This window comes from Pipistrellus kuhlii, unplaced genomic scaffold, assembly GCF_014108245.1.
Source record: "Pipistrellus kuhlii isolate mPipKuh1 unplaced genomic scaffold, mPipKuh1.p scaffold_m20_p_3, whole genome shotgun sequence".
NCBI classification, from domain to species: domain Eukaryota; kingdom Metazoa; phylum Chordata; class Mammalia; order Chiroptera; family Vespertilionidae; genus Pipistrellus; species Pipistrellus kuhlii.
Genome location: NW_023425529.1, coordinates 169,117,805 through 170,271,237, shown reverse-complemented (window position 1 = coordinate 170,271,237; position 1,153,433 = coordinate 169,117,805). Strand labels below are relative to the sequence as shown.

Below are 1,153,433 nucleotides of genomic sequence, written 5' to 3'. Positions count from 1 at the left end.
TTAAATAGATCAACTTAGAGACGGGAGGCTTTTAGGGTGGTAAAGCACTTAGGATGGGCAGCATACAGTGAATCAAGATGAAAACTGTTGGTCAGAGACCCCTTCTCTGAGTTTCAGGTGTAAGCCTGGATAGCTAATCTGGCTACAGAAATTGGTCTTGGCAAGCACAGCTGAGAAGTCCAAGATAATGGATTCATTCCAGGAGCTACAATTTGGATAAAAGGGCACAACAGCAGCAAATCTCAGGTAGAAGGCAAGAATTCCCAAAACACACATTCTTGCATCTCAGTGTTTAGATATTGGAATATGATAGCTTCTAACTACCCTGTTTCCCCGAAAATAAGACAGTGTCTTATATTAATTTTTTCTCCCAAAGTTGGGCTAGGTGTTATTTTCAGGGGATGTCTTATCTTTCCATGCGCTAGGTCTTATTTTCGGAGGATGTCTTATTTTCGGGGAAACATGGTAGTAGTAGTTGGGGAGATAAAGAATTAAGATTCAACATGATGAGCTAGGGACCTAGAAAGAGGTGGCATGATGCCTGGTAGATACTACGGACTGGTCTGAAATTGGTTCCAGTGATTTAGAAAAAAATCTCAAGAAGACAATTCCATATACAGCATGTCTACTTTAGTACCACCCCAAGGCAAGGCAGAAGCACAGACCTGTGGGATGACTCCTGGACCCAGGCACAACATTCACTGACACTGGATCTGAAATTTCTGCACCTGTATCCCAGTACCACAGTTGTACTCTTCTCTGTCCACCTGATTAGATTCCTCTTCATATGGGTGCCTAACCTAAAACTGAAGTTGAAATTTCTGAGTTGGGCCTTGAATTATCAGTTGCATTTCCAAAGAACTTTATCTCATCCCTCATTGCTCTGCACTTAATTCCAGCTTTCTGTTAACTTGCTCTCCTTCTTAATTATTGAAAAACCATTTCCAGCATGCCATGTGACTCACAGACCTGGACAGTCAACACACTGACTACCCTTTATGAATAAATTCCAATCCCCACATGTTGGGGCTGAGACTGCTTATGACAGCTCTGCTCTTGTGGGATTGATTCTGGACAGAGTTTTTGTCAGCCAAGGTCCAAACAGGCACACGTGCTGTAATAATAATATATAGAAATGTATAAAAATGCTTTAAAAATGTCTAAAATGTTAAAAAAGGCTTTAAAATGTTTATGTTAACTTTCTTGAAACCTAAAGTGTGATATTAAGGCCACATTCTCCACTGCCCTGAAGCATGTGTACTCCATAGATAAGGATTTGAACTTCAGTTACTGATTCAGAATGACTTGCTAAGATAATCATTTATGTGAGTGATGTATTCTCCCTAGATAATCACATGTAGCCCCTCACTCTGTTTGAGATTAATATGTGTGTATCAACATAATTCATTGATAGCCATCTGAACTGGTATAGGTATGAACAGGCTTTAAAAATGGGTCCTGACCAGCCATCAGTGCTTGCCTGTGGAGACAGCCACAAAGGCATGAGCTTTTGGAGCTCTCGGGTAAGGAAAGATGGTCCTCTGCATACTAGACTGGACCAGCCCAGCTGCTGGACCCCAGAGGACAGCACCACCGGGATCTCCATTAAGCCTATACATGCAGCATCAGGAACTTGTGTGAATAATAAAGTGCTGTGTGATTTACAACTGCATATGTTTCATGAGGTGTAATTCCTCCAGCAACTAATTGAATTATTGTGTGTATGCTTAAAATTGAAATGAAAGTTTCTGGTCTTTTCGGTCCTAGGCCTGCCCTTGGTTCTGCGTACGTAGAGTAGCCTCTTCACTAGCAACTACCTGAATGTACCCACATCTGCATGTTTAAAGTTTACTTCAAGGGATGCCTTCTTTAAACACCCTGGATCCTTTCCCAGGATCAACTTGGGGCAACACTCAAATTAGGAGAATTCATTCCCAAGAGCACTCCTTCCAAAGGTTTAGAGGCAGAGGAAATCACAAGGTGGGATGTGGCAATTAAAGGCTTGTCTCTCATAAGTGCAAGGGTAGGAGGTAAACAAATAGTTCCAGAAACTGAAGAGAAACAAGTTGTGATGTTGCCTGTCTTGAGAGGAATAGTACTTCCCTGGAAGACCACAGCTGCCCTGGTTGAAGAAAGATGAGCTAAAGAACTACCCTGGAATCAATTGTCTTCTATCCTTTGATCTCTGAATGGGATCCCCATTGGCTGAACCCACTTGAAACTCAGAGGACATGGGAATCCACACATGTAGCCACTATAGACTCACATCCATTGGTTCCACTCTCATCGTAGCAACCCAACAAGAATATGGAATTGTGGGAAGTAAATCTGCAGAGGCGAAAGGAAGACAGCCAGCACAAATCCAAACCCATTGTTAGTATTCATTGATTAATCGACCATAGATAGGAGACAGAAAACAAAGAAAGGGCAGAAAAGGCAAAGATTGATATCAATGTCTATTTATTGTGCATCAGATCACAACAAGCACATTCAACACAATAGATGAAAACCAGAATCAATATTTGTGTAACTCAGGTGTCATTAAACTAGATCAAACCCAGCCCATTTTGTAAAGTTGTATTGGAAGACAGCCACGATGATTTTGTAGTTTTTTATCTTTTCTCCCAGAAACACCTTTCTGATATATGCTTCTATAATCCATACACAAAACTTGCTTTATTTTCAAGTAAATACATTACAATGCCAGGCCAATCATGTTTGATTCCATCATAAGTCTCTACTTTCCCTGTTTGGACATCTATTAAGTAATGAGTAGGTTGAAAAATGCTATGATATCCTTCAGAAGCCAATACAAATAATAATGACAATAACAAAGAAATACAGTTGACTCTTGCACAACTGGGAGGCTAGAGGTCCCGACCTCCCAATTAGTCAAAAAATCTGCTTATCACTTTTTAGTTTCCCAACACTTATTCATCCCTCAGTATCCACAGAAGATAGGTCCCAGGATCCCCATGGATATCAAATCCCCTATATATAGTGTAGATCAAAATTGGCAAAACACCCAACCTTGAATTGAAAATGTTACAGGTATTTATTGAAGAGTAAAAAAAAAAGAAATATAAGTGGATCTGCACATTTCAAACCAACATTGCTCAAGGGTTAACTGTATCTACAAAGTTCTCTGTGTGCTAGGCTCTATTCTGAATGCTTTGATGAAAATAATTTTTTCAAACCTTAAAAAATTGTTATGAGTAGATACTTTTATTATCATCCTTGACATTTTATATATGAGAAAATAGAGGCGTAAAGGGTTAAGTAATAGACCCAAGCTAAAGAAGCTAGTAAGTGAGAGAGCTGGAATTCAAACCCAAATAGTCTGCCTACAAAGTATCTGTTTGTATATCTTACATAATGCTCCTCTAGGTTTTGAACTCTATGATATACAGAAAGGTCATGGAAAAGTAAGTTCTCACAATGGGTATGCTTCAGTTAACTATGAATTGGAATATACCAAAGGAGAATTATCAAATACCTTTATCATGGAATTAGCACTCAAAATATACCATTAATCTAAATTAATAATTTAAAAGGTATATCTAGAGTTTTACCAAATAATTTATATGCATGTATGCACAACTCATGAACACGAAATAGTGTGGTGAAGCCTGAGGAGAGGGTGAAAATGGAGTGTTAAGAACCATTGTCGGGGGAGAAAGGGGGACATCTGTAATACTTTCAACAATAAGGATAAACATAAAAAATATATAAAATCTATTTCTAGAGTTCACAGTTCTAAATTACAAAAATCAGCTACTAACTTGGCAAAGACTGAAGTCTTGGCCAATAGAACTTTTTAAGGACAACAGAGCATTAAAATAGAGAACATAGTGAATGTTTTGTTTTTTTTTTCATATCCCCTTAATAAAATCATACAGAGGGTCAGAGAGAAATATATATATATATATATATATATATATATATATATATATATATATATGGACAGGTGACTGGAGTGATCATTAGTTATGTAAAAAGATAGAGAAGTTTCTTCTGGATATTCACAAGTGTCTCAAACCAATGCACTGAGCTAGTTCATGACACAGTTCATGCAATAGTCTTGCCAGGTCTCCTTTTCTCTTTGTCTTATTTAGGCTGTAACAAATGATGTACATGCATCATTTTCCCTGAAGCTCTCTCAAAAATATCTATCACAAACTTTTCTTTGCAATATCTGGTTTTAATTGGTTCACCTCTTGTAACTGAGAAATCACTTTGTTTCAAAATTTCAAGATACCTTTAGTTCCTGTTCACACGAATATAATTAATGTGTTTCATGCGAGGGAAGCAACATAAAATATAATTTTCTTTTTAAGCTACAAAATTACCAGCTTAGTATTGAGAATAAGTGAGTTGCATTGAAAAGGAAATATTTTCTGGATGAAGTAAATTTGTATTTGTTTTTACTTGTATGATCTTTAACATCCTCTACTCTTATTTCATTACTGAATTTTAACACAGTGTTAGATATGATTCCCTATATAGTGTCTGGGCCCCGTCCCTGAATTTCAAAAGTATTTCATCTAAAGCCATCTCAGAGAGCTCTAGTCATCCTTTCTTTTCTTTTTTAATCTTCACCTGAGGATATTTTTCAATTTATATTTTTAGGGAGCATAGAAAAAAGAGGGAGAGACAGAGGGAAACATCAAAGTGAGAGAAACACATCGATTGGTTGTCATGAGCCTCAAGGCTTGAACCAGGGAGGAACCTCCAACCAAAGTATGTGCCCTTGACCTGTAATCTAACCTGGGAACCTTTGGTCCACAGGCTGATGCTCTGTCCATTGAGCCAAAGCAGCTAGAGGTAGTCATCCTTTCTTTCATTTAGTAAATATTCATTAAATGCTTACCATAGGCCAAACATGCTATCCAGCCTAGGTGGCACAGATGAGAAGATAGTGCCTCTTCCTGTTATGAGCTCATCCTCGGAAATAGAAGACAGATACAAAGGGAAAAAACACCCGATGATATAATGATACGTGCTTGCTGACAGCCCAGGGAACTCAGGGGACACAGTGCATTTTGCCTCAGGGAATCTGGAGCAGCTTCACCAGGGAGGTGACATTTGAAGATGTCCAAGTGAGGCCATTCACACTTCCTTTTAATTTTAATATATTTTATTGAGTTTTTACAGAGAGGAAGGGAGAGAGATAGAGAGCTAGAAACGTCGATGAGAGAAAAACATCGACCAGTTGCCTCTTGCACACTCCCTACCGGGGATGTGCCCGCAACCAACATATATGCCCTTGACCGGAATCGAACCCAGGACCTTTCAGTCCACAGACCAACGCTCTACCACTGAGCCAAACCGGTTTCAGCAACACTTCCTTTTAATTTTAAATTATATACTTCAATCCAGTGAAGAAATACAAAAATAGTATTAAACTTTAAAAATTGAAATATATCGATACATTCAGAAAATAGCCAACGAAAGGAAAGAAATTGGTTTCTCTGGCAATCACTGGAAAGCAGAACTTACTATGAAGCAAATCCATTTTGGCTAGCAAATTGCTTACAACTTTTGTTTTCCATGTTGCTCCTAAGTCAGGTTTTTGTCCCAAATCAATCTTATATTCTATTTCTAACATGAACACTAAAAGATATGGATTTGATCTCAGCTCTGAATTCTGTTCCTCGGCTTCTCTATTTATCCCGGGATTCACAAACTTTTGTCATTTTGATAGCAGAGCCTTGGTATCTGTTGAGGCAAAGAACCCTCCCCACTTCTTCAGAGTTCTTGGCTATTCTTGGCCTTTTCCTTTTCCAAATAAATTTTACAATCTTATTGTCTTATCCACATCAAGTCCATAAAAGACTTTGGAGAACTATTTGGAATTGGATTGAATGCATGGATAAACTTAGAATTTATATTATCACAGTATTCTCCTCCATGAAAATAATATATATTTCCCTTTATTTATACCCATTTGAATATCTATTAGTACACTTTAAAATATAAATATATTTTATTGTGTTGTTATATATATATATATATATATATATATATATATATAACAACACAATAAAATATATTTTATTATATATATATATATATATATATATATATATATATATATATATATATAATTTTTTTATTGTGTTGTTTTTTTTACAGAGAGGAAGGGAGAGGATAGAAAGTTAGAAACATTGATCAGCTACCTCCTGCACACTCCCTACTGGGTATGTGCCCCCAACCAAGGTACATGCCCTTGACCAGAATTGAACCTGAGACCCTTAAGTCTGCAAGCTGATGCCAAACCAGTTAGGGCTATTAGTACACTTTTATAATTCTCTCTTTTGTACTCCATTCTCTATGCTTCTATTTTCCTCTCTTCTATTTAGAGTTTTAAAAGTGAATTAAGACACCAGAGATTCTGCAACCACATCTATACTCTTGACCCCAGGGACCAGCTTTCTGTAAATGCCTCAATACAATTAAAATGCAATGCCCTATTGTTTTCCTCTGAAGCCTTCCCTGATACATCCCAAGCCTCTAGGATCATTTTCATGCACTTTTTCCCTTCTAGGCATATTGTTACCTGACTTGAGGATGCAGTTGTTATGAGGCCTTTTCACTGATCTGTAGTTTCATTCTTTAGTTGTTTCTTATATGATAGCATGTTTTGTCTCCCCATAAGAGCCTATGACTACACCCTGCTTTTGTAACCCCTCCACTGAGTTTAGTAAAGGGCTTGGCATTAGTTAGATTGGTATTCAAACATGTTTATTAAAGGAACAAAAGACTTCAACAAATGCTTCTTTCATCCAACGTATCTCTCGTTTCTAGAACCATCCTGCTTGGTGAGGGATCATGAGGAAAGAAAGCCCCCTCAACTTGCTGTTAGTTCCTCTCCTATACTTGTCCACATGGCATTCTCCACACTAAAGAAAAACAATCTGTCACTTGGTATCAAACTATTTGCTTTTCAAATTGACTATATTAGAATAATAAATCATAAAAGAAAGCTGTGAATCAAAAATGCCACCTGAACACATCCTGTACTATTTTTTCCTCAGCATAGTCCAAAGTGACTGCTACATTAGAATGAATCATCAGATAATCAACACAAAAGGCCTCATTTAAGCTCATTATTCATATAGAGAGGCTGGATTTGAGGCCTGGTATACTTTTTTTCACAACTTTCAGTTTTCAGAGATAATAAAAACAAAGATATGCCACACAAAAAAAAAACACAAAAAAAAAACAAACAAAAAAAAAACTAGAGTTTTCATCTCTGAATAAATGGCATGGGTCCTCCCTAAATTGGCTTCTCCTTCTCAGAACACACCTCTAAACAACCTCCTTTCTTGGCTGTGCCACCATTTAGGGTGGCCATTCTGTGTCTTGGTAAAGCAGCACTGCTTCCTACTGAGATTTTGTTGCTCACTCCTCTGCAGTCAGTAATACACTTTTTAAAAATATTCTAGCCCTAGCCAGTTTGGTTCAGTTGTCAAAAGTGTTGGCCCATGGATTCCTACCTCAGTTGCAGGCTCAGTTCCCAACCCTGGTCCAGGTGCATGCTGGAGGCAACCAATCCATGTGTCGCTATCATATCCATGTTTCTCTCTCTCTTGCCCCGCTTCCTTCCACTCTCTTTAAAAATCAATGGGAAAATATCCTCAGGTGAGGATTAACAAACAAACAAAAGATCCCAATCCTACCCTAAGAGACTTCATTTAGGTGGTCACACACTCATTTAGCAAACATTATTGAAGATCCCCTCTGCCTGTGACACTGTGCTTGGTGCTGAGGGAAGACAGATCAGATGAGGTATAAGAGGAAGGACAACTTGGTACATGTGGATGGTTAAAGGAAACAGCAAATATCATGAAGCAGTACAGAAGGTTGCTGGTTCCCCTTTTCCTGAACAGACCCCCAGAGCAATATATCCTCAGAGGGTAACCAAGTGCTATGGAAGCGAGGGATTGGGGGGAGGGCATTGTCTTTGTAGACAGGGCACCTCCACTCCAGTTTTATTTGTACCACACGCTGGCTCAGTAACAGGATAACTGACTCCTCTTTACAACTGTTTTCTCATCTGGAAAGCAAGGGAAATTTAGGCGATGATTTCTAACTTTACCTTCAGCTGTGTCTTTTTATGACTATGAAGCTGCATCATAAAGTCAACCACTGTAAAGAAAATGGAACCATCGATGTTGCATTCCTCACCATTAGTTCTATATTAAATAAATCATGGCTCTGATGAACCACCTGGCAAATGTCAACTCGAAATCTTGGTAATCACATAAGAAAGTAAAATTTTATTTGGAGTCCAGTAACTGAGGTTGAAAATGTACAGTATTCACAGACTATGCAAGAAACCAAAAATGATGCAAAAGTTACACACTTTGAATAAATTCAATTACCCTTATACAAAACTGTTAATTTTGACATACTTTTTTTAATAAAGCATTTGCCTATTATTTAAATTAAAATGGATTTGTTTAGTAAAATGAAATTACCAGTGATTTTAAATTTTTTCTTGATGCATGTCTATATTTTATACAACTACATATTACTTTAGTAATGAGACAAAAAATTAAAATTTCCTTTAGCTCTTAAAATAGGTATTTCTGTGAGAAGTTTTTAAATCATCTAATGTTAGTAAACTGATAGTGAGTGATGCCTCCACGTTTCTGGAATTACCATACCACACCAAGCAATGAGCAAGCCTTCTGTTTTCAATCCACCTTCATTCAATCTATGCAGCATATTGAGCCTCTAACTTCTGGACCTGTCATCATCCCATCAGAGTGAAAAGTCCACGGCCACTATGCCCAGTGTCCATTCACATCAAGTTGACTGTAAAAAGAGCATGGGGCCAAAACACATTTGGCTCAGTGGATAGAGCCTCACCCTGTGAACTGAAGGGTCCCAGGTTCGATTCTGGTCAGGGGCATGTACTTTGGTTGCAGTCCCATCCCCAGTGGGTGGGGGGTGTGCAGGAGGCAGCTGATTGATGTTTCTCTCTCATTGATGTTTCTAGCTCTAACCCTTTCCCTTTCTCTCTGTAAAAAATCAATAAAATAGTTTTGTTTTGTTTTTAAAAGAGCATGGGGCCTTTCTCTCCTCCCTGTTTTAATAAGATATTCCCATTACTCCTCCCCCAATGATCATCTCCACATTTCTCTGAAGCCTGCACCAATCTTGTCCTCCACCCTCCCTACACCTCCCTGTATAAAATGGCAGCTCATCAACCAACAAACTTTTCTTAACATCTTGTCTTATTATCTTAAATGACTCCTGCCAATATTTTAAGGGTTCTACTTTCTCTATCCTCTCTGAGGTGGTGGCAGTTTATTTTCTCACGTCTTCAAACTAGAGATGGATCTCGAGTCATCTGTGCTATCACCCCTGCTTTAGATCATTAGTTTACCAATGTAATTGTAAAAGCCTATCCCTTTGAGGCTCATGACATTCAGTTATATCATCCTCTTCTCTCTACCGTTACCATTTATCATGCCCCTGATAACTCCTTCTCATTCATCAACAACTTGGATCCTTGGGACAAGCTTCCTCCCCACTCCAAGCACTGCTCATTAAGAACCACATTAGCATCTATTTCCCTGACTCATCCAAACTTGCTTCTCAGATCCCCACCTCATTCCCAAGGACGTTCTCTTCTGTGCCTTGGCAATTTCATTATTCATAACTGCTCCGCCTCCCAAACTTCTACTTAAACAGGTCATTTGAACCACAGCCCTGTTCTTGATCCAATTTGCTTCTTTTGCAACTTTCACTACTTTGAAAATTCTCTGGATTGCTTTGACTCTAAGAAAGACTTCTAGTTGCCCTGTAATATCTAGGATTCCCCTCTTTCTCAGTAATGGAAAATTTGAATGTTGCCTTGACACCTGGTTATCTGGAATAAATATCAAATTTTTCAACTTCTCCTACAGGTAAGTCATGAACAGGTGACTGATTACTGTGTACCATTTCAAGGATTGGCTTTAAGGAAGGGAATATGCTTGCTTGTTCTTTCCTCTTTCCAACTTGTTCAAAAGTAGAAATGTGACAGGAAATGCAAAAACTCCTTTGTCTCATACAGTGACCCTGGGAACAGAAGCCACACACAGCCGATGAATCAGATAGGACACTGAGAAGCATAGTAATACGCATGCTTAGATAGTCCCTAAACTTACTGCATGTTGAGAGAGAGGAAATGTCACTCATGCTTAAGCTACAGTTATTGTTACTGAGGGTTTGCTACTGTTTTTCTAAATTAACTTATCTCCTATGAAGATTTCACCAACTTTGTTTTCTTTCTTTTGATTTTTTTCCCCTCTGTAAAATCTCCTATAGTACACAAAGATTTTCAGAATTATTTTACTGATTTTATAGCTCTTATAACTGAATAATATTTTTAAAGGAATAGGGTTGTAAAAATAATCCATAGTTCATTGTTTTAATTATGTGTGTATGAAGAGACATTTCCTCTCCATTCCTTTTTTTTTTCTTCTTCTTTTTCCTTAACATCAAAAGTATTTTTCTTAAAAGGGAATGACTCCCAAGGTGAGAGTCAAAGAATGCACATTTTAGGAGTGTGAGAAAAGTCATGATTATCCTTTATACCTGGGATGATGGCCAGATATCTGAGAGATTCTATTAATAGAATCTTCAGTTACTTTTAAATGAGTAAATGAAGTGTAGCAAGTGTCTAGTGTCTTACAGAGGCCTAGTCCTAAAAAGCATACTAATGAATGAAATCTAGCAAAGGAGAGCAACACTCTTAGTTTTATAGCTGAATGGGGCAAGAAATGACACTTGGAAAGTATTGCAAATAGGAGTCCCTATATATGATTAATTGACAAATGAGGGGTCCTAATCTTAAAGAAGAAATATTCGTTAAACGCTAGGGGAAATAATATGGTTTTGTGGCTAAAAGACACTAGAGCTGAGCATTAATGGAGAGAGCTTTAGTAAACTGAGAATTGGGGAGCGGGGGGGAACTTGTAAGCAGGAAAAGTGGTGGGAAACACAGGTCTGAAAGCATGATGTTTTAAAGAGGCAATAAAAAGGTAATTCTAACTGAATTTACGAAATTTATGTGAGAAATCATAGGAATCCAAAGTTAGGAATTATCTTATTGACAATTTGTTAAATATTTGACTAAGGATATTTGAGGGATATGAACTTAGTCATTCAGAAAAGAATGCAGAAGACAAAGGACACAGACATAACAGGAAAAATTTCACCATTTATCCCACTAGTATGTGCTAAATAAATTTTGAGAGAAGGAAGAAACTAATGTTTATTAAGTACATAGTAGGTATTAGGTGACAATACAGATTTTACTTAAAATATATCATTTTACCTTTATATAATATTGAAAATATTTTAATAATATTAATTATTATTACTATTTTCAGACAATGGATATTTATATTTAAGTTGTGAAAGATCATATATGTAGTACTAAATAGTAAACTGAAGATCTGAACCTGGGTGTATAAGATTATAAAACATTTATTTTTCTACAGTTCATTACATCTTTGGTAATGGAAATATAAAAGGGGAGAAATAAAAATAAAATTGATATTATAAAATATAACTAAAACTTGGCAAATATTTGAAAGTTAATCTAAAAGGAAGGTGGGTTGACAAATAATTTTATATGATATTTTGATAATTAAGAGAGAGATAATCCAGAAGACTTTTTTTTAAAAAAATTAGGAAACGGGGAAGCTAGATTTTAGATGTATTACACATGATGTGATGGAGGAACATCTCAATAAGAAAGTGAAAGACACAGGGCAGGACAGATAAAGAAGTGAGGACATTAAATGAGGAGTTATAGCTAATGACAGCCATTATGACCTTAACCCAGTGACCCATCAGTGTCCACCTCTTTGATAATTAATTGAATTATCAGCTACTAAATTAGCCCTGCCTTGGAGTATAGGTCCCTTAGGTTGTCTCCTAACCAGAAATCATAACTGGTAGCCCTGAAATTTTAATATCAATCTGGACTTTATCTGATTTTGCTCTGATCTGTTGCCAGTGAACTTTTGCTTTGTTTCTTAAAACAAACATCTGCTTTGCATCCCAGTTCCAGTAACTAGGACTTTTTCCTTTTACCTGAACCAACCCATTGCTCATGTTTCTTGCAAGACTCCCATATTTTCCTAAATCAAGAATTTTAACCCCCTTCTTTTTCTATGCTTTCAGGATCAGATATTCTGCACTAAATTTAGACAAGTGGGCAGTGATCTTAACAACTTGGGCCAGACCTTGCTGCCCTCTCTTACTGCCAGCAGTTCTGTGTTCCTATGAAGGACCATATACTGGAGCATTTCCATTAGCATCTTACATGTTACACGAGCTCCATCTTATAAGACAAAACATGAGAAACAAAAAAAAATATATAACCTGCTCTTGACTCCACTCTAGCTTTCTCCCTTTGTGGCAAATAGTTTTTATATACAATGAAAATATAAAATGACACACATTTCTATATAGAAATGTAAATCTTGTTCTCTAACCAACCATTGTTTGCAAGAGGGAAGGAACTAAAATTCTTTACTTTGAAATGGAAAATGGGAGGAATGTCCTGACTGAGAAAAATCATAGGATTTTAAGATGGTGGAGTATGGGCACCAAATTCCAAATGTTCTCCCTGCACAGTTTCAATCAGTCTTAAATCAGAAGGCATGGTAATCACCACGGATGTCCTGGAAGTCCCAGGCAGCCATGGGACCCAGAATTGCTCCTGCTTCTATTTGAACAGGAGTGGACAATTGCTACCTGGTGGCAAATTTTAGTCAGGACCTGGACAAATGTGGATCACATAACTGGACCCTTGGAACTACCAGCATGACAAGTACACAGGTCATTTCATTAACCTTGAAATGATAGCACTCCACGGTTTATACAGTTGAAAATTTTAGACTCTGTGCATTGGATTATGGTAGAGTTTCCTGAAAACATGCTCTGTTTCCATTACTCCTTGACCCTCTGTAATCCGATTTTACTCTTTCCCACTTTTCTCTGAAACTGCTTTTGTCAAGGTCACCAATGATAACCATTGTGTTAAATTGACTGTACCAATTATTTGTCTTTATGTTACTTGACCTGCATTCAATATACTTGACCACATCCTCTTTTTTTTTTTTTTTTTTTCTAACACACTCTTATCTTTGCTTCCAAGACATCATCTTTTTTTTCCTTTGTTCAGGGCCATTCTTTCTCAGATTTCTTTGATGCCTTAGCGTCTTCAATCTAACCTCTACATGCTGGAGTTCCTCAGGGCTCCATTCTAAACACTTCTCTGTCTACATGTTCTGATTCACTCCCATGGACTTAAATTATTGATTGTTCTCAAATTTATATTTCTATATAGAATTACCTATTGCATTTTTTTACAAATATTTTTTATTGATTTTTTATAGAGAGGAAGGGAGAGAGAAAACTGATGAGAGAGAAACATCGACTAGCTGCCTCCTGCACACCCGCCCCTGGGGATGTGCCCGCAACCAAGGTACATGCCTTTGACTGGAATCGAACCTGGGACCCTCCAGTCTGCAGACCAATGCTCTATCCACTGAGCCAAATCAGTTTCAGCTACCTATTACATTTTTAAGATTGCACATCCAATGGTCATTTGCACTTGTCTTTGTTATAAACACCTCAGATTTTATTAAAACAGCATTTTATTACAATCATTCTCATTTTCCCACTCTCTCCACCTTTCCCAGGAAATATCTCCTATTTCTAAATTTTCCGTCTAAGCATTTTCAAAGATGCTACATTCAGAAACTGAAAAGTCACCCTTGATCCTTTTCTCTTATTTTTTCTTCTACTGAATTCATTTCCTTTTTTAAATTAAATTTATGGGAGTGACTTGGTTTGCAAAACCATAAAGATTTAAAGTCAATGTTGTTTGTGTCAATATGTTATGTATAGATGTTTTTTGCTTAATTCCTACAACCCCCAAGCCCCTCCCCTCCAACGTTTGTGTTCATTTCCTGTTAATTATGTGTGAGTTATAATTTAAAATCACCCACTCCTTTTCCCCCCAATCATATCCTTAGTCAGACCACTGATAATCTCTTATCTGAATGACTGAAATAGACTACTGACAGTTCTCTCAGTACCTCCCTCTCCGCTATATCTCTTCTCCACATATTGTTAAAAGTGATCCTTCTAAGGGGCAAATTAAATAATGTTACTCTTCTACAGACCCCTCAGTGGCTTCCCTTTCAACTCAGAAGAACACCCAAATTCTTTAATTCATCATATAAAATACTATCTCAGTACTGAACAACTATCTATTTCTCATTGAATGCCAGCTCCACAGGTCTTTTCTAAGGTACTCTGACATGCAATGTCCTTGTCATTGAAGAACTTTTGAATTTTCTTTTATTTCTCTATGAGATACTTTGTTTTTTCCTTTCTTTATGTCTCAGCATAAATGAAACCTGCTCAGAGAAAGCTTCCTTGATCCTCTTCATTAAAACTGGTCTCTTTTGGGATTATTTTTATCTCAGCCGAAGCATCATATGGTAGTGTTTATATTTGTTTACTTATTTGCATATGTTGACTAAAACTGTTACCCATCACTATCCTTAATATTACCATAGCGCCTGGTATATAGTGGACATTCACTATGGCACATAGACCCTTTCTATAAATGCATAGTCAAAATGAATTATCATAAAGGGAAAAATTAGGAAGAATATAAGTACAGAGAAAGAAGACACTTTTAAAACAAGCAAAAAAAAAATGATCTATGGTACTTTTTTTAGAGCATTTAAGAATCAGACCTAATGTCTGATCTAGAAAAGTAATAGAAGACTACAATTGCCTTTGAGAGACAATGTCAATCTTGTCTTTATCCATGTGATTTAACAAGAACTGGAATTATGTAATTTTATTGGTCTGTATGGGACTTGACTGGTAAATAAGAAATATTTACTTATTTCTTTCTAGTAGACATTGCAGTGAAATACTTACATTAAAAAGTTTTGGGAGTTATATTTCAGTATTTGTGTGACTTTGCTTAAGTTATTTAACATTTTCAACCCTGAAAGTGTTCGCATTTTTCAAGTAGGGATGATAACAGCATCTGTCTCTTAGTCATGTTATAAAGAATACATGAAATAAAACATGTATAAGTATATTTAACAGTGCTTGGCATATGTTAAGCACTCAATAAATGCTGTTATACTGTTATAATATTTGTGATTTAAACCTCACTTGTGATTAATGTAGCTCTTCCCCATGTGACAGACCCAGCCTCAGCTGAGATCCAACCTATCTCAACTATCCTTATGAAAGCAGTAGTCTGGGACAGAATCACAGGAGGGGGTTGTTTAAAGTTCACATTCCTAGGGTGTATCCCTAGGAATTTTTTCATATTGAGTCCAGGGTAAAGAATAGGTGCTTAGACTAAACACTCCAGGCTATTCTTTATGAAGAATGGGATGCTAGGAACTCATCTAGGTATAGTTTGGTATGGGATAGACCTAGGTCCTCTTTGCAGACGGCTAATATGGGGTTGAGAAGACATATGTTTGCTGGTTTGAACTGAGAACAAATTAACAGGAGAGAGATTTGTTAAAGGGAAGTTTTGAAGAATTGTATAGTGAAAACCACTGTGGAAAATCACTGACCATCAGTGTTAGAGCTTTGTCAGAACAAACTTTCTCCCTCTCTCAATCTCTCTCTCTCTCTCAATCTCTCTCTCTCTCAATCTCTCTCTCTCTCTCTCTCTCTCTCTCTCTCACACACACACACACACACACACACACACACACACACACGCGCGCAAACTCTATCTCTCTCTCACACAGTTTTTGGCCATTCATTTGTCTTTTTATTTATAGTTGTGTGGATGAGTAAAAACTACATCAGTTTCACCATCACCAAAACCGCAAAAAAAAATTACCCATGTTTGAAAAACAGCTGAAAGAACCCTTAGCTCTTTTGTTGAGTTTATTTTGTTGTTGTGAGAGGGCAGGGCAGGGCGAGGATGAGCTCCCAGGGCGGAGTTATCCCTAGCCCTCACCCAACCAATCAGGGTTAGCCGAGGCAGTGATATCACCACCGACTGGAGTAAAATCCCTGGACTGGGAGAAGTTCGCTCTCTCTTCCGCCATGCTGCCGGCGTGGGTGGGAGGGGCCCATGCTAGCATGGAGAAGGCTCTTTTGTTTATTGTATCGGACTCGGCTCCCTGGTGGTCCTTGGGGATCACGAAGTGTTGTTGTTGTTTTATATCTAAATAGCACTCACATGTGGCAAGCTACTTGACAGCAGAAACAACATATAAACATTTCAGTACCATGAAATGAATCCAACTTATAACATTAAGTTGTGCCTGTTTAAAATCTTTCCCAGAGTGTATCTCTTTTAATTCTTCACCAGGCTTGGCTGTGTCTATAACAGTTTAATGAAGTAAAGAGTTACCCATTGAATTTCATCTATGTGAAGAGAATCTAAGCATCTCAAGTATAATAGTCTGTTTCTCTCTTTTATTTCTTTATTTATTAAGTTATAACATATGTTGTCCTTATCACCCTCCCCCATTGTCTCTTCCTCATACTCTCACCTCCCTGGTGTCTTTGTCCATTTGTTAGGCTGATATGCATGCTTATAAATCCTTTGGCTGATCTCAAATCAGATACATAGGTTACAAGTCTGGTGGGAGCAGCAGTTACACAAATCATGAAGATTCTGCATGGAAAATTGATCTGGATAACGTCAAAGATGTCTATATCATTGCTCTATCAATGCAATCCATATTTTGCTAGTTTTTTTTTTCCTATCTATAATAGTAAAAGGGTAACATGCTAATTAGACTGGATTTAATTCTGGATGAAACTTGGGCCGTAGGGAAGCCCAGATCTCAGGTGCCAGAGGAAAGCCAGTGTAGGCAGCCAGGGTAGCAGGGGGAAGAAAGGCCTACTCTTGCATGAATGTCATGCATTGGGCTTCTAATCTATAATAATAAAAGTGTAATATGCAAATTGATCAAATGGCTGTAGCCTAGGTATCTAGGCAGTCGCTGGGGCTACTAAGGCCTACTCTTGCATGAATTTCATGCATCAGGCCTCTAGTTTATTATAGTTAACTAGAACCTAGTAATTGACAATGAGGGGGGAGACTCATTGAGATATAGCAAATATTTTAAATATATTTTTTTTCACCAAAAACTCTATTTAAATAATGTCTTTTGTTGTATGAATCAGTGCATTCTCTCTTCCAGATAATTTTCTTGTTTATCCACAGATATATTTAATTGAATCATTAGGATTGAATGTCATTTTCCTGGATCAGCTTTACTTTAAAGAATATATATCACATTTTGTGAGCATTTTCCATGGGTTTAGGTGTCAAAATAGTACACATTTAATTTTTGAAACCAGAATAATACAGGAAACTTTGTTTTCCAATGCTTTCTTAAGAAAGATGTACATGTTTCCAAAACCAGTTTGGCTTAGTGTTAGATCATTGGTCTGCGGACTGAATGGTCCCAGGTTCGATTCTGGTCAAGGGCATGTACATTGGTTGCGCGCACATCCCTGGTAGGGGGTGTGCAGGAGGCAGCTGGTCAATGTTTCTCTCTCATTGACGTTTCTAACTCTCTCTCCCTCTCCCTTCTTTTCTGTAAAAAATCAATAAAATATATATTTTTTTAAAAAGAAGATGTACATGTTTATACTCCTTTCATACATACTCCTTTGTCTCTTATCACAAAGATGTTTGTGGCTGGTATTTGCAGCCTGTAACATTCTATCCTTCCACTTTCAGCATGAATTTCTGCCATCTCTTTTGAGTTTAATAGTAATTAATGCTCTTATTTTCAGTGCATTAGAATATGCAACCTCAGTAAAGACCAGAGTTTCTTTGTTCTATTTACATCAAATCTTCTCTCAATTGTTGCCATTTAGCTGCCAGTATAATTGTAGATGATACTCTGTGCCTGGATGCCATAGAACACATGTGTCAAACACAAGGCCCGCGGGCCAAATCCGTTCCGCCAGGCCTTGCAATGTGGCCCGCACCGTGCTGTCATCAGTGCACTCCGCTGCGTTTCCATCACAATGACAGTTTATGACTGTTCAGTAAACCATTCGGCCCGCGATTTAGGCTGGATTTAAGATTTTGGCCCCTTCTCTGATTGAGTTCGACACCCCTACCATAGAATAAAAAAAATGGTGTAGCAGACGCAATAGCTAGCTATCCTTACCTTGCAAGAAAGTCGCCAATAAATTAAGAGGGCACTCAAGTGAGAGTACTTAAAAAAATGTGTACTCTGAGAGGTATCATTTTTATTGCCTGCAGCCACTACTGTTGGAATCAAGACCCTCAACTATTTATCCTCAAATTATCTTCCCAACTTCCTTACTTCTGTCATGTCTATAGAGCCTATGACTCAAAATGAGTCCTAGATGGTACTGAGCCACTGGGTCTGTTGCACTGTAACTAACCAAAGTGTAACTTTTTATTTAATGAATATGTATTTGTTCCATCATCTTCCAAGTATTATGCTAAGCACTGGAGATGCGAAGATGAAAGAAACATCTGTGATCACTATTCTGTGAACTTTCAATCTGGTAGAATTGAGATACAATTAATAAATTATAATAAATTCTGATAAATGCTATGCAGTGAGTTTATAACAAATTATTAGAAAAATTACAAGGGCAGCCTCCTTTATCTAATGGATTAATTATCAGCATTACAAGCACAGTAATGTTTAGGTTGAAGCTGGCTTAAGGAATTTAGGGAAGAAAGAAGTATTAGAACTTTTGCAAGACAAGACCAATTTTAGTGCCCTGAGGTGAGAAAGTACTAGTGTAGTAAATGTGAATATCTAAAAGAAATGTAACACAGGTCAAACATAGAATGTAATGATTCATGGATCTTGATAAGAGACTATAGAGATAGGTGGGATCTATATTATAGAGAAATGACTCAAGAAATTTGGTTGACATTCTAAAAGTAATGAATGGAAAGCCATAGATGGCTTTTAAGCAGGAAAAGTAAAATTATCTTTGTTGTTAAAAGGTTCATTCTAAAAAATAAAAGCAAAACAAAACAAAACAAAAAAACATCGAGGATGACTAGGAAGAGATCAGACTAAAGATGAGAAAGGAGGAGTATGCCTAAGATGTATAGCTTAGCAAATTAAAGTTTGTAAGACATTTAATTTCATGGGATGATGACAAGAGTTGGCATGGAGAAGGACTCATTGAACCAGGAACTAAATTTGTAATGGCTGAGACGGCAAATGATAATAATGAGGAGTATCTCTACTAGAACATGCAACAGGTGTGAGACTGTGTGAGAATCAAAGGAATCAGACTTTTTTTGTTAAATGAAGGAGTAAAACTGACTATTCATAGATGGCATGCTCATCGAGGTGGGAACATCTAATGAAATTTACAAAAAGCTACTAGAACTATTAAGGAAGCTCCATTTGGTAGTAGAATACACGCTTGAGATACACAGATCAATTGTAATTCCATTTACCACAAATTGGACATTTTAAAAAAAGACTATAATAGTATGAAAAATTTTACATACTTGGGAATAAATTAGAAACAAAAGATGTGAAAGGTGTCTCCACATTAGAAACTGTAAACCGTTGTTGGGTGCAATGAAAGATGATGCAATAATGAAGAGCTTTACTGCCATATTCGTGGGTTGGGAGTCTCAGTTTTACCAAGATGTCAGTTCTTTCTAAATTAATCTATAAATTCTATGCAATCACAATAAAACTTCAGCAACCTTATTAAGGTAGAAATGGACAAATTCACTTTAAAACTCATATTAAAATGCAACAGACCTAAAGTGGCCAAAATAACTTTGACAAAGAACAAAATTGGAGGATTACATTTGATTTTAAGATTTATATAAGACTATGGCAATCAAGAAAGTGTGGTATTGGTGTAAAAATAGATCAATCAGTGGAACATAACGAAGTCCGGAAAAAGACCCACACATGTATGGGCAATTGTTTTTTTTTTGTTTTGTTTTGTTTTTGTTTTTTTACAAAGGTGCAAAGGTGATTGAGTGGTGCTAGAATAACCTTTTCAGGAAATGGTGCTAAAATAATTAGATAGCATAGGAGGCAAAAATGAATGAACCCATACCTTATTCCATAGGTAAAAATGAATAAGAAATGGATCATGAATCTAAATGTACAATCTATACTATAAAACTTCTCAAAGAAAACCTGAGCAGGAGTCAGAGAGAAACTTCAGTGTGAGAGAGTCACATCAATTAGTTGCCTCCCACAAGACTGAGTCTATAACGGAAGTATAAGCCCTTGACAGAAACCAAACCTGGGACCGTTCAGTCCACAGTCTGTCCAAACAGGTAGGGCTCCTCCTCCTCCTTGAGGCATCTGGTCTCAGTAGGATCCATCCAGTGTTCCTGGGCTGAAGGGGGTGGGGGTGGCTGCTTCTGGGCTGCAGGGTGCTGGGACAGTGGCTGCTGGGGAGCCATCACTGGCTCCCAAGCAGGTAGAGGCTGCCAGCCCCACCATGGCTGCTGCCCATCAGAAGGAAAATGCTGCTCCTGCCCTTGCAGGGCCCAGTCCCCAAATATGGGTGCCTTGGGGTCCCCCAGATGCATGTCTATGCCACCAGCTTCTACCTGGAAGGGCTGTTGGGGAGCAGGAAATGCACCCATAGCTGAAGAGTGATGGAAATTCCTGGAAAGTTCTCCCAGTGCCTTGGCTTGAGTCTCTAGGTGGGGAGTGACCACATTGGCCCCCAGCACACCAGTGTGACCCCAGAGGCCTGCTGGCCCAGAAGCATGCTCTGCCCCCCAGGAGAATTGCTCCACCCCCCAGGAGAAGTGGCCCACATTGCTCTGTAGAGTTCCTCTGCTGGAGCCACATGGGAGGGAAAGGCCCTGGAGGCCATGGTGGCAGGGGGCAGTGAATACACCCTGGCGGGATCCAGGAGCCACAGCATCATCCTCTGGACAGGGCCTCCTCTTGGGGTCATTTGATCGTTTAGCTCTCCGGTTCTGACACCACACCTGGATTCTGGACTCAGGAATCTGGATTTGCTTGACTAGTTCTTCTCGGACCATGCTATCAGGGTATGCATCTGTCTCAAAGGCCTTGATAAGAACCTTAAGTTGGTTTTGGCTGAACGTGGTCCTCTGGCGCCTTCCTCTTCCTCTGGACCTTTTGGAGGGCATGTCCAACGACACCTACCCACCAGCAAGGACCCAGGCAGGAGCTGCCTTCCAACGGGAGTCAGGAATCAGACTTTTTGAAAGAAGACAGAGGAGCAATAAATGACCTAGGATTATACAGATCACACATCTGATCTTAAAATGAATGCTGAGTGGAAGAATGAAAACCTCCACTTACACTGCAAATAATTCAACCACCTCAAAGGAGAACTGGGTTTCTTTTGAAGCCAGGAGTTCTTGAAATTGTGTGTGTGTGTGTGTGTGTGTGTGTGTGTGTGTGTGTGTGTGTTTTCCCATAGGCTGAAGATGCTAGGAAATGTTCAACTGAATCATCAATGGCTTCTGAGAACTGCGTAGAGCAATGCTAAGGGGGCCATGTTATTTTGCACAAACCCCGGAATATAACTTCCATAGCAGTCATGCTGGGCTACTGAACCTAACTCTACATTTCCATGTAGAGCTTACTTGGTGATTTCCTGCCAGGGAAGGCCTCCAAATGTCTTAAAGATTCTATGAAGCCCTGAAACTGCTCAAAGATATCTCACCTCTTTGCTTTCACTTGCTCACCCTGGATACTCTTTATTAAAATCACACTAGAGATCTAGTGCACAAAATTAGGTGCATTGGTAGGATCCCTAGTGGCTGCCAGCCACTGTCCTCCCTTCAGCCCACACTGCCCCTTGGTGGTCAGCACATATCACAGCAATAGAATTCCCAGTTGGTGGAACTCCCAAGGGGACACTTTGCACTATTGGGCTTTTATATTTTTAGATTACTTGCTAAAGTTTTGTTCTCATTTTGTTTTATTCAACTGCTTTGCAACTTTAAGCATATCAAAAGCAGAGATTGTGAAGTATTTAACTTTTTTCTTCAGTGTTTACCAATTAGAAGTTATCAATAAATATTAATTTAAATCATTAGTTAATTAATGAATAAAACCTGTCCAGGTGAAGCATCTTATTATATTATAAAAGAAACAGTAGCCCCTTTTCAGCAAAATGAATGATATCCTATATCTATCACTAGTATAAATATTTTGCTATCAATTTTCCTTAGAATATTTGCTTTTAATGGGAAGAAATTAATATCTCTCAAAAGATTTTCTGTCAAGATGAAGTGAGATACATATTTGAGCTCATATGTCAACTCTATTCAGTTAGCTGTCACTTCTGACAGTACTACTTTGAGAATTTTGAGACTCCTTCTAGGCACTGCATGAATGAGTATCAGAATTGACTTGGGATCCATAGCATTGGTTCAAGATCTGGGAGTGATGGCAATTAGGCCACATTTTGTCCATTGCTAATCTAGTCCTACTTAACATAAGTTGAAGTAACACTCTAATGCTCTCAGTAGAGACATTAGGTTATTTTACAGTTTTAAATGGTATGTCTATATTCCAACTCTTGTGAAAACTATGAGATCTTATGGTTTAAACTGTACAGTCTAGGTTATCAGTCGAAGTTTATGGGCATAGGGTTATCTTCTTTTCTGATTAGATGATAAGCAATATGAAATAAGAATCTTTATTTTTTTTCCTGATTATTAACTATCTGACTTCAGATAAAGCAATGATATCAGTCAGTTAGTGCTGCACAACAAACGACCCCAAAATTCAGTAGTATGAAACAAACAAACAAAAAAACATTTATTATTATGTTCACATTTTTGGGGGTAAATTAAGGTGGCTATGCTTCAAGCTTCAGGTTTATAGGTTGGCTGGAGCAAATCAGTTACCAATGTTTTATGGGGCAGTTACCTAGAGTAAATCTGCTCAACATAGGTCTTATTCTACTGAGACAAGTGAGCTGCAAAAATCATATTGTTTTCAGCAATGTCAGAAATACCAGACAGCTTCTCTAGTACAGAAACACATTTCAAGTCTTTGCTTGGAGCCTGTCTTATAGCAAACACCTTTTGGACAAGTCAAGTCCATGGCCAAGCCTAACATTAAGAAAAGTATACTTTACCCACAAGGAGGGGTAGGCGAGTGACTATTTGCTAAATCCAAATCTGAAGAGTGTTCATTTTCCTCAAATTGAATGTGATGATAACCTGCAGGGCTCTGAGATTGTATTGTGACCATTGAGGAGAAAAATGCCTGGCACACACTGGCATTCAGTAAATATTTGTCGAGTTATTGGATTTATTTTTCTACTCTCATAGTATATAATAGTAGATGAGACCAAGTTGAATTTTAAAGATGTCCTAGGAGACTTTGATCAAGTTGGGATTTCTATATTTTATTTCACTTTACTTTGTAGCCTTAGGCGGATTCAGAAATGCTCCTCCTCATTTTACCTCAAGTCAAGTTGCAGACCTCGGAGACACTATTTACTAGAGAATACTTGGAGATTCTATAATATATATTATGTAAATGGTTCCAAAAATTCAAAATTGTAGTTTCTAATAAAATCTCAGCAGTAATTGTCTGGAAAATGTTCCTGTGAAATTACTAATTTGTTGATTTTGAGAAAAAAATCACTTCCATTTTAAAAAATACAATTAACTTTCCACCTTTCAGGCATCAACTGTTGTAATGCATGAGTCCCAAAGTCAAAATATTTGGCTTTGAAGCTTCATTTTTTGAAACTTTATAAATATGAATAAGTTCTCATGAAGTATTAATATATCATCTCCAGGCCAAAAAGAAAAAAAAAAAAGTCATAACAAATAAAGAGACTCACAAAATCTTTAAATCCAAATAATGAAAGAATACTTTTTAAAGTAATAATCATAAAACTATGTTATTCCTAATACACTATTTAATAACATCCCCCTTTTTCCAAAATGGGGGGAAATGTACTTGACATCATATTCACACATGACAAAAGGCACAAGAGTGTGTCATCTGGTAGAGACCAGTGTGGCTAAGTAAAGAACCCTCTGTAGGAGACTTTATTTTCTCTATTGACCTTTTAATTTCTTATGGCTAATAGCACTTTAAAGGGAAGTTTCAGGAAAAGAGAAACTTCAATCTGTGGAATGATTATTGTTTTGGATCTGTGTCAACATTTTTTCATACTGTTTCCTAAAATATGTGGTATAGGTTTATGAAATATCTTAATACATTTTTTATACTGTTTCCTAAAATATGTGGTACAGGTTTATGAAATATCTTAATACATTTTTTCATACTGTTTCCTAAAATATGTGGTACAGGTTTATGAAATATCTTAAAACATTAATAAATATCTGTTCATTGATTCAACTGTATTTCTCTTGGTGTATATCTATAAATTTTATGCCAGATAAATTAATATTAAAATTAATATTAATATTGTATATTATGCATCAATCTTTTAAATGGTTTACTTATATTGCATAACAACATTAAGAGGTAGATTCTATTATTCCCATTTTACAGATGAAAACAAGTCACAGAGTATAGGTAGCTTACTGAAAGTCACAAAGCTAGTTAAGTGTCAATAAGCAGGATTTAAACTCAAACTTTCTGTTCCCAACTCTGCTCTTAACAAATATGTGACCAAGCTACCTAGGAAGGTACATACTTCTTAAGAAGGCAGAATAGCATCCTAATATTCAATATATAAAAACCCAGTGTCTGTAATGACTGAAGGCTCGACCAAACAGGAACACCAGAAGTCAGTCCTGCAGTCAGTACTGGGTTGCCATGGAGACCTAGCACTGATGGCTGCTGCTGCTGGCACAGCAACCCAGCACTGAGTGCTAAGGGGGCTGCAGATCAGGCCCAGAGAGAGACCCAGAGAGGAAGGCAGGTAGGATCTGATCTGTAGCCTCTGTGGCAACTGCTGATCAGCCATTCCCTCTCTCTTTCTCTTCGGGCTTTGCCAGCAACCGCATCTCTGTTTCTCTCCTCCGGTCCTCTGAGGGGGCTACTGATCATCCTGCCTCTCTGATCAGGCCCAGAGATAAGCCTGGAGACACTGACAGGCATAAAAACCGACAATCAGAACCAAATCTGGGTGAACTGTGAGGAGCCAATGGCTGTCTAGGAGGTGGAGCTTTTGATGTTGACTAGCACAGAAACTGACCAATCAGAACCAAATCTTGGTGTACTGTGAGGAGCCAATGGCTGCCTAGGAGGTGGAGCTTTTGAAGCTGTGGGCATAAAAACTTGACCAATCAGAACCAAATTAGCTGGCAGAGGGAGAAGAGTTGGGGGTGAGATCAGGCCAGCAGGGCAGGGCAGTTAGGGGTAATCAGACAAGCAGGCAGAGAGGTTAGGGGTGATCAGGCAGGCAAGCAGAGGGATTAGGGTAACCAGACAGGCAGAGGTAGTTAGAGGTGATCAGGCAGGCAGGCAGGTGAGCAGTTAGGAGCCAGCAGTTCCAGATTTTGAGATGGGGCCTACATTGGAGGTCTGATATCACCCAAGGGGTCCCCAATTGGAGAGGGTGCAGGATGGACTGAATTTTGTGCACCCAGCCACTAGTAAGTGACAAATACATAGGTTTGAGAATAAACATGCCTCAATTAAAACCCCATTTCTACTCTTTATTAGTTTGGCAACCTTGAGTAATTTTCTTAGAACTCTAAACTTCAGGGTTTTTTTGTTTTTTTGTTTTTTTGTTTTTTGTCTGTCAAATATTTACTTAGAAGGATTATTAATGAGATAAGAAAGTATACTCAACAGAATATTGGCATATAATAAACTGGAATTATTAATACTATTTTAGTCTAAGTGCCCAGGGAAATTAAATGGCTTGCCCAAGGTCATATATCTAGTTATGGAAAAGTGAAGTCTAAACTATAGATTTCTTGGTTCAAAGTCCAATACCTTACACTCTAGTAATGGCCAGCCCCCAGGGACTTCTTACATTAGTTCTTACATTACTTGATGAGGTGAGGTGATTCAAAAAGAAAACATATTGCCTAATAATGTGGTTACAAACCACACAGGGAGGCTAGGCTTTGCAAATGTGTCACATCACTTCAATTAACCTGCATGCTATTGTCATCATGTTTTCTTCAGGAGATCAGAAACATTAAGTAACAGAATATTCACAACAAAGCCAAAGTTTTCATGAGAGTTTTCCAAATAAAATTTGAAGTGTAATAAAATTAAGTTTACACCACATCATCAATATCTGAATCCCCCTAGTAAGTGCTTCTCCATTTCCAGCTCTACACCCTAACATTTATCATTATTCACTTAAGAATTTTATACATGCATAGATTGCCATGCTGCAGAATTCATCTGCTAGTTTCCTGCTTAATACAGATGTTGGCAAAAGTAGGTTTACAGTCGTGAGTATGCAAACCAGTTACTAAAGCTATTGTAATAATTATAATCTGTAGGTCTTTTTCCATATGAACAACTGTGAATCTACCTTTTGCCATCCCTGTATAATGTTATATCAAGCCTTTTAAAATATCTACTTGTTCCTAGATCATCAAGTTATTTTTACCCTCCCAAGTTTAATAAGATATGTATTTGTAGAGGACATTCTATTTTCCTGGTGACTTGTATTTTTTAAAGCTCCCATAGCTATTGTAGTACATAAGCTGTTTTGTTCCCTTCTTATTACCTTGCTTAAATAATTTATTTTTCATTTAATGTATAGGAATTAAATTCATGCAAACACACTTTAAGAGGTTCAAACATCTTTGAGGTCTTCCCAGCATTATTCCAGAAAGGCCCTAAATGTTGTTCTTTTAAATCATATTTTTGATGACTCCCTGATGCTTCCTGCAAATATTTTCTCTGCATTCTCCAAGTCTGATTTGATTAGGCCTGCAGCTTTATAAATGTCCCTGAGACACATGGGGCATGACTATAATCGATGATTCAGCACATTTCCATCACATAAAAATCAAATTTCCACTGGCACCACTTACTCTTTATTGTGCTGAGATCAATAGTTGAAGGAACCCTTCACCCAGCCACATGACTGTCTTCCCAACATTTATTCATAATATCAGTCTATAAATTCAATAGAAATATTAGGTTACAGGGGAATTCATGCTCAGCATAGCAAGATTTCTTGAGTTTTTGGAGTATGCTTCAGATAAATTACTCTTCTAACTCTCAAAGTCTTCTAGGATGAAAGTGCACCAAAAGCAGGACCCTCTGAGTCACCACAGTGTGAGTGGTGAGGAGCAGGTCTGGGATATTTTTAGGACATATAAAAACTTATTCTTGTCCTAACCAGTTTGGCTCAGTGGATAGAGCGTTGACCTGTGAACTGAAGGGTCCCAGGTTTGATTCTGGTCAAGGACATATTCCTTGGTTGTGGACACATCCCTAGTAGGGGGTGTTCAGGAGGCAGCTGGTTGATGTTTCTCTCTCATCAATGTTTCTAACTCTCTATCCTCTCCCTTCCTCTCTGTAAAAAAAAATCAATAAAATATATTTTAAAAAACACAAAAAACTCATTCCTTCCCATATACTTAGTTGGCAACAAGAAACTGACATCGTTGGACAGGTCCATATTTTTTCTTAGTTGAAACTTTTGCAATACCTTGGTGAGATTTGTCTTTTTCTGAGACAGAATGGGATTTCTTAGCACCTTTCCACAGAAGGTTGCACCTCACTAATTATACACTCACAGCTAATTATTATCCTGGTCCTGCTTTTCCTATTCATGTATCTCATATACTTATAGCTACACATCTTAATATCACATCTAAACTCTAAGAAAAATATGACTTGGACAACAGGCATTTAACACCAGCTTTCAAATATACACAGTTTAGAAGCATCTTTGAAACTTTGGATCTTATAACAAGAGTGAAGCACTTTTTTAAAAAAGGTTTCCCTGAGTCCTGGCCTGTGTCTCTCCGTTGGTTGAGCATCATCCCATACACGAGAAGTCACCAGTTCATTTCTGGTCAGAGTACATGCAGGGATCACAGGCCCCATTCACAGGAGGGGGTCTGCAGGAGGCAGCCATTGATGCTTCTCTCACATCAGTGTTTCTCTTTACATCTCTTACTGCCTTCCTCTGGCTCTCTAAGATCAATAAAACACATTTTAAAAAATAAAAAATAAATACATAGGTTTCCCCTGATAGAGTTTAACACTTTCTGGTTTACATTGCATTTTTTAAAAATAAAAAGGTAATATTTTCTTACATTTTGCTTAAGTTGGCTCACTGTTAACTGATCTAAATCTAATTATTGTATTATTCCCTCTCCTACCACGGCAGAAAAATTTCTTTGAGAAAAGAACTACCATATATATATATATATATATATATATATTAGGGAATAGACAGGAGGAGTAAGAGAAAGAAAGCTAAATTGCAATGCATAATACATTAAATAATAGCATTTCTGGGTGTGGCACAGGATGGGAGGGCACAGGATGGTGGTTACTAAAGGGAAGGTGTGGTGTGTGTGGGGGGGAGGGGTCAAGGAGGGACCTAGTATAAGGTAGTGGAGGATGGTTTGACTTTGGGTGGTGGGCACACAATGCAATATACAATCTTGTATCATAGGAATGTACATACACTTGAACCCATATAATCTTATTAACCAATGTCACCACAATAAATTTAACTTTAACAAGATAATATATATTCTCAAACTATCTAAAAATAAAATAAAATGGGAGCTGATAAAGTAGATTAGGCATGCAGGTCCACATTGCTTTTCACTAACCCCTGCATTTCCTGGTCACCTTCCTACTCATAATACGCCTCAAAAACCTACTAGATTATTCCATGGCTTCTAGCACAATTTTTTGAAGAGTCAGAGAATTTTATGTATCAAACATTAAAATAAGTCTTGCCAATGGGATTGAAAAAGTCCAAGCAAATTTAAGGATCAATGCCCTGAAATAGAACAGAAATAATTCAAGAATGGCAGGGCATGGTGCACCAAGTGTCTGAAAGCATAAATGCAATCCTCACTCCTCAGCAGCCACTGTATGGTTCTGAGAAGAGGAATGGAATTGTGTTAACTTCATTTATATGAATCCATGCATGGCTTGCCTTTGTTTCTTCAATCTTGAGAAGTGATCAATAGCTTAATGAATTTTTCAGGAGAAATGTACACACCAACTGAATGAGGCTTCTATATGGACATCCCTAAAGCAGAATCAGTTAACCAGTTAAATGAATATTGTGACCAGGAAGGTGGAATGATACACTCTACTTTTCTTCTGCTTGGAAAACCTACTATTTAGTCTTTCTCATGATCCTAGTCTTCTGCCTACCACCTCAAAAACTGCGGACGCACATTTTCCATGCAATATTTTAGAATGTGTACAGGAATGCATGGATACCAAAGAGGCTCCATCATTGCCTCATGTGAAATTTTGGGCAAATCAGTTAACATATCTAAAACCCCTTTTCTCATCTGGAAAACAATCTATAATAATAAAATGGCAATATGCTAATTAGACTGGACATCATTCTGGACGCCCTTCTGGATGAAGCCAGGGCCAGAGTAAAGCCTGGGTCCCGGGTGCCTGTGGGTGGTGGGAGGGAAGCCAGTCCCGGTGCCAGGCGCCAGAGGGAAGCTGGTGCTGGCAGCCAGGAAAAGAAAGGCCTACTTATACATGAATTTCATGCATTGGGCCTCTAGTCTATAATAAAAAAAAGCATAACATGCTAATTAGACCATACATCCTTCTAAATGACCTTCTGGATGAAGCAGCAGTGGTGGGAGATGAGGCAGAGGTGGCCACCGCAGTGGCGGGGGCCAAGCCTTTTGCATGAATTTCATGCATTGGGCCTTTAGTAGAATAACAATAACCAAGAATGTTTTTTGAGAGTTATTAGTAAAATATGTTATTTAAAAGTGCTTTTGTTTTGTTTCTTTGCTTAATCCCAGCCCCACAAAATTCCCTTCCTTCCGACAGCATTCAGTCTGTTGTCTGCATCTATGAGTCTTTTACTATTTTGTTTGTTTATTTTGTTCTTTAGATTCCACACCACATATAAGTGAAATCATATGGCACTTCTTTTTCTTTGACTCAGCTTATGTCACCTGTTATAATACTCTCCATCTTTGCTGTGGACAATAGTATGATGATTACCAGAGGGGAACAGGATTGAGGGAAGGTAAGAGAGGTTGGGGAGGGGGATAAATGGTGATAGAAGGAGACTTGAATTTGGGTGTAAACATAGATGAAACCAATACAATTTTATTAACCAACTAGAGGCCCAATGCACAAAATTTGTCCTGAAGGGCATCTGAAAAGTCATTCAGCTGTCCAGTCTAATTAGCATATTATACTTTTATTATTATAGATGACACCCCATTAAATTCAATAAAAATGTTTAAAGTGCTTTTTAACTAAAAGTAAATAAATGTCTTAGAATGCCTGTTAATTTTATTCTAAGTGGTCTTCTGTGCCAGCACCCTCATACTGTTGCCTCCCATCTCCTACTGAGCACACTATGGCTTCTGCCATTTCCAGTCATCTGTGAAGCCAAACAGCCTCATAGGCTAACTACATTTTTAATGCTCAGAGTCAGAAGTCTTGCTAGTGACTGCAATGAGAGAGATTTTTGGCCCCACTTGATTGTAGTAATCACAGGCAAAAGAATGTAGGGCTGGAAGCCAATGTATTGGCCAAGCAAATGTCACAAATGCGTATTAAAAACAAAACAAAAAACAAACAGCTAAAAGCTGTATTTTCATAGATAAACACACATATATAGATGTGCACTACTACCACAATCACCTCAACCACCACCAAATTATTAGTCATTTGCTTCCCAAAGCCAAAAGAAACTATTTACATTTTACTCTCATTTTGCTTTCTTGGGATATGTTTTTATAAGAGGTAAATATATATCGCATTTCCTTCCTAAACCATAGCAGTTCTAGAACTCTAACCTCCTGTTTAATGGCTCTAAAACAGTGGTTCTCAACCTTTCTAATGCCTCAACCCTTTAATACAGTTCCTCATGTTGTGGTGACCCCCATCTATAAAATTATTTTTGTTTCTATTTCATAACTGTAATGTTGCTACTGTTATGAATTATAATGTAAATATCTGTGTTTTCTGATGGCCTTAGTCTCAACAGCAGCAGTTCTCAGCCTGGTGAGTTGCTAGTGGTGAGTCTTCCCACCTGACTCCAGTCGATGCTATTAATTGCCATTTCACATTGCTTCCAAATTCTTCATTAACTTTTATAAAGGGGGTGGGCATTACCTTTTATGAAGGGGTGGGCATACCACTGTTCATATGGAAAAAGAGATCCAAGTTATGATTATCACAATAGCTTTATGAACCCAAAAGATCACCAAACATAACTGTAGACCTACTTTTGCCCACCCCTGTATATTCTTAATATTAACATATTTATCCATATTAAAATACTATTTCCATTACTTAGGACACTTCTGGTTGACAGGCACTGTTTTTATTCATCCTCAAAACCATATCACAAGGTTGGAATCATTTTCATCATTCCCAATATACAGGTGAGAAAACTGAGGCATGAATGGGGAGCTAACTTTTCAAAGATCCCACTGTTATTAAATTGGAGGGACAGATCTAAATCCTGTATCTGCCTCCCTTGTTTTTCCCATACCCTGCTCCCACGGCTACGCCCAGGATCCAGAACCACTGAACCCTGGTCCTGGGTTCCCCTTTCTACCCTGTGCATGCCACGTCCTCATCATCACAGCAGACTGTCCATGACCCTGGATGTGTGCACGCTGAGGGCTATCCCAAGCCTCGGTCCTAGGCCCAGCTTTTCCTCTCCGTCCCTCTCCCCTGTGCTCACCTGGAGAAAGGCCTTCCTCCTCAAACTTTTTAAAGTGGGGGCCAGATCACGGTCCCTCAGAGAGCTGGAGGGCCGGACTATATGAACTACTAATTCCTACTGTAACACCTCGGCTGCACTCACTGCCCAAAAAACCTGGCGGGCCGGATCAGACTCTTCTGCGGGCCGCATGTGGCCCGCGGGCCGTAGTTTGAAGACGCCTGTGACTAGGCCTTCCATGGGGACCTGGCCCTGTGGGCCCCTCTGTGCACTTCCCTCCCCAGACATTTATTTCCAGGACCCGGTGGGTGGGCTTCTATTGCACACCTGCAGGCCAGTGTCGGTTAGGTTCCAGGCCGCGGTAATAATCGCTAAGCCCAATGTCTTGCAGGTGGAGGGTTCAGACGTCAGGCTCCGAAAAGCATAACAGCTGTGAAGGGCGATAAAGTGAAGAGCAATGGCACGGGGTCGGCGTTGCGTTCCTGTTGCTTATGCTTCTCTCTGGAATGGGAGCTCCTTAAGCAGGATCTCGGTAGAGGAGGCCATCCAGGGGATCTGACCTCCGGATGACCTTCAGGCTGGACCTGGGCGATCACAGGCTCCCGGCCCTGCGGAGACCTTGGAGAGAGGTTCCCCACACCCCACACCAGACGTTTTCTCAAGACGCAGCAGGAGGGAGCGAGGTAACAGGTGAGGGGCCTGGGCCAGAAACGTGGCTGACCCTCGTAAATGCCTTTCTATAAACTTGAAGATTCTAGAAGGCCGCCGTGGGGCTCATCTCCTGGGACCTGAGACAACCTCCCAGGTAGGTGCCCTTGCTTGTTTACCTGCCATCCACCAATCTGCATGGTCTGCTGCTTTCTTAGGCCTCTCCTTGCTCTCCGTGTAGGGGAAAAAGCTTCAGATCGGACCCTGGAAGCACCTGAGGTTGTGAAGCAATAGATGGCCTTTTATTGGTTCTTGGTCTCTAATGTCTGACAAAGTTTCTGGCCTATAGTAGGTATGCATTTTCTTAGGTATTAGATTGAATTTGGTAGGACTCCTTTCATTGTCTTTTATATTCTGTACCCAATATGATTAGGAAAAAATAAAATAAAAGCCGAAACCGGTTTGGCTCAGTGGATAGAGCGTCAGCCTGTGGACTGAAAGGTCCCAGGTTCGATTCAGGTCAAGGACATGTACCTTGGTTGCGGGCACATCCCCAGTAGGGGGTGTGCAAGAGGCAGTTGATCGATGATTCTCTCTCATTGATGTTTCTAACTCTCTATCCCTCTCTCTTCCTCTCTGTAAAAAATCAATAAAATATATTTAAAATAATAATAATAATAATAATAATAATAATAATAATAATAATAAAACCAGAGACCCTATCATGCAGTTTGCTCTAAGCAGGACATTTTTGTAAAAAAAAAAAAAAAAAAGGTTTAATTCCTATTCAGGATGTTTGAGTCCATGAATTTTGTTTCTCTGAGGTAATTTTAGTGCAATAAAATAGCTGTTTGGTGTGTCAGTTCATTATATATTAATACTAGCATCCCAGTGCACAATTTCGTGCACCTTGGAAGGAACTGTAGGCCGAGAGGCTGTGATAGGCACTGGGGCAGGTCTCAGCCCATCCTCCAAGCCCCTGCCCAGACCCTCCTGCTACAGTCCCTCGTCCACTGTCTGCCTGAAGCCCCACTCACATTGCTGCTCCCACACATTGATGGCCCTGGCCCCACTCACACCCACTGAAGGAGAGGATAGATTGGGGCTGGCACAAGCAGGGGGGATGAGCAGCAGCTGCTGCCCCAATCACCTTTCAAGAACAGGGGGGAGGTGGAGAATCCCTCAGGGGCGATTGGGGCTGGCAGCAATCGATGGGGTTAAATGCTGTGTGCCAGCAGCAGGTGCAAGCAGTGGATGGGACCACAGCATGCAGGAGCAAAGAATTTTCAGTAACCACCAGAGGCTCACACTTATGACAGCAACTGGCACCCTGCCTTGATTCTGGTACCCCTGCTCTCTGGCTCCATTGTCCTGCCACGGCCGACACCTGCCATGTTCCTCAGATGCCCCTGGTGTCATAGGGATCAGTTGTTCCACTGTTCGGTCTATTTGCATATTAGCCTTTTATTATATAGGATAATGGGCTTGTGTTTGGAGTTTGGTTTAGCACTACTCTCTGGTGTCTCTCTCTCTCTCTCTCTCTCTCTCTCTCTCTCTCTCTCTCTCTCTCTCTCTCTCTCTCTGTCATTTCCTTTACATTAATGGTTGATTTCCAGACCTTTTATAAACTACTCTTTGCTATTAGTGAAATTACCATTTTGTCTTGTGTTCAGATTAAGACACCAATTTCGGAACCATCTCACATAAAATCTCATGTCATGCTTTTCTATATGAAGCTAACATTAGTTTATTCCAGGCGTCCTCAAACTTTTTAAAGTGGGGGCCAGATCACGGTCCCTCAGAGAGCTGGAGGGCCGGACTATATGAACTACTAATTCCTACTGTAACACCTCAGCTGCGCTCACTGCCCAAAAAAACCTGGCGGGCCGGATCAGACTCCTCTGTGGGCCGCAGTTTGAAGACGCCTGCCATGTTCCAAATGTTCCCTCTTAATATTAGGTTTTATTATTATAAGTGCTTTCTGATGTGTGAAAATTTAACTTAATGTGCTATTCCTGAAATAGTCTTTCAAATTGATGTTAGGAGCTGCCCCAGTCCCCTTACAGAATAGAGATGGGAGTGGAAAATGGGAGTCATGCCCAGGCCCACAAGGACATAAAAGTCCAGGTGGAACAATAATGGCCATATTATGGAATTTTCCCATAAGGCCATTGCTGGCAGGTTTTCCTTTTCTAAACTCTTTGATGCTCTCTACAGCATTTTGTGTGTCTCTGTTGATTTGACATTGACATTTGTCTACTCTCTTGGGATGTTCATTATCTGATTAGTGTTTGCAGTAAACCTGAGATGATACTTGCTGCTTCTACACCCTCCCAAAATATTTCCCAATTTCTATTACTCTGAATTTTGCCACTCCTACTACTCTACCTCTAGTCCCATTTTTTTCCAGACCCACTCAATTCACCAGTGACCATGAATTGTACCGATTAGAGCCTTTTACTTTCAAAACTGCCTAAATTTACATTGTCTTACCTAGTTTGTTGGTCTTTGCCCTGAATTAATGTCTCATTCTCAGTGTATGACTTCACAGGGGGGGAAAAATGACTATATTTGATTTTTCTTGCTTAGATGGCATAATTGAAATACCATTGGTCTAGATCCTGTTCTTATTGAGTTGTGTATCCTTAAGCAAACAATCAATGAGGAATGTGCATCAAAATAACTTGTACAGTCTTTTTGATATGCAAATTCTTATGCTCAACCCTAGAACTATTTAAATGGAATCTCTTCAAGTGGAATCTCAGGAATGTATTTTTTCAGATACTAGATGATACTAATGTGTACAACTCAGTTTTGATATCTTATATTTTTCTTCCAGGAAGATAATGTTTCCCTCTCAAAAGTGTTTATCTTCTAAAAATTCTGGAGAATCATACACAAATATTAAAAACTTAAATTTATATGTATCCAGAAGATATCAGTTATTTTTTATAATGACTGTGTTAATTAGCCATGTCTTAATATATTGTCTCAAAGAATATCATGACCTAGGCTGCATTTTTATATTTTAAATAAGAAACACAGAATTTGAGTCATCTGGAAGAGTAACCACAAATAACAGATTTTAAATTCTAAGTAATTGTTGTACATATTTCTCAAAATCTCTGGGACTTGTTGATAGTTGTGATTAATACCACAGTTTATGACTTCTGAATAACTAACTGGCTTTATTTGTAAAGACCAATGGGATTGCACCTAACATCATGCGTTATGCTTGCAATAACTATTGTCCCATGACAGTTTAGCCCTTGCTTCTGAGTAGGCAAGATTTGACATCAATGTTGCCCACTTCATATAGTTTGTATTCACTTTCTTTCTATGCATGTTTAAATTGATTATTTTGTATACTGTGTATTACTAATTTCATGATTTTCTTGTCATATTTTTCTAATCAATTTTGTTGCTATCTATATACATTTTGAAGCAAAAAAACATTCAAAGGATAAGTACATTGCACTGGATGAACCTAACTAATAATTAGCAGAATATAAAACAAACATATTACAACCTGATGGGAGAATGATTGAGTATTGTCACGATTCATTTTGCAATTCTTTCTGGAAGAGTAAATCCTAAAAGGTGAAGTCTTAAGTGAAGAATAAAATCAGGTTTCTTTCTGCACATCTGTTATATCTTCTCTCCTCTCCTAGTCCTTTTTCTCACTCTAACTCCCTCACTTCACCCCCCTCTTTTTCTCCTTCTTCTCTTCTTCCCTTTAACACTTTCTGTGTCCTTCATTCCCAACCATAAACATATTTTGAGCAGCACAGTGTATATTTTGCTTCTTTTCTTTATTTTCTTTTATCACTAATGAAAAAAAATGCTCAAAAAGGAATCATTGTCAGTGAGTTCCTGCTCCAGAGTCCAGTCTCACAGCCCTTAAATGATGTTCCATGGTGCATAGTTTTGCTGAGTTGGACACACTCAGCAGCACTAAGATAACAGAACACTCAGATGATGCTGTCTTGTGAACTGAGGTGAGGCAGCTGTAAGTAAGAAGGGTGGGGAAAATGCACTTTAAAAATGTACAGAAGCCTGGAGATGAGCAATCTGGCATAGCAGGAGCTCCTGGGTAACAGCTGGAGCAGACAAAGAAAATAGCCTGGGGTTTAGAAATTAAAAACTAAATTTCAGCTGAATACGAGTCTATAGTCACTGAGACTGAAACTCCATAGGACCAATTATTTTTAATGTTGAAATGTCCTCCTAATTGTCAATCTCTATCTTGGGTAAATATGTAAGAGTGAAATATCTGGACCATATGGTAGGCACAGGTGTAACTTTTAAAGAAAGAGTCAAACTTTTTCCCCAAGTGATTAATCATTTAACTTTCTCACCAGTAATGTTTGAGTTCAACACTTGATACTCTTGGTCCATTTCATTTTAGCCATTCTAATGGGTCTATAGTAGATTATCATTGTGTTTCAATTAGCACTTTTTAAAGATTAAAGGTACTGAGCATCTTTTTATGTGTTTATTAGTCATTTGTATCTGTTTTGGTTAATACGTATTCAAATCTTTTACCTATTTTTTAAATTGGGTTACTTGTCATATTGAATTAAAAGGGATTGTAGCCCTGGCCAGTATGGCTCAATTGGATGGAGCATCATACTGTTCCCTGAAGGTCACAGGTTCTTTTCCTGGTCAGATCACATATCTGTGTCTCTCACACATTAACATTTCTCTCTCTCTCTCTCTCTCTCTCTCTCTCTCTCTCTCTCTCTCTCTCTCTCTCTCTCTCTCTCTCTCTCTCCCTCTCCCTTCTCCCTCTCTAAAATCAATAATTTAAAAAATTAATAAAATATTTTTAAAATTATATATATATATATTTTTTTCTCCTTTATCTGACACATGCATGTCAAATGTTTTCTCCCAGACTGACTTTTCTTTTGATTTTTAAAAATGGCATCTTTTAAGCAACAAATATTTTTATTTTTTATTTTGATTCAATTGTGATCAAAATAAGTTTTTCTTCTATGATTCAACTTTCTGTGTTTAAGAAACCTTTTTCTACTGCAAGGTCACAAATATATTTTTGCTATGTTTTCTTTTAGTAGTTTTATTGTTTAAGGTTTGTCATTTTGGCTTATGATCAATTTCAAATTAATGCTTGTGTGTGGTGTAGTATAAGGATTTACTTTTTTTTCTGGTATGGATATTCAATTGATATACCACCACTTTTTGCAAAGACTTTTCTTTCTCTCACTGAATTTCTTTGCAATTTGTCAAAACTTATGTTCACATACGTTAACTGTATGTTTGTGCAAGTTTCTTGGACTAGTGTTCTTATTGATCTACATGTTTATCTTTTCACCAAAACCAAATTGTCTTAACTATTTATTGCAACTATTTGGTAATTGTTGAAATCAGATAGAATAAGAACTCCAACTTCATTAAATCCCTTTGGAAGTATTGCCTTTCGCATATTCATATAAATAATAAGCTTGTCAGGGTCTACAGAAGTGCCAAGTAAGATTTGTTTGGGGTTTGCATTGAAAAGTCCTGGCCTTTTAGGATCCATATAAATTTCCCACACGTAAACTACTTCTTACTACTTAAGCTTTACATAAATTACAACTTACGTTTAGACACAGCTGCTTTGAAAGCCTCTGGCAGATGCTGCCCCTACCAGGTAGAGACATAGGCTTTGGCTGTTAGTTTTCAGCTTCAGACTTACTGAGGCACATTTTCAAATACTTTGGAACTGTGGTGGTTAAAATAACTTCTTTAAAGGAGAGAAGTGATACATTGGAAGCTGAGATCATTATCACTGCACATTAATATTTTTTCTGGTATAAATGCATTTCTTTAAGACTTTAAGAACTCAGTTTTCATAATTATTCAATAAATATAAGCAGAAGGAAGAAATTCCACCAGAATCCCAGAAGCGGAAATAACATTACAATGCTAATACATTCAGTAGAAGGCCACAGTAATCCAGATTATCATACATAACTGTCTCATGGAAACTAATTTGACTTTTATTGTGCTCCTAAATGAAATTATTACATGAGCTATAGATTATTGAGCCCTGCAGCAATGCTGAAAAAGGAGGCACTGTGCTGCATCTTTTACTTTGATGATTGCAAGGTTTTTAAAGTACTTTGCAGATTAAGAGTGAGTAAAGAAGACTATAATACTCAGAAACAATACAGTGACTAAAACCATTACTTGCCAGAAACCATAAGTATGACAGAAATAATGCAGCAAACAAAGCATTCCCTCATTAACCATGTGCATCCAATGAAGACAGGGCAGCATTGAAAAGAACTTGCATGGGAGAGCTATGTAATTATAAAGACAGTTGTTCCTCTGACAGGCGTGCCTAGGACAATGCCCACAGCTGATTCCTATGCACTCCCCTAAGGGACTTAGAATATTCTGGAGAATTTGTCATCTTTCATGATGTATTTGAAAACAGTGTACTGACCATGTAAATTCTACAACTTTGAAACCATTGGAAATGGTACAATCTGATTAAGGATGTTGTTTATTAAAGACATAGTTTAAGGCAAAAGAGAGGACTTGTGTTTGGAGATAAGAAAGCCTTTTTGTTATAGGAATTACATGTAAACATTACAAGGAATATAATTCCTGACACAGGAATTGGCATTTGAATTACAATTAATATGTTAAGAGCAATGGTTCAGTTTAGTATTTTTTTTATTCTATTTTCCCCAGCACCATTTATCCACCCCTTATACTTTCTTCCACCTCCATCCACTTCTTCATCCCTGCTCCTGCAATCACCACCCTGTTGTTTGTGTCCAAAAGCACTTTCTCTTTTTTGCTTAATCCCTCCACCTGACACCCCTCACCATCACTAGTTAAAATTTTATGTCATTTTGGAGATCCTCTTTGGACACACTTTGCAAATGGAGTTAGTGTCCTTGGTCTTGTTATGAGAACCACTGTGCTTTATTTAGATCACTACTGGAGTATTCGCCACATTTATTGCATGTAAAGGTTTAATATACATATCTCTCTGCCACTTTGAAAACTCTGGTATGTTGGAGTCTATACTATTAGATTATCCCACCCTGTCTTCCATTTAGATACAATCTCCCAGCTCTTCAGGCCCATTTGTTGAATATTTAATTATGTGACTATAATCCTCCACACTACCCCAAGTCCTAACACCACCCAGGGTGACTTCAACATCATTGTGTAGCCACATCTGTCAGTCTTTTGAAAACTATGAATTCAAAACTATCAACCTAAGGCCATGGTTTTCTCTTCTCCTAGCTTGTCTTCTTAAAAAAAAAAAAAAAAAAAATTGCCAAAACCGGTTTGGCTCAGTGGTAGAGCATCGGTCTGCGAACTGAAAGGTCCTGGGTTCGATTCCGATCAAGGGCATGTACCTTGGTTGTGAGCACATCCCCAGTAGGGGGTGTGCAAGAGGCAGCTTGTTGATGTTTCTCTCATTGACATTTCTAGCTCTCTATCTCTCTCCCTTCCTCTCTCTAAAATATCAATAAAATATATATATATTTTTAATTATTCCTGCTACAAGCCTTTCAGCTCACCTAGTTTCCCTACATATTAATCACTTTTACCTTTTTGCAGACCTCTAACTCTCTATTTATTCAATTTCTCCCTTTATCCAGTGAAGGTTCTATGGTCTGTTTTGGCAATATCCTTTGCTCTACTGTTTATTTGTTTGTTTATTCACTCATTCCAACTAAGCATCAGACTGGATGACCTTTATTGGCTTCTTTCTTCATATTTACTCACCAGTAGCCTAGCACTGTGCTCGCCAAACTTCGAGCCACATGCGGCTCTTTTTGCCCCTTGAGTGTGGCTCTTCCACAAAATTAAATGGCCTGGGCGAGTCTATTTTGAAGAAATGGTGTTAGAAGTTTAAGTTTAAAAAAATGTGGCTCTCAAAAGAAATTTCAATCATTGTACCATTGATACTGGCTCTGTTGATTAATGAGTTTGCTGACCACTGGCCTAGCACTACGTGGAACAAAAAGACAGATCAATTTCATGGGTACTTACAATCACCAGCTTCATATAGGTTCTCAGTAAGCATCTAGTTGACTCATTCTCCCACTTTCTGCAACAATTATTATATGCTTTCTTCACTGTTTAAAATTCCAGCCACCCTTGCTGCTCTTCCTACTGTGAGTTGATAATTGTTTCCAGAGCAATAGAAGCAACCAAAGCAATAGCAGCAACCAGAAAAAAAGCACTCATTTTTACAGTAACAAGTATCAATTTACCTCCTTCTGCCCCTAGTCTATCATTCTTTTCTCTGGCGAAATTGACCTATGTCTCCTCATTTCTGTGGTCAGCCAATTCATCTCCCTATTCATTGGGGAGATTCCACCTGCTCACCAATTCTTAAAAATTCAGAATATTGATAACTTCTCTTTCTGTATATTCAATTGTTTTCTCAGCTCAAGCCTCTCCTCTATTTAAGCATGCCAAAGTATCTCCCATATTAATAAAAATGCTCCCTGGGTCCCAAAACCATTCCAAGTCTCATCCCCTCTGTTTCCTTTCTTTCACTGACAAACTTTTAATCTCATGGTCTCCATTCCTACTCTGGAGCAATCACACAAAAATCTAAAATGTAGTGTCTTTTCCAATCACTGCATTGAAAAGGCTAGTACTGGAATCCTCAATGAAGCCCATGTTATTTGCCATCTCAGCATTATTTGACAGTGAACCTCTCCTCCCTTGAGATACTTTTCCAGCGGCCTCTGGAATTCCTTTCCGAGTTGTCTTCCTGCCTCTCTGGTCACTCCCCCTACCTTCTCAGAAAATAATTTCTCCTCTACCGGGCATTAAATAATTTGCTGTCTTAAAATTTAGAATCTCACCTTCGCTTTACTCTCTAATACCACCTAGAGATTTTATCCCACCCTAGGCTTTTTAGTAGTATTAACAGGCCAATGACCTTCAGCTCTGGCCCCACTACCGAGAACCAGACTCATGTATATAGCTCTCTATCCATCAGCATCTCTATCTGGATACCTCAAATAGATGTTAAACACAACATGACCAAAACTGATTTCATGATTCACTGCCTGTGTACAGGGGGGAAATATCTGGTTCATTTTCAGTGCCCTTAATCTCAGTAGAATAGCTCCATCATTCAACCAGTTGCATAAACTAGACACCTTGGGATACCCTTGACTCTCTCACTTCATCAACCTAGATTTCTCATTTATTGCTAATGTCCACTCAAAGCCTTTTTACTGTGAATATCTTTCAAATTCCATCCCTTCCTTCCATCTTCATGATCACTGACCTACCTCAAGCTGCCATACTCTCTTACCTGGAGCTCTATAATAACATTTTGCTAATTCTTCAGATCTATAATTTAATTTTCAAAATAAAGCTAAATAGGAAGCACTGATTGGGCTTCCTCAATCCTGCTCCTGTCTAAAACTTTTAGTGTTCCCACTGTTCCAAGGATACAGAAAACAGAAAGCCCTTAGTGGGACTATTTATTCAAGCTCCTTACCGTTAAAGCCTCTTGCTATTTGTATCACTCTCTAGAACCTTGCCACACTAGCTCTCTCAAAATTCTTCCAATATGTCATGTTCTGCCCTGTAACATGTGTCATATGTCCTATGTCTGCATACCTTTCCTTTCTTTGTTATTGAATAAATTTGTAATCATCCTGATTACTTTCTGAGACAAGCTTTCCCCTACCCACAGGCTAAATCAGACTCCTTTAGTTCCAAGCAAAATGACTTATGTCATTTTCATACATGCACAGTAGCCTTAGTTACTTTGGTCTGTGCCTATCTAGTCTCACTGCCACACCAGGCTGGATGCTCTATGAGAATTGGACAGGGCCTATTTAGGACTGGCCTTTAGCAAAACTCAATACATATTTTTTGTTGGATAGATAGATGGATAGATAGATAGATAGATAGAATATAAAGAGCATAATAGCATGTTCAAAATATTAATAAAATAGAAGACAATCAATCTTTTTCTGTTTTCTTTGTTTCTCATGTTTCTTATATTTTAATAGAGCAAAATCTATTAGTGACTTTAATCTCTTGTGTGATTTGATTTTTTTTTCTAATTGAGGAAAAATTGGGTTCTTTGATTTTCTTTTACCTTAATCAGTGGGGTTTTTATATTAGTTCAATATTCTGAAATAATCTTTAATCTCCCTAATTACCTGGGTTTAAACAAAGGCAGCAGAAATAATTTTATGCTAGGGAGTAAGCCTGGTAATTAGGGAAGAAACAGAAAAGTCCAATTATTAATTTTATTTTATTCTAAACTATTTGATTTATATTAAAGGGTTTACACTTTCCTAACATGTATGGTATGATTGTTGAGTTTTGTAAGATGATGTGATATAATGTATCCTAAGTATTAGTATAAAAATATTAAAATATAATAACAGAAGACAGAAAATGGATACTTGTAAATGTTGAGTATGGACATCACTTTAGTGGGTTGACGTCACAAAAATCTAACATTTCTGGAAAATTAGATACAATATACAGGAAAGTTTTACTTATTCTTGGTGAAATGATTTGCATAAGATTCTTTACAAAGCTTTCTTAAAATAAGAATTTTAAATGAACAAATACACACAAACTAACGAAACCCACTAATGTGTGTGTATTGATATAAAGTACTGAAATCTATAAATTACTATGAAAAGGTCAATAAAATAAGATGGACTAATGAATGGTTAGAGTGATGGGTGGTGGATAGTATTACATAAAGTAAGAGTTAAAATTTTTTTAAATATATTTTTATTGGTTTCAGAGAGGCAGGGAAAGGGAGGTAAAGATAGAAACACCAATAATGAGAGAGGATCATTGATTGGCTGTGACTCCTGGTTCATAGGTCAATGCTCATTCACTGAGCCACGCTGGACTGACTAATGATTAATTATAAAATCTAGGTAGAGTAATTAGTTCTCCACTCTATTATCTTATCAATTTCTATGGATATTTAATTTTTTTCATTAATAAACTATTGAAATTTTTTTAGTACAAACAAAATAAAATAAAATTACTCTGTTTCTCTGTCATTGCTCTTGACAGATTCTATTTTTTTAATATATTGAATATTATATTGATTTTTTTACAGAGAGTAAGGGAGAGAGATAGTTAGAAACATCTATGAGAGAGAAACATCTATCAGCTGCCTCTTGCACACTCTCCACTGGATTGTGCCCGCAACCAAGATACATGCTCTTGATCGGAATCGAACCTGGGAACCTTCAGTCTGCAGGCCGATGCTCTATCTACTGAGCCAAGCCAGTTAGGGCTCTTGACAGATTCTTAATGTATTTTAGCTATTGACTCACTTTGCCATAAAAAGGTTCCCAAGCTACCCCTCTTAGTTTGTAAAAGGAGCAATTCCAATTTTGAGCACAAATTTAACACAAGGAAAAATAGTCCTTCCTAGTCTAGCTCCCTTTTCTTGAGGTAATTTCATTAAAGGGACTTTTTCAACATTTCCACTTTAGGTAATTGCCTTAGAGGTTCTTACAATTTGTCTCCAAAAATTGATTCTTAGTATAAACACTACATAAAGTTCTCTGGCCTGAGGAAATAAATATTTAATTTTTCTATAAAATTTGAACATACCTATTTGACCGTTGTTGTTGTTTGGCAAGAAACTTTAAAATTTAAGGTTGCTTATGAGCCAATTACCAAGACCTCAGAATCTCGGGATTGGAAGCCAAGGTGTTGGGGGAGATATTAACATGAAAGAGAACACAATAGATTATTCAGCAATGCTGACATAGATTCATCTCATGATATTCTTTCTGTTTTTAATTCCTAATGTTCAATTTTAATGTGGAGGGGCCTCAGGCAAACCATTTCACCACAAATAAGTAAAACTTTTGTTCATGTTGCATCTAATTTTCCAGAAATGCTAAATAAGGAGAAGATAAGGAAGATAAGGAAATGTGGTGATTTCCAAGTATCTTCCATATTTTAGGTTCAAACATTCAGTGAGTCTTCCTTAATACTACATCTGGCTAAGAGCTAATTTTTCTTCAACCCTACTTACTCTGACATCTATTTCCTCAAAATGAGGAGAGAAATGTGGTTTCCAGATGTGCCACATACCCAGTAAGGCCAGTATTCTTGGGAACCATTAAGCAGGATCTCAACAGAAAATCTGAAACACTTCAGCTTTATCACTGTCTCATTTAGAGAACTGGGTGCCAGGACACTTGTATTGTAGCTATTGCTTTGGTTCCTTGAGTTAGAAAGTTACAAAACAGCTCAATAGCTCTTCAACTTTGTCCTGAGTAGTCTCTAACTAGAAGTGGAAACTTCGAAGTTTTATGTTAAGATAAAAATAAAAATTTAGGAAGTTGCAAGGGCAAATGAAGCAGCAAGAACAAATGGCCAGTTTGGCTTTCCTAAGCAGTGTTAAAATATGAGCTGCACATTTCGAGTAATATGAGAGCCTCTTTGCAAACATTCCACTCCAGGAATTGTTGTGTTGGAGAATCACGCCTAAAGGATCTCAGAAGCTAATAGCTTGCCAATACCCAAAGCTCCTCACAAGCCTGTGTAAATCTCCTCAACTAATCTCCATTTTAAAAATTAAAAAGTAAATAGATAAGTAAATTAAAAAAAAACTAACTGAACAGCATCTCTAGGACATTAAGAAAAACATGCAATATATCATTCTTGTTTTATAAGAAGAAAAAGATGGGAGAGACAGGGAGAGAAAGAGGATTTATACAAGGGTATAGGCAGGGAGAGGTTGAGGTTTTTGAGTCAATAATGAGCATCAACTCACATTAAGAACCTTATTAAAGTTTCTATTAGAGATTCCATAGCTTAATCATCCCAAGCCATCTTAGCCCTGTTGCATGTGTAATGTCTGGTGCCTGTTTTCACTGTTGCTATAGGATAAACTGGGTTGAGTATCCAGGGAACAGAGAAGACATTCCTTCCATACTTTGTCTTACTCTCTGGAATCATATCACTTCTCACAGTTTCTCAGTTTTATTATCTACCCACTGGAAGGAGTCACATCCTCTAAGGGATAATGCATAGTTCCAACACAAGTGGAAAGTTCTTGGAACAGCTTGTGGACAGGGATTCAGAAGACCCAGAGTTTAATCTCTTCTATGACATTTTATCCCATTCATCTTGAGTAGAGTTTTTACCTTCCTGGAGTCAGAGTCCCAATGTTGGTAAGATTGAAAATCAATTGTGAACCACAAAGTTCTGCCCTCTAGCTCCAGGCAGGATGTTATAAAGGAGTTGGGGTGGGGATGATGATTTCTGATGATGGTCTCTAACATTGATCAGGCACCTACTATATTTGGGCACCATGTTACATATTTAATGAGTGATATTTAACTGGGGTCTCACAGAATTCCTATAGATGATAAATCTAAGGTATATTCTTACATTGCAGAGAGAGTGTATTTAGGGCTTTTACTGTTTGTTACAAATCTTTTTTTTTTTTTAACCTCTTTGTACACAGAACTATTGAGATGTGAAAGTAAGTAAATGCATGTAAAAATTCTTTAGACATTATAAACAAGTTGTAAATGTGAATTACTATTTGGATCACTTGTCAGCACTCTATGCAAAATTGGGGACAAGCTATTTGCCTCTTTCCTGGATGCATTTCAATCTTAATTTCATCTTTCACTTTTATCTTTCTTACCTGTCTTTATTTTTTTTAATTAGTTTTATTTCAATAAAAATTTAGACATTGCTTGGCCTCCCTATTGAAATGTTAGAGTCTTTTTTATCAAACTATAAAGAAATTGTAAGTAAATTGTCATAGATTATTTCCTATTATAATGGGATGGAGTTTTCAACAGTAAATATAGAAGTTATTGCTAAGTTGTCTTGTGGTGTTCCTAGACCAAAGGCACCAAAGGTTTATTTGGGATAACTCTTAAGAATAACACCAAGGAAGCCCTAGCTGCTCTGTCAGTGGATAGAGCCTCAGCCTGCAGCCTGAAGAGCCCTCCTAGGTTTGATTCCAGTCAAGGGCACATGCCCTGATTGCAGGCTCAATCCCCAGTAGGGGGCATACAGGAGGCAGTCAATCAATGATTCTCTCTCATCATAGATGTTTCTATCTCTCTCTGCCTCTTTGTTCCTCTGGCAAGGGGGGGGTGGGAATAGCAAGGAAGAAAAGGGTTGAAAACAGGTTGATAAGAGGAAGAAGTGGAACTGCAATGTAGTTTTGATGGGAGTGCAGCCACCATTACAGTGAATTCTAAAGCTGCAGATGTATTCTAAGTTGGTATGAGAGGGCCAGGCCTTGCTCCTCCCCTGTAGATTAGTCAGGAAGGAATATGACCTTGGCTCTGTTCAGCAGAAGCAAATCCCAAAAGGCCCTGACTCCTGAGGACTGGTTGCCTGCGGCAATCCCAGAAGCTGTGGTAACAAGTACTTCCTCCCTTTAGACACCCACTGCCCTGGAGGATGGGCAAGAGGACATTTTGTGACTTGGAAAGTTTCTCTTCCAAATATACTTCCCTGTGCAAAACTGGTCACTGAATTATTTTGCTAAAGACCATCCTAGAGGGAAAAGGTATATACCCTGAATTTTTCTTTTTTGAGACTGAATGCAGCAAAGAGACATTTTCTGTCTACGGAGATATTCCTAATTGAGATCTGCAGCAGGAAAGAACCAGCAAAATGGCAAAGAAAAACTTACCAGGTCACAGATAGGAAACTGGCCTGGTAACTTATACTTTTCAGAGGAACTGAAGGATTGTACTCAAAATGCATTATACATGTTTTTCTCTTGTTAATCTGTCTTTTGTTATAGGTGCCTCAGACAAGAATTCAGAAAGGTCAAAGGAAAATTGTTCTTTCCACCCTTATAAAACCAATAGTTGAGAATGTGATTAGGGAATAAAAATGGCTGCTATTTAGCAAACTTAAATGTGCACCACCATTGCAAATATACAGAGATCTGAACTAAAAAAGGCAACACAGCAGTGTGCAAGGATGCTTAGAACTGGGTGAGACTTATTTGTACTAGCGACATCTCAGGGACTTGTTCAGGCAATTCAAATATTTATTTAATAAATATTTATTGAGTGACTACAGTGTAATGAGACCTCATCTAGATACTGGTGATACAGCAGCAAACAAAACAGATGTAATATCTGCCGTTAAGTAACTTAAATTCTAGTAGCAGAGATATAAAATAAACAAGCAACTAAAGAAATTAGATTGCTTAAGATAGGATATCTACAATGAGGAAAATAAAACAGATTTAGTTGTGTGGAGAGTGGCTGGAGAATGCTGGCTCCTGACAAAGCCTTTCTCCTTTAACTACCCTGTTTCCCTGAAAATAAGACAGTGTCTTGTATTAATTTTTGCTCCCAAAGATGCACTAGATCTTATTTTTAGGGGATGTCTTATTTTTCCATGAAGAAGAATACAGTACACATTTATTGTTAAATGAAAATAAAGGAAATTTATTACCTGTATACGGTACGGCAGTACGATAGTTGTCAACACAAACCAGACAAACTGTGAATCCTACAGTATCAAGAATTTACTCATTTATTCAATGACAATCATGTCATCATCTTCTGGAACATCATCATAACAAACCAATTCCTGAATTTCCTGGTGAATTTCTTGTGACTCCATTTCTTTCAGAATCAGTGGACCAAATCTCTCATGTTTAGCAATAGCATTCTGTGACAGAGCCTAGGGGGGGCCTTATTTTCAGGGGGATGCCTTATATTTCACTCAGAAGGAAACCTGTAAGTAGGTCTTATTTTTGGAGGATGTCTTATTTTCGGGGAAAGACAGTAACTAAGGTTTGGAGCCATGTTCTTGACTAGGCCTTGACCTTGGCCCTATCATTGTGAAAAGCTGCATATCAAAGTCTTAGCAAGAATCTTGCTAAATCAGTTTAGTGAGAATCCCCACCCTTAATATTGAATCACATTTATATCTGATCAAATTCCTCATCCCCCACTATTGACATCTTATCTGTCTTCAGCAAGAATCCTGTGGTTAGTTTAGCAAAAATTCCCCTCCTTGATGTCTCTCCTCTTAGAAACTTTCCATCTAGTGACACCCCCCCTCCCCCCGTTTTTTTTTTTTTTTTCTTGCTCATGGGCTGTAAATCCTCAGTTGCCTTTGGTATAGTCAGAGATAAGCCTGATTTTTCTCTCTTGTTGTGATACAATTGACTCCCATTGCAATAGTCCTAATAAAGTCATCCTTACCATTTACCATTTTAACAAATTTTAGAATATTTTTTTTCTATAATAGTCTCCAAAATCTCCTGGGGGAAAAAAAAGAGTTGTTCAATAAGTCAAGAAGAGCCACTGCTTCAACAGAGTCTGACAGCATCTTGGAGGAGGAAGGATAAGATCTGATCTATTGAGATTTGGAGGTCTGGTTTAAGGCAGATCTTTCAATAGGAAATCTTAAACTATTATATCATGATCCTTACGAGTAAAGATCATGATATAATAGTTTAAGATTTGTGGACACAGACAGAGGAAAAGTTTGAGGCAAGGGGTTCTAGAATCTTGAGATATAAACTTCCTATGAATGCTTTTTCTATTAAAAGTAGGTCTTTCTGAAAATTCTTATAATAAATAAGTTATTTGCAACTTCTTTTGTTGAACAAGAACCTTCTAGTATAGGAAAGTTATGCTAAATAATGTCAAGAGTATAGCAAGGTCATGTTACTACAAACAGTGATTACCAAATATTTACTGTAAAGATAATATAGCAAATATTTTAGACTTTGAGGACCACAAAAGGAATCTGTCACATTCTCTTTGTTTTTGTTTTTACTTTGTTTATAACTGCTTAAAAATAATAATTATTAAAAAACAAAGCAAACCACTCCTTCTTTATATAAGAACAGGCCACAGGCTGGATCTGGCCAACAAGCCATATTTTGCCAGCCCATTAAGTAGAGAGTAAATTGTGTGAAGGAAGATAGGTTTGCCCTTTAATAAAGCTACTTTAGGATGGTCAGAGGAAGCTCCAAACTAATGAGACTTTCATTGTCTATTCACCTGACTGGGAGAATCAGGATTATCATACTGTACTCTGAGGAAATCCACTCAGGATTGGATTATTTGGTGATGGTGGAAGTCATTAAGAGGCAGGCACTGAGTATTCTCTTAGCAATAACAGGGGATGGCATTTAAGAAACTATTAAAAAAATAAAAATAAAAGTGAACTTACTTGTACCCCAAATGTTGAAGCAGATCACAGATAGTATACCAATGAAAAATTATGAGCTGGGTTAGGGGGTTAGATTCTCTTTGAGTAAAATGTGCTTTCCAGTAAAAAGTTGAGCTTCATCTTTCCTGCTTCCCTTCTCACTTCAAACTAAGATTAATATAACTCGGAGAAATAATACTGCATCACTGAATATTTTATAAACTTGTGAAGGTTAGTCATTATATATGTTCCAGGATGTGCCTTATTCACAGCCATTTGCAGCTAATTATAAAAGAGCCTTAGAGGTGTCTGTGGAGGGTAAATGGAAGGAGCCATTAATTGCAATAGAGATAAAACCTTGTAAACATATATATAAATATTTTAGAAGCAGGGTTAGAAGAAAAATCTACTATAGCTTAAATCCAATTTCATAGAACATCTAGCACAATAATTTGTAAATAATAGGTGCTAATGACCATTCCTAAATGAAGATATAAAAGCAAGCATAAGTAATGAAAATCATGTAGTTCTACACTGGGAATTGTTTCCTTATTTTTCATCCAGGCAACATATGTTCTTAACAACCCTGTTTTCAGTTGCTCTCATACCCCTTTCCCATTTGGTGATTTCATTGCTTACTGTATAGCTCCTCCCTAGATGGAAAAAGAAAACTTATATCTCTCTTTATTTCAGGAGCTGTTATAATAGGTATAGACATAAAAGAGATTGATAAAACAAGATAATGGGGAGGCTTGGTGATTTCACCGAGTTTTATATTTTTGTTTTAGCTATCCTGTTTTACCAATATAATTTCAAGGTGGTCCAAGCAAAATAATTCCAAGAACGTAAATTGCTTTAAATTATGCTTTCTATTTCAAGCTGAGTTAAATTTCATTCCATGGTTAGCTAGTTGCTATATGGAAGTGAATACTTTGTGGTTACTATAATCTTCTTGCCCTGTCTTCATGAAACAGAAGAAATAATTTATCAAGCAATGGAACAATATCATTGAATAAGATTGGGAAAAGTTTATCTTGTCTTCAAGAAAAGTGGCTGTTTTTTTTTGTTTGTTTTTTGTGGGGGTTTTTGTTTTTTTCAGAATCTCTTTGGTGTTGCTTTGTCTTTGGAGATAAGGATGTTCCTTCCCTTTGGCTATAGGAAGGGCACCTCTCACAGGAGGGTTCATTACCTATTTCAAGGGATAAATATAGAGGAGAGGTGAGTAGCTTCCCTGCTTCTGTGTTTTCTCAAACTCCTTCACTTTAAAATACTCTTGCCGAAACTGGTTTGGCTCAGTGGATAGAGTGTCGGCCTGCGGATTGAAAGGTCCCAGGTTCAATTCAGGTCAAGGGCATGTACCTTGGTTGCGGGCATATCCCCAGTGGGGAGTGTGCAAGAGGCAACTAATTGGTGATTCTTTCATTGATGTTTCTAACTCTCTATCCCTCTCTCTTCCTCTCTGTAAAAAATCAATAAAATATTTTTTAAAATACTCACTATCCCATAGTTTGGGGTCACATCTCCTAAACCCTACCACTTCTTGTGTTAATATCTGGCCCTAAAAGCATTCTCTTCAAATATTAGCTATAAATAGAATTGGCCTCAGAAATCAAGAACATAAAGTTGTAATTAAAATGTAGCTCTAGCTGGTTTGGTTCAGTAGATGGAGCATCGGCCTGTGGACTGAAGGGTCCTGGGTTCAATTTTGGTCAAGGGCACATACCTCAGTTGCAGGCTCTTCCCTGGCCAGGGCCCTGGTCAGGTCACATGCAGGAGGCAGTCAATCGATGTGCTTCTCTCACATTAATGTTTCTCTCTGTCTTTCCCTCTCTCTTCTACTTTCTCTAAAATTCAACAGAAAATATCCTCAGGTAAAGATTAAAAAAAAATCAATAAAATAAATAAATACAATGTTTAAATAAATAAATAAATAAAATGCAGATAGATTCACAGCACACACTTGTCATAAAACACAAATGTTTGTGGGCAAATTCTCAATTGATATATGGAACTCTGAGCTTAGTCAAGAGGCTCCGGGATGTGAAAGCTAGTGTTTTGTTTTGGACTTTTTTGAGAGAGAAAGAAAACATAAAACAATGAAGGGGTCCAGTACAGATTTTCCCAAGTTCTGCTACTTTGTCATGGGAATTAGTTTGAGCTGAGGGCAAGACCCTGCAGGCTCAAGAGAAACTTTCACCTCTCCCTTAAGAAATTTAAATTGGGGCCTTTCCCATAAGAATTATTGCCTAAAATAACTTTTTATGGCCTACCTATAGTGCAGGACAAACTTCTGATTACTAAACATCTATTCTTCTTATCATCCTGTGAATGTCCCCTCTCCCTCTGAAGCCCCAGGAAACCTTACTTTATTCCTTGATTCAGAATATCACATAAACCTCATTTTACCTTTCTGTTTCTGAGCTTCTTATGTAAGTAGGTTCTCTCTTATATATACAGGGTTCCTTTATGTACATATGTAACTAAATTTGGTTATTTCCTTTTGCTACTCTCTTTTATGTTGACTTAATTATTAAACAAGGCAAAAGAACCTAGAAGGGCAGAGTAAAACTTCTTCCTTTCCCAAAACAGGTTGGCAATATATCTATAGTATCAAAATTTCATGGAGAGTAAAATTATGAAAAATATCTAAAAATCCTGCAGAAGGGGGAAATAAAATATGTTTTAGAAGTACTAGTTCAGATAAAAGGCTAAAGAAAACTGAAAAGGAGAAAGGATAGTTACAATCAAAAGAACCAAATTCAAATTGAGATGGTTGAACCTGGTTTCAGAGCAAAAAAGACATTGCTGGGTAAAAATACACAAGTAATTTTCAATTGTGTATAAGTAGGGCAGTCTAGTAGTTGAACATTAGTTCCAAAAACGTATGGTTAGAAATGATATCTGCTAGCAGAAGAAGGATTTGTTAACATAAAAAGAAACATTCAAAGCTGTAAATAATTTTTGTGAGTTTATTTGAGCCAAACTGTCAATAATTGCCCAGAAGAAGATTCTCACCATGTTGGGATAATGCTCTGAGAATGGCAGTTTTTCACCTTGTTTTATACATCACCACCAAAGGAGAAAATGTAAGTGGGCTACATGAAATCCATTGGTGATAGATTAGGGAGGCAGGAGAAAGTAAAGCTCCCCCACACCCTGCCCTGGCCCCCTGCTGGTCCCCTCCCCAGGAAACATCTGGAATTGGATAAAAAGTAAAATGATAGACACTTCTTTTATTTAATAGATGGGTATAGGATAGTTGATAACCAACAATTAGAATGATTTCAATAAAAATGGAGGAATTTGTGGTCTCCATCTTGGCCCCCATGCACATTTGATTATGCTTTGAGGAGTCCAGAAAAGGGGAAGTTACAAGTTACTTTGAAATTTCACAGGTATGTTATCTTAGATGCAAAAATACTATAGGCTCAGTAAAGATGGAAATTGATTTTTGTCACGGAAGAGCCTGGCTTAGGACATGACTACCCACTATAAACTGCTCTTCAATTAAAGGTTTTTAATTTCAGAGCATCCTTTGTGATTACTTTAAGTCTCTTGAGTTTGTAAGGCCACCACACAGGCCTTCTCTGAGTTAGTCAGGTTAGCACGTGGCCCTTTTTTTTTCATTCACAGATTGAAAACCAGAAGGACTTATTTAATGAATTAAACCTTTGCCAAATAAATAGTGGCATGAAGTGATACTTTTAAATTATGTCAATTCTATGTAATTTATTATCTAAAATCCCTATCACTCTTTTGACAATAAGCTATGCAATTTAGATTGACCAAGAATGCTGCACTTCAAGGACTGGGCAGAAAGGGATTAAGTATAGTCAATGCCAGTGTCCTGGTTGTGAGACATTTTGTAGTTATACAGAGCCCCATACTTGGAAGATCTCTGTGCTTTGTTTATGACTCTGTTGCCACTGTCTTGAAATCTCTCTCTCTCTCTCTCATATATGGCTAATATGCAAAGTGTCCCCTCAAGAGTTTGACCAGGAGACTGGAAGTTCGATCGCTCACTATGACACTTGCTGACCACCAGGGAGCAGTATGGAACAAAGGACAGCCCCGACCAGCAGCCAGAAGGCCTCAGTTGGCCCTGATTATCAGCCAGGCCTAGGGACCCTACCCATGCACAAGTTTCGTGCACCAGGCCTCTAGTTCTTTATAATTTTGAATAAGGGGATTTATTATTTTTATTTTTCACTAGTTTCTGCAAATTATGTTGTTGGTCCTGAGTATAGTAATAAAATAAGGGTGATCTCGGGAGCAGAGAGGTCTAGTGTTTGAAGGAGAAACTTCCCTTTCCCAATTTAATTTCTCAAGATATTATAAGAAGAAAGCTTCCCCTGGGAAGTAGTAGGCAAATGCTTCTTTCTGTTTGGATGCCCTAGGGGCCGCTTCACTGAATATTTGCAGAAATAATAGGCTATTCCATCTTTACACCAAAATGTATCCCACTTATAGAAAAGCAATGCTACTACTACCATTGTAATTATCTATTATTAACAACTAGAGGCCCAGTCCATGAAATTCATGCATTGGGGGTAGGGGGTTGTCCCTCAGCCCAGCCTGTATCCTCTCCAATCTGGGACACCTCAAGGGATGTCTGGCTGCTGGGTTTAGGCCAAATTCCACAGGGATTTGGCCTAAACCCAGCAGCCCGACATCTGTCTCACAATCCGGGACTGCTGGCTCCCAATTGCTCTCCTGCCTGCCTTCCTGATTGCCCCTAAATGCTTCTGCCTGCCAGCCTTATCACTCCCTAACCACTCCCCTGGCAACCTAATCAACACCTAACTGCTCCCCTGCCAGCCCAATTGCCCCCAACTGCACTCCTCTGCCAGCCCAGTTTCCTCTACCTGCCATCCCCTGACGGCCTGGTTGCCCCTAACTGCCCTCCCCTGCAGGCCTGGGCCCTCCTAACTGCCCTCCCTCCCCTACAATCCCAAATGCCCCCAACTGCCCTACTCTGCCATTTTGTGGTGGCCATCTTGTGACCACATGGGTGAGACCATCTTGTGCGAGAGTGTGACAGTCAATTTGCCTATATTATCTCTTTATTATGTAGGATAGCAAAGAAGCAAAAGGAAAGACATTGAAAGCATGGCCATCTGAGCAGCTTCACTAGGAAGCTGCAACTTTAAACTTCCCAGGGAACCACCAGACCATTATCTGCAAATCTCTAGGAGGAGGGGTCCAGCAAAGGGGGAGATGGAAGCATTTACAGTGAATTGGAGTGAAGTAGGGGACACACTTGATTGTCAGTCTAACCTGGGAACCATGAATTGGCTAGAGGGGATGGATCACTACAAGTGCATGAGATTTTAGAAGGTTAAAATCCCCAGACAAAGGAATTCTCACTGTCTTGGCTCTCTCTGGTTTTGTTCCTGCTTTCTTGCATTTGCCTGTATTCCTAGAAACCACATGACTCATGGTCATGCAGACCCGACACAAAATGAACTGAGGGACTGCAGTTGGGAACACAAGCTAAACTAATCTGATGCTGGTTTAGAGTGTGCAAATATGGAACACAAACTTTAGGGAATGGCTTTAATCCTACCCCCATTGAAATCTCAGCTGGAATTCTTTCATGGTAGGTTGGAGGGAGAGGGGACCTTGGGAACTCAGAGTTTTAATCTCCATACAAATACTAGTCAGTGCCACTCATTCCCCCGTGAATCTCAGAAAATTCATTTTCTCCTCATATTGCAAGAAGCCCACTTCAACCAGCAACAGGTGGGAACATAGAGAGATCCTCACCAATAACACCACTGTGCATGCTATTGTGGCTAGGTTATTTGCCCTTTGTAGTCACCAGTGTCTACCACCTTCATGTTGGCCAGGAATCCACTAACTCAAATCTAATGTATGCTCAATTAGCTTTATTCTTTGCATCTAAAATCATATAAGGTTATACTTTGACTATTGGTATTATGAATAAATAGATTCCATCAAAGTAAGCCTATTCTAAAAACTTTACTCCTAACAACTCTAAAATTCCATTTTATAATATAAGAGTGGGAGAAATTATGGATAATTATGAGAGGTTGCTTTAACTAATGTGAGAGGGACAAGTGAAAATTTGTGGATGGGCTAAGGAGTTCCTGACTAACGTTTTGAAAAGTAAAATTATGCTGGAGCAGCTGTTTGCATTGCAAAATGATTGTATTTCAGGAGCTGATGAACTTTAGTTGCTAGAAGAGCAATGTGGCAATGGCAAAGATGAATGCTCCCCGAAAATGTTCTTTCCTTCCGTACGAATGCTTCCTGTCTGGAGGCCTCTCAGGAACAGAAACAGATCCCTTTTCAGGGCACCAGCCCTATTCACAGGTGTCAGCAGGGGTGGTGGGAGAAGCTCTCAGCCAGTGAGGCTGTCTTTCTCCCCCAGGGAGGCTGCAGCTCTGCAGGTGATGAGAAGAAGGTGTGATTCTCACATTTAATGAAATCCCTGAAATTCCAGGCTTTCCTTTAACATCTGGTCTTGAAAGACAAACTCTTGTCAGTATATTTCCCTGCTGCCGGCTGACCTGTTGGGTCAAAGGGACTCCCTATCCTCCTCCTCAGTTAAGATGGCATTAGCCAAGGGTTCAGCTCCATTCACCCCAGCAGGAGGAAAGCAGCCAGAGGGAGCCCACTCAAATGCCAGAGACTCCTGACAGCTGCCTCTTGCCATTCTCAGCCTGTGCCCTCTAATCAGGTAGCTGTTCAATTATGTTGAATGAACACTAGCTTGGCAATTAAAAAGGCAAACACTTCCTGAGAACAGCATGGCTAGAAAAATTGATAATTTGCTTTTGCTTGTGACTCAAGGCACAGTGAAAACTGTATAAATGTTACCTTAGGGACATGGCTTAGTTGAGCTTTAGAAAGAGCTTATCTTAAAGGGAAGGGGCTAAAATCTGCCAAGGGCAGTGGGAATTCTTAAACAATCGTTACAGCTCTCTTTCTTGTATCTATCCTCCCAGTAAAAACTGTATTTTTAGTAGTGATGGTAAGTATTATTGAAAATGCTCTGATCAGCTCTTGGTACTGTGCTGGGGCTGAACAGCAGACCCTGAGCAATGGATGAATAGATTACTCAAACACAAACCTTTGCTGTGAAATAGAGGGTTAAGGGTATGCCTGGCTAAAAGAACCAGACAGCCTCCATCACCTGCCTCATTAGGCTTTTATCTTTTAGATACAGTCAGCAGGGTAAATAATATTGGTAGGACACATGTGTTTGTAATGTCCTTTACGCAAGGACACACACAGATTAAATACCGTATTTTCCGGCATATAAGACGACCCCCTCATTTTACAGTTAAAACATAGGTTTAGGCCTATATTCACCGTATAAGACTCCCCCCCCCCCCCCACTTCCGAGGCAACATCAGTTCTTTTTTTAATTAAATTTTTAATGAATGACATTTTTCGAACGTTGACTATTTTTCGTTTCAAAAGTCGTCTTATACGTCAGAAAATATGGTGTAAGGATTCCAGTAAACACCTGGGAGTCTGCATGTGCACAGACTTATTTAGAAAGGTCAAGAAATAATTAGAGGCACCGCATTCAGCGTTCCCCTAAGTCCAAATTCTGATAACACAGGGCAGGCGGCCTTCCACACACTTCCCTTTTCTTGGAATGTCCTCCTTATAAACTATTCAACCAAGTCTTGTGTGCTCCCCAACATTACTGTAATTTATGCCCTACCAGAACTTTCTTTTCCCTCTCATAATTGAGGTTGCTTTGGTTCCAGGATTGATTATGTGACATTATTGCAGGAGGATTTCCCAGATACACGTGGGAGTGAGATTCTTGGGGTGCCACTGAAATGAACACTTTCAGAAGCCCCCTTGGGGCATAAGATATGGTAAAAGACTTTATTGACATGGAGTTACATTCCTTAGGTTGCAAAGTTCCAAGCCCCTTAACCCAGTCCTAAAAGAGGTCCAGCTGGGGTTCTAGTAGAGCCAAAAGCAAGGCCAGTATTCGAGCTTCCACTCCATGTTGCAGTCAGATGTAGTTCAGCATTTAGGCTAATAAAGTCCATTAGTCCACTGTGTGGAGAACCTGGGTGCAGGGCAGTGCATCCCCTGCAACAGGAGTCATGAGAGCCCAGCATGTGATAGAAAGAGACAAACAGAGGGAATGGGAGAGGGGGGGGGGGGGGGAGGAGAGAGAGAGAGAGAGAGGAGGGAACATTCCTTTGTTTGGAAGTTTACATATTCAAGTTTTGTGCACTTGAGGTGCCCATGTCCATCCTGGCCACTAATTTGTTTCCAGCTGTGACCAACAGAAAGGCACCTTCCCATGTCACGAAGACCTTACTGGGCATGCATCTAAATTGCCTTTGTTCAGTCCTTTCCCCCATTAATAAGTAGGAAACAGACTTGGAGAGTGTTTAATTAGTAGAGCTGTATAAATGACATGCCTATATTATCTAGTATTCCCTAAACATTATTTACAAAGTATTTACTTTCCTGTAAAATAATAACCACATTATTACAACAATATCAAAGGGTTGTTTCATTGGTCATTGCTTCTTTCTTCCATTCTGCACTTGTTTTACTCTCCTCTCCTCTCCTCTGGTTTCTGTCCATTTCAAATGACCCAATCTTTTCAAAACAAAAAGTTCAAAAAGAACTATGAAGCAGGACATAGAGGAACAGAGGGAACTTGAACATGTCATCCTGTTAGTGGGGAATGGCTATATAGTGATCAGTCACTGAAAACAGTATTTCCTGTGTGGAGCTGATATTAAATAGATTTGTATTTTCAGAAACAAATGCTATTATATTATTTGACTTAAAAGATACCAGCTACAAAACTATATTCTTAAGAGACAACCAAAGATGTGTAAATATATTAGTTCTTGGAAATTTACTAGTATCATATGTAGAGGTAAAAAAAAAAGGGGGGGGGGGTCGGGTACAAGTTAATTGTTAAATAATAGTACTGGCTAAATAAACCAATGGTATCTTTATGCCATGAATTACTAATGAAGTCATTAAAAGGATTATGTAGATTATAGTTATCCTTAGTCCATATTTAAAGACCATAAACTGATATAGAAGTACTGTTTTTAAAATCCTTCTCTTAAGAAGGTTATAAATTAACTAGAGGCCTGGTGCAGAAAATTTGTGCATGGGGTGGCGATGGGGGGGGGGGGGCGGCGAGGGTGACTCTCAGCCCAGTCTGTACCCTCTCCAATCTGGGACCCCTTAAGGAATGTCCAACCACCCATTTAACTGGTGGTCGGACATCCCTCTCACAATTCAAGACTGCTGGCTCCCAACCGTTCACCTCCTTGCCTGCCTGATTGCCCCCTAACCACTCCCCTTCCAGCCTGTTCGACACCTAACTGCTCCCTGGCCGGCCCGATTGCTCCTAAATGCTCTCCCCCACCAGCCTGGTCACCCCCAACTGCCCTCTCCTGCAGGCCTGGTCTCCCCCAACTTCCCTCTTCAGCTGACCCAGTCACCCTAACTGCCCTACCTGCTAGCCTGATAGCCTACAACTTCCCTCCCCTGCAAACCTGGTCCCCCGCAAACTGCCCTCCCCTGCAAGCCTGGGTCCCCCTAACTGTCTTCCACCACAGGACTGCCCCCCCCCAACTGCTCTCCTCTGCAGGCCTAGGTCCCCCCAACTGCCCTTGTGGCCTGGTCTTCCCCAACTACCCTCCTCTGCTGGCCTGGTCACCCCTAACTGCCCACAACTACCCTCACCCTCTAGCCATCTTGTGGCAGCCATCTTTTGTCTTGGAGTGACAGTCAATTTGCATATTACTCTTTTATTAGATAGGAGGATTGAGAAGAAAGGCAGATGTTGTTGAACATAACAAATGTATAACTACTATAAATATATTAACTGTTAAAGTATTGTTAAAAATAGAATGTTCTGGTTAAACACTAGTATTTACCAAAGAATTTTCTTCAACAGTTTCCAACCAGTAACTCCAAAATCTATTCTCTAACTAGTTTACGGTATTTTTAAACATTCTAGCACTATATATATAAAATGTCAATTAAAAGAATGATCAGCGGAATGTCAGTTAACACATTAAACGCCCAGCCTGTTTTGTCTTCTGGATGGAAAGTATAGTGTCAGTCATCAGTGAGTGAGATGGTGCTTAACGTGTTAATGAAAATTATAGATTTTTTTCATAGAATTATTTTAAGCTATGCTAAATAAGCCTTATATGAGGAATTTATATGTATATCTATATATGAATGTACCAACATAGATGCAAATAATGACAATGATATGGTATATTTGTATATATGTCAATGCAGGAAATAAGTAATTTCAAGGTGTGTAGCACATGATTTGATAAGGAACTTCAGGGGCTTTCCACAAATACTTGCAATCACTTTGACATTTTGATTCATTGTCAATTTGGTATTGCAGCTTTTCTGAAAACTCTATTCCTTTACTGTGGTTTTCCCCAGTTACCATGCTATACTCTGTTTCTTGAGTCTGAAAAATTAGTAATTACCTTTCCTGCATGAATGTCCTAGCACTCTCCTTTATTTTCCATATTATTCATGGCATAATTATATTGTGATAAGCACCTGAGTAATGTAGCCATTCAACATTAAACTAATATAACTTTGATTGATACAGTAATTCAGAAAACTCTCTTAATTCACTTTTTTCTATAGTTCAGGACTCTAAGGACCATAGGGTTATCTTACTGTTGTGGATATAAATATGTGGCCTGTACTTCCAATATTTTATTCATTATCACTTTGAATGTTCATGGGAAACCCTCATTCTTTGTATTAATATGTGAAGTCTTTGCTATTATATAGATAAAGTAAGTATCTCTTTCCATCATCCAAAAAAAAAAAAAAAAGAGCTCTGAATCTTATTTGTAGCTTCTCATATATTTTTATAACTTCTAGAGATGAGAAAACTTATTCAGGGTGTTTTGATTTCAGTTTGAACAAAGTCCAGGAGGTAATTTGTCAGAGCATGGAAGCTGGCATCATTGCCTTTGGTATATTATTATCTTGGTGCCTGGGCTCTAATGAATGCCATTCAGAGAGGCCAGATGCAACAGCCTAGGAAAGAGCCTGGTGAGGGACATTGTTGTCCTTGGTATTCTTTGCTAATGTTATCTTTATGAGGAATAAGGAAATCTGCCAAGTGTGTGGTACACATAACAGACTGCTCTCTACTACAATAGAAAATGTCTTAACAAAGAAAAATAAATTAGGACATGTTCTCTGGCAAGGAACAGAATCTCATACAAGGGCAGAACTAATAATAAAGAATCAACATGGCTGAAGCAAAAACATTGGTTGAAGGCTGGTGGACAAACTTGGAGAAAACCATGTGGTCTAGGATTATAAAATAATAATGCCCACTTATAATAGGTTGTCTTTCTCCCTTTATTGTTGAATAAAACTCAGATCCATGAGGCTAAGCAATATCATTCAAAGAGGTTTTACAATTATGAGGAGGCATTGCCTTCTGGATTCAAAAAGTAAAATTCTGATTAAAAAAAAATATGAAGACAAGTTAAGATTCTGATGACTTGGGAAGCTGGAATCTCTAATATAAAGAAGAAAATGGTTTCATTAGTTTCAGTTTTCAATGCTGTTGCTTATAAAATAAGCAGCACAGTTGTTCCTGGAGTATTGTTAGTCCTTTAAAATCTTAATATATGAAAAAGCAAACTTCAGTGACATCCCCACCCTTTACTACCCATGCAACAAGTGGTATCATTAAAATCTGAATTTGGCATTTCTTTGTCTTCACTATCCTATGTTTACGAGGCAATTTTCTAATTTTCTCTATCCCCAGGAGAAACTATTAGGTCCCCTGTTGAGTTCATTAGCATTGCCCAGTAAATTAAAATGTAGGAGACAGCTTGAAAGGAACAAGAGAGCACTATTTGTTAACGAAGCATCTTACCTGAACAAGTTTTTACTAATCAGGCTAGGGAAAACAAAGCTATGTTCGACAAGGTGTCTGTGCGGGAGAGAAGGCAAGGGATCATTGATTGAATAAGCAAGACGGTAGCTGGTATTCGGCCTAACCAGCAGGGTTTGCAACTCTCTCTTTAATTCATGCAGTAGACTGTAGTGTGGTTGTAGTTCATTCCATGAGGGCATGGTATTTAATCTGTTTACCATATTTTCCGACGTATAAGACGATCCCCTAATTTTACAGTTAAAACATAGGTTTAGGCCTATATTCGCTGTATAAGACTACCCCCCACTTCCGAGGCACCATTAGTTCTTTTTTTAATAGACTGCCTCTCTATCTCTGGCCAATCTGAGCAGGCTTTTTATGCATGCAAATTATACATGTTCTGTACCTGAAGCTACACTGTGTTCTAGTAAAAAGCCTGCTCAGATTGGCCAGAGTCAGAGAGGCGGTCTATTAAAAAAAGAACTAGTGTTGCCTCGGAAGTGGGGGGTAGTCTTATACAGCGAATATAGGCCTAAACTTATGTTTTAACTGTAAAATTAGGGGGTCATCTTATACCCCGGAAAATAGGGTAAGTGTAAATTACAGGCAGTCCTCGGGTTATATCAGACTCAAAGTTTGTTGTTTTGTGGTTACGTTGCCATCTCCCATCCTACCTAATAAAAGAGTACTCTGCAAATTGACCATCACTCCAACACACAAGATGGCTGCCCCCATGTGGACAAAAGATGGCTACCACAAGATGGCCAGCAGAGAAGGGACTAGGCCTGCAAGGGAGGGCATCTGGGGGCAATAAGGCCTGAAGGAGAGGGCATTTGGGGGGACCAGGCCTGAGGGGAGGGCAGTCAGGGGTGACTAGGCTGGCAGAGGAGCAGTTAGGCATCAATCAGGCTGACAGAGGAGTGGTTAGGATCAATCAGGCAGCTAGTCAGGCAAGCAGTTGAGAGCCAGCAGTCCCAGATTGTGAATCCCAGTGGAATTGGGCCTAAATGGGCAGTTGGACATCCCTTAAGGGGTCCCAGATTAGAGAGGGAGCAGGCTGCACTGAGGGAGACCCTCCCCACCCCCCCACCCCCATGCACAAATTTCAAGCACTGGGCCTCTAGTTTATATATATATAAAAGTTCTGTCATTTTTACATATATCCATATGTGCTTTATGTTTTTTATTATTTATTTACCACAAGTAAAGGTTAGGAATTGTTTTAATTTTTTTTTATTGTTTCACTTCATTACTATTATGTATGTGTTCCATGTGAGTGATGTAGGTGCTTTTGTAGGTGGGTTCTTCCTTACAGTGAAAATAGCATTATGTCATGCCATAGGGATAGATCTCTGATGTGACCTGAGGACCTACTGTACTGAGACATGTAGGAAAACTGGATCTTAAGGAAACATCACTTTTTTAATAAGGACAAAGTGATTGCATACTCACATGGGTCTTAGTTCAGCCTCTCCTCTTTCTTACCTGCATCAGTGTCTGATATTCCTGCCTCTAAGCTCTAGGCTCCCACCCCAACCAACCTCAAAACTCCTCAGGGTGAATGTCCTGAAATAAGTCTGAATGTGTCACACATCTGTTGAAAACCCTTCAGAGGTTCCCATAACCTAAAGGATAAAAATCAAAATTCTTATTCAAACAGAGAAATCCCTATTACTAGTAGACTTGGCACCAGATAACCTTTGCTGTTTTATCTCCGGCTGCTCTTTACCTTGGGCACATTTGAGCATTAGTGTACCAAACCACCTTAGTTCTCCAAACTCCCTGTGCTCCATCAAAAACATTTGGCCACCTGCACATGTTGTAGTGACCATTATAATCCTCCTCACCTCTTGTATTACTGGTGAGCTGTTACTCTGCCTTTAAGACTCAGCTTCTATACCTTCTTTCTCATAGTTTATCTGTATAGGTGTATAGAGATATATTTGTGTTTTATGCACATGTACAGGGAGAGAGCCCTCATTTTGTGCAATAGCACAGGACCATACAATGACTATGCAAGCTAAAAAAAAAAAAAAAAAAGCAAAATGCTCTTAATAATCAATATGTGAAAGTACAATTATTCTATGAACTTTAATTCTTTTATTTTTTGGTCAAAACATTAAACACTCTCTCTCATTGTCAATTATGAATGTATACAGATAATAAAAAAATAAAGTGAACATTTATTTAGCACACTGATTATAAACATTAGAAATACTGAGAATTAATTTTATTTCTTTATAAGAAAAAGTATTTTGAAGAATATATTTTTCCTCATGGCATAACTTAACAAAATACACTAAGCATCTTCTTCATGTCTTGACAAATGGTCATATTCCTCTCTCAATTTGAATCATCTTCCAACACTTTATTCTTTGGACTTTCAATGTCATGAAATATCTCTAAGGTTTTCTTTAATGCAGTCTTTTGCCAGCATCACTCCCTTTGGGACATCTTCACCTTTTTTGTAATAACGTTTTTCCTCATTGATGTCGGCAAGTTTGCTTTTATTGAGTTCTTGTGGCTGCATATCTGGGGTCTCTCGAATGGCAGCTGTGTATATATTCCCACAGTCACCTATTTCTTCTATAATTCTATTTAAATCCAATTCGAATTTCACTTCCAATGTCATCACTTTTCGTTTTTTTGCTGACATCTCATCTTTGCTAGCCAGCTCTCTCTTTTCATTATTAATACTTGTAAAACATCACAGAGTTATATAAGCAGGAGATAGGAGGCAACAAAAGTATGTATCCTGTTGCCTGAGTCTGAGGATGCACGGTGAGCAATCTGACAGACTCTAAAAGGAGTGATGTATTTGTCACTGATCATGATGCACTACAATTATTTACATTACAGATTGTAAATGGGAGGACTAGCAATGGAGTGTGTACTTTTTGCAATTACCCTCATCCCTCAGTATGGGTGGGGGATGGGCTCCAGAACTCCTCATGGGTGCCAAAATCCATAGATGCTCAAGTCCCTTATATAAAATGATGTAGCATTTGCATATGACCTACACACACACTCCTTGTACTTCAAATCATCTATAGATTATTTATAATACCTATTAGAATGTAAATGCTATGTAAATAGTGGTAATACAGCATTGTTTAGGAAGTAACGACAAGAAGAAAAATCTGTACATATTCAGTATAGATGCAGCCATCCTATGCCTAACTACAATACATAGTACATGTAAGCAATAATGTAACTTTTTCTCCCAGTATTTTACATCCACAATTGGTTGAACCTATCCATGGATGTGGAATCCTTGGATACAGAGGGCCAGCTATACTTACAGTTAATATACTAAAATTTAAACCATGTTGAGTGTTGAGCAACTGGTGTTATTTAAGTTAACTGTGAGTCAAGATGACTAAAATGTATGTGTATTAGAATGCTGCAAAACAAGGACTGTGTGTATGTGTGTGTGTGTGTGTGTGTGTGTGTGTGAAAGAGAGAGAGAGAGAGAGAGAGAGAGAGAGAGAGAGAGAGAGAGAGAGAGAGAGAGAGAGGTGTCATACATTTGCAAATATCTTTCCATTTATAATGTTAATCTCTGTGTATGGAGCATCACTTCAATACTTTTGGCTGCTAGTTTCACCCCAGTTGCTCCTTGACTAACTCTGAAAAAAAAAATCAATTGTGCTTAGCTTAAGGTACTTCTCACCTTCCACCCACATTTTTCTGTTTGTCCTGAAGTATGAGATGCTAGGGATCTGTTTGATACCCACACATAAGCACACAAGTATGGAAACCAGTAGAGAATTCCTCCCATTCCTTTACTTAGATTGTTCAGAAACTCAGTAATCCATATAACCTCTCACTGGACATTTCTGCAAAATCAAGCAATCTCTTATGCTGAACAAAAGGCAAAGACTTTGTGCTTAGTTCTCAAGTGTTAACGCACATGGATCTGGTACTAAATGAAGACTTAAAGTGCAGCTGTAGGTGATATCCTATATAATAAAAGCCTAATATGCTAAGTGTCCAGTTGTCCAGTCTTCCATTCAACCAATCACAGCATGATATGCTAATGATAAGCTAAGGCCACTCAACCACTGTCTATGATGTGCACTGACTACCAGGGGCCAGACACTCCAAGCAGTAGGTTAGCTTGCTACTGGGATCTGGCCAATTGGGACTGAGCGAGACAGGCCAAACATGCCCTGGAGCCCTCCAGTAGTCCCTCCCCAGCTGGCCAACATCCTGTATTTCTTCCCAGCCCCAATCATGCACTGATGGGGTCCCTCAGCCTGGCCTATGCCCTTTTACAATCTGGGACCCCTTGGGGATCGTCAGAGAGCTGGTTTCAGCCCAATCCCACAGACCAGGCCGAGGGACCCCACTGGTGCACAAATTCATGCACTCAGCCTCTCATTTGAAGATAACTATCAGATATCCAAGCAAACAAGAAGGACGAAGTCCTTCCAGGCAGTAAAGGTACAAAAGCATAAAAACATGCTAGAACATGGTATATCTGGGAGAATCACCAGGAATTCAGAAAGACTTGACGGTGGGAGAAATAAAGGTGAGAATGGAAATAATACCAATAATAGTCTTTGGACCATGCTAAGAAATTATCACATGGGCTATAAGTAGCCATTAGGAAACTTTAAGCAGGAGACCAGCATAAACTGATTTTCTAGACAGAAGGGTTCTTGGAAGATAGTGAGAAGGATGAATTGGAGATAAGAAGCATTTACTTTAATCCTGCTAAGAGATTTGCAAGCCTGAAGTAGGCAGTGGCAATGTAGAAAATATCATGTTCAAAAAACTTTCAGAAGATAAAACAGCACTGCATGGGATTGTAAGAAAGTGAGGGTAAAGGAGAAGGAATGGTTTAGAATGATTTTTACCTAATAACCAGTGGGAATTGTATTATTTTTGGCATTAAAGAGAGAGAGAGAGAGAGAGAGAGAGAGAGAGAGAGAGAGAGAGAGAGAGAGAGAGAGAGAGAGAGAGAGAGAGAGAGAGAGAGAGAGAGAGAGAGAGAGAGAGAGAGAGAGAGAGAGAGAGATGGAACGCGCTAAGTTTTTGTAACCTCAAGATCTAGCAGCAGAGCATTTGGGTCAGAGCTGATGTTTGGTAATTTTTAAATTTATTTCTAAAGTATTCAACTTCTAATACTTTCTCTATCCCACCAGTTCAGCAAACTGAATCCCCTTGAGAGAGACAGCGTGATTGTTTTCTTAAGGAAAAATGTAATGTTTCTCTCTTAAATATAATGAAAAATGAAAATGTTTAGCAATAAGTAAGTAAAATGCTTTGACTAGATTCAGGCTTTGAAGCTTAGTTTTTACATTTATGAGTTGAGTAGTTGGCCATCTGGATTTTCCACATCGATCTATTTGAAAAGGAAACTTTAATGGTTTATAACGCTAAATTAACTTGTTTCTGGGGCCAAGTAACAGATATGTGTCTCCCTATGAAGCCTGATAACTCACTTCTTTGCATTTTATCTATGCACATATTTGGGAAGAAATGTGTCTCTCTTGCTTCTTGACAGTCATATCATTTAAGATCTGAAATGTTTTGCTTCAGAGAACTTGAGTCACATTTGTTAATTTTGATTTATAGCAAATGTTTGGTACTCCACTCATGACTTTCACTTAACACACTTAATGAGCATCAGTTTTCACAGTGCCCTGTATGTGGTCTGGAAGTGTGATTTACAGCCTCTCAGTGAGGGAGATGTCACAACAAGTAGGCAGCAGAATAAGGTAGACTGGAATGAGTTGGGAACTAGTCACTTTATATATGCAGTTTCAATGGGTCACATGCTCAGAGATGAAACTTTCTTAGCCAATGTGTATGTTTAGCCAGATGGATAATAACAAAGTTTCAAAAATCCAAATGTCACAAGCAATGAAAATGCTATGTTGATGTCTTATAGATTGAGAAATTGAAGGGCAGTTGAGTTTATCAAGTAGGTCATGTATAATCATGATCCAGGTATTTCCAATAGATTACAGAGGAAGAAGCCCATTTTCAATAGGTTTATGTGAGAATAAAAGTTTTAAAAGAATGGGCAGAAGTTGTGATTTCTCTTGTAAGAATTTTAGTGATGAAGGAAAGCCAGTAAATAGAACTATTGTATTTCGATTATAATATAAGGCAATAGTGGAGAGTTAGTATTTAACACTGTTTTTGTAAAGGGAGATTTTTTAATCTATTTTTAGTTTTAAGGGGGAAGACCAGTAAGGAGAGAAAGTTTGAAGAACAAAGAGAGAGGGAGGGTAAAAAGTTCTGGGGAAATAGAGAAAAATTAACAAATTCACACAAAGGGAAGATAACTGATTCTGTTTACTTAAAATGTTGAAGTGGGATTTTGGTTTATTAGATTACACCAGACTAAGGAAATCGATTTAGACAAAGGAGATTTATGGTGAAGCTAATATGGGTTGCCTTCAGGAAGTTTGGTTTGTACTAGTATAGGATCCTCCCTTTCAAGGCCCTGAGAAGGCCCTAATGTTACCTGGTCATAAGTGTTAGTAAATTTTCAAAAACATTATATTTTACACATATTTTTTTTCTTTATTTCTGTGAATAACTTGGTAGAGAACCAAATAGTTCAAAATGGGAGACTTGAGAAATGAGGTTTGACTACATAAACTCTATAGTTTGGAGAATTTTCCAAAGATTAGTTTCTGGCTTTATACATAGAAATGTACCCTTTTTTAAAATTGTGTATCCCTGTATTTTTTCTATGGACCCCTTAATTTTTAAAATTTCCTAAACCTGCCTATTTCACCCCCTCTTCCCCCAAATTCCTATTTTACTGGGATCTGGAAGCATCAGAAGTTATATTTCCATAGGACCAGGGAGCAGCAGAAGTTACATTTTTATAAGACAAGGAAGCTGGAAGTAGCAAAAGGTACACATTTACAGAATAAAAAGAAGGATGAAGAAAGCCCAGAGGCAATAGGGGATCAGTGAGGAAGGAGAAGAGCCTCTTGTGTCCCATGAGAGGTTGGACCTTTGAGCTTAGAAGTTGCTATAGTAATCAAATCAGAAGAGGACGGTGACCAATCAGAGGTGATATTAAGGCACAAAGAACTGCAGCCTTTTTAAGCCATGAAAAAAGGGACTCAGTGGGACTTTTCCCCTCTCCCCACATGGGAGTCTGTACTTGTTATTCAATACATTTCCACTTTTACTATACCATCTTCCATCCGTCATTTCATTCTTTGTCAAAGAGCCCAGGAAAAGCCATCCTGCCCAGGGAACACCATGCATTCCAGTTCAAAAATTCACTTCTCATTTTGTAGTCTTTTCTCAAAGAAGGTTCTCAAAATTGTATGAGTTTCAAGTCTCACAAATACTGGATTCACTGTGGCTAAGTGTCCAGCTGAGAGTGAGGGACTTCTAAGTTCCCACCCTGGTGCCTGGCAGTTCACAATAAAAAATGAATGATAAACTGACTTTGTAAATTCCAAGCTTCTGACAATAAAAACAGTGTGAGGAAGAAGTGTATGTGAGGCAGTTAGGAGAGGGAGGGTTAATATTATAGAACATTGCAACTTTCGAGACACTGTGGTAGACACTTTATGTAATTTGTTTAGTCACTTACTATATGATAGGTACTATTCTAAGCATTTTATATACCTTAACTCATTCTATCCTCGCAACAACCTTATCAGATTATTAATTATTATTATTATTATTATTATTATTCCTTATTTTTACTGATGGGGACCTTGGGAACAATTTGAATTAGTATTACAGTTATGATTTATACACAGGCTATTTGTTTTCAAAGCTACAACTTTACCCCTACTGTATCCTTGCCTCACAGTAACATTGGTAAATTCATTCTTTTGCTTCTTTGTTAACTATAAGTGCATACAAAAATCTAATCATCTGAATAACTTGTTCAAGGTGTCACATAGTTTGTGATAGAGCTGAGATCTAAAATTATTCTCAGTGGTTTCCAAACCCATACATTTTTCTGCTGTATCAGTCACTTATTAAGTCTAGTTACTCTGCAATGGGTACTCACACAAAAAAACTCCAAATATGGGGAATGCAAGAAGTACTCATGGATCAGTTCACTGAAATTCAGAAACAGTGAGCCCCCCTTTAAAAAGAAAAAAAAATTATATATATATATATATACACTTTTATTGATTTCAGATGTGCTCTGACCAGGAATCCAACCGTGACCTCCTCATCCACTGAGCCACGTAGGCAAGCCCCCCCTCTCCCACCTTTTTGTTTCCTGGTACTCAGTCTGCAGCAAAACATAGCCAGGGGAGAAAATACTGAAATACTTGGTCTGTGCCCAATAGGACAGTGCTGTTGGGCAAGTCATTGAAGGTCAACTAGAGTAGAACTGTCAAAAGACATAGAAAGCATGCATTGGATTAAGAGATGTGTCAGTACAGATTACAGCTCAATGCAGTTGCAGTTTCAGAAATGCTAAGTGACCCTTTATCCAACTCAAAAAAATAGTCATATAAATAAACTCTTGCCACCTTTATTTTCAAAAATTGCTTTCTGTTTGGGGGAGGTATGTTGTTTGTTCCGTCAGTTGGTTTTATAAGTCAAAGAGAGGTCCTCGTTATTTTGTCATTGCAAATCACTTAGTAAACTATTAAGTGTCTGTGGCATGATGTAAAATGACAAATCTTGTTCACTGAAGTTTTATCATAAGGAGCAAGCCAGTAAAAGCTAAGGCAAATAGCAGAAAGAGTTTAAAATTACATGTGCAATGACTTATCAATAAAATATATATTTTGCTTTTTGTGGCCATTTTAGTTTGGTATAAATTAACTAGATTGTAAATCTACTGTGAATTGTATTCTATTGTAGTTTTGGAAACAGACAGACAAATAAAATTCTAAAAAAGCACAAGTACCCAGAACATTGCATACATAGGAAGTTAAAGAAAGGGAAAAATTAAAAATGGCACAGCCTGGGCTTCTAGTAGCACTAGATAGTGGTTTAGAAAAGAACAAAATGAAACATATTATTGAGAAAGTGAAAACAAAAATGGTATGATGAAAGACTAGAGAAGAGAGGTGGGTTTTTGTTGTTGTTGTTGGAGAACTATGGTGAATGATATTTGAAAAGTAGGTCAGGAGTAGACTTTTAAGGTCAAATTGAGGAGTCTGAGCTTCATAAAGTGGAAAATTATCAAAATGTGAAAGAGATCAATAACAGGGTATTATTGTTTTAGGAAAATTGATTAGGTGTTAATATACAGAGTTATTTGGGAAGTCTGAGTCCCAGAAGAGAGATTAATGAAAGGATATCCTATAGGATGTTATTAACATTTTCCAGAACGAAGTGATAAGAGGCAGAAGTGAGGTAAGAATATTAGAATTCACTTTAAGAAAATATATTTGTATTTATTTTAGAGAGGAAGGGGGAAGGAGACAAAGGAAGAGATAGAAACATCAATGATGAGAGAGAACCATTGATTGGCTGCCTTCCCCAAACCCACAACTGGGAGTCAAACCATAACCTCCTGGTTCATAGATAGATGTTAAACCCCCGAGTAATACAGTCTGGGCCACTTTAGAAAAACAAACAAACAAAAAACAGGACTTGAAGACTATACAGTCTAACAAGTTGTGTGAAGCAGGGTGAAAGCATTTACTAGGTAATGTATAGGTGAAATATGGTGGTGTTCAAGTACTTCAAAAGAAAGAGAATAAGCAATGTTGAGAGAAAGAAAGAGAGGGCTAATGTACTGAATTTCAGCAATCATGGAAGATACTGCCTTCTGTGGAAGTATGAGACTGTTGGTAAATGTGTAACCTTGTGTGTTTTGGGACACTGGACTCTCTAAAAAATATCCTCCTCCCTGGCTTTAGTTCCAAGCTCACCAATTATATATATATATATATATATATATATATATATATATATATATATATATATATATATATATAAAATCAGGAAGGCACTGGCTGGAAATCATGAATACCATAGACTCAAGAAAGTTCTCTCCCTATTGTAAACAAGTCCTTGGCTTCTTGTTTATACATATGTTCTCTGTAAATCTGACTTGCAGAATGTGTCTCATTGGGTCCAATTAACTCTGGGGCTTGGACAGGACAGAACTTCTGAGATCAGCTCTGCACTGTGCCCAATTAACCAAGGTAATGCTTCTTGTAAGGTTGTCTTGGTGCTCAGTTTCCTTGTCTGGTACACTTTTCATAATGCTATCCCCTTGGAATTGCAGTCCCCTACAGAGATAGGGCCATCCCTGTACCATCTATACTTCCTTCTACAGGGAAGTCCCTGTGTAATTTCTCTCTTTCATCCTCTGAGGCTTGTTAGAGGAATTGAAGTTTTACATAAATGTGTTGTTTTTAACTTGAATATTTTAGAAGGTATGATAGAGAATATTATCCTGATGTATGCTCATATTTCTATTGTGATACATGGAAATATGTGACTTTTCAGAGAGAAGGTCTGAAAAACTTTATGTGAAAGTGTCCTCTGTGACCCATACTGAACCACTACATTGTCTTCCAAATTATAAAGCAATTGTGAGAGGTAATCAAATGTGTTCCTATCGATTTTTAGTTCCCTGTATGAAAGGTGCTTATATAAGGAAAACAAATACTGTGAGAAGCAACTTAGGATTATAGAGATGTTCTTGAATGATCTACAGGTTTATTACTTAATGAAGTAAAAATGAACATATCAGGACTCTTACCCAATGTGCAGCAGACCATTTATCTATATTCATGTCAAATGCTAAACATTTGTTTCTTTTATTTGCCTCCTCCTCTTTTCTTTATTCCTTGCTTTTTTCTGTGTTGGAATCTATGATATACTGTTCCATAATTCCTATACCTTGATTACATTTTAAAATAAGAATCAGAAATCCCATGTGACCCATGAACATAGAGAAGATGAGATTGAAATGAAAGGATGTAAATTTGTGTATATATTTGTGAGATTAAAAAGAAAACAGAACAGTGTATCTTAGGAAAATAGGCAATATCTCAAAAAACCCAAACCCAGATGTAATCAGATTTCAATTCAATCTAGCATCTTTTCAAATACTTTGCATCTAATAACAGCACAAACAGGAGTGCATTACATCAAAATGACATATAGAAGGGGCTCGCCCAGATGGCAGATAGAGACTCTTAGTGGTTGGGATGGTGTTATTTAATGCATTTATGACTATTGCTTAAGCATGTTCAGAATTTTATAACAGAGATACGAATAGTACTTACTGTATCTCATTACAGCCACATCTGCATAAAAAGCATATGGAATATGGATTTCCTCTGCACACTTTACCCCAAATTACTGATGTTAATGGCTATCCAGAAATTTTATTGGAAAAAAAATACTGGAAAGCAAAGCAAAAGTGTTGTTGTCAGGAAGGAAGTTTGATCCTCAAATTTATTAGTAGGGAATATTTCAAATGAGCTTCTTATTAATTGCAAATTGACGACCTCTTCATGAACTACGCTTGTAACATGGCATCATTTCTCCCAGGCTTCAAAGGGATATAAATACCCTTTCCCATGAAATGGGCTTTTGTGAAACATCAGAAGAAATTCACACTCTTCAATTTAGCCAACACAGCTAAGGTGGAATTGATGTGAAGGATGTATTCCGGGAAAGCCAGATGACCACATACTTAATGGCAGAATGCTGAGAGATTTTCTAAAGTATATAATGAATGTAAATAATCCTTGCCTGTATAAATGCCTCTGGGGGTGCCGTACCCACAAACTCTTTGGAATACGTGGAACAGTTTTATTTCTCAGTATTTCTTAGCTTTCAAATTTAGTAGGTTCCCTGTTTTGTTATAACTCTTTCTTTTATGGCAGCAATTTTCATGTTTTTATAGCATTTTTACAACCCATCGAAAGGCCTCTTGCCACAATGTTTCACCGCAGATCTGTCACAAAAGAAGGCACTATAGTAGGGAGCAGAGCTTCATCAGCAAATTCAACCTACACTTGCCTTAGGTCTCATGGATGTTAGCCCCAAGGTATCTCAAATTACCTTATGACTAACTTGATTCTCCTAAAAGTCCACAACCAATGATGGCTGAGCCTTTCTGAAGAGTGATTTCATAGCTTTAAGCATCTATCTTTGGACACCACACAAGAAACATACTGTTGTGTTCAGTCTCAATCCATCTAATTCGTCCTCTGACATAGTTTCATTAAGAAATGTTGTTCCCTACCAGGACTAGAACCTTACAATAAATTGTCAATGAGTTAGTTGACCTTCCTGCACATTTTTTTCTACCAAGTTCATGGCAGTTCCCAATGTCTCATTCTGGACCTGAGTCCCAAGTCTCAGTTGCTAAATGGAGCCTTACCTGCACTTATTCAAATGTCTCTGAAACACTGATGCCCATCCCTAAGACTGCCTAAACAAGAGGCAAAAATATGAGATCATTTAAACAACATAGTATAAAGTCATATTATAATTGCTCATTCAGTTCAGAGATCATCAGAGAGCATTGGCTCTCAGAGAACTAGTTAAAGCTTCATTTTCACCCTTGACTCATGATTTTTGGAAATATAAAGCCCTCCCTCCCCCTACTCGCCCCACCCCCCTCCCCACACACACACACACACACACACACACACACACACTCCTGATTCAGAATCTAAATTTATAGATGGTGTAATTTTCAGACATTATAACTCCAGGTCAAACATTCCATCTTGTTAGCAGTTTCCACAAAATATCTATCATATTAAGTTTATGAGACTGTATCAAATTTACCGAAAATCTAGCATGTGTCAGAGGTTACAGGGATGCGTTACACTGCAGTGCACTTAAGTTTCCACCACCTCTCTTAGCTTCTGTACTCCTTCCTCTTCACTCCCCTCCTTTCTTCCTTGGTCCTTACTCCCTCTCTTTTGATTCCCTGGTGCCATTTGATAAACAGGCCTGATCTAGGGATTAAATTTTACCTCAAAGATCAACAAATACAACTATATATGCATAGACTGTTACAGTAATAATTCATTCCAAACCAATTACATATATTTGCATAGATGAAAGAGGAGTATATAAAAATGTTAATATCAGTTAATTCTTGATGGTAGATTTAAAAATGACTTTATTTTATTATTCTGATATTTCTAAATTTTCAAAAACAAATAAGTGTTATTTTTTCATTATAAAGAAAAAATATTTTTTAATGAAATTGTCTCATAATATAGTGAATTATCCAAAATTAGAGACTAGAACATAATTTAGGGAACTATTTTAAAAGTAATGGTATCAAAGGGCCCTTCTATCTATAAAAGTGTAGTATTTAAGGTTTATTGTTAAGCTAAAATGATGTAATGAAAATGAGAGTACTTTGAGAAGAATGAATCTCCATAAAATATGTTCTTTTGAACATATTGCTTTGTAGTGCAATAGTAAGCACAATTGCTGGCACTGAATAGATTACAAAAAGCTAGTTTATTCATGAATAAAAGTTAGGAAAAGCAAAGTTCACAGTTAAGAAGATTAATAAATATTTTGGGTTAGAAAAGTTGTCAGCTCTTTTACAATTAGTCCAGAAACAGTTAAAATTAAACAAATTTATATTTCTTTTTTATTGCATATGAAAGTGTTAGGCACTTAAATCATAGTGGGCTCTTATTTGTTTTGTTTTTTTTTATAATTCTTTAAGACATTTTAAACAGGTTAGGATAGAGGGAAAATCAAAGGAAAAAACTCCTTAGAAATCCAAGGTTCCTGCCATCATTTTTAAGGAGTGTCATCTATGAATATAAAACATACTTTCAGTTCCGTGAAACCTTAGCATTAAGATTATTGCACATTTTATTAGCCTTTCCCAAGCTGTGAAGCTGGAAATTCATCTGCCTCTAACCTTTCCACCCAAGTCGACTTCATATATAAGTAAAGAGCAAGTGGAAATTACAGGGAGCTGTAAAAAAATGGAAGTTCTCCACTTTCCTCTTTCAAAACCAATATTAAAATATATGAGGTGCAATTGTCAAACCAAAAAAAAAATGCCAGATGATTCATAAGAAATGAGTGGCCAGCAGGCTAGCCTGCCTACTTCCTTGCATTTCTGATTTTTAACTTGTCTTTGGGAAGGAAGATGGTGACTGACTATGGAAGTCAGACAGCAGGGAAGGTGGGGCTAGCAGGCCAAGGGAAAGGAGACTATCCAGGTGCTGAAAACAATTGAAAGTAGTACTACTTGGCACAGCATGTTCAGATGTCAAAATCTTTAGTAAACAGCTTGTAAAGAAACCCCAAAGGACTCAATTTCCTTATCTCTCCCACCTGCCTCCATGTTATCATTCCCTCAAGGAGAAACAAGCATACGTGTCAGGCATCCTTTTAACTTGTCAGGGACTGAACTCCAGCCGAGGCCAGATATTACAACTAAATGGATTTACACGTGAAGGTGGCTATCTGTTTCCGTTCACTGAACCATGACACTGAGGTCTAATTTGGTGGTTACTTGTCACAACAGCATTGAATATTATTACCTGTCTGTGAGCAGGTGATCCTGGCACATCAGAAAGGTCCTGAACCTGCATCTTTTTCACTTATGTGATAGGGATATGGTATAAACTTAGAAAGAGAAGAAAGGGCATTTGAAATCTTATTCCTGTTCTTTAGAAATTCCAACATCACTTCTATGAACATCATGATGAGTAAGTAATGTTTGAGGCTTTCCTCACATCCTGATTGCCTTATATTTGGAACTTTTATTGACTTCTCCATTCATTCATCAAATATTTGTTGATATTGTTTATAAAGTTCTAGCAACTGTCCTTCAAGGCCTTGAATCTAATGAACATGAAAACTGAAATGAGTGCATTCATAGGAATATATATACATATATATGTCTAGATCCCAGAGGGAGAGGGAAAGGGATCCTCTGCTAGAATTGGACATAGGGTGAAGGTTAAAGGATCTTATTGCATGAAAAGCTAATAATCCTAATGGGAAAGTCAGTTAAGGTATGTTGTAGTTAATGACCAATGCCAGAATTGAAACAATGAGATAGGAAGGAATATAGATAGGACTAAACATTTAAACTCTTGGAAAGTTTATTTGTTTAGAAAATCACTCCAGTAGAAAATAAAGTTGGTGTGTGCCATAGCTGGTTTGGCTCAAGGGATACAGCATTGGCCTGCGGACCCAAGGATACCGAGTTCCATTCAAGTCAAAGGCACATACCTTAGTTTCAGGCTCCTTTTCACCCCAGAGCCTTCCTTGGGGCTAATGCGGGAGATAACCAATTGATATGTTTCTCTCATATCAATATTTCTCTCTGTCTTACCCTCTCTTTTCCACTCTTTCTAAAAATCAATGGGAAATTATCCTTGAATGAGGATTAAAAAAAGAGAAGAAAGTTGATGTGTATCTTTCTAACAGGCACATTCATTAAGTATCAATCATATGAGGAATTATTTGGGAGAATGTTATGTGGTATTAATTAAAGCATTTTTGACCTAGTGCCTCCAGGAAGACATACACAACTACTATCTAAATAAACTAAACAAGCAGTGTTAAAAAACAGAGAAGTGGTGCCATGAAGTAATTCTTATACAGAAGGGACAGAGTCCTTCTCCATACAGAGTGATTGTGGAAATGAGGTAAGGTATCAGGGACTAGAACAGCACTGATATGACCCATGGGATGATAACAAACCCCAAAGTCAACTTCAGGATCAACTGAAAGCAACAGACTCTATAGCAGATAGAGAAATTGGAGTTAGCAAGACTAGAAACCACTGGGCAGAGAATTCTTTGAAAAATATAACTGACAGAAGAAACATGTGTCAACTCTCTTGCTGTGAAGGAGTGTTTATCATCCTTGACTACACAGTGGAATCACCTAAAGAAGCTAAAAACAAAATAACAAAAACCACTTATGCCTAAACTCTATCTTCAGGAATACAAATTAAATTGGTCTAGCATGAAATCCTGCCATCTCTGTTAGAATCCTCAAGGTTCTAATGTGCAGCCAGGATTAAGGACCATTACCATCAAGGAAAGGAGTGACTGGATAGGCTGACTCAGGCAGTTAAACCCAATCTGGCCTGGAGCCAAAGACTAAGTCTATGATGATACACATCCACCCACTTGAAGGCAGTCCTCAAGATTGTAGTGGCTTGATAAATATAATCTATATATATAAAAGCCTAAGTGACTGTTCCACCAGTAGCAATGACACACACTAACCACCAGGAGGCAGACACTCAGTGCACAGGCATAGAAACAAGGAACAGATTGATGAATCTCAGAAGAAAGGGGGAAGGAGGGAGGGAGGGGAGAAATTAACTAAAGATCTTATATACAGTGGGATCCCTTGGCCTGGCCTATGTGGATTGGGCTGAAATCAGCAGTCTGACATTCCCCAAGGGGTCCTGGATTGTGAGAGGGTGCAGACCAGGCCAAGTGACCCAACTAATGCATGAATCTGTGCACCAGGCTTCTAGTTTACACATAAAAGATCAAACAGATAAACTTAATGTATCTTCAGACAGCATATCAGCTAAAATGAAATTATATTTGCCCTATAAATCAAAATAAGTCTCAGGAGATATGTAACATAATATGTAATACATATTAATGTATAATGTGGAATAATGTATAATACATATTAATGTATAATGCCTATATATAGGCATTAATACATTCATAGTAGATGATCAAGAAATTACCTATATCTTTGCAATGAAGCTGAAATATTACCATAGTTAAGAAGGATTACAATATAATGTTTAAAGCCATATAATTTTTACTTTGGAAGGTAAGAGAGAAAATTTAAAACACAGGGCACACATGTATGACAATGAGGGTTTGAATGATTAAATGAAATATTTAATAATTTTACATTTCCTCTTTTTTTTTTTTAAATAACCTCTTTTCTAGGGTGATTCTTTTTGATACTTAGAACTTATAAATGTCTTAAGTAGATGCCTCATCTGACAGGTAGAAATACTAAAACCGTTAGTAAGTATGTTAAGTTTGAGTATAATAAATGCTTAGTAAATGGAGGTTATTTTCAGTCTTAATAATTATAGTTTAGTTATCAACAGAATCTGATTTATGTTCAAATAAAGTTTTTGGATCAGAACTAGTCCAAACACTTTCAACATGTGTCAATAAAATAAACTTTGTGAGGGTGGGTACTGTATTTTTGCTTGTGAATTGTGCCTACTATATTCACTGCTCGAGGGGACAATTCTTTCAGTTCCTATATAACCCTGTTTGGAAGTTGGAATATGAGAGACAAAAAGGGAGCTGATGTTATTGCTATCTCCTGCAAATAGATAGCATGGTGGCTGTGCTGGGAACTAGAGACTGGAGGAGGGAGTAAGAATCAAGAAGATCAGTGTTAGAAAGTTTCTTAAAGAGCTAGAACAAATATTAAAAAAAAAAATCTGAAACTGAGATAAAAAGATTTACATAAAATCCCACTACTATTTCATTTATTGAAAGGGTTGGAACCCATATCTCCAGATTCCCCATCATTCGCTCAACTAAAATATTGTTTCTTTTTTAAATAATTTTTGCCTATTATATTGATTTCTAAGCTTAGCATTTCTAAATGAAATTAATTATCTTACAGCTTTATTTTATCTGCTTTACCCTGCAAAATCTTATAAACCTTATCTATCCTATAAAAACGTAAAGCCTCTCTTTGTCAATCAGTTGATCACCACAAAATGGCCTGAGATGATAGGGTCAAGCCAATCCCATCAGAAGAAATATGAAATAGAGAGACAATGAGAAACATTGGCATGAAGCTTCTGGGTCATATTTTAATTGTAATTCCAATGAAATAACATCATACTTTTCACATACAACAAAACACAGAGAATAGCTCAACCAGATATGCTCAGAGGTTCCAGAATGTATACATCCTCTATCTAATAACAAAGAGATAAGAGATTATAACTTTGATTTAATGTAAAAATTGGAAGTGGGAAATATGGAACTATAATACAAATTGAGTACCATTTATTTGGAAAATGAAGCAAAATTTTATACATTTTTATATTAACAGTTTATGTAGTAACTTTAAGTTAATTACAAATCAAATACTACCTGCATCTCAATTCCTGTGAGGTAGGCAGTGCTATTTCCATCAGAAAGGTTTAGTTGTTTACCCAAACTGACACAGCTCCAAGTTAGGAATCCAGGACCTGAAGTTATTTTGTTCTTTATAAAACTATATTTATTGCCCCCAACTTATCTGAAACACTTTGTTTTCTGTACAAAAATGAATACATATTTTTTTTAAAAATGGAAACGTGTAGCGTTTTGAGGTTTTAAGAAATGTTTTCCTATAGTACTTTCAACATAAACTGTATAGACAGAGTACAAAGAAGAAACCACAAGTGGAAAAAGAATCTTAAAGGTCAACTAGTTTGAGAGGGCAGCCAAGGAAGTCATCTCAATTTTACTGTGTTTTTGATGTATGGATCTAAACACAGTCTGAAAAGACTAACCTAATATCTTTCTGACCCAAAAGAAGGAAAGCAGGAGTTAAAGGTTTAAGGCCATCAGTCTTATAGATGGAAAACATGAACAAACTAGCCAAAAAAAAAAAAAAAAAAAAAAAAAAAAAAAAAAAAAAGGATTACTAACCAAAAATGAAGGAAAACAACAGGCGGAAGATGCACATTAAAAAGTAGTGTGAATTTAACTATAATAAATATCTTTTTCACTGGCAATAGTTAGCTGTATATAAATTGTTTATATATATACAATAGTAACCCTTGCAGAGGTCCAGAGAGAGAGAGAGGTACACTGATGGCCAGGTCTGGAGAGAAAGAGAGAGGCAAGGGCTGATCAATAGCTGCCATGGATGCTATGGATCAGACCCTGTTTCTCTCTCCAGGCCTGATCAGTTGCCCCTTCAGCAGTCAGTGCTGGGTTGCCATGCCCACAACATCAGCAGTCAGTACTGGGTTGCCACAGCAGGACTGACTTCTGGATTCGATCAAGCCTTCGGTTGTTATAGTCACTGCCTTTTTATACATATAGATAATATAAGTAATTGCTCTACACTGTATTTAATATTCTCAACTCCTCTCAAAGAGATATTAATTGACACTCTGTTCATTTAATATTAATTGACTCTATGTTCATTTATTGCAGGACTGACTTCCACCATGCCTACCCAGCTCTGACTGCCTGAGATCAGACCCTCTTTTCTCTCTGGGCCTCTGTCCGGGTCTGATCACAGCCCATTCTGAAGTCAGTGCTGGGTCGCTGAGGCTGGGTCACTGACTTCTGGTGTTCAGTCAAGCCTTCAGTCATTTTGAATGTTATGGACCCTTGCTCTTTATATATAGAGAGGGTACATACACACAGTAATGTTATTTTTTTAAGCAACATATGCTGAAATTTACCTGAAAAACTAATGTGGGAAAAATGTGACTGAATGCATTAGTCAGTATTCTCCAAAGGAATAGAACCAATATATATAATAAAAAGCTTTTTCAATTTTGTTTTTATAATTGACATGTAATATAGTATCTTCAGTTGTACAAAATAATTATTTGTATATTTTGCAAATGATCACCAAAATAAATCAATTTAACATTAATCATCATTGTGATTTGTACATAGTTACAAATATTTTTTCTTGTAATAAGAACTTTTAAGGTCTGCTCTCTTAGCAGGTTTTAAAAAACAATCTAGTCCTATATAATAAAAAGGTAATATGCAAATTGACAGTCATGCCATCACAATATGATATCACACACAGTGGGGTGGGGACAGCTGCTCCATGTACCTGCAGCTTGAGTGCCTTCAGCCCCACCAGGGGCTTAGGGTCCTCCTGCACCCACCACTGACTGACAGCTTTCCCAGGCTCCTCCAACAAGCTGCCCATCCCTCTCTTCCTCCTTCCCCTGAAGATGAAGCCTGACTGTGGTGTCCACCATATTGGCAGTTATAACTCATGTTGTTGAGAATATTCACTACTCCTCAGCCAGGGTTGGCCATTCCATGTGCCTGCTGCTGGAGTCCCCTCAGCCCCGCCAGGGGCCTTGGGCCCTCCTTCACCCACCACTGACTGAGGCTCAGGAAAGCAGAGCCAGCCAAGGTGCAGGTAAGCCTTGGATGGTGGCTGCCCAGCCAATCAGGGCTGGCCTAAGGCACAGGTAACCAGGACCAGCAGAGGCTTGTCCTACCAGCAGTGGCAGCAGCAGAGGTGTGATGGGGGCATTGCCTTCCCCTGATTGCCTGGGTTACCTCCCACCCCTGAGGGCTCCTGAACTGTGAAAGGGGACAGGCTTTACTGGGAGACCCACCCCCTCTCAGTGCATGAATTTTCACGCACAAAGCTTCTAGTATTAACTATAATCATCATTGTATATATCACATCCCATGACTTATGTGACATGAAGTTATTATAAGTAATTGGCTTACTGGCTCGTGCAACTATATAGGCTGACAAAGTCCAAGACCTACAGGGTGAGACTCAGAAAAATTTATGGTTTAGTTTCAGTAATTGGGGGAGAGTCAGCCTTTTGGTTCTATTCTATCCTTCAACTAATAGAATGAGGGTCACCCACATTAGAAAGAGCAATTTGCTTTACTCACTCCACCAATTAGAACCTAATCTCATCTATAACTTTCCTCTATAAACAACCAGAATAATTTTTGACCAAATATCAGGTACTTCATAGCCCAGGCAAGTCAATGTATAAAACAAACCATCACAATGGTTAAAGGTATAGAGACCAATGTTATAACAAATATATAGAATTTATAAAGGCAAGTGAATGTGGTTCTTCAATGCATTTCCTTTTGGAAATAATATATTCATTGCCATAATGTGGTGAAAACATGTATATGATGTCCTTAAGGTAAGGTATGTTGGCAAAGGACAGGACATCCAAGAAAAAAATCTAAAGCCAAATTTAGGTTACATGAAAGATCTAGTGGGTCTGTAATCAATCCCATTGTCTTGAACTGGAAGTCAAGAGAAACACAGGGTGAGTCCTTCACCCCTGCTCAGGCTAAGGTCATGCATATGAAAAGTTTTGTATTGCCATGGAAGTATGGTGTGCGTGTGTGTGTGTGTGTGTGTGTGTGTGTGTGTGTGTGTGGAGAGAGAGAGAGAGAGAGAGAGAGAGAGAGAGAGAGAGAGAGAGAGAGAGAGAGAGAGAGAGTCTTGCTTTTTTCTAAAAAATTATTCCTACCCTAGCTTAGCTGGTTTGGATCAGTGGGTAAAATGTCAGCCTGTGGACTTTAAAGGTCCCAGGGTTCAATTCCAATCAAGGGTTGCGGCTCGCTCTCCAGTAGGGGACATGCAGGAGGTAGCCAATCAGTGATTATGTAGCATCATTGATGTTTCTATCTCTCTTTTCCTCTCCCTCCCTCTTTGAATCAATAAAAATCTATCTAAAATATAAAATAAAATAAAAATGTATTCCTCCACTGGAAGATAAGCCAAATGTAAAGTAAAATCAAGGATTCCTCTGTCTTTAGAATAAATAGTCTTGACAGTTGTCATTTTAGAAGAAAAGTGGTGAATTCTAAATTTCAGATATAGAATGTGTTTGATATTGTGCAAAGCATTGTCTGTACTTAGCATGTTTTAAAAGAAGCTGAGTAGATAAAAATTAAAACAAACAAAAATGTAAGAAGGCTTTAGAAGCGGTTAGCTAAGAGCTAATTTTTAAACTTCTGACACAAAACACATTGGGGTTTCATATTCTTTCCCCCCATATTTTCTGTTTTACACAATCAAATATTGAATATACTGCATGATCAAATATCTAATCTTATATAATAAAAGGCTAATATGCAAATTGACCTAATGGTGGAACAACCAGCCACTATGATGTTCACTGACTACCAGGGGCCAGATGTGCAGTGGTGGTGGCGGGAGCCTCTCCTGCCTCCATGGCAGTTGGACATCCCCAAGGGTTCCCAGATTGCAAGAGGGCACAGGCTGGGCTAAGGGACCCCTCCCCCCGAGTACATGAATTTCTTGCACTGGGCCTCCAGTTTGGATATGATGATATATAGTTACATTTCAAAATAACTTTTAGAATCTGTCATGCATTTGATTCTTACAAAATGTCTGATGTTGTAAAAATGGGTGTCTTATCTCCAACTTACAGAAGGAAACACTGAGGCAAATTCAGGGAAATGCCTTTTGAAATGTTACATAAAAATGGGGTGGCCGATCTGGGAAGGCATTAGACTTTCTAATTATTATACCACAACGCCACAACATTATCCATGGTTCTCTCATGATTTGTATATAGTCACTGAAGTTCTTTTTTTAAACTCTGTTTTTTAAGGGGAAGTGATACTTATTCTTCTCTTCCCTATTTTGCATGGTCTAAACAACTCAATTATATTTGGATCAGAGGGACTACCATTTTGTAACTGTCTGGCATCCTCCTGTTCCCTGTGCTTGACATGAAAGCCTGATGCATTTGCTTGCTCCTCTCCTGTATTGCTTAAGCAATGAAGAAAACATTATCCTAATCACACTCAGTGTGTGCTATCTCCCGGCACAGCTGTTGTGTAGGCCTTCCAAGCTCAGCCATTAAAGAGTTTTACCAATGGCAGAGCCCAATGAGAGCTGCAACTCCAGATACTTGCCCCCCAATAGCATTCATTTTTGCTTTCCTAGGTAATTCCAGGAAAGACAGACTGTCGGGCAAAGTTTCACAGTCCATAACTCTCTCTTTATTGTCATATCCCCTCCTCCCCTTGAGGGGCAGTTTGTGAGCCAAACATAGCACATGGAGCAGAAGATTAAGCATGGCTTGGAGTCAGCCTCTTTAGCAAATGAACCCATTGAGTTTGAGCAAAAGTAAGCCTCAGAAAGATGGATCTGTTTTGGCATCTGGTCCACCAGTGAAGATGCCTGTAGGAAAAGCAGTTGGTATCAGAGATGAAAAATGGCAAATTTTCTGGCTGCCTGAGAAGACAACCACTTAACCTTGTCTCTTCTTGCTTAGTAAAGTAATTGGAACTGATCGTTAGTGAACTTTGAAGATCACCTTACTGAGCTGCTATGGGTGGGCTGGAGTTTTCTAGAAGTGGAAATGAGAAAGCCAGTTTTGTATTATAACTTGATTTACAACCACACTTACTTCTATTAACCCCTCTGGGGATATAAAGGTAAAAATGGATTTTCAGTCAAAGATCTCACTTTAAATCCCAGCTCTGTTCTTTATTAGTTGTGTTACTTAGAACAATTTATTCACACTGTATTTAAACTCAAGTTTCCCTATCTTTAAATTGGAGGATAATCATACCTACCTCTCTAAGTCTTTGTTTGGATTAAAATCTAGATGTAACTTAAGTGTTATATGTTATACACATACTTCATAGAATATGGAGCATCCCATTAAATGGTGGTTATTATTATTTAAAGAGCCATGCGATTGACGATGATTATTATTTCAGCAGTGAGAGCAGTGAGGCTCAGATTACAGAGCTGAAAAAAATAAAGCTAAGACCAAAACATATCACTCAAACATATAATTAATTAGATCTGTCATTTCAGAAATTGGACAAGTAACCAAGGATTTAAAAGAGCCTCTAGCTCTTTACCTTGGTTTTTTGTATACAGATTGCATGAGATTATAGTCCATGATTGAATGTGCATACTATTAAAGAGGTACACTAAAGAGGGATGATGTGATTGGCCTTGAGTAGTAGCAGAAGAAGGAAAATCTGGTTGGGAGGGGCATAGGAATAAAATGCATCCTTCGTTCACTTAAATTATTTCATAGAACAAGTTTAAGAAAAATGAATAGAAACATATCTCTTAGATTGAAAATAGTAAAAGGAAGGACTGAACACATTTACCAATAGAGGGGATATCGATGTGCTATGTAGTTTATCCGAATTGGTAAGTGGAAGGAGATAAATTAGATAGAAAGGATAATAGTTATTTGCTTTAGACCTAATTAGTTTTACTACAGCCTTGTTACCATTCAATGACAAGCTGATATAGGGCAGACTGTAATTAAATTATTAAATTCTTATAATATACTTTCTGTGGGGTTATACTCTTTTAGCATATCAACATGACATTTCTGGAAAGAAATCCTGGAAAGAAATTCTTATTAAGAAACTTATTTTTTTAATTTATCTTTATTGTTGAAAGTATTATAAATGCCTCCCTTTCTCCCCCACCCCATTGACCCCTTCTGCCCTGCTCCCACCCCTCCCCCAGGCCTTCACTTCATTATTGTCTGTGTCCACAAGCTATGCATATATGCATGTAAATTATTTGGTTAATCTCTTCCCACATACCCCACCCCTCCTTCCTTCTGAGATTTCTGTTCTATGCTTCCATGTCTCTAGATACAGAACTTATCTTTTAGATTCTACTCTCCTAAATTCTTATCATGACTGTGCTACCATTCTGCTGCTGTGTCCCCTTATATCCAAGGATTATCAGAGTCCTCACAATGTGACAGACTTTAAAGCTTTATATCCTCACAACAATCACAGAAGGTGATACTAATGTTTTCTCCATCTATATAATAAAAGCCTAGGCGACCATTACAGCAGAATGACCAGGATGACTGATCACTATGATGTGCACTGACCACCAGGGGCCAGACGCTCAACTCAGGAGCTGCTCCCAGGTGGTCAGTGTGCTCCCAAAGTGGGAGCACCACTCAGGCAGAAGCTGGGTTCAGGGCTGGTGAGCACAGTGGCAGTGGCGGGAGCCTCTCCTGCCACCATGGCAGTGCTAAGGAGCAGCAAGCAGGCAAGTGAAAAGGAGTGAGGGGTCCCAGACTACAAGAGGGCACAGGTTGGACTGAGGCACCCCATCACCCTCAGTGCATGAGTTTCATGCACCAGGTCTCTAATGGTGAAATAAGAATATTGAATCATATGGAAGTTAAACAATTTGCCTTTTATCACAGAGCTAGAAAAGAATGACTTTGGCATTGGAACTCATGCTATCTAGCTCTAGAGCACAATGTTGTATCCAAGACAATATATCTAATGAAAATCCTTCTCAAACTATTTATGGTCAAAGACTGAATTTATTTTGTCTTTTAATATGCTAGAAACAGATATCCTTATAAACTACTAAAAATCATTTAGTAGAAACATGAAATTAAAAATATATCCAAAATAGAACTCTCATCCAGCCGGTGTGCTCAATGGTTGAGTATCATCCTGTGTACTGAGAGGTCACTGTTCAATATCCAGTTAGGGCACATGCCCAGGTTGTGGGCTTGATTCCCAGGAGGGGGCATGCAGGAGGCAACCATAGATGTTTCTCTCTTATCAATGTTTCAAACTCTCTATCCTTCTCCCTTCCTCTTTCTCTAAAATCAATAAAAAATACTTTAATAAAACTGCAAAATAGAACTCTAATTTTTAAATTATTATAAAATTTAACATGCATAAAATTACCCTATAAATTGTCATGTTTCTCAGTGCTTACTCTCATCTTCTTTGTGTATCCTGGTCCATAAGTGGTCCCCAAACACACTTTGAGTAACACTGCTCTAGGCTTAGGTGGCTGACTGGAGCTGGGCACGTTTGTATCATTGAAATGAGTGAAGTTGGCTGCTCTGCAGCAAAGTCCACTCTGATACCCAGAGCTTCTAGACCTGTGTTCTTTAATCAATTAAGTTGATCAGTCATCTACACTGATTGAGAAATTAACAAATTGAGAGGCCTATTATAACTGGAATTAGGGTTTACTATATATCCTACTAAGGGAGGTTGAATGCTCTGGTGCATCAACTTATAAAACAAAATTTGCAAAATTTCTTCTTAAGAACTAGCCATCTTCTCTCTCCAAATTGCTCCTTTATTGTAATATGAATTTCCTATTGTTTTCTTAAGAAAAAAAGTATTTGCAACATTTAAAAAAAAATAATAGGTATCCAATAAAAATTTGTGATTGAAAATTCATATTTTTTCAACAAATACGATTCCTATCAAATCTCCAGGTATGAATGATATCATATGAGTACTACCTGGGTCCAAAGGAATGACATATGTTCCCTGACTAGAGGTTAAGTACTGAAGGGAAAATATTACTGACAAACATCCTAAGTGATGATTTATTCAAATGAATTAGGGGAAATTAATAAGAAAAGAGGTAAACTCAAAAAGTTTTATACTTTTGTTTTATTAAAAAATTCAAATATTTTAATTTCCATGCTACAAACTTCATATTCTTGTTATTATAACTTGGAGGCTTTAAGTAATGCACGGTTGCTCACAGAGTAAAGATTGCCTTCATAATAAAAATTTTGTGTAAAAGTCTTTAAATTACGAGTGCCAAATTTCATGTTAATCTTCAAAACTTCAATTAGTCTTTGTTTTTCTAACAATTCATAAATATGAGTCACACATAATGAAAGCATGCAGCTTGTCTCTTGTGGAGATCAAATTATTAAATGCTGAGAACTTGGTACTACTGGATAGATGGGGAAGTGGTAAATTGGAATATCAAACTGAGTTCTGCTCAAGTAGCATGTAGTTTAGTTGGGAACATATGAAGCAACGAGGTGATGGTTATCTTTCTTTTGTATAGCAGGGCTCTATTTCAACTCCCATTCTCCCACTCACTCTCCAAGCCTAATGCAAGCAGACAGTGAAAGAAGCATGCCTAGGCTTTTATTAAATGTTACATTGTTCAGTCCACTTCACAAGGGCGGAGGGGATCAGGGCATAGGTGAAAGTTGTATAATGATTGTCAATATCTTGTCTGATTCCAACTCTCAGAATTTAAAATGTATCAGAAACGTGAGAGATCTTTAGCTAAACATCCCTCTTAGAGAAGAGAGGACTTTGAATTAGTTGCTGGAAAATAACGTACATTGACCACTCCTGTCCCTCTTAGTTGGCATTTCTGCTAATACATATCAGGTCACCGGCAGGGTTAAGGCATCCTTTGGATCCATAAAACACTGCAATATACATTGCCCTCCCCTCCCCACACTGGATTCAAACCATAGAACTCACCTCCTTTTAGAGTTAGGCTTTAACTTAATGTATTGGAGTCATAAGAACCTCACCCTAGCTCTCATAATCATCACAACCCTTTTAAAAATTCAGTCTCTTGGGAAAATATAAACATTTCTGAACCTTCCTTTCTCTTCAAATAATGGCATTAATCCTCTCATTTTTTTTCCCCTTTCTTGGGTATTTAGCTTTGTCTTTTTCACATAGCTTCCATCATTTGGAACACATTTCCTATTATGTATGTAGATATCTCTTACTTCAAGATAAACTGACATGATAAAGTCCCTGATGAAGAGCAGAGACAGAGAAATCATGTTCTATAGTGTTGAGTAAACAGAATAGGATTGTTACATAAATATTCATCTCACAACAGACACACTTTCATGTGCCTGTACGTTAAAGAAGATAGGAAAGCAATTCTTTCTGATAAAGCTGTTTTGGAGAGGAAGTATCCAGAGCAGCCTAGGCTATGCTGTGTTAATACTTGAACTCCCCAATTCTAGTGAATACACACAAAGAAATTGCTTATTTATCTCTTCTATAGTGTTAAGTGTAAAAATCCCTGGCAATTCCCTGCCCAAAAGTGACTCGGGGACCAGAGCTCTTTTTATTCTATAGCATCATTATTGCCAAGAGCGGACTTTCTTAGAGTCCAGGAAAAACTTAAGACTTGATGACCTAAAGCACCCATAAATATAATAACACTTTCTTATATACATCTAGAATACCATATATCTACTAATTGTGTACCATCCTGGGAGGAACTGAGGAAAGAATCACACAGATAATTTTCTGTGAGCCTTAACTTGCTCATAGAACCTAAGTTCTGAAAAACTATAGTGGGGTTTCCTTGGGGTCCTCCACTAAATCTTCTGTACTCTACTTTCCAAAAGAGAAGAATGTCATATGGCATGCTATGACCTCACCAGGGAGCGATATGAAACACTTACACCCACTTTTCTTTTCTTTTTTTTTATTAAATATTTTTTATTGATTTTTTACAGAGAGGAAGAGAAGGATAGAGAGTTAGAAACATCAATGAGAGAGAATCATCGATCAGCTGCCTCTTGCACACCCACTATCGGGGATGTGCCCGCAACAAGGTACATGCCCTTGACCAGAATCAAACCTGGGACCTTTCAGTCCGCAGGCCAACGCTCTATCCACTAAGCCAAACTGGTTTTGGCTACACCCACTTTTCATTGGCCAGGAAGCTCTGCTTATTCCTAAGAAGTCCAGGAAATTGAACATTCCTGTGTGCCCAAGAAGAGAAAATCATTTTTGTTTGTTTGCTTGTTTTCATATAGCCATTCTCTGTCCCAGGAGCAACATAGGTAGGTAGCATTGTAAGGGTTTATCTTATAGATCATTTCCTTCTGGTGGATGCCTAAAACATAGTATCAATATATGATGCCTGAAATATAGTTAATGCTGTGATTTTTTTTATTATTTGTTGTTGTTATCATCAACAGTGTTATTACTATCATTGTTACATCATGAACAATACACTATTAGAAATACTCCTCAAGAGATTTTGTTCCTTGAGAAAACAGAAGGCTATTGTCTAGCCTTTCTCAGTTAGTTCATGGTCCTAGAACTAATTCTCTAAATTCTCCACTTGGATCACAGAAAGATCCTGTCTCTAACAGAAGGGGACTATTTCACCAGTGGAGATGCTCTGGCAGCTCAAAACCTTGAGTAGCCATGACAACAGAGGTCCCAGCTCAGAGTTTCAACAGCACACGCTATGACCTTGAACCCCAGATGGAGAGTGGGGCCCTCCTGACCAGGGGCTGGATGCAGGCATTTGATGGGCCTGGGCAGCCTGGGCAGAAGAGAGAGAGCCTCACAAGAAAACTAGAATAAATGGTGGTCAGAGAATCCCTCCCCCTGCATCCCAGTTCTCCCACTGCTCTTTTTACTCCCCAGGACCTTTGGTAAGAGTTTTTGTTTAGCCATTCTCAGTCAATAAAATTTTATTTTCCCAATAAAATGTCAAATTCCCCAAGGGAACCTTTCCTCAAAGCTTTAGTGCATGTTGGTTAACTCCCAATCCCTCAATCTCAGTGCCAGCCATGTGCTACAAACTACTGAGCAGGGACCTCCCGGGGCTACACAGATTGGCTTTTTATTGCTCACTGATCTCAACAACCCCCACCCCTTCCCAAAGAAAGACACACAAAAAAATCTACACCTTTACTGCTCAAAGCCTGAAAAAGCTGGAAAGTAGAGACAGAAAGATCATTTCACTTTATTGGATTTATCTTGCATTGTTTTTGTTAGGGGTTTTTTTTGCCCTTTTTTCCCCTCCTCTAAGAATTCCATTATTCTGTAACCATGGTGCTAGTTAACACTTAAAGTATCCCCTTTTGACAGGAGAATAAATGCCATGAAGAAATGGTTTATAATCCACCTTCCATAGAGGAAACTCATTTTGGGAGAGCAGACATTCTTTTGGACATTTGTTAGGTGTGTTTCTGTCTAGGAGACAAACATAATGGTCCATTTCTATGAAAGCTGCAATTCTGTCAATGGACTGTTCTTTCCCTGAGTCTATAATTAAAAGTTGACCCGTTCTCAGGACCCAACGCTAATGCCTCCTCCATCTTCTTCCCTCCTCCTTACAACTTTCATGGAATTTACTCTTTCCTCAAGTAAACCTGATCCCCCTACTACATTAGGGGTAAAATTTCAGGAGTAAGATTTATATATGATTCATTCCAGTCTACCTCATAATGATGAACACACATTAAAATCTTAATACTTAGAGATAATATTTTTAAAAATGAATATTTTGAGAAGCTCATATCAGCAATATTGCCTGAGTGAACAGTGTGCTCCAGAATGTGGACTTACCACAAGTTAAAAGGTGAATTTGAAGGAGAGTTCTCATATGTAGGTGAAATTCAAATAGAATTGTATCTTGATCTTCATTGTGTGATTGCATTCGTTCCAAAAGAGCATAGTTATAAACTTCTATAGTAAAATATCCCTATATGTATCAAAACGTATAGAGAAGTATTTATTTATTTTTTAACTGCCCATAGTTCATCCAAAATACTCCATTAGTCCTATTCTATAGATTACTGGAAATGATTGAGCATCTTAATTACAGTGGGCACCCAAAGATTATCAAATGGATAAAAGAGAAAATCAGGTATGAGGTAGGATGGAGGCACATACGGCCTTCCAACTATATGTTGAAAGCCAGGTCTTTTCCTCCTGGAAAAACATGTAAAAATGTTACAACAAAATTTTACTGACTTCTGACTAAATGTTGGTGTCAGATGATACACATTTCAGAACACACAATAATGAATAAGTCCTGCCCCAAAGAAGCTTCTATTATGTTTAAGAGAAGTTAGATAAATAGAAAAACAAAATATGCAATGGGACATAACAAATTTTACATAAAGCACTATACAAAATATAAAGAGGGGTAAGAGAAAGGAGCAATTGCATTTGTTATGGTGACTCAGATTTTTTTTTTTTTTAAAGAAAACATGTTGGTTGTGTTTTAAGAGACCCTGATATAGAATAGAATTTGACTGCAAGATAAAGTGATTGGAAGGGAACTTTAAACAAAGGAACAAAGAAGCAAGGATCTAGTGAAAGGATTTTTATCATTACAAAAATAATCTCATTTATTGTTTGATATACTGAATCATAATCTTTCTCATAAACTTTATTCAGATATTATTTTTTTAATTAGCTTGGTGTATTAGTAAGTGATACTGGGTGAGGTGTGTTTGTAGGTATATATGACCTCCATTGCTTTGCCTTTTATGGTTTTAATCTAAGACTGGCCCCACCTAGAAATCATTGGCTTGAAAAATATGTCTTGGGTTTTGCCTCATTTGCTGGCTTTTACCATCTTTATCTTGATATTTTTCTTTGATTTGAATCATCCCTGTCATTCCTACCTGTGATGTCTCTGGGATTTGGGGATTAACATATTTGGTTTGCTTCCAAATATCACTTCTAGCTTTGCTTTTGGATTTTTATGCTTCCTCTTATCTCCCTGATTACTGTTGTCCTAAACCAAGCATGTCAGACTCAAAGGCTAACAACAGGCCAAATAAACAAGCTTTAAGTTTATGGGGGCCACAAAAAACAAAAGCCTCAATTTTCATAGAAACGTAGGTTTATTTTGATAAAGACATGCTGAATACAAATAGCTGAAATAAATGAGTAATCGTTAACATAGAATAATAGAACATTTTTATAAAAATTAATATTTTTTTCTTGAACATTAACTTATCAGACACTAAATAACTGCACAAATTAATACACGTAATGCAAATAAACCTATTTTTCTTGTTCTCTGAAAGCGAATTATTTCCTGTTGCTCACACCAAATAAGTCAGCCCAAGACTGATGATGTGGCATTCGGGTGCTAAAATACTTGCTGCTAGTATTAGTGGAGAGAAATGGTGCACCTGCGCATGTAAGGGAAATGAATGCAATATGATTATAGTAATCAGTCATTAGCAAACGTTATAGTTTGTTATTAGTAATTATGTATAACAGGATATTGTAAAAATTAAGTTACAAAATTTTTATTAAAATGTTTCTTACATACCATTATATTGCCTGGGCCGCAAAAATATTCATTATGGGCCACGTGTGGCCTGGCTGTGAGGTTGACATGCTTGTCTTAAACCAAAGAGATCAGGAATAAAATCATCACACAATTAAAAATAAAATGACGATTAATATGGCCAAAGATAACTTCTGAATCATATAAATTGGGGGCTAAAATTCTTTCCTTGATTTAATTAAAAACATTCCTATATAAGACAAATGTTTTTATTATTCAAGTAGTTGTTATCTTCCACACATAACCCAAACTTTCTAGTGCTGACCTTATTATATTCAAGATATGAAATAAAAATAAACTAAATATATATATATATATATATATATATTTTTTGCAATGGAAGAATAAACAAAACTATAGTATGTGTTTATTTCCCAAGTTATTCTCAGTTCTCTCATCTCTGGCTGTACAAACACGGATGCATAATGAAACCAATCCTAATAAACTGTGCTGTGTTTTAAATCTATGCCAATTCTACTCTCTATCACAGATGTGCTCCTTAGCATGCCTACAAGAAAGGAGATCAATGTCTGACTCATTTCTATTTGCTCTCCTTCATAACCCAAAGTTAAATGTTAATTAATCATGATGATGATGGTGTATGTTATAATTATTAAAAATATGAAAAACACAGCAACCACCTACAGAAATTTTCCATTTCTTCCCCAACTGCAACTTCCCTCGTGCCATCTAGCCTACCACCCTGCCATCTGTTATCATTCCTTTTCTACACTGCCTCATCCTCTTGTCCTTTTTCCAGACTCCTTCTTCCACCTTCATTCTTTGCCAGGCATTGAACATGAGGCCCTCTGTAGAAAACAAGTTTATGAGAGGAGAAGATAAATCCTGCAATTTCATAAAGGTGGTTGCTGTTTTCTGCACTTAGCTACAAAAATTAATTTTCTCTGTGCACCCACATCAGCATTGTCTGCTTTAGCAGATAAGCTTCTTGGGAGCGGGGACCATGTTTTTCTTAATTAGGTACAGACTTTTTTAAAGCTTTTCATCCTGGACCGAGGTCTCAAGGTCCCTATAGGTGTTCAATAAATATTAAACACAGGCGAGCCTTGTCTAATGGCATTTATTAAGCATGCCTTTGCACATCCAGCTGTTCTGAAAGAAGTTCAACAGTCTAAGTCCTGCCTGCTAGGAATCTGTGCTGGAAATTGGACAGCACTGATGCACTAGTGCAATAAAATGATAAAAGTAAGAAAGACTTTCACGTATTCCCATAACCAAGGATTTTACATGGGTTTTTTAAGTAAATATCCCCATTCTTTATTTTGATTGGCTTTCTATGAAATCAGCCATCCATTGAGTCCTGAGTCACCAGTCCTATGACAAGTTCAGAGAAACAACAATACATAAGAGACCTTGAAACCTATTTCTTGTTACTTAAATTCTTATATTTATCAATAAGTTAATGCTTACATAAATGGCACTACGTGATGCATTAAAAGTTACATGAATAAATTTTTTAAGGAGGGGTCGGGTTTGAGTGGTCTTAGGTAAATGTTGAGCAGATTTCTGTAACTCTTCTTTTTTGACTTAAATATATCTTTAGAAAAATTAAAGTTATAGTTCCTCTGTAACTGAGAATATAAATCTGATACCTACCATCTCACCCACTAGCTACATCATTTTAAATCATAACTATCAATTGAGGTAATTCCTGATAATTTTCTTTTCTTAAGATATGTTTTTAGGCTCTTCCCCCATGCTGCCAGCATGGCGGGACAGCCCATGCTAGCATGGAGAAGGCTCTTGTTTATTGCATCGGACTCGGCTCCCTGGTGGTCCTTGGGGATCATGAATTCGTCTGGGATCCCCAGCCAGGGCCATGAGGAACCCCAATCTGGAGAGCCTGACTGGCCACGGTAGGTGTGTGTTTGTCTGTGTTTTTGTGTGAGCGCTTGGAGGGACTGCCCCTCCATCGGGGCTCTCACCTGGGTGTTTGCCAGCTTCTGCGTCAGCCAAGGTTTGAGCCCGGATTCGAATCTGTAATAAACTCTAGCATACTTAAAAAAAAAAAAAAAAAGATATGTTTTTATTGATCTTTAGAGAGAAAAAAAGGGAGAGAGAGCTAGAAACATCAATGAGAGAGGAGCATCATGGATCAACTGCCTCCTGCATACCCCCTACTGGGGACCAAGCTCACAATTGAGGCATATGCCCTAACCCCGACCTGGAATCCAACTAGCAACCTCTTGGTTCCTGGGTTGATGTTCAACTGCTACCAGCTGTTTTAGGGGGGCTTTTTTTTTTTTTTTTTAACATTTTGATAACTACTTATTATACCCCTCTCTATGCCTGGATTTGTGTCCAAAGCTGTGAACTCAGTTTCTTCAACTGGAACAGAAGCTACTCAACATTATTTCTGCAAACACTAACACATTAGAATTTGATCCTTTTTTAAAGTATTGGTAAATTACTGTAAAAATAATTTATAAAATTATTTGTGTGGGTTTTTTTACATTTTTTTAGGAAATTATATAATAATAAATATTTTTGTGTAGGTGTAAAAATAAGGTTTTAGTCTAAAACAAAGTGAAACCACCATGAAATTTTGAATTAAACACCAAAATGACAAGTCCTCTATTGCATCTGGAAGGCATATTGCATATGGAAGGCAACCCTTTGTCCTCCAAAAGAGTTGTTTCCACTTTGTCTTATTTTCTATAGAAAGAATAAGATGCATAAAGTAGATTTTTAAATAGGTGTGGGTTGATCAGATGTTAAATAAAGCAGCAGCTACCAGGTTGGAGGAATAGTTTCCATAGCTTTAGCTGACATGTCACCCTAAATTACGAAGATGTCTCTGTGGAATTTTGTCTTTATTTGAATCTTACAGTCCCTCTGTAGAGAGTCCCCTTAATTAAAAACTGTTTTATTTAAGTAACTGGAGAGAAATCCTGGGAATGAAAGCATTAAAAATCATTTTTTTTTTATTATTACACCTGTGTTTCTATGGGAAAATACATATATAGCTAATATGCAGACTATTTTTCTGTCAATAGCAGCTCATTTGTAAGGTGTTCAAAGCAAATATCAGGACACTTGACTTTTTTAAATTATAATGGGTAAAATTAATTATTTTCCTGGAAAAAAAAATCTTAGATTTCCCTGCTAGTAATCATTTTGACATTTTTCTTTTTGCTTTGCTTTCTGAAGCCAAAGCTAGAATAGCCTTTAAATGAAAAGGTGTGAAGTTTTATCAGAAAAGGCTTGCACATAATAGTGTGAGCTCAGTTACAGAGTGATTATCAAAATGGCAAGCAGAAGTACTAGGTCCTTTTTCATTTCCCAAAGTAAAAGCAAACAGCATTTTCTTTCACGTATATTGCTGTAGTAGGAACAGACTAAAGACTACGGTAAAATCAACATCATTTGAGAAGCAGGAGTGTATGCTAGAATGAGCACAATATTTGGAGAGGAGAAATGAGAATTAAATTCTGACTTGATCTCTTACATTTTATGTGCCTGAACAGATGACTTAACCTTCATGGCATTATTCCCTTCATCTGGAATCCAGAAGGACTGTTGATAAGCTTAAATAAAGCAAAATAAATAAAAGAGCTATCATTATATTAAATATAATGAAAATAAGCAGTCATTATATTACTCATTCACTAACATATTTATAACACTTTTCTTTCAAATTTTAACATTCTTAAAAGATTCATTGTGACAAAATAGTTGTTTGCATTTATATACTTACATAGGACATAATTCATTTATTTATCTACTTCTTATTTTATTGAAATACTAGAGGCCCAGTGCACAAAATTTGTGCAGTAAGGTGTGTCCCTCAGCCCAGCCTGCACCCCCTTCAATCTGGCACCCCAGATTGGGATGTCCGACCTCCCTCTCACAATCCAGGACTACTGGCTCCCAACTGCTCGCCTGCCTGCCTTCCTGATTGCCCCTAACTGCTTCTGTCTGCCAGCCTGATCATCCCCTAACCACTCCCCTGACAGCCTGATTGATGCCTACCTGCTCCCCTGCTGGCCTGATTGCCTCTAACTGCCCTCCCCTGCATGCCTGGTTCCCCCCAACTGCCCACCCCTGCTGGCCATCTTGTGGCAGCTATCTTGTGTCCACATGAGGCAGCCATCTTATATGTTGGAGTAATGATCAATTTACATATTACTCTTTTATTAGGTAGGATTTGAATTATAGTACCAAATATTTACTGAGTTTTACATTTGGATTTCATTTGAACTGTTTTTAGAAAAATTGCTAAAGCAGAGCTGCTTGGAAAGGAAAACATCATTGTGTGCTAGTATTTAGAGGAGCAGAGAAACAGATTTTCATGCTATAAATTCATGATAAAAATTTTATGAGACAGGACACAAAAAGAAAAGACACCCCCAAGTGAGCAAACCTATGTGTTCTTATCATTGAAATGAATGCAAAACAATTGTCTGTCACATGTCAGTCACATCAATTAAAAGCTATAGAAATTGTCAAATATCCTGGAATACATCATAGAATTTTCGAAGTCAGGAAAGGTTAAATGAACAAGTCATACCTCATGAAATCACTCAAGTGCTGACTGTCTACCTTCAAATTTTCCAACTGGCTTTCAAGAATCTGTTTAAATTCTATAGATATTAAATTCAATCCAGGCAAAAACCACACTAATTTGACAGTAAATCTCAAAGTAAAGGTTGTCTCAATGATAATTAAAATACCTATTGATACTATCTTACAGAGGACCTAGAGTGAGATAAAAAAATAAATTCTGAATATAAAGAGATCTGAGTCAAAATATGTTCTTGTATCCCCGTGGAATAAAGTAAATTATAATTGCATTGATGGATTCATACAACTTGAATGACTTAATAAAATCTCCACATTTCTTTCCTTACACAAACAAGTTGTAATGATAGAGTCAATGTAGTAATTTAAAAATAGCATAGCTGAAACCGGTTTGGCTCAGTGGTAGAGCGTCGGTCTGCAGACTAAAAGGTCCTGGGTTTGATTCCGGTCAAGGGCATGTACCTTGGTTGCAGGCACATTCCCAGTGGGGGGTGTGCAAGAGGTAGCTAATCGATGATTCTCTCTCATCGATGTTTCTAGCTCTCTATTCCTCTCTCTTCCTCTCTGTAAAAAAATCAATAAAATATATTTAAAAAATAAAAATAGCATAAGTAATTTCTATAAGGAATGATAAAAAATTAAATCCTGTGGGGATCTGCCTGCTGTGGGAGTGCCACTCATCCCAATCAGCAGAGCTAGGCTACCACTGTGGGAGCACACTGACCACCAGGGGGAGCTCCTGTGTTAACTGTCTGCCCCCTGGTGGTCAGTGTGTGTAATAGCAACTGGTCGACTGGTCATTCTGGTTGTTCTACCATTCAGTTGCTGGGCTTTTATTTTATAGGATTATATAACACATTACCTTAAAATAAGTCAGTTAAAAATAGTGAACATTTATTATGTACAGAGTTTCTAAAGGTCAGGAATGCAAGAGTTGCTTAGCTGGGTCATTCTGGTTCAGAGTCTTTTAAGAAGTTGTAGCTAAGTGGTGGGACAAAGATTCAGTCTCTGAAGACTAGACTGGGGCTGTAATATTCACCACACATAGTCACGTTGGCTGTTAGCAAAGGCCTCAACTCTTTCCCACACAGGCTTCTCCATAGACTTCTCACAATATAGTAGTTTTCAGAGCAACTGATGAGAGACAAAGAGACAGCAAGAGACCAAAACAGAAGTTGTGTCTTTTGTATTCTCAAATATGCTGTAGCATCGTTTTCCCCCCATATTATATTTACACATAGACCAAGCCTGGTAGAGTGTGGGAGAGGACTATTCAAGTAGATGACTATCAAGAGGTGGGATCCCTGGGGTCATGTTGGAGGATTTTCACCATAGTTAGTGTGCATGACTGGTGATACAGCTGGTGCTTGTGCTGTTAATTTTACTCTAAGATTCAAGAAGAAAAGAATTCCATTTAGAAACTACATAACTGCTCTGCATCCTAGAAGGCTAAAAGAGTTGGAATCATCTGGTTTGTTTCTTCCTTTTTGTTTTGATAACAATAGAACTAATGGCTTGATGACATTCATCAAAAATTTCCTGAAATAATGGTATAATTTAAGCCATTCAGATGTCCATGTGCATACATGCAAATTGGGGAGATATTAGATAAGTGCTTCCTAAAATATGCTAAGCTGAAAGTGTACTTACTAACAGCTCCTAAACTAGCAATGTGGAGCAGAAAGCAGATACAGAGCACTGAAACTGTTGGCATGGAGGATGCTAGATGAATTTGGAAAGTCCATTTCTAGCCTGTGATTGTATTAGCTTCAAACTGCATAATACCTAGAGAAAAATTCTGGTGGACAATTGTCTAATGTGTGAAGTAACTGTTAAAGTAATATGCAAATCTACAAGTTAAAAAGTCCCAGTAGTATAACTACTAAAAATAGCAGGGTATTTATAGGAATTCTTAATGTCATAGTTTAAGCTAGAAAACAGTTCCTGCTCCTCCGTGACATTAGGCTGTTTTGAGCTCTTCTTTCTAGCTTCTAACTCCCTGAATATTTTTTTAATTCAATTTATTCAGGATAATTTTTAAATATTTTTTTAATATCACAAATTGTTTCATCAGTTCACAATGAAAATAGAAGGATTCTTGTGCCTTAACAAATGGATAATAGCTATTATTATATTTGCATAGAATTCCTGTCATTAACATTCAAATCACTTGGATTTTAGAACATTTTTATCAGATAATTTTTGTTTAGAATCAGCAGAGTATTATTAGAGAAGTACACTGGGTCCAGGAAACCTTCTAAAGATACAATGCATTTTCTCTGTTATTTTTGATACCACCCACCCCTCTCCCCCATTGAAATCTGGTTGTATCAGAGCTGAAAAACCTTCACACAAACAAGAGATGTCCTTTTTTACCCAGCAAAAACCTCTTTATGGGTACACATTTTTAATGCCAATATGACTAAAAAGAATCTAACCAGATAAGCCTGCTCAAGATGATTGACTAAATTTGCAAACTATTTATCCTTCTTAAAATTCCACTTAAATACACAATAAATGAAAATATAAGAATAAGCATATGGTATTACTGGAAGAATGAAATAATGCTATCTTCAGACTAAATAGTTATTTCTTAAAGATATAAATATATTCTATTGAGTTAAATCCAACAGAGAGGTGGAACTTACAAACATATAAAAATGAAAAGATTCTCCAAAATAAGATGAGTCTTCTTGGCAAAACTTACAATAAGGACTCAGTTAGTGGAATTCAATACAAAGAATGGGCATGGGCAAGTAGGATCATGTATTAATCAGCTTTTGTTGTGACAGCGCACACAACCAAAATGCCATTGCTTTGTATCAATGAATATTAATTTATTGCTCTTGTATAAGAAGATTGGCTCTGAAAGCTTCACTTAGAGTGTGGCTTAGGTTCAGCTCCTCTCCAATTGTTTAATTGATTTCAGAGAAGGGGAGAGAGAGATAGAACTACCAATGATGAGAGAGAATCATAGATCGACTGTCTCCTGCGCACCCCACATTGAGGATGGAGCCCACAACCTGGGCATGTGCCATGACTGGGAATTGAACAATAACCTCTGGCAAAGGTCAACCACTGAGCCATGCAAGTCAATCTCCAATTGTTTTCTCATTCCAGAACCCAGGCAAAAGCACATCCTATCTAGGGCGTCCTGTTTTCATGGCCAAAGATCAGAGCACAATAAAGTGAGTGTAAACCTGTGATACCTGTAAAGTCTGTGCTTGGAACTGGGATACCTTTCATTTGCCAAGTAAATTACATGACCAAGCCCACAATCAATGGGACAAGAAATACTCAAAGCATAGAGGATAGGGGGTGAACATTGTAAGCACTGAATAATAAAATCAACCATGGCTTACCTCTTCGTCAAAAATATTCACTTGATTAGTAATATAAAATGCATTCACGTCATACTTCATAAAGAAACTCCAAATCCCATTTAAACATGGCATCAGACTTAAAATTAGTACCTCTGGAACCATAGTCACTTTATGGTCGAGACATATAGGTTCTCTTTACCCAAAGATGTTATATGCCAAGTTATCTCTCCCACAACAAAAAACATACAATGTCTGAGCAGAAATAGGATAACTGCATAAATACTCATATTCAGAAAGGGTAAGAATGGGAGACACGTGCTAGTCATTGATCCACAGCAATTCTGAAATTTCACCGGAAAACTTTACAAGTTTCCCCAATCTAAGTAACATAGAACTGATTAGGCACCAGTTTTAATTGTCCTTGGGGAAGAACATTTTGTTCCATTAGCTCTGAACTCTCTTCTTGTGAATTTCTTCCTTTTTCATTTTTCTCCTTGAATGTATCTGAAAAGCATGCCAGAAAAATATTCTTTCCAAGGTAGCTAAACAGCATCCATCCCAGACTGCTTTCTGCCTATTTAAAATGTGAGCACTCAAGGGTCATTTTATATCTGAAAGGTTTTAAGTATCTTTTAATCCAGATTGGAAATGTATTTGTCAAAAACTTTATATTTTGGTTTAGTTTACTTTTATATGTTTTATTCTACCAGTTCCTTATGCAGGTGTACCCATTCTTAACTGTTTACAAGTTATGACTCTGCATTTCTTCTGATTCTGAGTTTCTTAGGTGTCTGTGGGAACATACCCTGAGTATCTATTATGAGTCATTTTTATATTGGATCAGAATAGTCCATCAGTGGATTTAACAAAAAGTGCAATTGTCATGCCTTGTTAGGTCTTTTTTTGAGGTTTTCTTGCTCTGGGTATCACCAGACCTTTCTCACTCAAAGCTGTTCTCAATTTTATCTTTTTAAAAATTTATCTTTATTGTTAAAAGTATTACATATGTCCCTCATTAATCCCCTCTAACTCGGATCGGTCCCCACCCTAGGACTTCACCACATTATTGTCTGGGTCCAGGGGTTATGCATGTAAGTGTTTTGGTTAATCTCTTCCAAACCACACACCCATCTTTGGCTAGTTGACAAGGAGATGGAATTGAATCATTTAACTTTGCAAGTGATGACATTTATGGATTTTCTCTCTCTTTCCCCTCATTCCTAATTTCAAACTGATTAATCACTTTTTAAATTTTTTTAACTAATGTCATTTTTTAGAACCTTCTTGAATACTACCAGTAACAGTCAACTCAACTATCAATATCCTCTCTCTTTCTACTACATCAAAGTCATGAGTTTGTCAGATATCTTGACTACTTTTAAGATATTGCAAGAGGCAGTTTAATCAACTGTCTACCTCTATAATAGGATTGTCTTTTTCCCAATCTTCTATAACAGTTTCCTTGCCATTCACTGTCCTGCCCTAAAGCCAATTATATAGATTTTTGTTTAGTTTTGTTGTTTCTTTTTTTTCTTTTCTTTTCTTTTCTTTTCTTTTCTTTTCTTTTTTTTTTTTTTTATAACAGCATCACCCAATTCCTGGTACCAACTTCTATATTAGCTAACTTTGTTGCAGTAACAAATAGTTCCCAGATCAGTCTTACAATAACAGGCATTTACTTCATGCCCACAGATCTGCAGTGGCTCTGTTCTAAGCATTGGGAGTGGGTCAAGTCTATTACATTGGCTTGATTTGCAGAGATCCAGAGCAGTAGTTACCTGGGGCATGTTCTATTTATCCTTCAATGCAGGAGTAAAAGAGGATGAGCAAATAACACAAATATACTAAAGGGCTTCTGCATGGCCCTTTGCAGTGGCCAAAGTAAGATATGCCTAAATTCAACTGTACTAGGGCAAGTGAACATAATGCCCTCACAGGTGATAAAACAGGCAGTAATTAATAGCTGCTGTTAAAAAAATATGTCAAGTATGCATTTTTCATATAACTAGGCACCAGTATTTGCCCTCGTGATAAAACAAGTCAAGTTTACTTCTCACAAAATAATCAGGAATTCTGAGACAAGAGACTCTGAAAGCAGGTGCTCGTGCTACAGAAATGGGACAGTGTCCTACGTAAATTGTCTCTGCCAAAAGGGACAGGGAAATCCTACACCCAGAAGACCAGCTCTACATATAACACAAAGTAGGATTCATTAACGACACATGTTAAGGAAGGATCAGTTCTTATCAAGACAGAATACTTGTTTCATTTGTCAAAAAAGAAAAATAGTTTCACTTTTCTGTTCATTTGAAAGGGTGTAGATATGGTACACTCTCCAATTCACCACAATAGCCACCAATTCTCACTATGCTAATCCTCATTAGCTTGAATATTTGCTTTGCCTTCTTGCCCTATAAAAGCAATACAGTTTCTCATGTTCTGTGAGGACCACCCATCTGGCCACAGACCTACTCCAATATCTGCCCTCCACTATGCCAGGGAAAAGAACTTTGAATCCTTGGTGTCTGCCATGAAAACAGATATATTCCCCACAGCTGAGGAAATACTCTCCAGCTACAAAATTTGACCAAATATTAGAACCTCATTTAGAAAAAAGAGCAGAGGAAAACTATGAAAATGAAGTTTAAAAATAAAAAAATAACTATCCATTAAGAAAACAGTTCATACAAGAAACATAAATATAAACTAAGTACAATTTTCCCAGCTTTATTAAGAAATAATTGGCATACATCACTGTAGAAGTTAAAAGTCCACAGCATAACAGTTTGGTATATATACAGGATGGCCCAAAAACAGTAGACACATTTTAACAGCTGCTAGTTCAATTTTGAAAATGAAATGTATTTTAATAAACATTGTCTTTATAAGTGTGTGTGTGTACATTTTTGGGATACCCTATATATATTGTGAAATGATTACCACAATAGGTCTAGTTAACTTACATGATCTCATATAGATACAATGAAAAGATAAATTTTATCCATGTGAAACTCAGTACAACTTTAATTCTTAAAAATAATGTAATGGGCAGAAAAATGAGAGAGTGAAAATGGGAGGGAAGGGGAAGAGAAAGACATGAGGAGAGAAGAAAAGGATAGAAGTGCCAAGCAAATGCAGTAATCAAAGTTATTGAAAAATTAAATTCTGAAAATAAGGTTGCACAAATAAAATAAATAGAAGGATTAATGTTGAATGTTTACAGGTTACATACATTTAAATTTGTAGGGAGGTAGTTACATGCTACTCCCATTGAAGCCATGACAGGTTCTCAGAAAGTCACAATAGTTGAAAAAACCTAAGTTGAAACTTCTAGTAGAAAAGAACTTGTTGTTTCTGTGAGATCAGAAATTTAGATACTTTCTTCCTAAAGAACAGTGTCAAGCAGGTAGGAAATGGTCAATGAGTCCATGTTCAAAAAGTTAAACCATTACATAAGATTTCTCCCATCATAAAAACTATAGCTTACAACTTTACTTTTACAGAATATAATGGAACCATGTATTTTTTTTTTACAAGGACCCTCCCCTTTCAAACAATGATAAGAAATGGGAGAATGGCTTTCTTAATTTGTCAGTTGTATAACTTGGGAAGTGTACTAATGTCTCAGAATTTCAATCTCTTTCATATATAAAGTGTGAATAATTCCTAACATACAGAATTATTGGAAGGTTTTATTTAAAAATGTCTGATTCTTAGATCACATGGTGCTCCCCCCTCATTATTTTAATTTAAAAAACCCCAATGGATTTTCCACACAATTAGCATAATTTAGAGGAAGATTTCCTCCAAGGGGAACATTATTCCTGTTTTGGCAGCCTGGTCAAGAGAGAGATTTGTGAGCAGAGTGATGGGCCAATTTGTTGCCTGGATGAATTATATTCAAATAACTTCAGCACATCTCTCCAGAGAACTGTTTATAAGGTGACAAGCTCATCAAGATCCTGTTCTGTGTAAGAGAAGCCATTTGGGTTTGAACTGTGGGATCTGAAAGCATAAACCAGGGTGTCAGGGTCTCCCAAAGCTGATTGGAGTTCTGCCCTCCTGTGCCCTCTGCTTCCATCTACTTTTGGCAACTCTGTGTGGCAGGTCAGGTTTCTGGAAGGCTAATGCTTTTGAGGTTATGATTAAGTCAGAGAAAGGGAGAAGTTTCTTGAATGGCAAATTTCTCCCTCCAAGAATTTGCATGCTGACCTTCGTCCCCCCCTCTCCCCCCCCACCCCCACACAAGCCAACTTAAATATTTATAGAAATGTTAAAGATGAAAGAAGACAACCCTGTGTAGTTCCTGCTAATTCTGTTTCTAACATTAAGGTTGTAAGGTGCTTGCCAGAGGAGTGTTTATCTTGCTCGTAAATAAATCTTAAATGTCACCTAGAAAAAAACTTGATGCAACCCTTACTGGTTAGGCTCAGTGGATAGAGCATTGGCCTGCAGACTGAAGGGTCCCAGGTTCAATTCTGATCAAGGGCATGTTCTTTGGTTTCGGGCACATTCCCATTTGTAGGAAGGTGATTGATGTTTCTAACTTTCTATTCCTCTCCCTTCCTCTCTGTAAAAAATCAATAAAATATATTTTTTTAAAACTTGATGCATAGCCAAAATCGTTTTGGTTCAGAGTATCAGCCTGCGGACCGAAAGGTCTCGGGTTAGATTCCAGTCAAGGGCATGTACCTTGGTTGCGGGCACATCCATAGTAGGAGGTGTGCAAGAGGCAGCTGATCGATGTTTCTCTCTCATCGATGTTTCCGACTCTATCCCTCTCTCTTCCTCTCTGTAAAAAATCAATAAAACATATTTAAAAAGAGAAAAAAATGAAAATGTAATGCATAAATCGTGTTTTATAAACACTTTCTGTTTCTTCATGAAATCATAGAAAGTGACTCCTGTTTTTCTTTCTGGAAAGAAGATAGATGCATGTGATTCTGTCCATCCCTAGTGGTCTCCACAGGGACTGCCTCCTCCCGGAGCTGATCTTCCAGGGTGAACTCTTGCTGTAAGTCATGGCGGGACACTGATGACTGTGGAGTTCCCAGCAGGATTTGTCCCATGAGGCGTTGGTTTTCCAGAAGATTATTCTCCTAATCATGTCTGTGTTCTGTAATCTTTTTAATCAGCCATTAATCCTTCTTCTTTCCTTTGCTGGAACTAATCTTGGTGTGGGCCGTCTCCATGATGTCTGCAGGAATGGATGCTTGGACGGCAGGCCAGGGCTTCTGTGGTAGAGATGGTGATCGGAGTGCCCGGCCCAAAGATGGCAGAAATGGTTCACTTACCGCAGCAGAGACATCCTGTCTTTGAGAAAGAGGGTCCTTTCTGACAGAGCTTTCAGTTCTGGGAATTATGCAGGAAGCAGTGAAAGGGGCCTGTGTAGCCCTCCTGACTTCGGAAATCTTGCTTCAATTAACGATGAAAGGGATCCTGCTGATGTTGGAGGCTGATCACCACCCACAGCTCACCATCCTGGAAGGTGCTGACTAGTCACATCAAAAGGGTGTGTCTGGTGTGGTTCCTCTGTGAAGTCTTTCAAGGATCACCTGCCTACCCACTCTCATTCTTGAAACTTCTTGTATAACAAGTGTAACTCACACAGCAGTTAATCTGGTGCTTTCTGATAGCATTTCTTATGTCACTGGCTTGAAGTGTTAGTTAGTCATTGACAGGTATCCATCAGTATTGTGATTTTTCATTTCTCAGTAACCAGGTCATACAGTTATGTATTGTCTTCCTTATATTGCTTTGTTAATTACATGTAATTTTCCAAGACCTCTTTAGGTGGAACGTTTCCTAACTGAAAAATCTCAGGGAGTTACAATTCAGTATTGCCATGTCATCAGTTCCATTCCTCTACCATTCATGTCTCTGATGAACTTTATTATTAAAGTAGGTTTACTTTAGTACATAAAGTTTCTAACAACCTAGGCCAGTGGTCAGCAAACTGCGGCTTTTGAGCCACATGTGGCTCTTTGCCCCTTGAGTGTGGCTCTTCCACAAAATACCACAGCCTGGGTGAGTCTATTTTGAAGAAGTGGCATTAGAAGAAGTTTAAGTTTAAAAAATTTGGCTCTCAAGAGAAATTTCAATAGTTGTACTGTTGATATTTGGCTCTGTTAACTAATGAGTTTGCTGACCTGTCTAGGCTTTAAGGATGCCTAAGGAAAGCTCTCGTTCAGCCCTGCTGGTATGGCTCAGTGGATGAGCCTCAAACTATGAACCAAGAGGTCACAGTCCCATTCCTGGTCAGCGCACATGCATGGGTTGCAGGCTCAATACCCAGTGTGGGGTGTGGAGGAGGCAGCTGGTCAAATGATTCTCTCTCATCATTGGTGTTTCTGTCTCTCTCTCCCTCTCCCTTTCTCTCTGAAATCAATAAAAAAAATTTTTTTGAAAAAATCTTGTTCAAAAAAAGATTTGAAAATAATTTAACCTTTAATAGTTCCCTCTGGGGAACAGGGAAGACTGGATCTCACTTTGTAAAGGCAGTGCCATCTATAGACCTTTCTGCGATGATGAAAATGTTCTATAATATATATTGTCCAATCAGATAGCAGTTAGTTATATTATAGTAGAGGCCCCATGCACAAATTCATGCAAGGGGCTCAGCCCTCACAGTCTCGGTGGCTGCCTGGCCCTCATAGCTCTGGCTTCATCCAGAAGATCATCCAGAAGGACATCCAGAAGGTCATCCGGCTGTCTGGTCTAATTAACATATTACTCTTTTATTATTATAGTTGTGGTGATTGAGCACCTGAAAGGTGACCAATCTGACTAAAGAATAAAGTTTCTAATTTCATTTTATTTTAATTAAATTTACTTTAAATAGCTACATGCTATATTGGACCCTAAACCTGTCATTAGTTCACGTCACACAAAAAACAAAAATTACAATTGCAACTTGGTTTGCAAGTACAAAGGCGGTCTTTCTCCCCCACCCCTCCTTACTGGCTATTTATAATGTAAACCAAAAAAAAAGAAGCCCAAACAAGACCATTCTGGTGTCAGAGAGCCTTCCAGAAAAGGGGACCTCTCTGTGTAAGCAGCTAATGAACTAGCACAGGAATTGCAGTGTGAGAGATGTGAAGATTAAAGAACATAGATTGAGTTGTTCAGTGGTGTGGAGCGCCTGCCTAGAAAATAATTTAACCTTTGATAGTTCCCTCTGGGGAACAGGGAAGACTGGATCTCACTTTGTAAAGAAAAGTGCTTTCTTATAATGGATCTCCATGTAGAAATAGATAAGGTCGCTAGTAGCTTTTAACATGATTGCAGATAAATGAGAATGATTATAGAAAGCCACACAAATTGGGCAGTAACTATGACATCCTCACCAACTCCCCAGACACCTTTGGAAATACATTACCACCTAAGACAGTTCTGCTCATTTATTGCCACCTTATTTGTATTTCTCTCCTCCCAGGATATGTCACACAGGATGTTTATACAAAAGAAAAAGCAAGACAAGATCATCTGGGGAACTTTTCGGCTCCTGCTGTTAACACTCCACAAAGGAGGCACTCTGGCAGACTGCCTGCGAACAGGCTGGGGACAGCTGACACTAATGTTTGTCCTGCCACACTCAGAGAAGGTTCTGTTAGTGGGAGTTGTTGAAGCTGAACAAATTACTCCCCTGCTTAGGTGCTCCTTTTGTCTCACCTCCACGCCCTTTCCAGGACTGAGGTTTTGCCCAGCTTGTGGCTGATGAAGCAAAACCTTACACTATTCACTGAGTGATGGCAGGGACAAAGGCATCCATGGTGGGGACGATTTAAACAGTAATGCTGGGAATTCAGGTATGGAATTGGCATCGTGCCACCATCTATATACTACTGAATGTCAAAACAGAAGGCAAACACAGCAATGAATTAAGTAGTACAAAAACCTACAATTATTCCCTACATTAATATGTAACGTTGAAGCTTCCCTGAGCACATCAAGAGAAGCACTTTGGGGAAATTCTACTCAGGTTTCAGCCCTCAAAAGGCAGGTAGACTATTTTGTGCTAAGCCATCTAAACGTCTTGTAACATAATTAGAGCTGTTTGGAGTTCTGGGGAACAGCCTGTCAATTCTTCCTGGATTTCATTTTTAATTTGCCTCGGGAGCATAGGACCTACTTCAGAGTCTATTCAAATAGAGACAATATCGCACAGGTAGAAAAGTAAATATCCCTCCAAGGCCTAGAGGGGATGCTAAAATAAGCTGCTGTGGTTATTTGCCAACTTGTTGATGCTAAACACTTGAGAAAGTCTGTTCTCCAGGGAGATCACTTTGAAACTCATAATTACCTAATAATTCTTCTACATTTCTAAATGTGCTCTCAGTTTTGTTATTTTTAAATTTGTATAATATTGGATGATATGACTGAGCAACTCCATTTCCAGGTATATACTCAATATTGGATGATATGACTGAGCAACTCCATTTCCAGGTATATAGTGCATATGCATGTGCGTGTGCATGTGCATGAGTGTGTGTGTGTGTGTGTGCGCGTGCTCATTAAAAGACATGTACAAGAATGGTTTTAGAAGCACAATTTAGAAAAAGCCCAAATGTCTGCCAAAAGGAGAATGGATAAACCATTATGGTATATTGATATAATGGAATACTATACAGCCATAAAAAAAGAATTATGGTTGCACACAAGATGGGTAACTATTACTATATCACTAACAAACATTAATACAAATCATGCAGTGCATGAATGAGTTTATAAAGGGCTGGGGGAAAGCATTAGTTCTTAGGTTCTTACAAGGGTATTTCTTGGATCACATGATCTCACACATCTAGAGGAAATAATGAACAACATAAACAGACCCAGAGAAAAAGAACCAGCGATCAGACTCTCAAACCTCAGAGGGAAAAAAAGGGAGGATAGGGGTAAGGGGAAGAGATCAACCAAAGAACTTGTGTACATACATATGGGCCTAGCCAGTGGCCATGGACAACGGGGGTTTTGGGAGGAGGCATATCTAGGGAGGGGTTTGGGATGGGAATGGGGGAATAAGAATAATTATGTGAGACCATAATCAATTTTTAAAAATCAATAAAATATATTTTAAAAAATAAAAAAATAAAGATAGGATGGCCAGCACTAAGATAATTATCTCAAGCTGGATAAAACATGGTCAAGGCAGAAAGATCAACGTTTTCAATGAATGAAACTCTCCTTCAGGATTCCATAAAATATTTTCCATCATTAGATGGGTTCAGTTACTAATTTTCTGGTAATTATTTTAAAGTAAGTTTCTTGATCCAAACAATGTGCCAAAACAAAAGTAAAAACACACACACACACACACACACACAAAAACAAAAAAACAAAACAAACAAGCAAAAAAAAAACATGTTTTATGAAAATTATAAATGAAGCAAATTTCAACTCGTCACTGCTTAATTGAGTCTGAATTGTGTTTATCTTATCATCCTACTCTTAACTTCAATTTGGTTATTATACTCTGTTTTCATATAAGAGAAACCAACTTTTACTATTTTTGAGAAAGAAAAAGAGTTTTCCAAAATAATCTAAATGGTTTGGAGAAGACTTCCCAAGCAGAAGGACTGAATTGGAGGCAACTTCCAGGTCTTAAAAATTAGGAAATATAACCATAGTCTTTTATCAAACACACCCTATTAGGACACTTCTGCTGCATCTATACTACACAGCTATTAAACTTGGGTATTGTAGAACATTACCAGTACCATAGCCATTGATATTTGTGTGACTTGCTTAAGATTCAAACTTAAACCTTAAGTTTGGGATAGGAGCATCTTTTCTGCATGAAATGACTGAGTCTTGATTGCTGGGTGAAAAGAAAGTGGAAGTACCTTGTTCCTCATGTATTTATACAAAGATAAATATTGCCTACCACCAAAAACAAAACCACAGATTGGCCGGTATGGCTCAGTGGTTGAGCATCAACCAATAAGCCAGGAGGTCACAGTTCAATTCCAGATCAGGACACATGCCCAGGCTGTGGGCTCAATTCTCATTATGGGTGGTGTGTGGGGCAGCCATTTAATTATTCTCCCTCATCATTTCTCTCTCTCTCTCTCCCTCTCTCTCTCTCTCTCTCTCTCTCTCTCTCTCTCTCTCTCTCTCTCTCTCTCCCTCCCTCACCTTCTCCCTCTCCCTCTCCCTCTCCTTTTCCCTCTCCATCTCCCTTCTCTAAAATCAATAACAAAAAAGCACATACAAAGTGGGGGAGCATTCCCAACCAGGAAATTCAAAGGAATGCTAATTTTAAAAATGCATTTATTTAATAATAGAATTATCTCATTTTTTTCTTTTAGTTACTGGTCTCTGATCAACTTGACTGTAGGAACAGCATCTGGTTGAATCTCCCTTTGCCTACAGGAATGTTTACATTTGAGCACTTAGAAGCTCAATGACTGTTTGATGAATAGATGGATGAATGCAAAAAATTAGTGAATCCTTCAAACCAGAGCCTATGCTTGCAAAATTTTGTAACTCTCAAACTATTCTTGTACCTGAATCTAAGCCAAAGCAGCATTTGTTTTGACCTTACATATCAATAAGTGAAAGATTAAAATTTCATCAGAATGGTGAAAGGACATAAAGGTCATAAAGGAGGAAACACAAATAATTATGTCCATATGAAAAACCTCGCTAGTTGCTACAAAAATGCAAAATAAAGCAAATGTGAGACTGTCTGATTCCCTGGAACCTAGAGAAGGTCTGGGTAACAATGTTTCTAACACACCTACACACTGCTGACCACAACACACAATCACACTTCCTCAGAGTCAACCTACATAATCTCTAGAAACCATGATCCACCTGTTGGAATGGCTGTTCCAACTGATAGCATCTCTCAGCATCTCTCCCACAACAAAGTGTAGAGAGAGCTCTAGATTCCATTCCCTTCCATTCTGCTCCATCAACTGCAATGGACCAAGCAGGGAAAAACTGCCCTTGAGATTTGAGAAGCTCTGAAAAGACATAATTCTTGTTATTAAATTTGAACTTGGCTAAAAATCATTTCTTCTCAGTGGTCATTTAATAATTTTCTATAATAATATGCTCTATGAGCCCTCTAAGAGGCAAGGATATGGACAATGGATTCACACTGTCAGCTCTGCCACTTACTATTTGAGTAATGTCTTGAGCAATTAATTTAACTGTCTAGTGTCTCCGTTTTCTCATTTGTACTATGGACATAATTAATGGGAACTACTTCATAGGGTTGTTGTAAGAATAGAAGATCTAATTATAAGTAAAGTGCTTAGAACACTGAATGCCACCCACGTTGTGGCTTCCCTACAGGTAGAACTACACTGCCCTGCTTCCGCAGTACTTCATGGCTTTAAATAATGATCTTCTGAGGAAGTCAGTAGACTATCTCTGAATAATGTAGGGTATAAGGAAAAGACTGCATATCAAGTATTATTACTGGAGGAGTTAGGACCCCTTGGAGAACCTGGGTTGCAGGCAATCTCCAGAAAGTAGAATAAAAAGAATTATTATGGCCGTCAAAATTGTTAATAGGGGTATTTTACTGATGTATATTCACATTCCAACAATGATAAAATGATCATATTCTCTACTACTACCCCTCCTTTAAGGAGGATCTATGCACTTGATAACCTGGAAACTGGGTGATATCATGGGCATTAGAGACCTTAACAGTAAAAAAGTTTTTATTCATAAACCCAAGGAGCATCTGTGAGTTACACCTATATTGGCAACATGTGATGATAAATGAAGCTGACTCAGAGTGGTGAAATCACCATCTTGTAAAATAATAATTCACTTTGTGTTTCCTCTATGGAGATATTACTGTGACTAATTCACAGATTTACTAAATTTTTATTTTATTTTTATTTTTTATGTTTCCACTGCTTGTTCTATAACCTGTTAGCCATACGCTTCTCAATTTCAGGCTTTCATTAAGTCCATCATTATTACATTCCATTTATTTTGTTCATCACTGCCACATCACTGATATTTAGTGGCAATTTGAATATGATATATCATTTCCCTATGTAGATATTATTTCACAATATTAAATGAATAACAAAAACTCTTCTCTTAGTTTTAGCCTTTATGAACACATTCTATGGACACTCAAAAGCCTTTGAGAAGGGTTCCTCAAGAAGTGCACCTCCTGGCCACCATGCCAAGAAAACCACATGGAAAGCCACACCAACCACAGGAAGAGAGGAGAGAGATGCCCCGGCTCAGCTTTTCTAGCATCTAGCCATTGAGTCAGTCAGTGTATGTCTCCAGATACCATAATGCAGAGGTGAGTGAGCGCCACACTTCCTGCCCAATAGTAAGAAATGTAAACAATCACTATTGTTACAAACCAAGTTTCAGGGTTGTTTGTTATACAATAATATAGTGCAGAAGCATAATCAATGTGTGTACAGCTAAATTCCTTGGCTAAAAAAACAAAATAAAAAAACTGGGCACATCTGAGGTACGTAATGCACTCTATCACCAATGACCTGAAGAATATAAGGGACAGTATACTTGACACCATATATCCCGAATGCCCAATGCTGGCAGCATTGTTGTCCACCATTGTTGTGCACTCTCAAGCCCACACATTTACTATAACTAAATCCAAATCTCATCTGTACCCCAAAGTAGTTTAATCAACAATACGGAAGAGTGGCCCTGCTGGCTGAACCCTAACTTCCAGAGCTTGAGTTTTGTTATGTGCCAGATGAAAATTATGAACATATTTCCCATTATTTTTGTGAAAGCTTTGTGGGCATTATACTAGAAAACTGAAAAAAATTTGAGTAACATCCTGTTAATTTTGTTCTAAGGAAGCTGTAAAAATCTTTAAGTATACTAGTATATTGTATTATCTGATATTTTATTTAAGAACAATAAGACATTTAAGTCAACTAGGGAGAAAGAACTACTTCAAATTCATACTTTTTAAAAATAAAACTATATTAATTTAATAAGATTTCAGTGCATAAAGGAATGCCATTATTTCCCAGCCAGCATGGCTCAGTGGTTGAGCATCGACCTATGAATCAGGAGGTCATGGTTTAATTCCTGGTCAGCACACATGGTCTGGTTACAGGCTGGATCTCCACATGAAGTGAAGAGGAGGCAGACAATCAATGATTCTCTCTCAGCATTGATCTTTCTATCTTTATTTCCCTCTTCCTTCCTCTCTGAAATCAATAAAACTACATTTTTAAAAAAGAAATGCAAGCCATTAGATACTTTGGCTCAGTGGATAGAGTGTAGGCCTGTGGACTGAAGGGTCCCAGGTTCAATCCTAGCCAAGGGCAGATGCCCAGGTTGCAGGCTCGATTCCCATTAGGGGCATATAGGAGGCAGCCGAGTAATGATTCTCTCTCATCATTGATGTTCTATATATCTCTCTCCCTCTCCTTTCCTCTGAAATCAATAAAAATAGATTAAAAAAGAAATACCATTATTACATTGTTGGATACATTATAGGAAGGTGTTTAGAATATTGCGGCCATGGCCCAAATGTCATCTTTGTGCTAACCAAAGGTTCTGTAACATTTGCCATTATTCTTTGATAAATTTTAAGGGTTCTTCCTCACCCCTCAAGGAAGGCCTCCTTTAACTATGTGTTTCTGTTTCACCTGTTCTCTATCCTGACTGTGGCCCTTAAAGTTTTCCAAACTGTAACTCCCTATTCCTCAGCTCCTGGAGGCAAATTGAAAATATTTACTAGGAATCACAGCAATTGTCTGAAAACTCATTTCAAAGATTCCTCCCACTGACAGAAGATTCTTTAGCTCTGAAACAGTCTGCGTTGTTCTTGTACATTCCCTAAGTTTTAGGTTGGATGTCTTTAGTTGGTCTGTCCAGTGCCTGGCCTACAACTTATCTCATTCCGTCCTTGTCCTATGTTGCTACCAGCAGTCACGAAGGCAGGAGTGGGGGGGATGGGTATTTATTCTCAAGCTTCATGAAACCATACCTCAAGCCTGGCATCTGCTCATGTGAGCTTAGCTGCTCTCCTTTCATGTCCCACCCTCTCAGGAGTATCAGTAGTTCACGTTGGTGACAGGGGGGATTTCCTGGGATACTGTATCAAGCCCTACAAGTAAGTTCTCCCTTGGAATCAGGGGAGGAAATGGTTGGTAGCTTGGAGAATTTAACATTTCTCAAATAAATTTGGATTTTCATGGTCTTTATAGTTTATAAAACACTTCACATTTACTGTATGAACATCCTTGTAATGAGGGACATGTTGGTAATCAGCTCTCTAGATTAAAAATTAAAATTCAGAAGCTTAAGTGGCTTGGATATGTAGCATATAGATTTGGAGTACCTTGTCATGAAGACTGACTTTACAATTTTTACTGTTCCAAAATTTTGGACTAAGACCTTGGGATCTGGGCTAGGGATGAGACAGAGCTCAGATTTCTTAATTCAGGGTTTCTATGAAGAAATGTAAAAAGGGAAAGACAGAGCTTAACCAATGGGTCTGTTACTAAAAGGCCATTTCAGAAGGGAGGAATCACAGCAGATCAGAACCAAGAGTGGAGAGGCAGGAGTTCATCCAGATGATTCTATAGGAAGAGGTGAAAGGACGGGAGGTGAGACATGTCACACAAGGTTGGAAATGGAATAGTTAGAAAATAATAAAGGGCAGACAGTTGTGTAGAAGACTGGTAAGAGACCAATCTCTTAAATGTTGGATGCTTGCTTCAGACTTTACTCTGTGTAGTACTGGTACAATTTTTGAGGCTGGATAACTATCTAAGACTTTGATCTGAGCTTCTCCCTTCCTTTCTCCCCTTTCTATGTTTGAATCTCCTTTACTCTTTGCCATTTATACTTACCTGTTCTGTCTCAGCCTTTCCTCTTTACTTCTCAATGCTTCCTGGAGACTAACAATCAAAGATTTATGAGAACTTGACAAGCAAGGTGATGACAACCCTGATTCCAAAGCATCATTTATGGATCCTGTTTAAATCTCCAGGCTGACAGAATACCACCAGACACTCCTTGAGACCAAATCTTAATCTACGATAAAAGATGCCCTGCTAAAGTTTTATACTTCATTTTCCTCTCCCTTTATGGATATCTGTTAACTAACTGAAGTTTCCCTGATTAAGGTTAGAGAGTTTGTCCAGTTTATTATAAGTAACCTTTTGCAATTATAACTCATAGGTAGAAGAATTAGTAAAGTGCCACAATTTTCTTGTTTTTGCCTTATTCTTTCCTACTTCTTTGGTGCCATTGGCAACAGGCATGCCAAAGATCAGTTGCTGATGATTCAAAGAAAGTGAATTCTCCTGAATGCTTCATGGCTTCCACTGTGAATGGCTTTAGGTATTTGCCTCAATCCAGAGTATTATAAGCAGCTATTCATTTTGCTTGGCCCCAGGGAGCAGGATAGCAGGAATAAATCAAATGCCTTCACATGCCTCCACTGGCTCTTAATCAGGAACTCACTCAAGCCTTCTCCCAAACAAATATTTCCTAGCTGAGTAGGAAAAGCCTACACTACTCCTGTATTTCTCCTTTTATCCTACTATTGTATAATACCCCCAACTCTTCTGACACTAGCTGGGTGTCCTACTATCTAACTCAATTCTGTTATCAGTTACCTGCATATAGTGTCACCTGGAACAGGTTAAGGCTCAGTGCCACTAAACTGCAACCCTCAATCCATTTTAAATGCCAATCAAAGGTCCCGGATGTGGCTTGTGCCTCTGACCAGTACTTTAGACTTTTCATGTAAGAGCCGCTGTGCCTCACTTTCAGATGGAACTGTAGGCAGGTATGTCCAGGGCTTAAAGGGAAGCTACAATAATAACTGTAATGAGAAAAAGCTTTGACAATTTTACAGCTATTAATTCTTCCTCAGATGACGAAGGGCTGAGCAAGCATGCAAATAAACTCGACATATCCAGATATATGTCATGGAAGTTGATGTTATTTTTCTCATCCCCCCCACCCCTCTCTTTGATTTATTGTGGTCTCTGATTTGGTTGGTTTGGACTGTAATCATGCATACCCAAATGTTTGGTTTTCTTTCACTAATGTATCCAAAAGCTATAATATTTGTTTCATCTTTTAGTTTTGCAAACAAAACAGCTTGAATTTACTGCAGGGATTTACTCTATTTTACCCTACCTTTTGTTTCATTTCCCCCCTCTCTCCTGGCTGGTTAAAACTGGCAGCTGCTTTGCTCATTCCCTGGAGGTAATCCTACAAAGCTAGTGATGCTAGTAGGGGTTCCATTCATTGCAGAAAAATGTCAAACAAAGTACTTAGGAAGTGTTATTGTACACTATTATTTAGAGTGCAGGGGGTGGGGGAAAAAGGTCTGTCAATTTCTTGCATTTAAATTCTTGTCTGTTTCATGGAATTTTATTTCAGATTGAATATAATTGAGATCTGGCTAGTATGAGTTAATGGAGCTACTTCTGCTGGTAAATACCTTTTCCCCCTTGTTTTCAGAAGTTATAAAAATAACTTGGCAGTCTGATGAGAATATAAAGTGTTTTTATGTGCCACACACACACACACACACACACACACACACACACTCCATGTAGAGTCTTGTGTCACTAACTTAAGATTTATGTGGTATTCACATTGTGGGTATTGCCCCAGCAAACCTATTCCATAAGTATTCATATATAAGATATGCAATCTTCTACTACATCATTTTATGCAGAATTAGTCTCTGCCTCCTCTGTCTTCTCATTTCCCTCCTTGTTCTCTCTCTCTCTTTCTCTCTCTCTCTCTCTCTCTCTCTCTCTCTCTCTCTCTCTATATATATATATATATATATATATATATATATATATATATGTGTGTGTATGTGTGTGTGTGTGTGTGTGTGTGTGTGTGTCTGTGTATACACAGACACACACACACACACACACACACACACACACACATTGAGTGGCCAGATTATTATGATCTCTGAACACATAGTCATCTGGCCACCCATGTATATCCTATATAATAAAAGGCTAATATGCAAATTACTCCCTCAACCAGGAGTTCGACCAATTCATACCTATCTTTTCAAGAGGTACTTTGAGATTATACTAATGTCTTTTTTTATCTCATCATTTTTTGTCTACTAATTTTAGCATCTATCATTGAACTTAAAACTGAACACAAGTTCAGCTGCCTGCAGGTTAGGCTGCTGCCACTTCCAAAGCCAATATTTGAGAAGTAGGTGCTGATGTAAGGAAAAATGGCTTATGAAAGAGCTGGAAGCCTGAGAAGATAGGAGACACTCATCCCAAAGACCACCTTAACATCTCAATGCAGGCAAAGGAGGAGGAGGGAAAACAGAACAAAGAGAATAATGGGAGGTTGAAAAGTTCTCTACAAGCAGACCAGCACAGTTCATTCCATTAAAGATCTCAGAACTGGTCAAGTGATGGTCTGGTGTACATCATCCTGGTATTATGGCTAAAGTTGAAATACCTGAAAGTGGGAGTCTGTATCTTTTGAAGTTAGTTCCTAGGATTTTTACACAAACATGCTGTTTATCTTCAAGCTACATATTAGTCTGCATCATCCTTTACAGAAACAATGTCAAAAGAATGGTGGGGTGGGTTACTAACTTTATCTGTAGCTATTTTTATTTCTATCACTTCTTCTACATTGCTAAATTGGCATTCTTCTGGGAAAAGATGCTTTGCCTGATCTCTAATTTATTTATTTACTCAATTATTTATTTCTATCAGTTTGGTCTGATAAATATTTTACTTTTGGCATTACAATCTATTAATGTCATATTGTGTTGTTCAAGTTGTCACACATTTGGCCAATGAGAGATCTTCATTTGCCTCCTGAGTTCTTTTGTCAGGCCTTCTTTATGTTTTAAGCACTTTTTTTACTTCCTGGCACCATAAAATATTCCAAGATGATTTTGTATTTCTCCTGCCACAGTCCTATAATCAATCATTTCTCCAAGGAGCTCTACTTCCTTTTATTGAAGAATGATGTTTAAAAACCAAGATCCGGGTAATAGATGTGTTCATTTCTATTTGCTTACATGTCTCTCTTTAGACAAAGATAGTGAATATTTGTATATTCACATTCACACAGCTATAGCCTTGCCCATTTTGTTATATGTAATTTCTCTTTTCAACCGTGAGAAGCCTGATTTTCATTATATACTGTATAATATATATTTACTTATTTTCTCAATCCTACTGTATACATATACTTGTTTCATAATTAATAGCCATATCCCCATGAAAACCAAGTGTACTAATGAGAATGACATATGCAGTTCTTTTTGTTTTTATCCTTGCAATATACACTGAGTGGCTAGATTATTATGATCTCTGAACGGCCAGATTATTATGATCTCTGAACGAATAATAATCTGGCCACTCAGCATATATCCTATATAATAAAAGGCTGATATGCAAATTGTCCCCTCGACCAGGATTTTGACCAGTGGCAAGCTGGCCAACCGCCCATGTCCCCTCCCCCTGGCCAAGCTGGCCGGACCCCACCCATGCACAAATTCATGCACTGGGCCTCATTATATATACTGAGTGGCCAGATTATTATGCATTCAGAGATCATAATCTGGCCACTTAGTGTAATAGCAAAGTCTTATTTTCCAACATTATTTAGGTCAGTTCTTTTCTTCCACCTCCCTTTAATGTAATTATTTTGTTCAAATTATTCAAGCATTAAGAGTCACAGTCATTTGTTATAGTTTGAATTCCAATTGGGATTCTCTCCTTGCCCACCACACCATCCTGGTTGATGTTAATTCTTTATTTATTGAGGAAAGGGTTCTGCTCACCAAGTTTCAATGTGGAGCTGGTGATCGGGATTTCACCTCACATCTAACAAGCAATTCTAGGCCACCCATCTGAGTATCCTACAATTCAACTCAATTCTGACATTATCTGCCTGGAAACAGGGTAAGATCCCCCTTCCCAATGTTGTAACTGAAAATCAGGAAAACCATAGGATCTTGAGGAAAGCATTCTAATGATGCATGCACAGGAGTTTGTGGTATAGCAGAAATTACTCAGGTTGTAATAGACCCCTGGGTTTCCAATGTCTTTGGCCATCCAGCCATAGAAAAATTTCTACTGTGTCTTTAGCAAAGACAAAACAAAGGCCACTGTGCAAAGTTTCTGCTTCATACTAAGTTTCAGTTTAGTCTTTTAGAGCCCATGTAGTCTGCTGTGGGCCCCAGGTGGGACTAGACTCTCATGGTTGCTTATGGAGAGAACTCTCAAATCAATAGGGCTAGTGCAAGTCCTGAGTTGGGGGAAAGAGGGAGAACAAGAAATAGATAGATAGAGGTAGAGATAGAGATAGAGATAGGGATAGGGATAGGGATAGGGATAGGGATAGGGATAGGGATAGGGATATAGATAGATGATAGATGATAGATGATAGATGATAGATAGATAGATAGATAGATAGATAGATAGATAGATAGAGAACTTCTTTGTTCCCCTAACTTTTTGTCATCTTGGGTTTGGGAAGAACCAGGAGCCTTTTCAAAATAACTAATGAACTTCCCAAGATTTTATGCGCTTTTGAATGGACTACCTCCTAGCCAATAATTCCTTTCCCAATTTAGACTGACAGGACCTTGTACCATTTTGACTTCTATTGCACATGTGCTTACCTCCCCTCCTCCCCTTGACAATCTGGTACTGGAGGACGAGCAGTGTTCCTGCTAAGATTTCCTGTCCAATCTGAGAGGATTAAGTCTCCTTGGAGGCAGTCCCCTGGATAATGTGAATGAGTCTGTAGCTTCATACTGAAGCAAACAGGCTCAATATCCAATTCCCTTTGCTTTCTTTTCCTTTATTAATACCTAGTTAACCACGGTAACAACTTCAGACACCAATTGCAAGTCCTTCTGATCTACTGGGTACAGATCAGAGGTTCTTAATTACATCTTCATTGGATTCAAATAATTTGCTAGAGTTCCGCACAGAACTTACAGCAACATTTTACTCACTAGGTTTCAGGTTTATTATAAAGGTGTATAACTTATGACAGTTAGATAGAAGAGATGAGTAGGAAAAAGTATGGGGAAAGGGAGAAGGGGCTTCCATGCCCTCTCTGCAAACACCACATTCCTTAAATTTCCAAGTGTTCATCAACCTGAAGCTCTCTGAATCCTGTCATTTATATGAAAGTCTCATTACATAGGCATGGTTTATTAAACGATTGACCATTGGCTATCAATTCCATCTCCAGGTCCTCTTCCCTCCCTAGAGGTAAGGGGGTAGCATTTCTAATGCTCTGAATTACATGGCTGATTCTCCTGGCATCTTCCACTTAGGTAGTTTCCAAAGTCACCTCTTAGCATAACAAAATAAAGCCTTATTGCTTTCATCACTTAGAAAATTCCAAGGGTTTTAGGAGCTCTGTGCTAGAAACTGGGATGAAAACCAAATGTACATATCTTATTATAAATCACATCATCACATTAAGCTTGTAAAACTTTAAGAGAGCTAAACAAAAAGATATATTAATATATAACTTTTTGTTCATATAGGGGCAATTATATATATATAATGCTCCAAGCAAAGATATTTACATAAATTTCACTTCTCATCCCTCCTACCCTATTACCATTCCCCTGTTCTTCCCCACCCTCTTCTCTTACGTAACAATTCTCACTATTTTCTGGTTTATCCTTCTTTCCTTTCTTTTGTATAAATGAGCAGATACATGCATACTTTCTAATGTCTCTTTTACTTCTATGTAAATAATAGCATATTCTAGATAATATTTTATAATTAATTTGCATACTAGTATATTTTGATGAGAAAATAGGATACATTCTCCACCCATATACAAACCATCCTATCTAATAAAAAAATAATATGCAAATTGACCTTCACTCTTAACACACAACATGGCCACTCCCATGTGGTCAAATATGGCTGCTCCCATATGGACACAAGATGGCCACCACAAGATGGCTGGCAGGGGAGGGCAGTTGGGAGGGACCAGGCCTGCAGGGGAGGGCAGTTAGTGGAGACTGGGCCTGCAGGGGAGAACAGTTGGGGTGGGACCCAGGCCTTAGAGGGGAGCAGTTGAGGAGGAGCAGGCCTTCAGTGGAGGGCAATTGTGAGGGACCAGACTTGCAGGTGAGGGCAGTTTGGGGTGACCAGGCCATCAGGGGAGGGTAGTTAGGGGTTACCAGGAAAGCAGGAGAGGGCAGTTGTGGGGGACCAGGCCTGTAGGGGAGGGCAGTTGGGGATGATCAGGCTGTCAAGGGAGGGCACTTAGGAGTGACAAGGCTGGCAGGAGAGGGCAGTTAGGGGTGTCCAGGAGTGCAGAGGAGGACAGTTAGGGGTGACCAGGCTGGCAGGGGAGGGCAGTTAGGGACAATCGAGGTGGCAGGGGAGCAGTTAGGCGTCAATCAGGCTGGCAGGGGAGTGGTTAGGAGGGATCAGGCTGGCAGGCAGAAGAGGTTAGGGGCAATCAGGCAGACAGGAAGGTGAGCAGTTGGGAGTCAGCAGTTCTATTATAGATTGTGAGAGGGATGTTCAACTGCCCATTTAGGCCCATTCCCAGGATGGGGCCTAAACCGGCAGGTGGACATCCCTCGAAGAGTCACACATTAGAGAGGGTGCAGGCTGGGCTGAAGGACACCCCCCTCCCCTGCCCCCGTGCACAAATTTCATGCACTGGGCCTTTAGTAGCTTATAAAACTGGAGACTACTAACCTGGACTTTGGGGCCAGAGAACCTGGGTTTGAACCCAGATTCATCAAGTACTAATTTGTGATCTTAAGAAAACTAACATATATAAATCTCAGTTTTGTTGGTCAAGAAAATAGAGTTAATAACATCTATAGTGCAAGGCTGCTTAAGCATCACATTGAAAGCTCTTAACAAAACGCTTGACATTTAGTGAAGTGCCCATGAAATGTTAGAGTATTAGTAATATTAAGTGTATTAGCACAGTATCTGTGACTTTGTAATTAGATAATTGTCCCTTGTTAGCAGTTTTTTGTCATAATTGCTTTCTTTAAGTGAAGACCATCAATAATTTTGCATATAAATAAAAATTTTCCCCAGGGAATTATATAAAAGGCAGAACTAATCTTACTTTTAATTTGGAAGAAAGTCTTCAAATCTGCCACATGAAAATTATAGTTGTATATATTTTTTTTAATTCAAGTGTTCTATTATACTAATCTTAATCTCTTACTTTCTACTAGGAGTCAGAAAGCCTCTCTTTACACCAATTTTACATGCTATTTGTGATAACAGAACTTATAACAGACAAAATCATGGTGCATATTATTTTTTGTACTAAAAATAAAAGGTTTCTTTTTTTTAATTAACAAATTGTTTATTAATTGGTTGAAGATAGGCTGTTGAAGTAATTTTAATAACATTTAAATATGCATTTAAAGTGGGTGAATGTTGTTTAGACTGGTCAGACTTTGTTTGATGAATGCTGTACTGGCAACATTTTAATTTATCAGCATTTATTAAGTATCTGATATGGGTCATGCCTTTGTTAGGGGCTGAGAGTAAATAACAAAAAAGAGATAGCCTTTCCTTCAAGGATCTTGCTGTCTCATAGGCTCCCAGAAGTTATTTGAGTGGTGAAATCCATGAAACCTGAATTTCAGATCTTGGTCTTCTTTGACCAGCCAGAATCTGTCTGGATTATTAAGAATTAATTGGGGCTATTCAGAATGAATTTATCTGATTATAATCACTTAGAATAATCTTGTAAGTATGCCTTCTTTTTACAAATATACATTATGTAAATAGCAGATGGTATATACTCTTTTGATGCAGAAGCTACCATAGGAAAGGCCTTGTATTCAGAAAGCTCACAGAGGAACAAGGGCGTCAGTGAATCAGTCAGTCCAGATCACACCAGTGAGAATACATAGTATGAACAAAGTTAATGAAGCATGTAGAATGGGTGAGTTGGATATTTTGTTAAGATTGGCTAAGGCCTCTCTAATAACAGAACATCTAAGCAAAGATGGTGGAGAAATGTAGAGTGTGCTATGCTGCAATTTCCCCACAGTGAGTTCTTCACAGCTGTAGAGAGTTCCTGTAGCAAATTCAGAGGTCCAGAGTAGAGACTACACTTGATATATTTCAGAATGAGCAAGAAAGTCAGTTGGAAGAGAGAAAGCAAATAAAAGGGTAAAAGAAGTAACATTAGTATGGTAGTAAAGACCACTTTCCTATCTGTGAAGCTATTAGGATTGGGAAGCTATTGGACGAATGGTATGATTTGGCTTACAAGTTAGAAGGATCCCTTTGGCCATGGTTCTGAAAATAGGCTGTGAAGACATGTGGGTATAAGCAGGGAACTCAGTAGAGGAAGAAATCCTGGAAACTGAAGTCAGACAAGAGATGATGGATTCTTGGACAAGAATGTTGAGGTGGTGATTTACTTGAATAATTTTGAATGTAGAACTTACAGAAAAAGTTATGTGGGGTATACAGAAAAGAGAATAGTTAATGACAAATTCAAACTTTGGTCACAAACTTCCATAAGAACTGTTTGAATAACTTATTATGTCTTAAGAGTCCTAGTATAGAAGCCATTCTCTCATTCCTTGTAGAAATATACATTTCAGGAATACTGAGAAATATTGTGTCTTACTCACTTGCATAGAACAGAGACATCCAGATCTTCAGGGACATTTTCTGTCTTGGGAGACTGGGGGGAAAGCTCAGACTAATCCAGTCCTGTGAAGTCCGGTTGGAACCTGAGTCAGTGTGGTTCACATCTCTATAATGTAAGCTGATACATTTTTCATGTCCTCTTCCAGAGCCTGAAATATGGTTTACTCTCTAACCACTTTTGAAAGTTAACTTTGTCAAATTAATATCTTGAGATTTATGCAGCTTAGTAAACACCATGCTTGAAATTACAAAGTTTCTGCCCCCAAATGAGTTGGGGTTCACTGTGCATGAGATTAGAGCACTTTATTTAACTCTAGAGTAGAAGGAAAAGAAGAGCTTTTCTGCCCAAATGTCTTCCCGCGATTTAGAAAAACCTAATGTTCCTTTGCCCATGGTGGAGGAACATCTGACACATAATGTTTTATCTTATTGTTAGATGTGAAAGTTTCCTGTCTTCTTTCGATTTTTGAAGGCCATGGTAGATTTATTTATTGTTGGGAATCATAGTGTGTGCGTGTTTTTTGTCTGAAACGTTGTGTTTTTCTTTTCCTTCCACAGTGTGTCAGGTTGACTACATCTATCCAGATTCTTAGAAAAATAATAAGACTGACTTGAGAAAATGAATTTATGTTGGCTCCACTGCATTGCCATTTGCATTTTAAATGACCCAGAGGAATTATCTGCATTAGTAAAAATGAATTATTAATTATGTCCTATAATTTAATAGTTGAGGACTGATTTTTTAAGTTTAATTTTAGAAGGAGGTGCCATTTAAAACTATAGTGAACACATTGGCACATTTAGATACACTGGTCTATGTTTCAAACCTTGCTTTTGGAGAAGGCAGTTCTAGCTGCAAATCTTGCTGCAGAAAAAAAGGAAGAAACAATAGATTCAAAGGAAAAGTTGTCCATACATTTCATGTGACACTCGGCCTATGTTATAAGAAGCAGAGAGCAAAGCTGAATTTTATTCCTGGGGTTTCTGACAGTGCACACAGCTGGTGTAAACCCACTGAGTGTATCAAGGTCTAATGGAAATGACTGTACTAATTTACGCATAGGTTCTATTTGCTCATTAAAAGCTGCATGCAGGTAAGCAGTGCTCCCAAAAGGATTTGGGGCTGGATTCATAAGGGACCACATCCACTCCTACTTTCCAGGCATAATTAAACTAATTCACCCCAGTTAATCCAGGGATGTTTCATCATTGGAAAGGGTCCTATTGTTGCAGTGAGGTAACTAAATTAAATAGTCTGACAAGTGGCAGGGCACACAGATTTCTGAGTCTTGCTTTACTAATATGAAAAAAAAAAAAGTGTGTGTGTTTGTGTGTGTGTGTGAGAGAGAGAGAGAGAGAGAGAGAGAGAGAGAGAGAGAGAGAGAGAGAGAGAGAGTTTAAGTTGATAAATTTTAAAGCAACTTCCAAATTTGAAGTGGAAAATGCACTGAGTGGCCAGATTATTTTGATCTCTGAATGAATTCATGCATGGGTGGAGTCCGGCAAGCCTGGCCAAGGGGAAGGGACATGAGCAGTTGGCCGGCCTGCCTGCTAGTGGAACTCCTGGTAGAGAGGAAAATTTGCATATTAGCCTTTTATTATATAGGATTTTTTTTTTTTCTAATGTAAGTCATAAAGTTCTGAGAATTAGAGATATGGCCAAAACCAGAAAACTGTTAAGGTCATCAGAGCTTTGTAGCTAATAGTTCAAACAGCTCTGGATGAAATATTACACTATCTACATTGTAAACAAACTTGAATACTGGGCAAGTTAGAGAATTAGGAGCCCCCCAAATAAAGACTTAGTTATAGAAAGAAGAGTTTAAGATGAGGGTTTGGTCTGAAACTCATATTGGAAGACCTAGTACTTAAGTTTAAAAAAAACGGAAATTAGAACTAAGGTTGGCTTAATTCAGAGCTGAGTCACTTCCATTTTCATCCCTGACTTTGGGCATATTTGAATAGATACTCACAATTGGTGATACCTGGTATAAGCATTTATAGCTCCAACATTGGGGAGAGACACGGAGAACCAGTTATGTACATATCAAGTTCTATCATAACAAAGGGGAAATGAGGTTGGCTTCTGAGTGCTGATTAGTAATTCTTCTCTTTATGGTTTGCTTATCTGTTTGATAATACTTTTACTTTTCTAGTTATAAAATTGGGTTAAATGAAGAACTGACTACTTTGCCCTCTAGAAAGAAAATAATCACTAAAGATTGACATTGTCACATAGATTCTTTCTCATGAGCATTAACCATACTGATAACTACAGACAATTGGCTACTCATACCTTGCCTCCGTGGAAAGAGTTTTCATATAGCATAATCAAACTAGAGAAAGTATAGGTCAATCACAGGTTATTCATCAAAGACACAGCTCATAGTAATAACACAGCATTTGTTATTTCATTAACTAGGATCTTCAGTTTGCTGAGAATTCTATGAAAACTTTGTGGGAGCTAGACCGGCACCTCCAGAAAAGGATAAATTCTCTCATTATTATGAAATTCTAAAATATATATCAGTGACCAAAAGTTGATAAATACTTTTTCATTCAAACAAACTAGTGATCATGAAAGGTAAATATATCCTAAGATAGTGGATTTGCTTGCAACTCAAGGCAACTTACTTGCTTATCAATCTCAAGACAGAAACAATTTTGTCATCTTCTTTCCTAACTTTTTCTCTAACTTGGGTGAAACCTCGTTGCCAATATGATATGTCCCCCATCCAGGGGTGACTCAGTAATTGAACATTGACCTATGAACCAGGAGGTCATGGTTCAATTCCTGGTCAGGACACATGCCCTCTTTGTAGGCTCGATCCCCAGTAGGGGGGTCTACAGAAGTCAGCCAATCAATGATTCTCTCTCATTATTGATCTTTCTATCCCTCTCTCCCTCTCCCTTCCTCTCTGAAATTAATGAAATATAGTTTTTTAAATGTGATATGTCCAAGACATGTAACTGCCATCTGTGCCTACTCCTCTATTAAGTTTTGGTGTTACCCATTAATGTTTAGTAGGAAACAGAGGTGATAACTGGCTGCCTTGTGGTCCCGATGCACACCAGGCATGGAGCCAAGTGGGAACCATCTCTCAACTTGCACAACATGACAATTTAACACTTAAAAATAATGTGACTCAGGCTGCTGCATTGTGTTTATTGGGAACAGAGACCAACTCAATGTGAGATCAACTTGGATTAACATAATAGGAGTTAACAGAGTAATTAAATCTTCCACATCACATATAAGTGTAATATGTTAATAAAAAAGTAATCGCACCTCCATTGTTTCTGTAGGTTCAGTTTAATTACATGGCAGTTAGAACTCTCTCTCTCTCCTTATTCATACTCAGCAAGAACCCCCTTTACCATCTGCTGATATTTAATTAATATACATTAAACACCCGGCTCTGTTATTAAATGTAATTTAGCAACTTCCTCTGTACTCTCAATTCAGGGCAACATGAATGTAATCTGAAATGAAAGAAAACAGTCTACTTCCCTTATTAAAATATTATATACATATTTATCCACACATTATTTAATCCCATTTAGGAAAGATTATTTTTTCACTTTTTAAGCATGGGTGTCTCTTAGAAGCTTCAAGCATTCCTGGCTTATACACAGCCAAGAAAGAGGGGTTTTTTTTGTTTGTTTGTTTTTTTCGTTGGTAGAATTACCTGATTGGAAATTAGCCCCCTGTTGACCCTATTTCAAAAGCTTGGGAATTTAAGGAACTGGCAGATAATCAGAAGGAAAAGTTCATGTTTCTTTCCTGTAATATTTTCAGTATATGTTTAATTCCAAAATATTATACTGTGCAGACCTCAAAGATCAAAGAGAATTATGACAGGGTCAAGAGAACATAATTGCCCTTTTACAGAAATTCAGATGCTGTCAATGTTATAGCTTAACTTATATATACTTAGCATTATAAACAAGATAATACTAAAATTACAAATTTCTAAATTTTTAAGTTAGGAAACAGAGGGGAAAACAATCAAGATGGTCTGTTCCCTCCCCCTTTGTGCAGGCAACAAAGAAGTAGTTAGTATTTAAAGACAAATTTAAAAAATTATAAAACCAATTAAAGTTGGGCTGCTTTTTATTATCACCTTGAAGAGGCAATTTTGATGATAAAATACTTCTCTCAGCAGGTCAGACTTCTGTCCCAAGTTCCCCTCACTTCCCATTGATATGCCACTGTCCAGAGCTTCTGGTGCCAAGATCCAGTCACATGTTACAACATCATGCAATCTCAACTACCTCAAAAATATCAAAAATTTTAACAAAGGTTTATACAGAAAATCCTTCAAATGGGGCATCTTTAGAGAGGTGGAAATCCACTTTAGGTCTGTCTGAGGTAATCTAAATAATGCAAATACCAGATCCTGTTCGGAGGAATCCTGGCATGAAACCACTCCCTGAAAATATAGCTCTCAAAGAACTCTGCTTACTGAGTAATCAAGAAGTAGAGGGCAAGGGGGGAAGTGTCTCAGGAATCGCCCCTCTGAACTATGCATTCCTGAAAATTGAAAAGCTCCGTGGTCATAGTAGCAACAGAAAACATGTTTGAATCTCTTGAATGTCAAAATGTGAGTCCTGGGATCTTGCTTCAGGGTCCCAGGCCCAGGCTGTGTAAACACAACTGGCCCTTTAATTTGTAAGAATGAAATCATGGGGAAATCTAAGTAGAAAAGATTAGAGACATTGTCTGAAGTTTCCTGTGTCAACCAGGCCTTTTCTCTGACCAACCAACATTGTCTAATAAAAAGAAATTATAAAACTTAATACAGAAAACCAGAAAACAATTTCTAAGGATGAAATTGCAGAATAACATTGTGGAATGAACCTAGAGGTGCTGAGGTCCCACACCATGCTTTTAAAGTGAGGTAGAGGTCATGGGTGTGAATCCCTTTCTTATTTGTTGCTTTCTTCTTCAGGGAAAGTAGATATGACCTTAAGACCAATTATGTGTATGCAGAGTCATTGTGAGGACTGTTTTATTCCATTTTACTTGCCCCAAAATAAACAGCTGATAAGCTCTGGACTCAGGTGTCACAAGCTCAGTGTCTACTCTGCAACAGTATATTAGAGTGCCGCATATTTGAGTTAAACACTGCCATGATTGCCCTGTATCAAATACCTAGCCTTCTATTCTCACAAGAACTCCACTTGCAAACACTACACACACACACACACACACACACACACACATACACTGACTTGCAAGATCATTATGCTCTCATAATGCATAATAATCTGGCCACTCAGTGTATAGCCTATATAATAAAAGGTTAATATACAAATTGTCCCTTAAACTAGAAGTTCAACCAGCAGGCAGGCTGGCCAACTGCCCATGTCCCCTCCCCCTGGCCAGGCTGGCCAGACCCCACCCATGCATGAATTCATGCACTGGGCCTCTAACACACACACACACACACACACACACACACACACACACACTGAGGGGCCAGATTATTATGTGTTTAGAGATCATAAAATCTGGCCACTCAGTGTTTGTGTGTGTATATATATATATATATATATATATATACACACACAAATATATACACACATATATATACACACACACACACACACACATATATATATACACATACATACACACACACACACATATATATATCCTATATAATAAAAGAGTAATATGCAAATAGACCAAATGGCAGAACAACAGAACAACAATCAAAGCATAATATGCTAATGATATGCTAAGGCTGCTCAACCACTCCCTATGACATGCATGACCACCAGGGAGCAGATGCTCCAACCAGTAGGTTAGCTTGCTGCTGGGGTCCAGCCAATCAGGACTGAGTGAGATGGGCCAGACATGCCCTGGCCCCCTCCCACAGTCCTTCCCTGGCTAGCCAACCTCCTGCGTCCTGCCCTGGCCCTGATCATGCACCAGTGGAGTCCCTCACCCTGGCATATGCCCTCTCGCAATTCGGGACCCCTCAGAGAATGTCTGAGAGCTGGTTTCAGCCAGATTCCACAGGCCAGTCCTTTTGGAGTTCTACAGTAACAAAGGGGAAAATGTGGTGAGGTTGGCTTTTGAGTGGTGATTAGTAATATCTTCTCTTTATAATTTATTTGTCTGGTAATACTTTTACCTTTCTAATGAAGAGCATATAAACTATAAAAATAGTGCAATATATTATATATATTTTTATATTTTTTACATAGTAAGATATATAGCATATATTACAATAGTATAAATATTGATAGTATAAATCTAAGATGTATTAGTATATATTAGCACTGTGCTAATTTAGTAGTGAACATTTTTTTGCAAAGTAGCAGGAGAGACATTAAACCAGAAATTATAGTTTAAGTATTGTAATGGAGGGCTGGGATACACAGTGCTATGAGAACACATAGCCCATAAGATCTAATTAGTTTTGAGGTCAATAAATGTCTCCCCCGGGAAAGGATATTTAAGCTGAGACCTAAAGGATCAGCAGAAATTAGTCAAAATAAATCAGGAAAAAGAAAAAGAAAAAAAAAAGTGAATTCTCTGGAGTCAAATATTCCGGTGGGCTCAAAGAATTACAGGCTATAGCTGGAATCCACTTGAGAGGTGATTATGGCCTGGGTGGGTCTGGTGGGAACACTGAGAAGCAACAATGAGAGGTGGGCATTGTTAGCTGTGGTGGATCCTCCATGAGAGGTCAAGGATGGCTCAAGGGTGTGTCTGTCCTCAGCCTAGTTCAACATCTCTTAGACCTCCCATTCTCTAAGACACATGGAACATACCCTGTGATGCCTTATATTAAGGTTTGTTATTTCATATTGAGCCCATAAGATGATGAAGTATCCTTCCTCTTTAAGCCCCTAGGACTTTGATCAGCACCTCTAATGTAGGTAACTTTGTTAATTCTATTAAATTGAAATTATTTGATCAGAACCCCTGTTCTACCAACTTACAGAAAAAGTTAATTGGGATTAAATTATTTGCTATGAAATCATAAGGCAAAACTGCAAAATTTCTAATTTTTGCCTCTGAGATTCTCTTTCCAAAGTTCAAAAAATATATATATATCTCCCTAGTCCAGTTAGTGGTCAAGGTTCAGCATTATTCTCCCAGGGACTATTTTTCAAGGTCCTCTTGTTCTCCCCCATATCTCCAGTAAAATAAAAATACCCTCAGGATAAATAATTTAAAATAGAAGAATGCCTAAAAGTCTTAGTTACCTTTAAAGAGATGGTCAGAAGATGTTCTTATCATTGTAGCTGAAGCTCCCTGTCAATCATTATTGACAAAAAGAGCCAGCAAAAGCTAGGCTTGGGACCATCCCTCCCTCCCTGCTATTGCTACCTTACCCATAGGAAATGCTCAGTGTACTTTCCATTCTAGACAGGCAATCCATTCTTAGAAGTCACACAAATGCATCAGTCAAGGTTGCTTTTACTTTTTATTCAGTTATTTCTTTCACACACACAAAAAAAGTGTAGGTGGTATATAAAGGGAGAAAACAACCCAGGGAAAACATTTAACTGTAATTTCAGGTAGTAGATAACAGCTCTAGGCTGGCCCTCTTCTCTGTTTGATTTTACAAGTGTGAAATTGAAAGCATTCATGCTTCCATCCTCAGGGGGCCATCAGCACTTTCACCCTGCTGGCTGCATGGTGCCTGTGTTTAGAGCAGAGAGGACCAGACACTGGTGTGGCTCAACCTCATGATGCTCCCACAGTGATGAGGGACTGTTATCGTTTTGTGCTGGATATAGTCATTGCCTTGCCAATTAATTTTCTACCTGCACGTGAATGATATGTAAAGGGCATGTCCTGTTAACTTCCAAAGTTATTATTTTCTCTTCCTTTAGTATTATTTCTCACTTTCTTTTAGAGTAGCGTTCAAAACCTATTAAACATAACCCTAGAGTAGGAAATACATTTTGCATTGTAATCCTATAAGTATGCACAATATTTTTGTGCATTTAAGTATATATAATAAAGCAAATGTTTCATGCTTAACCATATAGTGAGATATTTTCTATTTTTTTTCATTTTATTTCCCTTTTCTTTCTTTCTTCCTCCTTTCATTTCTCTTCTCTTCTCTTCTCTTCTCTTCTCTTCTCTTCTCTTCTCTTCTCTTCTCTTCTCTTCTCTTCTCTTCTCTTCTCTTCTCTTCTCTCTTCTCTCCCTCCCTCCATGCCTCTCTCCCTCTCCTTCCCTTTTTTATTTTTTGAAAAGATATGTCATGGATTCCACTTCAAAATATTGTCTTACTCCACATTCATGTATATTATTCCTAGATATAAAAATCTATTTTATAACTGAAACTGATAATCTTTTCCATAAAGAAAATGATCCTGTCTGTCATTTTGGATCATTTCTGGATGACTCTTGTTGAATATACTTCCGTGGCTAAAAGACGAATAAGTGTTTAGAACAGCCAAGAATATGGGACATAAAACAGGAAAAAACATTTCTACAAAGTGCTAGTTAGGTCCTATGTGGACTAGTGCATGCAATACTTCTTGTTAAACTCCTCCAAGAAAGATAATGAAGCTGGGGAGATTTCAGGGAGGCAAGTGACAGGGTTGAGTCTCCTGAGATACCAGGCAAAGGAGAAATGTGAGAGTGGAGGTTTCTCACAAAGCACTCAGGTCCTGTTCTCATCAGCCTCAGGGCACAGTCACACTGCCTTATCTCTGGCCAGCAGTGAGACTGAGATTTTTTTAATTGGCTTTTTTATATCGCTATTAAATAATATTTGTTTGTTTGTCTCTTATTCATTTTGCAAATCAAGAAAATATTGCTAAGGACTGAATGAGTCTTCCCAAAATTCAGATGTTTAATCTCCAATGTGATGACATCTGTAGGTAGTGTGTCTAGGAGATAATTAGATTTAAGTGAAGTTCTGAACCTGGATCCCCAATATAGAATCAGTGTTCTAATAGGAAATGAAGGAAACAGAGGTCTCTCTCTGATCAGGTCAGCCTATGTGAGCAAGAAAGACACTGTCTGTCAGCCAGGACACAGGCTTCACCAGACACCGGAAACGCTGGCACACTGATGGACTTAAATGTTTGTCATTTAAGCTACCCAGTTTGTGATATTTTGTTATAGTAGCCCACTGAGTAAAACAAATACTATTTTAATGTAATCTGTAGCTGATAGTAAGAAAAATATATCACTTTGCCCTCCATAGATTGCTTTCACTTCTTTGTCTCCATATTCCCCGAATCTAATCTCCACACCAAACACAAGTAAATTGAACACCTGGCTCTGAGTGAGACCACCTGACCACTACTGGGCGTAGGCCAGAAGAGGTAAAGCAGGATAATATTATGCCTGAGACCTCTTTCTCATCTGCCATCTATATAATAATTGTGTACTTGAGCAAATATTTGGGTCAAGGTAATTGTCTGGAGAATTTATTAATTGCACTAGTTAATGAGTAATTATCAGATCACACCCAGATGCTCTCTTTTTTTCCATTTTTTCCCCACTGGCACACCTAATGCAGCAACAAATTTTCTATTTAATGTACTAATAGATTTGCTTTGCCTGTGTTTCACTGGGAATTTATTTAACCAAGACTTCACCAGTATGAGCAGTTGTTTAAATTGAAAAATTGCAATTCCTTCCCCAACAACCTTGATACAAGTCTTATCTGTGCTTGAAAGTGAAAAACATATCTTGTTATTGAGACAGTGAAGGGATGAGCTAACTACATAGAGATGTTATTTTATATCTAGGATTAGAAATAAAGCCAAGGCTTAGTCCTTTCTCAGGGATCACCTGATTGTAGGCATAAACTAGATGTGAGGGCATGGCTGGGTCACATTCAGCTGGAGCTGGAGCCACAGTATAAATGGGGAGGGTAATATACTTCCATAGAGAAAGGTGAGGATTTGACATTTAGGTTTAAAAGGGGATAGGGTGATAGAATCTGGGGAGTTCTTTTCAATGCAAGCTTCTAAGTATTAATTATGTATTGTATCAACTTGACATTTTTATAGAGGCATCTGTAATGTATTTTATTAATAACCTCTCTTTTGCAGTAGCCATACTTAAACATCAAAATAATGAAAGAATATAGTCAGAATAGCCACTCCCGCTTAAAAAAATACAAGTTTTAAGTATTTAATTTCTAATCAGAAATAAATACAATACTCTAGACCAAAACACATCAGATGAATACTTGTTTCTACACATAAGATAATCGTGTTTATGGAAATGCCTGGACACATGATGACATGTTGATTTTTCCCCCTCATTTTTCATTATAATTTTCCTTATATGAAATGATAGAAATTGTAAGGATCCATAGTGTGGAGAGAAGGAAGAATAACTGGTATGTTTTTATGTGAGTGTGTGTGTGTGTGTGTGTGTGTGTGTGTGTGAGAGAGAGAGAGAGAGAGGGGGGGGGGGAGATTGGGAGAAAGAGAAATTGGGGGCGGGAAGAGAGAGAGATTAGGAAAGAGGTGATAATGGCTTGGTTAGACATTAAGGGTACAAATGGGAGATTACTAGACCACAGGACATCCAGAGGAGGAGGAGAAGTGCTCCTCAGAGAGTTGCAGCTGGTTCACAGGAGTGACTGCTGGTATGTGGACCAGGCGCGTACTGTGCTCAGATAAATCATTTCATAGAAGTCTATTCCCCATGTGGGTTAGTAAAAGAATATTACTGAGATTTAAAAAAAGAACCAGAGAAGAGCATATAATATATTTTAGGTTCTAACACAGTCTATAGCCTCAAATAGATTTCAAAAAAATGCTTCATATCTTTGAAGAAGATGCAGCACCAGCTACAGACAGATTGCCTCATTCCCATGCAGAACCCCTGGGCTGGCAGTAACACATTCATTGTTATGAGGTACTTTGAGATATCTTCAATCCGTTAAATACACACACACACACACACACACACACACGTGTTGTAGCACTTTTCAGCAGCAAATCATCCCTAAGAGGGTTAGCTCACTTGTTTATGTCTATGTACGTGAATGAAATTTATCTGTGGTGTAAGAGAATATAGTCACTGACCTTTATATGATATATAAAGAAGCACTATCAATCTTACTTTGCTATCACTAACCCCTTAGCTAGTCCTCAGCCCACAAGGCATTAGTAAAATGCTACCTGTAAGGAAATAAAATTTTAAAAAGTCAAGTAAGAAAATGACAGCAGCTAAAGACACTTGACGCCTATGGGCGAAACGAAGGAATTCTACGCATGGCTTTTTGCAGAATGAAATGCTTTCCTGGCTTCAGAACCTTCACTAAATTTCCTTCTTGTTTTGCCTGCTAGGAATCCATTTATAGCCTGTTGGCATAACACCATTTTTTCAGTTATCACGAGAAATGTTTAAGCTTCTTTTAGGGAATTGGTATTAAAGAGGATTGTCCTGACTCAGTCATAGAGAAAGAGAGTGAATCACATATGCGTCCCCAGGGCTCAGGACTGAGGTAGATGTAGAGATGTTGCCCTTGACTTGGCAGAGACTCACAATCCTCACCACAGAGGCAGGAACTGGGGCATTTAAACAGGGGATAGAACAACCACATTCATCAAGCTCACACTGTTTGTGTTCCTTGCCTTATGCTAGCCATTTTGCACATGACTAACCCGAGGCCTAGAGAGGTTAATTTATGTTCTCAAGGTCACCCAGCTTTTGAATAATGGCAAAGTCAGGATTTTGTCACAGGTCCTTAATTGACTTTACATTTGCCATTACTTCACAAAGGTGCCCAAGAATCAAACTTGAGATGGGAGAAGTTTTTTATCCAAAACAATTGGGCAATAGCTCTCATCCTGGTACCTAAGTTCTGACTTAGTGTAAGAAAGTCTGATGAGTATCATGGACCCATTTACACAAACACATAGTCTCATAGTCATGGGAGAGAATGAAACACACAGCACAAGGAAATTGTAATGAGTGTATATTGGACACACACACACACACACACACATTTACATACACCCCAAGGGGGGAAAGGGGGAATGGATGAATAAAAAAGTAGATTAACTCTTTTTTGGATGATTAAGAATACTCATGAAAATGGTTTAAATTTAATTATTCTCTGAAGGATAACTATGCAGATAGAGAAAATTATAGATAGAATAGAATGGTTGGGATCAGCTCTGAGCAAAAAAGATTTGGGTAAAGTCTGTAAATTTCATAATCTAGATGAATTAATGAGAACATAAGGGTTAAAACTGAATTTAAAAAAACCCAAGTTAAGAAATTTAGATTTTATTCTGCATGCAAAAGGGGTACTTGAATTTTTCTAAACATGAAAGTGGTGTGCTTGTTTTACAGACTATGTGTGAGGATAACCTGGTCCCAGTAAGCAAATGATAGAATTTTAAAATCTTTAGACTTGGGGAAGTTCATAAAGTCTGATAGAATAGAAACAAAAACATATGGAAGAAATATTTTTGTCTGAAAGCATTGAGATTTGTAAAGAGTAGCTGGGTGACTTGCCAGTGTGCCCACCAGGAAGTACTAATCTATACTAATAAAGAGCTAATATGCTAATGATCAATAAGCCTTAACCTGGGGTGTTGTCTGGAGACAGGGCAGAAGTGGAGGCAGGAACAGCCAGAGGCAACTCAAGGGTCTGAGGTCAGGGCTTGGAGCCACCAGAGAAGGCCTGAGGGTTTGGGGGCTGGGCCAGACACACGCTGGAGCTCTATGTGCACAGGTTTGGGTGTCAAGGCAGGGCTGCAGGTGGGTGGGCAGCACTGTGTGAATTCACACACTGGGCTCCTAGTAGATAATCCAGATAGTACCCATTCAGTTACCAACTCCATCCATGTCTGAGAACTCATTCTCAGACATGGATGGAGTGCTAAGAGGATAGTTGTTTTTAGAGGAATGGATTGCATGCATCTCCTCCAGAGAGAGAGCGATAAACATTCCTTCCACCAACCACGCTTTGGATAAGCTTTAAGGGCAGTGAACTTCCTGACAAGTATCTGGAGAGCTGTAAAGTGTGGAGCCTTATCTTTTAAGTGCCAGCTAAGGTAAGCTTTGGGCTCACATCCTCTTGTAAAAGCTCAGAATGAGAAAAGACATGTCTGTGCTCTTAAACCCACTCACTCGTGCTCGCTCTATGCACGGAGACCTCCTAAATACACCTGGCAAAAAAGACCAAAATTCTTTCTAAAAAGTAGCTTTTAGTGGTCACAGTCAAGCACCGAACTCTCTACTTGCCTTCAAATCTTATGTCTACATCATTTAGGTCTCAAAATATTCAGAGCAGACAAACCCAAACTCCATCATTATTTTAAATAAAGCTCCCAGGAACTGAGGTGGATTTAGGTGGAGCTAATGAAGTTTAAGTCTCAGTGCTCTGACTCACAGGACTCTGTAAGGCTCTAGAAAGATCCCAAAACCACAGGAACTCTGTAGTGTTGGTTAGTTTTTTTGTTTTGAGTTGTAATTTGTTAGTATTTTTTTTCCTTGTCTAAGTAAACATGTAGAATGTGGGGGGGTTTGTTTGTTTGTTTGTTTTTGTTTGTTTTATTTGTAATAAAGAAAGCCTTCCCAAATATTCTAACATGCCCCTATATGGTTCTTTCCTTGGGTCATATAACTTCCTAGTATAGTCACCAAGATAAATTGGTTGAAAATATAAGCATAGCTAACTAACTACATGAAATAACTCACCAAATGCAGTCACAGTAGTTGCCTCCTCTATTTACAGTCTGGCTTTCCACAGTTTTAGTCAACTATACTTCAAAAAGACTAAATGAAAAATTATAAAAATAAACATTTTGTAAGTTCTAAATTGCATATGGTTCAGAGCATTGGGATGAAATCTGGCACCAACCTTCTCCATCTGTGATAGGCAGTTAGACATGAGCAGAGCAATGACAATGGGCCAAGTACACAAGTCACCAGCTTGGAAAGTCCTTGGTGCCTAGCAAAGGACAATTGAATGATGGGACATTGTCCCCAGGTGACCTATCTTCCCCTAGCATACTGCTGATGATTCAGTTTTGACCCTCTGATCTTTCCTCCCTAGACATAATATCTAGGCCTCAGTTGTAGTTCAGCTCCAGGTCCAGAAAAGCTGCAAAACCAGACAAGCAATGCCATGGCTCACCTCAGGACCAACTGCATTGGAGAATGAACCCTACCTTGGTGCCAACAATCAATCAGTGGAGACCTAGACCCTGAAAGGACCCACCTGGAAAGCTGCTGAATATTCTATTCAGATCTTCCCCTGGGACCTCCCCTAAAATCTCCACCCTTAAAACCCTTATCACAGAGGATCCAGCAACCTCTCCCTCCAGGGAGCATGCCACTCATGTTAACAGTTGACAAAAATGCCAGTTCTTTATTAAGGCCAGCTTTCACTTGACAAAAATCTATGTAATCTGCTTATAAGAGAAGGTATCATCTTTTTTTCCCCCTCTGTGGTAAAAGGCAATTATTCATTCTATCCAAGAGTAATTTCAAGTTACCAAGGAACAAGTTAAAAAATGGAGGTGCAGCACACATCTCAAATTTGAATTGCTGAAAATTGCATTGTTATCTGATATAGCTCCTCTAGTATTATGATAAATGTTTTATACAAACAATAATAATATAGTAACCAGAGATTATATTTAGCTCCAGCAGTGTACCTGGCAATAATTCATATTCATAGAGACACAAAAAAAAAAGTATAAAGGCCAGTAATAGCCATAGTCTTGTATTCTTCCAGCTAATTGTATTGTACATAAGGTGATAAAGAGTTCCATTAATTGGGGTCAGCAGCCATAAAACTTACATTAAGCCTATTTTCTTTTTGTGTAGAATATCAGCCTTAGGATGAACAACACTGTGATCAATAAGAGAATTGGCAAATGTTTTATATGGATTGTATAGTGAGCTAATGACAGATAATTATAAGCAATAAAGGTTTGAAAGTTTTTAAAAAATGATATATACTGCAATAAATTTTGGCAAACTAGATGATGTTCATGGAGTTGATAAAGATAAATAAATTAGTGAGGATGTATGTCCATCAGCCAAGAGCAGTGGTTTTGGACAGGTGCGAAAATAAAAAATCAACTCCTTAAAAAAAAAAAAAAAAAAAAAAAAAAAAAAAAAACACTTCATTGAGTTTTCTTCCAATTATGTAATAAATATGAACAATAAACAAAATTCTGTCAGCACCTAATCAGAGTGGCTTTGATTTTATGAAGTTCAGGGCAATTTGCCTCATTTGTGAAGCTTAGGAAAGCCAGCCCCTCTGTGTTCTTTAGTGGAATCCTTATGCTTAATCCCTGGATGCCCTTGCCTAAGGACAATGTAAACACATGTGTCCTCCCAAGATTACTCACCCCACTGGTCGCATCTAAAGTTAAAATTCCAATAGAAGCCTAATGAGGCAGGCAATGTCTCATTGCCTCCCAGATCTGTTGGCCACCAAGATCTTTGTTGTTACGTCTGAGGTTTTGTGGTTTTAAGATTTAAAATAAAGTTTAAGTAGAATAAAAATCTTAGAGAAGTTTTTTAATATTTTGCATTATTAATATGCAGGATGTCCTCACAAAATATATAAACACTTTAATAACTGATAGCTCAATTTTGAAAATGAAGTGTATCTTAATAAACTTCCGGCGCTGACAAGCAGCCCCTGGATGACAGATGAATGGATTACTCTGATACAACCTTTGCTGGGAAGAGAGGGCTAAGGGACAGTTCGGCTATAACAACCAGGCAGCCTCCATTGTCTGTCTCATTAGGCTTCTATTGGAATTTTTAACTTTAGATGCGATCAGTAAGGTGAGTAATCTTGGGAGGACACATGTGTTTACATTGTCATCTAGGCAAGGGCATCCAAGGATTAAGCATAAGGATTCCAGTAAACACCTGGGGGTCTGCATGTGCACAGACTTGTTTGAAAAGGTCAAGGAATAATTAGGGGCACTATCTTTGACACTACCCTACCCTAAGTCTCTCCCCTAAGTGGAAATTTGATAAAAATTTGGGTCCTTCCACACACTTCCCTTTTCTCAGAATGTCCACCTTACAAACTTTCCAACCAAGTCTCATGTGCTCCCTGACAATAAACACTGCCTTTATTCAAAGTGTGTGTATACATTTTGGGGAGACACCCTATTTTTTTTTTTTTTTTACTTTGTAAGCTGGTAATGTGTGTTAAACATCATGCTGCCTAGAATAAGAGTCTCCCATTTACTGATGTGCTCTCAGGGTAGAATTAACTTTAGAGTATCAGCCATCTGTTGATAATGAGTTGTTTTTAATGGCTGGAAGGAGATTCTACATTTTAATGATTTTTATTGCATTTTTCTGATTAAAAAGTAGTAAGTGTTCTTTAAATAGACAACATGATTTATTTTTAATTGTAATTGTTCATATTCCTACTTTATAAATCACTTGAAATTTTGATGCAATAGATATGATGTGGGCCAAGACATCTGTGACTGTAATAAATCCCTCAGGTGATTCTGAGCTACACTAATTTTGAGAACCAATTTTGAATTACATATGCTATCTGGTTTTAATTATATATATATATATATATTATTATTAATATATATTATATATTAATATATATTATTATTATATTATTAATATATATATTAATTATATATAATAATATATATATTATTATATTATTAATATATATATTAATTATATATATACACACAAACACACACATATATATATATATACACACACACAAATACATACATATATATATTCTGCCTTGTTAACAAAATATTTATAATATTTTTTAATTAAAAACACCTTGAAAGCATGATTTTCAATAAGTTAATGGTTTCCCATCACAGGACAGGATCATAAAATCTAAAATATTTTTCCATTTTGAGCATATGTTTACTCTAAATTTACTCTTACAAATTATGTAACAGTAAACCTTTCAATGTATAAACACTTAAAATCTTCTGATAAAATTTTGCAGATATATTTTAGAAATAATATTTCTGAATTAAAAAATGTTCATTTTAAAATCTTTAAAACAAGTTGCTAAATTGTTTTCCAGAAAAGTTATGATAATTTATACTCACAGCTATATTGACCTATGATCCTACTACTCCAATTTTAAACATTTTAATTATTTTTATCATTGCTAATTTGACAGCTGAATATTATCTCCTTTTATTCTTAATTTGCATATATGTATATAGAAGTTAAACATTTCTTTTCTATGTTTATGAGCTCTTGGTAATTTTCTTTAGTGAATTGTCCAGATCCTTTCCAAGGCAGGGTTAAAAGTCCTCAGATAACCTTGGGTCATGAAGAGATTTTGAAATCCACCTAGCATATCTAAATATTATCCTTCCTCTGGCCTTGTCAAGGCTTTAGAAGTGAGTTATTTAAATGTTTCACCAAATATAGCAGGCTAACTTTAAGTTGATAGTTTTGTATGGCCCAAGAATGATGTTACAGATATCCAAATGGCCCTTGGCAGAAGAAAGGTTCCCCACCCCTATGCCCTCAAGTCTAATGAGTGCAAATGGGTTTCCAGGCAGCTATGATAAGGTTATAATTTAAGGGTTCAGAATATTCCTTCTCAGGATGAAAGATGACAAGAAGGAATCAGTTCCAAGGACATTATCCTGTCCTTGACCTGAGGCAGAAAAGAGGCAGAGCCCTAAAACTCTGTCTGCTCCTAAAGAGACTACATTCCCTCTATTGAAACTCTCAAGTTCACCGCCACCAAACAAGAAGAATCCCTTCAGTGCCACTAACCCTGTCAACTACTGTCACCACAAGAAACTCATTCTCCAGACTCTGGCCTCCAATACCCCTTAACCTAAATCCATCTCCTGCCCTCTCTCAGCTCCTAACACCTTCCCACTATACCCTCTGGGATTCGGGGTCCCTCATCAGCCACACCTTTTATTTTTAGGTTCTTCTTTGTATGCTTTGGATTCACAGTCCTCTATTTGGCTCAGAGAGGAGAGCACTGCTCTCCTGCAGCTCTCTCAGCTGCTGACTGCTTTGTCTCTCAGGTACCTTGTACTTCTGAGCTTGTATGTATAGTTGTATCCTCGCTCCTCGAGCTCTGCTCAGAGCACAGTCCCTCCATAGTCTATAAAAGCCTTTAGCTTTAAAGCTCTTGCTAACACTCCACAGGTATCTATCCTCATTGTTGCAGTCACCTCTGTATCCCTAGTGTACTTACACTCATTCCCTGATTGTTTTAGCTCATTGTTGCTGGGTGGAACACTAGCCACATGGTCATTTTTTGGTGACTTCAATACTTCAAATTTAAAAGTCTCCTAAAGTTATTTTAAAATATATTTTTATTGATTTCAGAGAGGAAGAGAAAGGGATGGAGGGAGGGAGAGAGAGAGAAGAAGAGAGAGAGAGGGAGGGAGGGATCTATGATGAGGGGAATCCCTGATCAGCTGCCTCCTGCACACCCCCTACTGGGGATTGAGCCCTCCAATCCAAGCATGTGCCCCAACAAGGCAGCAAACTGTGACCTCCTAGTTCATAGATTGATGTTCAGCCACTGAGCCACCATGGCTGGGCAAAATCCTTCTAAATTTAAGGAAATAAAGCTCTTGGACTTTCAAGAAACCAGGTATTCCCAGCAGAGTTCATTGCCCCATCCCTGAGCATTTCTGCTCACCTGAACCAATGTGGAGTTTGATACTGAGATTGGGGAGCATTATAGGGCAGTGGTCAGCAAACTCATTAGTCAACAGAGCCAAATATCAACAGTACAATGATTGAAATTTGAGAGCCAAAAACCGACTTCTGGGCATGGGCCACAAAGTTTCAGTTGCACTGTACATGCGCACCCACAAGTGGTATTTTGTGGAAGAGCCACACTCAATGGGCCAAAGAGCCGCATGTGGTTCTTGAACTGCAATTTGCCAACCATTGTTATAGGTTATATGAACTAGGTTTGCATCTTTCTGCTAAGTCAGCCAAATAAAATTTTCTCAAGGATTCAAATCATATAAAAACTTCTATAGACATTGGTGGGATAAATGGTAGGAAACAACATCACTCAGAAAGCCAAATTACCAAGGTGAAAAGAAAAGGCTGTGTCCAAATCTCTTGATAGTCTGGTGTGAGCTGTCTGAGCAACACAGCCTAAGGATGGAGGTACCTCGCAAGGTACTTTGAGGAGCAGCTCACAAGAAAGGCCTCTGGGCTTTAGGATGAAAGATGACAAGAAGGAATCAGCTTCCATAGTCACTATCCTGTCCTTGTCCATAGGCTTTGTCTTTGATCCTATCCTTGGACATCCCCTGATTGGGCTTTAGGGCCAGGTTCTCATTTATACTAACATACCTGTAGCCATAGTTATGATAAATTAAAAAAAAAACACATATTTAAAATAAGGATAAATATTTTTTCCTTATTTAAAATAATGACTGTATGGCAGACCATTAAATGTAAATAAAAACCTAAATAGCAAGAGTAAAGTATGAGAGAAAATAAAAAGAATCCAAAAAAAAAAGTTAAAAATAAGAATTCAAATTACAATAAAATTAAAGGTTAAACATTAAAAATAATAAGATAAGAATAGATGAGATGTAAAATAAAAGATAGAGAGCAAGAAGCCAATGAGATAAAAGGTTAAACCCATGAGAGTAGAGAAAATGAAAAATTAAGATAAAAGACTAAAGGTCATGAGATAAAAATTTAACTATGTAAAAGAAGAATGGATTATAGGTTAAGAATAGAATGAGGAAGTTGAAATATAAAGTTAAAAAATGTGTACTGAAAAAGTAAAGAGCATTAGGAGGAAAATATATTAATGGAGGATGAAAATAAATAGAATTTTTTAAAAGCATAGGAATATCTTTCAGCAGTTGACCAGGAGCAAGAATTTGCTGTAACAAATTTCTTAGAGGTACTTGTAGCATTCCTCTTACTCCAGTGCAATTTGTCCTTTGAAGTAGCATTTCTCAGGATCCCCACTTGTAGAGAGCTTTTCAATGAAGTAGATTTCATGGTAGGGCGTGGGTCTCCTTTCTTTAAAGTAACGATAAGACTGAGCTCTGAGTTTACAAAAGCAACACCCAGTTTGTCACCTGGAAAGCTCTAGAAAAAAATAAATAAAAGTATATAAGACATATAGAGTAATTATTCATCATATACAATTACCTAATATGTTCATTTGGAAAGCATTTTCATGCATTAATTCCTTTTGGCCTTTATAGCATGCTCACAAGGTGAGCAGAGTTCATTTGCACTTTCTTTTTTTTTTTTTTTTTTAATATATTTCATTGATTTTTTTACAGAGAGGAAGACAGAGGGATAGAGAGTTAGAAACATCAATGAGAGAGAATCATCAATCAGCTGCCTCTCGCACACCCCCTACTGGGGATGTGCCCACAACCAAGGTACATGCCCTTGACTGGAATCGAACCCAGGATCTTTCAGTCCGCAGGCCAACGCTCTATCCATTGAGCCAATCCTGTTTTGGCTCATTTGCACTTTCAAGAAGAAACAGGTTCCTTGAAATTGGAGGCTTATAGAGCTGAGGAACATGGAGTCCTCAGAGCCTTATAGAGCTGAGGAACATGGAGCCAAAACAATCCCAGAATCCTATATAATAAAGAGATAATATGCAAATTTACCTCCACACCCTCGCACAAGATAGTCTCCCCCATGTGGTCACAGGATGGCTGCCACAAAATGGCCAGCAGGGGAGGGCAGCTATGGGCAATCAGGCTAGCAGGGGAGGGCAATTTGGGGCAACCAGGCCAGCAGAGGATGGCAGTTGGGGTAAACTGGGCCTGTAGGGGAGGAAGGGCAATTAGGGGCAAGCAGACCTACAGGGGAGTGCAGTTGGGGGGACCAGGCCAACAAGGGAGGGCAGTTGTGGGGGGGGGGGGGGCAGGCTGGCAGGAAAGGACAGTGGGGACAATCAGGCCAGCAGAGGAACAGTTAGGCATCAATTGGGCTGGCAGGGGAGTGGTTAGGGGGTGATCAGGCTGGCAGGCAGAAAATGTTAGGGACAATCAGACAGGCCCTCAGGCGAGTGGTTGGGAGGCAGGAGTCCTGGATTGTGAGAAGGATATCCGACTGCAGGTTTAGGCCTGATGCCATAGGGATTGGACCCAAACCCACAGGTGGACATCCCCCAAGGGGTCCTAGATTGGAGAGGGTGCAGGCTGGGCTAAGGGTCACCCCCCCCCCCCATGCACAAATTTTGTGCACCAGACCTCTAGTTACCAGTATAATAGGAAGAAAGAGTACTCTCCATGAGAATATTATTTTAAAACTAAAAGAAATATATCCATGTGTTAACACACTATTAAAACAGTAGGAAGACTCAGAGTGGGTAAGAGGAAGCCTTGCGGAATGTTTGAGAGAAAGCCAGTTGCTCAACCTATGCTATGAATTGCCTTAGCAAGAAGGAAGTCTCTGTAAGGGCCTCGGTGCAATTCAGTCTAATCCCTTTTCTATTTTCTGCTTGCCCTGCCATATGCAATCTATCCCACCTTCGTTTGTGCAGCCACCTCATGACCTTGCTATGGAAGGTAAGAAATGAGAAATTTTGAGGACGGCTGCACTCCCTGGATTTTCATGGCCTTGGCATGAAAATATTTAGTGCAGGTGCTTCCTGAGCAGTGAACTGGTGAGGAAGTGTTGCAGAATGCCGTGAGCCTCAACATCACCTTTCTGCCTACAAGGGGCTACCCCTGCTTCAGGGGTCACGGTAGTCTGTAAATACCAAGACCAGCAAGGAAGAATTATTGTTTGCTCTGCTATCATTAGAGAATTCCCACTTCTTTTGAGCTTTTCTAGATCTCAATATAAAAATATAAGTGTATTGATTTTGGGGGGTATTTTTTGTTTTGTTTTAGGATGGGTGTGGGTGTGTGTGTGTGTGTGTGTGTGTGTGTGTGTGTGTGTGTTGTCTTCTTGTTTCTTTGGCTTATTTCTGATATTTGAAAGGAAGCACTTCATAACCAAGGATTAATATGGACTGGAAACCATTTTGAGTCTGAAAGAAGCATCATTGTTTTCTGATTAAGCAGATGTTTGATGTTGGAGAGGTTCTAGAAGGAGTAGGCAAGGACAGCTATTTCTCTATAGCCTTTGCTTCCTACAAGTCTGAATCTTGTTAAAATGCTGACTTGTTTTCCGCGCTCCTGAGCTGTTGAAAGATAGAAACAACTAGGCATGAAAGGGAAAAGTTAACAAGGGCAACAAAGTAAAGAAAGAAAGACATTGTAGGTTACAGAGAAATACTCATGAGATATTTTTACAGAGAGTAAAATATTCTTGAGAATAATAAGTAAGCCATGGATGTCATAGAAAAATCTGAAAAGTCTCTCCTTGGGCTCCTCTGTTGTAGACTCTTGTTCCCTCTCTGTTCTGATTTTTACCCACCCCCCTCCATTCTATTGTTTCTCTTTTATTTTTCTGACTTTTTAGAAAGCTGAACACATAGCTTCTTTTTAGCATCTCCACCTCCAGGTAGCAACAGCATGGTATGACTATACATTCATTAATTTGAAAATATTGGGTTGTTAATTACAATAGATGCTTATATCAAATATATCTATGTACAATAATATTCAGTATAAAATATTATAGAAACGTAGCCTAAAGTCTTCTGAAAGAAATGCTGACTCAAGCTTGCTTTACTAAGAAGTTACTCCTCACCAGTGGATAGAGTATCAGCCCACAGATTGAAGGGTCTAGGGTTTGATTTTGGTCAAGGGCACATACCTGGGTTGCAGGTTCAATCTCCAGCACCAGTTAGAGTGATACAGGAGGCAACCAATTGATATGTCTCTCTCACATTGATGTTTCTTTCTCTGTGTCTGTCCCCTTCCCTTCCACTGTCTCTAAAAATCAATGGAAAAGTATCCTCAGCTGAGGATTAACAAAAAACAACAATAACCGGAAAGTTAAGTCACTTCAAATATATTCTCTTTCCCTTGACCTATATTTTTCTTTTGCAGGAAGAAATTATGGCTAAATAGTTTTTGTTTATCATTTTGTATCAATTTCTTATTCACTCAAATAACAACTATATTGGCAGAAAAGTCATAACTGTTACATATCCTATACCTAAAGTCAAATATTAATGTCTCCTACATTTAAAGCAGTTACCCCCATAGCACGAGAATAGTGATTCTGGCAATTTGGATGTGCCAAATAGAAGCTGCAAAGTGCTTTCTTTAAGTGAAAATGTGAAAGTTCTCAACTTGATAAGGAAAGAAAAAAATCACACACTGAGGGTGCTAAGATATACAGTAAGAACACATCTAGACATGAAATTATGAAAGAGAAAGAAATTCCTGCTAGTTTCACTATTGGACCTCACATGGGTCAAAAGGTCTATAGTAGCTTAGTGCTGTATCACAATACCTACATCATTTACCTCATTCAATCTCATTACCTCGGCAATTTATCATTTCACATTATCATAAGAAAAAGAAGAGAGAGAGACCACGTTTGTATAACTTTTATTACTGTACTAGAGGCCCTATGCTCAAAAATGCATGCTCCTGGGAGGGAGGGAGTTCCCTCAGCCTGGCCTGCCCCCTCTTACAGTCTGGAATCCCTCAGGGATGTCCTACTGATGGCTTAGGCCCGCTGGCCTAAGCCGCAGTCTGGTGTTCCTCCGTGGGAGGGGACCAGGCCGGTCAGGGGAAGGCATCACACTGTTGCTGCTGCTGCCACTGCCAGCCATCACGGCTTGCCAGAGCCTCATCCCAGCCCTTGCAGCAGTAGCTGCCACCATCCATGGCTTGCCTGAGCCTCGGCCTAGCCCTCTGGCTTTTTCTGGAAGACATCTGGTCTAATTAGCATATTACCCTTTTATTAGCATAGATATTGTGACATTTGTTCTATTTCACTATCATTGTTAATCTAATGTGCCTAATTTATAAATTAAACTCTATCATAGGCATGTATCTATAGAGAAAAACATAGTATATATAAGGTTTCATACTATCCAAGGTTTTAGGCATCCATTGGGGATCTTGGAACATATCCCTCCAGAGGTAAGGGGGGACTATTAACTATAAGTATGGGTTACCACATGAAGCAGGTCTTAATTTACATACTACTAAGATATGTAAGCAACAATAATTTAACTTTTTTGTAATTTTTTTTAATGAAGCACATCCTGTTATTGGACTCCATTATCAAGGTTTGTGATTCATATTAAAAGTCATTAGATTGTGAATCTTTGACCCCAAAACATGTGTCATGAATGCTGGAACCTAGACTAAACAACAGGTGCTAACAAGATATCCAAAGGAAGCAGGTGGGACCACCGCATCTGAGAAGACATCAGCAAAGAACATTCAGGGATGCAGAAACCCAGAAAAATGAGGGATGCCTCTAGAAAGGTCAGCAAGGACCACCTGTGTGGCAGAACACCATAGGCCATTCTTCCGGTAGCTTCCCCTGTACTCAGTTTCCATCATGGGAAGGGTTGAGGAGAGAAACAATCTTGATAGAGAACTTGCAAAAGTTACAATAATTTGACAAGATTGAGTATGTTTTCTCAAGAACTAGAAGAGATCACGTAAAATACAGAGAATGCTACCATGTTTTGGACATAGGAGTCATTGTGTTTCTAATGCATTGTTATGCATTGTTCTGCCTGGCCAGGGCTGGAACTCTCTTTTGGTAAGATAGATCCCAAGACAGCTTTGGTGTAGATTTGTTAGTAGGATACCAGAGGGGAAAAAACTAGATCAATCAATAATGTAATCTTTAGAGTGAGCCTAACTTTATCTATTAAAAGGTGCACTAAGCACTGGTGAACATAGGACAACAAAAGCCAGTGTTAGAAAGAAGAACAATTTTTCCCCAGTGTAACTCAGGTAAAAAAATTATCCAACCAAACTCATACATCAAATATACCTTTGTCTTCTACTACTAATCTCAGCAAACAAAAATAAAACTAAAAAGGAATCAAGTAAATAAACTTGTCCTACTAAGTACATCAATTTTTTACGCTCTGTATTGAAGCAAAGGCAACTGCCATATCACCTAAAACTTGGAAAAGGAAAGAGAAAGGCTCATCACACTCTATGTCTCTCAATTATAAAAAAAAAAAAAAAAAAAAATGTATGGTATTGGCAATGCAGTCTGGCGACTTTGGTTGTTGTTTTATGTTTCTTGCAATGTTCATTACAAGGACAAGATCTGGGGTTTTAATTAGCAAAGGGCCTCAGCATGGAACATTTGTGTCTTGGTTGGATGCAAAACCTCACTTGAATTCCAGCATTGTTCAATAATAAATATTTAACAGGAAGCTGTGAAGAGATGGAAGGTATTCAACTCAGAGGAAGTTGTAACTCACCATGCCAGTGGTTAAACCAAATTACTACGGTTTGCAAACTGGAGGCAGCAGATCTATAAATGAACTAACAAAAAAATGGAACCACCTTCTAAAGAACATTGAGTCTAGAAGATGTTAATCCACCTACTTTTATTTAAGTGTGTAGAACATGTATTTTCATTAAAATGTTTCATTTAAATAGGTATAGAACATAAAGGAAGACATTTATAAGTCCAGGTAATAGGAATCATGGAATGGTGATCTTTAGAAAGAGGGCTGTGTCTGTCACTCCCTGCCACAGGTAAAGAAATGACTGAAATGATTGTCCTGTCTGGTCCACACTGTTAATCAAATAGGAAGAACCCTTCATCAGGGGCTCAAAAGATCTTGGTGAGTCTCCTATTCTTTTCAAAGTCTGTTTTTCTCAGTCTCTTTATCATTGTTCCTTCAGAAATTTAAAGATGAGGATTCAAGACTTCAACAGGGTTTTTGGGGGGTCTAGTTATCACTAACAAAACAAAGTAGATAAATTAATAAATAACTAAAGGGCAGTTCTTAAAAGGCTGTTTGCAAACTGATTTTCCTGCAATTGAGTTCTGTTTTAAATACAACTAAGAAATACTGTCTTTTAGACAGCCCTATTTTGAATCCTATAAAAAAAAAGCAAAGATTGCCTTATATCTGTTTTGTATGTTAGATTTTAACCCACTGAATTCCCTAAAGCAAAAAAATAATAAATAAATGCCAATGATAAAACTCACTATGAAGTTTTTAAATGATCCAAGCTATTCCTTGTCCTTCTAGCTGTCTTTCTTTTACGCCTTTACTCTTTCTCTCCACACCTTTCTCATTAAAAGGAGACTAAGTCTGGTCTCTTGAGGCCATTATTTTTTCTGAAGACAAAAGAATAAGACAGCAGCATCCACCCTATCTCCCGCCTCCTTTTTGTGTATACTCCATGAGGGACCTAATTGTCTAAAGTGGGTCAGATATGAATATAGTCAGGAAAGATTTATGGGATGCTGCCTCTTCCCACTTAAAATTCCTGAGATACACACATATTCTGGCAGTCTTGTGAAATAGAACAGCTCCAATTCATTTAAATTAGAATCTTTCTCTTTTCCTCCTATTTAAAAAAATTCACTCAATTCAAGTGACATTTTGCTAATAGTGATTTTATCATTCATTGAATATTTAACCTCTGTAAGCCTCTGATTTTCCTGATGAATAGTCTTTATTGTGGACAGAAAGCCATTATCAGGACAGAAGGTGGAGAGATAGAATGGTTTTCTATAGGCAGAGGGGAGAGACAAGGGTGCATTTTATATTTTTATTTGTTTAATGTGTGTGTAGAAATATACAAAAAAAAACACAAAAAACAAACAAACAAACAAAAAACACTGGGCTTGAGTGAGAGAAAGAGGAGGAAATATGGCTGGGATAAATAACTTAAGATTTACAGATTACACTATATTACTGGCATAAAGGAGCAATGATTTTGAAATGACTTTTGATGAAAATGAAAGAAGAAAATGTCAAAGCAGGACTGCATTTGTACATTAATAAGGCAAAAATCAAAACTACAGAAGAAATACACAACTTTAAACGACAATGAAGACATTAAAATTGTTATAGATGTTGCTTACCTTGGTTCAATCATCAATCCAAATGGAGACTGAAGCCAAGAAGACAAGAAAAGGCTGAAACTTGGAAAAGCAATAATGGAAGAATTAGGAAAGCTCAAGAGCACTAATAAGTCACTAGAGACCAAGGCTAAGATCTTCCACTCCTTTGTATTTCCAATTATTATGTACAAATGCAAAAGTTGGGCAGTGAAGGTTGTTAAGAAAAAAAATGAATTCATTTAAAATATGGTATTGGGGGTTAATGCCATGGACAACACAGAACAACAACAAAATAACCAAATCAATCCTGGAGCAAATTAATACTGAACCATTGCTGGAGGCAAAAACAACAAAACTGAAGCTATTCAGGCACATCATAAGAAGGCAGGGTTCTCTGGAAAAGACACTACTACTCAGAACAATAGAGGCAGCTGGGAAGAAGGAAGATCAAATATGAGATGGGTTGACTTCATGAAAAGAGCTAGAGGCATGAGTCTACAATCTGAGCAGGGCTGCTGGGGGCAGTACATTGTAGACATTTCCCATTCATAGAGTCATCTGGAATCAGAGCCAACACAATGACAAGTAACACACACACATAAGCCACTGACACTATTCTTGTTAGTTTTAAACACAGATTTATTAAGTAGTGTATACATGCATTTTATATACATTGAAAATTCAATACTTTTTAAGTCTTCTAAGTAATGTAAGGGGAAAGTAGCAGTAGTAATAACTATCAATATAATAGAATTTATTAAAAGAATAGTATGTGTCAGGCCTTGGGCTATGTCCTTTGCATGTATTAACTGGGGATCTTTATTATGTGTCTGTTAATAAGAGGGCGGGGTCTTCTATAGGGCACTAACTGAGAGTTGGGAAAAGCAGTGTTAAGTTGAAAAGCCAATTTCAGCTTTGTTCACAATTGAGTGCTACCAAGTTCAACCTCAACTATTCTCAGAGAAACCCACATTTGTTGTTGAACAGTCTAGTCTCAATAGAAATCAGAGCAATCCTGTCCAAATACAAATAGACAAATGTGACCGCTCTGCCCAGACAACTCCAATGGCTCTCCATCTACTGGAAGCAAAATCCAAACTTTTACCAGAGCCCACAGACTCTTCCACAGTGGTCCTCAGTCACTTTGCTCTGGCATCTCGTTATTCCTCAGTTCTGCGAAGTAACCTGTCTGCGTCAGGGCCTTTGTACCCTCTATACCAGTGGTCAGCAAACCACGGCTCACAACCCACATGTGGCTCTTTGGCCCTTTGAGTGTGGCTCTTCCACAAATTACCATGGCCTGGGTGAGTCTAATTTGAAGAAGTGGTGTTAGAAGAAGTTTAAGTTTTAAAAATTTGGCTCTCAAAAGAAATTTCAATCGTTGTACTATTGATATTTGGCTCTATTGATTAATGAGTTTGCCGGCTACTGCACTATACCAATTGCACTTAACACAGCACTAGGCACACAGTAGACATTCAATAATAATTATTGAATGAGCAAATACACTAGACATTGCTGGGAATGTTGAATAATGGTAATGAGAAAAAAAGTTTAAAAAAAGAAGCCTTATTTATTAGTCTAGAGGCAATAGACTTACTGCCCTGAAGCTGAATTCAGTCCTCAGCCATGTTTTGTTTTATCCACAGAGCAATTTTCAACAACATAAACCAATATTTAAATATCAAGAGAGTTCACATAAAACTCTAGAATTCTGTCTTCTTTTCAAAAGTGAAAAGGATTTGGCATCTACTGCCCTATATTCCCACATTTCAACAACCGAATGAGCCTGAGTAGGAGCCACCTCTTGAAGGCCAGGCCTGCCTTCTCCCGCTTGTATACACACCCACAATTATCCTCCAACATCAAGGCCAAGTGTTAGTTGCCACATATCATTGTTATTGCACTATTGTATGAATTAAAGTAAAGAAATATTTTTCAATACCCATGTCTCTGTCAAGAGCAAAAAAATAAAAGATTAAGAGAATGACATGACTCAAGAAAAATGGGAGAGAGTATACTTCTCTGTGGAAGTGAAGACATTCGTATATATTTAAAATGCCAACGTCAGGCTCCTTGTGTCATATATATTACCTGCCTGTTCCCTGTAGTCACTTGAATTCATCATATCTGCGCTCCATACACAGAGAAAGACGAGAGGAACGGGGGGCTGAGTCTAGCAGACCGCGTGGAGGCTGGGCTTCAGTGACTTTAGGAAAAGGGATTTTGACTCACATATGCATATCTACTTCTGTGCTTTTGTCTTCTGTTTTCATTGGTTCTATTTTTTACTTTGTTACATAGAAAAGTTTCTTTGGAAGCAACTATGTATCTCAGGTGAAGAACATGACATGTATGATTTATTATCAAGTACTATGTGTCTTAAACAATGTTAAGTGTCTTACTTGTATTGATTATATCATTTAATCTTCCCAGTGAATTTACACAATAATAACTTCTACTCCATTATAATAGATTGGGACATTGAAGCACATACACCAAAACACCTTGTAATAACATCAGAGTTAATAAATGGCAGTCAGAATTTATGTCCAGGTCTGCTTGGCTCTAAAATCTGTGCTCATTGCCACCTCCCTGCACTGCCTTCACTGTAACACCCCAGCAGTCTCACAACCTGGCACTTAACTGACACCGGAGGGTAGGTGTTGTTATGTGCAATGTAGAATGCTTAGCAGCATACTTCACCTTGCAATCACAATCTCCCCACCCATAGGATAACCCCAAATTTCTCCCGACATATCCAATGTTCCCTGGGGAGCAAAGAGACCCTGGTTGAGAACCACTTTGTAAGTTGACACTAAGGATTGCTTGTTTCTTCTTGGCCAAGCTAGTTAGAATGCTCAAAGGGCCAAAAAAGGGAGGCGGTTAATTTTTTTGTTATTGTTGCTACTTCTATATACGAGTCCCTTTTATTTAACTTAGCTTGAATCAGTTTCGTTCCTACCCACCAAAAAATTCCCAACTGGAATAGTGATAATACAAATGAAACATTACGTAAGTTGTCAGTTGATACTTTGTTGTTATCATCACCACCAAGACCCTTTAGTGTTGACTGAAATATGTCAGTGGAATGGTAAATCTTGGAAGGAAAGAGATCCAATGAATATTCAAGTAGTTCTACATAGCAATGTGTCCACATATTTACTCACTCAAAAATTTACTGGGCACCTACCATGTGGTAAAATAATGCCAAATAACAAAAATTGCATCTAGAAAAGTACCAGGCATAGAGTTGCATTCAATAACTGTTTCCTGACTTCATAAAGTTCACCTATAAGGAAATCTAGAACCCAAGGATAGAGACAATAAAAATAATTTAGCAAATTTTGAAGTTAGGTCCAAAACCAAGATGGCGGCATAGGGTAGACACCCGAATGCAGCCTACCACAACAAATTTGAATTTAGAACTGAAAAACAGGGAAGGCATTGCCCTGAAGCACCAGACAGCTGGCTGAGAGGAGGCTCTGCCATCTGGGAAGGAGAGAGAAGGCACGCTGAACCTCAGGAACTGTGAAGGTACGGAGAACTGTGTGCGCGAAAAGGTGCTGGCTTAATCCTGGTGAGGAGAGGAAGGGCCGGACCAAGATTGCTGCTGGCTTACTCCCTGCATGCAGAAAGGGCAGGCCGGGCTGAGTTCGCTACTGGCTTACTCCTGGCGCGGAGAGGGCGAACAGCTAACGCGGCTGGCTTTCTTGTCCGAGAGGAAAACAGAATCACCCTATTGCTCTGATAAATGGCCCCAGACAGGGAGAGGCCAGACTGTCAGGCAGTGGGCAGAGATCTCTTGGAGGTGTGTGAAGCCAGAGGCCATTACTGCGGGACTTGGGGAGGAGCCGAAGGGAAAACAAAGTTTGTCTGCACCAACCCGAGACTCCACCCTACCTGTGGCTGAGCACAGAAGCTCTCCCAGAGGCTGGCTTTCTCTAAGGAGGGACTTGCAGGAATCCAAAGCTTGTCTGCGCCTTTACCAAAGAGGTGCGCGCGCGCCTGCAACCAATCTTCCAAAACTCTCCACAAACAGGACTTTTCTAAGGGGAGACTGACAGGGAACCAAAGATTGTCTGCGCCACCCCGAGACCCCGCCCTATTCAAGCAGAGTACGGAAACCCTCCTAGCTGAGTCACTGCTGATCCTCACAGCCAATTGGCTTGGAGATCAACGCTTCCCAGTGATACCAACAATAAGCAAGGCTTAACAACAAGACTGTACACACAGCCCACAAAGGGCTACACCAAGACTGTCCACTACAGGTAACTGGGAAGGCTGTGCTACTGGGCTCTACCAGAACACCTAGCACACAAAGCTATTCCATCAAATCAGGGAAACAACTAAAATGCAGACAAGAAGAAGGACACAAATGAAGGAGATGGAGGAAAAGAAAAGATTGGACATTGAGTTCAAAACTACAGTTATAAGGTTATTCAACAATATCCTAAAAAAGGCCAATAAAATAAATGAGACCTATGAGGATATGAAAAGGGAGCAAGTAGAAATAATAAGGGATCAACAAGAAATGAAGAAAACATTGTCTGAAATAAAAAATATTATACAAAGTCCTAAAAACAGACTGGAAGATCACAAGAATCAAGACAAAGATTTAGAACACAAAGAGCCAGAAGACACTCCTCTGCAGAAGGGAGAAGATAAAAGAATCCAGAAAGTTGAAGATAGTGTAAGAAACCTCTGGGACAATTTCAAGCGAACCAACATCAGAATTATGGGGATTCCAGAAGAGAGAGAGCAAGATACCGAAAGAGTACTAGAAGAAATAGTGACAGAAAACTTCCCCCACCTGGGGAAAGAAATAGACTTACAAGTCCAGGAAGCCCGCAGAACCCCAAACAAAAGGAATCCAAGGAGGACCACACCAAGACATATCATAATTAAAATTCCAAGAGCAAAAGACAAAGAGAGAATATTAAAAGCAGCAAGAGAAAAGCAGGTAGTGACCTATAAAGGAGCACCCATAAGATTGTCAGCTGATTTCTCAACAGAAACCATGCAGGCCAGACGGGAATGGCAAGAAATATTCAAGGTGATGAATAACAAGAACCTACAGCCAAAAATAATCTACCCAGCAAAGCTATCACTCAGAATCAAAGGACAGATAAAGAGCTTCACAAATAAAAAAAAGCTAAAAGAGTTCATCACCACCAAACCAGAATTATATGAATTGCTGAAGGAGGTTATTTAGGAAGAGGAAGAAGATAAAGATAAAAATTATGATCAACAAATACGTAGCTATCAACAAGTGAATCTAAAAACCAAGGGAATTTAAAAATCTGATGAACAATATTAACTGGTGAATATAATAGAATCAGAGATATGGAAGGGGAGTGGACTGACGATTCTCGGAAAAGGGGAGTGGGGGTGCGGGAAGAGACTGAACAAAAACTGTGCACCTATGTATGAGGACAATGGGGGATGGGGAAAGGACAGAGGGTGGGTTGGGAACCTGGTGAAGGGGAGCAATTGAGGGGAGGAAGAGGATCACATTTGTAATAATCTGAACAATAAAGATTTATTAAAAAAAATTTTGAAGTTAAACATGAAGATACAAATCATGCATATACATTTTAGATACAGCACCCAATTGTGGCATGTAGGCAAAGCTTGAACTGCAAGACAGGGCACTAGTGACTATCAATCCATTCTCATCATGAATTTCCTCTGCCTAGCACCTGTGGTGTAATGTAAAGAGAAGGCAATCACAGCACTGGCAGTCAGTGTGAGGCCTGGGCAGAGGTGAATTGGAAAGGAAATGGAACCAAAAGAGCTGGGAATACTAAAATAGTTTAGCAACACACTAGGCACCTACTTGTTTTTCTAAAACATGTGCATCAATTTATAAGCTGAAAGGTTTAATTTTTAAACAGAACTAAAACATGCCTCTTAAAATTTCACACTATGCTATAAACATGTTTTCCTGCTCTCAAAACAGAAAATAGTACAAGAATAAAATTATGATCTATCCTTCTCAGCTTTGCTTCACTGCTGTTGCTGCTCTGGCTAAGTGCCTCCCCTCCACTCAGAACTGTCACTGGCTGTACAATGCCTTTCACTGTGGAGTCAGTGCCCTGTGCTTTCAGAAGGGTTTGCTTCAGTCATTTCTCAAGGCAAGAAATGCTATTTTCAGTTTGAGCAAAAAGTGGCTTCTGGACTTAATATTAGATTCAATGGTGCATTTATATTTCATAAAAATAAATATTTTTGTTGGCTAAATACCTAATGGAAATAAATATTTGTTGACTAAACACCAAATGGAAGTTTCTAGCTATAAAAATAAAAAGAAAAAAATAATGTGAAAAAGTGAAATATAGCTAAAGCCACTTTTGTTTTTCTATGAGTCTGCCTTCCCTTCACTGGGGGAAGAGTAATAGTATGTGTGTGGTTTGGCAAAATAGTATTTATTATTGGATGCCTGTTTGACAGGTGGCCTGTGTGCAAAAACGTGCTAAAGGGAGGCAGTGTGGCTTCGTGGAGACCCTTGTGTACAAGCCACCATCTCACACTGGCTTCATCATAAAGGAAATTGATTGGAATAATTCTCAGGTGCCACACAAAATCCAAGGACATTATTAAAACCAGGAGCCAGAAAAGGGGGGAGCAGAGCAGCCTTGGAATTTTAACAGCAGGAGTTCACAAACATTTCCTGGAGTTGTACTGTTCAGAGTTCACCCTCCATTCTCAACTCTGAGGATCTTGTAGGTCCTTGCTGGGTAGGGGCCAAGAGGTGAGAATACTCTGGTAGGAACAGGCTATAAGAGGTTCACATTGTGCTGGGAGATAGGGCAGTCCTCAATAAATAAAGCTAAGTCCAAGCAGGCACTCCATAGGTGTCTAGAATTATATATTTGAAGTGGAGGGGAAAAAATGTAATATAAGGAGAAGTAAGAATTCAGAAACCAGAGGACTACAACATAATGGCCTGGTCTCTGAAACAGGTGAGCTTGGGTTCAAATTCTAGCTCTGCCACAGACTCTGAGCGACTTGGAACAAGCATTTAACTTTTATATTCCTCTGTTTCTCTATCTGTAAAACAAAGCCAGTAAAGCAATCTAATGAATAGCATTCTTGAAAAGATTTAAAGTTAATATTTAGATGGTGCCTGGCTCAGAGTAAGTCCTAGATAAGTGTTAACTAGTATTAAGATGGTCAAGATGTAACCCAGATGTGGCTGGCTGCTAATATTGGGGCATTGGCTCTTGATCTTGCCCACCTTTAGATTATACTAAACCCAAACTTTGGTTGTTCCCTTGCTTGAAAAGTTTTTAATTTTGCAATGCATTAGATAGATAGATAGATGATAGATAGATAGATGATAGATAGATAATAAATGGTAGGTACTTTTATGGAAAAGCAAGATAATGGTTTACATATATATCAAAATTTAATAAAATCCTATTAGGCACTTCTGGTCTTTCCTCAAATTACTCTACTGCTGCAAGTTTCTTTCCTTTTCCCATGCAGGCTTTGAAGAGCCTTTCAGTAGCTTCACTAGTTCAAACTGACTCCAGCTTTGCAGTCTGATGAGGTGGTAAAAAAAGAAAAAAAAGAAAAAAAGAAAAAGTGCTGTAATTAACCAAGTAGGTATCCATCCAAGTATCCAGACACAAATCAAACAGACCCTGTCTGGGGCTGAGTTCAGAGAGAGGGAAAGAGCAGGAAACTGAAGAGGATAGATTCTGCTGTGAAGAAAATCTAAATTAATTTTTACTCCAAATTTTAAAAATTTCAATACTGGAAGATATAGGAATATTATTTGAGGCAGTGTGTATCTCAGAAAAAAAAATTTTTTAATTATGGGCAAATAAACTTCAATAGGTCTGAACTGTGGAGGGCACTGGGTCAAGGTGGGGCCCCTGGAATCCGATGCCCTGCAGCTTGGGCTACAGGAAGCAGGTAAAGTGTGTGATTGGCACTTAAGTTTAGAATAGCAGTTCCGCCTCTCAGTAAGGCTTTGGCAAATTACTTGACCCCCTTCCTCCCCATTCTCCTCGTATGTAAAATCAGGATAAAAATATCACGTACCCCATAGGGTTGTTTTGCTCATTAAACAGCATATGTGCAGTGCTTATGACAGTGCCTGCACATCGCCAGATCAAGTTGTCATTACAATGAGTATGATGCATTGTGATCAAATTGTCTTTCCAAGAGCCAGAAGATGCATGAGGCTTGCGGTGGGGAGTAAGGGGGTGGAACTGAGGACAGGGAATCTGGTATGAAAGCCCGTTAAAATTCCAATTTGGTTTAAGCGATGGACATTTTAATATAATATTCAAAGTTATGAAACTGTATACTTGTATATAATTTGTGTGATTGAAACAAACTGTAAAAAAGTAATTTTTCACCCTAAAGAATAGGGAAAGGAAAACAATAGGGAAATAAAGAAATACAGTAGGTCATGATCCAATAAACTGGTTGGTAGAAGTGTCCCATCACTTACTTCCTCATGCCCAATGGCCTCAGACTCTACCTCACAAAAGAGCTGGTGGAGCCTAGAACAGGGTGAGTCATAGGTTGTGCCCATACATGACACCTCCTCAGCGTGGTTCTCAGCTTCATTGTCATCATTATCCACTACCTAGGTCGGTGCATAAGTAGTTCAAAGAATATTTATTTAATAAAAGACAAGACACAAGGCATTTCCTCTTAATTTTGTGAATGTACTGTCACCCCTGGATGTATTATCACCTACATTACTCACAATGAAGCTCAGAGAGATAAGTATTTCTCCAAGATTATACAACCAAGCAGGATTTAAGCTCTGACCTTTCTTCTGCTGTAATATTTTGAAACAATATTTTTCTGAAAGAAAGCAAACAAACAAACAGAATAACTTCCTATTGCTTCCCATTGCAGTAAGAAGTGATGAGACTGATATTTCAGTTCCTGCAGAGGCCTCACATCCATCCACCCTTTAAACTTCCTTTCCCTCCTCTTACTTGCACTTCCTTTATCTTCACCAAGTCACACTGCACTCTGGGATCCTGCAATTGCTACATGTTGCCTTTGCTCTTGTTTCCACACCTTTAAGAACTCCTCCACCTCATGTCTTTCTCCATTAAGCCTTTTCCAACCACAAACTGGAAGTAATTCTTTCCCTTCTTAATCAGTATAGCATATTCCTGTGTCTCTACTAAATAGCTTTTTTTTATTACAAAATGATAATTGCAGGGACTGTTTTTATCCCTGAACACAAGTAAAGGGAACCACATTGTGTATATCTCTCTGCTGCTTAAGGTGTAGTTTCTACAGCCTCTAACAGGCAGTCTTGAGGATAGAGGTACTCACTCGCTATTAGCTGAGAGAAGGAGCATACATTATAAGATGTGATCTCATAGAAAAGCAAAATATACTTTTGGATACTCAGTTATTACACAGCCTGGGATACGTGTGTGATACATGATATGAGCCAGCATGTAGCTGGGACCCACAAGTCTGAGAACCCAAGAGTGGAATTGAGAATGGATCTTATGACAGGTAATGGATCACTAGAAGTTTGTTGCTTTTTATCCTCAAAACTTTGGGTTCCTTTTGATTCAAGGTCTCAGTTTCTAAAAGAGAGAAACATCCATGTGACATTGACCTGAAAGTTGAGACTGACAAGTGGCTAATTGTGTTCCTCAAGCAGATGAAGAGCTTATGTTGTCTGGGTGACTATCACGGGGAAACAGAATTACTGTTATGCAATAGGGTATAAAAGAGTGTGCCTGGAACCCAGAGATTCTCTATGGAAACTTTTAGTATCCCTATATTCTATAGTAAAAGCTACTGAGAAACCACAATAACAAAATACCATCAAGACTACTAAAAGCACAGACGCACCAGGATAAGAACTAAACCATCTGGGGTACTGGCTGAATGCAAGGAGAAAAATGAAATGAGCAGTAGAGAAAGTTATAAATTGTAATTATATATTTGTGATCAATTGTAAAATTGGCTACTGGATTATTTATGCATATTTTCATTGTTTGAATATGTATATATGTGTGTGTGAATACACAGAAATATTTATTTTTCCTTTCTCCAATTCACTTTCTATTTGAGATCAGATGTGCTAATAGTGGTTAATTCTATAAGCCAGTATTTAAGTTAAAGGATATCAAAAGGATTGTGACTTACTAGAAGAGTAATAAATATCATCCAGGGTGAATAAAGTAGAATACACAACTTGATGTCCCTGATTTTTGTGAGAAGATGAGGATGTATTTGGTTATAGTCAGAGGGCTGCATCATGTTAGGCAGATGTTGTTCTGGTGTTTTTTCAAAAGCTAAGCATGGATTAAAGGAGCATTATGGATGCTAAGTTGACAAAATGAGTGAACTGTGCTAGATTTCTAGATGCCAACCATTGACTAGATCCTTCATTAGGTGGACATGAGGTGAAGATCATGAAGATGTGTTTCAGAGACCTCCAGTATCTGAGTGCTTTCTTGGGGAAGAGCCTCTGCTATGTGCTCTGAGATTCATCACCACACTTGCATTGAGACCCATAAGTTACTCACAGCCAGTAGCTGAGCGAGGCAGGGATATGGTATCTTTTGGGAAGAAATGGGATTCCACTAATGATCAACTTTTGCTTTAAGACTCTCCAACACCTTGGTAAACCTTTATTAGGTTTATAGCATTACTGGAGGCCTGGTACACAAAATTCATGCATGGGGTGGGAAGGTTCCCCTCAGCCAAGCCTTCACCCTCTCCAATTTGGGACCCTTTGGGGGATGTCCAACTGCCGGTTTAGGCCTGATCCCTTTCACAATCTGGGACTGCTGGCTCCTAACTGTTCATCTGCCTGCTTGCCTAATCGCCCCCAACTAACCCCCATGCTGGCCTGGTTGCCCCTCACTACCCCCTCTGCCACCTTAGTTGCCCCTGACTGCTCCCCCACCCCCCGCCAGCCTGGTTGCCACCAACTGCCCCCTCTGCCACCTTGGTCACCCCTCCCTGCCCCCTTCTGCTGACATGCTCATCCCTCATTGCCCCCTCTGCTGGCCTGGTGGCCCCACACAGCCTGCATTTCAGGGGTAGAGGATACAAATAAAAATAACTTGAAATAAGTTCAGAAGGCAAAATGGAGGTGAAGCCATTATCATGTGGAGGTCACTGTGAGCACATGCAATGTGTTCTAGACTTCACTGTGAACTGTCTCTATCACAGTAACCTAGAAAATGGTCTGAAATTTTTCTCAGAAACTTCAAATTTGCAGTGCTTCATCACAGTACTTTTGAAAACCACCCACTTAGTGTTTCAGGCTGAAGTTTTAGTGACTCTTACCCCAGTCTTATAACTGCAACCTTCCAGAATGTCTTTGTTCAAGATAAACCCTATCTCCTATATTGAACCCCTTTATTCCAGGAATATTTGGAATAGCTCAATTTTCCTAACCATATCCAAACTGATAGAAGAAGAAATTGAGGTTTATATCTTTATGTGATGTTTAAGAGACTTAAGTGTCTTCAGGGCCCTACACTATAGTTGAATATAAAACATATTCAGTTAACTATTAAGTAAAAGAATGAAGACAGTGTTCATTTAAAAAGGGATAACTATCATTTTTCTTTTGAAAACTAGGTAAAATGCCCAAATACTTGACCTTTTTAAATTTATTTTGCCCTATTCCACCATTTGTATGGACTTTGTTTTATTTGTACTCCCATCTCTGTTCTCCACATAAAGTTCTTAATCACACTCTTTCCCTCTGCCCTCACTCACATTTGAACCTCTAGCATTTACCAGGCCCCTTCCATTCTAAACTGACTACCAAATACCATTGGCTCATGTTGGTTTTTCTATTAATGATCTGTTATTTCCATAGAAAATATAATGCATTCCCAAACAGAACTTATATGATCTTCCCAAATCACAAATGTGATTTTATGTCAAGTCTCATGTTTAACACACTTAAATGTCTTCTTCTTGATTTTATAATAGAGCCCAACCTAATCCAACATCCTTCAATTGCCTTTCATGGCCCTGGATGATATTTCTGTTCTCATTGAAAACACTTTCCCACTTACTCTCTATGCCCCCACTACTCCAGATCTTTTTTGTTTTTATGATGCATATCTTCTTCTTTTCCAATTCATATATATTTTTTATATAATGTGCCTCTCCCTGAAATACTTTCCTCTCTATAAATATTCACTGGTATGTGTGTGAAAGACACATGTTAATTTTACTCATGTTGCAGGTGTTAATTTAAACCTCATTTTCAAGAAAGCAATTTCTGATGCCCTGACTAGGTCAAGTTCTAGTATTATCCATTCTCAAAAGAACTTCTTCTGTGAAGTACTTACCACAGTAGTATTTAGTTCATTGTCCTGTGATATTTTCCATTTAAAAGTTTTGTGGAGCCGAAACCAGTTTGGCTCAGTGGATAGAGCGTTAGCCTGCAGACTGAAAGGTCCCAGGTTCGATTCCGGTCAGGGGCATGTACGTTGGTTGCGGGCACATCCCCAGTAGGGGATGTGCAAGAGGCAGGTGATGGATGATTCTCTCTCATTGATGTTTCTAACTCTCTTTCGTGTCTGTAAAAAATCAATAAAATATATTTTAAAATAAATAAATAAATAAATAAATAAATAAATAAATAAATAAAAGTTCTGTGAGAAGAGACCAATACTCTTATACTTATCATCATATTTATGTATATTAAACATTTAATAAATATATAGATATTTTTATATAAACAAAGTTCATAATAATTTTTTTGTCATTTTAGCTATTTTTTGTGTTGGATTCCAAAAGTGTGCTAGTGACAGATCATTGTCTTCAAGACAGAATATTAAAATTGGAGTGAATGTTAACACTTATCTCTATTTTCCTAGAAATCACAATAACTTACTGGCTTATTAAAAGCCTAGATCATACAAGTTAAAGTGGAAAATTATAATAAAAATAAAGCATGTTCACATACTTAGATCACTTAAACCAATCTTCTTTGAAAATAAAACTTTATGTCCATGAAAACAAAGTTTAAAAAGAAAGAGAAAAAATTGGTAGTCTAGATTGGTTTTATTATAGACTTCCAGGGAACACCACATACAGACAAGTTTTGATGAAACAATATTTGTATCATTGTCCAGATTTGTCTTGGAGCAATAGCATAGGATCCACTGATGAACAAATGTGCCCCTCTCCCATTTACCATCCAGGCTTCCATTTGTCTCTTATGTTTTATGAAACAAACATGCATGCCCATGCTTTCAGACAAGACTCTCACACTTCCTAATGACTGAGATGAACCATTTTTATCCGTACAAACAAAAATATAAAACCTATTCCATTACTTATTTTAGAAAGAAGCAGTATCTGGGGAAAGAACAATACTCCTGGCTATGTTGAAAATCCAAACAAGCTTAAAGTTGTCCTTGGAAACCTCCTTTGCTGGTAAGTGGATTACATTCATGTTTCACACCTCATTTTTTCCCCTCCCAACTGAAAGATTAAGAATTTCTCCAAACAATCTGATCTATTTTTCTCTAGCTTCAATAGTTATAGATCATTCTTTTGGATCTTGACCTCAGAAAAATATTTTCCATTGTGTTTTTTAATTTAACTCATTAACTTCAAAGTAGGCTAATATCACAGGAAAAGACAGGTCAAGCTTAACATTTAGGCTCTAGTAGGCTTGGTGAGTCATATTATATAATAAAAGAGTAATACGCAAACTGACTGCACCTTTGGTACACCCAAGCCATGCCCACTAGCCAATCAGGGCGAGTATGCAAATTAACCCAACTAAAATAGCTGTCAATTTGCATATCAAGACAGCATAAAAGAAGCCAAGTGCTGAGAAGCAAGCAAGCAGGACAGGGGAGAAGGAAGGAAAGCAAGGGGGGTAGAGGGGGAGAAGGAGGGGAGGCAGACAAGGCAGGGGAGAGCACAGTAGGAAGCCCTAAAGCAGGAATCTTCCTGCAATGGGCTACTACTATTATATTAAGTCCTTGACATCCAATATTTTTGGATGAATAAAGGCAGAACTTAATAGCCTTGAAATTTAGAAAATGTTGCATCCCTAGCCTCTAGAATAGTAACCCCAAGGCATTAGCCCTCCCCTGGGAGTGGTGGGATGATTTGTGACACCATCAAGGTCTTCCAATATTTAGGAGTAGGTGATTTCTGTTTCATTTACAAAATCTAGATGAACCTCTGAGAGTGACCATAAATTGTTATAAAGTTAATCAGATGGTGATGCCTGTTGTGGCTTATAGTTCTGGAACAGGAATCTACTATCACAAATCAGCCCAGCTTCTTGGCAATGCAGATATTGACTAAACAAATGCTTTCTTTTTAGTCCACTTCAACAAAAATAATCAAGAGCAGTTTGCCTTTAGCAGGCAAAGACCACAACTCGGCCTCATTATCTATGCTCTGAGATAAGTGAATCCTCTATCACTTGTCTGAAAGGCATTGAGATCCTGGATGTATCTTAGGAGAGACTACATTGGTTTATTTCATTAATAATAATTTTCCCTGGTTATTTCTTGGAATGTTTGTTTATGCTTAAGTAAGATATATTCATATCAGAATCTGAGAGATAAACTGAAAGAAGTGCAGGGCCCTTCACATTGGTGAATTTTCTATGCCCCACTAATGAGAAAGGAGTCTCTGCCCATGTACTACTCAATCAATCATTCAATACAAGGAGGCACAAAATTTGGGGGAGGCAATTCTTTTTAGTTTCTGGGAGACAACAAATGTCACATTTGGATGTATTCTGATGTCCAATTTCCTAAGTAATCCAAAAGTCTACCTGTTTTCAATAGTATGTGAAGAAAGAGGAGAATTTGAATTAGGAGTAGGCTACTGTGCAAGGTACTCTACTTCTTTCCTCTTTTGAGTGGTGTTGTACATATATTAGACCAAATGTAAGAAGATCCAAAAGTTACAAATAAAGCAATTTAGCAGGTGCTTCAGATTCAGTTAGTACTCTCTGTTGCAACCTCTCCTTCCACCCACACATATGATCAATTCACAGAGGAGGGCAATGCATGGGCCTGGTTTATGGACAGGTATGAATAGTATGCTGGTATCAGCTAGAAGTTCATAGTTGGTACATTAAAGCCCTACTGATGGTTGCCTCTGAAAAACAATGCCGAAAGGACGTCATTCCAGAATACAGAACTTCAAGCAGAAAAACCTGTTTGTCCATCTTCTTTGAAAAACAATATTATCTAAGGTATAGAGACACATTGAATGATAGACAGTTGCTAATAGTTTGAGTGGTCAAGGATTTGGCACAAAAATGAAAGACTGAAGATATGTAGTTGGGCTTCTTAGAATAGAAAGAGAATGTAACTATACTTATACCTACTAGAAGGCACCCTCTGGAGAGGAGGTAAACAAAATATCCCGTTTGCTAAATATGTCAGCCTCTTTTATTTTTTTTAAATTTCTTTATTGATTAAGGTATTGCTTAGGTGTCCTCATCCCCCATTATCCTCCCAAACCCCTCCCACTCATGCCCTCACCACCCTATTGTCTGTGTCCATCGGTTAAGCTTTTATGCATGTATATAAGTCCTTTGGTTGTTCTCTCCCCCTTACCCTCACCCTACCTTACCTTCCCTCTGAGGTTTGACAATTCTTTTATTCATTTATTTATTTGTGCCTCTTTTCTTAACCACCCAGATTTGGCTCAATGAACCTGTTTTAAAAGTGGTCATGGTGACAGTGATGGACACAAACCTTGAGCTCAACAGCAGAGACTTTGCTTTCCTAAAGTTGATCACACAATGGCCACTTAGTGCCAATACTTAGACCCCAAATAAGCTTATTACTTAGAAAAAGCAGCCATCTACCTGGTAGTAGGTTTATTACATTGGATCTATAATATTTTCATCATGGAATGGGCAGTTATTTGTTTATGGTATGATCAGGGTCAGAGTGTTTTTCTATAAGATGCAAATCATTCCTTACGCATGTGAGCAATCGTTATACTTACCCATTAGCAAAGTGAACTGATCCTGGGAACAGAGGGTGCCAACAGAAGAGGCCACTCTCAATATAATACCTCATACTTAAGGAGTTTCTACTTCCCTTCTCCATTAGCTTGAATGGATTTGGAGGTCTGAGTGCCCAAGAAAGAAGTGCTTCTCCTGGAGAATACAAATTAAATTGAAAAACTGAGGCTGCCTTCTGGCCATTTAACCAATAAGTAGAAAGGTAATCACTTTACTGGCTGAGGTGATTCCTCCAGATTACTAGGAGAAAATTAGATAAATTGGGGATTTTACTGAAATTTACCATATTCACTTGGATGCCTCTTAATGAATTATACTAACCAATAAGAAACTGAGGCAATTCAATAAAATCAGGACCACCAAGAACCCAGCTGTTCTGAAAATTATTGTTTGGTTCACCTCATCTTGAGAAAGATTCCATCATGCAATTAGTGACAGGAAAAGGAAACTTTGCTTTTCAATGTCCTTATAAGCAGCTATAGAGGTCAAGACTATTGCATATATATATATAAATAATTTTAATTGATTGCTATTGTTATTTCAATAACTTCCCTTTCCCCCTTTTGGATGATACAGAACACATTTAGTGAGGGCTAATATTTTTGGCTTCAGGTGGAAATCTAGCTGAAATTATACCACTTTGTGATAGTATAAGAGCTTATGGGGCATTATCCACTCCAAGAGGAATACAGATTGCCTTCTAGAAAAAGAAACAAGAATGGATGCTGATAGTCAAACTTAATGGACTATGCTACATAATCTCAATTTGTCATCACATGCATCTTCACCAGTTTCACTCCCTCTTTTCTAGTGTTTTGCCCAGAAAGACTAAACACTATGGACTGCCTGAACTTTCTTGACTCTGTCTGTGTTCAGCCAATGATAGGCAACTATAGGACATCATACGGCAAGAGACTTATACTTGTGCATCTTTGCCTGTCAAGCTAGAATTGGTAGAAGATACATTCTTCAACTGAGGGTCAAAGATCTCCAACAACTCTCTTCTACGATGATATCTCTTTCTTAGTTTTGATAACCACTTCTTCCCTGTCCTACTTTAGGTGGGGTAGTAACTAGTTTATTAACTCTAGGTAGTTTCCATTAGCCTTGCTGACCTCTTTGCAAATAATTCCCTCTTTAAATTACCTTCAATTATACCTTTGGAATGTGCAATTTGTTTCCTGCTGTGACTGAATTGAAGAAATTATATGTTTCATCCATCCTGGAATTCTTTGTTTCTTTTCAGTTGTTATCATGTCTTTATTTTTTTAATCTTTCTTTTTCTTTATTGATTAAGGTATTACATATGTGTCTTTATCCCCCCCCCCCCCATTGCCCCTTCACCCCTCCACGCACACACTCACCACCTTGGTGTCTGTGCCCATTGGTGAGGCTTATATGCATACAAGTCCTTTGATTGATCTCTCCCCCTTACCTCCACCCTCCCTTACCTTCCCTCTGAGGTTTGATGGTCTGATTGATGCTTCCCTGTCTCTGGATCTGTTTTTGTTTACCAGTCTATGTTGTTCATTATATTCCACAAATGAGTGAGATCATGTGATATTTGTCTTTCTCTGACTGGCTTATTTCACTTAGCATATGCTCTCCAATTCCATCCATGCTGGTGCATATTGTAAGAATTCCTTCTTTTTACTGCAGCGTAGTATTCCATTGTGTAGATGTACCACAGTTTTTTAATCCACTTATCTGCTGATGGGCACTTAGGCTGTTTCCAAATCTTAGCTATGGTAAATTGTGCTGCTATGAACATAGAGGTGCATATATCCTTTTGATTGGTGTTTCTAGTTACTTGAGATACAAGGTGTACCGGTTAATAATGCAGGTTTTGTAATCAAAGAAAACATAATAATTTCAAAAGAAACATCAAAAGTGCTTTATTCAAAGTAATGTCTATTGCTAGCTTCACATGTCCCCCATCTTTCAGGTAATTTGTTGATACTGTCCCAATAGAACTCTTGTTTTGAGGCAAACCACTCAGAGACTCAATTTTCTACTTCTTCATACATTTTGAAGTGCTGCTCAGAAAGCACATGTGCCATCTATCTGAACAGGTGGTAATCTGAAGGAGCAAGGTCTTGTGAATATGACAGGAAGGTTAATATTTTCCAGGCAAGATATTTTAACATATCTTTAAGTGTTTTTGAAGTGTGCGATGGTGAGTTATCATGGAGCAAAATTACTTTTCTGTGTCTTCTGGCACATTCTGGTAATTTCACAATCAAAGCATGGTTCACATTGAGTATCTGTTGACGATAGGAACCAGTAGTAATGGTATCATAGGTATTAGAAGCTCATAATACACCATACCTTTCTGATTCCACCAAACACAGAGCATTGTCTTCTTTCTGAAGCGATTTGGCCTTGCAGGTGATGATGGTTGACCTGGATCAAGCCATGATTTTGTGTGTTTGGGATTCTCAAAATAAATCCACTTTTCATTGCCAGTCACAATTCAATGCAAAAAAATTCTTTCGTACTGTTGGAGCAACATTTTACTGATGACTTTTCGGTTTTCTATTTGTCTTTCATTCAGTTAATGTGGCACTCATTTTCCTTCTATAAAATCTTTCCTGTTCCTTGTAAATGATCAGAAATTGTTTGCTGAGCAATGTTTAATCTTTATGCAAGTTGTCTTTGAGTTTGACATGCATCTTCATTCAACAATACTTCTAATTGTTGGTCTTCAAACATTATTAGTTACCCTAGATGTTCGTTGCCTTTCATATAGAAATCATCACTTTTAAAGCATTTAAACCAGCATTTATAAGTATCTTGAAATGAAGCATGTTCACTGAAAGCTTCCCAAACTATACTTTCAGCAGCACTTTCAGCAGCACTTTCTTCAAAATAAAACAATGAATTAAAACTTCCTGCAAATGCTCATTTTTTGACATGAAATTTGACATTTTTAAGCATAAAAATATTTATGATGTTAACACCTTCAGAAAATTTGACATATGAAGTTTTGAAGCCTGTTCTCAATACAACAAAGTAGCATACATATCAAATAGAATATATATCAACATATGTATAACTCCATCTATTGAAAAAAAGCTGTATTATTAACTGGTACACCTGGTATATTCTTATAAGTGGGATCACTGGGTCGAATGGGAGTTCCATTTTTAGTTTTTTTGAGGAAACTCTATACAGTTTCTCCATAGTGGCTCTACCAGTCTGCATTCCCACCAGCAGTGCACAAGGATTTATTGTGTCTTATCTCCAGGGTTAACTTACCTGTTTCTCTTGCCTGGGAGATTATTCTGCAATAATATTTTTAAATATACTATAATTCTATAACCTTTTCTAGTCTTTAAGTTCAATATATACATCTCCTTAGCACCTCCCATAGAACTTAGGCACCGAATACCTGGGATAAATGATTCCATGCTCTCAACAGCCCCATCCAGAAAATGTTACATTAAACCTTTTTTTATAAAAGGTTTTTGCATAGTGAGAATTGACAATTCATTCACATTATCTGTCATGCTTTCAGCATATTCTCAATTAAAATGAAATTACCTTATTTGCCCCAGGGGGTACATGCTTCTTTGCTTCCATGACTAACAGAAGCTTACAGGATAAATTAAACACATGACAGAGCAGGTTCTAAAGCTTATGTTCCCCCAAATTAGAGATGAAGAGTAATGTATTGACTCTGATTTCAGGTTAAACATATAAATTGCCACTCCCGTCTTTATAGCTACAATAGTAATAATAATTATCTGAACAAACTAAAAATCAATTAATTTTTTTGGATCAATCAGATAATTGAATTTTGAAGGGCAAATTACCAATGTGAAATCTGATAAGACAGGGAAGCCAAGATATTCTGTTCACTTAGAGCAGTGATAGGCAATCCGCGGCTCATGAGCTACATGCGTTCTTTGGCCCCTTGAGTGTGGCTCTTCCACAAAATACCATGGCCTAGGCGAGTCTATTTTGAAGAAGTGGAATTAGAAGAAGTTTAAGTTTAAAAAATTTGGCTCTCTAAAGAAATTTCAATTGTTGTACTGTTGATGTTTGGTTCTGTTGACTAATGAGCTTGCCAACCACTGACTTAGAGCAGAGGTTACTAGAGTCAAAACCTCACAGAAACAATTAAAGCAAGAAAATCCTGGGAACTGCAGTCCTGGAGCCCTCCGACCTTTGCAGGTTTTACCTCCATGAACCAACTAGTTTCTCCAGGTGGATATCTAAGAAAGATGATCTTGCAGTTCCAGAGAACTCAGTGCTGGGGAGAGCAATCATCAGGAAATACACCCCACACTGTTCTTCAAAACAAAGACATACTCTCCAGGGGAAGAGATTTTACCAAAGGCTTAGCTGAAATGAGGGAAGAGCACTGTTGTCACTCCAGGCCCTTTAGCTTTCCTGTCTCATCTATGGGAGGAACAAAGCTATAAAAATGGTGAAATAGCCTGTGAAGGTCACAGCCCAGGGTCTCAGATCCTTGAGCAGCTGGGATTAAATCTTAGGTTTATAAAATACCTTCTCTTCCCTACTTGCCATCACATCCTTTTATGATAAAAACTCTCAGCAAACTACCAATAAAAGGGAACTTCCTCAACTTGATAAAAAACATCTTCAGCTAACATGATACTTAATGGTGAAGTACTGGATACTTTCCTCTCTAACATCTGTAACAAAGCAATGATGTCCACTCTCCTTCCTATTCAGCACGGTATTGGAAGGACTGGTAGCTTCAATCATACCAGAAATAGAAATAAAAGACATACAGTTTGATAAGGAAAAAACAAAACTTATTGTTCTCAGAAGACAGGATTGTCTATATAGGAAATCTCAAAGAATCAACAAGAATTCCTGAAACTAATAAGCAGTATAACAAAGTTTCAATATAAATTGTTAATATAATGAAGTCAAATACTTTACTATAAAATCAAAGAAAATGCCATTTAAAAAACACTAAAAATTGAATTCTTAACTATAAACTCACAAAATATGTAGAGACACTATACATGAAAAACTACAAAACTGATTTTAAAAAATCAGACTACTTGCTTAAAAGTAGAAACAGTTGGTGTTCGTAGATTAAAAGACTAAATATTATTAGAATGTCAACTTTTCTTAAGATTTAATGCAATCTTATTCAAAATATCTGTAACATATTCAGCATATATTAACATAAACTGATTTTAGTTTTTAAATTGTATTCTTTTCACTTAGGCAAATAACCTAGATTAGCCAACCTACTACTAAGTGAGAAAAATATACTTGGAAAACTCACAGTAACTTAATTTCAAGTGTTAACTATAAAATTGTAGTAATAAACAGTGCAATATTAGTGGGGGGGAAAAGACATAAATCAACATAACAATAGAGAGCCATCCAAATATAATTAACTTAACTAATGTTTGATCAAGGAGTATGGACAAGTCAAAGGAGAAAGTATAGCCTTTACAACAAATAATGCTGAAACAACTGAATGTCCAGATGCAAACAAACAAACAAACAAAAAACCCAAAACACATTGCATAGAAAAATATCCAACACTTTTCACAGAAATTAACTCAAGTGAATCATAGCCCTAAATGTAAAATTCAAAACTATAAAACTCTGGAAAAATACTTAGAATTGGCAATGAATTTTTGGATACAACACCAAAAGTAAAATTGAAGTGAAAATAAATAGGGCCTTATTAAAAGCAAACAAACAAAACAAATAAACAAACAACAACAACAAAAACAACCCACAAAACTTCTGCTGTGCAAAAAACACCATGAAGAAAACAGAAAGAAGAGCCAGAGAATGGAAGAGAAAATTGCAAAGCACAAATATGACAAGAGACTTGTATCCAAAAATACACAAAGAACTTATAAATTAAGCAGTAAGAAAGCAAACTAAATTTAATAAATGGCCAAAAGTCCTGAGCATATCACCAAAGAAGATATGCAGATGGCAAATAAACTTAATTTATAATCAATTATAAATTAAAGCAACAAATAGGATTTTACTTACACGTATGAAAATGGCTAAAATTTTCAAAAGAAGGACAATACTAAATGCTGGCAAGTTTATGGAGCAATAGAAACTCTCATTCACCAGTGGTGGTAATGCAAAATGATATAGCCACTTTGAAAAATGGTTTGACAATATCTTACACAGCTAAACATAGTATTGTGATACAATTCAGCAGTCATGTTCCTAGATATTTACCTAACTGATATCAAACTTATGCCCAACCTAAAGCCTGCCATTGATGTTTATAGAAGCTTTATCTATAATTACTCCAAGCAGTAAGCAATCAAAATGTGTCTTTATATATGAATATGTAATCACACTATTATATAATTATAAAATTGAATATTATTCTTCATTAATAAGAAATGGGCTATAAAGCCACCAAAAAATGAATATTAAGTGCATACTGCTATGTGAGACAAGCCAATATGAAAGGCTACATGCTGTATTATTCAAATTATATGATATTCTGAAAATACAAATCAATAAAAGAGCCAAAATGATAGAAATATTACTGGGTTCAAGGGTTATGGATAAGGAGGTATGAGGTTGAATAAGTCAAGCACAAAATAATTTTCAGGGTGGTGCAACTATATTGTATTGTACTGTAATGGTAAATATATGGCAATGTACATTTGTCAAAACCCATGAAACTTGTACATATCTTTCAATAATTATTTTAAATGTAAATGGACTAATAAATTCTCTAATCAAAAGATATAGAGTAGCTGAAGGGATATGTAAAATGAGACCCATCTATATGCTACCTATAAGGAACTCACTTCAGAGGTAAGGGCACACATAGACTAAAAGTCAAGGGGTAGAAAAAGCTGTTCCATGCAAATGAAAACAAAAAGAAAGCTTATGTTCATACTAGACAAAGTAGACACTTTTTAAAAATATATTTTTTATTGTTGATAGTATTACAGACATCTTCCATTTTCTCCAATTCCCTCTCTTAAAATAAAGAATATAGCCCTGTTGCGACTCGGTGATTGAGCATTGACATATGAACCAGGAATCACAGTTCGATTCCTGGATAGGGTACATCCCCCATCCCCTGGGAGAGCATGCGGGAGGCAGATGATAAATGATTCTCTCTCATCATTGATGTTTCTATCTCCCTCTCTTTCTCACCTCCCCTCTGAAATCAATAGAAATATTTTAAACAAACAAACAAAACAAGACTGTAATAAAGACAAGGAGGGGCGTTACATAATTATAAAAGGGTAACGATAGCAAGAAGACACAACTCATACATTTATATGCACTCAATGTGGAAGCACCAAAATATACAGAGCAAATATTAACAAACATCAGGGGAGAAATTGATAGTATCCCAATAACAGTGGGATTCTTTAACATCTCATTTGCACCAATGAATATATTATCCAGACAGAAAGTCAACAAGGTAACATTGACCTTAAATACCAATTATACCAGATAAACATAATAGTTGCATTCCATTCAAAATCAGCAGAATACACATTCTTCTCAAGTATACATGAAACATTCTTCAGGGTAGATCACATGTTAGGCCATAAAACAAGCATCAATAAATTTAAGAAGGTTGAATTATATCAAGTATATTCTTTGACCAAAATAAAATTAAAAATCAATTACAAAGTAAAAAAAAAAAAGAAAGAAAAGAATAGAAAAAGGAAGGAAGGAAGGAAGGAAGGAAGGAAGGAAGGAAGGAAGGAAGGAAGGAAGAAAGGAAGGAAGGAAGAGAAGAAAGAAAGAAAGAAAGAAAGAAAGAAAGAAAGAAAGAAAGAAAGAAAGAAAGAAAGAAAGAAAGAAGAAAGAAAAGAAACAACTGTGGAGACTAAATATGCTACTGAACAACCAATGGATAACCAAAGGAAAAAATAATCACAAAATATCTGGAGAGAAATGAAAACAAAAATATAACATACTAAATCTATGGGATGTAGTAAAAATAGTTATGAGGGGTGTTCATAGCAATACAAGCCTACCCCAAGAAACAAGAAAAATCTCAAATAAGCAATCTAACTTAACACCTAAAGGAATTAGAAAAAAAAAAACAACAAAAAAAAAAAACAAGACTAAGGTGAGTCTAATGAAGGAAATTATAAAGATCAGAGTGGAAATAAATGAAATAGATACTAAAAAAAGATAAAAAAGAAAATACAGTAGAAAAAAATGGCAGGTTCATTGAAATTGTCCTAATCTGTTTGGCTCAGTGGAGAGAGTATTGGCCTGCAAACTGAAGGGTCCCAGGTTTGATTCTGGTAAGGGTATGTTTCTTGATTGCAGGCATATCCCCAGTAGTGGGTGTGCAGGAGGCAGTTCATTAATGTTTCTCTCTCATTGACGTTTCTAAGTCACTACCCCTATTCCTTCCTCTCTGTAAAAAATTAATAAAATATATTTTGAAAAAAGAAAATATGAGCAAAATTGCCTGACTGACTTGGTTCAGTGGTTGAATGTTGACATCTGAACCAGGAGGTCATAGTTTGATTCCTGGTCAGGGCACATGCCCAGGTTGTCGACTTGACCCCCTAGTAAGGGGCATGCAGAAGGCAACCAATCAATGATTCTCTCTCATCATTCATATTTTTATCTTTCTCTTCCTCTCCTTTTCTCTCTGAAAATCAATAAAAATATATTTTAAATAAAGAAAAGATAAACAAAATTGACAAACATTTAGCTGGACTAACCATGAAAAAAGAGAGAAAGCTCAAATTCAAAATCAGAAATAAAAAATGAGGAAATTACAAAGAGAAAAAGTAATATTCTATATAACAAAGACCTAATATGCTAACTGAACTGAACAGCAGAACAACCATCTAGATGAACTCCAGATGACCTTCCAGATGAAGCAGGGGCTGTGAGGTCCAAGCTCCTGGCATGAATTTCATGCATCAGACCTCTAGCTGGATTATAACCAACCAGATGTATAAAATAAGTACTCATGAGTGCCATACTGATAAAAATAAATGAGTAAACAACCAATTAAGGCAGAAGAATTCAAAATAATATATGTAGATAATCTGCCCTCAAGGAGATGTGGTATAATGTTCTCTCCTTATGATTGGGTTGCATATAGTGACTTCCTTTCAAAGATGACTGCATGGAAAAAAAGGAGACCATCACTTTTACAGTGGAGAAACCTAGCAAACACTACCTCAGCCAGGTGATCAAGGTTTGCATCAACACTGATGCCATGTTGCTTGCATGTACCCTTGGTATGTATGAAAATGGCTTTTTACCTTTGTGGTGTAGTAGCGAAGACTAACGTCTTTTCTTTAAAGAGTCACATAATTCCCTAATGTCTAAAACGTAAAACCTCAACTTTTCACTTCCTTCACTGAGTTCTGCTAACTTTAATCTCTGATATTCTTCCTTATTTACCTTGTGTGCCAAATTAATAATTTGTTTTCTTTGGATAGGAACATTCATGCTCTTCCCGATCTATACAGAGTAGGAAGTGAATTTCATTCACTCTGCTCATCTACTTCCTCAATAAAGCCACTTTAAATCCTTCAGTTTAAGATTTAGGTACTTCTTACCCTGTCCTTCTCTGTTATTTCAAAATATTGCATTACACTATTTCAAGGTATCTATCTACAATACTTTTTACTTTGATGCAATTATGTTTACCTATCCACCTTTCCAACTACACCATGAGATTGTCAGTAAAAAGGGCTGTATTTTCTTCTTTATAGCCCCTGTAACTCAGAGTAGTTGGCATTTATCATATCTTCAAATAAGAACTTATTGAGGGAATAAATAAATGTGAATATAGAAAGGAATGTATTCTAGCAAGTATACTATCCAATGTCTTAAAAAAAAAAGAAAGAAAGAAAGAAATTTGGCATTGTCGACATATTTTTCACAATATTCCAGAAAATTTGAACTAGTCTAAAAAATGCATTATAAAAACACCACTATCCCTCTCAGTGAATAGTCTGAATCTTTAAAGCACATATTCCATAGATGCAACTCCATGGCTGTGGCCCTTCTTTATTACTTTATTTTATATATTTTGATTGTCTTATTCTTTATATAGAACTTTACAGTCTATAATTTACCTATGTTGTTTAAGGACCTACCCTGTCCCCTGCACAAATATGGATCAGCTATCTGTCTGAAGCACAGATTACCTCTCTCAGTTGCAAGTTCCCTTGAACTTTCTCTATAATAATAAAAGTGTAATATGCTAATTAGACCAGATATCCTTCCAGGTGAAGCTGGGGCAGTGAGGGAAGCTCAGATCCCAGGTGCCAGAGGGAAGCCGGTGCTGGCAGTCGGGGGAAGGAAGGCCTACTCTTGCACACTTTTGTGCATTGGGCCTCTAGTGTTTTATAAGAATGTGAACTACTAGAGAATGCGGCCCCATTTTCTGTCAGTTTCCAGCGAAGCAAATGGAATTTGCTAGCACATTGGTCAAGTGGCTGGTACCTGGCCCAGACAGGCACATAAGTAGATCATTGCTTTCAAGGTGCAAGTTAGCATCCTAGAATGGTAATGCTGAAGTAGTTTCTCTTCATTCACTCAGCACATGTTTGGAGGGCACACCACCTGTGTGCAGGTGTGAAGCTGGGCTCAGGGATGTTACAGCCCCAGTTCAGTACTTTCATTTTATGCAAGGAAAGACAGGGGTCCTGAGGGGTAAGTCAGTTCCCCCCAGTCACTGAACTAATTATTGCTGGAGTACAAACTAGAAGCCAGGCCTCCAAGATTTTTTCATTATTGCTTTTTCCAGATGTGAAGAATCTGGTAAAGTTTCCAAAAGGAAAATCGTATCCTTTCAGGGTATCCTCAGTGCTGAAATCCCACTATCCATTCTTCAGGGCTTCTTTCAACTTCTCCTGGGAGAAGTAACTAGTATTAAAATCTGGAACATTTCACAATAAATTAGTGTGTGTTTTTTTAAAGTATGAAAACAATCAGAGCCACATAGAAACACTGGGAACCTGCAGGAAACAGATAATATGGAGCAGACGGGAAGAAAAACTCAGAGATGCACTGAGGCCAATGAATGTCAAGTACCACCTGTCTGTCTCAGACTGGCCCGCGTGTTTCAGAATGGAGTTAACCACCTTGCTGAAGTTTGCGCCCGGTTCTTCCATCAGAAGGTTTTCCTGCGGTTAATACACTTCATCCTTCTGTTTGTGAGGAGGCAGGCCTACTGAAACGTCTCCCCGGGCACCAAGTTTGCTGCTGATTAGGAGGGTTACTTCAGGAGTGCCCACTCTCCAGGCCAAAGAATTTCTGAAGGTTTATTTTTTTCAAGTATTGATTGCAATGCTTTTTCTTGTCCAGGGTCATAAATACCAACAGGAGGAAAGGACAATTAAGAAAGAATATGTCTATTATTTTTCAAGACCAAAAGCAATTCTTGCAAGAACACAGGTGTTTTGATAAGAGCAAGAACACAGGTGTTTAGGAATACAAGGTAGACCCTTAGTGAAAGTAGAAGAGACCCACTTTGGACAACCCAAAGGTCAAGCTTAATAGGGGCTGTGCCTGGGCAGGTGGCCAGCTGAGTGAAAGCATGTTAAAGGAAGAACATACAACACAGAACTACAAACAAAGCTCCAAAGTATTGGTATTCTGCTGATGTTAAACTAATGCTTCCTTTCTTTTGCCTGTTTCTTTCTTTTGGCTCTTGGTTGTGGAAAGATTCAGACACAGATGGTAGAAGAGTACACAGGGGCATATTCATGTACCCATCACTGAGATTTTAAATTACAATTATTTGCCAATCTGGTTTCATCTCTTTTCTCCCACTCTTCTCCCTACTTCCACTGGGTTATTTAAAGCACACCTCAGACATCCTGTTATTTTGTCCTAAACAAGTCAATGTAACTTGCACTTGCATAACCTGTATTTCTTAGTAAGATATATTTGATTACAGAATCACCTAGCTGGTTGTGCTAGGAATCAGTTGCTGCCTTTTTAGATAGCACACCCTCTTCTCTGTGCCCAGAATGCTGCCCTCCATTGTCAGTGACATCCTTAAGAACATTGGCTTTGGAAGCTCAGGAAATACAGTTAGAAATGAGAGGGGATATCCATGGCAATTCTTCTCCCTGGCCCCTTGCACTGAATTCTAGTCTCTATGATTTGAATAAGAGTAGGAAGTGGATGGAATGATTTCCCTGTGAGACTGAGAGTCTGGGTGTGCAGTCGGGGGGTAGTGCCTGGAGGAATTGTTTGGGAGAACATGGGAAACACTAATCAAAATAAAATGTATGTTGAGGTCCAGGTGTGAGATGGGCTTGCAGAAAATCACTTCCTTGACTTCTGCATGGAACACAGCAACACTCTGACCCTCTGAGATTGCTATAGGATTTGGTGGTAACTTCTTTGGCAGTCTTAGACATTTACATAAAGGACACTTTCAGTTCTGGCAAGAGCAAATTCCCACCATTTATTCATTGATTGTTTTTATTTAATTTATTTAAAAACACATTGAGTTCCTCCTACTGTGGGCTTGGTGCATGTTACAGAAGTCATAAAAGAGATAAGACAAAAAATTGCTTAATATTTTATAGAGAAGAAGAGACAATATTCTTTCTCTAGACAATATAATGTTGGTAGATATATGCAAGGAAAGTAAATCATATTAATAGTAGACTAGCTTCAGGCTCAGGGCTGTCTTTTATACAGGTGGATATGGAAGGCCTCTATGAGAAAAAAGTTCTGAGCAGAGGCCTGAATTAAATATGAGGGCAAGACACACATAGGTGTGGGTGAAGAACATTTGGGTTAGAAACACAGCAAATGCAAGCTCCCTTGGATTTAAATAAATTTAGCATATTCCAGAGAAGAAAGATTATGCCCAGTAAGAGTCATGCAGCAGGTGACCAATCAATAATTATCTCTCATCATTGATGTTCCTATCTCTCTCTCCCACTCCCTTCCTCTCTGAAATCAATAAAAATATATTTTAAAAAAATAAAGACCAGTGTATCTGCCATGGTGTAGTGATCAAGGGGCAGAATGATAGGGGTGAGACCAAGGCAGTTTGGATTGATTTTGTGTGGCTTCAGAGACCACAGTCATGAATTTGTTTGTGCTGCGTGCAGGGTCTCTACTTGCTTAATGATAGGCGCCATTCATTTTCTAGTCCACACAACTGGGCACCACGTAATTTGCATGAGCATGGGCCATGCGCCTGAGGCTAAGTGTTTGAGCAAGGGAGTAACAAGATCTGTTTAAATTTTAAAAAGAAGACCCTGGCTTCTGTGTAGCCAAGTGATTGCAGGGCAACATAACAAAAGCAGAGAGCTTACAAGAAGCCATTGGAATAGATCTTACAAGAAGTCAACATGATGGGGTTAAACCTAACAAGGAGATAGTGAGATGCACTTGGATTGAAGCTCCTTTATCTGCCACAGCCAGCAGGACTGCTGATGTCTGTCCTTTCCCAAGATGGAAGAGAGTAGGTTTGAGAGTGATGTAGGTCCTTTTATTTGCTTCCAAATCACCTTTCTTCTTTGTTCTCTTTTTTTTCTGCATCAATGTGTCCCTCTCTGTTTATTCCTAGGAGTAAACAAAGGAACAATTAAATTTCCCCTGTCATATCTACTCCTTGGGCCTCCCTGGCTCTGCAAAATCTGAGTCAGCAGGTGGTATTTCCCATGCTCACTGGTCAGTAGGCTTCCGCTGGATTTGGACAATGGGAGAAAACGGGGAAAGATTGGCAGATAAGGGAAAGAAGAACACAGTGTTTCCCCTGCACCCTCTGTCTCAGGTGGGTGGCATCTCTGGGGGAATCAAAAACTGATCCCTTTGGCACTCTAACTCTATTTAGGGTTCAGGAGGTCAAGAGGATCCAGAAAAAAGGGATTGACATGGAGATACCAATAGGCAATGGGGAACCCATAAACCAAGGGATAAATCCTTATCCGAAACAGAATAATTAAGTGTGTCAAATACTGAGAAGTCATGTATCGATAAGATAATGACTAAGATTGATTTTATTTCACAGTTGATCTTGTTAGAAGAATAGATTACCTGGAATAGTGGAAGTGAATGCTTGATCAGGAAAGATTAAGGCAAAATATGAGAAGAGGAAATAGAAGAAAGTATTGGTAAATTTTAAGGGGACCAAAGAAATGTGAATAACTTGAAAATATAACGTGTGATAGAAATTTTCTAAAGAAGGGATATCTATCACCAAGCGTCCTTCCAGTAAAACAGAGCCCTCTCCAAACATTTAAAACAAAGGTAACCTAAGGAAATGGGAGAGCTGAGGCCCCACACTAGCACCAGTGCACCATTAGGACAAGGCATGAAAGATGTCATTAGAGCCCAAAATTTGTGGTCACCCACAGAAGCTGGAACTAGAGCAGTCATGTCCATCTGTAGCTGGAGCCAGGGAGGAGACTCAGCTTTTACCAGAGACATTCTACAATTTAAGATCCTTCTTTCTGCCACTGCCTTGGATAAGTTTACACTGGGCAAAGCTTCTCAACCATGCCTGCACGTGTGAACCCTCTTAGGAGCCTTTAAAACATACCAGTGCCAAGACTATATACCCCAAACCAATTAAATCAGAATCTATAAAGTGGGGAGCAAAGCCCTGGTGTTTTTTTTAAAGATCCCCAATTGATTATAACATATAGCCAGGATTGAGAACCCCTGCTCAGACTTCTGCATTAGTGCCTTCTTGCACAAAACTATCTCTGAGGCTTGATTCCAGAACTAAGGTATCCGTCATAGCAATAAATGGTGTGAGCCCCATATCTCTCTGTAACATTGAATTAATTTCCTTAATGAAAAAGTTGCCTGAAATCTCCATCCTTTAATGCTGTTTTGAGGTTCTGAGAGCAAAAACTGAAAAACCCAGAAGCAACATTCTCTGTTTTCTTTCACCATAACAGAATGATTAAGCAGCATGGCTCCCCAGGAGGCACAGAGATACGTTTTCCCAGATGCCACAGGTCAGACGTGATAGAGGTAGAGAGGCATATGGTAGCCACGTGGAGGGAGGAATTAACATATCTCTTTCTAAACCACAAAATAGCCTTCCAGAGTGGCTCATATGTGTGTTCCTCTAATTTGGAATATAGTATATACCTCATAATTCGGGCTTCTCTTTTCCTTGGAGCCTGAAACATTTGTTACTTATAGGGATTCCAAATCTTGAGTCGATGGATAGAAATAAGTTTCTGGTCTTTTACTGAGAATCCTACATTTCGGATAGAATGTAGTAATTTCCCCAAGCAGCTTGGATTTAGTTAGTGTTTTCAGTTATAATTAAATGATAAATCTCCACACGAAAGGCATCCAACACCAAATATGTCAGTTCCGTTAAAGTGGAATAGATCACAAGATACATTTACCTAGGAAAGCGATTTCACTTTGGAAAACTACATGCTCTTGTCAGAAGCCAGATGACAAGCAGTTGCCTGTGAACAGTCAATAACAAGAGCCTCTGAGTGGCTCACGAAGCATCTTTCTCAGCTGGCATCCATGCAGTTTTCTGGAAATAATGAGTGTCTCCCTCCCCATCTGCCATTTCCTTATTGGCATTAACATCTCGAATGTCCTGATAGACCAGCGTTCAGTGTAGATTTAGGAATCTTGTAATACTCAGCTGGGATGTGAAGCTCACAGATCAATCTAGCTTTCATGACTGTTGCTTATGCTACTTTCAAATCTCTTTACTGAGCACTTATTACATACTTACAATGGACTGGGCTTGTACTGGGCAATGTGGGAGGCACACTTTTGATTCACCTGTCCAGTCAGGCATTGGAAATTCATTAAGATGAGGGAAAGAAGAGAGCCTGGACTTTGTGATTCAAACTATTGTGTCCTTCCCAAATTACAAATTATTTGGCTTCAATTACATATGTATCCTTATCCATATATATGTATGTTAATATACTACTGTTCAATTCACTTTTGTATATCATGTGTCCTAGCACAAGACTCTGTAACTATAAAGAAGTCATTAAGCTTGTGTTGACAATACACTACATGAATGAGTTAATTAGTTATGATCATTGGACATGCAGGGCATAAAAATTAAAAATGGTTAAGCAACACATATGTTGCTTATTACGTGCAGAACACTATTAGAAATCATTTACTCCTCACAAACCATAGGAGGTGAGTATTCTTTTCATTATCATTTTTCATCTAAGAAATTGGAGACACATGGAGGAACCCATCTCAGTACACACAACCAAAAAGGGTCAGAAATAAATAGGCTGATGCAGACTCAGGGGAAAAAAAATTCTCATTTGAAATGCAATAAGAGGAAACATAATTTTAAAGAAGATCACCTATATCCTTCTGGGAATTTTTCTTAGTAATTAGATAAGGAGGAGAAAAAGTCATATAAAGATATTTTTAAATTAACTCAGCACCACACACAAGCACGTGGAGGCCTGCAGAAATAAAATCCATGTAGATGACACTTCACAGGGAGCACAGGCCAGGAGAAAGGCTTTGGCTCCTTGGGAACTGAAGTAAAAACAGACTCTCAGGCTTCAGAAGAGCCTTCCACCCACTTTCCTTCCACCCCAAATCCAGTCATTAGGGCTGTATCAATGCACATTCTTATTAATAACAATCAATTAATTCTTTGGAGAATATGATACTTTTGTTTAACACCAACAATTAAGTCTTTAGCTGCTAGAGGTTTATCTTGATATGTATATATTTATTAATTGCAGAGAGGAAAGGAGGGGGAGAGAGATTAAAACATCAATGATGAGAGTGAATCATTGATCCGCTGCCTCCTGCATGCCCCCCACTGGGGATCAAGCCTGCAACCATTGCATATGCCCTTAACCAGAATTGAACATGGGACACTTCAGTCTGCAGGCCGATGCTCTATCTACTGAGCCAAACTGGCTAGGGCATTGGGGTTTATCTTAACACTACTAGAGGCTTAGTGCACAGATTCATGCAGGTGGTCCTCAGCCTGGCCTGCCCCCTCTTACATTCCGGGAACCCCTGGGAGAATGTCCGACTGCCGTTTAGGCCTGAAGGGATCAGGCCTAAACCAGGCCTGCAGAGATCAGGACTAAAGCAGCAGTCAGACATCCCACAAGGGATGCAGCAGTTCACCAAGCCACAAGTGGCCAGAGAGAAGCCCGAGCCAGGGCCGGGTGCCTTGCCACTCACACTCATCCTGACCTGGTGTGTCTGCTGCTGCCACTTGGTAGCACTGATGCAGCATCAGGAGAGGCTTCTGGTGTGGTGGCAGCTGCGCTCACCAGCCATGATCCTGGCTTCTGGCAGAGTGGTGCTCCCTCTGTGGGAGCCCACTGACCTCCAGGGGGCAGCTCCAGCATTGAGTGTATGCCCCCTGGTGGTCAGTGTGCATCATAGCAACCGGTCAACTGGTCAACAGTCTTTCCAGTCATTCCAGTCATTCGGTCATTATGGTCTCTTAGGCTTTTATATATATAGTGATACCTTTATTACAAATGGCCTTCCTTTTAGCTTTAACATTGCTTATTGTGTTTTTTTCAAATTTAAAAAATGCATCTTCCTGTTCCCTTTACCTTTGTCATGGGGGTGGGGGGGGGGGTGTAAGTCATCAGAAGCTGTGGAGTTTAAAACTCTAAGTCCCCTTCAAGTGCAGAGTCCTCTGATGGCCCACCTCTCTGCATGTCTGTGGTTGTATAACCACTCACATCAGACTTGTATTGAACGCAACCTCTGAATTTCTAACTCACATTAAACTAAGTGCCATCCATGCTCTCTCAGGCCTTTCTCTCATTTGCACATTACTTCTCCTGTATTGACAAAGTGTGTTTTGCTTTCATAAGAATAAACTTCTCTTTGTTTCCATGAATCTTTTGCAGCTTCTCAGGGAGTCACAAGTGTCAACTGTTGAGGTGGTTTTTAATTATTGACTCATCAGCCTTGACCTTCCCCGGGGAGAGGGAATCTGCTTTTCGCACATGCATGCTATTGAGGGCAGCGTCTAAGATGTGATAACTACATAACAGGGCATGATGAATGTCTTACCCTCCATAGGCCACAAGAGGAAACTTCTGTCAAAGCAGCTTCTTTCTCTCTTTAACAAGGCATCATCACAGCCACCGCTGCTGTTGTGGAGCACAAGCCAGTGCTTCAAGCACCCATTTTTTTCTATGTTTGGGAAAAGGAGGTGGCAGGTTTAATAAATCCTAAGTTTTAGGGCTTGTCTCTTTTTATCCTTTCTCTGGCCCATTTAAAAAGAAGAACAGAAGTGAGATTTCCTCTCTGGAGACCAAGATGCATGTCCTTGCTTCATCATTGTTGTTCTCTTAGCAACCTCCTGTCTTTGATGTTCAGTTTTCTTACCTATAAGATGGAACTATTACTTTGTTCTACCTACACTGTAGTATTGTTAGGAAACCCAATAAAATTATATGCATGGAAAACATCCTATATAATAAAAGCTGAATATGCTAAGTGTCCAGCCGACTGGTGGGCCATTCAACCAATCCAAGTGTGATATGTTAATGATATGCTAAGGTCTCTCAACCACTCACTATGATGTGCACTGGCCACCAGGGGGCAGACACTCTGACAGGTAGGTTAGCTTGCTGCTGGGGTCTGGCCAATTAGGACTGAGCGAGATGGGCCAGACACGCCCTGGAACCTTCCCACAGTCTCTCCCTGCCTGACCAACCTCCCAAGTTCCTCCCCATCCCCAATTGTGCACCAGTGTGGTCCCTCAGCCTGGCCTGTGTCTTCTTGTAATCTGGAACCCCTTGGAGGGTATTGGAGAATCAATTTTGGCCCAATCCCACAGGCTAGCCAGAGAGACCCCACAGGTGCAATAATTTGTTCACTGGGCCTCTAGTAAAATTATAAATGTGAATTAGCATCACACATTCTTTCATTTTACAAATATTTATTTTAAGGTCTATGAAAACTTGGGCTTTGTTTTGCTTATATTCTTAAGATTTAAAATAGCACCTGACACTTGGTGAGAACTCATTAAATGTTTGAAAAATAAATGGATGAAGGAATAAAGAAATGAGATAAGCATCCACCATGCAGTTACTATGCCTGATACTGGCATAGTAAAGGTGAATAAAACAGGAATACATCTGGCCTTTGGGATTTATAGTTCATAGAAAATATGTTGCTTAGAGAAAAAGATACTGAATTTCCTCTTTAGTTAGACAGGACTAGGAAAAATACAACATAATTTAAGTCTAAATTTTAAATGTGCTTTTGAAACTGACAAAGCCATCTTGGAGACTCAAAATCTGTTTTTCCTCTATTTTCAAACTCTTCTTATGAAAATACATAAGTGGTTTTCATATTAATGTAATTCTCAAACTAGTGTTCTTGGAGATGTCAATATTTGTTCCAAGTAAAGTGGATTTTCATGTTCAATAACTCTGGAAAATGCTTGGTTAAACAATATTAAGCAGATGTTATTGAATCTATACATGAATTTGGTAAGAACTGACACCTTTGAATGATTTAAGTCTTCCCATGTATGAATGTGTATATCTCTCCATTTACATAAGACTGTTTAATTTTATTCAGCTATATTTTGTAGCTGTTAGTGTAGGAGTCTAGCACCATACATGTTAAATTTACTCTTGTCTGTTGTGTTTTTATGTTATTTTAAATATTTTTAAATTAAATTTCAAATAGTTTGTTACTAATATACAGAAATATAGTTGATTTTTATAAATTAACATTTTATCTTCTGACTTTATAACAAATTTACTTAATTCTTGTAGTTTTTTTTATAAATTCTTTTGGATTTTCTATGCATATGACCGTATATTTGAGAATAAAGAATATTTATTTCTTTTTTCCTAATAAATATATCTTTTATTTTCCTATCATATCCTATTGACTCAAGACAGCCAGGTCAATACAGATAAAATTAGTGAGAGTGTACTCAATGTTTTATTCTTAACTATAATGCTAGCTGTGGACTTCACCAGGATGGGAAAGATTTCTTCTATTCTCAGATTGTTTAAAGTTTTAAATTATTATGGAGTAATTGAAATTGTATTAATTATTAATGTAAGTGATTTAGTATTTGTTAATAATCTTATTAAGTTATTATTCTATGAATCATGGGGTAAGTGTTGGACTCAGCACCTAATGAGATGGCAATGTGAGATTTCTTTATTTTGTTAATATGTCAAATCAATTGACTAGTTTTGAATGTTAAATCAATTTTGCTTTTCTGGAATAACTCCCACTTATTCATGATATATTATCATCTTATATATCACTAAATTCAGTTTGCAAATACATTTTTTAAAAGTTTGGTGTCTATATTCCTGAATAATATTTGTATATAACATGTTCTTTTTGGAATATCTTTGTTAGAATTTGCTATCAATATTTTGTTTGTCTAATGAAACAAGTTGGTACATGGTTCCTCCTCTACTTTCTTATAATATTTGTGCAAGATTGGTAGTATTACATTCATAAATGTTTCATAAAACTAATCACTAAAGCAATCTGGATCTAGAATTTTCTTTATGGAAGGATATTTGATAAGCAGTTGAACTATTTTAATGGTATATGAATCTTTAGATTTTATTTTATCTTGTGCCACTTTATGTCATTTTAAAATTTCAAGTAATTTACCTATTTTGTCTAAGTTGTTAAATTTAGTGGCATAAAATTGGTATAATATTTTCTTAATACTATTTAATATCTCTATGTCTATTCTAATATGCCATATTTTATTGCTGGTACAATATTGGTCTCTCTATAGATATAGATATAGATGATATAGATATAGATAGATAGATAGATAGATAGATAGATAGATAGATATAGATGTAGATGTAGATGTAGATGTAGATGTAGATGTAGATGTAGATGTAGATGTAGATGTAGATGTAGATGTAGATATAGATGAGATAGAGATAGAGATAGATATAGAGCTATATATGGATATATTAATTCTCTTAATACTTTCAAAGGAACAACTTTCACATTTATAATTTTCTCTTACCTGAATTATTATCACATTCTCATAACTTGTCTCCTAGTTGTTATTATTATTATTATTATTTTTAATCTTTGCCAAACCAGAATCTACTGTCAACCATGTAGGTCAAATCTTATTGCTTCTGGCTTTAAATTCTCTACTGGCTTTCTACTCAACTCAAAGTAAAAGTCAAAAATATTTCAAGAGCCTAGAAGTCCTACACCATTAACTTTGCCCATGACCTCTCAAATCTCAACTGCTACTGTCTCTGTTCACTTACTCTGTTCTAGCCATACTGGTCTTGCTTCCCCCACCCCACCCCACCCCACCCACATTTTATACACACTTAGGACTTTCTGATGCAGTTTCCACTTCCTGTAATGCCTTCCTCAGATTGTTGTGTGCCTTATTTTCTTACTCTATCAGATCTTTATTGAAAATATATTATCAATGAGGTCTTCCATGATCATCTTTCTTATAATTAGAATCTTCCCATCTTTTCTACTCCTTTCTCTTCCTTATTATTTTCTTTTGAGAGCCATCACCACCTCCCAGTGTACCACATAAATTTTTCTATCTACATATTCATCCCTTAATCCCTCCATCCCTCCATTTATTTACTTTTGTCTCCCACTCGCTCACTTCCACATGTGGATAGAGTTTTGCTTGTTCTATCTACATATTTAAAATGATATATTATAACCAATTATTATTTTCCCAACCAACATAAGGTATATCTAAAATTTAAATAATTAGATACTTTTATATGTTAGATAATTGAAATAGTCATTATTTATTGAAGATTTAGAGTATGTCAGCCTCTAGTTTCTTATTTTACATGTACTGTCTCATTTCATAACAATTTATTGAGGTAAAAATGTTCTTTCCAAATTTTCAGGTGAAGAAACTACAGCAAGAGAAGATAAATAATTTTCCCAAAATTGAACAGCATCTTGGCAAGGTTAGTATTTGAACCGGGGCATTCTGATTCTTAGCCACCACAATAACATTTGAGGTAGGTGTGCCTTTCTACCAGGGATTCTTTCTGAGTTTTGTCTTTTGCTTCTTTGCATGTAGGTTATAGATATTTGTGAGCAAATGTTGTTTATTTTTCCTATAGATTATAAACTATCTGCAAAAGAGAGATTCAACCTTAAACATCTTTGAATATATCATAGTAACCAGAGCTGGATCTTTCACATGAAAGGGACTCACTAAATGTTGGGTCAAAAAATATAGACTAATGTGTGACAGTTTGATGATTAATTGAAATTAAAATAGCAATTTGGCATTATGGACACTTGATCCTAGAAATACAGTGAAGCTCTCCAACTTCTATGTTTTTCTTTCAAGTCATCCTTAGGAATGAGAGGCATGAGATGAATTAGAGGCAATGATTTCTCAGAATGATGCTAACCAAGTTTACCTTCTTTCAAATATTGTTTAGTATATAGTTCAGCATTATGCATAAAAAGTAGAATAGATTTATGTTAAAAAAATATTCAAAGTAAGGGCTTTATAATTAATTTATTAATGTCATAGTACTCTTCTAGGTTTGTGAGATATAAAAGAAAATAACATAAATAAATATGTCTTTCAATTAACTTGAAATAATTTAATCACCAATAAGATGGTTGTCTCTTCCCAAACATAAGGATGTTTTGTTTTGTTTTGTTTTGTTTTAAATGTGTATATATATATTATTAATTAAAAAATCTTACAAGATGTTTTAGAATTAAAAATATAGAACCATGATCTCATATTTTTCTTTGGTAGTTTCCTTATTATGAATTATGCAATTGTTAAAGTTACTTTTTTTTTGTAATTGGTAGCTTTGAATATATAGTTCTTAAAAACTCCTTAAAGGACACAACTAAAAGTTTAATGGGCATTTCAGTTAAGTCTGTTTCAATTTTGTATTAAATTTCCCTTTAGCCTTGGGTAAAGACACAAGAAAAAATTGCCTGCTTAAAAATGTAATCATCACATACAGGAACCTTCCTAAAGTCAGCATCAAATAGAATAAAATATATTTTATTAATGATACAATTCACAAAATTACCAGGTCTGCCACTCTCTGCCCGCCAGGAACACCTCCTACTTTTATTACATTTACACCCATTCACTGGTGTTTGTTCTGTGCAATTTAACCTTCTGATTGCCTTGAATGCTTAATGAACTAGATTAAGTGCAATGCTGATTAGGAGTGTTGACTTCTGTTGGGAAAGTAGACCAGTAAAATCCCTGTCTTGAGGCAGAACCCAAGGGAGGCCCAGTCCTTATTGAGGAACTAGAATTTAAAAAAAGGACATGCAAATTTTGTTTCCAAATCTAAAGTTAAGTTTAGTAAATAAATAGTCCATTTTCAAAGATCCAGTCAGGCCTAGGGATCTAGGCCCCTTTCAAGGTGCAGTGGCCCTGATATTACTAAATGCCTTATTTCTTTAAAAAAAAAAAATGTGTTTATTGATTTTGAGAGAACAAGAAAGGGAAAGGGAGAAGGAAGAAAGCGATAGAAACATCAGTGAGAGACAAATATTGATTGCCTGCCTCCTGCACACCCTCTACTGGGGATTAAGCCCATAACCCAGGCCTGTGGCCTAACTGGCAATAGAACCAGGGACCTTTTGGTGCATGGGTAGATGCTCAACCACTGAGCCACACCAGCCAGGCTACATGCCTTATTTTTTTTTCAATATGTGCATCTAGTACTCATACTAAATTATAATTACTCTCTGTTCTCTTGCCACAATTTGGTTGGTTTATATCTCAAAACTAAATAAATTTCTTCTTCAAATTTGTCTCAAAGAAGGAGGAGTTATACTTCCCTAGAAGATCGGTACCCACGCCTAAGATTGGCTCCATCATGAATAAAACACCTCACCTTTACAAAGACTCATGATGGCTTCTTAGAAAGATTTTTTTAAATGCTATTGGTTAATGTTTATCATTTTATAAGAAATAAAATTTGATTGTTATATTTTAATCTAGGTTTCATTAAACAATGAATATTTATTGACTATTTCTTAGATATTAAAGTTTGATTAGACTTCGTGGGTGAACCTTCCCCCCAAAAAAGAAAATTTTCCTAAATAGTTTATAGCCTCAAGATCTGGCAAATAGAGATGTAACAATTAAGAAATGAATAGAGTAGAAATTTTAAGTATTATTGGATATGGCCAAGTTTAAAAGCTAAGATGCAAAAGATAAAGCTAGAGCAATCTATAATAATAAAAACATAATATGCTAATTAGACCTGAAGTCCTTCAGGACATCCTTCCAGAGGACCTTCTGGACAAAGCCGGAAGCCTGGGTCCTGGGTGCCAGAGGGAAGCCAGTGCTGGTAGCCAAGGGAAGGAAGGCCTACTTTTGCATGAATTTCATGCATTGGGCCTCTAGGTTACAACAACAACTTTCTAATATCTAACATGAATTTTATTATTTAAATATAAGAAAAGGTCAAAATGGCACATTGATTGTTCTAAGAGTAAATTTTTACTAGCTAAGTAAGATTATACAAAAAATTAATGATTTCATAAATTTAATCAAAATGAAATTACATCTCCATTTCAGAGGACATAAACCATTGAGAAGATAAACTCTTGTTTCTGAGGTGTCTTAGAGTGGAACCATAAGCTAACCCTCTTTTGACAGGAGCTTTATACATGTATTTGTGTGGGGGCTGATAATGGACATATACAGCAGCAAAGCCATAGCTACACACTGGACCTTGAGTAGTTGTAATTATTTCTATGCTTTTCAAAAGCTTCTGCTCAGGGTGGGGCTCCAATTTCCTGGAGCGGGTTGGGGCCAGGCCAGGGCGGAGACAGGCAGGCAAGGAGGGTGGGTTTAGCTTAGCAGCACCCCCAGGGAGGTTCAGAGAGGTCAGAGACAGAGCTGCTGCTGTTGGGAGGGAGGGTCTGACTCTGACTCAGGCCTGCCTCCACCCAGTCTGGAGTTGTAGGGAGGAGAGGCAGGCAGTGGCAGGCTGCAGCCCAGGGTTGCTGATGAGTGGTTGCCAACATGCTATTGTTGTGGACACCCCTGGTGGGGGGTAGTAGGGGAAGAGATCAGGAGTTGGACGTGTGGGCTGCAGCTACCCCAGAGGCTGGGTCTTCTACCATCTGGTAAGCCTCCATGTCCCCTGCAAGGGTGCAGGGGCTGAGGTAGGGTGTTTGTTCCCCCAGTGGTGTGGGAGCTTGGGTAGGATGCCTGTGCAGGGAGACTGAAAGTGGCTGCTTCCTCTTCCTTCTTTGCAGTCCGGGCTCCTGTCAGGCGCTCTCTTCCTCCTGGGAACATGTCTCTGGCCACCTGCCCCCTGCTGTATGTGCATCAATATGCAAATAGGTTGTTACAGGGACATGATCATAGACAAAGTAGCATATTACTACTTTATATGAATAGATGACAAGGTTGAAGTATTTTCTGAAGAGATTAAAAAAACAACAACAAAAAAAAAACCTTGATCAGATAGCTAATGTAGACAGAGAAAAAACTTCAAAAAATAATTGTACCTAATTCTAGTTGAGAAATAGTAAATAGTTTATAACAATTATAAAATGATAAATAAATATATGTATATGTGTACATATACACACAAATGGAAGTATACACATACATTCACATACATTATTTGATTACACTGGGAAAAGACCAAAAGCAAGCAGATAAGATACTAAGACATAGTATTTACTCTTAAGATTTGACTAAGGCTATACCTAAAATAAAAGTCAGAGCCAAAATAGATCCTCACACAAATTGTAAACCAAACTGCCCAATGAAGGTGATCAACTGTAATGTCACTGCCTGCTAAAATAAAAATTATGGCTTTTCAGAGAAGTATAACTGAATTCAGCATCTCTAAAATGCATCAATAAAGTCAATTATGCAATAAAAATTATACATATTAGGAAGCTAGAGTATATGGACTATAGTCAAGGGAAAAGGTAATCAAAAGAAAATTATTCTGAAGTCATCAAGATATTGGAATTAGCATACAAGTATTTTTAAAAAGCTATTATAAAATGAACTGAAATATTAAAAATATAGGCTTATAATATGAAAGAATATGAAAATACACAAAAACTTAAATAATATAAACAATATTTTAAATAATATAAAACTTAAATAATAAAATGAAAGCTATAATGTCAGAAATAATGAATAGTTCACTAAATGAACTCCACTGTGGACTAGAGGTTAAGGAAAAAATATTCACAGAACTTTAAAATTGATGAACAAAAGTACCCACTATGAAATGAAAAAGAAAAAAATGGGAGAAAAAAGAAAAGATCAAAAGCATGTGGGAATACTAAATGATTTGCATAATATATTCATAATTTTAGAAGAAGAGCAGAAAGAGATCAGAGAAAATATTTGATGTAGTAATGGCTAAAAAATCTACAAATCAATGAAGGCTATAACTTTATAGATTTAAGAAGTATAGTGAACTCCAATGAGAATAAATACAAAAGAAATCAAATCTAGGTTTATCATAGTAAAACTTTGAATTACAGAAAAATTGAAAGCAGTTAAAAAAAATGACACATTACATAAATGTGTGATAAGATATGAAAGATAGCTGATTTCTTATCAGAAACAATGGAATACATAAAATAGTAAAACATGATTTTTAAATACTGAAAGGGGGAAACAAAACCCAAATCTGCTGACTCGGAATTTTATATCTTGAAAATACAGCAGTCAAGAATGAAGGTGAAATAAAAGCCCTTTCAGATAAATAAAAATGGAGACTTGTTTCTCAGTTGATCTACACTAAATGAAATGTAGACACGGTTCTTTAGACTTAGAAAAATAATTCTAGATATAAATGTGGATTTTCAAGAAGCGATAAATAATGTGGGTGAAGATAAATATGCATCTATAATAATAAAAGCATAATATGCCAGCTAGACTGGATGTCCTTCTGGACAAAGCTGGGGCTACAAGGGAAGCCTGAGTCCTGGGTGCCAGAAGGAAGTCAGTGCTGGCAATCAGGGGAAGGAAGACCTACTCTTGCACAAATTCCATGAATCAGGCCTCTAGTGTGTATACATAAGAGGCTGTTTTTCTCTTTTAAGACAGAAGGAGAGCCCTAACTGGTTTTCTCAGTGGTTAGAGCATCTGCCTGGAGACCGAAGGGTCCCAGGTTCAATTAAAGGGCATATACCTCAGTTGTAGGCTCCTCCATGGCCCGGATGCTAGTCAGGACACATGCAGGAGGCAACCAATCCATGTGTTTCTCTCACATCAATATTTCTCTGACTTTCCATTGCTCTTCCTCTCTCTTTAAAAATCAATGGAAAAATATCCTCAGGTGAGGATTTAAAAAAATATATTGAAGGAGAAGTTGAAGGACTGACACTATCTGGCTTTAAGACTTATTATAAAGCTACATTAATCAAGACAATGTGGTTCTGGTGAAAAATAGATAAAACAAATTAATGGAAAGGAATAGAGAACCCAGAAACAGAGCCACATATAGTCAATTGATCTTTGACAATGGAACAAAGGTAGACTTTCCAACAACTGTGACTGGAACAGCTGAACATCCACATTCTATATATATATATATATATATATATATATATATATATATATATATATATATATAAATTACACTCTTAATATTAAAATTAACTCAAAGTGGATCATAGCCTACAAGCAAAATACAAAATTATAAACTTCAGTGAAGATAACATAGGAGAAAAATTAGATGACCTTAGGTATAGCAATGGCTTTTTAGATAAACATGATCCATGAAAGAAATAATTGATAAGCTTAACTTTATTAAAATTAAAAAGGTGTGCTCTCTAAAAGGCAATGCTAAAAATATGAATCTCAAACTGGGGAAAAAAATTTTGGCAAATGACACCTCTGATAAAGGAGTGTTATACAAAATAAAAAAAAAATTCTTAGAACTCAAAAATAGGAAAACAAGCAACTTGTTTTAAAAATTGGCCAAAGACCTTAACAGGCACCTCAGCAAAGAAGATATACAGATGGCCCCGCCCTCACCAGTTTGGCTTAGTGGATAGAGCATTGGCCTGCAGACTGGAAGGTCCCGGTTTGATTCTGGTCAAGGGCATGTACCTTGATTGCAGGCACATCCTCAGTTGGGGGTGTGCAGGAGGCAGCTGATCAATATTTCTCTCTCATCAATGTTTCTAACTCTCTATCCCTCACATTTCCTCTCTGTAAAAAAAACTCAATAAAATATATTATTTTAAAAAGACATATAGATGGCAAATAAGCATACAAAATGAATCTCCACATCATATGTCATCAGAGAAATGCAAATTGAAGCAATTTTGAGATACCACTACATACCTATTATAATGGCCAAAATATGGAATGCTGACAACATGAAATGATGATGAGCATGAGGATCAATAGAAGCTCTCATTCATTGCTGGTGGAGATGCAAAATGATATAGCTTTGGAAGGCAATTTGGTATTTCCTTAGACAATTAAGGTACCCTTTCATAAGACCCAGCAATTATGTTCCTTGTTAGCTAAATTAATTGAAACTGTTTTCAAACCAAAACCTGCATTATTGTACAAACTTGCAAGCATAAGCATACATGATGTTCTACAAAAGGTAAGTGGATAATAAACTCTGATCCATAAGAGTCTTATTCGGACTAAAGAAGTGAGCTATCAAGCCATGAAAAGACAAGAAGGAACTTTAAATTCATACTCTAACTGAAAGAAGCCAATCTGAAAACACTATGAACTAACTATCTGATCTAATAATACAACTTTCTAAAAAAGCAAAACTATAGAGACATTAAAAAAGATTAGTGGCTAACAAAGGCTGGTAAGGAAATAGAGAGAAATAGGTGAATAAAAGAGTATTTTTAGAAGAGTAAAAATATTCTGTATATTATTATAATGAATGCATATCATTATAACATTCATATAAATCTATAGAAAAAGTGAACATTAAGTTATATTATAGAACTTGGGTGGTTATAGGTCAATGTGAGTTCATCAATGTAACAAATATACAACTCTGATGAGTGATGTTGATAATGGAAGAAATTTGGGTCAGGGAATATATGGGAAATCTCTGTACTTTCAATTTAGCTATGAGCATAAAACTACTCTAAAATAATCCTATATAATAAAGAAGTAATATGCAAATTGACCCTCACTCTGTCACACCATCACAAGATGGCTGCACCCACAGCAGAGAAAAGATTTCCATAACACAATGGCTGAGCCCAGAGCATAGGCAGGGTTCCCATAATCAGCTGTAATGAGTGACCAGCAGGGGTCTGAGGCTGTGTGGCACCGGACCAGGGTGGGGGACCTGAGGCTGAACCCCCTGCCTTGTGGGTTTGACAGGGGACCTCAGGCTGGGCCCCTCACCCAGTGGAGCTTGACAGAGATGGGGCCAGCCAGGTCTGGATATCATCCAATGGGGGTTGGGCCAGACAGATCTTGGTGTTGCATGATTTCAAGGTGCATGCAGGTGGGCAGGGGCTTGATTCTGGGTCCCACAGCATGCCCCAGACTGACAGGAGGAAGATTTTCATATATGTTTGACTATTTTTCTTTCATCTCTGACACTTCTATTATAGAGAAAGGGCAAATAGCAATATTAAAATATTTCCTCTAGCCGAAACCGGTTTAGCTCAGTGGATAGAGCGGAGTCTGCGGACTGAAAGGTCCCAGGTTCAATTCCGGTCGAGGCATGTACATTGGTTGCAGGGACATGCCCGGTGGGGGGTGTGCAGGAGGCAGCTGATCGATGTTTCTCTCTCATCAATGTTTCTAGCTCTCTATCCCTCTCCTTTCCTCTCTATAAAAAGTCAATAAAATATATTGAAAAATAATAATGAAATATTTCCTCTAATTAATTCACTTTTAATGTGCACAAATTTTGTGCACTGGGCCACTAGTTGTTTATAAAAAAAATGAATTATTAATGATGGGCAAGGATTAACTACTACAGTGATGTTCTTGGGATGTTGGGATGAATTCAGTCCTAGAAGCACCTTAGATGGTGAATGAGGTTGCAGGATATTATGAAAGTTTTATTCTGATTATTTCTATTTTCTCAGAAAATGAGGAAATATACTATTTAATATAAACTGAGATTATTAAGGAAGAGAGGAGGGATATGAAAAAAAATGGTGCTACTATTTCCTAATCTTTTAGTAATTATAATAAGCTGTCCAGTGTGTAGAAACTGCTGTCTGCCAAGCTAGCTAATTATCTACTTATCTCTAACATTTTCTCTGCTGAGATGACTAACTCAGTTTTGCCACTTTACTGTTAATTGAGAAAAATAGTGTTTTTGTATTCCTGGCACCTATTTCAGTGTCTAGAACACAGTGGGCATTTAATTAATGCTTAAAAAGCAATAAATATTTTAGGACCTTATTGTATATGTGAAAATTGCTAATTTTTTTACATATCTATATCAGTTGAGGGCACTACTTATCCAGTTAATCCAGAATACTCTGTGTTTCTCCGAAAGTTAAAAAAGAAAAATGCTGTCTTTTAAGGAATATTTTAATGGCCCTGTAAATGTTAAGATTCGGAAATAATCTTTACACTGACATGTATCTCAGAGCAGAGATATCAATTGTTTCTAGTGTACTATCAGCCCCAAGACATTTAACATGGAAGAAAATCTATACTGTTTGAAATTAGAGAGATTATAATTGGAAATTAGTCTTATTTGGAAAGTTATTTTAACCCTCTCAAGGCCTCTGTCTACATATTAATGAGATATGGATTACATATTGAGATATTATGACCATATAAATGTTAATATATAGTGGGCATTTAATAAATTATAGCTAAGGAACCAAGTGCTTGCATATTATATTCCTACTCGTGCTTTGGCTTTGTGCACATTGAAAGTAAATTAATTAGAAGGTGGCTAGTGGGGTGGGACTTGGCAAGATGGGCCAGACATGCCCTGAAGCCAACTTCCCAGGGTTTCTCCCCATCCAGCCGCACCTGGGTAGTTCCTCAGCTTAAAAGGCATCTGCAGAGTGAGTAGGGGTCCCTCTGGCAGGTGGGGTCTCTCAGCCTGGCCTGAGGGGATTGGGTCAAAACCGGTTCTCCTACATCCCCAAGGGGTCTTGGATTGTGAGTGACACAACCCAGAATCAGGCTCCCTCCTCTCTGGTTCCAGGGTGCATCCACCTGAGAACCGCTGCTGCCAAGTCACTGCAGCTTGGCAGCTCCTACATTGAGTGTTTGTCCCCTGGTGATCAGTGCTCATCATAACTACCAGCTGGTCACATGGTGATGTAGCCTTTTATATATATAGGTTTTTTAAAGACAAGTTGATATTGAGAGTTGTGCAGTTGGAGGTCACAACTTACCTTTTATTATATTTTGATTAAGGAAGAATTACATGAGTGGAATCCCATTTTAATATAAATATAAGACTCATAAGCACCCATTGACCCAGGGGAAAATACTGTAGTCAAATCTTTTTATGTAGGCTAAAGAAGGCCAAACTACATTCAATGGACCAGTTTTGAACATGGAGACAAATTGAAGAACATCAGTGGATGAGTGGAGGACTCCAAGGGCTATAGCAACAGCAGAGCAGCTGAGTATCCTCTTTGGAGAAGATGCCAGCGTGGTCTTGCCTTCCTAGAAAATCCATAAGCTCTTAGTAGGTAAGTACTATCTTATACTTGATTTATGGTTCTTCATAACATCCAGCACATTGAGTAGATTTATGATTGATGGATTGTTTAGTTGTGAAAACCCATTTTTTAGTGGATAGTGAACCAAGGAATAAAGAAAGCTTGGTCACAGTTGGAATTCCTGTGGTGTTAATCATGACTTTCCTGCAGCTTTACTTATCTGTCATGACTATTTCTCACCAGCCTTCACCAAGTGCAGTGGTTGATGTTCCACATTCTTTACATTGACTTTGCCATTCCACCCCACCTCAAAAAAAGAAAACTTTTTTTGTGTTGCTTTTTGTGTAAAATGCCAATTCTGTTAAAACAGTTTATACAAAGATAAAACAGAAAAAAAGGTAGTTGGCATGAAAATTTTACTTGATTTGTCCTGCCCCTCACACTAACATCACTGCTTTTGAGCTTCTTCCTTTCACTATTCTGCTCTATGACAGCAACTATGTTTAGCACATTGGACTATCTCCACTCTTAAAAGAAAAAAAAAATTCACTGTGTCAAAGGCCTTTAAGCATCATTTAATAGCATTTTTTAAAGAATGTTAAAGGCATTGAAAGTATTTAACCACCAGGTGAACTTCGGTAAAGGAGCAAGATTAAGAAGCACAGTGTTCCAATTCAGTGAGCAGCAAGCTGGATTGAAAGAATGTGAGTCAATGGAAGAGAAAATGTGATTAAAATGTTGGTTCTGCCAATAGTCATTTACTTTTCCAAAAAAAAAAATATATGAATAAAGCTCCTCAAGCCATTTATTGTGTCTTTATCTCCTCCATCACCTTTCTTTTTTTTGGGGGGGGGGGGGCGGGGGGGTAAGGCCTTCAATATGGTTTCCCAAATAGTTCCTTACTATTGAAGAAAAAGGTAAGCCTTCAAAAATTATGTAATTACTATTTGACAACCAAGCGCTTGAATGTTTTGTCTGGGTTTATCTTCCTAATGGGAATTTTAGCCCTAATTCTCTGCCTCAGACTCAACAGACTAGATAAAATTGTTGCGAGGGACTGGTTAAAAATGACTCAAAAGTATTGAAACTATAGTAGGGTAAAGTGAAAATTGATGTTGAGATTAAGTTCAAGGTCCAAATATCAGGTACTCACCTCCAGACCACTTCCTCTGAAGAAGCTCCTCTGATTGCAGGCTCCTGAGCATCACCCACCCCCCACTCCATCCATTCTGTTTTAATTCACCATCTCTAACTTTGTGTATATAAATATTTGATGTATTATTTATTCAACCATTAAATATATATTTCAACCATTAAACATGTACTTCAGCCATTACATATACTTAGCTCTCCTTCTAGGCCATGTTGGGTAAAGGGGATAGAAAAATAAAATAGCATGTGATCCTTTTTCTAAAAGGCTCAGACAGTCTTTGGGGGAATAGGGGGGTGGGGGGCGCACATTTATATAAACAAAAGAAAGCCTGAGCCAAGGGCAGTGAAGCTTAGAAGAAAGAATCCCAACTGTACGTGGGGAGACCAGCAAAAGCCTCACAGAACATAAAGCCTGAGCTTGACACAATAAATGATTGATAAGGAAGACACCCCCTTCGAGTGAGCAAGCAGTAGGAACAAATGCACGATGGCACAAAAGAAAATGGTGGGTCTAAGGAAACCTATTCAATTGTGATAGCAGCAGTACCGGCGCAAGGGTGTCAATGATTGAAACGAAAACGAAAAGGTTCTGTCACTGATTGACTGATTGGAAACTATTGAAGAAGAATTTTATAAAGAAAATTATGTGATTGTTCTGATGGGCAAGTATAGGTAAAACCAGAGTGAAGGAATAATCCTGAAAGGAAAAGATACAAGCTTTTGTGAAAGCAGTGGCAATGGTTATGGAGAAAAGTGGTCGACGGGATAGTTGAAGTTAAAATTTATATAACTGAGTTATATTGTTGAATGGGAGAGAGAGAGAGAGAGAGAGAGAGAGAGAGAGAGAGAGAGAGAGAGAGAGAGAGAGAGAGGGAGAGAGACACTCTTGGCATTTATAATGCCCTTAATAATGTTAAAAATATAGAAGAAAGCATAAACTTGAGTGAAAAAAGTTGTGCCTAGATTTAAACATTTTTTTTTTTTTACTTATTTGAGGGTTTCCCAAGTAATTGACCCATAGCAAGGATTTAAGTATATATGTCTGTAATTCAGAAAAGAGTTCTGGTCTGGAAACTTGGAAATGTCTGTTATTAGGAAAGAATTCTGTTCTGGAAAAGAGTCATCTACCTTACTTCTAAACTGATTATAACATTTTAGTAATGAGGATGATGTGGCATTGACATCAAGAGAGGAAAAAAAAAAAAAGAACCACGGAAGTGAATAGAATATTCAATTCACACTCATGTGGTCAAATATCTTTTGGTTAAAATACCAAGATACTTTAGTGGGAATAGCTTTCTAGAAAAGGTGCTGGGACCATTGGAAAAATGATATATAAGACATTAACCTTAATGTTAATCTTACAGCTTATATAAAACTTAAATTGAAATTGAGCATAAGCTTACCAGTATGTGTAAGAATTAAAAATCTAAATCATCTAAAAAAAAAAAAAAAAAAAAAAAAAGAGAGAGAGAGAGAGAGAGAGAGAGAAGAAAATCACAATGACCTTGGGTTTAGCAATAGCTTTTTAATGCAAAAATCATAATTTAGTCCTCATCAATATAAAAACAAAACTTCTTCAAAAGATACTTCAATAAGAGTGAAATGATAAGCCATGAGCTTTGAGAAGATACTTGCAAAACACATATATGATAAAGGATTTGACGTTTGAATAAATAAAGAATACTTTCGAATCAATGTTAAAGACACAAATAACCCAATTTTTTTTAATAGGCAAAAATAATTGAATAGACATTTCACAAAGATAGATAGATGAGCATATAAATAGGAATAAGAGGCTCAATATCATTAATCATTAGGAAAATGTAAATTGTTATCACAATGAAATATTACTACATACCCAGTAAAAAGGCTAAAATTAAAAAAGAATAATCTTATAAGTTATTGGTGAGACAATGAGGCAGTTAGAACTCATATTTGTTGCTGGTAGAAATGTGAAATGGTTCCACTAGTCTGGGAAATGTTTAACAGCTTCTTAAAAAGTTAAACATAAACATGATATACAATCCAGAAATTCTACTCCTAGATATTTACCCAAAAGGAATAAAAATATATATTAAAATTATTTGTGCATGAATGGCTGTAACAGTTTTATTTATTTGTCATATAAAATTAAAAACTGGAAACAATCAATATATCTATTAATATGGGAATGAATAAATAATTTACAATATATTCATACCATATAATGCTATTCAACATTAAAAAGGAATAAACTACTAATATATGCAACAACATGAATTTATCTCTAAATAATTTTGCCGATGAAAGAAGCTAAATAACAGAGCATAAACTGTATGGTTCCATTTATATAAAACTGTAAAAAGGTGAAATAAACAATAGTAACAGAAATTAGATCAGCTGTTGTCTGGATCAGGGACAAGGGTGTGGAGGAGGAAGAGACCAAAAGGAGCTACAAAGAGACATAAAAAATTGTTGAGTGTGATTGATATGTTCATTGTCTTGATTGAAAAATTAACAAGTTGTGCACTTTTTTAATATATTTTATTGATTTTTTACAGAGAGAAAGGGAGAGAGCTAGAGAGCTAGAAACGTCGATGAGAGAGAAACATCGACCAGCTGCCTCTTGCACACCTCCTACCGGGGATGTGCCCACAACCAAGTACATGTCCTTGACCAGAATCGAACCTGGGACCTTTCAGTCCGCAGACCAACGCTCTACCGCTGAGCCAAACCGGTTTCGGCAAGTTGTGCACTTTTAATACCATTTATCAAATGTCAATTATATAACATTAAAACTATAAAAATATATGAAAGACTAAATACCGCAAACAAACAGCATATGCCTATTTGTATACATTATTAAGAAAGTAAAAATAACCATCATAACTTCTGCTATGTTTACCATACTACCCTCTTTGATTCATATCTATATAAACAAGCCTCCTACAGGTCCCACTTTCATGATCCATATTGTGTTTGGTCAGTGGAAAAGGAAAACCAATAATATATCCAGAGGCTAGGGAGGCATGAATCTGCTCTCCTGCCTCACATGCTGCCCACCAGAGCCCAGATTGGCACTGTGTTTGGGTGAGAATTTTGTTATGTCAATAAAGGAAGAAGCATTTATACTTACCAGCATTGATCGTGCAATTTTACTGAAAACTCCTGTTGTTTGAACCAGACCTTTGCTTCTATAGGACCTCTCACTGCAAGAGGATCTCTATGAGACACTTTTATCGTCCCTTCTACAAAGTGAATTCTCAATCTTTTCTTTCCATCAGAAATTTTTTTAAGTGTGCATATTACCAGGTATCTCAACAGATTGTAGAGATGTGTCATATAGATCACAATAACAGCTACAACAGAAAGGTTTAAAGATAATATGAGTTGCCTCAGTAAGCAATCTGAGTTCAATTCAATTGAAAATGGAGTCAGTATATATCCAAGAATGACTGAGATCAATCTTTTTGGAGGAAAGTAAAGCTTACCAAAAGGGAGTAAGAATTGGCCAGTTACCTTTGCCAGGACTTCTCAGCCTTATACATTGGGAGGATTACTTGCAGACTGAGCTACAAGTCAGTTCTGACCATGAGTAGCAGTATATCAGGAGATAACCTTCTCACACAAGGAACAATGAGTCTGACCTGGCCAGTGTTGCTCAGTGGGTGAGTGTTGTCCCATGAACCAGGAGGTCAGGGTTAAATTCCCCATCAGGGCACGTGCCTGGGTTGCAGGCTCGATCCCCAGTAGGAGGCATACAGGAGGCTGCCAATCAACATTTCTGTCTCAGGATTGATGTTTCTCTCTCTCTCACTCTTCCTTCCTCTCTCAGAAATCAATAAAAATATGTTGTAAAAAAGGAGCAGAGTCTGAAATTTGTGTTCCTGAATTAAACTTGGTGTCAACTTTGAACACTGTGTACTCATTGAGTTGTAGCTTCCCATCATCTATCTGCAAATAGTTTTTTTCCAGTCCTAAGTTTTGTAATTATTTGATTATATTTCATTTCACTTCACTGAATATTCACTAAATCCTACTCCGTGCATTAAATTCTGGTAAATCAAGGATAAATACTGATCAAAAGCTCACTAGTTATGAAAATACAAATCTAAAAAATACATGGCCCTTAAGCCTCAGGGAACTCATATCTAAAATAGGAGGCTGATGGGTGGAAGGGGTCAATGGTGGGAGTATGGAAGACATCTATAATACTTTCAACAATAAATATATATTAAAATAAAATAAAATAGGAGACTGACCACCAGCCATCTTAGTAATCCTGGTCACATACCTATTTATTGTTTGGTTTTAAACATTTCCTGGGGACATCTTTCTGTTACTGACAAAAAAAATTCTTGCTATAATACTATATAGGGGCCATTTTAGACTCCTGGGGGACTGATCCACAATCTGTGTTTTCTAAAAGCTTGGATGCTGTGGTTTGAATGATTAGCGACCTATTTTGGAATTATTCCTTCAGTTCATTGTTAGCACAGCCCATTATTACTTTATCTTTCCTTACAACTTGCTGCAATTTTCCCATAAATGTTTGCATCCAATCTTCTATGGACTATGAAACTCATGTCACTGTTAGCTCCAAATATCCTGATGGCTCACTTTAATATTCAAATATTGTATTCAGAGCAGATATCCAAAGTTAGTGTAAATAACAAGCGTCAGGACCTCAAAAGCCAGGCAGAGGCAGAGACCATAATTTAATTCAAATGTCAGAATAGAGGCAACTTGATCATTCTACAGAAAGAATGACCAAGAAAAAAAAAATGATTTTTCTAGAATAATATAATCTGGTCATGTTCTCTGACACAGTAAAAGAAAAAAAAATTATAGATGGGGGAAGCTGAAGAAAATGCTAAAGGAGGGAGTTAATCTAGGGAAGCTGGTCTGAAAGAAAGAGAAGGGTTTATGAGAAAGTGCATAGGAGAAAACATTGGCAAAGATGAGGGATGCAATTTTATGTGATGCTGTAGCAGACAGAGAGGAATACCAAAAGAACACTGATGATTTTTGAGATTATTGAAGAAAGAAGAGAAACTCAGGTCAGAAGTTTTTTTATTCTGCCAATATCCTAGGTGTGATTCACACCTTCAGATAATAAGTGTATGGGGTGACAACCTAAGGAAATGGACATGTGGAATAATGTGGAGAAGTTGCTGTGAAGGATGTTTCTTGCATCCCCCACATATAAATAAATAAAGGATGGCAAAGCAGCAGGGAGGAAGACCTAACTGTGTTTACTTAGCATGAAATTGCAGTGGACCCAATTATTTTAGTTTTTTACTTTCGTTGGCTACTGCTAACAACCCAGCAGAAAGAGCGGGCATGATGCTTGTTGGGGTTATCCAGGGTTGGGGATATATAAAGTAGACTTGATAGAAGCTCTGGAGTGGTGGTGGAGAATCGCAAGATGTTAATGAGATGTCACTGAATTGTTTTACCATGGGTTCTAGGATTTGTAGGAAGCCAAGTGAATTCAGATGAAGTTGGTAGACTACAAAAACTGGGAGAGTTTCAGGGATTCAAAGTTATGAAGAAGATGAAAACCATGTCAGAAAGAAAACAAATTAGAATAAGGACCTGATAAAAATATTAAAGTCACTCACACACACACACACACACACACACACACAAGCATCTTAGCTATCCCATACTGAATGATAATGAGATCTAGTAGGCATTATTATTATTACATATCTGAAATGTAAAATGTAAAAGTCAAGACAGTAGCAAAAAAACAGAATCCAGAGGAAATGTGTAAGAGAAATATTATACTAATTTCAACAGATGAAGAAATGCCCTGTGTGTGGACAGATAAATTTCATGAACCAAATTGGCTTTCTAAAGGAGACTAAAGAAAATGACATAAAACTCCAAGGTAAATACGAGAGTCTGGAAGTAGCCATAGCATGACAGAAGTTTTTTTTTTTAAAAAAAGTCTGACTCCATCAACTGGCCTCAACAATTGTTAAGGCGATGGAGCCTAGAAAGATTGGAAAAGGAATTTAGAAAAAGTAATTCATTGGAGAATACGGATTTTCAATTAATGCTAAGAGATAGAAGGATCACTAGTGGAAATTTTTAATTATAGGGAAATTTCCTTGCTTGAGGTACCACAAAGTTTCCATATAGCACAATTAAAAGGAACTAGGAGGGGAGGGGAAAGTGTGTGGAAGAATCTAACCCTGAAAGGAAGTGGAGTGCTGAGACAGGAAGGAAAGAATTTGCTCCTCCAACAGTAAGTGTCTGTAATTGGCATGAAGGAAGTGTTTAAGAATTAGCTATATTATTTCTACTCTTCTTTGCTAAATTTATTATAGCTTCACATTACTTCTTACAGATGATATTTTGATATTAGAAATAAAAGAAGTCATTGAGGGTTGGTGGAGGAAAAAAATTAAAAAGTCAAGTGGGAAAGACATTTAGAATTCAATCAATTCTTACAGTAAGGCAAGTGAATTTAATGAAGTTAAATAACCTGTTTAAATGTCCTCAGCTTGGAAATAGGAGTCATGTCTTTTAATAATACTGCCCCCAATTAACTACCAATCAAAAGATTCATATTTTCACCTCATCTCTGCTATTAGCTAGCTTTCTTTGCATTATTTTAAGCACTACATGCTTTTTTAGGTTGTTATTTTTCATAAAAGCCACATTAAAGAAATTAGAGTGCTTTAATCTCTCAGTGTCTCTTGGTGGTAGGGTAAACTCAACCTGGGACCATTTGTCAGCAATACTGCATGGGGCTTCATTTCTTTTCTCAAGTAGAATGGCAGGGAAAACTTTGAGTTTCAATTCAGGATTCTCACATTTCCACTGAACATTTTGATCAAAATCTTACTAAAATTCCAAACAGCTACAGAGTTCTTTCTGATCTGTTCTTTTTTTCAGTTATTTATCTTATTATTTCCCCATGGATCAGCATGTAAAATATTAACAGACTTTGCTACTGACAAATATTTAAGTTTGACCAGTTCCTCTTTCTGATCTCTAAGTCATTTATATGTGAAACTAAAGGCCTAGTGCATGAAATTTGTACATGAAGGGGTGGTGTCCCTCAGCCCTAAACCAGCAGTTGGACATCCCTCTCACAGTCTAGGACTGTTGGCTTCTAATCACTCAGCTGCCTGCCTGATTGCCCCTAACCATTTTGCATGCCAGCCTCATAGCCACCTAACAACTCCCCTGCTGACATAATTGTCCCCAACTGCCTTTCCCTGTGGGGCTGAGGGGACTTGAGGGACTGAGGTTGGATGAGGCTGGATGCTGTGGGGAATGGGTGAGGCGGGGCTGAGGAGACTGGGGGACTGAGGCTGGAGAGGCAGGGCTGATGGGACTAGGCACCACCATCTTGTGAGGGTGTGGTAGTCAATTAGCATATCCCCTCTTTATTGGCTTTGGGAGTTGACATTTTTGTGAGGATGTGACAGTCAATTAGCATATTCCCTCTTTATTAGATAGGTTGAGAAAGTCCTACTACACCATTTCTAGAAGATGCAAGAATTTGCTATGAAACTCATGTGTCCTGTTCTCCTTTTTCTCTTTCCCCACAAACGTTCAAAGTGTCAGGATTTCCCCCAACCTCTATGAGTTCAGAAGTCTGTTTAGTTCTGAAATGTGTAGCAAGTAGAATCTACCCTACAGCCATGCTGCAGAAACACAAATTGCACACAATTTGTTATGCAAGATGAATAAGATGAATAAGTCCTAAAGATGTACTGTCTAGCAGTGTAACTATAGTTACAACATTGTGTTATACACTTGGCATTTGGCAAGAGAATACATATTAAGAGTTCTCACTACCATGGGGAGTGGGGGGGGGAAACACAGAAAAGAAAAAATAGCTATGTGAGGTGATGATACATTAATTTGTTTGACTATGGCAATTATTTCACAATATATACACTTATCAAAACATCAAGGTCTGTACCTTAAAACTATATAATAAAGATGAAGAAAATGTACACATTCATACAAAGTCCACCAGAAGTCTGAATAAACCCCAGGTTAATTTTCTTCCATGTGAAAGCTCAACATTTATCAACTGCTCTAATCTTATGGCACTTCCACATCACATATACTATCAAGATTCCTGGGCAGATGACCGATTGGAGCAATGAAAGTAAAATGCTTTACCAGAAAGTGGTATGCATCACTTTTGTTCAGTTTATATAGGCCAAACAAGTTCTATGGTCCTACAGAATTCCAAAGGGTTGGGAAGTGCCTTCTGTGTCTTCTGATGAGCAAACTGCTTCATGGGGAATAGTTGAAATACCCACTACAGGATGGGAAAGTAGCATTTCAATTCCTTTTTCCACCTTAAGAGTTTATAATAGCTGGTAATAATTCAGTATCCTAGGTGGTCTTGTATTTACATGCTATTAAGATGTTTATAGTAATGTGCAGGTGCTCTAGTTTTAGTTTAAATGTTAGCTAAGGGAAATCAGTTGCTTCTTAAATGGTTGTAAATGGAGAATAGTTAAGATTTATGGACTCTAAGGCATTATTTCCATTAATTTAATTCTCTGTATATATTTTTAAATCTGGAGAAGGAAGATGGTTATTATTTGTGGAGTTGGTTTTCTGTTTGCTTTTTTTGAATTTTAGTCTCTAAAGACATGTAGAATCTAAAAGGTATTCATCCAATATAGAAATCTGCTATATTAAATTATACAGTGCAATAACATAAAAATAAAATTCTGACCCAGCTTGTTGTTCCAATGCTATACTGAAGAAAATCTTCCTAGCGGTACTTTCAAAAAGGGAACTAGGAAAATTACATGCAAAAGTTTGGATTTCTTATCAACTATATAACAAACTTACCCAAAATTTATTTAAACGTAGTAAGACCAAGATTCGACATCTGAGATATTTTTTTAAAGAGGCATTTTACCATTGGCCTCTTTATTTTCCTTAGTTTGGACTTTATCTATGGAGAGATAGAAACATATACCAGGAGCCTGCCAAGGCATAATGGGCATTTTTCTAGTATGCTTCATGATAAAGTCTGTGACTAAATAATTAATTTGTCTTCTTGAGGCCTTTTCTCATATAGTATGTTGCCACAATAAATGTGAACAATTAGGACTCATGACTCAGGAACTCCCAGAAAACCAAGAACACTTCCCTCTCTGGTTTCTATAAGATACTGTTTAACTGAAAGAAGAAAGAAAAAGAAAGAAAGAAAGAAAGAATGAAAGAAAGAAAGAAAGAAAGAAAGAAAGAAAGAAAGAAAGAAAGAAAAAGAAAGAAAAAAGCTTTTCATATATTTGTTTTACTTGGGGCAGTTTCCATGCCTTTACTGACAAAGAAGACACTAGGCATATGTTGAAAAATAGTAGATAAAAATTCTGAGCACTTACTGCTTTCAGATACTATTCTAAATGAAATATTCTTTTAATTCTCATGAATGCGAAAGGTAGTTGCTAAAATTATCCCCAATTGACAAAAAAGGAACCAAGGCACAGAAAGGTTGAGTCACCTACCAAAACCACAGAGCTAGCAAGTGGCAGAGCCAGGACTCAAAGCGCTGGTCTAGGGTATGTGATTTTGCCGTTGTGCTATCATGCCCTGGAAGGTCAAAGTGCTTGGTGTTTCTCTGCTTGGCTTTGTATTCATTTATGCCAAAATCAGAAAATGGTAGATCTGAGAAGTTCCAAAATAGACAACCTCCAGAATAAGAAGTCTGGGAAGGCACTGAAAATGAGAGCATCTCAGGTCTAAAGATGCCAAGGTCTAGTTAGTGTCCAGTGATGAAGACATTTCATTTATTGCCTGAAAAACTTGCTGAAATCCTTACTTGGGGAAATGATCTGGAGAGAATGTTTTTTCTTTTTCATTTTTAGCTTCTTAAGTAAGAGTTTATAAGCAAATACATAAATTATTTGCTGAGTAACCAGGTTTCTCAAGCTTTTACTCTCCCAGAAAGATAATTGATTGAGATGCTTTGAACCATACTTTCTATTGTGAGTAAACTCTGAGTACTGTTGTGACTGACAAAGATTGAAGAGATAGATAGATAAATAGATAGATAGATAGATAGATAGATAGATAGATAGATAGATAGATAGATTATATATAATAATAAAAGGGTAACATGCTAATTAGACTGGGCAGCCAAACGACCTTCCGGATGTCCTTCCAGAAGGACCTTCCGGACAAAGCTGGGGCTGCTAGGGCCGAGGTAAGCTGCCTGGGCTGTGAGAGCCATGTCCCTTACACAAATTTCATGCATCGGGCATCTAGTAATTTTATAATCTGCCAACTCCAACAATTGAATCAGTCTCTAGCACTTCATTACCAGAACTGGCACAGACTAAGCATTCTTCTGCCTCAACAGATTTCTGCAAAGATATGCCACAAGTCATGCTTCTAATTTCCTCCCCCTTGACAAGAGACATTGGATATATTGTAAAGTGTGGCTGATTTTTATCGACTGTGTTAAACAAAGCGCCTTTTGTTAGCTCAATCATACTCGGCTCCTTCATGGGAAACACTCAGCATGACGCATGGCACCTGCTGCTGCTTATTACCTTGGGCTGAGCAAAAGGTAACATAAAAGTGATCATATTTAAAGGGCCAGAAATAACAGAGCTACAGAAGGAAAATCATCTGAAACAAATGGTTATTTGAAGGCAAATGCCCAGTAGCCAAGATCTGAGCTGTGGTAGTGATTCCCAGTCTCTACTACTCACTAAGGTAAAACAGAAGTTCCTACAATTTGGGACAGTGAGAATCAAATCAGTCACTTGGCAGGGAAATACGCTTGTGATTGCTCTGGTACTTAAGTCTAAGTAAAAGTGATAAGTAGATGAGTCAAAATCATTGCAGGATATTGAGAATGCCTTATTGTTAACAGTTTTGTATCCAGTTTGAGATTTAAAAAAAAAAAAGCAATGTTAAGGAATATGTCTGTATAAAATGTTCACAGACTAAAGCTACTGAGAAATATAATTCACATTTCTCTTTTTAAATATAATTTTATTGATTTTAGAGAGGAAGAGAAAGATAGAGAGAAATAGAAACATCAACGATGAACATTGTTGGTCAGCTGCCTCCTGCATACCCCCTACTGGGGATCTAGCCCAACACCCAGACTGGGAATCAAACCATGATCTCCTGGTTTATAGTTCTACTGTGCTCAACTGATGAGCCATACCAGCCTGGCCTCACTGTGTCCCTTAGGGGTCCAGCCCTAGAGTGTAATACCTTACACTCTAATTTTGGAATGTCTTAAGTGCTGCAGCCCTTGTTGTGAGCCTTTAATATAATAATGGACCCTTTTCATCAACATGGCATTTTTTTTTTGGGGGGGGGTGGCAATTTTAGAAGACTATCCATCAATTTCACAGGGAGAAGAGCAGATGAATACCAGGCAATTTTATATGCTACAGTTTTCTTACCTATTAGGCTCTTCTATCATTGAGGTAGGTTAGGCATTCTCCAGAATTAGGGAATATAAGAATCACTCAGAGATAAAACTTTTATACAGATTCCTGGGATTGTCCCCAGTAGTTCTAGGTGGGGTTTTGTAATATGATTTTTTAACAAAGACTTAGCTGATTCCTATGTTCCAAGGCCCTCACTTTGGGAAATGCTTCTGGAATCACCAAGTTTCAGAGCCTGTTGCTTAAGAATAAATAATCTGGCTAGTGCTCTGCCTAATACCAACTTGAGATGGCTTCAGAGAAGAGCTGGTTAACAGACGATGGATGGACAGGAGAGTCTATTGCAGGCCGAAGATGCACCTACCTTCATGCATGTCTCTACCATGGGGAACAAGTCTCATTTTTGTTGAGAGGAACTTAAGAGCAAATTCCTAAGGAAATGGAGTTTCCTAATGTCTTAGATCTACCCATTCCAGAGGTCAGGATCTCACTCATTTCCAGTCAGATAACCAGTGTTATTCAGGGAGTAAGGTGGTCAATCTCCTGACTGAGATCTGCAGGCTCAGAACAGTAACCCCACTCCTCTCTGTCTATTCGTGATCTGGAAATCCCCGAGAAGAGTATCTCCCATTGATGCTGTTTCTTGCTTAAGGCGGCAAGGTATACAAAGTTTTGTTACCACTGCGATCAAGTCCCTTAAATTTCCAGTCTTGACCAGGACAGGTCTAAGAGGAAACATGTGATAGCTCAGTCATTTGTTAAATAGTTATATATTATGTAGCTGAGTTTTCTCCTTAGGCCCCATATTTAAGATCAGAATTGAACCTTGGTGCATGTTAAATAAATAGACCTACTTAAAACAAACAAACAAATAAATAAATGATATTTTATAAATATTTCATTTTATAAATGTTTAAAAGGAATGAGGGGAACTATTGCATTTTGCACAGCATTTCATTTAATAAAAAACTGTTTCCCCACACCATTTAATAACTCCCCCCAGTTTGCACACTTCACTAAACAAATGTCTGAAACTCAGATCTATCCCCAGCGAAGTGAGGAAGGTCTCTTTTAATTAGTTAAGCTTTCAAACTCTGACTGCCTCCTTGAATTAAGGGAAGATGTTTCCCTTCTTATTAACTACCAGCCAGCTCCTATCTGTTCCTTTCCTTGGGAAACTGAAATAAATCAAAATGGGAAGCATTTTGGGCTCCTGCATTGATGAACTGCTTGACCAACGTTTACAAAATGAATCTGTTAAGACCTTTGGGAGCCGTTTCTTAACATAAGTACTTACAGGTTGCCTTCCATTTGCCTAAAGTCATCCTCTCCCATGAAATGTAGGGAGGTGACTGAGTGTCCTTGCTATTTCTCTGATGGCCAGTGATAAGCCTTGCTCTCAGGGCAGTGGCCTCATCGTTTTACATGACAGTCCCTAGTAATACATCATGCCTGACACTTCACCCCTGTCCCACCAGTGGGAACATAGGCCCCCGCTGTTCTAATGCCAGTGGGAGAATCAAATGCGCTCCGGGATGTCATCAGTCCTTGTTAAGGGAAGTCTTAGCCTCCCGGTAGCCTGTTTTTAATGTTTGGGTTTTTTTTTTCTAAAGCTCACAGCTGAGAGTAGATAAATCTGTCAGTAAACTGTTCATATTAAAGTTTAATTGTATTATTCCTGCAGAAGAGTGGGCTTCTTTGTGCATTGCCGTTCTTGCATATCAAATATGGGAATATGAGAAATAGAAGTCAGAGACAAAAACAGAATCCTGGGATGATGGCATCTAACCTCCTCTTTCTACGGATGAGAAAAATGACTCCCAGAGAGAAGTGTCACTGCTCTGCAAATGTATAACTTGCCAATGACTCCTCCTACTTCCATCTTCAACTTTCCTCTCTTTTTTTCCATTGGACCAGCTTCTAAATACCCTGAAACTCCAACTCAGGGCTTCAAGCCCAAAGCCTTTTGTTCTTATAATAATACCTCCATTTTAAACTAACAGAATTTTAGTAAATTATTAGCTGCATGTTTATCACTTTAGGAGCAGAGCCTTAATTAAATTTCTCATTGTCAGTTCCAACTGCAATGCATTGTAGAGAGAGGTTACTGGAAAAAAATCTGTGTGGCTTGCTCAAGGTAACATAAGCAGCCATGAGAAGAGTCAGTGATTCGTTGTTGGTTTGTGTGTGTGTTTTTTGTTGTTGTTTTTTGGTGTGTGTGTGTGTGTGTGTGTGTGTGTGTGTGTGTGTGTGTTTTAACTCTCTTCAACTGGCACTATTCTAATTCATCATGAAGATTCAGAGATTGTACAATAATCAGCTATTCTGCTTTGCTTCTCTTCTTATCAGCCTACATCTTGAAAATACTTAGCCAGATACATTGTTTTTAGTGGCAATCTATCTCATCTTTATGGAATGGAGAAACAAAAATAACAAGACTTTGGGGATTTATAATGCATTGTATTAAAATGCCAGGTCTCCCACTGTCCTTTTGTGAAATTATTCAGCTAATATGAACTATCTATCTGATAAATTATTCTTCAGCTTATCTGAATCTCCCTTCTAAAAGGGTTATTGTAAAAACTAAATGAGGTTAAGTTTATAAAGCATGGGTAAACAATAGGCATTTTGTTGAGGTTACTCTTCTCCTGTCTTCCTCTTTAATTTGTCATATTATAATTTCCATTTTTTAAGGTACATTATGTGATATGAGACATAATTATTCTGTGAGGTGGGCAGAATAGTTATCACCATCTAATTATAGACAAAGAAAATGCATGCTTGAGCTACATTTATAAGAAATAAAATCAGGCATTATTTTTTTTTTGCATTTATCAACATAATATTTTTCCAGTGCCAAGAGTGAAGGGTAAATGTTTCCATGTGCTAAATCAGCAATTTTCAACATCTGTGCTGCAAAGTTGTTTTTTTTTTTTTTTTTAATATGCAATACCCAACTGTTTTGTCAGGGGCACTGGCCTATTTTCCCTTACATTGTCAAATAAAATAAATGATAATAGCCAACACAACAATAACTGTCTGCTGTGAATGAATAAAAATTATACCTACTTTTTGGTCAGATCAGCAAAAAATACAATGTATCTTTTGATGTGCCACAGATTTTTAGTAATTAGTTTACGTATGCCATGAGATGACAATGTTGAAAATTGCTGCAATCAAGTATAAGATAAACACAAGTTCTTCCTTCCATGGGTACCTGAACTTCTATAGAAAATTCGAGGAGAACTGAAGAGGAACCATAGCAGAGTATAGAAATAACCACAGTTCTATTTAATAAGGTCTTGTTTGAGTCAAGTGTACCATCAATGTTGTAGGATTGTAAAAAAAATATGCAATTGAAATATATAATCCAGATAGGGAGTTATTGTCATTGATTTGTAATTAAAATATACAGATATATCTTTCAACATACCACTGATATTTTTGTCTATATTTATGCCAGTACCATGCTGTTTTGATTATTAGAGCTTTTTAGTATAGTTTGAAATCAGGAAGTGTGATTCCTCCAGGTTTGCTCTTCTTTCTTAGGATTACTTTAGCAATTCAGGACTTCGGTGGCTCCACACATATTTTAGAATTGTGTTTTTATTATATTTCTGTGAAAAAATGGCATTGGAATTTTTATAGAGATTATATTGAATCTATGGATTGCTTTTAGAGCATGGACATTTTAACATTATTAACTCTTCAGATTCATGAACATGAAATATTTTTCTTTTTTTTCTTCCATTTTTTTCATCAAAGCTTTAAGTTTAGTTTTCATCATCCAAATTTTCAATTCATTGATTAAATTTATTTCTAAGTATTTTATTATTTTGTCGCTATTGTTTATGGAATAGAATAGTTTTCCTTCTTCTTTTTATATGTTTTATTGTTAGTGTATAGAAATGCAACTGATTTCCATACATTGATTTTTGGACCCTGCAACTTTACTGCATTTGTTGATTAGTTCTAAAAGCTTTTATTCTTGGCAGAATCTTTAGGATTTTCTATATTATAAGCTCATATTATCTGCACACAAATACAATTTTATGTCTTCTTTTCTGATTTGGATGCCTTTTTTTTTTAAAATATATTTTATTGATTTTGTACAGAGAGGAAGGGAGAGAGATAGAGAGTTAGAAACATCGATGAGAGAGAGTCATTGATCAGCTGCCTCCTGCACACCCCCTACCGGGGATATGCCCGCAACCAAGGTACATGCCCTTGACCGGAATCGAACCCTGGACCTTTCAGTCCCCAAGCCGACGCTCCATCCATTGAGCCAAACCGGTTTCGGCTGATTTGGATGCCTTTTATTTACTTTTTTCTTGTTTAATTGCTCTGGCAAGAACTTCCAGTACTATGTTGAATAGAAGTGGTGAGAGTAGTTACTTTTGTCTTGTTTCTGACCTGAAAAGAAAATCTTTCAACTTTTCATCATTTAGTTTAATGCTGGCTGTGGGTTTGTCATATATACCTTTTATTGTGTTGAGGCATGTTCATTCTATACCCAATTTTTTGAGCATTTTTATCATAAAAGGATGTATTTTTTCAAATGCTTTTTCTGCATTTAAAAGATGATCCTATAATTTTTATATTTTATTCTAATTATGTGATATATCACATTTACTGATTTTCATAGATTGAATCATCTTTTCCTCCCAGGAATTATTCCCACTTTACCCTGATAAGGGGTAATAGACCATTGTGATTGAAACCAGGCCTCCGGAGCCATACTCTGCCTGATCCACTACTATCTCTGTGATGAGTTAGAAAACTTGTCTAATTGGAAAAATTAGTTCAACTCTTTATCCTTAGTTTTAATCACCAGAAAATATATAAATGGGGGAAAGGATAAGATTGGGCAGGTTTGTGAGGTTACCAAGACTTCCAATATACAAAGACTTCTAAAACATGTACTCTGAATTTTTTATTCCTTTAAGAGACAGGGGGCTATTCCAGGAGAATTCATGACTGGAGATACAGAAACGGGTAACAGGCATCGCAGTGATATTTAAATCCGTATTAGATGTAAGGCAGAAGGTAAGAAGTGGGAACTTAAAAGGAGCATACACTTGTAAGGTTTTGTAGCCACCACCAACTGACTAATGGCTACCTAAACCCCCAACATAAGATCCAGCATAAAATCTTTTCTTCTGAAGCTTCAGAAGTGAAAGTTCAAAGGTAGCAAAGAGGATGTAGAAATCTGTTCTGTTTCAGCTACCAGAGTATAGTGAGTTAACAGCAAATAGCTTGATTTAAATGTCTATCTCTCCATTGGGATATAGGTTCTTGAGGGATTATATCTTCACAGCCCTAGTTCCTAGCACTGAGCAGAGCAGACACTGAATAAATGTGGAATTGTATTTTTTGTTTGTTTGTTTGTTTGTTTGTTTGTTTTTTACAAAAGAAATGATACATATAGGTTTCTTAGTGCTTGCTGGAATTGAACTTCCAAATACATAAGGTTCTTAACAGTAAAACAGCCAACACTGACATCAAATGACTTACATTTATTATTAAAGAATCTGATACACAATATAAAATAGTCAAAAAGCAAATTACCCTAGAAATGAGATATCATGTCTGTTATTCCTATTTCTCTGGATTCCAGCCTCATAGGCTTCTTGTCTTGCAATAGTGATTCTCATTGTATCCTCATTCAAACTCAGTCCTTTCTGAGGCTGTTGTGGTCCCCACTGAAGGGAATTTAAGTCACTCTCCCACTGGACTACTAGACCTTTACTGAACTTGAAACAGAGCTTTAACAATAGGACTTCTGCCTTGTTCTTGAAGCCCAAACCCCATCTTCTTTCTGGTTTTAGACATGGATCCTTGTTTCGTTGACTACTTCTTACCCAGTGGCAAAGATATTCTAGGACCAGGTCTGCTTCAAACCTGTCAATCTTTAGAACTGGAATATCACCATTGAATATTACACCTGAGTTTGAAGACTACATTTCATTCCCCTTTTAATAATCTATTGGGCAATTTATATCCACACATTAACTACACCACAATTTCTGCATACCAATTTTAAATCTTTTTCTTACCCTTCCTTTGTTTCTTACTCTTCCCTTTTTCTCCGTTTCTCCTTTGACAATAAGTGAAGGACCAATCAAGTGAGAACAGACACTACAGAACTTGCTGTAGGAGTGTGTTAGCCATTGTCACTTGCATTTGGGCAGAAACTCCAAGGTAATCAGAGAAGTGGGAAAGCTTTGTACTGAAAAAAGGAAGGCTTCCGGTGTGCTGAGTGGAAGCTGTTAGACTGGGAAGTTGTAGGCAAGCTTGATACAAGAGGGCACACAATGTGATTGACTCTGAGTGGATATATGGCTTCCTCTGTTGATCCTTAAGTTGGAAGTAAGGACAAAACTCAGGAAAGCTGTCAGTTGTTAATCAAGTTCTGGTCACTTGGGGCTTGTTGTTGTAGAAGTTATTGTTTACCCTCCTGGATTGTTCTTAGAGATGGTAATCTGGCTTTTCACAAGTTAGACCTACAAACAGGCCTACTGGGATGTTCATTGTAGATAAAGGGCTTGGCTTCCTGAGAAGTTGGCTGCAGATTGGGGATCATATTTCTGTTTTCATATATGGTCTGCCCATCACGCATTTGTATATTCAGTCTCTCAGGCTCTTAACTTTTTCACCTCCTTTTCTCCAAATATTTTTCTCATTTTCCTTTATTTCTTCTTAATGTTTATGTCTTTTCTCCAAGTTCAATAAAGATTGTGGAATGGGACTGTGAAATGTGATTGAGTTTCAGTGTGTCAGGAAACATTTTGTTCATTCACATCAAGCTCTGAAGAGCTCTTAAATAAAAGATGGAGAATTTGGGCAATTTTATGACTCGGAATGTACAGTAAAGTTTGTTTTTATGAACAAATATTAAATGCCATGTCATTATCTGGCTTTGGTCAAACATAACATTGAAGTGCTTTTCTATAGAAGGTTCACAGAAAATATAAAATTAAACTCTGAAAACATGATTCAGTATCTTCTGGATGTGAGATGGAACTTAATGCACTTCAGTTTCTCTGCTCTGGACTTGCAAAAACATGGATATATTTTGAAGTGAGAAAGCAGAAATCAGTAGCAGCCTTTTCTGTGTGCCTCCAAAGTATTTACTTTTTTCTTTTAGGAATTATGAATGGATCTTAAATGCAGCTATTTGCCCTAACAATGCCTCCTGCCAGAAGATGCACCCAAATGAAAAAAATATATATAGATTTTAAAGAAAGTGGATGTTTGTTGTCTTCTTGGAATATTGCCAACTGGAGCAATAAATCTAAGTGAGTCAGTGAGCATCAAGAGAGAGAAACTCATTTAAATAAAGAACCAGAACTGATATTTTTGTATGACACCTGCTCCTGTGTGCTGAAGATCTATGATAAAAAAAAACTAGAAATATTTCATATTCATTGCATACTTGCTAAATTTGTGCATCACACTTTGTTATGTGAAATTTACTTTTAATGGCATTCTTCCTCTCTTCTTCTTTTTTTTAAAAAGCTAATTAGGCATTAGTATCTTTAGCTGTGAACATCTGCAGCATCTTCTCCACTCCGCTCTTCACCTAGCATAATACTGGGTCTTTCCAAGGGAAATGAATGTTGCTGTATATCCCTAAACCCAAGGAGCAAGGCAGCTTAGGCACAAAATCACAATGGCCTCCTACTGAACAATTGTGCCCCAGAACAGCGTTTTTGAAGGTGATTCAGCTGCGCTAGCTGAATCATTGCTCACAGTAATTTTACTAATGCATCCCATCCTGAATTTTAAAAGCCTGATGAGTCACCCTATATGCCCAACTGCTTTCATTATTAAGCAGAACATGAAAGTATTTACATATATTGGCATAATCCATTGCTGAATCAACCAAGTTAACTCCTACTGTTATAATTCTTCAAACTTCACATGAACAAAGTAAATGATCCTTTAACCGATAGAATGTGCTGGCAAATATAGAATTAAAATGTCAGTTGTTTTATTCAATCTCATATTTTATGTCTATGTTGTTCTTCCATAAAAGTAGTTAACCATTACACATAAATCTGAAGGAGAATGAAGGAGTAAGTTAAGTTGCCTAATATGCTAAAATGATACCCCCGTGAGGATATAGGACAATTTCCTATTGTGGTTTACCAAGCGAGTAACTTTCACTAATTTAAGAGAGTCTAGAAAATTTTCCTTTCTTGAGAGCGAGATTTATTTGAGGTGTCTTACAGTCCTTTATAAATAAATAGCAATGCTACCGTGTTTCAGAAGAGGAAGCAACTTGTGCCAGATAACAGGAGTGTCTCTATTTCTTTGGCCATTCTCTAGCACTGTGATCGTCACTCATCATTCATGGTATATGGCACTTTTAATCTTCAGAACATTTGAGGCATTTTATCAAATTTTCCACACATCACTAGCAGGCACAGCTGCCTATGACATCCTGGATCTCACACTGTACTTTCGAAAAGTGTCTTGAGATTTTATTTATTGAGTCATTAATGCTAGGAACAGACCATCTATATTTATCATTATCTGTAAAAGAGCGCCGTCAGTCATTTGTCCATGCTTCAAAAGTATAATATTTGCTTATAATAATCCCCAAGGAAAAGATGTGATGTTTCCAATACTGCACTTCTCTGAGGCATGAGGTGTTTTCTTACAGTGGCTTTTACATTTTTGCTCTATGTTCTAATCATGTTATCATGGTAGGTCATCAGACATCTAGTTTGGTTCCTGAACATTTTATACTCAGTGTTCATGTGATAATGATATCATTAGTGGAATGAAGTGTGAGATAATATTTAAGCAGTATTAGATTATCAAAACCTTGTAAAGATCTTGAGGAATCACTGTATCATTTTCATAAATGTTAGAATATCTCCAGTAATAGGTAACCCACTAACCTTAAGCATTTTGAGGAGACTCTAGTTTCTAAAGAGTACAAGAACTAGAATTGGAACATGGATGAAAGGGCAAGAGATCAGGCTTGGTCCTTTCAAGGCAGAGAGGGGAAACTGAGATTGCCATGCAAAATAAAAACTTCTTTAGCATTAACAAACACAGCAAAATGAGAACACTAAAAAATTATAGACACCGGAATAGGTAGAATCACAGAAGTCTCTTTGGGGTTTTCTAGTTGTTGCTGTTGTTTATTTTTGTTTTGTTTTTGTTTTTTGTTTTTAATTTGGTTTTGGCTTAGTTTCTGTGGTTGGAAAAAGCCACCTTCATTAAAACTCTATAACATATGCATTTGAGATTTAAACTTATCATATCTAAATGGTTCAAAAACACCTATCCCCAGGCTAGTACAAAATAGTCCTTGACCATTGACAACTATGAAAAACTTAGCATAAAACATAAAACCTCTCACATGTTTCAAATGATGTTATCTAGAAATCCCCCCAAAATGTCAACAGTAAATCATTTCATGAACTACATTTATAAAACAAAAAATCAATGTACTATAAGTGAGAGAGAGGGCTATTGGAATTAAATAACTCTAAGAGCTGTGTATCTCTTTCTTGTACATTCACTGTTGAATCTGAAAAATCAAGTATGGATATTGAAAATTTATGGGTGTCTACTGTATTTATATATTTTCACTTATACCACCTTGGTTGTGAAAGAGTTTTACTCTATCCACCATTCTTTTTCCTTTTTTCTTCTTCTGTCATTTTCTTTCTATTTAGAGGACTTCCTCTTATTATTCTTTTTTAGAGTAAGTCTACTGACAACGATTCTCTTAGGTTTCCTTCATCTGAGAATGTCTTGATTTTTACTTCATCTGTAAAGAATATTTTCATTGCATATAGAATTTGGCTTTGAAATTGCACTCCTTTTCACAGTAGAAAATGTTGTGCCACTCCCTCATGGCGTCAATACTCTCTGATGAGAAATCTACTGTTAGTTAAATTATTATTTTCATTTCTCACTGTTTTCAGTATTTTTTCTTTGTCTTCAGTTTTCATAAGTTTGTGTTTTGGTGTGACATTCTTTGAATGTGTCATGTTGGGATCCTTTCAGTTTCTTGAATCTAAAGGTGTATGTCTTTTGCCAAATTTGAAAGTTTTCAGCCACTGTCTTCAGTCACTTTTTCAGCCTCACTTTCTCCTCTTCTTCTGAAATTCCAATGACACAAATCTATAGTTAGAGTACTATAAGTTGCTAAAACTATAGTTTTTAAAAGTATATTGTCTCCCTGTTTTTCATATTGGGTGATTTCTATTGTTCTATTTTCACATTCTGTGATTCTCCTCTCCCCTCCCCCCATTCTGCTTTTGAGATAAAACATTGATATAAAAATTTCATTATATCTCATTTCTATTTTTTTCATTTGGTTATTTTTATTTATTATATTGCTTTACTGGAAGTGTCTACTTCTTTGCTTTGTTTAGGCATTCATTTTTTAAGCATTTTTTGTAATTATTCATTGAAGCATTTTTGTGATGGTTACTGTATCATTCTAAGATAATTGTAGCTTTTTCACGTCCATGTTGGCATCTATTGGTCATCTTTGCCTTTTTCTGTTCAAGTTGAGATATTCTGGTTTGTTTCATGGTGAGTGGTTTTCTTTTGAAATCTGGATATTTTTATATTATGTTGTGTAACTTCTAATCTTATTTTTTTATCTGGCTTTTCTATAACACTGCTTAGCAAGGAATGGAGCAGGAGGACAAGACAAATATCTTGTTGATATAGACAGAAGTCTACAGTCCTCACTCGGCATCATTGACATACATTTGGGCAGGAATAGGAGTTCCAAATCTTCGGTCAGCTTCACTGATACCACCTGGCAGGGACACAAGAGAGTGCTTTATTGTTGCTTCCCATGTAGCTTCCACTGATGTGACATTGGAGTGGCTTTGTTGCTGCTGGATAGAAGTAAAAGTCCTGATTCTTCACGAAGATTCTTTTTTTCTTTTTTAATATATTTTATTGATTTTTTACAAAGAGGAAGGGAGAGTCAGAAACATCAATGAGAGTGAAATATCTATCAGCTGCCTCCTCCTGCACACCCCCTACTGGGGATGTGCCAAAAACCAAGGTACATGCCCTTGACCTGAGGAATCAAACCTGGAACCCTTCAGTCCAGAGGCTGACACTCTATCCACTGAGCCAAACTGGTTAGGTCATGAAGATTCTTCTTATCTTATCCCAGCAAAAAATATGAGAGGCGTTCCTCATTATTGTTGGGTAAATGAATGGGTAAAAAAAAAATGTCCAAGATCCTCACATGATACTATAGGAAAGTAGGAGGGAATAATATTACCACCTGGTGATATTACTCAACCTTGAGTAATATTGAATAATATTACTTAACCTTCTCTAACAGTGGTGTGGGGATAGGGTGCCTCAGTTCATCTGAGTGAGGGTGAAAGTCTAAGTTCCTGATCTGATTACTGCAGAGTTGGGTGAGATGGAGTGTTTTTGTGGTGTTTGGCTGGAGAAGAGGGATTGTCTAAAATTTTTCTGTGTTATTATGCACCTCCTTTCCTTGTCCTTTGGATAAAAATGCAAGAGGGAGGAGTTGTTTCTTTGAGCCTATTTTCAAGTTGCTGCTTCCAGTTTGGGATATATAAGGCAAACTGGAAACCTGGAGAAGTCACCATGTATTGTTCCTCAGGTGAGGTCCCTGGCCATTCTGCCTTCTTTTCAATCTATCAGAGTCCTCCTTTGTTTGTTTGTATATAATTTTCAACATGCTTAGTTGTAGTTGGGGGCAGAATACAGAATAGTAGGTTTATTCCCTCTTCCTAAAAATGGAAGTTCTCTAGTTTCCTTTTTGAGTCTCCTTGTGCCCTGAAATAAAATATATTATAGTCAAACGAAGTTAATATTTGTATAGCAGCTTGATATTTTCTTATAGTCTGTTTTACTAAACTTGGATTTCTGTTCACTTATGTTTCTATTATAACATTTTTATTCCAAAGAGCAATATACAGATTTTTTCAAAGAAAGGAAAAATTAAAGTTGTCAGGTTTTTTGAATCATATATCAGTACTACATATTAACAACTTCCTCACCCCTCTGGGAAGCAAACTTTATTCCTTTTATTGTCTTTTGGTTTATAATGTAATTTTAAATGCATGTACTTATTTTTCTTAGCATTTTTAGACGTTTGCATATTTTAATCCTACCTGCTATGATTCTTCACTTTTAAAAATAATTTCTCATTTTACACTACCATTTATTTAATGCCCCATATGTGATCTGCCAGATGACATGTCTTTTAAAGGATGGCTATAATATTAATAATTTTAAATTATACAAAAATGGGTTTCAGATCTATTCATTTATGAAACGTATTTATCCACAAAACATGCTCACTACACACACACATACACACACACACACACACACACACACAAAACGTATGTGGTTTCAACCTTTAAGGATTTCACAACAGAGAAAATATAAGTCAGGAAACAAAAATGTACAGTAATTGTACATATTGTAACTGGTATGAATGACTTAAAAATACAGACTATGGAGAATTACGGAGTAAAACAACATAGGAGGGTAATCAAGAAAGGCTGCTCTGAGGAGGTAATATATAAGCTGAGACTCAAAGGCACAAAAAGAAGTCAGCCTTCCAAATAATGAAATAAATAGTGCAGTGGTCAGTCAAGGGCAAGAGCAAAAATAGAATGTACCACAAACTGGGACAAGAGGTGCAGGACACAGCCCACCACATTCTGTAGCTCTCATCCAGAGACCATTTTCATGTTGGCTTCAGAGACCATTTTCACGTTGGCTTTCTTCGGCTTTTCCAGATGTTGCTTCTGCCCACCATCTGCTCAGGCAGAAGGTGGTCAAGCCTCAGGGGCATGGGCAGTGTCAGCTTCCCTGATGCTGCAGCAGCCTCTGGTCACTAGCGGAAGATCCATTTCATCTGAAGTCAAAAATCTCAGAACAATCGCTTTTTCTAAAGCATCCACTCTCCAAACCACAAGCCAAGGGAAAGAAACTAAATCAAAAAGAAGGTTTGCATGGAACCATTGTAGACTGGGAATAAAATGCCAGAGTTCCAGCCTTAATTCTGCCATGCTTCACGCTTTTGTATGTATGGTCTATTGCCTTCACTTGAAATTATTCTTTTCTCCCGGGAGGATAAAAATCTTAGAGGAGGAAAAGACCTTAGAGATTTGATGCTGCAGCTCTCTTAACAGCACAGCCAAGGACATGCCTATTTCCAACCTCCACATCCTGTGATCTACTATATCTCACAGCTGTTACACATAAAACCTGCCTTGTCTTAGCTCCCAGGAATTTAAACTACAATCATGCTAAGTAATCTGTTTACGTGGATGTGGGTGTGTATAGTGTTTATAAACATAATCTGTAAGATACAGGTGTAAAATGGTTGCATAAGGGATTCCATTTCCTCAGAAGAACAGCTATACATACCCAAGGAAATGGTAATGTTGCATAAGATAAAGTCAAGGTCTTACAGTCTTTCTGCCTCAATGTGTATTCCTACCTCCTACCTCTGCAAAAGACAGAGATAGTTAACTAGTGATTGCTTTAGGAAAATAAGACATATTGAACTTTTTTTTTTTAAGATAATGCTGAGCATCTTCCCAGAAAATAAGACTTGACAAGAGGCAGAAGCATGGGAGAGTTTTCTTTTTAAGTAATCCAAGCACCAGCAGTCAGCCTCAAAGGGAAATAATAAGCAAGACAGAAATAAAAATGAATGATGACTTAACCAGGACAGTATTAGAAAGGGCACTGAGAATTTTAACTATGTCATTTATAAATCTTGCTTTTTCCCAGAATCAAGGCATAAGCGATGTCTACACATATGAATTTAGCGTCATCTCAGATATACATCATGTTTCTGAGACTTTAAAAAAAAAATCTACTTTGGCCAGAGTAATTTAAATAAACATAGTTTATTTAATGACTCCAGTGACATGGCCCATCTTGTTCATTACCTAGTGAGTTCATCCGACCTGCCACTCCCCATTCTACCTATCCCAGGACCAACATCTTCCAAAGAGTTCCATTACAATTTTCAATATATTTCTTCGTGGGGGGGCGGGGGGGAGACAAGATTCCATGTTAAGTTGGAGAAATGTATAATGAAACAAAGCTGCATGTACAGTTTCTGCAAAGCTTTTAACAAAATGAGCTGCATTTTCCATATCTTTTGAGAAAAGAACACCTTTATGGATCAAGAGAAGCACCAGCAATTCTTGAAGCATAATTTAGTCAATCTGCAATACCCCAACCACAATTCATGGGATTCCTGTATGAAACAGAAATGTTATTTTCATGTTGCAAAAATGTTTCATAGGACATTAAGCTGCTATTATTTGCCAGTAGTGGTATAAAACTTTGTACTCTTAGAACTTTCAGAAGCAAGGAAGACATATCTTTTTCACCTTGTCTACCTCAAAGCTTGTATCCTACAACATAATGATTGAATCTAGTTTTCATATAGCCAAAAGTAGACAATAATGACCTCATTCTCAATATTCTCCCCTTGTTTCTATTTTTTAATATCATGGGTTTGTTTGTTTTTTGCTAGTTATTAATAACAAATTTGTGCTCACTGTGAAAAATTCACCCAAAGATAAGAAAATTGATATAATCTGATTTGATATTCTATAAATAATTAAAGTTTATAGCTATACTAATAAAAGAGAAATATGCAAATTGACTGTATCTTCACGATGCCCACCAGCCAATAAGGAGTGAGCATGCAAATTAACTAAAAATATGGCGGATTAATTTGCATGCACAGGCACTGAGTGGCGTTCTGCACCACCTCAGCTACTCTGTGCCTCTGGGCTGGAGTGAAGGCAGAAATGTGGCTCTGGGTCTGAGCAAAGTGCTGGCAGCCTGGGGAAGGTAGCCTATTCTTGCATGAATCTTCTTGCATTGGGCCTCTAGTTAAGTAATAAATAGCCAAGAAAATAATGAAACAAAAGAACACAAGTAAAAGTAGTATAAGGGTTTGCCTCACCAGACATCAAAATATACTAAAAAACTCACTGTAATATAATTAATGTGATAGTGAAGAGCAATAGTAAGTAGATTATAAAGACCATATATCAAACCTAAAATATATCTAAGAAAATATGCCAACTTAATATGCAGTAAAGGAATATTTGAATTCAATGGCAAAAACATGCTTTTTAAAAGGACACATGAACATCAAAGAGAAAATACAATTACATCTCTTTCTCAGATCATATAAAAGATAAATTACAAATAGATTACACATTTAAATTTATTTTTTATTAAATATATAAAACCTTCAGCAGAAAATCTAGGAGATTATAGGTATACAAGCTAAAGAAGAGGAGACATTTTGAACCAAGACAAGAAACCCAAACCCACTAATAAATAAATATTTAAATATATGTATGAATATTTTTGTATGCCAAAATATAAAATAAAAAAATCAATAGATTTGGTTTTAAAAAAATAATGCAAATGACCAACTAAGTGCATATATTTGTAATGCATAGGGTTTTTTTTTTAATATATATAAATAACCCTATAGGAAAACTGTCAAAAACAGAAAAAAAGCAATTTCCAGAAGAAAAAAATTCTAATAACAAAAGTAATACTAATTAGATAAATTCACGTAAGGTAATAATAAAATATAACCTTATACCACTAATAACAGCAAATATGTTTTCTTTAATATTTATTGCTGGCAAAATAAGGGATGGAAATGTAAATTGCTAACATCCCTGTAGAATGTGGGAAGAAATCTGGCATGAGCAATTCAAATTTAACATACTCAGCCATTTAACATTGAATTTCTGCTTTTGGTCATATTTTCCACTAAAACAATTCCTCAGTGTGTGCAAATGCATCTACATAGATGATTTTTGCAGAATTATCTGTAGTGACAAAAAAATGAACTTTGCTTCCATTAGGAAGTAAAAAAAAAAAAAAAAAAAAAAAAAAAAAAAAAAAAAAAAAAAAAAGGAAAAATGCTTGGATCCCACATTAACAACAAGAAAAACTTGTATTAACTAAAAAATCATCACTTTTCTTGACCTCATCAGAGTAGCTTGAATAATCAGAGAGAGAGAGAGAGAGAGAGGCCCCTCTCAGGCAAGACAAGAGAGGCATTACTGACTTACCTGGGACAGCTCAGAGAGAGGCGAGGGTTATTCTAGCTATCCTGGTGGGCTCATGGGAAGCCTCCTTTTCATGGATCCTTATCAGGCTCTCACCAGAAACACCAGTAGCAGGACAGGGGGTCAGAGTGCCCCTCCACATGCCTGCTTTGTCAGTGCAGATATGTAGGAGGGGTTAGGTGCCACCATGGAAAAGGTGCAGAGCCTTACACCCCTAATCTGCCACCACAAACATTTATCTCATGGGAAACTGCAGCCCTAAGCTTCAAAGGAGGGCTAACACATGCTATTACCTTCTGGGTACACACCGAGGCTTATGGGGGCTAGAGGAGGGATCACCAAGGCTTATGGGGGCTAGAGGAGGGATCAAAGTAGAGCTCTAAAACTCTACTAATCTACCTTCTTCCTCTACCAATTTGTCTAAGCTGGACATTTCATATAAATGGACCCATATAATTTGTAGCCTCTTGTGATTGACTCCTTCGCTTAGCATGACATTTTCAAGTTTGTCTATGTTGTAGCATGTGTCAGTACTTCATTACTACTCTGGCAGAATAATAAAGATCGTTTTGTTTATCAGTTCATCCATTGGTGACCATGTGAGTTGTATTCACGTTTGGACTACTGTGAATAATGCTGTTAGGAATATTCATGTGCAACTTGTTGTATGGACATATGTTCTCTTCTGTGGCAGGTATAGACTTAGGAGTGGAGTTGCTGGGTCAAATAGTAATTCTATGTTTAACTTTATGAAGAACTGTTAAACTCTTTTCCAAAGTGCTTGCACCATTTCCAGCAATGCATGAGGCTCCTAATATATTCACCAACTTGACAAAACTTATCTCTCTTAGATTACAGCTTCCTAGTTGATGAGAAATATTATCTCATCATAGTTTTGATTTCCATTTTCTCCAATGACTAATGGGGGACATCTTTACATATGCTACTATCATCCATTTATGTGTCTTCATTGAAAAAATATCTATGTAAATTATTTGTCCATCTTTCAGTGGATTATTTGTCTTTTTATTATTGAGTTGTAGGAGTCTAGTCTCATATATTTTTATACACAACTCATTGATCAGATATGTGATTTGCAAACATTTTCTACCATCTTGTGAGTAGTCTTTTTACTTATCTTTTTTTACTAGCTTTATCCTATATAATAAGGGAGGAATATGCTAATTATCCATTAAGCTCTGAGGTGTAATGACTGACCACTTAATGACCAGATCTCCGATCTGCAGGAGGGTGGGGAAGCAAACTACAAGTGGGCAGTAGAGAGCTTCAGGATGGGGCAGAGCAGCAAACAAGTGAGCTACAGGAGGGGGCAGAACTGCAAGCTATGAGGAGGGCAGGGGAGCTACAAGAGGGTGGCAGCAACCTGAAGGCGCAAGGATTCATGCACAGGGCTACTAATTGAGATATAATTGTCCTATACATTGTGCACATTTAACGTATACAATGTGATGATTTGATACATGTACAAATTGCATAGTGTTTATTAAAACAAGTGAGTTAACACATTCTTCAACTCACATAATTGCAGTTTTGGTGGTGGTGTTCTGGTGAGAACATTGAAGCTCAGAACATTAAAGCTCTACTCACATTGCGACCTTGAAGTATACAATACTATACTGTTAACTGCAGGCACCAGGCTATCCCTTAGACCCCCCACAATTTCCCCATCTTATAATTGAGAATATGTATCCTTTGATAAACATCTCCCCAGTTTCTTCATCCCTTAGCTCCTGAAAATAACCATCGACTCTGTGTTTCTATGAGTTTGATGTGCCCTCAAGGGCTATCCAGGTTGTTGCAAATGGCAAAGTTTTTCTTCTTCTTTTTTGTTTATTTGATAAATAATAATTATGATAGATATACACACTGAGTGGCCAGATTATTATGACCGCACCATCAGTACTTTGTTGGGTCACATTTTGCCTTTAATATTGTGGCAATTCTTCTTGGCATTGACTCCACGAGATGTGGAAAGGTGATGCGAGGAATCTGACACCATGCCTGAAAAATAGCACTGTCCTGTTCTGTGAGATTTGATGGTTGTGGAACCAGCTGCCTGATGGCTCTTCTAACTTCGTCCCACAAATGCTCAATTGGATTGAGATCTGGTGATTGTGGGGGCCAGCTAAACAAGATAAAGTCTCCCTCATGTTCTTGAAACCACTCCTGCACAAAATGAGCACCGTGGCATGGCACATTGTTTTGTTGGAAGAAGCCATCTCCATTGGGATACGCCATCAACATGATAGGATGAACTTGATCAGCAATGATACTTAGGTATGTTGTGCTATTCAGATGTTGTTCCATATGAATTAAAGGGCCCTAATCATGCCAGGAAAACATGCTCCAAACTGTAACACTGCCCCCACCAGCTTGAAGTGTTGTACTCATGCATGTGGGGTGCATGTTTTCTTGCTGTTTCTGCCAAATTCTCACTCTGCCCTCTGCATGATGCTACTGGAAATTTGATTTACAGTTGCAAAAAAAAAAAAAAGGTTATCATTGAGGAAAGCTGAATGAAGAATAGCAGGACTTTACTATTTTTACAACTTCTTATGAAGGAGAACCTAAAAAGAATAAAATCCTATATAATTAAAGACCAGCAACTATAAGTGTAATGACCAGAATGACTGCCCCCACCAAGTCAGCGAGGGGAACTTGGTGGCTGGTGATGGTGGTAGGGTGGGATGAGGGCCAGTGAGGGGAACTGGGTGGCTGGAAGCAGTGATGGAGTGGGACCGGGGCTGGTGAGGGGAACCAGCTGGCTGGTGGAGGTAGTGGGGTGGGACTGAGTACTGGTAAGTGGGTAGAAGATGGACCCAATCTCAGGATAGGCCAAGGGACCCTATCTGCATGCCTGATTTCACACACTGGGCCTTTAGTGTACAAAATAAGAAAGGATGTAGCAGAAATAAATAAATAACCACAGATTCAGGGAGAATTCAATTTCTAGAGGAGTATTTTTTTCCATCTTAGGAAAGTGATATTTAGATGGCATTAATCATTAGAACTAGGTTTATAATTTATTGATTCACATCTCAAGTCTGTGCATTTTCCCTCCATCAGAAGCTGCTATATTCCTGTGTGGCACCATCATTTCTCACTTGCACATTGCAATAGCCTTCCAACTCATCTCTGATTCCATCTTTCACCTTCCCAATCATTCTTCATACAATAACTATGGTAACCTTTTTAAAAGATCAGTCCTGCCTGGCCAGAGTGCTCAATAGTTGAGCATTGACTATGAACCAGGAGAACACGGTTCAGTTCCAGGTTGGGGCATATACCCAGGTTGTGGGTTCAGTCCCCATTGTGGGGTGTGCAGGAGGCTACATCTACCACTTTCCATTCATGCCTCCCTAATTCATTCATTCATTCATTCATTCATTCATCCATTCATTCTAAAATCTCAGCCACTGATTATTTTGACACTCAAATTTAAACAGAACATCACCTCATTACAGCCTTTAAAGCTTCTATGACAATTTACAATATAAAGTTTATTTAATGACCATAGGTTTCCTAAAGATAAAATTATTTTAACTGATTTTTCCCCCTCCTTAAACTTTTTCTTTGCTGACACATTAAGTTAATGCAAGTCATGTGATGTGCCGGAATATGAATCGGCCATCCATCTTGATACATCCCAATTCAATGTGTCAGCTGAATTCATTTTCAAAAGCCCTGCAGCTCCACAAAAATTCAGCTTTTCAAAGTCCCATAAAATAAAAGATTGCAGGTTGGGTGTTAACTTTTTAAAACACCACAAGCAAGCAAAGGGACCCCTCAACATGAAGTGCTCCCTGCCTGTCCCTCATAATGGCACACACCACTCTCCAGAAATATCCAAGGTAGGGCTCATCCACCTGGTTCAAGAAAAGAGATAGTAAGAGATTACAATAGTGTGCAGTCCCAGACACAGACATCAGAGCTGGCACAGAATGTAGCATTTGAGTGTAACCTGAAACTCCTTCACTTCTACTTGGAGTATTTTATTATTATTTGACATTCTCTCTAGCCACCTAAAATGAGAGCTACGTAACTGACAAATGTACATTTATGTGTGTAGTGGAAACAAATTGTGAAATCCGATCTTGCATTTCAAGTGTCACTTACTATCTCTGGATTTAGCTGTAAGAGGTCATTGTCTCCTCGCCAAAAACAAAACAAAACAAAACAAAACAAAATGCTTAGAAGAAATATTTTCATTGTGTGATAGTTAATTTTACATGTTAACTAGGCTATAGTTAACAAATAGCCTAGATATTTGTTTGAATACTGGCCTAGATGTTTCAGTTAAGGTAATAGTTAATGAGATTAATTTTTAAGTTGGTAGACTTTGAGAAAAGCAGGTTATCTTCCATAATGTAGGTGGGCCACATCCAATCAGTTGAAGGCCTTAAAAGAAAAAGGGCTGAGGTTCCCTAAGGAAGAGGGTGGTCTACCTGCACCATGCCTTCAGACTTGAGTGCAATATCAACTCTTCCCTGGGTCTCCAGCCTGCCAGCCTGTCCTAAAAGTTTTGGATTTGCCACAATCATGTGAGCCAATTCATTAAAATAAATCTCTATCTCTCCTCACTCTTATAAAGCAGTGAGACAGAGAGAGAGGAGAGAGGAAGAGAGACCTACATCTTTATGTATATCCTATTGGTTCTGTGTCTCAGGAGAACCCAGATAAATGTGCATGATACTTAATATTATTAAGGAAAGAAGGTCCAAATCAATACAAAGGGAAGTTAAATTTGTTCTTTTCATTCCTATCAACTTGTAAAAAATGAACCAAATTTGGCATCAATGAACCAAGAAGCTTATGCATTTAATTATTTTTAAGAATCAATGCTTCTGAGAAGGAAAATATTTCCTCATTTTGAACCTAAAAGAGAATATGTGACACTGAGCACAGTGTTATCCTTCATAGATTCAAAAGTTCCTCTCTCCTAGGACAGGCTATTAAATATCCTTTTCAGACCAAGTATAGAGAACACACCCCTTGGTTGACATTTTGCACATTTCTTCTTAATAAAAATGTTTAAAGTGTTGGGCTTAACACTTATTATTGAAAGATTTGCTTTCCAAAATAACACAAGTGGTTTGGTTTTATGTCAGAGCATGTTTAATTAGCTTGATTTTTAGATGTGAGGGAAAAAGGAAATGCTTATTTAGATAAAGTAAGTACTGTGTTTCTTATCAACAGGGCATCAGATCTGGCCATACCCCTGCTATGCTTTCAGCAAAACTATAAAATAACAACAAAAACAATATATAACATGTATAACTTTTTTAAAAATTGCAGTTTAACACAAAACTGCAAGCCATCAGTATATAAATGTGTCTGAGTTTGAATTATAATTTTACCACTTAATAACCACAAAATATGGGACAAGTTTTAATCTCTCTTGTCCTTTGTTTCTCACCCTGTAGAGAGGGGAAAAAATGTATCTTTTCTCATGTTATTGTGCTGTTTAAATGAGTTGATGCATATAAATCCTTGAATGTAAAAAGCACTCAATCCATTTGATCTTTATGTATAGTTAGAGAATTCAAGTTTATTTTTCTGATTTTGTAAAACTAGATGACATTAACTAACACATCTGAATTCAGTTTAACAAACAAGAGTAGTTATCCATTATTTGGTTTCAAACGTTTTGTTTATTCTGTACCTTTTTGCATCCATGCAATGGAGTTATCTATGTTACTACCTTTACTGTGGATGCAGCCCTTTAATGGGAGACCTCTGATTCCTGGTATGATGGCAAGTAAATAGCCCTGCTACATAAAGGATATTCATGAGAAAATTTCTTAAAAATATTCCCTTGGGATTTTGTTTCTTTTCTGCAAGTGTAGCAACTACTTGTGGGCAAGTGAGTAATTTTTTTTTTTCAAATTCATTTCATTAAAGTTTTCCATTAAATACTTGAAATTTTTTTGTTTGTTTTTTCATCCACCTCCAAATCCCTTCCACTTGTTATATTCCTAACATGTTGCATTCTTTCTTTACTTTAGTTTGCAACATCTTTATTTGTTTACTAGAGGCCCGGTGCATGAAATTTGTGCGCTTGGAGGTGTCCCTCAGCCCAGCCTGCACCCTCTCACAGCCCAAGAGCCCTCAGGGGCAGCCAGACATTGTTAGTGTTGCAGCCCAGGCAGGAGAGGCTGCCACCACACCACCACCACCACCACTGCTGCACTAGCCAGCTGTGAGCCCAGATTCCAGCTGAGCAGTGCTCCCCCTGTAGGAGCGCACAGACCACTAGGAGCAGCTCCTATAGTGAGAATCTGCCCCCTTGTGGCCACTGCATGTCATAGCAACTGGTTATTCTGCTATTTAGTAAATCAGCATATTAGCCTTTTATTACATAGGATGTCTTGACATCATAAAGCCCTACTGTGGAAGAATGGCACATCTGAGTTAGCTTAATGAAGAGGAAGTATTTATTAATTATTTGGTTATTAAATTATTTACTCTCAATTTACTTTTATTTCTCTTCAATTTTTTATTTTGTTGTATTGTTGTTGTTTTTTACTTTTGCCTACTGACAGAGGTAAAACTAAAACTACATTCAGATACCATACCATGAGTATATAAAATACACAATATCTATTAAATAATTTTCTGTTAAATAAATAAATTGAATCTCAGTTGTTTTTAGCCCATATTTTATTTATTGTCTCTTTAGTTCATAGCCAAGCTAAATTCCTATTCTCCCCCAACTTTAAGGAAAAAACAAATCTTTACCTTTCCCCTACTATATCATTATTTATTTATTTATTTATTTATTTATTTATTTTTGCTTACAGTGGTTGCCATATGGACATGTTAAAAATTGTATCTAAAATTATATGTATGCAGATGTTCCACAAATACTTGTTTTAGAGAAACATTTTTGTTGCATTTTTTTATTTGAAACTTCAGATATGTCCCATCTTTATTTAATGGAACAGTCTAGACCTTGCAAAAATTATAGCTTTCATGATTGATTACATCATTGATCAAACCAAAGCTATTCTGGCATTAACATCTGTTAATCAACCAGATGTTCTCTTTGTCTCACTGACTGAATAAGACATTTTCCCTGCTGGTTGTGGACTAATGGAGGAGAGGTAGTTTTGTTTGTTTGTTGTTTTTGTTTTTGCAAAGGACTCTTCTCAATACTGAAGGAGGAACACATAAATTCTTAAAAAAACAAAACAAAAATGTATAGTCTCTTTAGATTTATACTTTGGTACACTGGGGTTGATGTGCACAATTTGCATTCTTCTCTGGGTTAATACACTATGAGTCACTTTCTGACATCTACTGCAGCATATTTTAAGAGAGTATATTTTGGCTCTCTTTCAGTGAAACATCTGCATCCCACCAAAAACAAAACAAAACAAAAAAACAAAAAACAAAAAAAACAAAACAAAAAAAAACTACCTATAAACCAAAGAGCATAACCTATTTATTTTTAAGCCAATCTCTTACTATTCTTTTACTTGTCCAAGTAAAATTTCAGTATGAATATTTACCTCTTAGCAGCAATACAAAATCTGTGTGAATGATTCACAATCAGTATCTCTTCAGTTCCTGCAGGAAAAAAAAAAAAAAAAAAAAATTGTTCCAATAAATTTGATGTAGGACACTGAAGAATAAGTCACATCATCAAGATGGCACCATAAGTTGTTCCTGATTTCACTTCCCCACAGAATAACAACCAATATCTATTCAAGAACAAGACACCACTAAGAGGAACTTAGAACACAGAGGCGAGGCTGAAGCACCTCCCTGCACCTCAAAGACCAAGACACACTACAGTAGAGGAACATCGCCTACATGTTGACCACATTGCCCCTCCCCAGGACAGCACAGCACCATGTGGAAGGTCTCCTGTGAGCCTCTGGCTCCTCCAGTGGGAAAACTGAACTGAAGGAGCCAACCAGCCTTCCCCAGCATTGACGGTCACTTTGTGGGCATCCCTATTCTGACTTTGCACCACAGGGATTAAACGGGAATCTGTGGGGCCCAGCCACTGAAGATCTGACTTTGATGGACAAGTGGGGAGAGGCTTGCAACAAACAGCACAGGCATCTTGGCAGACCAAGTTCACAGCTGCATTCCTAACCCCAACCGTTGGCTTTGTTCCTCTGTGCAACCAAGTTGGGGGCACACTGACCAGGAAACTCTGCAGGGTGTAGATCTGCCTGACTCAAAGAAAGAGTTTCGCCAGCCCTAGAGCCGAATTTGTCCACAACCAGGCAAGGTGCTGAGTCACAGCCCCCACATCCCTGCTGATCAGAGTGTCTTCCAGCCCTATCTGCCCATAAGGGCTGGTAACAGTTCCCGGAAGTAGAGCAGCCTGGCACCTCTGGAACCAAGAGCTGATTGACCTTGGAACAAAGTGCTGGATGCGGAAACCTCCTGTGCTGCAAGACATGGCGGAAGGGTTAACTCGTTCCTAAGGGTGGAGCTACTCCCAACCAGAGAGTAGCCTCCCCTTCCATCCTGCTAGCCAACGGGGCTGAGACATAAGAACAGGAACAAGACAGAGATGCCTGTTTTCACCACTTTTATTCAACAATCCCACCCACTGTGGAGAGAGTCTTCTGGCCCCATACAACCAGATCGACTGGCAAAAACATCTGAAAGGATGCTGCCAAACAGATCTTGAGCCTAGAGTGGATGGCAGAGCTGAGAATTTGCAGAACAAAACCAGTGACCCTGTTTGATCAGGAACTTGGGATGCAGAATGACTTAAAGAAGTTGTGAAATATTTTAGCCATAGAGGTCTAAAAGGAAAAGGGTAATGTATGTCCAATACCAAGGATTGGCCTTTGCACTATGGGGAAGGTGAGAAGATATTTACAGTTTTGAGCTCCAGATTGTTTTAGCAGCAGGTAGCGGAGCAATTTGGCCTTGGCTCTGTCCCCTCCCAACTTTCCTTGACCACTTCCTGCATCTAATCCCAGTCCAGGTAAGCTGGACATGCAAAGCAAGGGGAAAGCAGGACTGATCCTGACTCCCCAAAGGTCATGCTGTTTACACCACACTCGAGCTGCACGATATCCTTCGTGTCACATTTCTGTTCTTACATCATCTCATTTTTATCCTCACAACAAACCTGAAGAGTAAGCATCATGACGCTTATTTCATAGCCAAGGGGACCACAGCTTCGAATAGTCGAGTTTTTAGGGAAAGCTAGAATTATAACCTGGGCTTCAACTCTCAAGTTAGGGGGATTTGTCCTTTCTCTATTCTCCAGAGTAAAGAGGGTGGCTCACTGAAGTGACAGTGAAAGGTCAGAAAGGATCAGGGCTGAATAAGCTGCCATTTCTCCTTCCTCTGTCACCACTTTTCTCAGATTAACATACCCAGAGTCCCAGACACACACTCAAATACACTGACTAATCCAAGATGCTAGATCCTCTCATGGGAGAGAGGATATTTCCAGAGACAGTAACCTGGGCATGTGACAATTTTTCATATCTTGAATCCATGGAAAATGAAGGAACACTAATAAATTCATGCTCACAAACAGCCCTTTTTTAAAAAACAGCCCAAACAAGTCATATTTGTGAGCAATCCTTTCCAGGTGGGACAATTACTGACCTTTCTTAAAGCCACACACAGCGTAGAGCTGTATGCATCTGTCCCACCTTAGAAAAATAACAAGGATAATTAATAACAGCACTTTTGACAGTAGGAGGTGTGGAGGAACTTTGATTTTGAACAGGGAGTTGTCAGGCTTTTACCATTTTGAGCTCCCCATGCATTATGCTAATGACACAAAATTCTAGAGTTTAGAAAAGCTGGCTTTTCAGGCCCAGGGCCCACAGAGAAATCTCTCCCCTTCCCAGGTAAATTTCCAGCTATAGCCAAACCCAACTGAGAACATGTCTCCTTCTCCTTTAAACAAGCTGATCACAGACTCAGATGATAGAGAGAAGAAAGGAGCCCATAATGTCATGTGGCCCATTCCACAGCTGAACAGTAGTAAGAGTTGCTTGTAGTTCAAAATCTGGCCCCTACAAACCTTCATATCTGCTGTCCATCATAGATAAGAATTCTTCAGCCAAATTGTCATATTTTTAAATTATCACATTTATAAAACTTCACACAGAATGAGCATTTATAAACAAATGAGAGGCCTGGTGCATGAAATTAGTGCAAGGGGCTCAGTCCTCAAATCCCAGCTTCATCTGGAAGATCATCCAGAAGGTTGTCCATACAATCATTCCACTGTTTGGCAGTCTGGTCTAATTAACATATTACTCTTTTATTATTATAGATGCTATGGAACTTCCCAAAGACAAATTTAGCTACTTGTTGGCACAAGATTCAGCCCACACTAAGTCTCAGTTACTCCAAGAATAATTAATTTTTTTGGACTTCTCTTTAATTCTTCTAAAATGTGATCACCGGCAGGCTATGTGGCCTTGTGATTATAAAGTGTGTTGGCTTGGGGTATAAGAGTTTGTGTTGTGTTCATACAATAGTTCCCCCTTATCTAAAGAGGCTCCCAAAAATCCCAGTAGATGTCTGAAACTACAGATAGTATCAAACACTAGATATACTGTATATATATATATATATATATTACACTTAAAGGAAGCATTTTGTAACTCTTCTTTGGCATATATATATATATATATATATATATATATATATATATATACCAGCACCATTCTTGTTATGATGTTTTAAGCCCATTTTTAAGTAAAATAAGGGTGACTTGAACACAAGCACTGAAATACCACAGTTGATCTGACAGACCAGAGGGGTACTAAGTGACTAACAGACCAGGAGTGTATACAACATGGACACTGTGGATAAAGGGACCACTGGGACAGAGAGGAATGGTGGGAGATTTCATCACAACACTCAGAATGGTGAGCAATTTAAACATTGTTTCTTTCTGAAATTTTTCATTTAATATTTTTGAACTAGAGTTGACCATGGGTAAATAAAAGCAAAGATAAAGGAGTTTACTGCATGAGCTCTACCAATTCTTGGTCTCATTTCTTTCTTTTTAATTCTTTAATGTTCGAAGTATTAGATACTATTCCTTTTCCCCCAATGACCTCTCCCCACTAGCCCCCCTCCTGCACATCCTCTCCCCCCCCTCCCTCCATCCCCACTGACTATGTCCTTGGGTTATGCTTATATGCATGCATACAAGTCCTTTGGTTGATCTTGGCCTCATTTCCTTCATCGGTTTAGTAAGGATAAGGATAACTAATGTTTAGGGTAATTGTGAAGATTGCAAGAGTAATAGAGGCAAAACACTTAGTACATTACCCATGACATTACATGTGCTTAAAAAATAGTAACTATACAAATAGCACCACAAAGAAAATTAAGGAATATGTATTATACATTTTTCAAAAATCTTCTAAATAAAGATTGTAACAACTAAACTTTTATTTTTTAAAGTTCATCAGAAAACTTTAATAACTTTAGAAATATTGACTCTAGCTATAAAACCCCATTTCTAGTCCTACTCACATCTTTTCATGTGCTCAGTCCCCACCAATGTTAACTCCAATGTTAGCTCTATCAATTTATCTTGTTATTGCCATTGGGTTGGAGGAACAAGGAAACAACCAATGAGGACATAGAAGGCAAGACTCTCTTCACATTGTTCTTTTAATCTAAAGAACTTGAATGTCTTGTACCCTCAATAGACAATTCAGAGCAATATCAGTTTGATTTCCCAAAGGGTAAGATTCAGTGTTATAATCATCACATATGGAATGCAGCTTCACAGACTCAAAAAGAGAGCAAAGAAAGACTATAGTCCTTGTTTGACGTTAATTAAAGTGGTAGTGAAACAGCCCATAAAACACTGTCTACAGCCAACTACCGGTAATTCAACTGTGGCAAGGATGCTGATTTATCTTGCTTATGGTGCATATATTTTTTCAAGGGTATTTTTCTACTTGAGTTAAGAGAGAAAACAGTTCTGCTACTCAAATAAATGAGAGTGCCTCTTTGTGTGTGAAACATGACCAGGGGCACTTAAAAGTGGAGATTTCAAAGACTTACCACTTGTCTTTTTCTGGGTGCCCACTGCAAGTTACAGAAAAGGGGAACAAAACTTGTGTGCCCTGTTTTATTTTTCCCTCTGCATTTTAGTCTTTGTCCTTTGTCCCATACATTATGCTCAAAATTCTAAGGTGTAGAAAAGCTGGCTTTTCAGGCCAAGGACCCCTGTCTCTAACACAAGACATTTAGAGATAAGACCATTCTCCATTATGTTAAGGCCATTAAGGATACAAACCTGATGCAAATTAAGCATTTACACAGGATAAATATAGAACCGGACTCTTCCCTATTCATCGCCTTCTCATTTCCTACCATATAATAATTCCAATTTATTTCTCTTTCAAAGCCACAAGAATCTTCCTTTGCTTTTCCAGACCACAAGTAACCACTCCTTACAAACTCATAGAATATGGTGTGCCACTTATTTGCTAATTAATTACTACCTTTTTTGATATTCTATGATATTCCTTACTACTATTACTGAACCTTCTGCTATTTAATTTCAATATGCATATTCTTTACTTTATCTCCTTGCTATATTTTAAAATCTTTAAGCACGAAAAAAATCCCTTGGGAAATAGTGGTCTGTTCCATATATTCTTCAAGTAATAACTTAAATTTTGTTTGGCTTTGTTTTAATCTTTATAACACCCAGTGAAATATGCATGAGAAGTGAGTACATTTGTTTTCTTAGTTTAAGTAACTTAACTCCAGGTTGTATGTTTCACCTTTGCTGTTCCTCACTTCTGTGATGGTAATCACCAAGGCTTAAAGCCAGCAAGGCTCATTGAGTGTATTTTGATTGAACAGGAGCTATTTGGTGAGACAATAAGAAAGGGAATCATTTTGTGATTCATATTATTTTGCGCAGGACTTGACGGTTGCAGGACTTGATATGGTTCTAGAATGGGTTCTGACAGATGACAAGGTTCACTCTAAAGTTAAATGTCAAGGCTGCTGTTTACTCACTAAGCTTCCTCTTTTGTACCTCATAAGGTCAGCTATTGTTTTTAGCCTTTTCATTATTTGTGTTTACCATACCTACTGTCAGGAAGGTCTTTGTTTCTTTAATGGCTGTATTCCTGCTTCAGATACTTAGGATTATATATCATTTCAATGAGGAAGAATTGATAGAAATAAGGGCCTGCAGCTAGATCCTTGAGGCTATTTTGTTAAGATAAATAAATGACTATGGAAGTTGTGTTTATATGATGTCAATAAACCTGCTCCTGATTTAAAATGTGAATGCTCATGGGAAAGAAGGAGAAATGGTCTCTCTGCTTTTTCCCATCCCCCCTGGCCTGGATTCTGCTTAGAAAACACCAAAATAAGCCTCCTGTTTTCCTTCTCTGCCCATTTTGAATTTGGGGAAAACAAAGGAGGAATGGTCAATCAGAAGCAGACGGTAAAATTAAAGCTATTCAACCGAAGATTGGACCACCAGTGTTGCTAGGTAGCCCTCTCCCATAACAACTACAACATGGCAATGGCTCCAATTGCATTTGGAATGAAAGGAAATTATCAGTATTCAACGATTTTCTGAAATTTCTATAATTCGACTTAATTTCAACATCAACACTGCCGCAGCACCTTGCTAAACATCCGCCACCTATCCTACTGGCATCCCCTTGCCTAGAATGTGGAGGATGGACAGTTTTGTATCTTGGCATGTCAGTATGCAGCCTGCTCTCCAAGGCCTCTGAAATTCTAAGCCAGAAAGTCTCTTTGCAGATTGAAATTCCTTAATCGAATGTTCAGAGCTCATTATCGTTAAAGAGGTCTGAACTTCCTTCCCCATGACCACCTGGCAGATGGAAGAAGAGGCCACTGCCACAGTTTCCAAGGGATGAAAATCTTTGTCAATATGTGTTAGTAATAAGAAGCTTGAAATCCTCAGGCAGCATTTCTCTTCAATTAGTCAGCCTATCCCCTGAGGAACCTTTTTGTGTGTGTGTGTATCAGAGTTAATTCCCAGAGCCACCACTAAACTAACACACGATGACAGCTTGTCCTTCAGCTCAGTTTGGGGAACATGCAATGTCAGGTTCAAAATGACGGAGCCATGCCCTATTGCCTTCTGTTCCCTAGCAGTGAGGAACACTACAGCCAAGCAGTAAAACCTGCCTTGAAGTCAATTTGCATTGGCCCGGCCCCTGCCCTTTGTTACCGATAGGTGGAGCTGTTGCAATGCAGATCATTACATACATGCATGAACCTATGGTGTCTACAGACAGGAGTGTGTTAAACTGGCACCTTCTGGGACACGAAGGCACTCTAGCACATGGACCCTAGCACATCCTGACAAGCAGTTTTATTTCTGTCACCAAAACTTGTATTTATTTACTAAACAGATGATCACCCACATGATTAAAATAGCATTTTCTTTAACAGGACCCAAAATTTGACCTATAATTAAATAAATCTAGGCTTCTTTTTAATCATTTTTTTAGATTATTTTCCTTAAGTGAGCCTAACTATAGTTTATTTCGTTAACAATTTTTAAATACTCATTTCTTTTCAATTCCTTCAGCAAGTCCTACTATTAAAGTATTGATGTTGTCTGTTTTAATATATGAGAAAAAGGACTTCACTTTTCCTCCCCCTATCATCCCCTTTCCTGGCTCTGTCTTTTTTGGCTTTGAGAGAAATGCTGTTTAATGATGCCATAGAACACAGGCAAGAACAGAAGTTCTGACTTCAGAAATCTGTCCATCAGAGACAAGGAAAAATATCAAAACCAGATCAAAGATTACATATGTGTGTGTATATAAAAACTCCCCTATGGAATTCATCCATGTTTTATGCATTAATGCATTTTCATATCTTAGCAGAGGAAATGTAGCAACAAGTTGAAAATCACTTCTATGCATCTGAAATGTGTTGCTGATCAGCTAAAGAGAAGCTGTGAGGAAGTCAGTGCTAAATATTGATAAGACCAATCTTCCTTGTGTCCAGTGCCTGTCCATCTTTCTTTCACAATTGTAGGATCATTAACCAGTGAATGATAGTAGAGAGAAATGCTTCCTGGAATTATGATCCCACAGAGAATTTAATATAGACCAGTACAAACTCTTCCAACTTAACAAGTCATCTCTGAATTTTTATATTTTTATTTATTTACTAGAAGCCCAGTACACAAAATTTGTGAATGGGGGTAGGGGGTTCCCTCAGTCCAGCCTGAACCCTATCCAATCTGGGACCCCATGTGGGATGTCCAACTAAATCAGCAGTTGGACATCCCTCTCACAGTCCGGGACCACTGGCTCCTAACTGCTCACCTGCCTGCCTGCCTGCCTGATAGCCCTTAACTGCCCCACCCTGACAGACTGATCACCCCTAACTGCCTCTGCCAGCTGTTCTGATTGCCCCTAATAACCCTCCCCCATGCAGCCTGCTGTTCAGTTGTTTAGTCACCCCTCACTAACCCCTCTGCCTACCTTGTAGCCCCAGGCAGCCTGCTGGTCCTTATTGTACTGTAATGGCATCCTAAATAATTTGCATATTTTTCTATTATTCGATTTATTTATTTATTTATTTATTTATTTATTTATTTATTTATCTGTCTTTATAGAAAAGTGACTCTAAGTGTTCCAAATTGTCTTGAATAATTTTGTTCATAATTCTGGCAAGCCATTAATTTCCAGGGACACCCAAAATAACTCCCTCCCCAAAAAATGAACTGCTTCCAGAAACCAGCTCCATCCTCTCTACATGAGCAAGTGACAACAGGCAAATGTGAGCTTCATAAGACTGGAAGAACTGGGTAGGATTATGGTAAGCAGGGTGCACAGTGGATATCAACAGCAATGTTCCACATTAAAGTTATTGCCACTCGGTCTCAGCTCCATTTGCATCACGAGTGAATCTATTCATGCCTCCCAAGCTCAGTCTTTCTAAGGAAGGCCAGAAATAGGTTGAATGTATTCAGCTTAGTGTCAGCGGATCTAAAATTTAAGTTGGATACAACCCTAGGTTTCTCGGTATTCTTAAGGTATTCCATTGGCAAAGGTTCCATGATTAATATTTTAAAATATCTTGTTTCAGAAAATCTGACTCTTTCTCTTAGGTAAACAATGTGTTTCTACTTAAGGGAAATGTGATGGTATCAGAGAAACTGCTCTGACACCTGGACCTCCATCCCAAATGGAAAATTATTGAACCAGAAATTCAATATTATGAAAATCAATTCCTAAACCTTCTACAGCTAAACATTTTGTTCATGCTTCCACCCAGGATATTATATGTCTCTCTAAATGATGTATTTTAAACTAATTCATCATTTTCTTTTTTTTTAAATGTGTCTTCCATTTCTAAAGACAGGAATACTTGTAACCCAATTGAATTAATTTTCCTTAATAGCACATTTTTTAAGTCAACTGTCAGTCAATGCAGGGTGTATCTTAGATGACTATGGAGAATTCCCTCTATTTCTGATCTCTCTTCCTCTGCTCTCTACCTTCATTCTCCAAATAAAATTTTAAAAAATGGACAACCAAAAAACAGTTGCTTGCTCACTTGCTATGCAAGCAAAATATTTTAGATCTAGAGGGCTAGTGAAGGATTATAGTTTATATAACCTTCTTTGAATAATACATTTCCAAAGCATCATTTCAGAACACTCTTGATGCACTGATTGGTCTCAGTAAAATTTTATAAGTTCTTAGTCAAGGGGTGGGGGTGGGGTGATAACATTTTAAGGCTGTAATTCTTCAAAGTGGTTCATCTCAATCACAGAACAATATTCTTAATACACTCATCACTCTCTAAAATTATCTATTTGTATACACATTAATTTTCTTTTTTACACTTAATGAACTCCTTTCTTTAAAAAAGACATTTGAATAGTGCTTGATACATAGAGCCTCAACAAGTAAATTATAATAAATATACAGTGTCCCACATGTTCTAGCGCTATAGATAGAAATAATAAAAAAAAATTTAAAAATGCCCTAACCAGTGTGGCTCAGTTGGTTGGAGCATCATCCCATGCACCAAAATGTGGCAGGTTTGAGTCCAGGCCCATTGAAGTTTCTCTCTCATATCCATGCCTCTCTCTCTCTCTCTCTCTCTCTCTCTGTCTCTCTCTCTCTCTCTCTCTCTCCCTCTTTCTCTTCTCTCTCTCTCTCTCTCTCTCTCTCTCTCTCTCTCTCTCTCTCTCTCCCTCTTTCTCTTTCTCTCTCTCTCTCTCTCTGAAATTACACATATACTTACCATATGACTCAACATATGTGGGGCCCAATAATCACACTTTTAAGTATTTACTCAAGTGCATTAAAAAGCTACATTCACACAAAAAATGTATGCAAATGTTTATAGCAGCTTTATTCATAATTGCTGAAAAGTGGAAATAGTCAAAATGTCCTTTAACAGATATATGGATAAGCTAACAATGGAACATCCAGACAGTTTAGTATTATTCAGCAATAAAAAGAAATGAGCTTTGATGAAACTTGAATTCATTTTTGCTAAATGAAGAAGACATACCCAAAAGCCTACATATAATAGGGTCTATTTATGTGATATTCTTGAGAAGGCAAAACTATGGGGATGAAGAACCAATAAATATTTGTTTGAGTAATTTGAGAAGAAGGGGGAATGCAAATGAATTTATAGGGTCATAGCACAGTTCTAATATGGCACTGGGGAGGCATATACATGACTCTGTGTATTTGTCAAAACCCAAAAAACTATACACCACAAAAAGTGAAATGTATTACACGCAAATTAAAACAAACAACCTGGCAGGCATGGTTCAGTGATTGAGTGTTTACCTATGAATCAAGATGTCACAGTTCCATTCCCAGTCAGGGCACATGCCTCAGTTGTGGGCTTTATCTCCAGTGGGGGTGTGCAAGAGGCAGCAGATCAATGATTCTCTGACATCATTAATGTTTCTATATCTCTATTCCTCTCCCTTCTTCTCTGAAGTCAATAAAAATATATTTTTTTAAAAACAATTTAGCAAACAAACAGAAAATGTTATGGGATCTCAGATGGACAACAGACTTTGACAAATGAATCTAACTATATTACAAATATGTCAGGAAAAAAAATAAGCTGACCTATGTAAATTTGGTAAACAATGTTTTGAATGGAAAAACAAGAGAAAAGACAAAAAAAGAACTCTACATAAATACTGACTATAATTGGTAATTCTATTTTTCAGTGTTACAGGATAGTAATTCCAAAATGAATTTGCATGTATACTAGAATTTAACAAATCAGTAAATAACAGGGGCCAAGTTTCTCACTGCCAAAGAAAGAAATTACAAAATGAAATGAAAAGTGGGTAAGAGTAAGAGATATGGTATGAAACTTCTCTATATAGTTATCTCTCCTGTATCTATGTTTCTCTCTCTCTAAAAGAAAGGAGGGAGGGCAAGGATGTGTGTGAAGAGACAGAGAGAGAGAGAGAGAGAGAGAGAGAGAGAGAGAAGAGAGAGAGAGAGGAGAAGAGAAGGGTAGGGAGGTACCAAAATATAGATTTGAAAATTTACATGGAATAGTGTCCCTACAGAAATATTCTCTAGTTCTGTACAGTGAGAGAACCTAAAAGCAAAGCAACTACGGGCCAGTAGCAACAAGCACAACTAGTGCCCAGATATTGGTTTCTAAATGCTATTCTCTGATAGTAGAAACCAAGACTCCTTGGAGAAATAGTTAATTCTAGGGTCCAGGAAATACAAGATCACCCTGGAGCATCTTGAAGTGCCAAAAATTAAAGAAGTGATAAATGTTGGAATCTCAGAAAGAAATACAAACTCCCAGTGGATAGCACTGGAACAAAGTAAATTGAATATTAGATTATAGGACAAATCTATAATAATAAAAGCATAATATGCTAATTAGACTTGATAGCTTAACAAACTTCCAGACATCCTTCTGGACATCCTTCAGGATGACCTTCCAGAAGAAGCCAGGACTGCGAGGGACAAGATAAGCTGCCATGGCTGCGAGCACTGAGCCCTTTGCACGAATTATGTGCATTGGGCCTCTAGTAGTAATATAAATGTCTATGGCATGCTAAATAAATAAATGATAGAGTAAATGACCAAATATCCCTAATATTGGGTCGGCAACTAAGTAATTGCTGGTTTCACACATATATGGCTTCAGTTGAATTTTTAGGTTTGCAGACGTAGTACAAATATAAAACACATTTTGTTATTTGATAGTTGGCTATTCAGCTGTTAATCAGTAAAAAAAAGTTTTTTGATCTGTTTTGTAGTTTTCGTTTGGCGTTCGTTGAAAAATGGAAAATCAAAAGGAACATTTTCGTCATATTTTGCTTTTTTATTTCCGTAAAGGGAAAAGCGCATCGCAAGCTCATAAAAAGTTATGTGCTGTTTATGGTGACGAAGCCTTAAAATAACGGCAGTGTCAAAATTGGTTTGCCAAATTTTGTTCTGGTGATTTTTCACTCAAAGATGAAAAACGCTCTGGTCGTCCAGTTGAAGTTGATGACGCCCTAATCAAAGCAATAATCAATTCGGACTGTCACAGTACAACACGTGAGATTGCAGAGAAGCTTCATGTATCACATACATGCATTGAAAATCACTTAAAACAACTTGGCTATGTTCAAAAACTCGATACATGGGTTCCTCGCGAACTGAAAGAATCAGAGTTAACGCAACTCATTAGCAGCTGCGATTTGCTAAAGAAACGTAATGAAAATGGTCCATTTTTAAAACGACTGATAACTGGCGATGAAAAATGGGTTGTTTACAACAATATCAAGTGGAAAAGATCGTGGAGCAGGCCAGGTGAACCAACTCAAACAACATCAAAAGCTGATATTCATCAAAAGAAGGTTTTGTTATCAGTTTGGTGGGATTACAAAGGAATTGTCTACTTTGAACTCTTACCACCCAACCGAACGATCAATTCTGATGTCTACATTGAACAACTAATGAAATTAAACAATGCAGTTGAAGAAAAGCGGCCCGAATTGACAAATCGAAAAGGTGTTGTATTCCATCATGACAATGCAAGGCCACACACATCTTTGGTCACTCGGCAAAAATTAATGGAGCTTGGTTGGGATGTTTTGCCACATCCACCATATAGTCCTGACCTTGCACCATCTGATTTTGTTTCGATCTTTACAAAACTCCTTGAATGGTAAAAATTTCAATAATGATGATGATGTCAAATCGTACCTGATTCAGTTTTTTGCTAATAAAAACCAGAAGTTTTTTGAACGTGGGATTATGATGCTGCCTGAAAGATGGCAAGAGGTCATTGATCAAAATGGGCAATACATTACAGAATAAAGTTATTTAGTTCAATGAAAAAATTGTCTTTGATTTTCTTTAAAAAATCCGCAATTACTTAGCTGCCGACCCAATAGATGAATCCCAAATAATAAATGAGGGAAATAGGAAATCACCATTAGATCATCATAGTAATAATTGCTTCTTGCAAGATCTACTAAGAGATTCTAAACTGATTGAGCAAACTGTTAAAGAAAAACAGGATAAATGAAAAGCTTAAAACTTCTCTCCCATCATGCTTATTAATTGCTATTGTGACTTTTAATATATTCCTGGACATTCTTTGGTACTGCTTTTTACAGAAGGTGGACCTACATTCTCCTCCCCTAAAATGTGGGCTAACCTTAGTGAGTGACTAAATAGAATATGAAATGAAAAGAAAAAAAAAAAAAGACAGTAGAGAAACCTGGCAGACAATGGCTTACTGAGGTGTTTGAGGCTACAACACCAATAACAAGTCACGATGCTAGCAGGCACCTCTGCTGCAATGTGATGATAAGGGCACTTCACCTCTTTAGTATTCATTCCCAAACTCATAACCTCCATTTAATCATGAGAAAACCTAAGACGAATGCAAATGGACATACCTCTGCAGAATACATATCCAGTACCCTAGAGGGTCAAGGTCACACACCAAAACAAAAAAGAAAGGAAAGGAAAGAATGAGAAATTGTCATAGGTTGGAGGAGACTACAGCGATGTGATGCCTAAATGCACTGTGGAATCCTAGACTGGATCCTGAAACAGAAAAAAAGAATCATATTTGGAGAACTGGAGAAATCCAAATAACCACTACAGTTTAGTTAATAGTATCAGACCAATACAAATTCTTAGTTTGGATTAATGTACCATGATTATGTAAGATGTTAACATTAGGGGAAGCTGAACAGCTCTGTACCAACTTGACAACACTTCAGTACATCTGAAATTATTTCAAAATTTAAAATGAAAAACAAGTTAATTAATAATGGATATCCAGTGGGTAGGGAATCCCAAAACTGACCATGGATTTCATGGTGAGTTTGGATGTTATAAATAGGAGAGCACATGAGAAGTTGGGTGTTGAAGGGTGTTTAAGGACTTAAAGATTTACACATTAAGAAGCAGGTGCTAAATGAACAGAGTTGTAGTAGCTGAAATGCACAGCTGGGTTAAGAAAGCTATGAGTGAACCCATCCAACTAAATCTTGGGCTGGAGAATAAGAGAGGGCAGAGTTAGCAGGCTTCTCTTATTCTATCTAATAAAAGGGTGATATGCAAATTAACCATCACTCCATTACAGATATGGTGGTGCCCATAGCCACAAGATGGTGGTGACCAATCTCCTCAGGCCTGCCAGATCCCCCAGTCCAGGGGTAGGGCAGTTGCTGAGAGTGGGCAGCATGATCAGCCTGGAGGAATGCTTGCTTCATTGCCATGGCGACGAGGCAAGAGTCCCACCCTGGCTGCAAAGGGCCTCTGGGCCATGGAGAGCCTCTAGGCAGTGGGTATGGAGCAGCCAGGCTCTGCAGGGAGCAGAGAACCATGGGGAGTGGGCCTAAGCAATCATGGCTCCCAGATTAGAGAGAATGCAGGTTGGGCTGAGGGACCCACCCCCTATTCATGAAGGCCTCTAGTTATAGAAATAATGGTTTTGCAAGATAATCATCTTATTTAATTACTTGCAACATTTATATTTCTAAATGAAAATATCTTTACCGTTGGTTCTAGATAAAAGAGTGAGTTCCATGCTACAATCCAGACATTATCTCATCAGTGTGTGTAACTAGTAAATACATAGTGTTTGTTGTGATTTGGTTGAGGACATTTTTCAGCTCTCAATGAATTCATTACTGGCCAAAATAGTTGATAAAACCTCTACTTAAGCCATTGTCTCAGGAGGAGGTAAGGTAGAGACATTAAAATAATTGAGTCTGATTGAACTCTTATTATTGGGCTCGAACAGTGAGAAATGATGTGGGCTCCCTTGCATCACTAACTTTTGTTGACATTTGTCAGTCAAAGACCCTCCCATGTGTCCCAGAGTCACTGTCCTCAGGTATTGGCTATTTCCTTACAAGATGGTATCCAGCCAAAATCTTTTCATATTTGTGTATTGAGGACTGGAGTCATCTTTGCTGGCAATGTTAATAGTGTCTCTATGTGATGTGAATTTTCTTCGCTCTCTGGTGCTGCTGAATTTGCCTGCATGAGTTCTTCCGGGTCTCCCCATGCTCTCAAATCCTTCCTCCTTAGCACACATGCCCCCAAACATTCATTGGAACCATTTATAGTAGTTGAGGAGTCTGCATGGAATGATCATGCAATGTGTATTTCAGATCCCCTGTGGGTACATCTAGAAAGCTCCTACAGCTTTCCAGAGCCCTCTGTGGCCTTCTGCAGTGGGCATCATCATTGCCACTTCCACATTTTACAGGAGGAATACAAAGCTGGTCATCAAGGGCAATGATTTTCAACCGGTGGACCACAACCATTTTTGAAACAGGCAGTACCTGACTATTTAGGGATGCTGACTTCTTTTCCCTTAAATTGTCATTTCTTAAAAATGACAGCAGCCAACACAATAGCAATCTGATGTGAATAAAACAAAATTATACCTATTTTTTGTCAGATTGGCAAAAAATATATATATTTTTTGGTACCACAGAATTTTAGTAATTAGCTTATGTGTGCCATGAGGTTAAAATGGTTGACAATTGCTGCTCTAGGGAGCTAACATGCTACTTAGTTGAGATTTAACTAATGATAGGAAACTACAGAGAAAACATGGAAGCGAATGCCCCTCACTATGTTGGTTTCATTGGCAATCATTAAAATGCCTGGCAAAGTGTTTCCAAGTATCAATCTCACCATCCAATTGCAAACACCTATGGACCCTCCTCATTGCAATCAGCCCTTACACACACAGACACCCCCTTGACCCCCAACCCTCCATACACACCCCTCCCCACCAAACACACACACACTTTGCTCTTGTTAGAGGGAACCTAGCCTAAAAACAATTGCCAACTTTCGGAGAGAAAAATTCTTTCTTTCCTGCTAGTAATGAAAAGTGTAAAAATGTGCCCATAAAACCTCTGTCTCATGGGGATTTACTGCCGCTCAAGCTACGAGCTCACTGGTAACAAATGACTGAGGCAGGGAGGCAGCCTCTCCACTGAGGTGTCTCTATCAAATCCCACGTGAACACGTGGACGGTGTGTGACAAAGTAACCCTGGAAAGCGAGTCTATGTTTTGCACACCTTCTCGTTGAGATCGAAGATGAATAATTTTTAATGATTCTACTTTTGTTCTTTTAATTAATTATGGCCTAGTCCAGAGAGCTCTGAAGATTAGCCCCTGCCTGACAAGAGTGTCTATTGTAGAGGCTGCAGGAAAATATTTCCTAGGATATGTACTTAATTAAACTGAAAATACAGAATGTCAAAGTTAAAACCTTAGACTCACAGTGTGGTTTGATCCAGTAAGTTGGGGGTGGAGTTGGGGAGAGAAATGTATGTTAATCCTTGCAAAAAATAATGTGCATAAGAATGTGAATTTGGTGCCAATGAGGGATCCCAGACAGAGTTCCAAAGCCCAAGCAAAGTCCAGGCAATTGCCACCATGATCTCTGGGCATACCCCCCTGCCCACTTGGCAGCTTAGTCCTGTCCCAGAAGTGCCCCATCCTCTACAGAAAGCAGTATTAGTGTGCAGATTCAGACAAAATCCCCTTTACAGGAGTGGTTTCCAACCTGTGGACACCCCAGCTTCAGAACCATGCCTCGGAACTGAATTTTCTTCGCTCTCTGGTGCTGCTGAATTTGCCTGCATGAGTTCTCCCAGGTCTCCCCATGCTCTCAAATCCTTTCTCCTTGGCACACATGCCCCAAAACATTCATTGGAACCTGAATCCCTAAGAAAGCGGAGACACAAGCCTCTTTTTCATGCAGGGTGCCAACCAGAGCAAAAACGGTCTCTCTTACTCATATATTCTGTTTCATTTCAACAAGAAAGCACACCCCTCCTCTCTCTCTCTGACACACACACAGGTACACACAGCCACTCACAGAAATCTTCTTACTTTCAAGGCATGATCAATAGCAGGGTACACTGCTGGGGAGAGTTGCAGACTGGGCCTCCTGCATGTAGCAGGCAAGAGAGACGGCAAAGGTTTTCCTGGATGGACCAGCTGTGTGGTCAGCATGAGGCCTGATTTCAGTCACCAAGAGAGGAAGTGAGTGAGCATGGCCCAGGCTGAGTTGGTACCCACAGGCATATCACCAGCCAGACAAGGTGCAGGTTGTCCTGACATGATAGCTTGACATTTGATAAACAGATGCACAGATGAGAAGTCCCCCCCAAAAAATAATTGCACTTTGAAGAGGAGGATAGTGTGACATTTCTGGCTCGCCAACCACCTTTTCTAAGAAATCACTCTCTAGCATCAAAAAGTCTGGGAGCTAAAGTCAGATAAGGTTAAGGGATTGTATTCTCTCTAAAGAGAAAAAAGCAATAATCAAACAAAAATTGTTTAATAGAAAAACAATGCTGTGGTTTCTTTCACACCTCAGATGAGAACCTCAAAAAATCAATTTACAAAGAATGTCTTGCTTTTCTTGTAAAGTAGGAACTCTGCCGATGAAAAATCCCCATCTTTCTCTTCAATTTCTGCTGCAAAACTGAACAGCACCTCAGGTGATGTTCTTGAAAGTTCCCCCTCTTAGGTTAAGGGTATATGATGCCCAGGGTTTGCTTGTTTATTTAAATAAAACTCTCTTTTTCTGTCTTCTGCATACCCCTTCCATTTTCTCCTCCTGGATACTTAGCAAATACAAGGAAGATTTGTGCATTTGAGCAGACTTGGCCACCAAAGCCTCTTCAGGCATCATGCTCAAGTCTAACATCAACCATTTAGAATACTTCCTAATGAAATCATTTTCTTTGCTTGAATAAAAATGAGTATCCAGTTTTGAAATGTGATAACTCTGTTATCTCAGCTCATTACATTGACCCTTTCAGTCATCAGTGATTACCCTCTTTTATGGCTCATTACGGGAACCTTGCCTCTGCTGTGGGCACAGCCATCTTGTGACAGTGTGATGGTGTGAGGACCACCTAGGCTTTTCTTAGTAAGATATTTTTTTTATTGATTTCAGAGAGAGGAAGGGAGAGAGAGAGGGAGGTAAATCAATGATGAGAGAGAATAATGGATTGGTTGCCACACTGAGAATTGAGCCTGTAACCCAGGCAAATGCCCTCACAGGGAATTGAACCATGACTTCCTGGTTATGGGTTGACACTCAACCATTGAGCCATACTGGCAAGGCCACACTTCTTTGTAAATGGAAGAGAAGATGTATGTGCCGCACTCACACTCCATCCTATGCTATTTTGCTTCTTTCTCACCCTAACCAAATGAGATCATCACCATTGATCTCAAGTTACAAGAGAAGAAACTGGGGTACTTGGTTTATGTAACTTATGCACAGCTCAGCTGAAGGGTAGGACACCAGTCCAAGCTTCTGTTATTACGGAGTCTGGCTCTCTCTTCTGCACTGACCTATTCCCGAAGGTCATTAAATGGGAGCATGAGAACTATCAGAAAAGACCTAGGAAGTCTGAAACTGGGTCATTTTTATATGCTTGTCTTTCACATGAAATAGTAAGCCCTTAAAAATAGCATTTGTATTGTTTAAGCTTCAGTATTTAATATTAGTGTTGTAGGGTTCTTTTTTTTTAATGAACACTAGTATTGTACACTAGATCAGTTAATGTAAAATAATATGTCAAAACTAATAAATGTATATTTTTAATTCTAAGAAAAAGATAGAGAACTTTACCCCTCATTAGCATTTTCTAGATCTTTGATAAAAATCCTAAGAAAAGAAAAATAGTGCTGAAAGACAGACACTGAATAGAAAGAATTGAGCCTTTTAATTACCCTAGCTGAATGGAATTTTAAAAGCACATCATGAATGATGAAAAATATTTCCTTTCCTGATAGTAAAAGAAATCCAAATTTAATATAAAACACATATAAATTCATCTTATATTCATAACAAGATCAGGAAATATTTTTAAATATTAACTCTTTGTGTAAGGCATTTATAAATATATTGAGATCAAATGGCAAAGAATCATTTATCACCTACACATATAAATATAATCTCAGCATTTTATCCTTAAAAATATAACTTGTCTCAGCATCTTATCATTAAAAGTCCAATTCATCCAACTCAATTTATTGACAGTGTGAATTAAAATTCTGTCTATGAAGGAATCAAGAATCATGTACAATAAAGTCTGTACAGCAATAAATCATAACATCTAACTGAGTTCTCATTTTTTAGTCTTTTTAATTATAATACTTTTTATGAGAAGTAATTATTAGAGTACTATTAAAAAGACCAGCTGAATATCATACCAGTGTTAGAAATAAATGATATAAAAAGTAGAAAAGAAAGTTTTTATAATGCATACATCTAGTTTGAGTATAAAATGTGTGTGTTCTTTATCAGAAGTTGGCAAAATACACTTATGGGCCAATAATCAGCCCTATTTGGTAAATAAAGTTTTATTGGGACACAGCCAGGCTCCCTTTTTACAGTGTTTATGGCTGCTTTCATGTATAAACAATGACAGAACTGAGACATTGCAATAAAGACAGTAATTTGGCCCTTTACAGAAAAAAAAGTTTGCCAATCCCTCATCTACATGTGACACATAACTACTTAGCAGTTTTTGTGGATTTCATTTCATTAAGGATCATTCCTGAATTTGTTTGCAGCAACAAATTCTGAAGTTAATTCTGTAAGTTGATGAACAGGTAAATTTATATACTTGAATAAATTCATATACTTGAATAAACTCTGTGATTATGTTTTGGTTCAACATGATGAAACCCAGAAGTTAGTATATATAGAGATGTATATGAATATGTAATTCATATAGACATACAAATCCTATAAGTATGCCTAGTGATGAGTTATATTGTACAAGCAAATATTCACATATATAGGCACATGTTTGTGTAAACTCTCAGAGGATTGAAAGTTGCTCCTTGCAACTATGAGTTCTTGGCTTTTCTAGGCCTTAGTTTCCTAATTGATCAACAGTAATAAGAATAGTCATAGTATTGCTTACTAGCATAATATTTCTAAATAAAGATGAAAGTAAACGAGTGCTTAGCAGATTGCCCAGCAGAGAGTAAGCACTTAATAAATGAGAAGTCACTAACATCTTCATTACTGTTGTAGTATTATTGTGAATCCTTCTCCACAAGCAGGCATCTCTATCCTGAGAGAAGGCATGTAATCTTTTCTATAGGAAAGACTAGAAATCGGTATCAGAATATTAACTTTGCCATCCAGGCAGCCAGTATGTGATGCAAATGAATGTGCTTATCAAAGTGCCAGTTATCTGAACTCCAGATTCTTGTCAGAGCATAATCATAATCTAGATTACCTCTTACTCAGCCCCTGTGAAAAGAAAATGCAGAATGATTTGAACATGTCAAGAGTAGTATGCTAATCATCCATTCTCGAGGGCTTCCTCGAGTTTGCTGGTAAAGAGAAAAGACAATGTGGGCTGCATGGCCTTCATCTTGCATCAGTTTACCAGGTGCCAGGGAACATCTGGGGGACATCACAAATACTAGCTTAGCCCTATAGAAAATTGCTCTATTTGGTGTGTTTTTTGTGTTTTTTTGTTTTGTTTTGTTTTTTTATTGTTGTTGGTTTTTTATATCCAGTGACATTTGGGGTCTGCTTTTTTCTTGTGCCTCTTTCTGTCATCAGCTCAACCTGATACCAGGTGATAGTTTCTTGACTCTGGTTCTGGTTTCTCTCTTATACAGCTTTTGTCATCTTCTATGTATTTCATCATCTCATTGTTCAATTCTGTTTTCCTTTATCACAGGAAGTGAATACGGTTAACTCACTCTTTCTTCAGCTCCTGCCAATCTTCACCCCATTTGCTGTATCAGACCAAATACAGTCAAATACTATCACTGAATTGAAATATAACATTGCATGCTTATTTTTATTTAGGGTCACTGTAAGAATGAAGTAAACTTTTGCATCTTCTAGCCAATTTTCTTTTGAAGGATTTCTTTTGTTATTAACCAGGAACTCAAATGTCAAGATTTGTGTTAGGTTGCTATGCACAGAATTTAGTGCCAGAAACTGTCTCTTCTACATAACTGAAATACATGTTTGTTTGAAGGCAATATGAACATTTCTATCTATCTATCTATCTATCTATCACTTATCTATTAGCTAAACATCTGGAAGTTTAGACTAAATGTGACATTTAAGTGTACTGTTTAATCTAAGTTTGTGTGAGAATTTTCATTCCATTTTCTATAAAATTATAGTTATATATTTTTGGGACCTAAAAAGAATGTGGGGAAAAAAACCCTAAAAGAAAAATATATATTTTAGGGTTTTTTTCCCCACATTCTTTTTTAGGTCCCAAAAATATATATCTATAATTTTAGGGTTTAATAAATATATATATCTTTATTTTAGGGTTTTTTTTCCCACATTCTTTTTAGGTCCCAAAAATATATATCTATAATTTTAGGGTTTAATAAATATATATCTTTATTTTAGGGTTTTTTTCCCCACATTTTTTTTAGGTCCCAAAAATATATATCTATAATTTTATAGAAAATGGAATGAAAATTCTCACACAAACTTAGATTAAACAGTACACTTAAATGTCACATTTAGTCTAAACTTCCAGATGTTTAGCTAATAGATATATATATAATATAAATTTATATATATATATATATATATGTATATATATATATAAATTTATATTTTTTATTTCTATGTGCCATGATTTTTGAATAGTATTCTAGAATTAACAATTACATTTAAAATTTTAATGAAGTGATAAAGGCATATGCCTTTATTAATAGCCATCTGAATTTTTCTGGAATCTTATTTTAACAAATTGTCCAATATCTTTGATAATCTCCAGTAGAAAGTAAATACATTTAGAAAGTAAATACAGTAGAAAGTAAATACATTTAAAAACCATATAGAGAATAAGGTTAGATATTATTAAATACAATGGATATTGAATTAGTTTCTCACAGTAATCAGTGGTGTTTTTTATTTGTTTGTTTTCTGTGACAAGATTCCTCTAGAAGTTATGGAATCTCTCAGTTTTGTGCAAAAAAAAGTTGTTATTGAGTTATAATTGCCATAAAACTTTATGTTAGTTTCCTGTATACAACATAATGATTCAATATTTGAATACTGTGAAATGATCACCAAACAATGTGTAATTAATATGCATCCCCATATACAGTTACAATTTTTTATTGTGATAAGGATTTTTAAGGTCTATTCTCTTAGCCACTTTCAAATATGATTATTATTCACTATAGTCACTATTCTCTACATTATATTCCAGTGACTTATTTATTTTAAAACAGAACGTTTATACCTTTGACCCTCTTTACTCTGGCAGCCACCAGTCTTTTCTCTGTACCTGTGAGCTTGGGTTGTTTTATTGTTAGGTAACTCATATATATAAGTGAGATCATACAGTATTGATCTCCCTACGTCTGACTTATTTCACTTAGCATAATGCCCTCGAGGTCTATACACATTGTTTAAAATGGCAAGATCTGATTCTTTCTTATAGCTGAATTTATACATTCTTTATACATTCATCCACCAATGAACATTTAGGTTGTTTCCATATCTTAGCTATTGTAAATAATTCTACAATAAAGTTGGGGATATATATATATATATATATATATATATATTTTTTTTTTTTTTTTTTTTTTTTTTTCAAATCAGTGTTTTTTTTTTCCTTCAGATAAAAACCCAGGAGTAGCATTGCTGTATTATATGGTTTTGAGGAAAGGAAGCTCCCTACTGTTTTCCATAGTGACTGTACCAATTTACATTCCCACTAACAGGATTCCTTCTTCTCCACATCCTCACCAACACTTACTTCTTCTCTTTTTCATAGTAGTCATTTTTACAGTTGTGCAGGGTTTTGATTTGCACTTTCCTAATGGTTAGTGATGTTGAGCACCTTTTTATGTACCTGTTCATTATCTGTAGACTTCTGTGAGAAGATGTCTATTCAGACCTTCTGCCCATTTTTAATCAGAGTGAGATTATCTTGTTCTTTTTGCTATTGAGTTGTATTTCTTATGTATTTTGGATATTGACCCTTTATTCGATACATGATTTGCAAATATTTTCCCCCATACAGTGGGTTATGTTTTTATTTTGTTGACGGTTTCATTTGTCACACAGAAAGTTTTTGTGTTTGTTTGTTTGTTTGTTGTTGTTTATATGGTTTTTAATTTGAAGTTGTCCCCCTTATTTGTATTTGCTTTGTTGTCTTTGCTTTTGGAGTCAGATTTTAAAAAAATCATTGCCAAGAACAATACAATACATATTTTTCATTGTGAAATTATTTTCTGTGCTTATGATTTACATAGGAATTGGACATAGTATTGATATACCATACATTATCAATAAATAATCATTAGCTTTAAAAGGTATGTGATTATCCCTCAGACAGTTTGTAAAAAAGAGAACTCCTTTGTAAAAATGCATGTAGATAAAATCAAGTGGTTTAAAATCTGTATATTGTTATGAAGATCCATTGATGTGGTGTATCAGTACTTTAACAAAGATATCAAAGTGAAATAATAGGCCACCTAGAGTGACTGTTGCATAATGTGGGGGAGGGGCTAGCTCTTGGGAAATACAAAACATGTAATGAATAGCATGCTTAGAAAAAATAATAATATGTTTTGTGGCTTAAAACAGAAATTAATTATTATCCCTCATAGTTGTGAGAGTTGCCTAGGCCACCTGGATGTTTTATGTTTGGTCTCTCATTCTGCTGCAGTCAGATAGCAAGGAGGCTTTCTCACTTATCTGTGGTACCTGGGCTTGGAGGGATGCCGGGGTTGGGTGGGGAGGCTAGATGGGCGTGTTTTTCCCAGTCTCACTGTCTCTTCGCAGCCTTTATACACTATGTGGAGATTTGGGGGAGTCTAACTTCTCACCTGGCAGCTGATTCCCCCAAGCAAGTGTATCAAGAGCTTAAAATCATCTTCAAAAGATAAAATAATGCTGATAGTTATAATTTCACCTATTCCTATGCCAACTAGTATGAATATATTTTATTTCATTCTTATAACAACCCTGTAAAATGGAGTACCATTATTCCAATAGTAAAGATGTAGAAATGGAGACTCAGAATTGTTACCCAATTGCATCAGCCCACATAGCTATAAATGGTGAAGCCAGCTTTTTTTTTTTTTTTTTTTTTAAATCTAATTCAGATCCAAATTGTTCTCTCCCTAAAACCCATATTCTTTGTCCTATGGTGAGCCACCTCATTAAACCTTGAAGAGTTAAATGGCAATACCAGAGATGAATAACAGTTCGATACACAATATCAGGGATGTCATCCCACGTGATTAATAACCAAATTAAACTACAGTTACCAGCTACTCCAGGAGTCTAGCAGAGGGAAAATTTCTCTAGGAGCTAGTGTTTCTGAGGAGCTTTCTTAGAAGAGAATAAGTGTGACAAAGTTTTATTAGTCAACTAAAGATAATTCAAGAAAACTTACACTTTATTTTTTGTTCATCAGAAATTTGTACTTACCTCAAAATTCTGTGGCTGTATTTTTGCCTTCTATGATATTAAAATTCCAGGTCTGTAAAAAAGCAGAGCAGATAGTGTTTTCTTTAAGTGGCTTAAATAATAACTCTAGATATTTTTGCTGATTTCCTTTTTACAGTGTTAGATTATACGACGACCATTATTATTTAAGCTTAAAAGAGAGTCCAATCTGCTGATTAAAGCAGGAAGAAAGGACTTTCTCATTAGGCAAGGCAGTTGTACTTTCCTTTATGGAGAGAATGATGATTACAATGCTAAATTGATGGAATATTTTTCCCTGCTGGTTACAGACAGGGAGACATGGGCCGTGTGCAATTCTAAAATTCACCTCAAACTTTGCCTTATTCCTGCTGGCTAGGCCACAGTCAAGTTTAGGGTTTTATGTTTGTGTTGGCTCTTATTTTCTCTTGCACTCCCATCCTCAGAGAAAGGTTCTAGGAGAGTCTCTTTCAACAAGTACAGATTCCAAAAAGAGAGAGAGAAAGGGAGAGAAATGATGCATGCTTATGTGGGGAATGCAGCAGATTCATCTTCATGCTGATTAAATTGCCCAATCAAGTAAAGTGGATCCATGACAAATGAGGCAGTTGAGCCCTGTAACGGCTCTGCAAGCTGAAGTTTCCCAGAACTCTCAGTGTTTCTAAAGTAAAGTTGGCACCATTTGCTAGATAGGAGAGCCATAAAGTTGTCTGGGTAAAGTCTACACACAAGTGTTGTCCAGATCTTTCTCTTCCTAGGCTTACAGATATTTCAGACTTCTGTGGCACCATCCAGAGTTGTTTGGCTAAATACAAAGAGTAATCCAATGACACTGCCAGGTACTCTAAACTACTAGATGTAGTGATGTAGGCAAAGCAAGCAGATCCTTCTAGGTATCTAAGGTAGAGCTTGCCTACATTGTTGCTGGGTTTTGTTTTGTTTTTCCATATATAAATATCTTTTGAATGTCTGCCTGCTGCACATTTTACAGGCAAGTGATATCAAACTCTTGCAGTTGGTTTCATATCCAAGTCATGCGCTGTAACTTGCTTCTGTTCTTTGCTCTCTCATTCTTCACTTGCCGTACTCTGCTTAGCTTCAAGTTTCAGCTCAGATATTTCTCCTCCAGGAAACTTTCCAAAGCCTCATCCAGTGTCACACACACTTTTATCAGGTCCCTGAAATAGTCAATTGGAGGCATCTATAGGTCATGTCTGGCTCCATATACTCATTGAGAATAAAGATTTTTTTTTTCATGGTCATTTCTTATTCATCATTGTATGTCTGTGCCCATCTCCATGCCTGACTTGTAGTTTCAGCTCAGTTGCATTTGTTGACTTGAACTGAAGAATGGGAAGAGATAGGAACTCAATGAGGCCAACAAGGGAGCTGGATGTCCCAGGCACCAGCAATGTCTTCTGAGTCCCGTAGAAAGGGTTCCCTGTCCAGGGATGTTGTTTAAATTAACTCCATAGTGCCTCATAGAACTATAACTCCATTTTTAATTTTTTTTCTGAAGTTCAAATCTGCTATACAAAACATAACTGGGAGTTTCTGACAATTAATTGAGTCTGTCCCACTTCTCTTAGGAGTCTGGGGAAGAGCCAAAAGGAAAAAGGGAAAAATCAATGCAACCAGAGGGGTTTCCTACATCTCAGAGCTGGAGTGGGAATTTCTAATGATTCCCAGAGAAGCACTGCATCCAGGAAAGTAAACAGAACAGAGGGATACCAAATTGAAGACATGTGCCATCTTGGCACAGGAGGGAAGAGAGCAAGCCAGAGGTTAAGCATAAATAGAAAGGAATTCAAGTTAATTTCCTAGAACCATGGTCAGCAAACTGCGGCTCTCGAGACACATGCTGCTCTTAGGCCCCTTGAGTGTGGATCTTCCACAAAATATCTTGGCCTAGGAGAGTCTTTTAAAGAAGTGGTGTTAGAAGAAGTTTAAGTTTAAAAAAATTGGTCCCCAAAAGAAATTTCAATTGTTGTCCTGTTGATATTTTGCTCTGTTGACTAATGTGTTTGCCGACCACTGTCCTAGAAGAACTGACACTATTGGAGATGTGCTTGGATGTGTGAGATTTTAAACAGCCACAGGCTAAATGGGCGTGATGCTGGCTGCCTTGCCGTGCTTTCCAGAGATCTGCAGCAGACGCTGGCCTGCTTCATGGCAGATCAGAAATGAGAAAGCCTAGCATGTTGGCTGGTCCTGTGAGTGAACTTGTGGCAGATCACAAGTTCATTCAAGGCCAGCACAAAACGAAGGGAATACCAGGCCCTAAGGTTTCTGATGGGCTTGGAAGGCAGAGAGGCAATGGGATACACTCAACACTCTCCCAAATTCAGTGAATCTTTATTTTCATCTCCTTGAGGATTAGGAGATGATGCCTACATGAAAGCACAGGAAAGCATTTCCTTCACTGTCCTCTGGGAAGCCAGCCGCTGGGAGCTTAGTCCCAGCCTCGCTTCCTGCAATGCTATTTGAATGAGATTGTCTGCAAAATGCTGCTTTTGCAAAAAATGGTACTGATGTTTCCCACTGAGTTTAAAGGAAAAGAGTGAAAAAACTGCCTCACCTTCCTTAGCCTCATCATCAGTGAGTTGGATTCATGACCCTGGACTGAGCCAGGTTTTGGTTTCTTCAGGTCAAATACTGTCCACAAGAGTGTAGTATGTAGGTTGCCCTGAGCTATTGAGAGATGCTTCTGAACAGAGGAGAGCAATGAATTGCAGTTCCCAGCTGCATATTGAATCCTTCCTATTAGCTCACTAGCCTTTGCAGTAAATCAACTTACTCCCCATTACAATAGATGGCAATAGTGCATTGCTTGTCAGCAGCATGCTGCCATAATAAGGCTCTTTCAGACAGCCTCTCAAATACAGATTGTGATGTCTGTGGAGGCATAGAACTGCTTTTAAAAAGAATATGAGCAATAGCTCCATAATAAGGCCAGATCCACTATTTCAACAGAAGGGTCTCTGAATTTCCTTACATCATGACAAGAAGTGCACTGCAAAGAGGATGATGGAAAGTCATTATTTAATTGAAAACTATTTATGAAGCTGAGGTCCTATTAACTCAGCAACAGAAATACAGCCTCTAAAATGTGTAAAGCCTACAGAAACTACAAATTATCTGGTGGACTCCGGAACCAGCCAGAAGGCTCAAATTCAAAGCCAGCCTCTGTGGTTTACCAGCTGTATGAACATGGATGGATTACTTAGACCACCCTCCTGACCGCCTCTGTCTAATGGAGGTAATGTGGGTTAAACAATATACTACAAAATGCCTGTAACCCAAAGATCTAGTAAACATTATTTATTGTTCTCTCACATGCAATGTTTTTGAGTTTTTAACATTGTAGGGCCAGATGCTCCATTTGATTCAGGGGACCGGTGGGATGCCTGCTCCTCTCTTGCCCTTCCCTTCATGCCAAGATCAATCTGAGTTCTCAGAAAATATTCCAGGGGGGTTGGATGTTGAGCTTTCCAAATGAAGAAATGAAGAGACCAAAGTCAGCCTGTCCCCATTGGGTTGGCATCTGACAAAGATTTGAAGTGGCTCTGAGGCATCACGGAGAACAGCTGAAAATCACATTGTTAACCCCAAAGGCATCAAAGCTAGATGCAGGCTGGAACACCCCTCCCCATCCAAGGAAGAATCCCCATTCAGTATAGTCCCTGCAGATTCACACTTGGCCCTGGCAGGATGGGAACTAGCTTACCCTCCCATATGGCACCTTGTTTGTTGTGAGCACTTGATGAAAAAGAAATAATGACAGTAATAACCTCTCTTCACCCACAAATGGTGTGCAGTTAGAGACATCTGTCACCATTATAACTACAGACAAAAAATTCTGATATCACTTTGTGCTGCTTCAAACCTGAACACAGTCTTAACTTTGAAGCTGATGGGGAGGACACCTTGCCTAACCTGTGAACATTGAGGAGGCCCAGCAATGGTGACAAGTACACCGGCCCCTGCTTTCTGTGGGTGTGTTGCTGTCGCAGAGAAAAGTGTGTTTCATCCACTTCAGAGTATTTCTCTTGTGCTTAATTCCACTTCATTAGCCGGAATCCCTTCTGTACCTCCATATAATCCAGATCTAGTGAGTTCCTTATTTTAACTCTTGGCTGGCTGAAGATTGTGTTCCCTCCCACCAAAAAGGTCTCTGCAGACTTTGGGAGCAAGATTCTTAGGAGAGTCTTGACTGGCCTCTTCTTTCTCTCTGGCTGCGTCAAGCCTTCGTATCACACATGTCACATGAGCCTCTTAGTGACCAGAGGTGTACAGTGTTCCTGAGACCATGGTTTATAAGGCATAAAATTGTTTTCCGTTTTTTTGTAGATTTAAGGTTAGATTACAGGTTATTTCTATGCAAAAGGAAACGAAGGAGGAAGGTTTCCAAACCCTTCAGATTTTGACAAAGGTCAGCCCAAATTGGAGGTTTTGTTCCCTCCTGATTTCTTAGCAGGTCTCAATATTCTGGTTACTAGGAGGAAGTGAACTTTCCATGTGTAATTACTCCAAACAATGTGCAAATCAACGTCTAGTGAAATGTCTCCAATCAAGGCCAACACACCCCACATGGAAGTGGCAGGAGATCCAAAATTTCTTTTGCCTTCACAGACTTTATTTTAATATAGAACCTGTAAAATGCACTTAATAGTTGTTTTTTTACTAACTTATCTTGCTAAGTTAACATTCTTTGTCCGAGGTACAAATTGAGAGATATCTCAGGGGCTAAGTGATTTTACTGTAATGAGGTTTGAAGTGATTCTATCTATGCAAGACAGCATATGCCATCATAATGTGTTTTTTGCTTGTTTCTCCAGTTTTATTAAGCTATAATGGACATATTACATTGTGTAAGTTTAAGGTGTACAACAAAATGAGTCGATATGCACATATATTATGAAACTATTACCACAAGAGTAGTTAACATCTATCACCTTACATAGTTACAGTTTTTGTATGTGATAAAAACATTTAAAATTTCTCTTTGAAAATTTCAAAAACACGATGCAGTATTATTAACTATAAACCCAGGAATATACATTCAATTAATATCTTAGAAGGTAGCCAAGAATACTCAATGAAGAAAAAACAATAAACATTGCTGGGAAAATTGGATATTCATATTCAAAAGAATGAAACTAGACTTCTATTTTACTGTACTCATAAAAATTAACTTGAATTAAACTAAAGATTTGAAGCCATAAAACTCCTTGTAGAAAACACAGGGGAAGAACTCTTGGCAATGATTTTTTTTTTTTTTATATGACATATAGAGCACAAGCAACAAAAACAAAAATAAATAAGTGGGACTGCATAATGTTGTTTTAATAATATAATAAGGATGATAGCTAGTGTTTTCAGTCAAACCTTTCTCCAAAGTCTTTCCTGTCAAACAATTCCAGTTCTTGACCAAGTTGATCAGGGAAAAAACAATCTTGGTTGTAGAACTAAATTGACAGCCCTTTCAAGCTGCTACCTTAGCATGACAAAAGTACTTCCCAGGCAACAAAAAAGAGAAGCTTTTGGGAAGGCAATGATTAGCACAATTTTAAAACATAAAGAAGCCATCAAGAATGCTAATGTTGCCTAAACCGGTTTGGCTCAGTGGTAGAGCTTAGGTCTGTGGACTGAAAGGTAAACAGGTTCGATTCCTGTCAAGGGCATGTACAGGGGGTGTGCAAGAGGCAGCTGGTCAATGTATCTCTCTCATCAACGTTTCTACCTCTCTATCTCTCTCCCTGCCTCTCTGTAAAAAATCAATAAAATATATTTAATAAAAAAGAATGCTAATGTTGCTACGGTTTTGAAAGAAACAGAGGTAGAAAAACTTGTTGATTTGGGTGAAGGAAAAGCAGTTAGCCAGTCACAGCCATTTCAGAGGCAGTGATATATGAACAAGCAAAGATGGTGCATACTGACCCCTGGAAGGAATGCTGAAAGTGATTCCAGTAAGGGGGAGGGGTGTCAATAAATCTAACAAAATGTGTGTTTGTTTATCAATTAAACAATACATTAGACATGCACTGTATATAAAAAAGGTTAAAACAGGTTATCATTTGGGGGTTTGGAACAAATTAATTCAATTTACATTATTTCTAATGGGAAACAATGATTCGGTTTTTGACAAGTTGCTTCTCAAACAGACTTCTGGGAGGAATTAAATTTGAGAAGCAAGGTTCAACTGTATTTGTTCTTACTGTATGCTAATAGTATGCTAAGTACTTAACAACTGAGCAGTCAATCCTCATAACAGTTTGATGAGGTCAGTGCTGTTGCTGTCCCCCATTCTGTAGATGAAAACATTGAGTTTTAGAGAAACTTTTAGAGAGTTACTTTGCCAAGTGACAAGTAAGAATAGACGGTAAAAATCAGGATTTGAATGTAGGTGTGTCCAAGCTCCAGTTTTTACTTATAACCACTATGCTCAAATAAACAATCATCTAATATCTTTCTTTCATACATTTCTGCTTCCATTTACTTTCTTTATTCCTTTTCTCTACATTGTGGTGGTACAATTAATTGTGGCACAAGGCATTCATTTATGGAGTAAATATTTATTATGGTCCATGAGTATATAACAGCCATTTTGACTAGTCGAGAAAATAAAGTGGCTACATAAAGAATTATTTTCTAAACTCTCCCAGATTATATCTTTCTCTCTCAGATTATTTATTTCTCCACATTTTGTGTGTTAAGTATAACCTATCCATCCTGCTTTCTCCTGTGGAGGCTTCACAGCTCTGTGTACTTAACAACCCCTATTTTAGACCAAGCAGTGATGTGCAAAACAGTGCATACGATCTTTCAAAGACCACCTTGAGTAACTTTCCTGCAATGTTTGAATCTGAAATATTTACCCTAAACCCGTAATTTTTCATATAGTCAAACTGCTAAATTACCTCTCTGAGAGTCAGAAATTATTCTGTTGATTTGATTTCCTTTATCTTCTTAAGTAAGTGTAAGATATTACAAATTTCATTTTAATCCCACCACCACTGCCACATCTCCCTCCTTGTTTCTAGAAGTCTAGACAATTTTCAACATAAATACTTGCAAAAATATTAATGGTTGAGGCATGGAAAAAGTTATGTGCACAAATGTTTTAATTGTCGTATTTGACCCTCTTTAAGAATATTCTAGCTCAGGTTAGAAACAAAACAGCAACAACATGCAAGCAGTCCCAACAGCCAGGACTCAGCTGCCTCATCTCCCGTCTCTGCTTCTGTGTCTTCTGCTTGCCTAGCACTTATTGTAAAGCTGCCTTAAAGAAACTGAAATAGATGTGGCTGTTCTTTTTTTAAAAATCTTCTATGTGCTAATAAGTCCATTTGAGACGACACAGATATCTGTGTTATGAAAACTTGTGACACCACTTTTGGTAAAGATTTAGACTCTGGCTTTCCATATGTGAAAGCTACTTAAAAAATTAGAAGCAAGCCAGTAGTTAGTGAATACTTCCTTCCTCTGAACCTGGATAATTAAGTCAAGAGAATATCAAGTAGGGCTAATTTCTCTCAGTTACAGAACAAGTAAAGTCTAAGGACTTATGCAACTTCTTTAAATAACTAAATCCAATATTCAAGAGCTGGAATTTCCTTGTACACTTGTGACCGGAATCCCAGCATTGTACCTACTCTACTGAAAACAAGGCACCTCCTATTTTCTGTTTTGGTCAAAAGTTTCCTTATGGAATTTGGTCAGATTTTGAATGTTCACCTTCCTTGTAGACTATTTTGCATACTCATTCTGGGTTAGTTTGTGACTTAGTCATATGCTGGCTTTGTTCTGTAGTCATATCCTGGCTTTGGGTTATTCCAGAACCCCAAAGATAAGGATTTCATCACAGCTTGCATGAGTAAATGAAAGCTTGTGCACTTCTGTGAATAAAAGCAGATACTTACTAGAACATTCTAATATAAACACACAAGCATGTACACACACACTCACAACCAAACCTAAACTTAATATACGGTACACAAATTTATTCCCACAAAACACTTTGGTTTTACTCAGATTAAAAAAGAAAGGGCTAAAATATGTGCAGATGGAAATAGCCATACAATAGAGGGGAGTGAAACAGAAGCTGATAAACACAGAGAGAAAAAACAAAAGGAAGGTAAAAGGGCTACAGAAATGAAAATGAGCAGAAAGAATACAAGGAGAATAGTTACTGTGGCTATGAGTAGTCATTGAAGGGCAAAGTAAAAATTAAAGAAAAAAATTAATAAATAATTAGAAGGGATATATAGAGGGGGAAAGCAAAGGCTAGGCAATGTATTCATATTTGAAATTCTTAAAAATAAACACAAAAGTATTAGGGAAAAAAGTCTGAAAATTTAATTCAAGGGTGGAGAGACATGGAAGAAGGTATCCTATATAATAAAGATATAATATGAAGTGTAATGACCGACTGAGTAACGGATGGATCACAGAGTAGCAGGAGGGTAGGGGAGTGAGCATCAAGCAGATAGTGGAGAGCTACAGGAGGGGGCAGAGCAGTAAGTATGATGGGGGCAAAGGGTGGAGGGAGCTACATGAGGGTGGGGCAGCTGACAGCTATAGAAGGGTGGCAGCAAGCTATGGCTGCAAGTATTCATGCACAGGACTGCTAGTAAGGGAGATAAATAGCAATGGGCAGAGATGACAGTGTGGTGAATACACCATACAGTGTACCAATGATGTGCTGTAAATTTTTCACCTAAAACCTGTATAACTTTGTTCACCAGTGTCACCCAAATGAATTTAATTAAAGAAGGAACTTTTATGAAAATAGAAAAACTTGACCCTACATTTTGTCCCAGAAAAAAATGACCAGAATAGTTAAGTTTAAGATGTGCATTATTAAAGTTATTGAATGTTAAAGATAATGAAAGAATCCTCCAAATACAAAACCAAAAATTAATTCTAAATTGTAGTCAAGTAACATCAGAATTCTCTATCACAATATCCAATTCCAGGAGACAGTAAAGTATCACCTAAAAAATATTAGAGGCAAAAAGAGTAGTGAATCAAAGATTTTATATATATCTAAACTATCCATAAAGTATATAAAATATGAGAGGCCCAGTGCATGAATTTGTGCATGGGTGGGGTCCCTCCCAGCTAATCAGGGCCAGCTAGCCCAGTCCTGATTGGGCTGGCCAGCCAGCAAGAGGGACCTAAGGAGGTTGGCTGTGGGGACACACTGATCACTAGGAGGCAGATCCTGCATTGAGTATCTGCCCCTTGGTGGTCAGTGTGCATCATAGCTACTGGCCGGTCATCTGGTCATAACATTTGCTTAGGATTTTATATATATAGATTAAAAACCATATATAACAAATACAAACAATTTAAAATGGAAAAATTCAAATAATATCTATTAATTAGTGGCACTTAAAGAAATGATTTTAGTATTTTTACTCAGCCAATAAATGACTGAGAAAAGTTTAGTAACATACTTGTGGTGAGCAATGACTATATTTTGCTACAGCTAAAATTAAAACATGTGGGGATAAGAGTAACTGAACAGTATAGAAATATAAGATGGCTTGATAACATAGAAATAAAATGGCTAAGAAAAGAATAGAAGAGAGTGCAAGTAAAATAAACTCCCATGTGCCTCATTACTAGTAGCTGAGTAGCAAAGATAGCATGTAAAGCTAGCAAATCAAAAACAGAAACCTGAGTAGAACATAAAGGAAAAATAAGTTACCTTGTGAGTGAGCGGGGAGATAGAAAGGAGGGAGAGGAATAGGGATGAAGAGTATAAGAAGATGTAAAATAATTTTTTAATGCACATAAAATAAAACTGGTAGAGACTAGGTTTGATTATAATGATAATCACTTGAAAATGCAAATTTTTCTTTAATATCAAAGGTTGTGTAATTTTTAAAAAGTAATTAGGGGTAACTAATTAAGCAGAACCTAACTGGCTTGGGTATTATCAGAGCCTAGATGGCCTGAGGGAAGGAAAATACCCAACTCATGCCCACCCCAGCCATCCTCCCCAACCTAAGGGAGGAGACAAAGAAGGGGGTGGGAACTGTGAAGTTCACAGCCCAGAGGCACTTCCGCAGCACATTGCTAAAAGCACCAGTAAACACAATGGATGCCATATGTTCACATTTCTTTATTTTGCATAAAGAAAAATCAGGAAAAATATTCAAGAAAATGATCCACATGGTTGCCTGTTAGAGGCCAACAGGCATAAACCAGAATAAATGGGGGCTTGCCTTGGAGGCAAATTTGCATGTTATCTTAGTTTGATATATTTGTTGTATAGAAATGAAAATATCACCAGTTAAAATGTATTTTTATTATTTGAAATAAAAAAAAATCAATTATTTAAAAATAAAATAAATTGCATTCCATCTGCAATAATTCCATCGGAAAATTGTCCTATGGTTCACACTATCAATTTATTTCCCTTTCATATATACTCAGGCTTCTTAAAAGAGTAATAAATATTATTTTAATAAAAGCATGAGGAAATTGCATAAGCTTTCTCCACTTCCTCCTCCTCATCTACTTATCCCATAAATATTTGCAGTTGACTTCCCAAAGTCACCAATGATCTCATATGGTCAAAGTTATAAAAACCATCATCATTAATATACCTACTTTTACTCAACATTTATGTATAATGTTATAGCTAAATCAAATGTTGCTTGTATTTAAAGGGAATTAAAGCCCAGCCAGCATGGTGCGGTGGTTGAGCATCAACCTACGAACGAGGAGGTCACAGTTTGATTCCTGGTCAGGGCACATGCCCGGGTTGTGGGCTTGATCCCCAGTAGGGGACGTGCAGGGGGCAGCTGATCAGTGATTCTCTCTCATTGATATTTCTCTCTCCCCCCTCCCTTCCTCTCTGAAATGAAATGAAAATATAGATATTAAAAATAAAGAGAATCAGAAGTGACTTTTTTTTTTAGAAATTGATATTTATTTTCTAATTTATTTGTTTATGTTGCAATTTTTGGTAGTTTTAATCTTATTAAAATAATGTTAGATGGAATGATTTTGATTTTTGAAATGGGATTTTAGTAGGAATATTACTTTTTTATTTTATTATTTAAGATTGGTTTCTGTGTGTAATTCGTTGTGTATTTACTCAAGTTTTCACAAAGTGTCCATAGTGCAGCAATCATGCATTGCAATTCAACCACCACGATTCCACACCACAAGTGTTCATTCATGGAAGCTCCTTAACCCCCCACCTCAGGGTTTCTTCTCAGATGCTCCCCACCCACACACCCACCAGTTTTGAAAGTGGTTGTTATTAAATCAACAAGATTTCCTCGTACTTGCTTCCTCTGGCTAGTGCCCATTTCATTTTTCAAACTTAATGGGATAAAACAGAATCTGAAATTGTATTTTGTCTGAGGTGATAAGGGAACACTAATTTTTGTGACACAATTTAAAGAAAATGTGTTTTAGTTTTAAAAATAAAAAAGCACATATAACTTAGAAAAAATGGCCTTTGTTTTCCTGTTGGCACTAGAGCTTACTTCATTATGTTAATTCTAGAGGGCCCACGAAAGAAAATTGACTTAAATTGAACAGTAATCCATAATGAAATTGACCAATCCAGTTTCTCTTATTATGAACTCCATTAAATGCAAAAAGTAGTATATTAAATTGGAAATAACAAAAGGACAGTGTTTCTAAATTGCTAATATACTGGAAAGCTAAGTTCCTCTTGCATGAGGTGTGCATGTAGCATAGGGATGTGTGTGTAAGAGGGAATTCTGCAGCCTGTTCTTATTAAAAAAAAAAAAAAACTATGAAACTCTATCAGAATTCAAACGAGTCATCTTTAACTCAGGCAAATCAGAGCCATTTTTATCTGGCAAAACAAGGCACAAACAAAGAATAATAAGTAAATAGCAATTAAGAATTTCACTAGGAAAAGCCATACAATATTACAAATGAATGTTCGCTGTAGTATGTAATGAACCTCAACTTTGTATCTAATGGATTCCTCCCATCCACACAATCACTGAACTGCAGCTTCTGGCATGACAGGTGGTCTTCTTAGGAACTGTCCCAATGCCAATTTATTTTTATTTTATTTATTTATTTATTTATTTATTTATTTATTTATTTATTTATTTATTTATTTTTACAGAGAGGAAGGGAGAGAGATAGAGAGCTAGAAACGTCAATGAGAAAGAAACACGATCAGCTGCCTCTTGCACACCCCCTACTGGGGATGTGCCCGCAACCAAGGTACATGCCCCTGACCGGAATCAAACCTGGGACCTTTCAGTCTGCAGACTGAGGCTCTACCCTGAGCCAAACCACTTTCGGCCCAATGCGAATTTAAAAAGCATTCTCAAAAGTATTGAAGAGTATGTATAGTTTGCTAGCATTTATCTAAGGGGAAAGAGATACAAACGGGCGTGTGTGTGTGTGTGTGTGTGTGTGTGTGTGTGTGTATGATGCCTATAAGAGGGTATGTGGGAATAAGTTAAAGGGAAAAACTATTCAAGCTAAACTTCTCTGAATATAGTTTGTTTTATAAATTAGACTTTGAAAATCAAATAGTTATATGTTATTCTATATAATAATAGAGGAATAGGCTAATTATCCCTTAAGCCCTGATGTGTAATGATCAACTGAGTGACAACCAGATCACGTATCAGCAGGAGGGTGGGGCAGCGAGCTACAAACAATGGGCAAAGAGCTACAGGAGGGTGGGGCAATGGGTGGAGAGCTCAGGAGGGCAGGACAGTGAACTATCAGCAGCAGAGAATTACCAGAGGCAGTGGGCAGGTGTCCAGCTGAGGCAAGCAGCAGCAAGCTATTCATACACAGATTTGTGCACAGGGTTACTAAGATAAATATAAAGCAAAATTTAAAAATTACCTTAAGGTCTGGTGTGGCTCAGTGATTGAGCATCAACCTATGAACGAGGAGGTCATAATTTGATTCCCAGGTCAATGCATATGTCTTGCAGGCTCAATCCCCACTGGGGGATGTGCAGGAGGTAATAGATCAATGATTCTCTCTCATCATTGATGTTTCTATCTCTCTCTCCCATGTCTTTCCTCTCTGGAATCAATAAAAAAAATTTTTTTAATGACTTTAGAAATAAAAAATAAAATAAAATAAATAAAAATAGTGTAATTGAAATTTTTGCATAGCCAGTCAGATAGAAAATATATCGAAAGACTTTCAAACACAATGATTTGACTGCACATCTATTGTGGGATAGATCCCAAGGGAAGCAAACTGCAAAGTAAGAGTGTGCTGATGGAGAGGTACCACTGTTGTGTGAAAATGGGATTCAATCCCACTGGACACTCTGAGACACTGGGTGGGGTATATGTCAGAATTGTCCCATAGAATGTCAAGGAAACTGGGCATTTATACTCTGTCATATATCACAGGTTGAAAGTTATTCTCTGGAACTTCTGGACTGTACCCAGGGCCTAAAATATCCTCAGACAGAGAGATTCTGGAAGACTATGGCAGTCCCAGGATCTACTGTGCCTCTAACCTCAGAGAAAGACTGAATGACGGAGTGCTCCTCAGACACAGTAAGCATTCCATATATCACTTACTTTGCTCAATTCTTAGACTATTTGTACTCTTTGTTTATGGAATTGGGACCCAAATAAGATATATACTTTGTGACTGATTAACATGTATATTATGTGTCTTTTAATTTATGATTCATTCTCCATCTCTCTATTTTTTGCATTTGTCTTATAGTTATAGGATCTAGTCATATTTCCTATAGAAGTTATCACAGACTGTTGTGAAGTTTATCTCTACAATACTAGCATGCTCCGTGTTCTTTATTTTAAGCACATTGCTAATTATCATATTCAAGTGGGAGTTTTTTTCTGACTAGTTTATATGTAGAGGTATGTTCTGATGGATGGTACATAATTTCCAGGCTTCCCTTTCATTATGATAGTAATCAAAAGTGAATGTCGCTGTCTAGATGCAGTAACTCATTAAAGGTTACAGAAAGGTAGTTTCTCAATTCTCATTTCTTTTTCAGCCATTAGTGTTAATCCTTCTGTAAAGAGAAATTTTTTCATCAGCTATTTAGCTGCTGAGAGTCCATTTTCATTCCTACTTTCTCTCACTCATAAAGTGCTTCTGTTGCTGTTTTTTTTAAAAAATGAAGTGATTTAGGTCATATGAGTTTCAGAAAAAAAATTTAACCTTTTATAGAAGAAAACATTATCACAAAAATTATAGAAAAAGCATGACCATTTTGAGCAGTATCTCTGATGTTTATACTTGTGGAAAACAATTAGAAAAACAGTCTTAATTTCTAGGCAAAATCTTTGTAGGGACTTCTTGATGGTGCAAAATATACAGTGGTCCCTTCTATCCATGTGGAAAGGTTCCCAAGCCCCTACTGGATACCTGAAACAATGTACAGTGCCAAGCCTCCTATATACTATGTATTTTCCTTTATGTACACACCATGATAAAAGTTTAATTTATAAATTGAACACAGTAAGAGATTAACAATAACTAATAATGTATAAAAATTATAATAACATATTAAAATGACAGTTATGTTAACTATAACTGTTTCTCTCTCAATTTAAATACCTTCTTGCCCTAACTGGTTTGGCTCAGTGGATAGAGCGTTGGCCTGTGGACCAAAGGTTCGATTCTGGTCAAGGGCACACACCTCAAACAAGCTACTCTGCCACCTGGGCACTGATTGCAGTGCTTGCAGGAGGTAACCAATCAATATGTTTCTCCCATATTGATCTTTCTCTCTGTCTTTACCTATCTCTTCCATTCTTTCTAAAATCAATGAAAAATATCCTCAGGTGAGAATTAAAAAAAATAAATAAATACTGATGCGTGAAATTTGTGCAAGGGGCTTGGCCCTTGCAGCCCCGGCTTCGTCCGGAAGGTCCTCCAGTCTAATTAGCATATTACACTTTTATTATTCTTTACTATATTCACCTTTCCCTTGAAGAAAACACTTTACAGCTTCTCTCTGGCATATCTGATTTGGCAGCATCACTACTCTTGCATTTTTGGGGCCATTATTAAGCAACATAAGGGTTACTTGAACACAAGCACTGTGAGACCAGGACAATCATCTGATAACCAAGACAGCTGCTAAGTCACTCACAGCCATGTAAGGTCCAGAGCCTGAAGATGCTGGACAAAGGGATGAGTCATGCCCTAGGTGGGAGGAAGCAGGAAGGTGAAGTTGTATAAAGCATTCCAGAATGGCCTGCAATTTAAAAATATGAATTCTTTATTTTTAGAAGTTTTCATTTAATATTGTTGGACCTTTGTTGATTGAGGTTAACTGAAACAGCAGGAAGCAAAACTACTGATAAAGGAGGGGATTCCTGTATGCTCATGAATGTGGTTTTCTTTTAATAGGCACTTGATCTGATATTTTTAGCAGTACAGCAGGTGCACATTTATCTTCCTATTCTAAACTGCATTGTAAGTTCATCTGAAATACTTTCTGAAGAGATGGACTACGTTGATTTCCCTTTCAGCTAGTTGCAGTGACTCACAGAATCAGTCTTTCTCCCTTTCCGCTGATACTAACCATGTCTGACTCAGCTGCAAAATCAGTTGATTCATCAGCTGAACTCCATCAAAGATGATCTATAATTGCTACAAAAAGTTCTTGTTCATCTTATAATGCGTCTTTGGATCACCTAACCCCAGCTTCTATGCTTATGATGTCACTGAGGTTTTGATTCTTATAGTCAATTATTTTTACGGTACTTGTTTATTCAGATAAGGATTGTGATCTTATGCTTAATCTGGCTTATTAAATAAACTTCAGTTACTAACTCTTCAATTCTTCAAGATTTTACTAGTTAAACCATGCCTCTTGGGTACTAGGGTGTCAAATTATGTCTGGTTTAACTCTTTGTCTTTTATTTGGTTGTTTGGGAAGTACAAAAAGTGTGAGATAAGTGTTTAAAAGTTGAGTTGCCCAGTGTTCATGGCAGTCAAATTCCATCTATCTCCCTTACACATTGGAGTAAGTATAGCTGTCACTGTATTTGAGGTTCTTCAACATGACACCACTCAGACATGTGGGGACATTTTTTCTATGAGAACAACCTGAACCAAAGCTTTAACAAGGAAATGTTAACTGAATTTGAAAAGGGCCCAGTCACTCACTAGAACACAGGCTGAGAAAACCCTCACAATAGTCAAAAGGCAGATCTTTTTAGCAGCAATACTACCATTCAACTTTCCACTGCCCATGAATCATTTGTCATTTTGACAAGTTTTGCACCAGCAATTGTGACTGTTCACCAGAGAGTCATACACACTGATGAATTATTTTGCCAGAGCTTTGCTCTCATGTCTTATTTGGATCATAATGAAATCATGGAGGGAAATACAACCAAAATATCAATTGGTACCAAGGCAGGAAGGCAGTGCTAAAAAATGGTTTGGATCAATGTGGACATTTTTATAACCTTCATTTACTGTGAGGTCTGAACTCAAAGTATTATAATAAGGCAAAACTTGTCCCTTCCTTCATGTCAAATATATGAGAAGAGAAGAGTCTAGATATAATTTTGTTCTCTCTCCCTCCTTTCTCTCTCTTATATGTATAAGAATATGATATATATATACATATATATATGCATATATAATTGATATATTTATATATCAATTGGTTATGATTGGCTATGAGATGCCATGTTAAACATAAGGCTAAGTAATATATATATAATAAGATTATCATAGCCAATAGTAGGCTTACATTTTTATTGGATTTTTTAAACTGAGCACCTTGGAATGCTTTGCATCATTTAATTACATGCTGGTAATTAAATAACTGTATTCAGGGAGAAAAATGCCACCAAGCAGATGTTGTATACTCAAGGAATGTCATCTTTATTCTACAGATAAAAACAACTGTATTAGTTTACAGTGAATTTATGATTAGCACAATATTTTCCATGCTGTGTCTGTGCTTTCCCTCTAACTATACATACTCTATGCCAGGAGTGTTTCTCTATTTCAATTCTAAAAGCCTCTCCCTAGTTGTCAGTAAAGAATCACCTGTTTCCCACATCCATAGCCTGGTAAGTGAAGACTCAGAGTGAGCAAGTCATTTTCACAACTACCACTCAGCCTTCCTTCCCCCTGTTTTATGATCTGCAGTTCACTTCTCAACAAATAGAATCCTCCTTCAACAATATTCATGCACAATACAATTGATTTGATTCATTTTTACCAAGTGGCTTTGCTCTGACATCTTTTTTTTTTTGTATTTAAAAGTCTGCCTTGTTTATATTTATTTTTCTGAGTACACATTATTTTTGTAATGGTTATCATGAAAACCCTGAAAGGAACACTGCCTGCCTTATGTTTAAAAAAAAACAACAATAATTGATTACATTTTCAAACATATTTTTCTATAATGCAGTAATAGCAATGCTGGCTGAGGCCAAGTTAAATACTGTGACAGAATACTTAAGGATTGTACAATAGATGTGCTTTAAGTTATGACCCAACACAACAAGAACACATAAATAGTCTATTTTTGACATATAATTAAGCACAATACAATTGTGTTAGATATCACTTAAATACAAACCTAATTGTGTTTTAGTATTGATGGATTTAATTGATGCAGATATATTTTAATAGAGAGTAATAAGTGCCTGTTAGTCTGTATAAAAAGAATCCCCACTCCTACTTAAGCATTTTGTTATCAAGTTAGAAAATATTCTAACCTGTGATTTTATCACAAAGAATGAACATGTATTCTAGATATACCAGCCATTAAAAGAAAAATTTAGAAGTAAAATAGTTTACCTGAGGTTGATGGCATTTGGGATATCTTCAAAATTATTTCATACACACATTATTTGGTGGTGTCATAACACCAGAATATTTTGATGACATACAACAGCAAAAAAAAAAAAGAAAGAAAAAAAGAAAAAAAAGAAAAAATGTTAATTAAAGATTTTGGCAATGTGTGTTTTTATATTTTCTAAAATATCCAGTGGATATGATGATTCTAATGACCAGTTCAGATTACATAGTGCAGTGGTTGGCAAACTCATTAGTTAACAGAGCCAAATATCAACAGTACAATGACTGAAATTTCCTTTGAAAGCCAAATTTTTAAAACTTAAACTATATAGGTAGGTACATTGTTATTAACTTAATTAGGGTATTCCTAAGCTGGCCTTTGCTAAAAACTCAAGGGGCCAAAGAGCCGCATGTGGCTTGCGAGCCAGTTTGCCGACCACTGACGCAGCGAAAAGACACTAGGATGAAGAAGGATAATCTATGATGTTACGATAATATGTTAGAAGTTTCTCTGAAGATCCTTCCTTATCTTCAGTTCTATCCCTTCAAAACAGCCACTGTCTGCAGCCTGGGGCTTACTAATTATCAATAGAACTTTCCAATATACTCACTACACACCACAATCTCACAGAAACAGGTAGGAATATGTATTTAGTAATTTCTATTATTCAGTGTAATAATGGAGCATTTTTGTTCATCCATTTCACATTGGCTTGGGATTACAATGTAACCAAATGATTTCAACTCAAACCCCTGAGAACAAGTTCTTAAAGCCAGTACAATGAGAAAGATTTTAATCAGCAGTGACAAGATCATCCTTGTAGTCATGCATGAATTTGAATGCCAACTTCGTATTGTCCAATATGGCAAAATTGTTATTTTTATTAAATGCTAATTAGTAAACAATTAATGAAAATACTTATAAATAACATAGTTTGTATAAAGCTAAGTCAGATTTTAGTTTTCATATCCTCAATTCATTTATTCTAAAATTGTGTCAAATCCAGAAATTTCTCTAATACCCTAAAATTTTATGATAATCATTTTTAAAATAACCATTATTACATTTGCACAAACAATAAGGCCATCCATGACCATATAGAAAAAGAGATGACTTACTTATAAAGAAGAGCTCTCTTTATGGCAATGGAATCAAGGTCTTATTTTATGTTCAATAGAATGACCATAAGTTCAAGGACTGGGGTAATGTACACAATGGGACAGTCTGAAACTTAAAAAACAAACCAACAAACAAACATTGGCAATAGAGTAAAAAAGGAAATAAAATACCATTTTGAAAATCAATCAAAATATAAATTGTGTCAGACACATTCTTTATTTTGCTTATGTGGATTGACCTTCACAGTTCAAGATTCTTGCAGTGTTGAATTTACCAGTGAACTTTTGTCATAGTATATGCTCTGAGAAAATCCATATTTTTTAGATAAATACTGAGATAAATTTGCCACATTATAGCAAGAACTAACTCTTTGTTTTACCAGGAAAGATGTAGTTGTTTCTTAGAGTTTGTGAGGTATACACTATTTGCTATATTAAATATTTTAAAACAAAAAGAGATGTTACTTAATGTATTAACCCATAGAAAATAAATTTATGAAAAGTGACAGTTTAAAAGAGAAGGAGAATATATCTATTATTCAAATTCATAGGTTTTGGGAGCTGGCATTTATTAAACGGTTTTATACTATTTGATATAATATCCTAATATTAACCTTTGAGAACACAGAGCATTGTACATATTATAAAATACCAACTGAAATTATTTTCACTAGATAAAAAGCAAGAATTCATTGTATATGCTGAGACCAGAAAGTATGATTGTACTTGAAAGTTAAAAGTATTTATCTGCCAAATAGTTTGTGGTATAGAGGAGACCAGAGAGAGACTGTGGGCAAAATCATGCAGTATAGTCATGAGATCTCAGACTGGTTGGGTTGTCCATGAATATAAGAATAAAGGAGACATCAATAATCATTTCGTCATCTTTTATTGAAAATAAAGACATTTTTTCAAAAAACTTGGAGCTACATCCAAATAAAAAAAAAATGTACTTTTCTTCTCCTATCTTTGGCTCTGGTAACAAGATAATTCTAGTCTTATAAAATATATTCGGACATATTCCTTCCTCTTCAATTTTTTGGAGATATTTGGAAATATAGGTGTTTTTTTTAATTTGAATTCTTTTTTTTGTCTGAGACTAGTATAGTCCCTACTCTCTCTTGTGTACTACTTGTATAAAATTTCTTTATACATCCTCACACTTTTAACCTATGTATGTCCTTAGATATGAGTCTCTTGTAGACAACAACACATAGATTTTAATCCATTTGTCTTTAAAGAAATTACAGATAGGTACTTATATTTTGACTGTTATTTATTTTTTGCATGTCTTAAAGCTCTATTTTTTGTAATGGTCTTTTTTTATATTTTCTATTTATCTTTAGCATTCAATTGCCTCTGTAGTGAGTCAGTTTATCCTATTTTCATTTAATATTTTTAACATGGTTACTTTTCCTTGGAAAAAACCTATGAACTGCCTTAAAAGCTTTCTCTGCTATATCCAACCTTTTGCTTCAGTCAGTAGTTTGTACTGACTGTCTTATTTCCTGAGTATAGTTAACATTTTCAAGTTTCTTTGCATGGCTCAACATTTTTGTTAAAAAAATAAACATCTAAAATACCATATTGTGGCAACATCCCAGGTTCTGTTCTTTTATGTGTTTTTTTTCCCCTTTAATTTGTTTTACTTTTAATATCTTGCCCAGACTTAAGCTCTAAAATCTGTCTCCCACTTAATGTGAGTGATAGTTCTGCTTATTTTTAATATTTCCATTTTATTTTTTAATCTGGTTCCCTAGGGTTTGCCCTTGTATCTGCATAGCTTTGTGGTGAGCCAATGATTTAAGAACTTATATTCAAACGCCAAGAGCCCTAAGGCTGCTATCGTATGCAGATAGATCTCATTATGGTTTGGGGTGCATATTCAATGTTGAGCCAGCTCCTCCATATCCCTTGCCTTTTACTCTTTGCTGGATTCTTTCAGGTTTTTTGCTCTTGTATATAGCTTCCCAATCACCATGGTATCTACAGAGAACTCACCTCAGCACTTCTAAGGTTTTCATCTTTCCAAAATCTCACATTTATTTCTGCCTAACTGAATGTTCCCTCAACGGGGACTTCAGTCTTCGGGTAGCACAGTCCCAGCTGTTTCCGCCATTTCCTACTGGGTTTGCCATTTAAAGCAGGCAAAGCTACAGGGTGCCCCCTGCCCAAAACTGAGTTTTCCACTCTGGCAGCAAAACTGGTGGGATTTTTGGCCAGGTCCGTGCTGGGTATGCTATAGTTCTCATTGATCAGGCTGGGAAGGTAGGGTGGGCCATAGACCCCCACTGCTCTTAGCTCTTGGTCTTTTCATTTGTTTTTCTGATCTGTCTCACTTTTCCCCATCTTTTTTTTTTTAAATCAACTTCTAAATTTGTATTTTGCGGATAAGATTTGTTGACAATGCTTTCATAGTCACAATGAGTCTTTATCAATTTTTGAAAACTCTGAAATAGTTATTGTATTGTACAGTCAGCCACCAAAGTAAGATAGATATAACAATATCTCTATGGGTTACATTATTATGTGGTTTTTTAAAATTCTATTTTCATAAATTTTGCCCTGCATGCCTCTATCTTCAGTGGCATTTTGGACAATTATATCAACCACAAACACTTACTGAACAATTCCTGTCTACTAATTGTGTGCAGGATCATATTTATACAGAGAAAAATATGATGCATTCCTTGAAATTGAATACCCTGTGAACTTCCTGAGGGAAATAATCTATTCAGTCCTTTTTCATATCTATTTAGTCTTTTTGTATGACATCTTGCCTCTTACCTGTCTTCAAGTATTTTATTTCATTCAATATTGTAAAAAGGCTTATTTAAATCTTATAAACAAAATCATAATATCTGAATTTCTCAGTAATGTGATTCTTTAGCTCATTGATTCTGTTTATGCACTCTTATGTAGGCTCTTTTCCTAGTATTTGTCATGTAAATTTTATGCTCATATTTGTCGGGATTTTATGGGGCAAAAATCCCAGTTTTCAAGAGTTTGCTCTCCCAAGAAGACATTTTTTTCTCTTTTGCTACATACCCTAGGACACTACCCATCTTGCATGAGTTAATTTCATGGTTTTGCTTTTCTGTAACTACATAGGTAATACATTTTTCACCCTCAAGCCTATATTCAGGAGGGACTCATTTAAAATTCTTACCCATCAAATCTTTGGAATGCCTACAGTGAGCAAAGTAACCTTTGGGCTGGGTCAAACCAAGACTGTATTCCAAACAACCATTTGCAAAGCTAACAGGACGGTAGACATCCTGACTACCAGACTGAAATTTAAAGACATTCTTTAAGAATTCATATCACCATATATAGCTAACAAATATTTTCAGTTTGTACCTATAGAAATTCCTCCCTTGACTTATTAACATCAATAAAAATTCCTTTCTTCTAAACATTTCTCATAAAAACTCCTTGCCTTCGCCCCCTAATTGCAACACCATCTGGGTTTCTGCCAGAATCAGTAGTTCTTAAATACCCATTCTTTTGGATCTTACATGCTTGTTGCCTCTCACTTGACCCGTTATTTTTAGGATAAAAGAGGGATAGTCTTCTAGTTCATTAACTATTTTAATAAGAATGACATGTATTTTGCTTTATATCTTTGGATCTGGGTTTGGAATAGTGAATCATAAGATTTTTATACTCATAGTTTATACTCATACTCATCATTGCTAGTCAATATACATATGAAAAATGGAATAAATGGAACAAATAACTTTTTAGCACCTATTGAGATGACTACCAGGTTTCAAGTATTCAAGGACTAAATTATTTTGGCAGAGTAAGGGACAGCTGTTATCACTGCCAGGGGAGAAGATACTCCCCACCAGGAGCTGCTGGCCCCGGTGGTCAGCTCCCTCCATTTGGGGTTTCAGGAAAGACACAAATCACACAGATATTAGATTAAACAAAACTTACTCCCAAAAAGAAGAGACAGCAATAGTAGGTGTAGGATTCCCACCGCCACCAGGACTCCTCTGCATAGGGTGATGGTTCACGCACGCTTCTCCTCTTGCAAGCAAAGTGTTCTGACCCCTCTCCTGTGGTGTCTGACAGACAGAAAGCTGGAGGCATACCTGACAGCTATATGAAGCACACTTTTAAGCAGAAAAAGAAGCATACAGCAAGGCCAGAACAGAGAAAGACACTCCCAAACAGGGCTCCATGCCTAGCACAGGCTGGAGGCCTTCTTATCTTTCTGAAAGGAAATATTCCAGGCCCATGGCCAGTCTTATGTGGCTATTTGGGGGTCAAAAGATGGCACACAGGAAGAGAAAAGTGCAGTCTTTTTGAACAAAGTTCTATGACTGAACCTTTTAGCACTAACCAAAACCCCGACTTGGTCATATTTACACATACACACACACACACGCATACAAATGCAAATATACATGTTATATATTAGTATTTGTAATATATATTTTATATGTGTTATATACACACATATATATTCATTTTAATTTAGAGCTTTGTAATTATATTCACATCAAAATTATTTGAATTGTGCTTTTCTGTTTCCAGGACATATTGTACATTTAAATGTCTGAATTAAGCTAGTTTTATAATTAGAAAGTAATGTTTTCTTACATTTTCTTTATTGAATTATTGAATTTAAAAATAAGTATTGCTGCCGAAACTGGTTTGGCTTGGTGTTTAGAGCATTGGCCAGCAGACTGAAAGGTCCCAGGTTCCATTCTAGTCAAGGGCATGTACCTTGGTTGCTGGCACATCCCCAGTAGGGGGTGTGCAAGAGGCAGCTGATGGATAATTCTCTCTCATCGATGTTTCTAACTCTCTATCCCTCAATCTTCCTCTCTGTAAAAAAATCAATAAAATATGCTTAAAAAATAAGTAATGCTCATTTTATCTAGTGGAATAATGTAAAGATATACAAAATAAAGACAGTAAACTCTTCCCACTCTCAAACTTTTTGCACTTTATTTCCACATTTTTCTGTTTATAAAAATGTACAAACACATAATATATTATATTTACTTTTGTTGTTGTTGTTTAGGTGGTTTGTTGGTTTTATTGAAATGGGATTTTTTCTTCTCATGACTTACTTTCCTAAAATAATGATGTTGAATATATTAGATATGCATTGACTTATCACATATTTTTTGATAGCTCATAATATTTCATAATGTGGCTGAATAGCAATTAATTAAAATTTTCCTCTATTAGATGAATATTCACATAAGATTTATACATATTTTATTTTGTTTTGTTTTTATTTGCCCCTACAAAAATAAACATCATTGTATATGTAAATTATATTCAAGTATTTTTAAGTTTACAAGATAATTTTATCAAATTGTGATTATAGTATAACATATTTTTTTGAGTTATTTCTCAAAGGGTATTAGTAATTTTATCTTCCATGAGTAAAATACGAGTGAACATTGCTTGTTCATATTATAACCATTTCTGTATTACATCTTATAATATTACTAGAGTCCTAGTGCACAAATTCATGCAGTGATGGGGTTCCTCAGCCTGCTACCAAGTCACCACAGTTCAGCAGCTCCTGTATTGAGCACTTGCACTCTAATGGTCAGTCTGCATCATAGCTATGTCAGACAGCTATGTCAGACAGTTGGATGGTTGGACAGTTGCTTAAGCTTTTACATATATAGATAAGATGTATAGGTAATATTATGAGTGAAAGATAGTATTACATCATAGATTTCATTGGCATTTCTCAGATTGCTAATTAGATTGATCACTTCTTCATGTGTTTATTGGATTTCTTTTTTTGGATAATTGCCTTTTATTTGAACATAATATTATTAAATTACTTTTACTTATCAAAATATAGAAGCATATTATTTTTAAAAGTAGTAACTAATTTTTGCCATATAAATTGCAAAAGTATTTCCCATTTTGCTATATGCTTTTGATGCTATGCAGTTATGATGTTTTGACATAATTTTACTTAAATAATTTTGTTAAAGTGTAACATATATATAGAAAATGAACATATCAGGAATGTATAATGTAATGATTTTTTAAAATATATTTTTATTGATTTTAGATAGGAAGGGAGAGGGTTAGAGAGTTAGAAACATCAATGATGAGAGAGAATCACTGATCAGCTGCCTCCTGCACATTCTCCACTGGGGACCAAGCCCACAACCCAGACATGTGCCCTTGACTGGAATTGAATCTGGGACCATGCAGTCTGCAGGCCGATGCTTATCCGCTAAGCCAAATTGGCTAGGGCTAATGTAATGACTTTGTATGAAGCAAACTGTCAAGAAGCATCATCTGCATCTAGAAATAGGACAGTCCTAGCTGGTTTAGCTCAGTGGATAGAGAATCAACCTGTGGACTAAAGAGTCCCAGGTTTGATTCCAGTCAAATGCACATGCCTGGGCTGTGGGTTTGATCTCCAGTGTGGGGTGTACAAGAGGAAGTTGATTAATGATTTTATCTCATCATTGATATTTCTATCTTTCTCTCCTTCCTGAAATAAATAAAAATCTATAATAATAAAAGCATAATATGCTAATTAGACCGAACATCCTTCCAGATGAAGCCAGGGATGTGAGGGAACCCTGGTTATGGGTGCCTACCAGAGACTGCAGGGAAGCCGGGTCCCAGGTGCGGGAGGGAAGCTGATGCCGGCAGCCAGGGGAAGGAAGGTCTACTCTTGCACAAATTTTGTGCATCGGGCCTCTAGTATATTAATAAAAAAAAAAATAGGACAATACCAGCAGCCAAAATATTCTCTTATTGCCCTATATTTTATTATGCCTTCCTTTATCCCTCACTCTTAACACTATGTATTAGTTATGCCCACAACTAAAATTTATATATGTACATATATTTAAACACATTATGATTTTATTGTTGGATATAATGAATTTTTGTTTTACAAAAATGTCATTTTGTATTGCCTTTCTTCTCTATTTTCATATTTTTGCTTTCACATGGTATCATTTTCCTTCTGCCTGAATAACTCCCTGTACTGCTATTAATGTGTATCTGCTGATGATAAATTCCTTCATGTTTTATTTGTATATACATGTGTACTTATTTACCTTCATTTTGAAGGTTATTTTCACTGAATACAGAATTTAAGTTAGCATTTCTTTCAATCTTTTGATTATACTCTTCCACTGCCTTACTACTTCCATCATTTTGTAAGCAATTATTATTCTTGCTACTCTGCCATTCCTTTGTTTTTACTGCTTCCATTAAAAAGAAAAAATGTTCTTTTCCCCCCAACAGTTTTACTTGAAATGTCTTGGTGTGGCTTTCTTTTGATGGCTGCTTCATATTTTTAGCAGTTTTTGAATCTTTATCTTAATGAATTCCATTGATTATAAAATGTTCAGATGTTATCGCTTCAAATATTGCACCTGCTCTTTCTCCTTTCTTTTCCTCTGATACTGAAATCCCAAATTAGACCTTTTCAAAATATGTCTTTTGCTCTTTCCTCCATTTATTTTTTTGTTTGTTTTTCAATATTACATTCTAGATATTTCCTTCTGATATCTTCTTCATATCACCTGTTAACTCTTCATCTGCATCTATTATACTGTCACTCATCCAATAATTGTGTAATTTTAATTTTTGTATTCTTTAGATCTAGGATTTTCAATAGATTATTTTGACTTTTCCCAGTGAAAAGGCTGTGCCTTAGGAATTCTTACTTCCCTAAACACCAGTCTTAGTGAGATGCATTTTTTGAGGCACTCCTCTTGAGTTAGATAATTTCATCCCAATCTCTTCTTTTAAGCTATGCAGTTGGCTCTGATGTCCCATCAAGCATGGAACCATTCATTCCACTGCATCATTCAGACTTCCATCTACTACTGCCTGCTTTCAAGAGCCAGAGCCTAGAAATTCCCTGGAGTTAGCCTCACTTACCATTCAGCAACTCTGTTCTGTTGATGATTCATACAAATATTTATCATGAGCCCCAACTGGTTTGGCTCAGTGGGTAGAGAATCAGCCTGCGGACTGAAGGGACCCAGCTTCAATTCTGGTCAAGGGCATGTACCTTGGCTGGGGGCACATTCCCAGTGGGGGGTGTGCAGGAGCAGTTGATGGATGTTTCTCTCTCATCAATGTTTCTAACTCTCTCTCGCTCTCCCTTCCTCTCTGTAAAACATCAATAAAATATATTTTAAAAAATATTTATTTTGGTTTGGAAGCAGACTTTAGGACTTCACTTTTCTTTCTGATATGCTGCCTTTCATTCAGAGTTGAAAAGGATTAAGGTGAACAATTACTTTACCATCTTGAACAGAAGACATCTCTTTTTATTCAGAGTGTTAAAGAATACCTTGAAATATTTCAGTTTCATTGTTTATACACACATGCATGCACACGCACACACAGATACACACACATACACACATGTGTATGTCATTTATTCATATATACACAAACAATTCATATACATGTATACATATACATATGTGTGTGTTTGTGTATGTCATTTGCATTCTCTTCTCAACAGAGAAGTATATTGTCATGTTCTCAATAGTTTGATTGCAGGAGAATCAAAGGAGTTCCAGCTTTATTTTCTGTTTGAATTATTTGTTACCAAAGTACTAATAATGATCTTGGCCTTCTAGTAATCTCCAAAATCTATTGTAGAACTATAATATCTGTCTCAAGGGAAGTTAGTACTTGAGTTGGGATGAAGTCATCCTTATACCTGACAAGATGAGTAGAATATGTGTTTAAATTAAATTGCAAATGGTACGCTCTTAAATTTTATTTTCAGTAAAATACTACTTAACATGTAAGGCAGATCTTTTTCCCTTCAAAATGCATGACAGCCATTTACTAATGAATGCTTTTAAATCCACTGCCTGAGCTTAAGATATAATAAATTATAAATTCATAGTTTTTCTTTTTTCTTTTTTGCTACACATATGGAGGAAAGGATTCAGGTATGATGGATTTGGGCCAGGAAAGTAAAAATATCAAAGCTTTATTTGAAAATTGGAAACAATTCTGTTTGTTAAGCCAGCATTTTCTCTTTGCACACCAATGAAAATCATTTAACACTTAATTAAGTCCCACTTAAATGAATAAACAATTGTGGTTTTTTTCCCTCCTAGTGACAGGGATTTATTACAAAAACAAAAAATAAAAAGAAAGAACTTGTATTGCTCATTTCTTTTGTTTTACTTTTCAGAGAACCCATTCCTTTTTTTCCTTAGGGACTTCTACTTGCATTTGTACAAGTAGCTTGTTATGGTTAAATGTTCTCATCTGATTGTATAAGTCACTCCCCAAATGTGTACACTACCCTTGAGTTTGTCACATTTTGTTCAGAGGCCAGATACCACCTCCTTTTGGTTCATGGGAATATGTTCCCTTCTAGTCTCCAACTTGGACATACTGATAATCTCCTGACTCCATCCTTCTATTTCTTAGCCCTTGTACTGGAGTAAAACAGGCAGCTTTAATGTATAAGGACATCTGATGGCCTTAGTCATGTCCATATTCTAGAAACTCTGCATACAACCCTACTGTCCCCCAACCATTCACTCTGGGTAGTTGGCCAGATCTGAAAACCCAAACACCCCTGGATCTTATGAGAGGAATGAGGAGTAATGGGGATGTTGGATAGAAGTTTGTTCCACTGTCACATTTCTGACTCTTAATTCTATTCCTGACCAGAGCGCCTCATGCCTTCCACCTTCTATTTGGAGATGGTTGTGTGGTTCACATGTGTGTTCTAATAAAGGCTACACGGTGTTCATATGACTTGGAATTATAAACTTACTTTCATTATCTCTGGGTGTCTCCTCCCTTGTCTCCTCCAGCAGGCATAGTGTCTACCAGAGTATGTAGAGAGTCAAGAATGAATATATAAATGATGTCCTAAGGAAGGTTATGAAAGGAATAAATAGAAGGGGGGAAAGAGTAGCAAACACTTGCCAAAAAATGCACACACCATACAGGTTTGGCAGCATGTTCCATTCAACAGTAAGAGTCATGGTATTTTCTCACACTATAGGAAGATTCCAAGCTACCTTTGAGCTACCACAACGACTGCAGAGTGCTGGAATGCATCAATGGTCATTTTTCTGATGCTGAATGCCAAGGTCAGGTAACCCAAGCCTTGCATGTTATGCTCTCATCAGACACCACATCTTCTAGGAGCTAACACATCTCTTCTTTTCAAACCACAGCTTATTATCTTTTAAAGCACTAACACATTAATTCACTGCCAAAGAATTGTGTTTCTTGTTATTATTTTTAAATTCTTTCATTTGTCTGTGTCAGCATCTGCAGCTGAAACTCCAAGACGCCTGGATCCAGGGTGAATTCCCAGGGTGCAAAATGGGAAGGGCATGCTTGCAGAGTCAGAAAAAAACTTGTTTAGTTTGAATCTTATCTTGGTGCCCTGCTGCCCTTTTTTAAACAAATGTATTGGATTTTCGTACTTTATTGCTGCTTCATAGCCGAATGTCTAAAATAGACTTCTCTAATTCTGTGTGAGAGAGAGTTTACTTAACAAACGATCCCATATCGCCTTTACAGGCGAGGTTGTTAACTGGGATTATTGTACACAGATAGCACATCACATGGGAAGCACTCACAGCTCCCTGGCTGTTAACATCCCTTCCCCCTGCTTCCACCGGGTTCATGAATCATGAGCAGGGCTCTGAGCACACAGTGGTGAATAAAATTTGGCATGCTCTCTGTAAGTCGCATGCATTTTTTAACTGCGCTGCTCTGATTGAACAAGATCTTCCTGGGGAAATGACTGGCATGGAGCATATTCCCAATAGCAATATTGCTTGTAGAATATCTCATTTAATTGTATTGCCAAGTTCATCAATTGAAGTTGCCAGCTGTTGCCCTTTCATCCAGTTGATTTTGGCCTTTCCTTTTTATTATCATAATTGTATGATTAACAGAGACAGTGGCAGAGCTAGAAATGGTCACCCGGGTCTTCAGTAGTTATTAGGTTCAGGAAAAAGAAATGCTACAATGTTTTCATCCCATATGTGGGAAGATTGCCTGTCTGACCCGAGTCTAGGAAAAGGTGGGTGTGCAGCTTTAAAAGGCCCTAAAAAAGAGAGAAAGATGGTTATAGTGGTTACAACCAACACTACCTGATCAGTTCAGAAGGCTAACTAAAAGTGGTGTGCAAATGTATTGTGGAACCTTCTCAGCTATTCTCCTTTAAATCTTTAATCAATGTTCATAAGCCCATCTCCTCTCTCTCTCTCTCTCTCTCTCTCTGAAGAGTTAATATGCAAATTGACCATCAGGCCTTCACAAGATGGCAGTCTTCGACCAGGTCAGAAGGGGGGTTAGTGAGGGATGACCAAATGACTGAACAAGCAGGCTGCATGGGGTGACCAGGCCAGCAGGGGGGTTAGTGAAGGATAACCAAATAAATGAACAGCCAGGCTGCATGGAGTGACCAAGGCCAGCAGGGAGGGGGCACAGTAAGGCATGACCAGGCCAGGAGGAGGCAGTTAGGAGCAACCAGGCCTGAAGGGAGGCCTGCAGGGAGAGGGCAGTTGGGGGCGACTTGGCCAGCAGTGGGGGGTAGTTAGGGGTGATCAGACTGGCAAGGGGAGCAGTTGGGGGCGACCAGGCCAGCGGGGGGTGTGCAGTTAGGGACAATCAAGCTGTCAAGCAGACGCAGTGAGGGGCGATCAGGTCAGTGGGGAGGGAGGAAAGTTAGGGGCAACTAGGCAGACAGGCAAGTGTGCAGTTAGGAGCCAGAAGTCCAGAATTGTGAGAGAGATGTCCGATTGCTGGTTTAGGCCCGATCTCCGGGATTGGGCCTAAACCGGCAGTCAGACATCCCCCTAGAGGTCCCAGTTTGGAGAGGGTACAGGCTGGGCTGAGAAGACCCCTCTCCCCCTTGCATGAATTTCATGTACAGGGCCTCTAGTTTATTATAATTGGAAGGACATATCACTCTATGCCTGATCTCTATGTCCCCTCCTCTAAGTTTGACTTGACTTAAACATTTTCTATTTTTTGAGACTAGCTTGGCTAGAAATTATCAACAGGCAACAGAAAAAGAAGGAAGTCCTGCCATTTGTGACAACATGGATGGACCTTGAGGGCATTATGTTAAGTGAACTAAGTTAGAGAAAGACAAATGCTATATGATCTTATTTACTAGTATATGTGGAATCTAAAACAAAGCAAAACAAAAGAACCAACTTCATAGATACAGAAAACATACTGGTGGTTGTCAGAGGTAGGGTGTGTGTGTGTGTGTGTGTGTGTGTGTATGTGTGTATGTGTGTTATGTGCTGTGTGTGAGAAATGGGTGAAGAGGGTCAAAAGGTACAAACTTCCAGTTATAAAATAAAATAAATAAGTTCTGGAAATGTAATGTACACCATGGTGGTTACAGTTAGTAATATTGTATAGTAAGTTTGAAAATTGCTAAGAGAAATCTTAAAAGTTGTCATCATATGAAAAAAATTATAACTTTGTGGTGATAGATGTTAACTAAACTTATTATGGTGATCATTTTGCAAAATACAACTATCAAATCATTATGCTGTACTTCTAAAATTAATATATGTTGATTATATTTGAATAAATACAAAACAATGGGAAAAAAATTTCTATCACTTTACCTTTATGTATATTAGTATCATGTTGGAAAATAAATATAGTTAATTCAAATAACAAAGCATTGAGAAAAATACTTTACAAAGTCTATTCATTATATTAATATTACCTGGTCATAGCTAATACTTATACGTTGGCTGTAAATCAAAATAATCTCTCACAACATATTTGTGACATAATTGTCCCAATTCCAGAAGAGGTGACTTAATTCCCAATTTTGTTGTATTGAGTATTCAAAATTGTAACATCATGGAGTTGAAAATGATAGATCTTAAATATGATTGGTATTAAAACCACCTAGTAAAACACTCTCATTTTATAAATGAAATATAGGAGATATTGACATGCACAAGGCCACAAAACCAGCCTCTGGCAGTATCAGGGACTAGATCTTCGGGATGAGAATCACATCCTGATTCTACTATTCTAGGCTCTTCTCCTTGGCCAGACACATGAACCTGGGTAGCAATGGATGGGGCTATATCGCTAATGGAAATGGAATACAATTCATACTTGTCTCCAAATAGCCAGGATAAGGTTAATACAGGGTGTTTAAATATGTGGAACATAAATGATACATTATGTACATCCAATACATGGCATGTACCGTGGGGTTAATTCTGAAGATTCAATTTTTCCCAGCCCACTAGCTAAATCGAACTGAGGTGGATGAGGTAGAATGTCTCTGGAAAACCTGATGGAATGGACACTACCTCAGTCTTGATCGTGGGCCTAGAATTGCTCTCAAGCTTGTGTGTCTCATTCTTGGTGTTCAGCAACTTAGTCATGTGACCCTGAGCAAATCACTTCTCTACTCATCCTGACTTTCTTCACCTGCCAAACGGGTCAGAGTGCCTATCTTGAAGAGTTTGATTCTGCTCTAAACAAAATTATATGAAAGACCTAGTCTTTGAGCAGAGTACGCAATCGAAGGCTCTTGGTTTCCTCCCTTCTCTTGCATCTGTCTTGGCAATGTTACTTACGTTATGAACCTATTAGGTCTAGTAATAATTAATGTCGTTTTCTAATACTTTTTAAAATCAAATTTATTTAAACAATCCAACAAAATTTAATCAACAATATAGTTGCCGTTGTTTTCTACTACTTGTGCCCAATTCTCAGGAAGCATTTTAATCCCTCTGTTGTAAAATTCTTGTGATTTTGATGCAAAAAATTCGGTCAATGCATTTTTGAGGCATTCTTCATTATTAAATTTTTTTCCAAGAAGAAAATTTTGCAAAGAACGAAACAAATGGTAATTGGAAGAGGCAATATCAGGAGAATATGCAGGTTGAAGGAGAACTTCCCATTCCAACTGGTGCAGTTTTTCAGCAGTGATTCTTACAGTATGCGGTCGTGCGTTATCCTGGTGAAGAATTACGCCCTTCCGATTAATCAGCACGGGTTCTTTTTCTCTTAAAGCTTGGGCTAACCTTTCCAATTGGGCACTATACACTGCACTTGTAATGGTTTGGTTAGATGATAAAAGTTCATAATGAAGAATTCCTTTAAAATTCCACCAAACACACATCACTTTTTTCGCATGCAAGTCAGGTTTTGGCGTGGGCTGCGGAGCCTCATTTTGGTCCAACCATTGAGGCCGCCTTTTCAAATTAACATACAGCACCCATTCTTCATCTCCGGTAACAATTTGCTCTAAAAACGGCAAACGGTTTTGATGAGAGAGGAGCGAACTGCAAATTGTGACTCTTTGATTACGGTTGTTGTCCGTCAACTCATGAGGAACCCATTTTCCAAACTTTTGGACTTTGCCAAGTGCACGCAATTGATTGGAAATTGTTTTTTTGTGAACAATTTAAAGTTGTCGCCAGCTCTTGTTGGGTAATTTGAGGATTTTGCACCAAAAGAGCTTGAAGAGCTTCTTGATCAAAATTGGACACACGGCCTCGACCACTCTTGTCATCTAACGAAAAATTTCCCTCACGAAATTTCTCAAACCAACGCTGGCATTTTCTGGCGCTAACTGCGTCTTGACCAAGAGCACTACAGATGTTTTTTGCAGCCTCACTTGCTTTTCTTCCTAATTGGAACTCGTAAAGCATGCAGTGCCGAATATGTTCTTCATCCGCCATCTTCTTAGCCCTAGTTTTGCAACAAAAACCAAACCAAACACAAACTTTTTCAAGCAAAACTTGTTAATTGCACTTCACACGTTCTGTAGATACCATGTGTTTGAAGGTTATGTCAATACAAGTCAACGCCAAGCAAGATTTTAAACGAATGTTTAAAAACGACATTTATTATTACTATTGTCTCATCATTTCCTTGACAAATTTTCAAAATAAAACTGTTTTTACTTTCGTTCCCCTCTGGGGACAGCAGTGATATTTAAATACTATCTTGGAAACATGGTCAGTTACACTTTCTTTTTTCATTTTTGTACGGAAATGCTCATTTGTGATAGAACTGCCACATAGCTTGAAGAAGAAGGAAAGTCAGAGGATGAATGACTATTTTCCAGAAGACAGGTAAAGCATATTTGGTAGATTAATTCTCAATTCACCTTCTCAGAGGAAAAAGGACAGAACCCTCATTTACCAAGATCCTAAAGAGATCTTCAGCAAGTCCCTAGCCAGCCCCACATCACTTGGTTTTGAAGCATTCCTTCCCCATGGTTTTCTTTTCTTTTCTTTTTTTATTGTCTAAAGTTTTACATGTCTCCTTTTTCTCTGATTGCCCGTCCTCCCCCAGCCATTCCCACCCAGGCAAGCCCCCACAGCCCCAGTGTCCATTATACTAATACGCATGCACACAAGTCCTTTGGTTGCTCTCTAACCAGAGCTTGGTTTTCTTGACCAGGTCCCAAACCTTTCACTGAGAAGCAAGAAGACTAGATGAAACAGTAGCTCTTTCCCCTGACATTCACATGTCTGCTGGAACACAGGAGAGGGAAGGGCATGTGTGTGGATCAGGGAATCAATCTTTCTGCCTATCATCCTCTTTTTCTCTGGAAGAAAGTGGGTTAGTGCAATTACCTTACCCAGAACAATTACCTTGTTTTAAGCTGTTTATTCTCCAGAGAAAGGTGTTTTTGGAAACAAATAGCACGTTGCAAGAAAAATGGATTTTTAAAAAGTACTTGCATCAATACTGAGTGTGGGCAATGGGGAACCGTTGGGAAGGCTGTCTGTCCTTCTTTCAGACTAAGACTGCATTTTCTATTGGGGTCCACCAGGCAAAAGGGGACACATATGCTGACCAGCTGAGTTATGATACCCTTTTGGGGGCTGGATATTGAGAGAGAATTTGGTGTTCTGACCTTGGAGCTTTGGACTCAGGATCCACTCTCCAGATGTGTTCTTTGTTCTGAAAAGTGTGTCCTGACTTAACCCAATCACTCTTAAATTGCTCTTCTGCGGAGGGGAGAATAAGAATCAACCATGAAGAACTTCCAAAAGCAGTTAAATGAAGACTTGACAGTCTATTCAAAACAACTCACACTTTTAAGAAAAGTCTGTCCTCTAGGAAGGGCCCAGCGTGACTTCCTTTCCCTGAGACCTAGGTTAATGGCAATTCCCAGAGACTAGATTTCAGCAAACACAACAGGAGCCATCAGAAGGGAGGGAGCTTTCTAAAAAAAATTTAGAGGATCCGGAGTGATTAGGACCACAGACAAAGGAATTGGGGGAGTGGTAAAATGAATATGGATCACATACCCCTGAAAGCACCCATGACTGTAATTCCCCCATACCTCTCCAGTGTCATGTCATGGTACATGCAGGCATATTTAGCATCATTGCAACAATGGCTTTATTCTAGCGTATTATTCCCAGCTTGGCATTTAAAGGCTTTTTTTCCTTTTCCTTTGAGTTTTTCAGGAGTGCTATCTGATCTGCTGTTAAAAAAAAAAAAAAAAAAAAAAAAAAAAAAAAAAAAAAAAAAAAAAAAAAAAGGAAGAAGGAGAGGCAGGACCATGCAAGGCTCAAAGTTGAACAAAACAGAGTTTCCGCGGAGGCAGCAGACTGGGAGTTGGGCTGCCTAGGCGGCCACATCTTTCGGGGCGCCGGACTCGCCTCCGAGAGGTCCGCCAGCTCTGCTCACACCCTGAGGCTGGTGCGGGGCTCCGCGAACACGAGTCTGGACGCGGTTCGGGCGCGGGTTGCATCTGCGGAGCGCGGAGACAACCGAGGTGCGGGGTTGGGGGGTTGGGGGGTTGGGGGGGTGGCGCGCGGTCTCCGCAGGGCTCACCTGCGCCTCGCGCACCGCCCCGCGGCGCCACAGGCCACGCCCCTCCTGCCGCCCCGCCCCGCCATCGGCCCCGCCTCTCCAGCCTCATTGGCTGCCGCGCGAAGGGGCGGAGCCCAGCGGCCCGGGGGTCTCTCCAGCGCTGCGGACCGGCTTCTGCACTCGGTAGTCCCCGGCCCGGCGGCGGCGGGCACGGCCAGCGACTCTGGCAGCGGCCGCGGCGGCAGCGCTCGCCCCGCCGTGCGAGGCCATGGGGGCGCGCTCTTGCTCCGGGTGTGCAGCGCGCGGCGTCTCGGGGCGCCCTGCCCGGCGGCTGTAGGGAGCGGCCGTGGAGCAGTCACTCGCTAGAGACCCCCCGAGGACCTGCTCGCTCAGCAGCCCAGGGCTCGCCGGTGCGACTCCGGGCTCCGGGGCGTGGAAGAGGAAAAGGAACCGTCTTTCCCGGGGAAGCGGGCGAAGATCATGGGGAGAGCGGCCGCTGCCGGAGAAGGCGCGGGAGGAGCGCGCCGGGGGCTCCCGTGGCTCCAGTGGCTCCCGTGGCTCCCGTGGCTGGGGATGTGCTTCTGGGCGGCGGGGGCCGCAGCTGCCCGAGGTAAGCGCGGGGCAGAGCGAGCGGCGGGGCTGGGGGGCGAGGCTGGAGGACCGAGGGGGACCCACACCTACGGCGCCGGCTCCCCAAGTTGAGCCCCGCACCTCTCTCTCTCTCTCCGCGCACGGAGCCCAGCTGGGTGGGGATATCGGGCGGAGGACCTCGGAGAGGACCATGGCTTCCCACCCCAAGTTTGCGACCGGGAGTGATCCTACAGGTTGCTGTCACGGGTGCCTTCCCCTGTTACTCTCCTGGCTCGCTCCATTCATTCCCCAAGCCCTCCCCAATTGCAGCAGACCAGAGTACCCCCACCTCTCTGCCTCCAGGCTCGCTGTTCCCGGTTTCCTCCACTTCCTTCCAAAGCGAGATCGCTCCTGGGTGGGCGCCCATCGTCGGAAGAGAGTTCTTGGGAAGAGGGGTCTGGTGACGGGAGTCTCAGTGGGGTGGGCTTGGAGAGGGCACCTTTTCCCCTTGCGGGAGTGGCACCGGGGCTGAAGTCCGCCAAGCTCTGCACCCCTTGGGCGACACTAGCTCCTGGGTAGCCCCGGGCTGTGGTTTGAGGAGGCTGCGTGGGTGCGGGAGCTGGGAGGGCTGAGCGCGTGTACCTGCGCCCTCGGTGCCGGGCGCGGGGAGGCTGCTGGCCAGAAGCCGCTGGCTGGCGCGTCCTCCCAGCCCGGGAGCATGCGAGCGCGGGCCCCACTGAGCAGCAGGGAATCCGACTTAAAAATGTTAGACCCCGTTTTCCCGGGTCCTCTGGACTCCAGCAGAGGGAAATGGTATAACTGGTTTCGGCTCCACCTTGAGTGAGGAAGGGGAGCGTGAACTTGGAGACAAATACCGCGGACTTGCATTGAAGCTGATCAGAGGCGTTTTGCACAGAGCTAGGGTATTGGGGCTTTTTTTTTTTTTTTTAAACCTTTGAAACAATCGGGAAGCTTCGCCTTCCCGCCCTTCTTTCCTTTTCCCTTTCCATTTCCCCCGTAGCATCCATTAAGGCTTAGAATATGTCATTGCACTAAATGATGCCCCTAACGCTGGTCTGGTGAGAGATGGCACTGATGTGGCCACCTCCCCCTCGGTTCCGCTGGCCATCCTGGACAGACTCCAGTGGCCGCGAGACAGAAAGGGGTGGGAAGGATTGAGGGCGGCCACAAAAGGACCCACATAATCTCGTTTTTTTTTTATAAAAGCTAACGGTTTGTGAAAGCAGCCGTGCTGTCTGGCATAAGGGATTGTTTTTAAAAAGTAGGTTGAGGCTTTCCGTTTTATGATCCTGTTCAGTGACTATGTGCATTGCATTTCCTGAAAAGTTATTTATTTTTTTTTTTTTTTTAAATGGAGCAGGCTTTTTAAAAAGCAGGAAAGGTTTACAAAGGCGCCTCAGTGGTTGCACACTGAGGGACGATGAGGAGGCATGGTTCTCTTTTTCTTGCTGCAAGAAGCACAAGCTTCAGCCATTTCATTTAATCCTGAGAAGCCTCCTTGCAAAGTCAGCTCCGAGTTGTTTTCCATAGACTGCGATGGGGGAAAGCCGGCCTTTTATTTTCTCCATGTTGACCTACATGTATGCGTTACCCATACCTCGCAGTGACCGACTCTGTGTCCTGACCCCTTAGACTCTGGCTGGAGGAGCTGTCTGGAAGCCAGCCCCACATAAGAAGTGGGAGCATGCCAGAAGCCTCTTTGGCTGGAGTTGTGCTGGCTGTGAAACTAAGGCTAGCACCTCTTGTCGGCAAGCTGTTCTTTAAAGGTCTCCTGGAAAACATACTGTACACGCTGCAGGCTTATGTACAACAAACGTGCGACATAGATCGTAGTAACGTTCCAGACACATGGAGTGGAAGCACTAAATCCAACTAATATTTCCCTCGTACGATTTTACTTTCTGGGGCATGAAGTCCATTACCCGTAGCATCTGTCAGAGATTCTTCAGTCAGCAGGCTGCTGCGAAACCTGCGAAGCCACGAGTACCTGGCTTGGACAGGTGGGCACAATTGGAGTGCTCAGAACGCAGGGTGTGCCTTAATGCTACTTAAGTTCTCCCAGCCCAGGGAGGTGGCCATTCAGTCAAAGCAAGGGCAGGTGCGCTCTGTGGGCGTGCTGGCCCCTGAGTCTCACCTAGCTCTTTCCGGTTGGCTCCAGGTTCTTCTTATTTATTCAAGTAACTTGTTTTTTCTTCTGCAAACCTTTTCATGTGGATTTGAACCAAGATCGTCAGCCTTTCCTACTTAACAGAGCTTACAGAATTATGCCATTTGCTTCAAGGATGGAAGCATGTTTAACAACCCAGTAGCATTCTCTTTACAATTATTCATCATTTATTTGTTTTTGTGATTGCACCAATGACCCCCCCCCCCTTTTTTTCCCTTTCCTTTTCCACACTTAATGAAAAACCTTCTGAAGATCAGAGTAGGATTTCTGATGATAGGTTGTGAATATGATGAAAGAGGAAGATACTTGAGGTAAGGAGTGTCTGCAGAAATCAGTGGTGGCCCAAATAGCAGTGTTCTGTTTCTCTCCCTGGTGAGCAAGTCTTGCCTCTTAGGATTTATGTACCTGACTGGTGGCACGCTCTAAGGAAGGCACTTTAGTGCCATGTTTACTGTACATTTCAACACTTTCCAACTTCAAAGAAGGTTGTTTAAAAGTTACTCATGACCTGCCAAGTGTTAATTGAATCTACATCATGTTGTCATACTGATTGGTTTCTGTTCTTTGCAACAAGGAGTACTGCCTTCACTCTGGTTGGGATCCTGTATTAGATTCTGTACATAAGATGTCCTAGTCTACCGGCCTGGCTCAGTGGTTGAGCATTATTGACCTCTGCACCAGGAGGTTATGGTTCGATTCCAGGTCAGGGCACACGCCTAGGTTGTGGGCTGGTTCCCCAGTGTGGGACGTGTAAGAGGCAACTGATCAATGATTCTCATCGTTGATGTTTCTATCTCTCTCTTTTTCTCTGAAATCAGTAAAAATATATTTTAAAAAATTAACGCAGGGAGACAGATTGAGCTTTTGCACAATTCCTTGCTTTAAAAATTTCCTTGTCAATGAAATCTCTTATAGTAACTGTAGCAAAGCATTAAGGGCAAGAGAAGCATATGTTTATTTTATAGGCATAATAGGGTCATATGGTTTGTGTGTGCTTAAATCTCCTTATCTACCTAGTTCATACAGTATTAAATCTATAGTCATTTTCTCCTTTATGAATGTTATTAGAGTATCCTGACTCACCTCCACCTCTTTTCCTCTTTCCGTCCCCTTTCCTAAAAAAAAAACCAAAAAAAAAAAAACCACAACTGTCCTTCTATAGGACTCCAAGAAAAGAGTCTTTTCTCTCTATTTCCTGCCAGGCTTGTCTTTTCCTGACTCTTGGGTTGTGCTCTGGGCTTGAACAGACTGGAGGCACTATCTTTTCCCACCCAACAGTGTGTTTCAGTGCTGTGACCTGGCTCTATAGCCGCAGCACCTGTCACACTTTGCCATGGTCTTGACTGTGACAAACTGTAATGCCCCCTCCATCCTTCCTCATGATTTGAATGGCACATTGGGGGAGGTCTGTGGTTCTTTAAGGGGTACCAATAGGGTAGGAAAACCCAGGGAGCCCTACGAATGCTCCGGGAGCTCCCTCCAGACCTTCTCACTCAATCTCGGAGGTCCTCCCGACATTGCTGTCTTAATCAATTACGACACATTTTTCTATCTCCTCACTGACTTGTAAACTGGTTTTTTATTGACCTCCTTCTACGAAATATAGTCTACAACTTAAAATGGTGCCAACTTTGAAGGTTCATCAAGATATCGGTTTATCTAATGGACACAGACAACCGGGGGTAAGGTTATGAGGGGGGGGGGTGGTGGTGGTGGTGGGGCAATGGGACGATAAGGACACATATGTAATACCTTAATTAATAAAGAAAAAAAAAGAAAAATATTGGCTTATCAGGAGATGGGGAATGTTTGGTACCTTTCCCTTAGACTTTTCTGACTCCTGTTTTAATACAGGGGCTGGAGACCCTGATCCCATGCATTAAAATATAATCCAAAGACAGGTGTACAGAGAAAGGAAGGTGGTGGTGGTGATACAGGTCCTCTTAGTGGATGAGCACATGTGTTCACAGAAAGGCCAGATGTGCCCTGCTTCTGATTACACCTTTGCCACTAATTCTGACTATTCTGTACTCCAGACAGTGCTACTTGACCAGCCCTGTCATTGTCTTCTCTTCTGTCCTCCTTATCCCGATGCCTTCATGAACTGACACCTTGATGGAAACTTCCTTCTGTCATTCTCGACTGCGCACTCCAGATAAAGACACCTATCTGCTCACCCCTTCCCTGGCTTACATGGCCAACATTGACATGACAACGGGCCATCGTCTGCTACACTTTTTAGGTTATGTTTATTTTTACGAGAAAGCATTTTTGCAGCCTGGCTTGATTATAAAAGAATAATAGTCATTGTTCCATATAGTGTCTGCCATTGATTATTCTAAAAGCTTTACACATTTAGGTCTTCCCTCTATGAGATAATATTAGTTTCTCATTTTTAAGGGCACACAGAGATTGAATCACTTGCTCAAAACCATGGAGTTTGTATGAGGCGGAGCCTGGATTTGAACCAACCACGTAGGTCAGCCCTAGAATCTACAGCAATGCCAATTTTCTAAGCTGCGCCGAAGAGAAAATGCCCCTGATATTCTGGTGACAGAGTACTAAAATTATATCTCTATAACTGGGAGAGCTGTAGAGGAGTTTAGAGTAGCTTAAATAAATCTATAAATATATTCAGATAAATCTCAGAGATTTATGTTGTGTGAAAACAACCACCCTCTCACCATTCAGCTTAATATACTTTGGGATTGGATTCACGCTTAACATTCCGAATGCCCGTGTCTAATATGATAGCTTGCTTTTTTTTTTTTTTTTCTCTCCCCAATTTTGAATTTCAACAATAACAACAAAATATTACTCTGATTGAATACACCATCCATGGAATGGCAGATCCCAAGAGACTATTTGTTGCATGTCTTATATTTTTAGCCTTGTTTGCTGGCAAAATGTGGAGCATGAGATTTGAGAATAGATTGTTAACACCAGAGGCTGCTGTTTCTGCTGTTTTGGGTATTCCTGCTGCTGCTCTAGCAAGGCAGATGGCTGGATTCATTTATAGAAAATAGATATTCATTCTCTTCTGCATTTTCACTTTGAAAAGAACTTCTAATTGTTTGTGCCACATTGCATCGGATGGCCTTATTGTGCACATACACATGCCATGCGTAGATAATTGTCAGAATTAGGCGGGTGTCAGTGTGTTCCGTTTGCAAACTCCGTTGTGCTTTTGGAGTATTTCTTTGGAAAGTGGGTTTGTGTGTGGTATGGTGGGCACAGCATACTGTGTCCTTAATCCTCCCATCCCTACCCACCCCCTCCTACACTGAACTAAAAATGAAGGGCAGAAATATTAAAGTTTTGTTTATGTGGCTAAAGTAAAAATGATACACATGCATGTATTATGCTTTTCTTATGACATCAGATGGCCACAGGGCATAAATGACTTCCTAATATTGTTTCCAAGAAGACAGGAGTAAGGTGAAGGCTGTATTCTTCCTATAGGATCGGGTCCTCTGATGGTTTCCTTCATAAATAAGGGAAATGCAAAGCCGAAAGCTGTCTTTCAAGTGAGGTCAGTGCAGCTTCACTCAATGCAGATCCTGACTATTTGCTCCCACATTTCTGGATCAGAAAGTGCAGAAGAGACTTCCTCCCCAGAGGAAGACATTGGCACACGGATCCCTTTGGAAACCAACCCTGTAAGGATAGGAGGAATTATGTGGGAAAATATCACCTGACAAGCGCAACTTGACTAAGAAGATTTACGAATGTTTTCTTGTTATCCAAATTGAAAATGTAATTTCTCAATCAGGTAAGTCGAAGGGAAAATGACATTGCAGACATTCCAGAAGGTAGTTGACTGGCAGGCAAGCATGGGAAGCAGGAGATTGACGAGACCAAAGTGAAGAAATCCTTCTGACTGCTTCAAGAACCCAACCAGTAGTGGGATAGCTATGCTTAATATCATTCATAACTTTTGATAAGTTATTATAAAAGCAAATTTTTTTACTAAATATTGAATGAGCAGATTTGCCTCTAAATACATTTGTAGCATGTTGTGTGGCGTTGTTTGAAAGTGATTGGTGGCTTCTGCTTGCAACAGTACTTATTTAGAAACTATCATCTTTATTTGAGTTTAATTTAATACAATCTACTGGGAGAGGAGGGGGACCAAATAAATGATCATGGGTTAGGGAAGCTATGCCGGTAATATGGTAATATTTGAAACTCACAAATCAGTGCCTTTCAAATGTTAATGTGCATTTGAGTCACTGCCTTTCTTGTTAACATTCACATTCTGATTTCACAAACCCGACATTCTGCATTTCTGCCATGCTCCCTGATGACATAATCCATTGGCCATAGATGATAGTCACTCAGGATTTTTATTTTCAATATATATATATTTTTTTACTTGGAAGCCAGTGCGAAGTGGAATTTAATGTGTGACTATTTAAAAAAATGCCAACAGAGGACTAGGCAAGCCCAAATGTCAGTTTTAACTCAAACAAACATACAACTACTCATAAAACTAATAGAGCACCATTCTGATGCAATATAATGTCTTCATTTCAGCATTTGTAAAGATACATAAAATACTTTTAAACTCTTGAATTTTATTTTGAAGTAGTTGAGGACTTACGTCTGCATCTATCTGATTTCCTGTAACAGAGAGAAAACTGAGTCCAGAAGTTGAACAGTTTGCCCAAGACTTTTGTTAAAGAAGAGGCACTGTTAGCCCTCTTCAGTGTTCCTTCATTTTACTGTAGCTCTTAAAATGATTCAGAGTATAGGATAATGAGAGAAGTAGACTATAGTTATAGTGTAGAACAAAACCAGTTGGTTAAAAACAAACAAACATTCATTTGGGGTCTTAATATTCCCCAAGCAGCTGGACTGTTATAGTCACATGTGGTGTAGGAGCTGGTGTTTGGGGTCTTTGTCATAAGAGTCATCTCTACCCATTATGTACTGTTACTCAACACCTGGCAGTGCTTGTCCAATAGCATGAGCTAAATTATATATATATTAACTTTAACCTTTTTATGTTAAGGTATAAAAGTTTAAAATTTCTAAAATTTACTTATTATTTTGATAAAGCATCAGGAACATTTAGCTACTAAAGAAAATTAAATAACTGTTAGAGGGTTTCAACATTTTGTTTTCTTAATGTATTGTAAAGTCTACATTCCTAGGTGGACTGCTATTCTAGAAACATGATTAAGTATATGATGTGACACCATCATGGACTGCTGTTTTAAGTAATTCATTTGCATGAAACTGGACACTTTAAGGTACATTGACAGTTGTGGTCACTTTGTATTTTCACATCCACCCTGATGATGACATTCAGGTTTAGAGATGTTTCAACCAAGGGCAGACAGGCAGTCATAAACAGTACGGGGACTGGAAGCTGAGACCCAAATGGTGTCTGGGCATTTTTTACTTTCTTAGCATGTTGTTCTCTTTTATTACCAAACTAGAGGCTTAATTCACAAAATTCATGCAAGGGTAGGCCTCCTTTCCCAGGCTGCTGGCACCAGCTTCCTTCTGGGCCGGCTCTGTCTGGAAGGTCGTCTGGAAGGACATCCGGTCTAATTAGCATATTATACACTTATTATTATAGATAGATGGATTACACTTATTTGGACACTATAATAGTCTTCTGACATTACATTTGAGACAGGGCTCTGGATGCCTGAGCATAGGAGAAACAAATAAATATACATTTGCAAATGATACCTGTTTTCTTCTTGGTATACATGCCATTATGCTTCTCATGGTTATAAACAGAAATTACCCCATCTGGGAAAGGAGGCGGTAGGAGCTGTGTCAGGAGGGATTGGAGGAAAGTAGAATTTTGAATATATTTAAAATGGTATACCGTAGTATGGAATGGTGGTTAGTAGAATATTCTGAGGAGCTTGCTAAGCAACAATATTTTCTTAAAAAGGAAAGGAATTAAAGTGTTCATTAGAGTAGGTAAAATTACAAATTAGTTCTGTAGTTTTATTTTTAGTGATGCCATTATGGATATCAAGTACTTTTTAGAAATATAACACTGGCTCCTCAATCTGCATAGTTTACCAAATAACTTGTCTTTATTATTAATTTTGCTTGCAGTGTGCCTCATTTCTTCTTTCTGTGTACAGTTATAAAACAAGATTATCAAGTCTTAATTTGTATTGGAATGCAGTGTAGTGGCACAGTGCAGTTGGCCTTCCAATAACAATTTCCATCAATGTGTCTTTATGGATGATCTAACCTATTTTTTAAAAGAGATGGGGAAGAAATACAAACCCCCAAAATAAAATTCTTTGCCAGAGAAATGCGTGTTACTAGCCTTTTGAAAGGAGCTGGAATGAGTTCAACTCTCCTGCATCTAAACAGACAACCCTGTGTCTCGCTCCGTCTTGGAACCAGAAGCTGCAGTGATTGCCAGCAACTTGCATCCGGAAATTTCTTAAGCTGTTCCCCTTTAAAAAAGCAATCAGGAGGTTTACAGGTTTAGTCAGTGTGAGGTGTGTAGGTGGGATGTCAGCACTTGGGGTTTGCTTTAAAGAAATAAAGCTGGATAAAAATTTGTCATTACATTTTTTTTTCACCTTGGAGAAAAAAAAACAAAACACACACACCATATTGGCTATTTCTCACATTTAGCGGACGGGTTGAAGTGCCCAGTGACCTCTGGGAGAGCATGTGGAAACGATGGCCCTATCATACCACATCTTGCCACAGAGAAGACCATCACCGCACAGCCAATTATTCATATTTGTCAACGTGCTAAGTGCTTCAATGCATAGATATGTGTGTATGTATTATATATTAGGAGACTGTCATACATCATCATTATAGCAAACATGTCATTAAGGTTCTCTGCTATTAATTTAAAATAAATTAATAACATTTAAACTGGAGGTGTAGACACAGTTTTGACTTGAACATCAGCTCATTCATTCAGGCACTGCCCTCCTCTTCCTCCACGTATCTCCCATCTAACCTCCAATTCTTCATCTCCTCTTCCTCCCTGTCTCTTCTCAAGTCAAAACTTCCCTCTCAGTTAAGCAATGCCATGGGCTGAACAGTTCAAGACCACGTGCCCTTCAACATGTCACCTTTTCCCTTGGTTCTTTTCGTTTCTCAGATGAGAAGTGACTAGATTATTTTTAATACTCTTTTCCTCTCTAACCTTTTATGATGCTATCTATTATTTTCAGTATCATTTGCAGTACTTTTTTTGGAAGCGACTCGTGGCATTTTAAATATATTTCAAAACCTTCAAGAAAAACATGCTCTGGAAATAGAATGTGCAGGTCAAGGTTAATGTGACCTCAAAGATGATACTGGTAACTGTGGCTTAAGCGTTTTCAGCAATGTACCAACAATAAAAGAACTTCAGTTTTATGTATCAGTTTCTCTTAAATCAGTCATTCTAAACTAATGCTTACCTGTGCAATTTTTAGCAGCAGAGTTGGGACGAGGGGAATCTGGCCCAAGGGGTTAGGAATCCCTCCAGTGCCTGAGCTCATTGTTGCTTAGCTGACTTTAGGTGGGTGCCCAGGCCCACAGTTGCTAGATTGACATTTTCTTTTTTAATAGAAAGCATATATATGACATTTCATGTTACATTTCCAGATTTGAAGTCTTTTCAAATGATTTTAATACAAAACCTTAGGCTCATAACTCACAAGATTCAGACTTCCAGTTTGTCTCAAATCAAACGACTTTTTCACATTTTGTTGAGACTTAAAGGCTCAGGGAATCAGTTAATCCTCATTTTCTCTAACTTTGAGCAATGCATGTAAAGCTTCTCTAGCTTTGTGGAGGAGCACGGTGTGAAAGAAGACAATAGAAAGCATTTAAGTAGCCTTTTATTTACCAATTGATATACACTAATGTGATCACAGAATGTATCTCTGTTTCCCATTTGTAAAGGAGAATCTTGACCTAGCTGGTTTGGCTCAATGGATAGAGCATCAGCCTGTGGACTTAAGGGTCCCAGGTTCGATTCTGGCCAAGGACACATGCCTGGGTTGTGGGTTTGGTCACCAGTAGGGGGCATGCAGGGGGCAGCCAATCAATGATTCTCATAATTGATGTTTCTCTTTTCCTCTCCCTTCCTCTCTGAAATCAATAGAAAATATTTTTTAAAAAAGAAGAATCTTAAAATTATATTGCTGAAAACGACCCTCATGTTTCTCAGCCAAAGCCCATTTCTCCACATGGACCACCAAGGTCTAAAGAAGCAATTAAATTGATTGGTTGTTAGAGGTCATTTCTATCAGAGCTGTCCCCTAAATCCAGACCTTCCCAGTCTCATTTTTCCTACCTCTTTCCTTTTCAGGACTATTATAACAACAGTAATCAATGGAGGCACAAAGAAATTTTTAGAAAAAAGATACCAAAAGACTAAAGACTATTGATCATATACCCTTCTGATCAAGGCTATTTTTCTCTTACATTTATATTTTTCTAAACACCTTTGAAATAGGACAGATCCTCCCTATATCCCCCCTCCTTGGTTGTGTTCATTTTTTTAAAAATATATTTTATTGATTTTGTACAGAGAGGAAGGGAGAGAGATAGAGAGTTAGAAACATCGATCAGAGAGAGTCATCGATCAGCTGCCTCTTGCACACCCCCCACTGGGGATGTGCCAGCAACCAAGGTACATGCCCTTGACCGAATCGAACCTGGGCCCTCAGTCCCCAAGCCGACACTCTATCCATTGAGCCAAACCGGTTTCGGCTTGGTTGTGTTCTTAATCATATAATATTGAAAGACTCAAGTTGGTTCAGTGTAGCAGAGCTAATTAATATTGTAAAAGAGGTCTATATTATAGATGCTATATATTTGTATTGAAATTTAGTGTACATTTTAAGTTTTTGTTCTAATGAATTAAATTCTGCATCCTTGGTAAAAAATAAAAAGGTCAGTATGAACCCACCAGTAGATGTACACATAGAAAAATGTATTACCTTCCTATTTACTAATACATAAGGGATGTTAGTGCCATGAATTAGAACAGGAACCTTCTGCCTAACCCAAGGAAGTAACTTTAGAATGGTATTTAAGCACACAGCTACTAATTCTTATCTGGATAAGTAAATTACTTCCAATGTTCACTATTCTCTGTTTGCATCTGGGTTTACATTGTGGTGAGAAGGTAAAACTTTCCAATTTGAATGGGTGGCCAGGTCTGTTGTTAGGAGTCGGTGTTATTGAAATGGTGCCATGGACACTGGCTGGAGCAGATATAAAGGAACATAAGCGCTGACTTGTGCCCCTCAGAAGAAAGCTTTTGAGGTTGGCCGCAACATATAAATATTGATAATTCCCCCATGCCGTCAATCTGCATCCAAAGAGAGTGGATATGATTTTAAAAGCTTTGGATGCTTCTTCTTACACTCTCCCTCTTGTTCTTAATTTTAAAGCGGATTCTGCATCTCTGAAGGCCCTGGGAACTTGCAAAAAGCACTCCCTGTACTTGAGCTGGAACTTATACACTCTGGTGCCTGTGTCATGATTATTCATGCCGAAGCCACCTTGTTGGGAAAGTGTAAGACGCAAAGGGTGTTGCAAACTTCTGATTCTTGGAGATTAGGTGTCAAAATATTCAGAGTTTGGTTATTTTTAGCAATTATCAGTGATGGATCTCGAGGCTGGAAATGGTAGTCAGGTTTAAAAATTTCAAATCCCCGGTTATCACCCAAAGCCATTTATTTTTTAACTTGCAGGAAGTTAAACACCTGTAATATTGGGTTAAGTGAGAAAATGATAGACAGGTGCTTTCAATGTGGGTCAGCATTAGCTCCCCTTCCCCCCCCCCCCCCCCCCCCACTTAAAAACTGATATTTCAGCCTGGCCAGTGTGGCTCAGTAGTTAGCATTGGCCTGTGAACCAGGAGGTCATGGTTCAATTCCTGGTTAGGGCACATGCCTGGGTCGTGGGCTTTGTCCCTAATAGGGGGCGTGAAGGAGGCAGTCAATCCATGATTCCCTCATTATTGATGTTTCTATATCTCCCTCTTCCTTTCTCTCTGAAATCAATAAAATATATATCTTTTAAAACTTGCTATTTTATAGTTTCACATGCATTTAACCAGTTTTTTTTTTAAACAGAATAGACTGAAAGGTGGCCACTAAATGTTTAGTGCAGCCCCTGTTTGTAGAAATACACATGATTGTACAATATTTCAAATGCGAAAGATAAACAGTGTAATTCTGATGTCTTCAGTCAGCTGATGCCAGGACCTGCATCTCAGAACAATCAAGTTAGAATCTCAGCTGGCAGGACCCACTGATTTTTTTTTAAGTTCTAATGGTGATTCTTAGTTTGAGAACCCAAGATTGAGAGCCACTGACTTAATGAGTGCATTGATGGTGTAAAATTGTAGAAACTGATTTTTTTTTTTAATAGAGAAGATCTTTAAGAATCCCTATCAGAGCAAAAGTGTACAGGGTGAAGGTAACAGCTCACGAATCGCCTTCCCCTCTGCATTAGGCCTTATCGGTCCACGTTGGATCTCAGATGATGTGGGTGAGTGAAATTAGATGCTGGCACAGAACATCCCACCTTTCGGAGCTAGACATTTCCTGCTAGGATGGAAGCACCGAGGAATGAATAGAAGGAGTGAGATTATATAAGAAACATTATATAATAAGGGAAGGGACTTGAAGAACACAGAGTTGGAGGCTGTACCATATGTTTTCCTTCTGGAAAAAAGCACAGGGCCCACAAATGGAGATGCCTACTGTACCCCTCATCTAATGTCTCCTAGGCCCAGCAATTAGAGATAGGTGAACATATTGATGAGTGGATTAATATCTTTGGACTGGTGTTGGTGTCTGAAGGATGTATGCTTATACCTACTCCTACAGTGTAGGGCAAAATCCCAGTGAGCACCACAGTTGTGGCTAAAAGAAGTGTACAGGGACAGCTGGTACACCTCCAGCACTGTAGGAAGCGAGGGAGAGGAATTCTTCCGAAAGCAAGCTTTTCTAATACGACCCTTTCCTTCACAGCTCCCAGTGGTTCTTTATTTGTGAAACTAGAGACAAATGCTGTAAAACATTTGGTGATCTATTAATTGTTGTATATGAATATAGTTTAAACATCAAATTTTATTGGATATCTGTGAATTTATACCACACCTCAGAAGTAGAGCACAATCAACTTGTATCTGTGCTTCTCTTGAACTCACTGCTTAGGTTCTCCTTTGGAAGTCATCACCTTCACATTCTGTGCTTATTTCCTTGTTTTTATAAATAGTTCAAACAGATATGTATATTCTTTGAAACAGTTTACTTTTGATTTTTTAAAGGTATATTTAAATTATACAATATTATAGTGTACTATAGTGTATTATAGTTTTCACCATTGTTTTCATATCTGGTATTGTTTCATCTATGTTATTATTGCACATTTTTTATTTGTTTGTTTTTAGAGAGAGGAAGGGAGAAGAGGTATATAGAGAAACATCCATGTGAGAGAGACACATCCATTAATTGCCTCCCCCACAAGACCTGATAGGGCCAGGATTGAACCGCCAGCAACCCAGATACCTGCCCTTGAATGGTGATTAAACCTGGGACTCTTTTTTGCCGGGGTCCTCAAACTTTTTAAAGTGGGGGCCAGATCATGGTCCCTCAGAGAGCTGGAGGGCCGGACTATATGAACTATTGTACTAATTCCTACTGTAACACCTCGGCTGCGCTCACTGCCCAAAAAACCTGGCGGGCCGGATCAGACTCCTCTGCGGGCCGCATGTGGCCCGTGGGCCGCAGTTTGAAGACACCTGCTTAGTGCATGGTGGAAGCTTTAACCACTGAACAACACCAGCCAGGGCTGCAAGTCCTAATTTTGGTTCACTTATTTCAACTACAACATTCAAAGGGGGGACTAAAGCATAATTGACTTGTTTATCTTGCTTTAACTGAAATTTGAGTTGTTTTCAGATTTTTTCTATTAGGAAAATTGCTACTAGGAACATTCGTATATATGTCTGCTGTTACATCAGAACTATACTGTTTTGCTTTATGATTTAAATTACACACATATGTATTTCTATAAACTAGGAGCTCTATTAAATATTTCAAGAGTTTCGTATTTATCTGAGAATAGATTGCCAATACCTAGGGCATGAACATGTTAAATTTTCCAGATAATGCCAAAAATTTTCCAGCAATATGAGTTTCCATTACTTCACATCAGCCAACATTTGATGTTTTCAGGCCTAGAGATTTCTGCTAATTTAGTGAATATAATATGATTATCTCTGCATGGGCTTAATTTTCATATCCCTAATTACTAATGAAGTTAAACATTTTTTTTACATATTTTATTGCCATTTATTTTCTATGAAACACCTACTCAAGATTTTGTACATTTTTTAAATTTATCTTATGTATTATAGGAGTTTTAGATATATATGTATGTGTAGATATACATATAGACTTAATAATCCTTATTGTATGATTGGAATTCTTTTTTTTTTTTTTTTTTTTTTTTTTTTACTTTATGGTATTTTCTGGTGACTTGAATTGAATTTTTTGTTATCATGAACTAAAGTTTTAATTTTAATATAATCAATGTTATCAATCATTTATGGTTAGTTCTTTTGTGTCGTGCTTAGGAAATTCTTCCTAAACCTCATTAAATGTATTTTATATTTCTTTTGAATTTTATAATTTGGTCTTTCATATCTGTATCTTTATTTCACCTAGAATAGATTTGTGTGTGTGTGTGTGTGTGTGTGTGTGTGTGTGTGTGTGTAACAGTTTGAGTTAGGGATTTAATTTCATTCTTTCATGTGAACAACCAATTGTCCCAAGACCATTACTGAAGAATCCCCCTCCTTTCTCTAATGATTGGTGATGTCACCTTTGTAATGTAGGAAAGTCTGCTATATGCATTGGGAATTTATTTTGTCTGGTATTAACTGTTACCGCCCTTTTAAATACCATCTACTCAACTGGACTCCATCCTCTGCCTCAAAACTGGCCCTGAATTTCCTTTGTCTTGCAGATTTTATACCTTTTAAAAATATATTTTATTGTTATTGACATTATCACAGATGTCCCCCATTTTCCTCTCCTTTACCCCCCTCCAGTCAGACCTGCTTCCTTGTGCTATTGTTTTTAGCATGCTTGTTTCTCTTTTGCTTCATATTATCTGTAAATTTTTGAAAGCAGCCATAGTGTTTTGCTCAGATTTGATACCCTTGAACAGAATATGATACCTTTTACTTCATAGATATTTGATAAATGGTTGACCTACATTGGGATTGGAAAATTAAAGGGATCTTAGAAATGATTCAATCATTCTCATTATATTGACATATTTTCCCACTAGTGATCATTGAGATGGGTATAGTTGAAGTTCAACGCCCAGGATCAAACAGCTTGGTGGGTCCCTGACTCTTTTTCTTGAGCGTACTACAGAACTTCATCATCCATTCTACAGGCACAGGACAGAGCTATCAGACACTGCCCGGGAGTATGAACAATGTGACGGTACTGGAAAGCAGACGAAGAGACATATGTGTCAGGTCCAAGATCCTTATCATAGTTGAGTCCATAACAAATATTCATGTCACAACTAAATGATGGGTATTTACCAAGTACACTGTGCTGACTCACATCTCTGTGTCCTTGTTCATGCCCCTGTTCAACACAACTGTCTTTATGGACCACAATCCACAAATCTTCCCCACTCCTAGAGACTGCTTTCTTCTTATTGAATGATATATTTGCATACCTTGGCATCACTTTTATGAAACACTTTCTATACCAATCAGACCACATTTTAGCTTTGTTTTTTTTATACCTTTCTCTCTTGATTTTTACCACTTGAGGACAGATACTTTTTTTTTTTTGGTATTGTGTCTCCTCAATACCAAGCACAAAGCTATGTTTGTTGTAAGATAGGTTGCTACAATATTCTAAATGCAAATAACAAATACACAAAAAACCAATACCTTCAAGTGAGCTTATAAATATGTTCTGTTATTCCACCATTTAGGTGTTTGTTTGTTTGGGTGAATTCATTGTGCTAAAATACTAAAATACAAAAGCCATGGAAATGATAATATACTTCCGCAGTATTAGCGGCTATCACAGTCTAAATTAGCTAAAGAAATTGGTACATGTGTTTAAAGGTTCCATGTCTGAGAAAAAAGCATGCTAGGTTTCCAATTGAATGAGCCATAGAGTTGGGAATTTGTGAAATCAGAAGAGTACTTAAGGGTCCTAGGTATTTGGCTTTAGAGTCCAAAAAAGTTAATGGTTATAGGAAAAGGAATGGAGATAAGAGGGTTCCAGCTACCATTAACCTTGTAGCCTAATGAATGATCCTGGAAAACACATCCTGAGTTGATTACAACTTCGGAGTGAGCATTCTGAAGAAGTAGCATGGGATCTCTTAGACATAATCACCGAACCAGCAGGGCATTCAGCAAAATTTGGGGGAGCTGGCATCCTCTACTCTGTAAATCACATGTAGGCTAAATGGTTAGATCAACACAACTAAGGGATTTCTATTTGCATCTATTCCAAATAGCTTTTTGAGATGAAAGTTTGTTTTTTCCTCAATTTGTAAAAACATTATGTGTTTGTTGTAAGAAGTTTGAAAATATAGGAAAGCATTAAATAAAATAGCAATCCTCAATAGATAATCCAAAAGCAGCCACCTCAGGGGCATTTTTGAGATAGAAGCCATGTTCCTTATTGTGCTCTGTTAGTCTGCAGATCTCTGCTGGTCTTTCTTATGTCCCATTTTTTGGGAAAGAGGAACAACCAACCAGTTTCCCAAGTACTAAACCAAATACTTGAGTTCTGTTGTTCTTAGCTTTTTGGAATGTTCACGTCTTGGCAGCACATGCTGAGTATCTCTGTTATATATTTTCAGTGATTTGAGTAATGTGAAAATAGCACATCTTGTTCATTTTTTAGCAACTGGCCAGAGCTAGTGGACACACCCTTTCAGTGCCCACGGCCCCTTGCTGCAACCTGTTCAGAAGGGCATGGAGCAGAGCTTTGTGTTCCCTGAGTTAACTGCAGAAGACACCCAGTCATTCTTACCTCTCAGTACTTGGATGGCAGTGAGTGGATTTCTGCTTTGATATTCAGAGCAGAGGTGTTTTTATTGTTTGTAACTCTCCCAAGACAACGTTGAAGGATGGTTTTCCTATTCTTGGTGTGTTTCCATATACAGCCAATCCTGGGTCCTCGAATAACAGTGTTCTGTTCAACCTCATTTCCTTATAATGTTGATGAGATGCCTGAGGAACTTAACTCTCGCTTATATCAATTAGCCTGTGTTAAAATTGGGTTCATTATACATCGTTTTGATTAATGTCTCAGAACCTATGGGTAACATTAAGTGAGGACTTACTTTACTGATTTTATCTCAGCATCAGAATGAATCAGACCAGTGCTAACAGGAGCTTTCCTGACTATTGTAGACTTAGATAAATAGGGGTACATTTACTTAAAATATTTATTTTATTTGTACAGAGACTGTCTCAGTTGTGGTAAATCTTTATGTAGCCAAGAGCAATGACCTCATTACATATGCTTAAGTTATATTCTGTATTTTTTTTTTGAGATGGATAGAAACAAACAATTACATGGATTTTTCTTAGACAATTAATTAGTCTTTGTCAAGTTTCCTTCCCACCTTCTCCTTACACTAATTAATAAAATGAATCTGAAGTAAGATGTAGAAAAAATATGAAGACCATATTTTTTGGCAAGTTGTGACTTATAGGGTTCTCAGCTCATCCATCTCTCCACCATCCCTCCTAGTCAGAGTACTCACCTCCAAAATGAAAGCTTCTGCAACTCCTCACTACAAAGGTGTTTCCCCTTTGAGTGTTGTATATATGTAGTGGTATCAGAGTTTTGTAGCTGGTAGTCATCTATGGAGGAAGTTGAATGTTTATCTATGTTTTCTCATTAAGCACCTTAATGATAAGGACTTAACTGTTTTCTGAATTTTTGTATTTTTGTTTTTTGTCACTTTAGTAATTCAAAGAATAAGTGAATAGAAGAATGTATGAGGAATTACCTTCTTGCAATGAATATTTGTGTTAGCTGAGCTCTGTTAGATAATTATACATGAAAATGTGAATGTCTGCTATGTGCCATTCATTCTATTAGAGCTGATCATATATACATTTTAATTCCTACTACAATCCTACAAAGTAGGCATTATTACCTGTTTTATAAATAAGGAAATTAAAACTCAAATATACTTCCTTAAGTCCATACTTCCAATAAGTGGGAAAGTAAGTGAGCACAGGTGAGTTCAGTTCCAAAACCTGTATTCCTTTTTAATATCACATCCGGGTGCCTTCAATCCTTGTAAAAAAAAAAAAAGATACAAGATTCACATGAGTGTCCAGAATTTTTTGGGTATAATATTCCTTTTAGACCCAGCTGTAGTTTGTCTTCCAAAGTAGCTTCCTCAGCCCTTTCTTAGTCACCAGGTATGGAAGGAGTTCCCTAAGCAAAAGTGTGTTGAATCCATATTTTGGGGGTTCTACCTTTGACTTTTGTCTCTGCTATCAGCAGTTTATAGATTACAATTTATCCTCATCTGTAAATGTCCTTGAACACCAATTCTGGTTTCCCATTTGAGCAGTGAGTGCAGAAATGATGGAATCTGGCTCTCTGGGGCTCTGGCAGGCTCACTCTGCTGGCTGGTGACTAGACCCTAGCTAGCATGTTCCTTGGATCCAGGGCCCGTGTGTACATCCAGAGGAAAATCACAACAGTGAGCCTTCTGCCATGGAGTTGGTGTATGACTGACCTTGCTTTGGGCAAAGATTGTGCATGTGTTGATGTACAGATGATAGTTGGACATATTAATTATAGGTCAAATGATCACCTCAGGTAAAATAAGTAACCTCCATTTGTTACTAGGATTTTATTGCTTGAGACTCATTAAGAGAATTAACCTCATTGGTGGCTGTTTGGGCAGTGGAATTAACACATATTTTACCCATCCATGACAGTGCTAGCCGGATTTTATTTAGTCCTCAAAGGGGGTGCAGAGAAAGAAATAAAATTAGCAAGCATTTAACTTTTCCTGGGTCATATGGATTATAGGTTATGAGTCTGGATATTTTAAAATATTTTCCCAAAAACATATAATGAGTATATTTAATATATACATATATTTGAAAGAGGCACTGTAGACTATGTAAAGAACACAGTCACTATTATTAGATTATTTGAGTTAGAATTGAGTTTTATCACTTATTAGTTTGGTGACCTCCTTGTGTTTTATTCTCCTTGTCAACTGGGGGTATGTAATAGTACCTCCAATGTAATGGTATTGTGAGGATTAAGTAGATTATGCAGGTAAAATACTTAAAATAATTCTGATCTATTACGATGACTCATATGTTTGAGTGGCTGTGCTAGAAACTGAGGTCTAGAAGTGAAAGCCGCTGCCCCTGTCACCGAGGACCTCAGAGTCTAGTGGGGGAGCTTCCAGAATAAACTTTACAGTATGAGGTGCCGTGGGAAACTCAGGGAGTGAGGGAACAGGCTGCTCTGGAAGCACAGCCAAGAGCCTCCAAATCTTGGAAGCCGGCGTTTACCCAGAGGAACCGATGACCAAGCTGGCTGAGGGATCGATTCTGAGTAGGAAGGCCTGGCAGTCAGAGGACACCCCAGGCAGCAATAAGTTAAGGGAAAGCAAGACTCTGTCTCCTAAGACATGCTCTTCCCTTGGCTGACTGCATTTTACAGAAGACACAACTTTATATTCCATGGAGAAAGGGAAAACACAGATGTCCTTAGGAGAGGTGACCACTGGATTGTTCTGAGGTTTTAAGTTCTGAAATCAAGTGCTTTCTGGAGTGCACTTGCCAATAGCGGGATGGGGAGGTGGAGAGAAGCAGCAGCTGAGACTGTGAGTTAAGTACAAAACTGTGGACTTTTGGGGAAAAGAAAAAAAAAGGGGGGGGGGGAACCCATGAACCGAGGACTAGCTTGCGACAGGGATAGCAGGTGTTTCGGGGACTGGCTGCAGGAAAGGAGAGGAGAGGTAGGGAGTGGACACAGGTCCCCCCACTTTACAATACTGTCCAGAGTGAAAGTTAGATGACGTGAGACGTGCATCATCGTGAATAGTATTAGGTCTAGTAATAATTAATGTCGTTTTCTAATACTTTTTAAAATCGAATTTATTTAAACAATACAACAAAATTTAATCAACAATATAGTTGCCGTTGTTTTCTACTACTTGTGCCCAATGCTCAGGAAGCATTTTAATCCCTCTGTTGTAAAATTCTTGTGATTTTGATGCAAAAAATTCGGTCAATGCATTTTTGAGGCATTCCTCATTATTAAATTTTTTTCCAAGAAGAAAGTTTTGCAAAGAACGAAACAAATGGTAATCGGAAGGGGCAATATCAGGAGAATATGCAGGTTGAAGGAGAACTTCCCATTCCAACTGGCGCAGTTTTTCAGCAGTGATTCTTGCAGTATGCGGTCGTGCGTTATCGTGGTGAAGAATTACGCCCTTCCGATTAATCAGCGCGGGTTCTTTTTCTCTTAAAGCTTGGGCTAACCTTTCCAATTGGGCACTATACACTGCACTTGTAATGGTTTGGTTAGATGGTAAAAGTTCATAATGAAGAATTCCTTTAAAATTCCACCAAACACACAACATCACTTTTTTCACATGCAAGTCAGGTTTTGGCGTGGGCTGCGGAGCCTCATTTTGGTCCAACCATTGAGGCCGCCTTTTCAAATTAACATACAGCACCCATTCTTCATCTCCGGTAACAATTTGCTCTAAAAACGGCAAACGGTTTTGATGAGAGAGGAGTGAACTGCAAATTGTGACTCTTTGATTACGGTTGTTGTCGGTCAACTCATGAGGAACCCATTTTCCAAACTTTTGGACTTTGCCAAGTGCACGCAATTGATTGGAAATTGTTTTTTTTGTGAACAATTTAAAGTTGTCGCCAGCTCTTGTTGGGTAATTTGAGGATTTTGCACCAAAAGAGCTTGAAGAGCTTCTTGATCAAAATTGGACACACGGCCTCGACCACTCTTGTCATCTAACGAAAAATTTCCCTCACGAAATTTCTCAAACCAACGCTGGCATGTTCTGGCGCTAACTGCATCTTGACCAAGAGCACTACAGGTGTTTTTTGCAGCCTCACTTGCTTTTCTTCCTAATTGGAACTCGTAAAGCATGCAGTGCCGAATATGTTCTTCATCCGCCATCTTCTTAGCCCTAGTTTTGCAACAAAAACCAAACCAAACACAAACTTTTTCAAGCAAAACTTGTTAATTGCACTTCACACGTTCTGTAGATACCACGTGTTTGAAGGTTATGTCAATACAAGTCAACGCCAAGCAAGATTTTAAACGAATGTTTAAAAACGACATTAATTATTACTGGACCCGATAGTTTGGAGAGGGGTTGGTTTCATTGGAAATAGACACCACCAAGATGTGAGCAGAGGCCAATGCCTCGCGTTTTGTTTTCCAGCTCTGGACTCCAGGTGCCGCAGATATAAATCTAGGTGCTGTAGCAACTCCCCCCGATGTTGGTTGTTCATTTCTACCTTTACTGAGTGAACACTTGAGGCATGCTGATTTACTTCTTCTCCTCCTCCCTGAAATAGAGAAGTGCTCTTTAGCACTTTTACCCTTTGAAAATATAAAAATCACTCAAGGGCGTTCATATTTTCAAAGGGCAGAAGCAACTTTAGCACAAGAGGAGAGTGCAAAAAGCTGACTGATATTTTTTTTTTAAGTGATATAATGAAAATAAGTATCAGACATACCCTCCAGGCCTGTGTGTGTGGATGCTGGGAGAAACGTGGATGAGGTGAGGAGGGGAGAAGGCAGAGCGGGATGCATATGTAGAGAATAAGAAGGCTTTATCTATTGCTAGGGATTGATTTTATTTTTATTTTTCCTTTTTAACTTACTGGAGAAGAAACAATCCTTATCATGTTCCCCGCCACGCCAGCCTAAGCTAAGACACAAATAAGTGGTGTCTCTCAAGATTTTAATTGAGACAATGATTGCTTCTCTCTTCGGCAGTGATTTGCCAAATCTCTGATCGTGAGAATACAATCAGAAGCACAAGGAACTCGGCAGTGTTATTCCTGGGTGAGTTTTGCCTTTGGAGTGACAGGTATAGTTACGTCTTCTCAGAAATACAGAGAGAACAGTTCACCTGTCAGGTGAGAAACAAATAACGGAGCTACCAGCCAGGCCTATTATCTGCCCTTTGCACCGCACCTGCGCACAGCAGACACCTCCGGAGTGGTCCATCATCCGAAGGGGCCATATTTTACCCAATGAGGTGCTTACTATAATACGAGCAGCTATAGAAATGATCTACTAACTCAGGCCTCGTTGGCAGTACTAGATGATGGCCCTCTGTGTGAGATGGACTGTTGGCCTCCTCCCCAATACACATACAAGAAAGACTTATCTTCAGGTGGGACTTTACTTATTTACGTTTATTATGAAATATAAACGTGAACAATGGCATAGGGAGCTTGTGGCAGTTGTGATTCTTAAATGCCATTTCCCAGAAACGGTGTCTTCTTTTGGCTAATCCAGGGATTGCAGCATTAATCACCAGCCTGAGGTATGTCCCAGACCTTGTTCCAAGAAGACATTCAGGGTCCTTTTGGTTGTTTCCAGAGGAGTTGGGCTGGGATTTGATAGCCAATAATGCCAATAAAGAACAACCTTGGCTATTTCAGTGATTCAGTGGCACAATAATGACTCTCCCTTTCTCTTTCTTTTCTTTTTTAAAAATACATTTTATTTATTTTTTACAGAGAGGAAGAGAGAGCTAGAAACATCAATGAGAGAGAAACATCCACCAGCTGCCTCCTGCACACCCCCCACCAGGGATGTGCCTGCAACCGATATACATGCCCTTGGCTGGAATCAAACCTGGGACACCTCAGTCCACAGACCGACGCCCTATCCACTGAACCAAACCAGTTTCGGCACTATCTTTTCCTTTTTATAAGGTAGCCTGCAATGCTCTGGATGGGAGACGGGGAACATTTTCTGAGTGGTAAAGTTACCCTCTTCCTATCATTTACTGCAGAACAATGATTAATTGTGAAACTACTGGAAGAGTTTATGATGACGCTTCAGATGGACATGCCCATCAAAGGGCCACTTAAAATTCATGTGCAGTAGCACCAGGGAAAGAATACCTAAGACTCATAAATAAAGCAAACCTATTTTAATTTATTGCCAGTCCCTTCTCTACCCATTGAGCTATTCTGAACCCTGCACAATTGATGTTTCTTTCCTCCAGTTATTTCAGTAAAAAATGAAGTCTATTTTATGCCACACAAGCATACTAATAAACTAGTGTTTTGCTGCTTATAAAGGCAAACTGTCACCCGCTAAAATATGTAACTGTCATAGAAAGATAAAAAAGGATCATTTAATAATGATGAACAATGTGCATGTGGCATAAATAGAACCCTAAAAGTAAACAGCACTTTGTTATGCGCGAGTCAGCCAGAGCTATTCCTCAATGAAGGGCTCCCAGTGCTCATCTTTGCACTCTTCCTCTGAAGGGAAATCCAACTTGGCTTACAGTGTTGTGTGTGTGTGTGTGTGTGTGTGTGTGTGTGTGTGTGTGTGTGTGGTGTGTTCCATGGAGGCTCATTACTGGTTCAGAATATAAACTGTTGCTCTTTTTAGGAAGGGAAATTTTTTCAGACATATTTTCTTAACTGATGAGGATAATCCTAAGTTCTCCATGTTGCTGTTTTCTAAAGCACTATATTAGGGAGTGCTTAGAAGTTCATGTGCTGGTAGATTTGGGAAGGAGGTTGTTTTAATTAAGCTCTTCAGCTGCTTGTGTGTGTGTGTGTGTGTGTGTGTGTGTGTGTGTAACCAATTATATCTCCAGAAAGAGTATATCTGATGCTGCAAAATGAAGCCTGTGCTAGCAAGAAATAATCATGGGTTTATTGTAGTTTCCTGTTTTTTTATTTTTTTATTTTTTTATCTCTTCTTATTAACTTACTAGAAGCCCAGTGCATGAATTTGTACACCAGTGGAGTCCCTAGGCTTTGCCTGCAGGACATGCACTCTGACATCCCCTGAGGGGGGTCCTGGATTGCGAGAGGGTGCAAGCCAGGCCAAGGGACCCCCCTGGTGCATTGTTGTGGCCTGGAAGGGATGTGGGTGGTTGGCCAGCTGGGGAGAGACCACAGAAGGGCTCCAGAGTGTGTCCAGCCCATCTCGCCCAGTCCCAATTGGAGCCATTTGGGGCCAGGAAGGGACCATGGGAGGCTCCAGGATGTGTCTGGTCCTTCTCACCCAGTCCTTATCAGCCAGACCACAGCAGCAAGCTTACCAACCAGTCGAAGTATCTGCCCCTTGGTGGTCAGTGCATGTCATAGCAACTGATCAACCAATTGACTGCTTCCTGGTGGTCATAACAAGTCATAGTGAGTGATTAAGTGGCCTTAGCTTACCGTTAGCATATTACGCTTTGATTGGTTGAATGGCTAACCAGATGACTGGACAGTTAGCATATTAGGCTTTTATTATATAGGATACTAAGTCCTGCTGCACAACATTCGTGCACTCAGGGGGGTCCCTCAGTCTGGCCTGTGCCCTCTTGCAGTCTGGGAGCCCTCAAGGAATGTCCAACTGATGGCTTAGGCCCACTCTCTAAGGGGAGCCAGCAGTTGGACATTCTTAGTGCTGCTGCGGAGGCGAAAGAGGCTCCCAGCCTTGAGCCTGACTTCTAGCTGAGTAGTGCTCTCCCTATGGGAGTGCACTGACTACCAGAGGGCAGTTCCTGTGTTGAGCGTCTGCCCCATGGTGGTCAGTGTGTGTCATAGTGACTGGTGGTTCTGCTGTTCGGTCTATTTGCATATTAGCTTTTTATTATATAGGATGACTAACACCTCCAAGGTTTCCTTCACGATGTAAGGGGAGAATTATAGGCAGTGGGACAAGGTTAAATTTGTGTCCCAGCACACAACATTTTAACCTGTTAACCAAGCGGGACCTATAAATACGTCAAACGTAAACAATATCGGGAACGGGTAGGATGTATGAATACATCCTTGAAATATATATTGCGCACCAAGAGGGACAGTATATATTTTTTGTAATCTTTTTTTAAAAAATATTTTATTGATTTTTTACAGAGAGGAAGGAAAGGGGAGGGATAGAGAGTTAGAAATATCGATGAGATGAGAGAGAAACATCGATCAGTTGCCTCTTGCACACCCCCCTCTGGGGATGTGCCCGCAACCAAAGTACATGCCCTTGACCGGAATCGAACTCGGGACCTGTAGGTCCGAAGGCCGACGCTCTATCCACTGAGCCAAACCAATTTCGGCTACTTTTTTATAATCTTTATCATTGTTTGTAAAATTTATAATTTTTTAATTTGACATGTCCATTTGATTTTGTCGGTATTCTTTTCTATTTTTTTTTTGTAATTTTGTATTTTCCTTTGTGCTTTATATATATAAATAAACGAAAAAATATATATATATTTCATTTATTTTAATTAAGTATAAATAAAAAAAATAATATGAAATTACATCCTCCAGGCGTGACGTACTGACACGTCCTAGTGAAAGAGTACGGGCCCATTACAGGTTGCGTCATTAAAAAGGGAACTCCCCAGTTAACAGTTAATGGTCATTTTGGGCCTCTTTGGTTTTGGTGCAAATAATAAGAGATTGAAATAAAACTTAAAAAAATAAATATTTTATTTGTGGCATGTTATCACAATGAGAGCTTCTTCTCTTTTAGGGTCATTTTTCCTCCTTCTGTTTTCAGTTAGCATGTGTTTACATTGACTAATGTCTGGGAACTGACAAATTATGGCCAATGGAATAAATATTGAATATTTTAAATATTGTGTGAATATTTGCCCAATAGATCACTATGGTTTCTGAAATATTGGGTATGTATTTATTTATTTATTTATTTATTTATTTATTTATTTAATATATTTTATTGATTTTACACGGAGAGGAATTGAGAGGGACAGAGAGTTAGAAACGTCGATGAGAGAGAAACATCGACCAGCTACCTCTTGCACACCCCCACTGGGGATGTGCCTGCAACCAAGGTACATGCCCTTGACCGGAATCGAACCCGGGACCTTTCAGACCGCAGGCCGACGCTCTATCCGCTGAGCCAAACTGGTCCTGGCTGAAATATTGGGTTTTTATATTAAGTTCCATTTGACACAATTTAAAAGCTCACTTAACAATGGAACAGAGGCATACTAGCTTTACAAAATTCCTTCTAAGCATAGTTAAATTTCAAACATTGTACTCTGTACGAAGTGAATTTCCACCCAAATAAGAGGTGGTAAGATTGTATTGAAAGCATTCAGAAGGGCTTCATTGGAAAAACAGAGTGAGCTAGGGGACTGAGGATCACAGTTGCTTGTGTCCCAGCTCCAGCCCAAAATGTCCCCCTCACAGTGAAGATTCTTGATCTGGAAATTTCATTTCTCAGCAAAATGCTCCCAATCATTGTGTTGTTTGTCAAAGTGATTTATAGACATTGAAAAAACAATCACTTTATAAATTCAAGATGGAATCCTGTAATATTAGGTACGAGAGCAAGATTTGGCTGCCTTCCTATATCCCCCAGTAATTCATTTCCAGTACCAGAAATCTATTTCTAAAACCCTCATTTTTATTATTCCCCCAAATCGACAGCCGTTCTCTGTTGCCTTTAAGATGAAGTACCGGTGGCTTGCTAATGTAATTTGACCTCTCTCTCCTCTTCCTTTCATTACTCACCACAGTCCACCACGTGCTTTACACTCCAGCCACAGAAATGCATCATGAGCCTCTCGGAGCTCTGCACCTTTGCAGATGCTTTTGTCCAAGACACAGATTTGCCTGACATGCCACCAGGCTGATGAACTCCTACTTAGTCTACTAAGCCCATTTCCAAGGTGTGTTCCAGTGGGGAATCTTTTGGTAAGTCCACCGGGCAGAATAAATCATTCCTCTCTGAAACCAGTACTTAAAAGGTGGCATTTGTATTAATTTGCAATTCATGGTTGCCTATTTCTGTAAGTTTGTGCTAAACTGTAAGGGATTGTGTTTTCTTTATCAGTATGTAGCACGTTATAGTCACTTAAATTAATATTTAAAAAAAAGAATAATGGACTTTTTCATTCAACCTCATGGCGCCGAAATGTCACATCTGTTGATTTGTATTAAAATTTTTTTTATGACTTTAGGCTTTAAAGTGCATTCAAATAATATGTCTTGATAATGGTAGAGTAGATTTAAGAATACAAACCACACAAGTCAACTCACTATCGGGTTGAGAATTAGGTGCTTGATTTTTATTTAGTTCCTCACATCTTCCTGGATCATCTTCATTTGACCACTGATGAACCTGTGGCTGTCAGCAAATTTTCTAGTCTGAAACTTTCTTATTTGACAAATGAGAGTAAATACTATTCTTTCCTACTGTACTGGATGCAAACCCCAATGGTATGAATTTGCCACAGGTTTATCTGAAAATAATGTCTTCGTGTTTTTATTTATTTATTTTTTTCCTTTTTCTTACGATTAGCTGTATAATAATAACCATAATAATAAGCCTAACAGGCTGTCTTACTTAATTAGCTATTATGACAGATTAACAGACTGTGTATAATTATTGCATAGTAGTAGTTGGTGTGGTTTGGTATATTCTTGAAATTAAAAGTAAAACATTGTATCTGTCCATTCTTAAATCGTAAGATCTGAGACAGAGCTCACTGTTCATTTATATTTTTATGAACCTTTAGCTTTGTACAAATCTCCAGCAGACACCTGCCTCATGGCCATTTAAAATAGTGGATCATAATATACAGTAAATTTATGGGCAGTCTTTGCTTACAGTTGCCAATTTTTGGCACTGTACCTGTGACTGCAATTAAAAAAAAAATCTCTATCTCTTAACATTGGAATGTGTCTCTCAGGTACATTTTGGATACATTACTCTATTACTGGGAATGGCCTCCTGCCATTCCTCATCAGCAGAACACATCTGTTTGGGCTTGCTTTGTTTTTTAAAATATATACATATCAAAGAACTTGTATGCGTATATGCATAACACCTGGACACAGACAATAGGGTAGTGAAGGTCTGAGGCAGAGACAGAGAGGTGTACTAGAAGAGGTCAGTGGGAGAAAAAAGGAGGTATATGTAGTACTTTTGACAATAAAGGTTAAAAATATATGTCCTATATAATAAAAACCTAATATGCTAAGTTTCAGGTCTTCTGGTCATCCATTCAACCAATCAAAGTGTAATATGCTAATCATATGCTAAGGCTGCTTAACTGCTCACATGAATTGCACTGACCACCAGAGGGCAGATGCTCCGACTGGTAGGTTAGCTTGCTGCTGGGGTTTGGCTAATCAGAACTGGGTGAGAGGGGATGCCCTGAAGCCCTCCTGTTGTCCCTCCTCAGCTGGCCAACCTCCTGTGTCCCTCCCCAGCCCTGATGGTACATCAGTGGGATCCCTTGGCCTGACCTGTGCCCTCTCACAATCCTGGACCCCTTGGGGGATGTCAGAGAGCAGGTTTCGGTCCAATCCCACAGCCCAGACTGAGGGACCCCACTGGCGCATGGATTTGTGCACTGGGCCTCTAGCATATATATGTGTCACAATAAACACAACTGACCTTTTAAGGGACATTAATGAATTCTGACTTATATTTCAGGAAAGTAACCATCCTTAAAGAGAGTGTGAAAACAGGATTTCAAAGGTTCTTTCATTCAATATATAACTGTATTCAGCATCTATAATTGGCTAGACATTGCTTTAGGCACTGGAATAAGATGGACAAGTGACTTTCCTTTGAATGGATATGTTTAAATCATTTGTAAGTCTAATAATAGCTCTATTGATGTTTTTGTGGAACAGTACTCTTGATAAAAATACTGTGGCAAGCACAATAAGGATAAGGATGGAAGCTCTTTTCAGCTACACGTGCAGTGTAGTATTGGCAGTTGTAACGCTTGGTCAATCTACCCAACCCTGAAATAAAACTCTAGAACGCATGCACAGCAGCAATGGCATGGAGTTAAAGCTACACTGTTTTTTGAAATTGTTGGATTTTCAGGAGGAAAGTGTTTGAATTGCTGAGTGTTTATGTAGCCAAAAACAAAACTGGGGGCGGGGGGGGGGGGATTTAAAACGTAAATATTACTTAAAGTACAAGTTCAGTGGCTACCTAGAGAATATAATGTTTTCTTCAATTTCCAAACATTTTCTTTTAAGTGACCGGCATGGGTCAGGGATGCAGGCCATGTGTAGCATGCTGATTGTGGAGAGCATTGGGAGTCGGTTCTGCTGGATATGCAGGGAGCAGGACTGAGGGAGGGAGATTCTGAAAGGCATTCCACCCGCAACAGAGGCCTAGGATGATCTCACTGTAGCTAAGAAAATAGAACGGCCCTTTAGAGTGGTTCCAAAGAGAGGCAAGTGCTTATGACTTTAAAAATACCCCATTATTTTATTTTCTGCCCCCAGCAGTCACCGCACCTGGCTTCCATGGGGAGGGGGTGTTACTTGGAGGGAGAAATTAGCCCAGGGCTGGTGTCCAAACTGTACACCTGCGTGCCTCCTAGCTCCCTGGTGCACAGGGCCTCTGAAGGAAGTACAAGGTCAAGATAGTTCAGTTTCGGCATGTGATTGCCATTTTCCTTCCAAAGCCAGGTTTTCAGTATGAGGAAAAGCAAGGACCATGTGAAAATCAACTGTAAACAGAAAATGAAGGTGGTAGTATCTCATCTTCCGAGACTTAACATTGTAGTGCCCCAAGGGTGCTAAGTGGTTAAGGCTTGGACACTTATTAAGTTGTTGGCCCTACTTATCAATGGTACGTAGGTTAAGTGTATCTCTTTGAATTTAAAGAGTTCATGCAAAGCTCCGAGAAGTGACCAAGCTTGAGGAACTCTGGCCTAGAGCAATTGTTGGAAGACAAGTGCTCAGCTAAAAGCTGTCAGTCATTACTGCTCCCAGCAGCTGGGGGACATGCGCTCTTGTCCTAAAGATGGATCTGGATGCAGGTGTGGACCCTGAGAAAGAAGATGCCTGCTGGGAAGGGCTCCTGGTGGCTTAAAAAGCTCACATTTAAAAAATAAATAAATAAATAAATAAATAAACACACACACACACACACACACACACACACACACATATTTTATTGATTTTTTTACAGAGAGGAAGAGAGAGACAGAGAGTCAGAAGCATCGATGAGAGAGAAACATCAAACAGCCGCTTTCTGCACATCCCCCACTGGGGATGTGCCTGCAACCAAGGCACATGCCCTTGACCTGAATGGAACCCGGGATCCTTCAATCTGTAGGCCGATGCTCTATTCACTGAGCCTAACTGGTTTTGGCAAGGGCTCACATTTTAAAAAACAGAACCTAGCAGTCATTTCTTTTTAGTCAGCAAAATGACTTAGCATATTGTTAAAAGTGTTTTAAACGTATCAATTCTCAAAGTCTCCTTTTAAATTAAAACACAATGAAATAGGAAAATGAATCTGGTCATCTGTCACTAATTCTCTCTCATTTTGCTTTCTGCATTTTCACCAAATTTATCTTCCCTCTGTTTCTTGGTTTTGCTACCATCCCTTTTTTCAAAGAACCTTGGGTAGAAGTAATCTCATATTTTGGAATGAAAGTTCAAATCTAAGTGACCATCTGTTACAAATGAATTAGTGTTTCCTAATTTCAGACGAAGTGTATTGGAAAAAAAAGTTTCATAAATACAAATTAATCTCGTGACAAATCAATGTGGCAGATCGTGTCTTTCTTATAAGAGAATGTGACCTGCTTTTTTTTTCCCCCCCCTCTGGAGCAATACAATTGAAAATTGGTATCTGTTCAGGGCATTGATGAGGTGTAGAAAGGTGGAAGGGGAATAAATAAAGATGGATGGATACTGGACTTGGGGTGCTGAGCACATGATACCATGTACGGATGATGTGTGGTAGAATTAGGCACATAATTTTGTTACCCAGTGTCAATATAAAGCAAAACCAAAACAACAACAAAAAAATTGAAAATTGGTAACTTTTTTTAGATATGTTTTTTCTTCATATTTCGGCTATAGGAAGTGATGTTTATTTAATTTATTTTCATTACTTTTGGAGTCCCTGTGATTTTTTTTTCCCAAGAAAGATGAACTTTTGAGATTTAATCTCTTTTTCACCAATTAGTGTCTCTTTGATCTTGAGGAAATCACTGTGCCACGGTTCTTCATCTGTAAAATGGGCATCATGAGACTTAAAATTATATATAAAATTTTGATTTGACTCTAACTACAGTTTTGTTTGTATGCTTTAAGTTTTATCTAATATATATCTGTAAATAGACCTAACAGTCTATTTATATTCTAAATAGTTTGAATTTGAGGTTTTGGTTTTTTTTTTTTATAGCATCAAGTCCTTTTGTAAATGAAATAAACATTTATAAGAATTAGGGAAAAGTGTATAAGATATGTGTGAATTCTGATGATATTTTTGGAAGGTGGGCAAATAGAGGTATAATAAGATTTTCTTTTGTTGTTTGATATAGGATCTTTTTTCATCAATGACTTATGGGAATTTAAAATGCCTATTTAAAAAATTATTTGCAGGCTATAAAGGCTTTAATGTATATCTATTTAGTCACCTCTCAGTAAAATTTTCAAAATTTCTAAGTTGTCAGTACAGGTGGTTATAGTGTTGTACCATTACTACATGGTGATGCTGGCAGTAAGTTTTCCCTCTGAATGTTGAATATTTACATGTAGTAGATCAAATATGAGATATATGGATGATATTTTTGTTTGATTATTTTTTGGGGGCGAGGGAGGTAAGAATTGTTTTGTGGCCAGAAATATTTAAGTGAAATCTGACTGGTTATATTAGCAGAGCTAATAAATAACCCCACAGCCCAGCCACAAACAAGTGATGCCACGGAGCCCCATGTGACCTGGCAGTGCAAGCGCTTTCCAAGTCAGAAGGAGCCTTTGCTGGTGGATTCACACATGTTAAGCTGTTGGTATGGCTGTATCTGGCTACTTTAAGCTGGTGTCATTAAAGTTCCGATTTATCCATCTTTCCACTTTTTTAATTCCATACTCACTAAAAGTCTTCTGAGTTATGGTATCATGTTCCATGGAGATCTGTATATGAGGAGAAGTGTGGTGAATTTTGCATGATACAGTGCTATCAACAGTTACCATATTTTTCGGACCATAAGACGCTCCGGACCATAAGACGCACCAGTTTTTAGAGAAGGGAAATGAAGAAAAAAAGATTCTGAAACAAATAGTGTCCTAAAATATTTTATGTGCATTAAAACCCAACATCACAGTCATAAACACATGTAATCAACCCTGTAAAGTAAACAGCAGCATTTAGAACCATTTTAGAGCCGGGCAAGCACACAGAGACCACACAGAGCCGGGCAAGTAAAAAAAACTTTTTTTTTAAAGTATATGTGTAGGCTATATTTGGACCATAAGACGCAGGGACTTTTTCCCCCCACTTCTGGGGGAAAAAAAGTGCGTCTTATGGTCCGAAAAATACGGTACCTATCACTGTTAATTCAACATTGTGCCTGGCCAGTGTGGCTCAGTTGGCTGAGTGTCATCTCTTGTCCTGAAAGGTCGCTGGTTTCATTCCAGTTTTGGCACATGCCCAGATTGGGGGCTCCATCCCAGGTAGTGGATGTATGGGAGGCAGCTGATTAATGTTTCTCTCTCACATCAATGTTTCTCTCTCCCTTACTCTCTCTCCAAAGACATGAATGAACATGTATTTCTGCAAAAGGACTTTTTTAAAAATAAATAAGTTAGTGTTGCAACTATTAGTTTGTTCATTGGTAGGAATATATTTTTATTTATTTATTTATTTATTTATTTATTTATTTATTTATTAATATATTTTATTGATTTTACACAGAGAGGAATTGAGAGGGATAGAGAGTTAGAAACATCGATGAGAGAAACATCCACCAGCTGCCTCTTGCACACCCCCCACTGGATATGTGCCTACAACCAAGGTATGTTCCCACAACCAAGGTATGTGCCCTTGACCGGAATTGAATCCAGGACCTTTCAGTCCGCAGGCCTATGCTCTAACCACTGAGCAAAACCGGTTTTGGTAGGAATATATTTTTAGGTTAGTGTTTTACTGACCCATAAATGGATTGCATGTTTTCAGAGTATTTTCTCACTTATTATTTTTTCCTTTGATAATTCTTTTTTTCCCCCTATCTATTCTGGTATCTGTTTGATGTTCCAATAATGCAGACTGTCCATCCTTTGCCTGCCTTCATTTTTAGTTAGCTTCTCCTTTGTAATCTTTATCTCTTTATCCTTCTTTTTGAGTCTTGGAAAGCTTCTTTTCTCAAGCTTTTTATTTTACTGATTTGATTTTTTTTTTCACACTCCTGACTGCTCCTCTCTGCTTTTATTGTAGTACCTAATTATGTAGGCTGGGCTTTTTATTTTCCCGCTGTTCTTGACTGCTTCTTTTCAGAGATGCAGTGACCCATTGAGTTTTACTAAAAGAACAAAATTTAAAATAAATTCTCTTATATATTGTCATAGTGATTTTTCTTAGGAAGAGAATCACTTTGTTTCTTCAAAATTTTGCTTATGTATGCTTCTCAAAGATTGGTAATTGCAACATCTTTCAGAGATGGTGTGGAATGCTTTCAAACTTGCTAGTCATTAATGAGAGGAGAAGGGAAAATTTTAGAGATTCAGCAGCTTGGGCAGGAGTGACCAGAACCAAAAGAAGTATCGCAGGCAGCTTGCCCTATGTGCCAGTTTCTGCCTATAGACTGCGGTTTTCAGGAAATAGTTGGACTACTGCCTCATTCCTTCACCTGGTTTGGATCCTCTAATTCACAGCCAGGTAAGGCTCTGCTCCATTCTTCATGCCCAATGGAAGTCAGGTTTAATCTAGCAGAATTCTGATGTCAGATCCCTGCTCAGAGTGCCCACCAGCCCCTCATTTCCCACAGATACACCAGGACAGTCACATGTGCCTCACAACACACCCACACTCACCCCCAGCCCTACTGCTGTTACCTAACGGGCATTAGCAAACTTAATTTCCTGGGATCATTTCTGCAATCTTCCTGGGTATATACTTCCTTCACATTAAGAGGTCTCCATCAGGCCATGCTTTCCTTAATTCGATTCAATCTGCATTATGCCTAGCAAAAAGTCCTTGAAGTATGGTGTGAATAATATAGGATGTCCCCCCCAAAATGCATACACACTTTGATTAATTATTAATTCCAATGGATTAAGTTTGAAAAGAAAAAAAAACAAACATCAATTGAGCTGGGGACACCCTGTATAAGCAAATTACTTCTTATTTTAAAATACCTAATTGTCAGTCATTTCAGTGGGTATCTGAATTAGGAGATGGAGTTCCATGTGTTCAAGTCTGTGAAGTAGTATCTAGAAAACTATCTTTTAAAAACAGTCCATTAATGGTTAAGTTTTGTGAAGTATGTAAATCCCAGTTATTATCACCTGTAGTGAATGATTATCTGTCTTGAGAAAGATGCAAGATGTGTAGCCTTGAGGAAGTTCAATTTCTGCCCTCCCCCAGACTCCTTGCTATGGACCCCAGCTCAGGAGACTATGCAGAGTTCTAACAAAATCTTGCCCTAATCAGCTACACTGAGGAAGACAGGGTGTATGTCCTGAATCTAATGACACTGTGTCGACTCAATGCCTCTGAGCTCAGTTGTTTTGTCAATAGTGACGGGTGCTTCCACCAGTGAGTTTAAGGCATCATTAATACCCTGGGTGTTTACGAAAGAGGTAAATAAACTCCAAAGAAATAGTTGAAGCTTCACTCAGTTGTCCACCTGTCCAACTTGGTGTGTTGGTATTTACAGTGGGCAGAGATGATGCTGGGAATAAGAAGCTATATAATGCTGAACTTGTAAACTATTCAAGAACACAAACATAATATAAATTTTATGTGGGTAGCAAATTGCTCCCAGGCTGACAGACCCTTTGCAATGAGGAGAAACATTGTCAGCATTGTGTTTTTGTTGTAGGTCACACTGGTGATTAATGAATGCATCCCAAATGTAAAATAAGGAGGAATTAGTCCTCCATGACCGGTTAATAAACGGGTCTGCTTACCAGAGTAAGCCTCAGGGATGGTGGTGACTCTTCCCACCTTCATCTCCCCTACCTCCAAGCGCTTATATAAATGCTCTGACATGACCTTGCTTTGCTTCAGAAAGACATTGGGGTGGAGAGCAACTCAGGCTACACTTGCTGTTGGCTCTCCCATGAGGAAAAGATCCCCAGCTTCCCATTACCTAAGAGAAAATTTGAGCCAAAACAGAAACAGAAGATAGCATCTATACACTTGGCCTTGTATAATTATGAAAAATTCAGGATTCTGGGTACAGTTATGATGGAAATCGAGCATCGTATTTTCAATCATGTAGTTACTATGTATATGGTTAATATGTATGAAGAAAAGCAACCTTTTCTTTATGAATGATTAAAAATTTATAAACTATCTCTAGTTACTCCATAAAATGCCTGCAATAGAGGATCTTTTTGAAAAGATAGTAGGGGGTCTTGGTATTTATGATTCAATGTTTAGTGAGAATCCATTGTGTCCTGTGTTGTATATCAGATCCAGAGTTGATATTCCTAATAATATTTTTCCTGAATCTGCATTGATCTATGAAATCCCTAGTCTGTTAGGGTGGGGATTAGGGGAGGGCTGCTAATATGAGCTGACTCACCTGGAACACATCCTCGTTTTGGTGACTCTCTTTACCAGCTGTCAACCAGAATGGAGATCATACGGGCTTGGCGATGTTTGCAATGCTCCTGGGCACTTCTTATAACAAATTATATCGTTAGAAATCTTCAAATTCTAATTTAGTACCCCTCCTTCTTTTCATTCTCATTGCCACCTAGTTTTCTCCAGCTTATAAGACTGAATTTACATGGACTTCTATCCTGGGTGCCTTTCCCCCATCCATCCAATCTGCCCTCCATCCTCAGATTAATCTCCCGAATGCTCCAACCAAATATTGTCTCTCCCTTCTCAGGTCCCCTCTCTGCTTCCTCATTGTCTAACCAAGTTCCAAAATGATATTTATTTAAGGCGTATGTGTGCCCGTCTGCCAGCTCATTATATATCTCAGCTTGTTCCTTTCTGCTGTCAGTCCAAGCACAAAGTCCTCTCTCTCTGCTTCTTTTGCCTGAACTCATTCAGCTCCTCACTCGCTCACCAGGCCTTCGCTGTGCCTCAGATCTCCGTTTTGTGATTCCATTTCTGTGTATCTTCTCCCTGTGGGAAAACTTCTCTCTATATTGAAACCCTTTTTTTCAAATAGTCTTTCTAAGTCTTTGCCCTAATGAAAATTTACCCGTTTGCTGGCAATGTTGGGCTTCCTCGTTTCCTCTTTGCTCTCACTGCCCTCATTCAAAGAAGAGACGTTTTCATGGCCAGCCCCTAGCCCAGTGGGGTACAGTAAGTACAGCATTTATCAAAGGTCACCTCTTGGTCACTGCAAGTGAATGATTCTTTCACTAAATGAGTAATTACAACTCTTTCCCACTAGAATTTTTTGCCAAAGTTCTTGACGTTTTGAAACTCCAACATTGCTGTTCTACTGCCCTGAACATACTCTTATTGGCCACATGAAGGGTTCTTGTAGAATGTTCCCCTGTGAACATGCCTTAGAGCTGAGGTCTAGGACAGCCTCGCTCCTCTGTCCCCATGACCTGTGTCTTCAGTATCATAGGAAATACATCTTGCTGTGCCTTTTGATGCTTCTTCGTGGATATCATTCTCTCTAGCCCATTTTCCTCATTTTTATCTGGGGAATGGTGTTATGATAATATCCTAAATGAAGGTATCCATCTCACTTTTACATTCTCTGTACTGTGATCTGTCTCACTTTTACATTCTCTGTACTGTGAATGGTCAATTTTTGAGTACCCACTTTTAATGACCTCCCCGTTCACATGAACTCACTTATTGCTTTAGGTACTAAAATATTGTGTTATTTTCCATCATTTAGTACCCACCTCAGCAGGATTCTATGGAGCAGTTCTAAATCTTCAAAGGCTCAAAGCAGTTGGCAGAGGCAGGAATTTGATCTGAAAGCATTTTGCTTTTCTTCAAATATAAGTGGAGAGAAAATCCAGTCATAGTTGGCTTCCTTTTTTTTTTTTTTAATATATATATATTTTAAAATATATTTTATTGATTTTGTACAGAGAGGAAGGGAGAGAGATAGAGAGTTAGAAACATCAATGAGAGAGAGTCAGAGAGAGAGAGCCTCTTGCACACCCCCTACTGGGGATATGCCCGCAACCAAGGTACATGCCCTTGACCGGAATCGAACCCAGGACCTTTCAGTTCCCAAGCCGACACTCTATCCATTGAGCCAAACTGGTTTCGGCTGGCTTCCATTTTTTTTTTTTTTTAATATCTTGTGAAACAGTGGCCACTCTGTGAATATCCCTGTCTCTTACCACATTTCAGAGGCCACAAGACAGCATTAGCTGGCCTCCCTGGCTGCCAGAACTTTTGACCAACTTCACTGCATATTTTTCTTTCCTTTACACCTATTAACTGCTAAAATTTAGTTGTAAATTATGTAAATGTAGCAAAGTAGCCTCCTGACCTTGTATAGGGAACAACAAACTGAACTTACACTATACCATTTTATTTACCATTTTTAAATCAATTCTGTAAATAGATTATTGGATTTTTTTTGGTCACGAATATCGTCAGCAAAGGAGGAGGGGTTGTTAGAAGAAAGGATTTCTGTGATTTTGTCCATGTATATATAACTTTCCATAGACACCTGTGTTCCTGAAGTTGATGATACACAAGAGACTTTATAAAAGTTAATACTATAATTTTTCTGAGGTAAAAATGCTCCCCATTTCTTTAAATGTATTATTTCGGGCTCTGGCCAGGTAGCTCAGTTGGTTGGAGCATCATCCTGTACACCAGAAAGGTTGTGGGTTTGATCCCAGGTCAGGACGAGTTCAGGAGGCAACCGACCAATGTTTCTCACATCAATGTTTCTCTCTCTCTCTCCCTCTCCCATCCTCTCTCTAAAATCAAGAAAAAACATATCATTGGGAAAGGATTTTTAAAAGTGGGTTCTTTTGTGTGTGTGTGTGTGTGTGTGTGTTTCTGTATTGAACTTTATGTTGCTATTCAAACAGGTCTTATATCACAACAAATTTTCTTGGTTTCCCACCCTGGAGCAGCAACATTTATCATCTATCATAAATTCAACTACTTTAAATAATACTAATGGAACTTTATAATTTTTTATTATGGATATTTATTTTTAAAATTCAGAGTGAACCACCTTATAAGGAATTTCCTGTTTTATTGGCAAATCTTTTACTTATATGAAAATATCTGTATTTTTTAAAATCTAAATAGACTTTCAATCTTTACAAACACTTTCAATGTTTCATGAACTCCTAGGTTGGCTTAAACCAATACTATCAGTTTACATATGGTCTATGGTTTGGACATCATTCATTTTATAATTTAACACTCTTGGGAGATTATTTGGGGAAGGATTCACTCTTGAGATTGCCATTGGTAGAGAATAAGAAAATGTTTTTCATGAGAGAAGGGAATAGCCTGCAGGTAAGCAAAGATTGAGTATGATAGTGTGTATAAAATAAATTTGTGAAATTTTTAAAATAAAAAACTGATTTACAAACAAAATTGAATTTCTAAGTATGAGTTCAAAATATTTTTGTAATCATGAACATTGTTGCTCCATGGTAGAGTGTCAGCCCAAATACCAAAGGGTCTTGGGTTTGATTCTCAGTCAAGGATGTATACCTGGGTTGCAGATTCTTTCCCAGGTCCTGGTCGGGGCACCTGCTGGAAGCAAACAATCGATGTGTCTCTCCCACATAGGTGTTTCCCTCTGTCTCTCTCCCTCATCCTTCCTTCTCTCCACTGTCTCAAAAAATTAATGGGAAAATATTCTCCGGTGAGGATTAACAAAACAAACAAACAAAAAGTATTTTTGTAAATATATTTATGAAGATAGTTTTAATTTAAAACATTAAATCACAACTTCCTTATCATATATCTTTTAGATTGAGTAAATTTTCTCATGCAATTTTTTTTATAGAGTATTATCTATTGAGATTTCTTTAAAGTCCTTTTGTCCCCTACATACAGGTGGGGTCCCTTGGCCTGGTACCCCTCGGGGGATGTTGGAGAACTGGTTTTGGCCCAATCCACACTGGATAGGCAGAGGGACGCCACCAGTGCTCAAATCCATGCACTGGGCCTTTACTTGTACATATAAAACAGGTACAAACTCACAGAAGGTATGAGTGGCTTTTATTAAACATAGGGAATATTTTGTAACATACAGGTTACAAAATATTCTTTTAACTATTTAAAAAAAAAATTCACTACTTTGGGTGAGATTTTCTTTGTGGAAAAATGGCAAGAATATTGCCTTCTTTGCCACACCTAGCATCATCCATCGAAACCCCAGTTTAATGCAATGAGTTGGAGATATATTACCTCCTGACAATTTCACTTATCTGTATCAATTGTCACCGGCAGATAAACCACATCTATTTTTGATTTAGCAACAGAAAAGTTATTTTAAAATATCATTTGTATTTTCTATAAGTAAGACATTCTCACCCTCTATTATTACTCTATAATCCAGTTATTTTAATCAGTTTTCCTCCTTTGACCTGGAGTGCACTTTTCCTTTTTATTCTTTTCTGACCAGTGATTTTTAACAGCATCATCTACTTGGCTTTGAGAGAGTTACCAACATTGGCTAAATGGTGGCACTTGTGTTTCTGGTGTTTTATAAAGATTATATGGTCATTCAATATTACTAATTGTATACTCATAAAACTTTCATGTGGCCCACAAATCCAAAATGGTAGCTACATATATCTGAAATTATTAGACAGTGTTGCTAGCCTCTTTGTCAGGTTCATGGATGAGGAAATAGCCTGTTGATTTCCCTAGCCCATTTTCTACCGAATGAGACCAATTTATTTTCATTGAACATCTTTCCCTGGGCCTCCCTAGGAGAATTATGACATTCATTCTAGGACATTCTGTATCATGGAGAAGCTAACCATTATCCTGTACATTCACCCATAGTTTTGTTTAGAAGTAGTAACTTGTTTCAGATGAAGATTCAGATAAGTTTGATTTCTAGAATTTTATGAATCTGTAAAAATATTTAAAGGTTCCCCATAGGAGATTGATAGATGAATTTTACTGACCCTCTGAGTAGCATTCACTCTCACTCTTTATATGAGGTAAAGGGGAAAATTAAGTTAATTGGTCCATTACATGTATTCAGGGATTGAGAGTAAACAATTTGTTCTTTTGATCCAAAGCACAGAATTATAAAGAAAATCACTGTTTCATATCAAGTTAAGCTTCTTATTGAGGAAACCTTGCCTGGTAAGGCCAGTGTAAAGTGTTTCACCTGCAGAAAAGTTGGCCTTTCCCCAGTGGGTATGGGATTTCACAGACCCCTCCTCATCCATGAACCCAGCAATGAGCCTATCAGTGTTATCCAGCAGTTTCACGGCTGTCTACCTACAGTTTAGAGTTTGTAGACCACAGAAGTGAGATCTTATGATTATAGTTAGTAACTTTCCTATGACACTTTAGACTTAAAAAATATTAGAAACAGAAATATAGGGTGTCTCAAAAATGTGTACACATTTTAACAGCTGGTAGCTGTTAAATAAAAAATGAAATGTATTTTTTTTTAAATATTCTTTTTAAAATTTTTTTACAGAGAGGAAGGGAGAGGGAGAGTTAGAAACATTGATGAGAAAGAAACATCAACCAGCTGCCTCCTGCTCATCCCCCACTGGGCATGTGCCCACAACCAAGGCACATGACCCTGACCGGAGTTGAACCTGGGACCCCCCGTGCTCTATCCACTGAGCCAAACTGGTTAGGGCAATGAAATGTATTTTAATAAATACTATATTTATAATGATTCAAAATTGTGTGTATACAATTTTGGGGTGATATTATATTAGTAATGTAAGTTTAAATTTAGCGTGTCATTTATAAGGAAAACATTAAAAATTATTTAAATAAAAATAAGAAAGCTGTTTGGGAGCTATGAATTACTGTAGCCTTCTGTTAAATCTATCTTGACAACTGTTAAAAGGCATTATCATCAGAAATAAGGCTATATTTTATTGTCTGTCAAACATAACCAACATATAGGACTTGGAAAAAAGTGGCTAGAGAGTGTGTCTAAGTGGGAGGAATAGCCAAACATCAGCTACTTTTGGCTGCTGTTGGGGAAGGGCTTTAGAACAAAACTCCCTAACCAATGCCCAGTACCCTAAGAAAACCGAGCTCTTCAGAATTATCACTCATAAACTGAGAGAAAACACAGTGATGGGATTTCAAATCACTTCTTGATTGTCGTACAAGTCAACCAACCAACTATTATAAAAATAAGTACCATAAAGGAAATGTCTATACGAGTTTATGCAACATTCTTGGTAGTCTGAGGAACATTTGTGGCCATAATCTATCATGTCCAGATGCCTCTGAGATGCTTGTGGGGTAGCACGCTGGCTTTTGCAGTGGGAACAACATTGAGCTGGGAAATGGAAGAGATTTTTCTGCACCCAACCTTATCTACCCATGAGGTTGTTTCTTAGATACTTGGGTTACTTCTTTTTAAAAAACATATTTTTATTCATTTGAAAGAAGAAGGGAGAGTAAGAGAGAGATAGAAACATCGATTTGAGAGAGAATCTTTGACCAACTGCCTCTTACAGTCCCCTTGCCAGAAGACTCAGTCTGAAACCCAGCCATGTGCCCTTACTGGGAATTGAACTGTGACCTTTTCCAGGTCAAGGTTCACCCACTGAGTCACACAGGCCATGCTGGGTCATTTTTTAAATGAGGTGGGCGGTGGATTGTATGATCTTAAAGGCCATTCCTCCTCTGATAAATCTTCATTTTAAATTTCGTTTCATCCATTCGATTCTTCCATTTCTGCCACTTGTGTTGCTGAGTTTCAGCTAACCAGATACAGATGTAGCTCAGAGTGATACATTTGCTGTAATTATGAAGTTCACTTTAAAATCTAACTGGTTACTCCTGTTATACTTAATTGTATACTTAACTATTATAATAGTTGTATATATTAATATTTTCCTAAAACATTTACCCATTGGTTTTTCTTAATTCCTGAGACCATCAGTTGTCTTTCCCCATTTTGGCAAACTAACTGAAGTTAGACTGTTTCTAGGGAGCAAGACACTAATTGAAAGTTGGCCAGTTTCTTGGGAGATTTCGGAAAGTCAAAACAGCTAGAAGGGTTTTAACAGCTCGGAAGTCCCAAATCCCTTTGTGATGGATACAGTTCGATTTCCCTTTTTCTTTTCCTAATTCGTTGTATTTCCTCCCACTCTGGTTTCCCCTTCCTGAAGAAGGAACTAGTGTCTGAATTGTATGCAAGGCATTTAAAAAATTTGTTTTGCATCTCTAATTATCTTTATCTGTGATGTTAGAATTTTACTCACTTTGCCAAATTGCATTGCTACAAAGCCCATTAGGGATTTTATAAACCAGAATTAGTGTATGCTGCAGAGTCAGACTTTAGTTATTAATTCATTTTTGTGGAATATTTTCTGTTTTAATTATTGTAGTGTTGAAATTTGGACATTTGTCAGTTTCAAGAGATTTTTATAAATCAACTTGAATTTATTTTAAATAAATTAGTTGATTTTATTCGAGAGTCAAAACTAAGTATACCACACCACTCATTTATATATTACACCCTATACTGTAATAACTATATTTTTAAATCTAAGGGCATTCAGCAAATGATATAATTCCAATTTGTGATACCCACTATTAACTACATAGTAATATTAACATTAGTGGGTTCTTTAGAGTTGAAACTCATGTATGAAATTAGTTCAATTAAAAACACTTACTAGTACAAAACCAATTTTAAGTAATGGGAGAAGATGTCTAAATAATACATTGGGAAGTTTTTGTTTGTCTCCATTCATTTGAATCAACAGGGTTGATCCAGGCAAACTAGTGAAGTGTATTAGTAACCAGTTGTATCTGACCACATTTTTAAATGCCTCCCACAAAGGTGAATGTGTCATACCACTCACTTTTCTCCTAAGAAACATTTCTCATAACTAGTCATACAATTAGTTTTTAACTGTTAGGTTTTTAAGAAAATTTTTTCTAAATTATAGCTTTCCCATTTTTTCAATAAATTCTAGGAATCTAGATATCAGAAATAACTTGAGTAGGAGGGTGGAAGTGCCTCTGAAGTGATGTTGTGTTCAATTACTTGTTCCTTCCCTTCCAATGATGTAACAGCAGGTGAAAGTATTTATATGATGCATCACATCCCTTCAGGAGAGTGTTCCACTTAATAGGTGGGCTGAGTCCACTTTGGGAAGTTGAAGAGCCAGAGGGCCCTAGAATTCATGCCAGCAGGTCTCATGTCCTCTCCTTTGTCCTTCACTGGACCCAATCTCAACTCCCTTCTTAACTTCTTCGGAGGACTTGTTGGTGAGGGTGCATAGAAAAATTCCAATCCTTGTTCCTTAAGCATTCATTAAACTATAGCTGTCATAGGTGATGATTGTGTTCCTTAATACCCTCAGTAAGATCTCTTTTACAAAATTAGTAAGTCAAATATGGCTCAGTATTTATACTCAGTGGGATGCTATAAATGCTAAGACCACATACTTACTCAATTTTGGCTGGTACCTTGATTGTTATTGAGTTGGTTCAAAAATTGGGGGTCTTGTTTGATGTTTGGAACAGATGGTAGGAGCCGGGTCTTGAGTTAGTGAGGTTCCCTCTTAGCTTCACAGTGAGCTGTGGGGCTCTTTCTAGTCATTCTCAGAGATGCTGCCCACAAGGCTGCCTTTCGTGGTGGTCTCTGTACAGACCACAGGCTCAGTCACAGGGGCCTCTTCTCTGTTCTGCAAAGTGTAGCTCTAGGGAGAAACATTTGCTGACTGTTTAGGGCCCTTTCCCACAGATCTGAGTTTTGCACACAACAGAAACAGCCCCTCATTCCCTCAATTCCTTGAAACTTAATTCCCCTAGTTCCTTCCTAGTCTCGTGAAAGCCAGTCTTTTCTCCCCACTTGAGCCTCTTTGACCTTTTCCCACAATTGGACAGTCCCTACCACCTCACCCCTAGATTAGCTCCATGGCCTCTTTGCTGAAGGTAGAAAGAATGAGGGAAATAGAAAATCACATAGGGCAAACAACACAATTGTTTTGATGCAGGTCAGATTCAATGATGGAAGCTGAACTTGTGAATGAAAATTTGTGCTTGATACAAGATATTTGTAAAGTCTCCAAATATTTTCTCCCAGGTATTTATTCAATTACAGAGGGGAAAGGGGAGGGTATACAGTGTAGAAATCCTGAATACACCACTTTCAAAAGTGAATCAAGTTAATATCAGCTGTACTAAGACATTAGCATCATGTATTCCTTAACATGGTGCTCTGAGAAAGGCTGACATCACTTTTATGTTATTCTTGCCAAAAATGCATAACCACAAACCTAATCTTGAGAAAACATCAAAGAAACCCAAATGGATTGACTTTCACAAAATTACTAACCAGTTGATCTTCCAGCCACCACCACCAAAGAAAAAAAAATCAAGGTACAGTAATGAACAATAGAACTGCCATAGACTGAAGATGACTGAGAGGCTAAGGAGTTATGACATCTCCAAGCAAGGTGGACTTATCCTTTGCTTCCTAGAAAAAACAAAAAAGACATCTGTGGAGGAAACTTGTAAAATTTTAATAAGATGTAAAACAGTGATGTACCACTGTTAATTTCTTGGTTTTCATAATTATAGAATGATTTAAGAAGATTACCATCTGGGCAAGATGAGTGAAGAGTGTAAAGGAACTCCTGGTACAGTGTAAACCTAAAATTATCAGGAGAAAGAGACACAGAGGATATGGAGCCTGGAATGACTTGAGAAATTCACTGATGGTGGGAAAGCCATTGATTTGAGAAACAAAACATTTTGTGCCTGGTTAAATGGGGTGAGAATTAGCAGAGATGGGGGGAGGGAGGAAGGGTAGAATTTGACTCTATAATCCAGATGGGATAAATTCAACAACTTACCCTTCTATATGAAATATTCATTTGGCATTGAGCAGTTCAGTGTTGCCATTGGATTTCAAGGAATGATAGAAGCTCTGAATCTCCAAATGGAGATGGGCTGAGAGCCAAATCTGGAAATCCTTTCATGGAAGAAATTCTATCTCTCCATCGTTTCCTTTTCTTAGGATCCTGGATGTTTCCTGCATCATTAAAGAGGAAAGCGGAACCCAATGCAACTGAAATGTGATGACACAAAATGACCTTGTTACCCAATGGAAGAATTGTAGGGTTCTCTCTGTTTTCTTTTCCTTGGATGCTGTGCATCATTGAGGCTTTTAAAGGATTTATAAAAACTGCTTTAAAGAACCTTATTTTCATGACCAGGTATAACAGTGTTAGTTGTGTGTATGTGTGTGTATGTTTGTGAAATGAGACAGAAAGAGACAGAGAGAGAGAGAGAGAGAGAGAGAGAGAGAGCGCGAGCGCTAGATATCTCAAGACAGGATGGAAGGAAAGATACATTTCTTTAATTCCTTTATTTCTGAGAACACATATTAAGCATTCATTAAGATCTTGTATTGAAAAATGTTAAAGAGAGAAAAAATGTTCATCTAGGAAATTCAGATAGTTTATTAGTATTTTAAGGTATTAATTGTTGTTCAAGATAAGTAAGCCATTCTCTGTAGTGGGTAGTCTAATTCATAGAAATTGCCATTTTTTGGGTGATGTGTTAGATACTAAAGGATATGTTTTTATATATGCATTTTAATTTTTCCAAAACCCTACAGTGTAGTTATTATATTTCCATTTTAAAGATAAGGAATCTAAGGCTTGGAACAACATCACCTAATGTAAACATAAAAAAGCCACATATCTAATTTTTAATTTGTAGTAGTCATATGAAAAAGGTAAAAAGAAACATGTGAAGTAAATTTTAATAATGTTTATTATTTAACTCGATTATGCAAAATATTATCACTTCAATATATAATCAATATAAAACATTATTAAGATATTTTACATTTTTTATGCTGCCTTTAAATTGATGCTTGTTTATACATTGAAGACATCTAAATTTGGATGCTAAATTTTAATTGGAAATAATCTATGTTTACATTTCATAAAATGTACACCAAGTTGTTCTAATGTGCTTAGAAGTTGTTCCAATAATTGAATAAAGTACCTGCTTTTACATTTAAATTTAAATTTAATTAATTAAAATTAAATAAAGTTCAGCTTCTCAGTCACACTTGCCATGTTTCAAGTGCTCAGTGGCCTATGGTTATCATGTGGGATATTGCAAATTTAGAGAATTAAAATAGATTGCCCAAGGCCCAGGGAGCTCACAAATGGAACCAATATTTAAATCTGTGTTAACAGGACTCAGAATCACATGATCTGAAAGTTAACTTCCAGTATGAACCTTAGTTGTGTTATGCCCAGATTTCAGGGTCCCCAAAAGACTACTAGGGAGCCAGTCAAATTCAATGCAAAAGCAAAGAGTCTTTATTCAAGCCGGCTTGAGCTCCCTATCCACTGGACTTGCCGAAGTAGTGGAATGGGACACAGAGAGAGCCAGGCTCAAGAAAACAAAGATTATATAGGACTAGTCATCTGGGTGGGCTTAGGAGGGTGGTGTGAGGGTCGTGGGCAACAGTGATTGGCCATTCTGGCCAGGGTTTTATTTCTGAGTTTTACAGCACAACGGTGAGGAAGTGACCAACACATTCTAAGGTTGAGCCATCCCCTCTGTGGTATAGCCTAATTTGGACCTTGGCTGCGTTTCTGGAGCTTTATTGGTCCACTCAGGTGGGGTTGGGGAAGTTAGGACATTACTGGCATTCCTGTGGTTGAGGTCCCAGCTTCACAAGATGGAGGGTAGTTAGTTCTGCTTTGTTCTTTCAGTTGCTTAATAGAAGTTGTGTGGTAATGAACATTTACTTAGTGGTGTTGAGATATAACCCCCATCTTACAAAGGACGCCTCAAAAAAGTCGAATTATGGAGTCATTTATTAATAGGCTGGTGGCTGACAAGGAGCTAACGCACCAAATCTTATAGCCATAGTCTGCCACATCTGGCTTATATTGGCAGAATATCACAAATATATCGATTACATCTTTGGATCTGGAATGAGGAACCTGTTTCTTGATTTTACAGATGTGAAACTGAGCAAGTTAGTTATCTAAAATATCTACGAATCACTGAACAGAAATGATGGGACCACCTGGACAATTTATAATAATTGTGCTGTCCTATTCTGCGATCACTTAGTCAACAGGAATGCACAATCTGTAGCTACTGAGGCAATTTAGGATAATTTGTGCTATTATTCCAGGGCCACTGAGTCAACTGAAACTCAGTTATCTGTTTTAGTTCCCAGAAAAATGTGCTTCAGCAACCGGTGAGATCACAATCAATGGAATAATCAAACCATCTTCAATGTAGTATTGGGATAGCATACATAAGTTCAGAAAATCAAAATAACTTTTACATGAGTACAGAACCCAAAACAGCAAGGTTAAAATATTAAACAGCAATTTTTACCCAAGTATAGTTGCTACCATACTTCAGTTGATTGGATTCCCTCTTCTGCTTTTAGATAATGGTACTCAAGTTCATGGACGTGAATGCCTAAAATCAGTTGTCCACTGTGAGGACCTTGTTTATCAACAGGAGAAGGCTGGCCTTCAGAGAGCAGCCAGCAAACACACCCACAGGCAAAGATGCTAATGTGTGTCTTATTTCATCTCAGTCATTGTCAATGAACTGAGAACCCAAAAGCAAATGATCCACTGAAAGCATTGTCCTCTGCAGGCTGGTCCTCTGACCAGGGTTCCCTGATTGCACTTCATTAGCAGTCCGAGTTGTGTGACCTTTTCCTAATGCTTTACGTTTTCTTTTGTACATTTCAGGGCTCTCTCATGTTAAAAACAAAAGCTATTAGACTGCATTTCTCAAGGGACTTAAACTCCCAAGGAGGCCTTTTGGATTCTATATAAAACAAGGGAAATCTAGACAGAATCCTTTGATTGTCAGGGGAAATTGTCATAGACTTGATTTCCGCCTCCTGGCATCACTAGAGCCCTGGTCGTCAAATTGCAGCTCGAGAGCCACATGCGGCTCTTTGGCCCCTTGAGTATGGCTCTTCCACAAAATACCATGGCCTGGGCGAGTTTATTTTGAAGAAATGGCATTAGAAGAAGTTTAAGTTTAAAAAATTTGGCTCTCAAAAGAAATTTCAATCGTTGTACTGTTGATACCTGGCTCTGTTGACTAGTTTGCCGACCACTGCACTAGAGAATTATTTTGATGCTTTCTATTTTTTACTACTAATAATATTGAAACAAAAACCCACACTAAAACATTGGCTTCATTTCTTTTTATTTTATTTATTTATTTATTTATTTATTTATTTATTTATTTATTTATTTTATTGATTTTTTTACAGAGAGAAAGGGAGAGAGATAGAGAGCTAGAAATGTAGATGAGAAACATCGGCCAGCTGCCTCTTGCACACCCCCTAACAGGGATGTGCCCGCAACCAATGTACATGGCCTTGACCGGAATCGAACCTGGGATCTTTCAGTCCGCAGACCGACGTTCTACCACTGAGCCAAACTGGTTTCGGCATGGCTTCATTTCTTAAAGCTGGCCTCTCTGTTATATATTTCCAGGAAGGCACATGTTGGTGATTTGCAGTTTTGACAGCAGGTTTTCTTCTGCTTAGAAAAAGAAAAGGGATGGTCAGTATTTCGTGATGAAAGTAGAAAACCCTGTGCCTTGACTTTGACTATTCCTCACAGAGTCAGAATTGTTTTGGTCGAGAGAGAAGGGAAAGAGTAAAAGAAGAGAAATTGAATGACATGCCAGCAATTTTAGTTAATTTATAATAAGTTAATCTATGTCAGACAAAGTAAAATGAATCACAACCTAAAAGGAAATGGCTCTTTAATGAAAATTGTTCAGGCATGTCATTTACACTGTGTGTATGTGTTTCTATTTGAGACAGAAAAGCCATTAAATTGGGGGGGGGGGGAAGAGTGAATATTAAAAAGCTGTAGTAATTCTGTAAGCCAGTGTTTTGTTTTCCTTTTTAGTTTTCTATATGAAATGTTGAATGCAAATTATATGGGATAAAATAATTGTTCTCTCCCTGAACTATAGTCACAGTGTGACCTATTGGGTTTGCTCTATTTACTGTGTCTGCAGCATAATTATGAAGACTTAGCTGCTCTCCCAAATAGTTACAGATGTGGGAGAAAAATAAATTACTTTTGCATGCTAGCCCTGGAAGTCGTGCTGTTGTAATATAATGTAATCGGCCATGAACAAAAGGAAGTTATTATATTCATTTATATTAGTTTGAAAGCCACAGAAATGTACTATATTATTTTAGGCTGAATAATTGAAGCAGTGCCATTGATAATTCTGCTCCCCTCCCCTTCCCAATCATAAAGCTTTCCTCTGAAGGTCATTTTTATGAAATGCGATAATTTCAGGTTTTTTATTTTACTTAAGATAAACACAAATCCTAGTTGTCATCAAATATGTGAAGACATATGAAAGAGAGGTTATATTTGTTCTGAATGACTTCAAGTGAAGAAAGATAGGATCAGCCGATCGAAGTGACAAGGTAAATTTCAATTGAGTATAAGGAGAAAATAAAGTGGACATACACATGGCCAGGAGACATGAAACAATACTCAAAGACACTAATCATCTGAGAGATGCAAATTAAAATGACACTGAGGCATCACCTCATACCTGTTCACAGACAATAGGGTGGGAAGGGCCTGGGAGGGACAGGTACCTGGTTCAGGGAATCAATTGGAAAAAAACAACACAAAACACAAACAAAGGGGGCATCTGTAATAATTTCAACAATAAACATTAAAAAAAATAAATTATGGTCAGAATTATCTAATGGTAAAATGGAGTTTGAGAGCTGGTGAGTTAGTTCCCCGTGTCTTAAGTCTTACTAGCACAATAACTTACTTTCCCTTTAGGCCCAGAAATTCTCCAAAGCTAGAGAGGTGATTTAAAAAAAAATCTACAAGCATGGGCTTGTAGCAAATATTGTAAAATTGTGAGTAAAACACATGGATATCATGATTTGGGAATAATTCCTCCAAATTTACATATGGATATATTGCAGACTTTATATGTAGAAATGTGATTAAATTAATGGGGCTTTCTGTGAGATAGATTGATACTGATCAATTTACTAAACTTTAAGTTGACATGAATGCAACATAAAGATAATTGTGTTTCATTCTCCACCTGGAATGGTAAAAGAATAATAGTTTAATGAATAAATGATACAAGTTAAAACAAAAAAGAAGTTTGGATCTGGTGACAATTTTTGCATATGTTTGTTTTTTCTTTCACTTAGGAGATGGCTTACATATATTCCTACCTAATGATTACCTCACTATGCCTTATCTGCTTAAACATATCCACTGAATTTTTCTCAGTCTTTCAAGGTTATTAGTTATATTTTCAGGCTTAACATATAATTTTATAAGCATAATCTTAGTGTTTTTTTTTTTAAGGAAGAGATATTGTAAGAGGTTTTACCTGAATATCATGAAATGTATTTATTCAAACATACTCATATATGTGCCTGACCTTGTATGTGCTCACACACACACACTCACATCAGTAGGGAAGATAGGGGAAGAGCAGAGAGCCTGCCCTGGAAGGGACTTCTTTAAATATATTTAAGGGGTTTGGAGGAAGAAGACCTTGTGTAATGAATTATCACCATAATGAATTATCTCTTAAATTTGACATCAAGACTTTCTTACAGAGAACATTTCTCTAAATTGGAATACACTTCTGGGACAAATGGACATTTAAAAAAACATATAGTTTACTGATTTTTTACAGAGAGGGAGAGAGTGATAGAGAGTTAGAAACATCAATGAGAGAGAATCATAGATCAGCTGCCTCTTAGACACCCTCTACTGGGGATGTGCCCGCAACCAAGGTACATGCCCTTGACTGGAATCGAACCTGGGACCTTTCAGTCTGCAGGCCGAGGCTCTATTCACTGAGCCAAACCGGTTTCAGCTGGACATTTTTTTAAGTCTAAAGTTCCACTTATGTTTGGAATTGTTTAACTAGGAATTTGAAACATTGGTCACTTTAGTTGTCATTTTTGTTGAATTCAGTTAGTCATTTGAAATTTTCAGTTGAAAGACAACTTGGCAAATCTAAAATTTTGTTAGTAAAGGTTATTCACAGTTGGGAAACTAAAAATGATAGTCAACACCGTAGCTTGGAATTCCAGCACAGGAGTTGTTTTGAGGTAAATGCTGTACTTTGCATTGACTGCTTACTGCTAACCCGTCACAGGCTATCTGGACAGTGTTCCTTATCCACCTGGGATTGTCTAATCTAGACTTGGCTCTTTCCCACCAGACTTGGGTGAGAAGGCATCGTTCATCTAAGCAGCAGGTCTTCTACAGATGATTGTGACTCGCTCATTGCCTGGTGCTAGTTACTAAGAGGACAGTGGGAAGACCTAAAAATTATTCTTTGAGTTCAGTGAGGAAAGGTTCCAGAGAGAATGAGAACAGAAGAGGAGTAGGGGGAAAGGAAGTCCCAGTTAATATAAAATCATTTAAATCACTTCAGATTTAAATGATGGAGTTTGAAATAGAAAGAAAAGGTAATACATCATCATTTGCAGTGTACTTGGTTTAATTAACCTTGCATTTCCTCTTGTGCAGTCTTCTGGGTGGGTGAGGAGTGAGTGCTTTGGCATAAAATTGACCTTGCTTTCCTACACATGCATATGGAAATTCCATGCAGGGACTTTACAATTAATATTGATTCAATGTCAGAAGCACAACATTGATTGCAATGGAAAACACTGCAGGGGGGCCCCTCCTGAAATTTTCATTTGGAGTGTATGAACGTGTGGGCCCTAATTATTGATTGATGTGGAGCTATTGAGGGTATGTGCTGAGGCCTGTGGTAATCCACTTCTCATTTGCTATGGATGCAGCTTTTTCACTCCGCTTTGATTATGCCTTACATATTTCTTACTAAAAAGAAGAAAATGTGATAGAAGCAATAGAGTTACTTACTTTATGATGATATATATACATCTATAAATATAAGTTTAGAGAGAGGGCAACTTTTATCCTGGCACATCATTTTTGTGTATCCTGGGTCTCCATCTGAAGGGCGTTCTGTCAGCAAGCAATTAACAAAGATTTCCATTGCTAAGACACAACCAGATTCCTATTGGTTAATATGATGCCCCAGTCTCACCTGGGACACCATTTTGTGACATGAATCCAAGGGCTTACTTACAATGAAACTATAGACATGGGAAAGTGTGTTATGACCAAACAGCCCTGGGTTAACAACCACCACAGGGAAGGCCTATTAGCAGGTTTATTCATTTGGGCCCTATTTACACTTCTGCTGTCAACTCTAATTACTATTTTTGAAATAAAAACTTTGGCCTTCACTACAGTCTCTGGTGCCTGTCAGCAAAGGATAATCTGTTTGAATCATCTAAGCTATATTAGAATTTCACAGGTCTGCCATCTGGTAGTCGGGACCCAAGCTCAATCAATATTGATACATACCAAATGACAATTTCTGAGAAGGGATGGTTTTGACTTAAGTGAAGGCATGGCTAATGTTTACACTTGAATGACAAGCAGAGCCATGATCTGTGAATCAATAATGATTATTCCATGCCATGGATGTTTTAGACTTTAACACGGAAGAGCCATTATGCTGTAAAAATGACGGGACATGAAACTGGTGCTTTCACTGCTTGAAGGGAGGAGAGGTGGAGAGGGGAGGGGGGGAGACATCCAGGTTGAATGAATAACAGCCTTGAGGGACTCTTTGGGGATAGCTATGGCAAGACAGCCATGCCTGCTTATAGTTTGCTTTATGTTTAGTACCTTTCAGAGAAAAATGCATTCCATAAAGAACACTGGCTAAGAGCTTATTCCTGCTCATGGTGGCTCTATCATATTCTTCAACAGGGAACAATTTGGGGACCTTCAAATCATTGGGACCTTCAAAAACCCCACAATTGTTGGTATCAACATGAAATAATGTTTGCCAACCATCAGTGCTCTGTTCCAACCTATATATTGAGAAACTGAAGCATGACTCAGATGAATGAATGACCTTCCACCCAGAGTCATGAATTAGAAGGAAGCATAGTAACAAGCCCTGCACACTCCTGTTGCAGATGTGACACTGAGGAGCAGAAGAGTTAGACTTGAACATTAGATGGCTTGGTCTCTGCTTCATTTGTTCAGAGACAACAGCTGAAATCACTGAGTATCCAGTCCTTTCCTAAGAGCTCATTCAAGTTCTTCAGGGTTTTTGTAAAATGGAAAATATGTGTGTGGAAAAATAAACTTTTCTTTGTCAATATAAATATGAAGTGTGAGTCAGCTTATAACAAACCAAGACCATTAAAACCTAAGTATGAATCCAAAAGGTTAATGGTGGATAGTTATAAGCAGTGTGTTTCAGAATTTTTCCTTCTTGGCTAAAACACCAGAATTCCTCTGAGTCATTTTTCTCACATTTTTGTCACTTAAGTTATTGTTTTTACTTAACCATTTTGGAATGTTCTCAAATCTCAAAAGACATAAGCTTCTTCTAGGGAGCTTAGTTAAGATGCAGATTCCAAGGTTGTAGCCTCCAGAGATTGCTATTGAGTGGTTCTGGGGTGGGAACCCAGAAATTACATGCCCAACACACCTGCCAGGTGTTCTGCTACAAATAATCAACTGACATTTTGGGAATCATCAGCCAAGTATGCTGATTTTAAATTCTGATTAATTTTAAATTTTAGTCATATTTTGAGAAATTATGAATTATAGTGTTATTTCTAAACGAAATACACATGTGTTCATGTTGTTGGTACTATTCAAGATTCTTCATGGCTCATCCTGGCCTCTATTCTCATAACTGGATATTTATACTTAAATACTTTATTCAAATATTCTTTGAAAGCTACAAGTGCCTGTTTTAGAAAAACCACAATGCCTTAATAATTGAAACTTCAATTTTTTGTTTTATGTCTTAGTATATAATTCAATGTGAATGTGAAATTGTTTGCCTTCATATATTTTTAAAGAAATCTCTCAATAAGCAAATAAAATAAATGAAAGATAAAGAATAGAGGAGAAACTATACTTTCATTACCTAAAATTATTAGGCAATCAAAAATTTACAGATAATTTACAAAGCTCTCTAGGGCAACGAATTTACTAGGTATGCAAGTGACATATATATGTACTTCTTGGTTGCATGGGGAGAGGGTGTGTCCCTCAGCCCAGCCTGCACCCTCTCCAAGGGTGCCCACAACCAAGGCATAATTGGACTAAAGATAATGTCTACTCTAGCACAGCAAATATCTGATCCATTTAAAGAGGTCTTGGAAAGCCTGAAGAAAACAAAGCTGCCACAGGACGATGTGGAGAAAGCATCATGAGGATTATATTTGAAACAGGCCTATGGAGCTGAATACAATTACACGAAAGGAAGGAATATGTCGGGGAACTGAGGCAGAGTGCATGGCAAAAGAGCTGCTTATTTAGGCACCTAAAAATAGAAGGGGTAGAAGAGAGAATGTGTATAGGAAGTAGTGAGTGAGTCATAAAGGTGAGAAGGTTATTTCAGAAACAGAAAAGGATACTGTGCCACAGAGTTTGGACCATAGATGTGAGGCATTCATTTGATGCAGAGGGGTCATGTGATCACTGGGATCTTGAAGGTCACGTAAGCATAGTCCAACGTGCAGACTCAAATTCTGGACTTCCTTTGGTCTTGGTTGGGAAAATTACTTAATCTCAGAGAACCTTTGATTTCTTATGATAATATAAGGATAACCATCTCCCTCTTTTCATCTAGCTGATGTGAGATTGTGTTTGTAAAATGCTTGCCACACAGCAAGCCTTCAACGTATGCTATCGTGGAGATCATTTGTTTCATTCAACAAATGTATTATATATGATAGGCATAGTGTCCCAGCTGTGGTTCAATAACATTACAATTGTATAGAATTTAAAATACATTGTTATACCCTCATCACCAGCAAGCAAGGCATGTAGGTGGAGGAGTTGGATGGAGAAAAGAGTAGGGATGGTCCTGGAGGCAAAGACAACTGATCAAATCTACTATTTAGAACAATAAACGAAAGAACAAAACAGACCCAGAGACATAGAAACATGGAACAGATTGATGAATCTCAGAGGAAGGCAAACTGGGTGTGTAGGTAGGAAGAGATTAATCAACGAATTTACTAGGTATGCAATTAATAATGCGGATTTTGTAATAAAACACGATAATTTCAAGGAAACATCAAAAGTACTTTATTCAAAATAATGTCCATTGCTAGCTACACATTTTCTCCATCTTTAGGTAATTTGTGGATACAATCCCAATAGAACTTTTCTTGTTTTGAGGCAAGCCATTCAGAGACCCAATTTTCCACTTCTTCATACATTTTGAAGTGCTGCTTAGAAAGTGTGTGTGCCATCGATCGGAACAAGTGGTGATCTGAAGGAGCAAGGTCTGGTGAATACAGCGGGTGGGTACTTCTCATGCAAGATCTTTTAATGTGTCTTTAACTGTTTTTGAAGTGTGTGATGGTGCGTTATCATCAAAATTACTTTGCCGTGTCTTGCATATTCTGGTTTTGTGATCAAAGTGTGGTTCAAATGGATTATTTGTTGTCGGTTGCAATCAGTATTAATGGTGTCACCTGATTTTAGAAGCTAACAGTACAAAACACCTTCCTGATCCCACCAAACGCAAAGCATTGTCTTCTTTCTGAAGAGATTTGGCTTGAAGTCAATGTTGCTGGCTAACCGAATCAACCCATGACAGTGCATCTGGGATTCTCAAAATAAATCCACTTTTCATTGCCAGTCACAATTTGATGCAAAAAAAGACTTTATTTCATGCCGTTGAAGCAACATTTCACTGATGACTTTTTAGTTTTCCATTTGTCTTTCGTTCAGTTGATGTGGCACCCATTTTTCTTTCTTTAAATTATTTCCCATTACTTGTAAATGATCGGAAATTGTTTGCTGAACAACATTTAAACTTTCTGCAGGTTGTTTTTTAGTTTAACAAACATCTTCATCCAATAATTTTTGTAATTGTTGGACTTCAAACTTTTTCAGTTGAGCTGGACATTCTTTGTCTTTCACGTTGAAATAATCACTTTTAAAGCGTTTAAACCAGCGTTCACAGTATCTTGAGATGTTCACCACAAGCTTCCTGAACTATACGATAACATTTTCTTCAAAATAAAAGTAATGAATTAAAACTTCCTTCATATACTCTTTTTTTTTGGCATGAAATTCGACATTTTAAAATATGTGTGTGTGTGTGTGTGTGTGTGTGTGTGTGTGTGTGTGTGTATATATATATATATATATATATATATATATATATATTGATTTTTTTACAGAGAGGAAGGGAGAGGGATAGAGAATTGGAAACATTGATCAGCTGCCTCCTGCACACTTCTTACTGGGGATGTGCCCACAAACAAGGTATATGCCCTTGACTAAAATCAAACCTGTGACCTTTCAGTTCGCAGGCCAATATTCTATTCACCAGTTAGGGCTCAACATTTTTAAGTGTAAAAATATCTATGATGTTAACACCTTCAGCAAATTTGACATATGGAATTTTGAAGCTTGCTGTCAATACAAAAAAATAGCATACTTATCAAATTGCATATATATCAACATATGTGTAACTCCATCTATTGAAAAAAGTCTGCATTATTATTAACTGATATGCATAACCCAAGAACACAGACAATAGTGTGATAAAGGCCCAGAGTAGGGAGAGAAGATGGGCTAAAAAGGGTTGGGGGGGGGAAGGAGAAGGAGAATATCTATAATGCTTTTAACAATAAAAATATTTTTTTAAAAAAGTATAAGGAAGAGAACCTTATGTTATGCCCTAGAGAATTATTGGGATATGTTGTTGTTATTGTTTTTTTTTAATATATTTTATTGATTTTTTTACAGAGAGAAAGAGAGAGGGATAGAGAGTTAGAAACATTGATGAGAGAGAATCATTGATCAACTGCCTCCTACACACCCACTACTGGGGATGTGCCCACAATCAAGGTACATGCCCTTGACCAGAATCAAACCTGTTACCTTTCAGTCTGCAGGCTGAAGCTCTATCCACTGAGCCAAACCGGTTTTGGCAGTGGGATATGTTTTAATCTGCATGTCTGCAATCCTTGTATCAACACTCCTGACTTCACTTTGGCCTAATACATTTCCATCTGTTTGTTAGATTGATGAAAAAACATCAGCATTTTAAAAATATTCCTCATTCTTTTTAAAATTCTGGGCTGTTATGCTAGTGCTGTATTCCATTCAATCTATTTCATTCTCAGAGGTACATTCATGTTTCCCAAACTAACATTGTTTTTCAATTAATTAAAATCAGTTAAGAACAATTTAATTGAATGCTGTCACAAGCGCCATGAATCATTGTGATGCTCTGCTGTCATAACCCAGCTTCTGAAAACACCTCTTGCGGCAAGATCCGACACAGCTTATAGCAACATCCAAACTGTTTAACCAGGATGACATAATTGTCAAATATGTAATTGTGCTTTTACTGCCTGTAGCTTTTACTACCACTTGAAAATGTCAGAAATTACTACCTTAAGCAAGTCGAACATTTAAAAATATGTCCGGAATACATTCTCTGCCTAGATGAAAAAGTGTCAGATCTCCTTGGTGACTTTAAAGTTTAATGCCCTGTCTATCAATAAGCATCTCCCTTTGTGTTCACACAACATTTCAAGTTTGGGGAAAATGCAGTGTAGTCTAGTCCCATCTGTGTGAATAGGAATCATTAGGTGTAGAAATTGGATACAAGGATCTTTTGAAGGGAACGGGGATAGATTTGCCATACTGGGTGGTATTTTAAAATGAATTTTGACATGTTCAGTAGGCTTCTTAACAAATGATTAGCATCTCAGAATACTAATGGACTCCATGACACCAGCTGTCTTAGGAGAGACATCAGATCATAGCACCGATTCCTGGATCAAAGGAAGTATGGAATTGGTGTTGAATTTTCCTTTTGTTTTAGCACTTAGTCTTTCAACTTAGCACAGTATTTCATAGTAGAAACTCTCACTAAATTATCACCGTTGTCTGAAGTTTATTTACTCTTTTGCTTTCTAATCTAAATTGCCAAATTAATACCCCTGGGCAATCTCTCTCCTCCTCCTCTTTCCCCCATCAGCAGAGTACCTGGCTTTATCACTATGCACTCATTTGACAATTTAATGCCATATGGTAAGAGAGGTCTATCAGACAACTGTGTATCCACTTTAACATAATTCAGCAGGTCCTTTGAAAGGAATAATCAGTTCAAATTCAATGGAAATTTCTACTTAACAGGCAGGATAATGGTCACTGCTGGAATAGATATGCATCCACATTTGTTTTGTTAGAGCTCACCTATGATATGTCATTAGTATGGATTGTGCTTCTCTTAAAAATACAAAGCATACACATTCATTTAAATTGCAAACATGCGTCCATTCAAATATTTATCCTTCTATTATTAGAAGGATACAGTTCATGGGAATCTTTTTGTCACTGAGTACAATCATGCTCTTTGATATCATGGTGCTTTGTTCCAGTGATCATGCCTTTGTGCTAAACTGCAGTGCAGGAAACATGTGAGCATATTGTACACTGCTCATCACATTTCCTCTTCCACAAAATGAAATAAAGCCATGTTCTAAGTGATAGAAAACTACATGATTAGCCCATTCCACATGGAAGTTTTATGATTATTTGCAGAATGAAAGCTCAACACCCTTTTTAGCCAGAGATGGGCAGACATTTTTGGGTGGTCTTTCTCTGACTTTTCTTTTCTTCTGATGACACCAGTCATCAGAGACTTATTACCATTGTTTCTTCTTGTTTCCCTCATGATAGTTAAGAGGATGGACATAAGATAGGGCTGCCTAGGTCTGAATCCTGGCCCTGCCACATAGGATCTATGTGACTTTGGCAGGTTACAACATTTTTATAAGTATTTTTTCTTTTGTTACAAAGACATAATAATAGTACACCCCTAATAGGATTGTTTTGAAGATTGAATGAGCTTATGTACCACTAAGCTTCAAGCACTGCCTGACACATAGTAAGAGCTCACCACATTAAGCCATTATTTTTATTCTAATTTCTGTTCATATGAATTGATGTGGTGAAATTAACTACAGTTCAATGTTTGGATGCTTCATTGAGCATGAGAAAGGTGTCAGGAGAACAGAAATATTGTTCTAATTTTCTAAATTGATTGACTATTTCTATTTTGAAAATAATAGATTTTTACAGTTTCTCCCTTAAAAAGTTTTTAGTCAAAATTACTAAACAGATGGCTTTTGAGCACTCAGAAAAAAATGTGGTGGTCACTAACCATCATAATGTGTTAATTAAAAACAAGCCATTTCACACTAGTCTAATCTCATTTTTGGAAAGAGTTCCTGGATTGTTGAAATAAAAGGTGCCCTATTTGAATTTCTGAAAATATGTGGATTCTTTCATGACATATTTTGATTGAAAGGAAGAAATATTGGGTTGGCAACTACGTAATTGCGGATTTTTTAAAGAAAAAGACAATTTTTTCATGGCACTAAATAACTTTATTCTGTAATGTATTGCCCATTTTGATCAATGACCTTTTGCCATCTTTCAGGCAGCATCATAATCCCACGTTCAAAAAACTTCTGGTTTTTATTAGCAAAAAACTGAATCAGGTACGATTTGACATCATCATCATTATTGAAATTTTCACCATTCAAGGAGTTTTGTAAAGATCGAAACAAAAAGTAATCAGATGGTGCAAGGTCAGGACTATATAGTGGATGTGGCAAAACATCCCAACCAAGCTCCATTAATTTTTGCCGAGTGACCAAAGATGTGTGTGGCCTTGCATTGTCATGATGGAATACAACACCTTTTCGATTTGTCAATTCGGGCCGCTTTTCTTCAACTGCATTGTTTAATTTCATTAGTTGTTCAATGTAGACATCAGAATTGATTGTTCGGTTGGGTGGTAAGAGTTCAAAGTAGACAATTCCTTTGTAATCCCACCAAACTGATAACAAAACCTTCTTTTGATGAATATCAGCTTTTGATGTTGTTTGAGTTGGTTCACCTGGCCTGCTCCACGATCTTTTCCACTTGATATTGTTGTAAACAGCCCATTTTTCATCGCCAGTTATCAGTCGTTTTAAAAATGGATCATTTTCATTACGTTTCTTTAGCAAATCGCAGCTGCTAATGCCTTGCGTTAACTGTGATTCTTTCAGTTCGTGAGGAACCCATGTATCGAGTTTTTGAACATAGCCAAGTTGTTTTAAGTGATTTTCAATGCATGTATGTGATACATGAAGCTTCTCTGCAATCTCATGTGTTGTACTGTGACAGTCCGAATTGATTATTGCTTTGATTAGGGCGTCATCAACTTCAACTGGACGACCAGAGCGTTTTTCATCTTTGAGTGAAAAATCACCAGAACGAAATTTGGCAAACCAATTTTGACACTGCCGTTCTTTTAAGGCTTCGTCACCATAAACAGCACATAACTTTTATGAGCTTGCAATGCGTTTTTCCCTTTGCGGAAATAAAAAAGCAAAATATGACGAAAATGTTCCTTTTGATTTTCCATTTTTCAACGAACGCCAAACGAAAACTACAAAACAGATCAAAAAACCTTTTTTACTGATTAACAGCTGAATAGCCAACTATCAAATAACAAAATGTGTTTTACATTTGTACTACGTCTGCAAACCTAAAAATTCAACTGAAGCCATATATGTGTGAAACCCGCAATTACCTAGTTGCCGACCCAATATAATCTTGATCAAGTAGAATTACTTTTCATGGGTAGGGTACCACAAGAGTGACTGTTATCTCAAGGGAGATCTCTTATAGCTTAAAAAAGTACAGTCATTCTGCCCATTTTCATTTAGCAATTGTATCCATGATTTTTGTGAGGACCTAGAAAACATACACATCATTTGATACACACTTTGGAGAGGTATTTCCAAAATTTCATGTTGATGATAATTGTAAGTTTCAAAAACATAAATTAGTTGGAACAATGTTTGAAACAAATGAGTTAACATTTAATAGTAATATGTGTAAAGTCATATTAATTTATTTTTAAAAACAATAGTGAATCAGCTAGAATAATTTCATTTAATACCATTTTAAACCTTTAAATGCAAATAATTTTGGAGAGTCAACTCCTGTTGGTTAGATAAGGTTGAATTAAGCACCATGTTAAAGAGGTGTTGAAAGTAAACAGTATCTAATGCCCATTAGTGACATAGCTCCTACCCTTAGGGAACTTGTAAATAGTGTGGGTGACAAATATACAAATATTACATTACAGTTTGGAAATACTATATTGGAAAAAATAAACATAGTGTTCTTGAGAATTCACAAAAAGGACAATTGGCATGACTAAAGATAATGGTGTCAGGACATAATCCTCAAAAGAGGATATAATTAAACTAAGAGGATTGGGAGTTTGCCAAGTGAGGGTAAGGACAATGGTATTCTAGGTTGATAAACTTTAGAAAGGCCTAGAGATGTGAGCATATGTGTGTTCCAGAATTTTAAGTACCATTAATAATTGAAAGCATGCTAATAATAGAAATAGTATTATTTCTACTGATAATAATAGAAAGCAAGGTCCAAGTATAAATAAATATAAAGTGAGTTATACACTACTGAGTTATAATATCTTATATTCATATGTGCCTGGAACTTTCAAAAGTGCTTTGCATATATTAACACATTTAATTGTGTTATCTGTTCGCTTTTGCTGTGTAACAACCCATAAATTAATTATGTAGAACAATGATTTCTTATTACTCTTGAATCTAAGAATCAGCAGAGTAATTCTGCTCGTATGTGGCCAGGCTTGGGTTATTTTGGTTAGATTCATCAATTCATCTGTGCCCACCTGGCAGTTTATCTGGTCTAGATGATCTAGGATGAACTCCTTTACATGCCTGGTGGTTGTTTTGCTTTTGATTGGGGCAATGGAGATGACTTGGCCCTGTGACTCTGGTCAATCAGTGGGTAAACCATACTTGTTCACAAGACAGTCAAAAGGTTTCAAGATCAGCAAGATAACAAACCTCAGTGTTCAAATATGTTACAAGTCTCTGTTAATGTCCAAAATAAGTCACAGGATCAACCCAGGCCAAAAGATGTGAGAAATGACTACATCATGAAAAAAGAAAAAAAATATGTATGACCAAATTTGTAATCTATTCCAATTTAAAAATCACAATGAGGTAGGTAGATAGGTTTTGTCAACCCCAGTTATCTCTTAGGTACAGGCAGATATAACTTGGTCAAAGTCCCATAGTTATTTAGTAAATGGCATATCGAGGATTTTGAGGCAATCTGGTTCTGGGTCTGATTTTTACCACCTTAGGTCAGACTGTGAAGAACATTGTTTGCTATTGGAAGAAGTTGGGATTTTAAGCTGAGAGTACACACAGCCATTGAAGAATGGTGATCAGAAGACTGACTGGCATGATCAGCTTTACAGCTCATAAAAATCTGTTGAATGTAGGAAGGGGAATGAATTGTAGGAGGCAAGATTGGGAATGGACTAACTAATCAGTAGGATCCTGATGGAAGACTGATCCAATGTGGTGATAGTTGAATTCAAGAAATATCATGTTAAAAAACGTCCATGTAAATATGACACTATTAATATGTCTAAATAGATCGGGAAAACTACAGTTGTGAGTTTGTAACACATTTAGGGAAGTATACTTTATCATTTGTTAGTCAATAATAAGTAATTAAAGCATAAGATTTTAATTGATATAAATAAATGATTGGAGTTGACACTGGAGGTGTGAAAGGTGCTTTAACAAATACATTTGCTAATTGTCCTTGAATAGATGCCAGTCCTCATCTGTCGCTATAAGTGAGACACATAGATGGTACTTATTCAGTGAACACAGAACCCCTTTGTGGTTGTCGATCTGCCAAACTAACTCACAAGATGTGAACATACATGCTTACAGAATACTGACATAGCATCTTAGAATAATCAGATGCATTGCCCTAACTATTCAAGGTTTGTTTTTTTGTTTTTTGTTTTTTAATCTTATTTGATATAGCAATTCCTAGCTTATTGGGATGGTTCATGTAAGCCTAAGTGAAAATGATTGCCGATTTAATTGAGAACATAATTATTAGGTTAAATTTTTATCGAACATGCATTTTGGTGTAATGAATAAGTAAGGTCACAGATAATGCAGAGACTGCAGAGATTAGTTTTCTCATTGCTTATTGCCTTTCAGGAAATATACTGTCAGACGGGTTGCCAATATTAGAGGCCACCAGAAGACATTCATTTAATCACCAAGAGCAGCTCTGACAGCCAAAGAGCCAATATTTGAGAGAAAATGAAGTCATTGAGCATAAAATAAATGTTCTGACTTTTAGATGATAAGCTAACATCTCATCTTAAAGTGAGAGATTGTTAGACTTCTGAAGGTCCTTAGACAGCATATACTAGTATTTCAATTTCTTCATTTTATGGATAAAGATATTGAGGCTCAGAACAGTTAAATAACATTTCCAAGCTTATGTAGTTAATTAGCAGCAGAGTTAGAAAAATAGCCCAACATTTTGGTTCTCATTCAATACATCTTTGGTCATCATTTGTTATTTCAATGACCCATAAAACTTATGATTAATTTTCCCCCAAATATCATGTGTCAGAAGAGGATTAGTATAACTGTTACTGAAAATCAGGAACTCTGTTCATTTGCTGAGAGAGAACTTCTGTTCTTGGATAGTTAAATGGGTTCTGAAGATGTTTAAAAGAAGGCAGTTTGGGTTGTTCTGGTTACCTGATTTCACCGGCTACAAAGGATGTTGTAACAATATCTTGGTAAATGTGTCATGGTTAAAGTATGATTTTTAGCTTATCAGTCCAGAAATTAAACACTCACAGTATATCAGGATGAGCTCCACTAAGGATGCTGAGTTACATTAACAAATACTTGAAAGAGATTAATGGATAGAAAACAGACTGACCATCTGCTCAATATATTACAATGAGAAACATAACCATCAGTGAGAGTAGACATTTCTTTCCACCTATCATATGCACTTTTCTGTTTCCATTGACCTGGGAAGCCAGACTGCTTGGTGATGGCAGAGATAAGCTGAGAGAAGCTTGGTGATTGTCAAATAGTTCCTGATTCCAAGCAAACATTGCCCATTATATCCACTGTAGGACTGCCTTTGTTGGGACAAGACAGCTTAGTTATTGGGGCTGCATAACACACCTCTGGTCAGTTGGAGGACAGGCACTGCTGAACCTTGTTTTAGTGACTAACCTCTTTTCCTCAAGTTCTGATATTCTTTCTTCTGGTTAATACTCCTTCCCCAGCCAGCCACCAAGTATGTTAATACATTTTCAAGCTTAAGAGAGAGTGTCTCTGAAAGGAGACTTTGCACATTTCTGCTCTGATTTTACTATTTAATTATCCAAAGGCAACTTAATTTGCTTTCTTCCCCAGTTCTTGGAAGATACTGCATGACCTCACTGTCATTTCATAGTCCTGCCTGCAGTTCTGCCCAAGTAGGAGTCCAAATCTACATAAACGTCAAAATACTTTGGTGGACTAATTTATATGGAGCATTTAACTTCCTGATCTTCAGAAAGTCCTAAGAGCTAGTTCACATTAACTCATTAATAGTAATGAAACCGACAGATGATGTCTCAAGTAAGCTTTATAAACAGTAGCCTCGCCTACGTGGCTCAGTGGCTTAGTGTTGACCTATGAAACAGGACAAGGTTCGATTCTCAGTCAGGACACATGCCTGGGTTGTAGGCTCCATCCCCGGTAGGGGGCATGCTGGAGGAAGCAGGTCAGTGATTCTATCTCGTTATTGATGTTTCTTTCTCTTCCTCTCCTCTTCTCTAAAAGTATATTAAATTTAAATTAAAACAAATTTAAATTAAAAAAAGAGAAAACACATAATATATGCATGATGCCCTAAGGCAGGTATGAAAAGATAGGGTTAGAGTCAGACACAGGGATTGAAGCAGGCCTCAGTTCCTTCTGGCTGTGTGACCAGGGATGGGTATCTTTGTGTTGATCCTTTTATTATCCATTACATTTTAACAATACCTACTTTTTAAGGTTGTTTTAGAATTAAAAGTAGTTCTATATATTTAATGTGAATGCCACATTGGTGTTTAATAATTTTGTTATTTTCCATCTGAGAACTATAGATTGTTGCTATCTAAAGACAGAGAAAGTAACTTCCCATTTAATAAAATTTTGTTATCCTAAGCACAGTCAATAGAGCCTGCACTATATCAGGGTATGCCCCTGTGTGACACATTCTCAGTAAGAATACAGATTTTCACCAAAGACTTTTGGATAACTAAAGTGCAAATCTGTGAGTTTCTGGAACAGCTGTAATTTAATCATTCAGAGTGATCTGAGTGTGTATACTACTACAAAAAAATTAATATTGACTTAGGAGTTTCAGATAACAGAAAATCTAGTCAAGTCCATAGAGCCTTAGAGAAGGACCTCATCAACATTCCTCAAACAGGAAGTCTATTCATCTAGACTTTTTAGAAAATAGGAAGGATTCTGTGATTCGCCACAGTAGCATTTCATAACTATACTAGAGGCCCAATTCACGGAATTTGTGCAAGGGGCTCTGCCCTCACAGCTTCAGCCCTCATAGCCCTGGCCTTGTACAAAAGGTCGTCCAGATGGTTGGCCATTTGGTCAATTTGCATATTATGCTTTTATTATTTAGATTTTTATAGATTATTATAGACTAGAGACATGATTTCATGTATAGGTGGGGTCTGGCCAGTCTGGGTGGCAGGGCCAGCTGGGGGGATGACTGTGGCATTTGGCCAGTCGGCCCCACCCCTTATTGGAACTCCAGGTCAAACTCCCAGTTGAGGGGACAATTTGCATATTAATCTTTTATTATATAGGATATTGTCTATGTTCAGTTCTTCAAGCTCACAAAGCACTTTGATCTGAGTTGCAGAATTATGGTGGTAAAATCTAGACTCTCCCCCCTTTATGAGGTATAAAACCCCATTACAACTTCCTATAAGTTCCCACAGTATCTGAATGGTTTAAAAAAAATGTGGTACATTTATACAGTGGAATACTATGCTATAAAAAAGAAGGACTCTTAACCTATTGACAGTATGGATGGACCAATAGAGTGTTATGCTAAGTGAAATAAGCCAGTTAAGAGAAAGACAAATATCACATGATATCATTTCTGGGTGGAATCTAATAAAGTAAACTTACTAACAAAATAGGCCTAGAAGCATGGATGCATTGAACAGACTGACAGATCTCAGAAAAGAGGAGTGGGGAGGACTGAAAGAAGTTAACCCAAGAACATATAATGCATAGCACTTGAACAGAGAGTATAGTGTGGGGCAGAGGCTGGGTTTAGAGGGAAAGTGAGGGGTCTGGAGGGGACATCTGTAATACTGTCAGCAATAAAAAAATAAATTTTAGAAAATAAAATAAAATATATCCTTCAGGCCAACTTAATATCTCATTTATGGAAACATGGCCGAATCTTCCTCTGTGCTCCACTGGCCTCGCCACTGTTGATTTGCTACCATTTTCGGACTGCATTCATAATTTGGTCAATAATAGACCACATTTTTTTTTTTGGTTGTTGTTGTTTAAGAAATAGCTAAGAACCTTAAAGAGCTGCATGTGAAGCTGTCTGAATCCTTTATGCAATGTGCACTTGGATAAAGGTCAGGTTAATCTGTATTACTTAATAGGATTGCCTATTTCCCCATGATATAATAGTTCTTGTCTTTTTGAAATGTCTATTTCCATGAAGACCACTCCACTGTCACTTTTGTTGCATGAGCTCCTGCCTTTTTCTCTTTTAAAATGGTGGATTGCTAAAAGAATTACTCGACTGAGATAAATTGATTTAAATTTACATAGTGAGGAAGCCAGAAAACAAGACTACATTTTGGTCATAAGCTTCTGATGTGATTGAAACTTTGTAAAGTGACCAAATATAATATGTTCCTCCACAATTGTCATGTTTCTCTAGGAAATATCAGTAGTATTTGGACACCATAGAGAATTGAAGTGGATATTATATTTTCCTTGCACCACGACTTGCTTTTAGCAGTGGGCTATAATAACACCCTGTTTCCCCCAAAATAAGAGAGTGTCTTATATTAATTTTTTCTCCCAAAGTTGCGCTAGGTCTTATTTTTGGAGGATGTCTTATTTTTGGAAAAACATGGTAGCAGTCCTAATACCAAATTCTTTCAACACAAACATTTGTTAGTTGGCTGCTGTCATATAACCCTTCTGCAAGCTTGGGTAGGATCTGATTCTGTCCTCGTGACTACAACAAGCATTGGCATTGGAGGGCTAACTATAGAGCAGAGTCAATAGCATGCTGATAACAGGACTAGACCAATGAACAGGCAGATCAAGGGCCAGGTTCCTGGGTCACCAGGATTCCTATTGGAGTGCTACCTATGAGACAGTGGGAGACTCCTGGCTTTCTGGGTCTTGATCATCTGTCATTTCATCATCTCTTATATTAGTTAACAAACACTCTTGTGCAAATTATAAGGAAGTCTTTGGAAGCTCTACGTGGATATTTTTATACCCATTTTGTAGGCAGGAAACTAAAGACCACAGTACCTATTTCACAGGTCTCTTATGAAGAATATCTTAGGAACACACACACATGCACACACACACACACACACACACACACTCACACGGAATGTTCAGCTCTGTGCCTTAAAGTAGACGTTAGCTTTTACTGTTACCTACATAACTAAGAATTGATTGAGGAAGAAAATATGTTTAATACTTAAAAAATATGAAATGAAAATTATTTTGATAAATACAATACATAATGTCATTATATCAGAGTTAGTCTTATTGAAGGGGTTATTTACTTTCTTGCTCACAGAATTTTTTTGCTTCTAATGGCACATGTTTATATGTATTACCTGCTTATTTCTCAGACATGTGAATTCCAAATATTTAACAGTTCCTATTCCTTGTGTAAAGAATTAAAAACAGATGAAGGTTTCTCTCTTCCATTTTCCCCAGTTTCTTGATTCCTTTAGATTAAAAAAAAGCAATAACACAGTAAAACAGTGTTTCTTTTATAGGAGTACCTCATAAATGGAATGAGATAAAACACGTAAAGCATTTTACAGGCTCACTTTTTTAGCATGTTGGAATACGAATCTGCTTTGGGTACATTCATTTAGTTGTGGTCTCACACTCCAGGACTCAAATTGCTGCTTTCACATAATACAGTTTTGGATTCTCCCGAGGGACTGACTAGGTGAAACTGCTTTAATCCCCTCTCTGCCTTCTCAAGGGAGTTTATCATGATTTGAATAGGGAATAAGTGTATTCCAGTGTCCCTCATTTGCAATGCATGTTGTGTCTGCCTCTTTAAATAAACTAAAGGTTAATATGTTGATTTCCTATTTATAGGTAACTTAATGCTTCTAATTTTTTCTAATTATGGCACAAAGTTTTGGCTCAGTGCTAAGATTTCACAAATGATCTTTCTAAATCATTAGAATGATTTGATGCATTTACTACTCTTCTAAGAGGTGATTGACAGGTTTAAAGAGACAATCATACAGTACTTCTTTTTGTCACATAATATCTAGTTTCAGCGGCAAGTCCTCCCATTAAGCAAGCTGTATTTCTGGGTGGTAGATGCCTAGCCTTTTTATTTTAGCCCAGGCATCTCTGCCTTGACAATCCAGTTTTAACACGGGGGCTAATATGACCTTCACAGGGATCAGAATAGAATCAGATAATATTTATTCAAAAGGCTGAACTAACACTACCCAGCAGAGTGAGTAGATATTAATCCATTACATAATTTTCATATCTGACATTAATACACACACACACACACACACACACACACACACACACACATCTTAACATTTTACTCACTTCTTTCCTTTTTTATAAAAATTAAATATTAGCATATGAGCATAGCCAATGGACACAGACAGTACGGGGGTGAGGGTATGTGCTGGGGGGTGGGAGCAGCTGGGAAGAGGTCAATGCAGGAAAAAAAAGACTTATGTTATACTTTAAACAATAGAGAATTTAAAAGAATTAATTAACAAAAATGGAATTAAAGCATCTATTGCTTTTTTAAAAATTAAACTTTAAAAAGCCTTTCTTCTGTCAGTATTAGACCTGTGACCATCTTGAGGAAGTGATGTAAGATCAACAGACATGAGCAGAATAGGATTGATAGGCCAGGTACAGGTCATCAGGGTGGAAAGCTCAAATGCCTAATGACAGGCAAAACGGGGAAAAGTACTATTATAAGGTGGGACCTCATCCCCAAGGCTGGTCTTTGCTCCCCAGCACATCACTGGTTATGTGATTTAGACCCCCTGACATTTCATATCAGTAGTCATGTGGTTCAGACCTCCCCTAATCTTTCCTCCCCCCGCATGTTACTAGTCATGTGGTAGACCCTCTTAGAGAAGGAAAAATGGGACTGGAGAGTAGCTTCATAGGACTCCTATATAAGCCCTGCATAACCACTCTCTTAAGCATTAAGTCCTCAGGACAATGAGATTCTATCCTGCATTAAATAATCTTAAGAATAAAGTCTTAGATCTATTGACCACAAAGACAGAATTATGGTCAAACTAGAGATGTCATCTAGGCCTCAGTTGTGTTTCAGCTCCAGGCCCAGAAAAGCAGCAAGACCAGGTTAAGAGATGCTGTGGTGAACATCAAGACCAGACACACTGACTAATAACCTTCTCCTCTAGGCCTGACCAATCAGTAGAGACCCTGACTCTGAAAGGACATACCTGGAAAACTTATGAGTATTCTATTAAGATTCTCCTCTGAGACCTTCCCTAAAATCCCCACCTTTGGAAAGCAGATAAAAACCCTTGCCACATGTGTCAAACACAAGGCCCGTGGGCCAAATCCGTCCCGCCAGGCCTTGCAATGTGGCCCGCACCGCGCTGTCATCACTGCACTCCGCTGCGTTTCCATCACAATGACAGTTTATGACTGTTCAGTAAACCATTCGGCCCTCGATTTAGGCTGGATTTTAGATTTTGGCCCCTTCCCTGATTGAGTTCAACACCCCTACTCTAGACATTCAAGGCATCTACCTTTGCTTGCTTTCTTCTAAGTTCTAAGGGCCCTTCTTTTGCTTCTGTAACTTGCTTTCTGAGCCCATGCAGCCCAAGTGGCTCACTTCTTCTATCTCTGATACTTTCTAAATAAACTGATTTGTTAGAGTTCTTGGCTCTGAATTCTTTTCCAGCAGAACTCAAGGACCGAGGTCTAATTTCTAACTTCTCTGGTAACATCTGATGCTGTCTGCTGTTAACAGAAGTAATTAGTACTAAACTTGCCTCAACAAACTAGTGTATATTCTCCTAAAATAAATGGGCTACCTAATTGGTATTGTTAAGTTATATTGAGTATGCATGACACAACCTTTCCTCTATGTCATGTGGCTTCTAAGAAAATGCAGTGTACTATTTTTAATGAGCTGCAAAAATTCCCTGTCTGCTGATTTCTAGTCTGTCCTTTACCATATTTGAGTGATTTGGAAAATATGTTATGGAAAATAACTTTTATGCTCTCAAATACATTTCTTCCAAGTAGAAGCAATTTTGAAGGTTCAATCAGGTATTCAATAAATATTACTCAGAACTATTTGTGGCAAGCATTGTGTCATACTGGAAATATTATTACTACACATGTATCATGTTTACAGTTTATGAAGCTTACTTTTAAGCATTTTTACATATAGTAATCTATTAATAGTTTTCTTGAGAACATCCTATAGGTAGGTATTCTTATTATCCTATTTTAATTATGAATCAGTTGTAGCACAGAAGGTTTAAGTTACTTGCCTCAGACACTTCTAGGTGATGGAGCTTAATCTGTACCCAAGCTGTGTGTTTCCAGTATATGTTTAACCACTTGTTCAAAGACAATTGATAGCAAAGGCACTGCTTTTCTCAGCTCTCAGGTTGACAAGTTGTCATTTCTTTGTTAGAAAAGCCCCGCTGAAACTGGCTCAGTGGATAGAGTGTCAGTCTGTGGTCTGAAAGGTTCCAGGTTTGATTCTGGCCAAGGGCATGTACATTTGTTGTGGGGACATCCCCGGTGGGGGGCAGGGAGGGGTAAAGGAGGCATCTGATCAATGTTTCTCTCTCATTGATGTTTCTAGCTCTCTCTCCCTCTCCCTTCCTCTCTGTGGAAAATCAATAAAATATATAATATTATAAAAGAAATAGGAAAAGTTTCTGTTCAGTGCTCTTGAGAGCATGCTCTGTGTATACAGGTTCTGGGCAAATGTAAGAGTAATGATATGTCCTTCTCTCATCTGTTCATTAAATGCATGTCTATTGAGTACTTACCTAGTACACCTAGTAAATGTAAAGACACTTAGAGACAAAAAGAGGAATAGTAAAAATCCTTTTCCTAATTTCATATGCAATTTAAGTTACTCATTACATCATTTCCATCTTTTGTTTTCCTGCTGTTTTAAAGTATTTAAAATGTCTAATGTACATATTAAGAAAGCACTTCATATCTAAACTGCCGTGCAAATATTACCTTTTACTTTTATCATTGCTTATTTTATTAAACAACTTCATGAGCCCTACTCATAGGTTCCTTCAGTCATTTATTTTTCATTTACATTCTCTCTTAATGATTAAAGTTGGTGTTTGTGATTACTGAGTAAAAGAAACATCATCAATTAAAATTTCAAAGCTACTATTCAGTATGAGAGGGCCGTGTTGCTAAATGAAAATGAATATCATATGATGAAAGGAAGCTGCACTTTTTTTCTATCAAATTAGCAACTGTCTTGTTATAGACAATAAATGCTAATTGGTTCTCTGAGCTGGTGAAGGCATCCTATACCTGTTCCAAGACAGTGTTTGTAAAGCAGTCTTATTTCTTAAGGACTATTCTTAGCCTCAATTTCCTCCTCCTCCTCCTCCTCCTCCTCCTCCTCCTCCTCCTCCTCCTCCTCCTCCTCCTCCTCTTCTTTTCTTTCTCTTCTTCTTCTTCTTCTTCTTCTTCTTCTTCTTCTTCTTTTCTTCTTCCTCCTCCTCCTCTCCTCCTCCTCCTCTCCTCCTCTTCTTTTCTTCTTCTTCTTCTTCTTCTTCTTCTTCTTCTTCTCGGGGCACTGATGTGAGAAGAGGGCAGAGGAGGATCATTATCCTGAGCCAGGACCCCTGTTGAATGATACCACTCATCACCTCATTTACCAGCAGGACTGAATCTGAGATAGCCATGTTTCTCAAAGTAGAAGCAAATCTTGGAAAGGCTGAAAGTTCTTTCCAAATGAAGAGGGTTATTCCTAGCCAATGAGAAATTTAAACTCATGAAGGCCAAGAGAAGGGAGACCCTTGAAATCAGGGCTAAAGCATGTAAATAGAATTCAGTAGGAAAATGACAAAGCAGTCTCTGTCAATGAAAAAAAAAAAGAATTTTAGGCATTGGGGTTAATGGTTATCCAGCTACTTGTCAAAACAGATTTTGAGATACCTACATTAAGAGGCTTGGGGCTGCAGATAAAAAAAAAATTCTGGTGATTGTTTTTAAAGGGGACTTAACTTAATGCTTCTTAAACACTTCTAGGCTGAGAGTCTTGAGATCACTAGTCAAATTCAAGAGGCTCATACATGGTTTTCTAACAAAGGCGGATAGATGCAAATATCAGGTCAAGAAAAGCAGGAAGAAAACTAAGATTGAGAAAACTTAGAATAACCTGGCAAATGGGCGGAAGTAAAGGGAGGATTAGGTGGAGTCTGGGTGAAATGACCAGGTATGGGATACATAAGTCAACAGGGGGAATGAAGAGTGTGTTGTTAAAAAAATAGCATCTGTGTTGAAGATAGTCATAATTCCTCTATATACTGGCCTGAACACACATTAGGTAGTACTTTCCATTCTGGGTAGCTTAGAAATATAGTAAACTAGGACATGTTCAAGGGAGAGGCTCACAGATAGAGTCTGGGTGTTATGCAGAAACTTACACAGTAAGGTGTTTTCATGATTACAACTGGGGTGTTTTGCCTTCAAAGCCCATATTTCTTATTTCCTATTTTGTTCTGACTGAAGGGTTAGAAATGGGACCATGGGTAGAAACTTTAACAATGATTTGGGGTTCCATATAATGAACATTTTTTTTGCCAAATTTGAATGAGGACAAAAACATTTCATTGTGGATTCATTCAAGACTCATCAGGCTGTTCCCTTGACTGGACTGTTGGAGGGGCAGTGAGGGATGGACTCTTTTCTACTCTGGAAGTGTGTGATTCCTGATTTTATGGATGAATCCTTGTTGAGCATCAGAGCAAGTAGCAGATCAGGAAGGAAACTTTATAGGAGAGAAGGGGCAGGTCATAGCAGATAGATGGTCAGAAACCAGAAGACATTTAAAAGGCAAGGCAGCAAGGCTCAGCTGGTAGCTAAGAAGCGGGAAGATCCACAGGAGCCCAGAGGGCAGGTTTCAAGTGGAAAAGAAATTACAATAGATAAACCTATTAGCGCCCTGAGAACATGGGTCCTGAGGTGAAGCTCTGCAGAGTCAGCAATCCCCAGTGACACAGCCATACCAGAGTGTGGGTGTCACAGGGCCCCTGGCTGATGGCAGATGTATAAATGGGTTTGACTCCAAGAAGTAGTGTCATTTTATTTAGTCTTAAGGTTCAGCTGTGGTGAAATTGTATTGAACATTGCTCCCAACCGGATTGACTTGTGGAGGGGGAAATTTGTCTGGATTAGTGGAAATGGGCAGCTGAGCATTTTTAAGAAGGGCAAAGCACGGAATGGCAGAAAGACGAACAGGAGGAGTCACCTGTTCAAATTAGACACCCACTGGTTTCTGAAACATAACTGCAGTGATATTTTCTACGCCATGTTTCCCAAAGGATATTTCAGTGATGAGCATAGAGCTTACTCACTCGGAACTGTGTAAAGTATATCAATTTTAACATGGACTAAGTAGTCTTTACAAATGATTATAGTGATGCTCTTTGCTCAGGAGTGCTTTTTCTGTGTGTGCTATCCTGTCAACAACTTGTGCATACAACTGTCCATTCATCCCAACATCCCAAGATCTAATTGAGTTCCCAATTCATGGAAAAGGCCACATGGTCTGTGTTAGGCAGGAATACAGTTTCCTGTCCTCGAGACTTCCATGACTGCAAGGGAGTCTTGGCAGGGCTTCTCTTCCAAGGCAAGTGGCTGAATGCTCTCTTCCTCATTTACCATTGAAATGTCTCCTTGGAACAAGGTGCTTATCTGCTGTAGGAGGGGCATGGGAAGTGAATTCCTAAACCACTGAATTGACTGCAATTGTGCTTACTGCAATTGCGCTTTCTGAGGTTGGCAAGGTCTGCAGTTGTAAAACTATGGCTCTCCTCACATCGCCAGTGATGGATTGAAGGTGACAGCCTGACCTAGAGTTCTAAGCTCCAGGCTGGTCAGTTGATTTCACAAGTACAATGTTGCAAGAGTCATTTATCAGAAGTGCGAACCCAGAGATTTGGATGTTTGAGGTGACAGCTATTCGAGACATTACTTAAATAACTCACAAAAGATTAGGATAAGATCTTCGATAGGTAACAGTGGGCTCCTTGGTTAATTTTTGGAGTGTATGATTAGGGTGATGAAAAGTCTCTATGGACATTTCTATAATTTAAATGCCGGGATGGTTTCTTTCTTTTGACTGCAGGGACACCAGAAAAGATTAGAGTGGCCCCAAATTTCAGTTGATGCAACCCTTATTTAAGGATTTGTAAAGAAAATTAAAACCCTAAAGCAAAGATACCCTGGGAATAATTTTTTTTTTAAACAAAGAATGATTTTTGTGTGTGGGTGCCTAATATTGTATTAGTGGTGTGTAGATAATCCCTTTGAAAAGTCACAGTATTGGTTCAAATCCTTTTAATCAAGGACAATTGAGTCCATGAAAATTGTGCTCTTTAGACACTGAGCACTTTTACCTCCACAGAAAAGTAAAATTAAATCATCATCTGCGATGTCCTTTGTTCTTTTATTGTCAAGTCTAAACATTGGCTTGGAGAAAGACTTTTGACATTCATTTTCTGACAAGGACTCAGGCTTAGTTTATTTTGTGAAATAATAGCTGCATTCACAGCATGAGCTCACACTCTTTTTTTTTTCTTCTTCCTGCTGTAATAATTACCCAAGTTACACTTCAAAATATATCTGCGGGTCTCCTTTCTTATCAACTTTAGTTGGTGTTGAGCCTTCTGATGCAACATAGCAGTTCCCAAGGCAGAGCAGACTTGAGTTGGAGAGAAAATTTTAATACACCAGCCCAGACATTACATATAAACGTAATAAAGTCAGATTGGCCCAATGTGTAAACTTCTTCCACGGCAGTCAGTCTGTATCAGGAACTGCATTTAGTCTCCGAGGCCCCGGGGTATCGTTCAGCATATTACCACCGAGGTGAATTGGTTCTTTCCTAATACATTTTGGAAGTACTCTATTTTTGTTTCTTCCCCAATCACACACACATACACATTACCTTCTCTATGTGTCTTTTTCTCTGTCTTTCTTACATCCTCTTGCCCCAAATCCCTGCTTTAAAACACATATTCCTGAATTAGTCTGTTATCTCACTTGTATTTCCTGAGATACTGATAAGTGAGTTTGTAGATTTATTTTTTATTTTTTATTTTTTATTTTTAGATGACTCATAAAGTCATCTTTTTCTCCAGGTTTTCTTTTTCTGTTTTGTCGAGTTTGGCCATTTTTATTTCTTCCTTTCGGTCTGCTTAACTCCTGTGTGTATTAAATCTCTAATAATCACTGGCACCCATAAAGTAGATATGATTTCTCTCATACAGGAAATTGTTTTCAGAGAGGTTAAATCGTTCACTTGCTCAAAGTCAGCCAAAATTTGATTTTGAAATTGTCCACTTCCTAAGTTCTATGTTTTAGTCCTCTGTTGTAGTCCTATTCTGTAATCTAGGAAGATTATATATTTCTGATCCCTCTCTCTCTCTCTCTCTCTCTCTCTCTCTCTTTCTCGTGTGTGTGTGTGTGTGTGTGTGTATTTATATAGGTATATACATATAGTAAGATAGATAGATAGGCATATTTCAGTATATACATGTAGCATGGTAGATAATATTCCCAATTTCTTAGGTTTTTTTTTTTTTTAATTGGGGTGAATTATACTTGAAAAAAATGATGAAGAAAATCATACATCAATCCTGAAAGCAATAAACTAGATTGGAGTTCTGATGAGACCAAATAATAGAAAAGCACCAGAAAAAATGTTAAACATCATTAGTGATTTCTGTTAATAATAGCTAAAGTCTTTCCCTAACCAGTTTGACTCAGTGGATAGAGCGTCAGTCTGCGGACTGAAAGATCCCAGGTTTGATTTCGGTCAAGGGCATGTACCTTGGTTGCAGGCACATCCCCAGTAGGGGGTGTGCAGGAGGCAGCTGATCAATGATTCTCTCTCATTGATTTGTCTAGCTCTCTATCCCTCTCCCTTCCTCTCTATAAAATATCAATAAAATATATTGAAAAAAAAAGACTTGAGTGTGTAATTATAATAATAGCTAACATTTAATGAATCCTTAATAAATTCCAGGCACTATGCTGATCTCTTTATTTGCATTATTTCATTGACTTGTTCACACTTACAAAAAGGAGATAACTAAATACATTTGGAAATTTAATAACCTGTCTGTGGTTTCACAGATGCTAAGTAATTTGTCCAAAGTCTTGGAGATAGTAAGTAGTGAAGCCAGATTCAAAGTCTTAATTTTTCTGACTCCATAACCCAAGCTCTTAACCCTCGTTCATACAAGATTTCCATTATCTAACGCACTGTTCATCACATATTAATTGCTCAAAAAGTGCCTTTTGGATTGAAAAATAAGAGAGAGACTGTATTCTATTAAAACAAATACTAGACATAATTAGAAGATAAGGTTTGAATTACATTTATTCTGCTTTTATCTTTGTGGCATCAATAATTCATGTCACTCTTTGGATTCCCATTTTCTTCATCTGTAAAATGAAGGGAAGAGGGTTAAATGAGCTCTGAAGTCTCTTTAAACTCTGGCAAATAAACCCAGAAGTGGTAACTAGAAAAATAATTCAAAACCGCTAGCTGATGCCCCAATACTGGGCAAATAGCTATTGCATTATTCTAGTAGATCTTCAGTTCAGCTGTGGTGGCATAATTCCATTTAGATCCAATCTAGATACGTTTTTGCTAGGCCCTCTATCATTTTTCAGAATGTTTGAAAAAACAAAATACATTTAGGCTTCTCACCCTGAGTTTGGAGATCTGAAATATACATAAGATGATATGAGCAGAGGCTGACTTTGATTATCATATAGCGGCATAGCCGGGGGCAGCAATAAAAAAACAAACCAACCCACAAACGATAAAATTGAACCTGATATGAACCATGACAGGCCTTCTTAATGTGTGGATGCTTTGGCTTTCAAGTGTATTCTTTCACTGTATTATACAAAATGTGGATAAAGTGATAAGTGAGTTTAAAAATGATTGTAGGAGAGAAGTGCACTGTTGCTGTTTGCCCCCGGATATCAGAAATGTAAGGCAGCCACATTGCCTTTCTTTTAAGTGCTTTCTGAGGTGCTTAGGTTGCCTACAATGGCTTGGTTGGTTTGTTGTTTGCTAAATTAAGGTAATCTCAATCTTGATTCTTTTTTTTTTTTTTTTTTTTTTTTAGGAATTGCTATCCAAAGGATATTTTTTTTTTTTTGAGAGGCTTAAAATAATAAGGGCTGAGAGATTGAGAAAGAGAAAAGCTGGAAAAAGAAGAACCAGAGGAAAAGGAAGAAGATGAGAGAGAGAAATATTCATGCATAAGCCTATAGGGCATTTGAAACAGTTTTAAGGCACAGCAGGAGGCCACTGGGCTTGCTTTAAGTCCAATGATCCAAAAAAATATTCAAGCACCAAAGTTGATGACCATTGCAGCTGCCTTTGCTATAGACCCATGAGCACCCACATTGCCTCTCCCCAGCCTCGCTGACATGAATATTCAGCACAGATTTCTTTGCCCCCTGGGTATGGCAGACCGATACAGCCAAGCAGCTGGCAGTGCCCACACAGCTTCCAGGGGACCTGGAGACTGATGGCACAGTTGAGCAGAGCCCACTTGTCTTATCCTTACCTCTTACACCCTTTGCACTGTTTCTCTGCTGGTTCGCTGGTTAACCAGAGAGCAAACAACTTGAGCTTACCTTGCCCTTCAGTTTCTCAGCCTCTGAACATTTGCTGTCTGGCCTAACTCACATACACATTTCTTTCATATTTCCTTGCCATTGTGAACCAGTTTTCTCAAAAGGAAGGATAATGAATGTGAAATGAACACAGTCACACCTCCTGATAGAAGAATGGGCTTTGGATTCAGCCTTCCCATTCTGCCTCCCTTCCTATTACCTGCAGGATGTTTGCCGAGCCTTCTACCTCACTGGTCCTCATCTGAAAAAGGGAAAACATTTTCTTTCCCCAGATCTCGGGGCAGGTAGCAACAATGCATATGAGGCATAGTTCCTAGCATATGGCACGTGCTTTGTATGGTAGTCATGTTTATGATTTTGACCGCACTTGTTTTCCCTCTGGCCTGAAGGTAGACAGCACTTCTCATTTAAGGATGTCTTGAAGCTTCCAGTGTGTGTGGTCAAGATTCACATTGACCTGGCAAGAGCCCTCTGTTTGGGGGTGAACGGTGAGCTTTCTGATTTGGGGCTACACCTGCTAAAATTGAGGATGATGTGATGCTAGGTTTATACTCACTTAGCAGTTTCAAAACCATAATAATATATGGAAGGTTAGCTTTAGTCTGCATTTTTTTTTTTGGAGGCTTTTGTTATTTGACTCTGATGCCAAAGGGCAGGATTATTAAAAGCTCAGTTTTGAAGTTCATGGTCTAATATTCTCAAACACAAATCTTCTAGATTCCAGGGAGGATTGTGGCAATAACAACAAAAGATGCAAATAGCTAGCTTTTATGTCATAGTAATCTCTTGTGAAGTATTGTTTGAAGTGCAAAGGTGTTATGTGAGTGAGCTCATTAAATTTAGGCAAATCTTTTGTTTTAGTTGCTATGGTTACATATGTTGAGTTTTGATGCCTAGTGCATTGTTATAAAAAAAAAGTGGTTTAAAAAATAAAATATTGGTAATTAAGCAGTATAATTAAACATAATCAACTGTTAACAACTATATGTGGGCAGACCAGTCATAGTAAGCCAAACAAGTTCTAGACACTTCATTTCTTGGCCAAGACATTTGATAATCAGGCCACCACTAATTAGTGCTAAATACTGACCTCCATCTACTCTCTCACATTAACTGCAGTTGGTCAGGAGGAGGAGCAGGCCTAGTTGGAGGTCTGGGCAGCTGGTGTGTGGCAACCAAGCACAGAAGGCACTGGTCCTCACTCCAGCAGTAACTGAGCTGACATAAGCACCAAACTAGGACTCCAAGTTTTGTTTGTTTGTTTGTTTTGGTTTTTAATATATTTTATTGATTTTTTTTTTTTACAGAGAGGAAGAGAGAGGGATAGAGAGTTAGAAACATAGATGAGAAAGAAACATTGACCAGCTGCCTCTTGCACACTGCCTACTGGGAATGTGCCTGCAACCAAGGTACATACCCTTGATTGGAATCGAACCTGGGACCCTTCAGTTTGCAGGCTGATGCTCTATCCACTGAGCCAAACTGGTTAGGGCTAGAGCTCCAAGTCTTGATTGCTCTTCTAGGTGGGGTTAACATACCATTGTAATCAAGTTCTTACTGTCTCATTTTCTGTTCCATCTGGGGAGAGGAGTAGGTCCCAGGTACCTGGTGCCCTTATGAATAAGCAGCTCTGAGATTAGCTGTGGACTTCCCATGTAGCTAATGAAAGTTAAGCTTTAAACCCCTTACTTGGATGGGCTACTTTCAAATCCTGATTTAGTATTATATAACTTTTAGATCTCTCAGAAGCTGGAAAGTTAGTCTTTGTTTCAATCATGCTTTGGGGGTAAATCTCTTACTACAAAGTTATGTTTAGAACATAGGGTGCTACACTACAATGTTTTAAAATCCTATATAATAAGACCCCACTATGCAAATTGACTGAACAACAGCAAGACTAGTTTCTATGATATGTACTGACCATCAGGAGAGCAGATAGTCAATGTAGGAGTTGTCCCCTCAGTCAGTGTGCTGCTCAGCCAGAAGCTGGGCTCATGTCTAGTGAGCACAGCAGTGGTGTTGGGAGCCTCTCCTGTCTTGGTGGCAGTCGGACATTCCAAGAGGGCTCCCAGACTATGAGAGGGCTCAGGTTGGGCTAAGGGACGCCCTCTCCCCACAACCCAAGTGCACAAATTTTGTGCACTAGTCCTCTAGTGTTAAAATAATACCATAACTCACAGCAGTAATTTACCAATTACCGTATTTTTCGGACCATAAGACGCACTTTTTTCCCCCCAGAAGTGGGGGAAAAAAGTCCCTGCGTCTTATGGTCCAAATATAGCCTACACATATACTTTAAAAAAAAAGTTTTTTTTTACTTGCCCGGCTCTGTGTGGTCTCTGTGTGCTTGCCTGGCTCTAAAATGGTTCTAAATGCTGCTGTTTACTTTACAGGGTTGATTACATGTGTTTATGACTGTGATGTTGGGTTTTAATGCACATAAAATATTTTAGGACACTATTTGTTTCAGAATCTTTTTTTCTTCATTTTCCTTCTCTAAAAACTGGTGCGTCTTATGGTCCGAAGCGTCTTATGGTCCGAAAAATATGGTACCTAGTGTCCAGATCTTGGATACTTTGGAATGCTTCAAATTCAACCCTAATACTCTAAGTGAATTAACCATGAATATCAATAAAATTCCTCTAATGAACATTTTACTCTGTACAAAAGGTATGGTAGAGGCCTCTTATAGTGCAGAACCTTTATACTAATTTTTTTACTTGATTTGATATGTGGTATATGCTTGCCATCTTTTTGAAACTTCACAACTGAAGGTTTAAGAATCATTGACAGTGAAGAAAATAGATGAAAAGAATAAGTTGAAAAAAAAAGTCCCACCTAGAAAGGCTAAAAGTAACTGTGCAGATCAGAGACAGCTGGGAAAGACAGAGCACCTTCGATGAAAACAGCAGCAGTTTGGGGGCCATTCTGTGTTTGGGGCACATTCATCAAAACCAAAATTGCCTTCAAGGATTTCACTTGCAGGGAGGTGACAAAATTACTAATTAGAACAACAGGCGTCAATTAAGTCTTTATATCTTATAGAGCAAGACAAGCGATGTTACACTAAAGTAAAACTGAATTAAAATCAATATGCTTTTTCTAGGTAGGGCTTTTTATAATATTTGAAGCTATACACTCTGGTGGTTAAGGGCACTATCTTTGTTTTTTTTTAAATTTTTAATTAAATTATTATCTTTGTACATATACCATTGCCCCCCTCCCCCCTTATACATGCCCTCGCTTCCCAGAGTTTTGTGTCCATTGGTTGTACTTATATACATGTATATAAGTCCTTCGGTTGATCTCTTATCTCCCCCAGATCTATTCTCATCATTTGCAGCAACCTGGAGGGAATTGGAGAACATCATGCTGAGTGAAATAAGCCAGTCAATGAAAGAGAAAAACCACATGACCTCACTTATTTATGGATGATAAAGAACATTATAAACTGAAGAACCAAAAGATAGATTTAGAAACAATAAAGCAACAAGCAAACTGTCAAATTACAGCGGGGAGGTTAGGGAGATCAAGGGCACTAGCTTTGAAGTTGGACTGCCTGGATTTCTTATTGAGATGTAATTAATGTATATAAATTACTCACATTTAAGCTTCCTGATTTGATGAATTTTGACCTGTATAGTCAAGTGTAAAACCATGATAATTAAGATAATAAATCTGTCTATTCCTCTGAAATGTTTTCTTGTACCCCTTATAAATACCTCCCTCCATATTATATACTCCACTTCCAGGTAATCAGTGATGTATTTTGTGTTACTGTAGATTAGTTTGCATTTTCTAGAAATTCATGTAAATGGGATTATTCCATATATGCTCTTTTTTTATCAAATTTCTATCACTTAGCTTAATTGTTTTGAGATCCGTCCTGTTGTGTGTATCAGTAGTCTGTTGTTTTTTATTGCTGAGTAGTATTCCAATGTATATATATGTGACAATGTTTATCCACTCACTATTGGTGGACATTTGGGTTGTTTCCACTTTTTACTGTTACAAACATCATGTCATGTTAAGTCTTTGTATGGATGTGCTTTCAATCTCTTGGATAAGTTATTTAGGACTGGAATGGCTGAGTCATATGTAGGTGTATATATTCACTACCTAGAGTTAAATCTATGCTTTATCAACTACTGCCCTGTTTCCCCAAAAATAAGATAGTGTCTTATAATAATTTTTTCTCCCAAAGTTGTGCTAGGTCTTATTTTCAGGGGATGTCTTATCTTTCCATGCGCTAGGTGTTATTTTCGGAAGATGTCTTATTTTCGGGGAAATACGGTAGCTTATGACATTTTATTAGTCAATTAACCTGTTAGTATGTAAGGTAGAAGTTTGTTAGAAAACTTAAATTATATGATTCATGTAAAGCAGGGGTAGGGAAACATTTTTCTTCAAAGGGCTATTTTGATGTTTATAACATCATTTACAGGCCATATAAAATTATCAACTTAAAAATTAGCCTGTTAGCCCTGACTGGTTTGGCTCAGTGGATAGAGTATTGGCCTGCAGAATAAAAGGTCAATGCAGACACATCCCCAGTAGGAGGTGTGCAGGAGGCAACTGATCAATGTTTTTCTCTCATTTATGTTTCTGACTCTCTATCCCTTCCTCTCTGTAAAAAAAATCAATAAAAATATTTTCTTTTAAATTAGCCTGTTATATTTAGGCAAACATTTAATTAATTCATCCCCGAAGCCTTGGCAGGGCCAGACCAGATGACTTTGCCAACCTTATATCGCCCACAGACCAGATGTTCCCACCCCTGATATATAACTTTTAGTACCATGACTAGCTTATAGTGAGCATTTTAAAATTTAACTATAATTGTTTTTTCAACTTAAAAACTTTAGGCAATTTTAGTGTTGAAATTTCTTAGTTTTACTTCTCAGGAAAATGCATTCATGCAAAAAGTGATTATTCCATCATCCTGCATAATAGTGGCTCTAAAAATATCTGTTTAAAAGACATATTTACTTGTAACATGAGGTATGTGCATGGTTTTTGGCTAATGAAATCCATAAAATGATAGGAAGTCAACCTTTGAAATGATAGATTGCATAAGATTTCACTTTCTAAAAGGCTATTCATATATTAAAATGCATGGGGTGTGTAATCAATTTAATAGGAGTTAGTGATAACTAACTAAATATATATATATATATATATGAATCAATGATAAAAGAGCTAAGCTTCTCCTTAGTTAGCGGGTGGTAATGAGGAATGATCTCGGGATTGAGGGCTGAAACCACCTTCCCTATTAGCTGTGTTGCTTTGGGACATCATTTAACTTCCCTGCTACTTAGAAGAATTAGCTCCCAGCTCAAAAATCTAGGCTTTGTCCTGCCTTCTATGACAAGTTACTTCCTTAACCATCCTGGCAGTCCCTAAAATCTAAACATTGAGTTAAATCCTTGTTAATTATGCCCGTGGAGAGTTCCATGATTGCCTAAGGAGCTGTGTAGTGCTTTAATGCATTTATGCAGGAGTCTTCTTGGGTGTCCAGATTCAGTGCTGTTAACGTTTGGTTGGAATGATGAAAACCAGCCAGCATCACAGGGGACAGATCCGGGCTCTCGGGTTATCACTGACAGAGGGTCAGAGGGAGCCGCCACCCTCCCTCCCTTTCTGCTTGAAAGTAGCCTGCACATGGTTAGTAAGCACACATTTTTCTTTCTTCCCAACTGTAGAATAGTAATACTTGAAGAAAGGGCCTTCTCCTAATAATGTAGATTTTTAAACAAAAAGCCCAGATAGCCGAAACCGGTTTGGCTCAGCGGTAGAGCGTTGGTCTGCGGACTGAAAGGTCCCAGGTTCGATTCAAGTCAAGGGCATGTACATTGGTTGTGGGCACATCTCTGGTAGGGGATGTGCAAGAGGCAGCTGGTCGATGTTTCTCTCTCATCAATGTTTCTAGCTCTCTATCTCTCTCCCTTCCTCTCTGTAAAAAATCAATAAAATATATATTTTTAAAAAAGCCCAGATAGATGCAATGAAATTGTTTTTATTCTACATCTTATTTTTTTTAAAATTATTTATATATATATATATATATATATATATATATATATAGAGAGAGAGAGAGAGAGAGAGAGAGAGAGAGAGAGAGAGAGAGAGGAAGAGAGATAGAAATATCAATGATGATGATGAGATAGAATCATTGATTGGCTGCCTCCTGCACGCCCTCACTGGAGATTGAGCCTACAACATGGGAATGTGCCCTTAACTGGAATCGAACCTGGTACTCTTCATTCTGCAGGTAGATACTCTGTCCACTGAGCCAAATCTACTAGGACTCTACATCTTATATTTAGCTTTACTGTTGTTTTGGATATTCTTCTCTTCTCAGCACTGCCTTATATGAAATGAACTATAATTCTGCACTTAAATTGGCACCTGCTTTCTGTCTTTTCAACTCACAGCTGGATGAACAGATGCCAGTGAGCAATTGCTGTCCAATAACTCCCCTCATCTGTTTTGTCAAGGCGATCGCTTGAATTTTTCATATTTATTTATTTATATGCGTTGCTCCTTTTCCCTGAGTAATATTCAGAATGATGACCCCATCGTAGGAGAGTAATGATTCAGAAATAGTGTGTAGGTTATAAATTCTGTATAATACATCTTAGACTTCAACTGCTGAATGATCTTAATGGGGTCTTTTCCAGATGCACACACGAGGAAGCATCAATGTCCTTAATACATTTAAATCCCTCTTCACCCCCAATTCAACATCATCCCCTAGCAGTGTGCAAGGGAGCATTCTGGATAGGCGTTGCCATGGTGGTTGCTAATATCTCTGCAATTAAGAATTAGTTCTTTTCTTGAGGAATTCTTAGAGACAGGAAAGTTATTTGGCACAGCTTTATTTAAATCTTGCTTTTAAACAAAATGCTTCTTTCCCCCCATTCTGATACAAGAAGCCATGTTTTGGATCATTACTGTCATTTTATTTATACATTTAGTCTATTCAGTGTGTCTTTCTGGGCTTATGCTCCAGTCACCAAGAGAGCAGTCAGCTATTCATACTGACTTAAGAGAATATGCCCAATGTGTGGACAGGTTCTCTGAGCATTCTGGTATGATAATCAGAACATTGAATTTTGCTTCTTTCAGTAAATAAGTTGCTAGACTGTTTTCTCTCAAACAAACTCAACTTCTGATCATCTGTTTTGGAAAAACTATAAAAGCTTATTTTGTGCAACTATGGAAAAAAACTATTACCCTTTCCTAGTCTGGAAAAAGAAGGCAAATCAGATAACCAAGAAAGCCAATTGTTGGTTTAATTTCCACATTTCCAAATGGGTAATTATATTTTTAGTTATTACTGTCAAAGTATAAATTATTAAATGTTTGTGTTTGTGATATTTTTCACTGCTGCATTATCCAAATTGATTGACATGTGGTAAAAATTTAATTTGCCATTTGCTTTCTCATTGATTCAACATGTTTGCAGAATGCAAATGATTATATTAATTTTTTTGTGTGCATTATTCATAATCAGAGTGCTACTTCAAAGTTTTAAAAGGAAATTCAAGGTGAAACCTTTCAACATTCATCCCTTGGTTTTCTTAAATATCTTTACTTTTTATACCTAATTTCTGAGGAGTTAAATGATCATTTGAAGCAAAGATAACATATTCTCCCTTAGAATGTAGAAATTTCATTAGAACATATTTTTACAGGGCAGACTGCCAAATGCGTTTCCTGAAAAGGAAAAAAAATCCACATTTTAAAATATGCTACTTCTTTAAGTTTTTCTTTTGTCAATTTTTTTTTCATTCTGAGCAACTAATAACTTTAAATTTGAGTGATTTTGAGTCTAAAATTCAGTAATACCTGGCTGGCTGATGTGGCTCAGTGGTTGAGGATTTGCCTGTGAACCAAGAAGTCATGGTTTGATTCCTGGTTAGGGCGCATGCCCAGGTTGTGGGCTTGGTCCCCAATGTGGGGCATGCAGGAGGCAGCCAATCAATGATTCTCTCTCATCATTGGGGTTTCTATTTCTTTCTCCCTCTGCCTTCCTCTCTGAAATCAATAAAGAGAACAAATAAATAAGTTCAGTGATGCTTTCAGCAATATTTCTTTTAATCAAGTTTAACTTCTCTGAGGTGTGTAGTGTGTGCCTGTGTGTGTGTGTGTGTGTGTGTGTGTGTGTGTGTGTAAAACAAGAAAAATCAGTGAGATGATTTGCCAAAAATAAAAAGTTAAAAGGCTGATTCCCGCGGATCACCTGAGCTAGCAAACTTTGGGTCTATAACTCTGATTCATACATTCCATGGATGCTGAATTTTTTGTTAGGTACCAGACCATTTGCAGGACTGGTTCTAGGGCAGCTGTGGCAGATGTAAGGGTCTGGGAGCAGAGATATTCTGCTCCTGTCTCTGACTTCCATGTGCTTTTTTCCTGGCTCATGTTTTAGAAACACTCCAGTTTCCTCACTGCTTTCATGTCTGCTTTTTTGTGCCATCCATTCTCTCCATGCACCAGCCCTGCCTGCCCGGGTGAGTGCACTCTGACCTACTTCTGATCTAAATCTCATCCTCCTCCTCCATCCCAGGCCCAGGCCTTGGAAAGTGACCAGATAAGAACTCCACTCCGGTCTCCCTAGGTATCGGTGAGTATGTGCTATAAGGCTGCTTCCTTCACTCCCCCTGGGCATTTGACTGAATGCCATTTGTATGGCAGAGTTCCTTCTCCACTATTCTTTTATGCCTAAAATGTTTTTCTGATAATCTTGTTTGAAGAGAAAAGAAAGAGAACCTAGGGAGAGACACCATCCCTCTAACTGTTAGAGTCTAACAGCATCATGTAGTAGAAAGTGTGTTGCCATCTGTTCAGCACTACCCACTTCTCCCTTTCTTTCTTTCCCTTTTCCTTCCTTCATTAGTTATTCATAGTCAGCTGTGTGCAGTCCAGGGGTAAAAAGACAAGAAAACACTTATTTTCTCACATATACTATGTAGAGTTAAGGATATGGTGGAAGAGAAAGAGAAATAAGCAAATAACCACTAGTACAATGTGACCCGTTTTAATGTTACAGGGCTGCTATTTACATGATGGTGCTTTCAGTCCCTGTCAGGGCATGGGACTCCTTACCTCCTTGCCTTCTGTTTATTACCTTGCTTACAGTGGCATCTTCTCCGAGGAAATGAGGTTTGCTTTGGAATTTTCAGGATGCCTGAGAATTCTACAGGCATCAGGGGTGGAAGGAAATTCCAGGAAGAAGAAACAGCATGTGTAGAGGTATGAAGGCATCTGGGAGTGTGAAGAGTTCAAGACACTGGGGCCAGCTGTGTGCTGCCGGAGCAGAGAGTGGGAGGCAGAATGGAACAGCATATTTAGACTGGAAAACACAGATCAACTGATGGGGAGAAAATGTTCAAAAACACTTTTGTCCACCCCACCCCACTCCCACAAAAAATACACAAAAAGCACTTTATCACAATAGGACAGGACACTTCTCCCTCTGACAGCAGAGATGTACTTGTCTCAGTAGAATTATCCTTGGGAATGCCTTGGCATTGGACAACTGGAAGAACAGAACAAACTTGTTGAGTGACAGATAAAGCAACATAGCTAATGGTTGTGCATAGACCAGAGTTATTTCTACTCAGAGAGTTTTTATTTAGTAACTAATTGTTTTACTTGCAATATGCTCACTAGTTTGGTGTGCCTTGGGGTTTACATTGTTGTTCTGAAGTGTGGATGAAAACAGTGAGGCAGCAGATGGGGTTAGAGAGAGACTACCACAGCATGGGTAATGGGATGATATGGGGTCTTCTGTTCGCAATGTACAGAGGATTTCTCTTTTGTCCTTTGTCCCTAGAAACCAGGTCAAAATTTCATTGCTTGAGCTTCAAAATGTGTTTGATCATTTGGGATGTACAATTGGGAGAAAAAACTGATTATGTATCAGTATACTAGGATGCAGAGCGTGGGTAATAAATGGGACTTTGATTTGATTACTCTAGTTTGAAATTTACATAATAGCTACATAAGAGGACATAAAGATTTATTGATTTTTTTTCTCTTTTTTTTTCTTAAAAATATGTTTTATTGATTTTTTTACAGAGAGGAAGGAAGAGGAATAGAAAGTTAGAAACATCAGTGAGAGAGAAACATCAACCAGCTGTCTCCTGCATATCCCCCACTGGGGATGTGCCTGCAACCAAGGCACATGCCCTTGACCAGAATGGCACCCAGGATCTTTCAGTCCATAGGGGGACACTCTATCCACTGAGCCAAATGGCTTTGGCAAGATTTATTGATTTCTTACCAACCTTGATGCTTAGGGGCCAAAAATTTCCTGTCAGATGTTAGGTAGGTAAAAACATATTTTGGTTAAAATTTATTCTTTTGACAGCCACTTTCCTAAGAGTGAAATATATTCTCAGGAGAATAGAATGATTTTCTTAATCTAATGTTCAATAGTTCATAAATGGTTGATATCAGAACATCAGAACATATTCTGTCAAATTTAATGGCAGATATCTGTTTTATTCACCTATTATATTCTATGTTGACATAACTACTAGGTGTCCCACATAATAATGCAGATTTTTTTCAACAGATGGAGTTTATACATATGTTGATATACAATAGATGCAATTTGATATGTATTCTATTTTGTTGTATTGACAGCAAACTTCAAAACTTCATATGTCAAATTTGCTGAAGGTGTTAACATCATAGGTATTTTTTATGCTTAAAAATGTCAAATTTCATGCCAAAAAAGGCATTTGCGGGAAGTTTTAATTCATTACTTTATTCTGAAGAAAAAGGTATAGTATACTTCGGAAAACTTATGGTGAACATACTCCATCTCAAAATACTTGTGAACACTGGTTTAAATGCTTTAAAAGTGATGATTTCTAGGTGAAAGACAAAGAATGTCCAGGTCAACTGAAAAAGTTTGAAGACTAACAATTACAAGCATTACTGGATGAAGATGCATGTCAAACTAAAAAATAACTTTCAGAAAGATTAAACTTTGCTGAGCAAACAATTTCCCATCATTTACAAGCAATGAGAAAGATTTTAAAGGAAGGAAAATGGGTGCCACATCAACTGAATGAAAGATAATGGAAAACCGAAAAGTCATCAGTAAAATGTTGCTTCAACTGCAGGAAACAAAGTCTTTTTTTTTTTTTTTTTTTGCATCAAATTGTGATTGGGGATGAAAAGTGGATTTATTTTGAGAATCCCAAAAGCACAAAATCATGGATTGATCCAGGTCAACCATTAACATCGACCTCATGGCCAAATCACTTCAAAAAGAAGGCAATGTGCTGTCTGCATTTGGTGGGATCAGGAAGGTGTGGTGTATTATGAGTTTCTAAAACCAGGTGAAACTATTAATACTGATTGCTACCAACAACAAATAATCAATTTGAACCATGCTTTGATCATAAAATGACCAGAATGTGCCAAAAGACATGGCAAGGTAATTTTACTTCATGATACCTACCATCACTCACTTCAAAACTAAAGACATTTTAAAAGATCTTGCCTGGGAAGTATTAACCCACCTGCTGCATTCACCAGACCTTGCTCCTTCAGGTCACCACTTGTTCTGATCCATGGCATATGCCCTTTCTGAGCAGCACTTGAAAACGTACCAAGTAGTGGAAAATTGGGTCTCTGAATGGTTTACCTCAAAACAAGAAAAGTTCTTTTGGGATGGTATCCAGAAATTACCTGAAAGATGGGGGAAATGTGTAGCTAGCGATGGACATTACTTTGAATAAAACACACTTGATGTTTCTCTTGAAATTACCATGGTTTTTTTTAAATTACAAAATCTGCATTCTTAACAGGTAGACCTGGTAAATCATGGAGCTTTTAGTTTTCAGGAGTAATAGCACTCAGAGCAAAATCCTGAAAATTTCCAACCATATAAATAATATGGGAATAATTCATATTTTTCCAATATAACCTAGAAGGGATTTTAAAATATATATATATATTTTTAGTGAATTCAGAGAGGAAGGGAGAGGGGGAGAGAAATTGAAACATCAAGGATGAGAAAAAAATCAATACTCAGCTGCCTCCTGCATTCCCCCTACTGGGGATCAAGCTTGCAACCCAGGCATATTCCCTGACCAGGAATCAAAACATCATCTGATTCAAGGGTGTTGCTCAAGCACTGGCCAGGCTGAAGTGATTTTTATAAGAACTCAAAACGATGTCAAATATAAGAAGACATTTGCCAATCATTTTTTAAATATATACTTGGTGGGGGGGAGGCAGGGCAAACATAAACAGCAATCATTTTTTAGAGAATTCTGCTACATATATTTTTATTCTCACTTAATTTAATACTCAGATAAGCCTTCTAGATAAAAAGATTATAAGCAGACCAGCCAAAACTAGAAAGGTAAGGGGTAATAGGATAGGTGAGGGAGGAATTTTTGTTTTTAAATGGGACAAGTCTGGTTTGGCTCAGTGGATAGAGCTTTGGCCTATGGACTGAAGGGTCCCAGGTTCAATTCTGGTCAACAGCACGTATCTTGGTTGTGGACACATCCCCAGTAGGGGGTGTTCAGGAGGCAGCTGATCGATGTTTCTCTCTCATTGATGTTTCTAATTCTTTATCCCTATCCTTTCCTCTCTATAAAAAAAAATTCAATAAAATATGTATGAAAATTTACTTCCTCTTCTTTTTCACCATTTTGAAATATTTTTAGCCTTTCATCCTAAATGACCTTTACACAAGTACTCAGAAGAAAGTTGAGATGCTTAACAATTATTTAAATTAGGCAAAACAGCAACATCTTTGATAGGATAAATGACTAAGCAAAATGTGTTATTACCAAGTGGGCAGTGATGTGACAAATATTTTGTACAAATGAGATTAATAGTGAATCATGCAGCAGTTAATATTTTTTAAATGAGACATTCAGTGTTCACTCATCTTTATGAGCCAAACACCTTTGAAAAGATGTTACATAGATGGCTTATACAAAAACATGTGGATTCCCCAATTTTTTTTTATATATATATATATTTGGGGAGAATAGGGCAAAATGCCAAACACTGCCATTTTACAGTAGCCCAAATGGGGAACAATATCAATACTGCATGCACATAGGTTTTTCTTTTTCTCTCCCATCTTTAAGACTCTAGTCTCTCAATCTTGTAACAGCCTGAAAAATTTAACTTACCAACAATTGTTTGAAGTGCTTTCTCCCCCAGGTTATTTGCAGTCTGAACAAAGCCCCTATAGAATTTTTAGGACTCAGAGCAACTTACAGATAATTTTTGTAAATAGTATAAAATTCAACAAGCCAGTTCTATGAGTTCTGATCTTTCCCTGTGACTTCAGAATCTCAAGTAGGTCAGATCTTGTCTTGTGGACAGACAGGCAGAAGGAAGGATGCTCTTGTCCCCTGAGACTCATTTTTATTCCTTGTGTGGGAATTGATCTTCTGTTGAGGATCACGCAGTGAGTTTCTAAAATTATGTTTCCTTCTGACTCAAAATATGTTGCGTGTGATCTTTTGTGACAGGAGCAGGAAAATCGGAACCATCAGGGAAGTTGTAGGTAACCCACTCTCTGCAGATAATGGAAGTGTGGGCAAGAGAAGCAACCCCACAAAACCAGGCAGAGGTTTGGTCTATTAAAGTAAGAAGTTGCTTATATCTTTTGGGGTAGATGATAGTGCTGCCAAATTCATCATTTACTAAGAAATATGGAAGATGTCCAAAGCAGTGTTTTTAATGTGATGCGTGGCATCAGTTTAAGAGAAATCTGAGGTACTTGGCAACAATCCACATTCCTGGGCACAGACCTGTTTTAACACAACACAACTAGACTATGGTTCAATATGCTTCATTTATTGAATAGATTATAGAATTGTTAATATTTGCCAAGTTTCCTTTACATCTGTATATATATCTAATATAGAGGGATGTTGTTTTATTTCAGAGTAAGCTACAGACAATATGACACTTCATTTCTGACTGCATTTTAAACAAGTACCTCTAGCAATTTTTTATTCAGGCTACAATTTGAAGCTTATGAATTTCTGGTTCAAATAAATGCTTAGGTGAAAGTGACATTGCTCTCTGGGGACCACACTTTGAAAAGAGAATCACTGTTGTGTGTTGAGCCACAAATTGTTTTCAGTGTGGAGTCAAAATACACTGTTTCTCATCTTAGCCAGTGTTGCTCAGATGGTTGGGTGTCATTCTGTGCAGGGACAGGTTACTGGTTCGATTCCCTGTCATGGCACATGCCCAGATTTCTGGCTCTATCCCTAGTGCCGGAGACAGCTGATCTATGCTTCTATCTCTCTCTTCCTCTCCCTTCCACTTTCTATCTATAAAAACCAATAAAATAAAATAGAATAACCAGTGTTTCTTGTCCAGTCTGTCAAGCTCCCCCTTTTAAAAAATCTGTTTCCCATTTCTATAATCAAAGGAGAAGGTCCCACTTTAAATGAAACATATATTCCCATCAGATATGTTCTCTGCTGCTTCCTAAATTCATAAGCTGAGAACCAAGCCTCCTGGATGAGTCCACTGGTCCAGTTCAAATCCAATTGTAATGCTCCTGTGGCAGCTTGTTCTCCAAGGGCCTGCACTCCAATGGCCTCAGTCTTCAACCCCAGATGTTTTGGGTGAGACTAGTGTTATCTTACAGCACTTTTTACTCAGTTTGAGTGCTACTCTGGGGAGGGAGTAGTGTTGTGCCCAAGTGTCATAAATCCCAAAGACTACCAGGGAGCCGAATCCGATGCAATTGCAGAAAGCCTGTATTTATTTTGGACAAGTCCAAGCTAGGTCCCACTTACACCAGCTATGGCATGGCAGGAGAGAGAAAGAATTTAACATATCAATGGGTTTTATGGGGGGGGGGGTGCCACTACCTTGGCTGACCTGATTGGTTGGGTTAGGGCTACGGTCCAGTTACTTGGAGCTGGCCCCGCCCTGCCCTGCCCTCTTAGTAGCAAAGGAGGGAACTTCCAGAATAATGTATTATAACCCTGTAGCTGACACTTACCTACAAAGAAATAGTGAGACAGCTCCTGGGAGTCTGCCCTTGGGACCTTTCTCTGGCTGACCACGCTGGTCCTGTGGGCAGGTATGCTGGGAATAGAGGTGCAGAGGAATCTGTGCCAGGGACTTGACCTAAGTACCCAGAGACAGGGACAGTTCTGAGAGTACCTAATAACATCTCCCAGAGGACCTGGCAGGTTGGTTCCAGGGTCCAGGGTGAGCTTCTCAGGCCTGTCCTGTGTAGTAGCCTCCTTTCCTTCCTTTTGATCAGACTGTAATGACAGGTATTATCATTACCCATTCACACCTGGTGCTCCCTAGCAGTGCATCCCAAAGAGCCAACTTTCACTTGATTCCCTGTCACACAGGTTGCATTAGGGGTGGGCAGTAAGACAGCCTGTACAGCTGAAACTTAAGTAACACTGGGAACCTAACACTAACATATGTAAATTTTAATTTTTAATATCTCTCTGGGAAGTATACTTATTTTATTAGTAATGAATGCTCATTCCTGAAGAATTAGAAAATCAGTTAACCAAATCTTAAACGTTTATCAAACATATAGAGGTGCATATAGGGGGAAATCAGGCACCATCCTTTCATCCCATGACCTAGGTTCTGGTCTCAGAGCAGTGCTGTGTTCAAAAAACACATCTGACCTGGCTGGTGTTGCTCAGTGGTTGAGCGCCGACCCATGAACCAGGGTCAGGGCAAATGCAGAGTTTAGGGATCAGTCCCAAGTAGGGAGCACGCAGGAGGCAGTCAATCAGTGGTTCTCATTGATGTTCTATCTCTCTTGCCTTCTCCCTTCCTCTCTCTGAAATAAATGAAAAAACAAAACAAAACACACACACACACACACACACACACATATATATATATATATATAAAATTTATATAATTATATTTATAATCTTTTTTTTATAGACCACATTCCTCCACTGAGAGGAAATTCCCAGTGAAATTAACACAAATTCTTTTTTTTTTTTAGTATTTAAAGTTTAAATATGTGAAACATAATAATTCACCTCTAACCTATGCTTTTGTCCTCCTCTCTACACCTATCAAATGCTGTGGCAGCCCCTGCATCTTTAAAAAGATTTTTTTCTATAGTTTCTCTCCTGATAAAACTCCCACTAAAATAAATAAATAAATAAATAAATAAATAAATAAATAATAAATCCAGTATCAGATTGGTATCACTTCTATATATCCTTTTTTCTTCTTAAATTTACATGGTATTAAAAAAATCTAAGAGAAAATGCCTGCCTGGGGTGAGGCAGAGAAGAATGAGGAGGGAAGAAATGCAGAAACCTTAACAGGTCAGGGAGGAGGGATCTGAGATATTAATTAGTAATATGTGTTCTATTACAGATATTTATAGTATGCTTTATTTCTCTGGGACAACATTTTTCTTTTTCACTCAGCAATGCATTATATACTTTGCTCTTTAATAATTATGTATGCAGAGTCATCACTGTGATTGGGTTTCATAGACTCAATTAAAACTTTAATTTATTGGCCTCGTCTTCTATTACTGCATACATACTGCATTTTCATTTTTCTCTGCTACTATAAGTCGCTCTGCATACATATTTATGTACTAACGTGACACGTTCCTTAGGATTACTTGTAGAAGTAGATAACTAGGTTGGCAATTTCCATTTTCAGATCTTTTGATAGACGTTGCCAGTTTATCTTCCAGCAATACATATAAGGTTATGGTGATTTGGCCATGATCTCAAAACCCAACAGGTCATCATTCTGTTTTAATCTTTGTCAACCAGACAGACAAAAGCAAACAAATAAATATTGTAGTATTTTGTAAAACCCTTGGTTCCTTTGATCACTCTTAATCTGTTTACCTTACTTTTGGTACGTTTTACAATCTTCTTTCATTCTATAAATTGTTTTTTCTCTCTGTAGTTTTCTTTTTCTTTGCAACTCTAGTCTCCATGTTTTCTAAGGCTGCTTAATGGATAAAATAAGTTACCCAGTTATGTGGGAAACATTTCCCACGTTGGCATTTTCTTTTTAACACATTAAGCTTTTATATTAGCTACTTTAAGAACTGCTGTTTTAATGGACAAATTTGAAATCTTCTTTCCTGAATGATTTCCTTTTACCTCGTGGCTGCCACAGGATCGTTTCTCCAGTCACAGCACATGTGGTACCACCTGACCTATGGCAGACATAATTTCTCAGAGTCTCAGAGTCTTGGAAACAATAGGCACTTTACATACTTTGGTACACTGTATTGAATGCAAATGACATTGTTTGCAAATTTCACTTAAGGCCTGCTTTCACCATTCTCTTGGCTTAAAGTAGTTAACCTACACAAGAATTACAGGAAGGATTCAGCTGAAGGTTATGTGAAATTGCCTAATCAAAATTGGTCTTCCTGACAAAAGCTTGAGAATTTCAGAGATGGCTGTGGCCAGTGTCAGCTGGTCAGCTGCCTTTTGTTGGAGGCAATGAACTGAAATGGCTCTTTTAGGATTTCAATAGAGAGGTTTAAAAAAAAAAGGGCAATTCTGGGTCTCATTCTATTTTTTTGTAAGCAAGGAAGGCCTCTTCCAACACAAAACAAATGAATAAAAATAAATGGCAATGCTAGTACATGGGCCGGCACCTCATCCATGATTGAGTTGCTCAGTAGCAAGTTTCTGCTACATGCATACAAGCCCTGCTAACCTTTTCGGCAACTCTCCATGTGCAAAGCAAGCAATGGCCTTGTGCCTTGGGTGACACTTGGTAGTATAATTCCATGGACTCCATAATTCTCCTTGGAGAGAAAACTGTGCTCTTATTTTGCTTTATTTCAGGTTCACATGCATTGGCTCAGATTTCTGTACTGTGTAACTATCGAAGACTCTAAATGATACTCCTTGATATGCTGGATGGCTGTGCAGGAATATAAATAATATTTATGAGCAAGTTAGGAGTGCTTTAAATATTGGGAAAATGCTGACTTTGACACATTGGGGATAATGATGCAGAATAGTGAGCTCTTTGTAAACTGTTTAATGATGACAATTTTCTAAATCAAAGCAATCTACTCTTCTCCATTTACAATTTCATTCCAACTACTACGGTCTCATAAAGAGGTTTACTACTATATGGAGTCTTTTGCTTTTCAGAATGGTTAGCCACTACTATGATGCTTCAGACCACTTATATTTTATCAGAAACATAGAGATGTTATATGAGGGTCAGAGGGGCATGTCATTTTGACAGAAATGTGGTTGTGTTAATAGATAGGAAATTTATTTAGGAAGCACAAGTTTAAAAAATGTGAGATGGTTCCCTTTTGTTAGTGTTTAATATTCTAGATAAATATTAATACTTACATAAGTGGGTTTTTGTGCTTATATGGAAATAATATAATGGCAATGTATACATAACTCTAGCCCTTTGAGTCATGGGTTTGCAATAGTAAATGTGAAAAGAATTACGCAGTGCAACTCAATTGCATTTAATGTTTCAAATATGGCAGTGCTTAATCTATATATTAACTTTTGTATTTGCTAAATTATAGACATTTACCTTAAAATGCACATTTTCTCCATGTGTGAGCTGCAAAGAATTCTTGTAATCTAATTATATTTGATTATAGCCAGTGCTGTTTACATTTCATGCCTACGTTTATTCCTGACCTGCTATATTCATTGAATGAGTTTCTTCAAGAATTTTCTATAACCCTCATTGCTTGCATCAGAAGAGAAAATAAATTAAAGTAGTGGAAGTATGGAATCAAAATACTTGCTAGAAAATACTTGAACTTAAAAAAAAAAAAAACAACTGGAAAGAAGTTTCCTACTATGTGGTTGGTTCTTTTGGTCATAGGGAGCATTTCTAGAAATAAGAATTCTGATGTACTCTGCTTTGAGTACATTTGAACAATACATCTCAATGTTCATAACTTTCCTCTGATTCCATTTAAAAAGAGAGATGCCTTTTACTCAGGAAAGGGATTTTCATCAACTCTGACAGTACAATGCATGGGAAGCAGAGTAGTCATAGCTGCATGTTCAGAAGCACAATATGCCAGCTTTTTATTTCTGGAACTTTGCTATAAACTTTTACTGTAAATGTTCTTCTGTGCACTCACAAAAATGTAAAGGCTATAAAATACATACTAGATATTTTTTAACCTCAAATACTGAATAAAAATTCATGCATGGAAGTACCTAAGAAAAAGGATAATGTCCAAAGGACGGAACAGGGATTTTATGGTTCTAGTACAGACCAGAAAGAAAAAATTAACTTAAAAAGCAGAGTCCACTCTTTGTGAGGAGAATCACAAACCAGTTGAAAGATAAAGAATATTTGCACATTTAATTTCTGGTGATCTTTAGTATATATATATATAGTCGACCCTGACCTTTTGGGTCATGGTACATAATTTCTCTGGAAGAATTCCAAGTCATTTCTATCATGTTGAAATTCTTAATAAGAGAATAAAGTATTCTTGAAGTTCAAAGCTTTTGCTCTCTCTGATGCTCTCTATTTTGTATATTCTCCTGGGGAAAAGAGGAAGTGAACTCTGGCTTGGGGTAAGATGGGCAAAATTTGTCAGTTGAAACCATGGTGCTATCATTTTTAATTTTTGTTTTTTATTGATTTCAGAGATTAAGGGAGAGGGAGAGAGAAATAGAAACATCAATGATGAAAGAAAGTCATTGATTGGCTGCTTCCTGCACATCCCACACTGGGGATTGAGCCCACATATGTGCTCTAACCAAGAATTGAACTCTGACCTCCTGACTTATAGGTTGATGCTCAACGACCAGCGCTATCATTATTTAGACTAGTAGGACCTCACAAAGGAACTGTGTAGAGACAATCAGTGTCTTTGAATGGAATTGCAAGTCAGATTAGAGACTTTCAATGATAATGACTAATTAAATATAGATTAATATAGAAAGTAGTGAAAGCTGATTAGTATTGCAAAGATTCTGTCCATGTAGACATTTGTAGAATTAATATAAAACATTGGTAATGAAGGGGATTTTAAGGTGTATTTTCATCTTTAATGATATGTAATAGTTTATTGCATTTTTTAATATATAGTTGCATAGTGGATATATGGATTATAGTTGGAGCAGTCTTAATGGTTAAAGGAAAATGGAGTGATTAAATAGAAAAGGAGAATTTTCAATGAGCATCTCAACTTCAGAAAAATATAAAGCCATGAGAATAAAATAATCATATGTAGATGTATATACAGGGGTGGGCAAAAGTAGTCTTATGGTTAGGAACACAGTTTATTCTTGTATTGTTATTTATTAATTATTGTATTTATTGTTATTAACCTACTTTCACCCATCTCTCTGTATATCAATATTTTATTACATCTTTGTAGAACCAAGAATTTTAAAGCTTAAATATTAAGTATTTGATAATATACTTAAAAATCAGATTAATAATTTGTATGATGGTGTGGGATGTACAGTAGCATCAGTTGCTCATTTTAACTATAAATAGTGGAGTGTCACTATTTTAAATATTCATCTCTTTATTAGAATTATGAATGTGACTATTTCTAGAGGGCAATCAGCCTTCCTTTCTCCTCACATGCACATCCTTTTTCTCCCTAATGATTCTGTCTGTCACATATTGACACTCACAGAAATGATTTTCTCTCCCTGTTTCTGTTTGTTTCTGTAAAACCACATTGGACCTCTTTGGAGTAACACATCAATGTAATGTGAATCAAATACATCAATGCAGACAAGACAATTTAAACATTAGAGCACAATAGCCATTATTCTTTAAGCTAATTGAAGCTTGACTGAAGTTGAACTAAAATTAAGCAGTTATAAGAGAGGAATGCTCACCACTATTAGAAGGATAGTAAAGAACAAGGTAATGTTTGAAAATGGCTTTGAGCCTTATAGTGTGAGTATGGTCAACAGATCACACCAACTGACAAGTTAAAATTGACTCATTTAGGACAGAATTAGGTTCTTTGTGGCAAACAGCCCAAACAGAGACTGATCCCATGAGCAGCAGTTGTGTTAGCTCACACAACAATAATCTACCTATGTGGTAGGTGTTGTAGGGTGTATATTTAGCCATTCTCTTTTACTAGCTTTGTGAAAAGAAGATTGCTTAAATATATGATGGAAATGTGGTATTCACCAGTCACCTTTGGTCTATACTCAGTTCAAAATTACTGACTTTCATTGCAGCTGGCATGCATTGTTTGGGATGAAGTGAGAGTTTTCTTATGAATATTGTTGGAAATGTTTTGTTAGAATCATCTTAATTAGTGTCATCCTCATCCCCAAAATGCTTAGAACTCATTCTCTGACACTTGTGACGTGATTTCTTTAGAATTTGGTTGGGAGATTCTTGAGTGCCATCTTGCATTGCTCAAAGTCTACCACATTCCTTCTTGTAAGTCCACTCTTATGAGCCTTGACATGATCACAGGTAACAAATAAGTGACTTGGCCTCAGGTGTAGTGTTCCCTGCACCTTATGATGGCCTTCCTAGTGTGTATTTTTATGTGATGTTTTAACTCTATTGAACTCTGTAGTATTCAATTTAAATTTATACTGTATAGCCAATGTGGTCATATGATGGAAGCCCAGGTAAGTTTACTAAAGATTAATGAAGGCTTAACATAACCAGAGCTACAAATAACATGTGATTGGAAACTAAATGTGAAGTGAATATTCAGTTTTCTTTTGTCTTTCTTCAGATTACAGATTTTTTTTTGATTTTTTTTTTATCATGCAAAGATGTATAAAGACGAAGCTGAACATATTTCTTTCCTCTGATCTTGATCCCCATCTTCCTACCTGATACATATAGTATTGACAGCTTGTTGTCCATTCTTATACTTTTTGAAATTAAAAAATAATATTCATTTAATAGTGGAAAGAAGAGAGGGAGAGATACAAACATTAATGATGAGAGAATAATTGATTGGCTGCCTCCTACACACCCCTTATTAGGGAATCATGCCCACAACCTGAGCATGTACCCTGACAAGGAACCAAACTATGACCTCCTAAGTCACAGGTTAATGCTCAATCACTGAACAATGTGGGCTGGGCATATGCTTATACTTTTAATTGTTTATACAAATACTAGAGGCCAGATGCATGAAGATTCATGCAAGAATGAGCCTTCCTTTCCCCTGGCTGCTGGCACCACCTTCACTCTGCCCGGAGCCGCCTTTCTGCCTTTGCTCTGGCCTGGAACAGCCTTCCTGCCTTCCCATGCTGCCCAAAGGCCTGGAGCAGCTGGGGCAGTACCTATCACCTGCATCATCGCCATGGTGACAAGGCAAGTGGCTTGTCCCTGGCTGCTTGGCGCCTGTGTATGCAAATTAACCCACCATCTTTGTTGGGCTAATTTACATACTCACTGCTGATTGGCTGGTGGGTGTTGCAAAGGTATGGTTAATTTGCATCTTTCTCTTTTATTAGTGTAGATATTAAATTAGATTTAATTCCCATATCATTGGTGATATTTTACTAAAAGGAAATTATTCTCTATGCTTTAATGTAATTTGCATTTTTCACTAAAAATATATTATGGACTGAACAAGTTGTGAGCACAAGATTTACAAGCAGAAGAGCAAAAATTAGAGGTGTCTGGAATACTGTTAAGCATAGTTTTAATATTTAACACAAGTTCAAGTTCACTGATTGCAAAGTCTATTTTATGCTATAGGATAAGATGGATATATCCAGTGTTACTTATTCAGAAAAAAAAGAAAGAAAAAAAAAGCTCTTTTATTACTAGTACTCAAAGATTTAAAAATGCTGTAGAAGCTTTCGATCTGCCTGTGAAAATTAGGGTAGAGTTACTACACAAGATGCTCTCATCTTGTCATGCGAAAAGGAACTTTATGACAACAATGATATATTACTTCTCTGTGCTCAGAATGATAAACATTAAAAGTTGTTATAATTCCAGAAATTGGAGAGGGTGTAGAGTAGGGGTGTCGAACTCAATTAGAGAAGGGGCCAAAATCTAAAATCCAGCCTAAATCGCGGTCCGAATGGTTTACTGAACAGTCATAAATTGTCATTGTGATCGAAATGCAGCGGAGTGCAGTGATGACAGCGCGGTGCGGGCCACATTGCAAGCCCTGGCGGGACAGATTTGGCCCGCGGGCCTTGTGTTTGACACATGTGGTGTAGAGAATAAGAACACTTATATGTAAAATTTTTAAAACTTAAAAGATGATTTTTCATTTTCTAATTAAGTTGAAGCTGTGTATGTTTATTCTGAACCCAGCATTTTTCTGCTAGAAATGTATCTGAGAACACAGATTCTCAAATACTTTTTCTCAGAATCCTTTCAGAGTTTTAAAAATTACTGAGAACCACAAATATCTTTTACTTATGTAGGTTTTTCTATTGATGTTTACCAACATCAGACACTAGATTTTAGACAAATTTAAAGTATTATTGTATTTAGATATTTAAATAATTTAACCCATTATATATTATTCATATAAAAATATGAATGGCATATTTTAATGAAAAATGGCTATTTTAAAAAACAAAACTTTACAAAAAAATCAATATTATTTTACTGTTTGTATGTGTATGTGTTTGTGGGCTTTTTTTTTTTTTTTTTTTTGCAAATCTTATAAATGTTTGACTTAATAGGAAACAATAATGATCTCTTTTGGAATTAATGTCTATAGTGATATGTTATTTTGGTTGCAATATATGAAGGAAATCTGGCCCCACACTGATGTGTGTACACACTTTACAAAAGGAGTGTTCTTATAGCTTTTTCACATGATCCTTTTTACACCAAAGCATGACAAGTGATAGTTTTCTAATGTTTGAAATCTGAAACACTATCAAAGAACTTTTATACTCTATTTCTACAGTGTTAGCTTGCGTAATTTTTTAAAAAAATTTTACTGATTTTTAGAGAGGAAGGGAGAGAGAGAGAGAGAGAGAGAGAGAGAGAGAGAGAGAGAGAGATCATTAATGTAAGAGAGAAACAGATTGTTTGCCTCCTGTTTGACCTCCTCTTCCACTAGGCACTGAACCTGCCCAGACCGGGAAACGAACCGTCTACCTTTTGTTGTGTGGGACGAAGCACAGCCAATTGAGCCACAGCAGCCAAGGCATCATACATAGTATTTTAACATCATGCAAATATCAATTAAAGATACTGCTTCACTGATTTCTGTAAGAGACCTTCCAAGTGTTGACACAATTCATAAAGCAATATTAAAACGATGTTTATAAATATTTCCACTGAAAAGTCTAAATTTTAGGAAGCTGGAAAATTCACAGTGGCTGAAAATAGTTTTAAAAAATCCCAATTTTCAAATGAATGCACAATTTTTATTATTGGCATAAGTTCTGTCAATTTTTGAATTTGAAAATATATTCTCTGTTTATTTTCATGAAAATTACTGCTAAATACCCAGGTCAGAATATATATTTTTTTTCAATCTTTTAAGTAAAACAGGGTGTCTCATGGGAGAGGAGATGCTAGTTTAGTGTATAACTCAATTATACAAGGGCTTTTCCTTAAGACTACCATTCTACTTCAATATGCAACAGAAGGGTTTCTGTGTAGTTTTTTTCTTTTTTAATGAATTTTTATTGATTTCACAGAGGAAGGGAGAGGGGAGAGAGAGATACAGGGACCCTTCCTTCTGCAGGCTGATGCTCTTTTCACTGAGCCAAACCATCCAGGGCTGTAGTTTTTGTTCTTATTATAAAAAGACATGTACTCAACGTTAGAGACCTAATAAAATGAATGACTGTTTTCTGCTTCATCAAGGACCTGAAACAAGCATTTTTTTTTTCTGCTGTTAAGTGTGTGGCAGTGAAAGATAGAGTGATTGTACTAGAGGTTGGTTCCACTGTGTCAGTCTTGCTAAGGTGCCCACAGTTTAACCCACCATTGATTTCACACCATCAGTGCTATGTAAGAGAAAGTCACATTTTAGTGTTGTTAGTATTTTTTTTTCTAGGTCCCCTGAAGAAGTGTTAGGAACCGTCAGGGTTCTGTGGACCACATTTTGAAAATAACTGCCTCAGAAAAAACTTGCATATGTTTACCAAATTACATGTACAAATGTATTTACAGTTCAATTGTACATTATAGGAAAATGTTCAGAAATTATCTCAATGACCATTAACTTGAGAATGGGTAAATTGTGATGTAGTCATATAATGGGGGTCTGTCTCAAGAGTATAATGTTAGGTGAAAAAAAATAGAAGTGAAAATGATTATAGCAAACTGATACCTTGATTAAAATTTGAACTTCATGAGAGAAGGTATCTTTGTCAATTGTATTCATGTGTTTATCTTAACTAAATGAAAGTTCCTAGCACATAATTTTTTCTCAACAAGTATTTTTCTCAATGAAATAATAATCCTATATTCTAAAAAGCTAACATGCAAATAGACCGAATGACAGAACAACTGAACAACTGGTTGCTATGATGTATGCTGAACACCAAGGGCATGTGTGGAACATGGAGGGCATTGACTGTAGCAGGATGTTGGAGCAGGTGAGTGGGGGCGTCAGACCAAGGCAGAGCACCAATTGCTGTCATTGGGGTGAGACTCTGGTGATTACTGAAAATTCTTTGCTCCCACACACTGCAGTCCCACCCAGCACTGTGTGGGTGCCATAGCCACTGCTTGCACCCACTGCTGGTGCCTGGCACCAGTCCTGATCACTGGGCACCATCAGTGGATGTGAGCAGCTGCTGCTGGCCCTGATTGCCCCTGAGGGCTTCTCCACATCCCCCTGCTCCTGAGGGGCGATCAGGGCATCAGCAGCTACTTGCACCTCCTGCTGGCACCAGCTGCAATCTCTCTGCACCATCAGTGGATACCAGTGGGGCTGGGCCATCAGAATGTGGGAGTGGTGCCAGCAGACAGGGTCCTGTGGCCGGGGGGAGGGGTACAGTCTGTGGCAGGAGGGGCTTGACTGATGAGGTAGTGGAGGATGGGCTGAGACCCTCCCCCTTTGCCTATGGCAGCCTCAGAGCCATAGTTCCTTTCAAGATGCACAAATTCATGCATCAGGCCCCTAGTTTTACATTAATAAAATTCAAGAGCATGTAAAACTCAATAGTACTGGATTTAGAGAACATAGAGGAAATAATAAACTCCTTTAACCTTCCTCACTTTTCATTTCAAAACAAATCTTTAAAATCAACCCCAAAATGAGTTTACATTTTCCAAATGATTATTTAAAAATAGTGAAATGTTTCATGCTCCATCTTTCTTCTAAGTCTTTATTAAAGTGAGGTTTATAGTTTATTTAATGTAATGGGGATGAGGAAGTTATGTTTGGAAATATATGTAAGAACATGCTGTCATCTACATTTGCATTTGCATTAATTGCCAATCCATGCACAATATTTTGTGACCAATTCGTACTTGCTGATTGTTGCATTTGTTACAGTTTTTGTTGTTTCCAACATAATTGTCTATTTTCATTAAGTAGACCATGTTCAGATCCTATTGAATGGGAAAGAAAGGATTCTGCAAATTACTCAAAAAAGTTTTGTGAGTTTTTTAAATAGAAATTTATGTCTTGAGATTTCACATTATTTTTGTGAGGATATTTCTGCAGGTTTTAGAACAGTGTGTGTGTGTGTGTGTGTGTGTGTGTGTGTGTGTGTGTGTGCGTGTGTGAGAAATTAACTTTATTAATTTCAAGCCAAGTTGAAAACACTGTCATAAGTATGCATAAGCTTTTTTTAAATATATTTTATTGATTTTTTACAGAGAGGAAGGGAGAGAGATAGAGAGCTAGAAACGTCGATGAGAGAGAAACATCGACCAGCTGCCTCTTGCACACCCCCTACTGGGGATGTGCCCTCAACCAACGTACATGCCCTTGACCGGAATCGAACCTGGGACCTTTCAGTCCACAGACCGATGCTCTACCACTGAGCCAAACCGGTTTTGGCATAAGTATGCATAAGCTTTTGATGGATGAACATTAGTTGCAGGGATCCACATGTGCAAGAACTTGTATCAGAGGCCCCAATTCCAAAGCCATGAAACGTCCTTTTGAAAACAAAAGGTCATTGAAAAATCCTTTATTTTTTTGGTTGTCTTACTCACCTAGTCTCCTACATGTCTCATAAAACTTTTAAACAGGTATATAGCTTTTAGAAGTGGTAAGTGATCTTAAACAGGGATTTATAAACTATTTCTGATTATTAAAGTACTGAGCTCAGAATATTAAATATATCTGTACACTTTAATTACATTTTATAAAGGTGGACATGTTGACATATGCCAGTGTAAATATTTTAAAGCCTCACATATTATGGAATGCTAAATTACAGTGTGTGCTCACACATACCTACCTGAGAATTATTATCCTGCAGGAAGGAAAAAGTTTATAGCAATAAATAGCCATCACCTATAAAAGGTGAAACTTGCTATTTTCATTCCATTTCCTTGGGGTCAGTTAATGGGATGTTATTCTTTTCCTTTGGCGGTATCCTGTTTTTGCTTCTCATGCTTCTATGGCTATGCATTGATATCTGTGCTTTTGAGGGAGCAGTTTCCTCTTCTAGCCTTTTTTGGGTTGACTGGTGGAGGAAAAGTTTCACTTGAAGTTGACTGCAAGAGTGCCAGCTAGGCGGGGTTCAGCATCTCTGGCTTCTGGGAGGCCACAGTGGCCCAGTCTCTGTACATCTCTGGTAGCTGATGTCATCTTTTGGGTTTTCTGCGGCCCCAGCTGTAGAGGATCTCTGAGTGGCAGTGGCTGCTAGGGCTGTTATAATCAGAGGTGAAGGATGATGTGGTCCTCTCTCTTTTTATGCCTGTGGGAGATGTCTTATCTTAGTGTACCCATCCTGGTGCCAGGCCTGGTATGCTGACACTCTGTGCAGCAGCAGAGCCAGGGTCACAGGGGTCAGGTGCTTGCAGAGCAACCGCAGCATTTGGGTCTTGGGATATAGGCGTACTGTCTGTGGTGGTTGCTTTGGTGTCTGAGATGCAGGCCTGTGCGTGTTTCTGGAGGAGGAAAGTCTGGGCCTCTGGGGCTCATTGCAGTGACGTGGACCCTATGTGTATGTGGGGACCAGAGCAGCACAGGTCCTGGGATGACAGGGCACAGTGGTGCTCTTGGCCTAGGGGTCAGGGTGAAGCAGTAGCCCACATGGCAATGATGGCTCAGTGTCCAACTCTGGCCTCTGGGGCAGTGGAAGAATGACAGTAGCTCAGCTCTGGTGCTTGAACTCAGGGCGGGGAGTGGGCAGGTAAAATGCTTCCTGTGTTTGCCTTTGCAGCTATCCTTGGTTTCTGAGCTCTGCAAGGTTTCTTCCACTTCTCTGTTATGTTCCAGGGCTCTCCCGGAGCGATTTTCATCTGATTTGTAGTTGCTTATTGTTTTGCTGTTTTGTGGGAAAGACAAGTGTTGAGACCCTCTAGTCCTTCATCTTGCTGACATCATTTTCTCAATAATTTTAAAAGATAAAAACTACCAGCACCTGAAATTCTATTGTGTAGTGAACACCAAGAAATTGTCTTCGTTTTAAAAAATAACACTATAATTGCATTGGTTCAAGTGTTGTTGGGAATAAAGGATTCATTAAAAGGATCTTAGAAGACATTTTTTTGTTGTTGTAAAAAGCTTTCTCAATGATAATATTTGTTAATGACACTTCACTAATATCTCTTTGTTTTCTATAGGGCAAAATAGTGGATTCATTAAAGCAAAATAAATTAACAAAGGTTGTCTTCACAACTATGATTGCAAATGTCCAAGTTATTGGAGAAAACTTTGATAAATTCAACTATTTTAAGAAAATCCTTGTCCTGACCAGTTTTACTCAGTGATTAGAGCATTAGCCTGCAGACCAAAGAGTCTAGCTTTGACTTTTGGTCAAGGGCATATCCTGGATTGCAGGCTCGATCTTGGCCTGGGTCGGGGCATATGTAGTAGGCAACTGATCAATGTGTCTCTCTTACATGGATATTTCTCTCTCTTTTTCACTCGTTTTAAAAATTAATGCATGAGGATTAAGAACAACAACAAAAACTCTCATAGCAAAACCCCCATAATCAAATTATAATGCTGTTAGGAAAGTGATTTTGGAACCCCTATCACAGTCAAAAAGTTAGTTTCTTCTAACAAAAGATTAACAAAGGATTCCTAGAAGATTAAAAAAAAGACCAATAATTTGATAGGAAAGTAGATAAAGGATATGAGCCAAGGGTTCACAGAATAGGAAGCACAGTTGGCTCTTAAACATGAACAATAAGCCCAGTGGGAACCAGGATGTCATAGTGTGGGTTCCTGTCAAGGCACATACCTGGGTTATGGACTCAATTCCTGGTAGGGCGAGTGTAGGAAGCAGCCAATCAATGATTCTCTCATCATTGATGTTTCTATTTCTCTCTCCTTCTCTCTTCCTCTCTGAAATCAAGAAAATATGTATGTGTATATATATGTGTGTGTGTATACACACACACACACACACACACACACACACACACACATATATAAAAACACACACACATACACACACACACACACACACACACACACACACCAGAATAATACAGAGGAGAATTATAAAATCAAACATACCAAAACACTAAGTTTTCACCTATCAAATTGGCAAAATCTAAACAGTATTAATTCTATGGTCATGTATATAGATAAAATCATCCATTGCTTTTAGGATTATAACTTTATATAGTATCTATATATGCAAAAATGGATAGTAATTATCTAAATTATAACCACATATACCATTTTACCCTGAAGTTTTACATCTTGAAAATGTATTGCATACTAGCAAATGGTGCATCTAAAAGTACAGTTATTTCAGCATTGCTGGAAAGGAGCAAAGACTGCAGGCATACTAATGTTTACCCATAGGGTTGTGAATAACAATAGCTATGCTATTTCTATTACCCTAAAAATGAATATAATACCTCTACGTGTATTAATATTGAAAAACCTCCAAAAAATGTATTTGGTGTGGAAAGGTTTAAGACTGTATAATTGTTGTGAAGAGAAGGTGGAAAATTACATCTATGTAGCCACATTCATATACATAAATTTTTTATGTAAAATGTGCATATATACAAATATATATGGAATGCATTTAAATATAATTATATTAAAGCATGCATACTCTTAGACTAATATATTTTTAGAAATAAGCACAGGAAATGGAATATATTTGTTTTCTCCAGGGAAGGGCATAGAGTGGCTAAAGATAGGGTTGAGAGGGTAACTTTTCTCTGTATGCTCTATACAAAGTTTGGAGTTTAAATAATGTGTGTTCCTTAGCCTGAAAATAAGTGAAATATATAATACATATAAAATACAGCCTAGCTGGTGTTGCTCAGTAGTTGAGATTTCACCTACCACCAGAAGGTCATGATTCAATTCCTGGTCAGGGCACATGCCCAGATTGTGGCCTTGATCACCAGTGTGGGTCGTGCAGGAGGCAGCCAGTTAATGATTATCTCTCCTCATTGATGTTTCTCTCTCTCTCTCTCTCTCTCTCTCTCTCTCTCTCTCTCTCTCTCCATGTCTGAAATCAATAAAGTTTTATTTTTAAAATGCAATATAAATAAAATATTAATGACTGCCCACAGTTTGTTTTGGGTATGTTCAGTAATTATTTGCAAGTTTGTGTTGAATTTATGAAAATTTATTGGAATCAAAGAATATTCTTATTTTTTTCCCTTTTGTAAAGTCTTTATTTGCTATTACACTCCAAGTAGGATAAAATAAGTGGGTCATTTCTTTCTGTGCTGATGTGTTTATTCTTTCTTCTTCCCCCTCTTGTCTTATTCATCCTTCATATATTAGGCAAAGCAGGGACAGTGCCCCAGTGCATGAGTGACAGGCTGTCATTGGAAAAGTTCACTGTGGAAATTGTTATGAGCTTATGACATCTTTGTTAATAAGCACTTAAAATTAACATCTTGCAAGATGTTAACAGAAGGGTATAGTGAACTTAAGTGCAACTCAAGCTATTTCATATGCATGTGTTTTCAAAGTAACTGATTCTTCCCTTTCTGTTATGCATAATTCATCTTACCTGGCTTAGTCCATATAGTATCCAAGATCACTGGCCATGGCACTTATTTTGTTGCTAATATAATCTCCCCAAAGTGAGGGAGACATTCACTTGATTCCAAGAAGTAAATTTTTACCTAGGATCCAAAGATGGCCTTGTTTTCTTCATTTATTTATAATTCCATTCTAATTTTTTTTTTACAGAGAGGAAGGGAGAGGGATAGAGAGCTAGAAATATTGATCAGCTGACTCCTGAACACCCCCCACTAGGGATGCACACACATCCAAGGTACATACCCTTGACCGGAATCAAACCTGGGACCTTTCAGTCCGCAGGCCAATGCTCTATCCACAGAGCCAAACCGGTTTTGGCCATTCTAATTATCTTTAGATAATTCCTACCTAACAAACCACATGAACATTCAGTGGCTTATACAACAATTTTATATAGCTCTGAGTTTTCTGGGTATGTTAGGAAGGGCTGGACTGTGTGACTTGCTTTTGATCCATTTCTGAGATGTGTTCTTCTTCACTCAGTGCTCAGCACCTCAGTTCTCTGTGGCTGTTCTCTACACACAACATATTGTGCTCCAGTGGCTTTGTATGTGGCTCACAGTTCTCACAGTTTGTATCGGGATATTCACTCTTCTCCCATAGCCAACAATTTCCAAGAGCAAGTGCTCCAAGAGACAAGAAGTGAGAGCTGCCAATCTCTTTGGGACTGGACCTGGAAACTGGCCCATTAGTCAGTGCAGTGAGAGTCTAGTGTGATTCAAACATCCGGGGTATGGAACCAACCTCGGGATAGGATGATGTTAATGAATTTGTGTCCAATTTTAATCCACCACAACTCCTTTCTTGTGAAGAACTTTGAAAATATCTAAGGACTATTTTGGGAAGTTTTTAAATGCCGTTATTCAGCTCAAACCCCACAGTGTACCTTCCTACAGTGTTAGCAATCAACCTGTACTTCTGTGCCAAGTCAAAGCAACTTACTTTTTAAAAAAAAATATTTTAATGATTTTTTTACAGAGAGGAAGGGAGAGAGATAGAGAGCTAGAAACATCGATGAGAGAGAAACATCGACCAGCTGCCTCTTGCACACCCCCTCCCAGGGATGTGCCTGCAACCAATGTACATGCCCTTGACCGGAATCGAACCTGGGACCTTTCAGTCCGCAGACCGACGCTCTATCCACTGAGCCAAACCAGTTTCAGTACAACTTACTTTTTTTTTTTTTAACTTTATTAGTAAATGTGTGTCCAGATGGGAATTCTGAATATTGAGTTCAGCCTCTGTTCCTTCTCTAAATCGTAGCAGCCTGCAAACCTGATTCCCAGTGACAAAGCCATTCCAGAAAGCCTTTTAAAAATAGCTTTGTTGGTCTTCCATCTTGATCTGTCAAACAGATTGAAGTAACCATTGAGAACCTAGTTATGCAATGTCCCCATTCACAGGGCACTAGGGCTCATTTCTAATTCCTCACCTCTCTTGTTATTCAAACAGTATCTAACAGTATGCTTTGCATCCTATTTGTGTGTTTCCTAGCACCAAGCAGCACTGGCACTAGGAATATGGCCAGTGCTCAATATGTTAGGTATGCAAATGAATGGTAATAAAACAGTTATTCTCTCTAAACTTTTCTGATCCTTACCCTTACACCCCTCCCTTTCCCCCTATTATTTCTGTTTTGGCTACTATTATATTTTATCTTGTTCATCCATAGTCTCCTAATTGATTCCCCTGATACCAGTCTTGCCTGCCTTCTATTCTTTTCTTCATATTGCAGCTGAAGTGATCATCCTAATGTGGAAGTCTAATGATGCGATTTTTCTGCTTAAATTTCCTTAATGGCTCTGTTGCCGGTAGAGTAAAGTCAAGTAATGTACAAGGCTCTGCGTGATTGGCCCCTGATTTCCTCTGGCCCTGTCGTGACCTAGTTGCCCCTCCAATTTGATGTTCCAGCTATTTGTTTATTCTTAACTTCATGTCTCTGTGCATGATAATGCCTCTGCCCGCCTCACTCTTCCCTCCCTTTTTTATCTCTTTCACCCCTACCATTCTTAAAGTTGGAGGACATTTTCTTCAAGTTTTACCAAACTAAAGGGGTTTGTTTGCCTGCATACATCAAAGACAATAAGACAGGGACAGGAGCTTGCAGCAAAGAAAGTAAAGGTTTATTTAAGGAAATAGCGCCAAACCAAGAGTCATAGGTGAGTGAGCCAATGCTCTAAAACCTGGCTTCCTGATGAGTTTTAGGGGATGGGTAATAAGAGACAGTCATTAATCTAAGGGAATATCTATGGGAGTTAAGGTTGTGGGTTCCACTGATTGGCTGGAGCCAGAGTGGAGGGTAGTTTATCAGTGTATCTGGTCCTGATGTCAGCCATGGCGTCATTCTGTCTGGCTTCTCCAGGATGTGGTCAGTTGGGTTGTTCCCTTTTCTGGGTCTAAAACTGAAACACAACAGAGGCCTAGATGTTAATCTTTAGTTTCACTGAATCTCTGTTCTGTGGTCCATAGAACTGAGGCTTTGTTCTTAAGACTGTTTGATGCTGATCTGATGTCCTAAGGACTTAATGTTTAAGGGAGTGAATAAGTAAGAAAAGAGGGAGGCAGGTGAGTCAGCATGCTATTAGATGGACAAGGCCAGTTTGAATCAAGAGGAAAGAAAGGAATAAGAAAAGAGATGAATTTCCTGTGCCACTCCCTGGCTCACCAAACCTGGGTTAATTTCACTTTTATGTGTTCCTCTTCCACCTGCTTATTTCCCCCATGATAGATATCATTGCACACTACTATGTTGGGTTTGCTGATTTGCCAGTCCATATCTTCTCATAGAATCTACAATTCTGTTCCCTAAAAGCATCAGGTAACAGGTTTTTGGACACAAGCTCATCTGTCACTCCGGATTTGGTGCCATTTCCTTAAATAAATCTTTACTTTTTTTGCTGGGGACTCCTGTTCATGTCTTATTGAGCTTTGATGTGCACAGGCAAATGAACGTCTTCATTTCAGTATCACTTCAGTATTTTTCAGTGTTATATTGCCAGTGCCTAGCACAGTGCCTCATACATGCTAGGCCCCACATAAAGTTCAGCTGTGTGAATAAGTAAACATGCTTTGGCTAATAGTTCTTTAAATAAAGTAATTTAACTTGTTGTCTTGACAACATGCTTTTTATTGACCAGAAACTAGCCAGCTAGCTAGTTTTCTTCCTTTTCTCTTTTCTTTACTTTCTTTTCCTTTTCTTTTGTTTTTCTCTCTTTCATTTTCTCCCCTCCTCTCGCTTCTTCTTCTCCTCCTCCCTGTTTTCTCCCCTCCTTCCCCACCCTCCTTCTGTTTTCTTATTGATATTGTTTTAATATAAATAGTTGAGATTTCTATATGACTGCCTTCCAGATGAATCATGATTTACTGTCATCTGTAATAGCACTTTTCCATATTTATATCACATTTTGAGCGATGGGAAAATTTTGTCTAGGCTCCGGATCATTGCTTACTATCCACATATTTTAGGACAAGCTCCCTGTTTTATTATCTGCTATATCATGTATTTAAATCATAGTTCAGTTTCCATCTCTTCTTTAAGAAATGTTGTAACTCCTGAGTCATTCCATTCCAACTATCTTTTTTCTTATGAAATAGTCGTTGATTTGTGATATACCCAATTACATAAAGTTGTAAGAATTCGTACTATATGTTCTAGTGCCCTATAGAGCTGATATCACAGCAAGTCCTTACTGGGATACGTGGAAACTGTATTTTTATATAAATAAGTTAAAAATCAACTTATTTTTCATTATGATTTCTTATGAAAATATATGATGTAGATGGAAAAATGGACCTTTTTTTAAGCAAATATTTGTTTTTGAATGCATATATTTTTACTTAGTTTTACTTTCTTGCTTTAATACTTAGCAAAGGCATTATGGTATGAGCATGTCCATGACCCTGCATGTCCATATGGACCATTAATGCTCTCAAAACAACAATTCTTTTTTTAAAAAAAATATATTTTATTGATTTTTCACAGAGAGGAAGAGAGAGGGATAGAGAGTTAGAAACATCGATGGGAGAGAATCATCGATCAGCTACCTCTTGCACACCCCCTTCTGGGGATGTGCCCGCAACCAAGATACATACCCTCGACCAGAATCAAACCCAGGACCTTTCAGTCCGCAGGGTGACGCTCTATCCATTGAGTGAAACCGGTCCCAGCTCAAAATAGCAATTCTTTACATAGCTACCAACTTCCATTTGATTGCAAATTATGGGATGAGAAGACTTAATCACAATTTTAGAATGCATATACAATTGCATGTATCTATATCACTGGAGACTGTGGGCTATGTGGCAATCTTATGTAAATACTGTCACCTTTGGCAAGGGTTATTCTGGTGAATTGAATATCCTGATAAATGAAGTTATCATTTGTATCATATGTGGATCACCAAGTTTTGATGCAGCATATTAGGTCTTTTCTTTCAATACCTATATTATGACTTTGTATTTCCTAGTCCCTCAGTATTTTTTAAAATATATTTTTATTGATTTTTTTTTTCTTTTATATAGAGAGGAAGGGAGAGAGATAGAGAGTTGGAAACATCGATAAGAGAGAAACATCGATAGGCTGCCTCCTGCTCAACCCCTACTAGGGATATGCCTGCAACCAAGGTATATGCCCTTGATCGGAATCGAACCTGGAACCCTTCAGTCCGCAGGCTGACGCTCTATCCACTGAGCCAAACCAGTTTTGGCTAGTCCCTCAGTATTGAGTACAGTTGCTTAATTCAAAGAATACTCTACATTATATCATTAAATGGATGTGTTTCTGATGATTTTCTATGATGATTCATGAAGTGATATTGAATCTAAATTTATGAATACTAATTATCATTATGCCACAAATGCTTAGAAATGAGCATTAATGGAGATTTTCTATGCATTAGCTGACTCTGTGATTACTTTCCATTTTTTGCAAATCAGTTGAAATGATTCTAGTTAGTGTGCAGATTCAAATAACAATGCACTAGAAATCTGTTTTCTTCTAGGGTGTGTGTGTGTGTGTGTGTGTGTGTGTGTGTCCCTTCACCATTGCCACTCTCTTTTCTCTTCTTGAAGGCTCTACCTCAGTACATTTATCAACCCCCATCAGGTGCTGTGCTTATCTCACCATGTCCTCTATCAGTATCTCCTGTTTTCTCTCACGTGCCAATGTGAATAGCCCTTCCAAATGGTTGTAACATGCTGAATCCCTGTCATTCACACCATAAGACTTCTGGGCTGTAGGCAAGGCTTTAATTAGAAATCTCTGCACCCTAAATTTTGTCAAGTACCTCTTCCTCTAAAGTGGTTTTCTTGAACTTCATTAAGTCAGAGTTATGGAAGGTGTAGTCTCTGACCTTGGGCTTTGCTGAGCTGCTGATTGGCTTGATGTGTTGCTTGACATATTTTCTGGAATGCTGAGTGTGTTCCAGAATTCCATAATCTATCTTGTTTAGTGCACTGTCTATAGCTTACCAGTCATTACTTGGAAAGAAGATTGTCTTCACTGTTCCATGCATCTGAGTGTTAACTGCAGCTGCATTATAAGTCAATTGTCTGCCTCTCTGGTTTCAGTTTGTTAATTTCTGCTCTCTGAGTACATAGTTTAGGAGTCTGGAATGGTAGGTATAAAGTAGGGCTATGTGTTTCCATGAATATACATTCCAAGAACTGATATGAAATTGGCAATATATTTTTTAAGAATTCAAATTACAGCTCCTGATAATAGTTTAAAACTCCTACTGTGTTTCCTGATTGGTCTCCCCAGATGGGAGCTTTGTGTTGCAAAATTGCTGTTGCTTCAGATGGCTTTATTTTTTATGCAAGTTGCTTTTAAAGCATCATATATATATATATATATATATATATATATATATATATATATATATAATTTTTTTCAAACACCAACATTTTGAACTCATTTTTAGAAGGAAAATAAGTTCATTGGGTGCCAAAATATCTGAAAAGAGTTAGGACTGTGATAATGGTATGTTGGTAGTGGAGGAATTTCAAGGTGGCTGCAAATATTAAACTGAAGTTCTCTTCATGATGGAATGGAAGTGTTGGATCAAGCATGGAGAGACCTGGATTATGGTGGACATTGCTCTAATCGATCTTATTTCCTTTTCTTAGGCAATTATTCTCACCCTCCTTTGCTTCTGTCTTCTCATTTGTGGTATAAAGGAGCTAGGCTAGATGAATACTAATGAATACTTTATATGAAATTTCCTGGCTGCCCTTGATTTGAACATGGACAATAAACATACAAATAAAGAAATAGGGCAGTTTCACCTTTAGTTATGAGACCATGCAGCTTCTGCACAATAACAAACATTCAGAACTACAGGCACAAAATAATTAGCCATTTATTCCAGTGTCTTCAAGATGCCAACTCTGAACACTTAGAAATAATGGACTGATTTCTTTCAGGTGGGATATTGACTGTCATTGATACTGGGAGTAGAACACCAATAGGAATGCAGAGATGTATGAGAAAGCCATTAGCTTGCAATGTATGAGAAAGAGATGTATGAGAAAGCCATTAGCTTCCAACAAAGGCTGTGCAGGAGGTAATTTGGATTCTCAGAACCACCTGTGAAGTTTCCTCTATCCATCAGATCTGATATTTTCTAGTTTTGACTATTAATGTGAGTCTTAGCAACAACTTTTAACTGATCACCTGCTTCAGTCAATACTTTATTTGTTAAGTTAGACCTGGAATATCCTTCTACATGGAACAATTCAAATTAGTAAAAGGAACTTCCAAAAATATATGTTGACCATATGACATATGTTGTATTTTATTCAAAGATACACATTTTATTATCTCTGAATTGAGAAGTATTGGTAATTGATGACATTGTCCAATTAAAATGGGAAAACTTTTTTCTTAGTGGTACCTAAAATACTGGTGCAATTTATAATCAGTGAGATACCTTAGATCTGATGGATTATGGTATTAACCTGTATCACAGGGCATGATATGAGTTCTTTCACTCAGATAATATTTATAACAACCTTAGATCTGATGGATTATGGTATTAACCTGTATCACAGGGCATGATGTGAGTCCTTTTATTCAGATAATAATTATAACAAAGTAGAGGCAGAAAACCTCATTAATATGTTTGGGCTGCAGGACATGGAGGGATTTTGCTAAAAATAACCCAGTTGACAGTTGAATCACTGTCTCCTGCTGCTCGTCTCTAGCTTTTGCTCGCTTACTTTACTATCTACTGAAAAGTGTATATATGGAATTAGACATATTTAAAGTAAATGGATTTTCCTCTTTGCAAATGCCGTTCTTTACAAGAAAATAGGTATAAAGCACTCAGCCTAGAGCCTGGCATGGAATAGATGGTGACCATAAAGGGCTTCTGTGTAAGAGCCCTTTTGGTTAAGTGCATGACTTTGCATTTCCATATTTAGCCCTCTGTAAGGGTAGCCATTTCTCACCAGAGGCAATGAATGGCCCAACTTCAATGTTTTAAGCCATGGAAGAATTCATTTTACAAATGACCAGACCACTCTGTCAGAGGAAATAACTAGGCTCCAAGGTATAGATTTATTTTTGAATTTTACCTTTTGAAATATTTTTAGGCTTACCAAACAGTTGCAGGAAACAACCAGAATTCCTGTAAACCATTCTCTCAGATTCCCCAAATTAACATTTTAAAATAAGGAAAACAGTGCAATTATCAAAATCATGAAATGCACTTTTACCCAATACTCTATTTTTATCCAGAGACTAGCATATTGTTTATGAATAAATTGTTTGGCTGTGTTGGCTGTAGGGTCGGTGTAGCTTCTTCTCACCTGCATGTTAGTGCAAGAGAATGGTAATGACTGTGTTTAAAAAATTTGAATCGTAAAAATAGGTGAGCAGCTGGCCTTAGTTTGCCCATCCATTAAATCTATAGACCTTTTACAGAATTTTGACAGTTTTGCCAGTGCTGTTTTTACTTTGGTCCAGAATCCAACCCCAGATCACATGTAGACATAACTTTTTAGTTTTCTTTCAGTTGAAACAGGCTTTCTGTCTGTTTTTTTACTTCATGATCTGAAAACTTTTGAAAGGTATTGGCCAGATATGTTGAAGGTTATCTGTCATTTGGGGCTTTTTTCTGATACTTTTTCATGGCTATATTTAGATTGCACATTTTTAGAATAACACCAAGTTAATATCGTGACCTTCTCTGGACATTATGCCAGGAGGCACATCCTGTTTCTTTATCTCATTATTGGAGATGGGAACATGGGCCATTTAGTTAGTATGTTATCGGCTAGGTTTCTCCACTGGAAGATGATTCTTTTTCTATTTGTAACTGAAAAGTTACCATTTTCCCTTTGTAATTATTGTACTTGGAGGCTCTGTACTCATACTTTTACACATTAATTTTAGTGTCCATTATGGATTCTTTCCTTAGTAACTGTTGGTCTCACAGTTCATACTTCGAAATTTGCCAAGTGGTTTCATTTTTCTTTTTTCATTTATCAGTTGGGATTTACTATAAAGATCTTGCTTTTCCTTATTTTCATTTGTTTGTATTAATATGAGTTCATGGATTCTTATACTTTGGGCTAAGATTTATTTCTGTCACTATTTATTTTGTTTCTTAAAATTATCTCAGATTTGGCTCCTGGGAGGTGCTTCCAGTTAGTGGTGTATTCTTTGAAATGTCCCCATCATTTTCAGGCACATTTTAAAAGCAAATATTCTTATGATTGGCACCTGAGATGTTGCAAGCTTATCTTGTGCCTCGCTTGTTCCAGTCCTGGGATCGGGGCATTTTACTAGGACTCCTGCTTCCTTTTGTTAAAGCATAGCATTTAGATGTCATGATCAGAGTTACACATATTATTATTACTGGAGTACCAGTGACTTCAGGCCTCCTCAGTCTACAGAGCTAGAATATATATGCACAAAAGTGTACACACATATACATGTGCACATTTGTATTCTGCCTATACCCCTCAGTGTATATATATTAAAAGTACTTCTCATTTCAATCCAGCATCACAGGAATTCAGTCTTCGTTCTTATCTATAATTTTTTTTCCCAATGGGAAAGCTGACTCCCATTATCTATGATATAGAAGTTGTTAACCTTTACTCCTGTGCCAACAAACCGACTGTTGGTGTGCACTTTATTTGGGGGTCTTTAGCTTTAGATTATATAGTCAATATGTTATATTCCAAGGTTACTTCAGTTACCCCCTTCATTGTGATTATGCCATTCATTCATAATAAAGTTAATTATATTTGTTAGTGTTTAAATACCATCTTCCCATATTTATTAACTTGAATTATTTATTATATAATGTGTGACACATTAGCATAGTTCTAAAGTCAGAAATACATGAAAAATTCTACTTAGATTAGTGTCACTCCTCCATCCTTTCTACCTGAATCCTATTTAATCATTTCTTTCCATTCTGTTCCCATTTACCCCTCGGTTATAACTTATCCCATTCAGGCCTAGAACATCTTTTCTATTTCGTTTTATATATAAGTGAGCAGATATACGGATATTTGTATGCACTCTTCTTTGTTCAGCAGTAGAAATTAGATAGGTATAAAGGTTTTATGTATTGTAGCATTGTTTGTAATTGCAAAATATTGGAAACACCTAAATGTCCACACATAGAAAAGAGGTTGAATTTACCATTGTACATTGTACACACACAGTGGAGTGCTTTCTATGTGGCTGTTACCAAAATGAAGAGCTTGATGAATTGATTTGGAGGTAATGTTAGAATATATTGTTAAGGGAAGACAAACAAGTACATAGGGAGTAGTTTTAAGAGAAGTTCTCAGATGGAAGACCCAATAGCATGTGCTTTCACACAATTCTTTCCCTACCACTTTTTTTCCAAAATTCTGCCTGTGGAGAATTATCTCTTTAGTTTGCAGTCTTTATACAAACAAACCTACCAACCACCACAAGTGTGAGGGAAAACACAGTAACACAGTCACCAGTCATTTACCGTCAGGGGAGATGAGGGTTTGAGAATACCCGCGGTCAACGTGGTAGGAGTGATTCCTGCAGATACCACACACTGATGAGTGGGAATAGAATCCTAGTACTGGGTGTAATTTGCAGTTTGTTTTTTTTTCTAGAGGCTAGCTAGATTGTCAACTAGTCAACACTTTGCAAATAACCTGCTGGGGGAAAAATGAATGTTTAATGAACAAAGAATGATGCAGAAGCCTTAACTTACAACTGAAAATGAAATGTTTCACCTATAGTTTGTATTAATTATAATATGAAAGAGCTGTCCTGCTTTGGTGATGGTGAGGGGTGGGCAATAGAGAAATTAAGACAAACATAAACATAAGAATTAAATCTCTAGCCAAAGAAGCCACTGAAATATTTAAGTCATTTTACACCCTACACACTGCCTCAAAAATGTTGTGAATTTGAGTGGTGTAGGGAAGGCAGAGAGGGAGGAAGGGAGAAAAAGAGGGAGGGAGGGAGGGAAGAACAGGTGATCCTCTATGGGCCTGTGGGATGCTTGACCAAAATGTTGTCATACTTGGAATTAAATTTTTAAAAAATATTTTTTATTGATGTTTAGAGAGAGAGAAAGGGAGAGGGAGAGGGGAAGAGAGATAGACACATCTATAAGAGAGAAATCCTCCTGTATGCCCCCTAGTGGGGATTGAGCATGCAACTCAGGAATGTGCCCTGACCTAGAATGGAACTAGGACATCTTGGTGCATGTGTTGGTGCTCAACCAATGAGCAACACTGGCTGGGCTGAAATTAAATTTGTTTTAATGAACTAATCACATATATATGTTTTAAAGCAGACAGACATCTTGGAGTGTGTGAGAATATACAGAGTGAACTTACCTTCTCTTTTACTTTGCCTATGCCCATCCTCTGTTAGAGATAAAAATGAATTTCTATTTTTCCTAGTGTTCCAACTCATGTTTGCCTCATGCATTTGCATATGCACTTTACCTGGCCACCTCACCCCATCCCATGCACACATAATCACTCTTATTTTGTCTAATTTCACTCCTTTGGGTCTCACTGACATGTAATTTCCAAGAATTTTTTTTTTCTGACCCTCCAAAACTGGTGTGATTTCTCTGTTTTGTATTTGTTTTATCAGTGCACCTAGCAATTCACACTGTATTTACTTCCATAAGTGTTCACTAACTCTCCCCTCTGCATCTTTGAAACAGCCAGATCTGTTGTATATGTCATTATATTCACCTAGAGCAGTATTCACCACCTACAACATATTTATGAAGTGAATGAATTCACCAGTGGTCCAGCAATCTAGGATGCTAGAAATATAAAACCTGGAGCCTCCTTCCCTTGAGTAATTTAGAAGCTCTGGGTATAATTGGAAATGTATTGAAAAGCAGTTAATAAAAGAAAACAGGGTTATTAAAGCATGATTACTGTCATTTAAGATATATTACATATTCTACTTTGTCTCATGGTAGACAGCTTGATAAAAAGCCTAATCACTTAAGATTAATGGAAATTATTTTCTTAGCTCATGTCATAATAGAGATCATCAGCCTAGTGCAATCTTCTTTTGTACAACTCCAAGTAGGATATGATTAATAAAACAATTTGAAATGTGTTGCTATTTGACATGCCTGTAGTGGTTATAATTTAGTTAGTGGAAGTAACAACAGGCTGCATATCTTAAAATGGTACCAGTGTTTTTGTTACTCAGAACCTGGAATAGTCTTTTTGTCACTGTGAATCTTGCAGAGGATATAGCATGCAGCATTTCCAAAAAGATCGTGGAACACTTTGTCTTTTCCCCCATAACCAAGCATCTTCTAGAACTAGTAATTATTGCTATCTATCATCTATCATCATCTATCTATGTAACTATCTATTATGTTTTGATAAATCTATCAGCCATCAACCAACCTACCTACCTACCTACCTACCTATAGAGGGAATGATTACTGAGGTTTTATTACAATATTTTTATTGATTCTAGAGAGAAGAGAGAGGGAAAGAGAGAAACATCAATGATGAGAGAGAACCATTGATCAGCTGTCTCCTGCACACCCCACACTGGGGATTGAGCCCGCAACCGAGTCATGTTCCCTGACCAGGAATTGAACCATGACTTCCTGGTTCATAGGTGGATGCTCAATCACTGAGCCATGCTGGCCATACCGATTGCTGAATTCTTACCTCCTTTTATCCTTCTGCTTTCATGTCCTTCTACAATTCCTATCTGCCATTAAATTTTCTTTGTTCTAATTTCTCATCTTGTTTCTATATTAAAAAAATATATATTTGGACACACTATGCTTGGTCACCACAGTAGTAACTGAACCCTCCCCAGATGATAATTTGACCATAAATGAATCATGCTGGTCCCCGTATGTTGGTATTGCATGAGGGAATGTTCACCTACACTTTCCCTGAGGGGAAAATATTCATCACTCTTAAGACCATAATAGAACATGCATAGCTCAATTATGGAAACTCAAAAATGCTTCCATTCTGTTTCTATAATAGTACAAATGGCAAGTATAAAAATAGTGAAATCAAACATTAAGACTGAAAATATGACATTAGTCAAACACTCATAAAACAAAATAGGCATGAAGAGTGCATTTATAATGATAGGACTGTGGACTGCAGTAGCCTTGACATAGTCTCCTTAGCTGCTGGACCAAATGAGCCAAACTGATTCATCACTCTGTCACGGGGGGGGGGGAGGGGACGACACGCAACAGAGAGGTTGCCAGAACATGTCATTTACAGTGCCCTTCGCTCCTTCCTTTCGCTCTGCCTTGTTTGCTTTCTCCCTGTCTCCACTTGTCTATACTTTCCTCTGCTGTTTCTTAACAAGCAGATTTCCTGTACAGTGTGCCTCCGAACACAGATGCTATTCTGCTTTTGTTTCTAATTGTAAGTAGTGGTTTAATAATGTGGTAGAGCTCATGAGGGAACAAAACAAATCAAGGTAGGTCCATTACATGACATATTTCCAAAAGCCTAGCAAAAGAAGAAACCTTAAAGGTGGGGTTATTGTAATCATAATATTATTTAGATTAAAAACATCATTCTGGTTAATTTGATTTTTCTCAAATTTTATTTTGAAGAATCATAAGCCTACAGAGAAATTAAAAGAACCACAAACCAACGGCTAATATTTTACAGCCCACACACAGACACACACAGACACACACACACACACACACACACACACACACACTCATACATATACACATGCACAAGATTTTTTAAACTTAAATATTTTAAAGAAATTTGCAAATATATTTACAGTTTATCTTTGACTAGGCATTTTGTTACATAACCACCATTTCATATTACACTTTTTTTTCTGTAAAGTTAAATATTTAATATAAATTTATGTAATAGAAATTAAGATGTAATATCGGGTCTAGTAATAATTAATGTCGTTTTTAAACATTCGTTTAAAATCTTGCTTGGCGTTGACTTGTATTGACATAACCCTCAAACACGTGGTATCTACAGAACGTGTGAAGTGCAATTAACAAATTTTGCTTGAAAAAGTTTGTGTTTGGTTTGGTTTTGGTTGCAAAACTAGGGCTAAGAAGATGGCGGATGAAGAGCATATTCCGCACTGCATGCTTTACGAGTTCCAATTAGGAAGAAAAGCAAGTGAGGCTGCAAAAAACATCTGTAGTGCTCTTGGTCAAGATGCAGTTAGCGCCAGAAAATGCCAGCGTTGGTTTGAGAAATTTCACGAGGGAAATTTTTATTAGATGACAAGAGTGGTTGAGGCCGTGTGTCCAGTTTTGATCAAGAAACTCTTCAAGCTCTTTTGGTGCAAAATCCTCAAATTATCCAACAAGAGCTTGCGACAACTTTAAATTGTTCACAAAAAACAATTTCCAATCAATTGCGTGCACTTGGCAAAGTCCAAAAGTTTGGAAAATGGGTTCCTCATGAGTTGACCGACAACAACCGTAATCAAAGAGTCACAATTTGCAGTTCGCTCCTCTCTCATCAAAACCGTTTGCCGTTTTTAGAGCAAATTGTTACCGGAGATGAAGAATGGGTGCTGTATGTTAATTTGAAAAGGCGGCCTCAATGGTTGGACCAAAATGAGGCTCCAAAGCCCACGCCAAAACCTGACTTGCATGCGAAAAAAGTGATGTTGTGTGTTTGGTGGAATTTTAAAGGAATTCTTCATTATGAACTTTTACCATCTAACCAAACCATTACAAGTGCAGTGTATAGTGCCCAATTGGAAAGGTTAGCCCAAGCTTTAAGAGAAAAAGAACCCGCGCTGATTAATCGGAAGGGCGTAATTCTTCACCATGATAACGCACGACCGCATACTGCAAGAATCACTGCTTAAAAACTGCGCCAGTTGGAATGGGAAGTTCTCCCTCAACCTGCATATTCTCCTGATATTGCCTCTTCTGATTACCATTTGTTTCGTTCTTTGCAAAACTTTCTTCTTGGAAAAAAATTTAATAATGAAGAATGCCTCAAAAATGCATAGACCGAATTTTTTGCATCAAAATCACAAGAATTTTACAACAGAGGGATTAAAATGCTTCCTGAGCATTGGGCACAAGTAGTAGAAAACAACGGCAACTATATTGTTGATTAAATTTTGTTGTATTGTTTAAATAAATTCGATTTAAAAAAAGTATTACAAAACGACATTAATTATTACTAGACCTAATATAAATTTAATAAAACTTATAATCAAATATATTACATTACATGATGCACATAAACAATATATATTACTTATATTAGGTATTTGTTATGGGCTGAATGCTTGTGTCCTCTTACATTCAGTTGTTGAAGCCGTAATCTCCGATGTGATGGTATTTGGAGATGGGCCTTTGAGAGGTAATTAGGATGTTGTGAGTTTATGGGACTGGGGCCTCTCTGATGGATAGCCTTTGTAAGAAGAGACACTAGAGAGCATGCTCTCTCCACGTGCACATACCAAAGGAAGGCCATGTGAGGAAACAGCGAGAAGGCAGGGGGAGAGCTCTCACCAGAATTCGAACATGCTGGTAACCTGGTCTTGTACATCCAGGCTCCAGAGCTGTGAGAACATAAATTTCTATTGTTGAACCCACCCAATCTTGGTATTTCATTATAGCACATTGAGCTAAGACATTATAAAATATATTACGATGATACTATAGATGACATATTTAATATAATATATTTCTACTTTAAATACATTTTACCTAATGATGTTAAGATTGGGAGTTCAGAACGAACCATGGTGACTCAGTGAGAGTGATGACACTCCCTGTCTCTCAGGTGGTCTCTCTGCCTGGAGATGAGCTTCCAAAGGCCACTTGGGAGCCACCTGCTTTTTAGCTTTGGGTTTTCAGCATCTGGATCATGCTGACTGGAGCACAGAAAACATGGTACATTGAGCTGCACTTTGAATTAGTCTTGTTTAAATGAACAGGTAGAGTGGTATTTCTTTCAATGTCAGGTTTCAGAGCCTTTGAAATAGAATTCAAGTATATATACCGTTCAGGGATAGTGCGTTTACAGGTAGGTGAAAAACACTAGCAGTAGTTTATGAAGAGGAGTTGGGAAGATGTCCTTGATCCCTCAGATTTTTTTCTTGCCTTTGTCAGAGTAGGCTTGAACCCCTATTAAGTGCAAATCTACTGTCTCAGCAGTTTGCGCCTCTTGGTTGGTCTAAGAGTGCCATACTAAGCGTTTGTCTAGTTAGCTATGTCCATCCGTAGGTCTGTCTTGTAGAGTTTTCTTTTCTCTTTTGGTGTGTCTATTTTGTTTGCAAACAGCTCCTCTAGGAATATGTATTATGGTTGCTGTGGGAAGGTATATAGATGATTCTAGATGTTCTGTCTATTTGTATCTTCTTTTTCCTCAGAATAGACTGTCTTGAGCAGAACTATGTCTCTTAATCTTTGGTTTAGTAAGGATTTCATTAGATCTCTTTCTGCCATGCTATCCCTATTGAATAATCATACTCTCAATGGCATAAGCAATGATGAATTAAATCCACCCATATATTTTCTGCATTGCAGGATTTTTCTTTTTAAAAAAAATATATTTTATTGATTTTTTACAGAGAGGAAGAGAGAGGGATAAAGAGTGATACAGAGCTAGAAACATAGATGTGAGAGAATCATCGATCAGCTGCTTCTTGCACACCCCCTATTGGGGATGTGCCTGCAACCAAGGTACATGCCCTTGGCCAGAATGGAACCTGGGACCTTTCAGTCTGCAGGTCGATGCTCTAGCCACTGAGCTAAACCGGTTTCAGCAGGATTTTACTTTTTGCTTTACATTTGGGAACCATCTCCTTTCTGCTCCTTTCACCCGCACTCTTAGGACTATTCCAGATGTGTTTTCCTTTCTTCTTTTCTTCATTTTCCTTATGCCTTGAGACCAAGTTGTGATGACTTTTTATCCAGAATTTCAAAGAAGCTAACATACCTTTGGGAGGAGGGCTGTTTCTCATTAAATCGTATCTGTGGTCTTCCTGCCTTGAACCTCTTGAAATATGATTTTGTGATAATCTTTAGTGAAGACTAAATGCCATCTATTAACTGTGGATATTCTTTTCTAGAGAGAATTTTCCAATGGATAATTAGAAAGATCTTGGGTGCTCTGCCAGGCATATGGCAATGCTAAGATAAAGAAAAAATATAGTTTCTAGTAACAGATGGATTTGAACCACATTTGGAATCTGTTGAATAGTTTTTAATATTTAACTCGCAATGAATCTTTAATATAACATTTAACTAAGTGTTCTGTAATATTCCTTTAAAATATATGAAGCCTTTTCAAAGTAATTGTGTCTAGAAGATTTCATAAGAATATTGAGTTTTAAAATTAAAACTGCTATTGAAGGGAAAAAAACAAAACAAACACACACACACAACAGTAATTTTCCCAAGATTTTTATGGTTCACTTTGATTTGTGTTGTTTAGAATGTTGTATATATTTTTTAACAGTCTGTCAGCCTCTTCTTTATTTCCTGTTAGCTGAAAAAGAAAGGAATTAAATAATGAAAATGAATCACACATGAAAGTCATGCTGAGGCCATTGAATCAGATCTGTTTGTTGGCATGGAGCCAAGGACCACAATAGTTTCCTAACAATATAAGAAATGATGTTGTAGCACAATCAGGGTTGTTATCCTTCGCGGAGTTAGGCTGAATAAATGAAGTCACTAAGTAGGTGGTAAAACAGCCGCATCAATCACAGCTATAGAAACCCAAGTCACATTTCTCTTGAATTATTGGTAATTATAATGTACCTGTTAAAACATTTCACACAAAACTTATTTTAATTTTTTTTAAAAGGCGTATTAGACTGAAATGATGGTGAGCATAGCGATTAAAATGTGTTCTGAGCTTGGCTGTTGAGGGTGGACCCATGAACCAGGAGGTCACGATTCCATTTTTCAGTCAGGGCACATGCCCAGGTTGTGGGCTGGATCTTTGGTAAGAGCATGCAGGAGGCAGCTGATCAATGATTCTCTCTCATCATTGATATTTCTGCCTCTTCCTCTCCCTTCCTCTCTCTGAAATCAATGGAAACATATTAAATAATAAAAAAGATATGTTCTGATTTATACCTCATGCTGATTGATGTTGGATTGCTACATCTTAGTTATGATTCTAACACCTGGGTGCCATTAGTGCAGAAGAGAGAAATGTAAAATTGGGTTCTTATGTCCAGGACAATATTCTTTAACAGTTTCTTCCCTTGAATATGATGGTATTCTCAATTTGGCACATGTTAGGCTGACATTATTATTTTTTTTAAATACAGGAGATGTTAAGGACATGCAAAGCTCATTAAGGATTAGAGCTGGACATAAAGCCTTTGTCTGGTAACACCTGGCAGGAGAGGGATTGGCACTGGTTGAAAATCTAACTGGTAGGTTAAGAGGAACTGGAACCAAATTACAGTTCGTCATATATTAATAGCGGTCATCACTTTAGGAGACTCATTTAGAAAGAAAAATGGGTCTAGGTCATAATTCTTGAAGTGTGTATCTTTGGACATTTCTCATACAGCCTTTTATCATTCTGGGTTTTAGAGGTTTTTGTGTTTTTGTTTGTTTGGTTGGTTGGTTGGTTTGTTGGTTTTTTTGTTGTTGTTGTTGTTGTTGTTTTTTTGCTTGTTTGTAGGTTTACTTGCCTCATGGTGTATTATGCTGAGCATTTTGGCAAAGTGTCTCATAAGGAAGTAGATGCTTAGAGTTAATGAGAGTTCTATAAGCCTTTATAACTAGGACCTGTGGGCTCATGGTTCTCTGAACTGAACAAACACGAATGAACCATGAACAGTTGTCTAATTGGGTGGGTTTTGGAGGAGTCACAAGGGCCTTTGTCTACTGTTTGGATTGTTGATCTTGGCCTCTGATCTAAGTCTACCCTTCCCTCTTTGATAATGGCATGATAAGATGTATCACTTAATTTGGCTCTTTGATACTGACTAATCAGTATATCTTTGGAAGTTAGTGTACTTTTGAACATATATATATATATTATTGATTTTATAGAGGATGAGAGAGGGAGGGAAGGATAGAAACATCAGTGATGAGAAGCACCAATCAGCTGCCTCCTGCATGCCCCAAACTGGACATCTAGCCTGCAACCTGGGCATGTGCCCTGACCAGGAATCACACCAAGACCTCCTGGTTCATAGCTCGACATTCAACCACTGAGCAACACTGGCCGGTCAGAGGTCAGAGTTAATGTACTTTCACACAAGCAGGGTGGCTTATCTACCATAGCCATTGTTTGATATTTGAAGTTGAAACTTCTTGAAATAGAGGAATAAGCACCCAATTTCAAAATGGGTCAAAAGGCCCAAAATTTTAATCCACCCAATTCACATATATATTTACTGAATTGTCTCTTTATTTAACCCAATGGAGTGCCAGGAAAAAAAATAGTCCTAGAGCCAACTGTAGCTTGCTTTATTGTGTGGGCCAGCTAAACTGAATCGCAGTTCCCTTTGCCTGGTACACTCCCATTCCCATGCAGTGGCTAACAGAGACATCCTTTCTGGGAGAAAGGATCTGCCCTTTCCTCTTGTATTTCCTTTCCTCAGTGGCTTCCTGTGTGAAAAAGGGTAACTTGACAAGTGCCAAGCCCATCCTATGCTGTAGGACCTCAAGCTGCAAGGTTGAGAATAGTTTTACTTTTTAAACAAATGAGTACAAAGTGAAGTGAGTTGTGAGTTATTTGTGCCCCACTGTTCAGGGACATTACCGCACCATATGGTGCTACACTGAATGATTGCAAATGCACGGGGAAATGTTACCTACTCCACGGTACAATAGGCATTTCTTTGAAATAAAAACAACAAAAGATACATGTAGCAATAAAGCATGCGTGTGTTTATCCTCCCCTTCTCCTATCAGGCATATTCTTGAACACAGTTTTTATTTTCTGGTTAATAAGCATCCCATAATATGAAGCCCTATGCTTGTTCTGCTGGTTCTGGGACATATGCCTGAGCTGGTGAAGACTTAATTACTATTTCTAGTGCAATAAAACCAACAGTTCATGCAGCCAAAGGCCCCCAGATAAGGTAGATGATGTTCTTATTTGAATGTACCCCGTTCTGGGAACCTACCAGCAATGCCTTTAGGATTGCTTACCCCAGAAGGTAAGATATCCAGAAGGGAATAGAGAGTTAAGAGAAAGGACCAGAATCAACTATCTGTGGTTGTTCACTATTTCAAAGTTTAAATCCCAGAGTTAGCTCAAAAATTCATGAGTCCAAACTTATCTTCCCCTTTTTGATATCATTATAGAAAAAACTAATAATGTTGATAAACACATCAGAACAAGCACTTCCTTATCTTATTCGAGCACCAGGGTTCCAGAGATCAAACCGATCTCTCTTCCTTTGGTGTGCTTTATTTTCCAAAATGTGCTGGGAATTGTTTGTCTTCAGGGAAGGAATAAGCAAGTGAGTGATGTGGATTTAAAAGGCTATTTTTTTAATACAACGGATTAGCTTCAGAAAACACTACGAACTTTGTAGAGAAATCATGTCTTTCTGGTGACATACCAGGAGCTTTATGTACATCTTAAATGTGTATTGATGATACTGCGTTTCGGTTGGAGAAATTACCACTGTTGCTGTACTTTGCTTTTACCGTAAACTGTCCCTCTGCTGTTTCATACAAGAAGTAATTCACTTCAGTGGTGACAGAAAGTGTTTAAAATAGCGTTTGTGCGTTGCTCCCAGCCAGGTGTCCAGAGATGATGATGATGCAATGTTCGGCGTTTAAAGTTGCATGGTTAAAGAAGCTGGAGGAAAGAAACACCAGGGAGAATGCTTTTCCAGAGCTATTCACCCATTTCTGATTAGGATGACAGCTACTATGAAAACAGCCTCCTGGGATGTTACTAGAGAGTTATGTACAGCTTAGAGAATGAAGAAAGCTCTTGTGCATGAAGAGTGAACTTACTACCCTGTTTCCCCAAAAATAAGACCGTGTCTTATATTAATTTTTGCTCCCAAAGATGTGCTAGGTCTTATTTTTAGGGGATATCTTCTTTTTTCATGAAGAATAATACGGTACACATTTATTGTTAAATGAAAATATTTACCTGTATACAGTATGGTAGTACGGTAGTTATCAACACAGACAAACTGTGAATTCTACAGTATCAAGAATTTACTCATTTATTCAATGACAATTATGTCACCATCTTCTGGAATATCATCATAACAATCCAATTCCTGAATTTCCTGGTGAATTTCTTGTGACTCCATTTCTTTCAGAATCAGTGGACCAAATTTCTCATGTTTAGCCTTTGGGGTGGGGGGGGGGGCTTATTTTCGGAGGGATGCCTTATATTTCACTCAGAAGGAAACCTGTAAGTAGGTCTTATTTTCAGAGAAACACGGTATGTAAAGAAAGCATGTCAAACTCAAAGCCTAACGGGCCAAATAAACAAGGTTTCAGTTTATGTGGGCTGCAAAAAAACAAAACAAAAAAACAAAAACAAAAACAAAAACTTAAATTTTCATAGAAACGTAGGTTTATTTCAATAGAGACATGCTGAATACAAAGGGCTGAAATAAATGAGTAATCATTAACATAAAATAATAGAACATTTAATAAAAATTAATATTTTTCTTGAACATTAACTTACTAAACACTGAATAACTGCACAAATAAATAAGCCTAATGCAAATAAACCTATTTTTTTTCTTCTTTGAAAGTGAAATATTTTCTGTTGCAAACACCAAACAAGTCAGTATAAGACTAATGACATGGCAATCAGCTACTAAAATATTCACTGCTACTATTAGTGGAGAGAAATGGTGCGACTGCACATAAGGCGCGTAAGGGAAATGAATGCAACATGATTATAATAATCAGTCATTAGTGAACACTGTAGTTAGTTATTAATAACTAGAGGTCTGGTGCATGAAATTTGTGCACTTGGGGAGAGGGTCCCTTAGCCTGGCCTGTGCCCTCTTATAGTCCAGGAATCCTAGGGGAGTGGGCCTAAGCTGGCAGTCGGACATCCTTAGTGCTGCTATGGAGGAGGGAGAGAATCCCGCCACTGCCACTGTACTCACCAGCCATGAGCCTGGCTTCTGGCTGAGCAATGTTCCCTTGTGAGAGCACACTGACCACCAGGGGGAAGCTCCTGCATTGAGTGCCTGCCCCCTGGTGGTCAGTGCACATCATAGTGACTGGTTGACCAGTGGACTTTCTGCCCCCTGTTGGTCAATGCATGTCATAGTGAGCAGTTGAGTGGCCTCAGCATATCATTAGCATATTACACTTTGATTGGTTGAACAAAAGACTAGATGACCAGACACTTAGCATATTAGGCTTTTATTATATATTAGTAGAGGCCTGGTGCATGAATTCATGCACTGCTGGGTTCAGCCAGCCCACCCATTGGAGGCCATTGGGAGCAGGCTGGCCAGGACAAGGGTATGCTGGCAATTTGCAGATGTCCCTACCCCTGATTGGGGTGGAGATGCCTGCTTGAGGGCAGGGCTGGCTGGGGCAAGGGGCTAGGGTATTTTGGTCGTTGCCCCAGTTGGTCAATTTGCATATTACCCTTTTATTATATAGAATTATGTAAAATAGGTTATTGTAAAAATTAAGTTATGAAATTTTTATTAGAACATTTCTTACATACTTGTAGCACATGGCCTGCAAGTTTGGCATGCTTGAGGTATAACTAGATTTGGCCCATAAAGTGACCAAACCAAAAGGAGGTTAGTAGGAATTAGCAACCTCCTAACTTCCTTCCACACACCTCATGCCCAGGGTGAGCTTCAGAAAGATCCCAAATGCTTACTTGTTGCTATCTGGGAAGGACACACTATAATCTCATTTAGGTGGTAACTAATCTTCCTCTAGATTCTAACAGAGATTGCAAATGTATATTCAAATACTTGATTGACGTAAGCAGAATTAGCGATAATTTGGGATTGTAGAATCCAAATAATAAAAGGCTAATTATACAAATTGTCCCTATGGGCAGAAGTTTGACCAACTGGAAGTTAGAGATATGCTGATCACCAGGGGTCAGTATGGAACATAGAGGGTGTCAGAGACATGGTTCTGGCAGTGGAGATACTGCCGGCCCCTATGGGCCCCCAGGAGAGTAGGACCACAGCAGGATGGTGGAGCAGGTGAGTGGTCAGCACCAGGCCATGGTGGGTGTGAAAAGAGGCCCCAGATAGCAGCCAGCAGCTGCTAGGGACCCTACCTGTGCATGATTTTTATGCACTGGGCGTGTAATTTTAAAAATAAAACACAGTTCATTGCTGTGTAATACATTGATTGAGCATTAAGTGTTCATAGCTTCGCCTGAGATTCTTTGAAGCTCTGCCTTAATAAGGAGGTAAGACTAGTTTTTAAAAAAAAATTAATTTTTTCTCTCACCTTTTATTCCTTCTATGCCCTCTACCACCTCCATCCATGCCCCTCAACACTTGCAATCACCACACTGTTGTCCATGCCCATAAGTTTCTGTTTTTCTTTTTTGCTCAATCTTTCCATCCATTACACCTTCCACCCCTACTCCTAGAGTTGTCTGCCAGCTCTCTAATTAGCTTAGCAGGTCAAATTTTAATGTACAAATGGAACTTTTAAGAAAAAATGAGAACATTCATTTTATTATTAGGAACTAAATGTTCTTTTTATAACTTTTTCTATGTCGGTTATTTTTGTAGTTAATTAAAAAAAACGTGTACTGTAAAGGTAGAATTCATCTACCAATTATATCTAAATTATTGGAGACTGATAAACAGATGAAGGTAGTGAGGTTGCCTTTTAGGGAGAAATAATAACTACAATCTAATATGGGAAAGAAATTCATATGTGAGTTTGTGCCATTTCACCTGCCATGGGAAGGTGAAAGGAATCAGCTTTGTAAGTTTGTTTTCTGTGTAAGACTGTCCACAGAGGAACCACAAACTATTTGAAGTAAAACTGTCTGCTGCCAACACTTTGGTAACAGGAACAAGATAATTCCTATGAATTCCTGAAGTATGCCTTCTAATGATTTACACCTTGCTAATTGCCACACTGATTTTGTGCTTAGGAAGGAGAGAGAGGAAAAAGAAAGCCTGCATGACAAATACTGCCTATAAAAAATAGGGATAAAACCCCCTCTTCCACAGTTGAAATCTTATCTAATAAAGAAGACAACACGCACAAGAAAAGTAAACATGAGTTACAGTTCAGACCATGCGCGATGATGGCAAACCAATCCTCATGCAATAGCAAAAGTAACAAATAAGATTAATGGTGGTAGCTTTACAATCTATATTTAATTTTAGCAGTGGGAGTTCCATTTGTTAGAAATCACCAACATTTTAGAGAAAGCACTGGAATAAATAAAGGTCATTTAGAATTTTCTTCTCTAACCCAAACTATTGATTCAGGCAAATTTCATGGACTCTGCAGTTCTTAAAGCTACAGTGGGATTGCTGGGCAATTGAATTTGTCCCATTAGTTCTATTGCATTTTTGAAAGGGGGAATTATATTTAATCCCTTCAGAGTAAGAGCCCAGGGTGGTATTTGGAATCCCAAATGCTGATTATTTTTAGATTCTCTTTCAATATAAAAAATTCCTGGTAAAACCACCTCCTCGCACTTTCCCTCACTCTGAATCTCAGAGAAAATGTGAAGCATCCTCAGAAGTTTATTTTTGCCAACTACAGCCTGTAACTCTTTGTACTGAAGAAGTGTTTATATTGTGTTAGTTTTTTTTTTTAATAATGAAAGATCTTACCACTTTCTATCTTAAGTAAAACTGAAGTTCTAAAAATGACTTAAAATGTGCCTTAGTACTACTGGAGTATAAGCAGAGTATGCTAAGTGTGACATTTTTGGGGGGAACCCCTTAGATTTGTGTGATCAGTTGTACCATGCACTTTCTCTTTGCACAGGGAAGCATGGAAGCAGAAGTGATGAGAGCAAAAACGGGCACGTATGAATTTTAAGCCTCTCCCTAAAGACCTTTGCTTAAAGGGCTTTGTTTATCATAATTTCTGACAGTCGGCCAGAGAGAATTTCTACAGAATGAAGTATTTAGTGAAAAAAATTATGTTGGCTTATGAAATGTCCTTTGCATGACAGAACAAACACAGGGCAAAGGGATGAATGAGTAAAACCCATGGAATGGTGGCTAGTTTGACTTGGGAAGAGCATGGGGCTAGACAGCTCAAGTTATATGTTTGTAAGTATGGCTGTTTGGAGGGGAAGGAGGGAAAGAAGAAACTTTTATGCAAGTGATTGCCACTAATAGAAAAGAGAGCTGATGAAATATGTGGGAAGACAAATCCTAAAACCTGTGACTCCTCTGGAAGGCACTCTCCAACTCCCAAGTTTTCAGTGGCTGCCATACCAGATGATGGACTCCATCCCAAGCTTTCTGCACTGTGGATCTCTGTGCTATCTAACCAGCAGCCCTCTTTCTTTGTGCCTCTGTTTATAACCGTCCATCAGCCACTGTCCCGCCTCCCTCAATCCGTGTACTCACCATCTCCTCTGGATAGCAAAGCCATACATTTCTCATAACAAGGTCCTTGACCACCACATGTCAATATACGTGTTCTCTTTCTACTTGCCTTTGATAACCTTGGGTTGCCATCCATTGAATTCTTACCTCTCCTCACCTATTTATTTTTATGCATATCATCTTCTCCAGTTGGATATGAGGCTTTTCTGCAAAAAGAGTACCATGTGCTATTTAATTTGTCTCTTTGATCATACCCTGCATGGTGCCTTGTTGCCCAGCAAACACTCTCTGTCTGGCAACACGGATCATTGGAGACCTTCATCACAGAATTGCTTTTGGATGTCCAGCATGACCCAGAGCACAGTAGTCCCCTCACCTTTGTGCCAGAGAGACCCTTCCTGGTAGAACCCTGTCCAGGCTCAGGTGTGGAGCAGCTGTGGTCCTGTGCTGTGGAGCACAGGTGTCCTGTCTGCCTTTGCAATCCTCCACGAGCCACAGAACTCAGCCCTGGCTGCACACAGACTCCTGCAGAGCCCAGCAGGAGCAGCGGGGCAGAGAGTGCTGGCGTGTCTCTGCAGGTCCCGGGTTTGGGGTGATTAAAACAGAGTGTCTCTGTAATTGCAGCACAGTAGGAAAGCTCCCCATGTCACCTTCCTGTCAGCTGACCCAGCTTCCTGCTGGGCAGCCTGGGGCTGAGTTAGTAATCCTCTACAGGACTACAGGGACAGCTGGAGTCCCTTTGATTCATCTGCCCTTGTTCCTCCAGTTTATCTGTGTTTACATGGGAAAGTCCTGATACAGATCAGAGGAGTCTCCAGGTAAGCCCCAGGGAAGTCATTTATAATAGGTGGGCACTGCTGGATCACTGGGACATGGCGGGTCACTTTTCTGAAGGATTCCACAGAAGGGTCGTATCTGCGCCTTTTTATGTGCTCTTCTGAGTCTCTCCACTGGCTTCGAGTTTACAGTTAAAACTTCTCTTTCCTCCTGAGGGAAGTTGTCCATTGCTAGGACATACACTTTATTTCTGTTTCCCTTTTTATGAGGTTCATCCTTTATCTCTCACCATATTGCAGGCACTCCAGGGCCATCCAGGGCTTTGCCTGCTATTGTGTGATGCTTTCCAGAACTCCTTGTGTAACATTTGGTGCCCGGTGATTGCGTGATTATAAACTACGGGCACTGTTATCTCATCACTCACCTCTCATCCTTTCTCCCACAAAACCTTTAGTGTTTTTCAAATCTCTGCTGTGAGGATAGACATGCTGGCTTCCTAACTCCTATTCTCCTATTTCCTTGCCTATAATGTCTTGTGGCAGCTTTTCCTACAAGGGCATGCACATGTGGTTCTTAAATATATCTCCTTTCTAGCTGAATGTCATTTTCTCCCCAAACAGGACATTTTACCTTGTGACTCACTTTTCCCTGGGTCTCAACCCTTCAGTTCTCTCACAGTACTTCCCTGGAACATCAGGTCAGGGCAGAGCATAAAGGACTTCAGGAAATCGGCTCAATTCTGAAGTAGGAGTCAAGCTCTCCATCTCCTGTCAGATTGTAAAGGCCTTGCGATACTTCATGTGCAGCAGAGGCTCCTGTCCCCTGGGTTCAATAGTCAAGTCCTGCGTGTGCTGTTTGCCCCAGGTTCTTGCACCTGCCAATCCCTGCGACCTAGGCTGCTGCCTGGCCTTCCCGTTTCAGGCCAGATCCTGCCTGTGCCCTTGAACTACAGGTTAAGTTGGTGTATAGAGGTTTACACACTCCAGTTCGTCCCATATCTAAGACCCAGCTCTACCCTGTGAGTTTATGCATTCCAATGTCTCCTGCTAAGAGTGGGAAGCATCCTTTCTCTACTACATGACCCATTCTCTGTGATTTTGGCTGCACTTGCCTCATTCTTGCCCAGTGTCTGATCCTCACCTTTCCTGGAAAGTCCCTTTGTTTTTGAACTCATTCCACGACATTGGCTAGTGGAAGCTGTAGAGAGAGCAGAAAAAACCTGGGTATTCCTCTTTTACACCTTACCTGTAAAGGTGTTGTTGGGTGGCAGAGTGCTGTGGAAGGAAGGGTGAAGAATGGAATGGAACATCGTATCCTGGAATTGTCATTGTGGTCTCAAGAATTCCTATGATGGTCCTATTCAGATTATCTTCCCATTGGGCTTCACCTGCACCCCAAAATAGTGAACGGCAAAGCCCCTGGTTGTATCAGGTTGTAGGTGTGTAAGTGTCCTCCAGCAGATGTCCTTGATTATTGGGAAAACCTTAGAAAGGGGAGAAGAAATTCTAATCTTATTTGTAGAGCTACCTCCATGTGAAGGAAAATGACTTTTGATTGCCTATATTGCTGATTGGGGAAATAGGAGTGACAACATTAGTGTTGCAGTGTCTTGAGCTGAGTAAGGAATAGAAGCCATCTGATTGCACCTGCTCATTTACAGGAGATAATGGAAGCCTAGGTCTTGCGTGTCCTGCCAAGGTCACAATGCTGCTTGGTGAGGGCACTTGACACCCTCTTTAGTGTTTCTCCTAATTTCTCTGACACTATTCCAATTGTTTAATTACATTTCAGCTTATTTCCAACAAACCCATGAATCAGTTTATGTTCCTCTTTTCCCTCTTTTCCTGAATGATATCACAACCCTAAGTGGGAGATCCTAACATCCTCTTCCCCTCTCTCTTTATACTCTGTCAGTATAAAGAGCCCACTGAGCCTGATGGGTTCTGCCATCCTAGATTCATCATTATATGCACCGTTCCTTTTATTATCTTTGTACGCTTCATACTTGGCACTGTATTTGCATGAACCTTCCCAGATTAATTGCAGTAGAGTTCCCCATGGGTTTGCCTGACTTTCTGGGGTATCTTGCCCTACAATCCTACTGCAGGATCCACCTGCCAACCATATGGCTGCATTCCTATTTATCTCCTGCATCCCCTGTCATCTAAGTGCCCTTTGTTGCCTTAGCATCTCTATCTGATCCCAAGTTAAGAAAGCCATTGACTTAATGAGGACAAAGGAAAAACTACAGCTCACATTTATACAAAAGCTCCCGTGTGGAGTCACAAAAGGGATATTGAGACTTCATAATTTTTAGCTTTTCATTGTCTCTTAGCCTAAACAATGTACACTTTAGCATATAAGGCTGCCTCTGTAATATTTATTTACACAGATATAATCTTGTATACATTTACACATATAACATCATACATTAATATTTTTGAATATATTATAACTGGGGCACATATTTTGATATATGAACTCTCCATTGTGTGTGAAATAATGATGTTGCTTTATAAGACATGATCTTTTATTTAGGGGAATGCTGAAAGCTTTTGTGAGGAATACCTTTTTAGGATTACTTGGGGATCATTTTTCTTAATATTGATTATAACATTGTAAATTGGCAATACTGCCTTACTCTATTGTAAATTATGTCTTTTTAGTATAAAACCAAATTGAAAGAGACACTTATTTGAATTTGATCTTGTAAAACAGAGGAAACAAAACATTTGCTGTAGAACTACAAATTAAATGAAGAAGTAAGAGTCAGGATCATATACATTGATATAAACTGATAATTATAGCAATATATCTATTGATCTGTGCATATTACTAAAACCAACAGTATGTATGCCATAGTTATAGTTCTTCTGTTTAATCAAGAGCAGGTTTTTGGGTTGTTTTTTTTTTGTTTTTTTGTTTGTTTTAGTTTGTTTTGTTTTTTGTCAATTTTAAGAGAAATAAGGTAGCCATGAGGTGATTAGTCTAAGATCACTGTTTCTTATTTTCTTGCTGTAGATGTTACCTTTTAATTAACTAAACAAATGCTTACTGGACAATAAGATGGAAGATACTGTGTTAAACTCTGTGGAGAGAGAGACAAAGGTGTGTGTGTGTGTGTGTGTGTGTGTGTGTGTGTGTGCGCGCGCGCGCGTGTGCCCGCATTAAAATATTCAGTCAGGAAGAATAATGATCTAGTTAAATATACAAGGTAGTCAAATTAGTATGCTAATCAGCGTAAAAATCAGCTTCTGAAATGTTCCAGATGAGTGGAGGAAAAACTCTGAGGATTTAGAATGAGATCTGTGTGGGTTTACTGGGGTGGCTGTGAAAGATTTTTACAGAGCAAATGACTCTTAAATGCTGCCTTTACTTGGGAGAGTCCAAATAATTTATCTTGTTCTTTTTACCTGGGCTGATTCCAGGGCCCTGCATCCTGGGTGATTTGTAAGTACAGACTTCCCTACTGGAGAGGATGCTGGCTCTCTTACCAGGTCCCTCCCAGCCATGGGATCACACCAGCCCTTCCTTGGTAATCCAGCCTTGGGGAGATCCTCTCACCAGCTCTGCTACCGAATCTTCTGAAGGATCTAGCAATGGACCTATCTTGTGTGTGTTTTTAACTGTTGTTATTAAGACTGAATAATTCAAATTTAATTCAAGAGGAAATGATCTATATTCTTTCCAGTTTCATCAAATCGTCATGAGTATGCTGTATCTCATGCATCTCTCTATTTCCAGTCTGAAGCACATAGTTCCCACAGCACTTATTAATTTTTTTGTCCTGCCAAGCCACTGTGCTAGCATGAAATATTGAAGTTGTGCTCCCTTGATTCTCGCCTAATGCTTTATCACAGAACAGAGTCGCCCTGTGCTTTGCACACCTGCTTGGGCTTGATTTAACAGAGGTTGGGCCTCCTTTCCCTTCCCTGCTTTCCTGTCACTGATTCCACTGCTTTTGTTCTGTGCCAGCATTTTCATTTCATATTAAATCTTCATTAACCTGAAAGGTGAGGGGATGCAGTGCAGCCGCGCCACCAGGATCACATGTTGGTAGGTGGGATGTGATATCAAAAGCGAGTGTGGCAGCGGTTGGAAAGAGCACATTTGTCTTTTGGGGTTTTACAAGAGCTTTGTGTTATGGGTTGTTTCAGTGCAAATACATTTTTCAGTAACCAGTGCCTGGAAATCTTGACAGGAGAGACCTGGTGTAAAGGAATCTCCAATAACCTTTAGGCCTCCCTCATCGCTCTGCACAGAGGGAGATAGCATCTGTCAAGGTGAAGTGAAAGGCATCTGGAAGCCTGGAGGAGGAGGTGCTGTGTTTTCCCTTCGGCAGTTGATGACATTCTTTAATATGTAACTTGGGCCAGACAACTGTATCTCTTACTCTCCTTTAAGTGTCTGTGATGCCCTTAAACAGAAAAGCAAAGAACATTGGGGAGACTTTCTGAATTGCCTCAAGTCACTCTTACTACAAGAAAACTGAACTCACTCGTTCAGGGTCCTTAGCTTACACATGATGAGATGACCCTTTTTATTACTTTTTATTTTTTTATTTAAAAAAAAGTAATTTTTTGGTGCTAATTTGGGGTTTCATGGATATTATTTATTTTTTTAAAAAGTACAGTTTTTCATTCACCATAGAATTTACTGGCTAAGTTACTTTATCTTTTGTATTGTCTTGGTAATAAACTCCAGTAGATGAGTCAGAATTGCAAAGGAGATGTTTGCTTTGTGGTCTGATAGCCACTGTGTCAGGACTCGCTTCCCACGGCCCCATCTCCAGAAGGACATGAGCCCCTACAGCTTCAGCAGTGCTTCCTTATGGAGCCCAGCGTGCTGAGGAGGTTGTGAGTGCCCCTGGGCTGAGACCATGGCTCTGGTGCTTCTGTGAAAGCTTGTCTCTTGTCTAGACAGTTTGGCTCAGTAGATAGAGTGTTGGCCCACGGACTGGAGGATCCTGGGTTTGATTCTGGTCAAGGGCATGTACCTCAGTTGCAGACTCAATTCCTGTCTCTAGTTGGATAAGAGCCAATAGTTGTGTCTCTCTCACATTGATGTTTTTTCTCTTTGTCTCTCCCCCTCCATTCCACTCTCTCTAGAAATCAAGGAAAACAATGTCCTTGGTTAAGGACTAACAATTAAAAAAAGAAAAGAAAGTTTGTATCTCACTTTTATATCCTTTATCACAATCACTTCTCTAATGTCTGGATATCACTGACATTTTGTTAATACCTTTCTCATCTACTTTTGATTGAATGCACAAGGAATATTATGCTATAAGACTGCAATCTCTGTGATTGCAGGTGTTGGATGGGACTAGGGTTATTCTCTTCTACCTCCCTGCTGGGAGGTAGGAGAAAATAACATGCATTTAGTGATGATTTAACAGGCCATTGCAACTTGAAAAACTCTTTCATATCAATGGCCACATCAAAGCAATTTAACAAGAGGTCAGTTTATTATCTTCCTGATTTTATGGACAAGGGAACATCATCACAGTGACATTAAGCAGTTTGTTTAACAGCCTGCCACCGGTCAAACCAGCGCCCTGGCTGAAATCCACACCTTTTATTTTAGGGCTAGTGTTGCTTTTACTCATCTGAGGCATTTCCTGCAATACTTATCACAAACAAGTGTCCTAGTTAAACATCCTTGCTAAGGGTTAGGAATACATATTACAGTAATTGGATCACGCACTGAGGAGCCCACAGTCCCATGGAGGGAATGAAAATTATAAGACAGTTTGAGAAGTATACCCATCCCTTTAAGTTCATATAGGAAAAATTGACTGGTGGTGTCTGAGAGGTTTCTGAAGATCTTGCCATAGAGGTTTGAAAGACAAACAAACAGTTTAAGCCCATGTTATGTTGGGGAACAATGTGGGAAATAATATGGCTTATGGATGAGAGTGGCCTGTGGTTGAGCACAGGAGGAAATAGTAGAAACTGAGTCTAAGCAGGTTTAGATTTAAAATAAATTCTAGATTTAAAGTAAATTATAGACTGAAGCTTAGCTCCCACGCTCGTTTTGTAGTTGAAATGCCCTCGATTTCTTAATAAAGCTAAGACCATTGCACACACATGTATGTGACAGCAGTAAAAATAAATAAATAAATAAAAATAAAAAAAATTAAAAAACAAAAAAACGATAATTAGAAAACCATGGCCTTAGAAACTGGTGGGTATATTTATAAAGCAGCTCTATTTCCCACCGTGTTTGGAATGGGTTGTGCACATAGAATAGGGCTCATTGAAGACTTGGTTTGATTCATGGAATGGGCTATAAATGTGTGGGCACCATATGTAGGCATTCAAAGACGCCTTGCCTTGTGTCCCAGTTTCTCTCTTCTTTTTCCTGTTTAACGTGAAAGTAGTTTTTATCTTTCAGATCCATGCTGATAGAGTCAACCTTCTGGTGTGAATGCCCATTTATTTGGTGGGACTTTGCTTTCAAATGGCTCTTGATTTTTCCCTGAAGCTCTTTGGCTGCCTAATGAAATGCAGGCCTCTTAATCAAAGTTACAGATGGCAGCAGTTGCACAAACCCTAACTGGGACAAAGAGAAGAAAGAGGTGAGCAATTGACCCACATTTAGAGCGTGTGCTAATTAATTAGCAAGTAAAAGTTGCAGTTTATTTCTTTCTTATTCCTTAACTTGACAGGCCCAGGGAAGGTATTTGCTTCCCACAAGGAAGGTTTATCTCCCTACCGTAGATATGGCCCTAGAGTCTTGAATGACTGAAGGTTTCCATTTTTAGGTCTGTTGAGTTCACAGCGGTGTGGCCACCCTGTGAGTGTGACACTCTGCAAAGCCTGGGACTCTGCTTGGAATCTGCATGAATGGGCAGTGTATTAGTGGGAGCTCTTGGGGACACCCTGAAGTTGAGGTGGTGAACAAAGTCAAGATCTTCCCTGCCATTCATTGAAATGTACTCCAAGGGGTATTCTGAGAATGCCATGTAAAGTCCAAGGCAACCTGGGCAAGAAGCCACTGCTCACAGCACCCTGCTTCCTTAGTGAAAATCTCTGAGCTTTGCTAGAGCTGTGGAATAATGGAAATTAAGATGGGAAAGGTCTATTCCATTCCATTCACCTCTTCTCTGTGCACCAGCCTGGAGATTGTTTGTTACTGTTGAGTCTCAGTTCTTTGTCCAGTCCACTTTTAAATGATGCAAGTGATAAGATATCGATCTCTCCCAGTGCTGAACTTCTTTTGATTTGTTCATGCTGTCATTCTGCACACAAACTTGTGTGTAGCTCCTTGTTAAAATTCTTACACCACCTGAAACCTACATGCCACCAATTTTTCAACAGGGCTGGTTACTCTGTTCGACAGGGTCACACTAGTCGCTTTGTGTTCACTTCCTTCCGCCTTCCTTTTCTCAGCAAAGACAATGGTAGGCACCCTCGTCAGATTTATGTTGATATTTAGCTAAAAAAAAAAAAGGACTATGTTCTTTCTAACTGAAATTTTTTCTTATGTTTTCCAATTTCTAGATCTCTAATAATATGCAGGCAGTAATGCAGTATGTGATTGTAGTAGATTGTTTCAGTTTCACTACCATTTCAGATGCCATATGTAGTTGGTTTATTTTATTCATTTACTCCTCAGACATGTCTTGTAGCACGGAACAACTGTTCTATGTACTCAGAATGATAAAGGTGATAATTCTCCATTTGGAATGCCAGCACTCATTCTTAATTTGATTTTTATTTTTACTTTCCTCTCAGATTTTCTATTTTTTTTTTTTCCCCAGGAAAAATTTCTAAGGGGAAGAAGAAAATAAAGTCAGCAATCACCGATTTTTCGAGCCATTTAACCCAAACACTGTAAGAGCATTATGTGCTCATGTTTAAAGATGGTCTTTCTAATAAGGAGTTATTAAAATTGTTAGCTAAGAGCAGAATATGGCATAACGTTCATTAGAGGGACACACACATGCAGACACGCACCCCCCCCACACACACACACAATTTAAGTAAGGAAATCACTCAGCCCGAGAGCCTATAAATCAATTGCTCAGCTTTTTCACAACAGTACCTCATTGTTTTTTAACTTGAAGATTGAGCGATTTCATCTGTTAATTATTTTTTTTTTTTTTGTGAAAGGAGAGGAGGTTCAGTGCTGTGAAAGGGAAATCGACTGAGAGCCGGAGGAGGGAAACAGGGTGCAGGTTATAATTCTAGAAGAGCTGTTGCTCTGTTGTTACACTTGGTCCGCAAAGAATCTCTGACCTATGAAAAATGGCTTGGATTCCCCCCATTTATCTTGTTTGAGCAGGAGAGAAAATATAATTGAGGAAATGGCATTGAAGAGTACCCTGGGTTATTTGTTATCAAACATGGCATGAGGTTTGCCACATTAAATTTAAACATAAGTGGCTGAGTCTGTGACTGTGGGGAAGGGACCTTTGGAGTTTCTTTCAAAGCTCTAATGGAAAATGATAGAGGCAGGGCTAACCTTTTTTTTTTTTTTTTTTTTTTTTTTTTTTTTTTTTTTTTTTTAAACTGGAACTCAGAAGGTGATGATGAGTGGGAGTCTAAGACTGAAAGTGAGAAGTGACTTTTGAAATGTGATTATTGTAATTTGCAAATGATGCATGGCTACATATGCAGATTCTCAGGCCCATCAGGGCAGTCTGAAATAAGAGAACCTGAGATCTAAGCACTTAAAAAAAAAATCTAAGTTTTTCATAGAAAAACCCTTCCTTCTCTAGATTCCAAATCACCTTCTACACCTGCTGAAAATACATCTCTTTGTTTGCCAATGCCCCAAAGTACTTTAACATTGAATAAATGCTTTTAGTACACAAAAGCTAGTAGAAAGACAAATAGAATTGTGATCCAGGGGGAGGACTCCGACTCTGTATTTGAATCCTAGTATGGTCACTTTGTAGGTGTGCCCATGGACAACTTCCTTAAGGTCTTTGATCTTCATTGTTTTCCTGGGTAGAATAGGATGATGCAGTGATCAATACATTCCCCATTCCAATAGGTTTTGTGAGTACATACATTTAGCAGCAGTGCCTGGGACCTAGTAAGTATGCAATAAAAATACCTATTATTTTAATTATAACTAAAAAAATAACTTTGGATGAGTCATCTATATATTTAGTAGTATAATATTGTATAAATGAATGCTACCGGTTTCTTTTCTAAAAGCAGCCTTTGGTGGGAGAAGGAGAAAGAAGGTAAATAATACCAGATTTCCAAAAGAGGAGGACATAAGCATTGAGGAAAGGGTCAGAATGACTAACAAATAATACCAAGAGGAATTTCCTCAGTCCTCATCAGGAAACAGCTTTCTATTAAGCAGGGTGATTTTAAAATGCAAGCTAATCCAGGGAGCTTTACACTGGCTCCTTGCACTGAATCTTCAGTCCACCATACTTTGGTGCATGCTCAACCTGTAGTCCTGCAGGCAGTGGGTTTCCTGTTTTCACAGCTTCAAGGGTTTAAATCAGAAAGTCTTGCAATAGCAGTCCAAATAAAAGGGTTTAAGGTCAAATAGATCTATGGCAAGTATACAGCATGACTTTGGTGATTTGATGGGGTTTAGTACCAATACCAATCTACAGGTAAGTTTTTAGTCAATTCAGTTAAATGCAAACATTCCTTATGTGTCCTCCCCAAGCTCAGAGCTATAGATGTGAAGATGTATATATATATATATATATATATATATATATATATATATATATACACACACACACACACACACACACACACACACACACACACACATTAGGGCTGTTGGGGCCAGTTGGCTGTGGGAGGTTTGCTGTGGGAGTGCACTGATCACCAGGGGGCAGTCAGCTCCTGTGTTGAACATCTGCCCCCTGGTGATCAGTGTGCATCCTAGCTACCAGCTGGTCATTCGGTTGTCTGGTTGTAATGGTTGCTTAGGCTTTTATTATATAGATAGGTAATCTGGATCTATTGCTCAAGATTTTGACTTTGTAGGTCATGTTCTGTTCTGGTATCTAATGCACAGCTATGATTGGGAAGCCATAAATTATTATTGATTTCTACTACTTACGGCATCTTTAAGCTGCAAGAGAAAAAAAAAACAACTTGGTCATTGCTTTCAAATTTTAATATGCATACAAATCATCTATTCATTTCATTACAGTAGGGTAGGCCTAGGGCTCTGCATTTTTAAGATGTTCAAGATCATGCAGATGCTGTAGGTTCTCAGCACAAAATTAGAGTAGTAAAGAACTAGCTTATGATCTGCTCTTTGGAAAACAGGACCATACATGATTGTAATTTTGTTAATGCCAGTATCCATTGTCTAATCCACAGAACCCTCACATTCTTCCCCCTTTTTATTTTATAACCACAGAAAATATTACAGCTTGCTAAATAATTTCCCTTTTCTTTCTTACATGACTAAATATATATTACCAAAACTGAAAACTACTTTGCAGTATAGAAAAGATTTTGCAACCACGGTTCACCTCCTTAATGGAATTCTAGAAGTTAATGTTCTGACTGATAAAAAAAGTCAGTCTTGTGGAGCATTGTATGGAAGCAATGAGAAGTTAAAGGAAATGAGCAAGGATATCTATGTGGATATCCAGATACAATTATGTCTACATAATTATAATTATCACGGCCTGTTAAGGCGCCTTGTTATGCAGACCTGTTTAGAGCATTAACTTAAAATGGGTTTGAGAAGCTCTTGGAGTGGAGAACACACAATACAATGTATGGATGATGTATTATAGAACTGTACATCTCAAATCTATATAATTTTATTAATCAATGTCACACCAACAAATCCAGTTTTAAAAAAAAAAAAAAGCCTGAATGCATAGCACATCCTCAATAATTAGCAGTGATTGTCCTCATTATTACTGGTGAGGCTAGTGTTATCTTCTGTGATGGCAGTGCTTTGCTATATAATAAAAGCCTAAGTAACCATTATGGCGGAAGACCAGAAGGACCAGTACCTATGATGCGCACTGACCACCAGAGAGAAGACACTCAGTGCAGGATCTGCCCCCTGGTGGTCAGTGTGCTCCCACAGAGGGAGCTCTGCTCAGCCAGTAGCAGGGCTCATGGCTGGCCAGCACAGCCTTGGTGGCGGGAGCCTCTCCCACCTCTAAGGCAGCACTAAGGAGCAGCAAGCTGAGTGGTGAGTGAGCAGGTTGGTGATAAGGAGCAAGGGATCCCAGATTGCGAGACGGATGTCCCCCTGGGGGTCCCAGACTGTGAGAGGGTGCAGGATATGCTGAGGGACCCCCACCCCAGTGCACAAATTCATACTCCAGACCTCTAGTTTTTCATAAGATTCTTTTAAAAGAACTTTCTCAGTGTTGGTTACAGTATAAGAAAAAAGAATTCTGAAGAGAAAGTTTTGAGAATCAAACATCTTTAAGGTATAAGTTTAAATGAAATATTATGAAAACTTTTTTAAGCAAAAAAAATACCCTTTTTGTTACATAAACACCAAAAAGAAATATTTTCCTGTTCATTGATAACACTCTGTCATTTCATTAATCCTAGCAAAGTCTCTCTAAATTTACTGATGTGTAGATTCCATTTTCAAATATCTCATTAATTACTCTCTATGGATTAAATGCTCATGTTCACTAGTGAAAACCTGATTCCAACTGACAGATGTAATTTGGACGTAATGGATTATAACTCTTCTTCATTGTCATGTAAACTGCTTAAACTAATGTACCAATCTACTCGCCTTATGGTTCAGAAAGAGTTAAAAAAAAAAAATAAAGACCAAGAACAAACACTAAAGTCCACATGTAAAAAGGCAATTGGCTTTTAGTTGCAATGTCCAAATGTTTTAAGGCAATCTGTGAACCATTTTGTTTGTAGGAAGTCAGAGCGTATGTGAGCTTATCTGTGACTAGCAACCAGGTATGTAGTGGAGGGAACACAACTTGGGAGAGAGTCATGAAGGATACCTTAGGCATAGATAGAACAGTCATTTGTGATTTGACCTAATTCTGTTGAGGTGAGACATTTGTTCAGACTTACGGCTGTGAAACAAAGGGCTATGAAATGGAGTGGGGTGGGGTGGGTCCACCTTTTATATTTTCTTTAGGCAGGAGTCTTCTTCCCCATCACCACTTCTCCAGTCCAGATTAAATTTTTCATTTTTTTGTTTTGTTTTATTTTTTTGTATAATAGCATAAGCCAACCAAATTCTTTTTTTTTTTTTTTTTGAGATTGACTTATCCTAACATCACAAACAATACATCTAAAATTTGGATATATAATTAAAAGCAACAACAAACAAGTGAAAAAAATGTGGTATTTAATCAATATATATTTGCATTTCTATGATTCTATAGTTGAAGTTCCCTTCTCAGCTTAGTCAGAATTTAAAGTATATTTTGGGTTCAAATGCCTTTACCTTTAAAGTTATATAATGAAAATTTCAGTTATGCCAATGGAAGGCCTGCCCCATGTTGTGTGTGACTTCCTTTAAAATAGGAATATTGACAAGGCAAAGTAAGTTTAGCATAGTAGACTTATTGCTGTAAAAGAGAGTGCCAACTTAAGGATTCTTGGTAGCTTCCCAAAAGGAGAAAAATGAGGGAGGATATTTACAAGATCAAAGCCTGTGTTGGTAATTTTGAGTTGGGTCTTGGAAAGTGAAGAACTAGTTAGGATTGGGCAGTTTTGGGCATGAAAACTGGTCAACAGGGCCAGTTAGTGAGCAAAATGTTAGTCTTGTTAGTGAGTCATCTATTTTACCTAGTGTATAGTCTTATCTTTCAGTGTAAAATACAAATATTTGTATTTTTTTTTTTTACTCTTTATAAGAGGAACTGGAGAATGTGATGATTTTAATTCTCCAAACTTGATGAAGAAATTATATATATTATTTTCCTATTTCTTCCATAACAAGTTTCCATAATTTTAATGGCTTAAAACAATGCAGATTTCTTATTTCACAATTCTTTAGTTAAGAATTCCAGGGTTGGTCTCTCTAGACTCAATACAAGGTGTTGATAAGGCCACAGTCCTATCTGGAGGCTCTCTAAAGAAAACGCTTTTCCTTTCCTACTTTTATTTTTTAAGAGAAAGGGGTTTTGGTGTTTTTTTGTGTTTTTTTAATATATATATTGATTTTACAGGGGAAAAGAGAGGGAGAGATATATAGAAATCAATTATGAGAAAGAATCATTGATTGGGCTGCCTCCTGCATGCCCCACACTAGGGATGGAGCCTGCAACCGGGGATATGCCCTGATCAGGAATCTAACCATGACATCCTGGTTCATAGGTTGGCGTCAACCAATGAGCCGTGCTGGCTGAGCTTCCTTTTCACCTTTTAAAGGTTACCCACACCTCTTATCTAATGGCCCATTTCTTTTATCTTTAAGTCAACAAAGTTGTATCCTCTGGCCCTTTTCTCAAAACTTCATCTCCATTTCCTACTTTTAAGAATCTCGATTGGGTCCACTCTGATAATCCATTTCTCTCATTGCAGAACACACCACAAAGTCCAATTCCAGTCCCTTTCCACTGTAAAATAAGATACAGACAGGTTCTGGGGAGAGGTAGTGTCACTATTTGACTACCACCTGGAAAACAGAATCCACAGAAAGTGGAAAAAAACAAAACAAAACACACAACAAAACCTGATCTTCTTGCAGCCTTTGGCACCAAAATAATCTCATGGTGCAGATCATTCTATGATTTTATTAATCAGTTCCCATTTATGTTAATAAAAGAAAGGAATCATATGGCTTCTACTTCTTGGAATAAGGATGGATGTCAGAGGTATCTATTGGGTCGGCAACTACGTAATTGCGGGTTTTACATGTATATGGCTTCAGTTGAATTTTTAGGTTTGCAGACATAGTACAAATGTAAAACACATTTTGTTATTTGATAGTTGGCTATTCAGTTGTTAATCAGTAAAAAAAGTTTTTTGATCTGTTTTGTAGTTTTCGTTTGGCGTTCGTTGAAAAATGGAAAATCAAAAGGAACATTTTCGTCATATTTTGCTTTTTTATTTCCGCAAAGGGAAAAACGCATCGCAAGCTCATAAAAAGTTATGTGCTGTTTATGGTGACGAAGCCTTAAAAGAACGGCAGTGTCAAAATTGGTTTGCCAAATTTCGTTCTGGTGATTTTTCACTCAAAGATGAAAAACGCTCTGGTCGTCCAGTTGAAGTTGATGACGCCCTAATCAAAGCAATAATCAATTCGGACTGTCACAGTACAACACGTGAGATTGCAGAGAAGCTTCATGTATCACATACATGCATTGAAAATCACTTAAAACAACTTGGCTATGTTCAAAAACTCGATACATGGGTTCCTCACGAACTGAAAGAATCACAGTTAACGCAACTCATTAGCAGCTGCGATTTGCTAAACAAATGTAATGAAAATGATCCATTTTTAAAACGACTGATAACTGGCGATGAAAAATGGGTTGTTTACAACAATATCAAGCCGAAAAGATCGTGGAGCAGGCCAGGTGAACCAACTCAAACAACATCAAAAGCTGATATTCATCAAAAGAAGGTTTTGTTATCAGTTTGGTGGGATTACAAAGGAATTGTCTACTTTGAACTCTTACCACCCAACCGAACGATCAATTCTGATGTCTACATTGAACAACTAACGAAATTAAACAATGCAGTTGAAGAAAAGCGGCCCGAATTGACAAATCGAAAAGGTGTTGTATTCCATCATGACAATGCAAGGCCACACACATCTTTGGTCACTCGGCAAAAATTAATGGAGCTTGGTTGGGATGTTTTGCCACATCCACCATATAGTCCTGACCTTGCACCATCTGATTACTTTTTGTTTCAATCTTTACAAAACTCCTTGAATGGTAAAAATTTCAATAATGATGATGATGTCAAATCGTACCTGATTCAGTTTTTTGCTAATAAAAACCAGAAGTTTTTTGAACGTGGGATTATGATGCTGCCTGAAAGATGGCAAAAGGTCATTGACCAAAATGGGCAATACATTACAGAATAAAGTTATTTAGTTCCATGAAAAAATTGTCTTTGATTTTCTTTTAAAAAATCCGCAATTACGTAGTTGCCGACCCAATATTTGATAACTCTCATACTTTGTTTTCTTTAAAAAATATTTCTGTGTTTCTTTAAAGGAAATTACTCTGTTCTTTGTATGCTAGTTAGCCCCAAGAGGACATGGGATACCTACTTCCTATGATTATGCAAATATAACTAAATGTCTGAATACCTATTTCTACTTGTTATTTTCTGTAATGTAATGACTCCCTTGACCCAATACTATTTCAAATTATCTTTGATGAGAAATGACTTGCATTTTGCTTTTTATATCACACTGTCATATAGATCATTCTCAGTAATGCTTTATATAAATTAGGAATACACCTTTCAAGCACTTGCAAATGGTACGCAACAGTATAGTTTTGCATATTTGAAAAGCACCAGTGACATGCACAGATTCCAGGGTCCTACCTTATTTACTGAAAACAAAAAGCAGCTCTGACAGGGACCATTCTCTCCTTCTCTGTTTTTCATTATCATGCAGCCTTTCTGCCAGGAAAGCATTCTCACTAAAACCTCAAATCACCTTAAGACAATATTGCAGCTCCTATGTAAAGTATAGTATTTTTTTATTGTTTTCTTTTTACAAATAGATGATTTTTTTTTAATTTGCCATCATTCAATGCCTGGATTTTGAACATATTCTGGACTGGAGCTTACCGTATTTTTCGGACCATAAGATGCACTTTTTTCCCCCCAGAAGTGGGGGGGAAAAGTCCCTGCGTCTTATGGTCCAAATATAGCCTACACATATACTTTTTTAAAAAAGTTTTTTTTACTTGCCCGGCTCTGTGTGGTCTCTGTGTGCTTGCCCGGCTCTAAAATGGTTCTAAATGCTGCTGTTTACTTTACAGGATTGATTACATGTGTTTATGACTGTGATGTTGGGTTTTAATGCACATAAAATATTTTAGGACACTATTTGATTCAGAATCTTTTTTTCTTCATTTCCCTTCTCTAAAAACTGGTGCGTCTTATGGTCCGGAGCGTCTTATGGTCCGAAAAATACGGTATATCCATCAGCTCGGTCAACTTTAGCACCTGTCTCATCCCCAGTGGCTTTTTCTGAACTGTGACCTTCACCTTAAAGCTACATGAGTTCTCCCAATTCAAACTTGGGCTTCTTCAGTATCTTGACTTTTCTAACAAAGACATCTTAGGGTGGGTAAATAAATTGGCAAGCCTTTTCTCTGTCTTTTCCATTACAATCTGAAATCAATTTATCGACCTCTTCTTTCAAGCCGTTTGTCTCCACCTCTTGGATCATTATTTCCATCATCTTCTAATGGATTTGGCAGACCTGCTGAGGCTGAGCGGAAGAGGTCTTCTGAATCTGTGTCTTGCATTTTTAAGCAAAAAACACAGACTAGATGAAGCCAATAACCATCAATAGTCTTTGACATCAACATGGCTTCAATCATGGTCTGCCATGGTTTTTTTTTAACCATTGAGCATATTTTATCACTGGTTATATCCTTGCAATGGAAATTAGGCAATTTTTGCCTTAAACATCCTGAGTAATTAGCTTGAATTTTCTAAATGTAACTTCATCATTCTGCAGATCAGCTAGGCTCATTTCAAAACACGACCCTGGAGACCTTCAGATGTGATTTTGTTTCCTTGAGTTCTTGCAACCAGTGTTTTTCCAATAGTTCTTATATTGAACATAGCTGGTGCTTTCACATCACCAATCTTACTTAGAAAATAGACCAATCAGATCTCTTTCTGTCACCCTTTGTAAGGTGCTTGTTCTTGCCAACCCTCATGGTGCTACTCAGAGAGCCAGAAGGCCTAGGTGATGTGTGTTTTAAAGAAAGGAGAAAGAACTTGCTTTGAAAGTGTCAAGAAGGCATTTTTCTGGAGTAGATTATAGTTATATTGGATAACTCCCTATAGACTTAAACCAAGATGATGTAGTTTTAAACTGGTGTGGCTGAAATAAAAAAAATAAAAAAATATACCTGGTATAAAAAGTATGTTTTGTCCCTTTTCTTCCCTTTCTTCCTCCCATTCTTCCTCTACCTTATATTTCCTGTTTCTCTCTCTCTCTCTCTCTTCCCCACCCCCCTCTCTTTTCAGTCCCAGGAATCTAAATGACACCTATTTTTAGCAAACCACTTGACCACTCTGTCATGGAAACAACAAGGTTTGTGTAACAGAAGTACTTCTTCTCAAGCCGAGGAAAATTAAATGCATAAAAACATTTCCTATATATTCTTTACGTGATGAAAAATGGGAAATTACCTAAATGCCCATGGAATAGAGTACAGTTAAATAATGTATGAAAGCGATGCAGCTAGTGAATATATGCTGATGTGGAAAGTTGCAGAGCAGTAGAATCCAATTTGTGGTACATTTATAATGTTGATTTGTCAGGGAACTAGTTTCAAGGTATGAAAATACAAAGTTTGTACTTTCATGATGTGCACTTTGTGAATGTACATTTTATTTTAAATAGTATTCTAAAACTATGCATTATATTTATGCCTAGAAGAATGTGGAAGGATATATTTAAAAATTAACAATAGGATTCGGGTAGTATTGGGGCTTTTACTTCCTACTTTATATACATGTGGATAATTTGTAATTTATGATAACCATTTATTTTTACTGTCTAAAGAAATACAAATTAAGGTGACTGCTGAATTTATGCTATATAACATAACTCAATCGATCTGTTTAAACCACACACAAAAATACAAACTACAAAATATTATTACAAATAATGGGTCAAACTATCCCAGCTTCTGTGTCATCAAGGTAGAATGAGCATTAAGGAAGTAGGAGGAGAGTTTCTATGTACAATAAATATGAAGAGCTATTATTCCATGTAATGCAAGAAATCTTGTCATTATAATTGTCACATTAGTAGTGAGAAAGGCACAAGGGACAATTTTTACATCAATCTTTACAATTGAATGTATCTCCAGAATCTAGCAGACAACCTGGTCTTTGTCGCCTGATATGTGTGTGGGATGAATAGATGAAGGGAAGAATGGGAATACCTCAGCCTATTTCAGCTTTCTTTGGCTGATATTAATTTGTTTTCCCTTTAATGTGCTTTCAGTATTTATGTTTATAAAAATAACCATCAGGCTATCCTTCCTTCTTCATGGAACTAATCAGAAAATACATGGATAATAAGTATTGAGGGCTTTGGAAATCTCAGGTTGGAAGGGAGACCTTTTTTTTTCTTTTTCTTTTTTCTTCAAAACAATGGTGGTCCAATGTTAAAATCTAAAACAAAAAAAACAAAAAACCAAGAACTATTTTTATTTTTTTCCGCTGCTAACCTCTAGCATTGTACCTTGAATATTTAGACAGTTACTAAATCTATTTAGTTGTGAAATGAAGAAGAGATAAATATTGTTTTTCCCTAATGATGTGGCTATAAAAAATAGAGGACTTTAACCATATAAAGTATTTGCAAATGTGACATCATAAGAGACAACACTCATTTGAGCAGCCTTTCAGTATCATTTAAAAGAAAAAGAAAAAAAAAAAAAAAGAGAGAAAGCTAGTCAGAAGAGACTGTGAGGTGGAGCCCATGTCTTAATATAATCATCCTTAAGTATATTTGACTTTTCTTGCCTATGCTGCCAGAATTGTTACTTTGCATTGAAAGATTTTCTCTGAAATACTTATTTTTAGATTTAATACTAGAGAGTAAATCATTTCAAATTCTTGGAGAGGTCATGAATAATCAACATACTATCCCCCAAACTGCTCAAAATGTCTATTTCTATGTGTGATAGTAGTTTCCTTCCATCCAGATAGAGACAATGGCTCATTCTATAGTATTTTCACATGATGAGAAAGCATCTCTTATTAAGGAGACAATCCTCAGGTACTTCCTCAGCCTCTCACATTATTTTCCTCAGACATCAGCATGTCCCCCTCTCTCCCTTCTATCACACTCCCTAGAGCTTTCTGTGTGGCTTGCAGCTACAGAATGTAAACTTGATTCTTCAGCACAGTGGAGAGCCAGACACTGGAACACTGGGAAGTTTAACGTGAATGTCAAGAAAATATTGTTGCCAATCATTTCCCTTCTTGGTGTGGTGACTTTATCTCCCTGGGGACAGGAAGGTAAAAGCCCAGAGCTGGGGCCATGCAACCATGAGTTGAGAGATCACTTAGAACTGGATATTTGTTAGACTCAGTAGCCCCTGAAGTCATATCCCTAAAGTGTTTGCCCTGCATTGCCCACTCTCTCTTCTCTGATCTCCTGTCCTAGTTTATTCTATTTCAGTCTGAAATCTACACATTGGCATTGGTCATCGTATCAAGACCATCCTCAGGTTTGGTAGTTCATTTGGAGGCATCCCTTTTGTACTCATGGCTACAATATATTACAGGGAGAAAGTGTGTCATCCAAGGGAAACTAGGTACAATTGTCACCTGGCTCTGGTCCAATATGGTCACATAGGAGCCACTTAATCTCCAGAAACTATTCATGACAACACATGAGGTGCTGTCAATCATGGAAGTTGATTAGAGACTCGGTGCCCAGGATGTTTATTGGAGGCTGATAGAGTAGATACTCTCTATGTGGCATGAACCAAAATTCCTGACCCCCATAGGAGAGCAGGTGTTCCACATAAACTGTGTTGTTATAAAAACAGTTTCATCACAGGGTGTCATTTTTTCAGTTCTGGGAATAGCAGAAACTGTCTTGAAATCCCAGTTTATAGAGGCTAGTGATGGGTCAACACTGTAAATAGACCTTTAAAGGCTAGAAATCTGGCCTGCCAGGTTAGCCTTGTTTTTCACAATTTGTAAAATAATTTACAATCTTCTCAACTTGTTTACTAGAGATGTTGATATGTTAGATAACTGCAGGAACGACTTGAAAACTCTGTTATACCTAACATCTTGCTAAACGCTTAGTAGGTGCTTTTCTTCCCTGCTCCCTCACACCAACACATAGCCCCCTGCCAAGTTATATATCCTCTTCATCTGAAATATATCTGTAGTCCATGCAGTTTCTTTCTCTCCCCTGTGACATCCTGGTTCAAGCCACTTGCAGCTCTAGATGGGAAAGCTCCCGTAGCCTGCCATCAACATTTGCTTGGATGTTGCTTCTCTGAATCAGCTTCTCCATTCAACATTTGCCCTCTGCTAATCCATATGCCACAAAGCAGCTTGAGACTGTTTCTTAAAACTTAAAACTGGATAGCATTATCCTTTAAGTTCTTCTAAGACTTCACATGTTGCTTAAGATGAACTCCAAAGTCCCTAATATGATACAGCTCATCCGGAGCCTCCAACCCCATCTAGGACCACTCGCTCAGTTATTTCACAGCTTTACTGGTCTTCCATTTCTTCAAACTTACCAAGCTCTCCCTATCCTCAGGTGCTGAACAAGCCTATTTATATACCAGGAGCACTAGTATTTCTTGGTTGTTGTTGGACTAACACCTACTAATTGTCTAGAGTAGGGGTGTTGAACTCAATCAGAGAAGGGGCCAAAATCTAAAATCCAGCCTAAATCGTGGGCCGAATGGTTTACTGAACAATCATAAACTGTCATTGTGATGGAAACGCAGCGGAGTGCAGTGATGACAGCGCAGTGCGGGCCACATTGCAAGGCTTGGCGGGACGGATTTGGCCCGCGGGCCTTGTGTTTGACACATGTGGTCTAGAGCCTAAAAGAGGGGGTTGTTTATAATAATCCCAGGTCAGCAGCTGTGACCTTGTAAATGGCATCAACATGCTCATGGGCCTGTCCCTTGCAGAGCTGCTTCTTGACCCCTCCTTCTAAATGGGATCACGGTGTCTCTGTAACAACTTGCCATTTTATCAGATCACTATGTCATAATCATTAATTATATACTAACTAGAGGCCCAATGCACAAAATGCATGCTAGAGTAGGCCTTCCTTCCCCCAGCTGCCGGCACAGGCTTCCCTCAGGCACCTGGGACCCAGGCTTCCCTAGCAGTCCCAGCTTCTTTGTCCAGAAGGTCATCTGGTCTAATTAGTATATTATGCTTTTATTATTATAGATTTACGTGGCTATTTGTTTAACATTTTTTTTACCCTCACTATGCTGTGAAGTTTTGCAAGATCATGGGCAGTGTAGACAGCATCCAGCTCTGCCAGGTGATATTTCATTAGTCCTTAAATTCATCAGTAGATGATAGCAGTGCTTCCTAACAGGCATTTGTTGGTCAGTCTCCATTCAACTTGCTTTATTCCACCACCCCCCACACCCCATCACTGAAGATGTTTCTGGGAGCTCTTCATTAAATTCTTGGATTTTTCTTTCAGTGGCTGACCTACAGAATGTATAAAGAATTAATCTGATGATGTGTTGGAATGTTACACCTCTGCAAAAGTTCTCAGGCATACCGGTTTGCTGGTGATTTGTGTGCATTTTAGATTACATGGACATGCTCCAAATTTCATTTCAGTACTTAAAAAAAATAATGGTACTATTCAATAAAAAAAATTCTCTTTATATCAATTAATTTATCTTATCCTTGAAGGTATGAATTTGCTCTCATTTCCTGGAAGTGGTCAAGCACAAAATTGGTTTCTATGAACAAAGCAATATACTGAGAATGCTAGGAAGACCCTCTGGCATTTCCCCACTGTTTGGCTGGTGATGCAGACAGCACTGTTTTTTTTTTCTTCTTCAAAGGCCCAAAACAAGTCAAAGAGGTCTGCAGGTTTAGGGGAGAATTTAAAATTCATCTCAGCTGCTGTCATCCTGCTGTTCTGAGACCATCTTCTCAGCGAGCCAGAGCTTTTACTTTGTTTCAGACTCAGCCCAAAGTGAAGGGTTTGCATATCAATTTTCCATTCTCTGTGTGAATTTGTTTATACGCCAATTTCTACATCAGGCATCACAAATTTGCAGGCATACGTATGTCAGAAGTCTGTATACTTAACATCTCTGTCTCTTTAAGAAGTAAGACAAAATTGAGAGTTGGAATTTAGGACTGCTTTAATGATGCCAGATAGGTTTTTCACTGATCTTAATTCAATACAACACGTTACATTTTGATTGTGAAAGCTCGCTGTGGACACAGTTGGTTGCCTACGCTCTAGGGTTCCTCTTTGCCGGCACTGCTATTCTTGTCTGAATGGCTCAAAGATACAATAGTCACTTCTTCTGAAGCCCCAGCAGCCAGGGGGTGGGCATGTGGCACAATAGTACCTGCGAGGACACTTGACAACAGGGTCTGAGCACAGTCAGCTTGGGAACTCCTGGAAATAGTTCCCTGATGATAAGAACAGCTGTGTGGGGAGAAACTGCTTTTGGGTAAAGTTAATAAGGATGTGATGCTTTGAGCAATGGCAGCCCTCTTTCAACGACAAAAAAACCAAGCTTGAGAATGGCCACGTGGCAAGAAGGAAACCAATGGGTCTTTAATGACAACCAGGGCAGCAGCTATCTTGGAAGCATTTGGCCCGCTACTTTTGCCTGTTAGTACATGTCCCTGTTGAGGAGGCATTGCTTGTTCCAACCTTCTTGCTATCTTCACCTTATCTGAAAGCCACTTTAGTTGAGATTCTGTTTCTGGAGTCAAAAGCAAACAAACAAAAAACACATGCTAAGCAACTGGGAAAATTAATTCAAAAATTCAAATGCATTTATAATGTATCTTTAAGATATCCACTTTGAGTGTGTATTCGTGTGCATATCCTCTTGAAATATTTGAGCCAGTATCTGAATTCAGATGATCTATTGTATATTTTACAATTGTGCTTAACAATCATGCTGTTCTTTATCCTGGATTATGCTGATAGCAACTAAGTCATAATTTTGTTAGCTAGGATTCTTTCTCCTTTGCTGGCCTTTTATCTTTTTTACTTATAGGCCTACCCACAGATACAGAGTTCATTTTTGGCTCATAAAACAAAAGATGACATCCATCTTTTCTAACTGTGTTTTGCTTTGGACCATTAGAACAACATGGTGCGGAGGGTTATTTTTGTTGTTTGTGTGTATTTTAAAAATTAATACAGGTATTATTTGATTTCTCGATGGACACTTTCTAGACCAACTTACGGAAAGTGAAAATTTTTGACAAAGTTTTATAAATATTCTACCACCATTATCACTTCCACCTACTCTCCAAACTGACTACAATTACAGACATTCACAACCCCTCCCTGTTCAGTTCAACTGTTAAGGAAAGGTAGGAGAAGTGGGATTAGAAAAACGGCAATTTCCACTGTTGTCCTTCCTTCAGAGTTATTTGTCTTCCTGAGCCATGCGTGCATACAGAGTGTGGGCCATAAAGGATATACAGCTGATAGATATTGCTTGCTTATTAGCATAGAAGAGTCCCCAGAAAGCAGTCAGTCTCACTAACATCTTGATATGAATGTATTAATCCAACCTACATCCATAATATTTCTTAGAATTGCCAGAATTGAACCACTAGGATTATATAATTTTAGGAATGCCAGCCCAGACAAGCTGTGCCCTTCTTATAAAAGAAGGTGAAATATTCATAATTTAAAATGAATAGTCTACTTAACCATACCATAGGTACTGCTAAAATAATGAGGAAAATGCATTGAGGGAGAAATAGTAGACAATCAAGGTGGTTCTGAAGTAGAAAGACACCTCATTCTGCTTGTGTATCTCCTGTTTAAACCTTGTTACCATCAAGGGTTTTCTTAAGAAAAACTGCAAGAGAGGAAGAGACATTGCTTGTTTCAACCTCATAGCTGTCTTTACCTAACCTGATAGGTGGTGAGGCAGAAATTGGACTAGGACACAGAGGTGACTTGCTAAATCTCTGTGGGCTAAAATCATCACCTGAGTTTATAGTCTAGAACAAAAAGAAAATATGTCTAATGTTATGAACCTTCTAAAATACTGCCTCGGATGAAGATATACAGCAAAGATCCTTTTAGAAGCCTTCATCAGTAACCAGCAAAGTGAGCATTATCTGTGCAAATGCTGCGATCCTTTATGCTTACTTTCCACTGCTGGACTCATAGTAAAAGGCGAGGAATACTGATCTTAATTTTGCCTCGTAAATAATGGATGAAACCGGGAAAGCTTTTGCTCACTTGCTTACCCATGCACTCTCTGATCAGTCTTTGCATGATTGCTTTTCTGCTCTGTTACTCTTGCTCCAGGTAGGTCATTGAAAGGCTCCACGTTTCTGAATATTACACTCTAACCTGCAAGGAGTCTGGTCTGCTGATGATATCATCAGTGGTCCACAGGAAACTGGTTCTTATCAGATGCATCCTAGGAATCTGCAGTTTATGCAAACTGTATAGTCTCAGGAGACTCTAGGAGACTGGATTCCTTGGGCCATCCACTAACTTGATGAGCACGTTAGCTGTCTGACCATGGCTTCTCCTCTTGAACTTCAGATGGTGGAGGATAGGATTCTCTATTAGGACCCTAATTATAAATTCTTTATCACTAATTCTTACTCTTCAAACTACCTTTAATGTCCTTACCTCTTCTTCTGTATTAGCTCAAAACAATAGAGATTGAAAAGTTTAATACCCCTTAAATTATTCTAGTCTCTATTAAGTTCAATTTAAGGTTTCTCCATATTTGTAGCCCCTTAGATTCCATTGGTCTAGTGTTCACTTCCAGTACTATATTGGAAACCACTCCTTGTGAACATTCATTTTGCTTCCTAGACCCATTCTTTCCTTCTAGTGCTATAGTCACACACTGCTAGGTCATCACGAGGCAGGCTTTATCAGGTCCTGGGAGTCAGGGAATACATGAGTTAGCATTAGCTCCTTTTTCCTGTTTCTGCTTTCTGTCACCTGTATTTATTAATCGGGCCTAGCCATCACATTACACGGTGTAAATCACAGAAGTGAAAGCGTAAGCCATTTGTAATGCTTTCACTTTTTGCTAAAGCTTGTTGGTCAGCGGTCCCCTGTCATGGTGTCACATTTATAAAAGCTGCATTCAAGGCACCTCCTCAGGGAAGATGCTGTGTGTTCACGCCTTGATATTGCTGTTTGCTCTGGAAAGACAGCTGGAGGAGGAAAACTCTATATAGTGTACTGTGTCCTCTGTCCTCCTCACATATTGCACCTACTGTGTGGATGACAATGAACTAGGCACTGGGACATGGAAAGTCTTGAGAGGTACTTGAAGTACAGAAACATGTAAATACGTCAGTGTCTTGAATTCACCTACAATAAGAAAACTATGTTGCTGATGTGGAGGATTATTTCAGAAAGGATCATCATCACCACCATCTTCTTCAACTGTCCTCTGATTGACTAGGCCAAGCTAAATCCAGACGGTCACAGCTGGATGGGCAGAGTGCCCCTGTCCCTGCTCTGTGCTCCCCTGGCCATCTTCCCTCCATTTCTTCCTCTGCTTTTCTCTCCCTTCCTCCAACCAGATCTTATCTCAGGCCAGCTCTCCAGCTGGCTTGTGTAAAGATTAGCGTGTGGGTGTTGACATGTGCTCTTTACACTTGTTCTGCTAGCCTGTGGTCCTGCAGATGGTGTTCCCTTCTCCAACCTCATTTCCCTGTGGGCCCAAGAGAGCCTGCTAGAGGACATGAAGTCCCTTTAGCCTCTCTGATATTAAAAGAAATACAATAATTCTGATAGATGATAACTTTTGGCTGGTCTATTAGAAAACGAACACAAGAGTATGAGGGAATGGTGGGAGAGGGTTTGCCCAGCAGGGTAGATATTTGTAGAGGAATGGGCTTCTACATGGTTTGGGAAGAGGCCAAGAGAGCTATTCAAAATTGAGTCCCATATGTGAGATACCCACTACTATCCCAACAACCAGCAGCAGGTTTGAGGATGAAGAGAAGAAATAGATACAGTTACAAAAGATGTGGATTTCTTCTGTGCTTGGACTTGGAAGAAAAGAGGTTCAAAGGTTGTCTCTACTTTTGCTCCTCTAAATATGCCCTGACACCAGCAGAGTTGACATCACCTGGGAGAGTCTTAGAAATGCATATTTTTAGGCCCCATACCCAGAATTAGAATCTCTATTTTAACAAGATTTCTCAAATCGAGGATTTTTAAGCATATTCCAGTTTGATAAACATTGGTGTATACAGTAAATCCTCACTTACTGTCATCAACAGGTTCTGCAACTTTAAGCAAAACAACATTTGTAATGAAACCAGTTTTACTGTAGGCTTCTTAATAAAAACAAGCATTCCTATGGCATCACATCAAAGTTATAAGGGAACAGTGTTGAACAAAATGATGTCATTCAAAGACAGACTGTACTAGCAGCTGCTGAAATAACTTCATATATTAAGCTCCTGGTATTAGGTCTAGTAATAATTAACGTCGTTTTCTAATACTTTTTAAAATCGAATTTATTTAAACAATCCAACAAAATTTAATCAACAATATAGTTGCCATTGTTTTCTACTACTTGTGCCCAATGCTCAGGAAGCATTTTAATCCCTCTGTTGTAAAATTCTTGTGATTTTGATGCAAAAAATTCGGTCTATGCATTTTTGAGGCATTCTTCATTATTAAATTTTTTTCCAAGAAGAAAGTTTTGCAAAGAACGAAACAAATGGTAATCGGAAGGGGCAATATCAGGAGAATATGCAGGTTGAGGGAGAACTTCCCATTCCAACTGGCGCAGTTTTTCAGCAGTGATTCTTGCAGTATGCGGTCGTGCGTTATCGTGGTGAAGAATTACGCCCTTCTGATTAATCAGCGCGGGTTCTTTTTCTCTTAAAGCTTGGGCTAACCTTTCCAATTGGGCACTATACACTGCACTTGTAATGGTTTAGTTCAGGCGTCTTCAAACTACGGCCCGCGGAGGAGTCTGATCCGGCCCGCCAGGTTTTTTGGGCAGTGAGCGCAGCCGAGGTGTTACAGTAGGAATTAGTAGTTCATATAGTCCGGCCCTCCAGCTCTCTGAGGGACCGTGATCTGGCCCCCACTTTAAAAAGTTTGAGGACGCCTGGAGATGGTAAAAGTTCATAATGAAGAATTCCTTTAAAATTCCACCAAACACACAACATCACTTTTTTCGCATGCAAGTCAGGTTTTGGCGTGGGCTGCGGAGCCTCATTTTGGTCCAACCATTGAGGCCGCCTTTTCAAATTAACATACAGCACCCATTCTTCATCTCCGGTAACAATTTGCTCTAAAAACGGCAAACGGTTTTGATGAGAGAGGAGCGAACTGCAAATTGTGACTCTTTGATTACGGTTGTTGTCGGTCAACTCATGAGGAACCCATTTTCCAAACTTTTGGACTTTGCCAAGTGCACGCAATTGATTGGAAATTGTTTTTTGTGAACAATTTAAAGTTGTCGCAAGCTCTTGTTGGGTAATTTGAGGATTTTGCACCAAAAGACCTTGAAGAGCTTCTTGATCAAAATTGGACACACGGCCTCGACCACTCTTGTCATCTAACGAAAAATTTCCCTCACAAAATTTCTCAAACCAACGCTGGCATTTTCTGGCGCTAACTGCATCTTGACCAAGAGCACTACAGATGTTTTTTGCAGCCTCACTTGCTTTTCTTCCTAATTGGAACTCGTAAAGCATGCAGTGTGGAATATGCTCTTCATCCGCCATCTTCTTAGCCCTAGTTTTGCAACAAAAACCAAACCAAACACAAACTTTTTCAAGCAAAACTTGTTAATTGCACTTCACACGTTCTGTAGATACCACGTGTTTGAAGGTTATGTCAATACAAGTCAATGCCAAGCAAGGTTTTAAACGAATGTTAAAAACGACATTAATTATTACTAGACCCGATAATTTCAATATTCTTATCTACAAAAGTAGGATTTTATATTCTATACTATTTTTGTAAATATTTACAAATAAAACACTTATTCAAACAAAACTGTTTAAAAAAAAATATTTAAGCAGAAAGCTGTTGAAACCAGGACTTGAAAGAATTCCTACAAGGAATCTCATTTTCAACACCAGCAGCAATTTTATCTCAAGTAATGATAGCTGCTTTCACCCAGATGATGGGAAAAGGAAGAGCAATTAGAAGACCAGGTTGGGAGTGAGGGGTAGTTTTTATGATAGAAATTATGTCATACATGATAAGAATATATTACTTCCCAATGAAAATGAACCTTATACCCTAATTAATATGTTACATTGTTCTGAAATTCTAGACGTCCAGAAGACAAAATCTCACAGGTGTAGATTCAAGATGAACCTGTGGTTCACATTGTGTTGGATTTGACTGACTGGCTTTAAATTGCATAGAAAGCTGACCTGGTGACGGAAATATATATTTGATGGTAATTGGAAATGCTTAACTAATGCTAGATGTTAAAAAAAATCCTGCAAATTCCATTAAGGTGCCTGTTTATTTGGTAATGAAGGCCTCCTTAATGTTAAACTGTTTCTAGGAGTTGACATTCTATTCACAACTTTTTTTTTTTTTATAACTTATGAAATCACATTATCTGAGTTGATTTTTCTAATTTTCAACTTCATTTCTATTTACAACTCTGACCAGCTTTTAGCACTTCTTTCCTGTAAGAAAATATTATTACATGTGATGATATATTTCGTTTTGTTGTGCTAAACTGGAATATTTAAAAATAATACCTACATGAATATTATCTGCTGAATTTAAAATCCTGATGTATGTAACTTCAAGTGTTAGCCATATTTTAAGTTTGCAGATCTGAATGGACTGAAAGAGAAGGAAATGTAAAGTTATATATTTCTGAGCATTGTATGTTTATGAATATAATATTAGTCAAATTAATTGTGGAATACAAATAATCCATTGGGTTTGCTGAGATTTCACCTCTTCTTCCCTTTTGTAATATTTCAGACTTTTTGGTGAAATAATATCTCAGACAGGATAGACAAGAAAATACAAATTAATCTTCCGATTATAATTTATCTTTTATTTCTTAAAAAAACAACTGAATCTTCTCTAATTATATCAATTGAATGTCATATCAAAAGATGACAATAGGCCTGGCCAGGTGGCTCAGTTAATTGGAGCATCACAAAAATAAGTTGTGGGTTCCATTCCTAGTCATGGTACATCGGGGAGGCAACCCATCGATGTTTCTCTCTCTCTCTCTCTCTCTCTCTCTCTCTCTCTCTCTCTCTCTCTCTCTCTCTCTCTCTCTCTCTCTCTCTCTCTCTCTCTCCCTCCCTCCCTCCCTCCCTCCCTCCCTTCCTCCCTCCCTCTGTCTCTAAAATCAATAAACATATCCCCAGTGAGGATTTTTGTTTTTAAAGATGACAATACTTAGCAGACCTTAGATATTTTTACATTGCCTACTGAGAATTATTACTAATACTGTTTTTCAAGGATGCCTTTACCATAATAAAATGTAGTAACCTTAAATTTATAAGAATGTGCTTTATTTCAGTCATATTGGGCTGGTCCTAAAAATATCTTTTAGACTAAAAAAAGTTTTAAGAGTGAAAGACAGTATTAGTCTTGGCTTCATAAAATATTTCCCAGGGAGAATTTGCTACTGGGTAAGGTATGAGAAAGTCCAGGTGGGGAAAATATGCAGGAAGTGCTATGTTTCTTTGAGAGGATTCCCCTAGATATCATTTTAGAACTTGAAATAACCCTCTAGACTTAGGAAATTGAAGATTAAAACAAAACAAAACAAAAAAAACATGTTCCACAGCTAGTTTGTGGCATTTACAATTATAGTTTCCTAGTGTTCTAGTCTTGAATGTATTTCAGTTATTTTCATTGTATCACAAATTTACACATCTAGAATTTTATACACACACACATATATAGGTGGGGAAAAAGTAGGTTTACAGTTGTTTGAATAGAAAGCAATACAATAATTAATAATAATATAAGAATAAACTGTGTTTTGCATTCTCACACATGTAAACCTATGTTTATCCCACCCTGTAATATGGAATATATAGTGTATGTATATATGTGTATATGAATTCATATATATATATATGTTTTTTAGCATAAACGGTTTTGATTGTTAAGGTGCTAGAATGATAGATCTTAGGTACATAATTAACAAAACTTCCAAACTACCTTTTAAGCTGGCCGTATCATTTTGCATTTGACATTCTCACCAGCAGTGGATGAGATTGTCAGCTCCACTATATCCTTGCTGTTGTCATCTTTTGGTGTTTATTTTAACTTTAGCATCCTAAAGAGTAGCAATGGATATCTTGTTATGTTTGTGTTTTTCTAATAACTCACGTTGAGAATATTTTAATCTGCTTATTTGACTTAGGTATATCTTTGGTGATATGGCTGCTCAAATCTTTTGGACATTTTTTTAAAATTTGAGTTTTTGCTTTTACTTTTGAATTTTGAGAGTTTTATATGTATATTCTGAATGTGATTTTCTTTTTAAAAAAAGTTTCACCTAGTCTGTGGCTTCTCTTTTTTCTCATAGCACTGTGTTTAGCTGAACAAAAGTTTTTATTTTTACAAAGTCTGATTTATCAAGATCATGCTTTTGATGTCAGAGCTAAACCCAGCATCACTGCATTTCACATTTATTTTCTTCTAGAAATGTTATAGTTTTATATTTTACATGTAGATCTGTAATCCATCTTGAATTAGTTTTGTAGAGTTTTGATTTATGTGTTTAGGTTTATTTGTTTACTTATATAGATTATCCAATTGTTAAAGCACCATTTGTTAAAAAACTATATTTTCTTCAATAATTTGCCATTGTATTTAGTCATAAATCAGTCGACTGTATTAGTGTGATTCTATTTCTTGGTTCTCTTTTGTGCTCCATTGTTCTATAGCTCCATGCTTCCATCAGTATCACATTCTCTTGATTACTATCATTTTATAGAAAGAATTGAAATTATGTCATCTTCATCCTCCAACTTTATTCTTCTTCAGAAATATTGACTATTTAGTGCCTTGAGCTTTCCATAAAATTTGAGATTCAACATTCAATATCTACAAAAAATGAGTTGAGTTGCTAAATAAAATTGGGGGAAATTGCAAGAATGAGTATTCTAATCCATGAACATGAATAACTCCCCATTGGTTTAGGTCTTGGATTCAGATTTTATTGGGGATTGTGCCCTATTTTGAGAAAATCTTACTTCCAAGAGCAAGTAGTACCTGATATATAGTAAGCATTTAACATATACTTATTAGATAAAGTATCAGCTTAGCAAAGATGCTGTTGATTTTGCCTTTTCTCCTTATGCACTTCAAGCAAGGGAAACCTTTAGGGTTAAGCTACACAATTTTAAAAAGTACAAAAGCCTTTAGGAAGCTCACTGCAACCAAGCTCAGTTGCCAAAACAACGTGTTGGTGGTACCATAGGGGTTTCTTCTACCTTTGAAAAGGGGAAGGTAGCGAGTGGCTTTGTAAGGAAGAATCAGAGTTGGTTTTTTCAAAAAGTTTCTCCCATCCCTGCCCGGCCACCCCACAGATCTGAGAGCCATTAGGAATCTTGGTTTTATGAAGTAGAAAGAGGCTTCAGAGAACATCTCTTCCAGTGATTATGAAATTGATTTTTACATCAGGGCACATGTTTTCAAGCGAAATCTTATGCAGAAATACAGTCAACACAGATAAAAGCAGAGCTGCTCAGGTTGCTCTGGACTCTGTGGAGACATTTGAAAGCCTCATGTCATTACTGCAATGATGAGAAAACTGAGCCTCCAATAGATTATGTAACCTGCCCAGGCTTGCACAACAAATTGGTGCAGAAGCGTAAATAGAATTTCTATCTTCTGATTCTTAGGACAAAGCTCCAAATGACTGTCATTTTTAGATTTTCCTCAAGATGGATTCTGTGTTTCTATGGGAACTGTGTTTTTTATTTTCTTTGTATGCCACAGTGAGGAATGTGACTGGACTTTATCTTAACTTCAGTGAATTGAGAGGAGGTTATCTTGAGTGCTCCCCTCCCCTTCCTAGAAAGAAGCCCTTATTGATTGCTAAGTCTGCAGGACCAGTAGTTTATGAGTTTGTATTATTCCTGTGATCCAGGTGGAAAATGCCCTTCAATTTGAGAGAGAGAGCACTGAAAGCCGGTTGTCAGGTTAGTTTCAGGAGGCTTCTTGGTGAGGAGAGCGCGTTTCCCCCTGTGACTGGAAAATTTCTGCAGGTGCTTCTGGGCTCCAAGAGTTTGTTTTTACCTTGGAGTCAGATGTGTCCTATCTCAGCATGGATGACAGGTCATGCTGAGATTCACCAGTTAAGCTGTTTAAACCAGGTGCATTTGTGATTTTTTTAAAAAATGTGAATTGGATTTTATTGATATTTTGTGAAGAAATGAGAAAGCTGCAAACATAAATTGGATGAGTCCTATTAAAACTAAAAATACCATTTCTAATGTCAGGGAAGCAGCATTCTCTCTTTCCTCCTATGCTCCTAAATAATTCTACTGGAGCCCAGGCTTTGCAAATGGCGCTTTTTAATGTTAACTGAATGACCAGGACACTGCCGAGCAAAAAGTGGACTGTGACCAAGTATTTCATGAATTGAATGACAGAGTGAATGAAATAGTTCTCATTTATATATGGGGTTGAATGACACCTAGCTAGAGAAGTCCACCCCAGCCAACTTGCCTGTCAACATAGCCTCTGTCAAGTCTTGACTCCATTAGCCAACTTTGCTGTTTTAAAATCTCATGCTATAAATAGTATAGAGATTACACTGCATACATTTATTTATTTTCTCCCTTTCTCCACTTGAATGCAATCTCCAGGAGGGCAAGAATTGTGTTTGCTTTCATTACCCATTTATACCCACAACACCTAGAATGGTTCTTGGCATATTGTATTAAAAAGAGCTCCATAGGTGTTCGTGACTGGACATAGGGAATGATTCCTCTCTGCTCAGAATGATTCTACACAAAATGAAAGAATAAATCATATGTCACTTTAGGTCCTATCCTATCTCTGTGACACTGGGGGAATACTAAAAACAGGGAAAAGATTGGTCTTTCACAATAAGCAGAACGTCTTTCATGGTAAGAAGTTTTTACCTACTGTAGTTTACCACCTTGTCCTTCCTGGTGGTTTTTATCTCTCAGTTACTTTATTGGTGTATAAACTGCCTCTGGTAAGTGTCTAGTGTTCTACTTTACATCTATTTCAATATAAATGTTTCAGATATATCTGGAATGCAGTTTTATTGGATATTAGGTTCCATGAGCACCTGCCCCTTGTCTCTATTTTTAGAACTGTCCAATGGGCACCATTTAGGAATATTTTTAAATGGTCTACACTGACAATAATGGGGATAAAGTGTTCTGCTTGGATTGCTGGTATTGGCTCTTATGGTCAGATGTTAGCTAAAAATATAAGCACTATTGTGTTAAGTGAAAACAAATGATCGGGCAGAAACTTCCGATGTGTCCCCTTTGGCTAAAGTTGCTCACTGTTTTACATTGCCTTGGTCCTTTGCTTTTTGCATGCAATGACAGAAAATGTGAACCACAAACCAGAAAGATATGACTTCTAATGCTAAATACCACAGTTCTTTATATCGACAGGCAGAATATTTAACATATCTCTGCCATGGTTTTATCCTTATGGTTTTTAAGAAATGAAAGGTATTTTGTTTGTTTTAATGAATCAGTGCATGCAAATAAAGCACTGAGAGCCTTTTAGAAAGGAAATTCTCGAATAAGACCTGGTATTTTGACATTGTTCTGATGAACCTTATCTACTGAGTAGACTGCCTGTTATCGGGTACTGGGAGCTGCTCTGGCAGGTCGCTGTTTATCATGCACAGCTAGTTGGATGTCTGTTCCACTCGCAAGATTAGTAATCTAGACAAAGAACCAATATCTGGTACCATTGAGAGCCCCAGAAAAAACTTTGGAGAGGAAGGCAGGTATGCAGTTGAGAGAGAGAGAGAGAGAGAGAGAGAGAGAGAGAGAGAGAGAGAGAGAGAGAGAGAGAGGGAAAACTTTATTGCACGTGCTGGTCACACTGGATTCCTTCTCAGCATTTAAAAAGTCCTGGTCTTATTGAACTTCACTGCAAGGTAGTTTCTTGTTTACATTGTGTGGCTGCGAGTGCCCCATATAATAGAATAATGCTAGGAGCTGAATATAAAACTTGCCAGTACCAGTTTGGGTTTATTTACTTGGAAGAGCAACTGTGAATTGCACTGTGCCCTCAGTGCACAAGGAATCTGCATTACATCTATTCCATGTCGCTGCACTTGGATTTCTGAAGATACACCTTTCAGGTTTCCTAATTAGGGGTTGTGATTGTTTTCTCTCCTCCTCCCAGTTTTAGACAAATTGGAGTTGGACAGCTGGAGACTGGGCTTTTAAAAGACTTTGCAAAGAGAAGAAAAAAGAAAAGAAAAAACTTCAGCTGTTTGTTTCCTCCCTCTTAAACTCATTAGGAATACAGCCAGAACAAGAGCCTTTGACTGTACCATTCTAGCTAAAAATAGCTGCTATCACTGTGCTGATGACAGGCATTAAATGGGCTGGTGATGAGAATGATGAAGATGGTGGTGGAGGTGGCAGTGATGATGATGAGTGATTTTCCTTTGACTTTCTGCCATCATCTAGGTCACATGACAGAATGTAAAAGTAGACAATTTTATCTTGATGAAAGGTCCTCTCCACCCAGAGAACTTGAAATAATGTGCAAAGCCCACAATACTTATTTCCAATTCCTCAAATCTTCCCATTCAACTGAAAGGCTGGCTAAGATCTTTGTACATTTCACATGAAAGTACTGAGGCTGGCCTAGGAAACCACAAAAAGTGCAGGAAAAAGCAGCTACTCTGATCAATCTCTTAAACTGGTAATAGCAGAGTTTTTGTCTACTCCCCCCACCCCTTGCCCCAGTACCCCAGTAGAATATGTCATAATTCCTATAGTGTAGAATTTCATCAAGTGTAGACTCTACATCTATGGGTCTTAATTAGAATCATTTTGAGAGCTTTAAAAAAAAAAACAACAAAAACCTGTGTCCTAGAACCATGGTCGGCAAACTGCGGCTTGTGAGCCACATGCGGCTCTTTGGCCCCTTGAGTGTGGCTCTTCCACAAAATACCATGGCCTGGGCAAGACTATTTTGAAGAAGTGGCATTACAGGAGGTTTAAGTTTAAAATATTTGGCTCTCAAAAGAAATTTCAATTGTTGAACTATTGATATTTGGCTCTGTTGACTAATGAGTTTGCCAAGCACTGTCCTAGAGCCATCCTCAGATTCTTGATTAGAAGCAAACCCAAGTGTCCCTGTGTTGTTTGTAATGATCGGAGGTTGTTTTAAAGTTCTGTTAAGGCTGAGACTCAACAGCAGAAACACTGCCTTATGTCTTATTCATGTCTTCTTGGATATTTACGTGGCATGTCTTAGTTCAGGATTTAGTTGTCATTAAAGTTTAAAATTTATGGCAATTGCTTTGTTGTGATGTAGTTCTAACATATGATATTTTATTTACTCTCAAAGCGTAGCCTACTTTTTGTATCTTTGATGCACTCTTTTTAACAATCTTAATTTATTGTATTCAAAAATCATCTAGCATGGTTGTTAGTTTAATGAAGGTCTTCCAGCTCCTATTTAGCAACCAAAAACTGTAGAGGGAAGACAGACCTGATTTGCTATCATGATAATTTCATTTTTAAAGAAGGGAAATTTAAGAACCAAGGAGCTTTAATATGGCCAAAAAAATCACAGGAAGTTGTTTCTTGAAAATAAAACAGCATTGTTTTTGTTTGTCTGATTTCACCACGTTGTAAACTCTGGCTTGGGTGGAGTTTTAGAACTTACCTTTAAAGATATTTTATTGTTATCACAGTTATTATTTTTTTCCTAGTTTTTCTTCAATGGTTTAAGGGTCAGTTTTCTGAATCATAAATTGAACATAGAAATAGGCCCTGGATGTTGAGCATCATTATTTTTCTCTATCTCTTGTCATATATTGGAAAATCTCTAATAACTACCATAGTACAATACTACATGTATCTCAACTAGGAGTGTGAATCCAAATTATGCAGGGACTTTTTTCAAGGTACAGGAGGCTAGACCTCTCTCAGACCCACTAAATCAGAAGTTTGTTTGAGGAAGGCGAGAACTGGGGCTTAGGTGTCTGTATTAAAGCAAAAGTATCTAGGAGAGTCAACTTAGAAAATGTTGCCTTTCCCGGTATTCTAACAAAAGTTGCAAATTTTCTGCTAAAAGTTATATACAAAACGTTTTTTTTCTAAAGGAACAGCTAAGTGACTCAATATATAACTGATTCTAATGTGAAGTCAGGTTTTAAAAGTGAATATCCATATGGTCTTGGACAATGCAATCTAGCATTTTTTTCCTTTTTATTGTATTTATGTATTAAATAAATGACAAATGCACACCATGAATTATTTAAAATATAGTCAAAGTTAGAGAGGAGAAAGTCTTCTCTCTTGTCCCCTGGCCACTTAGTTTTACCCTGTTTCCCAAAGCAATTATTCTGGTTTCTTGAATATTTTTTATTTGACTCCTTTTTCACTAGGTTGCTACATGCGTCTCTTACATGTTGACCCTAGAGGGTGCATGTGTTTTCCTCACACTTGCTAATGGAGAAATGTCCAACTTATTTTGAATTTGCAATCATCAGCTGTTCCTATTATTTCCCTGATTTTTGTGCCCACTTTTAGTTACACCATTTTTAGTATTAAGTAATTGAGAAAATGTACCAATGGTTATAAAGCCAATGATATCTCCCCCTCCATGCTCACCCCCCCCCCTTTTTTTTTTATCTTCAACCATGCGAGTGACCTAACCTTTGGAATTATTTTATGGATAAAAAAGTGAACTACAATGGAGTAGGAACAAAACTGAGCTTATATTGAAAGATCTGGGTTTAATTTCCTCTGGGAACGCACGTTGCAAACTGTAAAGTACTAAGCAAAGTGAAGTTTTGGTATTGCTTTTGCTATTACATCACCCTTATATGATCGATGCAAGATTCCAAAGTACCAAGAAGGGTCAGGCATAATCATAGGAAAATTGACTTGGTCTAGAGATTGCACCTGCTGGCTACATTGCTAGATTAGTCACTAAATTAGAAAAGGAGAACCAGATGTCAGGCACAGAAAGGAGATGTGGGGAGCAAGATGAAAAAAGAAAGAGCTACCCTTCTTAAAAATGGCCATTTGAAAACACACTTAAATCTGGCCTTTGTCTTCATCAGTGTTTCTGAAACAAGTTGATCTGTAAATGCCTGGACGATGTAAATATAAAAAATCATTAATCAATCAGAAGAGGTACAGTTGAGGATGACCCTAAAAATATCTCTGTGGACAAGTGTGTGAAGAACAAACAGTTGGCCTCACTCTCTCTACCTTTGTGTATTTGAGTTGATGGGTTTTCTTTCTCATATATGAATCAAGTCAGAAGTAACTATTGTGATTTTTCCAATGGAGAGAGAAGAAAATGAGCATGACTTTGATTTACTGATGATACCATGCCAAACTTCACCTGAAAGGCAGCTGATACATATGTGATGGTAATTGTATATTTTTAATGTTCATGATTGGATAGCAAGCTCAGTCATTATTGAGATGAAATTTGGCAATTTGAGGGTTCTTTAAAAGGAACCATTTGAAGGTGGGATCTGCTGTTAGAAGTTAGCATCCGGAACTCCATTGAGGAAGGATGTGTTGGGTTTTTACATCAGATTCCACAGGGCAAGATAAGTTCCACAGGGCAAGATAAGATTGGGTAATTGCACTAGTTTTGGATATACATCTGAGTAGGACTGATGTGGCTAAAGAGTAGACTATATAAATGATTTATTTTATCCAACCGAACCAATTGAAAATAGTGTGCAGAAAAGCAATGTAACATGCAACAAATCAGCCAGTACTGCACTCCATTCTTATTCTACTTAAAGTAACAGGTCAAACAAATAGATTTTTTTTAAATGACAGAAGTCTAGGTGTTACACAAACACATTTACTCTTTTAAACATGCTAATGCCATTTCATATACTTATTTGTTATGGCATGTATTCACCTTTTGGTTATTAAATCTCCCTGTTGAAAAGAAACTGTCTCTTCATTTTTAGAAGTGATTGCCTAAGAGACACCCGAGGCACGTTATATTTCTGCTTCTATATTTCTAAGCAAACCAACAAAAGAGTCATTATCCCTGACTCACAGATGTGAGAGCATCCAAGGCAGATTTGTGTCACACAGTAAATCAGTGGAGTGAAGACAATGGGACTTTTGACTCTGATTTCCGGATGTGAACTATGCTCATTTTCCACTCCATCGAGCAGTGCTGAGGTGAGCTAGTTTAAATCAGGTGAGTGCCTTCATTTCTTGATGAAAGCCACCAGCAGCCTTCCTTCCAGGCCCTGAGCCTGCTGCAGAGTGAATAACACGTTTTGAAAATAGAGATGGGGATTGGATACCTTGGAGCTAATTTATCTTAAATATTTAATTTTTTTATAAGAGTATGCCCTCTTCCTTTCTGCCTCTCACTGCTCAGGATTCCTCTCAGTTATCCAGGTGGTTTATGACAGTAACCCCTGCCTCCCTTGGTGGTTTGCTAACAGCAATCTCACAGTCCCCAGGGAGCAGTTGTTATCAGAGACTCAACCTGCCCTCTCACAGGCCTGTGGAGTTACTGCCAGCATTTCATTTCATTTCTGTTCCACTTGGAGTTGCCAGAAGCTCGCTCCATACTTGACATGTAAAGACATTTGGGCATATTGCTGCTCACCACAGTGTATATTTGTGATGATATTAAAGCCCTCACTGTGGTCCCACCTTGCCCCATGGCACAGAGCCTGTGGTAGCCCGATTTAGCAGGGAAGTAATCTGTTGAATTGGACAAATGCTAAAGCACTTGCTCTCCTGTCTTTAAGATAAATGTTAGAGTATCATACAAAGCATGGTCAGGGTTGCTGATTGTGATGCAAAAAGAACAAAAAACAAAAACAAAAATGTCAACAACAAATAGAAAAACCAATAATAATGGAAATGAGCTGGACCTTGCCAGGAAAGTCCCCACCCCACTAGCCTTTATCTCTCAGCAGTAATATCATATTCTACATAAAGCTAATTTGGTAAGAATTACTTCTTTTTTACCGCAACATAGTATTCCATTGTGTAGATGTACCACAGTTTTTTAATCCACTCATCTGCTGATGGGCACTTAGGCTGTTCCTAAATCATCTCTATGGTACATCATGCCTCTATGAATATAGGGTTGCATATGTCCTTTCTGATTGCAGTTTCTAGTTTATTGGAATATATTCCTGTAATAAAAAAGAATATAATGAACAAGATAAACTGATGAACAAAAACAGATCCAGAGACAGAGAAGCATCAATCAGACCATCAAACCTCAGAGAGAAGGTAGGAGAGGTTGGGGATAATGGGGAGAGATCAACAAACGGACTTGTATGCATGCATATAAGCATAACCAATGGGCACAGACATCAGGGGCGTGAAGGCATGAGTAGGGGTATGGGGGGGGGTAATGGAGCAATGAGGACACATATGCAATACCTTAATCGATACAGAGAAAAAAAAAAAAGCTAACTTGGTGGATTGCACTTATTCTCACCATCTCTGACACATTGGTCTTCTCTCTGTATAGTCGTGTCCAAAAACTTCAGCACAAATCCCTAGACCTTTTGCTGTTGGGTCAAGGAAGTGTTTTGAGGGTTGGATGGATAAAGTGATGGAGGCGGGTATCAGTATTTAATAATTGGTTTGGGGTGGAAACAGCCTGAGTTCCCACGGATGGTCACTGACTTCCACTAGGCATTGGGACTTAGAAAACTTGAACAAACAGGGTGCGGTGGCAGAAGCAGCCAGAATCTTCAAGAATCAGGAATAGTAGAAGAATTCACATTTCTGCTTGGTTCCCAAAATACAGCCAACAAACTGGCTCATTAGCACGGACTTCTGAACCACTGTACTTCTTAAGGGGCATCAGTGCCTCGCAGTCAGTGTGATACACATCGCATGTGGGTCTCTGTGCGGCCACAACGCTCTAGCATCTTAAGTCACGCCAATTAAACAGCTGACTGGACTTCCTGCCAGGAGGGATCCCGCGTCTCTGTGGCCAGCTAATGAAGAATTATTTGCATAGCTATTTTTCCTTTTCCTCTTTTTCTTTTTTTTTTGGTACAAAATAAAATATGAAATTAAAGCCCCCCTTCCCCTCTGGTAGAAGTGTATTGTACATATTTAGTTTAATAGCATTCACAATCTGGTGAATAACTCATAAGCATCCTCTAAATCAGAGACTTAAGAACAAGATCTAATCTCCTAGGAAACTTCTCATTAGAATCAACAAACACAGCATCTCCTCCTATTTATTTGCCCTCCACTGATGATTTTCTGGCTGTTCATAAAGGTGAAGGCCAGTGTGGAACTGTGTGAGCTGCCTTATGATGTATCTGGAAGCTACCTATGAAAATAGAACACAGGTAAAGTGCCTGTGACTGCCATTAATTGCAATACAATTAGTCTGGAGCCTGTGGAAGCCACAACTCAAGAATAGACTGGCAAATGCATTAGTGCAGACACCAATCCCCCCTTAGGGAGCCAGAGGTGCTTCCTGCCCTGCCCTCCTCCCTTAATAGCCTACAGTTTAGGATGTAAGTGAGTGGAACAATCGTAAGGATACCATATTCATTAAATGCATTAACACCATGGTTGGTTTTTTTTTTTCTGGAGAGACTGCTATTTCAGTACTTTGGAAGGGAGTGTGTATATCTCTCTCATGCCTCAGTAGAGAAGGGGTAAACCCTGGAGAGCTATAAAAAAATCACCATTATATAAAGTGTCTGACAAGTCAAGTAGGGTACAGGTCAGAAATGATATGTGACCCCTTTGTTCTGGCATGACCACTTTGACTTAAGTTATAGTGTGGTGGCTGCTATCTTTTTCTGTAGGATTGGATGCAGGGGAAATTGTGAAGGTATAAAATGCCCCCTACTCACACCCTATATGTACCCTTTCCTTCACCCCCATCCTCATTTAGGGACTTTTTGCCTCCAAATGCTTCTTCTTTTACCTCCTTCTCCCTACTTCACCAATCAAAGTTTGATTTCAGGAAAGGTCATGACATTAATCTTAATCTGAGTATGTAATCTGAAAAACACAGTACCAGGCATGGCTTCTAGGTACATCTAAAACTGCACGGGCTAGCCTGGCCAGCATGGCTCAATGGTTGAGCACAGATCTATGAACCAGTCACGGTTCTATTCTCAGTCAGGGCACATGCCTGGGTTGTGGGCTTGATCCCTAGTGTGGGATGTGCAAGAGGCAAGCAATGAATGATTCTCTTTCATCATTGATGTTTCTCTCTCCCCCTTCCTTCTTCTCTGAAATCAATAAAAATATACATAAAAAACAAAATAAAACTGCATGGTCTGAAATGCAGTTTCCTCTCCCCTCTGTACTTGAGAGACCTGCCTCTGCTCAGCCAGCTTTGCCTGCAGAGTCAGCCATGCATTGATCTCTAGGCCTCACCTGGCAACTGCATTTGAAAGGGGGAATAAACATGATTTAGGAAGGAAGGCACTTATATTGTTGACAAATACATGTCAAATCTCTATGGAAGAGATTCAGTGAAGGAGTAGAAGGGCTGTTTTTAGAGACTTTTAATTTATGCTTTAATAATGGGGATTTTCTAGTAATTCATCCATTTGTTACTTGTCATAAGTCATTGAGGTATCAGGATGGCTGAGTGGTCTAAGGCGCCAGACCCATTTGTTATTTGTCAGCAATATTGTATACAAACTAGTGTGATATGGTATACACTGCAGTATTGGTTGCATTATTTTCTTTTCTTGTGAACATACATTTTTATAGCCGTAAAATACTAGTGTGTGTGTGTGTGTGTGTGTGTGTGTGTGTGTGCGCGCGCGCACAAATAATTCCAACCTTCAGTTTTAGGTTACTTTTTGACTAATCTAGAATTTTTCTTATACCATCATTTAGCTTTAAAAATAATGAAAAAAATGCAAACAAATAACGTTTACAGTAGATGAGCAAACATAGGTTTATAGTTTTGAGTACATGAAACAATTTATTCTTGTATTATTTGTTATTAATTACTGTGTTATTTCCATATGAACAACTGTAAACCTACTTTTTGTCCCACCCTGTATATCCACCTGTTCTAGAGTGGACCTTTCTGAATATGACATTTTCATTGAGGCCCCACTGAAAGACAAAGATAAAAGCCAAATTTTGAACCTCCTGCCTTTTTCATGTCCACTAATAAAACACTTTCTCAACAATAATTTTTCAGCTTTTTTAATTCTGAAGTGATTATTGGTGTGTTAACTGAGGGTATATGCATAGGATGCCTGGAGCTGTTCGCAGCACAGAGAGACCCAGCCCTTATACTTTAAGTCTGAGCCAGTTGTAGTGGCCCCTTTCCTGTGAGCTTATGGCACATGACAATGACAGCAGTTGGATGGCCGTTAATGGGATTCTATGGAAACAGCAAAACAGAAGATCGTGCTAATAAAAACATGCCCTGCTTAAAATGACGTTGGAGAGGACTGAGTTTCAGCGGGAGACAATTTTCTCCATTACTCTTTGTTTTGCTGAGCAGAGTGTGTTTGAATTGTTGCTGGTGTCAGAGAAGGTTGGGCAATTGTTTAAAGAAACAATCTTCTTCAATTGTCAATGAAAGTCAGGAAACTTAGTTTCAATGCCTAGCAGGAGACCACTCATTGGATTCAAGTACTAATGAGTGGAAGAATTGCCTCCACAATAGAAAATGACAAAAGATGACTTGTCTTCTCATGAATCCTGTAGTTCTGTTTTCCTATTATTGTCAATATCTGCACACAGGGAATTATTTTTCATATTTGGGTAAAACCAATACTGATTTTGTGTGCATAAACATTTGGCTGTGGCTTTACATCATTTGAAATAATAGTAATGAGAGAAGTCATTTATTGAGTGCATGCTGTACTTTATATAAATGATCCCTTGTAAGTTCATAATAGTTATCATATGAGATATGTGGTACTGTCTCTCTTTAGAGTTTGGAAACTGAGATTGAGAAGTATTAATTAAATAGTCTATCTCCAAAGTTTCTATTCATTCAAGTCTATCATAATTTGGTCATTGTAAATTAAAGTGCCAATGGGTACAAATTTCTTAATTGTCCCACAGAGGAGGACACAGAAAGCCACCGTGTTTCAGTAACTGTGTTTCTACTTAAAGAGCAGCTTCTGGAATCCGAGTGTTCTCCTTCTTCCTTCAGTACTGACCCCCATCAAGTGAAAACCTTTTGTTTTTGAGAAGCAGCTGCAATGTAACTTAGCCATTGGTTTGGTGGCAGTTATATGGCATGAGCTAATTCCAGTTGCACAGAGAACCATGTTTATTGTTCAGTTTAGGAGGCAAGTGCATACCATATGATTGTATTGAGTAGGGCACCTCCTCAGAATTAACATCCTTCTCCCCTATACAGACACACACACACACACACACACACGCACACACTACTGTCAATACAGGTGTCTTTAAGCACCTTCCCAGGAGCCAGGCTGGCCTTGTGGTACCCTACACAAGTCATTGTTATGGCAGCCTCCTGACCTTCACTCATGACATTTTTCTTCTCTGAAATGTCCTTCCTGTTGTGCCAGCTGCTCCTACCCCAGTGTAGAGTCAGTCAATCATCTCTTACAAACACACCTAACTGATGAAACTTCCTTCAGCTTAGAAACCACGTGACTTACCTCTTTCCATCAGTTGATTAATAAATGCATAAGCATAGAAATTTACACAAGTGTTCAATAATTGGGCACAATAGATAGGAAAGTGACAAATGAGTGAGGCAACACCATTTAGGCAAGTAATAATCGATCGGCCAATTTGTAATTGTGACTTTAATGTTTAATAGGCACCATGCTTTGAAGATAGTCATTGGAAAACCCCTCCCTGCAGGATGGAGAACTAAGGGCAGTGTCTTTTCTGCAGAAGCATGAAGGGTGACTACTGTTGCCTTTAATTGAAGCTGAAGGTTTCAGAGGAGCTGGAGTGAGTCAAGGCATAAAAGAGCAGTAAGAGGTTTATATACTGAAAGAAGTTAATAAAGGGTACAGTTCTGAATGAGCCTGAGTAATTTCCTTCCGTTGAGGTCTTTGGACAATGAGACAAATGAGACATCTGGGAAGGCGTATGCTTTGAAAATACGAAAGTCTATAGTCATGCAAGAAGTAATTAATACGTTACCCAGAAGCTAAATATATAGTTTAAAATTTTCTAATTATCATGTTAAAAAAATGAAAAGGAACAGGAAGAATTCATTTCAATGATATATGTCACTTAAGATTACATATGCAAAATATTAACATGTAATTAATATTTTAGAGTCTCTTTTTAGTGCTAAGTTTGGGGTATCTGGTGTGTTTTTTTGCATGCACAATGCATCTCAGTTTGGATCCTTCATGTTTCAAGTGCTTGGGAATCATGTGGCTACCATGTTGGACAAGGCAGTGCTAGGGTATCAGGTCAGGAATGTGATACAAGCTTAGAAAAAAATGTTTCCTAGACACTGTTCTAGTTTTTGTCTTGGTAAGCTTAGGATGAGGCCTCAGCATCTGTTGATGAAGTTCACTAGATGATTTAAAAAAATTTATTTTTATTGATTTCAGAGAGGAAAGGAGAGGTAGAAAGAGAATGCCCTCCACTGGGGATCTAGTCTCCAACCCAGGCATGTGTCCTGACTGGAATTGAAACGTGACCTCCTGGTTCATAGGTGGATGCTCAACCACTGAGCCACACTGGAGCTCTTTAGGTGATTTTGAGGTGACACTGAGGTCCAGCGCCTCATGAATGGCGCTATAGGGACACTTGGGCCTCAGGCCTCCTCATATTTTAACCTCGGTTTTTCAGCAGGTTACTTCACATACAATAAATTTATCTTTATATAAGCAAGAAATTGGCATATTAGAGGCTGAAACTTAAATAGTGGATTCTATAGGATCACTAACGTTTTCTGTTTGTTTAACCCTTGGTTGTGGGATAGTGGTGGAGATATTTATTGGAGTGTGAGTGGCCCAGAACAGAGTGAAATTGTTCCTCTTCTAGCAAAGGTGAGAAAGAGAAGTCCTTTTCACTCTGTTTTTGTCTGTTTGTTTTTCCCTTGTTCAAATGCTCATCGCTTTTTAAGTCTCTGTGGAAACAGAGTCAGTAAAAAGGCTGAAATCTGGGAATGTTGTGTTTCAGCCCCTGGCTAAATGCATTATTCTTTTAGCTACACTTTTAGCTTCTTGGTGCTTCTGTTTATCCATTCACAAAATGTGGTAAATGCTGATGCATACAGCCTCAGAGACCCCCAGGTGAAAACACTGCTGTGCTCAGTATACTGTGTCGTTCAGGATTATGGTAAGCTACACAGCATGCCTGTAAGTTAAGTAAGTGTTTGTATCAATTTGAACAAAGCTGTACTTTAGAAGGTCAAGTTGACTTGTTCAAGGACAGTACTTAAGTTCCTCCAGGGATCTGACTCTTCTCCCTCAGAACCAATGGACTTTCTCCTGTTAACTCTTCAAATCCCTTGTTTTCCCACAGTCCTGCCCAACTACCCCCTTCAGAAAAGCTACTTTGGCAGGCTTTTAGTTTGCTTTTTGGTGACATAACAAATGTCTTGTTTTCTAACTTTTTCAGGTGGGGAAAAAGCCTGAAAACCATCTCGTTTAACTCCAACTATACTTTTTGAACACATTTTTAAATGCCCAGATTCTTAATTCTCACATTTATTTTTTAATAACACCAGTGATAGGAATTTCTCCACTTCCTAAGTTCATTTCATGTGTAAGCAGTTCACTTTCCCCTTGAATTTATTCTGATATATTTATTCCTATAACTTTTAGCCTTCGGAGCTGTATATGACTTCCAAACATGGCAGCCCTTCAAATTTGTTTTTAAAATATATTTTTGTAGATTTCAGAGAGGAAGGAAGAGGAAGAATTAGAAACATAAATGATGAAAATCATTGATTGACTGCCCCCTGCTCGCCCCCTACTGGGGATTGAACCTGCAGCCCAGGCATGTGCCCTTGACTGGAATTAAACCTGGAACCCTTCAGTCCACAGGCCAACATGTGATATGATCCGCTGAGCCAAACCAGCCAGGACAGTGGTTGGCAAACTGTGGCTCGCAAGCCACATGTGGCTCTTTGGCCCCTTGAGTGTGGCTCTTCCACAAAATACTATGGCATGGGCGAGTCTATTTTGAAGAAGTGGCATTAGAAGAAGTTTAAGTTTAAAAAATTTGGCTCTCAAAAGAAATTTCAATCGTTGTACTGTTGATATTTGGCTCTGTTGACTAATGAGTGCCGACCTCTAGGCTAGGGCAGCCCTTCAAATTTATTTGGAAAGAAGGACCTTAACCAATATATTCCACTGGATTTTTCATTTTTAGGCTGAGTAATTCTGAGTTTTTCAAATGTTTCTCATAAATTTTTTTTTACTCGCCCCTGACTGGACTTCGGGGACTAGACATTAAAGTGTAACATTTTAAATGCACTCTGACCAGCACAGTAGGGAAAATAAATAAGGAATAAATAAGGAAAAGAAAGGAGTAACAAAACCTATGTGAAGGTTTGCTTTTCTCCTCTGAATATCCTAGAATTGGGAATTTAGAAAATCATCGAGCATTTTGCGTTTTGCATTCCTTTTGTGAAACCAAGTAGGAGGACAGTGGGCATCTTTCCTTTGCTAAATATCCCTTTCAGTATTATACCTGGAGAGTTGCTTAGAGATTCATTTATGATCATGCTTAAGATAGCTTACGATGGCTTTAGGCATCCATACACTTGTAGTTCTTACCTTGAAGGTGTGTATCTCTTATTTGTGCAGTTAGCAGAGGTATTTTTAACTTCAGGGTTTTGTTGCCCCCACATGCCCCCTTTTGGTGTTTGAAATTATGCAGCAGGGAGATTTAGGCGGAATGTTCCAGGCCTGTTATAGTTAGCTGGACCTCCGAGACGCATTCAGCTTTGCAGAGCTAACATAGTACTTAATCCACGTCATTGCTTGGACTCTAGGGTGCATGCCCAGTGGAAGGCATTTATTTACCAAATTAAAAGTATACAAGCAAAAGCCAAGGTATCATTCAAGCACACTTATCGACTCCTATTCTGTTCCTATTTACTAAATTTCCCACTGATGGAAAATGATGAATGAGCTGATTTTTGCAATCACTTTGCTCCATTAAAGGTGAAATACATCTTTCTTGATTTATTCCTCTGGCATTGCCAAAACAGCTTTGGTAGAATTGGAGGACTTCCAGACCTAGTTAGATGCAGTAAGCAGAATTTAGGGGTTTTGGTTTTGGTTTGTTTTCCTTTTGAATTATTCTATCAAGCCTGCTACATGAAATCTATAAAGAGATGCTGACATGCTTGAGATTCGATGCCAGTTTTCACCTCTGCTTTCCCAAGTCCCTTATTTCTCTTCCTCTAGTGCAGTGGTTCTCAATCATCCTAATGCCTCGACCCTTTGATAAAGTTCCTCATATTGTGGTGATCCCCCCAAACATAAAATGATTTTCATTGGTACTTCATAACTGTAGTTTTGCTACTATTATGAATCATAATGTAAATATTTGTGTTTTTTATGGTATTAGGCAACCCTGCTAGCAGTTCTCAACCTGTCACGACCCACAGGTTGAAAACCGCTGCTGTAGAGCCTAAGACCATTGGAAAACACAGACATTTACATTATGATTCATTGACAGTAGCAAAATTACAATTATGAAGTAGCAACAAAAATAATTTTATGGTTGGGGGTCACCACAACATGAGGAACTGTATTAAAGGGTCGAGGCATTAGAAAGCTTGAGAACCACTGCTCTAGTGAGTGTTTGTTCCCACACACATAGGTTAGTATGCATACATACATGTGCTGGTGAACACTATCCTCAAAACCTCGGCTGTGACTACCTGGGGCAGCATCTATACAGATAGGAAAATAGAGTGAAAAACCTAGGTATTTTCCAGAACTGCAGCTATAGAAAGTTCCACATGCCCAACTGCTTTCATCAGCAAAGATTTTTTCATGTGTTTTAGCAAGATATATGTCAAATAGGGATGGGTATCTTTGTCCATCTTCAGCCTCCAGAGACAAAGGGATTTATGATGCTCTCAGAAAAAAATGGGTGAGGCTATTAGATATGGAGGAGATGAATGTGGTAAAATACAGAGAAATTGTTGGTCAGAGATTAGTTGAGTTAGGATCTTTCTAGATCCTGAAAGAGTTCCTTTTCAACCCCTGTACACTGACCAGGCTTGGGTAACTTAATTGGTTCTCTTTGAAAATTTTGTCTTCACTAATAACCTCCAGTGTGAAGTCGACTTGTCCAACCTAAGGGTCTTCCTGTAATGCTCATCCATAAGTCTCAAGCTTCTGGGATATATTCACCCTTTCCTGCTAATATAATTGCTGGGCATTCAGACGCAGGGTCACTAAGAGCCTGTGCATTTGAAGCTCATTATTGCCTCGGGTCTGGTGAATGTATCACTGGTGTAGTTTACAAACACTTTCAACAGCCAACTTTTTCCCCCAAACTAAATCTTTTGTGGAATTCCAATATTCGATATAGATCATTGAAGCAGGTCTCCAGTTGAAGCAGGTCTCCAGTTGAAATGAGGATGAATAGTCAGAAATTAAGTGTTTAGGGGATCATATTGCAAAAGCATTGATATGGTGAGAAACTTGCTCAAACTTCTTCGCCCTCATTCACTGACATAAGTTTGTCAAATCCTATTTTTAATCCTATTTCTTGTAGAATAATGATGGTGCTTCTTCCTGGCTTTCGTCTTTCCCACTTAAGACTTATTTTCTGTTGTATAATATAAACCCTATACCAGCATTCAGAACAGGCAGCACTATATATTTTTGTTGGATACCCATGCATGAATATTTGAGATTAGCAAGTTAATGTTGAGTCTATTAAGCAGCAAGGATTCATTCATTAGAGTTTTCTAACACAGCTTAATTGGGGGACGGTGGGGAGAATCCACAGTAGTGAGAAAAGATAGCTCACTAATGAAAATATCAGCAGAAACCAACCCTCACTGGGTGGGATAGTGGCTACTCTCCTGAACATTTTTGATTTTTGTTAAAGGCTTTATGTCCTTCAAATAAATAGTAAATAATCACTGGAAAAGTAGGCAATTTACAAGTAAATGTAATATGGTAATTGATTACTTATTGGGATAATGGGGAGGTGTTGCTAAGCTGGAGTAAATCCAGCTCTTGAAATTAAGCCTTTGCCTAAGTTTGCTAGTTAAATGGAAAATATGGTGGCAATGAACATGAAATCTGTTGGCTGTTTTATGCTTCATTTACATGTGTAAAACACACATCACAGTTGATTGTCAGCACAAATATGGCCTGTTTTTTCAAAGTTGCATTTGTCCCCTCATTTTTTGCTTTGTTAATACAGACCTAAGTTGCTGTGAATGTTAGCATCTATAAGAGATCAAGTGTTGTGCCAAAGATTTTGAACTATAGATTTTCCATAGCAGTAGTGAAAAATGGAGGTTATAAATCGTAATTAGCTATTTTATTCTCCATGTAGCCTGTTATTCCTATGTGACTATTTCAGTGGCTCATCCATGTACTAATAACTTAGTGTTTTATGAGACAGGTGTGTTTGCTCAACCCCAATTGTTGTTTACACTGTCAATCTTAACATTTTAGATACTTATGCTACACCATCTGTAATGTCTTGAATCCAAGTCCCTTATTATTATTGTTGTTATTTAACTCTTTAGGTTGAAACTATTTTGGAGGGAAATGAGTTCCATAAGCTTTTTTTTCAAAGCATAAAATAATATTTTCCCCTATTTTATCCATGTCATTACAGAAAACTTTATGTATAATAAAGTATACTCACTTAAAGCAAACTCTTGGATGAGTCTGACACCACCATAATTAAGATACAGAGCATTTCCATAACCTCCAAACATTTCTTGGTATACCTTTGTGGTCTATACCTGCCCAGCTCCAGTCCATGATAACTACTGATCTTATTATTTTGCTACTGCAAACAATTAACATTTTGTTTGAATTTTCCCTAAAACTGCCTTTTAAAATTTCAAGACCTAATGCTTCCACATTGGACAAACAATTTTAGAAAGAAGAATATAGTAAAAATCATCTTCAGTTCAGCTCTTTATTTGCGGGCTATAAAGGCTATAAAAATAACAGATTGTGTAAGAAGAAAAACTTGAAAATAATAACCTAAAACCTCTATCATGTCAACATTTAGAAATAAAACACAAACACTGTAAATTTATATTAGAGGATATTTTTATGAATAAAATACAAGAATTCTGCACATCAGATAATGACAGCAGTTTTGTACTATTTTTATACAGTAGTACATAGCCAAGTTACAGTCTACATTTTATAAGATGTATTTGGTTTCCAACCTTCTGCAATTTAATATCTAATTTAAAATAATTTTTAAATTGTGCTTTATTTAAGATAATAATAATGTATTGTTGAAATAAATGAAGCAACATGAGACACTTGGTAAATGGAAGGAAGGAAACCATATTCTCCACAAATTATAATTAACTTTAAATAGAGTGTTATGCCATAGTATTTTAAAACATATTGATTTTATCTTACTAAGTTTTCTTCTTTATTGTGTCACAGAGGAAGAGCATGTTTTCTGACATCCGGAGATCTAACTTAGAATCCTGGATCTGTAATGTATCTGTTTAACCTTGAGAAAGTTATTTAATCTCATTGTATTATCTATAAAATAGGGAAGTAATGCCAAGTAATGCCAATGTACATTGGAGTATTGTTGGGAAGATTAAACAATTTTGGCCATGTAAAATATTTAAAATAGAATCAGGTACATAGGAAGACCTCTATTATTATAGACCTCCCCCAAACAATTTTAATTCTCCAAGTTTTGAAGATATTATTATTATGGAACAGTTTTATAATTCAGTAAAACCTGGCAAAGGTTCAACTGGAAAATCCCTAATTTTCATTTTCTTGTTTTATGAAACACTTTATTTTATTGCACTTTACCTTATTGCGCTTCATGTGTGTTGCATTTTTACAAAATGAAGGTGAGACCCTCCACCAGTGAAAAGATTATGACTCGCTTTATTGTGATAGTCACTATATTACTTATTACAGTGATCTGAAACTCAACATCCCTGAGATAGGTCTACACTTCCTCCTTTTCTGGTTCTGTGACGCTGTCCACGGTGCTGAAAAGGCCCAGTAACCTTTCACTGTGTTACTGTTTATGCTGAATATTTTAATTCTAACTAGAATCATTTGGGTGAAGCATCCTGGGTTTATTGCATCATTCCATGAAATTAATGTCTGCTTAGTGGTGGAAAATCAGGGGGAATGTTTGATGGTGGAGAGACTTGGTAAAGTGGGTCACTTGTCAGTGAAACAACAAGCGATCTCTTATCTCACTTGCATTGAAATTGCATTTTACATATTTTTCAATTTTACATGGAGAGTAAAGGTTTTCAATTTCTCAATTCAATTCAACAAACAGTTGGTTGTCCTCGCTGAGCCCTTTAGATCTTCAATTAGTTTCAAGGCCAAGGCAGCTTTGTCTAGTGACAGGAACAATTAATTTCTTGGGACTCGAATAAAGATTGTTTCAGTTGGTTACACAGGTAAATAGTGAGTTTGTAGTTAAACAAATAAACAAAGGGATGGAAATTCAAGTTATCTGTAAGATTTTTTGAGGTAGGAGTCTATGTCTTATACATTAATATACCTGTGACAATTAATGGTGTTGGCACACAGTAGGCCCATAAATTTGTAATTGAATTGAGTAATTACTTGATTTCCAATTCTGAATATAAAAGCTGAAATTAATCTTCATTGACTATCTTCTTTGCCTGACATCTTGAATGATAAATTTTCATTGGTATGCCAAATTTCTCTAAAAATAGCAGGAATCAAATTATAGGATGGATAATCGAATGCAGTGGTTAGGACCTAAAATGAGATGGATCAATTTATAATATTCACAGATACCTTGGAATCTCCTCTTTCATATCAAAACGTTTATGTCCTTAGCACATTTATTAAAGATATAATATTGAGTCTTAAATTATATAAAACTTTGGATTTCTAAAATTTATATCTTGGATCATAATGGGAATAATGTACAAGAGAAAAAAACTCACTAATGACTGCCTAAGAAAAAATAGATTATGAAAATTGAAATGAACTAATTTCTAGCTATCTTCTCCAACAAAATATAATCATATAAGTTTACTTAATTCTGATGTGAAAGACTACTATTAAAAATAGTTGCATATTTTATTAGCATAGGATATTAACATAAATGAATAGAACACACATGAACAGTATGTATATATTTATTTTTTGTTTTATAAATCATTTGTAGTCAGAGGCCATAAGAATAAGGAAAATGTAATTGTAGATATTATAATGTAAAGTAAGAATTGGCTTCATGTTATAAAGAAGACCAATTTTACTGATAATAACACTATATTCTAATTTATATTTTTATATAAATAAAGTATATAAATAAAATATATAAATTATATAAAATATTATTTATATCAGTTAAGTAATATTTATCAAGTTTTCTTTTCCTGACTCCTAGCCTATTTTGTGACATATTATAATTATGTTTTAAGCTACTTTATTTATTTATTAAGGAGTTAAAATGTTTAACATAATGGTAAGTCTTAGGATAAAATAATAAAGCATGATACTTGACTTGGGAAAGTAAGAATTTTAGCCTTTATTGAAAAACCAAGTGAACTTTATAAAATCTTTGGATAGATTAAGAGTAAATTAAATCTAATCACTATAGTATAGCTTTCTATAAATTAGTTCATTCATACAGCCATAATACAGAAATATAAAAATAAATTAGATAACATTTTAGTAAAAACAGAAATTTCTACTAAAAAATTGACTGGTTTAATTTTAGATTATAAAAGATATCAGTTGTTTCTTTAGACTTTCTTCAAAATGAAAATAGTTTTTCTTTGGTCAAGGTAGTGGGGAGTATGGAGTGGAAACAAAAAATAGTAGTTTTAAAATTATTTTGGTTATAAGTAGTACCTATGTAGCAAGAAAAACAATTTTTTAAACTTTTCACCTGGAACTGTAGAAATTTTTCTTTTAGTTTTTATTATACAATATATATATATATATATATATATATATATATATATATATATATATATTTATTTATTTATTTATAAGAAACTATTTCCTAAAAATAAGATTATCATTTTTATTCTTCTTGCTCTTTGATTTCCTCTTGTCTTTCTCCTTATATAATTTTTATTCTCATGCTATAAATTTGAGTGGTTATCTCCTATAGTTTAAATTTAATTTAGAAGTGTCTCTTATACCATTCTTTCAAAATCATGCATTTTTAATAATATTCCAAAATTTAAAAGCAAGTTAGGTTCCTGAAAAGTATTATTAAAGTTCTTTCCTAGAGCAAGATCTATTAAAATAACAAAGGCTTATATTTTATATTGTTAGAGTTAAAACATTTTCTCTGGCAAATGAGAGACTCAAAACAGTGATGCTATCAATTATGAATGAAAGAATGGGAATCAGCCCTTGGTCTGGTATTGTTCAGGTAGTATGAGTAGATGTGTTTGTACATGCATGCAAATTTTGTTTTGTTTTTCAGTATAATTCATGATTCCTTTTTCATTAACTAGTATGCTCACCTTCAAAATCATGTTAATGACCTTTAAAATTAGAAAAATTGAGGAGTATTATTTTTTTGAAGGAGGTGCAATGATTTGGGTTAGGAAAATGCTCTTTTCATTGATTATATGAGTATGTCTTAATCATTTTATTTCTATTTCATAAACAACAGCTCAATTAAGGTGGATTCTTAATTTTGTTTAGCATATGTTAAATACAGTAAATAGATTAAAGAATCCTCATGAACAATTAAGTATCATCCACACACTAATGCAGATGTTTAGGATTGCACTTCACTCCATGAATAGAGAAGATGCTATATTACAAATTTACAATGGTATTAAAACATTTTTTCTCTTTAACTCTTAAGTTTTGGTAATTTTTTCATGTAGTATTGGAACAACTGGAAAAATTGTCAGCAAAAAATGTCACTGACCTGATAATTCATAAATCTTCCAGTTTCTAAGAATTGAAAATTAGAGATAGAATGACCTTGGAAGTTGTGACCAAATAGTACAGCAGAGCCATGTGAGATGATCATAATCTAACTAGACATCCTATATAATAAAAGACTAATATGCAAATAGACCAAGCTGGAAAACAACCAAACAACCTGTTACTATGTTGCAGGCTGACCACCAGGGGCGCCTGTGGAATATGGCCAGTGTTGGCAGTAGGCTGCAGAGTGTTTAACATGGCAGATGTCAGCCATGGTGAGATGTTGGATCAGATGAGTGGGGGCACAGACCAAGGTGGGGTGCGGGTCACTGTTATTGGAGTGAGCCTCTGGTGGTTACTGAAAATTCTTTGCTTTTGCATGCCACAGTCCCACTCAGCACTCACACCTGCTGCCTGCACCACACCAGCTTGCACTTGCTACGAGTGCTGGAGCCACTGCTTTCACCTACTGCTGGTGCTTGGCACCAGCCCTCAATTCCCTCAGTGGATGCGAACAGTGGCTGCTGGCCCCAGTCACCCCTCAGTGATTCTCCACTTCCCCCTGCTCCTGAGGGGCAATCAGGACTGGCAGCCACTGCTCACATACACTGCTGGCGATGGACCCAGTCACATCTGCTGCCAGCACCAGATCTGCGTTTGCACCCACTGCTGGCCCCGCTCATACCCACAGCCAGTGCCAGAGGCACTTGCACTTGCCTGGCATTATCAGTGGGTGCGAGCAGCAGCTGTTGGCCCTAATTGCACTTGAGGGCTTCTCCACCTTCCTCTGCTCTTCAGAGGTGATCAGGGCAGCAGCAGCTGCTCACACTCACTACTAGCACAGGCCCCAATAGCTCCACGCACTCAGCAGATGTGAGCAGGACAGGTGCTGTTAGTACATAGAAGTAGTGGTGGCAGGAGCAGGGCTGCTGGCAGACAGGGACCCAGGGCCATGGAGGATGGGCTGAGACCTGGTGCCCTGAGCTCACTGCAGCCTCAAAGCCTTACTGTTCCTTTCAAGGGGCACAAATTTGTGCACTGGAACTCTAGTATGATTATAATGTTTCTAAGCACATGAAACTGTAAAAATCTATACAAGGGGGGAAATCTTATTTGAAGATAAAGTAAAAATATCTTAAAGGACAAAGTGATGTAAAATCCAGTCAACTAATATAGCATCACTGTGGATGGGAAGATGCTATAAGACTTGAATATCACATATTTGAATCCATCTTTTTTAGGTAGTTGATGACAAGGAAATTATAAATAGTGTTCTGGTCCTATAATTATATCAAGATGCAGTCAGCCTCTTAGCTTGAATTTCTGGTCATTTTATGAGGTTATGTATACTGAGAAATCAATTTCAAATTTACTTTGGAAGGTAAGATATGGGGGCTGAAATAATTATTTTCTTAGGAGTAAGCATGCATAAAATACTTTTAGAAAGTTTTAACATGAAGGAAGAGAGGCATTGATTTCATTATATTAATATTTATATAAAAGTAATAAGTTCATAAAAACTTATACTACTTAGAATATTTAAGAATATTTGGACTATTAGAAAAAATAGGTTATCCTATTCAATTCTAACTTAATAAGTTTGTAATTTGAATAATTAATTTCGGACCATGATATAAAATTCATTCTTAGTAAACTTGTAAATATTGAGTACTGAATTTATAAATTTTTCATTTCTTTACATTATCAGCTAAATATATTTGATTCTAACAGTAATTTAATTACTAATGTCTATCAGTGAGACCATTAAAATACTCTCAATATTATAAGTATAAATGTAGTTTCAAGTGTTTGAATATGTTTAAATTTATAATAAAAACAAATATTCAGAGCACTCTATAAAATAATGTTTCTTAGATCTATAAATAAAAAATAATATTTAAGTGTTTAACCATTTTTTAAAAGATCTAGGTTTAGCCCTAGCTTGTTTGGCTCAGAGGATAGAGCATTGGCCTGCAGACTAAAGAGTCCTAGGTTCAATTCCAGTCAAGGGCACATGCCTCGATTGTGGGCTCCATACAGTAGGGGACATGCAGGAGGCAGCCGATCAATGATTCTCTCTCATCATTGATGTTTCTATCTCTCACTCTCCTTCCTCTCTGAAATCAATAAAAATATACTTTAAAAAAATCTATATTTGGCTCTTATAAATATTTTAAATTGAATTTTACTGCAGAAATTAAAATTCCTGAATAGTCTTTTCTGTACTTAAAAACTACTCCTGAGGATTCATAAAACATATTTAGCTGAAAAAGATACTGGTACTTTCAACAAGTTGCATTCACTTTTGCTGGCAGGTGAAACTATCCAGAACTTTTTAAAGCTGACATAGATTATTGCCATGTAAATACTGATCAATAACTCCATATGGAACTCACAATAGGAGGTAATCACAATTTGTTCAGTATATCAGGAGCTGAAGATTTCTGGTAACTCTCAAACATTCAGGGACTATATCTGAAAGTAATGACGGCTTAGAGTCTGAATCCTTTCTGGGTTTAATTAAAAACAAAACAAAACAAACCCCCCTACACACACACATAAAAGCATACAGCGGGTGTGGCTCAGTAAGCCTGGACCCATCACCCAGGCATTCACTGGTTAGATTCCTAGTCAGGATGCTGACTGAATTCCAGTAGAGAACATGTAGGAGGCAGCCAATATATAGCTCTTTATCTCTCTCCCATCTGTCTCTCTAAAATCAATAAAAACATATTTAAAAATAAAATTAAATAAAAAGCAAAATAAAAAAATGCACCTGGAGCCTTTTCTCTTTTTTTCTACTTTAGAACTAACCAGTATATGATTCTATATTGAGGAAGAGAAGGAAAATATCTAGAAACTATTTTGATTATTTTTGCTATTGAAATATTTGTGTGTGAAATATATTGTACATATAAAGGAGCACATTAACATAAGAATGTGGCAAAAGGAATAAAATGTATACTTAATTATGTTTTTGATGTTCTGCAGTTTCACAAGATTTTATATGGTTGTCAGTTTTTGTTTATCTTGTTTGAAACTTGTGTTTCTTAGATCTGAGTTTTGGAATCTTTTAACAATTTTTGGAAAATGCTAGTCATTATTTCTTTGAAGACTGCCTCTTTCCCATTATTTCTACAATCATCTTCTCGTAGAACTCCAAGTAATGTATGTTATTTCTTCACCCTATATCTCCCTGTCTCAGACCTTCCTTTTTTTTCTTGTTCATATCTTTGTCTCTACTGCATACTGCTTGGTTCTTACAAATAATATTACCAGTTCATTTTTTTCTCTTTAGCTGTTTCTAATTTATTATAAATTTATTCACAAATTTCCCATTTCAAGTAATACATCCTATATAATAAAAGTCTAATATGCAAATTGACCAAACAGTGTATCAGCCAGTCTCTATGATGTGCACTGACCACCAAGGGGCAGAGAGTCAATGCAGGAGCTGCCCCAGCCCTCAGGCCCTAGGCCAGATAACACAGGTGCCAGTAGGACCCTCTGATCACCCTGCTGGTTGCCCCACAGAGGGAAGCAACTAGCAGTGTCAGGGGGGACAAGTCCAGGGAGCAGGCAGCACCAAGCCAGCCAAGGTGGGTCTCTTGATTGCCCTGCAGGTTGCTGGTTGCCCCACAGATTGGCCCTGATTGCTGGCCAGCCTAAGGACCCTACCTGTGCATGAATTTTGTGCACCGGGCCTCTAGTGTGTGTGTGTGTGTGTGTGTGTGTGTGTGTGTGTGTGTGTGTGTGTGTTCTCAAATCAATAAAAAATTAAAATTAAAAGATTAAATTACATTTGTGCAGTGCCTTTGCAATAACTTAATACTGCACATGATTAAGGTAACTTTAAAAATGTATTGTTCAAACAGAGACTGTTTTGTGAGTTAAGTGGAACATTATTAACAATTATGTCAGGAAAATTGGCATGAAATCAGGTCTGTTCTAGGCAAAGCTGTACATACACCTTAGATATCTAAAATTATACCATAGGCTATAACTCCCCAATATCTATCATCTATCTATCTATCTATCTATCTATCTATCTATCTATCTATCATCTATCTATCATGTATCATCTACAGATATAGATATGGATATGTAGATATATCTCTATATATTGCAGATAGTATTTAACACAAGTCAAACACACCACTTTCAGTGGGAGCTTTGTGTTGATCCTGGTTTTCATATAGTTTCCTTTGGCAAAATCTGTGGCAAATTACAAGAACTAAAATATAAGGTTAAAGTTTAGGTTAAAACCAGTTAAATGATTATCAAGAACATGTAAGGCCGAGAACCAGGACTAGAGAATTGGGATATTGGTTTATCATGAGCAGGGATAAAACCATTAGAATCCTGTTTACCAGAATTAGGGCATGAAGTGGTAGGCAAATGACAGGTAATTCTGAGGTCAGGGCTGGCTGTAGAGACAGCAGAGCCCATGTATGGGAATGAAGGGACCTCTGTTTAGGGACAATATGATGCAGAGTCTGGAAATTTGCCCTGATACATTAGACAGTCCAGCTCAAATATTGATTTTGTCACACTGAGTAGCCTTGGGCAAGTTATTTAAATTGAGTCCTCTTTCTAGATTTTATGATGTGGATAATCATTCCTTTCCTCACAGGTTTCTGTAAACATTTGAAAGATATTTAAAATGCTGACAAAAAGGATCTCAAAAGGATCTCAAATAGTAATCATCATTGTATCCCAGCAGAGTGACTGCATCCTGCAAGCCAGTCCAGTGTGTGCTGTTATTACTAAAATAATAAAGTAGCATTTTATTATTTGCAGAACCCTTAATTTGGTGGGATATTCTCCTTTGATATTTTCTCTGAGATCAGTGTTTTTCACCATTGGTGTTTACTGCTTCTTGTCTGCCAGTGGGCAGCGAATGAATGAGCACTATGAGTGGATTCCAAGTGTATTACTACTTGGACAAATTTAAGAACCACTGTCAGTTTTAGAACACTGGATCTGTGATAAATGATTGCTTGTTTTAGCAGAAGCCTCTTGAGGCCATGGAAAAGCAACTCCTTAATATCTCAGGCTTCATTTTTACCCCCTGCAAAAGGGAAAATAGACAACAGTATCCCTGTCATTTCTAGGAAGAGTGCCATTTTCTAGCTATCGAAAGTATTTACTCCCCAGGACCTTTTGGGTTGCTGAAGAAAAACAAAACAAAACAAAACAAAACAAAAAATCTACAACATAATTCTTAACTGAATCAGAGTATTGAAAATCTCTCACATTGACATCATTCATCTTTTAAAGCTAAACTAAAGGAGATAAGGAACCTATTTTCATTTGCAAGAAAATATACCTGATTATACTATGTAGGGACCTAAAGGTATTAAGATCCAGTACATGTTCTCCCCAACCTGCTCACCAATTCTCACTGTTTTCTTACCACAGTCATTTCAAGTTCAACTCTGTCTCTGGTGACCTGTAATGATAAGCAGTAGCAATGGTCCCCTGGAGGCTCTCACTCCATCCCTTTGTTTTGGAGAAATGTTTCTTCATAGGTCAGAATCTAAGCATAGCCATCTGGGCTTCTCTGCAATCCTAAAAACCTTCTGAATGTGTGTGGGTGTGTTGATGGTCTCATTCTCCTAACTCCCTAGTGTGTGCTTGGAGCTCATCACAGGAACATAAATCACTGGTAGAGGGTGCATCTTCCAAACCCAGTCAGACCAGATCTCTCTGAAAATACATTTGCTTTTGGCAGCTTTTCATGAAGCCTGTTTTATGAAAAAATTAAAACATGAATTTTAAGATTTTTGTATTCTTTGGTTATTTTTTTAAATTTCATGTTCATTATTGTATTTTGATTTTTCAAGCTTGTCTCCAGGTAGACAAATAGTCTAGTGACTAACTTCTGTTGGTACTTTCCCAGTCTGTTCAGGCCCTTTGAATCTCACCTGCATGAAGCTTTCCTGTTCTGCTCTGACTCTGATTAGAGCCAGGAATAGTAATGCCCATGCAAATATTAGTTGCTATTGCCAATGTTTATCTTCCCTAAACAACTCTGCCACATAACCATTTGTCAAAAATTGGTTTGTATATATTCTTTGATGAATGAGTGCTATTTTTGTTTTCCTAATATTGTTCCCGGTTCAAATCATGTGGTTCAAATATATGGTTCAGTGATTCATACATGGTGATCTTATCTCTATAGCTAAACTACAGATGTTTTAAGGGGTAGTCAAGGACCAGATTTCAACCCCTTGACTAAGTTTTAATAAGGATTTTCTGTTTCAATGTTTTTACAATTTGGCTGGGGAAGATTCCAGATCTTTAGGCATGTGGTTTCCGGATGTTGTAATTGATGTCTTACTCTCTGCCATGAACATTTGGTTTTCTTGTACCAGCATATCTTTGTTTTATAATCACTTTATTGTGGTATGACAGACATGTAAAAAGTTCTACATTTAATATATCCAACTTGATGAGTTTGGGGACAAGTATAAGTCATGAAACAAGCTGATGGTTGCCAAAGGAGAGAGGGTAGGGATGGCTGGGTAAAGTTACAAATATATACATGAATTAATTTAGGCAAACCAGAATTGGTCTTTGTCACAACTAAATGAAGATAAACTAAAGAATTAAAGGCTTCAAAAGCTTATGAGAAAATTAGAAATGAAAATAGCAGATGATCCAGCAATTCTAATTGCTTGTATTTATTCTCTTTCTGGCAATAAGGATGCTTCCTATACTCCTGGTACAGGAGGACTCTGTTCACATAAGGTATTTATTTCCTGCTTTTAGGGGAACAAAGAAGGGTCTGAGTGTCCTCTTTGCACTGGTTGTTTTTCAAGTACCTTTAATTCAAAATAGTCAGTATGCCAAAGTGGCATTTGGGGGTGACATATTCTCTTCCCCTCAACTCCTAATGTGATTAGTGATAACTGTCTTGTGGACCCAACTCCATATTCTTCTCTCTGTATGCTTCCATTTTTTATTTGTTTGTTTCTTTACCCTCACCTGAGTATATGTTAATTGATTTTTAGAGAGAAATGAAGGGGGCCAGGAAAGAAAGAGAGGAGCTATGATGTGAGGGAGAAACATTGATTGGTTGCTCCCATATGCTGTGTTGTAATTTTGCTCCTGTATTCGTGTCTGTGTGTAGCAAAGGCTGAGTCCTGATTCGCCTCCCCCTTTTTACTGAATACAGGATGCATTTAGTCTGCACTTGTTTCTGACAGTCTCTAGCTCTGTCACAGAGGGTTCTGTGCCTATGGTCTTTTGGCAGTTGAGTTCTGTCTTTAAATCCCCGTTGTTTGTTCTGCACATTGTGACAGTGAAAGAATAAAGTTGAAAATTTTTTGATAAGGAAAAGTCACTTCCTTCTTGGAGCCGACTTCAAGTATTTTCTTTTGGAAAGCCTCTAACCTTTCCTGTGGATCCTGCTTCCCTTACTCCCCATTACCAGGCAATGAATAGTGGTTTAACACATTTGTTTAATTAAAGAGTTATATCAATTACTTCTCCTTATATGGTAACCTGTTTATGGACAAGGCAGTAGTTATCCAATTCAAAGTGCAGTTCAGTGCCTGACATAGAGCAACCACTAAATGAATATTTAATGAATTAGTGTATGAATCAATGGTGTGAGTCACAAGTGCACCATACAATTTGTTAACTTAATTGCTTAGAGTTTCAGTGTGTGTGTGTGTGTGTGTGTGTGTGTGTGTGTATGTGTGTGTGTGTGTGTGTGTGTGTAAAAGAGAATTCTAATTTCCTTCATTAACAGACATTATCAAGCATCTAATCTACTTGATGTTTCCTAGTTACCACCCATTGTTAGCTAAAAAGAGATACTGTGGTAGCTTTCTTTGAATTCTTTAGGATTTAAAGCTCAACCACAGTGTTGCTGATGAATTTGCACAAGACCTGCAGACAAAGAAGGGCATTACATAAAAAAATAAATGGATACTGCTGACTATCGTTCCATGAGCTGCAGGTATTTATTGTCCGAATGGACTTATGTGAAAGGTTTCTAATGGAAAGATAACAGACTTATGGCCTCTTCAGATGGAGGCATTAGTATTCTGATCCAAGACTTTCAGAGGCATTAGTTTACTTTGAATATTTTTATACCTTTTTACCACTGGAGCCTTTAGTATTGGAACAAATTGATGTCTAGAGTCCAGAAAAGCTGTTTAGTGTGAGATAGTAGAAAATTAAATAATGCATCTATCCTGCAGGCTTCTGGCTCATACACTTATGCAAAATCAGTCCAATCCCCACAGCCTCTTTTTTGAATGCTGGATGTCTTCATTGGAATGTGAGAAAATCTATTTAATTACTGACCTCAGATGAATGGCAAGCGGATAAAGTCGCATTTTTCTATTTGAATTTCTATTGCTGTCACCAATAGCATTTTCTAGCACTGAGAAAAGTGAATTATCATCTGGAATTTTCTCTTAGTCATTACCAATGTCCATTCTGTGTGTTATCTTCATCAAAATGGAGAATAAAGCTTGGCTGGTGTGGTTCAATGGTTGAGCATTGACATGTGAGCCAGAAGGTCATGGTTCACTTCTAAGTTAGGGCACATGCCTGGGTTGTGGGCTCAATCCTCAGTAGATGGCTTGCAGGAGGCAACCAATCAATGATTCTTTCTCATCATTGATGTTTCTTTCTCTCTCTCTCCCTCATCCTTCCTCTCTGAAATCAGAGAGAGAGAGAGAGAGAGAGAGAGAGAGAGAGAGAGAGAGAGAGAGAGAGAGAGAGAGAGAGAGAGATGATTGACAAAGTGAATGTGTGCATTTTGAGGGCATTGAAAAATGAATGCACTAAAAAGGAAATCTAAGGCAAAGTTAATCTGGAAGTGTGTGGCAGTGCCTGTGAGTATTCAAATTTCCAGCAACCTGCAGTCACACCAATTTAAGTGGTTGTAATTTGAGGGACATGCAGGGTCCAGTTGGCTACAGAGTCCTAAAAACACTGAAGAGAAGTGCAAATTGAATAAGAGAATAATTTTGCTGCTTAACATTAAGTTTTAAGTTTGTATCAGGGGAACAAAAAAAAGAGAGGATAAAGTCCTCTGGCATTTTCTCAGTTAATTTCTTCTTCTAATTGCTGTTTGGCCTAGTTCTTTTTTTTTCTTTTCTTTTTTTCTGTGTTTCCCTTTTGCAGCCTCTTTGCTGCCTTGCATCTCAAGAGGGTAGAATATTCAGGACTCCACTTTCAAATGTGTGTTTCTAAAAGGCAGAGTGAGACATCTGCTATCCACCCACTCTCCTGCCTACTAGGACATCCCTCATCTTTCCTTAGCTGGAGTATAAAATTAACCTTCTGCCTACACTCAGGAGAGGGGGCTGGCTTTGTTTTTTTTTGTTTTTTGTTTTTTGTTTTTTTTGGGTTTTTTTGTTGGTTTTTTTTTGCAAGTCCTCTTTTTCCCCCCTCCCTCCCCACTCTCTCTGCATTTCTCCTAACTGCAGAAAAATACAGAATCAGAGAAATAGATAAAAGCGTATAAGAAAAAATGTTAATATTGAACCTGCTTTCTTTTAATTGCCTAGCACATTTAAACACACATTATACTTGGATTTTAAAGTCCTGGATTTACATATGAAATGCTCTGAGATCTACCACAAAGAGTTCCTCTTTTGTCTCAATGTCTTCATGCTACATAGCAAGAAGTGCCCATGACTCTTGCCATAGAGGTTCTTCAACCTCTCCCGCCTGGACAGGTAGATCTTCAGATCCTAAAAAAAGGTTGCACACAGAAACACCTATTGTAAAATGGGCAGAATATCTGGCTAGACATATTTCCAAGGAAGATATACAGATGGCCAACAGGTACTCAAAGATATTCTATATTGCCCTAACTAGTTTGGCTCAGTGTATCAAGCGTGGCCTGCGGACTCAAGGGTCCCAGGTTCAGTTCCGGTTAAGGGCATGTACCTTGGTTGCGGGCACATCACCAGTAGGGGGTGTGCAGAAGGCAGCTGATTAATGTTTCTCTATCATCAATGTTTCTAACTCTCTCTCCCTTTCTCTTTCTCTCTGTAAAAAATCAATAAAATATATTTAAAAAAAAGATATTCTATCATTACTCATCAGGTAAATGCAAATCAAATCCATAATGAGATAGCACCTCAAGTCTATTACAATAGCTGTTATAAACATACACATACACACACACACACACACACACACACACACACACACACACATAAACACAAATAGTAAGTGCTGGTGTGATGTGGAGAAAAGGTAACCCTTGCGCACTATTGGTGGGAATGTATATTGATGCAGCCACTGTGGAAAATGTTACAGAGGTTCCTCAAAAAATTAAAAATAGAAGTATCATATGATCAAGCAATTCCTCCTCTCCGTACTTATTGTAAGATAACAAAAACACTGACTCGAGATGAGATTTCCACCCCCATGTTCATTGTGCATTATGTACTATAGTAAAGATATGGAATATTATTCAGCAATAAAAAAGAATGGATCTTGCCATTGGCAATAACATGGTTGGATTGAGAGGGCATTATACTACATGAAATAAGTCAGACAAAGTCAAATATTGTGTAATCTCTCTTATATGTGAAACCATATACATACCCAACACAACAGACACACATACAGGGTGAGGCAAAATAGGCTACAGTTGTGAGTACATGAAATACAGAGTTTATTCTTGTATTATTATAATGATTGTATTATTTTTTAATATATTTTATTTATCTTTTACAGAGAGGAGGAGAGAGGGATAGAGAGCTAGAAACGTCAATGAGAGAGAAACATCGACCAGCTGCCTCTTGCACACCCCCTACCAGGGATGTGCCCGCAACCAATGTATTAATACATGCCCTTGACCGGAATCACACCTGGGACCTTTCAGTCCGCAGACCTACGCTCTACCACTGAGCCAAACCGGTTTCGGCTAATGATTGTATTATTTTCCATATGAACAACTGTAAGCCTATTTTGCCTCATCCTATACATTAACACATAGAATACACAACAGATTGGTGGTTGCCAGAGGCAAGGTGTGGGAGATGGAAATATGGGTGAGTTTTTATTTTATTTTTTATCTTAGTTTAAATAAAGTTTAAAAAGTCTAGGATGGCAGTTGTGAACCAAACATATAAAATAACCAGGCATTTAAAGACTATAGTTTCAGCAGTAAAGGTAACCCCCTGAGGGCTGCATCATTGAGATTATTTTTATTTTAAGAAAGATAATTCATTTCTCAAAAGAGGCAAGCATGTTTCTGATCCTGTGTTCTGGAAGGAATTTCATTAAAATGTGACCTAGCATTGTAGGGTTACTAGACTGTTGTTCTCTTTTGGCCAGTGGTTCTCACACTTGGATGCATGTCCAATTAACCTGGAGGGCTGTGAACACTGATTGCTGGACTGCATTGGAGAAGTTCTGATGCTGTAGATCTGGGATAGAGCCAAAATCTTTCATTTCTGTGTGCTGCTTGCTAATGCTGCTGGGTAAGGAAGCATACTTAATTTTTTTTGTTTTTTTTTTTTAATATATTTTATTAATTATTTTTACAGAGAGTAAGAGAGGGATAGAGAGTTAGAAACATCAATGACAGCGAAACATCGATCAGCTACTTCCTACACACCACCCACTGGGGCTGTGGCCGCAACCAAGGCACATGCCCTTGACTGGAATCAAACCCAGGACCTTTTTTTCTGCAGGCCGATGCTCTATGTGTCAAACACAAGGCCCGCGGGCCAAATCCGTCCTGCCAGGCCTTGCAATGTGGCCCGCACCGCGCTGTCATCACTGCACTCCGCTGCGTTTCCATCACAATGACAGTTTATGACTGTTCAGTAAACCATTGGGCCCGCGATTTAGGCTGGATTTTAGATTTTGGCCCCTTCTCTGATTGAGTTCGACACCCCTACAGTATCCACTGAGCCAAACCGGTTTTAGCAGGAAACACACTTTGGATCCACTACTCAAGGACACAAGAAGTCACCACATATTTAGGCAAAATTAGTTCTGTTTGTGGATGCCTATGCAGTGTGGCATTCAGTTGCAGATCTTCACTTTTACTTGAGATTTCACGTTGTGTCCTCACAGCCCTGTGAGAATGTAGTGATGATGTTACCCCAGAAAGCTTTGATTTCAGTGCGATTGTCACAGCATCACCCTGCTGAAAACGAATAACATGTTAAATGAGGCAGGACCTGCCTGACCACAGTGGGCTATGGGAGAAAGAGTTATTGATGTAATTGACCTTATTTGTCAGAATATTTGGTAAAAGTCAAGAGTTGTTAAATCCATTGTGCCTCACTTCATTACAAAAGAATCTGGGCCTTCATGCTGCACTTTCTTAGTCATGTTCTCTGGCTTGTTAGAGAAGGACAATGGGAAACATGATTTATGGTGTGGGTATTGGACCACTCTCTGAGGTATTGCAAGATTGCAACTGCTAAACATGTATCTCACTTTTAATTTTCTTAGCAGCTGTAATCTATTAGTGCATGACATGCCTCTACCTATTTTCTTGTAGTGGATTTAGATGGGGTTTTGGGTCTTGTCTCAGAAGTTTATTAATGCATGTCCTTGAGCAAATTTTCTTGTTGTCTCTGACATGGCCTCATTTTTTAACTCTGTTAACAGGATGATAATACCCATCCTTAATTAAATCACATAGCCTGTGAAATGACCAGCATGTGACACATACTTAATTCTTCCCCTTTCTCTCTGACTTTTGTTAATCCTCACCTAAGGATATGGTTTTATTGATTTTAGAGAGAGAGAGGAATTTGGGGAGGGGGAAGAGAGAGATGAGACAGAAACATTGAAAGGTTTCCTCCCATATGTGCCCCAACCTGGGATCTAACCTGAAACCTTTTGGTATATGGGACGATGCTCCAACCAACTGATCCACCTAGCCAGGGTTTCCTCTTTCTCTTTTTATGACACTTACTTAAAATTAAATATTTTAAAATTAAGTGATATTTTCTGATTCCAAACATAATCACAGATTCTTTGGGCTCCTGTTGTTTTAGTTTTCTTTTAATACCCAGACTGGTGCCTTCTCAGTTTAAAGATTGAAACAAATTCTGACCACTTACTCCCTTTATTGTCTTTCCTCCTCTGTCTCAATGGATGACAATGACCAGGGCCTAACTATCTCCAACTACTGTTGATTCTTATCAAATCATTTATCATTCCCAACTTAACAAGTGTGAATATGCCTTCCAGTTCTGATAGGTACACATAACTTACCAAGTTCTATTGTAATAGAACCACATATCCATTTTTACAAGGGTCTTTCACGCTATTTGAAATGTGGTCGGTCATCCTTTTGGTTTGGGTGCTCCCTTTAGGCAGGGGTAGGGAGCCTGATTCTAAGTGGGGGGTTTGGAGAAGTGTTGGGACTGCATTTATTGCCTCAGACCCATAGGGAAGAGACATGTCTGAGGCAGTTCTCTGCTGTCTTAATATGTTTGCAGGGCACTTAACCTGAGTCCCTTAAGAACCTAAAGGGAATACTCTACCTGTGGACACTGACTGGGTCTTATTTATTCTCTTATCCCCAGTACTTTGCCCACTGTCTGCACAGTACAGGTTCAATCATTGTTTTGGGATGAAGGAGCTTATAAAAATAGCCCCATGTCATTGGGATTTTTACACAGTCCCAAGTGATCCTAGAATCTCATGAATGGTTGGCAAGCACATCTTCCAACAACATATTCAAATTGAAAATAAAAAACTGATCCTCCTACAAAGACCTATAAAGTTTTATTTGTTCATTAGCTCTGTGGTGGACTGGGCGTTGGGAATTCTGGTGATGGCTGAAGAGCATTGCTGCCTGCTCTACGCCTTGATAATGTGGCAGCAGGAGAGTCTCCACTTATACCGAACAGGATATTAGAGCAGGGCCTTGGAGGTTGCCCAGGGTGACACCCTAGTTGAGCAGAGGAGGAAACCCACTGATCTCCAGAAAAGACAATTTTCTGACACACTCATACCTACCAAGACCTTTCCCTACCTTTTATTGACCCCAGCTGTGACTTCAGTGATTTAGCACAAGTGATCATCAGGATACTTTCTGCAGAGAAGCACTGCTAATGGTGGTTGTTGACCCTGTCAGCTGCTTGCTGCTGAGGACTCACCATGATCAGTGGTTAAATAGTGTCACCATTTTCTGAGGCCACCATCACTGACCTGTTAGCTATGGGATTCAGTTTCCCTTCACTCCAACACAAAATCTTTAATAAATAGCATCTGAAGGGAAATAAATAAGAGAAAAAGGCTGGCAAGGAAGCCTTCCCTTATGCCACTAAGATGCTGATCTTAAATAACAAGACATTTCCAGATGGATGAAAACAGGTGCACCAGGAGCGGAGCCTAGGGATGCTGGAAGTGGTTGGTACATATCCAGCATCAGAGACGTGCTTCAAAAGGGAAGCAATAGAATAAAACAGTATGAGCAGCCTTTTAAAGCCAAGGTACCTCATGCAAGTCTCAGATTTTATTGTGTTTTCCTATTTTTTTTTCTTACTCTTATCCAAATGGTAGCATCTTTATTAGGTATAAAAATTATTTTTTTCTTCCCCTCTGTTCTTTCTCTCTCTCCCACTCTCGCTCTCACTCTGGCTCTCTCTGTCTCTCTCCTTCTATTCATTTGTGGGAAAAGCATTTCAGAAGGTTCATGAGTTGTAGATTATCTCAGTAGAAGTCACTGGTTGATGTATTAACCTATCATTTTCTAGCTCTTTTACAGAAAGCAGTAAAATGGAAAAGGAGGTATTATTAGAGAGGCTAATTTTATCTGACTTCACAAGTTGTTCTGATTTCCTATGGGTGACACCCTTTGGTTCTTCGTGGACTCAAGGGACTATTGCATTCATTCGTTTGGGACATCCTTAGTCGGTGAGGTGAGGCTAGAGAATTTCAAGCAATGATACTAAGCCTCTAATCAGAAATGATAATGTTTCCAATAACAAGGAGAGGCTAGCTAATAACATTTCAATTTCTAAATCTTGGCCCAATTTTTTTTTCTTGCTGAGACATTACTGAAGTATAACTGCTTGTTGAACACACATTCATTTCAGAATTTGTGGTGAATCCAGTCACACAGAGCTGAATTTGCTGCGCTCACTGCACAAGCCTTTTGACATTTGAGGCCAAATGTTCAAATCACAGAGTTGAAGGTCATGGCATGTATCAGACAGAAGAGAATTAAGAAGATGCATAAACCCCACAGTGGCCAGCCCAGTCTTTACAAACCTGTCACCGTCACCAATGCATTATTTATCAGATCAGGTAAAGGAAATGTTCTCTCTTTTCTTTTTATTATTTTTTTAAACAGGCTTAATTATGGGTGTGTGTGGAATCCACTTGTACTAAGTGTCAAATGGGAAAGTACCCTACTTCAAATTTAGACCCTTCCTTTTGCAATAATGAGCCTTTGTTTTGATTTCTAACTTGTCGTTACATCTATTTTTAGCCTGAGTTTATGCCATCAGGAAGATGGATCGTTGGGTATTTTTAAATATGCCCCGGTCTTCAGAGGAGTGTCACTGTCCTTTGTGATTTAGCTCCATGAACATTGGGGGTGGTGACAGCAGCCCCTGAGTGTCCGCCAGCTCAGAGGAACAGGAGAGCTGGTCCCTAATGATTTGGAAGTTTGGGATGATGAGGAGGAAACATTAAGCTTGCTTTTTACATGTGCAAACACCACATTTATAAAAATTGCATTATCAAGTCTTATTTACTCCCAGAAAATTAAGATTCTTAATTGGACAGTGAGATGGGAAATACCAGCTCTGATGCTTTCTAAGACAAGGGTGGAGGATTCCAGTTTTCAAAACATCTCTAGAAGAGGTTAGAATCTCCCTTGGGACTGTCTTCACAGCTTCGGGAAACACCAGAGTGGAATCAACTCAAAATTCCTCCTGCAGATGTGGGATAAGACAAATTCCACATGAGGAACTATCCCAGATGCTGCAACATGAAATGCAAAGCCTGAATTTGTTCACTTGAAATTACACCAGGACCACAAAACCTCTGAAATGCACATGGCTTCATCAAATTACTCCAAATCCCCTGGGTAGATAAGGTTTGAACCAGGAAGACATAGTGGCTACAGTGCTAAACCACAATGCCAATTCATTTTTATTCATTGATTTTTGAGGGTATGTTTTATTAATCACCCCTGCATTTTCCCCCCTCTTTGTTTAGAGTGTAATAAAGGTTTTAAAGGTTTGCACATCGCTTAAGCCTTGGCTGGCACATTCAGACACTTTTCCTTATCGCTCTCTTTCTGCCTGTTTTTCTCCCTTGTGTTCTGTGCGTATGTCTTCAGGCTAATTTGGATCACCTTGCCCTTTACTTCAACGCATTTAGAAGGCTCACTTGTCAGCTCCATCCGCAATGGAATGATTCATTCTGTAATATTTTTTAGGCTTTGTCCATCCAGTAGTCTATTTCTTTGGAAAAAGAGAAGCAGGGAATATGGCCGGGATGATTTTCACCATTGGCTCATGAGTAGATCTTGGCTTATTATTACCACATTTCACTTCTGCATTAATGCAAAATAAGCCCATTAGATCCCTCTGGTTGGCTGGCTGGCTGTGACACTGTGTTCTGAGTGTGAGATCTGGGGGTTCTGAGAACAAAGATCCTCCGTGGAGGTTACAATGTTGTCAACATGGTGAGTCCATGGGGTAGTTCGCAGAAAGTTACAGTGTATTATACTCGTTGATAAGAGTGGTGATGGGCGGTTTGGGTAGAGAATGAAGGGCATTTGTTGACAAGGCCATATCCCATTGATTCTGTAGATGAGTGGGGCTTTTCATTCCAGAGTTTCCTCTCTCTGGGTTTTGTGGCATGCCTCTGCATTGCTCACAGTCCCGCTCGCCTACTTCTGTGCTGCATTCTGATGGAAGGAAGCATGCTCAGGGCTGCCTCTGGAAAGGTTCCATGAGCAGAAGCAACATGGAGCTGTGTGCAGGGGTGGAGAGCCCATCAGTCACCTGGAGGAGGTGAAAAGATCCGATATACAGACCCATTAATGGGCTGCAACACGTAATAATAGCAATTCCATTCCAGCTGGAGAAGAGGCACATTCATCCCACCCTTTTAAAGTTGTTCACACTTTTCAGCATTGTAGGAGCAAACAAAACAGAAAGTTGTTACCAGCAGATCTTGTAGAGATGCATTCTCCAGAAGAATGAGGAAGTGCACCTCTCCATTAGTTCTCACATCATCCCAGCCAGCAGGTGCGGGGAAGGCTGCTCCTGGGAGAGGCAGATAACTGTGGGTGGGAAACAGCTTGCCTAAGGTCAGAACTGTGCTTCTGTGATAAGAACTGAATTAGATCCGGTTGCCCCTTGTTGAAGACTGTAAATGTGACCGACAATGAATAAACTTTACACACTGCCCAGCAGGATGGACAGAGACCTATGGATGCTTAGAAGGAGCTGGGAGGGATTTTAGAGATTCTTTAATTCAGACCTTTCATGATAGATTAGGAAACAGACACCCTGGGTAGTCCCATGATATATGTGTGAACTTTTTGGTATCCTTTAACGTGGCTTTAATGCTTGGAAAGATTAAGGCCTACTTTCATTTCAAATATTAATAGTTGGTTTATTAAAATTACAAATTCAAAAACCGAGTTCTTAAGCCATTTTAATTCCATTTACAAATCTAATTATTCTTTTACTAAATCTAGCTACTTTAGCAAGCACTTTTAAAGAGGTTTTTTTTACAACCTAGTTAATTAAATCACTTAAATATTTTAAACTGCATATAAATTTAATATATACCATTTTCTTTTACTGTACTTAAATTGTATAACAAATAAACTTTCCCCATGCTTAAATAACACTTATAAATCTCATGAATTAAAGTTATAAATATAGTTGATCTTTTTTCTGCTGCATATTACAATGTTAATTACAATTTCAAAAAAATTTTCTTATAGCTACCAATTTAAATTTACAGTTTTAGTAGTTTTTAATTATGGATCAATCATTTAAAATTTTAATCATACAGAGAATATTTTAAATATGTTGAATTCTCTTAACCAATAAAAACCATGTATTTAAAATATCAATTATACACAGAAAATTCTTAAATTTAACAAAAAATAATAATTTGCTGGGATTCCTCTACTTCATAATATTAGTACTTTATTCTAAATTTCTTTTGGACTAAATGACACTTTCACCTAATAAGAGACAGGAAATGACAAAGCAAGGAAAATGGGTCCCCATCCAAGTCTACAAATATATGGACTTGGAAAAACAGCTTGGTTCTTGCCAAAGACATACCTAATAATGGATGCAATAAAGTAGGGATTCAAAAACTTTAAAAGGTATTTGATTTAAGATTTAAGTGATATTGAAATTTTAAGTTCTTGGTCTTTTCCCTCACAGCTGTAACCATCAGTAGGCATGTAGCTAACGCAGGTGGATTTTATATTGTTGGCACTTTCTTAAGACACAGGATGTCTTTCCCTTTAGAACATCATACCCTGTGTAATACAGCCAGTGCCTCTGTGGGTTGGGTAGGTGTTGGAGCTGTACTCTTGACAAATGTACTGGCAGAACTACAACTTACAGAGATTATGTATGAAAAGCATTCCCAACTGATTTGCAACTCTTGAGGCCTTGTCTTCCTGCGTTTCCACAAACTGAAATACTATCCTGTTTCTACCATGTGGCAAGCCACCTCCTCTCTGCTGCTGCCTGGAGAGTCCCACGATGTTTCCTTTACTGATATAATGATCAGTGTTTAAAACTAAATGAGTTACGAGAGAGAAAGTAAATCAAAGTGTTTATGCAACTTAGAAAGCCACTAAAGCTAATATGGAAACAACAAACTGTTTTTAAAAGTCTGTTAGGAATCACTTTTTCACACTGGGTACAGATTTCATCGCAAGAGGCAGTACCTATAGTGGTACTACCTAGCTTTGCTTCCCACTCGGACTCTCCTGCCTCTGTCAGTAATAGCAGCTCAGGTAACGCCTCTAGAAAACAGAAAACAACAATAACAAGGCCTTAATGGGCTGTTGGATGGGTTGAATCCACTAAAGTAGAAATTTCATGAAGACAATAACTTTGGTTATTGATGTCTCTTTAGCATCTAGAATGGTGCCTGGATATTGTGTATGTTAAAAACAAAGAAGCATCTGTTTTAATATGAAGTGCTTAAATCAGTGATCAGAATGTAGAAAATGTCCAGTAAATTTGGCTATTATATGCTTTGCCCACAGTCACATGCAGAGTTCCACCTTTTACTGATCTGTTGTTGATTAAAGATTCGCTCCCAGGTAGCTTCACACCTGTGTGTATTTGTGAAGGGTGATACCACTTTCACCTAGAGAAGGACCTGTATTATAATACTTCTCCATGATGAAAAGCCTCTGAGGAGTCTCATTCCCCTCATTTCCAATTTTTTGTTCCCTTGCATCCTTCCCATATGCCTTTGTTTCTTTATGTGAAACCCAGTCTACTCTTCTCTCATTGGGTCCTCTTCCATTGTGATATGCAAAATATGCTTCCCCCATCCTCCCGCATAGGGTGTAATCACCAGAACTGTGACTTTGTTAGGATTCATGGGAAAGAGGAATTAAAGTTGCAGGTGGAACTGAGGAACTGAGGATGTTAATCAGCTGGGTTTCATAATCCAGGTGAGTATCCCAGATTGCTCAGGTGGGCCTGATGTAATCACAAGTGTCCTTAAAAGTTGGAGAGGAGCATCAGGGGGATGTGACTGTGGAAGGAGAGCCATGTGGTGGGATGTAGGATGAGCTCGGTCTGCTGTTGCTGGCTTTGAAGGTGGGGGAAGGAACCATGAGCCAAGGCATGTGAGTAGCTGCTACTAGCTGGTAATGACGAAAACAGATTCTCCCTTAGCATCTCCAGAAGGAAATTTAGCTCTGCTGACCCTGAGTTAGCCCAGTGAGACCCATGTCAGATTCCTAAACCACAGAAACAAAAGATAATGAACTTATGTTTTAAGTCACCACACTTGTACTAATTTGTTACAGCAGCAGTGGGAAACCTATACACACCTTCCCACTTTTACTCAAGCTGATCATAATGTTGAAAATAAGTTTCTTCTTTATACTGACTTATTGAAATCTGGTAGAGATTTTAAGGTCAATATAATCTCACCTGGCAGTCAAAATTCTTCTCTCTAACCCTGCTGTACTTACCTAAAACCTTAGGTCTTGTATTAGCACTTTCTCTCTTTTGTCAGCTATGTGTGTGTGTCTCTCTCTCTTCAACCTTGGATTGTGAGTGCTCAGAAAATAGGATTTGTATATTATCTTTGAATCCCCCATCAAAAGCTTTACATTCAAGTGCATGCTTTTTGAAACAAATTGTAAAAATGCAACACAGAGGAAATGATGCAGAACATAGAGTCCTAAATGCCCACAAGATGGAGATATTTCCTTAAAAAAATTATCTCTATTAGCCCAGGAGATCATTGCTCTTTGACTCTTTTCAAAAACATAAATTCAGTTATTTTCAGTTGAAAATGAGTGGTTGAATTTCAACATGCTTGCATTTACATTCATAATTTTTGGATTTAAAAATATTTTATATAATGAAAAATCCTTTGATTGACCATTTTAAAATTTGATGTGCACATACATTAGACTTTAAAATATATTTGCCCATCAAACTTTCATAAACAGTAGAGCTGCACATTCACAGGTGCAGTGCAGGCTAATGATGTATTGTGTTTCATTGAGTGTAGTTGTATTACATAGCACATTTACTGTGTTCCCTTTAGCAAGAGGTCAGGAGGAAATGGGGATATTGTCTCGCTTGCTACAGTTTAATTTCACGTTTTCTACTAGAATACAAATTAGTGTCAAAGATGCTTTCTCGTAGAGACTCTATGCCAATGGGTGGACTTCCAGGTTGTGTGAATAGCTGTAATAAAGCTCAAATGTGAAGACACTTATGTCTTTTGACAAACAGATTTTCAATGTGTAATATGCCCTCATCTTCTTTAAGAATTGCCCCTAACTCAAGTGCCAATTGTATTTACATTAGGTAATGGGTGGCCATGTTATAACATCCAATGTCCTTTCCTGAGGACTCAGCTGTAGCTACCTGCTCTTCTCTTTCGAATGCCAAATTTGTCATGGAACTGTATTCTGGGAAAAGGATGAGAGGACGTGTGGGAGGTGTGTGGACATACCAAGTTACTTGGTTTCAAAGTGGGTGGATTGACAGTTTGAAAGCACAAGTTAAGCTCTGGAGGAAGGATGGAAGATCATTTAAATTCTGAAGTCCATGAGCTTGCTGGGTTCATCCTTTTCATGTGAACAGCATTAATGTTCAGAGTCTTCGAGTGCCACTATTTTATGTCTAACGGCATTTCAGCCATAATGGCACTATTACCGGGGAAGGGAGGGAAGAGGGGGATCAGACTCATTTGAGTTATCTATTAATAACTGTCTCCAAATATTTAATAACTTTAGCTAGAGAAGAAAGAAAATTCTCATTCAGTGTGGTATTAAGGTAAAACTAGAACTTGTGGGCAGATGTTGGGAGTAGACAGAGTTCATTCTCCATCACAAAGCATCATATTTCAACAAGTCTGTGGGATCCAATCCTGCAGTGCATTTCTGATAACCAAAGGCTTTCAACACTGGTGATCCCTGTTTAGGAAAGTTTGGATGGGAAGGTAGTATTGGATTACCTTTGCTATTTTTCTTCACACCAAGTCTAAAATGATGTGATATTATCAAAAGGACACACAGTCTCTATATGAATTTTATATTTTGAAAAGAAATTCAGAAATGTGCCAAATCATTTCTTAAGGATAATAATCCCAATTTAAGTTATTATTGGAGCAGACTTTGCCTGTTCTTGACTTGAGTCAGATAAATCAAGCTAAGACAAGATCCCAATACAGAAATTGAAGAAACCAACTAAACCTGGAAGCAGGATTGTGGTCGAGGGTTTGCCAGCGCTTGAGTGACAAGTAACCATTAAGAAGATGTCAAAGGGTTTTAGAGCTTGGTAAAGACAGGATCTCTCTCTCTCTCCCTCTTCTTCTCCCTCTCTCCCTTTCTCTCCCCCTCTCTCTCTTCCTCTCCCTCCTTCCTCTCTCCTCTCTCCTCTCTCTCCTCTCTCTCCTCTCTCTCACCAGTAATTCTTTTTATTTTTGCCTGCCCTGTTTTAGGAAACTGTAATCATCCCTCATGTTGAGTAGCACAACTTCACTTTGGTTAACTTGTATTTAGGTTCTCTTTTTTCCCCCCTGTGAAGTGAAATGAATTGGTCAGACTTGAATGTTCAATCCTGAGCTCTCCCATACACAGTGGAGATCCCCATGTTGGTGGTTCTATTGTCTGTGGCCTCAGTCTCCTGAAAGGATTGTATTTATGGAGGCCATTGTTCTCCATTCATTCAAAATATGTCATAATCCAAAATGAGGAGTTTAGTGCACTAACTGGCTTATCACCTGGCCAGTGGCAGCAAATTGCTCTGGGACTTTTAATCTTACAAAGTGACTTGAGTCTCATTTAGCTTTCATTCCTGGATACCAGCATATGGCATCGCTGAACACCTCCAGGCAGAGAAGGTGTGATCACCAAGGGACAGTGCTGACAACTTTTTAATTAGGATTCTTCTCTTTGGTATACTGCATTCACAGGTGGTTAGAAGAACACTGAGAGTGGAGGAGCTCTTGGAAAATGGGGGAGCCCTTGGTAATTGGAGTTAGAAATGGGGAAAAACTGGCCAGAGAGAAAATAAATTTTTTTCTGCCGTGTGGAAGGTGGGAGTTGCAGAGGGTGGTAGCTGATAATATGGAATAATCTATTATTACACCTTTCTCAGAAAGTTAAAAAATGCTCTCATGATTTGACAGGAACTCTCATCCCATTATGATTTTTTAAAAATCAAGTTTTATGAATATAATTCATTACCAGACTAGCATAGGTAAATCCTTCTAAATATCAGGACAAATCCTTGGTTAAAATTTGGAACCAACTAGATTCAGCTTCAACATTGGCAATTCATTTAGGCTCCAGCAGACTCATTTTATTCATCTTTAAAGTGGGAGTAATAATACTTGCCTTAATTGCATTATCTTGCAAGTTAAAGTAAATGACATAATGTAAGGAAGGCACTTAGGTACTACCCATTTGTAGGGAATATGCAAAAAATAGAATTAAATGGTATTTTCAGGACTCATGATGAGAAACTTGTTACCAAAAACACTGTCTTTAAAAAAAAACCAACACACCGGAATGGCCCACATTGAGTGCATATACTTGGGGGAAAGAAACTATGCAGTCTTGATTTAATGACTTGCTTCACTTCAGAATAACCTACTTAATTCCATTTATGTGCCTTACTTCCCCTACTATTCTAGGAGTTTGATGGCACTAACTGCTCCTTTACCTCAGAGAAGTTGGAAAGGTAGATATTACGAATCTGCGTAATATTTCCATTCAACCAAAAAGGCATTTGAAGGAAACTATAATGCTTTTCCCCAAGAAGACCTGAATGATCAATATGAGATTTTCACCTCAAAATCAGTTTTCCTGACCCTGTGATTACATTTGTGTCTGACATACAGCACAGTTTTTACACCTTAAGGGAGGAAGAAATCTCAAAATATGATAGAGATTTAAGTATATGGCACAGGCATTTTTTTGGAGTATGAGAATGAAGGAAAGAATGCTGAACTTTTTGTCCTTCTTGAATGCATAATGAATTCTGCATAATTACCAAGCCACCCTTCCTTGTTTTTTGGGTACCATTGGTGAGGGATGTTCTAAACATAGTATTGGACAAATCACTGGTTTATGTAAATACTTTAGGAATTTGATTTTTTTTAAATGATTTTCCAGCAGAATAGTTAGTAAAATCATGAATAAATATTTGTCCATGAGCTAGGAATAAAAAAGTAAACAAAAGCAACTAGTAATTTAAGAGACAAACATATATGCAAATAATTGCAATTAACTGAGGCAGGTATTAATGCAGATCTGTGTAAAATTATTTGGAAACAACATGGGATGGTGCTTGGGATCTTAGAGTTTTTCTTCTTTCAAATATGCTTCTGTGACCAAAACATAACATGATATAGTTTTGTGTAAATTATGCATTAATATAACAATGATTTATTGAGCATCTTTTCTTCTGGTTAGAGCAACTTTGTTGGCCTATGGGAAATTGGCCTATGGGTAACTGACTTGCGGGAGCTAGCAATAGTATTATCATGATTCAGTAGATCCCAACCAATTTTATATGTTTTACTTAATGAATTCAACACAAATATACTAGTAGACATCAAGGATTCTGACATTAAGGAGATTATCATTTAGCTGGGAAAGGGAGATGTGTACATATACACTTAGTATAAAGAATTAGCATAGGGGTTGTATGACATTGATTGGAGAAGCACAATTCCATTCCCCACCAAGGTTACACATTTGTAATTTGTGGATCATTAAAACATGCTTTTATAGAGATTATCTCACTTCAGGTTTGCAAGCATCCTTTGAGAAGGATTTCCATTTTGTAATTGTATAAACTAACTCAGGAAGGTCTCAGGAATAGTCTTAAGTTCACAGAGAAAGCTAATATGGATCCCAGCACTTGAACCTGGGTTTCCTGATTCTAATACCATGGAGCTGATTCCTTGATCACAGCTCTCTGCTCAACTCCCCCCTCTGTTTCAGAGCCATTGCAGGAGAAGTACTATTGGTGACTTTGCTTCTGCAAGTAGAAGGCAGATGATGTTTTGCCACTAACTACTTTTCATTACTGCACATTTAATTCAAACACCCAATATCCAGGGAATGGCCATCCGAGGAGATTCCTTAAGTAAATAAATACCTCTGTGGATTGGTTTTATGCTGTAGAAGTTTTGATTAAATTATCTCATGAGAAATAGGAACTTGAGGAACAAGAGCATCTTCCTGCCATCCCCATCACTGCAACTGGAAGGCTCTGCATAGAGCTTCTCCTATCTTAGCTAAGAAAGCATTTACTGGAGGCTAAAATTAAAACGAAATACAACACCTTGCAAATCATCATATAAAATATTGGGGGGGGGGAACACTGACTAATTTTTTACTGGACTGATGCAAGATCCCCAATGGACCTTAAAGCAATTAATACCAAAAGAAAAGTAGTAAAAACATCCAGCTGTTGCTTTATCACATATCATCATATCATATTTTTCTCTTATTAATGTGTATTCTTATTCTTTCCTCCAGCTTGGCTAAGACTTAATTAATATTCTGGGAGCTAGCAATGCTATCATGATTTAGTAGACCACAACCACTTTTTATATGTTTTACTTAATGAATTAAACAAACATATACTAGCCGACACATCTTTTGCCTCATGGCTATTGTAGAATGTGGCATTTGGTGAGTATTTAAAGATCCATTGAGTTATTAAAAGAGGAAGCTGCCATTACAATGAGATATATTGATGCCTTGCTGTGGATTACTGCCAACCATTTAATGGCTATATAAATTACAACAAAACAAAACAAGCAAACATTGAAGTGTTTGCTTTGTGATTCAGTACTGGACAAGAAAAGCTGTTTAATTTTCCTAGATCCCGTCTTTAAGGAGGTTAGACAACAAGAACAAAGTGGAAAGAGACTGTAAGACCTAGACAGACCTCAAATATGCAGTGTTTAAATGAAGTTTCTCACTGATGCAGAAATTAGGGAGTAAATCTATTATCAGACAGCAAAAGGAGACTGGCTGGCATGGCTCAGTGATTGAGCATGGACCTATGAACCAGGAGGTCATGGTTTGATTCCTGGTCTACATACATGCAGGGTTGTGAGCTTGATTCCCAGTATGGGGTGTACAGGAAGTGCTGGTCAATGATTCTCTTACATCATTGATCTTTCTGTCTTTCTCCCTCTCCGTTCTTCTCTGAAATTAATAAAAAATATCTATTTTCTTTTCAAAAGAAATCAAGAGTACTGAGATTTGTGTAGTTACACAAAATGTTTCCCTCAAAAGAACATTGAACAATCTCCAAAGGTCAGGAAAAACTTGATGAGAAAGGAGAGAGCAGGTGGGGAGGAGAAGAGAGAGAGAGAGTAGGTGGTTGAGGCATAGTTGGAAATGCTGCTGGTGCAGGAGGGAACAGCAGGAGTTTAGAGCCTGTGTCCTAAAGATGGGGAGAGGGTTTGGTGAGCTTCAGCTTAGGAGAGCAGCCCACAAACAAGGGAATGATGAGTGACTCCTGGAGACATGAGTGGGTTGGCAGGATGAACAGTAAGCTGATAAGTGGTCTTAAGCTGACATAAATGGTAGAGTGGGAGGAAGCTAGAAAAAGGACTATTTGGAAAAAACTTTGAGAAAAGTGGAAAGCTTTTGATCTGAATACAGAATGCCCTGGTAAGCAACCATATGAACTGTAACCTTGTGCTTCTAATGGGGATTAAGGCAGTCTGACAAGAATGATAGCATACTTATGGGAAAAGGTGTGTGAAATAGAGACAATTTAAGAAAATAAAAAAACAGAGCATGTAGCCACCATTACCCTAAAGACCCTTGGTAAGAGATGGAGAAAATACTCTTTGCTCAGAAACACTGAACCCAGAATTCTCTTGAGACACAAAAAGAGTAATAGTGACTTGCTTGAAGTCACAAAAGTATTTAGTGGCAAAGATGAGCATAGAACCCTTATTTCCTCTCACATTGGACCTTTCCATGACATGTCACTGATCCTGACACAAAGAATGATGAGTAGAGAATGGGGAAGAAAGAAATATGAAAATAATATTGGGATGGAAGACAATGCATGAGGGTGGAGGGTGGGAAACCAACTTTTCCTTGGGGGTTAATGGCATTGGTTTAAGGGTAACAAAAGCACATCAGAGAGGTAAACCAGAGTCACCATCCTACCAGAATGATGGAGCATTGAACCAAGCCAAACAAAACAGGGCAATAATATTGAAGTTGTCCACTGCAGAATGTAGTGTTTCTTCAGATGTGATATGTGATTGCCCTGACAGTGGGTGACAGAACCTCTAAGAAACAATGCTCTGATGACCTCAATTACAGGCAAAGTGTCAACCTCATCTGACAACATGGGAGGAATGAGAGAGGATGTAGAATCTGGAAATGTTCAAGTTTACCCATGTGAAACTAAAGGAAGACTGAAAGAAAACCAATTAGAAAAAATAATCTTACAAACTAAGGAATCCAGATTTAATTTGGAAGGTAAATTCCATGAAGATAACGATTTCTGTCAGGTTCATTCACTGCTGCATCTCCAAACTTCACAATAGTGCCTGTCACCCAGCAGTCATTCAGCATTTGGTGGATGATGAGTAGATAGGTCGGTGGATGCTGAGCAAATGCCTCAGACACTCATTTCCCCCCTAACAAACTTAGTGCCCCCCTACAGTTCAAAACCAATGTGAAGGACATCTAAAATTTTTTTTGTCTTATGTCCGCATTCTCAATCAAAGATATTGAATGGTCACAGGTAGAAACCACCAGAATAATAGAATAACAGATACCATATCATTTTCTTTGAAGTGTTACATAGGTACCTGCCATTTGTGCATACAACTAAAGATGTGTGTGTGTGTGTGTGTGTATTTGTAGCACAGGATATTTACATTCAGATGTGAATCCATGCAATGTGTTCATCAGAAATATCCATTGTGATGGCTCCTTTCTTGTTCTATTCACCCCTTTCCTGAAAATTTACCACAGTTCATTCTTAATCTTGTCTACTTTCTGATCCTTAATATATTAGATAACAAAATGAGTTTTTGTTTGACACTGGGTTTTGTTTTGATTTGTAAATGGTTTTCAAGTTACCCAGCTACCACACTAAAACACCCAAACAGAATGTTTCCTAGCTTCCAGAACAGGGATAGCAACTGTTGAAAAGTGGACTAAGACCCTCTGGATAAGATTTGTATGCTAACATATGTAAGAACCAGTGCTATCACAGCAGCATTTTTGCACATTATATATTCCTCGGGCTTTTTTACTTTTACTGGCCTCTTTTGTAATTAGGATGAAGCCAGGGGACTAGTTCTGGTCAATGAACAGAAGTATGATTTGTTACTTCTGGGCGGAGGCAGTTAAAAGGCAGCGTGATTCCTGGCCTCTCACTTTCTCTGCCTCAGCATCTTGAAGGCCACATGCTGAGATGGTGGCATCAGAAGATGGCAGGGTTATGGGTCCCTGAGTTCTCCACAGAGGAGGCCCCCCATTGACCTGCTTTGGATTTTATTGGGGCAAGGAATAGCCCTTCATTGTATTAGGCTGCTGAGATTTCATTGCTGGTTGCGGTAGCTAAGATAAATTATCTCCGCTACTAAAGTTTTATATAAGGCTTTAGTGGAGTGAACCACTTTATAGTGGAGGAGAGGAGGCCCACCAGAGGAGTGGATTATAAACATCTCCTTAGGTGGTTGCAGTTGATTATCTGAGCCTCAGTCAGTTGGCCGTTCATTAGGTAAATGACTTCCAATTGTGGGGGATTGAAGTCTGAGGAGAAAGCCTGGATTGAGTTCAGGGTCCTCATTGGAAGGGTCTGGGAGGCTTAACCTAGAATTTTCACATTTGGGAGTTTCAGGAAGAATATTTAGGGACCAGTGTTTGCTTGGTTGGTATTGGTTTACTTTATTTATCCTAAACCTTAACAAAAAGGTCAAATAAACAAGGCGTGTGGTTCAGGGACCCAGTTGTAGTTGACCATCAGAATGACAAAGACTTAAAAGCTACCACAGCCACCCAGACCCTGGCCTTCCTCCTCTGTGCTGACTGTTCCTGGACTTGAACTTCAGGCTTGCCTCTGCTTCTGTATTTGGTGTGTAAGACCTTTAGCTTTCCAAAGTGCCAATGGCTTACCTGGTGCCTCGGAACAGCCTCTGGCTTTGAACAGTGCTTTCCATTGATTTCCCAGAGGACTCAGCTATAGGCAGGCCTGACCCCTCTGAACAGGTGCATGGGAGAAGGGGGAGGGGAGGCAAACATAATAATTATTTGTCCCCAAAGTTATGTACTATTTTCCTTTTGTTTTAACTAGATGGTCAGGGTCCTAATTTATTGTCCCTCTTTTATATGTTTTTTAAAATGTGGCCTAGATCCATGCTATTGGCACTTATGACCATAATGACTCTGCCCATTTCTATTCTGAACATCTGTGGGGAGTTTGCAATCCATATTGTGCTCGAAAAGATATCACTTCATTCTACTATTGAACATGGTTGAGCACCAGCTGGTGGGTCCTGGCACCATCACTTTCAACTGCTGTTTACAGAGTGCCCACTGGGTGCTTTCCCCAAAATAAATAGTGCAGTTACTGGATTGAAAGTTCTTTGAGGGCAGAGTGTGTAGCATCATCAACTCTGCAATATCAGGCAGTATCGTGCACATATAGAGACCTCAATTAATGTTCCTTGTGTCATGGTGGTGTGTGGGAGCTGAAGTATGTGATGCTATTGGGTTAGGACCAGTGTTGCTGGAGACACCTTTTTTTCTTTTTTAAGAGATTTTTATTGATTTTAGAGAGGAAGAGAGAGAGAGAAACATCAGTGATGACAGAATCATTAATTGGCTGCCTCCTGCACTCTTCCCACTAGGGATGGAGCCTGCAACTCCCGCATGTGCCCCGACTGGGAATGAACTGTGACCTTCTGGTTCATTGTTTGACGCTCAACCACTGAGCATACGAGCCAGGCTGGAGTCATCTTTTAACAAGCCTCCAACTGACTCTGCTATAAACACGTTTTTAAGAACCACTGAGTAGGCCATGGACCTCGGCAAGTGTACTGGAATGCAGGATACCCACCTCGATGAAGGGATGCTAGGGTCTAGTCCTGACTCTGGTGAAGGCCACCAGACATGCCATCTCTCTGGGTATTACTTTATTCATCTAGCTTAAAGGTGTCCTACAAAATGCTTGCAGTTTTCTCTTTCTAAACTTTGACACATTTCTGGTTATTTTTCAATCAGTAGGGACATGATTTGGGGTGTTGTCTGTGAAGACTGATAAGGAGCAAAGGTTATATTCTGGGAGAGATGAACACGTTCTGGCATTCACCAGCAACCTCACAACCAAGGTCAGAGCAGAAACTAACCGTCTTTCCCCAACACCACCACTAACTAGCTGCTTCCCTTAGTGCTGTAGTCGGCAAACTGTGCTCTCAAGCCACATGTGGCTCTTTGGCCCCTTGAGTGTGGCTCTTTCACAAAATACCCCAGCCTGTGCGAGTTTATTTTGAAGATGTGGCATTAGAAGTTTAAGTTTACAAAATTTGGCTCTCAAAAGAAATTTTAATTGTACTGTTGATATTTGGCTCTGTTGACTAATGAGTTTGCCAACCACTGCCTTAGTATATTTCCAGACCAACTTCCAGTCTCTGTTATCTCCTGTCCTGCCTTCTTCAAGGGCACATGTCCTATGCCTAGCCTCCAGGAAAACCCAGACCTCTCCTGTAACTTAAGACAGCCTCCATCTACAGTTCCTTTCTGTTTATTTTTCTCCTCAAAGCTCAGGCAGGATAAATAAATGAAGGGTTATGCATATGTAGTTTTGTGTGTTTTTTAGGCTTCACAGCCCAGGATCTGGACATTGATTTGTGATGTTTTGAAACCTATTCTGGCATTAATATTGGTTTTCATTCTGTACTCTTATCTCCTTCCCCCACCCCCTGCTCCTGAAATTAGCTCCCTCTTTCCAATGCCTGCCTCTCATTCCCCCTGTGACCATTATAGCAGGGCCTTCATTTGAATGTTTAGCAACATCCATTGCCTTTACCAGGCAGCCAGACCCCTGTGGGTCCTTGTGGCTTATCTGATGTGCTGCACTTTAAATGACACTCCTTCTAATCTTCTAAGTTAATTTTCTTTGTGCTTGAAAAGACATTTGCCTCTGTGTGTGTGTGTGTGTGTGTGTGTGTGTGTGTGTGTAATTCATTTCACCTAATTTTGAAGTTATTTTAGGGCCTAATTTTCTTGTATTCAAACCTTAGAATGTAACCTTCTTCCCCCCTCCCCCTGTCTCTGATGAGTTTAAGAATTAACTTTTCCTTCTCCATAATGATTATTCCCAGTGTGCATATTGCTTCCATAAGCCCAAGACTCATATGATTGTATCTTCTCTTTTGCCTCTCCCCCCATCCTTTCCTTCAGTTTCCTCTTTCCAGCATAGCATTTGGGTGTTTACCTGCATAATTTCAAAGTATAAATCACATCACTGAAAATCAGTTTATTTTCTCTTTTTTTTTCAGAATAATTTTTATGATGTTCACTGTTTAGAGATGCCACTGCTAATGATGATGTTTTCTTGTGCCAGAAAAAAATTATTCTTGAATCTGTGTGTGTGGAGAAAATTGGAATGGAGCTATGCACAGACTGTTCTGACACAGAATCAAAGACAATCTTGTGTGGCTATTAAGCAACACAGAAAATAAAAAAACAAAAACTTAAAACTAGCTTCATCTCATGAACCAAAATCTTAATATTACATTATTATTCACTTTTTACCAAGCACACACTGATTGTCACTCAGCGGTTGCATCTGGATACACAGTGTGACTTATAAAATTATATAATTCTACCATGTCTTCAGTGCTTCTAGCTAGTCACAAAGTAATTAAGCATTTTTCTTTTTCTTCTTTTCCAATACTAGTGGTTTAAGTAGGAGCATAATCTTTGAGCATGATCATTGGTAAATGAAAGTAAATATTGTTAAGGAATTGTTAATTCCTCACCAGGGAGCTGACATCAATAATGAAAATGGACAAATGGCCTTATGTTCAGAAACAGATAATTTCATTTTCAGAAATAATTGTATACAGATTTAAAATACATACATCTAACCAATGCTCATCCTTTTCATAATCCTCAAGTATTAACATATCAGGGGCCAATATTCAGAATCTCTATTATAAAGTAAGATATATATCCAAACTAATCAATACATCTGTGTTTACTGCTTCAAAAGTGTTTACATTTGGTTAGCCTATTTCAAAATGTGACACAACCTATGTGAGCCTAGCACAGTGTCCTTAGCTTAAGTGTTGATGTATCTATCCACTTTGTTCTTTCAGTTTGGTGACTAAACATATTTAATCACAGCAACACTCTATAGGTTAGAGACATTCATATGAAATCCTCTTTTCCTTCAGCAGCTTTTACAAAAAGTGATTTGTTATAAAATTGTTGCAAAGTTGTTAATATTCTGACAAAAATACATATAAACAAACTTAGGTTTCAATATTTTTTCTCACTGAGATTTTTATTTCAGAAGCCTGTGTTTCCCCAACCCTAACTGCTTGGTGCTAAATTTACTTTTTTGTAAGGGAACTAGATTTCAAGCAGAATACCACACTTCACTTATAGTTGTATATTCATCTCTGAAAGAAGAATCGACACTGAAATTTGGCCTTTAATTTTGGGCTTTAGTTTAAATGTTTATGAATATCCAATCTGAAGCTGATAATATTGAAATATGTTAATAACATTAAACATTCTATGCTTTTTGAAGTGGGAGGAAGCAAAAAAAGTCAAAAACAGCATTTTTCTAACCTGTTTTTAATTAGATCATTAGGGATTTAAGGCTCTATTGGTTGAATTATACCGTAGATGCTCACTTTTAGCTATTGAGTTTATTTAAATTACATTTCAAGCTAGTCACTGTAGAAGAGGGAGTTAGCAATTTTTCTGAGTTAAAGAAAGGGCAACTCTTTGGAGATTGATTTCTTTTTAGAATGAGAGATTTGTAGAAAAGTTATTTGTCTTTGGTGCTTGGAGATAGTAATGCAGTTTATAGAAATATCTTCAGGACATCATTGCTGCATTTTCTGTGTCGAACCCACACTGTTTGCTCTCAGAAGCTTTGACGAGCTTTGTCCCTGGCTTCTGGGGATGAGCACACACACAGAACCAGAAAGGCTGCTTTACCTCAAACCAGAGCAGAACGTCTCCTGAAATTTCCAATAAATTATTTGTTAGCCTTTGAGAGGCTGTGATTCATTAGGAAGTAACAGCAGTCCCCCCTTATGTGCAGTTCTGCTTCCTATGGTTTTAGTTACCTGACATCAACTGTGGCCTGAAAATATTAAATGGAAAATCCCAATCAACAATTCATAAGTTTTAAATTGTATACCATCCTGAGTAATGTGATGAAATCTTGGTGCCATCTGCTCTATTCCTCCTGGGATGTGAATCATCACTTTGTCCAGTGTAGCCACACCATAATTGTTCCCCTTCTGCATACTTAGTAGTCATATTATCAGATATTTGAGAGAAATATCATATTCACATAGCTTGTATTATAGTATATTGTCATAATGTTGTTTGGTTTTATTAGTTATGCTATCTCTTTATGGTGCCTAATTTATAAACCAAACTTTAGCTTAGGTATCTATATATATAAAAGCCTAAGGGACCAGAATGACCAAACAACTGGTTGACCAGTCACTGTGATGCACACTGACCACCAGTGGGCAGATGCTCAATTCAGGAGCTGCACCCTGGTGGTCAGTGCACTTCCACAGCCAACCTCCTGGGCTGGCTAACTTCCTGTGGCCCCTTCCCCCAAAAGATCCCACCTGTGCATGAATTTGTGCACTGGGCATCTAGTGAATATATAAGAAAAAAACAGTATATGTAGGGCTCCTTACTATCCACAGTGTCAGGCATCTACTGAGGGCTTTGGAATGTATCCCCTTGGATAAGGGGGACTAAAATAATTTTCTTTTTTTGGAGAATAAATATATAGGATTTGAAGTCAATAATTGCTGTTCTCAATATCTTATTATTGGGACAAAAGTGTCAATTCTATGACTGTGGATTAATGGTCATAGGATTAACATTAATATGCACATTAAAATATGGGGGAATAGTGGCCCAATGCACAGATTTGTGCACATTGAAAGAAAATTAATTAGAAGGTGGTCAGCAGGACGGGACTGGGCAAGACTGGATGGACATGCTCTTGAGCCAACCTCCCGTGGGCCCTCCCCAGCCAGCTGTACGTAGGGTGGCACTGCGGCTGAAAGGATATTGGTGGAGTGAGCTGGGGTCCCTCAGCCTGGTCTGAGAGGATCAGCCTGCTCTCCAACATCCCTAAGGGGTCCCAGAATGCTAGCAGGCACTCTAAAGTTACTGTCACTCAGCAGCTCCTACATTGAGGGTCTGCCCCCTGGTGGTCACTAGGTGCCATACCTATTCCCTTAGCCTTTATATATATATATATATATATATATATATATATATATATATATATATATATATATATATATATATATTCATTCACTGGGTCCTCAGGAATGCATTACTGATTGGATCCCTTTAACATAACATAGGTTTCTAATGGTGATACCTAACAAGTTACAACTCCTATAAAAATATGAAGTGCTAAGACTATTTTCAAGATCTTTTTAGTCTTTAGTTCTTTAGTAAGAGTGATTTAGATGTAGAATATTGATAATAGATTAGTTTTTTTTAATAATAGATTTTTTTATATTTGCTCTTAAATATATGATGTGATTATACTATTGGTAACACTATTGTTCTAAAACAAAGAGAAACTAAAGTTATCAACAGCAGTACACACTTTGTCACTTAAAAAATAAATGAAACTTTAAGTTAATGGGAAAAATAGTGATGCTAACCAAAATGACCCAGAGGCCTTTTGGAATACATACCTAGAAGAGTTTCGTTAGGAGAATTGTTGACTGGATTAAGAATTTGTGGGATTTTGAGAATTGTTTTGTTTAAGCATGATAGGGATCAGATCCTTCTTTGGTGGAGTTCCTAGGAATCTTGAAGAGATTTCTTGGCAGAGAAAGGTAAAGAGAAATTGCTTTTCATTGTTTAATTTGAGTTGGTATGATAAAGTAGAAATCATTGCTAAGTACTATTAATTGAGGTCTACTATCTGAGTCTGTTCTAGGTTACTGGGATACATCAGTCATTAGAATAGACACAGATTTCTGTTTCTATAGGACTTAAATTCTAGTAGAGGTGCTGCAGGAAATAAATAAAAAATCTCATTACCACATGAATTATAGAAGTTAGAATGTCAAAGTGATATGGAAAAAAGAATAGAGCAAGATAAGAGATTTCAAGAGAGGTTGTCATTTGGTCGGAGTGGTTAAGGTGGCCTTATTGAGAGGATAACCATTGAAATTAAAAGGGTTAGCTAGCTGGATGTCAAATAAGAACATTCCAGGCAGAGGGAAGAGCTCAAGCAGGATCTCTACCGTGGGAGAATCCGGTGGGGTTGTAGAATAAGTGTGCAGTTATCAGGGGAAGTATGGGGGTGGGGAGGAGGGGGGAGAAATCAGTTGAGGGTTCTGAGAGAGGAATGAAATGATATTTACCTTTTCAAATCATGACTCTGGCTTCTGTCTGACTGCTGGAGCCTAAGGGACAAAGTAGTGAGACTGGGCATGAGGCTATTACAATTATTTGTTTAAGCAATCAATTCTCATTGCTTTGATCAGGGAAAGAGCAGTGGATTTGGCAAGAAACAGGTACAATGTGGATATACCTTGGATGGAGAGCCAACAAGATTTTCTGATAACTGGATTTGGGATGTGAGAACATCTATCAACAGTGATGCCTCATGTCTTGGTCTGGGTATCTAAAAGGATAAAGTTGCCTTACCTGAGATGGAGGAAATTTTTTTGTTAGAGTATATTGGGGTGGGGACTGAGGATTTCAGCTTGGATATGTTGTTTAAAATGACAGTTGGACTTTCAAGTGGAGATTTGGAGTTTTCTCTAAACATCTGCAATTTGTGAACTGAGTGAAAATTTGGTATATCAATAGGTTCTTTCAAAGGGGTCTCAGTGGCAAAGTCTCTTACTTGATTCTCTGGATGAAAAAAATTCTTTGTTGAAGCCAACTAACTGACTTTATTTGCTTTTTGACACGTAAAGCCTTGCACATATTTTACTGGGCAAACTTGTTCTACCAGAAAAGGGGTTGACCTTTAACACTGAATAAAGTGCTCAAAGCCCATCTGACAGGACAGAGGATTAGGAGCAGAAAGCAGAGGGGTGATAGCATTCCTGTTTTCATCAGAACTCAGAAAGGTGTATTTGTCCTTAACTTTTCAATTAGTGCAATGGAAATCCACAAAAATATATATATGTAAATATTACTTAAAATGAAAACCCACCTTATACAGCAGATTTGTGCTTTACATATTTAAGACTTGGAAACTTTTAGTTTTATCTGTATTTTGCTGTATTAAACTCTATAATAGGTACTCTAAACTCTACATTGACCATACATTGTTTTTGATCTTTGATTTCAGAAATAAAATAAGGATTAGTCTTTTTAAGAAGTTCTAATATTGAAAAATATTTAAAGCAACTTATATTTAGAACTAAAATTGTGCACAATATCATCATCTCAAGGCAATGCTTTTATTAAAAAATGTGAACTTCCAGTCATCATCCATATGCATATGTAATAATTCAATTTTGTGCTAATATGGATAGAATTTTATATTTTCATTTAACTTTATAGTAGTATTTTGTTCTGTTGTGTTTTGTTTTGGTTTTGATTTGTTTTTAAGTATCTCACTCCAACACCCTCCAGTTTCCAAGACAACTAGGGTTTACAGCCTATTAAATAGACAAAAGATTTTTCTGAAAAAATTGGATTTGAAGTGTCATAGAGGTAGACAGGTGGATAGATCAGTGGCTGGAGGGTAGATAGGTGGGTGGGCAGGTAGAAAGAAAGGTAGGTAGGGAATATGTATAATTTGTGATCCTTTTAGGATCATGATATCTAAATTTATTTGTAGCTATATTGAATAGTGATTATCTATCCAGGTTTATAGATACAGATGTAATGATTGTTGTTAATACCCACACAATATTCCAGGTTATAAATTTACTGTGATATTTTAATTGTTTCTCTACGGATGGACAATAATGATGAATTTCCTTTATTATTTTTTTCTATACTCATTGTATTGCTTCTAAAGCACTTTTTGCAGTATCTGGCACAGAGGAAGCACACAATAAATGCAAGCTGTTACACTTGACAAATTTAAAACATAATAAGTAATGGGCCAAAATTTGAGCACATTTCTCTCTATCTCGTAAGCCTATGCTCTGTCATTTACTATAACTTCCATAACACAGCTTTTCCTTCTTCCTTGCCTTTCTAGTTGTAACTGCTAAGCACTTCTTGAGTCTTAAGTACCCCTTGAATTTGAGCCCAGGGTCTGACCTTATGATAGATATTTCTTTAAGCACAATGTTTCACACTAAACTTTTGACTTAAATGTGAATCTTTCCTCCAAAGTTAGTTCCCCCCTAACTGCATTTAAAAAAAAAAAATCAATATTGTTCATATTCCTTGACTCACTTCTGCCTGAAATTTGATTCTTATCCTGTACTTTTTAAAAATATATTTTTTATTGATCTTTTACAGAGAGGAAGAGAGAGGGATAGAAAGTTAGAAACATTGATGAGAGAGAATCATCGATCAGCTGCCTCTTGCTCACCCCCTACTGGAGATGTGCCCGCAACCAAGGTACATGCCCCTGACCAGAATTGAACCTGGGACCTTTCAGTCTGCAGGCTGAAGTTCTATCCACTGAGTCAAACCAATTTCAGCTATCCTGTACTTTTTTTTTTTAACACTTGATAATCTCATTAGTCACAAGGATATGTGGATTGTATTCTACCCAAATTCCCCCAAATATTTTCTCTTTTTATGTTCATTTTTATCATCCTAGTTGAGATATTTATGACTTCAGGAAGTGCATGCTTTTGGCCTTAGTCCATCAAATAGGATGTATTTGATTAATTACCAAATTAATCTGATAGAACAAGTTATAAGTATGTAATTTTCTGCCTAAAACAAGCCAAAATATACCTTTTAACCTAGAGGTTGAAATTCACTTAGCAATAGCATTTTAAGAGTAAGGAACATTATTTAGTTCAAGGCATTTTCTCATGCATTTCAGAAGGCTGTGTTTGAGCAGTGGCTTGGATATACAGTGAGTGGTCAGATTATTATGATCTCTGAATGCATAATAATCTGGCCACTCAGTGTATATCCTTTATAATAAAAGGCTAATATGCAAATTGCCCCCTCAACCAGGAGCTCAACCAGCAAACAGACCAGCCAACTGCCCCTGTACCCTCCCCCTGGCCAGGCAGGCTGGACCCTACCCATGCATGAATTCATGCACCAGGCCTCTAATACACACACAGGCACATACACACACACACACACACACACACACACACACACACACACTGAGTGGCCAGATTATTATTTATTCAGAGAGCATATTAATAATAATCTGGCCACTCGGTGTATGTATTCAGGAAATTTACATTTCTTCCTTAGAGAAATATTTGATTTTTTAGGTAATTCAGATTATTAGCATGTGTTTTTTTTTTTCTAAACTTGAGGTAAACATGAGTTTTATTGCTTTTTCATGTTTATTTTTAATTTTTCCTTTTGAAGTTTCAGAACAGTGTAACTTTTTCAAGACATAATTTTCAAATCCAAAATGAGCACTACTATACCCCCATTCCATTCCATTCCAGAGAGTAACTGATGACTTTTATGTTGCTAATATAACACACTTTCTAGTTCTTTTGTTATATTGGTCAGCCAGTTCTGGATACACTAAAAACCCTCTTAAAATTGGGACCTTAGAATTTAGAACACTTGTCTAAATGAAGCCTAATAAAATAGAATTTATTAATTCATCAGCAATTTTCAGTACTTTGTGATGATTCAGTAATATGTGCCAGATTAATAATGTTTGATATAGATACTAACCTCATGAAACAGGAGAGACCACAAATACAAACATTAAATTTAAAAATGAGCATTATTGTCAAGGCAACTAATTGGCATTAAAAAAAAATCCTTCCAAGTTTTTTAGTGTGTCTGTTCAGTCCCAAATGAAATAGGAAAGAAACCCTGGCCATCAGGAGTTTTAAGTCTTAGTGGCCAGGCCTCCAAATTGCAGATTCATCCATGATCATCACAGAGTGAAACAGACTGCATCTAATCCTTGTGAACAAATTAGATTCTGAACGTCCTGTCCTTCCTAAATTCAGAGTGACATCTCACAACCAACTGGTAGTGCCATCTACTGATAGTGGCCAAATTAGATGGGTTTATGTATCTGCTAAATTCATTTGCTATCAAGAGCTCAATATATTCAGTCTTTATTCCACACCACCAGTTGAAGATGTGTATGTGTGAGCGCAAGTGGTCATAGTCTCTGTTTCAAACATTGGTACCGAAGAAGTTGTGCTGAAGCAGATTAAATTGGGTTACCCATCAGGGTGGCTTTTACTGAGGGAATTAGGCTTGGAATGTGGAAATGGACACATTTTAGTTTGCATTATTCTTCTGAGTAGTAGTTCTTCCCGCAATGTTAAACTCCTGATTAGCAGAGTGACCCGAGAATTTATATCCTTCCATTTATTGTAACAGGTAAGTGTCAAGGCACAGAGAACACTAAGGGTTTTTGGTTCATTTATTTTATTTTAAAGTATTCGTTACCTACCCACAACCTCCGTGAGCCTAAGAGGTATTGATTGAAAAACACCATTCACAGGAGCAGTGGGAAGATCAATATATTAGCTTAGGATGAATCTCAAGAACAGAGAAAAATATTTTAATTATTTTTTCTGGCTTGAGAGGCTCAGAGTGGTAGAGACTCCAGGCAGGAAATGTGTGCTGCCTCTAAATGCAGGGAGATGGGGAGGGGCTGGTGAACTGGCCAATCGATTGGCTGCCTCCAGAGACTTGGCTTCAGCTTAAGATATAATCATATCTAGAGAATGACTCTTAAGGGAAAGCTGAGGTCTGTTATCTCTGTCTATAATGAATTAAGCATATTTACTATATTCAATCACCAAGACATCAATGTCAAGCTGCATGTCAGAGTCTGTTAAGGGGAAGAAAGGAAAGAAAAAAAGAAAGGAAGACATTGCAACCCCACGGAACATCTACTATTCTGCTTTTGTCAGAGCCTTCCCTAAGAGCCAGAGCATAGTATTGCCTCTGTTCACACTGCCCTGGCTTCACCAGTTACCCTCAGTTTCCCTCTTTTCCTCACTCTTCCCCAACCTGTGAGTAAATTTTACTACCCATGTTCCAAACTGTATTCCTAGTGCCTTTATTTCCTCCACACTAGGCACCATTTCATTAAAACAGCTTCCTAACCAGTCTCTTACACTGGCCTCATTGATGCCAATTCTTCATCCCATCCTTTACCTGGAAAAGTGATCTTAGAAGGTAAATTGGATGGCATCACTCCCCTTCTTAGACCCCTTAATGGTTCTTCACTGACTTTACCATGAAATGTTTATTTACTTTATCGTTCAAGGGCCAGCACCATTTGGCTCCTGTCACACTAATTTGGCCTCTGCTTGAGCCTTGATATCATAAGACACTAATAAATACATAGACCTTAAAGAGCCCTCCTTATAAAATTATTTTATTTTTTAGGAGGCAAGGATGTTGTGGTAGTGACACTCTAAGTCACTGTGCTGTTTTATATAATATTCATTGAGTGCCGTCCCTCTATGATAGGAGAAATTCAAAAAGCCATGAGATACAAATTCTGAGAAGCAAAATACAAAAACAGGGTAGGTGGGAGGGTGTTAGTGATATAGTAATTAAAGACTGATTACCATCCACCTTACTAGTACTATTTGCCTCAAAGTTTATTCTGATGCTGATGATTATAATAATAATTGTATCTATATCCCCAGGGATGAGGCGATATTTGTTTCTAAATACCTTCAGAGTGACCTTACTGAGAAATAGACAACTAATATACAATTTTTTCTCTAAAATGTATTAATATTTTCAGAACTTGGAAAGAGTTAGGAAGAAACTTTTAGTGTATGCTACACAGTGTGACTTTATTTGAGAAACATCTCATTTAATCCCCAAAGTAGGAAACTATTACCCCATTAAATGGTGGTACAATCTGATGCACAGACTGCTTTGGGTCATTTTTTATTCCATATTCTAGATCAATGGTCGGCAAACTCATTAGTCAACAGAGCCAAATATCAACAGTACAACAATTGAAATTTCTTTTGAGAACCAATTTTTTTTTAAACTTAAACTTCTTCTAATGCCACTTCTTCAAAATAGACTTGCCCAGGACCTGGTATTTTGTGGAAGAACCACACTCAAGGGGCCGAAGAAACCGCATGTGGCTCGTGAGCCGCAGTTTGCTGACCAAGGGGCCTAGATTGATTTCCAGTGTGCTAAGCCACCTACCCTGATTCTACCACTAAGATATCTGCAATCTTCCAGGTAGTGCAGGCAACATGGAACAATGAAAATTGCAAAGGCTTTGCCTATAAAGAGACTTTGCTTGCCAATATGTGTTGTCCTTTTTAATAACAGCGAGGCCCTGTGTTTTAATTTTGCTGTGGTTTGGTTTTCTGATCTATAAAATGGAGCTATCAGAACCTAAAGAGGTGTTCCACGAATCACATGGAAATATCACATGTAACACAATGGTAGCGACAGGCCCTGATGTCTGAGGTATGAGTTGTACATGGCCTCCCTGGCTGTGAATCCTCCCTGGTGCCCATTTCACTCGTGTCTTCCTGCAGCGTGGGGATCGCACGGGGGACTAACTGACTACTTTTCAATGCTTTAAATGTCATACTGGTTTTTTTTTGTTTTTTTTTTTCTAGGCAGTCATTTACCTTTGACAGTGATGGATTATTATTCACCTGATTCATAGCAGGGTTGCCATATAAGAAGAGAGTGGCATATCAATGAGGAGTGCTGCTGTTTTAAATATGGAAAATATTTTCAGTAATTTCCTAATTAGCATGAGTAGATATAAAAGCCATTTGCTGAGCCCTGCGAGGAGCATCTTCTAATTCCTATTATGCATACGTATTCTAAATTGCCTCTGCAATAGTAATTTGCCCAGCACACGCCATCTGATGCTATTCATCCCCTAAATGCATACCTGAGTGCCCAGATTGAGGACAGTGAGCCAGAGGATGTTTGATCCTGGTACTGATGCTGATTAAGCATGGGGCCCAAGGAGACTTGGGAAATCTCAGTCTATCACTTTCTGATAAATATGAAAAAAGCTCTTTGCCCTTTCCTACTTCATGAGAAACTTATAAGGATTTGAGTCTGAATAAAGAATTAAGCTTAGAGTCAAAATATAACAAACCATTATTTTTAACTTGCTTTTATTTTAATCATCCATGAGATCAAAGCCAGTGATAGTGACAATGACTGATTTGTCAGGAGGGAATTAGGTAAGGAAATATGATTAAATAACGTGTCTGTCTTTAAAATTAGAAGACAAGGCAAAATGAGTTTATTATTATTGTATGTAGGAAAGTATAGGGTGAAAGGATTAGGGGTCAAATATATGGTGATGGAAGATGATTTCACTTTGGGTATTGGTCATACAATGCACTATTCAGCTCATATATCATAGAAATGTACACTTGAAACCTATATAATCTTATTAACTAATGTCAACCCAATAAGTTTAATAAAAAAAAAAAAACAAAGTATCACATATTTCCAATTTCCAACTCATGGGAGATTCTGGAGATAGATGGAGAGGTTCCCCTGAGTGTTACCATTGTAGAGACAGAGAGGCCTTATTTTCCAATGCTGCCTCTGGTTGAGCATTAAGGAAACCCAGGCTGAGAGGAGGGAAGTGACTTTCTGTGGATCATACAACTCACTGTTCATGAGACTGGACACTGAGTCTTGAGACTTCCTATCATGGAACCCTTGTGCTAGACCCTGGCAGAATCCCAAACCATAGTATACAACTCAGGTCACAATGTTATAAGTAGGATTTGGTGGATGATTTTTAAAAATATATATTTTATTGATTTTCACAGAGAGGAAGAGAGGGATAGAGAATTAGAAACATCCATCAGCTGCCTCATGCACATCCCCTACTGGGGATATGCCCACAACCAAGGTACATGCCCTTGACCAGAATCAAACCTGGGACCTTTCAGTCCGCAGGCTGATGCTTTATCCACTGAGCCAAACCTGTTTCGGCTGGTGGATGATTTTATTCTGTGTTCAACACCTAAGCAATTTTAGTTCAGTTACCCTTCTTAGAAGGTGACAATTGTCAGAGTCTGTGGAACATTACAATCACTGCTGATCTTACAGCAGAGTGTAGTATCCCACCTGATGCATATGCCTTATGAAATTGAAATGAAATTTGGTATTGAGTGATTTTATGTGTCAACATGGCTGGACCATGATGTCCAGATATGCAGGTAAATACAATACTAAGGGTAGTTCTATGAAGGTGCTTTTGGATGAGATTAACATCATTCTTTGGGTTATAGCAAAGGTTACAATAGCAGCCCAGGATATTCCAATTTCTCAGAAATCAGGATACATCATCTGAAACAATCTATCAAAGACGTACATTCAATGACAATTATATTCAGTTTTATTGTACTCATGCATATTTTTATTGAGGATTATCTTTTAGTTTCCACAGTTAATAAATACTGACCAATTTAAAAAAGAGAGAGAGAGCTCACTATTCATACAAACTTAAATATAACCACTGTTTTACAATAATTACAATATTATAACATCTTTTATTCTTAAAATTGTGAAGATCCAAGGAGGCCATGTATAACTCTTTATTTGTAACCAGGGAATTTTTAATTTAGCAATTCCATTTTATTTTAGCTGTCAGGAATGTAACTATAGAAATGCCTTATTTGTTCTACTTTATTTAAGATTACAGATAGGAAATGTATCATCTCTAGAAAGAATTGATTTCTCATGGGAGAGGAATTTCTAGATAACCAAAGTTTTCTTTATAGTACCAAAACTGGTACAAGCACCTGATAATCTTGGTTGGAAATGTCTTTAAGTAATTCTAAGATGCCTTTGCTTGGTTTGGCAGATAGAGTAGACCTGCATTTAGTGTTTGAGTGACTTAGGGTTTTCATTATGAACATTATTGTTCTACTGGACTCTGGAAAGAGGGGGCCTCAGGAGACACTAAAGCCTTTATTCCTGATTCTCATTCCAACTGGATGGCTGCAGGTTGCTCTGTACCTTGAAATCTTAGGAACAGTTTTACACTTTTATTTAACCAAAAATTTCTTTAACAATTTTTTTCTGTTTCTTTTCTTTTTATCCAGTCACCTATAGCATCCCTTTCCCCATTCATTATTTACTTTAAAAAATTCAGTGTGCTTAAATAATTGAATTGGTGCAGTGATTTGGAAAGCAACCACAAATAGACTGTGATGATAAACCACTAATGTTAAGTGCAAGGGCTTTACAGCTTTAATATTGTTTTTTTTTTAATATTAAAGTGGTTTAGATTTGCTTATTTACATTGAAGTATTTACATTGAGACTCAGAGTGAAGTTAGGGAAAGAGAGTATTTTTCTAATAGGTATCATCAAGCAGGGCTGTCTTTCCAGAAGATATCTCTTCATGTAGGAGCTTTTGAGAAAATGAAACATAGAGAACATATGATAATTAATTTACCCTGTCTAGTTTTTCATAATACATTAAATGAATTAGAGAGATGTTGACTATCAATATGACTATTAGCATGACAGACTTGGCTTTAAACAATAGCCCTCTGTTTGGTAAATTAGATTCCACCTGAATTACACAAAATATGTCATTATTTAATGATAGCCCAATACTAGATCATTATATCACCATGTCCTTTAATTTTAATTATTTTTTAAGTTGAATGGTTTATGTGTTTACTTTCATAAAATGAGGAACTGCAGCATTATTATTCTTAGTAGCTTGTAAATGAAAATGCTCAAAAAGATACCCCCAGAAGAAAGCAACACTTTAGAAATTATTCCTTTGTGGGGGACAATCCACAATTCAAAATAAATTTCTGTTTTTGCAGCCTCTAGGAATAATCTATAGCTGTGGTTGGCAAACTCATTAGTCAACAGAGTCAAATATCAGCAGTACAACAATTGAAATTTCTTTTGAGAGCTAAATGTTTTAAACTTAAACTTCTTCTAACTCCACTTTTTCAAAATAGACTTGTCCAGGCTGTGGTATTTTGTGGAAGAGCCACATTCAAGGGGCCAAAGAGCCACATGTGGCTGGAGAGCCGCAGTTTGCTGACCACGGGTCTATAGGGATTGTCAAAATGGCATGTCATGGCAAGTGTATCCTTTGGCTATATTCTCCCTACCCCCTGCCATATGCTTCCACCATTTTAATAGTATTTTCTTATTATACTCTCAGGCTGTTATTTGCCAGAATCCAACTGTCTATCAACCATGTATATTACTGTCATTAGCTTATGTGGGAATACTTATTAATCAGATCCCTTCTTTCTTAATGTATTTTTTCCCATTTTCTTCTCATCACTATAGTAACCCTGTAAGAAGACAAGTGCCCTTCAGCTTCCTTCAGTAGATCCTTTTCATGAAGCAAACACTTGATAAATAATAATTAAATCATCTCAAATAAATATTCTACTTCCCAATTTTTTTATTTTCCTTTGCTTCCTGAATGCTGAATTTATCTTTTTTTAATTTCTTTTCTAGAATCTAAATGTAAGTCTTCATTCTCTTGCCATTATTTCCTTCAGCAAAGAATGAGCCTCATGTTTAGGTCAAAGACAGCAGATAGCTGTGTCATTGCTCTGCTCCCAGAACACAGACTTCTTCATCTTGTAGTTCATCAGTTTTCTTTTTATTTTCACTATGACAAGATGTAAGTCGGAAGAAATAACTTTGTCAATGGGGCATGTTACTCCATCAGAGTGCAAAGGAGGGACATATAACGTGCCTCTCGGGCAAGCACTTTCATCCTTAAGGAGGAAAAGTTGGAGTTGGCCCCCCAGTGGTTGAGAACTCGGGTCCCAGAAGCTGTTATATGCATGATGGCACCGAAAATTTGCTCTTATCTATATTGTGATTTTGTTCACAATAAAGATTTGCTTCAGGGAAGCTTGTTCACAAAACACATTTGCTTTGAAGTTAGCGTCTGCTGCTAGTCTTAAAACTAGGGAGCATGCCATCCATCTATATGAGAGGGTGTGTCTTGGATGCGTGTCAGGAAACGTGTCACGTGGTTCTAGAAGCTAACTGCTGTAAAACTCCATAGCATTTCCTTACGCTGTTGGTCTCATGATTATAATCACTAAATGTGATTTTCCACTTGACAAATAATTTAAAGGTAGCTTTAGGGTGTCTGGATTGCAAAGCAAAAAATGTAATCAAACCAACAACAACAAAAAAACCCAAACCCTTAAATGGGATTAAACAGAAAGAGTGAGAGAGAGCTGCTGGTGTTACAAAGATGCAAGAAAAAAAAAATCTAATATTGAGTATTTGGGACTTTTTCAATTAAATAGAATATTGTTGATTTTTTTTTTCTATCTGATTTGCAGAATGCTTTGTAGTGAGTTTTAATGGATACTTTTTCCCCCCCTTTTAATTTGTAAACTATTCCACATCTTTCTGTGAACAGCAGACCCTGCATTTTTAGGTTTTATTGGAATAAAGCAGGGAAAAATTACTGAAATTCATAGATGAATTTTTCTCTTAACCAAAGGGAACATCCATTAAAATATTTAGAAATTGCCGAAAGCGGTTTGGCTCAATGGATAGAGCGTCGGCTTGGGGACTGAAGGGTCCCGGGTTCGATTCCGGTCAAGGGCATGTACCTTGGTTGCGGGCATATCCCCAGTGGGGGTGTGCAAGAAGCAGCTGATCGATGACTCTCTCTCATCGATGTTTCTAACTCTCTATCTCTTTCCCTTCCTCTCTGTACAAAATCAATAAAATATATTTTAAAAAATATTTAGAAATTAATTTATTGTTTACTTCCATAAAATTTTGTTGTCAAGTAGCTACCATTTGATTACTGTGAGAGATGATTTAGGTAAGATATACTAGTCGATGAATTCCTTTAATAAAATGAGTGCTGACTGAAGAGTTGAATTCTCAAAAGGACCTTTTTCATCTTCCCATCTTGCTTGTCTGTTCCACATGTTTGCAGATTCCATTTAGTTGGCCTTTTCTCTCCTAAACGATAAGCAAATATATAAGCTATCTCCTCCATGAGATTATTGGCATTTAGTATTAAACTTAAATATAACATTGTGTTTACCAGTAACAAAGTATCTAATTAAATTGTTGGCATCTCTTCAAAACAATTCCTAAGAGTTTAGTTCAAAAAGTTTCTAAAGAAAATTAAATAACGTGTTAAACATGCTGTTAACCTCAAACACTATTTTTCGCATTATAATGAACTTTTATACATGATTGGATTATTTGCCCTAATGAAGGGAATATTGTATTATAATATCTTTCCTAAACTTCTAGAACCTTTTCTTATGTTACAATATTTTCGTTACTCTTCAACGAATCCTGTGCAAAAGCCAAGTGTTATTATGTTCCCTTTACAGATAGGAAATCTATAATCTCTAGAAAGAATTGATTTCCTAAGAATTGCAGATAGTCACCGTGATGAAAAGCATACTCTCGATTCAACTATTTGCTATTCAAACCATTTGTACACACTGGCAGAATTCTAATGTCTAAAGCATGTGCCTTTCATAAGTAGAGGCCAGTGTTTGAAATTTTTATTCAGATGCAATTGTCCAGAATAATTCTGACAGATTATAACGTGCCCATCTCTATCAAAATATGTCTGTTAACAATTTTTTTTGTGATTTTAGTTCTTCATCTTTCAAGTTTTTTAAATTCTATTTTATAAAAGGAGTTTTCCTTTGCCGTGTTTTAATCTTATTCTATTAAAAAACTATTATAAAAATCTCTAGTAGAATGTTAGAAAGGTAGATTTGCTACCTTTTCTTCCTCGTATTTCCAATTCCTTTCTCTGGGTTTGGATTTGGGGATGGTGCTATGGGGATGGGCCCCCTTAAGCTCAAGGTTCTGCCCAGGGCATAAAAAGGAGTGACTGAGTTGGGACTGGATGCTTGACAGCTAACCTTATTGCCAAGTGATGGCTGGAAGCTTATTTTTAATCACAGGAAAAGAAGCTGAGGAACCTGGACTTGCCGTAGGTGCTGTCATAGCTCGGAATAGAAGTACTGGGAAAAGTCAGTGTACGCAGAGATAAGGAAAGGATGTCAAAACATATTTTCCTAACAGAATTTTGGAAGTGTGTGAATATTTCCATTTGGCTGGCAGAGGCTCTGTGAAATAGGAGCAAAGCTTTAAAGTGATTTCCACCTCATTTTACTGGAGCTGATGCTTTACTGTGTTTCCATTCTGGCTGCTCTTTTCTGGGCTTCTCCGAGACCAGCTAACAAGTTCTTTTCAGCCCTCAGTTTACCTGGGTTCAATGGAGATCAGAAAACTAGATTATTTCACAGGTGTATTAAAGGTCATGAGTGTGTATATATGAAAATGTCATGGAAATAATACATAATAGCTGCAATATCCTTTGAATCTCTCATAAGGAAAGGGATTTTATATTCATTATGAAAGGGGTTGCTGTTAGCTATTCCTGGCAGAGAAGTTATTCCTTGAATAATCATTTACAGACAGGCACAAGTCTAAGTGCTGAAGATACTATGTGAACAAAAGGGCAAAGCATTTGTACCCACTGCTCTCATGCAACTTCATTGTGAGGTTGGGAGGGGTAGACATTACCCCAAATTATTACAGTGGTGAATGTTTACAAGCTAGAGGTAGCTTTCTGAAGACAGAAATTGTGTTTCTATGAGGACAATAGCCAGGGGAGTTGACTTAGACATAGGGATCAGGGTAATTACCCTCAAGTTTGGCTACTACCCAAGGAGGAGTAGAATTAAGCACAGCTGGGTAGAAGAGCATTGCAGACATAAACATGTGGCTGCCCCAGCAGAGGTGAGGGAAGGGGGAGGCTAAGGTGAGAGGGACTGGAGAGGAGTCAATGGTCTTCACTTTGGGTTGTTTAGATCAATTTAATGAATACGATCTTTATCAAAGGAATTTTGGAAACCAATAAAGGGTTTTTAAGCAGGAAAAAAATCTTTCTGGCTGAAGTGTGGAGAACCATTTGTTGTGGGTACCAGAACTGATAGGAGACACTAGTGAAAAAAACTATTTCAGTAAATCAGGGAAAAGAAGATGCTAACTTAAAGTAGAACATGATAGAAATGACTGAGTGATGAAATATTTTCATAATCTAATTGGTAGAAGTTGGAAATAGATTGCAAATGGAGGTGAGAGAAATGGATGAGAAACAAACATGATCTCTACCTATGTAACTGTTTAAGTTTTATTAAGATACTAGAGGCCTTGTACATGAATTCATGCACCAGTGGGGTCCCTCAGCCTGGCCTGTGGGATCATGCTGAAACAAGCTCTCTGACATCCCCTGAGGGGTTCTGGATTGCTAGAGGGTGCAGGCCAGGCTGAGGGATCCCACCAGTGCATAATTGGGGTTGGAGAGGAATGCAGGAGGTTGGCCAGCTGAGGAGGGACCGCAGGAGGGCTCCATCTCACTCAGTCCTGATTAGCTGGACCCCAGCAGCAAGCTCACCTACAGATCAAAGCATCTGCCCCCTAGTGGCCATTGCACGTTGTAGCAAGCAGTTCAGTGACCTTAGCATATCATTAGCTTATTTCTATTTGATTGGTTGAACAATTAACCGGCCGACCAGACACTTAGCATTTTAGGCTTTTATTATATAGGGTAATTTGCATCAATAATTTTTACTATATTTTTAGAGCTGCATTGCCACATCATCATCTAATTTGAAAAGACTTCCATCACCATAAAAAACCTCCTCCTTTTTAGTTATTCCCCATTTCAACTGCTTTGGCCCTAGGCAACAGCTACTTTACTTTAGATATCTGTAAATTTTCCATTTCTGACATTTTATGTATATTGAAGACTACAGTCTGTGTTCCTTTTAGACATCTAATGGAACTATCCAATCTACAGGAGGTAATTACAGCTCTGAGCCTGGTAAAAAGAAAAAAGATGGCTTAGGACTAGACCTTGAAGAATTCTGACATTTTAATGGTTGACTAGAGCATGGCTTTGAAGGAAACCAAGAAGATATATCCCTTTAGATACGAGGGAAAATTAGAAAAGTTGATGACAACATTTCAAGTATAAGGAAGTGGTTAAATGTGTCCTTATATGTGTAAATTAAGTTGGGAACTTAAACTTTTTATTGAAATTCTTGCCATTGAAGCCATCAGTGATGTTTGTGAACACTGTATTAGTAGAATGATTCTAGATTAAGTAGATTAATGATTAGATTACAAGGAGTAATGAGTGTAGGCTACCATTTTGTGAAGAAGAGTGGAATAATATATAATCCAGATACTCTTTTTGATACATAATAGAGTTTTAGAACAGATCAATGTTGACTAGAAGAATTAGTACAGGGAAACTGGAAAGCTATATAGAGGAAAGAAAGGCAAACATGATAGATCAGCATCCTGGGAAAGCAGGAGAAATAGAATCATTGCACACTTGTAGGAATAGGGAGATGTACACCCTCCAGTAGACCAGGAACAGAATGCAAGGCTGGGTGGAGAAGCAAGTAGGTTTATGTTTGGTTTCAGGACTTGTGTTTTAGCCCTGTTGACAACCTGGGTGTTGATGCCTAGCCTGTTCCACTAAAGTGGGTTGACTGGATTTAGTCATTAGGAATGACCATGGAGCCATGGTTGGATGTGTATAGGGGATTTACAAACCTAGCTTCATTAGCTCAAAAGTGAAAATCACTAAAGAAAATGTGAACTCATAGCATAGTTGACAAAAATTTCAGTTATTTAGAACTTACCTATTCTTTCATTACTTTCGTTCCTGTGCTCTTATTTCCTTGGGTAGGTCTTCCTCCCCAACACTTGCTTCAGAATGTTCAGCAATTTTTTGCAACTTCCTTGCTTGGAAACAGAAACTAAAGAAGCAGGAAGTGAATAATACCACTGTAAGCACCTCTCACGTTTAAATCAGCAGTTGGCTCCTTCAAATACCCTAACTGTAATCATGACAATTGATCTGAAAATAAAATTGAGGAAAGAAATTAGGGATTGGATCAGACCAATAGCTTGAGGAAATGAAAAGTTTTTCTAGCTAAGAATCAACAGCACAACATGGGTGCAATTGTGACAAAGGCAGGATTCGGTTTCATTTATTACTGTCCTCCTGCCAGTTTGCAAGTCCTTGCATTACATTAGCAAACAGTTCAGACCAGACACCTGATAAGCACCTACCTACCTTAAGTCAATAATTGCACTTAGAAGAAAACTTGGCTTAGTCAACTTTTTGGAAGATTGAATATTAGCCTTGCTGTCCATTAGTTCCCCCTCATGGACATTTTTTCATTGTTAATGACCAAAATGACAAATCTTGCCACCAAATAAATAAAGTTAATGCTAGAAATGTAAAACATCTATAATATAATTGAATTTTGTGCAAGTGAAGATATCAAATTGGCAATGAATAAAAGTTGTCTTGCACCATGCAAACCCGAGACAGCATTGAACAGCAACAAAAACAAATTAGTATCATCATCTTTTATTTTAAATAATAGATTTCATTTTTGAATGGCCTTAGGCCATGTATTCTATTACTTACTTTCAAGAAGATTTGTCTTTATCTCTTTTACTGACAATATTAAGCTTATAAGATGAAAAATACTTCTATTAAACCCTTATGTTTCTAGTCAAGGTGTATACTCATTAACCAATGATTTAAATATTTCCTCCTCTGTGAAGCTGCCCTTGACATTTCTTTTCTGAACTTCCCGTTATACTATACATCCAATCAGATTCACCAAGAGTGTTTCCCTTTTGTGGATGAAGCCATCGGCATCTATTTTTTTTTAAATATATTTTATTGATTTTTTTTAATATATATAAAGAGGAAGGGAGAGAAATAGAGAGTTAGAGACATCGATCAGCTGCCTCTTGCACACCTCCTACTGTGGATGTGCCTGCAACCAAGGTACATGCCCTTGACCGGAATCGAACCTGGGACCTTTCAGTCCTCAAGCCAATACTGAGCCAAACCAGAAAGGGCGGCCATGGGCATCTTGAGGGCTGCTTGTTATGTTCCAGCTTACAACAAAGTTTTCCATTCCATGGCTGTTCCAAAAAGGATGGATGGTTGGTTGAATGTGTTCTTATGAATGAATGAGTTAAAGCAAGTAATCAACTCTGATGATTATCAAATTCACCAGAGACTGTCTACACTGAGGGGTAAGGATCCCTGATAAGTATGATGTTAAAAATTAGGTTAGTTAAAAATAAAACTAAAAAAACAACAACTCTGTAATACTTTCAACAATAAAAATAACTTTTTAATGAATGTGATTGCTCAAGCAGACAAAATAAGCCCATCTGTATAGAGAGGCTTAGTGTCAGAAATAAATTCTCTAAAGAACTCCATCACTTCCAGGACCTGTCAGGCCAACGTTAAAGGCAGAAGAGCTCTCTGTGGCTCACTGAGAGCATGTTTGTCTTGTAGGTGTTGCTTTTGTGGTGATGGCTTCCTTCTTTTATGCGCCTGTGGAAGGGATCCTGCGGAAGCGCTCCCTGTGCAGGTCACAGTGGACCAAGGCGCTGGGTGGAGGCAGGGGAGTGCTGTGCAGGAGAGAAAAGGAGCTCCTCGTGGGGGACCATCTCCCATTTGTCCCAGAGCCAGAGCTTAATGGTGTCTGTCCTTGTTTTTGAAGAATTTGTGCAAGGGCAGCAGACGTGCTATAAAACAAACATCTCGGGGATCCTCTCTAGTCTTGGGTAGTATGCATTTAAAAAAAAAAGCAAAAGACAAGGAAGAAAGAAAAGATGTTTAAAAATCATATCTCTTCTCATTCAGAACTGAAATAATTGAAATAAACGATTTGGATTAAATTACCCCATTTTTATCACCATTAGAATGTATTTAATGAATACAAAATTCCCAGCTGCCTTACAGACTTCCTGCTTGGGTATTGTGCCTGTGAGCAAATACTATCTTGCAATTCCTTTGATCTATTCACTCACTAGAAGTCTGTGTGTGTTTGAGGAACGATTCCTATTTGTTGAATGTGGTTTCCATTCTTAATCTGAGCATTAAATAAGTGTGGGAGGCGTGATTATTTGCAAAGCTTGCAAACTGCTTAATATTTAAATTTTGAATGTTTTGTGAATATGTATGTATATATATTTATGTTAATAAAATACAGATTTGAAATACAAAGGAGACTGCAATAGGATGAGGCATTGTTTTCAGTAGATAAGAGAGGCTGTTGCTACCAGTGTTTCATGAGCCTATTAATCCTGTTTGAAATAAATATGTTAGACTCTCACAGCCAATTATAAACACAATTTATGGAGAGTTGACCCTACTTAATTTCTGCACAATCTCACTGAGGTAAGGACATCATGGCATATCATCAATAATGCATACACAGAATTGAACCAATAGAGTCCCAGGGTGTGGGAAATTTAGAGATGAGAGATACATACAGTGGGTCCTTAAATAAGTTATTTCCCTTCAATATAATTCTATTATAATATTGATGAGATTCCATAGTAACTTAACTCTTTTTATATCATTAGCCTCTGGTAAAATAGGATTTGTTATAAGTCGCTATTTATCAACATTAAGTGAGGACTTAACTGTCCTTCCTATAAGCCAAATTCCTTCTCAGTACAAAGAATAGGTACTGTTTATGTCTATCCAGTGTTTTTATACCTGTGTGTGATAAGATCAAATTTTAGGCTTGTCCTACCACCCAAATGGAAGTGAAATCTCCCCGAACTCAGTCCTCTTAATCCTATGTAATAAAAGCCTAATATGCTAAGTGTCTGGTTGTATGGTTGTCCATTCAATCAATCAATGCCTGATATGCTAAGGCTGCTCAACTGCTTGCTATGACATGTGCTGACCACCAGGGGACAGACAGTCAACCAGTTGACTAATCACTATGATGTGCACTGACCACCAAGGGGCAGGTGCTCCAACTAGTACCATGTTTCCCCGAAAATAAGACATCCTCTGAAAATAAGACCTATCGCATGGAAAAATAAGACATCCCCTGAAAATAAGATCTAGCGCATCTTTGGGAGCAAAAATTAATATGAGACACTGTATTATTTTTGGGGAAACAGGGTAGGTGAGCTTGCTGCTGGGGTCCAGCCAATTTGAACTGAGAGAGTCGGGCCATGCATGCCCTGGAGCCCTCCTGTACTTTCTCCCCTGCTGGCCAACCTCCCACATTCCTCCCCAAACCTGATCATGCACTGGTGGGGTCCCTCAGCCTGACTTGCACCCTCTCACAATCCAGGATCCCTTGGGGGATGTCGAAGAGCTGGTTTCAGCATAATCCCACAGGCCAGGCTGAGGGACCCCACTGGTGCGTGAATTCATGCACTGGGTCTCTACTATTTAATAAACAGCCTTTTGTATAGCATATCTACAAGTGCGCCATGTTGCTATCTAAGGCTGTTCACTAAGTGCTTTATATAGATTATCTCATTTAAACCTTACTAAACTCTATCACACAGATACTGCTACCTTTATTTTCTTTAATCAGACGAGGAAACTGTGCTTCTCAAAGTGTGGTTTGTAGGCCAAGGGCATCAGTCATATCCCTTGGGATATTTTAGTGGGAAAAAGTCATGTTTTTCATCCGGAATGACTTAACTAGAACTTTTATTTTAATACGATCCCCATGTGACTTGCAGCATTGCCCAATTCACACAGCAAAGCGAGGGCTCAGACATCAAATTTCCAGTTGAGTAAAATGACTCGTCTGAGATCACATAGTGGGAAGGTGTCAGAGAATATTTGAGCTCAACATGTGTATTTCACTCTCTGTTATAGCTGCATTCCCTTATGGAGAAATTAAGACTAATGGGTAGCATAACTTTCTGTTAATTAGAATGCTTAAAACTGTATTGGAAGTTTTCTTAATAGGAAGGGAGTTAGAATTTTAATTCTCACTCCTAGTCCTAGTGTTCCTTCCTCTGAATCATCATTTTAGAAGAGTAGGTATAAAATGTGTCTTTTGTGTCTGATGCTATCTTAACATTTAAAGAAAGATTCTGGTACAGTGAAAAGAACATTAAAATAGCTCTCTGTTATGCAGGCTAGTTCTGTGCCCAGTACAGGGCTTAGCGTTTAACACATAAGATATAAATGTCCTGAAATAAACCTATAAACTAGGAAATGTCTTCTATGTCTTTAACCCATGTAATGATTGGCTGACCTTAATTAGCTATAGGCCTTGAAGGATGGGCAAGAGGTAGGCAGAAAGATAATGAAGATGTAAGAGTACCCCAGGCAGGGGAGAGAAGGGGGTGATGAAATAAAGTTTACAGAGAGGGAGTGTCACACATTCACAGGACTTTCTGGTTGGAAAGACGCAACAATCACTTAGTCCTTCACATAAGTTTTCACTTAGTTCTGTTTTACTGACTTTTGTTAAAAAACACCAACTCTGGAACTAGATTCTGGCCCAGATCCTGAATCAGTTGTGACCAGCTGAGCAATCTTAGTAATTTTAACCTTCTTGCTTTGACATTAGTAGTATAGAAAAATAACAGTTGCATAGGATTGTAAGGATGGTTAAATGAGTTCATATACCTAAGTGCATAGGCATTGCTCCATAAGTGTTAATTATTAGTTTTCAAGCCATTTTGGGGATACCAAGAAGTATTAGATATACATTAGGTCCCCCTTATCTTTGCTTTCAGTTACCTGCTGTCAACTGTGGTCCATAAATATTAAAAGGAAAATTCCAGAAATAAATTTTAAATAACTTGCCATTCTGAGTAGCATGATGAAATCTTGGGGCATCCTGCTCCATCCCCACAGAAGGTGAATCATCCATTTTTCCAGTGTTTGCACCCTGTATATGCTACCCACCAATTAGTCACTTAGTAACCTTCTTTGGCATCAGATCAACTGCAATGATTTTTCAGTTCTTGTGTTCAAGTAACCCTTGTTTTGCTTAATAATGGCCTGAAAGCTCAACAGTAGTGATGCTGGCAATTTTGGGGAGATATCTATCTATCTATCTATCTATCTATCTATCTATCTATGAAAGAGAGAGAGAGAGACACACACACACACACACACACAGAGAGAGAGAGAGAGAGAGAGAGAGAGAGTTAGGTACTATTCTCCACTGACCATGATTTCAGGCATCCCCTCAGGGTCTTAGAATGCATCCTCTGCCAATACGAAAGGATTACTGTAATCTGTCTCACTGTAAACCTGATCTTATGTGAATGGTGGAGAGGCCCCCAACCAGACTGTGACATTGTAAGAGAGCACATGAAGAGAGGAGAAGGAGAAGGCAGTTCTACCCTATGCTTAGAGGTCATATGAAGGTGCTTAAATACCACTCAAACCTTCTGTCTGCTCTGTTGGCTCTTTTGTTCTTTCTGGCCATTATGATAGAAAATCCCAGATTTGAGCATGCATTAGGATCACCTGGGGAAAGGTTTAAAATGCATCTTCCTGAGCCCTGTCTCTAAAATTTTGATCAGTTGAGTCTGGTGTAGGTTTTAGAATAAGAATTCTAATAAAGCCCTCATCTGGTAAAGGTGGTTCTATTATGGCTTTTCTTCCCTCACAGTAAAACAGAGTCCAACTCCCTCTCACCAAGCAGCTTCCTGTTTCCATCCTCCAGTTCCCTCTGCAAATGGCAGAACAGCTAAGTTGGATTCCTGTAGACACCTACATGATAAAGGAGTTATTGTTCTAGACTTTACTAAGATACAATCATGTGGGACTCCTTCAGGATGATCTGGATCAAATTATTTGGGAACAGTGGATAACGATGTCAGAAAGTCATGGGATTATTTATGAGACAAGAAAAGAAACTGGATCCTAGTACTGTTGGTCAAAAGCTTCTCTGGTAGGCCAGCTGGAAGAAACTGAATCAGTTGTTCAAAAAATACCTTGAGAGTCTAAGTAGCCTGAAGCAGTGGAAGAAAAGCTAGCATTGAGATTCGGGTATAAGAGAGAATAATTTGAGACCACATCTGTGATAGTGGTTTGGGCCACCAGGATACCACTCGGAGGTTTCACAGTGGGTGAGAAGAAGCCTGATACTGTAGGAAGCAATGGGACACAATGACTGCAAACCTACCGGTATATTTGAGTTGTTCCTACTTTGCATTATGGACTCTCCATGGTTTTAGCTTTTTTTAAACTAAGTTTACTACTCCCATAGCAGATAGTGTGTGGGAAGGAAGGAGATTTTGCACAGTGGTTGGCTCTTGAGCACACTGCCCATGCTCAAATGCCCATCTTGCTGCGCCCTGCTGAGTGAATGCTGCAGGTTACTCATCTTTCCTGTGCTGTTTCCTAACAGCCCCAGAGCATTGGTTTGATAATGAAGTTAATATACTGAAATGTTTCAAATAATAGTGACCTTGAGAAATTTCTTCGTGTTAGAGACTGTCATTATATTCATTTACTAAGTTGTCATCAAGCTTCAGGTAGTAGGAAAAAAGCCCTGACTCAGATGATCTAAGGCTACTTATTATGTTATGCAATGTAAGTCATTAATTCAGCAGTTCACTGAGGATCTCAGAAAACCAAGTACTTTTGAACTCTGTAATCCTCAGTGAGTTGAATGTGTACTTAAGCTGCTCCACTCATCATAAAGATAGCTTCAGCCATCACATCTGGACATGCTAGTTACCAGGAGAACAAAGGTCTTTTCTTCTTGGGTGTTATCTTTTTAAAGTCCCAATATCCCTTTAACTTATTGTCATTCGCATCGTAATAGTCAACATGGTTTCCTCTGCCTTTTACTGGTAAGGGAAATAGAGTTGGGATTATCCTGATGGGCTAAAAATGTGAAGGGCTTTGTAAAGGAGGAGTGTAGAGAAGGTTTCTCTTCAAAAGGAGGGAAATGTTGATAAGAACCCACCAGAGAGATGGATATAATCATTCAGTATCACAGACAGAGGATCTGAAGTTCAAAGATTTGAATAGTTTGGCAAAAGCTACACAGTTGGAAAATGAGCCAGTTTTTGAATTGAAATGTTTGAATCTAAAACTCATAATTCAAAGATTGTAACTTATCATATAATTCATAGAGCTGTTTGCTTCAGGGAGGACACACATCCATTTAGGAGTGTGCGAACACTGATTAAGTCCTTGTATGGAATATTGTGGGAGCAGGGGATTCAGAACAGGACCACTTGGTCCAGCTGGGGCAGTGACTCTGTAGGCATCTAAGCATCTAAGCAGTGTGAGATGGAAAGGCCTGTGAATCCTGAGTGGGGCAGGCTTGACTGTGGGTCCAGGCTGTTGGACATGGAGGAAATGAGATGGGCCATGTTGCTTTGACTGATTTATTTAATGGTGTCCTGGCCTTTCAGAATCATGTTTGACAAATTCTTCCATCCCCTTTGAAAGTGGTTTTATAGGGGTGTCTTTTGAGAACATCTCCATCAGCACTTTCCTCCTCATCAATCCCTGTTGAGAGACTCATCCTGTGGGTGCAGTGCCATGGTTCTTGGTGCCAGTAGAGCAGTCTGCCTTCAATACTGATTAAACTTGGCTTTCTGGAGAAGGTGCTGGAGGACAAGGACAGTTCAATCTCTCAGGTGGAGAAATTGAGTGTTTGTTCCTGATAAAAGAGGAGGAGGAAGGAAACACACAGAAACCTTGCTTTGGGAACTAAGCAGGTTGTGAGGGCTTGGGTTTAATGAACAACCCTGGACCTGATGGCAGATGTGGGTCTTCAATCTTCTTCCTCAGTAAAATGAGTTTAATAATGGCAGCTCCCAGTGCCATTCTAAGAATTGGCTAATGCCTGGGGAGATGAGGATGCTTTGAAAGTTCAAAATTCTTACCTGAGAACTTCCTGGCACCTTGTTGTGTTATCTCACTCTCTGGACATCAGTGCATTTTAATACAGTGACTTTGGAGGGTCTTTTATTTGTTCTTTTTAAAGTTGATGGTTATTTTTCAGATGCAGTTGGGAAGAAAAGGGAGCAATCTGACCTAAGTCTAGATCATTTCAATTTTTTAAATTATCCTCATCTGCCGAGGGCCTGACATTTTTACTTTATCAGAGAGCATGGGGACTTTTCTAATGAGAAAGATTGTGTTTCTCTTAGAGACCAATGAGCTTTAGAGACAGAGATGGTTAGTACCAAGCCACTGCTTTAAGTCTAATCATGTAATTACTAAATAGGCAAGTCAACAGTAAGCCCTCCAAAAAAGCCAAATTGCATATTTTTTGAAGTACCACTGGGAAGTAGACACTGGCTTCACATCTCTCCCAACTTCCTTCCCACAAAGAGGATTTCAGGTAGGGAAATGACAGGAAACAACTTCTGCTACATTGCCAGGTGGCACGGGGGTAGGGGCTATGCCTTTTGGAATGCCAGTGGAGCAGTAAGCCCTTAATTACACATCCTAGTGATGAGCTTAGGCAGAGCTGCAAGGGAGAGCATTGGTAAATATAGATGCATGGCTTCCTTGGCAGACTAGAAGTGAACTGGAGGTATTTGGCAGAAATCTGTCATCTTCAGAAAATGAAATTGAGCAGTGTGGATGCCTCAGGTTTGATTAAGCAAGCGTGTTTTCAAAACTTAACAAATAATAATTTCAATGTATAATATTCATAGTAATAGCTAATGTCTAATGAAAATGCAAAATTAGTTGCTTGTTTCCTTTGATTCTTGCTACCACTCCTCCAGGTAGATATTATAAACTGCATGGTACTAGATAGGAGGACATGGAGGCCTGGGAGGCTTGGGGGTTGAAATGGTGCTGGTTCAGGTGTGCCTGGCTGCTGACACATGCCCTTTACTCATATTTTCAGCTGCGTCATAGGATAAATGTCTATACTCAGAAATTGTGGGCACAGGGAAGTAGTGCATGGTGGAATGAGGGCCAGAAGAGAGTATTGGAATCCATAGGAGGAGCACAACTTCATTTCATATGGATCAATCAAGACAAATACATGTATTATCAAGTTAATGGGGAAAAGGGCAAGGGGCCTGGATTCAGCCCTGCATGGGATACAGGGAGATGCATGAAGGCCAAGAAGTGAGAAGAGAGGTCCAGGAAAGGGTACATATTGCTGGAGCCCTGCAGCTGGGAAAGGATTCCAGGGCCTATTTAGATCCCATGTAAAGATTTTAGCTTATCTGACTTTCTGGGGGAATAGAAACAAAAAATGTTTTAAGTGAGGGAAGCATACCTTTTGCAGACTCTGGGACATATAATACACCACTTATTTGGTAGTCTTCCCTTCCACTAAATACTTTCCCCAGTCTTTCTCAGCAGTAACACTAATATATAGAAATAGGCATCACCCATTGAGTGTTTGTATGTTTTCTCACCTATGACCAGTTCTCACCTCCTAGCTATGACTTGTTTGGGGAAAACAGAGCTTCATAGTTGAGATTGTGGCAAATAACCTCTCCACCCTCTGTCCCAGGAGTTTGCCCCAAACCCAAGAAACAGGTGATTCACCACCACCATAGCCTCATCAGTGGTATTGGATACAGACAGCTGGCCCAGATCTCTATAAATCAGAAGCAAATCCCTTGTTGTTCTAAGGCTGAGTTTTGCACATTTCTTCCTAACTGGTTAACACAGGTCCCAAGAAAGTTTCTCTTGATGGCCCAACCGGTGTGGCTCGGTAGTAGAGCATCTACCTATGAACCAGGAGGTCATGGTTGGCTTCCTAGTAGGGGGCATGCAGGAGGCAGCCAATCAATGATTCTCTCTTAGCATTTCCTCTCTCTCTCTCTCTCTCTCTCTCTCTCTCTCTCTCTCTCTCTCTCTCTCCCTTCCTCTCTGAAATCTATACAAATATATATTTTTTAAAGTTCCTCTTGATGACTTGTTTGATTCAGGTAGGACATGTATCTATTTTGGAGTCTGAGAGTGCGGATTAGGTCCGTGGAGGGAACATTATGGCAGGGAATGTTCATTGGGAACAGGACAGCTTGTTCCAACAGAGGCTACTGGCACTGACACTATCAAGGATTTGACAGGAAAATTGATATGTACTGAAGATACTAAAGATGATACACATAAATCCATGTCTGGTATTTATTTAATGTCACACATAAATTATTAATTCATTCTTGACAAGGACAAATGTACAGTAAAATTTACTAATTTGGACTAATTGAGGAAAAGGCCAATTATATAGTAGAGCCTCCATTAATGAACCCAACCAACAAGACCTCAATTAATCATTTCTTGGTCTTCCTGCATGTGTAAGAGAATTCACAGCTCTGAGCAAATCAAGCTCCCAGGGTCTTTTCTCTCAAAAGTGATTTCTACATTATGCCTAAGGGCCGATACGAGAGCAGTACCTCTTTACTGAACTCTGATCATTCCTGCTACCTACCTCCATGAACTTATGCAAAATCCTGAAACAAGAAATGACTGAAATGAAGTCTGGTAAAATGAAGTACTGCTTAATGATGGAGATTCGTTCTGAGAAATGTTTTTTTTTTGTTTTTTTTTAGGTGGTTCTATAATTGTGAGAATATTGAGTGCTTTTACACAAACCTAGATGGTGTATTAGACTACATATTTAGGCTAGATGGTATAGCATATTGATCCTAGCCTCCAGACCTGTACTGCAGGATACTATACAATATAACCTGAAATTAAATCAATCACAGAGAAAATGATACAATCAAGAGATGCAGTAAACTTGAGGTATATGAGGCTTCTGCCAGCATAGCATGGCATACTCGCTTACAGCAAACATTTTTTGTAGGTAGAAAGAGTACACTCTAACATCATATAAAAAGTATGGCATAATAAATACATAAACCAGTAAGAGGATTGTTTATTAACTTTTTTTTACTGTACATAATTATATGTATTGTACTCTTCTATGACTGGCAATGCAGTAAGTTTGTTTATACAAGCATCACCATAAACGTGAGTACAGTCATGAGACACTTAAGAATGAGAATACATTATGAGGAATTCATCATTAACTGATTTTCTCAATGCATGAACTTGCACAAACTTAGGTGATGTAGCCTCCTACTGTAATTGATACAACTGACGATACAGTGAGTTTGGTTACAGCAGCATCACCACAAATACATGAGTAATATACCATGGTAGCCCAATGCACTTCACCATTGCCAGAACCTTCTGAACATCTGATTATTAAAAAGAGCAAAAGACTGCCTTGAGAGGCAAAATTGTCTATCAAATGTGCTTCCGAAGATGGGTAATATACAGATAAGAGTTCAAAATATAAAGGATTTTGAGTTGAGTTTACTATATTTAAATTTTATTCCAAATCTGTGATACTATATATATATTTAAATATATTTTATTGATTCTTTTTCACAGAGGAAGGGAGAGGAATAGAGAGTTAGAAAAATGGATGAGAGAGAAACATTGATCAGCTGCCTCCTTCTCACTCCTTACTGGGGGTGTTCTTGCAACCAAGGTACATGTCCTTGACCAGAATCAAACCTGGTACCCTTCAGCCTACAGGCTGACACTATCCACTGAGCCAAACTGGTTAGGGCATGATACTATAATTTTAAGCAAAAAACACACCCACCTAAAATACCTCATTCCCATAGAATATCAACTAATGGGGGTTATTGATGTTTTACTATGGTAAAACACATTTTAAAAATCTAAACCATAAATTTTTAAAAAATGCGATTTTATAACTTTTTTATTTTATGCTAGAGACCTGGTGCACAAAATTAATGCACTGGGGGTGGGATCCCTCAGCCTGGCCTGCACCCTCTTGCAGTCTGGACCCCTCGCTCCTTATGATCACTTGCATATTGCTCCTTACGGCTCACTGCTCCTTAGCACTACCACAGAGGTGGGAGAGGCTCCTGCCACTGCCCCTGTGCTTGCTAGCTGTGAGCCCAGCTTCTGGCTGAGCCGTGCTCCCACTGTGGTAGTGCACTGACAACCAGGAGGCAGCTCCCACATAGAGCATCAGCTCCCTGGTGGTCAGTGTGCATCATAGCAACCACTTGTTCTGGTTGTTCTGTAACAGTTGCTTAGGCTTTTATTATATAGATAGTCATGCAAGTAAAGTTGAGTTATCTGAGTAGATTACCAAATGGAGAAATTAGACTCTCTGTAGAATGGAGATTTATGAAATCCTTGAAATACAAGTATTTGAACTAGCTTCACCAGACTTCTCTTCCCACAGTCTTATTTACATTTTTTTGTTTGCTTGGCAAGCTCTACTTTTATTGAGAATATAGAAATGTATCATTATAAAGTATCACAACTTCTAATTAGAGTATAAATTAAGGATACTTACTGTATATGTCTATTAAATGATTAAATTTGAAAACAGGTTGCAGTGTAATTGTGTTGTACTAGACCTCAATTAACTATGCATTCTGAGGACCATTACTCAAAGACACATTCTTATATAGAAATAATGAATAAGGGGCCGAAACCGGTTTGGCTCAATGGATAGAGCATCGGTCTGCGGACTGAAAGGTCCCAGGTTCGATTCTGGTCAAGGGCATGTACATTGGTTGCAGGCACATCCCCAGTAGGGGGTGTGCAAGAGGCGGCTGGTCGATGTTTCTCTCTCATTGATGTTTCTAGCTCTCTATCCCTCTCTCCTCCTCTCTGTAAAAAATCAATAAAATATATATTTTTTAAAAAAGAAAAGAAATAATGAATAAGGGAAGGGCAGCTTTCTCTCCACATATGTAGACACTGAAAGAACAATCAGGCCTTCAGTCACTTCATTACTTACCTGGCTGCATTCTTGTTGGTTTTTAGAAACTTTTACCATTTTCTACAAGAAAATGAATTAGATTTACTAAAAAAGAGTTTCAATTACATTTTTTTCTATTGCAGTCTATTAGGTAGGATTTTTATAAATGACCAAGAACAATTTTTTGAACTTTTGAGAGAAAGGAAATTTTGAAGAGAAACACTGGCAAATCATTTTGCTTCCTTCTCACAGCAACTCATTCAAGGTGTGAGTACTTTCAACCTCATTCCACCCTTTCTCTTCTACCTGGAGGATAAAGGACCCCCATTCTTTTTTTTTGGTTCCCACTTCCACACAAAAACCCTCTGTCATTCAAAATATAGAAGCCTTCTAGAGCTGTCTTGAAGGCATTCTTAACATCCTTCACATCTGCTTTAATGACTCAGTAAGAGCAATTTGTAAAGTTCACAGCCTTACTAAGCACCTACTGAGTGCCAGGGAGGTGTCTAGGTGCTTAAGGCAGTCAGAATGAAAACTGGATACAAGTCTCTGCCTTTGTTTTCTGACATTCTAGTAGAGAAGACAGGGAGTAAACAATATGCCTTATAGTGAAAAAAAAATGTAGACAATTAGAATGTGAAAGAAAGTACTGTGGCAAAAGAAAGTGTAAGCAGGTCAGTGCATGAGGAGTCGAGAAGGAAGAGAGACACAGGTTGCGGTATTAAAGTAGGGTTGGTTTCATAGACCTTAGTGGAAAGGCAACATCTGAGCTGCTGTGAAGAAGGTGAGATCAGGACTCCTCTGCCCAGAACTTCCAAACATCCATCATCTCACTCAGACTCAAACTCAAATTCCAGGACCTAAAAGGCTGTGTGTGTGCTTGAGCTAACTCCTCCCCCTTCTAAATTCTCTTCTCTTCCACTCTGGGCTTTGCCACTTTTCCACCCTCCCCCACATATACACCTGGCTCCACACTTACTTCCTGTGACTTCTCTAGTACAGCAATCCCACCTTATCTACAGATGATATGGTCCAAGGCCTGAACCTGGACAGTACAGAACTCTACATTATGTTTTTTTTCTATGGTATACACAGACATCTATGATAAAGTTTAATCTATAAATTAGGGATGATAAAAGGTTAACAACAGCTAATAATAAAAAATAGAATAAGTCTAGCAATATATTGTCATAAAATGTATATGAATGGCTTTGGGGCTATTATTAGATAAAATATAGATGACATGAATATAAACCATGGGATCCTGAAACCTTCAATCAGTTAACCTAGGCAGGGAGCTTCTAGAGTGTGGAGATGCTGGACAGGCATGAGATATATCCAGTCTTGATTAAACGGGGTGGTAAGATTTGATCATGCTGCTCACAATGGTACACAAGTTGAAACGTATGAATTGTTTATTTCTGGATTTTTTTCATTTAATATTTTCAGGTATTATTGATGGTGAGTAACCAAAACCATGGAACATATTACAGACAATCTCCTTCCTCAAGATCTTTGCACCTGTGCTTAAAATGTTCTTCCCTAAGTATCCATGTGTGTTGCTTCCTCCCTCCTTTGTCTTTTGCCCTTTGCCTTCCTGGGTGATTCTCAAACCACACTGTCTTAAGTTCCAATTCCCTCTGATGCAGTACTTCTAATCTCTTACCTTTTCTGTTTTTCTCTAGAGCACTTTATCATCATCTAACATGCTATTTTTTAAAACATGCTAGATAATATAGGCATTTTTATCTCCCCCCCCCAAAAAAAAAATAAAAGTCAGCTACATGAAGGAAATGGATTTTATCTCCTCTAATTGCTACATTTCGCATTCCTGACAAAGAAATGGCACCAGAGAAATTGTTGAATTAATAAATGGTGTATGTAAAATGGTGGTTTACCTGGCAAATGGGTCTTCGAACATTTAATAATTTGCTTTTTAACAATAAATAGTACATTCAACTGGTAATTTTATTGACATGATTTATTTAATATTAGTAAGCTATTTTAAAAATACACGTAACAAATGAACTTTATACAATTCCAGTTGGAATCAATTGCTTATCATTACCAACATAAACCACATAAGTAAACTAGAAGTGAAAGGAGGGGACGGATTATCCAAATCAAAGAAAATATGTTTAATTCAGTGCTTCAGAATGGTATTCCAAACCCTTTCTCCCCACCTGTCCCTCAACTGGATCCATTAAGCATCTCAGCAGCCCCATGAGCTGACCTACGGATGCCCTTTACATAGAAGAAGGGTTGAGCAGTTTATGTGCAAGACTACAGACCCAGAGTGCTGACACGCAGTCCTCTCTGTCATTAACTGGATGCAAACCCTTTTAGCCTCCCCATGCCATCCCATACCCATCTGCCAAGCTCTTACAGTTAGGAAGTGAGCAAATGAGGCCTTTTGAGAGAAACCTTTAAAAGACCCATTATCCGAATGCCAGAGCCATCCATCTCTGCATCTCGCAGCAGATGGAAGTTGCTGTAACCAACCAGGAAGAGTCAGACCCCGGCATACATTTCCAGGCTGGCTTGTGCACAGCATTCTAATCTGAGGGACAATCTCCCAGTGGCTGGGAATGGAGTAATGGGAAAAAATGGTCTTTGAGTCCTCGCATCCTGACCTGAGAGATGCTACTAACCACACACCGCTTTCCACATCCCTTTCTTTTGTTTGAATTTGGCATTGCCTTGGCTTTTTATGTCTGAAAATAGTTTTCCTTTCCTTAGTGGCAATTCAAACACAAAGAGAAATCAACATTTTAAAATTCAGATAAGCAGGAGTTGGTTTACAGTTGGTGATTTGGAGCACACTGCTTTTGTGTGATAATATTTGAAATTTATTTCCACAAGTTATTGCACATTCATTTCTGGAGTTTTCATTGCAGAAAATTGCCAGAAGGAATGGATTTTGTCTTCTTCAGCTGGCAGAACAATTTTCCACCTGTCGCCCAAATATTTGACGAGAAGGATTATGTTGCCGGCTCTGAAAGTTTATACCTTGGATCCTTCGGAAGAGAGAGGGTCTAATGAAACTGCTACCCTGATATCAGAGTCCAGCTTGCTAGAGTGTCTATGGAACAGTGGATGGATTTCTGAGGGTTAGGGCAATTTCTGAACAGCTAGCTCTAGTAGCATATACATTGGCCCATGCGTGCGCGCGCGTGCGCGCGCGCGCGCGCACACACACACACACACACACACACACACACACAGTTCTCAACTTAACGCATGGCAAATGATGTTTCTTATCCTTTATGCTGTAGCAGCATTTGTGTGTTCAGCAGAACTCTTGTGGCCTTGCCAAAGATCTGAATTAATTGCCTGAAATTATTGTTGTTCATCTTCCTGGTAAATGGAACCCAATAGAAGCACTGGCAGTGCAAAGGTACAGATGAAATTGTCATTTGATTTCGGGTTCAAGTAATTTACTGTCTCCATTGAGTTTTATGTTCCTCTGTAGTTTGTTAGGTATAGAGCCGGCCTAGGCAGCACAATCAACAAAAACAGATTTCAAAAATTCATACATAATGGCAGCAACCTTTTAAACTGTCAGAATAAATATAAAACTGTTTTTCCCCTTGTTTCTTCAAACACTTTATGAACATCATAAGTAATGATAATATTGCTGCTGTCAGAAGAATGTTCCTGAGGTATAGATTTTACCAAGCCGTATCAGGACGCCTCAGCTGCCCCTGGGGGAAGGGATCGTATTTGTGGGCTGCCTTTCACATCGCTGAGTAATGAGATGCTGAGTTGGCATTTCTATCTTATTTTCCACTGCCCCGTGTACCCAGCAAGCCAGTTAAACGGAACTGTTATCCCCAGCATATTCCTCACAAATAACCCAATCCCCGAGCTTTTGTCCATGCTGTTTCAAATCGTGCTTTCCCATCAAATTTAAATTTTGCCCACCCCTCCTGGCCTAACGCAGATTCTAGTCTCCAAAAAAGCAATCTGTGAAACGTGACTGGAAATAATGTCTCATTTGTGAACTCAGACCACTTTGTGGACATTGCTTATGGAATCTTTCAGTTTATATTTTTCACTCCCATCAGCTGTGTACAGATCTAGAACAAGACAGATTCCATCAGGAAAGAATTTTGTTATGTCATTAACATGGACATAACGGGCCTTGCTCCAGAATGAGTTGGGCATGTTTTCCTCTGGAAATCTGCTTTGGTTGATACTGGATGCTTGTACTTTGCACAGCTCGATAGTGTCACCTGGCTTGTCATTTGGTGCCAAGCCACCACTGGCAGAGCCACTGTGTTGACCATCTTGTTCTTATATTTTGAATTGATGTAAGCACAACATTAGGCTAGGTGCACCTCAGATACAGAATGGAAAAGGTAGTCATAAACTCTTCTAATTTCCCTCAGGTGTCTGTACTGCTCTTCCCAAAAGCACCTGCCCAGCTTCCCTTTCAGGCTCCAGTTTTGGGCCCTTTTCCCTCTCTCCATCTGGGCAGCAGTCCTGAGGATATCTCTGTCGTCTTATTTAGAGTACCCCACAAAGAGCTCAGCTGTCCTGCGTAAGTAAGTGGCAGTGTGCAAGTGTATGAGGAATCCCAAATTCAACATGCTCACCTTTTCAGAGTGGCAATTTTACTAAAAAAAATACAAGAGTATTTTTTAATTAATTACATTATTGTAAAACAAAGTTCAAGCTTTGCCTGAATTTTAAGATGAGCTAGAATCAGGCGTCTTCAAACTACGGCCCGCAGGCCACATGCGGCCCGCAGAGGAGTCTGATCCGGCCCGCCAGGTTTTTTGGGCAGTGAGCGCAGCCGAGGTGTTACAGTAGGAATTAGTAGTTCATATAGTCCGGCCCTCCAGCTCTCTGAGGGACTGTGATCTGGCCCCCACTTTAAAAAGTTTGAGGACCCCTGAAGATGATAGCCAAGAAACATCTTATGATCATTGATTCTGTTCTCATCCCTCACTCAAGAGGCTGCATGCATTATTCTCTGCCATTGGATTATGTTAGTGCAGACATTTGTAAGGTGCTGATTTAAGATTCTGGTGTGGTCTAGCCTTTTTGTAGTTAATAGATTTTTCCCCTTTTGGAGGGACAACCAGAGAAATGACCAGTCACTATGAGGTGCACTGACTATCAGGAGGAAGATGCTCAGCGCAGGACCCCCCAAAGGAAGGTGACTGGCAGTGGCGGCAGGGGGTGGGGCCAGCCAGCGGGCGGTGCCAGGTCACTAGCCAAGGTGGGTGCTAGCAGGGGTAGGGATTCCCCCCCCCCCCCCCCAAAGATCATCATCCCAAAGATCAGCCCTAATGGCTGGCTAGGCCTAGCGCCCCTACTTTATACTATATATTGGGAACAGTTTCTTAGATTTAAAAATTAAAACCTGGTAAGGCTACTCTAACACTGAAAAGCAGGATGATGCAGCAAGGACATGCATGCACATTTTGTGGCCAGCCCTGTTTCTGACACTTACAACTATGTGAGAAAGCCAATTACTTAACTTCTCTCTGATTCAGTTTTCCCACCCATGAGATGGGGGAAATGGTATTACTGCCTCAGAAGGATCATGAGGATCATGTTATGCACTACATTTTATAATCAGGGCAAAAAATACAGCTGCCCATACAACAGCAAAGTGCCTTTCACCTGTATGAAAAGTATGGCCACTGGTGCATGCAGGGTCCTCTATTGCAAGAGGGTGTCCAACTGCTGGTTTAGGCCTGATACCCCTATTGGGCCTAAACTGGCAGTCAGACTTCCCCCGGGGTACAGGCCAGGCATGAATTTCATGCACTGGGCCTCTAATACCATATATATGACATTCTATATATGAATTTCTATATTTACATTTATGTGTACACATAAATACACCTGTCCCTTTATTTAGAACATAAATATTGTGTCCCTTCTGCTTAGCAGCCTTACATGTTTATAGCACACATGCATACATACTCATGCACCAATAGTCCTGGATGGCTGGATTGTATGTGTTTAGCATGTGGCCTATTAGGTTGCACAGTTATACCTTCTGCTATGTTGTACAAAGCCAGTTTTCACTACATAGGCATTTATTGAACTGATAAAGAAAGGGGGAATTATTTAGAGTATACCCAAAAATATGTAAAGAATTTTTAAAGCAGGATTATGCTCAATAGCAGAGCAAAAGTAAACGAAGTGAACCTAAATTGCTATTGACAGAAGAATGGATAAGTAAATCATGATATATTCACCCGATAGAATTTTGCAGCAATTTTCAACCTTTTTCATCTCATGTCACACATAAACTAATTACTAGAATTCTGTAGCATGTCAAAAAATACATTTTTTTTTTTGCCAATCTGACAAAAGGTATAATTTTCATTCATAGCAGATGGCTATCATTGTGTCATTGTTTGATTTTACAATCTAAGGGAAAAGAGGTCAGTGCCCCTGACTACACAGTCAGGTATCACATGTTTTAAAATTCTTGCAGCACAGTAGTTGAAAATAGCTGGGATACTGCGATGAAAATGCATGAACTCTCACTACATGCATTGGCAAGGATAAATTTTAGAAACATTGTTGAATGCAAACAAAAAAATCAGAAGAATAGGAATAGCTAATAAATATATTAAAAGAGGCTCAACACCATTAGCCATTAGGAAAATACAAATCAAAACCAAAATGGGATACTACTTAACTCTCAATAGGATAGCTGTAATATGAAAAAAAAATAAGTGTTAAAGAGGATATGGATAAATTTAAACATTTATACATTGTTGGTGGGAATACAAAATGATTTATCCACTATGAAAAAGACTTGGCTGTTTTTAAAAGAGTTAAGCATATAGTTATCATATGACCCAGTGTTTTCACTTCAAAATTCATGCACTGGAGTGGGAGTCCCTCAGCCTGGCCTGCCCCCTATCACAGTCCAGGAGCCCTCAGGGGTTGGAAGCGACGCAGCAATCAGGGAAAGGAGATGCCCCCATCATACCTCTACTGCTGCCACTGCCAGCAGTGCAAGCCTTGGCTTGCCCTGGATACCCAAGCCTGGGGAGGCCCTGGTTGGCTGGGCAGCCACCATCCAAACTTACCTACACCTAAGGCCAGCCCTCGGCAGCTGGGCAGCAGCCATGGGTGGCTTGCCTGCACTTCGGGCCATCTGGACAGCTGGGAAGCTGGCATTTGAGGCTTGCCTGTGCCTTGGACATTGGCTGGGAAGCCACCATCCAAGGCTTGCCTATGCCTTGGACTAGCCCTGGGTAGCTGTGCAGCCACATCCAAGACTTACCTATGCTTTGGGCTGGCTCCGGGTGGCTGGGGGCTGAGGGGACTGGGGGACTTCAGAGGCAAGTTTGCAGAGTGGCCAGACCCGTCTGGGGGCGGCCCGACCATGCCTCATGCTTGCTGCCCTAGTGGGGCTGAGGGCACTGGGCGCCATCACCTCATGGCTGTGGGCGCAGCCATCTTTGAGGGCATAGCAGTAAATTAGCATAATCCCTCCTGTTGTCTGTGGATGCTGCCATCTTTTTGAGGGCATGATGGTCAATTAGCATATTCCCTCTTTATTAGATAGGCTATACAGAAGGAAGGAAAATATATGTCTACACAAACATGTTCACAAATAGCCAAAGCAAAGTTATTCACAATAGTGAAAATGGCCCAAATATCTATCAACTGAAGAGTGGATAAACAATATATATCCCATCCAATGGCACACAGATCTGTGCGCCAGTAGCTCACTACTGCCGTCCAGTAGCACTCAGCTTGCTGCACTGTCCTCCTGCTGTAGCTCCCCCCATCCCTCCGCACCCCCTCATAGCTTGCTGCCCTGCCCCCTCCTGCAGCTCACTGCCCACCCTCCTGCTGATTTGTGATCTGGTTGTTACATAGTCAGCTGTTATGCTTCCAGGTGTAATGATTATTTACATATTACATCTTTATTATATAAGATGTGTCTGCCTGGTGTGGCCCAGTTGTTGGGCATTGTCCCATGCATCAGGAGGTCACCATTTCCATACTTGGTCAGTACACATGCCTGTGTTGCATGCTCATTCCCCAGTAGGGTGTATTCAGGGGGCAGCCCATCAATGTTTCTCTCTCTCTCCCTCTCTCTGATGACAATTTAAAAAAGCAAAACCGGAAGCAATGAGCTATACTACAACAAAGATGAACCCTGAAAACATGCTAAATGAAAGGAGCCAATTCCAAATAATTACATACTTTATCATTTCATTTAACAAAATGTCCAGAATAGCCAAATTCATAGAAACAGAAAGTAGATGAATGGTCTCCAGTGGCTGGAGTCAGGGCAGGAGGAATAACTGCAATGGGTATAAAATTTCTTTTTGGGGGCTGATGAAAATATTCTCAATTTAGATTTAGTGATGGTTACATACTCTGTGAATGTCTTTTTTTTTAAATCTTATTTTTTATTTCTTTATTTTATTTTTTACCTTTTTATTAAATTTTATTGGGGTGATATTGGTCAACATGAACATATAGGTCTCCTGTTTGGATTTCTAAGTTACAAAATCTGTATATGAGGTGACAGGAGACGATTTGCCTTTGGGTGGTGGGCACCTGGTACTATGTACAGATTCTGTGAATATCTTAAAACCATCCAATTGTGTAACTTAAGTGTGTGAATTTTAAGGTAGGAGAATTATATCTCAAGATTTGAAAAAATAATCAGGAATGAATACACTCTATTACAATTTTTGTAAAGTTCAGAAACAATCATTTAAATGTTTTCTAGGGTTGCATACCCATATTAAAAAAAAAATCATTAAGGAGGAATAGATGTAGAAAAAAAAAGAAGAAGAAGAAAAAAAAAAAAAACAGCATAGAGTGGTGGTTGTTACCACTGAGTTTCTGAAACTGGACCATATCAGAGAAAATCACAGAACAAAGGTGTTGAAATGTTTTATTAAATTGAGTGGTGTGTTTCTTTTATTTTTCCTGGTCTTTATTACATAATTATTTTAATCAATGCTTATTACTAAAATATTACCTGCATCAAATACTTATATGAAAAATCTGAATACAGCCTGTCTACCTTCTGAAGGTGATAGTACTAGTGGAACAATATGTTTATAATATTTCTGATCCTTTGTTGTCTGTGTGTGTGTGTTTGTATGTTTTCTTGGTGTTTTTTGTTGTTGTTGTTGTTTTGTTTTTATGTGGGTTTTTTTTTTTTTGTGTGTGTGTGTGTGTGTGTGTGTGTGTGTGTGTAGTTTTTTATTTGTTTGTGGGTGTTTTTTTTTCTCCTTATCAAGACAAGGCCACCAAAAAATTTTGGTTGCCTTTCCCCCCCACCCCCCCAAAGAAAAAAATGGGAGAGAGAGATTATGAATCTTGGAAGACACTGCTAGGGAGGGATAAAGAATGGAATCCATTAGAGATACCGTATTTTTCGGACCATAAGATGCACCGGACCATAAGACTCACCAGTTTTTAGAGAAGGGAAATGAAGAAAAAAAGATTCTGAAACAAATAGTGTCCTAAAATATTTTATGTGCATTAAAACCCCACATCACAGTCATAAACACATGTAATCAACCCTGTAAAGTAAACAGCAGCATTTAGAACCATTTTAGAGCCGGGCAAGCACACAGAGACCACACAGAGCCGGGCAAGTAAAAAAACTTTTTTTTTTAAAGTATATGTGTAGGCTATATTTGGACCATAAGACGCAGGGACTTTTTCCCCCCACTTCTGGGGGGAAAAAAGTGCGTCTTATGGTCCGAAAAATACGGTAGTCTGTTGCTTAACCACTAAATTAATGTGTTTTGGGTTGTACAAATCTTAATTGTTCTATATTAGAAAATAGAGGGAATGAAACTTTTTTTTTTCTGAAAGTAAGGGCTTTGGTTTGGTTTTGTTCTTTAAGAGTAATTAAGCAGAAGAGGAATAAGTAAGGGTGAGAGAAAAATGTCAAAACTAAATGGTGGAGTGGACCTATGACTTTTATGGAAATGACTCTCTGATACCCAATTTATCCTAAAATTTAAATGCCTCCCAGCTTTAGGGGTGTTAAAATAATCATGTTATCCAACTAAGATAGGAGTAAATTGGACATTTTTATTATTTGTTCTTTTTCTATTGAGGTATAATTGACATAATATTATATTAGTTTCAGGTGTGCACCCTAATGATTCAATATTTGTGTATATTGTAAAATAATTACAATAAGTCTAGTTAACATCCATCACCACATATTGTTACAAATATTTTTGTGATGAGAACTTTTCAAATTTTCAATACAGTATCATTAACTGCAGTCATTATGATTTACTTTACAATTGGAGTCTGTACCTTTCAACCCACTTAATTCATTTCTCCTACCCCTCAGCCCTTATCTTGGCCACCACCAATCTGTTCTCAGTGTCTATTAGCTCTGGGTTTTAAACTTGTTTTATTTTATTTTTTAGATTCCACATGTAAGTGAGAAAATATGGTATTTGCATTTCTGTCTGATTTATTTCACTTAGCATAATGTCTTCAAGCTCCATCCATGTTGTCACAATGGCAAGATTTCATTTTTTATGGCTGAAAAATATTCCATTGTGCATGTAAATGTGTGTGTGTGTGTGTGTGTGTGTGTGTGTGTGTGTGTGTGTTTGTGTGTGTGTTAAATAATGCTTCAGTGAACTTACAAGTGCAGATATGTTAGTGTTTTCATTTTCTTGAGATAAATACTCAGAAGTTGCATTGCTGGATCATATGGTAGTTTTATTTTTAACTGTTTGAGGACTCCTCAGATTGTTTATCAGTGGCTGCTACAATTTATAAGTGCAACAACAATGCACAAGGATTCCCTTTTCTCCACCTCACCAACACTCTTATTATTTTTCTTGTCTTATTGTTAATGGACATTCTTACAGGTATGAGTTAATGTCTCATTGTGGTTTTGATTTACATTTCCTAGAAAATTAGTAATGTTGAGCAACTTTTCATGTATCCATTGGCTACCTATTTTCTTTGGAAAACTGTCTATTCAGATCCTTTGCCCATTTTGTAAAAATATAATTGTTTGTGAGTTTTTTGCTTTTGAATTACATGAGTTCTTTATTTTAGATATTAGCCCCTTATTGAATGTATGATTTGCAAATATATATTTTTTTCCATTTGGTAGATTGTTCTTTCATTTTTGTTGCTGATTTTCTTTGCTGTGCAGATGGGTTTGGTTTTTGGTTTGTGTGTTTTTTAAAAGAAATCATGGAAACAGACCAAGTTTTAAGATTGGTAGTCCTGTCACAGAAGAGGAACAGCAGCCATGACATAAAAAAAAAAAAAATTAGTAGATAAACTGACCTAATTTAGAGAAAAAACAAACAAACAAACAAACAAACAAAAAAAAAAACAGGAACTAAGAAATACAGAGATTTAGAACAGTTGATCCGATTCTGTGATTTCCAACCCCATCAGTCCTTTGGTTGGTGAGAATTTCATTTTAAGCCCAATACGAATCTAATAAAATAATATAATTCTGGGTTACAAGATGATTCTTCCATCTAAAACATCTCTATTGACCTCTTTAATGTGTCTTTCTGTTTTTATATGCCCACACTTCAGTGCTGTAAAGTTACATGATATTTTAAGCTGCTGCTCTGAGGTGGTTACACACATATCTAAATTGGGTCTCATCAACACCTTAATGAACAAACTCTCTATAACCCAGCCTTAATCAAAATGTTTTTAAAAATTAGAACAGTGATCAGCTATCAGGCTCTCTGTGCTTCTCAGATATTAAACTTCAGATCCCTTGAAGAACAATTCACATTATTATTTGAGCATCCAAAGTCGTAGGTTGAAGGACATCATGTTCCCCATCCACCCAAGCACTGCATGCAACCCCCCTCCCAATTCCTAGTATCCTCATAGAATATCTTCTAATTCTAAAAATTAATCTTTACAGGTGTTTATTTGTTCTTAGACTATTTTTAGAGTAGATTTTGTGATAATGCTTTAGATAACTGGGGTCTTACTTAGATGTCTAAAGTCAGATTTCAGGAATCACTTTGCTAATCAGGTGTGCGTCCCTTGGCAGTAATATGATCCAAACTCAATTCTCCTAGTCTTTGATGAGCTCTCATGTGGAGCCAAGTCTAAATTCCCTCCAAGAGAGATGGTTCACTTGCCCTTTCTCTGATCAGTGGAGCTCTCACAGAACTCCAAGAGCTTGCATAGATGATTACAGTGAGCTCTGTGATTTCAACCAGTTCCTAAAACGCCTTGGGATACATTTATCTTGCACACTGTTTATGCAAAAAGAGGAAGTTTGATCTAGCAGGAAAGAAAAGTTTAAGGTAACTTTGGGTTTAAATGTCAGATTTTTATTTTATTTTATTTGAACCTCAATATTATATGTATTGAGGTCTTTCTAGTCCCCTAGTGTTGATTCTGTTGTGAACTCATTGGGTATGTCTAGACAACTTGGGTTCTATGATTGACACTTTTCTTGTTTGTAAACTATACATTAAATGAGATGATTTCTACATTAACCTGCAAAGCTTCCGAAGATAGATTTGGACCACTCTGACCCTTTCTGCTTTTATAGGAACCCAATATCCATCTAGTCTTTCTCTTAAGCACATTTTTATTTCAAAACACAGCATCATATTGACTTTTACCCTTGCTCTGAAACTTGCTTATAGAGACTTGATTAACAGTGTTTACCTATTAATGATTATCTTTGCTTACTAACCACTTAACATAGTAAAATATATTAAGCGGATCTAGACGTATTTCCATTTTCAACAAATTTTAGTGATTTAGCCGGGACCGGTTTGGCTCAATGGATAGAGAGCATCGGCTTGGGGACTAAAGGGTCCCGGGTTCGATTCCGGTCAAGGGCATGTACCTTGGTTGCGGGCATATTCCCAGTTGGGGGTGTGCAGGAGGCAGCTGATCGATGACTCTCTCTCATCAATGTTTCTAACTCTCTATCTCTCGCCCTTCTTCTCTGTATAAAATCAATAAAATATATTATAAAAATTTTTTTTAATGATTTAAAACACATTTTACTCATAATCATTGTGATTGGCTTATCGAGAAAATTGATTCACAATTATAAAGCAACTATGGTGAGATACTGCTTTAGCAGATAATTTTCAGAAAATGACAGATCTGATTATTCACTTGAGTCACATGGATAAAATCCTTTTGGAGTTTCAGCACAACTTAAAATTCCTTTAGAATCTCTGAAATTATGAATGCGGTCTTTTGACTCTGCTTTTCTGCCCAATTAAGACAAAAAAAAAAGTTAATGTGTTACTTCAAAGGTATTTAGTCATAGTAAAATTCAGTTCAGCTATTATAAAAGAAAATCCTCTTTTCTCCTCTTGCCCTAGAGTGTTCATAAAGAACCTATGTTATTCTGTGTGTGTCCCAAATATAACTAGCACAATTATCTTCATATTTGGCTCATTAAGCATTGCATTCTTCTGTGACTCGCTGCCGTGTGACAGTGGCCCTGCCGTGAAACAGTTCCCTGAGAAACAAAGGGGGGGGGGGGAAGCATGATTCTGTTCTAGTAGTTTCCTTTTAAGTCCATTGCTGTCAATTGATCACATTGCTTTGATGTATAATTAATCTAAGTGAAGTCTAGTCTTCACCATCTACTAATAGGAAACCCATAATGGGCACTTGCGACAAGCCCAGGCCTTCACCCAACCCAGGGTCCACATTTATCTTGAAGGTTTGTCTTGTCCTCTGCAGGCATAGGGAGCAGCACATTCTTCAGAACGTGGCTCCAAGAGTCCTTGGACATTGGGGTTATAATAAGAGCGGGAACTCGCCTCATCCATCTTACCTGGTTCTGTTGAAAGCAGAGGCAGCCTCAGAAACATTGTTCCTTGGAAGCCATTGCAAATTCCTAGATCTAGGGCCTCCTGAGTTGTTTGTGGCTATCATAGTTGCATGTGGAATTAGGGTGGAGTGGGGACTCCAGACAGAAGATAATGGAAAACAAGTGAGTTCTTTTTTCCCCCTGCAATGTTATTTTAAGTTCTACAGCATTATTTCCAAGAACTTGAACTGTTGAGAAATGAAGTAGTAATTTTTTTTTTCTATATGAAGAAACTCTATTTTCAGTGATCTGGGAAAAGAGAATTAAACAGGAGAGGTAAATGTTTATCCCGAATACACTGCTTGTCCCTGCGTACTTGAGACCCCTCCTCCCCAATTTTTTACATATCACACGTGAATAACTAGTTTGCTCCAATGGGTGTCGCATATTGATATATCTGATCTTTCAATACCCTCTATGACCGCCTCTGTTCCAGCCACATGGCCAGGCACACTCGCCTTCTCCTGACCCAGACATGTGCGAATGAGTTAATGATTCCTAGTATTTATTATGGTTCAAATTTGGATGTGTTTTCACTTTTGCTTTCATCATATTTTATTATAGGTTTTTCTCTGTAATGTGAAATCACCTGGAAAAAATACAAAATTTTAAAAACCTTATCAACTGCACTCTGAGACATTAAATAATAAACAGTTGTAGACATTTTGGTTACTATTTTTCTCTTTGTTTGGAACTGGGACTTTTAGGATCTTCCCATATACTTTGCCTCAAGGACCTCCAGAGCTAGTCCCTTGTCTTACCAGTGGCATTATATAGAGCAGCTGAACAAGGAGGTATTTTTTGTCTTTTAATCCCTTGTAGGTGTTAACAATCATTGTATTGCAGAGAATTTTTTCCAAAAAGTGAGCAACTCCAATCAGGTTTACTGTGAGTTTTGCAATTAACTGCTCATTTTTGTAGTCTAGACTAGAGGCAGGGTGCATGAAATTCATGCAAGAGTAGGCTTCCTTTCCCCGGCTGCCAGTACCAGCTTCTCTCTGGCACTGGGGACTCAGGTTTTCCTCTGGCCGCTGTCAGGCACTGGACCCATGTTTCCCTTGCATTCCCAGCTTCACCTGGAAGGTCATCCAGAAGGACGTCCAGTCTAATTAGATATCATACTTTTAGTTTTCTTTTGCCATTGTTGCACTATTGTGGACACAGTCTTAACACACCAATTTTTAATGTCTTGACATTGTTATGTTGTCTTTAGCTATAGGTACTAAGTATGCTTTTTGTCTCCTTTGCAGTTTGTTGATGTTAAATTCTAACCCTTGCTATAAGCATCCCATTGGTCTCCTGATTGTGAGCCCTTGGGCTAATGATTCTATCAATAGATTTCCCTAAAGATCAATTCTAAATAAGCATATTTATTAATAAACTCATGATTTAGATGTATCTGACACTATCTGAAAAGTATATAGTCCCATTTGTTGTTGTTGTTAATTCTCACCCAAGGATATTTTTCCATTGATTTTTAGAGAGAGTAGAAAGGAGAGGAAGAGACAGAGAAAGAGACACATCAATTGGCTGCCTCTCACATGAGCCCAGACCAAAGCCAGGGATGGAGTCTGCAACCAAGATACGTGCCCTTGACTGAAATCGAACCCAAGACCCTTCAGTCGTAGGCCGACGCTCTATCCATTGAGCCAAACCAGCTAAGGCATATAGTCCCATTTTTAAGTAAGAACACCAGAAAATATTTTCGTCCTGGGATTTTGCAATGCCATTGTTTCTCTAATTTTATATTTTAAATGGCCAAAGAAATGGTATTTGACTAGGAGAGCACTGTAGATAAAATTGTTTTAATGCATGTTAGGGCTACAAAAACTATTCTTAGCAATAGGAGGAAAAAGATGATAGTGTAATAATATATACATCCATTCTTTCCTCTCCTTTTCTATCTCTATTTACCTAAAAATAAAATGTTGATCCTGTTTGGACTCTTTGCCCTGAAAGTCACCTCTAGGTTAGGAAATGTTTCATTTCTTTTAGGGCACATTGACCCATTTGATTGATGGTTTAATATCTTCTCCCCAAGTACCAACTAATGTTGGTTGTTTCTTTTAATTTCAAAACCTGTTCAGTAGTAACACAGGTCATTTCCCATCTCCTGACCCACACCTTAGATGCCAACAAAATTAAGTGCTTGCTGAAAGCCATAGATACCTGCAAGCAATCAACCCATTGATGGCAAATAGCAAACCGAAATGGCCCAACCATATGCATGTGATTGTCTGATTCATATTCATTTATACATAGAGATAGGATGCTGAGACAGCTAAATAATTAAATCACATAATGTAATTAAACTGGCTCTATTAGAGTGCTCTCTCCCCCCACCCATTCTTCTTGCTGACAGAATTCATACCAGGCTTCACCCCAGTGCAATTATGCTGAATAGTTAATACTAAGCAACTCAAGTATGTGGTAAGCTTTTTTTTTTTTTTTTTTTTTTTTTGCTGTTTTTTTTTTCTCTTTTTTTTCTTCTTCTAAGTTCCATAAGTCAAATGCCAGATTTTCAAGGTACAACTTCAGGTCTTCAAATGATATACATAGAGCTCTTTACCAAAAACATTACAGCAAAAGACCAGTGGCCTTAATCCTCCAAGAACACTCAAGTCTCCAAAATTGGTCACTGGACTATGACCTTAGATATTGCTTCCTAAAGAAAAAGGAGGTACATTTTCAAACCTTGCTTGAAGTGCCACTGAGTAGACTGAGCTCTTGCTCTAGCAATTTCTTCCTTACAAAACAATTTACAGGATGCAAACATATCTCTGTTTATTCTTCACCTGTCCATTCATTCCTTAATATTCCTTTAATAATTAATAATAAAATCCTAAAAATCATTTCTACTAAATATTGATTGCCTATTTTATGTCATATAATATTCTAGTTGATTTGTATTTATTTACTTGAATGTACACAGTAGCCCCATGGTATTATATTGTTCTCTTTCTACATGGGGTAGAATGGAGCATGAGGTAGGTTAGATATTTTGAAGGTAATATAATTAATTAATAAGAAAGCCTGGATTTGGGTTTAGCACTAACTCCGAAGCCTGCATTTGTTCCTTTGCATCAGTCTGCCTCTTGATAAAATACATCATGGGGAATATTTTTTGCTTCTGATACAACTTAGTATAAATCTGTTTCTGACAGTGTCTAGCATCTTCTCTAAGGAAAATGAGGAAATTAAGTCCCTTCTGTTCTATGGGCCCCACCTCTTTATCAGATGACTGTGAATTCAAATCAGGACACAACTTCTATTACTGATCACTACTGCCTTAAGGTGTATGATCAGTCTTTACTAAGTACCACATCCTAGCAGGCTCAACTAACTAATTCTGTAAATTAGGAAAAATAACACAGGAATTAAAGAATTTCATATAGCATCATCCTCATATCAACAGCTTAGATGATTTCTAGAAGAAAGTCATCTCTTTAAGAAATTGAAGAGAAATCTTGTTCCTTTTTCTTTGTCTTATGAATCTTCCACATAAAATATTGATTTTTTTTTTTTAGAAAATGTAATTTTTCCTGCATAAGGCATTTTTTTAAATCTAGAGCTAACCATTTGAGTCAATATTCTGTTGCCTTTGGAATAGTGAAACAGATTTCTTGATTACTATTACTCCAAATGGCTGAAGAATGAAGGAATTAATTGATTGGAAGAAATAACATAAAAAGCAAGGAGTTATTGATATTTTTAAGCACTTGATACTTAAACATTGGAATCTATACATGCAAGTTACATTTTACTTTTAATACAGTAAAATAAATGTAGATAGTACAGCTACCTACGTTCATCTTAAAACACTATAAAACAAAATCAAAATGGTAAAAATATGACTATGCAATTTATAAAAAAGAAATTAGTTAATAAACATGTTTTAATATTTAACTTTGCTGGTAGCAGAGATGGATGTATTAAACAATTACTATTTACTTTTACTATTAAATTATCAAATATTCTCCAAAAATATTCTGTTTAATGCTGGTGAGGATGAGAAAAATATATAGGTGGCTGTGCCAGTTTTCAAAGTCCATTTGAAAATTATTTTATCCATACATCATATGTACTAAAGACATATTTATTGCAAAGGTAATGGTCACAAAGTTTCATCCCAGTTGCATTTATCTGATTGTTTATTTAGAGTTTCATTTCCTTTGCCTCATGGAACCTAAAGTCTAGAGGAAGGTACACTGACGTACATGAGTAATTATGTAGTAGGACAATTTATTATGGAAGAACAAAGAAGGGGAATGCCACCTAGAATTCTTGATGTTTCAGGGCTTCACATATGTGTCAACTAAGCTAAACCTGCAGGATGAGAATGGGCTTTAGGCAACAGAGGGGGGATTAGTATTCTTGGCAGAAGGAAAGGAATGGGTGCAGGTCACAGCGAAGAGCATTTGATCCCAGAAAGATTTGAGAGACAGGCCCTATAGCTTCCAGGTGATGAGGAGATAAGGTATGAAGCTAGAGATGTAAGCATGGACCAAATCATAAAGAAAGCCATATCAAATATGGATTTTATGCAAATAAAGGGTTTTAAGACAAAATGGCATCGAATGTGCATTTTGGGAAACGTCATGCTGCTCATAGTGTATAGAATGAGGGCAGGCAAGAGTACTGGAGAAGATAGCTAAGGCCAATCATAGTAATTTAGGGATATATGGTGCTGACCAGGGTAGTTGGCATGAAGACCAGTTGCTGAATTTGGGAGATATTTAGGACACAGAACTGGTAGGGCTTAGTGTTGAACTGGATGTAGGGGCTGAGCAGGGAAAGGGTAGGTGGTACCCTGGTTGTAACATGGGGAACTCAGTGAATATTAGGGCCATTTATTGATTTAGGAAATCTAGGCCAAAGAATGGGTCTAAGGTGCTAAGCAATAAGTACTGTTTTAGGCAGAAGTTTGAAGGATCAGTGGGGACAGTTAGGTGAGAATATCTAGAGGCCATTTAAAGTAAAGATTTGAAGCTCCAGGGAAAGAGATTCAAATAACTCTGCTGAAGTTATAAATTCAGATAAAATTAGGGTGCATTTGATAAGTGGAGAATCATAATATCAATATAAAATCAAAATTTTGAAATAACTAAATGTTAAATGATAAAGAAATAGCAAGATAAAAACTGACAATTCTGTCAGTCATTAAGAATCAGTTTAATTAAAAATGAATAATACCATGAAAAAATGAAATAACATCTTATGAACATATATATACCCTATATACAGAAAGCCAAAATATTAAATATAAATCTGAAAAAGAAAGATATGAGAATGATATCTACCAAATTATTAATATTACCAGGGGCCCAGTGCATGAATTAGTGTACCTTGAAAGGAACTTTGGGCTGCAAGGCTGCAGTAGGCACAGGGGCAGGTCTCAGCCCATCCTCCATGCCCCCGCCCAGCCCCTCCCACAACCACCCCAGGTATAGTCTTCCTGCAGCCCCCCTTCCTCTGCCACCACTCCCATGCACTGACAAAGCTGGCCTCACTAGCACTGGCTGAAGACGTGGAGTGATTGAGGCTGGCAGAAGCAGTGAGTATGAGTGGCAGCTACTGCCCTGATCACCCCTCAGGAGCAGGGGGAGGTGGAAAAGTCCTCAGGGGGGATCAAGGCCAGCAACCACAGCTTGCACCCGCTGATGGCACCAGCAGTGGGAGCAAGCAAGGCCATTGCCAGCAGAGGATTCGACTGATGGCTGCCAGCCCCAATCTCCCCTCAGGAGCAGGGGGAGGCGGAGAAATCCTGAGGGGTGATTGAGGCCAGCACCAGGGCTGGCACTGGTAGCAGGTGCAAGCACCAGGTAGGACTGTGGCGTGTGGGAGCAAAGAATTTTCAGTAACCACCAGAGGCTTGCCCCGATGGCAGCAACCAGCACCCAGCCTTGGTCTGGCACCCTGCTCACCTGCTCCACCATCCCACTGCAGCCGATGCCCACCATGTTCCATACATAACCCTTGGTGGTCAGGGCACATCATAGCAACCAGTTGTTCAGTTGTTCTGGTTGTTCCACAATTCAGACTATTTGCATATTAGTCTTTTATTATATAGTATTAGTCTTTGGAAATTGGGTGACAGTAGATAACAATATATATATATATATATATATATATATATATATATATACACACACACACACACACACACACACACACACACATATATATATGTGTATATATAAACAAATGTATATGTATGTATGTATATATGATTATAAACAAATTATATATATATGTGTGTGTGTGTGTGTGTGTGTGTGTGTGTCTGCTCTTTCTATTATATAACTTAGCATTTTATAATAAGCCATAATTTTCAATAGAAAATACATCATGAAATGTTAAAGACTCTTATTTTTCATTTTACTTGATTACTAGAATGTCTGCAAGTTACAAGGCTATCATGAAAGAGATTTTACAAGATTGTTTTCTGGGTATAGTTTCTCAATATAAAATAATACAAAATTCAGTTGTAAATTTAATCTTTTGTGTTTCACTCAAACAAAAGCAGCATAGAATAATGGGGAAAAAATACTATTCTAGACGTCACTAGAGAGACGTTAACTAAGCCTGCTCCATAGACCTCTTAAGGCAAATTGTTTAACCTGTGAGGGCCCAGATGGCTTCTCAGATAAGAGGGTTGGCTCAGACTTTATCTATCATAAGCTCCCAGTCTATTTTGTCTGAGTCCAGATCACACACAGCAAATCCTATCCAATGTGTTCCAGTCAAATCGAGCCACATTCAAATTGTGAGATATGAAAATAAATGGTCACAATCTGAGCTCTTAAAATGTGCCCTGACATCTAATAGAGATGTATACATTTCAAGGGGAATTTAGTGTTTGTTCCTCATGCTTTTGTTTCCCACCCTTTTGTTTCTTCTTTTTGTCATAAAAAAAGATTGAAAGTCCCTGCTGTATTAGTGTGCAGAACATAAACCACAAAGCTCTTCCCGAAAGGTAATTTTCCAAGGATGAAAAATAGGAGAATGGTGTTTGATTGTTTGGTTTTCTGTCATTCAATGTTGTATTAAAACAACCATTTTTCCATAACTATGAATGGCCTCACTCTTGAAAACTGTCACTTACAAATGAAAGGCGATAAAATTGTGAAAGCAAAACCTTTCCCAAACCCCACAAGGTTTTTAGATGAATTTAAAAACTAGTCAGAGGTACACATTCATATACAAATGTATCTGTTGTTGGGGGGAGATTAAGAAACAATTTATAAGCTCCATCTCATCCACTATTTTCAGCAAAATATTACTTTTTTATCTTAAAATAATTATGTTTTCTAAATATTATAACCTAATTCTTTATATATTTTCCCTAGGGAAATATGTATTTAGTTTTTCCCTGATTTATACATTTTAGTGCACTAGAAGTTAGATGCTAGGAAGTAAAATCTAGAAGTTTCTGTAGTTTAGAGAGTCTTATATTCTTTCATTGGAATAGGGAATTGTGTGTATATCTTTCCAGATTCAGAGTGCTTATGTTAGAACACATTTGAACATATAGAAAAAGCAAAACACTTTAAAAATTTTAAGTCATCAATAATCCCAGGATGCATAGAAAACTATTGGGCTAACCTTGGCCTCTTCGTAGTTCCTTTGGAGAAGCTGTAATGGGACAGCAGCCTCATGCTGAATCTGATTGTATGCTGCTCCTTTCCATTAAGAGACAAGGCCTGCCATAGGAACTGGCTTAGACCCAATTTTTACAACTCGGTTTTGTGCGTGACTCAAGCGGGAGCTAAAATGGTGGTTGCAATTTAAAAACTAAACCCAAACAAAAATTTCCCCTTTTGCCCTGGGAAGCTATGTCACCTGTGCCACTGCAGTGGAAAGAGTCCCTGTGCTATCTGTTCAAGAACCAGCTTGGTTCCTCCCTCATTCCAAGTATACACACAGAATCCCTTTACACTGGCCGTAGGGCTCATGCTGCAAACCAAGAGAGCTCTCTGTTTATCATTCAACGGTTACTTTGTGCCTACATCTCAGAAAGCCCTTCTGGAAAAGCACATAGAAGGAGAAATGTTGGAACTCAATAGGGCCGATGGTTTAGTATAAATCTTAAACTCTTTGACTCTAATGAAGGTAATATTTAGCTCTACCTAAATTCTACTCTGAATGCTCATGGCACATGTGGGCACCTGCCATGACCTGGGTTAGAGTGCCCTCTCCTGTTATTCTCCTCTTTGGCTCATATCCAAATCCTGCTGGGTTATAATCTTCCCTGAGATGCCTGTCTCAACCTTCCCGAGGAATGTTGGGATCTGGTTCTCTCTTTTTCTTTCTCTTTCCTTCCCGCCTCCTCTGCTCCCCTCTCTTATGTGCTGCTGTGGCACTTAGTATATACTTCCAGTGTGCTGCTGGATGTTTGTCCTCGTTCTTTAATTATTCGTCTCTAGTTTTACTCCATGAGCTCCCTGAGGAAATTAGCTATGTCTGGGTGACCTTTGAATCCAGAGCACCTAGAACTGCCTAACCTTAGTAGGCATGCACACATCTGTCAGATACAAAGAACTGAATATATTAATTAAAGTACATTGTGATAATTGTGGGGAATAATTAATGTGTTTTTATAAGCTCTACTGAAATCTGGAGTTTCTTGTTTGAAGGACTAAGAATAGATCTTCAGATTTCTTTGACTGTGTTGTAAGTATTTACCATTTTCCACTCTGCAGAATTTAAGATCTGCTCGGTAGAACAATATCTTAGGCTCCCAGTATCTAAGTTCTACAGAGGTGAGGTGAACTATGCAAATGCAGTGATATAAAACATTTTCATTTCTATTAGAGGTTGGGAAGAAGGCAGAATAGTTTCTGAGTTCAAAAAAAGGAACTTTTATTTTGGCATGGGGAAAAAGTCTGTGTTTCATAAATTACATTAAATATTTGGTATGTAAAATTCCGGCTGTTCTTCTGTATTAAATGGGTACAATGCATCCCCCATCTAATTAAGTAACCATATGGAGACAAGTCACATTTACATAAACAAAAGCAGAGAATCCAGCTCCACTGCATTGTCTTAGACTATGTAACTTGGTTTCCCTAGCAAGGCTTTCTACTCTGACTTGCATATATTTCTGTGGGCCAGTATGCTCACAGACATTGAGTAGACTTTAAAGAGCTATTTCTAAGGTGTCTTGCTTTATCTAAATATTGCAGTGAGAGCTGTTCTGGGATACTACAAAATTGCCTGACTGCTTACCTATCATAGCCAGTAGTTTCAGACCTGGCCAACGGGAAATCCATTGTGTATCCTCACATTGCTTTATAGGATGCCCATGTGCATGCCCGATGTATGGTATACCCATTCACTACATATTTAATGAATAAATAAATGTTTCACAGCATGTTTTCAGAGATTTTACTAAAATAATTTTACTAACATATATTTAGATAGTAAATAGTAAGGAAATGTTATAAACTACAGTTTATCTCATAAGGCCTCTGATGTGAAAATAATAGTAATCAGAAACTTGAAATATAAATATTAGAATAATAATTTTGAAAATGGAAATCATAAAGATCATAATTATAATTATTTTCTTTGTTTATTCTTATTTATCCAGGCAGTGATGCTGATGGTGGTAACATTTTACCATATACTATTTCTAACATCATAAAATACTTTAATGTCACAAAATACTAATAAATCTTAATTGCCCGTTTTTATGAATGAGAAAATGGAACCTCAGAATTAAGTTACTCACTCAAGGTTGCAGAGTTAACCCAAACTGTTGGTTATTTGATTCTAAAGATCTTTTGTTTCACCAGATGTAGTATTTGTTTATAATAGGACTTTGAAACAAATAATATTTTGTACCAGTGAGAAGACAAGCGTATGTTGGAAATAGAAGAGAAAAATGAAATGTATTTCAAAGTATCTTGGAAAAAAGTATAAAAATAATTTAGAATTTCTCAAAATCTGGTGAAACTCAATTTTATCTCTATTCTTATCCCATGGAACACCAGCCCACCTCACCAGGGTTTTATAAATTCCAGTTTGGAATGACTGTGGCTTCCAGGGTTCCCAATCCCATTACAGATTTAACAGATCAAATGGTCACATGTTGGGAGAATTTTGGTTAAACATAATGGAATGACAATACCTGGTACCAGTCCCTTCATTTTGCTGAGGTTCGCTGTCTACTGTTATACTCCTTGTATTTTAATTGGCATTTTGGAAGTTCAATATTTCCACATAAAAGGAGATGAAACTATTGCCAAATGTAACACAGACAAATCCTTCTCATTATTTTATTCTCAAACAACATTTATTCTTTGACTTTTTTGTCTGCTTCTGACTTCAGTGAGGATGCCTTGTCTGTTGAATATAATTAGTTGAGTTCTTGCTGTGCTGTTCTCTCAAAAATATTTATTTTTCAACAGCTTCTCTGCATGTGTCTGTAACACACCCATCCTGACCTGGAATTGCAGTCTAGCTGACAAGATAAATGAACAATCTTTAAGATGACTATCCACACACATAGTACATCATTTTATATCATCCTTTGGTTTTTATGAACTGCATGCTATGGTCATAAGCCAGGCACTAAATTACAGTATCAGGCTTCTAAGAATCCATTCTTCTAAACTGAAATTGAATTGTGAGCTTGCTGGAGTCAGAGACTTGTGTTCAAATTCTCAATCCCCATTTACCTATATGAGTTTAGATAAAACACATCATTGAAGCATTTCCTCCAATGCAAAATGGGACATTTCCTGTACCCACCTCAGCGACTTGCTGTGAAGCTGAAATGGCTTAATCTATATACAAGGCTTATTACCATAACCTGCAATCACTCAATAAATGGCAGCTTTGATATTTACTTTCTGCTAACAGAGTTTCCACATTTTTTTTAGCTTACCAAAATTCTTTATTTTAATTAACTGAAGTTTGGAGCTCTGACTTTAAGAAGAAAGATCTAGTTGTATCAATAAGTGATGTTTTCTGCAAAAACAAGAGAAAATCTGACTATCAGTAGTTTAAAAAATTGAGATATAAAACAAAATTGTTCTGCCCTGGTCAGGTGGTTCAGTTGGTTGGAACATCATCCCATATACCAAAAGGTTGCAGGTTCGATTCCCAATCAGGGCACGTAAGGGCGGCAACCAGTGTTTCTCACATTGATTTCTGGCCCTTCTTCTCTTCCCTTTCCTTCTCCCTCCCTCCCTTCTTCTCTCTCTAAAATCAATAAAAACATCCCCAGGTGAAGATTTAAAAATAAAATTATCAGGAGGTGGATTCCTTGTGGCTGGTGTTAGTTGAGTCCCTCAGTGTTGTCAGTGCTGGTACATCTGTGTCCCTCATAATCTTTTCCAGTTAAGGGCAGGGACAAAAGACAGAAGGGTCAGGAAAATAAAAGCTTTCTCAGAAACTTGTGTTTATGACTTATTTGCTAGATCAGTGCTCGGTAACCATTCTTACCTGCAAAAGGAAAGTGAATATGTGACTTTTCCTATCTCTGCTATAAAAGTGATATGGGAGAAGGCAGTGGGCTGGGCCAGTCACCAACATTTTTCACACCAGCTTTAAAACTTTTATCTGAATTATACAGCAGTGGCAACTGTAGGAGATTACAAGTAAATTTACCTGGAAGCCAAAATTTCCGTGCAGTCTTCCACAAGCCATGTATTAATGTTTCACTCCCGGCTCCTCCTGTAAAGAACAGAATCTGTCAGCAACCAAGCCCCTTAAAAGTTCCCCCTTAAGTTTCTTCCCTTTCCCTAGAATTTCCCGAACAGTTCCATTCTAAACCACTAGATGGGGCTAAGCATGATAGATGCAGTGGTTCTCAACCCTTTAATACAGTTCCTCATGTTGTGGTGACCCAAAACCACAACATGAGAACCGCTAGCAGGGTCACCCAAAACCATAGGAAAACACAGATATTTACATTACAATTCATAACATTAGCAACATTACAGTTATAAATAACAACAAAAATAATTTTATGGTTGGGGGTCACAACAACATGAGGAACTGTATTAAAGGGTTGTGGCATTAGAAAGATTGAGAACCACTGGACTAGAGGGAGGAAGGTAACTCAGTGCCCTGGGTAAGGAAGGAAAACCTGCTGGAAGAATCGAGACTTCTTGCTGCGAAGAAGCCACCAGAAAGGCAGGATCTGGAGCCTGAGCCCAGGGAGAAACTTGGGGGGGAGAGAGGAGAATAGGCAACCGTGTCAGGTAAACATTACTCCCAACACTTCCCTATGCAAAGCAAAAAAATAAAGAAAAATATATTATACTTCTTTCTGCTTTCATTTATGTCATTTCTTTGTTGGAAGGATGTAAATAAATGGTAAGATGTATACAAATGTATACCTGTCATCTCTCACCTTCCCAATGCCACACTAATACATTTATTTTTTGTTGTTGTTGTTTTTGTTTCTTGTTTTTATGGGTCCTGGCCCTTTTCCTACTTATATGTGATTTTGACATCGCTTCAGTAATAAAGATATAATGTTGCATTCTGCCTTTAAATTTTTTTTTCTCCTTTGAATATTAAGATTGATTGATTCTTAATGGAAGTCCTTGAGCTAGCCTGCCGACTGTTCCATTCCCTTCCCCTGCTCTGTTTCAGATGAAGGCTGACTTGTTACTTTATCTACAGGGCATTTATTAACGTAGCAGGAGGGCAACCTAATTGCTTTCAGATCTCTCTGTGTTTTCGTGAATCGGATGGTTAAAACTTGATTTATCTGCTGATCTAGTGTCTTTATTTGTCGTTTTATTGAAGCCGGGTAAATGTGGTCTTGCTATTTGCTAAGAGATTATTCCGTGTGATCCCTGTCCCCCATTTCAGTAGTTATGTTAGACATCCATGCATTGCTACCAGTTCAGCAAAAATGCATCATTCAAAATATCTCCCCATGGCTGTCCTCTGAGGCTACCAGTACATTATCAGTGACCATTTTCTGTACCAATGAATTAATGTGGACAGAGCTGGAGTCCCTGATGAGTGAGAGCTGTTCGATGCCCATATAAAATCTTTTAAGACCTTTGTCATTTTCTCTAATGCATTGATTTATAAAAGCCTGAGGGGACTTGATATTTATTGAGGAGGGAAATTGGCATGAACAGTCAGCAACAAAATGAATTAATATATGATATGTTTTATGAAGTCCATTGTAAATATAATTTAAAGCATTTTTTAAAAACCTTATCAGATTCTATCCTGAAACCTATCTTATTACATGTATTTCTATACATATTTCATTTTTTGAGTCACTTTATTGTACTTTTATGACATACTATTTGCTCTCTTAACTAGAGTATTTGCTTTATGGTGATTTTTTTGGTACTTCCAATTACTTACATATGAGTAAACTTTTCTATTACAAGTGTATTTTAAAGCTTATAGCAGCTTAAATTATTATTTCCCCCTTTAAGTTGATGTATTTTATGAAAAAAATCATTTGAAGAATCATACTATTTTTATATTTAATTTATTGTAGTGGCACAAACAGTGCTGTGTGTGCCTATTGGCAAGTGCTTGTGTGTGCCTTTTTTATAACAGTTCCTTTATTTTCTTTTTTGCACAAAAAATATAACTGTAGGCAGCCATGCCTCTGTATCTTAGCCCCCCTTCTTTTGACAATTGAGAATGCCCCCTTAAAAAGCTCTTAAGACAGTACTCTTAATATTGTGAATTATGTTTGCCTTTGACAATGCTTATTGATTTACATTGTGTGTGTTTTGTGTGTGTGTGTGTTTATGGTTGAGAGTATGTTTTATCACATTGATGTTGGTGGATGATTTACAGTGTTGACAGTGGAGTGAATGAGAGGTTCTGTTTGTTCATAATCACACCTAAAGCATACAGAAAGCCAGAGTAGGTCACAGGGTAGACCCTGTCTCCTAGGTTCTCTTCTGAGGAACTGGATGGTTCTTCCACTGGTTTTGCTAGGTTATTTTTCCCAGATTCAGCCTAAGACTGCTTTGCTTTGAATGGGAATGAATCTTTCCAGGGCCTTGTTGATGTTGGTATTAGAATCCTAGTGCTTGTGTTCTTTGTTCTTTCTCATTGGAAGGCACAAATCTCATTCCCTTGGTCATCTCACATTGCTCAGCAGTCACCACTTTCCTCCTTGACTTTCAGGTAGTTTTCTTGGACTTAGGTCCTTGCTAAATGTAATGGATAGGCAATGAAGCCACATCTGGGCTCCTGCTTCCCCCCTTTATATTGCTTCACTCTACTCATCAGTTCCCTCAATTTAGGAGAAAATCATACCTATTTCTTCCTTTTGAACAGATGTAATTATAAATCCTCAACTAAAAGTGCATAGCTATTTTAGTGATTCATTTTAGTTCTTAGCTTTGAAGGTGGGATTCATAGTAAATAGGGAAGGAGTGCTGGGAATAAAGAATGATGGCCAATGACAGGAAGAAAAACATACATTCATTCTAGCAAGAGTAGTTAAGTTGATGAGTATTTGGAAGAAACTCTATCTAAATAGGATAACAGACAACCTCCAAAGGTCATAGGCAAGGAAAGTGGACAATTTGGAGTTTTCTAGATGTGTCTTATGACTGAGCAGCCTCCACCAACATAACCATTATTCACACTGATTGTGGGAGAACAAAATCTATTTTCATCATTATTTATTGTTCACTTTGAGGTAGCCACTCACCAGACTAAATCATTTTTTTTAGTTAATTTCTTCTCCCTCTCCCTCAATCCCTCTTTCTCTCTCTCTCTCTTGCTCTCACTCTTGATCTTTCTTTCTTTCCCATCACCACACTGTTGTCCATGTCCGTGAGTTCTCTCTTTTTCTTCTTTTTTGCTCAATCCCTCTATCCTTCAATCCCCTCATTCCCTTAACCAGAGCTGTCTGCCTGCTCTCTGCCTGTAAGTCTATCTCTATTTTAGTTGGTAATTCATTGAATTCCACATTTGAATGAAATAATATGGTACTTACCTTTCTCTGACTTAGTATAATGTTCTCCAGGTTGTAAAAAATTAAATCAGTGGTACATTTACATAATGGAATACTACTCTGTTATAAAAAATCAGACTGAATCTTAAGAGCCAGCCTCTTACTATGTCTCACTTCTCTCAGCAAAAACATGTGGATTTGAAGCTATAGTAAGAGGGGGACTCCTATTCATTATTCTCACTTGTCCAGCTACACTGGAAGATAATTTATGTATAAGGGCTTATAAGCATGCTGCATTAATATGATGCAAAGTTTTTCAGCAAAGACTCTTAGAATTGATGTGGCTATGCTTTGTGTCCTGATGTATGTGCTGCCTATGCAGGCTCTGTTCTAATGTCCTCTTCAATTTCACAGGAACTGACAATGGAGAAGTCCTCCCTGAATCCATCCCATCAGCTCCAGGGACACTGCCCCATTTCATAGAGGAGCCAGACGATGCTTATATCATCAAGAGCAATCCCATCGCACTGAGATGCAAAGCAAGGCCAGCCATGCAAATATTCTTCAAATGCAATGGCGAGTGGGTCCATCAAAATGAGCATGTCTCTGAGGAGAGTCTGGATGAGAGTTCAGGTAAGAATGTGAAGCAATCAGAAGAATCCATGATAGCTCTTCAGGTCCTCACATTGTTATATGGCTGGGAAAAACTGTGTAAGTCACCCACCATTGTCTTTATTGAATAAGGTGCAGTCCTATCTTTAAATGATTCCACAGCTCCCTGCTTGTCTATTCCAGTATGGTACAGAAGCATTGCTTTTTCCTGTTCTGTATAACTTTGATGCCTAATTTTGCATGGGAGTTAATATTCTCACTGGAAATGAAGTTAGGCAGTCCCTGTTTTCTTTCTTGAATTTTAAATATTTTAAGACAAATCTTCCATCAAACAAATACCTTTTTAAATAGCAGAATTTCAGTTTCTTTAATCTTTCCTCCTAGATATTGTTTTTGCATACTTCCTTTTCCATAGTCAGTGGTTTCTGAGTGTTCTTTAAGCTCTTTCAATGTGTAATGACAAAGTCCAAAGTAGATTGCCAAATTTGAAAGGGATTTCCAGTGTAAAAGAAGTTTAGGACTATTTTTTTTTCTTTATTAGTTTTTTTTACTTTGGCTGATGAATGATGATGATGAGAATAATGATCATACTCCTAATGTTTATCAAGCACTTACTATTTACTGGGACATATCTAAGCATTTGATAGACATTATCTTACTGTCTTTGCAATTGTCCTTTGGGTAGGAAACTGAGGCTCAAGGAGATTATGTAAACTATGGGATTGTCCTGGATCTCATAGCAAGATCATTTGACTCAAAACTTAGAAAAATTACAGCTCTTTATATTTTACTGTATAACAGAAATAGTATATGCTTTTGAAGTTTGGCTTTTCAAACTACCTGAAAATTTAATGTAATTATAAATCCAATCTAGTATCACCCTAAGTTATTGATTTTATTAGTTCCAAATCAATAGATTTTAAATAAGTCAAAAAGCCAAAGTATAATTAGGAAGTTTTAATTCAGTTTAATTTATTAACTATATCCCAATGTTAATACAGTAGGTGAGGCTTTTCAAAGTATTCAAAGAAGGGTAAGATGCAAATACTCATCTCTAGAGCTTTATACCTACTGATAAGTGTAAGGTCAATATACTCATAAGCGCAGTACAAATTAAACATCTAAGAGAGGTAGATAGTGTTGTGGAGGGGGAAAAAAACACATCTAATTAGGACTATCAGGAAAGGCATGGAAACAATAGCATTTGAAAGGGAGATTGATGAATATGAAATTCATGTAGCTGTCATTGATACTATACTAAGTGGACAGAGAGGAGTCTCAGTGGTCTTACATTCAACATCAGCAAACAAAAGAAAACTTGGTATATTTTCAACAAGAAGTTTGGTTTCGTTAAAAAATAAAATTGATGTTAGAGAATAGCATCTGATTGCTGAAAGCATTTGTTCAATTAAAGGTATGAAAGGCCTTAAATATCATGGTGAGGTGTTCTTTACTTTTGTGGATATTTTGCTGGACATGGGAATGGATTATATTGACAGTGGCTGGAGCTCTGCTTCAAAGGATGAGTCTGGCACAAGTGTTTGTGTAAGGAGAAGAAAGAACAGGGAAGTTAGGAGACTTGGATAATTTGGTTGAGAGAAAGCAAGGTCTATTTCTAGAGCAGTGGCCACAGAAATAAAGATGAGATATCTGGTGTGAGAAGCACTTTAACATATCAGACTTACTAGCTGATTAATGAGTGATTGAAGAAGATGGATAAATAAGAATTAATCTCTTAAAGGATCAGAAGGGGATTGCAATTAATGTAATTAATTACTACAGCAAGAAAAAAAGTGTGGGATCATTGGTTGGGCAAGCTGAATTTGAAATGTTTATGGGACATAATGAGGAGCTGTAGACCTGGAACTTGGTAAAGTTCAGAGATTAAAAAAAAAAAGTAAACTTGTAATTATCAGTAAAGAATGAAGCCACGGAGATGGAGAAGTTGTTAAGAGAGAACAGATAATATGAAAAGGAAATGGATCTAGAGTCATACCTTCTTAAGTGTGTGGGAGAGTATTATCAGCAGCCGAAAAGGAAGTAACCTGAGTATGTGCTGTGTTCCAGAGCAAAAGGGAGAAATTATTTCAAAAACATCTTCATGTACTATTCTGTCTGTGCTTAGGAATCAGTAACAGGGAAGGCAAAAAGCTACATATAGGAGGTGTAAATGTGTGTGTGTGAGTGTGCGTGTGTGTGTGTGTGTGTGTGTGTGTGTATGCAGTATTAAATATTATACAGTTCTGAACTAATTTAGAATTGCAGTATAAATACCTAAAATCTTATCACAATTTCCTGTTCATTCCGGTGTGGAACTAGTGTGAGGAAGATAAAAGAAAATGTGCCTGTTTTACAGATGTTGTTCTGTCATCCAAAAGCATATTTAGAATTCTGGAATCTAAATGTGAGAACTGGAAGGTTTCTTTGTGATATCCTAACATCCCTGTTTTAGGCACTAAAAGTCTCAAATTCCAGGAAATACAACTAGTTCATGACATGGCTCTTTCTAGAACCTATATCTCCTGGGTTGCACTTCAGATATACTAGTGCTTCCTTGACACTATAAGCCACCTTGACATCCAGATTCCTATGTTCTCCTTCTCAGTCGGAATATTGCCAAATCCCTTTCCTGACAAAAGGATGGGTTTCAGCACATGCCCATCCCAATTTGTTCAGTGTTTCCATTTCTTAAGTGTATCATCTTCTAGTCATTCCCGTGGAATTTATTTATTATTGACTATTTCTGAAATCTCTTTAAGAACCAGTCTCTTATTCTGTGCCATGTTGCTGGCACTGCTAGACAAAAGTTTATTACAACTAAAGATACCTGAACATTTCCAGGATTCCAGGTACAGTTGGGTATTTTTTGTTTGTTGGTCTTTAAAAAAAAACACACAGGAAAAAAAACAAAAAACAAAAAAAAAAAAAACACAATGGATTTGTCCTAATTGAGGCAAAATAAAACAGCACATGGAATATTGGTATCAGGGAAGATTCTGCTTTTGTGTCCCCAAGGTTGGGATCATGATAGATCTGGTGTTGGGACAGATATCTGGGCATGAAAATTTTAAAGGATGACCCTCAAATTTGGGAGAGGGTAACAAAGCGAACAGTAGTTACCACAGGAGCAAAAGCCTATGAAACAATGGAAGCATATAGAAGGTGTACGCACCATGTACTCAATTAGTCCAACTGGAAAGGATACATACCAGAGGCTCAGTGGGGCTGTCTGTTCTATCCTCAGATGTGTCTGTCCTAGATTTTTAACTCAAAATAGTAGAGTCCCCTTGGGTAAGCTGCTCTAAATGAAAGGGAGGAAGAACATTGAAAAATGATCAGCTATTTTTTAATGCCACTGCTAGAAAATCCCATATCCGCTCTTCTTTAAAGACTTGTGGATGAGTGCTGTGAGCCACTTTGACACTGTACCCTCTTGTAATTTCACAACATCCTGTTTTGTTATTGCTTCCCCCTTTGAATTCCCCCAGCATTGCTAGGCAACTCTGTGTCTTGCAAGTAGCAGCGCTGATTATATTTTCTGTCTCCATGTATTAAAAAGCCACAAATTTCAAGGAGCTGGAAAGAACACAAAGTCATCAACGACAAACTCTGAAGAGATTATATACCATGTTTTAATTGCTGTTGAGAAAGAATTTAAATTTTAACAGCTACCTTTTTGAAAAGAATTTAATAAGCACAACCTTTTCTTCCAAGTCGTTTTGATTGAATCAATAGGAAAGAAAGGCCTCTCGCTAAACGGTTTTTGTCTGTGCAGTTAATGAAAACTGCTGTCTACCTCGCACTGCAATTATGTTTCCTAAACTCCGTATTAATAGTCGAATAGTGGAAAGTGGAGCAAGATGAGTGGGGATATTGTACCCAGAACCAATACATAAGTGCAATTAAAGTTGGAAGCAAAATGGCCTCAGGTATTGGAAAATAGATGCATTACTTCCCTTGGGTTCTTCAGTGCTGAGCTTGAGCTCAGGGCATCATGCCCCTTACAAACTTAATGACTTTTGATTGGGTTTGTAAAAGAATCCCTGCCAGTCTGGCAGCAGTGAGTGAGCTGAGAGAGCAAGGACTGGGACCCCCATTTGGCCAGAGATAGAAAAAGATATCTGTATTCTTTTAAGAAGTTAGAAGTAACTGCTTATATACCGTTGGCCAATGCGCTCTCCGTTTCTAAAATCCCAGATCATTTTGATATTCTTTTTACTTACAGGTTTCTTTCTTTGCAGAACTAATGGGAAAGGCATGGGGCCTTGGGAGTGTTTGGGGTAAGACACAGAATCTTTTGTGTTTCCAAATTGGAGGCAGTAAGCCCTTTCAGTTGCTAAAGGCTGCAAACTGCCTTTGGTCTTTCTGGTAATTTGGCCCCGTCATCTAACAGTTCAAATAAGAAGAAAAAGGATTGTGTGTTTTCATGCAATTTAGCTGGGAAAAACCCGGGGCTCCAGTTCCTTCCTGCAAAAAGTTCAATTTATTTGACAGGAGTGAGCGTGTTTGCACAGCCACGGCTATACCTCTTAGTAATGTACACATTCCGTTCTCGGCACAAGCGGGGGTACTTTCATTTGTTCTGCCTCATTTCGTCTGGAAATATGGGAACTCTTCTCCCTTGTGGTTTCTCTCTGCTAACATCTGGAGTTGAGAGGTAATCCCAACCCAGGAATCATACCTCTGAGAAAAGGGTGGCGTGATCAGAAATACAGAACTGACAAGTTTTCATCTAACAAATCAGCAGACACACACATACACATAAACAGTCGCCACCACCACCAGCAAAAACCATCATTGGCAATCAGGATAATGTAGCCTGTGGGAAGCTTGAGTTATCAATAACCAAAACCACTTCTTTATGTGCAATAAAGACAAGCGCTTCCCTAATGGTGCACCAGGGCTCCTGTCTTATTCTACCTTAGAAATACCGAACTCCAATGAGTGAAATAATGCGTATTCCAGGGCATTATGGAAAAAGTCTCAACTCCGGGAAACTAATATTTTTCTTCTTAAAGAATATCATTTCAGGGATTTCATTGTGTGTGATTTCTTCTTTAAACAACTGGAGGAACTCTCTGGGGATATGAGGTTAATGGAGTGTGTTGAGAAAAGGGAGAAGAATAGAACTAAAAATGTATTAAATCTTTCAAGTTTATGTCTAAGAACTTTGCTACCCTGATGATGGGGATTTAAATATAGTACCTTCCCAAAAACCATTAATTTGAAGTTGCCTTCGATGATTCACAAATCACCAAGGTACATTCGGGAAACATATATTTTAGGCCACATAGCACAGAAACAGTCAGTTTCTCAGATGTTGTGTTGACAGCTTGTGGGTTTAAAACTCACTTTCATAGAAATCTTCTCCCACCCCATCCCAGATTGCACTTTGTTCATCACTCTGCTTCTCAGGAAGAGCTGACAGAATCGTAAAGATTCTCAGGAAAACATATGCATTCCTCCTGTAAACTTGTGACACAGTATGAAGGACTACTTGTCTCTTGTGTCTAATTTAACCTTTTCTAAAAAAAAAAAAAAAAAATATATATAAATATGGAGATCATTTACTCTCACTCCATCCCTAGCAGAGATATGAAAGCAGCCAGTCATTTTTATGTAACCTAATAAAAATTCCTGATACTGAGCAGAGCTTTACTCTAAACCCTGAATTTTAGACCAGTGTCTTTGGGCTTTTTCACTCTTTTCGTTCGTGCAACATTTAGAAGTGGTTTTCTTTTACTTGAAGTGGGATATATAAGGTTATTTTTTTTTTAAAATGAGGCTAGTCCAGTGGTTAAGATCATGGATGATGCCTGGCCAGCATGGCTTAGTGGATGAGCATTGACCTATGAACCAGGAGGCCACTATTCAATTCTTGGTCAGGGCTCAAGCCCAGGTTGCAGGCTTGTTCCTCAGTGTGGGACATGCAGGAGACAGCCAATCCATTCTCTTTCATCATTGCTGTTTCTGTCTCTCTCTCCCTCTCCCCCTTCCTCTTTGAAATCAATAAAAATTATTTAAAAAATAAAACAGCATGGGTGTGAGTGTTAGATGCCACCATATCTGAAATCTGGCTCTCCATCTACAAAATCTTTCAGATAGACATGTTACTCAGCCTCCTTTCACTTCATTTTTCCCCTGTGTAAATAGCAATAATAATTATATCTGCCACATAGACCTGTTGTGAGGGTCACAGAAACTAATATACATGACATGCTCAGTTCAGGGCCTGCTGTGTAGCAAGTACTCAATCAAGGTTAGCCTTCAAAGTGATAAATACAAAATTGCCATTTTAAAAAAAGGGGGGCAAGTGCCTGGTGATTATACTTCAACAATACAAAATTGTGGACTTCTACAATTCTAGAACGATACACTGGCCAATATTATTAACAGGTAAACAGTTGTCTTTTCCAGAATAACATTTTACTTGCCTGGGATTCACTCTTTCCATTTACATTTGGTCTTTACATTGTTCTCAGAGCCCGTGGCAGCACTGTGGGAGATATAAGTTGTATGATAAATGTCCTTACCTCCGGACATGATCTCCCAACAGGTGTTGATTTTAGTGACTTCTGGAATGGAAAGGTCATTGATTGGAGCAGCAGGGTTGGAAATCACGCAGGTATTTCTCACCAGGTCAGGAGCGTGATGTCTATATGAGTCATTCACAGGGTGCTGTCCTCGAAATAACCCTCCCATGCCCACTCTGCCTCTTAAGTTTCCCTTCTATGTGTTATCAAGCAACACAATCATGTTAATTTGCTTTCCTCTGCCTGAGACCTTGCTACTGATTAATTCTAATCTCTAGTGTGTAGGACACTGGAGAGCTTGGGTGTGTTCTAGTTTCTGTACTTAAGACTGAACTTGCGGTGCTTCTGAGGGATATGTGGAGTGGTTGTTATCCAGGAAACTAGAGAGTGTTCGTTAAGCATAGTGCACATTCAAAGAAGGACAATTTTTTAAATCAAAACATATTTTAATCTTGCTGCTGGAATGAAGTGGTAAAACACATTTAGCCCTAATTAAGCATCTGCCAGTAAAATGAAGTATGGTTCTAACTCCTAATTATCTACCTTTAATTTCCTATTTCAGTAGCCTGGAGACATATAAGCCCCTCCCCCCTAGAAATGGTGGCTTGATTCCCTAAAAATGCTCTCCTTCATCTCATAATTTTGAAACTTCAACTATGTTTCAGATTTCTGTTTCCTTACCAGAGCCTTGCCCTTGAAGCCAAGCTAAATATTGGGTGAGGACAGAGCCTTCAATTTCTCGGTAGACTGGTAGCCATTCCCAGAAGGTTTTGCCATTGCTGAGGATGAGTGAAAAGCTGCTCTTGTGTGACCTTGTTTCAGTCTGCTCTTCTCTGTCAGTCTGCTCTTCTCAGAGCCAAAGCCAAGCATCAGAAGGACTGAGCTTCTTAAGGAGATGATGGTACCTTATAGAAGGCTCTTCATACACAAGGGTGGCTTTTCATGGGGAGTTCGATTCTTATTTTCTTTCCAGAGAATTGGATGAAGCCCTATACTACTCAGGAATTGTTTTAGAATAGTGTCTCTGAGCTTTGTCTATGGGAGCTACCGAAAAATTCTCTTGATTCATTCTCAATTATGAAACATGACAATGTGGTAAACCGTGGCACAGAGTGGGTAAACCACTGGACTAAATGGCCCAGGGAAACAGGAACTGAGACTTGAATGAGAAAACAATTCATCAAAACCTCATTGCTGGTCTCCTTTTGCTTCCATGCGGCTTGAGAAATGAAAAACCTCTTAGAGGCTGGAGAGGAATTCTCACGTCCCTTCTTGATTTTACTTACTCGGTCTATTGTGCCAAGTGTCCTACTACAGAGAACATCCAAACTGTTCAGGAACATAAAGCTGTGAGGAATGGTAAGCATTGGAGAACTGGGTTAAAGCCCTCCCCAAGTGCCCATCACCAGGTGTGTCTGAACAATGGCTGGCAGCTATCGCCATGGCAGAATGCCGCTGATGGGCTTTGTGGAGGCGTGATAATGAACAGTAGATAAGAGGCGTGGGGATGCTGTTAGTAGGCACAGGGCTGCAGTTGGCATGGTGTTGAATGTTAAATACTGTTCCAGAATCCTTTATTTTCTGCAGAACAACATGGCACTGAGACCAGAGCCCTTTTATTTAGAATTGACCAGAAATAAATGATTTTTATTCTTTTTTTCTCTTTCTATTTCTTTCCTCCTGTCTTCTGTATTTCTCTTCTTTGAACAAGGGAACATATACCTTCAATTAGTTTGAAGATTCTCTAACGTTTAGTCTCCCAACAGGATTAGACCTGCTAAGAATCACTAGTGTTTTCTGTCTGATAAGTAAGGGGATTACAGCAATAAATGCTGTCAGCATTTTTCTCATTTAAACAAATAAAGCTGACAAATGATGAAGCTCTGTGCTGCTCTGTTATGTTTAGTACATGCAGAGCAATTATTCAACTGCTGCCAGCATTAGTCTATCTGCAACTAAACCATCCACCGGAGTTGGGAGCTTATTAGCATATCAGTCTTATAGTCGTATTTTTATATTCTGTAAAACTCTACTCCATAACAAAGGCCGATGGTTTTAATTTACACAATAATTAAAAGGGTTGGATTTTTCCGTGCTTATTCGAGTTACACAACTTATCATGTAGAATGCTACTCTTAGGTGGGGGATGCCATCTTCAGTTGGCCTGGGATTTTTGCTCCCCTATAGCATATCCTATGAGCAGGTGAGCTGCCAGCTCTGAAAATGTAGAAAGAGATGACTCTCTGGCAACACCACTGGTGAATGTCAGGGCAGGCAGGTGGGTTGAGGTTCCCTTAGAGCTGCTTCTGTGGATGGTTCCTAGGTGTGGCTTTGTGTGTGTGTGTGTGTGTGTGTGTGTGTGTGTGTGTGTGTGTGTGAGGCATTTTTATTTATGGCATATATGTATATATACATACACATATATAAGATATAGATATAGATATATATGCATATATCACCAGACAGAGCTATAATGAAGATTTGAGAGTGAATATGCTAGCTTTAAAATTGTTATTCAATACAGTTATTTCTTGTTATGATATAAAAATTATAATAGATAACAAAGGATTCATGATTTTCCAAGGGTCTCTGGACAGAATGGTTAGACAAGATAGATGACCTTATGTTAGAAAAAGAAGGTCTAATCCAGAGAGATGACATACTACTTTTGGGGGAAGAGGAGATGGTAATGTCACTGGAGCCTCTTAAAGAAGCCATCCACCTGATGCTGCATTGCTTTTGTTTTTCTAATCACTGGGAAGCTCAGAGAAGGACCTGTAACTGAGCCATTCCAATGTTGAAACTGGGATATGAACATTTTCCTCTTGACTCTGGTTAGTCTGAGTGAGGGGTTGTAAATTTCCAGACAAGAATAGGGTCAGAACACTTATGCCCTTAGTAGTGGAGCCAATGGCCTACTGTTTATGCTTTACAAAGCAGATGCACAGCTGTCTACCATGTTTAAGAATCGCTTTTTTCTGGTTTCTGTATGGCATCTCGGGGCTTAGCCAACTCTGAAGGGACTGCCCTGCCACGGGTTGGCTAATGTCTCCAGAGAACAAACAATTTGCCTGTGAGCATGCCTTTCACATGTACACCAACCAATCCAGAGCCTATTACTCCCAACTACGTCTTGTATTGAGCTCTTACTCTCTAGACCAGGGGTCTGCAACCTTTAAGACATAAAGAGCCACTTGGACCCGTTTCCGAAGGAAAACAAAACCTGGGAGCCGCAAAACCATTGCAACATTTAAAACAAATATAACACTGCATATATTGTTTCTTACCTTCATGCTATATACCGGATCATGCAGTTAGCTGTCAATCTGAAGAAAAAAAAGACTTTTTCACTTAACAATGTATAATATATTTTTGCAAATTAATAGCTAATTAAAATATTTAATTTACCTGGTTAATGGGATTTTTGCTCCTGAACCTCAGTGGACAGTGTCAGCACATCAGGGCTGTAAGACGTTACCTTCATTTTCACACAGGCTTGCAAATTGTCGGAGCCACGGTAAAGCTTCAAAAGAGCAGCATGCGGCTCTGGAACCGCAGATTGCCGACACCTGCTCTAGACCAATAATATTTCTCTGGCCGAACACAGGACAGGTATCAAACATCTGGGATAGCCATTATGTCCCAGAACCCACTGGAATTCAAACTAGCCAATTCTAAATCCCTTTACTCTGCCTCTCCAATTCATTCCACTGGGAATGACATAAAAGGCTCTTTCTCACATTTTCCCCTGCCCTTCCATCTGCTGATGGACCTTGGTGCCTCCTTGTGTGGCCCTGCATGGTGTGCTGTGCCTCCTGTTCCCAGGGATTTGTGGGAGTAAGCTTTGAAAGGTAAAGGTCTTCATTTTATCTCATTTTACAAATGTACCCTTAGCCGCGTCTAAAGGCCTTCCTCCATCCTTTATGGCAGGCATTTCTGTTTCTGTGTGTCTTACCACACTCATTAAAAGCGATCCCAGGTACCCTTAGAACTCCAACTGCCTGGATTAACTCCTAGCAAGTATTGAGGTTTGGATGTGGAAACTTACTGCTGGATAAACTTGATAATCTTGAACCACTTTTGCGAAGATGTTTGCCTTCATTTCCCAAAGACAGGAATCCAACAGTTTACATACTCTTGTAAAGACATAGACTTGTTCTCCATTGGCTTGAAGGCATGCCTGGCTTTTCAAGCTTATCAAAATCTTCCAGTGAGACCCCTGCTCCCCCAATGGTGATGTATTCTGTGCTAATATGTCTTCAAGTGCTATGGCAGGGGAGCTCTGTCATGTTATTGTTTCTCTAACTCTTATGGTGTTCTCTCTCCTCTCTTTTCACTATTCAAAGTGGATACTCTCCATCTGCCTCAAATCAAAGACAGAAATATAAAACAAGCCCTCTTCTCTACAGCCCTCTTCCTTCTTTTTGTTTATTCAGCCTTTCTGTTCTGACAAGTCTTTGTTGTTGTTGTTTTTTCTACTGATATTTAGAGACTGGAAGGGAAGGGGGAGAGGGAAATAGAAAGAGAGAGGGAGAGGGAAAAACAGATATGAAAGAGAGATATACACGCCCTACTACGGATCAACCTGCAACCCAGGTACTTACCTTTGACCTGGATTTGAACCCGAGACCCTTAGGTTCAGGGTGCTGACACTTTAACCCTTTAGCTATACCAGTCAGGACCTAGAAAGCCATTTTTATTCTCTCTTTCCATGACATTTTCCCTTTCTCTTCACTGGGCAACTTTACCTTGTTCTTTTTCTTATCCTCCGACTCACACTACTTTTAAGTGCAAAGTGGTGTGTGTTGTGGGGTTGGGGGTGGGGGCAGCAACAACAATAAAAATGCTTCTAAGGCTTCTTTTTTATTCAGTATAGGATAAAGCTTTCAGGACCCTTCCATCTCTTGTGGACCCACACCCTTCATGTTTGTTGTCTCCTGTCTCCTCTAAGCCACACTTGAACACTTTGCACAAACAGCAGAAGTGTGAGTTATCAACTATCTTCAACATGATGTCCTATATGTGGTTCCTCCTACAAATTTAGAAAGTATAACCAAAATTGTACACGGTAATTTATGTGACCATAATGCTCTCTCTCATCACACACTCTAAATAGCATGTTATTGACTGGGTGGAAGGGAATGTTCCCCTAGCCTGACTAATCTCACACCTCCGTTCCTGTTCTTTAAATCCTACCCCCACCTGAGATGTATAATCACAGTCCACCTCCTCCACCGAGCGTCCCTGGCTCACTTAGATCTATCCCCTGAATGCCTTTGGAACTTAAAATTATAGTTATGCACTTAACTTTTCTTTAAATGTTCCATATTTAGTCTTATTTCCATATTGAAGTATATGCACTTAAAATTCAGGACAGAATTGATTTTTTTTTTTAAGAGGGACCTGCATGCAGTGCTGGTTTTGGTGTAAGACAGATACAGACCAAACTTCAGGTTTTCTGGTTACAGATAGTGTGACTGGGCAAGTGACCGGGTCTCTCTCAGTCATAGTTCTCTCCTCTGCAGAGTGGGGATACCATTACATTGGCTACACTGGTGCATTGTAGAAATGGAGTGAGTGAATCGGTTGAAGGCTTATCATGATGCTAGACCCTTCAGTGAAATTTACCAGGCATCACCTTTCCTCTCCCACGCTGCCTCTCCTGACAAGGCCCAGCCTGGGCAAGTGTTCACTCTATGGGCAGAGCATGCCCACCGTGAAGGCTGTGACCCTGCTTGTGATGATTTAACTACTGGCTAGTGAGGGGTGTATCCTTTCATTCCTGGCATTTTAGTCAAGGTGACTGTCCTTCCCAAGAAAGAAAGGCTGGTAGTCCTAGGTCTGAGGTTTGGAAGAAACTTCCACTCCCCAGTAGGAAGCACCTAGCAGACTTTCTAAATAGTAGAAGGAGAATGCAAAGCATTTATGATGATTATAATGTTAATCATAATGATGATAATAACAGCAGCAACAATATTAAAAGGTCAAGATCGTCATTCTATCCCATTTTACAAAAATACCCTCAGCCCCTCTTTCTACAAAACCCTCTCTCTTTTTTTTTTTTCATCTCCTCACACCATGGGTCCAAAGGACTTCCTCATTCCACCGCTCAGGACCTGCAGACTAGCTTAGTTCCACTGGTCTGCCTCATACTTGCTGGCCCCTCCTTGGACGCTACATGTTTGCTGTCTCCTGTCGCCTCTAAGCCACACTGCTAAAGAGACCCTGTTCCCACTGCCACACTCAGGGGTGTGGCATTTAGAACCACCTGGAACTCTGTCACTGGTGTTGGCATGTTGAGGCTTCTTTAGCTTCTAGAATCCCAGCACCTAATTTGGTACTACATTTCTCATACTTGATTTTACACCAAGGAAGGTTAAAAAAAAAAAAATCGCTATGTCCAGGCACTAGGGCAACTATTATATTGTATTGGAGCCTCGTTGGTTGGTGATATTTTATTCTCCTTCTTTCCAGCCTAGTCCACTGTTGGGATTTAATTAGCAGTAATATATTATTGTCAGAGTAATTAAAACTGCTCCTTGATTAAAAACAGGATGGTTTAATTAACAAGGGAAGGTTTGGCTAGCCCTTCCTTTCTATTTGAGAAATGCAGCAGCCTCAGTGGATTTGCTCTGTCTCCCCATCAGGCTTGAAGGTCCGGGAGGTGTTTATCAACGTCACCAGGCAGCAGGTGGAGGACTTCCACGGGCCGGAAGACTACTGGTGCCAGTGCGTGGCCTGGAGCCACCTGGGGACCTCCAAGAGCAGGAAGGCCTCTGTGCGCATAGCTTGTGAGTACTGGGTGACTTCCTCGTCCCGGGGGAACACAGACAAGACTTAAAGGGTTGAAGAGGGGTTGGGCATGCCGGGTGCTTCTGCAGAACATGCATTAGCAGACAGTAGAACTCTGTCAGAATTGCCTCTACCTCTACTAAATGACTCCTCTAAAGTTGTCCATTAAGTGTTTGATAATCTCCTCTAGAGTAAAACCAGCGAATCATTTTGGCTAAATAGGCTGCCTAGATTGTCAGAGTGCAAGTGTCTCAACAATGCCAGGAAAGAACAGGTCTCTGGAGAAAGAAACCCACGCAAATGGCTTCTGCTGTTCACCATCAATGGTGAAGTTCAAGAGGCACGGATGGGAAGAATTGAGCAACGACTGTTGACTGTACTTTCCAGCAAATCTGCAAAAATAAGACATTAAAGAGTAAAGGATTTTTATAGCCTGCTGTTAAACCTCTTTCCCCTGAATCTTAAAACATGAAAATGGGTTTTAAAACTTCATTTCTTTGCCCCAAGTAGGGCTTAAAAAAATAGACACTTGGAACAACAACAACAACAAAAAGAACAAAATTGCTTTTCAAGGGAGTCCAAGATTTCTTTATCATGTTTCAGCATCAGTGTTTTCTTTATCTCAAGACTATTGAGAAATACACAACTTCCTTTCTCCTCCTTTAGAGTGTCTTCATCTTACCCACCCCCATGTGTACCCATAAAACCTCCTTTGTGTGCTCAGGAGTGTAAAAGCCCCTCAGGAAAGAAATTGAGAGGCAGAGAGCAGAGATGCTTCTTGTTGTTTTATTCAAATGCTGCCTTTTGAGAGTGTTGTGGAGAATATCGGACAGGGGGGATTTATTTGAGACTCAAGAAATTCTTCATAGCAGTTGTCGATAGTTTAGGGATTAAGAATAGGAGTGAATTGCTATTTGCGGAGACATGTATGCTTCTTGGGAAATGAAATCTCTTTCTCGAAATGTGCATTTCATCGTCACTGCACTGGCAATTTGGGGGTCCCTCTCCTTGGTGTCAACTGGGCCCCAGGAAGCCCACAGTACGGTCATCTTGTAAACCGCACTCTTGATGTAAGAGCCATGGGAAACATTTTTTCTATACTTACTTAGTTAGTGTTAGCCAACAAATACTTTATGACTTTAAGTCACAAGTAAGTTGAGAAACGGACTATGTTTGATTTTACTCTCCCTTAATACATCTAGCTCTGAATTCCCTGCATGGTCTCATCCAGGCTAATCAAGAGATTTGACCCTCGTCAAGGGGAAGCAGATTGCCCACTGGACTCTGTCTAAAGAAGAGAGAGGCGATACAGCATAGGGGATTTCAACATGGGTTCCATCAAATTCCTTCTTCTCAAGGTCACTTTTCCTCTCTTTGTCTTCTTCTACTTCTCTGACACATTCTATGAAGTACTAACAGTAGCATCTCCCTAATCTACTCTCAATATCTACTTTGTCTCTCTCACTTCCATACTTGCTCACTTAATTCCTAATTGGCAGGTACCTGCTAGAAATCTCTAAGCTTTTCCCCTGGCCTACAAAACTTGGCAATGAATGGCGCAGACCCACATTTACTGATTTCCTATAACCTCCAAGGGTGTGCACTTTGCTGTTCTGTGCACCCCCTCTCCTGGCTGGCATGTGCCTTTGCCCCTGCAGTTTCCAATTCTAGTTCCACTACTTGAGTTTTGTGATGATGGATGATTTATTTATCTCTCTGAGTCTTAATGTCTTCAAAGGCAAAAGTGTGCCTATTCATAGATTTATTGGAAGAGTTAGAAGTATTGATAACTGTAAGTGTTTAAAACTCTACCTGACACAGAGTCAGCTCTTATCAATCACTAGCTATTATTTTGTGATGTAGTTCAGCCACCCTTGCACCAGCATCATTCACCAGTAGGTGCATAAATACTTACTGAAACTAACAAAAAAGAATTAAAATTTTAGTGCCTTGATCTTTTTTTTTTTTTTTTTTTTGCAGATTATGGCTATATGGATTCCAAAAACCCATTCTAGGCCAGTAGTAGCTATCTAGATCTCCCAAGTGTGACAGGATCAAAGAATGTTAGAAATGGAAAATGATTTTTTTCTCACTTCTGACTTTTTTGGAGTCACCTGATATCATTGGATTAATAATCTTATAAATCTCTTCAGGGATCAAATAAAATTTGTTTTGTCATTATTGTTTATGATATGTTTATATTAACTGGTAAAGATTGAAGTTTCAAGTTATAAAAGCAATATCAATAAGGTCTATATTATGTAATTAATATAATCGCTAATACTATTTGCAACACATTTTTAATTTCTTCATATGCCACTAGTGGCAGATTCTTGAATTTATTTAAAATTATGCAAGTCAAGACTTGATTTGTCATTAAATATTGCATCTGACTCAGGGACCAGTATACATTAAAATGCAAATTGGAATTTAACTATGTTTAATGACATCAGAAGTGGAGGGGGAAAAAACTGCCTTTAGGACCTGGCTTGGAATTCTTTTGATTTGCTTGTAGGAGAAAACACACACACACACACACACACACACACACACACACACACACACAAACACATTTTTTATAATTTTCATGTTTTGTTGAAATAAGAGATTTCTGGCTGCTATTTGCAAGTACTTCCCAGCAAACAACACATTGCACTGAGAAGAGTCTTTATTTCCAAAAAATGAATAACCAAATTGGATATAATTGTCACTATGTTATTTTTAAGATTGGTTTTTAAAGTGCTAAAGACATTTTAATGTGCAAAATAAGGATTTTGATAGATGAATGTAGCTTATGAATCTGATGACATTTTTCTTAAGGGGACTTTGCAAAATTCATGTCATTTTTATATTATTCATTAAATTATTGTAGTCCAACAACAGAACTGCTATCGTGTCCAACATTTAACCAGTGATCCATTAAGAATTTAACAATTTCAAAACCATAGTGAGCACTACCTTCATGGTGGCTGGGGCATTCAGCTGAGGGATGTGTTGACTGGAGTATCTGGACATGAAATGGTTAGCTAATCTCTGCAAAAACACCAGGAAGCTCAGTGGCATGATATCTCTTTGAGATTCTTCTATTTTAAAGGGAAAAAAATATAAAACAATTATTTATTTATGTAACTCATAGTTTCATTGACAAGGACCAACCTGGTAAATTAGTGAGATATGAAGATTTCTGGCTTCTAGTGCAGACTGATTGGGTCAGACTCTGGAGGGAGTTCCAAGGAAGTTGTGTTTGTATGAAGTTATCCACGTGATTCTATGATCAGGCTGCTTTGGATGCAGGACCAGTGTTTAAAAGTGTTTAACATGCATGTAGATAAACTGTAATCCTATTAAAATACAGATGACTCAATTAAAATGATGCAGTAAGTCCAGTTCAAAGTCACAGTTCTCAGATAATGCTGATCCTGCTAGTTGGTCTGTTGGCCATTCTTTGAGTAGCAAGACCCTCAAAAACTTTTAGAAAGCACTATTTGGGAAATGTCGATTTAACCCATTCATCCAACTCTATCACTTACTGGCTGAGAAAGTGATGTTCAGAAAGGTTAGTTGACTTGACCAAGGGCCACCAGCAGAGGGAGTACAAGAAACCAGACCTTCCATCCCTTTATCCCTCCCTGAATGCTCTTATTCCTAGGCCATGCTCATTTTATTCTTTGCAATGGAAGTTTGAAAACCAAATACAATGAAAACTTCATGGGCATTTGGGTATCTCCTTGAGGAAAGCAGCAATTGCTTTCCTGATCTGTTTCTAAGTTAGTTGCATTCCTCCTCACTGTCAAGTTTTTGCATGTATATTTATATGTATGTACTAGAGGCCCGATGCACAAAGATGTACAAGAATGGGCCTTCCTTCCCTCACTATAGACACGACCTTTGCTCTGGCCAGAGCCACATTTCTGCTCTGGCCAGAGCAGCCTTTCCACCTTCCCACACTGCCCAGAGGTCCCGAGCAGCTGGGGTGATGTGGAACTCTTAACCCCAGCAGCTCAGCACCTGTGTATGTAAATGAATGTACCATCTTTGTTGGCTTAATTTGCATACTCACTTTTGATTGGCTGGTGGGCATCATGAAGGTATGGTCGATTAGCATATTTCTCTTTTATTAGTGTAGATACTTATATATACTTTTATTATGTATTAAACTTATATATTTATTTATACATTTATGTATTATATATTTTATATTATATGTAGTCATATATAGTTATATATATGTTATATATATATTATATATATAATATTTTATCCTATAAAAGGGTAATATGCAAATTGACTGAGTTGCCCCTCCAGAGTCTGACCCAACTAGTCAGTGTACTCCCACAGGAGGAGCGCCACTCAGCCAGAAGCTGGGCTCATGACTAGCAAGCATAGCAGTGGTGGTGGTAGCCTCTCCCGCCTCTAAAGCAGTGCAAAAGGAGTTGGCCTAGGGCATCAGTTGGACATCCCCTGAGGTCTCCCAGATTTTGAGAGGGCACAGGCCAGGCTGAAGGACCCCCTCCTCCTCGAGTGCATGAATTTTATAGCCCCTAGTATACATATAAAATCACAACACATTGCTTGTTGCCTTAGTGGCTATAAAATATTGTAGTATGTAGCCAGTGTTCTTGTCATCTTAAACTTGTATGTCTCTTAGTAATCTCACATGGTGTCAGAGATGTTGGCTGCCCATCCAACTGCCTGGGGCTGGAGAGAGATGAGGCCCCATTTCAAAGGTGATTTTTCTAAAGGTAAAAAATAAATAAAGCCAGCCCACATCTTACCCTACCAGTTTGGCAGAAGTCCATCCCTGGGGAGCAGCTCCCACAGGCCTTCTCCAGTTTGTCTGTTTCAATCCACCTGGAGGGAGCTGGGCTGCTGCGGCATCTGTTACCGCTGCTGCTGGATGGCTGTCAAAACTGGGAATATTCAATTAGGCACCGTTCTTTCTTTTCCTGGGTGAACATTTGGCTGCTTAGCCATTGCTTTTCTTTCCTGTTTTTCTCCCTCTTCTTCATCTGCTCACAAAATGTTTTGCCTATATTATTAACCCTTGGTCCATCAATCCCTTCTTGACACTGGGGCCTTTTATTTTTTTTAGTGTGAAAGTTGAGGTTTTAGGGAATGAAGGAAACATTTGCCTGTTACAGTCACATAGCTTCTTGACTACTTAGAACCAAACACAGCAGGAAACCACTATTTTGTTGATTTTTAAAAAATTATACATAGATGATAAACCTAGAATAAAATCTAAATATGCTGTTTATTTGAAACACTCCTAAAATATCTATGTAATTATGCCAAGAATAAGTGAAGAACTTAAAGGAAAATCTCATTTTAAACCTGTCAAACTCCCTAGCTAATTTTATAGGCACATGGTAAAAATGGTATTTTCATTCGGGGATTTTTTTTTGGGGGGGGGGGAGTCTTATCTTTTTGAAAACTACATAAGAAAGATATCCAATTAAATCTCAAATATGGATCTCTGCTTAATGACTTTGATATATAATTTCAGCTGCTAAAACTGTAAATGGCCCCCCTCTAATTGCATAGTTAATTATAAAAATACATGAATATAGCCACATCTGTCTGGTATTCAGATTCAACCTTGACCTCCATTTTTAGCTTCATCTATTACATTCATATAGGTGTGCTGAATGCCAATATGTGTGCTGAGTTAGCACAGCTCTGACTCTGGGACACGTGACTTGCTTTCCCCCTTCTAGACATGCTCATATTTCTTCCCCTCCTGGGAGTGTAGGAATGTCTTCCCAACTAATTCCTACATCCAAGCCCCATCTTGTGGGCTGTCTCCTTTACTAAACCAAGTTACCAAATCCCTTAAAGGAACTGATCTCACCAGCCTGACATACCAGCTGAGCCATTGAAGAAGATAACCTTCTAGCATCTCCAGCTTCAAGTTTGATAAATGATCAATATCCAACTCAGAATTCTCATAGCATTTACTTAGTACTTCTCCCACGGTATTTATAGTTTTCCCAGAATCAGAGTTATTTTGAAGTTACTTTTGGATTCTTTTTATTAGATCATAGCCTGCATTAAGATTCAACTGCATTACCTTCATTGTCTTGACCTCTGAGTCTAATACAGAGCCTTATGTAAATCCTCTGTATTATAAATGTTTGATACCAGCTATGGTTCCATGAAAGGGCTATTGTTAGCTATGTGTCATGATTGTGCCATGGGGCTGACATGGCATCTGACTTCTTAGCCAATCCCTAGGTCATAAGGACATTATGATAAGGATCATCTTATTTCTCCCTGGTTTCTGCACATCTCCTAATAATTTTCACTGCAATAAAGAAGAGGGAATTGGGAGCAGATGAGTTATTACAACCGTATAGGTCTGTGATGTGCACCGTACGGCTCTAAAAATAGCTTGAGGTTGCCTGCTCTACATGTACTATCCCCTTCTTGCTTTTCACAACATGGAATTCAGCCACATTATGGAAAATATGTGAAGACCGATTCTGAGCACTTGGTAGAAATTGCACAAAAACTTGACACTTCCTCTCTTCCCATTTAGGAATGCAGCCAAAGTCAAGAGAAAATATTATTCTACTCCACCCAAAGTCCATCCTGGCTTTCAGGTAGAAATTGATCTATACGAACATTCCTGAAGCATATGAGAGTCCAGGCCTGCTGATGAAGCTGTGTGCTGTGTAAGAGCACGTAGCCAAGAAGGGGGATGTATGTGCACCCTAGAATGTGTTTGTAAGCATCGAAGGAGGGAACTAGTTTTTTGTTTGTTTGTTTGTTTGTTTGTTTGTTTGTTTGTTTTGGAACATAGGTGCTGTTTCCTGGGCACACCTGTGCTCACAGGGATCCAGTTTACACCAAGGTGCCACATAGGCATGTGGTAGTAGACCTGGGTACGTGATTTGTGTACTGAGTGCAAAATTAAAATATGGGGCCTCTTGTTTAAAAATTATTAAGAGTTTCAAGCCACCAACCTTAGAGCATTCAATCAAGAATGGGGCCTGTGCAACCACACTGGTCCATGGAATAGGCTGTAGGTGGCAGCCATGGTGATAGTTCAGGAAATTGTTTCATTTATATCATGAAAGATGAAGGACAAAATATGTACACAGATAATAATTTAATTAAAAAAATTAAAAAAGAAAAGAAAAATAAGGGACACATTCAAACTGACTCCATATAGAATAGGAGACAGGAATATTCCATTTTGCTCCTATGTTGAAGGCAGCATCCCCGGAGCTAAGTTTAAGATGGCTTATTGGGGGGGCTCAAGCTGGCAACTATAATAGAAATACCTAGTGATGGAACAGTATCCTGTGGCCACTGTCTCTTGGGAACTGTGGGCAAGATAGGGATATATGTCTGTTGTTGATACCTTAGAAGGAATTGCTGCATTAGGTGAGGAGGCAAGGTATGGACTAATGCAGCTTTTTTAATATATTTTTATTTTGACAGAATTTCAGAATTTCAGAAAAGTTGTAATATAATACAACTAATTCCCTGGGACCCTTTACTGATATTCTTCAAATGTTAACATTTTACCACCACATTTGCTTAGGCATTCTCTGTCTTCCTCTGTTTATCTACATATGTGTTTGAATATAGACAATTGTGATCTATATGTTGGCTTGTTAAAGATTAAGTTGCAGATATGATACTCTTTTTTCCTAAATACTCTATTGTGTATGTCTTTAAGAAAACAAAGATATTTTTACACAACTGTAGCATAACTATTAAGTAATTAACATTAATAGAAGACTATTATGTAATCTAAAGACCTTATCCACATTTCATTGATTGTTCAGGAATGTCTTTTATAACAGAAACAAAAATCCTAGAGCATGGCTTGCATCCAGTGGAGAGGTTTCTGTAACCTACTTTAATCCAAACAGTCCCTGCCTTCCTTGGTCCTTCATTGCACTGAGTTTCTAAAGTGTAATTGTCAGTCATTTTTCATAATGTCCCTCAGTTTGAACATGTAAAAAGGAAATAACAGCCACATAGAAGGGCTTCCCGCTGACCAAATTGGGACAATTTGACCATCAAAATAAGTGATAGTGAGATATTATAACTCATTAAATATGAATCCATGAATCTGGGATGCCCTTACAGCTGGTAGAGGGGATGCTGCCCAATTCATGAATTGCTTACTAAAGTTAGTCAGGGTGGGAAGGGGAGGGATAAAGAATTTATGACTCTATACTCATATGTGTTTTTTTTAAATTAATGAATGGGTGAATATGTAAATAAATAAACGAGGGAAAGAAAGAGCTCTTGCTTACAGTAGAATAAATGAATAAGTGTAGAAGGAATGAAGGAAAAGGAAAATTATGATTTAGCCTCTATCATATATAAATTGACTCAGACAAGCGTTATGGATGCTAAACCTAGTGGATGAAAGTTTCAGGAGGAACAGGATGTTTACATAATCCACAATATACTTGCAAAGTACAAAGGGGGAGGGAATCAGTGATGTTGCAGTAGAAAATCCAGCCTTATACCACTTTAATCAAGTGATTGGGGTTGATATAATCACCAATGAGAAAATCCATAGCATATATCTCCTGATGTGGTGAATTGAGAAGTCTGTAGATATCCCTTCCAAACATGTCTACTGTGTATTGAACCATAGGAAAACACTGAAATGACCTACATTGAGAAGCATTTTGCATAATAGGCCATTTTTAACTACACACATCACGTCTTTCAAAATGCTAGCCTCCTGTAGAACACTGCTGGGTATTCTGGGAAATAAAAAACCACAAGATAGTCCATTTTTTGAAGCATCAATTATCACCCCCTTTACGTCTTAAAATATAAGCAGTGGTGCCCAGTCGGGTGGGATGCAAACTTTTCTTGAATTGGGAAGTTGCAGCTTGGAACTTCAAAACCATTTATTTTGTGCATGCCACATCTTTTTAGGCTCTACCTGTAAATGTCTTGAGGATGTGAATTTATTTTGCTCTGCCAATATGGGCACTTCAGTAGAAAGTGTGAGAAACACTGAACTATAAACAATGGTGATTCTATGAACAGAGCAGAATGATCTGTTTGGAATTGATATAAATTGTATTACCTTTGCTTACCATGTACACAATGGAGTACATCAAACTTAAAGATGAGAACTACTAGGTAGAATCACATTGCTTTATGATATATTCTTCTGTGGATGATGAAAAGAATTTCTCCAAATAATTTTCCTTTATGTTATTTATTGCCAAGCATTATTTTACCAAGAAGAATTTGCAGAAATATGGCCACAACCTTTTACGGAAATTGCAACTAAATTCAGCCTGCCATTCTTGTGGTAAAATAAACTTTAAACTTCCTGGAAAATGGCCACTTCTATTAAAAAAAAAAATCTCAGTGAAAGCTTATCATGGAAGAAGGTGTAGATTTTACTTTGATTCAGCTCTTATTTTCTCCACTAAAGAAACATTCTCACAGATAATGCAGGCAGATATTAAGCCAGAAAAACAAAAACAAAACTTATCTTTGTTAAACTTTGAGGAATCTTGAGCCTGGGAATACTATTTCTAAGTCAGTTTAATATCTCACCACCAGAGTAAGTAAAGTAAGAGTGTGCATTCTAGAGATTTGTTAAGTGGTACAGAAGTGCTTAGAGGTGGAAGTGTCGGCCATCCGTGAATAATTACCTACCTTGTTCTGCGTAACACAACAATAAAATCCCATCCCTCCCATTGAGGAGTTTATAGCCTAGTGAAGGGATATATGTATGAACAAGTCTTTTCCATTGAGCTGGGCTAATGGAAAGCACGGTGTGTTTTAGGAACCCATAAAAGGGACAGTTTACTCATCCTTGAGGTCTGAGATGCACTTTTTGAGCTAATTCCTAAGGAAGAAGGGGGCTACCAGTTTAAAGAATGTATACAGGTTAAGGAGAGAGCTTGAGTAAAAGCACAGAAAGATGGAACAGTATGGGAACTACATGGGTCTATATGGGAAAACAAGGAGATGGGGCTACCGGGGCAAGTAGATGGGTTGGATTATGGAGGGTGTTTGCCTTCTCTAAGAGTTTATGTGGTCTGGGGCCACTGAAGTGTCATGAGCAGGGCAGTGATGTGAACATGTTTTCCAAGCCGCCTCCCACCCTTCCATTTACCACAGCCAGAGAAAAACAAGACTCAAGGCAAAGAAGCTTTGTGCCCATCTATGAGGCCACTGATGGGACTTGAACTTTTGCAGGGACAGTTGTAAGTTGAAGAGGAGGTAGCACATTTTAGGTTCCAGGAAGATAACATTATCAAGTGTCTGTGGCTGCTTGGCTGAGGGAAGGGAAGGCGGGCATTCAGAAATTCCTCCAGGTTTGGGGTTTTCTGTTTTTTGGCTTAATTGCCTGAATTGATAATGATTCATTAATGACATCGCAAACAGAGGAGACAAAACTAAGAGTTCAGTTTTTGATCATGGTATGTGTGAACCACCCACGAAATGACTATTCAGCGAACTGTTTCATCATGCTGTCACATTTTTGAGCCTGAAGCCCAGGCATTAACATCAAACTCATAACTGAGAGTCATTGCCAAGTAGGTAGTCATTAGGACAGTAGATCTTCCTCAAGAAGGTCAGAGATGTAGAGTTTTATCAGAATTGCTTAAGGTGTTTTCCCATACTATACATTCTCCCAAACTGCTGGTGAGGAGAGAAGGAGCAGCAGGCCCATTAAATTCTGTGAATGGTTAAGGGGGTGGGAGGGCAAAAAGAGGGAAAGCCATGAAGAAGACTGGGGGGGGGGGGGGAAGTTGAAGGTGTGCTGAGAGATCCGAGGGGAACCAGAGGTTTTCGTAAAGAAATAAATGGTCAGTAGTGTCATTGTCACCATAAGATTAAGGTAAGAAGTGAGAAGGATCAATGAGATTTGGAAGCACAAAGGCCTCCATGGACCTGGGCAAAGCAACATACGGTAGTGAGATTATAGAGGATCTATAGAGATCACCAGGAAATGAGAAAGCAGAGATGGTATGCACAACTTTTCCTAAAAAATTGCCTGAAGAGAGAAAAACTTATATGGTAGCTGCAGTTAGCTATTTAAGGAAGAGATGGTGATTTAATAGACCATCTTAAGCATGAAGATTAGATGGGCTCATAGGAGTGCAGAAATGTGACAATGTTACCCAGCAATCAAATTCCTCCCTCAGTCATGGGAGTGAGGTTAAGGTTCTTGGGGTACCACTGAAATAAGAATTTTTAGAAGTCCCCACAGGAGAATAAAATGTGGGAAAATACTTTATTTGCATGAAGTTACATTCCTTGGGTTGCAAAGTCCCCTATTTCTTAAACCAGTCCTAGAAAAAGGTATAACTGGGGATTCAGAGCCAAAAGCAAGGCCAGTGTCCAGAACTTCCGTTTCATGTTGCAACCTGGTGTGGTCCAGCATCCAAGCTAATTACAGCCCATTAGTCCATTGTGGGAGTTCCATGTGGCCATGAGTCACGTGGATGCAGAGGAGTGCACCCCCCTGCAACAGGAATCACAGTAGCGCAGCACACTAGTGAGTAAAAACCAAGAAAGTGCATTTCTTTGTGTAGAAGTTTAAATATTCAGGTTTTCATACTTGCAGCGGTCACCCTATTGTAGCCACTGACTCGCTTCCAGATGTGATTGACAGGAAAGCTCATACCCACATCACTCAGACCTTACTGGGCATATGTCTAAATTGCATTTGTCCAGTCCCTTCCCCCATCAATTAGCAGGGAACAGACTTGGAGAGTGTTAAATGCATCTTTTTGGCAGAGCTGTATAAATGGCACACTTATATTATTTAGCTTTCTATCTCCTCCTTTCCTGTTAAATAATAACCAGGTTATTACAATAGCATCAAGAAGAGCTGGATTTGAGTTCTTGGTTCAAATAACTAGCTCTGCACTCTATTATAGATTAAAACCTGCTGCATGTGAAAATCATTCATGGAGCTCTTAACCTGTTAACTGAGCGGGACCTATAAATACGTCAAACGTAAACAATATCGGGAACGGGTAGGACGTATGAATACGTCCTGGAAATATATGTTGCCCCCTGAGAGGGACGGTATATATTTTTTGTAATCTTTATAATTGTTTGTAAAATTTATAACTTTTTAATTCGATGTTTCCATTTTTTTGGTGGTATTCTTTTCTATTTTTTTTGTAATTTTGTATTTTCCTTTATGCTTTATATATAAATAAATGAAAATATATATATATATATATATATATATATATATACCATTTATTTTAATTAAGTATAAATAAATAAAAATAATAATAATATGAAATTACGTCCTCCAGGCGTGACGTACTGACATGTCATAGTGAAAGAGTATGCGCCCATTACAGGTTGCATAATTAAAAAAGGAACTCCCTGGCTAACAGGTTAATCCTATATAATAAAAGGGCGGAACGAATGACCAGTGGTTATGATGCACACTGACCACCAGGGGGCAGACGCTCAGTGCAAAAGCTGATCATTGGTGGTCAGTCCGCTTCCACAGAATGGGCACCGCTCAGCCAGAAGCCAGCTCATGACTGGCCAGCGCAATGGCAGTGGCAGGAGCCTCTCCCCACCTCTGCGGCAGTGTTAAGCATGTCCAACTGAAGGCTTAGGCCTACTCTCCCAAGGGCTCCCAGACTACAAGAGAGTGCAGGCTGGGCTGAGGGATCCATCCAGTACACAAAAATTCGTGCACTGGGCCTCCAGTATTTAATAAAAGCTATCCATCTTTACAATTTCTGGCAGTGGGTCCTGGGAATGTTTAGTAACTTTGCTGTCTTCTGTATTCTTCCTTCCTAATGACCAAAATTTATTTTCCTGTGCAGATTCTTCCCTTTCTTCCCACCTCTAAATATTGTGGTATTCTATGCCTCTCCTTAATCCACAGATTTTCCCTAGGTGAAATTTTTCACTCTGTGGCTCTAGTTACTGCCTATCTACTAATTATTTGAAGCCTTGAGCTTGCATCTCATCTCTCAATTTCTTTGCTCACTGACCACCTGAGATAATATCCAATTGGATCTCTACTAGTCATCTCAAATGCAGTATCTCCCAGAGAGAGCTCTCTTGGTTTTCCTTATCATCAACTCTCCTGCAAAACTGTGTTTATCCAGCCTTTCCTGGTTTGGTAATGTGACAAGACCTTGGTGTCACAATCTAGGTTCTTCAGGTTCCTTCAGTCACATCCCACCAGCATCAAGTCCTGCCAACTCTATCTCCAAAACATATTCTGAATGTATCCACTTCTCTCCATCTGGTGCAAACAATTGTTATTTCTCTACTGTAATAATCTTACTGCTTTTTTTCTTGACCTCTTAAAATCCATTCTCCACACAGTGGCCTGAAAGATTATTTTAAAAATACAAACCAGATCACACTGTTCTCTTGGCTAAACTTCCCTGACTATCTTTCCGAATTTCTTGTTATTGGCCCTCTGGGAATTACCCAGATCTCTGGTACCTTCCTTGCACCTTAATGCTCCCCTTCATTGTCCAGCCCCAGTGACTTCTTTCTTCCTTAAACACCCATGCTGGATGCTATTTCAGAATCTTATGTTGTTCTCTTTTTCTTAAAAGCATCCCCCAGACCTCTGAATGGTCAGTTCTTTCCTGTCAGCTTTAGTTTTATCTGCATTATTTGTTATGGATTTTATTACCCAAAAAGTGAACAACTTCTGGCTAAACTGTTCTCTTAGATCCTTTTGGAAAGGTTGATTGAAGGTCAGACAAACTGCAGCTTACCTTCAATTGCTCTACACAGCCAAGCAGGAGGCAGGTGTGCTGGATGTTTGGTGGCATATTCCATAATGCACATGCTTCTGGCTTTAGGGAAACCTGGGTGAAGAGTGGGTTGGGGGAAGATAAAAAAAAACTAAGTGTAGTTCAAAACTTATATGACTTTTTGTTGCTGGTTGTTTTTTGTTTGTTTGTTTGTTTTTTACTCTTCCCTCCCTTTTTCCCCGCCCCAATCCCTCTGTAGCACTAATAGTAAAGCTTAAGTTTATTTTTAGGTCATTTCTTCTTAATTCCTTGCTAGTTCATATCCTTTTAATTTCCTGTGGAGGGCTAGGAGAGTCCTGAGGAAAGTCAGGAATTATTTTTCACGTCTGTGTTGTTCTTGAAACTATCACTTCAACCACTGAATTTTTTTTTTTTATTTTTTTTTTGCATTCAAGTGTTCATCAGTATGTTGAGCTGCACACATGCTCTGGTGCTTTTGCAGGGGGTGTGGGGTTTAATTAACATCATGGATAGGGATCTGTAAAGTAGAAATATGAGCAGTGTAATCTCTCTGTATGCTTCTGGACAACTGAGCAGCCTGGTCTAGACAGTGGTTTCTGGGGCTTCACTTTAACAACAACAACAACAAAATTCTACATCAAAAGTACTTTGTTTCCGTAGCTATTTCTGCATTCAAACAAGAGTCAATATACCCAATAGGACATTAAATATAGCAATAATACAAAAATATATAACGTTGAGCTTATGGATATTCTGCCCCTATGCCTTTCAGTAGAAAATGATGTAAAGATACAAAATGTGAGTTATTAGCTTTTTTTTTTTTTTAATTTGATTTAAAGCCTTAAGAACAAGGGAGCAGAGGATTTGGGATTTTTCACCTAACGACTGTTCCCTGTTGAAGGTTATTGAGATTTGCTATTTAGGTCAAATTTCAGCTGTCCTTGATGTATTGACATGGCCAAATCAATGTAATCAATGTGCAAAAGGTGCCTTTTATGGAACTGGGAAACAAAGCAAACCCCACAAATCATTCCCCAAGAGTGGTTTCCATATATGGAGTTCTCGCCCATAGTCCCTGAAGGAAGAATTAGTGCTGAGTGGCTTCTGAGATGGAGGTGGCCATGTTGTGTCCCACAGATGCCCACTGTCATGTCCACGGGTCCAGGAATGTACAACTAGGCAGGTTAGTTGCATGTGAATAGACTCAAGAAGGATAAAGTAACTATGTGCTTGTAGATTATTGCTCCTCTGAGTATAACTTGATCCTGAAAGAGAATCTGCCATTGATAGTGGCAACAGAAGGAAAAAAGACAGATGAAGAAGCAGGCAGCAGTGACCCTGAACTATCAGAAGCCATGAGTAAAAGCAGAAGCCATTAAGACAGCACAGAGTGAAAGGCAATTGTTCAAGAGGAACGAAAGTAAGAGGAGCAACATCTGTGCTAAAAACTATGAAATCACCCAGTTAATGGAAATGGCACTGGATCTCTTCATCCTCTCATCAAGCCATGGTACAGTCTCTTTAAGGCCTGATTTCTTTTGTGATCCTTACTCTCTTTTTCAAGCCTGGTCTGTGGTCTTTCTTGGTTTCCAATCAGTCCTGGACTCAAAATTAAGATTGTCATCCTCTTGATTTTTAATAAATTTTCAATTTGGGGGATACCAATGAATTATTTTGCATGTCCTTGTAAACAAAAGCGGCCAAATATAGTGGAATGTAATAAGGGAATAGGTCAACTGAAGGCAGGTCAAATTAGTGCTTAAGCATTTTGTAAAATTGCAGCTGTTTCTGCCCATCACCATGCATCCCTGCTGCTGGATACTACCTTTGCACCATCACTGTGGTCTGACTCACTGTGCTGCTTGTTGTGGAAGGGCTAATGTCACACAGTGCAGGTTATAAAATGATTGATTAATAACCACAGAGAAATTGCAGATCATAGAGGTAGGGATGGGATTCTAATAATGCTCCCAGGTTATTCCAGGGCCCTGAAAACAGCCTTCAGGAGCCTGCCTGACAGGAGTGCTGGCTTCAGCCCAACTGCTCGCTTGCCTAGATCCTGCTCATTACCTGGTTCCAAGGTGAGGTCAAGGGGAACGTGAAGAGACCCATGTAATTCAACTAGGGCCAAAGATGTCTTTTCTTCCCTATCGGAGCAAGATTTACTCAGCAGGAGTTACCTTTGCTATATTCAAAAATCTTAGGAATTAACAGATGTCACCTGTACACCCCTGACATATGGGAATCTACACATTAAATTGTGCTTCAGTGTGAGTTTCTTTCAAGGAGACTGGCGAGATCAGAACTTGAAGATCCACAGCAAAGACATGAAATGACAGATAAGAGCAGCATAGTCTTAATATGAATGACTGGGTTAAGAAAATTGAAGAATTCATAGATCTAAGCAAGGCATAAGGTTTAAGCCAGGCTGGCAAGAGAGGCATATATAATGTGCCAAATACAAGAACACTATTTTCTAGGAAAGGACTGGCGTGGCAGGAAGCCTTTTTTATGCTTCCTTTGGGAACTGAAGTGAGTAGCTGACTCCATCTAGGGCTGGAGACTGAGGCAGAATCAAATGAGGGCACCAGACCTTGATTTTCATTTTGCTGGCATCCATCTTTTCTGCATTTAAAACAGCCCTTTCATTACAATTGATCTGTATTTGGCCAACTTACAAATTCCTTTTATGTATGACAAATGTGACTTGTTTATTCAGAAAAAAATATGGGTGAGGAAGATTCAAAGCTGATTTTGAGTACCATTGTAGTTGGACACTAATGGGACATTGTATCATCCTCTTGCAATCTTAAATGACTATGACCATGCCTATTAAAAAAAAAAAAAGGATTATGATTTTTCACTGGCTGATTTGGTGTGAATGAGTAAATTATTTTTATTTCATTGCATTAACGTCCAGAACATTGAATGAGCCAATAACTCCCTAGTGTTGCTGAGTTGCAAAGAACTATTATTTGCAATTGAATTTTTATTGATTTTCTTGTGCTACAATGACTTTCCTAACATAGTAGCATGAAAGGAAAATTAGAGAAAGGCCAAATAGGGCATCGGGTGAGGAAAGGGAGGCTGCTGCTTCCCATGTTCTAGCCCCAAATTCACTTACTGGCAGGTGCTGCTGACTCTGAGTGATCCTGTTGCTGATTACGTGATTTAAAAGTTAGTCCAGGGCATGGCTTCATCACCTTTCCCTCCTATTCTCTTCTGATATTTTGGCTTCCAGTTATTCTTGGCCGTGTTGGCATTCTACTGCAGAGCTGACTAGGGCAGAGAGATGGAGCAGGAGCAGAAGTAGACAGGATGATGCTCCAACCAGGCCAGGGCTGATGTTTGTCAGTGTCATTCAAACACACATACTCACATGCGTGAAGGTGAGTGAATGAATGTGTGTTACTTTAACATCATTGTAGTACATGTATCCATTCATGTGTTTGCTTTTCCTAGTCATCTTAATTCTTGGAGATTTTGTTGTATATTGGTTTAGAATAAATATTTAGATGAATTGAAATCAACTCACTCATTCAGTCAGTATTTACTGATAAGTGATTACTATATATACCCTTGCCAGTACTAAAGGCAAGGCCATCAGCAGGGGAAAAAAGGGAGAGTTCCAGGTCTTCAGTCAGAGCTGAGGTTCTCCACCAGGTCTGGATCGGTGCCCCTGCCAACCAGATCAGCAGGATTACTTTGGAGCACCTTGAGAATGAGCATCAAGACCCCACACACACTCCTGCTGAGGGACCAGGCCTTGGCCATTGCAGCTCTGGAGCACCTGCCCGCTGAGCTCTTCCCGCAGCTGTTCATTCAGGCCTACCGAAGTAGATGTCTCCAGGTCCTGAAGGCGATCACACAAGCCTGGCCCTTCACTGTCCTCCCTCTGGGCGATCTGCCAGACCTGTCACTGGACGAGGTCTTCAAAGCCGTATTGGATGGGCTTGACCTTCTGCTTGCCCAGGAAGTTCGCCCCAGGAGGTGCAAACTGCGGGTGCTGGATTTAAGGGACAGGGGTTCTGACTTCTGGAGAATGTGCTTTGGATGCAGCACCCAGAAGTGCTCACCGATGGTACCAGTGGCTGTGCACAGGTCCAGCCCCAACATGGAACACCCCTTAGCTCCTGTGGAGATGTTTCTAGACCTTAACTTCAATGAATGGGATAGATATTCATTTCTCATGTACGTCATCCAATGGGCCAAGCAGAGGGAAGGGCTGCTACACCTGTGCTGCAAGACGCTGAGGATTGCTGCGGTGCCCTTCCAGCGGCTGGGGAAGGTCCTGGATGCAGTGCAGCTGGACTGTATCCAGGCGGTGGAACTGAACTGCATTTGGGACCTGCCCACCCTGGGGACATTTGCTCTTTACCTGGGGCAGATGAGGAACCTGCAGAAACTCTCTCTCTCCCACATCCACATGTTGGCAGGAGAGGAGGACAATGAAGAAGAGGAGGAGGAAGAGGAACAGGGTGAAGAAGAGTGGGAGAGGGAGGAACAGCAATGCTTTCACCAATTCCTCTCTCAGATCCTCAGACTGCAGCACCTCCAAGAGCTCCACATGGATTCTCCCTGCTTCCTCCTAGGCCGTCTGGACCAGATGCTCAGGTGCCTGCAGACCCCCTTGGAAAGACTCTCCATAAAAAATTGCCGGCATTTGATGCATTCAGACCTAATACACCTGTTCCAGTGCCCGAAAATAAGGCAGCTGAAGACTCTGTATCTGTTTGCTGTCAGCCTCAAACATTTTAAGCCAGAGCCCCTCTGAGCTCTGCTGGAGGCAGTGGCACCCACCCTCCAGGACCTGGGCTTAGACAACTGTGCCATAGTGGACTCCCAAGCCGAGGCCATCCTGGCTGTCCTGAGCCACTGTCACCAGCTCAGATTCTTCACAATCACTGGGAATGACTTATCTTTGACCACCCTGGAGAAGTTGCTGCGCCACACAGCCGGGCTGAGCAGCTTAGAGCTGGAGCTGTACCCCGTCCCCCTGGGGTGTTACACAACCCAGGGGACTGTCAAGAAGGACAGACTTGCCCTGGTTCGGGCTGAGCTGACAGGGATTCTGAGGGAGTTAGGAAAGCCCAGGATCATCTCTCTTGGCACCAAGTACTGTCAACAACGTGGCATCAGTAAATTTTATAAAGTGGAGTTTTGATGACTTGTAGCCGAGCTGTGTCCCTATAATCACCCTCTTCAGTGGGAACACTCAGCAAAAACTTTGTTCTGGGCCCTTGGAAGCTCTAATATAGAACCGGGGTGCATTATACAGGGGACATCCATATTTCGGGTTCATGCTCACTGTGAATGGGGAAAGGAAGGGACCCAGCACCAGGCCACATGACCAGGACAAATGTTGGGGAATTCATGGGACCTCAGGGGGTAAGGTCCTACAATCAGAAACATGAATCTGATTTGCTTGGGGAAAGGGTCAGAATTGGGGCTTGAGCTTCTTGTGAGGGAGTGAATCCTACGGTGGTTTATTGTAAACCAATGATCAGAAATAAAGAATTTCAAAGGAAAAAAAAAAAAAGGTGTCCTTGTGCACAGATTCCCATGATGAAAATTAAATTAAAGGAGAATATTTTGGAATTCACTGAAGATTTAAAAATATAGTGCTTCTTGCTTCCTTCTTTAATAGACATCGCAGGAGTGAAACTTGTATAATAAAAGCCAAACCCAAAATATTTCCTCCCTCGCGATTCTGATTCAGTTCAGTCTAGTTAAGAGGATCTCAGGAACTAATAGGAAAGAGAAAATTTTTGGACATTGATTTTTATTGCTTATAAAAGTAACACATGTTCATCTAGAAGTTTTGGAAATATAGAAAGAAATGAAGAAGATGATTGATATACCCATAATCATCCAGTTGCAGATCTTTGAAATATTGAGTGGTTTCTCTGTCGGGCTTTTCCTATAACATATATAGTAATCCCATACCAGTTGCTATTTTAAAATCTTTAAATCATCAATCTTGATGTGTATGTGTGAGTTCGGTTGAGTCTCCTTATACCAAACAATGTGACAATTATTATTTTTCTTCCTCCCATAGACCATGTGAGCATGATTATAAGTGAGAGCACAAGGTGGGAATCTATTGATATTCCAACCTCACATTATATATGAATAAAAGACCAAGTCTAATAAAAGAGTGTCTTTATGTGGTGCGTTAACATATGGAAATAGAGGTAGATAGGCAAGCATTTTGCAGAGACTTGCAAGAAAGGAACAAAAGAGCATAAAGATGTTTAAAAAACACATTAAGCCAGTAAAACTCTGATCGAAACAATAAATGAATTCTGTTGTGTATTATGTAGGCCTGTGAGTTGCTCTGTCTTTGCTTACTTATGATTTTTTCTGAGAATCTTTCCCTGGAATCACTCACTAGATTTAGTAAGGTAGGTCCCACTGTGATGCATTTTTAGAGAACTTTTTCCAACCCTCTATCTCCTCAGTCATCTAAATACCTCATAATCACTTCTTTAATGTCTATCCTTCCTGCTGAAACATATGCTGTGGGAGGGCTAGAATGGTCTATGTCAAGTTCAGTAATGCACCCCCACCGCCTGGTAGCTGAGTGAATGTAGCAGGCTGCAGCACATTTACTGAAAACTAAAGGTAAATTAAGAGAATAGCTACCAGCAGAAACCAGTTTTTAATGCAGATGTACCTATCTTGGGGAGGTAAGTAGATACATTCTGTAAAGATATAATTGCTGATTTGAAGGAAGAAAGTTCTTGCTAAAAATATATTAAAGATAGAGCTCATTCACTACAAACTATTTTATATTCAAACATTTACTTGCAAGCTTTTAAATATTCTTTTTTTAGTTACATTTTTAATTTTGAGATAATTGCAGACACATTCAGTTGCAAGAAGTAATAAAAAGAACCTGTGTACCCTTAGCCAGTTCCCCAAATGGTAATAAATTGTAAAACTGTAGTAATTTAACAACTGAAATATTGACATGGACAAAATCAAGATAGAGAACGTTTATATCATTTTAAATAATCTTTCATGTTGCCCATTTATGGGCATATCCACTTCCCTGCTGCCTTTCCCCTTTTTTTAATTCCCCAGTAACCATTTCATATCTACATTGTCATTTAAGTCACCTATATAATAAAAGCCTATATGCTAAGTGTCCAGTTGTCCAGATATCCATTCAAATAATCAAAGCACAATATGCTAATGATATGCTAAGGCCACTCAATTGCTTATTATGATGTGCACTGACCACTTGGGGGTAGACAGTCGACTGGTCAACTAGTCTCTATGATGTTCACTGACCACCAGGGGGCACAGGCTCCAACTGATAGGTTAGCATTCTGTTGGATTCTGGGTGATCAGGACTGAGAAAGACAGGCTGGACATGCCCTGGAGCCCTCCTGCTGTCCCTCCCTGGCTGGCCAACATCCTGTGTCTTACTTCAGCCCCAATTGTGCACCAGTGGGGTCCCTCAGCTGGCCTGCACCCTCTCACAATCTGGGACCCCTTGGGATGTTGGAGAGCCAGTATCAGCCCAATCCAGCAGGCCAAGCCAGGGGACCCCACTGGTGCACAAATTCCTGCACCAAGCCTCTAGTGTTATATAAAAATTAAATCATATGGTATGTAAGTTTGGGGGCTTAGCTTTCTGCACTCAGCATTATTCTCTGCCCATTCATCTTGGTCATTGTTGTATTAATTGTTCATATCATTTGTAATGTCTGCATAATATTCTATTATATGAAAGCCCCAAAGTCTATTAACCATTCCTATATTATTAAATACTTATATTGTTAGCAGTTGTTTAGCATCATAAATGAAGAATTGAGCAAAATCACTATACTACATTTTTATGTAGCTATCTAATCATTGTCTTAAATTTTTTTTCAAGAGTAAATCCTATATAATAAAAGGCTAATATGCAAAATGTCCCTTCATGCACCCCAGCCAGTCATATTCCACCCATGCACAAATTCATGCACCAGGCCTCTAGTTATTAAATAATATAACTGAATTTTTAAATAGTAGATTTTTTGAGATATAATCCATAATACCAGTAATAAATTCACCTATTTCAAGTGTACAATTTAACAGTATTTTGGGGTCTTCTCAGAGCTGTGCAACCATTTTCTGTGTCAAATTTGGAACACTTGCATCACACCAAAAAATGAAATTGTTTTCAATGCCTCTTACCCCACATCCACCTACAGCCCTGGGTAATCACCAATCCACTTTCTGGCTTCATGGATTCACCTGTTATAGACATTTTATTTAAATGGAATCATACAGCCCTAGTCAGTTTGGCTCAGTGGATAAAGCTTTGGTCTGCGGACTTAAGGGTCCTGGGTTTGATTCTGCTGAAGGGCAGATGCCTGGGTTGTGGGCTCAATCCCCAGTGGGGAGCATGCAGGAGGCAGCCAATCAATGATTCTCTATCATCATTGATGTTTTATCTCTCTCTCTCTCCCTCTCCCTTACTCTCTGAAATCAACAAAAAATATATTTAAAAAAATAATGAAATCATACAGCATGTGGTCTCTTGAGTCTGGAAGCTGTAAAGGCTGTTTGGATAAGTAAAGGGGCATATTAATGGTTTTCTAGTTGATGTAAGAAAAATAATGTTTCTTTAATAAATAGTGATATTGGTCCTTCCAAATATCTTCCTTAGCCATTTCTGTTTCTTTTTTTGTAAATACTGTTTTTCATGCCCCTTTGCCATTTTATTTTCAGGTACTTATCCTTCTCACTGTCCTTCACAAGTGTCCTTTCTATATTAAAGCTGTTAAGCCTCTGCCTATAATTTTGCTTATAATGTTTTAGGTGAAACTGATGTTTAATTTTGACAAAATATTATCTATCAATCCTTTTCTTAAGCATTTGTTCTTCCTTCAGTTTAGGTTTAGAACAATCTTCCCCATCCTAAGATACAACACATATTTTAATGCTGCTGTAGTTTTGTCCTGTTGTGCTTTTATGCTCTTAAAAGGATTTTTTGGCATTTCATTTTTACACACACACACACACACACACAAATAAATAAAAACAAAAACAAAAATCTATAAAAGGAATTATTATTCTCATTTTATATTTGAGGAAACTGAGGCAAAGAGAGATAAAGGTGATAGTAAGCCCCAGACCCAAAATTCAACTAGATACTCTGCTCTGGCTCCAGGCCCCACCCTCTTCCATGGTTTGCAGTCCTGCCTAGTGAATTTCTGGGCCACAAGACCTATTTAAATGGTCATTATTCACTAGAGGCCCGATGCACGAAATTTATGCAAGGGGCTCGGCCCTCATAGCTGCAGCAGCTACCTCAGCCCTCGCAACCCTGGCTTCATCTGGAAGGTCATTTGGCCATCCAGTCTAATTAGCATATTATGCTTTTATTATTATAGGTTAGTTATTATGCATGCTTATGATATGTTACGCATTTCTTTTTTTCAGAGGTTTTGGATAATTACATGACTAATTTTATATATTACAAAAGGTATTTCAATTTATACGTAAGTGGTTTTAATTGCCCACTGCCAGTTTTTATAAAAACCCGACTTCCAATTACTTAATTCATTGCTTTGCATGTCTTTTCATTATTTGTTTTATTTAAAAAGGTAATGTTTTCAGGAAGGGTATGAGGTTGATTAAAATCGCTTGGTTGAATGATGTCTGAGACTATTGTCAGTTTGCTCATGAATAATAGCTTGTTCGGGAATAAAAAATTAGTACCTATGTGTTTTTCTCCTAAAAAACAAAAACAGATTTGATTAATTATACTCTGGTATACATCAGAGTTCTAGGGAAAAGTTCTAGTCATAGACTGATTATTTTTTCATTGTCAGTTACTTTTTTAAAATAAATATTGAGATATATTTGACAAATAACATTATATTCTAGGTAACTTTAAAGTATGCAATTTGCTGATTTGGTATATGTTTATATAGTGAAATGATTACCACAATGAGGTTAGTTAATGTAACCATTACATCACATACTTTTTTTTTTCTTTTTTTCTTTTTTTTTTTTTTTTTTTTTTTTTAGTGAGAACGTTTAAAATTTACTCTCTTGGCCCTGGCCTGGTAGCTCTGTTGGTTGGAGCATCGTCCCATACACCAAAAAAGGTTGTAGATTCAATTCCCAGTCAAAGCATATACCCAGGTTATAAGTTTGATCCCTGGTCAGGCTTGTAGGGGAGGCAACCTTCAATGTATCTCTCACATTTGTCTCTCTCTCTCTTTCTCTCTCTTTCTCTTTATACCTCTCTTTTCTCTCCCTTCCCTTTCCTCTCTCTAAAATAAATAAAAACTTACCCTGGGATGAGGAGTAAAAAAAAAAATTTTTAATTAAATTACTCTCTTAGTAACTTTAAAGTATTTAATACAGTATTATTAAGTATAGTCACCATGCTGTATGTTAGGTCCCCAAAACTTATTTATCTTATAAGTGGACTAACATCTTCCATTCCCCTCACCTCCCAGCTTCTAGTAGCCACCAATTTACTCCTTGTTTCTAGTAATTCAGCTTTTTCAGCTTTCGCACATACATAAGATTATACAATAGCTGCCTTTCTCTGACTTATTTCATCTAGCAAATGCCCTTAATGTTCATTTATGTGTGGCAAATAGTACTGAGTAAAATTCGTGTGTGTGTGTGACATATCCATCCATATATGGACACTTAGGTTGTTTCCATGACTGTAAATAATGCCTCAACGTAGAGGTGCAGGTATCTCTTTAAGGTAGCAATTTTATTTCCTTCAGGTAATATTCAGAAAAGGGATTGTTGGATCATATAGTAGCAATATTTTAAACTTTTAAGAAACTTTCATACTGTTTTTCAAAGTGACTGCACCAACTTATATTTCCACCCAAAGCACTAAGAGTCCTTTGTGCTTTACATCCTCACCAGCACTTATCTCTTGTCTTCTGGGTAATAGACATTCTAACAGAAGTGAAGTGATATCCTACTGTGGGTTTGATTTGCAATTCTCTGATGATTACTGATGTTGAGCACCTTCCCATGTTCCTGTTGGCCATTTGTATGCCTTCTTTGGTAAAATGTCTAGTCAGCTCCCTTGCCTTTTTTTCTCCCAGCCCCCCAGATTATTTGTATTTTGCTTATTGAGTTGAATATGTTTCTTATGTATTTTGGATATTAACCTTTTATCAGACATATGGTTTGCAAATACTTTCTTCCATTTTGTAGGTTGCCTTGTCACTTTGGTGGTCATTTCTTTTGCTGCACAGAAACTTTTTAATTTGATATAGTCATACTTCTTTATTTGTGCTTTTGTTCCTTATGCTTTTCGTATCAAAACCAATATCAAAGAGCTTTCCCCCTATGTTTTCTTCTATGAGCTTTATTGTTTTAGTTCTTACAGTTAAGCCTTTAATTCATTTTGAGTTAATTTTTATGAATGGTGGAAGCTAGGGGCCCAATTTCATTGTTTTGCATATGAATATCCAGCTTTTCCAGCATAATTTATTGAAGAGACAACCCTTTCCTTATTTAATATACTTGGTCCCCTTGTCAAATATTACTTGATGTATATTTGATAGTTAATTTCTGGACTCTTAATTCTGTTTTATTGATCTATTTTGTTTCTATGCCAGTACCATACTCTTGATTACTAAATCTTCGTAATAAAATTTGAAATTAGGAAGTGTGAAACTTTCAGCTTTGTTTTTTCTCAAGATTGCTTTTGCTCCTCAGGGTCTTTTGGGGGTTCCATGTGAATTTTAAGATTTTTAAAAATTCTGTGAAAAATTGAAATTTTGAAAGAGATTGCATTGAATATATGCGTGGCTTTGGGTAGCATGGAAATTTTAACAATGTTAGTTCTTCCTATTCATGAAAGTTTTAGTTACTTCTTATTTACTACAAATAAACTTGTAAAATAATTATTTGAAATTTCCTTAATTATGTTAAAATTCAAATTTTTAACTATGACATATCTAGTATCTTTTTTCCTTTTTAAAATGATTTTGCCATGTATCCAATGACCTCTTTTGAAAACACAAGTCTTTTTTTTTTTTTTTTAGCTTAAGGATTAATTATGATGATTGTATTAGTTATCATTTCTTTCAGCTTATTGTCTTCTAACTTTCCTATTATATTCTATTGTATTTCCCTATCTCAGCATTATCTCTTGTTAATTATTTCATCTTTTCTTTATCATTAACATTGTGCTATTTTTCTCTTAGCTTACTTAATCAGCATGTATTTATTAAAGACCTGCCCTGTACCTGATGTTCAATAGGCACTGGAGATTTAAGGGGGAGAATTTCAGATATCAATCCACTTTCACAAAACCAGATCTAGTGAGGAAAACAAATGGGGTAAGCAATTATAAGAGCTGTATTAGAGAGAATTTCCTAAACTGAAATTTCTTGGTTCCCAAGCTATTGCCTCTCATCGTTCTAATCACTGGTCCATAATTGGTGACACTTGGGCTGGGACTTTCTAGCCAGATCCACCAATAGGAGCATCAGAAGAGACTGGCCACAGGAAGAGGGAGGCAAGGATACTTCTTCCTGATCATTTTTTGTCTCTGTCAGCATCATCCTAGCAGAATTTCTTCATCAGGGAAGTACCAGTTGACCCTTATTTCCAGCTTCCCCCAACCCCCAAATGCTTGCAAAACCAGCTTAATAGTGCCCCTTTGAGATGCCAGCACTAGTTTGGCAAGCAATCCTTCTTTGGAGGTCTAGGTCATGACTCCTTAAGTCCTGAGGCACCAGTACTCACCATTCCCTCCTTAGACATTTGATATTTCTCTAAGCTTCAAAATGCTATAACCCCAACCTCACCCTTTGTTCCTGCATCTCCCCACCACCACCCCCCTCCCCCCCACACACACCTTCTAGGGTGGGACCTGCTTCCCACAGTTCCCCTTTGACCTTTTATTTCTCCTATTATTTACATTAATATTTTCTGTTAAAACAACTGCCTTGCTATGTTTTACACCTGTCTTCTGTGTCATTAGTTCAGATTTTTGCAATATTCAGCATGCTATTTACCACCTCTATATTACTAATTCAGCGGTTTTTATTGTATATATTTTTTCTGCATACTGTCAATTTCCTTGATGTCAGATGTTATTCTATGTATAACGCTCTATTCTAGATTCTCAGTTGCTATTTCCTTTTAGCTTTAAAGAACTTAAATTACAAATTATCTAAAATGTCTCTTGTTTTGTATTTTAGAGGAAGCCACTAAATTTCAGTTCTATGAATTGTCTCCTTCATTTTTAAAAAATATATATTTTATTGATTTTGTACAGAGAGGAAGGGAGAGAGAGAGTTAGAAACATCGATGAGAGAGAGTCATCGATCAGCCGCCTCTTGCACCCCCCCCCCACCCCCACTGGGGATATGCCCGCAACCAAGGTACATGCCCTTGACCAGAACCGAATGCGGGACCCTTCAGTTCCCAAGCCAACGCTCTATCCATTGAGCCAAACCGGTTTCGGCTGTCTCCATTTCTTAAAATATATTTTTATTTATTTTAGAGAGGAAGGAAGAGAGAGAGAGAGATAAAAACATCAATGAAAGATAGAATCATTGCTCAGCTTCCTTCTACATGCCCCCCACTGGGGATCCAGCCCTAAATGCAGGCATGTGCCCTGATTGAGAATTGAAGCCTGACCTCCTGGTTCATAGGTCAATGCTCAACCACTGAGCTACACTAGCCAGGTCATCTTTTTCATCTTACCTAATAATAGACAATTTTGTAAATTGACCATACCTCTGCTACACCACCACCCAATCAGGATTGGTATGCAAATTAACCCAGCAAAGATGGCGGTTAATTTGCATAGATAGGTACTGAATGATGGGGGTAGGATACTTGCCCCACTCCTAGTCTCTCAGGGCCTCTGGGCAGCATAGAAAGGTAGGGCCAGCACAGAAAGGGGACTCGGGGGCCTAAGCTAAAAGGGGCTGGGCTGGAGTGGGAAGGTGGTGCTGGCAGCCAGGGAGAGGAAAGCCCATTCTAGCATGAATCTTCATGCAATGGGCTTCTAGTTTTATTCTAATCCTCTTTATGTGGATGGGGATATTTTCTGTACTAGTAGAATTTGCATAGGTTACCATCTGAATCTTTCAAGCCTTGGATGTCAGACAGATGATAAAAGTCTTTAGTTTACCAATTCAGAAGCCAATTAGGTTGGGTGACTTTTGGTGGGAATCAGAGGTAGAATCATTTACCTCTGATTCTAAGAGTTTATTTCCATAATTGGGATTATATTCAGTATCTAGCTGAAATTTGTCTGGTATATTTGCCCTGGTTTGGGAGTCCAGAATGTCAGTGTCCCTGCTACCAGTGTTAGGTGCAAGCCAGGCCTTCGTGGTATTTGGGTGAGATATCTGGTTCCTAAATGGCTGCCTGTTAGAAGCTGGACCAGATATATGACACCCCAGTTGTTCTCTAACCTCCTACTCCATTTAATCTTTGGATCTCCACATTGAGAGGTGTTGGTATGCTTCCTGTTGGAACTCTTCCAGTTATTTCAAAGGTTAATTGGGGAGAGCAAGAGGTTGGGTAGATCCTTTCTTTAAATGATCTTGGTTGTATGGGATCTACTAGAAAGGTCTCAAAGTTTCTTGTTTATATCCCATTGTCAATACAGGGCTTTCCTTTTTATATACATATTTACTAGTAAGTATCTGTTTATTGAACAATTGGTTTTCTGTGCTTCATCAGGTTGATTACAGATTACCTGGTATTGTCAGCCTGCAATCTTTATTTAGCACCATTGAGCAAGACTTTCTTTAAGAGATCTTGCAATCAAAGAGAAGAAAAAAGTGACAAACACAGCAAACAAAAGTCACCACAAAACATAACCCTTTCCATTAGCAAACTGATGTCTTATGTTAGTCACTTACTCTCTCATTTAGACTAATTTCTGTATATTTCTAATAAATAAGTCAGGTGGAGAAGGGATTTTTGACTCAATGATATCTTGTTGGGAGAGCAAAAGAGAGTTTGTGGTAAGAGTGTGGAGGAAACGTGAGATTTTTTTTTTTAATCTGGAGTTTACGCACAATCCCTTCATTCAACAGTTTTATCATCAGTTATGTGACCTTCATCACACTTAACATGAAAAATCTGAATCATAAAGGCTGTGACAATATATGGATCTCCAACAGAAGGAAGCTGGCCTTACCATTTGGGGACAACAGAGAAATATGAAAATGGGTCCAGCCATTTGCCTGCAATACAAGCCTATTTGAGGATCTTTTGCCTCCTAGACACTCATGCAGATCTTGGAATGCACAGCACCACTGACAGAAGACATCGGTTGCCTCTGGGAGGGGAAAACATTAGGAGTAAAATTCAAAAGCAAGTGAATGCATGGATTGCTGTGCTTGTTATTCATCGAGTGTTTTTGACTTGCTAAAAGCAAGCTTAATGTATTTATAAAATTTATAAAGATGTAACTGATTCTGGAGCTCTGCTCTTTACAGGGAACATATTTCATGTTATTGTAAGCACTGAAGAAAATTAAATCAATAAATCCACAGCCTGTAATTTGAGATACTCAATTGAAGAAAAAATACATTGTCAGGGAGGGAGGGGGCTCATTTCCATGGAGGAGGACTTGTAAACCTGTCTGTACGCTCCTCTGCCGGGCTTTCAAGTGACTGCAAGAATTCAGCTGGTGCTGTAAAACTACTCAAGTGTTGTTATGACACCTCGATGGAAGCAAAGGTCAAGTCCCCTGTTGTTCATGAAGCATCTGCTCAAGTGGAAAGCCATGCAAATGAAGCTCTTTCTGAACTGCCCATGCGTCCTTTTCCCTGAGGAAGCTTTGCTGGTGCGCAGTCAGCCCGCGTGTCTGGAAGCGTGGTGAATTTCTCACTGGCATGGATGTTCTCTGTGACCGCTGGCCAGCCAATGACCCTCTCCACACATCTCCCTTCCACGTGTAAAAGGTTAACAGCGCCGCTTGTTTTGCAAAGTGCCTGGAGCCCTCTGTGAAGGGCATTACACAGATACCCAGCACTTGTGTTTAAATAGAGGGCACTGCATTTCTAATTATGTGTTTGGTTGGCTGGGTTATAGATTTTATTGTGGTTCCATGTGGCCCCTTCTCCCTGGTTACAAATAAAAGACTATTAGGTAATCTTACTCTTATCATCTTCTAGAGCCCCTTAGAGGGTTAAGGAAATGCCAGAGGTTACAGATTAATAATGTATTCTTTAGTTAATAATAAAAAAAAATCACACACATCTCAGCTGCATAATAGCTGTGGATGGAAATTTATTGGGCCAAGTGTTTCATCTGTTGCTAAGCAGATAATGCCGGCAAAGACTTATGAAATGAGTTTTGTTTTTCCAGCTCCCTGGTAAATCTTTTATCCTCTTATCAATATCAAGCATTAAGCACAGTTTTGTTAAGGTTTATTTTAAATGGGCCTTTGCATATTTGAGGAAATGATCCTAGCATTCTGGAACTCCTGAAACAATGAGTTTTGTGTGTGTATCTAGGTCGTGACAGTAAGCTCTTGTTTTTACTGTATTTGGAGCAAATGAGAGTCATTCCGGCCCTGGAGCTAAGTGTCCTATATCCCCCACTTGTTTGCAGATTTACGTAAGAACTTCGAGCAAGATCCGCAGGGAAGGGAGGTTCCCATTGAAGGCATGATTGTGCTGCACTGCCGGCCGCCAGAGGGAGTTCCTGCTGCCGAGGTGAGAGGCGCTTGGGCCGGCCTATTCCCAAGAGGGAGGGCGAGTCCTGTATGCTCATCCGTGTGGAGTGAAAGCCTGTGTCTGGCATCCGTGCCCTCTGGATCCAAATGATAAAGGTGGTGAAGAAATAGTGAAGGCAATAAGTTGGAAGAGGAAATTGCCTCTTGTCTACTTTCTTGTTGACACTGAGCTCTTGCTGGGCAGCCTAGATAGGATTTGGTCTGTGTTCTTGCTTTGGTGGCCTCAGATCATGTAGGTAGCACCCTCTGTGTCCTCTGCTAGTCACCTTGGGCACGCTGATGAGCACATGGTTTATAGACCAATCTGAGCTCTAACCAGCAAGGCCGCGGGAGTGAGTGTCCAGGGAAGGAGTGTCCATGTTCAGTGTTTGCATGTATCCATTTTTCTCTGGCTCCTGGAACATCAGGGAGCCTTCATTAGGTTTGGGGCACTGTGCTCACATGATGTAAAAGGGGCTGAAGCCACACAACTGCGATCTGTTACACTTTCTCCTCAGTGAGGACTTTATTTTTTGCATGCTCTGCCATACTCTTTGAATATAATTGTCAGTAATAGGAGACTATGATGACAGGATGGTTTCCTGAACCTTCCAGTTGCTGTTAAAGATGTTCTGAGAGGCCAGTAATACAGTGACTAAAGCAGTGTTGGCGGAGTCTGGTGCATCAGAAATACCGGGAGTGCAAGTTCATAAACACGGGCCCGAGGGGAGCCTTGCACAGTGTGGCTTTTCTCTGGGAAGCTGGGGAGCTGTCCTTCGAGCTCTGGTTTATTCACTGAGAAGAAGAGGTATTTTAAAAAGTCACACAAAAGAAAACAAAAGGAGCCTCTGCTTCACATTTTAGCTAAAGTTGTTGTGGGATTTCATGGTTGAGCAGACAAAACATAAAGGGGAACGAAAAGACACACACACTGGCCTGTGTAGACAGAAAGTGTGCTGGGCGGACAGTAGTCAAGGTTCTAATGGTTCAGAGAAATGAAGCAAAGGGACTTGAAAATTAAAGCGAATACTCCATGCATGATATGAAATGATTAGAAAGGAAGAGGCTTATTTTTTTAGGTTTTTATTTAATGGGAAAGAGAAATATATTTGATTTTTTTTTTTTCTTTGCCATCACCTTGCTCCTGAGCAGGTGCCAGGCAGCAGAGTGCTCAGTGCACAGGTGAACGTGTCAGCCTCATTTAAGGGACACCCTAAGCGCTCCTGGGAGTCTAATTTGGGCATCAGCAGTTCACTCCAGTCACTACCTATCTCTCAAAATCCCTGTTCCCAAATGCTCATGCATAAAAATGTCTCACTTGTGTCACACTGGCTGCATGAACAGCCAGGCTGCCTTCCAAGCCTCAGCTGGGTCACCACTGTCAACTTTGGCAGAGAAATGAGGAGGAAGGTCACATTTTTATTAGCTCCCTGTCTGTGGGAACCTAACGTTCTCACATGTCTAGGAATCAATTTTTACAGCTGGAGGAGAACTTTGATATTTACCTGGCACAGCCTCTGAATTTTAAAGGCAAGAAAACTGATGCTCCAATCAATGACCTACCAAAGGTCTTGCAGCCATTTAAGGGCTAACTGTGTTTAAAATCTTTAAACAGCTCCTGGAAGCACTCAGGGTAAAGGTCTCTGTTCTCCTGGTACCTCACAAGGCCCAACGTAATCTGTCCTGCTGTTCTCTCTGACCTCATCTTCTGCTCCTCTTCATCTGACCTCCCTATGGCCACACTGCCTCCTCACTCCCTCTCAGGTGTGCCAGTCATTCTTGTACCCCAGGGTTTTTGCATATGATGGCCCCTGTGCTAGAACATTCTTCTGCAGCTAATAAATTGCTTCATTCCTGTGGAGGTGTTCTCTCTTTTCCGCATCCAGCATGGAAAAGGAATGGGTCCAGTTGCTGGGTGGGGGAGCTGGGGATTAAGACATAGAAGAAAGAAAGCAAGACCCAGAAATAGAAGCAAGCTGGAAGCCAGGTGGGACACTCTTCTCTCTGATGGAGAGGCAGTGAGCCCTCCCAGCATATTTATTTTATTACCCCCCCCCCAAAACCAGGAAGTATCACCAAAACTTAGGATCAAAGGAGCTTATTTGCATTCTTAAGTAGGCCCTAGCATTCCTAGTGCTTGAATGGATTTACATATCTAGACCCGCCCCTGCCTACTCCTGGGTTGATATGAAGGCCAAGTTGATTACACTCTCTGCCATCTTAGGAACTGTGTATCCAAGGTGAGGCCCTTCCAGTCATCTGGGTCTCAGCTGACAACAACATAAAGAAATGCCCATGTGCCTTCCCAGGTGGCCCTCTCCACATTCCTCCCTTTAGGCTTGCTCATATATTACCTGCTCAGTGATGCCTGCTCTGGACACTTAATTGAAAGGGTCACTAACCCACCCATTTGCATATACTTTCAAGCTCCCTTCTCTGCTTTATAATTTCTCCTTATCATAAACACACTACTATATTCACTCTGCTCATTGTCTATCTACTCTACTAGAATATATAGTTCTTGAGGGACATTTTCCTTTATTTTTCTATTGCTGTATCTCTAGAAAATAAGAGACTACTTTTAGATCCAGAAGTGCAGTACATATTTGTTGGCTGTGAATGAAAACTAGTTTTCTATTTTGACGAATATTTGAGGTTATAGGAGGGTCTACCTCAGACAAAACTGTGAAGTCCATTAGACTGGCGTTTTTCTCCCATTATGGTACTATCAAGTGAGTAAAACATCTTCCACCTGCTCTTTGAAGACATAACTAATAAAATAAATGAGTAAAAGAGAGAGGACAAAGGAGAGAATTATAAAGGATGTGCAATCTGGTAAGATAATTGCGAGGAGGGAAACTATACCTTGGTGTGTAAATGCATCCATGAGTGTGCATGCATGCATACACACACCCCTACCCACACCTCTCCTCTTCTCTCTCTCTCTCTCTCTCTCTCTCTCTCTCTCTCTCTCTCTCTCAGCTTTCCAGAGGCTGCAGGGGATTAGGAATTTCGGGATTCAGGGCTGTGGTTGGAAGAGGGGGTTCCTGTGGGGACATGGGCTGACCTCTGGGAAGCAGCATTCCTATCTGTTCAACCACTGGGGCAGGGCTTTACCCAGTTGAAGCTTGGAAACAGCTCTTTGCACATCCCTTCACACTTCTTGCCTCTGTTCTTGAAGGCAAATGAGTTCTGCCTGTTCACTCAACTCATTTTCCATCTTCATTAGCTTCCGAGGGTGCTCTTCAGCTGTCACCACAGGAGCAGAGCAGATCTGAAAACTTCCAGTGGCCACACAAACCAGTGTCAGTGGCAAAATGTTCGGGACAGATGCTGAACAGGGGAGAGAGGATGCAGCACAGACGTATCCAAAAGAAAGCATAATTTCTTTTCTGGTACCTACCCTCCTGTCAAATTTCCAAACTGTAGGGATTCACTTTCTCTATTAGTTACCTAGGGCTGCTGTGACAAATTACTACAAACTAGATAGCCTAACATAATAAAAATGTATTCTCTCACAGTTCTGGACACCGGGAATCAGAAATCGGGGTGGAGACAGGATTGGTTCTTCCTGTGGGCTCTGGCAGACAATTTGTCTGTGCCTCTCTCTTAGCTCCTGGGGTTTTCAGTGGTACGTGGTGTCCCTCGTGTAGACACATCACTCCAGTCTGTACCTCTGTCTTCACATGGTACTTTCCTCTCTGTGTGTCTGAATTTCTCTCTTCTTTTTTAAATACATTTTTATTCATTTCAGGGAGAAAGGGAGAGGGAAAGAGAAATAAAAAAATCAATGATGACAGAGAATCATTGACCGGCTGACTCTTGCACGCCCCACACTGGGGATCCAACCTGCAACCTGGCATGTGTCCTGAACTGGGTATTGAACCATAACCTCCTGGTTCATAGTTTGATGCTCAACCCCTGAGCCATTCTGCCATTCCACTGGGCTGAATTACTCTCTTCTGATAAGGACACAGTAACTGGCTGAGGGCCAACCCTGATTCAGTATGACCTCATGTTACTATTCTAGGTCACAGTCCATCTGTAAAGACCTTATTTCCAGATCAGGTCACAGGCACAAGTTCCGTGTGGACATGAAATTGCAGGGGGCACTGATCACCTCAGCGCACGTCCCATCCTCCCTTTGACATCACATCACTCTTTCATGTTAATCATGTATGAGTTTTAGGAATACATTTTCGAGTCAGGCTGGCTAAAATTGAAGAGGGCTATTCTGATTCTGAGGAGCAACTGGGGTTAGAGGGTGGTTTAAGATACAAATTCTGAGCTGGGAGCAGGGGGAAAGCTCTGTTTCCTATATTTTATATTATAGATGGGTATGGAGACTGTTTCAACCACACTGTGGACTGGGCTATTGTGGGGCCCTAGCAAGCATTTATAGCATCATCTTAATGCAGGCAAGCGTCCCTGCTCCCAGCCCTTGAGTTATTTGGAATTTCACTTGTTTATGAGCTGATCCTACCTCTATCTGTGCACCAGTATTTACAGCTCCTTGTCTCAGCAGTAGCTTGCGCAGTAGTTATTACCACCATCTGTGTTGTTGGGGAAGGGAAGGCAGAAAGAGAGCGAGAGCTGAGGAAGAGAAGGATGGGGAAGGAAAGTGCAAACGTGCATAACCTTCCACAGCTGGGGTCTCCCGGGGTGGGGATGTCTGCCAAGGCCTATCAGGTGGTCTGCAGCTCCTGAAAAGTATATCTTTGTACGTCCTGTCTTCAGAGTCTTGTGAGGAGCCAGCAGTGAATGACTCTTGGGAATGGTAGTAATTGGGAACTGTGCTTGGAAATGGATTGGTTATGTAACTGTCACTGTGATTAGTATTATGTGTCTTCCCTGAGCAGTCCATGCTCCACCCTCTCCACTGCCCACCTCCTGAGGTAAGGGGGGTGGAGGAGGGGATGAGGGGGCTGAGGGGCCATCACTGAAAAGGGTTGTGGCAGGCAGGGCTGTTGGGTTTGCCCTGCAGTGGCATAGGAGGTCTCCTACTTAGCACATTGAAAGGCAGTTGGGGGCAAGTCCAAGTCTTGTTTTAACAAGACATACACAATGTCTTCTTACTGTAAGATAGAACTTTTTGGCAATTAACTCATCTATTTGACCAAAGGAGGCGGTTTATGTAAGAATAGAAAGAACTACCATTTATGAAATGCCCCCAGGTGCCAGGTACTATGTTTAGTGGTTTCTTTATGTAATTTAATTTGCAAAAGACTTCCATGAGATTCTAGAAAACTATGGGTGTTTTCACACCCACTTTACAGGGCCTTGTTCAAGCTTTCAAATCACTAGGAAGCCAACCTAACCTTAAAGTTTCAGTCATTCCTTTCTGGAATAGTTTCTGGTGTGTGTGTGTGTGTGTGTGTGTGTGTGTGTGTGTGTGTGTGTGTTTATTTGTTTGTTTTTTAATGAGACTGTGGGTTTAGTTCCTTTCCTGAGTTTTTTGGAGCTTGGGAGCCATAGGTCAGTGAGAGCATACATGTTTGCTATAATACTTGGCTGTCCACCCTTAGAATTAGAGGATTTGGATTAAAATCTCTTCTCACTAGTATGCTAATCCTAAACCTGCTGTAAATTGTTTCTTTATTGGAAATAAATAATCTTATGATAAAACTAAGACTAAGACTACTGAAAATAGATGCTTTTGTAATTGAGGGGGGGCAAGTGCTGGGGCTTGCTGTTATCCTAGGGGAGAGAAGTATAGGATGTCTACAGTTATAGACATGTGGGCCTGGAGGATCAGAAAAGGGGCATATAAAAGGGAAGGTGAGAGGACTAAGGCTTATATTCCCTCATTACAATTTTCCTACATTCAATCATGGTCCGGACATACCTCACTGTCATGAATTTACCAGATGTATTCTGATAAATGTATAGTAATGTCTATCGCAGGGTTCTCTTTCCTGGTGTACATCAGCGAGGTAGAAATGGAATTGAGGATTGTTAGTGTAACACAATGGGGGGAAAGTATGAAATTTGCACACCCCCTACTGAGGATATGCCAGCAACCAAGGTACCTGCCTTCTACCAGAATCAAACCTGGGACCCTTCAGTCCGCAGGCTGACACTCTATCCACTGAGCCAAACGGGTTTTGGCCATTTAGCACAATTTCTAATACTAAATAAATAGTAGAGATTGCTGTGATTTGTGTTCCTTCTCTTCTAAAGTTTCATGAACTGTTGATTCTCAAAAAAAAGGTGCTGAGCTGTCTTATGGTTGGGGAACCAGATTAAAACTGAAACTCTCCCAATATCTAACATGTCTTCTGCCCCATGAAGAACAGGATGCTGCTAAGACCATCCCTCCTTACCCTGGGCTGCCCATGAGCTCTGCCTCTCCAGCCAGGGCCCTCTGTTCTTGTCCTTCAATTTCATCAAAGGACGAAGACACTCACCAAAAACTTCCCTGCTTCCCTCTCTTATAATCTAGCACATGGGAAGAAATAAATGGTTTTGACAGAAGCTTGTGACTATCAATGTTTATTCACCTTACTTGCCCCATTAAAGAGTCTTATGAATGGTAGTATTGCTAGTAAAAACACTTTGGAAAAATGGTGCATGAACTTGAAGAGTCTCACCAGACTCATTTAGATACTGGTTTGGATGAAATAATAGGTCACACTCTTTCTCCAAAATACTAGAATGTGAATGGATAATAATTCAAGCCTTTCTAAATTCTGTGAGCTCATCCTATAGCTATATGTACTGGACTGTATTTGCCACTACAGGTACTTTTAATTTTGACCTTGGGGCAATTCTAACTAAAGATAGCAACTTTAGGATTTGACACTTGTTGTTTAGCTAAAACCAATTTGCTCCTTTCAAAACAATTCATTATCCCACACTGCACTATTTTATGCACCCCCATTAAATGGAAAATCTATCTTTCATAAAAGTTAGAAATTATGTCCAATGAAAATCCGACATTTTAATGGTTTTCCACAGATTAAAATTGTAGAGTTCTCAATAAACCCTGATTTACTGATGTTGGCTATAAAATGGTTATTGCTGTTAATAAAGCCTGTAAATCTTAACAGGTTATATTTGCTTTGGACAATAAAACTTGCCATAAAGGCTTAGTGTCTAAGGCTAATTCTGCTCACATCAAGGTAAACAGCTCCTCAAAACATTTCTGTGTCTGGGAACCAGGGCCCCAGAGCTAAGAAACTTGCAGTCGAGCCTTGAGCCACCAGACACTATTCTTGTTTTTATCTCATCAAGAAGTCAAGACTGAGCTGGAATTAGGAAACTCAAAAAGATCATGGACCTAGAACAATGCATTATGGGTAAGGAGAAGGTTCTCTCTGCTGGCCACCACCTGAGTTTTGTCATTGCCTGCTCACTAGGTCAGAATGCTTGTATAACAGAGGGAGGGAAAGTCTAGAAGTGGAATGAAATGATGTATTTTCTACTTTATAAAGTGTGCCAGAGCCATATGAGTGTTAGAAGCCAAATTATTGGGGAAGAGGATGCAGAGTTTAGGGGAAGGAGGTAATTTCCCTTTCTAGATGCCTTTGTGAAAATCAAAGTGTATTTTGTTTTGTTTTTTTAAGGGGTTCTATTAATCTTGGTAGACTTGGTGGATGCTGTTGTTGTTATCGTGATTCCTAATGTGTGGTAATTTCTTTGTAAATCTTACCTCCCTCAGGTAAAAGCCCAAAAATACTTTTCTCATTATTTTCATGGTTCAGCCACACTAGTCAGGTGTTCTCACACACGATGGGATGGAGTAGTGAGCAGTGGAGGGCGGTGTTTGTGCAGAAACCTCTGGAGAGGGCGGTGTGGCGATGCCAACTCTTGTTGGCATCAGGAAGAACGTGCATCCGTCCTAAGTCTCATAGCTGTGATCCAGGTTGGTTTCTTAAACTGTAAAGGTATTGCAAAGCGCCTGTCGCCTTCCCTGCAGTATCGTTGGGCATTGTTTCTGGCTGCTTGAAAGCTAGACCTGGCACTTTGGCTTTTCTGGAGTCTTGGCACACTAGTTTTTAATAAAGTCCTTTCCTGCAGAAATTTTCCAGAGCAGAGTTTCTTGTGTGCAATGAAGGGTCCTGCCTGTAACAGTGCCTGTGCCATCTCTTACTATCTGAGGATGCCTTTGACCAATATGTAAAGGTGGCCATTGGAACAAGCAAGTCACTATGAGCTAAAGGCCATGTGTGGAATATTAATCTGTGTTTCTTTCTCTGGAAAATAAGGAAGGAGACTAGAGCGCTCCTAAGGCCCTTTTCACCTAATTTATTCCTGATATATAAACAGTACAGTTTGCATGCTATCAATGACTTGCTTTAATAATTCAGCCCAGACTGATGCCAGACAGTTTGCAGGTCAGAAGTCCTTTGCCCTTCTGCCCTGGGAGGGTATTCTTGATGAAAGGTTCCTTTATTTCAGATGTGTTCATTGGCATGAAACCCAGGAGAGAATCTTATGACATTGAACTGTTTAATACGAGAATTGCTAGACTATTGTGTATAAGCTCAATCAAACAGACTATGAAATGAGGATTTTATTTAAAAACTAAGACTCTTAATAATTCACTGGGGAAATGCTAAGTGAAGCGCCCGCGTTCTGAAGCAGCGGACCTCAGGTATAAATAATTAATCTAATTTGGTGTAGCCAAAGCCAAGAGAATGTCTAATAGTCCAGATAAACTTTGCCTTGAGGAGACTGACAATGAGGACCTTTGCAGAAAGCCACATTTCATTCAAATGTATGATATTGTAATAGAAACCTAATGGACTCTAAGAAAAGAGAATATTGAATTGCTTAAATACTAGTAATTAAGTGCCAGTAAATTACTTCTCTAAAAATATTTCTGCTAAAAAATTTGCTATCGTAAGGGAGATGGGAAATGAGGTTAATATAAGTTATTTAAAAAGTGAATGTCTGCAGCCCAAATATCATCGTCATTAATATTGGTCCATAAGTAAATTATATTAATGTGTTAATTTTTATCACATCCATATCTAAGAAGCTCTAGTTCCTTACTGAGGAAGGAAAGGATAGAAAATATCTAAAGTTCCTGATTTGTATTTATTTTCCTATTTATTTATTTATTTTTACTGTGAAACATGGGAGAGAAAATTACAGTGGTCTCCTTTATCCACTATTTTACTTTTCATTGTTTCAGTTACCCATGGTCAACCAGGGTTTAAAAATAATAAATGAGAAATTCTAGATAAATAATTTTTACCTTTCCAAATTATGTGACAATCTGAATACCTCACTCTATCTCATCACATAGGCATTGTATCAAATCACATCATCACAGTAAGAGAATGAGTACAGGACAGTTGAGATATTTTGAGAGAAAGACCACATTCACATAACTTTTATCACAGAGCATTGTTATAATTGTTCCATTTTATTATTAGTTATTGTTAAGCTCTTACAGTGTCTAATTTATAAATTTAACTTTATCATAGGCATGTACAATATATATAGGAAAAATAACATAGTTTATATACAGTTTGGGACTATTTTCAGTTTCAGGCATCCACTGAGGGTCTTAGACCATATGCTCCATAGATTAGAAGGGACTACTGTACACTTTTCAAGGCAAGGGGTGAGGCCCCAGATGAGATTATTGAGATTGCTGGCTGCTGGTCTTGCCTCCCCTTTACTTTTTCTATGTGCTAAATAGCTCCACACACTCCACTCTGACTGTGTTCCTTACAGCCCTGTCTCTGTGCCTCTTCGTTTCTCCTTGCTGGGAATGTCCTTGGCCTCCTCCATCTACCTGTACTTTATACAGCCTTGGAGGGTCTGTTTACACCCAGCCAGTCCTTGACTTCCTCCAGGGCCATCCCAGCTGACACATCTCTTTCTCAGAAGTAACTGAGAAAGAGAGTAATTTAATGGGGATGGACTGCTCAACTAAGGACAACATTCTCTCCATCTCTCTAAGCCAGTGCTTCTCAGCCTTTCTAATGCTACCACCCTTTAATACAGTTCCTCATGATGTGGTGACCCCAACAGCTGGCTTCTGAGCCGGTTACTCTCTGTCTCTCTCTGTTTGTTTGTTTGTTTTTGTTAATCCTCACCGGAGGATTTTTTTCCATTAATTCTTAGAGAATGGAAGGGAGGAGGATAGACAGAGAGAAACATTGATGTGTTAATTGGTTGACTCCTGCACGTGCCCCAGCTGGGGCAGGGGATCAAGCCTGTAACCAAGGTGTGTGCCCTTAATCAAAATTAAACCCAAGGCTCTTCAGTCCATAGGCCGATGCTATAACTGCTGAGCCAAACTGGCCAAGGCTAAGCCTGTTCTTTTAAACTCTGATGAAGCTTCTCTATGTGCTGGACATTGCATGGTGAGCACAAGCTGAGGGAGGTGGCATGCCTGTCCTTAAGTGGCCCACCATCTCCTTTCACACTTATTCAGTGACTAGTGTTAGGATAATAGAAGGCCATATGTGAATACATGCGCACCTATTACTTCTCCTCTGTTTTGTGCTCATTCTATGATCAATGTCTAGCCTTACTGTTCCTCAATGGCAATTAAACCCTGTTATTTTGTGACATTGGAATCTGCATCGTGTTCAAGTTCTAGAGATTGTTTGGCCGAGTTGTTCAGTATCAGTAGTGAGGACTTTGGATAGACTGTGATGGGATGGAGAGACACTGTTAACAGACCATTTCTTTATCCTCCTTTTTTTTTTTTTTTTCCTGGTAGGAAATTACATTCTTTTTCCCCCCAAATAAAACATATTGTCATACTGTGCCTAAGGTTTCTCAAATTGGGGGAGAAAATGCAAATGGATTAAGAGGGAGGGCAATTGGGAGGGCAAATTAGAAGGCTAGTAATCAGTCAATCAATCAATCAATAGTAAAAATGTACAGAAGAAAACACATAAGAAAAAGAAATGCATGAGTTCCAAATGAACATAATGAAGGCATGGACCTTTATCTCTGCCCTGTGCCTTCTTACACAGTTTAGTGGCAATAAGCAGTCTTTATATCTTGAATTATGCAGGAGTGACACAGCCTGGGAGGCCTCCCCATAAAAAGCCACAGTTCTGTAATTCAGCAGGAATGCTCACAGGCAGGAATCACGAACTCCATCCCAGTCCTGCTGAGGCAGCACCGATTTTTATGCTTCTAGGAAGCACACACACCATCCTGATTCACTTAGTAACCGTGGACTGCCTTTGTTTTTTTTAAGCAGAACTTCATAAAACGACACAAGCAGCATCACTACAGCAACAGCTTCTCCTGGTAATCCTTTGCCATGTTTCCCAAATCCTAAGGGCTGACACTACAGTCTATGTGGGCAGAAATGCCACGCTCGGTCACGTCTCTTGCTTTTAGTCAACTGTGGGCACCTAGAAAGTACACGGGCACCGTGGGCGATTTTTCACATAAGTGCTAGTAAAATAGAGCGTGTCCATTTCTCCTTCATTGGGTAGTTTAGCGCCCTGCAGGATAAACACCTGCCTACAGGTGCTATTGAGGTATACCCAGCGATCTTATTGCAATTGAGCTTCTGTTCCAGAATCTATGGCCTCTTTCATTGTGCGGCACAGCTCTTAAGCTCCCCTGCTTAATAAAACTCCTCAGGAGCCACGATCTTCTCTCGGAGCCACCTTATATTCAGCACAGTAAGTGCAGCGAGGGAAAGAGTAACTTAGTGAAACTCCCAGGGCTTGGGTTCGTATAATTTGCTGTGGCTTCCATGCCACAGATCACAGGCACACCAGCCCTGGCTTAGCAACTGCAGATGCACACAGAGCTCAGATGCACTTGGCTATATCAGTTAAGCTTCCAAGAAAAACATCCACCATTCCGAGCCGAACAGCTGATAAACCCCTGCTGTGGAGATTTTTTGATTTAAATATAACTGAATCTCTCTTGGCTCTGACTTCACTGAGTTGGAACTGTTCTTTTAATTGTTGATTCAGTATTGGCTCGCGGATCTGGCTGTCAGTCCTCCCAACAGATTCTCTCTTAGATGTGTTTATTAGTCGTGTGTGATATTCCTCATTCTGCATGGATTGCCAGCACTGGTCCACGCCAGTGACAAGTGATGGTTTATGCCTTGATTTCTGGGTGCAGGAAGTGTCAGCTGAGGGTTCATGTGCTGACTCACCAGTATTATCTGAAGGTCACCTTCAGAAGGCATCTCTGACATGGCTCTGCAGGATCTACCAAAAGAACATTTCCTACAGATAATGTCACCAAATTTTAATAGGAGCAGTCACTCTGGTGCATACATTATGTGTGAGGCTAGGTAGTCATTGAATCTTCCCTTTCAACAGGGTAATCTGTCTACAGTAGTCCCCTTATTCATGGGTTTGTTTTCTGGGTGCACTTACCCATGCCAATCCCAATCTCAAAATATTAAATAGATAATTCCAGAGATAAGCATTCCATAAGTTTTAAACCATATGCCGTTCTGAGTAGCATGATGAGATCAGTGCCATCAGCTAGCTCCATCTGGTCCAGGCCATGAATCCTCCCTTTGGCCAGCATATCTGCCTGTAGATGCTCCTGCCACTAGACACTCAGTAGCCATCTTGGTGTCCCAGTGTCAAAGCACTTGTAGTCAAGTCACCCTGATTTTATTGGATAATGTCCCCAAAGTGAAAAAGGAGCAATGCTGTCAATCCTGATATGCCTAAGGGAGGCCATAAAGTGCTTCCTGTAAGTGAAAGGATATGTCTGTATAGAGAAAAATATTCAGTGCATGTGGGTTTGATACTATTTGTGGTTTTGGGCATCCATGGGGTCTCTAGGAGCCTATCATGTCCCCTGAAGATAAGGGGGTGGGAGGCTTAGTTACAATATCTGGGTATATTTAGAGGAGGTACCTGTTACATGGTAATGAACATTCCAGGTTTACGTGGGAAAATGTGTCTCCTTCCTAATAGCCAGGGAACTCACATTTTCCTTTTTAATTAAAGCATTCAAATAATAAGCAACATGAACTAGTGCTGTAGAGGGGATGATCATAATGATAGGTGAAGAAAAAGGAAAACAAAGCAATTTTCCACTTCTTTATACGTTTTGAAGTGCTTCTCAGAAAGTGTGTGTGCCATCGGTCAGAACAAGTGGTCATCTGAAGGAGCAAGGTCTGGTGAATACAGCAGGTGGGTTAGTTAGGACCCAGGCAAGATCTTTTAACGTGTCTTTAACTGGTTTTGAAGTGTGTGATGGTGTGTTGTCATGAAGCAAAATTACTTTGCCTTGTATTCTGGCACATTCTGGTCATTTTACAATCAAAGCATGGTTCACATTGATTGTTTGTTGTCAGTAGTGATCAGTATTAACAGTTTCACCTGGTTTTAGAAGCTCATAATACACCACACCTTCCTGATCCCGCCAATAGCAGAGCATCTTCTTTCTGAAGTGATTTGGCCTTGTAGTCGATGTTGATGGTTAACCTGGATCAAGCCATGATTTTATGCATTTTGGATTCTCAAATAAATTCACTTTTCATAGCCAGTCACAATTCAATGCAAAAAAGACTTTCGTGCCATTGAAGCAACATTTTACTGATGACTTTTCAGTTTTCCATTTGTCTTTTGTTCAGTTGATGTGTCACCCAGTTTCCTTCCTTTAAAATCTTTCCCATTGCTTGTAAACATTTGGAAATTATTTTCTGAGCAATGTTTAATCTTTCTGCAAGGTGTTTTTGAGTTTGACACCTATATTCATCCAATAATGCTTGTAATTGTTGGTCTTCAAACTTTTTAGGTTGACCTAAATGTTCTTTGTATTTCACATAGAAATCATCACTTATAAAGCATTTAAAACAACATTCACAAGTATATTGAGTGTAAGCTTCCTGAAGTATAGGATAACTTTCAGTAGCACTTTTCTTCAAAATGAAATAATGAATTAAAACTTCCCCCAATGCTCTTTTTTGGGGGACATGAAATTCCACATCTTTAAGTGTAAAAATATCTATGATGTTAATACCTTCAGCAAACTTGACATATGAAGTGTTGAAGCTTGCTGTCAATACAACAAAATAGCATCCATATCAAATCGCCTATATATCAAAATATGTGTAACCCCATCTATTGAAGAAAATCCGCATTATTAATAAGTACATTTGGTATTTGTCTCTCTTTGTTTTTCAAGGTCTATATGATTTTTTTTTTTAGTTCAGGACCTTTGCAACAGAGAAACTGGTAGGAAGTTTTAAATATTATATGTATTTCTCTATGCCATCATGGGAACTAACTTCTTAAGAACTGTTTATTTGTAAGTGATTTTGAACTTGCAGAAAGGTCTCAAGAACTGGAATAAGAAAGCAGAGGCAGAAGCCTACTCTCAGTAGTACCCTGCCCGGTGCTGGGGGGACCACCCTGGCCTCCATCACCCCAGTAAGAAGCAGGCTTGTGTTTCCTGGGCCTCTTGTTCTTTCTGTTGCAGAGGTCGCTCAGCGCTGACTGGCAGAAGTGCAGACAATGCAGACATTTATGCTTCTCCGTCTTGATGTTGCTGCCGCTCAGCAACATGGCCTTGACTCACCCCGATTCACTCTGCACTGCTTACCTAATGGGCACCCTCTCTTCCCTGGTGCAGAACAAAGGTAGCAGCTGAGGAGAGGGGTCAGAGATCTTCGTGTCATTAGATGCCCCCTCACCAAGCCCTTCACCTCTGTATTCAGTACGGACTTCCCCACTATTTGACAGAGCCTTTGAAGATTTCACTGGCTTCCTTTGTACCTGCTCCACATTTTCCTTTAAAATGTGCTGAGATCTTTCTCTTTGCCAGTGATTTTTGAGCCCATTAGAAGCGCGGGTAAAGCTTTGGCTTGGCAGGCTCTGTGCCAAGTTGCTTTCGTATTTCGCTAAAGCCTGGGTTCAAGGCAGACAAAAGACAAGAGTGTTGTCATGAGGCAGGATCTTTTCATCCAGATAATGGAGATATCCTCTCACAGGTCCTTTGGTGCCATGGTCCTAGAAAGAGCTTTTGTTTTCTCCCAGATCACCTCTGTCATTCATCATGTGAAGAGTTTCTCCGCTCTTCCTACCCTTTCCCCATTGTCTCAATCTCCCCTTGCATCTGCTCTTACCCTGCTCGCATTTGTTCCATCAGGCTTATTTAATCTAGTCTCCTTCATGCTATTGTGGCTTAGCTTATTTGCTCCATTTAAAGTGCCAGGACCATTATCCCTTTCATTTGCCTGCTTTGAAGTCTGAAATTTTGCTTTGAATCACTGCTATACCTGGGTCTAATCACGCTCTTATTCCTGGCTTTCCTGGCTTGAATTGCTTTCCTGGCTCCCAGAAGTGACTGCAGATCCATGAGGTAATTGAGGACAGATTCTACCAAAGATAATCTCCTTCCCTTTTCTGCTACTGGCCAGTCAATACTAAACTCTGACTCGGATTTTAAGGAGCATAAGGCAGAGCAGGAGTTTGCAGCCTCAACACTATCGACGGCAAAGGCTATGTACTCCTTTGTGTGGTGAGGGCCCTTCTGCTCCATGTAGGAGGATGTGGTATCATCTTCAGCCTTTCCTCATTGGAGCACAGTAGCACCTCTACCCTGCCCTCTACTCCCAATTGAGACAACCAAAAATGTCTCCAGACATCCATTGTCCAATGTCACCTGTCCTTGAGAATGCAGAAGGCAGAGTCTCTGCTCACAAGTACAGTAGTTTAGAATCTAAGATGCTGGATGTATCTAGAATAGTGGCTGCCATATAGCAAGTGCCCTGTAATTTTCTTGTTGAATTGAGCCCAGCATCAATAGGTAGTTGTTGCCGAAACCGGTTTGGCTCAGTGGATAGAGCATCGCCCTTTGGATTCAAGGGTCCCGGGTTCAATTCCGGTCAGGGGCATGTGCCTTGGTTGCGGGCACATCCCCGGTAGGGAGTGTGCAAGAGGCAGTTGATCGATGTTTCTCTCTCAACAATGTTTCTGACTTTCTATCCTTCTCCCTTCCTCTCTATAAAAAAATCAATAATATATATATATATATATTTTAAAATAGGTAGTTGTTACCATATGCCCGTTGGCCTGTGATCACATTATAGGCAGTGGAAACCCTGTCACATACAGCTCTCTACATCCAGCCCTTAGCAGAGTACCTGGCATGTGATAAGTACTCAGAAAATATATGTTTAAGGGATGCTTAAATGAAAAAAAAGAAGGCAAAAATCCCTCATGGAAATGATTATGTTAGATTTTGCAGATTAATCAAGGAGTTACATGTGTTGGGTGGACATGAGCTTAGGACAGTGAAGGATGCAATAAATTTGTATAAAAGAGATAAAGGGGAAATCAGACTGAGGAGCTCAGGGGGTCAGACAGGTATATGCTTTCTTCCCCAAAGACTGCTCATTGTCTGCATTCCACCTCTACATCTCAGAAGGCCCAAATTGCTTCACATGACATAAAACACACATTGCAAAGCTGTAGACTAGCCTTGAACTGGTGGGTCAAAAATGCCCACGATGGGTGAATCACATCAGACCACCATCCTGCAGAGAAAGTCACTTCAAAGGAGAGAGCCTGAAGAACCATGTCAGCACCTCAGTGGGCTGTGGAACATATTTCTGGAATACATACCTCAGTCTCCGCTAGGGTGGTCCCTTCAAACCCAAGATGTACACACACTCTCACATCTCAGCTCCACTTGCCATGACTTAAGGAAATGTGACATATTGAAGGCAGGAGGCATAAGTTTTAGATTCCCTTCTCAACCTCATAATGAGCAAAGTTATAATTCATTGGGATTTCTTTAAGTGGAACTATTACTTTTTTCTACTAGAAAGGCAAGTAGGTATAAAAAAGAATCTTTAGAGGGCCCCATATAAATGAACAGAAGCTTTATTTATTATAATCATATTGTTTAAGAGTGTGAACTTTGCAGACAAGGTGGAGTTTAATCCAGGTACCTCCTATTATTAGCTATTTGATCTTGCCTTAATTTCTAACCTTTTTCAACTTCAGGGTCCTCATATGTAAAATGGGATAACAATGCCTGATATGGGTGCTGTGAAGATTAATTTAAGTGAGATGATTATTTATATCACATAGCACAGCAGATGGTTATGATTATTATTAGTAGTATTAAATCCATTAACCCTTTGTTTCTCTGTTTTGCTGCTTGTCCATACCATGTCACTGGCATGTTTGGGACACCAGTTCTGCCGCTATGTAGTTCTCACATTGTAAAGAGTATGCTGCTGCCTCTAGACCACATTGCGCTTTGCATCTGTTATTCTCTCTTTCTAGAACAATTCAGTCCAACTTCATCCTCACCACACTTATCCTATAATAGCTCATCATCTTCTGATCAGCTCTAATGAATACTTCCTAAACAATAGTGATATATTTTGGTTTTAGGGAGGGAGCCGTTGTTGGAGTCATGGTTGCACATAGACAAACACATTTATTTTCAAAGTAAAACAATGAAGAATGGGAACAACTTGCTTTCGTCATAGCAAGTGCTCTGTACCAGTCAAGGTGGAAGGTCTAGAATCAATATAACTAATGGATCTCAGCTCCAAGTGATAGAGTCAGCAAGAAGAATAAATTATCACTTCCCCATGCCTCTGGGATGGTAATGTCTCCTCAGTGTCTGATCGGTGATAGTCGCCTTCCTGTTCTCCACAACTGCTGTCAGACCGATCACATGCCAAGTCTGGGAAGCACTTGGTCAATACATCCAGCATGTCAAGCATTGAGTCATTTTTATGTTTATTTGTTCCCCTTATTACTTGCCTTGGCTGAGTAAAATCTCTATTACTTTGGGCTCAGAAACAGAGAATGTGCTGTGAACACCCGAGGCGTATGTTCTATTTTATTTTTATTATTTTTCTGATGACTTCATTATTCCCTTATGCCTGCATTTTTCCCCCACCATTGTTTTTCTCCCTTCCTCTTTCTAAAGCATCCTTTTCTTTAGCTTCTCCATTTACTTACCCCAGCTGCATGGAAGTGAGTTCATGCCAATCCTCAGCCTTTCTCCTTCAGAGAGATTCCTCTCCCTTCTAGATTCCTCTCCCTCCGTGGAAAGATTGCCTGAGTCTTGCCCACTTTTAATTTCTTTTCCTGGAAAGGACATTAAGACATAACAAGAGCCATGCTCCTTAATTATTATTTAATTTTCCAAAGGACATTCACAACATGCAATTGCAGAATTATAAATTTAAATAAATGTAACTATATATAAATTCATTATGTATTTTTTTTTCTCTGATTCCACTATGAAACTAAAAGAAAATCATTTTAGGTCATACCCTTTGTGCATGATTGACACATGGCAGCAGCTCTCTTCATCCCTGCCACATGGGTAGATCAGGTTAGAGACAAGAACAGGTTAGGGAGGTAGAACTGAAGACCTCTTTCCTTCTTTCCTCAATTACTATGCATGGCTTTCATTTTCAGGAATACCTCTCTTCACAATTTATTGCTCAGAAGAGAAATTATTTATCATTTCCATTAAGAGCTCTAGCAGTAGCCGAAACCAGTTTGACTCAGTGGTAGAGCATCGGTCTGTGGACTGAAAGGTCCCAGGTTCGATTCCGGTCAGGGGCATGTACGTTGGTTGCAGGCACCTCCCCGGTGGGGGGTGTGCAGGAGGCAGCTGGCCGATGTTTCTCTCTCATCAATGTTTCTAGCTCTCCATCTCTCTTCCTTCCTCTCTGTAAAAAATCAATAAAATATATTTTAAAAAAAGAGCTCTAGCAATACATAAACCACTAGAGTACCCATTGCAGCCCAGTACAGAGCCAAAGTCAGTGTTAAACACCAGAGTTACCTAAGAGAACATGATCGGTCTTTACAATTGATATCATCTATTCATTCACAGCACACCTGACTTATGATGAGCGCTTCAGTTTTGCATTTGATGTGCACCTTCATGCACCAACACCTGAGCTTTGGAACCAGCAGACAGGAATCCCAACCCTACTTCTGCCCCTGGACAAGCTCCTCCCTCTAAGCTGATTTGCCCACTTACAGAAATAAAAGCCTGGCAGTGCCCACTTCCTCACTGTCCTAAGGTTGCAATGGGAGGAAGTATGCAAGAATAGGAAGAATGACTAACGCCTTGCATGGCACGTAGCCTTAGGGGATACAAACATCCCCTTGTCCTTTTTCATTTTATTGCAACCACATTTTTTAATGGGAAAACCTAAGTGGGACATTGCAAAACCATTCACAGTAATATCTCTCTAAATTAACTAATTGCTGTGGCTCTTCCCTCTCCTCAGCCAGTTGTTTTGACCCATATTCCATATATGTATTTGCCTACCCAAGTGTCCTTGTTAATTTATTCTTTAAAAGAGGATCGTTTCAATTACGGGACTGTTAATTATTTATCACCTTTAATTATTGTAACCTACTGCATGCTTATTTTGAGTGCACATGCCTGCGTGTGCCAAGCCAGCCGTCTTTGAACTGGAGTTTTCTCTGGTAGCCTTTCTCTGCTTTCCAGTGTCACCTACCATTTCATTTCCTGCCCAACGGGGCATTCGGTGGCCATAAGCTATACAGTTGCTTCACCGACAAACATAAACCTCCCCTGATTTTTGAGGGTTCTGCAGCGGTTGGCACAGTATTATGAAATACCTTTAAAACTCTATCACTTGAAAAAAAATGTTGGAAGTGTACCTTCCAGGTTCTCTTTGATCAGATGTTTAACACAGGATTTGGCACTTTAACGGGCGGCCCTCGACATTCAAGTGGCTATCTACATAAACTCTGATGGGTTTATTTACTGCTGTAGCTTTTAATGGAAATGGAAAATAATTTCTCTGCTGGGCAGGACGAATTTCATTGCAAACATATCAACAAAATGTGAAATCCACATAAAAAAGCAAAATTGCAAGCATCACCAGAGCCGGGAGAGTCTGCGGCTGCATATTTTAGATGGGGCTAGTGTATTTATGGTTCTTGTACACATACTGTAAAATGTAATGCGGCAGGATTGCTATATTGTAATAAAACAATGTGGTGCTTGCCAAGGGGAAAAAAAAGGGGCTGGTGAATTATAGCAGTCATTGTACCTTGTTTCCCGTTATTGAAAATGGAGTATGATTATTAAATGCATGCAGGGTGCGTTTTACACACTTCGTTATAGATCTTGGTTTTTATGTGTGCCTGGAATATCAATATTTGCTTTACTTTAAGGAACATTAGTTACAAATACAATAAGTGTGCTTCATTTTTCATTGAAGGCGTACCGGCGGCTTCGGTCCTCAAGTCAGACTGTGCGATATATGTTTCAATGATTATTGATCTGCGAACCCTTTGGAAAGTAAGCAAGGCTGGTTTTGTAATAAGCAAAGACGGCTGCCGCCGCCACTGCTCTCTGAAACCCATGAAGCTGGAGTGTGTGGCAGTAAATAAGAGTTTAATTAAATGGCATCGTGGCAGAGAAGCAGGGCTGTCTCTCGGCTTTGGGTTTAGAACCCGTGGGGTCTCTTTTTCCTCTTGATGTATGCGTGTCATTTCCATTCATACTTATAGGAACTGTGCTCCATACAGGGGCAGCTGGCCTCGTGCTCCATTGTGTCTGCAAAATACCGCATGGATTTTTCTCCCTCAGGCTGCTCAGATTAAAAAAAAAAAATGCAAAGAAAGAAATCGAAATATACAAGCATCTCTCGAGATCTAAACTCTGCAAAGCACTCCAGAGCATCTTACACATACTAAAAGATCATCATAATATCTTAGAAACCCATAAAATATCTATATGTGTTCTATGTAGGATTTACTTTCAAACTGTAATTATAACGAAAAGATTAAAACACAGCCTCCCCATTGGAATTTAAGTCTCCGGTTAGCTATATGCATTTACTGTATGTGATGATGGTGCTTGGGTAAACCATGGAAACCATGCTCTTAGGCTAGAAATGAATGAAGATGATTAATTAGATTCTGTAAGGTGTTGCGTTGATTGCAGGGCACACGTAGCCTTCAGCTCATTTGGGTTCAAAGCCATCTGAAAGATTCGAGTGCTTGAAAATGATTAAAGCGAGACTCGCAAGGTACGATTTCCACTTGCTGTGTGGCTATTACTTTCCCCAGAGCACCGGCTGGGAATATGTATCATCCAGGCATCCCCAGAGCTCTAGCAAAAGAGATGTTTCATTATTTCTCTGTATGAGTTCAAACACTTTCCGATAATACAATCAGGCAAGCCTGCATCTGCATGTAGAGCCCAGGTCTCTATATGCAGCTGCCTGGCTGGTTTACAATTGTTGTGTTTTCTCCCAGACTTTGGACCTGTTGGTGTCAGATATATTTTCACTCAAGTGAAAATTGAGGCTGGCTCTGGGCACATTGGTGAACACTCCATGTTGCTTATAACCTACCTCTTTATTCACAAAAACAGATGCCTTGCTCCCACCTACCCCAACATCCCTTTACTAATAGTGACAAATGCAACAACTTTATTCATATCCCTAAGTTAAATATAGATGTTAAAAAAAAACGTACTCAGAGATTTTTTTTTTTTTTTAAACAGGGCCCAAGTGAAAAAAGCTTTCCATTGATTCCATCATATGAGTCTCCTCTTCCCTAATTCTTCTTATTGGCTTTATCCACACCTTCTTGAGTCAAACCCAACGACCTTTCAAGAAGAGTACGGGTTTCAAACAATAATGTTCAGACATAATCACCTGGCTTAATTAATCTAGTAATTTCTCCCTGGATTTGTTTGATTCATCATCTTGCTATGACAGAGGAGCAGGGGCTGCCACTTCTCAGCACGCTCAGGGCATCATTATTGTATTAATTTGTCACCATTCCCTACACAGCAGTCATGCAGTCTCTTGTCCTGGAGGATAATTTATAGTATAAAGGTATTATTCTGCCTCAGAAGTGGGCATATTTGCTTAACAAAATATAGTCCTTTGCTTCTGTGAAAAACAACCCAAGATTTTCAAATAGTCATCATTGCAGAAAATTTCAAATGCAATTCTCAGTTAATCAATAGAAATTCGCCTGCCCCCTGCCTCTCCCCCTCTCTCCCTCTCTCTCTCTCTCCCTCTCTCTCTCTCTCCCTCTCTCTCTCTCTCCCTCTCTCTCTCTCTCCCTCTCTCTCTCTCTCCCTCTCTCTCTCTCTCCCTCTCTCTCTCTCTCCCTTTCTCTCTCTCTGTCTTTCTCTCTGTCTCTCTCTGTCTCTCTGTCTCTCTCTCTCAAGATTGGAGTTTGATCTACATGTGACAGATAATACCATATTTTGTAGACTATAAGATGACATTATTATAAAAAGAACCATTATTTTATATGTCACTAAAAAGTCCACTTAATTTTAAGATTGTATTAACTATAAAACTCATTCTGATTTTGAAGATGTCAATGTAAAAAGTGGGCATGTATATTATAGAACCAGAGTAATGGGTACTGTTTCTTTTTTTCTCCTTTAGATTTTCTTTCTTTCCTTTTCTCCTTAGTATTGAACTTTAGAGACTTTACACTCGATACACAATCATCTTAAAAAGATACTCTGAACTTAATTATTTTCAGAAATGGTTTAGGTATGAAATTACTAGGTGAACTAAATAAACCTAAAGTGATAGGTGATAGGTGTTATGGATTCAAGAAGAAGTTAGGTGTATGAAGGGGATAAAGAACAAGCATGCTATCATAGATACTTTGAGGAGTTGGCTTAATGTTGTATTGCAGTAGGAGACTTACCCTTGAAAAATAGAAATTTGCAACAGGGTAGTAGAAATACATAACTCATAGAATCAGTGATTGTCAAACCCAGATAGCATCTTAATAATAATATAGATTTTTTCCAGCCCCTATTTCTACAGATGAGGACACGTATCTTAGATGCATGCACAGTCATAGTCTGGGCTGACACTGCATCCTCTGTGTGGATTTTCCTAGGTGCTGAGGTCAGGAACAGACCCATGGTTCACTTTCCACCCAGAGCTTCTAACCCCTGCCTTTTGTGTTTGCCATTCTCCTCCCAAACTACCAGTACTGTTGCCATAGCAAACCTTTGCTCACCCAAATGCAATAAACCTTCAATTTTAAGGACCTTGATTTAACAGACTTCAAATTTAATGGGCAGAATTTCCAGTCTGTATGTCATATATGAAAATTAAAACCCTGCTAATTTATAAGTGCTTTTAACCAATACTTGCTTATATTGAAATTAAAATGTTATTTTTTATTGTTGTTATTAATTCACTGTTATTAATTCACAAATTTTCACATTATTTGGAAAAAAAACACTGTAGTATTTTCACTGGGATAAATATTACATATCTACATCTATAGTCTACATATTTAAACCCAAGAGTCACCGCTCATAAACAAATTTCAGTGAATGCGTAGAATGGGTCACACCATATCGGGTGAGGTACATAATTGGTTCTGTTGTCACATGGCCTGACTTTCCACAGCAGTTTTTACATGTGCTGGCTGATGTTCCCACGTGTGCTAAGCCATGCCCAGTCTTGTACATTTGTTTATTCCAGGTGACTGGTGTATGCACACATTTACCACGCCTATTCAGTATAAAATTACTGAAGTACATATATAGAAAATTGTTCTGTAAAATTAAACTTTTCAAAATACTTAATTTTAATGACACAATGTATCTACATAAGTAAAAACAGGTAAACTAATTTGTCAAATTTTTAACCCATGCCTCTGGAAAACCTACTTTATTATATAAGGGACTTTCAGCTTTAACAGACACTCCTCCCCCTCACCCGAATTAGCCCATTTTATTGCGGTTTTACAGTAATGGCAGCAATGTTTTGTGTTATCTTAAATCAAAGAGCAAAAGCTACTTCAACTTGGGCATTTTATTCTATTTTAAATCTGTCAGCCACTCCATAATTAGAAGGCGTATCCTTTCACCTTCACAAAAGTGAATATCCACGTGTAGCTATAACATCACTGTGCTGATCTATTTATCACTATCCTAAGTTCTCCTCCAAGTCATAAAAGTGTTGAGATCATTACAAATGAGGTAATTGTATGATGCCTAGATCCAGAGTTGTGTTTTAATTCTACAGTAACCGTGAGTTGTTGTTTTTTTGTGTGTGTGTTTTTTTAATTCCCTGCTTTTTTATTTCCCTTTTTTATTGAGTTATTTGTTTAGAATATTTTCTTGCCTGGCAACTATATATATACATCTACTAGAGGCCCACTGCATGAAATTCGTGCATGGGGAGGGGGGGTCCCTCAGCCCAGCTTGCAGTCTCTCCAATCTGGGATCCCTCTCACAAACCAGGACCACTGGCACCTAACCACTTGCCTGCGTACCTGCCTAATTGCCCCTAACCACTTCTGCCTGCCAGCCTGATCACGCCTTAACTGCTTCCCTGATGGCCTGATTGATGCCTAACTTCTCCCCTGCCAGCCTGATGGCCCCCAACTGTCCTCCCTTGCTGGCCCAGTTGCCTCCAACTGCCCTCTCCTGCCCGCCTGATAGTCCATAACTGCCCTCCCCTACCAGCCATCTTGTGATAGCCATCTTGTGAGGAAGTGAGAACAGCCATCTTGTGGCAATGTGGGGCGGCCATCTTGTGATGATGCAAGGGCATGAGGGCCACCTAGGCTTTTATTAGTATATTGATAGATATAATAAAAGCCTAAATGACCTTTACAGTGAAACAACCAGAACAATCAGTTGCTATGATATATACTGACCACCAAGAAGCAGATGCTCAATGCAGGAGCTTCCCGATGGTGGTCAGTGTGCTCCCACAGGGGTAACACCACTCAGCCAGAAGCCAGGCTCACAGCTGGCAAGCTCAGTGATGGTGGCTGGAGCCTCTCCCTCCTCCACGGGAGTGCTAAGGAGCAACAAGCCAAGTAGTAAGGAGCAGTGAGCAGGCGGGCAGTAAGGAGTGATGGTCCCAGGATTGTGAGAGGGTGCAGTCTGGGTTGAGGGACCACCTCCTCTAGTATATATTTAACTTGGAAATGAACAGATAATGGCTGTTTACATGTAGAAAAGGCTTTAGTTTGGCCTTTCATTTTCTGAACTGAGTTGAGATGAACTTTTTATGCTGGACCATATCTACTTTTCATAGGGAATGTTATTATGATAGTATAATTTGTGGGGAAAATTATGCTACAGCCATTTGGACCAGGGTCAAACATTTTCGCCCTCATTGACCTGCAACGTAGTTTTTTTCTGTTGTTATTTTTTTTTCTGCTTGCAGTTGCTTTGTATAATCAGTAAATGATCAGGGATTAGTAGGCACTCGAATCAGGAGTAGTAGTCATATCTCAGAATTCATGGAGAGTTGACTGCCCTTCTGACACTGACCATCATCCAGCAAGTGAGGTGTATCATGGCAGTGGGAATGTTTGACAACGGTCTGGCTCTCCCCAGGGCCCACACTGAGAATTCTTGCTCCATTTCCCAGGATTTTCTCTGGAATTTTAGGAGTGTACCTTCTGATCCAAATTCTTCCTTGTATAGAGATGATAGAGATAGAGATAGAGATAGAGATAGAGATAGAGATAGAGATAGAGATAGAGATAGAGATAGAGATAGAGAGAGATAGAGAGAGAGAGAGATAGAGAGAGAGAGAGAGATAGAGAGAGATAGAGATAGAGATAGAGAGAGAGAGAGAGAGAGAGATAGAGGGGGAGGGAGAAATAGAGGGAGGGAGAGAGAAACAGACAGAGAAAGAGAGAGAGAGAGAGAGAGAGAGAGAGAGAGAGAGAGAGAGAGAGACACTAGTTAAATTGTCCCCATCTAATTCAGTTAACTGATTTAAAGTGCTGGACCAGAGCTATTATGATTCATTCAGAGCCAGAATAGTTTACTAGAAAAAATGAAAAATATGCCGGAAGGTCACAAACTTTATCCCAAATTTCAGCCAGGCTTCTGCCAAGGGCCTAAGGTGGGGCATCAAGACAGCACGTTGCCCTCTGCACATCTCATCCTTTGGGAGGGGAAGCAGTTTCTCTGGGCGGTGGGCCTGTCATCTCTGCTCTGTGAAAACACACTATTTGAACTGGAAGGAGTCTTAGGAAGCATTTGGTTTGACTGCCTCCTTTTATGGAAGGTGCAGTGAGATCCAGAGGGGCCTGATGGTTTCCACCCAATACACAGCTGGTGAGGTCATGGCAGCCACTCAACCAGCTCTTTTGATCCCCTGGTCATGGGTCCTCTCAGCTGCATTTGTCTCTGTCGCTGCAGCACCCGGACAGAGCAGGGGACACAGTGTTTATTGAAGTGGAAAAGTGCCTAAGGATGCCCATTCCCATAGCAGCCTGATAGGTGAAGGAGGAACTTATTCTGGTTCTGCTTAGAGCTCATAAGCAATATATTGAGGTATTTTGTCTCCATCGGCCTCAGTTTCTTCACCTGTACTATGAGGATATTGAGTATGATGACCCTTGAGCCTGACCTTACATGATTACGTATAGGGATTATTTACCATTGTTATAGAGCTTTGCTTTGAGATTCACATTTCATAGCTCTTCCTCTTTCTGCAGGGCATGCTTAAACATGAATATTTTCATATTCAATATGCTTTTATATTAGCCGGAAAATAATTCCTATGCATCATTCATGCAATACTCTCATGACAAGATAAATTTCTAACAGGTACATATAAGCATTTGCACTCTGCATGTGTCTGGCATTTCTCTCTATTTATCAGGCTCATGATAAAAGCGTCACCATTTTTCCCATACTCAAGAATAAAAATCTATTGCATTTCCACTGAGAAATCAGGGCCTTCTTGCACTTAAGAGCAAGAACCAGCTATAAGCAAACTGTTTACTCTGCGTATTTGAGGTGAAACCAGTGGCTGATCTAATCCTGCTGTCCTTGGATCATTCATTTCAGACAAAACCACCCCTTGTCATCCCACATCTCTACAAACTGCCTATTAATGGAGTCTCACCTTCTTTGCTGGGACTCCAGCTTTAGTAATCAGCTCCCTCCTTACAAAACAGAAGTTGGTTCTCACGTGCCACCTGGCAGTTCCTGTAGTCCAGGTCCCAGGTAATTCGCACCAGGTCATTGTGCTTGGGGCCTGCTCTGAACAACTCCCTGCTTCCCTTGATGGTGCCATTGACACTGCAGCTCGGTCGTCTGCTCCCTGACTTGCAGTGCTGTTTTGGGGACCCGACATAGTGTGGAAAAGACTGGATTACAGCTCCACAGTGTTTAGGTAAATCAGCAGTCTATATGCTTATTAGCTTGCTGCCAGGTCTAAAACCTAAATATTCCCTTATAAGTGATCCCTCATGCCCCACCTTTTTCTGATACACAAACTTTTCCTAAACCACAGCCAAAAATTTTAGGTCCACATACACCTTCCAGTCCAACTCTGAGTACATTCTTTTGTTCCCTGAGAGGAAAGTCGCCTTCTGTTGAGATCCCAGATACAGCCTTTAAAGTGTCTGGTCAGAATGGCTAGACCTGCAATTCTAGTGTCCAGTCCTAGGGAGGCCCAGAGCAGTGGGTTCAGCAATGTGGTGTCACAGATCTGGGTCAGGCATGAGGCGGAGAGCCACTCACCTACAGGTTACAGTGGCCAGAATAGATCAAAACTCTGTAATTGGTTCATACCAGTCATCCATTATATTTACAGAGGAGAACACAGACTTTGTAGTAAAAAAGCAAAGCAACAACAACAAATAACAGCAAGCAAACAAACCAAAACAAAACCCTGGCATTTGATTTTAACTCTACCACTCATTGACAATGTCATCTGATGATCACCAAATCTCAGCTCAGGTAATATCTATCTTCGTAGGCTGTTAAAATCTTAAATCAGTTAGAAAATGGTTTATAAACAAGTGTGATTAAAAACATTGGCTATTTTGTTCTGTTGAGCTTATGCATTTTTGTAGAATCACATAGAATTTCCATTTAATAAAGGCAAGTGATATGGTACTCATTTTTCCTAAGAAACAAGATTTCCTATTTTTGCTTCTGTGTTAAACTGTAAACTAAACAAAGCAACACACAAAGGAGTAGCAAAGGGTACAGAATAGGAACAACAGAACAAAACATATTTCTAGCACAGGGAGCGCTAAAATGAGAACAATCTGCAGCGCAAGGTCCCAGGCTCTGACTAGGGAGCTCCTGCTAATGCTGTGTGAATTCATTTCCTGGGCCTCCCATGACCTACATCTATCTATTTGGTGGAATTAAGAGCAGTAGAAGAAGCATAGTCAGTTCTAGGGTACAGAGAGACAAATTATTTAGCTTTGAAAGGTTACAAATACTGATGCAAGGGGAAAAGAGAATGTGGTAGTGCATATTGATTTTGAAGTGCTTTTTGTGCAATTATAAAGTAAATAAGGGAATGGTTCTTATGGTTGATTTTTTTTTCCCCCTCTCTGGATTTTTCTACAAAGTTACACAAAACAGACTTCATGAAAGGGGCCTCTAGGGCTCTGTCCCCTGCCTACCCTCTTTCTTTGGTGCCATAACCTAATCCAATTGGGAAAGAATGGGCCTTCCATTCTTTCTTCCTCCTGATGCCCCTGCCCTGCCTCAGTCTCAGGTGTCTCCATTGGAGTATTTGCACCCGGGTGTTTCCTGTGGGTTACAGTGATCCATCTACACACAGCCTCTGGGGCTGTCACCCCATATATCCATACACAACACAATCGTTTGACTTAGAAAGGGATACCCATTTTTCCTTGACCCATTAAGTGTTTGTCTTCCAATTGTTTTGTCACTCATCCAAGGTCTACTCACCTATCCAGGAAACCCACACTGGCTCTGAGGCAGTTCAGCTCTTAATAAGAAGTTGAGCAGAAGTTACAATAACTCATTGCCTTGACTGCTTGGAAAACATGATAATGCTCCTTAGTTGTAAGAAATCATTTTAACAACACTGACTGGTGGCAGTTCATTGATGAAGGCTATGTGAAACCTGCTATAAATAGCACATGATGCATGTAGGCAAGGGTTCTTCTGGGTGGCATTTATTTATTTGTAATTTATACCCTGCCTGCTTTCACAAAGGGATTGGAGCTGGCTGACAATAAAAGACACATAGACAATAAGATTATTATGTATGTAGGAATGGAAGATCAAAAATCACAGGGAAAAGGAGGAAGGAAAAGAGATATTTGTAGTGTTTCTTTCCTCATCAAGGCCATAGAAGATTATGTTCTCAGCCCTTCCTCCCCTACTCCCAGGCTCACTACTTTGTGCTGAAGAAGAGACATACCAGTCACCCTTTACAAAAATAAAACAAGTAACATTCTAAAGGTGCACAAGGAGAGGAAACTATATTTGGAAAAAAGAAAGCAGAAATCTTGGAAGATCTTGTTGTTGCCTGAGACAAGGTATAGAAGGACGCTATAGAGTAAGCAAATCTAGATAGCGATTATATTTTTCCTAATTACATTAGAGTTCTGATCACCCATTTCCCCCAATGCTATTTTGCACTTGCCTGGAATTATGGGGAAGCTATTCATTTGTGTAAATTGTTTCTTCTGGGAGGGAGAAGCAAACAATATAACAACAGGGTTCATAACTATAAGTAACAGTTTTAGTAACAGAGCATCTGTCACAAAGGAGATGGTGAGTATCTTAAAATTAGACAAGTAAAGGATATCTTCTTTTGATTTAGGTAAGGCTTCCTGAAACCTCAGTGCTGTTGACAATTGGGGCCCAATAATCCTTGTTATGAGGGCTATTCTGTGAATTGTAGGAAGTTCTTAGTAGCATCCCTGGGCTCCACCCACTTGATGAAGTAGAAATGCACCCTTGACCCCATTTCAGTTGGGCCAATAAGAAATGTCAACAGACATTGATGAATGTTCCCCCTGGATAGTGGGTGAAATTTCTCCCAGTGTAACCATTGATTTAGGTAAAGACGTGGACACAGGCTGCCTCACAGAGCAGGTGCCACCACAAAGGCCTTCCCTGGCTGTCTCCTCTATAGCAAGGGAATTTCCTGGGAAACTCCTCTGGAAGCATATCTTCCACTCCTGTTCTCATGAGGCCTTTGTGTATCTTGACCATCCAAACATTTGGAGCCTCTGGTTGCATTCCTACTAACTCAGCAAATGCAGCCTAGACCCAGCAGCAGCATCCCTGTGTGTTCCTTCAGACAGTCCATAAATCACAGGCCACTTTCACAGGTTCCACATCCTGGTGGGAGCAGTTCTGCCTGAGGTCAGTCATTCTGGCTTCCTATGGAGAAAAAAACTGATAAACCCCTTAATTTAACCAATGAGAGAGAAATGTGTGTAGCATAGAAAGTTGAACTACAGTCTACGGCCATACCACCCTGAACGCGCCCGATCTCGTCTGATCTTAGAAGCTAAAGAGGGTCGGGCCTGGTTAGTACCTGGATGGGAGAAAGTTGAACTACAACATGATCACATCTGAGCACATAGTACAGTCCATTGCTATTTGTTTCCCAAATAGAGGTCTCATCACATTTTCCTAAAGTGGTTTCTAATCTGTAGCACACATCCTTTGTAGGTCAAGTCCAAATATAGCTTTCTATTCTGAAGGAGTTTGCCTCTTCTTATTTTTTAAATACTCACACCATTTCTTCGTGATTGAATCAAAAACTTGTTCTTTACCTGAGTTCAGGTTCAGTTATTACAGGAACCAAAAATACCCTTATTTAGACGGCAGGTAGGAGCCTCAATGAGTTTCTATGTAGTTTGACTTCACCTTCCATTTAAAATGCCCGAAGCACCTAATAAGTAGCCTTTTTCTATTTTTTAAAGGTATTATATATGTACATATCTTTCCAGTAGCCCTTTTACCTGTAAAACTTAGAAGGAGCTTTATAATGAGCCCATTTTCGGGAAGGATGTGAGAGTTGGGAATAGTTTTCACCTTCTCATAGTCTTCTCTGATTGGTCTCGCCTGTCTTGGATTAGACACTGTCAGTACATTAAACTATAATAATAAAATAAAATGGTGATAACTTCTTAACAAGAGCATTTAGCCTATTCTGTTGGCATTGGCATCTCTTGGTGCTAATTAGGATTTTTCTTAGATTTAAATCAGAGGTGAAAGAAATGGTGTGCTCCATTTCGTAAGAGAGAGCGCCTTCATCCTTGCCAAGTTCAAAAAAAAAAAAAAAAGATCATCTCAAGAGACTCTCACACTCTGGTATTATTCAAGAGCTGCTGTTTGAACTGTGAGTTTGCTGATCCTGCTCTTTAGGCCTCTTGCAACAGCAACAAGCCAGTATGATCATAACATGATAGACCATGGCCCTTTATTATGGCTCAGATTTGGGACCAGTTGTCACTCTTACCCCTCGCCATCCTTCGTGTCTCTGAGATGATGCTGTCTTGCTCTTGAGAAGGACAGAAAGGAAAGGATGAAAAAGCCAATGGTACAGCCTTGCATGGGATCTTTTTGTTATTTTTATTCTAAGAACTGACTGTGTACCAAACAAGGTTTTTCACACCTTTTTTCCCCATCTTTAAAAAAGAACACAATTATTTTCTTTTTAATCCATAAGAATGAAATATTTTTTTCTACATCTCCTGCATATCTTTTTGTTTTGAGAACAGACACTTGTCTCATAGCCATTAAACCATAAGGCATAGCAGCTTAAATGCTAGGCTTTGAGAAAGATGATGATGGGACTCAGCTAAAGCAGGTATCATGTCTGCCTGTGAAGATGTGTATAATAAAATGTGTAATATATGTATTCTCTTAGGACAGAAGGAATTTTCAGAATGAGAATACAATGCCTGTAGTAGTATCTGACAGGTAACATACAGGGTGGGGCCAAGTAGGTTTATGATTATGAATATGCAAAAACAGTTTATCCTTGTTTATTAATTATTAGCTAGCGGTCCAGTGCATGAAATTCTTGCCGGGGCGGGAGGGATGGGGGAGAGTCCCCTCAGCCCAACCTGTACCCTCTCCAATTCAAGACCTCTTGGAGGATGTCCAGTTGCCAGTTTAGGCCAGATCCCCAGGATCAGGCCTAAACTGGCAGTCTGACATCCCTCTCAAAATCTGGTACCACTGACTCCTAACTGCTCACCTGCATGCCTGCCTGATTGCACTTAATTGCCCCCCAAAATATTTTGACCTTTAAAATTATGTATAGGGTTCATTTTATTCTTTTGAAAAATATTTACAGTGTCTCTATAAAATTTCAGAATTTTTTAAATGTTTTTTAAAAAAGCAAAAATGGCATTTATACCAATTATAAAAGCCCAATTTCTGCTTATACTTTAATTCCAACTTTGTGTGTAACAGTGTTACACCCAAAACAGGCCAAATATTTTTCAGTTCTTAAAGTTCCTCTGTTACACAAAATTGAGGATTTATTCACTCCCTGACCTATCACTCATATTCTGATCAAATTATGATCTTTCCACACAGGATTGTGGAGTTAAAGAACACAGTCCTTCAAGACTCCATGTACTCAAAGACTGTAACTCAAAATTAGTACTATGTCAGACCTATCCTTTTCCTTCCTGGTATGATGCTCTCTGGACTGAGTAGCTTCAATTCAGGTTTGATTAAAGAGTTTGATCTTTAGAGGATGACAAGCTGTCATGACAGGAGCCCTAGTATTAGCAATTTCAGGTATCTCCCTTTATCACAGACCTGCCTGGAGAAAAATAACCTTGAAGGCCACTCAGTCAAAGGTCAAACTAAAAACTCTCTTCTGATTCCAAATAATGTGTCTTTCAAAATCTGAAGTACTTAGAAGATCAGAAATCTTTTCACACTTGTCATCTTAACTATCACATCTCTTGAGTTCTGATCTACTGAACAGTTCCTGTTTAATAAACTACAAATTTTAAAATTTGTTCTAGTTCCACCATGAGTAAAGGAATATATTCTGTGGAATTAATTTGTTAGACATTTTTTTCTCTTCTTTAGTCCTTTAAACCTAACTCTCTGACCCTTTATCACTTTTGCTCTTGTTCTGTAATAATCATCTGAACTGTAAATTTAACCGCCCTAGGGCATGTCTTTTCTTTTAGTTTTTCATCTCTTATAAGATAGCCTTTTAGAGACTTGAAAGTGGATTAGAATTTGGGCCCACTCAAAGCCTAGTTAAGTTGTTTAATATATACATTCATGAATTATAGGTTATGCTTTAGAAAGTTTTCCAAAGTTTCTCAGAGAGACAAGTAGGTCACATTTCTAGACTTCTATTAGTCATTAGTCATCATATATAATTATTTATATACTAGAGGCCAGGTGTACAAAATTCGTGCATGGGTAGGGTCCCTTGGCCTGGCTGGCGATCAGGGCCTATCGGGGCCTTTTGGCCACCAGCCGGGGTCTTCCTTCCCCTGGCTGCCAGTTCCCAGCTGGGGCCTTGCTTTGTTCCATGCCATCCCCTGGTGGTCAGCGCATGTTATAGTGAGTAGTCAAACTCATGAGGGGACAATTTGCATATTAGCCTTCTATTATATAGGATATGACTACTAAGCAGAATTTTCCTCCATATTCCCATTTAACTCATTTGATATGAAAGCAAAGTCTATTAAGTTATATTTTACTGATGCCAAAAGATCTTATCGTTCACTCTCTTTTCAGTTTTAGGCTAGCAGGATTACATAGCTATTTACCTTTCTGCCTGGCAGGAAAAAAAAAAGAGTGGACACCATTTGGGAAGTCAGAGGTCACTGGGACGGTGGGCCTGGTCAAATCTTGAAGCCTGTTTAAGTCCGTGGCCTGTGCAAGGCATATTCTTTCCCTTAGTGAGAACACATACAGACTTCATTTAAAAAGTAATGCCAGCCTTCATTAGAAATTGAGTCATATTCTACAACTTGTAAGGTTTTATGATCATCAGCATAATATGTTCTTTATCATTTCATAGAAAGAAAGGAAAAGAGAAAATGGGACTCCAGATCTTGCCTCCAGTCACAGAGCCAATGCAAAAATACCACTTCTTCAAGATTGCTTGGGAAAATAGGAGTGCGGGACCTCTAAGTAGACAGACTTTGAAAACAGAATATTGTTTAGGTTCACAGATTCCAATTGTAAGTGCTGTCCATGATTTTTTTTATTTGAAAGATAAAGGGCTGGCACAATTTCATAGGGACCTTATGTCTCCAGGTCCTTTCCTGGGTGCATATGGTAGCACCATCTCACAATTTAATACCCTGAAAATCCTCCAACCACTCCAGGACAGGCAGCTAAGAGCAATGCGCTGTAATATATCCATAAAACCCATTGTCCTTAGTTCACTTTTTTAGTCTGAGACTTTTACCTTTACCCTGGTTCCCGAACTCTGGAATAACCTCCTCTGGATGAGATTCTGACCCTCTATTTGAGAGTTGATTTTACTCCTGTTGATCTATAGAAACACAGATCTCTTCTTTTGCCGTTTAAAAAAAATAAATTTATTGGCAGTGACAACTGGTTAATAAAATCATATAGGTTTCAAGTGTACAATATTAAGATGCATCATCTGTATATTGCACCCTGTGCCCACCACCCAAATTTAAATCTTTCGTCACCATATATTTGATCCTCTTTACCTTTTACTATACCCACCTATCCCCTCCCATCTGGTAACCACCACACCATTGTCTGTGTCCAGGAGTTTTTAGTTTTTCTTGTTTGTTCATTTGTTGCTTTCAGTTTATATCCCATGTCAGTTTGAAATCATATGGTTCTTTTAATATTTTCTGACTTTTTTTGCTCACCATGATATTCTCAACATCCATCCTTGTTGTCATAATTAGCAGTATTTCACCTTTTCTCATGGCTGAGTAGTATTCCATTGTATATATGTACCACATCATCCTTAACCAGTTATCTATGAAAGGATAGATGTCTTGGCCACTGTGACTAATGCTGCAATGAACATAGAGGTGCATATATCTTTGTTAATACATTTGTTTTCAAATTTTTCTATTAGGTACTCAGAAGAGGGCTTACTGGGTCATATGGTAACTCTATTCTTAATGTTTGAGGAGCTTTCATACTATTTTCCAGAGTGGCTGTGTCCCAGTTTATATTCCCAGCAGTGAATGAAAATTCCTTTTTCTCCATAGCCTTTACAACACTTGTTCTACTTGTCTTATTGATAATGCAGATCTTAAAGCAGTATCTTTGCATTAATAAGAATTAACAAGAGTGCTGCTGCGTCTCACCTCATTTTATAGCTGCAAATTTAGCACGTGATCTATAGGATCTGGGGGGGGTTAATGAAAGCAGTGTTAGAACCCAGGTTCTAGGATCAAGAGATTTTTCCTTTTACTGTGTCTTTTCTCTTTGCATTTTACTAGTAGTATATTATCGGTCATATTCTTGAGTTTTTACAGGTCTCTTATCACAAAAGCAATAGAAATCACATAGAAAAATATATTCTTAGAAATGTTTTTGTCTTCCCTCTTTCCCCAAGTCTTTCACTGGATGAACTGTAGTTGTGCTCCTAGGGTTTACACGAAGGCTTGAGCCAATGGGCATCTATGTTTCATGGTAAACCAAGTGGCACTGGCCAGTGGGCTCATCTGAACCCCAAATCAAATCAATCTGAAGAGGGACATATGAATAGATTGCTTTTCTAGCTGGGTTCCTGGCTAATCTCAAAGCATTTGTTGACCTTAATTAGTATATACTCCAAAGATTAACGGGAAGTACTGTTTTTTGGCAAGTACACATTTAATTTTAATGAGGCATTGAGCACCTATGAGACATTTTAATGCTGCACTTAAACTCTAGAAGATGCATTTTCTGCATAATTCAAAATGCCTTTTTTTCCTATCTCTAGTAACAAGGAATTGGTGTCCTCTTCTCCCTGCTCCATTCCAAATCTGGTAAAGTATGGTGTAACAGTGTTAACACCTACTGGGATGTTAAATATCTCAAGCTTAGAAACCTGCTAGGAAGTTATCCTTAAGGAAAGGAACACAGCTTTTGGTCATCCTACTAATTCTTGTCCACAGGAGAGGAAAAGTTCTTAATATACACAAATTAGAGTTTTTCAACATTAGCACTCATATATTTGGGGCCAGATAAGTCAGCCTTGGATGGCTTCCCTGTGCAGAGTAGGATGTTTTATAGCATCCCTGTCTTCTCTCCACTACATGCCACTAGTACCTCTCTCCAGTTATAAACAATGAAAAATGTCTCCAGATATTACCTAGTGCCTCCTGGGGAGGGAGGAGGGAGAGGCAAAATCACCCCTTAGTTGAGAACTACTGCCTTAATTCTGTTTTCATGTCTTGAATCTCTTTCTTCATTCACTCCATCTCTGTTTTAAAAGTTCTACAGTTGATATTTATAAAGCATATTGGTCCATACATGATTCAAAATAATTTAGTGTCTTCTAAATGTCTAAAAATGTTTTAGAAAGCTAACGGGTTAGGAAGGAGATGAGAATGAAAACCAGAGAGGTTGTTTTATCATTTTATTTAAAGTGTAGATCAAAATTGATATATGATAAATAACAAATCCCTATTCTTTACCAGGCTGGTAACCTGAGACCTCCATCATTCCCTAACCTCCAATGCAGCCCATCATTGCAGTCATAATACCTATATGAAACAAGGGGAAAACAATAAAGGTTGTTCAGGTATTGGGCCATCAACTATGCTTCTCACCAGTTTCAGATTCAATCCTCCCCACAGTTTCACTATGTAAATTTCAAATTTCTTTCTCCACAAATTGAGAAATCATGGTGTCATGGAATTCGTAATTGCTAATAGTCAAAATCCAGGCTTTGCTGGGTTAAAACCGAGGCTTATACAAAAGTCAGAGGTTTTGATCTCCTGATCCTTTTAGTAAGAAGAGGAAGACAAGATTGAAATACAAGTAGTTAACAGAGAAAGAGGGGATGGGACTTCCCTCGGGCCCATTGCAAACAGTCCATGACCATGCTTTGAACATTTAAAAAAAAAACTTATTTCTCATTAGCACCATGATGTCAGTAATCCATCAACGGTGAACCAAGGAGTGTGTCTTCAGTGTCGCCTTGTTGATTTATGCTCATTCAACATCTTCCCTCTCCCTCCCTCTTCTTCCTGCCCCCTTCCCCCTTGATATTTATAAGACCTTGAGAATTAAAGTTGATTTGTAGACCTCAGTGTCAAGTTTATGATCACACTCTGTTCCGGGGTCTACAACTTAGCACCATTGTGAGCATTTTTAAAGGTCTCTGGGTTAATTCTATCAACTGAAAATAACTGAGCGCTCAGAATGCTCCTGCTATAACCCTCACCCAGGTTGTCTGCCTGTTTTGAGCCTGCGTCTGTCCTCACTGATAAAAGCGTCTCAGATTTTGCTTCAAGGATGTATTACATATTCTCCCTTCATGTGTAAGTTTTTCTCTGATCATCTTGAAGGGTTATGAATAATCACATTTGTGCCTTGCTAGCAGAAATGCATGCAAACTATAAATTCATTGAACCCACTTGCAGCATTACTCCATGAAAAACAGATTTGCAAGTGAATTCTCACTTGTTTCTCATACTTGCACTCTTTTCAACATGTGTAATCTGAGGTGAATTCATTAAGAGTCAGATGTCTGATGATTAGAATTTCCATTGAGGCAGACACAGATCAGTGAGACTTAGCAGTAACTAGTGAAATTCTGGGACTAATTCTCTTCAGTCCCAGATAAAGCTGGGATAGAAATATACATGATAGCTGAAATAAATGTAATATATAGGGATTATAGAGGTCTTTGTCTGTCTAGCCACCATTCTGTTTTGAGCAATCTAAGAATCTGAGCAATCAGAGAGTGACTTTTGGACAGGGTTGTTGAAATGCCCCCTAGCTGCGTTTAATGCCTCCCATGTCTAGTATTTTGAGAGTTCAAATAGATATACTTCCCCACTCCTTCTTTCTGCACAAGTCTGATTTTGTTGTCTTAATATAAATGTCTCAGCATCTTGAAACTCTTGGACAAGTTTTCCTGAGCTAGCTACATGGAGGCTTTTCCTCTGGAAGGTTGACAGACCCCTTATTTGGGCTTAATGTATTGTTTCTGAGGAAGCTGAAGCAGCAGCCTGGTCTCTCTAATTAATCAATTTTTTAATCTATTGGGCCCGCATTGTGTTCTGCTGGGAAGATGCATGCCTGCTGTCTGGTTTGCAGTTTTAGCCTCCTGGTGACCTTTTAGCAGAACAATGAAAGAAACTGGAGAAAGAACAGCATGCAAACTAGAAGATTCCTTGAACCCACTTACAACATTTCTCCATCAAAAAAACCCAAACCCCCCTTTTAAGTGAATTCTCTCTTTAAAAAATATGTATATAAATTGATTTCAGAGAGGAAGAAGAGAAAGATAGAAACATCAGTGATGAGAGAGAATCACTGATAGGCTGCCTCCTTCCCACCCCACTTTGGGAACTCAAGCCCAAAACCTGGGCGTGTGCGCTGACTGGGAATCGAACTGTGACCGACTGGTTCATAGGTTGATGCTCAACCACTGAGCCAAGCTGGCTAGGCATGAATTCTGTTGTTTCTAGTACTTCCACTCTTATTTTCAGCATATGTAATGTCAGGGAGGTGTTTTTCCTGGGTGGAACACATGCAGCCTCACTTTCTCACAGTAGCATTATCTGAGGGTCTTTACATCAGGATACATTCAAGTAGATATGGGTCATATTTGAAAATCCATAATGACAAGGCAAACAAATCACATTATTATATAGAGTTTTGTTCACTTTTCTATCTTCCTAGACTCTTGCTGGTCAAGGGCAAGACAGATAAGACATTTAAGTCAAAGAATAAGACTTAGGCCCAACCCCTTTTGTCTTTAGTCCACTGGTCTAGATATGAGTCTAGATACTGTGTTACTCATATCTAGATACTGTGTTACTCATATCTTTGGGGATTTAGTTCCCTAAAAGTATTTTACTTTGGGGGATTCGGGTTTTAGAAGATAGCTATCTCCTTGACTCAAGAGACTAAGGATTTCTAACCAACTCAGCAGTATCATCTCTCGATTGAGGTCAGCAGAGATTATTGACCCATGTGTGGAATACTATAAGTGATATAAGAACATCTGAAAAGAAAAAAAAAAAGGGGGGGGGGAACTAGAGTACATAGTATTAAATAAAGTTTTAAATAATGCAAAGCATTGGTTTACAATTTTGCAAATTTAACACTTTCTGAATAGGTGTTATGCTAGATTTAGAAAAGGCAGATAGAATTTATTCTCTGCTTTTTAGACGTGCAGATAATTAGAAGATAAGTGAAGCTGAGAAATGAAAGGTGCCCATTTACACATGGAAAAATCAAAGAAAACTACACTGCACATTTTTCCTATATGGTTAAAACTTCCTTTACAAAAGTGGGAGGATGTCAGAAGCAATGTGAATCAATAATGATTCTAAAGCCTTTGTAGGTGTGGCTCAATTGGTTGTGAAAGACCCCCAGAGGGAGACCCTCACTCTGTCCCACGGACAGACGGTGACCCCAATCAACCGCAGGAGGCGTCACTTGATGCAAACAGCAAGAGGCTTTTTATTCCAGCGCGCTGGGGCTCAACTCGTAACTCACGCAGGAGCAGAGGAGTCGAGCCCCGAGCAAAAAATCTTACAAGTATATATAGGCAAAAACTATATATCGGGAGGGGCTACACACAGAGGGAAAGAGGGGAACAAAGGAATTCTAAAAGGGGTGCTGGGCTCGTTAATAACATATTCTATGACAGGGCTTGCGCTAAGTCAACAGTCCTGTCTGGTAATCTCATACCCTATTTCACTTAACTGTCAAAGCAAAGTTTACTCTGTTATCCTGTTTCTTTTATCTTGTTGGAGCAAACATTGCTCCCTTTACTCCCTGCTCGGGGCTGTTTCCTGAGACAACTTTAAGGGTCCTGTTCCCATCACTGGCTGGGGGAGGGGGGGGGTGGCCTTGGGTAGTTGAGATAACACAGATAGCTTTTAAACATTTTTATTCTTTCAGTTGAGCATCACCCTGTATACCAAAAAGGTTGTGGGTTCAATTCCAAGACAGGGCACATACCCAGGTTGTGGGTTTGATCTCTGGGCAGGGTGCCAAGGAACCAACTGATGTTTCTCTCAAATCAATGTTTATCTGTCACTTTCCCTTCTATCCTCCCTCTCAAATAAATTAAATTTATTATTAAATTCAAAAAAACAAAACAAACAAAAAACAACAACAACTGTAGAATGAAGCACAGAGAGAATACTGGAAGAACATTGAAAACTGGTCAGGAGCCAATTAAAACCAGCACACATATCTCTCTCTCTTTGCCCTGATGTCATCTTTAATTTGGATATTATTGCCACAACACTGCTTGAACCAGTGGATATTTCTTTTCTGCATCAGCTTGGCTAGAGAGTGATCCCATTACTGAGTAAGGGCCGCTGGGGATGGAGAAAATGAAAGAAAGAGACAGACACAGAGATAGAAAGAAAGCACTGGGGCTGGGTGGGACCTCAGTCCTGGGACAGGGACCCGGACCCTAAGCCAATACAGTGTGTTTATTTTATACAACAAGGAAAAACAGGAAGTTTTACTAAAAGTCAAGACAAAAGAGATTATGTGCATTCTTAGGTGGGCCCCAGTCTATTCATTCCTGTGCTTGGCTGGATTTAAATAACAAAACCCACCCCCTGGCATTTGGGCTGAAGGTCAAGCTGACAACACTCCTGCCTCTGGCAAAGTGTGTTTCCAGGACTTAGCTTTGCCATGCCACTGGATTCAGCTGACAATAATTAAAGAAATGCCCGTGTGCCTTCCCTGGCACTCTCTACATGAACAGTGATTGTAAAGCCATAAACACCGTAATTGTAAAAGCATGATTGATATTTGTCAGTTATGCACTGGGAGGGTGGGGATTAAATATGTATTGTAGGACTTAAAGACATACTTCTATATCTACTTATATCTTTCCCTCTGCTCCCAATATGGGTAAATTGTATACATACAAATGACTTTTTGTATTATAATAGAAGAGCATAGACACTAAAATTGTAATAGCGCTTATTGCTGAATGATGAGATCATTTATGATAATTATTTCTTGTTTTTTACAATAAATGTCAGTGATAAAGAGCAATATTTTAAAAACACTAACTTGGACATGATAAATATACTTACATAACAATATAAATGTGTATTTGCTTAGGTGAAAATGTAATGTTGCCACTGATGTACTGTATTTTTCTAGCATAACAGACCCAACTCTAGCTTGTAGTTAGTATTCATCCAGCCATGCCACCTTAAACGTAACACATTTGTTAACCAGTGATTGTATTTCTTCAAACACAGATATAGCATTGAGTTCAAACACGTATTCCCAGTGCAAATAGGATGATTCATTAGCAGATCTTAATGATGTTTCTGTCTGACTTCACCTGCATTTTAAAACAAACAAAAAATATATATATTTTTGAAAGCAACAGTTCATCAAGAGAAAATATCTTATATCTGCACCTTCTTGGCTAGCTATAATTCTAAGCATAATCATATGTAAACTCTATTGCTTTTATACACAGTGCAGAAATATTCAAGTTGCTGCTGTAATAGAAATAAAGGCCACACAAGCCAGCAGAGGGAAAATAATTTATTTTTTCAGACTATGGCACATTTATCAGGGTGCTTCCTTATCATGAAAAATTCTGGTTTTGAGCTCCTTATAGTGTGCATGTGTATGTGCGTGTGCATGTAACAAAGTGCTTTGTGTGATTGTATATATTCAATTATGTGTTATTAGGAAACTCCAACATTATACAAGTATTTCTTTTTCCCCCCTACACTGTATTTTTAATGTTTTATCTTCATGCTATGGAATGGGAGATATGTAAGAAAAAGATCACTGATTTATAGCATTAGTTTTCTATGATTATTGTCCAGATCCGAATCTTTGAAATGAGCATTGCATAGACAAATGGTTTATTAGTAGATTATACAAAAATACTATCACCTCAACCTTATCTACAGCTGTCCTTTTGCATGGTTTATCTATTGGCAATGTGCAGACGCTGTCTGGTTAATTATAAATGAAGACAAACTAGAAATAAGTATAGACAATGGTTTTGGACCTCTTTTATCTATTAATCTAGATTTTTACAAATATTCATCATAGCCATTATAAAAAGCAGGGCTTTGTGTTTCTCTACATCTTCATTTCCCAAGTTAGCAAGATAAAAGTTGTTCTCTAAGGCAACCGAGGTCATGTGCTCTTTTCATTCCCATGCATTACAGTAAAGGCATCCAGAGTTCAGCAGTAGCCAGGACATTTATTTCTTACTAGAAAATAATTGAAGTCAACTGCTCCACCTGAACTATCTGGAGTCCCTTCTGCCAACAGTGAATCATTGTACAGCATCTGCAGGAAGGGAAGAATGAGTGGGTATTCCAATTAAGCCAGAAAAGAAATCCCAAAGATCTCTTCTTTGTAGGATGTGTTGTTCCTTTAGCGATTTGATCTCATCTTTCAAGTACAAAATTATTATGTAATGATGTGGCCTAAATCTAGAATTGGAGCACTATATCCTGAAACAACATTAATCTTATGATTGTTAACACCGTTAATGAATGGGACACTGGTACCTGCTCCCACAGTATCCTCTGGGGACTGAGCCCTTAAAATAAATTAAGAATCCCCAGCTCCTTCTAAAGTCAGGAGTGACAGAAGCTGCAGAGAGCAAGTGGTAAAGTGATAACTCTTAGCAATATTCAACTCAGGATCTAATAATGTAAAGTTATGTCATTGACAAATGGAGTTCATTATACTCTCGCATGATGTTATGCCAGGGAAGTCTGTTGGACAAGGTAAATCTTGCCTCTGTAGGCAAGAGATTATAATCTAAAATACTTAACTGATTTTGGCATTTATAAAAAGCACAAGCAACTGTGTACGGTCTAGTGAGGCAATACAATGTCAAGAACAAGAAAATATCACAAGGAGATGATATTGCATTTTTGTCACATGCTAAGATTTGGTTTGTCTTTGAGATTTTGTTCTTAGGGGAAAAAACGAATCTTGTCACATCTACATAATCACATTTGTACATCAGTTTTAGAATCCTCATGGGAAGATATTTCTGGAATGAAGGAAATTTCTCAAAATAATAGAAGGAAGTTGCAAACTGTCAACCCAAACTATGAAGACTGAGTAAGAAAAGCAACTACTTAAAGCATACCTAAAACTCTGTAGCACCAGGAAGTTAGGATGGAGAGTGGCTGAAGATTGATGCTTTGGTTTCTGCTCTGCTATTGACTTCGGGGAAGGCTTGTGGTCACCTAGCTCCTTCTATTATTATTGCTTCCTCTTTGATGTAATATCTTATTATCAGTGTCTGGAGCCTTTATTAACCCTGATAAAGCAGTTTTCCATGGTAGGTTTTTGAGAGCAGGAGTATTTTCCTTCTTTTTTAATGATCACTACCTCCGGAGTACAAAGTGGAGGACCTATAGAAAAAAGATTACTAATTTATTTTCCTAATATATTTTTTCTTTTTAAAAAAATTTCTTTATTTATTAACATATCACATATTTGTCCTCATCCCCCCCATTCCCATCCCAAACCCCTCCCCAAGCACACCTCCAACCCCTTTTGTCCTTGACCACTGGTTAGACTTCCTAGTATATTTTAAAAGTTGTAGTCTCTTATCATCTTTTAAATTCTCAACTGTGGGTATTTTTCCATTGATTTTTAGAGAGAGTGGCAGGGAGGGAGTTTGGAGGGGGGGGGGAAGATGTGAGAGAAACACATCGATTTTTTGACTCCCACACCCATCCCAAATATGGTGGGGGATTGAGCCAGCAACCAAAGTGCGTGCCCTTTATTAAAATCAAACCCAGGGCCCTTCAGCCCACCTGTGGGCTGACACCCTATCCACTGAGCCAAACTGGCTAGGGCTACTAATTTTTTTGATGTAATACTGGGACAGTAATTATAGCAAAGAAGCCAGGGAATTTAAACATTCATTGCTAAAAATCCAAAGCATCTTTACAAGTCATGATGCTTTCTTTGAGAATGAGATAGATACCTTGTCAAGAAATTGGCTCACTTGTTTGTTTAATCTATTTCTTTAAATTCCTTCAATTTCTTATAGTCTCAGTGGCCTTGCAGGTGTTTGGCTCTGTGAACAAATGGCAGGCTCTGCTCATAGAACTTTTCTTATCTATCAGAGATAGTGAGATGCTCACGTTGTCTCTCTCATTGCATTGCTTGGCACAGCAGAGTCAATGTGGCTTAAAGGACACTTGGAGTAAAGATGCACAACCTTTATTTTTTCCTTGTATCTATTTATAATCTGGGTCAATCCAGGTGGGATTTTCCTTGGAAACAGTATATGTGAAGAGAAGTTCCCAGGGGCCAGTATAGAACAGGAAGGCTGTGTATAAATATAGGAAGTAAAAGAAGAAAAGCATTGCTGAGGGACCCAAGCTTAGAAGCTAAGAATCACCATCCAAGCTGCACAAATGAAGGGAATGATGGAAGTGGGAAATGGAGAGAAAGTGAACAAAATTGAGAACAGAGCTAGAAGCTAGGTTTGAAGAGGCTGTGATCAGACTATTTGAGAAATCAAATTCTTGATATGTGGGTGAATCAGATAGGTTTGCTTTAATTTAATGAGAATTATAAAAGAGGACATCCCTAGTTGATATGGCTCTGTAGGTTGAGTGTCATCCTATGCATCAAAAGGTTGCTGGTTCTATTCCCAGTCAGGACACATGCTCAATGCAGCCTCAATCCCCAGTAGGGAGTGTGCAAGAGGCAGCTATGGGTGTTTCTCACATCTACGCTTCTCCTTCTTGCTCTCTAAGCGTCAATAAAATATTTTAAAAATAAGTGAGAACATGTAACTTACAGCTTTTGTTTAAATGAGAAAAAAAACTCCTCAGTAAACAATTTACAAAATAAAAGACTGCTGGGTGACATCCCTTCCCCCCATCCTGCCATACAGCCACTTTTTCTTCCCACTAAAGATCACTTTTATTTTGAAATTTGGCTAATCATTTCCTTAATTTTCTGTTGTATCATATAAAATATATCCCTGAATGATACCATTTAGTATTGTCTGGATTTGAATTTCATGTAAGTGAAATTGTTTTCATCGTGGTCTTAGTTCATGCCTTTTTTTATGACTGAGACTCATGCAAGTTGATGTGTGTAATTCTAGTTCATTTAGGCTCCCTGCTGCATACTGTTTCATTATATGTCACATTTTATGTAGTCTTTCTCCTACTTAAGAACCTTTGGATTGTATCCAGTTCTTAGATATATGCAAACAACACTGTCATTTCCTTTCTTGACATGTTTCCTGTGCAGATGTGCAGGAGTTTCTCTTGGGTGCATTCATAAGAATTGCTGGATAAGAGAGTCAGTGCATATCCAACTTTGCCATTCGATGACAAATTACATGTAAAAGTAAACTCTCGCCAGCCATAACCAATCTTTATGGCTCCACACACTCAGCAACAATCTATATTTTCAAACTTTCAATGTTTTGCCAGTGAGCAGGGATGTAGATAAAATGGTATTGTATGAAAGTTAAGCATGCTTGTATTTAGTCAACTAGTTTAAGGAAATTTGCTATTTTTTAAAAAATTCATTCATTGCTCTTCAGAACTAACTATGTATAATCATTTTAACATTTTTTTTTTTTTTGGTTTGGTATTTCCACTTAAGTTTCAATTGCTGTGCCTTCATTTGTCAAATTGAGACAGTGCTTACTGCTTTACTCATAGAAAAGGGGAATTTACCATTCCCTTTCCTCTTGATTCTCCTTACACAGGCACACTTTCTATCCTCCCCTGTCTTCCCAATGTAGTTATACTTTTCAAGATCATTATCTGATATTTCTATCAGTAGGACTATGTAAAAGCTAGTCACAGGTGAGCAAGATGTGGCATGATTCCTGTCATTATGCAAAATTTTGTTTTCACTCGAGAGTAAATATAAGATTTTTTTTTTCATTTTCTCACTTTTCTATGTGACTATCAGTCATTCAACCCCCAATATTTTCTGTCAGGTGTGAAAATCTTCTGTTTATACATTAAAGGACTTTAGATATTGAGTATTTAGTGGATATTAGCTTGAAGAAATATTTCCTCTAGCCTTCTTGTCTGCTTTTCTCTGGATTGATCTCCCTCTAAGCTGGACTGTACTTTTGCAACCTATAACTCTAAATTGAAAAATTTCTCTGAAATTTTTTTTTAAAATCTTCTTGTTGGCTGGTGTTTTTCATTTTCATTGTGAGGATTTCTTTTTATTTATCCTGTTGGAGAGCCATTGAATAGTTCAAGCCCGAGGATTGATATAGTGTGTTAATTTAATTAAATGTTCAACTATCTTTTGCAATGTTACCACTCCACTATTTTATATGTCCTCGAACAGAACTTAGATTAGAGATATATTAGACCAATGCTTCCTAAATTTACCTGACAAAAAAAGTATCATATGGATTTGTTTGTTTATATACTTATAGCACAAATTCCTGTTACATGGTGGGTCTACTTTATGTCTTGAGAATATGTTAATGCCAGTACTATTAGTCCATAGACCAAGTGTGGACCCAACTATGTTAGAGCATTTCACTCAATTTTTCCATGCCTCTTAACCACATGACCATATATGCCTTTATTTCCCTCTCTCTCTGGGTACAACTTTGTATGTAATTTCTTGATATGTATGTGTCAGTTTATAAAGTTTCTCTTCAACTATGTCAAATTTTACATTTTTAATTTTATTCATTCGAGTTTTAAATTTGAATTTTATTTTAGTATTTTCTGATCAATTCTAATAGATTCATTTTCATGTTATACTTCAATATGTTTTTATTTGACTATATCAAGACTCATATCCTGTATTTGTTAATTACATATCATCAGTCTCACAAATCTGAGACTTCTACTGATTCATTCATGACTTATTTCCTTATATACTGAAGAGATATTTTTCTACAAAGAGCTCATGTTTGTTGGAATTTATCTATAGGGATTCATTGTGGCCTATGCTTAGAATGTCTTTCTCTAGAGAGTATTTGTAACTTGGTTCTACTACTTAGACTTGGACTACTATTCATTTGATGCTTAAGTTTTCCCTGACATTTTTATTATGTAAATCCTGGCCTCTTTGGAAAATGGACTGTAAGGAATTATGAAGTGAGACTTTATTATTATTATTATCATTATCATTATTATTTGCTCTGTTCCACTTACTATCACCTCTAAGAAAGGGTGTTTTCTATAGACTGTGTTTTTTTCCTGGTGCATCTTCTGTCATTTGTTGCCCTCTGTTGGTACTGCTTTGTACAGGTGTCTCTGATGACCTATTTTACTGGAATGCCAAGCTTTGTCCCTGCCCTGTGTGTGTGACTAAAATACCCTGGGGATTGGAGGAAATATGGTAGGAAGTGCTTGTTCCTTGGTTCACTTAACTCAGGAAACTCCTTGTGATGCCTGGCCTCTAATTATTAATCTTATTTTATCACAGCTTAGCTATGTTTTCAAAAAAAGGTTTATTTTTTCATGTTATTTACTATTTTTTAGTTGCTCTGTACTAGTAAGGATTTATCTACACATCTATTCTGTGTAGTGCACATTTACAGAACCAGTATTCTAAGCATTTTATTTGGTTGTGGGGGAGAAGGATATAGTGTAGAACTTGGTATATCTTTCTCTGGTGTGAGTAGTTAGCTAACTACAGTTACTATACCAGGCAAAAATTATAGATTAGTTGTATAATGTCAAGTTATTGTACTTGCATCAGTCCTCTGTCCCCACTTTTTTCAGATCAAAAACAGTGAACTTGAGCTAGATGGACTCTAAGTCTCTTTCATCTCTGAAATCCTATGACTTGAAGGTGGTGAAGGTGACATACAAGATCTCTTCAGGTAGACGATTGATTAAACCGACTATACTAGAACACTGAACAGAAATAAGTGGTCATGTTTAATATGTTTGCTCATGAAACTCAACTCTTCAGTTTTTTCTAATACGATAAACAGTAATAATATTACAAAAGTTTCTTTCAGCCTGCTTCATAGAGTAATTTTTTAGAGTTCATTGGATTACCAGTGGTTTTATATGGATCCTAAAAATGGTCAAGCTATCATTCTCTCCACAATTTTTACATATTCAACTGGGTTTAACCAGCTATCATATGGATAATAGCCAAAAATATCATGATATCTTATTGAGATGAATGTCCCCTGGTATTATACCTAGTATTCATACACATTGTCTTCTCAATTGGTGATATTGGGTGAGTGCCCAATTCTCTAGGGTATTTAATTGGTATCTAAGAAGTCATGCATAAAAATAATGGACTTTGTTACCATCTAAATCCTTTTATACTTCAGCAGCTCTATTAGAATGACATAGATCTTTTCTGCACTTATTCATAAAAAGAAGCAATATAGTCACATCTTAAAAATAACTATTTGTCCCCTGAGATGTACTTCATGCCTTAAGAAATTTTTAATTTAGTTGAGATAGGATTTATGAAAAAATAATTTAAAATACAGAAGTAGCTAAGTACTCATTTGGCATACACACAGTAATTGCTCTAGAAATTTTGAGGAGGAAGGTAAAATAGTTTGATAGAGACAACTAACTTATTTATGAGGAGGGGTAGTCTATCCAAATAGCATGGTTTATACAAGAAGAGAAAATGGGTAAAGAGTTACAAGGTGTAAGCTTTTATCTAGATTTCACCAATTTTGCTAGATGAAGTTTTATATTCTAAATGTGAATAATGTAAAATTAGGTCCAATGTGAGTCATATCCTCCTATCTAATAATAGACTAATATGCTAAGTGCCAAGTCATCCTTTCAACCAATTAAAGCATAATATGGTAATGATATGCTAAGGCCACTCAACCTCTTGCTATAACATGCACTGACCACAAGGGAGCAGACACTCTGACCAGTAGGTTAGCTTACTTCTGGGGCATGGCAGATCAGGACTGAGTGAGATGGGCTGGACATACCCTGGAGCTCTTCTGTGGTCCCTCCTTGACCCTGATCATCCACCAGTGGAGTCCTTCAGCCTGGCCTGCACCCTCTCGCAATCTGGGACCCCTTGGAGGATGTCGGAGAGCCAGTTTCAGCCTGATCCCATAGGCCAGGTCGAGGGACCCCACTAGTGCACAAATTCGTGCACTGGGCCTCTATTCCTATCTAATAAAGAGCTAATATGCTAATCCAACCAGAGGGCAGAACGACCTTCTGGAACAATCTTAAAGAAGGACCTTCCAGAATGATCAGTGAGTTGGGCTGTGAGGCAGCCGGGGCTGCTGAGAGAGCCAACGCAGCCACTGGGGCTGCTGTGAGAGCTGAGCCCCTTACACAAATTTTGTGCATTGGGCCTCTACTCCTAATAAAACCCCAGGGTCTGTAATGACCCACCGAAGGCTCCACCAAACACTGCCCTCCCCTGCTGGCCTGATCTTTCCTCCAAGTGCCCTCCTATGTCGGCCAATTTGGTTCTTGATATTAACCTTTTCTATGTTCAGTAGAAAAAACATGTTATAGTTTTCAAGTTATAGTTTTCAAGTCCTACCATCAAACTTCCTCTCAAGTTACCTTCTTCTTCTTTATTTGGTAGAGATAAAATGTGTCTCACCCTCACTCCTGAACCATCTTCCTGTCAGCTGACATGAAGGAGTCACGAGCACCTGTTCACCATTCCCTTCTCCAGCTAAGAACACTGCTTGCTTTGCTCCTGGCCTCTTGAAACTGCTGCAGTGCAGTCAGCTTCAATGCAAAGGATGTATGCTAGAACACACTTCATTGTCTCAAATCTTTATTCCTCCTAGTATAATATAATCAGGAAAAAAAGGTATATTAGGCCTTACTGAGAAGTTGAAGGTTAATGAAAGGGATTTCAGTATAGAAAGCAAAAAAACGGCAGTAAATTAAATATATTTTTTCTCATCATTAAGGAAAAAAGTTATGAGTTAAATATTTCATAGGGTTCTCCCTCTGAAAGTATTCCATTTCTGACCTTTCCTTGTTCTCCTTCCTCCTTATCCTCAAGTCAGACCATAGAGAAAGTTCACCTTTGAACTTACACAATGCAAATCTTAACCCTCTTTGGGGAGCTCCACTCAAAGCTCCACTAGTGTAGGGTTTGGATGAAGTCCAGAATTTAGCTTCCTGCCCTTACTTTTGCAATCCCAGGAACATACCTGCCAATAATAGAACATTCCCCAAAGTCTGAATTATTCACTCTTGCCTGCACACAGAGAAGCTTCAGCAGCACACTTCAGAGTAGAATTTGGTATTATAGCTTGTCAATCTCTATGAAAGAGTAAAGTGCCCATATGCCTTCTCAATCTTCCTGTCTTCTAGCATCTCTTCAATAATATAACAAACAGGCAGGCACAGACAAAAAGACACACACACATAAAACACACATATACACACTCCACCCAAAACAAGTATAATTTTTCAGATACAGTAGTCTGGAACCAAATTCAACACTATACCAGTTGCTCTTTGAGGCCCATTCTGAGTTTACACAAAGACCTGGCTGAAAGTTTGAAATTGCGGGGGATATTTTGTTTGTTTGCATTTGGGCCAGCTTAGATCCTTAAATATAATATGTACTTATACTAATCTCCATATATAACAGGGGGTAGTATGAAAGTTTATTGTCCTTATCCAAGAAACCTGAAGGGCTACGTTCTAGTCGTAAATTATCATTCTTGGACATTTCCATCATTTTGTCTTATATTGTGATTATTTTTATAGTACTTTCATTTTAGAAGATCTACAAATTTGAAATCAAGAGAGGAGGATTTTATTTCATTTATAAAGAATTACTGAACCAATAAGGCACACTGTTATAACTTGATAACTGAAACATAAATTAGCTTGGGGAGGTAAAAAAATTAAGATGAGAAAAGTTTGAGATGAAATGCTCTGTAACTTGTTACCATCAAAGACATTATGACTATACACATATGACACAGGAAGGCATGTTAACATTACATGTGAGTTAACACATACTGGTATTTTAATATCTTTCGAATCCTTAATAGAATTCACATCTTCTGAGGCTGTCTTTGTTTCTCTTTGGAACTGAAGCATATTATATGGTTTCAATTGACCAGTTTGATGTTTTAGGGGACAAGATATAAAACGAAGGAACAACTTCATTTTGTCTGTTCAAAAAAATATTGATGTTAGAACAATTTTTAAAAATTTATAAGAAGTATTATGTCCACAAAATGAATTTTATAAGTGATGTCTATTCATTATAGATATGTCAGCATGTACATGCCAACTTTTTTTAAAAAAAAAAACCTCTTTAGTTGGGATTAAATGATTTTCCCCCCCCACAAAATGTATTGAAGTTAGGGCATATGTCATCTTTTCTTTTCCATCCCATTTAACACCAGACAAGGTATAGGACATGTTGAAAATGTGCTATAAAAATAAATATGTTGATGGTCCCAAAGCACCCAGATGTTGCATGACATTATATAAAAAGAGTAACTGATTTGATTAGATGGGGGGAAAGTTAGGAAGTGACCTTTTGAAAAAATTCATGAGTAAAAGCTTTAAAATGTATGATGGCGCATGAATCTTTGGAAGTCAGCTTGATGGTTCATGTGACAGCAGAACTAGGCTAAATCAACAATGAAAATAAGCAGAGCGGCCAAACAGCATCCTCTGAATGGATAAAATCGTGTTGTGCTATGCATTTTTAGCACAGTTTGTTGCTGCTTTTTTTTTCCCCCCTTCCTTCGGCCTCAGGAATAGAAGTAGAAGCTGATTTATGAGTTGAGAGTCTGTGCAGAGTGTCAGATTTCTATAATGAGATTATATATTAAATCTAATGAAGGGAAAATATGCTTACCCGAACCAAATGACAGCACCATGATTAAACGACTCAAGATCCCTCCATGGGTTTGTTTAGACAATACAGCAGGTATGGCGACCTCCTCTTCGCCTAGGTTTGTGATCAATTCTGAAATGAAGATTTATGACTTTTATTATTCTGGTGACATAACAATATGATCATAGAAGCCAACGTGCACAAGATGGAACTAGTAAGCCAAGTGATGTGTTCTGGAGACTGTGGAGGTTCGTTTAAGCACATATGTTACATTATCTGCTGCTAACTTCCTTGCAGCACTTCAGTTAGGCTCCTCTATTTATTCTGTATGTCCTCAAAGTCCATTTTTGTAAGTACACGCATGTATACAACACACAGAGGTATGAATTCACGCTCTATGTTGTAGGTGACAGCTGTTTAAATGGTATTGTAAATACATGGTCAACAAGCATAGTTTCTAAGATTCCTCTACTTGGCTGGAGTGATGGAGAGAGTGTGATCAATGACATGAGTAGTAATTGGACTTTAACAGCATAACAATTGAAAGGCTTGATAATCTCCAATCTCTGAGCATCCCACCACCATTCTTGGAAGGGAAAAGAATAAAAAGAGTTAGAACAGCAGTTAGCCCCATGGAAAAGAGTTTGTATGAATGAGGAAAACCATTTATGTGGTATAATTTAAGGAAGGTTTCATTTCCCAAAACTTCCATCCGTTCCCACCTAGCATTCATTCTCCCATTGTTGCCTGAAATTCTACTATTGGAGAATCATTTTGTAGATTAAAACTTTCACTTTAGTTAAAACACAGACATCCGGGGCTCTGTCTTTTGCATACTCTCCAAATAATTATTTTCTCTGAAGGTAGAACATGATAGAAATGGAATGATGAAGGAGCATGGGAAGAAGAGAAAAAGGGTGAAAGAATGTTCTAGAAAAAAACCTATGTTATGGTTTTGCCTAGAGCTGGCCTTATGAAAGAGAGTAAGGCTGATGGATGTGGTTTTCCCTTAGCTTCCTCCTCTACTTTTAGTTGCTCCACTGCTGTTTTCTTCTTTAATATTCATGCATTTCAGGTCTGTGATATGTACCTGAGACTTCATGGTATTTAGTGCTGCCACATGCAGATACTTTTAAGAGCAAGTCCATTAAAGATCATTTCTCCTGGGGCAGGCTGTGCTCTCTGGTGATATTTATCACCCAGCATTTAGTTTTTAGCCCTGTAATGAATGCCAAACCAAAGACACCCCTTCATCACTCTGACTCCCTCAGTTAGGAGTCAGTTTCTGTTGTAAAACAGGGGAAATGGGAAAGAAGGAAGCTAGAGGGGAAGAAAGTTGCGGATACACAGTAATCCATTGAGATAAAATAATGCCATGGAACTAGACAATTAGGGAGGGAAGGCAGTTTGAAATAGATGGATTTCCTCCCCTCAGGGCTGTCTATTTAAGGCCAATTCTGGCTGACAACAACCAACTGCCTCCTGCCTGACTCTGGCTGGGTTCTAATTTCTCTTATTCCATGCAATGTGCTTAGAGCAAGCTATCATTCTCCCTCTCCCCACATTATTCATAGGTGTAAGGTGCATACCTAAAAATTCTGATCACAAGGTGAGGGTGCTGAGTAAATAAGGACAATTAAAAGATGATTTGTAGCCCTAGCCAGTTTCCTCAGTGGATAGAGCATCATTGGCCTGACAATTGAAGGGTCTAGATTCTATTCTGGTCAAAGACACATACCTCGGTTGCCCTGTGCAGGAGGCAACCAATAGATGTGTTTCTCTCACATCTATATTTCTCTCAGTCTTTCCCTCTCTCTTCCACTCTCTCTAAAAATCAATTGTAAAATATCCTTGGGTGAGGATATTTTTAATAAAAGATGATTTGTAAATTCCTCAGGCAGATCTTTCTCATTAAACACTGTAAGGCAGAGCTGAGTTGCCTCAGACAAGAAATATTTATGAAATTCGTTGTTGTAGGAGAGAAGCTCGATTGAAAGGTACTGGCATAGAGAATCCATTGCTCACTTCTAGTGGTTGAGATAATGAGACTTTTTTTTTTTTTTTTTTTTCTGAGAAGACAAAAAACTCAGGATTTTAAATCCAAGTTTTGGATTAGGCATGTCACTTCTAGTGTCTTGTTTCTAGTTCAATGTTTACTTTATTATTTGATTCTTTAAATTACTTTTAAATTTTAATTTTAATAGTTTTATTCTGGTTTGATTGTTAAATTTCTCGCTAATGGTTTAATTTTATTTCTTGTTTAAATCTCAGGCAGTAGGAGGCTTGTGGATCGGAAGAGCTTGGGAATGGGCCCTAATTGGCCTAATTTGAGGGAAAGAAACCACAGAGAAAATCTATCATACACAGTCAACCTTATATCTGCGACGATTAGTTTTCTTTCTTTTTATGTTCAGGAGCATTGGCCCCAAGTCTAAGTTGTCCCTGATGTCAGATTCTGGAACCAAGATTGGAGAAATCTGAGGAACCGCAGGCCAACCCATTCAACATGCAGACATACCAGCCTTTCCGTTAGCCCCAAGTAGACCTTTTCCATTATCTGTCTCTGTCTGTCATGGTCTCGCCACATTTTACCACCTTTGGGTAAACCCCTTCAGTCAGAAGTGAAATATAAACAATTTGAGAAATAATCAAACCAGTCACTGTATCTAGTTAGTTAGATCGTGATTTTCTCACTCTTATAGGCTTCTTGTCAGGGGCTCAGGGGCTCCTGACTAAACCCCAGCAATGGGACCTAAGGCTATTTTAACCCAGAAGGTGCTTCCTCCTTCACAGACAGGGCCTTCCTCCTGCCACCCGGGATCCCATGGCTGAGGACCTTGTGTCATTGTGCCAACATTATCTTCTCAATGGAAAAAGGACAAAGGGTAGCAAAATACATTTTCTGCTGCCGGAAATGATCACTCTCATAAAAAATGTATCAATTCAAGCACTTTCTCTGTATGAAATACAGAGGAAGCGGGATCCTTTGGACCTCTTGCATTAAGCAGAGCCAAAAGGAAACAAAACAAAAGCTTAAAAAATAAACTGCACACAGTAGTCTGGACAGATTTAAGTGAAATCTGGTCCTGGAATAAGATGCAGTCGGGCAGCCCCATCAGTAGTTAGACCTACAGACTGGTCTGGTGGAGGGAAGGCAGGCCCTGTGCATTATTAAAGTCACAGTAGTTCATAAAGCCATCATGCCCTCTGGTGCTACTGCCCTTCCACCGCGCATAGGTATTACAGATGTGTGGGGGAGGAAGTGAACAACTCCACTCAGTCTGTGATTGGTATAAAAAAAATATGAGCTTGTAAGAGAAGAGTCTGGTTTTAAAGCAAAAATAAGTATAAGGAAAGAAAATGGTCTTCTAACTCCAGGGTCCTGAAGGGGAGAGGACAATAATGCAGAACCAAGAACAAGTAACATAGGTTGATCACATCCCTATAACATTTTCAAACAGGCAAATCAGGCTAAAGATAAGCAGCCCCAAAGAGGAAAAGATAATATAAGGTCACCCTGCAGTGGCAAGTTAGAAGAGTGGGAGTCATTCAGGGGATTTATTTATTACCAACCAGTGTGTATAGACATATGAACAAGTGGATGGACTTGAACTATTACTGATGTTTGCCTGAGAATAGTGGTCAGGGTGGAGGAAAAACAGCTGACACATATCTGGTTTTCAGGTGGCCCAGAGCCTGGTAGAAGATGATTGTTTGGTATTTTTAGCACTTCCTGGCCAAACAACCTTCCTGTCTATATTTCAAATTTTTTATTTATTTATTTTTTATTTTTTTGTATTCCAGAGATGGATCCAATCAGTAATCACACATGTAAATCTATCTATAGCATTCAGGTGATGGTGGTAGTGGTGGTAAGGAGGGTGATTATGTGTAGATGTGTCAGAGAGAATGACAGAAAAGGGAAAAGAGATTGTTATTTCAAAATGGAAGAAATAATCCTATATAATAAAAGCATAGGTAGCACCATGCCCTCACATGATATCATCAGATAGCCGCCCTCATGTCATCACAAGATGGCCACCACAAGATGGTTGGCAGGGGAGGGCAGTTGTGGGTGATCAGGCCAGCAGGGGAGGGAAGTTGGGAGCAACCAGGCCAGCAGGGAGGGCAGTTGTGGGCAAATAGGCCAGCAGGGGAGTGCAGTGGGGAGCGATCAGGCTGGCAGGGGAGCAATTTGGCCTCAATCAGGCCAGCAAGGGAGTGGTTCAGGGGCCATCAGGCTGGCAGGCAGAAGCAGTTAGGGGCAATCAGGCAGGTAGGCAGGCGAGCAGTTAGGAACCAGTGGTCCCAGATTGTGAGAGGGCTGTCCCAGATTGGAGAGGGTACAGGCTGAGTTGAGGGACACACCCCCTATGCATGAATTTTGTGCAACAGGCTTCTAGTTTGATCATAAGTGTTTCCAAGTACAATGCCCTGTTTTCTATCCCAGGTACAATGCACTTTGTAAAATGATGAAAATAAGTATGAAGTGGTTGTTTATTTTTATGTTTTCTACTTAATGGTGTATAAACCTAAAAGAACAGGCTATATGAAAATGAGTTGTGACCACCAGCCAGATGTTGCCCTTTTCTACATTAAATCAGTTACAGTTTTATCTTGCATCCAGAAAATAAATGATTGATTGCTCTCTTCAAGGAGTGCTGACATCCTAGATGTGATGCTTCTGATGTTTGTATACCTCACTTGTTGACCACAATCAAAAGGAACTCACTTACAGACTGATTCATTTGCCTCTCAGCATATCCATTATGGCTTGTTGCAGTTTAGGTTCTTACAAGGGTATTTCTTGGATCACATGATCTCACACATCTAGAGGAAATAATGAACAACATAAACAGACCCAGAGAAAGAGAACCAGCAATCAGACTCTCAAACCTCAGAGGGAAAGTAAGGGTGGATGGGGGTAAGGGGAAGAAATCAACCAAAGGACTTGTGTGCATATATATGGGCCTAGCCAGTGGCCATGGACGACAGGAGTTGTGGAGGGGGGAGCAATATCTAGGGAGGGTTTTGGGATGGGAATGGGGGAATAAGGACAATTATGTGAGATCATAAGCAATAAAATAAAAAAAAGTCAGATATATTTAAAGGTCAGAGTGGCTTCATTGTAACTCAAGAATTGTAAAGTTATTTTATAGTTTGACCTATAAAATTATCACCACCAACCTGAAGTCCCAAATAAGTGTTGTTTTCATTGAAGATTACTCTACAGATTGCTTTATTCTCAAACCAGAAACACCAGCTGTTGCATGTAGCTGGGATGTCTGTTTAGCTGGGTGAGTCCGGTTGCTTAAGTAAACCATCAGTTCTTAAAAATGTCTCATGGCACAAAATGCTAACAGGCCCAAGAGACATACTTGACTTTGAAAGTCCAGACCCCAAGTCTTAGTTAAGGCTCCCAGTTGTTCAGGTTAGGAATTTCTGAGTCATGCTTAGTTTCTTCATTCATGCTATCTCTCATTTTCCATCATCACTGCTTATCAATGCTATTTATTCTGCATTTTGTCTTCTCCATCTTTACCTCACTGCCTTATTTAGGCCCTCATTATTTCTCTCATTTAGTGGAGTAATGACTTCCCATCTGGGCTTTCTAATCCTCAGTATCACTTGTCACCTTTCACATTGATGCCAGAATGATTTTTCTTAAGCGAAACTCCTTTAGTTAAAACCTATCAGTGGCTCCTTAGTGCCTTCAGGGTTGAGTTTGAACTCTTTGATTAGCATGCAGGGCCTGTATTCAACATGCTATTGTTCTGCTCTCATCATTTAAAACTTTTGGCCCCCTGAATGAGAGCCACATGAGACTGTGTGTTCCTGGAATCTGCTACCACATTACATTAATTTATTGCTTTACACTTTTACAAAAATCCATTTATCCACAGTTTCATTTTCAATCTCCTGAGATCCCTGTGAGGTAGGGGAACATTGTTGTCGTTCTACAGAGGAAGAATGGGAAATTAACTCCACACTGACTTAATAGGCAAGTACTACACAAAATCAACTCTTGATAATCTTTACGTAGATTCTAGAATTCGTGCAGTGTGTACTTTTATGGCCTAGTATCCTACAGATTTTTTTTAAATCCTTTGTTCAGCTGATTCTTCATGAACTCTACACTCATTTAAGATATACACATGCATGTTTTGTTTTTCCCAAATGGATAGTGAAATATTTAATTTCAAAGTAGATTTTACCTTTCTTAACGGTTTTGATCATGGTTTTTCCTTGTTAAATGTGCTATTCGAGATTAACTCCTCCAGTGTTTTGAAATCTATAAGGACCACCTCTTTCAAACAACACTATATGGTGGTCTAGGGATTGCATAGTGATTTTATTTGCCAATTATTTTTTTTTGTAAATGTACAATCATCAATCAATAATTAATATGAAAAGGTGAATTTTTTTTTCTGTCCCCATAGCTTAGTTTGTCTTCTTTTTAAAAAAAATAATATTTCAAGAAAAATGATTTTAAATATAATAATGTTAAATGCAATAGACATTAATATTTCAAAAACGATTTTAAATATAATAATGTTACATGTAATAAACATTAATATTTCAAGAAAAACTATTTTAAATATAATATTATCAAAACTGAAAAGGTGGTTTTTTTTAAGGCAACTAATCTGCTTATATGCTATATATGTGTGTTGTGAAATCCTAGAACAGTGATGGATAGGAGTGGGAAGAATTGTAGACTAATCTGTACATTGCATAAACAACAAGTGTCTTCCCTAGTGATATTAATGGAATATCGTAAACTCACTTTAGTACCAAAATTTAAATTAAAAAGGAAGGAGAAGGTTATGGAATAGAAGCTGTTGAAAATCTCATTTTCAGCAAGTTTGAAAAAAAAAGGCACGAGGCAATTTAGTTTATTTTTTAAGCATTCCCTGTAGTGTTATGAAGACCAAACAGCAGCTTTGAGCTAGTTCATAAAAACCAGAATGCAAGGCAGAGGAGGATAAACTAGATAGAAACAAATAGGAAAGCATCCAATTTAATTGACCAGGCTGATTAAAATGAGAAAGGTAAACACCCTACCCAAATGAGAATATGTTGGGTATGCAAAGTCACTTCTTTTCAGATCTCTAGTGGAATGTTGACAACCCATGAAACTTACTTTAAAAAATAAAAACAAATGAAAAACTCAATTGTGTTAATGCAACTGTATAGTCAAGCAAAGTATGACATGTAAAAATAATAGAATTTCACTTAAGTTTTTCTCCTTGAAATTAGAGGTTAGATTTTTTAATGCAACGACTCGTGATCTATGATCTACGACTGTGTAAGTTTATGCAAAAATCAAGTTGTCTAAAATAGTCAGGTGAGGACAGCTATGAAGAAAAAAATGCCATGTGGAAAGTCACTTAGACTCCTACCTATCTAGAAATGAATTGTTTTTCTAGTTAATATATTACTTCACAAAATTGAAGGATATGCAATTTCAAATAATGTGTTTACTTCTTAGAGACAAGGAGTATTAAAAATATTTTTGGGACCATATATTTGATTAATGAAAAGAGCTTTTATATCTGCTTGTAAAATAATGTGGATTGTGGAAAATAGGGTCGGCTAGGTAACAAACAACCTAGAAATTCCAATTACTTAAAACAACAAAGATTTATTTTTCCCTCATATTACATGGCCATCACATGTCTGGTGCTCCGTTTCATTGACTCTCTTACTACAGTTCCAAAGCTAAGACAGTAGCCATTCTCTAAACCAGTGGTTCTCAACCTTTCTAATGCCACGACCCTTTAATACAGTTCCTCATGTTGTGGTGATCCCCAACCATAAAATTATTTTCATTGCTACTTCATAACTGTAATTTTGCTACTGTTAATGAATTATAATGTAAATATCAGGGTCACCTGCTAATAGGGTCACCTAAGGCCATCAGAAAACACAGATACTTACATTACAATTCATAACAGTAGCAAAATTACAGTTATGAAGTAGCAATGAAAATAATTTTATGGTTGGGGTCAGCACAACATGAGGAACTGTATTAAAAGGTTGCGTCATTAGAAAAGTTGAGAACCACTGCTCTAAACTATGTGCTGTTTTGGCAGAGAAAGAAACCTTTAAGGAGCCTCTATTGGAAATTAAAGATTCAGTCCTACAAATGACAAATCACTTTTACTGCAACTCAGTGGCCAGCACATGTAGCATGACCCTCCCCCCCCCCAAGAAAAAACTAAATAGGGACCAGGAAGTGCAACTGTACATGTAAAAGAGAAAGCCAGAAATACCTGGTGAATAGCTCATACCAAAAATTACAGCAATCTAAGAACTATAAAGAAGAAAATTCTGACCCCTGAAAATTGTTCTACCCAAATAACATTTCATGAACTGCTTTCCAGATCTTTGAGTATGTTTGAATATAGAGATAATAAAAATATAATTTTATAATCTGCCTTTTTTACACTCAGTAATGTCTCATGGAGACATTCCTCATTCTATTAAAATTAGACTATCACATAAAATATCACCCATTCATTTACACTTTTGCCAACCGTATATAGTATCAGAATTTGCCATGGTAATAAGCTACCAGTAATATCTCATTTTCAGTTTCATTATTGGAAAGGTTGAACAGCTTTCCATATGTTACTTATCCATTTTATTTTTCTCTTCTAGATAATCTATTCAAATACTTCGCTCATTTTATATTAGAATGCTTGTTCCCTATTGATTTTTAGCATTATTTTTATATATTAGGAACCAAGCTGATATTCAGTAGATACTGGTCAGACATACTAAGTGGCATTCATTTTTATTTGGTTGTACAAGTTGCAAAATTTATTTGATATCTCCCTTGATTATGATAATAATAACCCTTTGTAATATGAAAATTTTTTTCATGTTTATCCTTCTCGGGGCATCCTTTTGTTATATTGAACTTTAATCCTATATAATAAATAGGGAATATGTAAATTAACCATCACTCTGTCACAAGGATGGCTGTACCCACAACTGAGGCCAAGTTCCCATAAGGAGCCTTAAGGAGCAATCAGCAGGGACCTGAGGCTATACCCTCCCCCACTCCCATGGGGCTTTATAGGGGTCCTTAGGCTGTACCCTTTCCTGATAGGGCTTGACAGGGGATCTCAGGCAGTACCCCCAACCAACAGAACTTGACAGGGGACCTCAGGCCACGCCTCCCACCAAGTGGGGTTTGACAAGGGACAGGAAGCTGTGTCTCCCTCTTGGTGCTGGGCCAGAGGACCTGAGGCTACACCCCTCCAGCCTGGCGGGGTTTGACAGGGGATCTCAGGCAGTGTCCCCCACCTGGCAGGCTTGATGGAGGACCTCAAGGCACATGCCCCACCCCAGTCTTAGCTGGGAGATCTCAGGCCATGCCTCCCGTCCTGGTGCCAGGCCAGGGGACCTGAGGCTATGCCCCCTGCCCAGCAGGGCTTGACAAGGGTGGGTCTGGCCAGGTCTGGATCTAGCCCAATGAGGGATAGGCCGGCCAGATCTGAGTCTCACGGGATTTTGGATTTGAGGTGCCAAGGGAGGGTGGGGACTTGACTCTGGGCTTGACAGGAAACCTCCCATGGTGAGCCCTAGACTCCAACAGGAGGAAGATTTTCATATACATTTTACTAATTTTCTTTCATCTCTGACACTTCCATGTTAGAGAAAGGGCAAATAGAAATATTAAATTATTTCCTCTAATTCCCTTTTAATGTGCACAAATTTTGCTCATCGGGTCACTAGTAGTCAATATTTATGAACTTGGCTGGTACACCATGCAGGAAATTCTTTTCTATTGTAAAATTATAAATACATTCACCCATGCTTTCATATACCGTATTTTTCGGACCATAAGACGCACTTTTTTCCCCCCAGAAGTGGGGGGGAAAAGTCCCTGCGTCTTATGGTCCAAATATAGCCTACACATATACTTTAAAAAAAAAGTTTTTTTACTTGCCCAGCTCTGTGTGGTCTCTGTGTGCTTGGCCGGCTCTAAAATGGTTCTAAATGCTGCTGTTTACTTTACAGGGTTGATTACATGTGTTTATGACTGTGATGTTGGATTTTAATGCACATAAAATATTTTAGGACACTATTTGTTTCAGAATCTTTTTTTCTTCATTTCCCTTCTCTAAAAACTGGTGCGTCTTATGGTCCGGAGCGTCTTATGGTCCGAAAAATACGATAGTTCTTTGATGGCTTCACTTATTATATTTTTAATACTAGGGGCCCAGTGCACAAATTCATGCACCTTGAAAGGGACTGTGGGCTGAGAGGTTGCAGTAGCTCAGGAGCATGTCTTAGCTCATCCTCTACCTGCCCAGCCCTTCCCACTGCAGCTCCTAGTCCTCTGTCTGCCGGCAGACTAGCTTCCTCAGCCACTGCTCCTACCTGCTAATGGCACCAAGTGATCAGGACTAGCACTGGGCACCAGCAGTAGGTGCAAGCAGCGGCTCCAGTGACAGCTGCAGGTGCAAGCAGGGCCGGTGCTGGCAGTGGGTGCAAGCACGGCTAACACCTGCAGTAGGTGCGAGTGCCAGGTGGGACCATGGCACACAGGAGCAAAGGATTTTCAGTAACACCAGAGGCTTGCCCCAGTGACAGTGACTGCAGCCCCACCTTGATCTGATGCCCCCACTTACCTGCTCTACCGTCCAACCATGGCTAATGCCCGCCATGTTCTGCACATGCCCCCTGATGGTCAGCACATGTCATAGTGACTGGTTGTTTGGTTGTTCTGCCATTCAGTCTATTTGCATATCAGCCTTTTATTCTGTAAGATTTTATATACCTAGAGTTTAGTTTTGTTCTAAGGAGTGAGATAGATATACTACTTTATTTTTCAAGTGGTAAATTGACTTTGGGGAAGTTTTAGTGAATATTGAGGCAAGTGAACAGAAGAAGAGAGCATTTTTATTATTATTCACTGTGAAATTAACAAAGATAAGAGTGGAATCCTTTAATGTGCTACAGAAGGAGCTTCATATTAAACTAGAACTTGGGGCTTTACTTACACTCACGTTTTATTCCAGTGGTGATTTTAAGTGCAGTTCTGGGTCACAACAACTTTCTCACCACTGACAAACTACTTAAGTTTATAATGAAGCTAAAAACATTTCCTGTCACCTAGGGATGTCATGGTCATAATATCATAGTGTAACATAGTACTAATGTGCTTGTGATGATGCTGGAGTAAATAAAGTCAATGTGCTGCCAGTCCTATAAAAGTATAGCACATACAATTTTGATAGTTCATAGTACTTAATAATGAAAATAAGTGTCTGTTACTGGTTTAGGCATTTATAATGTATTTCTATACTATATTCTTTGTCATTATTTTAGAGTGTACTCTTGAACTTATAAGTTTCCTGTAAAAAAAAATATTCTGTTACGCCAGCAACAGCCTCACACAGTTTATGTTTACTGCTTCTTTTGATTGCATCATTTTCTTTTGTGCTTGATTTAATCTAGTATTGTTTTGTACAGTGACATGCTGTATAGGTTTGCAGCCTAGGAACAATACACCCTACCATACAGGCTAGGTGTATAGTAGGCTATACCATTTAGGTTTGTGTAAGTGCACTCTATGTTGGCATAATGACAAATCACTTAATGACACATTTCTCAGCATATTCCTGTGATTAAGTGGAGCATGGGTGAACTTAAAATATTTTTCTTTTTTGGTTTCTATGACACATACATTTCTGATTTCTACCTTACCTCATGATCAATCCTCATTTCCCCATTTTCTGATCTTAAAGTGCTGCTATTCTTCTGGTTGCATCTGAAACTCTTTTTCCCCATCTTACACTTTCTGCATAATTTCATATATGCCTATAGCTTGGGATATAATTTGTGCTGAAGGCTGAGGAGTAAATATGCTCAAAAAGTAGTTGATTATATAAGTCTGGAGCTGATTAAATGCATCATATACATCTTAAACTTATCTGTATGTGTCACTGAGTTAATTTTCAAGTATTTGGACTATTTTTCTGTTACCATGTTTGGTCTTTCTCCCATTATTTATTCTTATTGATTTGAGAGTACTCTTTGTATACTAGGGACCAGGGTGATTTTTAGTTAATGCATGTCGGTAGAATCTAAAAATGTCCTTTTCCTATATCACTTGTCCAAGTCAGAAGTATGGGTGCCAAATTTGCATTACTCTGTCTTCAAATTTTGGATCAGTCACAAATTTGTATTCATTCTTATCAAGGCTCTTTACTGTATACCCAGTCATAACCTTACAGTTCATTCCACCACAATTTCTCCACGGGATTATTGTCAATCTCCTAATAATCTCTGCTCCTAGCTTTCTCTGTCTCTCTTTATCCCATATATTCCATATATTATGGCAAGAATATAATTTTTTTATGTGAAGGTATTATTTCATCAACTCTCCAAAAATTTTAGTGATAACATTCAAATATTTTCATGTCAGACCAACAGGTAAGGAAATCATCCATCCCTTTAGTTCTGCAAGCGGGAAAAAAAAATCTAAATCCAATTCCACCTGTTAAGTTTAACGTATCTTTGAAGCATGCAAAAGTAGATGCTGAATGGGCACCTGATTATAAGAGTCTGTATCTTAAAAATATATCAACTTGGGAATATTCAGTGTATAGCCATGAATACATGAGTCTGAAGTTATCATATGGCAGGGGAGGTACATTGTATGACCAAATGTGGAGATGTATGACCAAATGTGAAGAAAGGCCTAATCCTGAGACCTTAAGAAATACAATGCTTCATGTCTGGATAGAGAATAAACCAAGAAAAGAAACAGCAAGACTGGCAAGAGGTATACACAGAAACTATGTGGTATTACAAAAACCAGTGGAAGAGAAGATTCAAGGTAGGTATCATTAGCCCTGAAAATCAACTAAGAATACAAAACAGTGTGCTCTGAATGTAGCAACTTGGAGATCATTGGTGATTTTAGGAAGAGCAATTTCAGTGACTTGATGGGGTGGAAGGCAAAGTGAAATGTAATGATGAGGGATGAGTAAAGAATTCAGGAGAGATGTCTGTGTGTGTGTGGGGGGGGGAAATGATTTTTTATTTTTTGTTTACTTATTTTAAGATGACAAAGCGTGGCTTATGTGGTTCAGTGGTTGAAGATCAACCCATGAACCAAGAGGTCACCAGTTTGATTCCCAATCAGGGCACATACCCACGTTGTGGGTTTGATCTACAGTATGGGGTAGGCAGAGGCTGATGTTTCTCTTGCATCAGTGTTTCTATCTCTGTCCCTTTCCTTTCCTCTATCCCTAAAAATCAATAAAAAGAACATATTTTTAAAAGGATGGCAGAATTTTGAGCATGTCTGAATATTTCAGTTCTTTGATGGTTAGTTTTATTATTATAAAAACATAATTAACTTCCACCTCACCAAGTGGTTTAAGATGTGAAAAAGCCTAGAATCTTATGCAGAGCAGACCATCAATAAAAGGAAGATGTTTGTCTGCCTTTGTAATAATAAAGCCTATTGCATTTAGTTAACAATAGAAATACCCGTTTGCCTTAAGATTTTGCCTTCTGATTCATCTGCCATCTCTTGAGTATCTCCTAATGCCTGTTTCCTTAAGTGCTGGATGCCACATCTTAGCTATTTAATGAAATTGCCCTTTCAGCTCTAAAACTTTAAGACTAAGTCTGCTGCATCCTTTAAAAAATATGTTCCACTGCTCTGCACACTTTCCAGGTTGGCAATGGTTAACAAAGAAATGGCCTATTTATAACGGAAAGCAAAATCGGGGGAAAAGCAATAAGGCTACCCTTTGCAAAATAGCACTTTTGCAAAACAGCGCTACCTTTTTGCACAAAGAACTTTTGTTTGGAGCAGGTAATGACAGGCTTAGTCACAGCTTTATTCCTGATCAATATTTTGGGAAGAACACAAGAGATGATGTGCATTACTGTCTAAAATTTAAAAGCGGTGTCTGAACCACTGACCTGGAGAAATTACACACAGGAGACTAGACTTTGGTTATTTTGCAGTTGTGTTGTTATGTTAAGAATTTTTTTTTCTTATAATATGTAGTTGTTCTTCCTTCACAATGGCTCTGTGTCTGTCAGCTGAAAGGAAACTTGTATGGACTGTACAGTAATCAAAGGAATGAAAGATGAATGGGTGCAGAGCCTTTTTTTTAAGCACCATTAACTCAATGGCATCTACCTGGAATGTCAGTGCACTTTGCTGATTTCATTTTGATAATGCTATAAGCTGGTCTCCGATAATTGCCTTCTATAATTGGAACAAATTTATGATTATGCTAATTCATCCTCAGCCACCCAGTATATGGAACTGAGCTAATCCATATTTGTCCCAGCATTTCCTTGGCAGATCATTACATGATTAGTCTCTCACTGTGGCTGATGGAATTGTTCTTCTGAACAGATCTGATTTCTCAGATGGTGTGTGTAGAGTATATGCAAGTGATCTGTGTTTGCATTCTTTATCTAATTATATGACTTCTATGTCAGCATTTTAAACTAGTTTGATATGAACATTTAGAATCATGAATGTTCTAATCTTTAATGAGATGGCTATTGTCTCAGCACCTGAGTATATATTACATGACAGTAAGGAACAGGGAAGTGGAATTGTTCATTAATATCCCCTCACCACCTCCTTAAAAATCTTATTTACATATCAGAAGTTGCAGGAGGAATACAGAAACAGTTATGAGGCTCCCTGAAAGCCAGCTCTTTCTCATCTGGCTAGAGAGTTCTTCCAGTCCTAAAATAACCCCTTAAAATGAATCAGCACATTTCACTGTATTATAGGTCATTCCTTAGGATACCAAGTTTTGGAAGCATCTCCTACAGGTTGCTTCATTAAATATTCAAAACCAAAATTCCTTTTGCCCTAGCAGATGGCAGTGAAATAATGTAATGAATAGCTATGTGAGCAAAGGTGGACTTAGCCAGGAGTGAGAGCCCTTGCACTGTGGAAAACACGGCTGAATGGCAAATGGCAGCCTGTGCCCACCCTTAAAAATCATCTTCTGATTGCATTTCTCTTTCCATTTTCATCTCTATGTTTCATCCATTTAATGCTACCTTTTCTCTCTGATCACCATTCTTGAGAATGCTTTACATTCATGCAAACATGTCTCATCTGTACTCATGACAATGTTACATTTTCTGTTAACATTGGTGTTCACTGTCCCCGTGACCATTTACCTGTCAAAATGAATAAAATATAAATAATAGGTGGCTGCTCCTGACTTTCATAACTGAAGCAGGGAAGTGAAAGGACAACACTGATCTGACAAGAAACACACAATGTCAAAACACAAAGTTCCTTAGAAGTCAGGTCTCTACAGAGATCCTCAGGTCTGTCATTTCATTCAGAATCAGGGAGTTTGATTCTCTCTGTGATCATTAGGTTTCCATCCCTTGCCTGGTTCTGCTGCTGTGGCTTCCCAATTAAGCTGAGTTTCTGCTTCCTTTTGTGATGCATAATCAGATAAGTAGAGCTAGATTGACGAAACTGCTGTGTAGGTGGCTTTAAAACCAATCTACACAGGTTGGAAAAGGAAGGAAGACGAAGGGAAAACATGATACTGCTATAAATAACTTGAAGGAAATATTAACAAGGAGAGAGGACAGGTGACATCTAATCTTGGAAAGTGGGGAAGAGAGTAATGGCCTAAACTAACATTAGAAGATAATCTGCTCCCTTATGCGAAAAGAGATGTCATGCTTATCAGTGGTGAAGTCCCAATTAAGACATATGGGGATATGCCAAGTCAAACTGGGAAATGGTAAGGAGCCACCATTTATTTGGTCAACAAGAGACATAAAAAAAATGGCTCATGTCTTGTGGTAGAAAAATTATTTGAAGACTACTAGGTCAAATTCTACGATATCTCAACTATGTTAACTTAGATCACATAATCTGCAAAATGGGCGGAATAAGATTTTCTTGGCCTACTTATTTTTTGGGGGGTAGATATTGTGAGGATTAAGTGAGATGATGTATTGAATAGCTATGTGTGCCCTTGTGAGTATAGACATAATAACCAGTATCTCTGTGTGTTTCTTTGCCTTTTATTCAAGATCATAAGATAGCTGCTATTTGTTCAGAATCACATCCATGTCCATAGAGTTGAACACCACAAATGCCTTCCCCTTTACTCAGGAAAGCAAGTGCTTTTCTGTAAGTCACCCAATAGGTTTAGATGCAACAGCCTCCTTAAATATTTTAAGACTGCTGACTGTACCAGATTATAGGGACTACTTGTCCCACTCATTTATTCTCATTAACAAAAAGCAAAATGAGATAGCAGATAACATCAAGAGGGTTACCATAATTTTGTCTGAGTTACATGGGGACAAATATTGTTTAATTTCATTTGTTCATTCATTTAGTTATAATTAACACACAATATTATTAGCTTCAGGTGTACAACACAATGATTCTATATTTGCATACACTGTGAAATGTTAACTAGACTTATTGAGGTGATTATTTGTCACCTTACATAGCTACAAAATATTTTTTTCTGATAACTTTCAAGATCTACCCTTTTAGTAACTTTCAAATTATGCAATGGAGTATTAACTTTAATCATCGTGGTGTACATTACATCCCTGTGACATTTTTTATGTCTATATCATTTGACCCCTTCACCCATTTCTCCCAGTCCACTCTGTCTATGGCATCCACCAATTTGTTCTCTATATGTATGAGCATGGGGTTTTCTATGTGTGCTTTTATTTCTTAGATTGCACATATAAGTGAATATTATTTTGCAAATAACGTGATCATTGCATCCACATCTGGCAAACTATGTGGATAATTGGGCACAGTCATGATGTGACTTCAAGTGACTGAGACTTTTATTGGTTAGATCAATTCCTTGGTGTGGAACTCCAGAGGCCCACCCATAGTTACTGTGGAACCCCATCTTCATTCTGCCTTTTCCATTGTGTCCCTACCCTCATGTCCATGGATGCCATCTTAGCCCTTCACCACTAAAATGCATACCTCAGCCTTCTGTTTTCTCACAGAAATCCAATCACACCTGCTATTTGCTAAGATGGCACCTTTACAAAAAATTTGAGAAGGTATGTATGGAGGCTGTGACCACATTGTGAACTGCTGTGGCCTTCCAATATTTCCCTAGATATACCCTACATTCCTCTAGTGTAGTCTTGTCTCTCAACCCAGTTTCATCAGACAAGGTTGCCTTCTTTTAGCAACTATTAGGTCTAGTAATAATTAATGTCGTTTTCTAATACTTTTTTTAAATCAAATTTATTTAAACTATACAACAAAATTTAATCAACAATATAGTTGCCGTTGTTTTCTACTACTTGTGCCCAACGCTCAGGAAGCATTTTAATCCCTCTGTTGTAAAATTCTTGTGATTTTGATGCAAAAAATTCAGTCAATGCATTTTTGAGGCATTTTTCATTATTAAATTTTTTTCCAAGAAGAAAGTTTTGCAAAGAATGAAACAAATGGTAATCGGAAGGGGCAATATCAGGAGAATATGCAGGTTGAGGGAGAACTTCCCATTCCAACTGGCGCAGTTTTTCAGCAGTGATTCTTGCAGCATGCGGACGTGCGTTATCGTGGTGAAGAATTACGCCCTTCCGATTAATCAGCACGGGTTCTTTTTCTCTTAAAGCTTGGGCTATCCTTTCCAATTGGGCACTATACGCTGCACTTGTAATGGTTTGGTTAGATGGTAAAAGTTCATAATGAAGAATTCCTTTAAAATTCCACCAACACACAACATCACCTTTTTCGCATGCAAGTCAGGTTTTGGCGTGGGCTGCGGAGCCTCATTTTTGTCCAACTGTTGAGGCCGCCTTTTCAAATTAATGTACAGCACCCATTGTTCATCTCCGGTAACAATTTGCTCTAAAAATGGCAAACGGTTTTGACGAGAGAGGAGCGAACTGCAAATTGTGACTCTTTGATTACGGTTGTTGTCGGTCAACTCATGAGGAACCCATTTTCCAAACTTTTGGACTTTGCCAAGTGCACGCAATTGATTGGAAATTGTTTTTTATGAACAATTTAAAGTTGTCCCAAGCTCTTGTTGGGTAATTTGAGGATTTTGCACCAAAAGAGCTTGAAGAGCTTCTTGAGCAAAATTGGACACACGGCCTCGACCACTCTTGTCATCTAACAAAAAATTTCTCTCGCGAAATTTCTCAAACCAACGCTGGCATTTTCTGGCGCTAACTGCATCTTGACCAAGAGCACTACAGATGTTTTTTGCAGCCTCACTTGCTTTTCTTCCTAATTGGAACTCGTAAAGCATGCAGTGCCGAATATGCTCTTCATCCGCCATCTTCTTAGCCCTAGTTTTGCAACAAAAACCAAACCAAACACAAACTTTTTCAAGCAAAACTTGTTAATTGCACTTCACACGTTCTGTAGATACCACGTGTTTGAAGGTTATGTCAATACAAGTCAACGCCAAGCAAGATTTTAAACGAATGTTTAAAAACGACATTAATTATTACTAGACCCGATACTTTAAAAATGTTTCTACTAGATCATATCTATACTTAATAATCTCTCTCTCCTTTGGCCTTACCTTAAAATGCTGTTTGAACCTTTGTTGTATGTGTGTATGTGCTATTCCCAGTCTCTAAATTTGCATGTACCTCAATTTGGGTTAGAATATGTATTCCACAGGTGCCAGTGAACATGCTCTGAAGTAGTCGCTATCCTAATAATAATAGCCTAATATGCTAAGTGTCCATTTGGCCATTCAACCAATCCAAGCATAATATGCTAATGGTATGCTAAGGCCACTCAACTGCTCACTATGATGTGCACTGACCCCCAGGGGGCAGACACTCAATGCAGTTCAGTGCACTCCCACAAAGGGAGTGCAGCTCAGCCAGAATCTCAGCTCATGCCTGGCAAGCATAGTGGTGGTGGTGAGCCTCTCCTGCCTCTGCAGCAGCACTAATGATGTCTGACTTCTGGCTTAGGCCCAATCCCTGTGAGAGCCATCAGTCGGACATCCCCCAAGGGCTCCCGGACTGTGAGAGGGCACAGGCCAGGCTGAGGGAACCCCCTCACCACCCCCCCACCCCCGTGTATGAATTTTGTGCACTGGGCCTCTAGTATAATATATAAAAAGATTTTAATTGTTGTTCATGTTCTTAAGGAGCTTGCCAGTGAGTAGTGGAGAAAGTGATCAGAGGTAATAAGTAGATGGACTGAGAAGCTTCAAATGTCATAAATCTAAAGTTACATTTATTTTATATTGAGTCTAACTGAAGTACTGGAATTGGGGCATAGAAACACTTGGCAGATAATATCAATAACAGGTGTTCATTGGCATTTTTTGTGGAATATGAAGGGAGAATTCAAGTTGATACCATCTAGAGTCAAAGGACAAAAGGCTTTGGATCCTGCCTATTAAAGTGGCTTTTTCTTTCTAGTCTAATATTTTCTTCCCCATTTCTAAATGGTTAATAACATCAGTTACCTTCTCATTCTTTTACAGAATATTAAAACTAAGAACAGGAGCTTGGGAATCCTGAGTTACTATCTGATGGAAATAAATATTTAGGTGTAAGGTTTATGTATGTGTATAAATAAATGTATCTCGCAAAAGGTCAGAAGAGGTAAAATATCAGACTCATGCAGACATTTTCAAATGTAATTCAGGTCTCAGGCAAAATAATCTACCACTCTTTCAAAGATGGCTCCCTCCCACCCATCCAATTATACCATGCTGACTACTGTTGAGAAAAATCTATAGACTGGTCAATTATATACCTCCTGTCCCCAGCTAACTAAAATAACGGATCAGGAACTGTCTGGCATGATGGTCTGCTTTTTCCATATTTGTTTATAAACTGGTAAAATCTACAAATTGCAGACCATCTGCACCTGGCACTATGTTCATGAATGTGGACATCCTGCAAACCCATCAGCTCATTATCTCTAAGTAACTAGTTTCTGTACGTGCTTCTAACTTAGATCATCCATGTAAACGAAATAAATAGAAACCAGATGAAGATGTGTTTCTCTGAGGAGTGCTTATTTCCAACAACCTTCAGAATGTTAAGCCTCTCTGTCAAAGAGATGACCTATTTGCCTGAGGTCATTTGGATCAATGAAACAAATGTTCCTTAGCCTGGAAGTAGTCAATGTTTTGATCCCATAATGCTAATTTGAAAATTTGTATTTCTTTTAAGAGTTTAATTAGGATTTTTCTTGTTGACAACCTCTTGTAAAATAATTTCTAAACTCAGTACAGATGCCTTTATGATACTTAAAGAATACTGTACATAAGTTCAAAAGGTCTTTGATGCCTTCCAGTCACTTCTGTGAGGAAGCCTTGAGAGTGGGTCATGAGGCATGAACAGTAAAATTCTAGGATGATGGGGGAATTCCTTTCTAATGAAAAAGAATTAACTTTAGGGAGGACAGTGAGCTCCTTTTTGTGAAACAATCACGAGGAGCCAGAAAGCTGGTATATGGAAAAGAGAAAGTAAATCTGCTTCTGATTCATGTATATGCTATGTTTGCTCCTTACAATATATTTTGTAATATATGATCCATCATGTTAGTATCAAGGAATGTTACATTAAAATATGCACCCATGGCTTCTCATGAAAGATGGAAGATCCACTTACACTGGCAACCCCAGTCTGACCTGCCTGGTGGGTACATATTTGCACAGGACCTATGATCTTCATTTTGTTACAGTTGCCAGCACTTCCCATACATAGTGATGCTAAATAGTCCATAAATTTGAAGACTGTTGTGAAACATGAAAAGCAACAGAGATTTTAAGCAAAATGAGCTCATTGTCATTTTTTAGGGCATTAGCATTGTTATTTTTTTTTTAATACTCTTGTTTCTATCTAAAGTGGGAAAACAAAAGGAGAAGCAAAGCGGTAACATTTTTTTAAGAAAAATGAGAGTGAGCTCATTTCTTCCTGGAAATGAAGAATGGCCCCTTGTCATTAATATGCAAGCAATGCACATGGATGTCTTACACACAGGGCCACTGCTGTGATTTATGTTACTTCCCTGGCCCCCAGGACCATTTGAGTTTGGAATGGCTGGTGTAGGGAATGCTTTTTTTCTACCTTATTTATTAAACTAGTCTACATTAGGAGCACTTAGCTCATCAAAAATGTTTTAAAATTTCTCTAAGTGACAAAAGCATAAATCCCAAAAGCAATCTGTCACTTTTATTAGCCCAGAGAATACCAAACTGATTTTCTCATAAAGATCTTGCCATCAGTTAAATGGATAAACTATTAGGTTATGAATAAAAATTGCCCCACAATTATGAGCCTACTAATGTGTTGATTGTTTATAGGCATAATTGGATTGATGGGCCTCAGCCATGACAGCATAACCATCAAGGGAACCAGAATGTGCATATCTATGACACCTCATTCATCCTATATCGATGTTTTTCAAACTATGATTTGGGAGACCCAACAGCAGATCATGGTATATGTCCACAGTACATGCAGGTGGGTAGGGGGAGAGATTAGATGACAGGGACAGATAGCAAAAGATGTGCACTGGACATCTCTGCAGGGTATGATTGATGTAGAAGGGGAAAATGTAAATGATCTCCCCTGGAACTATGCAAACTTTGTCCTGGCGATGGCCAATCTTATACAGCTTAGGGCCCCGCACTTCCGCACCAGTCAGAAGATCTTTCCTTGTTAACCTGTTTTTAATTTTGACCTTCAGATAAACTAATTTGAGGAAACATTTTATGGCAAAATATAAATTTGAAAAGTACTGTGCTACATGAGAGTAAAAGAGTTATTTCTAAGACAAAGTGATTGTTTTTCAGATCACTAAATAGCTTTTCCTTGATGATGCCATAGTGAACCAATAGGAAGAAAAGAAATTTCCCAAGTCTTCTTGAAAAATTCCATGACCACATATTCTTCCATATATATATAATTTTGTTGTTTTATAAGTTTATAACAGTAATCATTCAATTATGCCTTTTGACTGTAATGTATTATGAGCACTTCATGTTTTCACTAGTTGAAATCATGATTTTTAATGCATTGTTGAAACACAATTTATTTAAACAAAGCTCTATTTGGCATGAATGTAACTTTGGCATAATTCTCCCTTTTTCTTTCTTCTTAACAAAAAATAACTTATTGTGGTTAAGGTTTTGTTGATGGGATCATAATTATAAGAACAAAATGCATTAATATATTTAAGACTAGCTGATGGAGATAAATTAAAGCAGGATAGGAAAGTGAAGGGAAGAGAACTTGCTACATATATGTGTGTGTATGTGTGTGTGTGTTTTGTTAATCTTCATATATATAAACACACAGATGCATATAGTGGTTTTTAAACTATTCAGATTGTCCTCAGATCATCACAGCATTAACCTCTTACCTATCCAATTTGTGGCAAGTGTTTTCTTAGTTTATGGGCCACTGCATTGTGTACATGATTTAAATTTTCAATTTAAAGCCAAACCTCTACTTAATGATTATGGCTTTAATAGTCTCTGGGCCAAGTTTTTTTGTTTGTTTGGTTTTATTTTTCCCAGTCATAGTTTAAATTCAATATACAATATATATTAGTTCCAGGTGTACAGCACAGTGGTAGACAATCTGTATGAGATCTGGTCAGGAGAGCTTTCTTCTATTTCCAGATGCTGGGCCTTCCTTTTGCTTTGTCTTCAGGGATACTGCCCCCAGGGTTTTTTTGGGGGCTAGTTAACTCACTAGGAATAATTTACTTATGGACCACGGCTGACTTTCCTGGCTTCCTGACGAGCTGTTTGAGGGGAAGCATGGAAAATGATCACTGAGGTGGGGGCACAAGGGAACAGCTTTCTAATGGAAGCCACAAATCTCAGGAGTCGGGAATTAATCAGAAAACCAGGCAATTTACACTCTGAATTTCAGAGTCAGGAAGAGGGTGGGGTGGGACAGAACTTCCAGACCTAGTTTTAGCAGGCAGATCTATTCTTTCAAAACTCCAGTCCTGCTGAAACCGGTTTGGCTCAGTGTATGGAGCATCGGCCTGCGGACTGAAAGGTCCCAGGTTCCATTCTGGTCAAGGGCATGTATCTTGGTTCCAGTAGGGGATGTGCAGGAGGCAGCTCATCGACGTTTCTAGCTCTCTATCCCTTCTCCCTTCCTCTCTGTGGAAAATCAATAAAATGTATTTTTTTAAAAAATCCAGTCCTATTGGCTTTCAGTGTGTGTTTCATCCCAGGTATTGGTTGACAAAGCTCTATTTGGCCTGAATGTAACTTTGGCATAATTCTCCCTTTTTCTTTCTTCTTAACAAAAAATAACTTACTGTGGTTAAGGTTTTGTTGATGGGATCATAATTATAAGAACAAAATGCATTAATATATTTAAGACTAGCTGATGGAGATAAATTAAAGCAGGATAGGAAAGTGAAGGATAGGATTAGATAGAATTGGAAGAAGAAAGTAGGTCAGAAAAAGCAAATCTGAGATGGGATTAGCCTACGCTCAGAGGATGTGGGAAGTGAGCTTCCCCAGAAGCCAGGATGGACCTTAAATGTGGTAGATGTCTAACCCCATCTAAATAGCCATTGAATCAATGACGGAATGATATAAATGATCACCAAAGAAACTTATACCCCAAACTAGGGAACACTGAAATTTGAATTATTGTGCCTATGACTGTCCAAATATATATGACAGTGACCTTTACACATTTTCACCCCTATATTAATATTTGTTTAAAGTGAAACGTACTGACTGGAAACTAGTCTGACAACATAATATTCTCTCAGCACAAAGTACACGTGCTGCACTCTGGGCTCCATTTTGTACCAGTATTCAAACATCATCCTAGTCCTCAGAATTCTAATAAAATGAAATTTAATGAAATGACCTAATTGCAGTCACCTCTTTTCTCTCTTCCACTGCGTTTTTAGAAAATGGGTCAAAGTCAATAGGAGGCAGTCCTTTCCCTGCCTCCAGTTTATTAACTTGAGGATTCATTTCCTGAATATACCAAAGTTTCTAATTAAAAGGGATGGGATATGGACTAAAGAGAGGGGAGGGGAGGGAAATCATTGCTGTTGCTCTTTTCCACACATCAAAATTGCTCACCTTCCAATTAAAAAAAAAAAAGTGTTATTGTTGTTTAAATGACTGGTAAAGTTAACATTCTTTCTTCTTATAGGTGGAATGGCTGAAAAACGAGGAGCCCATTGACTCTGAACAAGATGAGAACATTGACACCAGGGCTGACCATAACCTGATCATCAGGCAGGCCCGGCTCTCAGACTCTGGGAATTACACATGCATGGCAGCCAACATTGTGGCCAAGAGGAGGAGCCTGTCCGCCACAGTGGTAGTTTATGGTAAGACCAGCCCAAAGGCCAGGAATGGAGTACAGAAAGCAGAGAAGTAGAGGGATGTGTGTTTTATCACAATTTAACTTTCAGAGCTGAAAGGTCTTAGGGGGTCATCCACCACTGTGTTCTCTTCTGCCTCTCCCACTTGGCAGGTGAGAACACATCTCTATTGCTATTAATGTTTGCTCCTTCATCCAATATTGGAATTCCATGAGGTAGGCAGTGACATTTCCAACCACTCTTGATCAGAAAATAATTTTAGAAGCTGTTTATTTTCTTCCATTGCATTTGCATTGGAAAAGAATTGAGGTGGGCAACTTCTGCTCCCCTCCCCCAGCCTCCCCAGACCTGCTTTCTCTCCTGGCATATAAAATCCACCATAAACAAACATCACTATTTGCTGAATATCTGGGGTATTGTTTAAAAGAAATACCAAGTTATTTAAGTAAAGGCATTCCTTTCTACAATAGATAAGCCCTGGGATTTATTTTTTTTGAGGAACTTAAAGTAATAGAAATTCAAATGCTAATATTTTCTTCTTATACTCTGGATTTTCAAGTGCTTTAGAGATATGGTAATGAGTTCTTTCTATTTTTCATAATTTTCCAGCAAAAAAAGTGATCTGTGTCCCTCCTTATATCAGATGAATAGGCTGAGGGGCACAGATGAGATAAGCCTAGTCGCTGACCTCATGATGGAGCAGCCACTGTGTGTGTCTGCAGGGTCTCTTGGTCCCTGGATGCCTTACTCACAACAACTGGCACAGTGGCTTGCACATAGTAGGCAATCAGTAAAAACCTTTCTCCTTTTTTTTCTCCCCTCCCCATTTTCTCTCTCAGTGAATGGAGGCTGGTCTTCCTGGACAGAGTGGTCAGCCTGCAATGTTCGCTGTGGTAGAGGATGGCAGAAACGTTCCCGGACCTGTACCAACCCAGCTCCTCTCAATGGTGGGGCCTTTTGTGAGGGAATGTCAGTGCAGAAAATTACCTGCACTTCTCTTTGTCCTGGTGAGATATCCACAGACTCCTCCCTTTCCCCTTCTGACCCACCAACACTAGTAAGCTGGTGTGAAGCTTTCAGCATAAGCCCTTCTTGCTCAAAGTAACCCTCTCCCAAGTTCTAAGAGAGCTTTTGTCCAAAAGGCTACTGTAGAACTCAATGTAATAGCAAGAACATGGGTGAAATACCTCTGTTTGGGGGCATATGTAGTTTTTAATACTCAAGTGACCCTGAACACTCACCATCTATAATCCAAATGCTTTGAAATATTTTTGTATCTACTGTGTTTGATTGGGCTAAGCCATACCCTTCTCTCCCTGGGTTCTCCCATTCTGTGGCATTAATTTTTTATAATAGCTAGTAGAAATTAAGTTGTCTGTGAACACAAACTAGGAACCAAAAATTTGACTCTTTATTATATCTGTTGTCAATCCACCAAGCTTACCAGTTTTAGCTCTGTATTTATCTGCAATACAATTGGCAGAGATTGTACAGCATCACAGCGGTTGATTCTTCATTTGATCTATGCTTGCCTCCCTTTCTGAGTAGAGATAGACTACACTTGCCAAATATGGCTTTCATAAGTTATTTTGTTCATCTCTTATTGGCTCTAACCCAATTCATACAATGAGAAATAGATGAGACGGAAGATGACTTTCTTTATGGAAAACATATCCTCCCACTGAGAAACAAATTGATCCTGGGTCTCATATGCATTATGAAACATTAACTCCAAGGACACTGGACTAGGGCCTCTTGTCTAAAATTTCAAATCTAGTTCCACTCAAAGCTAAGGTGAGGCTTTCACCAGCAGTGTCTTTCTTGGAGTTTCATTTTGCATTTATTGAGTGCTTACTATGTGCAAGATACTTTTATATAGCAATCTCTTTTAACTCTGTGTTGTGAGTTTTATTATCCCCAGTTGACAGAAATAGGCCAAGTGACTTTGTCAGGGTTGCTCAGCCAATAAACTGGAAGTCAAGGACTCAGTCATTCTGTTTCAAGTTCAGTATTTTTTGTTACCCTATTCCTAATTGCTCTTGATTAAAAACTGAAAATCCATAACCCACATAAACAGGGTTGGAGTATTCCTAGGAGGTAATAGGACAATTGCCTCGAACAGCTGTCATGATCTCTAGGGTTGATTTTTAGTAAAATTCAGTTTTGTTCATTTCTGCATACAGCAGCAATTTCTGATCCAAGAAATCTATTTATATAAGTCTTGGTATCTTGGGGTTTAACTGACCTGTTTTAGTTTAATACTATCAATATATATGGGCTTATTGTTTAGGGGGTTTTAGGGCTAAGAGATAGTTCATTCTGCTCTCTGTTCTAAACTGTCAACACCCAAGCACATGGTGACTAGTTACCGCACGTTGTTTATCTGTCCATCCAAGCTGCACTTAAGCATGAAAGACTGGGGAAGAATGGATAATGACATTGTTAGCCAACCTAAGGGCATTGGTAAGCTGAATGCTCACCTCAGTTCAGTAATTGGTCTCATCCTGAAAGAGCTAGAGAATTATACCACTGCTTTTGCTAGTCTATCTCTTTAGGAAAGAAACCATGGAGACTAGATAAATGAATGTGTTATTTTATTTCTTGTTGTGGTGGTTATTGCTTTAAAATTTTATTTCTTGTTGTGGTGGTTATTGCTTTAAAATTCAGCTCTAAGAACAGCAGTCCTGGGGTGAGTCTCCTGACCACTGCCGGATTCATTCTAATGGTGGTTCCTTTGGTTTCTCTTTGAAGTGGATGGGAGCTGGGAAGTGTGGAGCGAATGGTCAGTCTGCAGCCCAGAGTGTGAGCATCTGAGGATCCGGGAGTGCACAGCACCACCCCCAAGGAATGGGGGCAAATTCTGCGAAGGGCTAAGCCAGGAATCCGAAAACTGCACAGATGGTCTCTGCATTCTAGGTAACACCTTCTGTTTAGCAACTTCAGTCTTTGTCCGTAATATGAAAAGAAACATCATAATTGTTACTTGTGTTAAATATGTTAACAGAAAGCAAAATCTTCAAGGGTGAAAAGTATAGAAAAGTAAGCAAAATCTCCAAGAGCAAAAAGAAAATAGATGAAAAGTGTAGAAAAGTAGACAAAAACATTTTTAGTAAAGCTTGGGTGACTTGGAATGTTTTATCATTATAAGTTTTATAAGTGTATACATTTGTTTAACTAGATAAGGTTTTAGAAGAAATGATGTAAGAAGACATTTTAGACTTTTTAGCCTCGCAGTTCTTTTAGTAGTCTTCATTTTAAGTTTGGTGAAATTCTTATCACCACGCCTATATTTCTCCCAAGAATTATATAGCACTATAAAGCACTTAATCATCTTCAGAGACCATGGTTTTGTGGCAAGAGATGTGTTGTGACTGTTATCTTACAAGTGGGGGCTGGGATTTATGATACCTGAGGAGGTGGGTGGCTTTGTATCAAATTGGTCTGGCAGAGCAAGAAATGGAATGTGCATTTCAAAACTCCCAAGCCACTATTCCTGAGATTACATTCTTCCATCTCCAAGTGACTCTGCCTGAGTATAGGAGGATCCAGTAGTCACACAGAGACAGATTTTCCTCTAGTGCTGTCCCTTCTATCTTTGTGACCCTGGATAAGTTGCTTATGTCTCTGACTGTAAGTAATCCAAATGGTACCCATGTTTGGTTATTGTGAAGACTAAGTGACAAAAAAATATACTTGATATTTCATGGCACAGAGTAGGTGCTCAGTAAATATGAACCCATTCTCCATCTGCCCAATCAGTGAGCTAAGGTGTACTGATTTTGCTTAGGTCCTTAAGGAACAAAAGATTCAGGGGATTGAACTAAAAAATAACATAGTTCAATACTAGTGTGTCACTTTTTATTTGGGAAGATGGCAGGATGAGGAAAATAGCTATTCTAAGTTGGATTTATTTTTCTAAAACAATACAACTGGGTACCCTTGATAGCAAGCATATTGAAACATGCTACCTTATATATTTTTTAAAAAAGGTTATATGTTTAATACATTAGTTAAAACAATATGTTTTTAAATGAGCAACAATTGTGCCTTTTTGTTGTTGTTGTTGCTATTATAAGTATTGAGTAGCTGCGCATGTCAGATACAATACACAGGACTGAAATAGAATGCAACCTAGCCCCCAGTCTCAGTGATGAAAGGGCCCTGCACTCTAATGAATGTATTCCAACCATTTGTCTTCCTCAAAATGCCTTTTCCCATCCAAAATGTAAGGAAACCTAAAACAAACTCAGTAGCAAGAGGAAATATATTTCTGACTATTTTTGACTATTATCAGATTTTTCTGAAATATACCTTGGAAGTATGACTTTTTTAACATGTAGCCATATTGATATAGTTAGAAGTGTGATACATACAAGTCTTCTAAAGAGGCATTGATAATATAACTATTTAGTTATCAACTGAATTTTAGATAATCATAGTTGTAACTTTCCCATCAACCACCAGTAAGGTCTGCACTAAAGGATATCAGCCTTAAACCTTAGTTGACTAATACTTAGTTCAGTTATCATTGAAGATGGATAATGGCTAGCACCTCAGGTAAGAAAGAATTGTTATCAAGTTCAGTGATTGAGTTGTTTAGTGCTGAAGTGAATTACCAGCACTGAGAGGCTATTGGACACCTTAGATCCTAACTCTAAAATTTGAGGTTCATGTTTGTCAGGCTTCTCCAAAGAGAACCAATGAGATCGATGATGATGATAGATAGATAGATAGATAAATGAGATTTATTATAAGGAATAAGCTCATTTGATTATGGAATTTGGCAAGTCCCAGATCTGCTGAGCCAATGTCCCAGTTGACAGACTGGCAAGCAGGAGAATTCTACCATGAGAAGGATCAAGCTTTAGACAAACTGGGTGAGGCCTTGGGAAGCAATTATAGAGGGCAATCTGCTTTTCCTCGTCTGTGGATCTAAATGCTGGTTTCATCTGTGAAGACCCAGGTAATGTTCAGCCAATTACCTGGGCAGCAGATGGCCAGTCAAGCTGACACATAAAATTATCCATTATAGTTGCATGTGTAGTTGAGAAGTTCCAAAGTTTAGTTCCTTCCTTTGAGCAGAAATGGCCATAGTTCAGACAGTCGCTTTTAAGCAATTCCTGTGGGCATTGACCATGTATGGTTTTAGTCACATGTGTGTGGTTTAATGGGTATCTCATTCCCATTACTCATAGTGAAAATAATATAAACAGGAAGACAATAAGGTTTGGAGTATTGTAGGTGTGAATTTAGAATGCTACATGAGCCTTTTCTTTCTGTTCAATTTACTCATGCCTGCATTCCCTTTTCTGCTTAAGCATGTTTTCTCAGCATCTTTTGTCTATAGTGTGCATATTAGTAACTCTGTCAGATGTGATCAAGAATATTGATGGCTACGAGTTAGAAATTAATTAAATATATTTATACTAGAGGCCTGGTGCACAAATTTGAGCATGGGTGTGGTCCTGCAGCCTGACTGGCTATCAGGGGCAATTGGGGCTGATCGGGGCTATCTCACCCATTCCAGGGAAAGGGACCATGAGAAGTTGACTGGCCAGAGGAGATTGGCTAGGGGAGTAAGCTGGCCATCAGGGGGCAGCTTCTGCTTTGGGCGTCTGTCCCCTGGTGGTCAGTGCATGTCATAGTGACCAGTCATTCGGTTAACTGGTTGTAACCATCACTTAGGCATGTATATAGATCTAAATATAGATATGGATATAGATATAGCTATATAGATATAATTTAGAAAGGGATATGTTTATGAGTCCAACACCAGGGTATATTCTGTCCTTTCAAAGTGGTTACCAATATTAACAAAAATGGATAGCAGATTACTATCTCTGCAGGAAGCAATGAAGAGCATTCTAGTTAAAAGATGCCAATACCCCTGTGTACATCTTGCTGGCACTCTGTTTAATGGTCTTGGTGAAACTATCTAAATAGAGATTCAATGAATGCTGGGTTTGATTAAAATAGCATTTGCCAACAGCTTTGTGGAGCAGTCATTTTGTGAAGAATCTAGGTCATGTTACAATTTGGGAATTTTCTCCATCCTCATCCTATATGTTTTCATCTATGCCAAACAAGACCCTAAAACAGTTCCTCAACTTCTCTTAGAAGACCGATAATTCTTTTATTTTATTTAACGTTCAACACAGCATCTGGGTTGCCTTTGTGATCCCTGAGGGTAGCATTTCTCCAAGAGAAGGAGCTGCCAGCTCTGAATGATCACTTTAATATTTGGGTGAGACTGTTGCTTGGTTAGTTGTGACTGGAGCACAAAACTTTAGTGTGAAGCTGTCACAGATGGCCACACCTAGGTGTTCTCATCAAGAAATTACATGTCCCGCCCTAACTGGTTTGGCTCAGTGGATAGAGCAATGGCCTGTGGACTGGAGGGTCCTGGGTTCGATTCCAGTCAAGGGCACATGTCTGGGTTGTTGCCTTGATCCCCAGTGAGAGGTGGGCAGTAGGCAGCTGATCAATGATTCTCTCTCATCATTGATGTTTCTCTCTCTCTCTCTCTCTCTCTTCTTCTCTCTCTCTGAAATCAGTAAAAATAAAGAAATCACATGCCCCAAGAATGGTAATAGTAAGATTAGGTCACCTTTGCCAATAGCAGTTAGTGCAAAGATCCAAATTGAAAGCATAAGCTAATCCTGTGATGCTTTTCTTTCCAGAAAAATAATTATGTGACATATTGTTGAGAAATAAGAACTTGTGAAGATCCATGTTTTCTAAACTTAAACACCAGAGCCAGGTAGTTTTTTGACCATGTCCTTTCTGCTTGCTGAACTTAGCTTGTCTGTGCTCTAAGGAGCACTACCAGATGTAAATGACATATGCATGCCTCATTGAAAGGAACAGAAGGATGAAAATGGCAGGGTGTTTAGCTTGATCCTAAGAAATAAAAAAAGCCTGCTCCCTCTTCCTTAACTCCAGCAGATATAACACTAAGGGCTTTGACTTGAGAAGATTAAATAGATCTGCTTCAGAGGGGATTAGTGCCTTGAGGTGTAGTAAGACTGAAGCCAGAGAAATGCCACAGGGGCCTGAAAGAGAGAGGAAATCATCAAGGCTGCTACCTGATAGTTAATCCAGCCTTCTGGTCAAGATGTAAGATCGGTCAGTTCAAAGCTGATAGCTCAGAAACTGAAATATCTGTTAAATTGTGGTTTCTTTTAATTTCTGATGGGTACATTGATAAGAAAAGTTTGAATTGACAGTTTGGAAACTACATCAAGAACAAAGACATAGCAGGTTCAATTAAACAACCCCAAGCTCACATTTAATAATCTAACAATATTACCTATAGAATGATTTACTTAAATGACCTAAAAGAAGCACCTGAAAAGGTGAGCCTGTAATCACATCAAAATAAAGGTCTTCTTGCTAAGCATTTTCTCTTGGGCTATTCTCAATGTCATTGACATTCTTACAGTAATTACCCAAGTCCCTTCTCTATCTTTCCTAGGACACCATTCTAGAGTTGGCTGAGTGCATCTGAAACAACTTTAACATTTTGTTAATGGTTTATGGGATGCCTATTTTTATATAGGATAATAATGGATAGATGTCCTTTTACCTTAACAAAACCCATTATTTCCTTTCTTTAGGCAAAAAGTCCTGAATTATTCTTGACTCCTTCTTAAACTTTTTGTTGGATAAGTTCATATTTCAGAACCAGCTCCACTGCACAATTGCTTAATTATAGTGTAAACTTTATATAGCAAAGAAATGAAAATGGTGTAGCAAGATAACATGCTAGCACAATCCATTCTTAAATTGTCATGACATTTTAATTCTCCCAGGTAGTTTTAATAGTTTTAAAAACCCATTTTCATTCAATTTACTGTACATAGTAGGTGCTCCTTTTATAATAGCAGATTTCTGCATAACAAACAATTGATTCATTCAGAGTTGCCTTCATGTATACTCCATAGCAAATGTGAATACAGTATTGCAAATCCACAAGAGTAAATAAGAGTGTAGGACTGAGAACATATGGTATCATTAGCAGCTTAGCAACAATCTCTCCCCCATACCCCAAGAAACAATTCATTCACCATTTTGGGATGCAATAAGACGACCAGTGACTAACAAGCTTTAAAGAGACAGAGTATAATGGCTAATGACTAAAATTTCCATTGTGCTTAATTAAAAAATAAAATAAAGCAGAGAGAGCCTCATACTCATGTGTCCTAGTAAAAGCATTTTTTTTTAATTCTATAAGGCTAAATGTTTAGTTTTTGTGCTTAAATTTAAATGCCATGAGTAGAACTGAGCATAAAGAGAATGAAGATTAACCATATACAACAAATTATCATAAAATGTCTTGTTATCTACCCACTGTAGGCTTTTCTGTTTTTATCCCCTGTTAATTAAAGATAGCCTTCTGGTCAAGATGGTGGAATAGGTAAATGCAGTGCTAGCCTCCTTTATGATCACAACTAAATTATAGACTTATGATCATTGAGAACCACCCAAAGACCAGCTGAACAGAATTCTTTAAGGATGTAAAGAAAAAACCACAAAAGACTGGTAGGAGGAGTGGAGATGCGAAAAGGACAGGTCCCACACCCACAGTATACTCATAGGAATAAGGAGGGGTATCATAACTGTGAAGCTTTCTTTGAGGAGCAAGGGATCTAAAACAGTTAAGATACCTTTTTGTATCCAGGAAATTTCCCCATATCACCATGTTTATTTTCTCATAAACCTGCGCTACATGTACATTGTTATGACAGAATAACCAAAGTAAGAATTTATTTTTCAGCCAATAGAAAACAAGGTATTTAATTTGCCCTCATCTCTCTTCTAACCTCTTTTTTTCCCCCTATTCCTATCTACTTTACTTCCCAATATATATCAACTTCCCAACTTGTTTTGTACAACCCTTACATTATTTTGGTGGAATTGGACAGGAAGTGCTATGTCTTGCTTCAGAAACATGATCTCTGGCAGTTTCTCTCAGACACATCCTGTTCACTTTATCCACTTTAAAAGAAGAATTGAAATAAAACACCTCCACTGTAAATAGGAAGGACTTTAAAATTAAATTTGGGCATCTGGAGAGCAGAAGCAGGATCACATTAGTACTTAAAGTGGAAAAAGACAAAAACAAAGCAAAATGAAACAAAAACCCAAGGAAATTAAAGAGACAAATAAGAACCAATCCCCATGATAATGTACTAAACTGGAGACAGAAAACCTATTAGAAAACTTAGAAACATTTCTTAAGGAAATAAAATTTTAGCCATACAACCAGAAAGTTGGTAGAAATGCAAATCATTATAGAAAAAGTAAAAATATTTTGTAGTTAATATATGCCTAAGAAGCACAGGGAAGGCAGCAGTTCTGAACTAGGCATTGTTAGCAGACACAGAGGTTGAGTTTCCATGAGGCTGACCCAGGATAGATCTGCACTGATTTGGCATTCAGAGCAAAAGGTGAATAGCCTTCCACTGCCCTCTATGATTCTCAGTTTATACTGGTTATCCTGTTTGCAAATTAAGGATAAACATGAACCTAGAATTGCGAGAAATAAATGAGCTGGGCCTACATGATTCAACCTTAACCCTGTTTAGAAAAGAACAGGCTGAAAACTCAAAAGTTTGGGGGTCAGATTTCATGAATTTGAATTTTGATTACAACACTATGAGCAAGTTTCTTAAGCCTTAATTTATTTATCTATAAAATAAATGTCATAATAGTGCCACATAGAAAGGATGTGTTTTGTTTCTTTAGAAGGAAATAGGCAAATCCATTCAAAGCATTTAGCATCCATAGTAAAAACAATAACTGTGTGTGTGTGTGTGTGTTCTAGTAAAGTGATTCCTGTTTCAGAAAAATTTATGTTTTTCATGACCTGCAAAGGTACTGACAGTGTAACACTATATATATTTAGTTAAAATATTTCCTAGTGCACCTATTAAAATAAGTGTATTTGTCATTAAAATTGTATTGTATGTTCACCATTTTATCCTCTTCTATTACCCCCATGAGTGTTTTTTTTTTTTCTTAATCTCTCCACCTTTTTCACCTAGTTCCCCATCAGTCCTCCCTTCTGACAGCTGCCAGTCTGTTGCTATGAATTTGTTTCTATTTTGTTTGTTAGTTTAATTTGTACATTAGATTTCACATATAAGTGAAATCATATGGTACTTGTCTTTCTATGACTGGCTCATTTAATTTAATATAATACTCTCCCAGTCCAAACATGCTGTTGCAAAAGGTAAAATTTCCTTCTTTTTTATCCACTCATCTACTGATGGGCAGTTGGGTCTCTTCAAAAGCTTGGTTATTGTAAATAATGCTGCAATGAAATAGGGATACATATATTCTTTGAATCAGTGTTTTGGGTTTCTTCAGATATATTCCCAGAAATGGAATCACACAAAAGGAGGGCATAGTTAAATAGAATAAAATAACAACAAATATGTATCAACAAAAATCATTTTAAATCAAATGGCTTAAATGAACTAAACAAAAGACATAAGGTAGCCGAATGGATAAGAAAATAAGACACATGTATATGCTGTCCACAAGAGACCCACCTCAGAATGAAAGATATACAGACTAAAAGTAAAGGGAAGATGGAAAAAGATATTTAATGAAAATGGAAATAAATTTAAAAAGCTGGGTCAGCAATAATTACATCTGACAAAATAGACTTCAAATCAAATGTTAAAAGAGAGACAAAGAAGGACACTACATAATGATAAAGCCATCAATCCAAAAGGAGGATATAACCCTTGTAAACATTTATGCACCTGACATAGAAACCCCAAAATAGATCAAGCAAATCTTGATGGACATAAAGGGAGGGATTGACAGTAATATAGTCACAGGAGGGGATTTTAACACCCCATTGACATCAGTGAATACATCTTCCAGATAGAAAATCAACAGTGTAACAGCTGCCTTAACTGACACACTAGATCAGATGGATTTAATTGATATCATCAGAGCATTTCACCACAAAGCAGCATAATATACATTGTTTTCAAGTGTACATGGAACATTTTCTAGTATAGACCACATATTAGGCCACCAAACAAGATTCAGTAAGTTTAAGAAAAATGAAATTATATCAAGCTTTTTTCTGACCATAAAGGTATGAAACTAGAAATCAAGAAAAAGACTGAAAAACAGATAGAGGCTAAGGGCTAAATAACATTCAATGAATGGGTTAAAATGGGATCAAGGGATAATTCAAAAGAGACATCAAGGCATATGAAAATGAAAACCATGATCCCAAATCTATGGACACAGCCAAAAAAGTTCTAAGAGGGAAAGTTATAGCAATACAGGCCTGCATTAAAAAAACAAACAAACAAACAAAAAAAACCTCATATAAACAACCTAACCTCACAATTAAAGGAATGAGAGAGAGAAAAGTCTGAAGAAATGGAAAGGAAGAAAATTATAAAGATCAGATAGGTGGGGGTGAGAACATAGTCTAAAAAAAATAGAAAAGTTCAATGAAACAAAGAGGCAGTGTTTTGAAATGATAAAATTGATAAAACTATAGTAAGACTCATCAAGGGGGGGAAAGGATGGCCCAAATAAAATCTGAAATGAAAGAGAAGTGACAACTGACACCACAGAATTACAAAGAAATCTCACATGTGGAATCCAATGAACAAAATAAACTGACAAATAAAATATTCTTATATACTAATATCAAACTATCAAAATGAGAAATTATTAAAACAATATATTCTACAATTGCATCAAGTAGAATAAAATTCCTAGAAATAAATTTAACCAAAATTTTAAGATTTGTAATTGGAACATTATAAGACATTAAAGAAATTGAAAATTTTAAAATAATGGAAGATGATAAGTGCTCATAGGTAGGAATAATTAACATCTTTAAAATGTCCATCCTACCCAAAGAAATCTATAGATAAAATTCCTATCAAAATATAATGGCATTTTTCACAGATTTATAAAGTATAATCCTAAAATTTACATCACAAAATTAAAACAAATAAATGGGATTTTATCAAACTAAAAAAGTTTTTGCACAGTGATGGAAACCATCATCAAAATGAAAAGAACCTATTCAATGAGAGAAGATATTTAAGGAACTCATACAACTTAACACCCAAAACACACAAAAAAATTTGATTAAAAAAATGAGCAGAGGATATGACTAGACATTTCTCAAAAGAGGACATACAGATGGACAGTACATATAAAAAGATACTCAAAGTCATTAATAATCAGAGAAATGTAAATTAAAATTATGAAGAGATATAACCTCACATCTGTCAGAACAGCTACCATCAATAAATTAATAACAAATGTTTGCCAGGATGTGGAGAAAAGGAATCTTCAGGCATTGTTGGTGGTATTATAAATCAGTGTGGCCACTATGGAAAACAGAATTACCATATGACCCAGCAGTTCCACTTCTGGATATATATTTGAAGAAATTCAAAACACTACTTTGAAAAGATATGTGCACCCCACTTGTTCACTGCAGTATTATTTACAATAGCCAAAGTATGGAAGCACCCTAAATGATTATTAATAGACCAATAGATAAGAAGATGTGGTACACATATATAATGGAATGTTACTTACCCATAAAAATAAATCTTAACCATGTGTGATAACATGGATGGACCTAGAGAGTTTTGCTAGGTAGAATAATTCAGACAGAGAAAGACAAATACTATATAAATTTGCTTATATGTAGAAGTTGAAAAACAAATATATGAATGAACAAAACAGAAATAAACTCACAGAAATAGAAAACAAATTGATTGTCCCCCAGACGGGAGGGGCTTCAGGGGGATTGGTGTGGAAAGATAAAGAAATTAAGAAGTGCAAATTGCAGTAGAAAAACAATCCCTGAGATATAAAGTACACTGTAGGAAAGATAGTCATAACTATGCATGGTGTCAGATAAGTACTAGATTTATCAGGTGAACCTAAAATTATTATAATTAATACATCAATTTTAATTGAAAATTTTTCATTTTTCTTTAATTGATCTATGCCTGGGAGTTGGGACATTTTTATGTAGGAGGTTTGGAGGGAAAAGGACATCCAAGGAGAGGCACCAGCATGGGCAGGAGCGGTAATGGATTGCTCAGACTAGGGCATGAACTACTGCTGAGTTGCTGTGGAAACTAAGTCCTAATTGTTGTGGTGGGATCAGCTAATAGGAGACCATAAAGATAGGCAGGGCAGTTGGCTGTGACTTTAGGGCAATGTGGAATCGGTAGATCCCTGTGTGCTGATGCTAGAGGATCAGAAAAGTCTGGAGGGGGCAGAGAAGTCTGACAATTTCACAGACTTCAGAAGCACCTCCTAAACCATTAAAAAGTTCTGACTGGAGGGTACATAAAATAATCAACATATATGTTTTTTTATGGGATGAAAAAGATTTCAAAGAATATGATCAATGAAGAAAGAAATCATAAAAATGATATTTGGAGATGGAAATGGACATGGCTGGGTTAGTGAAGAAGAAAATGGTAATCACTAACTATAATGACATCTGTGATTGTTTTCCGGTGAAGAGTATCTGTCTGGGCTTTCTGTCTGGTAGGTGTTTAATTCAATGAGCAGCTCTATGCCTGAATCTCAAAAAAGAACACAGACTCTGGTGTCAAGTATATTTGTTAGTTGTCAAAACTCATAGGAACCGGTTTCAAATAATCACAGCCTACAGGTTTTAGGAAGCAGCCCCTTCCTTGCCCAGTCTATAGGCTGGAGATTGACTGTATCTGTCCACACATGCTGCTTCTCCCAGGCCTACTCTTCTAGATCTGCAGCATGTGGGCTGCACGAAGCTGGCCACATTTATTCCTGGGAAAGAACAGATAAGGCTGGATGTGGGCATGTGGGAGGGAAGGTAGGGGTGCAGCTATAAATATCTCCTAAGAACAATGGATACCATGGAAATGCTTTAGGAGCATCCCATGTAACAAAGAAAGCAAGAAAGGTGGAAAAGAACCAAATCACCATAAAAAATATATAAATTGTTCTATCTCTTTTTCTCTTCTCCCTCTCAGAAATGCATGGCACATGAAAAGCAATATTTGCATTATATCGATAGTACAATACTAGGAAACAAAATGATACTACAGAATAATATATAAAAGATAATTCCATATTTTTGTAGATAAAAATGATCAATAAGTATCAATTTCATGCAGTTTTCTGATTATATATATGTGTGTGTGTGTGTGTGTGTGTGTGTGTGTGTGTGTGTAAGTATACACATGCACATAATCTCATCTATAATAATAAAAGCATAATATGCTAATTAGACCAGATAGCCAAACAACAGTCTGGACATCCTTCTGGACAAAGCTGGGGCTATGAGGACCGAGCCCCTTGCATGAATTCTGTACATCAGGTCTCTAGTACATATCCTATCTAATAAAGAGGGAATATGCTAATTGACTGCCAAATCCTCAAAGATGGCGGCACTCAGTCTCCTCAGCCCTCCAGCCAAGCACGGTTGGCCAGAAGCACAGGCAAGCCTCAGAAGATGGTTGCCCAGCTATCCAGGGTCGCCTGAGGCTCAGGTAACTAGGCTGGCCAAGGCCTGTTCTGCCAGCAGTGGCAGCAGCAGAGGTGTGATGGGACGTCGCCTTCCCCTGATTGCCGGGTTGCCTCCCGCCTCTGAGGGCTCCTGGACTGTGAGAGGGGGCAGGCTGGGCTGAGGGACCTCCCCTCCAGTGCATGAATTTTCATGCACTAGGCCACTAGTATAAAGTAAAGTGAAAAGGCCTAGGCTTGCATAGATAACCTAAAGAACACATGACATCTGCCTCTGCCCCAAGGCTGCCTCTCAGACATGGCTGGGAACTTGAGGGTCTGCTGAATCAAATGAGGAAGGCTTAGATCTGGATGTGTTGGGTTAGTATAGCGCTGGGGTGTTGATCTGTGAGTGCCTTGTGTGGGGCCTGGATGAGGTTGGTTGATCTATTTGGAAATGTCTTTTGTGTGAAGTGTATTCCTGGGCATGTGGAGGTATTATTGATCTGAGAAAATGCTAAATAACTGATTTACTATCTGAAAAATTTAAAGTTCTGAAAGTTTAAGGTCTCTTGCCAAAAAGGGGTTTTAAAGCTAACACCTTAATTTTAATAGATAAAGGGAATGACAAGCCCTTCCCACCCAGAACTGGTAATCCAATTCCAACCTGCAGCTATGTTTAAACAATGTGTCCATTTACTCTTGAATGGCTACACCTTTTGATAACCTAAGGGCAAGTTTACATGTAAACAAGTTTGCTCTCAATTCCCAGGGCAGAAAAAAAACAAGGTTTAAAATTATTAGATTTTAAAATTTATTCTTAGAAGTGTAAAAGTTTATTAATTAAAAAAAAAAGGAGATTGAAAAACCTGATGAACAATAATAGCAGTTCATTGTAGTAGAGTTGGCGATATGGGAGGGGAGTGGACTGACTGTTCTAGGGGAAAGGGCGGAAGGAAGAGACTGAACTTAAACTGTGCACCTATGGATGAGGACAATGCGGGGTGGGGAGGGGGCGGAGGATGGGGTGGGAACCTGGTGGAAGGGGGAAGAAATGAGGAACCTCTGTAATAATATGAACAATAAAGATTGATTAAAAATAAATAAATAAAAAATAAAAAATAAATATATTCCTAAAAGACATAATTGAGGGTACTCTGTATCTGGCAACATTAGAAAGTATCCTTCCAATCTCAGTTACTAAATTACTGCTTCTTTTGCAATGAGCTAAATATGATAGCAATATTAGCAATATTATATGCCTTTCTTCAAAGAAAACTGAGCTAGCTCATGAAAAGTTACTTCTTAATAAAGTTCACTCTTGTTTATACTACTTAGCAAAAATTATTATAACTAGTCAAATTATTATATTTGCAAATATGCACAATTTATATTCAGTGATTCCTCAAATACATAAATAAATAAATAATACATGACATAATTTAAGACACTATTAAATTAAACAAAAAAGAACAGCACTCTAGTTTCTTTAGTTTATAAATACACAAATAATAAGACTAAGTTTGAATTACTTATTATCAATGTCCAATTACCCAGAATGTACCTCTTAGTGTGCCTTAGGTCTTTGGAAAATTTTCACAAACTGAAGCTCAGCTGCCACTGGCTCAAAATTACATTTCTCTGTCTGCAGAATACAAAAGAAATCTTTCTGGGCCCATCAGATACCATAGCTACCCCAAAGCCTCCTAGGGAGGCAGAGACCAAAAGAAGTTCAGTACACAAACCCCCAGATGTGTTGCCAGGAAGTGGTGGTGCCCTCAGTAATTCCAAAAACACAAACCCCAATTAATCAGGAGCTCTTGGAATAGGGCCCAGGCATGGGCATTTTCTTTAAAAAATAAGCTCCCCAGGTGATTCTGATGTGCAGCCAACGTGAATAGAATTATGGCCCTAATGGATTAATTTACTAAGGAGTCATTTGAACATGGCCTTGGAGAGAGGTAAAATCAAAGCAGAGAGGCTTTGGTTGACCAAGGCCAAGTGGATGCATGGCCTTCTGCCTTGTGAGAGAATTATTATGCAAACAGAATAAAAGGACATGGAGAGTGGGGTGGACAGGCCTCACAAAAGATAGTGAGGCTGATGGGCAGCCCTCTCTCAACCTCATGAATTAGAGACTCTTTAGACATTTCAAGCTGGGAAAATGCTGTCTGCTATCAGGTTGATGACATGAGACCAGTATTTCACAAAATACATCAGGACCCAATTTTGATGCTGATGCTAGAGGACTAAAGCTCTCCTGGGCACCAGAGACTTCCAGGCTTTTCCAGGCTTCTGCACACTGACCCACATGACTCCCTGGCCCTTCACACAACAAATCCCACAGTCCAGCAGAATCCCTTGGAATAAATCTTACTCTGCTCTAGGAAGTCATGTCAAATAGATTTCAAATGGGATGTCATTGCTTGTTATCCTGCTAGTTTATGGCAGGTGAAAGCTAGGGAGCCCGTGAGGGTCTTCTGGTCCCTGCCCATTTTTATCCCTATCAAGAAGCTGAAGTTTGACTCAGTCCCATAAAGTAGCTACAAGGGCCTTCACCCCTTTCCCAGCACCCCAGAAATGCACTAGAACATGGGGTGGTGACTCATCTCCAAGAATCATGCAGCTCTTAGTTTTTTTTTCACTCTGAACAAGTGACAAGGATGATCCTATTTATAACATGTTGAAACCACAATATTAGTTATTAGCTACCATTTATTGATGCTTCACCTGTGCCAGCCCTGTGCTGCACACTTCACATTCATCATGTTTAGTCGCTAGCATCAATCTTCAAGGAAATTATCATTCGCATTTTACTTTGGAGAAGGACAGAGACCACATAGATAGGAGACAAACAATCCAATATTTAAATCCTGTCCGGGCTCTGAGAGTTTGCACTAATCCCACACCACACCGCTAATGTGAGAGCACCAGAGCTGGTTCAGGGGGGGAATGCCCACTCCTGTACATGTGCCTTGTGGCCTGAGGCCTATCTTGGGACCTTTGCCCTCAGCTTGTCAGCTTCAATCACTCTGTTTCCCGCAGAGCTATATCAGTGGAACGCACCACCCTGATTTTTTTCACAGCCTGGCTGCATTCAATTTTATTTTTGGGGAGAGTAGTTATATATAGCACCCTATATTAATGGAACTTCATTTTGCTACCTGGCATACCCTCCGTTCCTGTGGTTTAGAAGGAAGATATATACAGTTTAGCTCAGCCAGGGTCCTAAACAGATGTTCTGCATGTCTCTCTGTGTAGCCCTAGCAATGCATCACGTTAGATGGCTCAGCCCGGGCCTGCCAGCATCGCTGTGCCCATGCCAAATGCTGTCAGATAGCGTGCAATAAGCAAAAAACGGAGGTTAGGTTTGACCCCACAGTGCCTTTATTCTAATTCTTGAGTGCATTAGCATCTGGACTTCGCCAGGCGTCACCTGCTCTGGGGAAAGCTGATGGCGTTAAATTGATGTGAGAAGCTGAATGCGAATATTGTCCTGTTTTAAGAAACCTGGCTGTATAACAATCTGAATATGAGTATACCAACTTGAACAAACTATTATCTTTTGCGAGGATTGTTCATTGGAAGAAAGATTTGCCAGAAATTGCCATTTGCCAGTGAACTTTCCCCATATATGGAAGAAGAAGAAAAAAATGGGGGCCCATTGGCAAGAGCGTGATTTACGTGCAACTTTTAACAGCTACTCCCTTAACAAATCAGACGGCAAAACACACAGGAGATGGGCTTACATCACACTGCCAGGGCTTCCTGTCAAAACCAGTATTAAGTGAAGGACTGGGTTAGGGGAAGAATTCCATGAAGAATTCTGAGCAGAGCTGCATCTATCTGCCTGAGAGAGGTGATGGTGCAGTCAGTGCGATGATATTTATGAAGATCTCAAATGGGGACTGCACTAGGTTTGACTCGGTTAAAAACATAATCCAAAATGACAGTGTTTCACCCCATGCGTGCCTCGCCTTCAGGCAAACGGAGGAAGGGCGCTGCACAAGGTGACCTTGTCAGGTCCCCCCATCACAGTGTGGTTCTGTGACCGCCTAGCAGCAGCCTCAGTGCTCAGAGTTTGACTGTTAACGTCTGAGCCCTTGAAAGGACTAGGAAGAGGGCTGACTCGCCATGCAAATCTTCTGGAACCTTGGCCTTGGTGTCTGAAGTGTGCGCTTCCCAGGCTTCTGTAATGTGGAGGAGCCCTTGGCAGGGATGGGACCAGGTAGGGGAGATGGGGAGTGGAGAGGATGTAGTATAAAACAGCGTAAGTCCCTGGCACCCAGTCTCAGGGTGATTTAGAAAATTATTGCCAAAACCAGTTTGGCTCAGTGTATAGAGTGTTGGCCTGCAGACTGAAAGATCCCAGGTTCAATTCCGGTCAAGGGCATGTACCTTGTTTGTGGGCACATCTCCGGTAGGGGGAAGGAGGGGGGAGTGTGTGCAGAAGGCAGCTGATCGATGTTTCTCTCTCATCAATGTTTCTATTATAGCTCTCTATTTCTCTCCCTTCCTCTCTGTAGAAAATAAAATATATTTTTTTTTAAAAAGAAAGTTATTGCATGGTTATCCGGTGATGGGAGACCAGGCAGGAGAGGGTAGATGGAAGGCAATGGGGAAAATTAAGAAAATATTTCACCTGGGCTCTAGCTCCTGTGGCCCCGCCTCAGTAAAAGTCTGAATGTCTTTTCTCTGTACTCACTTCATCTGACTGCTTCACTGCTTAACATTATGGCTGTAAAATGACACCTTTCCATTGAGAGAAACTGCGCACATTTTAACAATTAATAGAGACATGAAACAAAAAAGTGTGATTTCTTAAAACATGCCCACAATACCGCATGTATACCCAAAGAGAATGCATAAAGAACACAGTTTGGAACTTTTTTTTATCTAGGCCTTTATAACTGCCGACCAAGGCAGGATCCCTTTAAATATTTATTCCTTGGTTCATTTTTCTACCCTATATAGTGAAATAGCATCCCTTACCTGAGCCGTCTCCTGGCTGTATATAAAAAGGGATAGCCTGCAAGTTCACAGCTCTCATCATGCGGATCAGAATCAAGCAAATGCAACAGAAAGAAACTCCAGTAAGCCTGAGGAAAAAGAAAGGAATGAGGCAATCATACTAAAAAAATATATATATATTGCAAAACAGAAAAATAAAGAAATAGAGCAAAAAGGAAAAATACTGACCATATAATCTATATGTAATCTGCAAAAATAGACAAAATGTTCCTTTATAGAGATAGACCAAATGATATAGGAAATATATCTGCTCCATGTAAATTTATTAAATGCAACTTTTTTTCTCTCTCTCTTTCTTTTAGATAAAAAACCTCTTCATGAGATAAAACCCCAAAGTAAGTTCTTTTTCCTCTTGTGACTATAATTTATTCTCATATCTGCTGCCTTACTGTTGTATTTGCTTAGGAGCCCCACAGAACTGAAGTTTGTTCAAAAGATCCAGGGCTTTCGGGGCTTCTGCTCATTGGGTTTGGAGTCACATATCAGAGGTTTAAATCAGAAAGAAATATGCACACCCCTCTCCTCCCTCAGAATAAAAGTAAATCTCTCCTCCTGATTCTACCTGCCTGTAAGTCCATTTCTCTACAACTGTCATCTAGAATTCTCATTTCTGAAGAGATTTACAGCATTACAATTAATAAATACCTATCAGCACACACTTTCATGAAAAACAGCTTGGACATAAGCCTGACTACACCCCTCTCCACCTAGGAGGAGGAGGGGGTGCCTGAGAAGCAAACTGTTAAATCCATGGCAAAGGGGTAAATGAGGAACCAGTAAAACCATCAGAAACTGAAATGAGAAGGTGGTGCTGGCTGGAGCCCTGTAATTACAGGCTTGCTTCCTGGGAGGGCCTTTGTGTTATCTCTATCTTATGCAGGTAGGAGATTTAGGGAAAGGAACAAAAATTGAATGGGTGGCAGCTCAGCATTCCATTTTATAGTTCAGGCCTTAATTGACCTTGAGGACCACACAGAGGACTTTCAAAAATCCCAATTCCTAGGCTGTACCCCAAACCAGTATAATAAAAATGGGGGTAGGGGTTAGACCCCAACAATCTCTAGTTTTCAAAGCTCCCCAGGTGACTCCAGTGGGCAGCTAGGCTTGAGAACCTCTGTCTTAGAAAAACATTTCGCAAAGGGTAGATCAAGGACCACATCCATGAGAATGTTGGGGTGTGGTGGGAGTTTGTTAAATATTCCCCACCTCAGACTAAAACAAAGGAATTGGAATTCCTGGTATGGGGCGAGGGGCATTAGAGCCGTGGCCTGAAAACTGTGGCTCTCAAGACGCTGGCTGCTCTTTGGTCCCTTGAGTGTGGCTCTTCCACAAAATACCAAGACCTGGGTGAGTCTATTTTGAAGAAGTGGCATTAGAAGAAGTTTAAGTTTTAAAAAGTTGGCTCTCAAAAGAAATTTCAGTCATTGTACTGTTGATATTTGGCTCTGTTGACTAATGAGTTTGCCGACCACTAGACTATCTACATTGTAATATATTCCCCAAGGCCCATTAGTGTGTAAATCAAGCATGTCACACTCATGGCCCATGGGCCGCATGACACATTTATTTGGCCCGTGTTAGCCTTTGAGTTTGACAAGCTTGGTGTAAGGCATACTTGAGATCACAAGGCTTCTTAGCAGTAGGGAAGAGAGACAAGGGCCTGGCAGGTTCGGTCTGTACATCTTGTGGAAGGTGTCCCTGGTCAGTATTGCCCATTTTAGTATAAAATAAATGGGTTTTGATATTTTTAATTCTAGGGTATTAAAATTCAAATAGCTCTTACTATTATAGCCACCTTCTTTGAAAGAATTAAGAGGCTGTGAAGATAGACACAAATAGGTATCATGGGACAGGGGTCAGGAAACATGAGAGAAAGTTAGTAAAGCTATTTATGTTCATAGTTTATTATGTTGCTTCAGTTATAGGCTTGAGATATAAAGAACCCATTTCTTGCAATCTGAAATCTTTGCAGAACAACAACAACAACACTTTCTTCTTTTCCGTGCAGTCTGCTGTCCATAAAGTAATCTTTAGTACTTGGGTAGCAACCCTCCTACATCATGTATGCTTGATTTTGAACTCCCTGGAACACATGTGTCAAACACAAGGCCCGCGGGTCAAATCCGTCCCGCCAGGCCTTGCAATGTGGCCCGCACCGCACTGTCATCACTGCATTCCGCTGCGTTTCCATCACAATGACAGTTTATGACTGTTCAGTAAACCATTCGGCCCGCGATTTAGGCTGGATTTTAGATTTTGGCCCCTTCTCTGATTGAGTTCGACACCCCTACCCTGGAAGATTGGAGGGGAGAGACCTGGTTGTGTGTGGTTGTGTGTCTGTATATGTGCATGTTGAGGAAGGGAGAAGGGGAACAGGTCGCTGCATGTTTGACTAGTGCCCGAGTCAAGACCTCAGGGTGGCAGCTTGGATAAGTAGACCTTCAACTTCTACCTGCTCACAGACCCTGTGCCACCTGCCAGTTCTGGGGTGTAGCACAAGCAAGATCATAGGTATCCATGTGGCAGCTCATGTGAGAGTTACCTAGAAGTGCATGTGTGTGTGTTTTTTTTTAAATTAATTTCATGCTTAATTTGTGAGTCCTGTGCCATTCTAATTTGGTTACATCTGTACTTTCAGCCATAAACCCCACAGTAGCTATACCTAGTCCTCGGGGACTCCTGAATTAGTTTTTGCTTGGGGTTCTCGCTCCTGAACACCAAGCTTAATTGCTAGATACGGCAACCAAATCGCTTAAACTGTTTTAATTTGTCATTTCCTAAAAATAAAACCTTAACAGAATCAATGTGATTGCAAAAGGCTCCCAGAGGAATCCAGCCGGGGTTCTGTAAGCTGCATGGTTAGGCATGCATTATACAAATTCAGGCTGCGGTTGCTCAGTGAAAGAGGGGGTTGGTTGAAGAGTGCATGAATCATCGCTGATGCAAAATCAAAGTCAATTATGAAGATAATTGAGAAACAACCTGTTCCTATATATAGCTGTGCACAGGATCTGTAGCAAGAAAACATCACTCAGGGTCTCACACACAGTTGCATAGAGGTGTATAAAAAGAAAAAAATAAATAAAACAAAAGAAAAACACCAAAACAGACACAGACAATAGTATGGTGACTGCCAGAGGAAAGCAAGAGGGTGGTGATGAGTGGTGAATGAAGGGGAGAGGCAGGTGGAAGAGAGAAAAGGGAGGATAAATAGTGGGTAAAAGAGATTTGACTTCGGGGGATGAGCACATGATGTAGTATGCAGATGGTGTTTTGTTGAGTTGTACACTTGAAACCTATATGGTTTTATTAACCACAGTTACCCCAATAAATTCAATTAAAAAAGAGAGAGAGAAAAAAAGAAAGTGAAATCTTCAGATATCTGTTGGCAAATCATAATGACAAACTGGGGAAAATATGTGCAGTGCATAGCTCATGAAAGCACTTATTGTAAATGAGATAATTTAATCAATTACGTTTTCTAATGTACTGAGCTGAATGTTTCATTTTCTGCTTCTGCACATCTTAAATTATCTTCAGGTGCTTTATGAGATTTAATCATAGTTAATAGAAACTTCATTACCATCAAATGTGCTTTCAATAAATGTTGTGTAACAATGTCAGGAGGTGCAGTAAAATATAGTAGGCTCCGAATGGCAAACATGCACCCCCGAGTCAGACTGAGAAATGGCTGCATTCAGACAATGAGATTTCTGGGAGCCTTTGGGACATGTGGAGAGGCTGTAAGCACCTGAGCAGTGACTAGTTCAGCGTGTTCATCTTAGGGGTGAACAGAATTTAGCTTCTCCTTCGAATCTAGGTTAGAAACACAGATTCTCTTTTCATCTGCTTTCCATAGAGTTGTTTGTATAGCAGAGTTAAGCATGAATCCAACGAGTAGTGCCAGAATCAGCTACCTCCAGGTCATCTCTAGCTGAGTATCTCTCAATGAACTTAATTTCAACTTTTTCAAACTGGAATGTATCCTTGTTTGTCCCAGTCCTGCTCCTGTCTTCTCTAGATCAGTGAATAGTACCCCACCAACTCAGTTGTCTAGGTTAGGAACTGGGACAAGCCTTCTTGGCCCCTCTATCTTTTTGCTCTCTTTTCTCCTGCTCAGCACCCAATAAATCATTCTGTTCTACCACATAAAGAGATCTCAAGTTCATCAAACTTTTCCATTTTCATTGTACTCATGTACATAATTCCATTTAATTCAACAGGTATTTATATATTATGTGTTGTTGCTGTTAATCCTCACCTGAGTATATTTTTTCCATTGATTTTTAAAGAGTGGGAGGGAGAGTGACACAGAGAGAAGCATTGATGTGAGAGAGACACATCTATTGGTTGTCTCCCACAAGTGCCCCAACCAGGGCTAGGGATCAAGCCTGCAACCGAGGTTAGTGCCAGTAACTGGAATCAAACCTATGACTCTTCAGTCTGAGGGTGGACACTATCCACTGAGCCAAACTGGCTAGGGCTCAACAGGTATTTATTGAGTGCTTACCCTGTGCTAGGAAATGTTCTAGGTGGTGGAGAGTTGGCACCTAGCACAGCAGATACAGTTTCTGCTTCCACAGAGCTCAGGATTTTAGTGAGGGGAGAAGGAAACAACAATCCAGAAAATATATAGTGCTATGTGCCGTGAAGATGGGGCACATGTTGTGAGGAAGAATAAAGCACGGTAAGGGGCTCAGGGAAGGTTGGAGGGGATGTTGCTTTTATGTGTATCAGGTGTGAGAGGAAGTTCCCTGTAATAGAATTACGTTTAAGAAGAGACCTGAAGAAAAGCAATGAAACAAACATCTGGCTATCTGGGGGGAGAGCATTCCCAGCAAAGGGAACAGCAGGAGACAGAAGCTGTGAGGTAGGAGCTCGCTTGGACTGTCTGAGGAACAGTAAGAAGGCCAGGATGTATGGAGCAGAGTGGCAAAGGGAGGAACCACCATAACTGAGATCAGATATGTGGGACAAATGGCCAAGTGTAGTATAGGCCATTGTAATGATTTTGACCTTTGCTCTGAGCAAGATGGAAAGCCCTGGAGGGTTTTTGTCCGTCGTGTTGTGGCTGAATATTTTCAAGGATAAACTGTTCCCTCTGTGTTGAGTGTAAACATATAATGGGAGCAGAAGCCAGGAAACCTCTTAGAATGACCTATTGTAACAATAATTTATGACAATTATCTAGTCATTTACAGTATCAGGTTCAAGATGATTGTGGCTTGAGACAGATAGATAGCATTAGAAATTGTCAAAACACATCATATTCTACATATTTTCTAAAGACAAAGTCCAAAGAATTTGCTGGTAGACTGGCTATTGAGATTAAGAGAAAAGGATTAGGTTGAAGGAAAGTGTTTCAGGCAGAAACTCTTACATGCCAAAATGGGTTATGAATGATTCCAAAATTTTAGCTATGCAATTACAAGATGGTATTGGCATTTCTACAAGAGTAAAATTTGACATAGTAGATTCTGAAGAAACAAGACTTCAGTGTTACAAATGCCAAGTTTGAGATACCTATTAAGCATCAAAATGGAGAGGTTAAATAGGCAAGTTGAAAACTTGAGTATAGAGGTCAGAGGTGAGTCCTGGGTAAATATATAAATCTGGGGCTTGTCGGTTTCCAGATGATATTTAAAGCCATTAGTTTGAATGAGATCACCGGATAATGAGTGCGAATAGAGAAGGGAAGGGATCTGAGGGCTGAGCCCTTGAGGATATCAACATTTAGATGTAGAAGAGGTCAGAAGTCACTGCAGAGGAAACAGAGAAGTAACAGCCAGCAGAGTGTGAGAAAAACCAAATGATAAGGAAATGGTAGCCCAGAAAAGTTTGAAAGTTCAAGGCCATCTTCATTCCTAACCATGATTTCTACAATGTCCTCCCTGTGTCTCTCTATTCTTGCCCTACAACAATTTATTTGTGATCTTTTTAAAATAAATTCTGGTGGCATCAAGTCTGTGTTTAACCCTCTTCAATAGCTCACCATTATTTTTAAGATGAAGTCAAAAGTAAGTAATATGTTTATGATCTGATCTCAACTTTTTTTTTTTTAAATCACATCAGTGTTTCTTAATCACCTTAATTATTAGCATTTTTCTTCCTGCCCTCTCACCACTTTCTATATTTTTTAGCCAAACAAAGCTTCTTAGTTTTTAGAATACCGTATGCCCAATTTGGCATATCTTACCTTATACTAGTACACTTTGCTCCTTCTGCTTAGAAACTCTTTTCCTCACCTAATCCTTTATCTGTTTAACTTATTCTTCCTCCCAGATTCAGCCTAGGTGTCATTTCTGCTAGGCCTCCACCAACACCCTACCAAGTCTGAATTAGTTACTCTTATAATTTGCCAAGTATCAGATTATTTCCCTCTTTCTAAAGAATATTTTCAGTACCTTTATACTGGCCTGGATTCCCTTTCTGATATAAACAGAAAGCCCTGCCTTCTGGTAGACAGATAGTCATTGACACTTAACCTGTAGCATTCACTGTTGTGCCTAATATGTATTAGATATTCAATAATTATTTGTTAAGTTGTGGTCTGACATCTTCCTGCTAACTCCACACGTGGGCCTTTTATTGTTAATGTGAAAATAAAGACTTTGTTTCTATATATCCATTGCTGCCCATTCAGGTAGCAGATATTTATTATGCAATTATTCTACATAATAGTCTTTGCCCAGTGAAGCTTGATGGGGAAAAATATGAAAAGTTGCTTCCCCCCAATTTCAGTTCAAGCCAGTAGGAGATGATAAATGATTTGGGAAAATGGGAAGGAAACACTGTTTAATAATCATTTAAAGCCCAAATGTATGCCTCCCAGAAGCATTCTCACCAGAACAGCCTGATTGTGTCTTTAAAGCAGTGGTTCTCAACCTTTCTAACATCGCGACCCTTTAATGCAGGCTCCACAGCAGTGGTTTCCACCTGTGGGTCACGACTCACAGGTTGACAACCACGAGCAGGGTCACCTAAGACATCGGAAAACACAGATATTTACATTATGGTTCATTAACAGTAGCAAAATTACAGTTATGAAGTAGCAACGAAAATAATTTTATGGTTGGGTTCACCACAACATGAGGAACTGTATTAAAGGGTCATGGCATTAGAAAGCTTGAGAACCACTACTTTAAAGTCTGAAAACTGGGAATGCGCTTCTCACTCTTAGACATTCCATTCCGCATCTTTTCCCAGGATATACCAGCTTCCTCTATAGTAGAATCGTGTCTACAACTTTGGGCAATATCTTTAAATTCCCAACAGACTCCTAAGTTCTTTTATGCTAGCATTACGTTACAGACTTTGATGCTGATCTTCTCGCCATGCCTTTTTTATTTTCTATTTTGCCCATCATTTTCCTTCATCTCCTGCTGATTATTTTCGATTACATAACTACCGCACTTAACACAAATTGCATGACTTGCTTTATCCTTCAAAATTGTTCCCACTGTGAATCAATTCAACCCATATACATGTGCAATATCTATAGTTCTTACCACTTTCAGTTTTCTTATTATCTCATTTTTATCCCATCATAAGCATATGCCTTTTCTTACTACTATTTTCAATGATATGGTTGACTCTGCCCTTAATGGGCATGATATAGGATTTTGTTCATGAAATAACTTAGGACTAAGCATAGAAATAACAAATAAGTAGTAAAGCAACATGTTCTTCAGCAACAGAAAAATGCAGGTTAGTTATTTAAGTGAATTCACAGGACCCTTCTCTTCAGCTGTTAGTATATTTAAAGTTCATAGAGTTAACATCTTTAATAAAGTCATTTTTTCAAAGTCTGGAGTTCAAATTCTGTTCTTTTTTATTCTATTGCCCATTTTAACTTGGTCTTTCTATCTGACGGGGGAAAGCACAGTTCTTTTGCAGTCCAAATGTAGTTAACAGATAAAACAAAAGGGCCTCCTACTTAAATTTGAATGTCAGATAAACAATCAATGTTTTTAGCATTAGCATGGGAAATACTTATACTAAAATTATTCTTTGTTGCTCTGAAATACAAAATTACTATATGTTTATTTGCTAAGTCTGACAACTTAAAAGGAAGAATAAAACATCTCTTCATGGCTCTATCAAGAAATATTTTATAAATGAGGTTCCCTTTATTAATAATTTTGGTGGAATTATTAAAATTGAAATGAATATTAGTGGGGCAGAGTCTTTGAGTAAAAGGGCAAAACGTCCACTTATGTGTTAGGTCTATTTGAAAAAAGTGAGTAATCAGATTTGCTCAGAGTAGAGTTCATATAGATGAGAAGAGGCCAAAGCAGTTGAAAAATGGGTTGGGGCAGAACATAAAGTATTTTGAGCTGTAATTAACTTCCTGTTAGAATGGACTCACAGCACAATTGCTGAAAGGTATTGGAATGGCAGTACCAGAATCAAGCTTGAGAAGAGTATTCCATGTGTAAAATGGTTCAGTGATCAAAGACTGGGAGCATGCGTACCAGGTAACACAGACTGCAGTGTGGGCATCAACTGTTGAAATTGAAATGTGAGGGAGAATCCAAGATGGCTGCTCGGATAGGCAACTAGCCGCAGCCGCACACAACAATTTCAACAAAATACAACTAAAATATAAAATGGACATTACCCAGAACTACAGGAAAGTCAACTGACTGGAAATTCTATAACAAGAAGCAAGGAGAAAACCAGAAGGAAGCGCGGAGGAGCTGTAAAAGCCCAAGGTACGGAGACATGCGGCGCGCGGAGAGGACAGAGACGGAGAGGAGGGAGGCCGAGTGCCTGGCTGGCGGTCCCAAGCAGGAAGGAGAGAAAAGCTCCGACTGTGCTGGGCCCAGCTCCAACTGCTCTGAACCCCAATTCTAGGCCAGACCCCGGGGACCCAGGCTCATCCATAGGGAGCCGGGCTGTAAAGCAGGACTCCGGGGAAGCAGCGAAAGGAGGTCCCGGAGGCGCGCACACTGCGCGCAGAGAAGGGCCGGCCGGCTGTGCCGCGGGATTGCCCTGACGGGAAGGAGACAGGGGCTCCAGACTGCTCTGAACGCCACCTCCAATCCCACTACCAACTGAACTGAACCCCAATACCGGACTCATTGGGGGAGAGCATAGACAGTTTGGCAGCAGGCGAAAATCGAGGGCACTTTTCTCTCAGAGGCGCTCACAACAAGTACTGAAGGACCCTGAGTCTCAGGAGTCGCATAGGGCGGGGCTGATGGAAGCCAAGGCTGTAGGCTCCACCCTGAAACCCCGCCCCATCAGGAAAGCTGCCTGCGAAAATGCCTAAGCCAAATAGATCACAAACAAAAGAAATGGAGGACAAAAAGCGACTGGATATAGAGTTCAAAACCACACTTATAAGGTTGTTCAAGAATCTCCTAGAAAAGGCTGATAAAATAAACAAGACCTATGAGGATATGAAAAGGGATCAACTAGAAATAATAAGGGATCAAAAAGAAATAAAGAATACATTGTCTGAAATAAAAAATATTTTATGGAGTCCTAAAAACAGAATGGAAGATCACAAGAATCAAGTCAAAGATTTGGAACATAAAGAGCCAGAAGACACTCCTCCGCAGACGCAAGAAGGCCAGAGAATCCAGAAAGTTGAAGATAATTTAAGAAACCTCTGGGACAACTTCAAGCGAACCAACATCAGAATTATGGGGGTCCCAGAAGATGAGAGAGAGCAAGATATCGAAAACATACTGAAAGAAATAGTGACAGAAAACTTTCCCCACCTGGTGAAAGAATTAGACTTACAAGTCCAGGAAGCGCACAGAACTCCAAACAAAAGGAATCCAAAGAGGACCACACCAAGACAAATCATAATTAAGATTCCAAGAGCAAAAGACAAAGAGAGAATATTAAAAGAAGCAAGAGCAAAGAAGGTAGTTACCTATAAAGGAGCACCTATACGATTGTCAGCTGATTTCTCAACAGAAACCATGCAGGCCAGACGGGAATGGCAAGAAATATTCAAGGTGATGAAGAGCAAGAACCTACAGCCAAAGATAATCTATCCAGCAATCACTCAGATTCGAAGGTCAGATAAAGAGCTTCACTAATAAAAAAAAGCTAAAGGAGTTCATCACCACCAAACCAGAATTATATGAATTGCTGAAGGGGGTTCTTTCAGAAGAGAAAGTAAATAAAGATAAAAATTATGAACAACAAATACGTAACTATCAACAAGTGAATCTAAAAACCAAGGAAACTAAAAAAAAAAAAAAAAAAAATCTGAGGAACAATATTAACTGTTGAATATAATAGAATCAGAGGTATGGAAGGGGAGTGAACTGTTTATTCTTGGGGAAAAGGGGAGAGGGGGATGTGGGAAGAGACTGAACATAAACTGTGCACCTATGGATGAGGACAATGGGGGGTGGGGAAAGGGCAGAGGGTGGGGTGAGAAGTGGGGGGAAAGGAACATTTGTAATAATATGAACAATAAAAATTTATTTTAAAAAAAAAAAGAAATTGAAATGTGACAGGCTCTGAAGATAAAAATCATTAAGATATATGAGTAGCTGAAATCGGTTTGGCTCAGTGGATAGAGCATCGGTCTGCGGCCTGAAAGGTCCCAGGTTCGATTCCGGTCAAAGGCATGTACCTTGGTTGTGGGCACATCCCCAGTAGGGGGTGTGCAAGAGACAGCTGATTGATGATTCTCTCTCTCATCGATGTTTTTAACTATTCCTCTCTCTTCCTCTCTGTAAAACATCAATAAAATATATAGATATTTTAAAAAAGAAAAAGAAGTCTGAGTGGAAAATACTTAATGAGATAAGAATGATGAATTTGTGACTTCCTCTAAGCTGATGACAAATTGGAGATGTAACACAAAAACATGCAAGTGGTTTTGTCCACCAAGCAGGACAAAAATGTGGGATGGTATCTCAGACAGGAGATGAGGCAGGAGATCTTGATGGGAAACTATTTGGCATTAAGGAAGTTAGCACTGCTGGTATGCAAATGATTACCCAAGTAGGTAAGCACAGAGAAAGGAAGAAAGGTCAAGAACTAACTTTAAAGCCCATTTATAGAACTATGAGACTGAAGGATAGTTATTAAACAATAAGAAAGGAGAAGGCAGGAGAATCAAATTTAAGGGACTTTTTTCTCTAGAAGGTAGATTGGCTATTGTTTACTGCTGCAGAGAATAAGACAGAGACATTGCTATTGAAAATAACATTTGGACAGTGGTTTGGGTAAAAGATAGACTTTAGAGAGAACAATCAAATGATATAGAAATAGTAGGCTTGTCAAATTATCCTACACCCTCTCAATGGACTAGGCAAATATAAGAAGAAATGAAGTACAGTAAAGTAAGTATAATCTTCCTTTAGGGTAAAGAAAAATAAAGGACATTTACTTTTCTTTCTTTTTTTTTTCTGAAAGGGTTGCAAAGATACTAACCAGAGTAGCTACTATTGGAGAAAGGGTAGTTGGATGACAAGTTTTCTCTATGCATAGTGAAACTTTTCCTAAAACATTTTCTTATTTTATATTCAACTTATTCCTTTAACAGGGGCAGGGGGTAAAAGGTTAGCAAAATTATGAAACATGTATTAAAAAATGATTAATGTTAAAAATGCATAAAGTTCTTTTCAAACAAAGAGCTAAGGGTTCTATAGGTGTAAAGGAGGCTGCATCTGTGAGAAATTTATTAGGAAATGAGTTGCAACAAGGATTTGGGGAGTGGTGGGTAGGGAAACTAGACTATGTTTATAGGCAAAGGGCAAGGCTTGAAGATGGAGGAAATTTTTGAAGATGCAAGACAAACAGGGAACCATGAAGGAGGGCAGGTCCCAATGGAGGCAGCAGAGGATGTGATCAGGGTTTCCTGACACAGAAGAGGAGCAGCTCTGCAGGGTACAGAGAAGAGGCAAGAAAGACTGCCTGAGAAGCAGAGGGCGTTTGAGCTGTAGGGCAGAGAACTCACATGGGAGGACCTCTTTTTTTTCACCTAAAAGAGAACTAGTGAGAAGCAAGAATCCTGAAAAAGGAAACAAAGTTCAGAGTAACTGTTGTTGTTTTTTGTTGTTGTTGTTTTGTTTTGTTTTGTTTTTAAAATATATTTTATTGATTTTTACAGAGAGGAAGGGAGAGGGATAGAGAGCTAGAAAAATCGACGAGAGAGAAATATTGACCAGCTGCCTCCTGCAAACCCCATAGTGGGGATGTGCCCACAACCAATGAACATGCCCTTGACCGAAATCAAACCTGGGACCTTTCAGTCCGCAGATGGATGTTTTTTGTTTGTTTGTTTGTTTTTTTGTGTTTTTTTTAAATATATTTCATTGATTTTTTACAGAGAGGAAGGGAGAGAGATAGAGAGCTAGAAACGTTGATGAGAGAGAAGTTTTAAAAAAATATATTTTATTGATTTTTTTACAGAGAGAAAGAGAGGGATAGAGAGTTAGAAACATGAATGAGAGACACATCGACCAGCCGCCTTTTGCACACCTCCTACTGGGGATGTGCCCACAACCAAGGTACATGCCCTTGACCAGAATCGAACCTGGGACCTTTCAGTCCGCAGACCAACGCTCTACCTCTGAGCCAAACCAGTTTCGGCGCAGACCAATGTTCTATCCACTGAGCCAAACCGGTTTCGGCAGAGTAGACTGTTTTAATGAAAATTGTTTTTGGTCATGGGCCATGAATGAAGTAATTATTCAGCTGTAATAAGGCCCAGCTAGCTAGTAGGGTTTGTGACTTCCTCCAAGCAAGGCTAGGTAACCTGGCGCAGGCAAATACAGAGCAGAGAGAAAAAGGCTAGGAAGTCATGCAGGGAAATAGATAAGCAACTTGGGAGTGAAGACAGATGTGCATTTAAACCCTGGCTTTGTCATTGTCTAATTACAAAGTCTTGCGTGGATTCTACCTTATGTCATATCTGTAAAAAAGGAAATATAACATCTTCAAATAGATTTGGTTGTGGGATGAGAATGTGGTCACATCTATAGTTTCAAAAATTGGAGCACAAGCAATGCTCAGTTTCTGAGTTACTCTTGTGGTCCAGAGGTAGTCAGTAGAGTGGTCAGAAGGCCAGGGGTTAACAGCTGAAGAGGGGCTGAGCCTATCTTAATCAATTGATTCTGGAACCATAGTGCCTGGGATTGAATCCCAGCTCTGCTCCTTACCAATCAGGAAGCTTTGGGCAAAGCAAGTGATTTTCTTGCCTTGGTTTGCATGTTTGAATGGGGACATTTTTACAGGTTGTTGGAAGATCAAATGAGTTAATAAGTGTAACATATTAGGCCAGTGCCTGGCATATAATATTATAAGCACTACTTAAGAATTTGCTATTTTGTCATTAACTAGAACAATAAAGGTACAATCACCACAATAATAACGTTTTTGAGGATGGGAGATTGAAAAAGAAGCTTTGTTGATTGGTAAAAGGAGTCGAGAGATTCAAATATGATTGGAATTGCTCACAATGGTTGACCATTTAAAAGCTATTTTCTCATGTGTTAAAAAAAAAATGTTGCTTGTAGGTGACAGCAAGTATAAATAGCTCTAACAAAGACTTCGGTTATATCGTATGTCAGCACGCAGTTAATATTTTGGCATATCACTGTATCCACAGCACTGCCTTGGGTGGAGACTTGGGGGTGGGGTTCATGAGATGGCTATAGTCTTCTAGGTCCAGAACAGCAGATGGTCCTTTAATTGTCCATTGGTTAGCCTCTCTCACACCTCACTCTTTGTGAATACCTCCTGTGTGGATGCCTTAGTAATTCACTGTCTCCTCTATATACCAGTTCAAGTTATTGTTGTCTTTACGAAATGGGATCTATGGTCATTGTATACCTAATAGGAGGTAGAAAAAACATAACATGTTCTGAAGGGCATTTGCTATGTTCTTTCATTAATTTTGTGTTGCTATCCAATCCTGTAAAATAGATTCTAACCTGATATATAGTTAAGCTTATCCCATGGGAATTAAGTTAAATTTCCATTAACCAGTGGCTTTAATATATATTTCAGATGGGAGCCAGGTACAGAGATAAAGGCAAACTAAGTAAACGGCCCTTCTATTTAATCCTGTGGGGACACTGCTTAGTAAAAATGACTAAGATGGTTGTAATTCATAAAGTTACTGAACTTGTTAATGCCACTTCCTGAATTGTGAAGTTCAAAGGTGCTTTAAAAGGTCATTTAGCTCCTCTCACCAACCTTGACCCCAAAAATAAATAACTGCAGACTATTGTAAATTCATGCTATCTTTTAGAGACTTTCTGAAAGGAGATTTCCAATCTCCCTCAGAATTACAGTGAAGTTTTTAACAACCCTCATTGTAGAAAAGGTCATTTTAATATCTAACCAGAGTCCCAGTTGCTATAATAAAAGGCCACGTCCTCCTTTTCATCCCTGATAGAGATGGTGAGAGAGTTGGTTACTAGCTTCAGCATAAATGAAGGGTTATTGAGCACCTACCGTGGGCCAGTTCTTTCCTTGTAATAACCCTTTTTGCATTGAAGATCATCACAACTCACTTTACAGCTCTTTTCTCCAGCCCAAATAAACCCATAAACATTTCCCTGCCAGGGTCCTACTTTCCAACTCTCTATTGAACATGTTCCGTAGTACTTTCTGAACAATTTGAAGATAAAGAGATTTCTCAGTCAGTTCTCAGATGGTTATTTGTTTGTTGTCTCTGACCTATAGCTTGTACACAACAATCTGTCCTGCCATCAGGCAGGGTCCTTCCAAGTTTTGCCTAAGCTTTTGTGATTCTTGGGTACAGGAAAATAAGGATGAAAACACAGGGGAGAAAATCAATAAGACATCAATTTGTCAAGCTTCGCCTATGAAATAGAAAGTCACAGAAAAGTATCCTGTGCCCACCAAAAAAAAAAACAACAAACAAACAAACAAACAAACAAAAAACCCACAGAATAGCCCAATCCATCATGGGGTACCAAAGTTTTTGTTCAAAATCACTTGAGCAAAGAAACCAGCAACACAAGTGTATGTGAGCGAGCACACAGGTGTAAATGTACATGTGTATAAATGCATAAGAAAATAGTCCCTGTGGCAGGGGTTCTAAAACTAACCTCAGACTGTGGTTCCTTTAATGTTTCTCTTCCCATAGTTTGAGGCAAGACAAGTAATTTAATAAATAGGTTCACACAATGACTTGCAAAATTTCTCAGGTGCAAATATAGTAATATTACTGTTTTTTAAAGTTTAATGCAATAAAGAAGAATGCAAAAGTATTCATATACTTTACAATAAAAATATCATCCAAAACGAGTTCTAGGAACCATAAGAGATACAAGAGTTTATATGATCATGGGTTGGCAGGGAGGATGAGACTGTCCAGGACAGAGTTACTTTCTTGGTGGAGGGGACCTTCAGCTGTCACCTGACAGGCAGATAGAGATGGGGAATGCCTAGAGGCCTACTGGGGTGACGGATGTGTAGCAATGACCTGTCCCTGTAATATGAAAGGTAAATAGGACCCTTCACTAACAGGCATCTACCTAGCAGGAAATTAATTACAATGGCATTTGGGACATACAGCAAAGAAGAGGAGGAACACAGGAATAGATGTGGAGAGGCTGTCAGGCTCTGGAAATGCCCTCACCATGTGGTCAAGATGGTAGAGCAGTTCCTCAGGGAAGTAGCAGTAGTTTCTGATGTTCTGACCAGAACTGAATGTGTGCTTATGTGCATACATATGCCCACATGTATGTGATGATTCTGCAGTGGCTCCTCTCCAAGTGCCTATGTGCTCACAGACACACATATACCCATGGTGGAAAAAGTGGAACTAAACCTCAAGATCTTCTGGGCCAGTCCTGAACATACGTCAGGAAAAAAAAAAAAAATCAATGAGTGTTTATAAGCACACAGAAATTCTTATAGGGAAAACGACTCTCCTCTCTTGAAAGGACAGAGTAGACTTTGGTGTAGAGGGGAATTAAGGAAAATAAAAGCATTAACTTAAATAAAAGCAGGTAGATAGAGAAAAGAAGAGCAAAGAAAGAAGACAAAGAAGAATGAAGCACTATGAGCCATTTGAGATTTTGAGCTGCAGGTGAGGATGCTGGATCACTCTCTTGAGACATACACATGTAGCTTTGAATACTTGTGTCTACCTGTAGTTATACTTGGATACCAGGATTTACCACTTTTAGTCAAGAAACAGCTGAGCATATGGACCATGTATTATTTCAGCCTTGCTTCCTCATTTCCATTGTATGGTTGTCTGTCAACAAATACTGAATAATGAAAATATTATTGTAGATCCTGCCGGAACCAGTTTGGCTCAGGAGATAGAGCGTCAGCCTGCGGACTGAAAGGTCCCAGGTTCAATTCTGGTCAAGGGCATGTACCTTGGTTGTGGGCACATCCCCAGTAGGGGGTGTGTAAGAGGCAGCTGATCGATGATTCTCTCTCATTGATGTTTCTAACTCTCTATCCCTTTCCCTTCCTCTCTGTAAAAAATCAATAAAATATATTTTTAAAAAAGAAAAAGGAAATATTAGATCCTGAACTTTGTACTTCCTAGGACAGATTGTTATTGTAAAATAGATACCACTGTGCTTATCTTTATGTAGAAGTCCATTGACTTCTGGCATTTAGATTGCACTAAGTGCTAGGAAGAACCTTATAATGAATGGAACTCATCATAGAAGGCTCTCCCTTCTTTACCGACTCTATCTCCAAAGACCCTCTACTCACTGTTTTAATGCTATAATTTAGTACCGTATTTTTCGGACCATAAGACGCACTTTTTTTCCCCCAGAAGTGGGGGGGGAAAGTCCCTGCGTCTTATGGTCCAAATATAGCCTACACGTATACTTTTTAAAAAAAGTTTTTTTACTTGCCCGGCTCTGTGTGGTCTCTGTGTGCTTGCCCGGCTCTAAAATGGTTCTAAATGCTGCTGTTTACTTTACAGGGTTGATTACATGTGTTTATGACTGTGATGTTGGGTTTTAATGCACATAAAATATTTTAGGACACTATTTGTTTCAGAATCTTTTTTTCTTCATTTCCCTTCTCTAAAAACTGGTGCATCTTATGGTCCGGAGCATCTTATGGTCCGAAAAATACGGTATTTAATTTCCTTAAGTCAAGTAGATTTTGTAAACATTCCTGAGAAAGGAAACACAATGATCCATATCACACAGTTAAACCTCAATCTGAAAGCACATGTAGATTCCTCTTCTAAACACAGGATTCGTATCTGAAGGGAAAATAATTCTGGTTACCTGGTAACCTGGGAAGCAGGGATTGGATAATAAAGATACAGATGAGAATCCAGAGGAGCAAAGACAACTTGTTCTTGCTCCTCAGTTTAGTCTCAGAATGTTCATGTCAGGTCATGTCCATTTTCAGCAGACGTATTTGTCCTGGTCATTCTCCTGGGTTCTGTCCCTTCCTATTTTAGGACCTGGGAAGCTAAAGATGTCTTTGTCTGTACTTTGCCAACTCAGCCAAAGAGCAGCTGCATTCTGTACGTTGCCAGGCTGTTTTTCTGTAGGTGCACAGTTGCTGAGCAGGTGTGTTCTCCCCAGATGCATTTTATGATGATAAGTGTCATCAGTCATAGGTACCCAAGGAACTGGAGGGTAAGAGGAGAAAAGGCCAATGGTTTCAATCCAAAGTTTTCTCACTGCTCCTGGTACCCTGGCTTTTTACCATGTTTCCCTGAAAATAAGACCTAGCGCATGGAAAGATAAGACATCCCCTGAAAATAAGACCTAGCACAACTTTGGGAGAAAAAAATAATATAAGACACTGTCTTATTTTCGGGGAAACGGTGTATCTGTCAGGTTCCCTGTCCTCTCTCTCTTCTGAGAATAATTTATTATTCCCTCAAAGGAATCTGGGTAGCAGGGATTGGTTAATAAAGATAAAGATGAGAATCCAGAGGAGCTAAGACACAGGCAGATGTTGGAACTTTTTCCCCCATGTGACACAGATAGATATTGGAACTTTGGACTCATCATGAACCATTGGTTAGTCAAAGAAAACAACCGTAAATACCTCCGTCCTGTCTTTCCTTTGGGCCATCACAAAGAATTAAAACTTAAAACACAGCCCTGTTTCTCCTAGGCTATTGTGGTTATTCAAAGTGTCTGATAGCCATGGCCAGTGTGGCTCAGCTGGTTGAGTGTATTCTCATGCACCAAAGGTCACCAGTTCGATTCCCTTTCAGGGCACATGGTAGAGCTGTGGGCTCGGTCCGCAGTAGGGGGCATGCAGGAGGCAGCTAATCACCTGTTTTGCTCTCATTGATCTTTCTCTCTCCCCTTTCCTCTTTCTCTCTCTCAAATCAATGGGAAGTTTTGTTTTTAAAGTGCCTGATAATCCTCTGACCTTTTGGGTGATTGTGTTCTCCCTCACAAATAATTTTTCTGTGTTTACTGCCTTATTACCGAACTGGTTCTGCTTGATTTCCTTGTTCACTCTTTAATTTGGTAGCACCTTATTTTACAGTCCACTAACTTTGTTGAAAATAAATTCACTTTACTTGTGTGGTTAGTATTACTCATTTGATAACATAAGCATCAAATTAGGGTGCGGTGAATGCATAGTAAGTGCTGTGCAATTACAAAATAAATATATAATGGGTTTATTTTATCCTCCAAACCCAGCACAGGGTGACACAGCAATTACTTTTGGGCCTATTAAGTGCACTGACCACATAATCTGTAGAGAGATTAATTACATACGTAGTTAGCATTTGCCACCTTCCATTTCCACACACCTTCCAAGATTACACCTCCGTTAGGATTACATAGTCTTGGATAATCCTCGTGCTGAATTCTAATAACCATGCTGCATCTCTTTAGGAATGAACCATACCCAATGTGCACCGAGCAAAAGAGTTGAAAATCGACTTCAACATATCTTGGGGGATGGGGAGACACCTTCAGTCTCAATTCCAACTAATGCTTTTATTTTTGCTTTGCCCATGCATTCAATAGGATGGAGTAGGAGAGGTATGGGAGAAACAGCATGTGCCCTCTTAGAGACCCGTCCTCTTCCACAAATAAAAGTGTTCAAGCCTAGCATCTAATTGGTGCTAGGAAACATTTACCATGAACATAGAGCACCCAGGACCAAGACCTCTTCGTATCTCACAACAGAAACTCTCTCATAATGACTGTATATATTCTAAACGGATGTTGTTAATGTGTTCTCTTAAAATGAACGACGTGTGCCCCAGCTCAAAGTCCTAATCGAGAACTCTGGTCTACTCTTTTGACTCACAGACCATGTGTTATCTTCTAACCTTAGATCACTCTCTGTGAATGCATGTGCCCAGGCCATATATACGCAAAACCGTTCACCCATATTCTGTCATTGTATGTGGGTCTCATGTTTTCCCTCTAATAAAACTATGAAAAATAATGTTTAGGTAAATATAACTTCCTGAGAAGTTGCCTGTTTTTACTTGAAAATATTACATTCTTTGCAAAATTGATTGTCTTCAAGATTCTGTTACATGGTAAGCTACCTGATGCAGTTAAGATATTTGACTAGCATCCCTTTGATTTATAAAAGGTATTTTAGAAATGTGACTGTTGTGTGAAAGAGAGTATAACTTGTGGCTTGCTGCATATATAATTTTCTTTGAGCAGTAGCTCCAAAAACCCTATAGCATTTCATTTTGTATCATGGGATGGCTCTTCGTCTCTGTGCCCATGTTGGCCACTTAGGATTTCTCTTGTGTCTTTCAGGCATTGAGAATGCCAGCGACATAGCTTTGTACTCGGGCTTGGGTGCTGCAGTCGTGGCTGTTGCAGTCCTCGTCATTGGTGTCACCCTTTATAGACGGAGCCAGAGTGACTATGGTGTGGACGTCATTGACTCTTCTGCATTGACAGGTGGCTTCCAGACCTTCAACTTCAAAACAGTCCGTCAAGGTCAGCGGCATAGGTTACTCCAACACCACGTCCTCAGGACCAAAGGCTGTGTTCACATGGACCTCCATGCTCATTGGCCCTGTGTGAACATAGCAGTTGGCACTGGGGGCCGCTGCCAAATTGTATTCATACATTAGGAAACTCAAGTGCTTGGCTATTGTGAGGACAAATGGCTCTCAATGGACCATTAGCAACATTTTAAATGAGGCATTTCCGTCTTTAGTAAGTTCCTTTTTCACAGATTATCCAAATTTCCATTTTTAACAAGACTGCTTTGAGGATATATAATTTAGATCACTGAAATCCTGATTATTCAAGACCAACTACTATACTGCAACCTCCCAAATATATATTACACTGTTTATTAGGTGTAATTATTTTTGTACTTCTGTTCTAAATAAGAGGACTCTTGATATGGGATGAGTCAGTTTGCTAGAGAAAAAAATGAAATTCCTAGTTTAAATAACTCTCAGCTGTGCCCAGTCAAGCAATCTTTTGTTGTGGGCAAAGGAACATCTATCATACCAAACTACAGCAATGCTCATTTTCAAAATGAAGGAAGAGTCATTGAATTCTCTTCTAGGAACCAAATCTATTTCTGATTGGTGATGAGACAGACACAGCTTTAATTTTACAAAAAAAAAAAAAAGAAAAAAAAGAAAGAAAAGAAAAGAAAAGAAAAGAAAAGAAAGAAAGAAAGAAAGAAAGAAAGAAAGAAAGAAAGAAAGAAAGAAAGAAAGAAATTCTCTTCAGTGGATGAAGATTTTTTACGTGGCCTCTCATTGTCAATATCATCACCTTTATTTCTGGCTATTACATATTACATACCAATATCACCAGTACCACAAGACAAGAGGAATTCTCACTGCTTGGCAGGTTTTGAAGTGGAAACCCAAGGTCACTAGAAATTGGGAGAAACATTGCTTTAAGGCTCATCATTCACTTCTAGGCACCAAAGTTTCATGTCTGAGTCTGAGAAGCCTCATATTGGGTTTAATATATATTATTTTATTAGAAATAAATTCAATTAAGATCTAATATTTAAGATCCATAAGAAACTAGAAATAGAGACTTCAGGTCAAGATGGCAGAGTAGGCAATCACTGTGCTCACCTCCTCCTGTGACCACATCAAAGTTACAACTAGCTGAAGGGAATTCCTATAATCAAGGACATAAGAAGAAGCCAAGCCAAGACAGGTAGGTAGTGGCTGAGAAGCAGAATGGGCATGTCCCACAGCCCTGGTGTGGCAGTTAAAAATGAGAAAAGCTATTTCAGCTGAGAGGTCTCAGTCCCACTCCAGGCTCTCCAGCCCACAACTCCACAGCCTGGAAGAGAAGTTCCCATAACATCTGGCTGTGAAAATAAGCAGGGATTGTGATCAAGGGGGATGGAGGGCTGCTACAGATCTAGCAGCTATAGTTCTTACAGATACCATGAGCAGACTCAACGGAACACAAACTTACTTACTGGCTCAGCTCCAGCCATAGGGCAATAGCTCACAGAGCACCAGGGGCAGACAGAGAGGAGGTGACCTGACTAACTTTAAAATGAGGGCTGATGGGGGCAGGAGTCAAGGTAGCTGTCTCCCTGGGAAAAGTACTGGAAGAGGCCATTGTTCCTTTGTTCAGCCCTTCCCCCTCCCAATCTTCAGGCATAGGTCTGAGCCAAATCTGAGACCCTGCCCCACCCTGCTGCCTCACCAACCATACTATTTGCAGTGTTTCTTTCACATAGGTGTCCTGCCTTGGCTTATACTGCTAACTTTCTAAAATCTTTCAATGTCCATAAACCCCAATCAAATGGCAGCTGCCCTCAGAATACTCTGAACCTCTTGCTAAGTGGCCTGAGGCCTGGCATTAGTTGACAGCCAGCCTCAGTTCACAGTCCAACTTCCTTCAGCACAGATGACAACCAACCACATGTCACTTTGATGTTTCTAACTGGTGGCTTCAGACCAGACAGAGGTAGAATCTCATCATGGGATACATCAGAATCCCTCCCAAGAGGCCCCAGAACCAACACTCTGAGTGGCCAACTTCTTGCCACACCAGAGCACCCCCCAAATGTTCCACAAATGACATACCCAAGGGCAGACTCAGCAGACACCAGAGCCCAACTAAAGTGAACCCTGCTACATGGGGTCAAACCCTGCACAGTACCTTGTTTCCATAGCCCAAGAAATTTCTCACAGTTTTTCCAAAGATTAGTCTCATCTATTGTCGTGACAGCAGCAGTCAAGATTCAACTACATCAGGAGGGCACACACAACCCATACAAGGGATACAATGGAACACTCAGCTCAGGTGACCAGAGAGATGGTACCACTGGACCCTAAAGGGCATTTACTAAGTAAAGTCAACTTGCCAAGACTGGGAGACATAGCAGATCTACCTAATACATAGAAATATACACAAGGAGTCAACCAAAATGAGGAGACAAAGAAACATGTTCCAAATTAAAGAACAAGACAAAAATTCAGAAAAGAATAAACTATATGGACACAAGCAATCTATCAGATAGAAAGTTCAAAAGATGCTCAAGTGACTTAGGGGAAGAATAGGTGAAAGTGAGGAGAATGTCAACAAAGAGATAGAAACTATTTTAAAAAATCAGAAATGCAGAATAAATTAGAGGGAATCAAATAAGATTAGATGAAGCAGAATACTGAATCAGTGATCTGAAAGACAAGGTAATGGAAAATACACAATCAGAACAGCAAAAAGAATTTTAAAAATGATTATAGTTAAGGGATCTCTGGGACAACATTGTAACAACATTTGCTTCATAGAAGTACCAGCAGGGGAAGAGAGAGAACAAGGGATTGACAACCTATTTGAATAAATAACCAAACCTGGAAAATGAAATAGACATATAAGTCCAGGAAGCACAGTCAGTCAAAAACAGGATGAACCCAAAGAGGCCCACACCAAGATACAACATAATTAAAATGCCCAGGTTTAGAAACAGAGAGTGACCCTTGTAAATAGTTAGTTATGTGCAAAGAAACTCCCAGAAGACTGTCAGCTGATGTGTGCACAGAAACTTAGAAGGCCAGAGGGGATTGGCACAAAATATTTAAAATTATGTAAAGGAAAGAACTATGGCCAAGATGACTCTACCCAGCAAGGCTATAATGTACATTGCAAGGGGAAACAATGAGTTTCACTGGCCAAAAAAAAAGTATTACAAAAAATATTAAATGGACTTTAAGAAGAGATGATCAAAAGTATGAATAGCAAAATATAGGAAAGATTTTTTTTTTTGTTAACAAAGCCAAACACTTACTAATAGCAGTGGATACACCAAAATAAAGCTAGTACAAATGTAAAAAGGCAAATGTAGAAAGAGAATGTGTAATTATAACAATAACTTAAGCGATACATACAAACAAATGCACAAAAGAAGCAAAAAAATGTTGAAACTATAGTCATTTTAGTATGTGTTCAAACCTAACTAATCATCAACTTAAAATAGACTGTTATCACATAGCTTTTTTTTTTTTAAGACATATTTTATAGACTTTTCACAGAGAGGAAAGGAGAGGGATAGAGACCCAGAAACATCGATGAGAGAGAACCATTGACTGGCTGCCTCCTGCACACTCCCACTGGGGATGTGCCCGCAACCAATGTACATGCCCTTGACCGGAATCGAACCTGGGACCTTTCAGTCCACAGACCGATGCTCTATCCACTGAGTGAAACTGGTTTCCACTAACATAGCTTTTTATATAGGAAGTGCATGGTAACCATAAAGCAAAATTCTACAAGAGATATATAGGAAATATAGAGAAATAAATCCTAAAATAAATTGATGGTTGCCAAATGATTGCCAGGGGGTTTGGGGAATGGATGAAAAAGGTGAAGGGATTAAGATGCACAAATTGGCAGTTATAGACACAGTCACAGGGATGTAAAGTATAGCATAGGGAATATAATCAATAATATTGTAATAACTATGTATGGTGTCAGGTGTGTGATCAGTTTGTAAGTTACAAAATGTTTAATAAGTATGTTGTACACTTGAAACTAATATATATGTCAACTGAAATAAAAAAAATAAGAAACTAGAAATATATATTCATCAAATAATAAGATATCAGTGTCTTAGACCAAGCACTTCAAAATGGAGGAAAGCTAGTAGTATGAGAGCTGCATGTACAAGTGCAGAATCTTTGAAGTCATAAAGATGAGTCCAAAATTGCTAAATGACCTAGTTAATCAGTTAGTTTCTCTGAGTCTCAATTCACAGCTGTAAAATGGAGATACTCATATCCACTTCAAAGGGTTCTTCTGAGGGTGAAATTACCTGGAATAACATGACTTACAAGCCCTTTGCATATGGAAACTGCTCAATAAATGTAGTGAATATTGTTCTAGAACCTGGTTCTTTCCCACTGCCTGGGTGCAGGAGGCTACTGTATTCACAGAGCACCAGGCAGCAGGCTAGAGTGGTGGCTCATTTGGAGAATGCTAACTGGGGGAAGCTTAAACACATTTCCTTACTATAGGGATTTTCTGAGCTTATGTGTATAGTAAGACTTTCCAAACTTTACCATTTTGATATTTTCTAACCAGGAATCTCACAAAACTAGTTGATATAAGAAAGAATTCTCTATTCAAATTCCACTCTACCCTATTAATTGTTGTGATAACACCTCACATTGATGCTCCTTGGTTCTGCCCTCCATTGTCTTGGAGACATCCCTTCTTGAGCAAATATAATTAGCACCCAGCAAGGTGACCAGGGAGAGTTCAATAGGATGAGACACTCAGAATACACCAGGAACTTCATAAAAAGGATTTCCAGCGAGAAATTTGGGATAATCAGATGTTTGTTTCTGATCAGACTTCAATCAAGTTGGCAGCCAACTTTTGTCAACTGTGGACTCTAATATGCATAGCTACTGTTCCAGGGGTGGGCAAAAGTAGTTTTGCAGTTGTGAGTACAAGAAGCACAGAATTTATTCTTGTATTACTATTTATTAATTATTGTATTATTTATTTACATTACAAGTGCAAACCTACTTTCCCCCACTCCTCTATAATCCTATTTTCCATTTAAGTGCATATGTTAGGCTTAAGTATAACTCTAAGAAATGTTTTTGCTTCATGGATTCACTTAAGTTAGGAGGGTCTTTTAAGAGTAACCAGAAATTAATCTTCAAAATGTGAGGGATTGAGTTACAATAGCCATGAAACTCTGGGATATGATTTTTCAGGTCTCAGTGGAAATACCTGTTCCCAACTCTTTCAAGATGTTAGATGGATCTTAAGCCCTGCTTCTTGCCTGGGAAAACCATAAATAAAAGCAAGGATAGTGCCTGTAGAATTCAATGCAGTCCTGTTAAAAAAGCACAGCCCCTTGATCGTTCCTGTGTCTTAGCACAGGAGCCTTAGGCATGAAAAAATGCATCGCCAAGGAGCCTGTAGGCCTACGAGGTTATTTCACCTGAACCTCTTATTATGTAGGATTCTTAGAGCATTAGAACTTTACTGGGGAAAATCAGAATTACAGATTTCCTGCTGGGGTTGCTACAAATTATGAAAATGGAAAAACAAAAGAGTCTAATACACTATGTCCTGGAATTGCAACATCTTCAAAAATACCATACTTTAAACATTTTTGTCAGCCCCGAAAGGAAAATGGTTTAATACGGTTTGGGTTTCAATTCGAGATGTCACATTGACGGACTGATATGGGTGGGAGGTTTGGGACTGAGGGTTATTTTGTTCTTTACTAATAAATGAGATTACTTCATCACAAGAAAATATCACAGCATTTCGTTTTATTATATGGCTTAGGAAAAATCGGTAAGCCCCAACATATGAGTAAGTCCAATTTCTCATGTTTTTGTAAAGATTGTTTTTTTTTTTCTTCCCCTATTTGTTTTGAGACCAAAAAGGAAGCCATTCTATGCCATTCTCCAGGTAGAATATTTCTCTCTAGCCCCATGTGATGCCTTCTTTCCCTCTCAGAGTGGCATATGCATTATTAGAACAAATTGGGGTCTCCTGAACTTCCTGCTCCGGGGATACATCATTTCTCGCCCCCAAGTTCCAAAATGCCCAGAAATTCAGGAGATGTGTGGACACCCACACAGCTTCAGTTATAAACAGCACAACCCAGGCACCATGCTGTGTCATCTCGTGCCATTTAAAATGAACAGATGTTATTTTTGCTCCAAACGGGATTATAAAACATCTTTTTCCCTCCGCCTCCTCTTTTTTTTTTTTCTTTTTTTTTTTTAAGTTTCTCTTGCCAGTTAAAATCACATCAACAAAAATACCTGATGGTGTATCAGAAATACCTGTTTTTGAAAAGACAGCTTGTAAGGAACTCTAAAAAGTGAATGATTTAGATTAGTGGCATTCAGAGAACCACCTAGGAAAGCCGGAGACCAGGGATCTGGTCACTAATGGCCGGTCTCACAGAGCCAATCTAGATGCTCGGGGTGGCCCTGAAGGTCTAGCTCTGATTGGAGCAGCAGGGAAGCATACAGTCTGTTATGCAATTTGTGGAAGCAGATGCAAAGGGGTAACTGTGATACCTTTTTGTTTCTGAGTGACAGAGCCCTTTTCTTTTATCAGGTAACTCCCTGCTCCTGAATTCCTCCATGCAGCCAGACCTGACCGTGAGTCGCACCTACAGCGGGCCCATCTGTCTACAGGACCCTCTGGACAAGGAACTCATGACCGAGTCTTCACTCTTCAACCCTTTGTCAGACATCAAAGTCAAAGTTCAGAGCTCGTTCATGGTTTCACTGGGAGTGTCTGAGAGAGCCGAGTACCATGGCAAGAACCATCCTGGGACCTTTCCCCATGGAAACAACCGCAACTTCAGTACAGTGCATCCCAGAAATAAAACACCCTACCTCCAAAATCTGTCATCGCTCCCCACAAGGACGGAACTGAGGACAACTGGTGTCTTTGGCCATTTAGGAGGACGCTTAGTAATGCCAAATACAGGTGGGTGGTAAGTGTGCGTTTGTGTATCTTCCAGCATTTGTTTAAATGTTTTGTATTTGCACAATTAAGTCCCATCAGATTAATTCTTAATATGTTTACTATCCCCTTATCAGACCTTTAAGTACTGTGGCTCCAACAGTTTACTTGATTTACACTGCAAACAAGAAACAAGGCTGAGATGAGATTTTTGCAATCTTCATCCCATCATGGACTGAACAGTCCATTTGATGCCCTAATTAGAGTTGGTGGCCATATTTGTTCAAAATATTTGGGATGGTCCACAGAATTTAAACCCATTTGAAATATATTTCCTAGAACATGATCAGAAAGCACTGAGAACATTGACAAGCCCCAGGTTTATGGACAAGCATGGTTGATGCACTAGTAAGTAATTTAGTGAAATGACATTCTGAGTTGAACTTCCCCAGTGACTGACCTATTCAACACTGTGATGTCCACAGCCCTTGCTAGGTTACTTCATGATGAGCAAGACTACAGTTTTAAGGCTATATCATAAATAACTTAGTTCTCAATATCTTTTTCCTCCTTTTGGCTATATGATCTGTACAGCCCAGAACACTTTAAAAACTACTCTATCTTCAGATTAGTCTTCAAAGTAGACACCTAAGACCTAACTTGAGGACAAAAGAGGGCCATATCTCCTCTGATTTCTAAGCAAGGAGACATAGGAAGTGCTCAGAATCATCCTGGCTACTTTATGGAAAAAGAGTGCCCTGATCTGCCAGTTTGACCAAACAACGGGTTATATTGTTTAGGGTCTTGTCAAACTTCTCTCTAGGGGAGAGAGAACCTTTCTCTCCAAGTGAAACATTTTATCTTAGAAAATGAAATCTGCAATGGGACTAGTCTGATGTGACCATTCCTGCTGACGGACCCTCTGCTAGTTTTGCGACTTGAGACCCCTGTTTGTTTCAAGTTGATGAATAGTCTTATTCTACTATATCAACTGCTTTCTTAAAGACTTCATTTCAGGCAAATAGCCCTCTTATACAGATCTAATAATGATTTTGTTTTCTAAACTTCCAAAACTCTACATTTTTCTTGGTCAGCGTTTTAGGACGTAGTAAGGACAAAGGTTTAAATGTGAATACATGTCTCTGGTGATAACGGCAGATAGCTTAATGGGGAATTGGTCAGCCATACTTACCAAGCGCCCCAATGTAAGAAACTTATGAACTAGAAGTGTGTGTTCTGAAAAGAGAAAACTAAAAGATGCAAACCCTGTCCTTTCAAAGATAGTAGGATATATTAATCAGAAACATAGAAGTTGTACATTGAGTTATTGTGCATTAATCTTATCTCCACATTCTAACCCATTCTAGCAGACTTTCAATAATTACTGGTTGAATAAATTGGCCCACAACCATCCTTTCTCTTCCCATCCCCTCACTTATTGGTATGTGTGTTTACACACATGTGGAGGGAGTGCCAAAATCAACCCATTCACTGGCTATGTTTGTTTAATGTTGCTCAAAGAAAAGAGATGGAATCATGGTGAAACAGATTTTTCTTTTTCTTCCCTTTGGACTTAAGAAAACTAAAAGTTTTATAGAGGGGATAAATGATGATGGGAAAAAATAAAGTCAAATAAAATAAAAAGAAAGACGAGGAACTCTGAAAACAACTCCTCCTCCAAAAAGAAGAAGAAGAAGAAGAAGAAGAAGAAGAAGAAGAAGAAGAAGAAGAAGAAACCTAAAAGTTTTTATAGCATTTTCTCTGATTCCCAAATAATTCCTCTGTAAAGAGGTATTTTTAAAGTTTCTAACAAGAAGTCCCACACAAAATTGAATCTGTTCACTGGGAATGAATTTGAGGAAAAATATGTGTGGGGAAGTGAAACATATGCTCCGTTATTTACAGAACATAAATGTAAAATATGGCCGAAACCGGTTTGGCTCAGTGGCTAGAGCATTGGCCTGCGGACTGAAAGGTCCCAGTTTTGATTCAGGTCAAGGGCATGTGTCTTGGTTGCAGGCACATCCCCAGTTGGGGGGAGAGGGAAGTGCAAGAGGCAGCTGATCGATGTTTCTCTCTCATCAATGTTTCTAACTGTCTATCCCTCTCTTCCTTTCTGTAAAAAATCAACAAAATATATTTTAAAAATGTAAAATATGCCTCTAGAGCTAATGTGTAAGAAAGCAAGGCACAGAAATTAAATTGTTCTATTGCTGTCCATCCCAAATTGTTGTCTGGTGTCTGGCAATGATTTCTCAAAAAGGTTGAGGTGGTCCTCACACTATAAAAATCATTCATTATGCAAAATATGAAACAAGAAACTCAAGCAGGTGGTTCTGTTGTCGTATCAAATAAAAGGCTGTCAGGGTAGCAGGTGGAGTTTGGGGAAGAGTGTATTTTTCCTTAATCAGACATAACTGGTGAATGATATATTAAAAATGGCTACTTCTCTAGGGAAACACGAGTATAAAGATGCCCCAGAGTGCCTTTCCTCCTTCACACAACATAACATGCAACCAACACGATCACCCTGCCAGAAGCCTTGTCTCTGTGTGAATATCTTCCATCTCCATGTAGAATTTGCATGTTTGCCTGGGAGAAGGGAAGTATGTTTGAAGGATAATCATATGTTTTCTGATTGAAGGAAAGATAAAATAGTATAAAGCTCCAATGATCCTATAGATTCAGGTTGAATTTAGAAGTATTATGAGGAATGTTTCCATCTAAACACAGGGAATTAAGCTGACTTGAAAGAAATAAGATAGGATCTGTTCCACAAACAGCCCTTTCCCCTAAGTCCACACACATATTTATTCTGCTTCGATCCGAGCTGCCGTCAGGCCTTCATGACATACAGAACATAGCTTATCTCAAAGCCTGACCTATCTTTTTTTTTACTCAGAATTTTGAATTTTATTCATTCATTAATATATTTATGATTTATCTTTTGAGGGCCTACTGTGTGCCAAGCATTGTACTCTGAGTTATTGATGTAATAAGCCATTATGGTTGTGTGTGTTTTTTGTTTGTTTTGTGTGTGTGTGTGTGTGTGTGTGTGTGTGTGTGTGTGTTTTACATACTGTGTGAATTCATGAATTTAAATGTTTAGAATAAGCAAACTAATCAACATATCAGAAAGCAAGTAAGTGATCACTTGGGATTGCCATAAAAAAACTGACTTCTAAAGGGCACAAGAGAACTTTCTGTGGCAATGAAAATGCTCTATATCTTGTTTATGATGATGGTTACAGGAAGGTATACATTTGTCAAAACTCATTAATGTATACACTTACAACATGAATTATACCTCATGAGAAGTGGAAATGTGAGATACAAAGTTGTTCTTTAGGGTCAATTGCCTAGAATACATTAATGCTTGATCATAGCCTCCTATACTTCTATAGCTGAACAACAGTGACTTCATGTCTCTTGTCATAATTGCCTAGGTGGTCTGAATGAGGGGCAACAGAGAGAGCATACACAATGTCTAGGCTATGTATTCAGGTTGAAACCCACATACACTGAACATCTGGTGGATTACAGTTTCTATTCAACATAAGGAAGAATGATAGATGTCACTTAATTTGCCAACTACATTTAAGGGGAAATGGACAGTGAAAGGAGGAGCCTGATCAGAGCCTCCCAAGTATAACCGTGACAAACTTCCTACGATTGGCATTAAGGTTGAGAATATAAATGGATACCCTTGCTAAAAAGCTATAAGCAAGATTTAACTGCGCCTCGTTCTCAGGGCTGGGGAATGATACTGATAACTAGTGTGCCACTGAATAATGCTCATAAATGCGAATCACAAATACCTTGTTTTGCAATGAGTCTTGCATTCCTTGATTCTGTAGCAGCTAACAGGCCCAGAAAAGGATGTCACTAAAGCCGGCCATCTCTAGATTTAAATTATCATCAGCAAGCAGAAAGCTTTCTGTGTGATTACATTAGCTCAAATGAAAGGAGGAAAGGTGAGAGCTGCATTATTCAAAAAATAAGAGGATGCCTTGAGATTTTATTTTATAGAGATCTTATTGTGTTTCTATAATATTTCATTTCTTTTTATAAACAAAAGCTACATTAGAGAGAATCTCTGCCCTCTCTAGACTGTTCTCTCTTGTCCAAAATGAAATATTTACTTCGCAGCATTCAATAGAAAGAGGAGGCATTTCAAATCCAGCATCACGTGCCCTCCCGATGCCATCCCTGCTTGCATTGCATGATTTTACTGAAGCAAGGCTACTGAGTATTTTCCAATTTGTTGCTGAGATGAATATGGCTCAGTCACCTTTCCTAACTTCTGTTTGCAAATAGTGGCCAAATAGTGGCCATGCAATAACCTGTAAGATTCAATGCAACAATCTATCAGGTTCCTAAGCTCATCTGGGCTTCTTCTTTCTCCAGTTTTCTTGACAAAAAAAACAAACAAATAAACAAACAAACACAGTTCTCCTCTAATCTCTTCCCTAAACTTACTTCAGGATGCACATTTTAGAGGACTATTTTATACAAGGCTCTAGCAAAATGTTAATGGCCCACCCATCACTGCAAGATGCTCTTTCAGGAAATGAATGGGTAGAAACAACATAGAGAAGCACATTTTTTTTTAAATTTCAGAGTAGATTAACTGATAATTGGCAAACTTTTATATTCTTAGATATGTTTGATAGTCCAGGACATCCAATTTTTAAGAGAATTTAAAAATGGTAGGAAGACTTTAAATAAAACCTAATTTGAATACACACTTGAATAATAATACATTTTTCTTTATGTCACTGTTAGTAAATAATGGGTTCTCCATTATTACCTTGGACTTCATCAACTTTGCAAGGATCGAGGTTTCACAGACTGCTCTGAGAAGGTCCTTTTTTGTGAGCATCGGCAAAGTGCCCAATAATTGGAAAAGTTACAAATAACCTTTGGTTGTTTTTTTTTCTTTCTGTTTTAGGGGTGAGTTTACTCATACCACATGGCGCCATCCCAGAGGAGAATTCTTGGGAGATTTATATGTCCATCAACCAAGGTGAACCCAGGTAAGAGACAGAAGGAAATGATATGTCAGTGACATCTTGAATATGGAATAGAGCTTCTGCAGAAAATCTGAAGTTTGTGAGATCTGTGACATGGAGGTGTGTAGGTACAATTATGAGCTATTAACTTTACAGAAGAAAAACCAGCTGCAAAACTATTGGCTAGAATTAAAGCACAGGCAGCCTTGCATTTTTAGGTAATTAATGTAAGTCTCTGACATCTAGACAGCAGATACTAAATGTGAAACAGTGACTTGGTAGGCAAGTCCTAAGCATGGCTTCTCCACAAACAGACTGCCTCCCTCAGTTTTCTTCTTAAAAGAAAAGAAAAAAGAAAAATCAACCCTGGAGGCACTGTTTGGTGCTAAGGGTTTAGGCAAATGCAGGCTATGATTGACCTGTGACCTTTCAAGGTCAGCAGAAGAGCTGCAATAAGCAAGAAAGACAACTTCTTAGGAAATTTTCCTCATGTGAAAATATGGTGTACGCTCCAACAGCTTTCAGATCTGACAGATTTCAGCAGCATTAAATTCAATTACAATACATGAACAAATACAAATCTTGTCACATATTCTTTTAATGAAAGGAGTTGGTTATTTTCTTAGCACAGCTATAATATTTGTGGAAATGTTGCCTTCCACCGCACAAGATAAAGCTACCTCCTCTTTAGAAAGCAATTTCTCTCACAAACTGGATATATACCTCTGGCATTTTCAGTCTTAACATCTTGGTTATTTTAGAATAGATTTTTTGTTTTTAGCAAAGAACACATGAAGGAAAAACACTGAAAGGAAAAACAGCCAGAGAGACAGATGGTTGAACAGATTTTGATAGCTATCTCCATAAAAGGATTTGCTGGTGGCCAGTGGTTTTAGCATAATGCTCTACAGATTTTGAGAGGAATGGATGGAAGAAGGCTCTGCTCATTTGCTATGGGTGAGGCTCTTAGAGGATTTGCATGTAGACTCTATTCTGTTGGGATTTTCTGTTAGTTCCTCCATCCTGTAAAGCTAGATCTTTTACCTCTGCAGTTGAAAACATGCTCGTGTCTAAATATCTCCACTTACTTAGGAGAAACTAAGGAACAGGAGGGTTGAGGAGTTTCTTCAAAACCCCAAATGTAGTTCTGTATATAAGAATAAACCCCGTGTTTTTTTTCCCTTTGGTTGATTTATATATGAAGCCGTATCTGTTTAACATTGAGATCATGCTCAATTATAAATATGCTTGTAAACACATCACCCTGCAAAAATCAAGTATGGTCTTGCACCGCTTAATGTTTTCATAAACGCTGCACAGGCCGAACCACATATATAACAGTTGTCCCCTAAGATTGCAATGGAGCTGAAAAATTCCTGTCACCTAATGATGTGTCATAGCACAGTGCTTCACTCATGTGTTTGTGGTGATGCTGATGTAACAAACCTATCTGCTGCCAGTCATGTAAGAGTACCTTCTAGATTGTGTAGTAACTCAGTGATGTGCTTACAACCATGAAATCGCCTAGTGAGACATTTCTCAGACCATATCCCCATCGTTAAGCATAGTTCACATTTTCAAAGGCACCTAATTTACAGCTCACTTCCATCCCATCCATATCTCATTTCCTCCTAGGGGGTCAGACTAGAATGTGCCAAAAGACATCAAACGTACAAGAACTTAAATACAATAGCTCAAAAATGTGGGAAATATTGATTAGGGTATCTTGTAATTATAAAGTAAGAAGGATAAATACTTAAAAACTCACGAGAGAACACACACCTTGAAAGACAGGTTTAGCCCTGACTGGTTTGGCTCAGTGGATAGAGCATCGGCCTGAGGACTGAAAGGTCCCAGGTTCAATTCCTGTCAAGGACATGTACCTTGGTTGTGGGCACATCCCCAGTAGTAGGTATGCAGGAGGCAACTGATAGGTGTTTCTCTCTCATCGATGTTTCTAACTCTATCCCTCTCCCTTCCTCTTTAAAAAAAAATCAAATATATATATATATATATATATATATATATATATATATATATATTTTTTTTTTTTTTTTTTTTTTTTTAAAGAAGAAGAAGAAGAAGAAAGACAGGTTTAGCCTAGTGTGGTCACTTCCTAGACCACTGCTAGCTTAGCAAGTTCCACCTTAACCACTCTGGTTTACCCAACTGTATTTAAGGTGTTGAGTTCTTTACTATTGCCTATGGACAGAATGAGTTTACTCAAGACTTCAGATCACTGAGGTGTGTGCAGTTTTCCATCTATTAAGCTGAGGATAAATTAAAATTGCAGGAAGCACACATTCTTCTTCATGCTGCTGAGATCTTTCAGATGTTCACCTTTAAGGAAATGACCAGTGCCTGGGCTACTGCCCATTAGCTTTTTTAGCAATCTTCACTCCCTTTTGAGGAGCTCCAACCTACTTACAAAACCACTAAAAATAGCAAATGCCTTTCTGTTACTTTTTTTTAAAAGCTTAGGCTAATTTCTCCCCCCCACCCCCCCCCCCCCCATCCTTCCAGGAGGCTGTTTGAATCTGAGTTCTTCGGCTTTTCATCCTGTGATTAATCAGGAGAAGGCCATTTAGTGTCACCTTTTCTTTTTAATATTTTTAAACACCCATTTTCACTTTATGTCGCCCTCTGTCATTCTGAACGTGTGTTCAGAGCAAGGCCCATCTTCCTCAATGTCATAGCGATACAGCGGTGCTGCTGTTTCCTTCATCTTTGCCTCTGGAGCCATCACAGTGCCCTTCCTGTTAGCTCACAGGTGTGAGCATTGGATTTCCTGATTCCATCACTTCCACACACACAGAATGACCCTGGGATCTTCCAAACAACACCTAGGTGCTGTATTTAAGTTAAAGTCTGTTCCATTTTCCTACTGATGTTACATTTCTGTTGCTCCTTCCTGCACTAAGTCCTGGTGTAGCAGGGAGGTGGTTTAGTGGAACTGTCACTGATGTCATTGATGCAAATTCTGTACCAGGTTCCCAGATATGGCTGTGTGGGATGAATTGCAGACTCAAAATAACACCTTGTGTTCAAATAGTCTCAGATGGTTGGTTATATTTTGATATTTTGGTAAGTTTTAGGTGAGGTTGTCAGGACAGAATGTACCTTGTCCTTCTTGGGAGAGCAGAGAGAGACACTGTGCTTTTCATTAAGTGGAAGGATGTTGCTTTCCTTCCTCAATGTCCCTGCTCTGTCTACACTTTCAGAATTGACCAAACATCTTAATGAAGCTTTTCCAACCTCTTTTAGCAATCTGGGCCTTCAGGTTAGTTATAGTGCTTAGCAAATGATGTCTGACCATTTATTGTCTATATATACACACATTATATGTTTTGCTGGAAGGGGAATTTGCATCCTTGAAAAGGTAATAATCACTTGCCTTTATTTAAGTGTAATTTTTCAATGTACTCTTACATACCTCTGACTCATTTAATCTCCACAGTAATGTTCCAAAGAGAAGGATTTTATCCCAATTTTAGAAATGTGGACGGTGGGGAATCTAAAAAGATTCTAAGAAGCAAAGCTGCTTTCCAAGGCTTGTTACTTACAGACCGAGTGGAGATTTGCCTTCAGAGTATCTGGCTCCAACTCCAGAGCTCATGGACTAAAGGACGCCACCTCTCCTTGATGCTGGGGACTTGAAGGAGACAGCTCTCTGATGTTGGATCCCCATTCCTCCTGGCCCCTGTAAGGAAGCATCTCCTGGAACAGCTCTGTCAGAGCACTGAGAACTAGGCAAGGCAGGATCAAGGTGAAATTTTCTTAGAAGGGCATGTTACATTACAGACTTGAGAGAAGAAAGACTAGAAGCAGGTCTCACTCCAGGGCTGAATCTCAGCAGACACGTTAGGGAACATCTGAGCTCAGTGATTAAGAGTGTGAACTCTGGCATCAGAGGCCCTGGGTTCAGATCTAAGCTTCCCTGCTATTATCTGTGTGGCCTTAGGTAAGATAAGGAAGCTCTTTGTGAGTGTCCTTATGTGAAAAGCAATAGCACCTACCTTATAGAGCTATTATAAGGGGTTGTAGGAAATAAAGTGATGCAACCATCTCAAAGATGATAAATAAAAGAAAACCTAATGGATATATTTATATTTGATTAAGCATTCTACCTACAGTATATCCTTTAACTTTCACATCAATTCTGTATGGTAAATAACAGGCATCCTAATTTTTATAGATATGAGAATTAAGACCAAGAAAAGTTAGGAAAGACTGAGCACCAAAGCAAGATTTTCTGTCTCACAATGTAGTGTTAGACTATCTCACACTCCCCGATTTAGATTTAATTAGGCATATTATTCTTGAGTCCAGTAAGGCATGCTTGATGAGGGACAGTGCTTATGCTTAATAATAGAAATACATTATAAAACGGACTGAGAGGGACCTGGGTTTGGGAAGACAACAGCTTTGTAATTCAATGTGGAATTACACTGCAATAGAGGATTTCACAGAAAACAATGGAAAAATAGAGAAAGGCCCCTGAATCTATTCTAGGATAGACTTCAGAGGGGATGGTAGGGAGGGTGGCTCTCAGGAGTTGTCTGTCACTTGTGCTGAATCTAAAAGATCGGTAGAAATGAGCCAAACAAAGACAGGTATAAGGGCTATTCCTCAATGATTTCTAGATTCCAGATACATTTTTCTAGTATCTATAGAGTACAAGGTTGGGGGGAGTCTTTAAGAGTTTCTAAAGCCAGGCACTATTCCCTGCTTGGAAGTCACTCTGATGCCAGAACATTGCCTTCCAACTCTAATCCAGGGCTTTCTACAGAGCAAAGTTAGGTTGCATGCAGTGCCCATTCACAAAACAGAGGGCATTTAGTGACCTCACATGAGCAGGGACTAGAGTGGCCTCACAAAAACTCAATGGCATGACACTGGGGCTGCTAGGTATTGTGGTGATGAGCCCTAGGTGTCCTCCTGGATCAGGGTATTTAAGCAGCTAGCTCATGGCCAAGCATGACTCCTCTATCTCAGGTCCTTTTAGAGGGCAAGAACTGGCAGGGCAGTCATCATTCTCAAAAGCCTGTCTCCATTCCAAAACTTTAATTTGAAAGCAATTGGGTCTTTTTATTTTAATTTCAATTTTTTTAGGAGCTATTGGGGGTGTGGGGGGGAGATAATTTTTCATCCTCTCTAACCATGTTTTGATTTTTTAAAATAAAATTAAAGTGTTTAAAAAAGAGGATCAAAAAAGTAATTTGTCTCATTTCAGAAATTCCCCCAAATACATTCCAATAAGAAAAATGAGCCCAGCCAGCCAGTATAGGTAGTTCATTGGTTGAGTGTAGACCTATGAACCAGAAGGTCACAGTTTGATTCCAGTCAGGGCATGTCTGGGTTGCAGGCTTGATCACCAGTAAGATATGCTTGATGAGGGACAGTGCTTATGCTTAATAATAGAAATGCATATTACAAGTATAAATATTTCCATTACAAGTATAAATATATCCATTAGGTGTTCTTTTATTTATTATATTTGGGGCGCATAGTAGGCAACCGATCAATGATTCTCTCTCATTATTGATTTTTCCCTCTCCCTCTCTCTCTCCCTTCATCTCTGAAATCACATCTATACTGCCATAGTCTTCCCAGCTCTCTTGTTTGGAGAGTGGAGAACTGGACCAGAAAATTATTATATGGAGCTTTCTTCTGAGAAGCAATAAAATGAAACCAAAGGCAAACATTCATTTCTTTTTTCAATTACACTGTCATGTGGATATTCCTGACCAAATGCTTAGACTAAAATTGGAAATGTAAATAATCTTACTGAAAATTTTACAAAAAGGCACATATTTTAGAATTTAGGCTCATCCCAGAGGAATATTTCAATTAACTTTTTTCTTCTGTTGTTTTCTTTTTTCTTTTTTTCTTTTTCTTTTTTGTTTTTGTTTTGTTTTATTGTGTTTTTTGGGGTTTGTTTTGGGGTTTGTTTTTTTTTTTTGCTATCAAATGGGTATATCTCAAGGGAGGCAGACATGGTGGTATTATGAAACTCACTTTTCAGGGGTGTCTTGATGGTGCAGTGGCTTTCATAGCAAAGCATGAGATATGACCAAATAGAAGGCTAGAATGATAGAAGAAAGTCACTGTGGGAAGAAAGTCACAATTAGTTCAGTGGTCTGACTGTTGAGCTCAGAAAAAAAGCAACTGTCTTTGGTTCTACCCTGACACCAGGTCAGGACATTGCCACAGAGAGAAAACATGGCTCAGACCTGCTGAGTTGATTTTCATCTGTTAGCATACTTTAGCTTATACCAGTGGTCAGTAGACCACTGGTTGGCAACTACTGCTCCAAAGGTTTTCTTAAACCAGAGGTGTGCCAACCTTTTGGACCTCATAGACCACCAGTGGTGACCGCTGGCTTAGAGGACTTCCCCACAAGGTTCTGTCCCAAGCCATCCTCCAGCTATGGCAAAAACACTGTACTATCTCACTACAAGAAAGTTGTGGACTTCTGTGAAAGTCTTCACTATTGATATTCTGAGCTCAGTTCAATGACTATTAAGTGCCAAATGTATTTGGTTCTGTGGACCAAGAAAAATAGGATCCCTTACATGAAGTTGTTTTTTTCTGGTAGAGGATATAGGATCCCTTAAAAAAAGAACTAAGTACTCCAACATTCTAATTTCCAGTATTTTCCAGCTATAATGCCAATGCTAATAGTCCTACCTCCCTGTAGCACCTGCAGCATCACTTCATCAGAATGGGCACTACCACTCGCCCATCCACTCACATACCATGCTCCCTCCCTTTCTATTAATATAAGAATGGGGCTGGAAGAGACAAAAAGAGAAGTCACATTTTGGAGGAGTACAGGTATCAAAAATGGCTGTCCCTGCCCTTGCTAAGAAAACAGCCCCAAGAGAATTACTCAAAATTTTGTGTCACCTGCAGGAAGTGGACATGGATACCTGATTTTCTCATTGTCCATCAGTTTGTTGATTTGTTCCATGTTACTAGAGAACAGCAAAAGAAAAAGCTGAAAAAGGACATACAGCTAAAGCCAAGGGGAGAGGGGCAAAGAGCACTTCCATAATTTCCAGGTTCCCATATTCCCAAGAAGTAGAGATGATGTGCCCTGGCCAGGAGTTGGGTAAATGAGATTGAAAACAGGTTTTCCAGAGGCCACCTCAATATGAAGCAAAGAAGCTCAGAGAGCAGGGTCAAGATGCTGTCAGTGGGGGCCAGTTGGCAGATGCAAATGACACCCATAAGGAACTACAGATGCTTAGGGCAACTTTTGCAGTCTAGCCACCTGCACCCTATGTCTGTAAGGCCTTTTGGAGTCACCACCCATCTATACTGAATCCATTAAGGATTATATTCAGAAACTTTGTCACTCATGAAAAAGATTGTCTTGCACCAAGAAGAAATAAGGAGAGGATATTTGTTTCCCTTCTTTCTCCTTTCTATCACAATACCATAGGGATAAGCTCATGCCACTGGGATAAGTTCAACCTGCTCCCTCGTCTCTAGACCAAGAATCCAGAGCCTTGTATATGTATATGCTAATGGTCGTGTGCATGACTGTGTGTGTCCCTGTGCATGGGTACTTGGGGATGAGGATGGAGTTTGAATCAGATGTAAGGTTAAAGTTTTAAAATGAACAAAATGAGTCCTACCAATGAAATAAAACTATTTTAATAACTAGAGGTCACTGAAAGTTATAGAATCAAAATGAAATGCTACCATGGGTAGTTCCACTAAACACAATTGTTAGCAATTACTAGAAAAATTAGATACTTAATACAGTAACAGATGAAACCCAGAAGCAAACCCAGTTCCTCAAGTGAATAATGATGCTGCAGTGTGATTCATGTGGTGACAAAGATACACAAATGTTTGCCAGTAGTGAAAGGATAAGCCCCATCCAAAGGCTCAGGGAAAGTTCAGAGAGAAAGTGACAATTGACTTAAAAATTGAAAGAGAGTGAAAGGCATTCCAGCCAAAGATAACAGAACATGCAAAAGCACAAATGAATAAACAGTATCACATATTTTAGAACTAAGCAAATTAGAACAGGATATGAAAGAATGGAACTGGGCAAATTGAACCAGTGGGTAAGTATTGATGAGGCTTAAGAATTCGGAGACGAAGTCATATTTAAATCTATAATAATAAAGTGTAATAGGCTAATTAGACTGGACAGCCAAACGACCTTCCAGATGACCATGCCCTTTGCACTAATTTCCTGCATCGGGCCTCTAGTTTTAGATATATTTTATCTACTGCTTCATCTCCACTGCCACTACTCAAGTTCAAGTCTCATTATACCCACACCCTCCTTGTGAGCACAGTGAAAATAATGGTATGCCTCATTTTGCCTGGCACAGTTATTAATAATGCCCCCTTTTCACCCTCAAAAGTATCTCAATTTGCATAATAAATTAGTCACTCTATTTTTGAATATCCTTTTCTCTAGTTGTGAACATTTTAAATTCTTTCTCTAATCCTCACATTGCTGTTAGTGGGGAGTTTTGAGAGAGACTTGCGGAGGAACTCAGCAAGGTCATCTGTGCACATGTGCATGTGTATATGCAGTGTGTGTTGAAGGAGTTGAAGAAGTTGAAGATAATTCCCAGAATTCTGGCCTGGGAGCTGGTGATTAATTAGTAGAGAGAGATTTGCCAGCTCAAGGTCACCTGAGAGTTTGTGATAATAGCTACTTGGGGAGCAACTCTGGATTTCTTTCCAGGGAATAAACACAGTAATTTGATGTATAAGAAAAGGAACAGGAAGAAAATTGATTCAAGAATAATAGGAAAAGTAATATTCATAACCAAGGAAAAAACTGACTGCTCAATGGAAATTCCATGACAAGATTTTGGCTACGGCACATGGTAGCAGTACCAGTATCAGAGCAAAAATGTCACAATATCGGGCAGATACTGTGCCTGCCTGCTTCGAGCAGGGTGAAATCTGCCTCCCTTTGTGGCCTGTGTCTCCCTAGCTTGGAAAGAATCTGCCTGTCCTGGAGTCCATGGAATTGATAATGTACGGTACATAACTTGTCAGGAAAGTAGTGTAGATTTGATCATTGGCATCACATGGGAAATGAAGGATTATCAGAAATGAGAGGACATCATAGAATGAGGAGAACACAGGGATTCAGAAATCCTGAATTCTACTCTGCCTTGCCACTTACAGCCTAAAAGACTTTAACCAATTCATTTTTTCCCTCTGGACCTCAATCCTATTATCTATAAATATTGTCTATTATTAACTGCATTCCAGGATTTGGGTGAGGACAACAAAGGGACTTTATATATAAAAAGTCTTGTGAAAATTGTAAAGTGCCATGTAAATGCTATATTTTGCTATAAAACAAAATGCTGTATTTTTAATTACATAGATAAGCTCTCTAAAGTCCATGGGATTTGTTTTAGCTTGTGCCATTGATACAAAGGAATTTAGGATCTTTCCTTTTTGACTGATACCAGATGAATTCAGTGATAGCACTATTAACTCTTCATTGTAAAATCAAGACCCTTGTGAAGATACAAAGGACGCCCTGCATCAGTTCCCTTGAATTTCCCTCTATTTCCCTTAACATTCTGGCCTATGACTTATACATTAGAGGTAGGTTGTATGAGTCTACCTCTGGATGCCAGGTGGGCTGGTGTTAAATTTAGGAGATCAATAACCAGGTAAGAGGGCAGGTGGCTTAGGCCACCTGGAACAAGCTTTGTCCCTGTCCACTTTGCCATGCTTTCTTTACTAGATAGCAATGGATTGGACATGAACAGATCATTCCTGCCACCATTTCTGTTCAATGGTCAGCCATGAATTTGAATCCAGATTGTTGCTTTGGATTTGACAAATTTTTCTTGGAAGAATCCAATTGATGGCATACACCAGTGGTTGGCAAACTCATTAGTCAACAGAGCAGCAAACTGCAGCTCGAGAGCCGCTTGTGGCTCCCAAGCCTTGGCTTGCTGACCACTGGCATACACCCATCCTCTGGAGGAAATATGGCATTAATTAACTTCATATCAGGCCCAGGGAGCTGCTGAGGAGAAAGGGGGCTTCCTAAGTCACAAACAAAGGGGCTCTTTCTGCCAGTGTGAGGGGAGTAAATTGCTGCTATTTCAAAAACACATTAATTCTTTCAGGCTACCAGTGCGATGCAGTGTCATAAAAGGTGCAATTTATCAAATGGCATCCTAATGGCCTAGAAGGGTTGATGCACCTTTAGAAGACTATGCTCTCTGCCTCAGTAAAATCCTGACAGTTTCTTCACAAAGTCATTTAGGTTAGAATATAATGCCATTACCCACAAAAAAAAATGAGGATGGGAAGACAAAGGAGGGAAAATAAAAAAGGGGGGGACCCTTACATTGTCATTTTATGATCATCCTTTTGAGGGGGAAGGAGAATTTCCCCATATCATGCCCTTTACCATCTCTTCCTCTTTACCTTCCTTGGGCCACAAACAAATACGCACAAATAAACATTGCTGCCATTTTAATCAAAGTGCTCTGGAAGGCCCTGTGAGCTCACAAAGTGCAGTGAGGCAGCGTGGTCCAGAGGAATCTTTAATTACTGTGCCATTGACAAGCTAACAACAGTGTGTGAATGTGGTTAATAGATGTGAATGGAACTTGCCTTAATACAACGAGAGAGTCACCAGTTCATGAGTGTAATTGCACATTGTAAAGGAACTCCATGGACTGTAATTATTTTTATTTGTATGTGCCATCTCTTTTATTGCCCATGCTGGATGGAGACATAACCTGTCCTATTAAGATATTTAATATATGTCATCCTTTCCACTTCAGTTACAGCCTAATAAAAATGCTGCAAGAAGACACCCTTTGGGGCCACCCTTTGTGCTCTCTAAGGTGATCCCCCACAACCCTTCCAAAACCTGGGTGATCAACCTCCTAACTCCCTTGGTTATCATCTTTAGCATAAACCGTAATAACTCCCCAGGATGCCAAGTTGCATGCAGACATGGAGCCTCACCCTGGAAATTATGTGAGGCTGCTGGCAGCTGAAACAGCTAAGATAACACAAAGGTCAGCCAACACCTTGGTCTCTTTGTATGGCGTCTGGGAGAAAATACTGGACCAGGAGACAACAGCAGAGGGTCTCTAGGTTCTAACTCTAAAGTGAATAAGCCATGAAGAGCCTGGTGGTATCTGAAACTGGTTTGGTTCAGTGGATAGAGCTTTGGCCTGTGGAATGAAAGGTACTAGGTTCGATTCTGGTCAAGGGCATGTTCATTGGTTGTGGGCACATCCCTGACAGGGGGTTTGCAGGAGGCAGCCATTCAATGTTTCTCTCTCATCGATGTTTTTAACTCTCTATCCTTCTCTCTTTCTCTGTAAAATATCAATTATATATATATATATATATATATATATATATATATATATTTTTTTTTTTTTTTTTTTTTTAAGAGCCTGGTGGTAGACAGAAGAATGAATGCCACCGTATCCCCCCAAAAAGAAGTGACATCCGAATCCTGGGAATCTGTGAATATCTTATTGTCCATAGCAGAGAGGCTTTACCGATGTAATGAAGGTTAAGCCCCTGGAGAATAAGAGATTATTTGAGATTATGCAGACAGGCCTATGCAAGGAAGGCAGGAGTAGCAGAGTCAGATGCAGAGATGTGAAGATGCTATCCTGTTAGTCCCAGAAGAAGGAGCTCCAGCCAAGCAAGGCAGGTGGCCTCTAAAAACTGGAGGAGGCAAAGAAATGGATTTTCTCCGGAGCCCTGATGATACCTTTATGTTAGGTTAGTGAGAGTACTGACCTATAGAACTGTAAATAATACATCTGTGTTGTTTTTAAGTCAGGAAGTCTACAGTATGGCATTAATAGGAAACTGATACCAGACTACTCTGAGCACTCTATATACCTCCAGTGTCTATGAATACAACCTAACAACTCCCATGCTAATGTTTTAACTCCAAAATCCCAGGTTTGGAGACTATGTCCCAGGGAACATCTGTTCTTTCCACTGCCTTACCCCCCCCCCACCCCCACCCAACCCATGGCCACCAATACTAACAGGTCAGGGTATTTTAGTCCCAGCTCTGTCAACAGTCATTCCACCTGACACCACGCCACACCCTTTGTTTCCTCAGTTAAAGAATGCTCTGGGCCTGATTACTCCCAGCTCCTTTCCCTGCCTAAAATGAAATGATTCTGTGAAATGGGACTTCTTCTAGAAAAGGCTGTTTTCCCCGTTCAAAATGTAAATGAATGAACAGCCGAGTAGATATACAAAGTGCTGTGTGCCCCATAGATCACTCTCTCCCTTTCCCTCACTGTTTTTACTTTAAAGCACTTCCAGGGAGCCATCATTCCACTTGCAGTAAATAAACTACCCACAAGCCTGACACTGCATGAGAGATGAGGCTTAAATTGCATCTAGGAACTGGTGATTTGCGCATGATTTGTGATTCCGTTAGTATATTAATTGGTAAACACCCTATGTGTGGATGTGTGTAAACCAAAGCCATTTAACATATGCAAACAGTTTAATCTCTCAGTGTGGTGCTGCTCAAATTTCAGCAAAATCAGACCCTTATTCTAGTGTGTAATTTCCCTCCCTCACCAGTTCCCCTGGTTCCATTTCCCTTCCTGTGATCCTATTTCAGATAATACTGGGTGGGTGACCCAGATCTTTAAACCCTTTAATAGTAGAGCCATATGCTTCTATCCTTGGTTATTACACTTGTTGCCTGTTGTAACCTACTGTTCTAACTGCTCCCTTCCCAGCTCCAACTAATGGAATACAACGGCTTGATGAGCTTTAACATTATTTCCAGTTACTGTTAACCTACCCTCTAACCCAGGCGTCTTCAAACTACGGCCCGCAGGCCACATGCGGCCCGCAGAGGAGTCTGATCCGGCCCGCCAGGTTTTTTGGGCAGTGAGCGCAGCCGAGGTGTTACAGTAGGAATTAGTAGTTCATATAGTCCGGCCCTCCAGCTCTCTGAGGGACCGTGATCTGGCCCCCACTTTAAAAAGTTTGAGGACCCCTGCACCTGACATCCTTGCATATTAATACACACTAGAGGCCTGGTGCATGAAATTCATGCCATGTATGGGTGTTGAGGGGGGAGAGGGAGAGTCCCTCAACCTGGCCTGTGCCCTCTCACAGTCCAGGACCCCTCAGGGGATGTCCACCTGCCGGCTTAGGCCGGATTCCCAGAGGGAATGGGCCTAAGCGGGCAAGCAGACATCCTTCTCGCAATTCAGAATCCCTCGCTCCTTACTACCCACATGTTCGCTCCTTACCACTCTGCTTGCTGCTCCTTAGCACTGCCACAAGGCGGGAGAGGCTGCTACCACTTTCATATTATCAGTCAGCCTTGAGCTGGCTGAGCAGCCATTTCCCTTGTTGGAGCACACTGACCTCCAGGGGGTAGCTCCTGAGTTGAGCATCTGCCCCTGGTGGTCAGTGCACATCATAGCGACTATTTTTTCTGGTTGCTTAGGCTTTTATTCTATAGATTCTACTTCAAGAAAAGGCATGTAGGACCAGTTCCTGTGCAGCTGAGTTTTCCATCGCAGTAGCATATCCAAGGCCTTGATATTGAGCATTTCAACTTAACAGGCATCCAATTTCCATTTGAGAAGCTTCCCCTGTTGTTACTTGACAGACCTCCTAGCCTTCACTGTGTGAGGTGTAGCTTTGGATATTTTCTCAAGAACTGCCCAACTTTTCTCAAATGTTAGTGCTACTACTCCTTTGCATGTAGGGAATGCAAGTAAACAGAGCAGGTTTCTGGGGTCTAAGGGGAAATGATCAGAATTTTCATTGGTGGTGTCCAGAAACATCATTTGAAACAAGCTGCCTAAGGGAATTTGGAACCACCTTGCAGTTTTAGAGCCACTTAAAGATTAAAAAGGGAATCTTTTAGGATAAAGAGGAGATTTTGCTCATCCTCACTCTTTTTCCCCCTCTATTCTGCTTCTGATCTCCTAATCTCCTTTTCCAGGAGTCTGTTTGCCTGTAAGTGATCAGCAAACTGTGGCTCATGAGCCACATGCAACTTGTGAGCCGAGGGTTGCTGCTCGTTTGACTAATGAGTTTGCCGACCACTGAGATAGGGGCTTAATCACAGGAACAACAACAGCCTATAATTATTGGAATCAAGAGTCTAGGTCAGTGGTCGGCAAACTCATTAGACAACAGAGCTGTAAACCCTGGTTCCTGAGCCACATTTTGCTGACCGCTGGCCTAAGTCATACATGGCAGCTAGAGAATTATGGCCCTCAGACCTGGTCATGATATCGTAACCATGCTGGCTTTACAAGGCCCATCTCTTCAGGAGATCGGTTCTGTGATACTATTGTCCTGGGGCTGATCATAGAGCTCCAGAAGAAGAGAGGTTTCTGACTCAAGGAAAAACCACAGAAATAATAAACCCCAAATCTTGGTTTTTATCCACAGCAATGTTGGTACCCTACGTTAATATCTGAAGGTTTTAATGAAAAGAGAATAATATTAGTTAAAACTCTGAATCTTCTTGGGTAGAAAATTGTAGGAGACTGGAGCTATCTTCCTTTCTGAGCTTTAATTTTAACACTAAGTGCAGCTTCCATCTATCTGCCTTTTATGTCTGTTCCATTAAAAGATGATTTAATTATGTATCGACCCAGGGTCTGGCATAGTAAAACTATCATTACTCTCTTGCCTGCATTCCTGAGTGATACTCTGGGTAAGGTGATCAAGCCTACATTTATCTATACTATAGACCATAAGGAGGAGAGGAGGGGAGGATAATTACCAAGCTCAACATGGCAGAAAACAACAATAATGAAAATCTCATCTCAAAATACAGAGCTGGTTGTTTTGCATAAAGAGAGCTACAGGTTACAAGTCTAGAATCAGGTCAAAAAATATTGAAAGCAGAAGCCAAATGTGCACAGATCATTTGGCTAGTTAGCAGGTGCTGCACTGTAGCTGACCTTCACCAGCATGACCTTCTGGTGGCAGTGGTGTGGGGGCAGGTGGCAGAATATTAGTTACTGTGTGATGAGGTTTGATCATCACCTCATCACGACCCAATGCAGCACTTTTCTCACCCTCCACTATACATTTTATACTGTAGTCAATGACCTGGCTGATTTATTGTAAGAAACCTGGAAAAATTCTCCCTGGCCTCTATTTTCATTCACTTATTTATTTAAAAAAACATTGTGGTGTTTTGTTTTTGACACAATTTTAACCTTCAGTGTTGCAATAGTATAAAGAATTCCCAGCTATCCCACATCCAGATTCACAAATGTTAACATTTACTTCATTTGCTGTATTCTCCATATATGCGTGTATACACAAACAAAACACACACATACACACATACTTATTTTTTAGCCATTGTGAACAAGATTCCCTTTGTCCCTATACTTCAGTATGTACATATATCCGAAAAACAATTTCTCTTACCTAACCACAGCACAATTATCAAAATTAAGAAATTACCATTAATATAATACTATCTATTCCACAGTTATTCATATTTCACCTTTTATCCAAATGTCCTTTTCAGAAAATGAAAATCTAAGTCCATTCACTACATTCTATTGCCACATGTCTTTAGTCTCTATGAATTTGAAACAGTTCCTAAAACTGTCTCTATTTCATGATATATATGGGTTTTAAGAGAATAATCACTTATTTTGCAGAATACCCCTCAAATGGGGCTTGTCTGATATTCCCTTACAATTAAATTCAGGTTTTGTGTTATTGGCGGGAATGTTACAGAAGTGATGCCTAGTTCTTTCACTGTGTCATCACAGGAGGTATATTCTGCTGACTCATCCCATTCCTGGCAGAGTGAACTTGGGTAATTGGGTTAGGTGGTGGCTGCCAAGATTTCCCATTATAAAACCATATCTTACCTTTTGTGATTAGTTTCAAAGATACTTTGATACCATGTAAATAGTTCCTTATTAGTTTTTAAATGTTCACCAAATAATGAGCACCCATTCATAATTCTCAACTGGGTCAAAAGTTAATAATGCTGGTTGCCAAATGATGATTTTCTACATGTATTTGCTGCCTTCCTATTGTATGCAAGACTTTTCCCTTCTCATTCACTCATTCATAGGCATGTAGTTAATGGGTTCTTAAGTTATTCAATGGATTATTATCCTTTGGTACCATGGTTTATTTTGCTCACAATTTTCCAAGTTTCATTAGTAGGAACCACCTTATGCTCCTATGTCCTTTTCAACAAATATGTTTTAGTGCTTACAACCAGCTTTGGGGATATAACAATAAACAAAGCAGAACAGGGGGAAAAAATATTATGGCCTTATAGAGCTTACATTCTAGTTTGTGGAAGGAAAAAAAAAAGAGTAAGTAAACAAATGATAAGTGCATTAAAGGTCAATACATGTTGTGGAGAATGGGAGAAGGCCAGCTTTTGGTGCAGGAGTGCTTTAACTGCGTCGCTTAGGCACAGTTAGGGAATACCTCATTAGCAGGTGCCATTTGAGCCAAGACCTCAAGGACCTGGGGAAGCCAACCACGCAATGGGGAGGAAAACTCTTCCAGGCCCCACAGAGCACTCCGGAGCAGCTGCACCAGCTGGAATTCTTGAGGCGGGAACAAATTGACATTGCTGAGTTGAGCTCAGACTGGAAGGTAAGGATGGAAAAGCATCCTTACCTTAAATTCTATGCCTTAAATTCCCATAGTACACTTCTCTAAGGCACTGAACATTTTGTCAAAGCGTGTGTTGATATAATGACAATTTTTGTGGAATAGATTAGCCACCTCAAAGAAGCACAGTTCTGATAGTAGTAGGACAAGTGGAAAGTCAGTAGGGGTGGGAGTTTGGAGTTGGGAGCAGAACTATCCCCCCAGTGAGTATATACTAGGTGCTCTTTATGTTTCTTTTAACTCGCAGAGCAATCTTAGAGTCGGTGTTATTTTACAAGAGAGGAAAGAGAGGTACTTTTGCCACAGCACCTGGTTTTAATATCAGAGAAAAGGTAAGAAGAGGGATGAGGTCTCAGGGATGATGCCACCAAGAGCACCGTGAGGACATAAGAATGTTCTTTTGGCCCACTGCCTATGTTCTCTGCAGCCACTTCTATTGTGGGTTTCCCCTCCTGGTAACTAAACAAGGTTAGCAACATGGGACCAGATAACCAGGCTGCTCCTGTACACCCTCTCCCACCCTGTGTTTTCTGCATCAAAGCTGCAGACCTGTCAGTTCTTCCCAGAACCCTCTGCTGCACTGTGTGAGCAGAAATTTTAATTCACAGCCATATTTCCATACAGTTGCTCAGCAAGCCACCTGGTTACAAAGACCTGACTCTTAAATTATTGATCTTCCCTTCTCCAGAAGCTTTCATAAATATGCACAGTAGATAGATAGATAGATAGATAGATAGATAGATAGATAGATAGATAGATAGACAGACAGACAAATAGAAGAGATAGAGAAAAAGAGACAGAGAATACAATGAAAAGGACAAGTAGCAAAAGTCCACACAACCAGACTTTTCTAACTACACTGTGGTAAGCGATGCCCTGAAGTGGTTCACATTAGGTTCTTGAAATTGCTGCTGTTATTATTTCAGTTATTATTAGCTCTCAGCAATTTTAGAAAACTGTCACCTTTTCTTATAGCAGGAGCATGGCTACTTTCTTGACATGTACTATATAATGTGGGAAAACGTAAATACCATCCATACTTTCCTTATGAATCTTCATTTATGCCCAGGCCTAATTAAGTCTCCCCAGCCCTCTGTCCTCAAAGGCCCTATGTCTGTATTCATGACTACCCTCAGACTATGCTTCCCTCCATCTTGCCTTGAATGTCACAGGAGCCAGCACCTGGACCAGACATCTCCTCCTGTAACAGAGGAGGAAAGTACACCTGGTCACAGAGAGCAGGAGCCTGCGAGTAGAAATATAGGGATATTTTGCTGCCATTGCCTTGATAGACTTCTCTGTGACCTTCTGCTGTTCACACCTGCTGCCCCAGGTGTGTGAAGAGCTTTAATTAATATTTTGTAAATCTTCTTGATTGCTGCAAATAAAAGGTAGCAGAAAAGGGCAAAAAAAATTTTTTTTTAATTAAGCGTGGAGGGGAAAATGGAGATTTAAATTCTGTTCCTTCACTAGAGAAACCTATACCCAGACACTGTTTCACAGCAGGGTGATGATTTATAAATCTTGATTTACTTCCATTCCACGTATGGAAATGCCTGATGCCTGCCTAACGCGAAGCTCCCTCTCCATGCATGCCTGTACTGTGACTCCTAATGCCGTTTAAGTTATTACGGAAAGGAGCTGCGCTGCTCACGAGTGTGAGAGTTCATCTAATTAGCTGATTTCAGTTCATTTGGCATTAAACAATTCCCCAAATCCCCATATGTTTGAACAATATGTTCAGCAAGGGGGATGATTCTCTGAAAGCAATTAAATAGTTCTTTTAGGAGAGCTTGTCATCGGTCACTCATAAGCATCTCTGCTATTCCTGTCTGCGATGGAGGCAGGCGGCAATTACAGGGAAAGCGCTTAGCTCTCTCTAATGGGCCTGGCAGGCATCCACATGCAGGCTGCCACTCCATGCTGGTTATAGCTCACATGGGGGCATTTCCCTCCTCCCCCCTCTCCCCGCTTTTTTTTTTTTTTTCAAACCTCAAGTATATTCATAGGATGTTCATAGAGCATTTGTTATTGCTAATACACCACTTTTCTAAACCCAGCCCATAGCTTGCCTACCCAGCTTAAAGGCAAATGCAGACATATTTTCAGGTGCCTTATGCTTTGCTTGTATAGAAAGAATTGTCAGCTTTGGACAGAAAATGAGAGAGGCATTCACTGAGGTGGTATTATCTCCCTTTAATTAAGCTTCACTTTCTTTTATCTGTTTCATGACTCTGCATTCCCATCATAAATAATTTACAATGCAGAAAAATCTAAACACCAACTTTGGGTAAAATGATTTTAAATTTAGATCTAAAATAGGAAAGAGTGTATATATATATATATATATATATATATATATATACACACACACACACACACACACACACACACACATGTATTTGATTATGTACATTTATAATGAGCTGTTTACTATGCTATTGCTATACTTTGGCAAAAAGTAAATGTTTTTAAAACCAGAAGAGACATACTCAGTTTGGGTGTGTTTCAAGTGTTGCTTTGTTTCATAATACTTTGTTTTAGCCTCTACTAGCATTAAACATATTTGTAGAATGTGCTCAAAGAAAGGAATCTGATACTAAGATTACCAGATTAGTCATATCTATAACATTCTTGGCTTTGGTCATTGACAACGTTATCAACAAGATAAGGATTCCATAGGCGCGTGACACACTGGTCACATCTTTGCTTTCTTCTGTCCTTTCCTTTATTTCTGCAGAAGCATTTGTCATTTTGCTTCTCAGACCCAGATTTGAAATCTAGGCTGAAGCCCAGTCTGGGTGCCTGAGCAGCTCCTATGAATGGCTGTGACCTAGCCCAGCCCTCCGCATGTGGTGCTGACCCAGAGGAATGCTGGGATAGGACTGTGCTCGGGCTGAAGAGAACCCACACTCCCCACCCTCACCCCTTCTGAACTAAATTCTCATTCAAATAAGCCCCCTCCTTTACATGCCTCTCTCTTCCTTCCCTTCCCAATGGTAAAGCCTCCAGGCCGATGGATCCGAGGTGCTCCTGAGTCCTGAAGTCACCTGCGGCCCCCCAGACATGATTGTCACCACGCCCTTCGCATTGACCATACCACACTGTGCAGATGTCAGTTCTGAGCACTGGAATATCCATTTAAAGAAGAGGACACAGCAGGGCACGTGGGAGGTGAGACTCTATTTTTCCTTTTTTTGAAAACCAGGATTTGGGTTACACCTACAGGATGGATTTAACCTTATGCTCTCTTAATACCAAGAGTCAGCTGTGAAATCTGAGAGCATTTTCTTGTTTTACAGAGGGCTGGTGACATGTGTTTTATAACACCCTGAAGGTATTGGCTAGTGGTTTTCCAGGATAATGGAAAAGAGATGAAAGAATCCCAAGCTATTTTTGTTCGGTTTTAGAATACAGTTGTAATTACCCACACAGATATATCTTTGGGACATAAAACTGTGTCACTATATCTGTTTTTGTCATCATAGGGATTATATCGGATTATATAAATAGGGATTATATAAAATCACAGTATGTCTTATCACCAGAGGAATTATTACAAATCTATGTTTAAGTAATCAGGAATTTAGTAGGTGCTAAATATATTCTGGTGAATTAATGAATGCATTGAAAATTATTCTGACTGTCTGCCTCCCTGTGTTTATGAGCACCTGGAAAAGAGTTACAGTACAAAAACAGAACAAAAGAGACAAGAACAGAAAATGAGAAAACATGAGACAAGGGTCACAGCAAGGGAGAGTCACAGCAAAGAAAGATTGCAGTGGAATTACTGTTTTAAGGGAAACTTCTGATTTATCTGTCTGATAGGGATTCCTTTTCTGTCCCTCTGAAGTCAGTTTGCATGAAAGCAGGTGAATTATCTTGTTGGAACACAATGACCTGTTCCAGCTAGCGCTGAGACCAGACCTCCCAGGAGTTACTTCCAGCAAAAGAAGTAAAAGGAAAATCGTGTTTTCCTATGAGAAGAAAAATGCCAGTTGCTGCAATAGATTACATTTACTCTGCCCAGCTATGTCTGCAAACTGGTCTATATTCTCTGTTGAAAATGCATTCTGCTATTTATTCAGTCCTCATAAACCATAGGCAAATTTCCTGGGGCATGGAGTTCCATGAGTTTCATAGCTGGGCCAGGTTTGGATCTCTTTTTTATTAAGTTTTGCTTTGCTTGGTTTCCTCTTCTTTAGTTTCTCAGCACTTCCTCACAATCTTGTAGATCCAGGTGGTATTAGATTTATGCTCTACCAAACCAGCCACACACGTACCTAAATTCTTATCAGAGAAAGTGATATATTCTTAGTATATCTTATCCAAACTATTTATTTAATGGTTCCTCATGAATGATTTTGGTGAAATGAAAGAGGATAAAATATTTTAAAAATATATATAGTACCTTATCAAAAATACCTTTTTTAAAAACATAAATGTTTACTTATTCATCTTACTGTTTAAGACACTTTTAAAAAAAAAAAAAATCTGGCATTGAACAAATTAACGAAAAATAGAACTTTGAATCTAATGTTTGTTATAATATACTAGAGGCCCAGCACGGATTTGTGCACAGATGGGGTCCCTCAGCCTGGCCTGTGGGGATAGGGCCAAAACTGGCTGTCCAGCATCCCCTGAGGGGTCTTGGATTGCAAGAGGGCAGTTCTCAGATAATGCACCCCAGAATCGGGCTCCCTCTTCTCTGATTCCTGGTATGTTACCCAAAAGCTGCAGCTGCCAAGTCACCATTGCTCAGTAGCTCCTGCATTGAGCATCTGCCCGCTGGTGGTCAGTGCACATAATAGCCACCAGTCAACTGGTCCTTTGGTTGAGGATCATAACTGTCACTTAGGCTTTTATATACAATATATAGATTAAGTAGAATTCCAGCACTGAATATATTTTCTTGAATTTTGAGGCAAACATTTATTTTGACCAAAGAATAGTAAACATTGAGAAAATTAGGGCAGCCCTAGCCAGTTTGGCTCAGTGGATAGAGCATTGTCCTGCAGACCAAAGGATCCCAGGTTTGATTCAGGTCAAGGGCACATACCTCAGTTGCAGGCTCCTCCCCAGGCCAAGCCCTGGTCAGGGCTCGTGCAGGAGGCAACCAATCAATGTGTTTCTTTCACATTGATGTCTCTCTCTGTCTTTCTCTCTCTTTTCCACTCTAAAAATACACTGGAAAAAAATATTCTTGGGGAAGGATTAAAAAATAAGAAGAAGAAGAAAATTTGGACAATGAAAATGACCTAATTCTGAAAATATTTGTTTGTTTAGTTATGTCCTTGGAAAGTAATTGTTAAATTGAGTCACATCTTTTATTTCTAAACTGAGAGAATTTAATGCACCTTTTCCCAACAGGAGGTGATGTCAGTGGAGGATGAATCCACATCCTGTTACTGCCTGTTGGACCCCTTTGCATGTCATGTGCTCCTAGACAGTTTTGGGACATATGCCCTCACTGGGGAACCAATCACAGACTGTGCTGTGAAGCAACTCAAGGTGGCAGTTTTCGGCTGCATGTCCTGCAACTCCCTGGATTACAACCTGAGAGTCTACTGTGTGGACAATACCCCTTGTGCATTTCAGGTCAGCCCTATCTCTATAATTTTTCTGGTGTCATGAAAGCATGGGGTTTCTTAAAGATCAGTATCAATAGAGAATTCTATTGTGGAAGGCCTGGAAAATGAATCCACACCACTGGCCTGATGGGGATACCTATCTTGAAGTGAGAGCTGTGTTTACTGTGTGTCCAACAAGGCACTCAGGTACCTGGCAGTCACAAAAAGAGAAGGGTTACATTAGTGCATTGTGTGCTAAATTGTAAAACTGACTAGATATGAAGTCAGAATTCAAAAAATAGAGACCCAATTCAGTAGAGGAACTGGAGGAGAGTTGTTGAGCACTCTTTGTGAACCTTCATGGATGGATAAAATTTAGGAGCAAAAAAGAAAGGGTTACCCTGCCAAGAATGGAGAACGGGATGAACGGCAGATACAAGTTATTTGATGTGCAGAGGGCAAGGAGAAAATTGCTTGAATTCACGAAAGGTTGTAGTTAGAGAACAACAATTATTAATCATACCTATCAGAGTCTATTAATTATCAGGGCTACTGGGGCAGAGATGGTCAAGGTTTCTTTCCACTTCTGATACTTTTAATCATGTAAGATGTATCTTAAATTAGCTACCCACAGAGTGTGGATTTATTAATAGCAGAAAGGATGGTGCAGAAGTGCCTGTGTAAGCTTTGCCCACACCTAAGAAGCATAGCTCTCCTGACACACCTCACCCCAGATCCCTGCCAGCCCAGTCCTAGGTCATTGAGTCCATTCTGCAGAGCACTTCCTCAGTAACTAGCGTTTAAGACACTGAGCTGGAAAACTCATGTTCACTGGGACCAGGGATACATCACCTGAATCCTGAACATAGCCCGTAAAGATGACAGTAACAACTTGCATTTCCAAACCTTCCCTATCTCTTAGGTAGCACAGGTCAAGGGCACACTTAATAGCTAGCTATACATAAAAGGTTGTTCACCACAGGGATGCCATTTTGCAGTGTAAAGAACTTCAGCATAAGTAGTTATACCTCATCCTATGATTGGCATTTTACACATTTCATCTGTTTTCATCACTTCTAGGAAAAGGAATTCTCAATAAACTACACAAGACATTCAGTGATGTACTGAGAGCATGACCATCACTTAACAATTATAAAATGCACCATAACTCAAGTTGGATGTTTAGTACAGTAACTCAGCCAGATTCCAAGGGCTGAGGAAGCTGAGGAGGGCGGGCAGGGCCATGGAGCAGTGCCAGCCTTCTGGCTCATGTGCATAGCCCACTGCCTCCTGGTATGATTGTGAGGATCTGTTCGTCACAGCCACCTTGGAAGTCAGCCTTCATAACCAATTTGGAATTTTTGTGTCTACCAATGAGTTAAACATTTGCCTGAAAAGTTTATTCCAATAGACTTTCCAGATAATCTATTTTTATTTCCATTGATTGCTACCAGATTCCACCACAGCTCAACCATTCACAGAAGAGTGTGAATGAGGTCCTGAAAACAACTTTCCCAACCACTATCCCCTACTGTGGGTAATATACTCTTCTTAGTCAAAGCTAGGAAAAAATGAAAAAAAATCCCTCTAAATTTAATCACAGGACCTTAATTTCACTTAGAGATGTTCCTTCAAACTATTTTTGCTTTAGAGAAGTGTTTTTTCGGGGGGAATAACTTTGACCCCATTTTTTGTAATCTATTTACCTCCAGCAATGCTTTCCTGCTCCTGTTATGTCGAATGAAGCTGACTGTTCAAGTTGGGTTTGGTTGTACATGTTATTGACAGGATGTATGTGACAGCCGTCATGAGCAGCAAAGGACATGCTTCCCCCTTGGGGTTCTGAGAGAGCATCGGTCTTGGTTGAATAACTTTTGTGACCCACGGAATGATTGAAATATAACTTTTAGCTTTTCTGAACACAACTGTTTTGCTCCCTGGCCTTAGTCTCTGGGTGTTGCTTCTAAAAGAATCTTGCTTTTTAGATTCTTCCCTTGCTAAGTGCATGTGTTCACACCTCTTTACACGGGTTTTATTCAAACAACCTTAATATCCTAAATAATCTCTTTCTTATGGCTTCATATGTAGTATTTAATTAGAGGGGAGAATTATATACCAGTAGTTATTAACCCATTAAAACAGTCCCCCTTTAAGATAGCCTTATGTCAGTTCATTTGTTGAACCTCTGAAAGACTTCACATGTTAATAGGAGTTTTACTGACTTGTGTGGTCTGAGCTGAAAATATTGTATATGGTAGTGACTCATTTTCTACAATGCTGGTAGAACCCTGACTTCTTCATCAAAATTAATATGTAGTTTTTCATGAAGCATGTCTACAGAAAAAGCCTATCCAGGAATTTGCCTCAGCTACCACTGTAATGGAAATGTTGCTTGTGATTTGGAAATAGATACAAGTGTGGTGGTACAGTCACCATATTTATTGTGTTGCATTTTTTTATATATATCTAAAAGAAAACTAATACATGCCCAACTAGACCTGTGCTCTTAACCAAGAAAGAAGTCATGATTCATTCTTCCTGTCATTCAGATCTCACTGGAAAATTATGTCCCATAAAATCTTTCAAAAGCCTACAGTTTCCAGACCCCACTTGCCAGTCCTCTTAGAGCTAGGTGAGGATCTCTGGCAAGATAATGGTCCCACCAAAAAAAAATATTCCTGTAGAGGATTTTAGTAACCAAACAGAAACATGCTCCATTTTCAGGGACACTTTCCTTCCTTATACCTCCTGTAGGCAGAACAATGATTCTTGTTGCTCATTTGCTCTGGGAATGTTTTATCTGAATCATAGTAGTTTTGAATAACAAAAACAAATGCCTCAAACACCTTGGCAAAACATAATTCAATTAGTTTCAGATCTGTTGCGATAAATACATCTGAAAACATCTCTATGAAAATCACATCAGTTCTGGTATGGTCTTTAAAAACAAAAATGCCATCTGCCTGAAGGTGAGAAGAGGGTGAGAAGGGTCTAATGACTTTGTGTCCTTACCACTGCTGTGTTTCTGCACTAATTAGAGCTGCCATTTTATTTCTGTTTGACATCACCTCCTTTGGTGAATTCAAAGCAGAGGTTGAGGATTGGTGATCTTTTTCCAAAGCAGTAACATTATAAGGACTAGGTTTTTGTTATTGTATTCTCTCTCTCTCTCTCTCTCACCCTCTCTCTCTCTCTCTCTCTCTATCACACACACACACACACACACACACACACACAGCTCACACAAACCTTGACACAAAGAAAGGAAGAAATTAAACACTTGCCCTATCTAAGAAAGGGGAAAAAACACAACTAGTTGTGTTGTGTGTGTGTGTGTGTGTGTGTGTGTGTGTGTTTTGTTTTGTTTTTTTCCTTTGCTGGTCCCAGCATTCCTATTCAGTACATCTTGGTACTCATTACTTACTTGGCATTAATGTGGATTTAGAATCTAATTTCAAAGGATTTCCTCCAGATGTAGTTCTTGTATTTATCAATAATGCAACCTTGGGAAATATTGTTCACGTAAAGCATTTAAAGGAAAACACCACAGCAACATAATTTTTCTGTGTGTGTGTGTGTGTGTGTGTGTGTGTGTGTGTGTATGTGCTTAAGTTCAAACAGTTTTGTCTCATAAATATGTAAATCTGGTCTGCCTGTTTTCCTATCCCTGAAGCACACCTGAATTTTGTTGCCTGTCTCATTAAATCAATATAAAGAGCTCAGTGAGGCACAGAGCACAAGTTTCTTGGCCACAACTCCTAGAACCGGATGACTAGCAACTCCCAGTATGAAATGATGAAGCAGAGCCTGGAAAAACACGACCCAGAGCCGTTAGTGACATATTACATATAAGAAACTGGTCAGACCCAATTTTCTAGTTTAATTAATGCAAATATCAATTTTATAATAGATTTAACAGAGGGTCCATGTTATAAAGGAAGCTGATAGAAGAAAACACAAAGAACATCAGGCCTCGCTCCTGATTGATGCATCCCTGTGGGTGACTCAGAATTAGCTCAGCAGTAATATTTGTATAACTGATCCCCAACCCTAGCCAGGATTCAGAACTGGCTGAGAAGCATATAAAAATTCAGATGTCCAGGCCTGGCCCCTGAGAAGAATACAATAAGCCAGGGGCATAGCTGTTAAGTACAGTTTATTCTACTTGAATAGTGTTTTAAAGCTTATACTCAGTGTTTATTTCTTTAATTATGACAATGGTTGTGTCTTTACAAATATATATAAATGCAAGGATTAGTTCATTATTGGGCTTCTTCATTTCAATAATTAATAATTAATTCTTTTGTTACTATAATTGCTTGTAATTTTGTGCAAGATTAGGAGATGCTATTAATTGTATACAGTCTGTTCAATACATAGTAAGCTAAAAAAAAAAAAAGCAAACAACTGATGGTTGTATTTAAATTTGGAGACTAGAGCAGAAACTTTTAAAAGGTACCATTTTCCTCTGTAATAAGTAGGTATCCATTTTTTAATTTCTTTTTCTAGTCTCCACTCTGCATTTCAGGGACTACTTAATCTATATAACCCTAGAACTAATACAGACTGACTTGTATCATCTTTACATATATCTTACCAATGAAAAATTATTTATGGGACAGAGTTAATAGTAGTCTGACCACATCATTTCTTTCTTTTAAAAAAAATAAAGTATAACATAGGGAAATCTAGTAGAAAAAAATAATGTACTATGAACAAGTTCTCTATTCTAGTCTTAACTTGGTCACTAACTAACCATGTGGCTTTAAGTGGGGAGGGGATCTGCATGTTTTCAACTGTAAAAAGGTACTTAGTGATTGAAAACTTGAAAGTTCCCTTCTGGTGGGAAGAGTCTATGTAGTTTAAAATATTAAAATAGCCTAGCTCTCCACTCAGTAATGCATGACCTCAAAGAAATCTTCCGTCTCCTCACCTCGGTTTACTTCTCTGTACATCCAGGCAGGATAGATGTAAAGAAAAGGGGTGCACTGTAGAACACCTGGTCAAATACTGTGAAGAGTTGATACTGTTGTAATTCTGCAGCTTAAATATGGTTTTAAAAAGCACATGTTTTATTTGTACTTTGTTTCTAACCTTGCACTAGAATTGCAAAAAGAGGTCAATATTATTATTATGCTAATTATTTTGCCTAGCTATGAATGAACTCAAGTAAGGGACAGAGGCCAAAATCGCACAGAAATGAGATTAGAATCTTGTGTTTCCATTTTGGGTTACAAGATCAGAACTCTTTAGAAGAATACGTAACCCCCAGAAGATTCCTACACACCTAAAATCCTGAGCAATGTTAGCATAGCAAGCAAGAACTCATGATCCCTGCCCTACATGGTCATCATCTCCAGCCACACACTTTCCACCCTCACCTTCCACTCCAGCTAAGTCTTCCCTCCATGCATTTGTGCAAACCCTGCCCATTGTCCAGAATGCACTCTCCCTCCTTTGCTGGTGGCTAGTCCCTATTTTACTTTAAGGTTCAGCTCAAACAGCACTTCCTCTATCTGGCCTCTCCTCCTATCTGGATAGGCACCCTTTGTCTTGCCTTAACTTCTAGGCATACATGTATTGTGCTATTTGTATGCATTGCACATGTACTGTGATAATATTAGCCTACTGTTCCAATGCTCTCAGTAGACAGTGAGCTTCTTGGTGGCAGAGACAGTTCATTTTTGGACACCCAAAGTCCTGCTCAAGCATAACTCCAAGGGATACTCATTAATCTCAAAAGAAGGAACCAGTAACCAGCATCTATGAAAGACCTCAGGTTAGCATTAGGAATGAATTTCCCTTTCTCCCCACCCTGCCACCTTCTTTCCATGGTTTGAGGCCCAACCAGATACTATAGATATCTACCATGTTGTATTACCCAAGTCTTAGATCCAGAACATAAGGAGTCACTTAGCATAGCACTGTTAGGTCCAGTAATTACTAACCACCTGTGGGACTCTAATTTTAATGTAATTAAAATGAAATACTCAATTCCTTAGTCACTAGCCACTTTTCAAAAGCTGAATGACACTGTGCCTAGTGAATAAATACCATATTAGACAGTTTAGAGAGAAAACATTTCCATATCCCAGAGGTCAGCACTGACCTAGGGGCCTCAGAAACACCCTCCCAGTAACAAGATAAAAGAGCTGGAGAAAATGCCATCAGAATGAAAACACTTAGTCCTAACAAAAGATACTTAGCAACCCATTTATATGCACATGAAGGATTAAAGCTGGGGAGCTGCTTCAGTCAGAAATGTTTTTATTAATGTTATTTTATACATACACAAGAGATAGATTAAGATCACCTTCGGAGCAGCTTTTACTCACTGATAATTGTAAGTTATATTTATAATTAAAATGTATTTATACTGTACTTATAAACCTCTTTGCTTGACTTCTTACAATCTTTTTTAGAATCTGGGAAGATTACAGAACATAATTAAGGGATTTCAGCTTTTGTATTTATCTTAACTTTGCAAGAAAATTATAACTAAATTAATGGTGGTTTTAAAAAAATAGGTTTAGGTAGGTCTCTTATCTCTAGTAACAGGAAAAGCCTCAGCCCATGATGGTTTAAAATTTTTCAGAAATCATATCTATTATCTCACTTACTGTATCACCTCCCCAATGTTTCAGAACAACACAAATTTGGAACCAATTAAATGGTTTACTCAATAGAATGTATGTGCATTGTGTTTGCATGAAATGTATTTATAACAATTTCTCAGTGAAAGATGTAGGCATACTTATCTCGGAAATTTGATTTTTTTTTTCTGAGTTAAAATTGACTCATAACTTTGGCATAACTTGGCCTTTGGCATAACTTTTATGAACATTAGCACAAATGAACATGACCTCTGTAACATCTGTTTTGAGACAAAAGAATAAATGTGGATAATACCTATGCTAGTGACCAACAAGTGAACCAGAGAGGAGGTGCTGTGTCTACCTTTATTGTGAAATATAATGGGATGTTTTTGTCCCTAACCTGACATACAGATTACAGTCATATCAGAATGGAGTTCATACAATTGTGGAAATTCAACAGTGTTAAAATTTGCTTGGTGCAATGGAGGTCTTTTAAAGAAAGGCATAGTGTGTTCAAAAGCCTAAGCATATAACATAATGAACAATTGTTTCTTTTGTGCAAATCCTATTAACGGGTTTTAATCCTTAGTCTTTTTTTTTTAAATTCTTTTTTAAAAATATATTTTTATTGATATTTTACAGCGAGGAAGAGAGAGGAATAGAGAGTTAGAAACATTGATGAGAGAGAATCATAGATCAGCTGCCTCTTACACACCCCCTACTGGGGATGTGCCCGCAACCAAGGTACATGCCCTTGACCAGAATCGAACCTGGGACCTTTCAGTCAGCAGGCTGACGCTCTATTCACTGAGCCAAACCAGTTTCGGCTTAATCCTTAGTCTTGACCAGGCAAGGATATAGAGACTAAAGGAGAACTGGGCGATACTTGATGGTGAGCATACACATCTATGGAAGGAGTAACTAGACACTTCATTGTTGTGCCTCTTCTCTTCCCCCTGCCCTACAGGAAGTGGTGTCAGATGAAAGGCACCAAGGCGGACAGCTACTGGAAGAACCAAAGTTGCTGCATTTCAAAGGGAATACCTTTAGTCTTCAGATTTCTGTCCTTGACATCCCCCCATTCCTCTGGAGAATCAAACCATTCACTGCTTGCCAGGTACTGGCCAAATGGGTTTCTAGCAAAACAGCTTAGCTTTAACCAGCAAGCGTGTCACAACCCTTGAAGAGGGGACTCTTGACTTTCCTCCTCCTTTAAAAGTATGGATATAATCTCAGAACTATCAGAGAAATGTAACAGTTTGGGCTACACACACAGGTAATTAAACGTATTAGCATAAATGTGCAAGTTTCTAACTGGTGGGAGAAAGGGAGCTTACAACTTAGGTAATGCGACATGTCTCCTCTCTCATGTACAAATGGTTACTTGACATGTGGAAAGCAGCAATTTAATAACTTAGGGCAAGGTTTGTTGGTTTGTTTTTATTAAAAATCAGTTCATTATAATATGTTGTTTTAATTATGTTCAGCATTAATGAAACCTCTTCAGGATGATTTTCACTTGTAGAGAACTATGGCTGACCAGGTGGGAACAAGAGGTTTATATCCTGAATATAAATTGCTTGCTATCAAATGAATTGGGAAAGATGTGAAAATTATAAATTGAGAGGCAAAGAAAAGATAATTCTCCTTAGAATCCTTTTATATATATATATATAAATATATATTATATATATATATATATATATATATATATATATATATATATATATTATTGTTCATATAGCTATATAATTTTTTAAAAATTGCAAAATGGCCTAGAGTCTCCTTGGATAACTTTTAGGGAATTGGAGTAATTGCTTAGCATAAAAAGATCTCTTAATATATGACTCTACCACTGAATTCTATGGAAATTCCCAGTAAGGTTTGTCATCATTTGCAGCCAGCTGGTCTACCATCGTTTCTGAAGTCAGAGTCCCAGTCCTTCAAGTGACCGGACACTTCCTTAACTCTGAAAAGGCATCTGGTGGATTCATATTGATCTGAAGTCACAGGAGGCTTTCAAACTTTTTCATTCTGTCCATCAACATCACCTGCACAGCCCTTTGCATTTTTTTTTTAACTTTTCATCCTTGTAGCATTCATTAAATTAAAAAAAAATTTTTTTTTGCACAAGGCCTACCAGCTTGTCAGAATGGGAACAAGCCAAATCACAAAGAGAAAAACCTTCACTGCATCATAAGAGTTAGAAAAAAGCTGAACTGCCAACCCTTTCAATTTCTAAAATACAGAATTTTCAAATTAGACAGGGCCGTACATTCCTATTTCCTTTTCATACTTTTTTGTTACCTTGGGAATTGCCTCTCTCTGCACAGTTTTAGTGCATTCAAAGGAACAATAACGTCTCTCACAGCCTTGAATGATTTTGGGGGGCACATTCAGCATCTTTGCGCAGGGAGGGATGTTTTCTACGGATGAAGATTTTTGTTTAGGATGTCCTAGATCTATGTATCTATTTCCCAGAAAGCAGTATTCAGTTTCCAGTCCAAATGGAACATTAGGATATTATTAAAAACAAGCGCTAACATTCATGTAAATTCTTCTGTATTAATCTTTATAGGTTTAAGGGTGTCACTTCACTGGATCTAATGCAAGTGACTCAGTCCAAAGTAACTATTAAGTTTAACGCGTTGAGATAAAAATCCAGGTGAAAGAACCATAACCTTTTAGCAGTACTTAAACAATAATTCCAATACCAGGGATTTCTAAGAGAACCCTGAGTAGAGAAGGCTTGGGAGTTAAGTGCCTGCCGACCTCAGATGATACAACAGGGCCAGGCAAAGCCAAAGGGCATTGGTTTACAGGAAACCCAATACAAGTTAGTGTTGGAATGGGCTGGATTGCACAGAGGTTGTGAACATGTATACATCGGCTTCTATAATTGAGCATAATTCTAGAAAGTCTTGGAAGGCTGAGAAATAATTTACTTTTCCCTATACCAGGACGCCTGCCACTGAGTTTTCATTTCCATTTCATTTTTCTTATCCACAAATGGCTTTCTGCTTCATTCCTCCTCTCTCGCTACCATCCCTACCACCAATTTTCTTGCCCTTGTCACAATGGAAATTTCCCAGCTTGTGTGTCTACAGATTGTGCGTGTCTTAATTGCCATGCTGAGCTTGCTCCCAGGCATCTGATGGAAGCACTTTGGGGAGGGTTTGTGTTTGGCCTGCTTGAACCTCATGTGCACTGACATCCTGGGTATGGAGAACAGAGAATGGCTTTATATTAGGACTTAGTGGACAGGAACTAACAGAGCTACTGTGGGATAGAAAATTTCAGGACTGTTCCTGACGTATTTCATGGGTCTCTTCTGCAAATGAAAATCTCCCTGTCACCGTTCAACCTCATACGTGGAAGACCTCTGGTACCCTTTTCTTCTTCTTCCCCCCTCCCTTTCTCTAACTTCAAATCAGGAATATGAGAATCAACAAATTCCAGTTGGTACCCAAGACCTACTCTCCTAAGAATCATTCCCATTGGCTTCTGGGAAGGGTGGAGTGTCCCAGGAAGATACCATGCCTGGGCAGTATCCAGTACCTAGAATATTTTCTCTATAAGATACCAACCAGCCACACAAGAAATGTTTTCTGAGTGCTATGAGTTCAAGGTTGGATCCAGAGCTGTGGGATGAGAGCCTATATAGATTTTAAATCCTGTTGGTTGTGGTTCGGGGGGGGGGGGGGGGGGGGGGCGGTTACACTTTATGGGAAGTATGCTACAGAGCCCTATTGCTTATGAAGCCAGGTATGTGTGAGAGGACAGGGAAGGCTATGAGTTCTTAGGTCTGGCTGCAGTAGCATCCATCAAATTTGACTCCAAGAAAAAAATGAGGCCCCCAGTGCTAGTCCTTCTCAAATCGTCATCTCGGGCTTTTTAAGTCTCTGCCACAATTAGGGTTCTGCTATTGTGCCCTCCACAGATTAGAAACCCTCCCCTAGGAGGTAAATAGCTCCGCTCTCCATAGGTCCCTGGGACCTGACTGCCACTTAATCACGATTTCATTTATTCCTCGCTGGCTGTGGGGTGGAGACGCTGTAATAAACAGTACACCATAAAATATTAATTTATTTTTTAAATCCTACAACACACAAAGTCAGGCTGTCACCTCCCCAGGATAAAAGCAGCTGTCTTTTCAGCAGGCTATGTATCTTGGAGAACCCAGTGTCTGTCTCCTGCTAGGATATGATTTACATTCTCTCCATCTGCCAGCAACCTAATTATAATGGGAATCAAAATGAAAACATTTCCGGAATTCTTTAAAAACTCATAACTTTGCTACACTTTGTCCTTCCATATTACTTTCCCCATAATTCCTCTCAGCTCAGTGAGCATCTTGGTGGCTTTTATTTTTTGTGTTTTTGTAATAAATGCAAGCAAAGATGATTGCCCTTTTCAAAACACACTAATCATAGTGCTTCTAATTCTTTCTTTTTAAAAATGTTTTGTTGAGTGCTATTGGCAGCTGCTACTCAAGTCAACAATAAAACTTATTCTTTTGATATTCTCTTAAAATCAGATTTTTTGAATGTTTTGATTGTGTGCAGTGGAATGGAAAGAAAAAAGGATTTGTGTGTGCTGATTCTCTTATCTTTCTGGAAGGAAAGATTATCTCTGAAGTGGGCATTACACTCCTACCTTTCTTCCAGTATTTTCAAGAGAAAATATAAGAAATTTAGCAGTAATATTAGAGAAGACATTTTTCAATAAATGGGCAATGTCATTGGGGGGAGGGGAGGCGGTAAGGCTAGGGGCGGGTAGCTTTACCAAGGATTGACATCCACTACAAAAAAAAAAAAACCACAAAAAATGTACATTTGTTTAAGAGCTGGACCTTGAATTCAGCTCTATCTGGACCTGCATTCCAAGAGCTTATATTACACAGTAATGATTTAAATTGGAGTTTTAGAAACAAAAACTTCCTTAGCTAGCTTAGTTAGGCAAAACCACCTTAGTTAAGAAAAACTGCCTCTTAACCAGAGAGCCCTATGTTCTAGTTCCTTTTATTGAAGAGATGGTATAAAGTAGCTCTATAAATATTTAGTGGTTTGAAAAAGAGAGTTCAAAGGGCAATAGCCGAGACCAGTTTGGCTCAGTGGCTAGAGCGTTGGCCTGCAGACTGAAGGGACCCAGGTTCCATTCTGGTCAAGGGCATGTACCATGCTTGTGGGCACATCCCCAGTGGGAGGTGTGCAGGAGACAGCTGATCAATGTCTCTCTTTCCTCGATGCTTCTAACTCACTGTCCCTCTCATTTCTTATCTATAAAAAAATCAATAAAATATATTTAAAAAAAAGAAAAAAAGGAAAAAAAAGAATAGGGCCACAGATGATGGGAGCCCTTGAGAGCCAGGCAGGGGACTGGGTTTAGCATGGTAGGCATCAAGGGGCCATTTTGGTGCCCATGCTAGCTAGAGAGTCTGTGAAATGTAGGTTCCAGCCCCTTCCATGTGGGGGAGGACTGAGGATGGCAAAGATGGTATTGCATCCTAACAGCCCACATCTTACACAAGATTGAAGTTAATGAAACACCACACAGACACACACCAAAAACAAACAACATTGAAAACACACCAGACAGTGTCACGCACGTAGACATTTTCTGAGCCCTTTTTTCTACTTCCTGAGACAAAGGACCACTGCCTTTTCCTTGATTCAGGATCAAGAGCAAACAAATAAAACCAAAAACCAAAGCCCTTCCATTTCTTGCTGGGATGTGGGGTTAATGATTCAGTGTTTTCTCTCATACTCCCTGAAGCTGACTCTCCTCTCTTCATTTGTGTAACTATTTAAAGTGCACCCCTTCTCTCCCTGCCCCCCATCCCCAAAAGTATCCAAAATCAGGATCTGTGAGACTACTGCAATGAAAATTAGGAAACAAAGTGTGTACAGTAGAGCTCAGGAATAACCAGGTAACTCATAGTTCCTCAAAGGGAGTAGACTGAATTTTAATCATGGCCCCCCTGGTCTTATAACACATGCTGGCTTCACTTCCAGTCAACTTTCAGAATATCTAACTTCCAGGACACCTTTCAATGATAATATTACAGAAAACTACATTTATGACAACACCTGAAAGTGCAAATTAGTGAGAACAGAGAGAGAAAAATTGAGGATGAACAGTACTAGAGGGTGATCATTGCCAAAGACCCAGCCCAGTATAAGTAGGCATGAGAGACTTTTTAGTAAATATTCTAACCTCAGAATATCGACTGACCTCTATTTCACATTATCATAAAGTCACATGCTTGAGCACACTCCATTCAGTGCCAGGCACTAAGTGGTAATGGGGTAAAGGGTGACCTATATAGATTTTACAATCTCCCTCCTCATATAGTAACAATTGTTTTTGCCACTCAACTGTCTATAATCCCTTAAGAGTGGGGACCAAACCTAATTTCTTATTGTTTATGTAGTGTCTGCTCATTAGCTGGAACCATACACAGAATTGTGGGAGAGATGAACTGAATGAAGAGTTGGCAAACTAGACTGTTGTGGGGAGGCCCACTGTGTTTGTGTCTCTCTCTGAGATGTGCATGTATGTATGTGGTTTTGCAGTAGGTATAATTTTTATGCTAGATACATCAACATTGTTGTGTTCAGTTAACACAATTCAGCATGACTTTGTGGCATGGAGACAGGTTCTGGGCAATCAGTTCTGTAGCATAATTTTTATTTCAGTGAGAAAAGGTATCATCCTTCTCCAGGCTTGGGTAGGAAAATGGACCATAGGAGCGTTCTAAGAACCTTTAAGTGGAAAAGCATTTTGAGTTGTGTTTGATGCATTCTTTTTAATTGTGTCACCAAGTGAAATCTGAGCTCTTGCAGTGTGCTGGAGGAATTTAAATGTTATCAATTGGAATTGACATTAATTACCTTTGTGCTGCTTGGCATATGCTGGGACATTATTTCTACAACAGTTCCGCCAAAGTCACTCGGGCAATTATCTCTGTTGCAATCATCGTCATCATCACCATAATTATTGCTATTAAGTCTCATTGGAGACAGGTTCTGCACACCATAGCCCTCTTCTCTCCCTGTCTCCCTGCAGGAAGTCCCATTCTCCCGCGTGTGGTGCAGCAACCGGCAGCCCCTGCACTGTGCCTTCTCCCTGGAGCGCTACACGCCCACCACCACCCAGCTGTCCTGCAAAATCTGCATCCGGCAGCTCAAAGGCCATGAACAGATCCTCCAAGTGCAGACATCAATCCTAGAGGTGAGAGCTAGGTCTACAGGCCTCCTGACCCCATTTCTCAAGGACAATAAGAAAAATATACCTATCATGTCATGCTACTACTGTACAGGTAGCACTAACTCTTTTAATCCTCATTATTGATTGGACAAGTCATTTGGCCTTTGGCAGCTCTACCTTTTGAAAACTGATTATCACCATCTCCCTCTCATTGGCATTTGTCAACTTTTTGAATCCTTATTACTGATAAGGGAAAAATATACTTTTTCTCAGGCTTTGAATTACACTCAGGGAAACAACCCCTCAGAACTTAGGCTCTGTGAAGGGACCTTTGGCGAAGATACAGAGCTTTTTATACACAAAACCACAAGCAGTCTAATAGTCCATGGTAGGCTTGTAACATCATTTGAAACACATTATTAGGTCTCTGTACAATTGAGACACACACATGCCAGCAGGAGGCACAAGGTTACCACTGTGTAATTTTATGTGCTTCTGACTAGTTTTCCAGAAGTCAATTGCCCATAGCTGTCATTTCTTCTTCAGGGTCCTGGCTCCTTATTGTCTTACAGTTTCTCAGACCCTCCAGGTTCAAGGTTCTACACATCTCCATTTCCATTAAACCTAGACTCAACAATATAATAATATGATAAGAGTAGATATTAATCTCATTCCACAAAGTAAAGAAATGGAAGTGCAAAGATGGAAAAGACCTTGTCCAATGTCGTATCACTAATGAAGGGCAGAATTAGAATGGGAGTCACAGGAGAATTCACAGTGGGAACTTTTGTGAAAAGATACCTGATATCTGCCATGATTGTGATAGGCATTCCTCCCATTGGTTACTTGAGAGTAGCCGAGGGATAGAATCAGGAGAGGCATGTGATGCTTCTTTTTAGCAATTCTAAAGTAATCCCTGCCTAGTTTAGAAAAGCACATACATTTTATTGCTCACCTACAGTGTGTGTGTGTGTGTGTGTGTGTGTGTGTGTGTGTATGAATGAATATGTGTGTGCACGTACATATACACTCATACATATTTCTGTGTAAAGATATAAATAATATATACTTATTCATTTCAACTTGGCAGAAGGTTTAACACATTTTGCACACATACAATTCCATTTCAGAGGTTTGGGGGGTTTTTTTCTTTGACAATATGTAGCCTTATAGCATTATTACTTTCCTTCGTTCTCATGTCAATTCATTGTTCATGCAAAATGAGTATTGCTAATTCCCCAAATAGTTTTCTGAAGAGCGGTGACTTTCCAAAGAACTGTGCCTCAAAATTGATAGCTGTCTTAACTGACATGTTTATACAGTATTTGCATTCATTATGGCCAATTAGCCTTTTGTGCTAAAGTAGTTTTGATAGGGAAGGTATATCCAGAAACCTAGGTGGGATATTTTTAGAGTGTCTTTCTTGAACAGCCATGGCATATTTAACACAATATATTTCAAAGTAAAATAAAAGCCAAAGGAAAAAATACCAAAGTTTTCCTTCTGGTATTCAGGAGCATTAAGGAAAAGTCAGAACATAAAGATGCCTCTGAAACAAACTGCCTTAAATACATTAATAGGTCAACAGAAGAATTTTAAGTTTAAAATATTTTTATTTTTTAAGGCGCTCAGATATTATAGCTCAAATTCTGTTATTACAGAATATTTATGTAAAAGGAATTGTGATAGATCCTGGTACATCCTGGTATCTTTTCTTTGATTTGATACATCCTGGTACCTTTGCTCCTTGCTTAAATAATTTTTTGAAGTGCATGAAAGGAAAATGAGCTAATAAACATAATCTTATCCTTTACTCTCCAGTCACTTTTTTAATGCTTCACAAAGTGTACAATCACTTTGAAATGCCTTGAAAAAAGTAATAACATAGTATCTCTTGATAAAATGAGACTAAGTATGAGAATAATACTTAGATATTCAGTGTTGACGTCAGTCATCCAATTGTAAGCTACTGCATTTTAAAAGCTTTATGAACACTTTTGATCCTATAAAGATTGTTTTATTAATTGCTCAAGTTTTTTGTTCCTGCTGAAACTTGGTCCAGTATATCTCCATCTCTTTGGAATAGACTGTAATTCTTAGGCAAATTTAGTTTGTTATAATTTCTTATGTCAGAAGAAAATTGAGAACTTTCTGGAAAGCCACTATATTTCAAACACCATTTTATGTCCTTTCACATACTAGTACAACCTTTACAACTCCATGGATTACTATTATAACATAAATGCTATCACAATTCTCAAAGATGTCAAACTTCTTGTTCAAGGTCATAGAATAGCCAGAGTCCCCTACTGAGATGACTTCAAGACCACAAACTGGATGGATTTTCATACCATGCTACACCAGAATCTCAGTCAAGGAGGCTTAGTTTATCAGTCTTAACTATGGGCTATGTCCATAATAAAAGTCTCCTCTTTGGGGGCTTAGGAACTAGTAGCAAACATCACAGCACCAGCAATTTGTCTTTGAGTATAAAAATATATGAACATTGTTATGTTCTTTCCTTAATATTGTAGAAGGATGAGATGTAACTATTAATGAGATGGGCTAGAATAAGAAAATAACATATTTCTTACATATAGATCTTCCTGACAAGAACTGTCTTGATTGAATGATCACTCAAGGTCCTTCCAAACTTAGGACTGTCTCACTCCTTGGAAAAGCATACAGCTGGTGATATATTTGAAGAATAAAAACCATCCTTTTCCCCTTAAAAACATCTTGTTTTTTGTGGTAGATGGTTCAAGGAAAAGTGAACATACATAAACTGCTGAAAATTTGAGATTAGATGGGGAGGAAGCAAAATAAATTTCAGACCAGATATGTAACAATCAGTGAATCAGGAATAACAGAGCAATTATTAAATTGCATTATATTTCATGCCCACTAGGTTTTTAATAAGTTAGTAATAGGGTTTTATTCATTAATAAAATAATAATAATAATATATTAATAATAAGTAACTAAAACTTTTGAAGATTTTTAAAGATTTATTTGAAATACATTTTTAGTAACTCCCCTCCGCCCAAAGTCCCTGTATATTTAGGCTTAGGGCTCCCAATTCCTACCTTACTTTAATGGATTATCTTAGTGTTCTATTTCATAAATTAAACAATGAAACCATGAGAGGTTAAAGAAACACACACACACATAATTATGTATGTAAAATAATATTGATTTTAAATATCTAAATGCAGTGATTATTCTCATTAAAAGTATTTGGTTCTTTATGTTCAATCTCACATCCATCATATTCCTCCAGGCCTTTTCTACAAGATAAATACAATCATTCATATCCTCTCACACTTAAAAATTATTTCAGTAATCAAGATAATATATCTTTTTGTTCTTTAGAGTAGCTATTATTGTGTCAATCTTTAGAAGCAGGCTGGTTCTTCTTAAATTTAACCGAACTGAATTAACAAATATCACCAATTTACACTCTATAAAGCAACAGTATCACTGATCTAAAAATTATACTAATATGGAAGAGAAGGGAAGAATCATCAAGTAGCTTATTTCATCACTCATTATTAATATTATATTATTGAAGAATCTATTTTTGGTAGCAACTTTAATTGGGAATCTTACATGTTACAATTTTTCCTTCAAACAATTTTTCTTATCTTTCTTCCAAAAGTGTGGAAGTAGGGGATGATTTGTCTATTACAAAAAGACAGAATACTTGGAATTTCTCATTGATTTACAACTCCCAAGCTAACCAGGTAGCAGCTGCTTATCTCAGATGTGCAGAGCATGAAAATCTACTGATCCTCTGAATATTTAATTTAAACAATCAAAAAATGTGATGTATCTACAGGATTCTTATTACTTGGCCCAGATGTCTTCTAGAATGCATCATAAATGTTACATAAAGTGTCATCCTTATGCATGGAAAATATTTAAATTTGGAAAATGTATAAGAGAAACAGGGCACACTTAGTAAAGTGTTAGTAAATAGAAAAATACTTATTTTTAGAGTTAATCTCATAATATTTCATTCACCTTCAAACTATACCACTCTATTCATTTTTTCTGAAGACTTTAAATATCAAGGTGGTCTTTCTTCTACCAACAGTGAAGACCGAGCTTGGTGACTTGGTCAATTCCTAGATACCAGGAGGGCTTCCAGAAGCCATTTCTTTGTCTACTGCATGCCTATGGCATGGCTACTTTCAATGATTTCAGCTTCATTAGCAAGACACCTTTTCATGTTAACACATTTGGGTACTATTTTATAATAACTACCATGTTTTCACAGAATTCCTTTTCTTCATCTATTCCTAGTTTCTACCACACTATCTAAGCACATTGTCCTGCCTTAAGTCAGGAAATATGTCTTGTAACATAATAATCATGGCAATTATACAATAAAATACTTTTTAGGCCTTAAAAATTTGTCAGTCTACTTAAAGGTATCAGTATCCATTCCAGTGTGGCCCATTTCTGTGTGATTTCATGTTGGGTATGATGACCAAATTACTATGATGTACTGAAATAACAAATCCTCACTGAACAACTCTAAATCAGAAGGACAGGTGCAAACAGGAGGCAGAGCCTTCCAGCCTGCACCACTCCAGACTAGTCAAGGTCTCATCACTGACTTATGGCTGGATCATATTCTACTGAAGCAATTTAATTCTAAAAAAGACCACATTTTTTTCTATAGAATCACATAAACTTTAAGATGATCAACATACTATCTATTCCCCTTTGTGGCTTTTCTGACAAGTGGCTTCCCAGCCATCATCTTTGGTCTGTCCTGACTCTCAGAGCGTCATCCCTTATACTGAGCTGAAATCTGCCATTTGGTAGCTTCATTCTAGTGATTCTAGATCTCTCCCCCAAAACAAAGCAAACAAAAACCATAAAAATATAAGACTCTCTCACCTGATATATAGTCAGATGTAGGAAGATGATCATTGTTACTCTCCTGAGGGGAAGAGGCTGCTATAAATCTCCAGCGCATGATTCACTATGTTACTGCAGTTATTTACTACTTTAGTAGACAGGGGAACTTGTCAATCTATTTTATAGAATTCATCACAATAGGCAAGCTTTTTTTGTGTGTGTATGTGTTAACACAGATTTTCTTTAAAAAAAAATAGAAGTGTTAATCAGGTATGCTTCTACTTGGATCTGATCATGCCTTCCTTGTCTGGTTTCAGAGTGAAAGAGAAACCATCACTTTCTTTGCACAAGAGGACAGCACTTTCCCTGCACAAACTGGCCCCAGAGCCTTCAAAATCCCCTACTCCATCAGACAGCGGATCTGTGCTACATTTGACACCCCCAATGCCAAAGGCAAGGACTGGCAGATGTTGGCACAGAAAAACAGCATCAACAGGTAATTGGGGGCAATTTTTGAAAGAGTAGTTTCCTCGAAGAGCTTTGAAGAATTAAGTGGGTTGGGGGGTACCCTTGTGCTTACCAGTCTCTGGGTTCTTTGATTTCTCTGGCCATATTTCATGTGAGGTCCAGCTAAATAAGTGCTACCCCACTCTGCCTCTGGGGACATAACAAAAAAGCCCTCCTTTGGCCATACTCCCATTTTCAGGCTTGCTAATTGAGCCACACAAATGGGAGGGTTAGGCTATGTCACGTTGGTGAGGGAACATAGCACAGTCTTGAGACAGATATATACAAAGAAGAAATAAGTTTCTCAAACCTCCTCCCTACCAACAGTTAATCTTAAGCATTAGTTAACACTTAAAGGAGAAAAGCTCAGCCTACAGAGGTAGGTGCCTCCATACAAAAAAAGAAAGTATGAGGATAACTCTCAGGTGTGTAGGCAGAGGGCACTAGACAAGCAAAAGTTTGCTCAGGCACCATGAAAGCATCTGCTGCTTAAATCAACACTGCTCATTATTGAGCTAATGTTGTTGAATTGAGAGTAAATAAGAAAACTCAAGGTGATGCCACCAGAGCACTAGTGATGGGCAGGCAGGTTTTAGCTGCCCTTAATGGGTAACTAGCAAGGGCAAGCATTGACAAATAATATATCCTCTCTCCCAAATCCACCTTGCATGCTCTAGAATGAGTAAAAAAGAGAACAAATAGTTTTGCCAGGATCATTTTATTTCCCTTTTCTATGAGACTATTTTTTATTTTATTTTTTATGCAGTGCCTTAGTTTCCTACTATTTGGCTGGCTCTGTCATTTCCATTTTTTGTTCTTTACTGTCACAGACATGCTACCTGTTTCTTTCTTCTATGAAAGTGAGGTAGATGTCTTCCAACAAAGAACAGAGCGCTGTTCCTATTCCAAAAGGGATCCAAAATGCAAGAGTAAGAACCCCACTAGAAAGTAGTCAGGCTCACCGAGGAAAATCAGAAGGATTTTGCAAGAGAAAATGGAATTTATAGAGACAGCAGGCCCAAAAAGAACAGATTCATTCTTGAAAGGACATATATAGATAATGAAAATATACAAAAGTGAGTCAGAGAACAGGGAAAAAAATTAATTTGAATATTTCCTAGCAACTCAAACAGGATAAGATATCTCATTTATAAGATGAATACCATGGCAAGTTTGCTTTCTTAGCAGCATGGCTACAAGAATGACAAACTAATTCAGAAAACAGATTTTGGTTTAAAATAACATTGTGTTTGAAATCAAAAGATCTACAGGGCCCTCCTTGTTCAATCCACCTGGCTATAAAAGTTTATGTATTATTTTTTAATATACTTTTATTGACTTCAGAGATGAAGAGGTAGGGAGAAATAGAAACATCAATGATGAAAGAATCATTGATCAGATATCTCCTGCACACCCCACACCAGGGATTGAGCCTGAAACCTGGGCATGTGCCCTGAATGGGAATCAAACCCTGGCCTCCTATAAGTTGTCTCTCAACTACTGAGCCATGCCAGTCAGGGAATAATTTATGTTTTTTAATTCATCATTTATAAGAAGTAATTACCACAAACTCGTCAGAGGTTCCATGGATGCCGTCATTAATTTGCTGAATGAGCTTGTGCATGTTCCTGCCTTGTTCTATTTTATTCTCCATTTACAGTATATGTAAGAGAACTACAGTGACTGCCTCTAAAGACATTAGTTTCTGACCTTGAACAGCAGGGAAAATGCATCTCAAACTGGGAGACTGAGGTTCACATCTTTTTGTCTCTGAGCTCTAATGAGCAATAAAGGGCTACACAGGAGCAGACTTCCCCCCTCCAGGGTCCAAGGTCAGGAAATGTGAGCACTTGATGTGTGTTTGTGGGCTTGCTTTTATTTTAGAAGATTCCCTTCTCCAGGAATGTCTAAGCTTCCTTGACCTAAGAAATATAGATGACCTACTTTCTGAAAAATTTCTAACATGGTCCCTAGAAAATGTCATTTTTCCAAAAAACGCTAGTTACTCCCTTTGACATTTTCACAATGAATAGCAAATTGGAATAGCATGAATATATGTATATATGTAATCTACTTCTATCTTTAAATCTCATTTAGTTAACATATTCAACATCAGTGGATGGCACTTCCTGCCCTCCCCTGTATTCTCTAATTTAACTCTCCAAATGTACTCTAATTATGAAATAAGAATGATGTAAACTAGGAGTCAGCAAACTTTTACAAGATTCCTCTGTTGGGAAGGAATGCCACACAGTATATAGTTTAGACCAGCAGTCACCAACCAGTGGTCCGTGATGTATGAAAAGTTGGCAACTACTGGTTTAAGAAAACCAGTTTGGAGCAGTGGTCACCAACCGGTGGTCCACGGATCACTGGTGGTCCGTGAGGTCCAAAAGGTTGGCAACAACTGGTTTACAACATATGGGGTCTGTTGCAACTACTCGGCAATGATTCAGCTCTGCTCCAGTAGTGTGACTCAACAGAGCATGGGCATGAATGTGTGCCAATAAACTGTATTAAAAAATGGGCAAGGACCCCTATCTGGCATAGTTTGCTGGCCCCTCATTTAAATGAGTCTGCCTTTACTCAGTAAAACTTCCATAGGATCTTATTGCTTCAGTCAGAGTCTGCATCCCAGCTTCTTAGGAGGGGAAGCACAGGGTAGGGTCTTCTGCAGGTTGCTGTGTTTCTAGCAGAGATGGCCACCAAGGCATTCAGAGAACAGGAGAAAGAATGCTGAAAATCACCTTGCATCATGTTAGCTTTATTCTCGTTTTGCAGAAACTGTCAGATGCCTTTTCTGTTTTCATTAATGTACCGAAAATAGATTTTCTTCCACATGGGAAGAAACATGTGACAGAGACAAAGGGGATTTTCCTATGCAATTTGTCACAACTTTCTATTGTGTAATCCCAAATCACTGGTCTTGCTCTCATGGTTATAAATGATCTAGTACAGAACTGATCATCAAAGTGTGTAAAACCACAGATTTCTAACACTGTCAGTATGCCCATATACTGTATTTGGCTAAGAAAGCTTTCTGCAGCTTGATAGTTCATCAACTGTTGCATCACAAGAGAAAGATAATCACATAGTTCATCTTTCTATGCAGAGAATTCACCGACATTGATTTTGTGACAATGCATTTACCTGATTCATCCCCTCTTCTTAATTTCCAAAAGTGTTAAAAAGCTAATAAAGCATCAGCCCTCAAATCATGAAGGAAGAGTTTGCAAAGGAAGTGGAGGGAATCATTTGCTTTTATTTACCTGCCTGTGAAAATGTTCTTACCCTCTTTTTGGTAAATGCAAATGTCACTGATGATAATCTGCCTTTTTGCCAAACAAGTTTCTACTTAGAGCTAAATAGGAGAGAAAAGAGATGAAATATGAAGTTAAAGGCTTAGTAGAGCAATCGATGAACATGTGAAAAATGCCAGTGCTGTGCTATAAGGCACCAACACAGGTGGCCTTGCAACTTGCCTGGCATATGGATTGCGCTAAATAAGCTCCTCGACTAGCAAATAATGTCATAAGTAACAGTTGCAGTAATAGATTCTGTAAGCAAACTCTATTACTCAGAATCCATACTTGCTGCATATCAAAGCTGAGGTTGCACATTTATTCTATAAATTCAGCTGCAATTATTGTCAGTTTCAGTGTTCTTGACCACACATGATGGGTAGAGGGATAGGGCTGAGATTTGAAGAATTGATTGCACAGGAGTTGATGGTAGGCAGCAGTGCTGAGGACTAGGTAAATTAAATAATAATGGAAGCTGCTTCAACTCTAAGTATCCTCACATCTCTAAACTTCCACAGCACTTTGTATTTTTATGATACTTTACTTTTTATTACAGTTCCACATATCATATTAGGAGAAATTCAATAAACTTTTCTTAAATGAATGACATGAACTTTTTCATTAGATAGTATACTTGACCTTAAACACTTGCCTTCTAATAAATAGAATAGTTATAAAAGCATCAAAGGATGTTGAAAGTTGGTCTTAAAAGAACATTGTAGAGAATTCCTCTGTTCTCTCAGATCATGGATAGTGCCTGAAGGCATTAGATAATTCTTTTTTTAAGATCTCATGATTTTCATTGTCCAGAAACCTTTCTGAAAACATAGCCAGCTTGACCAAGTTGTTATGGGAACAGGTGCCAGATAAAGTGCATGAGAGATGGGAGGATAGAGAGAAGGCAGCCAAAATGGAAGAAAGAATTCCAAAATGGAAAACAGCAGATAAATTACATCGTATTAACACTTTTAAAGAAAATAATAGTATTCTTATTTGAAAACTTGTAAGCACTTCCAAAGAGACAGATTTCTTATTGGTCAACTGGTTGAAATAGTTCAAGTGTATTTCAGATGGTAGTGTTCATGGATGATGAAGAAATTATAAACAAATGAAATACATCAAACCTCGCAACTGATACACACATTACTATAATAACTTGTTTTTCCACCAAACCTTTTAACAGAACCTCTAATGACAAGCAGAATCTTCTCACCCTAAGGTCATACCCTTTCATTCTTTCTGTCTGTTCCCTTAATTGGACACACAGCAATGGTGAAATGGCCAGAGGACAGTGGGAGAAGACAGAGGGCAGCTTATTCATCTGTCTCTGAATAACTGTTGAGAATTCACTAGAAGTGAACAGTCCCAGCTTTAGCTTTCTTATGAGCGAAGAAAGGAGGGAGGAGAAAAGAAGATGAGAAAAGACAGGGAGACCACTGTTCAGGGTCACTCCAGTGGCAACTGAGACTGGATGTTTCCATTCCTATGTTTCAGGATTTATTATGATTACACCAAACTAAGCTTTCTCAGTTCTAAAAGCTTGAGGCTAGGAAATACACTCTAATGCTTAAATGTAGAAATGGATGTGTGGCTGCCATTTCTAAAAGAAACAATCTTCATGACTCTTTTAAGGAGAATTAATATATGGGGGATATAGCATTGTGCAGGTCCTTGGAGGTAAAAATCTGAGGAAGTTCAAATCAGATTTTCAGGTTCTGGCCCAGCGAACTTACACAGGGTCTGAAATTTAAAGAGCCCTTACAATGAAGCCAGCGGGATCTAACTCAGTAAAGGGATGGCATTTGGGCTTCATTCCACCAAAGTCAATGACTCATGAAACTCCCCACTAACATAAAGCTGAAAATGACAGCCCTGAGACAAGTTTAGCCATAAACAAGCTGTATAGGGTTTGTAAGTGGCAGGTGTCCGTCCTTAAGGCAGTATGGGCAAACAGCTCTTTATGTTCCTCCAGGAAAACCAAAGTCATCCTCCCATACCTTCTAGGCAAGGGGTAAATGTGTCCTGATCCTTGAGGAAATAAGCTTTTCTCCTTCAAGATGATTTAGTTTTCAGAAAAGATGGACATATCAAGTCCCCATTAGAGTCTAAATAACCCCCATGCACAATGCTGTCTCAAGCAGTACTGAAAACCCAGACAATGTCAGGGTGTCTGAATAGGATGTTTAAATAACTTGGGAAAATGAAATTATAGGAAGGACTAGTTTATTACAGTCCTTCCTATAATTCATTTATAGGATATAGTCCTTCCTATATTCCTATTTATTATAGGAATACCTAGTTTATTACAGTATCTTTTAGGTGATTAACTTTCTCCCTCAATTATCCGTGAGATTTTATTCAAGCACATAGTATTTTGCAAAGGGAGAAGTATGGGCATTCAGCCCTTCCCTCATTCGGGATTAGCACAGTGGCCTTTCCTTTTGGAACAAATGGTGGTCATTCTGCATCACCCTTAGGATGTTTCAAAATGTCTCAAGGTTATTGAAGAGGAAAATTAATTTAAATAAGACCTCTTTGTCCATGATATATCCCAATTCGAAGAAAAGTAGAGATCTGATTTGCTAGTTTTCAATGCCCTTTATTTCCACATATGAGAAATTAACATGGATTTGTCCTGTCAGGAATAAAACTGGAGAACTGAAACAGGACCCACAATTGGCTTTGTTCTCATCTGACACTCACAGGCTGTCCTGGAAGCTCCAGGGCTCTTAATACATTAAAAAAAAAAAAAAAAAAAAAAAGGAAGCATCCAGACAATTGAAAGGCAAAAGAAAAAAGTAGGAGGGAAAGTATATTGCCAAATTTGTTGGCCACAAAAAATTAAGGTAGCACTTTTCGGGCAAAAAGTATGGAACTCAGCATGTTTATAAAGTCCTGTGTCCTTTCCTTCGGGTGCTCCATCCCAGCTTTATTTCACTTGAAGGCACTAGAGGGCAATCAGCACAGGTTACATTTTGGTAATGTAACCGGCTGGCTTTACCCTGAAAGCTGCTTTGCTGTCTGTTGAATGCCCAGTGAGGTGACATTTATACATGAGCCCTAATTTGTTTGGCTCAGTGGATAGAGCGTTGGCCTGCAAATATATATAAAATTTGTACATGAAAACTTGATGAATAAATCACATGCTTATGGTGTGTCCAGTTACTACCATATGCAATACATGTGTTTTTCTTTTCTATTTGCATTTTAAAAAACCAGAGAGAGGATTGGTTTTGGTCATTTAAGAGAGGCTTTCATTAAATGAGACAATTAGGATGATAGCAGGGATATTAAGATTTTTTTTTTCATTATGACTATGTCTCAATTCCCTATTTGGTACTATACAGTAGGATTATGCATTATTCTTATAACGATGTTTCCCAATTGATTATAGGCAGCTAAGCTTAGTTTTCACTTTTTTATACTGCCAGCCTACTCAAAAAATATACTTTTTAATATTAAAAATAGTTGTCTTAATATACATGGCAATAGTTTATAGAACATAAACAAATTTGCTGCACTCATATTACAGGTGCAAGTGCTCCCTTCTACTTGAAAGTGTGAAGTGAGATCCTAAACTCTGAATGAAATTATGGCGTGTACTAGTTGTGAGGTATCTTTGATGCTAAGGATGGAATGCTACAGCTCAAATGTGGTCCCCTTCTATATTTTATTTTATTTTTAAATATATTTTATTGATTTTCCACAGAGAGCTAGAAACATCAATGAGAGAGAAACACCAATCAGCTGCCTCCTGCTCACTCCCTACCAGGGATGTGCCCACAACCAATATACATGCCCTTGACCAGAATCAAACCTGGGATCCTTCAGTCTGCAGACCAATGCTCTATCCACTGAGCCAAACCAGTTTCGGCTCCTTCTGTATTTTAGCAGGAAAATCATTCTCAGTCACAAGAACAGTTCACAGCTTGTGAATAGGTTTATTGGTCCCCTGGTAATATGGTTCTGAATAGCAGCTAAAATAAAAGCTTTGTTATCTGGAACTTGAGCAAAAGTCCAGCTATAAGTGTAATGTGCCCTGGGTAGCTCTTCAGAGCTTCAGACCTGTGCCTTCCTCCATTGCTGTTATCTGACCTCTATTAACTGACTGAGGATATGGAGTTACCGTTTCCCAAGACACCTGCATTTGAATCACAGCTTTGGAGACCTAAAGAAAGGGTGGTATCTCTAAATTCACAGTGAATGAACACCTAGTGATTTTTCCTTTTTATAAAATCAGCCCTCTTACAGTAGTATATAAAGACCTAACATACCATCTCATGGTTCCTCCAAGCTTCCCCTCCTGTTTTTACCCAAAGAACAAAACAGAAGTAGTAGTAAATATTTCCAAAAATCCTAAAAACTAATCTAATTTTCATGATTAATCTAACCTAATTTCCACGATTTAGTGCCTTTTGGAAACTGAGATTCCATATAAAAATTCAGTTTGTGGCCCCCACAGACAGGTTAGTGAAATTATTAAGGTCAAGATTTGTGTTCCTAATTCTGCCCTGGTTTTTAAATTAAGTATGGGATTTTAACTGGGGTTCAAGGATTAGGGTGGGGAAGTCTCAGACAGATGAAATTAATCATGGTAATAAAACAACCTCCCAGGAACTCAAGTGAATAGAACATATGTAAGCTAGCAAAGAAAATTAAACTTAATCAACTATTACTATTCAGTGAACTTAGGTAAATACCTCTATTAAAGCTGTCTTAGCGTGTGCTTTTTTAGCTGTTTTATTTCAGGGAGGGTTCCAGGGGAAAATATAAAGTCACTGAATCCATAGGGCTTAGGACAAGTGAATAGAACTGAGGACACAGAATATACAAAGGAAATTCCTAAAATTTACAGAGTATATAATCTTATAGCATACAGCTATAAGGACATCACCGAAAAAGAAAATCTTATTTTTCAAAATTACCCCAGTCAGTCAGAATTTGAAAATTCTAAGATAAAAGGTTCCCCAAATTTCGCTACATACAACAGAACAATTTGAAACATCTAAAATGAAAACAGCATTTACTTCTTTAAACATTTTTCAAAGAAAAAAGTAAGTTTTACTTAGAGGCATTCAACCTAAATTTCAGGACTACTGTTTTTGTTAAATGTTATTTCATTTCAAACAAACAAAGATATTCAGGGAATATTTTAAATTGACTATTGCTATGAATTCCCTTTTCTAATATTAACAATGTTCTCTGAATTGCATGTGCATTTATTTGCTGGTGTCCAAATGCACCAGTATAATTAGGAAGCGAAATGGATCACATATATTTGGGTCAGCATAATTTTAAAAGGGTGGTATGAAGATGACCAAATGAATATATGGTATACTAATTTTCAAAAAGCCATAGTGCATTTGCACATAAGCAAGCAGTAAAATATTTCAGATGTCTGAGGAATAGCCTATTGCATTGGGATTTTAGGGTTTTCTATATATTAATTATACTGGCATAGATAGGTAAATGTAGTTTAATAGGATGTCTGTTTATCGCAAAGCTAATTAAATCATTTTTAATAAGGTTGATATGCTCCTATATGTATCAACTAAAAATTAAGTAGAATGTGAGATTTGTGTATGTTATGCTGAGCAAGCAACCTTATATAAATTCAGAGAATAAATCTGAACGTGCTTTGGGGAACACATTTTATTGCTTCAATATGTTCAGAGACCTATGCCAAATGAGAGTTATATTTCTGTCCCTTTGGATCACGTAGCTTCCTTTAGCCCTGGGTGCCTTTTTTACATATCAGGACATTTGCAGGACTTTTCAGAATCAAGTGGCTGATGGGAGTCATTCTCCACTCCAGTCCCTCTCCAGCTAGGCAGGTGTATGTATAACACCTTCCCTCTCACCCCCACAGATTTATGATTTTTTTTTTAAATGTTGTGTTGGGACAAATATTCATTACAACCTCCCACACATGGTCTGTGTGCCTCTTCTATAGTTTCTTACTGTGTTCTTATGCCCAGGTCTTCCTCGCTAGTCTTGGAATGTCTAAGATCTGGCGCAGTTACTGAGGATAAAGGGGACAGAGTACTTGAGGCAGAACATGTGGCTCTGGGGTTCTGCAATGTTGGCCCTCTAGGTTACAGTGACCAGATTTTAACATTGGTAAAGCGGGACATCATTGACCGGGGGAGGGGGGTGTTCTTGATTAAAAATTTGGTCTATATGGAGCAACAAAAATTTTCATAGAACGCAAAAATAGTATTGTAATATATTTTTTTAAATTTCAACATAAGTACAATTTACCAATATAATAAATAAATAAATAATTATGTTGAGTTGTAAGTGTACTTTCAAGGTGGCTCTAGATTTTTGCCGCACTATAAAATATAAATAATACCAGTACTGTCTGATAAATTCAAGAAAATTTATGTATTTATGAAGTAAATTACCTACCTAAATTATCTGAATAGCTGATTTGTAATGACATCACTTGTTTAACTAGCTTACTAGCACGCAGTATGATGTGTATCGTCTGAGAGACAGTTACAAAATGTTTTCGTCGTTGCCAATCCCAAAAAATGCCATTGTTCATTAAGTCCAAGCAATGGTGGTCGAATTTTAACAACTGATCAACAATGGGAACTTTGATAAGCAGTTCTCAATAATCAGTTCTCAACAATTATTTGTTATTATTAAAGTTTAACATTATAAAATTAATAAAAACAATATAAAACTCATATCCTGGCTAAATAGCCACATGGCCACCGAAAGCCGTATATTCCTTCCTGTTCTCCCGCCGTCCCCTAGCTTGTCGTGCATTCTTTCCAAAAATTGGGACTTTTTTAAAAAGCAGCGGGATGCGGGACAAACTGTTAAAAATCAGGACTTCTGGTCACCTTACTCTAGGTGCTTCTTTCCAAATGCAGCACCAAAAAAGTTTAGTCTAATCCTCCTCGGACAGTAACTACCTCTGGAGACCCAGGTTGGGTTTTTAGTACAACGTGGGGGGCAAGGGTCCACCATCTGCTGTCTATAGAATATGTTTTACATGTTTTTAAATGATGGGGGCGGGGTGGGGGGGGAGGAGGTTTGCAGGGGAGAATTAAAGAAAAGTAATAGTGTGGCATAGGAAAACTATATAACAGTCACATTTGAGTACTCTAAAATCTTACAAGAACACAGCCATGCTCATTCATTTATGTATTGTCTGTGGTTGCTTTGATGTTACTGTAGAGACACGAGACCTCTTCAGTCAGAAATATTTATCTATCCCTTTACAGAAATATTTCTGAACCCTTGCAGTAAAATAAAGTATACCTGGGGTTACTGGAATCATAGGAATTCCAAAAGTCACTCCCTTAGGACTATAGTCTATTATTGGTAAATAGCAAATATAGAATATAAACCCGCAAGAGGACAAGTAATCTGTGCTTCTATTGATGTGTTTGCTAGAATTGTTGTTTTTGTTTTTAAAATGACAATGGAGAGGATAAAGAACTGTTTACCCATGCCAGGAATAAGTGTATGTTCTGTGGTCTTCACTCTCATATGTTACACAGGAAAAAGATGGTTACACAGCCCATGCAGAGCCTACTCAGACCTACTCTCTCAGTTTACCACTTTCTCAGCTATTCTAGTTTGTACACCCTGCCTAAATATTGGTTGGGGTGTGTCAATTTATGTCTAGACCTGGTGATATAACTTTTCCCACAAACAGTCCACATGACTAGGAAGAAGTGACAGTATTCAAAAGAATGTGTTTTTTTGTTTTGTTTTGTTTTTTTAATAAAAGAAACTAGAATCCTTCAACTACCCAAGTGAGGTTAAGGTTGTTTTGCCATCTCTTATTTTAATGTAAAAATAAATAATAGTTGATTCTAGGGCCCTTGGGATGGGGCGGGGGGGAGGGGGGGGGTTGGAGGAGGAGATAAGTAGAAAAAGACACTAGAGAACATTTTAAGCTGGCCTTCTCCCTTTCCTAATTAAAGATTCAGAAGTAGTAATAAGTATATAGAGTACCCTGATATTTATACTATTTGGCAATCAAACAGTCCCTTAAGACCTTTGAATAAAATAGCACTTTATTCACTCAAAAGTACCATGTATTGCTTGTGAATGGTAATGTGCCCTTAAAAAGCTTGTCTTTTCTTCCAAGTGTTCTTCACTGTATGAGTCTACTTATTTTGTGATTATATACTGAATGTGGTGATAAAAAGTAGTGCCAACCTCAATATAGGCAATTCTTGGTTGACTCTAGAAATTCTTTTTCAACTCATCAGAATTTTACCAGAGGTGACATTTCTATCCCTTTTGTAAAAAGTACCCATGAAAAACTGTGACCTTTAATACTTTGTGTTGCCTTAGTCTTTATCATAGCAGTGTTATAATAAAAAAGGTTACCATTTTGTTTTTCACCAAAGATCCCATCATCTAAGAAAAAGCTCGTGCCAATCACTCAGTTGATGGATATTGAATAAACGTCTGTCACAGTATTATGATAAGTGCTATTGCAGAATCAGAAAATTACTGCTTATGATCCTTCCCCTTAAGTTGTCTGTATTCACACTGGAAAGGCCAACCTCATACACAGGAAATATATTAACCACTTTATTCACATGACAATTTAAGCACAAGCATAGAAAGAGTACAGAGAAGAAATAAATCACTTTGAGCAAAGAGGAGATGAAAATTGAAACAGGTTATTGGAGTGTAGGATCTGATAAACGGGAGTAAAGAGAGAAAGTGGAGATTTCTAGTGAACAAACTATCATACATTGAATGAAAGCAAGAAGCGAAGTATTACCTAAGTCAGCATTAAAGGCTGAAAGGACAAAAAGAGTATTGAGTAAAAATACACACATGTTGCCTGAGCTAGGTTGAGACAAACTAAGGAATACACTGAACATAAGTAGAGGAGATACAATAATGGAAGAAATAGAATGCAGGGTATATTAGAGTTTGGAGAGATATCAAGTTTTTGTTGTGATTCAAGCTATACATGATAGAGCACAAGTTAAATGTAAGTACTATAAATGGAGAAGGTTGAAGCTGATGAGTATGTTAAAAAGAAACAAACAACATAAATGGAAGAGTCAAAAATAAATGCCTTAGTGTGAAAAAGAACAATAGTTGTAATTACTGAGATAGGAGGCATGGAAATTAAATATATATATTTTTTTGATGAGGATAATGAGGAGAGATCTAATTGGAGTAATTTCAAGGCCATTTAGATATTTGTAACTGCCTCACATAATCTGTAAGACTGGAGGTGCTGCTCTAGACACTATCCACGTAGAGTGGTAACTAATCCACTTAGTACATGAGCCTACTGAGGAGGGAAAGAAGAAATCAAAGATTAAAAATTCAGATGCCCATATGTTAACCAAGGGAGAGATAAAGAGGAACCAGCTTATTTTGAAAATATAGAAATGAGTTACAGCATCACATAAGCTAATTAAATTGAGACTTTTAAGGGGGTTAATCAGGGAGAAATACACACATCCAGAACTCAAGGAAGATGACGACTAAGTAAAGAATTGGAGGATAAGAAGGCCATTGGTAATATCCCAAAGTATAATTTCAGTTCAGTGCTGGGATACAAACTAGAATTCCTCATCACCTGCCTCAAGAGCTTTGTACTTCTATTATAATAATATCCATTACAATTCTTTTATAACTTTCTTATAGTGGTTTCTATTGGTTCCTTTATTTCTATGTTCATTTTTGTTCTGTAATTCTTTTTATTTAACTCTGTCTAGGAATTTATCTTATTTTGCTACACAAAGTAGCCCATCTGCTGTCATTTTGAACCTGTGGGAAGCTCGGCATCAGCATGATGGTGACCTTGACTCCCTGGCCTGTGCCCTTGAAGAGATTGGGAGGACACACACGAAACTCTCAAACATTACGGAATCCCAGCTTGATGAAGCCGACTTCAACTACAGCAGGCAAAATGGACTCTAGTCCACTTCCTTTCAAGAGACAGAGTGACGGTCAGCTTCAGGACACATGCTTTAAAATGGAAGAAGGAGGCAGCTTTCTGCCAGTGGTATTTGGGGAAATCAGCCTTCATTTATAACCAGTGAGAATCTCTGGTTGAAGAAACTGAATTTAATATAGGTAAAATATATTAGTAGGCAAAAGTATAAGCTCTCTTAAACAAAAGAGGGCTCTACTGTCCGCCGAATCCATACTTAGGTTAACACTTGATGAACTTCTCAGATTTAAGATGGTAAAGGATAAAAGTAAGGGCATAACTAGACTGAAGTAATTGGCAAAAGATGAGCTACAATAAAGGCAGAGAATAAGTGCATGTTTTGAAACAGGTTTTTAATGATGTGCCCCCAAAGGACCAGCTGATTCTGGTACTAGATTATTAAGGTATTTCTACTACCTGGCATCTGTGATGTTGGCAATCATAGTAAAACTGGCTTTCAGAACTGAAACAGGGTTACCAACCCATTTCTATGACTTGAACAACATCAAGGAGGGCATTTAGAGTTTAGAACCTGAGTACATCACACCAGCACCCACCTATCCTAGCCACTTACCTATCCTAGCCACTAAATGGAAACAAGATCTAGAGGTAAGACAGACCACAAAAGAGTTCTAGATGTATACCCCACCTTCACTTTCTTCAAATCTACCCAGATTTTCCTTCCTTACCCATTATAGTGGAGGAGGGGTTTCAAGCAGCATAGACTTTTCAATGCAGAAATTTCCTTCTCCTAACTCAACAAAGAGGACTATCTCTATTCCCAGCTAAGCCATTCAAATTGCAGAATGTTAGTAGTACAAAGATTATGACATGGATTTGGAGACAAGAGAGGTTAAATTAGACTCAAGGAAACATGAACTGCAGATGCAGCAGTCCTCAAGCTGTAATTCTAGGATGCAGGTCTTTATCCACTTCCCTAACATCATTATTCTACAGGGATAAGGGGGTTTTACTGTTCTTTCCAATCTAGTTCTTGACATTTTTCTAGCCTTTTGGGACTGTGTTATCGCCACATCTCTCCATAGGGCTATATTCCCCCTCCTTTTGCCTCCTGGGAAATTAGCAGACAGCCTTTGCTCTAAATGACATCTGAATAAATAGACCTCTACCACAATGTCCTAGAAACCACATGCATTGTTCAGGGAGCCTTCAAGCTCTGATAACTTGATCTCACCGAGTATGCTTTCTCTATAAGACCATTAACATGCTGCTTTATGATACCGTGGAAAATTGAAATCCACAGATAATTCATGACCCCCATTGTCACGCTTTACTCCATCTTTGATCCTATTTAATGGTTTTTGACAAGATGTCAGGGTAGACTAAAGCTGAAACACTCTGCTCCTGCTCATCTTCTGGTGGATGTGTTAATTAGCTGTCCACAACCAAGGTCCTAGATTAACCACAAGGCTGATCAGTTACCTAGAGGTTGACTACATAGAAATAAAATAAAAAGTCAGGAAATGGGGGAGGTGGGGAGTACCTGGCATTGGTGATATGAGCAATTTTTTTTAACAATGTTTTTGTAGATCCCATGTTTTATAAAAAATTAAAAAAAATGTGGTGAATCTCCACGTAAGGGAAAAAGACCTAAAGATAAGGTGAATTTATGATACTATGAGTAAGGGGCTGGAGAACCCTTGAAGGTATTGGCCATTTCTTTAACTAATGTGTGGTATATAGGGTATGGTTCCCTATATCTGCTAGAAGCCTCTGCTACGTGAAATTCAAAAGCATCTTGCTTTTCTCAGGAACCAAAGGCATATTACATAGAACAAACAAATTCTCTTAGAATGATCAAGCATATTTTCAACATACCATATCGAGATCACAAGACATCATTTTGCTAGTATGCTCAACTTGTTTATTCCTTCTAGGGAACAACAGAGAGAAAGCATGAACGTATAAATCATTTGACATCCCTGATATAATTTCTGAGAGAAAGAAGTGGAAATATATGGTCAATCACCCAAAGTAAACTTGAGATTAATTGGCATGGGTGATATGCAGAAAGAACCCGCATTAACTGTTAAATAATTAGTAGAAGACACATTATAAATATTATGTTAATATCCCTCTTGGAGGATTTTTGTTTTTAACCATCCTACCCTTTTTTCCTCTTCCCTTCTAATTGGCTTTATAATTGTTTTATCTATTCTGTGAATCCACACAGATCCTTTTTAGATTTTTGATAAATTTCTTATACTTAAAGAAAAAAAAACAGATAAAAAACTTTAATGCTTTCCCTAGGATCTATCTAGTTTATTTTTAGAGGTTGTTATCAATCCCTAAATGTTTGGGATTTCCTCCATGCACTTTTTTTCTTTTTATTTAGGTTTTATAAATGCATTTCACCATCATATCATATTGAGTAACATTTGAAGCAGTTTACAATGATTCACCTCTGATTTCAGCCCAAGATTCAAATCCATATTACAGCCCATTTTGTTCCCTCCTTACATTTCTCTTAATTCTGCTAGGATCCCACATATGACTTCTATAGAAATGCATAAAATTCTGTGCCCATTTCATGCCAAGATTTTTTGAATCCTATTTTACAACAGAATTCCAAAAAGAACCCAGGCTTGTGAGATTTACAAACTAAAGTGTGTGGGTGGGTGTGGCAGGGGAGCATAGAATTACAGAACAGGTGGACTGAACTGACAGACAGTGGGTACTCACTGTGACCCAAACAAATTCCCCCTCTTGAAAGAGATTTACTTGTCATTCCAAGCCCTTACTTTAGAAGTGTTACTATCCTAATGTGAAATCAATCAAGAAATTAAAAGTGCCCTTTAATACTTGGGAGGCTAAAATTTTTTACAAAATAGCCTACTTAATGCCAAGTCTTTTGGTCCTCAAATGTATTTACGTCTAATAATCATGTTTTAAACTTGACTTAAAATCATGCCACCAAAATGGAACACTTCACAGCTTCACCAGACTGCAGCACTATCAAGTTAATTTACGATTTTTACAACATTGCTTGTGCAGTCTTTGTAGTTTACACTAAAACCCTTTAAGACAAAAAAAAAAAAAAAAAAAAAAAAGGAAGCTCACTATGGATTTAAATGCAAACTTTATTTACTGATGCAGAAAGTCTCGTAAAACTCAGATGCATTCTCACAAAAATTTTACTGGCCTTTTTGTAACACATGAATAGGAATTGACACAGTTCTCTTTAAAGAGGGGACGATTTCTCTCTTTTTTATTATTTTTTCATCTTCAAGTGTGTTATCCTTTGCCATGTCCCTCTGTTTTTCTGTTTTGTTTTGTATTGCTTTTTAGATGACTTTGAGAGGGGATATTAAGTTAGGTGATTAAAATGGGGTTCTTTTTGGATTAAAAGTTTTGGATATATTGCAACGAATTTCCTTCAAAAAATTAGTTGCAATAAATCCAGAAATTCTCAACATCAAGATTTGATAAACAAAGTTAGAATGTTATAATGGCATAATTAGTTTTGGATAGTATTCTCCACTTGCCAAACTTCTGGCAAATCCACCTGTGAATTTCAAAAATGTCATAAAATCTTTTGATGTGCTTTTGTCTTTTTTGCCATTTTTCTCTCGAATTTCTTAGTCCCTCTGTAAAGTGTTTAATAATATAGTTCACAGATGTGTTGAAGGTGATGTTCTCTCAGAAGTCTTTGTTCCAGATCTGTGAAGGTCCCAGGAACCATGAAGGAGCTGAGAAATGTGCTTCTCTGGCCCATTGTGTGGCAGTTTTCATTCATGTTCCTCATGAAACATTGCAAACTTCTGAATCCTTAGTAACTCCCATCGACTGGACCAGAGTCCACATCCATAGCAAATGGGAGAGCAAAATGTTGTTGGACAGATAGTGACAAAATTTTAGTAGCACTTGAGTGTTAGTGGCCATTGCTCTGTATTTGAAAATTGATGCTTTAGCCAAAAGCTGGATGACCACTGTTTCCGCAGTTTCCACTGTTTTGTCTGCATAAAATTTTCCTGAACTACACGCAAAAAAATGTATTTTGTCAAATGTCACAAAGTGAAAACGTTGCTGAGTTTAGACGTGTTGCATATTCTGTGTTTTTACTTTCCAAACTCTTTCAAAAGCTGCTGTTATAAAGCTGTTTGGCTGTATTGACAGCATGTGGTGTTTTTGCAAAAGCAGTCCTAGGAGAGCCAGTGTCTATCATAGACTCCTCACATCCCCACTCCAGGGTTGTCCACAAAAACCAAAATATCAATTTGTATACTGTAGTTTTCAAAACGCAAAAGGGGATGGAAATCAGACCTGGCCATTAGTCACTAGTGTGTAGTACTGTGATCTGAAGTAGGAAATTTAACTCAAGTAGAATAATTGTGGTTTTTGAAGCAGCTACTTTGCTTTTTCCTTTTGCTGTGAAGATCATGGATTTGGAATGTCCTCATGAAGTGGGCCTAAGAAAATAACATTAAACTTAATGTCTTAGAGCCCTTCATCTGAACCCAAAGATTAAAATAGGCAGTAAGCTTCATATTTAGGCCTAAGTTTAAAAATCTCCCAGCCCTAATATTGAATTTGTCTGGAGTATATCTTTTTTTCTTTTTCCCCCCAAAAAGTTATAGCCCTGAATTATTAAATGTTACTAAATTTGATAATGTAATTCTTTGCATGAATGGAAATGTATGTTAAATACTATTACAAAAGGCATGATTCTAATGAAAATGTCCTTTTGCCTCAAATTTGACTAAGCCCAAAACGTATTTCACTATTTCAAACATCAATACATACAAATTCCAAAATTAGACAAATGATACAATTCTCTTACTATTTGATATAGTAAGTAGAGTTTTACCTGTGATTCTATTGAATCATGATAAGGAAAGATGATCTTTGAGGGAGTTTGTAAGCACAATGTCATGCATTTGTACCCCAATACTGAAATAAAGACATTACAGTAAAAATTAGACCTAGTAATTCTAATATCCCTCCATTAGGGAGGTTTGATGATGCTAAAGGGAGCTCACCCCTCCCCAGGGGCTTAATCTAAGCCTCATCTCAATCTGAAACTCTCTCCGAGGCCCATCCTAGATTATGTCAGTCATTCCCATTCAAAATTTCTCTACAAGAAAGTGAGTAAAATTCAGTCTGTGGAAACTTTCTGGTCAGGAAAACAATCTTCTAAATTAGAATAAAGACTGACTTAAAAAGTCCCATTCTTCATAACTGATTCTAATTGTTACATGCAATCCAATAAGTGTTGACCTAGAAACATCCCAAATATAAGCAATTAAAGAAAAATTGGCATATTCTTTTGACCAAAACTAAAAAATATATATATATATGACTAATTATTTATCTCAATTTATGTATGGGAGAATTTCAAAACATTTTATTTTGTTCTGTTTATTTGGGGAAGGTGTATGGGTGGGGCGGGGGGGGGAGGTGGGGGAATGTCTTTCAAGTGATTCATACCTCAACCCCATACCACTCTCACCTTTTATTTGACATGTTCAATGCCAACAACAACAACAAAAAAAACAACAAAACTGAATACTTAATTTAACATGAGGCTGAAGGAGTGAAGCAAGCCAGAGGAGAGAGTTTGAATAAAGCATGGCCTTGGCTTCATACCACACTTTTTGTGCCTTGTATTATCAATGTAAATTCTGAATGTTGTACAGTAAATACTTGGATGGACTTCTTAGAAAAGGCTGCACTGGCTTCTTTTTCAGCACATGTACATATCTATAAATATATATACATATATATTTGGTAATGCCAAATAGCTGTGTTATATTGTATTGAACAAAATGGACGGTTTGGATGTTTTATGTAGAGTTTGCAAAAAAACAACAAAAAACAACTGGATGGTTACAGACTTTTCAAGATAAATGTACAGACGTAAATTCCTGCTTATCAGTTATTTATGAATAAAGAGTCTTTTATTGACATTTTAGGATACTCCATGAGTAGAACTCTGAAATCCCAATGAGAAACCTTTCTATGTACCTCCTGCCACTTCTGGACAAGGGCTGGAATGCCCTCCACATCAATGTACCTGTTAATACATTGGACCTAATTTCTCCTTCTGGCCTCAAGAAGGAGAGCCTCTGAGGCTATGGAAGCAAAGATGAAATTATCATTTCACATGGCCACCTCACCACAACACATACGTACACAACTTTCTTAGAATCTAGTTTTGTGGACTCTGAGATAATCCTAGCCAGACCATTACCGAGATAACCATTCACCTTATTCCTCAAAATGTGTGAGTTATTTCTACAGGCTGCAGAGAAAATGTTCTGCCTCTCCATGTTCTCACTAAGAAAATAAGTACATTTCAGATACATTTTCACTGATTCAATCTGTTAGAAATGGTTTTTAAATGCTGGACGCACCCAAGAACTCAATAGCTATGGAGCGCTGGTCAGAGCCAATTTAAACAGTATGATCTACTCAAAGATGATTTCTGATCTAGTTAAATTAGTGGGTATAAATTAAAAGATTAAAAATTGCCATAAACCAGTATTTTCCAGATCTTTTCTTACAATGTCATTTCCACAGAAAGATAACAGGATTGTTTTGTGTTTTTCTTTTAGTTTTCAAATTAAGCTTGGAAAGCTATGGAAAATGAAACACCATACTCTAAACTAGATTTCTGAAATTCTTTATTTCTATGAATCTGATATTTTTTATGGTTCTCCAAAGAGGGGACTATAGGCAACATTTCCTATACTTTTTTGATTATGTAATTTTTTTGGATCATCATGTGGAACTAGTAAAAATGGGTATAACTATCCACATAGTGGCTGTGAGGGTTCCAACTGTTATTTCTGACCACTTTAAGTTATGTAGCACTTTAAAGCTGATTAAGCATATTTTAAAAGTTACTTGTAAAATGAGAATTGTTTCTAACTAACTAAACTAGGTAAATCACTATGATTAGGCAGAACCAAGTTGAAAATTCAGAATAATTTGATAGCACAAATTCAATTTGAGTTTGTCAAAGTAGATTTTAACTAGAAAAATGCTGTAACTGACATAAAGATCCAGCCACAACTAGTTCATCCAGATAAAAACTTCACAGATCAACTTGAACCTGTAATAAACTGTTAAAATACTTTTTAAAATATTTAAAAATTATTTTGATCTTGTTAGGAACTAATTTTGAGTGAATTAGAGTACTTTGAACTAATTTATGTTTGTTCTATGTAGCCAATGTCTATTAGAATTTGATCAAACATTCTGATAGGGTACTTATTCATTAAAAAATACATATATTTATTTAGCATTTACTACATGGTATCAGAGTCTTGGATCCAAAGCCTGACTACCACTTAGCATTTGATATTAGGCATTTTTCTATTTCATCTGAAATATAGGGATAAAAGAAATTTTGATCATTTACTAAATTTGAAGATTAAATGAATAACAAAAAAGTGAAGCCCTTAGCATGGTTCTTAATAAGCAACCAACTGCCTCTAGCTTCTGTCTTATTTTAGAGAAGCAGTGTGCATAGTAGTTAATAAAATGTACTGGACCAACACATGCTAGGATAGTTAGTAATTCTGAGTCTGCCCTTCACTGAATACATGACTTTAGCCAAGAAACTCTTTATCTTTACAAGGAGATGATCGTATCAAGCTCACTGAACACAAGATAAATGTTCAAGAAACAGTATACAGTACTGTTCTGCTTACTGATGAAGATAGCTCTGAGAAATGTGTCCTTTGGCAATTTTGTGTCTGAACATCGCAGAGTGCACTTACACAAACCTGAAAGGTATTAGCCTACTACACACCTAAGGTCTATGATGTAGCCTACTGCTCCTAGGCTACAAGCCTGTAAAGGATGTTACTGTACAAAACAACATGAAACTAAATCAAGTACGGGGGGGGAGGGGAGAGAAGATGCAATCGAGAAGCATAGTGAATGATCTATGAGGTTGCTGCAGGTGTAGCATACATACTGTTCTACAGCAAACTGATTTTCATAGTCCATTCTAAAATCACAATCAAAAGTATAGTATAGTAAATAAATAAACAGTACCATAGTCATTTATCATCATTACCCAGTATTATGAGCTGCACATAATTAATTGTATGGTCCATTCTTTCATACAACGTGCAGTGTAGTAGGTTTGTTATCAATGAAAGTGTCACTATAAACACGTAAGACGTCATGCTAAGATTTCTTTATTTCTTTGAGAGAAAGATTTGTACATAATAGTTGACACTTTGAATAGAGTAGTCTGCCCTTATTTCATGGGATATGTTCAAAAACCCCCAGTGGATGCCTGAAACTGGGGATCATACCAAACCCTATACATACTACATTTTTTCCTATACACACAGCTATGATAGTTTATAAATGAGGAACAGTAAGAGGTTAACAATAACTAATAATACATTAGAACAATTATAATATTATGTTATAGTAAAAGTCATGAAAAGGTGGCATTTTTAAGGAAAATGAAACTTGCTTGAACACAAGCACTGTGTTTCCAAGACAGTTGATCTGATAACTAAGAAGGGCGCTGACTAATGGGCAGGTAGTGTATACAGACAGCATGGAGGCCCTTAACAAAGAGATGATTTTATTCTATTCAGAATGGCATGCGATTTAAAACTTATGAATTGCCTTTTAGAATTTTCCATTTAATATTTTTGGACCGAGGTTGACAATGGTAACAAACTGAGGAAAGGTAAATCACAGATAGTAAGCAAGACTGTGGATAAGGGGAGCAGGGGACTGGACTTTCAATGTGCTAGGCACTTTACATGGATTTACTCAGTTCCCTAGCAACCAACTGAAGTCAGTGCCATTATTACTCACATTTTGTAAATAGCGAATCTGAGAAAAGAGAAGTTATGCTAATGTGCATTTTTAATCACTCAGCCAAGGCTATTGTTTGCAATATTTCCTCAGATATTTATCACCAACTAACTCCTACTTAATGAGCATTGGATAACATCTTGCAATTCACATTTGGGGATTCACTTCTCTAAAGATGTGTAAGAGATAAATTGGGTCCTCCATCCTAAATTAACTTAGTGCAAATTTTCTTCAATTTATTTTTTCTCATCAACCCATTTCTTTGCTCTTTGTAGCATTTCTTATCTCTACACATAGAGCAAGTCTGTGGCAACCTTTACAACATTTTAATGCTTGCCTGTGAATGCTTGACTGAACCATGTTCCTGTATAACTAGTTTCGAATGCACCCTTAAAACTGATGAAAATGAGTTGTAAATATCTCTCAACCTTATAAAGACTACTTTTAAAAGCTGGAGGCATCTTTACAAATAATGAAATGACTTGGAGCCAATCACTTTGCTCTCTCTAGGGTCAGAGAAAAGGTCAACGTATCCCTCCTTTCAAAGGTGTGAGTGCCGGGGGGTAAGATGCCATGCAAGAGCCCAGAGTAGGTGAAGAAGTCACTAACTGGGTAAGGTTCTAATCTTAGCTCTCATGCAGATCAGTGGAGTCTTGGACAATTTTACTTTTTGAGCCTCAGTTTCCACGTCTGTTAAATCAATATCATGAATATCCTGCCACACTTCCTACATGGGGCTATGCAGTGATCAAAAGAAATACTATGTGTGAAAAAATACTTACTATTGTAAAAGTCCTATGCAGGGATTTTAATATAAAGAAAACTACACAGTGACTATCAATTCATACTTTTAGTCCAAATTATTTGTTAAGACATGCATATAAAAATTGTAAGTAACCTATACTTGTTCCTTCCCTTCCTCTGATCCATAGGTTCAATAATTTGGTTAGGATACTAAGAAAAACAGAAATGGTATTTTTTTCCTAGAATTGTATCTCTAGAAATTGAAGTACTTTGAGAAAGATCATCAATATCAGTGAGCTCTTGACATCATAAATGAAAAATTATATAAAGTGCTAAAGTCAGCTACCATTTTGTTGTCACTAAAAGGAGAGTTAATGCTTCTCTCCTGGCTTTTATGGGCCCAAACTATCCTTTATTTTTGTTGTTCTTTATATTATTAACAAAAATCAAACAACAAAACGCCAACTTATTATTTGATTTTGCATTGTATTGGCTTACTAGTTTACCCAGGTATTGAATTTATTAAGAAATATTTAATGACTCTCTACCATGGGGAAAATACTATACTAGGCAATAGAAATAGAACAATGATTTAAAAAAAAAAGTTAAATATCCACTATCACAGATATTTCATTCTTCTGAGAGGAGACAAAGAGTAAAGGTTAAATAAGTAAAATATAAAGTAAGTTAGATATGGGAAAGAGGAATGAGGTTTCAGGGATATGATTCTGGTTATGTATCCTTTTTTTACTAGATGGTGTATGGAGAGAATCTATTTAAAGTAGATTCAAGAAAAAAAAATGTAGAGAAAATGAAGAAAGCAAGTATAATCAGTTTGTTTGATGAGCTTTACTATAAAGGAGAGATTTTTAAAGGAAATGAGAAAGTGAGATTCTTGAAATAGCGATTGTGGAGAGGAGTATTTGTTGTAAACTTGGTTTATTTGGGGGTTTCTGAATATTGGCACTATTAATATTTGGGCTCAATAATTCTTCTTTGTGAGGGGCTGTCATGTGTTATGGAGGATGCTTGGCAACATCTCTAGCCTGTACCCACTAAATGCCAATAGCACCTACCAACTATGACAATCACAAACTTCTCCAGAGAGTCCCAAATACCCTCTGAGAGCAACCACAGTTGAGAACCACTGGTCTGTAACGTGTTGCTAAGGTAGGGTGAAAGGTGAAATCATTGGAGAGTCAAAATTTAATAAACTGAGAGGGCAGGGAAATAGAGGGATCATACGTATACGAAAATCTCCAGAATTAAAACAGGAGCATGGCCCTGGCCAGTTTGGCTCAGTGGATAAAAGCATTGGCCTGTGGACTGAGAGGTCCCGGGTTCAGTTCAGGTCAGGGGCAGATGCCCAGGTTGCGGGTTTGGTCCCCAGTAGGAGCATGCATCATTGATGTTTCTATCTGTCTCCCTTCTTCTCAGAAATCAATAAAAATCCTATCTAATAAAAGGGTAATATGCAAATTAACCATCACTCTATCACAAAAATGGTGGCGCCCATAACCAAAAGATGGTGGCACCCAGTCTTCTCAGCCCTGCTGAAATCTCCCAGTCCTGGGGCGGTGGGAGAGAAGGGGGTGCCTGAGAGCAGGCTGCATGAGCGGCCTAGTGGAATGCTTGCTTCATCAGCACAGCAATAAGGAAAGCGTTCCTTGCTCAGCTGTGGATGGGAGTCTGGCCAGGCCAGGGCGCAGAGAGCCTCTGTGCAGTGAGCAAGGAGCAGCTAGGCCCTGCAAAGAGCTACTGGTGCACAGATTCCTGCACAGGGCTAATATATATATATATATACATATATATATATATATATATATATATATATATATATATATATAACAAAACAGGAATATGTTGCATAGATCAACAGAGTCAGAATATGAATAATAGAAATTGACTTTGGTATCTGTGGACTATTGCAACTAGGAGACCCAGTGGCCAGTATCATCTCAAAATATGAGCATTAAAGTAGAAAATTTTAGGGAAAAGAGAGTCTGGAAGTGACCATGAAAAGGAAAGAGGACTACCAGCCACCTCTGGTGGAATAGCAAGTTTAGGAGAGGAAGAAGTTTCTTTAAAGAAGAGCCAGGTTTTAGTAAAAGGAAGGAACAAAAACAAAAATCAGAGTTAAAATTTTTGGTGGAGGAAAAAATTCCCTCTACCTTTTTTGAGTCTCCAGCTAAACTAAGAATTAAACTGACATAAAACAGATTAGCCAGATAAAAGCATACAAATGTTATTGCATATTTATGTTTACAAGGAAGCCTTCACAAGAGAATAAAGACCCAAAGAAGTGACAGACTGGAAGCTGTTATACCTTTCAAACAAATAATAAATATGTGAAAAACTGACAAGACAAAGGGTTTTGGGCTAGTGGTGGTAAATAATGAAATAATAAGATTTCTTATCCAGTTTTTGGGCTCTACACGCCCTGTCTCTTAGGCTAAATATCTTAGCGGGTAACTAGAGGCCAATGCACAAAGATTCGTGCAAGAATAGGCCTGCCTTCCCCTGGCTGGCACCGCCTTTGCTCCAGCACCCAGGACCCGGGCTTTGCTCTGGCCACTGCCTTCCGCCTTCGCTCCGCCCTCCTGCTGCTCTCCTGTAGCTCCCTTCACCCCACCCCACAATCCCCTCATAGCAGGCGTCCTGTTCTGCCCCGGCTGTTCCACATTGCACACACATGCTGCTTCGAGGCCCAAAGCGGCCATGGCAATGATACAGTATTCCCTGGCCCAGCCGCCGCCATCTTTGTCACGTCAATTTTGATATTCCCTCCTCATTGGCTGTGGATGCCACCATTTTTGTTATGGAGTGTTGGTCAATTTGCATATTCTGTCTTTATTAGATAGGATAACCGATGCCCTATAGGATATTGACAAACTTTAGAATAAACAATAAGTGATAGCCTAGAGTGCAATAAAAATGTAATATTTATGATTATCTTTTGTAGAAATAGAACGCAATTATATCTGGAAAAAACTCACTTGCACGGCTATCAATAAAAATCATGTGCCTTCCAGTTTTCTAGTTTAATTTCTCCCCTGCTAAGGAGCTGCAATGTACTAGAAAGCAAGTCAAAGAGTACATCCAAGGAACAGTCCAAGGAGCACACACCTATGGAATCAAATAATCCCTAGGTCAGGTAAACAACACCCAACATTTAACTGAAAAAACAAGCAGGTAACTTTCTTTAGTGGAAGTTCAAGTGTTTGGCAACTTTTTTTAAAAAAAAAGCAAAGACCTAAAATATATACATATACATACATATACATATACATATACATATATATATATATATATATATATATATATATATACATATAATTGATTTTTTACAGAGAGGAAGGGAGAGAGTTAGAAACATTGATGAGAAAGTGTCATTGATCAGCTGCCTCTTGCACTCCCCCTCCCCCTACTGGGGTTGTGCCTGCAACCAAGGTACATGCCCTCAATCAGAATCAAACCCGGGACCCTTAAGTCTGCAGGCTGATGTTCTATCCACTGAGCCAAACCGGTTTTGGCAGCAACTTTTTCTTGACAATACTAAATGTGCATCAGCTCTCAACAACTTTTCAAGTCACTGCTGTCTGCTTTACTCCTTCTGTTACTCCAGGAATTGGCAGGTCTGTTTTCCTTCTTTATCATCAACATCAGTAACTCAAAATCTGAAGTCACTAGGGGAAGACAGAAGTTGCTTGGCCCCTCCTACTATCTCCATTCTTGTCTAAATCTAAGCCATTGCCAATCCTGAAATGTAGGACTCTCTTTCACAGCCCGCATAGAAAGTGTTCCAATTCAGGGTTCAGGTTCTGGAGAAGGGCCGCACACAAATGAAAAGAGACTTGAAGAAATTCAATTTGGTGATATGGGGGCCAGGCGGTAGTCCAACTCTAGTGGAAGAACTACTACTGCTCTGGCCCTGCCATTTCCTTCTATTGAAGCTTTGGGGGAAACATTTTAGGCAACATAAACAGAAATTTACATGTAGCCCTTAGGCAGGAAATAACAGAAACTCCCGCGGGACAAACAAGGTAGATTCTGCTTTAGCTAACAATATCTCAAGTAAAGGTTAGAACAATTAAGGTTGTTGACCAGCCTTCCTGACTTCCTGTCAACATCTCTTTTTTAGTGAAACTGAATTTGGTTTCCAGCACTGAAATTGATAACTTTTTTTTTTTTAATGGTGAGCCCAGAGGTTAAGGGTGAAAAAAAAAAAAAGTCTTTTTCAGTGTGTGAGGTTCCATCCATCACTGACAAGTACAAATTCCCCTCCTTTTGTTTCTTTCCTATTTACCCCCATTTTCAATACAATTAGACTCAGAGGGACTTATTATTTATCTTCAAATATTTGAAACTCTGTCATATTGAAGACAGATTAGACAAGGGCAGTCTGGTCTCACATAGGAGAACTAGGACCAATTCTGCAGAAACTACAGGGAGACTTTTAAATCCCTTACAACGAGGCTCCTTTTCATAGAGCTGCCCAAATCTGGGAGTAGCTTTTCAGGAACCTTAAAAAAAAGCTTCATGGCTTTCACTAAGACAAGCAAATAGTGTTCTCTGTGTTGACACTGTTTGTTACTTTGGGGTAAGTCCTTTCCTCCTAGGATGCCACTAGGATTTTTTTTTTTTTTTTTAATCTTCTTCAGATTGAGGTTTTTGTTTCCTCCCACTTACCCATCTTCATTCCCTAATTCAGGGATGAGCAAGGTTGTTGGTAGGGTAAAGTGTAAACTACTCAGCACTGCCACTGTAACAGGAAAACAGTCACAGCACAATTATCAACAAATGAGTGAGCCTGTGCTGCAATAAAACTATTATGGACACTGAAATTTGATGGTATTCGATATAATTTTTTATGTATCACACAATTTCACACTTCTTTGGGTCATTTTTTTTCAACAATTTAAAAAATTAAAACTTGCTGAAACTGCTTTGGCTCAGTGGATAGAGTTTCAGTCTGCAGACTGACAGGTCCCGGGTTCGATTCTGGTCAAGGGTATGTACCTTGGTTGCGGGCACATCCCCAGTAGGGGGTGTACAAGAGGCAGCTGATCGATGTTTCTCTCTCATCGATGTTTCTAACTCTCTATCCCTCTCTCTTCCTCTCTGTAAAAAATTAATAAAATACATTTTTTTAAAAATAAAAAATAAAAAATAAAAACTTTTTTTTGTAAAATTTTATTGACTTCAGAAAGGGAGGGAGAGATAGAAACATCAATGATGAGAGGGAACCATTGATAGGTTGCCTGCTGCATCCCCACACTTGGGATCAAGCCTGCAACTCAAGCATATGCCACAACCAGTAATCAAACCATGACCTCCTGGTTCATAGGTCCATGCTCAACCACTGAGCCATGCTGGTTAAGCTATTCATTTTTTTTTTTTTTTTAAATCCTCAGCTGAGGACATGTCTATTGACTTTAGAGAGAAAGGAAGGGAGAGAAACATCAGTTGTCTCCCACAACCCCAACCAGGGGTCAAACCTACAACCTAGATATGTGCCCTGATCAGGAATCAAACCCGCAACCTTTTTGGTGTAGGGGTCCACGCTTCAAACAACAGAGCTACCTGGCCAGGGCCTGAAATCTATTCTTAGTTCATTAGTATGTGCTTAGCACGTAGCAGCCTGAATTTGGCCTGAGAGCCATAGTTTTCCAATACCTGTCCTAGCCTCTCATGGTAACTTGTCAAAGCCTACATGCCATCTATTGAAATCTCAAAGGATGCCCAGTAGGCTGAGAATCTGCTGAGATTTGGGGGCAGTAAAAGGCATATGGCTCAATCAGAAGGCTTTATATCTCAATGTTTGTTTTTTTTTAAATCTAAGATGATAGTTTTATTAAGTGGTTCCATTTGAAAATATTTTGTTGGTGTGTATGTTTTGAACAGACTACCTGGAACAAAAGTCAGAAGCTCAAGTAGGGGAAGTAGGGGCAGAATTGCCTTTGTTAATAAACCCCTGAGACTGTCACATGGTGAGAGTGGCAACAGCTCACTTGATAAGAGAAAGCTTCATTGGGATACACTGCTGGGCAGCCTCCCTCACAGTAAAGTTTGACTGCTCAGACACCACATTATTGCCATGTAAAACCAGAGCATACCCTTCTATTAGTATCCATTTCAGGCTTAAAGTATAATAGGTTATAATAAAGACCCTCTTTATAAGATAAAGATTATTTCCCAGTCCATTTGGTAGCTCTTAGGTTAATACTGCCAAGGCAGGTTCCCAAAAGGTAGTAACAAAAATTTCCAACAGTACTTACAAGATTTCTTCAAAGGGATGGTCTCGAGAAAACTTTTCAATTTGGAGAAAGCAGTAGAAAGGAATTTCTAAGGTACTTATATCTACTTTTACCTCTATGTTTCAATATGTGATGCTTCATCCAATACTGACATGTTCCAGTTCCCCAACTTTTCATTCTGTTCTATTTTTTCCATTTTCAATATAATTATACTCAAGAAACTTGATATTTGTATTCAAATATTTGAAAATCTGTCATATGGGAGAGGGATTAGAGAAGGGCTGCCTGGTCTCATGTGATAGGACTAGAACCAATTCCACAGAAACTACAGGGACACTTAAAAAAATTTTTTTCCTTATAGTAAACATCATCATAGAACTGTCCAAATCAGGGGTATTCTCAGAATTTCAAGTCACTAAACATATCCATAAGAGACCAAACTACTATTGTAAAGATAATTCAAACATCCTAAAATAGTTGATCTACAAGTTCTAAAATTCTATGAGTCAGTAAGTTGTTGATTATTATATAACTAGAGGCCCGATGCACAAAAATTCATGCAAGAGTAGGCCTTCCTTCCCCTGAATGCCGGCATCCAAGACACAGACTTCCCTCTTGCAGCCACCAACAGGCACCAGGGACCCAGGCTGCTTCCTTAGGCTACCCACAGACATTAGGGACTCAGGTTGGCTTCTCTCCAGCCCTGGCTTCATCAGGAAGGACGTCTGGAATGATGTCCAGTCTAATTATAACGATAGCATATTACCCATTTATTACTATAAATAATTATAAAAAATAATAGCTTCATTGTTTGACTTATTCATATTATCAAATACTGTACTGAAATCTGCATACTTATTTAACACAATGATGAGGTCAATGCTATTAGTATTCAAAATTTTATAAATAACTATCCAAGACCTAAAATGTTAAGTAACTTGCCCTAAGTAACACAGCTGGTAAATGAAAAATTCTAGATATGCATCCAGAACTACTTGACACCAGGGTTCAGGCAATTAAAACTAGGCTGCTTCTTAGTATTGGTGGAATACAATAAGCTTTAAAGACTTGATCTGTGTTCCATGGTAGTTTGTAATCTAAGGTAGACAGAAGTAAAGGATATAGAATATATGCATGGGATGCCTTACAGCTGTTAAAGTGAATGCATCAACATATATACATCACAAGAACATGTTGAGTGGGTAAAAAAAAAAGTTACAGAACAATATGTATAATACTACAACATTTGCAAAGAATTTCAAACATACAAAATAAACCACAAATTACTTAGGGCTACATGTAGGACATTAAGATGTAAACATGAGTGAGAATAAGATATATCAAATGAAGTTAAAATAAATAAAATGAGGAAAAAGACTGGAATTGAAGAAAGTTGAGTCTTTAATTATATATATCTGTGTGATACTTTGGTTCTTTAAAAATAAAAACATTTGGTTTCAACTTAATAATTGAGAAAAAATTCCAAAACCTAGAACAAAATATATAAAAATTAGATAAGAAAGTATAAGCAAATTAAAGAATTAAACTTGTAAATTTGTATTCAAATAACAGCAATCTCAGAGAGAACAAATAAACATTAAAGATGAAATTACCAAAGGAATTTTTTTTAATAAAATGCAACTCGAATGGCAGAGCATGACATACATTGAGAACACTTATGAAATAATTAAAGAAAATGAAAGATTCACAATTGGACATACTACCTTGATACTTCAAAACACCTCAAATAGAAATCCTATTAAAGTCCTTAAAGTTTCCAGAGTAAAAAAGAGAAAAATAAGTAAATAAAACACTTGAGAAAAAATATCACTGTACATCTCTATGCTAAGGGAAATAATTTAGAATCTGCAATCTTATAACTAGCCAAGCCATCACTAAATGTCAATACACAGAAAAGACATTTTCAGACAGAAAAGTTCTTGAATTTTTCTTTTCTTAGGAAACTTCTAACAGATATGTACATGCAAACAAGAGATAAAACTAGAAGATAAATCTGGAATCCAGAAAACAAAGATTCAAAACAAAAGAAGGAAGGGAATACCCCGGATGCTGGCAAAAGTCCCAGAGGACTGCTGTGCTTCAAGCTCAGCCAGCAACCAATTAAAGCTGGAGCAGGAAATCTGTAGTTTCCAGAAGTAAAATCTCCAGTAGGAAAATAAAACAGATAACACACCTGATATGCTTGAACATAGTCAGGGCATATCTTCAAATCCATTAGAGACTCTGAAGATAAGCTTGTGATTGATACAGAGATAGCTAAGCAAAATTAAATGTGATAATGAGATCTAAGGAAGGGCTTAACATTCTATCAGAAAATGTGATTGTGATAACCTACCTGGTTCAACTGTGTATGATGTTTCATTAATGTCTCAGTAATATTAACACCACAGTACTCTAACAAAAACGTGATAAAGCTGCATTGAAAAGAATATACTGAAATAGGGTATTTATGAATAAATGTAGTTGCATTGTATGTGCATGTCATTGTGTCTGTATGTGTGTGGGTGGGTGTGTTGTTAAGTATTGCAGAAATCTGAGTTCTCATCCTCCTTTGTAGGCATTCAATGAAGACTATTTAAAGCTTAAAATATAATCCAATAAGGAGTAGTATAGAAATAATACTTACAGGTTCAGAAGTAAATATAAAAGAATAGCTTACAAAGTTGAAAGGAGTTTCCTCAGGAGACCAAGAATTAGGAGTGAATAGTATGGAGGGGAAAAAACCCTGCTATTTTTTAGTGTAAGCTCAAAAGTACCATTTAACAATTTAAAATTTACATGTATATTTCACTGTGATAAAGAAAGGGGTAGGTAAGAACTAATACACCAAGAGACAATGAGGCATTTTTATAAAAAGAAAAAGATTTCTTTGGCAAAAGCAATTTACCAATAGAATAAGGTATAATAGATGTGGAATGCCTCCTATATGTATTTGTTCACTTTAAACTGGAAAATGCAAAAAAAAAAAAAAAAAAGGGGGGGGGGGCACCTTTACTCATCACATCAATACATTTAAAAATCCTGATTAAGCTGAGCAGAAACCAGCATGAGGCCAAAGGTTAACCATGCGATCATCTTTGCTCTGAGGTTTTACAAGCTTCTCTCATCGGGTTCAATGCCAAGCACACTTTTACAAACGCAATTAAAATTATAATTATCTTCAACATACATAATGCTTGTAGGGTGTGTTACATGTATTAAGCCTGATTGAAAATATACTATGGGTAGATGCCTTTTTCTGGCACACAGAAGATTCAATGCAAGTCAGATTAATGATGTAACATTACTTCAGGCTGTGGGAGCCCAGACAGGTCAGAGCTGGAGTAGCAGAAAGAAAGATAAATTGCCTAAAATCACATGGAGTTATAAACCAGAAACACGACCAAGTATGTCATCATACATCAAACACCTCTCTGTTCTGAATTTTTTCAATGGATTTCAAGCCCCAGAGAGTGAATATTCACAATACTCTGATCAAGAAACATGAGTTATACAAGGAATTAGATCATTCAACAAAATTATCTGTTATTTTCATTGTGCTAGGTTCTTTATGAAATAGAAAATATATGGTTCCTGCTCTCAAGAAGCATGTAGTCTAGTTGACGAGATATGACCAGCATATCTCTATATATAAAATAAAAGCCTAAGTGACCAGCAGACCAGTAGCTATGATGCGCTCTGACCACTAGGGGGCAGACACTCAATGCAGGAGTTGCCTAGCTGCTGTGACTTGGCAGCTGCAGTTCTCGGGTGACATAGAGATGAGGAAGCCTGATTCCAGGGTGCATCACCCAAGAACCACCCTCTCGTAAGCTGAGATCTCTAGGGTGATGTTGGAGAGCCAGTTTCGGCCCAATCCCTGCAGGCCAGGCCGAGGGACCCCACCGAGGGACCCCGCTGGTGCATAAATCCATGCACCCAGCCTCTAGCCCATTCGCTCCCCACCTCAGGTCTGGCTTCCCACTGGGTGTCTAGCCCATTGCAGAGGTCTTGGGTCTGGCCCTTACAGAAACTTTTCGACTCAATTAGCTAAATGATGAGATGTGCAGGACCAACTGACTCTGGCCCAAACATTTGACGCCCATGCTGGCCCATCCGCTTAATAATGATTTCCAGTGAAGGTAGCAAATTTTCCCACTGCCTCTCTCGACTGGGAAACTGACTACAGCTTCTCTCCTTCTGGGTGGACATTAGTGCCAGTGGGCAACTTCTGGGGAAGAAAGAGGGTGAAGGAGCAGCTTGAGTGGGAAGAAGGAGGCCCCCCAGCCACCCGCTCCCTTGTGCCACAGGACTCCACCTGGGCAGAAGGGCCTAACATTGAGCAGGATCCTGTCCTAGCATGACTAGATTCCAGGCTAAGTAAATCCTATTTGCTAAATAATTGCATTTTGCAGCAAAATGCCCACAAACCATCAGTTACTGCTAAAGTTAAGGTAAAGTGAAATGAAAGAAGCGAGAGATATAGAGAGAAAGTGACATAATATTGGAAGAAGAGAGAAGGGAGCCTGATTCCAGGGTACTTCTCCCAAGAATAACCCTCTCCAATATGGGACCCATCGGGACATGTTGGAGAGCCGGTTTTTGGCCTAATCCCCAGAAACCAAGCCGAGGGGCCCTACCAGTGCACAAATCTGTGCACTAGGCCTCTAGTATATCAAATATAAGGAAAGGATTTGGACACTCTTATAATAGGTAACCAATTTAAAGGCAAAGAAGTATGGCACAGGGCTCAGAGAAAGGAAATTAGGAGGAAATGAATTCATAGAGAAAGTGGCCTTGAGTGAGGCTTTGAGGAATGGATAGGAATTTGGGCTGGTGATTGGAAGAGGTTTGAATTATGTGTAGACACTTGAGTTGGAAGCAATTATATTGGTTTTAGGTAGGGGGTGGAAGAAACAGGGGACTGGTCAAAATTGAATGTAAAAACTTACTTTAATTCCTGGTTATATTTCCACAACTACCCTTTAAGCTTTTTCTTTGGGAGACTAGGTATATAGCTATTACATAATATCCACCAGCTGCCGCATGGTAAAAACATTTGTCAATGTTGTCTTACTTTTAAATTTTCTTTTTTGTAACAGTGATTTTTTAAAATATATATATGGAAGTCCTCTCCCTAGTAAAGTTATTTTTCACTGCAAAATACAGTCTTGAATACATCATTGAACAGTTCATCTAGTACAGTGGTCAGCAAACTGTACTAGATGAACCAGCTCTGTTGACTAATGAGTGTGCACACCACTGACCTAGTAGAAAGGTGGTTGTTGGAAAGTGAAGAAGGCATTGGAAAGTAATTGACTATTAATGTTAAACAAGATGGGGGGAACAAACCACAAGGTGGAAGTGTTACTTCTCCAAGGCCAACATATTTCCATTAGCAACCTGGGTCACTGCTTCCCATGAGGCCTTTTGGAAACCATTCCTGTAGAAGCTAGAACTTCAAGGCTGTGCCAGGTGACAATGGGCCATCATGGCATTCCCCAAGTTCTCACTGCTCACATGTTCAGATAGGTGGCAGAAATCACAGAGGCCTATAAAGTGGATCATGAGTAATTCTAATCTCAGATTCATCAGACAAGCTGAGTATAAAAACAAAACTTTCTCTTCATCATTTCAGTCCACTTGTCCTTTGATTCTATACTAGGTTAAGAATGGTTTGCAGCTAAATAGGAATGCAGACTATTTCTACTAATCTGATGCTAGTCCATAAATAATACAGATTTGGAGTTCTGTCCTCTAGCACACCCAACTTTACATTTAGGAAACAAGAGATTTTAGAAGATATTTGCAAGGATTAGTCAATGGACAAAATAAAATGGCTCCATGTGCCTCTCCTGGTGGCTGGAAGGAGTGTCTCCAGATAGAGGTGTCCCACACTTTTCCCATTCTTAACTTTGTATGCATATCATGTCTGTATGGAGCACTTGCCTGGAATATGCTGTTTTCCTTTTATTTTAACCTCTCTCAACTACACAGTTCTTCAGAATGCCTCTCAGGGTATAGACCTTCTCCCCAGTCTTTGCCCAGGCAAAGCTAATAATCCAATTTAGGCATGACCTTTCAGGGCCAGACGGTTTCCGGAGCTGCTAAAGTAGGGGTGTCGAACTCAATCAGAGAAGGGGCCAAAATCTAAAATCCAGCCTAAATCGCGGGCCGAATGGTTTACTGAACAGTCATAAACTGTCATTGTGATGGAAACGCAGTGGAGTGCAGTGATGACAGCGCGGTGCGGGCCACATTGCAAGGCCTGGCGGGACGGATTTGGCCCGCGGGCCTTGTGTTTGACACATGTGTGCTAAAGGAATAGCCAGGGCATTCTGTAAATGTTAATAAAACTCAGTCTAGAACTCCTACCTAAAAGGGAAAGTTGTATACAAGAGTTTCTTTAATATGAACCTCTGACCTCTGGAAATTCTACAGTAGGAAGGTAATAATAGTTTTGTTTGTTTTGTTTGTTTGTTTTGTTTTGTTTTAAATATATTTTATTGAGTTTTTACAGAGAGGGATAGAAACCTAGAAACATCAACCAGCTGCCTCTTGCACACCCCTACTGGGGATGTACCGGCAACCAAGGTACATCCCTTGACCAGAATCAAACCTGGGATCCTTCAGTCCGCAGGCCGACGCTCTATCCACTGAGCCAAACCGGTTTCAGCAATGATAGTTTTAATTACTGGATTTAGTGGTGCCAAAAGGAAGCTGGGGAAGCAGGGGAACAAATGTTTCTGCTGCTTGGTAGGCAAAATCCAGTAATACAAACTACTGAGCAAGAGAAACCCCAAACTGCACCAACAATAATAATGAATACACAAAATGCCCAACCAGAAGGTATTCAATGCTGACACCAATTTCAATAGGTAGGTTTTTTTCTCCACATCACCAAGAAGTCTCTGACACCAGCTACAACTGAACTCAATTCTGACCAAGTCTATCTGGCGATAGCGTCAGATCCTACAGGTTAAGCGTTCCCTCCCACAAAACTGTCCCCACCCTGCCTCACTTTAGATGCCAATTGAAAGCCCAATTGTCCCCTGTGCTTCTGACCCAAAGCTACAGATAGGAGGTGCCCCCTCCTTAGGTTCGATTAATTTGCTAGAACAGTTCAGAGAAATCAAATAAAATGTTTACTTACCAGATTGCAGGTTTGTTATAAGATGTAACTCCGAAACAGCCAGACGAAAGAGATGCAAGTTGGGGGAAAGGGTGAGGAGTGTTCAAGTTCTCTCCAGGCTGGTCACTCTCCACCAACCTTCCAGTCTTCATCTACTGGGAAACTCAACAAACCCCGTTTTGTGTGTGCGCCTGCGAGGACCCACGCAGGTGCTTATGTTTGTTTTTTTGCGGTTTTTTTTTTTTTTGGGGGGGGGGGTTATGGGAGCTTCATTACCTAATCAGGATTGGTTAAACCATTGGCTAAGCAGTGGTGGGGGGTTGGAGTCAATGGCCCAACCCTCCAATCATAGGGTTAGCTCCACTGGCAACCAGACCCTGTCCTCAGGTGCTTTCTCAAAGGTGCTCATTAGCATAACAAAGACACCTTCACCACTCTAGTCACAGGAAATTCCAAAGGCTTTTAAGAGCCCTGTGCCAGAAACTGGACGAAGACCAAATATAGTTTTTTGGGCAGTGAGCGCAGCCGAGGTGTTACAGTAGGAATTAGTAGTTCATATAGTCCGGCCCTCCAGCTCTCTGAGGGACCGTGATCTGGCCCCCACTTTAAAAAGTTTGAGGATGCCTGAGAGTGACTATGATCACTTGAAAACACCTGAACTGTGTTTTCTTGAGGTTTTTGTAGAGCCAGGGATAGAAGCTTAGATGACAGTGTCTTGAAAAAGTGGAAATGAAGACTTAGCTTAGAAAGTGTAATAGAATTTTAGAGCTAAAGAGCATTTTCTTAGCGGGAAAATTGTTTACTGAAATTAGCAGGGAGAACTAGACCCTAGGTTTTAGAATTGGAAAAACCTGGATCTGAATCCCCATTCCACCTCACTTACTAAATGTTTGATTTTGGTAAGCTACTTAACTTTTGAAAAGCCATATCTTTTTTCAGTAATTTGGGGAAAGTAGTAGTACATATCTCAAGGAAGTTATTTATTTATTTATTTAAAGACTGAGTAAGAGAATGCATAAAAAGTGACTGGCTCAGTGATAGGTATATAGCAAATGCTTAATTAATGTCAGTTGTTTTATTATTATTAGACCTAGGAAATACCCAGGAATTACACCGTGGTTATCTTTCTCCATTTTGGTGGCTCCTTAAATAGAGTCTAAAGATATTATTAATTATATGATGTAAAGGCAGAGCTTGCTAACAGAATTACGTTTTCAATAATGTAGAATTGAACTTCATTTGGGGGTGAAATTAGGCAAAAACTAAGAAAAGTTTTGTCCTAAATCTTCTATTGTATGTAGAGACCACAATTGTTCCAAGGAGAGTCCTGCAGCTAGAGGCCAAAGAACCTGGATTCCTGCCACACCCTGTACCCCAACTTAAGGTGACCAGAAGTCCCGCTTTTGGCAGGACAGTCCTGATTTTTAACAATTTGTCCGGCGTCCCGCAGCATTTTTAAAAAGTCCCGATTTTTGGAAAGATTAGATCGGGACTTTTTAAAACGCCGCGGGACATGGGACAAATTGTTAAAAATCGGGACTGTCCCACCAAAAGCGGGATGTCTGATCACTTTACATATCCACATAATCTTGTAAAATGTAGTTATCCTTCTAGCACCCTAACTGCTCCATCGGCATGCGTATCAAGAATTCCACCTTGCTTATGGAATTAATATTAGCAATATATTATAATAATATATTATAAGGACTTAATAGCTACACTAATAAAAGAAACATGCAAATCACATCACTCTGTTACTCCCAACAGCCAATCAGAGTGAGTATGCAAATTAAATCGGCAACATGGCAGCAGCCCCGCCCCCCAGCCTCTCCCAGCCTGTGGGAGTGTAGAAGTCAGGAGCTAGCACTTGAAGCTGGCTGCAGCCATGGAGACCAAGAAGCCGCCTGCCCCCTGATCCCAGACTGCAGCCAGCAGCAGAAGCATCAAGTCCTCCTGCCCCACGTCTTTGGGGAGACTGAGAAACCAGGCCCCAGCTCCAAAGGCTGGATGCGACCTGGGAGACAAAGAGGCTGCCTGCACGGTGATCCTAGACCACAGCCAGCTGGAGAAGCTGCCCACCCCAAGTCTTCGGGGAGATAAGAAACAGGGTGCCAGTGCCTGAGGTTGGCTGCACCTGGGAGATGAAGAAGCCACTTGCCCTAATCACATCCACGTGATCCCAGGCCACTGCTAGCTGGAGAAGTTGCTCCCACTGCATCCAAGGGAAGATGGAAAAGCTGCCTGCCTACTGTCCAGGTGCCAGCACCTACAGCTGGCTATAGACTGGTAGATGGATAAGCTGCCCTCTCCGCAGTCCCAGGCACCAGCACCTGTGGCTGGCTGTGGCCTGAGAAATGGAGAAGCCGCCCACCCTGCAGACTCAGGTGCCAGCACTTGTGGCTGCAGCACAGGCAAAGCCACCTGCCCACCATCTCCTGAGTCAGCAGCCAGCCTGGGCACCTATGGCTGAACTGAGGGAGGGAAACCCAGATCCTGGATGCCTGTGGTTGGCTGGAGGAAGGAATCTTGGGTCCTGGGTGCAGGGCAGAGGCAGAGGTGGTTAGGGGCAATCAAATCAGCAGGGGAGCAATTAGAGACAATCAGGCTGGCAGACAGAAGCAGTTAGTGGTAATCAAGCAGACAGGGGAGCAGTTAGGAGCCAGCAGTTCTGGATTTGAGAGGGATGTCCAACTGCCAGTTATCACATGAGGGGTCCCAGATTGGAGAGGGTGCAGGCCAGGCCGAGAGACACCCTATCTGCCATCCCCTCCTACCCCGTGCACAAATTTCGTGCACAGGGCCTCTATTAGCAATATATTCAAAAATGACCAGAGAACATATGAGCAGCTGAGCACAGCTGTAAGTTCTGTGATGGTACATAAAAAAATTAAACTTTATGGAACGCCTACCATATATCAGATGCTATTAAAACATTTAGACACTTCATTGGTGTCACCAACATCATTAGTTTAATATACCATTAAGAAGAAAAGAACATTCGAAAGAGAAATCTAAGACATTAACACAACCATACAATATACACAGAAGTTAATTTCTATTTGTTAAAAGGAATGCAGTATATATAATATATGATAATGAAAAGAGCAACCTTACAGACCTCATAAAACAGAATCATTTACACAGTGTATTGTGTTTGGATTCCTCTCTACTCAAAAAGAAAAATGTCATTCTTCCATTACAGATGGTTGATGATGCCTGAAATCTGATTTCCTAATAAATAGAGCGTTACCCTCACTGTTTTTATTAATTGATGCTGACTGAGGTGGGGTACAATGAGGTGAATTTTTGGCTACCCTCATTTAAAGTCTTGTACTTAGACTGCTCTTATGACTATCTCTTTGTTTTTGTCTTTCTTTAAGTTGTGTTGTCTGAGATTTTAATGATTTGGGGCGGGGGGGGGGGGGGGGGATTCATAATGTGCAGGAGAAAACAAAAGCAGATTACAAGTAATTGTTTCACTTTAGCAGTACACACAGTTACAAGACCAGGAAGGAACTTCCTCAACGTGCTGTTACCATTAATCCATTAATGATGTCACTTCTGGGGAGTGGGATCCCTAGCCTTAGGATTTTGGCCAATGACAGTGGCCCTGAAAGAATTCACAACTCAAAGAAGTGATAGATGCAGATAAGAAGTTTATTTTACTTCCCCAGAAAGAAAAGGGCTGGTTCATTGCTAATCAGTACAAGGGCAAAGAACAAAAGTTACTTTCCCCATTAAAGCCTTGGCTGCTTTAGGTGACAAGAAAGGGAGGAGAATTTGAGCTGAAATTGAGCAGTCATCAGTGAGGTCCTCTTTGTTTGTTCTTCAGTAAGCAATCCAGACAGAAGACTGGGAGGTGTCAGTGTTTTTCCAAAGCCTGTACAACATTCTCAGAGTAAAAGTTCAAAAGAGGCTTTTTTCAAGGGGAGGGGAGCAGGGAAGTTTCTACTAATAATCCCTGAGTTGTTGAAACAGCTGGGAGGAGGGGTATGTATGCAAGAATGTAGTCTAGAGTAAGTTATTTTGTCTTGCAGTTTGAACAGAGAGGTTGTTTGGACCAGAGGAGCAAACAATCTTGAGGTTTAATTACTAGGTGCTTCTCATAAATTGTGAAAGGCTACAGCAAAAGAAATAAAAATTAAAAAAAGAAAAAGAAAAAGAGGGGCCTTTTATTTTCTATCACAATACCTAATGATTTTCATTCATATAATTCCTGATATTCTTGAAAATTTTCTAAAATGTTTACAGTAAGTGTGCATTATTGCTTTTTCTGACATTATTGAAATAATATTAATATAGAACTGTGAAGGAAAAGAGCCACATGCTAACCTGACAAGCTCAGGGAAGACCTGCGTGGCAGTCTTGCAAACTCACAGAGACCTAAAATAACCACAAAAGATGGTTTGAAAATTAAAACTCTAATTACAAACAAGCTATAGTGGGTAGTCATGTTGTAGGCTGATATCTCACCTGACAAAGATCAATTTAGATGTTCTTTACTGAGCCCATTTGCCTCTTTGCCTCTAAGATAACATATCTATGAGATGTCTGGGTAACTTGTGGCTTCCCTTTTTCCGGAGCCCCTGGGGCACAACCAGTTGTTGTGGGTGCCAGGACCAATGCCTCAAATTCCTTCATTATCATGTTAATTGTTCATGCTCTCATCCATCATTTTACTTTTTATTTAATTCCAGGGGTTTTCCACCGCTTTGTTTTCTCCCAACTCCTTACTCCATCACCAATGAATTTCATGTAACCCACCTATGTCCCTTCTTTGATTTCATTGTATAAATAGAAATGTAACCCTGCCATTCTTCCGAGCATTATCTCAATCCATTGAGGTTCTGCTTTCCGGCACATGTCCACAGTTTGGCTCAAATAAACTCACTAAAATTCTTTACAGGTTTCAATGTTTTTTGTTTTTTTTTCGTTAACAGAACATATATAAGTTTAAGGTTTACAACATGATTCGATACAAATATAGATTGTGAAATAATTACCACAATAAGGTTAGTTAACACCTTCAAACTCTCAAATAATTATATTTGTGTGTGTGTTATGATAATATTTAAGGTTTACTTTCTTAACAACTTTTAAGTATATACTATAATGCTATCAATTATAGTCACCATGCAATACCTGGAACTTATTCATATTTAAGGGGAAGTTTATACTCTTTGTTCAACATCTCCCCATTTCCCCCACCTCTCTGCCCCTGACATCTACCTCTACACTTTATTTCCATGAGTTCAGGTTTTTCAAATTCTACATATAAGTGAGAACAGTATTTGTCTTTCTCTGTCTGATTTATTTCCTTTAGCATACTGCTTTCAATGTCCATCTATCTTGTTGCAAAAGACAGGATTTCCTTCTTACATATGGGTGAGTAATATTCCATTATAATATATATTGCCTGCACAACTATACTAAGCAGACCTACTCCTTTAGAAAGTGTGGTTTCTGGAAAAGCATCATCTGGAAGGATATGGTATGTAAGAGTTTGGACTCTTTCTTAGTACATATTACAGATATTAGTTGTTGTCAGAACCATGAGTCTGTTAAACTGTATAAGTACTGAGAATCAACACATAACAGGAAAAAATAAAAAAAAAAGCAGATGTCCTTTATAAAACTGGATAAAACCAAATAACACAGTTCCACATGTTGACATATTAGCATTACAGATGTGATGCTTTTCCTTCATCTTGAGTATAGGCCTAAAGCCGATAAACTTCAAATCCTGATACATTCACAATTACAAGAATCCACATGTGCCTTGCTTACTCCTATAGCCTTTCAGCATTGCTTTAGTGATTTAAAACAAAAAAAGAGGGAAAAGCAATAAAAGGTGGGTTTTATAAAAAATTATTTGTGTGAAAATAGACGTTTTTTTTCTTACAAAATACTTTTTTCTTTATTTTTCCATCACTATTTATCCCTTCTATACCCTTTTCTATCTCCCCCCAACTTCCTCCTCCCTGCAATTGTTGACCCCACAGCCAATTATTTTATTGTTTCTTACTAATGGAGCTCCTATTGGGTTTTGGTGTTCTCTTCCATCCCCCACGTGACTTGGAGGCAAATTCTGATTAGCCTAAGTTAAACATGGTATCTCATTTCCTTGCCAGCAGTTGGTTTAAGGACAGGTATCTGATCAATTCTAGATACTATATAAAAAGAGACCTACTCTGGGCTGTCTGGGAGAGGGCTCCTCATTATTAAAGAGAGGCACAAGGAAAATACACTATATTTTCTTCCACTGGTCTGAATTTCTAAAACTACAGCATATCTTGCAAGATGACAACACTTGCTTCTCCTGCCTTGAGGCTTTTAGAAACATTTTAATGTAATTCTTATTTTTAATCAGAATACATGAACAAACTTGAAAAAAATCAAGTGATCCCCAACATTGTTCTAATGATAAACAGTAGTTCCCTGCCACATCTATTTCCAAACATTCATTCAGCAGAGGTAGCTGCTTTTACTTTTCTATTTACTTCCAGGTTTCCAAATAACATTGCTAATTCTAAATTTTCAGTTTTAGAAAATTCTTTTTTTCTCAATAAGAGATGAGGAATTTACTCCTATGCTACAACTTCCACATAACTTTTACAACCATTCCTAGCCTCCCAATACACTTTTTAATTAAACACACATTCAGCATTCACAGATGAGCCAAGTGGGGCGATGTAATACACTGTCTTCTTGTGCCATTGGTTTTCCCTGGAGTTAACAATTGCCTCATTTTTGTTGTGTGTGTAGTTTTCTTTTAAGATATATAATGCTGAGCAATCTCTAAGCTCTCTACCCAAACTGGAAAACTCTGAAATAGCCAAACTTAGTCTATCAACTCCATTTTTCTATGTAGTGTGTCAATATTGGCAAAGGAAGTGACAGCCTACATAGAGGGATTAGGAGCTATGGCTGCATATCTCACTCTACTCCCTTGAACATCTATTCCTTGTCTTTATTGATACACTAGAGGCCCGGTGCATAAAATCTGTGTATGGATAGGGTCCCTAAGCAGATCAGGGAGGATCAGGGCCTTTCTTTTCCCAGCCGCCAGCTATTGGCTGGGGCCTTCCTTCATTGTGGTCAGCACACATTATAGCAAATGGTCGAACTCCCAGCCAGTCAAACTCCTGAGAGGACAATTTGTATATTAGCCTTTTATTATATAGGATTGGATTTACTTTCAACCCTTCATCTCTTTCTATAAGCTATTAGGTTCTCCCAATGACCTTCTTTGAAAATGTGTGCACATTTAATAGAACACTTTGAATAACCAACATGGTAGCAAGACTGGATGATGCATCTTTTCTTCTGCGGCATAGAAAGGCTAAGAAAGGGGCAGGCAGCAATAATGAAGATGCTGCCACCTCCCATTCACAAATTCTGCTGCCCAGCTCTGCCATGGGGCTCTTTACACTTGTTCAAGTACCAAGCAAAGGAGGCAGCATTACATTTGAGACAGTAACGTTTATGACCTCTCGTTCACTGAATGTACAGTTCACATGTTTTGCTTCTAAAGGCTATGACTATTAGTGTAATTTCTCTTTATTTTTTTAAATATATTTTATTGGATTTTTTACAGAGAGGAAGAGAGAGGGATAGAGAGTTAGAAACATCAATGAGAGAGAATCATCAGTCAGCTGCCTCTTGCACACCCCTTACTGGGGATGTGTCCCCATCCAAGGTACATGCCCTTGACCAGTACCAAACCCGGGACCTTTCAGTCCACAGGCCGACGCTCTATCCCTTGAGCCAAGCCAATACTCTATCCATTAAAGTAATTTCTTTTTAAATATTTCTCTTCACAGGTGAATGGCAGCGGTTATCACATTCATGTGCACTGCATACATGCATGTACAAACATACCTCTCACACGAGTAGCCACCCAGAAGAGAATTGAAATAGATGAAGTAGCTTGATTTTGGCCTGCTGATAAGAACAAGTGCTGTATCCTGTGTTTCTCTTCCCATAGCTGTGTTGTGAGTAGAACAAAAAAGCTAAGACTAATATTAAAATGGTTCTGTTTGGCTGGCATCCACACAGATACCTTAAAACATATAAAACCAAGTATGAACTGCAGGTGATACATACAATAGACAACCAGCATGCTCTGTGGGCACTTTTTTGTTGTTAAATTTGACAAATTTAATAATGTAACATATTCACAGTCAATATTAACATGATTATTTGGACAAGATTTAAGATTGCATAACTAACATTTATAACATTTCCCCTTGTTTAGCTTGGATCTTAATATATCATGTCCAGAAAAATCAGTTAATCTCAAGCTAACAAGTTCCAGACTCTCTTTCTTTTGCTTTTCCTCTAATTATTTTCCTCATATATTAAGTGATGCTAGCTGGTTATTTCAATCTGGGATATGCAAGAATGTGGGGGTCAATGAAACATTTTATTAACCTCACCCTAAGTAGAGACATGTTTCATGATTTGCCTGGGGGAATTTAGGAGCCAATGGTTAAGAACATAAACCTGACACAACTGGGATTCAGAGTAGTACTAATTTTTATTAGGGGTTGAATAGATCCTGATGCAAACCAGACTGCAGGGAGGGACTCCAGGGCTTTGAGGAAAAAGGAGTCTGGCCCAATAGCAGGGCTAAATTGGAGCGGAAAGTACATCCCAGTACACTGAGGCTATGTTTAAATGCATTCCAACCAGCCCCCTGGAGGTGACCCAGCTCCCCTGAGAGAAGAAGGGTGTGTGTATGTGTGTGTGTGTGTGTGTGTGTGTGTGTGTTAGTTAAACTTATAACGATTACATTCATTGAGGGTGGGGACAGCACCTAGGCTGAGATATGCCCTCCACCTCCTCAGTAAAACTGATGATGCTAGAAAGGGGGATATGTGGGAAGGAATAGCCTTACAAGTCAGAGAGAGATGAACATCATGGAGAGATGAGGTAAGAATGCCCAACAGTAAAGAGGGGAGCACTTGCAGAAACCAGTTTGGCTCAGTGGTAGAACGTCAGTCTGCGGACTGAAAGGTCCCAGGTTCGATTCCGGTCAAGGGCATGTACGTTGGCAGCTGGCCGATGTTTCTCTCTCATTGACATTTCTAGCTCTCTATCCCTCCCCTTCCTCTCTGTAAAAAATCAATAAAACATATTTAAAAAAAAAAAAAAGAGGGGGAGCACAGCGACCCAGGGGTCTGTGACTAGGTATGGGAGTGGGTGGGTGGGGGATGGAGGTAAGAAGATTGGCACTGCCCCTTTTAAGCAGGTATAGGTTAACAACCACTAGGACATGTTGGGCTAGCAAGAAAAGCAGATGTGTCATCCAGGACCAAAATAACTGTAAAACACGCTCTCTGTCCTGTTTACAACTCTCATTGAACACCTGGAGAAATACAATGTATCCTGCAGTTCAGTAGGAGAAAGTTACCTATAGTATAGATGTACTTCAGGACTTTGACTTTGGACCCATAAGTTGGTAAGCTTAGAAGGCATTAAGGAAGTTTATGTATTTGCTTACACATGCATACATACAAACACATACACACATACATGCACATTACATATATCACTTAAAATAAAAACAGCTTTATATATGAGCCTTTATCTAAATCAAAACCTAATGATTGCCCCATACCTGAAAAACAGAAATTAGAGAAATGGTTACTAATATGCACACATAAATATCAAAAATATTGTTTTCCTTTTACAAATAAAACATTTCCAAGAGGAAACTGAATGCATGTGCCACTCCTCAAATGGAAAATGGCAGTGATCCTTTTTCTCTGGAAGCTTTCATGGTTAATATTAAAGTAAAATATTAAAATGGAGACTCTTGCTCACCCCCCTTCCCCAACCAGGCAATATGGCTTTAGGCCTCTGTCAAATAGTCCCCACCATATGGTGCTAGCAAAATAGTGTTATTTCCATTTCAATGAAGCGGATACAAAGAATTGACAGATATGCTAAGAGGCTAACTAACAACTTATTCCCTGTTTATCCTATTTGGGTCACACACATGACCTCTTGGCTTCCCTTCCCAGTCACCACCCTGAAGATCTGAGGGCCGCTAATTGTTCCCCGGGGCTGCGTTCTGGCCACCATGCCACCCTGCACCAGGCAGGACCAGGCATCTGTTGTCTACTGCATCTCCCTTCCCTAATCGGGTACCTCTTGAAGAGAGCCGGAGAGCTGGGGTGCCAGACTTCCCTTCCCTTTTGGTGAGATAACCAGCTCATTAAATCTAAATGCGAAGGGCATTTTATTATGAGGAGTCAAATCCCAAGATTTACTTGCCCGTTTTTCACCTGTTCCCCCGCTCCTGCTTATTCCTTTGTAGTCGCTAATGGCCTTTCTCAGAGTTATACAATCCTGTCACGGGTATAAAAATATCACTCCGGGGCCGCTCCTGTGGCCTAAATCATTCAGCAGTTAGCAGTGACAGGGCGGGTGTCTGAACCACCCTGGAGGCAGGAGGACAGCTGTCCCACTTTCTCCTCGTCCTCACTGGGCTAAGAAACGTGGAGATTTTAATAAGATCATAAAGAAGAGTGACATGGACTGGCGTGATAGGTAGTGTTCATTAGCATTCAGAATGCCTGGGATAATAAATTAGAGCAATTGAGCAGAAATGGGCAATTTGATTATTCAACATTTTTCAACATCAACCCAAGCAGCTGGACCTGGAGCACGTCTGCTGACTTCTCCCCACGTAACCGGGTCGACGGGCCACAGGTGAGCGCACAGCCATCATTCTCCTTTCCAGACTCAGGGCGGGAGAGGCTTGGACAGTGTGGTACATGCCTGGTGAGTGTGAATTGATGATTGGGAGAAGGAAGTCTTCATCTATCTTTGCAGTGGAAGTGGCAGAGTTTAACTGGCTGGCTTTCTTTCATTGCAACAGGCCTAAGCTGATTGAGAGAACACTGGTGCATAGCAACATGAGAGGGGCCCCTATACACATGGCAATGTACATTCCTGGCAGAGGGCTCTCCGTCAACATGGTTTTCCTGCAGAAACTCTAACACAGTGTGAGACTAGCCTTTAATGTATTTACTTTGGCTAGGGGGCTAAGAGCCATTTCTCTAGAACTGTTATCAAACCATATGTTTATATTATTTATAATAATAAAAGTATAATATGTTAGATTGGACATCCTTCTGGACATCCTTTCTTCCGGTCTAAGCCACAGAGGGTAGGGGCCAGAGCAGAGGTCCCTGGCCTCAGTAGCAGTGGGGGCTGGGAGGGGTGGGGAGGCTGGGGCCAAGGACCTTGCATGAATTATGAATTTCGTGCATCGGGCCTCTAGTGAATATATGAATTATATATTAAAATATATGTTATGAATTATATATTATAATATACAATGAATTATAAATCTTGTGTATAAATGGATTAGATAGGGCAATATAAGCAATCATAGAATTTTATTTTTAACATGACACAGGACCATTTGAACATATGTTTTTCCTGTTCCTTTGAATTTCAAGCCCATTTATTTATTAGTGTTCTATTAGTCCTAACCAATTTGGCTCCGTGAATAGAGTGTCAACCTGTGGATTGAAGGGTCCCAGGTCCTCAGTTGCAGGCTCAATCCCAGTTCCTTTTGGTTTTCTTGATGTACCATCTCATTAATGTTAGATACTTGGGTCTCACAGTCTGATGTCATTGAGAGGTCTTAAACCTTTAGCTTAAATAGTAGAAAAACTCCAGAGTTCAGTGCTAAAATTGATTGTGACATCACAAGTAGAAAACAAAACAAAACAAAACAAAAACACACCAATTCAACCATAGGGACTCTTAATATTGCTATACAAGAGGATTATCATTATCTTGTAGTAACTTTTGGGGTGGGGAATCAATATATATGTGTGTGTGTGTGTACATATATATACACACATACATGTAAATGTATACACACAAATGTATTTACATGCAAACATGATTTTGCCTTTGAAATAGGTTAATGGAGAGACTACCCCCTGTCCACTCACTGACCATGCAAACCCGTTTGGAACTACTCTAGTTTACTTCATTTTTAAGTTGATATTCTAATGTTTGCCTTTTCCTAGAGAAAGCAATACAATCTCACTCATACTTGAATATTTTGAATTATTTTAAAGTAAAAATAAAATTATTGTAAACCCTGATTACTGACTTTAGTTATTTTGTTTAAATGTTACTTGATATGTACTAACATATAACTCAATATTTATGTTTATATCTTTCATGTAAAACCAAAGCAAGTTTATAAATTAAATATAAAAACAACACTCTAAATTCAATAAAATTTAAATTAATAACACTAATATAACACATGATGCTGTTTTGATGAAACAAAATTACTGTTTGGTTTAATGATTGAACAATATAGCCTCAAGTTTGGGCCTATATTTAATTTCAGCATTTTAACTTTAATAATACAGAAAATGTTAATTTGTAATTCTGTTTTACAAATTAGTATTAATACCTTTAAGGCATTGTTGGCTAATTCAAGTTAATGAGAACACATACTTAAAGCTGCCACCAATCAATTCATAATTGCCAATTTTAATGAAGTTTCATTCTGTAAAGTTGTCTACTTCAATTAAAGATACTAATAATCTCAGTATTGCTGCATTATTGAAGTCTGCTTTCAAATGGTAAATTTTCTCTATGATTAAGAAGAGAAATAGTAGCCTGGCCAGTGTGCTCAGTGGTTGAGCATCAACCTATGAAGGAGGAGGTCACAATTCAATTACCAGTCAAGGTACATGCCTGGGTTGCAGGCTCATCCCCATTGTGGGGTGTGCAGGAGGCAGCCAATCGGTGATTCTCTGTCATCATTGATGTTTCTGTCTCTACCTTCCTCACTGAAATCAATAAAATGATATTTTTAAGAAAAGAGAGAGAACTAGTCCCAATTTCATATTTACTACTACCTTTCTGTTACTGTGCCTATACATAGAGATGGGCATCTTTGTGGGATGGGGCTGGCCACCTGGCTGTGGTGTTGGCAGCTTTGGTGCAGCTTAATTTATATGAGATTGCTGGGTTGGATGGCTCTAATTTCTTATACTTTTTGACTATTTATATCAAAGTAAAATACCGAATTATAAGGCGCTCCCTGATATTATCTGGTTATCACTTGGAAGAAATATACTCATAAACACATGGACTTTTAATTACATGATTATGACATGGTTACTTTTGGTGAGAATGTGGTTAGAATGATGATAAAAGTGCTTATGTTTCTCCTGAGGATGATCACTGTAACTAAACAAAAAATTAATACACTTTCTTAGTGATCTCATTGGCCTGAGGACATAGGAGACCTGTACCCCAGACTGAAAAACAGATACAATGGGCTTTTAAATCGACATGGTTCTGGACTCAAATGATACTTTCACAGCCTACAAGCTATGCAAACTTGGGCTATTTACTTAACCTTTCTACCACTAAACCTCATTTTCCTTCTCTGTAAAATGATGATCATCCTCACTGCTTGCATGAGAAAATCAACATTGCGGTGCTGTGATGAGGTCTTAATGAATTGAGACATACCGAGTGCCCACTAGATCTGTGTTTTGGAACTCTGAGCTGCTATTAAAAGCAGTGCAGCTGATGGAGTCTCTAGCCCCAGGGGAAAAGCCTCAACAGTTCGCTTGCCGAGTTCCTAAATCACTACCCTGAGTGGGTGATTACAGACTTAATCACCAGCCAGATATTAAGCCCCAGTTTTACAACCACAACATTGCATAACTCTCCAACAAGCAAGGGGATACGCTTTTTGCATATGACCGGTCTCTGACCTAATGGAAGCATTTTCTTTTCTAAGATTAAGACTCAAACTCAGTCCAGAGAAAGCGGGCCAGTTACATATGCATTTGAATTAGTGGTAATGCTCTTAAGGAGCAGTGCTCAGGACAGAAGAGAACATGAGGCAATTAGCAAACTTTTGCGGATGATTAATATTCAAACACATGCAGTGAACCGTTTTCCCTATCTGATGGCAGTAAAGCAAGAACGAGGGTTGATTGTGATGGCTTCCATCTGAAGAGTAGGTTTTAATTGAATTCATTCAGTAGATATCTATTCAGACCTATTTTTTCTTGCAGTCTCTGGGAGCTCCTTGGAGGAGATGGTAGCCTACTGAACAACAACACACAGAGACACAGGATGAGATGTGCTATATTACTAATGTCTACTAAATGCGTGGCGGGGTTAAGGGTCGTGCTGTGGATTTAAAAGAAACATTTACAAAGACAGCAAGTCTTTTTATTTTTTTATTTTTTCACCTGTACACCTTTTGAACTATAGTGTACTTAACTACCTTCACACACTACTTGCATTTTCTCTAGGGTTTAAAGGTAGGTGGATAATTGCCCGAAGTTGGCGGCCACCCTCATGCCCAGTAAGATTTACATGTGGGTGGAAGATGGTGAGTCCAAGAGCTCATAGAAACCGGGACCCAACACTGAGCTGGGAAAGAACCCACCTCCCATCCTGCATGACACCTGAACGCTGGCTTTTGTCTTAGAAGGCACACTTCCTGAGTCAGTGCAGGGAATGGGCCAGCCTAAGAAACCATCTAGGTAGGTCCAGCCAGTGTGGCTCAGTGGTAGAATACTGATTTATGAACCTGGAGGTCACAGTTCGATTCCTGCTCAGGGTACGTGCCAGGGTTGCCGGCTGAAACCCCAGCGTGGGGCATGCAGGAGGCACCTATCAATGATTCTCATTATTGATGTTTCTATCTCCGTCCTTCTCCCTTCCTCTCTTCTGAAATCAGTAAAAATATTAAAAATACCAACAACAACAACAACAAAAACACATCTAATTGGGAGATTTTTAAAAAAAGCTAGGAGGATGAGAGACCTGAATATAAATTGCCAGAGCAGGCTGGAAACCAAGAAATGACACTAACTGTGTGATCCCTGTAGTAGTCCCGGCCTCTGAGCCTGGCACCAGCTGCCAACAGCATGCTGTAAACCAGGGATTAGATCCAGTGCCAGAGCAAAGAAATATTCCTTTCTCTCCCCATTGGAGCTCTGGACACCTACTGTCATTATTTCCATTATCTGTTCTTCCATGAGGCCACCTGGCCACTGCCAAGCTTTTCTCAGCAGACCCCACTGATTGTGTTTATTCAAAATCCTCTGCGTGCCTCGCTCTGCCTAGCGTTGCCCCCACTGGGCTGTGTGGGGCTGCAGAGCTTACAACGTTCCTTTCAACAGCTGGCAGCTACAAATTAACTTTTTGACTTCATTAGGCTAATATGCTGAATTATCCCTAATTTGGAGCACCTGAAGCACTCCACTTCACCTCCCTCTCCCCTCCAACCACCTTCTCTCATCAATCAGGTGCTGAGTAGCAGGAAAGCAGCATGTACAGTGCCAGGCGGCCTGGTCGGAGCTGTGATTGTGTTTTTCCAACCCTGCTGAACAACCAAAGGGCACAGACTACCCTGATCAACACATCCCATCTCTGTAGTCAGGGCTGGCGTGAATACAAGATGCCACCTCTGTGCACAAAGAGTGAACATGACCAAAGAGGCCAGGCACCTCTCTGGGCTTTGGGCATGTGCCCCTCCTCAGCCAGGAGCTCCCTTCCTGGGTGGTCTAACTCAGAGTTGTATTTAGTACAGCTACTTTGTTGTTGTTAAAACATTTTTATTGATTTCAGAGAGAAAGGGAGAGGGAGACAGAGATAGAAACATCAAATGATGAGAGAGAATCATTGATTGGCTGCCTCTTGCTTGTCCCCTCCTGGGAATTGAGCCCACAATCCGGGCATGTGCCCTTGACCTGAATCAAACACAGGACTCTTCCATCTGCAGCCCGACACTCTATCCACTGAGCAAAACCAAGTAGAGAAGTGCAGCTACTTTAATTTTTTTTATTTTTTATTATTAAACTAGAGAACTGGTGCATTAAACTTGTGCCCCGGGCAGGGGGGCAGGGGATGTTCCTCAGCCCAGCCTGTGCCCTCTTGTAGTTCAGGACTACTCGCTTCTTACTGCCCACCTGCTCACTGCTCCTTACCACTTGGCTCGCTGCTCCTTAGTGCTGCTGCAGAGGTAGGAGAGGCTCCTGCCACCATTGCTGCACTCACCAGCTGTGAACTCGGCTTGTGGCTGAGCAGCACTCCCCCTATGGGACTGCTCTGACCACCAGGGGGCAGCTCCTGCATTGAGTGTCTGCCCACTGGTGGTCAGTGTGCATCATAGCAACTGGTTGTTCTGCTATTTGGTTGATTTGCATATTAAGCTTTTATTATATAGGATAAATTTGATGGGTAACATTGTGTAAGTCTAAGATATACAATATGTTTCTTTGATACATTTATACATTGGAATATGATTGCTGATATAGTGATGTATAGACAATAACATTGTACTGTCATCATATAACACTAGGGGCCTGTTGCATGAAGATTCATGCATGGAGGTGGGCCCCTCAGCCTGCACCCTCTCCAATCTGGGAGCCCTCAGGGGAGCCCTTTCCAATCCAGGAGTTTCTGTCTGTTTTTGCAAACATATGAGCAAATTGTCTGAGACCCCAACCCAGTTTGGTTTGTTGCTTACAGAATAATAGAGGCTTTCTCTCCCCCCTCCTCCCCCCTTGCTTCATTGGTGAAGATTTCCTGGAAGCTTTAGGATATCTTCCCTTTAGTTTTTCCTAGACACTTTGATATTCCTTATGTCTCTCACCTTTGCTTCCCCTCCATCCTCCACCGCAATAGTAACTTGCTCCAGACTCACTTTGCTCTAGTCAAGTGTCTAGGACACATGTGTCAAACACAAGGCCTGCGGGCCAAATCCTTCCCACCAGGCCTTGCAATGTGGCCCGCACCACACTGTCATCACTGCACTCCGCTGCGTTTCCATCACAATGACAGTTTATGACTGTTCAGTAAACCATTCGGCCCCGGATTTAGGCTGGATTTTAGATTTTGGCCCCTTCTCTGATTGAGTTCGACACCCCTAGAGGAGATCTGCCTGCCACTAGAACTACAATTCCCAGCATTCCAAGTGCTCCCTGCCCTCTGGGCTTCTGCTTCCAGTGCTGGGGCTGCCACCAGCACTAGTACTCCCAGAATTCCTGGTGCTTCTGGTGCTCTGGGTTTTCCCTTCCTGCTCTCTCTCTGTCCCATGGCCTCCTGCTCTGCCAAGTCCTCCAAACCACCAGCTCTCCATCTCTGCTCTCTCTCTCTGGCAGCTTGGGGACCCAAGTTCCCCACACCACGCTATTACTCTATTCTCCACCAGCTCTCCCACTCTGCTCTCTGTGCTGCACCTGTGTATGCAAATTAACCCACCATATTTGGTGGGTTAATTTGCATACTCACTCCTGATAGGCTGGTGAGCGTAGCAGACGTACAGTCAATTTACATGTTTCTCTTTTATTATATAGGATACACATGGTGACAGAACTGCTATTTGGATTTCTTTCAGTATTCCCATAAGGTCATACTAAGTGGGATATCATTCCTTTCACTCCCTCCCCATTTTCCCCAGCAACCAGATGGCCAAAAGCTTTGACTTCACTTACACAGTGAAAAACAGAAACAACAAGACAAAAACACCAAGTTTTATTGTCTTTATCGCATCACACCTGCATTTACTGGTTGGGAATCCTGGCTAGCTCCCTTTCAGGTGGATTTCCTTTAAAGCCTCCAAATAGTTCAACATAGTCTGTAGAGTTGAACAAAGATCTTCCCACTATCTTGTCAGGCTCAAGTGCCAATTTTCTTCCAAGAAAGTTTTCCCTAGAGGTCACTGGAAGAAAACAAGCACAAACAGAATTCTTAAAATCTCTTTTGGATCCATGGTGCATTGCTCCCCGCAGTTTTAGCGGACAAAGCTCTTTTCATCATTTGGCTCTTCTGAAACCTCTTCTCCCTAAAAGCTTGGCCTTGAGAAGAAGGCTGGGGAGACTAGAAAGGCAGATAAACAAGATTTGCTGGAACAAAAAAGCCAACATATCCCTGACTTAAATCTTATAAGGGGAGTTATAGTTTGTGAAAGCAATTCAGATGCACTTTGTATGAGGAGCAGTAACAGAGAATAGTCTAAGAGAGAGAATTGGGGACTAGAAAGTGCACATTGATGCCAGAACTTTAAACTGTATATTACTTGATTTTATTCCCCTTTTGTTTTATTTCCTGTAAGCTCTTACTTTTGTAGTTTATACTTCAGGCTACCATATGTCCTCATTTTCCTAGGACAATCCTTGTTTACATCTATTGTCCTGACAGAATTTTCACAAGGGCCTTCTTTCACTTTAAAAATTACCCCAATTAATACAGTAAGTTATAAGATTTTCTATTTGCTTTGAACTCTCCAATAACCATTTGTCCAATCTCTTAATCTCAAAATAAAAAGCACATTGGATCAGAATTTACATTAATGTTAGGAGAAAAAAGTATTATTCCCGACCTCATTTCCTCTTTTACCCTTTCTCCTTCATTTGGGACTAAAAGTGATGGATAATCCCCATATTGAAAAAAGTGTAGAATTTGGAGTGATATGGGCTTGGATTTTAATCCCCTGCTGACACTTACTCTACCTTTGGTCAAGTAAATTTAGCTTTAACTGAACCTCATGGTTTTGGTATAAAAAAAATGAAGCTAATTATAGCTATCTTCAAAGATGCTGGGAAGGAGTCTATAAAGACAGTGTGCCCGTGAAACCAGCATCATGGCAGGAGCGGTGGCTGGAGTGACAGTGGAGATGCAGTTGGCACGGTGGCTCTCGTCAAGAGGAATAGCAATCTCAGAGCAAAAGAGGAAAAGGCTTTTCCTCTAGTTAAGCTCTTCTTCTGTAACCAGTTAGCTATGTAACCTTGGACAAGCAAGCCAATTTCATCCCCTGAGTTCCATCTAGGTCTTGCCTAAATAGAAATTTCACTTTAAAAAAATGTTGTTGAGAGTATTACAGATGTCCCCCACTTTTTCTCACATTGCCCCCCTCCACCTGGATTTCACCCCACCCCAGGTCTTCACCACGCTATTGTTTGTGTCCATGGGCAATGCATGCATGTATATATGTAAATTCTTTGGTTAATCTCTTCCCACCCACTCCCTTCTCTCTGAGATTCATCATTCTGTTCAATGTTTTCATGACTCTGATTCTATTTTATCAGTTTATTTTGTTCATTAGATTCTTTGTTTGTTTATTTGGATTTTTACATTCAATTGTTTATAGGTATATATTTATTGTCATTTTATTGTTCATATTTTTAATCTTTCCTTTATCCTTCTTCTTCCCTTTCCTCCTCCTAACTGCTCTTCTCTTGCTGTCTTACTGCTTTACGATTCTCTGTTTGTCTTTAACCTTTGGCAATATAATTATGATGCGTCTTGGTGTAGGCCTCTTTGGGTTCATTTTGTTTAGGACTCTGTGCTTTCTGGACTTATATGTCTATTTCTTTCACCAGGTAATGGAAATTTTCCGTCATTGTTTTTCAAATAGGTTTTCAATATTTTTCTCCCTCTTTTCTTCTTACCCCCATGATGTGAATGTTGGTGTGCTTAAAGATGTCCCAGAAGCACCTTACACTGTCTTCATATTTTTGGATTCTTGTTTTGGTTCTTTCTTTCTTTCTTTCTTTCTTTCTTTCTTTCTTTCTTTCTTTCTTTTTTTCATTCATTCTTTCTTTCTTTCTCATTGGGTGTTTTTTGCTTTCTTATATTCCAAATAGCTTATTTTACCATCAGCAACCTCTATTCTATTCTTGATTCCCTGTAAATTATTCTTCATTTCAGTTGGTGTGTCCTTTGTTCCTGACTGGTCCTTTCTTATGTTGTTTTTGTTCTCACTTAGTTCCTTGAGGCTCTCAGTAATTTCCCTGAGCATCCTTATAACCATTGCTTTGAACTCTGTGTATGTAGTTTGCTTGTTTCTATTTTATTGAGTTCTTTTTCTGGATAGTCCTTTTTTTTTCCTTTCATTTGCAACATGTTTCTTTGTCTCCTCATTTTGACTGCTTCCCTGTGTTTATTTCTATGTATTAGGTAGAGCTACTATGTCTCATGAAATTGGTAGAGTAGCTTTGTGTAGAAAATGCCCTATAGGGCCCAGTGACTGGGCCTCCCTAATCACCTGAGCTGGGAACTCTAGGTGCACCCTGTGTGGGCTGTAATTTTACCCTTTTAATGATAAAATAGAATAATGCAGATGAAAAACTTTATAGATTATGAAGTTTATATGAAAATCCACTATAATTTACTGGATGTTCTCTCAGCGCTTCTTCACATGCTATGAGAAGATGGTTGGTGTTATAAGTGTGTTAGAATTGAGAATGAGGATTCCGGTTTCTGAAGCCCTAAAGTCTTCCAGGAGTGAACTGTCACCTGAAGTTAAAAGGTGAAGGCATATAGAGGCAAACTGTTGTCAGTAGAAGGAAGACCTTCCTAATGATCCAAGTTGGGAGCACAATGTCCATTCTGTATATCTTACATGATTAATTGACTACCAAAGAGCCACCTTTTCTTATTATCTTCTAAAGGACCCTGATGTTAAGGTAGAAGGAGACCCTCCATTCCAGTGGAAGTCAGCCCTGTTCCTAGAGGCAGGGGATGAATTATGCTTGGTGTAAATCAGCCATGGTGATCTCATGCCATCCCTTGTGCCAGAGATCCCCTTAGGTTGGGCCCAAGCTTCACTCCTGGCATGCAAGACATAAAGTGAGGTGTGGGAACTGGGGAGACTTCATTTCCAGAATAAAAAGACAGATCATTCTTAGGAATAATAAGCCTTTCTCTCACATTTTTATTTCATGCCTTGACTCCCTTGTTAAAGGGGTTAGCAGGTGTCATGCACTCAAGAGACCACAGGCATGAGGATGAGCAGACAGAATGTCAAGACAGTGCCATTACCACTGATGAGCTGATGATCAGCCCAGGAGTGTCTATCATTGGTTCACTTCAAGGAGAAAATAAATACAGGGGTGGGCAAAGGTAAGTTTAAAGTAGTGAGTGCATGAAACAGTTTTTTCTTGTGCTATTATGTATTAATTACTGTATTTTCCATACAAATAACTACAAGATTACTATTGCTCACTTGTATATGTGTACTCTTTGTTCAAGAGTGCTCTTAGACAAGAGTACAAAGCTACTCTTAGACATGAAGCCAGAGGAGGCATTCCTAAGTGACACATCTCCATATGTTAGAGAAGTAAACCCAAAAAGTATGTAAGCTTTTTTTTTTCTTTTTTTTTTCCCCTAGTGCTTTCTTTCATTTGTCTTGGGCAATCAGCAGTTTGGTTGAATATCAAGCTTGGGTCATGAAAAGAATAAAGTATGGCTGTAGATTGGACTCTCTCATATGTCTTTATGTGTTTTTCTATTTATTTGCAAAGATAAATGTGCAAATTATGGGGTAGTTGTTCTCTAAAAGAAAGGGATTTTTAGACTCAGTCAGAGGATGCATAAAATCCTGCTATAATGAAACCATAAAGTGTAACTCACTCAATTGGACTGAGCATTTAGAATTTGTATTATTGGAATCTAGCATCATTTATGTGTCCAGACAACATAATATGCATATAAAAACCTAGAGTTAGAAATAATAAAAATAAAAAAAAATAATAAAAATAAAGTTTGAAAACCACACCGGGCTTTCCTGTCAGCGGCAGTTCCATTTTCATGTGTCAGGATTAATATTTCACACATACTAGCTCATTAAAAACCGTAACCTTGGAATACAGTGTCAGGTAGAGATATTTTTTTAAGATGTGCAAGAAATTATGCAGACATAAGGAGCATTTCTACTAATTATATAACTTGGCACTTATGTTATGCTGACCAATGTGCCACCATGTTGGGGTGGCAGCAGAGAGAACCTTCCATGCTGTCTCATGCATTGCTTTTCTCCATTTTTTTCTCAAATTCATTTACCCAATGCTTATATTTATGCAGAGAGGGTAATGAGTTAGCCAGAGGTTTCTGGGGGGTGCAGAGGGCTATTGGATGATGAGAGCCTTGGTAACTAGGGAGGCAAGCTTCAGGCTGTCTGAAATTGAAATTTGGTGCTAAATTAATAGTAACCTGAGCACATGCAGTTTTACGGTATGCTTGTCTCTTCTAGGTTGACACTATATAGTTTGACATAAAGGGATCTCTACTAGTACATATGAAAAAAATAAAGTTCAAGATGATTTCATTGCAAGAAACACCTTAGGGAGGTAGTGATGGGGAGGTCAGTAAACAGTAAGGGGTAGTGGGACACATACTTATTCAAACTTTTCCCAGAATATGCTCTCAAATTCCAATTTATGGAATGTGTCTGTCTACATGTAGTTTCAGAGATCAAGAATAATCTTGCACACAATTATCTATGCAAACAAACAGGCACATACTCTACAATTATGCTCCTCATAATCCCCTCCAAGTCAGTGTTAGCTAGGTTCTTGGTCAAGTTCAGAAGCAGAGCAAGAGAAGAGGCTGATTGGATTCATATCTGTGTTTTTCTTTTACTTTTATTTCTTTGCATTTTGGGATAGAAACATGGAGATCATGTCCCAAAGTCTGGTTAAGAAGATGGTGGGTTATCTATCTGTATTTTCAGTGTGAGCATGTTCAAGAGAACGTCCCCAGGGGAAAATGTTAAAGAATGAAAGTGAATAAGCCAGAAAAGATGACACTTGGGGGAAATTGTAGATTGGCCCCCAATACTAACTTAAAACTATTCTGTAGACTGAAAGGCCACCACACATAATTTAAGGTGTTGCTGAGACAGATTAGAATGAAAATAAAAAATATAATCCTATCTTTCTCCCAAACCATGTTTGTCCTTCTGGTATTAGATGCTATACTTGATTATGCTTCAAAGTAGATATCATGTCTTGATAGGATCCAGAGAAGGCCACCAGACTGATTAGAAGAATTAAGAGGTTTCCATAACATTGCTAACTAAAATTCTTTGACCTCTATAGTGTGGAAAGTCAAAGTTAAAACATGACTGATTAGAAGCTGTGATGGGAATGAAAACAGTGACTTAACAATATTTGCAATTCAAGATACTCAATAACTAGACAAATCAAAGGATTTCTTTGTATAAATGAAGAAGACAGAACTTAAGAAATTAAAAATATATATATATATATATATATATATATATATATATATATATATATATTTGATATTTTACAGAGAAGAAGAGAGAAGGATAGAGAGTTAGAAACATCGATGAGAGAGAAACATCGATCAGCTGCCTCCTGCTCACCCCCTACTGGGGCTGTGTCTACAACCAAGGCACATGACCTTGACCGGAATCAAACCTGGGATCTTGAGTCTGCAGGCCGATGTTCTACCCACTGAGCCAAACCAGTTAGGACTAAAGTAAGTTTTTTAAAATTTCATATAGTAGCTGTGCTAGAACCTTGGTCTCATGACTCAAGCTATGATATGTGTTCTGTTCCCAACAGTGCTTTGTGATTGGGGATCTGAGATACATGAATGGAATGGTTTCTAAATTTTATTGTGATAGTACCATCTCATAGACTGTGCCATACCATTGATAAGGGCCATCTCTGTCCAAGGATAATGCAGAGATTGTGAGGTGGTCTATGTACTTTTTCAGCAAGAATTCATTCTCTCATCAGTCTAGAAGTAGCATAGAATAAAAGGCAAGACTCCATTCTCTCCCCTAGCACAGCCAAGAAGAATAAAGGTATTTTAAAAAGTCTCCTTTATTTAAATTTGTTTTTAAAGTAGCTTTTAGCTATAGGTCCCTTTCTCACTTTTCCAATAAGGCAGCCAGAAGCTGAAGGGAGGGCATGCTAAACTTTATAACTGATGCCCCCTACAATTTGGCCCCAATTTCTACTCCCAATTTAATTTCCCACAACTCAAACCCTGAGTCAAACTAAATTGGAGATTTCTTTCCACAAATGCCTATTTTCATGCTCTTCAAACCTCCTACAACATTCTCTTTCTATAACTTTCTTTTTCACCATCTGGGAATTACTTACTCTCCAGGTTCACAGAGAAATAAAACCACTGATGCATCCTCCATTTCCCATATCGAAGCTCTAAACTTGATGCCTAGGCCCAGCATCTCTAAGTTTTTTGTGTTTTGTTTTGTTTTTAATATAAGATTATCCATGTTCCATGTTCTCCAGAGACCATCCCCTTCAGCTTTTTAAAAATATATCTATTTTATTGATTGTTTTTACAGAGAGGAAGGGAGAAAGTTAGAAACATCAATGAGAGAGAAATACCAATCAACTGCCTCCTGCACACCCCCAACTGGGGATGTGCCTGCAACCAAGGTACATGCCCTTGACCGAAATCAAACCTGGGACCCTTGAGTCCACAGGCCAATGCTCTATCCACCGAGCCAAACCAGTTAGGGCCCCCTCAGCTTTTTAAGGAACATTATGCTATTGGTTATTTGTTCTTTGATTTCTATCTTACCTACTATATCACTGCTATCAGGATGCTCACATTTTATCCCTTATGAATATACCCTTCCCCATCCCACTCCCTTGATAACAATGACATCCTCTTACCTATCATATATAGTGCCTTACAATTATAATTAGATAATCTATATCATAAAAGGCCTGTGGTTGTGATGCCATTATGGCATCACAAGCATGAGCCAGAAGTCCTCTCTCAGACCAGGACTTCTGGCTCATGCACCAAGGTGGGCTCAGGCAGTGAGGCGGGGCTCGAGCGGGGCTGGCGGAGGTGCTGCATGGTGAAAAGGGCATGGGGGAAGGGCACTGGGCGGGTGGGGGTGGGAAGCTTCGCATGAGTCCCTAGGTAGTGAGTGGAGGTGGTGGGGTAGGGACGGATGTGGCCAGAGGTGGGGGGAGGTGGCACCCCCTGGGGGAAGGGTGTGAGCTGGGAGTGTTGTGGGGCGCTGGCAGAGTCCACGAAGTGTGTGAGGCATCGTGCGGCAGCGGACATGGTCCTGATGGTAGGCTAGGCCTAGGGGACCCTACACGTGCACAATTTAATTGTGTGCTGGGCCTCTAGTCCTATCTAATAAAGATGAATATGCAAATTGACCATCACATCATCACAAAGATGGTGGCAACCACAGCAGAGGTGGGTTTCTGTAACACAAGATGGCTGCACCCACAGCAGAGGTGGTGTTTCCATAACAAAAGATGTTTGTGCCCACAGCAGAGGCAGAGATTCCCTAACAAGCCTTAAGAAGCAATTGGCAGGGACCTGAGGCTGTGCCCCCTCTCCCAGTGGGGTTTGACAGGGGATCTCAGGCTGTGCCCCCCACTGGGCAGGGCTTCATGGCGGACCTCAAGGTACGCCCCTCCCCAGGTGCTGGGCCAGGGGATCTCAGGCCATGCTTCCCAACCCAGTGCAGGGCTAGGGGACCTGTGGGTGTGCCTCCCACCCGACAGGGCTTGACAGGAAACCTGATGCTGCACCCCCACTGGGCGGGGCTTGATGGAGGTGGGGCCAGCCAAATCTGGATCTCACCCAATGGGAGTGGGACCAGCTGGGTCTGGATCTCATTAGCTTTTGAGGTGCCACATATGGGCGGGGCCTTGACTCTGGGTCCCACAGCACACCCCAGACTCTGACAAAAGGAAGATTTTCATATACATTTTATTAATTTTCTTTCATCTCTGACACTTCTATTATAAAGGGCAAATAGCAATATTAAAATATTTCCTCTAATTAATCCCCTTTTAATGTGCATTAATTTCATGCACCAGGTCACTAGTACTTATATAATTAGCTACATAATGTTTTTCTTTCCTCTTAATAACAGTGTTATAGAGCAGGGACTGGATTTGTTTAACTCATTACTAAAAATTGAGTGCCAAGCACAGTGTTTCACCATATTAGGGAGGGGTTGAACAACTTTTTAAAGAATATATATATATATATATATATATATATATATATATATAATATATATTTATTTCAGAGAGGAAGGGAGAGGAAGACAGAGATAGAAACATCAATGATGAGAGAGCATCATTGATCGGCTGCCTCCTGCATGCCCCAGCCAGGGATTGAGCCCAAAATCTGGGCATGTGCTCTTGACCAGAATTGAACCTGGGGCCCTTCAATCTGCAGGCCGATGCTTTATCTGCTGAGCCAAACCAGCTAGGGCAAATGACTGATTAATAAGTAAATGAATGAATGTATGAATAATGTTCTTCCTTTGGCTTCTTGATCATATTGTTTCTTCCCAATCATAATGACTTTCCCAGTTCCCTTTTTATCTTATCCAAATCCTATAGAGCATCAGTTGGCATTCATATTGCCCACCTACTTCCATACCAGGAGGATTCCCTGATGTCTCCAAAATAATTGCTGTCTTCTGAGAACTCTCCTATTCAGAAGCTTCTGCTACCTTACACTCCAGAACTTTGTATGCATGACTCCTCTCCAAGACAATACTGAATGCTCATGGAGGATATGTCCCTGTATAGGGACATCAAGTGTCTTATACAAGAATACAGCTTTGAACAGGAAAAGTGCTCAATAAGTGCTGAGCTAATCAATTTATTCATATGTTCATTTCATCTATGACATATTGAGCTGCCACCAGGGCTCAGGCAATGGGGCCAGGAATAACATCGATATAAGATAGTCTCTGTCCTACAGAACTTATAGCAGGTAATACAGAAGAAATAACAAGCCATTGTGTTAGTGTGACAAGTACTATAGTAAGGGTAACTGCAGAAAAGGGGCACCCAGGGCAGGCTTGCTGACTTCAGAGAAGGCTGCTCAGAGAAAGGACACTTGAGTTGAGTTCTACAAGATGAGTAAAATAAGCCTGGGTTAAGAAGCTGAAGTTAAAGCATATAAAAATCTCCCAAGGTGAAACAGAGCCTGGCAAATTTAGGGAACAAAAAGGGTGTGGAGGTGGTGGAGACTAGCTGGGCAGCTGGAAGGAAACCGGAGCTAGATCCTCCATGGCTTTATTTAAAGACAAGGGGAACCAAAAAAACCATTGTATGATATGACTGGGTTTGTGTTTTAGACAGTTCTTTCTGGCAGGAAAAATGAAAGCACAAATAAATGAAAAAAAAAAATAGATGAGAAATTCTAATGTGGAAGACTTCCACAGTAGAATGTGGAAATTAAACTCCTTAATCTTGGATTTCTCTCTCTCTCTGCATGTACATTTTCTGGGATTTAGCATTTACCCCTGAAGTAAAGTGTGTTGTGCATCTTATCTTTTGGTCATTTTTTTCTGGGAGACTTTAATAGTCTTCTCAGGTTGTTTAGAATTAATGAGGCAAATGTCCTCAATCAAGAAGCAATTTAAGAACATGCTGCTAATTTCAATGAGTTCTGTAAATGAACTAATTTAATACAAGTTGACCTTTTTATTGAGGGAGAATGATTTGTAGCTGTATTTTCTTGATGTGTGCCTATAAGCCTCAGCAATCAGAATGGGCATTTTGAGCCCAGGGATAAACATTAATCATGGCACAAAGATGGTGGAGCATGAGCATGGGACATTAGTAACTGGAAGGTATCTTTTAAGAAGAAGGTCTTCACTATTAAAACTGAAAGCCATAGCCCTAGCCAGTTTTGCTCAGTGGGTAGACCATGGGACTACAAACTGAAGGGTCCCAGGTTTGATTCCAATCAAGGACTCATGTGGGGGTTTCAGGCTCAATCCCCAGTGGGGGGTACTCAGGAGGCAGACAATCAATGATTCTCTCTCATCATTGATGTTTCTACCTCTCTCTCCATCCTCCTTCCTCTCTAAAATCAATGAGAATATATTAAAAACAAACAAACAAACAAACAAACAGTAAAACAACCCTGAAAGCCATATAATAAAGAATACCAAACTTCTCTGGTGATATAGAACAGGCAGAAAGATGCTGAATCTCATTGTGAGATTTTAACCATGTCCTAGAGAATTTTCTATCCTATCCTACTCAAGATTTTTAAGCTCTTTAGAGCTGGGATTATATCAATTTTTTTTAACTTCTTTAATAGCCTAGAAGTTCTTACTTCCTGAGTAAAACTGAAGTACACTGAATGATACTTTAATAATCCTGTCATTCTTTCTGTCTCTTACCACTTTATCTGATAGAGAAACAATTTTTCTGTAGCATTTTCTCTTAGATCAAGCTATCTGTAGGAATGTATTTTTCCCTAGTGATTTTGTATGAAGGGTTTTGCTTTAGGCCAGCAAATCTAGAGGTCTACAAGCAATGAGAACATTTGACAATGCCATCATACCAATAAAATGATAAAATATTATTTCTGCTAGTGAATCACTTTCTATTTAATGGGAGTATTGTTCTAAGTATGGTTTAGCATTGTTGCATTAAGCCTGAATCGGCACTTTCAAGTGTCTGTTAACTCAGTCTTCTTAAAAAACCAAGGGGAAGGAAAGTTGAGTTGACAAAATCAGGATGGCACAGCATTTCTTTTAAAACAGGTAAGAAGCACCAACCATAAATAAAATGATTAATCCATTGACACAGACAATAGTTCAGTGAAGACCTGGGGAGTGAAAGTGTGGTGAGGATCAATTGGGGTAGGGGGAATCAAAAGGGGAAATCTGTTAATTTTTAACAATAAAGATAATTTTAAAAAGGAAAATTAATTATTAATAAAATTACCACTAAAATGAAGAACTCCTATTCATAAAAAAGTATCATAAACAGAGAAAAACACAAGTTACAGATTGGGAAAATATATGTGCCCCTTAGAACTGCCAATGGGCTTGTATCAAGAACAAACACAGAACTGTAATCCTAATAGAAAAATGTCCAAAAGATACAGGTAAGCATTTTAGTCAAGAGAAAATTCAGTGGTCAATGAACATTTGAAAAGAAGCTCAAACTTGTCAATGATGCAAATTAAATTACTAAAAATCATTATATGCCCACAGATGGGCCAAAATGAACAATTGAACAACATCATATTGTTTGGTATGAACCAGGAAAAAAAAGGAACTCTGATATACTGCCCAAATGAAACTATTAAGATCACACTAGAAAACAATTTGGCACTGCCTGGGAAAGTTATAGGTACCATATACCCTGTGACTCGGTATTTTATTACAAAGTGAGTGTCAGACACACATGTTTGCTCACATATTTTACTCTCAAAACCTGGAAGAACGTCCTGTTTTGTTTGAACGTGAGAGACTCTCTGGAACAACTGTAAAGCAATAGAGAATTGGGGAGTGAATTAAGGGATATTTGCACAAACAGAAAGGAAGAATGAAGGAGAGAGGAGGAGAAAAGTAAGAGGCAAGGAACGATGGAAGGATCAAAGGAGGAAGAAAGAGAGGGAGAAAAGAGAAAGGAAGGAGAGAGGTAGGAGAAGAGGAAGGGAAGCAAAAAGGGAAAATGTTTTATGAAGCTCTATGCAAAATAAGCTCTTGATGAAGAAATTGAAAAATGTCTCTATTTTTATGCTCTGCAAACCAGATAATTTTCTTTAATTTTTATGAGAAACAAACCAGGATGAAAAAACTACTATTTCTTAAATTAGCTTTTGTGGCCTTATAAACTTAACATTGCCCATAAAAGTGGGAAAGTCTAGATGGAGCCCTCATTTATCTTGGATTATAAGAAAAGCCAATATTTATTTAGCACCACTTACTATGGTCTACATACAAAAATCTCATTTAGTTACCATAGTATATAAATTCTCACTATAACCTCAAATTTAACTCTAAAACCAAATAAACTATCATCTCTATTTTACAAAAACAGACACTTAGGTTAAACTAACATTTTCCAGGATTTCAAAACTTGTAGGCAGTAGGGGCTAAAATTTAAATCTATGTTCATGGTTTCTAAAAGAAAAGAAAAGCAAAATTGTACAAGTGTACACATGGCTTTTCTTTGCGCTATAGGGAAAGACCATTGTTAAAGAGAAACTTAGAACACTCTAAAACCACCCTCTCCCCCCACCCCCCCCTCAAAAAATGTACAAATGTAATATCTCTTAGGCTTTTTTAATACTCTTACCCTGTCTTCTGTTTAGTGACTTTGCAGGGAAGGCACTATATTTGCCTAGGAACAGAGAAAACAAAGCACCTGGTTTGGTCTTATCTCCTTTTTCTATGATATAGATACAGAAAAATATATGTTCCTTCCCTCTGGAAGTGCTCACACAAAGAGGTAGTAGCTATGGCATTTTGCTCTATGTTAAACAGATGAACACAGGAAGTGAAGATCTATGCAAGACGCAAGCCAACTTTGATGATGAAATAAAAATTCACATATTGATCACCAATTTAACATGTGTGTTTTTTCCCTTCTTTTGGAGAATGTGTCCATCTTTGAAATAACACACATCACCCAAACTGAAAGCAATAACCATTGTCTGTGACAGAAAATTGTTAGTGACATCAATTCAACAGACTGATGGGAAACATACTGGAGAAGTCTAAGAGATGCCCTTTATCAAGGAGTGTGTATCAAGGGGCTTATCTGAAGGTGCACTTCCTTCTTCAATAGCAGGCATGAAACTTTTCAAGGGCATCTCATCTGGTCCCTCTGTCTTAATCTGCTTCAATTATTCATGTTGTCTGAGCTACACAGCAACAGAAATATCTCAGTGACTTGTATTCTCAACATCTTAAGCAAAGTATCATAAGAGAACATCTAAAGAAAAGAAAGCAAAGGGAGGGCATAGGAGTGTAAGAATAAAAAGTGTAAGGCATGTTTTATTCTGGGATCTTAACATATTGTGCTTTGGGTCTGAGAGTGATCTTTCTTTGAAAGGTAATTTCAAAAAGAAGATAGAAAATGGCATATGGTGACTTTATAATTTTATATTTTATCCAATTCTTACTTAGGTTTTCAAGGTCCAAATGATTTCTATTTCCCTAAATTCTTTTTTTTTATTTCACTGACTTCTAGCATGAACTTGATTCCATGCATCTTATTGATATCCATTAGTTAAATAGAATGATATCCATTTTTCTATTTCTAAAGGAAATGGTTATGAATATCAATGATATCATGTAAATATATCAATCAAATAACACATTGAGTTTTATAAAAAAAATCTTTACAGGTAGTCTCAGCTTTTCTATAGTTTTAAATTTGGCTATCTGTAATAATAAAAGCATAATGTGGTAATTAGACCAGGCATCCTTCTGGACGTCCTTCCAGATGACTTTCTAGGCAATGGAGGCCGAGCCCCTTGCACAAATTTCATGTATTGGGCCTCTAGTGTTAATATAAAAATGCTTACAATTCACTTACATTTAGTTCTTGTTTTGTTTTTTTTTTTGTTTTTCCCCCTGCCAGCTTCCTGAATATTTTTCAACTTTCTATAATGTAGGGAAAATCTAAGTGAACACTTGACTGTGGAAGGCCATCTGGTGTCATTAGGGAGTAACTACCGGTACGGGTTTATGTGGAAGCTTATGAAAGGTGTTTTCTACCTCATCTGCTTTCTAGTGTGTGTTTTGAAAGACTATACACATCCAGACAGGCTGTTCTTTATTTCTGCAAACTTGGAGCCATTATGTACCTTTTGGTATTGTTTTTATCATGTTAAGGAATAATTTTTTAAAATATATTTTTATTGATTTCACAAAGGAAGGGAGAGGGAGAGGGAAAGGGAGAAGGAGAAAAAAAAATCAATGATAAGAGAGAATAATTGATTGGTTGTCTCCTGCACACCCCACATTGGGGATTGATCCCACAACCTGGGCATGTGCCCTGACTGGTAATCAATCCTGACCTCCTGGTTCATAGATCAATCACTGAGCCACGCCAGCTGGGCAAGAAATAATTTTTATAGATTTAAATTTGACTCTAGAATATGTTTGAACTACCATTGGACTGTGCATACATTTAATAATTTTAGACTTTATCATATTTTTCTATTGTACTATACAAAGTTCTGATTCATAAAACTAGTAAGTTATTGAATTTTGCTATTGAATCCTCTTGCTCTTCCCTTACCTTCTAATGCACTTTTTATAAAGCAGAAATATAATAACCTCTGAGAGATATATCAGGACCTCCTTCTACCCTGTTCTTGTCTCTGAAACGCTGCAATTCTTAGGTTTATGGAGCTATAATTATGTCACTTGGAACAGAGCACTCTTGCCACTTCTTTTGGCTTAGAGGGGGAAAAAAGAAGGCCTATGTGTTTTAAAAAGAACTATGTATCTAACTTTCTAGTAATGCAAACATGAAATTAAAGATCTAAATGCAGTAATCATGGTAGGTTACTTGGGGGCAACAATATCATGGTTATTTTACATATAAAAGCCTAGGCAATCATTATGACCAGTTGCTATGACACACACTGACCACCAAGGGCATACGCTCAATGCAGAAGCTGCCCCCTGATGGTCACTGTGCACCCACAGCCAACCTCCTGTGGCTGACCCCTCCACCCACCCTCCACCCTCAATCACTGGTCAGGCTGAGGGACCCCACCTATTCACAAATTCTTGCACTGGCCTCTAGTATTTTAATATGGTCAACAGAGAAAAAATAGAACAGATAAGAGCCATCCTTTACCCTTGATGAAAAGTTCTAGAAACAAAAATTGCAGAAATGATAACTGTAGAACTTACAGTTCATTGTTTGAAGTAGAAACAAATGGACTCCTTCAGTTGCTCTCATCTCATCTCATGTGTTTGCTTACACACCCCAAAGGACTCACTCAGGATAGATTTCTACAAAGAAGTGACTTAGAAGAATTTAAATGAACCTGAAATTAACATTGTTCTCTTTGGCAATTGCTTTCTCTCTCATGGTATGATGGATGGTGTTGTCAATGATTCACTCAGTTTTGGGAAATAATTTGTGTCACCAAGTGTTCTTTTCAATGCTTTGTATTCCAGGCTGATGAATAAGGAGAGAATAATGGAGATGCCTAGTGATAAGAGACTGGGCTGGGGAGCATCCCTCCTTTGTTCTTTGCTCCCACTGAGAGTTTTAGAAACCCTGAGGAGATCAATTTCCTGTGGATAATTTAAGCTGCAAAACAGACATAATTAATGATGATGGGGGATCTGAACTCTTCCTTTTTGGGTAATTTTGTTAAACTTCTTAGCACCTTAGATTACCTATAAAACAGAAAATAAAATGGGAAGTGAGAAGATGATAAAAATATAGTTTTAGAAAAACCTGTGGCTAGTCTCTAATGCTGGCACTGCTAGAAGTGAAGCTTTTTGCTATGAAAATGAATGGGATGCTTTTTGCCTTGCTGGAATGTCAGGAAATGTAATTCATTAGTGGTTTGAAAAGTGCTTTGAGCTAATGGAATAAAAGGCGCTGGAGAAATTTGAACTAATATTATTAAAAGTGAAAAATTGCAACACAGCAACTTATTTCCCCTTGAACACAGACATCAATATTGAGCCTAATATTGCCAAAACAACCAGTTTGAGGAGAGAAAATACCAGTCACTCATCTGGACATCTCGCCTACATGTTTCCAAATTACCAAGTTGACTAATTTTGCTTTCCCATAAATTATATCAATTTAGTTATTCTCTGAGAACCTAGATTCATATTCATATTTGGGGTACAATGAAGTTAAATCTACACTATATGTTATAAATTCTTCATTACACTACCTTCTTTCTTTGCTCTAAAACTCTATCTTGACTTGTAAGGTCACATATCTTCTTCTCAACCTCTCCCCATACAACCCTTGAAAATCATATTTCAGATCAATGCATGTCCTCATCTTTAGAGATGGTAGTATCCATCATATTGCCATGGTAATTAAGATGGCTGTTGCAAAGTAAATATAATGAGTTCCAAGCATTTGTGAAGGTTTCTGAGAATATGAGGAACATTATTACTTTGTTCACATTTTGTTTTCCCACAGTAATGTTGTGTTGGGAATTAATGAACACAGATAGGATGTTTTGATGTGGTGAACCTTTGAAACTATTCATTATTCTACTAACAGAACCTTGTTAATTTTCTTCTCTATGAATGTACTCCTGTTGTAATGTAGATTATGTTTTATAATGCAACTCAGTCTGCTTTCACTTCCCTTCCTTTGTTTATTGATTTTAGCTGCTTTGTTCATTGTGTCATTCAGGTGAGTAATAACCTAGAATAACTTTCAACAATATTTTAGGAAAGAAACATACTTTATTTCTTTTAAAAATTATGACAATACAGCAAGAAAAAAAAAACCTAGAAGAAACATATTTTATCTTAATGATAATTGTTTATCACTGCATCTCCTTTTAAATATTTCATCCAAATTCAAAGACCAAAAATAATTGACTATATGTATTTTTCAATGCATTTACTTGGGACTTTTTAAAGCAAGAAAGAAGGTCCTAACCCCCACCTTCTAATACAGTTGTAATTAGCTAATAATTAATCATAGGAAAGGAGAAAAGGGAAGACCAGATATTAAATCCATGTTCCCTGTAAAACATTGGGGGGAGGGAGATGGAGAAAGGAAAGATTAATGTATGCGCAGTACAGTTGGGATGGCATAGGTAAAATACTTGCTGAGAATCACACTTGGGGACAGAGATGTTTGGCCAGAATGGGTGTGGAGTAAATGGAAAAGACAAGGCATGTGGTTTTCTCCAATAAGACTTCCTTTGAAAATTATACTTCATGTCTTATGCCAAGACTCACAACACAACTCATATTTTGCCATTATTTTGTAATACAATGTAAGTGCCAGGAGCAACCACACAGAGTGCACACTAGAGAGTCTAGACTACTGGTTTCCAACCTTTTTTTGGCCATGCTTCACTTAAAGCATCTCTAAAATCCTTATTGTCCCCCCCAACCCTGTGACATATAATTCTTATTATTTAAAAAGTGAACTCCTATTCATATGGAGGAAGGTTAAAAGACTATTAACTTGGTCTAAACAAGCATCCAAAAAAACATGGCATCCATGAAAGAGAAAAATAGAAGAAGCAAGAACAGTGGAAGTGCTGAGGAATAAATCACTAAGAAATTGTTTTAAAAAATAATGCTAATATGAAGTTATATGAAAAAATAGCAAATAAAGTTTAAAAACATATAATAGAGAACTGAAATGAATAAATGTGATACAATATATATTTATATAATATATATGAGCCATAAGAAATGCAAAAAATTCACTGTTAGTAACTCATTCTCAAATTGCCCGCCCCACTCTTAAAAATAAAATTGCCCCCCTGTGGGGCATGTGTCCCACAGTGGGAACCACTGGTCTAACATATATCATGTTGATGGATCTAGTCTAATTACCAAATAACTACATGGGGAATGTAAGGGAACAAAGGTTACATGTCTGTCTTTCTATAAATTTTAAATCTGAATGAACTACCCTGAGCCTTAATACAAAAGCAGGGTTGGCTCATGCTAATTCACAAATATATGTGTTAACAAACAATATTTTATTATGTTTCTCAGCTGCAGAGACAGAATGTCTTTATCATTAGTAGAAATCAGAATTGAAGTGAACTAAGAAAATGAAAGACTGCTAAAGCTGTCCTTTACGTAGGAGATGGAGAAGATGCATTAGAGTTGGCCTTTTAAATAGATGATTTTCTGCACTCTTATCTCACTATTTTGAATTAAAAAAAAATTTGGGACTGGCTACTTTTGCCTTCCTTACCTCTTCTCTTGTCTTTTCTCCTTACATACCTCTCTCCCTTCTTTTTTCCTTCTTCCCTTCTTTCCATCATTTTTAATTTGGTGGAGAAAAATAAAATGCAACAAAATGATCTGACACATGAGAATCTATATAAATGCAGAGGATAAAAATGCCAAATCGGAGTCCTGAGAAATCTTTGCCAGAATATGTCTTCTGCACTGTTTCCAAAGAACTAGATTCAGTGTCGCAGGTGTGTGTGCCCATCAGTTTAAACTGCTTTAAACTGGGATCTCCTATGTCTAAACAAATTGGAGTTCAGTCTAATAGGAAAGTCCACAGAGGATTAAGTTTAATGCACTATAATAGGTGACTGAGCTTTTGCTGGTACATGTTTTATAAAAGTGCCTCTCAGTAAGGACCCAGAAAATTAGGTTTACAAGCATCTTGGAATGCCTCCTTATAAACTTTTGCATCCTTTCTTTTATGTGGTGATCTCGAAAGAGACCATATGAATGTTGGAAATGCCAAGTGAGGAGTCAGAGAAGGCAGGAATGAGAGAGACTTTGAAGCCTGGTGTTTTGAAACCATTGTTTCAAGAGGCTGATAGTGAGATTAAATTGAATGGATTTACACAAAAATTGGACACAGAGTCCCAAGTAAAATGTCAAATACAAGGGAAGAATTACAAAATCTGTAAGCACAATAATTATAGAAAAGAATAATAATGTTTTTCACAGCAAGGGGCTAAGTGTGTCTGACTTCAGCTTATTTACTTCTGTCAGAAGGGAAATTAAGAACCAGTGAAAGAAGTGGCTCACCTCATATTGTATTTGATAACCCAAGAAACCCGGTAATGCCAGAACTTTGTTAAGCAAAGAAGCCAACAGGCTTCGTAGGAATACATATAGTGCCCAGCTGTCATGGTGCGGAGGTTGAGCATTGACCTAAGAACCAGGAAGTGAGGAGGTCAGGGTTTGATTTCCAGTCAGGGTACGAACATGGGTTGTGGGCTCAATCTCCAGTGTGGGACCTGTAGGAGGCAGCTGATCAATGATTCTCTCATCACTGATGTTTCTATCTTTCTCTCCCTCCCTTCCTCTTTGAAATCAATAAAAATGGATTAATATATATATATATATATATATATATATATATATATATATATATAGTGACAACCTGCATGTATTTAGAGTTTTACACCTTTCAGAGCACTCTCACTTCCATGTTTCAAATTAGTGTTCCCAATTATTTTAGAATACAGTTAATGTAGATATTCAACAGATAAGAATATTAATACAGAACAAAATGACAAGAAATGACATTGTACCAATACAACTGTTTAACTGTGTTATTCAACCTTTATTCACTTACTGTTCATGAATTTGAACTTTATTTCTCAGGGGTGGGGATCTCTGTTTCTGAATAGAAAAATACCAAGATCAGAACTGTGGGAAAATATCCAGAGTGTTTTGGAGGAGGTGTGTGTGTGTGTGTGTTTGTGTGTGTGTGTGTGTATGTGTGTGCATGTGTGTTTGTTTGGGGGGGGGGTAAGGGGTGAGGAAGGGAGGTTCACAGGAGGCACAAGACACTGCACCAGTGAGATACTGAATAAAATGTAAAGGAAGGGAGGATTTTGAAAGGATTGTAAATGAGAATCCTTAAATATGCTGGTGATGAACTTGCCTGGGAGAAGGAGGGAATTGGAAATGTAGGCAGAGCTCACTCTGGATTGTCAGAAACACCATGGTTTTACAATCACCCACATTTTAAAACTCACTTTTTATAAGTCCAGAGAGTGAAAGCTTGTATTAGTCATTATCTTGATGGAATTTGAACCCTATTCCTCCAGAAACAAATTATCTTGAAGATGGAATACATATTGATTATGCTCTAATTTTACTAATTTGAAATCTGTGATTATTTAAGTAGGATCTATTAGTTAAAAATTCTGTACCATCTGTAGAAAATAATTTCTCCTTAGATTCCTAATAAAGGTAGGCCAGCATCATTTGCACAATCTAAAGGAAATGGTTTCCATGTATCTGAAACCACTTGAACAAGTCAATGATTAGTGTTAAAAAATAGAAAAGTCTTATTACTATTACAACTAGAGTGTTTCACAGCCTCCTGGAAATAGTTAAATTATATATTATATATAGGTGTGCTAAAAATAACATTCACATTCTTATATTCTGTGTATTTCAGATCTGCCCAATTATTCTAAATTAATGTGACTTTACTTACACTGAAAATCTATATATCAGACCCATAAATCTTTTTACTTTTCCTAACATTCACCATACTCATGAAGTCCTATGTTTAACAAAATTAAACAAGTGTAAATAAGTTTGAACTAGTTCCAGAAAGTTTAAATGACTCTAATGTATTTAGGTATGTTTTATATTATGGAATAATACAAAAAGAGAGTAAACCAAGCTGCTGACCTTTAAGGTTGTTTGATCCGTTTCACCATAACTAATTCTGCTCCTCAACTAAAATATAGTTCTCAAAGAACACCAAGGCTTTGTTGATTTGATCTACATCAGTCCTGTGGAGCTGTGGGCAGCCTTGAAGCAGTAGGCAAATTACTGTGTGCTCAACCCATTTATGATCGGCTTACTCCTGGAATCCTATTAGTTTGCATGTGAAATTAGATTAAAACAAATATCAACAGTCATTTTGTTTGGCATTGCTACCAAAGTCTAAAGCTAAATGTATAATATGTTATCGAAAGAAAGGAGCTTGAGCCCAGCCAGTATGACTCAGTAGTTGAGCATTGACCTATGAATTAAGAGGTCATGGTTTGATTCTCCTTCAAGGCACATGTGTGGGTTGCAGGCTCAATCTCCAGTTGGGGGCATGCAAGGAGCAGCCAGTCAGTTACTCTGTCTTATCATTGATGTTTCTATCTCTCTCTCTCTCTCCCTCTTCCTTCCTCTCCGAAATACACACACACACACACACACACACACACACACGTGACCTGATGCATGAAATTTGTGCACATTAAAAGGGGATTAATTAGAGGATATAATTTAATATTGCTATTTGCCCTTTATAATAGAAGTGTCAGAGTTGAAAGAAAATCAGTAAAATGTACTTAAAAACTTTCCTCTTGTCAGAGTCTGGGGCACATCATGGGACCCAGAGTCAAGTCCCAGCCCATCCACATGTGCCTCAAAATCAAGTGAGACCCACACCTGGCCAGCCCCTGCCATTATTGGGCTAGATCCAGACCTGGCCAATCCCATCCTTGTCAAGCCCTGCTGGGCAGTGGGCATAGCCTCAAGGCCCAGCATCAGGATGGGAGAGCATGGCCTGAGGTCCCCCAGCCCAGAATGGGGCAGAGGGAGTGCCTTGAGGTCCTCCGTCAAGCCCTGCCAGTTGGGGGACAAGACCTGAGATCCCCTATCAAGCCACGTTGGGAGTGGGGCGTGGCCTAAGCTCCCCTGTGAAACCCTTCCAGGCAGGGGGGTGCAGCCTCATGTCCCCGGTCAAGCCTCGTTGGGCAGGAGTGCAGCCTGAGTTCCCCTGACCCAGCACTGGGGGTGCACCTTGAAGGCCCCTGTCCAGCCCCGCTGGGTGGGGGGCACGACCTGAGGTCCCCTGTCAAGCACAGCCAGACAGGGGGGCGCAACCTCATTTCCCCTTGCCAGGTACTGGGGTGGGGGGCGTGGCCTTAGCTCCCCTGTCATTCCCCGCCTGGCAGAGGTTGCGGTTTGAGGTCCCCTGGCCTGGAGCAGGGGCAGGGGAGCAGCCTGAGGTCCCCTAGCTCAGCACCAGAACAGGAAGAGCATCTTGAGGTCCCCCATCAAGTCCCGCTGGGTGGGGGGCGTGGCCTCAGGTCCCCTGGCCTGGCACTGGGGCAGGGGTGCGGCCTGAGGTCCCACAGCCTGATGCCAGGGTGGGGGGGTGTAGCCTGAGGTCCCCTGTCAAGCCCCATGGTGGTGGAGGAGGGTGTAGCTTCAAGTCCCTACTGATTGCTCATTAAAGCTCCTTATGGGAACTTGGCCTCAGCTATGGGTGCAGACATCTTTGTGACAGAGTGATGGTCAATTACAATATTCTCTTTTTATTAGATAGGATATATATATATATATATATATACACACACACATATATACATATATATATGTTTTTTGTTTTGTTTTTGTTTTTGTTTTTGTTTTTTTTAAAGAAAGAGCTTGAAAGGCAAATTTTTCTCCCAGTGACCCTCCAAGGTGGTGGCACCAATTCACTCTGCCCATGATATGCACATTCTTAATTTTACCTGCTATGATCTCTGCTACACTTGTATTGAATAACATACAAGTTTGTTTCTGTGGTAGCAAGTTGTCATTGGAGTGGTATGCAATTCTATATTAAAAAATAAAGTTGACTTGATTTTTCATGTGTATAACCAGCTAAAAACCAAACGCCATTCTTACACTGTAGAAACATCCAAACATCTGCTTACTAAGACACTAGAGAGTAGTTTTATTTACTTATATATTTACTAGAGGCCTGGTGTATGAATTCATGCACATTGAAGGGTAATATGGTGCAGTGAATCAGATTCGGGGTCGACAGGGCCTCAGTGGCAAGCTAACCCACAGCTGATTCCACAAGGAATCAGTCTCTCTCCTCCCTCCTTTTTGGTTTTGGGGTGCGGGTGAATCAGATTTATGGCTGACAGGGCCACAGCAGCAACCTAACTTACTGGTCAGAGTGTCTGCCCCCTGGTGATGATTGTGCATCATAGCTACCTGTTGAGTGGTCAGATGGTCAAATGGTCACTTAGGTTTTTATATATGTAGATTTCAAACTTGATTCTTGGCTGACTCTTTAGTCTTATCCTGAGAACACGTTGCAAATATGATCATGGGGATGTTCATATTAATGCTCTTCTTTTTTGAGGAATTTAAAATAGAATTTATCCATTTCCTCTGGCTTAGCTTTTTACCTTATTTTAATTGTAACCAGGAATTTTTATGAAACCATGTCATATTGTCAGTAATGGCCTCCCTGTCAAACTTTGCCTTGTCAAAATAATTTTATCATTCATAAATATTTTACTGAAAACCAAAGACTGCTTATAAATGATTGATTCCGTAGAGTTCACTGACTTTTTCTGTGAAGGCTTTTATTAAAATTAGAGTATCCCATCCTAAATCTGACCATTAATTGTTAATAATGTGCTGATTGAACCCTATATTTCTCTAAAACATGAAAAATTAAATTGGTAGTTATAATGATATATTGAAATTAAGGAGGGTCATTACAGTTCAAAGCTCATCCTAAAGCTTGACACTACACTAAACTGTATTTTGGTTTCTAAATTAAATCATGCTAGCACTGTACTTGGAATTATTCTATGTTATCGGGAGAGGTCCAGAAGCAACAAGGTAAGAACCCAGAAATTAACTTGGGTGAGCTATTTATGTCATCTGCTCAATCTTTCTTTCTTTTTTTTTTCTTTGTTGAAATACAGCATGGTTATTTTAGATGGGCATATAAAAATAATTATTACTTAAGCAACCAATCACCACATGATTTGAGAGTTGAAATATTCTGATATTATACAGATCTAGTCATGAATATGGGGTTAAATTAGATTTTAAGAAAGAGGGTTTTTTGTTGTTGTTGTTGCTGGTGTTTTTTTTTCATCCTTGTATACAAGTAAGATTTAAATAATTTACATTTTTGTACAGAGGGAGAGAGGTAGAGAGAAATATCAATGAGAGAGGATCTTCCTCTACAGCAGATGCTCTCAGTGTTACCACTGTGTCCATTAACTCTCAGTCCTAACCATTGCCATGCAATATGGCTGACTTCCCACACCATGCACCAGATCTCCTTGCCCAATTATACTCTTCGACCACTCCAGCCTATTATGCCTCCCATGTGTAGGCCAGAAGTATTGGGGAGTTAATGCCCCACTTGAAGTAGTTTTTCACAAACAATTGATGGGAGGTGGTGGATAAACATTCAGGTTCCTCAGCTGTCATAGAGAATCTCTGGGGCATAACCTACACTGTCTTTCAGAATTTACCAGTGAGATCAAGGGCTAGTTTATAACTGATAACTAATTGATAGCACTTTCTTTATTAGATATATTCCATACTCATTTTTGTGTAACTATGATTTGTTGTTGTTGTTTTTATTGTTAATATCCTCTTAGCTACACAACTTGCACTTGATATCTGACAAAGGGTCAGTTCTGGGAAATCCAAACAAAGAACAATTTACCAGCTTCCTATCACCTATTTATTTTCATACTTTAAAAAATATATGCTTTTATTGACTTTTAGAGAGAAAGGAAAAGGAATAGAGAAACAGAAACATTGATGAGAGAGAAACATCATCAATCAGCTGCCCTTGGGGATTGAGCCTGCAACCCAGGCATATGCCCGGACCAGAATCTAACCAGTGACCTCTTGGTTCCTGGGCTGACACTCAATCAGTTAGCCATACTGGTCAGGCTATTTTTTTTTTCTGGCTTTTAAAGCTTATTGTATGAAGACCATTCAGTAACATCACTATCTGCTAAATAAGTTTTCAGGGGTTGAAGGCATGAGAGGTCATCTAATCCAACTACCTTCTGGCAGATGCTCTTGGTACTCTGCTTGTATCTCTTTGGCCCACCTTAGATGGTTTCTCCTATACTCAGATGGTTTCCTGCAACTCTCTGTACTGTGGTGGTGAAAGCATGTTTGGTTCAAATGGAGCAACTGGCAAACAATAAGCCAGAAGTGTTAATGAATAAATATGCTGGTGGACTATTTTGATAAGCAGTCATCTCAAAGGCTCTCCAGAAGGTTTAGATTTTTTACTTTTATTTCTATTTTTTCTCTCTTTACCATTCTTTCCCTATTCCCAAGTAGAAAGCTCCTATGTGATGTGCACTTTCCAGCTGATTCTCTTCAAATGGATTTATCTCCAGTTTTCCAAAGGGTGAACTCATTGCTTAACACTTGTTTCTTTTCTGTATCTCACTTCCTCACTGTTTACTGTGCTTCTGGAGCCATTGCTTGATAAACTATTATACTCAAACCCTTGATCAGGTTTCTGGTGGAACTAAAGCCAGGACACTTATTATAGAGAAGAAAAAAGTGAGACCAAAAGAGTGAAATTCACTTGCCAATAGGTCTGTGTAGTTTTGTTAGATGGTAGAGATTCTGGTACATATATAGTTTGTGCCATCCTTTTGTCACTTAACTATTTTCATTATCTTTGAATTTAAGTAAATATATTTTAAAGTTCTAGTTCATCATGTCAGACAACCATGATAGACTTAACCAGTCCCTGATGCTGGGCATTATTCTATTTCTCACCATATGTAAACAAAATTTTAATGTTATAACTATTTTTATTTGGGGATTGGTGCATTTATTGAATAAATTATGGAAACTCACTGAAGGAAAACTGTTTTACCAGAGAAGCTCCTGAGGCTACCTGAACTGAAGATATTCTCCAATTGCATTTATAAATGTCAAGGTCCACCCTCCTCTGCATGTATTTATGAATACCAGATGGGCTTTTTTTGAATGATAGCACAGTGAAATGATAGCAACCCATTAAGGTCATTAAGGGAAGATGGTGTGGAATTTATGATCAGTAGGTTGCCACTTATGCAACCAACTAGGATCCATAAACTACAAGATAATCTGACATGGATTTGATTTCTGATCTCAGTGAATGCATAGGAACCACTATATCTGTAGACATGCAGTGTTTTCTCAGCTCTTTTCCAATGCTGTCTATTTTTGTCCTATTGATTATCACTTCCAACGCATTGTTCAGGGATAAAATTAATTACTAACTGCTAGGTTTCCTGAGCAGAGTCAGTTAATGCATAAGCCTGTTTACTGCATGCCAGATAGTTCCAACTTATTTGGGGAGGAAAAAATATATAAGCAGAATGGTGGCTTCGGCACAAAATGGTGCCACCAAACAGATCTATCCAATGAATACCTGAAGCTAGGGGACTTGGAGAAAAGAAAAACTTCCCAAGTAGTTTCATATTCTTATTTTTTAAAATATATTTTATTGATTTTTCACAGAGAGGAAGAGAGAGTGATAAAGAACTAGAAACATCAATGAGAGGAAAACATCTATCAACTGCCTCCTGCACACCCCCTACTGGGGACTTGCCCCCAACCAAGGTACATGCCCTTGACCGGAATCGAATCTGGGACCCTTCAGTCCACAGGCCAATGCTCTATCCACTGAGCCAAACCGGTTTTGGCATAGTTTCATATTATTTGAAAAGTAATCAGGCCTGCCAGTGCCTTATTCTTTAGTCTCAAAGCTGTGTGTGACAAAAGACAAATATCTTATATATCTTTAAAATGGGTCCTACTTAGATGCTGCTGTTAAGATGATAGAGAATGAGGGGAAAAGGGTGGTGCCAGGAAGTTTGCAAAGTGTGGAGGGATCAGGGCAATGGCAATGACGCACTGGAGATATTTCTATCAGCCCATACGATTTTAGTTTAGGGTACTTGAAGAGTGCACAGCCCTCTGAATCCTCCTCTCCTACCATCAATAACTACTGAAGGTGCTTTTCTTTAGGCTGGAACACCTGTACCTTTCATCTGATGTGGCTACCAAGGGGCACTCACATGGCAGTGCTGTCAGAGTGACAAATACATCTAGACTTCTGCCAGTGGTGTCCCCAAGGCTGGTGTGTTTGTCCAGAGGCCATCGCCTGATGTGCAGGGTGGAATCATCGGTGCAGAATCATTCTGAGGAGCCGGTTATTCATTTTTCATATTTTAGGAAATAGGAGGTAGAATGAAGTTGCTTTTCCTGCAAGTGTCTGGATATGAGATGATCTGTGAATTGGCCCTGAGCTCTGTTAAAATCAGCAAATACCATCATGAGAATGTTAGGTTTCTTTTTTAGTGTAAAGCCCCAAAACGCAAGTATGTAAGCATGTTGCCTGGCAGAGGAACACACAAAGCTCTTATAGAGCATTAACATATGCATGCAAATTAGAGACCTTTAGCATTGTAGCAAGGTTTCTGGGCAATAGAGAGGAAAGGGAGCAGCAGGCATCAGGACTTCTGGTGGGTTCTGGGTAGCAGTGGACAGCAGGGAGACACTGCACACAGGCAAAGGACTCTAATCAGGGCAGAGGTGGGGCAGGAGTATGTGGTCTTGAAGGGCACAGTTTACTTCCTTCACAGAGGCTGTTTTATTTCTCCCCCGCAGCCTCAATAGAGCTCTGTATGGTGTCTTGAAAATTATACATGTGTCTATGAATATTGATGAATGATGACAAAGCAGGTGTAAAATGTTATAGGATCTCTGGAGAGATTCAAAGAGCCATTTCTTGATCAGATTAGGAAACAGAATGCCCATCAACACTGCACTTTGGGACTGCTTTGTAGACAAAACATCAGCATTTAGTTCAAATTAAAATTATATTTCTTCCTTTATAATTTGAATAATCTTGTCAATGCCAGAAATAAAAGAAAATTTGTCATCTTTCAGCCACTAAATAAAAAGAAGCTGATAGGTGCAGTTTACAAGACCTTAACTTTCTTCTTAATGGATCTGCTGAACTGGGCACCAGAAATCCATCTACATTCAAAGGATTGATTGCAGAGCATTAATTTCATCAATACAAGCCCAACAGTTTAAGAAGAGGGTTATGTTAAATGTTGCACAGAGCTTGTCAGTTCTGACAGTGAAAAATCCAACAGAATACAAACAGAACAAAATGATTCGGCCTTTCTTTTCTAGTCTCTTTTTTTTCTCTCTTGATTTTTTTCTCCCTCCTTCCCCCCCCTCCTCTGCCCCCCTTCCCCTTTCCTTGCAATGAAAATTGTGCCTTTGCATGACACACAAGCTTTCCTTTCAGGTAAATGATGTTATGCCTCCTGCTTTCTCTTGCATATACCTCTTCTTTGATGGAAGACAGAAGGAAGGAAAACAGAGGACTGTGATAATTAGAAATGGCTACTAAGAACTGACTATTCTTCTGTTTTTATTTTAACCACTAATATTAGTGTTGTGCCCAACTTGAAATTATTTGGATGTTATTTTTAAAGGATCTGACCTCTCTCTCTCTCTCTCTCTCTCTCTCTCTCTCTCTCTCTCTCTCTCTCTCTCTCTCTCACACACACACACACACACACACACACACACACACACACACACACACTTCACTGAGAAAATTGATCTGCTGGGCCCATAGATTTGAAAGGAAAAATTAAACTTTGACTTTTAGGACATGAGGTGACCTTTTCAAAGTTTGACAAATGAAAGTTTGAACCAAGTAAACAGTATTTATTGCTCTGTGACTTTTGTTTCTTTTTAAGATCCTAAAAATCAACAAGTTCTATCTGTTGTAGTTACAGAGGAAAAGGCCAATCCAAGCTAGAAATGATAGCCTCAGGCTTGCTCCACACGATTCTCTGTGATTTTACAGAAGCTGGTGATTCAGAAGTAGAAGTTTCTGCAATCAGGCATTTCACACAAAAAGTGACAGAATTTTAAGTTGCGAATTACCTTGCTAATTTAAATGTGGGGCAAAATATAGTGGAATAGAAGAATAATTTGTGGAAAAATAAGTTAGTAGTTTTCATAACATCTGAGAACTGCAATTTCACTTTTTTTTTTTTATAAACATAGTGCATAGTTGCTGCTCTAGGAGCCAGAGAAACAGATTCTTAGTTGTTCTTTAGCATTATATTTACTTCAATCAAATAAATGTCAACGTGTGTTAGTTGGCAATGTTGAGGGTCATTAGCTCTGCCAATGGCATCATGTCCTCATGATTTCATTTACCTTGATGAGCTGTACAAAGTATGTAAATGCAGCCCAGCAGACATTCTGAAAGAAGTTCTGGCCTTGAGACTTAATAGTGAAAGACATTTCAGCTCATAATTGGTCAAAATTCAGAGAATACATGAGCTTATGAAGAATCAGATCTTTGGGTTATAAAGATTTAAAAAATAATATGCAGTTTCAATAGCATTCATACCTATAGCAAAAGCATTCAGTTTTTATACTAATGACAAAAAATGCAAAATAGTTTCCAAAGATATCCAGGAAATTCAGCAATTTCTTAGATAGAAGAAACACACCTTTAGCAATATTGAGAAGTTTTAAACAGCTAACAGCGATTGATTATAAATAGAGATCACATCTTTAGCAGTTAGTTATGCTTTTTGAGAAATTTAGAGAGGCAAGGAAATTAATAATTTTTCTAAGAACTGTATTGTTAAAAATATATTCTACCACTAGAAGAAGTTTAGTCATATGTCATTATTTGTTTCCTTGAGATTTGGAATTATATAATGATGTTTAATATCCTAAGCCTTAAGTACATCTACTAATGATGTATTTAGTTGGGGTAAAGTAAAATGAGAGACTTAATACTTATTGAATACTAGAGGCCTGGTGCATGAATTCGTGCATTCCCTAGGCCTGGCCAGTTATCAGGGCCGATCTGGGCCAGGCTGATTGGGGCCTTCCAGCCTGGGGGATGCACTAGGGGGAGGGACTGTGGGAGGTTGGCCGCTGGCCCCTGAAGAGGGAGCCGGCCCTCAGTCCCCCTGGGAAAGGAGTTGCATCCGCAGCCACCCACCCCTGGTTCCCCATCACAGCCTGAGCCCCAAAGGTTCTGGTGGAATCAGGAGAAGAGGCGACAGTCCAGGTGTGGAAGGAACAATGCCAGATGCTGATGCTGCATTAGTCATTCAGTCCTAATGGTTGCTTAGGCATATATATATATATATATATATGTATATATATATATATATATATATATATATATATATATATATATATATATATATTAGTGTGTGTGTGTATATATATATATATATATATATATATATATATATATTATTTTTTTTCCCCCCTGTATTGATTAAGGTATCACATATGTGTCCTTATGGTTCTTTTAGTCCTTTGGTTTTACAAGGTGCCTGGACCAGAGAGCAATAAAATATATCCTTGGAATATGTTAAATGTGTACAGAAGAAAGCAAGGAACTAGGATAAAGTTGAGGACCCAAAGTATTTCCACTGGGGACATTAGACAGACCAGAAAAATCTAAGGAGGGAAATGAAAGTAATGGGATTTCAGATATAAATTAACTACATATTGTGTTCCTTGTTAAAAATGGGCCCCAAGATTTAGAGAACAAAGCAAATGCGTTGAATATTATTGCCTTTTCCAATTGATTTAGCATGTGTTATGGACATTCTTTTCCAGATCTCTGGGCTGATAAAAGTGAACTAATAGCTGGGACCGGTTTGGCTCAGTGGATAGAGCGTTGGCCTGTGGACTGAAAGGTCCAGGGTTCGATTCCAGGCAAGGGCATGTACCTGGTTGCGGGCATATACCCAGTAGGGGGTGTGCAAGAGGCAGCTGATCGATGATTCTCTCTCATTGATGTTTCTAACTCTCTATCCCTCTCTCTTCCTCTCTGTAAAAAATCAATAAAATATATTTTTAAAAAAGTGAACTAATAGACAAACAAATTTCAACTTATCATTATGATAGAATTCCAGAGCATATGAAGTTATTACTGAAACCTAAAACATTAATGAGGTCTATACCCTCTTCTAGGTTGGATTGTGAGAATTAGATGAAAGATTCAAATATTAGTGGTAGCTGACAGAATCCTTCTCTTAAACTTAGAAAAATGGAAAGAGAAAGAGAGAAAAGGAGCTAGTGATATAATCATGTGACAAATAGTGTCTGACACAGAGAACACAGTCCAAGACATACTAGTCATCAAGTGCTGAGATCAGAGGCAAGATTAATTTATTTTGCAAAATGGCTTAGTTCAGGCATTCAGTGAGTCAACATGTTCCCTTAAGACACAGAGCAGTTGGCAGATAGAGTAAGCTCTTTGCTGCTGTCTTTGCCTGTAGCACTCATGGTAATCTTGTCAACAACGCTAGTATAACAAATTACATCTGTTTATTTTTGCTGTTTCCTAAAGGTGAGAAAAGATATTTAACTTGAAGTCCATCCTCGCTCTCTTTATCAGCAAACATTTTCTATGTAGGTCTCAGATCAAGGCACTTATAGAAGGTCTTAGGGATGGCAAAATGTGCTGGGCAAAGATACTGGGTCTCTCAGAGGAGAGCAGTGGTGAAAAACAAATATGCAAGCAAACAAAATATGAATATGGATTCCTTCAGATGGGAGAAGTGATTTGTTTTAGAATTTCTGCCTTTATGTGGTATGTGTGTGGGTGTGTATAAAAGGGACATTTCAGAATGCCTATGGCTTGGAGATAGGCAATTTGAAAATATTCTCCAGGTATCAGTTGACAGTTTTCCCTCTCAACCCCTTAATGATCAGTAATTTTAAATCCTGCACTTATCAGAGTCATGAGGAGAGCTAGTTAACCCTCATATTTCTGGTCTCCCTTCCCAGAGTTTCTGATTCAGTAGGTCTAAGGTGGAGCCCAGGAACTTGCATTTCTATAAAGTTTACAGAGGATGTTTGATGCCGCAGGGGTGAGAGCCAGATCAAGTCTACTTGGATTATTACCATGTATGTGTTTATTTTCTTCTCTACACAATAAGTTGCTTCAGGAGTTTTTACTCCAATTCCAGGCTACCTGATGTGGTGTTATTTAGAAAGCAAATCTTTATCATATTGGTCCTAGCAAACTTGTCAGTCATTCACAACTAACCAGAAGCTGGTTCAAGTGTATTCCAGTCTGAAGACACTGCCATCCCAGGATTTGCTTTATAGGTATTTTTATTTTTTCCCTCCACTACAAAAAGCTCTCTTTGGCATGCTTTTGTTTAATAGAGTTGTATAGTTTTTTTCTTCTTTCCTCAAGTTTGTTTTTAAAGCAGGTTTTTTTTTTTTTTAATTCATATAGGCATATGAGTATTTAATTCACTTGCCATACAATTCGCCCATTTAAAGCACACTATTGCATGACTTATCATGTATTCACAGAGTTGTGGAGGCATCACACAATTTCAGAACGTTTTCAGACTCCAAAAGAAGCCTCACTTTAGCAGTTACTCTCCCTCCCCTCCCCCATCCCTCCCAACCCCCCCATCCCTGAGAGAATACTAATATACTTTCTGTCTCTATGTATTTGCCTATTCTAAACATTGTATTTATATGGTATCATACAATATGTGTTCTCTTGTGACCGGCTTCTTCCATTTAAGATAATGCTTTCAAGGTTCATCTGGGTAGTAGCATGCATCATTGCTTTATTACTTTTCATTACTGAATACTATTCTATTTTTATGAATTTACCATTTTTAAGGATTTATTCATCAGAAGTGGAAATGCTGTAGCATATTTACTCTATTATTAATCTAAGCTGTCAAATTATTTTCCAATGCTGCACAGGTTTGTATCCCTAACAAGCAAAGTATGAGGGTTCTAATTTCTACATATCCTTGCCAACACTTACTGAACTATTTGATTATGCATACCCTGGTGGATGTGAAGTGATATCTTATTTTTGTAATAACTAATGATGTTGAGTAACAATTCATATGCTTATTGACAATTTATATAGCTTCTTTGGATAAATGTCCATTCAGATCCTTTGTATATTTTAAAATTTGATTATGTATCCTTTAATAAATGAATTGCAAATGTTCTTTATGGATTCTGGATATAATTTCCTGATCAGATAAATGACTTGTAAATATTTTTGGCCCAGTTTATGAGCAATTCTTTTACTTTCTTGAAAGTTGTCTTGACTTTCTGTGAAGCATAAATGTTTTGTTTCTTTTTTTTTTTTTAACATTTTTAATTTTTATTTTGATCAAGTTCAAGTAATCTATTTTATTCTTTTTTCTCTTGTGCTCTTGGTGTTATATCTAAAAAGTCTTTATGTAATCTAAGATTATGAAAACTTCTAAGTTTTTTTCTAAAAGTTTCAAAATTTCAGTTGTAAAATGAAGTGTTTAGGTCAGGAGATTATCTCAAAACTTGCTTGCAAACTGAAAGCTTCTAATTTTTTAAATAGAAAATATGTGTGCCCACCTATACCTCATGGAGGAGGCCTGAGTTGACTAAGGGCTAGTGCAATAATGCCAAAGTGCACTCCCTAGAACTGGAGGAACCTGGGAACTTGTAAGAAATATATATTGTTTGCTCCACCCCTGGCCTCCTGAATCAGAAACTGGGGATGGGACCCAACACCTGCATTGTAATAAGTGCCCTTCATCCTGTGGTGACTAAAATACACCCTAAAGTTTGAGGAACACTGAACCAGGATATTAGAAAAGACTTAATGGAGAAGAAGCTCTGAGTGGCTAATTCGATTCTAACCAAATCAATGGTTCTCAACCTAGTCTGTATGTCAGAATCCCTAGAGAAAAAACAAGTTAGATACCAAAATCTGGCTTCCGCTCCAGAAATTCTGATTTGTTTTGATTCTTCCAAGAATCAGTATCACACTGAGAACATTCCAGTTGAGTACTATTAAAACCCAGATTGTTAAATAAATTTTTATGCACAAAAGGGAGTATCTGAGAAATTACATTGCTTATTAAGGTTACAGGGCTAATTTTAACTTTAACCCAAAGGTCTGAATACTTAAGTCAGTCCTAAATAATGTTTACTTTGTTGCATTTCATTAAGTTTTTATATAGTGATATTTTAAATTGATCTTAGAGAGAAAAGATGAGAGAGGGAGAGAGAGAGAGAGAGAGAGAGAGAGAGAGAGAGAGAGAGAGAGAGAGAGAGAAATCAATGTGAGAGAGAAACATCTATAGATTGCCTCCTGCACATGTTCTGACCAGGAATTGAACCTGCAACCTGGGTATGTGCCCTGATCAGAAATTGAACCCTCCACTCTTTGGTGCCTAGGATGATGCTCCATCCAACTGAGCCACACAGGCCACGGCTATTAAGTTTTTAAATTACCAGCCACCTTTTGGGGAAAAAAAATCACAGAGTGGAAGTATTTCAAGCACTTAGTTGTCTATATATTTGCATAAAAAAAATGGTCCAAATCTTTTCATATTAGGTCATTAATGTTTTGTTTTTTATTTTATCAACAGTTGTCCAAATGCCTCTTTTCCCACCAACCTACATACACCACCTAGAGTTCTAATTTCCCATGTAAACATGGGTACAGTAGCCGCCCCCCCCCCCACCCATGGGGGAAGCCACAGATAGTACCAAACCTTATATATATAATACATACAGACCTATCGTAAAGGTTATAAATAAGGCACAATAAAAGATAACAACTAAAAAATAGAACTGTTATAAGAATATACTGTCATAAAAGTTATATGAATATGATCTATCTCTTTCCGAATATCTTTCCTTATTTCATAGTAGGAGAGTCATTCTTACCATAGATCTTAACATCAGCATAAGGTTATTTTATTTTCTTATTAAGTTGAGAGCTTTTACCTTTTCTCTTAAAGGAAGCACTTTACAGCTTCTCTTTGGCATATCTAAACTGGTAACATCACTACTCCTGCACTTTGGGTCCATCATTAAGTAAAATAAGGGTGACCTGAACACAAGGATTGAGATACTAGGACAGTCGAGGCGCTAACCAAGAAAGCTACTATGTGACTAATGGACAGGGAGCATGGGCAACATGGAGATGCTGACCAAAGGGGTGATTCATGTCCAAGGCAGGACATTGAGAAATTTCATCACATTACTCAGAAGAGTGTGCAATTTAAAACTTATTGCTTATTTCTGCAATTTTCCATTTACAAATTTTGGACTGTGGTTTACTGGTGGTAACTAAATCCACAGAAAGCAAAACCACAGATGAGGGAGGACTGCCATATGCAGACTTGTTCATATAGGATATCAAATATACTTACTCCCTTGTAAATTGACATTTAACAGAATTACAGCAATGGAAAATTGGAAACAGCTATTTCTATGTTGGAAAATTTCCAAGAGGAATGAGCTAAAGGAAAATATAACAGAAACTATGAACAGTATTTCCTGGGCATGTACTAACTATGTCACTCACTGATGGCTTTGGGAGTCACCTACCCAACCAGAATAATTTTTTAGAGTGCGATTTTTTAAAATAAATCTTTATTGTTCAGATTATTACAATTGTTCCCCTCTTTCCCCCCTCCATAGCTCCCCTCCACCTGGTTCCCACCCTACCCTCTGTCCTTACCCTTCCCCCACTGTCCTCATCCATAGGTGTATAATTTTTGTCCAGTCTTTTCCTGCTCTCTTCACACCCTTTCCCCCAGGAATTATCAGTCCACTCCCTTTCCATGCTTCTGATTCTATTATATTCACTAGTTTATTCTGTTCATCAAATTTTTTATTCACTTGATTTTTAGATTCACTTGTTGATATATATTTGATATTCATAATTTTTATCTTTACCTTTTTCTTCTTCTTCTTCCTCTTCTTAAATAATACCTTTCAGCATTTCATAAAAAACTAGTTTGGCAGTGATGAACTCCTTTAGCTTTTTCTTATCAGTGAAGCTCTTTATCTGACCTTCAGTTCTGAATGATAGCTTTGCTGGGTAGAGTAATCTTGGTTGTAGGTTCTTGCTATTTATCACTTTGAATATTTCTTGCCACTCCTGTCTGGCCTGAATAGTTTCTGTTTAGAGTGTGATTTTATATCTCTGAAGATACTCTGGTCTTAAAAGAACTATAGAAAGACAATTTTTTTTAGTTCTTTCGCCTAATTGTGTTTTTTTCTTTTTTTTCTTTATTGATTAAGGTATTACATGTGTTCTTATCCCCCATAGGCTCTCTACCCCCGCTCATGCCTTCACCCCCACCCCTTGGTGTCTGTGCCCATTGGTTAGGCTTATATGCATGCATACAAGTCATTTGGTTGATCTCTCCTCCTTACCACCATCATCCCCTATCTTCCCTTTCAGAAAGACAATTTTTAACAAACAAGTTAAACTAGTGCCACCCATTGCTTCACAGAAAGTTGAAGTAAAATAGACTGTGCCTTTCTAACCCAACCATGTTTGTTCCTCAGGGTTGTGATAGATTTCACAAAGGACTCAAATCTCCCATTTCACTTTATTTCAGACTATTTTAAAACTTCAATTAAAATGAAAGTTTGCACATTCAATTATGTCATATGAACATTTAACACATTGCAACTGACCATGCATTATTTTGACTACTTATTGATTTGTTTCACAAGTATATATTATAAATTTGGAATTATTTATATTTGTACATGTAAGTATATTAATACACATACTTTTGTTTATTAGGAATTTTGTGCAACTCATTACAAAACCTGATTCTATGTCTACAAAGTTTGAAAATCATTGACCTAGAGAAAGATAAATAGGAATGCTGAAGAAGTCTCAGAGCTACTGTTCACCATCTAAATAAAATAGCCACCTGTAGAAAAATACTTCCAGGTGTCTGAGGCATACTGACATATACTTTTTTAACTGGATGGATTACTAGATTGACTTTTCACATATGAGATGTGTAAAGTTACTTATCCAGCATCTCTAATAGCATCAAACTCTTCAGATCATTTTCTCCTTTCCTTTTATATAATTCTCAGTTCCTGATACTCCCCTCACCCTCAGTGGTCTGTAAATAAAGGATATATTAAACCTGGTAAGAGAAGAAAATGATCCTTTTACAAGTTCTCTTTTGTTCACCAGTTGTAATCAATACCCAAGACTGAATATGTTCATGAATAGTAAATCCATAAAGGCAAAGTTATGAATATTTAAGAAATGTTTCCTACTCTCTCACTTATTGTGTCACATATTCCAACAGCTAAGATCTCCCACAGATTATAAACAAATACAATCATTGCCAGTCAGGGGTAGGGAGCCTTTTTTTCTGCCAAGGGTCATTGGGTATTTATAACATCATTTGTAGGATATACAAAATTATCAACTTAAAAATTAGCCTCCTATAGTTGGTCAAACATTTAATTAACTTACCATTGATGCCTTGGCAGGGCCAGATCAAATGATTTCTTGGGCCACATAGAGCCCCACTGGCCAGATGTACCCCACCCCTAGTGAACCAGGGTTTGCTTTAACATCACTGAGTCAGTCCCATGTCAGAGGTAAGTTAAACATAGTTGATAACCTGCTCACTTTAAATATATATATATATATATATTATTGATTTCAGAGAGAAAGGAAGAGAGAGAGGGAGATAGAAACAACAATTATAAGAGAGAATCATTGATAAGCTTCTTCATGCATGCCCACACTGGGATTAAGCCCACAACCTGGACATGTGCCCGACCTGGAATCAAATCATGACCTGGTTCATAGGTTAAGGCTCAGCCACTGAGCTGTCAAGTGGGCTCCTGCTCACTTCTTATGATTACTGCTGGCTCAGCCAGAACCACATTTTAAGGTTTATAACTTTAATCTTTATCCAGGTAAGCTCTGGGTTTCTATAAGTGTATCAATAATAAAGGGTCCACCAAGGGAAATGGGCCCTACTAGGAAAGCTCTGTTCAGCACCCTTCTTAGCTTTGAAAGATTATGGCAAGAGAAATTCTTCTAAAGAACAACACTGAGGGTGGCCAGGAATCTTTGCTTTTCTAGAAAGCAGGATATAGTACTAGATATTGTTTTCCACGTTGCCCTTTTCTACACTGGCATTTTTAATGTGATGATCCTACTTTTCCCACACTTTGTAAACTGAAAGCATTAAAGATGGCTGCAACTTTACAAGGTGTAACGGTTAATAATGGCAAATTTTGTAATCAAAGAAAACATGATAATTTCAAGAGAAATATAAAAAATGCTTTACTAAGAGTAATGTCCATTGCTAGCTACACATTTCCCCATCTTTCAGGTAATTTGTGGATACTGACCCAGCAGAACTCTTGTTTTGAGGCAAACCATTCAGAGATCCAATTTTCCACCTCTTCATATGTTTTGAAGTGCTGCTCAGAAAATGCATGTTCCCTCGATCAGAACAAGTGATAATCTGAAGAAGCAAGGTCTGGTGAAATCAGCGGGTGGGTTAATACTTGCAAGACAATTATATTTTTAACATGTATTTAACTTGTTTTGAAGTATGTGATGGTGAGTCATCATAAAGCAAAATTACTTTGCTATCTCTTCTGGAACATTCTGGTCATTTCATGATCAAAGCATGATTCAAATTGTTTATTGTTGGTAGCAATCAGTATTAATTGTTTCACCTGATTTTAGGAGCTCATAATATAATACACCACACCTTCCTGATCCCACCAAAAGCAGAGCATTGTCTTCTTTCCAAAGTGATTTGGCCTTGTAGTCGATGTTGATGGTTGACCTGGATTAACCTATGATTTAGTGCATTTGGGATTCTCAAAATAAATTCACTTTTCATTGTCAGTCACAATTCAATGCACAAAAAATGCTTTTTTTTAGTGCAGTTGAAGCAACATTTTACTGATGACTTTTTGTTTTTCCATTTGTCTTTAATTTAGTTGATGCGACACCCATTTTCCTTCCTTTAGAATCGTTCCCATTGCTTGTAAATGATCAGAAGTTGTTTGCTGAGCAATGTTTAATCTTTTTGCAAGTTGTTTTTGAGTTTGATAAGGATCTTCATCCAATAATGCTTGTCATTGTTGTCTTCACACTTTTTCAGTTGATCTGGACATTCTTTGTCTTTCACATTGAAATAATCACTTTTAAAGCATTTAAACCAGCATTCACAAGTATCTTGAGATGGAGAATCTTCACCATAAGCTTCCAGAAGAATACGACAACTTTTTCTCCAAAATAACGTAATGAATTAAAACTTCCCACAAATGCTCTTTTTTGGCACGAAATTCGACATTTTTAAGTGTTAAAGTATCTATTGATGTTTACACCTTCAGAAAATTTGACATATGACATTTTAAAGTTTTCTTTAATTACAACAAAATAGCATACATATCAAATCGCATCTATAGCAACATATGTGTAACTCCATCTATTGAAAAAAAAATCCACTTTATTAACAGGTACGCTTGGTAGCTCAAAGATGGTAGAATTACAAGGAATGCTATATACAAAGCAGCATCTATATTATAAAAGGTTAGTGGCTGTAATGCCGTAACGCTGTAACACCATAATGACCAAATGACCAGTCACCAGGAGATGCATGGAGCACCCCTTGGGTCCTCCCCACCACCATTCCCCCAGGGGCGTTGGCAGTATCGGTGGAGAGTCACGTGGTGTCAGCAACATTGGCAGAGTGTTGCAAGGTGCTGGCAGCATCTGCAGAGCATCTTGGGGCACTGGCAGTGTCCGTGGAGCATTGTGGTGTGCTGGCAGCATCTGCGGTGCATGCGAGGCATCGCTGAGTTGGCAGGCATGGCCCTGATCACAGGCTAGGCCTAGGGGACCCTACATGCGCACATTTTAATTGTGTGCTGGGCCTGTAGTAGTATAATAAGCATGAACTTTTTTCAAATTGTATGCATGGGGAAGTGTGTGTGTGTGTGTGTGTGTGTGTGTGTGTGTGTGTGTGTGTACATACACACTCAGAAGCTTTGAGACTTAATGTAATAGATACAAATTGGAGTGGCTACCTAGCTTCCAGCACATCGCTGGTGACAGTTTCCATGCCTCAAGTTCTTATTTACATAACATCCTACTCCCTGGCCACAGCAATTGGTTTAGTGATAAGCACTTGGACCAAATCAATTAACTAGATCTCCTATTCCAGTATTTTTCAGGCAAGATCTGGTGAGAAAGTGACATTTTGGCTTTTGGTCATAGAGCTATAAAGATGTTAATTCAAAGCTTCCATTTTTATTGTTGACATTCCCACTCCTAGACCTTCCTTTACATTTGGTATTCCCTCTGGAATTCTCTTCCCTTGATTTTTGCATGGCTGGCTGCTGCTGATCATTCAGTCCTCAGCTCAAATATTACCTCCTCAGAGGTAGCCTTTTCTTTATTTATACAACTTGCAAGCTGTCTGCCTCACTGCCCAGCTCTAAATCTGTAACCACTTACTTTCAGTTAGGTAATCCTATTCCATTTTCTTTATAGCTTTTATCATTATTTTAAATAGGCACCTGTCTCAGTCTTGGCTTCTCTCCTTTTTTCTCTTTGTCTGTTCTCACAAACTTTGAGCTCTAGTAGAAGCACATGGCCTCATAACTATTACCCACACCTCTACTATTTCAGCTTCAGTTTCATATTTTACTGCCATAATTTCACAATTTCAATTTCTAAGATAATTTCATTGGCTTCCCTTCCCCCCCGCCCCCCAAAGCCATGTCAGATGGAAGCAATCAGTTTAAATATAACCTAATCTGGGGTCAAGTGCACACTCTTCTGTTATGGGAATAATCCTTTCTTCTTTCCTCATTTTCTCAAGTAGCTGGTTTTCATCAGAAAAAACAACAACAATGCTTTCCAATGTGGGTTCCCAGACCAACAGTATCAAATGGGTTAGAAACACACCTGAAATGGGTTAGAAACACAACTTTTCAAGCCCCACGCAAGACCTTCTGAATCAGAAACCTTAGGAGTGCTTTAATAAACAGTATTTAATTTGTGTTTTCAAAAACCCTCTAGGACTTCTAGGTACCTGGAGACAAGTGTGGTTGCCTAGCTTTCTTTCTCACAATACTTTCTTCAGAATGTAGATTAATAAAAAGGGAAAGATAAGACTACACAAAAACCATGCTTTAGTTACCTTAAAGACAGAGCATGCTCAAATGTCAAAATAACTCTAAGTAAAATAAGAAAGAAAAATGAACAATTGGACTTCGTTAAAAAAATATTTTGTACTTCAAAGGACACCATGAAGAAAACAAAAAGACAACCTATAGAACAGGATATGGCATTTGCATATTTTATATATGGTAAGGAATTTACTTCTAGACTATATGAAGAATGTTTACAGCTTAATAAAAAGATAAATACACCAATTAAAAATGGGCAAATGATATATATAGATATCTCTCCAAAGAAGATACATAAGCATACAAATAAGCACATTAAATATTGCTTAATATCATTAATCATCTGAAAAATGCAAATCAAGACCACATTGAGATGTGATTTCAGAATTACTAGGATGACTAAAATAAAAAGATAATAACAAGGATTAATGGAGATATGGAGAAATTAGAACCCTCACACATTGTTCCTGGTATGTTACAGTGGTACAGCTGATTTAGAAAACAGTTTGGCAGCTCCTTCAAGAGTTAAACATTGTGAATGGTTATCATATGATTCAACAATTCCGCACCTAACTATATGCCCACGAATACTGAAATACATGTGCCCAGATAAAAACTGCTACATGAATGTTAATAGTAGCATTATTCTTAAAAGCTCAAGCTGATGAATGGATAAATAAAATATGGAACATTTGGCCATGAAAAGAATTGAAATAGAGTCATGGTATAATATAGATGAATCTTTCCCAAGGATGGAGAAAGTGGAGAATTGGGAATCATTGCTATCACAGCTTCCCCTTGGGATAGTGCAAATGCTCTGGAATTAGATAGTAGTGATGGATGCACAACAATGTGAACATACTAAAAATCACTGAGTTGTACACTTTAAAATGGTGAATTTTATGTTGTGTGAATTATATCTCAAATATTAAAAAAATGCAAAAAAAAAAAAAAATCCAGGGCTAAAACTTGAAATCACTATGTTAAGGGAAGGAAGCCAGACACAAAAGGACACATACTGTAAATTTCTCTTTATATGAAATGTCCAGAGTAGGCAAATCCATAAAGACAGAAAATAGATTGGTGGTTTCCAGGTGCTGGGTGGAAATGGTGGTGCATAGTTAGTGACTGCTAATGGGAATGAGGATTATTCTGTGGGTGAAAATGTTTTTCTTTTGTTTTTGTAAGATTCTTCTTTTAAAATATATTTTTTATTGATTTCAGAGACAGGAAGGGAGAGGGAGAGAGAGATAGAAACATTGATGACAGAGGAACATCATGGATCAGCTGCCTCCTAGTAATTTCACTAACATAAGGAAATACCACATATCTACAGCTATAGTCTACATATTTAAATCCAAGAGTCACCACTTGTAAACAATTTCTGGTGAATGATTGCACGTGATCACACTACATGCCGCATGACTTTCTGCAGCAGTTTCAACTTATCCATTCCTGAGCCATATGCATTTACTTACTAGAGGTGTCTGGTTAAATGTGCACATTTATTAGACCTATTCAGTATAAATTTAAAATTACAATAATACATATAGAAAACCTTTCTGTGAAATAAAATGTTTTCTATCTACACACTTAATTTTAATTATACAAATGTATCTACATAAGTAAAAACAGGTAAACAAACTAATTTGCTAGTTCTTTAACATACACATTTGGAAAAAACATATTTTATTATATAACTAGAGGCCTGGTGCATGAAATGTCATGCACTGGAGGTGGGGGCCCCTCAGCCCAGCCTGCACCCTCTTGCAGTCTGGGACTTCTTGAGGAATTTCCGACTGCTGGCTTTGGCCCTCTTCCTCCAGGGATCAGGCCTAAGCCGGCAGTTGGATATCCCTCTTGACATCCAGAATCCATTGCTCCTTACTGCCCCGTGCTTGTTCTTTACTACTTGGCTCACTGCTCCTTAGTGCTGTCATGGAGGCGGAAGAGGCTCCCACCAACACCGCTATGCTCTCCAGGCATGAGCCCAGATTCTGGCTGAGTGGCGCTCCTGCTATGGGAGTGCACTGACTACTAGGGGGCAGCTCCTGCATTGAGCATCTACCCCCTGGTAGTCAATACACATCAGAGTGACCAGTTGTTTTGGTCATTCTGTCATAATGGTTGCTGGGCTTTTATATAATAGATGGACTTTCAGCTTTAATGGGCATCCCTTCACCTGAATTAGTCCATTATATTAAGGTTCCTTATCTGCCAGGGGCCATCCTTATGCCATACACAGCAGCACATTGAACACCACAAATGAGAGGACTCTATGTTGCTGATGCAGGTAATTGTGCTGCCTTGCCAGCCCAATAAGCCAACTCTGGCCACACCACGTGGCTACTGAAATAAACTGTGCCATGTTTTCAGCTTTCCATATCATTTTCAAACTGAAAATGTGGTGCAGGGGTACACCGCTCAGCAATAAGCTAATAGTAGAGACACTTGATGGACTTTTCACATTCCTTATACATAGGCATCTGCTCCTGTTGAGCTTAGAATGCCTCAAGAATCGACTGAAAAGGATTTCTGACTGTATCTTCCTATTTTTTGTACACCTTAACAAGGCGGTTTGCTCTGAGGATGAGTTGTCCCTAGAGAGGTTTCATCTTCTCTTAGCTGCTTCCTGGGTAATGATCAGGATAAAAGGAGTAAAAAAATAATATAAACCTGTTTTGAAAATTTGCTATTTCTCCATGACTAATCTTGGGCATGAAATTTTTTCTGAGAAATTAACATCATACATCTTTTTTTCCTTTTCCCTAATGATAACCCCATGTCAGCCCAGTTGGCATATACTTTGAATGATAACCTAGCCCAAAGGGACCTAGAGATTGAAATTTATTTTTGGTTCAGACCTTTATATTCTCTTGTTTAATCCATAAAATAAAATAAAAAAATAGTAATAATTACTTAGTTGAGTATTCCACTTTCAGAATGCCCCTTTGGAAATCATGTGGGTTAAAATTGGTGGTCTTAAAGGGTCTCTGTAAAATTTATAAAAATTAACTTTTTCCATCTTGCACTGACCTTCCTAGACAGAACTTCTGAGTGCATGTAAGGAACATGCCTTTTTTTTTTTTTTTTTTTTTTTTTTGGCAATAGAATAAAAAAAACAATCTTGGCACCTGAGGAGGGAACAACTTGGACTTTGGGAGATATTGGTGGGAACAGATAGTAATGATCTCTGTGTTTCAGAATTGCCTCCGGGGCCTTCCTCATAAAGAAAAATGCCCTGTTGTGCCTTTCCCAAACTATTGCAAATGCCTTAATTTTAACTGAGTTTTGGGTTGCCATTCTTTATCACAGAGTCCCAACCATGACTTGATCACACTTTCTTTTTTTAAAAAAATATATTTTTATTGATTTCAGAGAGCAAAGAAGAGGGTGAGAGAGAGAGATAGAAACATCAATCGGCTTCCTCCTGTACAACCCCCACTGGAGATCAAGCCCACAACCTGAGCATGTGTCCTGACTGGTTATTGAACCATAACTTCCTGGTTCATAGATCAACACTCAACCACTGAGCCATGCCAGCTGAGCTGATCACATATTGTCTTAACTTTCCTGACAGGTGCATCAGAAACAACAGAGGATGGCCCAGTTTCTACCTGTCATCACCTTTTCATGTCTTTGCCACCATATTCCCAGTTAATCCACGGGACAAAAAAATGCTACCAGGAGTGTGGTGTGTATATACATGACAGCTTGGACTGACTGCCCTTTGGAAGTTCCTCCAAAAACAATGATTAAAGTCAAATTGGAAAACCTAAATCTGTGACTAGGAGGCCTTGGAGGTACTATCAACCTCGGCCATCAGACTGATGTAAATTCTATTGGGCAGGCGCTAATAATTATAAACTTTTTCAAGTGATATCAAGTGTGCCCTCAGGATGGTACTTCTTGTGAGAAATCCACACGTTTATTAACTTGCCCCTCTTAAAAACATAGTGATTGTACCTTATAGGTGAACATAAAAGAGACTTTCAAATGTTTAAGGAAATACCAACAATAGATCATGCAGCCCTCAGATGACTGTGGTTCTCTCTAATGTAAAGCTATCCCTGAATATTAGGGGGCATTTCTGGGTGACATAACTAACTCATTATTTATGTTCACTCTGCATAGTTATTTAAATGATGGACAGCTATCCAAATGATAAGTGTCATCTAATTAGAAAAGCTGGTTAGAAATTTGTGTCTGATACAAGCTGATGCCATCAATTACAGAAAATTTACCCTAGGATACATTCAGGTTAACCCCAATTCTCTGTCAAGGATTATTGTGGATGACAAAATTGCTTTAAATTTACTTCTTATAGCGAGCGCCCGGCTAGCTCAGTCGGTAGAGCATGGGACTCTTAAATTTACTTCTTATAAGCCAAGGCAGAGCTTGGAAAATTCCCAATACACTCTGCTATCCCCTGGATTAATGTCAGAATAAATGGAAAAGTCCATACAGAAACTTAGAGAGGAAGTCACTTGACTTTCTAAAGTAGAATCTGATGGTTTATGTGTTCTCTTCAGGTGGCTGGATCTGGGGTCCTGGGAGTCCTGGACCCCAGGGTGGCTTCCTCCTGATGCTTGGGGCCTTGTTCTTAGTAGCCTTTATTAAATGCTATCTGAGATAAACTGAATGGATTTTGTCCTAGCCTCTGTCAACCAGATCAATTAGAGTTGGCCTTGGAGTAGGATACTCATGGGAAATTTTACCAGAATTTTACCAAAATTACTAGGGATGGCATAGAATTGTTGGGAGACAGTACTCCAGGTGTCTCTTGCATTTCTGCACAACTTGTGAAGCAGTCACTGACTGCCCTCACTTTAGACTTGCACAGCAAATATCCTTGAAAAGTAGAGGTTGTGTTTCCCTTGACAGCAAATGACATTTATTTAGAGTCTTGGAAGACAGACATAGCGTCTCCATCTGGAGCAGCAGGTAGGCATATACTGTGGTCACCTAAGCTCAGGGTTCCTCTCCTGCAATGGAATCTACTCCATGTGATGGTTTCATCCGCCCTTCTTTGTGTTACTGGGTCAGAGAAATAGCATAAATGCAAATATTCTGGCACGGACTGTTGCTATAACACATGTTCTTTCTCTCTGACATAGGAGCTCTTTGTTTTCTACCGAAAAATACACAAAGCTGTGGTAGGTTAACTTACTGACTTGTAAATAGAGTAAAAGTCATAGTCCTTGATACTTTACAGAGCAGTTACGTGATAGAACTAGAAAGACTAACAACTGATCATTCTAAAGATGCTGAAACCTTGGCAGGTATCTCTCTTGCTGTGGTGAGAGGAAGAGGAATTTTGGGGCAACATAGAGCAAATCCACAGAGCAAACAGGAAGTACACTGTTTGCATTAATCTAGCACTAAAAAGACTGACAGTAGGTGACAGTGGGGAGCTCGTGATCATTATGCCAGAAAAAGTACGATGAAAGCAGTTTGTTAAGGTACATTAATTTGTTAGCATTTTGTAAAATGGACTGTAAATCAATGTAACAAATTCAATTCAAGTAACATATTGAATATATTGAACACTTACTAGGTACAAAGTCATTATGCTGAGTTCTACAAAATGATGCATATATGAATAAGAAGAGAAATATAAGACAGCTTATAATTTAGGTGGAAAAATATTTGTATATAATCATATTATAAGTTGGAATGAAGTTAAATAGATTGTATAAATACTATAAAAATAAAGAAATGACAGTATTAAGAGATTAGATATTTTAAAGGAAGGAAAGTAGATGACTTTGTTGTTTTAGAATGGTTTAATATGTGTAAGGTTCTAATCTCTGATTACTATATACTAGAGGCCCTGTGCATAAATTCATGCATGGGTGGGGGTCGCTTTGGGTTAACTGCGGGGATTGGGCCCCAGGTGGTGTCCCCAGCCTCACAGCCCCACAGCCCCACAGCCCTACCTGGCACTCTCTGTGGCCTGGCACCAACCCCTCACCTGCTCCATCATCCTGCCTGAGGGGCAATTTATTAAGGCTGGACCCCCCACCTGGCTCATCAGCTAGGTAGTGGCCCCATTTCTTACCACTGCCTCTGGTCACCATCTGCAGGGCGATTGGGCCCTGTTCACACCTGTGTTGGCCTGGCACCTCTTGCTCATCTGCTGCACCATCTCGCCCTGGCCCTGCTCTCGCTGGGGCCCATCAGGGCCGGCAGTGCCTCCACTGACACCCACTGCCAGTGCCGCACTGCCCACACTCACCATGTTCTGTGCTTCTTCCTGGTGGTCAGCGTACATTATAGCAAGTGGTTGTATTCCAGGTCAAACAATTTGCATATTAGGCTTTTATTATATAGGATGTTTCCAATGGAAAGTTAATGGACAAGCCTCTCCCTGAACAAGGTTGGAGCAGGATCATTGAGAGAACGTTCATTGCAAAATCTGCCAAACACGTCCTAGCTTTTGTAGTACTGACTTGAAATTACTCAACTTGTATCTTAGAGTTGAAATCACTCATCATTCATTGAGCAAAATGTTATTTGAGATGGGGAGAGAGCAGAAGATGGTAAATTTAAGGCAAAAAGTATAATATTTATCTATACTAATAAAAGAGAAAGATGCATATTGACTGTACCTTCATGACACCCACCAGCCAATCAGGAGTGAGTATGCAAAACAACCCGGCAAAGATGGCGGGTTAATTTGCATATGCAGATACTAAATGGTGCAAAATGCCTATGTCATTGCCATGGTGACAACGCAAGCATCCTGCCTTGCCCCAGCCACTCTGGATCTCTGGGCAGCATGGGAAGGCAGAAAGGTGGCTCTGGGCCAGAGAGAAGGTGATACTGGCAGTTGGGGAAAGGAAGGCCCATTCTTGCAAAAATCTTCATGCATTAGGCTTCTAATATATATTTATATTCTCCAAAAATATATTCATACTTTGGGTAATTATAAAGGCAGTGTTTATGAAAATACATTTCATTTTCAAAATTGACCTGTCAACTGTTAAAGTGTGTAATCATTTTTTGGAAACAAACACACACATACACATACACATACATACCAACTGAGTTAATCTTCATCTTCTCATGTAGGGATCTACTTCTATGCTTAAATGTATAGACATGGAGAAACCCAGAAACAAGATTTTTGCTTCTATATCTATAATTGCTCATAGTAACACAAAAGGCATCTCAGAATTATCCCTTTTCTGGCACCACCATGAAGCACCTGAAAACACAGGCAGGACAAAGTAAACCAATAAGTGCTTTCTTAGAAGTTTACACTTTTTTTTTTCTTAATCCTTGCCTGCGAATATTTTTCCATTGATTTTTAGGAAGAATGGAAGAGAGAGGGAAAAACAGAGAGAAACATTGATGTGAGAAAGAAACATATCAATTGGTTACCTCCTGCATGAATTCCAACCAGGGCTTGGGCTAGCGAGGAGTCTGCAGCCAAGGTAAGTAAGTGACCAGAGTCAAACTCAGGACCCTTTGGTCCATAGGCCAATGCTCTATCCACTGTGCCAAACCTGCTAGTACAAAAGTATATACTTTAGATTAAAATATGTGAAGGGGTAGCTTTATCTGCTATTAAATTTTAAAGTCACAATTTTTAGTTTTACTCTAGCAATAAACTCGTTTGGGGCCACTTAAAGAGTGGTTGGGAGGATTAACCTGGGTTAATTCATGTTAAAAACACTTGGTAAATAGTAAAATGGTAGACATATTTTAGAATGTATTTATTTATTCCAAGTCTTGCTCCAGAAGGAAGTTAAGAGTTATAATTTATATTTATATTAATAGCTGACCATCTACCTTTTGGCTAGAAGCAAAACAACTGGGATACTACCTTTAAACATTTGTTCTGACTCTGTCTTTCCCCAGAGTTCTCATACTGGGAAGCTTCTTCCTTCAGAGAATAGATGTGCCTTTGGGGAGACTTAAAAACCTATATATATATATATATATATATGAATAATATTTTATTACATATTATATATTTTATGGTAAAGGTTACAGATTTATTATATTTTATTGTATATATTAATTTTTATTATATCTATTGTATTTTTACTAAAGGCCCAGTGCACAGTATTCATACAGAGGGTTTGGGAGGTGGTGGAGCCATCCCTTAGTCTGGCCTGCACCCTCTTACAGTCTGGGACCCCTTGAGGGATGTTCACCTGCCATGGGGAGTGGGCCTAAGCTAGCAGGTGGACACATCCCCCAAGGGGTCCTTAGCACTGCCATGGAGGTGGGAGAGGCTCCCACCATTACCGCTGTGCTCACCAGCCGTAAGCCTGGCTTCTGGCTGAGTAGCACTCCCCCTGAGGGAGCACACTGACCACCAGGGGGCAGCTCCTGAATTGAACATCTGCCCCTTGGTGGTCATGCACATCATAGCAACCGGTCATCCCACTGTTTGGTCAATTTGCATATTAGGATTTTATTATATAAGATTATATTTTATTATATATATTATATATTTATTTTTATTGTATATATTATATATTTACCTTTTTGTATATTTTATATTATATATTATATATTTACTTTTTTCTGATTATACATTTTTGTCTCAGAATATTTAGAAACAAAAGGCAGCTAGAAAGAAATTAAAACTACCTTTAGAGATAACCATTGTTGACAATATTATAAAAATTTCAATGTTTTTTTAAAGAGCATGCACATTGTTGAAAGCCTGTTTTAATTTTTTTCACTTAACAATATATTATAAACATTTTCTCATGTTCATAATAATCCTCAGAATCATAATTTAAAATGATAAATTATTTCATAGTGTTCCATTTGGAGGTAGCATCATTAATTTACTTAATTATTATTTTTTGTTTGTTTAGCGTAAATATTTTTTACTTAATGAGTTCAACATCTACCTATCACATGATACAGACATCCTATTGCTTATATATTTACCCAAGAGAAATGAAACATCTGTCCATACAAAGGTTTATATACAAATATTCACAGCAGTTTTATTTGTAATACTCCAAACTAAACACGACCCAAGTGCCATCAACAGATGAATGAATCAACAAAATGTGCTACATACCTACAATGTAATACTACTTAGCAATAAAAAAGAGGGGACTACTGATACATACAATAATATAGGTGAATCTCAAAATCATCCTATAGACTGAAAGAATCTAGACACAAAATAATATGTGCTGTTTGATTACATACATCCTGTAGACCACAAAGGACGCTCCAGCTATCTGAGGATAAGGGTAAAAGGAGGGATGGATTTCAGAGGGGCATGAGAAAACTGTGGTGGCAATGGAAATGCTCAGTATTTGATTTTTCTGATCATTTCATGGGAAAAATGTAAATCACAGTCATTGAGTGTTACACTTTAATTATGTTGATTAGTGTACATAAATGATACCTCAGAAAAGTAATTTAAAAGTCTTCAATTTGACATGACAATAGTGTGTTGACATGTGATTATCAACTGTGTTCATAAATCTATTTTTACAAAAGATTTTTTCAGCCGAAACCGGTTTGGCTCAGTGGATAGAGTGTTGGCCTACGGACTGAAGGGTCCCAGGTACGATTCTAGTCAGGGGCATGTATCTTGGTTGCGGGCACATCCCCAGTAGGGGGTGTGCAGGAGGCGGCTGATCGATGTTTCTCTCCCATCCATGTTTCTAACTCTCTGTCCCTCTCTCTGTAAAAAATCAATAAAATATATTAAAAAAAAAGATTTCTTCATGTAACATATTCCTAAAGGCTATTTTCCTGGGGGTTGGGGGGAGGAAAGATAGTGGTGGATAGTGTGAACTTTTCAGAACTTTCAGCACATATTGTATAACTGCCCTTCAAATAAATCTTAATATTTAGAGTCCCACTAGAAGTATAAATGTATGCTCATTTTTTGACAAGTGTGAACCTACTTTTATATTTTATTTATTTTTTTCCTTTTTATTGAATTTATTGGGTGGTAATGAAATTATAAATTATACAGGTTTCAGGTACACAATTCTACAATACATCATCTGTACATTATATTGTGTGTTCACCACCCTAAGTCAAATCTCCCTCCATCATTATTTATCCCCTTATCCTCCACCCTCCACAATCACCACACTGGGGTGTCCGTGGGATTTCTCTCTTTTTTTTCTTTTTTGCTCATACCCTCTACATTCCCAGCCTGATCCTCCCCCCTCAACTTCCTGCCTGTATCTATGTATGTGTCTGTCTCTATTTTGCTTGTTAGTTCTTTATTTGTGCATATTTAAACAAATATTTTTATTGATTTCAGAGAGGAGAAAGAAATAGAAACACCAATAAAATGAGAGAGAATTATTGATCCGCTGTCTCTTGCACACTGCGCACTTAGGACCGAACCCACAACCTTGGCATGTGCCCTGACCAGGAATTGAATTGTGACTTCTTGGTTCATAGGTTGATGATCAACCACTGAGCCACATGGGCCTGGCATTGTGCATCTTTTTATACTAGTATGACTTAAACTCACTTTGTGGTCTATATAATTCTTTTCTGGGTAAATTAGTAATAGAGAAGAACCAACTTATTCCCAAACTGGACAGTGTCTGATTCTGGGAGTTAGTAATTATGGGACTAAAGACAAGAGAAAGAAGTCATGTGCAGGACTATCTGTTATTCACCTCAGTCAGAATCTACCAAACCCAGTCTTCTTTGCATTATCTAAATTGCTAACTCAAATCGCCCAGTCTCATGGGTAGAACAGAAATCTGAACACATCCTCATAGCTCAGAAAACTGGCCATGGAGATCAGGACAGCAGTTCCGTTTGCACTGGGCCATGTAAAGAGGCTGAAAATCAGTCTGGGCCAAGATCACCATGGCCCATGAAATCCCACCTGGCGCTCTCCATTGCGACCTCACCACCATCACCAAAGTCTGAAGAATGCTGAAATCCCAAAACACTGTGGCTCCTCGGCACCAACCCTTTAAAAAAAATTATCCAGAAACCATTTCTTTTACAAATAGTAGTTTGTGTGACTTAGTGGAAAGGAGCAAGTATTGGAGCTGGCTTCAAATATGTGATTTAGGAGAAGTTACTTCATTTTGCTGAGGCTGATTTGGACCGTAACCTTTGTCTTACAATATTGTTAGGAGGAAAAATAAGATAATATATGTAAAAATTTACCACAATGCCTAGTTCAATGTTAGGTAAATATTAGCTCCTTTCCCAATTAAAAAAAGTGGACACACATAAATCCTCTGTCCCCAAATAGAATGTTACTATAGCTTATCAATTCTAATCTGTTAGTGGAAGGAGAACATGACACTTATGAAAATATTTTGTAAACTGTGGAGTGCTGTCCATATGTAAAATGCCATCAGTATGTTTTCTTTTGCATTCTGTAACACCTGATCAAAGTTAGCTCTATGGAAACATACAGAAAGTCTGTAATGATTGACAGATGAATAGTAAAGATAGCAAATACTCAAATGCTTCCACTGTTGCCCGGATGCCAAACTACTCTTTTTCTTTTGTTAGGAAAAGAAAGAAAGCCCTGTTCTGACCATGCTGAATGTTACCTGAGGGTGCAGTGCCTGCTGCTGGGAGTGGCAGAGCATCATTGTGCAAAACCTGTAATGGAGCCAGACAATTTATTTAAGGAAGGAAGTTTGTTTGAGGAAATGTATTCACAAAAGCAGTAGCAACCACGATTTCTAACAAAGGGGAGACTTCAAAAAAAGCAGGCTTGAAAAAAAGCATTCTCTTACCCTTGATAACAAAGGTCTATGAGGATAAGGACAGAGAATTCTGCACAGCTGACCTGCTGTTAACAAGATGCTTACAGGAACTGCAAAGCTGGGAAGAAAACCAGAGCCTCGTTTCCTAAGGGGCAATGAACATGTGGACGTGCTGTCTCCAAACCTCCTGACAGCTTGGGAGGTCTCGGAAGATTCCTCGTATTTTTGGAAAGTGGGAAGCTATGCGCATGCATGTGTGCTCGCACGCACACATATCCCCCCCTACACACACACACACACACACACACACACACACGCACACACACATCCTGGGGAACCATCCAAGTTTTAAAAACGTATTTTCTCTTTATGGCCCTATACTGTGATTTCAACTCAGCAAAGAAGGCCAATCTATAGTTATTTTTAGATATTTAACACATCATGCAATTGGTAATTAACCAGGGCAATGTTTCTGAGAAGGATCTGCATGAGGATTTTTCTCCTCTATAGCCAATATTTGTCAGCCCTTTGCAGCCATTAATTCCTTCCAGCCATGTCCAATGGTCACAATTACCTTTATTGCTAGAAATTGTTTTCCTACGTTGTACCAAACCCAATATGACAGAATTGCAAGGAAAAGGACCAGGGAATCCAAGCAAGTGGAGTGGCTGAGAGAAGGTGTCCAAAAGAAGCAGATCACTGCCTTCTTCGTTTAGGGTAAAATGATAATATGAAGTAAAACATAAGAGACTGAGAAATGCCCAGAGGAAGAAAGATTACAGTTGGTAAGCTATTCTGATAGAAGGTGAAAGAAAAATAAGATAATGTCATGGATCATTACATTAAAAACAAGAGAAAAGAGGGAGCTCTCAAGCAAGAAAATCATACTTATTCTAAACAATCATACAAGACAAAGATGATTATCTCATGTTAATAAGCAGCAAATACATTCCTTGTTTCCATCCTCTGTGAAGTTGCAATTTTTAAAAATAGCTCCCCCCCCCCCCCCATTGAGAGTGGGAGGTAGGCTCCCCGCATCTCTTACACACTCACTGCCGCAGCTATGCCATTTCCTTATAATTGCAAGATCTGCTTCAGGGGCATGAAATCCATGGGAGAGAGATGCCAGGACATTAGCACATTGTGAACATCTGACCTCTGGTTTGGGGAAATGATGAAATATTAATAGGTGCAGATGTGCCCATCCTGCAGTGGACAGATGTTCACTTTACACACCATTTAGGATCCTCTGGTGTGTTTGACTAGAGGATGATGAATACAATGGCTAAATGATATGGAGATCAGCAAAAGTACTAGAAAGACTAAACTTTATGCAATGGGATAGCCACTGGTATAAAGCACATTTCCATCAGCTGGCGCTGGTATAAAGCACAGCATGCTGCTGGGAGGGAGATGGCTGCACCTTGGGCAGCAGTCACACTCAAGCTGGCATTCATTACTGTGGCCCATGCACTGGTCTACTTAGAGGACAAGTCACTTTTATTTGAATTATTTTTAATATATATTTTTATTGATTTCAGAGAGGAAGGGAGAGAGAGAAAGAGAGAAACATCAATGATGACAGAGAATCATTGACTGGCTGCCTCCTACACACCTCTTTCTGTGGAATCAAGCCCACAACCCTGGGCATGTGCCCTGACCAGGAATCGAACCTTGACCTCCTGGTTTATAGGTCTACACTAGGGGTGTCGAACTCAATCAGAGAAGGGGCCAAAATCTAAAATCCAGCCTAAATCACGGGCCGAATGGTTTACTGAACAGTCATAAACTGTCATTGTGATGGAAACGCAGCGGAGTGCAGTGATGACAGCGCGGTGCGGGCCACATTGCAAGGCCTGGCGGGACGGATTTGGCCCGCGGGCCTTGTGTTTGACACATGTGGTCTACACTCACCACTGAGCCATGAAGGCCAGGTGAAAAGTCACTTTTAAATGTTTAGCTGGAGTCCAGGACAGGTGAAAGTTATGTACATAAGTACCGTATTTAATTTTGCAACCGCTGGCCATCTTCCACTGACATCAAATGAGCTTTATACTCAGACTCAGCCAGTGGTTGGCAAACCGCGGCTCATGAGCCACATGAGGCTCTTTGGTCTCTTGAGTTCTAAGACCACTTCTTCAAAATAGACTCGCCCAGGCCAAAAACCAACTTCTGCGCATGGGCCACGAAGTTTCAATCGCACTGTACAAGTGCGCCCGCACGTGGTATTTTGTGGAAGAACCGCACTCAAAGGGCCAACGAGCCACATGTGGCTCTCAAGAGGTGGTTGCTGACCACTGGATTAGGCTATACTTGTAGTATCATGCTTCCTAGGTTTTTTTTTTTTTTTTTTTTTAATAAAACATACAGATATTATATAATATTCTTTTCCAATAAACATGCACTAAAATATGCTTTTTCCTGAAAATCATTTACAACTTAATTTATGTGAAAATAATTTTCAAGCAAGAAATAAATTTGTGAAAATATTTTTACCCATGTGTTTAAACCCAGTCCAGTGAGGGTTGTAAAATAAGGTATAACACTGAAAATCTTTGTCATTTTATAGAAAGACAAATACCATCTGATTTCACTTATATATGGAATATAATGAACAAAATAAACAAAATAGAAACAGACTCATAGATACAGAGGACAGACTTAAGTTGTCAGGGGCGAGGGAAGTTGGAGGGCTGGGTGAAAAGGTAAAGGAATTAAGCAGTATAAATTGGTAGTTACAGAAGAGCCATAGAGATGTAGATTATAACACAGGGAATTTAGTCAATAATATGGTGATAACTATGAATGGGGCCAGGTGGGTACTTGAAGTGGGGAATCACTCTGTAAAGTACATGACTGTCTAACCACTTTGCTGTACACCTGAAACTAATACAGAATAATATTGAATGTCAACCATAATTGGAAAATAAATAAAAGTTAAAAAAAAGAAAATCTTTGTCATTCAATAAGTTTTTGGTGACTACTTACCATCTGCCAATGAATGTATTAAGGAGAATAAGTTATACATATATTCAAATTCTAATATATATATATATATATATATATATATATATATATGCAGACTAATATATGCAATATAATTATGTGTTATCCAAATTTATCTTTTGATACATTTTATATCTAGCTACTTGATTTATTATAGTGATATGGGTGTGTTTGTATACTGTCTGGACCTTCCATTCCCAGTTTTATAAAAGGTTTATGTTGCTATATATGATGTCTCTTGTGGAAGAAATGTGAATAATAGTCACAATAGAAGTTCAGAAAAACAAAACAATGAAATAAACAAGAGTGGCTTCATGGAAGAGGCAAGCAAGAGGGGTACAGGATTAGAAAGAGTGAGAGAAACAAGCAGTTTGTGCAGACACAGCCTAAAGAAACCTCTGTAGTTAGGAATCGCAGGAGGATTATCTTCTGGTGGTCAGAGGTCAAGGAAGCATTGTACATTCAGCAAGGAGGGGACATTGGACAAGTTTGAGCAGAGAAGTGAAATGATAAAGCCAGTTTTAAGGAATCACTTTGCCCAACTCTAGCTTCAATCTGTTAGTGCCATACCAAGGAAGGCAAACAGAGTAAATGAAGCCTGGGGAATTGTTCTGTTCTAGGCAGTCCTGGACATGACCTGGATGAGGAAGTGATTTGAGTCTATTGCTATGTTGCTGGGCTTTGCATGCTGAGTTCAAACTAAGAACTACATGCCCTTACTTTATGGAAATGCATATTTCTATATAGCAAAGTAGAATACCTGAGGTGTCTCAGAAGAGGTCACTTTTAGAAAAACCAAAACTAAGGAAATGGTAACTATGTTTTAAGGTTATATAAAGAAATTAAACATATCTATCTGAAGAACAAAAGGCGTGGTGATAAGAGGATTCAGCTTCTCTTCTAAAACTGAAGAAATGCTGAATTGAAACAATGCAGGAAACTGCATCAAAGTAAGAGGCTAACTAAAGACATTTGGAACCCTAGAATTATATCAAAAACACTTCCTTTAAAATCGGACAGACACCCCCTTAACAAAATGTTTTTGAGTCAAACTATCAAGAGAAAAAGGAGAGAGAGAAAAGTGGAATGAATCAGAGATTATAGGATATCTCAATAATGAGATCTTTTTTTTCTTTTTTTTAATATATCTCATTGATTTTTCACAGAGAGGAAGAGAGAGGGACAGAGAGCCAGAAACATCGATGAGAGAGAATCATCGATCAGCCGCCTCCTGCACACCCCCCACTGGGGATGCACCCGCAACCAAGGTACATGCCCTTGACCGGAATCGAACCCGGGACCCTTCAGTTCCCAGGCCGATGCTCTATCCACTGAGCCAAACCGGTCCCGGCCCAATAATGAGATCTTAATGAGACTTAGGAGTGAGGACATCCAGTAAAGCTCACCTTACTTTCTTCTTACATTTCTTCTAGACCACACAATCTAAAGTTTTCTCCCTGCTCATTCCTCTTGCCAATCTCTCATAATATCCTCCTTTATTAGTTCTCATGCTAATCTGAAATGACCTAGTTTATTTTGTTTAGTAACTATGGTGCCTCTCCTTCCTTAAGAATGTGTGATCCCCTAGGGCAGAGAATGGCCCCATATTATATAATGCCCTGTTTGTATATTGTAGGTTCTCAATAAATCCTTGCAAAATAATGAAATGACATGCAGTTATTAAAGGGCTGGGGGAAATGAAATAGAATTAGATGAGAAAGCAATTTCCTCTCTTAGTTGCTAAACTGTTCGCTTCAGAAAAGACTTTTTGGAATTATTTAAACTTCCTGCTGCTTTTTGGAATTAGAGGACAGAGCAGGAGCAACGTGCCTCTGTTAGACACTGCAGAGGCTGGCCCTTTCTTGGGTTTCCTGAAGGCCGTTAGGTACCTCCTGGTCTGACCCATGTTGATGGAAGAGCTGGCAGCCTTTCCTAAAATTATTATTTTTTTCTCTCTTCTATCATGCTTGTCTGATGTGGCACTTATACTTTAATGCCTTCTAGATAAAATGGTCTCTGTCAGTCTGCACTTCTCGTGCCTGGAGAAAGTTTTACTGCTTCATAAAATCCTGCAATGCCCCAGTGTTTAAAAAAGATCTATCACCCTATCAGTGGGTCTTTATGGACGCTGTGTACATTTCTTTTGCAATGCAAGGTTGGTTCCTGAAGCAAAAAAGGGACAGAGATGAATGGATTTGTGTGTGCTACTGAATGTCAAGAATTCAACTCAATTTATACTGAGGGGATTAAATAGTAAAGCAAACTGTAGACTACCTCACACACAATGGCATTGGACACCACGAAGACACTGGAACATAAGATTTCCTCTTTATAACTGGTTACAGGAAGATGACTGTTTTATTCACTGGTTTGGGCTAGAGAGACTTGTTTAAAAATTTTCTGTTTAAAAATTTTCCTCTCCTGACAGAGGCTCAGAGGCTTGATGCCTGTGAGTTTAGTTGGTGGACAGGGACATTGGTCATGACCTGCCTCTGGGCACCTGTTCTACACCAATCATGTGCATCTTTTCAAGGTGTAAGCTGAAGGGAGATCTGTCAAATTTCAGGCATGAATCATATCTCTAATTTTTTGTTTTGGGACTGAGTAGCCAGCCACAGGCCGACAGATTTCTGTCAAGTATATGTTTGTGTGTACGTGCCTGCATGCGCGTGGGCGCGCGCGTGTGTGTGTGTGAGTGTGTGTGTGTGTGTGTGTGTGTGTACATGTGTATGCAGGTATGCAATCAAGCACATAGACATGAGGCACTGAGATTGTGTCTGTATGTGTGCAGGTGACATAGAGTGACCTGGTGGAAAGATATGTTACCAAGGCTGTGGGAGCTCTCCAGTTTCTTCTTCCCCTGCAGTGCTGCTCACTCACTGCCTGTTGAGTCGTGGGTGTGTGTGGTATGTCTGTTTCCCATTTTCTCAGGATCTGCTGTGAGAAAGTGAAGACAGCATCACCTGCCCAGAGCCAGCCAGTGGGAATAACCTGATTATCAGAGGGTGGGTCCTTGAGCCAATTAAGCATAGCACCTGACTGCCCAGTTCACTGCCAAAGAGCCACCCTCTGTCAAGACACATCAGGCCTTGTGTCCAGAAGCTCTCGGGGAGTAAATGATTGTCTGGTTCTGCACAGCTGAACAATTCCTCATGCTTGGCTCAGAAGTATTTACTAAGTAGTTTATTTATGCTCTGTGCTTTGATAGCAACTATGATGAATAAACAGACAGCAACAGTAACTGGAAATGGGAGCTGATGCAGGGGTGCTTGGGTAATTTAAACTAAATAACACAAACAGCACAAAAAACTGGCAAATAGGAAGCAGGCAGCTCCTCCATGGATGTGCCCTTGAAATCTGCTCCATCACACAGACGTACTGCATCTCTGCAGCTGGCCTACAGTATATTGAGCAAATGCATATGGAGTGCCAACTGCTTGTACTACCCAAGAGAAGGGACCAAAAAAAAGCATTAAAAAACCCACAAAAAACCTGACACCAAAGAGTTTACTTTTGACCTTCAAATATGTGATTTTCAAAAGGAAATAGAAGGAATAGTCTGTTGGTATTGAGATAGTTAAAGTGCCCTTTCCATTCTTACTGCAATGTACTAGAGAATGTCCTCTTAAAGGGCACTCACTTGGGAAAGAGATAGCAATAGCAAGGAAGAGAGGGCATGTTGAGGAAAGTCAGATTTGGAATACACAATTTCTACACTGTACTCTTTAAGTCTTACTTTTCTCTTCTGGAAAAAGGAGGGTGTGTGTGTGTGTGTGTGTGTGTGTGTGTGTGTGTGTGTGTAGAGATAAAAGACTCTCTTATCAACTTATCAGGATTGTTGTATCAAGAAAGATAAAAGGATTAAGAGGTACAAATTGGCAGTTTCCATACAGTTATGGGGATGTAAAATAGTCAATCTTATATAATAAAGAGAGAATATGCTATTTGACCTTCATGCTGTCACAAAGATGGTGGTGCCTATAGCCAATTAGGAAGGAATATGCTAATTGACTGCCACACCCTCAAAGATGGTGGCACCCACAGATACAAGATGGTAGTTCTCAGTCCCCTTGGCCCTGCTGGGGTGGCACCTGAACAGCAAGGCTGGGCCTGCACTGCACATCTGCCTGTGGAGTCCCCCAATCCAATCAATCCCCCATCCACCCAGGGCTGCCTGAGGCTCAGGTAACCGGGGCCTGCTGAGGCTTGTGCTGCTGGCAGTGGCAGCAGCAGAGGTATGATGGGGTGTTGCCTACCCCTGATTGTCAGGTTGCCTCCAACCCCTGAGGGCTCCCAGACTGTGAGAGGGGCCAGGCCAGGCTGAGGGACCCCCCCCCATCCAGTGTATGAATTTTCATGCACCGGGCCTCTAGCGATATTATAATAGCTATGTCTGATGTAAGATGGGTACTAGACTTATTGGAGGGACCACTTTGTAAACTATATAAATAACTAATCACTATTCTGTACACCAGAAACTAATATAATATTGAATGCCAGCTGTAAATTGAAAATTTTTTAAAAAAATGAGACTGGGTTTATGAATTAGATTATTCTTCACAAGTTAGTCACTAATATTAGGCATGAGGAGTTCCAACTCAAATGACAGGGGGAACTTGACCCTGGTGCAGATGACACTCACAGGAGAGTACCAAAAATAAACACCTCCTTATCATGAGCATGTATGGTGAATTTCCTGGTTCCTATGCTCTTTTCCCAGTGCTCTTTCTACTTCCCAAGGTACAGACACAATAAAAGATAATTTTATTACTATCTTTAATATAATTAGTATTGAAATTTTAATAAATACCCTGTAATGTCTCAAAGGCTGTAGCAGACTCCAGGCTGAAGGTCACTCTGAGTTGTTACAGAAACAATGACTGCTCAAAAATGTCCAGTGGATTCTCATTGTCTAACATACTATGTAGCATACAGACCATTAGAGGCACAATATAACCATGGAGAAGGCTGAAACCAAAAAAGCAAATGCTGCTCTCTTGGTCCCATACTATTTGAGTATGGAGAGGGCTTTTCCTCAACTGTGCTAAAGATTTTAATTCTGGTTGCTATATGTAAATATATATATATATATATATATATATATATATATATATATATCTCCTATATAATAAAAGCATAACATGCAAATTGATCAAATAGCAGAACAACCAGTCAGTGGGGGGCAGGGCTGGTGAACAGCTGGTGCCAGGCCAGCCAATGCACATGCCAGTGGGCAGAGGGAGGGAATGGACATGGGAGTGGCAACCAGTGGCAGCAGAGAGGCGATGGAGGGGTGCAGCATCATCCCATCATTGGCCTGTCCAGTCACCTCCCATAGAGGGAGGCTGGCAGTGGCTGCAGCGGGGTGATGGAGGCAGTGCTGTCCCTGATAGTCTGTCTGGTCTCCTACTGCAGAGGGAGCCCAGACTGTGGCCAGAGGGAGCGGGCCTAAGCTGTCAGTGAGACATCCCCTGAGGACTCCTGGACTGTGAGATGGCGTAGGCAGGCTGAGGGACCCTTCCCCACCCCAGTGCATGAATTTTCATGCCGTGTATCCAGCAATATATATATATATATATATATATATATATATATATATATATATATATATATGATATATCAATATATATCTATATATATATCAATATATATCAATATATATATATCAATATATCAATATATATCGATATATATCAATATATATCGATATCTATCTATCTATCTATCTATCTATATATATATATATATATATATATATATATAAATAGATAGTAGTGGGCATGTCAGTCATTGCCTGAAGACCAGCTGTGAGAGAAGAGGGTCAAAATCCACAGTCTTGCATGTGAGTCAATAAGTGCTGAACCTGGCATCCTGCTATGTTGGTGTCTGATTGACCTGTGTCCTGGGTAGAGCCTTTCCAGAACTGGCTCTTCCCCCTACTCCCCATGGGATGAGTCCAGTCTCTGTGCTTAAGTTTCTATCCTGGCTCTAGGCTTGCACACTGGCTCCCTAGTGCCCTGGGACTTGGCCCCACTCTCCCCCTCTCTGGAGGGAGTACATTCTTCTCATAGTACTTCAGATCACTTCAAACCATGGAACCATCAGAAATTCATTCAAAGAATTCTTTAGTGATCCTTTTCTCCAAGGTGATCCTGTTCTGGATTCTGATTATTCTTGAATTGTAGATGAAGTCTGAAAAATTATTTCTTAAAAGCTGCAAATGCTTGTCATGCTTCTCCAAATATGGAGATTTTATATTTTTCTCTGGATAAATAAAAGGCTAATTTATTACCTCTTTCCCCCAAACATAGGTCCTGTTAAAACAGTTATGCTTAAGAATCCTGATTCTACAGGGGAGAAAAAATTTGCTACATAGGTGAGATGGTGTTCTTTGAGGAGCAGCTTCTTAATGTAAACTGAAGGGCGAGGAGGAAAATTGACACATAATTCCAATTCTCTTGTTCATTTTACTGGGCTGGGAGTCTGTGATTAAGAGATGAGGTCTGTTAATTATAAAACTATTTATGAGAAAATGTGTGGGTCTCTATTCTTAAGCAAAGCTGCTTTAGGTATAGGTGACAAAATGCAGCTCAGCAATAGAAAGGAAGAAGCTCTCCCTACTTTTTGCACAGAATCCAACTCTGCTTTGGCTCCCTGAGAAATGGCAGATTTGGAAACATCAGAGGTTGTACCCCTTTCTCTTGTGTGCTGTGGTTCTCATGACAGAGAGCCTGAGCAGTGTTGGTGAAGGGACTTCATGGATGTGAGAAGTGGGAGCTAGAGTAGAGCATGCCTATGCCATGTGCTGCTTATAGCCAAAGGATTAGTCTTTGGGCATGTGAGGTACCATTTTGGAAACCACCAGAAAAAAAAAACAACACAAAACTAATGACACGCCAGAAGGGACAAATGTCATGCTAATATGCATTCAAAGGATATTGGGCCAAGAGTCCTTGGGTTGCAATGCAGCCACAATTCTGCCACTTCTTTGATGAAGAAGAACCACTGCTGTTGGTGAATTCAACTGCTCATTAGATATGGCATTTAGATGATCATCAATGATTTGTGTCTACCTGGAGCCTCAGACACTAGCTGGGTCTGCTTATAAGCTCATCTATGGGATTCATTTCTTGAACCCTAGGCCAAACTTAGTCTCTTTTCTGGAGTAAAAAAATACTATATACAGATTCATGATATGAAGGAATTTGGTGAGAGAATCTAAAATTCTAAAGAAATTGTAGATTTGAGGACTGCCATATGAAATAAGACAAAAGAGGATAAGTAGAGAAACAATAAACAAAAGGTGATATCTATATATATAAAAGCCTAAGCAACATTAACCACTGGTCGATCAAACAACCAGTCGACCTGTTGCTATGATGCACACGGTTCACCAGTGGGCAGGTGCTCAATGCAGGAGCTGCCCCCTGGTGACTAGTGCACTTCCACAGCTAACCTCCTGTCACGAGCCAACCTCCTACAGTCCTTCCCACTGGCCAGCCAGCCCCAATGGGCCCTGATTGCAGGCCAGGCCAAGGGACCCTCACCTGTGTATGAATTCATGCACCAACCCTTTAGTAATAACATATTTATCAAAAAAAACAAAGCATATGGATAAAATGGACATATGTTTATCAAAACACAAGCTGTAAGAATTAAGGAGCCTCATTTAAAAGTTACAAAAAGAAAATAAGAGAAAATAGTTAATGCACATTTCATAAGAATCTTGACATAGGAAGTAATAAATAATGTGTCCAAGTTGTTATAGAACTTTCAACCATTTTCCCCCCCAGTTTTAAAAAACATCCTCATTATTTGAGTTAGTGTAGAAGTTTATCATCTGGGGAGATCCTTAACTTCTAAGGTTGACACTGAAAAAGATTCCATTTTCTCTCCAAACTATGCCTGATGCCATCACCTTAAACATAATCTTGGTGGGATGAGCCACAGAAATAATCAGCTAGTGTTTACAATTGTTTAAACTTTTTCCCCTAGGCTGTCATACACTTAGCCATGAGTAGGAAAAGGTGAATATCTGAAGTTCCACTGTACCTACTATAGCTTGGAAAGAACTAGATAGCCCTAGAGAGTATTTTCTGGATAGACTGAATAGAGGGCATTCGTGTTACCTCTATGAGAAATGCCGAGAGCCTCTACCAGCTAAAATTCTAAGTGGTAATAGATGGTCCTATCTTTTTGAACAATAAAGAAGTGCACTTCCCTGAACAAACAACTGGTTAAGGAAAGCACTTCTTAGCACCAGTTCAGTGCCCTCCCACTCTACCTAGCTGACCTTCCCAATCCCACCTCCAGTCTGGGTGCACAAGAGTTACACATACATCTGAAAAACGTTTCTTTAGAACCAGCTTAAAACTCCAGTGATCACTGGTTGAAAAAGTCAGGTTAGGGCCAGGTAAGTCTCAGTAAAAGAACAAATTATACATGTACCCTGATTCATCTGTTTTAGAAGGAGGGTGGAGATGGATTCTGTGCAAACCGAGAGAGTCAGAAACATTTGATATAAAGTCAGGATCTGGCTCACTCCTTCTTCCACGGCCACTGCAGAGAGAATGTGATGACAGCCAGGGCAGATATTTGAATGCCTGGGATTTGATTTAGATAAACCTCCATAGCTTCAAAATCCAAACTTATTGCTTGTTTGTGACTTACCCAACTTACTAAGGTCTCCACTTTCATATCTCTAAATGAGATTCATAGTACACACCTCATAGTAATATTATGAAGATTAAATAAAATAGCCTGGATGATACACTTGAATAAATGACTGACTAGCTAAGTAAACATTTAATAAATAAATAATATATATGTAAATTATATATGTAAATTATATATATATTATATATATATAAAACAAATTGATGAACTCCTTTTAGTGTTGTGCACAGTTTCTCATAGGGAGAAATAGATTTTAATACAAATATTTTTACATACAATTGCTTGTACCACATGCTAATTTTACGGGAAAAACAGGGATGTCGATTGGACCCAGAGGATGCTTTCATCAGCTCTGTCACTAAATACAGGGTGGGTACAATCATGCCTCACCCAGCAGGGGCCCTGGACTCAGGCCAGAAATCACCTAACAAGTGCCAATGCTGGCTGAAAGCGTGTAATCAACATTAATCTTTGAATATTACTTACAGAGTTTATGAGGAATAAAATGTAATTAATCCACACAAAAAGGAGAAAAAAAAAATCCCATTTCTCAACTGAGGAGGAAAACTCCTTTGAGCATAAACAGACTGCACTATTTATACATGAAGTATTTTCTGCATCTATAAACTTACCATGCTCAAGTATTCTAATTAATCGTGGTGGTTGCCAGGGAAACCAAACTGACTCAATTATAGGACTGCAGGAAGGTGCAGCATATTTATGACTATGAGACAGGTACTTTTCTGTGCAAAAACTAAAGCTGAGCAGATGCCCAAATAATTTAAATGTTCTAGAGAACACAGTGTTATCTGAACAGATTTCCTTAAAGAATGTCTTTTCTTTCTTTATAACAAATTGGTTTGGTGACATGGACCATGAATGTGATAGAGTAAGAAGAGGTAAGTAGGAACATGATCAGCAATAAAACCATAGGGAATGTCTGAATTAGGAGACTGTGGTTCCAATTAAAATATAGTCTTAATTCCATATACCTTTTGGGTTTTGCTATCTTCTTATCTAAATACTTATAGTTTAAATAGTATAAGAATTAAAGGTAAAGCAGCTGGAAAAATGATTTTAAAATGTCATAGAACTAACCTGGCTGGTGTGGCTCAGTTGGTTGAGTGCACACAGGCTTGCTGATTTAATTCTCAGTCAGGGCACATGCCTGGGATTTGGGCTCCATCCCTGGGAGGAAGCCTGCAAAAGGCAACCAATCAATGTTTCCCCCTCACACCAATATTTTTATCTCTCCTTCTACCTTCCTTTCTCTCTAAGAACCAATAAAAATGTTTTCAAAACAACCACAGAACCAGTAAGTTTAGCTAAAGTAATTATTAGAGAAAAATTGTGAGACAAAATGACATTTGGCCAGGGGAACTAGGAGAAAATAAAATAAATGGAGAGTGAGGGTCAAGTTTAATCAGGTTTGCAAGTAAAGTTATAATAATTATTAAAACCTATTGTTTTATTTTTATATTTAAAATATACCTAGTATTTCCTCATTACATAATACAAATCTATAATTAGAGTTTTTAAAATATATGAAAGTTATAGAATCATTGTCCACAAAGAGCTTAATCTTATTTCACATGCAAACAAAATATTATGCTTTTCTGGGGCCCAGACTGACTATCCATTCATCCATCCATCCAATTACTCAATTAAAAATTATTGAGCTACTACTTGGCTCTATGCTAGATCTTGGGTCTATAACACTGAGTAAAATTTCTACCCTTAGTGAATCTATAATGTCTAGGGAGACAAATCATAAACTGATCATTATAGAAACAAATATTTAATAAATTATAACTTTGTAAACTCTTGAGAAATATTGACAGGAGCTCAAAGCTCAAAATACTAGTCTATCTTCATAAAAAATCTACACTGAGTGAATTGCCACTTTTATCATTGATTTCATTATCTGCTCCTTATTTTAAAGTCTACTTTTTGGTCAATAATAAAAAATTATTGATATGCTCTAGGGATATTGTGGTTACAGTTACAATCTTTCTGTATTTTTAAATTTCAGGTGTGTCTCAGATAAGTAGCATATGATTGAATATATGTTATAATCTAACCCAGTAAGCCTAGTTTTTTAATTAGGGTGTTTATTCTATTTAAATTTAATGTAATTACTGATGTATTTGGTTTTAAATCTGTCTACTATTTGCTTTCCTTTTATCCCACCCAGCCTATTCCTGTTTCTCTGCTCACATTTGTTGGATCAATTAGTATACTTTTTATCATTCAATTTTCCCACTTTATAAGTTTGTAAGTTATACTTTTTCAATTTCTCATTTTGAGTTATTTTAGAGAAGATAAAATGAATGCATGATTTATTAAATCTGGTATAAATTGAAATAGTTATAATTTTTCAAACAAATGCAGGGACCTAAGTACACTTAATTCCCTTTACTCATTTTACTTTTTGTGCAATTTTGTCATGTTTTGTATTCCACCTAAATTCTACCCCTAAAGACTGATTTCACATAACCAGTATTAATGCATGTTTATATACATATTTACTTCTACATTTACTCATCAATTCCCCAGTATTTTCATGTTCTCCTCTGGGACTATTTTTCTCATGCCTGAATTATTCATTTAATAATTCTTTTCATGCAATTTTACTGATGAAAAATATCACTTGTTGAAGTCTTTGGTTATTTGAAAACATTTTTTAGCATTAATTCTTAAAGTATACTTTTATATTTTTACTCTATGTAGAATTCTATATTGACAGTTATTCTCTCTTCCTCCCCCCCCCCCCCCATTCTCGGATTATTTTAAATAGTTTTAAACATTGCCTTGCTTCTTTAATGGATACATGCCCTTTCCCCCACTTGGGCTGCTTATAAAAATTTTCCATTTGTCATTGATCCTCACAGGTTTTACCATATTATGTCTAGGTGGTTTCTTTTGTAATTGACTTGCATGGGAGTTTAGAAACCTATTGTATTTTGCTTTGGGGGCCTGATTTTCAAAAAATCAGTTTTGAAACAAAAAATCTTGATAGATATATTGCTTTCTCCTTTCCTCTCTAATTACACATATATCATAGCCGTTGACTGTGTCCCATATGCATCTTACATCCTTTAATTTTTCTAGGTCCTTATCTTGTTCTATCTTGAGTTCATTTCTCTTATGCTATGTCTAATCTATTTTAAACACATTTGCTGAGTTCTATATTTTATTTTTTCAGTTCTAGAATTTGCATATGACTACTTTTATACATTTTCATTTTCTGGTGAAATTTTTTATCTTGTCCTCTAGTATCTTTAATATATTAATAACAGTTATTTTATATCATATCTGATAACTATAAAATCTGGATCACATAAGAATCTGCTTGTATTGAATACTAGAGGCCCAGTATACAAATTCATGCATGGTCCTAGGGGAGTGGGGAGAATCCCTCAACCTGGCCTGTACCCTCTTGCAATCTGGGACCCCTCAGGGGAGGTCCAACTGTTGGTTTAGGCACAATCCCTGTAGGTCAGGCCTAAGCTGGCAGTCAGACATCCCCCGAGGGATGTGGCAGTGTGCTAAGCAGCAGGTGGCCAGGGAGGAGCTTGTTCTGGCACTGCACTGCTCACGTTTATCCTAGCCCACTATGCCTGCCACCATCATTTAGTAATGCTGCCATGGAATCAGGAGAGGCTCCTGCCACTGCAGTTGCACTTGCCAGTCATGAGCCTGGCTTCTGGCTGAGCGGCACTTCCCCTGTGAGTGCACTGACCACCAGGGGGAAGCTCCTGCATTGAGTGTCTGCCCCCTGGTGGTCAGTGCACATCATAGTGACTGGTCAATTGGTCATTCCAGTTGTTCTGGTCGTTCAGTTGTAATGGTTGCTTAGCCATACACACACACATACACACACACACACACACACAGACACACACACATATATACACACATTTTGGATCAATTTCCTTTGTTTTTAATAATTTCATTACCTTGTTTTCAGTCATTTCATACTTATACCTGGCATAATAAATATTTTTTGACTGAGTGTCAGACATTATTATGAAAAAAAAAAATAAAAATCTTGAAGCTCTGGCTATGGTTATTCTCTAGAGATTTATTTTTGCTTTGGAACAGGAAGTTAGAATTTAGGACTGTGCTGTTTCAAGATAAGGCTTTAAAATGTGTGATGCTGAGTCTATTTTTTGTTGCTCTTACTCCTAAAAGGTAACCTTTCTGGGTTTTAACTAGCAGTCTGTAATGTTTACCAGGGTCCCTACAACTTGGTGAGCCTTGAAATAGGTTTGTTATTCCATTCCCATGGGATTGTTGAAAGTCTTGTCAAATTTTCTAATCAGCCTCTGATTTCCACTTAGCTTCTTTGTCTTTTGTCCGGGATTCTTAATAAATGACTGAAGAGAAAAACATTTGTCTCAAGAATATTTTCTCTGGCTTCCCAAGCCCTCAAGTTCTGGCTGCTATGGTAATGCCATCTTGTCTTCAGACACAATTTTTAAAAATTGCCCAGCTTTTCTCATTAGATGAACAGTTGGTTTCCAGCAAACTCCTCCACTACTAGAATGGAACATTCTTTATTATATTATTTTCATTTCCCTAAATTTCCTATTTATTTAAGTTTCACTAACAGGTCAAAACCATATATACACACATATAATAATTGTTTCCCTTCCCCCACACTTATGCCATTTCCTTTAAGAGCCTGTGTTTTTTTCATCAAGATTCACCATTCATCCTTATGTTGGCAAAAATGTTTTTGTCAGTCTTTATTCAGTCCTACTAAGGTGGCTTTTTTATTATCTCCATAATAAGCTGGTTCAGGTTCATTGAAATGAAAAATAATTTGGATTCTAGCTTTTAGGTGGACATCTCTTATTCAAGTCACTGATAGCTATGTTTCTCCGGAGTCTTTAAGCTGCCTTTATCCTGGAACACACTCACTATGCTGCTACCCAAGCAGACTGCACACTGTGGAAGGCCATCCTCAACAAGCATGTGAATCTACCTATTTGCAAGACAGTTTTTCTCTGTGTAGTTGCCTCAAAATACCCAAATTCATAATAAATAATAAGTTTTAGCAACATCTGTGGTGCCTGACTCTATGGATTGTCCAAAAGGGTTTAACTGGTGAATTATCTTCAAAGAAGATATCAAAGTGAATTTTAGACATTGCCAGTAGGCTGTGATATGAAGGGGGTGCCTCTGAAAGGCTCCTCATGCCACAAGTACTATCCAGAAAGGAGACTGGATTCTGTGCAGCCCAACCAACCTGCTTGACAGCATATCGCACAGAGCCTGTGACAGCACCACGGATTGGAAAATGGAATTGCCACTATCAGGCATCGAGTTATGTTTTAACATTTAGTTATAAAGGCCATGTCATGCCCTCAGAGATGCAGTGGGAGTATTAGGCCTGACATTTTGAATTTCAAATGCAAATTGGAAAACCCAACCTAAACCAGGAAAGGACAATGTGTGTAAATGGACTGAGTTCAGTATTCAGAATTGGCTCTGGGGTCAGGCTAATCAAGTCTCCCAAAGGCCCTTGTCTTACTCTATCACCCACATAACTGAAGAAAGGTTTCAGTTAATACATCTGAATAATACCTTAGTATCTTATTTTCCAAAAAGATTATTGACAAGATATGTCCACATGATACAAGTGAATTATGCCATACCAAATTAATTTGTTCCACAACTAGGTTATAGCACATATTTATTTATTTGTTTGTTTGTTTGTTTTTATTACAGGTGTTCAAAACCTTCCCCACTAACGTGCCCATAGTAAACAGTTTTATGTTTTCCAAAGTCCTTAAATTAACTTGTTATGAGAGTTTTCAGCGTAGTCAGTGACTTGTGTACAAGCACCTTTTGAGGAAGTAATAGGAAGTGTGTCTCACTTCCATTTCTCTGCCTTTGCTCCCGCCTTTGCACACTGTACAATTGCATGCCATGTACACACCAGTAACGATGAAGAATGGAGAAAACATAGTGAAGCAGAAACATGGGTCCATTCTTTTTTCTTTTAATAAGCACAATTGTGTGCATAGGATGTAAGAATTGGCCAATAAATGCATGGCTTTTACAATGAGCCACAAACCCTAGAAACTTGCTATGTTCTCAGTGCTTCAGAAACACAAATTTGATAAAGTTCTTTTTCTTTTTAAAACCCTTTCATGGTCCCTCATTGCCTAGAATAAAGTCCAACTTCTGTAGCATAGCTTACAAATGCTTGCCCTACTTTTCTCCATTCTTGCAATTCCTTGCATGTTCCATGCTCTCTTCACATCTGGGTCTGTAACATTGCTGTCTCCTCTATCTAGGAAACAACCCCCTCATCCTTTTCCTGGATAATTCCTTCTCATTTGTCCGGTTCCAGCTGTTGCCGCTCCCTCTAAATTAGATCTGTGTGTCCCAGACCTAAATTAGATTTACCTTCTCCATGTTTTCAGACACCCAGTACTCGTTTTATTATAAGAGTCATAATAGGCTTTGGAATTGCCTATTTGTTAGTTTATATGACCCATCATTCTCTATGCATCATGTGTGTAGGATCTGTGTCTATCTTGTTCTTCATTTTATTTCTGGCATTTAGCACCCTGCCTGGCATAGAGCAAACAATATATATATATATATATATATATATATATATATATATATATATATATATATATCTGAAGAATGACTGAATAAAAAAACATTTCAACACTGTGATAAAGTCCTTTAAGAAGGCAAAAAACTCTACAAGGACAAATGTCATACTGATTTATTATCCTATGGGCCAGCCATTTTCTATATATTATCTCTCGTTTGTGCTATTTTTATAAAAAAAGAAGAAAAGAAGATTTTGTGATAGAGTAATCAGTGCCTCTCCCTAAGGGTATAGGTCCCTGCCCTGTTGAACTCAGGTGTGATCATGTGAAATGGCAACAGAAATGACAAGTATGACTTTCATGCAGTAGCTTTGTGAAGCAAGTCATGGTGGCTAGCCATGTAATTGATCATTGATATGTTTCTGAAAGAAGTTTTTTGTTCATCATCCCCTAAAATACTGTGGAACACAGTCCCAGATAACTTGAGCTGAGTGAGAAATAGAAATATTTGTTATTGTCAACCATGAGTATGATGTGAGTTAAAAATATTTGTTATTATAAACCAATGTGATTTTTGTGTTACAGCAGCATATTGTAGTCTATCCTGACTGATAGCTCTCCATCAACCTTGCTCAAAAAAAGGGAAGTTTAGTGAAAATTCAACAAGAAATCTATCTTAGGCACAAAATAGGTCAGAACCAAGAACACTTAGGTTTCACTGGAATACAAAACTAAGTCAGAAAGTGGTGCTATTTTATCCATATATTAGAATATGCACAGCCTCTCCCATTTCTGCTTCTCTCTGATACCTGCTACTGTTTCCTCCTCCCTCAATAAACTTTTTTATACTTACCAATCTTAGATATGACCCAAATGAGGTGCATATCCAAACCATATATTTATATGATCTTCTAGTTTAGAATCTACTACCAACTACCTCTTCTCTTTGAATCTCTTGGTTATATTACTAAGAGATATATTTATGTCTCTTAAAGTCATCTTTTTGAACCAAGTCACAAGACAGACGTTACTGATTAGTCAGTATCACTGGCTACTAGTCTAAAGCTTGGCTAATCATGTGTGCCTCTGGGTGGATGTGTTGAGGAGGCATGTGGTACCTCAGCAACAAGCCATGTCCTACAGGGCTGGTTGGGACAGCACATACTAGGGGCAGGGTTCAGTGTTTTTCAAAAGTATATAAAGTATGCCAATTTAGCCTGGCTGGAATGACTCAGTGGTTGAGCATCAACCTATGAGCCAGGCGATTCCAGTTTGATCCTGGTTCCCTTACTTGGTTGCAGGAGTGGTCCACAGTTAGGGGAGTGTAAGAGGCAGCCAATCAATGATTCATTCTCTCTCTCTCTCTCTCTCTCTCTCTCTCTCTCTCTTCTCTCTGAAATCAATAAAAATATATTTTGAAAAATATGCCAACTTGCCACATTAATTTCATAAAATCATTATTATTATTATCATTATTACCACATTTCATATTAGAAAACTAAAAGCAACAAGTTAACTTAGCTAAAATTGCATACTAGTAAGTGAAGGGCAAAGTGGATTTACAATGTAATTCTTGATATGTTTAGTTGACCCCAAGTTTCATATTCTGCAATATACCAAATCACCTCAAATATTTGAACTATCCCCATTCAGTGGAACAAGTATGAAAAACTACAGCAAAAAATAAAATAAATAAAAAATATTTGAAGTTGTAATTCCTTAGCTGGTTTGGCTCAGTGGATAGAGTGTGGGTCTGCGTACTGAAGGGTCCTGGGTTCGATTCCAGTCAAATGCACATACCCAGATTGCAGGCTCGATCCCCAATAGGGGGCAGCTGATCAATGATTCTCTCTCATAATTGGTGTTACTATCTCTCCCTCTCCCTTCCTCTCTGAAATCAATAAAAAATATATATATATTTTTAAAAAGTGTAACAAATGGGGATATTTTAAAGGAGAAGAGCGATATGGCTAATATATATACTGAAGGAGAGGAAGGGTTTCAAAGCTCCAAAATGTTTTTCTTCCAAATTCACTTTTCCAATATTTTATTGTAAAAAGAAAAAAGGTACAGAACTTTACAGTAAATAACCATATAGCCAACAATTAGCTTCTAATATTTATATTTTATTATAGTCTTGCTTTCCCATGTATTTATCTATGCATTCATCCATCAGTCCATCTTATTTCTGATTCACTTCTAAGTGAGTCGGTTGGCCCCTCTCTTCAAATTTTATTAGTTTGGTGGAGCCTGGCAAAAACATTTTCTTAAAACCATACTAAGACCTGGTTACTTAAAGCCCCATGAACATGAGCAGCCTTGGCATCTCCTGGGACTTGATTAGAACTACAGAATCTTCAGCTCTGCTCTAGATCTACTAAATCATAATCTGCAATTTGCCAAGATGCCCAGGTGAATTCTGTGGGCAGTAAATATTGACAAAGACTGAGATACATGTTTCCAATGAACATGAAAGTTGAAAAGTACTAAATTAAATAAGTAGTTTCATTATCTGTTTCTTCCACTTACGTACACTATCATCTTGGACAATCGCTCATTTAAAACTCAGGATTTTTATTTGTGGTAATAGAGAGGACAATAACTTCTTTGTAGAGTAGTTATAAGGGTGTGCCATGATCATGAATGGAGTGGAACTGAGATATAGGTACCGTAGTTTTTGTTCCTATAGGCAAATGTATGTGTATATGGGCACAAAGGCAGTGACATTCAACTCAATAACTCCTCCCCAAACAAAGTCGTTCTAGGTTTGTCTTATGTTATTACCTGATTTTGTAGATAATAATGGAGAAAATAATCTGGGTAAGGTTTAAAGAGAACAGATGAACAGAATTCAAGTAAGTTAGATAAAACTGATTAAAGGCCTAGATAGGGCTCTCAGCTGCATGTAAAGGAAGAAAATGGGGTTTTGAGTGAGTCTCCAGGATAAAGAGAAGTTATTAGAGATACATTCCTTTGTCATTTACAGATAAGATTACTGACATGGGGAAGGACAATATGGGAGGGTCACTGATTCAGAGATGCCAAGAGTTCACAGAAAGAGAAAAGTGATTTGGCAATGAGATTTACTGGAAATGACCTAACATTTACTGAATGAATAGGCAGCATCACACTAAACACAAGTTCTTTGCTGATAAAGAATGGTAGAGAAGAAATCACACATAAAAGAAGAGGGAGCAAAAGGTATTAGCTTGTTTCAGTTGTAAGGGAGAAATGGGAGAAAAGAGAAATAGATCACAAATCCTGGTAACTCAGGGCATAGAGTAGAGACATTGCAGAGTAGCAAAACTCAAGGAAAACAAAACAACCGCCCTGAGCATTTCCACAGCAAATGCATGCCTCTCAGGGCTCACAAGTAGAACCATACAATCAATAGTCCCCAAACAACATCATTGTCAAGTTCTCCAGTATTATTACTCAATTCTGTATTATGCCAGCACCCCTTACATCTACAGAACTTACATTTGAGTCTCCTGCATTGGACCAAAGTTTTTCCAGTGACTGATTCATCTTACCAACCCTCCTTGTTGAGTCAAGGTTTACCTTGTTTGTTGTTGTTGTTTTGTAAGTATGTGTTTTCCTTTTCTTTTTAAGCTCCATTAAAGTAAAAAACACAATGAAGACAGGGGGAAATTTTGATAGTATAGGAAATCCCAATACTTTAGGACAAAAACCTAACATTTAATAAACATTTACATTATACCCTAAACATTATGGGCAACACCAAACCTTTGTTTCCTGCTCCAGCTTCCTAGGGGATTATGGTATTGGTATGATTCAGATGTCCTAAATGCTTTAGGCACCTTCTCAAAAGTGCCCCCTGACAAATGCATTCTTTTTACCAGATGTTCCTCTTTCTCATCAGCAGTTTGGATGCTATTTTAAGCCGGGGCTGAGTTTTCTTTCCACAGCAGTGAGGTTGGTTCTATTTCTTTTATTCTACTTCCATTTGTTTAAAAAAGACTCATTTCAAAAAATTTCTAAAGGTGCCTTCAGCAAATTTCAATGTGATTTCTTCCTAGTCATCTAAATAAAATAGGCCAAAGAATGTAGCCTTTAGACATTCTTTTAAAGGTTATTATTTGATTTAGGGAAAACAATCTCAACTATTGTGATTTAAAGTAAAAAACAAACAACAACAACAACAAAACAACAGCAACACTAAACTGTCCAAGAATGGAATATTTTCTTTTTAAAAGGAAAGAAAAAAGTGATGAACAGGCATTGGCAAAGAGATAGGAAGTATTTAGCATAAATAAAATTCATCTTCTACAGAAAATGTATGCTAACTTCGAAATCATACTTTTGTTCCATCCCATCCATAAGATATTATATGTGACAGGGGGTAAAAGCAGATAGTTTCCATTTGCCTTTCCAGATTTGCTCTCAGACCTTTCCTACCCCACTCTGGGCATGGGCTCTGGCTGTTTGGAAATGTAACAGTGTTCTTTGTCCTCTGGGCAGTTGGACTTAGTTAATGGGAGGCACTGGCAAGATATATGAAGGCAAGAAAAGGCAGAGGTCTGGTTATTTATCTTCTATACTCTTTCCCTACTGAGTCACCTCTGATTGGCTGTGTTCCTCTACTGACATTTACAACTCCTGTTAGACAGCTTTATCTCACAACCACTCTCTTCATATGGTGGCATGTGACTCCTTTCCTTACTCCTTAGGTACAGGAATAACAAGTACACCCCCCGTTCCTGGCACCTGGGTGTGTCACCACCCGTATTGGTCTCTTTCACTCCTGTCCACACTTTTGTAAATATTCCCTTCTTTAAACTTAGATTTCCCCACTTGAATCTTTCCCATGTTTCCTGCTGGTTCCCTGACTAATAAAAGAGTTTAGCTTCATTCATTCACTTACTCACTCATTCATCTATTCCTTTATTGATTTATTCTTTCAATAAATATTAAATATCCACTATGTGCTTTCTGTTGTTCTGGGCCTTAGGAATATAAACACTGGGTTTTGTTTTGTTTTGTTTTTAAAAATGTGAAATCTCTCTCTTAGAAAGGTTAAGTCTAGTCAGGGGATACAGATAATACATAAAAGTAGTAGCTAAATTATAGTATGTTAGAAGGTGGAGAGAGCTATGGAGATAAGAATATAAGAGGAAAGAGGAATAGAAAGTGTATAGAAAGGGACAGGGTATACTTTTAGATAATGTGGTTAGGGAAAGTCTCACTGAGAAGGTAGCATTTTGATAAAGATTGTAGGAGAATAGGAAACACACACACACACACACACACAGAGATATCTAGGGAAAGAATTAAAGGCTGAGGAAATAACAACTGCAAAGGTCCGAGGGAAGCAGAGTGTATGACTGTTTGAGGACATTATGTTAGAATAAAATGCGATAGGGGAGTATTCTGTGAGATGAATTCAGAGCACCAAGGGGTTCCAGGAGATAAATGACAAAGGAGCCATTAGAAGGACTTTGACTTTTACCCTGAGTTAGGCAGGGAACTTTTGGAAGGTACTGAGCAGAAGAATGACATATGAAACTTTGGTTTTAAGAGGATTGTACTGAGAATAGTCTATAGGGGAGTGAGAGTGAGAGATCAGAGAGACCAATTAGGAAGCTATTGCAGTGGAGAGACTGATGCCTTAGAGAAGGCAGAAGAAAAGTTGAAACGTGGTCAGCTTCTAGATACCCTCTAGAAAAAAATACTTGACAAATTTACTGGTAGACTGGATATAGTGTATAGTACAGATGAATGTTGGTATCTTTCTAAAATTCATATTTTGAATTCCTAACCCCCAATGTATTGTAATCAGAGGTGGGGCCTTTGGTATATGATTACTGAGAGCTCTCCGGTCCCTTCCACCACATGACACAGTGAGAAGATGGTTGTCTATAAATCAGGAAGCATGACCTCACCAGACACTGAATCTACTAGTACCTTGATCCTGAAATCTTCAGCCTCTTGAACTATGAGAAATAAATTTATGTTGTTTATAAGTTACTGGATATATAGCAGTTTGTTAGAGTAGCCCAAATGAAAAAAGAGAGTGCATGAATGAGTTTCAGAGCAACTCCAGGACTTATACACGGAGCAAATGGAAAGTTGAGTATCAAATAAGTGAGATGGGAGAGATAGGAGGAGGAGAAGGTTTGGGAGTGAAGAGCTAGATTTTAGGCTTAAGCATATTGAAAATTTGAGATGTTTATGAGACATCATGTGCAGATGTTACAAAGACAAACTGGATAGATGAATCAAGAGTTCAGAGAAAAGTCCTAGGTAAGAGATATAGAAATGATGGTTACTAGTTTTTATATTGTTTGTGTGTGGGGTTGTGGTGGTCATAAGATGCATGAACTTAAGGCAGGAAGCCTCAGGGGTGAAGAAGCAAAAGGAATGAATTTTAGGGTACTATAAAAATAAGACATTATGAAAAGGAGGAGGAATTGGCAGGGAGACTAAGAGTGTCTAATAATGTAGAAAGAAATCCAGGATGTCATGGAATCCTAGTCAAGTAAATACAGTGTTTCAAGATAGTGGTTAACTGTGTCAAATGCTCCTGACATTATAAGACAAAGATTGAAAATTATCTGTTAGAGTGCAGAATCTCAGAGGGAAGGCGGTGGAGGGTGGGTGGGTGGGAGGTAATCAACCAAAGACCTTGTATATATAACTCCTGGATATAGACAATAGGGTGGTGGAGGTAGGCTGGAGAGGGTCAATGGGGGAAAAATACTTCTAACAATAAAGATTTTTAAACAAGAAAATTGTCTGTTAGATTTAGTAACATGGTGGTCATTGGTGGTCTTCAAAAGAGTAGTTTCTGAGGAGAGGTTAAAGGAAAAGCTTTATTGGAATGGGTTCAAGACAAAATGTGAAGAGATGAACTGAGGATAAGAGCATAGACAATCCTTTTGAGGATCTTTGTTTAAAAGAAGAATATAAAATTAGGCAGTAACTGGGTAATAAAATGTTGTTGAGAAGAAAAATAACTTGTTTGTGTGCAGATGGGGAGTATCTAATAAAGACTGTAAAGCAGTGTTACACATGGTAATGAAGCAAGAACTTCTGGAGCAATGTCCTTGAGACAAAGGGGGATGGCACAAAATTTTACTTGTGAAATAGTCCTTGCTAAGGGCATGAATTGTATGAACAGTAATAGGAATAAATACAGGCAGGTGAGTACATGTAATGGGGGAAGTATGTAGAAGTTTTACCTATTCTTCTATTTTCTCATTAACATATCAACAAGATTGAGAGCTGAAACTGAGAATGGATAGGTGGTGTTGGAGATATGAAAAGGGAAGGAAGACAAATAAACTAGTAATCCAAAAGAAGTTGAGAGTTAATGGACAAGGAAAATATAGTAAGATTTCCATGCATCACTAGACATCTATTTGAGTTTAGTGGTCATGACTTTAAAGTGAGTCCAGTAAGCAATGCCGTGTTCTTTTTTCTGGACATAATCAACATCATGAAGGTAAACATGGAATGAGAAGAGAATTTTATTTAACCAGATTGTGGTTTAGCACAAGTGGCAACAATTATGTTTCTTGGGAAATAAACTCTAAAGCAGACATTTGCCTATAGGTGGATTTTTTTAGGGAGTACTCTTGGGAAAAACACTTTAAATGAGTAAGGAAAGCAGATTTGAGTAGAAGTTGAATTAATCCCTGGTATGGCCTTTCAGAGGTCCTCAGTATTCTGAGACTGGAATGACTCTTGAAGAATGTCCTCAATTTAGGAAAGGAGGTATAGAGCCTGATCTCCTTTAGGGGTGAGGGTCAATTTGGGCAAGGAATTTTATTTGGATGAGGAAAATGCCTGGGGAGGGAGTTAGTTGTGAGTCACCAGAGGCAACACTTCTCATAGAAGGAAAAATAACTGCTTCAGTGTCAACAGGGGAGATCTAGAAAGCATAACACAGAATTCATTACAGTCCACTCCTTGTGCCATTTAAATCCATTTGCTTTGCATGATAAGTTCTCATTGTTTTGAGACCAACTTCTCCAGGATTCCAAATGATCCCTTTTATTAGAGAATTTTATAAGATAATTATTGGTATGATAAACTATAGTCTCTACTACTGCTAGTGGTCTTGGAGCCACAACTGATACTCATAGTCTTCATTCTCTATCATCCATGCTAGATTACTCTTATCCTTGACAAGCACCTCGGTTAGTCTAGGTGGTTAACCTAATAGAGAAATTCAAATCCATGAAAATTTGAACCCCTGGTCACTATGCTTCTTGTAGGCCGTGATCACTGCATCTGTTCTTGTGAAAAGTTAGCAAATGAATTCTGATACGAAGGTGACCGCAATGATTCCCACCTGCTATGTGTATGCAGTCCCCCCTCCATAAATATAGATAGAATCTGTGACTGATTTTAACTAATAGACTATGGTAAAGGTGATGAGATGCTACTTTCATGATTACATTAAAATATATAAGGCTCTGTATTGCCAGTAGACTTATTTTTGCTTTTCTGCTGGCCCTATGCTTCTACCGTGTTTCCCCGAAAATAAGACATCCTCCAAAAATAAGACCTAGCACAACTTTGGGAGAAAAAATTTAATATAAGATACTGTCTTATTTTCAGGGAAACAGGGTATATAGTGAGACTATCTAAAAACATATGGCAGTAATCTATGGATGGTCTCTAGTAGCTGAGGGCATCCTCTGGATGACAGCAGAGAAAACCTGAAACTCCAAGTCTTACAGTTACAAGGAAATCAATTCATACGCAACCTTAATGAATCTGGAAGCTGATTCTTCTCCAGTCAAGCAAGAGGGGAGCATTAGCCTTTAATAGAAGGAAATGGGCCATGGCTGCAGTCCAAGAATGCTCAGGGAAATCTAGGCATTCAAACTTTTCAAATGTCTATATGCTCCCATCTCAAGCCTCAGAGTCACATTACTTCCCAATCATGGCCTTAACCTTGGTGCAGCAAACTTTTCAGGTTTTAGAATTCAACCATATATGGCACCTCACTGCCAAGGAAGTCCTGGGCCTGGTATTTAACTTTCTTTTTTCTCCAGCTGCAGCAGATGACAGATTCTTTGCATGCTGTCAAGGAGGCTTTCACTGTTTGCCTTAAATAGATGATTTATTACCCTTGGCCTTTTGTTATCTTTCTACAGTGCTTTAACAACCCCTCAGTAACAGCTATTCAACTGTATAGTTCTTATAATTAGAAATTCTTATAGCTTTCAAATGCTGGAGGCATTGTAGCTCTCAGTGGCTTCTCTTCCAACTCAGTTTACCACCAAAGTTAGTTTAACAATTACACCATGGCATTATGTAAGAACCTATCATAACTCCACCTTCAACCAGTAACACTGTCCTTCTCCCCAACTGGACTTCATAATCTGCTCTCTTAGCACCATTCCTCATCCTAACTTTTAGGTCTTTTTCCTTGCCAAACACACTCTAAAATGGAGATTTGTGTACATGTGTACCAGCATTCTATAGGAAGCAGTTGGGGAATAAACCTGAATGGCTGCAAGGAGAGCAGGATCTGAAAGAGGAAGTTAAAATGCAATATGGTTCAACAGAGTAAACTCCTTAGCTGATTCCACTGAGAAGACAGAGTTGGAATGGCCTCTCAGAGATGTCTCTGATTGAACAAACAAAAAGCTGGGCCTTTGTACCAGTCACTGATTATGAAGTAGTCCTGGGGAGAATGTGTAATCTTGGGCAAGTCAACTCGCTTGAGTGGAAGGCAGTTATGAGCCAGTTGGGTGAATAAATGACTCTATCCTAAAAGGGGCATCCTGGCCATGCTCTGTAGTAAGAAAGGTGCAGTTAGTGGGTAAGGCAGCTCAGAGAGACAATGGAATTACATATGATGAGAAAAAGGAGGACATGAGAGGTAAAGAAGTGGTAGATTAATAAATTGTAGGTCCTAATAATGCCAATGGGTTGTTGAGTTAGCATACGAGAGGTCACAAGCTAAGAAAATAAAAGATGGCATTTGGAGAGAGGGATGATTATAATTGAAATTTTGGAAAGCTTCATTTCAGGACCCTTATATGACCATTTAGTCTAAATATTGAATCATTCAATAAAAAAATCTTGACATATATGAAATTATAAGCCAAATGTTAGCTTTTCTACATATACCAGTGTATAATTTCACTAGCATTATATGTGTTTTAACATACTTGGATATCTAGTGTTAAGAGTGTGAAGTTACAATCATTTTTGCTCCAGTGCTGGCAACAGCTTACATTGAAAAGTTTGGTGATAACTAGTTCAGCAGTTTTCAGTTAATCTCAGTAGAAATAAAGGGTGTTTTTGCATCATAAGCATTTCCCCCCCTTCACATCTAGTTAACAAGTAGGCATTAAAACACAAGTAATCAATATATTCTTTATCTATACTTCAAAAGCCAATTCTCTTTCTTTCTGGCCTCAGAAATTATCCTCCCTCCCAACTGAAATTCAGAAGTTCCTTAAGGAGGTAAACTTTGAAAAAAAATTGAAGGTTGTGCATTTTAAATGCCAAAAAACAAAAACAAAAATAAAATAAAAAACAAACAAACAATCACAACTGCAGACTTTCAAAATCCAAGTAGAATATCCTTCATTAGCAACTTCAATATTTAATTCACTTCCCTAAGAAACTAACAATCCTCCACTAAATTTTAAAAGCTGCTAGACTAATTCAGAATGAAATGGCTACTTGCACATGGTGCATAAAACAATGATGTGAACTTTAATAAAAATTAGAGACTGCCTGGCAGGTGTGGCTCAGTGATTGAGCATTGGCCTATGAACCAGGAAGTCCTGGTTTGATTCTAGGTCAGGTCACATGCCAGGGTTGTGGGCTCTGTGCTCAATGTGGGACATGCAGGAGGTAGCCAATCAATTATTCTTTTTCATCATTGATGTTTCTATCTCTCTCTCCCTTTTCCTTCCTCTTTGAAATCAATAAAAATATTTTAAAAATTAGAGACTGAAAATAATATTTGAAGTGACCATATTAACATCAAGCAAAGCAGATTTTAGACCATATAACATTACTGAGGACAAATAAGGCCATTTCATAATGATAAAAGTGTTAATTAATCAAGAAGATATTGTGTTCCTGAGCTACAAAATATGTGAAGCAGAAAACTTTGCTTTACAACCACAAGGAGAAATAGAAAATTTTTCAATTATAGTCAGAGATTTTAATACCTTTCTCAATAATTTAAACCAAGTAGACAAAAAAAATCCATATAGATGTATATTTGAACAACTCCATCCACAACTTTATCTAAGTGACATCTGTAGATCTCCATTCAGAAGCATACACATGCTTTTCCAGTACACAGGAAACATGTATCAAGGTAGAACATAGTCTGAAAGTAAAGCGAGTCTTAACAATTTGAAATAATTCAAGTCATACAAACTATATTCTCTGACCAAACTGGAATTAAATTAAAAAATCAGTCAGAGAAGGAATATCTATATGAATCTGCAATTAATCTAAAATTGGCAAAACAACTTTGGGAAAGAACAAAGGTAAAGAACTATTAACTGCCTGATTTTGAATATAGCAAACCTATAGAGAACAAAACAGAGTCTAATGATATAAAGATAGACACACAGACTAGCATAACAAAATGGAAATTTGAGAAATAGATCCATAAATATATGAATAACTAATTCTGAACAAGGGTACAAAAGTAACTCAGTGAATAAAGTAAGGTGTTTTCAACACACAATACTGAAACAACTGATATCTACATGCAAAAAAGAACATTAATACTTCATATCATATACAAAACATTGATTAAAAATGAATCATAAACTTAGATGTAAGATCTAAAATAATAAAATTTATAGAAAAAAGAATAGAAGAAAATTTTCTGATCTTGCATTGACAAATATTTTTTGGACATGATACCAAAAACATGATCCATAAAATAATACATTTATTGATTGAATTTCATTAAAATTAAAAACTTCTGCTTCATGAAAGATATTATTTATTTTTTTTAAATATATTTTTATTGTTTTAGTTGCGTCTTGGTAATAAAATGTGGTCAAAGTCAAGAGATTTAACTTGGTGATACCTGCAGGCTCTCCATAGGTGCTGGTGGAAGGCCTGCGGGCTGGTGATTGGGTGATGGATGTGGGGCAGGAAGATAACATTTCTTAAAGTGTACCTATCAAATGAAGTAAAGGCATGTAAGTCTTAAATTGACTGTCTAATCTCAGTCTTTCTAATAGCAAACACATCCACTGCCAAGATTCAGCTTCATATCATCTACTTATTCCCACTCAGTAGGTCTCCACTTTGATCCAGGAATACAGTGTGTCCATGTGTATCCTGTCTGTTCCAGGGATACAAATGGGTATGTGAGTTTCCATGATTATCTTTAGACATTGCTGGTAATTGGAAATGACTTTAAGTCAGTAGTGAATGCTGAGCTGGAATCTGATTGGGAATTAATTCATGCCTCAACCGAGTGGCTAAATCTCAAGGGCTGGGATTATTTGGCTTAGGTTAGCAGTGAGTTACATTACAGTTCATTATATGTGACTGGATGTCTCAGGGGGCCTGGAGCGGCCCTGCGAAGGCATTCAGGAGATATCAGCCTGCATGGCTTATATGTATAATATATGGAAAGGGAGAAGCAAGACAATTTTTTTATTGTGTTAAAGCTGAGGTAATTAAATATGACAGAGCTAATCTGTTGTTGGGATCAGTATGGCGACTGGTTATTCTTGCAAATTTAAGGATGACAGCCTCATCACGTAGAAATATTTGATTGCCACCTAGACTCTTCACAAAAAGAAGAGTCAATACTCACTTACCTTGCTAAGTAAAATGTTTCACACAGAACTATAATTAACTCATTGTCCAAAGGAGGTGAGGGTCTGGTATTCTGTAAGGAAGTGAAAACTAGAATTTCAGTCTTGAGTGAAAAGAAAGAATCAACTCTCAAAATAAGTAGGATTTACAGTAGAATTTGGGTCTAAATTCCTTGTAGGCAAAAACTGTATTCTTTTCATTTTTTGTATCATAGGCAAGTAACTGGTACACAATAGGCACTAAATAAAGATTTGCAGTATTTCACTGAAGCATGGTTTCAAAAAGAAAGCCAAATCACACATCAGGATTGTATTTTGGTTCATGAATTTGTTTCAATGCTGTCCAATTCAATTCCACCTTCCTGTGATTTAATACCCACAGGTCCATTAAATTTACAACAGCAAGCTTGTTCTTGTTACTTGTATTATATTTATTTATTTTTACATACTTGCATAAATGTAGATTTATATATTAATTTATAAATCTTTCCTTACATTGGACTTCTCAAGCAATGATTGAAGTAGTGCAAATCAAAAGGGGAATTTGTGCCCTGGCGAATTTGACACAGAGTTTAGAGCATCTGCCTATGGGTGTTGGGTTTGATTCTTGGTTAAGGGCACATACTTGGGTTGCAGGTTTAATCCCAGCTCTGGTTGGAGGCATGTGGGAGGCAACCAATGGATGTTTCTCTCTTGCATTGATGTTTCTCTCCCTTTCCTCCCCTCCCTTCCACTGTCTCTAAATCAATGGGAAAATATCCTTGAGTGAGGATTAACAAAAAAAAAATTGTCTTGGGAGGCTCTCTTATGGTGGGAACAATTTCTAATTTATTATGAGGCCTGGAAGATTATGCAACAATTACAAACTAGCTAAATTAGTTTTGGGCCTTTAAGACCATCCCATTGATCTTTAGACTATGGCTTCATTTAATCACTCTATAAAATATTCAAATAAATTTAGTCTCCTAGACTTATTAACTGTTTGGCTTAGATTTTATATACAATATTTGACTATGACCTTTCTTGGATATTTTTGTTCTAATATTTTATGTGTTTTCTTCCATAACATTTTGGTATTGCAGATAAGTTGATACTTTTTAATAATAATCATTGCAAGGTAAGTTGTTTTACTTGAGCATTCATCTCATATGTTTGTATTCTTGAACTGATTATTACTATCAATTATTATATATGTGTTATCAAATGAAATTACATGTCAGTTACATTGGGTCTATGCAACTCTAATATTTCAATATATTTTAAAGTGTTTATAGACTACTTTACTGTGATACTGAATTAATGATCACTTATATGTCCATATATGTGCACATGTGAATATATTACATAAATATACACAATATTTAATTAAAAACTCAATTCTCTAAGAATTAATGATCTGAGCATCCCTAACATTTTGATTATAAAATTTTAGGGGCATGAATACCTTATAAGGAATAAACTATCTGATAAAACAATAACTTATTTGTCTGAGACTTCAGAGACAAAGAAGGTAAACTTATTTTTTAATCCTGTTCTTCATAAGAGCTAATAAATTTGAATATTTGTTTCAGTTGTTAAAAACTGAAAGGAACATATTAGGTATTTTTGTATATATATTTTCATATGGAAACAACACAACACAAATAATCTCTAAAAATAATGTGATACCTGTTTCTAATTTTTCTCTAAATTAATTTGTCAATCAATATATTTATGAATGTATTGGCCTATGTAAAAATCCCTATGGTAGGCAGAAAGCAAACCACAAATAAATTAAAGGCATTCTTATGGAGCTAACAGTTTTTCTGCGAAGCAAATGTTTATGTAACATGTTTTATGTTTGTTTTGCTCTAGCATGTAGAAGGTATGGTGGTATGTGTTTTGATGACTATAAAAAAAAGATTAGAAAACAGATCACAAATAAAGAGGCTTATTGTCTAGTGGGAAAGATAAAACAGTATGAAAACACATTTAGTGATAGAATAGAAATTTTACAATAAAAGAGATCTAAATAAAGTGCTTTGGAATTTAAAGAACAAAGAGAGCATTGGTAATTTCAGGGCCTTCATTGAGCAGGTGGCCTTTTAAATAAAGTTTGACAGACATAAAATACCAATTGCTTTCTAGTCACCTTCAATATTTCTAAGACACCAAAGAGAGTTTGACACCCTCTCCATTTCTCTTAATAGTAGTTATAATTCCAGATGGCTCTGGAGAGAAGTCAGGATCAAATGTGATGTGATGTGTTGTGTGTGTGTGTGTGTGTGTGTGTGTGTGTGTGTGTGTGTTTATGTGTATGATGTGGAGAACTGTGACCTTATAGGATATTTATGGATGCATCTACTTCTGGAATCTCTTCAATATCCATGACTTTCAATAGGCACATACATATCAATGACCACCTGACTTTTATTTTTAGCCCAGACCTCTCCTCTAAGTTCCTAACTTCACAAAGCTAACTGCCTATCTGACACATGGATATATTAAAGGCACCTCAAACTCAACATGTCTTCAATTTAATTCTTGCCATTCTCCTCAGTGCTGGTGGGAATAGTCACTGGCACTGTTATTGGATCTCTTCTTTCTGGTATTGCACTTCTTTGTGCCCTTGAAGTTTGGTGTGGTTACATAAATTGCTTTGGTCATGGTATATGAGCAGAAGTGATGACATGTATCATTTCCAAGGATAAGCATTTAAGAGCTGCTGTAGAAATCTGTCACATTCCCTCCCCTTCAGCCAAAGAAATCACCGACATTTGACATGGTGGAGACATCATCAGCTTAGTTTTCTAAATGAATATGCTGTGGAACAGAGTCTCTGTCATACATGAAATGGACAGGCAGTGTAAATGAGATATAGAACTATAGGGCTTTTTTTGCACCATGGTTGAAATATATGTCACATACCATAAAATTAATTCAGTGTTTCTTCACATGTTCAGAGTTGTGCATCCATCACTACAATATAATTTTAGACCATTTTCAGTGCCTCCCAAAGAAACTCTCTATATATTAGCAGTGTTTTTCCATTGCCACTTATCCTAATCCCTACCGCCAGCTATTGGTAAACACTAAGCTACTTTCCACTTTCTAACCTCTGTTTATTACATCACTAATGATTTGAGGACTCTTGTTGTGAAGCAAAACTCATCTTATACATTGGTCTTTTCTAGTACTCTCTCTCTTCATAAATGTCACTCACCATCCTGAAAAATCAGAAACTTAGAACCTATTCTTGACATTCTGCTCCAGCTCATTCTCTACATCCAAGTCAAACAACAGCTCCCTCTGAATTTTACTTCCTTGATATTTCTTGGATTTATCTATTTATCTCCACATCCATTGCTACTACCATAGGTCCAGGTACTACCATGTCTTTCTATGACTCTCAGATACATTTTTTTTTCTCCCAGATTCTTATTTCTTGTATAGACAAACTATGATAATCACTTTAAAGTGAAAATTAAGTGTACGGACTACCTTTTCTTTGGTTAAAGAAAAAACTCCAGTTTATTCCAGAGGCATGATAATGCCAGCATGTAGCTGTTAAAATTGGGACCAAAGATGGTTTTAAAGTGTTGACCCTTCCAGACCAACAACCTCAGATGAAACAACTAATCTTCCTTAGGACTCTGAGAAACCTGGTCTTGAGCTCCGTTCAAAGTGTGTAATGTCACTTATTTTGAATTACCTTGGGCAAGTCACTTAATGTTTATGAGTCTTGGTCATCATTTATAACATATAATGACATTTCCTCCATAGGTATATTTGAAGATTGCAGGAAATACTATATGTGAAATCTGCAACAAACTAGGTACTCAACAAAGTTGAGTATGTGTGGGATGTGGTCAGTCTGGCTCTGCAATGTGAAAGAAGACATAAAGAGAGAATCAGCTCAAAATTTGGGAGACCTGAAAAACAGAGAGACAGAAAAGGTAAAAGGGGGTATTTAATTCTGTGATTTCACAGCCAGTCAATTCCTGGAGGAGCACTGGTGTGCAGAGCTGACAGGCAGTCAGTAAGGGAGGAAACCTGGGCACCAGAATGGGCATCAGGTTTATAGGAAGCATCAGGAGTGAGCCATCCCAAAATAAATATTCTAATTAACAATAAGAATGAATTGTAATCACAACTAGTGGTTATATATGCTTCATTTTATAATTATCCGATTTTGTATGTGTCATTGGCCTCATTTTACAGATGAGGAAAGTCAAACACTGTATTTAAGTGACTTAATCAAGGTCAGAAGTGTGAGGGGAGATACAAGGTAGAGAGGGCATAGAATCTAAGAAAGGTTTACGCTTTTTCTTTCAGAGTGGATTAAAAAAGTTACATTAAAAGGAGAAGAATGCAAAGTTGATGCTTGACAACTGAATAAGCACAGTAGTTTAGGAATATGTAAACATTTCTTATATAACAGTCATTCAAAATATGCTAAGAGCACAAGACTATCTTTAGCTGGCAGCAAAACAACTGCAAAAATCATTTATAAAAAGAGTACAGTGCCATCAAGACCTGCATGATGATTAACACTTATTTGCCTCTTCTTAAAGATTAGAGCGAGTGAGAAAAAAGTGAATGAAAATGTAACTTACTCACAATCAAATGAAATGTTATGGGTCCACAGCCAAAGAAATATTCTATGATTGAATTTTTTTCAGATGTCTAAAATTAACTTGCTCAATTTTATGTTTCTCTGCATCTTTCCTCATCTACAACATGAGGGCTTTTTGACCAAATACATTTCTATGTTTCTTTTTATGTCTCTATTCAATTTTTTAGGTAAAGGATGAGGCAAAAGACTAACTTTTAATAGAAAATTTCTATTTTATCAGAAAGATGTCTTGTCTTAGTAATTCTTACTATAAAATAGTTTTCCTTTGTATTTTATGCATAACACACCAGTAAAACGAGATTTCAAAAAAATTATTTCAGGTCTGATAAAGGTGGAAGAATTGTAAGTACAAAAGATATAACACATACTCTCAGAATCCTAACTCTAGATTGGAAATATTCTTAAGCATATTTAAAAATTAGAAACCAATGAGAATATCTACATAATAAAAATGATCAAAATTCATCATTTTGAATGGTTTGTTAATTTGGCTATTCTAATAGTTTGCTATGTGGTTGGTTGTGTTGCAGAATTAATAAATTGACAACATCAAATCAATAAACATAAGAAAATTTTACAAACATTTTGAATAAAAATTTAAAGTCATCTAAATTATCTAGGTAAAAAGTCAAAGACAAGTTTATCATTTTAAATACTAGGCCTTGGGGTCTTTTCAAATTCTTGTCAGCTTGTCAAAATATCTTACCCTTTACAGAATGTAATATAACCCTATCAAGCTACAGAAAATTGAGAAAGAAATAAAATATGTCCATGGGGTTCCCATTACTAAGGCAAGAGTGAAGTGTGTCAATGTCACCAGGTTAATTAAGAAGTATTAGTAATAAGAAAATAGGTGCTTTTACAGTTATGACACCACTGAAAAGATCTATATATATGTAAAAAGCCTGTGGCCCTAAAGCCATAACTATCAAAGACTGGCAGGGGTAGGCGCGGCTTGCTGGGCTTCTAGTTGTTTCATTAAATGCTGATTCAACAATACAAAATAATCCTAATGTGACAAGTTTATAATCTAAATGTCACTATATAATTTTGCATAAATCACTTAAATTTAAATTCTTTGGAACTCAATTTCCTCAACTGTAAAATATATTTGGATAGAATTAGTCTTCTCATATCACAAGGGCACATAAGAGCAAATAGTTAATGGACATTAACTATGTCTCATGAACTTTTCTACATGTATGTACATATATAAATTCATTGTGTCTTTAAAAAACCATATGAGATAGTTGCTAATATTGTCATCTCTGGTTTAACAGACTAGAAAACAATGATTTCAATATTTGCTTAAGATTTCATAGCTATTAAATGATAAAACTCAGATTTGCAATTTGGCCATCTGGCACCAGAGTCTATAGTCTTAACCACGATACCATACTGCTTATAATATGTGTTGCTATACTCCCCACTCATTTTCTTGAGAACACTATTTATGGATAGAATAGTGTCTCCTTTGCCCCCATCAAAACAGTCTAAATCCAAATCCCTAAAATTTACAAAGGGATTTAGAAGATGTGATTATCCCAGATTATTTGGGTGGGGCTAATGTAATCACAGATGGCTTTATAAGAGGGAGGCAATAGAGTGAGAGAAGTCAGGTCCAAGTGACCTGACCACAAGCCAAGGAATGCAGGTGGAGTGGTCTCTGGAAGCTGGAAAAGGCAAGGAATACCTTTTCTCCCAGAGCCTCCAGAGTAATGCTCTGAGACTCATCACAGATATCTGGCATATAGAACTATAAAATAATAGATGTGTGTTGTTTGAAACCACTAAGTTTTTGGTAATTTTTCATAGTAGCTATAAGAAAATAATATATACTACCATGAGTTTCTGTTGATGATCAGTGTATTTCTCAGGTATGCTGAGTGAAATAAAGGTCATAAATCCATGGACTAGAAAACCTCTGAGGTCTTTGTATCTCTGTAATCATATATATATATATATATATATATATATATATATATATATATATATTATGATATGCATTTTGTAGCTATGTGTGATAAATTCCTGTTTTAATAGTTAGTCTTTAAGATGATACTTTAGTAATAGTTCTTATAAAAACAAAAGCAACAGATTCCCATTATATGTATAAGATAATTGCTGGAAGCCAATTCCAGCATGTCAGCAGGGCTGATCATCTGGAAAGGCTAAAAAGCATCTCTCCCAAACCTAAATAAGATTGCTTGCTATTAGACAGCCCAGAGCATTTTATTCTACATGTTATTGCCTCCTGTTGGCCAAATCACCTGAACAGCTATAGGCTAGTCTCCAAACTGACAATGCTTCTGTAAACCCTACTCTTTGAAGCCCTACCCTTTGTAGTGTATTATCTCCACCTTGCCTTAGGAGAAATTGTGTTAATAAATTGCATGGGGTGTTGATCAAGGGTTAGTCTTTAACTCCTTTAGCTGAAGCTCCTCTGACCCCCAATGCCTTTCAAAACTATCTTTCATCCTTGGACTCCTTATTGAATCTACATGCAGCTCCTTTCTCCAGATTGCTGAGACCCTTCCTAATGCTGGGACAAGAACCCCGATATCAATGGCACCAGACACTTAACAGTAAAATTAAAGATATATATGATCAATATTTTTCACATTTTTATATAGTCTCCAAAATTATTTAAAACATTAAGTTAACAAAAGTTTCAACATGAAGGAACAGATTATTGAGGGTTTTTTTAAATGCAAAAAGGAAGTATCTAGTTTATTTGTGAATAAACTCAATAAGATTTTAATAAACTAAAGTTTAATAAACTACTAGAAGATAGTCCTAATTCAGCAAATGGATATAGTTAAGAACTTTGTTTTCTTTTTATTATAGTCATGTTTTTGCTTCAGGAAGAGTTAGGCATAAGCTCTAATATTCCTGATTAAGCATTTAGATTTTGTATGTGCCTAAGAAAATTGATTGCAACCAAAGTGGACAAGCATAGTATCAAAGGTGAAGGGAGATATAAGAAGATGCGCTGATTGAGACATTTTCAATATATCTCATTCCTAAGAAAAACCAGAGTCATGATATATTGATAATAAGGAGATTCATTTAGGAAAAAAAGAAACTATGTTAAATTCACAGAAGTAAAGATCTATGTATAATTTTTTCATAATTCTTTATGTAATCATTTGATGAACTTCTTTAATATTTCAAAGTATCAAAAAATGTAGAGCTGTCCTTATGACAATGTTTAGCTGACATAACTGATTTTGACATTGTTTTATAGTTTTCAGGTTGCATATGAAGATATTTTTCTCATGTAACTTCAGGGATAGCTGAAGCTGGTTTTGAAATGAAAATAACTGGCAAGCACTTTAAGAAGCACTTGCTCAGGAGCATGTAAATTGCAGTGTTTTATAATGCCTTACACAATGCTGAAACAATTTTGAGTATCATGGCAAAAAGCTAAATCTTAGTGGAGCTTTTTAAAAATTTTTACATCTAAGGATTTCCAGTCCATGTGGAAAAGTGGATTCCATTTCCTAAAGACAGCATAATAAGTGTGCGAACATTAGAACAGAGCATCTTGTGTAGCTCAGCTGGTTCTGCCTGGAACTTATTACTGTATAAATTGAAAATGACTCTACACATTTTACAAAAGCACTGTGTTGTCCTGAAGGAGCATCTTTTGTCAGCTGCGTGGGGTTAGGAAGTTCATTTCCTTGGGTTAGCAGTGGTTTCTGAGGCAGGTATTTATCAAGAGCATGTTGTATAATTACAAAGCTGTAAAAGGCTCAGGAAAAAAAGGCAATGAATATAGTTCTCAAGGAACTGTTTAGATAAACAAGGCATGAATATATGAGCAAGACGAAGAACAGCGGAGCACACAAACGTAGAATAATGTGTCCTGGCTGTGACTCTGGTGCTGAAGAAAGTCAAGTCGAAGGAGAGCAATGTAAGGCCAAATAAGTGAGAAGAGGCTCCTGTGGAAGACAAATCATAACTGACCACTCTGTGGAGTTAATTCGGGATGTTGATGGTCTGAGGAAAGAAAGAAGAAACACCAGTCAGAGAAAAGTAAAGAAACCAATAGTCTGTTTATTCATTCAAAAAACAGTGAATGATGCCTATGCGCCAAAAATAGTGCTAGGTGCTCAAAAGATAGCAATGATAAAAAATCACTTCACTCATAGTTTGCATTCCATAAAAATAAGTAAACTGAATGGTTTGTTCAATGATGATAAGAGTTATGGGGGGGAGGGGGAGATAAAGCAGAAAAGATGATGTGAATCTATCGCTGAAACAACTTTAAATAAGGTAATTTGGGAAAGTCTCATTTAGAATGTGATATCTGAGTAATGTCTGAAGCAGTGAGCCAGCAGATAGAATGGATTTAAGAACAGAGTATTGAGGCAATAATTGGGTGGGGAGGCAAAATCATGTATGGTATGTTTGAAGAAGGGTGGGCAGGGAAATGTGACTGGAGCAGGATGAGCAAATGGGAGAACTAGAGGAGATGAGACTAGATAAGTGACACAAGTCATTCCTGCAGGCCCACATGGATTACTATAAGGATGTCAGCTTTTACTCTGAATGAGATAGGGAGGCAATGGAGAGTTAAAGTAAAGATATAACATGAAGCTGTTTGTGTTTAACAGGATTACTTGATGATATGCTGAGAATAGATAATAGGGGGCAAGAATAGAAAGAAACCTTAGTGGGAAGTCAGCAGCTTTGGTAATCCAGGAGATAGAAAGCATGGCTTCGACCACAGAGCTAGTAGTGAAGCTTGTGAAAAGTGGTCATATTTGTAAGTGGAAGTAACTGATTTTGGTTAAAAATGTTGTGAGAAGGAGGAAGGGAATGAAAGAACGGGAGAAAGAAAGGAAGAGAGAATATGAATGAGAATAAATTCTGAGTTAGTGGAAGGAAGGGGTTGCCAGTACTGAAATGGGGAAGAATGTAAGTTTGAGGCAAAGATCCAGGTCTCAGTTTAAGGTAAGTGAAGTTGATGACACCTATTCCACATTCAAGTAGAGATGGGATGGGTATGATTTTATAGTTGAGGAAGAGTCACTTTGAGGGAAATAACACCTGGCAATCATAAGTGCATATTGTATTTAAATCACTGAAATTGCATGATGCCATCAAGGGACTGAATGTAGGGGGAAAATGTTTGAGGCATGAATTTTAGGGCTCTGACATTGAAGAGATGAGAAAGTGGTACATGAGGCTGAAAGCAAGCAGCTAGTTATACAAAGAGTAAAGCCAAAAGGGTGGGATGTCCTGGAAGCCAAGTGAAAAAACTATTTCAAGAAGTAAAGAGTGATCAACTATGCCCAATGTTACTAATAGTTTAAATAAGGCAAGGACTGAGATTTAGCTCCAGGGAGTTTATTGGTAGCTGAAAGCTTTGGCAAATTCTGATATTATAAATGGAGTCATTATTTTCCTGTAACTTTTCCCTTCAGGTACAATATTGTTTCATCACTTGGTTGTTTTCTCTCTCTCTCTTTTCTAAAAAATATATATATCCTTTTATTGATTTTAGAAAGGAAGGGAGATGGAGAGAGAGATCGAAACATCAAGGATGAGAATCATTGATCAGTTGCCTCCCACATGCCCCCACAGGGGATCTAGCCTGGGCATGTGCACCGTGACCTCCCAGATCATAGGTTAACGCCCAACTGCTGAGGAGCACTAGCTTGGCCAATATGGTTTCAATACCAATTACAAAGTAGTCTTCGGTTTCTGGTGGTTTAAAAATATGATTACCAATTCTTTGATACACTTTCTTTCAAAAGATTGGGTTTAATATCCTTTCTCTTAACTGGGGACTAAACCTAATGACTTGCTTCTAATGTATGTGACAGTAGTGGAAGTATGTGAAGCCAATATTCTGGCTTCCTGGAATTGACTCCAACTTCATGTGATACTGTTAGCCAGAAATACACAGTTAAAGCCATTTCCAAATATATGACTCACAGAAACTGTTAGGTAATAAATGTTTATTGTTTTTCATTTTGGGATACCTTGTTATGTGGCAATAGATAACTAATTCAGATTTTAGTACCTGGAAATGAGCTGCTGCCATAGAAGATACCCCAAAATGAGGAATGATTGATACTAAATACTGTGCAGAAGGAAGTATTTGAAGAGAGGGTTGGTGAGAGCTTGTGTACTTTGAATAGGCTGTTAGTAAACTTTGGGACATTTTAGGGAGACTATTAGTGAGGTTCAAAGGAAAGTGAAAACTATCTCATTAGAAATTGGAAGGAAGAGCTCCTTGTTATATAGTGCCAGGCAGATTCACAGCATTGTAATCTGCAATCATAGTGACTTCATGAGCAGAGTGAATGAGCCAAGGTAATTTATGCATGGAATATTGAAGGTGCTACTTGGTTTCTTTCTCTGTATAGTAAAATGTGAGGAGAGAAGTAAGCTTATAGAAGGTCTGCTAAATAAAAAGAAGCTAGTGTTTTTGGCTTTAAATTTATCAACCTCTCCAGATAGTGAAAAATTAAGAAATAGTCTCTGTACAAATCAAGGTTTCTGCCAGGTTTAACAATGAAGCTAACAATAAAATCTCTTATTAAGATTTCATAAGAATTAATGGTGCAGCTTCAGAATACCACTTAGTCAGAAAATGGGACTCTCTGCAGGTCCGTGTGTCTCAGAGCTCCCCTCAATTAAACAATATTGCTTTAAGAAGCTTAAGGACATTGTCTCTTAGCAGAACCCCACATAGAGAAGAGCTTATCTCGATTTATATGTGTAGATTCATCTAATGAATTGGAGCCCAATAACATTTGCAAGAGATCTGAAAAGTTTTAGGAAAAGAATTACATAAACAGAAAAATTGTTAGCTTAAACTGAGAGGCCAAATATAGTACTAAATAAAAAGAGGCCTTTGGACTCCCCACCTTATTCCACTGACAGGAATTGGGCTCAGAACATTACTGTGTTTTCATGTACCTTTCATAAAATACATGTTATTTTTCATTAAAAAGGAAGGATGAATCAAAAGACCAAAACAAGGAAGGGGCCAAGGACCGTGAAGAATTATTTCCAGGCCTTGTGTCCCAATCAAGAAACTGCCAACCTATGCTAGATTGGATTTCAGACTTGGTACAGACCAGTGATTCTATTGTATATTCCATGTTTATAGCCGTTATCTTGTGTCTATCCTGCCATTGAATATAGGGCATGGGGAGGAAGTAATAACTTGCCTTTTTAGTTCATAGGTGTTTTGGTTAAGAGGAACTATACGCAAAAGTCTATACCCAAGGAATTACATCTAAGAGGCTTAATTCATGCCTCAATGTCATTTAGAAGACAACATTCTGGATTTCAAGCTAATACTGGGATTCTTATAGGAAGGTAGAGTGAATATATTTTACATATGGGACAAATATAAATAAATTGTGACCAGAGTAAAAGTTGCAGTGGTTTTAAAATATGTCTAGAAATTCTTGATGCATCTCTTTTTAAGATGTAGAGCTTAGTATTCCTCCTTTTGAGTGTGGGCAGACCTCATCTCTAATGAGCAGTTAGGTGGAAGTGACAGAGCGATACTTCTGTGATGAGGACATAAAAGGCATTGTAGCTTCTTCCTTTCACTAACTCTTGGATTGCTTGCCTAGGGAAAGCCAACTACCATATCACAAGGACACTCAAGCAACTTTATGGAGTGAGAACTGAGGCTACTAGGCAAACATCACTAAGTGATCTTGGAAGCAGATCATTCAGCACTAGACAAGAAACAGAATTCCAACTGATGTTTTCATTGCCACTTCATGAGAGACTTTGAGCCAGAAACACTCATAGTCATAATCCTTGAAACTATCCTATATAATAAATCTCTTATATGCAAATTTACCTAAAGGTGGAAGGATTAGTTGCTATGATGTCACTGACCACCAGAGGGTAGACGCTCAATGCAGGAACTGCCCCCTGGTGGTCAGTGTGCTCCCATAGAAGGAGTGCCACTCAGCTAGAAGCTGGGCTCAAGGCTGGCAAGTGCAGCAGAGGTGGCTTGAGCCTCTCTCTGCTTCTGTGGCAGCACTAAGGACCCTTCAGGGGATGTTGAGCAGGCCTAAGCCAGCAGGCAGACATCCCTCGAGGGGTCCTGGACTGCAAGAGGGTGCAGACTGGGCTGAGGGACCCGGCTCCCTCCCTCCTTCCCCCCCCCAGTACATGAATGTCATGTACCAGGACTCTAGTGAGATATAAATGTTTGTTGTTTTATGACATGAAGTTTTGGGGCAAATTGCTATGCACCAATAGGTAACCAATATAAGCATAATCACCCTCTAGCTCAGTGGTTTTCAACCTTTCTAATGCTGCAACGCTTTAATATAGTTCGTCATGTTGTGGAGACCCCCAACCATAAAATTATTTTCGTTGCTACTTCATAATTGTAATTTTGCTACTGTTAATGCAGTGTTTTTCAACCTTTTTTGGGCAAAGGCACACTTGTTTCATGAAAAAAATCACAAGGCACACCACCATTAGAAAATGTTAAAAAATTTAACTCTGTGCATATATTGACTATATATAAAGTAATTCTCTTGAATAGGAATCAAATAAACACAAAGAAAGTATTTTATAATTACTTTATTATGAAATATTAAGTAAACAAAATAGTGAAAAATTATAAAATTCTTGTCTTGTCTGCACCTACGGCACACCAGGCAACATCTCGCGGCACACTAGTGTGCCTCGGAACAGCGGTTGAAAAACGCTGTGTTAATGAATCGTAATGTACATATATGTGTTTTCTGATGGTCTTAGGCTCTACAGCAGTGGTTTGCGACCCATAGTTTGAGGACAGCTGCTGTAGAGCCTAAAACACAGATATTTACATTACAATTCATTAACAGTAGCAAAATTATAGTTATGAAGTAGCAACGAAAATAATTTTATGGTTGGGGGTCACCACAACATGAGGAACTGTATTAAAGTGTCGAGGCATTAGAAAGGTTGAGAACCACTGAGCTAGTTGAATCACTGGCACCCAGCTCCTAAATTCTCATTTATGGGTATGTGCATGTGTAGAGGGGTGAGGCAGAATTCCAGGGCTCCTGTATGATGCTTTTTTTTCCACCTGGATTTCCTCTTCTAGTCATGGGAGGCTTTAATCTCTGATATACCCTTTATGCTGCTGTTACTTTTATTTGTGCCAACTCTTATCATGCTGATTTAGAGAAAATTTATTCCTCTTCACCTGTGCTATAGTCCATGTACATCCCCTCTTAAGAAGATAACACAGTTTGCTCCTGAGGGGCAAAGCTGAAGACAGTCTGGGAGACAACAGCCCTGAAGCACTCAGCATCTTTCTACACTCTGACTACTAACCTTTGCCTCAGAGGTATCTGTATACATTTTCCCTCTGAGTAATCCAACTAAGCTTGCATTATCTACAAGTTTAACACATGTATACCAATATAACTATAATGGTAAAGATGGATTATTAAAGATTAAGGACTGAAAAAATAGATAGTGATATGATCTAAAATATCTTACCAGATGATTTTTTAAAGGTACATAAAGTTTATCATTACCATTAGTGGTTATTATAATGATACTAGAGGCCCGGTGCACAAAATTTATGCATAGGGGTGGATAGTGTCCCTTAGCTTGGTCTGCACCCTCTCCAATCCAGGATATTGGGGGAAGTTGGACTGCTGGTTTAGGCCTGATCCCTGTGTGCTGGCTCCTAATTGCTCGCCTGCCAGCCTGATTGCCCCCTAATCACTCCCCTGCCAGCCTGATTGCCCCTAATTGCTTTCTCCTGCAGGCCTGGTCACCCCCAACTGCCATCCCCTGCAGGCCTGGTCACCCCCACTGCCCTCCCCTGCTCACCTAATCACACCCAACTGCCCTTCCCTGCAGGCCTGGTCACCCCCAATTACCCTCCCCTGCAGACCTGGTCTCCCCCAGCTTCCCTCCTCTGCAGGCCTGGTTGCCCCTAACTGCCCTCCCCTATAGGCTTGTTCACCCACAACTATCCTCCTCTGCTGGCCATCTTGTTGTGACCATCTTATGGTGGTCATCTTTTGATGACATGAGGGTGGCCATCTTGTGGTAGCCATCTTGTGATGATGCTGCGCGAGGGCAGGATGCCACCTAGGTTTTTATTATATAGTATAAAATAAAATGTCCTTTCTCAATAGAAACTACCCTGAAGGGATCAGTAGGATGACAGGTACACAGAGTTTCTAGATACTTCTTCAATACAGTCTCTAAACAATAAGAGTAAAATAACCTCTTAATTCTCTTAGGCAAAAATGTCCCAAAACAAATCCTTATACACATATTGTTAAACTTTGAGCCATTTGACTTTGCTACCCTCACCACTAAGGATTATGCTATGGGTTGAATTTCTGGCACAAGCAGTCACCTGTGGAGGCTACCCAAAGTTTGTGAGGTGGCTTGGCATGAAAAGTCTATTCAGTACAAATGGTCTACACTAGACTGTGACTAAACTTTCTAAGTGAGGATCAAATTTTACCATGAAAGATTATAGAGTATTAAAGATAGGCAGAGGTCCAGAAAGGAAGCTGAAAGAGGAATCATGGTTTGTGTTGACGAGCACATGGCAACTGCAGAGTAGAAGCAGAGTACAGAGGCAGAGTGGGGAAAGATTGTTAGATTCTGCGGGGGTACTGAGGCTTCAGGGGTGTCTAAAAGCTCTAGTTCTCTACAGGGCTCCATTGCACTGCCCTTGAGGTTGATTACCCTCCTTTGTTACTTCTTATGTGTCTTTACACTAAACTCCTATCATAGAGAGAACCTGATTATTTCATTCTTTTAAATGACATGAGTTAAGAGCAGCAGTGTCAGTCCTTAGTGCCAGTTATTAACCTCATTATGTCAGCCTCATTGGTACTCACTTGAGCTCCCTTAGGTTCTCATAAAAATAATCCCTGGTAACCAATCTTCTCTACCTCCATGTCTAAATAATAACAATGGATGCCATTTCTTGAGTGAGGCATTGTTTTTAGCAACTATCATCTCCATTCCTTATAGTGACCTGAAAGGTTCATTCACTAAGTCAAAAAATATTTATTTTAGGATTTTTGATCATCATTTTTAAAATGGAGAAATTGAAGCTCAAGAAGATTAAAGCTTCCCCAAGGTCACACAGGTATTAACAGGTAGAGCTATGATTCAAACCAATCATTATCTGGCTCCAAGGTCCCATTGACTAATTCAGTGGTTTTCAATCCCACCTCCAAATGAGATTCATTCAACTAGTAAACACTGAGCCACTGATATGTGGCAATCACGGCAGATTAACCATGAACAAAACATCCTAAAAAATGAAGACAGAACAAATACATTGACTACCTGAGAGGTGAAAAACAAAGATTCTCCGCTGTTAGCCATGCTATTGAAGGTCAGGATTTTGGAATGTGGAATCTATATTTTTAACAAGGACCTCAAGTAGCATTTGATACTTAGTCTTGTCTTGAGTCCATTGTACTAGAGAATGCTAACTCCTTTGATACATATTTCAATTCCTAATGGTTATGCTATTTAATCCTCATTCTTAAATACATCTTACATAGTGTTTTCTTATTTTTTTAGGAGAAACAGTAAGATTCTCTAAAAATTTGAGATTAATCCTTGGTAGTGCAATGTATGCTGATTTATAATAGGAATCCTACAATGCACAGATTTCTAAATATCTGATTAGGGTCAGAGAGAGACTTAGAGAGCCTTATAAACCCACTAGCAGGAAAATCACTGATTTTAAAAGTTCAGTCATGGAGTTTTTATTAAAGAACCTCTATTCATGTAGTTGATTATTACTTTATAAGTTTGAATTTTATAGGCACAACACTTAAAGAAGAAATAATGAGATTTGGAGACCTGACCTTTGAAACTTTCAATCTCTAGAAAGGGCATGAAAGGAGGTAAGAGAGGGGTGTGAATACACTGACTGGGATGGAAGGCTTGTTGGTGGGAGGGGAAAGGAGGGGAGTAGGACAAGTAGGAACATTTGTTAGAGGCCAGCAGATGCTGACATGTGCTTTGATTTAACACAGGAAGTGATAGGAGAGTCTTTTATTCTGAACTAGGAAAGAGGAAATAGGCAATTAGAGCACATGGCTGGTCTGGAGAGAGGAATAGCAACTGCCAAATTAATTCATTTGCTCAGGGAATAAGGGACTGCTGGAGTGTCTCTGGCTCTAAGAAGGGCTTGCTTTGTTGTAAAGAGATAATTTTAGGAAACAGAGTTGAAGACATAAGTCTTTAAGAATAACCTCACCCATCCTCTACTATCATTCCCTAAATTTCATGGGTCTCCAGACTTCCCTGAATGGTCTGGTAGTATAGAATTGTGCTTAGCCCATTTTAACTGTGATCTGTTTATGAAGTATTACACCAAGATGCTCAAATTATGCCGGCACCATGGAATGAATATTCTTAAACTCAGGTACTCAGAGACAAGCTGAATTTCTCATTGTTTTCCTACCCATCAGCCAGGACTCTAGAGTACACGTTGAATAATAACTATGCAAGAAATTACCAGCATGAGTCAGCCTTATTACAGATGAACAGTTCCTCACTAATGCATTTAACTCAAGTTCTTCTTGTTCTAATGAATTAACCACATTTAAGTGGCCTGCAGCTGAGAAGCTGCTTGGGGGAAATGGCTTGAATACAAATCCCATTTGTAATCACCTCTTTAAAACAGTGAATACTTGTGCAATATTTAAATCAAGGACACTGTCAGAATATCTTAAAGTAATGTAAACAATTGGCATTAAAAAAATACCATCACACAGCAATATGCAAGGCATGCAGATGACCACTGGAGATAACTAAAAACTAATATAAAAGGTATCTGTAATTGGTATTTTCCCCTATTTATTTTGTAAGTGCTGAATTCCTAGGCAGCTTAATTCATTACTTTACCAGAGAAAATTTCAGCTGATGACTATTCCTATGAGGTACAAAATCATATTGTAGACCAGCTATAGTAAATGCTGTGAAGTCAAACCACTATTATTTGATTTATCCACAGTTTGCAGAAAGGAGATACACATGTCTGAGTGTCTTAGGAGCTAATAGCAAAAGTGCCATGAGATCATCTAGTTTTGCAGTTCATCATGTAGTGATTTGAGCAGCATTTGGGAGCCTCATGTCAACTCACTGAAGGAGAGCCTATAAATAAACACTGCTTAAAGTGCTTTGCCAATGAGCTAACAATGTCAATAATGTCTAGAGAGAGCCAAGGTCCCTCTAAGAATCCATAACTTCCTTTGGTCAGTGAGCACAGACAAAGGGCTCAGTCAGGCTAAACTCAACTTGAGTGTGAAAAAGACCCACTGTCAATGACTCTGAAGTTTTAATAAGATACAGCATCACAGATGCTATTCAAAAGTGGCCAAGATCTTAACAGAACAACTTGAATGTCAGGATGTTAAGAGAGATGCCTGGAAAGTGGATGGAGTCCAGAAATGAAAACAAGAGATGACTGAATGGTAGAAAAAGAAATAATAGTTCTTGCTTAAGTCTAAAGCAATTAGGATTTTTTTTTTTATTGTGAAGGTGATGGGAATGGAAAAAGTTCTTTAAATATAATCTTCCTTCTCATGACAAAATGTTATAAAGGTAGATTGAGATAAAAGTTGTATATGCAGATAGTTCATAATACATATGAGTTTAGATAGAGCATAAGAAAAATGTGCTCTCTGCTTTGAAAGGTTTTCAAATTCAGAAAAAGGTAACTGGGAGTGAGAAAATGCCTTTTTTTCATTGTCTAAAATTTTACATATGTCTCCCTTTTTCCTGCTTGATTGCTCCCTCCCCTCCCATAGCCATTCCCACACCGGCAAGCCCCCACCACCCCAGTGTCTGTGTCCATTGGTTATGCTAATATGCATGCATACAAGACCTTTGGTTGCTCTCTAATCGCCCCCCCCCCCCCCCCCGCCTCCACACACACACACACACACACCACTGCTCCCCTGCCATTTGTCTCTGGATCTATTCTTGTTCATCAAATTATGTTGATCATTATATCTCACATATGAGTGAGATCATGTGATATTTATCTTTCTCTGACTGGATTATTTTGCTTAGCATAATGCTCTCCAGTTCCATCCATACTGTTACAAATGTTCAAAGTTCCTTCTTTTTTATTCCATTGTGTAGATATACCACAGCTTTTTAAAAATAAATATTTAATTGATTCAGAGAGGAAGGGAGAGGGAGGGAAAGAGAGATAAATATCAATGATGAGAATTGCCTCATGCACACTCCCTACTGGGGATGAGCTCAAAACCTGGGCAAGTGCCCTTGACCAGAATCAAACCTGGGACCCTTCAGTCAACAAGCCGGCACTCTATCCACTGAGCCAAACCAGCTAGGGCTATATCACAGATTTTTAATCCACTTATCTGCTGATGGGCTGTTTCCAAATCTTAGCAATGATAAATTGTGCTGCTATGAACATAGAGGTGCATATATCCTTTCTGATTGGCGTTTCTGGTTTCTTAGGATATATTATGAGAAGTGGGATTACTGGGTCGAATGGGAGTTCTGTTTTTTATATTTTGAGGAAGCTCCATACTGTTCTCCACAGTGGCTGCACCAGACTGCATTCCCAGCATCAGTGCATTAGGGGTCCTTTTTCTCCGCATTCTCGCCAGCACTTGTCATTTGTTGATTTGTTGATGATAGCCATTCTGACAGGTGTGAGATGGTACTGCATTATCATTTTGATTTGCATCTCTCGAATGATTAGTGACTTTCAGCATGTTTTCTTATGTCTATTTGCCTTCCTTATGTTCTCTTTCAAAAAGTACTTATTGAGGTCCATTGCCCATTTTTTGCCTGGGTTGTTTATCTTTCTTTTGTTAAGTTGTATGAGTTCCCTTTAAATATTAGAGATTAAACCCTTATCAGTGATAACATTGGCAAATATGTTCTCCCATGCAGTGGGGGTGGGGGGATTTCTTATTGTTTTATTGATGGTTTCTTTTGCTATAAGAAGCTTTTTAAAAAATATATTTTATTGATTTTTTACAGAGAGGAAGGGAGAGAGATAGAGAGTTAGAAACATCGATGAGAGAGAGTCATCAATCAGCTGCCTCTTGCACACCCCCTACTGGGTGTATGCCCGCAACCAAGGTACCCTTGGTTGACCGGAATCGAACCCGGGACCCTTAAGTCCCCAAGCCGACGCTCTATCCATTGAGCCAAACCAGTCTCGGCTATACAGAAGCTTTTTATTTTGATATAGTCCCATTTGTTTATTTTCTCTTTAGTTTCCATTGCCCTAGGAGCTGTATCAATGAAGATACTGCTTCAGCAAATGTCTATTCAATATTTTGCTGCCTGTGTATTCCTGTAGGATTTTTATGTTGTCCCGTCTTATATTTAAGTCCTTTATCCATTTTGAGTTTACTTTTGTATATGGTGTAAGTTGGTGGTCTAGTTTCATTTTTTTTGTGTCCAGACCCGCGGGACAACAATGGGGGGCACGCAGGAACCACCTGAGAGAATGAAACAAACAAGGAACGTGAAAGAATGAAGGCAAGACAAGGTTCTGATCAAGCCTCAGTTTTATTCTCTGAAATGGCTGTATTTATACAGCAGAGACAAAGGGGGGCAGGGGTTGCCTATGCAGGGGTGTCTTTGGTATGGCAACACAGGATTGACTAAACAAAGGGGGGCAGGGTTGCCTATGCAGGAGGGTCTTTGGTATGGCAACACAGGATTGACTAATTGCCAGAGGCGGTGTGACATTCCAAGGTGCAACATTCCAAGGCTGGGCTATCTAGTGGGGAGGATCAGGAAGGGGAAGAGGCAGGAAGACAGGAGATGCTAAGCCCCAGGTTAATTTTATCTTCTGGCCAAGCCCTCAGGGCACCACATAACTTCTGCTAGAAGGAACTTAATTCTATTTCCTTAAGACTGCGTTGCTTGCCTCAACTCTGCTAGCTCCCAACATTTTTGCATATATCTGTCCAATTTTTCCAACACTATTAAAGATACTATCTTGACTCTATTGTATGTTCTTGCCTCTTTTGTCAAGTATTAGTTGAGCATAATGGTTTGGGTCAATTTCTGGGTTCTCTAATCATTGGTCTATATATCTGTTCTTGTGCCAGTACCAGGCAGTTTTGAGAACAGTGGCTTTGTAATACAGCTTGTTATCTGTATTGAGATCCCTTCTACTTTGTTCTTCTTTCTCAGCATTGCTGCAGCTATTTGGTGTCTTTTATTCCAGATGAATTTTTGGAGAGTTTATTCTAGGTTTGTGAAATATGCCATTGGTATTTTAATGGGAAGTGCATTGAACCTATAGATTGCTTTGGGTAGTATGACATTTTAATGAAGTTGATTCTACCAAACCATGAACACAGTATATTCTTCCATCTGTTTATGTCTTCCTCTATCTCTTTTTTCAACATCCTATAGTTTTCTGAGTAGAGGTCTTTAACTCCTGAGTTAAGTTTACTCCTAGGTATCTTTTTTTTTTTTTTTTTTTTTTTTTTTTTGTGTGAGATGGTAAATGGGATTTTTAAAAAATACTCTTTCTGTAAGTTCATTATTGGTGTATAAAAATGGCATAGCTTTCTTGGCATAAGTTCTGTATCCTGCTACATTGCCAAATTCATTTAGTAAGTCTAATAATTTTTTGATGGAGTCTTCAGGGTTTTCTATGTACAGTATCATGTCATCTGCAAATAATGACAGTTTTATGTATTCTTTTCCAATTTGGATACCTTAATTCTTCTTCTTGTCTAATTGCTATGGCTAGCACTTCCTGGGAAAGTGGTGAAAGTGGGCATCCCTGTCTCATTCCTGTTCTTAGGTGAAATGATTTTAGTTATTACCCATTGAGTATGATGTTGGCTATAGATTTGTCATATAAGGCTTTTATTATATTGAAGTATGATCCCTCTATTCCTATTTTGCTGAGGGTTTTTATCAAGAAAGGGTGTTAGATTTTGTCAAATGCATTTTCTGCATTAATTAATATGACTATGTGACTTTTATCTTGCAATTTATTTATGTTATGTATCACTTTTATTTATTTACAGATATTGTACCATCCCTGCATCCTGGGATAAATCCTACTTTAGTCATGGTGTATGATCTTTCTGATGTACTGCTGGATCTTATTTGCTAGAATTTTGGCATCTATGTTCATGAGAGATAATGGCCTGTAATTCTCTTTCAGTGTGTTGTCTTTATCTGATTTTGGTAATGCTGCCTTCATAGGAGCTTGGAAATGTTCCTACATCTTGAATTTTTTGGAATAGTCTGAGGAGGATAGATTTTAGTTCTTCTTTGAATGTTTGGTAAAATTCCCCTGTGAAGCTGCCTGGCCCCAGGCTTTTGTTTGCTGAAAGCTTTTTTTTTTTTTTAAATATATTTTATTGATTTTTTACAAAAAGGAAGGGAGAGAGATAGAGAGCTAGAAAAGTTGATGAGAGAGAAACATTAAACAGTTGCCTCTTGCACACTCCCTACCGGGGATGTGCCCGCAATCAAGGTACATGCCGTTGTCCAGAATTGAACTGCAGACCGATGCTCTACCACTGAGCCAAACTGGTTTCGGCTGCTGGAAGCTTTTTGGTGACTGCTTTCAATTTCCTCCATAGTTATTGGCCTATTGAGATTTTTAAATTCTTCCTGATTGAGCTTTGGAAGGTTGAATTTTTCTAGGAATACGTCCATTTTCTCTAGGTTGTCTAGTTTGTTTTAATTGAGTTGGTCATAGTATTTTTTTTTTTTTTTTAACAATTCTGTGGGGTCTGTTGTTATTTTGCCTTTTTCATTTCTGATTTTGTTTATTTGGGTCTTCTTTCTTTGTTTCTTGGTGAGCCTTGCTAGAAGTTTATCAATCTTGTTTATCCTTTCAAAGAACTAGCTCTTGGTTTCATTGACCTTTTGTATTTTATTTTTCTCTCTATGTCAGAAAATGCTTTTTTCTTGCTTGAAAAATCATTGGTCTCAGAGACAGGACTGGCTCTCATTGAGCCATCTCCACAATTATCTTTTGGTTTTATTTCAGTCTTGGTACAATTTTCTTCGGACACTTATTCATGGTGCCTACCTGTGACTTACTGATTGTGAACCTTTTTTTTCTTTCTACTCTTTTCTGGTGGTGGCTGGTGGTGGGGGGTGACGATATTTTTTCTACTAATTTTTCATCTGCTTAACAGGCTCAAAACATCTGATGTAGCTTTATGAAGTATGTAACTCTGAAATTCTGCATACCTACTCTAGCTCAGTCAAATTTATACATTTCTGAACACCAACTTCATTGGTTTAACATAGTGTGGAGTAGCAAAGAAGTGTCTTTAACTTACTAGCCAAATAAATTTCCTCTCTGATTACTCTGTCAACACAGTTGGATATACAGATTATAAACATATTAGTGGTTAATTCTGCCTGCCCCAAATAATTGAATTCTCACCAGGTAAAGGACTTTTGACAAGATCATTATATAATGTAAGTAGTCAAAGAGCTTTTATAAGTGGGAAAAGAAAGGGATTAATTTATCTTTTGGACTGTATAAAAGATATGTCATGATCATTCTGAATAAAGGATATATGTTTTATCAAACATTTATTGAATGAATGAATGGACTGTGCTTTAAAAGTAGTATCTTAAATATACAAATTACTCTCAAATTACTCTCAAATCATACACCATGGTGAAAGTTTATATTGGCTATTATCCTAATTCTGCCAGTGAGTCACCAGAGCATTATGAGTTCAATAAAGACATTTCCCCATATTTAATTGTTAATTAACTCCACATTTCCTTTGCCAATAACCATGAGCCACAGAAGTCAAGAATATATGCCTACCATTGAAAAATCACTCTGTAGCGAAAGCTCAAGTGTAATTCCATAAATAATGAATCAAATACTCCCATGTATCTCCTTTACCTTATTGAGTCATTGCACAATTTAAATTGCTCTGTGGTGTGTTTAACAAATCTTTAACCATGTCCCAAAGTATTACTCATAATTTAGTCTGAAACACTCAGCAATTTCATAAAGTTTTGCATTCTGGCTCTAAAGTGAACCTTTAGAACAGAACTGAAATGTTAAATGTGTTTTATGTAAGTAGAAGTGATGTGAATTCATATATTACTAAATGTTTTTATTCGTTTTTCCATTTAACCATTAATGCTTTCTTCTTGCATGGTCGTTAATTTTTGTTGTAGCCAACAGACACAAAGCCCTTCCTGCTCACTTGCAATGAAGCTCACAGATATGATAAAATAAAAAATAGAAGATTTTGCCGAAACCTGTTTGTCTCAGTGGTAGAGCGTCGGTCTGCAGACTGAAAGGTCCCAGGTTTGATTCCGGTCAAGGGCATGTACATGGGTTGCGGGCACATCCTCAGTAAGGGGGTGTGCAAGAGGCAGCTGGTTGATGTTTCTCTCTCATTGACGTTTCTAGTTCTCTATCTCTCTTCCTCTCTGTAAGAAATCAATAGAATATATTAAAAAAATAGAAGATTTAATCCATATCTATTTGGTGCCCTGGAATGGCTAAATGTTACTGTTAATAATTTTGCAGGGGTAGAACTCAGAATGTGGAGAAAATTGCTATTACTGTTTGCTAGCTAGGCAAGCTCTCCTGTACTCCTTGGCGGGATAAATTATTTTAGGGGAGAGGATAAATGCTAGAAGCTATCATGAAGTCATGTGTCTATCAAGCAGCAACTGAGATGATTCTTCCTCTCCTTCCCTTGCCCTTGTTTTCTTTTCTACCACTTTATTTTCATTCTCAGTCTCAGATTCCTCACCAACTTCACATTGTTTACTCTCCTCCTCACCCAGCTTCTTTTCCTGAAGTGTTGACTGTTAGCAGATCCAGCTCCTCTGTCTGAACATGCCTGCTCCTTTCATTCCTGCTTCATGCAGACAAATTAAATAAAAGGAGTAGAAGTAATGAGAAGTGTGACTGAGATCCATCCTATTGTTCTGTATCTATCTACTGCACAGCTTGCTTCTCATGCTCTAATTTACAATCTTAAATTAGAAACCATGTCATATTTGTCTCTGGATAAAAGTTAAGGTAAAAATAAATATTTGAAGTCTTTTTTTTTCTTCTTTTAAATAGAATTATACACAAGTTTATGAAAACCCTTTAGTCTACTAACAGGTGGTAGATTTAACTTAGTATATTCACTTTCTACTGCTACATAACATATTTATTATGGGTAAGGAGTCTTGGCCTTGCTTAGCTGGGCCCTCTGTTCAAGATCTCACAAGGATACAATCAAGGGCTGGGTTCTCTTCCAAGCTCACGTGGTGGTTGGCAGAATTAATTTCCTTGTGATTATAGGAATGAGATCCTTAGCTCCTAAAGGCTCTTCCCCAGCCCATTGGAAATAAATGACATGCTCTTGGCTTTTTAATGGCCAGCAGGGGAGCATTTCTTTTGCTTTTTCCATCTCTGACCTCCAGACTTTATTTTAATGACTCATCTGTAAAAGCTAGGCTCACCTAAAACAAAAAACAAAAAATCTCTTTCTTGATAAACCAAATGTGAACTAATTAGGGATTTTAAATATACCTGCAAAAGGCCCTCATCTATACCATATACATTACAAAACCATGGGAATGAAACCCCATCACATTTGCATGTTCTGTTGGTCAGATACAAGTTATAGGTTCCATCTACATTCAAACCCACATCATTCTATAAGGTAATTTTAGAATCCTTCCAACCACAAGCAGGAATCAACAAGTTTAATAATTCTCTTATTTATCCCCCCTAGCCATCCCTGTAGTAATGGCATCTTTCAAAAAAAAAAAAAAGCCTTATAAATTTTATCTACCTTACACATCACCAAGAATGATTTCAATGTCAATTTTCATAATCACTCCAACTATTCTCAGATTTATTTTACTCACTCAATTCTGAAGATATTTTTTGCCTGAGCACCACTCAAGCTGTGCACTTTGCTTTGTCCTAATCCTCATCACTAAGCCAAAATGAGAACTGAATCAAAAACCTTAACTGCAACTATCCCACTCTTTTACCTCAGACTCTTATCAATCATGCTCATGTTCTACTCTTTAACTGCAGAGAGGGAAGGGCCCCATGACTGTTCACTGTTTTCCAGATTATCAGCTGTCTCTTGATTCTCATCTGACTTATTTCCCTAACTTATCTAAAACTACTTAGTTTATAACCTCAATCACATTCTCACTAACATCCTCAATTGCCTTGAAACTCAGCATTTCCACCTTCCTTTTATAACCCCAGCTTTATATTCTCTTCAAGCCACTAGGCTGTTTAGCATTGGTGGAAAAAAAACAACCAAATGTGTATTTTCAAGTCATTACACGCTCTGTAGGCAGGACTCTTAATTACCTTAGAGTTTTAACTTTTATTTGTTCTCTCTCATACTCCTCTCAGAGACTGCCTTAAAACCTTCTATCCAAATTATATGTCTTTTCATCTAAGTGAGCATCCTATATTTCACACAGAAATCTGAAGCCTTTGGGAAGAAACAAGCCAAACTTACAAGCCACCTATAAAACATATCTTTAGCTGTATTTATTCCCTGCCATGTCCCTAAAGATAATATACTATCCTCTTTCTTTTCATTTTTGTCAACTTTCCTTTCTTTCTTAAAATTTACCTTTTATCATACAATTCTTATCTACCAAATGAGAATACAACATTCTCCCCCCTCCCCCATATTTTCCTGTTACCATAGCTCTAGTTCATGCCATTATCATCATTCATTGAACCTACATAAATAACATCCTAATTGGTCTTCCTATGTCTATCACTGTTTTAACATTGCATAAACTAAAATATCATTTTGTCATTTCTTAAAGACCTTTAATAATCCCCAATTGGCTTCTAAAACAAAGTACTTTTTAGCATTATATAGAGCCCCTGCCAAATACATGTCTGCATTTAATGCTCTAGTATTATCTCCTGTCCTTTTATTTTATATTCTATTACTACTGAACGACACCTTTCAGCTTAAATTTTGTGAGATGGCAGTATTTACTCAAAATATGTGTTGTTCTTCCTTTTGAGAGCATAATACTTCCCTGCTTCATAATGCTGTTTGATCATATAATTTTCTGTAGCCAATAGAATGTGTGTGATGGTGACAATTTCTACTTCAAACCAGAATCCTTAAGAGCTGTTGAATCATGTAACTATTCACTCTTTTTCCCTCTGCCATTCGTCTGGCATGCTCTAGACAGGACTATTCCTTCAGTGTGGTTCCCAAAATAAAGAGTGTGTAAAGTCACAGCCAATTAACAATGATCATTAATGTGAGAAACTTTTTATTACTGTAAGCCATTAAAATGTGTAGGGTGCTTGTTATTGTAACATAATCTAGGAGAATCTAACATGAAAATTGGTGCCTCCATAAAAACAACAGAATTAAAATATGTAGCTTTTGACTTCTAAGCCACGTAGTGGGGATTGGTAAATTGAAGAAACATGTTTTATCACTATTGTTCCAGCATACAATTTGTAAAACAATTCCTTATAATAGTCCAGAAGGTAAATAATGTGCATAGTAAACCTGTGGCTTTAGGAAAATGAAAAGGAAATAAAGAATACTAAAAATATGATTGCTTTTGGCATTATTTGACAAAAATACTGAAGGAAAAATAGCTCAGATAGGAACTAATCAGTTGATAAAGAATTAAAGAAATATAGAAAATGCAAAAATTGTGAGACTTGCAGAGTTTATAGATGCAATTGATTGCCATTTCTAACTAGTAATATATAAAATCTAGAATGTCCATGGATACCAAAGGCCAATTAAAACAGCCTAATGCACAGTCCAAATTTAGGGTACTACCAACAAATTTTCTGTTAAAAACTCTGAATTGATACAGAGAATGTAGTTAATCTGGAGCCCCAAAGATTTTATGAATAGGAAGCAGACTTAGGATCTCTTAACAAGGACACATTTCTCCAGTGTCACTTGAAACAGTAGAGACTGGTGACAAAGGGAAGATAAAGAATCCACAAAGAGTGGGGTCAAGGTTACAGAGAAGCTATTCCTAGTTTGCAGAAGTTGGGTAAAAGTAAGAAAAACTCAAGATCTTCAGTCTAGGGTCCCATTACACATATTATTTAAAACTTAACTTAATCTATTGTAGAAAGTTTTCTTTAAACTCCCAAGCTTGGAAAGAAGTCCCTAGAGGCCACTTTTAAGCCTACAAAATGATATGAAAATTGTCATGTATACAAAGACAGAAAAAATTATCTTAATCATCATAGTACTTATTCAAAATAACACTGTGCCTGTGAGGGCTTTGTGATATGCCAATTGGCTGGGCTGAACTACAATACATTTTCCATAATTTGCTTTTTTTGTATATTTCCTGTTAGGGTGGGCCACCTAGGAGATTCTTGGTGAATTTAAAAGGCAGAAAATAAGTAATCGCCATTTTGTAGCTTACATACATTGCTAATCTGCTGACTGACTTTGCTGGCATGAACCAGCAGCTGGGCCTGGAATTGGTTTTCCTTCCTCTAGATCTTCCCTCAGCTTCTTTGACTCCTGCACCAGATATGACTGTGGGATGTGTGTGTGCAGCTCTGTGATGAAGGGTCCTGGCTTCTAGAAGATAACTTCATCACCAAGGTAAGATAAGTAAGAACAAATATGGGATTCAGTCTGTTCTCTTGGGAGTCCAGTTCTCTATATTTGTAGAATCAGTCTGCTTGTTATCTTCTCTTCCTACTGTCTGTCCTATGGACTTCAAGGTCCATATCAGATGCAGAGACAGCATTCTTATAGAGACTCAACTGCTTAACCTGCTTCCAAATCCAAATCATGTTACCCAATTTCCTAAAACACACACACATGACTATATATATATATATATATATATATATATATATATATATATACAAGGCATAGCTTTTACTAGTTCTGCTTCTCTGGTTGAACCCTGACTGATGCAGTACCTGGAAAATAGCTACTTATTTGTCAACTTTACTTGAATGTTAAAAGGCAACTCAAATTCATCAAGGCGTGTAAATTTTTATGGTTCATCCAAACTTAGTCTTCTCACTGAACAGCTCTACATTTATTCTATTCATCCAATTATACAACTTAAAAACAAACAAACAGATGTCTTCCTTGAAATTTCATTTTCTTTTGGTCTCCATAGGTAATCTACAATAAAATCCTATGAACTATACCTTTTAATTATCTTTCATGTATCTACCATTCTCCATCTCTGGCCCAGTAACTTGCAGTAACTTGGCCTAAGTTACTATTATCCCTTGAGTGGACTACCTCAAGAGCTACCTAATTCTTCTACTTGTATACATTATACTAGTCTTCAATCAGTTCCCTATTTCACAATATAGTGATGTTTTCTAAAACAAGTATGCTCATATTGACCTCTGCTTAAAGTACCACTTAAAAAAAACATTTGTGGGCTCCTTCTTATGTACCTTTACATCTACAGCTTCATTTTTTTTTTTACTTTCCCCTCCTTTTCAATTCTTTGAATGGGTCACACTCCAACTAACCAACCCAGGGCCATTATATGCTATTTTATATGTCTATAATACATCTGTATCCTCCACAACCAAATCAACTTGTACTACTCCTTCAAAAATCTGACCCAATATCAAACTTTGAAAAAAGTGAGAAATGCACATTACTGTTCCCCAAATCAGGTTGACATTATAAAATTATGCATATAAAAATTTTTATTAAGCAGCTCTCTTGGATTTAAATTCAGATAACTCAGTTGGATTCTTGGATATACAGTAAAATTTCTTTCTTAGATTTAAATTCAGATGTGCACACAAATCTCCTAAAATTTAGCCACTGTTTATTATGCTACTCTCATACAAACTTTTTGAGGAAGATATTTTATAAATTAAGCTTGGAGGTAAAGCCACATATTAGGTTACATGTATAATACTCTTGAATGAACTAAGAGATTGATGATTTGAATTTTTCTATACTTCTGAAAACTCCTTGAGGGCAGGAAATTTATTTTATTGTTCATTTCTGTGATTGGAAGCATCTTGTACATTGTTTTGTGTATGACAGATGTTCAACTAATATTTGGTATACATAGTTTATTTCTACTATAATAATTTCATAGTCCATATTTGTTTTTATTTGCTTTCTTGTTCATTTGTTTTCTACCATAAACAGAAGGCAACTTCCATGAAAGAAGAAAGATTGTCTACTTTTTTTTTTTTTACAGCTATAGCACTACTTTCTTGAACAGCATTTTCTACTTAATGGATATTTGTTAAATAATAAACAACATATATAAAATATCTGGCATTTAGTAGGGGTGCAATAAAATTAAAAATACATTTTGAGATATGAACAAGTTCAAAGCGAGGAAAATTTAATTTAATTTCCTTTCAAATCAGTTTCTCTTCCCATTTATAGAGAAAAAGGTTCTATTTAAGAGGAATGTATTTTAGGGACTGAGAAATATCCATCAGAAATGTTTTTAGACATTGCTATTTCTCTGCAATAGCAATTTCTTTTATTATCCAATGCAGCATAAAAAAAAGTCTTGTTGAATGACACAAAGCATCATCCAAAGCACAAAGAGTGTCTTCGAAGGTAGGTTTAGACATACTGTAATATGATTACATTGTTTTGAAGTTTCATTACTTTTTCATCTGAATGAATATAAAACCTAGAATATTAATACAATGGAGATTGACAGTTGATGCCCCCACAAAGGCTGTACCAAGTTGTTGATAAACATGGACTATGATACCTCCAAATCTCAGTCACTTGTAGGTGTCTTGTCTGTAATCAGGATTTGCAACTGATAGAGCATGAAGTGTTCTCTGGTCATTGTTATTCAACTCCATCACTTACCACTGTCTGCAATTTTAAATGGGCTGTCTCATCTATCAAACCTCCCCTTCCTTACTCAGTATCCGGATGATCAACAAAGCATGTAAAATCATCACTTTATTTGGTCCTTGAGAAGTGCTGCTTTTGACATGATGAGAGCTGTTCCTTCCACTCTCTCTCCCCATGACAATTTATAGCCCAGTCTGCATTTGACTTTTGCCAATATCTTCCCTGATATAATGAGGCCCCCCGGGGTTGAAAGGTGAAAGGAGTTCTAAGTCATGCCATTTCCTTTTTTTGATGCTTTTGTCTGAGTACTTTGTGGAATATTTAATACCAGCTCTATTCCTCTGATGCATAAGACAACATAATATTCTCTGATTGCATCTGTTATGTCTTTATACAATGAGAAAAACATTTTTTACACCAAGACTACAAAATTATATACATTACAACTAAATATTCAGGTATTAAAATAGGCTTCTCTGCTTATTAGGGAAATGAAGAAACTGGAAACCGTTTCAGTTTTTATTTGGTATTTTATCTACCAGTGGCCTGAAGGAGCTAGAGTGTGTGATTTTACAGGAGTTTTAAAATACATGTCTAATGGTTATTTGTAAGGAATACCTCCGAATGGGGATGCAAAAGTTTCTTCAAGTAAACAATGAATAAATCCATGTTATATCATTTTTAGTGCTATTAAGGGGAAAGTTAAAAGGTGATTGAATTGCCTTTTCTTTTAAACCAGCATCTGTTTTGCTTTTTATCACTTTTATTCATCCATAGATGACTAGAGTTGTACTCAATCCAGATAGTATTTAGACAAGTGCATTTTGTGGGTATATGAAACTGTGACTGCATATGTGTCCAACTTTGACCATTTGCATTACAAGGGTAGCTTTTGCAGAATGACAGGCACTCCATAGCCACTAGGTAAATATAAAATAAATGCAACTGAAAGTGGCTCTCAATCATTAAAAAATAAAAGCATTTATTAAACATCCAACTGTCTTTCCAATGCAGTTTAATTCATAGCCTTTACCCCTGCTTGTAAAGAATCCATCATTTCCAGTAACCAATAATGGCCCAGACCTGCTGATATGTGGCAATGGACACATAAATAAATATGTAGCTTTTGTTTTATATAAAGACAATATCATATTCATGAGATATGTCTTCATAATTACCCCCTTTTGCCCAGTTTTCTTTGTAGAAAGACAGATGGCAGCACTCATTTCTAGATTCCTGAGTCAAAAAATTTATTCCTCTAAAGCTGGCTATTCCAGATGAAAATGAAACATTCTATTTTGGTCTTACACACGAACATAATCAACAAGCCCAGTTAAGGTACACACTCCTTTGCCCACCAATGTGTCTACCATTTTGCATCTGATTATACAAAAAGTCTATTAACCTCTATCTTTGAATAAATACACCCCTGCCACACACACAATGAAAATAATAACATCAGAGATATATTTACCTTCTCAACAACTTTGTTACTGAGGTCATTCTCAGCTTCATAGTGACACAGAAATAATACGCTTGAGAAAAAAAGTAATATAGTTCTGCTATTTGTATCCTCTTGGTCCTGGCAGAGCTTATTGGTAAGAGTACATGCAGAGTCCTATACACATTTCTCTTAAGATTAAATGAAGCTTTAGGGTAGAAATAATATACAGAAAAAAATATATAATGTTACAAGTTTTACAAATAATAATTAAAATCATGTTTTTTTGAGTATGTAAAGGATAAAAACATTAATATTCTGAAAAAAGTGAGGAATAATGACTTTACTCATCTTTACCCAGTTCCTTCATCTTTCTTGGCCATAACTAAAAAGTGAATAAATAGCAAGTTAAGAGCTTTCACACTCAAAATCTATAATTAACTCTGTTCTATAGTGCACTTGAAATAATTGGAAAATTAATAGGTGTTACTGTACTCATCATAGCCAGATTATTATCTATGATATCTATATATATACACAAAACCCTAATATGCAAATAGACCAAACGGCGGAAAAACTGAACAACCCAACAAGTGGTCGCTATGAAGTGTGCTGACCACCAGGGAGCATGTGCAGAACACGACAGGCATCGGCTGCAGCAGGATGGTGAAGCAGGTGAGTTGGGAGAGGGGGAGCGTGCGCGTGCAGCGCCAGACCAAGGCAGGTCGCTGGTCACTGTCATCAGAGTGAGCATCTGGTGGTTACTGAAAATCCTTTGTTCCCACATGCCCAGGTCCTGCAGGGCACTTGCATCTGCAGTGGGCACTGGTCCGCTTGGACCCACAGACAGTGCCAGAGCTACTGCTCACACCCCCTGCAGGTGCCAGCCCCAATTGCAATGCACCAACAGCAGGTGTTAGTGGGGCCCGTGCCTTCAGTGTATGGAAGCAGTGGTAGCGGGAGCAGGGCTGCCAGCAGACAGGGAACCAGGGGCTGTGGTGGGAGGGGCTAAGCAAGGGCATGGAGGATGGGTCGAGATGAGTCCCTGTGCCTACTGCAGCCTCAAGGCCCACAGTTACTTTCAAAGTGCATGAATTTGTGCACTGGGCCCCTAGTCTAAAATAAAGGTCTATGTCATGTATAAAAGCCCTCAATGTTTTCCTTTTGCATCAAAACGAAAAGTACATGATTATTTGCATAATATATACTTCTAACTAAGATCCACATCTTGACTGATATCTTTGCTTTTTTAAATAAGTACAAAGATTGAGGTTTAAGCCTCAAATTTTCATGTCTCCCACGATGTGTAAGCCCAAATAAAACAATAAAACAATAAAATAAACTCAGTATGTCTTTAGTGCTGTCTTTCCTTCTGGGGTCCAGCATGAGATATTTACCCTCTCATCTAGGCTCACCCATTCTATAATGAGGTCCTCACTTTTAGTTGTCAGTTTGATACAATGACAAAGGAATACAAGAATCATGAACTTTTTGAGCCAGATAAATTAGAGACTATCAGGCCCCTAATTTTCAGAAGAGGTTATTAATGTCTAGAGAGCTAATGACAGCTAGTAGCAGAGTCAAGATGAGAAACCATGTCTCCTGGCTCCAGGACCAGGGTGGCATCTATTTAATCACACAGTCACATTTTCCCAGCATGATAGTGGGGCTAAGTGCTCCCACAAATTTTACTAAGGCAATGCTTATTTTGAACTTAGCTTCATTCTAGTCCAGACTACAGTTCTGTCAAGCACATCTGTATTGGTGTTCAGAATGTTAAACATCCCACTCTCTGCTAATAAACTTTGAACTGCCTATCTGCTGTTATTTTGTTTATTTAATCAATAGATAATACATGTCTACCAGAGAGTGTACTAGGTACAGACTATAAATGAATAAATCATACACTTCTGCTCTGAGATAAGTTAGAAGAAAAAAAGGATTGGAGATTCTGTAGATAAGATTGGAACCAAGGAATTAGAATAATTCAAGTCTGTTGGAATCTGACTTTTTGTTTTTAATTTTTTTTCAATAGAAAAGATGTGGTCTTATGGTGAGCATGAGGGTACAGTTGGAGGCTTGAGCAAAGAGCACAATAGGGGTGAATTAAAGGGTTACCAAACAGAGCTGAGATTCTAATTGTACTCTCTACCCTGGAACAGGATGAAAGGAAAAGAATATCATCATTACTAAGTCCATTCATTGTTAAGCCCATTAAATTGATATTGTCAGACCAAGTACATTGCCAAAGTAAGTCCAATGTATAATCATATAACAAAGACAACTTTTAGAAGCTTAAGAGAGTAACTGAAATATTTAGTCATAAGTTCTAAGCAGAAAATAAAGAAAACAGAATTTAGCGGACTTATTATGAATTAGAAGAAAAAGGATTTAGTATCTAAAATCAGTAAGAGCTTCAAGGAAAAAAATAAATTGAAACGAAGAAAGGGATGTGGTAATTATTGTCTAAGAGAGAAAAATTTTAGAAGTTTGAAATGATGGTAAATTCTAGTTTTGAGAATGGCTCATTGAGATAAAGTAATGATAAAATACACTTAAGGAGAGGAATTCATGGGACTGTACAATAGAGCTCTGAATAGGCCATTAATGGGGCCTGGACCCAGAGCTTTAAGAGCATAATGGGTGACCTGAATGTTGGTGGCAGTCAAAAGAGGACAGGAGGAAAGTACACTGATGCATGCACCAGACCTTGTTCTGAGCCCTGGAATATAAGATAAATCAGAGCAACATTCTAGTAATAAACAAGTAAGTAAATGAACAACATATTTGAAAACAGTGAAAACTGTTATAAAAATAAAGCAAAGCAATGGAATGAAGAATGACCGGATGAAGAACACACTGGAAAAGGAACAACTACTGAAGGAGGCAACATTTGAGCTGAGGAATGAGAAGACAGCCATGCTAAGAGCTATGGGAAGACATATAGGCAGGGGTGAAACTGTGCACAAAAGCTCTGACACAGGAAAGAGTTGGATGTGTTTGAGAAAGAAGACCAGCATGACTGAAATGTAACAAATGAGGCAGACTAATAGGAGGATAAGTTTGAAGAAGTGAGGGTTATATATTTGGGGGCTTTATTATCCATAATAATAAAGAATTTAAATGTTATTCTAAGCACAATTGGATGTCATTAGTGGCTCCCACTAGATGGAATTAACTCCAAACTATGATGGATTATAAACAGAAGTGAAGTCATATTCTCAAATAAGCAAAAACCAAGAGAATGCTATGCTTTCTACTTGTCCTGAAATATTGAGAGAGGGAAAAAGAAAAGTGGGGAGACAAGGAGAATCAGAAGTCAGTTTTGTTTTCCATAACCTTCTTGGATATACAGTGTAAAAAAAAACCCAGTAATAATCAAGCCTTTATTCATGTACTGTGATGGTGCAAAGGAACAAAGAAGGAAGCAAGAGGAACGAAGAAGTTCTAGCCTCCTAGTGTTCAACTTCCTCCTACAGAACAGAAACAGGCAAAGGTCAGATGGGAGCAATGCAGGAAAGGGAAATCACCTCATTGCAGAAAAGCTCCAAAGGCTCCTGCCTCTTTATAAACCACCAGGCTTGGGAAAGAGGGAAGCATAGAAAGGTACTGAGTCAAGTAGAAAAAAGTACCTGAGTCAAGGCCCCTGAGAAGGTGGCCTCTTCATGGAGGAACCTGGGCTAGGAATGTAGCTAGACATGCATAGGAATGAGCATGGCTGCGCGAGGACTGGGGGTGGGTGAGAACTTGACTGCAAGTCTCTCCAGAGAACTACAGTGCATGGGCTGTGCAGTTGTTAGGGGCAAAAATAGAATCCTGGGGATTAGCTATAGTTATGGGAAATACTAATAATGCTCTAATAACCATGATTGCCTTGTTCTGGTTAAAGAAAGGACATTTAAACTTGGCTGTGGGTTGTATGGCCCTGGGAACTGGGAGTCAACCTTGGAAGCATTCTCATTCAAGAACTGCCTATCATCATAGAAAGATTAACAACCTTGTTGCCCAAACAATGGAGTCCCACCCCTGCCTCCTATTTCCCCATGGCTATAGTCCACATTTCTCCCTGTAATGTCTTACCCTATATCAGCAGCTGGATTATGGGGGGCTGCAGAGCAGATTTTTGTGGGTGACCTGCTACTCTCCCATACTGCCGACAGTATTGGAATAAATGCTCATATATGATTGAACCCTGTCTCTGCTGAATTGGGTCAAGTAGTGACATGCAGCACATATATGGACCCATTGGTTGTCTGATTACTCAGCCAGTCTGCATCAGGGAGGGCAGCTTCTCTCCATGAGGGGTGACAGGCAAAGCCTGGGTGAACCTAAAAAATCACACACAGGATCCTGGCTTGGAACCTGACTCCTCAGAGAGAGAGAGAGAGAGAGAGAGAGAGAGAGAGAGAGAGAGAGAGATTTGTTTAATGAAGATAAGTAAAAAAAAGAAAAAAAATGTAAAACGTGGGTAAAAGGAAATAAGGAAATAATTAATGATATATCAGAATGAGAGTATTGCTGAAATATGGCCTTCCCTGGGGAGAAAGGAAGGGCTGTTGGTGTTAAACTGGAGGGCCTACTGAGTGTGGGCTTCAGACTCTTTGTGACATTAGGTTTTCAGCTTTTGAAGAAGAGATTTTTTCATCTTTGGTTCCCACACTTACTAGCCCAGTTCATAACAAATGCTCAATTCACAATGAATCCATGAATTATGGCTTTGGCCTCTGTAACATTGCTCTCCAGAACATCTTTAAAGTGAAATTATCAGGTCACAAACTAAAACACCTGCAAAAATAATGCAGGCAGGTAAAATAAATATGTAAATCAGTCAAGTGTAAGACATATGAGGGCAGAAAGCTTACTAAATAATAGCATTTATGATCTATCTAAAGGCATTAATTCAAGAGGGGAAAAATAGCAATACTGTGTAAAAAAAGACTCTGCTTTATGGTCTAGAGTAGGGGTGTCGAACTCAATCAGAGAAGGGGCCAAAATCTAAAATCCAGCCTAAATCGCGGGCCGAATGGTTAACTGAACAGTCATAAACTGTCATTGTGATGGAAACGCAGCAGAGTGCAGTGATGACAGCAAGGTGCAGGCCACATTGCAAGGCCTGGTGGGACGGATTTGGCCCGCGGGCCTTGTGTTTGACACATGTGGAGGCTGCCACTGTGGAACTCACTACCCTGAAGTTGTTCTTAAAACAGTAAGGAAATAAATATTTGCCCAGATCCCAGACACACTAAGCCTTTCATCTATTCATTAACTTCTCAACCATTCATTCACTCACTTATTTATTCAACAGCTATTTTTTTTTTTTTTTTTTTTTTTTTTTACTATCTACCAGGTTTTATTTTAAGTGCTGAAGACACCACCACACACAAAAAGAAAAACAATCCTGCCTTCACAGAGGTTACATTTTAGAGAGATAAGACAGAATGCATTTGCAATGATGTGTTCAGTCTTTGGAACTTCAGCCAAAAGCCAAGAAAGAACATGATCCATTGTATTGTATATCATCAAAGAATCCTGTATTTACCCATCAAAATCTACAGTTCTCTCTGTGAATGTAAAGGGGGCTCTATAATAAATCTGACAAGTTTAGTGACCAAAAGTAATCTCAGAGGGTGAACTGATGATAAATCCCTAACTGGGCAGATCTCACCCACAATTTATAAAAAGGCTTATCTTTTTTTTTTTTAAATATATTTTTATTGATTTTGTACAGAAAGGAAGGGAGAGAGATAGAGAGTTAGAAACATCAATGAGAGAGAGTCATCGATCAGCTGCCTCTTGCACACCCCCTACTGGGGATATGCCCACAACCAAGGTACATGCCCTTGACCGGAATCAAACCCGGGACCTTTCAGTCCCCAAGCCGATGCTCTATCCATTGAGCCAAACCGGATTCGGCTAAAAGGCTTATCTTTGCCCTGTCCATTGTTCTTGTTCATAGGCTAAGGCACATTTGAAATGCCAGTGATCTTCTTTTTTAGAACCCTGGGAAGAATAACCACCACTAAGAGAACACATAATCATGTCAACTAGCCTGTAATTCCATCATAGAGATTTTCCCATCTTGCTCTCTCCCACCTCCATGTAATCAGTCTTCCTTAGTTCCATCCTTAATTCCAAATGTATAAGAAAAAAACCCTGGCCAAAACCGGTTTGGTTCAGTGGATAGAGCATTGACTTGTGGACTTAAAGGTCCCAGGTTTGATTCAGGTCAAGAGCATGTACATTGGTTGCGGACACATCCCCAGGGAGGGTTGTGCAAGATGCAGCTGAATTGATGTTTTTCTCTCATTAATGCTTCTAACTCTCTATGCTTCTCTGTAAAAAATCAATAAAATATATTTAAAAAAGAAAGAAAGAAAGAAAGAAAGAAAGAAAGAAAGAAAGAAAGAAAGAAAGAAAAAACCCCTGCATAACTATAATTTTCTGGAGCATTTTTCTTTCTCCGCTGAGATCTTGCTTTCAAGATGTCCTCTGTTTGGCTCAAATAAACTCATGTAAATTAGCTTACAGGTTTGAGTGTTATTATGTTGACAACTCTTTTCCAACTGCTTTTCTATAATTGATGTAAAAGGCTGTTGTCAAACAAATCTGATGCCTATATTTTGATTTTTTTTTTTTTTTTTTTTTTTTTTTTTTTTTTTTTTATGATGTGACTCTTCCCAAGTAAGAACTTCTAAAGTTCTTACTTTTTCCTTATGTGTAAGGCAACTTTGTTCTCCATTATGTTCATATGCACTATATACAGAAGGAATGCATGATGGCTTTTCTCCTTTACTTGTACCCCCCCACCCCCCAAAGTGAGTAACTATATAAGGTGACACATGCTACATTCAAGACCATAGATGGTACTTTAGTGTGTGTAGGCACAGAAAAACTATCTATAAAGTTAAGATTAAAAAATACTGTTTTTATTTTTGTTTTTCAGAATATTACTATTCTCTGGATAATAGAGAGTGTGCTGAAGTAAAAAGCATTCTGGGCAGGAAGTTACAAGATCTGGATTCACCACCATGTGGCCGCTCTTTATATTGGACTACTTCATCTTTGCTAGCAGTCATTCTTAGCCCCAATTTTAAATTTAGTTTGTCAAATTCCTCAGCACAGGGAACCTCCCTAGAAAAGAGGGCATATTCATAAATTCCATTTATTCACCATCCGCCGAGTCGTTCTAAAAGTCACAGCTTCTCTTGAGAGGATTTAAGAAACAGCCAGATAACGGGGAGGCAAAATGAGCTTTGACCTTATCTGGAAATTTGAATTCTGACAGGGACACCTCAATGCCATGCATTTGTCATTACTCTATTCAATTTTGTGATAATGATTTAACACAAATTCTAGCAAGGTATTTTGCCCCATTCTGTGATTTGTAGATAGGAGCTCAAGTAGGTGAGACAGAGAGGAAAAAAAAAATTCCACTTGCCATTTCAATCCCCACTTGCTACCAAGAAATGTGCAGGGACCCCATGGATGTAGTCCCAGAGCACCTGGAACACTGGATAACTTGCTTATCCTGAGTTCCCGTGTTCCCTACACTGCCGTGCTTGGGGTGTTTCAGGTCTCATGCAAGTGTGTGTAATTTTACTTAAGGCTTTCTCCAAACAGAACTTTCTCCAAATTTGTGACAGCAAACTTTGTGTTTCAATTTCTCTGGCTTTTAAAGAGTGCTGAGACTCAAAGAATGAATGGGAATTCAGATGAAAAATATTCTAGCAAGCCAGGGACAGGGAGGAACCATCCTGTCTTTGCCATAGGCGAAGACCATTTTAATTTTCACTAGCCCTGGGCAGCTGGGCAAGAGATTATCAACAAAGTCAGAAAAACAAATTTAAGGAGCTTGGTCTTTTCTTGCTGCAGATCCCTGAGTCCTGCTCTGGCATTTATTCTGCTTAAACATAAAGAAGGAGAGAGCATTTCCCTCTGTCACTCTGAGCAAAGCAGAGGGAGTCTACTGCTCTCGGGACTCTGCTTCTCATGGGGCTTGCCAGGCTCTTTCAGTGCTGACTGATTTAAATGATAACATTTTTCTTTTTATTATTAGAAACGACAACACTCTCAAATCCTTTTCATTATTTTTTCATAAGTTCCAGGATTTAGTCTTCCTGTTACAGCCTGTGATGTTCAAATAACATTTACCCTGAAGCTTTTATCAAATTTTCAGAACATCTCTGTTATTTTAATCCATTTCAGTGAGAGCTCCTCTGGCTTGCCATGTTGAGTCTGGAGCAAGACAAGTATTGGTACTTCTGGGTGGGGTGAAATTTTACCATTTACACTTTCACCCAAATTAGGAAGAATAGTCTACTGGACAGCAGATTGTTAAAGAAGCAACCTCGGTGCTTCAAGAGAACCTTTTCCCTGCCTTTTTCTGTCCTTTTCTAGCATGTGTCTTTGGTCTCCATCCCTCAACCCTGTTAAGGGCTCACCAGGTTGTCTTAAAGTTGTTTATCTTTCTCCCCACAATCCACTTCTCATTTCCCTAAAACTTAAAGTGTCCATTTTCACCCACTCGTAGGCATTTACTGAGCCCCCAATATATGTCTTAGACTTGTTTCTCTGTACCTGGGATAGAAAGATGATCTCTATCATCCCTAGCTTTCAAGACCTGAAGTCTGGTAAGAGGAAGGACAGACTTCAAGGTACAATGAGAATACAGAGGCTGGGACACCTCCTTCTGCCTAGGAGCCTGGAGTAGGCACTCCAGGTTGGAAATGGCTGTGCCAGGCACTTAAAGTTGAACTAGAAAAGTAGAAAAGGACTTCAAGATTGAGGGAACAGCATGTGTAAGCTTATATGTGAAGAGGTTAAAGTACTCAGGGGGAAAAATATCCTAACAAACTCCATTCAACAAAACATTTTATTTAATACAGACCACCAGTTCTCAATATTATTTTACACCCCAGACATATCTGAGAGATATGATGGCTGCAATGGTAAAAGTAGCTCTGTGATTTGTAGCATATCTGAGTGCATCTGCATCTCTGCAGGGAGGAGAATCATGGGGTATAGTTTAGAAAAATCCTCAGGAGTAATTTTGATATCCTCTCATTAAAAATCATAAGCACAGATGTTCCTAGGTTGGGATAAAAAGTGTGTCTTATCTTTCGTTGGTAAATTAATAATTAAGAAAAACAACTGTGATAAAATAGAACTTAAAATTTCAAAACAGTAAAAGGAGAAATATTTTCAAGGGGGGTGGGAACAGAGATACTGTTTAAAATATCTTAACTAGTAAAAGAGAAACATGCAAATTAACCATCACTCCACTATGCTCACACCCAATCAGGGTGAGTATGCAAATTAAACAAACAAAGATGGAGGTTAATTTACATATTCAGGCACTGAGCAGTGTGAAGCCTGCTATGAGGGGAAGGGGGACAGTGGAGGGAGCTACTGGAGTGGTGCTCTGGACAAAAACGAGGACTTACCGGCTCCCAGGCGGCTGGGAGTGAAGCCAGGGGGAGGAAGATCTATTCTTGCATGAATATCATGCAACAGGCCTCTAGTACCTTTGTAAATAAACAAGGCTCTGTTTGAAACCCCTATAAAGAATTACTTTTTTTTAAAAAGACATCTCCAAAATTTATACTTTTAAATAACATTTTAAAAACTTGTAGCAAGAACAATGGGAACTTGAAATATTTTAAGTTATTGTTTTCCTAATAAAGCAGAAACAATGTTCCAGAGGACTCAGCTTAGTATCATTCTGAATTGAAATGAAGATTTCTCTCTCATTTGCTTCAACTCTGTGTTAAAAAATAAAACAAAAACAAAAACACATCACAATCACACCTTCCCCAAGAGATTCATTACCATATGGAAGAGTTGGGGCAGAGGGAATAGTCAGAATAGGATAGATGAAGATGTTCCGAAACATGAAGGTCTCTGGAATAGTCCATTTTTATGTTGTCTCATGGCACGGTGAGTGTTGGAGCTACAAAGTGATCAGATGGTAAATTTAAAGCCAATAAAAAGGAGAAACTTCACAGGGCATGTAGCTTGCTTGTGGGAATCAGTGTCAGGGAAGGTCAAGGAATTAAATACTGAAGTTGGATTTATACTAGAGCTGACTGTTTTTATGGCCAGTACAACATTTATTGGTATGCTAGGATAAGTCTTGTGCTTCACAGTGAAGCAAAGACTACCTCTCAAGAGTTAGAAAGAGATCTCTCACAGAATATCCCAGCCTACACAATTGCACGATCATTTAGTTTTATCTCCTCTTTGGAGATTATTAAAAGTTCATGTAATATCTGATAAATCCTTTGGCTGAAGAAAAAATAACCATTACTCTGAAGTTGCCCCAATTTCTAGGGTGCATTATCCAAAGATCCTTTATTTTTAAACTTCTCACAAGGTATGACTTGAACATTATTTCTGTACCTAATTCTTTGCATAAATCAAAGGCCAATATCCTAAATTCTCTCCTTTAAAAAAAATTGGGTGTCATATATTTTAGGAGTGGACACCTGGTTAGATTAAGCTAAAATTTATAATCTATTGCCCTTGAAGTATATCCTCAAGACTAGTTCCCAATTATTAATGATGATCTTAGAGGGAACTGTTGGTGTGATGTCAGGTTGATGACCTAAAATACCAATAGATCAGTATTTGGGGAAGGCACAATCCATTTATGGTTTGGGTTTTCACAAAGATTAAAAAGTATCATCTTATAGTTAATTACTGATTAGTTTAAAAAAAATTTTTTTTCAGTTTAGTTTCAGAGTTTGACTTAACTTGATTGGAGATAGTGGAAGGTTGAAGAGGTGTAGAGTATCCATTAATGAGCAACTTAATATCATGGGAAAAAAGAATAAGTTGAAATTCTGGCATTTACTCTCCATGTGACCTTTTCTAATCATTCACCTCTTCTTGATCTCAGAATTCTTCTCTATGAAGTGGTGATATTAAAAGTTAACTTGTAGTTCTGGCTAATGTGGCTCAGTTTGTTGAGCATTCATTGTCTCATACACCAGAAAGCGGCAGGTTCAATTCCTGGTTGGGGTGTTTATGAGAGACAACTGATCTCTCTCTCTCTCTCTCTCTCTCTCTCTCTCTCTCTCTCTCTCTCTCTCTCTCTCTCTCTCTCAAAAAGTCAATTTTTAAAAAGTTAACTAATAATGTGGTGGTAAAGATTAGACCTAATACATGGTCTAAATGGGACAATTTTTGGCCTTAGGATTTGATAATGTCTGAAGACACTTTTGGTTGTCCCTTCTAGAGGTACTACTGGCATCTAATGGGTAGAAGCCAGGGATGATACAAAACAACTACAATTCATAGGGCAGCCTCCTATCCAAACCCAACAAAGAATTATCTAGTCCAAAATGTCCTGTTGCTGAGCTTGAGAAACCTTGGACTTAATTTATGTAAAGTGACTAGAATCATACCTTGCAGAAATAAAGACTATTAAATATTACAGTTTACATTGTGTTCCCCAAAATGTATATATTGAAGCTCCAGTGTCCCAGGTTATAGAGATAAGATCTTTAAATACTTAAATTAAAATAGTAAAGTGGTTAGAGTGGGCCTTAATCCAATACAACTGGAGAGATTAGGATACAAAGAGGGGCACCAGGGTTACCTGTTCACAAAGAAAAGATCATTGTGAGGACACAGTGAGAAGGTGGCCATCCACAAGCCATGAGAAGGGGTCTCAGAAGAAACCAAACCTATTGATACCTTGATCTTGGACTTCTAGCATTTACAACTGTGAGTAAATGCTTTTCTGTCATTCAAGCCATGTAGTCTTTGGTATTTTGTTATGATAGCCTTGGCAGACTAATACAGTAACAACTATTATTACTATTAAGTAGTAAGTATTTAATTTTGAAAATCTTATCACAAACCTCAGATTTGGAATACCATCTCTATATGGTATGTTCAGAGTTTTTAGTCCTACTATTTAAAAAAAGCAACTTGAAATGGTAAAGCAAATAGAAATGCTTAGTTTATGGATATGGCAAAGATCAGCAGTAAGACTTTACCAAATCAGAGTTTACTGCTATTACTTGGGCCCCAAATGACCAGGATCTGATACCAAGAATCTTGTACAAACTCATTGGTGTTACAGATTCTTGAGTGAGACCTACACAGAGCACTAAGCCAGCCAATGAATATTCTTATTAAAAATGAATTTTATGGTCCCAAGCACTGTGTAGAATGCCAAACCTGATATGTCTGGCTGAGCATCTGATGGGTGTGAGGATTCTTTGTGCCTTGTTATTCTGAAACACCCCACCAAAACCAGAGCTCTTCATGCTCTTACCCTCTAACAATCTAAAAGCCAGAAAAAAAAAAAAAAAATCAAGTCAAGAGTATTCCTCCAGAAGCCAAGAGAATTTGTTTCCCTAAACATTCCCTTTAGGCCTTCTCTTCAGTTGAACCTTCCAAAAGAAACTGAACTCAGACATTGGTATAACTTGATAGAATGTCACTAACAATTAGTGAAAATTAGGTGATATTTTTATAAGGATGAAGCATTGCTGCTGTCACTATGTGCTTGTACTCAATTAGAACAAAATGATAATTATGTTAATCCACAGTTCAATAGGAGAACATAAAATCTGTGCAGGTCTCACAACCATTTTACAAATACAATGACTAGAGACCATTAAGGTTAATACAAGGCTAATTATAAGGCAATTTATGAGAAATAACAAAAGATACCTTTTTTGGTAGGCATATGGAACATTCATATTCTTATTAAAAGCTGACTCATAAAAAACAGTCAGAGAAAGATAAATATCACATCATCTTACTCATTTGTGGAAAATAATGAACAACATAAACTGATGAACTAAAATAGACCCAGAGACATAGAAGCATTGAACAGATCATCCAACCTCAGAGGGAAGGCAGGGGAGGGGAATGGTAAGAGATCAACCAAAGGACTTGTATGCATTCATATAAGCATAACCCATGAACACAGACCATAAAGGGGTAAGGGCATGTGTTGAGGGGTGGGAACAGCCAGGGAGAGGTCAATGGGGGGAAAGGAGACATATGTAATATTTTTAACAATAAAGAATTTAAATTAAAAAATAAAAAATAAAAGCTGACTCTTTAATGTTGGGAAAAGATAGTACTTTATTCTGGCAGGCAGAAACCAGCATGGCAGGCAGGTTGAGTTTCAGCCCTAGAAGTTCCCTCTTTAGAGTGTTCTTGTGTAATGAATAAGAGTGCTGGAATAGTTTATATCAAAGATTGTTTAAAATACTAAGACACTTCATTTATTATTGAAGAAACTGAGGCCAAGAGAAGTAAAATGATACACCAACTTCAAACAGCTAGTCATGCAGGGGCCTCAGGGAGCCAGTATGCAGATTTTCGGGACATGGCTCCTTCTACTGTACCATTAATAAGGCACTCACCCTAGACCTTCCTGGGGGAGACTCAACACATATGGATCCACTAAAATTACACATCTATTCTAAGACATTTGTTATCTATTTGCTCTCATTCTCCTAAATTTATCTACCTGCCTCTTAGACTCTCTCCTCCTACCATCTCTAGACTCCTGTGTAGTCACAAAGATGGAATAGTCAAGAAATATTTTCAGTATGACATTAATCCAGAGTATAAATTACTATTGAGTTTTTTTGTAAGGTGGTAAAATGTTTGGTTTCAATCTGCACCAAATCCAGCATCTCTCAATTTTTCTTTTAATAAGAGTACACTGAAATAACTTCTATAGATACAGTAATAAAATCAAATCAAATAAATATTTATGAGATGAATAAAGTTATAAGAAATTTAAAGCAGAATTTGATAACTATGAAAATAAATATATCTAATAAAGAAAAAGATTTGGAGTCACATATGTTCTTGCCCAAAACTGAGCTTTTCTGCTTATTATATATGTTCTTCCACAAGCTTTTTAGTCTCTAAAACCTCAGTTTCTTCAACTTTAAAATACAGAAATAGCCCTAGCCAGCTTGGCTCAATGGATAGAGCATCAGTCTGTGGACTGAAGGGGCCCATGTTCAATTTCAGCCAAGGGCACATGCCTGGGTTGTGGGCTTGATCCCCAGTAGGATGCATGCAGGAGGAAACCGATCAATGACTCTCTCATCACTGATGTTTCTATCTTTTTCTCCTTCTCCCTTCCTTTCTGAAATCAATAAAGAAATATATTTAGACCTAACTGGTTTGACTCAGTGGATAGAGCATCAGCCTGCAGACTGAATAGTCCCAGGTTCAATTCCAGTCAAGGGCATGTACCTTGGTTGCAGGCACATCCTCAGTAGGGAGTGTGCAGGAGGCTGCTGATCAATGTTTCTCTCTCATCAATGTTTCTCACTCTCTGTCCCTCTCCCTTCTTCTCTGTAAAAAATCAATAAAATATATAAAAAAAGAAATATATTTAAAAAATAAAATGCAGAAATATTTAATCTTTTAATGTTTAACTTATTGGATTCTTATAAAATTTGGTGAAAATATGTCACCTAGCATGTTGTATGTACTATTGAATAGTAAGGTAGATTTAAAAAATGGTTCCTCCCTCTTTGTAGCCACCCCTTTCCAAGGTAATACTGTATCTCCTTTTATTAAATCATGGAGTCTAATTCCCCACCTGGTAAAATTGAGCCTCAGTCTATGACTTGCTTTGGACTAATAGACATTTCACTGGTTTCAAGTCAAGGCCTCTACTTGCTTGCTTGGCTCCTTATGACCACATGTAAATATGTTGCAGCTAGCCTTCTAGAAGAAGAGAAAAGTGTAGTCCAGTCACCACCACCCCTCCATCTACCTCCTAGTAACCTAGCTGACATGATTTGATTGCTTAGGGAGCCCCACCGAGACCAGAAGAACCAGTAGATACAATAGTTTAAATTTCGAATCCACAGGAATGTTAACTAAATAAATTCATGTTGGTTTAATTCATGATGTTCTGGGATTAATATTACTAGAGGCCTGGTGCACGAAATTCATGCGCAGGTAGGGTCCCTAGGCCTAACTGGTGATCAGGGCCAATCAGGGCTTTGGCTACTGGCCTGGGCCTCCCTTCTCCACATGCTGTATGCTGGCCTGGGCCTTCCTTAATTCCTCACCACCCCCTGGTGTCAGGGCACGTCATAGTGAGCAATAGAACTCCAGGTCTCCAGGTTGAACTCCCATGGGGATAATAACAAACAGATAAAAGTAGTATTTTTATCAGTGTTTAAATTATCAAGGACATGTCCTTGAGTTTAAGCAATTCCAGGCATCATAATTTTCCCTCTCACACACAAAGGAGATATGCAGAATTTTCTTTTCTAAAGTACAAAAGCATCCTTTCACAACATTTTAAATTTGGCTCTCAAAGTACTGGCTTTGTCCAAAATGCCAGGAAGTAACTTCAGTAAATGACTACAGCAAATGATAGCAAAATAGACTGGAAGCTTATGTTGCTTCCTACAAAAATTGTTCTTTTTAAAAAGATCTTAAGAATGGTTTGAAAGAACTGGGGAATTACTATAGAATGATTTGATGATAGTCTTTAGTTTTCAGGTAATAATTACATATTTATATGACCTCTCTAGCATGTGGGCATGCACGTAAAAAGACACCCCCACCCCACACACACCCTCCACACCACAATCACTCTTTCCCTTTGCAACAGCATTTTCAAGGGCAGACAACTGTACTCTTCACCCTTCTCCAGTAAACAGTATCAGCCTCAGGCCAGGCATTGTCCCCAAATGTTTTCTGTTTCTTTCTAGTGCTAAAAACAAGTTCATTTATCCTATCTGACACTGACCTCTGTATCTTCAGATGAGTTTTCACAGACTACAGCTTGGCCCCTGTCTCAGACTGAGGCTCCACGAGGAAGCTGTGCTGTTGTACCCATGCCAGATGTCTGCCTAATGGGCAAACTGGGTATGGCTTGCAAACAGACAGAGATGGAGACTCTTGAAAGCAGTTTGCTTTGGCTCTCGCTGGGAAACAAGGGTCCAGACTTCACAGAGGATTGAAAAAAAAATCAGGTCACATGCCATGGGAATGTAAACAGATGCAACTGTTGCTTTTTATATTTGTTTTAGAGATTTTTTTCCCCTGAACAAATACCTTTCAATAGCAGCAGGCATGGGGGGAAGTTTGGCAGAAGAGAAAGTTCCTTCTTTCTTTTCATTGAATTGCTCCTGGATATATCTTTGGCTGGATGCCTGACCAAAGGCACCTGCCAGTTTCACCTTAGGTATTGATAAAGAAATTGGGTTATGAAAAACAGTGTGGCATTGTATGTCATCTCAAACTCAAATCCAAGTAATCTGCACAAGAGAGATCAAAGAGAAGAATCTCCCCTGCCCCAATTATTCTATATAGCCAAACAGATTTCAGTAAAAATTAAATTATATTTACTTTGGGGGGCAAGTATAAAAGATCAGAGAATTAAACATGTTAGGCCAAAGAAAGAATCCTGGGCCATCCAGGAGCTGGGCTGGGGCAATAGAATGTGCTGAGAGCAGCGTGGAGGACATGGCCAAGGCACAAAGAGTGCATGTTGAATAGGCCTTAAAGATCCTAGCATTTTTCAAATAATGACATTGAGGTCTAAATAGTTGAAGTTGCCAAGAAAGTACCTTTCCTCAGAAAAGCAGATGAATTTAGATATCTGGTGTTGGTCAATGTAATTATGCCAGTTGGAACTTGATTAATTTCTCAAGTATTTTCTTAGAGAAATTGGCAATTGTACTTTCTGAGTTGTAGAAATAACATTTTAGTTTTCTATCCTAATTAACTTTTCATTATTACCAATAACAACTAACTATTCTGAATATTCACCAGCTAATTCTAAATTAATATTTATTGCAGAAACAAACCCCATGACCCATAAAATGAACTCTGTGTGTGTGTGTGTGTGTGTGTGTTGTGTGTGTGTGACTAGTACTTGCCCTCCGACTTTAAAATTTAAATTATTCAATAATTGGAAAGGCTAACTTATCTAGAACTCCAATATTAATATCTTTATGAACTAGAAGAACTACGATTTCACAAAACAACAGCAAACAAAAACTTATAACAAAGTTATTTCCAATAAATTCTGGTCCCAGACTATTTTTGTTTCTAGAGTATTATTTTACTGTGTCTTCTTAATTAAGATGAACCAATGAGTTGATAATTAAGTCCTGCTCATTTTAAGAGTAAATAAACCAAAGTACATTCAAATCCTGCTTCTGAATTTAACAGTCTTGGGAATGATAACCCAGTGAAACAGGCATTTATTTTGGATGGAGAGGTGCATAGCAAAAGGCACAAAGAGAACTGAATCTCAAGTCATAAAGCAGAGTTACCATGACTGGAATAATCACATTCTTCTTTTTTCACACAGTACCTAAAAGTTCTCACTTTTTCTTTTAGAAGTTCCACCAAAAACAAACATAATCATGCTAAAATGAAAAAAGGGATATTAGTCTTCAATCTACTACCAGCCACTTCTATCTTAAAGATAACATGATCTTACTAGAGTCCTGGTGCATGAAAATTTGTGTACTCAGGGGGTTCCCTCAGCTTAGATTGTACTCTATGGCATTCCAAAAGTCCTTGGGGGATGTCCACCTTCCAGCTTAGACCCAATCTAAGCTGGCAGTCAGATATCCCTCTGGCAGCCTGGGAGCCTTCAGGGGGATGTCTGACTGTGGCAGTTGGACATCCTTAGTGCTGCTGAGGAGGTGGGAGCACTCACAACCATCAGCCAGGCTTGTGGCTGAGTGGAGCTCCCCTGTGGAAGCCACTGACACCCTGATAATCAGTGCATATAATAGTGATTGGTCATTCCTGTCCTGGTCATTCCTGGTCATTTCATCTTTAGGGTCAATTTTCATATTACCCTTTTATTATATAGGATAAGCAACCTGTCCTAGGAACAGTCCAGGGGGAAAAGAAAGGATTATGCAGTTGGTGCCACTTCTCCTTTGGCCATTGCTCCCCACAAGTAAGTCTCTTTTTCTTGATGTAAAAATCTAGTGTAAAGAATGTTTAGGTCCATAGGGAAAAAGAAAACTAAGTATAAAATAAACAAATAGCACTACATCAAAAGAAAAAGCTTCTGCACAGCAAAAGAAACCATCAATAAAACAAAAAGGGAACCCCTGTATGGGAAAACATATTTGGCAATGATACATCTGATAAAGGATTAATATCCAAATTGTATAAGGAACTCATACAACCTAGCAGAAGGAAACAAACAATCCAATTAAAAAATGGGCAAAAGACCTAAATAGATGCTTCTCCAAAGAGGCCAAGAGACATATGAAAAAATGCTCAAACTCACTGATCATCAGAAAGATGCATATTAAAATGACAATGAGGTATAATCTCACATCTGTCAGAAAGGCTACCATCAACAAATGAACAAATGAAAAGTGCTAGAAAGGATGTAGAGAAAAAGGAACCCTAGTGCATTGCTGGTGGGAATGCAGACTTGTGCAGTCATTATGAAAAACAGTATGTGGACTTTCCTCAGAAAATTAAATATGGAACCTCTATTTGACCCATTGATCCAACTTCTAGGAATATATCCTATGAAACCCAAAATACTAATCAGAAGAATGTATGTACCAATTATGTTCATAGCAGCACAATGTATAATAGCTTGTCTTTTAACTAATCTAAGATCATTTGGGACATTAAGTAAAACTTAAATATATCAGCATTTTAAATACACTAATAATGCTTTTTTTCTCTTAATTTTTGCTCTTTGCCCAAGCCTCAGTATAAACAACTCCTTTATGTATTTTAAGCCAGAATGTCCTTGATCAAAAAGACCTACCATACGAAGGCCCCCCACTCAGGGGTTGCTGCAGTTGTCATCCTGACAGAGGTGATTGCCATTAGTTCCAGAACAGACCTGGCATGGGACTCGTCATGTGGCTTTGTTGCTAAACTGATATATCTAGAATGTCTCATTATATATGTGTGTTTCATGAGCTGATAAAAAATTATGACTCAACTTGGTAACACCTGTGTTATGCACAAAAGACTTCATTGAGTCCTGATCAATGAAGTATTCACAGATGCTTTGAAATTTCATTCTCAGTAGGTGATTCCTCTTATCTTCCACAAATAGAAATTGTCAAACACAAGATCATTAAAATATATGAAAGATTTGATGCAGTGAACTACTACCTAGAGGAATCAGAATGTGTGTTCAGTGAGGGGGCAGGGAGATTACAAGGTAGAAATTCTTAAATATAAGAAAATGACAGCAATTTCTGTCTTAACCTCTTCAGCTCTGGTTGCTAAGTTACCATGACATACTGTGTGTGCTTTTCAGCTTTTGGTCTTGGTCCTGACAGTTTGATTAATTCTCTCGAGTGCAAGATCTGCACACTGCATATTTTAAAATTACACACAAAAACACACACACTCACCCAGCACTCATTATTGCTTCTGATTTATACAATCTGCTTTATAATTAAATTGACATATGTAGGTGGAAAAATAAAATGATGCTTCATTTTGGGGAAAGAAAATCCTCTATGTGACAATTCTTGAAAGTTTTTATTAATTTTTCTATAGTTTACTCTTCCCTAATAGCAGGCATTTCCCTCCTTTATTTTATTTTGGTTTTGTTGTTTAAAAAAATATTTTATTGTTTAACATATTACAAATAGTAGTACATATGTCTTCTTTTCCCCCCCATTGATCTCTCCCCCTGCCTTCCTTTTCCCCCTTTAATGTATTCATTTTAACTATTGACATAATGCCTGAGAAAAATAGAAAAATAAAACAAGTGTTATTTAACAGTTATCATTGCTTTTTCTTCTTCTGTGTGTGTTACTTGCTGTGTGACTGAATTCAAAGGTGTCCATAAATACAACTGTAGGCTGGCTGACTAGTGGGGCTGTGAGTTGTCAGAGGTATCCACAAAAAATATGTCAGTGCCAGCTACCTAGACTAGTCATGGCTCAAAATCCCAAGGCACTGCTTTGAAGATAATGTAAAAAAAAAACACCATTTTATAAAAGTAGATAAACATTGGTTTACAAACTATGCTGTAGTCTTATACTTCAGCATTTTGGTGCAGTGATTGTGTAGTTAAAAGTCATATTGCATTACTTTCCCAGTCTGTGTGTGTGCTTCCTTATTTTTAGATGTTTAAAACAGAAATGACAGCTTAAAACCCCTATTAATAAAACAAAATAAAACTGATTAGAAAGAATTCATAACATCAGGTACACAATATGTGAGTAAATGCAGGGAAAGTATTCTAGAATTTGCCTTTCACTATCACTGTTGCATTGTTATCCAAAATCTGGTATCTGACTTCCAGAGAGCAGCTGGAGAAGTTAGAATCTAGGGCTCTTCCTAGATTCTGGAGAAGTCTGATTGGGTTAGTCTTTATCCCTTTCTGAAGTACAGAATTAGGACTTTGTCGCTCTTCTGACCAAGGAGGGGTTGGTAAAAATCTGGATTTGTTCTATAAGTCTATGAAATTAATCTGCATCTATTCTTCCTTCTCATTCTTCATGTTACAATAGCTAAACGTTCCCTCCTGTTGGCAAAACCCAATTTCTTGCTTGTGTTCTGGATCCCATGATGTATATAAATGGAGAAATACATCATATTCCTGAAAGGAAAAACTCAATACTGAAAAAATGTCAATTCTCACTACATTATTCCAAATTTTTAAGGAAATGAAAAGTTCCAACAGTATTTTTTTAGGGGGTGCAAAGGATGTGGAGATGTATGGTTCGAGGACTATTGGCAGAATTACTCTAAAATTCATCAAGAAACAAATTGATTAGAAGGGTAAACTAAAATACTATCTTAATTTTATTGTGATTATAGATAATAATGCTCTCTAGCCAAAGACCCCAGCAATGTATCAATAAATGAAAGTTGGATTTATAACTCATTGTATCATGGGAGATTATACCCCCTTGGGAATACAAGGAGGGGTAACCTCAGTAAGAAGGTGTTATAAAGGACCTGTTATCAGATTTGGGCTTTGGTTGGGTGATTTGGGGGAGGATCTCAGAAAACAGGAAGTTTATTCTTTAGATTGAATACTGTTACAAAATAGGGACAATTTTATAATTGAGCTATAGAGAGAGCTTGTTAGAGTGAAACTAAAGCTGTGATTGTTAAAAGAAAAAGTAGCATTCGCTTATATTAGCCAGAAGAGGGAGATGTTTGGTATTTTCTGGATTGCCCAGTGGCAGTGACAATGTTTAGACAATATTATAAAGTGGTCTTGTTGTGTCTCACTTTATCATAGTTTCTCAGTTACTTTGTCTGAAGTTGGTGTTCTGTGAGATTATTTATGTCCAACAGGGGAACAACATAGCCTGGCTTTGAGTGACAGGCCTACTTCTAACAGCTCTGAAGTCTACTTGTAATTGTCAGGCTAATCCTATATCTCAGATGCTGCTTCTTTCTCTTTCTCACACTCAAATTTACACTTAATTGTAACATCTTCTTTTTAAGCCATTCTTTTTATTTATTGCTTTTTCTTACTTCTTAAATATTCTTTTTAGTGGTTACTCTTAAAAATATGAACATTCTTTATGTAAAAATCTAGTTGGCCAACATCTCTATCCTTTTATGCAATGATATGTGAACTTTGGAATATTTTAACCCTGATTTATTTTCATTACTATATTATTGCTTTAGTTTTTAAAATAAATTTAAGCACAACAGATTGTATTATTAATACTATTATAGATAGTCATCCTTATTTAAATTCTACTGACGTATTTTCTAAAAATTCTTTATTTAAACAAACTTTTTATATCCCCCTGCTTCCTTCTAGTTTGATTTTCTCCCCTATAGGTCTTTTTAGTAATTCTTTTACTTGGAATTAATAATGTATTAATTATCTCAGTTTTTTGTTTATCAGAAAGTATGTTTATTGTGCTTTCTTCTTTTGCCTGGTAACCTAGCTAGGTACAGCATTTCATGTTAAAAGCAATTTTATTGTCTCAGCAGTTTGAAAATGGTGTTGTATTGTCTTTGAGAACCTGTTAGTGTTGATGTTTCTGTTTTTAATATTTTAATAAGATTTTATAAAATAGGTATTAATTCATTTTAATTAGAGTTAATATTTATTTAGAATCATGAAAGATATAACAAACTTAATAATAGTAGTAAATGATTGATCAATATTGTTTTTTGAATCAGTTTAGAAAAGTTTTTTTATTTCACAATTCATTATAGTAATGTCATATAATTGTTTTAGTAATGTAGCCAAAATATGAAAAACCTCTGTCAAGTTTCTTTCATTTATGAGCTATTGCAGAAATAGTCATTACTAGATTAGCATTCCTATATTTTTATGTTCTACAATAACATAAACTCAGATAAAATATTTTCTGTATGATTATCATACAAAAAATAAAACTACATGGTGCTTTTACACTTTTTTATGTTGCATTACTTATTATATTCCTGTCTTGAATAGACATTGATAAGAACTAAGTTCTCTGCTTAAAATTTTACTTGTCTGATGATTAAAAAAGAATTTTTATATAAACAAGCTTCTAGCTTCATATTTGCAAGTCTAGTTTCCCTGCCATAATTCAGATTTCTGTGCCAGGTGTTGAAGAACACATTTATATTGTGATACATCCTCTATTTTTGCATCTTAATGTCACAATGGTTGAGTCAGCAAAGTGGCTAGAAATAGAATTCCCAGAGCAATTTTTTTTCTATGTAATAGCTAGCAGTAAATTAACTTTACTGAGAAATATTAAACAGCATAATCGTCTCCCACTAAACCCAATGAATGCCCAGTTCAACTTGCTTTTATCCCACAAAATATCCACAGCTACTTTAATTCTACCCATCATAAGAGAAAATATAATAGTGGGGAAGGCACAGTGGAAAGAATAATTTGTCTTACTTTTGCAAATTTACAAACACGTATGACCTTATGCACATAGTTCTTGGCCTCCTGCCAGTCTTGAAAGGAACTTGTACAAGTGAGGGGTCCTACAACTTAAGATTCAGCAGTTCACAGTAAATCAATTATTCTGTCTGAACTTGTATTGCAATTAGGTTCTTCCACTTATTGACACCTACTGGGTAAAAGACAGTTCATCTTCAACAAGAGGTCAATCTCTTTCCTTAAATAGAAACCAAAAGTAACCTTTGGGTTATTTAGCTTCTCAAATAAATTATTTTCTAACTAGAGGACTGGTACACGAAATTTGTGCACAGGGGTGGAGGTGTGTGTCCCTCAGCCCAGCCTGCACCCTCTTCAATCTGGGACATCCCTCTCACAATCCAGGACTGCTGGCTCCCAACTGCTTGCCTGCCTGCCTGCCTGATTACCCCTAACCACTCCCCTGCCAGCCTGATTGATGCCTAACTGTTCCCCTGCTGAACCAATTACCCCTAACTGCCCTCCCCTGCCTGCCTGGTCACCCCCAACTGACCTCCCCTATAAAATTTTAAGCAGAGAACTTAGTTCCTATCAATATCTATTCAAGACAGCTGAGTCCCCCCCACCCCCAATTGCCCTCCCCTATAGGCTTGTTTGCCAATTGCCCTTCCCTGCAGGCCTGATCACCCACAACTGCCCTCCCCAGCTAGCCATCTTGTGGCAGCCATCTTGTGTCCACATGGGGGTGGCCATCTTGTGTGTTGGAGTGATGGTCAATTTGCATATTACCTCTTTATTATATAGGATAATGGAACAAAGAAAGGATTAAGAACAATAAGAAAGCCCACTGCATAGGAGAACATATTTGCCAATGTTATCTCGGCTAAGGGTTTAATCTCCAAAATTTAAAGGGGACTCATACAACTTAACAAAAGGAAGATCAACAATAAAATAAAAAAATGGGCAAAAGACATAAATAGACACTTTTCAAAAGAGGACATAAGGATGGCCAACAGACATATGAAAACATGCTCAAAGTCACTGATCATCTGACAACGACTCATTGTCAAAATGATAATGAGGTACTATCTCACACCTGTCGGAATGGTTATCATTAATAAATCAACACGAGGATGTGGATTAAAAGGAACTTTCTTGCACTGCTGGTAAGAATGCAGACTGATTCAGCCACTGTGGAAAACAGTATTGACTTTCCTCAGAAAATAAAAAATGGAAATTCCATTTGACCCAGTGATCTCACTTCTAGGAATATATCCCAAGAAAACAGAAATACCAATCTGAAAGGATATATGCACCCCTATGTTCATAGCAGCCAATTCACCATAGCTAAGATTTGGAAACAGCCTAAGTGCCCATCATCAGATGAATGGATTAGAAAACTGTGGTTCATCTACACAATGGAATACTATGATGCTCTAAAAAAGAAGAGCTTCTTACCATTGGCAATAGCATAGATGCAACTGGAGAGCATTATGCTAAGTGAAATAAACTAGTTGGAGAGAGATAAATATCACATGATCTCACTCATTTGTGGAATATAATGAACAACATAAACATATTAACAAAAATAGAACCAGAGACATTGAAGCATCTATGTCTGTCTAACCTATGAGGGAAAGCAGGGGGTGAGGGGGTAAGAGATCAACCAAAGGACTTGTATGCATTCATATCAGCATAACCAATGGACACAGATAGTATGGGGGTGAGGGCATGTGCTAAGGGATGAGAATGGCTGGGGAGAAGTCAAGTTGATGGAGCGAAAAGGAGACTCATGTAACACTTTAAACAATAAAGAATTTAAATTTAAAAAAGAAAGAATTAAGGACTCAGGAGCTAGATTCAGCTTTCTTTCTTTTGTTTTCCAGCTTGTTGACTACTTGGAGGTCATGCCACTGGACTTTGAATAATTTTGAACTGAGATAAGAAATATGGTTAATCAAAGACAGAGAGAAATAATAAGGCAAAAATTCACAGTCCTTTTCGTGACAGTTACTACCATTTGTTGAACAATTATTAAAAAGCAAGGAAATACTAATATATCAAAGATATTAAATATTATATCAGTTTGACTCCCTGCAGGCAAAACATGGCACACTCAAACAGGATAATTCAAAGGAGTTTAATAAAAAATTATTTAAGTGAGGATATGTTTAAGAAAAACCAACAAATGATGGTGGAGCATCCTGGGACTCAATGTCGGAGAGCTATTAGCACTCTGAGGCCTGAAGGAGCAAAAATATGGATAAAGCTGAAGCTATTTCTACAGTTTTAGGAGGCCACCTGGGAAGCACTATGGGATTATTGGAGGAATGCAGCTGCTGGCCAAACTGTCATCTGGCAATGAGAAATCTGGGGAATAAATATCCTAAACATATTTTCTCCCCTGCAATCTAATGCCTGTCCCTTCTGAATTAACTGAAAGCCAAATAGCAGGAGAGCTGTTTGTGCAACTGTCTCGCAGTATACAGAGTAGAGTATATGTCAAAATATAAAGAGTGGGTCTGGAAATGAAAATAAATATTAACACAGATATAGGTGGAGGTATATAAAATTACCAATATTTGACCAATGTTAACCTGTTCCAACAATTTTTAGAAGTTTAATCTACAATTATTATATTTAAACTTCATAACAAACTTACAAGGTCTATAATAAGATCCTCACTTTATGACAATTCTGAGGCTCAAATAAAAGAAAAATTCAAAAGAAGAGATTCTTCAAGCATTATCTAAAAATGCAGACTATGCTGTCACCTAACCTAATATTTTATAGAGAATAAATGTTTCAAAAATCATCTTATTTAAAACACAAAAAGGAGAGTGGTATGGTAATTCCTCAAAAAATTAAACACAGCCGAAACCGGTTTGGCTCAATGGATAGAGCGTCGGCTTGGGGACTGAAGGACCCGGGTTCGATTCCGGTCAAGGGCATGTACCTTGGTTGCAGGCATATCCCCAGCAGCTGATTGATGACTCTTTCTCATCTATGTTTCCAACTCTCTATCTGTCTCCTTTCCTCTCTGTACAAAATCAATAAAATATATTAAAAAACAAAACAAAAACAAAACACAGAATGACCATAAGACCCTGGATATAAATATACTAAAAAAAAAAAAAAAAAAAAAAAAAAAAAAAAAGGAACTCCAATAGATATTTGAACACCTGTACTGTATTCTCTTCAGCATTATTCACAATAGCCCAGAGGTGAAAACACTCCAAAGAGTTTCTGAGCAGGCGAATGAATACACAAATGTGGTATATCAATGTACATTATCTATCATATATAAAAGACTAAGTGACCATTGTGATTAAACAACCAGAATGATTGGAACAACTGGTTGACTAGTGCTAAGACATGCACTGACCACCAGGGGGCAGATGCTCAATGTAGGAGCTGCTGCCTGGTGGTCAGTGCAATCCCACAGCCAACCTCCTGCAGCCGGGCATCTGCATTGGTATCTGGTGTTCATTCCTTCCAGACTGTGACCACCTCTCCCAACCCTGCTGGGACCTTTGGGCCCCAGGCTTGGACAAGAAACCAGGGGTGGGTGGCAGTGGATGCAGTCCCTTTCCCAGGGGTGCCAAGGGCCAGCTCCCTCCTAAGGGCCAGCAGCCAACCTCCCATACTCCATCCCTCCCCGCAGCCAGCAGGCCGCAATGGGCCTTGCACTGATTGGCCCTGATTGCTGGCTAGGTGTAGGGACTTCACCCATGCACAAATCTGTGCACCAGGCCTCTAGTAATATTATTGTCTTAAAAAGGAAGAAAATTCTACACATGCTGCAACATGGATAAACCTTGAAGACATTAAGCTAAGTGAAATAAGCCCATCACAAAAGGAAAAATTATTGTATGGTGCCTTTTAGTGAAGTTCCTAGTATAGTCAAATTTATGGAAATAGGGTTTCCAGGGGTTGGGATGGTGGGCAATGGGAGTTAACAGGTATCAAGTTTCAGTTGGGAAAGGTGAAATATTTTAGATGGTACTGGTCTTTGAAAACAATGTGAATGTGAATGTAGTTAATGCCACAGATTTGTACAGTTAAAATTTGTTAAGATGTTAAATTTGTTATGCATATTTTACCACAATAAAAATGTACTAAAAATTGCAAAGTCTAATAAAATGTACATAGCAGTTATTATTAATTGGTAATAATCTCTAAATATATTGAAATGCCAGGCCACAGAGAGGTGACCTATTTTGCACAATAGCATCCAATTAAAGTACATAGGGACTGAGCTTCAACCTCATGTCCTTTGACTGAAAATTTAGTTTCTTTTCTAGAGATATACAACATTTTACAAACTCACCCCAGGGCCCAGAATAATTCCAGGTTCCTTATTTCTAAGGTAACTGAATAAGGCAACTGATGGGTTGGTGAAGAAAATCAAATCCATTTCCATGAATAAGGGATGTGTTTATCAACATCTTGATAATTGGTAAAATCTATAATTTTCAAAGTTAACCATTAATGATCTAATACACAATGCTTGCTTCTCATTAATGTGTGTAGCTTTAGATGTGCAGTTCTGAATGTCTCCTCCATCATGGCCAAAGCACAAAAACACAGAGGAACTGCAATTGTGTTTTTGTTGCTTTTCAACTTTATCTTCTATTTAAAGGAATAAATAAAATTTGAAGTGTGTGTGTGTGTGTGTGTTTGTGTGTGTGTAGAAAGGGAGATGACAGATGGAGATGGAAATGGAGAGAGAGAGAGAGAGAGAGAGAAAGAGAGAGAGAGAGAGAGAGAGAGAGAGAGAGAGAACACATAGGATCAGTTTGGCTTGAGAGTTTCCTTACAACAACAGAGACTTTAGATGCTTTAGACTACAGTTGGCATGAGAAACATGGACAAATGTCACAGCAAGAAAGGAAAATAAGAAAAAAAATAGTTATCCTTTTATTGTGAAGGATTATAATTTCTGAGTTTAAATCTAAATGTATGTGTTGTTAATTAAGTTCAAAGCTAGAATCTTTTGGGTGGAATACTGGGCGAGTCTCTAAAATTCCTTTGTGGAAATACCTTTGTGGAAAACCTCACACTTTCATTTGGAAAAAGGGCACAGCAGAACAGAGCCTAAAGCAAATATTCTAATTGAAATAAAAAAACTAACATAATCAGGGAACAAGTTTATATGTCTATGATAAAAATTACTAAATAGTTTTCCTTAATGCAAAGATTTATTCATGATGAACTCTTACTCTGATATTGCCCAATCTAATTAGGTAAAATTGACAAAAAAGGAAACCAATTCAATTCAGATTAGTTAGCAATGTGAACATCATTAGGAGAGGCTATCAATTAAGACTCTAGGCTTATCAACTTTAAGAAAAATATGTAATGTCTTTTTTGGGGTCTCAGCTTTAGTTCCTAAATGGAGTACAATAGAATTGAAATTTTAGGTAGTTTCCTGATTTTATCCAAAATCTAAATTTTGATGTTGCTACAATTCCTCTAAAGGTTAGAAATTTGGTTCTCTCTCTAACTCCAGTTCCATATAGACAGTCAATAAATGTTTGGAAGGGAGAAAAGAAAGAATAAAGCTAATGCAGAGCAATAAACAATACATACAAATAGGTTGGTGACATATGTAGATACAAAACAAATATTGGGGAAATTAAGGTTCAGGGACATAATCTGGCCCCTGATATTCAGGAGTTCAAGGTATCAACTTTATTATAACTATAGAACATGGCAAGAATCCAGTTATCAGAAAGCTTATTTCCAAGGTCAGAAAGACTGGATAGTAAAACTGACCTTGAGGTTGAGCTAGTGAGTTACTGCCACACTTCAGCAATTCGTGGATGTTCTTCATTTAGGTTAGAGATTAGTTCCAGAGTCTGAGTAGAAGCTGGCTCTCTTGGCAGAATTTCAGTAAGCATATTGAGGTAATTATGACCTGGAGAGCTGGATGAAAATGACAAAAGCAAGAGAAGAAAAAAAGAGCCCATTTTCAAATGATCTAAGTAGGTAGAGGTCTGTTTTGTTATTTTTAAATTTCTAAGTGAGAGCCCTGCTTTTTCAGGGTGCTCATTTGGGATTTTAGCTGCAATGCCAGAGGGAGTTCTCAGTTTTAAAAAGCCATATTTAGAGATTCTGGAGCACAACAGTCTAGAAACAAAAGAAGAAATACCTCTCAATATTTTATTTAAAACAATTAAAAATATTTGGATGCCTATTTCCTTGAGGGACTTACTTTTCCTAGTTTCTCTGAAGAGCTTATTTAATTCTACTCCAAATGCCTATTCTCACATATTCTAGCATGGCTTTTCATGTTTCAACAGTTAATATAAGCCACTGAACTTGTGGGTATTTATCCAAATTTGGTATGTGAACATTTGGAAGTTTGCTCACAGGTCCCTTTCACTGAAATCTTTTCTGGGCACTGATTTGGGCTGAACACACAAAGTACAAATTGATTCCTGAGACAGAGATGCCAGGCTGAGGTTGATTAAAGATTTACCACAGAGTGCTTAGAATCACTGAGCTTTGTTATAGAACTATTATAGTCTTTCCCTCTGAGATGCAATGATTTATCACCTACTGATAGACAAGACTGTTTAACTCCATTCCCATTAATTGATTGAACAATTTACTTTCTGCTTTGTGCTCACACCTGCTCTTGATCAAAGCTGGTTCAGACTCTGCTCTTGGCTATTGCTTGATGCCTTATTAATGGTTTATTGCTTCCACTGTGCCTATAACACAGCAGAGTTTATGATGTTTAATAAAATGACATGTCTAAATAGTCTCTTGGCTTTGAATTGTCTTTTTATTGAATTAATATATGATGTGGGTTTTCCTTGTTCTTCAGAACTGCACATTTCTGCCAAGTCTGCCACACAACACTACATATTCTAACAGTATTCCTATACAATACATCAGAGGAGAGAAAGGAATTTTTGTTCATGGTTGTTCTTTGTCATTTACTTGCATCAACTAGGAGATGCCAGTAGGAGTCTCTTGGGAGGGTGGACCTGATGAATACAGACAATTATAATCAAGTTCTATCTCTCCTTCTCCCTAAAATCAGGTATTTTTAAGGAGAGACTGAAGAGTGCTTCACCCTGAGAAGTACACTGGGGAAGGTGAAGATTTATTTCTGAAACAAAGGAGGTCAGAAACCCTGTGAAAGCACAGAGAAACATAAAACAATTTAGCTGAGATAGATTGGCCTGTTTTGCTAAATAAATCTTGCTGACTTAAAGTATCTTCTCATAGGGTTATTATTATTATTAAAATGCTTTTATTGATTTTAGAGAGGAAGGGAGAGGGAGAGAGAGCTATAGAAACATCAATGATGAGAGAGAATCATTGATCAGCTGCATCCTGCATGCCTCCTACTGGGGATCTAGCCTGCAACCCTGGCATGCACCCTTGACCAGACCCTTTAGTCTGTAGGCTGACACTCTATCCATTGAGCCAAACCAACTAGGGCTCTTGCATTATTATTAAAGTCACATTGGAGGCAGGGATCTGCACTTATAGAGTTTATATACATTATCATTGTACATTCTGCCTCTAGTAATAGCAAATATTTATTAAAGTATTTCTATAGACCATGTACCATCGTTAGAATTGATAGCAAGAGTTCTGAAATCAGGCTACTTGGGGATTCCAATAGACAAATCAGAGGCATGCTTTGCTTCAGATTCCTCTGGAAATTAGTTACAACAATAGCTGATCTAGGTTTTTGAGGTTTAAATGAGCTAAATTAGTAAAGCTCTTTGCATAGTACTTGACATTCAATAAACACTTTACAAATGTTAGCAGCTATCAAAATAACATTAAGTTGTAGGTATTTTAACGGTTTTATAGATAAAAGGCAAAAATACCTTACCTGATACATAGAAGGAAGGGGGTATGTGAAAGAGATAAATATATAGCTGTGGAAGTTATCTTTGTAGTGACAAATAAGGTCAGATTGTCTAGTACAATTGCTCAGATTAATTGTTCAGTTTAATATATTGCCTTGTTTTTAGTAAATGCTCAAGAAATGGTATTAATAGTCATGAAAGTTCTCAAATTTTTGCTACTATTATTTTTCTCTCTCCTGATTCATATGAGGTCAACTGGCTAGGTTATATGATGAACGATTATATTCCCAACTTCCTTAAAAAACTCTGGATATGTGTGCTTAAGGGAGACAGCAAGGATACTAGGTCATCACCAGTAGAAAAATAAACAATGCAAAACAGAGACTCTGCTAATGAAAACTATATTCATCTACAAAAAACTTAATAATTTTTAATTGTCAGAATATAATGTCAAGACAAACCAACCAAAAATAAGAGCGGATAATGTTAAGCACATGTATTTTTTTTTTTTTTTCCTTTCTGGAGTGTTCTTATTCTGGCTCTACAAATGACTAGCTCTTACTTATCTCAACTTAAATGTCACTTTATCAAAATTGTCTTATCTGACTTTCTCTTCAAAGTTACTTCCCTCTTTCAGGGCTTTTGCTAGTCCACATGGTCTCTTTGGGCAAACTGGAAAAAACAAAACAAAACAAAAAACAATCCAGTCCTTCCTCAAGAGTCTACTTGCTTGTTAGAAAATGATTTTCATATATAAACTTATTTGAACAGAACACTTTATTGACATCTGCTAGAAAATTAATAAACATACAAATCTGCAATGTCCATGATATGAATTTCGCCCCCTAGAGTTGTGTTGTGTAAAATATGCATGTTTGTACACAGCATTTCTAAAACCCTTTATTCTTCATAATACTGTCCAGTTTGTTTCATATACAGTATTTACTGCATGCTGAAATTGTTATTTATGTCTATTCCTCCACAGTTTAGAAGCTCTAGGAAGGCAGAGACCATATTTATCTTATCTTATTCACTGCTATACCATCCTATATAATAAAGCCTAATATGCTAAGGGTCCGACCATTCATTTGAATGTTTCACCAGCTGGTTTGCTGTGCACTGACTACCTGGGGGCAGATGTTCTGACTAGTAGGTTAGCTTGCTGCTGCAGTCCAGTTAATTGGGACTGGGTGAGACAGGCCCTGGAGCCCTCCATCTGGCCCTCTCTGGCCCCAGTTGTGCACCAGTGGGGTCCCTCAGCCTGGCCTGCACCCTCTTGCAATCAGGGACCCCTTTGGGGATGTGAAAGAGCCAGTTTCAGCCTAATCCCCCCAGGCCAAGCCGAGGGACTCCACTGGTGCATGAATCCATGTACCAGGCCTCTAGCTAATAGATAAAATAGTGTGTCTATTTCATTATAGGTGCTCAAAATATATTTGATAAATGATTAAATAAATGCATATGTCTATTAGTCCAAATTATCTAGCAAGAAACCTGATTTAAATTTTGGTTGGCTATAAATGTGCATAGCATGGTATTTTGAATGTAGTAGAAAATTAGTAATTATGCACTGATTAAAATGGAAAGCCTTGTTCTAGAATTTACAAGGATTATGAATCATATAAAACCCAGGGATTGCCATTATGAAATTAATATCTAGTATCAATGATTAAAAAAACAACTCAATTATCTTTATCTTTTCAGAAAAAGAACAGGGATATTGGAGGTAAGTGTAAGAGTAGTTTTGGAGTCTTGCTTTGATTTGGATTTGGTTTTGGAAGTCAAGCGTCATAAGTGTTTTGAACCTTCTGTTTGGCCAAGCCTTCTCGTCTTTTGGGATCTCAGTTTATACACTTATAAATGAAGATAAGTGGATGAAAATTCTCAGAGTATTTAGATTAAATGCTAATACAGAATCTACATATTACCCTGATTTGAGAATCCTGTTCAAGATTATCTCTAATCAGGGGTCGGCAACCTTTAAGACATAAAGAGCCACTTGGACTTGTTTTCGAAGGAAAAAAAAAACACCTGGGAGCCGCAAAACCATTGCGACATTTAAAACAAATATAACACTGCATATATTGTTTCTTACCTTCATGCTATATACCGGATCGTGCAGAAAGAGGATTTTTTCACTTAACAAAAAGAGCCGCGTGCGGCTCCGGAGCCGCAGGTTGCCGACACCTGCCTTAGACCATAAGAGTCTATGAAAATGATACCTTATTATGACTCAGTTTTCACATCTATAAAAAGGAAAGTAATGCACATCTTGTTCTCTATCTTGTTATAAATTTGATAGCTATATGTGATGACATGTTGGTGAGTGCTAAGCAGTCTTGAGCTTATCTGGCTAATTTAAATAAGACAATTTCCATATTTATGATCTGTCAATTGTGTCAAATAAGAGTATTGGTCTCCTACTCCTTGTGACATTAATGAAATAATCAACAATTGTGTTAGTAAAATATGGTTGTAAAGTTATCATTTGAAACATGAATAACTATATTAGTCAGGATATATTCATCCAACGGTATTTACAATATTTAGAAGAGGAAGTACTAAATGCAGGGCATTATTTATATAAGTATCAGAAGACTGAGAAGTAAAAAACTGGCAGGTGGTCATTCAGAAGGAAATCAGGGGAAAAGAAGAAGGAGGCAATTTAATTGAAGCCAAGAATCTGGAGGTCCCAACAGAAGCTACAACCATAATACTTATGTTAGGAAAGAACTGAAACAATAAAACAGATGCAGCTCTTTCACACCTCCCCACCCAAGTTTATTAAGAAACAATTGATATATATCACGGTGTGAGGTTAAGGTATAAAATAACATGAATAGATACACTTACACATTGATAAATTATTACTATAGTAGAGTTAGTTGAGATCTCCATCACCTTAGTTAATTACCTTTGTGTGTGTGTGTGTGTGTGTGTGTGTGTGTGTGTGTGAAGAACATTTAATATCCCCTGACACATCACCTTTCCAAGTGAATAATATAGTTTTGTTAATTATAGTCACCAAGCTATGCATTTGCTCCCAGAACTTACTCATCTTATACCTAGAAGTTTGTACCTTTAACTAACATCTTCCCATTTCTCCTGACCATCAGGTCCTGAAAACTACCTTTCTACTCTCTATTTCTACCATTTCAGCTTTTTTAAGTTCCACATTTAAGGGAAATATTTCAGTGTCTTGTCTGATTTCTTTTATTTAGCAGAATGCCCTCAAGTTCTATCCATGTTGTCATAAATAGCAGGTTTTCTGTCTTTCTCATGGTAGTATAATATTGCATTGTATATGAATACAAATATACAATATACATATATACATATCAGAACTTTATGTAAATCTTCATATATACATTATACATAAATATATATGGATACATATCACATCTTCTTCATTCATTCATGAACGCTTAGTTTTCATATTTTAGCTGCTGTAAATAATACTGCAATAAACATGGGAGTGCAGACAACTGTTTGATATTTTGATTTATTTCCTTTGGATAAATACCTAGAAGTGGGTTTGCTAAGTCATATAGTAGTTCTATTTTTTAATTTTTTGAGGAATTTCCACACTGTTTTCCATAATGGCTACACAAATTTACCTTCCCACCAACAGTATACAGCATTGTCTTTTTTTCCACATCCTTGCCAACACCTGTTATCTCTTTTGTTTTGGGTGGTAGCCATTTTAACAGGTATAATGGGATATCTTGTGGTTTTGATAGACATTTTCCTGATGATTGTGCATCTTTTCATGTACCTGTTGACCATTTTTATATCTTCTTTGGCAATATGTCCATTCATGTCCTCTGCTCATTTTAAAATAAGAGTGATTGCTTTTTTTGTTGTTGTTTTTGTTGTTGTTGTTATGTATATATATTTTTAAGATTAACCTTTAAGCAGATATATGGCTTGCAAATATTTTCTCTTAATTTTGTAAGTTACTTTTCAATTTTGTTAACGTTTCCTTGCTTAGAAGAGTTTTTTAGTTTGATTCAGTTTCATTTATTGTTGCTTTGTTGCTTGCATTTTGGTGACATCTCTCAAAAATTGTTGCCAGGACCAATGCCAAAAGGATTTTTCCTATGTTTCCTTCTAGGATTTTTCTAGCTTCAGTCCTTATGTTTAGATTTTTAGTCCATTTTGAGTTAGTTTTTGTGAGTGGTGTAAGCTAGGAGTCCAATTTCATTCTTGCACATGTGGTTACCCAGTTTTCCTAACACCATTTATTAGAGAGAGATTATCTTTCCCCATTTGGCATTCTTGGTTCCCTTGTCAAATATTTCGTGACCATAGATGTGCTATAGATGCTGGATATAACTTAGATCCTCTATGGATATGTCTGCTTCCCACTTTTTGGTCCTCTGTGGTAGATTCCTTAACTTTGCATGCCTTTTTTGGATCCTGCAATGCATCAGACCAGGTGGTAATAACCTCCATATGTTTTCCCGAAAGCAATGCTAAGTGTTTAACTTTGAGGTCTGTTTCTGGCCTGCAGATTTGGGCCAGCTTTCTGTGTGTGCTCTTTAGTCTTCTGCAAAACTTGCCCTTGCCATAATAGCTGCATGCACAGGGGGCCAGCCACTGGGTGGAGGGGTGTATGGGTGAAGTTCATAGAGTGCTAGGGCCATCTGTAAGCCTGTTGGGGGTATCTATAGGTGAGATGCCTCAGCAATTGGCAGACCTCCCAGTGGAGTCTGCAATGATAGTATGTAGGCTCTGGCTGCCATTCACCTATCTGCTCACCATCCCCTAGTTGTGCAGCTCTTGAGTCATTATTTTGAGTGGGGTGAGAGAGAAATGGGGCTCTTTGGCAGAGTCTCACACAGCTGGGGAAGCAGGGCACTCATTCATATGCATCCAATTTCTCCCACAGGAAAAAAAAAATCACTGGCCCAGAAGGGTTCCTTGGCAGTGAGCTACTGCCTTGAGGGGGGATTATGAGGTTAAAGTCAAACTGCTCCTCTTATCCTGTCCAATGAGTCCAAGCCTAGATTTTTGTTTGTTTGCTTGTTTCAGGACTCCTAGACTTCTATGAAGGCACTTATCCATTGGTGATTATCTGAGTTAGCGTTCTCTAGGGGCTTCCAGACTGTACCCATGAGGGACTGAAGGCAGCTCATGGGCCACTTCAAAATCCACAGCTGGTACCTAGACCTGTTTGCCTAACACCTAATGCATGGTGGGCTCAGGATCCTCCTGGGTCCTTTGTCATGAGGTGCTGGATCATATGACTTTTATAAAAGCATTTTTGTCTATGAATGGATACCAATTGTGGTTATTGAGAGGAGAATACAACAAGGGGATGTCTTATTTAGTCATTTTGTTGATGTTAATTGCAGCTGCTTCTAAAGTCATTGCTTGAAATGGGGCTGGGGGAAGAAAACCTTTATATTCTCTTATTTCCACACTTCACCCTTTTACCAGGACCCTCACTGACTAAAACAGCTGGAAACAGGCTTTCTGCCTTGTTTGAAATACAGAGTAAAGCAGAGGAGGCACAGACAATGGGTCTGAGAGCAAACATGCCTGGAATAGGCATAATATCTCCCATCCATTATATAATAAAAAAGTATCCCAGTATGTAAGAAAGTCAAAGAGATTGGATTTTGTCTCAGATAGAACAAAGTGTGTTTTCCTAATTAATCATTTTACTGCAATGAAGTGTGAAAACCAAAGTGAGACAATCAAAATATATAAACCTTGATATATGATCCATTTTTACTCTTACAGATAAAGATTGCTGAATCCTTATACTTTCGACTCAATCAATTGCTACATGGTCAATCACTAAGAGGGTTAAAAATATGAAATTGATCATGCTACAGTCAATTTATACCATCATATAGATTTGGTGTAAATTGTGATGAGTGCTAACAATCTGTAAGATAAGAAAAAATTCAAAATAATGACCTTGAACATACTAAGATAAAGTACAATGGCAAAAACTACACAGCTGAAATGTGCACACACACAAAAATGAAGCTAGAATGGGAGGCATTCTAAAAAGAAAATATTATTATGATGGGGGAGGGGAAGTGTATTTGCCTAACTTAGAAATATTTCAAAATAGAAAGCAATGTGTTATTTTATGAACTATTATATTTTTGAATATAAGATAAAAATGAGAATTGAAGCAAACAGCCCTGGAATACTACTTTAACTTGGGTTTATTTCAGCTGCTGAAATTTTACCTAGCCTTCAAGGTCTGTTTCAACACCATGCTGCTATGGGCCTTTTCCCCCACACACTCTCAAATAGATACTATCCTATAGCAAGTTATTGGTGTTTACCATATGACATTTTGATTATATCACACCATTTAATACTCTTACTATTATGAGTTTGTAATGTCTTATATATTATGAACTTCTTAAGAAATTTTGGTCAATTCATTTTGACATTCATCACTGCATTTGTACAGTAAGTTCTCCATAAATTTTGATTGTTTGAATGATTGTAAGATCATATGTTCATCATTCATTCATTTCATAGTTATCTAAACTTTATGCATAAAGCTTTGGAATAACTTTTAGTTTAGAGTTCTTTAGTAATGTAGGCTGATACAGATTTATTTAACTTTTTATTAAAATATTTATAAATACATATTTATAAATATGATGGGGTTTAGCTTTTAGTTTTTGATGATTTTTCCCAAACTGATTATTGATATATGATCAGCTCTCAAATATAAAAATACAATTTTACCAGTGCCACAGAACCCATTTTCTCTCTCTTCCAATCACTGCTTCCTTGTTTCAGGATAACTACCACCTGTTTCTATAGCTTTGACTGACTTCCTTTGCTCAACATTAAATTTTTAAGATTTTCTTAAAAAATGTAGGTAGTATTTTTATAAATTATTCAGTTATAGTACTACATAAAATTTATCTTAATATTTTTGTTTATTAAGCTACTAATGGGAATTTTGATAATTTCCAGTTTGGGGACAATTTCTATTTAAGATTACTACAGCAGTGAATACATGCATATGTATATTTATCAAGTGTATTACTAGAAGTATAATTGTTTTGCATATGTTACTGGACTCTGTTCTGTTCCATTGCTCTGTTTGTTTTCCTTGCATCAGAGTTTTATAATGAATTTTCATATTTAGGAAAATACTAAGCGAAAAAGTAGTTCAGCTTTTTTATTCTTTAAGTTGTCTTAACATTCTTAGGACTTTGAATCTCTACATCAATTCTAGATTGTTTTTCAAGTTTCACCAGGACTTGCTTTTAAAAAAGCAAAAAAATTTTGCCGATTTCTGAGACTAATTGGGAGAAATTTGGTATATAATGTCAGTAATGACAGTTTCACCTCTTCCTTTGTAATCATTTTGCCTTTTGTTTCTTTTCTTACCTTATTGCAATACTGTGTTATCACAATATTAATGTGATATAGTCTAACATTCCTCTGGTTGGCCATCATAGAAGCGCAAGCAGTCAAAATGAAGGTCAATCCCTTTGTGATTTTGACTGGAGCAAGAACCATATAAAACATTTCAATTCACCTTCCCACTTCCAAATGAAGATTATGTCTTCTCCTCTTTCCACAAAGCTGAGACCAAAGAACAATGTTCGATCCATGCCCATCCTAAAGGATGATGAAGTTCAGGTTGTCTGAGGACATTACAAAGGGCTGCAAATTGGCAAAGCAGTCCAGGTTTACAGGAAGAAATATGTCATCTACATTGAATGAGTGCAAGGTGGGGAGAGCTAATGGTACAAATGTTCATGTGGGCATTCACCCCAGCAAGGTGGTTATCACTAGACTAAAGTTGAACAAAGACTGCAAAAAGAACCTTGAATGTAAAGCCATATCTTGCCAAGCAGGAAAGTAAAGGGGAAAATACAAGGAAGAAACAATTGAGAAGATACAAGAATAAAGTATATTAAAAACAACTTTCATTAAAAACTTAAAATGAAAAATAATTCTCTCAAAAACATGCTGTAACTTTCAGTTTTTAAGTTCTGCATATCTTTTAGAAGATATTTTTCTAGGCATTTAAAGTGTTTGATACTATACAAGAGGCCTGGGCACAAAATTTGTGCACAGGTAGGGTCTCTAGGCCTGGCAGGCAATCAGAGCCAATCTGTGGGGCATCTGGCAGGGTGATCGGGCCCCCCCCTCGAACCGCCTTGGCCTGGTGCCACCCACTCACCTACTCTACCATCCCGCCGTGGTCCTGCTCTCATCAGGGACCTTTAGGGCCAGCAGTGCCTCTGTTGCTGCACGCTGCCAATGCCACATTGCCAAAGCCTACCATGTTCTGCACAGCCTCCTGATGATCAGTGAGTGTCTAAACTCTCTGTTGTTCGAACTTCCAGTGGTAGGTGGGGACAATTTGCATATTAGCCTTTTATTATATAGGATGGTATGTTTAATTTTCAAGTTGGTTTCTAATATATAGAAATAAAATTGATTTTTAAATTTTGATCTAGTGTCTTATGACCTTGCTAAATTCACCTGTTAGCTACACTATATTTTTGAAAGTGATTCTATGCATTGGCATATTTTATCTACATAATCACATAATGTCAGTAATGATAGCTTCACCTCTTCCTTTGTAATAATTTTGCCTTTTGTTTCTTTTCTTAGCTTATTGTACTGCTTAGCACCTCAAGTACACAATGCTGAACACAGTGGTCTCCAGTGAGCATCCTGTTCATGTTTCTATCTCAGGAGTAAAGTCTCTTATACTTCACTATTGAACATGATATTTGTTTAGGTTTGTTTTTTTAAGTATATTCTTTAGTTCTAGTTTGATAAAAGTTTTTTTTTTAAGTCATAGTAGATTATTTTGTAAGATTTTTCTACATTTATCCGGATGATCACGTGATTATAGAACAATCACGTGATTATAGAACAAATTTAGAATTTGTTCTATTAATGTAGTAAATTAAAAAGACTAATTTTTGAATTTGAAAACAATCTTGCACTTCTAAATATTCAAGTTGGTTGTTACATATTATCTTTTAAAAATACATTTACAAATATTGAACTTTATTTGCTAATAGTGTCAAGGATATTTGTACCTATAATTATGAGATATTAATTTTTAATTTTCCTGTTTTGCAATGTTCTCTGAAAAAAATTTAGAATTGAGATTATATTAGCATTATAAATAGGAGCAAAGTATTTATTCTTTTTGCATTTTTTAGAAGAGTTTGTACGAAATTTGTATAGTTTATTTTTTAAATAGTCAGAAGAATTCACCATAGAAACTATTTTCACAACACCAAAATTTAGCAAGTGTCTCACAGGGAAAATTATCCAGAAATTTTTGTTTTCTCAAATTTCTAAGTTTAGTGCACCACGACAGAAATTCCCCCAAATTTTATTTGTTTTTATTCCCACAAAAGAGATGCTCAGCCATTGCTTTCATCAGCCCTTGTCCAAAAGTGGGAAATGCTCTTAGATGATGGTAGAGGCTGAATATGATGAGACCATCTTAGAAATATTATACTGTTCCTGAATTTTAGATAATTCCATAATCATTGATTTCATAGCACTTTGATGCCTTAAAATATTTGGGTTTTTTGTCCTTTTTCTGGTTGTTACTGCATAAGCATTGATCTACCATTGTGCACTACAATTTATGTGCAGAAATGTAGACTGTCTTTTTAAGAAAATAGATGGTAGCCCTAACTGGTGTGGCTCAGTGACTAGAGTGTTGGCCTCTGAACTAAAGGGTCCCAGGTTCTATTCCAGTCAAGGGCATATGCCTGGGTTTTGGACTTGATCCTGGGGTGCATGCAGGATACAGCAGATAGATGATTCCCTCTCATCATTGATGTTTCTATCTCTCCTGCTCCTTTCCTCTCTGAAACCAATTAAAAAATATACTAAAAAAAAAAAAAAAAACCACAAAAACAAAAACAATAAAAAGCAGATGGTAATTTTTCTCTTGACTGGAGTTAAGGTTCTAGAAGGCTCAGAAGAATTATTATTTGTTGTTGTTGTTGTTTATGCTTATGAATATGATCTCTTCCTTGGCTTTTTAAATTAAAAAATAGTATCTGCTAATTTTAATTATATGGTAGTCAGTGTGCTCTTATAAATTCCTAAAATGGTTTGAAGTAAGAATTTTCTTAATTCTAGCTTAAAATACAGATTCAAGACTCTCAGTTCCAAAATTCTTCCAAAATGACTGGGATGGAGCCAGGTAACCATAATTTTAATAAACTTCCCAGGAAATTCTGATGCAGCCCATCCACATGAAGACATCTGAAAATCACTAAACTGGGCATGAAGTGATTAAAAAGTAATGTTCTGTATCACTATGTTTATGGTAAAATGCAAGAAATTCATGGAATGTAAATATGGGGAGGGGGAATCAATTTCAGTCCCCATTGCTTTACAGTATGGAAATACAGATCTCTAAAAGAGGTTTAAAACCACTCCCTAATATCATAGTACATGAAAGAAAGTTGAGATGATAGAAAGAATGTTAGATGCCAGAGCTAAAGATTTCTGATTCTACAGGCAGAGAACTGTCTCTTACTTGGAGGCTGAAAATCCGTCTTTAGGATTATTTAGAAAAGACCAAAAACTCTGGGTGATATGTCAATAAGGATCCTGAAATAAGAAGCAAATAGTTCTTTAGGGTTTTTTGTTTGTTTTTATTTTGTTTTTTGAATCTAAAAGCTTGGGACCAGGCTTATTGATACCTTAAGATGCTTTAGCTTTCTTGCTAAACAATTTGATTTTTCAACTGTAATTTATATTCAAAATTATTTTGTATTAGTTTCAGATGTACAGCAGTGTATTTAGACAAACTCACATTTTGCAAAGTTGTCCCCTGGTGTTTCAAATACCCATTTGGCACTATATATAATTACTAGGGGCCTGGTGCATGAAATTCGTGCACTAAGGAGGGGTTCCTTCAGCCCAGCCTGTCCCCTCTCACATACTGGGAGCCCTCAGGGGATGTCCTACTGTTGGCCTAGGCCCACTTCCTTTGGGGAGCAGGCCTAAGCTGCAGTGGGAGACAACCAGGTTGATTAGGGAAAGGCAGCAGCCCCATCACCCTGCTGCTGCAGCCATTGCCAGTCACTGCAGCCACCAAGGTGTTTTTATCAAAACGGACTCTGGTCCCTTCACCAAGAAAAAAATGACAACTTTCTTTAGCATTTTCGAGATGTGTCTTTCATAGGACACGTGTGGCGGGATGGGAGGTAGGAGGGAGGTCAGGGGAGGTGAGGGCGGGGTGGAGGGATGGGTAGGGAGGGTCTCGACTGGGGGAGGGATGAGGGCGGGTTGGATGGAGGTGCGTCTTTATTTAGTTCTTTCTTGAGGGCTTTAGGGATGGGTCTTTCGTGCTACTTTCTGCTTCATCGTGCATTCCATTCTTCCTTCCGTTGCCTTCCTTCCTTCCTTCCTTCCTTCCTTCCTTCCTTTCTTTTTTCTTTCTCTTTCTTTTTCTCTTTCTTTCTTTCTTTCTTTGTTTCTTTCTTTCTTTCTTTCTTTCTTTTCTTTCTTTCTTTCTTTTCTTCTTTCTTTCTTTCTCTCTCTCTCTCTCTCTCTCTCTCTCTCTCTCTCTCTCTCTCTCTCTCTTTCTTTCTTTCTCCCTTCCTTCCTTCCTCCTCACCTGAGAATACGTTTCCATTGATTTTTAGAGAATGTGGAAAAGAAAGGGAAATACAGAGAGAAACATCAAAGTGAGAGGAACACTCTGATTGGTTGTCTCCTGCATCAGCCCTAACCTGGCCCCAGCCAAGGAGGAGTCTGCAAATTAGGTAAATGCCCTTGATCAGAATCTAACCTGGACCCTGCATTTGGCAAACTTAGGGTCTCGGGTTTAATTCCAGCAATGGCACATGCCTGGGTTATGGGCTCAATCTCCAGGAGAAATCCTGCAGGCAATCAATGATTCTCATCATTGATGTTTCTCTCTCTCTACCTCTCCTTTCCTCTCTGAAATCAATAAAAATATACATTTTTTTTTTAAAAAAAGATGTAAAAATCCCAATTGAAAAATTTCCATTTATACCATGTCAGGTATATATGCATTCTTCTACTTATTATATATGAAATACATATTATTTGTCTACATGTATTCTCTTAAACTGATTGTGAATTTTTCTGACTTCCAAGACTTTGCTTTTATACTGACAATATATTGCACAGTGTTTGGCACATTATGGGTGCTCAATGTATTTCTGTTATATAAATGTTTTTCCTGACATGGTGCTAAAAATCTATACTCCTTAAGCTTGCAATCTAAAGATTAGTCACTCAAAATAGTTTTACATTTCCAATCATAGGATCTGTTCAAGCCCAAGTAGAGGGTTTAGTAGTTGGAAATGGAAAGGAAGGGCACACTGACAACAGGTTGAAAACTAAATGGTTTTATATGCTCCTTCCAAGCTTTTAGGCTCTGTTGAGTCAAGAACAACAAGTTTGCTTTTCTTTATGGATTAATACGGTCATGGATTCTATCTTTTCTCACTGTATATTGTAGATCTGAAAAAACATATCAATTACTAATCATATATCTTATTATACAATTATAGAACTGTAGAATTAAAAAAACACATTAAATGTTACTTCATTCAAGAGCCCATCTGTTTGAAAACCTCCAATTTAAACAAGAGAATGGTAGATACAAGGCAAAGAAAGATAATTTTTCCATTCTTTCATTTTTGTCTCAGTATTATTAGGATCCTGTGGAGCTTTATAAATAACCCTTTTTATCCCCTCCCATGATAATAAGGTGTTGAGACATAAGTGACAAAAACAAAGATAAAAGTGATAATATTGCTAATTAGAGATAATAACTTTAGATTTGTGACCATATGGACATCCTATTACCCCCAAACTGAATTTCCTCCCCCACATTAAAAGACTTTGCCTTTCAAACGTAAAGTATACATTTATAAACTTATCTCATGGTGGTGAATATCCCAAAATGCATTTCCTCTGCAGGCAGGCTAAAGTTATCATGAAGAATCTGTTCTAGTAACATAAGATCTATACCATAAGTGCCTCCTCCTCTTTGGGGAGCTCTTCTGCAGCAGTGGGTAGAATAGAACTCCCCTCCCACTGTAGGTAATATTCTCTCTTCACAACACTCAATGCCTAAGTGTTATCCTAAGTTGCACAGGGACTTTTAAAAGACGACCCAATCCAGTATTGTCTTCACTAGAAATATCTAATGACCTGCCTTTCCCCTCTCTCTTGTTTCGTATTTCCTTGTGGCTTTGTTCTATATGCTACCAACAGAAATAGTTTATCTGTATTTTGGGTGGTATATTGGTAGTTGTAAATAAGGTATTATATTGTACCTCTGGAGATTTTCCCCAAGACTTTATGAGAAGACAGTTAAGGGGAAGTAATTCATAATAAATATCCTCAGCTCATATATCAAGGCAGCAGGTTGGGGAATCAGCCCTGCAAGGTAAGTTGCTTATTTGGCTCCTTATCTAGCCTAGCTACAATGCATTCATTATGAACACTCTTTCCCCAAACAAAAGTTATTTAATTTGGTGCTTCAAGTTCTTACAGCCCATTCATATCACATCACCTCAGATGATTATCTGGTTTATCCTGCTGTTTCATAGCTAGGAATAGTTAAATCAGTAGTCACAAGCACAAACATCTACAGAGGCCAAGTGAAGAATATAAATAAGCAAAGCAGGAAAGTAGAATTAAAAAATGGGAAATGTGTTGAGTAGAAAATACATGTGCCATGGAAAAAGGTAATTGCAACTTCATGTTATGGTTTGTCATGATTTAACATAGTAAACTAGCTGTCTTTCTATCTTCCAATTAAAAAAAAAGCTGAGAAATTCAGACTTTAAATAAAGTCCTTTTAATATAAAATATGTAAAACTTATTTAAAATAAGAACCAATTAATTTTTTGCATTAGTAGGAAACAAATGAAAATAAACCCCAAACTAAAATACTCAGACTGTATATGGCTCATAAGCTACATATTTACAGCTATTATTCTTAATTAAATCACTTGACTCTTGACCCACTGGGTCTACTTTTTACCAGATACAGTCCAAGCATACCCCATCCTGCTGGTCTTCTCTGCTTGACACCCATAATAAAGCCTCCAGTCCCATTATTGTAATTGTATCTGCAGAACCAAGCTCCTCTTCTGGCTCATTCTCAGGGTCCCAGAATCAGAAAATAATCTTTTTCATATTAGAGTTTGGCTTTTAAAGAGGATATACATTTTCATAACGTGAGCCCTGGAATGTCATTAATTTTTTTTATTGTTTTGTTTGTTTATCTGTTTTACCTTCAACCTGGCACAGAGAAGAAAGGATTCAAGTTAGGTTTGGGAGTGTGATATAAAGAACAAATCCTTCGTGAAAAGTCTGATAAACATAGCTTCTAATCTTGTCTTTGTCATTTCTCAGCAGCATGATCATATTCAAGTCCCTGAGCTCTACTGAGTTTTCATTTTCTCATATGCAAAATGGAGATGCTAATAAAGGATTGTTATAAGGATTAAATCAGATAGCATATAAGAAAGTACCAAGGAAACCAATAAATGTTATTGAAACATAGGGAATTATTATGATTGATGTTTTTAATATTTAAATCTAAACTTGCCTTGAATTTCTTTTGTTTCATTGAAATTACTTATGTTTCTTTTTTATCTTATAGGATGAAATTAACAAAAGGGAATAACTAAATCTCAATGCAGGGTCAAGTTTTAATGGAATATACCATATTGATCTGGCATGATATTTTTCTCAACATTTCATTCTAAAAACACATATATATATTGAATACTCACTATGGGCCAAACATTGTTCTCGGCACTGGGTATATAGAGATGAACAGGACAGGAAAAGGACCTGCCCTCATAAAACTTAAACTTCTTATTAGGGAGACAGATCATAAATACTTAAACACATAAATACAAAATTTAATATGGTTTATATGCTTTAAGATAAAAGAAAGCAGAATGTCGAAATAGAAAGTGACAAAAGGAGGAGCTACTTAATTAAATTGAATTAATTAATCTTAAATTTTAATTAATTAATTAAATGTTGAAGAGCTATTTTAAGTTGCATGGTCAGGGAAAACCTGTCAGAGCAAGTGACATTTGAACAAAATTGTGAGTGAATTGCAGGAATAAGCCTTGCAGTTATTGGGTCCGGGAGATTGGTGTGCAAGAGATGTATTCCAGGCAGAGGAAGTGGCAAATTCAAAGTATAAAAGGCAGATATAAGCTTTGTACATTCAAGGAACAGAACCAATACCATTGTTACTAAGACTAAGTGAGAGGAGAGAAAGGGTAGGAAATAAGATATAAGAACTGAGAAGTCCTGTATGAAGGTATTTTATAGATCACAGTATGGATAATGATCAAATATGTGGATTTTGTCTTGACTACCCTCAGGTTTGAGATGAAATAAGATCACTTAAGCTGCCAAGTGAAGGGAATAGGAGTGAAAGAAGGCTGTACAATCCAGGAGAGATGTGATGCTAGCTATAATTAGAGTTGCCCCAGTGGAAGCAGGGTGACATGGTAAGATTCAGAATATATTGGGAAGGTGGAACAAATAGGACATGCTGGTCAAAGCTAAGTGCATGTGAGGAAAAGAGAAGTATCATGAGTGTCAGGATGACTTTATAGAACAAATTATAAATTATTTTGTCTTTTCATTTTTCATCTATAAGATTTTATGTGGAATTGGTATTTTTTTTAATGTTTGATAGAATGTCTTAGTGAATCTATCTAGGTCTGGAGTTTTATTTGTGAGATTTTTAACTATAAATTCAATTTGTTTCCAGGTAGATGCTATTTCATGTAAATTGCCAAATTTATTGGCATATCATTTTTTTTCATAATATTTCCTTATGTCCTCTTAATGTTTGAAGAATCTACAGTAATGTCCCCTTTCTCATTAATTATACTTACAATTTCTAGCTTTTCTCTTTTCCTGACCAATCTTGCTAGAAGTTTATCATTTTCACTGATATCAAATAACCAACTTTCAGTTTCATAATTTTTCTCTATTTTCCATTATATTGTACTTTTTCCCCTCAGACCTTATTTTCTTTCTTCTGCTTCCTTAAGGTTTATTTTTTTTCATTTTTCACATGAACACCAAAGTCATTAGGTTGAAAACTTTTAAAAAAATCTAATTTAATTGTAAAGCTATAAATTTCCTTCTAAGTACTATCTTATATGCATCTCACAGATCTTGATATGTTGTGCTTTCTAATTTCAGAGAAATTAGGAAAATATTTTCCAAATAGTTGGGGATTTTAGATATCTTCCTGTTATGTATTAGTATTTCTAATTTAATGCCAGTTTGGTTGGGTCTGTCTTGTCTATATGTAACTTGAGGCTCAGAGGTGTGATATATATCTTCCTTTTGTCCCTATGAGTCCATTCCCTACTTTCCACTTTGATTTGTGCCTTGGAAGGCTATATGTATGTATAGATGGCAACAATGGACTCTCTTTGGACTTTGCATTTGCCATTGCTTCAGTTTTGATTTTTCAATAGGGAGCACCACCAGGAGATTGGAGAGAAGGAGGGGAGACATATGTGACCAGGGTACTAATTCCCCTAGTATTCTCCTTACAGAAGCACTACCCCTGGATGCTCCTCTTGAACAAAGTTCAGTCAGCATGCTCCACAAAGTTTGCTCAGCTAAGATGGCTGTTCTTCTTGCCTTTTAAAACTAGTCAAGGAACTCTCCTATAATTACTAGTCTCCACACACTGCACTATCGTTTAGGGCTTGTAAATAGCCCCTATACTACATTTCCTCAAACTATACCAATGCGAATAAGGCATCTGCTTCCTCTGGGATTCTGACTGATACAGAGAGAACTTTGAAAGGTGGGAGAGCTGTTCTGGAGGCGCTAATAGGAGAAATAAACCACACATTCTACAATTGTCTTTAATGTATCTGCAAATAAGTGAAACAGTCACTAATGGATATAGGGATTCCAGCATGGGAAAAATAATTCCAAATAACAAATCCATTGTAAGTTCTTATCTGATTTTGGAATACTTTTATTTGTTTTCTAAGCAGAGAAAGCTCTAATCCCAATTGTGAGCTAGGTAATAAGAAGACTTCCTATAAGAGGTGTAACTCAGCCAAGTAGTTGAAACATGGAATGTATTTGAATAGGCAGAGATGTGGCAGAAGTTACATGATAACCTGGGATGATTCTCTAATTATTTAATGCATATGACTGTTGGGAAAAAGCCTGTTGGAAAAGCCAGACACTTGGATTAGTGCTAGGTTCAAATATTTGGCCCTACTTCTTGTGGATGGAAATTATCCAGAAATATTGGATAGAAACAAAGATAAATTACAATTACATAGAGTCAAAGATCTGAATCAACAGACAAGAGACAAAGTGAAGAGAAGATCAGTAATATATTGGGAAGTAGAGTACAGGGTGTAATGAATCAAAAGAATTCAGGTCAGATGTAGTAAGAAAATAAAAACTTTAGAGTACTTACAGTAGTTTCCCCTTCCCCCGACCTTATCTGTGGTTTCACTTTCCACCGCTTGTTACCTGTGGTCAACAGCAGTCCAAAAATATTAAATGAAAACAAACAAACCAAGCAATAAAGGATATATGAAGTTTAAATTTTGCACTGTTCTGAGTAGCATGATGAAATCTTATAACATCCTGCTCTGTCCCACCTGCCACATGAATCATCCTTTGCACACTATATTCATGCAGTTTATGCTATCTGCCCATTAGTCACTTAGCAACCTCTTGGTTTTCAGATTGACTGTCAATATCACAGTGCTTGTGTTCAAGGATCCCTCATTTTACTTAATAATGGCCCAAAGGCAAGAGTAACATTGCTGACAATTCGGTTATGCCAAAGACAAACCTTAAAGGGATCCTTTTAAATGAAAAGGTAAAAGCTCCCAATTTAATAAAGAAGAAAAAGTATATGCTGAGTTTGCTGAGATCTTCAGTAATAATGAATTTTTATCTGTAAAACTGTGAAGGAGAAAAGAAATTTGTGCTGAATTTGCTGTGTCACCTCAAACTGCAAAAGGTATAGCCGCACTGTATAAGTTATTAATGAAGATGGAAAAGACATTACATTTGTGGGTGGGATAGACAGGTGTTCTGATTGATGGTAACATATTGCACCCAAAAGCATTGAGCCTATTTGAAGATCTCAGCAAGGGATCCCCTGAGATAAATGACCACATTTACATAAATTTTATTAGTCTATTGTTACAATTGTTCTATTTTATTGTTAGTTATTGTTGTTAATCTTTTACTGTGCCTAGTTTATAAATTAGGTGTGCATGTGCAGGAAAGAATACCACATAGTATATTCCCATAGGCTTTGGTACTACCCATGGTTTTGGAAATCCACTAGGAACATATCCCTATGGATAAGGAGTTACTACTGTATGGCTACCGAGTACTGTACAGGAAACCTTGAAACTACATTTTTATAAATGTCAGTAGAGTATATAAAGGAATGGTTAAGTAAATGATCACATAGACAACACATAAATTTCTACAAGAGAACACTTAAGGGCTGAACTAAAGTAATGTGCACAGGTTTCAGATATTGAGATTGTAAGGTTTGGGTGAAGAGAGAGATACATAGGTAAGTGATGACTGGCAATCTTGGAAATGGACTAAAATCTGGACTCATGAAAATTAGCTGTGACTTTATTAATTACTGTGAGGCAAAAACAGACCAAAATATAGCAGTGTTTTAGGTGATCTAAATATTTAATTTTTTTTCAATTGTACCCCACATATTTTTGAAGAAGAGGGTGATGCTATGGTGGGGGAGGACCAGAAAAATGACTACTGTTGTTATCACTCAACTTCTCTTTATGTCCTTCATAAGCAGTTCAAGTTTGTTCTCATATTGTATCTCCTAATTACCAGCCCAGAAGATTTCAACTAACCAGTCTCATCCTTCTTGAATGAAAAATTCAAGGACAACCGATTGTTATTCAAGCATGTCCCATGGAGATCTCAATCCAGTACTCTTAGGATATTCAAACTCTCCTTAATAAATAAATAAATAAATAAATAAATAAAGACTTCTAAGAGCTTGATATTAATGAAAACAAGTTTGAGAGCTTTGAAAAGCAACTTTAAAGAATACCAATTTATGTAAATGGAATTTCTACCTACAGACCTTATGAATAACAATTTTTCCAATTTCATTTTTAAAATCATCTTTTTTCACATTGATCTGCTATTTCATAGTATCATATTTAAAATTCCATATATGTGTTGATCTTTTTATGGGCTCTCTATTCTACTTTATATCATTTGTCTATTTGTCTCTTTCACGGCCTTCATGTTATCATTGGCTCAACATTTTTAATCGTTTGCTTCCTGCGACAACTAAATTTCCACTTCATTAATGCACAATCTTAATTTTTTAATTTCATCATAAATTCTGGTATATGACAGGATATGTCTCCTCTCTTAGCTATCTTTAGACAAACCTGATTATTGTTGGCCCTTCACATTTTTATAAAAATTAAAGAATCAGCCTCATTCAAAACCTGATTATGTCTTCGATTGGAGTTGCATTGAGTCTGCAAATCAATTTGGGGTGAACTAACATCTTCCATGTTATGTTTCTATCACAAACAAGATCTCTCCAATTATTTAGGTTTCTTCAATGTTGCTTAGTGGAGCCTTATAATTTTTGCTCTCAGAACTTATTCATCTTTTGTTATATTTATTCCTAAATATTTTACAGTGTTACTTGCTATGCTAATATCTTTATTTTAAAATTTGTATTTTTTTATTTGCTAATGTAGATAAATACAATAGAATTTTATGTTTTGCCCTTTAAAATTGTTCAATTCTCTTATTTTTAACAGTTATAATTTTATATAATATATTTTAAAGATAATCTGCTAATTCTTTAGGGTTTTCTATTTAAATATCATACCATCTGGAAATAATGACAATTTTGTCTTGTTTTCAAGCCTTATTATACCTTACTTTTTTTTCCTAGCTTATTTTACTGGCTAGAAAATTGTATACTTAGTTCATACTATACAAAACAAATAACTTTGATGCATTGAAAATTCAAATATTGAAAATATTTGGTAGATAATAGAGGTGACATAGGTAGGAAACTTTTTCTCCAACAAGATAACCATAAAAGAAAATATAGATACATTTGTGTTTATTAAAATGAAACTTCTGTAAATAAAAAAATAACAAATAAAATAGGGGGAAAAAAACACTGCAAATAAAAAAGGGTATATGTGCCACACATACAATTGACAAAGGATAGTCACTATCTGTTTAGCTTGTAAAGAATTCCTATAATAAAATATTAAAATAGGAAAGTTGGAATTTCATGGAATAAAATATATTTATGGCCAATAACCATATTTAGAGATATGCAACTCCAATAGTGATGAGAGAAATATAAAAGAAGACCATAATGACATAAATATTTTACTCATTCCTTTAATTACAAAAGGAATGAAGACACCAAGTATTAAAGAGTATGCAGATCAATAGGATCCTTTACCAATTGCTGGCTGAAGTGTAAATTGATATAACATCTTTGTGGAGGGAAAGTTGAATAGTTACGTATTTTACACGCCAAAAATTCAATTTTCTGGTATATACCCAAGAAAAATAATCACACAGGATCACCAGAAGATATGAGCAAAGACTTTTACATAATCTTTGTTCAGTGAAGTAAAAGCCTGAAAGCAAATTAAAGGGAATAAATAATCTACAAATAGAGTAAGATGCAAAATTGACCATACCTTCGTGACACCCATGAGCCAATCAGGAGTGAATATACAAATTAACCCAACAAAGATGGTGGGTTAATTTGCATATTCAGGTCCCACACAGAGCCAGCCACTCCAGGCCTCTGGGCAGCATGGGAAGGCAGAAAGGCGGCTCTGGGTTAGAGCAAAAAGGCAGCTCCTGTCAGAGAGAAGGCAGTGCCAGCAGCCAGGGGAAGGAAGGCCCATTCTTGCACGAATCTTTGTGCATTGGCCTCTAGTTAAAATGTAATATTTTCAAGCAATGGAATATTACAGAGCAGTGAACTGAATCAAGTTCATGTATTCACTACAATGTAGATGGATATTGCTAATTTAATGGAATTAAAAAAAGATTCTAGACTATAAATAGAATATTTTTTTACAAAATTCAAAACAATTAAAACTAAAACATTTATTGTTTAGGCATGCATATATATCTCTAAAACTATTAAAAGGAATAATTAATTAAAGGGTAGAAAAGGAGGCTTAGAAATAAGATTAGGAGGAGCATGTAAGTAGACAAAAGTTATGTCAGAGTTCTAATTATTGGGTTGCAGTGCATTTGTGAATGTTTATCATATTATTAAAAAATTAATATTATGTATAGATACTGTTTGTAGTTATTACAAACTGAGGATTATAATTAATCCAACTCTGCACAGGAGATTCTTTAAAATCATATAGATAGCAAGAACTCTTCTGAAATGGAATTAATTAGTATATGGGACTACTCAGGGAATAGAGAGTAAGGATGAAAAGAAAAGACAGATACTTCAGTGACAAGTACCATAGAAATGCACAGAGGCCTGGATAAATATACTTCCTCTCAAGCTGACTGTGGGGTGTGCCTCTCTTGGTCATTGTCAGGAGGAAGCTTTGCCAAAATTATCTTTCTCTGATACAAAGGCTCACATAAAACAGAATTTAACTGTTTATATTATTTTATCTACTCAAATGATTAAAAAGATTCTCTGATATTTCTTTATAGCTACTTGAATTATGTGACCTTTTCTTTTAACCTAGCTATTTAATACTCCTCTCTCAAACTCACCTCTCATTTTTATTCCTCAGAGTTTATATCTTATGGTGATATATAATTTAACTTAGAAATGTGATAGTACTGCCTTATGTATTTCCTAGTTAATTTCATTAGTAAGGTCTACTTGCATATAATATTTTCCTAGTTAAAGTGTAACCCCAACTCCTTTTACTCTCAGGGCCCTCAAGCCCTTATCAAACCCACACTGGCAGGGTAGGGGATGGGGACAGAGGAGGCCACAAGGCATAGCAGAGATTCAAGGGGAGTTTGAGGTAGCAGGGATATTAAAAGTCTTATAAATGAGAAAACTGAAGCACAGAAAGAGAAAGAGAGATAGGAAAATAGTTGCTCCAAATCACTCAGCTGATTAATTCTCGTGGCTAGTGGTAAGGCCAGAGCCAGAACCCATTTCTCCTGATATTAGACTAATGTACTTCTTAGTTTACCAGATTGCTCTTCACCAGCCATGTGTTCCCTGGGGAGAAAACCAATTTTTTCCTGCTCCATTTATATCTCAAAGTTTCTGATTTATACCCTCTTAACAATTCCTAAGATTCCACTCCACAGGAAAAGTATATGTTTACTTTTATTTATTTATTTTTAATTTTTATATCTTTAAAATACATTTTTATTGATTTCAGAGAGAAAGAGAAGGAAGAGATAGAAACATCAATGATGATAGCATCATTGATTGGCTGCCTCCTGCACGCCCCCTACTATGGACTGAGCCCACAACCTGGGCATGTTCCTTGACCAGAATCAAACCAATGACTCTTCCGTCTGCATGCTGATACTCTATCCACTGAGCAAAATCAGCTAGGGCTCAGGTTACTTTTAAATCTATGGAATTTCTTCATAGTTTGAAAGAAAGAAGTTACCTAAGCTCTTGTTGACAAGGGACACAAGAAGGGTTATCACCAGGTGTCATACACAGTCTTAAAGAGCTTTCTGAGCTCCTTGAGTCCCTACTGATAGTGGGAGGAGGAAATGATGACAGGTGGAAGGTGGGGTGAGGGTGGTAACAATAAAGAAATCACTTTTGCAGAATTGTGTAGTGTAGACAGAACACGAGATTTCTTTGGGGTTCCCCCATGAGTCTATTCATCCTGACTCGTCCTATCTAATAAAAGAATAATATGTAGATTGACCATCACTCCAAAACACAAGATGGCTGCCCCCATGTGTACCTATGTGGACACAAGATGGCCACCACAAGATGGCCAGCAGGGGAGGGCAATTGGGAGGCACCAGGCCTGCAATAGAGGGCAGTTGGAGGCAATCAACTCTGCAGGGGAGGGCAGTTAGGGATGACCAGGCCAGCAGAGGAGGGAAATTGGGGGCAAATAGGCTGGCAGGGGAGCAGTTAGACATCAATCAGGCTGGCATGGGAGTGTTTAGGGGGTGATCAGACTGCCAGGAAGAAGCAGTTAGGGGCAATCAGAAAGGCATGCAGGCAAGCAGTTGGGAGCCAGCAGATTGGAGAGGATGCAGGCTGGTCTGAGAAACACCACTCCTCCCTCCCCCTGTGCAAATTTTGTGCACTGCGCTTCTAGTATAATAATAAACCGATTACCTAGAATATTTAATTTTGTCACATAGTCATCACTTGATCTTGCTTTCTTTGAGATGTGTCTTTCAGCTGGTTTCTTTGCAGCAGCCTTTTAATTAAACTCCTAATACATCTCTCAAAGACCTCCCAGACTGATTAATCAAGTGCACCAGGAAACTGAAATTCTATCATAAAGCAGTTACTAATGTGTGAGGGGGCATTATTAAATTGCTGTTTTATTACCAAAATTGACAAAGATCAGTGATGAAGAGTGAGTGTACAGGCGTTGCATGGCAACACGCTCATCTAATTAATGAAGAGACAGCTTTATGCTAGGAAGCAGCAGAAGGACTTGACAAGACTCATGGCTTTGCTCATTGACTCCAACAGCTGCAGTGGTGTTTCTTAATGTCTTCACAAGGTTTGGCAGTAATGTATTACCCTTGTCACATTTAAAGAAGGGAGGAAGGGCAATTAAATATTTTTCCACTGTCATGGAAGACAATGCTAGAAGCTGAATACACCCCCGCCCCCCACATATACTTTATAGAACTACCAATGCCCATCCCTTCACCATTCACACTTCAATCAAAGATCTCTATTGGGAATCTTCTTGCTTTTTTTTTTTTTTGTAATTTTTTTTTGGGAAAGATGGAGAAATCAACAGGGACTGACATCAATTTTCCAAGGGAGAAAATAAAAGTGTAAGGCAATGAAACACAATTTGTTAATGATTCTGAATTCATAAACCAATGTAATATAAAACAGAAAAGTGGGACTTACTTTGAATTAATCAGACATGAATAGTATCAATGAATGGCTTTAGCGACAATAAAGACTGGATCTTTACAGAAGAAAAGGTAGATGACAATTTGTGTTTTCTGAGTTTTGTGTTTTGTGTTTTTTTAAAGTATCTGTTGCCTGGCTATTCTGCTCACATAGGCAAAGGGGACCCAATGGATTTGCGCACTGAGTATATCTTGAGTCTTGGAGAGTCCTCTGGAATCAGATGAAACACAGCCTGCTTATTTTGGGGATTACAACATTCCAGGAAAACAAGCTACATGGTAATACAAAGGTAATCTTGCTTCTGATATTTCAGTTGTTCTATTCTTTCAATATCCATCCCCTGCCAAGGACCCTCTATTAAATTAAAGAGAAAGGAAAAAGTTGCTTCTTAGATGGATTCCATGATTGGTATGGGTAGGACCAGCCTCATGTCTAAATCAGATCTAACCTCAGGGTTAGGTATATGAAGTTTGGCTCTGAAATGATTATAAATGTAAATTTCAACTCCCCATGGGGCTGCTTGGCCAAGAAGGATGTCTAGGCTTGGCACAGCTCAGTGGTAATTATGTATACTTGAACACAGTTTTCATTTCAAGGGGAAAGACATTTGGCATCAGCTCCTGCAGGCTTTAAAAGGCCACTTCCTTATTTCCCAGGGATGCCAAAACCTCTAATTTCCAGCCGTAAAATGTTAATGCTCTTCTTTCACCCATATCCTCATCCCCTCTGGCTCTGAGAAACAGGTATGGCTTTTTTCTGAAACACTCTCCTCACAGGAAATCACAGAACTTACAACCTGGCAGAATTCCTCTCAGCACCAGTGTGCCATTTAGGCTTGTCCATTCTAGCATCTCCGCAGCCAAACATGTGTTTCACTTAAAGGGATAAACCAAGTTGCTTAAGCAAATGATATCTAAGCTTTTTGTACAAACCACTAAACAGATTCATCTCTTCTTCTTCTTGATACAGCAAGAAGAGACACAAAAGCAGAATTTTTGAGCATCAAGTATATGTGCAGGGTTTTGCTAACCAATGCAGAAGAGAAAATTGGAAGATACAGCTCTTGACTTTTAAAGGTCTGAGACATGTTTGGATAATAATACAGGGCCCTACATGAGTAATCAAAAACTAGTAAAGTGTGTGTGTGTGTGTGTGTGTGTGTGTGTGTGTGTGTGTGTGTAAAAGATGAAAGGATGAAAGAGTGGGGAAATAGTGGGAAGGGAAAAAGGGAGAGAGGAGGGAGAGAAAGAGAGAGAACATATAATGTATTCATTTATTTCAACAAATACTATCTCAAGATATAAAGATGACTAATATACTGTTCTCATCTTCAATGAACACACCTCTAATTTCCAGCCGTAAAATGTTAATGCTCTTCTTTCACCCATGTCCTCGTCCCCTCTGGCTCTGAGAAACAGGTATGGCTTTTTGATACAGAAAACATTGGATGAACAGATCATTCATTCCTTCAACAAATATTTATTGTGTACTTATGATAAGCCAGGCACTATGCTATATGGTGGAGAGATAATGTTAAGATGCTCATTATGCTCCTTGTTCTTATGGGGCTTATAATCATGCACTCATTCACATAAAGAGTTCAAAGTACTAAGTACGAAACTGTGATGGGCTTTAGAGTAAACACTACTTATGTTAAAATTTTAGTTTTTCATTGTGCTACCTATAAGGCTAAACCTCTCTAAGCTTTGCCTTCCTCTTCTAGAAAATAGATATAATATACATAATATAGTGATTAAAATTATTCTAGTGATTAAAATAAGAACTATAAGTACAAAACCTATTCCAGTGTCTGCTACATCATATATACTCAGTAAACAGTAGTTATCCATACATATAACTAGGGCTTTATAAAAAAGCAAATGATAGTAAGATATAGTTGGGATATTTAAGCCAGGGGATGGTACAGATGCTCTGAGCTGGTCTTGAAGGATGAGAGCAGTTAAGTAGAAGAGGCGCATGTGTGCAAAAGCCCAGAGGCCTCAGGGGCAGGGTGTTGTCCTAAGATTGGAAGATAGAGTACTATCAGTGCAGAAAGTAGTGAAGGATTATATTGAATAGGAAAACTGGGTCCTGATCATAAAGGACCTGTTATATCTCCTTAAGAACTCTAATTTCTTATTCTGAAGATAATAGGAAATCATTAGAAAGTAGGTATAGGAACATATTTTTTTGAAGAAAGTGATACTTGACCTAATTCTTATAGGATTCAGATGGGCAGAGACAACAGCCTGGGAAAGTAGGAGAGAAACAGGTGTGGAGTGCTCAGAGTTAGAAGTTTGGGCTCTAATGTCTCTTAGAACAATTTTAAATGTTTTAGATGATGATTCCAGAGGGGTTTAGAGTTAGGGCTGCTAAGAGTGTGGTTGGAATCAATTATCTAAATTATTTACAATCACATAACCTATTATCTTTAGGTTCTATCTATCTGTCTATCATCTTCTTTTTTATCTCTTTCAGAAATAGGAAAGATCCACATGCTGCTCCTTACAGTAATATAAAATGGTCTATATGTGCCTGCAGAATCTTATATGCTTCTCTATGTTACAATGAGTATGTCTTTTTGACAACTCTGCCTATCACTGGAGATAGATATGACAACATTTCCTAAACTCAAAATTAGTCAAATGGTTTGACATGTCTAGAAGCCTTGCATGCTTGAGTTCAATGTGTGTGGTCATATGGGATGCCATGTGACTGATGGCGTGAGGTTTTGATGGGCATCACTGCACGGTGCAGACATACATTTACCCAGTCAGAGGAGCCACAGCTGCTCTCTGACTTGAAGAGCTGATTCCTCAAAACCATCATTTCTGCATTGAACAGTTTCCCTTATAATTTAATCTAAGCATAATGCAGTTCTGAAAGAATTTTTAAAACATATTTTTATTACAGTTTATTTGTTTTATAAAAATTTCTCTCATGTCTCTAAAGATCATACACATCTTAAAAATTATTCGGCTCCCCACTTGGTTCTTCTTTCTCTGTTTATCCTTTTCTTGTTTGACTTGACGATTGAGTGCTCTTTAACTGCTGTAAGATCTATAGTCTGAATTGACAGCATATGGTTGGAAAGGATGTCTGTAAGTCAAACTTCACATCACTCAACTTTTAATTAATCCTCCAGTTTTAAGCTTCTTTTCACTATGACCACCTGAGGTATCTGGGGCCTCCAATTCCTATTCCTGAACTCTCCCCATCTTCCTTACATGGGTCCACTCCTCTCTTGTTGCTTTCTTTCTCTGCAATCACTTGGATCCAGCTTTCTCGGTGCTGCAAAGGCAGTTACCACTCAGCCCCTATCTTTTATCTCCCAGAAAATCATTGACCTCTCTTTTCTAGTATAATTTTTCTCTCCCAGTTTGTCTTTGTGGATTTATGACTTAGTTGATTCTAGGAGTGAGAAGACATATGTCATGTCTGCAATTTATCTTATTTAAGTGAAGGTATTGTTTTAAAGACATAGATATTTGGATTTAAAATCATAAAACAATGCACTGAATATACAGAGAGATACTCTGAGACCAGTGTTCAAAGTGTAAACTTTTAAAGCCTGTAGATAGGAAAAATGTGATCATTTGAAAAGTGCCAGAAATGTGCTACCTATGGTTTGAAAGGCGTAATGGGAAATTTATCCTTAGGACAGACTCTTTCTTTGTTCTGGGATATAATCATTTTGGTAGGGCTTGTTGTTCATACAGTGTTTCACATTGTGTTTATGGTAGTTCTAAATATTTTTGAAGTAAACAAAGTAAATGCTGTTATTCATTCATTCATTCATTCATTCACTCACAGTTCAACTATTCATTTATTCATCTGTTAATCTGCTTATCCAATAAATATTTATTGAACCCCCTACTCAATGCCCTGCCTAAACTCCTGGGAAAGAGGCAGACATAATAGCTGTCCACATGTTATCCTGTTTAACTCTAACAAAAAGTGGTTGAAGGGTGGGGATAGTGTAAAGTAGCACTTCTTCATGTTTGGTATCCTGAACAGCAACAAGTGAAAATTTGTTAGAAATGCTAATTGCCAGGCCCTACCCAATTCTGTTATACAGACCACACTGAATCAGACACTGTGTGCTTAAACTCAGCTGACAGTTTTAAAAAACTCTTCAGGTGATTCCAAATGTACACTAAAGAACCATTGCTTTTAAAAAGAAAAAAGAAGCTTTAATTAAAAAAAAAAAAGCCTGTTTCTGTATGTGAAAGCTGTGTTGTGTTCTGGGCTGCAAAAAGAAGAGAGGTGATGAAGAGAAAGGACACTGATAATAGAATTTCCAGCAGTCCATTTGTTAAAATCCATTTGTCTTATATTTGGACTTAGCTTTCTAAAATCAAGTACATGCTACTACCTGCCTTATTGAAAATTCCTATGATTATTTTTTTAGTTTAATGTGCTTTGGAATCCATTTGCTGGTTGGATATGGAAACAAGATAACTCTTATATTTTGGTATTTATGTTAAAACTATAGGCAACCCTGGTGCTGACAGAAGCAACCAATCCACTGTGACTATTGTCCCCATCACTATTAGTTTTGCCAGTGCTCTTGTTATCTTCACAAGCATCATGGCCAACGCCAATACTGCTTCCAATGTCACACCGATATTTTATTGAAATTCATCCTGTAGCTTTTACTTTTCCTGGGGTGTGAGTATTAATTAATAAGAACTGATTGTCTCAGTGGTAACCTAGTATTTTCAGCTTCATCCTTTCAATGATGGCTTACTACATATGAAATGATTGCCCTATGCCTCCATTTTCTTGTCCTTTTGGCCACGTTCTTACTAGGAGGCTTCTTTTATGCTCCTGAAAATACACACCTGGGAGATTTGTTCCCAGCCCTTCCTTTATGTCCACAGATGCTTTTATGTTTGGATTAAAGCTGTCGTTCTGTTACACAGACCACTCAGTTGGCTTTGTTAATTACGTGCAGTGATAGCAGCTGCAGTGATGCTTCTCATTGTTTTATGCCTGGAAGGCGCTGAGGCACTATGGAAAGAGACTGGATTTAGTGTCCAAGCTGGATCTAAAATCTCTTGATTTCAGCAAAGTCTAGAAAAAAACTTTTATCTGTTATTGCCATATTAAAACTTTTTTTGGTATCACTTTATCTCTAAGAATCTTCCATTTCCACTCTATCATTCTGTTACACAGGAGTCACAATCTATACAAAAATATTATTCTTGGGATTTTAGCAATGAATATCAGACCTATTTGGGAATCAGAAATATAAGTGTGTTGGTAGTACTAGGAGGAAGTTAGGAAGGGGAGATATAAGGCCAGTTTTTTATACTTCTCCCCAAATCCCAGAAGCTTTTGTAGAAAACCATTTCCAAAAAATAACCAGTATGAGATATCAGGTTCTCTTCATTAAGGTCATTGATATGGGGGTTAGATTGGGTTGCTGAGTTACTTCTTTATGGTAAATTCAAATACATTTCAACCATTAAGATTTTTTTGAATAGCACAACTCTTGCATTTCTTTTCCTCAATTCTTTAAATGCAAATAATTTCTTATCACTTATGGCTGTAAACATATTTTTAAAAATATTTGTTATGTGTATACTTATCTTATCTCACATGTTATACTGGGGGTCCTACCCTTGAAATTGTGCCTGGCTCATTTTGGGGAATCCTGTATTTAGTACAGTGCCTAACAAATTCTGAGTACTTACTGAAAAAATGGAAAATTGACTTTATTAATAGGTGGCTCTGTCATTTGGATATTGGTCTATAATCTGGGACCAGTCCATAATATTTTTATTACCAACTCCTGCTGGGAGAAGTATAGCTATTGAGAATAAGTGATAGAAAATGTTATAAAATTAGATATTGCTACAGCATCAAAATATGTGGCAGATACACTTTTCACTGAATATGGTATGCAATACATTTTTTACATTGATCTATAAAGTTGTTAAAATGGTTTATAATTTCTAGTTGCTCTTTGGTAGACTGATTGTGTTCCTATGTACTCTGTTGTGTCATTAGTAAGTAAAAAAGGTTGTATTTCTTCCTTTCCAATAATGTTACTTTTATTTGTGTTTCTTTTTTCACTACCAAGGACCTCCATAATAATGTTAATTGAAATTATAAGGTGGGTTTTCCTTGACTCATTCTCAATCTCAAGAGAATACATTGTCTTTTGTCATCACTAAAATGTTATCTTTAGATTTTAGCATAGATGCCCTCCAAAAGATTAAAGAAGTTCCCTTCTATGCCAATAATAATATTTACTGAGAAATATTATTGTGAATGGGTGTTTAATTTTGTCAGATACTTTTCCTAGAAGTCATCATGATTGTTATTTTTTGATTATCAACATAGTGAATCATATTAATTGAACTTCAAATGTTAAACCACTTTTGCATTCCTGGAATGTGCTTCAGTTGATCATGATGCACATATTGCTGGATTGGATCCACTAAATGTATGTAAAGGAGTTTTGCTTATATCTCCTGATGGATACCGATTTGTAATTTTTCTCATTGCAATATCTTTGTTCGGTTTTCAAACCAGCGTACTAATAGCCTTATAAAATCAGTTGGAGAAGGTTCACCTTCTTTTATGTTCTGGAATAGCTTTTGTGTGATTTGATTTATGTTTTTCTTAAATGTTGAATAAAATAACCAATAAGACTATATGGGTCTGGAGTTTTGTTTGTGAAATTTTTAGTTTATGATTTCAATTTTTAAAACTAAACAGAACTATTCATCTCATTGTTTTGTAGTTAGCATTGGCAGTTAGTGTCTTTTATAGAATTTTTACACAGCATCAATGATGTCTACTTTTTCAAAAAGTTATTCTTAACAGTCTCCTTATATTTTTAATATTTTAAAACTCTGTATTGTTGATCTCATATTTTCATTTTTAAAAATGTCTTTATTGATTTCAGAGAGGAATGGAGAGGTAGCGAGAGATAGAAACATCAATGATGAGAGAGAATCATTGATTGGCTTCCTCCTGCACACCCCAAACTGGGGATGGAGCCTGCACCTGGGGAATGTGCACTGACCAGAAATAGAACATGGTCTCTTGTTTCATAGGTTGACATTCAAGCATTGAACCATGCTGGCCAGGTATATATTTCTGCTTTTGATTGTGCTCTCCTTATTTTCTTGATCAGTCTTGCTAGTGTTTTCAAATTTGCTAATTTTCAAAAAACCAGCATATAATTTAATTGATAGTCATTACTGTTTTTGTGTTTCCTATTTTATTGACTTCTGCTACTGTATTTATTGTTTAATTTCTCTACCACAGTATCATTTGCTATAACTCTTGTTTAGTACTTCTCTAACTTATCATAGTCTATTTTCAAATATAATTATCACTTTATATATAATCAAGAATCTTAAAACAAGCTTCCATATGCTGAGACATTTATATTTTAACATACATATATTATAAAGCCCTTAATATAGTGCTATTATTTTTGTTAAAACTGGAGATTAAATTTTGAGAAACCTTTAAAACTATTTATCTATTTATCCATATTTGAGGTACTCTATTTCTTTGAATAGATAAAAATTTATATCTGTATCATTTTTCTTTCTATATCACTTCTTGTAGTATAGGGCTGTTAAAGATAGATTTTCTCAGCTTTTATTTCCCTGAAAAGTGCTATTTCATCTTTATTTTTTAAAGATAAACTTTTCTGATTATAGAATTCTGAATAGACTTTTATTTTCCTTCAGCAATTAAAGATATTGCATTGTCTTCTAGTTTGCATAGCTTTTCAACAGAAATCATGTAAAATTCTTCCCTTTGTTTCTCTGTATTTCATGTTTTCTTTGTTTCTTTGAAAGCTTTTCTATTTATTATAGGCTCTCAGCAATTTGATTATGATGCATATTGCTGTGGTCTTATGGTGTTATATTATTTGGATTTTATTGAGATTTTTTGTTCTATTGGTTCTAAGTGTTCATCAAATTTGAAAAAATGTTTTTAGCAATTCTTTTTTTCCTTACCTTTTCTCCTTCTGAAACTCACATGCATGTTTCTTAGATCACTTGATACTGCCCACGTGTCATTGATCTATTCATATTATTCCAGACATTTTTCTTTGTTTCATTTTGAATAATTTATATTGCTTTTTTTTAAGTTCACTAATCTTTCTTCTGTAGTGTACAACCTGATATTAATTCCATCCAATGTGTGCTTTTTATTTTAGATATTTTATTTATAATCTCTAGAAGTTTCATTTGGGATATTTTTATATATTCTATTTCTTTCCACATTATATTCGTATTTTCTTCTACCTTATTTGTCTTATGGTGCATATTTATGACAGTTTACATATCCTTATCTGCTAATTACATTATCTCCTGATTTCAGCAAAGTCTAGAAAAAAACTTTTATATCTTATTGTCATTTTTTAAAAATATGTCATTGAATTGTCTGTTTTAATTGATCGATTTTCTACTGGTATTGGGTGATATTTTTATGTTTCTTGGAATACTTGGTGATTTTTTTTGTTGAATTTCAGATAATGTAAATTTTATATTTTGTGAGCTAGAGTTTTAAAATTTTCTTTAAATATTGTATGTTGTTCTGGCACTCCTACTTAGGAAAGGTAGATCTTGAGATAATTTTAAATATTCCTTTTCGGCTTTGTTAGAGTAGGTCCAAAGCATTCTATATTTTTTAGTCTATTTTATCCCAACTACTAAGGTGAACACTTCCAGGACTTAATTTGATGTGTATCATGTGGACTGTATCCAGTTCTGGCTTAGTGGAAACAAAAATTATTCACAGCCCTCTTTAGGAGTTTTTTGGCTTAGTTTTCCAGTGGTTCTTGTTATGCATGTATGAATCAATAATTAGTCAAAGACATGAAGGGACCCCTCTGTCATTATCTGAACTTCCCTCTTGGTATGTAGCCACTTCTCTTGTTACTCCACTTCCCACAATTCAGAATTGCTGACCACTCTTTAGTATGTTTCATAATAAGATTATAAAAACTTCTAGGCCAAGCATGTCAAACTCACTGGCCATGACTATTTTAGATTGTCATTAAGTTTCTTTTTCCTAAGGCTTAGAAACTTTCACTGAGCATGTGTTGGGTGAATTATAGAACTTACCTCTCTCCCCCCACACACACACTTATTTTAAAGGTTAAATCCTGTGCTTCTTATTTCCCAGTGCCTGAAAACTCATATTCTCCCCCAACCCACACCTCCAGTTATCTAGTTATTTAAGACCAATGTTATCTACAGTCCTTATTACCCTATTGTAGGCTGAAGAGAAATTCTTGAATAGAGTTGAGATAAAAAATAATTTGCGATAGGTTAAAAACACACACATCAACAATGACTGGTTTTTCACTATAGAGCAATGTGGTTCAATAAAACTTTAGAGTTGATAGAAATCTTTTGTACCTGCACTATCATTTACAACAGCTATTTTTAACCTTCATCATCTCATGATACACATAAACTAATTACTAAAATTATGTGAAACACCAAAAATATACTTTTGCTCATCTGAAAAAATATATTTTTTATTCATTTACACTGGATGGCAATTATTGTGTTGGCTGTTGTCATTTCTTTTATTTGACAATCTAAGGAAAAAGAGCTCAGTATTCCTGACTAGATAGGTATTGCATATTTTAAAAATTCTTGCACACTAGTTGAAAATTGCTGCTCTGCAATAACCATTAGCAGACACGTGGCTATTTCAAGACATATTGAGCACTTGAAATTTGGCTAGTGTGTCCAAAGAACTAAAATTTTAATTAAACTTAATTTTAATAAATTATATGATAACTTGTGGTTAGTGGCTACTGTATTGGACAATTCAGATCTAGAGCTTTTAGAAAAATGTTAGCAAGCTGAAACAGAAAGAATATCAGTAAAAGAAAACAAGGCTAGCCTAGAGGATAAGGGCGTGTCTTTTGTAAAGCTGGTGAGTTTGTGGTTAAAGCATGGGTTTAAGAAGAGGATAGGACAATTAGAAAATACATTATGACACAGCATAGTTAAGGTTAAATCAACTTATGTTTACAAAACTATTTTTGAAAAAATAATGAGGAACCTGTGTGCTAGTCATTGCTGCTAATACCATTTCTCTACAGATCTGAGGTTAAGGTGAGCAATTAAATGACAGATTCACAAATGAGTAGAACATATGCATCAATTTCAACTCCCCAGCCACTTAGCTCTAATAGGGACTTCTAATCATAAAGAGACAAAACAGTTTATGATGTCTTTGCTGTTCTTTAAGTTGTATAAAGAAGCAAAAGTTAATCAATGATAGCATCTCTTTCAGGATGTTAAGAAAACTGGCATTTTCCCAGTATGAAGCAGAGAGGACAATGGGTCTTACTGAACTTGTCTTTCACAGTTATCTACTGTCCAGAGTGATCATCCATAATGACATCAACTCCTGAAGTCCTATTACTGAAGCTTAAATACTGAGAGACCAGAATGTCAGTAATCCTTCTTGTGTGTAACCCTCATGATAACTGATGGCCCTGAATGTGGGAACATACAGGAATCTCCTCAGTTAAGTCATACATATCTGTTGTAACTTCAAGCTAAATAAGAGGCGAGGGGCCCATACTCCCCTTTGGATTTTGAATTATATGAGTGTCTGCATGGATATTTTATTTCCAGGTTATCATTCCAAAAAGGCCTATTTATGATTGACCTATTTTTATGGGCCTGACCATTAATGAAAATAAGAGATAAACAGCATGGTTTTCCATCCATTTCTGCAGTGCAGCATATATAATTCACTAAAAAATACATATACACACAAGCCACTATTACTCATTGTCAGGATATCTAACTGATTTTCTTGCTTATACCCAGTCTACCATAAGTTTAAATCAGAGATATGGTGTAGTTGAGTTTTTCTTTGACAATTACTTATTTTTAACATATAATGAGTCAGACAGTACACATTAGTTACTGGATTGTAAGAGAACATTACAGACTCTAAAGTAGTCCCAAGTAGGTCAGAAGGGTAACAGAGGTAGGATAAAAACACTGCGATAAATTCATTCACAGGAGGAATGTGTAAAAATGACAAGGGTCTCTTAAATAAGGAAAACTATTAGGCTTGCAAAACCAATTGGTGCACAGTGGAGGACTGAGTTTGGGAGGTGAAGAATGGTGTGTTTCAAGTCCTGTGGGAGGTATAGTGGTACAGTGCTAAGAGCATGAGCTCAGAGGGTCAATTTCTGGCTTCAATCCCTGGCTTTGGGTACTGGTTCTATGACCTTGAGCTGGTATTTGAAAACCAGAAGCAATATTTTCTACTTCTAACAGTTTGTAAAAACCAAATGAGTTAAAGTTTGTATAAACACAGGCTTATAAATTTAGATTAGTGTTCAGATGTGGCTGCTACAGGATTTTTCTGTGTGAAGATAGAGACTCAGGATGAGGAGGGAGGTTACTCATTCTAAGGCAAGGGAGAAACCTAGAAGACACTTTTTTTTGAAGGTCATGACAGAAGTACTAGAGTGGAAATGTGATTTCCTCACCAAACATTGCATAGGAGAGTACATGTGGACCAACCTATTTCTGAATCTTAAGATATGGACTACAATGGACAACAATAACAACAAAATGTCTATTTTCAGTAGGTGAGTACTGAGAGTGAAACAAATGCTTTGTTGTCATTATATGCTGTGTTTGTACCAATGAACAGTATTTTCCTCCTTTTGAATTTCTACTGGAACATGATGTGGTGAAGAAAAACATAGCAGCTTGATTTGTGAGGCGTACCAATGTGGGGTAACACCAAAATGATGTCATACTGCAGTTGCTTCAGAGTCTGCATCTTATCAGCTGATTTAAAGGTGTTAAAAGATAATGTCCACTACTTGAAGTAAAGTTTTTTTGTTTTGTTTGTTTTTAAAGAGGAATATGGTGGGCATGACTCAGCAGCTTTGAAGATATTCATAGTAGAAGTGAGACTCTTCATAGGATGCTCAGAATTGATGTAGAAGGAATTTTGAAGACTTCTGGGCTTACTGTTATGGTGGATGAGGGCACATAATTTCCCCTCTTAGATCCAGGTTGTTGAAGACAGGAGAATGTGAGATCATGGGAGGACATAGCAATCTGGTACCAGTTACAAAATAAGCACTCATTGACAGTTATTACATTTCTCTCTTTGCTTCTTCTCAAAGATGGACACTTACACATGGGACAGACGAAAGGCATTTTCTTCTAATTCCTGCTCTGCTACTTAGATCTCTCCAAGATCATCTCCTTTCAGGAAATTTTTAGGTGGCTACTCTTGTCTAAGTTACCAAATTGAAACAAATCAAACCAAGGCAGCTGAGGAAGGGTGGTAAGAACAGTGGAATTGGGGTCTTTATTCTGCTTCTCCCATTGTGTGGTTGCATGACCTTGAAAAAGTTATTTAATCTTCCAGAACTCCATTTTGTTTTTAAATGAGGGCTAAATGACCTCCAACGTCCTTGCTCTCCCTGACATTCCATAAATACTTTTAAGTTCTAAATTCTCTGTCAGAGTTTTCTCAGAACGTGCCAGAGGGAGTTACAGTGAAGGTTATAGTGGTTACAGCAGGCTCCTCAGACTACATGAGAAATAAGTGGGGTATGGGAGTGTTTACTGGACACTGATGAAACTAGTTTAACTAAAATTGAATGTTCTTTGATGTATTAGTAAGAGACAAGACTAAAATTATGTGCTGGGTGCCAAAGGTGAGCTGAGTCCAGCTGGAAACCTCTCCCTAACTTGATTTCTTTCAAATTTACTGGGGCTGGGGCTCATCTCAAGAAAGCTGCCTACAACAATAGGGCAAAAGAAAAAATGATTCATGTATTTTACTTTTGTTTATAGTAGATGGCTAGCATTTCCACAGAGAAATAATAATAGTAATAATTACCATTTATTGAGGGCTTGCCTAAACTAGTCATAAGTTTAATAGACTTTACATTCATTTTTACATTTAATTCTCATAACAAAGAATGAAATCAGATCCAATCCATTATCCATTTTACAAATGACAAAACCATAGCTCAGAGTTGTTTACTGTCAAAAATCACACAACTTTTAAGCAACGAAGCCAGATTTGGATCTGAATCTGTTTTGAGCCTCAAGGCTGGGCTTTTATGTTGACTCCTTTAAAACTGACTAGAGAGCTAACACACGGGCAAGCCACAGAGTTCAGAACATGTCAAAATATTTTAGCAGTTTAATGATAAATTAATTTATCAAATATAATTAAACATATCAAGCATATTAAATACAAAATAACCAGGACATGGCTGGATCTCCACATGAATTTCTCCTAATGAAGCACTTTCTACTATGACAGAAATAAAGTTTCCCAGTAATTTGAAGCATATACAGAAATTAATTCTACATTCATATGGCCTTTTTTTTTTTAGAACTGTATTTTAAATTTTTAAAGCACCATTTTAATATATGTACTGTAACTGCTAATTATTTTAGAAAGGGAGCAGGAAGAAGAGGATTTTAGTGGCATCACAAACACTGTTTAATGCAAAGGCTGCAAGGCTTAAGTCAACCATGGCCAAGAGCCCTTGAGCCTGTCAGAGAGAAGATACTCTGTAACTAATTCCTCCCATTCCAAGGTCATTGGTTTGAATCTACTCTGTTTCAAAAATAAGACAGTGCCTTATATTAATTTTTTCTCCCAAAGTTGTGCTAGGTCTTATTTTCGGAGGATGTCTTATTTTCGGAGAAACACGGTAGTCAAAGCTGATACTGGCTGAAGGTCACCTTCACTTGACAGCTTCTTTGTGGCATCAGCAAATGAGATAATGGAGTTATCCAATATTCACCTGAGCAACCACCCAGGACTAATTCTTAAGGTTCTATACTGCAAATGGGAGGACCAACACTGGCAGAGACACTCATCATTGTGTCTCTTCATAGTCTGGGCCATGGCTGATTATTATTATTATTATTATTATTATTACTATATACTCATTGAGGAGCATCAAGCAGAATACTAAGTTGGAAAACACAAGTGTATTATCTTCATTTGCTGCTGGTCAGGATGACTGGAGGTAAATCCAGAAACAAGTACAAAGTTCATTACTTCTATTTCACTCTTGTCCTAACCACACTTAAAAGTTCTTTTCAGGGCCCAGCACACCAAAAAGCTGTTTAGGACCAGTAATCCCATGATGTCCCATGAATTCCAATAGTCTCTGAAGTCTATGTCTCATTGTCATTCATGATTTCAAATTGGTTTGTATTCTCATTTTGGATGCTCAAGTGGGAAGTAGGAAGGGCATTAAACTCTCCATCAGTCCACTGGCTCATAAATCTTGGCTTAACATAGCCCTCAGAAGTCCTGATTTGAACAATCATGGTTTTCTCCAAGGAGTCCTTCCCTGAGACCATCCTTAATATATCAAATCTAGAATATACCTATAATGGTCACACACTCATCTGCATCCTTATTCCTAACATAAAGCATTTATTTAAGAGGTAGGTATACTTTTCTCAGGCTACCTTCTTATTTTACCCAGCTTACATCTTATAATTGCTACGTTATTTTAAAAAACAAGTAGAACATTAATCAATAGCTAACTAAGAATATTTATATCTATCAATATAATTTCCCTGGATACTTTCTATGATTCCTCTGTTTTATTTATTTATTTATTCATTTTTTATTTCAAATAGATGTTTGCTTCTATTATTACTTTGATTCCTCCTGTGTTTTCAATCTTCCTATCTCAGTTATGAATCCCTGGACCCACATGTGTAGTGAAGTTCCATATTTTGCCTGAACCCAAACATCTCTCCTGATTAAGTATCTCTTCCTACATGTGACTCTTCAATCTGACAATATGCATTTGTAAGAAAGATCTGGGCATAGCCAAAGAGTCCAGGGGAAAGAGACAAAGTATTCCATCTCAGCCATGGAAGAGTTAATGGTACTTAATAAATACTTGTGGAATCAACTGAATAAGTTAATTACTCTATAGTGCCTCTGTGGGCAATTCCCTCTATTCCTATCCATTTGGCTCACCAGGCTCTGAGAAAATCCTAGGCCACTAAGAACTCCAACTTCACATGCTTACTGAAGGAGATAAAGGCTTCTGATTCAACCACCTAGTATTGGATTCACTGCCACCTGTCTACCAATTATTTAGTGAAACAAACAGAGGTTTTTAGCTGCTTATATAGCACATATGTTTTTCTGTCTATGCACCTGGCTGCAAGACATACCACATTGTTTAATTTTCCTAAGTCAAATTCATTCAGAGTTTGTTCCTACACTAGTCATGGTTGGGAGAAATACAAATTCAATAATGGTTTAGGAGATAGGTAGCTTATGTGAGTATCCAGAAACTAAAGACATGTTCTCTTGTCTTAAGTCTACTCTGTCTCTGAATGTGCATTATTGAAGTCCACATGATTGATACACAATATGCAGACCTAGCTTAGGTGCAAGGGTCTTTTTTTAATATATTTTATTTATTTTTTACAGAGAAGAAGGGAGAGGGTTAGTTAGAAACATGGATGAGAGAGAAACTTTGATCAGCTGCCTCCTGCACACCTCCTACTGGGGATGAGCCTGCAACCAAAGTACATGCCCTTGACCAGAATCAAACTTGGGACCTTTCAGTCCACAGGCTAACATGCTATCCTTTGAGCCAAATGGGTTAGGGCAGAGAACAGGGGTCTTGACGTAGTTTAGGTCTTTAGCACCTGGCCTCTAACCTCAATGGACATACCTGGCAGGTCCAGGGTGCTAAGATGTAATTAGCCAAAACTATTTCCTTTCCAGTTTTTGTAAATATATTTTCCTTATCTAGGACCAGAAATTCTGCCTTTAACTCTTCAAGTATTTCTTCCTATTCATATTTAGGGGGAGGAAGATATTGACATGTAATTTGACCATACAATATATCACTAAATCAGAACATTTCTAAGGGTGAAAAGGAGCATCCTATATAATCAAAGACTAATATGCAATTTGACTTAACAGCAGAACAACCAGTTGCTATGACACCAGGGGGCAGACACTCAACACAGTAGCTACCCTAGTGGTCAGTGTGCTCCCACAGGAGGAGCATCACTCAGCCAGAAGCGGAGCTCCAGGCTGGAGAATGCAGCAGCAATGGCTGGATCCTCTCCTACCTCCACAGCAGCACTAGGGATGTCCGACTGCCGATTTAGGCCAGCTGGGAGTGGACCTAAGCCTGCAGTTGGACATTCCTTGAAGGTCCATGGACTGTGAGAGGGTGCAGGCCAGGCTGAGGGACCCCCACCAAGTGCATGAATTTCATGCACCAGCCCTCTAGTTAGTAATAACAACACAAGGAAACCAGGCACATTAGGGTACATAATTATCCTATGTGTAGTAATTCCTTTTGGAGTCTTTAGAAACACAATGTTGATTTCTTTTTCTTAGAGATGACAATAGGGATAGAAGATGCTGCCATTAGTTAGCTTTTTCATGAGATCATCATATTATCTTTGTATAACTTTGATCAAAAAAACAATTCTTTTTTTCTGGGAAGATTATTCTCCCTAGAAGTGCATGTGTGAGCAGAGAGGGGGAATGTCAACACCTTATTGATCACCAAGATCTACCAAAACTACCTTAGAGAATATTGGGATAAAGTGTTTCAGAAGTAACCACCAAGGAGCAAATGGGTGTAAGCCTAAAATATCAATTTATCCTGCCCAGTGGCTGCCATCTTCATTTGCTTTATGCTATGAATCAAGAAGCAGAGGTAGTTTCATTGTGCAGTGGAACTGCTGTTTAAATATAAGAAACTCGGATTCAGAGCTTCTTGAGGCAGGAAATGCATAAGGCCTCTATTTCCTAAAGTTCTTAATGGAGACTAGCAAGCACTCTCACACTTTCACTTTAACAGCAAAAAGTGTCCATCGCAGGAGCCTAAATCTGTCTCCAAGGTGAACCTAGGAAGGTGGCAGTAGTGTAACTACTATTATAGTAATTTGTTCCCTACAAACAGCAGCCCCCAGGTGGAGAAAGGTGGATAGCTAACTTGTTTTTTTTCCCTCCTAGATTAATTTTTTTCCCTGAGTCCCCATGGTGCCAGTGCAGAGAAGGCAGAATGGCCTTTTCCTATCCTCCTGCCATACTAAGTTCAGCCCAACATCTAGTGGGTGTTGTAGAAATCTAGTCTCTCCCCAGTGGACAATTAGACATTTGAGAATAGAAAATGTCAATCCTCAATCAAATGACACAGAAAAACCCAATTATCCTACAAAGAAAACAGAAGAAAAAAGTAAGCACTCTCCCCCTTCTTTCACAGGTTTATAGAGAAAAAATGTCTGATTCATTCTGGTGACACTTCTGAGGTGAAAGGTTACTTCTGCTGTTTTTGTGAATCTAGATTTTTTTTTTTTTTTTTTTTACTGTTTTATCTTTTATCTTTATGTAAAAATATGGCCATACATATTTTTGTTTGTGGCCTGAAAAAAAAAAAAAAGCAGATAGTCTCCCATATTGCCAGAGAAGTAAAAATATATATTTTGTTTTTGCTTGTAATATCCAGACCGCCAAAAATAAAATATTTTCTCAAGATTCTTATTTGGCCTTTGCTTTGTTTGTTTGCTGTTTCTTCTCATCTCTAACAGAGGAAAAAGGGTAAGGCACATGAAGAGGAAAATTTTACTCCCTTGTAATTAAACAGATTCTAAAGAAATTTCTTATATTTCAAGGAAAATATGTTAAATCTGAATCAAGGTTAGGGGAAGGGGCTAGACTTTATTTCCCTAGCCTGTAACAAGGAGTATGAAAAATATTGATTTGCTCCTTGGAGAGGCTAGAGCAACTTAATTAAAATTATTTAAGTACTTTGGAATTTTTTTATGGAAATGAGCATGTAAAAGTGTACTGGTCTTTTTCATTTATTTTTACTGTGCTTTTATTTAATGTGAATTTTCAGATACCAGAAAGCAGCCTTTCCATACCGCCCTCCTCCATTTCAAAACAATATGCAGGCAAAGATATCTTTTCAATATCCATGTATGTTTGGTTGTGATAAATATAGTCTCTGACCTTTAACAGATGTAAAAGTGAAAGCACAGAGAAACTGGGCATGCTGTGATGGCTATCGCCTATTTTACAGAGCCTCTCAGCATATTGATTGGCTGGAAGACACTTCTGAGAACTTGTATATGGCTCTTACTAAATCCACTCCATTGGGAGAGGAGTGTGTGGGCTTCTAAGGTCCTAAACACAAAACAGAGGCTGAAATAGTCAATAATCCTAACCGTGTGACAAGAGACTAGCAGGAAGCTCTGAGTAACTTTTGTCAAGGAATAGCCAATTTCTCCCTCTTGGTTCTCTACACAGTCTGAAGCACAGATATTCATCTAATAAGTAATAAGAGGTTCTGAAGGACTATTCTCAGTCGTTGCCTCCAGGAGCACATTGGGATTGGGCCTAAACCACAGAAGGACATCTCTCTTGCAATCTGGGACCACTGGCTCCTAACCAATCACCTGCCTACCTGCCTTATTTCCCCTAACGGCCTCTGACTGCCTGCCTGGTTTCCCCTAACCCCTCTGCCTGCCTGGCTGATTTCCCACCTCTCTGCCTGCCTGCCTGATCGACCCAACTGCCTCTGCCTGCCTAATCACCCCTAACTGTCCTCCACTGCCAGCCTGATCTCACCCCCAAATACCCTCCCCTGCAGGCCTGATCTTGTGACATCTGTCTACCTGAATAATTCTTTTTTTCTGCGCTGAAGGTTAGATTAGCAACAACAATGAATACAATAGTTAAGTGCAGCTTCGGTTAGGAAAAGAGAGCGTGAACACAGATTTCTTCAGAGTTATTTTATGAGAGTTCCAGTGTATCCTGGATGCTGACTTAAGAGCTAGAAGACTTTCCAAAGGGGCATGTTTGGTAAAATGACTTGCTAAGTGATGACAAGGGCTCATAGAGATACACTATATCAAAGGACCTACAGGAATACTTACCGAGGAGGGAATGGTCATCAGGCTCTGATGGAGCCAATGAGAAAGTTCTAAGAGTCACAAAAAGTAAATGCAGACACTAGCAGAACCTACATGCTCTCAATGGCAGACAGTGCACGCCTAGGTGCTTAAAGAAGTCAGAAGATCCCCTTCTGTCCAATGTCAGAGAGCTGACAAACCATCCCCATAAATCAGATGTCAGCTGGAGAGCTGTGGAATAGAAAACAAAAAAAGCAAGCAAACACCTCAAAGAATATATAGTTGTACATAGAAAAACTGTTTGCACTATTGGAAATATTATATTTTAAATCAAATGGGTCTGAACTGAGTGCTTCAGCTCTTGCTACTTATTAAGTGGGGGCTGGAAGACAGGTTAAAGGGATTTTAGAAAATGAAGAAAACCTGAGTAAATTTGCTCTAGTGCTACAATAAAAATATAGACATTTTGATCAGTTTTTTTTTAATTTTACCCTATTTACTGCTTTAGCCAAATCTCACATTTTTATATTAATGTTTTCTTTATTCATTTTTAAGAATATGTATTTTTATTGATTCCAGGGAAGAAGAGAGAGGGAGAGAGAAATAGAAACATCAATGATGAGAGCAAATCATTGGCTACCTTTTGCATGCTCCCACTGGGGATCAAGCTGGCAACCTGGGCAAGTGTCCTGATTGGGAATTGAACTGTGACCCCTTGGAAGGTTGACACTCAACCACTGAGCCACATAGATGGGCTTATCAGTTTTCAATATTAAGACTGATGCTTACTGTAAGTTCCTGGAAGATATTTTAAATATATCAGGGCTGGATCTTTTTATTCCTAGCTGATTTTGAAGCTAGAAATACCAATCAGAAAGGATATATGCACCCCTATGTTCATAGCAGTACAATTTACAATAACTAGGATTTGGAAACAGCCTAGGTGTCCATCAGCAGATGATTGGATCAAAAAACAATAGTACATCTACACAACGGAATATTATGCTGCCATAAAAAAAGAAGGAATTCTCATCATTTGCAGCAACCTGGATGGAATTGGAGAACATCATGCTGAGTGAAATAAGCCAGTCAATGAAAGAGAAACACCACATGACCTCACTCATTTATGGATAATAAAGAACAATATAAGCAAATGAACAAAAAGATAGATATAGAGATAGTAAAGCAACAAGTAGACTGTCAAATTACAGTGGGGAGGGGAGGGAGATCTGAGGAAGATAAGAGATCAACCGAAGGACTTGTATACATGCATATAAGTAAAACCAATGGACACAAAACTCTGGGAAGGGAGGGCATTTATGGGAGGGGGGCAATGGTATATGTACAGAGATAATAATTTAATAAAAAAAAAGAAAAAAAGAAAATTAAAAAAAAAATGGAGTTAATTTTTTTAGAAAAATATTTTAACTCCTCTTATTTTTCTATTTTATAAGCTTCTTTAATGAGATGTGTCAATAAATTGCCTAATATTAAATCATCTTTATGTTTCTAATATGAAGACTTTTAAAATTCCAATCAACTATATTTATTAATGGATTAATTAAAAGACATCTGTTGTTGTTTTAGTTTTCCTTCTAGGAACTTCTCAAAATTGCTACTGGTATACTTTCTTGATTTCCAATGCTGGCAGAAATTTATTTTTCATGTATATTTTTTTAATTTCTAAAGGTCTTCAGTAGAAATGAAGTTGGGTATCTTATAGAACTCACAATCTTGATTGGTATCCTATCTGTTTTAGTATCTATATATCATTTCCCCCTTAAAACATTTAGTACAGTAGTTTAGGCATTCCAAAGAGTTGCACCAGAGTTATCATCTAAGTAGCTAAAGTTTATTGGTGTGTTCTTTCTGTTCACAATTTCTTCTTAGAGAACTTAAACCTTCTCCATTTCCATCCACACAACAGAAGAGATGATGCCTTTATTTATAAACCTTAACTTTGCTAGGTAATTGTTCTAGGAGTAAATATCTGGCCCATAGAGTCCTTTCTAACTTTCTCCCTCTTGAGAATTTTAACCAGGAATTGGTTCATGGCTATCTTTGGAGACAGAAAATCAGGTAGACTCTGGTCCATTTTTGGGTCAAGTATGCTGGTGTGTAAGTAAGGCAAGCTTCTTAGCAAAGAGAAGTCCTGCAGAGCAAGGAAGAGATCTCCCCAAATCTTTGGGGATTCTTTAGTGTTAGGACAAAAAGCTAACCAAAAAGAATCGACCTACCCTTGCATATTCTGAGATAAGACCCACCTTCAGTCTTCCTCATTTATTCTCTTGTTGGTATAAAATCCCAAGTTTTCTCCCTCTTCTTTAAGATGATCCTTATTAATAGGTGTTCCCCCTGTGGTAATATCTTAAGTAAAATCACCGTCATTATTCAGAGTGCTTTAACTTTCACACAGGAAAAGAAATGCATAGAGAAAAGTGATCCTGCAGGTGACTTAAGGATTTTTATCTGGTAAAATCAAAGAGATAAAAATCCTTAAGTCACCTCTAGGACCTTGAATATTTCATTTTATACCAGTATTCAGTATCTCTCAGCTTGATTTGGATGTCTTTTTACTTCATCAGATCAAGATAAATATACTGCGAAGGACTCCCAAACACTTTGAAAACTCAGGGCCACAGAAATATGGGTAAAAATCATTGGCATACATACTTGCCAGATTCTTTAGACCAACTTTTCTCCTATAAGACAAGCAGAACCTTAATCCAATACTTAACCAAATTGGAATTTTGGGGAAAATAATAAGGTCTTAGGTTTCTTGTTTAGCATTTAGTATAATGTTGTTTCAATCACTGTGCTGAGGTGTTCTTTCCATTAAAAAAAATGCCTGGCCCCACAGGCAATATGAGACAGGATGTTCCCAGGTACACCCCCTTCTGAAACTCCCCAGATATTTCCAGTGCATCCTATATAATAAAAGCCTAATATGCAAGTCAACCAAATGGCAGAACTATCATGTGTACTGACCATCAGGGGGCAGATGCTCAATGCAGGCCTGCAGGCCCCAGGCCAGCCAAGAGGGTGCCAGCGCCCCTCCTCCTACCTCCCTCCTGCCATTGCCTTGCCAGTCGCCACCCAGTGGTGGCAGCAGTGGGAGACTGGACCAACTTGTGGGCAGCACCATGCCTAGAGACCCTACTGTGCATGAATTTCATGCACTGGGCTTCTAGTAGGAAATAATAAGTAGGTTGGCTTCTGCATGACATTGCTGGGTCAATAAACAGACCAATCTGAGGGCAGGTTCTGTCAGCAAATGTACTCAATTCTGATGTAAATTTATGCAAACCATTAATTAATAAAATGCAAAAAGTGGCCAAAAAAGAGCAAGTGATTGTCTGATTTTTAAAATTAGATATTTGTTGCTGTAAAAGCCATAATTAAATTTATTTTTTGCAGAATAGCTCCATTTTCCTCACTGTTAATGTCACTAGTAAATGGAATAATTTATCTCTTGGAATTTAAAATCTACGAACAATATTAGGCTTTCTTTGAGTTAAAAAGAAATGGAAAAGAAAAAAACAAAAATACCCAAATTCAGGAACTTTCAGATGAACAAACAGGATTTTATTTGTATGCAGTATGATAATTTGATTTTCAAAACAGAGAAATCAGATATTTGGGAAAATTAAGCAATTATCAGTAGCAAAAATACATACAAACATTTCTATTACTATGGGTCAATTTTTTTTTTTATAGATTGGATTCATCTTAAATCTTACCTACCTACATTTATGTACCCCTATCTGCTGATTATAGACTGCTTAGCACATGTTGTGTTATATGCTCAGAATATAGAAATATATAAGATGTTTACAGTTATAAACATTATAGTACACAAAATTCAGATGGGTAAAAAATAGAGAATTTTTAATTTTCTTTTAATTGATTTAATATCTCTTTTGAGTCTTGTGCCTGTTGTGCTGCAAAGAATTCAAGCTCAGCATGTCTGGGTTTTCTCCTGTTCTGTTTCCATAAGTGATGCATATTTAATTCCAAGACATAAATGATGGGGCATCTATGTAGAGGCAGTCCTTTAGGTCCTTCCCGCCCTGTATGTGAGAAACAGAGTTTTCCGAGACTGTGGAGTCTGGTGCCTCAGGGTTTATGTCAAACCTTCCACCGCTGGAGTTCTGGTTCTACAACTCTGCCAGCAACAGACCTTTCTCTCCCTTTCATCCACGGAGAAATCTCTTTCCATTTTTGCTTCTTCTTACACACCTGCTCCCCATTTACTTCCTACAAACTTTATAAGATCTACTACAGAGCTGGGGTCTTGGAAACAAAAGGTAAGATGGTAGGCTGCCTCTGCTTCTTGGCCCAGCCACACCTCTCTTGAAGCAATGATAATTAGCCTCTTCTTTTCCATACCCGGGGTCCTAATTTGGACCACCATAGTGTTCTAAAAACTGTTATAAATACTATCTCTCTAATTTTATTTATTTCTCTCCTTATACTCTAAAGCATTCCACACGTAACTACTAAATTATTTTCTCCCAAGAGTAGATTTGGTCTTGTAATCTCTTGTTCAAAAATCTTTACTTGTTTTCTAATACTAATTAAATTAAGTCTTTTCATACCTAAGGTATTTGAAGTATTCCATGTTAGCCCTAACTTGACTTGGAAATTTTTCTCTTCCATGGGTCTCCTTTTTGGCCCTGGGTTTCAGCTAAATTGCAAAACAACTTAACACAGGCACTCCCCTTTTCTGTCTTGTTTCATGATGTTCCTTCTGCAAGAAAGGCTATCATATTAATTTCTACATGATCAAATTCTGTCTTTCAAGGGCCAAAGCCCATGTTAGGTCCTTCATTAAAACTTCTTCTAGTCTCAGAGAACACTAGTAGTAGGAAAAGAAATAATGGAACCAAAAACTGACATAAGTTTATGGCTAGTACCAAAAAAACAGAATGGAAAGTTATTTTGGGATAAAGGTAAACACCTCAATATCTGTTATGCGAAGTCATACTCCCATAACAGATATTGAGATATGAGTTATTGGGACCTGAGTGAAGGGTTACCTGGGACTGAGTGGTAACTAATCCTATCAAAGTGTGGGGTGAAAATACTCAGGAGTAATGCCAGGTGTTGAGGAAGGGATGTAACAAGTCTGTTCTATAGTGTTGGCAGACATCAGCACTCTTTTTAACTCTAATTTTGGGCAATGCTGCTAATGTTCAACTTAGTGGCAATAACCTCCTGGAGGTCTCTAGATGAAATGATGTTCTGAAACTATGGTATTATTTGTCAATAGAGCGCATGCTAACTAGAAAGCAAGATTCAATATTTAGTTTTATAGTTCTGACAATACCTTGAAACTGAAGATGTTTAAGGTAAGCCCGAAGGGTCCAACTTTTGGTATATTAACCAACATCTGCAGATGTAATAGGCAAGAAGCTAGACTCTTCATGGGAGTTAAATTATCCTAACATTAGAGATGAATGCAGTCATTATACTTACCATAGCACATAAACGACATGATAAATGGGGGGAGGGGGTAAAGAATTGCTATAAAATATTGAAGCTCCTTTAAAAGTCGACCATATTCTTCTTTAATGAAGTGGAAAACCCTTCACCATCAGCTACCTGTGAGCAATTATGACTTACTTTATAAATGAAGACACTTGGGGTGAGCCTGTATAGAAGCAACAGGATGAAGAAAATAACTCTTGTTAATTAAAAAAACCTCTTTGTCTATTTTAAAATTCTTTGTCTGCTTTATCTCTTGGTACTTTACCTCACAATAACTATCTACTCTACCTGGTCCCAAATGATTCAGGTATATAATACTTCTATCAGCATTGCTTCTGCTCAAGAAATCTCTTACAGAAGGCTGTGAAACAAATTTCTAGAAATTTCTCCTTCCTTCCATGGTGCCCTAAAAAGCACTGAGATTTAAATTTCTTTCTGTCTATCTTTTAGTAAAATCTTTTGCCCTCCTTTGGAAAAAAATGTTTTAATATTTTTGGACATCATGAATTCTAACAGTTTCCATACGTCATTAGTATACCTGACTGACTGAATGTTTTATTCCTTTAATATTATCCTTTCCACCTTATAACCCTCATTCCCTGGCTGAAAGAACTAAAGAACTAAACTGAAAGCCTTGGATTAAAAGATGGTCCAGTAATATGTTATTTGCTTCCCTGTTTTCTCTTTGGCTCAATGCTACATTAATTTTAATACTCAAAATGTTTCCATATTTAGCAATAAAAGCTTCACATGATTTGATATTCAACTTGCAGGACAGAAGCCCAATCTTTCTCTCCATGTGTTTTTTCTAAACTAGGAAGTATCATAACCAGCTTGCCTCCTTACATTCAGCCCATTGTTTTGGAAAGAATAAGGAGAAAACTGACTAGCATTCAGAAGCAGCAGTCAAGAAAAGCACGTCTTTTTTCTTCTTACATATCAACTTGTTTAATCAGAGCATTTGTACTTTGATTTATTATTATTATTTCTCTCTATGGGAATTGATTTATAATGTTACCTAATCAGTGTGGTTCCAATTTTAATCTTGGAGCTGAGTAATAAATATAAGACATTAATTTCCATAAACCATATATATTTGAAGGCTTCATTTACATAGTGAGCAATTTAGGCCTATAAATTCTAATATGTTTCTATTCCTTTTGGGTTACTGTTTGCATAACCTTTTTATAGCTCTGGCAAACCATAATGCTGCCCAATGCTGACAAATTTCTTGCTGCTGTCCAATGCATAAAAATGTGTTTTAAGTAACTCTCTATTGCCCCCTCAGTAATTTTTCTTATTTCTTTCTCACTCACCATTGATGATAATTCTCTTTTAAGAGATGAAAAATTCTATTTATTTTCCTTACCAATTTCAGCAACTTATTTGGCAGTATTCTCTATTCTAATGTATGGTTCTGATATAGTTAGACCCAATACATTCCCATTTATTCCAGGAAGTATGACTCAATTTTCAACTTTGAAATAAGTTCAGACTCAGGTCTAATACCACCCTTGTCTCTAAGAAGTTTGGAGCATGAGATTGAGTATTACTGAGTACACAACATATAACCTGAGCATCTTTCAAGGTGATTTAAAGATGAATCAAATATGTTAAAATGGATCATCCTATTTCAGAAAGAAAATCTATATCTATGTGTGTGTGTATATATATATATATATATATATATATATATATATGTCTATATCTATGTCTATACCTAATCTATATCTATACCTATGTCTATATCTCTATACCTATATCTATCTATCTATCTATCTATCTATCTATCTATCTATCTATCTAGGAAGAGAGAGACTGAGAGGTTTACCATAAGAAAAAAACAGATTAATCTTCAGCAGTTTCTACATGCATATTTTCAAATATTTAATATTTTTTGCTTTTTATGGGCATCTAACTTGGGCCTAATTTAATAGCATCTTAATTGTGGGTAGTACTTAGATAGCATTTATAATTTTTAACATACTTTTGTGTATACTATCACATTGGTCTTTAAAATATTTCCATAAGTTGTTGCTATATTCATGTTAAAGATAAGGGCCAGGGTTTTTAGTATTTTATTGTTATTGGCACAAAGGGACTATTTATTGGGTTTATCTGGAGTATAGGAAGAACTGAAATATACACTGGTTCATGCAGAAATAGGCATTAAGATATTGACACCTTTTTATAAGACCATAGTAAATGTTTCCCTGGTTACCTGAGCCTTTTGAACCTGAGGGAGGATGAATTATGGCCAAGACACAAGTGTGTTGGCTCATGCCCTAAGTGTGCGCTCTGTGATTTCATCTAAACGACTTTCCCTGAATCTCAACCAGGTGGGTCATGAAACAAAATCATTAGCTTCTGTTTCACAAACAAGATGAAATAAATCAGGGGTCTCAGCTCAGTTCCTAAAAATAAGAGTCCATTTCACCCTCCCTGCTGCTACTAGGTGTTCCTGGTGGTCAGGATTAATTGGTACACTAGAAGTGTTCACTGCTCTCCCTGGAGTCAGATAGATGGATGCTGAAGAGGATGTTTGTTCGGTGGGGTAGACACAATCAGAGGCAATGCTGCTCAGAGAGGCAAAGAAGCTGACAGTGAGGATGCCAAGCTTCAGTACTACCCACAACAACCTCTTGTCATACTTCTGCCTCGGTATTTCTCAGCATGAGTTGTAAGAGGGAAGGAAGCAAGGCACCTGAAGTCAGGCAAACCTGCTTTACAATCCTTGCTGTTCCACTTAGGCACTGGGAGTTTAATCATGTTGCTTAACCTCTCTGAGCCTCAGCATGGAGAATTACTGAGTATCGTGTGTTGTTTTCTACTGCTGTATAACAAATTGCTGCCAATTTTACATCTATTTATTATCTCAGTTTCTGTAGATCAGAAGTCCCAGCATAGAGTAGCTGGTGTCTGCTCAGGTATTCACAGGACTGGACCTGAGGTGTTGACCAGGACTGTGGTTTTCACCTGGCACTCAGGGTCATCTTCCAAGCTCAGGCTGTGGGCAGAATTCATTGCCTTGTGGTTGTAACACTATGGTCCTCGTTTTCCTGCTAGCGTGTAGCCTGCCACTGCTCTCAGCAATAAGAAGCTGCCTGCAGTTCCTTGCCATGTGGTCCCATGGACAGTTCACAAGATGAATGTTTGCATTTTTGAAGCCAGATGAAGCATCTCTATCTGATTTCATTTTTTGCCACTAGCCAGAGAAAAGTTTCTGCTTTTAATTGGCTCTTATGTTTGGGTGATGCCCACTTGGATAATGTCCCTATTTTGTGGACAACTATGCCATATAACCTAAAAACAGTAGTAAAATCTCTCATATTCATAGACTTAGAATTTTGCAGAGCACATATGTCACTGGCAGAATATCTTGGAGACACCTTCAAATTTAACTTATTGAAGTGATACAATTTATGTGAAAATCACTACCTCCTGGCAAATACTTGGCATATAATAAATCGTTATATATATGTATTTATATATATAAAAGAATAAGTGACCAACTGTCCCTCCAACCGTCCAATCAACTGATGTGCACTGGCAATTTAAAAATAAACATTGACTCGCACATGTGTGATACATATAAAGCTCTCAGAACTGATATTATTGAAATTCCTCATGAAATTATTTGTAATGGATCTATTATTGAAGCTACCTTTGGAAATAGTATGTCTACAGATAATATAAAATATATATCTAAACGTGCAATTCTTTGACCAAAAAAAATGAGCATGTGCATAAATTAAATGAAGAAATTTTGGAGATAATCCATGGAGATTTTCACACCTATTTGAGTGACGATTCCATCGATTCAATGGATGATGCTGAAAATGAAAATTTCCCCATCAAATTAATAGTATTACTCCTTCTGGAATGCCGTGTCATAAATTAAAATTGAAAGTAAGTGCAATCATCATGCTACCGAGAAGTCTTAGTAGTGAAAGGAGAGGTTATTCAGATTCCAAGAATTGATTTGTTTCCATCTGACACTGGCCTCCTATTTAAATTAATTCAAAGACAGTTTCCCATGATGCCAGCATTTATAATGACTATTAATAAATCACAAGGACACACTCTAGACAGAGTAGGAATATTCCTACTTGAACCAATTTTCAGACATGGTCAGTTATAGTTTGTTTTTTTCTCGAGTTTGAAGAGCATGTGTCAAAGTTAAAATTGTAAATACTTCATCACAAGAGAAATTAGCCAAGCACTCTCAAAGTGTCTTTACTCTTAATGTGGTATATAGAGAGATATTAAAATAAGTTTAATCAATTTATCAGTCATTGTTTTTATCAATGTTGTTTTTGCATCATGTTTTTTTTTGTTTTTATATCATGTCTGTTGTTGTTATATTATTGTTTATTAATCAATTTATATATTATTTTGATATACATTTTACTAATTTTCTTTTATCCTCTGACACTTCTATTATAAAGAAAGGGTGAATAGCGATATTAAAATATTTTTCCTAGACCTAACAGGTTTAGATCAGTGGATAGAGTGAGCCTGTGGACTGAAGGGTCCCAGGTTTGATTCTGGTCAAGGGCATATACCTTGGTTGTGGGCACATCTCCTGTGGGGAGTGAGTAGGAGGCAGCTGATTGATGTTTCTTTCATTGATGTTTCTGACTCTATCCTTCTCCCTTGTACTCTGTAAAAAAATTAATAAAATATATTAAAAAATATTTTTTCTAATTAATTTCCTTTCAATGTGCATGAATCCATGCACTAGGCCACTAGTTCTTCCATAAACCAGGATTAAGAATCAATGGATCTTGCCGAAACCGGTTTGGCTCAATGGTAGAGAGTTGGTCTGCGGACTGAAAGGTCCCAGGTTCGATTCTGGTCAGGGGGCATGTACGTTGGTTGCGGGCACATCCCCGGTAGGGGGTGTGCAAGAAGCAGCTGGTCGAGTGTTTTCCTACCTATAGTTGAGCTCTCTGAGGATATCAATAGGTCTTTTCATCTTCAAATCACCAGTACTTATCCAGTTTGCCTTATAATTTGAGCTTAATAAATGTTTTATTAAAAGAAGATAACAAAAGAGGGAAGAGAGAAGAAATAGGTAAGAAGAGGGGAAGTAAAGAGAAATGCAAGAAAAGAAAAATAGATATTAGAATATTAAACATGAAGATTTCAATCAGTCCTTCAAATGTAAAGAGTCAAAGGACTCTGCAAAATAATCTAGAGTTAATTCATGTCTATTCTCAATTATTAAATTTATGGCATATTTGCATTTAGTATAATATTTCCAAATGTGTGTGTGTTTCAGAAGACATATTAAGTTGTGATTTGCAAATAACCCCACAACAGGTTTAAATACTAGAAAAGTGGTAACACACACTTGTGTGATGTTCATTACACATAAAACCAATTCCCAATGTTTTATGTAAATAATAGAATCACACAACAGTCAAGTGTGAAAATGATCTGTTTATATATGACATCCAATGACATCCAATAAAACCCCCGATTTCCTCTCAGTTCAGTTTGGTTCCTTCCTTGACCAATCTTCTTCTTCTTCTTCTTCTTCTTCTTCTTCTTCTTCTTCTTCTTCTTCTTCTTTTTCTTTTTTTTTTAATTACACAAACCAAGAAGAGTAGAGAAAGAAGAGCTTAACAGATAGTTGTAATAATAATTTTAAAAACATTTCTATATTTTATGATTCTTTGACATCTTGGTATCTTGCTGGCTGGGAAAGACTGCCCCTCCCAGAGCTAGTTAATCCCCCCAACCCTCACCCCACAAAAAAAAAAAAAAGGATTCCATAGAGAGCATACGTTTCAGATGCAAACCAAACAATCCAAAACCTACACCCCAAGAACCTCTTTATAATTGATTTTTTTACAGAGAGGAGGAGAGAGTGATAGAGAGCTAGAAACGTCGATGAGAGAGAAACATCGACCAGCTGCCTCTTGCACACCCCCTACCTGGGATGTGCCCGCAACCAATGTACATGCCCTTGACCGGAATTGAACCTGGGACCCTTCAGTCCGCAGACCGACGCTCTACCACTGAGCCAAACCGGTTTTGGCCCAAGGACCTCTTTTTTCTAACTCTCACACACCAAGTCAATATTTCCCTACCCTAAATCACCCCAGGGTCATGTACCAGATAACTAGCCCAGAGCCTGCTGAAAATTTTAATCTGTCTAATGCCAAACTTGCTCAAACTTGCTTAACTTACCCTGTCCATTCCTTCTCAAGGAAACCACAGTAAAGTTCTGGGCCATCCTTTCTCCTCTGCTCCTTCTGCCTCCTGACCCAACCTCAGCATTTCCCCATGTAGACCTGCATGTCATGGTGTGACATGGCTCCTTCTCTTGTGAACTGTGAATAATAAAGCTTCTTTAAATGGCACTGCCTCTCTGTGCTATCACCTCTATGAATTAAAAGCAGTTTTTATAAATTAAATTCCAGGTACAATCAAAACAGTGGTTCAATGTATATAAAACAAGAACTGGCAATAAATCCTTGAATAATTTGATTAATTCTAATTATCAACATGCTGTATGCTTTTTTCCCACAAGAACTGCCTATAATAGTAAGCATACCAGAAAAATAAAAAATCACCTATAATATAATCACACCAGAATGCAGGGAGCTAGGAGGAAAAGAAATGGAAGAATTCCCTGAAAAACACGGCAATATATGTTCACATCATTCTCTGGAACAACACTTTGGACAAAATTCATTTAACTTGTTCTCAACCATCACAGTTGTTTTCCTGAATCATAAAATTCCCATTATAAAATACACCCTGACATCAACTTGATTAGTATGATCATAAATCTTAACAGCAGCATGCATGCTTTAAACTGCATATTTTTAGGCCTCAATTATAGATTCTATTATTTCCCCTACCTACTGAAGTAATTAGATATTATTTCAATGCACTGCCAATTGTTGGCAGTACTTTTTTAATGCATGTAAAAAACCGTTGGTTAAACCACTGAAACAAGATTTTTGAGTGCTCAATGGCAATATATTAATATTAAATTTGTTGATTAATTTTAGACTCAATTAAAAAGAAACCAAAATTATTCATAGCCCAGAGCCTGGTGAAAATTTTAATCTGTCTAATGCCAAACTTGTTCAAACTTGCCAATTTTACCCTGCCCATTCCTTCTCAAGGAAACCACAGTAAAGTTCTAGGCCATCCTTTCTCCTCTGCTCTTTCTGCCTCCTGACTCAACCTCAGCATTTCCCCATGTAGACCTGCATGGCATGGTGCAGCATGGCTCCTTCTCTTGTGGAGTGTGTGTGTGTGTGTGTGTGTGTGTGTGTACATATACTTTATATGCAACTTTTGAGTCTTTACATATATAAGAACATCTGTTTATAGATAACTAGGAATGTTTTTATAGGCAGCTTTTATGCTAAATTAAAAGCTTTGTAATAAAAACTTTTCTTTGGACTCATTTACATAAATTTCATACAGTAAAACAAATATTCATTAATAGTGTGCTATTAAATGAGCTGTTGCTACAGGATGTTGTATGTGCATTAGTGTGGAGATGGAGGATTGTGATTCAGGTCTTTGTCACTGGCTGGCTCATATTTCTAAAGGTAAGGAGTTTCCAGCTAATATTAAGACACAGACAATATTAGTGCTCAGAATTTCCATTCATAATGAAACCTATCTGCAAGAGGACAGCTTTGCTCCTGGATTTCAGCTTTGCCATTATTTGATTGTGAGTGAACTTGGATCCATTACTTGACCTGCATAACCATTAATTTCATCATCTATAAATGGAGAGGTTCAAATTAATGATTTGTAGGGCCTTTTCAACTGCTAACCTAATAAAAGTATAGAGTTAAATAATTGCATCACATAAATGTCTCAATTGCACATATTAATAGAGATAAAGAAGGTAACTGTATCTTTCACTATGTTGTTTATATACATTCATTCATTATCTCATTCATTCAGTCACTCATTATTTAGCAAACACTTTTTAGCTATATATTAGAGGCCCAGTGCATGAAATCTGTGCATGGGGGCAGAGGGGGTACTCAGTCCAGCCTACACCCTCTCCAATCTGGGGTCCCTTGGGGGATGTCTGACTGCCAGTTTAAGTTGGATCCTGTGAGATTGGGCCTAAACATCCCTTTTGCAACCCAGGACCACTGGCTCCTAACCATTCACCTACCTGCCTGCCTAATGCCCCAAACTGCCCTCCCATTCTGACCTAGTAACCCCCAATAGCCCTCCCCTGCTGGCCTGGTCTCCCCCAACTGCCCTCCCCTGCTAGCCTGATCTCACCTCTAACTGCTTCTGCCTTGGCCCCACCACCATGGCTTTGTCTGGAAGGAAGTCAGATGTCCGGAAGATGGCTGGTTGACCTGGTTTTATTAGCATATTACCTTTTTTATTAGTATAGATAGTCCCTGGTGCACAGATTTGTGCACATCGAAAGGAAATTAATTAGAAGGTGGCCGGTGGGGAGGGACTGGGCAAGACAGGCTGGATATGCCCTGGAGCCAACCTCCCACAGTCTCGCCCCGGCCGGCTGGCCACACCTGGATTAGCACTGTGGATCGAAGGTTGTCTGGGAAGGGAGCAGGGTCGCTCCAGCAGGTGAGGTCCCTCAGCCTGGCCTGTGGGGATTGGGCCAAAACCAGCTCTCTGACATACCCTGAGGGGTCCCTGACATCCCTTGAACAGTTCCAGGTTGCAAGGGGACAGTTCTCAGGTGACATACACCAGAATTGGGCTCCCTCCTCTCTGGTTCTGGATGCATCACCTGAGAACCACAGCTGCCAAATCACTGAAGCTCAGCATCTCCTGGGTTAAACATCTGCCCCATGGTGGTCATCGCGCATCATAGCTACCGGTTGCAATCTATATATGTATATAGATTGCAAGAACAATAGGATGTGCTACTTGCTTCAAGGATGACCTCTCTCTACCTCCCCATTAGAGGTTCATAAAATAATACCATTTTAATATTTGTCATGGTCAGATTATTTGCTCTAAATTCTGGCTCATCAGATAACATACAATCATAAATTATTGAATAGTTATCTTGGTGAGATTAGAAAAGTTATTACTTAATGCTAAAAATTATCTTTCAGTTCTTGTTATTCAACTCAATTGCCTGTGCAGTACAACCATGAGAAACTAAAGAGTAAATATTTTGAAATTTGTGTGTATGTAGAATTGTTTTCATAATAAAGATAGCTGAATAATTGAATGGGATTCCAAGCTGAATGATCAAATATTTTATTTAAGTTTAAAAAATGGAATGGATTTTCAATGGTCTTAAATGATATGAAATGGAGCTCACTCTCATAGATCCCTCAATAACAGGTACACCACAATCCAGAACCAGTTCTAAAATCTAGCCATCTAACTAAGGAATAGGATGAGGATGAAAGACTAGAATAAGTCTTATTTTGGACCACAAATACAGGAACTCGAAGACTCTATTCTCATTCTCCTCAAAGAAATAACCCTTAGTGATTAAAACCAAAGTTGAAATAACATGACACCAACCCTTTTGCTTGTCTATTCTTTCATTTTTAAATATTTTTATTTATATTTAGAAGAGAGAGAGAGAGAGGAAGGGAGAGGGATACAGAGATAGACAAACTGATGAGAGAGAAACATTAGCTATCGGCTGCCTAATGCATGTCCCCTACTAGGGATCGAGCCCGCAACCTGGGAATGTGCCTGACCTGGAATCTTGGTTTATGGGTAGATACCAGCCAGGCTGCTTGTCCATTCTTTTGGTACTTATTTATCTATCACATTCCTTGGCTATCACACCACACACACACACACACACACACACACACACACACACACACACGATAAAGCAAAAAGTCAAGCAGACAGTGGCCCACTGTTGTCCATTAACAGAAGACATAGGCTTGCAGCAGAATGAGCAGAATGCCTACTGGAGGGAAGTCTAAGCTAGCTGACTAATATTCAATGTGTTCCAAAATCCTGATTATCAGAACAAGAGCTAGAATAGCTAATGCACAAGCAGGCTCAATTAACCCTAATTAGTTCAGAGTCAGCCTACAAAAGACTTAATTAGCAATTATTAGGTGGTATTTAGAGAAGGAGCATAAATAATGGTTGGTAGCAGGCTGTGTTTAAGGGTCTCATGGCTGAATGTCACACACACACACACACAAAAAGTGAAATCAATATTCCTCCACTGGAGATTAAGTAAAAAATAATAATATGGGTCTTGACTTAAATTTAATTAATTTGGAGTGGATTATTGATTTAATCATTTTTTTCTGATGATTCAGATATTTCAGAAGAGAAGTTTGCAATTGTGATGGTTAGATTCTACCACAAAGAGAAGAATATCAGCTTTGAGAGGATGATTGGCTAATAGGGTTCAGAAGAATAGATGAAAGGTTTTCCTTAAACATTTTAAAAGTCAAATTTTGGGAGGGCCCACACTGAGAAAAACCAGGGAGGAAAGGCGGATGTGCAAACAGAGTAGGGAAACTGAGTTACCATGAGCTTAGTAAATATACTTAAAGTTGGTGACTGGGGCCAACTCTGTTTGGTCCAAACCTGTATCCTGGCTGCACATGAATTGGACTCTCTTCAGGTCAACACAAATTTACCTTACTTTATTATGTCCCATTTATTCACAAATATGTTTCTTATAGGAACTGAAATTTGAACCCACTCTTATTTCACAGTAAAATATTTTTATCAAAGAGACACAATGAGCAGATTAAGACAAAAAACAGAAACATGATATAACCTTTTCCACCATTCTCACTCTCTCTTGCTCTTTCTTTCTCTGACAACATCTTTAGAGTAAGTATGGCCCTCAGAGAGGTAGAAAATTATATTCCTCTTAAGTTTCATAATATCCTACATAAAATATGGGCTTGACATAAGTGAGGACAAAAATTTGTTTTAGAACATTAGAGTTCTTATGTTTAAATGCATATTAGATTACTTTTATTTAACATGACTATAAATATTATCACTCATAAAACTATTCAGCATTGTTATAAATTATTTTATAGAAAATACTGTTGATAGGTGTATAAAAACATAAGAAAAGCTGTCATTAGAGAGTCTACTTTAACCAACAATTAATTTTATATAGTAACTGGCTTCCTCTTAAAAAAAAAAACTATGCCAAAGGACCACTTAGAAAGAATAGAGGTGTATTAGTTTTCCATTGTTGTGTAACAAATCACCACATACTTAGCATCTTAAAACAATACTCATTTATTAGCTTACAGTTTTATAGGTTAGATGCCCAGGCTGACTTGGCTGGGATCTTAGAAAGTCAAAATCAAGGTCAGGCTAAGCTTTTACCTGAGAACTAGGGAAGAATCTTTTTCTAAGATTTTCCAGGTTGTTTTCAAAATCCATTGACTTGTAGCTATAGGTCTGGGGTCCTAGTTTTAATGGTTAGAAAATGCTGCTTTTTGCTTCCAGAGCCCCACATTCCTTCTTACTTGGCCCCCACCATCCTCAGTGTAGCAATGATACACCAAGTCCTTCTCTCACTTTGAATATCTCCGACTTCCTAAGCTCTCAGCCAGAGAAAGCTCATTGATGTGAATAGATTGGGCCCACTTGAATTCTCTCCCTTTACATTAACTCAAAGTGAACTCATTAGTAACTTTAATAATCTCTTAAAACCATTTCTCTTATGAAGCATGGCATAGTCATAGATACACTAGGGGCCTAGTGCATGAATTTCATGCACTGGAGGGGGGTCCCTCAGCTCAGCCTGTCCCCTCTCACATACTGGAAGCCCTCAGGGGATGTCCTACTGATGGCTTGGGCCCACTCCCCATGAAAGGCGACCAGGCTAACCAGGGAAGGCATCAGCCCCGTCACCAGGCTGCTATAGCCACTGCCAGTCACTACAGCCACCAAGGTGTTTCCATCAACACAGACTCCAGTCCCTTCACCATGACAAAATGACAACATCTTTAGGCATTTTCAAGATGTGTCTTTCATAGGATATGACATTTCTTTCTTTTTTTTATCCTCACCTTAGGGTATGTTTCCATTGGTTTTTAGAGAATGTGGAAGAGAAAGAGAAAGAGAGAGAAAAACATCAAAATGAGAGAACACTTTGATTGGTTGCCTCCTGCATGAGCCCAGGGAGGAACCTGCAATCTCTTGGTATATGCTCTTGACCAGAATCAAAGCCTGACCCTGTGGTTAGCAGGCTTAGGCATTATCCACTGAGCAACACCGGCTAGGGCAGGATATGACATTTCTTAGCCCTTCAGCAGCAGACCTTCATTTTTTTCTCCAGGAGTGTGGTGGGAAAACCCTACATCACCTTTTTGGATTTTTTTTTTTTTTTGGCGGGGAGGGGGATGGGTGGATTGTAAAGGTAGAAATATATTCAAGAAAAAATCCCAAGTTGTTTATCTGACTTGTTTCACCATTACTAAAATTAATTAAAAATAAGTTAATTTGAACTTACATTCACTTTAAATATTTATTTTTTCTTTAGCTTATCACACAATTCAATTCAAATTCTATTCTATAACAATAAGTTATGACAATTGCACATAGTTTTTCCTTTTTTCTTCTCTTGCTGTCAAAGCTACTACAGATGGCACAAGCTTAATCCCAAGGAAACTAATAAAGTGAATTGTTCACACAATTACATATTATTTTCCTGTTACGTACAATTCTCTGTGGGTGCCCATTGATCAGTGGTTGATCTATGAAGCCGGAGTCCTGTCTGATTTTGAGCTTTGAGTATTCAACCACCTCTAAAGTTTTGACAAGGCTGTTAAAAGAGTGGTGTGATGGAAGCAGAAGACCACTCCCAATCAGTAACATATGCTGTACTCTGTGTGAGGAAAATAACTCCCATCATCCACAAAAAAGAAAAAGGGGAAAAGCATAACATATTTCAAGTGTTGAGCTGAGGCAAAGATGATATATATTAGAGAGGGATGCATGAGATCTTGGCTTGTATAAAACAATGAATCCAAATCCAAATCCAGTGATAGCAGACAATGGGTCTGATTATTTCCAGAGGGGCATTATAATGTCCAAACTCCAGCTTCAAGCAGCTGTAAAGCTCTCCAGTCTAGAATTTGCATTTTTAGAGTGTAACAACAGAACTGTTTCACCAAAAGACTATAGTGACAATGCAGAGCCAAGCCAATGCTACTTACTCTTAAGTGCTAGGAGACTTGCATAAACAAATCTGGTCGCTTTTCTAGATAAATGGTTCTGCTCTAAAACATAAAATATTCATAGTGATACCACTGAGATTTCCAAACAGTAAACAGGTTCTGATACTGATACTTGTAAGATAGTTGATCAACAACATTGAATTAAATTCTATAAACATTTATAGAGCACTTTACCTGGGGAAAGCATTATGTCAAGTGGACAGCTCCCTATGGTGATTAATAGCAGACTTTTTATCTTTTGTTACCTGGAACAGTAGCCTAATCTCTCTAAGCAAGGAGGTTCTCATGTGTATCATGGGAAGAATAATTATCTAGATAGTTATTGTCTTATTTTGTGTTTCCCTGAAAGCAGATCCCAAAACTAGGATTGGGGTCAAATTGTTTAACTGTAAGGTGATCTCAGAAACAAAAGAGCAAGGGAAGGAGAGAAGAGAAGGCAACTAATGAAGGATAGGCTATGAAGCAAGTTATCACTGTAATACCTGGAGCAAAGATTCATTCTCAAAGTATGGTTCATGGTTGAGAAGCATTATCTGGGCACTGATTATTTAGAAATGCAAATTCTCAGGCCCCACTCTAGACCTACTGAATCAGAAACTCAGCATGTGAGCCCATCAATCTGGTCTAAAGACACTGCAGGTAATTTTGTTGTGCACTCAAGTTTGAGAACTGATGAGCTAGGAAACTTTGGGAGCATGCAGAACACTTTTCCCAGAGTTATTCCACCAAGAGGGAAAAAGTAACTGGGATATTTATACATCAATTCCCATCAGTCATTACTGAAGACTGTTAAGGAGACAGAGTTGGAAATGAACATTACTTCTCCAGCTCTTTTGTTTGTGGTACCTCTGGGCAGAGCAGGTTTCAGAGTAGGTTCTTAGCAAAAAGATGTTGGTCCTGGCAGTTGGAAGTTCTAAGAGCATCACAATTCCCAGGTTCAAGGACATACGGGTGGGATATCAACAGCTACAACTGTGGTGTCTTAAAGATTAAGAAGATGCACTAAAAGACATAATGGAGTACCTATCACACACAAAAAATTGTATATTAAAATCAAATGTTAATACAAAGGTTAACAAGCTTTACCCTCTGCCTTCAGAAAGCAGACAGTTTACAAAGGGAGCTAGGATGCAGATGCATAAGTAGAATCCAAGGCAGGATGCCATAAAGGCCACAGTAGAATGGAAGAGAGCATAGCTGATTTGAGGAGGAAGGAAGATGCCTAAGATTCAGTGGCATCTAAAATGGGAGAGGCAGGCTTTTTGGCAGGATGGGTTGATTGAACAAGAAGAGTGATTGAATTGTGAGGAAGAACACAGGTGACTATCAGCTGCTCATCTGGTGTCTATTGTATCTGAATGTTTGAATGCACATATCCATTTAAAAAATAGACATAACTTCCATAGCTAACAAATTTGAAATGTAAGGATGCTAAAATTAGTATTTCCTTGCTACTTCTCAGCTCCAACAGCATCATCAGTGATTTTCTGAAAAAGAATTAAGGCTTCACGTTTTGAAAAGCACAGAAAAAATGTTTCCAGTAGCTAGTTACACAGATGTGCTGCTTTCCTGGGACTTGTATGTAAATAAGAAAGTGCTAATTTAATTTTTTCAGTAGCATTATTACCATTATAAATTAACTTGTATGGTTTTGTGCAGAGCTGTCAATACGTACTGTTGAGAATTTTGCACAGCACATATTAGTTTAAAAAATTATTTGAGGAGAATGACATGTAGAGAGGAAATAGGTTTTAAGTAGAATGAATACAGAATTCTGTATTTTTGTAGATTTTGTTACTGGGATCCCAGATCTCACAGCAAAATACATCTCTGAACCCTGCTACCCTACTTCACAGTCCACCCCTCTAAAGCCACTAGTATGGACTGTATGTTTGTGTCCCATCCCCATACATTTATATACTGAAGCCCTACCTGAAATATAAAGATATTTAAAGGTGGAGTCTGTGAGATGTAATTAGATAATGAGGGTGGCTCTCTCATAAATGGGGTTGGTACCCTCATAGGAAGAGACATGAGATAGATTTTATATCTCTCTATCATGTAAAGATACAATATGAAGGTAATTGAGTGAAAACCACAAAGAGCATTCTCACCAACACAAGGAATTATATAGATATTTTTTCCAAAGAAGATATATAGGGGTTGTCAAAAGTAGGCTTAGAGTAGTGAGTATATGAAACAGAATTTATTCTTCTAATTCTTATTAATTATTGCATATTTCTTTATATTATAATTGTAAACCTGTTTTTACCTGCCACTATACTAATGACTGATAGGTACATTAAACCATGCTGGAAATAACTAATTATCAGGGAACACAAATCAAAACCACAATGAGACCTATTACAATGACTGTTATCAAAAAGGCAAGAGATAATGTGCTCACAAAGATATGGAAAAATGAATTTTTGTACTTAGTGTAGTATTGGTAGAAGTGTAAAGTGGTATAGATACTATGGAAAACAGTACAGACATTCCTGAAAAAAACCTGAAAAGTAGTACTGCTGTATGATCCATCAATCCACTTGGAGGCATATATTTAAGGCAATTGAAATCAGTATCTTGATGAAATAGCTGCACTCTATTTGTTGTAGTATTATTCACAAAAGCCAGGGTATGAAAATAACGTGTCAGTGGCTATGTAGATAAAAAATGAAAAAGAAGGAAATTATGCCATTTGAAACAACATGGATGAACCTCATTATGGGCATTATGCTAAGGAAAATATGTGAGACAGAATAAGACATGTACTCTCATGCATTTGTGTAATCTAAAAACCCAAAGTCATAGAAACTGAGAGTAGAATGGTGGGGATTGAGGGAAATGAAGAGATGTTGGTCAAAAGATATAAACTTTCAGTTATAAACGAATAAGTTCTGGGGAGTAATGTACAGCATGGTAATTATAGTCAATAATATTTTATGTGCTTCCAAGATGCTAAGAGAGTAGATCTTAAATGTTCTCACCATAAAAAACATATTAATTATGTTATATGATAGAGGTGTTAGCTGTTACATGGTAATCATTTTGCAATATATGAGTGTATCAAATCAGCACATTGTACACCTTAAACTTACACACTGTTACATGCCAATTATATATCAATACAACTTGAAAAAATAATATTTGCCTATAAACACATTAACATTTAATTGTATATAGGATAAAGCTAGCATATATACTATGTAGTAAATGATAAGTGATATATAAGGTATGTACTTAGTTCAGTATATATCAGAGAAGGAGAAAGGTAGATAAAAAAGAATTTTAATATAAAAGATAGTTTTTGCATGGTCAGGGATCTGACAAATATTAAGCTGTAGTATGCTAACTAGATGGGTTTTCCAATTGTCACAGAGAAAATCCCAGTGTGGAAGGTATAATGTGTGTCTATCTGACTCCACAAGCAAGTGATCACATAAGAACTGGCTACTACTTCATATAATACAAGTCTTCACAGCTTTATGGAAGCAGTCTCAGTTAACATTTAGTCATTTTTCTTAGGCTATATTAGAAACTGAGGTACTTAATGTACAGTGTAACTAACGATATAAAATTTTAAGCAGGATACAAATTTTATCCTTCTTTCTTTCATGAACACTCATAAAAATATCCACTGTGCTGTTAATGAAATTTCTAACTAAACTGAAATATGCAACACTGCCTGTCATGCAAATTTAGTTTTTATACTTAGAACAAGAGCACTTACAGTCCACATTTATGCAACACGACGGTGTTCCTAAAGCTAGCAAAAGGAAATAAATTATGCATAGACCTGACCCTTCTCCCTTAGCTTATTGTATTATATTTAGGCACTATGACAGATGTTCAATATATGGAATACTTTTAAAGTATTCCGACCTATTGTTAGAGTTATGTATCACTATATAACAAATTATCCCGAAATATAGTGACTTAAAACAAGATTTATTATACTGTTTTATGAGTGACTGAGCTTACCTGAGCTATTCTTGCCTGAGGTCATTCACAGAGTTTCAGTCAGGTGGAAGCTAGGAACCAAGTGAAAGGTTCAGTGAAGCCTTGTGCCTCACCAGGAAAGCCAAGAACACCTGAGGATGACTGGACATTTCTCTATCCATAGAGCCTCTCCATTAGTTTCAGCTTCCTTACTGCATGGAGGTTTCAGTTTAGACTTTTTTACACATTGGCTGACTTTTCTTTGAACACACCAATGTGCTCCAAGAGACCAATGGAGAAACTAAGTGGCTTTTTAATGATGTAGTTTTGAAATTAACATAATGCCACCATACAGGACATGATTTCTGGGAAGCATGGTTCATTAGATAATCCATCTTTGAAGATCAAGACCAACTTTATCATGGATACCTTATTAATATATGATGATTCTTGGCTTTGGGAGACTCTTGTTACACCAAACCGGTCAGTCAATAGGAGTTAAAATTTGTGTCAGAGCTGATAGCAGTAATAAATTATTTAATTAGTGATTATTAATGATCTCCTATGTGCCACAGACTGTGCTGGATACTGATGAATTTCAGTAAATAGATGAGGTGAGTACATGAGGAAATTAAAGCATAGGAGTCTTGAATGTAAGTAGGATTGGCTTTTCCAAAGACAGCAGTCAGATGTCCATACAATGCAGTGGCACTGGGAACACTTGTTGATACAGGAAGTAGGACAAAAAGAAACAAAACAAAATCTTGTACTGAACCTTTATAAATATACCTTAAAGAAAGTAAATGCTATAATGTGCTCTGAGTTTGATATTAAAAATTTAAGAGATGAATTTCTAATGTGTCATAAAAATAATTCCTACATGGTCTCATAAAATATATCTCAACGAAAAATATATTTACAAAGTATCATGCTAAATAGCAGTAGTTCTCAAAATTTTAGAGATCCTCATATTTATCAGGAAGACTGGTTGAAACATAAATTGCTGAATCCTATTCTGAGAGTTTTTGATAAATATATGGTTAAATATCACTCTTTGTAAATAAATATTCAGTAGGGTCTGGGGGGTATTTGCAAATATTTGCATTTCTATCAATTTCCCAAGTCATGTTGGTATATTTTGAAGAGAACACTTTAATAACCACTGCTATAATAGTTATCTATAATATACAACAATGGTTAAAAGCAGAGATACCACTAAGTCATAGGCAAGATACTGAGTGAATCTTAAACATGTCACTTAATCTTTTTGGCTTTGTTTTCTAATCCTCATAAAAGATAATTAATGGAAGCTATCTCATTAGATTATTGTGTGAAATGACATATAGCTAGAGTTCAATAAATGTTAACTATATTAATAATTATGGTTCTATAAAAGATATAGTCCTATTCTCATATATCTTACCCGAGGAGTTAGATGCTGTGTGTAATGATAAACTTGTCCATTTGTTCTGCAATTACTTTCCAGATTTCCTACAGTCATCTTCCAGACTACACAGCTTACTGCTGTGAGCCCCCTTCCAAAGAGTAGAAACAATAGAACTCTCTGAATATCTATTCTCTTCCTTGTATACAGTGCATAAAATCTAGTAACTAAGTATATAAATAATCTAGAGATTCAAAACAAATCTTACTGTTTTGAAGCTAAATTCTTCCTGGGATTTGTATTAAAGGAGAATTATGTTTGCATTAGTTGAGCTTTGCAGGAGCCCTGATAATGCCTCAGCAATCAAAATGTAATTATAAAGCAAGAATGTTTCAACTGAAAATATATATGTATGTTATGTATATATATATTCTATTCAGTGTCAACTATAATAGTTAGGCATATAGTTGCATTAAGGTGAAGATAAGATAAAACTAAGTTCCAGACCATTTATAAACCTTTATGGCCAAGTATACAGTAATATTTTACAACAAAACAACCCAATAATAAATAAATAACAATGTATTTTCTCAATTATCAATAAATAACATAAGCCATGATGCTCCAATAACAAAATCCTGGCTGTGATGCTGCTAGGAGTGAATTGGATAAAAATATAATCATCTTGCTTTTCTTTTCACTGTACCATTGCTTGATCCATCAGGCCAATTCCTTTCTGTGCCTCAGTTTACTTATCTATGGTAAACTAAATTAAATTTGTTCAATATGTTGTTTGTAGAATACTAGTAAAGAGAGATACTCAGTAAGAAAAATTTCCTATACTCAAAAAAGTTCTGGAAGCATTTCAAGCTCTATTTTCTTTTTCATGAATCAAGACATACATTATCATTTGAAAGACTCTAAGAATCCTTACTGTAAATAAACCAGTGTTTTTCAACTATTAAAGACCCTGAATATTCCATAGCAACTGAACTTTCAAAAGATATATTTCCTTAGGGAATTATGCTCCAAAGCTAATTGCCTCAATTTAGTGGATTCGTAGACATTCATGAAGTTTCAATCAAAGATTCTTTATCTAGCAAAACTATCCTTTAAACATGAGTCAAAAGAAAAGTATTCTTGGATCAACAAAAAAGAAGAGTTCTTTAGGTTGAAATGAAATAACACCAGGTATGAAGTAAAATACATATGAAAAAATCAGAGCAGGAAATGACAAATATATGGTTAAATATCACTCTTTATAAATAAATATACACTGAGTGGCCAGATTATTATGACCAGCTGACGTTTGTAGGCAAATTAGCCACACTCTGCATCATATGGGATATGGAAGCAAAAGGCTTGTTTGAATACCTTTGCTATCTGCAGTTACCAAGATAAAACATCTCCAATTCGCACAGGAACACATGGATTGGATAGCTGGACATTGGAAAAAGTCATGTGGTCCAATGAATCATGTTTTCAGTTGCATCATGCAGATGGCAGAATGAGAATTTGTCAGAATCAGCATGAAAGCATGCATTCCACATGCATGAGTATAACCCTTTAAGCTGGTAGGGGCAGTGTTATGGTTTAGGGAATGTTTTCCTGGCATGATTTGGGCTCTTTAATTCATGTGGAACAATGTCTGAATAGCACAACATACCTAAGTATCGTTGCTGATTAAGTTCATCCTATCATGTTGATGGTGTATCCCAAAGGAGATGGCTTCTTCCAATAAGACTATGTGCCATGCCACCGTGCTCGTATTGTGCAGGAGTGGTTTCAAGAATATGAGGGAGACTTTACCTTGCTTAGGTGGCCCCCACAATCACCATATCTCAATCCAATTGAGCATTTGAGAATGAAGTTAAAAAAAGCCATCAGGCAGCTGGTTCCACAACCATCAAATCTCAGAACTGGACAGTGCTATTCATCAGGCATGTCAGATTCCTCACATCACCTTTCAACATCTCCTGGAGTCAATGCCAAGAAGAATTGCTGCAGTACTGCAGGCAAAAGGTGGCCCAACAAAGTACTGATGGGGTGGTCATAATAATCTGGCCATTCAGTGTATATACATACTAGAGACTCAGTGCATGAAAGTCATGCATGGGGTATGAAAGGGGAAAGTGTCCCTCAGCCTAGCCTGCACCCTCTCCAATATGGGACATCCCTCTCATATTCCAGGACTGCTGGCTCCCAACCACTTGCCTGCCTTCCAGCCTTATCACCCCCTGACCACTCCCCTGCCAGCCTGATTGACACCTAACTGTTCCCCTGGCTAGTTTAACTGCCCCTAACTGCCCCCGCCCCCTTGCAGGCCCGGTTGCCACTGATTGCCCTCCTCTGCAGGCCTGATCACCAATAACTGTCCTCCCCTGCAGGCCTGGCCCCCTCTAATTGCCCTCCCCTGCAGGCCTGATCACTCCCAACTGCCCTCCTCTGCTAATCTGGTCACCCTTAACAGCCCTCGCCCACAAGCCCGGTCACCCCTAACTGCCCTCCCTTGCAGACCTGGTCCCTCCTAACTGCAGTCCCCTTCTGGCCTGATCACCCACCATTGCCTTCCCTTGCTGGCCATCTTGTGTCCACATGGGGCGGCCATCTTTGACCACATGGGGACAGCCATCTTGTATGTTGGAATGACGGTCAATTTGCATATTACATCTTTATTATATCATATAATGTATACATATATACATATAATATATATATATATACTCTTTACATATATATTCTCTTAATTTTAAAAATCCATAGTTTAAAGCAGTGATTAAAACACAATTACTGTGTTCATAGCACATATAGGTGTGATATATATGGCAATATTAACACAAAGGAGGAGGAAATTGAGCTATATTTGACTAGAACTAGGTCAATATTAATTTGAAATAGATTGTGATAGATTAAGATGGAGAAGTGGGAAAATAGGGAGATGTAGGTTAAAGAGCTCAAAGTTGCAACTATATAGGATGAATAAGTTTAGAGATCAAATGTATAATAATGTTCAACAGTATAATACTGTATTGAATACTGGAAATTTGCTAAGAGAGTAGATCTCAGGTGCTTAGGTGCACATAAAAAATGGTAAGTATGTGAAGAGATAGATAATATGAATTAGCTTGACTGTTATAATCATTGTATTATGTATCTGTATATAAAAATATTATGCTATACAACTTAAATATATATAATTTATTTTACATGAATATTGTAATCTATAGTGTAAACCATTTTGAAAGTTAACACAAAAACCTCAACAGAGTAATTTAAATGGTTTACTAAAAATACTGATTTATTACAAAAAAAAGGCAACAAAGGAATAATAGTGGGGTAATAACAACAAAAATATGTGAGACAAATAGAAAACAAATAGCAAAATGACAGACATAAATCTGACCATATAAAAATTACATTAAATATGAATGCATTAAAGACTCCAATCAAAAGGCACAAATCAGTTTAGATAAGAAAAAGGAAGATTTAATTACATGCTTTGATTTAAAGTTTTGATTTAAGGACATAAGTTGAAAATTAAAGGATGGAAAATGTATACAATGCACACAGTCACCATAGAGAGGTGAAGTGCCTATAATATAATTTTTATTTAAAAATCAGTATTTATAAAATGCTAGAATGTACTTTTTTGGCAAATATTTAAGCATATTTGAAAATATAGATGCCACTTTAAAATGCACATGGGTTTTTGAAAATTCTGTTAGGGGCTGTGGAAGTAAAAGTCTTAGAAATCTGTTCTTCTATACCAGTTCTGTCATCATACAGAGAAATAAATTAAGTTTCATGGGTTTCTGACATTCAAAATAACACAGTTATAGCAAAGTTAATATTAGAAGCCATGTTCTTTTTCTTGGTCCTGAATTTCTTGCCCATTTTAAAGATGCACCACAGGATGATGATGAAGCTCATGGAATTTTGAGCTACATTTAAAAAATTCTAACTCAGCCCTGCTGGCATGGCTCAGTGGTTGAGTGTTGACCTTTGAACCAAGAGGTCACCTTACAATTCCTGGTCAGGACACATGCCTAGGTTGTGGGCTCAATCCCTAGTGGGGGGCTTACAGGAGTCCTCTGATCAATGATTCTTTCTCATTATTGATATTTCTATTTCTCTTTCCCATTCACTTTATCTCTGAAATATATATAATTTCAGAGAATATAAAAAATTATATATATATATATATAATTTTTTTAAAAGAAATTCTAACTCCAAACCTTGTCAACATTGTGACCCTGTAGAGTTTTCCTAACTTGTCTGTGCTTCAATGACATCATCTGTAAAATGAGGGTAACAATAGTAAATATCTTATATAAATGCTGCAAGGTGAAACATGTAGAGTAGTTAGAACGATATGTAGCACAAAGGAAGTACTCCATAATTGTAAGTCATTTTGACTGAGGGCTTTGGAATGTTCCAATATATGTACAAGAGATAAATCATTATCACATCTGCTGGCATATTTGCACAATGCTGGCACAGATTTTAGTGCTCCTGGCTCTGATATTGAATCTGTATCTGGACATCAAGCCATTTTAGGAGTCAGCATTAGAGAGACTGGGTTGCAAAGAGGCAGCACTGAAGGGAAAACCTTGCTAACAAGATAATATGTGCTGAACTCAGCAGTTTGTCTGTTATTGCTGATGAAGGGGAGACAGTGCAAAATGTGAGACATGAGACACTCAGAGGAAATTCTGTGTGCTACACATAATTTATTGCTTACGGGAAGACTTAGAATGGAACACTAGGTCAGCAGGACAACCAGATGGCAACTCACTGACCTCAGATTCTCTTTTCCAAGAACATTTTTTCTAGCCCTCTGCTCCCCACTTCCCTTCCTAAATTCCATGTGCCTGGCTCTCCCAGACATAAGCAGAGTTCTCTTGGCCCTGTGACTTTTCTCTGGTGGATTACTTGTTTCAGAATGTCTCCCAAGCACATGGGACTTTTCCTCTACCAACCATCTTTTGAAACACGCTTAATAGAGTTAAATTCACTCAGGTGAGCACTTAATATGTCCTGAACATTAAGATGGACACTGAGAACACAAATTCACACAATTTTACAGTCAAGTGTGAGGTAGTTTCCTTATCACACTTCATTGTAATTGTCTGCAATAGCCCTTAGGCAAAGGTGTTCTGAGCATAGGCACAGTATCTTACACAGCCAAGGGACAATCAGAAACTACCTCCAGAATAGTTCAGTGAGTTAAAGTTAACTCTATACATAAAGAGAAGAAACAAAAGCAATGACGCATGCACAGGTCAGAGGTGAGAGTGTGGCATTCTTATAAAAATAAACCTGGAAAGGTAGGAATGAGTCAGATCATTAAAGAGCTGAGGATGATGAATGTCTTGCTAAAGGATCTGTAATTTGTGACCATCATGGAAAGCCACATAAAGGACCGGATTTATATCTTAGAAATACAATTTTTTACAGAAGTATAAAGAATGGATGGATTAAAAGAGTAGAGGCAAGAACGGAGACACTAAGTTATTTAGAGGGCTATTACATAACATCAATAGGGAAAAAATGAAGACCTAAACTAAGGGAGTGATGGTGAAAAAGAGAAAAGAGATCAATTTGAGAAACATCCAAGAAAAATCTGTGTTCCTTCAAATTTAATTAGATATATGAGTTGAAACTAAAAATGGAATACAGAATGACTCTCAAATGTTTGGTTATAATACATGTATACTGGTATATGGTGTTACCACTCTCCTGAGAGGGTTTATAGAAAGTAGAATACCTTGACAAGACTGCATTAGAACATGTTCACTTAAAGATTCATTTACATATCTATTTATAGAGACCTTACCTACTAGATGCCAGAGACTACTATAGACACTGTAGATATAGAAGTAAATAAAACAAACAACATTTGTAGCCTTCAAGTAGCTTACATATAGTAGTATATCTATGGACACTCTGGTAGGTGACTGAATTGGTACTGGACTTAGATGAGAGATTTGGTTTAGAAATGATCCAAGAAAGAACAGCTTATAGGTAACAATTGAAACCATGGCTTACTATTAATACATTTCTGTATTTAAACATTTTTTTACTATACAGAAAGATGTAGTTAGCAGAAAATTTTATATAGCAGGAGTATTTAGGATAATGTAGGTCAAAACTAACACAATCATAGAAAAATTGTGCCAATACATGGTTTATTAGCAACATATAGCATTAGAATCCAGGTGATAATGCTATTCTGTATGTAAAGGCTCTGTACCAAAGTATAGTGACTATGAGGATGGAAGAACTTATTTATACCATGTCTAATGAGGTATGGTTACATCAAGGGGAGATGTTTGTTTAGACAGCAGAAGATGCTCATGGCACTAACCTGCAGTGAGGGTGCAATTTGCTTTACTCCCTTTACCAATTAAAATGTTTATCTTATCCAAAAACCCTAACAAAAATACCTGGAATAATGATACACCAAATATCTGGACACCTCTATGGACCAACGATATTGACACAGAAAATGAACCCTCATGAGTAAAAATGGTTTATACCCATGGGTTGTTTGATCTCTAGACAGCATGATTAGGATTTTGAGTCCAATTAAACAAATTTACTTCTGGGTATTAACTCAAAGACTTGGATGAAAAAACCTCAAGATTCTTGAAAATAAAGAAAAGTATTACCATGTTCAGAGGTTCTCTGTTCTCCTCTAAGTATGAAGCCCAAACAGCCAGGAAATTGGTCAAGGGTAGAGATGGTGCAATGCATTTCACAATTGTTGTCTCACTCACTTCCCAAACCAAGAATATCAGCAACAGGCAAACTCTTTTCTCTCAATTCATATTTCTATTTGAGTCTTTCATTGTTTCTTCTCAAGGACTAGACCCAGAGAACAGAAAAGAGAATGTGAACATTTAGAATATATTTTAAATTAGAGGACTTTTACCTTAATTAAAAAAAGAAAATAATAATAATAAAATAAAAATAAACTAGAGGACTTTAATTTGATCCAAAGCACTGGGAAACTCCATGCTCTGACTGCCCTAGTTCCCTTTTAATCTTCATTTTTTTCATTTCTTGTCAGCTGTGCTTGCAGATGCTGAAATCTTATTTGTTTATCATGGGGCCAAGAAGATTTATGGTTGGGTGCATGTTTAGCTGCCTCCTCTGCTCTCTTGGCACAGTTCCTGAGCTGCACAGCACAAGCACACTTAAACAGGCTCAAATGGGAAGTCATCCCCACATGCTCTCATCTGGTTATTTTTCATCTTATGCTTTGGTTGAAGATAAGGTAATTACCAAGTTATTATTTGTCATTTCCTTTAACTTTGGGATCACAAAGACATCTGTTGAAAGTTAGGATCATCTGTCATTTATGCCAGATGTTGGTCAGTACCTGAGTGGATGTAAAAAACAAAAAGGAGCTGGATGTCCATGCAGTCTAGCCCTGTGTGTGTGTGTGTGTGTGTGTGTGTGTGTGTGTGTGTGTGTGTGTGGTGTGCATCTGTGTGTGTATGCATACAAAGGAATCCTACTATGCCATGAAGTCTGGAGAAATCTGTGCATTCTTGCAACCCCTGTAATGATGAGTTGTGAGGAACTATGAAAAGCTGTTGTCCTCAATATTTGCTTGGTTTTCAAGTCACTAATGTGGAGAAAAGTAATGAAGTCAGATAAAATATTCTGAGTTTCATTCCTGCTGGGCTGTTTATTTTCTTCACTAACATATTGTATATAGTTCTCTTTGCAGAGTGAAAATGAGAAAACGATCTAATATTTGAACTGTATATCATTTAATGAAGAAATATGTGATATATATGATTATGCTGGCTTTTTGAGCCAGCAAATACTATAATGTTTGCAAATCCATAGTTATCAGTTGATCCTTCAGTTCAGAATTAGCAAACTTTTTCAGTAAAGGATCAGGTAGGAAATAGTTAGGCATTTTGGGCCATACAATCTCTGTTGGAACTAATAAACTCTGCTGTTGTGACACCAAAGAAGCCATGGGTAAAGTGTAACTGAATAAGCATGGCTAAGTTCCAATAAAATTTTATTTAAGTGGGCCACATTTGGCTAGTAGGCCATAGTTTGTCAACTCCTCCTTCCAATTGACATTCCATTAATGAGTGGAATAACAAATCGATGTTTCTCTATTTTTTTCTCTTTCTTCTTTCATCATTTATTTAAGTAAATAAATAAATAAAAGAAATGTAGCAATGATGAAGATCTTGAAAGTGATAGGCCATGTACACACATATGTCACATGGCAGATTTTCTGAGCATAAAATGACATGCTGATATTCTCTGTGTAACCTATATCTTACCCTGCTTGGGGAAAGGACCCTTACTTATTTCCTTTGTTATTATTAACATAACTATATTTTTCTTATTTTCATCTTTTCTTTCATGGAAAGCATTCAAAGTCTTGCATAAATAAAAGTGTATGTAGCTGTAGGACACTTAAAATGTCTAGACTACAGGAGCAAAGAACGTATTATTTTCATTTATATGCCCATGAACGCTGCATGTCGCAGAATGTGAAAGGAGAGGCAGAATGGTGTAATGTCAAGTTAGTGACCCAGGCATAGGGATACTTGTGTTCCAACGTTAGCTTTGCAACTAGTCACTTTTGAACTTGAATGAATCTCTTAACTTCTCTGATCTTCAATTATGTAATCTGTAAAAGGACATGATAGCAGTGCTAAGACCTTGATTTCTAATACTAACACAAGAAACCAGGGCCACTTTAAAAAGATGTCTGATAGGAGGGTTGAGACAGGGAATATATCAGATAAGCGAGGAAGATCTTAGACTGACAAAAAGAAAGATCTCAAAAAAAAACAAAAACATGATATAATAGGGCACAGGAGCCAATTGAAAAAGCTCCTAAAAGTTAAAGCTAGAGCAACTTGAACAACAAAATACAAAATATTATATAATGTTAGATTAAATACCAAAGTATAAGCCAAAATATAAAATATCTATCCATGAATTTATACTGATATAAATAAGTAACTGAATAAGTAAATAAGTAGAGAATAAGAGACAAGTCATTGATACAGAGAATTATAAGTAATTCCTATAGATTGTTCCCCATCAAAGGTAGAGCATAGCTCCTTAGCCTCTAAATGAGTATTATACTTTGTGACTTTCCCTAAAGAGTATATAGACAGTGAAACAAAAAAATAACTTTAAAGTGGAGAAACCCAGCAAACACTATAGGTGGGATCAAGGTTAAGATCAGTAATGATGAGCCATGTTGGTAGCAGGTACCCTTGATATAACATAATAAGAGGGCACTTCACTTTCTCATCTTTCTCCCCAAAACTTATAACTCCAGCCTGATCATGAAAAAAAGCATCAGGAAAATACAAACTGAGAGGCATACTACAACATAGCTAACCAGTACAAATATTTCTCAATACTGTCAGAGTCATAAACAATGAAAGGGAGAAATCAACATTGCCAAGAGGAGCCCAAAGGAGATATAACAACTAAAAGTAATGTAATATGCTGAATTGGATCCTGGAACAGAAAAAGGAGGTTAAGGAAACATTAATGAGATCCAAAATAAAGAATGAAATTTACTGAATAATAATGCATCAGTATTAGTTCATTATTTGTGACAAATGGACCATAATAATGTAAGATAATAATAGAGGACTATTAGGTGGGTATATAGGAACTCTCTGCACCATCATTGCATCTTTTTGTACATTTAACACTAAAATAAAATAAAAAACTTTAAGTATTTAAAAATGACATGGTTGGACTAGATTATACATATTAGCTTTTTATTGCTCTATGATTTTAATATCTGGTTGTTGAAGTATTATTCCTTTGTGAGTTAGAGCTGGAAGAAATCTGTTTCTTATAGCAGAGTTCATTATAGCAATCTCAATTCCCTGACTGCCTTCACTAGTCTTCCTAGCACCAAACATGAAAATCTAAATATATGTTGATTACAAGGGGAGCAATTCTTAATTATTTTTTCTCCGGATGAATAAGTAGAAACAAATCTTCATGCAGGTAGAAAAACCAGTCTTTTTTTTTTCTTTCATAAGTACAGTCTTATGATCCTTTACAGACCTCAAAACAATTCTAAAATTTTGAATGAATAGTACATAAACTCATCTTATAAGTCTATTAAAATATTTTTATTGCTAATGTTGCTTGTCAATACTCTCTACATGCTAACTGTAACTAATTTGCAGTGTCAAAGATTAAGCAAACTCATCCATAGTCCTTGCTTCCTGGCTTCAGCCCAGAAAGCAATAGTTTGAAAGGAATAAACTATCTCTAAGTCCTGGTACCAGGGTTACTTCAAGGGTTAAACCAGGCATGATTTTAGGAAAGAGATCTGCCTATTTTCTTATCTCTTGAGACAGAAACTCAAGAGTTAAGGGCTTCTCAAATACCTTCAAGCAAAACAACCTATCAAATAAAGAATGATATAATGTGAATTTTCCTTTCATTCCTAAATAATGATGGATAAAAAGAAGATTTTAAGGGAATATATTTAGAAGTATAATTTTGACCTTGTAAATATTTCAGCATTTATTTTTAATTGAATTTGTTTGGGTGACAATGGTTAATAAAACCATATAGGTTTTTGCTGGAACCAGTTTGGCTCAATGGATAGAGCGTTGGCCTGCAGACTGGAAGGCCCTGGGTTTGATTCTGGTCAAGGGCATGTATCTTGGTTGTGGGCACAAACCCAGTGGGGGCTGTGCAGGAGGCAGCTGGTCGATGTTTCTCTCTCATCGATGTTTTGAGCTCTCTATCCCTCTCCCTTCCTTTTTGTAAAAAATCAATAAAATATATATATTTAAAAAAAAAAACACATATAGGTTTCAAGTGTACAGCTCAGTAACACACCACCTGCCTACTATATCATGCACTCACCACCCAAAGTCAATTATCTTTCTGCCACCATTTGTCCTCCCTTATGTTCACTGTAGCAATATTCACAATAGCCAAGATTTGGAATCAGTCCAAGGGCCCATTAATAGATGAGTGTGTAAAAAAGCTATGGTACAGTTGCATGATGGAGTACTACTCAGTCATAAAAAATGAAGGAAATCTTATTTCAGAATTTCTGATTTCTTAGGGTGGCTTTCTTTGTAACATTTAATTACATTGCCTTTCCCTGTCACCACTTTATCCTCATGGATCTCTAATTTCTCCACTTCAGGGTATGATTAGCCAAACCATGTCTTCACCTCTGAAGTGTTGGAAGGATGAGTAAGTGAGGAACTGTCCGGAGCTTTGTGAGATGTGGTCTATTTAAACATAAGATTATTAGTGAAATTGTCACCATCTGATTGGTAAAAAGCAGAAATCTCAGGGCAGTAGCCATATATGGCAATCATGTTAGAGAGACTGAAATATGTGCCTAGTGAAGAAGGATACTGGCTTGAAGGATAACAGCAAGAAAAAGATATATGAAAAAGGAAAGCATTTCCAACTTGTTTTGAAAATAACACTATATTACATTGTAAAGATAAATAGAATGTTTAAGGCACATATTTAATGATCTGATTACTCTTGCCTTCATGAGATCTCCTATAATAAAAATTTTGTTTTAATACTTTTCTTTGGTTGATTTTTGTTAAATAGTACTATACTGATTCAGAATTGGTGATAAATGGAACAAGACTAGCTCTAATTTACCTTGATATTAACTCCATATTTTTCTTATTTTGCTTTAAAAAGTATATATCTTTATTAAATGGTACTAAAAGTCCAAAGTATTTGAAAGAATAAAATTTTTGTAAGAAGCATCAAATGATTTTGAAACTCTTATTGCAAACTTTAATATCAGTTTGTTATTTTGAATTGTTTAAACTGTAAAGATTTATTTTCACTTTGCCCATGTAATCCAAATTGTTATAGGTTTGAATGCATAATAAAATTATATTAATTTGAAAATACATTGAAAGTTATCCCTTTCAATATTTCAAATTCACCTTGTCCCAAAGTATTTATGTTTTCTGTTTTGTTTTGTTTTGTGTGTGTATATTAAGTGCTAGGGTACTGAACTCACATGGTTATGTTTTTTCCCTTATGAATTTCTAGTGTTTTGTGCTGTCATGGTTGAGGTGTTATTAACTTTTTATGGATGGAATTTTCATCTTTTCCTGCTTGAGAGCTGTCTGCATGATATCATCCCTTGACTTTCCATGGAATTGTTTGTGTTAGTCAAAGAAAGGGTTAAAGCAACAATTGGGACTCTAATGCGGAGTCTATGACCTGTTATAATAGAGGCTGGAAGGGAAGGTCCTTAGTAGCCACCTGTTTCTTCATTTTACTAATGATAAAAGAGAGGCTCAAGAAAACCCACAAATTACTTGTACAAGCCTACCAGAACCAATGAGGGATACCTGAACTTTCCCTAAAATATGTCCAATATGCTGCTGGTGCTTCTCACAAACTGTTGGGACCATTCCCAGTCTCTAGCCATTCAGGGCCACTGCATGGTATAACTGTTTAAAAAGTTTCTGTCAAGGTTAAGTTGCTCTCTCTGGGTTCTTTTAATAGAGTGAGATGTTCTTTTGTTTAATAATAGAAATCTCAAATGAATTTAAATGGAAGTTTACTTATCACCCAGACTAACAACATGCAAAGTCTTCTTGTTATTTCTGCCCTTGGATACTCTCAGGGGACTACTCCAATCTTTGGCAAAACCCTTTCATCTTCAAGGCAGCAAGAGAAATAGGAGAAATCATCAAGGTACATGCTTAGCAGACCATTGATGTCTATTGAGCCCTATTCTCATTTTGCTGTTAAAGGAAATAAGTCATAAAATAGAAGCTCAAGATCTGTCTCTGTTACTTTATGATACAAGCTAAAGATGGAGACCTCATTTCTCTTCCCCCTTCATTTCACCTAGAGTTTAGGTCACTTTTATATATCTCTGATGTGGTCTTGGAATGTATCTCTTTAAGATGATGAACTTTAAATCTCTGAGGTTAGAATATAAGAAATATTGGTGCCCAGAAAAGCCTGTTGTTAGGGGATTTTGTTAAATTTCCCTAATTCAGAATAAATTGATCATTAAAATATTGAGTTTAAAAATAAAGAATCTATGGGTTCAGGGGTTCTCTATTATGATTGTGTCCCCAGATGTTGTACAGCTCAATTCAACCAAAGAACCACTAACTTCTTCTGGTTTTCCATGTGTTTCCTTCCCAAAGCTGAGAGCTTAGTCTAAGATGATGGACTTTTTATTATGGAGAAGAACTATATATGTATTTAGAAATATAAATGCAATTTCAATTTCCATCTAAAGCCTCCATGTCAGCAGCTAAATGCCTTTTATTGAATTCACAGGAAACAAATGAGAGCTGAGAACTTTTAAGATCTATATTCATATATTCAATTCTCATTTAGGTGTAGTAAACTTATAAACTTTGAAAAGCAATGAAAAGTAATTCTATTAGAAACAAGCACTCTAATTTTGTAATAGGACACTTTACACTACCCAGGAACCTTTTCCCTCACGGGCAGCATTGCATATGGTTGTTCTAATATGGTCAAGTGAATTCTACTCAAACATTATGCAAATTTATGTCCAGGCTACCATCCACCTTCCCAATTGCTTAGCAATGTTTTATAGTGGCTCTGAGAGTGTTCCCTGTGGTCCTGTGTGTGTACTGAGTAGGCATCTTTATTGCCTTTTAAATGAAATAAAGATTAGAAAACATTGATTTACATAGCAGGGTGACTCCTAGATAAATAAGTAGCAAAACACAATCATCATTTGTATGAAAATTGAGTTTATCAGCCACTTTGGAAAAGACCTAGAGTGCAAATATCATCCACATGCTCCAATTTAATGAAAGCATAGTCACTGATAATAGCACAGGATTAAAGAATGAATTATGTTGGGAGCACTTCTCTGACCGTGAACTTACTCTCAAATATTTCTGCAATGAGAATAATATTTTGGAAACATTTTACTGGTTAGCAATCCATGTTTTTCTTTCCTCAGTAGTATATCTAACATGAAAGCTAGACATGAGGTTTGTGGTCCCAGGGAAAGGAATAAGAATATATGAGAAAAAAAATTTGATACAAGGTAAGATGAAAAATGACAGAGTGGAGGTCTGACTACACAGGAAAGGGAAGAAGAGAGCTTCTAGTGGTGAGAGGAAATGGGGAAACACCAAGAGGTCAGAGTTCAGTTCTTGTTTTTTTTTTTTTCCCTTGAAATAAAAATTCTTTTGGAATAAAGAGTTTAGAACTATCTATACTGTCCTGAGAAAGTCCCTGTAGATGTCTTTATTTCTCTCTCCTTGGGGCTTACAGGACTGGGAGTAGAATTAATTCAATCATTCTATATAATAAAAGGCTAATATGCAAATTGTCCCCTCAGGAGTTCAACTGTTGGCTATGATGTGCACATCACCAGGGGGCAGCGTGGAATGCAAAGGACAGCTCGAAATGAAGGAAGGTCCTGGCCAGCAGCTGGGGAAGAAAGCCCCACCCAGCAGCTGAAAGACCTTGATTGGCTCTAATCGCTGGCAGGCCTATGGACCCTATCTATGAAGAAATTTCATGCACTGGGCCTCTACTATAAAATAAAAATAATTAAATCAATCATATTAAATTAAAAAAAGCTTTATTATCATCACCAACTGAATTTCATTTCAACTGTATTCATTTTAACCTTGATACATTGCTACAATAAATAAGATAAAGAGAAAAACATAGCTAAAAGATTTAAGCTAGCAGCTTATTTGGATATTAACCCTGACTTCTTTGGCTTAATTCATAAACAATTTTTAAAATATGGGTATACTTTTCCTCTTGAAAACTATTTATGTACTTTACATTAAAGAGATAAAAACAACAACAATCCACAACCACCAACCAAACAAACAAAAAACCCACAACTAAACTTTGAAATTGATGACATGGTCCTTGTTTTTTATTTTATTCAAGCATTTGTGAAGTGTTTGTCAGGATTAAACCTTTACACAGGATTTTTTGTTTATAGTATTAATTTATTAAGAAAAACAAAACAAAACATGCCTGTACAGTAGTGCCAATTAAGCTTTAACCCAACCCATACTTAAAATTTTAACCAGAATAGTTTGGTTGTGATGTCCATGCAACTGTGTATTAAAACAGGCCTGTAATAATTCTCTAGGCAGTGGACATAAGAAAGAAGAAAACCCCTCTATAATTTAATTTCCTTCTGACTCCTGCCCTTTCCTTCACTTGATGAGTAAGTGAATTAAATGTATTAAAATCCTCATCACAATTTCCTCCTGCCCCATGAACACAGGTTTGGCTACTCTCAGAAATAATTGGCTTCTTTCTTTTTAAATACATGCACCAATAAACTGAATTCTGTCTGTGTACTGACATTGGTGAGAGAGGAGGAAAAGTTCAGGTTCAGAGTTTAAGAAAAAAAAAAAAGCAACTATGTGTCTCTGCTTATATAAGCTTCAAAGAGCTGCATACTGGGTGAACTTATCTTAGCAAGAATGGTGTTGCAAACGGATTCTATTAACATGCATTATAACTTCCCACACCTCAGAAACATTTCCCTTACTGTTATTTTTTGAGGTCAGAAGGTCTCTGTTATTAAAGCTACAGCCTAAGAGTAGCCCTGCAGGTGCAGAGAGGAGAGAATGCTTGGCAAGCCAGGGGTGTGCGCATTAGGGATTTTTCTTGGTTGCAGTGTGGATGCTGTGGAAGCATTCTATTGATTCCAGGGGAAATTTCAGCTGCTTTTCAGTTCAGACAAAAAAATTTTGACCTAACGTTTTCACTCAGAAGAAATAGAGAAAGGAAGAAAGAATGAAATAAGACTGGCTTACATCCATTGTGTCCTTGGTAAAAACAGAATGATAGATTTAAAAATCTATCAGCCTTCTAACACTTTTTTTGGTTTAATGTAGAGCGGTAAGTGTTAGGAGGCGTGTTAGATAGTGAAAGGAACAAAACAATGGACAACATAGAGTATAGGGCTTAATTACTGTTTCCATTAAGATCTAAGGCATGCCAATGAATTATTGAGCAGAAAACATTGATATCTGAAGATAAAAAGAACTTCACATTAGTTGGGAAGAGGACTGATTTTAAAATCTGCCAGAATTAGATCCTGAAACAAAACAAAACAAAACAAAAAAAAATGGCATTCATTGACAAAATGGTCAAATTAAAAAATATTGAGATTCAGCTAACATATCACTGTTTATTCCTTAGTTGTGAATAATGTACTGCAGTAATTTAAGATGACAACACCAAGGAACATTGAAACCAGGTGAAGGGTATGCAGGAACTTTCTGTATTATACATCTAAAACTAACACAAATAATATCTCCCCTCCAATTATTCTAAATAAATACACCATTAAAAATGTCTGGAGACAAGTACACAGTCTCCTTCTGTGTGATGCCCAGGTCACTTTGAAAGCCTATCTTGCAAAGAGGATGCCCAAAGATCTATTAGATTCTTGAATGAGGGGACTGGACAGCATGCTGTGCTCCTTTGTTTGACAATGAAGCAAACCTCTCTCATTCTAATGATGTGCATTGTAATACTGATGACTACAGCTGGAATACTCAGAGGCTGGGATGTTTGTAACTGGAGGCTTGCATCATTGGAATTGGATACTGAAACCATCATCTTCCAGTGAACAAGGCAGAGATAGACAGTGGTTGGCAACTCATTAGTCAACAGAGACAGATATCAACAATACAATGATTGAAATTTCTTTTGAGAGCCCAATTTTTTAAACTTAAACTTCTTCTTTTTTAAAATATATTTTATTGATTTTTTACAGAGAGGAAGAGAGAGAGGGATATAGAGTTAGAAACATCGAAGAGAGAGAAACATCAATCAGCTGCCTTTTCCACACCCCCTACTGGGGATGTGCCTGCAACCAAGGTACATGTCCTTGACTGGAATTGAACCTGGGGCCCCTGAGTCCACAGGTTTTGACAAACTTAAGCTTCTTCTAAAGCCAAGTCTTCAAAACAGACTTGCCCAGGCCATGGTATTTTGTGGAAGAGCCACACTCAAGGGTCCAAAGAGCCTCATGTGGATTGCAAGCCACAGTTTGCCGACCACGGTACTAGAATGGCGGCACTATGAAAACTAACTTGGTTGAATCCCAAGCAGTGAGGCAGCCTTCATGTCCTGATAGAGTTTAAGTGAACTCAGAGAAAGCCAGTAAGATTCTATGAAAAGACACTACCCTACATGGTGCCCCAGTGTCCCCTGCCACTAAAGAAAGCAGGGTACGTTGTCCAAAGATGTTTTCAGAATGAGTCTGGTTAAAAAAGTTCTCCCTGTGTTAGAGATGACCTCCTCCATGTCATCTACTTGCCATTGAGGTACTGAGGCATTTGGGTCACCAGAGCAAGCCCAAACTGTGTGGAGACAGATAGATGATTGTCTATACAAGGCAATCTGAAGGAAGGCAAAAGGCTGCCTGGCTAAAGCTGTTAAGGGCTTGAAATTCTCATTACTCACTCCGTTGGGTGAGGATAGATTCTAAAAAGCATCTTTTAAAATGTTGCTTCAGTGAAACAATGTGTTGGTCAACACTGTCCCATTACTAGAGCAAGATTAAGAAAGACCGAGAATCTCAAATCACTTTTGAATCATGGGGATTAGGGAAAGGAAAACCCCGAAGCCCAGGACATTTCTGACATTTCCCCAATCTGCCTTGCCAGCATTGTATTTCATCACTCCCCCAGACCTTAGCACATACCCAGTCTCATTCACTGTGAGCTTGTGATTCTGACAGAAACAGTTCCAGTTAAGATCTAGAAGCAGAAAAGTTCTAATAAAATTCTGAAGATAGAATGTTTGGAACTGATAAGAGAGTTTGTGATACCAACTGACCTTTTTCCTGAGCTGCTCTCATCCTCTGTCAAGGTATAGACACCTTCAACTTTAAGACCAAGTCCAAAACTGGCTAATTACAATACTTGTATATCTAATTAAATTTGAGAATGGCTCCTGATTATTGATTTCATTAGCATTAATTATTATTTCATGTGGCTAGCCATATATTATTGCCATAAAGTGCATTTTAAGGTCAATTCACAAAGCTATACTTTCTTTTTACACAAAAGCATAGGAGAGACTTGCTATAAAGCATCCATTCTATTCAGTGTTCTACATGCTCCCACTGAAAAGTATAATTTTCTAGCTGCAGTAAAATGATTTGACAATTCTTCTAGCTCTCCCAGGGGTAGAATATTGATATTTACCTCGGTTAGAAAGACATTCTTCACCCTGGGAGTGCTTACAAATGTTATCTAAATTAGTGATCTTTATAATGAATCTGACAGAGTCAAAATTGATCAACCTGAACAGTTCCTATAAGTAGTAATGACAATTTTTATCTTCCTCTGCAGTTTTTCCATAAAGTGACAGCTTTGCCTGCTATCTCAAATTCCAAAATACCAATAAATAGTCAACCAGCAACCAAAGGCTTCAATAAAGTGAAGAGTCTAAGAATGCTCTAAATCTTGATCGTGGTTATGAGGAACCACTTATATATAAATATTCATTGTATTGTACAATTAAACTTTCTGTGGTTTAGTATACCTATTTTATCATTCATAAAAATCAAGCTAAATAAGAGTATACTAGTAAGACTATAAGAGATGCACAGCAAAATAGAGCATTCTCTTAAGAATTTAAATTTAAATGTTTTCTTGTATACCAAAATTTCAAAATTCTGGTGTACAAATTTTTTTGACTTTGTATGAGGTATATTAGTGGAAGACATGCTTTAATAGGTTGCTCAAATAGGGATATGTGCTCTGTCATCCTTAGCCATGCTTCTGGTGATTTTTCCTGAATCTCTAATATTCTCTTCCTATAGAACCCTATATATACACATATCACATAATATATTGCAATTACTAAATTAGTTGTCTATCTCCCCAACTATCAATAGACTACAAAAGAAAGAACTGTGTCATGTTTATTTTGCTATCTAGCACAAGGCCTAGATCAAGAAATACTTAATGATTTTTAAAAATTCATTTTATGGACATAAAATTTACATACCATTAAAAATACCAATTTGACAGTACTATATAGTGAGTTCCAGACATGTAACCATCATCACCATCAACATACAAATATACAGAATAATTTTACCACTATTAAGCGCCCCATCGTGTCTTTGAAATCAATTGCTTCCCCAACAAGTCTATGACCCTGAAATTGCTGATCTACTTCTTTCTGTCCCCAGATTTTCAATTTTTAAAAAATATGGGGCACTTCATGAATTTGTATGCCATCCTTGCACAGGGACTATGCTAATCTTCTCTGTATCATTCCAATTTTAGTATATGTGCTGCTGAAGTGAGCATAATATTTTAACTTTTGTAATATTTCATATAAGTAGAATCATAAAGCATGGAAATTCCCTCTCTTCTCCCTCCCTCCCTCCCTCCCTCCCTCCCTCCCTTCCTCCTTTCCTCCCTCCCTTCCTCTCTGCCTTCATTTAGAATATTTTTCACAATTGATCTATATTATTTAATGTATTAGTAGTTCATGATTTCTTACTAGAGGCCTGGTGCATAAAAATTCATGCACTGGAGGGGGGTTTCTCAGCCTGGCCTGCCCCCTCTCCCAGTCCAGGTGCCCTCAGGGGAGGAAGGCAATCCGGCGATCAGAGGAAGGCGATGCCCCATCACAACCGACACAGTCGGACATGTCTCTCGCGATGTTGCTGTTGCTGCTGCTGTGGCTCCATGGTACCTCTCTGTGCTGTGGTTACGCCCCAGGTTCATGATGTTCAAGGCTTGGCCCTGGGGGTTCAGGTATCCCATTGGTTGCTGCTGAGGAGGGACAGCAGGTCATGGTCTGCTGGCTTGAATGGCATTTGGATTCCCCAGGCTTGGCTAGAGCTGAAGGCTGGGCTGGCTGGCCACATACTTGGCTGTGTGCTATTTGATGAGAGATGCCATCAGCTGAGAGTTTGACTTGAGGATGTTGAGCATGTGCTATTGCTGGGATTGCTGGGAGACTTCAGGGTCCACAGCAGCTCTTACAGGGCACCTGGAGAGATGTTCTAAGGTGGCTGCACCTTGGGTCTGCATAGACATCATGGATCTGGGCATGTCTCACATTGACTATTTCTGGGGGATGGGTGTTGGCTGCCACTGCTGGGGCTTGGGGATAAGAATAACAGGCCCACTGACCTGGTTGGGTCACATTCAGGCCCATGGAGGCCATTTAGTTCTCTGGGATTACTGTGCCTCAGGGGCAGTGTTGTTGGTGCTCACCCAGTACAAAGTTGTTGCTGTGCCTCATGTGAATCTGCTGGGTGCCTCCACTGCTGCAGGTGGGCCTGGGTGGGGGGCCGTGGGGCTGGCACTTGGTTTGTGGGCTTTCCAGTGCAAACTGTGGTGGGGCTGAGAGGATTGGATGCCACCACCTTTGTGATAGAGTGACGGTTAATTTGCATATCACCCTTTTATTAGATAGGATTACCAATCAGTATTTCATTGCATATACCACAATTCCATAATTAGTTCATTCATTTTTAATCAATATATATTTAGATTGTTTGGATTGTTGGCCGGTTTCTCACCAGCATTTTTCATTGTGTGTGTATATGATTCTATCTAATAAAAACTTCTGTTAACATTTTGTATATAGCAAGTCTGCCAGCAACTGCTTGTATCAGGTTTTATTTTTCTGAAAGGGTTTGACATTCATTTAAAAAAATATTTCCAGCCGAAACCAATTTGGCTCAGTGGATAGAGCATCGGCTTGGGGACTGAAGGGCCCCAGGTTCGATTCCTATCAAGGGCATGTACCTTGGTTGCGGGCATATCCCCAGTAGGGGGTGTGCAAGAGGCAACTGATCGATGACTCTCTCTCATCGATGTTTCTAACTTGCTCTCTCCCTTCCTCTCTGTACAAAATCAATAAAATATATATTTAAAAATATATATTTCCACTGAATATAGAATTTAGGTTGATAATTTTAAAAATATATTTTAATTGTTTGCCTTCAATGTCTGCCTTGCATAGTTTCTTATGAGCAATATGTCATCATTCTTCTCTTTATGAATGTTTTTATAGATATTAGAGAGAGAGAGAGGAAGGGAGAGGGAGAGAGAGAATGGGACTCTCTACCGATGCAGATCTCTGGAGTAATCTGCTTCACAAAATCTAGGGTTTTTGTTTTGTTTTGTTTTTATTGTTGTTTTTAACTCTGATCTTTAGTTGAAGAGAGCTATAAGGTTACAACTATGTATTCCCTCTCTATGCTGCAGCCTGAAAACTTAGTCTAGACAATAAACTGAAGTAAACATAGACCTTATTTCATTTTTTTCTCTTCTTTCAGGAACCACAGTATACAATTACTTAGTGTCCAAGGTTTGACAACCATAGTTTTATATTTTTTCCCCTCCAATTTTCCATCTGTGTATCATGTGAGCATAAATCTGGTCTGGAATGTTTAAGTTTTTCTTACTCTTGATAATTTTTTAAATAGAGTGAAGACATAAAACATCAGTCATTTAATGTGCAAATTACAAAATTTAAGAGGAATAGCCAAGAACTTGAACAATAGAATCAATGTTCAATGATGTCAAAATTATACTGGTAACTATCAATTTCATCATTTAGGCTCAATTAAATCAATTGTTCAGGTAAAAATGGAAAGGGAAGTAAGGTATGGCAACCCTGGTTTAGTAGCAGTTTATGTAAAAATACTGCTCAGCTTTTGATAATTTTAGAAAAGTTCTGTGCAGGGTCTTTTATTAAGAAGATTATTTTTAAAAATGCAATCTTTAAAAAAGACCTTCATAAAAATATGTGATCAGATCAAAGGAGTTATTATTATCACTCTGTAATTCTATACTCAATTTAATTTTCTTTAAAATTTGAACATAAACTTACCATACAATCTAACAATTATACTTCAAGTTCTACCCAAGAGAAAGAAATGAAAACAGGTCCATACAAAGATTTGCATGCAATTTTTTAACAGAATTATTCATAACAGTAGAAACTGAAAATTATCCAATGTTTATCATTTGGTGAAAGAATTAACAAAACATGGTAGATTTATATAATGAAGAATTATTCAGAAATTAAAAGGAACAAATTATTAATACATGCCTGCTTAGAACTCACTTTTATAAATAAGTGATAAACTAATTGTGTCTGAAAGAAGAAAATCCTGGCCTATAATAATAGACTAATGTGGTATTTTTATTTCTGGATCACACCAGAGAGTGATCCAGAAACAAGTTTTACCACCTCATGTGGTCTATTTTCCATCCACCTCTGCAATAGTTAGGGTTCTGTTTTATTTTCTACCATCCTGATTTTTTTCTCAATGTGTTTGATCATAAGGTAATTTTGTCTAGATATCACCTATCAGAAGAAATTGGAAAGAGAAAGTGAAACAATGATATATAAATTTAAAAAAAATCTTTTAGTTTTAACTGACAGAAATCCAATTCAAAGACAAAATTTAAAAAGAGATTACATTTCGGATGATGCAATATTTTTAAGATGGCAGTTCTCTCCAAACTGATATATACAATAGGTTTAATGCAAGACATGGGGGTAGGGTGAAAGGGGGAGGGAATCTCTGATGAATAAAAGGGGATATCATGATTTCAACAATAAAGATAAATTTAAAAAATAAAGTAACAAAAATACTCATTTGAAATAAAATCCCAGTAAGCTTTTTTCCCCATAGAATTTTACTTATATTTACATATATACACCAGCACATGTGTATACACACAAGAACTAATCTTAGCTTCTTAACTTATACCACAAAGTAAAATGGATCATAGAACTAAATATGAGAGCTAAACTACAACATTTTTAGAATAAATAAAGGAAAAAAACATTTTAAACTTTGGATTAGGCAAAGATTGTTGGATATAACACCACAAACACAATTCATAAAAGAAAATAATTGATAATTGAACTTCATCCAAATAAAAATATTTTCTTTTCAAAAGGCATCATTGTAATAATGAAAAGCACATCATAGAATACAAGGAAATATTTTCAAATTATATTTCTAATATAGGACTTGTATCCCAAATGTACAATATACTCTTACTACAGGATTATAGCAAGAAGACAAACAACCCAATTAAAACATGGGCAAAATCTTTGAACATCCAATTCACCAAAGAAATATATGAATGGTCAATAAACACAAAAGGAGCTCAGCATCATTAGTCACTAGGGTAATGCCAATAAAAACCACAATGAAGTAACACCACACACATACCCAACAAAATGATTTAAAAGTTTGACAAATCAAGCACTGTCCAGGATGTGATGAAATGTTATTAATAGGGCTATAAAATGATAGAATCACTTTGAAAAACAGTTTTCTTAAAAATTTGAATATATATTTATCACATAACCTAACAATTATACTCTTAGTTATACCCAAGAAAAAGAAGTGAAAACCTGTCCACTCAAAAATGTGTATTCAAACTCTTTTTAGCATCATTATTTATATTAGCCCCAAACTGAAAAGAATCCAAATGTTTATCATCTGGTGAAAGGATAAACAAAATATGATACATTCACATAATGGAATATTATTCAGCAATTAAAAAACAAAACAAAACATTAATAGATGACTCAACAGGAATGAACCTGAAAAACATTATGCTGAATGAAAGAAGTCAGATTCAGAAGACCAGTTACTGTATGACTATATATATATATATATATATATATAAAGTTTTATTTAAAAAAAAATCTATGAGACAGAAAGCAGATCAGTGGCTGCCTGGAACTGGAGGTAGGAATAAAAATTGGCTGCAATACAGCAAAAGAAAACTTTATGGAGTAATAGAAATGGTATAAGTTGAAATATGTTACTAGTTGTGTAACTAAAAAGTTACTAAAATTCATTAAATTGTATGTCTAAAATGGGCATATTTTATGATATGTAACTTATACCTCAATAAAACCGTTAAAAATAATTATGAAGGGGAGAGGTCATTCAATCAAACACAAGTGAGGCAGGAGTATAGCTAGTTCTTTGGGAACCACAGTAACCCTTAACTTGAATACCATGAATCGATCTCTTACCCTCCATCTCAACTTCTGTGTATGTGTGTGTCTCTGTGTGTATGTATTTCATCTAAACTTCCTACAAACCACTTTTTATGGTCAGGAAATATGGCTTCTTGGCTTATGTTGGATAGCATTTTAGTGGAGAAGGGCTGAAACGAACTTGTTACTTGGTTAAATGCTCCAATTATCTTAGTTTGAGTGTGAATGCTCCTTGCACCAACCAATAATCAATAGCAATTAGGTCAGACTCTCTCTGTTATATTGCATATACTGTATGTGTGTGTTTTGTGTGTGCTCTTAATTACACACATACACACATGGAATCTCTTTTTCCATCTATGAATCTACTTAATCTTAATTAATTCTTAGGACACTTCTATGAGGTAGATGCCAATATTTCCATGTCACTTTCAGGAAAATTATCATGTAGAGATCTTCAAATATATAATGAAGATCATATATCTAAAATGTTAGTGCCAGATTTTGAGCCAAGTGTGTCAAGCCTTTGTTCCTTTCTCAAAATAACACCTCTTCTTTTAGCATTTCTTCTACTAAGAATTTTAGTGTTACATTACTCCTTTATCAGTGCTAGATTGCCTCTAATTTTTCTAGGTAAAAGATTATTTTCTGAACCCATCTTAAATGTATACTTGTCTCTGAAATCTGAATAAATGAATATTCTCTCTCAAGTCTAGGGCTTTCATCACCACAATTTACGTTAGCTCCTTTTTGCTCCATGCCACTAGCTTTCTGCTTTTCTTTGGGAGTTCTAATGTCTAATTTTCAACAGTTTTCCTCCAAATGAAAATCACTATTGGCATGGTAAGCATTTGGAGTTTTATTATTGATTTATGCCTTGGGTGAAGAGGTTAATTAAATGTGAATTTTAAGCCGACAACATGATTAGGAGAGTGAAGCAACTGGAATTCATGAATACTTCCAAAGCCATTAAACTGTTTAAAATGAACAATGAATAGAGGTGGGTGAATGGAAGTGAAACGGGGAGATAGACCAGCCCTCTGTTATTTGTGACTGGATAATGAAATTCTGAAGAATAACAAAATATTTCCAAGGCTTTTCATTTTGCATTTATATTGGCATTAGCATGGAATATAATACATTCCTAATAAACCACTCTTCCATATTCCCTTTGTTTCTTCTGTTTCAAATAGCATCATAGAACCTTGAGTTTGACAAATCAACTAGAAGGGAGAGGGGGAACAATTCCTGCATTATCAACCCTTAAGAGTTCTCAGGACAACTTTGTAAAGCTTGAGGAAAATATACAGACCAAGCATCTTTATTCTCTATTTTTTCCCAAAAGACCTTTTGGAGGTCATAAACCTAAATCCAGAGTGAATCTTATCTCAAAAAGCTGCATAAAATTATTACATAGCAATAACTAATATCAGGGAAATGAGGAATCTGGGTTTGGTTTTAACCTAGGTTGTAATCCCCTGTATTTTATTTACCATTTGTAGCTATAACCTTCCTCTTTTAAATCCCAGCCACAGAATGGACAGCCATTCAGTCTGCTTAGTGATAAATAAAGTTCTACAACCTTAGGAGATGTCAAAAAATAAATGATAATATTTACCTAAACATACTCATTGATATAAAAAAAGGTAGGCAAAATGTTTGAATTAAGTGGGACAGTTATTCAAGAAAACTGAAAAATTACTAAGGACAGGATATATAGGTATTAATAATTACATGGTTATAGAAAAGACATCTATTTTAGAAACAAGGCATATGATTTATGACACTTCATTGTTATTGCAAATATATGTCCTAAACATTATGCAACTATAATAGTATTTATTGCATTTTAATTTACAATGAGCATAGCACTGTTAATGAATAGATAAATAACTATAATGTGGGATACAGAAATGATGCAATATTAAATGGCACAGTAACACTTCAGAATCAACCTTAGAACACTAAAGAAAGCTATTGTCATTGTGATTCAATCCAGGAAAATATCTACTGTGCCAAAATAACAGAAAATATACCTACATGCATTGAGGTGGAATCAAAGACTCAGCAAAATGCAAGTTAAAAATCAGCTTAAGAATCAGATATCTATACTAATAAAATGGTAGTATGCTAATTAGACTGGGAGACCTTTAGGACATTCTTCTGAACAAAGCCATGGTGGCAGGGCTGAGGTAGAGCAGGTTAGGGGCAATCAGGTCAGCAAGGGGGGGGGGGCAGTTGGGATAAGAAGGCTGGCGGGGGGGGGGGGCAGTGGGGGTGAGCAGGCCAGCAGGGGTGTGGTGTGGTTGGGGGGCGAGAAGGCTGGCAGTTGGGAGCTAGCAGGCTGGTGGGGGGGGGGAGGATAGGTGTGGCAGGTGGGGGCAATCAGGCCGGCAGGGGTGGTGCAGTTGGAGGCAAGCAGGCTGGCAGAGGGGGAAGTTGGGGGCAATCAAATCAGGCTGGCAGGGATAGGGCAGTTAGGGGTGATCTGGCTGGAAGGGGGGGGGGTTGGGAGCAATCAGGTGGGCAGGCAGAGTGGTTAGGGTTGATTAGGCAAGCAGGTGAGCAATTAGGAGCCATCGGTCCTGGATTGGGAGAGGTCCCAGATCATTTAGGGATTGGGCCTAAACCAGCAGTTGGATATGCCCCCAGGAGTCCCAGATTGGAGAGGCTGCAGGCCGGGCTGAGGGACACCTCCCATCCTGCAAGAATTTCATGCACTAGACCACTAGTTTTTGATAAAAAGGATTAAAAATACTAGCAAACACTAAACTAATAGCTACATAAGGCTGAGGAAGGAATTTTCTAAATTTTTCTGTTAGAGACTGAGAAGCCATTCAGTAAATCATTGTGAAAGTTCATGCAGGACACATGCACAGGCAATGACCACAGCTAGGCTCTGGACCATAAGGTGCTGGTATTTTGCTTTAAAAGCTGTAGCAGATCAAGGCCTCAGGCACTGACATCCAAGTCCAGATCATAGTTGCCTGCTTTAGAGTAGTCCAGGAGTCAGAATCTTAGAAGAGTTCTGCTGACTGAAGTGGCTAACTCCTAGAACCTAATTTCTCAGAGTCACCAGAATGATACAAGGAACTCAGTCTCCCTTTCAAATGTTCTTCTCCACTCCAGGAAACTCCACTGTATCCACAGTGAGTATCACCCATGATATCTTCCCAACCCCTGCTCCTTCCACTCACTTTATTTGATTTCAGGTGGCCAGTTTTGCCTTCACACATAGGCCTCACTCTGCACTTCCTACAGGTCTGAGTTAGCAGGCTGTCCTAAGAGAGGGGTTTCTCAGCCTTGGCATTGTTAACTTTTTGGAGATGAATCTTTGCTTTGCTATACATTATAGGATGTTTAGCAGAATCACTGGCCTTTACCACTAGTTTCCAGTAGCACCCCCCAATTATGATAATGAAAAAGCTGCCAAATATCCCTGGGCAGGGCAAGAATGGCTTGCCCTGGCTGAGAATCACTGATTTAGAGGTTGCTACCTTTAATACACTAGCCTCAAAGTCTGACTCTCAACCTATTGTACTAACCCAGGACTGTACAATTGTTAAGACAGTAAAGGATATTTGAAGATTAAAGAATATCTTAAGCCAGAAGAATATTGCAATTGACTACTGAATGTGGCTGTTTTCAGGACCCAGAAGCCTTGGACTCTCTAACAGAAGATTTCTGCAAAGCAATCTTCATGCCCAACTATAGGGATGCTTTGTTACAGACAACCCCATCACCACTTAGGAATGAACTTAGTTTTTCTATATTTCTAGCAGACTGGTCTCCAAATAGTCAAGACTAGAGAAAATAGAGCTTTCTCCTTATTCTGTATCCTAAATCTTTTTTTTTCCTAGGCTCTGATTCATTTCAGGAAAGTCAACAGTCTGAATATCTACCTCCTCTTCAGGGAAACCCTACCCTCTACCCATGTGTGTGATCCTGCTATGTTTTTAACAGATAACTACTTCACAACATAAGTGTACAAAAAATACACATGAAGTGGCAAGTGGGTAGCTTTTCCATATCTGTTCCTTCTGAATTATAGGAATAAGTGGTAACTTTTTTCATTTGTAACATGTATCAAAATTTTCCCCTGAGGAGCAATTAAACGATGGACATGGTGACAAAGAGTAAAGGACCAAAGGATGGGACTTACAGGAAGGAGATTTCATGTCAGCAGAGAGTCTAATGTCTGGAGTCATTCAAGATGCAATTGAAGGCAGTTAGTTTCAAATCCCTTTGGATACTTCAATCAGAAGCTGGGAGATATTGTGAAGGAAAATCCATGCACTGCCTAGGTGGTTGTCCAAGATGATCTTTTAGTTATGTGGCTCTGTGGATAAGAGAAGACGATGAAAACATCATATAATTCAACAAGTCAAAATTTTAAGATCTTACCCTCAGAAAAATGGCATGCTGTTTTGATCTACCTGAATAGTAGGCGCCAATTAAACAATATTCAGATGTATTAACAAGAATCAAGGGACCAATTATTTGCTATATTCCAGTATGAGAGTATGTGTGCGTGTGTGCAGGTGAATGAATTCTGTTCATTAGGAATAATTAATCAGTTTGGAATCATAATTGATTTTTTAAATTTGTATTAAAATAATTAGAGTGAAATTGTGAAAAAGGTAAAATCACCATAAATCCACGACTATTCAAAAATAAGGATTTTCTTAGTTTGGATATAGCACATATCTCTCATGGTCTCTCCTCTGCAATTAAGAATGCCCCTCCTCCTTACCAATTAGGCCAATGAGAATAGCATCACCCCCTCTGCCCAGAGAAAACTAAGTTGAGAGAACTGACAGTCAGCTTAGAGCCCATACCTGAGGCTTCTACATCCATAAGGAGGCTGTGATAATGAAAGATTTGAGTAAAGGAGAGAAGGAAGAAGGAGAGAGCTCACTACCAGCAGCCTGATGATAAAGAAAGGATGGGTATAGGAGGTAAGGAAAGACAGAATAGGGATTTAATTCCTATCTGGCTTAGTTCTTATCTGAGTTAATGTCCAGAAAGATAGAAATATTTACTATATTATTTTTCCAACTATTCTAACCCACCAGGTTACCGTTTTATAAATTCTAGGCCCAGCAATAAACTTGGCTTTCATAGCATATCTTGTGCAAATCTTTTTCCTTTCTTTCTTCCTCTTTTCTCTCCTCTCCTCTCCTCCCCTCCCCTCCCCTCCACTCCACTCCCCTCCCCTCCCCTCCCCTCCCCTCCCCTCCCCTCTCCTCTCTTCTCCCTCCCTCCCTCCCTCCCTCCCTCCCTCCCTCCCTTCCTCCCTCCCTCCCTCCCTTCCTTTTTCCCTCCCTCCTTCCTTCCCTTCCTTCCTTCCTTCCTTCCTTCCTTCCTTCCTTCCTTCCTTCCTTCCTTCCTTCCTTCCTTCCCTTCTTCTTCTTCTTCTTCTTCTTCTTCTTCTTCTTCTTCTTCTTCTTCTTCTTCTTCCTTCTCCTTCTCCTTCTTCTCCTTTTTTATGTTAATACTCACATTTTTCCATTGATTTTTAAAAATTCTTTATTGTCTTCTTTTTGCCCCATTGACCTCTCTCCTGGCACACCCCCTTGCCCCCCAGCACATGTCCATGCCCTCCTACTGTCTGGTCCTTTGGTTATGTTTATATGCATGCATATAAGTCCTTTAGTTGATCTCTCCTCCAAACCCCAACCCCTCAACCCTCCCATGCCTTTACTCCAAGGCTTGATAGTCTGTTCAATATTTCTGTGTCTCTGGGTCTATTTTAGTTAATCAGTTTATGTTCATTATAATCCACAAATGAGTGAGATCATCCGATATTTATTTTTCTCCAACTGGCTTATTTCACTTAGCATAATGCTCTTCAGGTCCATCCATTTGCTGTTGCAAATGGTAGGAGTTCCTTTTATTTTATAGTAGAGTGGTATTCCATTGTGTAGATGCACCACAGTTTTCTCATCCACTCATCTGCTGATGGGCACTTAGGCTGTTTCCAAATCTTAGCTATTATGAATTGTGCTGTCACGAACATAGGGGTGCATACATCCTTTCTGATTGGTGTTTCTGATTTCTTGGGATATATTCGTAGAAGTGGGTTTAATGGGTCAAATGGGAGTTCCATTTTTAGTTTTTTGATGAAACTCCATACTGTTTTCCACAGTGGCTGCCCCACTCTGCATTACCATCAACAATGCACAAGGGTTCCTTTTTCTCCACATCCTCACAGCACTTGCCATTTGTTGATTTTTTTATGATAGCCATTCTGTCAGGTGTGAGATGGTACCTCATTGTCATTTTAATTTGCATCCCTCAGATGATTGGTGCCTTTGAGCATGTTTTCATATGTCTCTTGGCCTTCTGTATGTACACTTTGAAAAAGTGTCTATTTAGGTCCTTTGCCCATTTTTTATTGTATTGTTTCTCTTCCTTTTGTTAAGTTTTATGTCCATTGAAATTTAGGTACAGTGTAAGAGAGAGAAAGACAGAGAGAAACATCAATGTCAGAAAAACACATCAATTGGTTGCTTCCTGCATCAGCCCTGACCAGGATCCGACCAGAGGAACCAAGGTACATGCCCTTAACCAGAATGGATCCAGGGAACCCTTGGTCCACGGGCCAAACTTTATTCATTGAGCCAAACTGGTTAGGGCTCTTGTGCAAATCTTTACAACACTGCACCATGGAAATCAGCAATGAAGTGTTACTTTTTCTCCTTTTCCACTGCAGTGTATGTGGGCGGTTCAACCACAAAGAGGGGGGTGTGTGAGCCATTTTCCTCCTATAATATGCTATTGATATTTGTTTTCTGGTGACTAGTGGGAAAAACATATTTCTGGTTTTGTTTATTTCCAAGACTCTCGAATATTTATTTATCCATTGAAAGGTTAGATTTAGAAAGAGCAAGTCTTCTAGAATACCTGCTTGCAAGATAACTGGAAAGAAGCACAGATAGAAATCTTCCATAGCAGATTAATAATCAAAAATGTCAAAGCCTTAGGAAGGAAAATGCAGTATTAAAATTGTTTTTTTGTGGGTGTCCTTCTTTTTATCTACACCATTCCTAGGAAGTCTTTTCATTTTGCCACTGATTTACAGCACTAACAAAGATAAAATGTTGTGGTTACAAATGGCTTACTCTGCACAGTGCCACCCCCCCCAAAAAAAAAAATCCACTCACATGACTGAATTATTGAATTATTTGCAATGTATTTCTGCATCAACAAACAACCAGTTAATTACTAAATGTCCCCATTTTTGGTCCATAAGCACACATACATTTATTGAATTAGATTAACTAAAGCAAGAGGACATAGCTAACAATTGCTTAAAAGACATTGTGGATAATACCAAGGTTGTTTTGGATAATACCAAGGTTGTTTTGGAAGGTCTCTGTACAACAACAACAACAACAACAATAATAATAATAATAATAAATAATAATAATAAATAAAAATTCTGCCTACACTCATTAGAAAAGTAAAGAAAGCCTGACCCTCAACCCCCAAATCATTTTACTTATGGCAACAATAAAATCAAATTAGGTTAGCCTCCGGTGACTGAAAGATCTTGACATTTCAGAGTAAGTGCTGTACTACCTGTGTGGTCTGATACACTGCAAAGGCAGGTGGTACCTTTCCAGGAGCCATGTACACATTTTGACTCTTTCTCTAAAATTGTCATCAGAGCTTATAACAGGATATATTTAAAGTTCTCAATTATTATAGATCTGAACACTATGCTTATTTCTAAAAAAAAAAATAACAATAACAATACTTACCCTTAAAAGATGAAACTTAAACTGATAACTAAGTACATGGTAGTTTAATCCACTCTTGGCCATATTTACCATGAGGTAATGATACCCATTATCTTAACCAGGACACAGTAGATAGAACAGGATGATCAATGAATATTCTTAAAATATTCTCAAAATGAAATCATATCAATTAATGCAGAATTTACTTATTTTTTACTTTTCAACACACACATAATATCTAATCATTGTTGGACTGCAAGAAAAAATATAAATATTTCCTAACTCCTTCTACTTGTATATTGTTGTCTATTCTTCAAAATGTGTGTAACAGATTCATTCTGCACGTTATTGAAATGGTATTCAAAAATTTTTTTGAAATAAATTAAAGCCAAAATTTTCCAGTAGATCAAATTACAGAGTAGTGGTCTATTCTTTCATGTGCAATATGAAAACATTTGCCACTCACAGGGTGCGTGCACTGCTATACTGCCTTGTGTTGAGGTAGGTATATAAATATTTCATTCATCCTATATTTCAAATGAACAGAGATCAGGAATTGCATTATTTGATTTTTAAATGTGTTTTTATTTCTCTCTAACTTATTGACTGTGACTTAGAATGTGCTCAATATATATGTTATAAATATAGTTTCATACTGGCTGTAAAGGAAATGCCAAAGAAAATTCTAAATATATAAGATTTTTAACAATTGTTACATTAGTGGAATAAGTTAGAAAAAAACTTGCAAATTTACTTCTGTAAAACATTTATCTGTATTACTTGTTCATGTAAAATGAACCAAGCAATTTCACTTTATCTGATAAGCCAATCTTTATTTTTTTGTCACATAACCTGTGGTGCCTTTTAATAATAGAAACAAGTACATTCTTTGGTTCAAACTGAATTCAAATTTGAGCTCTATTACTTACTAGTTGTATAAACTTGGACACGTTACTTAACCTTCCCAAACCTCAGTTTTCTCATCTATAAAAAAGAAAACATCAAAGGCACCTCAGAATTAAAGGAGGTAACATATGTACATTTTCTAACATAGGTTTCAACATTTAGTAATAATTCCATGAATAGTTGCTTCTTACCTTACTTCAGATCAAAATGCATTTTAGACATGTCATTGTATTTCTATGAAAACTGGAGGTTATTGAAACCAATTCATCTTATCTGTTCATTATATTGGAGCTAGTCATCTCACTAACCATAAATACTCTTCTGTAATAGTTACTCTATGCAGCTGAAAGCAATAAAACTCTATTTGTCTTTTAAATATCCATCATTTTGGCTTATTTTTTATATGCATTTTATTTTGACCTCTCTATGGCTAACATTTTTCTGTGTACTTTCATATGACTTGCTGCTGCAGTATTTTATAGTCTACTTTGTTCACTACCAATTATTCAGAATTAAGGACATTCATTGAATTGAGATTAGAATGGAAACTCTCTGAGGTCATCTGTTCGCTTGATCAGTGTCTTATTCATGAGCCTCTACACAAATCATGACAGGATAATAATTCTGGCAGTGGCTGTCAATACAGAGACAGAATGCTGAGTAAGCTCTGTGGCTTAAAATGTATATCCTGTGTTGTCAAGGCTGTTAGATTTAAAGTGTTTGACCTTGGAAAGGGTTTGGACAAAATTTGATAGACAACTACCAACCCAGGCCTGGAACTCAATTCACCTCTGAAATGAGAAAGGTCACATTTTCTTTCTTGTCCCTCTCCTACCTTCTTCTTTAACCTCATTTTTCCACGTGGTCCAATGACCAATCATCCAGCAGACAGATGGTACATTGAGAATGTCTACAGCACGAGGTTACTCAGGAGAAATACCCTTCTCCCTGGTGGTGGTAGGGAGGGGGGAGGAGGATTCCATTCCACTTCAAGCTGGACTCGAAATCAATATGTCATTAAACACACATATGATATAGGGAGAGACAGGAAGTGGATATACACCCAGGATAAAGTAATTTGGAAACAGTCCTTTGAAATGTGCTGCTCAGCAAAGAGACATGAGCATTTCACAGTGGATTTCTTTGCCTCAATCACTGTCCTTTCTTTTTCTCACTTGCAGCAGTTTTCTAGACAAGCATGGTTACTTGCTTAAGAAAAGTTCAGATTCCAGTAACATTTTCTGACTGCTTGTCCAGCTCCCAGCTTCTATTTTTTTTTTTTAACTTTTAACTGCAACCCACAGTATTTGCCTTGGGGAGAAAATCCCTGGTACATTTAAAATAAAAGGAAAAAAAATGTGTGCTTCATTGCATCCTACAAGTAATGGTATTTTGCACTTAATTGTTTTTTTAGTAACATAACTGTCTTGAGAGTAAATCCTTTGATAGTATTCTTATTCCTATTACCCCCTCAAAAAATGCAATAAGCTAGTATGACAAGCATGCAATAATACATACAATTGAGAAAGGGGCTACAGCAGAATTTATAAAACTCTCATCTAGCTTTTCATGCTACTTAGACTTCCATAAATCTCCTTCAAAATATTTTTCTATTTAAACTAGAGTTCTTTGAACCATCCCATCCCAATTCTTCAACTTCTAAGCTTCTGTTTGGGATGATAGCTATCATTTTCCCTGTTCAACTCTAGAACAGTTCTTTTTTTCTTTCCAAGATTTCTCCGCTCCTCTATCTTCAAACCAGCCCCAAATTTAATGAGCTGTATTTTATAACTTTATGGCTATTCAGATACTCTTTACATAAGGGAAGTATTTTTATTTAATTTCTAAGAATGAGGATACATTTTTGCTGATCCAGTTTTATTTTCTCTTTGGATTGGGGACTAAAATTTAGACTTTGGAACTTGAATGGAGTCCAGCAAACTCATCAATGTAGAGATTAAATATGTAACCCCAACTTCATTAACATCTTGTTTCAATGAATTGATTGACCTGTTTCTAATCTTGGCTGGCTCCATTATGTATTCCAATCCCAGTTCTAGTTCTAATAATATATTTTTAAAGGTTTGGTAGAGAATATATATAGGTCTTTTATGGGGGGGAAATGTTTTAAGAGGAAATGCAGCTATTTCTTAAAATTGCTTTTAAAAGATTATATTTAAAATGTTCTTTGGTTGGCATATAAAGTAAACATTTACAACATAAATCTGTGTAGTAAAGATTAGTTTGACTTCAAATAGACTTTCCAATCCTTTGTCCTTTTTCATTGGTATAGTTGCTTGCTGTATCAAATCAGTGAAAAATGAATAAGAGACTTTGGCTATCAAATGGATCTAATACTAAACGCAAAATTTAAGACATATTATTTTGTTTGCTAAATTTAGCCAGTTTAAAGGTTCACATATTTTAAAGAAATAGGCCACTTAGCAAATCTACAAAGGCTCATGTTAAATTCTAGTTACTCTTGCATCTTTATTCTCAACTATTCATTTATTCATTCATTCACGTATCCAGTATGTAATGAGTACTTGCAAAGTGGATGGCACTAGGCAAAGAATTGTGTGAAGATCTAGTGGGAGGATTGAGACATATGCAAACAACTATAACACATACAGAACATCATACATCTTACCAGAAAGACATAGAGGACTGTGAGCATTCATAAAATTGAAAAAAGTAAATGTTAATTGGGGAGGACTAAGAATTACTTCATTGAGCAGATTACTTTGCTCATAGTATAAAGAAAAAGAATCTAGATATATTCAAAATGAAGGAAAAGAGAGGAAATATGTGAATAAGTCAGAGAGCAGAAGACCATGGTAGAAAAAGAACATACTGATTTGGTTGGAGTAATTTGATATACATATATTACAAAATGTTCACCACAATAATGTTAGTTAACACATCTACTAACTCACACAGTTACCACATTCTAGTTGTTGCTGTGGTGGTAAGAGCATTTAAGATCCATTCTCTCAGAAACTTTTAAGTATACAATACAGTATTGTTAACTGTAGTCACCAGACACAACTTTTAAACATCTTACAGAAACAAGAGCACATAAAACTCCAGTAACTGTAAGTAGGTTATGAAAAATAAAGTTTAGACTAGGAAAGGTTAAAACTGAAGATTGGAAGATTGATAGGAAGGAAGATAAGATAGGCAAAACCAGATACTTCTGTGTCAGAATAAAATAGATTGTATTCTATAGGCAAAGGAGAACAATTGAAACATTTCAATAGGTTGGTGACAGCATCATGTTTTTGTTTTAGAAGGACCACACTGTAACACAGTGGAGAATATTCAAAATAAGGATGACAAATAATTTTCAACTAGCGTCAAGCTTCCATTAATTGGCACTGTCTTCAGAAAGATGCTAATGCTATATTTAGGAAAAGCTGAGATAAAGGCCATCATTACATATTCAGGTATAGCCATTATCCCAGGGACAACATCCAAAAGATGACTTCACTTCCAAAAAAAATACATCTGACTTTACCACTTAATATTTAGGAAATGTGGGACATATTGAAGATTTAATAAAAAAAAGTATAAGTCAGGGAAAGTTTCAGCTTCTGAGAGAAATAAAATATTTTTCCATTGTCAAAAATAGCTGTGGCTGTCAAGGGTTCAGTAGTGGAGAAATGTAGATGACATTCCACATATTTGCCATCAAAGAGGTGGCAAGTGAAGCAAGGCCATGGGAACCATGGAAGAAGCAATTAGGAGGCTGCTGCTGAAATCCGAAGTAGAAATGATGAAGTTCTAAATCAATGAATGTCAATCATGCTGGAGAGAAGAGGATGGGTTTAGGTGACATGAAGGGTGTGGCTGAAATTACTGACAGAACCATGTCATCACAATCATTTAAGTGGCAGGTGGAAGAAGAAAACCGAGATGAAGCCTCTATTTAGAGGCTGGAAAAAACAAACAAAAAAAACAAAACAAAAAAACAAAAAAACACTTCAGAAAGAGGGGAGTCACTAAAAGCCAATTCCAGTTGAGAAAGAATAAAAAATGTTGCAGAGAGGTGAAGTATGAGATGATTGAAGGACCCCCACGGAATTTAGCTGCTAGGATAATTAACACTTTATTGATAAATTCAGTATCCTGGTTGGAGAGGAAGCCAAGTTACATATTTTTATTTCCTTGCCTTCTATTCAGCCTTTTCAAGAAGCTAAGCTATAAAAGTGAGGAGAAGGAGAGTGAAGCTTCTGAAAAATTAAGGCCATAACTCCTTTTTGCTGTTTTTGATTAGAAAAGATTTGAGTATGTTTATAGATAATAAAATATATATTTTGGGGAGGGGGACATAGAAGATACAGAAGATAGGCCCCTGAGCTTCTGGAGAAACAGTGGGGAAATTTTAGAAGAGAAGAAGGAAACTAGAAAGTGGGTGTGGATGCAGATCAATTTTCAGGTGCTGGGGAGGAAGCTAAGGGAATCCAAATATAGATTTTTTTGTTCAGTCAAGTAAGTTCATTTCCTGATAGAGAGGGAGATAGAGGACTTTGGAAGAATACTAATATTTGTATTGAATATTATGGTAATTTAGAAACAGGTGACTAGCAACAAGCAAAAGATTACTTGAGCATTTTTGAAAAAGCAAACTGTGGTTCTCAAATGGGGTTGGTAGTTCTCATCCTTAATAGTTCTCTTAGTTTGATGAAACATATACTTGTTTGTTTTAACAATGCTGGAAAGTGAGGCCTACTTCATCCTCCAATTCTTGGCGTTGGTGTCCTTGGGCTTTGGGGGAACACCCAAGGCATCTGATAAAACTGATTCTATCTCAATAACTCTCTGAAGAAAGTCTTTGGAACTTACTCCACAGTAAGGATCCTTCTAGCTTCATGTCATTTTCATAGGAGTACAAGGATATAATAAAAATACAATTTTTTTCCTCTTCTCTTCCTTTCTCTTTCCTTTCTCTCCCTTTTACTAACAGAATGAACAATTAATTAATCAAATGTACATATTTAATCTATGTTCTGGCTAAGATCTGGCAGTTCTCAGTTGACCAGACAAGAACAAAAAGACTTTTAATACTGAACTTACACACCTGGACACCAGGAATGCAGAGACAGGTCTCAGAAACACCAGGATGATTCACACTGGATCACCACTTGACTGGTTTCAGAACTCTGATCCTCTTGTTCTGGGAACCAGTAATTAAGACATTCATAAAGACCCAAGACTCCTACATGGATTCCAAATTCCAAAACCCTACTTGTGCTCTCCACTCTTATTTCCTTCCCCTGACTCCCCTATATAATTATTCATAACAAGCTTAAGGGGAAGTAGATGTTAGGATTTTTAACCTTCACATTCCAAGATTTTGGGCATGTGATATTATTAAACACGTATAATCCAATTTCTGTCTCTCTTTTATGGCTGAGGCTGAGTAGTGACAGGTAGACTGAGCTCTGATAGTTGACCTCCAATTTCAGTTCTTGTTCTATTTGATTATCCTATTAGAGCCTCATCCTGGGGTGTCTTCAACTGGCTAAATATTGTTATAACTGAATAACCAGTTTGGACCTTCTACCCAATCCCATGAAATTATATTTTTCTCTAGATGCCTCTAGATTAAAAGCTTCTATCTTTGGGTTGGTTCTGTCCTCATTGACCTTATACATCTTTCTCCAGTAAAAATCTGTGAGTTTTCTCCTCATCTGATTAATATCAGTGAGCAACCCCTCCCCAGGACAGAAAGCCAATAGGTTATTTACAAGTAACTGACCATAATGCTCTGTTTTGGGATGTAATGAGATTGGCTGCTAGACTCTATATAAGATGTCCAACTACAGATGTGGTTTACAGATACTAAACTACAGGGTAGTGTCAATGATCATAGAGACTGTGTTTGACAGCCCTGAGAGATACAAACCAGGGAATCTGTTATTACTGGTTACTCTTATGGAATGTGGTTGATTGATGATTTAAGGTATGTGACCCAGTGGATTGACATTTTAATTACATACACACGTGTGTATGCTTTATGTACATTTGTATGTAAACACATACAACAAAGTGCACTCTGTTGCTATAGGTCTTGATTTGGTTAGCTGAAAGTTTGATTCATGGCCTTATCAATAACTACGAAATCATAAATGGACTGAAAAAAATGGTTCTTAAAATATGGGTAAATTCATTTGGTGGCCAAACTTGACTTTAGTAGACGCAATTGTAGCTAGTTTCAGTTTTCTCATTTAGTGTGCATGATTTCCTGAAGAAATAATAGCTTTGTGGTTACAGGGTCTTCTATTCCCATACTCTGATCAGGGAGTTACATACTATAAAATATATACAACTTCTAAAATCTGAAAAATTCTGAATAGCAAAACACATCCATTCCCAAAGATTTCAGAAAAGGACTTGAGAGCCTATGTTTATGCCCTGTCAAAATGAGATTATTTGCCTGAATATTTAATTTCATTTTGATGATTTTTTTAAACTTAAAAAAAAATAATTCAGTGATGGTCAAATTCTATTGCACAATGAAATTACTTGGGAGGCTTTAAAAAAATATTGAAGTCTAGCCCCCCATTCCCAGAAATTCTTATTTAATTCATGTGGGATGAAAACTGGGTGTCAGCACTAAAACTGCTTAATTAATTCTAGTGTGCAGCAAAGTTTTGAAGACTATTTTATTAACCTATTGCAGTTATTTCCTGGGACATGAATGTCAATGGAGCCAAGCCTGGACATCATGGGGATGCTGACACTTGAAATTAATTTGACTACATAGACACCACTCTTGTGTTAAAGCACCTCAAAAAGATACTTTGTGGTATGGTGGGTTTTACTTTTGGTCTTCTGCATGGGGCTCTCTTTGGTACTAGAGTCACAACATCACCATTTTAAGTCCTTGTAGCACAAAGATCTTCAATTTTTCCTAATTATACATCAATACTTGTGTAATTTGAAGAAAGTATAACTACAGCTAAATTTAGGTACACACAACCTCTAAAATAATCTTTCAGCATTAACTTATATTTAATTCCATAACTGATTTTTGTCTTCTAAATTAAATGATCATTGTGAATGCAACACATGTTTAAAATGTTTGCCCCATTTGTGTCCTAGATATTTTAAAAGAAAATATGTTATTTTCTTATACATCTTCTGCCCAACTGCATCCAATCTAGGTTGAGAATACTTACAAATACAAAAAATAATAAATAAATAAGAGAAGACTTTCCAGAAAACCTGGGTGTCAGTTTGGTTTCTATTTGGTTCCTAATTCTATCTCTGCCTTATTTACTTGGAGAATTGTAATAATTTTAGTTAGTGCCTTCCCAGATCCATGTAAGTTATGCCAACTTTATAAAAATACTGGGTTTCAAGAAAAAGAGAAACAACTTTTTTTTTTTCAGGATTAAAAATGTGAATATAAAAGCACACAGATATTTTTTCCATTGCAAAGAATGGAGAATGATTTAAATGTGGTTGTTTTTTTTCAACCAATGCAGAAGGAAAATTCTCCTTGTTGGTGATTGAGTTATAATGTAGCAAATTCGCTTCCATTTATGGAAAATGTTTTCTTTGTATTGTTAAAGGAAGAAAATGAATTAGTTGGGAGGGAGCCTGCAGCAGTCCTTTTCCCAAGGGAAGAATGACTAAAAGGTATACGTTTAGTATTTGTCACAACTTAAAAGAAAATAAACTTGCTTTCACCATTGACTAGGTGGCTATTTCTGTTACCTAGATCTTCAAAACCAGAATTTGTTTTTATAAGCAGATGCTGTTTTCTCAGCATTTTGCTTTGCTAGCTATCCAAATAGCAATTAAGGCACAGCCAGCTTTGGAATTTGTGAGGCAAAATAGTGAGGAGCACACCTCTAGTGCAGTAAGCCAACGTTCTCTAAGAGGCGGTTTCTCTCACCTAGAAGCCGGAATCTTGACTATAATTGTCAATTGGAAGCCACTGAAGAGAGAAAAATATATAATAACCGAGGGGATCTTTTATTTGAAATAGCATTAAATAAGCACTCAAGGCTTGCTTAAGAATGACCAGGTCCATACTGTGAAGTAAACAACTGAGTTAACTATAAAGTAGGCTGAAGAGTAAACATATATTTACAATTGCAAATGGTATGCTTGTGATTCCAATGTTATCACATCTTGCCTCGCTATGAGAGAGAGAACTAGTCTTTATGCCCTGGGTGTATTTGGACCTTCCTTGGTGTTATGAATCCTGGTCTTGGCCTCTCTGCTAATCCTCTGTGTCCTAAAATTGCCTGCCTGGAATTAATTGTTTCTTTGTATTTTAAGAATGGAATTTTTTAGGGGAATTTTGTCTTTGTGGCTTGCTCATAATTAATATAAACTATCTCTGTATCTATAGCTATTGCCATTTCTAATGATTGTTACACAAATTCAGGCAATGTGGAGAGCTAAAGTGTGAATTATTTTTTCTCTATGTGCACAGTCAGCTATACTGAAAATTAATTTTCTATGCATTCTGTGCTATGTAGTTCTCAGGGTTTGGTCTGTTACTCACCCCACCCTAACTTGCCCTGAGTTGGACTGTAATAGTATGAAAACCCTATTAGTCCAGTGTTGGGGGAGTTGTGTGGGCAGAGGGGGAGGAAAGGAAATTGCACCTCTGTATGAATTTTTCAGAAAGGCTCCCCAACTGTACCATAGCACTCTCAAATATAATACCACCCATGCACCTCATGGCCCACAGAGAACAAACCAATAGAGGCAAGTCTCAAGCAATACAGGATTTGAGATTTGTTGATTTAACAATTGCACTCTGACTCTGAGAAAGAATAGCACAGACAAGAGATTCTGAAGGTAGAAAATCTCAATGTCCAGATGTGAGTATGCAGCCCCATGGTTAAAAGTCCAGCCAGGGACACCCCAACTGTTACTCCTTCAGTTTCATTGATGAGGTTTCATTTGGGGCTAGGCATTCCTGGGAATTAAAGGTAGCTAAGGTGCTCTCCCTGCCCTCATGGGATCTCCTTCAAAAGGCCCACACACTATTTTGATTATAACATACTTTCTAGCCAAGTGTCTTCTTATGTAGACATTCAAAACTATCTTTTTTTGGAGAGTGTCACAACAAAGTATCACTTGCCTACGGTGAAGCCCCATGGTACCTAAACTCCTATACATGTAAAAGATTATCATCTTCAAATCCCTGGGTCTCAGGTCCCAAGAAAAAGGACACTTTCCAATGCGTTCATCAAAGGGAAATTTGGTTTCCTCTATTACTTTAAAAATCATTTTTTAACAAGAAAGAAGTATGACTGGGGAGGCAATTTGGCAGTATTCTTTTTTCTTTAAAGCAAAAAAATAAAATTAGAGAAACATTGCATAAACCCCAACACAACGTTCTGTGCATGGTGGGTATGTGATAGATGTTGACTTAACTTGGACTAAAGGGAAACCTGAGTAGTACTGTGTACACTGGAAAGTACTCCCACCTAGTAATGAGATCTGGTTAATTGATAAATAATAATTTATTTCTAGATGTTCTTGAATATATTGAGTGGTTTACTCACACCCCCTTCAACTCTTAAACTGTTTTGAACAGATTATATAGTTCTAAGACCAGACCCATGAGCAGTCAGCATCATTACTGTATGTCCATAACAATATTTTTACTCCATATCTTACCAGAAAAAAAAAACATGGGTACATGTGAAATAAACCTTGGCAGTAACAAAAGAAATTAATGCTGGTATCCAGGCACTTACTATAACCACAGGATCATACAGCAGACCTGCTTCAGATTTGAGAGAAATGTGCTAAATGGAGTGAAAAAGAACTTTGCAATAGTGTCTATTTGATTCTAATTGTTCACAGCTTAATAATGCCTCCATATCTAAACTTTGTACAAGGCAAAAGGCAAGACAAAACTGTCACTGGAGGTTTTTATTTTACCTTGAGGTTTTTTGTAAGTTTTGTTTAACGTAACAATGATAATCCTAACCACAGCATTTCCTTGAAATTTAATGACTAAATGGGATTAACTGAGAATGGATAGACCAGCTAGAGACCAATCCCTAAGATACATTATACACTATGGCCATGATAGATTGAATACTATCCAATAAAATTAGGAAATATCAAGCATTTATATTCAGAACAATAAGCCTATTAAACACACAACTAGTAAGTTACTGAAAACTCTACTGCACAAACTCTGCTACTGCATAAAGGTCACCTTGATTTTGGTGGAGTAAGAGCCCAAGTTGATTGATAAATATTACTTAAACAGTATAACTCTCAACCAGGAATGCCTTTCCTCACCTCCTTTGACCCCCATTCCATCCACCACAGGTTAAAGAGAAGTTCTTAAGGTTTAAACTACTTTTACCAATCAGGCCAGAAGCACTGAATCTCTGTTCCCTCCCCATTTGTTCTGGTTTCTGAGGGTAGCTGTAAACTGGGAGGCTTAACTGAAATTTATTCTCTTCCAGTTCTGGAAGCCAGAAATCTCAGATGCAGGTGCCAGCAGGGTTGGCTTTTCCTAGGGGCTGTGAGGGACAATCTGTTCCATGCCTTTCCCCTAGCTTTTGGTGGTTTGCTGGCAGTATTTGGAGTTGTTTGGCTTCTAGATACATTACCCCGATCTCTTCCTCATGATCGCATGCCTTCTTCCTATGTCTACCTCTGTGTCCACATTTCCCCCTTTTATAAGGACACCAGTTATATTGAATAAGAGCTACCCAAATTACCTAATTGTAACTTCATTACCTCTACTAAAGTAAGACCACATTTTGAGAGACTGGATATAGTACTTTAGCATATCCTTTTTTTTGGGGGGGGCGCAAAATGCAACCCATAGCACCAGGCATTCACCAATAGCAGTCTCCATCTTCATTCTGATCTGACCTACCTGATGTTAGGTTATAGGTAGAATATTAACATGAAATCATTCAACCCCATGGGTTTCTGTGGGAAAGGGGATTATCTAATTGGTGGGCAAATAATGATTTTTCCTCTCACCAGTTAAGACCATCACTAGAAGATACAGTGCTCAGGACAAAGCAGTACTTAATCTCTTTTATAGATCACTAGAGGTCTGGTGCACAGAATTTATGCACTAGGTTGGGGGGGGGGGGAGGTTCCCTCCAACAGCCTATGCCCTCTCATAGTCCAGAATCTCTCATCCATTACCACTCATCTGCTTGCTGCTCTTTACCGCTTGGCTCACTACTCCTTAGCACTGTTGTGGAGGTGGGGGAGGCTCCCACCACCACTGTTTTGCTAGCCACCATGAGCCTGGCTTCTGGCTGAGCAGTGCTCCACCTGTGGAAGCACATGGACCACCAGGGGGTAGCTCCTGTGTTGAGCGTCTCCCCTATTGGTGAGTATGCATCATAGCGACCAGTCCTTCCACTGGTCATTCCACTGTTTAGTCGATTTGCACATTAGGGTTTTAATATACAGGACTAGAGACCCATTGCACAAAATATGTGCACTAGAGCTGTGTCCCTAAGCCCAGGCTGCACCCTCTTCAATCTGGGAGAGGCAGTCGGACATCCCTCTCACAATCTGGGACTGCTAGCTCCTAACCACTCACCTGCCTACCTTCCTGATCACCCCCAAACCTCTACACTGCCAGCTTGATCACCCTCAACTGCCCTCCCCTGCAGGCCTGGTCACCTCCAACTGCCCTCCCCTGCAGGCCATCTTGTGCCAATGTGGGGACAGCCATCTTGTGATGCGAGGGTATGAGGGTCAGTTTGCATATTACCTCTTTATTACATAGGATGCTTGTACATGTGGGCTTGTACACCCCCAACATACATACACACGTCTAAGAAATTTGTGTGAAAATATCCAAGGGAAACCCTGAAAATAAATAGTTACATGCCACACATGCCAAATACAAAATAAAAGTTCTTTGCCAGGAAGGCATAATTATATAAAGACCCTAGCAAACCTGTGTCTTTTTGTACAGAAGCAGCAGATTCACCTCCTCTTTCACTGACTACATAGTTCTAATGATGTGCCCAGAAAGCATCTTGGGAAACTCTTCTGGTTTTTGGACTGACAAGGGGGAGATGGGGGTTGGGGTTAGAACAACCCTTTTTTGGGTGGACAGTTTGGGGCCAGGCTCACATATGCCTACAAGTGGGAGTGTAGCAGTTAGAAAGAAGAAGGGTAGAACAGATGCTAACTTATTGTGGCCGATTTGGTTTTCTTTCAAATGCAGAAGTTCTGATAGAGCAATCTTGAAGCATATCCAAATCTGCTAATATGCCACCTATGTGTACCTAATATAATGATGATGATATGCATAGAAATTAAGTATTTCCTTGAGGTGGAGATGACATTTTAAAAGAAGAACTGGTAATCTTTTATAAGTAATGATCCATGAGCTATGTTTTCAAAAGTATCTAAGCTTTGAAATGTTGTTGTGCCCATATCCACACACACACAGGGAAGCAAACTTTTGAGGTGGTATCTGCCTGCTTTGCTCCGGTATGTAGCAAGCTCTGCAGTCCTTTAGAGTAGGTGGGCTTCCTCTACACTGTGCTTACTAGCTACACCCAGCCACAGCCTCATCTTGTATAGAGGATGCTGCTAACAATGGCTGAACCTGAGGAGACACCTGGTGGAGAATGGAAGCATTTTTCTCTCTGGGTAAGATGTACTTATTTCTTATTTTCCAATATTTCAGGTGATAAGAGATCATGAATCTTTGCACTCATTTTTAGCATTCTAGAGATGAGAAGCAATTATACAAGCAGTTAAAAAGATGCTGTGCTAATTTAGCCTCCTTGTAGTGTACACTTATATGCTATGAGTTTAATTATTACTTATGAATTCACGCACCTATTTACTCACCGGTGCACCAGGGAGCAGAGGTCTTGGTCCCTGTGGGAAGCTCTTATATTGAACTATGGAGGCGGGTCATGCAGTAGCCAAGAACAGGGATTAAGAGTGTCATTGTGTGGGATTGAAACTATATATCAATGTTAAATGCCACATAAGCAGAGAATAAATGAATAGGGGAGAACTCATGAGTGAATGGATAGATTACATGTGGGTGTTAGTAAGTAAAATATCTGATTGAGCAGAGAGGGAGAGGTGGCCGCTAGGATTGAGTATATAAGGAAATATAATATGTGTGAATGGCTGGTGGGAAGGACACCAGCCTATCTTTATCAGAGAACAATATGAGGGAATAATGAGAGATAAATTGTACTAGCGAAGGTACAGCTTCCTGAAAGAAAGTTTCTTAATCTTATAACTGAAAACCTGTCTAGTTTCTAATGATATGTTCAGTAGGCAACCTGGGGTAATGGGATAAAAATGGTTTGAGAGTGAAAAGTAATGACTGATCTCTGACTGTTCCTGAAGAACTGTGTGGTTTGGGGCAATTTGAGAGTTACTTGTTACTACTAAACCCAGCCAAAACTCAGTGGTTTAAAACTCAAATAATATATTATTTTTCATGGGCTTGCTGGTCAGGTGACCTAACTTGGGCTTAGCCAGCGTGGCTCTACTTCAGCTTGCTCTCATCTTTCTCTTGGGACCCACTGGCCATCTCGGGCATGTTCTCATATTGTTGTCGGTAAAGGATCAGAGCATAAATGTAAACATACAGGTTTCTTGGGCCTGAAAAAAGAATTTATATACCACTGCTTCCCTCTTGTATTAGCCAATGGAAGGGAAAAAGGCTAAATCACAGTTATAAAGATGGCAAATATTCTCCATTCATTTTGTGGGAGGAGCCTGAAGTCACATGAAAAAAGGGATTGATACAGGGAAGGGTGAGGGATTTAGCCAATAATGCAATACATCACAGGCAATAGTCTCAAATCCCCAGCCATACTGTCTTCATCTCCAAAACAGAGTAATATCTACCTTTTCACCTCAAGGATTATAAAGATAAACAGAATAATCAATGTGTGTATGAATTTTTACTGGCAGTAAAGCATAACGTAAAGTAAGAGATAATTATTTTGCACATGCTTATATTCTCTCACCTTAGCAAAAATAGAAAATTCTTTTAACAGCCATCTTCCACCTAACGGACTGCTCCAGATGACCACTGGCTATTTCCATGGGGATGGTGGTGGAGCAGAACAGAGTTTCACATGTCTGTGCTCTGAGCTCCAGTTCCTAACCTCACAGTTAATTCTCCAGGGTGTTTTGTTTTGGGGTTGGGGCAGAGATTTAAACTATTGGAGCTGTGGATATTAATATAATCTGAGGAACTGAAAGATGAAAGAGGTGACCAAGCTGATTTAGAACTGAAGTCTGTTCAAAGCAAAAGCATGTGGAGATCATGCACTGAGAGGAAAAGAGGAACTAGCAACTAGAGAGAGACACATGCCACTTTCCCTGATAATTTTCCACTCCTAGTGACTACATCTAAAGGCATGTCCCCACAAGTTAAACTTCAGAATGGTGTGTTTCTGTTGCAAAATTGCAGCTACAGTTCTTTAAAGGCAGAGTTGACATTCAGGTTGCTCAAATGTTTTGATTGGGTTAAAATAAAATAAAAAACTTTTGGAAACAAATCTATTTACAAAATCCGTAGAATCCTTCAGATGTGTGTTCTTTTTTTTCTCTCCCTCACTCTATTTTTTTTGAAAGGCAATGGCTTGTAGCGCCTTTTTCTGATATAGAAGAAAAAAAATCAATGATCAACAACACTCCAGTACTGAAGAACAACAGATCAGTCTGTGTGTGTGACAGAAGAGGAGAGTGTAGGTGGTGAGAAAAGCAACTACTGTTTCAGACTTCCACAGGGCAATTTTAAGGAACAGTGCAGAAAACAGAAAACATTATTGGTAAAAGGTGAGGGAAAAGCCAATTCCACAGAGTTGTGAGGACTCTGGAATGTGTATGCAGCTGACATGAACCCACTCTCCCTTTGTGGACAGCTCTGCTATTCTCCTAGCCTCACTGGCACTGAGCAGACCTACCTATCTCTCTACTATAGCATGGGAGTAGAAGGCTAAGCGGGTAAGAGATAGGAGGCAGCAGCTGCTAATGCCTGACTTGAAGTTCTTTAACTGCAAGTGGCTAGACACTATGGTTTATAACAAATAGCAAAAACAAACCCAAGTTCCCTTCAGACAATGAAAAAGACATAGACTTGAAAGTCAAATAGCTGTGGTTTGTTTATTTTTAAACTATTTTATTGAGGTATGCTTGATATTAAAAAAGCTGTATATATTTGATGGATACAACTTGAGTTTGGAGATAAGTATATATATCCATGAAAACATCATCAAAATCTATGCCATAAACATATCCATCACCTTCCAAAATTTTTTCCAGACCCCTATTTTATTCTTATTATTTGGTATGGGTGACAAGAACACTTGACATAAGATTTAGCCTCTTAGCAAATTTTAAGTATACAATATAGTATTATTAACTATAGCCACTATGTTATACAGTAGAGCTTTAGGATTTATTCATCTGTAGAACTAAAACTTTGTAGCTGTGGTTTATAATTCAGGTTTACTAGCATAGTTACTAGCATAGCCTTAGAGTAGTGTCTGAACTCCTCTATGTCTATATTCTCATATGTGGGAAAGAAATTAATTAATAACACACATATTCTTGTGAGAATCACATCAGGTAATGTACATAAATAATCTAGCAAGATGGCTTACACAAAATGGGTATTTATCATGCCAGTTCCAGGTGTGAAATTAGAAAAACAGGAGGCAATCTTAGATATATTAATTATTTATATGAGGATTTAGAGTCTACTAACATCAAGATAGTCACATGGGCTTGCGTACCAACTCTGAATGATTGGCAGTATCTGGCTGAAGAATTAGAACAAGAGTGATTTTGAGTAAGGGGTCAGTAAGAAATTTCGTGGTGATGGATTATTACTGTCTGTAGTGAGTGAGGAAAGAGAGAAGGGGGACAAATATGCCATGCACTTGTTATTTCCTGATAAATACCAATAGACAAAAATAAATCAAAGTAACATAATCTTCAAAAATCACATGGCCTAGTGGGAGAGAAATGTCAAAAGCTGCTCTACCCTGATAATCTTGGAAGATATCTCTTAGTGTATTTATTCCAGAAGGTGTCATTGAAAGTTTCCAAACAGATGATCTTGAGTTATGATGAATGGCAGTTAGCCAGGAGAAGGGAGGAGGAAAAGAAGCAAGTATTCTTGTAAGAGGAAACAGTATAGACAAAGACAGGGTCAAGAGAGACTATAACATGAAGGTGAAGAACGGAAAGGCTTGCAAATTTGGACATTGGCATTTGTATAGGGAAGTGGTTGAAGGTGATATTTTTGAAACAGGCAGATGTGTATCATGTTAAGCTGTTATTAAGGTACTTTATTAGCTTGACTTGAAGATGGTGGTGGTGGGGTGCAATACAGTTTATAGCTCCAAAAATTCCCATTCATATGCATTAAAAACAATTTCTTCGACATGTAGAAACTTAAAAACTAATGAGATCTATAAATCATATGTGCAATTTTATTCTCCTGTCATGATTTGTGCCATCTCAATGAGGGAGAGAGCCCTAAGATGAAATAAAATTTTGTGTATTTAGAGTTAACTAGAGGCCTGGTGCATGAAATTAGTGCACAGGGAGTGGTGTCCCTCAGCGTGGCCTGCACCCTCTCCAATCTGGGACCCCTTGAGGGATGTCTGACTGCCGGTGGGATCAGGCCTAAACCAGTAGTTTGATATCCCTCTCACAATCCAGGAATTGTCTCCTAACCGCTTGCCTACCTGCATGCCTGATTGTTCCTAACCACTTCTGCCTCCCAGCCTCATAGCCCCCTAACCGCTCCCCTGCTGGCCTAATTGATGCCTAACTGCTTCCCCTACTGGCCTGATCACCCTCAACTTCCCTCCCCTGCTGGCCAGATTGCCCACAATTGCCCTCCCCTGCAGGCCATCTTATGGCAGCCATCTTGTGATGACATTGCGAGAGGGCATGATGCCACCTAGACTTTTATTATATAGGATTATTCTGATAGATTGTTCTCATCATTAATATAGGCCAAAACAATGTGATCAAGGATTTCATTTTTTAAAAATTTTATTGAATTTATTGGGGTGATACTGATTAATCTATAACACATGTGTCAAACACAAGGCCTGTGGGCCAAATCCATCCCACCAGGCCTTGCAATGTGGCCCGCACCGCGCTGTCATCACTGCACTCCGCTGCGTTTCCATCACAATGACAGTTTATGACTGTTCAGTAAACCATTCGGCCCTCGATTTAGGCTGGATTTTAGATTTTGGCCCCTTCTCTGATTGAGTTCAACACCCCTAATCTATAATAATAAAAGCACAATATGCAAATCAAACAAATGGCTAAATAGTGGAACAACTGTCCAGATGACTTTCTGGACAAAGCTGGTGTTGCAGCCATGGTGGCTCTGAGGGATCGGGGCAGCTGTGGCAGTTGTGAGGGATAGAGGTAGCTGCTAGGGCTGTGAAGGCTCTTGCACAAATTTCGTGCATTGAGCCACTAGTAAAATTATATAGGTTTCAGATGTACAGTTCTACAATACATCATCCGTATTCCACCACCACAAGTCGAGTCTCCTTCCTTCACCATTTATTGTCCCATTACCCTCTTTTACCTCTCCCAGCCCCTTTCCCTTTGGCAATCACCATATTGTTGTTTGTGTCTATGAGGTGTGTGTGTGTGTGTGTGTGTGTGTGTGTGTGTGTGTGTGTAATCTCTTCATCTTTTCACCAGCCCCTCAAATATTCTCCTTTAACAACTGTCAGTCTGTTTTCTGTTTTTATGAGTCTGTCTCTATTTTCTTGCTTGTTTATTTTGTTCATTAGATTCCTCATCTGAGTGGAATCATATGGTACTTGTCTTTGCCTGACTGGCCTATTTCACTTAGAATAATGTTCTCCAGGTCCATCCATGCTGTTACAAAAGGTAAGAATTCCTTCTCTTTTTTATGGCTAAGTAATATTCCATTGTGTAAATGTATCACAGCTTTTTAAATCCAATTATATATTAGTGGGCACATAGCTGCTTCCAAATTTTAGCTATTGTGAATAATGTTACAATGAAGATAGGAGTGTATATATTCTTTTGAATTAGTGTTTTGGGTTTCTTCAGATATATTCCCAGAAGTAGGGATTTCTAGTGGAAGGCTTCTGTTCACCTGGCTCTTGGCCTATCTATGCTGTCTTTTCTTCCTTAATAATTACACTCTAATGCTATTGGAAAGCTTGTAATTTTCCTATGAAGTATTAATCACACCTTTCTCCATTTACCCAAAGCACACTGCCTATATTTCTGTCATGGCCAGCCAGAATAGTTTTTTCATATTTTTAAGCTATTGGAAGATGGTCAGATCTCTTCTGAAAATTTGTGGAAGATAAGAACCAGAGGTTATCACTGTTCCTCTCACAGTACTCAATATATGCTTGGTACACATCAGGTGCTCAATAAATATGTACCCAATTGAATGAAATGATGACAATTATTTTATATTTAAAGTTTAATCATCATTCCAATGGAATTGGCCATCTACCAAGCTTACACTATAGTTTATAAAGTTATATTTTTTCTAAATACTTGCCATATTATCAAGTTACTTGTATTTCAAAAATAGATTAAAGGACAGAGGCCATAATGAGTTTAAATAAAACTTATCTGGCTTATAAAAGTAAATATAAAGCAACTTATGACTGTGATTTTAGTTACCATTATACACATTAGTACATTAAACCAATTTAGCCTCTACAATAGACACACAGAGACTGTCAGTTCTTGGCATAAAATTCTTCTGGTTACATAACAAACAATTATCTTCTTAAAACATTTTGAACTGACATAAAAAAATAAGAATGTGGTTAAAAATAGGGGAATGTTCTTGGTCTTTTGAGGATTAAAGGACCACCAGAAAGAAAAAAAAAGAAAGAAAAAAAATAAAAAAATAAAAAGATGCCTAATGGGAATTTGTAGTACTTCTCGGGCATGTTTATGAAGAGCTGCAAGATGGGTAAGTTATGATGACTATCGGAAGAAAAAAGGAAAGGTGACCTTGCAAAAAGAAAAGCAATTAAAGTTTCCCCTGAGTCTTCAACAGAAGGCTGTGAGGGAAACATGAAAGACAAAGATAACTTAAGGAACAGAGAAGATAGTGGCAGAGGGCACTCGCCTGTGGTTCTACTAGTCTTTACTCAGATTATGAATGACCCCAGAAAAATTATGAACACTTTTTTCATATGGGTGAGGTATCATCCAAAGGTCTGATTTCAGACCATGTTGGTATTATGTAAAATGCAAACATTATTTTAATTACAAATTAATTTGTTATGTGACAAGTTTTTGTTGAGATGACAATGCAGTTATAATATCAGCCCTAGATTTTAGATATTTCCTGAAATGGTGCTGGACTATGTGGCTAGGGCAAAGAATTAAGAAAACAATTACAATATTATCTGAAAATAAATTCCATGGAATTGATGTTAGCACAAATTCTGTGTTAGGTCCATAAAGAACCATGGATAAGTTAAAGGAAGGACTCACTTTATTTGATGCTCCTTACTCTCCAAATTTGTTTTAACTCTTCTACCAGAAGTATCCTCTTTGTTTTATGTTAGTCAGATTGTCTCAGTAGTTTTGCTCACATCTCTAAATCATCAACAATTCCACTTCACAGTGGACATATTTTCCATTTGATATTGAAGTATTTCTTAAGCACAGTAGTAAGATACATCCAGGGCTCACAAATGGCAGAAACTCTAAATAAAACCAGCAATGCATATCCTGGATACTTTGTTCCATTTCATTGACACTTTGTTTTCAGATATTGCTTCATTCCTCTACCACATCTTACTTTCAGGATAGGATCTAGAAATAGTTAGAATTTGAAATGAGTTTGAGACTATGTTCATGGACATCATGATTTTTAGGTATGAAAATGATTGCAAATGTATCCTAGTTCAATCTCTATATTTTATATATAAGGAAACCATGCCCCACAGATAAATTTCAGGTGCTACAGCAAGTTAATGGCAGGTCAGAGAGCCTGGAGTTCAGGTTAGAACAGCTATTTCGTTATTGAGATTGTATTTGGTTATAAACAAGGGAAAACTCCATGCAACCTGATTTAAGAAAAAGAAAAAAAGAAAACATGTGCTGGGGAAGAATCAGCTACAATCCCTGACTAGGAAAAAGTGGGAAAATATATGGTGTAGTTCTGAGCATTTCTCCTAAGTTTAAATTCCATTCCCTGTGTTATTCCCTAAAGAACTACCATTTGTGGTTCCAAATATCCTTTCAAGAGTCTCTTCTTTGAGGCATATATCTCCTGCCTCAAAGGTGACCTTATTGTATGGTCACCAACCTAATTTTGTAGACAAGAATGGTATACCCAGAGAGCTTAAGTGACTTTCCTAAGGTCATATGCCCAGTAAATGGCAGAGCTTGCTAAGTCTCTAAATGCTAATTGTTAGCTTAATAAAAATAAAAAATAAAAAGACTCTCAAATTACTAGATCACTTAAAACCTAGCACGCACTGATTGCTTTGATCCTAGTAATACTTAAAATAACTTCCAAATGCACCACTTAGGGCAATGGAGGAGAAAGGGCGGATGTTAGTCACAATGATGCAAAATAAGAGAAGGTTGATGATCTATTATTCTGAGCATTTGCCTTTTAGGGAAACTGTCATGAAGTCTGATAATTACAACAACATTATGAAAGTGTGACTCAAAATATTTTTCTTTAAACTTAATAATAATAGAACAATCAATTATACATCTCTGAATTCTCATTTGTTTTCTTGCCTCAAGGAACAGTACGTACATCTTCTGGGTAATGTTCCATATTAGGAGTGACTGACAAAAATTTCCCACTGAGTTAACTGGCCCCAATGTATACATGTTCTTATAGAAAGGAATGAATGTTAATGAAGACTGCACTATAATGAAATAAGAGTCTGATTTTAACTGAACAACAAATTATGTTTAAAAAGGTGTTTTCTGACCCTGAACTTAGTATTCAGGAGTTCAAACATCTAATTTTGAGTTCGAGAAAGATAGTCCCATGAAGACCTGTAAAATGTCTTATTGGAGAAATCACAAAGTGACCTCTTCAAACTAAATTAGTTTTATTTATATTCGATACTGGAAAAAATGATTTAGGTGAAGAAAGGGTCCTGCTTTATAATGATATTCCATTCCACTCTGACTCCATCAGATTTTTCAGATAAAGACTGGTCTTTGGGAGCTTATCAAAACCACTTGAAAAATCTACCCCTTCACTTGGGCTTCAGTAAATGTTCCTTAATTGCACTGCACAATGGCTTTGATTAGCTGATATTTAGTAATTCTTAAAGTTTTGACTTGAAAGATGATAATTGCTAGCATAATACTACCATTTTAAAAAAAAGAAAAATAAAGTAAAAAAACTTTACTTTGGATTTTCTAGAATACTATTTTTCACCTGGCAAAGCTTTCAGATCCTATCTTCAGACTGATCTTAGTAATTAAAGGAAAATTTTTAAAACTGTCAAACAAGAATTCTGTATACTAAAATTCATTAAAATCCAAAATTGATGAAAAAGGATATTTTATTATAACTGTATATGGAGAGAAATTTAAAGTATATTGTAAGTCACAAGATAAAGAAAATATTTTGAGATAAATTAAAATAAAAACATAACATAACAAAACTTATCAGATGCAGAAAAATTAGTTATCAGAGGGAAATTTAAAGCTATAAATACCTACATTAAAAAAGAAGGAAGACCACAAATCAACAGCCTGAACTTTCACCTTCTAAAACTAGAGAAAGAACTAGATCCAAAGCAAAGAGAAGGAAGATAATAATAAAGATTAGAGTGGAAAATAACTAAAATAAAGACTAGCCAAAATAGGAAAAATCAACAAAACCAAAAATTTTTTTGAGATCATAAAAATTGAGGAATCTTTAGCTAGAATGACCAAGGACAAAAGAGAAAAGACTAGTAGTTTGAATTATGTACTAAAACTAGAAATTAATTTGGGGATGTTACTAATGGCCTGATGTAAATTTTAAAAAAAATAGAGTACTTAAAGAAGTATATCCAAATTAAAAAAAAATGAATTCCTAGAAAAGCACAAACTATCAAAAACTGACTAAAAATAAAATAAAATGTAAATAAAACAAAATAAAATGTAAATAAGCATTTAACAATAAAAATATCTGAATCAATAATCTTTTAAAAATGCCAAAGAAAAGCCCAGAACCAGATGGTTTATTGGTAAATTTTACCAAATGAAAAAGAATTAATACCAGTATTTCTGAAACTTCTCAAAAAATAGAAGAGGTGAAAATACGTTCTAACTCTTTCTATAAAGCTGATACTAGAGTCATAAAACACCAGAAGAAAAGAAAACTACAGACCTATATATCTGATGAATGTACATCTAAAACTTCAACAAAATAATACAAAACCAAATATAGCATCTTGTATAAAGAATTACCTGCCATTGCTGAAGCCGGTTTGGCTCAGTGGTAGAGCATCGGTCTGCGCCCCGCTTCGATTCCAGTCAAGGGCATGTTCATTGGTTGCGGGCACATTCCTGGTAGGGGGTGTGCAGGAGGCAGCTGGTTGATGTCTCTCTCTCATCGATGTTTCTAACTCTCTATCTCTTTTCCTTCCTCTCTGTAAAAAATCAATAAAAAATATTTTAAAAAAGAATAAAAAACACTATTCACAATCAAAATTGACATATTCTTTGTATCAAAATTAAGATACAAAGGTGTAAGAGTATAGATACAAAGATAAAGGGGAGAAGGTACAAAGGTAGGAAGGCATAGTTTTAAAGCCCAGAAAAATACCACCTTATTTTGAAATTTCTAAAATTGATATAAGTTTAGTAAACATTTATAGCATGCCTACTATGGATCAGGTACTATGCTGGGAGAAGCTACAAAGATTAAATAAGATATGTGAATATTTATTTTTCCTCTGGGCTATGGAATCTGAGTAGCTGAGGTCAGTCATGCAGGTAGATATATGCAAATATAACTAACCCTCAAATAAAAATTCTAGAAATCAAGTCTCAAGTGAGCCTTACTAGTTGGCAAGGCTTCTTACATCTTGGCAACAGTTCACATCATTGGTAGAAAAATTAATCATGTCTTTTGATCACTACAAAAGAACACCTAGAAGCTTCTTCCAAGTTTCCCCATGTAACATGTTCCTTAGATGATTTGAATTTGTACTGAAAACTATAATAAACTGTAACTGTGATTATACCAGCTCTGAGCCTTATGAGTCTTGTTAGCAAATTACCTTGCATGATAGTGGCCATGGACATTGGCACAATTGACATCAGAAGTAGGACAGAATAGCAGTCTCTGACTCACTTAAACATTTGTGAGAAAAATACCATTTGGGAAAATGAGAGCTGATGGGATGGAGGATTATCCATCTTCATATTGTATGTCTACTGAGTCACCCTGGTATGAGACAGCAGGTGCCCTGTAATCAGTTACTGGAGTAAAAATTACCAATGGAATTTAAAAATGATAGACTCAACTCATAAGAAATTGTTCACTAGATACATAAGAGAATGCAATATATTGAAAATTGTGCTGAAATATACAATACCTTGATTATGCTTATCCGCAATAGATAAAATTAAAGTGAAGAAGGGACATATCCTGGCATTAGGCCAAGCTCAGATTTCAGCAAGTCTAACCTATAACCACTAGCAATGGGCCACTACCAAAGGGAAAACTTATGCTGGAACAGCAAATAGTGCCTTTATAATCTCTGATCAACAAAAATGTAGTCTAGCTGAAACCGGTTTGGCTCAGTAGATAGAGCGTCAGTGGAAAGGTCCCAGGTTCGATTCCGGTCAAGGGCATGTACCTTGGTTGCGGGCACATCCCCAGTAGGGTGTGTGCAAGAGGCAGCTAATCGATGATTCTCTGTCATCAATGTTTCTAATTCTCTATCCCTCTTTCCTTCTTTCTGTAAAAAAAAAAAAATCAATAAAATATATATTTTTTAAAAAGTAGTCTAACTCATGGGAGAACAAAACTAAGGAACTATTGAAACCAGTAGTTACAGTGAGATGGAGTTGTCTAATTTTGTGGATTGATAGAATCAGTTCCTGAATAATCTTTATCAAAGTGGATTGTGAGAGTGACTAACATAGAAACAGTCTTCATGATTTTAATTGCAGCAGATTGGAGAGAAGCATATTTGAGTTGATTGATGCAGGTTATACAGCTTACTATTGACAATTACAGATGACTATTCATGATCCAAACATACAACTGCTTTTCTTTCAGTGACTGCTAGCTTGGTGAACTAGATAAAAGTTAATGTAGTTTTTGTTTTGTTTATAACCCCAAGAAGGGTAATTGTCATTGTAATGCCAAGTGGAACTTTCCAGAAAAATGTGGCTGATATTTTGTATTGCCAGCCATGCTGGATTTTTGATAATCATAATTTTCACCCACCTACTATGCTTCTTACTAAGGTCATAGTAAATGCTTTGGCTAAGGTATCCCTTTGCATGAATATCTCATATCACCTTAATGCTGAAAAATCAACAAGGATTCAAGAAGTCATTATCAACTTCATTGTCTCAGATTCCCCTTATGGGTATTACAGGTGCTAAGAAAATTACATTAATTCATAAGAGAATGTGGAAAGAAAAAGTGGATATCAAGGGACTTGATCTAGTACAGTTAAAGACTTTAAACTGTTATTAAGGAATGGTGTGAATAATGTGGATACTGTATTTTTCGGACCATAAGACGCACTTTTTCCCCCCCAGAAGTGGGGGGGGGGGGAAGGTCCCTGCGTCTTATGGTCCAAATATAGCCTACACATATACTTTAAAAAAAAAGTTTTCTTACTTGCCCGGCTCTGTGTGGTCTCTGTATGCTTGCCCGGCTCTAAAATGGTTCTAAATGCTGCTGTTTACTTTACAGGGTTGATTACATGTGTTTATGACTGTGATGTTGGGTTTTAATGCACATAAAATATTTTAGGACACTATTTGTTTCAGAATCTTTTTTTCTTCATTTCCCTTCTCTAAAAACTGGTGCGTCTTATGGTCCGGTGCGTCTTATGGTCCGAAAAATACGGTATTTATGGAATCAATACAAAGTCTTTAATATAACACTATCAGAGGTTGGGTAGACTGATGGGAGCTCCTGATTGTCCCTCAACATTCAGCTCTAAACAAATCCACTCTATTTATCTTAGTTTGGAGGAGTACAAAGCTGAACAACAAAGTAGCAAGAATAAATCTAACCTTGAAATGCTAGTGTCAATGATCTGGCATAATCAAGATGGCGATTGATGAAGAGACCAGGGTCTATGGGTACAGATCATGGCTGAGGACCCAAAGTCATATGAACATGTGTGGATAAAGTGACCAATAATGAAGAAGAAAACTTTCTGTTGCTCCTTAGCACAGAAACATAATGCACTGTGATTCCAAAACTATTGGTGAAGTCTTCAAAAGGGTTACAATTAGAGTGCAGGATACAGGGATCCAATAGGTGATAAAATTTAGGTAAAAGTTCGGATAAAAATTTGAATCTTTGCACAGAATTTATGTGAGGTGGCTGTGTTTCATTTATGTAAATACAAGAGGCCCGATGCACTAAATTCATGCACATGTAGGGTGCCTAAGCCTGGCTGGTGATCAGGATGGATCAGGTTCCTTGTCTCCCTGCCTCCTCCTTCCCTTGCTGCTTCCTCAGCACTCCACTACCTCAGCCAGCTACTGCTGGTCACCTGCCATGTTCCATGCTGCCCCCAGGTGGTCAGTGCACGTCATAGCGAATGATCAAGTTGTTCTCCCAAACTCCCAAGGGGACTCTTTGCATATTAGCCTTTTATAAATATAGATATTATTGAGATAAAAATTATGTCTGACTGGTGATCACTTCCCCTACCCTATTATTGTAATACTTTGGCCAATATTAATTGGACATGCTAATTGGGAAGCTTTATAATTGCCTGAACCCACATAGGTTGTTAATTTGAAACAGTACTGGATAACTTGTGAGCAAAAGGGATTATCACTTTAATTAATAACATGTTAGAAATTGACCTATGTAGCCCATGGAAAAGGTAGGGGGCTCATAGAAGCTAACAGCATATATTCAAAGCTTGACAAAAGTAGTACTTCTAGAGCATTAGAAGTCTATGATGTGAATTCAACAGAGCAAAAAGAAAAAAGTTCACAAAAATCTGAGAGACTGGTACTTAGTTATTGGTCTTACAAATGATATTTTCTCAATTATGATCTTGGAAAAGAGCCAACTGCAGTTTGCCTTCATGTGTAAAGGATCCCAATTTACATTTACTATATTACACAGAATTATTTGAATTCACCAACCTCTATCATCATTTTATTAGAAGGGATTTGAACTTAATGCAGGTCCCCAGCATGATAATTCACTATATTTTGATGCTATCATAATATTAGAAACTGAAGAACAATGGAAAATTAACATAAATGAAATAATGACATACATGACTAACAGAGGCTGGTTAATAAGTTTAGTAAAAATACAAGAACCTGCTGAAATGGTGAAATTCTTAGAATAACCTGGCCTGGAGCCATCCAGGACACAAAATCCACAGGCAACTAAAAATAAACTACTGTCGTCTATCCCTGGAACTAAGCGAAAAGCACTTAGTCAGGTTGTTTAGATTTTGAGGTTTTATATTTCATATGTGGGATACTGCTACCTCTTTGTTATCCATAAAACTTCCTGAAAGATGTGTTTGAATAGGAGGCTATGTCAGAATCACAAAAAGTGGTGATTCAGTCACTTCCATTGGGCCTTTATGATTAACATTCATATTAATTTGAAAGAATCTGCAACTTGCACTTAAGATAATTAGAGCTTATAGCAAAGGAAGGGAAGGAAGGGAAGGAAGGGAGGAAGAGAGGAAGGAAGGGAGGAAGGGAGGAAGGGAGGAAGGGAGGAAGGAAGGAAGAAAGGAAGGAAGATTGGAAAGAAATATTGGAAAGAAGTGCAACTATTTTTAACTGCAGATGACACAATCTTATGTATTGAAAATCCCAAAGAACCGTCTTACCCATTAGAGATAAACAAATTTAGCTCTTTCTGGCTACTAGATCAATATACAAAAGTCTTTGTATTTCTATATGATATCAATAGCCATTCTGAAAGAAAACTAAGAAAAAAAATCATTTATAATAACATTAAAACACATAAAATACTTAGGAATAAAATTATCCCAGCAAGTGCAAGACTTATGTAGTACAAATCTTATTTAAAAACTGACAAACATTATTGAAAGAAATTAAAGGAGACATAAGCAAATGAAAAGACATTGTGTGTTCATGTATAGGAAGACTGAGTGCTGTTAAAATGGCAACACTCCCAAATCAATTTACAGATTAAATAAAATCCCTATTAAAATTCCAACAGCCATTTTTTGCAGAAATGGACAAGATGATCCTGAAATTGTTTTAAACTGCAAGGGATTCCAAGTAGCCAGAGCAATCTAGAAAAACAAAAAACAAAACAACAACAAAAAACCCTTGAAAGATTCACAATTTTTGATTTCCAAATTTACTAAAAGCTATCAAAACTGCATGGTATTGGCATAAGAAAAGACATTTAGATCAACAAGGTAGAATTGAGAACACAGTAATTAAACCATATATATTATCAATTGATATTTTATTTTATTTTATTTTATTTTATTTTATTTTATTTTATTTTATTTTTGCTGAGGCTGTCATGGGCAGACAATGGGATAAAAATGGTGGGGGGTCCTGGACAGCAAGAGGACACAGGCCAGGCTGAGGAAACCTGCCCCCGCCAGTGCATGAATTTTGTGCACCAGGCCTCTAGTATATCTAATAAAGATCTAATATCCACAATAAGAAAATAATTCTTGAATCTCTTACAACAATAACAAAAAACAGCACAATGAAAGAATAGAGAAAGGCCTTGCCAGGCTCAGTGGTTGAGCATCAACCCCTGAACCAGGAGGTCACAGTTCAATTCCTGGTCACAGCACATGCCAGGTTTCAGGTCAATCCCCAGGAGGGGGTATGCAAGTGCAGGAGACAGAGATTGATGTTCTCTCTCATAATTGAATTTTCTATTTCTCCTTCTCCCTTCCTCTCTCTGAAATCATATTTAAAAAAAAATAAGAAAGGACTTTAATAGCTATCTCCTCAAAGAAGATGTACAAAATATCCAAAAGGACATAAAAATAAGTGATCCATCACTAACCATTAAGAGAATGCAAATCATAATAAAACACCACCTCAAACTCACTAAAATAGAGATATTAATCTATATATTTCTATCTTTATCTCTAGATAGATAGATAGATAGATAGATAGAGATAGAGATTATATATGGCTAATATGCAGTGTCCCCTCAGGAGTTCAATCCGGAGACTGAGAGTTTGATTGTTTGCTATGATGTGTGCTGACCACCAGGGGGAATGAAGGAAGTCTTCGGCCAGCAGCCAAAAGGCCCCAATCAGCCCTGATCGCCAGCCAGACCTAGGGAACCTACCTGTGCATGAATTTCATGCACTGGGCCTCTAGTAATAATAATAATAATAATAATAATAATAATAATTAATAATAATGCAAGTATTGGCAGGGATGTAAAAATTGGAACTCTCGCCAGAGAGAGACAGAAAGTTACATATAAAGGAACCCCCATCAGACTAACAACTGATTTCTCAACAGAAACTTATCAAGCCAGAAGGGAATGGGATGAAATATACAAAGTCATGCAAAGAAAGGGTCTGAATCCAAGAATACTGTACCCAGCAAGACTATCAATCAAAATTGAAGGGGAAATCAGGAGCTTCACAGACAAAAAAAGACTAAAGGAATTTATTTCCACCAAACCAGCAATGCAAGAAATACTAAAGAGTCTACTGTAAAAATAAAGAAATAGGAAGCGAAGAAGGAACACAGGGGTATGGAATAAAAATGGCGTCAAATGAGTACCTATCATTAATAACATTAAATGTAAATGGTTTAAATGCTCCAATCAAAAGACATAGGGTAACAGATTGGATAAGAAAACAAGACTCATACATCTGTTGTCTACAAGAAACCCACCTCAGAAAAAGAGATGCACACAGACTGAGGGTGAAGGGATGGAAAAAGGTTTTCCAGGCAAATGGAAATGAAAAGAAAGCTGGGGTAGCAATACTCATATCTCACTAATTAGATCTCAGAGTGAAGGACATAACAAGAGATAATGAAGGCCACTTCATAATACTAAAGCAATCAAACAAGATGAAATAACCCTGGTAAATATATATGCACCCAATACGGGAGCACCCAAATACATAAAAAAACTGCTGGAGGACATTAAGGGAGAGATTAATAGCAATACAATCATAGTAGGAGATTTTAATACCCCACTGTCACCCTTTGACAAATCATCTAAACAAAGAAATATCAATCCTAAATGACTCACTAGACCAGATGGAATTAATTGACATCTTCAGAACATTCCACCCCAAAGCCACAGAATATACATTCTTCTCAAATGCACATGGGACATTCTCAAAGATAGACCACATTTTGGGACATAGGCAAAGTCTCTTCAAATTCAAGAAGATAGATCATATCAAGCATCTTCTCAGACCATAATGGCATAAAACTGGAAATTAACTACAATAAAAATAATCCAAAGAAATCATACACATGGAGACTAAACAGCGTGCTATTAAACAAGGACTGGGTTACCAGAGAAATCAAGGAAGAAATTAAAAACATCCTGGAAACAAATGACAATGAAAACACAACAATCCAAAATCTATGGGACACAGCAAAAGCAGTTTTGAGAGGGAAGTTCATATTCTTACAAGCCTATTGCAAAAAACTAGAAAAAAGGGTAACAAATGATCTAACTCTACAACTCAAAGAGTTAGAAAAAGAACAACAAGAAAAGCCCAGTGTAAGCAGAAGGAAGGAAATAACAAAAATCAGAGCACAGATAAACGACATAGAGACCAAAGAAACAATACATAAGATCAACAAAACCAAGAGCTGGTTCTTTGAAAGGATAAACAAGATAGATGGACCTCTAGCCAGGCTAACCAAGAAACAAAGAGAGAGGACCCAAATAAACAAAATCAGAAATAAAAGAGGTGAAATAACAACAGACCCCACCGAAATACAACGGATTGTTACAAAATACTATGAACAACTCTACTCCAACAAACTGAACAACCTGGATGAAATGGACATATTCCTAGAAAAATACAAACTTCCAAATCTCAATCAGGAAGAATCTAAAAATCTCAATAAACCAGTGACTTGGGAAGAAATTGAAACAGTCATCAAAAAGCTTCCAGCAAACAAAAGCCCAGGGCCAGATGGCTTCACAGGAGAGTTTTACCAAACATTCAAGGAAGAACTAAAACCTATCGTCCTCAGACTATTCCAAAAAATCCAAGAGGAAGGAACACTTCCAAACTCCTTCTATGAAGCCAGAATTACCCTAATACCAAAACCAAATAAAGACAACTCAATGAAAGAGAATTACAGGCCAATATCCCTCATGAACATAGATGCCAAAATCCTCAACAAAATTCTAGCAAATCAACTCCAGAAGAACATCACAAAGATCATACACCACGACCAAGTAGGATTTATTCCAGGAATGCAAGGATGGTACAATATCCGCAAATCAGTAAACGTGATACATCACATAAACAAATTGAAAGATAAAAATCATATAGTCATATCAATTGATGCAGAAAAAGCATTCGATAAAATCCAACACCCTTTTCTGATAAAAACTCTTAACAAGGTGGGAGTACAAGGATCATACCTCAACATAATAAAAGCTATATATGAAAAACCCACAGCCAACATTATACTGAATGGGCAAAAACTAAAACCATTCCCTCTAAGAACAGGAACAAGACAGGGATGCCCACTCTCGCCACTCCTGTTTGACATAGTACTGGAAGTACTAGCCATTGCAATTAGACAAGAGGAGGAAATAAAAGGCATCCAAATTGGAAAAGAAGTAAAGTTATCCTTATTTGCAGATGACATGATACTGTACATAAAAAAACCCAAAAGACTCCATTAAAAAACTAATTGACTTAATAAATGAATTTGGCAATGTAGCAGGATACAAAATTAATGCCAGGAAATCCATGGCATTTCTATACACCAACAGTGAAACTGCAGAAACAGAGACTAAAAAAGCAATTCCATTTACCATTACACCAAAAAAATTAAGATACCTAGGAATAAATTTAACTAAGGAAGTAAAGGACCTATATGCAGAAAACTACACGACACTGAAAAAAGAGATAGAGAAAGATGTAAGGAGATGGAAGAACATACCATGTTCATAGATTGGTAGAATCAACATCATCAAAATGTCCATACTTCCTAAAGCAATCTATACGTTCAATGCACTCCCCATTAAAATACCAACGACATATTTCACCAACCAAGAAAGAACTCTCCAAAAGTTCATTTGGAACAATAAAAGACCCCGAATAGCCACAGCAATCCTGAGAAAGAAGAGTAAAGTAGGAGGGATCTCAATACCAGACTTCAAACTATATTACAAAGCCACTGTTCTCAAAACAGCCTGGTACTGGCACAAGAACAGACATATAGATCAATGGAATCGAATTGAGAACCCAGATATCAACCCAAATCACTATACTCAATTAATATTTGACAAAGGAGGCACGGATATACAATGGAGTCAAGACAGTTTCTTCAATAAATGGTGTTGGGAAAATTGGACAGACACATGCAAAAGAATGAAACTAGATCACCAACTTACACCATTCACAAAAATAAACTCAAAATGGATACAGGACTTAAACATCAGACGGGAAACCATAAAAATAGTAGAAGCATCCACAGGCAGCAAAATCTCAGACGTATGCCAAAAGAACTTCTTCACTGATACTACCCCTAGGGCAATGGAAGCATAAGAGAAAATAAACAAATGGGACTACATCAAAATAAAAAGCTTTTTTACAGCAAAGGAAATCATCAACAAAACAACAGAAAAGCCCACTGTGTGGGAGAACATATTTGCAAATGATACCACTGATAAAGGTTTAATCTCCAACATCTACAAACAGCTTATACAACTAAATAAAAGGAAGATGAATAATCCAATTAAAAAATGGGCAATGGACCTAAATAGAACATTTTCAAAAGAAGACAGAAGGACAGCCAAAAGGCACATGAAAACATGCTCAAAGTCACTAATTGTCTGAGAGATGCAAATCAAAACAACAATGCGGTACCATCTCACACCTGTCAGAATGGCCAACATCAACAAGTCAATAAACGACAAGTGTTGGCGAGGTTGCGGAGAAAAAGGAACCCTCGTGCACTGCTGGTGGGAATGCAGACTGGTGCAACCACTGTGAACAGTGTGGAGTTTCCTCAAAAAACTGAAAATGGAACTCCCATTTGACCCAGTAATCCCACTCCTAGGAATATATCCCAAGAAACTAGAAACACCAATCAGAAAGGATATATGCACCCCTATGTTCATAGCAGCACAATCTACAATAGCCAGAATTTGGAAACAGCCTAGGTGCCCGTCAGCAGATGATTGGATCCAAAAACTATGGTATATCTACACAATGGAATACTATGCTGCCATGAAAAAGAATTATCATTTGCAGCAACCTGGATGGAATTGGAGAACATCATGCTGAGTTAAATAAGCCAATCAATGAAAGAGAAACACCACATGACCTCACTCATTTGTGGATGATAAAGAACATTATAAACTGATGAACCAAAAGAGAGATATAGAGACAGTATATCAACAAGTAGACTGTCAAATTACAGCGGGGAGGGGAGGAAAATCTGGGGGAGATAATAGATCAACCGAAGGACTTTTATACATGCATATAAGTACAACCAATGGACACAAAACTCTGGTGAGGGAGGGGATTTGTGGTTGGGAGGAAGGGGAGCAAAAAAAAATCAATAAAATATATATTAAAAAAATAAAAAAAATAAAAAAGAGAAAACAACCAAAAAAAATCTAATTTTCTAACTGACAGTTGCTATCTGGCAATGTTTTTATTAAACAAAGCGAATTTTTAATTTACTATTGTGAGAATTCTAAAATTTTATGGGGCACAAGCAGACGTATATAAATTATATTCAGAGCCAATGAATACAAAGGGTTGCAGCAAGTCAGCACTTTTCTTCAATGGGTATTTTTTTTTGAAGTTTTTGTTGTCACTGTTAACTATTAGCAGCTAAATTAAATCATAATGAAACATTGCCGAAATCCTTGGGATCTAATTCTCTTTGCTCTTTTTTCATTGCTGCCTCGATTATTATGAAGAACTAAAGTGAGAAAAATGCTTAGAATATTGAAGCCTCATGCACAATTAAAGCTACTTTATACTGATAAAAAAAAAATTGGAACTCTCATGTTGTTAGTGGGAATATAAAATGCTACAACTGTGGAAAACAGTTTGGTGATTCCTCAAAAATGTTAAATGAGCCAAAATCGGTTTGGCTCAGTGGTAGAGCGTCAGTCTGCGGACTGAAAGGTCCCAGGTTTGATTTCGGTCAAGGGCATGTACGTACGTTGGTTGTGGGCACATTCCCGGTAGGGGGTGTGCAAAAGGCAGCTGGTCGATGTTTCTCTCTCTCATCGACATTTCTAGCTCTCTATCTCTCTTTTCCTCTCTGTAAGAAAAATAAATAAAATATATTTTAAAAAAGTGTTAAATGAACCATGTACACAACAATTCCACTCTCAGGCGTATCTCCAAAAGGATTAAAAACAGAGACTCAGACATTTTTTAGACTAATGTTCATAAGCAGCCTTATTCACAATAGCCAAACAGTAGAAACAACCAAGTGTTCATCAATAGATGAATAAATTAAACAAATGTGTTATGTACATACAATGGAACATCTTTCAGCCATAAAAAGAATGAAAAAGTAAGATATTCTATGACAGGAATAAATCTTGAAAACATTATGGCAATAATAACAAGCCATACACAGAAAGTCACATATTATATACTACTGTTCATATGAAATCATCAGAATAGGAAATTCATTGGGACAGAAAGTAGGTTAGTGATTGGCAGGTCTCAGAGGGAGGGACATTAATGCATCACTAGGTAATTGATACAGAGTTGTTGTTTTTTGAGTGATGAAAATATGCTGGAATTAGATAATGGTGATGGTTTCATAATACTGTGAATGTACTGAAAACTAGAATTGTATAATTTAAAATGGTAAAAATTGTGAATTTTATCTCAGTGGAAAAAAAAATAGAAACAAGGAATCTGGCCTATTATAAGTAAGTGTGCTGGTAAAGCCTAGTAAGAATCCAGCAGGGTCAGGTGATGTTTCTGATATTGTTATAAAGACTATAGTATGTAAGTTATTTAGAAGATCCTTAAGGAAATTAGAGACCTTATCAGTAATTCCCATGAAACCAATAACAACAATACAAGAATGTATATTCCAAAAGCAATGAAAATAACAGAATTGTAATAATAACTTCTTTTGGTATTACCTTATATCTGAATCTCATTCTGTGTTTGAGTCTATGACCTAGCCTCGGTGTACCAGTCCCACTTGGTCTGGGTTTTGAAACAGGAGTCAGGGCAGGAGATATTCTGCCTGGCAGCAGTGGGAGTGACGTCATCAGGCTCTGATGACCACAAGCATGGGGTGTGAGTCACAACCTACTCTCAGCAACTGAGGTGACATTTCCCCAGGGGATGATTTCTGCACTGTTGATGTTAGCCACAGTCTATGTTTTCACTTTATTCCTGCTCACGTTTCAGAATTGCCAGCAAATCCATGAGATATCTAATATCCTTTCAAAACATCCCTTTGCTGCTTAAACCAGCCAACATTAGTTTCAGTTGTTTCTGACAAATAACTCTGGCTGTATCAAAAATTTTTATTCAAGCCATCTAATAATACTAGGTGGACTCCTTGAACCCTAGTCTGGGGGTAACTTCCTAAAGCTATGAAGCTGTTGGTCTGGCATCCAGTATCCCAATCAAATGCTTTCACTCTCAAAATTTTTCCCAGTCACTTCTCACTAACATCTGTATGGGCCATTTTTTTAAAGCAAGTAATTCAACCAAATAATTTGACTGTATTTTCCACAAATACTTTGTGTTTTATAATATTTACTTTCCTCTTTATCTTCACTGGTCACATCCATCAAAACCCAAATGAAATCTATCTTCAGAAAAATCTTTTTAACCCACTCTTTAAACTTGTCCTCTTCTATCTCAATGCTTGTTATAAATGCTGAATCCATTCTGAATCTACATTTCTAAAGAACTGCTCTTATATGTATTTATCTTTCTAGCTAGCATATTAACGCTAGAGTTTCTAATCTAAATTGCTTCAACAAGTTCTTCTTTTAACACTTGGTGTATAGCTATACCATTTGATATTTGTAATTTTCAAATATTGATTTTTTTAGAAAGAGTGGAAGGGAGGGGGAGAGGCAGAGAGAGAGAAACATCAATGTGTGAGAGACACATCGATAGGTTATGCCCTCCATGGGCCCCAACCAGGACAGGGCTTATAGGGATTGCACCTACAACTGAGATAAGTGTCCTTGATTGAAATCAAATACATGACCCTTCAGTTAAAGGACCCACACTCTATCCACTGAGCCAAACTGGCCAGGGCAAGGACAATTGTTGCTATATGAGCAAAACTGTGTGTAATGATCTATCTAAACTGAAATCTAATTATGTCCCTATTGCTCACGAGATAAAGAAAAACTCCTTAGTGTCCCTTGAATGTCCTTCTATGTCTAGTCCCAAAGACTTCTGTAGTCTTTTGTGGCCACTCACACTCTTTCTGCACTCTGTGTTTTACCTTGCTGGGTTCTTGGAAAGCCATCTTTTAGCACATGTCTCCCTTCACCTATATAGTTTTACTTTTCCACATATTTTCCTTTTCCTAATCATGGATATTTATTTCAAGACCTAGCTTAAAGTTCTCCTCTCTGAAGTATTATCCTAACTCAAATAAAATTGGTCAAATGGAGAGCAGGAAGCATATGTTGTATGTAACTAACAATATGTACCCAGGCAGATGCCACCTAACCTTACCAGGTCTGTATCTCTCCTCAGTATCATGCTTGTTCACATCAGTGGGGAAACACTAATATGACAAAGGGCTCAGAAACATATCTGTCTATAACTACTGTTTATAAGTTTACTCAATATTCTTCATTTTTTGCAGATAGAACCACCAACTAGCATATGACTTTGTGAGTCCTGAAATGCAATTTAATTCTAAAACCATGGGGAATTCATCCCATAATACACCCCCCCCCCCTCCTACATAGACACACTGGAAAGTGAACAGTCACAAGGCTAGAATGATCATGGTCCCCTGAGACTGGAAAAGAAGCTTATGTTGTATGGCCCTGGCCAGTGAGAATAGGAATTTGGCAAGAGTAGAAAAGAAAGATGACAGATTTGGAAGCTGTGTGTAGGAGTGCTAAGTGCCTGTAGGGAATACACAGTAGCATATTGCCTGTGTACTCTTTGTGGAGCAGTTGCTGCCAGCATGGGCAGACAAAGCCTATTTATTGAAGAGCATTGTTTCAGCTTCCCCACAGGTCTGTGACAGCACATCTAGGCTTCTGAGTCCACCTAAAGCTAACTACTCAGGAAGAATGGTCTGCAGCTTTCAATACACACCCTATTCAGAACATGGGAAGACTAAACACAAAAAATTCTTGCAAAATAACCTCTGGTAAAATGAGACTGAATTGTGCTCTGAGTAATCGAATATAGCCTTTCTTACTGCAGGTTGGATGGATGCTGGGTATATGAAAAGCAGAATTGAGAAGATGAGAGAAGTAAAAATTTGTGATTAGGTAGACCATTATATTTAGCTTGGCAGGGGGCAATATTAAAATAGCTTGTGAATTTTGCAAAGCATGCTGTAATATTTTTCATTAACACTCCCTTTAGCTTTAATGGTAGGTAATAACTGCTGACAGATGACAGCCATTGTGGTTGTCTGCTAGTACAGTTTATTCCATGGAAATCGGAGTAAATGTGAGAATTCATTTCACTTAAAGTAGAATACCTGGGGTGAATCAATTTGGTGGGCAAAACATGAGCACTGTTGGTTGGTCATCCAGTGATCCCTTATGCTTTGTTTTTAATAACCTAGGTAACTTATTAACCTCGATAATTAGATGAAATGTTCGGGGACTAGAACTCCTTCAGTGGTTGTGGCATCCTTCTATCTGATCACTAAGGGGAAAGTGAACACACACTCTGGCATATAGCATCTCTTAAACCTTTTTCACATTATGCTATATGCTGGCATCTTGAGATCAGGGAAACTGATTACTCAACCAGCTCCCATAAATATATTCACAAAAATTAGTATTACTCATTTCTCTTTTAATATAAAAACTAGAGGCCTAGTGCATAAAATTTGTGCACAGGGAGGCGGGAGGGAGGCAGGTACCCTCAGCCCAGCCTGCACCCTCTCCAATCCAGGACATCCCTCTCACAATCCTGGACCACTGGCTCCTAATCACTCACTTATCTGCCTGCCTGGTTGCCCCTAACTGCACCCTTCCTGCCGGCCTGATCACTCAGTCACTCTTAAATGCCCCCCCCTTTCCCCTGCTGGCCTGATTGCCCCCAACTGCCCGCCCCCCCCCCCCCCCCCCACTGCTGACTGGGTCACCCCATGCAGCCTGCTTGTTCAGTTGTTAGGTCATCCATCACTAACCCCCTGCTAGCCTGATCATAGGCAGCCATCTTGTGAGGGTGTGAGGGTCAATTTGCATATTACCTCTTCATTATATAGGAGGGTATCATTTTTATTGTTCTCCCAGGTCTCTTTCCTCCTCTTCGATCATAATGACCAACAGCACTAGAAAACAAGAGCCCAGAGAACAGGAGCCTTGCCTATTTCACTGCTTTCTCTTTACCTAATGACCAATAGTCTTTGGCACATTACAAACATCAGTTTGATGAAAGAGCACCCCATAATAAACAATGTGACATTCTATATATGGACATGGGAAAACAACTGTACAAAAGTGGTCTTTCCCAGATTTGAAAGTTGTTTGACTTAATTATCTCATCAAGTGGTCGAGTCTTTTTTCTTCTGGCCACCACATTTTCACCAGCGGTAATTCTCAGAATCATGTATCCTCCCAACTAGGGAGGGGATGCCCGATGAACATTAATACACAGAAAAACATACCAGAAGAATATTGAAAATTTCTGTATCTGTTAACTAGATCTTATTTCTGTTTGGGAAAAAACTTTTGAGATCTCTACTGAAATAACATGCCCCTAATCAGGTTTCTAGCCATTTATCTCAAAGGAAACAACAATAAAAGCAATATTTTTATTTAAAGTAAAAATATTTACCGGACACCCCCCCCCCCCCCAAAAAAAAAAAAAAAAAAAAAAGCTGCTGGAAGAATGAAATATCTGGAGATGGAGAAAAATTTGGAAAATTAAAAAGACTTTGATGTTTGGTTTGGGTGGGAGTGGGTAGATTGTCAAACTTTAAAAACATTGCAGTCCTCTAAGCTTCATCAGTCAGATCATGGACCAGGCATCAATTAATTCCAAACCCTGTGATTATAACAAAAGCAACTGACACATAGTCTCAACTTATTTAATTTTTGGGGGGAGGGTGAGGAGAGGGGGAGAGGTGGGTAATAGGTAAACCTCCTGATGCTTTGTGGGAGCAGGCAGACTGGGTAAGGCCTGGCAGGACAGAATTCAGCCTCCAGGCTCATCCGCCTGTCTTTGCTACTTTGCATCTTTGTAGAGACCTGGCCTAAGTGCATAGTCCTGCAAGCCTAGATCTCCCAGTGATAGACAGAATTTTTCAGATTCTTAAACCATACTAGCTTTCATTGTGAAAATTTTACAAGGGACAGAATATACAAGAGCCCTGATACAAATGAAGCAAAATCAGGTCTGTCTACGTGGTTGATTACATTGACAATAGACACAGCAAAATGGCTCCATTTGCAGCTCTCCTCATTCTACTTGAAATTTAGTCCTAATAGTCTGTGCTTTTTGGAGCAGCTCTTCAAAGCAGAAAAAAAAAAAAAAAAAAAAAAAAAAAAAAAAAAAAAAAAAAAAAAAGAAACGAAAAAACAGGAAATAATCTCTGAGCACTCTTCCTTTTTATTTTTTTCCCTGCTTTATGCCCTTTGGTCCCTATGCTTACTTTTGTTTTCCAATAGTGATAACCTTGGAAAAGATAAAGAATGATTTCTCAGACTGAAGGCAAGATAAACTGAGGCCACAGACTGCATGATTCATCACTCTAATGGCCAAACTCCTTGAAAATGATATTGTAGAGAAGTTTTGAGGAAGAAGGAAGTGGCCAGTGATGGAAATCACAGAGACTTAATCTAGAGCATTGCTCCTTAAACTTTGTTGTGTAAATAACTCACCTGGAGTTTTGTGAAAGTATAGGCTCTGATTCAGCAGCTCTGGGTGGGGCCTGAGAGTCTGCATTTCTAACTAGCTTCCAGGTGATGCTGATGTTGCCCGTTCCTAGACATCCTTTAGTTAGCAAGAGTCTAAAGTAGCAATTTATCAACCAGTGTGTCACAAGAATTTTTAAAACATACAATACCTGGAGGTCCATTGGACCTCAGTTCAACAACCTTGGTACTTAAATTCTGGCTAAAGAAATAATTCAGAGGCAAGACTCAAATACAAGCAAAAATTTATTTAGAAAGTCATAAAGATAGAAGTGAGCCATGTAAGAAGTGAGCCAGGAGGGATGCATGGACTCAGGAAACAAGTGACAGAGGCAAAAAAAAAAAAAAAAAAAAAAAAAGGCCCTTGGAACTTAGGAGAAATAAAGCAAGGGTTTATGTGCCTGGAGTAAAGGAGAGGGGGAAAAACTTGGGCATGCTTTAGAGAGAGCACTTGTGCTGGGGAAAGAAGGTTGTGGGAAAGGTGAGACCCACACTATGAACTTTTAAGGGTGGGGATTTTAGAGGAGGTCGCAGGAGGGTCTCAGGAAACTATGCATCAGCTTTCCAGGTGTGTCCTTTCAGTGTCACGGTCTGCACTAGGTCAGAGGGAAGAGGAGGGTCCAAACTGCATGACCAATGATATACTAAGGGATGAAAGGTTACCCTGTTGGGAGGCAACTGGAGCTTTCCTCCTAGTGACCTTCATTACCTGCCCACTGTCCTTGCTCTGATTATGCCTGTTTAGCTGCCAAGTACAGAATTAAACAAGAGATGACCTATGTCAAACTAACTTAATTCTTGACCACAAAGTTAAGGCTGTAAAGCAATAAAATTTCATGATTTGCTTCAGGGAATTTCTGTGAGTCCATTTATGGGAATAAATCATTTGCTCATCTGGGTAAATAGCTTTCTATCAGGATAAATAAATTGTTCCCTTGGGCAAACAGCTCACTTATCCAACAAATAATTTTCTTATCAAGACTGACTTTAAGACCATCACCTCACAGGGCTTATCCATCTTAAAATTTCTTGTAAATTTACCTTATGCAAATCTATGGTTTCTTGCCTTGAAAGATCTTCCTTAACTGACAAAACCCTTCAAATACCAGCATAATGAATGGGTAAAGTGAAGGGTGGCATGATCCTTTTATCCCTTTCAGCTTCCTTATGGAGAAGTCTGTCTCAAACCAGAGAGTGATAATTTCTCCAAGTTACTTTCAACATAGTGCAGACAGGTTTAGTTAATGTAAATAATATGTAGGATTTTCTGTAAAATCAATATTTTCATATTTTTACTATATAATTGACAGAAAACAAAAACCTCAAAACATCAGAGTCCTAAACATTTAGCCATGCTTACTGTAAATTCACAGAGCCCCAGTGCATGCCTTCTGTTGAGCAAGTATGTCAGTGAATGCGGTCATGGCACCCAGGCCAGAGAGAACTGTGATCTCTGAGCCTGACAAGAAGCTCTGAGAACAGGCATTGCTGTCTTTTATACAGAAAAGAAAGCCAAGCAGGAAAACTATATCAGCTGATCCTGACACTATTGTTTTTAAGACTGGTGACCATCATTGTTTTTTTCTTGACATTTTAAGAGGCTTCACAAATATCGTATAAATACCACCTAATGCAAAGCCTGACCTTCTGCTTAAAATACAACTACTTATGAGATTTATTTTTTCTGCCCCACATTTTCCCTTTCTTTTGTGCTGTCCATGTATGGTTATTTATTTAGACCACATTTACTTCCACCAAAATGATTTGAGCCAACTTACAACAGAAGTAAAAATAAAATGAGGCCAAAATGTGCATCCCATTAGGAGTAAAATATGGGTTGCATACACTGCTCATAAAATATGTGGCAGTATTTACTGCCCCTTATCTCTCCAGTCCAATATGCTTAGCATCTAATTGCAAATCTTTCTTCTTAGAACATTCTGCAGAGTTGAGGGAAATCCTAAGTCCAAACTTCCAAATCCAAGGAAGCAAAACTTTTCTTCTTCCTTTGTCAGTTCTCTGAGAGAACTTCAGCTCCATTCAAGGTGTTAAACTATTGATAAGGACTTTAATTCAAAAATGCATAACACACAATCAATTAATCTATGTAACTCTTTTTCCCTATTTCCACTTACAGAAGATCATTTAATTCAAAGTGTGGCAGACTTTTCTGGAAAGGACCAGATAGTAAATATTTTAGGCTTTGCAGACCATATGGTGTCTGTCTGCTGCAACTACTCAACTCTGCTGTCATAGCACAAAAGCAGCCATAGAAAATATGTAAAGAATGAATGTGACTGTGCTCAATTAAAATTTCAGTCACAAAAAGAGGTGGAGAACTGGATTTGGTTCTTTGGCTTTAGGTTGCTGATTTTTTTTCTAATGTTTTTCATTACTTCAATCTAGGATCAGAGGAAAAAGGTAAGCTGAAATGAAACAGGCAAGAAATATTCAAAGTGGACAAAAATAGTTATTGGCTGTACTGCTCTTATTACCTCTTTCTTTGCTGTTTGTTGGATAGACTATTTTCATTATTCCTGTTGTAGTGGGATAAATAATAGCCCCAAAGAAATGTCCCATTTTAGTCTCTGGAACCTGCAAATATTATTTTGTTTGAAAAAAGGATCTTTGCATTTGTGATTAAATAAGGGATCTTGAAATGAGGAGATCCATCCTGGCTGGTCTCTGTAGACCTTAAATTCCATCACAATTGGCCTTAGAAGCAGAGGGAGATTATACAGACACATATAGGAGAAAGTGATGGAGGCAGAAATTGGAGTAATGTAACTAACAAGCCAAAGAAGGCCAACAGTGACCAGAAACCAGAAGCAGCAAAGAATAGACCTTCCCTTGGAACCTCCAGAGAAAGTGAGGCATGTTAAACATCAGACCTTCAGAACTGTGAGAAAATACATTTCCATTGTTTTAAACCATCCAATTTGTGGTATTTATTTTGGCATCCACAGATAAGTGTGTGTGTGTGTGTGTGTGTGTGTGTGTGTGTGTGTGTGTGTGGTGGGGGTTAGAAGAAATGTGCACAATGGTCTTTGAGATTTTACAGATAGAGAAATATGACATGCACTTCTACTGGAGGGCTCATGTAATTTGCTATTCTGAATTCAGTTTATATGTTAACTCATCATGTTGGGATACTTGTAGCATGTGTGATATTAATTAAAATTTCACATCTGTCCATGGTGAAGTCTTAGGCTCTTGATTTTCACAATATATTTTTCTTCCCTCTGAAAGATCCTAGAAGATACGTTTGTTTTTTTAAAACATATATTTTTATTGATTTTTAGAGATGAAGGGAGAGGGATAGAGAGATAGAAATACTGAAGAGAGAGGAAGTCGTTGATTGACTACTTCCTGCAAGGCCCCTGCTGAGAATGGAGCCTGCAACCTGGATATATGCCCTAAATGGGAATGGAATTGATGACTCTTGGTTCCTGGGTTGATGAGCAACTGCTTAGCCACACTAGCTGGGCAATGATATGTTTTCTTGTTGCTGTTCATGGCAATGACTAGAGATTTTCTACCTCCTTATCTTGGAGGAGGCAAGTCTTTTAGAAACTTTAGTTGGTGCACTGTTCTTAGTTCTAGCTTTCTCTCTCATATAGTCTCCCAGGATACAGCTACTGCTCCTGGGCTAATGTTAAATAACAACCCCCTAAAGTGCTCAGGCCTTTATCTAGGTCTAACACCCTCTTGGACTGCAACTGCATTAGCTTGTATAGTAACTGCTTTGGTTATGCATTCTCTTTTATTTTTGAGAAAGTAATTTCACCATTTTTTCAAATATGACTATATATTTCTGATTTTCTATTTTTTAATCCAAGATTACTCTGTGTTTAGAGTTAGAAGGGGTTCTGTGTTATTTTAAATCTTTCAGGTTGCTAAACATATTTCTTAGCAACTCTAAATTCAAACAGACAAGAACTAAAGAAGGTCTCTCAACTAACATTTGAAAATGAGCTGTGACTCAAACAGCATAAGCACAGGATGTTAAGGCAAAATGATGAGTGAGAAACTGGGCAGTGGGAAATAGTGCAGCTGAGAAACATCTGGAGGGAAAACAAAATCATGATATTCAACACATGGTCTGTGGACAGCACCAGCATTGCCTGGGAGGTGTTAGAAATGCAGAACCTGTGGCCCATCTTGGAGCCACTGAATCAGAATCTGCATTTAACCATGTTCCCAGGTGACTTTTCTAATTCATATTCCATTTCAAAAGGCACTTGTATAGCATCCTGTTTGAAAATACAAACTTGGGATTAAGAAAACTGAGTTAGAATACTCAATTAATACTTATTAATCATGTAAACTTTAGAGAAGATACTGAAATTCTGTAAAGCCTTAGTTTCCTCATTTGTTAAATTAGGCCATTAATATCTATGTCATGCAATTTTGCAAAGATTAAATGAAATAATATATGTAAAATACTCTAGTACATAATTAGGAAAACGTTAGTTACTTAGAAACAAAAGTCAATCTGTCTGAAATTAAATATAGTGGTTCAAAAATAAATAAGGCCTTCTTTAAAAACAGGAGTGATATAAACAATTATTTTATTAACTATTATTTTCATGACTCAATAATTAATTATCATTCAACAATCTTGTAGTAATCACCTAGAGAATGCCAGATATTACAGTAGATATTATCATAGTTAAAAATTAATAGAATGTGGTCCTTGCTTTTGGGGAACTTGCTATGTTAGTGGAGAAGACAGTCAGTTAGAATTATGGGATGCTTAAATTGAGTCTTAAAGTATGAGTAGGATTTTATGAGAAGAAAAGAGGAAACCCATCTCAGAAAAAGAGAAACAGATTTTTATTATCAAATTTAGGATGTAAATATGAGAATCTATGGAGATTATCAAACAACATAAAACAGGCATAGCCAATGTATCAAATTTCACTAGTAAATAGGAGTAAAAGTAGAACAAATTTATGGAGTGACTACTATTCAATCCTTCTGAAACTTTGATGTGACAGAGCCACTTCTAAATATTACATAGAAATTTACACAGAATTTATATTTCACTCTCCCAGTTACCATAGGAAAGTGATAGCGAACTATTTAGGGTTTCTTTTCACAGATGAAGATACCGACTTAAAAAAAGGCCAAGTCAGAAGTAGTCTGGCTCTAGGGTCTATTCTAGGTAAACCATGGACACTGCCTTTCAATAGATAATATAGCTTTTAAAAGCTTAAGCCTTTAATTGATACATGTAGGCATTCTTAAGGAGAATGTTCACTATAAAAAGCCTTCTTTCTCCTACTGTTCCCCTTTGCTCTCCAGTATAGCAGAGGGCATTTATAGGCAACAGCACTATATAAGATTTTACTGACAGTCTTATTCACAGGATCGATAGCAATGGGAGACTCTTGGGAAACAATATGTAGGCTATCATCTGGAAATTACATTAAGATGGAAATTTTAAACCACGTCTAATTGCAAAACAAGAAAAAGCTGGGAGTTTGGCCTCACTATGTGAGGGGATAGTAATAGTTCTTAGAAATCTACACACTTTTCTGCTGAAGAAGTTGATTTTTTTTTAATGACATTCAATAAATTAGATCCAGGAAAACAAGTAGAAATTCTTTCTCTCACTTAATAAAATTTTAATAATCATATCTATCCAGTGGTGTTTCCTCAAAAATTTAAAACTGGAACTGCCATTTGACCCAATAATCCCACTTCTAGGAATATATCCCAAGAAAACGGAAACACCAATCAGAAAGGATATATGCACCCCTATGTTCATAGCAGCACAATTTACAATAGCTAAGATTTGGAAACAGCCCAAGTGCCCATCAGCAGGTGAGTGTATTAGAAAACTGTGGTACATCTACACAATGGAATACTATGCTGCAGTAAAAAAAGAAGGAATTCTTACCATTTGCAGCAGCATGGATGGAACTGGAGAGCATTATGCTAAGTGAAATAAGCCAGTTGGATAAAGATAAATAGCACATGATCTCACTCACTTGTGGATAATAAAGAAGTTTATAAACTGATGAGCAAAAAGATAGATACAGAGGCAGAGAAGCATTGAACAGACTGTCAAACTACAGCGGGAAGGCTGAAGAGGTTTGTGGGGGGAGGTAAGAGATCCACCGGAAGGACTTGTACGCATGCATATAAGCGAAACCAATAGATGCAAGTCACTGCTGGGATGGGGGGGATGGTTAGGGGAGGTCGGGGGAAGGTCAATGGGGGAAAAACAAGAGACATATGTACTACTATTTGTAATACTTTAAACAATAATAATAATAATAAAAATAAAAATGATCCAGAAACTAGAGTAATTTCTTAAGAAAGTATTCTTGCCAGCATGTATTAGGTGACAAATGGAAGAAAAAAAAAAGTCAAATAAAGCATTGAAATACTTCTTGCAGATAACCTTTAATATACATTTATATCATTTTTATTATATTGAAGTATATTCAATTAAAAATTGGCTAAACAGACAGAAGTTTGTTTCTGTCATTTAAAAGCATTTAGAGACAGGCAGCCAGCTTAGAGCATGCATGACAGCTCAGCCCTCAGAATCCCAGACTCCCCTCTAATCTGCTATCTTCAAAGTCACCTCATGTCCAGTTTGATGGCTGGAGCTGCTGCCCTTGCATCTACACAGCAGAAATCAGGAAGGAGAAAAGACAAAAGAAGTGTATTCCTAGCAGAACCAGGTCCCTTTAGGGATCCTTCCTGGAAGACACACTCAACATTTCTGTCATTTGTTATAATTTAGTCACATAACTATACCCAGCTGCGGGAATCTGGGAAACAAACTCATTAATAACTTCAATCAAATCATGATATTTTTCACTTAATCACACAGGGAGACTATATATTGAGCAAGCAACTAGTAGCCTCTACTATGCCCTTCAATCTGAAAATTCTCCCACTCAGATTTCTTTTTTCTTTCCTTCTGCTCCATTCACTCAAAAAATGTGAAGTTCATTGTGCCAAACACAGCACAAGGCATTCAAGGAAATATATAGGTAAGTTATAATCATCAGAGGTGTTTGATTCCAAGGAATTCTTAGTCATGCCATGGAATTCAGGAGATGGAGTATTCCTCTCCTGGATTTTTTAGTTATCTCATATATTCTCTAAATTTTTAACTGTCCCTACTATATTAAAAATTTCAAATGAACATCTCAGGCTTTCCTATGTTTTCTCCTTTGAGTTTCAGACCCATAAAGCCAACGACTTGCCGGATTTACCAATTTAATCTGAATAGGGCATCTCAACCACAACCTGACAAAAAGTTTTAAATAAATTCTTCAACTCCAAGGCTGCATGAGCCAGGGTCCAGTTAGGAAAGTACAGAGCGACCACAGCAGAGAGATTTCAATACTAAGGAAACTGAGTTGGAAAGGCCAAACCAGGAAACGGAGGAGACAGAGACAGTACCTGCCAGCAGCGGGTCCACCAGGGCTGGAAAGCAAAGAGAAGCGGTGGTCCTCGGAACTCACAGCTGGGACAAGAACTCCTGCAGCGGATAGGCCAGGCCTCTGCCGGGGGGGGGGACTCGCGTGGCTTGTTAGCATCTCCGGGTGGCACAGAAGAGAGGTGAGGCGGGGCCCCAGACTTCTGAGGCAAAGCGCTGCCCACTGGTGTCTTTAGGAGGCACAAGGAGGCTGCTTTTGTAGGGCAGCCCTTGCTAAACCTCAGTCCTGCTCTCCGCGGATTTTGTTACCCATAGTCTGAAAATACTACGTGGAAAGATCCAGAAAAAAAGGAATCCATACGTTTTAAGTTGCACGCTGTGGGGAGTAGGGAGCCGAAATCACCCAGTCCTGTTCCATCCTGAGGACGTAGGACGTGGCCCTGGACTTGACCCACACCTGCGTCCAGCATCCTCATGCTCTAGCCACGCCCCCTGCCTTGATCACCTGTAGCTGTTCTGGTAACCCAGTGGTGGGCAAACTCATTAGTCAGCAGAGCCAAATCTCAACAGTACAACGATTGAAATTTCTTTTGAGAGCCACATTTTTTCAACATAAACTTCTTCTAATGCCACTTCAAAATAAACTCGCCCAGGCCGTGGTATTTTGTGGAAGAGCCACACTCAAGGGGCCAAGGAGCCGTATATGGTTCCAGAGCAGCAGTTTGCCGACCACCGTCAGATAACCAATTGTCCATTGTGGTCTCGCGGTGCTTCTGTTCAAGTAACTTGTATTTTGCTTAGTCATGTCTCATTCACCGCCCGCCATCTCATCACGCAGACATCATCTCACATCATCACAAGAAGAAGGGTGAGTACAGTTACAATGAAATATTTTGAGGGAGACCACATTCATGTAACTTTTACTACAGTAGAGTGTTGTAAGGATTCTGTTTTATCATTAGTAGTTGTTAATATCTTGCTGCTTCTAGTTTATACAAATATCATAGGTCTGTATATAAAAGAAAAAACGTGTATATAGGGTTTGGTATTATCTGAGTTTCCAAGCATCTACTGGGGATTCTTAGAACATATACCTTTGGACTTGCTTTAAAAAAGGGGAAAAAAAAGGGGGGGAGGGGAGGGGCTGAAAATTGGAGCCAGTACCACTTTGTCACTTGTTTGAATTTAGGCCTGGAGCTGAAATACAGGAGTTCAAACTGCATGACTAATGAAATGATTACCCTGGAGGTAAGGTTTTTGTTTTCCCATTTTTGCCCCGGGCTAGGCATCTGGGGCTTTCTGTCCTGGTGAGTTTGTTTGTTTGTTTTTGTTTGTTTGTTTTTACCTGGCCCATTGTCCTTGCTCTGGGGTTCAACAATGCCCCTTGCATCCTTCAAAATAGCACTGAAACCCCTAGTTGGCCTTCAAGGCTCTTCATTAGGTGACTGCAGGGAGGTTTCTCAGCCTCATTTTAATGACCTCGGTTCTCACAGTTAACAGGTAGGTCTTGCAAAATTCCTCAGAATTTTTACTCTTCATCATATTTCACTGCTCCGAGTCTTTGCTTTTGTTCCCCCACTCTGCATGGGAAGTCCTTCCTCCCCCTTCACCTGACTGCTGTTTTTCAGGACAGCTGAGACATCTCCTTCAGACGGCCTTTTCTAACCCTCAGCCACCAGGTGCAACTCCTTTATGCTCTCCTCACATCTCTATCCTTTTACTTTCCTTGTTAATTAGTGATACAATTTATTCCCATTGGACTGTAAAGGCTTTCAAAGCAGAGGTGGTGTCTTTTTTTGCCATATATTGCTGGTAGGTAACTCAGAATTTGGCATAAAACATGAGTTCAATTTGTTTATCTGTAAGTGTGAAATTTTGTTCAACCGATTCCCAATGCAGGTGACTGTCTTCCCGAAAGGCACCTTACCTATTGTTAACTCATGTTCAAGAGTCCAATGGTTTGCCCCCTTTCCCTAAAGTGCAACATAAATGGGTTTGGATTAGAAGCGATGTGTAAAGTTCAAACATTTAACCTTTACTTTAAGGTGGAGGCAGCATGCTAATTAGTAAAGGTGCCCCCAGGGGCTCCAGATGAATGCGCTCTGTCTTTTGAGAGAGTTGGAGGTGTTGTCCAGCAATTATTCTAATGAAGCCAGAATCCATAGCTTTCCTTTCTCAGCCACAGTTTGAATTCATTGTGCCTTTCTGGTGGTTGAATTTGAAGGAGGGGCACTTTACAAACAGGAGGAAGAGTTTTTCCACGTGTCATATAATATGGAACCATGGGGATAGGGTGGGATTTCTGCACCAGGAACTGGTTTACCTGGGTCTGCTTTTCAGGTCTGCCCTAAACTAGCCTTCAATCATTCCCTCTACTTTTCTGACCCCCTTTCAGGTGAGAGGAAGGAATGATCTCTAAGGCTGATGAGTGACTTTAAGTTCTTTGCTAGATGCCTGTATTTTTAAGATGTGTGTTTAATTGAAAGGTCCAGAAAGTCACAAACTGCAAAACTAAATTCTGGTGACTGAGTTCTTTGTTAAATTAAATCTTTATTATTGAAAAAATTACATATATTCTCCCCCCGCCTTCCTTCCCCCCAGCCCCAGCATTGACCCCTTCTAGCCCTCTCCCCCCCCCCCCCCCACCCCAAGCTTTCACCACCCTATTGTCCTCATGACCCTTGGACACAATCAATAGGTTTTATGTTAAAGAGCAACAGGAATTAAGGTCATTGAATTGGACCCTAGGATTTATTAGGTTGCTCAGTGTAGCCTGAGTTTTCACCAAACAAACAAACAAACAAAAAAATGCTATTGGACTTGTTAACACCCTGACAGTTCTCTAGACCTGAGTATTAGAAGTTCACTTTCCTTTTTGCCTCTGGAATAATGAGAGGTTGGCACTATTGACCAACCTGCTAGAAACTCTACTGGAAAATAGACTCACTTTAAACAGTTAAAAAAATAGACTCTCTTTTTTATGTTGGCAATTTTACTCATTTGCAAATGCATTTTCAGATGTGCTCAAAGATAATTATCATATCCCCTAAGAGTTCTTAAAAGTGGAAGCCAGGCTTCACCCCACAAGCTTTCTTTTAAATAGTTCATGGTCTCTTTAAAGGCCAGCTGACTAGCTTCACTTGCTTAGTTTCCAATTTTGTCATTCAGAAAGAGACCAATTATATTTTTACTAGAAGCCCAGTGTACCAATTCATGCACCAGTGGGGGTCCCTCAGCCTGCCTGTGGGATACGGCCAAAACCTGCTCTCAGACATCCCCTGAAGGGTCCTGGATTGCAAGAGGGTGCAGACCAGGCTGAAGGACCCCCTGGTGCCCAATTGGATCGGGGAGGGACATGGGAGGTTGACCAGCCTGGGAGGACTCCAGGGCCTGTCCAGCTCTCCCACTTAGCCAGACCATCTGGCTCATCTTGCCAGACCCCATCAGCAAACTAACTTATTGGTTGACTGCCCAGTCAGTGCACATCATAGTGAACAGTTGAGCAGCCTTAACATATCATTAGCATATTACCTTTTGATTAGGTGAACAGCCGACTATTTGATCGGAAACAACATATTAGGCTTTTATTATATAGGATTTCTCTCTTTAAGTCTACAAAAGACATAATATAATCACAAAATATCTTTTTTTTTTAAATATATTTTATTGATTTTTCTCAGAGAAGAAAGGAAAAAAATAGATAGCTAGAAACATTGATGAGAGAGAGAGAATCATCGATCAGCTGCCTGCTGCACATCCCCCACTGGGCAACCAATGAGCATGCCCTTGACCGGAATCGAACCCAGGACCTTTCAGTCTGCAGACCGACACTCTACCACTGAGCCAAACCGGTTTCGGCCACAAAATATCTTAGATTAATACTCATAAAACCCTATGATCATGGAGCTGGGAGAGCTCTTTTTGTTTAATGTGGGGGGGAAAAAGACAAACTTTCAAGAGTGTTTTACAGGCATAAATAATTACTCTTAACAATGTGAACCAAGGTTACTTCCGTCACCTTTGAAAGGAACCAAGGGGAGGAAATAGCATAATTGAAACATGAAAGAAACCTGAAGATCAGATGTAAAGCTCTAATGAGGGTAGAGGGACCAGAAATATTGGCTGGGGTGGTTTTGATATTTCCAAGTATTTTTTCTGGTTGAACTATAACAAATTTTCAGAATATTCAAAGTAGATCTGAGTAGACCATGAGATGGATAAATTATTTCATGATTATATATTGTATGTTTGTTTGTGAATGTGTCCTGATACATTTCTTCTCTCTTCGTTTGTTTTCCCTCCACTGTTTTTTGTTTTTTGTTTTTCTTAATCTTCACCCAAGGATATTTTTTCCCACTAATTTCTAGAATGGAAGGGAGGGAAGAGGGGGAGAGAGAGAAAGAGAAACATTAACATGAGAGACATACATGGATTGGCTACCTGCCTCCCTCCCATCAGTTGCCCCCACCAGGGCCTTGGGAACCTGTAACCAAAGTACATGCCTTTCAATGAAACACAAGACCCTTTTGTCTGAGAGCCTATGCTCCAACCACTGAGCTAACTTCTCATGACTCCCTCCACTGTTTTGACACTAATATCTTCCTGTGAAAACTATTTTCTTCTCTTTCTTTCTTCATTTTTTTTCTCCTTGTTTTTGACTCTCATACTTCAACAGCCACAGTATAGAAGTATTTAATAAAGCCACAGTATAGAAGTATTTATACATAAATCTTTATTTTACATTTTTTAAATATAGGCTAATATTTTATGACATACATGTCAATTAAAATAGTAGGAATCAAGTAGTTTATATTGCTTTTTATTCTTTGTCAGTGATCTTTCATAAGTGATCTGTACAACACAAGAAAACTCATTTAGAATTCAGTTCTTGCTAAGAAAATATCTTTCATGCTCATTGAGCATCACTAATGTTTTATAGTTTATAGAAAAAAATATAAATAAATTATATTGTTGAGATGTTTTACCATATTGGATATATGTTCTATTCAGGCCTTTGATGGGTAGGACAGGTCAACCCACAATGGAGAATGCAATCTACCTTATTCTGTCTATCAATTCATGTTTTAATATCATTCAGAAACATCCTGATAAACACATCCAGAGTAATATTTAACCAAATCTCTGGATATCTTGTGGCCCAGTCAAGTATGCAAAATTAACCATTACAGTCTTCTTGCCAAAGAAAAGTATCCTATATAGTAAAGAACTAATATGCAAATGGTCATCATGTCCTCTTGCCCTAGTGCCCTAGTACTGGGGGTGGGAGACTTCAGGCTTGACGAAGGACTTGAGACTGTGGCCTCTGCCCTGCAGGGCTTGACGGGATTGGGGCTGGCTGGGGCTGGGTCTCATGTAATTTTTAAAAAAATATACTTTATTGAATTTTTTACAGAGAGAAAGGGAGAGGGATAGAGAACTAGAAACATCAATGAGAGAGAAACGTTGACCAGCTGCCTCCTGCACACCCCCTACTGGGGATATGCCCGCAACCAAAGGTCCCAAGTTCAACTGGAATTGAACCTGGGACCTTTCAGTCTGCAGGCCAATGCTCTATCCACTGAGCTAAACCGGTTTTGGCTGGGTCTCATGAAATTTTAAGGTGCATGCTGTTGGGTAGGGACTTGACTCTGGGTCCCACTCCCCAGACTCTGACAGGAGAAAGATTTTCATTAGTAAAATATATATTTTACTAAATTTATTTCATCTCTGACAGTTCTATTATAGAGAAAGGACAAATAGCAATATTAAAATATTTCTTCTAATTAATTCCCTTTAGTATGTACAGATTTCATGCACTGGACCACTAGTTATAATTATAACTTCTTAGTAATTGTGAAGCATATATGTTTAATGTAAAGAAGAAAAATGAAGGTGGCATATAAATGTGGAAACTCCTAAATAAGACTTCCTGGGTTCAAAGCCTGGACCCATCTTAATCAATGGGACCTTGAATGACTTATTTAAATGCTTTATTGGTTTATCTATCAAACTTAATAATAATGATAGCCTATGGGTTTCTAAGAATTTAGTTAATTCATATCAAAGTCTTGAAATACTGCTTGACATGTTTTAAATTCTAAAATCTAGAGAACATGAGAAATTTCACCATAGTCATGAACACTAATGATAGCATCTAGAATCATGTTTTAGAAGTGAATACTAGTAAGCTTAAGCAATAAGGGATAACAATAAGTGGTGTAGTCACTTGTTTCCATGAGGAGACTTAAAAATGTGTAAAAAAGAGAGAAAGTAAAGGAACACAAGAAAACCAAATTTTTAAAAGCAAATTTATTAAAATCACCTGTGATAATCTTGTGTCCCTACCATATTCTTTTATGGAGAATCAAAACATAAGTCTTCACATTTTAATTACAATGAAATAATTTATCCTTAGACTGTGCTATGGAGTGGGTATTTATGTGTGTTGTATGATGGCATAAAATTTTATTTATTCTGAAAGCCAATTTGGACTAATAGGGGAGGTTGATTTAAATTGGTAAGAAATCTGGAATACTTTTGCAACATTCATTTACATTATGCTTATTTAACTTACTTCACATACTTGAAAGTAATGAAGTAGAGCTTAGTAAATAGCCCGTGGGGACTTGTTTTAAAGACTAAATAACAACGTTTTATTTTTGCACATAATTTGGTGTATATTTTAAATGCAATTAAGGTAGGTACATAAGTAGAGTTTGATTTCTTAAATATATTAAAAATTCTTCCTAAAATCCATTACATTGTTAACCCCTGCAGTAGACTTTACTGAGAAAAGGTAAATGCAAGGCTGATCTTTATCACAATTATGACAAACACTGAATCAAGCTTGACTTAATGAGATGAAAATCTGTTGTGCAGTCCTTTTCCTTAGGCCTCACCATGTCCTAAATATTTTAAACCTGAGAAAAAATTCAAAGTCTCTATAGTTGTCTTGAGTTCCACATTTCATATCAATGTGTTTTGGTGGAAATTTTTATAAAATTTGTATAGAAGAGAATAAATTATTGCCACCTAGAATGTCAACGATGAGAAATTGAGGAACTGAGAGTGTGGCACTGAGCATCCAGTTTGATTTCTTTGGAAATTCCCAGAGTAGTACCAATCAAAGGCTAGGAAAAAAACTAAACACTAAGTACTTTATGTACAAGGTACTGTCCAACATCTCTCTGATATTTATTGTCACTATTGTCAGCTCCCTTTAACTGATAAGAAAATTAAGGCACTGAGCAGTTGTATTAGCAGCTAGTAAGTTCTGAACACAGGATCTGAACTCTTATCTGTCTGACTCCGGAATTCTTTCAATTGCATTATGCCATCTGTGCTCCATGTTAGTTTCCATCAACTTTTGTATCCATCACAACTGTATATGGCAAATGTTGTCTGATAAAAACCAAACCCCATCATTGTTATAGATGGAATGTTTGTAGCCTCCAAAAAATTACATGTTGAAATCCTAATCCTGTGTGGTGAAATTGGGAGATATGGCCATTGTGAGGTGCTTAGGTTTATAGGAAGTCATGAGGGTAGGGCCCCTAAGATGGAATTAGTGCCCTTATAAAAAGAGGATGATAAATCAGATCTCTCTCTCTCTCTCTCTCTCTCTCTCTCTCTCTCTCTCTCTCTCTCTCCCCTTCCCCATGTGAGGATACAATAAGAAGATGACTATTTGCAGTCCAGGAAGAGGGCCATCACATCACTAGGAACCATATATACCAACACCTTGATATTGGATTTCCCAATCTGCAGAACAGTGATAATTAAGTGTCTGTTGTTTAGTCCTCTATCTGTGGTATTTGTTATAACAGCCTGAGCTGATTAATATACCCATCTTCCAAAAAAATTGTTACTGCTATAAAATAATTAGTTTTCAGAAAGTTAACATGACTCTATACCAATTTAGACTGAACATGCATCAAAGATTCTAATTGATTCCTTTATTAATGAGAAATATGAGAAGTATGTAAAGCTAATTCAAAGAGCTTTTTGAGAAATATGTTACTTATAGTCTAGTGGTAAGGCATTTTGAAATAAATTTCCTAAGCTAGAGGCAAAATAGATTAAATTTCTACAGAGCAATAAAATTGTAGACTTCAGAGTAACATCTCTTCTGCATAGAAATCTACAAGCTAACATGTAACTTCATGGAGTTTGAAATCCACTAGTAAATAGCAAAATCAACACACACAGGTACATTCCCATAGAAAATTATATGTAGTCACCCCCATAATCTTCCCTTATCCAGGGTTTTGTTTTCCACAGTTTTAGTTACTATGGTCAACATCAGTTTGAGAATAGTAAATGAAAATTTTCAGAAATAAACAATTTGTAAGTTTTAAATTGCAAATCATTCTGATGAAATTTTCTACTATCCCACTATATCCCTCCCTGAACATAAATCAACCCTTTCTCCTTCTCATTCACATTGTATACATCCCCTGCCCACTAGTCACTTAGTAGTCATTTTGGTTATCAAATCAACTGCCATGGTATCACAGTGCTTGTGTTCAAGTCACCCTTATTTTACTTAATAATGACCCCTACAGCACCGCAGAGCTGATGCTGGCAATATGCTATCCCAAATAGAAGCTGTTAAGTGCTTCCATTAATTGAAAAGATACGTATAGGAAAAGCATAGTATATATAGGGTTGGGTACTAGTTAAGATTTCAAGCATACACTGGGGGTCTAGTAAGGTATCCCATGCAGATAAGGGGGAACTACTATATAAGCCTTATTAAACAACTAGAGGCCTGGTGCAATAATTCATGCACCAGTGGAGCCCCTCAACCTGGTCTGTGGTATTGGGCTGAAACCAGCTCTCTGACATCCCCTGAGGGGTCCTGGATTGCAAGAGGGTGCAGGCCAGCTCAAAGGAGCCAACTGCTGCATGACTGGGGCTGGCGAAGGGTGTGGAAGGACTTCAAGTTATGTCTGGCCCATCTCGCTTAGTCCAAATTAGCTAGACCCCAGCAGCAAGGTAACCTACCATTAGAAGAGTCTGGTGGTTAATAGCAACTGGTTGATGGTTGACTCTCTGCCTTTTGGTGGTCAGTGCATGTCATAGTGAGCAGTTGAGCGGCCTTAGCATATCATTAGCATAGACAAAAATCCAATATATTTCAGCCTTGAAGGGCCCAGAAAATAAAACCTTCTAAACACACACATACACATACAGTGGTGCCTCGCATAAAGAACGCCTCACACAGCAAACGCTGCACACAACGAACTTCATTTCATGATTCATACAACGAACTTCGTTTCACACAACGAAGTCGCCCGAGCTTCCACGATCGCTGCCGATGTATTGCATCCTTCCGCGCAGGCACTGCAGGCAGTCGTTAGTCACTGCGCTTAACTTAAGCACGTATCGCGGCAATCGTTCTTCATTATCGCGGCAATCATTCTTCATTACGAATTAAATCACGCACGTATCACGGCAGTCGTCCTTTTAAGTTAAACTCAATATTTTTTTTATATCATGGCTTCTAAAAAAAGCAGGAAGGTGATTTCTGTTGAAATGAAACAGGAAATAATTAGAAGGAGTGAATGTGGGGTAAAACAGTGTGACCTCGTCAAAGAGTTTGGCCTCAGCAAGACCACCATTTTCACCATTTTGACAAATAAGGATGCAATCAAATCAGCCAAAGTAGCCAAAGGAGTATCAAAACTATTTCATGAAAAACATAGGTCTTCAATCCACGAGGAAATGGAGAGGCTATTAGCGATTTGGATTAAGGACAGGCAGGTGAAAGGTGACGTAACAACCCAAGATATTATCTGTCACAAAGCCAAAAGAATTTATGATGATCTAAAGAAAAACGTCCCTGGAAGTAGCAGCAATCAAGATAATGAAGAAGAATTCAAAGCCAGCAGGGGGTGGTTTTTAGATTTAAGAAAAGGTGTGGAATCCACAGCGTTACTATGCATGGTGAGGCTGGCAGTGCTGACAAGAAAGAAGCAGAAAAGTTCTCTATTAACTTTCAAAAATGTATTAAGGATGAAGGATACTGCCCACAACAAGTATTCAATGACAATGAAACGGGTCTTTTCTGGAAAAGAATGCCGAGCAGAACCTTCATTACAAAAGAGGAGAAGAAATTGCCAGGACACAAAGCCATGAAGGACAGACTTACCCTTATGTTTTCGTCTAATGCCAGCGGAGACCTCAAGATCAAACCTCTATTGGTTTATCACTCTGAAAATCCAAGAATTTTCAAGAAAAATAACGTTATTAAGTTCAAACTGCCCGTCCATTGGAAGTCCAATCAAAAAGCCTGGGTGACCCAAGTTATCTTCAACGAATGGCTTCTGGAAACCTTTGCTCCTGCCGTGAAGAAATTCTTGCTGGAAAAAGAGCTGCCGCTCAAAGCCCTTCTGATACTACTTGACAATGCCCCTTCTCACCCAAAAGACCTAGAGGAAATATTGCAGGAAAATTATCCTTTTATCAAGGTTCAGTATTTGCCACCAAACACCACATCCATTCTGCAGCCAATGGATCAGCAAGTTATTGCGAACTTTAAAAAACTCTACACTAGAGCCCTCTTTAATAAGGTGTTTGAAGAATGCGAGTTTGGTGGAGACAATATGACTGTCCGAAAGTTTTGGAAGGAGAAATTTGATGTCCTTATGGCAATACGACTTATACAGAAGGCCTGGGAAGAAGTGTCACAAAGGACCCTCATTTCTGCTTGGAAGATGCTTGTGCCTTCGTGGACCCAGGAAGAAGCAGTAGTTGATGACACAGAAGTGGTGAAGGACATCATCACAGTGGCCCAAAGGTTGGAATTAGAGGTAGAGGAAGAGGATGTAGAGGAGCTTATTGAGGAACACGAAGAAGAGCTGACAACTGAAGAGCTCCAAGCACTTCTGGTCCAGCAACAGGACAATGCTCAAAGGGAAGCGTCATCTGATAACGAGGAGCAACAATCAAACAATCAACCAATCCCAACTGCTGACATCAAGAACATCCTGGTCAAATGGAAAGCAGTTCAGGAGTTTACCAATGCCCACTATCCGGATTCAGCTGAAGCAAACAGGATCAACGATCTTTACTCCGATACTCTTGTCCGTTATTTCCGGCAGATGTTGGAGAAAAGAGAAAAACAAACGACTTTGGACAGGTTTTTCATGAAACCATCGGCCAAAAAGCAGAAAATGGATGAAGATGTGCAAGATTCGGTAGACTCTACTTAGTCTGTCTTAAAATTAAAAAAAATGTGTGTTTTTTTTTTTAATTATGTTTTTAGATGTATCTAAATAAAAATAATAACAAAAAATTTATCTTTTTTTATGTCATCTTAGCATATTTTATGCTACAGAACGAATTATTTTTTTTAACATGTATTGTTATGGGAAAACGCGTTTCACATAATGAACTTTTTGCATAACAAACTTGCTCCTGGAATGAATTAAGTTCATTGTGTAAGGCACCACTGTATCACTTCATTAAAAAAAAAAAAAAAAAAAAAAAAAAAAGGAAGAAAGAAAGGAAGAAAGAAAGAAAGAAAGAAAGAAAAGAAAATTGAGAACTTGAAAGGTATTAAACTTCGACATTACAAAGATAATGACGTGTCTTTGAAATTCTTAGTGAAATGATACCTACTCAAAAATAATCTAAATGTTATGGGAAAATAAAGACATTTTAAAATATTTAAGTTGTCAAAAGATCTACCTGTCATGTATCCTTTCATAAAACCTACTGTAGATTGTCTTACATTAGGACAGAAAGTAAACCAAGACAGATGAAACAGTATCTAGGAAAAAGAAATTCAATAAGGTAGAGAGAGAAGGGATTTCCTAGGACACTGATAAAAAGGAGATTCTAGGATGATAGCTATATGGCCACTGAGAAATGTATATTAGGTATATAACTTAGCCAAAATATGAGGGAATTTGGTGGAATGGAGGAAGTTATAAACAAATGAAATACAATCATATAATACTGTACCATTTAGCTATAGATAATATTTAAATCATCAATATTAATAAAAATACTAAATTTTGAGTTATCAATAATTAGATTGTATCTACATAGAAAGTATGGGGACATAGTACATGCACATTGTAAATATCTATATGTACATGTGTGTGATTAAATGGAGAAAAGGTATTGGAAAGATATATAATACATTATGCTGTTGAAAAATGCTGACTCAAAGGAGAGAGATTGTGGGGGGGAAAAGTAATAGAAAATAGTATATTTACTTACATTCCTGTGGCATTTGGATAATTTTACAATGTTCATGTACTAAATATCTGATATTGATAAGTTAACATTTTGAAAAATGAAAGAAGAATAAGAGATTTTTCTCAAGTGGATGAAAGTAATTTGGAACAATAATCATGAAAGCTTTCAGCACAGTCATATGCTATCAAAGGCTATGATACTAGTTAGCTCTCTGTAAGATTGGGAAAGTGAAAAGGTAGGCAGATGTAAGAATTTTGAAATTCAGTATCTTTCTCTCCCACTTTTCACTCTGGCTTTTATGCAATAAAAAATATCACTCCCCATGAAATGTTAGATTCACACTTTATTCCCAATGCTTCACCAAATACTTAATTTTTACCTGTGCTCTGTCCAGCAAGCTTTGATCTTTAGAGTACTGGAAAAGCCCACAATATACATAAATGAGTTCTAGACCACCCTCCTAGGAAATTTTGGAGTCCACCTAAGAGTGAAATCCCTTTAAATTACAGGCCCAAATTAACTGGGCAGGTGGTTATGCTTGTTTCCATGGGAACTAGCGAGCCCTTCCTCCTAACCACTTTTCCTCATTGCTGCTCCTCAGACACACATGCTCACTAATGAATTTCATACTGGGTACTTTTCCTGAACAAGGTAATATTTCTCTACAAAAAGAACTACTGGAGCTTTCTTATGCTTCTTAAATGCATTAATATTAGCAAACCACAAATCATCTGAGCCAAGTAAACAGGGAAATGTAGCTGAAATTTTTGCTAGCCATTTGATTCATCTGCTTTAATGAGGAGAACGGGTGGCAAGGGTGTTAGAGGGTAGTGGTTGTTACATAGACAATAGCTAAAGAGTCACTAAATAGCTAAGGCAGGCCTGTGTTCATTCCCACTGAGAACTGAAACATTCAAGAGAGGACTCAAGCAGTAATTAGGGATCTTCTGTGGCCAAATAAGTGGCCATTAATGCCATTAAAAGCATAATTTCTCAAGAATCAGGCAGAATTCAATATATACCCCCAGGGCCAGGCTGAATAGGTGGAGGAGAGGAGCCGTGGGGCAGTGTCAGCAGGGGGCATGTATTACATGTGTTTGATGAGTCAGGAGCACTTTAGAGTACACACACTGAAATCTCATATAGGCCACTGAGGTAGGAGTCTTTATGATACCCTTCTGTAAATAAGGAAACTTGGGCACGGAGAGGTCCTCTTTCTAACCCACCATCCACTTCTTCCACAACCATAACGTTAGCCCCTTCATTTTTATGGGAATACTAGTGGCCTGGTGCATGGATTCGTGCACATTGAAAAGAAATTAATAAGAAGAAATATTTTAATATCGTTATTTGCCCTTTCTCTATAAGAGAAGTGTGGGCCAAATTCATGATTGACAATGACAGATCAAAACAAATGCTTGTGATTGGCACCAGCAAGAGCTTTATACATATTGTGCGTGCACAAGTCAACATTTATTTTTAAATTGCCAGTGTGCGTCATATATACCTGCGGTTGGTTAGTCAGATATTCTCTATATGTACTAGGAGGCCTATAGGTCTGTGTAACAGTTTGGTTTCTATGTGCTATTATACAGAGGAAGCTAAAGAACAGAGGATTTATCATACTGATTTTAGGCTTGCACACCTTACATAGAAAACATACAGTATGATTTTGAGAAAACTATGAAATCTCTGGTGTGTGTGTGTGTATGTGTGTGTGTGTTAGCCTGTGGAGAAGGTGTTTCTATGGCAAATTGACTCTACCCTGTAGTTCTATAAGTCCAAAACTCTCTATATGAGCTATTTAGTGGCATAAACATAAACAAACAAACAAACAAACAAACAAAAAACCCTCTAAGATTGAAGCCACATAGAGGAACAATGATAAAGAATTTTCCCTGGATACTTAATTCCTATCAGGTGTGGATAGGTTTATATGGCAAATAGAAGATTGTCAATTGGTGCCATGTAGCCTGGTAGGTAGAGGAACAGAGTTAAGAGCCAATTTGCCTAAATTTGGATGGCAGCTCTTTTACTCCTCTACATGTCAACTTGGGTAAATTAGTGAATCTCTGTCTACTTCAATATTTTCACATGCAAAAGAGGGGCAATCGGAGTAGCTAATTCATGTTGTTAAGGGGATTACAGGACTTGATATTTGCAAATAATCAGAAGAGTATCTGATTTCAGTGATAATATTTTCACTAGTATAATTTTTCTAGACATGAGAGAAGTAACTCAGTCTGAACATAAATGGATACTTCCTTGGGATTTTAATTAAATTTTTAAAATAAAAATTCATCCAGCCAGCGTTACTGAGTGGTTGAGCATTGACCTATGAAACAGGAGGTCATGGTTCAATTCCTTGTCAGGGTACATGCCCAGGTTTCAGTCTCTAACCCCAGAGTGGGGCATACAGGAGACAACCAATCAATGATTCTCTGTCATCATTGATGTTCCTATCTCTCTTTTCTTCTTCCTTCCTCTTTGAAATCAATAAAAATATATTTAGAAAAATAAAAAGTTCATTCTTCTTGTCCATGTTCTTTCTAATTGTCTATTAGGCTTCTTTGATATAATAATATTCTGAATGTGTATGAATATGCTTATTCTCAGGATTTAAAGCAATCACTTATTTTCCATAGTGAGTGAAAGAATTTTAAATTTAATGTGTATAATTATGCTGTTTGCAAATGTGACAGCTCGGATACTTAGCACACTGCAAGACCATGCTATGACATTATAATCGTAATGGTCATTATTATTCTAATTACTACTTTTATTTGTGGTGTGTTTCCAGCACAGGCTTTCCCTAGGATAACATTAGTTACCAACCTTGACTCTGATTGATCACAGACTTATAATTTACAAGCAATATGTAGAACTCAGGGGGAAAAATAGAAAAGAAGTAAAATTGGAAGAAAGTGAGAAGAAATACTCATAGGCTGATACTGATAAACTGATAATCCATAGGAGTTTTTCATAAAAATTTGTACACTCCACCTACAGTTAGGTATTTCAGTAGTCACATGGTAAAATGTTTAACATCAACCCTAGATGGTCTCTCTCTCTAAGTATTATTAGCATCATGAAGTCCTCTACACTGATATAAGAATAAGGCATCTCTAGTTGTGTAGCAAGCAAGTAAAGCACATAGAAGGAAAGACTTATTAGGAATCAACTAGACCAAGATATGAATTCTTCACCAATGCATTGGAATAAATAGCTCTATGAATCTGCAGAGGTTTTGTGTGTGTGTGTGTGTGTGTGTGTGTGTGTGTGTGTGTGTGTGAAAGAGAGAGAGAGAGAGAGAGAGAGAGAGAGAGAGAGAGAGAGAGAGAGAGAGAGAGAGAGATCTAAAGTTGTATAAAAATACCGGGACCGGTTTGGCTCAATGGATAGAGTGTTGGCTTGGGGACTGAAGGGTCCCGGGTTCAATTCTGGTCAAGGGCATGTACCTTGGTTGTGGGCATATCCCCAGGAGGGGGTGTGCAAGAGGCAGCTGATCGATGACTCTCTCTCATCGATGTTTCTAACTCTCTATCTCTCTCCCTTCCTCTCTGTATAAAATCAATAAAAATATATATTTTTTTAAAAAGTTGTATAAAAATAATGAGCATCAAAAAAAATAGTATAATCTTACACTGACCCTTGAACAATACAGTGGTTAGACAGTCAAAAGTATAACTTTGACTTCCCCAAAACTTAATTGCTAATAGCTATGGTCACCTAAAAGCATTACCCATACCCATGTCAATGAACACACATTTTGTATTTTATTATGTACTGTATTCTTACATGAAGTAAGCTAGAGAAAAAAAATTATTAGAAAAATTGAAAGGAAGAGGAAATTCATTATGGTGCTTACTGTATTTATCAATGCTATAAGTTTGTCTACAAGATGAGTTGTCTGTCAGCATCAGCATCAATATTGTCTTATATGATACAAAACACAGCAAATGTTATACATTTTACTAACACTACACATCAAAAATGAAAAGATAATGTGAAAAAGAAATTCATATTTATTTACAGGTATAATGACTCATGAAGAAGTAGCAATATGATTGCTTTATGGTAGCTTAGTTTAATCAATACAATTGCTCCATAATGGTAAGGAAATAAAAAAAAATTTAATATAGTTATTGAAAAACATTCACACATTAATGGACATGCAAACTTCAAACTCATGTTGTTCGAGGGTCAACTGAACTTATATTTGGTACCAAATTACCTGTTAATATTCTATACCTATGAAACAATGGCATCATTAG

At 38.0% G+C, this 1,153,433-nt stretch overlaps 2 protein-coding genes, 2 long non-coding RNA genes, 1 other non-coding gene and 1 pseudogene across 10 annotated transcripts; 4 read left to right on the top strand and 2 right to left on the bottom strand.

Moving 5' to 3' along the window:
* Positions 1 to 20,320: 20,320 nt before the first annotated feature.
* LOC118729719 (double homeobox protein 4-like protein 4) lies at positions 20,321 to 21,178 on the bottom strand. Its single transcript, XM_036457144.1, has one exon. It carries the CDS (start codon positions 21,176 to 21,178, stop codon positions 20,321 to 20,323), a length of 858 nt encoding a protein of 285 aa, XP_036313037.1.
* Positions 21,179 to 246,515: 225,337 nt separating this feature from the next.
* On the top strand, positions 246,516 to 259,774 carry LOC118730552. The gene is made up of 4 exons (XR_004991514.1): positions 246,516 to 246,639; positions 253,784 to 253,790; positions 255,020 to 255,029; positions 259,761 to 259,774. It is a non-coding gene; the product is annotated as an uncharacterized LOC118730552 (long non-coding RNA).
* A 35,650-nt stretch (positions 259,775 to 295,424) lies between these two features.
* Positions 295,425 to 810,035, top strand: UNC5D (unc-5 netrin receptor D). 6 transcript variants are annotated; one of them, XM_036457164.2, is made up of 17 exons: positions 295,426 to 295,873; positions 578,217 to 578,435; positions 591,595 to 591,738; positions 622,036 to 622,139; positions 697,922 to 698,102; positions 698,936 to 699,103; positions 700,848 to 701,012; positions 717,935 to 717,967; positions 737,330 to 737,476; positions 744,107 to 744,484; positions 749,412 to 749,496; positions 769,128 to 769,296; positions 771,493 to 771,720; positions 779,256 to 779,405; positions 785,357 to 785,521; positions 790,683 to 790,861; positions 803,891 to 810,035. In XM_036457164.2, the coding sequence occupies exons 1-17, from the start codon at positions 295,744 to 295,746 to the stop codon at positions 804,093 to 804,095; spliced, it is 2,850 nt and encodes a 949-aa protein (XP_036313057.1). In that variant the 5' UTR covers positions 295,426 to 295,743; the 3' UTR covers positions 804,096 to 810,035. The 6 variants fall into 6 exon arrangements, with proteins under 6 accessions (XP_036313062.2, XP_036313057.1, XP_036313056.1 ...); XM_036457163.2 differs by having other exon boundaries at positions 737,330 to 737,515; XM_036457169.2 differs by lacking the exon at positions 698,936 to 699,103 and having other exon boundaries at positions 295,425 to 295,873.
* A 27,459-nt stretch (positions 810,036 to 837,494) lies between these two features.
* LOC123653105 lies at positions 837,495 to 888,877 on the top strand. The gene is made up of 3 exons (XR_006742734.1): positions 837,495 to 837,771; positions 841,377 to 841,456; positions 888,678 to 888,877. It is a non-coding gene; the product is annotated as an uncharacterized LOC123653105 (long non-coding RNA).
* Positions 888,878 to 997,827: 108,950 nt separating this feature from the next.
* Positions 997,828 to 998,265, top strand: LOC118730172 (annotated as a pseudogene).
* A 78,380-nt stretch (positions 998,266 to 1,076,645) lies between these two features.
* On the bottom strand, positions 1,076,646 to 1,076,752 carry LOC118730948. Its single transcript, XR_004991675.1, has one exon. It is a non-coding gene; the product is annotated as a U6 spliceosomal RNA (small nuclear RNA).
* Positions 1,076,753 to 1,153,433: the final 76,681 nt, after the last annotated feature.

What these genes read in the sequence shown, in the direction of transcription:
- LOC118729719 (XM_036457144.1), bottom strand. Translation starts at nt 21,178, where the DNA reads ATGCCCTCCAAAAGGTCCAGAGGAAGAGGAAGGCGCCAGAGGACCACG.
- UNC5D (XM_036457163.2), top strand. Translation starts at nt 295,744, where the DNA reads ATGGGGAGAGCGGCCGCTGCCGGAGAAGGCGCGGGAGGAGCGCGCCGG. An exon ending in GAGTCTGGATGAGAGTTCAG is followed by an intron (nt 578,436 to 591,594) that starts GTAAGAATGTGA and finishes TCTCCCCATCAG; the next exon opens with GCTTGAAGGTCCGGGAGGTG. An exon ending in CTTCAAAACAGTCCGTCAAG is followed by an intron (nt 737,516 to 744,106) that starts GTCAGCGGCATA and finishes TTCTTTTATCAG; the next exon opens with GTAACTCCCTGCTCCTGAAT.